Below are 968,343 nucleotides of genomic sequence, written 5' to 3'. Positions count from 1 at the left end.
CCGCGGTGCTGCGGTGCCCGGGGCTCCTGCGGCGGGCCGTGCTCTCGGCCCCTCCCTGCATGGCCCCGCCGAGGGCCGCTCCGGCCGGGTGTGAGCGGTGGCGCCGATGCGTGCTTACGGCGGCCTCGGGTCCTTCGGGAGCCCCCCGGCCGCCTTATGAGCTAGGTGCCCCCGGCCTCGGCCGTGCCCGTGCGGGAGCGGAATTGCGAAATGCCCGCTTCGGGCGGCGGTTCTCGCGGCTGGAGGCTGTCGGCTGCTCGGCTCTCCGAGCCCTTTGTCTTCGCCCGACCGAAGCCGCCCGTGGCGCAGCCGCTGCTCCGCAGCCCGCGGCGCGCCGCTCCGAGCCCCCGCCGTGCCCCGCCGGCCGCGCGTGCCGGGATGGCGGCCGCGGCCCCGTCCGTACCCGGGACGTGTCGTCCCCCCGCCGCTCCCCAGCGCCGGCCGAGGCCCCGGCTTTGTGCCGTAACTTGATGCTGATGACAGTTGGCAGCTGCAGTTCCCCCAGCAGACCGAACCGAATAAAAGCATCGGGTCTCTTCCCCGAGGAGAGCGACAGGTGTTCGCTCTCGCTCCTTTGTTTCCCTCTTTTCATTCTCCTCGCTAATGTGTGTCATATTTTTACCGCCCGAGGGAACGCGAGATGCATCCCCCGCTGGAAGCGGCCCCGCACACCCGGCCGCCTCCCCGGCATGTGCAGCATAACTGCCCGCTGCGGCAGTGCGGGCCCGCGGGCTGACCCTGCTGGAGGTGGGGCTCCTATTGCTCCCCTTATCCGAAGCACAGAATGAGGTGGGTTGGAAGGTGCGTTGCAGCCGGTCCTTCTGGCTTCTGCCATGGGCTGGGTGCCCAGCACCAGCTTGGGCTACACGGGGCCCTGTCCAACCCAGCCCTGAACACCGTGTATGGGGCACCCACACTTCTCTGGGCAGCAGAGTGAGGGCTTCACCGCCCTCGGAGTGAAGAATTTCTTCCTCACATCTAACCTAAATCTCCCCTCTGTTAGTTTAAAGCCTTTCCCCCTCATCCTATCACTATCTGACTGTGGGATGGTTCGTGTGTATTGCCATGGGATGGATTTGTTCCATGCTGTCTCCTCATTGCCACAGCAGCACAGCCATCAGGATGGGGCCACCCTGTGTCCAAGCCGCCCCATGCTGTGTCCCAGCCATCGGCCCCTTACTGCCAGAGCAGTACTGCTGCTGGCAGTCCTTGTCTTTCCCTTGTGTTTTAAGGAAATGGTGCTTGGATTTTGGCAGGTTGCTCTATAGGTGACACATTTCATTGCACTATAGACAGGAACAAAATTGGGTTGTAGCTGTGAATGTGTGGTTAAACTTGTCCCTGAGATTCCGATGAGCTCGATGCACCATGGGGCACGACGCTGACACAGGCACATGCACATTATTATAAAATGAGTAGTAACGTTGAATGTACACTGATTGCAGAGAGCAAGAACAAATCCAAGGGGATGCATCTCATCCCTGCTGATGGTTTTAGGATCCAATCTGTGGTGCACTGGTGGTGATCTGCTAGCAGAGCTTGGGCACAGAGAGCTGTCCATGGCTGTAACATCCCGTTTGTGTTCTGACTGCCTGAACCAATGGCAATGAGCTGCACAAGGTTCCAGCTCTGGCTTTGGAGCATGTCTTTCTGTGTACTCTTTGGAAAGCTGCAGGTCAAATGGGTTGACAAATGCTGGAGTCACTTGTGCTGTACATTAAAGATGTATCATAAATAAATATCAGGGCACTACAAGAGCTGTGGTTCTGGAGGAAAAGGTCAGTGCAGGTTCCCTGCTCCAGCCCACAGGGCTAATGTGATGGTTTTGTGCCACTTTAAATGAGCTCCATCACAGCAGGTGGAACGATTCATGATAACCTCATGCATTTTAATGTAAATGTCAACTGCAATCTTGTAAAAGCAAATGTCCCTTACATACTTTGTCTAATGCTTCACTGCTTGCCCAGGTACTGTGGTTCCTGAAGGATGTTTTGGCAAAACTTATCCATACGGCTACGCACCACCTTGCATCCTCTGCAAGGATAAGCATTCCTCCTGCATGGAGGGTGGGAGTTTCACTTCAGCTAAAGCTGAGTCCTGCCAGGGACTGCAGCTCCCTCATGCCAAAGAACAGCATGTTTGAGCAGAGATGGATGAGATCAGAGCTTTGCAGCACGTATTATCCTCCCGGTTTGTGCGCAGAGTGCAGTAACACAGCATATAATGATGGTTTGTAATTCTTTGTAGATCATATGCAGTCACTAAAGTACCTGTGACAGCAGTGGCTGGGACAGCAGTGGAAGACAATCCTGCAGCCTCTGCCCCGCAGTGTGTGCTCTGTGACCCATGTGAGGCCCGTCCCCATGAGGTGGGGCTGACCACCACGGGATGCCATGTGGATTTGAGCCATCAGTTACATCTGAAAGCTCTCCAGCTCCCTGAAGAACATCCACAGAGATACAACACAATTCTGAGAAACTGTGAGGGGTCCACAGCCAAATGTGTGGCCATCCATGTTCTTGGGCTTGAGACTGACATGATCTGTGCTTTCAGTAGGTCATCCAGCCTCTGTGAACAGTATAATCAGAGCCCGGGATACAGACGTGATGAGCATGGGCAGCATCCTTTGGGAATGAAGCTTCTTTCGTAAGCGGTGTAACATCTGTTGTCGTTGGAGGCAAAAGTTCTTGTCAAACAGACACGCCATCCTTATAAATATTAATGGTGCACATGAATGGCAGTGGGTGTAAGCTGTGGTGGATGTTTGGTTAGCGGGTAGATCGCTCCTTAGGCATCAGTTTGCTGTCATCCAGTTTATTTTAAAATTACCAACTGATTATTTGGCACGGCAAGCAAAGAGCTGCTTTATCCCTCTTCCTCTCCCCAGAGCCCCTTCACAAATTGAATGTGTCCTCTTAGTGAGTCTCCTGCCCGGTCTTGGATGAAAATTAGTCCATCTCCCAGAACCAAGGAGTGTGCTGGAGCTGAAGGAGCAGCAGGCTGCACGCAGTAAATGCAGGGAATGAGGAAAGCTGAACAGAGAGGTTTGCAGCACTGCCCATCAGATGGATCCATCTTGTGCCATTGATTTCTCTGCTGCTAAAAGCAGGTGTTTAACCCTAAGAGGAAAATCTGCTCTCAGACTCCAGCCTGCCTGTTACTGCAGCCCATGTCTGTGCCTTTCAACACTGAGTTTCTGTTGCCACTTTTGAAACCAAAAGGCTTTTCCTGTCCATTTCTGTTTACCAGCCAACTCGGCAGCAGTGCTCGTGCTCATCAGCTGGGGCACACAGAGCAGCTCGTGCCAGCAGCAGCATTAATCTGTAACGCTCACAAGGGTCTCATGTCCGCTCACAGAAGAGCCCCCAGTCTACATTTGCTCTCTACAAAGATTTAGGTTCCCCCTGGACTGCAGGGATGTCCTGTTTCTGCCGCCTCAGTGGTGACATTCAAACACAGCGAGTGATGGGGAGGGCAGTGTGTCCCAGGGTGAGTGCTGGGCACAGCGCTGGGTGCTGGGCTCTGCTGAGGCACAAAAAGGAGCACCCGTTGTCAGTCTGCTTCACTCAGGTACAGCCTTCTCATGCACACGAAGCGGCAGTGCGGTCTTTGTCCCCTTTATTTTAGCAGACGCCTTCATTGCCTTGACATCCTTGCCCCCCAACCTGTTGGACTTCAGCAGAGAGCTTCCTCAGATGTCAGTGCAGAGCGCTTCAGCCCTTAGCACTACGCCTGCTCTGCTACCAGTGACAATGGCAGAGCCCCCTGTTGTGCGGTTAGGGACCGTCGCTCGGTCACACTGTAACCGTGGAAGCTGTTTCAGGGAAGTGAGAACAAACTGAGTACTGAGGCTTTTTAGTCAGATAAAGAAAAACCCACCCGTGGTGTTGCAGGGAGCAGTTCTGTGGCATTTCTTGGGACACCTCCTGTATTTGATTCCTCTTTGGAAGCTATCCTAATTACAGGCTTCACCATTGCATTTACCACCTCTTTGTAACAGTGATATTTACATCACTGGTTCCCCTTTCTGATATTTCCATTAGGTCCTAAATGACTTTCAGGCATTCCTGTTAGTTTACTTCCCAGCTGCTGAGGCCGTAGAGCTCAGCCCTCACTGAGGCTGCAGGCTTCTTTAGATGTGTGCCCCTCTGAGGGGTGACTCAGGATGACTCCCAGTCTGCACCTCTGGCACAGACACTCCACATTTGCTGACAGGACACGGGTTTTATTTTGATCAGATTAACACATACATAACCAGGCTTGGAACTTTGCTCCTGTGTGTTTTGTGAAATGCTCTAGGAAATGTCTGCTTTCATGCTCTGCTGCAGATTTGCATCCCCATTGCAATGCATCTGTTTAGCAACGCCAGCATGTATTTTATGGTCAGTTTTGATAAACATTGGGCTTCTCTGAATCAAAATTGGAAATATTTTATTAACAGAGACCATGCTCTGTCATAGCATCATAGAATCACAGAATCATTAAGGCTGGAAAAGACCTGTAAGATCACCAAGTTAACCCACCATTACCATGCCCACTGACCACATCACTCAGTGCCACATCTATGTGTCTGCGTGTGTTATGGAAGAGGTGTCTACTTATCTGCAGGAAGTATAGAGCACATTTTTGTCTCGCTGCCCTACACAGCTCATTTACTTGCCATATCACTCTGCCAATTTATGCTGGTGATTGGATTCTGCAATCTGCTGCCTGACAGAGCTCTTTCAATGGGGAGAGTGGTGTGCAGTGCCACTGGGCTGCCTGCATCTCAGCAAGATCCTTTGGAAATTATGCCACCTAAGCTGTGGGCAAAAATCATCCAACTGAAGGTGAGAGATTGGGCACTCAAGAGCTGCTTCTGCCTGCTTGAGGGAAAGATTTCGGGAAGCAGGAATTCCATGATCACTGCTGGTGGCTTTCTGTGCTCACTTGTGTCACAGGGAGCATGTGCTGGACAAAAAGCTGGCCTTTGCTCAGGGTAGGCTGAAAATGCTGCTGGCTTATAGGAGGTGGAGGAGCTGCATGCCTAGGAATGTGCCACTCACCTGCTCATTAGAAGCTCAAGCAGTTGGCCAACAACAAACCTGCAACTGCCTGGTCTTGAATTAGAGCTGATGAGGAGCCCACCCCTAATTAGAAACAAGCCCTGAAGGAGAAACAAGATCGATTACTTGCAGAGCTCAGGTGGAGGGCAGAGCAGGTGGCTTTAGTGCAAGCCCTGAGATAGGGAAAGCTGTGTGCAGGCAGCCCTCAGGCTGAGCCCTGGGTGTCACTGTAAGCAGATCCTAGAAGGATTTTTGTCATGGAAAGCACAGGCAGAAGCCCAAGTCACTGATGGTCAGCGGCTGCAATTCAGCGCAGATGGGGCAGGTGGGGTGAGGCTGCTTCCTGCACTGCCTGGCATTGCTGCCTCTCTCTTCTGCACAGCTCTGCATCCCCTGGAGCAGGTCAGATGGAGGTGTACAAGTTCTGGTCATGCTTTTCAGGTGCTTTTCCTCTATCAGCTTGTCACCTTCATACTCCTTAGCATTCTCTACACTGACAAATGCATTCAGTGTTGTTAAGTGAGACTTCTCTGGTGATAGATGCAAATCTAGGTGGGGATAAGGTGCTTTGACAAGTTCCCTTTGGTTGTCACATGGGTTGTGCTCAGCAGGTGCTGTGAGTGCTGGAGTCTGCTGTATCCCCTGCACCTCTGCACAGCCATTCCTGTTTTCTGGGATAGCTTCTCTATTGTTATGGCTGTTCCCATTCTACATACTGATCTGCTTCTTGGGGCTTTGTAAAGGGGAGTTGAGCTCTTGAAGGAACTCGAGAAGGAAGGGGAACACGAGCTATGGGTTAGTAGTTAGCAGGGGGGTCAGGTCCTGAAACCAAGACCTCCTATTTGCATTCTGTGTTTCCTAGGAAAAAGCTTTATGATGTTTGTATTCAGGCCTGAGTGGGGAGGGTACGTGGCCAATTTACTCAAGTGACGTCTGTTTCTTTGTTGTGCCCGTAAAGTTATTTGCACAGATTTTGTTTGAAAGAGGAAGCGATCTTAAAATGTTCTGTTCTAAAGAAGAGCCTCCTGCTCCTTTTCCAAGGCAAGCCACTGCCAGTGTCTCCCTCAAGGGGCTGCATGGTGGTGTGCAGTAAGAGGGCAGGAGAAGCACATGTTGGCTACTGCGGCAGTTTGCTGTCCTGGCACAGCAGGGATGGCACCTTGGGCTGCCCCTTTAGTGTTGGAGCAGCTTGTCAGTAGCTGATGGGCACTTCTCAGTGACTGCATCACTCTTCACTACAGTACATGGAAGGCTCTCTTCTCCTGTGGTGCTGTGGTCTCCCATGATTAGTTTGAAGCTGCAGCCCAGGTCTTGGTGGAAGCTGCTCCATCTTATTAGGGTATTACGATCTCAGTATGAGGAAAGTTGGGTGGTGAATGAGGAGAAATAGAGGGGCAGCTTCTTCAGCAGAGGAGGTGAAGGAAGCCTGGGGAACCAAGAGGTTTGCCTCCACTCTCTTATCTGCAGATCTTGAGCTTAATAATCACAAGTACATCATCACTGCTGAAGACTTGATTAAGTTCAGCATTTTACCATCAGCATAATTGCATTAACTGCCTTCCTTTCTTGGTATGCCTTGAAATGCGGTCTTTATAGACTCTCTGCCAAGTTATTCAATTTTAATGTAGCTGGAAACAAGCTTTTATAAAACACACCTCAAACACAACAAATGCCTGCAGTTCACAAGGCCTGCCTTGTTTGCAGTACTGGATCAGATCAGCGGAGCAAGCCGGGCGTGAAGGCTCTGTGCATTCTCCCAGCTGAGCAGACAGGCGCTCGCAGCATCCCCTGGCCGTGCTGCAGACAGCGGTGCTGCTCCGGCTTTTCCATCAGGACCTGTGAAATGTTTGCATTTCTCTCTTAAAACCCATGTTGCCAGAAGAGGTGTGTTCCCTGCAGCATTGACTGCTAGAGCATAACTGAGTTTTCACAGTGCAGCCACTCGTTTTTGGAGGGTAGAAAGAAGCAGCCGCTCTCCCCGCAGGGTGCCGTGTAGGGCTGCCCTCCTGCCCATCCGCTGCCCTGGGATGTGGTTTGTCTGGGCAGACAGACTGCTGCCTTTGCCAGGATGGGCTGTATCTCAGCAGGGGGCTTTTCTGGCAACTGCTGTACAGCTCTAATTAAGCTTTTGGTTGGTTCCAGCATTTGTTTATTTGTTTTACTTGCACTGAGTCATCTTGTAAGCTAGAGGAAACACATCCAGCCAGAGCCCCGAGTGTCATTTTGGTTATTAGCAGCGCCGTTACTGATACAGCCTTCCTGCTAAGCAATGCAGGATCTCTCTTATCTTTCCCATAAAGGTTTAACCTCTTTCAAAACCATTCAGAAAGAAAGCTAGATTTGCAACATGACTCCAGGAGCAGGCAGCACTGTGGTGCCTGCCCACAGGGTCTGAGCACAGCATCCATTGCAGCAGCATCTGACAAGAGGAAAAGTAAAGCAGAGGGTGCTGCCCCTTCCTCAGACGCTCGAGTTGGGCTTGGATGGGTGAGGGTTGAAAGCCTCGTATTGGCCGCATCCTGCATCTGATGGGAGGCCTCTGGAGTCCACACCAAGCAGGTGAACTTCAGAAGTGTGATGTGAACGTACTGCTGTGACCTGCCTGAGTGATCCTTTGCTTGTGAATGTACCGGAGTATTTGTGAAACTGCATCAGAGCTTTTGTACTGCTGCATTGTTCTGTTAGGACACTAAAATTGGATGTCTGCTCTTCTGTCTCCAGGCAGCCATTTCATCTGTTGAACAATTTGTCAGCTGCTGTCTAGCATCCATCCTGCCATTCCTTCCATCCTCTAAGAGAGCTGTTGTGCTACTGCAGCACTCACGCCTCTGTGTATACAGTGTCACTGGTACATTCCAGGCTGGATCAAGCAGAAGGCACAGTTCTGTCACAGCCTTTCAGAAGGGCTGCTGAGCCCTGCCTGCCTCAGGGCTGTGCTCTGCATTGATGTTCCTTGGTGTGTCCACTGGTTTTGACACCACCAACCATGGCATCCTTATGAAAAGCCCTGAACAGATGGTGCATCATCTGGGGCTGCTTCAGGTTGGTTCAGATTAGATCTTACAGAGAGCTGCTCATGTGCTGGTTACTTGTTCAGTCCTTCTGGCAGGTTTCTGTCTGCTGCATGGGGACCCCTCTGTTTTAGTGCCTATTGATTTATTTAGTCTAAGCTGATTAAGCATCTAGTCATTTCTGTCTGCCTTTGGGCATTCCCCTTTTTTCCTGCTCTCTTTCCCAACCTGTCACTCCAGCAAAGCAAGGCATATTTGCAGCTTTTTTTGAGGCTATGTCAATGCAAACAATGTTGGTCTTGGTTGGATCAGTGCCCCAGGAGTTCCAAGGAGTCCCAGCCTGTCTTAAGAAGACATCACGGTGTGTCCTCACTGTGCCAAGGCACATATGTGCACAGCTGGGCATTGCCAGCTCTATAGGGCTATATGTGGAGATGAGTGAGTTGGCAAAGGTGAGGCAACTCCTGGACTCGGTGCAGCACAGGGGAGAGGTGGGGGTTGGAAGAGGTGGGTTTACTTCTTTTTGCTGTGTCCCCCCCATGTCAGCAATCCCAGGGTGCTGGCGGGCCGTGCAGAGCTGTCCCCAGATCTCAGAGGGACCAAGGCTGCCCTGGAAAACTCAGGTGATGTTAGCCCATGGGGTCATTTTCTAACGGATGTGGCAGAAGTCCCAAATACTCAGGCTCGCTCATCACCTGCTTGTTGCTATGGGGCAATTCTGGGCTCTCCATAGTATTTGAAGGCTGTTATCTCCTTTGCTGTGCCCTTCAGTGGTGTAACACTACAAGGACTGACAGGTTACTTTACACCTTAGGGTCACTGCGGGGCTTTAGATGTGTCAGAGCTGTTGTCAAAGAAAACAAGTCTTTAATTTTAGCTGAAGATGATTGGCTGTGTTTTGTTTATGAAAGATACAGAGAGAACCGGGCCCTTTTCTAAATACAGCAAACAGAAGCCACTTGGGCTTAAGTAGACTTGTTTTATATAGTACTTTTGTTCTTTAGTTTGCAAATACTGTTATCTAAATAATTCCACAGACTGGAAAAGTGAGGTGGAGAAAGGCCATGACTTCCCCACAGCCACGTGGCAGGCAGCCGGCACATGCAGCCACAACCCACCCTTCTGCTGCTCTCCTGCACAGTTCCTTGCTGCTGTATTTTTCCTTTCCCTTCTTAAGACATTTCTTTGTTTCCCCTTCCCTTGTTCTTTCTTCCTTCCAACCTGTGGAGAAGAGGTGGAGGAGAGATCACAGAATCATTAAGGTTGGAAAAGACCTCTGAGATCCCCAGGTCTCCTGGAACCGAGAGCTGCCATTTCTGAATGGAACTCTTTATTGGCTACACACTGTACCTGAACTTTACCATTGGCAAGGCAATCCTGGCCTGTCTATCGTTACATTCCCGGTATGGAATTCACCACGCAAGCAATAGCAGTGTAATAAAAGCCAACAGACAATCTGATTGCTGCGCAGAGCTTTGAAGTGGGAGCAATTGGCTTGTTGCCACGCTCCTGTTGGGGCTCAGCCATCCATGCGCCCAGGAGCTGCACTGAGTAGATGGGTTTGGTGCTGTGCAGCCCCTGCTTGCTCTTTCCTAGCCCAAGCATCTAAAGAAATGAGCTGAGCACAGCTGGACCATGCCATGCATGCGCGTGTGTGTATGTGTGTGTGCTCCCTCCAAAGTTTCTCTGCTCCCTTCACCCCAGGTGACTGGAACCTGTTGGGGCAGTTTCAGCCACATGGGACACAAAGTCAGAGTAATGCATTAAACTCTTACAGGTTTGTGAAAAGAGGTGGCGGGGTGAAAGAAAGGTTCCACTTGTGGTGAGCAGCAGTGCTAGCACAGCCTTTCTCAGGGAGCAGGGGACACACGTGGTGCAGGGCTGTAGGTACTTGTGGCTTTGCTGTTCGTGGAAATGCTTTGCTGCTGGTTTTTGTCTTTCAGTTCCTCCCATTGTCTCTTGATGAAATCTGTCTCTGATGCAGCACTAAAGATACGCACTGAAATCAGCTGTCCGTCTTGAAATCCTCACACCTCAGCTCTGGCTTCAAGTTTTCTGTGGTCCCGTGGAAATCCATGGGGTGTTTGTCTCATCTCCCAGCAGACACATTCTGGCAGCTATATTTGTGAGTACTCTGTTACCCAGAGTTTCACTGAGTTCAGCAGCACTGCATTTAACAGGGCTTCATGTAGCCTAAGCACTGTACACAGCAGCTCAGTGTGCCTGGTGAAATCCAGCCTGCTCAGAGCCAGTCTGCTGTGGAGATGCAGCATGGAGGGACATAGTCAGTGGACATGGTGGGCTGGGGTCAGAGCTGGGGATCTTAGAGGTCTTTTCCAACCTCAGTGATTCTGTGATTATGTAATTTCTCTCTATCACCCTTCATTTCCTCAGATACAACTGCCCTACATAAAGCCAGTGATGGTTTGAAGCCTGAGGAATCACTGAGGTTTGGAGCAGTTTCCTTTTACTTGATTCAGAGTGCAGAGGAGGATGGGAAAGAAACTGATCATAACTGATCATTCAAACAGCAATTAAAAATAGCAGGGGGAAAGTCTGCAAGCTTTTGCTTGAGGTTGCACTAGCTACTCTCCTGCTTTCTCTTTTAAGGAGAATGGGGCAAAGCACTCCTCACCTCCTGCACTGTCGGTACAGGAGCCCCAAAACCCAGCTCCTGCTCTGTAAAGAGCTACAGGTGGAGCTGTGTATGCCTGCACTGTGTGCACTGATCACTGGCACTGAAATCTGGCTCTGCTCAGCTTTTAGAGGCACCACTATCTCTTGCAATAAGTGCTTCCAGCAGAGCTGTCAGTGGAGGTCTGTTTCTCAATTGGTTCAGCATGATTTCAGGGTTTCACTTAACTTTTGCAAACAGCACTGACTTGAAGAAAAGAAGGAAGAGATGTGGCTTCTTGAGAAGAAAATATACACAGACATCAGCATTTTGGTAGCTCTCTCTCAGAGAACCTTGCCAAAGCTGATAAAGGTCCTGTGCCTGCACCCCTCCTTTTCAGAGATGGCAACAGCACCAAGGGCTTGCCCTCAGCTGCCTGCAATTTCAGGTTATCCTGTACTTGGTCTATTTACCTTGCAAGCAGTCTAGGATGCATGGAGCGTAGAGCAGCTGTCGTACTGCACTGTTGTATAAACACAGGGCAGGTGCTAGCTGGCATCCCATCTCTCGTATGTCAGGTATAATTGCAGGAGACGGCCACGGTTCCGCCAGCTGCTTGAGTCCCCGGTGTATTTATGTGGTTATTGTATTCCTGCAAACTCAGACTGCCATACCACACAGAAACCCTTTCCCCATCAGGACATCCCCCAGCAGCTATCATTGCAGATGAGCCCTTGCTGCCCTCTGATTCCAGATACTGCTGCGGAGGTGTGACGACTCCAGCCCAGCACAACTGCTGCCCACCATTGCTTTTGGCCTTGCCAAATTTCCAGGCAAAAAGATGAAAGTTTCAGAGACTGGCATGGAGCTCCTCCTCCCCTCCTCTGCTGTGCTGCACCTCTCTCAGGAGACACTTCGCCTCCTTGTTTACAAATCTGTCTTTGTGTAACACAGATGAAAGAAAACAAAACAAATCAGGGCTCCCGATGGGCTGAGCTGCTGTGGGAACCTGGAGCATCATGTATATTGTATGGTAGAGTATGTTGTGCAGAACCCCAAATTCCCCCAGACTGGGGAAAGAGCGAGGTAGACAAACTGCCAAAATTCAGCTCTGAACTGGTTTCTTTTCCCTCCAGATTAGGCACTGCTGATTTGACCTGAGAAGTGCTTTCAGGCAGATGAGGTGAGCTGTGCTCCATGTGGGTGCAGATCTGCAAAAGAGAATAAATGTTAGGATCACAAGGTGTGGTGAAAACGCTGGAGGAAAGGGTTCCTGGCAGGGCAGCTGGGAGCCCTACATGCAGGCATCGAGCCTCCCAAAAGTGGTGGTAGGAGCATGAGCCAGCTCCACATGCCTCCGTTTTTTCCTGCCCATTTCTTAATGTTTTCTCCCTTGGGGGAAGTCCACATTAGGTGGGATGCTTCTCACCTGGATGCTCCTTTCTGGAGAAAGCCTGCAAGGCTGCTTGGCTTTGAGGTTGCCACTGTTTGTATAGCACAGGGAAGCTGCTGGGGCTGCTCAGAGGCGGAGGCAGCAGGAGCACTGCCCATGGACTGTGTCAGTGGGGTGAGTGTAAAGAATGCCCTGCTAGTATCTCTGGGCCTTGCCTTGCAGTTCACAAATCCCAGTGGAAAGTGCCTGCCAGATCTCCAGCCCTGTGTCTGGGTTTGGGATGGGAAGAGCTGAAGCTGTGCAGTCCCCAACACCACAACCCCTGAGTCCTTTCAGCAGGCAGAAGTTTGGTGATGGTTCACTGCGCCTTGGCAGAAGGGGAGTAGCTCCCTCCCTCAGAACTGGGGGCCTTTGTCAGGCCTTCCATTTACAGATGGCTTTTGGAAAGAGCTCATGAGCTTGGTACACGGTCCATGTTATCTGCAGGGGAGGAGATGGGTTTGCTTTTCAAGCTGCAGACACCAGCATTCATGGCTTTACAACAGATGAGGTTCTGCTTTGTCGCATACCCTCTCCAAGGGGACGAAGTTAAAACAACACCATCACTTTGAAAATGAGATTAGGGTGAATACTTTTTTATATCCCCCACACAAGAGCATTGAGCTTTGAGTATTTGATAGATGGAGGTGATTGGTCCCCCAGCTTCCTCCTTCCAGCTCCATCCTGCTAAAGAACAGCAGCTAAGCCAGGATGCTCAGCACCAGGAAATTCCTCATGGCACCGCAGCCTTTGAAGGCCAACGTGACCCTTTGATTGACAGCCCTAAATCTGACCAGACTTAAAATAGGAACCTCAGCATTAGTGCTCTGAAATTCAAGTCTCCACAGTCTTCAGATTTTGGCCCTGCTTAACTCCGATTTCAATATACAGGGGTTGTAATTAGGCATTGTGCAAATGGATACCATTAACAAAGGAGCAAGCTATTACGTGCTCTGACTGTTGAACTCGCTTTTGCTTTGCATCAGAAAGATCTGGGTGCCTGGGGAGGATGTAGTCCTGTCCAGAAGGAGAGATTTGCCCTCACGCTGAGGCCGGGCAGCTCAGGGCAGGCTGTGAGGAGAGGAGGTGCTGCAGGGCAGTCCTTTCCCTGCTGGGAGCAGAGGGCTGTGCTGTAGAACAGCAGCTCCACACGCTCTGACTCGCTCTGTGCCTACACCCATCAGCAATAGATGCTGTGTTAGGTGGGCTTCTGGTCTCATCTCAAGTGAACCTGGTTTTCTTACATCTTAACGGGTATTTCAAGGAATGGTGCAAACAGGGAGACTCCGGTGTCTGGCTTGGCTGCCAGATACCTAACACATACCTCCCATAACTCAGAGAGACCAAATACACAAGTCCTGGAGTAACAGTGGCCAAAACATCACGCTAAGAGCTCTCTTCTATTTCTCTGTCATCTTCCCCCATTGCCATCTGCTTACAGTACTTTTGCTTGCTAACCTCAGCCAAAGCACCTTCTGCATCGAGCTGGTTCTCTGTTTCACCCCAGAGATGGAAGCTCTTCACAGGCAATAATCTTCTGTCTCTGGTTTGCAGATTCACACTTTAAAGTTTGGTTGGCACAAAATGGTGGTAAAGGTTTGTTTATTTGTTTTATTGTAATGACACCGCTTCACTGCACAATCCCTTCCAGTTATACCAGCATGAAAGTGCTGGGTAAATGAGGCTGATTTTACTTGTCTGATTTATAGATTCCAGTCCTCAATTTTGCTGTAGTGGGGAGTTTCAACATTAGGGATGCACCAGCAAAACTGGTAAGTGCAGATGAGTCTCTGGATGCATATCAATTGATTGGCAACCGCTGCACTGCATCTCCTGTTCAGTCACTGCTGTCTCCATGATCCATAGTCTGAGGGTTTTTTTGCTTCCTAAGCAAATTCAAAGAGCGCCCCAGAACCAGAGCTTTCAGCATCCAAAGCCTAAGTTGAGCTCTATGTAGAACCCACATCCTAAAACAAGCGGTGTACCCCCAGCCTGTGCTGTGCAGTGACCTCTTTCCACCTCTGTACTCTGTCTGCACAGGAACATTATGGTTGATCCTTTACACCACTTTGCCTGGCATTCAAACTCTTTGGGAGTCATCTGCTGGGGAGCTGCCAGTGGCATGCTGGTTGTGTTTGGGTTCAGGTCGTGCACAGACATGCTGGGGAAAGCATTCCTCCCCCGTGGCTTGTTATCTCTCCCAGGAGGAATGCAGTGTCTCCTTTATATAATGTGTACACACTGCACTTTGTCGCTGGGAATGGCTGGTGCAAAACAACTGCTGTTGGAAGGATTTTTTTTTTTTTAGGTGTTTAAGAAGGGTGCTAAATAGGAACTGATGGTTCTGAGGGTGTTAGAGAAGCAGGGGAATGTAGAAATACTCTGCATTTTTAGCCTTCTTTTATCTGAAAATACTCAGACGTATATACACACACCCAGCCACACACACGTGGACATACATGGGCCATGGAAACTGTTAGATGTTGAGTTACTGAAATGTCCCTTAAAATAAATGCGTACTGCAGTGATATATTTATGGAAAGGGGCATTTCACATGTACTGGAAGGAATCTTAGTGATGGCAGCCAGGCGTATCAGCAGAGTGCAGAGCCCTGGCGTGGTGACCATCACCAGGTCAGCCCTATGCTGCTCAGCAACGTGAGCTCCTGGGGTCTCAACGCAGCCACAGATGGTCTTTGGCTCTGAGCAGGGCAGGCAGCGAGAACCCTCTCCTGCTCAGCCCTTTGCCTTTCTGTGCAGGGGAGATGAGGCTGAAATGAGGACTGTCAAAGCTGGGAAAGCACATGGAACAAGGGCATCACCACTGACAGCTCACATCACAGCTGTAGGACATAGGATCTCTGGCTGGGGATGGCACTGAGGCACGTGAGCATAATCCTGCTCCCATCAGGATAGCAGCCACAAAAGGTTTTTCAGCTCTTATAAACATTCACTGCTGTCCCAGTGGCAGTTTAGGTGGAGCAGTGAGCCCTTGGCAGGCAGATCCTTCCCTCTTAGGCTTGCTCTGATACCCAGTAGTAGCGTGGGCTGACTTTCTGGATGGAGGTGTCAGGCAGCTGGAGCAACGCCTGCCCCTTGTTTAGGGAAGGGAATGCCTGCCTGCATGCTGGGTGAGGCCTCTCTGATCTGTGTGCCAGGAGCTGGATATAGACACAGACAACTGGATGAAAGGTGGAAGGTGTGTGAATTCCTCCCTGAGGGGCTGCGATTGAAGCTGTAAAACCAAAAGTTTACAGAAATGCTTTAGACCTAGTTTAGAGTAGCCATGTTTCCCTAGAAAACCAATGGGAATTGTGAGCACGTAGGCTCCAGCTATACTGGTGTTTTTCTTTGGAGCCTTCGTGTGGTTTTTAAGCAAATTTCCTAATTGTCTGCTCTCTCTGCATGCTGCATGGTTTCCAAGCATGCAGACGGGGTTTATTTTGGTTGAAACTAAATCAGATGCTCTGATGTGAGCTTGCACCAAGTGTACTCTCACCACAGTGGAGAATGGGGTGGCAGCAGCAGGTCCTCTGGGGAGCTGTGAGCCACGCACATGGCCACAGGTTTCGCTCAGTCTGGCTGGAGGCCCTTGAGAACCATCCACAATAGATGTAACGGCCTCAAGAGCTGCTTATTCAGCCACCTGATCTCCTCTATCACACCCAATTGCACTGCCAGCACTGGAGGAAGGCTCCAGCAGTAACAGGAATATGTTTGTGCAGATGGACTTTGAAGAGGTGAGTGCTGGAGTTAGAATGACAGAGGAGACATGATTCATACGATAGTGGGTTGGAGAGGTGCTTCTAAAGTCTTGCCTCACCTCTTTTATCTGTGCAGCCCTTGGCATGTTGTTAATGCTTTTCATCTAGAGATCTCAAAGATGAGTGCAGTCATCTCTCCCAAGTAGGAGATGAGAAATATTCAGGTGTGGAGAGATGAAGTGAGAGCTGGGCTTAGAACAAGGCTGATGTCCCATGGCCCATACCAGTCCCTTCACTACTACTCTGTATTGCTCCTCTATAACTGCGTCGGCTCGGAGCTATTGACAGCCAGCCCAGCTCTATGGAGGAGACAAGCTGAGCTGAGGGGCTCAGAGCTTTCCTCTCAAGATCTGGGTCTGTGTTGGAAAGCTTGCTCTTGCCTTTCTTCCCCAGATTCATCAGATTCCCTCAGATGTTATGGCCGAGGAGAGCAGAGGTTTGGCTTGCTGCAGTGGTCTCCCAGTCAGTGTTCCTGCGTGCAGTGCTGAGCAGCAGGGAGCACCGGGAGGCACCGCGCTGCTTTTCCCCAGGGAATATTGACCGCAGGATGTCTGGCTGGGAGAACCCGTCTGTCTGGGTATTGCTTTGGTTGTGGTCAGTGACCGGGTGGTTCTCCTCTCACACCTATCAAAGTGATATCTCAGCACTTCTCAGGAGGGCACGAGGTGATGCGATTGCTATCCCATGTGGATTGCTCGTTCTCACAGCCTTAGTGGTGGGAAGAGTGCGTATCTTGGAGCGTTTTGCTTTGTTCTTTGCACTCACATAGGCTAAGTGTTAGTAGGGCAGGGGTAGGGAAGCTTGGGGTTCTGTGCTTGCTCCCGAGTGGCTGTTCCCATAGCCTGGACAGACCCAGGGGAGTTCCAGTGTGCAGGTTGGCTCTGCCTTGCAGTGGGAGCTCCTCTGGCACAAGGAGCTCAGCCATGGCTCTGCTGGCTCCCTTCTCTGTCCTGCAAAACTGTGGAAAATTCTGTGGAATGCTTATCTCTTCCTTCTCAGTTCCCAGGAGGTAGAAAATACAGGTTTCCTAAGAGAGTACATTACTCCTGGTGTGCAGGGGAGGAAACATCGAGCTCTGGGCTAAGGGGGAGCTGGGGGTGCTGCCTCAGTGGGGTCAGTGCTCTGGGCAGTGACAGATGGCTCCTCAGAGCCTGGCCGGGACCCCATGTAATCCCATTAGGGTGCTGGCAGAGCCCATCTGCTGACAGGAGGCAGTGGGCTGAAGAGGGCTGTAAAAATCCATTTGATTTGTTGTGTTAGCCAAAGAAAATGTGATGGAAATGTTCTAACAAGCTCTTTAACTCCAAACGCACAGAAAGATTGGTGACACCCAATGCAAGGACCAAAGCAGTCCCAGAAGCAGACGGAGTTCCCAGGCTCTGGTACGTCTGCAATTAGTGCCTGGGGCAGCAAACTGCATTCTTAGAGGGCTGAGATGTACAAACAACACCTCTCTGCAGCACAGATCCAGAGCTGGTTTCAGTTCTACTTTATTCATAAGTGTGTGAAAGCTCTGACAAATGTGACTGACTTCGGGTTAGGTTCTCAGCACGTTAGATCTCGTGAGATGAAATATGAGTAAGGCTCTGTTAGGATGGGAATGTATACATGGGAAGCTGTGAGATAGTGACACATATAAAGGGAAGCTGAAGTCTTCGGTGTCCTGCTTCCCCTCAGGAGTACAGTGCTACCTAACTGCTGGCACTAACAATCACTGCTGTGTACTTAAAAGCAGTCTGGCAGTGTTCTGCTCCTTTCGCAAAGGTTTTGCAGGGTCACCTGCTTTTAAGTGCAGAGGATTAGGAGCCCCTCTGCAGGTCCTGCAGAGGTCATGCAGCGGTCTGTAGCCTCATTCTCACAAGGTGAGCACTCTGAGAATGTGGCTTGTGCTTCTTTTTTTAAGCAAAGTGCTCGACTACCATGAGTAACAGTCTGCAGGGGCTCAGTGCCACTCCTCAGCCCCTGGAGCAGCTTGGCCCGATTGCTGGGAGTGTCTGTGGGACTGCGTGGTCAGAAGGGGGCTGCTCTGGTGTCCTTGGAGCAAAGGGAGAAGTAAGGGAAAGTGCAGAGCCTGGGTTGTGTGCTGAGCAGTCATGAGTCTGTTATATACCCGATAGCCTCTGTCCCTTCCCACTTGGGAAAGGTTTCAGTCCCGTTTCCTGAGAAAGAAGTGGGAGTTCTCCTGTTGGTTACAGTGAGAGCTGCTCTGGGAATGCAGTTTCTATGACCAGAGCTGCTGTGTACAGGCGTGTTTTGTCTACTTGTACTCATGGTATTACTGCATAAATCTTTAATTGCTTTGTGTTGAAGCTGCATGGGAGTCCTGAGCTTCAGGTCCAGCTGTCCTCATAGGACATAGGAATCATAGGATCACAGAATCATTAAGGTTGGAAAAGACCCCTAAGGCTCTCAAGTCCAACCCCAGCCCACGCCACCATGCCCACTGCCCACGTCCCTCAGTGCCACATCTCCACAGCTCTGAACACCTCCAGTGACTGCTCCACCTCCCTGTGCAGCTGTGCAGTGCCTCACTGCTCTTTCTGAGAAGAATTCTTTCCTAGTGTCCAACCTGATCCTGCCCTGGCACAGCTTGAGGCCATCACCTCTCGCCCTATGGCTGTTACCTGGGACCAGAAGCCACTCCCCATGTACATCGGGACTGGCCTCTTAACTCTCAGCTCACAAATACACATTTGGAGCAGCACTTTGGCAGGGCACAAAGCTCAGACAGGCAGCAGGCTGTCCCAGCCCGTGTGCTCCATGCTCTGTGTGAGGTTGGACACAGCTGGAGGCTGCCTTCAGTAAACAGGTCTGCCTGGCTGAACCCATGCTGAGCAATCTGGTCTGGGTGCATGTCTTGACTGCTTCCACTGTGTGGATTGGGTTGAGGGCTGAGATCTGAGTGTGTGGCACCTCTGTGCATTCAAACCTGTCATTCCTTCTGCATGCAGCCCCCGGTGGGAGCTGTGCTGCAGTGCAGAGCTGAGGCTGAGCCCTGCTTGCAATGGGGCACAGCAGCAGCCAGGAGGCACTGCTGCCAGAGCCCAGTGCAGATGTTTGGACACTTATTTCCCGGAGAGATGGTACAGCTGACAGTACTTTTTGGTTGTTGGGGAGGAGGTGCCCGTACCAAAGAGTGAAGCAGTACTGCTCTTGTACTGTTCTGGTTCTGATAAAGCCCAGTGAATCTGAACTCAATAACCAGGTTCCTCTGTCAAACACAAGTAGCAGCTGACTTTATGTGTGTGAAGGGTTAGGGGTAATCTGCCTTCCTAAAGAAACACCTTCTTTACTGAAAGCTGTTGGTGTGCAAAGGCACACCAGGAACTTAAAAACGTGGCATGGGATCATATAAAAGAGCCCCTTGGATGGAAAAGAAGGCACTGAGAAATGAGCATCGTGTACTAGAGGCTGTTGGCCGAGCATTGCAGTCTCACTTTGCTATTTTTAAAGCTCTCTCCAGCTGCTGTGTGACCATTCCCTCTGCACCCACGAAAGAAAAAAAAAAAAAAAAAAAGCACCGATTAGAAACAGGAAATAATAAAACCCACTGAGCACAAAGTATGTCCAAATGCAGAGTAAACAGCCAGAAGTGGGGAGAAATACGTATTTCTCACTGATCTCTTTTCAGTGCAGTAACCAAAGCTGATAATTATAGTCAGTGGGGATTTACAGCATTAGGGGAAAGTATGTTTTTATGTCCGTGCTGTCAAAACACAGGAGAACATTGGCAGCACAGCAGTGTTTCCTAGCCCCTCTCCCAGCACAGCGCTGAGGTTACCACAAGTTGATAAGATGCATTACCAAAATGACTGAGAAGAAAGCAGTGAGTTTCAGGCCCTATTCCGGGTTGGGATCTGCTGCTTTACCTGCCCTGTGGCCCAGCTCTGGGCAGAAGAGGTTCCTGTAGCAGTGCAGCAATGGGTGCTCAGGTCACATGCAGCTTTCTCTGACCTCAGTGGTGTGTGTGGTAATCTCTGCCACCTGCCTTTAGTGTCTTTTCTCTTCCAAGATCCCTTTGGCTGCCTGTTATCACGACCTGTGAGCCTCTGCGGCTTTGCTGCCTTTTTCTGCTAAGCAGAACAGAACGCTAAATCAGAGGTGATGGTTTTCACTCTTTCAGTGCATCATCAAATAGATGGCGCTGCATAATTAACCCCTCTGAACTGGGTGGCCGTTAATTTGTATAAGCAGTGTTTGTTTTCTTGTAACTGTGAAGAGCTTTCAACTGCCTTTGAGTTGAAAAACTGAGACCAAATGTCACGAGCTGAGCGGGTTTGTCCCACTCTGATGGGTACAGTTTGCAGGGAGTTTGGCCTTATGCCTGTCAGAGTCCATCTGCAATGCTCTTGTAAGTCAAACCCAAAGTACTGCTGCAGGTTGACAAGCCCAGCTCCCGACTTCTTTTGTCACTCACAGACGTTACCGTGATCCAGGTGATTCTGTGTGTGTGTGTGTGTGTACACTGCTTTTATTCAAAGCATCAACTGTGTTCAGAGCAGGCAGAAGGAGGATGGGAGAAACACAGTCGCTATCTTCCAAGAGTTTATTTAGAAAATAAACAAAGCCAATCTCTAAATGCAACTACAGGTGACATACGCATAGCTCACTTGTTGAACAGTTGTGTCAGTATGTTCAGGAACAATGTGTGGACACTGAGCAATACAGAGAATATTTCTAAATAGTTTATAACGTCTAAACTAAGTCTCTCCCTTTGTGTTTTCAGCACTGCAGCATTCCTACAGGAATCAGAACTGAAATCTCCCATGGTTGCACAGGAATAGTTGTAACAATAACAAAAATAAGGAGATTAGCTGTTTGCTGCTTTGTTCTGTGGTGTCAGCTGCTGCATGAGATCCCAGAGGTGAGCTTGGTGCAAGAGAGGGTTGTTGTCATCATCTGATATTCATTGATAGAACATTAATTATTTTAGGAATGTAAGACAAGAACATTATATAATTAATATACACTAAAGAGCACGAGAGGATTCTATACAATAATTTAGATGTATTAAATAAATACAAAATAATAGCAGCCTTCTATAATGCAGGCTACACATAGGTTTACTTCGGCTTGAAGTACCCTGGTCTTTAGTACACCTACGGGAGCAGACCTGCTCCACAAGTGTTGTAAAGAAACATATCTATAAGATACATACATAAGAGTGTCTAAGGTTAGGATAAACATTTGAAAACACATTTTACCATGGTCTCCACATATCTAATGACCCCATACTAGGGTTATTATGGGAAAAATTGGGCTGCAGGACCTGTCTGGGAGGCACAGCATCGACCTGGCCAAAACCCGACAGCGAGGGTGGTTGGAATGAATTTTTCAAAGCCTGTTTGTGTTCCACTGGGTAGAAGTGCTCCTGAGATGGATTTGCGCTGGGAGTATTCCCTTTAGGACTCAGAGGGGTTTTTGCAGTCAGGAGAGGCTGCTGAGATGGGCTCGAAGAACTTAATGCTGCTTTGGAGGTGTCTTCTCCAGACCTGGGTAGGGATTTCAGCAGGTGGTTTAGCAGGCGTGCCCCCAGCGTCTTGTCCATCCACTCGCAGGTGAGGAGAAGGTTGTGGACCTCGTGCATGCACTGAATGTATCCCGTGCTGTACCTCTGCTGAGCTTCAAGGCCCACTTTGGAGTCAGCTGCGTTGAACAGGAGACAACTGGAGTTGGTAAGGGTGCAAAGCCTGCCATCCCACTTCAACACATTCCGCAGGTCCCCGTGTGCTTTGGCCCATGCAGGGCCTATTGCTTCCTATTGCTTCCTACCAATACCACTGTGGGGCTGTGACAGGCCAGTGCCTTGCTGCTCTGGGGGGACAGAAGCAGTGCGTGAGGAAGAGCAGTGCTAGGCTCAGGGCTGGAGCAAGTAACAGCACTCAGGTTTCTTGGTGGAGTTTCCCACTGGGGCAGCAATATCACAGGGTATTAGCAGGCATTCCCCTGCCAGTCTGCCACTATGCTCACAGAGGCCCCTCAAAGACACCGGGAGATGCAGAAACACCTATTATTTAAGAGCCAGATACTGACTTCTGGAGAAGGCAGATTGATTCCTGCACGGATTTGAGCTTAGTTTAATGCTTTACAGGAACGTGCGTGGTTTGCAGGGCTCGGGGAAGAGTGCAGGGAGCGGGCAGCCCCCAGCATCCTGCTGCCCGTGGGCAGGCAGAGCCACAGCGGAACAAAAGGAGAAACAGGCGCTGGAAGGAAAATCTTCCGTGGTTTAAAATGTGTTCGGCTCCATCTCTCCATCTAGTGGTGAAAGCCAGCCCAGAGCAGCAGCGCGGCGTTTGCAAGAGGCTTTGGCCGAGCTGCTTGGGGGTTGAATGTGCAGTCCTGTGCCTCAGGGGCTGCAGAGAAGGGGCACTTACCAATCAGCTTGCTGTTCTGGATGTTCTGGAGGTGTTTCACAGTCATTTCCAGGATGTCTGCTTTTTCCAGTTTAGACTGCTAATAAAGAAAGAGTTCATGAGCTGGGAAGCCATGAGGTAATTGTGGATTTTCACAAAATACAGAGACCCTCTCCCATCCCCCCAAAAGCCAAACAGTCTCCATCAGCAGAGGGACACAATCTGCATCAAAATGAACACTTACATCCAAGTGGAATGCACCAACCACGGTCTCCTTCAGCTGGTCCAAGCAGTTGTTAATCCTTTCCCTGCGCTTCCGTTCAATTAGGGGTTTCCTTAACTGCAGGTGAGAATCAAAGAATCAGAGAATCGCAGAATGGCCTGGGTTGAAAAGGACCACAGTGATCATCTAGTTTCAACCCTCCTGCTATGTGTAGGACTGCCAACCAGCAGACCAGGCTGCTCAGAGACATATCCAGCCTGGCCTTGAATGCCTCCAAGGATGGGGCATCCACAGCCTCCTTGAGCAACCTGTTCCAGTGCCTCACCACCCTCTGGGTGAAAAACTTCCTCCTAAACAGGAGGAGGATGAATTGCAATAATTTATTTTTTGTGGAGAACGGAAGAAACTGGACTGCATGGGTTTCACGGGGGCAGCTTGGGGTCGGCATGAGCTGGGAGAGCCACATCCCAGTGTGCAACCAGTGCAGGATGGCGTGATGCTCAGTAAGGTCTATACTGATGGAGAGCCTCCAGTTCTGGTAAGGGCCTGTCCTTTGGGTCACGCTAGCTCTGAATTCTCTTACTTCCACCCCTATTAACCTGAATTTACCCAACAGAAACCAAAGGGCAGAGAAAGGAAGCAGAAAATAAATTTACACAGGTTAAATTCAGAGAAAACGTCTTTATAGTAAGAGGAAAAAAAAACAAAACAACACTCTTTCCCACAAGCAATCTGCAGCACCCATCCCTGCGCGGGGCTCCCGCTGGGCTCCTACCTTCCTCTCCTCCTTGGTGCTGGGCAGCTTGTGTGCACCGCCGGCCATGGCTGCGGCCGTCATTGTAATCCAGCTGTCCGCCCGGCGCTGCCAGGACGGGGCGGGTGGCACTCGGGCAGCGGGTGCTGCCAGTCCCGGCGGGCGCTTTGCCTCTCCTGCGCTCCTCCGCTGTATTTATAACCCAAAATTAGCATGTGAAAGGGAACTCGCCTTGGCGGGACTTCTTTTCCCACACGAGGGGTCGAGCCCAGAGGTTTGTGACCATCAATCAAAGCTGACAGGGCACCGCTTCTTTTCAATGACCGCGGCGGCCCCCCCAAACGGCGACAGATGTCCGGCCTCCAAAGCCTTGCTTTGTAGGGATCTTTTGTTAAGGAAGAAGAGAAGCAAAACGGGCGTGCTCGGAGCAGCTTGCATGGCTGCTGCTCAATTTGCACAGATTCCCAGGGAGGGAAACAATGGTGGGACCTAGTTGAGTTACACCTGGGAAAATGTGTCTCTGCGTCTCTTCTCCCTTGTGTCCCCCTGAGCCAGCGCTGCTTTTTACCTGCCAGCCTGAGCCTCGAGCATCTTCAGTCCTTGAAGCAGCCTCTTAATTTGATAATAGAGTACTGGCAACCCAGGCAATAGAGATTTGACCAGTTCCTGCAGGAATTGTTATTGCAGGATAATAGTGATCGATTAAAAAGTGTTGACAGCAGGCAGCTATAGAACCCTCGCTCCCATCACAGAAACCCTCCAGGGAGAGCACTTCACGGACCTCCCGAGGATGTGAATTCTCTGTTGCACACAGCTATGTGCAGGGAATACAGAGCTCGTCTAGTTTGTTGTTGCTGTGTAGTATTAAACTTGCAGACAGCTGCAGAAGCAAACCAACCTTGAGGTGAACGCAGTCCTGTTGATTCTGTGGGATTTTTACTTGTTTGTTTTCCCCCTTTTCATGCTGCATTTGCTGTTTTTGGGTGAAGGGTGTGTTTCTGCTTGTTTCAGCCTTCTGAAATGCTAGTGCAGAAGCACAGGGGCCTTTGCAGAAGGCTTGGCACAGAATGGGAACATGCTTTTATGTTTCCTTACTTCTGTCTGGTTTTGAGGGGGAGCATGAAGGCATTTTTCATGGCTGTGCTTTTGCTTTGCTAACCACAGGATGCTAACCACCGCTTTGCTAACCACAGGATCCGGCAGTGTCCTACAGAGTCACCCAGGTGAAGCCCTTCAAGTTGGTGTCAAATGCGCCGCCTTATGTAAATGGACAGGAAGAAGTTGTGTTGGTTTAGAAGCTCCAAAAGCCCTCAGGATCTGCTCTTGGAATTTCCCATCACCCAGCACAACCCTGCAGCTGCAGAGCCCTTACTCCACCCCTTCAGCCGTAGGTGGTGATGTACCCCAGGAATGGAGCGAGGACATTGCGTCCTGCACTTAAACGCTGTGTGGGTGTGTGTGCTTGTTTGTGTGTAAATGCAAACATTTCCAGCATGTCTGCACTCAGCACTGTCTGGGCTTATAAAGAAAATGTGTCCCCAGACATGTTATCGTGCAGGCAGGGGTTGTTTGTCAGCCAAATGCAGTTGCCCGGTTTTATAAGCATCCTGCTTGGTAGGGGTGCATGAGGGAGAGCCTGAGATGGGTGTTTGTTACTCTCAGAGAGGACAGTTAGTATCTTGTTCTTTGTGATGCAGCACTGGAGTGGGAATGGGCACCTTGTATCAGGTCTGTCACCTGCACAAAAAATGGAAGGATGTTCCACTGTCTGGTGTGAAAGCTCTTCACATCTGCCAAACCCCAACATTTAAGACTTTAACTTTTGTGTTTTGCAAGTTTTTTTCAATCAATCGGGAGAAGTGGCTGCATGACTTCTAGCCAGGTTTTGCTTTGCTGGTGGAGAAGAGAAGTCACCTTCCCTGCTCCTAAAGCACACCCCCACCAGCAACACCTCACACAGAAGAGGCACTGTCCTACAGCGACCATCCCATGGTTGCCCAAGGCCATCTCTGTTCCTGGCTCAGCTGGGCATTGCAGAGGTGTCTGAGAATGCAGTATTGTCCAAAGGCTCTGAAACACACCAGAAGAGGTACCCAACCCCAGCCCCAGCCCATGCCCGTTCCTCCCTTGGGCAGCAGGTTCAGGGCTCTAGGAAGCCCCCTGCTCACGGAGCCTCACTGGTTTCTGCTGGCAATGAGTTCATTTCAAGGTTCATTTGTAAGACAGCATTTCCGTGAAAAAGAAGAGCAGCTTTTGCTGTAAACAGTTATTTTACACCTCTCATTCAGGGCAGAACCCTTTATGCTCCAAGCGAGGGGGTGCGCGGGCGGGAGGGCCGTGCTGCCTTTCAGGGGAAGCCTGACATCTGTGCTGGGGATTGTATGGCCCGAACAGGCACATGCAAATGAGCACGGAGCATTAAAGAGAGAGCTTTTCGCAAATTCCCGCTTCCCTTTTGCATTTCGCACTGCCAGGTTTCGCTGAAAGGGGATTCTCCAGAGCAAACAAAGCCTCCCTTTTTCCTGGTCTTTCCACAAAAAGCAGAAGGAAAAGGGTCAGTGCCGCTCAGAGTTTTCTTTTTTGCTATTTGTCTGCATTTCACACCCTGTAGAAAGAAAACAACTTTTAACATCTGTTCCTGCAGTTTTTAAGACGGAAAGAAAGGCCCTTGGAAATGGGGAAAGCGTGGCAGATGTTTGCAGATTCCCTCCAACGCAGATGTCTTGCTCTGAAAAAAGTTCCTTTAGGAATCCGTGGCCACAGCTCCTCTTTGACTCGGGACACGCGACTGCTGAGCGAATGAAGAGACGTGGGAAAGCTCTATTAGGACAAAAGAGCTTATTCAAACAAACCTGAGAGCCGTGAACAATCTAATAACCAGCAGAGAAATGGTCAGTGGCCCCAGCCCTGCCAGAGGGGCAGCGCTCCTGGGGCAGGGGCAGCCAACGGCCACAGGAAGGGGCCTTTAGTGCCTCTCATTGCAAAGCCAACTTCACCTCAAGCTGGAATATGTGTCCTTGGGAAGCAGGGAATGGTGCCACTGAGGTCTCTTCCACTTTGGTGACATCCACGTCCCATACATGACCGCTGATGCTCTTTGTGATCTGCATGCTGAGGCCTCACTCTAAGAGGCAATTGCTGGACAGAAGGGCATTTTGTAGACCCAGTTCAGCTCCGGCTGAAGACAGACAGATGTGAGATGTAGGGATGTCCAGTGGGGATGCTGAGCTGCTGGGTGTAGGCCCTGTGGCAGGAAAGCCCCAGGAGGAGGCAGCACTGCGCTCCCAGGACTGCAGGCTGCCCCTCTCTGCACCCCAGCATCCTCCCCCAGCACTGACACTGTACTGTAGGCAAAGGCTTCTTCTTTGGGGAGCTGATGTCAACCCTGTCTCAGCCATCTGTATGCCAGGCCTGCAGGATCCTCATTTGAAAGCACAGGTCTTCGTTTACTGCCTGGGTGCTCTCAGCTGCAACATGCATCAAGTTCTTCAGCAATGCTGTGATGGCTCCAGGATGAAGGGACATGTTTTTCTGGATGTCTCAAGCAATTTCAATCCCTAGGAGACCAGAGGGAGCCACAGGGATGCTTTCTAGTTTCCCATTCTGTCTTTTGGGGTCTATATTTCTGCTGTATATTTGCTAGAAATTAGAGAGAATGGCATAACTTAAACACATTGTGTCCCTCGGTCCTTGCCCCGCTGCCATGGATAGGAAGAGGAAGTTCTCTCCAGCGGCCCCAGTTTGACCAGCCTGAACGCTGCCACCACTGCCTTCCCAGTCCAAGGCACCATTTCCCTGCCCTTTCCCTGCAGACAGCGTGGTCGCTCTGAGCAGTTGGCTCCAGACAGTTCCCAGGCATCCACCCTGCTGGATTTACTTTTGGGTAGGAAAGATCAAATCCAGGCTACTTCCTTAGGAGCTGCAACCTTCCTGCCAAGTGCCCAGATAGTCTGGGAGCCGGGGGCAGAGCAGGGAGGAGTTAAGCAGAACCATTACAGGTGCCTGAATACAGCCTGTTAGCACAGCTGCTCAGCTGCAGGGCTTAGGCAGAAGTAACAGCGTGCTTGCTGCTCTGAGCAGGTTTAGGAGAGCAGCTATCAGTAGGGGCAGACATTCAGTCTGCCCCAGCTTCTCACAGCAGAAATTCAAAGAAGCCCCCCATGCATTGTGGCTTGGGAAAATGAGCGGTGTCAGCAGGGTTGGAGAAGGATGCTGCACACTGTGAGTGTGGGTCCCTGCTCACAAAGGGTGCCAGTGACTGGGCTGCTGGGCAAACAGCTGGGTGGGAGGGGTGTCCTGGCCCTCTGCTGCCAGCTGCTGTGTTTGATTTTGCCCTTTCTGCTTTTAAGGGAGAGGTCTTGCTTTTGGTGCAGGCAGAAATGCAGCATTTGTGAAGGGAGAAACAAAGCATCTGGAGCTGCTGGAAGGGTGAGGCCAGGGAACAACCAGCACATAGGGCACTGAGAAAAACTCAGCCCTGACGTGAGGACTCAGAACACACTGCGCCCTCCCCAAGGCAGGGATGGCCCCGGATCTCCGTTGCCATAAGCAAACATTCACAGAGGAGAGGCTGTTTTCACAGTGATTTCAGTCATTATGACTAAATGGTTTTAGTCTGGTGGGTTTCAGAAGTTCAGCTCTGGTTCCAAGTTGAGGTTTAAAAGAAAGGTTAAACCTCTTCATTAAAAGGCTCATATCTGCTGCCTTTGGAACAGCTATAAATCACACTGCTCTGACTTTCTCTGTCGCCCAAGGGTGGTTTGCTCCCCAAATGATCCCAGCACGAGAGGAATGTGGCAAAGAGCTGTAAGTGCCGGAGAGGTGACTGCATGCACCAGGTCAGGAGGGAACAGTCTGGGCAGGTAGGACTGCTCCCAGCACAGCAGCATGTTAACCAGTGCTGTTCAGAGATTACTCACTGCCAGACTGTGCCAGGGGGAACAGGGCTGCACTTCCAGCCTGGCCTTCATTCATGATGCCCCCGGAGATCTTGCAGTGAGAGGAGATGTGGCTTTGCTGGGGAAAGGCTGCTGCAGGGACCCTTTGTAATGGCAGGTTATGGGGCTGCTGACTTATGCAGCAATGGTCCTAGGGAGAGGGAAGCAAGAAAAGACACTGAAAAGTTGAGTTCTCAAGTGTTTGGTCCCTCTTGGTGTCGTTTTCCTTCTGGACAGAAAGGAAACAGATAGGACTCACCAGTATTAGCAAGATCTAACGCTAACACTAGACAGTCCCTTCTCCTCAGCCTTGTTCACATCGCTGGTGAGGACTGACAGTTGATGTTCTCACTGTTGTCTTTGTGGTTGAGTGGTGGTCTGTCAGGACAACATCCCATGGAATTCTTCATTGGGTAGACAGGGACAGGAGCAGGGCCAGAGGTTCACCTGCTGCAAAGGCATTTATGGATAGAGAGGGACTCACAAGGCATAGGGTAGTGCAGTATGGAGGGTCTTCATCATAAGAGAATTCCCGCTCCAGAAGCAGTAGGGGATGTCTCTGGAAGTGCTGTTGGTATCTCTCAATCTGGCTGTTGTACCAAGTGCTCCAATCCCCACCTGCCCCAGCTCGGCACGCTCAGTATCCAAAGAATGAAGCTGTGAAGAATCTGGGGCACAAAGTGTGATGGGGAGCAGCTGAGGGAACTGGGATGGGTCGGTCTGGAGAAGAAGCAGCTCAGGGGAAACCTCCCTGCTCTGCAACTCACTGAGAGGAGGCGGTGGTGAGGTGGGGGTCGGCTGCTGCTCCCAGGTTAACAGCGATGGGATGAGGGGGAACAGCCTCGAGTTGTACCAGGTTGGATCAGTTTGGATATTAGGAAACATTTCTTCTCAGAAAGAGCAGGGAGGCCCTGCACAGCTGCACAGGGCAGTGGGGCAGTCACCATGCCTGGAGGTGTGCAGAGCTGTGGAGATGTGGCACTGAGGGACGTGGGCAGTGGGCATGGTGGGGTGGGCTGGGGTTGGACTTGATGATTGTAGTGTCTTTTGCCTTAATGATTCTGTGATTCTATGATCACATGACTGAATCATCCTCAAGAATGGACTCCTGGTATAGGAAATAATTACAAGGCTGGTACCAGCTGAATAGTTTTCAGCTTTTCTTTCACACACACCCCTCCAGCCTTTGTGTTAAGGATGAGCTGACGTTCTTGCCATTGCTCAATACGTCTCCTGTCTGGCAGGTTAGCAGAGCTCCTGGCCCTGCAGGAAGTCTTATCTGCTTTCTTCAGCTGTAGAGCTGCTGGTTGCAACATGGACTCTTAGGCCAAGAGTGAGTTATAGGAAGAAGAAAATCTGATAAGCTGTGTGGGTGGTGACACAGTGATAAGGTCTAACCTGCTGTGCTGGGGTGGTGTTTGGGGATGAAGAGCCACGCATGGTGGGGAGAGTGCAGGGGGCTTTGAAAGAGTGTTCATAGAGTTCTTGAACTTTCCTCATTGGGCATCCCGGGGTTTCATTTTCTTCAAGAGGGCAGCTCTGGGCTTTCTCACACTTTCTGTATGTGTAATGTTACCAGATGCCATCTGATGACAGACCTCATATATAATGCAGCAAGTGCTTGGTTTGTCCAGCAAGTTCCGTTTTCACAGCAACTTCAGCATGTGCGCCTGGCTCCCAGGCGTCAGAAAACCAGAGCTGGGCACCCGTAGCAGCCTCTGCACATCCCACACAGCCCGTGTCTTTTTTGCTACTTGGCTCCTGAGGCTGCAGAAGCTGAGAATGAGAGGCTTTTGTGAGACAAAACTGTCCTATGTGCCTATGAGTAACTTCAGCTCTCATCCCAGTTTGGCCACATGCCAATAGCAGCTTTCTTTTTATAGTACATGTGTATACGTGTGCTGACACCACATCCTGACCCCCTGACACAAAATACCTTGTCAGCGTGAATGAGGCAACGGGGATGGCCAGCATTCATCCTCTGCAGGAAGAACAGCTTGCAGCCTTCGTGCCACTATGTTTTCTTCAGCCTTCTGCACACCAGCTTCTTCTGCAGGGTGCAAAAGGACAGCCTGCAAGGCAGTGGGCTCATAAACAGCACTTCCTTTGTGCTGCTCACTTCTGGCCCCGCAGGGCTGGGATTGCAGCACCCGAGGAAGTGAGGAAACACTTGGTCAGGTTTTTGTGCTCGTGGGTTCAGTCCCACACAGCCCGGGTGGGTCAGCAGAAAGACTGTAGAATGGGATGGCATGTGCCTCAGGGACTCTGGTCCTTACCAGCTAAATCCAGCCTAGATTGCACATAAAATCACATCCTGCTCTTTAAGGTAATCTTTGTGTACACACACACGCAATTAAAGCAAAAACCTGTAAGATTTCTTGTGGGTTTCGATCTGTTTTTAGTTTTATAAATATAGCCTAGTTGTAGCTGTTAAGGTAAAGTTCTGTTTCTTCCTGTCTCAACTTTCCCCACTGTGTACACAAATGTGCAGATAGCTGTGTACTTGCACACCTGCAAATTTAAGATTTTCAGCAGATACACGTTCAGGCATAGGGCTGAGTAAGTCAGCTGTGTAAACGCATTTACTTTCAGAGGTGTCCAGGTGAGTGATGCTGAGCTGGAGAAGGGGCTCAGCCCCACCAAAAAACAGTGCCAGGCAGAGAGAGGCAGAAATCCTGAGTGCCTTCCTCATCTGGAGTCTGTGTTGTCATCAGGGGAGTGAGGAGGAGTGGTGCAGAAGAGCTTTGAAGAGGCCTGGGGAAAGTCTCTGTGTATTTGCTGGCGTGGCTCAACTCAGACGTGTTTCAAATGGGACTGCAGCAGCTCTGCTGCTCACCCAGCCCCACAGCAGCCCAAATCCAGCTGAAGCACACAGAATAGCACTAATCCCATGTCGTTCATTGTAGCAGCACTTTGCTGCGAGAGCTAATTAATTAGTTTCTGTAAAGTCTTTTGAAGGTGTAAAGTGCTAAGTAAGTGCAGAGTGGTATTACCCAGAGGGTGTGGGCTGACAAGTGTAATGGGCACTGTTTAAATAAGAGCATTAGTAAACTCATCTGAAAATATCCTTAAAATGCAAAAGAGCAATGTGCCAAAGGAGGGTCAGCTTCTGGCCAAAGTGCACATGTGGTGAGGGCCAGGGCAGAGGTACCCAGCCCTGGGTGGGAGGGAGAGGGATGTAAATGGGATGCCCCATCCCTGGAGGCATTCAAACCAGTCTGGATGTGGCTCTGGGCAGCCTGGTCTGCTGGTTGGCAGCCCTGCACGTAGCAGAGGGGTTGAAACTAGATGATCATTGTGGTTCTTTTCAACTCAGGCCATTCTATGATTCTCTGATTCTATGAATGGATTCTGTGCTTTACAGATAACTTTCAATTGTTCTACAGCAATAAAAAGTTTATTAAAAGGATATGGTTCAGAAGGGCAACATACTGCTCTTGTTGCTGTACAGGAAATGAATTTGCAACCGGGGTTTTTTCCTATGATTTTTCTGGCAATTGTTTTTCTGTTTCTGGCAGACTTTATGTGCTGCTCTGAATTCCTGTGACTTGCAATCATATTTTAAAAGCAAGTTTTAATTCTGAAATGGCAGCTTGAATTGAGGACAAATCATAGCATTACTGTGAGTAAAAAGAAATCCGGATCTGGATGACCATTCCGTGTACTCATGCTTTCTGTTGTAAATACTTTCTAGGGAGCATGAGTCTGTTCATTACGTACTGCTTGAATGAGCAGACAGACAGCAACATGCTCACCAGCAGGTGTTTCTTTGAGGCCAGAAACAGCCACAGCGTGCAGCAGGGGTGAAATGCAGCTTCAGGAAAATCACAGGCACTTATGACACTAGGCAATTAGATTCAGCCACTGCTTCTTGGCCTGGTCCAAAGTCCATGGAAAGAGTCAGAATTCTTTTCCTTCCAGACTTTAAGTAGAAGGTACCTGAGTAGGTCTGAGTCTTAAAATTTTCTCCCCAGAGCCTTTTCCATGAGATTCTTTGTCAGGGGGTACAAACCTGTGTGTCTGCCTCTGAATTACATCATTGTATTGCCATAGCTGAGCAGTCATGAACTGAAAAGTAAACTGGGTGTTGGTTAATGTTATTTCCTCATTGTATATCTGTCAAGGCACTCGTTATTTTTTCATGTGCCATTATGTCGTGCCCGTACACTGGCCTTGTAGTTAGTGGGACCTTCTCCCTGCCAACCACGTGGAGAGGTGTGAGATACATGAGGTAAGGGCATTTATTTCTAACTTCCTTGTCTATTTTTCTACTGCTCCCCTTAGCCTCTGTTCCCAGTGTCTCCGCCTGAATGAAACGAGGGAGATCTCAGAGTAAGATAAAATGAGGAATCGCTTTCCCTGTGTGAGGTATTAAGGAAGAGGAGGGGTTAAGAAAGAAGCCTTGATCCCCGTTTGCAGGGCAGCACCCATGTTCCCAAGTAAGGATGAGAGTAACCACAAAGTGTCAGCAGCACAGTCAAAGTTCAAGATGTTTAAAACATGTCCTCTACTTTCTTGCTCTCTAAAGTTCTCCCTCTGTTTTTACTTATCCATCTGTGTGGATGTTCCCCATTCCCTCCTTCTCTTCTGGGATCTCCACTCCATTCCCAGGCCCTGGTTCTTGGGAAGGGACATCCTTGGGGACATGGTGGGACAGAGACCCGGGGGCAGTGGGGTCTGTCAGGAGGAAGAGGGGATGCAGAGAAAAGGCTGCCGCTGCCTCTGCTCCTCTGAGCAGACCCGAAGCTCTTTTTCATCTTTTACAGCAGCAAGAGGTCGGGTGCCATTACGTCATGGCTTTAAAATGTGTGCTAGTGGCTCAGCAGCTTGGCTCCATATTTGGTGGGAGGGAAACACGGTGTGTCTGTGTGTCTGGCAGCACTTGGCCCTGCAACAAACCGCAGTGCCTTGGTGCTATGGTGGTACCGGCCCCAGCTGCTGCTGTGTCTTTTTTCTTTTTTTTTTAAGTGAAAAAAAAGTAAATCAAACTTTGGCTTCTGCTTTACAGCTTGCCATCAGCTGCTTTTGCTGATTTTGTTACTTCAAAGTCATATTTTAGAGGCAGTTGCATCACTGCTGTCTTAAAGAAACCATCCTCATAAGAGTAACACCCTGAAAGTCTGGTGTCCTTGCAGGGATGTGTTGGCTGGTTTTGGGCTGAGCCAAATGAGCCCTTGGAGCCTTAAGATCCCATTCAGCTGGCTGCGCCTACAGAGCAGAGCATCTGAGTGCTGCCTTTATAACTATTTTTTTTTTTTTCTTCAGTGAAGTAACTTGAATTTTTGAGTCATGTTTATTCACTTCCTAATTTGCAAGAATTAAGTAATTCACAATGGCTGTCTTGGTCAGGGCTGTGAGCTGGTGAATTGCTATTGTGCCAAGAGGTCCCTCACATGTTGAATTTAATTTCTGAGAGCTTGGAAGAACCGTGCTCCCCCTGCTCACAGATTTCCTTGATGTACACTACATGGTGATGATAATTACACTGAATGCATTATTTGCGTGGTCTTTTTTCCAGTGGTCATCTGCAAAGCAGTAGTGTCTATTTTCCAGGTGCTCTGTTGAATCATTGTACTGGCACTTGTCTTTGATTCTTCCTTCTCTCTATTCAGTACCCTGAATATTATCTGTTTAAACTTGAATGTTTTTAGCATAACTATACGCTAACAATTTGAGCTCAGACATACACACCCTTTCAAAGCTGGCTTTGAAACCAATTATTTCCAGCTCACATACAGGATATACAAACTGCCAACATTCTGCCAACTGCATGCTGTGGGCCCAGACAAGCCTGGCAAACCATCCACAGCAGCCTTGTCACCTGCCTGGGCAGCACGTTCCACCATGCATTCAGGTCCAGAGCTGCTCTGTCTGCCTGTGAGATGAACTGACATGACAAGAGGATGTTTTTTTCCTTCCCCATCTTCCAGTTGTTCAGAAAAATATCCCCACGGGTGTAGCACTGCTGCAGCTAGCCATATAGCTGAATGCAATGTATGAACTTTGATGCTGTCAGACTCAGGGATTGTTGCAGGTGTGGTCAGAAGTGCTTTCCTGAGCTGACGAAGCAGGGTGATGCATGTGGGCAGTGCAGTGCACAAGGAGGCAGAGCATCTCACAGGTTCCATGACATCTCTCTGCATCAGAGACAGCACCAGAACCTCATTTTGTCTTTTAACAGCTTTTTCAGTGTTTCTTACCCAGAAATACCTTTGCTACTGCACCTTGGAGAAGGGGAATACTTTCAATACTAGGATCTCCCCTCCAGTGTCCTCTCAGTGCTCATAAGATTTATCTCTCTTTTAAAAAAATTTATTTTAGTGACAGACTTCTATGGTTAATGTGCTCACTGCTGCTTTCAGCACAGTGCAGTGGATCTCAGGGAGAACAAGGGGACTTTGAACAGCAAACAGAATGGGATGTTGCAGGTGGATGACTTGCAAAGGATCCAGGAATGAGAACGTCTCACAAGGGTGAGAGGTTGGACTGTGAAATACTGGATGTTGCTGGCAGGCTGCAAAAAGACACAGGAACACATGGATCCAAAAATGCCACACATGGAATGATGCAATGGCTGAATGCACTGCTTGGGCATATCAGCTGAGCTCTGCTGAGCTGTGTGTTTCCTGGGCCAATGGTTGCTGCTGTACTTGTTATCTGGGTATGAAGTCTTATTTTGCATGTTTGTGTTGTTTTTTGTTGTTTTTAGTTTTGTTACTCTTCTAGCTGGGTGTTGGGGATGAGAATTTTGCCTTCAGGTCCAAAGAGCGGTGCGTAGGTGCAGGGGAAAATCCAGTGCAATAATTCAGGTGTCATTATGGAACTTTCTTTTCCTTGTCACCTGCCCGGTCACCTCATGATGGCTTGAGTGAATCCACATTCTCTCCAGGAAATGAGTTCTCTCTCTTACCTCCCATTTCCACTCCTTTCACAGAGAAACACCCAGTTACCTGTCACCAGCAAGAGGCTCCAATCAGCCTTCACACTTCTCTCCAGCTTCTCTCGGCTTCGTGGTGGCTCTGGAGCTGGAGGTTGCCAGATGCAGGGCAGGAGAGCCATAGGAACTGGGGAGAAGAGAAAACTGAACGTCAGATTTTTTCCCATCCATTCCTTCAGGTTCAGACTGGAGGCGGTGGCTGCTGTGTGTGATTTCCCTCCGTGGGGATGCCAACAGGCACCGGCTGTCTCTTCAATTCCTTCAGTTCCAAATCTCTTTCAGAAAACGGAGCCCCCGGCACACCTCAGCTGCTACTCGGCAGTGACACACCGGGCACGCAGGTGCAAGTTTGCATCGAAAATCGCAGCTTGCAAGAAGTTAGCGTCTCCATAAAAGCACGTTTTATTTTTCCGCTTTAAACTTATGGTGCGGATTACACCTAACGGACGCCACGTGCGTGCCTTTGTTCCGGCCGGGATCATCTGCGCCCGCCACACGCAGCGTACGACAGCGGGGCCGCGCGGTGCCCCAGCCGCCGCTCTGCCCCTCCAGGCTCCGCCGCGGGAGGTTCGGGCCCTCCTGAACCTTTCGGCCCGGCGCCGCGCCGCGGCGACCGAGCCGGGCCGCCCCGACCGCCCCGCCCCAGGCACAGCGCGGCGCCCTCGGCGTTCGGACCTCCTCCCCGGCAGGGGGCGCCCGCGTGCGGCGGCGGGCGGAAGCGTCGCCTCGTTCCGCCGCCGCCGGCCGCTCGCCGCGCTCCGCCGCCGGGCGAGGACGGGCGCGAGGGACGGGCAGCTGCGGCGCCGCAGCACCGCGGGGCGGGGGCCGGGCCGCGCCTCAGCCTGCAGCCGCCAGAGCCGGGGCGGTCGTGCCGCGCCAGGGGCGGGCCCCGCCGGACGCGACGCCGAGGAGGCGCCGGGCCGCGGCCCAGGTACCGGGCGGGAGGCGGCGGGCGGCGCGCGCGCGAGGGGCCGGGCCGGGCCCGGCCGTTCGGTCCGAGCCTTCGGGCCCGAGGGCGTCGCGCGGCGGGGCGGGGCCGCGCCTTCAGGACCGCGGGGGCCGCCGGGGGAGCGGCCCGGCCCGGCCCGGCCGTGCCCGCCGCGCTCCGGCCCCGAGTCGTGAGGCGGCGGTGCGCGGTGAGGCGGCGGCGGGCGGGTCCGGGCGCTCGGAACTTTCCCCGGGCGGCTCGTGCGGGCCGGACCGGGCACGGCGCTTCCCAGGGGCGGCGGCGAGCTGCGTGCCCAGGCGCCGGGCCGCCGTGGGCCGAGACGGCAGGGGGTTCCGCTCCGGGCTGCCGCTGTCGGGAGTGCGGGCTCGGAGCTCCCCTTTGTCGCTTCCTTGGCCGTGTTTACGGGCCCAGGCGCGCGGCGGGCACGGTGCGGCCCTCGGAGCGTCCGGGTTTGAGGCCTCTTCCTACAATTGTTCCCGGTCGCTTTGGGCCCCGCGCAGAAGTAGCGGCGCGAGGGTGCAGCTCAGAGCCCGCTTAAGCCAGCACGCTGTGATCCGTGTTTGCCACGGGAGGAAAAAGTTGGTGCGTTTGTTTGTTTTCCTGCAGTCCCTCAGTGATGTGCTGCTCGTGTTAAAACTAGGAGATATTCTGGGTTGGTTTTTTTTTTTCTCTTTTTCCCCTTTTTAAAACTAAAATTTAATTATTGTATAAGTCACCATGAAGGCGCACGTGATTTGTTTAAAACCTACATGCTGCCTTATGGGAATGGTGTGATTTCATTTGTTTGGTGAGTCAAAGAGTCAACGGCATGACCTGGCCTATGCAGTTTCAGTGGGGCAGGTAACAGCGCTTAGGGAAGCAGTTTAAGTGTCGACCACAGGTGAAATCTGATTAGCATCAAAACATTGGTGAGTTTTTTTGTGTGTGTGGTTTGCAACCTACCTATCAGAAGCTTCAACACAAGGCCGGTGTTTTCCTTCCAGCAGTGCAGCTCATCTCCAGGAAGCATCTCTTCCTTTTCAGTGCTAGAGTGCATGAAATCATACGGTGTCAGAGGAAGTGTCACATCCTGAGCTCACACCTTAGCATCTCGACTTGGAAATGATAGATTTTTACCACTTAAAACGCCGTGTGCCTGTAGTTAATTCCCACTCCCTAGTACCTGTTGATGTGGCATGAGCCTTTAACTGGAGAGGAAAAAGAGGCCAGGAATTACTGTGAGATCCAGAGTGAGCACGGCACCTGCTTTGGTGTCAGAAGTCCTGAGCAGTGACAGCCCAGCTGAGCTGTAAGAACGGCACAATGCCCCTGGCACCGTGTCTCACTGGGATCCTGTCTGTCACTGACTCACTGTTGTAAGAGCATTATATTTTACAATTAGCTTCGTGGCTGTCTTGTGACATGGGAAGCTATTGAGTCAGCCAGGTAGCGCTCGCTGGGCTGAAGTCTGCTTGAATGCTTATCTTGATGGCAGCGTGGCACAGGTGGTGTTAGGGGTTTTCTTTGTCAGGCTGAGAAAGTGCCTTAAGACGGGTGGAGATTGTGTCTGGAGTTTGTATGTATGCAATAGCGTGCTGCTGAATGTTTCTAGGCACTGATAGTGTTGATCTTTCAAGTTAATTGCATTCTCTTAGATTGACTCGGGGTTCTGAAACCTCCCTGCCTTCCATAGGCTTTAAAACCTGCTTACAGATAAAGAAGTGCTGAAAAGCAGCGCTGCAATGTAGAATTGGTGCTTCTTTAGAGGGTCTGTATTTATACAAATAAAGGAGACTAAGCAGAAGTGCCAGCTAAGTAACACTTTGTGACAATATGTCTTTGAGAGATAATTGTGTTCTTTGGGTTTTATCAAGTGCAGACAAATGTGTATTCCTGGGGGGGTGTGACAGTATTAAGAGAACTCCACCTCTTGGAATTTCTTGATTGCTTTTCAGAAACATTTATGCAGGAGGGAATGGTATCTATTTTGCATTCTATGGTGGAAGTTAATGAGTTTGTTTCTTAGTAATTAACTGATAGTAGTCAAGAGAGGCTTTACTGTTGTGCTGTAAGTTGCTACGCTTTTCAGCTTTTTTAAAGGCGCTTTTGTGAATGCTGAAATTACTGACCAATGTCCTCGCTTCTGAATCCGCTCTGGACTATTTGAGTTGTTCCAGAACTGTCAATGAATAGTTTGCAGCCTTGATATCTGTGGAAAATATTTCTGCAGGCTTTGATAGTCTCTGCCGTGCGCTCAGAGGCTCGAGGCAGGGGCAGGAAGGCGTTGGCATGACCTTCTGAATTCCCTCCTGGCCCTGCTTTTCTGTAATTCTGACACTTTCTGATATGGTTTAATTACAAGAGCAGCTATTAAAATATGATTACCACGGTCTAATTGGAGACATCTTGCAGCTTTCTATCAAAAATAAGGTTTGAGTCATCTGCTTCTTCAAAATTAATAGTGCCACAGTAGCCACCTCCCCCCATCCGAGTGTGAGCACACAGGTCAAATTAGAAGATGATGCTGTCCTCAATTATTTTAGAAGACTTATGGAGGCTTTTATATGCATGCTTCACTGGTGCCTATGGCTTAAGCTGGTGTCATATGAGTTTGGTCTTTCTTTAGCCTGAGCAGATTTTTCATGCTTTTGCTGTTTTATTTTACAGTAAAATGGCCCGTGCGTTTGTCCCTGTATAAAGACTTCTCATGAAGAGCTGAGTTGAGGATTGACCCAAACTGGAAACAGCCAAAATGCTGTGTGTGCACAGTAAGAGCTGTGCTCCTTCCTCAGCAGCCTTCATGTGCTGTCTTTCTCAGGCAGCATTAATTTAGAAATAGAAAGTGCATTTCTCAGCTTTAAATAAACAGCAGCAATTTGGTTTTTAAGTCGCTTGTTAGGAGAATTTTAGCTGATATTTCTTAGAGTCAGAAGAGACGCTTTAAACATTCCTCACTGTGGATTTCAAGTATGCTGGAATGAAGCAAACTGTAAGGCCACCCAGGGGGGCACAGAATTGTAAGGGATATCACAGAATGTTGTAGCCAAGCTTTCTGTTCTTTAGGATTCTGCTCCTGATGAAATCCCCGGCTCGTGTCTGAAGGTCCGTTTGCTTTGTCATTCTTCCTTTCCCTTCAAACACTTGGAGAATTCCTCACTGAGAAGTGAAATGTGTCTAAGGTGAAATACATCTGAAGGCAGTTGAGAAATGGTGAAGCTATAATTAGTGTAGGACAGTATGTTTCACTGAGTTCAGAAACATCCTTCAGTGAAGTTATTGAGCAGTTACTGCTTTGATTTTGAAAGGCTCAGGTATAATCCAACTTCTCACCTAAAAATGGCTGCGTTGGTGACAAATTCCCATGGGCTGCTTTAGCTGGGGCCCTTGGGCACGTGTTCATTCTCAGGTACCTGACTTCCCAGCATCCTACTCAGGAAATTGCTTAAATAATCTGCAGGCCTTGACTTCCCAGTAGCATCGTGTGTGGTGCCATCCTGATGCCTGAGCACTGCTGGCAGCTCGTGCTGCTGTTATACAACTGGGGCAAAAGGTATTTCTCTCATCGTGCTTTGCTTCCATTGCTACGTGTAAAACATGCATGTCAGTGCTTCAGGAGATCGTAGTTCTTGTAGTATATGTCAGAAGATTTATTTTGGTTGATGTGTTTTGTGTTGGAATTACCCACAGTATAACAATCTGACATTATCTATTGGCAAAGGAAAAGCAGAAGAAAAGCTTGTTTGCAAAGAAATATGATTTTAGGAAGGAAAACCTGGCAGCTTTTATTCTGTGGAAGCTTTTGGGGTGCTGCCATGCAGTGAAGGTAACGTAAGCACTGGGAAGTGTCTCCCACACGATTTGTGAATGCATCACTCTTCTAACCTGTAACACCTGCTGCTCGAGTCCTCAGTTTCTGCTCAGCAAAGGTTGGCAGTGAGGGAGGAACTTTGCAGGGGGATTTAAAGAGAGGTCTTGTCATGGAGGGCTGGGACCCTTTCTTTGGAGGGCTTTGTTCAGTATCTTGTTAGAAAGATGTTGAGGAAGTTAAGCTCATCTCTCAAAAGTTGACTGAGAAAATCAGAACTTCGATTTGCCTCACTTCTGATACGGTACCAAAAGTTTGATTCATTGGTTTTCAGTTTTTTCAGCAGGACCTTTTGTTCAAGTTGTGCACAGGAGCGCACTCAGAGAACGGCGTTTGAGTGCGTGATGTTGTGTGCCAGGTTGTCTGCTAGAGCTCCTGAGTGCTTTCACAGCTGCTTTCCCAATGGCTTCCATTCACGGTGGGTTACCTTGTAACCCGGTGTATCTGACAGGTGCTGTGAGGTGGGTGTGCAGCTGGTGACTTTCTGCACTGCGTTGACAGGACAAGGGAGAGCAGTTTTAGACTGAAGGGGGTGATGTAGATTAAATGTTAGGGGAACTTTTTCACAGAGAGGGTGGTGAGGTGGTGGCACAGGCTGTCCAGAGAAGCCATGGGTGTTCTGCCCCTGGAGGTGCTCCAGGCCACCTTGGGTGAGACCCCGGACAGCCTGAACTGGAGACCCAGCCCACAGCCGGGGTGGGAACTGGATGGTCTTTGAGGTCCCCTCCAACACAGCCGTTTTAGGATTACAGGTTTCCCCTGTGGCCAAGTGAGATGGGCTTTCTCTGTGGATAACATGGCTAAGAGTCAACAGCGAAGGAAGCTTCTTGAAAATACTCAGTTTTCTAAACAAGTGTTGTTCTGCACGCGGTCATATAGGCTTGTAATCTCCAAGAAAAGCAGTATATTGACTCATCAGTATTGACTAATATGTTTCCGTTTTACATCTCTAATTGACATTGAGCAATGTTTAAGCTCTGCTCACGCAGCAGCAGGGTGGAGCTGGAGTAAACAGTGCTCTGCTGGGAGCTGCCTCCATTCACTGGCACGGCTGTGCCATCCTGCTCTGAGACACACACCCACATGTCACAGCAAGGGATCAGCATCCCTGGATCCAAGAAAGCCTCTTTATTGCAGGGATGGGGAATATTTCCAAAGGAGTCACAAGAGCTGTGTAGCCACAGCGCAGGGTCGGACAGTTGGGAGGGTGACAAACCTGTGAGCGTACTGAAGTTTTGAATTCTGTGAAAGACTTTTTGTCTGTTTTCTTCTTTCTTCACTTAGAAAAACATTTTGATGTGTTTATTCCTTCATGCCTGTGTGTATCTGCTTTTATCTAGCTTAAAGGAAAAGGAGTTCTCTTTCCTTCTTGCTGGGAACTTCTGTGTACATCTGTATGCACATATGGATGAACAAAAAACATAGCAGCCACATAAGCGTGGATTTATGATGCATCTCCAACAGAACATCATATTTTCCCTTTGGCACTGACTGCACAAGGCTGCTTGCTTGCTGTAGGAACTGCACTGCTTTGCTGCATTTGGGTCCTTAGATTAAATGTGAAGATGAGTTGCGCCCTCACTGGTGTTGGTGGGCATCCTTGGTGTATTTTCCAAGGCTGAGAACTTAACTGTGGCAAATCTGGGAAGAAATTTCAAATCTGTGTTTCAGAATGAGCTCTTTAATGAATGAGGAGAAGGGCTGTTAGCCATGAACACAGAACTTTGAATTTCTCTGTGTTACTTTTAACTGTCAGAAATCCTTACAAGCAGTTGTCAGCAATCCTTACACGCAAGTCTTAGCGCAGCAGAAGTTATTGCAACTTATCTCTAACTGGGAGCGTTGTGGAATCGTACTTCCAGGATTTATGTCAAAACTGAAAATCTGGCCTTCCGTGAGGTCTGCATGTTAGCTAGCCAAATTAAACAATCAAAGCTGTTGAATAATTTGAGAGTTTACCAAGGCTGTGAATTCTGATAGCTGCATCGTTTTTGTTTCTCGAGGCTCTTGTTGTAGAACCTGGTTTCCTTGGCTAAACTTCTGGAGGTGATAACCTCTGTTGGGTTTGTCTTGGTGGTTTTCTACAATGACTGCATTAGAGAAAGGCTGGGAGCTTGTATTGTAAAAATTGTGTAACAATGCTAGTGCCTTTCTCCAGCCCAGCTCTTGGAGGCAGATCAGATAACTGAACTCTGTCCCTCAGTGATGATTCAGGTGTGGTAGGTGGGTTGGCATTTCGCTGTGTTAGTTGGGCTGGTATTAGTTGCTTCCTGACTTCCTACCTGCTATCTCTGGTAGCTGTCAGACACTTTTGATTTGCAAACCTCTGAATGCTTTGCAGGAGAGATACTGACTCCTGGATAGAAAATACCAGCTGTTTCTAGGGTTGGTCTTAGTTGCCTCTGGTGCCTTGTGAGTAATCAGAATGACTTGGTTAAGTTGCCATGAAAAGAGCCTGCGCAGATCTTTGGGAGCAGTCTAGATCTTCCCCCTTTCTTGATTCCTGTGCCACATAGCATTTCCTAGCATGGATTGAGTGGTGAAGATGAAACTTTCTCCTCTCTGCCACAAAATACGTGCTACAGTAGGAAAACACGACAGCTTAAAGTTCTGATTCTCACTGCTGATAGTTCTCCTAGCGCAAGCATGCATCATCTTTGGCCTTTAAGTATGTGTTCCTGTGCTCTACCCCAAAGGAACACAACTGTCTTGGTGTTCTAGGCAGCTTTAGATGCAGCATCATTTTGGAATTTCTTACATGGAGTTTCTGTATCACTTGGTAGGATACTGTGAATTAGAGGTTGCTGTTTTGCTGTTTTCCTAGGTTCTACTCTTGTAAATGCAGTGGCATCTTGCAAGCAAGGAGGTGTGCATCTCAGTGCCACAGATGTGTTCTGGCCTATACTGTGTCTTGGTGTTATTTTTTGCTGTTTCAAGTGAAAGCTAATCCTTCATCTTGAGTATTCAGTGAGAAGAGCCTGGCTAGCCTCTAGATTTCGCTGATTTTGCTGATCTTAGCAATGCTTTCCCCCTCTGTCATACTGTCCTTGATACACTGTGCTCAGGAAGAAGCAGAGATTTTGATCTGAGAATAAGCAGGGCAGAAGTTCCTTTTGAAGAAAATTAGTTTCACATCCAGTTTGGGCAGCGTGGACACTGGGTTTGAGGTGGTGAAGGAGAGAGCACCAGGACAGTGCTAGCACAATTGCAGATACAGTGGTCAGTAGGTTGGTTGATTGTTTTTTTTCACTCATGCAAGTTGTATCTGCACTGCACTGGTTTAACAAGGCAGCTGTATCAGTAAACTCTTTGTATTGTCATCAGAACTGCATCTTAAGTGCCAGAGCCTGGAGCAGAAATAAAGGTTTGGCAGAAAGCAAGTTCATCAAATGAGTGGCGACTTTATGGATCAGTTCAGAGACTGCCTGTGCACCAGCTCCTTGTGCTTGTTAAGAGGTGATGGAAGGAAAAAAATAACCAAACAGTTTTTCCCTTTACTGAATGGGGATGTGATGAGCTAGAAGGGAGGAATTCACAAACATGGTGGGGTCATGCTTGTGAGCTTGTTTATCGATTACCCCCTTGCAGTGCTCTGACTCGTGTGCGGCTCCCATCGGTTATTGGCCAGGAGTTCCCTTGCAGAGGAGATGTAATCATTGTGTAGGGTGCCAAGTTCTCTCCGTTTGATGTAGCAGGAATCAACTTGGATTCATGAGAGCTGATCTCAGAATAAGGTATATGTTAGTCTTTGTGTCGTGCCAGTAGGATCTCAGAGGAGCTGCAGATGGCAGAATGGTGGTGCTGCTTGAGGTGCTTGCGGTTGTGGGTCTCTGCCCTCCTGTTAGAAGAATGCACAGAAGAGAACCCAGAGCCATTAAGCTGCCCTTGACCACATGTCATCTCTGCTGGTTTTGAAGTGACTGTTGGAACTGAGGTGAATTGTACAGTGTCCTAACAAAAAGAGCCTTTAATTGTGAGCTCCCAAATCTCTACTTTCAGAAGGGAAGCCGTGACAGATAGAGCACATCAAAGCAGTCAGTAGGAATCATTTAGGTAAGGTGGGCACTCCCTGATCTGTCTTCTCACGTCTTAAATCAATGGTGTTAGGATGTTCCTGTGCTATGTCTGGGTTGTTGATCAGTAGCCCATTAACATAATGTTTTAACATTGTCATTCTTCAAGTGATCTTTTTCCTGTCCAAGTTATGTTTATTACAAATGCTGTCATTCTTCAGATAAATTACATGGAGAGCTATGATGGGTTTTCTTAAGTGGAACTGGGCTGAGTATGGCAAGTTTCATACAGACCACAAAACTTGGTCTCCAAAGGAACTAAGGGAACTGTAGGCAACATGTTGTTCATTTTCTTGATGTTATTTTAAAAAGTAATACTAAAGCAGAGTTCTTGCTAATGAAAATTGCATCATTCTTGTAGTTTGATCATTCTCAGCTTCTCTTAAAAAGAAACCATCTCCCAAAAGTGCAAATGCATTTACATCTGTCTTGTATTGATGCTTACCATTGTCAGCCTCCTTCCTCAAGTAATTAACTCATGCTATAGATGATCTGTTTTCCTTTGTGCCCATTGCACCAACTTTCTATCTTAGAAACAGAGCCCTGATGCTGCAGTGCCAGCAGGGTTTCCTGCACTTGTGCAGTTTCTGAGTTAAAACTTCATGCAGTTGTATGTAGTTACTGAAACATCACATGTAGACCATACTGCAGCGTGTGAAGGCAGAGATTAAACTGCAGTGAACTTTTTGCCACTTTCTTTCAAAATTAACCCCTAACTGCATATTAAAAAAAAAAACAAAAAACAAACCCTCCAAAACAAAGGAGACTTTTGCTTTTGCATTTTTGCTTCCAAGGGTGAGTAGAATGGCATGTACATAATTGCAGCCTTTTTTATCATGGAAGAAATATTCTGGGTTTTGTGATGATGTGATGAAGGCATCTGGGGACTGACAACAATGCCATTATGAGAAATGTATTTGACTTTCCACCTGGCCAGAAGTGGACTTGCTATTTTACTGCATTTATTGAAGTAAGTTCTTGCTTTTTATGTAGTGTGTTTGAGATACCATTTACTTTGTGTATGTGTGTGTATATGTATCTATATTAAGCTTACCAAGGAATGGGTGAGGCATCTGCATGCTTCTCTGTATACCATATTGCTGTATAGCACTAAGGTTTGTGGGGAAATGAATGGGTGGGGTAACTCCAAACTGCACACCAGGGAAAGAAGCTGAGTCATAAGATTTCCTTACATATGGAGAAAGAACTAGGATTTCAGATACTGAGCATTAGTACTAACGAGCTTTTGTGCTTGTGCTGGGTCTCTGAAACCCCTTAAGTACAGCAGCCTTCTTTTAAAACAATTCATATTTAGTTTCTGCAAAAGCTTTGTGGCAGGGTGTTAAACTGCAATGAATAAAATGATGCACGAGCACCAAAGCTGAGCTGAGTCTGGGGAGGCTGCAGTGGGTGAGCAGGGGCTAATGGAAGTGGCTGCCCTGTCTCCCTAGCAGGATGCAGATGTCTGCTGGAGAAGCAGGCTCTCAAAGAGGAATAAGCATCAGAAAAGTAATTGAATGGCAAGAGAGAAGTCTGCTTAATGAAGGGAATCAGCCCGCGCTCAGTGCTAAAGAAACAAGCAGGGCTGTGAACTGCTGGGGACTTAATTAGAAGGAAATTTTCACAAAGGAAGAAGCTGTCTCATATTATGTGTCTCATTCTTACATAGACATTTATTTTCTGATTCTCCATCTTTTCTGAATCTATTGAACTGGTCTATTCTGTTCTCTCAATTGTTCATCCTATTAGAGCAGAGAATGGCCAGGATTTTCATTTTTCTCTGAAAGGAGTTATAATTCTGAATTTTTTTTTCTGAGTTTTCATCTTTAAATGGGTGAGACCACGAATAATGCTGTAATGCAGAATTGTGAAACTGCTTCAGAATCAGCCTAAAGCTTCTGTGTGCTGCAGTTAATGGCACAAGTTAATGGTGGATTTTAAGGAAGATGCTGGTGTTTAATGACAAGCAGGAGGCATCAGCATGAGATGAACATGCCTGTCTCATGCAAAGACAACGTATGTATAAATTCTGTTCCTCACAAGATGTCAGAGCAGTCCAGACTGTTCTAATGCTGGAGCTGTTGAGCAGATCCTGGTGGGAGTCAGTGGTGCTTCAGGTACGCGGTGTGCTGGAGGTGTGACTTCATGCATGTGAGATGGCCAGTGTAGTCCTTGAGTCCGTGCTTTAAAATTGCCTTGGAAATGCTGGGAAGATGTGCAGAAGTGTTTAGAGAACAGCAAAAATGCCTCGGAGTTGTAGTGTGCTCCTACAGCAGTTGGAAGTGCCACTAATTGCTATTTACAACCGTAGCCATTTTGTTAATGGCATAGTTCTGCAGGCAGAGCCGTGGTTATACCAAATAGTTCACTCTGGAGCTCCCAAATAGTTGGACGTGTGGGTTATCCTCTATCAGTCCCATTTCCTGCATTATAGGGAGGTTTTGCTTGTGTTTTATATTAGCAGATTATACTGCTGAGATGTGTTTGAGTGAGAGATGCTCATGCTTCAGTTTGGTTAGCTCACCAAAAAGAGAAGTGAGAAATGGTTCAAGTGCAGTGCCTGGGCTCTAGAAAGCCATTTGATCTTGTGGAAAATGCTTCTCCAGAACCAGGGTATGGAAAGACACAGCGAGCAACAGGAAATGAAAAACATGGAAGGTGTTTTAATGATGAATGAGAGTACCCAATTTACATGATATCCTGAAGGAATGATGCATACTGCCTCTGGCCAGCTGCTCTCGTGCAGCTAGGAGGGGTGCAGCCGTTTTGGGGCTGTGCTGTGCCCAGAGGCTGGCAGTGCTGGGCTGTGGGGTGGCACTGGGCACTGCCTGCCTGTGCAGAACCTACAGGAAGATGCTCGGGATGTTGCTACAGCTGCCTGCCAAAATAAGGGTGACATTCTGTCTTCCTGTGTGGGAAGGCTGCACCGCTAATACCACACCACTTCTGTCTTTGAAGTTCTGGGGTACTTTTTTCCTGAAGAGTATGGCAACTCGCATAAAAACTGATTCCTGGATCAAAGCAGTGGCTGTCAGGCTCCCTCTGATCACCAGGAATGTCTGAGCGGAGCAGTGCTTTTAAAAATGCATCATTTCTCGTTTTCTGTTCTTGTTATTCCAATCAGCCTTCAGAGTGGTGATTTCTAAGTTACCTGACCTTGCCTAATAAGGCAAGATAAAGCTGATCTATGGTGGTGATGTTCTTCATACTGGCTTTCTGAGGTCCTTAATGCAGGAGGTACATGAGAAAACAAGAAGCTCTTGGGATAATTCAGTTCTATAGGGACACACATGCTCCTGCTCCATCAAAGTGGTAGTACAAGCATACTTCTCTTCAATAAGAGACAGCAAGTTTTGTCAGTAGCAGGTTGGTGAATTGTTGGTCACAGGGTGGACCTCGCTGTTTGTTCTGATTGCAGGCATTTTGTCTCTGCAAATGCATTAACTTATGTATTTGTATTTATTGAAGACCATCCCTGTGTGCTGTTAGCACTGCTGTATGAACAGGCATAGGATGGGAGTGGAGCCTCCCCTGGTTACATGGGCTCCTTTGCCTTGGGAACCCAAGTGGTTGGCCCTGTTGAAGCTGTTAGATCTTGAGTGGTTTTCTCCTTGCTCTGACTACGTACCACTTGGATGCTGGATGTGCATTTTGAGTGGGCCTGAGTTTGTTAACATGCAGCCACAAGGGGCCTGGAGGGGTTTTTTGCTCCTCCCTCCTCATTAATAAAAGCAGTCACCCAAACTCTCCTCATGTGAACAAAGCAGCAGGCTCTAGCTGAACACTTAATGTACCACAGACTATTTTAAGGGAAGCAAGAGTAATACGTGTAATACTGTGAGGCCTAAAATAGAGCATGAAATTAAGGTTAGTGTCCCTGGCTGTTTCACAACATAGGCAATGAGATTTTTCTGTACAGCACTCAGGTAGCACTGGCTGAAAGACCAAGAGGGCAGCATGCATGTTAGGAGGCAGTGAGTATGGCACGGCCAGCCACTCTGCAGAGGTGTTGGTGCGGCCTCCCCTGCGGTGTGCTGTGCAGTTCTGGGCTCCATGACCTAACAAGGAGCTTAATTGGAAACAGGAGTGCATGCTTCTTACAGCATGCTTCATTTAAAGCAAAAAACCAAAGCTTCTCACTGCCGAGAAAGCATAGCTTGTACTGTAACACTTCTGCTATTGTATGGGCAGCATGGTCTCTTACTCTTCACATAAGAGAAAGATCCCAACTGAAAGAGAAAAGACTCTGGGCTACTGCATCTATTTTTTGAGAATTAAAATGTATTTAAAGATAGAGATTTTGCTTATCATGCTCCTGTATTTGCTCCTGTAGCAATTTCTTGGAGCAGGTTGTCCACACAGAGAACCAAATGTTTTTAAGCATTATCTGCAGAGTTACAAATAATAATAATAAATGTTTTATATGGAGCATATGAAATTGGATTTAATTTGTGTGGTCAGGAACGACATAGAAAGCAAACTGCAGGTGGATCCTGCTGCATGGTGGAGTTGGGATTCCTGCGCAGGTGAAGCAGGGGTGCTGCTGTCCCATGGTGTCCAGAAGGCCAGCTGTGCTGGTGCAGCTCTGTTGGCTGCATGCTGTGCTGCTGTTGGACAGCCCCAGTGGGTTTGTGGAGTGCTAGAAGGCTTCTGCCTGTGGCTGCAACACCAAAACTTTGAGGACCCTCTTTTTGTTGGCTTTGCCATGCTTGAATATTGGTGAAATGAAAGGCATGCCTAAGGAGTCCCGAGATTTGTAAAATCCTGCCCAGGGAACCTTCCAACAAACAGCTGAAGGCAGGGAGCTCTCTGGGAAGGGGAGGGAAAGCAAAGGAGCCTGACAGAGCACCAAGCCATCCATGGACTTGCTGCAGATTCTGGGATCCCTTTGTAAAGCTACAGTTAAAATTCTGTAATGAGTTCACAGAAGTCCAGGTGCTGGGGATGTGAAACAATTACCATTTGACACCAAGCGAGGTCTGTTCTTCAGTTATTCACAGAAAATGTCATTTGATGTTGCTTCCTTTTTTTCACTCTGCAGATGTGGGTGGTGGCAGCTCTTTCCGATCTCGCACAGATGTTGGCATTGTCTATTGTTGCAGGGTGTTGGTGTGGCTTTGCTAGGCTGAGGAGGGAACAGTTGGTGTGTGTTCTCAGAGCCTCATTAAGCACATCTCTGTGAGACAAGGGGCTGCCCAGCTTTTCTTGGCAGCATGGGCACAGGTCTGTCAGTGCAGTTTTGCTTCAGGGTTGGTTGGATCTTCAGTCTTGAGGCCTCAAAGGATGTTCCTGACAGTGCGTTCCGTCAGGTAATACGTGTGAAATAGAAATAATATTTATTCCGTTATCTGGAATAAATGAAACACCTTGAAGCAAAATGGCATTTGTGTGTGGATTGCCTTCTTTCCTTTGTTTTCTAAATCGCTTATGAGAAATTCATTCAGAAACATACCTGATTTGGGAACAACACTTAGTATAAATGCATATTATTATTAATTGATTATCTTCTAATAGATCTGCTGGTAGATGAAGTTGTTTATGACTTATGCATACGACTTACGCAGACGCTGGCACGTTTCATAAGTCAGTGCTGGACTATTTTTAATTTGAAGAAGCAGTTGAGCAGTCTCTGGAGGGAAGTCCCGTTTTGCAAGCTTAGACACTGGGCAGATTTTAACAACAGATATTTGCTGTTGTTCTTTGTATGTTATGTCTGTTATCCATGTTGTCTTTTAGATTAGAAGTAATGTAGTTGTGACCAAGAAATGAATGTGGACAGATGTTTTCTGTGTTCTGTTTATTCTCTATGTATATTGCTGTGGCACTCTAATTGTTTCCCTTATTTTTATTCTCTTAGAGAAATGCTTAAATTCCTGTGACTCTTCCTTTCCCCCCCCCGTTCTTCCATTCACATGTGATAAAGTTGAGGCATAACATCCTCTTGCCTAAGGAGTGATGTGTGGTTGGTTTCTATCTCCTGGGGAATCTGGCTGGTGCAGAGAGCACAGGAGGCATCTGTGATCTGGAAAAGATTGGTAGTTGGTGGATGGATCTTGCAGCTACCTTCATGCTGTTATTTTACCTTTCATCTGCAAGTATTCCCATTTAAAGAATGACCTAACTTGGACCTTTTGTCAGCTGTGCTAGGCCAGTGGCAGGTGTGAAATGGTGAAGGCAACATCTGTGCAGCTGCTTTCCTGATGCGTGTTTTTATGGACACTTGGCAGAAGATTGGGTTACTTCTGTCCTTCATCTTTTAACTGCTGTCCTTGGAGCAGCCCAAATCGTTTGCCTTAAAAATGGGCATAACTTAAAAATAGTGTAAAATCAATATCTTAAATTCTTGTGTAACATGATTGGATCAGATCAGGTTTAATAAAGTTCACAGCAGATGAGCCAACGTTTGAATCAAGGATCAAAGTACTTGGTGTTAGATAAGAAACTTTAACGTTATGATTGGCTCGTTATTAACCTCGCTGGTGTTGCCTGAGTGCAGAACTTCAGGCTAATATCCCTTCTTTGTAATGACAGTTATCTGTGCTCTGTCAGCTCTCACTGGCTTTTGTGTCCAGCCCAAGCAGAGCTGGCAGCATTTTGAATGCAGGATTTCCTGTTCTTCGCTGTCTAGATTAGAGTTCTAGAAGTGTATTCATTTGTAAGAAATTTTTATTGTCGTTAAAGTGGAGGCATATGTGTTTAGTAACAAAAGCTTTGGAACACACATTTATACTAATAATATTTGTCTATTTTGTACACAGAAGTGAATATATGTATATATGTAAATATACAAAGGAACAAATGTACTTGGTTGCAGATGCCAAGTATTATAGTGAAGGAAAATTGCTACCATTAAGTTTGAAAAAGGTGGATTTGATGTTTAGTTGTAACATTTCCATGTGCCTTATTTAAGCCCTTGCTAGTGATGACAAAGTTGGCTTCCCTTGAAACGAGTCAGGGAGAGACAGTATTTCAGAATGAAATTGCAGCAATATTGGCATGAGAAAGTCAAGGCAGAGCAAGTGTTAGGACCTTACGTGAGAGCTGCTGCCTGCAGGCTCACCTGCACCGAGCTCTTAGCTCCTGCACTAAGTAGGCCTTGCTGTCAGCTTTGCTTTTGTTTGTGGAATGAGTGTGGATAAAAGTCTGTACCTGGACAGTCATTGCAGTGCAGCCGAGGCACAATGCCTTGTGTCAAATATCTAACATAAAAACATATTTTGCTTGATGGAAGTGATTACAATAACTTACATGTATTAGTCTCTCCTGTATGGGGCTTCTTTACCATATGTGGCTTTGGATGTAGTTAATATACACTTCAATTTCTTCCTGTAACATAAAGTAATTATTTTAATGTGAATTGTTGGTTTCTGTATTTTGTGCTACGGGAATCAGAGGCACAGTTAGCATATAGATTTGTGATGGTAAGCTCTAGTTGAACTGTCAAGGGTGGTTATTCCATACATGAATGCCTTTGCTGAATTCTCTTCATGTGTGTTGTTACAGTGGCCTCGTGCTTCTATTTATGACATGGTTTTTTTCCCTTCCTTTTCCAGGTGAAGCAGGAGCTGTAGAAGGAAGACCTGGTGGCTCGCAATCATGCCGTTCCCCTTTGGCAAATCCCACAAGTCTCCTGCAGACATAGTGAAGAACCTGAAGGAAAGTATGGCAGTTCTAGAAAAGCAGGATATATCTGACAAGAAGGCAGAAAAGGTATGGTTGGGACTTTCAAGTTGCTAAACAGTAATTAAATGGAAGAAAACAAAAAGGAAATTTACAGCGCTTTGCCTGAACCAGTTAGGATTTTTTTATACTCTGATAAAGGACAGGCTATGATGTTCCTTTGAAATGGTGTATTTCATGTTGCTTGGCTTTGCACTTTTATACCACTGGCAGCTGTTGTGATACTTAAAATATTTGTCTTGGAGTTGTAGGACATTGCAGGTGTTAACAAGCAGTTCACAGTCATACAGCGTTCCCATGCTCGTGCCCACTGTAGCAGCTTTACTGCTGTGCTTCTGTGCTTGGCTGTGTGAGTGGTCACAGAGCAAAGTGGCTCTGTTAGCAAAACCAAGTTCTGAGTTTTGAGTCCCTGTGACTTTCAGTGGAGTGTATATACTTGTATCTTCTCTTTCCCTTTCCTGTGAGCTTTTTTTTCAGCACACAAGAAGATGGTAAGGCGTAAATTTCCTGTACTACTGCAGTGTCCTTTAAATAGGGTGGTTTGCTACTTCAGGATCTGTACCTGTTTTTCAGGATCTCTACCTTGTAACAGTCGTTTACTTCTCAACTGGTAATCTTGATAGCTTCATTAACAATTACCTGCAGATTCAGCCTGCATGCAGCTGCTTCCTACCTACCGACTTGTCTAAGAGGGGTTATTTACAGTTCAGATGAGTTTCCTTCAAGCTCAGTACCAGGGCATAGATGCCAACACTTCTTAAAAAAAAAAAAAAAAAAATCCCTCAAACTGAAGCACAAAATAAAATGACCCCCCTCCTCATATCTGCCAGCTTTTGAAGCAGGCTATGCTGTGCCCCTTGAATCCTCTCCCAGCAGTAGCTGTTTTGTTAATGCCATTCTTGGCATCCTCACAGAGTCGAGCACAGGAGTTAGTGACAAACTTTTCCAGTATTTCTAAGCACAGTTCAGCCAGCCTCTCCACATTGTTTCATCCAGATTTGGCACTACTGCTGAAAGTGTAAGAGAAGCTGGATCTTAACTGTGTAGCAGCCTTTATCCTGATACTCTGTAGGATCAGCATCTAATGCCCCGGTGCCAGGATGTGATGTGTTCCAGATTTCTTGCAGTGTACATAGTGGTTTTTCCTAGATGCTTTTCTGTCTTGCTAGGACTTTGTGGTCTTGTGCGAGTGCATGCTCTTGGCTTGTTCTGTTCTTTATCCTAGCTCATGACAGAGCATTAGCACAAAAGCTGGGAGGGTTTTCATTAGCTGCTGCTTTTCTTCTTTCTCTATTAAAGACATCTGCCATGAGAGGATGGGTAGGTGCGTTCTGAGGAGTGTGAGGATGAGATTTGGCACTGCCTCCTTCATGTCAACCTCACTGTTAATTCCTGGAGATGTAGCTTGATGTTGAAGTCTGTACTCTTTAGTGTCATCTTTTTGTGTAGATGTCTAATAAGAAACAGGCCAGCTTCATTCCTTTGTGCATAGCTGTGCACTGTATCGCCTTGTTCTTGATGCTTTAACTACAGATTATTACGTACAACTGGCTTCTTGCTGGTCTTTAATCCCATACCTCCATCTTCTTTAAAGACCTCATCTATGAGCCATCTTTGACAAGAAATAATGTACTAAGCCTGTATGGCTTCATTCTGTATTGTAAGAGGCTATACACTTTGCACAAAGGAGGAAAGATAAGACGAGTTCACCAGGTTAGATGTGACAAGGGTTAAGTACTGACAATCACAAGGCTGATGTGGGTGGTGCTGGCCTCTGTTATCCTCATTATTCACCAAAGAGATCAGCTGGTGAATCTGAATTTTCACAACGCCCGTTCCTGTGTGTCCTTACGTGGGTTCTTCAGGAAATAATTGTTTTGTTGGCAAGCCAAGACCTCTGTGAAGGTGACTCTGGCTGTAGCAGGTTATCTCGGGTTCTTAGATAGTTTGCTGGTTTGACAGAGAAAGCTTTTCATTATATTACAAGCCAGTCGTATCTTCAGAGGCCTAACTGATTAAACATGTTGATTTCATGCCCACTTCCTATCCAGTCTGTTAGTGCTTTTGTAACCAGTCAGGTAACAGTGAGCTTTCACGGCCCAGTATCATGCTGCATATGCAGTGTTCCTTACTTTCTGTTGTGAGAACACTCCTTTGGGTGTCTTCTGTGCCTGTGTTACTTGTCCTACACTACATTGTATCTTAAATGAAGTATATACACAGTTGCATATCTTTATTGCTCTTGAACATGAAGAATTTAAATTATATTTATAAATTAGACTGTGGATATTTCAGCATTCGTTGACGTGAACTGAACATTTCAAAATTAATCATTTTAAGTATTTCTTATACAAAATTAAGTTCATTGTATTGTTTTATATGTTATTAGCTTCCAAAGATAAACCAGTGCTTTTCTACTGCAGTATGACTGTTTGCTTTTAATATGCAGTTCAGGGTAGTTCCTACCATGCAGTAGCAACTCAGTGCTGTTCTGTTATGCAGAGGATGTGCTCTGACAGTTTCCAAGCATGCTTGGAAACACAGATTTGTAAATAAGAATTATGTTAATAACTTTCCCTAGAAATTAAATCTGTAATTAATTACAATTTTAATACCTTGGATTATTTGAAGAGAAAGATCTGAGAAACAGTAGTGGTCATGATGCATCTTAGGTAATTATGAAACATTCTACCCTGTAATACTGCAAAATGTGCTTTATAAATAAAAGCGTGAAGCTTGAGAAATGAATTCTAGCTGCATGTTAATCTATATGTTTTTGAACTGTGCGTGTACAGGAGAAAAATTAACCAGGTAGTTCTCCAGGTTATTTTGAAACATTGTTTAGGTTTGCAGTACGTACTTGGAAAATGAGATTTGAAGTGTCTGCAGAAGCCAGACTGCCTCACTGCTGACAGTGCCTCCCATACCATGGCTGTGACTGCTGGCTGCAGTTTGTTACTTAGGACACAGGCAATAGATGGCCAACTTTTATTCTATTTGAAGGGTAACTTCAGAAAGTTGCAAAGACAAGTTCTTTATATCTGGAAAATGTTTAACTGTTAGTTTTCCTTCTCTTGCTTTCTTTTTCTTCTTTAGAAAGGAAAAATCTTTTCGTGTAAGTGGGACCTACTCATGAGCTATTGCATTAGTTAGTAGTTTATTCTCATCTCTTCTTCCTCTTTGGCTCACGTTAGCATTTATTTCTGTGCTGTCATTTCATTTAATTTGTGGCACACATTTACTGTCTTGAAGGTAAACATTTACTCACGTAATAGACTTGTTCTTCCCTACTCTCTGACCTTGTGTTAACCTGCTCATGCCAGCTTCAGTTTTGGCTTTCTGGTGGTAGTTTCAGCCACATTGTCAACTCGTGCAGGTTGACTGTTACAAAAAGAGGAAAAAAACCCAACAACACAGATTTTTGGCTGAAATGAAATTTAGAAAGTTACAGTCTCTCTAATTTAACCAGCTCAATTCAGTGGACAGAATAGTACAGTATGCTTCTTTATATGATTCATCTGTCAGATTACAATATTATGTCATGGTGCCAGAGATGAAGGTTGAGATTTTATTCAGTGAGCTAACGCTGAAATTTACAAAGCAGTGGAATTTTACATTTGCTATGCACATTTCTGCATTAATTCGTGGTTGAGAGAAAACTAAAGGTTAAGCACTCTTCCTTGCCAACTGCTGTGGGCTTGGATTAACAACTCAAAGGATCCAGCAAGGGGCAAAGGTTGTTGGTATTTATTTATTTATTATTGTTGGAAGTAGGGAGTGAAAAGACAGCCTTCTCTTCTAATGGCACTGGGCTCTTTGTGGCAGATGTCTGCTGACAACTGGTGCAAGCATTTTTTGCCCTTAACCTAGTGGCATGGATATACATCATCATGCATTTTACAGAACTGCATGCTGTGTTTTTGTAAGAGTTTCAAAAACCAATCCGTTTAAACGGAGTTATTAAAATAGTATTTGCTGCTTTTGGTAATTTTGTAGGCTAGAAAAAATGATCTCTAAACAGAGGCTCAAACCTATGAGGTTGTTTACAGTTTTTTGTGAACATTTTCATTAGTAATGCAGTTTTTGTAATCACTTTCTCAATGTGGGCAGAACAGCCACAGGCTTAGAGCCTGCTGAGCAGCACTGGTTTGTAAGTTAAGGTGAGTATTTTGTCATAAAACTCAAGTGTTGCTGCTGTACAAATCTAAATGAGGCATTTGGCATTTTGGAAATATCCTGGAGAATGGAATAAGCCAAAGTGGTTTGTAGCTGTAAAGACATGCAGCAAATTTTGGAGTGACAGTCATACATATGACTTCATGGAGTCTTCTTTTTAAGCAGTACCTTCCTATCACTGACAAAGGATAAAGACACGAGAGATTTTGTTTCCTTTTCTTCCATTTTTAGTTCTGTAGTCTGACTTGTTTTTCTCTGACACCACTGAATTTTAAATAATGTCACAGCATTTTTGTTTAAGGCTCTGCCCCATGGTTGCTCCTCCTCAGTATTGAGGATCTGTATAGTAAACATATGCATTCTGTATATATAACATACACCCTGTTTATGTTACTTTAGAACGTATACAATTAATTCCACTTTTTTGAACTTGGGTTGGATTTTGTTGTTTGTTTTTAATGAATTTCATTGTGCATTTTGATTTTCCAGGTGTTTTTTCCTGCCAAATGAAGGCAGCACACTGGACAATTATTTTGGTATCTGTACATTAGGAAGCAATGCTAGGTAGCCTATACAAGCAATACTAGGTAGCCTTTCCTTGTCTGTCTTGAATTTGTAAATTAGTTTTTCACTTAACTCTTGACTTGATATTTACTGTAGCATTACATTTTTAGGTGTAACTAACTAAATTCCATTCTGCATCTGAAATACTTTTAACTGCAGGCATGTCCTCAGGGTTGCCATTGTCCTGCTTAAAACAGCTCCTTGAACCTCAGCATTTCTTCTCCCCTCTTGCTTTCTAAACTGGTGTGCAGAGACAAACTACAGTAGAATTCTTTACTGTTTCTTTTCTTGGGAGCAGTGCTTCAAGGGTATTGCTGTATAGCTCTGTGTTTGACAGACATTCCTCTTCTTTTCCTAGCAAAGATGCATTTCTTCTGAATTATAAAGAAATAGAGCAGTTGTGTGGCATAATATGGCAAGCTGGCTTTCTACTTCTATAGGGGATGGTATGAGTTAAAGCAGTCAGAATGAACACTTGCTTCTTGCTGTGTTGCTAACAGTGTGCAGAAAATCCTGTGCAATTGCAATAAAGGAGCAGACAACTGGAAATTAGTGAGAAGATGGAGGCAGTGTGGAGTGGAAAGTTGTGGAGGAGCAAAAAAATGATCTGGAGTCTCTTTAAAGGTCACAGGATCCTTACTTGCATACCTAGCAAAGCTGGAATGGCTTTGGCTTTAATAGCACATGGGTCATGCTTGTGCCTCTCTACATATAACCCACAGATGAGAAATCTTCTGTGTCCCTTACAGGACAGGCAATATCCAGAAAGTTCTCATTCTTTCCCTTTATTAATTTTCCACGTGCTACCAAATGAATGCTTTGGAGTATATGCATACTTGTTGTCAGCTTCATCTAATTACTAAAAATGAGTGCACCCATAGATCATTCATACCTTTTAAGCACGTGAAGAACTAATGTAACGTGGCCAAACCTATTATGTATGATAATCTTTTTTCAGTCTTTTCTCCCCAAGCTATGCTATACAAACATACATATTTAAGATAGTTCTTCCCTCTCCCTTCCAAGATAACTGTGTGTTTTTAAGGTTTAGAAGTGTTCTTGTAGATTTTTGTTTACTTAAGAGATCTTTGCTTCCACTGCTAGGTGTTGCTCCAGTCTAGCAGAGCTGCAGGCATTCCTTGCACTGGCTTCCCAAGGTGGGCAGTCATTCTGGATGTCTTCTGGGCTTCAAATGGGAAGCTTGTGATGCTTCCATTTGCCCCCTGTATTGAAGTTTTCTCTGGAAGACCCGCTCTTTGTGGGTGCAGCTGCCAATTTGTTCTTGTATATCGAGGGAACCTGAAGATTGAGTAAGGTTCTCTTGTGCATTTTTCTTTGGAAAGGAAAGAATTCATGCATAGTGACTGTGGTGTGAAGCTGGTATTTGCCAGGAGATCTACTATGTGTAAAATCTGCAGCAGGAGGGCAGGTGTCTCTCTGGGCAGCTTGCTAGACAAGCTGTCTGTGTCATCTCTGTCGTGTCCAGTCTGATCTTCTGTTTTACAGAATGGAAATGTCCATTTCCTTTCATACTGTCACTGTTCTTTAGGAGATTTTTGAATGGGAGGCTTAGAGGCACTAAAAAAAGAAGAGATTTTACTTTTGATAACTTGTTAATTAAATTGCTTGTCTTGTCTCTGCCTTGTTTGTTTTTTTTTTAATAGCACATAACAACCTTTCTTGCAGAAAGATTATCTATTGTTGTCATTTCATGATTTTTTTAATTTTTCCCTGTCATGGAAGTGTGCAGTTGATAAGAATAACAGTATGCAGCTACAAAGACAAATGGTGTTCTTTGTGTTCTAACTTCTTTCTTTTTCCCCCCCATTTTCTTCAGGCCACTGAGGAGGTCTCAAAAAACCTTGTTGCCATGAAAGAAATCTTATATGGCACAAATGAAAAAGAACCACAGACAGAAGCCGTGGCACAGCTTGCTCAAGAGCTGTACAACAGTGGTCTCCTTAGTACCCTTGTAGCTGACTTGCAGCTAATTGATTTTGAGGTAAGAAAATTGATATTTCATATACTGTCTGTTTTAAAATGAATGCATCTGAATTCCTGTCACTTCAATTGGTTTTAAATATCTTTCAAACTACAGCTTTTGTTTCTGGCCAGTACAAAGCCAAGAGAAAGGAAACTAAATATTCCAAACTATCTAGGAAATTAAGCAAATACTGAATACAAAATCAGTGAATTTAGGCACATAATCTGCCCAAAATGGAAGTAGATAAACCACTGATCCAGATGCTATGATTCTGTTAAAATTAGGGCATAATCCTTAATTATTCTACTAATACCATACTGAACACAAGGTACAGTACTACATGCTGTGTCTATGTTCTCATCTTGTTAAATTAAATTACTTTGACAAGAAAACGGCCATAATGTTTTTGAAGAATTTTAAGTATTTGAGGTAAAGCTGTTCGTTTTACCAAGTCTTCAGTTTTTCCTCTCTTTAGAAGTGATGCAAGCTCTTTCTTTCTTCTTACTATTTTTTGTTTATGTATTAAAAAAACACAGTATTTTATTGATTACTTCAAAATAGCAACACTTACAGTCAAATATGTCTCTGTACAAACCTCTGTCTGACACTTGTCATCACATCACAGAATCGTAGGGGTTGGAAGGGACCTCCAGAGATCGAGTCCAACCCCCTACCAAAGCAGGTTTCCTACAGCAGGTCACACAGGTTGGTGTCCAGGCAGGTCTTGAACATCTCCAGAGAAGGAGACTCCATGACCTCCCTGGGCAGCCTGTTCCAGTGCTCCGTCACCTCACTGTAAAGAAGTTCTTGCGCACATTGGTGCAGAACTTCCTATGCTGCAGTTTCTGGCTGTTCTCCCTTGTCCTGTCTGCTGAAAAGAGCCTGGCCTCGCCACTCTGCCCCTCACACCTTTATAGACCTGGATCAGGTCCCCTCTCAGTCTTCTTTTCTCAAGGCTGAACAGACCCAGTTCACTCAGCCTTTCCTCATAGCAGAGATGCTCCAGGCCCTTCACCATCTTTGTGGCCCTCCGCTGGACTCTTTCCAAGAGATCCCTGTCTTTTTTGTACTGGGAGCCCAGAACTGGACACAGTGCTCCAGATGAGGTCTTACCAGGGCAGAGTAGAGGGGCAGGATCACCTCCCTCGACCTGCTGGCCACGCTCTTTTTAATGCTCCCCAGGATGCCATTGGCCCTCTTGGCCACAAGGGCACACTGCTGGCTGATGGCCGACCTGTCGTCCACCAGGACACCCAGGTCCCTCTCCGCAGAGCTCCCCTCCAGCAGCTCATCCCCCAACCTGTACTGGTGCATGCAATTATTCCTCCCCAGCTGCAAGACTCTACACTTGCTTTTGTTAAACCTCATCTGGTTTCTTCCTGCCCAGCTCTCCAGCCTGTCCAGATCTTGCTGAATGGCAGCACAGCCTTTAGGTGTGTCAGCCAATCCTTCCAGCTTTATATCATCAGCAAACTTGCTGAGGGTGGCCACCATCCCCTCATCAAGGTCATTAATGAAGATGTTGAACAAGACCAGACCCAGCAGTGACTCCTGAGGAACACCGCTGGTTACAGGTCTCCAAAAAAAATCACATAGGATAATTCAGTTCCCAACTCTGTAGAGAGAAATCACCCTGTTTAGTTATAAGGAATTGCAGTACAGTTGGATTTTTCTGTTTTCTCTGAGGTCCCACAAGAACTGTGTGGCTGTCCAGGAAAGAAGCCAAAGCTCATGTATCACACTTCACAGCCTTGACCATAGAGGCCATACCACTTAAGACTGCTTAAAGACACTATTGTTCATGACCAAGTTGTTCGTGATGCAGACAGAACAGTTTCAAGTCCTATTGCAGTTTGGCATTCCCCAAATAATAGCTTTCTTCCCTGTTCTTTTCCTCTCACCCCTCCACCCCACCCATAACTGCCTCTGATTTGTGTTTAATTGTAATATGGTTGGTTTTTTTTTCCTCTACCCACGCAAATGTTTACAGCAAACATAAAATGTTCAGGCTGTTAAGTAAGCAAGGAGACCTGGGAAAGTTGAGATACAGTGTTGAAATATGACAGCCTTTAATTGCCAAAGAAAGGAAATCATGAAACGTCATCTGGATTCTGCTGAACTCTAGATTCTTATCAGCTTCATGTTTACTCAGCTCAGTTTTTAGAGAAGGAAACATTCATTATCTGCTGGTGATGAAGAATGATAACAATTTGTACAAGCTTGCTCTCATTAAAGAGGGCTATTCATTTTGTTCTAAGGGGACTTTAGAAGATTGCAAGTAGTTTCCTGCTTTAGACTTTCTGCTACTTTGTTACACAAGGATATTATCTTTTCCCCTTGAGAAACAGGTCATTCACATTGCTTTCTAGGCTGGGCCTTGTCTGCTTTTCAAGGATGGGATCTGGCACACTGTCCAGCTATTGTTTATGTTAGAGTTAATGTCAACACACCTGTGCCCCAGACCTGCACTGGCTTCTCATCTATGACAAAGTCATCACATGTTGGCATTCATAGCACAGAACTCTATGATATGGAATTTTCTGTATTTGAAATAATTTTTCTATTAAAGAGAGAGAGAAAAACTTTATTTCCTGCTGGTTCTCAAACTTGAAGGTTTAGTACTTCCTTTGCCTCTCTAAAGCTTGAAATTATTCAAAGATGAAGGAAATACTGTCTCTTTTTAGTCAAAACTCTGTTCTTCTTGAAGATGTCTTTGGTGGTTGCTGAGCTAATAGAGAAGGAACCATTTACTCAGACTCTTGAACTACCTCAAGTGTACTTCAATGTGAACAGAATGGGTAAAAAAACACAAAAACACTGGCAAAAACTTAATGTCTTTTAATCTTGTAATTAGAAACTGTGACTGTTGGAATCTTGCTGGGTATAAAGGCCTGTTTAAAATGATATTTGTACCTGGAAGTTTTCTTTCCAAGTAGAGCAGTGAACAAAACCATCTACTTAGCAAAGTTACGGAGTTTCCAGATATCTCCATATCTCCCCACTGATCTGTGCTGGTGTGCCCATAGGAGAGGTGGCATCCCTTGCAGAATCGTATTCTTTGTTCTTGCTTTTTTTGAAATGGAGAGGGGGGGGAACAAAAAGCAAACAAAAACGCCTTTTGCATGAGGGAGCCTGAATCCTTTTGCTGGGAAGACAATGGCAGCACAGTTGTACTCTCACCTCTTGCAGTCGTGACTACTGGCACAAGGGTTGGTGTCTGTTTGCCCTTGTTAGCCATGAGGTCACTTAGCAGTGGTGCTGCTTAACAATGAGTAGGCTTGGGGTCACTGTGTACCACTGTCACTTCACTTAGGTGAACAATAAGGAAATGCTGTTTTTGCTGCTGAATCCAAAGGAAACTGTGAGATGCAGAGCAAAATTGGCAATGTTAGTGAATGAGAGTTGATGACTATATTATGTGGAGGTTGAGTAAAGCAGTTTCTGGAACACTGCTCTACTCAGTTCAGAACAAAGAGTGCTGGTGTTGCTTTGGGCTGGCTTGCAATTGTAATTGAGAAAACAAGCATTTACAAACAAACTCTTATATCCTGAAAACAACAGTCCCTCAAATGCTCCGTGGTAATTCACAAACATGCCATTTGTAAAACTGGAGCCCTCCTACGTTTGTTACAAACATTTGGGGTTTTTTTCCTTTTTTTTCTTACAGTCTTCTTTATGTTGATACAAAACTGAACTAGTTTTGAATAATTGCTGTTGTTTCTTAAATGGTTGCTAATTACATATACCCTAAATTTTACTTGATAACTAACTAATGTGACATGTGGAATTTATAACACTAGGTAGATAGAGATTGTCCAGAAAAATGGTTTGTGTGTGTTCTTTGTGTGTCTGACACAGGAATCCTTCCTGTGGAGTTGCTTATCAGTGTTATTTGCAAGTCTAGGTGTAGCACAAGTTTGCCTGACATTTTTTTGGATTGCAGCTAACAGGACGTAGCCTCGAAGTTGTCTTTATGGCAGTTTCAGATTGCAAGTTAATTGCACAAATCTAGGTTTTAAATGATGCATGTGAATGATGGAGAAAGTGCTTATGTTTATGATCAGCTTCTTGTCCATACCAGTTTGGCATCTTTAGCTGTGTTCTGACATGTCTGAGAAGAAGTAAATAAGAAGCATGTATATATTCAAGATAACATTTTCAGCTACTTTATGCTCTCTGGTGCTAACATTGTGTGTATAATTTGTGCTGATTCATACTACATTCATGCTGCTGGGTCTGTTGAAAAATGTGAGACCGGTATTTTAGGTCAGTGGGTCAATTCTCTTTGTAGTTCTTATTTGTTTGTTTTACCTCCAAAAGTGCCAGTTTTAAATAGAATGTTAACAGTGCAGGCAGAAGTGCCTTACCAATAATGGATGGTGGCACTGTGCCTTCCCAGAGAAGGGAGGGGGTAATGAATTATTGAGGACGTACACTTGGAGGCAGGAGCACAGCTTAAAATGTTGTTAGCAAGAAATGACCAACAAACAAGAATAAAACAAGTTCTGGAGACCAAAGCTACACAAAATGTCAGATGAAACCTAAACTGGCTTTATTTCATCACGTGATTAACCTGCAATCTGGCTGAACACCTGGCTGGTAGAGTTTAGAGCACTTTGACGTATTTCAAATGAGTATAAAGAAAAGAAGTAGTATTTAATCCCCCTAAGTTTGAACTGCAGGGGCTGACTGAAGTGCAGAACTCACTGTGATGTGAATGCATAAGATGACAATGAGTAATTCCTATTTGAACGGTGGACTTGAAGACTGTGTTGAACTGCTTGTGTTTTTGACAGGGCAAAAAGGATGTCGCCCAAATCTTCAACAACATCCTCAGAAGGCAAATTGGTACAAGAACTCCCACAGTTGAATACATCTGCACTCAACAGAATATATTGTTCATGCTATTAAAAGGGTATGTATGCTGTGAGGCATAAATATACTTTTTAATGAAGTGAGAGGTTTTTGTAATCGTGGAGAAGCACTGAGTTCTGAAATGTTTTTTCCTTCCTTTGCAGCATGCTTGATTTTGTTGTCTAAGGGCTACTTCCCCTAGGGAAAGGAAAGTTTGAGTAATGAACACCAGATATATACTTCTGCATGATATATGACTGAAAATTGGGAACTGCTAGTAGCCTGTATTATTCTTACTGTGGTATTGTAAGCATTCTCCTTTTGGTGTATTATATGATCCCACTGAACTTATTTCCACTGAAGTTATTTCCTTCTGAACTTACTCATTTATCAAGTATCAAGTGGTGGATTTGGTTGGGTTTTTTTGTTTGTTTTTTTCTTTTAGCCAGTGTCCTTTCCAGTTTGCTGTCCTATTCCCTGCTCCTAGCTTGTCTTATACATGTTATTTGTAGTGATTCATATTCCTGTAGTCACAGGACCAAACAAAGGATGGCTCAGGGTACGCAGTGCGTGCCAGGCTACTCTTTCTTCCTCTCTTCTCATATTTTTTCTGGTGCTGGGTGTTGGAGAGCAGCGCCATGCTGAAGACATGGTTGCACACCTAGAATTGTGGATCTCAAATGGGAAAGCAAAAATGTACTTTCAGAGGTTTCTTGTTAAAGTAAGATTCTCTTAAAAACTGGCAACGTGCTCTCCATATAAAAATAATTGCTCACATTTCTATTAGCATTAATGAGCAAAGTTTGAAAATTGGTATCCCAACGTGTTATTTTAGGACAGAATGTTCATCAATAGTTAAAGAACAGAACGAAACAGAAAAAGCTGTTCTTGAAATGTTCTTTCAAGTATCCATTTTATCTTCTGTGTTAAAGCTGCTGGGTAGGGTTACTTCAGTAAGTTTCCATGGACTGCAGTTGGGAAGTACTTATTCCATTTACTGGAGTAACAGGGTGATAAAGGAAAGGGACATGCTTTTCATTGAGACATTGGCCTGCCTTACAGTGGTAGCCCTGAGATGTGAAGCCAATCAAATACATGTTTAACATTTAACAGGAAGTGCTGTTTTGTTTTTCCCTTTCCTTCCTCCTAGTTCATGGTAGCAGCTGGAGATGCTGAGTTCAGTGTGAAACCTGCCTCCTACACAGTGCACGAGGTTTTATTTCAATGCTGTGTTAGAAGTGCACTGCCAGAGGTGCTTTGATTTTTTTTTTCTTTTTTTTTCTTATGCTTCAGCCATGATTCTGGGAAGAAGCAAGATTTTGATGGCAGAGGGACAAAATGACTGTTAATTGTGGCATAATATGAAAGAGAATATTGATTCAGTGCTTCTTCAAAGCAATTTAAAATGAAGCTGAATTTGAGATGCAGAGAGATGGAACTACTTTCTCAGCATGCTCTCATTGAAATGTGACTGAATGAGGGCTGCAACACGGTTGTCCTAATTTTTATACTGTGTTGTCACTCTTCAGAGGGATTGTTGAAACAAATTCATAAGTCAGGATATTTGAAATAGGCATTTAATTAGCTTTAATGACTGCAGTGTTACATCTGGTATCTATCCGAGTCAAATTTATGCAAATTTAAGCTCTGTGGTGACTTACAAAAAGTCCAGTAGATTCCAAGTCTTCATGACAAGCTAAATAGGAAAGTATAGCAACATTTAATGTGAAAATTGATTCATAAGCAAGTGGCTTTGTATGGTGATTTAATTAGTGCTTAGGACACACAATGATGTGTTGCTCCAGAAGTATGCTGGCAAATTTAAATCAGCTTCTGATGAATTGGGACCAAGGCCTTTTTGAGTGGGAGCTGAGAAGTTGTATAAGAGACTTCAGCTGTTCCAGATGTATGTAAGGATAGCCACAACTTCTCAGTGGATCAGGATAGCTGATGTTGCAACTTGCTGAGGTTAGAATCAGGAAGGCAGGCCCACTTTCATCCAGTTTCTCGCTACTAGTGTGCTTGGGAACACCAGGAGCTAGTAGCAAGCACTGAGGTCTATCTCTATCAAATGGATCTTAGACTGCTGGGAGACTTGGGCAGCTGCTGTTGGTGTATGCTTAGATGAGCTGAGAGAACACTGCAGTTTGTATATGAACAAAAAAAGCCTGCCAAGAAAGCGTAGCGACAATTTCTAAATGAAGCCATACCCACAGCTTCGTTGTTTTCATCAAAACAGTGATGGGTGTGGTGGTGATGGGTTGATGGTTCAACTTGATGATCTTAGTGGGCTTTTCCAACCATAATGACTCTATAATTCTCTGGGCATGTTCCAGAAGATTCTTGTCAGAAGCTGCAGATGCACTGCTTGGGGTGGTAAAGACTCAAGCGCAGAGGACAGTGTTCAGTAATATCCTCAAATCAGGGGACACTGCCAGCAGCTCAAGCTTGGAAGCCTGTGTGCATAGATTGATGCTGAGAAATGGTTTCATGAGAGAGTGGCCATGAACTTACGTCCACTATTACTGACCATTTAGCATCAAAGCTGATACTAAGGATAATCTTACATTGGTGGGTGTAACCATACAGCTTTCCCAGATGTCTGCAAGTGCACCAACATGAAAAAAAAACACCTGATTTAAGAAGTAAGAAGAAAATATTTTTCTGTCTTCTCATTTTATAATGAGTAATTTGTGTTGGTAATAACTTGGCAATAAAGCAGCAATGATTTCAATAATACTTCAGATAAGTATTTCAAAGAGAAATTTAATACAGAAACAAGTATCTCTAATTCTCTGAATTTCTGTTTATGTGATGGCACAGCAAATCGTAACTGGCAATGTAGCATTTTGAAGGTGCCTATAAAGAACCTGTGGGTTTTCTGTTGTCTTTTTTTTTTAAACAGGTACGAGTCTCCAGAAATTGCTCTAAATTGTGGGATAATGCTTAGAGAATGCATCAGACACGAACCGCTCGCAAAAATAATCTTGTGGTCAGAACAGTTCTATGATTTCTTCAGATACGTGGAAATGTCGACATTTGACATTGCTTCAGATGCATTTGCCACGTTCAAGGTAACCTCCGTACTGTATTGGAATGATTTCTGTAGCCTTCTGTTTCTGCCATGTAGACTCAGATGCTGTGTGTTACATTCTTGAGCAAAACAGACGTACAGAGAGAGAGGAGAAAACAAACAGTGGTGTGGTGCAAATGCTGAATGGTGTTCTTTATTTCTCAGAATGTGAGACATTCCTTCAAATATGCATACTTTATTCCCAATAACTTTTTAAACCTATATGTAAACTGCCATCCATTAACACAGTACGTGTGTACTTTCATGCCAGAGGACTTTAAATCTGTTTCCAGCTGTGCAAGCTGCATTGAGTGCATTTAATGCTGATTCTTAGGGAGGAGCTCTTTTTTGTCCTAAAACAAAACAAAACCAAAAACAGCCCCATAAAAACACCCCAAAGAAAAAACAGTTACAGGACTATAAGCATAATATTTATCAGTATCAAATAGTGGCTTCTTAACCTCTTAATTGTGTGTAGCTCTGTGAAGAGTGAGTGTAGCTTTGACTCATGAATGTCATTCTTCAGTGCTAATTCTACAGGCCTGTGTGAGTTAACATAAAATGAAGCAGACTTTTCCTAACTGATGCCAAGGCCCTTAGGAGTGCACAAGTCTTGCATACGCACAGTTTATTCAGAAAGTATATATAACACATAAATATTGTAGTGAAAATACTGGTTTTGTGCTCTTTTACAGGATTTACTTACAAGACACAAGTTGCTAAGTGCAGAATTTTTGGAACAGCATTATGATAGGGTAAGCAAATACATTTTATTATTGAGAATTCTGTAGAGCTGTGTATCTTCAAATAAGAAGAATCTGTGTTTTCTTTCCTTGTTTAGATGCCTTTTTGAAATTTGCATACAATATTAAACCAAGTGAAATCGGTCATTTCTGCCAGAGGGAGAAAATTAGCGTTAATACTTTGCTATTGAACGTGAGAACTGTGACGAGAGGCTGAGGCCAAGACCTGTTTCAGTGAGAACGCGTTTGTTCCACTAGAGGGAACCCTTTCCCAGGCCATTTCCTTGCGTGCACACGTGTGACAGCCAAACATTGTGAGATCGGCCTCCTGCAGTTAATGAGCATTGTTCAGTACCAGGAACTGCTACAGCTTAACGAATAGTGACATAACTGCCTCTAACGCATTGCAGTCTAAACACTGAAGCCTCCTAAATTGTTTTTAAAGCATACACAGTCTGCAAATTTCCATCTCCTCTTGTTCTTTATAGTAATTTGGAATAAGAGCACTTGTAGCACTTGAGAAGGTCTTAACCATTCTGTCTGTCCTGTGTTTAGTTCTTCAGTGAATATGAGAAGTTACTTCATTCAGAAAACTATGTGACAAAGAGACAGTCACTTAAGGTAAGGCAGTTTTAGGTCATTCTTCAATGCAAATTTAGAGAGTGCCTTTGATTTCAAGTGAGTTGGCTAAATGAGACAACAAGTAACTGCTTTGGGTAATATTTATTTTTTTTAACTTGGGTCTTGAGATCAGTAAATTTCCCATAGTCCAGTCCTGCTGTAATTTAGTGTCATTTCTCTCTCCATGCAGAAGTGACTGTATGGAAGAGTTTATTTCTATTGTTTTTTTTTTTTCAGATTTTGTTTTTCCCCCTTCAACAAATTTTCCTAAGTAATGTATTTATTTAGTAAATTAATACTAAATAATTTATTTACATTTGTATGTAAATAAAATACATATGATTTATTTATTAAATAATTGAACAAAGGGACTCACATGACCTAACTAGCAGAATGCTAATTTTATGTTCACGTTGGTCAGAAATATTGACTATAAATGTAGCATGTGTGCCAGTTTGTAGCAGGGGTGGCACTTTTGGGGTGTATTGTATTGCTCCTGCAGCACTGCTCCTCACAGTGAGGGGGGCTGTGTACTTCTCTGAGCTTTATGGTGTTTTGTCTTAGTCTTAGGAGGTAAGGGAAATATGGGTACAGAATCTTCTGAGGTTTCCACCTTTGTTTTTCATCCTTCCTGGACGAAAAAGGGAGCAAAAGAAGTACAAATATTTCTCATTTGAATTACCAACTCCTTTTTCTTACCAAACTCTTTAACTTGATGTGTAACATTTTTTTAAATGGAAAAAATAATGAAGTTGTGGGGAAAAAAGAAAAAATATATATATTTAATTTCAGTTCCAATTATAACATCAGGAGAATAAAAGGAGATGTAGCAGTTGAACATTGAGAATAAAGGTGTTTGAATTCCAGTTTTTCTGCTTTTACAGAGCGGTGTTGGTTATTCAGAGTGTTAGGAAGGATTTATGAACAGGTTTTCTCATCTCTTCTTTCACCTTGTTTTTCACTTCTAGCTTCTTGGAGAATTATTATTGGACAGACACAACTTCACAATTATGACAAAATACATCAGTAAACCTGAAAATCTGAAACTAATGATGAACCTTCTACGAGACAAGAGTCGTAACATTCAGTTTGAGGCCTTTCACGTGTTTAAGGTAAATCAGAGTAACAGCTTGGGGTGAAAGTTTTCTGTGAACTCAAACACACCCATCTGATGTATATAATATGGAATGATGCATTTGCTACAGATTTTAACTGTGGAATGCCTGAACTGGATTCTGCAGAGGGTATTGTGTCTAATAGCTCCCACAGCCTGAATTTACTCCAGCAGTAGCGTTGGATTTCTGTTCTAATTTAGAAAATTATCAGTTTTAGAATAAAACTTTCATTTACTTCCTTTTATTTTCTGTGTACATTTTGGATTATTGAATAATTAAAACATCATTTTACGTTATTGTCATCGCTGTTTTGTTGGCTAGGTTTGTTTTTTATCTGAGCCTCCTGTTTCCCACTGAACGCCTTTTATTGTCTTGCAGGTGTTTGTAGCCAACCCTAACAAGACGCAGCCTATATTAGACATCCTTCTAAAGAACCAGACCAAACTCATTGAGTTCCTCAGCAAGTTTCAGAATGACAGGACCGAGGATGAACAATTTAATGATGAGAAGACCTATTTAGTTAAACAGATCAGGGATTTGAAGAGACCAGCACAGCAAGAAGCTTAATCTCCAGTAAACCCCTATAATATTAAACCCAAATTCAGCAGTCGCTGTTAGATATTCAGCATCAGGCACTCTTATCGATTCATGAGGAACATTACTGCTAATCTGCTGTTCAGTGAACGGTTTTTGTTTTTCTTTTCTCTTCTTTAGTCCAAGTTGAAAAACATAGCTGCTGCTTTCTTGCACAATGTGGACTTTCTTGATATTTGTGTCATTTCAGAATTCAAAGACACTGCTTGTTTGATGAGCCCTGAAAAGAAAGATTCTAGGTTCATGAACGCAAACATATAGATAATAGTTTGGTTTAGGAAAGAAGGTATTAATGTAGTTAAGTAAAAGGTTGCATGCTTGCAAATCTGAATAAATCTGTATGTTTGCACTTACCTTGTTTGAGATACGAGCACAACGTGACCTGTGCATACCTGGCACCATAGTATAAGATATATGCCTTGATTTAAAAAAAAAAAATAAAAAATTGTGCAGTGCTTTATTTGTAATCAAAGGGGAAACGTATCTAAGATGTGAGCTTATTGGGATAAACAGTTGTCTTGCAAATAAACTGATATTGAAACTTAGCAACTTTTAAAAGAGTGAAATCTCAAGGTTCATTAGGAAAATGTATATATGCCTTTCACTGCTTTCTAGGTTTTTTGGACATGATTTGATTTTTTTTTTCTGAGAATTGACTTGTAAACTTGGAAATATGTTCTAAGGGGTTTTGTTAATTTTGCTTTAAAGGTATTTCAGACAGTAGACCTAGCAGTGACATTTTGCGTTTCATTTCAACGATGCTTGCTGGTTTCTTTTGTATATAACTCCTAGGCTGCTCATTTCTTTAAAATATGATTTAATTTGTACAGCAGAGGAATGTTATTGTATTAGTCTGTAACTATTACCTAATATTGAGTTTTGCAAAATGAATGCTCATATGTAATTGAATCCTTCAGATCACTTGGAAATGCTGATTTAACGATCGTAAGTACTGCAGCATTAAGAGAAAAAAAAAACCACCAACAAATTCTTTGTACTCACTTATCTAACAGGGTGCCATCAGTTAGGGTAGGCTGATGTAGAGAACTGGAACCCTTTCTGCTAGAATCTTACTGGTAATATTGGCCTTATTCAATTAAACTAGCGTTGTGCTCACCAGATCTGCAGATGGCAGACGTGATGCTAAATTAATATGGATTCTTCTTACTTCTGGGGAGCCTGCAGTGCATCGTTCCTTTCTTACAGTAGTTAACTCAGTACGTAGTTGTGCAAGTGAATGAGTTAATGCCCTCTGAATGCAAGAAACATGATTACATAGATGTCCTAGAATAACTAAATGATTTTCCTTTGTTGATTTTGTTCTTTAATGCTGCAAACTATCAGTATTTATAAAAACAAAAAACCAACTGATTTTGCACCATTTTTTTTGTTACTGTGACCACACAAAAGGAATCTACTAAATATAGCTAAACAATGTTATTAAAGTTGTATTTATCCATCATATAGTAATGCTAAGATCACAACCAACCAAGCGTATGGATTGGAGTCTGAAAGTTCAAATTCTGCATGGCTGAATCTGATTGAGAATGCTATAGAAAATGTTTGTTGCTTCCTGTCCTCTTCCTAATTAAAATATTTCGTAGTCAGCAAGATGAAACTCCTAAGTGATGTTTAAGCCTACTTGAAAGCCTTCACGAGGGAAGTTGGGCAGCTCCAGAAAATTCAGTGTTTTCACCTAGCTTAAAATTGCTCTTAATGTTTTAATTGGCCTTTTTCAGGTCCTTAATGTCCTTTGCAAACGGACTCATTTTGCCTACTGGAAGGAAAAGAGCTGACTCTTCCTGGCCATCGCTTATGCAGGCAGGCAGAATTGGCCACAAGATGGTATTGTAGTTCAGTACTAACAGATTATTATTTTCTTGGTTTATCGTAGCTGAGTGGAAGAAAACATTGTTTGCCAAGTTACCATAAGGCTTCCTCTTTAGAAAAATGTGGAAGTGCTGAAGAGTTATGTATGTAAAGATGTGAAAACATTTGGGCTGGGATATAGGTTACTCTGTCTTAGGTCTTGGAAGTAATGGCTAAGGTAACTTCTTTAACATGTGGTAACATTTGAATGTTGGCTTTCGGAAAGAAGTTGTATTAAATTAAAGCTCATTTGATGTGCTCTTTGTATTAAAAACAAACCCCAACTATTGTTCTGGAAGTGGTTTCTTATCTGCTGGAAGGCTTAAGGATATTACTAAAACTTATTTAAATGTGAGTGGTTTTTTGATTTGTGCTTTTTTTTTTTTTTTTTTTTTTTTTTTTCTTTTTAAATAAGAGATGTACACAATTGTAATTCTACTTCCGTGGTAGCATTTCATTTCTCCTGAAGAAAATGCGTTTCTTATCCAAAAAAAATCTGGCTGGCCCCATAATTTAAATTGAAATAAAATTTTGAAGAAAAAGGTGTGTTTTGCTGTGTTTCTGAAAGTGGTGGTGTTTCTCGTGGCTGTGAGTCTTTGTGGCTTTGTCACCTTAGAGATGTTTAATGCTCTCCCTTTTACCTGTGAAGTCATTCTAAATCATGAAAAACTCCCAGTTGTAAAAATATTTGTGAGGATCTGAGACCAAATGCCGTATTGGAGATAGGAGTTTTCATTAACTGTGAGAAGTCTTTCTTGCTTGTGTGTAGTGGTATTTGCTGATTCTGTTCCCTTTTGGCATCATCCAGGGCAGAGAAGTGATGCTGTGTCCTGTGTCATCTCCAGAGACAGGGCCTGACAGGATCACTGGAGGTGAATACTGGTCATTGTAGCCCTTCCTCCCAAATTTCAGGAGCAAAAGCCTGTGGGACTGTCACTCTTTCCTTAGGAAATGCTCTGGGGTCTTTCCTGTGGAAGCTGTCTGCCTCTGTTGATGACATGCTACAGAAGTTCATTTCCTGCTGGGAAATGAATACTGGGTAAATGAACATACCCATATTGCAGGCAGAAATACTGGGTCAGTTACAGCCTGCAGCATGGCTTCACCTGTTGGAGCCTTTGGTTAAAACTGCAGTATATTCTCCCTCAGAGGCTGCTGCTAGGTTATGAGGGGAAGGGCTGCCTTATGCTGTTTGGCTGACACTGCTAACAGAGAAAGGCACGGGAAAGCAAAGAGATGCATTGACTTTGCACAATGTCTTTTCCCTGCAGAGCTGAGCAGAGGGACCTGCCACGAGAGCTGACGTCTCTGAGAACTGGAGCCAAAGCTGCCCTGGAGCACGTGGGGATGGGTCATGGACAAAGCTTTCTGCAGTAAGTTTGCTTCTCTTTGAGACCTGACAAGTTGTTCCTAGCAGGCAACTTCATCCACTTTTCCTTTTGTTGCTATTCTTTTTCCTTATTCCAGACCTTTGCAGGCTGCTCGGTTGAATAATTTCCCTGTCCCCAGTGCTTTCCCATAATGTCTGGTTACAGGAGCTGGTGCCATCTCGTTGGGTGCACGGCTTCATTTTCTGTTGGTCTTTTTGCTGTTAGTCGTGATACCTCAGCTCTTCTTTTTCCAAAGGTTTTGTCCGTTGCAAGGCTGTTTTAAGCATTCATAGAATCATAATCACAGAATGCTTTGGGTTGGAAGGGACCTTTAAGATCATGTAGTTACAACCCCTTGCTGTGGGCAGGGACACCTCCCACTCAACCAGTTTGCACTGTTTCTCTTGGTTTTTCAGCATATATTGTGTTCTTTGAAGGAAATTGTTTGTTTCTTGGAAAAAAAGATCTGTTCTTCTTCCCATTTGTAGGCATCTGCTGATTTGTCTATTGAAAAAACAACACAACAAAACAACACAAAGCCCTGAGTTATACAGCCCACGTATAACAAGATTTTTGGCAAGTGTGATCGCATTCACAAGAGAATATTGTCTAAAAAATGCAAGCTCTCTTTCAGAAGGCTCATACTACAGATTCTGATTTAAACAGCAAAAGTAAGGACTTTTTTCTTGCTTGGAAGTGTACTGATCAGAACTGCTCTTCTGACACTTCTTGTAAATGGCGTGCTTGCCCTGAAGGTTTCCTCATCATCTATTGCAGGAGAATTTTCCAGTTAGGCAGTGGCAAGGCTGTGTGACCCCAGCACTCAGCATTTCATCGGAGATGGGAACGTGTCACACATCAGATGTGACACTGGGCTGCCTTACGGTGTCCTAATGATATTAAAACAAAGGGACTGAGCTAGAGAGCGTGTACAGAAGGAAGGAAGAAAAAGGTTGCGCTGTCATGTGAAGGCAGATTTCAGATTTTTGGGAGCAGCAACTAAAAAAAAAAAAAAAAAAAAAAAGCATGGAATTAAGGGAAAACCTGCCCCTAAGAGAAATGAGAATAAGTGGCAGGGTTGGGGCCATCCAAAGAGGTTGAGAAATACTGGAAATGGCTAAAGGTTCAGCTGATGTAAAGCTCAGTTTGCAGCAGCTGAATTTCTTGCTCTTTTTACATCTCTGGAATTACAGACTGCTGGGTTACATCAACTAATATGCAGGTATTACATGAAAACAGCAGTTAAGGTTTAACAGTAATATGTTATTACAGAAAACATATACACACATTTTGCTCAAAAGCTGTAACTTGAGTAGGAAAAAATCTCACAAAGAAAGAAGAATTCATTGGCTGAACTGAGTGCTTGTAATGTTTCTCCAGACTACAGAGCAGCAAGGAAATCCAGTGGGCTTAATTGTGCATTGCTGTGTTTGCTTAGTGTTGGAGGGGCCCTTAAGGCATGCAGCAATACTGAATTGGGTTCAGTCTGGTTGTAAATCATATCAGAGCACTGTTCCAGAAGGGAAAAAAAGCGTGTTTCAGCCATGGTGATGGTGACAGCGGGCCACCTCTGCTGATGCACATCTTTGTGAGTATGGCATGCAGGTTCTTGCTTCTTGCTGGCAAAAGTGGTGATGACTGTTGAAAATGGTGATGAATGTTGAAAATGTTCTTTATTAAATGGTGGTGTTGTGCTCTTTGTATTGATTGTACTTTCCATGGAAGTAAATATGAGGCATTACTTTTGGAGCAACCTACACACTAAAACTTCACCGCTACTCTTCAGTCTGAAAATGTTTCCCCCTTTGTATCTTCAGAACATTGGAATGAACAGAAAGTTAGTGTGGGCTAATTTCAATTTCTGAGTAGGTTCTGGGTGAGTTCCCTTCTCCTGGCCCAGTTTCTTCTGAGCTGTGTTTTTCTTTTAGTCTCATCTGGTATGAATTACATTTCCTTGGCCACACATTGCAGTCTGGTCATTAGTAACACGTGGCAGCCGTGCACAGGTGTTTCTGTAGTTGGTGGTGTGCTTTGGTACGAGGTTTGTATGTGAAAAAGCAAAGTAAGCCAAACTCCTGACATCGGGGAGCTCCAGAAGCCCCAGTCCAAAAAATCCCAAGTCCTTCTTTTACTAATAAAGGTCTGCAAACCTTGGGTGCTGCCACTAAGGGTGCTGATACGTAAATTGGCTGCTTGCTCTTCAGAAAGAACACCAAAGCACAGTCTGAGAAAAAAAAAATAACCAGCGCTGTGCAGGTTCCCCCCAGGGAGAATTGTGGCTGTTTGTGGTCCCAGCAGAGCTCTTAGCACTGCTGTAATGCTGTGCTGCAGTGCAAACAGCAGCTTTGTCCCCTGTCTGTGGCTCAGGTAGCTGCACTAATCCACCTGTGGCAGCTGAACTGCAGCTGAAGGGTACGATGGTCTGTGAATCATCTTAATCTCTTCTGGTGCTCCCACGCCTTACTTCTGCATTTACATAGATTCATATAAAGGATTATTTTCTGCAGCACTGTTTTCCATGACTTAATCCCTCTCGTACAGTGTCTGATTCTTCACTTAAAAAAATCCCATCTTGGTGACAAATCTCCCTTTTCGACTGTGGCCCATCCCTTTCAGTTTCTGTGCCTTCTTTTTCGTGTCTCTTTTCCAAGGGGCTCTATGGAGTATCATGGCATCCAATTCTGAGTTCTCCAATTGCAGAGTCTCATATGAGTGCAGTTACTTAATGTCTAATAATTTTCCCCAACTCTAAAGTTTGTCACCTGGTCTCATTGCTGCAGACATTGTGCCGTTTCCTGTGAGCCCAGTCTGTATGACTGGAAAATAGAGGCTGCACACAGTGAGAGTGAATAATGACTGCAGCACATGTGGGCAACACTCTTGGACCAACGTGTTCTTCTACCTCCTGCCACCATTTTGTGCTGTGTGAGGTCCTTCAGCCTTTAGGGCCTGAACCTCTGGAGACGTGTGCTCTGCTTCTGAGAGCTCTGCAGTGTCCACGTGTTTACATTCATTGTACAGGGAGGTTTGGATTTCTTTGGGGAGGTGGAGAGAGTTCACAGATCAAAAGTGCTGTGATAGCCACACGATGGTTTAATTTGATTGCTCTTTTCATATAGTGCCACCTGTGGGAGGCAGAAGTGAGAAGGCATCTCTAGGGGACTGACAGCTCTGACCTGGTGTTCCTCATGCTTTGAAGAAAATTCCTGTGCCACTTTAGGCTTTTTTCTGCCTTTTTTTTTGTCTCCACGGTTGCAGAGGACATGGAGTCAGATTTGGGTCAGACTGTGGTTGCATCTGTTTCAGGGTTTGAAACACCTCCGACCTGGGCAGGAAGTCTCTTGTGGCCACGGCATGCTATGTAGGTCAGCGCTGTCTGGCAAGGCACGCGTTGCTGGAGAAATGAACATCTAACACGTAGCTGCATCGTGGTTGCAAGGCAAGGAAGTCTGCAGCTGCTCTTTATTTCTCCTGATCAGGGCCATAATTTGGGGTGCTTTGATGCAGATGAAAATGAGAGGATTTCAGCTTTTTCAAAGCTCAAAGCCTTCATTGTCCTGTGGAAAAAAAGGCATCAGTCAATCAGTCGGATGTGATTCAGATCACCCCCTTCTCTTCCTGCAGGGAATGTGAGGGTTGGTTTGACTTGGGTTCATTGTCCAAGCAGGGCATTATTCCTTCTTTATTTCCCACTCTTTAGATCTCCCCTATGGAAGATCGTGTTGCAAGTCCCAAACAAAGTGATGTGCTTTAATTAAATTCCCTGTTTAAAATTCAGTTATTCATTAAAGGTACCTCAGAAAGAGGTACCAACCTTGGATCTATAGTCCTCTGGCTGAAGAGGAGAACTACAGGTGTATGAATTAGATATTATTTCACAATTAATTTAAAAAGTGGAGAGTTTCTTGGCCAGTTAGCTACACAGATGTATTCTGTTCACCTGTTAATTTGTCTGAACATTTCAAGCTGATGCTGCTCTGTGTTGTTAGCAAATCTGCATGCATTGCCCCGGTGTTTCTCTCCCATGGAGCCTGGGCTTTGCTGTTCTCAGCTGGCTCTCACAGCTGGGGTTGAGCCTGAATCCAACCCCTGGTAGCTCCACGCTCTCCTTAGGCCGGGGTGGCACCCATTGGGTGTTGTGGGTTTGTGGATAACTTCCAAAGGGTTTTTTTGTGACAGACACAAGCAGACAGAAAAGCTTTGCAAACTTCAAGCTGCTTTTATCCACAACAAAGCGTGTACAGTTCTCATCAAACAATAACATGTTTATGTATTTCTGTGCTGCTCGTTTTTGTTTCCCACTGCTCAAGTGCTCTCTGTGCTGAGGTTGAAGCTTTCAGGGCCCAGCAGCTCTCTGCCAGCAGATGTCTTCTCTGCTGTAACAGAGAGTCCCTGTTTCCTCCTAGCATCTTTCATCATCTAGCCTCAGCATAAAACATCCTCTGCTATAGAAATATGTTTCTTTTTCCCTTATCTAACCAAGGTTCCTTTGTCTTTGAATTTCTTCTTTTATATTCTCAGACATAGGACTGGTTTGACCTTGTTTTCCTGCATCAGTGGAGGAAAACCCTCCCCAGCCAGTTAGAGAGACAAGAAAATTAGGGTAATCAGAAAGAGGGCTTTTCTTTCTCCCAGATTTTGATGGGCCTGGCTTATAACAGTCTTTGCTCAACCTGTGTGCAAAGAAGCAGGCAGAAGGTGCCATGGTCTTTGCTTAGCGTAAGGAACGTTGGGCAGTAGGTAGCAAAGGATGGTCAAAAGAAAAGGAGCAAAGATTTCAGACAAGTAACTTGGGCTGAAGAGTTTTCCCCGGCGAGTGAAGTGTCGGAGAAGCTGTAACAGCTTACTTGTGAAAATGTGAGCTGCAATCAGAATCCAAGTGTGCTTTGATATGGTTAAAAGTTTGAAAAAGCAAGGCGTAATTTTTTTGGTTTTGTCAAGACTGTGTAATCTCTTACTGTCTAGTAAGGTGTGATCAAAAAGAGATGCTGTCTGGGGGTGGCAACCGTGTTCTGGGCAAGTGAAATAAGCGATGTGTAAAGGTCAGAGCTCCCTGTTGATAAGATAAAGGTATTGAAAGGGCAAAAGGACCACAGAAAACCAATTTCAGCTCCTGTGTCATTACAGCAGGTGCTGTATGAAGTGGGTAGAATAGCTGAACAAAGCAAAATGGAACAAAGGCAGGATATTTAAAGCAAAATACAGAAATAAATGAGTCATGCCCTTTTCTTAAAGTGGAGGGAAATAAATTTCTACCTCTGTTAATTTCTGAACGTGATATAAAAGCAGCCTTTAACAAAAGGAAAAAGAAATCCTCATTCCATTTCATTTCCTTTAACCCAATCAACCAAAACCCCTTTATTCTGTGGAAGCTGCCAATAATGTCCTGTTACAAACAAAATCAGTATTTTTCAGAAGACTCAGCTTTAATCTTCCTTCTTAATTGAAGTGATGGGGTGTTTGGTCTTAAATAAACACATCTGTACTCACGAGTGTATTGGATACACAACAGGAATGGAAGCATGCAGTACTGGTAAGTGGGATGGTGCTGTATGAGGACAGCCAGGCTGTCACTGAGCTATGGCATGGGTCTGATGGGTGGAAAGCACAGGTTTATTTGGAATAGATCAGCTCCATGGAGTAGTGTAGTGATTTTTGGACATTTGGGTTTGGTGTTTTGTGTTTGACTTCACAAAAGCAACGTGTACTTGGGGGGAGACCTTTTCCCTTTGTTTTTCCAAGAGATGACTACTGTTTTTTCTTTTGTAGATTTATACTTCAGATCCTCTTGTATGTGAAATGGGCTCCTTGTTCATCAGAAATCAATTCAAGGATTTGTTTTTCTGCAAGTTCACTTTGGATACACAGGATGTCCAGTGCTCACACAGGTGGTGCCTCTGGAGCTGTGCACTGCAGGGTGGGCTGGTGCTGCCTGGAGAGTTGGCTCCTCGTGGAGGTTGTCCATGTGCTCTGTTGGTAAAGAAATGACAGTCCAGTAATGTGCACTGTGTGTGTGTAGGGGTGTTAATGTTGACATCATTAGTGCTTGGTCACCTAGGTGATGGATCTTGCTGCCATGGTAACCTAAAGGCTACATTACTCATCAAATATGAATTTTAACAAACAGGAGTGACTTAAGGTGTTTGTATCTTCTGTCTCTCTGTAACTGCCTGCTGCTCTTTTAAAATATTTACAGGAATTGTAAAATGAGACTCTAAACTGAATGTTGGTGCATTCCTCCCCTCCTTTTTTTTTTTTTTTTTCTTGGATCTGTGTCCTGGAAAAGACCCCAAACTTATGCTGAGTCATTGAACCCAGGATAGAGATGTTTTGAAGCATGACAATGCTATTGCTTATTTGTTGGCCTTTTCATCTCTTGCCTCTTTACTTTTCCCCCAGTAGGGAAGCTGTTTTGGTTTCTATTTAGGGCTGTTTGAGCCGACTTAGCACAGGACTTTAGGCATCCCCATGGCCTTGTCATCTATGCATATGTGCCCATCAGCACGCTTGCAGCCACGTGCTGTGCCAGGGTCGTGTCTGGAAAGTGTGAAGGTGTGTGTAGGGATAGGAAACGACAACGTGAAGTGTGTGCTTGAGAGAGCTTTCATAGCAGCCTGTTTGGGATGTTTCACTGCTGAGTGTTTCTTTGTCAGTCCTTTAGGAGACAGATGGCTGCTCTGCAAGTTGGTTGAGGAGGCATCCTTTATGGCTGACTTCTGCAAGGGGCCAAGGTCTGTTTCTGGTCAGTAAGATCTGTATGCCCAGGTGCTGCAGCCCTGTTCATGGAACTGGAGCCCTGTCACAGATTATAGCAGGCACCGTAAATAGGAGTGAGTAGCTACAAACCCTCTTTTTCCCCTAAGGAAAGCCAGTTGCGTTTCCTTGATCCTTTGGAAGATAAATAGAAGCTCCATGCTGTCAGCTGAATTAGTACCTTTATCTTAAAGTTGTCTATAATGGTGAACAGCAGAAATAAAGGAAGAAGGAGCAACTATAATAGGTGGGAATAGGTAGTGCTTCTGGCCCCACACTGAAATGTTCATGCTTCTGTGGAACTGAAGCAACAGAAAGCTGAAGGTTCCTAGACTGGCTGTTCAGCTTCTTCAACACTTGAGTGAGTTTCAGCTGGTGAGTACGAGGGGCAGATTACTCCCATTTCTTAAAACCAAAAATAAAGTTTGGTAACCTTTTTCCTCTTGGTAATTTTCTTTTCATAGGGAAGGTGAGCTCAGGGTTTGAAGGAATGCTGTTTTTGGTGCAGGTCCTCTTGAATTCGTCTTGTTCTTTCCTCCCTGGGGCCTTCTGAGTAGAAACATTTCAGTTATTTGTGGTTGGATCTGCTTGCTTTGGCTTTTTGTTGGTGCTGCAGAAGAGGATACTTCCATAGCACAGGCTAGATCAATTTCTGCCTATTGCCAACTCTGAGCCTGAATTTGTGTAATAGGTGCTGATGCCATAAATAGAAGCATTCCTGTCTCTTGCAATGAAAACTTTTTGTCAGCCATGCAATACAGAGATTTTTTAAGTACTAATTATCTTCAGGCTCTGTCTGCGTGTTGCTAAGAGGGGTGCCAGATTCTTCCTGTGTGATCCAATTTGCAGTGGCTTTGGGTATAACAAACAGGGTACTGGCAGTTTTGCACATGAAAAAGGCCAAAGGGAGCATGTCCAAGTGGTTGTTTGGCATGGATTCTCAGTGTGACATTTTTGTCTGCCTGTTTGTCTCACATGCTGGCCGTGGGTTTGATGCTTTGTTTTGCTGCTGCTTCTGATGTGTATTTTCAGTACTGGGTTCAAAGGCAAGAAACCAAGAAGTATTTAAAAAAAAAACTAAGGAATCAGGGTAAAGAAAAAAAGTATATATAAATACAAGGGTGTCTGCTGTGCTTTGGGCAATGACCCTGCACTGGGCACAAATTTAAGTAAATACACAAGAGGCAAACAGGTATGAAAGGAGATTCTGGCTCTTTCTTGCTCAGTACTCCAGACTGTCAATATTGAAATTTCCATCTCCTAAGGATTATTGACAGCATTCCAGTGTTCTGTGATACTTCATCCCTCTTGGGTTTAAGATAATGGTAATTTTCCAAGCATGTAACATAAAGCCCTGAGATGTTCATCACGATCTGCTACTTGAAGAGACAGAGCAGAGTCATTTCAGAGGACATGGCTGTCACAAAACACCCCAGCATTTATCTCTGAGCCTTCAGCGGCCAAGATCCCGGAGAGAGACCTCCTCTTCTTGCCTCCTTCCCTGCCTGCTATCTTCTGGAGGACTGATGGTGATGTTCAGTGTCATGCTCCATTCTCTTCAGCGTGTTGTTTTACCCAGGCTGAGCACGCTCACTCACTCCTAGCAAGCCCTGCAGTGGAAACAGAGGATAGTGATACTGTTCTGGCTCGTTTGGCTGCTAGCTTGAAAGAAGAAAACTGAGAGATAAGAAGAAGAGAACAGGAATCGATTGGATCAGACAGCTGTGCGTGTCTAATGCTCAATGAAACCAATCTGAGCTCCACCTGAGCTCTATGCATCTGGTCAGCTCGGTGGAGGGCTGGGAGCATTTCTTTGGCTTGTGGTAAGTTGTGGCTCAGCTCATGTCACAAGAGAGCTGCCTGCTGTTGTCCTAGCTGGCTTTGAGGCTGCAGTTTGCAGGCAAGCAATGTGGCAGAGACTCATACTGAGGCTGGCAGGTGGGGTGGATTTTGCTCACTGTGTTGTACTTGCTTGATTCATGAGCAGGAGTTGGTGAAAGCTGGGGGCTGCTGACCCACCTCTTGAAAGTACCCAGCCCTTCTGTAGCTGACTAAAATGTGTTGCACTCGGGACTGTCGTTGCAGGCACATTTGCTTGGAGCAGGCACCTGACACCATAGGAACTGGAGTCAGTGGTGCTTCGCTGCCTGCATCCAGGACTGGTGTTAAACTGCATCCGTACCGAGTGACTGTGTGTGATGTCTGGTGGCTGCCACATGGCTGAGCTCCTCACAAAGGAGCACTTGCCCACCTGTCAGATCCGACAGGTCTGCTGGCTTTGTGATATTGGTCCATGTGCTGTGGGGGTCAGCCAGCCTCCCAGGACTCCTTTCTGCTCTCTTTGCTCAGAGGTCCCTGGCAGGAGGAAGCGTGCTTTGGTTCAGCTTGTTGCTTGAAGAGAAGACCCTGCCCTGTGCTTTTCCACTTCCTGAAGATCTTTCACATCTTTTGTCCTCTTAAACCAGCATCTCCTCTGCACTCCATTTCCATTGCTTTTGCAATCTTTGTGTTAACGCTTGCATTCTGATGTAAAGGTAAGAAATAGAGCCTTCCTGCTTCCTGGGCTTCCTCAGACTTGAGGCTGGAGTGCTGTGCCATGCCACCTCTTCTCTTCCTTTCTCACCCCAACCCCCATCTTTTTTCACTTATACCTATTAGGATTTTTTTTTGACGGACAGTAAACAACCAAATGTTAACAAGCATCCTGGCTCTGGCCACCACCAAATGGCTGATTTATTGTGGTTCATGTCAAATCAATTGTGCATCCTTTTAAAAATGTACCTACTTCTTTTTTTTTTTTTTTAGATAATGACTGGTGAATGATAAGCATTAACTTCTTGTAGACTGCAATTTATGAAGGAGGTACATCTGGGGGACCAGGAGCCTGCCCATTTCCAGGAGTGAGACTAATCTAGGATAATTCTTACTATTAGGAGAAAATTACTCACCTCTTATTGTGAAGTACATAATGGTCATACATTTCCTTTCACCTTCCTCGGTGGCCCAGTGTCCTGCTGCTGCCTAACCAGCAGTTTTGTCTCCAAGAAGAGGAGAGAGGGAACAAAAGACTCGATCTGTGAGAGCTGTGATAGGGGCAGACGTGCATCCCCAGCTGGGTGCAGCGTGCCCTCCCACGAATGGCAGTGAATCTGCTCGGCTACAGATGAGCACTGTAACTTTCCATGGAAACTGCTGCATTGATTCTCTGCCTCTGGCTGCAGGTAATTGCTTTGCCTCTCGCAATTATTTGGGGTAACTAGAAGTAGATTGTACAAAGAGTAGTAAAATCCATCAGTGCATCTTCCCCTTCTGTGGTATCTTCCTTTAAGAGTGATTATTTCATTTTTTTAGCCCAACCTTTGTGCTTTCTGCCCAGCTGATATCTTAGCAGTGTGGCAAAGGAAGGGAAAATGAAAGCTGTGTTCATTTTTACAGCATGCTATCCAGTACAATCCCTGACTGAAACTGCAGTGGGAAAGCAGAATGACTCCAAAACTCACATTTTCTCCCAGCCTGATACAGTTATGGACCATTAGCACAGTGGGTTGGATTCTGAAATAGATGCAGCCAGAAACAGACAAGTCTGGCTGGCCTAGTGTGGATTAAGGCAGTTTTCTTATGCTCCCTCTTTAATCATTTGATTTTTTTTTTCTACATGAAGTGGCACACTCTTGAAATGTGAAAAGAGACAAGGCAGCAGACGGTTTCTGTAATGAAGGTTTATAAAATTGCCACTGATCCATTACTTTAGAAGTACTGTCATGCTGCTATGCTTAATGAAAGATCAGTCAAGTAAACTGTTCCTGGGATTCAACTTCATTACATGCAAGCGACGGAGACTCTGTTATCAAGGTCTAATAAAATATCAGATGGCTGTAATGAAGTCAGTAAGGTGGCAGCTCTAAAGTGAAATGTGCTTGATTAACAATGGAAAGACAGGAGATTTGACTGAGGAGTGTTATAAATTCCATGTCGCTTCTCCACTGCGAGGTGGGAGTCACCACTGCTAAGCTGTACTGCTCAGAAACTTTGGCTTCATTATAGTGCTCATCCTCTAAGGCTAACGGGCCAACAGCTGGAGCAGATTTCCTACTGAAGGATTCTTTTAGCCATACTTGGCATATGACAAGTAGGGTGTTTTTTTTTTGTAATGCTTGCAAAGGAAGCCATTTATCCAGCTGTGTAATTGAAATCAGGAGATGGCTGTGACTGTCACTAAATACTTTAAGTAAATAAAGATGCTTAAAGTGTTTAGGCTTTGATTTTGACTCATTTAATAAACATTTGGATGTCTTCCTATACATTTTTAAATATAAATTTTGGATTTCCAATTTAATCAGGAAGGCTTTAAATTAGTTGCTGGGAGAGGGGATCCTCAAACCATCCCACTTTGAGGCCGATGATGGTAATGGATGCCCTGGGCCTGGAGGAGGATCACAGGCCAGTAAGGCAGCACCTAAAGTGCAGGATAAGGGAACTCCAATTGGTAAATCAGCCCCGATGGCAGCCCAACTCAACTGCCTGTACACTAATGCATGGAGCATGGGGAACGAGCAAGAATAGCTGCAGGTGTGCGTGTGCCTACAGGGCTATGATGTCATTGGCATCACTGAGATGTGGAGGGGTGGCTCTCGTTATTGGAGCATAGGAATAGATGGGTATCAATTCTCGAGGAAAAACAGGCAGGGCAGAAGGGGAGGAGGTTCAGCCATCTACATCAGTGACCAGCTGAAGTCCGTGGAGCTCCTGCCTGTAGCAGGGGCCTTGGAACTAGATGATCTGAAAGGTCCCTTCCAACCCAAACCACCCTATGATTCTGTGGTTTGGATAATAATTTGCCTTCCCACCAGTGCTGCCAGTTTTGTTTGGGGTATTCCAGTTCTATTCACAAACACTGGACTGGTGTGTTGTTTGGGGCACTTGTGCATGCTTCCATCAACGCAGGGCAGCGGGCCATCAGCTGGGGCTTCCCTATGGAGAATAATGCTTCTGGTGTAAGCTGTGAGCAGAATGCCCCCCGACACACAGCCTGATGACAGTCTGGCATGTTTGATCAATGCTGCTTTCCATTTGGAAGACACAAGTGGCCATAAAAGGGAAGAGAAAAACCTGATTTTCTCCATCTATCGACTTTAAGCTAAAGAGCTGTGCATCAAGCTTTTTATGCTGCTTATCCAGATGTACTGAGAGCTTCCACATTTCTTTTACTTCGTTGCATTTCTATCTCTTCTCTGTGGTGAGAGTGGGATGCTCTGTGCATTTCTTGTTACTGATAGCCATGTGCCAGAAAGAGCAGAGCCAGAGCAGCCTGCCAAGGGCAGGCCCAGGCCATAGCAGAGAGCAGGACCAGCAGCAGGTGGTGTGGAGCGGGGCACAGGGATTTCTGACCCTCTGCTCCTGGTCTGGGTGCTTCCTGGCTCTATCCAACACCACCATTTAGGATGACCATTATTACTGCAGTTGGGAACCTCTCCTCTTGCATGGTCAGTGTGAGATGTTTGGATGTGGCTGTGATGCTCCTGCTGGTTGAGTGCTGTGCTGTCTGAGCTCCTGCAGTCAGCTGCTGCTTTGGAAATCCTCTCAGTGCAGGGTGAAGCTTGCAGTTACCACGCAGTGGGATGCTGGAGGGCTGCGCAGCCCCACGCGCCAAATGATGGCAAGTCAGCACTGTGTGCGGTCGTTGTGAGTCAACTCTGAACCGTTGCCAAAGGTGCCTTTTGCAAACAAAATTTGCCACTTGTTTATCAAGGGCTTGGGTTCGTAACGTGATGTAAAGCACTCAGTCGCACAATGAATCCTTCTGGATCGGAAGAAAACGCTCGTAATGACTTTTTTTTATCAGTAAATACCGTGTTTAAGTGGATGAAATCAACGTAAGGGTATTGCTGTGTTTTACCACCGGCAGCGTGCAGTTTTCCTCGCTGCCTACGGAGGCTGAGAAGGTTTCCTCAATGTGTTGGTCCTTGTTTCCCTCTCATTTTCTTGTCTTCATAAAGCTGTCAGCGTTCGTTTGCTCCGCTCCGCGCGCTCCTCGGGCCGGGCACGGACGCGGCGCCCCCCGCGTGACGGCGGACCTCCGGCGGGGCGGGAGCGCGGCGGGGCTGCGGGCGGAGCGGCGCCTCCCCGGGGCGGTACCGGCGGCGGCGGCGGCGGCGCGGAGCCATGGTGAAGATCGGCGTCCAGCAGCCGGCCGCGGCGCTCAAGCCGGAGCAGGAGAAGGAGAAGGCGGCGGGGGGCGATGGGGCGGCGGGCGCCGTGCTGCTGCCCGCGGGCGCCGTGAGTGCGGGGCGGGCGGGGGCTGCGGGCCGGGGACCCCCGGGGGGCTCTTCGCCCTCCTCTTTGCGGCGCTTCGTGAGCGGCGAGCGAAGCGAACTTCGGTGAGGTCCGGTCTGTGCTCGGAGCTCGCGGCCGCTGGAAGGGCTGCCCTGAAAGCGTCGGGATGTGCGGATATCGGCCTGCGTGCCAAAGGGTTGGAAGTTTGGGGAGGTGGGGAAGGGACGGGGCAGGATACGTGCAGTCCTGTACGTGCACTCCTACGTGATCCGTTGGCAGTGTGGACCCGAAGCACCCGAGCGCATCCTTTGGTCGGGGTTGTTACTGTGGGGAACGTGGTTTGGGGTTTGGCAGTGGCGGTCAGGTTTCAGGGTGTGACATCTTGTAAGGCTCAGGGCTGGCGTGGAGAGGAGCAGAGCTGTTGGGCAAGATGAAAAGCTAAGGATGAGAGCACGCATAGCTTCTTTCAGCTGTTCTGCAGTCTCAGTTGACACACAGAAGCCAAATTTGTTGGGCTGGGCAAGGGCTGGTGGAGGGCAGCGGGTCCCTGTAGCTGGAGCCTGGGGCAGCCCTGGCTGATGCAGGAGGCCAGATGTGCTTCTGCATTCTGAAATGCACGGAGCTGTGTGCAGTCTGACCACTTATTGAAACCCAATATCTCCCTGACCCAAATCCTATGGGGAGCTGTGAGTCTGCTCCGTTCCCGCGGCTCCTCAAGGCGTTCCCTCCTACAGGGAGCTCCCCAGAGGGTCGCTCAGCTTCAGAGGAGCTCATGAGGTCACCCCTGTGATCTCCCACGTCACGAGCTGGCATGCTCGCAGCTCTCCTAACTGCGCTGTCAGTGTCTGAGCACTCGGTCTGATATTAATCCAGCTCATAGAAGCCATCCCAGCACCTGCAATGGGGAGCCTGGCTGACTGCGTTTTTGTAGTGATTAGGAGAGAAGCAGCAGTAGGCTTCTTCCTGCCCTGGGAGCAGGGCTCATGCCAGACTGTGGTGCTGCCCCCAGCTCACTCCCTGTGATGGGAGCAATGCTGTCGACCTGTGGACTCAGGACCTGGCTGCTTCTGATGAGCAGAGTGAGAACAGGGTTAATGGTACTAACACGGGAAGTAAAGGTAGCAGAAGCGTGCTTCCATCATGAGTACTGCCAGATCCCTGCAAGCAAAGTTACCCTGATTCAGGTTGTGACAGATGGAGGAAATTGGCTTAAGCAGCAAACACTTGAATCGCAGAATCACTAAGGTTGGAAGAGACCATGAAATCACCTGGTCCAACCATCCACCCATCCCCACTGTGCCTGACCCAATACTGTGGGTTTTGTTCTTTGCCTTCTGCCTCCTGGGTAGCACTGTGTTGTTCTCTTAAGTCCACAGGGTCTACAAAGAAACTTTGAAAAGTTAATTTAAAGTGAAGACTCTAATGATTCCTTTATTCCAGCAGAAGGGCAGGCAAGGGAGACAGCGTGACAGGAGAGCAGGAGTTGGGTGGAGGTGAGCTGGGGACAGGGGGGTGTCAGGGAGCACACCCACCTATGGGTGGCCTACTCCTGAAGCTATTTTTCAGGTTATTTGTGATGCTGGATTCTTCTGTAACGGCTTTCTAGGTGTAGTTGGTACACATCTGGACCGAGGGGTGTGCTGCCCAAAAAACCTCCAGCCTGGCTCTCTTGCCATGCCAACAGTTCTTGTCTGTGTCTCCTGCTCTAGCTGCCTTGCAGCAAAATCGCATTGGTGACAGGCAAACTAGATGCTCTGCATTCCTTTTCTCTTTGATCCTGCAACTTCAATCCCAGCGATAGGAGCCAGAGCTGGGAAATGATTCAGCAGCAGCTTCTGCAGACTGTGAATTTTGGCAGGTGCTTGGTACATGCAGAGATGTGCAAGTGGAAGATGGCTGCAGTAGTGCTGTGTCCCAGAGAACGGTAGGCAAGGGCTCCTGACAGCAAGCTGGCACGTGATGAGCCTTGTGTTCATCTGCTGTGCAGCTTGGGTAATTGAAAAGAACATACAAGTTAACTTCAGTCAGAAAATTAATGCGATTTTGAGGCAATAGCAACTTGTTAAGGGCTTATAAAAGAATCTTGTTGTTGTTAGCAGAAGCTGGGGGATGCAGCATCTTCCTCAGGCAGAAGGCAGTCTGAGGCTGTGCAGTCAGTAGCATCATTTGTTGTATTCGTTGGAAAATATCTTCTCAGATGCATAATAGCATTCAGTGAGTTTTAATTGAACTCCAGATTTAGAGTCTGGAATGGAAATGCATATATCTGCCATGCCTTTAATGGCTCTGGGATGTACACTCTGTGCATTTGTGATTCATCGGGTTTCATTAAAGTCTTCTGCTTCACAAGAGGTGAATGATAAGAAGCAGGGGGAAGAGCTTCACGGTGCCACCATCTGTGGGGTTTCTCAGTCTCCTCACTGCCCCAGTGTGCCTTCTGGTGACTCTGGTTGTCCCTGGCTGCTCTGGTGTGTGGGCTGCAGGGATGCTGCCTTGGGGGTGCTTGGAAGGGAGGAAATGGTCTGAACTGGTAAAAACACCTCTGGACTCCTCCGGGGTCCGCTCCAGTCAGATACAGGACCTGGGTCTCACACTGGACTCCAGGCATTAATATTTCATATTCCAGCTGAACATGACAAGGGATCTGACTAAAACTGGAAGAGGAGATTGAGAGGGAATGGCCAATTCTAGCAGATACAGTACAAATGAGATTGAATTTGGAACCACGTGGCTCTCCTTCACCACAGAGATGTGGACTGCAGAGCTGCAGATGTGGAAACCTGAAATCTGCTGGAGAAGCATAGGAGGAAGGTGCAGGAGGACCTGGGCCTCTGTAGCTCTGTGTGTGGAAGGAGCTTTGGGCATGGGAAAATCTGGGAGTGGGGGTTGAAACGAGATGATCGTTGTGGTCCTTTTCAACCCAGGCCATTCTGTGATTCTATGAAAAACACAGAAAGCCAACAAACGTTGTGGGGGAGGGAAAAAGCATTTTCACTTGTGAGCTGGTGTTTTCTTCCCGGGTCACGTGTGGCATTTACATGCCTACAAGGGAGGACAGTGTGGTAGGGTCTGTGCTTCTGCTTGTTTGCTTAACGCATCCTCTGGATTTGCTTTGCAGAGCTGTCCTGCAGCTGTGGCCCCATGCTGAACTCACATAGAACAGTAAAACAGAGAAGAGTCTCCTCTCTTTTGCTGTTTGCTAAACTACATACTGTCTCTTTGCAGTGAATTTTCAAGCAGGGCTGACTCTGACAGGGTTTTCCTATGCTGCTGCAGGAAGAAGAGGTAATCACTGGGCAGTGTATTTTGTATTGGAGCAACTGTGCAGCTTAACATATTTCTGTTCCTGTCTGTTCCATGGGACACGCAGCCCTCCAGCTAGGTGCTCTGTAAGGACAGCCTTATTTCTGCAGCAGGCTTGGTTGGCTCTGCTAATGCCCTGAGTGGTTTTACTCCCAGGAAATAGAAGGGGGAGGCTGGAAAGCCTCCAGCTGGAAGCTGTTGCACCTCTGCCAAGAGAAATAAAATATATAGAAACGCATTCCTCATCCCTGTGCAAAGAGGGAGAAGAAATGGCCCCTAGCTTCAAAACCGAGATGGGACAGGGAGGAAAGAGGAGGTTTGTGTCCCTCTTGCTGGCTGGGGAGAGGGAAGGGAGGACCGCCGAGCGCCCAGGAGTTCTCATATGCTAGGCTGCTTTTCTAACATCCTGCTGGCTTTGTCAGGTAGCAACAAGGCTGTGGTTTTTAATTAGCCGGCGGTTGTTTTTGATATTTTAATTGGCAGTGCTGCCAAGCGACTCCCGAGGCAGGTGGCTTTGTTCCTAGTCACGTGCGGCCCTGTCGCTTAAAGATGCGATTAGATTCATTTATGGCAACCTTTTGCCTTCAGCTGTGATGGTCTCTTAATTACAGCCCTCCTTTTTGGCTCCCAGGCATCTCTGGGCCCAAAAGCCGTCGGCTGTTCTCCCTGTGGAAGTGCTGCTCTGTGGCCCTGCATGAGCACCGCTCAAGTATGGCACACAACTTCTGTTGCCTTGGAAACCATGTGCCATATATATATGCATGTGTGTGTATATATATGCGTGCATGCACGCATGATTTTCTTTCCTGATCTAAAGTCATAGGAATGCTCATCAGTCTGGAAGGGCCGTCCTGTCCTGCCCCAGGGTGGTGGCTTTGGTGGGATTCACTTGGAGGTGCTCAAAGCCAAGTCCAGCAGGGCTTGCTCAGTACCAGCCTACAGCCCTTTGTCAGCACCATGGTGACCAGCTGCCAACTGTGCTTTTTTGCAGGTGAAGTCAATGGGGGTATTGTTTACAGAATCACAGAATGGCCAGGGTTGGAAGGGACCTCAAGGATCGTGAATCTCCAACCCCCCTGCCACATGCAGGGCCACCAACCTCCACATTTAATACCAGATCAGGCTGCCCATGGTCCCATTCAATCTGGGTCTTTTGTTGCTTCAGGTCTTCATGTTCTGTAAAGCAGTATTTGATTTTTACAAGCAATATGGCACTTCATATGCTCAAGATATAGGCCTTGACATTATTCTCCCTTTCCCATCTTTGCTTTTGGTTGCCAAAAGTAAATATGCAGCAAGATCAATTAGGTTTTCTGATGTGAGTTTCTTACATTTTGATCCTGCTTCCTTAGGAGAGGAAGGCAGGGCTGCCTGTGGCAGTGGCTGTAATTGCATCGGTGCATCCTCCACATCAAGAGCACAGACAACAAGCACCTCCTGGAGATGGCTGACGTGTTTTACTGCCTTTCAGCTAGAGCTGCTCTCAAAACTGCATCCCTTTGAGTATTTACTCTGTATCATTTCTCTCCTTACTTGTCAGTCATCAAAATCGCATCTATTTTTAGTGGCCCCAAGCTCCTGTGCCGTTGGAGCTGTGCACTTAGGCACTTGCCAAGCTGTGCCCCCTGCTCATAGGCCCTGTGATGTCTAAAATGAAAGATTTGAAACCTTTGTATTTCATAAACGCAGGAAAAAATGGTTGATGGAGAGCTCAACAAATGCATCTTTTAATCAGCAAGATGTGCATGAGCAGATCTGGCTGTAGCTGGATATTACATTATTGTTAAGGATGTATGTGCTTATGCACCCATAGCAAGTTACATAAATACAGAGGGAGAATATCTCAAATCTCAGAGCAGCCGGAGGAGAGAAGACTTTGAGCAAAGCGATGGCTGCGGTGTTTCTCTACCTGTGTAATTAGATGTCATTCAGAAGGAAATGGAGTAGAGAAAACTGATAAGCTCTGAGGAGCTGCCTGCCCTGAGCTGTGTTCCTGGAGGAGCCGCTGTGCTGTTTTGATCTCCTGGCAGCAGCTGACGAAGGGAGGCAGGCAGAGCTGCTTCAAAAGCAGGAAAAGGGCACGCGCTGAGCCTGGCTTTGCTGAGGAGTGCTGTGAGTCGTGGGGAGCGAGGCAGGACACAGCACCTTTCATTTCCACACTTTGTCATCTCCAGCAAGACGCCGGTCAGGAAGAGAGATTGAAGCGAAGATCTATTTTTCATAAGGTTAGAATGTGCTGATAAGACATCTGAAAGATGGCAGCTCATTGGGTTATGGCTAGCAGCTCATTGGGTTATGGCTAGCAGCTTGCACTGGGGTGTGTTTCCAACGGCCAAGGACCTGCAAGGACTTCTGTATATGTATTTTTAAAGGGCAAGTTCTTCAAAAAGACACAACAGTCCCAGGGGGGAGTCTGCACTGACCTTGCTTTAAGAAAGTTGCTGGTGTGGATGCGAGGTCTGCGTGCAGGCTGGGGAAGAGCAAGGTGTGCTGCAAGCCAACTGCTGGCACTGGGGAGCCAAAGGCAGCTGGCAGCCTTTGCTCACGGGCTCTCTCCTTCTCTGAGCACAGAGTGCTGGAACCACTGCTGGCCTGGTGGCTCAGACCCTTCCCAACCCCATCTCTGCAGCAGAGCAGTTTCCCTTCACCGTGTCCTCAGAAAGCCTGGAAATTCTGAAGAAAATCCCCAGGCTGAATTAGGGCTTTTTTACCCCCCAGGCTGATTTGAAGACTCCTCTACCAGACGCTCTGTAGCATAACTTCTTCTCCTCCCAGCTGGGTACCTCCACCCGCGCTCTGTTCCTGCGCCCTCCCTGTGAGCAGGCATGGTGCTGAAGCATAAGGAATATCCTGTGCTATCCAAGAAAAGGAGTTCCTTTTTATACTCCATGCCCTTGCCTGCTGCCAGGCACTGTGTAGAGCATCTGCAAAGGGATCGTGCCTGCACATTGGAGCTGACTCAGCTCATCTAGGGATCCAGGTTGTGCTGGAGCTGCCTCTGCTTCGCCCGGTGGGATGAAGTGCCTGCAGCACAACGCCGGGTGAGCAGGGGCTGTCCTTGAGACGTGGATGCCTTCTATAGTGAGAAAGAGCAAGCCGTGCCTTTGCCACAGGTTACACAGGGGTAGTTTCTAAATTGCGGTTTGTTCCTAGTGACAAGGGTTGGTGGCCTTCACATGTGGAAGGAAGAGGAGATCTGCATCTCGGTGAAGGTTTGAGCTGCTGGTTTGTACACAATATACCACAGGGCTGGAGTTAATCGTTCCTGCCCAACACCATTGTTAACCTCACCTCCTTCATTGCCACTCCATTGGAGAAGTGGCTGTTGAGCTTTTCCTTCCTCTGTTAGGCTTTGCAGTGTTATTTTTCTATCTTTTCCTGGTGTATCACAGCTTCCCCAAGGGCAAAGTACTGAGCATCTTCCCCACCTCCTCCCAAATGCAGAGCTTGGGTGGTGTGTTACCAGCACGGGAGCCCAGCACCTTTAGGATGACATTTGCTTGCGGAGCGTTAACCGTTTTTCCAGCCATTCCTCGGTGTCAGCAGCAGCAGAGCTTTGTGTTCATTTCCACCCCCACTGGCTGCACTGCTTCTGCGATGACAGGTACCTGAGGAAATGTGTCTCGTGGAACACTGGACGTACAGCATGACTCTCATTGGAGCTGTTCGTGTCAGAGAACCTTTAACTTGTGCAGAATTGCGATTTTCTTTTCTTTGTGGCTTGTCACCATTGCCACCCCTCATCTGTAGGAGGAGGGGAAGGGGAGAGAGGAGATGAACTTCAAATGCTTTATTTTTCAGCTTGCTTTGTTTGCTGGAGGAGTGGCAACAAGTTGATTAAATGCCAATCCTTCAGCATAGGGAGCTGGCAGTGTGCTGCAGGTCCTCCAAAGCTGGGATGATGGGGAAATGCATACAGATTAATTTCTGCTGGAAGTGTGCTGCAGTTGCGGCTCCACAAAGCTGGTTGGGAGCCTTGGGGTTCCACCCTGGCCAAAATGCATTCAGATGTGAAGTCAAGTTGCAGGATCATGCCTCTATTCTTCAGTCTCACGCCCCGAGCTCGTGTGTAACCTTTAAATGATATATTGTTGATTTTCTGGTCCCTTTGGCAGCAGCTGGCTGATGCTCTCGCTCTTGCCTCACAGGAGGAGCAGGCTCCCGTGGTGCAGGGCCGCAGGTCATCGCTCAGCGGGGTGTGCTACCTGACCATGGGTCTCCTCGTGCTGCTCCTTGGCTTGGTCTTTGCATCAATGTATGTCTACAGATACTTCTTCATCACGCAGGTATGGGTCAGCTGGGAAGGATGGTTGGCTCCTCAATCTGGAGCAGCAAAGCAAACTGCATCGAGCCTTTGATTTGTGCTCCTGCTTGTTGCTTTGCACAGTGGGGATTTTGGAGCTGGTAACTGTGGGCCACGCAGATGGGGCATGTCTGAAGTGCTGGGCTCAGGCTCGCCTCTGTCCTGACCGTCAGGAAGGGTCTTCCAGACATCCTCCTCTACCCCTCTCGTGTTTTGTTTTGTGTTTGTTTTCTTTTTTTAACTCTTTGAAAATATGACCCGCAAGTTCAGCCTTGTGAACCCAATGTTACCGCTTTCAGTGGTCAACCAGTTTTCAAAACTTGTCTGGTTGCAGGGCTTGAGCAAGCCCTGAAGAGAGCAGGGGGTACAGGCAAGGCAAAGCAGCATTTTGCAATGGGTTTTTTAGGCTGTAGTGCAGAGAAACTCTGTGAGCACAACAAAAATAGATGCTGCTATTAATAAAGCAAGCAAAGCAAGCTGGAGATGAAATGACAGATGGGCCTACATCCTCTGTTAAATTCAGCACCTTTTCTTCCATGTAGGCTTTGCAGAGCTCTGCCTGGTGAATGCACTGGAACAGCAGCGCTGTGGATTTAAGCAGCATTGGGTCAAAGCCTGGGGAGGGAGACACAACACAGCCCCATTTTAAGGAGGAAATTGCTGTGCTCTGTGGCTTGCTGAGTGCTTAGCCAAGAAACTTCAGTCATCAATTTGCACTGAATACCTCGTTCTGCTGTTCAGCCAGCACTTATCCACTCAGCAGTGTCTTTTTAGACTCTCATAGCTCCGTACATGCTTATGCTGTCAAATTAATTTGCAGTCCTTGTTTTCGGGTGCATCAATTATTTATTACTTGTGCTCTCATACATCTGATCTGGAAATCCCATGACAACCATAGGGCTGCTCAGCTCTCCCACACACTGGTGGTAATCCAGTGGGCCCAGGTACAGGGATTTTGGTGCAAACAACTTTGTGCCTTTGGACTGCAGGAGAGCAGCGGCTCCTGTTTTTGTCCTGCTGCATCTGCCACATGCAAGCTATGAGTACCTTTAGAAGTGATGCTTTGCTTGCTCCAAGCCTGTATGCCTTATGGAGAAAAACGCAAGTACTGTAGGCTATGTCTGTGGAACAGCCCAGCTACAAAACATAAGAACCCACAGACAGTTTACCTTTCTGCTGACCCTCTGTGAAATCCCACGGGGCATCCTTTGTTTCCCTTGGATCTGACCAGCAGGAAGGAAGGAGGGGTTGTTTCACAGGGGTGTTTTGAACTGCCTTCGTCAAGAGCATCCTCTAGCCAACAGGCTGAGCTTGACATATGTGCCAAACGCCTGTTCAAAAAGGGTATTTTTACCCAGTTTCTCCTGTGTTGGCTGTAGTTGTTAATGGGGTGTGGGATGTATGTGTGTTGTGCCTCCAGCTGGATCTCATTCCCACAGCTTCCCCGCGAGAGCGTGTTTCACTGCGGCGTCCTTTATGAAGACTCGCTGTATTCGCCCTTCAAGGGGCAGCTGGAACTGCACGAAGATGTCAAGATTTACATCGAGGACAACTATGAGCAAATCAATGTCCCGGTGCCCCAGTTTGGAGGGAGCGACCCTGCGGATATCATCCATGATTTCCAGCGAGTAAGGGGCTCTTGGGTTCTTTGTGAGCATAGCACTGTTGCTGTTGTCCCATATCTGCACAATGATCTCATTTTTGAGATGTCTTCCCCCTCAGGGCCATGTCTGAGCTTTTCCAACCTGCTCCTTGTGTGTTCCTTAGGGTGGACTGAGGTTGCTTCAGTCTGCAGTGCTTCTGGTTTGCTGAACAGTACTTCTTTCCTTCCCTGCTTGGCCTCCTTTCACCTACGTTTACAGCCATGTTTCATTGAGAAGGGCTCAATTTGTTAATTTCTCTGCTTGGAACACAGGGTCTAACAGCTTATCATGACATAACGCTGGATAAATGCTACGTCATTGAGCTGAACACCACTATCGTGATGCCTCCACGCAACCTCTGGGAGCTGCTGGTTAATGTGAAGGTATGGCTGCAGTCCTGCTTTATTTTGTATGCTTTTCTGGGCTCTTGGGAAGCAGAAACAGAAAGTGGTGTCTGTAAAAGCGAGCCTTGGACCTAACAGAGCTGAGTTTTCGTGGATAGCAAAGCCTTTGTGGGTTGCAGCTGGAACAATCACATTGCAGGCAGCACAGTAATGCAGACATGACAGATGAACCTGACTGGGGCGGCACACAAAAGCAGCTGATCCCTTTCCCCAGGTGTTTACTGAGAGTTGGGAACCAACGGGGGTAAAAAAAAAAGCCTTCCTTTTGCTCTTGCTGCTGCATTTTACTTTTGCAGAGCTGTCAGTGCCCCATGGGGAGTACTGGGGCCTCTGCTTTTACCTCTTTGGGGTGTGATCTGGGGCTGCTCCCCCTGCCATGCTGAGGGCTGAAATGCAGCTTTTGATCTAATGCAGTTTTGCTCACAACAGGCATTAATTGGGTTTAGTACTGGCAGTTTTGTTCAGTTCAGAGGCTCATGCTGATGTATTGCACTGACTGAAAACAACCTTAAAATAGAGCACTATTAAATCTTAACAGCAGGAAAAAAAAAAAACAACAGGATTTTTAAGGCTGCAGAAGGTGAAGCAAAGCATTTAGTCTGGCTTTCTTACTCTCTTCCATAAGGGCCTGTTTAAAAGCAAAAAAAAACCAATATAATTCCCTGCAATGTGATGAACTTTGTGGGGTTAAGCTGAGAGGTGAAAAGTTGTGCCCTGAGAGATGCCCGACCTCTGGTCCTTGTCAATCTCCCAGCTTGTTTCCCAGCACTCCTTGCAGTCTCATCCACTGCGACCATCTGTTTGCTGTGCTGGGAGCCCTGCTGGGGCTACAACACACATTTATGTACAACTCACTCCAAACCAGGCACTGTGGCAGGTGACCAGTCCCCACAGCAGGGGAAATGGAAAGGAGAGGATTGCGCAGGCTGACGGCAGAGCCTCATTAAAACACTGGCAGAGTGGAGATGCTGGTCACGTCCTCAAATAACAGGTATAAAATCACAGGGAGTGGAAATTATACTTTATCGGAAATGGAATTTAAAGGGAAATAAAAATGTAGTTAAGATGGTTTTATGACTATTATGATCTCAATTCTTTAAAGAGCGTACAAAGCAGACGTGAGTTTAAATAAATTCATGATTATTGGGATGGATAAGTGTCCAGTCTGTCTGTGCAGGTTTTAATGTGCACCTTGGGGACATCGTTTTCGAGTGCTTAGCTTGGTCTTACCGCTCACAGAAGTCTCTCACCATGAGACAGTAGAGCAGGCTGCCCAGAAGTGTGCCCTTCTCTGAAGTACTCCTTGCTGGTCCTTGCTTTTCTCCTCTCAATCCAGTCAAGTTTCTCATGAATGAGACTGATTTCCAGCTGCAGGTTGAGTTTTGAAGGTGTTTGGTGGCTTCAGCCCTACTTCTAGCGCCAAACCTCAGTGCAGCAAGTAATTGTAATTGCTTTTTCTGGTGGCACAGGCACTCAGTGAAGCTTTTGCCCTTTCTTCAGCCTGCTGCCTGCTCGTGGTCTCTGCAGCCTTTAGGTATGGCTGTGCCCAGCCCAGATCTCAGCCTGCTGTGTGCCTTACCGGGCCTCTCTGTCTGAGTGCTTTGCCTGCAAAGGGCAGCTATGCTGCTTCTTGCAAATTTATGTCTGGCTTTGTGTGACGGTTCGGTGAGCAGAGCTACATGAGTACCTGAGAGTAAAGGATGGAAGGATGCTCCCAGCGTGCAGTCGCAGGAAGCTGGAGATGACCCGGTTAAATGATGGATGATCCACGTCTTTTGTAGAACCTGGTTAATTTCCCAGTGGAGATGCTGGAAGCTCTAGTTTTCTTAAAACTGTTGGCAGAGAATTGATGGTATCGTTTGTTGTGCAGTCCCATGATGGAGGAGCAAGAAATCCTGATTATCTCAGCTCCCACAGCTATTTAAGTTTAAAACAATGAAAGGACTGGATTGCCTGTGTGTGTGCCTGTAAGCCATTCCAAGGCTGTGCCAGATCCTGAGCCCAGTCCCCTGTGTTAACATGAGGACTCATGCCTGTAACTGCACACATCGTGTGCCCTCTCCTGTGCTCCCCCACTGAGAATCAGTAATTGAATTTCTTGCAGAACAGTTGTGTCAGTGTAATACAGGGTAATACAGGCTTCTGCTAATAATCTTGTGCTGCACCATTAAAAGAGAGCTGTATCGATCCGAGAGGCTCCGCCAGCCCAGCAGCACGGAGCTGACTTAATGCAGTGTGTTTCCAGGTACATCTCTGTGGAGATAACCAGTCCTGTGGTGGAAATTGAAGAGGTGAAGTTTGAAACTGCTGCTGTTGCTTGCCTTTTCGTCTCATATTGCTCCCTCTTGCAGAATCTGCCGATTCTTTTATTTCTTTGACGTACCTTAGGCAAAAGGCACCAGAAATGAAGCTCTGCTTCATGGCCTAGTAAGCATCCAGTCTGGTTAGAAGTGCCTCCAGTCCAAACTGTGCTTGTAGCATGGCTGCTCGTCGCCCAGGTAGCCTTCAGGCACCTCCAAGCTGGATTCCTCACTGCTGAGCAGCTTCCTGCAGCAGGAGCAGTGGCCTCCATCCCCGGGATACTCCCAGTTCCTCCATTTCCTCTCTCCCATTTTTTCCAGTCCCCGGTGGCTCTCTCCTAGCAGCACCTCTCCTTAATAAGAGATCACTGCACTGGTCATGCCTTATTTTGGTGGAAACTGTCATTTCAGAAGGGGACATACCTGCCTCAGACGTACATCATCCAGGAGGAGATGATTGCCACTGAGCACGTCAGCGACATGGAGCAGCTCGGCTCCTTCATCTACCGCCTGTGCAGCGGCAAGGAGACCTACAGGCTGAAGCGGAGGAGCACCAGGAGACGTAAGAGCCTCGCAGTGCTCAGCTGCCCCTGCATCCCAGCCCTTATTTCTGCTGCAACAGCCTCAGGGCGAGGTGGGGGGGTTCCCTGCAGGTGGAATCACACAGAGCTCTTGAGGTGTTTCCCACTTCGTTCAGCTGAACCCCAGACATCACTGCAAATGGGTGCTGGCTGCTGCCAGTGTTTCTGTTGTCACACCTATTGGGCTAATAGAAACATTAATACAAATACTTGCAGGAGCCTCCAGTTCATTGCACATGGACTCCTGGGGCTGAACTAATAGCTGGGCTATTGGGAACTGTTCAGAAAATTTCCTTAATGCGGACAGTGGCAGCTATTCAGAGCAGATTAAATCTGCAAATTGCCTTAAATTAAGTTCCTAATAATACGAAAACAGTTTTGAGGAGAGAAGGTTAGACTACCTTAAACTGATTTCATGAAAAAAAAACAGTATGTATTTTATACACAAATACTAATGTTGCTGCAATAATAATAACATTAATCTGTTTCAGCAAGTTATCTGTTTATTTTCAAGCCTTATCTGAAACATGATCCTATTCTTGGTTTGGCTCCCTCGGTGGGATGCTTGGTGCTGAGGGTGTCTGGAAGCTGTACAGGGCTGTACGTGCTGCTTTCCCAGAGCAGCCCCCATAGCCCTGTGCAGAGCTGCAGCCCTGGCATGGCCCTGTTTGTCAGCAGGGTGCAGCCAGGCCGTATCTGCCTGGTGCTGCTGCCCAGAGATGAGCTCCTGCAGCACAGAGACATGGGGAACAGCTGTTGTTCTCCAGAGAGGCTGAGGCTTTGGCAGCATCAATGTGTGTGCTGATTCAAACAGCCAGCAGGTGATGATTTTAAGCCCACATTGGCTCTGTACCAGCCTATAGTTTCTGCTGGTTTTGTGAGGATTTCTGGTCTCAGAGATAACACTGAGGTGCTGTCAGCTGAAGCCAGCTGCTTCCCTGTGGCTCCCCAGCTCATGGTTACTGCAGAACCAGGGCCAGGCAATGTTCTTCCTAAGATGAAATTATGCCATGTTCTGTATGGGCTGTGTTGTTCCTGCATCTCAGCGCTCAGCAATTGCATCCTTTCTGCTTTTCTTCCCTGACTTGATGCAGCTCTTATAAATGAACGCTGGTTGAATTTTGTCCTTGTCTTTCTCTCTTTTAATCCCTTGCAGGTATCAGTCGACGTGAGGCTGGGGACTGCCACCGTATTCGTCACTTTGAAAACACTTTTGTGGTTGAAACTGTTATCTGCAAAAAATCATGAAGCCCCTGTCCAGCTGTAATCTTCCATGGCTTTGCTTGCACACACATGCTCTCAGCCCTCTTTTTAGACTTGGTAATCTGTCTTACTTCTTTACTCCCTCTCCTGCTTGTGCAACTCTAAAGCCTTGGGTCTGTCATGGCCTCGCAGTTGATTCTGTTCTCTTTTCTCTTTACTGAGATGTTTTGCTGGGCTTAAATTTATGCAACAGTCACAGATGGCCTTGGAGCGGATACAGCCTCTTCCTCCCCACAGCGTGGAGATCTGTTTGAGGAGCAGGTTTGGGGTAGAAGGGATGGCCAACAAGTGGGATGCTGGAAATGGGTGCTCTTCTCCTATCTGAGCAGTTTCATGCTGGCACTGTTGTGAGGCTGGGGTAGAAGGTATACTACAGGAGGAGAATTACCATTCTGATGCTAATGTAATGACAGAGTATGTCATCAGATGGACTTAGAATTAGATGTGAAGTTACCAAGAGGGTGATTTGGAAAGCTCAGCAGAAGGAGGGTTTCTGCCCACACTGAACTGTGATGCTCACAGTTTGTTGTCCCAATGAAGACCAAGTTTTCAAACAGTGGAAGCAGCCCGTATGCATTGTTTCTGTGTATAGCTTCTGGCTGAATTGCAGTGGCATACCTGGAATCGGCCAGGCTACCCTCCCTCAGCCTTCAGTATAACAAGCAAGTGGTGTCTGCTTGTGGCTCCTGAGCTCATTTGCTGCCGTATTGCCTGAGTAAATAGAGGTGAGCCTCCAGACCTGCTCCTGCCTGGAAGATGAGTTTTGTTCACGTAGATCTGTCTTTCTGAGTTGTCAGAATCCCATCTGTCTGTGGATGGGTGCCATGCCAGCATGCAAACTGGTATCAGCAGCAGAATCAGTAGTTACTGGCAACTGCAGAAACAGGGTGGTTTGTTTTTTTTTGTTGCTTGTTTGTTTTTGAGAGCATATTCCCATAGGACTCCTCTGAAGAAAGCTGTTTTGATCATAATTCCTCTAGCCCAGCTGTGTGTTGTGTCATCTGTAGGCACCACTGGAGAGCAGGTGTTGATACAAGGCAAGATTCAGTGCATCAATATACTGCAGAGAAACTGTGTGAACAAAATTGTGTTTCTATTGATCATCAGAAAGAAAAATTTCAGGGTAATTAAATATTCTTCCCTCTGTTCCATAAATATAGTTAAAACTAATGAGGTTCTTAAAATGCAGGCAGTTTTTTGACTTGAAAGAACAGCTTGGCACATTCTTGTTAATTGGTTTTCAGCAAATCTGGACTTGTTCATCTGTTGAAAGGAGTTTGTTGTTTCAGGAAGAGAAAGGATAAAGTAAATGCAAGAACAATCATTAACTCAGCAGGACCAAAAAAAAATTAATGTATTTGAGAGTCAAACTTCTCTTAGTAGTACTGTGAGCTGATTATATGAAAACAAAACAGTACCTTAAAATGATCACATAATGCAATAGCAATTAGTATGTCCTTGGAAAAAAGATATAAAGATATAAAAAAAGAGTCAACCGTAAACATTAGATCTTAATAGGTAGAGCAGGAGATGCTGATCTCCTGCTTTAAGGTGGATGTGAGATGTCAGATGGCACGTGTTTCATGCAGACCGGTGAGGAAAGTTTCCCACTGCCGGCGGAGTATTTGCTTTTATAGTACAGCTGTGTTTTTCCAACTACAACTTGCTATTAGCCCTAGCCTTTCATCGCAGAGTGAATGATGAGAGTCAGAGTATCGGTTTGCTTGGTGCAAGTATCACAAACTGGTAAATTTAAGCCCTGCATTTCTCTCTGTTTCTGGGATCCTGCACTCAAGTGAGCGCTCAGACCTTTTCCCTTCCCTCTGATTCTGCATGAATTAACTGGTCATTGAATATGCTAACTCCCTGCAACCCCGCAGCTGTAAGGACAAGCCCTGATTCTTTAAGGTGAACTAATGTGGTTGCTGTTTCATAGGGTGAGAATGCAGTTGTCTAGAAAGAAAATGCTTTGTATATTTTGTCTGGTAGAACTCTTACCTCTTAGGAAACATCCATGGGATAATAAAATCTTTTACCTCTGATACATAAAGTGTGTGTTTGTTCCCAATCAAAACACATTTTTGAATTTACCTCTTCTGTACCTGGGTGCTTTTTCCTTTGTTGGGTTCTGTAGAAGGGATTTGCATTCTACAATCATTTGCTGAAGCCTGTTCTGTAGCTCAAGCTATTAATTTGGGCTGATGTAAAGATGGAAATGGTGGCAGCTTGCAAAGGTGTTTTCTGGAGTCACGTCTGGAAAATCCACTGTTCCTCTGTGTCTGTGCCTCAGGAAATTCCTGCGGCCCTTCCAGCAGAGAGGTCAGTGAGGAAAAAGCTGTGATCTGAGTGGTGCTCTGCCAGGAGATTGCTTACTGGGAAAATCAAAATGTTGTCTTAAAAAGTAAGTGCTGAGGAGATAATTTCAGTGCGCACCTATTAGGACCATCTGTTTCAGTGTTAGTACAAGAAATAGGCATATTCTGACTGTTGATGACCAGTGCCTGGAATATTCTTCATCATTACTACTGAAGTCTTCGTTTTTCACCTAGCTAACCATTTGAAGGGTAATAGAGAGGCAAGATCTGCTGTTACCATGAATTTGAAACTCATCTGTTTTGACCGTGTGTGACTACAGGATTTCAGGATAAGTTCTGAACTCAGTCTCCCTGCCGTGGAGCAGGAGCAGCCCGTCCCAACACCCTCAAGCACATTCCTTGGAATGTGTTGTCTGTGTGTCCCACTGCAGGCTGGGGCATCTTGCTGGGTTGGTGGGAAGTCCCGTGAAGCTTGCCTTGTTGTTTGTACCCAGCCCATGCGGCTCAACAAGAACAGATGTCAGATACCTTCTGTTGATGCCAAACTAATGAAAGACTGTTCTAACTCTTGGACACGCTTATATATGTGCCTTAGGATGTCCAAAATTGGGCCCCTTTGCTTCCTGGAGAGTAAGGATACATTGGCTAAACACAGTCTTGTGAACAGCAAAAAATATGCCGTGCTATTCATTCTGATAAAGGAAGTTGAGGATAGGTTTCAAGGTTGCTGAAAAAATCATCAGTTAATGTTTGTGACTCCATTTTCAGTCAATTTAAATACATTATCCACAAAGTTTTGAATGGAATGTATAGTTGCAATCAGACATTCAACTCAAAAATCTGATCGTGTCTCCTCCAGTCATAGAATTCATAGCTAATGGTGGTACCTATGTTGAAAAAGTGTTTTGTATCTGAGAATTTGCTCCATCAAATAATGCTATTGCTCTCTTCGTATTGGTTGTAATCTCCATGGAAGTAAACAGGAGGAATTGCTTTTGGAGCAACCTTGACAATTCCTCTTCATTCAGTGCAGCCCAGGCAAGTCAAAGGGTTGGACACCTATGGCCCTGTGCATCAGATATTTATACTGGCTGGTATTTTACAAAACAAAGCTGACTTCAGGACAGGGTGATACTAGCTGTTGCTTTTCCTGGTGGCTGCAGAACAGCCTCACGTACATAGGAGTTTTCTGCTTCTCTGCACGAGGACCAGACCTGATTGCTCTGAAATGCAGTGGCATCTGACATGCAGTGCCTGCAGGTAAGGCGGTAAGTACTGAGCAGGAATACCAACTGTGTGTCCCTGCCTGCTGCCTTGGGGCTGCTGCTTTCAGCATCTCTACTGTATTCACAGGCAATCTTGTTTTAGGATGTCTTGTTGATACCTTAGATGGGTGGGTTGAAGAATCAAGAAGCAGCTGTTTCCTTAAGTTTGCAGAGAATATTTTCTCTGGGAATATTATTATTTATAGGGAATGTGTTTATGCCAGTTCTGATTAATTGTTCTTGCTAGTAAAAAGAATTCTTCAGTGGAAGCCATGATGTTGTTCAATTCATTTGGATTAATTAATCTGAAAGGTCAAGTATGTAAGTTCACAATTGAGCTTTTAGATCTGTTTTTGAGTCCAATTGAAATCATACCATGCAATAGTTGAGATATTCTCATGCTCAGACTAGGGAAAGAAGCTTCAGAGAAGAAGACAACTGATTGAAGCACACTGAAGAAAATTCTCAGAATTCATTGTCTTTTAAAGAGATTTCCCCAGCATTTCTCTCTGTGCTCCATCCATGATTAATGGTGCAACTAATTTTTAATCTTGCTGTTCTATGGTTTTTGTGCTCCTTTCCTTTCAGGAGGTAAGATAAAGGCTTTGGATCAGGGCCCAGCTGCTCGCTGTTTTCGGATCATGATGCCACACTTGCCTCTGCTCTAATAAAGTCACTCCACATGGGCTGTTCTCCCTTTTCCATGAATTGAAATGAGTGTGTGTAAAATGCAGAAAAGCAGCCAGAAGCAGAGCTGTGAGTGCTAACACAGCACAGGTGGTCGCAGCTCAGCCTGGGCCCCTTTGAGACACAAGACGGGTTTGCAATACGTGTTTCAGACCATCTCTCTCTGGGCAATATAGCAGCTTTTAAAAAAGATTCAATTAAGATGTCAAGGATGTAAATGGTTTCTCTTCCCCCTCCCCACGACAGTGTTAGCCCATGAAATGGATGAGCAAACAGCAAGCAAAAGCAAGCCTCACTCACAACAGCAGGTAACAAGGAACAAACCTGCTGGCCGGGTTGCTGAGCGGGGAGAGGAAGGCATGTCGACTCCATAATGAGGTTTGCAGAGGAAAAGCACTTCGCCTTCATTCAGCACTTTGGATGGAGTTGTTTAATCACACCAAAGGGTAAATATTTGGCATGAATCTCCTTGGCAATCTGAACTCATCCAGCACTCAGCCTAGCTGTTCCTGCAGCGCTGCCTTTCGTCAGAGCAGGATTTTGTGCTCGCCCATACAAAATCAGCAGGTCTTTAATTCTTCAGTTCCCTTTTACCTCATGGTTTTGCATTAACCTCAAGCCGGAGAGCAGGGCTGAGGGCTGCTCAGCTCCTGCACCAGATGGTGTGGGGCTGCCACAGGTGTCCCAAATGGCGATTGGATGGCAGCACACACCTGTGTCCTCGTGCCCAGATCCTCCTCACGTGCAGCTTTTAATCTGCTCCTGTAAGTGTCCCAGTGCTCACCCAAATGTGAAGTAAACAGGGAAGCTCAAAGGAAAAACAGTGGTGTCACAGGCCACCTCTTTTCCTTGCAGCAACGTGGCTCAGTGCTATGAGGCAAGTGTTTCTGTGCAAAATCTTCACTGGGTGAAGGAAGGCTTTAAAAGCACTGCTGTTCTGATGGCAGCTGTTCTTAAATTTTGCAGGTGGGGTGAAAGGAGAGCAATCCCTTGCTGCCTATACACAAAAGAAACCCTCCAGCCACCATGCTGAGGAGCAGCCTGCCCAGGGAACGGCTGCCCAACGGGTAGCAGGGACTCCTTGTGGAAGCAAATCCCAAAGGCAGTGGGGTATGTGGGGAAATATTTGGGTATTGTTCTTTTTTGTTGCTGTTTTGGGGGTGGGAGGGTGTTGATTTTCATGGATTTGTTTGTTTTGTGTCTGAACAAAGCCCTGTGCCAGAGGGCAGCACCAGGAGGCAGCGTGCTGTCAGGGCACACAGCCCCCTGCAGCTGCGTTGCTTGCTGCCTTGTCACTGCTCTGCCACTTGCCTGTACCTTCTCCTGACATTTTCTCTTTGTGGCAGCCCAAGGGAGGGAGATTTTCCCACCAATTTACTGGACGATTCCTGCACGCTCCCACAGCCACTCCAGTTCCTATGGATCCGTTTCCTGGCACTGGTGCTGCTGCTGAGATCTCCCATGGCAGCTTCCAGAGCGGGCACCTGCTGGGGAGAGCTGCTGTTAATTTACCACCCCTCTGCTCTTTGCTTTGATTTGCTTTCCTTCTTTGGTTAATTTTTTCTTAAAGTTTTTATCTCCTTTCACTGTTTAGTAACAGATGTTGGACATCGTCTCTAAGGGTATAAATAGTGACAAATGAATAAGGTGAAGTGACAAAGAAAAAGCTAAAGCAAACCTGACACCTGCTTTGGGTTGTGTCTACAAACTTCCACCCAGGGCTGCAAAAGCAAAGCCCAAACAGCTCTGAAATTTTGTTTGCAGTTTAAAGATTCTCCTGAAAAACCTTCAGCCCTGAATGATTCTGCTGCTTCATCTCTGACTTTCCTTATTATCCTTCATTGGTCTTCCTAACAAATACTATGTGTATGAAAGCAGGGCCCTTTTTTTCCTCAAGAACTGGTCTATCCCCTATTAGTTATTCCTTGCTTGGAGCCTGACCACTGGAATCTCTGCAGTGAGCACAATTGGGTGCTCACAATTCAATCATGCCCTCCAGGCTACAATCCTGACTTCGTTTCCACAGCTGCTGACTGTGATATAGAAAAGGGTTTCTAACATCAGGTGCAGCAGAAGTTGAGGGAATGTGGTTTGCAGTGAGAATGGGGTGCACTAAAGAAATGGAAGTTTCATCAGTGAATTCCCCCTCTGCTCTCTGTTTGCTGCAACAGGGAACCTGCACTGTGGTTCTGCTCCACAGAATGGTTTGTCACCTTCTGCAGCCTTGCACTGCCTCTTCTTCATCTCCTTGGGTTTGGGAAACTTGCCTAGCAACACTTTGTTCTGACTTTTGTGCCACATTGGTTACCCACAGACTTTTTTTATAGGAGCCCTCAAACTGATCTGCAAAGATCTTCTGTTCTCCCAGCTCCTTCAGGGTTACCTTCAAGTTTTGCTGCTTTGACGTTTTTTATTTGCCTGGGAAAATAATTTGTGCCCAGACAGTTTTGTCCAAACTTTAATAAGAGAGGGTGACCTACATGGTTCTGTCCACATCTGTGTTCAAAGAACGTGTAAGCACTGGGTGGGGACAGGAGTGTAGACCTCGTGTGACAGATGTGACTGTAAGAATGGTGAAGGACACTGAAAATAAGGTTCTTGAATGTATGCAGATGAATTCTAGAAAAACAGCCCCTTCATCTGAAGCAAATTAGTTAATTCTCGATATGGGAGTCTGGCTGCCTTGATCTGCAAGCTACACAACCTGAAGTTCAGTGAGTAGGGTAGGATTTAGGAGTCCTTGTGCTGTGTGTGATGCCCTAAGGGGTTGGAGTTTTGTGGCAGGCTAGCAGTGAGGGGCAGTGAGAAAAGCCCAGTAGAGCCCATCCCCATTTAACTTGGAATGGGTGATTAAGTGGGGCACACCAGAGCATCTCAGGTGGCAGTGAACATGTCTCACTGTGCAGCAGGGCTCTGCCCCATGACCCTGGCTGGGCAGATGCAGGCAGGAGTTTCTGCAAGAGCCTGAGGTCAGATCAAGGATGTGTATTTCAGAACTCAGCCTCTTTTGCTTTCTCTCTACTTATATAAAATGGCCTGCATAAACACATTCATTATTAATACTAACTTATGTCACTCTGCATGAGGGAAACAAACCTATCCACAGGGCTTTTACAGCTCCACTAGGTCTGGTTTGCAGACAGTCCCATTCATTTGTTTCTGCCCCCTTCTAGCTGGGATGTTTTCAAGCCTATTAGCACAGCTGAAGTCAGACTGGTCTCTGCTGTCTGAAACTTCTCATGCATAAACCTAATTCAAATACTGTCCTTCATTGTCTCAGACACTGGCTGGCCAAGTGGGCCTGGTTAGATGTCACTCGGGGAGATGGTTTTGTTATCACAAAGTTAATACTTAACAGGGAATGGTCAGGATTGCATTGATGTGTTCTGAAGTGCAGTCTAACCTGGATTTCCTGGGTTTGTAATGCTTAGTTTCAGATGAACAACTGACTGGCCACGTTCAGAACTCTGAACTGCTAATATTTGCTCACAGGTATAAAACCAGCTTAATCTTTTGAAACAGAGACAAGGATTAATAGAAATCTGTGGTATATAGCAGACATAAAATTTTACATTCTTTGGTGTTCTTCCTGGGAAATGTTTGTGATCCTTCATAGAACAGCTGTTGGGATTCTTAACAGCAACTGTTTTGTCATGTTAGAAAATGTGGTAAATGTCACCCTTTTGAAGCAGCAATGTACAAAAATTGGAGTAAGGAGAATAAGTGAGATGAGATGATGGATAAACAGAGATGTTGTAGGTGTGCTTTGCCTTTCACAGTATCTAAAATACAGGGAGTCATTGGAGTCTATTGCTAGAAGTTTCTCAGTGGAGGGAAAAGTCTTTGCCTTTCTAGTGAAATCAGTTCCCCTTCACTCTGAAGCTGAGCAAGGCAAGCTGCTGCACTCAACTGAATTGTACTGCTGCACACTGCTCAGTTGCAAATCCAGGAGAAGGCTGCAGAGGTCAGGTGTGAGAGGCAGAGCATCCTCCCACCAATACCAAGTGTGTCCAGGGCTGTGTGTGCTTCTGACTCTATGACAGCAAGGTCAGCAATGGGAGTGCTCCTGTCACTGTGTTGTGTCATTTCTGTCTCTTTACAGCACTTTATCTGATAACATCACTATCACCAGTAAATGCAGTCAGTAAGAGAGTATGCAGCAGCTTTGCTGAATGGAGTGTGATTTCTGCCTGTGCCCATTGCAGCACTCCACTTGCAAAGCAAAATAAACTGTTTCACACTCCTTCTCTGGGAGGAGGAGCTGCCTCGTGCTGCAGAAATGCAATTGAAATCAGTTTCCCATTATACTAAGGCATTTTTTGCCTCGTGAGGAACTGATACAATCTCTGTTCCTATATTCAGGCATTATTGGTTAAAGTCAACAACCCCTTTGGTGTCCGTTTTAACCGCTGCTAAGTCTTCTGCACCAGCACTGCTTTCTTCTGTTATACATAAACCACGCTTCCAAAAAGAGTCTGAAATCTCAGTGATAAAACCTCTGTGTCTATTGCAGTGCAGCTAAGGGCAAGCTGTGAACAAGGAGGCGATGAGGACCTGCTGTCTGCTGGCAGGGAAGCTAGCTAGATTTTCTGAATTTACTGAGGGAGGAAATGGAGGATACTTATGTCCGCATCAGGCTTGCATTTCCTTCTTCAGCAACTGCACTTCAGTGTAGATCTCGTACAAAGATGTGGCAACATCATAAACTTTCACTTTCTCCACATGCAAAGTGGAGCTCAAGAGGAAGTTTGGTTTTTATGCATAATCCTTCTCACAGATGTACAGAGAAAAGTCAGTGGAGAGGCTGGAATTAGTATCCCTGTCTGGGAGATAATACTGCAAGGATCCAGCTCTACGTGAATATGAACACTAACTGCTTCAGTCGTCATCATTCTCAACCCTGGCAAAGGGACTGGCTGCTACAGAGCAGTGCTGGAGGCAGCAGTGTACCCAGGGCACTGCGTTGCCTCTCTCAGTCCCTCTCTCATTAGGACCACCAATGACAAATGCAGGCTATCTGGATGCCTGTGAGCACTGATAAGAAAGTAACTGATAGGTATGTGAGGCTTCTGTCAGTGGATTTCTTTTATTGCCTCGTTTGTTTGGGAAGTGATAGTGCTGATCTTCTTCCAAGGTACAAAAAGTCGTTTGAGGTCCTATGGTGCTGGCTGCTGCTTTGGGGCTTTTACCTTACTTCCCTGTGAATGGGGGGGTTGTCATCTGTTCACTGCTGTGCTGGGCTCAGGCTTTTTTTTATTGAATGTCTTGTTTGGTTTGGCTCTGTGCATGAAACTGCTTTTGTAGTTCCAATCAGGAAGGAACCAGTATGTGAAAAGCCTGTAAAAAGAGCTGGCAGGGAAATCTGGAACTCAGTCTATAACACAAACGTGTATGATCAGGGCTGTAGGGGCAACAGGATTTCATCAGAAGTTTTTTGCCATAAACTCCATGTCTCTGCTTCTTTGCAGCCCAGGGCTGTAGTGACTGAAGGCCTGGAGGACTGCAGGTGTGGTGAGGACATTGGAATGAAAAATGCTACCATTTGTAAGTAAATACTTTTTTTTTTTTCCTTCCCAAAGTAAAAGGGAATCACATCCCAAGAGATATGCATCGCTATTTACAAGAAATAATTTCGATTCTTTTTATCCATAAATGACAACACAAAGCATTGTGGAAGGGAAGCAAGCTAGGAGCCCTGAAAATAGGCTTAGTTCTGTTCTTTTTATGACATATTTTCACATCTGAGTATTTAAAGTCAATGGTTTAGAAAAGTAGTTCAAGGTCCTGCACCTTTCATGATAGCATCTCCTCTTGCTGGGTAAAGTAACTAATGTTCAGTGTGCGGATCAAATCTTTCCTCTTGGTGCTTTCTCACTTTGTTTTGCAACGAACCTTCTGCAGACTCCTTTAAAACAAAATAGTAACAGACTGCATCCAGACAGCAGTTCAGATTAGCCCAGCAAAGGGTGACCTGAAGGATGTCCCGTAGCACAGTGTGACAAGGGATGTGCATGATGTCATTTCTTACCAAAAAGTACAGGAAGAACGTCACATGGTAAGGTGTGAAACAGACCAAAAGCGTGACAAAGTTTGTCACTACTACCTTCTCTGCTCTGGTCATGTGTGTCTGGGCGTTCCCTGATTTTCTGTGATTTCTCAGACACCTGATGATCTGAATGGTGCAGAAGGCCATGGCCACCATGCTGCCAAAGAAGATCATCTCCAGGGTGATTATCAGGCCTGTGTTTTCCCACGTGCTTTTGGAGAAGTTGTAGAAGCAGGACGAGATGTTGTAGCTCTCCTCATGAAACTGGGAAGTAGACACAGTCCCGGCCGAGATGCCCAGGCAGATGACAGCACAGACCAGAGCAGCTTTCTTGGTGGAGCGCAGGGCAGGGGCCATGAAAGGGTGCTGGATTGCGATGTAGCGGTCAACGCAGATGCAGAGGGAGATGAGGATGCTGCCATACATATTTATAAAGTAAAGACTCTCCAAGATGGAACAAAACATGGACCCGAATTTCCAGTTGTTCTGGAGGTGATAGGAAACTATTTTAAAAGGAAGAGTGAACAGCAGCAAAGTATCCAGGAAAATAAGGGCTATCAGGTAGACTGTAGATTCTGACAGCTTTTTAGCTGGAAAAAACAGCAACGAGAGGGCCATCACATTGAACAGCAATCCCAGGATAAAGGTGGGAGTGTACATGATCAGCTGGAACAGTTCTACTCTGGGGTTGATACTGCTGTTGGTACAGGTGTCATTCATGTCTCCAGGTAAGTATAGAGAAGAAAATCACCTGCACCACAAGGAAGACTGAAGACCACATCTAAAACCTGATACAAAGGCCAGTGAGGTCTGCAAGTGTCTGCAGACCTGGAGACAGTATTTCTTCTTGGTGTGCTGGCTTCCCAACCTGTAGAGACTAAGTCTTCGGAAGAAAAATGAAACTTAGGAACCCAAACATTTGCTTAAATCAGCCAGACTTACCACAGCTGGTAAACTGCTGTCTGCTGCAGAGTGCAGCAAATATGCAGTGGTTTCTTCTCCCTGAGAGAGGATTAAAAATATCAAGGTAGACAGGTCTGTGCAGGGGTCCTGAAGTAATCCTCTGTTAGAAGAAGGCTGGACCCTGCCCTCAGGCTCTCCTGATAAGGATCAGGAAAGCTCTTATTGGTTTCTGCTGTCAGAATCACTCACAACTCCAAACGCACAGGGATACTGGTTCTTTCTTGCAGCCAATTCTTCCACAGCAGATTTTGTCTGTAAGTAAACCCTTGTAAAAATCTTTCTGTTAGAGCTCAGAAACCACCTTCATCTGCCTCCCCGTAACTGTTGTTACTTTTACCTGGTGCTTTTCTTACATGAGTTACTGACACTGATGCTGTTTCATTTTGGATTTGGCAGCCTGTCATTAGGTGGACAGTGAACGTTCCTGTTCTGCAGACCAAGCCGCTTCCCTGGCGTTTCAGAGGTAAGCTCTCTTGCCCTGTAGTTTGAGACAAAGATCAGCACAGTGGAAAAAGAATTCTTGCATAAAAACTAGCAATTATTAGAAAGGAAGAGCAGGTTGGTAGTTTGCTCTGTAAGGACATGCTGATGTCAGGTAAACAGTTCTGTAAGCTCTTGGTTACATTACAGAAATGAGAAAAACAGTCCCAGAAACTCAGCCTGATGAGGAGAACAGCTGCTGGCATGACTGTGGGTGCCAAAAAGCATCCCTCTGCTGGGTCAGGTGCCGCCTGCATGCTGCTGGAGCAGATATGTGTGTCCCCACATCTGGCAGTACTGCTGGCTGTGCACTCAGTAGCCTCCTTTGCTGCAGAACACCATAGAGGACAGGGGGGCACAGCTTAGCAGTGGGGCAGCAGCCCTGACAGCAGTGCAGCTCTGCTGCTTTATGTGAGAAACTGAGGGAAAACAAAGAAAATCTCTTATCCAAATACAACAGGACAGGAAAGCCTGAGGTTGGGAAGCACTTGGGGATCCGAGTGGGTGGAAGGGAGAAGCATCCCCAGTGATGCAGCAGGTTGTTCAGTGCCTGGGAGCTCAGCCCTCCTGGGGTTACACTGACGAGATGAAGCTGTGCAGAGGCACCTGCACTGAGCAAAATGGTGTCCTGAGCCCACAGCGTGCTGCTCTCCTACGGAGTCCCCATCCTTGCATGAAGCATTGCCAGCCCTTTTAATGCTGGGAGGGAACCGATTGCTGACAGCCAAAGGGATGACAAGTTGGTTAAGGAATTCCTGAAAAGTTATCAGTATTGAGAAAGTTCTTTGCTGCATTGCCTTTCTAAGAAGATTTCATTAGACATTTCTTTTTCCTTCAGTGTTTGTTTTTTTTTTTTTTTAAATAACAGTGTGTCAAAGGAAATTGTAGGTGTAGGGAAATAAAGTAAGAAAGTAAAATTTCAGCTGCTTACCCAAAGTTTTACTTGGTACAGGTCTAGTGATGGTTAAAAGACATTTCAGTCTAGCTTGATGTATAGAATTCTAAAAAGAGAAGATGCCAAAGGATGGTTTGTTCTTTCTTCAGAAACAAACCAAAAAACCCCAACAAGTAAACATGCTGTGAGCAAAACAGGTGACACAAAGTACATTTGGTTTTCAGATCATGTAGCAAGAAGAAAGTTTCTAAGGTAAGATTTCCCTATAACATAATGCTGTATCTTGCCAACTCACCTTTGTGCTATCTCTAGCACTTCTTGTTGACTTGCTCCCTTTGGCTTGTAGAATTCTTGAATCTTGTGTGTTCTTTGAAGGCTGTGGAGTGAGCTGCATGCAAAGGAACAGCCCATCTGGAGGTTAGAATCCATGAAGTGCTGCTGCTTTTTGATTCATCATACACTTCCATTACAGCAACACATCCCCACTCTGTCTACGCATATGCGCTATCTGGGTGATCTGTCACAAAGCTCATTTGAGGATGTAAATAGTTTGCTTTGTGAGGCTCACATCTCCGTGAGTCACCCATTCAGAACAGTTTCCATTAACAGAGGAGGAAATTCTGGCCCTGCAGAGCTTTGTGTGACTTCTTTCTACAAGAGCATTGGCTTCTTTAACCTATATCCTGAGCTACTGCTGTCAGTGCCTCTTCCTTTTCGTGCTACCAGAAATGAAAAAGAGATCATCAGTTTTCAGTGGTGACTTTTAAATGTTCATTTTGAGTTGGTATTTAAAAAAAATGAAAAAGAAAAAAGGAACAAAGGAAAAAGGTTGCTCTTGCATCTGCTTATACTGCTGAGAAGCAGAGAATTTACCTATGAAGAGCGTCAGGTGCTGACTTTGTTAAGGGAGGAACAGGAAAACTACTTTTTTTGCCCATTGTATGTGTTTTTGCAATCCCCTTTACTAAAAGGGGAAATAAGGATGATGGGGGTAAATGTAGGGATGTGGGACAGAACCCAGCCACCACAGATCTCCGCTCCCTTGTTTGCAGGTGTTCTGATACCCAGTGTTCATAAGGATTGCTCACTCTTCCCCCTCTGCAGCGATTTCTCCTAGTACTTGTGGAGTTGTTTCTCATTTTCCCTTGGATGCATGTATTCTCATGGCACGTAAGCACTGCCTGCCTCATCAGGGGGTGCACAGAAGTCTGGACAGAAAGCCTCGTGTGACTGCACGTCTGAAGAGGGATGCTCTGAAAAGGAGTGGATGAAGAAGCAGAAATGCTGGGGTTGTTCTCAGCACACCATGTTCTAGCCATTGCCAAGGGCTGGGCTGCTTTTTGTCAGCAAATATCCTGGCAAGATTTCTAGGGAGGATTCTGTAGCTGAGTGGCCAGGATGGCATGCAGGTGGTGCAAATTCGCTTGGAGAATGTGGGAAAAAGTGATGCTGAGGGATGACAGCAAAGGGGAAATGAAACAGTGTGAGTAACATATAGAAAGGCTGGGGTACTCCCAGACTGTTGATTAATAGTGCAACTTGTGATGCAGGGGTGAGGAAGCTGCGGGCAGGCGAGGTGCCTTTCTTTTCACACTGTAGGCCTTTATCTTATGCTGATAGGTTGTGATTCTTCAGTAGGACCACAAGAGTGGGAGGGCTGCCCCTTGTCTTGCAGTCTGATTGTTTGGCCTGCTCCACTTTGCACTTTGCACCTCTTTGCACGTCACCAATGCCACCAGTGGGCAACGGATCACCTGATGTGTGTGTCACCTCCTTGCTTTTTCCTGAAGAAGGAGCTGTTCCACACGCATTTTGACTTGTGTTGAGATATTTGCCATTTCTCTGTGACCACCACACAGATTTGCCCTTTAGGTCATGCAGGCAGCCCTGGGTGGCAGCAGGTTAGGCTCTGCTGGTTCCTTGTGCTCAGCTTTGGGGCTGACCCTCCCCTAGCTGTGCCAAGCTGCACCGGCCAGCTCAAGGTGCTGGTTATCTAAATTAAAGTCTAATTAGGGAGAAAAATCATTGTTCTACTCAAGAAGAGAGAGCATTCTCTGCTATAGTCCTCTTGCTTTCCTATTTGATTTCCCATCTCCAGTTTTCAGTTTCTCACACCTCTCCTCTGCCCTCCTATGTCCCCGCCCCTGGATTTTCCCTTTTTCAGAAGGGCTGCTGTAGCTCTGTGCTGGAGAGGAAGCTTTGGGAGCCAGCCAGAAGGGAACAGCAGTGGGGGACACCAAACTGTTTAGCAGGTACCTCATCAGACCAATGTGCAAAGCCTTAGGATGGTCCTGGGGAACCTTCTACTGCTGGAGTGCTTGTCTGGGGTCACCATGAAGAGCTGAGCTCATCTCTGAGCTATTTGGTCCTGCTGGAGGGCTTCAATGAGTGGCACAGGAACAACACCCTTCCCTCCATCCCCCCTGGCTGGAGAAGGCCCAGAGGCTTTTGGAATTTGTTCCTATTCACCCTGAGCCACGGATCACATCCTGGCTCTGGGCCATCACAACATCCCCACAGGACTGCCTGCGACCTCCAGGAGAGCCAGAACTTGGATGCCACGTCCTTCTACCTAAATTCGTTGGCTCTGCAGTCATTTGTTGTTGAGTTGCTCCATCTCGTGGTTGAAGGGGAAATGCGAAGCACAGTTTCAGCCCTGCAATGTTTCGGCCTCTACCTATGGTTGATCACCAGGAGGAACAGTGTGTCCTGTAGCTGAGAGGGCTTACCCCATAATTGCCTTCACCAGCAAAGCACTTGGCTCCCTGCATTCACTGTGTTTGCTCTGCTGCTCATACCGTGCATGTCCAAGGAGTAAAGAGCAAAGGGAAAGCCAAAAGCTCTGCCTTTTGTGTTGGGCTGAGGGGACAAAAGCACAAGAAACAGCTGAAACAACTCTATTGAGTTCAGTAGTTATTGAACTCTCAATCAAACAACTTCCTCTATTGAGGAAGCGACCATAAGCACTGCTGGTGAGGCCAGGAAAGTGCTGTGCCAGTGCAGAACTCTGACTCCAAGGGGAGGCCAGCTCACCAGCTTTTAGTGTCCCTTGGAAGGACCCAAAACCTGAAGGAGAAACCTGCAAACCTTGGCCGTGCAGGAGAACCATAACTGTCTCAATGGAGAAGGGTTCTTTCAGTGGTAGAGGAGCTAAATCTGCTGTGTGAGTGAGCAGGTGAGCTGATGTCTCCCTTTGAGGAGGTTTTGAGTTTGTTGAAATAGATGATTCATTTCAATAGAGATATCAGCTGGGGATGCTGTGTGGGGCTCTTGAGGACATGTCAGCTTGTTCTGCTCTCAGCTGCACAGCACCTGCTGCCAGCCTGGAGGGGACCTGTGGGCCGTGCTGCCACTCTTTCCACTGCATACCTTTGGCTCAGCCCAGTGAGTGTCCAGCAGTGCTGGTGTACCCACAGAGGGCCCCCACACCGCAGCGTGCCTCTTTCCAGCCAAATGGCTGACTCATTCTGACACCTCAAAGGTGGTTTTACACTTTTTTTCCTACTCAAACCCTAACCTACATTTGTCTTCAACTCATACCCAAGTTGGCTATTTAAAAGAATTTCATCCCAGAAATAGCAGTGAGGCACTGGCACAGCTGATTGATGGGGTCACCATCCCTGGAGGTGTTCAGAGCTGTGGAGATGTGGCACTGAGGGACGTGGGCAGTGGGCACGGTGGGCTGGGGTTGGACTTGAGGATCTTAGAGATTTTTTCTAACCTAAATTACTTTATGATTCTATGATATAACCCCAATCCCTGGCATGAGAAAGCAGACACTTCAGCTGTCCTTGTGCAAAGTGGAAAAAAATCAATAACTGATGATGATTGAGGAGCTTTTGCTTTGTTTTTCGTAGAGCCAACATGCACACACAACTGCACGTAGGGGACTGTATAACTGCACCTCCTGTCCAAAAGGCAGCCATGCATGTTTTGAGCCATTCAGGCTACTTGTGTGACTGAGGAACCGCTTGTGGTGACAGGCATCAATCAGCCTCCACATAGCATTTGTTCTCAGTGTTTTCCACACCTCATTTCTGGAGGCGTGTGAACTAGCACAGCGTGTGAGTACAGTGTGTGACAAGTTACTGCAGCCCGGAGGGCCTCAAAAATCATTATGAGAAAATGATTAACCGAGCAAGAACGTAAGAGTCATTGTAGGAAAGAGAAAAAGTGTTTCTAATAAGATGTCCTATCTTTGAAGCCAGCAGTGGATGTTTAGGGGAAGAATGTCAGAAAGTGGGATCCTGCTGCTGACAGTACTTCCAGCAGCAAGCTGCTCAGTGAATAAGGAAAGGGTGGTCATAGAGCTGTCCTCACTGAGTTCCCCAGGTTACTTTTTTCTTCCTATTTCCCACAGAGTTCTTCTGCTGACAAACATCTATGCAGTGTGTGATATACTTGTGTCTGTTCAGCGGACACGTCTAGCATTTTATTCTTGAAAGCACAGACATAACCATTTTATTAGTTAGTATTTTAGGAGATCAGTTAGATGTGAATTGTTGAATGATGGCTCTGGTCTTCTGAAGGTGGCAGAGATCTGAGGGCAGCAAAGCTCCAAGTGTGGTTGTGAAAAGATGAATTAGAAAGGTGGTCACAACCATCAGAATGCAATAGCAGTACTTTTCCCTGAATATGCATTGAAACTGTACTCCCAAGAGTAAAAAATTTTTTGTCATTTTGTTTTATTTTTTAATTCATTCTGCTTTCTCAGAGTTTTGCTGTATTATTTCATTACCCAAACAGCGTGTGAATGCAATTCTCTCTCTTCTGGCTGTGTGCTTGATGTGGCACATGTGATTTTGGTGCTTCACTTGGTATCCCGTTGATCCAGTGTTACCTCTGCCAAGTACTGTGCTGATGAGGTGTTTGCTGCACCCAGCCAAGTCTTTTTTAGGATGATTTGAATGTCTGCACACATCACAAGGCACCATGGCTGCCCTGCAGGATCAGGCACTCAACTCAGGGAGTTTCCATCCGCTCCTAAATGTAGCTGTTCTGGTGTCATCCTGGTAACAACAGAGGTGGGATCTGTCATCTTTTCAACTTTACGCATAGGAAATCGTAGCAGAGAAATGCAAAAGGACTTTCCAGAAGTGATACAAAAGAATGGAGTGCAATTTCCCAAATCTGGATAGCTTTTTCCTGATGCCAACGTTATTTTTAGGCTGTTCCTTCCCAAGGATCAGCTCCCAGGTCAAACAACACTGCATTAATCGCATCTTGGTATTCACACTTCTTTGGGAAGTCCTGTGATGTTCAGAAATGACTGCTGTCTGCCCTTTCATAAGAAGAATTAACTATTCCCAGTTGGTGAGTGCATTTCTTAACTCTGCTGAAGCTATGTGCAACATGCAAAAGAAGTTATGAAGAAAAGATAACGTTTCCTGTCACTACCCATATATGTACACCTTCTCTTAATTCATATGAATTTTTCAGTTTATCTTATTTAATTCCCATAACATTTTATGTGGGGTGAGGCTTTTATGATGCAGTTGATGCAGTTACAGTACGTGCTGATTGCAGAAAGGATGAAGAGAAGAATATCTTTCTCTCCCTTTTTTCCGTAGCTGAACTCAGGAAGTGGTGGCCTTCAAGCAGATCTTGTGCCGTTGTAAGAGCGTTGATGGTGTTTGTGCAGGAGCGTAGAGTGGTGGGGTTTGGGGTTGAGTTTTTTTAGGTTCTGCTGCACAGTAATCATTTTTTTCATAGCTTTGGTTGCTAACAGAGAGAAGGTTGTGTGGGATAAAGTCCGTTCGCTTGTTTCAATCACGTTCAGATGAAAAGCAGAGGAGGTCTCTTTGTAGCTTGGTGTCCCTTCTTGTCACTGGCCCTGTTTTGTAGTAGAGTGCAGGCATCTTGGTTGTGTGCTAGCTGTTGAGGCACTCTCTTCCCAAACCAATTACTACAACTAACGACATGCAGACTCAGAAAGAGAATCCTGAACTTCCAGCTCTATTTTTAACGCCAAACCCTTCAAAAGCCATCAGTTGATGACCTCATGGGCAGCACCCCACAGCCTGCAGACACTGATGGGAGGACGGCGCTCATCAGCAGGGCACCAGGAGCTGGGACCCAGATGGCGTGTGCTGCCAGGACGTGGTAAGGCGCTTTGAGCGGTGATGGCTGGTTTGTCCCCGTCTTGCCGTCTGGCACAAGAGCTCGTGGAGCTGTGTGGTAAACCAAAGCTGGGGAGCAGCTTTCGGTCTGCCTGAAAAAGCAGCAGGCAATGTGGTTTGGCAGTGCGAATGATGCCTTTGATGCTGGTTGCCTATAAAAAGAGGAACTTGCAAGGTTCAGTGCTTGTGAGGTGATAAATCCAGAAGTGTTTGATTGTCAGATTGTAGAAAAGAATTCTTGAACCACACTCAGGATGTAACTGACATGACTTCAAAACATTCTTAGAAAAGCATGCAGCAAATGGCGTGTTTAACTGTCGGAGCACTCGCTGGAACTCGAAGGTTCTCTCAGGAAATATCCTGCAACATAAGTGGTTTTAAGGGGAGCAACTCTTCCCAGTGCCCTTCATTCATCATTTTGTTTTAGTCTATTGAATCTCAGTAAGTTCTTGGCTTTGAGAAACAACAACAACAAAAAAGAAATGTCAGAAGTTTTTGATTTTCATGTTGTGGAAGTGGTGGTTTTCTCTATCACGTTTGTAAGTAAAGGCTCTCCATGTTGTTGCTTAGGTTGATATTCGTTTGGGTTTTTTTGTGCTCATAATTATTCAGTAAGGCAAAACCTTTTACAGTGTTTTTTTGACTACTTAAGGACTTTGATGGCCCTTCCACTGCCTGGTGTGGCACATATTGCACAACAGGACATCGTTACAGATGTGCATCCCAATCTCTGCTCTGCGTCTCTGACCTCTATGCATGCTGAATGGCTGTCCCATTGCCCCTTTGGTTCAGTTTTGCCTTGGATCTGCCTTCTCTGTTGTTTGTGGTCTACTTACTAAAGATACGTAGCTTGCTCCAAAAGTAATGACTCCCTTTTATTTCTATGGAAGCTACAGCGGATATAAAGAGTACAGTAACACTATTTGGTAGCGTAAATTCTTGGCTGCAAAACACTTTTTTTCCATATCGTCACCACCAGCAGCTTATGCCTTTTCACCAGCAGTGAACAAAAGCCTGCATGCCATGCTTGTAAACTTCTATACTAGCAGAGGTGACCCACTGTTTCACAGCTGCTATGACAGCATCACTGCTGAAACACATCACCCACCCCTCACTGTGCTCACATCCACTGCTTGGTCTCCAGAAACATTCAGCAAGCATCACTGAATGTCAGTAAGTGCCACTTTTTCCTGCATGGATGAATTCATTTCCATCTCTTTGCCTCATGTGCTTCCATGTCAGATGCCATTTTGTCAGACTGCCCCTGTGTGTCACACAGCAACAGAACATAACGGGATGTTGGTGGGAAGGCTTGACCTCTGCTGCCATACCACCAACATCCGCCTCTGATGTTGTGGGCTAGCATCATAAAATAGGAGGCATTATTTTTGGAGCAGCCCTTGTACAGATAAAAAAGAAGAAAGGAAAAAAAAAAAGTATGAATTTATGAATTTTCATAGTCAGTAAAACTTCCCAGTGAGTCAGCTGAAATTTTGGAGATTTTGCTTGACTGCTAATATTGCACTCTTAAGACTTCCCGTACTTATTAATTTTTAGTGAAATCATCTTCATTTGTATAAAAAGAGCCCTGATGAAGTTGTTACAAACATTTATCAGGCCACATCCTTTTCCTGTTGTTTTCCTGGTAAGCAGTTTTAAAGGCAAGTATTTAAACGTTTTAGCGTAAAAATGCTCTGGTATTGAACATTTCTTTGTAAATAACCACAACCACCAATGTAAGAGCATCTAGGACTGTAGCTTTGATGCTTACTTAGCAGTCCGGTTTGTGATCTGAGTGAAGGGGAAGAGGAAAAAAGTCTTCGATTTATTAATTATTACTATTATTTTTAACCCCAGGTTTTATTAAAAACAAATTTCATCCTCTTACTTTGGCTCAGCTTTTGCAGTGCTGACTCCTGGTTCTTCTGCGTAAATTGTTCCAGGATACAGAATACCATTTCCTCCAATCCTCTCTCACTAACTTGAGAAGAGTACATTTGATCAGATTGGAGATGATGATGAGTCTAAGCTTCTAAAACTGAACATTATTAGAGTCTATATAGGGCCTGTAACATTTCAGCCCATCATAAATGTGTTCCCCACCAGTAGGAGAAGAGGAATGATCCTGAACTGAACATCTGTATCACGTGCTTCCCTCTTCTTTAACCTGTTTATTAACTAAGACGTATTGACTGTTCTGTGTAGGAGAACTCCTGCTTACGGTTCTGGATTAGAAAATGCACATTTGGAGGAGAATCCTTAAATGTAACTCCCCTAGAAACAAATGGATACAGTATATGACTGACGATTACCCCTGTTCGGACCAGCGGCTTCCACACCAAAATCCAAGGTACCACTGGCAGAGGTATGTGATGCTCTTGTAAACCTATTTGTATTTGTTAACTGGGTGCTAGTTATACCATGACCCTTCGTTTTATAAATGCTGAATCTGCAAAGCCATGTGAGCTGGGTGGTCTGCTGCTCTCCTGTGCAGCCGGACTGTGCCGTGCTGCTGGAGGAGCTCCTGGGGGACTGGGAGGGTCTGGGCGCTGCTGAGCCTCCTGGCAAGAAGGAAACCCAGACTGATGTTTTCATGTCATGCAGCAGTCATTTCATTAGCCCCAGTTCTCACCATATTCTCCACCCCCAGATGTAAACAGACCTTAACTCTCCCGACTCACAGAATGAGAAGGAAGGTGACTCAGTCCCATACCTTCCAATATACAGAAAAAAGCAGCTTTTTCTCACTGCTGAGGGAAATCTGGGGCAAGTTCCATGAATAGTCTGAGCTGTGGCTTTCTAGCAAGTGTCAAACCCAGAAAGCCCCATTGGCAGGCCGCTCTGTGAATGAGCAGCGCTGGTGGAAAGAGACCAGCTCCCCGTGGCTGCCTGCCCTGGTCTGCTGGCCCAGGCACAGCAAGGTGCACCCACTGCTCCCAACAGCCTGTGGGGAGGGCAGCATCCTGCCTCTCTGCTGCTGCTGCCCGAGACTGAGCTGTGACTTTGTTCCAGCTGGCTGAAATAGCTGGCGGCTTTGACCTTGCTAGATGATGTCTGCACTTACATCTTAGGGCCAGTCTTTGAGTTTCTGAGTTCTAGCAATAATTAAAAAATGGGAAGAAGTGCTCGGCCTTGTTGACAGCCACTCTTTAAACAAACAAACAAAACCCACAAAACTAACAGGAACAAACCCCCACAATTATTTTTAAAAGACTCGAGGAATGACAGCAGGTGGAAATCCATTTGGGAGCCCTGGCACCTCCTGCCAGTGTAACTACTGGGGTAGTTGCAGAGCTCACTGAAGCTCGTGGGCACGCTCTGCACCTTTCAGTCAAACAAATTTGCCAATTGTGCCTTTTTCAGCAATGCTTAAAAAAACAAGAATCCAAAGAACAGGCTGCTGCTGCTGAGCCCCTTGGGTGGGTGCAAACTCTGAAAATGGTTGAGGTTGGCATAGTATCAGCCACACTGAGCTCTCATTCCTCTTAAAATACTTCTGTTCTTGGAACTGAAAAGCGTTCCACCCACCTGTGGGTGGATTGGATGCAAACAGAGTGGAAGGGTTGTCTGGTCACAGCTCTCGATTTATACAGGGGTCAAATAAGAGGCAGCACACAGCAGAAAGCCAACAGGCAGCAGCTTGAAAGCAGGAGTCAAAATGAATCGTGGCTGCATGACCAGGGGTATTTCAAGGACAGAAAACCGAAGGAAGAGCTCGCTAAGGGCTGAAGGAAAGGAAATGGCTCCTTGCTATTTCCTACCTGCTGGGCGCTGGGAGACAGAATGCAGTGTACGTTCTTTAAAAGTGTCTGTGTGTGTGTGTATATATGCTTATATATACACCATAACTGAACTAGACTGAAATCTGTGAGTGACGACTCTCAAAGCATTTGTTTGTGCTCTGAGTAATGGTGTAAGACAGAACAGCCACTCGCTTTTAGCATGAGCGTGGAGGGGGAACATGTGCTGGTTCTCGCATGCTGTCAGCATCAGTGTCAGTGATGTCTGACTGCAGCACTGCCTTCGGTCCCTGTGTGTGCCCACAAAACTGCAGTCAAATTGGCTTTTACACAGCTCAGCCAGCACTAAGTTTGAGAGTGCTGTAATAAATAAGAAATGATCCAGGAGAACTACGCAAACTGAATTACCAGCACTGAAACTCAAAAAAAAAAAAAAAAAAAGGAGAAAGAAAGAACTGAAGGGTTTGCTGTACAAATCAGGCAAATATGATTTAGCTTCGTTCAGAAAAGTCTGTAACTCCAAATGAGTCATGCTGCCTACTTTTCGGAAAAAGATTTAATTCTCAGGGTGTCTGTGCATTTCTGTTACCTGCTACAGAAACCTAAAGGGAAATAGGTCTGAAGGTGTTAACGCTTTATTGAGCTTAGTGTTACATAAAACAACAACACACAACAGACCACACTTGCTGTAGTTTGGTTTTGGCATTTTAGCCTATCCTTTACCTCCCACTGTTTCAAAGAATTCATGCCACACATGGTTGACTTTGCAGCGTGGTCTAGCTCTGTAGGTTAGAAGTGGAGAGCTGGAGGTCTACACAGTTCTCTCTGCAGCCAGAGCTGTAATGTGCTGGGCATGCTTCAGCATGATAGAATCCTAGCATCGTTTGAGTTGAAAGGAACCTTGAAAGACCATGTGGTCCAACTCTCCTGCAGTAAACAGGAACACTGATCAGGGTGCTCAAATGTGGTGCAGTAGAAAAGGGGAGATAATTTTGAAAGAAATCCTTGCAGTTATTTTGATGGTTTTAATGCTGTTTCGGTATTTCTTTTCAACTGCCATAGGAACTGCTTTCCTTCTAAAAAGTGAGCCTTGCTTTCACGGGGCTGGAGTTCTTTGCTTTTGGAAAAGACATGGTGTGGGAGGAGAGAAAAGCCCGCGCTCTGCAAAAGGTTCCAAGTGCAGAGATAGCCTGAGGTGTCAGGATCTGTATGTATCACACACATTTATACAATTCCAAGTAATACTGGGAACAGTTCCCCAGCCAATGTAATCCTGAGCAAAGGGGAGAATGACTGTAGTGCAAAGTTAGGTTATTTGTAAACAAACAAATCAATGGTTTGAGAAAAGCACCAAAATTTTCCCTTTCTCCAACAAGATCAGGCATCAGTAGATTTAATATAGATCCTTATAACTGCCTGTTTGAGCTCTTCTCAGCCTACAAGCGGAGTTGTACACGGCCTCCTTTTCAGGGCTCAGCATCTGCTGTAATTATGGGGCATCAGAGATGCTTCGTAAGTAGCAGTACGGTTTCATCTGCAGGATACAGATGTGCAGGTCTCACAGAGGCAGTGTACCTCTGAGATGTGATTCAGGAGCCAGGTGTCCTATAAGCCTTCTGTCCTTGGGCAGGAGAGACTGGAGTTTGTTGAGGGCAATCCAGATGTTAACCACTTCAATACCTCACTTGAGATGCTGGAAGCTCTTCACTGATGGCAGAGTGAGCTTCAGCAGTTCCTTGGCATTTCAGTCAGTCAGGACATACAGCTGCTGGGAGGACCACTGGTGAATCAGATGGTGATGCTGAGCCCTGGCAGTGCTGCGGAAAGCAGAAATTAACCTTAGTTTCATTTCAGAACACTGTACAAAAGATAAAATAGCTGTATATGTTTTTACACGTTTCATGTGACTGGACAACATACAGCCTTTTTCTGTTCTCCCTCCTGCCTTCGACTGGACGTTCTCACGTGTTTTCTTCAAAGCTGTGCTTTTTCTCTTTGATCTTGTGTGATCTTAACATGGCAATCATGAGTGTGAATGCGGTCGTTTGCGGTTTCTAGAACAGCAACATGGTTTTACCCAAAGTAAATGCGGCCTTTCTCAGAACGGAGATTAACTGAAGGTCCTTCACTTGCATACAAGTGCACTTTGCCAGGGCTTGGGAAATTTGACAAAAGCAGCAGTGGACCGAGGCTCCAAAACCGAACACGAAGGAGCAGTTTTCCCATCATGTTTTTTTAGCATTGAAATCTGCTTATTCACGAGGCTGTTGCACTTCACCAAGTACAGGAGAAAGCAGGTCATTTTTCAAACCTTCCCTAAACCTCCTGGCTTACAAGCAGCATCATGCCCTCTGTGCATCAGGTGGGTACAGGACCAGCAGTATGCCATGAGGCAGCGCCTGTTGGCAGGATGGGAGCTCTTGTCCTGCAGATCTCTCTCACCCTATGGGCAGCTCTGGGGCTGGGGCCCAAAACAGTGCCTCAGGAGTGCTTGAAGAAGTGGTGAGCTGGGGCGAGAGGAAGCACATGGCAGGACGTGGTTGCTCCCAAACACCTGCTTGTTGAGTGAATTTTGAGACTTGCCACAAAGTCTGCAGATGTGCCCAGTCTCCCCACAGTGCTGCCACCGAAGTCAAAAAGTAAGCACACAGTTTTCCGTGTAGGTGGTGTATAAAGCAACAGATCACGATGCAGAGGAAGTGCCAGATGCTGGGGGAAGCTTTTTGCTGTTTGGCAGGTGGCATAACTTAGTGTGGGTGGTACTCTGCTGCCTGGCCTGGCTGTGTGCAGTCCTCAGTGGCAAGCCCTCATCCTGGGACTGGGTGCTTGGAAGAGCAGTGACACTTATGGCCTGTTAGCAAGGCAAAAAATGGCAGTGATTTAATAATACTAAACAAAAAAATCCATGGTTCTTGCATCCATTTTGCTCTGGTGATCCCTGTGTCATGCAGCATACTGCAGTGACAGTTGCTGGCATTTCTTTTTACTTAATAGATATTTAAAAGTGAAATGCGCAAGAGCAGATTTTCAGCCAGAGTCCAAGGCAACGAGTCATGCAGCTCTGGGCATGGTTTGACATGGGTTTGGGCCGTGCTGGCTGCTCAGCCCCTGCCCACTGCCTCACCGCACTGCTTCCCGTGCAGCCGGCGCTGCTGCACGCACTGTGCGCTGTGAGGTGACGTTCTGACTTCCTCAGATGAAAGACACTGTAGAACTTCACCTATTCTTTGTCTGATGATGCGTGCTTCACTGCAGACACTTGCTTTAATCTACGTGTCGGCCAGATGTTAAAAAGGTAATTGGAAGATTGAGAAAGACCTCTAAGATCCCCAAATCCAACCCCACCCCACCGTGCCCACTGCCCCCTTCCCTCAGTGCCACATCTCCACAGCTCTGAACACCTCCAGAGATGGTGACCCCACCTCCACAACTGGTGTAGCTGTGCCAGTGCCTCACTGCTCTTTCTGAGGAGAATTTTTTCCTAATATCTAATAATCCTGGCCCCACAGCCTACAGTTTTGCTGCTTTCTGAATCAGTCATTGCAGCTGCAGAAGCACAGCCTATGCACGGCTGGCTCAGGCCCATCCCTGCAGCAGAACTGTAGGCAGCTCCTTCCCCTGGCAGGCTGCAGCAGACAAAGCTTGCCACTATGATTGCCACCGTGCACTGCATGCTGCTGCATCCCCTGTTCCTCTTCCTCTGGGTCTTCCTTCCTCTTGCAGACAGCAGGCTGGTGGCTGAGGGAAGCAGCAGCTTCCCCTTGGGGTGGCTGAGCTCTTGTCTTCATTCCCTGCATTTTGGCAGTGCGGGGAGTGCAGACAGAGCAAAATGTGTGCAGGGGAGGGTTTGTCTCTGTGTTTCTCTACAAGCCTCACAAGCGTAGTGATTTGAAATTCAACCCATCCTTAGTGTTGGGTAAAGGCAAAGGCGGGCACATTTCTCATCAGTTTGTTTGGGGTAGGCGTGTTTCTACCCCTCTTCGTAGTGACAGTTCCTCCTGGGAAAGCCAAATTCCCTTTTGGTGTGTGGTGGCTGAGGTCCCATCATGCTTAAGGTGCTGCTATTTGTGGCTCTGCTGCTGAGCTCCAGGCACTGCCAGTGAGCTGGGGGGGAGAGAGCATTGGGAACAGGGCTGCTGATCTCCCTGCCCTGCGTTGTTACCTACTGACTCATGGGCCTCCCAAAGCACACTGCCACTCTGCAGCCCTTTCCTCACCTTTGGCTGAAAGGATGGAGGCCTGAGCCTTGTAGGAGGGAGTTAGTCTGGAGTGGAAGATGTTCAGAAAGCGAGGGGGGGAGAAAACCTTCAAAACCATTTTGATGAGAGAGGGAAAAAGTCTTTGAGAACACCATAGCATTGATTCCTCTTTCGTTCACTTGTGTGCGTGTAGGACAGGTTTAGTTGTGGTGGGATGTATGTTTTGGACAGGCTAAAATGTGGTGCTGGTGCCCAAGTGAAGTATCGCTTAGAGCAGCATACTGAAATGTGAGGTTGAGGAAGGATATCTCTGAAGATCAGTTTTGGTCTTCAAACTGGTTTCAACTTTGCGTTATCATCTGCAGGCTTCTTCAGGCTTGGGGTGGTTGCTCTTCTTACTTCTCAGATCTCTGAACGCTTGAAATTGTTTGATGTGATAAGCTGCTAACGTGACATTTATTTAAGAATATGAGTTGTCATTTAAGCACTGTCCTACGCTTTTTTCAGCTGGTGTTTTTCATTAGAATGAAATGATGTTGGCCTGCAGGGTACGTGCCTGCTTTGCCCATAGTGAGTCAGCACTGCCTGTGCTTTGCTCTGGGCTTGGATCCTGCCTCAGCTGCCTGCTTGCAAATCATGCAATAGTTTTTTTTGAAGGCTATAAGAGGCAATTTTCCAACTAGCCCACACGCTTTCTATTAAACCAGTTATTTCAAAGGGATTTGCAGGTAGTGGTTTTTTAAAAGTTCAGCATAATATACATAGTCTGTGGAGTGGCACTGGTATAAAGTTTTGCTCTCACGTAGGACTGGGAAATTTCAGATGAGATAATCCATCAGGGAAGAACAAGATCTAGAAAGTCTGGGAAAAACCCTGTGCACAGGTTTTATCTTTTTTCTGTTTTCTTTTTCTTTTGGCTGAACCACTCTCATGCTTGATGGTCTTTCAATTGCTGTATGAGTCTACCCACTGCAGCCTGGGAATCACATTCACTGCTGAACAGATGCTAGCTAGTTGTAGAGCGTTGGTGGAGTCACGTATCATTGATAAAAATGCCTCATGGGACAGTCAGCACTCTCTTACATTGTGGAGGCCTGGCCCATCCAGAGAAGAGGATGGAAGGGCCCCAGGTCCAAAAGCAGCACTGCTGCAGGCTGCTATCGGCTACTGAAGGAGGTATCTTGGATGGGTTCTGCAGGATGGAGACACAACTATCTTTCCTGTAGCCCTGAACTACAGGTAAGAGCTGACGATCAGTCTGAGAGTCACATGTGAAAGGGGAAGAAAGCACAGTGTTGGAATAGTGGGCTTTTTTATTGCATGGTACTAAGAAGCTTGTAAAAACAGCATTTGGAGTAGATGTTCTGGGTGGGCTGTGAGACACGAAGGGAATAATAATTGTTTCTGAAAAGAAGAAAGCATCGTGTGCTTAGCCAGTAGAGTGATGTATGTACATTAGCTGGATATGCGGGCTTCTTTGTAGTAGCTGATTTATTCTTCTTTGATACTCCGTTTCTGAGTAAGTCCTTCCAAAGGAGTAAGCTAATCCATGTGAAATATAGACTGCTAATGGCTGTTTTTGATTAGCACTTTTTCTTTCTACTAGGACAATGCTTCTTGTAGCATATGGTACCTGTGAGTCCCTGGGAGAAGAGCTGGGCATATGAGGGATCCACATTCATTGTCATTTGTCTCTGAATTAGAAATAACAGCGAGAAAGAAAAAAAATCTCTACTATTGTGAAGTCTGAAAATTGAAGTGGTGAAGTCGTGTACTTAGTCAGGAAAGCTTTTGTTGTTGTTTTTGAAATGTCAAATGCTTTTCAGTTTTATTCATCATCAAAAGTGTTCTGTGCAATCTCGAGTTGCTCGGGGTTTTTGATTGCTGTTCTCACTGGTTTAAAAATACAACCGACTGGAGATTCTCCAGAGCTAAGAGTAAATTGGGCAGAGGAGGCTGCATGTAAAATTCCGATCTGAAAAGTAATATAATTTCAGCTGGAGGTCAAGGATGTAATTCAGAGATATTATTTAAATTTAAGATCATCTTGAAAAGCAGTGAATTGAAAGTGAGATCTTCTTACTGAAAATGTATGCTCTTTTGTGCTAGAAGGTTTGACTATTGTAGTAGACCTGTAAAGCCAGCACAGCTGGGTTCTCTTCCTTCTTCCTCTTCCTTCAGGAGTGTCAAGTATACTCAGGTCCTCTCATTTGCAAGCAAAATGTGGTCAAATTGAGTTATATACAGTATCACTTTGGGCCTACAGAGAAGTGGCACTGGTGATAAGGAGGACAATAGCTCAATGTGTCTTCTAGATTCTATTCTCTGAGTTTGCTGTGATGCATGGCATGAGCAGGCTGAGTCTATGTGGTGGCTACCATCGCTTCCATTCTTACAGATGATTTTCATGAATAGGTCTCTGTTTCTTTCACTGAGCAAATTAAGTTTCTTTCTGTAAATGAAGCCTTTTCTCGTCTGCCATTGACAACACGTGGCCATGCGCACAAGCGCTGTCGCTATTGCCCTGGCAAATCAAACTTCTCCACCCAAATCTACAAGAATCCTTGTATCCTTTTCCTCTCTGCCTGTGAGGTCTGTGGACTTACTCCTTTTAAGATTATAAAATTGTCTTTTCTGAACATTTTTATTCCAATAAATAGTTGGAAGACAAGGATATTGCCTCAATAGTCCCAACGGTGTTCATCATGACTTTGTGCCATGTGTCACAGTTGCTACCTGGTGGTTTTTAAGAAGCTACTGCAACTCCTCAGTCTTGTGCTGTGCTTGAAATAGCGCTCTTGGCAATCAGTGCCATAATGTCAGCAACACCAAAGCAGCTTTTTGTCTTGTACAGGAAAAATATAAATAGTTTTGCATTTGCTGAAATCACAGGGCGATGGGAAGGGCTCTCTGGGACCAGCTGCCTTCTCACAGCAGGTATTCCTCCAACACAAGATCAGATCAATTCTGTCACATATCTGACTACATGTTGGAAACAACCATGAGTGGTTGTCACACAGCTTCTCTGGGCAATCCCTTCCAGTGTTGCATTGCTCTCTTGTGGAGAAGAGGGTAGTTCCCCCTGGAAGGGTACTGTCAATGATTTATGGAGAGATTTTCCTCAGAAATTTATTATTTAAACTTCTGGGTGTGATCATCTTTCCTGTTTTTACTTTTTTCCCTGTTTATTTGTGGTAATTCGGTTGTTCTTTGATATCATAGCTGTAAACATGAAGTACTTTCTGGGAAGCAAAATCTCCAGCTAAGTCTTGGAGCTGTTTTAAGGAGAAAATGAGTTGGGAATGCTTGGATTTTGTGTTGAGGGGTATGGTTTAGTGAGAACTATCAGTGATAGGTGGATGGTTGGGCCGGATGATCTTGTAGATCTTTTCAAACCTTGGTATTTCTGTGATTCTGGGATGAAATAGAGAGATGAGGATCGTATGCAGCTGTCAGACTGGGGAATTAAAGCGTATTTTCAAATCATACATTTCACACATACAGTTTATTTTCTAGAACATGTTCTTTCCAAAACACACATTTCATATGCAAAGTAATGCAAAAAGTACAAGAAAGAAAGGCTATCTCATACTGAAAAGGATGCAGGTTTCTGAATGATCGAGGCAGTTGCAAATAATGTTTTGCAGACCTCCTGTTTTGTAAAACTTCTCTTTCAGCATAACAGCAGATAATGGCAGAGGTGATGAAAAAGCCTCTGTTTGTCTCTGAGCTCCTCTCACGACTCAGCTGTGGCAACATTTAGTATTAATGAGCTGTAAAGCACTCTTACATTAGGTCCAGTATGAGACATGTACAGCTGCCCACTTGTGCAATCAGTCATTTATTTAGAAATCAATGGGCTGGAAATTCTATTTTCAAAACTAGCCCTGTGTCTTCTTTTTCTTTCCTTCAAACAGAAGCCAATTTCTTTTCCCGTTTTAAATAAAAGGAGTATCTGCCCCAGAACAAAGACCTGGTTGCCACCAAGTTAAAGCAATTTTGTGGCTGTTTTTTAAAGGCACAGAAATGGATTTCTTGATGCGAAGGTGCTTCTGGGTAAGAGCATAAACCATAACAATATAATGGTACAAAGAATAGAAGGCTTACATTGCAGTAAGGAAGCCTTTAGTTTCAACTCAGGGCTGAATGTACAAACAGCCCAAGGGCAGTGACATACCAGAGGAGCTGGCATGGAGTGATTAAGGCACTTCCAGAGACATTTTGTGAAATGGAAAGTCCAGGCCAGGAGGACTCCTCTGAGGAATGAGTTTGAGAGAGCTGATCCAGTGTTTCATCTGGGAGCCTAGAGTATATCAGACAGGTGCTCCCAAACTGCATATCATGCTTGTGATGTTATACTTGCTTCCATACGTTCTTCTTCCCCAAGAAAGAATGAGAAGACAGGCAGAAAACTTTCATACATCTATCTTGTTATATCTTAGAATGATTACCTACGCTTTGTATGTACAGCCTTTCACTAAATGCAGTATTTGAAGGGGTTGTTTTTAATGTGCAAAAGCTGTTTTAAAGTTGCAGGATAAAACCATGCTGGTTCCTGAGCCACAATTATCAGAAAGGTTAGTTGTTTGTTGCTGTTACCCAAGATGGGGTGTTGTAGAAAGAGATGTTGTCATGTACTGGGCAGCCTGGTCCTCTGTGGAACAGCCCTGGCTGGTGTGTGATGGTTTATAATGCTTATGGGAGGGTCAGCCGAGATTTTGGAGTAAATGAGCTTCAACAGAGACCTTCTGCAGGGTTTCCAGAAAGAGCAGAGCCAGACTTTTGGCCAGATACTTTCCTATATCTCTCAGTTACCTTTTAAGTTAGCAAGAAGGTGTTGAAGTTATTTCTGGGTTTGACTGACCCAAAGCAACACGTTTCTGATCACACTGGTGAAAGCAAAACCACTGTGGCGATGGCAAAGGCTGATTTTAATTGGCAATCCACTGACCTCGGTAGTTTTCTTCTGACAAGTCTTTCAGGTTTAATAGGTTGCATCAAGGTTAATGCTTCTTTTGGCATCACTGATATTTTCTTAATGCTGGTTCTTTTTTCCCCATATTCTTCCCCTTTGATCTCAAAAAAGAAGACATGTTCACATTCGTGAGAAAAATATTGTCCTTCTCCCTCCTGTGCCCTTCCTGCAATGGCCAAGCTGGCCTTACTGCCATGTTGGGAATAATGCTATCAGTGTTCCACCTGCAGGGCAAGCGGCAGCCAAGGAAGAGGCATTCTGCTGCAAAAGGCCCTGTCATGTGGCACAAGGCTTAAAGACAGGGCATCGCTGAATAATTTTTTTCAGGTGTGTTTTCTCACGGAATTCTTTGGCAGCAAAGTAATAGAAGATGGCATCCAGGCAGCAGTTGAGGTTGGCTAATATCATTGACACCTGGATGAAGAGGCTGATGGTTTGTTTCAGGCGGCAGTCCACTATCACCTGCTGTCTTACCAGGCACTGTAGGCAGATGGCAAGATGGACAGGTGTGAAACATACCAAAAAGACAACAAGGTTGATGATAATGACTCGTAAGGAATCTTCTACTTTCTCTTTGGCTCTGTTTTTATGATTCAGAAGAATCCAGATGTTTTGTGCAGAGCAGAAAACCATCACTGAGAGTGGAATCAGAAATCCGAAGATCTCCACGGAAACGATGAGAGGGACACTCCAGGCCTCATCTGACATGTTGTGAAAACATTTCAAAGAATCTTTCTTTTGAAACGCATATATTGGGCTGCTGCAAAGCCAAGCTACTGCCCAGATGAAACAGCAAATCAAGATTGCCCACCTGGGGGATTGGTTAGCTCGACCTTCAAATGGATGCTTTAAGCAGATGTATCTGTCAACAGTAATGCAAACAATGATGAAGATACTGCCATAGGTATTGACGAAGTACAGCGACTGTATAAAGGCACATAGGAGTCCGGGTGCTTCTGCAATAGAGTAGTGCAGCTTAAGTGGGAGGGAGAGAAGCAGCAGAACGTCTGCAAGTGCCAGATTGATCATATAGACTGAGGTTTTGGTTTGTTTCTTCCAAAAGCAGCAGAATACTGAGAGGGCCAGGGTGTTGAGAACCAAGCCAAGAATGAAGGTGGGGATGGAGATCCCGAACCGGAGGGTCTCGGCTAATCTGTCGATGCTTGTAAAGTTGCATTCTCCACTGATGTTGGTCATCTCTCCCCTAAAGCACAGAGAGAACAGGAAAAGGATCAGTCTAGCCTATCTGTTAAAGGAAATGAAAGTAAACACGATTTAGGCAAAAGTAGAAGTTTTAGGCCAAATCTGCCCTCAGATTTTAAATAAAAGAAAAACTGAAAACATGATAACCTAAATGAGGCCTTGGCAGATCATGCCAGATTGTTAACTTTGATGAAGTATCTGCTTTTTCAGATAAGGCAAAGGCTGAAGGTCAAAGACACTTGCACTAGAAACTGTGATTGAACTGCACTAGAAATAACTAAATACCACTAGATATGCTTGAGATTTGAGCAAGAGCTGGTAAGTAGGTGAGGAAATGTTTACAGGAAAGCTGGTAAGGCCTGCAGACAGGCTGAATGAAGGTCAACAGGGAGAGGCACAAAGTCACCCAGCCCAGTCCTTAGCAGGTTCACCTGGCCACAGATTGCTAGTATGGATGCAACCCGCAAGGAGGTGCTGTTGGCCACAGGGCAAGATCTGGCTGGCATCTCCAGAGGACTGAGCAACTTTCCTCTGAATTTAGGAAATGCAAAAGGAAGTCTGACTGTTATCAGTGGATTTATCTGTCGGAAATGAGAACAAAAAGGAAACCTTGGTTTGTTAGTCAGACTGAGATTGAGTCAGTCTCTTTGAGCTAGCAAGGTGAGGCAGCTGCTTATAAAGTCATGTGATTGTGGTGCATGGTAAATGAGAGAATGCCACAAGAGCTGGGGATGCACCAGTGCCAGATGTGCCAGGGAGTCATGGGCAGAAGCTGCTGATGCCTGGGCCAGGACAGGTAAGAGGAGATGGGGGTGTTGTGTTGTTGTGTGAGCATGTGTGTCCTGTGACCAGGAGCACCCATTTAGCTGGGGAGAGATCAGCTGGCATGAAACATTTTGGAGGAGCAACAACAGCTGTTAATCTAGCACTAGATAAATATCAGAAAATTGCTTGTGGCATCCCTTAGAAGTATGAGCTTTGATTCTGTTACCGCATTTCTGTATCCCCAAGTGCTTTTTCTTCAGAATTCATCATCACAAAATTACAGACAGCACTGCTCCTGAAAATAGCTTCAGGAAGGTGTTAGCCTGCCTTTAAAGGTGTTCACTTCCAGTGACTGATTCTTAAAAGCCTGAAGCTTTTGATCCCACTGCCCACCTCACATTCAAATTTTACATCGTGAGCAGCCTGCAGGAATTGTTTGCAAACCGTCTGCATGGAGCAACGTTTGCCCAAAGTTACCCAAAGACTCCTTTCCATTGACAAATAAGCTCAGTCATCTGATAAGCTTCATCTTTATCACAGAGTCCAAACAGTTAACAAAAATACTGAAGCTGAAAGATACGGAACTGAATACATCTTTCTCTTCTGACAGATAGAGGAGTTCCTCAGTGAGTCAATCACTCATTATGTATAAGTTTCATACAATAATATTTCCTTCATTTGGTTATGAGAATTTCTTTAGAGACAGTGCCCAAAGCTGCTCCCCCCACGCCCAGTCAGGGTTGGCTGACATTGACAAAAGTCAAATTACTTCCATTTCAATGATTCTCAGACAAACCTGTGTGGGTTGATTCTTACTGCTGAGATGTCGTCTGGGTGCTCACAACAGATTCTCCAGCGGGTGACTCCAGTCCAAATACTGAAGCCAGGCTTAGTGATTTACCATTTCCCAACTCCTCTTCCACCTTCTTAAGAGACAGGCAGCGTGTTTTCTCTTCTGAAGAGAATTTCCTCTGCCCTCTAAGAGTGTCCTGAAGAAATTGCCTGCAGCCCCAGGATTGCTTCAGCTTCTGGAAGTCAAAGGGTAATGTCAGAGCCTGGACTTAGCACCTCCCAAGGCAGACTGCATGAGCTGGAGCAGACCCAGTGCTGTCACTGCTCTGCTTGTTCTTAATTCTTCCTACTGAGTGAGGATTTTCCACTTCCTATGTACTATGCAAGTATTAATGGTTTACCAATGAGCAGAAGCTGGTGGTTAAGCTAACAGCAAATGTAATGACTGAGGAGCACCAAGGTTTTATAGTACTAGCTTTCCTCTTTTTTTTTTTTTTGCAATACAATAGGGTGCATGAATGGTTTTTATTGTAGCTCAGATTTGAGCTCATTTGACTCTAACTGGGATTCCCACAAGTCTGTATGTCAGCACAGACTGGGGATAATGAAGTAAGGGCATAGTAATGCATGAAAGCTTCATTCATAGGAAAGTCTTCATCATTAAATCTATGACTTACTCTAAGTGTAGGTGTAGCTTTAATAAGGAAATGTTAATCAGATGACAGAACAAAACAAGCCAATCGTTCTCGATCTAGCTATAATATAGAAGAGGAATGAGGGAAATTCAGCTTACTGCTTCAGCAGGGACTTTTACAGCACTTACCATAATTACCCGTTGATAATTACAAACCATGTAATGTTTTTGCTATGAAGCAGTCTTTGATTGTATCTGTTTTCTAGATCGTTATTTGTGTTATTCTCTCATGGATACTCAAGATAACAGAAAGATGGCTTAGTGCAATAAGAAGTCATAAGTCCACATCTGCTATATATTTCATCTGGATAAAATCTGGATAATCTCTTCCCACTTTATACTAAACATTTTGATTGCAATGGAATATATCTATCCTTATCTCTGAGAATAAAAATCTTTTCATTCTCTAAGACAAACCACACTATATAGTTCATTAATTTTTTATCTTTATAAGCAGTAATTATCAGACAAGCCTAAAAACAATACACTGCACTCATTGCTAGTGTTTAATTGCTGCAAAAAAAAAAAAAAAAAAATTAAAAAAAACAACAATTAAAAGACAAATTATTTTACCTGAATCTTAGCAAGAAGTTCAGCAGGATTGCTTCAGTCCAGGTTGTTCTACAGAACACGAGAGCATTTGCTTAAAGACCATGCTCTGCCAGTACTCTTACTAAATAACCACATCCTTCTTTCCTTCTCACTCTTTTTTTTTTTTCCCTATTTCAAAGGGCTCTGCACTGTGCTTTGTGTTTCTTTATATAGATGAGTGAAGGTGAGAGAGTGTAAAGGCTTGAATCCTCAGCTGTCTCCAGCAAGTAGTTGGCGAGGGGAGAGCAGTTTGCCCCTGGAGCCAGGCCTGGCTTTGGGCTGGCCTTCAGTTGGCATGAAGCAGCCAAGAGCTGTTGCAGGTATGTGGTGGCTACCCCCAAACTGCAGATTGTTCATTGTGCTGGAGGGGAGATGGACAAGTAGAAAGTTGAAGGAGAGACAGTCATAGAAAGAGGGCTTTTCCCCCGAGTTCTGTCCAATTTGCATGCTGGAAATCAGCGGTTCTGCACTCAGCTGCTTCTGAAAGATTTAGCTACTTATGTGTGTGCAGCTGTTAAACTATTTAAAGCCAATTCAGGTGTTTGGTTCATGGCTGGAAGGCAGCAAACAAATGCTTGTTGGCAGGAGGAGCGAGGTGTAGGGAGCTTAGCCTGGTCGATCCGTGTGAGTCACACAGTAGCCAGGACACGCTCTCAAAATGTGCTGTCCCTCAAACTCCCAAGACACACAAAGCTTTCAGAGATTCTTCATCATTAGCACTTTCCTAATGGAGTGTGAAGGTCTTCCTCTGCTTTGGGAGCTGTCATTTAATGTACAGCATTTGGAAAGGTAATTGTGCTTAGAAAGAGTGAAACAGCAGAAAAATGGGAGTGTCAATCCATTGCCATCTTCAGGAGCTAACAGACAGGGTGTCATGCTGAAGGAGAACTCAGAGCTGTTGGTCTCAGACCCTAGTTGGCTGTGGTCTGGAGGGAGTGCTGTCAGGTGGTCATGTTTGCACCAAGTGACATAATACACTGGAGAGAAAACGTAAGTGCTGATGGATGACATAGTGATGTTCTCTTAAATAATAACCGTACCCTCACACAACAGAGCTGCAAGAAGAAAAAACCCTAAATACAGTGTCATAGAAATAAGTAAATAAATAAACATATATATATATATATATGTGTGTGTGAAATTTGGCACTTCATGTATGAGTAGAAGCAGTCTGCCTCTGGACCTCCTCTGGTTGGAGTGTGAAACTCACCTGCTGGAGCCAGGAACCACTGCTGTGTGTTGTGGTAACTGCTGGCTGCTCATTTACCTTACACATTGCAATACTCCACTGAGGTAGCAAACTTAGGAAAAAGAAAAAAAAAGAAAAAAAAAAAAGTGGCTCTAAATAGCTCTAAGTGACATTTTTCACATTGCCACCTGCTTTTGGAGGTAATTTAATCTTTATAGAGAAGTTGTGTTCTTACCACAGAAAAAGTAGTGCCAGTACTGCGGCTGCAGGACTTGGAGAATTAAAAAAAGCATTTTCTGAACACTTTTTTTCTACCTGTCTCATCTGCAAATGAGATTGGAAGAAAAAATAAAGGAAAATAGCAAAGCTTGAGTAGAATTTATAACAGGATTGCGTAGCTGAGGAAATAATGCTGGTACGATTCATAACATTTGGAAAACATGTTATGGAACTGAGAGGTTCTAAGGCCTTTCCAACTTCTGTCTTCTCTGAGCTGTGGGCTAGCTATGGGTTACAGCAACAGACCATAGTGAATCAGAAGTCATGAAAAGAAATCTAAGAGTGCAACTAAACATTAAATATTTTGCTCAAGGAGTTGGTGGATGCCCTATCCTTGGAGGCCAGGCTGAATGTGACTCTGGGCAGCCTGGTCTGGTGGTTGGCAACCCTGCACATAGCAGGGGGTTGGAAGTAGAAGATCACTGTGATCCTTTTCAACCCAGGCCATTCTGTGATTCTATAATTAAAAATGCCCTTTTATACCCAGTGCTGCCTTCGCTCCACGAGGTGGATTCATTGCTCATGGCTCTGCAAATTTCCCCCTTGGTGTTGCTTGGCGAAGCAGAACTCAAAATCAGCATTTCTGCACACCAACCACATGGTTGCTACGTTGGCAGTTTGCTTGTGATATGTGTGGGTGCATCGCCTGTATGTAAGCACATAATTTGTTGGTACACAGATAAGTTGTGCTTTTGCAGGCTAGCTCTTCATTTACAACTAGTACAGCTTAAATCTAGAGCATGTCTAATCTGGGCAAGCTGTGAAATGACTCACTGCCATACCTGCAGATTATCAGCTGAGAAATTAGAGCTTGTTTCCCCTTCTCTTTGGTGGCTGCTTATTTAATTTTTCCCAACAACTGCTATATGTGATCGTGCTCAGTAGGGGATATTTCTGTGAGTCTGGTGTTCCCAGGGCCTTTATCACCCTGCTATCCTGCTCACTAAATGCTCAATTCCAAAGATGCAGGCAGATACCTATAACTCTAATGTTTTTGATGGGAAGGAGATAGGATGTTATTGTTTGCTTCAGTTCTTTGCTTCTCTCTCTCTTTTTTTTTTTTTTAAATTAACCACAGAAATGTGGTAAATGCCTATTACTAGCCCTGCCTAGAGACAACAGTTTCATCAACCTTATCCTTTTGCTATGATTGCACTGCAGCTAGAAAACAAATAGTGGTCAGTATGAAAGGAATAACCTAAATAATAGTCTGAGTAACTAGAACGAAATATACAAGAAAACAACTTACAAAGCTTATGGCAAAGATAAGGCTGAGAGGCTGTTCAGCCTGGAGAAAACAGAGTTGGGATTTGATCAATGCTTATATGTTTGTAATGGGTGGGAGTCAATTGGACAGGGCTGGGTTCTTTGCAGTGGTGCCCAGCAAGGGGCAATGGGCACAAACTGGAACACAGGAAGCTCCATACAAACACAAGGAAGAACATTTCTTTGAGGCTGACAGAGCCTTGGAATGAGTGCTGGTGGGGTCTGCTTCTCTGGAGATACTCATGGCCTGCCTGGGCACTTTGCTGCTGTAGAGAACTTGCTTTAGCAGCGAGGTTGCGCTCAATGATCTCCAGATGTCCCTTCCAACCCCTGCAATTCTGTGATTCTCTGTGTTTCTTTAGCGACTGGTGATTTTTCTCCATGTTTTATCCTTTCTGTGCAAGTGCTGCTGTTGCTACACCAGGTAGCACTTGTCATTTTCAAGGACTCAAAGCTTGTTTCAGGGGAAACACATTCATACATTGTGAAACCACATTCATTTGTATTACTGCAGCATGAATGCTGCTATTCTTTTTGAGTGGAAAATATATCAAAGCAAATTTGCAGTTCAGCTTTCACAAATGTCTAAAATATGTGCTTGTTTGTATTTAATGGCAAGAATGGAATGAGCTTGGTTTCAGATCTAGAATTAGGATGCTCAAATGCAAATGAATCAGATTTCAATGATGAGGTCTGACAGATTTCTGTGCTATTCTGGAGGCGTGTGTGACTTGCTCTCCCAGATAACTATAGAACATAGACTTAGTGGTCCAGAACAAAAAGAATCAGGAAAAGACATTGCCCAGTGAAGAGCTGGAAGGTGAATGAAAAACTGTGTTCATCCTTGGGAAGAAATTCTGGATGCGATGAAGAAGTGGAAGGTTCATCAGCCCAGACCTGAGTCTAAGCCCATCTCAAAGTAATCTTCGGTGGTGTGCTGTCACTGGCATCTGATATTTTTGTGTGTCATGATGATTTCAAATGCTGGATGGACAAATTGAGTTAAGATAATAAGTTGTCTTGTTCAGAGCAGGTTACCATGGCTTGCTACCACAAAATTAGCCTCTTTTTAGGAAGCTGTTTTCTAAGTCCAGCTCATCAACTGCACTCATTAAAGGAGAACTATCCAAAGAGCCAATGATGGGGAGCAGCCAAATTCAGCCTCTGAGACAGAGACCTCTAATGGCAACAAATACAGTAGTTCTTGGAGCTGGCTGTTTATGAGCATAGAACTACAGCAGTAATATTTCTGAGGCACAAAGCCTCAAGCTGTATCTGATCCAGAAGTTCACAACAGGACACCAAGCATACAGTGTGGCATCTTCCTCATAGCTTCAGAGGGCCACAATCCATATGAGAGCAGAGCAGCTTGCACCTTGCCAAAGCACTTCTGGTCATGGATGTACCAAAAGGCTACAACATCTCTTGGCTATTCATAGCCAGACAAGCCGTGAGCTCAGCCCTACTGAAACTGTAAGAATAGACATGGGGCTTCCCAAGTGAAGAATATACACAGAGCTAGCTGCACAAATGTGCTTTGCAGCCTGTTCCAGTGAGATTTTCCAGCATACCCCTCCTGTGCCAGCTGAGAAGGTTTGTGGTTACTCTATTGGCTTTGGTGAACCCCAGGGCAGATGCAGCTTATGAAAATGCACATAATTCTTACAGGTGTTTCCATGGGATTTGTACAGAGTGTGTCTTTTGAGGAGCCCCCTGGAAAGGGAAAAATGTGAGGTTGCTGTGTTGATCTTCTAAAGTAGAGAATACCTTCTGTTTTATGAAGATGCTATGCTTACCTAACAGTGGCACTGCAGGGGGAAGTGGTGTACAAGAATCTGAGGTTTCAAAAGAAGCAATGGCAAATTTCACATCCATCTGGTGAGAAGAAATAATGGTTTGCAGCAGTGTGATATGAGGCACGCTGGGATCTGAGCATGTGGACCACACAGCTTCCTGGCAGGTCTCTGAGTTCTCAGGCTCCTGCGGGTTACAATGTCATATTGCAGGATATTTCTCCTGCCAGACAGAATGTGGTTCTTAGACATTATTCTTTTTCCTCACAGCAAGAGAGATCAGATCAGAAAGCGATGTTATGATCACAGTCTCAATCATAGATCATAATACTCTAATAAATGGCATATAGAATATTTTTCCTTCCTTAGAGCACCTAGAAAACTATTCTCTTCTCAACCTTTGCGTTGCATTTAATGATGAATAACAAGACGACAAATACTATTTTCTTTGTGTTTCAGTTATACCTGGCCACTGTTGACTATTGGGAGTCAACAACCTTCACTACAGTCTCACACCCCAGAGGGATGGCAGTGAAGAAAAGTGGCAGCAGCCATGCTACCCACGCCTGCCTTGCACAGTCATTCCTGTACTTCGTGTGGAGCTGCCTTGTCTGCAGGGTCAATGCATACCCAGTGCTATGATTTCCTGAAAGATGTAGTTCTGTTTAATGGTTTGAATTGAAAAAGTGCTGACTTGCATAGAAACTGCACTTTTTTCCCCTAGTTTTCTGTAACATTTCTTTATCCATCTTTCCTCAGTGTAAGGACTGATATTTCTGGACAGAAAGCCTTACACAACCAAGTCTATAACTGCAACGGGCTGGAGTTGAGTGAAAATCACAGGTTTGCCTAAAAGCAATATTTCCCACATCTGTGATGTGGCCTAGATTATTGCAGATAGAGTGAAGTCTGCCACTGTATATCTCTGAACTTCTTTGCGAAGGGTCCACTTGGCAATTTTTGCTCTTCACCACCCTAGAAACGTGTAAATGTTTATTACCAGCAAGCTGCAGTTCATGGTTTATCTTGTGGTTAACAGGGTTTAACTTGTGATACCAGGTTTGCAGTATTTGATGGGAAGGGGCAGGTGCAATGCTGCTTGAAGGTGGCTGGGATTTCCCTCTTCTTTCACTGGGTGCACCTCAAGTCTGGAGGGGGCTAGATGGACAAGTGCTCCTTTTTAGCCCTTGGCAAGTAGCGTTCTCACGTTTTAGAAAGCACAGATCACCACAAATGCTCAATGTTGTAGAAGAGTGGGACCTCATGAAAGCCGTGGCCCGAAGCAACGACTAATTAATGTTATCTCAGCACTGCTGTATGTGTGTGTGTGCCTTCCACACTGCTTGCCGGCTCCAGCTCACTTGTTGAGTGTGAGAAGGATGTATGAGAGCATGAGAAATCAAACCTAGTTTGTGACTAATAGATCTGATAGGGATCCTTAAGTAGTGATCATACAGCAGATTGAGATCCCTCTCGGGAGTTTAAGAACATAAACATGAAAAATAGCCTTATTCTTTGTGGTCTCCTGGTTGACGTTCTTCTGACAGTAAGCCAAGAAAACTGTTACTAATTTAATGCGAGACTATTTAATAGCAGAACTTTCATCTGCCTTGCACCTGTATGCTATGGAAGTCTAAAGCACATTGTAGCTAGAAAATGGGTGTTTGTCTCTTTCCTTCTGAGCCAATGCCACTGAAAGGAGCTTGTTGGCTCATTCCAGCTAAGGAGCACTGTGTTGAATAGAAATTAGTATGCTGTGGAAAGCATCACTCTGTCTGCACTGAGATGTTTTTGGATCTTTGCAGAATATGCTGCTTTCATTGCAGTTTAAAACACTTTTCCATGGTATAATCGCCTCTTTGTTGTTGTTACCTGTTTAAGGCTATTTGGTCACTGTTACAGAAGGTTAGTGAAGGTCTGAAACTGCTGACATAGAGAAGGCCTGAAAGGAAAGCCACGGCTCTTGCAATCTCTATCATCTCAAAACCCAAACCCAGGTTTTCAAGGCAATGCCATGCATGTAGCCAGATGGAAGCATTAAAGCCTATTGCCCTTGGGCCCATTTGTTCCCATCCTGCATTGGCAGTGCGCTGTGGGTACATTAAATTCCTCAACTCCAAGAGAAAGAAGCCAGAGCCTGTTGCTGTCCACAAAGAACGTCTCCTGTGCTCATTTGCTGCTAGGTTGATGAGCAAAACTGCCTGTGAAAGAAGCAGACATAAAATAAGAGGTAAATCATTTTCTGTATATCTTGGTGCTTCAGAACAATCCCAACTGTAGGTTTAGACTCAGTGAAATGGTTTGCAAAGGAACTTCTTCCTCTGGCCTAGAACATTTAAGTCCAGTGGATCTTAGCTAACAGGTATTCTGGGATTCTGTAGGGAAAAAGAGAGTAAAATCAATGATTCAATGTGTTTCATTGATGTCTGTTGTCTTTGCACTCCAGGATTTTCCCATTGCAGCTGGTGTAATGCCGAGTTGCCACTACATTTTTACTGTTTTCAGACCAAGTGTGCTTTAATGTTCGGTTGAGCATGTATCAAAGAATTGCAGAGGAATGAGACCAGCTCTGACACCACACAGAACAATTAACATGAGTGGTGCTGCTCAAGGGACAAGGGTGTGTTGAGGCACGAGCCGAGGCTGGTTTTTCATACTGGTGTTGTCTCAGCTGGATGATGGCAATTAATGTGCCTGTAGCACACATGTTGGCTTAGCTTGGTGGGTTTTTTTTTGAAGTTTCTGCACAAATTGCTCTTGCCACAACCAAAGCGCACTGTCAGGGTGCACATTTCAATGCACACCACCCAGTCTGCGTCCCCTCATCTTGGCACTTAGATCCCTGGGTATGAGAATGAGAACGTCAACCTTGCTGCTGCCATAATGAATCCTGAGAAATCCCAGAGAATCAGAGTCCTGGATTTAATCACTGAGGTGTTTAATGTGGAGATGCCATGGGTGCTGCTCAGAAATAGAAAGTACCCAAGAGGAGCTACTCAGACTTGACCAAATAAATAAATAATAAAAAGAAAGTTGAAGAAAATGCTTACAAGGAGTGATTCCTGCCTTTACTTGAGATAGGTTGGAGTGGCTGCCCCTGTAGGTGGGGAAATACAACCCGACAGTGCCATCTTGAGGAAGTGGACAAGAGGCATCAAGGTGGGTTTTGGTTTTTGTGATTCTCCCTCTCTCTCAGTATAGAGATGCATATGTATATCACATTTTGTTCTGGCTGTCTGCCACTGGCAAGTGTGTTTACACTCAAGTTAGAGTGAACAAATGGCTTTGGAAGTAAAATTGCACTTATATTGTGCATATAATGATGCCACTTACAGTGATAAAATTGCAGCTTTCTGCTGCAAACCAAGTGCTAGAGGTTTATTTGTAATATTGAAAAGATTTATTCCCTTTATCACAGGTGCATTCTTATAAATAGCCTGTATAGAAAAGACTTGTAATATGAAGGGGATCAAGAAGGCAATCTGCAGGAAAGTAAAAAACCCCACACAAATGGGAAGAACCTCTCAAATTGCCAAACAGTGGTGGAGTGGCTGAAAATGCCACACAACCAAAGACAGGCGTTTTCTGAACAAAGAATAAAGCCACAACGACAAAAATATTATGGAACAGAAGTAACTTCACCGGGTTGATCTCTCTTAGGGTGGTTGCTAAGGCCAAGATACTTGTAGAGTGATTGTTCCAAGGCGGATGAGAAACTCATGAAGGTAGGCCATCGGGTAGGAATTTAATCGTATTCTTGCCTTGACGTCTTGTGTTTTGTACTCCTCACTGACCACAAAGGTTAATTTGCATAAACACACCATGAGTGACATATTTTGATCTTAGCAAAAAGGGTCACCAGATTCTTAGAGTGGTCCTGATGGACCAGTGCTCACCAGCCGTCAGTGTGGTCAAAGCAAATGACACAGCTGGAAATCCTTTCTCCAGTGTTGCTCCCGTGATGCTGGACTTAAATGTTCTAGGCCAGAGGAAGAAGTTCCTTTGCAAACCATTTCACTGAGTCTAAACCTACAGTTGGGATTGTTCTGAAGCACCAAGATATACAGTGGCAGCTGTGCAGACACTCCTCCAATTCTGCCTTAGTTTTGGCATGGTGCACTTGTTAATCACTCACCAGTGAAACATAAAAGCTCAGCTTGCTCATCACTTTAGTCTTGGCAGAGTATTTCTGGTGAAATGAGAGCCATCTGGGGTGCCCCGTGGTGCATGGTACTAACATTACACTGTACATCTGCAAATCTTACCATTCCACATTGTTTAACAACAACAAGAAAAGCCTTAAACTGAAGTTAATTTAACACCACAACACACTGCCTCGCAGCTTTGACATTCTGAAGGCAGCAGTTGTATTCCCGTGTTTGCACAGCTCGCCATGCAGCATCTGTCACCTCCCTCTGATCTCCCACAGCAGTGGGTGAGAATGCCAGCCTTCTGCAGCCTGAAGGAAGGGGCTTTACCCTTCTGCCTTTCGCTCATCTCTGATGACTTACAGTCAGAAAACTGGCGGACAAAAGAGCGAATGTAACAATTGTGTGAAAAAGCAGTTGAATTTTCAGATTTTTATGTAATCTTTGTGCTCGTAGGAGCTAGAATAATTCATAATGATGCAGAACAAATGGATGTAGTTTACGAACATATTGCTTTATAACAACATTGCTTTATGTTGTTACATGTTACGAAAACTACTTTCCCTGTTTGCAGCCTCCTAGGTATTTCAGATGGTGCTGACAAGCTGGATGAACGGTTTGGGAAAGGAAAAATGCAGTGGGTCAAAAAGTTGTATGCATAGTTTTACATGCAGGATCTAAGTCTTAGAGCAGCTTGGAGATGGAGCATGACTAGATATGAAATGGAAGGTTACGTAGGAAAAGAAAGTCAATATAGTTATAGAATAAGCAATTGTTTAAGGTTCTGGGGAGGAGTGTTCAGTCTGGTGTGCCTCTCCTAAAAAAAAATACAGGGAGAAAAATACAGAACAGCTCAATTCAGAGAGTAAAACAGGAACAAATACAGCAAATTACTTCTGGAATGCAGAAGTGACTGAGCACAGAGCACAAATGCTGAAGTGTGGAGAGCATAAATAGGTTTTCAAACACACTCATAGTAGCTATTAAGATGAAAGAAGTAGGTAGTTTGCTGTATCCCCACTGCAGATGGGAAAGAAGTAATGGCTTTACACTGCAGCTGGAAATGCTCTGCTCAGAAACTAAAAGAATTCTTGTAGCTGAAGATAGCCAAGCACCAGAAATACCCCTTGCTGTGAGGTGTTATTAAAAGAAAGACACATTTCTGCTTGTTGTAACATGGGAATGCTTCAGGTCGCCCTTCTTTAGATGGCCTTTTCTTGCCTTTTCTGCGAGTCTGTGTTTTCACATGCAAAACATGGGTTGAGTTAAAGGTATTGCCCTGGATAATGTGACAGCTGCTTGTGTGTCAGTACTGAGGGTGCAAAGAAGACCCTAGCTGATTAGGCTCCTTGAGTACCAACCAGTGTAATCCCAGTGACATTAATTTAACTTTAGTATGAGTCCTCTTTATTTTCTGCAAGTTGTCAGTAGCCCTTTAACCAGTGACATATCATTGGATTTCATTACGCTGTGCCTAATTTTGAACGGATTTGCTTCCTCATCCCAGCCCTGGCTACAGCTGACTGGAATTCAGCAGTCACCCTCCCATACACACCATTACACTTAATAAAAAGCAGCCAAAAAGTAGATGGATACGGAAAAGGGGAGGGAGAAGGAAAGTAAAGAGGATGTGATGAGGAATTAATGCTATTTTTCTTCAGATGCATCTTTGCCACGTGTCATTTGTAGACAAGAGTATGTGCTACTGAAGAAGACCTTTGTGGGCTACTCTCAGGAAACTGAGGTAAAGGAGCATGGATCTTATTTTTGTGTTAGGTCTTAAAGAGTTGTTTAAAGGCTATTAGTTCTAAGTCGCACTGCTAATTCTGCCTGGTTAAAAACAAAGGGTAATATCTGCATGAAGCTTTTTCTCCTAGAAGATAGATCATTTGACATCATTTGACTACTGTTTGAAGATCTGAATGTATATTATTCTATTGCCAAAAGTACTGGTGCTGTAAAAGATGAGGGTAGAAATACCACGCAGCTGCAGCAGACAGATGCAGATCTGAGGCTTGCTGCTAATTGTTGACCAAGTCACTCTTTGTGGATCATAATCTAGTAAATAGCCACAAGGAAGATGGTGTGACCGCCTCTTACCTCTCTGCCTATAAACTAATGACACTTTTTTTCTTTGTTTTAATATGCCCAATTATGTAGGATGAATATTTAGGCAGTGTTGTACATGTGAGGGAGTTCCTTCAGCAGAGCTTGTTTAGCTCTTCTCCAAACCCTGGTGTATAAAGCAACAGTTACAACAAACATGATACCACCAGAGCTAGTAAAATCACAATGAAACAGACCACTCACCTTCAGTGTTCTCCATTCTTCTTGGCTCTCTCCAATTCTTAATGCATTTCTTCACTATCGTGATGGAGTGCAAAAAGAGATTTGTGTCCTCTTTTCTGTGCTTGTTGTAGGAGGTTCATCGGATCAAGGATAGTGGAGAAGGTGTTTGATTAAGGTCAAATTCACTCTGAATTTACAACTGATAATCATGAGACAACTGTGTGAAGATGCATTATGGGCTGTTATTTCTTAACACAGATTCACAACATTCACGTGCACACGTACTGTTCTGATATATAAGCAATAGGTTTGAGAGCTTTGTCAGGATGGATTTCAAGAGGTGTGCCAGACTTTGCTACTGACAGAGGTCAGGCTTCCCTCTAGCGGTTTGTTACCTTCTTCACAGCCCCATAGCATAACTGACTTGGGCCTTTTGGGTTTCATAGCTGTCCTTAGCTTTTGGCAGGTGTATGTGGGTGCAGGTGTTTCCCATCCAGAGCAGCCTGTAGCTCAGCCAGATGTACCTGGTGAGAGTTGGCTGCAGTTGGTCTCTCTTGCTCTGGCATATATGGGGACATGAATACTGACTCTGAAAAATACTCTGAAAAATAGAAGTCAATAATCTGTTTGGATTTCTAATTTTAGAAGATAATTCCATGTGTATAAAAAGTGATTCCGTTTGCTCACTGAAGGCAAAAATAGCTCCTGAAGGACTGTTATGTGCAAAGTGAGACCTAAAGCACGGACCCCAGGAACCTGGGAAGGCTTCTGTAGGCTTGCAGTCCATCACAGCAAGGGTGGCCTTCTTTTCAGCTTTGCAGTTTGGTGCCAAGGCCCTGCATCTGTCCTTTCCTGGGCTCAGACGCTGTCATTACGCCCGTGTGTGTAGGTGGCATTGCAGCTGGGACTGGGCCAGCAGAGGACGTGCTGGAGTCACATTTCACAGCCTAAAATCACTAATAAAGTATGACAGATTTATGTCTGAGCCAAAGGAAAGACCTCTGCCTTCCAGTGACTGAAGCAGATGTTCTTAAAAGACCCAATCAGTGAGAAGTGAACGCAGCTTCTTCAAATACTGGTAGAGGTAACTTAGAGACAAATCGCTGCATTGCAAACCAAATCGTTCTACCAACCTACCAAAAAAACCCCAGCAAACCCAACAAAAGCAAAGCAAATACTGCCCTAAGCCTGGAAATCCCAACTGAAGAACACTGACTGGATCTTCTGGTCCATGCAGAACATCTCAGAATCAGGAGTTCAGGAAAATAAAGCAGTTTATATGAAATAAGGCATCTGCTAAACTAACAGTGACTTCTGCTCACAATTATTAGTCATGGGGGACTCCTAATTTCTCTACTTTTACAAACCTTATGCATCAGGAACTGAACTTACATAAAAGTTTTGTCCTTCCCCTCATCCAGACAGCAGCCTCTGCCATTTCTCCCAGATGCTTACTTGCTTTCTGTTCCCCTTATATGCTTCGTGTGCCACCATTACACTTGTCACCACTGTAGGGAAGAAAGCAGAAGAAGGCAGTTTTCTGCCTACACTAACATGCTATTCACTTTTCACTGGAGACGGAGAGTTGTGTTCATAACATTTTCTCTCAAATCAGTATTATTACAAATAATAGAGGATGATTCATGGAGAGTTTTTTGGTTGGTTTGTGGTTTTTTTTTTTTTTTTTGGCTAACATTATAAAATGAACCTTGAAATATTTTTCTTTCCTTTTTTTTTTTTCCTTCTTATTTTTGTGTGACAGCTTTGTGGTCTGCAGATGTTGCTGACGTAACTAACATCTCACATTTGTTGGTCTTGAACTGGTTGTTTACTGAGCGAAATAATTCAATAGCCTGAGCTTTGCTAGTCAGACATAGGCTGCTCTGGCACAAGGTGGAGAAGCAAAGGGGCAGATAAGGAAGCTGGAAGATTGGCTCCACTCCTATACTGCACATCAGTGCCATGTTGACTATGGAACTCAGCACTAAACCAGGGCAGAAAAGATGACCTGATCAATGGAGTTGGGACTTCTCCTGGTGTGCTTGTTGTTGAAGATAGGCAGGTTGGAGGAGCAGATGTGCAAAAACCACTGGCACAAGGTACAACAACCACAAGGCACTGTCCTGGTGCCTGCTTAAGCATAAAGTGATTAGAGGTTTTGTGAAACCATGCTGGCCCTGTGTTAATGTCTGATGGATGCTGCTGGCCTTTGCTGACATTGGAAAGCTGGGTGAGGTTACTGCAGAAATAGCACTAATGCTGCTTTTAGAGCAAAGCGCTGGATTTTCATGACACCAAGGCTCCCTGCTGCTGTGTCAGTGCAGGTTATAAACGTGTTCAATAGCAAGAGGGTAAATACAGGCCTGAGGACAAGCTCTAGCAGCTGCTGCTCTTACCTGTGAATTCATCTTCCTGAGAAGAGAAAGTGTGTGGTTTCCACTTGCATGCATTCCCCCTGAAGTGGGAAAGAATGTGAGAGGCAGTGCTAAAGACAGATAGGAGTAAGGTACTGCTTGCAGAATTCTTTTTTCTTGCATTTGTTGTGTTTGCTTTTTTGTTTGTTTATTTTGCTTCCTATCAACTCCCCAACGCAGTTTCAGGTGCATGAGAAGAAGCTCTTGTGGTTTCTCCTTCTGTATTACTGGGTGATGTACGATGTGGGAGCTGAAAATGGAAGGAACTTGGCTAAGCACAAAAGTGAGAAATGTTATTTAGCATCTTTATTTCACACAGCCCTGTCTGAAAGCAGAGCAACTCCTCTTCCCATCGTTTTTGCCAAAAACAAAAACAAAAAACAAAAAAACCCCCACCAAAGTAACAGCTGAATAGGGAAATGTTTCAAGGGAATCTAGAGTGAGATACCAGGGGGGTGCGTGTCTATGAGGAAGAAGGAAGTGTTGAAATACGCCACTGGAGAAAAATTGGCCTTGGATTTCCCGATCTTGGGTCACCCTGTGCTGCTCTGCCAACCAAAAGTATCATCTGCTCTTCCTAAAGGGAGTACATCCACCATCCACCCACCAGAGAAGTCACAGATGTCCAGCAGGTGCTCTCCTTCTGGCTGCACTGCCAGTCCCTGGGGTTTGCCTGCTGCTGGGGGTGGGAATGAGGCCCCTGAGGTCATGGGTAGTGCCACTCAATAGGGTCATTGGCCAGCACCTGAAGGGGAGCAGCCCTGCAGTGATTAAAATTAAGGTCTTGATTCTTCTGTAATTACACAGTTGCCATTGAGAGAAATGGAAGAGCGTTGAACATCAGCTGTGTTTGTATTATTGATCTTACTGTAACAGTGCAGATTGAAGAGGAATCTCTTTTTTCCTGCCCCAAGATCACTGCTGGCCATTAGCAGCTCCTGTTGGTGCTGCCCTGCCTGTGCTGGCTGCTGAGCAGCTGTCCGTTGCTGCCTTTGCTGTGAAGCCAGATGAGATTGTGCAGTTCCCTTCCTTCCACCACCCAGGGCTGTTCTCAGAAGAAATGGTCAAATAATCCTTGGTACAAACAGCAGTATAAACTTTAGCAGACTGAGAAATGGCTCTGGCAATGTGAAGGAGCAATGCGAAGGAGCAATGCAATCCACATGGGTGTGCATACTGATGTCCTGCCCATCTGAAACAGGTCTCTGTGCTGGAGACATGAAGTAGGGCCTCTCTGAGGGGCCCCAGAGAAAGGCCCACCAGTCCTTCCGTTCCTGCTTGGTGCAACGTGACTTCTGGTGGAGATGTGGTGGATCCCATTTTTATGGGCTAACAAGTGGCTTTGAGCTGTGATACCCGCAAGGCCAAAAGATCTAAAAAGTTGTTTGAGCTGATAACAGTCTTGCTTGAGATATCTGTGCCAAACTTCAATCTAACCTAAAACAAACTCCTAGCTGGCTTGAAAACTGAGGAGCAGGAGGGCTACACTGGTAGAAATAATTGCCAGAGAAAAGTGACATGAGAGCTTTGAAGCTGGTAAAGCTGCTGGCAGAGCACTGTATTTCAGGCAGATGAGGTGCTGCAGCCTGTTAGTGCCTTCATGGAGGGCAAGGAGCACATGGTGACTGATGCTATCCCCAGCCAGTGTGTGAGCTGCCATGTGGGACAGCTGCTCCCATTGCAGTGACTCAGTGATGGTTCTGAGCCCTCATTCAGAAACTGAGGCACACAGGAATGCTTCTGAGTTGGGCTAACAACTGTTAGCCACCCTGATTTTCACTTCCTCAGCAGTGCCCTCTTTCTGTCTTTGATGAAGGCATCTCTGAAATGTGTCATAGTCTCTTGGAGAGAGCTTTTGCACTTTCCCCCTGCACCTGACATTCAGTTGAACTCTCATTTTTCAGTCAGCTGCCCCAACTGTGCTTGGCAGCAGGGTTCAGTTAAAGTGTGACAACAATGGAAAGCCCCAGGCAGGAAAGTTGGTGTGAGACATCACCAGACCTCAGTGAGTGACAGCATGAAAGCTGGAGGTTATTTTGGATGTTATCCCATGGTGTGCCTGTGTACCAGCTTGTGCAGCCACCTCTGGTGTGCTGCAGCAGCTCTGCGTGTGCTGTCAGGTGATTTGATTTTGGTAACCTGTCCATTCAGTGCTTGCGTGGAGTGTGAGCTGGCTGCCCTCATACAATCATAGAATGATTTGGGTTGGAAGGAACTTAATGCCCAGTCATTTCCCCTGCCTTGGGCTGGTTGCCCTCCACCAGATCAGGCTGCCCAGGTCCCCATCCAACCAAAGGCTCCAGGGCTGGGGCACAGCTTCTTTGGGCAGCCTGTGCCAGTGTGCCAGCACTTTCTGAGTACAGAATTGCTTTCTTTCAGGCCATGGTGGATGAACTGGTATCTTGTCAACAAGCGGTCATGTTCCCCTCATCTTCTGGTGGTTACTGAGTTCACCAGAGGTGCTGGAAAATAGGAAATTGCTGCTGCTTCCTCACTGCTTGATACATCCCTTAAACCTTCTGCACGTGAGAGCTTGGCCAGATGGTTACAGGTTTGGAAGGAAGCTCAAAAGCTCTAGGTGGAAAAGGCGAGCAAGCTGAACAGAGCAATCTAGTATTCTGGCTGGGGAGATGGAATATGTTTCTCCATTGTGCAGTTGGTGCATGTGCCACATATCTCAGCCCCAGCACAACCAAATCCCTGACTGCCCACAAGTCCTCCTGGATAGCCCCTGTCAAACAGTTCAGAACAGAGATTTGGGGCCTGTTTGAGAGGGACAGCACCACCCCACTCCAGCACAGCCTGACTGTCTCATCCGCAGCCCCAGTGAGCATCTGAGGCCTTTCCACTGTGTGCGCCTCACACCTTGATTTGAGGTTCGTGTGGTTAGAGTTTGGCCATCTGGACAAGTGTTCATGGTGCATATTTTGTGCAAGCAGCTGCTGGAGGAAGGGGTGTTACTTAGAGCGAGACGGCTGAGCAGAATCTGCTGAAAATACTTTGTAGTCAGCTTTGTGTCTCCTCCACCCATTTAATTAGTGGTTAGCGGAGGAGCAGTATTTTTTTTCCTGCTGCATCTAAAATAACTGTTTGGTTTGTTCAGTGCTTTCACCTCTGAACAGCTCGCACTTGTGTCAGTGAGGCTGCAGGTGCAGAGAAAACACTGGCAATCTGTTATTCTTCCAAACCTGCTCCCTCAGCACACAAATCCCACACAGAGGAGTGAATCTTGAAAATTTGTTAGTTTTTATTAGGGAGAAGCCCATCAAACTGAACTCACAGACGTATTCTGTGCATATGTCAGTGCAGCAGTGCAGGAGACCTGTCAGCACACAGTTAGGGCCTCACTGCACCTCGAGCTGGGGGGGGGAGGAGATACCTATCTGTGCACACAGTGCTTTGATGTTTGCTGAGACAGGAGGGAGCAGAAGCAGGGAGAAACCAGCCTCCTTCGAAGGTGCACTTTGTCATCAGAATCTCTTGTCATCGCACTCTTCACTGTGCTGTGAACAAAGGCTGGATGTTGCTTGCAGATTTTCATGATGATTGAACTGCTTTCCCCATTGCTGTCTGAATCTCTGGCAAGTGCAGTGAGAAGCTGCAGTACCCAGAGGCTGCCCAGCCTTTGCTCCCATCCTGCCCAGGTGAACGGAGGGCTCTGCCCAGTGGTTGCCTGCAGCAAGGTCTCTCCATGAGGGGTTTCTTCCTTTTGCCACTTTTCTTGAGCAGGAGGAGTCAAAGCTGAGCTGGATGTGGGACTGGAAGGCAGCAGGGCTCAGCCTACAGGCAGCTGGAAGCTCAGCCTAGGCTCAGGAGATATGGGTGGAGGTGTGCAGCTGGTTTGCACATCCCACTTCAGAGCACATGCTGCTGTTTGAGCATCGTTATGGGGGGACTGGTTAGTTGTTTTGCCTCCCTTGCTGTTTGTAAGTGCATCACGGGTTCCTGCAGTGCTCAGCCTTTGAAGGTCCCAGTCTGTGTTGCAGCCCGTGCTCCCTGCTCGTGGTGTAGGCAGCAGCAGAGGCCATGAGCTGCCCCCATCAGGGACAGAGAGCAAAGTGGGTCCCATCACCACCGGATCCTCCGATGTTTCCATTTAGCTCGTTAAGAGGAAGAGCTCATTGCCAGTAATGCAAATTTATTTAGATTGGATACTTTGGAAGAATTTGTTGCTACTTTCTTTAGATAATTATTTACACTATAATGTTGAACTGACTCCATTTAGAGAGTTGTCATTCCCACCCACTCCAGCTCTTTGGATAGTATTTTTAATGCAGTTTGACTGAGATACAGTCAATGTGAAGCTTTCTCTCCTATACAAACGATCGCAGTTCCTTCTGACCCCATATTTCTACCGATCACCATTTTATCGCTGTCATACAGTGCAAACAATGCTGTAAACTTGACTAAAGCATCTGCATCTGGGACTGGGTGTTTATTACTAAGAAAAGACATTTGTGACATAAACCCGTCCACCTTACTTTTTCTGCAACGGTTTCACTTTGAGATTTTTTTTCCTTTTTTGAAATTTCAAATAATTCCTGTTTATTTGTCACAGCTGCAGCTACATCAAAACTGGCCCAAGATAGGGGGATGGACAGCAAAAACTTTCCCCATTGATTGTACTTGCTGAGGTTTATGGGGATTCTATGATTCCATCTTACTCAGATTTGGATAAGGCTGGGAATTGTCAGTGATGATCTAGATTGTTGCATGAGCATCTGGACTGCTGTGGTTGTCTGAATGAGGGCTGATTTTCATGTCTGAATCTTTCCCATCAGCAGAAAGTCCATCCATCATTCTCAGATAAAAAGAGAGCCCTCTACATTTGGCACTGATGTGTTATTACTGGGAGCTGAGCTTCAGCTGTTTCGCCTGAGTCAGATTTGGACCTCGCGAGTTTGGGAGACGCTTCCTGAAATTCCTTGTTTACAAAGTAGTAACAAATAGCATCCAGGCAGCAGTTCGTGTTGGCGAGGACCGAGGCAAGGTGAACAAAGTTGTTAACCTTCTGTATCGCAGGGCAGCTGGGGCTGAAGGAGTCCATTAGAAAGCGAAGGAGATGCCCAGCGTAAACAGGCAAAAAGCATACGATGAACACAGCCATGTTTGCTGTCACGATGTAGACAGCCTTCCTGATTAACCTTTCCTCGTGGCAGTTTTCGTTCTTCTTTCTCATGAGCTCTGCGATGACTTGTGTGGAGCAGTAAATCACGACGATCAGTGGTATGAAGAACCCTCCGATAATAGCACACAGCGTGATGACGGACGGCTTGACAGAAGATTTCTCAAAGCAAAACTCATCATGCTCTCGGTTTTCCACCGTTTTAATGAGGGAAATCACGCAGATGATGACTATCCAAAGAAATCCAGATGTAAAAGCTGCCTGCAGTGGTGACCGCAGTGCTCTGGCTTTCAAGGGATACTTGATAGCCACGTACCGGTCGGCTGCTACAACAGTGATGATACCGATGCTCATTAAGCGGTTTATGAAATAGCCGCCTTCCAGAATCAGGCACCATCTGTCTGCCTTCATCTGCTGGAACTGGGATAATGTTTTAAAAGGTAAAGTAAAGAGCAGCAAGCAGTCAGCTGCAGCCAGGTTGACCATGTACACTCTGGTTTCTGTCCACTTGCCGAGCTTGCAGCAGAACACCCATAGCGCCAATACGTTCAGCAAAACGCCCAGCAGCAACACTGGGATGTAAACACACAGCTGGACAAGTGGAAAGTTTTCGTCAGCTGTGATATTGCAGCCGCTCTGGTTCATCTTGCAGATATTAAGAGGCACAGTTCCTGGAAAAGCAGATTATATTTTTCAGAAGCTAGACTATGACTGAATCGGTGATTAATTCAGATAGTACTTCATGGGCCTCCGAGATTTACAGCAGTGAAAACGAGACGGAGCAGATGATACTGCAGAGCAGAACTGTCTACGGGGCACCTGGTGGGAAGAGATAAGATGGGACATGAGCCTGGTCAGTTGTGGAGGGGCGAAAAGCAACTCTCACTGCATCCCACACAAGGCAAATGGCTAGCAGAGGGCAAGGCTGGAAAACGATTGTGCTTCTGTTTTGGGCCAGACTCAGATGAGCCAGAAGCAAGTATCCTGCAGCTGGGAGTTATGTGAACTGTTACAGCTCATTTGGCAATGGGAAAGGGATGCCTAAACTTGGGTCTCATCCCTCCCATCATAGTGGTGCTCACAAGAAGCCAGCCAGCCTTCTCACTGCTCAGAATGCTCTGGGAGATGTGCTGCAAAGAGACAGCTGTCCTCTCCTTCGATCCTGTGCTGTCATCACTTCTTATTAGTGCAAAGAGCCGTTATTCATCTATCTCTCATTATTTTAGCTGCTACTGAATCCTATATTTAGTCATAACATTTTGTTGTCTGCGGCAAGAATCAGAGATAGGTCTGTGGGCTGCATGCTGTCTTTCGAGGACTGTGAAAGTTGGTCTTAACTTCTGATGTAACAGAGCAATCTGCCAAAGTGCAAGAATAAAAAGGCAAGGCAAGAGATGCGATCAGCCACCATGTGAAATACAGTGGTGAGCTGAACATGATCTGGTGGGTGTTTTTTCACCCAAAGGGCCACGCTGCTTCTCGCCTTCCTGCTTTGGAAGAGATAATACAGGTTCATATTCTGTGCTGCCCTGTGAGACATGGCCACAAAAACCCTGGGAGGTCTGAGATGTCTTTGGAGTTTCCCTGTGAAGGAAACGTGGCTCTGTGTGTGCAGATTCTCTGGGCTCCAAAGCATTCTGGCTAAGCCATCTCTATGGCGGTGCAGCAGCCTCTGCGGGAGCTGCAGCTCTCAACCAGCTTTGAAAATTGTTCTACCAAGCAATCCTGCTGTGAGGGAACGTGCACTGTGGGTACCTGCAGCCACTCTGTGTTTTGGACACAAGGAACATTTTGAGACTGGAAGAAATAAGGGAAATGGATAAATTGTAATAGACAGTGGTGAGGTTTAGCAAAGGCAGAGGCTACCCTTTAGCATCTACAGCATGTCTACTGTGGCTGGTATCAAACTGAGATTTGAACATGCACAGGCTCCATCCCTCTCCCAGTTTCTCCACCACCATTTGGGTGTCCCGCCATGGATGGAGAAAGGCAATGCCTTACAGAGCTCCAGTAACCGTGCCAACAAATAATCAGGATGGATTACCTGCTCACTTGTTGTCCTTCGAGAGGTCCAATGTTCCTCCAGTCCGGTCGTGGTGCAGCGTGCAGCGTGCTGAGCCCTCCCAGCATGTGACCAGTGAGGTGTTCTGCGATGACCACTTGAAGGTGGCTGTGGCAGCAACAACGCTGGTGAAGGAAGCATCCCCACCCCTCCTCAATGCATTTCCCCGGGGCAGAGCTTCCTCTGCTGCTGCCGCTGCTATGGCTCACACCACCCCCTATTGACTGAGGAGCCCATGTAGTAGCCCTGTGGTGAGATGAAACATTCATATGCCATGTGATCCTGCCGACGTTCCTCTGGTGATGGAGTGACTTCGGGTTTTTCCTTCAATTCACTTCCAACGCCCAATGCCTCGCTGGCATCCATCAACCTTTCTTGCCCAACGGGCTGTGTGCGCTGCCTGAAGAGAACATGTTGTCCTGGAGGGTCCCTGAGATCCTCTCTCTGCTGCCTGCTGCTCACTGTGCTGAGCCCCAGGACGGAGCAGCCTTGGTGGACTCCTGGTCCCATTCACCCAGCTGTGGGAGTGCTGAAGGCAAAGGTTTGCAGACAGTTTTGTGTTTTTCGTAAGCGTGTTTCAGTCTGAATCACAGTAATACTCTTCTCTTCCACAGTTCTTGTCAACCAGTAATAATGAGAAAACCTGGCACGGTGACCCCTTGACCCCCAGAATTCACATCTGCCCTGTGGTACAGGCACCTCTTGGCCAGAGGCTCGATGATAGCCATCCATTGCAAGTCCACCTGCAGGAAGAGCTCAGGTGAGGGGCTCAGCAAGTTAAGTGGTCCTGCTATTGGTACCTTGAGTTGCTGTCTTGGGCAAACCCTTCCAACTTTCTGCTTCTAAGATCTTAAGACCTGCTTCCAGGTCAAAGAGTAGCTTCTGGAGTATTTGTGCATTGTCTGTCTGTGCATTGCAAATCAGCCTCTGAGCTTTACACCTTGCTACCGTATTGTTATTATAGAGCTTGGCTTAAATACTTCTCCTGATGCTTCCCATTCTCCCTCTTTGCAGATCCTACAAGCAGTTGCTGACCTATTAGTACACCCAGCTATTTGATCCCTAAATGACATCATTTCCATGTCACTTTTGTTGTTTGTTTCAACAGAAGCATTGGGTGATTTGCTCCCTTCTGCTCATGACTCATATGTGTAAGCAGCTTTTTTGTTTAAGGAGAGAATGGCTCCTAACTGTTTAAATACTTATTGCCCTGATTTATTGCTGAGAGCTATTTGATCTTTATACTTCCTGAGCTCTAAGATTTATTTCTGTACTGAACAATCACTTTTTCCTTCCTCCATAAGCTCTGCCTGGTGTCTGACTTGAAGCTGATCCACAGCCAAACAGAGCCTTCCCCAGGGTGCTCACCCATGCTTCTGGTACAGCTCTGCTAGCTCAGGTGTGCAAGGCCTGGCACATGGCAGCAGGACAGGGCCTGGGTAAAGGTGAGGGAGGTACCAGCATCCCTTCCCCACATGCAGCAGGACACTGCCTTGCCCTGCTGCATTCAGGCTCTGCAAGCTTCTTGCGCAGTGTCTTTCCTTCTCTGATTTTCTAATGGGAAAGGAGAGATTGCAACAATAGGTGTTGATCAAAACGAAGCTATGGGTTTGGGAGCAGAGCACATCAGTGCTATTTTTAGCATGGGAAGCCTGTGAAACAGCAGTGTTAATTGCATCAGCCCCATGTCATGAGCGAGCCTGGCTGCTGTCTGCTTCCCTTTTCTCTGTCCTCAGAACCACACAGGAACAAACGGTGGCAGATAACACACTCACAGGCTGCTTTGTGCTGTAACCCAGCTTTGACCCTCCAGCCACACCAGCACTGAGCACACTGAAGGGTTCAGCTTGTCTATCTCCTTGCCTTGGAAACTGCTGGGCAGTGCTTGTGTTTGGATGTTCAAATGTTAGTGCGTCTGTGCATCTGCTGGGGACACAGGTATTTAGGTAGGGTTGGTTCCAAACAGCGTGTGGTGTGTACAAACAGGCGCAGTGCCCTGCAAAACTATGGGATCCTGAATGCGATGCATGTCTCAGTGGATGCAGATGTCAGAATTGGTGGCTATAAATCATAGAATCATAGAATCCTCAGTGTTGGAAGGGAAAGATCACCTTCAAAGATCACCTAATCCAACTCCCCTGCACTAAAAGGGGCATCCATCAGCTTGCCCAAGGGCCTTGCCTTGAGAGTCTCCAGAGTCAGGGCATCCACCATATCTCTGGGCAACCTGTTCCTGTGTCTCACCACCCTTACTGTAAGACTTTTTCCTTATATGCAACCTAAATCTCCCCCCTTTAAGCTTGAAACCATTTCCCCTTGTTTTTATCATCACAGACCCTGCTAAAGAGTCTGCTCTCTTCTTTCCTATACCTCCCCTTAAGATACTGGCAGGGCACTAACAGGTCACCTCACAGCCTTCTCCTCTCCAGGCTGAACAGCCCCAGCTCTCTCAGTCTGTCCTCATAGGAGAGATGTTCCATCCCTTGGATCAGTTTTGTGGCCATCCTCTGGATGTGTTCCATCAGGTCCATGTCTCTCCTGTACAGAGAACTCTATGAATAGGAGGGTCTGGATGAACTAAGAGCCATCAGTCATGCAGAGGCCATGAAAACAGCCCTGGCTGGACCTGCAGATGGTGGGATCAGAGCCAGCCCAAACTTCCTCTGTGCATCCACCTATTCTTCCCCCAGCCCTGCCCCTCCCATCTTCTCCTTGCCTCCTACTTTGGCCCCTTTGGTAACCCCCCTTTGGTAAAGAGACAGCAATGCAGAAGTGCAGTGGATGACTGCAATTTTCAAAGACATTTTAAGATGTATTTAAAGGCGGTGTGTGGTCTAACAGAGTCTCACTGACGTGCAAAAGCAACATGTGACGTGGCAGGAAAGGGTAGAGAACCCACATCTGAGATCAGGAGGCCTTTCCCAGTAAAGCCTGGAGCAAAGGGCTCATGCTGACTTTAGCAGACATCACCCTATAGAGTAAGAGTGGTTTGTACACTTTTTCCACTGATTCTATCTTCTATCATTCTATCTTCTATCGTTCTAGCAAAAGGACAGTTACTTTCTGTACCGAGAGGTACAATGCCAGTTACGAGCCTCTTTAGATTTTACAAAAAGCTTAGCAAAGTGCCAGCCCTGCTTGTCAGAGCTACTGAAAGGCTGTGGCTGCTGCTTCCTGCTGTCATCACCCAGATTCCTGTGCTGGCAAAGATTTGTGTATCACCACAATGTCATTTTCATGAATTGCTGCTCCAGTGAACACCATAGAGGGTTTTGTGTCATGCTGTAGGACGGTCAGGACCCAGAAGACAGCAGTGTGCCATGCAATGTAGATGCAGCCCTGGTCACTCCACAAAGAGTTTTCAGAGGAAGCCTGATGTGGGTGGGCTTTGCGAGGCCTTTCGGTGGAAGTTGTGGTAGAGCCGTGGCTGACGGCTTCTCAGAACTGCCCTGCGTGATGCAACCTTGTTTTGGTTTTGGGAAGTCCCATCATGAGACTGGGATGACTTTGGCAGATACGATCTTTGGATTTTCAAAGGGTATAGTTTGGTTTATTTTGGGGACCCGGTTGACAGAGTCCCTCTGGAGTTAGTTCTAAAGGACAGAGGAGTCCAGGAAGGCTAGATATTCTTATGGAATGAAATCCTGAATGCACAAGAGCAGGCTGCCCCTTTGTGTCAAAAATGAGTGAGCGGGGAAGAGGGCCAGCCTGGCTGAGCACAGAGATGTGGAGCAGAATGAAGTCCTTGTAATCCATGGGGAGGTGACTTGTGACTGCACCACTTGAGCACGCACAGACCTGTGGGGCCAGATGGGATCATCTTAGGGCATTATGTCCAGCCCATGGCTCACAGCTCACACGAGGCCCAGCACAGCCCGTCCTGAGGCTGCCCTCAATCCCACACCATTATGGCAACAGCTCTGCCCCTCCAAGTGGCACGACCTGGCCCCAAGCATGCACCCATAGCTCAGCAACATGTGTCCTACCAACACTGTCTGGGCTCCAATCAGAGCACGTGGAGGGCACAGAGCAGTGCTAACCCAAATGACAGCAAATAATTGTTTGCATTTTAATACAGTGGTTAAGCAAAGTCCTGAGAATAGAGAAAAATACGCAACCGTGCTTTCCGTTTTGATACAGGAATTTGAGAACAGATTTCAAGATTGCTGAAAAAAACCTTCAAGTTTTTGATATATTCACAATTCTATTTTCAATTGACATAAATACATTACCTGTGAATTTTCAAATGAAATGTATAGAGTTGCGATCAGACATTCAACTCAATGCAAAATGTGATCATGTCTCCTCTGGACTTGGAGGAGATCTCTCCATGAAAGCGCTTTGGGGAATGTGGCATTCAGGCTCCTGTTCATTGCTGATGACAGTGCATGACTGACGGTGATGACTGTGATAACAAATAGTATTTTGTAGCTGAGAATTTGCTCTGTCGTAGGTGTTTTTTCCATGAAAATAAATAGGAGATGTTACTTTTGGTGCAAACTGTGTATGTGCAACTCAAGACAATTCCTCTTCACTCAGTGCAGCCCAGGCAAGTCAAAAGATTGGACATTTGTGGACTAAGGTACAGAATGAGCTGCCAGAAGTGCTCACCAAGCCACTGTCAATAACTTACCAGCAGTTCTGGCCAACTGGAGAGACTGCAGTTGACTGGAGGTTACCTAGTGCAATGCCCATCCACAACAGCAGGTGGAAGGATCAGTGGAACTACAGATTGAATGTGAGCCAGCATCCTGCTGATAGCTGCAGGCACTGAGATTTTGCAGCTGGGCAAGAAACCACCACTGTACAGGCAAATCCTTTGACACAGATGTATTAGGCTAGGCATTGTACTGGAGTAGCTTTTCCCTTATTTTAATGACCAAAAATTACAGTAGTAGGAGTGGCTTTATACATTGCTGTAACAATGCTAAGTTTCTTATGTTAAGCCTCATGATATGTACAACAAAGTGCGTGGTCAAAACAATGGCTTTATCAGCTATTCTCTGTACCAGGGGATTTCTGTTGACAAGGAAACAGCTGAACCTGTGATACAATTATTGAAGGCAATGATCTGAGCTGCATTTCAGTGTGAGAGCAGCAGGACAAAATTCAAGTTATTATCAAACCCCTTTCTACAGAAATACCCATACCAGAGCAATTGCAAGTGGTCCCATTCCCTTGGCCTCAGAACCTGTGCAGCAGTTTGGTCTTAATGTCTATAGTGCACTGTCCTTTTTCTATGGTGTGACTTGATCAGTGGGTTGCTGTGACTCTTGGCTTTGGTTCATCTTAGACCTCAATGATATACAAGTGGGGAGCAGAGAGGGAAATTCCTGACTTTCCTTGGCTGCAAAGTAATAGCAGAATGCATCGAGACAGCAGTTGGAATTGGCTAAGCATGAAAGGATCTGAATAGAAACCCTAAATTTTGAAAGCAGGTGACAAGCTCCAGCTAGCTCCGCTGCGAGTCGCAGAAGTGATGCAATGTAGATTGGTGAAAAACATAAGATGAACACACACAGATTCACAGAAATAATGTGGATTGCTTTCTGGATTAGCTTTGTCTCACGGTGGCTGCTGGCCATCTTCTTTCTGAGACATCTGATGACTTGCACAGAACAAAAAATTATGATCAATAGGGGAATAAAATACCAAAAGCAAATGGAGAATGATATTAAATATGCAGGCTCAGTAGAATGTTTCTGAAAGCAAAAATGTTCATTCTTTTTTTTAGAAACCATGTTCATGTAGGAATAACCTATTTGCATTATCCAAAGGAACCCGCAGATACAGGCTGATTTCAGTGGGGATCGAAGAGTTCTTGCTTTCAGAGGGAACTTGATCGCAATGTATCGATCGATGGCAATCAGCATGATGATGAAGATGCTCATAGGACTGTTTGTAAAATGTATCACCTCAATGGCAAAACACAGCTTGTCTATGGGATATTTGTTGTTGGTAAAATATATCAGGAAAGGCAGGGTGAAGAGCAGGGAGCAGTCTGCAAACATGAGGTTGATCATGTACACCCGGGTCTCAGTCCATCTCTTGAGTTTGCAGCAGAAGACCCAGAAGGCGATGGTGTTCAGCAGGAGCCCCAGAACGAGGACTGGGATGTAGACAATCAGCTGAAATAGCATCACACGATCCTGCAATGCGCTGCTGATTTCTGTGCAGTTCGACATGGCGGGCAGTCTCTGTAAGAAAAGGGTGCAGGTGAAGACCAAGCTTGGGGACAAATCCCCTGGGCCGGGTCCCATGGCAGCGCCCTCAGCCGTGGCTCCACGGCTCCCGGCTCCTCTGCACTGCATGAGTCAGGGCTGTGGGTGGGACAGGGTGGCACACAGCTCTCCTGGGGCTCTGCTCGTGCACAGCAGTTGCATTTTTGGGGATGCAGACCTGCAGGGGCTCAGTGGCTCTTCACAGCAGCTAAAAAAACAGAAGCAAATCCCTCCTGCAACTACTGTGGGACAGCAACCTATCTGAATGCAGGCCTGGCTTGTCCACCCTACATCCACCTTCACACAGTTTTGGTAGCAGCAGAGGGTCTCCAAAGCAGGGTTTTGTAGTCCCTTACCTCTCCACTTCTGTGGCTATTGGAGATCTATTAGCTGTCTTGCTTTAGGACAGCTCAAAGGAGAGCAGGGCAGCATTCCTCCTTTGCTTTACTGCCAAAGCCACCCGATGGCTTTGTTGGGTCTTGCTATGCCCATGAACTCACACAGGACTCAGGTCCTTCCAGTCGTGGGACAGCTCTGGTGGCTTTACTCCTGGAGCACAGTGCGTGCCATGGGCACTGCCACTCCTTCAGGCTGCTGGAGATGTATGGCTTGACACCAGGAGGGGAAAATGAACATGCCTGTCTGATCTCAGCCTTCAACATAGGAAGCCAAACTGTTGCCTGTGCAGAAAACACAAATCCAAGATTCTAGCCTATCTCCTGATACTTCTGTAAATAGTTCAGGGCATCTGCTACTATCCACTAGCAGCAAAGACCAGGGAGGGTGAATCAGACTCAGTCTGCAGTTACAGAGAAGCACGAAAAGAAAACAATCAGATTCCTGTCATCTGTTACAGATACATTGCCTTATAAGTCAGTGACTTTTAAGGCCTAATATCTAAACTGTGGAGAAACAGTCTGACTGCATGAACTACATGGATCATTTTTAGTGTCCAAAACTGGAAGCTGGATCTGACAATGCCAGAAAAAAGCTCAGCACCTGCCCCAGTGCCAGAGTTGGGGTGGTATTACAGAGATACAGTTTTCAGAATGGAATTTATATGGAAGGGCTGACATGCAGCCAATGTCCTGGCTCCTGTGAGCTTCCAGCATCCCAGGTCCTTGGCTGCACAGTGCTACTATCTACACTACAGCTGTTCCCTGCCAGCCCGCTGTCACCATCCTGCACTGGAAGTGCTGCTTTCTGCCTGCAAATCACAGTCCCACCTAGCAGCTGAGCCCTGTGAATCCTCCATGTGAGTGCTGAGCCCACAGCAATCCCCTGGTCCCATGCCTCAGTGTGCCCAGAGCAGGGTGTCCCCTCACAGAAGGTGCGTGGAGAGGAGTGGTACATGGCCACAGCATGGGATGACGACCTCCCTGGATAGCTAGCATGTGTGGCTGCCAAACAGCAGAGCACATCAGTGAAGGCAGGAAGAGACTGAGGCACCTCCGTACCACTGCTAGCAAGTGGGGAGCCCTGGGCAGCGCTTTGTGAAGGAGCTCAGGAAACAGAGCACACTGCCACACAACTGTGCAAGAAGAATTGAAAGTTACCTGCTTCTTGTGAGGCTGTCCTCGGGTCAGGTCCTCGGGCAGGTCGCAGTTGCTCAGGAGATGCCAGGGGTGTGGGTGCTGTGCAGAGTGATGCTGAGTGGGGTGATGCTGTGCTGGGCAGAGCTGCCCAGGAGCCTGCTGCTGACAGCTCAGGAGCGCTGGAGCGCAGTAATGAGCTCTTGTTCCCCAAAATTGCTTCATTTACCACCTCCTCTTCAGAACGGCTGAGGCTCTGGTGCCCTCTGTTGTTCCTTTTCCATCAGCTCAGTGCTTCACCACCATTCATTTTTGCACCCAACCTGCTCTCCCTCTGCTTCCATGCACGCAAACGAGCAATTAAAATTTAATATTTTCAGTGGTCTGAAACCAAACCCTTTCTAAAATAAAACCCACAATGGCTGCAAATTGCCCATTTGGCAGCAGAAGGACCCGGTGGGAGCCCAGCATACCATGCTGCCTTGGGTGTGGTTGCAGAGTAAGCAGAGGGAGGAGCAGTGGCTTTTCCTAGAGGGCACATCAGTGCTTGTGCACCTGAAAAAGTGGGCCTAGAGCAAGGGTGCTGGCATGTTGCTCTTTGTTGTTTTTTGTTTGTTTGTTTGTTTGTTTGGAAGGTGAGGGCAGATGTGGTGGTCCTGCTTGTCCTCTGCATGATGCTTCTTTACCGTGGCTCATCGATGTGATGGGATAAGCCACACCAGAAATGGCAATCATGGCCAACCAGGCACAGGTAGGAGACACTGGCATGGAGCGGAGAGTTCTGTGGGTGTCAGGAGGTGGGGAAATTGTGCAAATGGGCAGGGAGGGCTCAGGACACAGCAGGGTTCCCTCACAGCAATTTCTGGTGCTCTGCTCTCTTCAGGCAGTGCCTGGGCAGCACTTGGCAGCAGTTACTGAGATTTGTCAGTATTTAGAAAGAAAAAAGCCCTTTCCTAGGCAGCAAAGAAGAACACACAACAAAGAAGATCATCCCCTACCCTCTCTTCCCCCTTGTTCTCCCCAGTGGCTTTTCTGAGCTGCTTACTCATAGCACAAATGCTTTATACCCATGGAAATGTGGGAGGTGACAGTGTGGGCAGGCTGTGGAAGTCCAGCTGAGTCCAGTTGTGTCCCGCTGTGCGATGCTACCCTGAGCCTGCTCTGCTGCCAGCCAGCAGGGCAAACCTGGGGTTCAGCCTGGCACCATCAGATTGTTTCAATGCAAGCAATCTGAGATACACCATGAAATAAAGCACAGTACAGGCTTTTTTGTTGGCTTTTGTGTTTTAGGTTGAGTTGACTTTAGTTGTGAAATAAAACAGCGTGACTGACATACATGGGCCACCCTTCTTCCCATAGGAGTAACACATGGAGGGGAAGGGAACGTTAACGCACTGCCATTGCAGAGTCACTTTGGCACCTCTATGTAAAATGTTTTATCAGCTTAACAGAAACACAGGGTAGAAATTACAGCTAACAATGATACACATAACAAAGCTCTCCTTGGAGTGAAAGGGGGATGGTTGTCCCCATGACAGCGCAGCCATATCTCCTCTTGACATGGTAGAATTTGTTGGTTTCATTGTGGTTTCATTTTGTTTAGTTTCTCCTTTTTTTAGCAAACGTGTGTCTGCACAGAATGGGTTTGCGTTGTTCTGGCAGCGCTGGACTTGGGCAGCAGGATGGCTTCCTGGAACTCCTTGGTCACAAAGTAGTAGCAGACACAGTCCAGGCAGCAGTTGGACGTGGCAATGCACCGCGTCACGGAGGAGAAGTTCTTCAAAAAGTGGTTCAGGGAACAGGTGGTTTCAGTGTGATTCGTTATGAGCCTGGCAATGAGCAGGAGGTGGGGTGGCAGAAAACATAGCAGAAACACAATCAGATTGGCATAAATGATATAAAGAGCTTTCTGGATTGACTTCTTCTCCGGTGAGTTTGTCTTCAGCTGTCTCCTAAGGTTCCTGATGATTTCTATGGAACAAAAGGTCAAGGTTGCTAACGGAAGAGTGAAAATGAAGAACATGGAAAGCAGTATCAGAGCAGTGGGAGTGCTGGCATCGTACTGAAAGCAGGAGTCAGCATATCTCTGCTGAAGTTTTAAGATGGTTGCAATGGTGACAGCGAGCCACAGGAGCCCACAGAGAAGAGCAGCTTTGGATGGAGACCTGAAGGCCCGAGCTTTCAGGGGGTGCTTTATGCCCAGGTACCGATCGATGGAGATAAATGAAATGATGTAGATGCTCACTACCATGTTGACGAAGTACATTGCCTCTATAAACTGGCAGAGTTCATTTCGGACTGACTTTTTCCAGATCAAATATGCCATGAAAGGCAAGGTGCAGATGACAAAGAAATCGGCAAAGACCAAGTTGATGGCGTACACCCTGGTTTCTGTCCACTTCTTTATTTTGCAGAAGAACACCCACAGGGCGAGGACATTAAAAATCACTCCAAAAAAGAAAGTGAGGATATATAGAGAAAATTCAGTGAGATGAACGTGGGGATTCACCTCTATGTCTGTGAGACTGCAGCTCTTGGATTCATTCATTGTCCTGATATGTGGATGGCATGTGATGGTCTGAGACCTGAAATGGGGAAAAATGGTAAGACCCTCCTACCTCTCAATAGGTGCGTGGTTCCTATAAAAAAGTCATTTAAGGAAATATTTATTCTGTTATAAATGTGAATTTGGGTCCACAGGATTAGCTTTCTCAGTCATCTTGTAATTGGGATGGATCTGTCTCAAGCTCTGTTTGTGTTTACTCAGTTTATGAGTAAATATCTCTGGGAGCACTTCCAATAGGACACAGCAGGCAGCCTCAATTAAATAGGAGCTGTTGAATGAGCGGGGAAATGACATGCAGAAGAGAACACATGGATACCAGGACAACCTGTGATAATGTCAGGACTAATTCTGTAAGCCAGCCTGTGCAGGCAAAATGATTCAGACTCGGTTTTGAGATAGGCAGGGATTGAAGCAGTCAGCACTAAGTATGCGTGACCCCTGAGCAGAAATTCTTCTAATGAGTCTCCTGGACCTGCTGCTCCTGCTCCGAGCTGAGGAAAACAGAGCAGCATCTGAGTCCTGCATCCCAAAGGCATGACAAAACCCAAAGGGAGTGATTGAGGCACGCTGCTCTCATCCTCACTGCAGGGAAGGAAGATGTAAAGACGTGTGCTGAAGTACAGCACAAGCAAACCACCAGTGTGCCCTGCAGCGTGAAGGGCTCTGGCTGATGTTGGCTTTGGAGCTGAAGATGTGGTCCCAATGCAGTTCCCAGCAACCTGTCTTGCAGCTTAGGGCTTGCAAGTGTTGCTGGCCAGGAGCTCACAGGCTGCAGGAAGAGGAAGGAAACTGACAGAGGGTGTGAAAGCAGACACAGATAAAGTATGGGTGAACAGTAAACTTCTTCAAAGAGATGCTGCACGATAAACTAGCACATCCTCCAGCTGCGGAAAATGCTTAATGTGGATCAGAGGTGATGAGTTGATGGCTGCAGTACCAGAGCATCTCAGTGCTCCTGCAGGAGTGGGAGCAGGCTGGGGCCAGAGGGACAACACCACTGTGTCTGCCACAGACTGTGGCAGGCTGGGAAGCTGGGAGGTGGGAGCAAGACCAGGGCTGAGCACATTTTTCTCCAGTTCTTACCTGGCCTTAAGCAGGGAGCTTGGAGAAAGCAAGTGAGATAGAGGCTGGGGACACAACAGGTGTCACAGCAGCACGGTGGTGGCCAGTACCCGCTGGGGTGACAATGGGAATAGCTTAGTTTCTAGCCACCAATTGCTGTTAGAAAGCAGCCTGCTCTGCTCTTCTGCAGTAAGCACAGGAAAGGAACATCTCAGCAGTACAGCTGCTGAGCAGGACCGTGCGCGGCAGTATCTGTGCTGAATCAGAGAAGCCAGGCACTGAGCTTCCTCACCTCCTCCCCACCACAGCAGGCAAAGCAAGAGAACAAGACAGGGTGAAGTTACCTGCAGGTATAAAGCCACAGAGTCACAGCAGGTCCCGGCAGCAACCTAGCAGGAGGAGGGCAAGAAGGGCTGTGATCAGACGCACATGATCACCTGAACTGACAGCTCGCAAGTACTTGAAGGCTTCTATAGCACCTCCTCCTCCTGCGTGAGGAAGGAGCTCATGTCTGCTTGTTCTGAAAGATAAGATCATCTGCTGGCTGTAATGTTTTCCATGAGGACTCAGTGCCTCATCACTTGGCACTACCTAGAAGTGTGGTCATTGGCTAGCAGTTGTACTCAGTAAATGCAGAGCTGAGCTGCTGTGCTGACAGCCAAGCTGGGCACAGCCAGGAAGGTGCAACATCTGTTACTGGCTCACTTGAGCAGCTAAAGGTGCAAGGCCATCCTTGTGCAGTCCTAGGCAGTTCAGTGCGTGGCACAGGCAATCCCTAGGGTGGAGAACATCTCACAGCCTCCTCAGATGGACGTGGCTGCTCCAACAGCCCCTTGGGATGGGTTTGTTGCATGGGACAGTGGTGCAGCAGCAGGTGTCTGTGATGGCAGGGCTGCAGCTGCTCCTCTGCCTTCAGGCTGGCCATGGGCCTGGGGGTCTCTGCCACAGTCTTGGGGTAGAACTTCACTTGTCAGATCCTGCTTTGGCAGAAGTGGATGAGGGTGAGGCATCTGTAAACCCCAAAGGGCCCAGAGATGGACTGTCTTACTGGTGTTAGCAATAAGCATGCCTTAGGGCTGGTGTGGAATGGCCTCGCTGCCCACTGACCCTCAGTACCCAACCAGCTGTAACATTTCTGTGCTGCAGGGCAGCTGTCAGTGGTTGGCTGTTCATGAAAGAGTGCACAAGGTACTCCACTCGCTCACAAAGTGGGTGCCCTGGAGATGCAGATCAGGGCACCCAACAGAAGGTCATGGAGATTAAACCCACTCACACTGCTCCACTTACATGGAGGCTTACATACCTTGCATTCACCCCATAAAAATCACAGGGATGTGCTGAATGGAAAAAGGCACAGGGGAAGGGAGCAAAGAGTTCCCTGGGGGTTCAGGGTAGCAGTGGGCTTCGGTGTCTGGTAGAAATGATGCAGTGGAAACTATCACAGCAGCATAATTTCCTTCCTTGGGAGACTTGATAAGCATGTTTGTGTCCGCAGAAGGTGAGAAACCAGTGTGGTAATGAATCATCCAAGTTAGGTGGTTCTCAGCCTGGAGCCAGACTGCTCCTTTGGGGCTGGGGGTGTCGTGCCCATGCCCCCTGTGATGGGGCACCTAGTGTTTGCACTGGCAGTGAAGCAAGTTAAGCTGTTATAAGGAATCTTATGAAGCACAGGACACAGCCACGTTGCCACATATGCACTTCTACACACAGACCCTGCTATTTCAGCAGTAGAATGATGACACCAGGCTGAAAGGAGCAATTTGCTGTAGCTGTGCTCGCCATTCACCAAGCCCAAAGAGGTCTCCTCTCCAGCCAGGTGGGCATGAGTGCTCTGCTTTCTCCTGCTGACTTTGTTTGTGGGGAAAGCAAAACCTTCAGCCTTGGCTGTCTCCAAGCTGGTAGTGCCCACACTCACCCCAGTGTGTGTGCTCAGGCATGAACTCTGCCATGCAAAGTGGGACAGGAAGGGCAGTGACTCACAGGTTGCACAGCTGTCACCCACCAACATGTGGCTGTGGTGTCTCACTGCACGGTGGGGAGCTCTTGCAGGATGAGGAGCTCTCACAGTGTGGGCACGTGTCCTGTCCACAGGTCTACCTGTGGGGTCCTGAAGGCCATTTTGGGGAGAAATCCTGTCCATTGCGAGGCACAGTGCAGTGGAAGGCCAAGGGACAGCCTGCACCTGGGATCAGTGACCTACTGTGGCCATACGGCAGCCCTGGTGCTGGGGAGAACTGCTCTGACCTGAGGAGAACAGAGAGCTTCTCCCCTGGGAGCCAGAAATGGAGCGAGCATGTAAACATGCCGTTCAACACACTGAGGTTACTGAGCCTACAAGGTCTTTGAGTTTTCTACTGAAAACACCATCGACTTTTCTCTACTTAAACCAGTAGAAAAATAGTGCTGGCAGTTGTTCAATAATGTGGTCACTGTTATGTACTTAGCAGTCACACAACTGCTCTGCCCTATGCTCCCATCCATTGAGGGCAGGCAGCAGAAATGCTAAGTCATGGCCTGAAGCAGTGATTGAGCACCTGGTGGAAGGCAGGGCCAACCCAGGGGAGCTCAGGTGCATGCAGTGTACCTGAGTGATTGGAAGGGTGGAGCCAGGATCCAGCCCTTCCCAGACCTCATTTAAGGGCTGGTATAGGAGGTGAGAGTATCTTGCTGGAGATCTCTGCCTACTTGAGGTCTTCTGAAGGTAAGCAGGTTTTTGTTGTTGTTGTTGTTGTTGTTGTTGTTGTTGTTGTTGTTGTTGTTGTTGTTGTTGTTGTTGTTGTTGTTGTTGTTGTTGTTGTTGTTGTTGTTGTTGTTGTTGTTGTTGTTGTTGTTGTTGTTGTTGTTGTTGTTGTTGTTGTTGTTGTTGTTGTTGTTGTTGTTGTTGTTGTTGTTTTGATTCTGTATTTGCTGCTGCTGCATTTGGATTTGTTCTTATTTGCTGTAGCCTCAAATTTTGCTTCTCTGCTATTATTGCTGTACTTTCCATCGTATTACAGCACTGCAATGGGTCTGCTGGGTTGGTTGCCAAACAAGAGGCTTCAGTCTCAGCTCCTACAATTCACAACAATGAGACTTTTCCCTGCAGGGGCTCTGGTCTTTTGAGGGCACGCAAAAAGACCCTGCAAGCTTCCTATCCATACAACTGTAGATTACAACTTGGGCTATAGTACTATAGCCATTCACTGCCAAGAGGACAGTGATACAGGACTTCTGCCTACTGAATCTCAGGTGAGCTTTACTAGGAGTAGTCTGCCTGTTCTGAGATGTGGATGACTTTGTTACAAGAAACAAAACCAGAAAAATCCACTCTCTTTTTCTTTAAAGAGCTCTTCAGCTCTTTACACTTTCTTCAGCCTCATACCACATCCTAGGATGGAAGGATGCTAGCACATTACATCTGTTTTTGTGTTGATAAAATATAGAGCACTATGCAAGACTAGACGGTGTGGTTTTGGTTGTGGTGTGAAACAGGAGGAATTCCTACGTGGGATGATGTCAAACTTCATGTGACACACTGAGTGACCTTTGATGGTACCACCTTTAACAAGGCAGCAAAGCAAACATCCTCTGCCTTATTTCTATTCCTCCCCACACTTCAACCATAAAGATCTAGTCCTATAATTATAATACAGAAGGCTACATTGTGGTACAATCTTTTGGATGTAGAAGGACTTTGCCAGGGCTGGGTGATGACACCAGCCAATGACAACAGACTTTTTTTTTTTCTTGTACATGCTAGTAAGCATTCAATATAATCAAACTCTGCAATTGGAATAAATGGATTCAAAGCAATTGGTGCTGCCCTGAGCCTGCTGGGTGATGCATTGTGAAGTGTAATATGTCAGCAAGCAGACTGAGTTGTTCATGTGTGTTCTGTTTTTTTGGCATAGGGAAGCATGCTTCTAAGTATCTACTGTTGTTGTTTTCTGGAGCTGTACTGAGTGTGCACACAGTGAGCACAACAGAATAGCACAACACAATAGAGAGTGTGGATGTGGCAGAAGGGCAGAGCCTCTGGGAGAGAGGCACATGTGGACACAGCGTGGACACAGCGTGGGGAAAGTGTGGTTTGGGAAGTTCAGCTCTATGCTCTGCTGCTTGGATGTGTTGGCTTCCAGAGTCCCCCACACCCATGTCAGGTGAGACATGGAGAACTGGAGGCAGTGTGACGCAAAGCCACTGACCTCATATCACCACTGGCTCCTCTCCCAATTCCCTTCCTGTAATCAAGACAGCTTTGTCAGCATAGATGTGCCTTTCATGGAGTCTCATGTGAAGACCTCTGCACTTCCTAGAAAGAAGGAACAAGACTTGGGCAGGAAATCTGGTGAAGAGGATGCCGTCCATGAGCAACTGCTGCAGGAGCCAGGGAGTGCACAGTGCAGGGAAGAGCCAGCAAATGTGCTGGATCCCATGTAACAGGAACGGGTGCCTGGGGGCTTCATCTGCCTCGCAGTGACACTTCACCTGTGTGAGAGCCTTTGACCGCAATTTCTTACTCAGAAAAGCAGCGAACTTCCCCTCAGTTCCCTTGTGCAAGAATCTGGCCGCAATACATTTTCCAGATGCTAGCGATACAGATGGTGAGATTGCAGATCAACGTCTTCTCATGACCTCGATGCCATCGGCTGCCTGTTGGGGGCAGGGCTGCACTCGGTGTAGGTGAAGTGCCTGCTAAATCGGCCCGAGCTTTGCTGCTGTAATAACCACAACAGCCTCGTATTTGGGCTCCCGGCGCTTCACCTCTTGCCACTGTCCGTTGTTTAAAATAGCCATTCATTGCAGCATCGTTGGTTTGGGGGCAGGGAAACTGTTGTGGGTGGCTGAAATGTAGAAGCATCCCATCAGTCTTCTAGGCTGGGGATGGCTGAAGGTGAAGTATTGTCCAGGAAGAGAGAGGGAGCAGCAAGAGAGCTGTCTTAATTCCACCTAAACATCCCAGGCTGTCTATGTGATGTCTAAGTACAGCAGCCTGGCTAACACACTGATAAGGGGAGCTGCAGAGGACTGCTTTCCCCAGCAGAAACCACCACCACCTTCTCCAGGTTCACCCCAAGTGCCCTATTTCCTTTGCCATTACCAAAATTCACGTACCCACACCAATTGCAGGTGCACCTTGTGCCCCTTGCATTGATACCAATCCCCAGTGGCACTTTCACTGCTGGGCTGACTTTTTGGCATAAAGAAATGGTTGGTGCCAGTAAATCTCACCAAAAACCACGCTTAAGGCAGAGAAGCAATCAGCTCAGCTTGGTTACATGCTTAATTCAATGGGTTGTGGAAGAGGGAAAAAGGAACCACTCACCACTATTGGATTTCATCTTGCTTTCAGTCTGTTTAGGAGTAGCTATTTAACACTACTGTTTTTCTAATCATTCTGTTGGACACTGGAACAAATGGCCACGCTCAGTGGAAAATAGCACTGTTAGCAGCTCAGGGTTTTCAGTGGGGACCTGCAGCCTCTCCAGGACTTGGACAGCCCTGCAGTGTGTGGGCAGTGATGTTTCCCATGACATTTGGATGCTTGCTGCTCTCTAAGCCCTGCTGCTTAGAGCAATACCACATCCTACTACTGCAGGAGAATTGCAAGCCATGTCGGGGATGTTTTTATGCCTTGCAAGTACAAAGCTATCCCAGGATTCTCAATACCCCCAGCTCTCCAAACTGATTCTTGGCATTGCTGCCATCAGCCAAAACCTGGCACAAGAAGCAGTGAGCTTTCTGGGTTATGGATTCTTGCACTTCAAGAAAATGCTGCCTCTGGAGTTGTTGGATTTTGTGCCAGAAGTGCAAAAATGTGGCTGAGCTGGAGGACTTTTCTTCCACTTGAGAGTTATGCTGGGCTTGCTGCTGATCTCCCCTTGCAAAGTGAGAGAGAGAGAGCACCAGGAGTAATCTTATTTCAGGATTGGTCGTCAGGATGGGAATGCAGGAGTTCAGGGCCCTGGGTCTGGCCAGGTCATTGCTGGTGCCTTGAGCCAAAGGGCTTTGCCCACACCAAAGCTGCATTCCTTGCACCCAAGCAGAAGGGCAATCCCCCAGAGAACTGCCACAAAGGAGCACTTGGGATGATCGCAAACCACACAGGGCAGCACTAGGAGAGCCATTAGTGGCACATGGGCACCCTCCATAGGGTGAGGGGCAGCTGGTGTCAGCTCAGCGTGGGCACCTGGTTGGTGGCTAGGAGTGCAAGAGGTAGTAAGCTAACAAATGGCAGCTGCCTGGCAGAGGCTTTGCGATGTGTATCTGAAGAAGTCATTTCTTCAGATTTCAGACATTAAATGCCTGCAGCCCCCTGAGTGCATGGGGCATTTTGGCTTTTAGCACACTTAGAGAAGCCTTAATGGGAGAAGCCTTAATGGGTTTTGAAAGAGGCAAGAAAGAATCCATTAATGTGTTCCTTTGTTTTCACAGCCTATTATCAACCCTCTCTGATGATCCATGCTCTGACCTGTTATAGGGCAACTAATGCAGTGGTTAATGGCAGGAAAATGTTTACTAAGTGAAGCCCTTGGAATTGGAGAGAGAGAGAGAATAGAGTGGAATCTCTCCTTGGAGACCTCTTGCCTCTAAGGCTGGTGGTAGACCTGAGGTTTTTTAAGAATCTTGACCCTTCTACTGCTAGCCCTCAGTGCAAAATTAACACCTTCTTTCCGCTTTGATACAGACTTGAATTTTCAGTTTCTCTGAGGTTGGTTTCCGCTTTTTAAAGATGAGCACTCAAGCCCTACCCTCTCTGCTGCTTGCTGAGGCATCTGTGTGCTTTCTTCTGCTTCTCAAATACCCGAGGAGCCAACCCAGCTCAACCACAGCCACTGCCTTTCTAGACTAGCTCCATACACACCTGGGAATACTCCGGTCTTCCTATCTGTACAGTTCTCATGGAAACAAATCTAATTGGGTAGATTTATTCCACACAAGGCAGACTAGGAAATGTATTCTTTGAGACAGATAACCCAAATTTATGGCAAGTCAAAGCCAACCGGTGTTTTGTCTTTACGTAATTTCCTGCTCCTTCCCCTGCAGCGTTTAATCCTCTGTGATTAATTACACTGAGATTTACTGAGGTCACAATAGATGGGGCAGGAGAGAGCCACGTGCAAAATAACAATCACTGTTCACTCTTCTTCACGTAAGTGGTTAATTCTTCAAATACTGTCAGTGGGAGTTGTTTTCATTGGGTGTAATTAGTCCAGTAGGAGGATTATTACCTGTCTTATTATGGATAAGAAAGAGAAGGTAATTTGCACAGTGCTGCTGCCTTCATTCACCTGAGGACTGTTGTTGCTGTTAGAGGCTGTTGGGAATTACTGGGGTGACAAGGCTCCCTCTAGCCAAAGCCAGACATCAACCTGGCACCCGTGCATGGGTTTTGAAAATAAATAATGAAACAAATAAAAAACCAGCACCAAAGCATCGATTTGGAAATCACCTCTATTCTTCCAGCACCAGGGTAACAGCAGTGAGGTTCTGTGAACCCGGCACAAGATAAGGTTCAGGTGTTCCCTCTGCCATGTCCTAAGAATGACTGGAGCCATCCTAGGCATTGTCTGCCTGGGCTTTATTTTGGGAACAGCAGTGGCTCAGCCTGAATTCCGGGTATCTGAACAAAAACCGTTTGTCCTGTGATCCCGTTCTGATCTCCCAGGGAAGGACCGTGTGCCACCTTGTGGCTAAAATACAGATCGACTCAACCAAGGAGGAGGGGAGAGAAGGAAAGTGACAGCAATTCCTTAGGCAGGTGCCACGGCCATCACCTTCTTTCAAAGGCTTCAGCAAAGTCCTGCCCTCAAAACTCAGTTCTTCTAAGGAACCCCGGGTGTTTTCATCTGCAAAGGGTGCAGAACAGGGGAGATCCTGCTCTTCACACAGCAGAGGTACTTTTCAATCCTTTTCTAAATGGGTGCAGGAGTTTTGGGGGCACCAGACATCACACACATCACAAATGCTCACAGCAGTGCTCACCTCATGTGGTCTCATTTCTCAGGCAGCGACTGATGGGATGTGAGGAAGCAGGTGTTGGGATGGGCTGCTCAGGGAGTGAAGGCTCCATCCCTGGGGCTGTTTAAGGGATGTGTGGGCATGGTACATGGGGATGTGGTTTGGCAGTGGGCTTGGCTGGGCCAGGCGATGGTTAAACTTGACGACAGGTCTTTCCCAATCCTGTGAGCTGGTCCCTCCCTCCCATCCCATAGTGCAGCCAAGAGACCAGGAAGATCTAAAGCCCTCCAAAGGCTGTTGTATTTTTCCCTGTGCATAAGGTGTTCCACTACCAATAAAATCACACTTTGTCCCAGACAAGAAACCAAGTGCCAAGAATTCTGTGGTCATGGAAGAAATGTGCAGCTGCTCTTGCTGGAGCCCCCATAGCCCCCTGCCCGCAGACTGCAGGCGTGCTCATTTCCTTCCAGAAAGGTTTCCCAATCTGAAGAATAAGTGGGGTATGTTTTTGTTCCTCAAATTAATCTCAACTATTTTTAAATCAGTTTCCATTTTTGCTCCCTGCTGCTAACTGGGCTTTGTCTGCCTGCAGCATCAGCCAGAAAGCCTCCAGCTGCAGCGATCGCAGCCTGGGGGGCTGCCGGGCCTTGCAGGAGGTGCTATTGCCAAGCTGTGATCTTTATAGTCCTTTTCTACCATAATTATTCTATGTTTCTATGATTTATAAAACTCAGAGGGGCCCGGTAACTGCCCTCCTGGGTGTAAAGAAACCCAGACCCCAGCAGCAGCTTGGCTACCTGGCATCATGCAGATCCCTGCCATCCATCCAGTTCCTCGTGGCACCCTGTGAGGGCTGAGAGGCTGAAGTTCTCCAGAGACACGGCAGCATTGCTGTGGCTTTTTGCCTCACCAGCCCTCCGAAGCTGACTTCTAACAGCAGCAGTGTTCACCTCGGCCTGAAGAACTTTCCTTCCCTCTGGTTCTGGATATCACCAAGCAATCACGGCAGCCAATACTGAAAATGCATCTTGTGTATTTTCACAGCAATGTGACTGTGTTGTTTCTGCACAGTATGTAGCAACAGTATCAATCAGGAATTTACTATGTCCACTGTAACCTTTATTTAAACCTCTTCTTACAGTTTGCTGCATCAGCCTCTCATCCTTCTCCTGCCCGTAACATCCATTGCCTCACCACATGAACACTGTGCTGGAATAAACCTGGGCTGGTTTTCTGACCTCCCCTAGAGCAGTTGTAGAGAACTGGCCACCTGGGCCAGACCTGTGCACTCACTTTCCCCTTGGAAGTTGCCCAGACAAAATCCAAGTAGAAGCCAGGTTAAGTTTTGCACAGGTCCTTTGCACGTGCCTTGAATACCAATATCTGCCCAGCAGGTCTCAAGTTTCCCTCACTGACTGTGGAAGTCCCATATCTGAAAGCAAAAATGCTTCAGGGAGAAGTGCAGAAGTGAGAGGATAGCAAAGCCTCCTGGCCTTGCAGGATGAAAACAATCCTTTCTGACTGCTGGCAAGGAAACTCAAACCTGCCTTGCTTACCTGCAAAGCCATTCCCTGGCAGTATGAGATTGAAAACTGCGAGGTCTTTTTTAGGAAAAGAGAAAATCCTTACAAAGTAAAGGGAATATTGCATGGTCTAGGTTTGCTTGCCTTTCTGACCTCACCTGAAGTAGGAGCAAAGGGTCCTACAGGTTTCCTTTCCTAAAACAAGCAAAGGAATTCAATACAGCGCCTCTTCCCCAAAGCCCTGAGGTCCAGTGCTCGTGATGCAAACACCTCTTCTTCCCTTGTGGCATCCCCACTCACAGGCCACAACCCAGCTGCTCCACCACACGGCCTGAGTGAAGCCTTACACCAGCCCTAAAGTAAGCCTTACACCAGTGGCTAAATAGAATTAAAAATAAATAAATAAATACATAAAATTGGAGCATGAGGAAACTAGCATACAGAACTCAGATCACCTGCTGGAAATGCGATACTTACTCACAGGTGAGTGTTGCCTGCTAGGGAAGCTTTGATTCTGCTCTATTTAACTTCTCTATAGGTCCGTGTATACCTCTGATTTTAAGTCTGGTAGCAAGGGGAGGGGGAGGGGGGGGGTGTTTCCATTGCAGCATGAGAAATTCCCAGCAAGCAAAATGTTTCCATGAGGCAGTCCATCAGCTCAGGCTGCTGCTGCTTCTCAGAGGAGGATGAGGAAGATGTGCTGCTGCCTCTGCCTGCGCTCAGTCCCCAGGAGAGCTTCCTGCTTTTCGCTGCTGTATGAGCAACATTTTCTTTCTCCCTTACTTATTTATTTATTTTTAATACCCATTCCCCCAGGAAACTGCCTGAAACACCAAAGAGGATTTCCTGCTGCCCACCACTGAAAAGCATCCCACCACCGAGAGCTGCTCCTGCTGATTAAACCTCCGCTCACCGGCTTGTTCTGGATTTCCATGACCACAGCCTTCACCCTGCAAAGTCAGCTGTGCATCACTTCCAACACGTGAGACATCAGCTAAATCAATGGAGGCAGCTCAGAAATCACAGGCCATTAGTAATGCATCGATGGGTTTGAAGGATCTCTGCATTAACCAGCACAGACCCTGTGGAGCAGTTCCCATCTCCACAGATGCTTGCTTTATTCACCTTTCTGCTAGGCAGATTATTCTGATGCAGCAGGCAGCCAAATTAAACTGGATTTACCCATGTCAAACAACCCTTAGGCCAGCTATAAACTATCATAGAGTCAAAGAATGGCTTGGGTTGGGAGAATCTTAAAGATCACCCCCTGCTGGGGGCAAGTTGCATACCATGAAATCAGGCACCAGATCCAGCTGCCCAGGGCCCCATCCAACCTTGCCTTGAGCACCTGCAGGGATGGGGGTTGGTTAGCTGTGTACTTGGCTTGACTGTGGTTTTCTTGGCCCATGCCAGCAATGCCCCAATCAGAGCTAAAGCCCCAAGGAGAGGGGTTTCCCTCCTGCAGAATCCCTGCTGGGTCTCTTGCAAGGCAGGGCGGGTTGCTGAGCAGGGGCAGCGCAGGCCCCATGGCAGCCAGGATCCCTGGTTATGTGATGCAGTTTTTGTTTCCCTCATTTCTCAGTATTTCTGATCTGACTTCTAGTTCAGGCTTGCCTCTGCCTCCCCTCTTTGTTATTGTTCAGAACTCTGTGATCCAGAGAGCAGACCAGATAAAGTAACCACTGTGTCAAGTGCCTCCAGGCAAGGGCTACCTGAAGGATAAAGAGATAAGAGAGACTCCTGGTCCGTAACTACAGAGATGGCTGATAAGAGCCTTACCTGTGCTCTCCTCTTGCAGGAGGGGTTGGAAAGGCAGCCCCAAAGCCCATGTAACCACTGCTTCACGGAGAGAATACCTGAGGAGCACACAAACACAGGAGAGCAGGGGCAGCCAGCAACCAGCGACATCCTGCGCACAGCAGTGATTTCCTGGGAGCAGATCAATGAGTGAGAACCCAATCCAAATTTGAGATTAGCATTCACCAGCAGTGTAACAAGCTGCGTGCTGTGGGATGGCTGACAAGGAGGCAAGCATGCACTCTTATTTGCTTTTCAGCACCTTCAGTGTCTGAGGAATACACAGTTTGCTCCAAAAGTAATGCCTCCTAATTATTTATGCAGAAACTACAACAGATGCAAAGAGCACAGCAGCACTCTTCAATAGAGCCAATTCTCAGCTACAAAACACCATTTTTTTTCTACAGTTACCACCTCCAGCTGTGCATTTTCACCAGCATGGGAGAATTCAATGACACAGCTTTGCTTCATGCGCACTTGTACGTCAGACGCCATTCTGTCAGACTGCCTCCTTGCTGCCATCTGTCACACAGCACCAAAATGCAATGGGATGTTGATGGGAAGGTTCCATCCCTACTGCCCTCCTGCCAACATCACCTTCAGCGTCCATCCGCGTGCCTTGGGGCTGGACCCTGCATGTGTGAGCTGCATCACCATGGCTGTGCTGGCCGGTGTCTCTGGGTGAGATTCTCAGGCCAGCTCTGCAAAGCAGGGCCTTCTGAGAGCAAGCTGCTCTATAAATAGGCCATGAGAAACATCTCACGGGTTCAAAATTAGCAAGAAAAACACTGAGGTCTCAAATATCTCAGCAGAAGGTTTCACAATCTTTTTCCATGCTCTGACATAGCCCCATCCATGAGCTGAGGGCTGTGCCACGGGCAGGGCTGCACGTGGGGGCCCAGCGCAGGGATGCACAGCATGTCAGGCCCAAACCATCCCTTGTGCATCATACGGGGAGCAGTGAGCACTTGCTAGTTGTGTGCTTCCTACTGCAGCCCCCCAAAAAGTAAAATACTGGCTTTTATCTTGAAACGGCTATCTTACAACTGAAATATATTATGGTAGAGGGGAAAAAAAACAGCCAAGATAACTCTTTTAGGTTTGGTAAATATCTGGACTTCCCCTGTTGCAGGAGGGTATTGTGACTTGCCCTATAAGCCCATGTTTGTTCATGAGTTGGTAAAACCATCCCCAGGGCCATTAAACTCCTCTGGGCTGTGCCCTAGTGCCTCAGGGGGCACTGAGCCGCAGTGATTACACTTCCAGCTGCTGTGAGCTCTTACAGCAGGGCTTCAGACCCACAAAAACCCCTCACAGGCTCAAAGGCAGGAAGGAAAGAAAGTCTTGGTGTGTTTTTCCTCATATCATCCCTGAGAACGAAGTCTCTGGCATTTGCAACACCTCCAGATGAAGAAAGATGAATGACGACTGTTGGTGACTGCCTGCAGCCTATCAACTAAAGCATGGAAATATTCAGGAGTTTTACCAGTGCTTATTTGGAGCATGGTGACAATAAAGCAACACTGGCTGAAGAACTTTGCTTTCCTTACCTTTGCTGAGAATCACGGTGATAATTAAAGTCAGAAGAGCATTTGACTGCTCCCAGAAGAGCTCCCTGGGTCCTCCCAAGCCTTTCATTAAGCTGTGTACTAGAAGTCGTGCTTTTCTTCAGCCTGGGAAGAACCACTTGAAGAGTAAAATGAAACAAACCATCCACAAGCAGAACTACAGTGGTTAAGCAGTCACAGACCAAATCCACTCTACTTGCCAGAATCCACCGTGGTGTACTCAGATAAAACCCATTTGCTGGGACTGTTTAATCCAGATACAGGCACACGGCTTTAAAATTCTGAAATAAACCCAGAAGGTTAAACTACTACATTACACTGCAAATGTAGCTTCACTTGACTGACTTCCTAAGGCAGAAAATAGGATTTATTGTTTAATTTACAACTTACTGTTGGCCTGAGGCTTTGAACATGAAAGAAGAACACCTGTAGAGATGGCCCTACAGCTGCCCATCATGCAGAGACCCTGCTCATTCTGAGCTGGACCATTCCCCATGGCATTTTCCAGGCCTCCACCTACCTGACTTTCCATTTGGTGCAACCCCACGCTGCCTCAGAGCATTGCTCATTAAGTTGGAAGGTCACAGACATATCTGGCAAACAGACATCGGTGTTTCCAAGAACAAGATTGGATGTTTGTTTTAGCTGTGCTTCTCCAAATTCATTTCCAGATAAGGATGAAGCAATTAAGATACGAAGCACAAAAACCCATCTAGGCCTGTGGGAACAAGTCTTCCAGCTCCCAGGCAGAAGACAGCAGCAGCCATCAAGGCAGAGGTTTGTCTGCAGGCTGAGCATGAGGTGCAGACAGGCAGCACAGCACCCTCCTCCACAACCAGCTTGGAGCCTGCAGCTCCCTGGGTCAGCCCTCAGTTCTGGCTCTGGGTCACCATGCATTCCAGCACTGCCCTGCAGCTCCAGAGGGATTCCACCCTTATTGCTTCCTGCAATAAATACACACATCCAGCTGCCCGGAGACACACCACACGTACATCCCTTCTTCCCTTTAGCCCATTTCAGTTCAAGATAAGAGTGTTTCTCATTATTGCTCATCGCAGCAAGTAGCAATGCTGGATAAATTAATTTGTAATTGGAAAAGTGACTCAGAGCTGAAGAGAGGCATAGTGTCCTGAGAGAATAAATGCTAATAGCTCCGGCTTCCAGGGAGAAAGCGTGCCAGAAAATTAGGAGAAAAAAAAAGGATGTGAACATGGCTCTCCCCTCCTGCACATATTTAAATGGCTGAGATGAGTACTAAAATGGCTGTACTTTGCCAAGTGATGGCAAACAGACAGGAGCCAGGCTCCTGTCCCCATATCCCAGCACATCTCCTGCATACCTGTAGTACGGAAGAGGGCAGCCAGCTTCTTGCCTCTTCCTCTCACACAGGTGCATGTACACCTGATGGGGCAATAAAAGCCAGCAGTCTTATCAGAGCAGGAGCAGACTCCTTAAGTGACACTGAACACCATAAGCCTGGTTATGTGAGGAGCACAGTGGCACATCAGCACGGAGGATCTCACTTGGGTTAACGCAGCAGGCACGGAGCTCCTCGGGTTTGTGAATGGAAACTAATTCTGAGGCACTGCAGGATTTCTGTTGTGTATTCAGTTCAGTGAAACAGCTTTTACATACTAACCCTGCAGCAAAACTGCACTGACTTTAGGCACTCATAGCTGCCAGCCAGGACCCGGTGCGCTGAGCTGCAGGAGTGGCATTGGTAACACATCATTTCCTGAAACCCAATTCACAGCGCTCCCCTTCTCACAGAAAATGCAATTTCCTGCTGACTTTTACCATATACTTGTCAAGGTTTTTCATTTTTAGTGCTTGGCAAGTGAAAACCACACCATCAGAGCAAGCACATTCCCCCATCATGGGATGAGCTGCAGCGAGGGCTGTCCAGCTGCCTGCTTCCTGGGGACCCTGTCCCAGCTTCAGCCCGGCCAGAGCTCTCATACTTGAAGCGTGAGGTACATCAGCAGGTAAATAAAGAGCAAATTTTTAACCTGCAGTTAAGCAAGAGGTGGTGTGGGACTTTCCAGCCCATGTTTTGAGCAAGCAGTGACTCCTGAGGGGTGCCTTAGGTGCACGGTCAGACCGATGTCACCAACTCAATGCTCACAGCAGCACTGCAACATGCAGCATTGCAGCAAAGGCCCTGCAGCCTCAGACCTCCTTGGGAGCAAAACATGAACCGTTTGTGGGCTTTGGTGACCTCTGATACGTGACCTCATCACAGTCAAAACCTTTAAGCCAGGAGACAGGCATTGCCAACTGCTCCTGAATTTAGTGACAAGAACCACTGTTCTCCCAGAGGAGATGAAATGAGACAGGGTTGGGGTGGATGGGATGGCTAACCTGGCTGCTCATCACACCCATCTATCAAATACATTCGAGTCCAGTGCTGTTTCTTACAGGAGCAGGGGTGCTGCTGTGACCTTTGCCAAAATGAAAATCAAATCCTAAGCAGCACACACTTATGTATGTGTCTTCTTTGCAGCATACAAGTAGGACATGGCCCATCTCCAGAGATCTCCTACTGCCTGTTCCAGCAGGGTCCCAGGATGGCACGCATTCACTGTTGACTTTAGAAAACGGATAAAAGCCATGTATTTTGATAGGCTCTGATTCCTCAAGGTAAAAGAATAAAAGAATAAAGGATAAAACCATATCAACTTTCAGTCTCAAAAAGGCTCTTTTGTTCTTAACACAGTTCCAAACTGTGACAAACTTTCAGTGCTTCAAGGCTGTCAGCTGAAAAAAAAAAACAATTTGTATTTCTGTGTTATTTCTTCTGCTACCCATGCAGTAGGACTGCCTGTATCCAGAGAGCTGAGGGCTTTTTCTGCACAGCCTGCAGTACTGATCAGCTTTGGGCTCCTGAAAACAAACCTCAGTCCCATAAAAAGATCCATCTAATAGCAGCCAAACATGAGAGCTGAGATGTGGGAATTCAACGTCAGCCTACAAGATGCTGTTTTCTACCAGTTATGGTTCACATTTTCTCTTTGCATACTCACATTTCTTCCCAAAACTCTGTCACGTGGCCAAGTCTTGAAGTCTCTTAGGATAACCTCTCCTAACCAAGTTAGCTAGGTGCTGTCTGAACAAGCACACAAGGAAAGCATAGCTAGATGCTGCCCACATGGTAGTGATTCCAGTTGGACCGGATGACCTTAGAGGTCTTTTCCAACTTGGTGATTCTGTGACTCCATGATTCCTTTCCTCTCAAACTCCCAAAGCTTACTGCCTGAACTTAAGGACTGGATCTGGACCCCTCAAGCCCCAGGAAGCCCTGCAGGCTGTCTCTGTGGATGTGACCTGCCCACTCCTGGACAGCACACACTTGGGTTAATATAACAGCTCTGTCAAAAAATTGATGAACTGAATTTAAAGACATTTCCTTATTGTCCTTTCATGGTAAACAGTGCTGAAAATAGCCTTGAAAATAGCCTTCCTCCTGCACACACACCACCAAAGCTACGCATTTGCTATTTTTCCCCACTGCACTAAGAGTACATTTTCTACCACAGATGCTGCTTCTGTATTGTACAAGAAGGGGCAAAAATAACGAGGAACATCCTACCAACCACCCCCTGCTGCTCCCTTAGCCCCGATGCCACAGCACAGGCACAGCCACCTGCAGGGCCAGCAAGTCACCCATCTCACCGCACCGCCAAAGAGAAGGGTCCTGTTTCCTTTCATGTGCAGATACCCACGACCCCACTAATGCTATCATAACACCATAGAATGACTTGGGCTGGGAGGGACCTCAAAGGCCACCCAGTGGCTCCCCCTGCCACCCACCAGATGAGGTGCCCAGCGCTCCACCCAACCCAGCCTTGAAGGCCTCCTCCCAAGTCCCTTCTTGGAAGAAGACCCTGAGGTGGTTTCTGCCATCTATAGCTGTCTGCAACAGCAATTCTTGGAGCTCCTGCTGTCACTGCAAGTTGATTTCCAGTCCAGCATCTTTACCAACCCACGTGAGATGTCAGAATTCTTTGGAACTGCAAATTACGGATGCCCAGGCTAAATCTTTTTCTAACATGAAAAACATCCATCAGCATCTACTGAAAAGCTTCTTTTTTCAAGTGTTTATAACTGTGTGGGCTCCTGGAAGTGCTGTACTACTGTTTTTGTAAAGGACTCCAGACCAGCCAGAAAAAGCACTGCAAGATTTCGGCATGAATGGAAATAAAGGCACTTCAGGCTGGGTTTGTTCCCAGAAAGACAGCTTTCAAAGCATGCTGGCCTTCAAAACAGGCTGCACGCTCAGCACTGGCATGCAGACAGCAAAACAAGTTCATTGCACTTTGGGAAGTATCTGTTTCTGTTTAAAGAGATTTAGTTTCTGAAGAAGTCACTTGCAGCAAAGCACAGCACTTTCAGTCAACTTCCTTCGCTCCTCCCCTTCTCCCTCCCCATCCAATTCTGTATCACACTGAAAATCATTTTCAGTGTCACGTTGACAGCATGGCAGGGTCTCCTGCTGCTGCTGGGCTTCTGAATTCAAAAGCAGCTGCATCAAGAAGGTACTCATCCACATGCATCCTCTTATGCTAGCTAACACACTCAGCTTCATGAAGAAAATAAGTCAGGAGGTAAATTCAGCACTATGTCCTTACAAGCTGCATCTCCTCTTGCTGTCAGAGACTTTACACACACAGAAATTGCACTAGAAATACATTTTGCCAAACCATCCCAGAGGTCAGCTTTTCTCTGTTCATTTCCCACCTTTGCCCAAACCAGGTCTGCTCACCACCCACAGAACAAAGTCAGCAGTAAAGTGCTGTGTGCAGGAGAAACTCCAAGATCTTTCCCTAACAGCTCAGTATAAGGAAAGAAACCAAATGCCTAATGAGACAGAAGTGCTCCTGGACAATAGCAATAGTTAGGGCCATACTTTAAAATCAAACAGAAAAGCCCCAACACGTCTCTATCAGTGACAGATCCAACAAAGAACACTCACCAAGGAGCAGATAAGGGCCCCTTGCTCATCAAAAGGAGCACATTGCAGCTCCCACCTGCTCTGGCACAAGGCCCCACGAACAATATTTACACTGGTTTCACCAAGGTAAGAATGGGCCAGTGACTTCACAGGATTTATTCAAAACAAGAGAAGAAGAGGTTTTCTTTACAGATAACCACGGAATACATCAGTATGGAAAAGGACTAGGTGTTCTCATTGACACACAGATTGCAGAGCTGCTGCTTCCACCATGAGGCCACATGAGAGAGAAAAGGTGCCCTGCTCCCTTCTGCCTGAGTTCCAGCACAGGGAGCAGAGCCCTCTCTCCTTCCTCACTGCTGATGAAGAATGGAGGCAATGTATCTGCTCGCCATGCATTCAGAAAGCACACAACAGCAATGAGAATGGCCCTGCTTAGCTTGTAGAGAGCTGCATCTCATCCATCCAGCTGCTATGTGGCTTTTTTGTTACCGGAGACAAGACAGAAAACAATTTGCCAATAATTACAGAGGTAGATTAGCAGAGTTAGAAAGAAGTACCAGCTTCCAGTGAGTATTCCCATCTGTGCTTTTCAACACCACCACCAAAACATGTTCAAAATACAGCTTCTTTTGTACCAAACACGACACCGTACTGGAAAAGTAAATGGTCAATAAAACTTGATTAAAATTATTTTTAAAAAAAACAAAACAAAAAACCTCCATTAAAATGTCTAAAAATATCTTGCAGAAATTCCTGAATCATGAATTGCCTCCCTTCTCACATGCTAAAAATGCCACCCGGGTGATTTAAAAGCCTTGTATTTTGAAAGGTCGTTGCCTTGCTTATTTTAATGGTAAATCAAATATTGTGGACTAGGAGTTGAGCTAATCAGTACCCAGCTTTAACAGTGATTCCTTAAATCACTGCTACAGAGAGCTCTAGGGCGATGGGAACAAGTGTCAAAGAATGTCTCTTGTTTCTCAGCAGATCAGGCTTTCAGCTGTCAGAACCCCTCTGAAGCAAGCTGAACTTTATCAGCACTTGATTCAGCCTTGTGCAGTCTCTGCTTAGAAAGCATCTCCTGTGATTCCCATACAGCATCATCAGCTGAGCCAAAGGCTCCACCAGCTGCATGAGCCCAGCCCCACGAGGAAGACATTTATTGCAGAGGCTCACACAGACACTGTGGATGTACCACAACGTATTGCACTGCCTTCCAGTTTGGAGAAGCTATGCCAAAGAGTCCTAAGCGTCGCAAGGTGGAAGAGCTGTCAAAACACACCAGTGCTTAGACCTAACAAACGTGACGACCCTGATTCTCAAAGTGCTTCGACGGTCGAGGCAGAAGTCTAAATACAATAAAAACTGATTTGCTAGCAATGTACATTTCGGAAGCCGGGCAAAGTAACCTTCCCACGAGTATAGATGTCATCATCGGTGCCTTGGTTTAAATGCTTCACCAAGTTTTTCTCAAACAAGAGAGGGTGGTAAGCTCCCATGGTGCAGGCACGGTCGTGAAACTTCTGGTAGTAGTGGCAAATGTCCGTCTGCCGCTTAGAAGGGAGAAATTCATACACATCCACCTCATCGCAGAGCGCCATGGTGATCACGATGCCTGTGCAGGGAGAGACCAACGTCAGCGCGGCCCTGGGAGCACATAAACCACTGCAGGGAGGGGAACGGCCAGGCAAGAAGCATCCCACTCCAAAGGGAAGGGTTTCCTCCTTCCTAAGTTCAGCAGAAAGTGGGAGAAAACACACCAGGCTGGATGGGGCTGTTCGGTGCAGCTGCAACACAGCTGATGGATTTGACCACAGTGAGCTGTTTACAGTGACAGCCATGCTGTAATTACATGGCTGTATTCTTATGCAATTGTCTTGCACGTGTGATGATGTAATTGGTACAGTGCAAGGGCAAGGCTGGCAAAGAAAACGAGGTGTTTAACTGGCAGAAATCATAGAATGGCTTAGGCTGAAAGAGTCCTTAAAGTCTGTTATGTTCCAGCCCTCTGCCGTGGGCTGGCTGCCCCCACGAGGTCAGGCTGCCCAGGACTCCTTCCAGCCTGGCCCTAAGCACCTTCAGGAATGGTGCACCCACACTTCTTTGGGCAGCAGTGCCAGGGCCTCACTGCCCTCTGAGTAAAGAATTTCTCCCTAATATCTAATCTAAATCTCCCTTTAGTTTAAAGCCCTTGTCCTGTCACTATCAGACCATGTAAAAAGTCAGCTTCTCTGCTGTTTATCCACTCCCTGTAACTACTAAAGGCTGCAGTGAGGTCTGCTCTGGAGCCTTCTCATCTCCAGACAAGCCCAGCTCCCTCAAACTATCTTCATAGGAGAGGTGCTCCAGTCCTCTGACCATCTTTGTGGCCTCCTCTGGACCCGCTCCAACAGCTTCACATCTTTTTACATAGATACAGAAGGTGCCTGGCAGAGATGGGAGTAGAGGCAACAGTGGAATACTGGCTGAAGTGCAACAGATTGATGTCCACATAGTGAACGAGACCACACTTCTGTTCTGTGACTTCAACATACATGTGAATCCTGAGGTCTGTTCCTTCTAATTGACATGGCCATGAGATTTACCTGCTGAAAACAAGGAAAAGCTTTGCAATGGAGGAACATAAAGTGAGTCTCTTTGCTGGGAGCCTGGATTTAGCATGCTGACAAGAAATCAGCATAGTGAATCAAAGTGGTCAGTCAGACCACCCCCAACCCTGTGCTGTGATGAGGCCTTTAGCTGTATGTTTTTCTTTCCATTTACACATTAGGTAACCACTCAGATTTAATCTACAGTAAATAAATAAGTCTCTTGACTTATTTCCCTGATGAGATCTGAACCCACAGGAGCTGTATGTTCCTCTCTGCACCCCATGTGGTTGAACTGCTCTGGTTTTAGGAGCCAGAAATCCTCAAGAACAACTCAATGCTGCATTCTGCTCACCTATTCCCATATGGAACCAGGCCATGTTTTTAACTGCTGTTCCAGAGGGCTGCTGCTTATTTTAACACAACCAAAACGATACCTTTGAGACATGATGCTTGAATTCTGGCATAAGACAAGCACTGCAAAAGCAATTCTGATACGCCTTCATACAACATAAATCCATAGCTGTCTTTGAAAATGAAATTTTGAAGAACTCTTATAAGCTGAACATGAAGTTTAGAAGGCAGTTATCTCACCCAACATTCCTGAAGACGGTGGGTTAGGCTGAATATGCTCTAAGGAATTCTCCTGCAGAATATCCCAGAGTTGCCACTGCATCTTTGGATTCAGGATATAGAAGGGCTGCTCCGGATGTCTAATGCGATACAACTTGTAGGCTTCAAAAAACTTGTAGTCTGGCTTTTGGTACCACTGCAAAACGGAAACAAGAGGTCAGATGGTTTTCTCTGCAGCATGCCCTTGCCTACAACCAATGGCAAACAGGAAGGCTATCAGTGAGTTAACCTGCTGCTGCCAAGGGGAAGAGGTCCTGCTGGATCTCTACATGCTGCGTGCTGCTCAACCAAACCTGCCCTTCAAGTCTTTGAGGGGACTTGCCTTAATGAACAGAGGGGGAAAATCCATGTCTCCTCCCTCTGGCAGAGAAAGACTATTTATAAATCAGCTGTCTTGTATCATTTCACTCTGCAACCCCCACAGCCAACGATATTGAGAAGTCTGTCTCAATGTTGCAGACCCCCTCGCCTCTCCATTCTGAGCACAAGGCATCCCATGCTGCAGGAGAGCTCCCACAGCACCACCTCCTCAAGCAGGCTGGGCTCATTTGCATCGTAACATTCTACTTTCAGTAAAAACACTTGGAAGGACATGTTTCCAGAAAGCTGTTTTGATACCTTTTCCTATGCCACAAATACCCCATCCTGGTTCCACTGACTTTATATGGGCTGTGCATACATCCTTACACCACTTGGAGATGTGGGACTGGGCAAAACATTTGGACTTTTGTACTGCCAGAGGGACTGCAATGCCCACAAGTGAAAATCTAATACAGGGAGGTGATGTTAGCTTACATCTTCAGAGCAATCCAATCCCATCATAACGCATGAGGTAAACAAGAATAACCTCAAAACGAGTGGCTGTTCATATTAGGAAGATGCGAGCTAAAAGCTGCACTTCAAAGCATGCATCTGATCTTATTTACAGAAACCTCAGCCTTACCTCATGTATTTCTGCATGATACGGCGCTGGATCCCAGACAATCAAGATTCCAGTGTTATACAGAGCATCTTTCAGGAACTGCTGCTCCTCAACAGTGACCAGCTGGAAGGACACAGCAAACACGTCGATACACACCATCAGCATCAGCAGCGGTGGAGCAGCGAAGCCCACTGAGCATAGCTACAGCCACCCCTCTGCTGCTCCCAAAGCATGTCCCACAGCACACAGACAAGGACATGACTCCTGCAGCCACCCATACACCGCTGGCACAGTCTCCAACAACCTGCATTAACACAGGTTTGCCCTGAAAAGCAAGCACAGGCCACTGAGACAGGGGCTGGTCTTTTGCCCTCTCTGCCCTCAGGCTTAACTTGCATCAGCAGTTCTTTACAAGCTGTGCTTGTTCACTGTCATAAAAATCAGCTCCCATTTTCCTCATGCTCGCAGAGGGCCTAATTAAGAGCTACTCCATTTACCCTGAAGTATCTAGGCTGCCTCCAGCAGCAAACTGATCGCCTCTGCTAACCAGTGCTCAGGGACACTGCGGCTGGCCCAGATGTCTATTACTCCAAAAGCAAAATGGGTTTCCTCACATCTGTTGCCAGCTCCAGAGGATTAGGCTTTCCCTCGAGCACGAGCACTGCGTGGCCTCATTTCCTTGCAGCAGTGGCAGTATCTAGGTCACCTGCTGACAGTGTGCCCCAAAGCACACTTTGTAGTGCAGTGCAGCTCCTGTAGGCCCAGGCAGCTGGCGTGGGCTGCCCCTCAGCTGGGTAAGGGTGGGATGCCACAAGGCAGAAACAGGGTGAGGAAAGCTGGCGTTTTGTTTTCATTTTCCTGTTTCCATTGAAAGGCTGGAAATCTTCCAGGCATTTTTTCCAGAAAGAAAAGAAAGAAAATAAAAGCTGATGTGAAACACGTGGAAGGAGGATTCAAGAGAAGCTGAGCAGCAGAGGAAGCAAAGGTGGGCCAAGCACAGCCACGTGAGCCAGCAGAGGCACACCAGCCTCCCAAGGGCTGCCCAGAGGCACCAATGCCCAGCTGTAAGAGCCCAGGGCAGCCCTATGCCCAGGCATACCTTTAGTGCCTATCAGTTCTGTCAATAGAGGGACTGATTCTTTCTAAGTGCTTAAACACCACTTAAATTGCTACACAACTTATTTGTCTTGCTCAGTCTTTTGATTCTAATGAGCTGACTAATCCATTCATTTACTAGTTGAAGTTGTTCTTTAGCTAACTCATTGCTTAGCAAATATCTTGCTAGTGCTACCTACCCTCCTGATACAATTACCCACCAGATTATAACGAGCTCCTGCCCTCCAGCTACTGCAGTTTCTGCCCTGTAATCCAAATATGCTCTCTTTCAGCCATCACAACCTTATTTCACTCCATGGGTGTACTATCTCCTTTTTTCTCCCTGCAGACTCATTAATGCCAATATCAGCAAATGCAGCAATGGCAGAGAACTCTGAGTCACAGCCAAGGAGAGCTGTAAACAAGAGCTAGGAGGAAGCCCTTGGTAATCTGCTCCCTGGTCAGCTCAGCTGAAAGGAATCGTGTCCTACATAACGACATTAGTATTCCCCCCACAGTGTCCTCAGCACTTATTTTTTTAAGATGTGAGAGCTTTCCCAGGGCAAATTGATGCTTTGCAGAAGACTACAGGAACACATGCCATTAAAAAAGCAGGACAAAGGGAACAGTCAAGGTCTGAGAAAATAGGCAAGGGAACATTAAAGAATTTCTCTATTTAGAACAACCACCAAGCTTGTGGACCTAGAAGCCCATCCTCAGCTCTGAGGATCCCAAACTTCTCCCCTGACACTATGATCACCCCATTAATCTTTCCTTCTTAAATAGCTGCACAAGATACCCCATTGTACTGCAAAAATCTCCAACTTGTGAACAAACTAACAACTGGGACTGTTCCCAAATCTAGCTGGTTGTGTTTGTTACAGAAAATACATCAGAACAACTATTAAGCAACTCAGGGCCACTGGCCACCCATGCCAAAGGGACAGCAATGAACACAGACTAGTTTGATAGATTAGATACAGGGCATCCCACCTCCTTCATTTGAGGAGTGGACTGAGGATGGATCAGTGGCAGGAGCCAAAACAAGAGCTGCCAAGGGGGACAGCAGCAGTGCTCACACTTAGCCCAAAACTAGAGCGGTCACACGGCGTTGTTGGTGCTATCCTACACTCATGCAGTCATGATGTTACCCTCCTCCTTGTGCAAATAACCCAGGTCACGTACATATTTTCACTGACAAACAACTTTGTATCACAGGAAGAGCAGCAATTGGCACTTTCTTCAGAGCAAGATTTCTCAAGTGATAACGCCTATCTGCCATCGTAAAGAGCACAAAAGGAAGAAGATAAAATACAGAAAGGTCAAACAGGGCAGAGGAAGGATGTGAGCTGCCAGATGTGGCTGCCAAAAAAAGACTGGCTGAACAAGGACAAGCCGTCCCACATCTGAGTGCTAATTGAACACAGGGGAACTGAGAGGAGCAAGCTGCAGAGCAGAGCACAGCAGGATGCTAATGCTCCGAAGTGCATTTCTTGGGCACTTATCCTCAGCCATTTAACGAGCCTACTAATACGTTACATGCAAAATCTGTGAGCAGAAAAGCAGCACAACATCCAGCACGTGGTAATTTTAATGCAGGAGCCTCAGAAGGTATCTGAGCAATGGGGAGAAGGTTTGCCCGTGTCCCTGTTAGGAGGAAGGCCATTCCCCACCATTCAGCTGGATTCACCCAGGCTGCATGTGGCTCTGGGCAGCCTGATCCAGTAGCTGGCAATCCTGCAGATAGCAGGGGGGTTGAAACTAGATGATCTTTGTGGACCTTTTCAACCCAGGCCGTTCTACAATGTGATTCAGCTCCCAAGCAGAGGAGAGACATGGAGCTGTGCCACGCTTGGTCTGTTTGAACTTTCATCACACCTACCTGGGAATTAACAAGACGAATCGTTGTTTTTTGACCCACATCTTCTTGAAATCCTTTGACAGGAGCCCCATTAAAGCGCAAGACGGCATCATGGCTGTCTGAAAGCAGAACAGAGTGAAAGCAGTGAGATGGCAGCTGGCTTTGGAGACTTTCCATGTGACCACATGCACCAGCCCAGCAGGCATGGTAGGGACAGGCTGACGGTTGGACTCGACGACCTTGAACGTCATTTCCAACCTTGATAATTCTATGGTTTTATAGTTTACATGCACAACTTGAGCCAGACACCAAGCATTATTACACCTCAAGTGTACACTTAAAAATGGTGTTGGATGAACTCATTGTGGTATCCTGTCTGACTCCCAGTGGTTGTGTTGCGCTCAGCATTTCCTCAATTTGGTTTTTCACTGGTAACTCACAGACCTTGTTATCATCAAGAACTCATCAAGACAAGCACTGCCCATTAAACAGGATCTCCCCATTCTGATCTACCACCCTTCTTCCTCATTTAATGTGATTACACAGACAAAATACCCCCAGCCCTTTAAAGAATAATTATTCAGCAGTCTCTTGTGCTCCTCCAAGCTTCAAAGCAAAGGCTTCATTTTAAGATTTAGTTCCTTTTTGGCACCTTCCCCCAAACAAACCACAATTTTTCCTCCATAGAAATATGTCAGACCAAAACTGGGGAAAACTACATGAACAGAGATGCGCTCCTAAATCCCTCATTATTCACAGCACTCAGCTGAAGGAGCAGCAGTGAGACAGGGCTCCCGAGCAGCCAAAAGCATGCAGAATCATTAGCAGAGATGCCTGCTTGAGTTAACAGGTGCCAGTTTGTGATTCAGACACAAGGCCTGCTAACTGGGATGGCAGCAGGGTTAATGGCATTCACCCAGGGCACATTACACAGTGACCTTTCCAGAATTCATCCAGTGTGATCTGGAACAGACTGATGCTTCAGCCCAGGGGACAGACTAGGAGGCTGCAGGCACAGACATTGCTCTGCACACTTGGCATGCTCTCCACTCTGCAGCAGCAGAGTCACAGCCCTTCCATTGCCTGGCTGCTCGCATCCCAGATCCAGCACTTGCATGCTGGATTACAATGTGCTGTGACAGCATCCTCAGCTCCTGAGCGGTCCCATCACAGGAGTCAGCAAAACACTGCTGGAAACAAGCCAGCAGGGTGACAGGAGAGCATCAAACAAGGGATCACTTCTGAGAAAGCTCCAGCCCAGAAAGGTGCTCAAAGTCAGGTCTGCCTTCCTCACACTCGACCCTACTTGGCCTCAAGAGTTCATCAGGAGGCTAAAACAATGACATTAAACAACTGTCAGCAGCAGTTTGTGTCAGGAGGCAGTGCTGCCCTGGTTAATGCTGCCACCACCCTTCTTATCACATCCTTCAGTGCACTTCAACACAGCTCATGCTGTTCATCCTCACCCAGCACCTGCTCCCTGCCCTGAGGGGCACCCACAAGGGACAGCCTCTGGGCACTTGCCAGCACAAACCCTCACCTCCCTACAGCAGCCTGCCACTGCAGCTGAAAGGTTTCCCTCAGTTGTTCCTGAATAAGGTATTAAAGGGTTATCTGTCTACTTGTTTCAGAGGATGAGGGCTACTTCCAGCTTAGTACAGGCCAAAGAGACCTGATCCAGCTGATAACTTACAAACACACTGAAGTACTGAAGCCTGCAAGCAATTTCTACAGGAGAGAGCAATCATGCATACTCCTCCTGCAGCGAGTGAAGTGCAGTGTGAATCTTCACAGAGTCCCAAACAATAAGCAGCGAACAAAGTGGGACTGCAGCCACAGGAGAATTTTCTGCCAAGCATAAAACCCAGACCTGAAGGCTGGACAGACCCTGACGCTGCTTCCTTAAAGATACAAAGTGCTCTATAGTATCGACGCTCACTTCTTTACAATCCACACTACAAGACCAATGCTTCAGCATTTGTTACTCACTGTACTGACTTCAGATCAGTATGGGCAGACAGGACTTTGCAAAGTATCACCAAACTCCACACAACAAATGGAGCCCTCTGAAGTCTGTCCTGTGGCCGTAGCACAGAACAGACCTCAACTGCTGGACACTCACAGTCAGCTGCCCTGCAGGCTCAGTGAGGCGGTGCCACTTTTGGATGATCACAAGCAAGAAATAGAGGAGACCTCTGAAGCCTGCCCAGGGCCACTGAGCCCTCTGCTCAGTGCTGGATCAACTAGAGCACATTGCTCAGGACTCTGTTCAGTGGTTGTTTTTTTTTTCCCTTTTGTGCTTTAGTTGTGTTGGTTTTTTTTGTTTTGTTTTTTGCTATTTTTTGTTACTTCCTTCTCTGTTGGAGTTTCTACTAATAAAAAAAGTTTCTGCCTGTTGAGTGTGCAATGAGCGCACAAGCATTACTCAACCCATCCCACACCCTCTCAAGAAACAAACATTTGAGGTGCCAAACCTCTTCCTGGTATTCAGTATTAGTTCTAGTTTCTGGTGAGGTCAACACAACCATGAAAGTTAAAAGGACTCACTATTAAGGAACTACCTGCACAGAAGTCACATCCTCTCAACTCAGTCCAATCCTTTGCACTCCCCCTTGGGGCTTACCCATTTGGCTGAATATTTTTACTTGCTGTTTTCCTGCTGAGGAAGTGTTATGGTGTTATACCATAATCAAATCTTTACAAGGTTCCAGAATTAAGACTGCAGCTGTTTTCTATCACAATCCTTTTCATTTCTGAGAAACTGCTGCTGCTATCAGCGGTTGCTCATGGGAGCAGGCATGCCCAAAGGCTAACACTCACAGGCACTGTCACCTACAGCATCATAAGGAAGCTTACGATGTGCAGCACTCACACTGAGAGAGGAGAAGAGCATCTCATCCTTATTCCCACCTCCTCCTAGCCTGTACTGTTCACCATCAAAGAACTGCAAGGATAGATTCCAGCTTATTTTAAACACCTCTGTGGCTCCAGCAGAGTAAGAGCATGGCACAGTGTCTCTTCTGTTCAGTGCAAGTTATAAAACGGTATTGCTTGCTTTTATCTTAGTAGAAAAATACCAACCTATCTCTGGTCCCAAGTGAGATGATTTCAGAGAGCCTGCTGAGGACACAACAGCACAGCGGCCCAGGCGGCCCACTGTTTCATTGAGGCTTTTCTCTGGCAGGTAGTGCTGCCATTCTGAGGAATTAAAGGGCCCATCTGATCCCTGTATCATGGTCACGTTCACCCTGTCCCGCAGCTGGCACAGCAGCTTCTCTGGGCTGAGTTTAGCAGCATTCATCTTCCCATTGTAAGTCACGTTGTACTTGTTCATGGACAGGTAGTTCTTCCTGACCTTCTGCAGCCTGGGTATGAGGTTTCTGGATGAGCTGTCCTTATCCCATACCTTCACATGGTCTGCTGCTTTCCTGGACTTCTCCACTGCTCCAGAGGTGATGCCTTTTACTTTATTTTGGTTGTTGGGCAAAGCTTTAGGCATCTGACCCATTTCACCAGCAGCTTCGTGGAAGAGGCCCTGTGATTTAAGTAGGTTCCATTTTTCCAAAGTCCTGTGAACCTGTGTATCATCATTCCTGAAAGGAACATAGTAGCTTCCTCTTGTCTCTTTCCACAGGCAAACTGTCAGAGCTATCAGAATCACCACAAGAACACACATAAATTTTTTCAGCACATTGATGTGAACCATAGTGTACGTTGCATCCAAATGGGACAGAGAGCTCAGGGCAGCAAGCTGGTCCTGGGGAAGAGAACATCTCAGTCAAAGGTACACATCCACACATGCATATAAAAATCCCAGGCAGCAGTTGAGGCTGTGGGTGTGGAGTGGGAGAATGCAGCGGCAATTTTAACACCTCAGCCCATTTAAAGACCTCATTTCAAAAGTTCACCACCTCAAATGTCAAACAAATAAGACTTGAAGTGGCTATTAACCATCACGTGCATGTAGCAGTGACCTGGGGCTGCTGTCACTGAAACATGTTTAACACAGCTAGAAGCACACCGGCAGGAATGTAGGCCTCTGTTTTGCTCTCCTTCACCTCCCATCCCAATCAGTCAATATGCAAATCCCACCAGCAGCAATTCCAGAACTGAGCTGTCACTTCATTACAAGCCTGAACACTAACCAAGCACATAACGAGGCACATAATCATGCAGAAAAAAACTGAGTTCATGAGCACCAGCAGTTTCATCAATTGACAGCTAGCTACTACACAGGGAACTTCAGCAAACTCTCACTGGGCTGAGCATGCTCCTGGTGGGAAACCAGCTGCTGGGAGACAATTAAGCCACAGCACGGCTGTGTTCACAAATGCTCTTTGATAAATGTTATTCAAGGCATGTTATCCTTACAGGTAGTAAGGCTAGATCCTGTGTACAGCACTGCCCATCTCCTTATGCAGCACCTTGTGTGAGCAGTCACCTCCACCTCCCCTCAGCTGTGCTATTAAAGGGAGCACTCCAACAGCAGATGGCTTTCAGATGGCTTTGCCTTCATGTCTTTTCTACAAAACCGTATTCCCCAGTGAAACAGTTTTATATGAACCACCTCCCAGTGGTGAGACCTCAGGAGATGATTATCTGCCCTAGCATGGCTCATGCAGCAACTCCCTCCACAGGCAGCTTGCTCACAGCAAGCTATGCTGAGCTGTGACATATCAGAAGCCACCAATACCGACATCCTACCTGTTGGACAAAACAGTGGCTCTTCCACTCAAGTCATTTTTGACTTTTGGCAGATTTTTGTCCAGGATTTAAGGCAGGATATCTCCAAACACAACAGCTGCATGAGGCACTGAAGAGACTCAAGAAACACCTGCAATAAATAAATAAATAAATAAATAAGAAGAAGAAATAAAACTATCATGGAAGAACCTCGTGGTTTCAAGATGAACGTGCATTTCCTCAGATAAGTGCAGCAGTCCCATAAAAGCTGTCATCGGGGCACAAAGTGTCAGCAGCAGAAACATGAATAACACATCAGCTTTGTGTGTCCGTTCTCTCAGTGAAGTAAAAACCCCAGTGCTGATGGTTAATGCGTGCAATGAGCATTGCTAAGAGAAAAGGAGATGAGAAAACTTTTCCTAAGAAAACATCTTGCTAATTGCTCTTCAGCGATTCAGGTGCTCCTCCTCAAACACAACTGCAGACAACTGGCTTTTTTTGGAGCAAGAAAGAGCGAGTAGTATGAAAAATCACTTTACAACTTATTACTTTATGCACAGGCCCTCACAAAATACTGTCTAGACAAATCTTTTGACCTCACAGCTTCATTCTAATCAAGGAAATACAGCAAGAGAAGGCGAGATTTCACAGGGTGATATGTTTCAAGAAGTAGCTTGCTTCTGCAGAACACCAAGTCAGGACAATGCCATGTAAGCTAAATTACAGATGTACAGTACATAGCATTAGATTCTATACATCCTAATGCTGACTACTCGTATTTTAACTCTACTAAGAAACTCTGAAAAACCCAGTGATTTCACACAGAGCAGCCCACAGCTGGTGGGCATCCTTCTACCCCCTCTGCACGCAGTTCCGCTGCAGACAGCAGTGCTTTCAGAATCTATAAATAGAGAGAAACAGAAACCCCCAAATGAGCCATGCAGCACCAACCAGCTCAGAGCAAAGCTCCCAGGCTCCTTCCGCCTCCCTTCCAGCACACACTGGGCAGGCTCCTAGCCAGACCTCATTCACCTTGTGCTTCTTGACACAACAGTGAGGGGCTGATTTCCAGGAAGGAAATAGCAGAACGTCTCAGCACTGCCAGCTTGTGTTCCCCATAGTGAGGAGCACCCAGAGGAGCCTAAAAATTTACATTCTGCACTTCACACAATGCAATCCCCATCTTGATAACTGTGCGCACTGCAGTGGGAACAGCGATTTTGCTTTGACTTGTAAGTAAAGAGGCTGTTTGTTGTTTTGTTGTTTTTTTTTACCAAGGGGAAAGGCAGTTCTCAAGGATAGCACTCACAGGCTTAACCACCCAGGTGGGCAGAACCTCCCTGCTCTGGCATCCCGGAGGCTTTCATCCCTGCAGGGAGCTGAGCCTGGCCTGGCCCAGAACCTCAGCTCAGGGTGCTGGTGCCTGCTGAGTGGTACAAAACAGCTGCCCTAGCCGGGTAGAGGAGGACAGCTGGCAATCTGCATTTCCATGACCCACAGCAGATTTACCCTAGAAACGCTTACCACAGCAGCCCCACTGTGTTAGACACAATAGCCTGGCAAGCTCTTATCTGTTTTCTACAGTGATCAGTAAAAAGCTTAGGGATCAGCCCACAAGGATGCCCCCACACGCACACTCTGGCCATGCAACCCTGCAGACCACAGCTGGATTGCTTTGGTCACCTCCCAAGCCCATTCACTTACATCCTTTGGGGCCACATTCCAAGGCCCCAGCTCTGTACTGCCTGCAGTGACTTCAGGCCATGTTGCAAGTGGGGCTGACTCAAATCTGTTCCGTGGTAATAAACCAAAACCACAGAGCTTTATGCCACCTCTGCTAACACAGCATCCTTGGCTGTCCTGCTGCCCAGCTGCCTGGGACTGCTGGCTCTCTGTGGTTTTCCAGTTCTCCCTCTGGTCCCACCAGCCCTCAGGATACATGCCTTGCCATTCCTCTCCTCCTCAGATCAATTACTGCAGTAGAACTGCAGGTATCTAGGAGTGATATTAGCTTGTGGGAGCCCTGTGGTGTTGTGGAATCTGACATCTTGCTTCTTACGTGCCAGGCAATTCCTAAACCAGCACAGGAACTTTCTTACCCCATGACAGCTCAGGGTTTTCCCAAGGCTCTCACCAAACACTTGAAAACTCAAGCACACTGCCTCCCTTTCGATGGGCTTGCTAACTTCTTAAAACAAGAAAAGAGGAAAAAGGCAAACAGATCTGAAATGTGATCCTCTTCTGCAAACAGAGGATGAGATGGAGGTGCAGAGCAGGACTCCTTCCACTCAAAATAAAGTGATACTCCCAAGGAAACTGAAAAGGGGAAAAAAATAAAAGGATTTGAGAAGTTATCTAAAATTCCCATCTCTTCTTAAAATCTCCTGTTCCTGTCCTGGGGAAAGAGATTATCAAGACTATAAGTGTAAAGAAGCTGTGACTGAGTCATTTTATAACAGAAGAAACAGTGTTTTTCATAGACTCATCAGGTGAAAACTGATAATACATTAGAAGTGAACACACTGTTCCTCCAGAGCTGCTTCAGTTCTCTCTGACGCTCTGTCCAACCTGGCCTGTTAATTCAGCTGCATATATTTCCGTTTTGTAATTAGATAAACAGAGTAGACTGGCTTACAGCAATTCCTTGCTTTCTCTCAAAACATCACTGCGCTGTGAAAATAAACCAGCTGTTGAGCCATGCGCTAAGTAAGCACTTCCAAAGTCAACACATGCAACAAAAGAGAGAAAAAAAGTGAAGAATGAGCAGAAGTGTTTTAAGTGAGGAACGTGGTTAAATTTCAGATGACACACGAAGAAGCCACACAGTCTGGAGGGAGTAGGCTGAGAATACCATGCTTATCTCAGCAAGGCACATGCCTTGCTTGGTGGGCTGCTCACACAGTGCCTCCATGAGCACAGGGACAAGTTCTTGGCTGCTGGGAGCAGCACTGCTCCACCACAACACTGCTTCCTATACTGGTCACAGCTGCCTGCCTGATATTTCTCATTCACTGTAAGGGGCAGGGAAGGGACCTGTTATGGCCTCAGAGCCTGCGGGTAAAGCAGGGCTCTGACTCCACGTCCCCGCTCAGATGCCATCTCCTGGTGGGAGATCACTTCCAGGGATGTCCTGGTGCTCATTCTGGGCTGGGAGAAGCTCTCAGAGCTCAGCATAAAACAGAAGTCAGCTCACGGTGGGCACATGCTCATGGGAGTGTGTTGTGAGCAGCGCTGCCATTGATGACTTTTCCAACAGTAAAGCCTCACTGCAGTAAGAGATGTGGAAAACACTGCTGGTAACAAACCTTTCCAACTTCTGAAATTGCACGTTTCATGATCAATTTCAAAAAAGAGAAAGGAAGTGGGTAATGCCACCCAATAACCACCGACTCCCAAGAGTGTAACTTTGGCCAAATCACAGAATTATAGGGGTTGGAAGGGACCTCCAGAGATCATCGAGTCCAACCCTCATCTGGAATCTGGAACCCTCTGACATCACAAATTTATCAGTGAGGCTTCCATCATCAGCCAGCTTTACCATAACCTTTCCCACACCAAATATTCCTCTGAGCTAAGAAGACAAGGGTTTGAGCACTCATTTAGGACTATTTACTTTACATTATGCCTTCAAATTAAACACCACCACTTCCTCATTTTCTCTATTAATGTGTTCCTCTAGGGCATTCATCGTTCAAAATAAGGGCAGCACTTGTTTATTTTAAATTAGCAGCATGCAGCAAGCCAACACTTACTGCCTCTGCAAATATCCCCACTCACCGAGACACCCAACCAGCATTCCATGGCCCCAGGACAATAAACAGCTCTGTGCCAGGCACTGCTCAGCAGCCCCTCAGGGTAAGGCTTCCATGACGCCAGCCTCTTGCAGGTGGGTGTGATATCTCTCCATCTCTTCCAGGACCACGCAGTCACTCTTTACAACTTGCTCAAAGCAGAACCTAATTCAATTCAAACAAAGGGATTGGAAGGAGCGTGCAGAACTGCACATCTACTGTTTCTGGGCCCGGCCCAGCGGCGCTGCTCACATTTGGTTCTGTGCTTCCCATGCAGAGCACCCCAGGGCAGTGCTCATCACCACAGCTCCCCCACGATGACAACCATCGCAGCCCACCAGAACATGTCATTTTCAGAGAATGAGCAAAAAGAAGTTATTGTACACAAATTTCTATTACTTCTCTGGCACAAAAAAATAAAAAAAGTCAAAATATTCCCTTTCAATGCAAGGAACCTGAGTATAGGAAAAGAAATATCCCCAGGAAGCTGTGAGCACTGAACACAAGCTATTGAGGAAACCTGCGTCCACGTTAAGTGTCAGGGAGGAGCTGCTGTAACAGACACGCAGGAATCCAGATAGCAAAACACACCAAATGTTGTTCACTGTTGAAGCAGCAGCCAGGTTCTCAGAAGCCAAAATATTTGCAGTAGCAGATGTCAAACACACGTTGTGCCAAGGCAAGTCGGGGAGTCACGTCCTCACGCAGCAAGCTCGTGGCCTATCTGCCTTTGGATGTGAACACCAGCAAGCACGGCTCTACCTTGGCTTTAACCCCACACTGACATTTCAAAGATAAAATGCAGGCTGATAACGTTAAAACGAACGGAAATATTCAGCATAAATCTAAGCATCTTAAAGCCATTTTGAGAGCTTAAAACACTCCTCCCCTCTGCACAAAGTTTCACATGTATACTTACAAAACCAGAAAACATTATGGAAAGTTTCCTGATGAAGGCTTTGCTTGAAACCTCCTTGCTGTTTTTCTCAGCACCCCCATAAGCACAAGGGAAACCAAACACATTATAGTGCTGCCCATCCAGAACTGATGGCTGAGAGCCCAGCAGCAGCCATGCCATGCACTGCACAGAAATCCACCCAGCAAACATTCCCCTCTGCCTCTTCTCCCTTCACAAATCATGGCAGCAGGCCAGTGAAGGATCACGGTGGTCATGGGGCGTGACACAAAGTGATCTGAAGTGCAACCAAGCAGTTAAGGTTGGTAGACGCAGTTGCTGGAGTGAAGAAAACACTATGCTTGGGAAGCTGAAGTTGAAGGGCAACAAAGACCACTGCAGTTTTTAGCCTCCCTCCTTCCTGGAGTGGAGCATGCAAAGCACCACGACAGCCAACCTCAGCACAAATGTGGTTTTTATCAAAGCCAGGTAGCGACTTGCAGGCGTGGAGGAAGAGCTTTAGACAGACCAATCCAACAGAAACATGGGCTGCTCCCTGAAGCAACAAAGGAGGCCCAGACATTCCTGCATCCCTCCGCGCAGTGCTGGCTCAGCACTGGGTTCAGCACAGTGTTGTTGCAGGCTGACAGCTCTCATGTGACCCAGAACTCCCAGAGACAGGGAAGGCATCCACCCACCCCCAGGAGAGCCACAAGGAGGGATGGGGCACCGAGGGGAGCTTTAGCCAACGCCTGACTCCTTCACAGCCAGATGAGAATGCAGCTCCCAGGAGCGGGCTGCACAAACACACAGCACTCTCCCCTCCCCTTGGTGCCACCTGGCCATGAAGTAGCCAGACTTCTTCTTTCTGCACAGAAACTCCCCCAGATAAAGAAGTCAGGCATCTTTTGTGCCCAGGACGTTCAGTGCTACCAGTTATGACACTCACTTCGTTCTTGATCCCCACCTTTCTTTCTGAGCAAACTGCCAACAACAGAGCACCTCTCCAGCTATTAACAGCTGGAGGAACAGCTGCTGTTGGCCTGAGGTGAGTACACACACAACAGCATTAATACACAGTTTGTGCTCCGAGAGGAACCCATGTTTATCTCTACAGCAATTTCTACTTCAGTAACATCACAGATCAGCTCTATTTAAATACAGCGTTAGCCTCTTGCTCTATCACAGGTTTTGTCCTTAGGTCAGCCATCCCACTGCACTGCCAGCACTGACTGCATCTTCGTCATTGAGTGAATCCTAAAAGGAAGCAAGCACTCAAAAACACACGTCGCACGGGGAGCAGCTGATGCTTGCACTCCTGTTGGCATCCTATGCCATGAACTGCAGTCAGCCAAGTCGCTGGAGCACAGCAGGACACGAGGCCATCCTGGAGAGCTTTTCCTTGCCTTCCAATCATCTTGAACCTGTTTGATTTGAAACTGCTTCCCAGCAAGTGTGGGAGTGATCTGCAGGGCAGCTTCAGGAATGTGTTCCTGATCCAGAGGACTGCACTGCAGCAGGAGGCTCTGCTCTCAGCATTAACTAAATCCATGGTGCATCACTCTCATCCAGGAACCCAAGCCTCAGAAACCACAGTTACTTAAAGTTGCATGCCCATGACACAAACAGAGAAGGACAAAGCACTTCACTGAAGCTTCCTCCATCTCTAAGAAAGGAGACTGAAACTCAGCATCAAACAGTCAACATTCACACGAACCAGACTTTCACAAATCACAGAGAATACTGCAAAGCTCTCCTCTCAGACTGGGCAGCAAACCACAGATCAACAAAATGCCTTAATGGCTTGCACAGATAAGTAAACATGCTAAAATCAACTCACAAGCAGACATCTATGCTTATCTGCAGATCAGAAACCCGGATTACCTTCACCTGCAAGCAAAATCCAAACGAGCTCTTGCACGACAGGCTACCACAGCTGCTACAGCTCACAGGAAGTCTGCAGGGTCTGGCTGCTTTCAGGCAAGAGCTGCTGTTTTCATACTGCTGTCATTTCGCACCCAGCAACTTCCCACACGGTGCTCGAGCCTGCAAAGCACATCTCATGTCACCTCCAGCCTCCGTCCAACCAATCTGAAGCAAGGCAGATTCTCCCTGTTGTTTAACATTTAAGCTCAGCTCAAAAGTGGAAAGCACTGGGCTTAAAGTTCACCAGACTTCAAACAAGGCTGACTTTGATCTAGCTCAGGCCAAGCTTTAGGTTAAAGTTATTCATTTATTTTATTTAAACAAACCTGCCTCCTTTTACTCGATTTTAAGGGGAAGCCCCTATCCCCATTTCCCAGCTGAGGACAGGCAGCCAGGAAAAGGCAGGAGTTCAGGCCAACAGCTAGAGAGCAAAACACAGCCACCCGTACCTGTGCTGCCTTCCAGGCTAAGGGGCTCTGAGCGGGCCTCAGGAAGCAGCCCAAGTGCTCACTTTCTCTCTAGCCAAGGCAGCCCCTCCAGCAGTGACTGTGTGGGAAATAAAAAAAAAAATCCAAATTATTTGGGAATGCTAGCATAGTCAGCTGAACCTTGCTGACCCTTCATCTCCATGAATCCAAGTCCTCCTGAGGAAGGAATCCTCCCCAGCAGTGTACCCCTGCTCCTTCCCACAACTTTCCCCATTCCAGCTTGTCATAATGGGATCCATGGTTCCACCACACCATGCCTGAGCTTGCCAGGAGATCTGAAGGCACACAGCAGGGCCATCATGGGGTCTGCCTGGCAAATCTCTGGCGCAGGACTGATTTCCAACACAGGCAAGAGAACCAAAAGTCAACTCCAAACACAGTCTGCTGTATTTGGGTATGAGCACAAGCAAGACGAGCATACAGGTGCACAGCTGCCTCCTCTGCCACATCATTTACCTGAGCTCCTCACTTCTCTATCATCCCACTCTTCTGCAAGCACGCAGCCTTTCTTCCCACCCTTGGCCAATCACACCTTAAGACCCTCACTGTCTCCTCTCTCTTAGGGGAAGCTGCATCATTGCAACACGAGAGCTAACAAAAGCTAGTAAAAAGCCAGAGTCCTCTACAACTATTTTGAGATTACTCATTCGCATTTCAGTGTTTTTCCCCTCCTCCAAGATTCAGGTCAATTCAGCTAAGTTTCTGCTGCTCCCACTGAAATGTGTGTATATCTCTATATAGGATATATTACAAACACGTATGCTTACATACTTATGTTCATATATCCCCTCTGATCACTGAAAAGAACGCATTCAGGATAAAAAAGAAATTGATGCAACTGGCATAAAGGCTTTTTAGAAAGCTGACCAACATGCATAGAGACCACAATGGTATGTCATCAAGGGAAATGACTACAAGTCATCTTCTCCAACTTCTTTTTCCTCTTTCTGAAGTGTTAAATATAGAAATAGCCAGTTAAACAAAATCATTAGTTTAGTGAATATCCTCCGAAGCCTGAACAATGATTTTCAATTTCTTCCCAAAGTACAGCAGTAATATTATCAGCTTGTCCCAGTTCTTCAGTTCTTTTCACCTTGAATCACGTATGAAGTCTCAACTTAGACTGCACCTCCATAAAGCTTTATCTATAGCCCTTCTCGAATATGACAAAGCACCAGTGCTGCCAAAACAAGGAAACTTGCAGTTAACCCCCCCATTCCCTTTCCAATGGGCTCTAAAAGCTCCCCAAACACTGGAGTTCATGCACACCAGTACAAGCAAAGCACAACACCTTCCTCAGCTGCTCCAAAACCTCATGTTGTTCAGAGCTCAGCACGGAGATCACATAGTGCTCGACATATACAGCCTGCAAAGCAACCCCAATCAGACCAAGCTGGCCTTCTTTGGACCACAGTCACCTCCAGGTTTACTCACCTGCTCCTGGCCAGCTCACTCACAGAGAAGACACGAGTTCCTTTCGAGATCTCTGCAGGGCACAGCCAGAAGATCTGGCAGCTCAGAGGCGTGTGAGAGAAGGAAGCTGGAAGGAAGTTTCCCATGTGCTTACCTTGAGGCAGTGGGTCCCTGCACCCTTTGAGTCAGTCAGGGCTCTGCCGCCGCCCAGAGATGAAAGCACTGCATTCAGCACTATCTGATCAAACAAGTGCTCCAGCAGCTAGCACAGAGGCACCGGTGGTTGGTGCTTAATGAAACCACTTTTCTGACTGCAGTTGTTCTTAAATGAGCTATTTTTAAGGGGTTGGGGATGCACAACACCCTCCAGAGCTGGTCCTGTGTCAGTGCAGTGCTGCCAAAGCAGCTCTCACCATACAGCTGTTTCTGCCAGCTTCAAGTGCGACCTGGTGGAACCAGGCACCTTCCTAACATGCCTGCATCTCCAGCACTCTCCTTTCTGGGACATCCTTCTCAAGCCCCTTCACTCTTCTTCCAGCATTGGCTTCATACGAGGGAATGCTTAAATTTCTGGAGCTCTTACTCAGGCTGATGTGGTGGGCAGTTACTCTCCTGCCTCAGTAAGACCCTTACATCCATCTCCTCCTCCCTCCCTCCATGAACATCCCCTTTTGGAAGCCCTTTTCTCATCTGCTTTTTTTTGGCCAGCTTTTCTCCCATCTCTCCCAGACCCGAGGCATGCAGTGCCTGTTCTGGATTCCTGCTCACCAAGATGCTGTGCATTTCAGAGCTGACGTACAAGTCCCATAGGATGCTTCAAGTCAGAAGTAATGCCTCAGGTGGTCACTTTTATCCCCAGGAGCTGGCAAGTAGCTATAGCAACTGCATCTAGAAACCTGAAAAGGCAGCAAGCAAGCCACCTGCTATGCAGTGACCGGAGCAGAGTACAGCTGTAACCCACACCAAGGGCACTGCCATATTACATCTATAAATATAATAAACATATGTGCATATACATAAAACCAAATATAAGCACATATTTACACATAAGCATGTACACAAGCATTCCTTTAAACCCTGATGTTGCATAGCATTAAATAACACCACCATGACTTCAAAATAACATGCGCAGAAGTGAATAAGCCCAGGACTTTTGCACAGACCTCATGAATGTGAGACAGCAAAAGCCTTAATCAGGCAGAAGCAGGTTGGTACCAGGAGACCTTTAGATGCATGCACAAATGGTCAGCTCCAGGCTGCTCAAAAACTCATAGAACCAGTGGAGCCATCCTGAAGCAAAATGGCCCAGATGGGCTGGCAGAATCAAGCACGCAGAATTAATTGCTTCGTTATCTTATGCAACACTTAATTACTCTATTATCTTACACGTACTTAACTACTCCGTTATATTATGCAATGCTGTTATGCATGCATCACCCTTTAGAGGGAACAGTATTTCAGCACAGGGTCCAAGCTATTGCTCACTGTGCTCAGCTGGTCCAGACACCCACCCTGCAGAACCATGCTGAAGCAAATGCAGGATGCTGAGCCTTGGATCATCCTCATGTGTTGCAGTGCTCCTTCTGGCCCCAGGTAGCGCAGGGCATAGCTCCAGCAGCAGGCAGTGCTCTGCTCCGCCCCTCCCTGGCCGCTGCAGGGAGCCATGGGGTGGGGTGAGCTTTTGCTCATGCTTCCCTATTTCACATGAGCCAAAAGTAGGAAAGAGAAACTGCCCTTTGCCATTTCGGATACTGACAGGCCAAACAACTGCTGACAAGGGGCTTGTGCAGACCAAATGCACCCCTGATTTTCAAATGCTTAACTCCCCCAGAAGCCTTTGCAAATTATAAGCCAGGCCTAACCAAGCTGCCTCATCCAGAACCATGTTTAGTAAAAGGGGATTGGGTTTGGCTGACCAACAGAAGGACTCCTCAGCATTTCTAAAGGAGATGAAGACTTTATCCTGGCACAAACAGAAGGAAAGTCCCCAGTGCACTCAACCGGTTCAGAGAATGAATACCTCTGCATTAAAAGCAAAAGCTGTGCTTTAGAGGTCAGCCTGGCCTTAGATTTCTGGTATCCTAAAGACTGGCATCCAACCAAGGCCAGAATAACACTCACTGTTGCAAACTTATGCTTCACAGGAGCAGGCAGAGCTGCTCTGTGCTGCCAGAGCTCCCCAGGGAGGCCCAGTCCCACTCCCACCCACTGCAGCCCTCCCAGATCCTGCCAGCTCACCCAAGGCCATGCCCCAAGACAATTCTTTGTCCCATCAGCTGAGGATTCTCACAGAGGAACACGGAAATAAACCCAAACCAAACCAAAACCATGGTTTCCAAAACCAGTGTTTTAGACAGGAAACGTTCTGTGGCTGGCCTGCTTTATTTGCTCCCCTTATCCACACCAGAAGCCCTCTCCAGCTCCGTTTCCTTCTTGCCCCACGAATACAACAGCTGCCAAAGATGCCCAAGGCAACATGCCGTGCCCTTCCTCTTTCCCCTCACCTATCTCCAGCAGTGCATCCCCAGAGCCCTAGCACAACAGCCCTGGCAGCAGCATAGTGCTGCCTGCCCCATGCACAGCCCCTGGCAGGCTGAGCAGCTCCAGCACTGCAGCTCTTCAGTTTGCAATGCTAAAGGTAACACAACACTGAGAGGCACAAGCGTTCCTGGCCAGAAGGAAAGAAAGAGGGGGTGCATTTTCCGTGTTAAAAATGCAGGTTTTACACAGAGGAGGGAAGATTAGCATGTTTCCAGTGACGGAGGAAGCAGGGAGGGGGCAGAGCCCCCCTCATCTGGCATTCCTGATACCAGGAAATTAAGGATTGAAAAAAGCAACTGGACAATGAAATCCTCTCAAACTCTCTTCACGCAGGAGAACAGGCACAAATCCAACACCCATAGCTACAGCCACCTCTGAAAATTCCCTTACCAAGTTCGCTTTCCTTTGTTTTCCCTTTGTACAGGAGAATGTGGTGTTAAATAAAGAGCCCAACCAAACATTCCCCCCAGGGCTCCTGGCATCAGAACCTTCCTGGTCAGGATACCCAAAGCCTTGCTGTGTGCAACCAGAAAGCTAAACGGTGCACACTAACTGTATGCCAAAGGGTAGCCCATTCACACAATTATGGGACTAATGAGGCCCCACATTAAAGCACAGAGCTCTAGGAATATTCTCTATGTGGTACAGACCTTTTGGACTAGCTAATCATTCAGGGAAACAGTTAATGAATGTTTGCAGAGGTGTGATAAGGGTAGGCTGTCAGCGAGAAAGAGAGACGGAGAGGGGAAAAGTGTAGGGGTAGCAGCAGTGAAAGCACAGAGATGCCCAGGCACAGCCAGATGAGGTCAGCTATGAACCCAGCCAGGTAAAATTCTCTGATCCAGCAACACAGGCAGCATCCCCAAGGATTTCTGGGGAAAATCCTACCAGAATGAGCCCCTGCACGCACACAGGAGTTTCATGCAAGTCAGAATAACCAACTGGATCTCGGACATTTATCTGTGAGGGTTAGGTAGTATATATTAATATCCACAAAAGCTCCCACAAGAAGCAGAATCAGTGTTTTCTTTTGCTTTACAAGAAGTATAGGATAGCTGCAACAGGAAGAGTAGAGAGCCCTCCCAGTTCTCCTCACCTCCCTCCCGACTGCACATGCAACATAAGGCAGTCACAGTGCAAACAGGGGCTTCAAATACACGTGACCTTACTGCACTGACAGCAGCCATGCTCTCACTGCCAGGCCTGTGCAAGCAAGAATGGGTGTAGAGAAAGGAGGGGACTTGACCATCACCTTCATTTCCAGGATGCTTCGCTGTCCTCAGCAGCTCCTGTCAAACTCTTCCAGTGACTGGCAGTGGCTCATCTGGATATCACCTGGCCACATCTGTGCCATGCAAGCAGCTCTTCATGCCCTCATCTCACTTCTAATCGAGCTTGCTGGCCTAGGAAAGAAATTAAGGAGACCAGGTGAGACAGTCACATCAGCCAGACTGGCTAATCAGAAAATACAGAGTGGTGAAAGCAGTGACTGAGCTGCCAGCACCTTTAAACATGAGTTATGCTCAAGTAAAACCGCACACACAGTCCAAACAGCAATCAGTGAAACTTTCCTGAGGACCAAATCTGCTGGTCATGAGCTGTGGGCTGCAGAACAGCCAGAAGTCCAACACCAGGACATGAGGTCAGAGCTCCTAACACAAACATGTGGGCTGATAAAACACCCATTGGGCTGAACTGTGGGCTCCTAAGGAAGTTTCAGAGCCACAGCCCCTATAAAGCCCAATGCACATGAGGGCTCTCTGCCTCCTGGACTGCCCACAGACACGGTATAGTGGAGCAGCAGTGCACAGCACATATCCCATGGGCCTGGCCAGAAGCACAGCACGGCCTTTACAGAGTTCATTTTTTTTAACCTCTCCCCTACATCTAGCAGAAACCTGGTGCCACAACAACACGTGTCCCAAAATCCTCTTAAATAAGACACTAATCACAAGACTATTTAGCAAGTCAGTGCACACAATCCTCCCGAAAAACACAGCCTCCCATAATTACTCTGCCCCAGGCAAGTTCCCAGTGTGTGCACATGGCCTGGCATGGTCTGACCACACAGCCAGCAGCCCAGCTTCCAGCAGGGAGCCCAAGTGCTCACGGGGCTCACAAGTTATATTCTCCAAATGTGCATACAGCTATCTACAGCACCAACACCAGCACAGCCAGGAATACCTGAGGTTGCTGGATGGGAAGTTACCCTTGTGCCAAGGGATATGGCCAGTGGGTGATACTGGTGGTAGGCAGACAGTTGGACCAGATGATCTTGGAAGTCTTTTTCAACCTTAACGATTTGTTAGTAATTCTTTTACTCTTCTTGCCATAGGTCATAAATTATGTCTCCTCCCCCTTTCCTCAGCTTCAATGAATGCCCCAGGGCTGCTCTGGCAAAGGAAAACACTCCACTGTGTTCTGGTAAAAGAAATCCTGTTTGTTTACTGCTGTTGCTTAATGCTGTTACATCCCCGAATCCCATCATAAGTCTTTTAAAATATTGGAAAAGGGAAAGGAAAAAAGCATCACTACAATACCTCAAAACAAGTCATGCTTCTGGAGTGTTGCCTGCCTGGAGGCAGATGGGAAAAAACAAACCAAATCAATGACAGCCATGAATTTTAAAAGTATGTGTTAATATGCAGCGATGACCTCAGTATGCCATCTCATTTCTAGCTCAGGTAAGCTTGAGTTTCATCCGTTTTCATTCACTTCCAGTGTGAACTAAACAAAATTCAATTAAAGAGCGTTCACAGTGAAACTTAACACCATTTTTTACATCACATTTTAATTAAGGATTAGCTCTAAAATTTACATTCTTTTTCTCCCTAGTCTAAAGGATATGACTCTTTATCCATTTAATTAAACAATCCACAAATATCTAATAAAATATTCAACTGTCTGCACAACCATAATAACAAGGAAAGCTCCTCAAGCCTGAAGTGCACGTTGCACTGCATCACAGCAGTGCTGTCCCTCTGAAGGAGCCTGGTGCTTTGCACAGAGAGGTGATGAAGGAGTACAAGATGAACTCCTTACCAGCAGCTCAGCCCAAACCAGAGGCTGCTGAATCCCTAACACGCTGGTTTTGCACGTGAACCAATACACTTGCCCACAGATTCCTGCAGAGAACTAGTGCAGGATTTCTCCCAGGATCAGAACCACAGCAGAAGCAGAGTTGCGGGGCTGCCACACCACCCTTAACAACCAGGGCAAATGGGGAACGAGGGGATTCCACCAAGACAGGGAGGGAAGGCAGCTACACCACACGTGGCAATGAACTTGACTTTTCCTCAGGTGCAGACTTGAAGGAATTCCCACTGATTTTCCAGAAGGCGCTGCTTAACCATATGAAATTCAAATATGAAATTGCTGAGCCACAGCCACAGTACCTAAAACATTCCCAGCCAAAACCCACACTTGTAACAGAGCAAGTAGCGACAGCTGTAACAAGTAGCACATTAATCCACAGAAAATGAGATTCCTTCCATGCCGGTCTCCAACAGCTCTTTCCCCAAAGACTCATGACCCTTGTGTATAGCTGAGGGCTCAGCACAGCCCGCAGACATCCATACAGCATGTGGGGTCACTGCTCAAAGCCAAGCTTCGGTTGTGTTTCCAGACTCCTCAGCTCATAGGTAAACTACCCATTTGGCCAGACTTCAAGATGGCTGAGCCAGAAAACTGCAACGATCCCTCGGTCCCCAATTTATATCATGAGCAGACAGTCTGACTAACTCATCAAGCGAGTCATTCTTCAATTAAAGTGTTCTTCCAGTAACGTTATTTTGGCTTTTCCAGCTTGGCACTCACATCTCAAATCACCCCTTCATATTACAAGCACAATAACGAACTTCAATCCCTCCTCAGCCTTAAAGAACTCCCGTGACTATTGCCATCCCTGCTCCTGGTTCTTCCAACCTGAGCTCCATCCCTGTTCCACTTATCCCTCAGCCTTCCCTTCCTCCTCTCCATCACCCTGTGCCTCTCTCCATTGACTCTAGCACACCTGTCACTTTTTGTTCCTTTATTTCCTTGAGTTGGTGCTTTCCTGATTCTCTGCTAGGACTGCTGCTCTCCCAGCACAATGGGTCACTTGGGACTGACCCAAAGGGTGCCAAGAGCTTTGCATCAGGAAGGAGGAAAAGCTCTGCTTTCCTCCACTGATACACTAAATCTCTAGCAAATTTGTCCACTGTCAGTAAGTAAAAGGCAGATGGGAAAAAACAAACCAAACCTCTCCCAAATGCTCCTCTGTAAGCATTACCTTAGTGACACCGAAAGGCCGCAAGAAAAGCTGTTAAAAGGAAACAAGGTTCAAATTCACAGACACAATACCTGTCCTGGAAGACAGCAAGCACCTTCCAGACCCTTCTAAAACATGTGCAATATTTCAAACAGTCAGCCCATAGGAGCCTCAGCCAGGGCTTTTGTTAGTGCTGGTGGTGGGCACAGCACCCAGCAGTTCTTCTCACCGAGTCTCTGCTGGGAGAAGGAAAGCTGGGCTGGGAACTAATGTACATGTATATTGAAATGTATCCTAAAAAAAGGGCAAGCATAGTTTGAATCTAACAACTATAATCCTGTACATTTAGATCTCTGATTTCCTTAGGGCCTCACGCTAGCACAACGTGTTACAGGATTACAGCTGGGTCATAAGGACAGACAAGAAATAACACACTGATTGTCCCCTCTGGGACCAAAGTAAAATCTTGGAGTTATGCAGAACTGTAGCCAGGGAAGAAAAATAAAAATCCAGAAGAAGAAACAAGCAAGAAGCAGGACATCCCAGCTTAGTTTTCACAGGAACGTGCCTGAAGTTTCAATCTTGACTCGATCTTGAGTCACAGCATGAAGATACCTTCTCTAATCAATCAAAGAGCATTTCAGATAGGATTCAAGTTTGCCAAAGATCTGGAGGACCTTTGGAAACCTCGTGATTTATGTATTTCTTGGTTTATTTTTACAACGTAATTGTTAATGGGCTGCTCTGTGCCCAAGCCACTCTGTTCAGCAGGCACAGGGTGTTCTGCACTGCCCTTCAGCCAGCAGTGCCTCCTGACAGCTCTGTCCTGCACACGAATCCAGAAAACCACTTTTCACTCCAGCATTGCGAGTTAAACGGTGTCTCAAGATAAAAGCAGCCCTGAAAGCTCTCATCTCCAGAGGGAAAACAATGACCGTGGACCAATTCCAGTCCCCAGGAGAGCCATCTCAGTAAGCAGCTGTCATTGCTGCAAGATTGCTGTGACAATTTCTGTTGTCACTCCATCCCTCTGCACTGTCAGCACGCTTCCTATAGGCCATGAACTCTGTCAGTGCACACAGGGTACGTGCAGAAAATCCGATCTGCACACCTTTGATTTGCTAACCAGCAGATGCAGCGTTACAACGGTACAGAAGAAAAGCCAGAACACAGAGCATGTATTTCTCTATCCACTTTTCTGCAAAGTTTTACAGCTGAAAACGCAAACCGCTCCACTCACCATAAGCAGGAACAGATGTACAGTTTATGACAGGAGACTGTTTCAGCTTCTCCAAGGGTCAGGAGCTTCAGCCACACCCAGGGCTGCAGGACACGCACACACACCAGTACCAGGGAGCTGCTAAGAGCACATCTGCACGCAAGGTGCACGTGGCAGCCTGGACTCAAACCAGGCCTCACCCAAACAGCTGTGCACAGCCCTAATACTTTGTGCCCCTGGGGAGGGACTGAGTGTTGCAGAAAGCCTGCATCCCTCCCACCGAGCCAGCAGGCATCAGGTAGAGATCGCCTTGGAGATGCCTTCCCTGCTCAGTGTCTGAACACACACTCAGAAGCTGTGCTGTGCATTTGCAAAGGCAGCAGGACCAAGGCAACAGCGCTCAGCTCAGCATCCCAGCAGCTGCCAGGTCCTGTTCAGAGGCAGTGCTCCAAGCAAGGGCACCCAGGGCACAGGAGCAGAAGGGACAAAGTGTAGGCTCCCTGCCCTTCAGCATCCTGCTGGCACGAGGGAGATAGTCTGTGCAATTTCTACTTTAAACAAATATCTCACAAAAAGCCCTTTTTCACAAGGACACAGGAATGAGCAGCTTGTTTGTTTTCTGTTTTGGTTTTTTTTTTTTAGGATATAGGTTCTGGTAACTCGTGAGCAGCAGATCATGAGCAAGTATTTAGCATCATCTGATAGCGTGTTGGCAGGGCTGTGCCTTCAGACACCCAACACGAGGCAGAAGCACAGCAGGAATTTGCCAGGCGCTGCCAAGGGATGGGCAGACCTGAGCCAGAGGTTGCACCACCCAGGACCTGCAAGGACAAAGCCCCAGAGGACAGAGCTTCCACAGGTTGGAGATGCTCAGCCATGCGTTCCTACACATGAGCTCCTAGGAGCCAAATTCTATATGATACCCTATGTCTGCAGATGAAAACATCATTATCTGTTGGACTCAATGATCCTTATGGGTCTCTTCCTATTTGGGACGTTCTGTGATTCCATGTGCACACTCCAAAGGAGCTTTCGCAAAGCTGGCATCCATAAACACAACTGGAGAAGCACGTGCAGCCTACTGGCACACGGTGGGAAGCCCATACACAGACACCTCTTCCTGTTATCGGCAGTTCTGTAAACTGCAGAGCTGAAATTATCATAAAAGATAACAATGTGCTTAAGCATTACCTTAAAGCAGGAACTGATGCAGCACAATTGCTGGACACAATGGTCCCATTCAATTCTGTGATTCACACCTCACCAGAGGTTGAGTGTGACTAAAAAAGTCAATGAACCTGAATTTTATCCATAAACAAATGCCTTAAGTAAGTTTTTCCAAGGTTTTTAATTACACAGCATATCTGATAACAGTGACTCCCGCTGGCTAGATATCTAAGAGCACTTCAAACTGAGAGCACCTCCTTTCATGTCCTGGATCTTTAATCAGCGCAATTATAACTAAAGGAGCATTCAAAGGCACCATTTCCAGCTCACACACCCAGGCACATCGTTGAGCAGCACCAACTCCAGGCACACCTGAAGCAGTGAGGAATTCACCTCCAACGTTCTCTGCACACACGATGATCTCTGGTGCAGAGTTCCTTCCCATGCTCAGCAACGTCATCCCTCCTGAGCTCCAGAAGTGGGATGGAGGTGAGCAACTGAAGGAGGGCTGTGTTAGGACAGACCGATTCATAACACACTCTGGTTGCAAATCCTTTGCAGAACTGGGATTTGCATACTTCCAGCAACGCCAAGGGCTACGAAAGAGGCCAATGCATGTCACACAGCATCATCAAAGCAATACTGTCAGATCTTTCGTTGTCATCTTTACAAATGCCGAACTGAGAACAGGGAAACGACATTTTCCCCCCGGGGCTGCACGTGCTGCTCAGCCCTTCCGGAGGAAGGAGGACCGTGACCCCGGTGCACCCTCCCTGCCTGACACAGCTGCCGGTGCCCCGGGTCGGCGGCTCATGAGAGCAGAGGGACGCACCTCGAGCACCACAGAGCAGGGAGGGCAGCTCCAGGTGGGCTCCGGCTCTGCGTCCTCAGCACTAAAGACGCAGCCAAAGCTCTGGAGCATCACCAGCTGCGTCCCCTCTGCCGTTAATTACCGCACCCTCGGCAGCCTCATTCTGGGACTCGTCCTCACATTCATTTCCAGTCCCCGCAGTACAGAACTGTCAGCAACCACCACAAACTCACACGCTTGCTTACTCCGACCGCAGAAAAAAACTGCCCTCGGAACAACGATAATGCACCTCCGTTTTATCAGAGCCTCGCAGACGCACGTTCGCCTGCACGGGGAGCAACCTAACCAGGTGGAGGAGATGGCCGCACGGTCCTCCCTGAGCACAGGGCACCGCCGCCGCTCCCGGACCCGAACTTACGGACCTACCAGTGAGAGCGGCACTTCTCATCGATAGCACGGCCTCGGAAGGACGCGCCAGCGAGCGGCATCGCCGAGAACGCATCGCTCTCCCTCCCCGCGGTCCCGCCCGTCTCCGGCCATCGCACCGGCTCCGCTCTCGCAATACTCACGGGCCCGCACTCCGCTCGCCAGCGGCCCGGCGCTCACGGGGGCAGGGCGCGCTCCTCCCAGCGCTGCAAGCACGCACCCGGGCCGGCGGGCACTGCGGGGCCGAGCTGCCGGCGGCGGTACTGCAACCTCCCCCCCCCCGGTACTACCCCTGCCCCCGCCCTCCCGGCACCTGCTCCACCGCCCCTTTGTTGCCGCTGCGCATCGCCAGGTCCCCGTGCCGCGCTGGGAGTGGTGCTGGGGCAAAGCGATGTGCTGGCACGGGGGTCCTGTTGGACCGGGCTGCGGGAGGTGGGGGGGAGCTTCCCGTCTTCCCCCAGAAATGTCTTTGTGGCTACAACGCCGTTCCCTGCCCACATGCCTTTGGAGAAGCAAAAGTGATCTTGCCCCTATCATAAACGCAGAGAACGCTGGCAGAGCTGCCGCCCCTTCTGAGCAAGCAGGAACGAAGTCCCGCTTGCAAAGCACACCGTCTCGTGCCAAACCACAGCCCTGCAGCACCGACCCATCTTCAACCTCCGTGCCAGACCCACGGGACCTGAGGCCGGGCTGAGTTTGCTAAGTCCCTGCCGGGAAGCCCAGATCGGAACCCGTGCACTCCTTGCCGCGCCACTCGTGGACCCTCGGCCACCCCACAGCCCCCAGTGCCCCCCGGTAGAGCAGCTCGCAGACGGCCGGCAAGCTGCACGCCCCCGCCTCCCGGCACCGCGCAGCCCCGCTCCCGCTGCTCGCAGACTCCCACCCCACGCTGCCAGAGGAAGGAAGGGGACCACCCACGGAAAAGAGAAGCTTTCCCCCGGCTCTGGAAGCGTTACAGAACGGGAAGATGAATGGAAGCGATCCACTCCGCGGGGAACCTCACCCACCTACCCCACCCTGCCCGGGGGCGGCCGGATCCGCTGCGGGGGATGCAGGGCGCTGCCTCGCCTGGCTCCATCCCTACCTTGTGCCGCGCTCCTTAGCGGAACAAAGCCGTGCCAGCCCTTTGTTGGCGCCCTCCTCCCGCGCCGCAGCAGCGCAGCAATGGCAGGGTGACCGCGGGGGAGCAGGCACTCCTTTATCTTATCTGCCCCACTGGAAGAGGAACGTGCTCTTATTAAACTCCAAAATTCTCGTGAACTCGTTGGAGAGGCATATCGAGGTGGTCCCGAATTCTATTTATATTCAGTCCCATTTTCAATTCCTTTGTTTAAAGCTTTCACAAGCCCGATGAACACCGAGCTGCCACCGCGTGGACCTGCACAGGTGGCTGCACTTTGTGCAACGGCAGGAAACCTCTCCTCGAAGGTCTGGCCTCAGGGCAGTGAAAGCAGCTATAGAAGTGGGAGATCAGAAGTACCCCCAGCCCAAATCCCTTTTGTCCACCCTCGCTGCCCCGTGCAGCCCTGCCTTGCCAGCAGCCACTGATGGACATGTCGCAACCTGCGCCTTTGCCAGGGCTGAATCACCCTGCGCTTGGAGAGCTTCTCCCACTCTCTTTCCAAAATCTCTGTTAGTGCAATTTCTCCTCTGTTCCCAGAGGGCATGAAGAGCAGTTTATTGCTGTGCTGTGTGGCAGTCTGTTATATACTGAAAGCTTTACTCATCTCCCTTGCTTCCCTCTGCATTTGGCAGCGCCAGTCTGCCCAGCTTGTCCCTATGGTTCACATCACTGTGCTCTACCATCCCTGATGCCATGGCACGTCCACATGTCTCCCATAGCCTCCACGTCCCGTGCTGCTCCCACAGAAGGCTGCCACTGTTTACTTATGTACCCCATTGGCCGAGTTTTTGCCCTGAACAAACAGGGTTTGTCCCTGCTGCATCCTTGTAAGAGCAAGATGCTTCCTAGTGTCTGCATTCCCTTGGGTACACTTTCTGGGCAAAAGTGAAGAAAAACAGCAGTTAAGCCAGTTTGTTTCCTCCTTGGCCAGCTCAATCCAGCTCCTGGGACCAAGAGAGGCTATGAGAGCCTCATTGTGCCCATTTTGTATTTGTCTCCTCTCACTGTCGTGCTGTAAGCACTCAGTAATAAATGTGGCACATTTAACTGGTGGAGAAATGGCAGACCCTGGGCAGCAACAGCCATGGGGAGGGATCTTAATCCCTGCTGGCACACTGCATATACCCAGCAACAACTAGGAAGGTTCAATTGTCTCGGATTGCACTTGCAGACAACATTACAAATGCAAGTCTACACACAGCCCCAGCTTAATAAAAAATAAAAGGCGGATCCCTTTTTTGCTGGAAAATTCTGTGTCACCGGGTTGCAGCACGAGGAGGAAAAATCTCACTTGAGGCCAGGATTCTGCCTAGGGAAGGGCTTAGCACTGAGCCTGTTGGCCAGATTTTCCTCACCTTCTGCCTGCACAGGTGGTGGGTGCAGGCTGGCACCTTGCTCCTGTCAGCTCCTGGAGCAGAACGAGGGCTGGAACTGGGCTTGCTAGCAGCTCAGCAGAGCAGTGCATTCATCAGCAGGCAGGTGAGAGCAGCCCAGCCTTGCTTCTCATGCCATGCTTCAGTTCACGTAAAACCAGCACACATCCAGCTGCAGCCATCATTTCCTTTGTTGTCTTCACACAGGTGAGCGTCCACATCTAGACAATTAACATCCAGACAATCCTTGTAAATGGCATCCCAGCAGGGTAATGTATGCTGCCGCTGGTTTTGGCTCCTTGCAAGTAAGAAACGGGAAAGAAAATGGGAAAAGAGGAACCTGTATATTTTAAAACCTAACAAAAAAATATGAATGACTTATCTCCCCCAGCACCGTGTGATCACCATGCTTAAGGCCAGAAAAGTCCATCAGCCCTGATAACCTAGCAAACAAGGACATCCTCTTCTGCTGAAAAGAAGGCAGCGCTTGGAGGCTGCAGAACAGCATGTAGGGAACATGAGGCCTTTGCTGCTGCTACAGAACCTGCCAGCAGCTGAAAGCCACTTTGTAGGGAGGTTAAGTTTACAGTGTAACTGAAACATCTTTAAATACCTGCAGCGGGGGCATCTTGCTGGAAGAAAAGTCCAGTCCTGCCCAAGCTGTAAAGCGGCTGGGGTAACACTGAGCACAGCTGGGGTGTTCCTGGGAGAGCTGTCAGGAGCGCACAGGGACAGGGAGGATGTACCTCTCCATGAGGACCCGTATTTCTCCACAAGGACCTGCAGTTAATTCTTTACAAGCTTGTTTCCTGCAGACCAGACTTCCCACAGCCACACTGCTGGACGAGGAGGTCGTCCATGGGTCACAGCCAGCAGCCTGGGAGCTCAGGGATAAGCAGGGGGGATTCCCTTGGATGAGAGAAGAGTTCTCCAGCCCAGGCCTGTGGCAAGAAATGCTTCCTTGCAGGGCTCTGTTTTATTTCCCACACATCCACAGTTTTTCAGACCAGCAGGTTGGTGGTTTGCACAGCTTTTGGGACAACAAAGTTGGTGGCCATCTTTTGAGGATTTTGGGGGACACATCTTCCACAGGAAGGGGAACGGCTCTGTGCTGTGGCTGTGATGGCACTTCATCCAGCTGTCAGCACCTGCCGTTGGTGATATGCAAACAGAGCTACTCTGGCAGCTCTGTGCCATAACACAAAGGGCTCCCCGAAGGATTAGTGGGGTTGGCAGCACTGCCATCAACTTATGAAATCCTGAAAGCACAAACAGAAAGCAATGATGTAATGTAATCAGGAAAACATAGAATTTCAACACAAAGTGCCCCCTGCAGAAAGAAGGAAGAAGCAGCAGCCACAGCATCACTTTACCTGCAGCTGGTGCATGTGTGTGCAGAGATGTAGGAGCCTGGCTGAGCTGACCGGATGCAGGGAGGCTGAGAAACCTCTCAAGACATCACATCTAATATTGCAGCTGCTTCCTTCCCCATTGCTACCACCCTGCCCTCCCTGCCCAGGGGTGCCAGCACTGCCTCCATCCATACCCAGTCTCCTACCAGCCCTCTCCTTACTTTCAAGAAACAAAGTCATTTTAGTGAACTAGAAACAGGCCAACAGACTTCAAAAGGCTGAGATATATGCCATTCCTCTGTGTTTCCACAAAATACATCTTTTTGCAGCTTTTCCTTCTGTTTACAGCACAGGCAGAACTGGGTGGGACCGTGCACTCAGGAACCAAATCCTCAGCCACTGATGACCAGCATAATTGTAGCTGAACTGGTTCCACTGCAATTGCAGGCACACAACAAAACTGCTGATGACACACAGGGATGTCACATCACTCCATGACTCCTTCTTTCCAGGCTTAGAAATGTAACAGGAATGAAGGCATCGCTAGAACATGGGAAAAGAGCAGGAGTCATGCAGGGGGCTTAGGGTAAGGGTGGGAAGGCAGGGTGACACCACAGCAGAGGAACAGGGCAGGGAAGTGTTTGCAAAACCCAAACCGAGTGAAAAGCAGGAAGCTGTGAGAAGGAGCACGCAAGTGATGGCAACAAGGCTAAACCAGCATCCTACCTGCAGGCTGCTGGATCTGCAAGAAGTGAGGCTGGTTTCACAAGTGTGAAAAGAACTACAGAGTTTTGCTGTGGAGGAACTGGGTGGCGTGGTGATCCCTCATGAGGACATGCCAGGCACTGCACTCCAGCATGCAGGGAACATCTCCGGTAGCTGCCTGCAGCACTGGGGGCTGAGGTGGGTGCCAGGAGATGGGTGCGCAGCTGTCCTCAGTGACACAGAGAGGCTGTGAGCCCATCTTGCCCCTCTGATATGCACACACTGAGAAACAGAACCTGAAGAAAGGGTTGAAATACATGGCTCAAAGACAAAGATCCTTCCCCCTGTGTTCAGAGCAAGCAAGTATGCAAAACAGGAAATGTCCCCATGCTTAGCATAGACATGTCTGTGGTGACAGGTGGGAACCGAAGGCTTTGCTCTGGGAGTTGGGAGCAGGGCACAGGGGACACCACCACCCTGAAGTTCCTGTTGGGGAGACCAGAGTGGCAGCAAGCTATGGTGGGACAGAACCAAAACCCCAAATGGTTTGCAGAAGCAGCTTTGGGATGTGCAGATGCAGATGAGCTGCAGCTCAGACCACTTCCTACCCACGTTCCTTGGACACATCTTTTCCCCAGTGGTTCTTAGCCTACCTGTTTTTAAATTCTCATCATACTGTAAAATAATCTGTGCTGGCATTTAAAACTGGAAGTGGAAAATGAAACCCAGATGTTTTTTGGTTCGTGTTCTGCTCGAGATGGGCTGCAAATAACATATTATGAACATGCAGAAGGAAGGGGGAAAAAGCCACCAGGTGAGCAGCATAGGAGAGCAAGAACAACGAGCAAACCTAGAGAAGCTATGTAAAAGGAACAGAAGAGAGAAAAAAGAACATTCCTTTAGGTCAATGCCTTGGGGCAGCAGCAGTTTGCCATGGCAAACAGATGCAGAAAACAACAAAGACAAGTCAGTTATATCTAGAGGCAGTGGAAAAGGCACCTCACACTGAGAGGAAGGTGGAAAGCCCTCAAACAAAAGAGACACCGGAGCCACTGTGCACAGAAGTGGCCTGATTATCTCTGACAAACGTATGTTGACGTTTGCAGGCTCATCACAAACCAGAGCAGCTTGCAGAGCTGTGAGCGATGATCGGTGGCGTTGCAGCTGGGTGACAATATTTGCAGACACAGAGCCAAGCGGCAGCACACACAGCCGTGGGAGGCAGGCTGTGCCCCAGCCACTGAGCCCCTGGTAACTGAGCAAACACAAGTCAGAAAGGGAAAGGGGATTTTTCAGCTGTGTGTAGCCATCTGAAAAAAGAAACAACTCAGGGTTTTTTTTTGTTGGTTTTTTTTCCCCCCCTCTCTTTGCTATTCGGAGAACATCCGTGTCGTTTGAGAAGAGGCACAGCAGGGAGCTGGCACTTGCTTTGCCAAAGCAGAGAGAAAGAACAGTCTCTATTAAAGTCACTACTCTAGCAGGGATTATAAGTATAAAAAGAGGTGAATTTATACCGTTGAACCTAATCCACAGAAAACAGCACGGCGAGGAGGCTGCGGGCAGCGTGCTGACATGCAAACCATATTAAAATCCTATAAAGGAGCACCAGGAAGCACACCTTCCTGCAGAGGAACCTTCAGCCTTGCAGGGTCTCCCTGTGAGCACGGATGCAGGGCTGAGCCCAGATAGGCTGCGCTTAGGCTCTCAGCATTGGCTTCCCTGTGGCCAAGCACCACGCCACGATGCAGGGAAAAACACCTTGGAAATGAGCCTCTATCTGAGCACAGCCCACTGTGGTGCTCACTGTGCTCTGAATGCACCCACTCCAGATCCTACCAAGTCTGCTGCTGTCTGTGCAGTGGTCATACTCTGCTCAGCCTTCCCAGCCTGCTGGCAGGCATGGCACAAGATGCCACAGTGGGGCTGGAAGCCAGCAGGTGCTTTCCAAACCAGCAGAACTCAAAGCACTGGGATAGCCCAGAGCAACTCGTTACAGGCTCGTCACTCAATTGTCTTCCTTGTGAAAGGGAGGGAAGGTCTGCAGCAGGAACAAAGCAATTCGATTCCAGCAAAAATAGAACAATTTACTGCTAATGCCGGTCAAAGTGTGGTTTCGGCTGTTTTGAGTCAGAACAAGCACTTATAAAAATGAATAATTGAAGACATCATAGGCCTTGCTTTAGCTCTGCAGCAACCATAAACGCTTTCTCCTGAGCATAAAGAAACACCCCACAAAAACGTCATGGATGCAGCAGCCTGTACAACTTCCCAAGGAGCTATGTGCTGATTTACACCCTGAAAAGCCCAAAGCAAAAACATACAGCTCTCATTCCTGATCAGTTTTACAGCTCCATGATGAAATACGCATCACTCATACTCCACAATAATATTTCATTTTGCAGACAATGTAAGATTCCTGTCATTAACCCTGTCCTTGCTTCTAGGTCATAAGACTTTGTCAGCAATGGGAGACAGATGCACACTGTTCTCCTTTAGCACCTTACTGTGCTTTGAAGCAAAAATCATTGAATTTGGCCAGTGTTGTGGGTTATTTAGATGGGGCTGCAGTACTGTTACAAAGCTGTTCGTAACGTGCCAGCACTGTGCTGTGGCATGCAGGTTCCCCCGGCTGCAGTGACATCATCATGAGGGGTTCAATAGGGATGAGGATGGCCCTACTCTGGGTAAACAGCTCCAAAATAAAGCAGGCTAGTATCCCAGCCACCCACCCTACCACCACGTACCACGGTACGTGAGGGGTGACACAGCAGTGATATGCAGTAAAGTGCCAGAGAAAAGAGAACAGAGGAGGTGGAAGGATTTAAGCCCTGTCTCTAAGCCCAACGTTACCCGAGGCAGTCTAAGTGGAAAGAGTCACTGCACTGATGCAAAACAAGCTTAAACCTGTGCCAGAAGCACAGCAAGGAATCAGCTGCTGTGTGAGCCAGCGCAGGGCAGCGCTGGGACCCTGCTCGCTGTGATGCTCCACCACCCTGCCACCTCATGGAAAAAAGCTGACATCCTGTTTCCATTGGCAAGCCTAGCCTGAAGCTGTTCCAGTGACTTCTCCCAGGTTTGACACGTCAGTCCCAAAATGGAGCCAAACACAAGGAAGCCGGGTGCAGATGGGTTTCTGACCTGAAATCCCACCTGCTGCCCAAAGCGCTGCCCAGGGGGAGAGCTGCAACTCCCTCATGCCTCCCTTTGTCAGAGCTCCCAGGGATGTTCACCGATGCCTGCAAACCACCCTGCCAAAAAGGCATGCCATAAAACCTCATTGATCACACTGCAGAGTGGGAGGCAGCTAATGCATGGCACAGGGCACCGGAGCCTGCAGCCCTCGGTCGATACCTGAGCAAATGGAAAAACGATGGTGGCCAAAAATGACCCCCGTACATTTACACAACAGGAAGAAAAGAGAGAGGAGGATGTGATCTTGCAGGAAGGATTGCACGGGGATGGCTGGGTTGTTGGCAGGCACCACCAGCAGCTGTCCCAGCATTCCCACCAAAACCACATCCCCACCACATCGTTTATCCATGTCCATGGCCACTCTCCAGCCCTCTGCCTTCCCCACCTGACCCCACTCAGAGCTGAGCAAAGCCCCTCACTCTGGCACTGCCAAAGCTCAGCACACAGGATCCAGGCCACCAGGGCTCTTAGCTCCATCTATTGTCCAAAACTCACAGCTAGCAGGGCAATAAGGAAAATCACGTCTGCAGAAAAAGCTGCTCTTCTCCATGCTTATGTTAGTCAGAAATCATTCATGAATAATTTGTCTGCTCTTAACCATGTGTTTGAGTGGATACAGATGGGCCTCAGGCTGCAGGATAACCTGCTGCCAGAGTTGGCAGCTCTCACTGCATCTTAGAACCATTATCCAGATTGGAAAAGACCCCTCGGATCCCTAAGTCCAAACCCAGCCCTCCCCACCATGCCTACTGACCACATCCCTCAGTGCCACATCTCCACAGCTCTGGAACACCTTCAGGGATGGTGATCCCACCTCCCTGGGCAGCTGTGGCAGTGCCTCACCAGTCATTGCAACAGGATGAACAAATCCTGCGAGAGCTCAGTGGGATGGTTTGGACTGGGGGGCATGCTGCACACCAGATCTTTGACTTTGTCTTCTGCTCCCTGCCACAGAACAAATCCTGGACACAACTGGGCTGTGCCGAAAGAAGCAGTACCTGGCTCAGCTGCCAGCCTGCATGGGAGCGGGTAGGAGCTGGCAGGGTCTGAACAAACACATCACAATGTCCCTTTTCGGCATGAGAAGCACCAGTGTGCCAAGGGCCCTTGCCAGGAGTCAAGCAGCACTTCGTGGGGCCGGGGAAGTTTGTCTGTGATCCCCAAAGAAGGGGACACACTGCTGCCAGAGCCTAGCAGGAGTGTCCCTGCCCAAGCTACCTGCCGCAGCATGGGAAGAGCCCATCTGTGCGTATGGGAAGGGCTGACAGATTGGCATCCATGCTCCTGCACAGTGCTCCATCCGTCCACGGGCTGCACCAAAATAGCATTTTACAGCCTGTCAGCCTGCCTGCTGGATGACATAAACAGCGTTTGCTGTTTTTAGCAAAGCGAGGGTTGTTGTCTCTTGTACGTGCTGTATCCAGGGTGGTGGGGAAGACGAGGGCACAGGGCAGGGCAGCTCGGAGCAGGCGTCCCTGGGGCACAGTGCTCAGTCCTCGAGCCGCAGCAGTGCAGACCATGCCAAGCCTGGCTGACAATGAGCGTCCTGCTTTGCTTTTGTAGATGGCTATATATAACTCCAAGCTTATTTTTAATTCAAAGGAGAAGCTCCAGTCCACTGTCCATCATTGCTGGCTGGGATTAGACCTAAAAGAGCAAGCAAGGCCAGGCTGAGCATGAGGCTGATGAAGGCTAGGAGCTGAAATCTGCCTAGATCCCAGTCAGGGAGAGTCAGCTAACCAACCAGTTCTATGCTCTTTGTTACTGGATGAGAGAGGACTGATTTGAATCTTCACCCTGCCTGGAAAAATTACTGTCAAGTAAAAAAAAAGTTCAAATTCTTCAAATGCTGGACCAATAGCTCAACCAAAATAGGGAAGAAAGCAAACAAGCAGCTCAATGATGGCTCCACCCTGTTTCACCCTGTTCCTTAACACTACAACTCTTTTCCCTAGCCGAATCCCATGCCTATACATCAGAAAATCATTTATTACACACATCCTTGCCTTCCCCCAGACAGCCAGCTTTCAGATTGCCACAAGCCCTGCCACGTGCAGGAGGCAGCCTGTTTGCCCAGCTCTGTCTGCAGTGCAGCTCTGCCAGCACCGCCTCGTCCCAGCGATTCCCTTCTTTGGTGCAGCAGCAGTTCCAGCTGCTGAAAGGAGAAGCACAAACTTCTCACACAGTGATTCATTTATGAACACACTGGAACAAAAAAAAGTCACGCACATCCGAATGTGTTAATACAAGCCCGTAAACGCCCTCCATCAGCTGCAGAAAAGTCTTCCAAGTTACCCAGAGCAGTGGCTGTTCACAGGCACCTGGAACAGTCGAGCCTCAGACAAGCCAGCTTTCAGGCACTGACTTCCCCAAAACATCACTTCTCTTTGCATTTCCTAGAAATTCCCAAACTGCTCTTTCTCTTCTTATGGATACTTTCACAAGCTGACACTTTGAACTAAACAGCGTAAGTGACCCCAAAAACAAGTGACGGCTGGAAAAGTTAATGGCAAGACCCAACTGTTAAGCCAGTGAGTGCAACAGCAAATGGAAAATAGAGGATCTTAACGAACAGCTCATCGTGCCCTTAGGGACAGTGCTGTGCTGTCCGGACTCCATTCCTAAGGAGACTGCAGCAACAGCCAGGACTCCCAGGAGCGGTAAGCATGGCTTTTCTCCCCTCTTCCTAAATACTGGCTTTGCTCTTCTTTTCGACTGAACCACACACAAACTTTCCCCCCATCACATGAAGATTCCTCTCTGAGCCTTATTCTCAGAAGAGATAATGATCATCTTAATCCAAGAACTGCTCATCTCCTTTACACTCCCCACACTTTTGTTTCCAGATCCACTGTTTGCAGATCCAAACTCCTCAATCAAGAGCAGTCAGGAACAGCAGCACACAGATCCATAGCTCTAGTGGAGGTACTGCAGGGGCACCTCTGGAGCCAGTTCTTTCTGCAAGGAGCCTCAGCAGCACTGGCTTTGCTCCTTGGCACACACCTGTGCTACCCAGGGCTGAGTCCCAGAGCAATTCAGTGCTGTGACAGCAGCAAGGAGCGTGCTGCCCGTGCTGCCTGCAGGCACTGCTAAAGGAGCACAGGGCTCCAGGAGCCCAGCTAACGCCCTTTGAGGGAGCCAGAGGAGGTGGAAAGCACACATGGCATTTTTTGAACCATTTTGTGAAGCAAGTTTGTGCATGTATGTGTCTGCATTAAACTTCAATTCTGAATGACATCGTTCTTACATGTGATATTCTGATTTCTGCTGCTAAATGAATACGCTTCCAATAATGCATGTGAGCTTTAATTCTCGTGGCAGTCTCTGTATTTACTGAATGCTACCAGATCTTCTTAGTTTACCTGTTACTTCTCTGAAAAGGCACCACTGACATTTACATGCCAAAGAATTGCTGTTTCCCAAACAAGAAGAATAGCAGTGAGGAGTACATGGAGCAGGGTAGGGACAGCACTCTCAGCACCAGAAGTGCCCCCAGGGGGGCCTCCTTCCCACCATGGAGTGTTGGAGCCCAACAGCTGGGAAACCACAGCTGTTCACAGCTGTTCAGCTTTCCTGAAAGCCCTGTCACATCCAGAAACAAAATTCATGGTAACCTCTTTGCAATTCAACTTGCATTGAAGCCGCTATGCCATAGATGAGCAACTTCTGAAAATATAACATTGAAGTGGTTCACAAAAGAAAAAAAACAAAATCAACTCTGCAACAGAGCTGCTCTGAAATACCATTTCTCTCAAAAATTATAGAGCTAGGGCACTCTAGTGGCCATGCTGTAATTCACATTTCTTACTCAGCGTGCCACTCCCCATAACAGGCTGCATCTTATTCCAGGGAAAAATTCCTGCACGGGGAGCAGGGCAATACAACAAAGAGATGTAGATACCCATTTCCTGAATGATCTAAAGCACGTGAAGGTCCCATCAAGTTTCTGAGAGCCTTGGGACAGTCTGTCAGGCTGAACATGGCGTGTTCCCTCCAGTTCCAGACAAATGTGCTCTGATGAGCAGAGCAGCTTAATTAAAGAAGAGTATGACTCTGTGGTACACAGAAGCAGTGCAAGATGCGCTCTTGCAATCCAAAAACACAACTGAGATGGAAAAATAACAACAGCACCATAACTCAATACAATCAAAAAGAGGAAGTTTGCATTACTCTGGGGTATGAGTTTGCATACTCATGCTGTAGGTACAGCGACAAAACAACCCTTCAGCAACAAAGCTTTTGAGATTTGAATGCAAATCTGTGCTCCCAACCAACAGTTCAGTCAGCCAGGTGGAAGTTCAAGCACACCGCTGCTAACTGAGCAGAACTCTGCACAGAAACCACTCCCAGACATCCCCAAACCTGCCAACTTAGTTCTGAGTTCCTACCATGCCAGTGCAGCACAGTCAGTGAGCACCTAAGAGCAGCTCTCCAGCCCGCTTCTCTGCTTGCTGGCTTTGCAACAGGGCCAACATCCTCGCTGCTATTAAGGCCCCATCCTGGCTCTGTTAACTGGATGTGACTCCACAGAAAAGCCACTGAGGTACACAGAATTAATTTCCTTCAGACGTGTTGATTCAAACTGTAGCCTCCTGTAGTTAGCTAGTATTCGAAGGTGTGGGAGGTTTCATCACTTCTACTTCCTTTAAAACTCTGAAGTTAACAAAACCCTTATCCACTTCAGGAACTCACCATGAGGAGCTCAGCAGGCTTCCTTGTTTGCTCATTGCTGCTGCTGCTGGCTTTACATGACACAGAGGTGGCTGCCCAGGATGACCAGTCTGACCCTAAAATGTCATGTGCCAACTGGATGGGAGGAGCACCAGGACACCCTGGCCACAACGGGCTGCCTGGAAGGGATGGCAAGGATGGAAAAGATGGACAAAAAGGGGACAAAGGAGAACCAGGTTGGTGAGGAGCTTGGGGTACACACATGCTGGAGCACATGGGCAGTCCCAGGATGAACCCCAGGCCCAGTACACATGATACCTGGTGGGTGCATCCCACGAGCAGTGGCTGACCCTGTCCAGATTGCTTTTGAATGCCTCCAGCAATAGAGATTACACAGCCTATGGCAAAAGACAGGTAGATGTCTGTTTTTTTCAGTTAACAATTATTCCCCAGACACACAGCTACCAGCAGCTTGGCACACCTTGGGGGGTGGGGATGTGATGTCCCACACCATTGGGCACAGATGTCACCCAGCCTGCCTACAGGGGGAAGACTGGGCTCCATGCTGCCGGGCAGCCATGATGCCACGGGCCACTCTGCAACTCTGGCACCAGGGTAGCAGAAAAGGACAAACAGATTCCAATCCAAATTCTGATTCCCAGGTCTACAAGGTGCCAGAGGTGACACAGGTGAAAAGGGTGCCACAGGTGCAGAAGGACCGAGAGGATTTCCAGGACACATGGGGATGAAGGGGCAGAAGGGTGAAAGCGCCTACGTGTACCGCTCCGCCTTCAGCGTGGGGCTGACGGAGCGAGCCCCCCACCCCAACGTCCCCATCCGCTTCACCAAGATCTTCTACAACGAGCAGAACCACTACGACAGCAGCACCGGCAAGTTCCTCTGCAGCATCCCCGGCACGTACTTCTTCGCCTACCACCTGACGGTCTACATGTCGGACGTCAAGGTCAGCCTCTACAAGAAGGACAAGGCAGTGATCTTCACCTACGACCAGTTCCAGAAGAACAACGTCGACCAGGCGAGCGGCTCCGTCCTGCTGCACCTCAGCTCGGGGGATGAGGTCTGGCTCCAGGTGTACGGGGAGGGCGACAACAACGGGGTCTATGCCGACAACATCAACGACTCCACTTTCATGGGCTTCCTCCTGTACCCAGACACGGATGACCATTAGAGCAGGGGGGCTACACGGGAGGGGACAAGGCCGCTTAACCCCACCTGCCTCCTGGGGCACCGGCACTACAGCTGCACTCGATTTACTAGAAAATTCCCCTGACCACGTGGGGACCACCATTGCCCAGGGTGGACTCCATCTCCCCTGAAATCACTGACTCGACACACAGGCGACTTCCGTGGGACCAAGAGTTCACTCCTACCTCTGCTCTTGCTCTCCTGATGGAAACCGGGGCCCCAAGTCAAACAGCACTTAGGCCACATCATGAAACGGTCGCTCTCAGATGGGCCGGCTTTGCTCTTAAATTTAAAGCTGATTTTCATATATGTTTTCATATATGTTACATTTAAATATCACATTCTGTGTTACTACAAAGGTAGTTACCCCTTTTTGTCGCTTGAATCCAGTTGACACAATGGTACCTGTATCAGCCAGCATTACCTCCCTGCTAGAGTACAGCTGGAGCTGCTGGCCGGGCTTTGGACATCATCACTCCCCACCTTGTCAGGGCCTCTGATTTCCACCCATGGTTTGTCCTCCCTCATCTTTAGCCCACACCTTCCCAGGTATACAACACATAGCAGAGCTAAGGCATTACTACAAGCACAAGACAGCATTAAGGGCTTTGACTAAAAATACTTCCTACAGCAGCACTTCTCAAGCCCCACGGGATTACCACACTGCACAGAGTATCACAATAAAGTGCTCTCTCAATACAGAACTCTCCTGCCTCTTTGTCTGCGTCGTTCGGAAGGGCTTAGAGAAAGGGGATAGCCTCCCTTCATCACGCAGCCCAGGAAGGAACATAACAGTCTGAGCATGCTGAGCTCAGGCAGGTGGGAAAGAACACCAGTACTGCTGCCTGTGCAACAGCACAGCTGACAGCACAGCCCCATTCCTGCAGCATTCACCTCTCAGGTGTGTTCTCTGGCAGCTCAGGGCGTGAGGACAGCCCCCCAAAGATCTCCTGGCTTCCTTTTAGCAGAGAATGGCACAGCCCTTCTATACCTGCCCCCCCTATCATGCAAGAAGCTCCTATAAGCACAACAGGACGTATCAGTTGGAAACTGCTTTGAACGTCTTTCCATGTCCCACAGGACTCCTCCTGACTTTTCCCCACTGGCACAGTGACAGGGACTGAAACACCTACACCAGAATTATGCTGTGCTGCTCCTGGATCAGCAGCTGACTCAGCCAGCAATTGATCCCCTCCACTCCCCAAACATTATGTTTTCACAGAATCATAGCTCTCAGAGCAAACACTGCAGCCAGTTCCCACAAGATAACAACCAATATAGTGGGTACATCAAGGCCAAAACGCTGTTTGCTGCTCTGCAATTTGGGCAGGTTACAAAGAAAGCTCTCTGATCCCATGGTCTTGACAGCTATGTTTGACTCTTCCCTCCATGTACTGCTGCTCAGTGAAAGGCAACATGCTCTCACCCTGAATGTGCAGCACTGAAAGATTAAAGTCACCACACTAACAGTGCAAAATAGCTTGGATGCAGCTGGAGACACTGGCCAGCTTCATCCTACAGGGAAACCATCTGTGAAAGCATCCATGCCCCTCTTAGGGACAATTGTAGGCTGATCCTAATTGTGCCTCAGTCCCATGTAATCATTTGTGGCAGTAATTAATCAGGGTACAAATAGCAGCTGCGCCAAGCCACAAAAGGCTGAAAGAGAGATAAGTGGTTTTCCTGGAAGCCCTGTTATATTTATTTGACAAGTATAAACTTGCTGGAGGCTTTTTGGCATGGAAGGCACAGCGATGAAGCCTACACATAGCTGATCTGTCACTGCACTTCATGCAGGAAATGCCACCAGGTTCAGTTTTTCCTTTAGACAAAACCAATTCTGAGCACACCCAGACTGGGACAAGATGCTGTGTGTTTTTGACTTGTTTGTGCTAGATGAAAGCACTCAGTACATCAAGCATTGCGACAGCAAAGCAGCAAATCCCTCCCACCACTTAGTATCCCTAGACCCACCCAGGACACTTGTCCTGCATAACACCACTGCTCTTTGAGGAGAGCTGTGTGACCTCCCTACAGACAGCTTCACTACTTGCAGGGTGTTTATTCCCATTGAAATAGAAACATGAAACACAAAACACCAACATCTGTTTCCCCTTGAGGGGCACAGCAGATAATTTCAACCCACAGAAATCTGTGTAGTCCACCTATAAAGATACAGGAGAGCAAGGGGCAGAACAGGAGAGCTCACCCCAGGCTGCCCACCACATCCCTGAAGGAATCAGGACAGGAAGGATGATGAGGGATGAACAAACTTTTTTTTACACGCCAGTCACCACCTGATGACAGGAATCCCCTTGCAGTGTCCTCTCAGAGGCTTCTTCAGCTGGGCCAATGGAACCAACAGCAGTGCCAGCAGCTCCTTTCTGTACCACAGATGCCTTGAACATACCCAAGGATGTACCTGCTAGAAGCTCCAATACAATCCCTTGTTGAGAAGCATTCCCACACCCACGGTCACCCAACGTGCATGTGATCCTCAGCTCTATGTTCATCCAGAGCAATAGACAGACTCAGGTTTTTTCCCCTCAAAAGGGGTTACATGAGTTCATGTAACAAGACTAAAAAGGGTTCCTACGTGCATATCACAGCTGCACATAAGATAGCAGGAATACAGCTAAAATTACAGCCGACTACAAGCAAACTGAATCTTCCATGAAGAAAATATTCACCAAAGGTCCCTTCTGTCAATTTAAAAGCTTTAAAAGGCACTGTTCCTCTGCCCCTCTGCCCTTAACAGCCTGCAGGAGCTTGAGAAAAAGGTTACAATTTGGATTAGGATTCTGACTCTGCTGTTGTGTAAAGATCAACTGGATCAAATACAGAAGGCAAACAAACAAAACAGCTGGAGGTAAAAGCCTAGAATCTTCAAAACTCCTGTCTTCAAACTTACCAAGGACCATCTTACACAGTGCTGGGGCTTTTCCAAAAGAGTCCTTGTTAGTATTCATATCCCAGCCCCATCACCACTAGGGGATTAGCAGAAAACCGGGCTGCACTGCCATCTGCAAAGCACATTTCCATGTGCAGAACACCAGCACAGCCAGAGCTGGACAATGCCTGAAACCCCAGGGAAGGAGGAAGAACTCCATTTATTCATCTACATCTCTTCCTTCTTTATTGACAAATAAATACCTTCTACTTCAATTATTGAATAGAAATACTGTAAGAAAAAATCTTTCAGTCCTCTAGAAATTAACAAAAAATCCCAAACAAAAATAACCAAGGCAAACCTGCTACCTCACTTAGCCTGAACTTGCCTCTACTTGCTCATGACAAGAGCTCTGGGTTCACCCCCTAACCAGCTCAGAAATGGCTCTGCAGAAGCATTACACACAGATTTAAGCTAGTTTCCTTTAGCCTTGCTACTTCCTCTCCTTCACAGTCACTATTTTTCAGCTGAAAACAGTTTGTGCATTCCTAAGCACGTACTGCAGCAGCTGGCAGCTCCCAGCTAGAGGAATACCAGCCTTATGAGACCAACAAAGGAGAGGGCAGACGCTTAGGTGCTTTGCAGCCTTTGCTTTCTACCTGGGCTGTGCAACTGGCTGCCTTTTAATAAAGCACTGCAGCACTCAGCACACAAGACCTTGGTCTGCCAAAGCCTTCTCTGTCATGTACTGTCCCACTGAAGCCAATGGGACAATTCATGCCACTGTATTCAGCATCTCCATAAATCCTTTCAGAGAGGAGCATTGATTTGAACACTAAGCTACAAAGCAGCATCCACTGAACTTAACAGCCCTGTTTATAACGTAACGTTTATCAGCCTAAATACGTGCAAAACAAAGCGGAGCCACTCATGCCTTAACAAAGAACCTATCCTGAGTGGTGTCAATATCCACAAGAGGTACAGCAATAGAAAAAGTTGCTAAATGAAATGGTGCAGGCAGGTAAACACTTCCATTTTTATTAGAGACTGGCATCTCATAATTATCTCCTGATGGCAGGCTGATTACCTGCCGACTAATTAGACTGAGAGACTTGACAAGAAGAAACAAGTCAAAGCTCAAGGGCATTTTGTTTTTCAAATTCACCCTTCCATTTTAATACTGTCCCAAATAGGAACCCAAAGAAATTACAGTTCCTGATGAGAATTCCTACACTCTAAGAATTCTTTAGAAAAACAGTTACACACACAGCCTCTCCTTCCAGTCTCATTGGACTGGAGATAACTTTGCACCCCAGATGACTAACAATATGTGTACCCTGCCAATCATCCCATTAAATTGGAAGACTTACTTCTCTTGGTTCAAATTTAACAAGGCAAGCAGGGGGAAAAAAAAAAAAAGAAAACAGTACTTCAAGGCAACTATCCTGAAGAATCTGGGCATCAGCAGATGCGTGCAGCCAAACCAGCACAAAAGGGAACAGCTGTATCTTCAAGCCTTCTCCTCTCATTTGGCAGTGGCTCAGAACGCAGTGTCTGTTTACTGGTAACAGCTCACTTCCCAAAGCCTTGCTCGGGGGAAGCACAGCACCAGAGACAGCAATAGTCCAAACAAAACTGCTAACACTAAGCAGTCAATGTTTAGATTGGTTTCAGTGAGGAAAGCTTGAAATCCCTCCCCTCTTCAAGCAAAGCAAGATCTAAAAAAGAAAACGGAGACTGCATCCACAACCCTGTTTCCCAGAGGGTCACTTTGTGATGTCAGACACTAAGCAGAATAAATGCCAGAATGCTGCTCTAAACTGCTCTGGAGGATGAAACAGAAGAGGTTGAGAAATCCACAAGAATAAAATAAAAAGACACACAGTTCTATTTACTACTGTGCTCCCATCGTTGCTCCAGAGCCAGCAAATGTGCAACTAAAATAAATACTTTTAACCCCCTCTTTCTTAAGAGGGGAAAAAAACAATGCAAAAATATATGAAAGAGGCAAGGAAAGAAAGGGTTTCATTTTTGATTTTTTCATACAGTTTAGCACATAAATTTCACTCGGAGCATTGATAACTAAGTCTTTAAGGAAAGATCAGCCACAGGATTCTTTCTGAGATGAGCGTATAGAATTTAGACCTTACTTTATTCCTAAACAATTAATTTAAGAATAGAAGAAAGGACTGAATTCTTGAGTTTGAAATCATACATTAAAAACTCCCTGATCCTTTCATCCTGAGAATCATTTTGATCACTGGAAGGTGCAATATCATACAATTACTTTTCTAAAAATGAAAGCTTGAATCAAAAAAATGCTAAAACAACTACTTTTTGTTCCTCTGCTACTTAGGTTGAAACAAAGCACTGATGGTAGCAGAACATCAATCCTGAAACTGGACAAAACCCTCAATTCTTCCTAGTGCAAGGAGTCAAAGCCCATTCTGAAAAAAGTAATCATCTTAGCAGCAGATAATCCCATACTCTGAGATGAACAGAACACCACTAGGCAGAGATATATACTGATACAGGAAACATAATAACCAAGAGTAACAGTGGATGACTTCATAGAAATAATAATAATAAAGAAACAACTCAGCAACTCAGAACACAGGTTTTGTTAGGGTTTTTTTTTGTTGTTGGTGGTTTTCCCTTGTTTTTTTCTTTTTTTTTTTTGAATAGCATGTCAGCAAATACAATTTTAAGACAGATCTACAAACATCTTCCTAGAAATAACAGTCCACAGTTCTCGGTTACTTTTAGCCATCTGACTTCCACATTCCCTAGGCATCTTTTAACAGTCTTCTTTTTCACCCCCTACGACATTTTCCTGTTCTGATCATTGTAATAAATAAAGGACACCATAGGCGATCCCAGAGAAAATTCCACATCTCAGCACTGCAGCACAACTAAGTTCACTGGATGTCATCGTCATCAAACAGATCTTCAAAATCTAGTCAGAAAAACAAGACAGGGTAAAATTAACACTTGAAATTCCCAGCTGCTATTATATGCAAACACCACACAAGCTTTCATTGGTCTTGTTATTGAGATTAAAGACAGAAGTCCAGGTGAATTAAGTACATGTACATAACCATCAGTCACTACAAATGTAACATCGAGGCATAAGGCAGAGAGGAGCAAAAGCAGACCAGAGCAGCATGCTCACTGCCACACTTGAATGCAACTCATTTAACAACGCAAATTCTGCAATTAAGTTCATAAAAGCAGTCTTATAAAGCAGGGGGTCTTATAAAAGCACGAAGCAAGCATTGCAGTCAGTCACAATCCGCAGGCTCTGGAACTACACATGCATTAACTCTGAGCACACAGGGGCTCCTGTAGAGCTCTGCCTTTACGTCACAGCATTTAGGCACATAAGCTCATACCTTTCGCAGACATTCACATTTGTGGTTTATTGTAAAAATCCCCTGCTTAAAATAAGCTTCATTGCCGTGAGGGTGCTTCAAGCGTTTCCCTCACAAGAAAGTCAACACAAACTACCGCTACAGCAGGCAACGCACAGCCGCCACACAACCACACGAGCACCTCCGTACATCCCACCCGCCCCGGGAGGCACGGCGGTCTCTCACCGTTGAAGAAGTCGGCGTGCACGGCCTTCTCGTTGGCGGCCAGGTCCATCAGCAGCCCCGTGCTTCCCCCTGCCTGGAACAGCAGACGCTGAGTGCCTCGAGCCCCTTTCAGGAGCCCCGCTGTTTCTATCCACCCACCCCCTCCGCTCCCACCTCGTCCAGGTCCACATACGGACCAGCACCCTCAGGAAACATCTCGTCCACCGCCGGCTTCATGGCGGCCGCAAGCGCTTCTGCCCTCCTACTTCCGGCCGCGCCGAGCCAACTTCCGGAATCAGCCTCGCCGCTCTAGGCGCGTGGCGGTGCCGCCTCTCTATGGTAGCCCTGGAGGCGGGGCCGCGAGGAGGCGGTCCGTGCTGAGCTCTGCTGCCCGTGATAGTATTGATACAAGTTGTGACAGCGTCGTAAAGCTTGCCGTGCAGTTTGTGTAGATAACGGGAGGGGCTGTGTCTCTGAGCCGAGGAGACGAGGAAGTTCTGCTGAGTCTTTGCACCAAGAAAGTAGGAGGTCCTGCTGGGAATCGGTCACTGAATATGTGACTTACCTCTGTGAAACTTCTGCATACGTTACACAAGTAATGCATCTAAACTGAAGATCTTTTGTGTAAGCGATGCATGATAGGAGGATAACCCCTGTGCATCCAGCTCTGATTAAAGAATGTTTGCTTTCTAATGTTCCATCTTGAGTCTTAGCTTTCTGATTGACCGATTAAGGGTAGCACTATGACTGCTCATACAGCAGAGCTTGCTTTCCTGAGACAAACCCAGCAGCATGATAACGTAACAGGAACCCAAACCTCACCATATGATCAAGGAGTTTATTGATTTTGCACAAAAGCACAGCTTGCAAAAAGAAAAGGCTAATTTACCTGCGGCTTTCTAAAGCACGTAACACTACAGAGGCCCATTCACGTGGCCGCAAGCAACTGAAGGGGCTGCTCCAGCAGCTGCATGTTGGTGTGATGTCCCAGCACGATGGCAGGCAGTGCTCAGTCCTCACTTGCAGGCAGGTGAAGGCCGAGGTGGCTGCCTGCAGGCAGCTGTGCAAACAAGGCCCTGGCCAGCTCGGCAATCCTGTTGTAGGCTCCCAGTGTCCTGAAGTACTCCACATAGGACCAGAAGTCACTGGAGGAGAAGGGCCAGTATGGCATGGCCACAGGTTCTCGATCTAAAATAAATCAAGAAAGGCTATTATTACAACATGAAGTATTGGCACAGGCACAGCCATTGAACCCTCTGTTCCCTTCACAGAGGGTGCAGCCAACTGTCCCATCCCAGGAGCACCAGATGGGACAAGGCAGAGGACAAAACTGAAGGGACACCAACAGCATTGCAGTGATTCAGGAATTGCCAAGGTGGCTTTAATTTCCAGAAGGCGGAGGAGCGTTTAAAAGCAAGGAGGAATGGCGATTTGAAGCCATTTTCCCCGTTGCTCTTTCACTCTATCTTCTGTGCCAAATATAAAAAATAAAAGTCAAAGATGAGATGAACCAAAATAAACTTGAAAATGCCAAGAGCTGACCTGTCTCGAGCCCAAATCCAGGCCAACACAGAATCTTGTAAAACATAAACGCTTGCTGCAACCACACAGTGATAAGTGTCTTTCTGTGCAGCAAAGCTAAACCCAGTATTTTGATTTTAAGCCCATTTGAATAAAAGGTAATCATTCCATTCATCAGACTCAGCTTCAGAGCAGGGTCTTCAGCGGGAATTAAGAGCTTTAATCAATCTTAGTGTCTGACCCTGTTGTTAATTTTGCACTGCACAGGCACAGACGGCGTATAACAAACCAAACAAGCCAGCCAAATGCTGTCTGCAGAAGAGAACTGTAAGTATCAGCTGAACTTAGATTCACTTTGCAGTTTGCTGCTTGGTCAATGTGAAAGAAAACCCCAATTGTTTATAAAGAGAAGAGGACATTGCTGAAGAAAATCTTATTTTCAGACTGCCACACTCTTACCTAAGAGGTTACCAAAGAAATACTTGCTGTGCACAAATAAAACGGTGTGTTCAATCCAAAAACTTTGGAAACAGAGATCATGCATTCAAAAAGGTTTTAAAGCCATAAGGAAAAAAACAGAGCACGAGGAGAAGGAGGATGCTGCTGGTTAGATGTGCACCTCACTCAAACAACAGGAGCAGTAATCTTGTTATGTGAGTTCCTTCTATGCAACTTTGTTTTCAGAAAGAATTTTGTCTGAACACACCAAACCAGGGTTAACCTACATACTGTTATCTGTAAGCCACTGTGAATATCGTTAGGATGTTGGGGGTTTTTCCTAATCAAAAGCAAACACTCATCCGATAGGCTAATCACCCAAAGGGACACAGCAGCAGAGAGGCTGCGTTAAGGGATTTGTTCCAATATTTCTTTCATCAGATTTGTGGCAATCTCCACAGGTTTTTGCTGTGGAAGATGGTATTTCTTGCCAATTCCTGGACAAACATCCAGTACTGCTTATCAGGACAGCCAAAATTCTCGGAAGTCTCTCGTATGATTAGAAGTCTGGTGCTTTCCAGTCATGTTTTCATAAAACAGATTAGCAATGACTTGAGCATAGCCCCTTGGAGGGCTTGTCTTTAAGGGGTCATCATACTTGTTACTGTTTGGCTTTTTTCATTTTAAGATGGTAAGAATAGAAGCTTCGTCATTGGACTTAATATATTTGCTTTCTGCATTTAAAAATAATTGAAAAAATCACTCTTCTTTCAGGGAGATACAAACGACTCTTTGAATTGTTAATGATACATAAGAAAGAAAAAAGATCTTCAAATTACCGTCTCCTTCCAGGATTGATCGGGCATCTGTAAATAAACAGGAAAATCATCAGTTCCAACTCTCTCACAGGAGAATTTTCTGTTAACAAAAGGTTTGGTGCATAGAGAAATGCTGGCAACTCCTTTAAGATACGTTTGGAGCCCTCCTTATAGTCTAACAGCTTTGTTTCTCCAACAGTTGAGCAAGGAATTGCCCATTTGTAGTCAAGAGCACTGCAAATCAAACATGCCAGGAAGGAGTTGCGATTAATACACAGGCAATATCTGATACTAAATAGAAGATGCTGTTTGAGTGTGAAAATGTTTCTATATTGAAAAGTCAGCATGAATAAATGGAAGTAGTCTTACCTGTTATTGTGTTCATCAGCATCCAGAAGAAAAGGAAGCCAATGCTTTTCATCTTTTCGGCAAGCAACTGTTTGTTTCTGAAAACAAATCTGTACAGCTGGAGATCATTAAAAGAGACGAGGAATTATGCAAAGTAAATCATTTCATCTTTTATTAGAAAAATCTGCTCCAAAATAAAGCCTAGTTATCACTTGAGTCATAGCAAGATCCAATTATATTGCATTTTCTGAACTGTATCACAGAGCATTAAAAAAAAACTACTGAAGTATGAAGTGGTATTTATTTTTAGGAGGCATAAAGCCAAAAGGCTTCTCTGAACTGACACAAAATGAAGTGTTCTCAGAAATATTTTAAAGTGTGGTTGATTTACGTTCACTGTAAACATTACCTCTCTTCCCCTCCCCTTTTCTTCTTCTTTCAATAGCAAAGGTCTGGAGCTCTGAGTCAGCCACAAAAATCCAAAAGGATTTCTAGTGCTGTAAAATAGCAGCACTGTGTAATGAAGGGTGGGGGGAAAGGAGAGAAACGTCACCGAGTTAGTACACCAATCTGATTCTGTCACCTTCACAGAGTTATTTTAATGGCTCACATTTGCATTATATTTCAACACTGTGCACACAAAGAAAAAAAATAAGATCTTTGCATCAACTTTAGCAATGGCACTTTGATATTTTGGAAACAAATGCAGAAAATCCAGGATCACGCTCAGCTTATTACTACTTTTCCTGACCATCTTAATTTCTTTCCCTCTCTTCAGGGAAGTAAAACTTCAGAAATGTGACTTGTGCAAATTGTGAAGAGGTTACTGAATTCCTTCCTCACAAAAACATTCAACACTAAACGTCTTCTCTGGCTTTCTCTGAACCTTAAAACCCAGAACTTAAAATGCACATGTGCACCCAGTGCCCAGTGGAGCCAATTAGTTTGCATTAAACAAAAAAGCAGGTCCCTGCTGACAGTGAGTGTATTGCAGCCTTCAGAGAGAAGGGTAAAACAAGCTCCTCTGACCTCCATCAGCTGCAAGCTTTCAGCTGCTTTTAGTCTGAGTCTACAAAAATCATTTATCCCTTGTGATTCTAGAGGCTGCATTTCCCTACTGCATCTGCAGTTTATTGCATTTATTGCTGCATTTATTGCTGCATTTATTGCTGCATTTCCCTACTGCATCTGTGGCACCTGACTTTTGGTGCCTTTGCTACACCGCAGCCACTTGTCTGCCGTATGAAGAAAGGAAAGCCTGCCTGCCCACTCAAAGGCCTGGAATGGAAAGAACCAAGTGAGTGGCCTTGCAGGAGGACCCAGCTTTGCTGGAGTTTCTTCCTATCTACATGCAGAGTTAGATAGTCCTGCCAAGAATTAATTAGAGATGTTCTGAGCAAGGGAAAATAAAGAGCGCTTTGTAGCACACTAAGCTGCGCCAGCTCATGTGGAGGCTGAAAAGAAAAATATTATGAAAGCAAAACCTATTCTGTCTTCAAAAAGCTTTAATCCTCCTGTTTAATATTTCTTATTGCTGCAGGATGGGTCCCTGCATCACCCACGTACAGCCAGCAGCTCTGCTGCAATCACCTGGGTTATGGACGCTGCTGGAGTGAGAAGGCATGTCACTGCTTGGTGGAGCCCTTGGGTGCAGCCGTGTGCTCAGGTCCACGGACCTGCACAGCTTATTTGATTATGGTATACAGACAGGGCTTTGCAGGCTATGAGAAGTACATGATAACATGCTTTGAGTGATGATGAGGGGAAATAATTCTGCAACTGACGTAGCCCCATCCTGCAGCTCTCCCCTGCGGGAATTAATGAGGTGCTGCGGGAGGATGACAAAGTCACCGAGGTTATCAGGGTCACTCAGGTCCCAGCAGGGTCTGCTACAACACTGGATGATCTTCAGTGGTCTCACCTAAGCACCGAGACTCACACTGACACACACTGGCATGGGCAGTGCCGCACCTCCACCTTCTTTATTTCCTTATCTTTTCTTAAGCACAGCACTGGAACTAGAGGAGAGCTGATGCACGGTGTGAGCACTGCTCTAGGTGTTCATGGCTTAGCTCCAATGTGCACACAACGCAGCACATCTCCTGGGGCCAAGCTAAAAGCACAGTGTGCGCTGATTTGCAGCATATACCACAAACATTCCACATTCCCCTTTCTTTTTGCTCCCGGTCCCTTTGTTCAGACTTTACCCACAGTGCAGTCAAAGCCACGGCACTCTGCTCAGCACAAGTGACGGCGCTGCTCAGTTTGCAGAGCCTCCTACTAATGGCCGCTGCCTTGGAAGTTCTCCCACTGATACGGAGTAACTGGAAGTGCCACAGTGCCCACAAATGCAGGCCTGACACAACAGTAACCACATATTCCAATGGATGCTATAGCACTTAAGAGAGCAACTGCTGGAAGAGTTCAGCAGTTTCATTTCTACTCAGTTTGGAATAAAAATCAATACCATGCTAGGCAATACTTTTAATTTTCCAGGCAGGCTCATTAGTTCCAAAGACTGTTACCAGAATTGCTGGCAGCAAGTTCTCCAAGCACCTTATTCTAAAGATGTTTTTCAGAGAAGGCCATTAATTCACTGAAGCTTGGTTACAGAGAGGAAGCTAATAGTAGCGAACGCATCCCACCAACCTGTCCCCAAAGGACCCAATCAATATGTGCTTTTCGTAAATAGCTCTCAAAGCCAGAAAATCCCACATGCTTCAGCCAGCTCTGTCAGAGGCAGAAATCAATAGGAGCATTGAGGACATCCTCTTCAGAACAGAGGCACGCAGTGTGGGCACAGCAGTTGTTTGTACGACTTGCTCCCCAGTGGGTCCCGGAAGCACCAGTGCCAGGATCTTGCCTTCTGGTCATGTCATTTGTGAGGGGATGATTTACAGAGCCAGCCTCTGTGGAGCAAAGCAGTTCTCTTTGTTAATTAATGGGAAGGGAAGGGAAGGGAAGGGAAGGGAAGGGAAGGGAAGGGAAGGGAAGGGAAGGGAAGGGAAGGGAAGGGAAGGGAAGGGAAGGGATTAGAAAAACCAAGCTTACAGATGCCTTTGTTTCCACAATAGCTATACTGATATTCCTATAACTATAGCTAATAGCTCTACTGGTGTTGCACAAATTCGTGTTGTCCTACAGGCACTGAAAGGAACTGTTTTAAGGAACAGAATACACCTTAATCAATAGGCAAAAGCACACGCATGCAGAGCTCCGCAAGGACTTATTTTAAAACCAAACGGCATTTCAGTTCCATCTGATGTGCTTTGTCTTTGGTTTGAACAGACAAAATGTTCTCTGTAAGGCTGCAGCACTTTTGCACAACAGAAACAACCAACAGCAGCGACACAGGAACATCCCTGGGAAACAAGTGCTTGATTATTTCCCCCAGCAACTTTGTCCAAAAGGAATCACCAAAAGGAGATCCGTGTGATTGAAATACGCTTTCTTTAGGTCTGAGTTGGCCTCAGTCTTTCAGGCATTCCTAGTTCTACCTTCTTTCCTTCTAAGGCCTTCTAAGCAGCTTGGCCTGAGCAGTTGTTTTCTGTGTTTTCCCCCAAGCCCATCCAAGCATGCAGAGGATGGCATACAGCTCACCGCCCAGCCAAGAAGCCTGGAGGACTTGGGAATATCAGCTACTGCACACCCTGCATTCCCTCCAAGTCTGTAAGACAACCAAGGGTCACACATCCATCGAGAAAGAATTATTTTATTTTTCTGACTCAAATGCTTGCTGTTCAGAAGCCTGAAAGGATAAGGGCCACCAGATCCCGTCCCAAGATGGAACAGCAGTTGCCCACCATGCTGAGCTGAGCAATTTTCTTTGCACAAAGGAGTTGGCTGAGAAGATTCAAGGTCCTAGCTAGGGCTCATGTGCAAAGCTCCAGGGAGGTTGGTCAAACCTGGCGTAAAAAGTAAACGAAACTTAACAAATCAACATCTTTAAAATAGCTTTTGTTGGCTTTTACATGCTGAAATTCCTTGATGCTTCCAGTTGAACACAGAGCAGGTATTGCTAAGTAGTTGATCATTAGATGATCACGCCCTGAAGAAGCCCACGTTCCACGCATTGTATTTTGCACCTGGTTTGCACCTGAACTTGACTTTAATGCACTATTTGCCAATATTGACCAAGAGAGCTTTAGCAGGGCCACGGTCCGGCGGGCAGCAGGGCACGAGGCTCTGGCTCCCTCTGCTGCCACAAAGAGCCACAGCGGAACCAAACCCAGAACGTAGTGTCAGAGGCTCTATGTTACCCCTAGAGACCTTGTTTTCTAGCACTGACGTTCCAGTGCACAACAGAAAAATGATTTATTCTCGATTTCTGCTCTAAGCGATAATCCCCCCCTTTCCCCTCGCAGCCGCCTTCCCTCTGTGGGACGCGTTGGGACGCGGGCACGGTCTTTCAACCCCGCCCCGCCCCTCCAGGCCACCGCAGCCAATCCGCAGCCGCCGCCTCGGCCGGCAGCCAATCCGAGCCGTCCCCCAACCCAGCTGGCTGGTGGTGCCCAATAGCGGAGGGACGAGGAGCGCGTGCAGCCGTCTCGGCCCCGCCCACCGGGGTTGCGACGGGAGGGCGCGGCCTGGTGGCCGTTGGCGGTGTGTGCGGGTGGCGGGTGTTGGGGTGCAGGCCCTGAGCGGGGCCTGGCGGTACCGGGGGGGGCGGGCCTGATGGGAAGCGGCGCCCCTGCAGTCACCCAGCGCCCCTCTGTTTCCCTCAAGTCGCAGCCATGAGCCAGCAGCGAGGCCGAGGGGACGCTGGGGACGCTGTCCGAGAGCCGAGGGCCGGGCCCGGCCGCGTCAAGCGCCGCAAGACCAGGGGCGAGCGCAACCGAGCCAAGTTCGGCCCCGGCGTGCGTGGTGCCAGATGGAGGGGGGGGAGGCACCCCTGGGTCGGCTTCCCTCCGCCCCGCGCCGCCCAGCCTCCCCCCAGCCCCCTGCCGCCCCCCCGGCCCGTCATCATCACCCAGCAGCGCCTGTGTCGTCCCCGGGGGCTCCTCGGCCGGGGGGTGGCTTCCATGGACATAAAGCGGTTGTTGGAGGGTGGGCAGGGGGAACGGTCCCCCCCACGGCCCCCTGCTGAGGAGCTCACAGGACCTCTGGAGTCCCCCGGGCCTGTCAAGGGGATGGAGAAGGAAGGGCAGAGGTCACCCTCCCCTCCAGTAAGCCCCTCAGAGAAGGCGGTTGGTGACAGAGACTCCTTCAGCGCCGTGACCTCTGCCCGGGGGCTGGCTGCCCGCCTGTGTGCCCTTCTGCCACAGCCCGCCGAGTTCTGGGGACGCGCGCTGGCAGAGGAGAGACGCCGTACGTTGCTGGCCGCCCTGCTGGAGCATCACCACAACCTGCCTGACCTGTCCACTCTCCTTCCCCACAAAAGCGTGGGAGCCGCAGGGGGACTCTCCCACGCACAGCTCCCCGTGCTGCCCCCTGCCTCCCAGCCACCCCCAGGGCTTAGCACTGCTGAAGCTGAGCTTCTTCCCCAGCCCGTGCAGAGCAGGGACCCAGCACTCCATCACAGCCACCCCCCAACACCCCCACAGGCCATCACTCAGGTGAGTGCCCCAGAAAACAGTTTCCCCCAGACACCTTTTCCTGTCCTCAAAGAGGTGATGCCTCTCCAGATATCATCTTTTTCCTGCTGCCAAACTTGCTCTCCTCCTGCAGTCACCAACTTCTCCATCCCAGTTCTCTCCTCCCGTTTTCAACACTGAGACGAAGAAGAGGCAAGTGAGTATCCAAACAGGGGTGACCCCATCCCTCATGTCAGGAGGAATTGATTTATGCTCCCTTCCCCACAGAGTTTGTTCCCCTGGATGTCAGAGGATGAGGATGACACACATCCTGAAAACCCAGCTCCGCAGTTCTGGGTCCGAACCCCCCCACCGCCATTCAGGCCCACCCCCCCTGCACACTCCCCCATCTCTCACCCCCGTGTAAGGCATTGCACACCCGAACCAGAGCTGCTACCCCTGCCACCCCAGCCAAGGCAGAGAAGGGACCCAGCACCGCACTACTGCCGCTGCCGTGCCCCGCTGCAAGCTGTTGCTCAGGTGAGTGCCCCAAAGAACTGCTTTTCCCAAAAAACATTTGCTCTTAACCACCCATCTCTTTGACCCTGCTGCCAACTACACTTTTCCTCCACCAGACTCCAAGCCCCCCAGCTGTCCTGCCGCCCCCTGTTTTTGGTGCACAGAGGAGGGAGAGGCAGGTGAGTTCCCAGATGGGGATGCCTGCCCCTGTCCCATCACCAGGAAGAAAAGGGATTGATTTATGCCCCCTCTTCCCTCAGAGCTGGTTCCCCTTGATGTTGGAGGATGAAGACAATACACGCCCTGAAAATTCAGCCCCGTTCTGGGTCCGGACCCCCTCACCACCACTGTTTAGAGGGCAGACCCCACCTCGCATCCCCTTGAGGGAGCCAGGCTGCACGTGTGGGGTAGCATGGGATCCCAGGGCAGGGGACGCAGCTGAGGGGCATGGCCAGATCCGCCAACGGTCCCGTGTACCACAGTGTCACCGGGCGTCACAGCATCTCTTGGCAGGGCTGCAAACCCCCCCACAACCCCATCAGTGCCGTGGGAACAGGCAGACACTCCCTGCCTTGCACCGGGGGACGTGCCCTTGTGCTCCCTCCCCACCGCACCACCTTCACAAGCACAGCCCCTGTCCCCACAGCTGGCCGCAGCCCACTTCAGACCTCCCCATGTGCCGCTGCTTGCCCCCCACCAGCTTCCAGCTGCAGGGCTGCAGGGGTCCCACGGAGCCGCGGCACAGGGGATGGCACTTGTCCTGCTGCCCCCGCAGTGCCGCTCCCCGCAGGGCAGGGGATGGGGACTCCAGCCCTAACGCCTGGCTCTTCCCCTGCATGTACTGAGGGCGCAGCAGTGCGGAGGAAGACTGGCTTTATTGGGGTGCCCCTCCCTGTGCTCAATAAAGGCTGTTATGCCCTATGGCTCTTTCTCTGATGTTTCCTTTTGATCTTTCCTTCCTCCCCAGCTCCTCCTCAGTCCACAGCGGGTTGGGTTGTGAATATGAGATGGTGAATGTTGACAATCTAGGTTTTTTACTTTGCTGACATCTCCTAAATCTGCTAAATCTCCTGAATCTGCATGCCACCAAAAATGACACCAAAGCATTTATGTGTCAGCGTACATCTGCTGATTAGGAGTTATTTAGTGGGTCAACACCAGCTTTCCATTCCTTGTGTTTACAAGACTGACCACACATGCAGAATGCCAGGAGAACAATTCCTCTACAAAGATGTGTGTGACCTAACTCAGATTTTGGGGGCACTGGCATGTAATGCAGGTGCCATGCCTGTCGCCTGATGATGAGGAGTCTGGACGGTCAGCACCTTTGGGTTCAGGCTCACCTTAATACACCAGACTGATGTATTGTCTCCAGGAGAAGAAAACCTTCTTAGTGTTGTTTTCATCATTTTCCATCACATTTGCAGAGCCACATTCCAGACTGTTAGGGATATGAGCATGAGTGGAAAGGCCTGATTTTATTACTGAAGTGATTGAGTGCTATCTAAGTCGACACTGGTACTCTAGATGACTGGGCCCAGAGGTCGCCAGTGCACGGAGCAGGGGGATGTTCCAAGCCCTGCTCCATCTGTCTCAGCTTGCCGGCCTGCACTGGCACAGCCGCTCAGGCTGCGTCCAGTGCTGTGCTGCTACCAATGGCCCAGAGCCACCATCTTGTGCTGACGACCCAACGCCGCCATCTTGTGCCCAGCACCCAGAGCCGCCATCTTGTGCCTGGAGTCCTGGCCTCAGGGCAGACTCCATCCTGACCCAGGGCTGGAGCCACAGCTTGAACAGAAGCAGTGGTGGAGCATTTCCACTCACATTTCTGCAGCTCTTTGGCTGTGTGTGGGGCGCATAGCCCTGCCAGGCTCCACCACTGTACAATGGACACAGCGCAAGCCCTCACGGGACACTGCCATCAAGGACAGCTTGTGGCAGCACAGGGTCCTGCAGGGAGAACCAGCCACAGGCAACCACATGCACTGCTGCACTGTGCTCTGCTCCTGAGCAGGTAGACAGGCCTCAACTGGTATTGGCAGACCTAATTACTATGTGATTAAATGCTTACTGATCCCCCCACAAAGCCTTGTCCTGCAGTCTTTCCCATGGCGTACAAGGGTTCCATGTGGGTCCCACTGGGCCACAGTGGTTTTGGCATACACAGAAATGCAATAAAAACCACTGTCTCCAGAAAGCCATCCAGCTGAGGGCGGATGAACAGTTGCATTAATGTGTAATTATTGTGCAGTCCTGGCTTCCCTTCTTTTGGCAGAGCAGCATTAATTACAACTGATCTGTGAAACATTGCACATGGATTTTATTTACTGCCTTATTAATGGCATCTGTTATTCCAGCAAATCTCAGCAGTTTGCTCTTGTTCAAGGAAATGACAAAAACCCGCTGCACAGAGGGCTGTTGCTAACTTGCATGCTTTGGCTAGGAAGGAGCTATAGGATGTGGCCAAAACACCACATTTTCACTCAGACTGTGTGCTCGTTCAATGCATTGCCCCAGCATCTCAGCGCATTGCAACATGAAGGAGTGGACACAGCTTCAGCCAGCAGATCTGAGGGCTGTGCCTGTGATGGATAACTGGCAATATCAACCTTCCCAGCCTGCCCACAGCATGACCCAAGGGGCTGCCGGCACTGGGCTGCTGAGCGCCCTCAGACTGCAGGAGAAGCGTGACTCAGGCAGACTCAAGGCTCGCCTTTGTGCTGCAGCTTTCAGCAGTGCACAGGGACTGCTGCTGCAGCCTGATTTGCTGGGAGGCTGCCAGCCGCCCTGTCTTCTCCTCCTCTCTGCAGGCAGCTTGCAGGCAGCTCTGCCCTGTTCTCCACTCACCGCTGCGTCTCGAGCGACGAGATGACCTGCCACAGGGACATGGCAGGCTGACATCCCCACCGCAGGCATGGAGTAGAGAAGCTGGTGATGCAGGTGGAGGATGCTGTGGGGAAGGTATGGCTTGTGTCTGTGGGGAGCAGGGAGGGGGGCTGGCATGGTCTGCAGGCAGCTTGCAGCACCTGCATTGCATCCCTGTCCCTGCAAGGTGCTGTGACTATCCTGCTTGGGGGAGGGGTGACCCCAGGGTGAGGGGCTGCATGCTTCCTGCAGTGTGCAGCCGAGCTGGGGGCAGGCAACCTGCACTCTGCCGTTGTCCCCAGGCCCCGAAGGACACTTTTCTGAGTGCTGCCCCGTGGGTTCCTGACTGCTCCTCACCTGCAGCAGAGCTGAGCTTGGGTGTGCAGTGCAGCCATTATTCTGCTCCACCGCTCCTTCCTGACACCAGGAAGTTCTCCCAGCCCTTATCATTCTGGCTGTGATGCAGGGTTAGGCTGGCAGCCAGAATCCTTGTTAAGCTCAGACCTGCTGACCCGCTGCTTTGCCACCTTGCAGCCCTTTCTGCCCCAGCTCTGCCTTCAGCTCACGTGCATCCTTTTCCTTTGCTGCATTCAGGATGGAGATGTGCAGCACCTCCCCCCTTAGGAACAGGAGAGAGGAGCAGCCATGGCGGTGCGTGGCCGGCACACCAAGGTGCTCCCCTCCCAGCTGAACAAAGTGTGCCCTGAGACAGGGGACGGCCCCACCATGCACCCCAGGGAGGTGAGCGACTTTGAGGTGGTCCCCAACCTCCAGCAGAGCAGCAGCAGCATTGGCAAGGGCCAGCGGAAGGCACATTTCCCCTCTGGCAGCAATGAGAAGGCAAGTTGGAGGTCTGGAGCTGGTAGAGGTGGGAGCTGGACATATGTGGTGGGAGAATAGTTGTCCTGGGACACATCAGTGAGGAATGTCAGGCTGGGGGGAGCACTAATAAGGCCCCTAGGTTTGCTGAAAGCACCAGCATCTGGCTCCTGATGCAAGTTCTGACCCTTCACAGAAACAATGACCCCTCACTGCTCTTCCTGCTCCCTCAGGAAAATCTCACCTCATGGATTCCTGAAAACATCCGTAAGAAAGAGTGCACATACTTTGTGGAAAGCTCCCAGACCTCAGACTCTGGGTAAGTCAGACTGTCCCTCCTTCCCCTCCCCTGCCTGGGAACAAAAGGAACGTCTGATGACAAAGCTGCCTCACTAGAAAATCCCACCTTTCTGTTAGGGAAACTGGTATGCCAAGGGAATTCACCAAGACCTTCTTGCCTGTGTTCCTTCATCCTGCTCTGTGGCACTGCATGGCCGATAGCCAGCTTCCCAGGCAGTTACCCTTCTGATGCTTGCCATGCAGTCACTTCCATTCATACTTCATCCAGTGCAACCTTCCACTTTCTGTCATAAGCCACCGTAGATAGAAATACCAATGTTTGCTATGTTTTCTACTAGAAAAAGCCCTTGTTTCTTCGTAAGTTCTGAGCTGGAAGTCAGGTTGGGTGGGAGGTGCTGGTGCCTGTAGTGTTTTAATGATGATGCCAGCACCTTCCAGCTGGGTTGAGGCAGGTGAACCCCTGGGGCTTTGCCCTTTGAGACTGGCTCGTTTCCCACGGAGCTGGTGGTGTACATTGCAGGAGGGTGGTGTGCGAGTGTGGCTACCTCAGGGAACAGCACCTGGAAGATGCTGCCAAACCTCCCCTCTTCCTGGGGAAGGAGTGGGACCCCAGCAGGCACATCCAGGAAATGCCAACAGATGCCTTTGGTGACATCCACTTCACGGGCCTGGGACAGAAGACAGGAAAGGTGATTTGTTTCTCCCCTCTGTGGTACAATGGGAGTCAGTGTTCAGATCTTGCCTGGGAAGATGAAGTGCAAGTATTTCCCTCCTGATGAGAGGAGGTTAGGAAAGCATGGAAATGCCCCAAAGACAGCACTGATTCATGCACAGAAATGTGGATGGGACAACATCCTTCCTCGCTCTCGGTGCTGTACCCAGTCCTTTTCTGAAATAGTAAGACTGGTCTCCATGCTCCAAGGCATGGCTGTTCCCTGTTCAGGTACTCAGGCAATCATGGAGATGCAAGCTCCCAGGGACACAGTTTGGAACAGGGTCACGCACTAAGAGTTAGGGCAGAAGCAAGAGACCTGTGCCAGGAAATGGTAGGGGAAGCCCCCAGTTCTTTGCTGGGACAGGAGAAAGTGTGGTGGCGTTGCTCTGCTGCCCAGCCCAATTCTTTCTACCCGAAATACATGTGCTCCCTTTTTACAGTATGTGCGTGTCTCCTCTGATACTCCTCCACGGGTCATCTATCACCTCATGACACAGCACTGGGGTCTTGATGCACCCAACCTGCTCATCTCGGTCACTGGTGGAGCCAAAAACTTTGTCATGAAGCCAAGGCTAAAGAACATCTTCCGGCAAGGGCTAGTCAAAGTGGCCCAGACCACTGGTAAGACATGCTGCACTGTTCAGAAAGCCTCTCCAGTGCTGGCAGGGCTTGATGCAAAGGGCAGATAAAATATCTTCTGGGGGGTGGAGCATCTTCAAGGACTGGGTGCTCCTACAGCCATACAGTGGGATGTTAAGAGATTGCTGTGAGCAGGGTCTCTCCATTCCCAAGCTTCTCTCTGACCTTTAGGGGCCTGGATCATCACGGGGGGGTCCCACACTGGTGTGATGAAACAGGTGGGAGAGGCAGTACGAGACTCTGTCCTGAGCTGCAGCTACAAGGAAGGCGACATTGTCACCATTGGCATTGCCACCTGGGGGACTGTGTACAACCGGGAGAGCCTCATCTGCCCCATGGTGAGCCAGGCCAGAAGGGGGGATGGTTCCATGCTGATGCTTTCCGAAGCCCCTTATGGCCTCCCAAGTGCCTTGCATGGGTGTTTTGCTTCTCCTGGGAGCAGACTAGGAGGGCAAGTGGAGCAGAGACAGGAGCGTGGGGCAGGGCTGGTATGAAAACTGCAGGGATGGCTGTTCTGCCTTGCATGCTGTCTTGCTCCCATTCCACATGCTGGTTGATTTGAGCAGCTGCTGCTGCCCCTCAGCCCCATCAGGCTTTGCCCAGGGTCTCTCTTTCTGTACCTCACAGGGAGGCTTTCCAGCTGAGTACGTACTGGATGAGGAGAACCAAGGCAGCCTCTCGTGCCTGGACAGCAACCACTCTCACTTCATCCTTGTGGACAATGGGACCCATGGGAAGTATGGAGTAGAAATCCCCCTGAGGACCCGGCTGGAGAAGTTCATTTCCAAACAGACCAAGGTGAAAGGAGGTAACAGCAACATATAGCCAGGCCAGAGGCAGGGGAGGGGACGAGGCATGGTGAGCCATCTCAGCTGCTCAGGGGCTCCCTGCAGGGAGGTGACCTGGGCTTTGCTTCCCTGCAGGTGTTGCCATCAAGATCCCCATCGTTTGTGTGGTGCTGGAAGGTGGCCCTGGGACGCTCGATGTAAGGAACCACTCCTGACTTCTCACAGCAGAGCCAAGAGGGGTAGTGGTGGGATGGGCTCGGATTGGGAAAGCCAGGAGCCAAGGCAGAGGGCAGAGGGCAGCAGGTCTGCTCCTTGCCTAGGGATCACAGAACCATTAGGGTTGGAAAAGGCTGCTAAGATCACCAGGTCCAACCCCAACACATCCCCACCATGCCCACTAAACCATGCTACTCAGTGCCACATCTCCACAGTTCTTGAACACCTCTGGGGACAGTGACTCCACCATCCTGAGATTTCCTGATGTTGGTGGGAAATGGGAAATGCAGCTGGATAGGAGGAGTACTGTGATGTAGCAACAATCTCAGCAGGGTTGCTGGCCGCTTGGTGATACTAAGACCAGCCTCTCTGCTTTGTTGCAGACTATCTACAATGCCATCACCAATGGGACCCCCTGTGTGATTGTGGAAGGGTCCGGGCGTGTGGCTGATGTCATTGCACAGGTGGCTGGCCTGCCTGTGTCTGAGATAACCATCAGCTTGATCCGCCAGAAGCTGAGTGTGCTTTTCTATGATACCTATGAGCAATTCACCGAGGGCCAGGTGGTGGAGTGGACCAAGAAGGTGAGCCTCTTGCAGGCAGACACCTCCTCTCCCTGAGCATGTGGAGACTTCAGAGGTTTCTGGGGACAGCAAGGCTCCCACTGGGAGCATTTGTTCTGGTGGACCCCAAGAACAATGTGGCACCAGCCCCAGCTGGGCTGGGAGACATGGTGGGCTGCAGATGACCCAAGGAGAGCCAGGAGTTGCCCCACACAGGAGGAGATGCTGCTGCTGATTGCCTGCCCATGGCTTTCCTTGTAGATCCAAGACATAGTGCGGAGCCGGCAACTCCTGACCATTTTCAGAGAGGGCAAATATGGTCAGCAGGATGTGGACGTGGCCATCCTCCAGGCACTGTTCAAAGGTGTGGAGATGGGGGCATGAAGGAGATGAATGGAGTGGCAGTCCCAAGCTTGGCTTTGGAGTCACCGAAGGGCTCCCTAAATGCTGAGCTGATTGGGAGATGTTTCTCCCAAAGAGTCAGGCCTCCAGGGGGGGCTTCCAGAGAGTAAACAATCTTCTGCTCTAACGTATGTACTTGGCACGCAGCATCCCGAAACCAGGACCACTTTGGTCGTGAGAACTGGGACCACCAGCTGAAGTTAGCCGTGGCCTGGAACAGGGTGGACATTGCTCGGAGTGAGATCTTCACAGACGACTACGAGTGGAAGGTAGGGCAGTACCTGTGCTGCTTGTCTGCTGCATGGCTGCGTGGGAGACACCAGGCTGGGGGCTGAGGCAGAGCTAAGGGGCTTTCTCCCGTTCCTGACCACAAACAACCAAAGCAGAACTGGGCTCAATTTCCTTCACTGCTTGTAATGATCCTACATAATTTTTTACAAAGGTGGTTGGTATTTCATTCAAAACTGGTGTCTTCAAAAGACAATGTACCAACCCAGAGTCTCTTGACACCTAGAGACCTCTTGGTAGCCCTGCCCTATGGTCTCTGCCAACACCATCATGCCAAGTGGCCAAAACCTTCCCCCATCTGAGCAGGGTGCGAGGTGTGACCCTGCTGTGGGGCCATGGAGCTCCTCACCTCTGCCTCTGATCTGCCAGCCCACAGATCTCCACTCCGTGATGGCAGCTGCCCTAATCTCCAACAAGCCGGAGTTTGTGAAGCTATTTGTGGAACAGGGAGTGCGTCTCAAGGAGTTTGTGACTTGGGACACCCTGATTTACCTCTATGACAACATGGCCCCATCCTGCCTGTTCCACAGCAAGCTGCAGAAGGTCCTCCTGGAGGAGAAGGAGCACACAGCCAGCTCCAAAATGCCACGAATCCAACTGCATCATGTCTCCCAGGTGCTGCGGGAGCTTCTGGGCCGCTCCACACAACCTCTCTACCCCAAGCCCAAGCACACGGAGCGGCCCCGGCTCTCCATCCCTGTCCCACATATCAAGTTAAATGTACGCATCTTCAGGTTACACGGTGGCAGGGTTGTGTTTGGGAGGGGGGCACTGGCTGAAAAAACAGCTCTGGAGGTTCCGGATAGCTCAGTGTCCTTTTGCCCACTCAAGAATCTTACTTACAGTCCCCTAAAGCAGCTCCCACTCTCCTACCTGTGCAGCACTGGGTGGCTGTGTGTCTGGTGAGCAAGACCCAGTAGGGTGAAGGACAGAGGGGCTTCTTGTGCACTGGGCAGGCTTGGCACATCCCCTATACTTATAGTCTTAGAATGGGAGAGGCTTTTTCAGGATGAGCCCAGCCTTGGCCAAAGGCCCCTCCATTGCTGGTGGAGGAAGGCACCCGGGGGCCGGGGAGGATTTGTGTTGACAGGCTGTCTCCTCTAGGCAGTCTCTTGGCAGGCAAACAGGTCTGACTGTTGCATACCTCTCAGGTTCAGGGGTCAAGCCTCCGGTCCCTCTATAAACGCACCTCTGGCCGAGTCACCTTCACCATTGACCCAGTCCGTGACCTGCTCATCTGGGCCGTGGTCCAGAGCCGCAAAGAACTGGCAGAAATCATCTGGGCCCAGGTATTGCAGCCCAAACCCACCAGTCCCAGCTGTAAGGTTCAGCTGAAACCAAACCTCCAAAGCCCAAGAGGCAAGACTGCATGTGGAATCACAAACATCCCATCACCCAGGGCTTCCTACTACAAGAGCAGGGCTGTCCCTGTACTCCCAGTGGCACTGGGTTACCTTCTGCCCTGCACCCAGAGAGGAGGACAGCATGGTCCTTGCCAAAGCAAGTTGTCCTTCCTGAGCAGCCAGCTTGGGACATACTCCTTCCCTCCCATGGAAACACCAATGGACGTGTCAGAACTGTCAGGGACTTGTGGGATGAGGCTCAGCATCCCACACCCTCTCTGACCTCTTTTGCCCCAGAGCCAGGACTGCATGGCGGCTGCTCTGGCCTGCAGCAAGATCCTGAAGGAGCTGGCCAAGGAGGAGGAAGACACGGACACCACTGATGAAATGCTGGCCCTGGCTGAGCAATACGAGCACAAGGCAATTGGTGAGCGGGAGGGACACCAGCAACCCAGAGCACTCTCATGTCCTGTCATGCTGGATGTGTCTGAAGGGTGGGGGGTACGATGGATGGTGTAGAGCCGTGGCGATGCTCACCTCATGCTACAAAGCTCTTCTTGGTGCTCCTTCTGCTGAGCAATGGGCTGGCACAGAGCTCAGCCTTATCTCCCTGCTCTCCCAGGTGTGTTCACAGAGTGCTATCGCAAGGACGAAGAGAGAGCCCAGAAGCTCCTTGTCCGTGTCTCTGAGGCCTGGGGGAAGACAACTTGTCTGCAGCTAGCACTAGAGGCCAAGAACATGAATTTTGTGTCCCATGGGGGTGTGCAGGTGGGTTCCCAAGGATGGTGAAATCACCAGGGAAATCACTCATCCCTGATACCCCTGTGCAACAAGCTCAGGCTCCATTCCCGATGAGCTGGACTTGCGAATCAGCCAGGATGCAGAGGAGGCTCCTCTATCAGCGCTCCCCTCCCTCCTCACAGGCCTTCCTAACCAAAGTCTGGTGGGGGAAGATGTGTGTGGACAACGGGCTTTGGCGGGTGATTGTGTGCATGCTCTTCTTCCCATTCCTCTACACCAGCTTCATCACATTCAGGTACTTGTTGCAGCTGGGGTATATGCACATGGAGGCAGGTTCTGCTTCAGCTTCCTCTTCCAGCTGACTCATAAACGTCAGGCAGCTGAGCCATGCCTCCATCCTCACTGCCATCAGGGAGAAGAAGATGCAGCCCATGGGCTGCCTGACACGTTTCCGAGCCTTCTTCACGGCACCTGTCGTCATCTTCCACATGAACATCCTCTCTTACTTCACCTTCCTCTTGCTCTTCGCCTACGTCCTGATGGTCGACTTCCAGCCGTCACCGTCCTGGTGGGAGTACCTCATCTACTTCTGGCTCTTCTCCCTGGTGTGCGAGGAGACCCGACAGGTATGGGGCAGACAGAGCAGGGCTTGGGAGGAGCTGAGAGGAGCCAGGCTGCCAGGGGACCCCTCTGGTGCTCCTGGAAGGTCTTGTGCTCCTTCCATGCCCTGGCAGAAAACCCTGTAAGCTCAGGTCCCCTTCAGGTAAGCAGAAGAGTCCAGTGATGGCCAGCAGCTCTCTGCACCTCTGTAAGGCACATGAGTACCCTATAGTGCTTTAACTGGTGTTCCACCCCACTTCTTTTTCCAATAGCTCTTGCATGATCCAGATGGGCTCGGAGTCCTGAAGATGGCTTCCCTGTATTTCAAGGACTTCTGGAACAAGTTGGATGTCGGTGCCATAGTGGTGTTCATCATAGGGCTGACCTGCAGGTGAGTCGCAGTGCTCAGGGCCGAGCTGCAGGCTGCAGTGGGCCCTACACTACTTCCACAACTGTACATCTTTTTAACTCCAATTCCTTCTTCAAAGGACTGAAGCCATATGATTAATCTTGACCGATTTACCACTGTTTCCTGCTGCTTTTAGGGGATGTGTTTTTCATGCTGCAGCTCTCACTCGGCACTCTGGGAAAGGTCACAGATGCTGCAGAAATGCATCACTGTAAAATGAGAAAAAGAACCACGCTGTTGGCACTGAGATATTCCTTTCCTCTGTTCTGTGCCCAGGCTGATTCCATCAACGCTGTACCCGGGGCGCATCATACTGTCGCTGGCATTTATCATTTTCTGCCTGCGCCTGATGCACATTTTCACCGTCAGCAAGACACTGGGGCCCAAGATCATCATTGTAAAGCGCATGGTGAGGGCCGCCCTGCCCTGCCCTGCCCGCAGGGAACGTGCCACCCATCTCATCCTACCAGATGTGCTCCAGGACACGCTTTTGTCTTCACTGTATCTTTGCAGATGAAGGATGTCTTCTTCTTCCTCTTCCTGCTGGCAGTGTGGGTGGTGTCCTTCGGGGTTGCCAAGCAGGCCATCCTGATTCACAACGAGGAACGCGTGGAGTGGCTTTTCCGTGGTGTGGTCTACCACTCCTACCTGACCATCTTTGGGCAGATCCCCTCCTACATCGATGGTAAGGGATGCTGGCCTGTGACTGTGTGGCATGAGCCAGGTGACTGTTACAGAGCCACAGGGTGCCACACTCGTGCAGCCTCACAGTTCCTGCACAGGACTCCTCTCCATGCCATAGGGTAAGGCCAGGAGGGAGCAAAGACGAAGTGTAGGGCATGTTCAGAGTGTTACTACCACTCCAAAGCCAGGGACTGAATCTGCCTAACAACTCAGGATAACCAGTCAAGATGTACAGAGGCACAGGAGCAGGGTACCAGCTGCCAGGAGCTGATCCAGCTGTAAATTGCCAGGAGTAAGTGGAGTGCTGAGGACAGAGAGGATGATATGGAGTGGGCTTGGAAACCCTCAGCACACACCAGCTGCTCCAACCCCTGACACGTTCTCAGCCACCTTGATATCCAAGAGCACAGCATGCTGCTTGAGAGACCAAAGGGCTGGCTGCAGTGGAGCAGTGCTGCGCTCTCTTGCAGGGGTGAACTTCAACATTGATCAGTGCAGCCCCAATGGGACTGACCCCTACAAGCCCAAGTGCCCAGAGACCAACAAAGACAACAAGGAGCCCATCTTTCCTGAGTGGCTGACGGTCATCTTGCTGTGCCTGTACCTGCTCTTCACCAACATCCTCCTCCTGAACCTCCTCATCGCCATGTTCAAGTGAGTCTGACCCGGAGCCCCGGTCCTGACTGTGAATCACGCTGGCTTTACTTGGCCCTAGGCAGGGCAGCGTGCAGACGAGGGGTGCCTCCTTACTCCCCTGCACAGCTGACGCCTGGGCTCTGTCCCCAGCTACACGTTTCAGCAGGTCCAGCAGCACACGGATCAGATCTGGAAGTTCCAGCGGCACGACCTCATTGAGGAGTACCACGGCCGCCCACCTGCACCTCCACCCTTCATCCTCCTCAGCCACCTGCAGCTCCTGGTGCGGCGGGGGCTGCTCCGCAGGCCAGCCACGCGTCACAGGCAGCTCAGTGAGGAGCAGCCCGTCCCCTTCCTCGGCTCTCTCCCAGGGAGATGAGGTGCCCGGGGAACTGACAGCTCTGCCGTCCCCTTTCTCCTGCAGAAGAGAAGCTGGAGAAGAATGAAGAAGCCGCCCTCCTCTCGTGGGAGATGTGCCTGAAGGAGAACTACCTGCAGCACCAACAGTGTCAGGAGAAGCAGAACACCGAGCAGAAGATCCGAGACATTGCACAGAGGTACCAATGCTCCTCAGACAGGGACGGCCTTCCTGTTCTGGGCAGGAAGGATTTGGGAGTGGAGCTGTTGCTGCCCTCCTTGTTATGCATACAAGATGCTCGTGGGAATCTGTCTTTTGGAGGTGTAGGCACCCACACAGCATGGGCTGCTGAGCACCTGCAGTGGCTCCTAAGGAGGTTTTTCTCTGCACAATCCCTCCAGAGTTGATGTGCTGGCAGATTTGCTGGACATGGATCGAGTGAAGAGGACGAGTCTGGTGGAGCAGAGATTGGGTGCCCTGGAAGATCAGGTGAGGCAAAAACTGAGCAACTGCTTTGGGAGCGTGGGCTTGTCCAAGGACAAGGTTCAACTGAATCACAAGAGCAAATCCTTCTGAATCAGCTCCCCTTAAAACATTAGAGTTTCCTTGAGAAAACAACAGCCTCAAAAAGGCATATGGGAAGTGGAACATTGCGGGATGAGCCCCTGTACTGTTCATCCAGCTCTTCTCCTGGGCCTGAGAGGACCCTCCAGACCCTCACCTGTCCCACGCAGGTCCATCAGAGTGCCAAAGCCCTGAGGTGGATCATTCAGGCATTGCAGGGCAGTGGCTTCAGCTCAGAGGAAGATATGCCGCCCTTGGGTAAGCACAGCCCCAGCAGCACAGCCCAAAGGGATGCCAGGAGCAAAGACACAGCATTAGAGCTAGGCAGACCCTGAGGCTCAGCACGTGACCTGTGAGGCCTTGCTGTCTCTGCCTTGCAGTCTCCAGCAGGACATCAGAGGAGGAGTTCGACCCGGAGGAGAAGCCTGGAGAGAAGCAGCCCACACACCACGTGCTGGCCCGAAATCTCCTCTACCCAGGGTCCCACACCATGCGCTTCCCTGTGCCAGATGAGAAGGTGCCCTGGGAGGTAGGAGCTCAGGCGCTGGGGCTGGAGAGGATGGGAAGTGGGAAGGGGAACAGAGCCATTGTTGCAGCGAGAGGGAGAAGTATCATGCTTGGGAACTGCTGTTCTCTCCAGCCCTGGGATGAGTGGCTTCTTGGAGATACTGCCAGTGCTCAGTGCACTGGAGCTGGGTCTCCAATGCACAGAGGGTTCAGGCATGGCCAGAGATGCTTCCCTAGGAAAACACTGTGGCTGTGCTCAGTGAAACAAGACTGGGTTTCACGTAGGGATGTCTGGAGGTGTTCTGAATGGACAGGCACATCTGGGCTGCCAGTGGGGCTGACACAACCGTATGCCCTGCAGGTGGATTTCCAGCTCTACGACCCTCCTGCCTATTCAGCCGACCACAGGGACACAGCTGTGCAAGACCCCTTCAGCCCGTGAGTAACTCCTGGGGGGGTCCCTCCCTATCCAGCTTCCCACTTCTGCCCCATCCTCACACATGGCACAGCCTGCCCTCACTGCTGGGCTGCCTCCTGTGCCCAGCTCCTTGGAGTCTCTCCTGAAAATCAACTACAACACCATGGACGGGCTGATCGACAGGCAGAGCTTCCACGGCCTCTATGCTGTGCAGGATGGACTGCCACTGTGAGTGCTCCCACCGTGGGGAGGTGGGTGAGGGGGAGTGGGGCATTGATGAAGATGCTGAAAAGCACCAGTCCCAACCTGTGCCCATGGCAGGGGGTTGGAACTGAATGATCTTTAAGGTCCCTTCCAACCAACCCGTACTGGGATTCTATGAATTAGGGATGGTGGTCCAGGTGTTTGGACAGCCTCCAGCCTGCTCGCTCTCTCCCACCAGGAATCCCATGGGCAGGACGGGGCTGCGTGGTCGTGGGAGGCTGCACTGCTTTGGGCCCAACCATGCCCTGCACCCAGTTGTGACCCGGTGAGCATGTAGGGATGCTGGGGACAGAATGGAGAAGGGGGCATGAAGCCATTTCAGATCGAGGAGAAGGAGCTGAGCATGGTTTGCAGCATAACATGGGCCTCTCTCACAGCTGGAGGAGGAACTTGGATGGATCCATTATCAGGAAGAGCCTGAAGAAGATGCTGGAGGTCCTCGTGGCCCAGTATCCCCTGTCAGATGTCTGGGCACTGCCCGGGGTAAGAGCCACAGCAGAGCAGCTCCAGCCATATTCTCAAACCATCGGCAGAGAGCTCCAAGAGCAGCAGCGGGTGATCGAGCACCGCTGAGGGCTTTTGGCAGCAGGAGGAGGGAGGGAGGCCCCGCTGCTGCCTGCTCCCCTCCACCTGAGTCTGGGGCAGCCATGGGATGAGCCATGCTGGTGGCAGCTGGGCTGTGAGAGCTGTTTGGCTGCAGGGCTCACTGGAGCCGGGTGAGACGCTGCCTCTAAAGCTCAAGTGGATCCTGCGTCGGGAGTTCTGGCCTCAGTTCCAAAACCTGCTGAAACAAGGCACTGAGGTACGGGCACACAGAGCTCTTGGTGCTCTCAGAGTTATGGCTCTGCTAATGCAGCAGCACTTCCCTGTGCGCAGATACACAAGGGGTACCTCGATGACCCCCGCAACACAGATAACGCCTGGGTTGAGACTGTTGCCATCAGTGTGCACTTTGACAATCAGAACGATGTGGAGATGAAGCGGCTGAATTCGGTAAGAGCCTCTTGCCTCTGCAGCTCCCTGCACTGGCTCCTGGCAGACGTGGGGCAGGTAAGCTCCCTGAGCAAGGCTCCTCTGAACAGACTGCCAGGCAGCCATCATCCCCGGAGGTGTTCCAGAACCTTGGAGATGAGGGACGTGGTCAGTGAGCATGGTGGGGTGGGCTGGGGTTGGACACGGGGATCTTAGTGGCCTTTTCTAACCGTAGCGATTCTATGAATTCCTTTGGCTCCAGCCCCAGATCTCACTGTCATCAGAAGTAAGCTTCTCCAGCTATGTGCAGGGCAGGGGGAACAGACTCTGCCCATGGGGTGGCACCACAGCAGGGGCCCCAAAACCTCAGGGTGGGAGGCTGGCGGTGCTGCTGAGTGCAGCTGGCCCTGCCACAGCACACACATGGTGTCCTGATTCCCTTCCAGTTCCTCCAGGGCTGCGACCCAGAGCTGTGCATCCGCTGGCAGGTGCTGGACAGGAGGATCCCACTGCATGCCAACCACAAGCAACTCCTGCAGAAAGTCTCCACCCTGCTTGGTGCCTACTACTGAGTTCTCAGGCACAGCCAAAGCTGCTGCAGCCCTGGGCCAGGATCTGGCCATGTGAGGCCATGGGCTGCCATTGGAGGCCAGGCAGCTACCACAGCCACCAGCTCACTCTTAGCCACACACTGTCTGCATGGGCACTGCGTGAGAGCATGCAGGGCATCCATCAGGCAGTTCTGCTTCCCAGCCCGCTCTCTGAGCCCCAGGAAACTCAGCACAGCTCCTGGAGGGTTGCTCAGGGTCTCTTGCAAGAAGCTGCCCTGCAAGTTGCTGTGACATCTGTCCTCATATCTCCAGTTGCCTCAGACCCAGCGATGTAGTGAGCTGTGATCCAACACTTCTGAAGATGAGAGCAGCTCTTGGCTCACACACCTATGGCTTTATACCTCCACACAAGTCCACCCTCTCAAGTCTTTTGTGATCCTACGTGTGTATGCTGAGCACTGCATCATAGCTGATATCCTTTCCTCTGCTACATGGCACCTGCCTGCCCTACCCCCTTGTGCACATGGACAGAAAAGGCCAGCTTGCTAGGACACTCGGGGGTCTGTCCTCTGCAAACACTGGGGCAAGTGCGTCCATCTCACACATCTCTGCTCACCTTTTCTGCTGCCTGCCATAGAGCCAGTGAGGCACAGTGGAGATGCTTCCCAGGGCCTCTCAGTAGTTCAGAACAGCCCCATGGAGGTGGGTTATGCCTTGGACTGCTTAGGGAGGGATTTCAGCTCCCCAGACTCTCCCCCTGTTAAGGGGACACAGGGCTGTTCTCCCCCACTGGGGGCCATTGCAGCACAACTGTGGTTTCACCAGTGAGGCACAGGGCTGGGAGAAGGGGGCCAGCTGGTAACGTAGTCAACGCTGCTCAATAAACAGTGTACTGAACAACTCAAGGCTGGCAGCACGTCACTGCTGTTTAAGCACAGCACCCCAATCTTATAGCACAAATCCAACCCACATGCACACTCACCCATGTTACGAGCTTTGGGCTTCCTGGATCCTCCCCGCTCCCTTCACCCCTCACAGAGATACTCAGTGGCTCCTCACCAAGCTCCAGCTCTGAATCATGCTCCTGTGCCACACTCTGACCTCAAAAAAGCCACCTCCGAATCACTGCTTGGCAAACTCCTTGGAAACGTGACTTGTACCAGCTCATGCACCAGATGGGAAAAGCAAAAGAACTCCAGGTTTTGTTATTTAAAACCCCAGCGATGACTAAGCCAGCCGGGTGCGTGGGGAATCTGACTCACTGCGTTTTTAAACACTTGGGGTTGATGAGATGGGAATTCATTGCTGCTTGCTCCCCAGCAGCAAATCATCACATCCCATGTGGAAGCTGGCTCTGGGCTGGAGCAGAAGCTCTCAGGCTGTGCTCATGTCAACACTGCATCCTCCAGCAGTGTTCCGGTGGACCCTGACCTCAGCCCCATGCAGGGCATCACCAGAGGAGGACATGGTCCTGGATGCCAATTTCTCAGTTGAACCCTGCATGTAGGAAAAGCCCTTGGGGTTTGCACTGCACTGAGAGCTGAGCTTTTAGAGGTTGATGTGGTCTGGGACCCAGGGAACCCCTCTCAGTGACCTCCTCCTCTCCTAGCTCACCCTGGTCTGCAGAAGTTCCCTCCTCCAGGCTTGACCCCTTCTGCCCCTGCCATCCTGCAGCTCCAAGCTCTGCAGTCAGAGCTCCCCCAGTCCCTTTGCAGGCGGTCACACTGCCCCTGGAGGTTCCAGGTTTCAGAGTCCTGAGCTAGACACCTGGAATGCTCAGGAGGCTCTGGGTTTCAGGGCATCGGCATAGCAGGAGAAGGTCCCATCCTCACACCTTCCTTGCAGCCCCCGCTGGTCCTGCAGAGCCCAGGGGTGACCATGCAGTCCGGGAGGCCATGAACCAAAGGAAGAGCCCCTGGTACAAGCAGAGCAGCTTCAGTAGCCACAGCTTGTGGGGAGTGCAGCAGTTTATTTGAGCTCTGGTTAAGCAAAAGATGCCCCCAGATAAAGGCAAGGAAAAGCATCCCCAACCCTGTGCAAAGGGCTGCACAACCAGCATCAGACCGGGCAGTAGATGCTAGTGATGTGCCAGCACACATCTCCAAATCCCTCTGAACAAGTGCCAGTGTCAGGGTGGCCTGCCCTGCCACCTGCACTATGCTGGCAGTGACACAACACCTGCCTGCCAGCTGCAGCACATATCCGTGGCTTTGCACGATGTACACACATTGCTCAGCCTGCAGACACAGCCTGCAGCCGGACACAGAGTGTGGGGCAGCATCAGGCCCACGGGCCCTGGCACACCGTGGCCCCAAGCATCGGGCAACCAGAGCCAGCCTGAAGCCAGCATTTCCCCAACTTCTCATACATCATTTCCTCCCAGCACCATGCACCCGATCCAGCGGCACGTGTTCTTCTCAGGCTTCTTCTCCCCTGGCTTTGCACGAGCTCCAGCCACCATAGCAGAGCTCTGGCACCCTTGGCTGGAGATGGCTGACCAGGGAGCTCCCACCCTTCTGTCCTGTGGCACGCACAGCCCCACGGGTACTGCAGCTGTCCCCAGGCTCTCAACGTGCCTTGGTCCGTCCTCACCTCAGTGGCCAGCCCACTCACATCCTGGCAAGGAGCTGAGTGTGCCTCAGGCACCTCAGGTGGTTTTCAGCTTGAGCACCTTGGAAAGGGGCTCCTTGGCACTGGAGTAGAGGAGGTAGGAGCCCTCTGTGGTGTTAAATGCCTCCCAATCTCTGCAGCCAACAGTGGGAAGGTGGTGAGCTGCCACAAAGCCTTCGTAGCCTTGCCACCTGTGTGGGAAGGACAGTCAGCTGGGGGCCTTGCACTTTCTTTCATCATCCCACAGTGGTTTGGGGGTGGGAGACACCCCTTGTGCCTGGAAGCTTGGTGGAAGTGGGGAGCAGAGGCAGCAGGATCCCCCTGTGCCCATTCTGTGCCCTCTCCGGACCATCCCCTTGCTGTACCCATGTCCCCCCACTCCCCCAGGCACATTCCAACTCCTGGGCTGTGCCAGGTTTGGCAGTGAGCTCACCCTACCCCAGCCATGCAGCAGTACCTGTAGATAATGCTGTTAATGGAGAAGGTGAAGCCATCAAAGGAGTTTGCTACCACCAGAAAGTAGTCATCTCCAACCGAGAAGAATTCCCAGTCAAGGGCACTAGGGGATGAAGCAAGCATAGGTGGGTGAGATGTGCTCAGCCCACACTGAGCTCTTGCACCTGGCCATCCCATCCCCATCTCGTGCTTCTCCAGCTCCACTGGGATCTGCTGCCCAGGACCTGTCTCCCATTGCCCTCCTCCATGTCCCTTTGCACAGGCGGTGTGCAATCCCACATGAACCCTCCAGGAGACCCCTATGTATTTTGGGGTGTTCAGGGGAAGGCCATGGACTGAGCAACACCCCAGCTCCTTGCACAGGTACCTGTAGGTGAGGAGGTCCTGGAATTTGACAAACATCTGGGCAGTGATGTTCAGCTCATAGATGGAGGAGTTGATGGCATAGAAGTTAGAGGGCGCTGGGATCCTGCTGTCATAGCTATGGCTGTTAGCCACAGCCAGGAAGACTCTGTCCCCAATGTGGAAGACTTCCCAGTCAGCAGCCCCAAAAGTCTGTGGAGAAAGAAGCCACCTGAGAAGCTGTTCTGGACATGGACTAGCATATGTGATGCAAGTGCTAGGAAGCAGTGGGACCTGCTGGAGGGGCAATGGGGAGGTGGCCTGCTCTTAAACCCAAGGAAAAAAGATTTATAGAATTCAGAGAATCATTAAGGTTGGAAAAGACCTGCAAGATCATCTGTAAGATCTCAACACCAACCCACTCCACCATGCCCACTGCCCATGTCCCTTAGTGCCACATTGCCACGACTCTGGAACACCTCCAGGGGCAGTGATCCCACCACTTTCTAGGGCAGCTGTGCCAGTGCTCTTTCTGAGAAGTTTTCCCTCATATCTAAACTCCCTTGGTCAGTCCATTGCTGCCTTTCCAGAAGTCTAAGAGGATCAGCCTCTGAAATGATTCCCTGGCTTGTCCCAGCACAGAGGGGGAATGGAGAAGCAGCATTTGGCCGGTGGATGACCTTACCAGGATGGACTGGAAGAGCTGGAAAGAGCCACTGAGCCAGATGTAGATGTGAGAATAGATGTTTGTGGATGTGCCATTAAACGTGTTGGCCACGGCCAGGAAGGAATAAGGCCCAATAGCAAAAAATTCCCAGTCATAGGCTCCAGAGGTTGGGATTGTCTGGTTGGTTTCAAAGAGCCCCGTGCTGGGGTTCCACCTGTATATCACGCTGTCTATGTTGTGGTTATTCCCTGAAGGAGACAGAGACGTGCAATGAAGAGCATCTGGTTTGCAAGAGAAACGAGACCCTGCCAGGAGTCTGACTACACAATATTTCAGCTCTGGAGGGAGTGAGGGTGGTCCTTAGCCTTGCTTGATGCGTGTGTCCCCCAGAGGGCCCTTCTCTGGTGCCGGTGGAGCTGATGTCCAGCAACAGACTGGTCTAGGGCCCAGACTGGGCTTGGACTGGCTCTGACAACAAGGGCTGGGTACCTTCTCTGTGGTTGACCACTGCAAGGAAAGCCTCTCCCTCAATGACAAACGCCTCCCAGTCCCTCGCGCTGTGCGTGGTGATCCTCTGATAGGTGACGAACTTCTCCTTCCTGTGGCTCCACTTGTATATCACAGAGAACTCCTGCCCCCTGTCATTCTGCTCAAAATTAGCCACTGCTAGGAAGATCTGAAAAAGAACAAGGCAGGACACTCCCGTTTTCTCCATTTCAGATGTGGCCCTGAGCAGCCTGTAGGCAGCACAAAGCACCCCAGGGACACAGATGGAACAAGGGACACAGTAGGGTCTGCAGAGACCCACTGAGATGGGGCAGGGATGACGCTTTGCTCTCATTGGCCTCCACAGCTGCCCAAGGTTGGGCTGAGGACCAGCACTTTCGTGGCAGGTGTGGCAGCAGCAGCCCACCCAAGCGTCCCAGGCAGGGTGACAGCAATGTCTTGGAGCTCAGCGGGGACAAGGATGCGTGGCTGAGTGTGACACCGTGCTGGTGACACTGGTTGGGGGGGGGGGGGGTGAGGGAGGTGGGGGTCAGGACCTGAGCCTCAAAGCTTCCCATGGGGAAACCACATAACAACCATGATGATAACAGTGCCCTGAAAAAAAACATTTTCCAGGCAAAAAAAAAAAACTCCACTGCTTTTGGCATTTTGGGCTGCTTGTAAAGCCCAAAGACACACTCAGAAAAAGAAGGGATTTGGTTTTCTTAGAAGAAAAATTCTTTGGAACTTCCTCTTTGGAAACAAATGCAGACCCAATCCCCCCACCCTTAGCATGGCTCCAGGATCCCTCCAGGTGGCTCTGCTCCCCATGGGGGTTGCCAGCTCCCCCCATTTCCTTTCCTCATGCCCTCACCCAGCAGTGCTGCAGGTTTCCCAGCCCTTGGAAGCAGACAGTGCCCTGGAGGAAGCTGGGGTGAGGCGAAGCTAATGTTGGGCACCTGATATTTGGTCCAGCCCCTAAATAACCTTCCAGGCAGCCTCACCTTTTTGCCTATGGTGAAATACTTCCAGGACTGAGCTTGGTAGGTGGGGATGTTCTGATAAAGCACAAACTTCCCATCGGTCCACTTATAGATGGCTGATCCTGGGGGGCTGTGCCGGTTGGCAGTGGCTGCAAACAGTCCAACCCTCGGGATGGTGAAGACCTCAATGCCCATCGTCTCAGAGTTGGTCACCAGGTCCTGGTATTCTTCCACATAGTCCAGCCGCTGCTTGACTGGGAGACCACAAAAAGGAGCCAGGTTCACACTCAATAGCCCCGCAGCTGGACTTAAGCGATCCCTGTGGGCCTCTTCTAACTCAGGATAATCTATGAACGACTGGAGCCCTTTTTGCAGGGCCTGGTTGCCCCGTGACTTTGTGCAGCAAGGCCACCGCAGCTGGAAGGACATGGGGTCACTGTTATTGCACACACTGCTGTCTCCGGTTTGTGATGAGCACAGAATCACAGAAAGGCTTGAGTTGAAAGGGACCTCAAAGATGATACAGATCCAACCCTGCTGCAGCACCCCCAGTGCGCATGGCACAGCTCTCAGTGAGCCTGGCTGTCCTGCCTGGGCAAACAGACCTGGGTCCTGCCCCAAGGTGCTGGCAGGGTGAATCCCTGGCCCTGGAAGAGCTCCCTCTGCCCCACAGAGCTGGGTGCTCACAGCACGAGGCTGATCATTACCTTCCAGCATGGAGATCCAGGCACTGCCATCGCAGAGGTACAGCCCTCTCCGAGAGGCATTGAACCAGAACTGTGCCTTCTCCTGCTTGGTGCAGGGCGGACGGGACCCCAGGGTCACCTTCATGTTGGTACCTGGGCACAGATGGAACAAGATAAAGGTGGGTACCCTTAACGGATAATGGAGGAAGAACTGGGCATGCCACTCTGATTCTGATGGGCATCAGGGAGCAGGGGGACGGCATCCCGGCACCAAGCCAGAAACCTGTCTGCTCACACCTCCAGAAATCAGCAGTGTGAGCCCATCACTGCCAGGTTACCCAGGGACATCAAATCCCATCTCACCCGCTGGACCCAGTCCCATTCTCCCTGCAGCTGTGCCCACCACCTGCCCCGGTTCCCCCCACCCTTCCTCGTCTTCCTAAGCTCAGAGCAGCCCACAGCTCCCTACTGACCATGTGGGTACTTCAGCACCTCGTTGCTCACTGCTTTCACCGGGACATCCTGGAGAACCGCAGGGATGGAAAGCGCTGTGGCTTTATGGTTCAGGGCTGTGCAGATGCGAGGGGTGGCATCGGCTCCTGGCAGCAGGACGAGCTGCCGCAGCAAGCCCTGCAGAATGGGATGGACAGCATATCCAGTGGGACTGAGGGATGGGAGCTGTGGGAATACATCACCCGAGCTTCCCACCAGAGGCCCACTCGCTTCCTTCTCCCCTGGGCTGCATTTTTCAGATGCCTGTTAGGTACCAAAACCTCTGCCCTGGGGCAATGGAACAGCTGGCAAGGCAGGAGCATTGGCAAGAGCTTTGTGATTTTCCCTGCCACCATGTTTCCCAACCACCGCTTGGGACTGGACATAACCCCTCTATCAGTAAGAATGTGCCATCAGCTGGCTTTGTGCCTCCAAGTGCCACCAGCCTAACAGAGGTGTCCCCACAGCCACATGCAGTGTCCCTGCCTGGGGACGTCCATCCCACAGCCATCCCGACGCCCACCAGGACCCTACTGTGAAGAAGCCTTTCCTCCTCCTCCTGTTGCCCAGGTAGAAGCTGGCTCTCTTCACTGACAGAGAAGCGGGAAACGGCGTCTCGACCACCCTGCGATAGGCAGAGGGCAGCGTCACAGCAGAGCCAGAGGAGCACCCCGTCTGCTGCATCCCACAGCCCAACCTACACGTCCTTGGGGAGGCCGCAGTCCACCGACAGCGAGAAGGACTGTCCAGAGACGGCCAGCACCAGCGTGTGCCAGCGGCTGTCGGCCAGCGAGACGTTGCGGAAGGTGACACGGTTCTGCCAGCCGCCGGCGCGCTCCGGGCTCCAGAAGAGGAAGTGCAGCTTGCTGGGCGAGTAGCGCAGCCCCACCAGCACGCCGGGGCTCTCCTCTGCCATCAGCGTGAAGATGTACTCGTTCCTCTGCGGGAGGACGCGGCGCTGAGGCCGACACGCTCCGCGCCCAGCCCCGTGCCCGACGCGGGGCCAGGCCCGCCGGCAGCGCTCACCTTGGTGGGGACGGCGAGCACCCGCAGGGTGACGATGATGGAGAACTCCTCGGGGAAGCGGTCGCAGTGCAGGAAGAGGCGCGAGGCGGGGAAGGCCAGGGCGCGGGGCCTCGAGGCGTGGAGCTGGAGGCCGCTCAGCCCCTGTGCCTGCAGCACCCGCACGCCGCGGGCCGACCCGCTGCCAGGGAGCAGCTCTGCCAGCACGTCCAGCGGGCGCAGCTCTGTGGGAACATGGGCATGCAGGGTGACAGCGGCCCCAGATGAAGGCTGCCAGCCGGGAACGGGCTCTCCCAGCCCAGCCCTGCCTGCGCACACGTGCTTCCCTGGCAGAGCCTAAAAACCTTCATTAAGTAATTATCCCTTTTCCCAGAGGAGAAAACAACACGCGCAGCCCCGGGGCATCATCCAGATGGAAAAACTAGCACCAGGAGACAGAGCTCTGCTTGCACACATCTGGGAAGCAGCAGGCCCTGATCCGAACCATGGCCCTATGCTCATCACAATTCCTACTGACGGGCTTTGGGCTCCTAACTGTGCTACAGCCTGGACTGCCTGGGCTCGGGGCAGCCAGGCAGGAGGGGCTGTGAGCGAGGCTGGCCAGCACATGTAGATGCTTTCCTGCTCAGCCTACAGTAGGGAACCTGCATTAGCAGATTGGACTCAACAATCTCCAGAGGTCCCTTCCAAACCCTATGATTCTCTGAACCAGAACCAGTTCTGAGGGAAGTACGTCCTGCCTCGGGCACCTTGCTTCAGAAAGGATCAAAATGAAATGCATGTTTCTCACTTCACCCAGCAAAAATCACAGGCTGAGTTCAGTCCTGGGTTTGCAGAAAGGTTTCACAGCCCCAGGATGAGCCTACAAGTGGGAAGAAGGGCAGGAGGTGGGCTGGAGGCTGTGCCCACATTCAGCAGCCAAGGACACGACCTCACTGAGGTGGTTTCCTGTTGGAATCAAAGCCGTGAGTCCCATTTTCCCTCCCACATCAGTTGTTGCTACCGATCACAGCTCCCAGTGGTTTGAAAAGCAGCTGGAAGCAGTTTCACCCCAAGACAAGCCATGAGCACACCAAATCTGGGCCCAAGCACCTAAAAACCAGAAATTTTCCAAGAGATTTTGCCACCGGGAGGATGTAGGATGCATCTTTCACCCAGAGATTCACACCACCTGTGCTCTCCAGCTCCGGGCAGAGGCTGGTGATGTGCCCTCATGGGCTTCCCTACAGAGTGTGTTTCCCAGGGTCTGTCCTGGCAGCACAGGAGTCCTGCAAGATATCCCAGCACCACCAACCTCTGCAGCTCCCGCCCGCACCGCCAGCCCCAGCTCCTACCTGTGCAGTGCTGCCAGCTCCTGCCACCCCCGCCGCACGCCCACTGGAGAAGGACAGCCCAGAGCAGCAGCGGGGCCAACATGGGGCTGCCTTGGGGGTGCTCAGCCCTCTGGGTGCTCTCACATCATCTGTCGGAGCAGGGCTAAGGGCCGGCTCTCCTTGCCCCTGCGTGGGCACTGCCCGGCTGCAGGCTGTGCTGGGCTGGCCGCGGCGCACAGACATTTAAATGGGAAGACGGCGGTGGGAGAGGAGGAGCCCCGTTCCTTCAGAGAGCTTTTATCTTGTGCCCAGCCCTCTGCAAGGCGGCTTTTGGGAGGGATTCCTTTTTTTTTTTTTTTTTTTTTTTTTTTCTTTCACTTCCTTTCAGTTTTGGTGATTCATTTTTCTGAGGTCACATGGTGGAAAGCAGGACATCGGCCCCTGCCCACAGAGGCCAAGGTGGGCACCATGCTTCCCCCAAACGCACCAGGCTTTCGGCAGCAATCCCAACCTGTACCGGGCAGATCTTCCAGTTTGCTACACCCTGCTCCAAGAGCCAGACCCTATGAGGGACATTTCCCTCCCTTGCAGGTGATGTCCGGTCACTCTGCCCACACCCAGGGCACAGCTCCCAGCCTAGGGCTGGGCATCGCAGCTGGACTTGCTATGGGGAGGGCAGGGATGTGCCAAGTACCAGTTTAGAAACCCTCGAGGTTACAGAGCTCAAACAGGAGACAGCAGTGGAAAAACTCTCTGCGCACTGCGAGCGCTGCTTGGTTCCTCTTGCCACAAAGCAAGTCACTTCCATCCTCCAAACAATTGAAATTAGCTCCCCCCACCCCGAAGTTTTCCTGCAAGGCAAACTGCAGAATGGAAAGCTGACGGCCAGCACAAAACGACAAAACATCGAGAAGCAAACCAGGACTTTCTTGGAGACAGGCCACCAAAGGTGCACACGCCAACACGGCCCTCGGCCCGAATCGTACAGTGACCACTGTGCCCCACAGCCCTGCAGTCACCCCACGTGGCAGTGCTGCACACATGTGTCACGTTAGCATGGCCCAGCATGTGGGGACATGCGTCAGCGGCCAGATCTGTGCGTGCTGCCCGAACACCAGCAGGGAAGGCTTTCCACCAGGACACAGCTAACACTGGGGACTTCACTGGCTAAAACACCACTGGCAGCCAAGGAGGACATCAGCAGACTCAAGGTCACAGCTGCTTCTGTGTCCTGCAAAAGCAGAGGGAAGTCAAGAGGTGGGAGAACAAATCTCATGTGCTTTTGGCGGACAGGGCTGGCTGTACAGCTTGAGGTTGAAGCTGGTGAGGAGAAGGACAGCACCAGCCCCAAAGGGTTTTCACTGTTCTTCAGCTTGGGAACCTGTAGATGATGTGCCCTGGGAAACCAACCTGCACTGTAAAACAAGGGCTTGGAGCACCTATGCCTGTGGCTGTGCTCAGCCCAAGACCCGCTCCTTGTCCCAGCAGCACTGGGAATAGGGCTGCAAAGCTGTTCCTAAGCACACATGCACATTCCTGTGCTCACAAGCAACTAAGAGAGGACAGTCTGAGACAGAGATGTTTGCCTAGTTCCTATGGGTTGTAAATAAAACCATGTGGCAGTGCTGAACAAAACGATCCTTGGACTTCTCCCAAAAAAGTCGGGCCATCCCTGGATGAAGAAAGGTTGAGAAGCATGTCTGTGGACAGCACATTTCAAGCAGAGCCCACATGCAGAGAACAGAGAGAGAAGGGCACCCGCATCACTGCAGCGGTCCTGCTCACAGCCTAACCGCTCCCTGGGTGCTCCAGAGGGACTCACACCAGGTCCTTCACATGGATGATAGAGAAGCCCAGTGAGGATGGAATGCATGGGTTTTCTCCTGGCTGATGCTCCCAGCAAACACGAGAGACAAATCATCACGTGGGAGCAGGCAGAAAACACAGTGCTGGCATCCCCCTTCCTCAGCTCTGCTCTTTCTTCCGAGTCAAGATCCTTTCCCACGTTCCCTGGAGCGGCTGCGGCTCCCCAAGGCCAGCCCACAGAAATCCCCACGCCAGTAAACCTGTCAGCAGCACCTGGCGACTGCGGCTGCCATTAACCCCATCCCCACCTAAAAAACTTCATTCCCAGAAATTTTGGAGGGGTTCTGCCAGGAAAGTTTTGGCGAAGGGCCACGTGGATTGCAAAAGGCACCATTTTTTAAGAATGCCACTGCAAAATCACAAAGCGCTCCGACTGCAAGCCTTGCCGCCAGCTTCCAGAGGCAATTCTGGTCCCTCCATCCCACCCTGCTGCAGCATCAGCACTCCATGGGCTCCCAGACAGAGCTAGCAGCCTCCTGCCCTACATGGGAAGCTCTCGGTGTTGGCCTAGCAGCAGACAGCCACTGGGTGACAAATGGATGGAGATACCAAAGCAGGGAAGCCCCAGGACTTGTGCCTGGGATGTTCTGTGGCTCTGGGATGTTCCCTGATCCTACATTCACTAGCCCTACAGCAGTCAGAGATTCTCTAACCCAGGCACCAAACCTGGTCAGAGCCACTGTGCTCTGCTGCTGCAAGGAGACACGCTGCCCTGTGCCAAAAAGCAACTCACGGTGCAATTGCACTGCTTTCCCCACGGACAGCTCGTATTATTGTTAGTGATCATTCAGGCTTTGTCAGCTCAAGCTGCCCATGTCTACAGGCCGGTGCCGAGGCACTGCCCGACATGCAAACACACTTCTTAGAAGAAGGCTGAGGGCAGCACGGTGCAGGGGCAGCGCACTCTGCCCACCCGCACAGCTCCTTCTTCTGCAGCATCCGGGGAGGGAAAGGAACAAAGAAGGAGAACAATTGCTATTGTTTCTGCAGACGTTCTCAGGGCTGGTTCCGCTGCTGCCCAGAGACGCCGGCCACACAGAGGCCCTGCTGCGCTTAGAGCTGCACTGATGGCAGCTCCCATCCCTATCCCAACCTGCTCACAGAGCTTAGCATGGAGCGCCAGGAGCACAAGGGCTGGGCAAGCTGGCCACCAGGCAGCATCGGTCCTGAGCTGGCCCGATAGAGAAACCCTACTGGCCACCCCCCAGCAGCCAAGCATGTCCCATGCTATGCAGATTCTGCAGGGCCTCCTGGGGCTTGGCTGTACCGCCAGGTCCAGGAGCCTCCTGCAAGAAACCCCCAGTCCTGGAGAGCCGTAGCGCTGGGCAAGCCTTGCCCCCGCATGAGATTTCACCCAACTGAAGTTGTTGTCACGCCAGCCCAAATTTGGGTTGCAATTTGCCAAATTGTTTTGGCATGGGAAAAAAAAAAACCTGCTTTGGGGCAAGACAGCTAACCTGGCTGTGGGCGGAGAGACTGCCAGCAGCCGGCCCAGCATCCAAGAGCGTGGGTGCCCCACACCCCCCGGCATGCTGCATCTTGCAGCCTGCTGCTTTGAACCCACCTCCTGCAGCCCCCAGCCTCTCAGCCCACAGGTGCCCAGTTCTGTGCAGTGAGGGGAGGCTGGAGCTCACGCACGGCAGCTGCCCTGTAATAACCCACCGCCCGTATCATTACCATTAATTATATATTAACATACCCCGTAATCTGCGTTGCTGCTGCAGTTCCATCCCAGGGTGTGAGCTGCTTTCAAAAGCCACAGTATGGGACTGAGTCAGCACAAATTGTGTCACCTGATTCAGGTAGTGGCGATGGACCCAGTGCTGAGCATCTTCATCCTGCTGGTCTGTCAGCCATGGCCTTACTCAGAACAACATGATGCAGTGCCCTACAAGTGGATGGTGCATGGTCAGGAGCCCCAGGAAGAAATACTGCAGGAATTGCTCCTGCAAGTCTGCCCTCCTATTAAACTGCTTTATGTGAGTAAGAAGTGCTCAGTATTTACAGGTCTTGTCGCATAGTTTGCATCTTAAGAACAGTTAAACAACAAACTATGCTGAATCTAACACTCTGTTGTGCACCCCTGATCTCCAGCCAAGGCCACGCTGCAGGTGGCTGTGCCTCTCTGCTCTCCCAGAGGCAGAAGACACACAGCATCCTTCCCAAGACACAACACAAGTCAGAGGAAAGCAAGAACCTTCCAGAGATGCAGAGCTCCATCCTGAAGGCAGCACACCGCCTTCCTTCCATTCACATCCAGCCAAAAAAAAAAAAGAAAAAAAAGCAGGAGAGCACCCTCTTGATTGCTCTGCCCTGGAGCTGCAGCCCTTTCATGTGGTTCCAATGCCTCTCCCGCAGCAGTTTGCACTTTCAAAGAACGGCGTGCAGGCACACACACACAACACAATTACTGAATGGCTTGCATCCCACTGTGTGTGTTCTGACACTGCTCCTTTTGCCAAGAAGAAAAAAAGCACACGCATGTATATGTAGGCATACACAAAGGCTCTCGAAAAGACACTGCTTGCATCTTTACAGCTCTGTTGAGTCTTTACATACAGATAGATAGATATAAGCCTAAGGCAAATATAACCCACAGAAAGAGTTTTTGTCTTTCTTTTTTTTTTAATCTTTAATACTTTGCTTGCATGCGTAACACCTGTAGCATTCTGACACTCCCCAAGGAATGTATTTTATAGTAACTGTTGCAGGCAGAAAAAAGGCAACGGCTCAGAAAATTATTGCTACTGGCTAGCATTACACACCTTGCTAGCGTGAGTACTCTTTCAAGGAGAGGATTAAGCTTTCAGGGGAGGCTATTGCAGCATCCAAGTGGCAGCTTTACAAGCAGGAAGGCCGGGGTGTTCCCCAGACAACTGTCTGTGCATGGAAACTCTCAGTGCAGGCTGCGCTGAGCTCTGCTTGAGAGCTCTGTTTTGGGGGCACTGTCCAATTCCTCCTGAGAATCTCCAACTAATTGTCCTTCCCCAGCCTGACATCTGGTATCGGCACTCGGGATGATACACAGCAGCTCATGATTCACCTGTTGCCATAACAAGATGTTCCTAAGCCCAGAGACTGAGATCATCACAAAACCTTTGTTAGAGGCAAACTGAGTCACATCTGTTGGCTGCCAGATTTTTAGTTTTCTTTGAAAGATCAAGTGATTGCCATCACTAGAGACAAGATACTTGCCTGGAAAGCCCCAGCAACTCCATCAAGTCTTTCACATCTCTAAAGCATCCCCAGTGTTTTACTCGCATTACCGCAAACTCTTCCACTCCATTGGCCCACAGTGAAACTGGACTCTTGACCAGCTGTTTACCCATGAACTTACTCAAATACATTTGCATGTAGTTATCAAAGGAAAAAACAATCACTTTATTTTCAGAATACAGACTAAATCCCACTGTAAAATAACGAGCAAACACACACGATTAAAACACTCTGCACTTAAAAAGAGCCTCACTTTGCCATGTCTGCTGAACACAGCGTTTGCTCTGCAGTGCACACAGCTCTCCAACAGCAGCTGAGGTACTTGCAGGAGCTACACTTCATATATTATAACCCCCAAACCACTGTCATTTTGCATATAAATGCTACATTTTCCTGTATGCCTTGAAATACTAGTTAGGTACAATACTATCTTGTCATCTCTGCTCCCACGTTACGCTGGGTCCACCTTGCACCCTTCCACCAAAGCGACAAGAATTACTTCTACAGGGCTAAGCTCAGCAATACAAACTTTAAAGATGAGAAAAGTGGCAGCCAGCAATCTGCAGCCTGTGAATAAGCAGCATGTGCAGCACGATGTAAATACTGACAAGTTCAACACACACACATATGCACACAATCTCCTCCATTAAGCTTTCTGCACAGCGCAGCTCCTTCCATTCCCAAGCTTCTCCTAGAAAAACAGTCTTTCTCAAACGTAGCTCATTTAAAGCAGCCAACAGAATTTCACATGCCATCAATGGGCGTTGCTGCCTGTAATAAATTGGAGAGGATTTGGCTTTAAACAAGAGACTCACTTGCAAAGCACAGAGGTCACCAGCGGCTCCCAAGCAGCTTCACAAAGCATTGCAGGTCATCTCCTGCCACCAGAAGTGGCCTACAGCGTTCTGCCCTTTTAAACAAGCATCTTACCATCCTCCAGAGAACAGAACTGAGGTTGCCTGCGACTCCTACTTACAGCATTGAGCATAAAGAAGCATTGCAGTCCATTTGACAAAACTTATCGGTGGCAAAGGCTCCTTCACCTGAAAACTGGGTGACCTGGGCTGTGGTGGCAAAGGCCAGCGATGCCTCATTTTCTGAGCGTCCAAATGGCTACAGGAGAGAAGAGCTGACGTAACTGCAGAGATATCTCACATCCCCCATGGAGCAGGAACAACCTCATTGCATTTTCAGGCTGCAGATGACATACTGGGGGCTCACAGCGAACCCTGTATGTATTTAAAAACTCAGTCTTTACATCTTGCACCTCCAATTGAATGTCATGTTTATACTGAATGTCTTCAAGGACCAATAAAGCAATTCTTGGGCTTTCTTCCAAGCAAACCCTAACTCTAAGGCTCAGTACAAATTCACAGTGTAACGCAGGAGCACCAGCCAGTTGCTGGCAATGACCACGTGGATCTTCAAGTTAGATGGTGCTGAATCACTTCCTATGTTAAACCATTCTGTCTACAACCCTGTTTTATAGCTTCTCTGGTTAACCACTCTTCAAATCAGTTCTGACTGCAAACGCTGTCCTTAACTTAGCTGTTATAATAAAACTAATAATTATTTTCTGCCTACTGGTGTTCCCAATGCAATGCTGCCTATACAAATGCAAAGCTAATTCCTCCAGCAGGCCATCTAACTAAGGCTGTTCTCCAATAGCAGATTGACAGAAGCGGGCTGCAGATTGCAAAGTTTCCAAGCTTTCCATACCATGAAGTGAGGTAGCAACAAAGAGCCTTTCAAACAGCACTGTTCCCATTATTTTCCCCAGCAAAAAAATCCCTTTCCCATACAATTTAGTGAGTAAACTAGAGGCTTCTGTGCAGCAGCGGAAGCAGAAAAGAGATGGCAAATAAATAATGAAGGATAAGAACTAGACCAATAGTTTTGCAAAGTTTTCCTTTTTGGTACCAGCACTGAGCACTGCTCTTTTTCAGGTGGAGAGAAATACAAAACATTTCAGTCTTTTTGTGAGCTTAAAGTCCAAGTGACTTCTGCACAATCTGCTTGGCAATTTTATTAAATTGTTCTCTGTCTTCCCGCCACATCTTGGAGGCATCTACATTGGCTCCACTTTCATCGTTTGGCTCTGAAACGAGAGAGATGGAAAGGTCTGTGGGCAGGCAGGGGACTGAGCAGCATCAACTCATTTCTTCTGCAACGTCTCTGCACCACCTCTTCCCTGTGGCTCTGGTATACTTCCCCTGCTTGACACCATTAAAGGAATTATAGTTGCAGCTGCTGGACTCCCTAACAGTTCTCATTCAACTGATCACAAGAGAGCACCGCAGCAAGGTAGGCTTCAGGCAAGAAACAAGTGGTGGAGAAAGACTGTTTCACTTTGCTGGGGAGCTGAGCCCCAACACGCCGACAGAGTACCACTGTGTGTCACCAGCAGTGCTGTCAGAGGTCTGTAAAACTGCACAGGGCTCCCTGCTACACATTTGTTCTGGTTCTGTGGCTTCACAAACACAAAGCCCCACAAAGCAGGCCACCCAAACAGGCTCTGCCCCTCTTCTGGATGGTTTGTTCTATTAAAAAAAAACAACAAACAAACAACACAAAACTCAACGTAAAATGCTTTCATTTCTGCAATACCTTTCATCTGAGGATTTCAAAGTGCTTTACAAAGTAGACTAAGACCCTGCAACTCAAACACTTCTTTTTGTAGAGAGGTAAGCTGAGGCATGGAACTTCTCAGGTTCATGGTCAGCATGCAGCAGGACAACTGTCACGGGATTATACAAGCCACTCCAAACATACTGTACTCATTTTGCTTCCCATTCTGGTCCAAATACACAACTCTACACTACCCTTAAAACCCAGCAGTCAGGATAGATGCACAAGACACTCCGTTTGGTAAATTCAGGTTTGCTCAGTTGGCAGATCCACAGCTGAGAGCTTGCCAGCAGCCTGGAGGAAGATGACAATTGATGTTTTACACTAAGTCCTCCAAAAGCCATGGGGAAAACAGGATCAGAGAACAAGAGAGACCATATGATTCCCCTGTAGAGCAGTCTAGGTAAGGTTGTACAACAAGCCATGTTCCTGGAGGGCACAGGGAGCCCAACGAGGCACTGGTCTTTGGACAGATTCCATCAGCAGGTTGCTATTTTGAAGTTGACACAGTCACAGATAAGAATCTTTTGCATGTTCTTTGATCAGCTTTGCTGCTTCTAAAACCTAAACCTTCATCATTCCAAACTGATTCTTGGGGACACGCTTCTGCCTTCTCAGGCAGTTCAAAGCACTGTCCACCACGTGCAAAATATCCGTCAGGACGATGAGCATGAGAGATCTGATCCATAGTTCTTGCAGGATTTAAAGAAAGAAGTTGCACTGACTGTTTTCACCACACTCTGCTTCTCAAGAAGGCTTCTTTTATTTCAGAGATGGCAGAATGGAGTGCATTTCCCAGGTTGCCAAACAAACAGAAATCAGGGAAACTGGCTGGGAATAGAGGCCACGGACTCCTATCTAGCATACTGATTTATCTGCCTCTTAATCCTTCAGTTGCTAAAGCCAAATCCATTACTGCTTTGTGCAAGAGCAGCTGAACTTCAGGACCCATTACCTGACCATCACCCTGTGCCTGGCTGCTGCTGACCAGAAGGAACACAGTGCAGTTGTCAGAAAGTTGGAAACCCATTTACTAATTCAGGTTGTTTTTTTTTCCCCCCAATTATTTTAAGAAAATTGGTTTATTGATAAATAAATATTAGGGCTTTAAATACTCTGATTGCTGCCAAGTAGCTTAAGTGCAAAAATGCAAGGAGAAGCTTTAGCTATGTATCAAGCAGAAGCTAGCTGAGCTCCTGCTAATAAAACCCCAGCCCTTACCTGCCAGCATGCTAACGACAGACAAGAGGATCTTTTCCACACTCTGCACAGGACTCCACCGCTCAGCACTGCTCTCATATCCCATGGGATCATCCCCAGGAGCGTGAAGAATAGAGATGCAAACTCTCCCATCTGGGTAAACTGTGCAAGAAGTACAGGGGATTAACTGTTACTCTAAGGAAACACTTGGCTCTTCTAGATATTTCAGGCTTTGCCTACATATGACTGATACAGACTCAGTTTAAAAGTTCCTGTTGCAGAAAACCTAAAGACAAAAGTCTGATAAAACTTCTCAAAAACAAATTTACAAATCATCTTCCCCAAGGAAAGCTTGCTGGAAGCACTCAGATCACTTAGCAACCAACGAGAGGTTCCTTGGAAAAGTAAGAGCTGCAGCCTGGTGCAACAAGCCCAGCATTAGTGCACAGCCAAGTAGGTCTAGTCCTACTTAAATCTAGTCCTGCTTAAATTACAGGGTAACAGTCCTACATCACTGAATGCATGCTGGAGTCCTCCACTGGACCATGACAGTAAAAAAGAATAAAGCAAACTTCTCTGCTGCTTGTGACCTTGAATTTTCATTAACATGACCCAGCGTCATGGAAGTGCCCACGTGTAGCTGAGTCAGGCTGCTTGGGCCTCCAGCAGCCCACCCCCTCCTGGCTATGCTGCTTTCCGTGGCACAAATCAGCTCCTAGCACAGATCTGCAAGCCAAAGCCAGAGCTAGAATCACAGCATACTGCATGGATGCAGATCTGCCCCAGCAAGAAGTCTGGGTGAATTAGCCCAGCTGGAGCAACAAAGTGATTTGGCCATGCAGTTTCCATATGCCGACAGCTGCTGCAGATGTCAGAGCTGCAAAGGTGACACGGAACTGCCTCAGGCACTTGGGCACAGTTCTGTGCTGTCATGTGCAAACATGTGCCCCCCACATGAGAACAAAAATATGGGCTTGTCTGTGGATTAAATGGGCAAGAATCTGTGTCAGTAGTGCTTTGGGAAGAGAAAAGTAAAGGGACTTCAAGTAAATGCAAAATTCCTTGGAATAAGATAATAAATAAATAGCTTCCCAGTGGAGACTAAGAGTCGCATTGTACAACTGTCAGAATGCCAGCTGAGAAGGAAACCCTAGGCAGCAGGGCAGTGTTTGCTGCTTATTGTTCTCAAGTGGCAGAGGCCTAATAGCCTCAAACATGGGACCAGCTCATCAAATCTGGGTGATGACAACAATCTCATCACAATCCATGCTGATTTGGTAGATGCATTCACAATTGTACAGCAAATGCCAGGACTGACTCCAGAAAGTCGTGCTCTGGGTTGGAAGGAGCTTTAAGGTTTTTATCAGTCCAAAGAAAAAAGTTGTACTCATTGTTACTTCAATTCCTTCCCCTTAAGTCCCAAGAGACATAAAGCTGAGACGTCCGCTCCGGATTTGCAGCAAAAAGGCCAGCAAAGTCTTGAGTATTGAGGCCTACAGATGTACCAGCTGCATGGACAGAGCACCCTGGACTTCAGAAAGATCACGCCTTTGTTAAATGGGGAAACAAAGTCATGCTGCCAACTAAAGCTGCATCCAGACTTTGGTCAATATGAATAAATTTTCACCTAAAACAAAACTACTTAAAATACAAACCACAGAGCAACACTGGAAAGAGTCTGTATTGTTTTACTAAATCTTACATCGTGTACAAAACACTTCTGTTTGTTTATGAAGTAGTTACAAGTATTCCTGGAACGATCTTCAAGGCAGTGGAACTGTTGGAATCTACTGGGCTGTTTAACATCATAAGGTGTGTAAGGACTAATGTGACAAAGAGAGAGCGATCCCAGCAAAGAGCAGCACTGCTGTGTAGCTGCTCACACCTACAGACAGGGAGAGCACCATTCATCCCTGAGCCAGGATGCCTGCTCTCTGTCAGCAGAAGCTCTTTGTTTATGGTGTAAAACCCCCTGCTCCCCATGCAGCACTCACTGTTTGGATGGAACATCTCACACGTGAACCTCATCTTCGGAGGACTTAGAGGATAGTCAAGTGGGAAGCTCAGAACAGCAGGGAAAACCCCGTACTCGAAACAGGTATCTTCAGGACCCCTAGAAAGAGACAAAAAGAGATTCACCTGAGTTATGTGTATTTCTTTCACCAGCTTCTTGTCTAATGAGACGTCTTAGGTTGTTGTTATATCACCTACTCCAGAATACTAAGAGTTAAAACGCTCTCATCCCACATCTCATAAACTTAAATCCAAATTTGGGGTTTGGGAGGGAATGGGGGAAAAAAAAAAATACAGGAAAAAAAAAAAATCAAAGCTTGCACACTAAATTACTAGGAAGGTCACAACATGGCTTAATTAGCAGGGTGTGTCTGGCTATAATTGGAGTATCTGGCTCCAAGGCATGTTCCAGGATTTGAGTGTCTGCACGTCAAGAGAAGGCAGAGGCAGGTGTGGGACTCCCGTGCCTTTGAAGATGCTGTTAGGCTGCAGAGACAGAGATGTCAAATGCTGTAGCTCAAAAAGAGCTTATAAAGCCTAGGAGGATTCCAACAGCCAGTATCGAGTGCAACCACACCATGTTTTGTATAAAAATAAAAACGCAGCCCAGGGACCAAAACTGCCAGATGCAGGACAGCCCCATGCTTTGCAGACTTCAGGCATTTAGCTTTCCCTCCCTCAAATGTATGCAGAGAAGAAATAACTTCATCAAGGCTCCTGCAGAAACATTTCCTTCTTGTGTTCAGCATCCAGTTCAAAGCACAGTCAGGTGAGCATACAGCTATTTTATCCTCTCTACACAAAACGTTTTTGGAAGGTAAGCAAAAAAGTTTACTTGACATGATTTATTCCAACTAGATGAACCCCCTGGAAGTTATAAAACAAACTCCATCTCCCCTGATTGGCAAGATCAGGGAAAAGGCTTCGTCACTTAATGTCTCAGCCAAGGAAACCTCCTGTCTTCACTAGACAGCTTTTGAAATGAGGATTCTATTGCCTGGGAAGAAAGATTTAGGAATATATTTGTGCCTGCACCTCCCAACCCACCAACATGTTCTCCACGCCAGAAGGAACAAAAGATCTCAAAGCCAAATGGTCAAAAGCTTCATCCAGTTCAGATTACGTTGGTGATCTACAGAAAAAGAAAATGGAGGCGGGCAAAACCTAAAGCCCCACAGAGGGTCACTGCTAAACTCTGCAATTCAGAAGGCTTGGCTGACAGATAAACACAAGACCTCAAGTGCTTTAAACCTGAACAGTGAGATTAGAGAAATGCAGCTATGCAGGATGAGCTGAAGCATCTCAACCATGTATGCTCCCTTTCTGTCTTCTCCTTAAATTTAGTCAGGATTCAATATTCACATCTGAGGGCAAAATGAATGCCTTTTTTCACAAGTATTTTAATTCCAGCTGCATTTTCAAGGCTTATTGTTGAACTTCTAAGAGTATGTACATACAAGCATTGAAAAGCTGGTGGGTGTCTTCTGTTCTGAGAGCAAACACACAGCCTTAAGGGCTCTTCTGTCAAATACATTAACCCAATATGCTCCATTTTAGGCCCTGCATTAAGAGAGCACACTGCTTTTGTTTCAGCCATTCACTGCTGCCAGGGTCAACTTCAAAGAAATTATTTAAGTTAATCCAAGACAGCGTTTGCAACTACAAAACACACTGAAGACCACAACGGTTAAACTTGCTGCTTTCAGTTCTAAAAGGATTATCAGCAGGGCCAGCAAGGCAAAACACACAGCCCTTCTGGAGCAGGAATTTCACAGCACATCACATTTTCAGGACCTCTGTGCCTTCTGCAGGGATTTTTCCTGAGCTTCTCCCTCTGATAAGGATTTCCCCAGGAAAAGCTCAGAGCACAGCAGTGGCATCCTCCCTATTGAGCCGACAGGCCAGCAAACATCCCTTTTCCCATGGGATGCCCTTCTGCAAATTCTCTGCTAGGGTCAGAGGGAACTTGTCACCTGCAAGTGATGCATCTGACTCAGCACTGCGATCTAACCAGCCTTCCTTATCCTCTGCCTGCATTTGTTTCTTTCCTTCCTGTCTTGCTCCCAGCAGCTATGGCAAAGACATCGATACGAATTCCAGAAGTTAACAAAAAGTTGCACTATTCCTGCAGTGCCTGTGCTAAATGTAACTATGCTGACTCCAGAGCAGAAAAAATCATGCCAGGAACAATTCCTGCCATACAAGATATGAGATTCTGAACTCCGTGAGCTTGATGTTATTTAGGCAAGGGAAAAAAAAAAAACCCAAGGGCAGTGCCTGCCAAAATAGGAGGGAAAATTGAAGTGATAACAGCAATTAATGCCATAACCATGGCTTCAAGTACATTTGTAAGTGGATCCTCAAAAAGAGGGCGAAAAAAGACCAAACCCCACAGTCATCAGATGCTGAAAAGGGGAATTCCATGCTAGAGGACAAAACTTGGTCTTGAAATGTTAAATTCATGAGCTTGCATAACATAACAGCCTGTCAGACCTCACGCAGTGTCAAGCTGATAAACTCCATTGACGTGCTGGGGCTATTTATCACCAGGAATGAAGTTCCCAGCTGCAAAGGTTTGGTCTTTGTAAATACTCCCAGTCAGCTACTGTTTGATGCCTTATCAGAAGGGCACACTGAACACCAGGCTGTAAGCTTTCACTGTTCAGAAAAATTACCACGTTGTATTTCAACCTACAGCTCTAATCCATAAGCAAAAGAACTGTCCTATCATTCAGCCACGTCAATGCAGAATGTTTATGCTCAGCATTTATCCAGCACTGCTGCTGCAGGCAAGAACATCAGGAATACAAACAGTATTGTTACTTATTGTATTAAAAGAAAGCCTTTTAAAACAATCTCTGGGCCAAGCTTCCAAGCACTCTCTGTAACATCACCCAGACCCCCTACAGACTGATAGATGGGCAACGTCCTCTCCTCTTAACTCTCCTTTTCTTCAGTTTTGTTTGTGATGATGTAGCTCTAGCTTTCTCAAAAGCATGTGGAGAGAAGAATATTTTGCTCTCTTTTCATCACTGCAGCACTTATCTACATTTTGCATTTCATCCTTCTCAAATGTAAGTCAGCCTTACTCTTAATCACCTCATCTGCACTTCTTTCAATCCCACAGTCTCACACAGCACATTTGAGATTACAAAACACTCAAGAAGATTATCACAAACATAAACAAGTCGTGTAGCTGTACTCAAACATGTTTACCAATGGAGTATTGTAAAGAGATTAAAGTAACCAGACGTGCTTAGGGTAAACTTGTTTCTATTGTACCACAGCTTCAGAATTTAGCAGATCTTAGAATATGATTTTATTATGACACACACACAATTCAGAAACTAAAAGCACCTCCGCCTCTCATTTAGCGCTGACAAAGACCTGAAGCTCAACACTCAGCACTTTAAAGGGCTTGCAAGTTTGCAGGCAGATCCTCTGCTGCTTAAGCATTTGTTAGGAGAAACAACAGAAAAAAAGATATTTTCTAGGTAATAAATCAAATAAAGAAGTATCCTGTGTGCCCCCCATGAAAGCTGTCATCAACCACAAAATCTCTGTTACTAGAAAGTAGTGATGGACAGGAATTTCCTTCCACATTCCAAGAGCAATAAATCCTCTGGGGTTTCTAAACACCAAGAGAGCTTTCTGAGCTGGCAGTAGGTACATCACAAAACACATGTTATAGAGAAGTGGTAACTGTCCCACTTACAGAAAGAAGAGTAAGATTCCATGGTTGCCTAAGGTGACAGGTTTTGACTGTAGTCATCTACCTAATTCCATGACTGGTGTTTATCTTCAGGAGACTGAGCTCCCAGGAGGTGCAACCTGTTCATCACAGGATGCCCTGCTGCAAGCAGCTCTGTATCAACCCACGAACGAGCAGTGGTAATCCAAATCTCTACCAAGGATTAAAATAACTTAGAGCCTCATGCTTGCAAGAAAGCAGGATCACCCCCGCAGCTCGTACAGAATAGGTGATACACTACAGCTTGATAGGAATGGCATTGTTTGTGTGCCAGCTGCTTTTCCACCCTTGGACAACACTGTCCAAGGGGTCACGCACCACGAGGAGCTGTGCTGAAAGCCTGCCCTGTGCCCAGCCCCAAACAGGGTCAGCAAACGCTGCTCCTACCAAAGAGCACAAGAAATGCAGTGTGGATTAACCCTACCGACAGGTTATCAGCTGCAGGACTGGAACTTCCTCATCTCACTGTCACGTGTATCAACTGTCAGACCTGTTCCTTCCCCTTCAACAACTCTGTAGAACTTTTATCTTGTAAAAATCACCAGGCACCCAGAACTCCCCAAAGAAGGATGCAGACAGCATGAGTAAAGCAGTAGAAATGAGAGAGGACTTGTAGGCTGCTGGGTATCACCCTGTCTTTTCAAGGTAACTTCAGCTGTGAACAACTGTACCCAACAGCCCAGGAGCAGAAGGACGCAGCCTTGGAAGAAGTCTGTCAGCCCCCAAAATACAGCAGAGTGATCAGAGCTGTTCACCAGCAGAAGAGTTCTACAAGGAACCACCACAGCCAACATCTCCTCAAGAGCAGCTGTTCCATGAAATGTAAAGAATTTGAAAAGATTTTTAAAGTGTTGTTTTGCTGTTGTGTTTTTTGTTTGTTGGTTGGTTTTTTAATTTCAGGGCTAGCTCAAATCAATCCTCTTTCAATTTCCCTACAAAGGATTTGAATAGTAAGTCAACTAATTTTAGACAATGATTTTTTTTCTCCTATCTCTGATGGTCTATCTGGCCATTTTGCTCCCCTTAAAACTTGAGGAAACCTGTCCTGTATTTGCAGTTGAGCAATGTTTGTGTGATCTACAAGCAATTTATGGTTTCCTGCAGTGCTTGTATACACAATATATCCAGTGGAGCCTGAATGATGACTCTTGTAAAATCTGCAAGTTACATGCCAAGTGTTTCTTATTATGGCACCTGCATGACAAATCATCACTTCAGCTGCCCCATCACACTGTTTAAATTCCAAATATAATTTCCAGTTTGAATCAGAAATGAAGTTTCCAGCCAGAGATAGGCCAAAGTCAATGTAATACAAAACTAGGAAGATGTTTTTTTAAATATTCTTGCTCTCCCAGAAGGTACTCATAGAGCACAAGAGCTGTTTTCAGAAAAAAAGCAATATTGACTCACATAATCAGAGCTTCCCACTCAAAGAAGTTTTCCTCATTCATAGGACCTAAGAGGAAAAAAAAAAACATGAAACGATGCTCAGAGCTGTCAGAAAGTAAGGCTCCAACTTCACAGTGCACAAGCTGGTTAGCATCTCACCTGCTACTATCCCTTCTGGTGGGTTCAGGGTCAGTTCTATAAAAGAAAAAGGACAAGGAATGTTAACACAGCCTGAGGAAAGCACAGGAGGAATCTTCTGGCTTTGCTTTTCTGGGCAAGGTTTGCCATCCAGGAGGTCAATGCAAGACAATTTTCTAAGCAAAATGACTGCAGAATCATGGAATGGTTTGGGTTGGAAGGGACCTTAAACACCATCAAGTTCCACGTCCCTGCTGTGAGGGGCTGAACACAGTGCTTCAGGTGGGGCTTCACGAGGGCAGAGAGGAGGACGCTGCCCCCCAACCTGCTGGCCATGCTGCTTTTAATGCAGCCCAGCATGCAGTTGGCCTTCAGGGCTGCAAGCACACACTGTCCCAAAACAGACCCAAGGGACAGCACATGGACATGGAGCTTCTGACCACAGCAGTGAGTGCGACCATCCAGCTAACTCATCATCCACTGAGCAGTCCATCCATCACATCCACATCTCTCTGTTTTAGAGACAAGGACATTGCCTGAGGTCCTGTGCTTTTTCAAGATCTCAAAGCTTGTCTTCCCAGTGGAAGAAAACTGGGAAGGAAGGCAAAAAAAATCCCTTTTCACAAGCATGGGGCACTGTGCTACTGGGCATAAAGGTATACACTCAACGAACAGGTTGTACTGCTATATAGCCTATTTGCACCAACTTAGACTTCACAGCACGTCCACACAAAACCCAAAACAACACTAAAAGGTGAAGGAGCAGAAGCAAAGAGATAATGACAAGTGCCTCTGTGCTGCAGACCTAAACCATCTCGCCCCATGAGGCCTGGGAAGTGCAAGTTGAAAAGAGACCAACAGCACAGCTGTGGATGCAGAATGCTGACTGACACCCTTGCTCTGTATAGGAAATGGATGCAATTCCCAATTCATCAGTGAACTTCTACCAGCGACTCACACCATGCAAACACCAACCACAGAGCACCACACGCATTCTGCAACCTGAAAACAAGCAGCAACGCATCACCAGGGAAGATGAAAAGCCATGAAGGGCTGCATGAGAGATTAACCTAATTCCTGCTAGGCTGTAAGTGAGAGCTGTGGGTAACGCTGCACAAACCAGAGCACAGATTTGTGTCTCAAAGGGGTGATGGATTCAAAAGCCATTGAGATACGCTGGCAGGAAAGACAGCAAAACCCTCCGGCTCACTCAGATTGCCATCAGCTTCGGCACACATTCAAGTTCAAAAGAAGAGCAGCAGATGGAGGTCAGTCCCAGGGCTGAACACCAGAACAGGGACATTACAGAGCGGGTTTTTCCAGCTTGACAGTGGGTCTGCAGCAGCTGTGCTCGTAGATGGTTCTAGGCAGATGGAGGTGTCAAACTTGGGAACTCCTGGAACTGTTTCGACCCATATTGGGGCTCTTTCTTTAAGGGAAAACAAACAAGACCCCACAGTTCTGCTATTTCCCACAATTTCCCCTGAAAATCCAGGGAGCTCTGATATTTCAGACCCTATGCTGGTGGGGCTGGACGTCTGGGATTCTGTACAGCTCTCCAAGCAAAGCTGGGTGCTGGGAATCATGAGGCAAAACCCCAGAGCAAGGAACCTGCAAGGCGATGGAAGCTCACTTCTTCACTTCTCCCTGCTCACCTCTCCCCTTGGACACCAGTCAGAGGTTTCCATCCTGAAGGACCAGGCAAGGCAGTAACCGGACAGTGAACGGGCACGGAGCTTTGATTTGGAGGAGATACTTAGGAAGAAGAAAGGCCTTTCAGACATGGATAGTCACATCCTACTGTATGGTTTGTCTAGAACCACTCTAAAGGAAACGGGGTGCACTGCATTCAAGAGCTGCAAAGCACAAGCTGCCAGAACTGCCGTGGCAGCAGCTGCTTCAGTCCCACTGCAGCTTCCAAAATAGAAATCAAAATAGGACAAACACCCAATCAGCAGGATTCTGCTGGAGGCCTCTGAGAGGCTGGAGGATGAAAGGCAACGTGGCAAGGAGGAGAAAATGGAAATTCAGAAAAGGAATGCTAACAACAAAAAAAAAGGTTTTGAAGAGGCAAACAAAAAGGCAAACAAAGGAGCAGAGAGGCTCAAGAAAAAGCTGAGGCTGGCAGGTAAAGGCACTGGGCATTCACACCCCAGAGGAGCTGCCCTGGAGTGTCCCAGGAGCCTGGGTGGCTGCAGGCCCTCTGCCACGCACATATGGCGAGTGCATGTGGGAGCAGCCCATGGCAGGCAGCCCAACAGCTGCCTCAGAACAATGCCTCTCTTCAGCACTGGGAGCAGTTGAAGCTTTGCATCCTCCACAAGGCGTCCCATTCGATTTGCACGGCGGTCGTGCTGCACACAGTCAGGGGATTTGCTTCCAAATGCAAACACAATGAAGTCCCAGCTTGCAGCAGAGGAGCTAAGCCTTGTTTTAAAGCTTTGCTCTTAAGGCAAGACCGAATGAAAGGGAAAAGCTGGCACAACCAATGTGCGGCGCTTCTGCTGGGAACATGGCACAGATTTGGGTGCACACAGGCTCAGTGCATCCGTTTCCATTTCACTGCCCCACCCCTGCTGCTCTGCATGATGCAGATCTGCCTTCTCCAAACCTCCTGGCTTTAACCCTGCACTGCCCCCAGCGATACCTGCCAGGGTTACAACCCACCACTCAGGCACCTCTTTGCTTTTCTGTAAGGTGCATAAAACCAAACCACTGCACGTCCTGTGCACCTACAGCTTCGACTGAGTGTTTCCCAAGTAGCCCCTTTGAGATTGAAAACAGACAAGATACCTTCAAGAGCATGCAGCAAGGAAATGATAAAGGCAGAAACAGCAGGTTTCCTTCCCTTAAGTCTCGCAAGCATAAGCTCCTATTGAGAGATACATTTTAGGCTTTAATACTGTTAAATATTCTAAACTGAGATTTTAACAAACATATACACCAGCAGGAATTACATGCTTTTTATATCTGATTTTTGAAAGCTTTATCTACGTGAGTATAAAAACACTTCAACACATGAGACAGCAAACGGTTGTCAGCCTCCAAACATGCAAACTAAGCTCTAAATGAGGACAAAAACAAAATGAATCTTGCTGGTGCTCACAGCCACCTTCCCTTCAGCTTCACCTGGATGGGAAAACATTGCCATTTCACAGCACCCCCCAGAAGGAAGTAATGCTTTTCTGCTCCAACAGGCTGAAAGCTCACACAGCATCAAGCATTTTTCACATACGGTAACAACAAACTGATTTAAACATGCACACACACACACAGAAAATTAGCAGTCAAAACTTATTAAAGAAAAAAAAAAAAAAGCAGGAAAGGGGAGAATCAGCAATCTGGTAAACAGAATGTAACCACCAGCAAGGCACCGACTGCCAAACATCTCTATCACAACCAGAAGTACATAAAGGGAAGAGCAGAGAAAGAAGGAAGAAAACTTCAACAGAGCAGAACAAATTCTGCAAGGCTGCAGCTTGGCAGCCTGTTGGGAAGCAGCAGGGAGGGGCAGGGCTGTTTGGTGGTGAAGCTGGACAAGAGCACCCACCAAATACATGAACCCCAGCCATGAAAACAGCACAGGGCCTCGCAGGCGACCACAGGAACTGAAAGCTCTACTTTACTTCTGGAATTCAGGTGTGCAGAAGGAATACTGTGCCCTCAGCCACACTGCATTATTTTGCCTTTCACAACGCTCTATCTGACTACTGTTGGGAAAGCGTAAGAGAGGATAATAAACAAGATGGTATCTCAGGTCACGTCGAGTGCTGTATCAGGACAGCATGCAAAGAAGATTCATGGGGTGCCAGCCTGGAGCATTAAGTAACTTCCTTTTCAATGTTCTTTAGTTAGTATCAGTTTTCTCTTAGCAATTCATTCGTGTATGGCATTAAGATCGTGGAGCTTCCCAGTAACAAAGTACTGGGAGCTAGAAGTACTTCAGAAGTACTTCAAAGACAGGGGACTCACACAGGAGAGCAGAAGGAGCAGAGACCAGTCCTGCTGTGGCTGGTTTTTGGGGCAGCACTTTGTGGTGACAACAGAGAAAAGTAGTGTGTCTAGGACACCACGTCAGCAGGCCAGGGCTGACTGTCGTCATCAGATAGGTTAGAGCTCATGCCCTGCAGGATGTCCCAGGACCAAGCACAGGGTCTGAAAACGTGTACTCAGAAATACTGTTTGGTACAGACTGAAGCCACCAAGGCAAAGTGAGAACCAGCTCCACATCCCTGAAGAGCAAACAGCCTCCATATAGCATGAAGCAGGCAGCCAGTTCTCGTGTCCAGTCCTTACAGCTCAACACCATCCTCCACCCAACTAACAGTGGGTTTTCCCCTATCCTGTTGCCTTTTGTTATGTAAAAAGCTGGAAAATGACAGACCAAAACCAACCTGCCTATCTCTCAAAAGAAAGCCCCTTTGGTCAACTCATGGAAGCAGGCAGTTTGTGCTGGCAGAAACACCCTGAGAGGGCCCCATCCTTCCAGCATCGGGCACCAGCAGCTCCCGAGGTCGGCAGAGGCTCCCGGCTCCCTCTGGCGGGGCGAGAGCAGCAGTGGCTCCCCTGGCCCCGCTGTCTGCTAGCCACAACTCATCCAACTTTTACGCAAACAAGTCGAGGTCATTCCTCAGTAAGATATATTTAAATGCATCCATCAGCTGCACACACGTTCACCTTTTTGAGTCGTTTTGGGTTTTGTGTTAAGTCGTGCTCGCTGCCGTGGAGCTGTGCCGTGCCCACCGCCTCGTGCTGCACAACCTCTCCCTGCCCCCAGCCGCCCCTCCTCAACGCAGCTCCACTCCGTTCCCTCAGCGCACAGCTCGGCGCTGCCCAACCGCTCCCCGTGAGGAGTTGCAGCCGCCACGACGGCTCCGCTCAGCTCCTGTGCTCTGGGCCGAATAAACCACAGCCCTCAGCACTGCTCACACACACGCCGTGTCCACAGACCCTTCCCCACCTCCGCATCTCTGAACCCTCTATCGCAGCCGCTATTCGGAGATCAGCCCGACAGCCGTCCCCTCCTCACAGCCCCTCTCGGCCCCAGGCAGCCTACAGGCACTGAGGCCGCCCCGCCTCCCGCAAGACCCCCAACCCTACAGCCAGCCCTCTTCCGAGCCCTGCGCCCCACACAGCTCGCAGCACCACGGCCCGGCCTCGCTACTCACGCTTGTACTCAGCCATCAGCCGCTTGAGCGCTGTGCCCGCCATAGCGCGGCCCGCAGCGCCCCGGCCCCGCGCCGCTTCCGGGCGGGCTGGCGGGGAGGAAGAGGATAGGGGGCGCGCTAGCGCTCCGCCTCTATGGTGCGAGCCGAGTCCTCCCAGCGCCGGCCGCGCAGGCGCAGTATCACCAACGACTTGTGGGCGGGGCCGAGAGCCGCGGGAAGCGCGAGGCACAAAGCGCGCCCCGCCTGCTCCGCTCACCCCAACGCCTGATTGATGACGCTTCTCGTTTCTGCGTTAAAAAAGTATATTTCAGACAACTTTATCAAATCATGACAAAGCACATGTAAATCTGCAATATTCCAAACTCTGACTCTATACGAAGCATTGCATCTGCACGTACAGACTTCGTGTCGTAGGTTTCCCAGTAACTGTTTGCAACGCACACTTAAATCAGCATCTTTTTCCTCCTCTTCGGCATGTTTTAAAACAAAACAACAAAACTTGTAAGCTTGTGATCGGCATGAAAATATACTGAATTATTTACAAGGTTAGGATGGAACAGAAGGGCAGGACTGACAGCCAGGAATGCACTCCGTGTCCTCAAACACGGACGGATATTTAGGCCACAGGTTTAAAGGAAAAAAAGGAAACAGCAGACAGACAACGTATATTACTGAATCAGAACTTAAATCAAATGGGCCCAATTTAAGATATAGATTAATCCCTGCAGATACTGTTTTGACTTGCACACGCAGTACGTCAAAGACAACAAGCAATTTTGGTAAATGTCCTCTAAGGTTTCGAAGAATCCCATGTGATTGGCATGTTCATTTGTTTACTATTTAATAGCAAATCCAAGGACAGATGAGAGCGAGGTGCAATGAGCCTGGAAGGCCTCCGCTCCAGAGGATGGCATGTCTTAGCACAGCCCGCCCGTCTGCTGCTGGAACACATCGATAGTGTCTTCATCTTCCATCTCCAGCTGTGAGGTTGATACAGAGAACACAAGTTCACAACCACAAAGTTACAGAGTTACACAGGTTTCAAGATCTCTATTTCAAACCAGATTTAGTAGCTCACCCTCTAAAAGCAACAACCTGTCATGTGTTTCTTCTGCTCCTCACCTCAGGCCTCATCAGTGCAAGAAAACCCCCAAATTCTCAGCACTGATAGAGCTGGCAGCAGCTACAGCACTCAGCTTCACTCCCAGCTTTAAGCAGAAGTGGGGCAGAGCTCAAGAGCTCTGCACTTCCTCCAGGTCCTGTCCTGCCCACAGCAGCACACAGGTGCCAGTATGTTTGGCACCACTGCTTGTACAGATCTCCTACCCCAGCCAGGACAAAACAGGGAAGAAACTGAAGAAGCATTTTATAGCCATTTGCAGTAAAATCATCTTTCATACCTGTGCAGGTGTGTCTGCTTCATTAATAGGTTGTCCATCAAATCTGAATCTGATCTGCCTCATAGACAAACCCTGTAAATTTATAGAGTAATACATGTGAGAAACCATACTCTTAGTTTTGAATAAAATAAAAACATTCACTGATTTGCTGTCAGAACGGATAATAACAAAATTAAGATTTAAAGAACATAAACAAATGGGAAACTTCATGCCTCTGTTGCGGTACAAATGGAGGGAGCAGAGTTGCTCAACGGATGCTGTGCTGCTGCTGTGGCAGCAAGGGCTCTGCAAGGAGCAACGGTGCTGGGCTGCACCTGGCTCTGACCCACAGCACCGTGCTGCTCTGCAGGGCGTGCATGCGTGCGCGAGGGCCAGCAGTTCCTCATAAGGAGAAATGAGAGGCTTTAAATGCGTTCAGCAGCCAACACTCCCAACACATGCGTAGGAGCCCCCTGCTCACAGTGCCTGCTCACACCTCACACAACTCCTGCTGGGCACCCGCTCCCAGTCCCGACCTTCCGATGAAGACAAGGACCCACGCCGTGTTTGAGGCACGGGATGGGGCCGAGCCTTCGGTGTGGGGAAGCAGAGAAAGGGCCCCACGTGCACCAGCAAGGCAGAGCGATGCCGGCGGCCCGAGCTTCCCTCCAGGAATGCGGCGCACGGCAGGGATGCGGTCGGCCCCGGCGCCCGCGGGGCGATGCGCGCACCTGCCGCTCGCAGTAGGCCTTCATCAGCTTGCTGAGAGGCGTGTGCCGCTTGATCTTGAACTGCACCACGGAGCCATCCTGCCCGGCCACCTTCAGGTTGATGTGGTCGTTCTCTGTCTTCACTCCTTCCTAGCAAAAACCGGACGGGCGGAGATCAGCGCACGGCGAGGCCCGACCCTCCCCCCCGCTCCGCCTGCGACCCGCCTGCGACCCGCCCCGCGCCCGCCGAGCCCCCGCCGCGCCGCGCCGAGCTCACCTTGGGCTTCTCCTCCGACATGGCGGCAGGACGGGCCCAGAGGGTCCGGTAGGGGCGGGGAGGGCCCGGCCCGCGCGCTGCCTCCCGCCTGGCTCCCGCAGCCGCCACCAACCGCCCGCAAGAGAGCGCGCTCAGCCGCGCCCCCGCCGCCCCGCGCCAGCAACGCCGCGCCCCGATTGGCCGCCCGGCCGGTCACGTGAACGGAGGGTGGGGGGGACGAGCGATCGCACGCAGCTCGGCGCCTCTAGAAAGTGCGTCACGGAGTGGCGGAAGCGCCGCGAGCGAGGGGCGGGGCTCCGAGGGAGGGAGGGGCGAAGCACGGCGGCGCCGGCCCGGTCTTATGGCGCCCCCTCGCGGGCGTACTGCAAATATCACCCCGCGCTCAGGAGCTGTGCCCGGGGCTGCAGGGTCCGCGCTATCTGCGAGCGCCACGTGTGCCGCCAGCCCCACTCGGCTTTGTCACAAAACGGCATCAGTGGATGCTACCGCGTACACGCAGGGCTCGTTTGTACTGCAAATCCACTTCTAGCCCCGTGTAAGCCCCTATCCTGGGTTCCTCACAGGACATAAACACACAGCCCTGCACCCAACTCTCCCTGTTCTAAAGAAACTCAATCCTACCCCTGCCCATTGCCATGGTGGCAACCCAGGCCCAGCTGATAGCCACACTTGTGTGGAAGCAGAATGAAGCATTCACACGGGGATAGTAATCAAATCCATTTAATACATCTTTACCATACTGCATATGCATCAGAACCCTACCATATTGCTATCAGTAACAGGCACGGAGCCCAAGAGATGATCAAGAAAGGCACAGAGGTAGAGGGGCTGTGAAGGGACCCTGGATTAGTTGCAAGTGAAATGTGCATGTAGGCCTGCCCCCAGAGGCCCAAGGCAGCTAGAAACCAGCGCTGTGAGGGGGGTGCTGGTATGTGGGCACATACATGCAGCTGGAGACAGCCAGGCCACCCTCTGAGTCACTTCTACACAGAGGGAGACAACAGCCTCACACTGCACAATACCCAGCTTTGCATGAGGCAGGAGAAGGAAGACACGCTGGGCCACTCAGGACCTCAGCCAGGCACCGTGTTGCATTGTGCTGGGCTGCCACCCCCAGCTGGGTTAAGGAGGAGTGTGAAGCCCAGCACTATTGCCACCAAGTTTTCAGGCACAGAATGAAGTTTCAGCCTGGCCCAGCACTGCAGCTGATGGCTGGCTGCCTCAGCACAGCCCCTGCAGCAAAAGCCTAGGGCAAGCTGAGAACTGGAGTGGGGAATGGGGGAGTCACTGAGCAGGGCTCGTGGCAGCACATTGCACCATAGGGGTCTTCTGGAAAGTGACCCAGAGTGAGGTTGGTCTACAAGGAGGACGCCATTTTCCAGGTGTGACAGATCCAGAGAGGCTAGTTCTCAAATTTTGCATAAGGGTTCTCCTCCTTGAACAGGCCTGGAAGAAAAGAGAGTCACTGAGACCCCCAGGAGCAGCACTCACCGCTCTGGGTGACAATTCTTTGCCAACCATCCTCTGCTCACTCTCCTGTTCTAGAAACATGTACCAGTGTCTTCCTGGAAGTCTGTGCCCACACCACCCCATCACCTATCCCTCATGGGATACACACCAAGCACTGTGTTCAATCCTGAGCCCCTCACTACAAGGAGGAAGTGTGTCCAGAGGTCAGCAGAGCTGTGAGGGGTCTGGGGCACAAAATGTGATGGGGAACAGCAGAGGGAACTGGGATGGGTCAGAGAAGAGGAGGCTCAGAGGAGACCTCATTGCTCTGCAACTCACTGAGAGGAGATGGTGGTGAAGTGGGGAATCGGCCTCTGCTCCCAGATTAATAGCAGTGGGATGAGAGGTGATGGCCTTGAGATGCACCTCGGGTTGGATATTAGGAAAACATCATCCCCAGAAGTAGTGATGAGTCATTGGAAAGGGATGAGCTGCACAGGGAGGTGGAGTCACCATCCCTGGAGTTGTTCAAGAAGAGGATAGATGTCACACTAAGGGACACAGTCTAGAGTAGTCAGAGACATGGGTTGATGGCTGGAGTAGATGTCAGTGTTCCTTCCAACTTTAAATGATTCTACAATTCTAAAGCTTAGTGCTAGCTGCTAGTGCAAGCCACTGTACCGTATTTTCTTCGGATTTCATCATGCCGTGACTTCATCTCTGCTCTCCTGCAAGAAACAAACAGGAAAGAAACCACAAGTCAGTGACCAGCAGAACAGAGCCAAGGAGGAGGAGCTCCAGCTCCCAACTCCCTCTCAGGCTGGGAAGCTCCATGCTGGCAGCTCTGCTCAGAGCCTTCAGGCTGCTGGTCTCCCCGCAGCCCCCCTCCCACAGGACAGGAACTTCAGGGTGCATACACACCACCATCACAATGCTGCACCCACAGATCCCAGCAAGGGACTCTGTTTGCAGCACAGACCCTCATGCGGAGGCTGCAGCACCATGCAATTGGCACAGGGCAATGAAACCTCACCTCTCCTCCTGACGCACTCGCCTGCGCTCCCGCTCCCGGGCCGCTCGTTCATCCTCCTTGTCTGGCCTGCAGCAAAAAAGAGCCCATCAGCCCACACTGACCCACCTCCAGCAGCCCACAGCTCCACCTTAGGGACTCTTTGAGAGAACTGGGCACAGCCCACTCCGATACTTGCTTTTTGCTCTTTTTCTTACAACAGCAGCAGCAGCAAACAACCAGCATGATGAGGATCATTCCACCCACCACAGACATGGCAATGATCAGGGCTTCAAAATTCACTGCAAGATGCAACAAAACACACTTAGCACCCCAGTGTATGGCTCCCTGCTGACAACCATGCAGCTCCTGTCACTGGGAGCATCAGTTGCTGAACTTGAAGCAAGCATGACAGCCTGAGAAAGCAAGACAGACATCATCTACAGGTGTGCTCAGTGTTGGCACCAGCATGAATGCACCAGGCATGTTACTGCCAACCACAGTGCTGCAGAAAGCAGCTTTGTGGCTCACCTGAGGCAAGGCTGCTAGGCTGGAGGCCAGGTATTGGAAATCAGCAGCAGTAGGCAAGAAACCGAACCATGCTTTTCACCTCCAACAGGAGTTTCTTCACCAGCAGTACCCCCAAAATGCACAGCTCTGCAGGGCAAGCCAGGGCTTCACATCACCCTGCCCACACAACATGCTGCTTTGCCCGGTGACGAAGGCTGCAGTCACACACCACAAACACAGCTCACAGCTAATCTCTTGGAGGACTAATCACCCCTGAGGCTCATTTTGCAAGGTAAGGAATGTGTTCTTCCACAATGAGACCTTTTATGAAGCTACTCGCACACAAACTAGTATTTCAGGGCCTTACACAGCGGTGCTCACAAAGAGCAGACTCTCCCTCTGGGAGGTGTGGAAGCGGTTCTCACTTCCCCCAACAGGCAGTGAGGACAGCCCAGCCTCCAGAACAACAGCTGGCCACAGTTCAGCTGTGCTGCACCATGGGGACAAGCGATGGAAACTGAGCCCCAGCTTGTTCCCCTACCACCCCGCTCCCCAAAACCCAGGCTTTGTCCATGCACCATCGCGGCCCAAAGGAGACACCAAGCAGACAGGTCTCCCTGCACTCACCCCAGCAGACACCCCAGCGTGCAGAGCGGAGCTCGCAGAGATCAGCAGACGGGAGGATCCTCCGGACAGGGTACGGCACACACCTCCTGCTGCTGGCACACCACAGGCACTGCAGCATGCGAAAGCACAGCATTACTGCCAGGTACCATGCTCCTAAGTACCACAGCTACCACCATTCTGTTCTGCAGCAGGTTCACCTCAGCAGGGAATGCAGGTTCAGGGGATGGAGATTTCCACAGCAAGTAAAGATGCTGAGAGCGCTTCTAGTGGCTTGCAAGGAAGGAGTATCATTAAATCCTTTGTGTTCATTCTGCCCAGCTTTTTAGGGACAGGAAGGCCTTTGAGACAGAACTTGGTACAGAACTGCTGGTGCAGAAGATGCCCACCTGTGCCATCACTGCTTCCTCCCAGCCAGACCAGCTGCAGTGCCTCCACTCAGCCAGCTCCAGCCTGAGAATCAGAATCCCTACAGCTGAACTTGAGTATCTTAGGGATATTTTCCAGTCCTAACCCACACCACTGTGCCCAGCAACCATGTCCCTCAGTGCCACATCTCCTCTGAATCACCTCCAGTGATGGTGAATACCACAACCTCCCTGAGCAGCCATGCTAGTGCTGCCCAAAGCCCCCAGGCCAACTTGCTTGGCTTTGGCCAGAACTTCCTGGCCAAGTCAGCAGTGAGGTCTGTCTCAAGCCCAAACTTCCTGCTTTCAAGGCTGAGTGATGGAGGAGGTTTGCAGGAGAGCACACAGCCTACAGCTGCCACCGTGGCAGCCTATTCTGCCCCCACACACCTGTGGTGGGGCTGCATACATCAGGAACACCAAGAGGAAAGCTAACTGTTTCAAGTGCTAAGAGACGTCTGGAAAGAGCCAACCCTGATCTGCATGCAAGGCAACCTGCAAGAGGTGAGGGCACTCAACCAGCAAGCATCTGCTTGTTGTGCTGGGCAGTCAGGTGCTCCAGCATTCACAGGACTCACCTGAGCACAAGCAGCAGCTCACATTCTTGAGGAGGAGCCCAGCATATTAAATGACTCAAGCAGCACACCATGAGACTCAAGCACTTCCTAGCAGCCACTCCCTGAGCACCAATGGGCACTGGTCCTCATGCTGCCATGGGCAGATGGGTGGTACTCAGTGTGCTTAGGGCAGGGACAAAGGAGCTCCAACAGGGAAAAAGCTCTTCATACAGCCCCTCAAAGCACACACTATGCTTCTGGACATTAGGGAGAAGTCAGAGTTACTCCTGCTACTTACAGTGACATTCTTCAGGCACTCTTCGCAGCTTCTGTTTGTATACTGCTGACATTCTGTAGAAAAAAAAAGAACAGAGTGAAACACCTGAGGAGCTTGTCTGTGTTACAAGCTCTGTGCTCCTTGGAGCCTGTTTTTGTCCCCACATTGCAGGGACCTGTGCCCTAGGACATGCTGCCATGCATTAAATGTTGCTCCCAGGCGTGCCAACAGAGAACCTGCTGCATCTGCTGCAGCACCCTGGTTCTGGAGACAGATGCTGCCCCATGCCCTCCAGAAGCCACCTGAGCTACAGGAGATCAGAGCTGATTTCAGCAAGACCCAAAGGCAAACCCAAGCCTGGCCCATACTGACACAAAGCACTGAGCTGTTGGCTGCTCTGGATAGCTGAGCAGTGCTACGATGTGGCTGTCCAGAGACCTGCTGGGCAAGGACAGCCTGCACAAATCCCCTACCACTGGGTGAGAGGTCAGCCCAGTCAAACAGAACCCAGACAAGGAAGTTGCTGCAAGCAAAAGCAGTAGAGGGGCAGAAAGGAGCAACTGCAGCCCCACAGCAGAGCAGCCCCCCAATAACTGCAGCACGAGGAGCAATGCTTCGCAAAGCCCCAGTCCTGAGTGCCCCAAGTGTGTGAGGAGCAGAGCTGCATGCTCCCCTTGCAGCTGGGAGGAAGCCTCAGCTGCGGCCAAGTGTCAACAGCCGGTCACATGCTCCACACAGCCCTCCAAACAACCCAGCGATTTATTAACACTCAGATAAGGCTGTTTATGCACAGCAGAGAGGCTGAGATTGCACGCTCCACACAGCCTGCAACGCTCTGGGAAGCCGCATCCTCCCCATTTCCCCGGCCAAGGCCGGGAAAGCATCACAGTCATCAAGTTGCCTCCGCCCGTTTGCTTCCAGGCCGTTTGGAATCCACCCTTTTGCCCCGGGAGGCGATCGGACGGTTTACCACTTCCCCATCAGCACCGCTCTCCATGGAGCATTCCCCTTGGGGAAGCTGCCAGCACTCCCAACGCCACACCACCCTCACGGCTCTGTGGGATCAGCCCAGGACCCCAAACCCTGCGGCTACAGCCCCTGGCCACCGCAGCAACCCAGCCCCCCGCAGCGACAGGCGTCGTCTCAGCCCTCGCCAGCCACACACCGCTTCCCTACCGGGACCCTCCAGCTCACACTTGGTCACATTCTGCTTTCGGCAGCTGAACGGGAGAAGGCTGCAGTCACGCCGCTCCCACGCGCAGCCGTTTCCCGGAGCGGCCCCAAACCGCGACCACCGCCCCACCCCAACCGGCGGCACCCCCGGGACGGGCCCGCGGGATCAGCGCAGTCCCCACCCGATCCCCCCGCTCACCTCCCGCCGCCTCCCGTTGTTGAGCGGCGGCCGCGAGGAGCAACAGCGGCAGGACGAGCGACGCAGCGCACAGTCGCAGCGCGGGCGGCGGGGCCATGGCGGCACCGGCACACGGGGGCGGTGGGGCGGCCGCCGCCTTTCTACAGCCGTCGCGGTGGGGCGGGACCGACGGGGGCGTGCCGGGGGCGGCCCCGAGACGTTCGGCACCGGAGCGCGGAGCGCTGCGCGACCCCCACGCGTGGCGGCGGCGGGGCGAGGCGCGTCCCCGCTGCTGCCGTCCGTCCCCGCGGCGCCGGTCAGAGCGCTGTCCCGCCACGCGTGGACGCCGCCATACGAGTTTGGTGTCGACACGGGGGGGAAGCGTTCGGGGGCTTTTTCACGGAGTTGGTCTGCTGCGATGGGACAGAGAGGTGTGTTCCAGCATCCCCCGGTTCGCCCCAAAGACCCCGCTTCGGCTGGCGGGTTGCCGGGTTGGAGCATCACTTGCCACGTTTGTGACGTCGTTCCAGCCCACCAGAAAGCAAAACATGGGGGAAAAAAAAAACAAATTCTATAGCTTGAACACGTGGCATCGTGCCTCTGCGCCGCTGGCTTCGTCACGGAGCTCGTTGCCCGCTCTGGAGGCTCCAGCGATGTGTTCCCGGTGATGGAGTCCCGCTGGCTCGGAGAGGTCTGCCAAACCGCGCAGCAGGCGGAGGTGCAGGGGAGGGGGGATTTGGCAGCTCCGCGGGAGAAACGTGGGGCCCCTCGCATGGAGCTGGCGGGGAACCGCGGCTGTCCCAAAGCACCGGGGCTTCCTCGGGAGAGAGTGGTGCTGGAGGCTGGATGGCACCGGTGCCACCCATGTGCCTACCAGTGCCACCTGCGTCCCCCCAGCACCACTCAAGTCCCCTCCAGTGCCACCCCTGCACCCCCAATGTCACCGTATCTCCTTAAGTGCCACCCCTTTGCCCTCCGGTGCCATCACTGAGGGTCAGGCACCGCATGTCCCCTTTTGGGGAGCCCCGAAAGCAACCGGGAGGGGAGCAGCTCCCGTCCTGCTGTGTGCCAGCGGGGCCTTCCTGTGCACTCTCCTTATTTGTCGATGAAAGGTATTTTTGCCCCACTTAAGATGGCCTCAAGTGGTTTCCAAGGCAACAGTGCTAAAGTCATCACTGCCATGGAAACCCTCTCTTTGGCATAATATAAATATTTTCCTTGTGGAGGGAGGCTGGATGAGTGGGCGATGTGCTATTTTCTAGCGCTCGCTGGCTGCAGCAGGACAATCTCCAGGAGATGGGGGGGCCAGGGAGGATAAAATTAGCTCAGCACGGCGGCCGGCGATGGAGAGGGAGGCTGCCAGCACTGCGCTGGGGCTCTTGTGTCTCAAAAAGGGTTACTCTGCAAAGAGAGAAAGGAAAAATATGTCTGAGAGGGCAGAAGCCACTGCATCCATCATCAGGGCCATGTGGGAGCTGGGCTTTCCTGACAGAGATGCTGCTCCCATCTCACAGATCCCATCCTACAGCTCTCATCCCACTGCTCCCATCCCACTGTTCCCATCCCACAGCTCCCATCTCTCTGTTCCCATCCTACAGCTCCCATCCTGCTGCCCCCATCCCATCAATCCCATCTCAAAGCTCCCATCCCACAGCTCCCATCTCACTGTTCCTATTCCACTGCCCCCGTCCCATCGCTCCCATCCCACTGCCCATGGGGCTGAGTTCAGGCAGACCCCATTGCTCACTTTGGCATTGCCCTACAGTGCTGCCCTGCTGGAAAAAGACCAAATCCCACAAACAGGCAGTGTGTCTCAGCTGCTCACTGGATCCCAGATAAAACCCCAAGGATCTGCAGGCTAAATATAGCCTGAGCCCCTGTAAATTAAACAAAAGCTTTTTGCCAGGCTCACAGAAAGCTGGTTCCAGTGTTGGTTTTCTCTATGTAAGGTATAACTCCAGCAGGATCTGTTATTGTTAGCTGGAGCTCCCCATGCTGCCGGCCCCCCTGGCTTGGCTCTTTGGGAACACGCATCACTTAGGGCTCAGCTTCTCCCTCCCAGCTGCTGCTCCTGCCTGACCCCCCACCCTGCAGTGATCCTCAGCCCCTCCTGTCCCAGCACCATCCTGCTTGTTCATCCCAGGTCCTCCGTTTGCACACACACCGCTGCCCGCCTGCTTTCAGTGAACTCAACAGAAGAAGTCGTCCCCGAGCCTGCCATGGCTATATTTAGTTGGAACTTTTCTGTCCAGGATTCAGACTCTATTTGGAAACCTTGTGCCTTGGCTCACCGCCAACCATCCTGGTTTTGTACAGTAATCCCTCAGCATATGGCAAATGGTTCTCATCTCCTCGCGGCTGCGGCACGGCCCCAGCAGTGCGACGGCACAGCTCTGAGCTGAAAGCGAGATGGGCTGTGGCTGCGGCCCCGCATCCCCAGACTAGAAGCTCTCGGAATAGGAATATCTGCCTTATGTTGCTTTCAAGCATCTTCAAAGCTGCCCCGACCCCACGGTTTCCCAGAGCTCTGATGGATGATGGGCTGCGCATCACAGCACCCATACATTTCTCCGTAGGTTGGCTTGGGTGAATCAGGGTTTAACACAGCCCTGTGTACGCACAGGGCTTGGTGCAGCCCCTCCATCTCCACCTGTTTGTGGGGAACTCCCTCTGCAGCTTTGCAGCACTGCAACCCTCATGCAAAAAGCAAAGCGAGGAAGTGGCCTGGGAGTCCCCCAAAACCTTCAACACTTTCAAATCGGCCTTAAGAGTGCTGGGGAGGCAGGAGCTGGGGGTTTGTCAAGAGGGTTTCAGCCCCATGAGTGCAAAGGTTCCAGCTCTGCGCATAGCTCTGTGCGTGCGTAAGTGTATTACAGCATCTCTCTTGGAAACCCTCAGCACTGATATTCCAGCCCATGGAAAGCAAAACCAGAGGTTCCCAATGATGTGCGCATTTCTCTTCTTATGAGACACGGGGAGGGACGGAGCCAGCTGGGAAAGGTGATCCCGTGGCCATTTACACAGCGCTTCAAAACGGTTTAAATTCAGGATGGGAATGATGATGTATAACAAAACTACCCGCTCCAGAACCTCCAGACCTAAATCCCACACTATTATTTTAATGCAGCAGGTTAAGGGATCTGATAGAGTGTGTACTCCAAGTGATGCTTCATCTCACTCCTTACGGCCCGCAGTGGAAGCAGCTGGGAGGTGCTGCTGGGTGCCAGGCACCTGTGGGATGTGTGGGCTTTGCGAGCCCGGGGGGTGGAGTGAGAGTCCCGCAACGCCCCAGCACTGCTGGAGCCCATCCAAGCTGTATGGCTTTGCTGAGACACCCATGAGTGTGCTCCCTACAGCGCTGTGATTCATCCGCAGCCACTCGATTCAGCTGTAGCCTTTCATCTGCCGGGAACGTGGCATTTTCTTAAGTCACATGGGTTTTTTGTGATGCTATTACACACCTACGGGTCCAGCTGTTCCATCCTGGACGCTTTCTGGATGGTGCCATCCTGTCTGAAAGGCACCAGGTTTTCACACAGCTCGGGTCCTGCAGCGTAGGGTGGCACTGGGTCACACCACAGCCCAGCAGCAGCCCAGGGCTGTGTGCTGTGTGCAAGCAGCAGCGCCTGAGTGCTGAGCCCTGCCTGCAGGCTGTACGCATCCACGCATCCCACAGGGTGGGATCATTTCACGTCTATTTGCCATGGCTTCTCTCCATCTCAGCTAGCCAGCCTGGGAGTCTCAGCTCGTGGTGCCAAACGCCGCCCCGCCGTGTTTATTAACGATGATTGTAAAACCTTGGCAAACGCTTCTGCCAGCAGGTCTGCAGAAACCCCGCCGGATGCGGTGCCTCCGAGCAGATGGGGCTGGTTAGGAGGTGTCACGCTGCTAACAGCACCGCGCAGCTCTGCGCTCACAGCGCGCCCGGAGCCAGCAAAGAGCTGAGCTGACAGCGCGGGGAGTGCAGCTCTGAGTGCCCGGCCGGGCGGCACCTCTTCCTTCCCTGTTCTCACTGGCTGCAACTTCTCCTCCAGCCCACCGTGCCCATATCCTCACTGCCATCATTGCTACTGTGCAGCACCGATGCGCTCGAAATCGTGCACAGCACCACTGCTGTGCTCAGCAGGCACTGCTTTATGGTTTCCCCATCACTCCTCCTGTTTGCTCTGTCCTCCACCACCAAAAACCTCCCCGAGGTGCCCAGAGGTATTCAGTGAATGCTCATTGATGACATCAGCTGTTCAAGGCTGCACAGGTGCACAGGGAACCTCCACGCCTCCAAGCAGCCTCCACAACCATTTTTCCATATATTTTGGTGAGAGTGTGATTTTCTAACAATGCTGGGTTAAAATAACCACTGGGAACTGTCACCCACAGCACCATTTTCTAAACGTTTCAGTAGTGTCATATCACATCAGTGTTAGGTGAGACTGGCACAGCAGGGCTGCACGGAAGCATCCCTCTCTGCTCTGTCAAGATGTAATTCCAGGGAGCTCCCTCCACGACTGGGATACAGGTGGAAATCCTTAGCAAAATATCCCCCTTAGCATACGGCTGTCCCCTTCTGAAGGCTACACATTGTTGCTGCCTTCTGCAGAGGGCTCAGCATTGCTTGCCCAGCCCAGCACCCAGGTGGAAAAGCTGTGCTGCATCCCTGCTTCACCCACACCATCCTCCCTTGGCAGCCAGCTCCTGGCTGCATGGGAGAGCTCAACAAAGCGGCCGGCTCAGGAGCACTCCAGCACCGTGCCCAAGGGACACCCCTCCCCACGGCATTTTCTAATTTGAGGCAGATCTGTCACTCCCCAGGCCGCACGCCGCGTCTCGCTGTGAGTTAATATAAAGCTGCGACCACCCGCGGGCAGAGCAGGAGAGCGCATCCTTCTCACGGCCACGCAGAGCAAAAGTGAAAAAAAAAAAAAAAAAAGCCAAAAAAACAACAGCCTAGAAGTTTCTCCCATGGGGTTTTCCCCCTTTGAAATCTGACATCTTTCCTCTCTCAGTGAGGAATGCACTGGAGGCAGCCCGCTTGTCTCTGCGCTGCAGGACGGGCTGGTTTTGTTGTATCTTCTCAGGGCTGCCTATTCCTCAATGCCACAATGGGCTCTGCAGTTCCCATCTCCATCATATATGTAGTAAAATAATGGGGTTGTAATGGCTGAGGATCCCTCCATGCCCTTGTGGCAGCACACAGTGGGGAATGTAATCGGGCTGAGCTGTGGCAGAGCCACACGAGACAAGGCAGCACCAGGCTGGTAGGCTCACCCATTGCAAGCCATCCTTCTGGTGGCCCTTGGGATTGGCCTTCCAGCATCTCCCCCTGTATCTCATCCTCTGAATGTGAAGATCCAGGAGGTGCCAGCAAACACTGGTGCTTTTCCAGAGTTCTTTGGGGTGAAAAATGCTCGGTGCAAATCCCTGGCATGCACTGAGCTTTCCAGAGAGCCTGGCCCTGTTCTGTAGCTGGGCTGCCTCTCAGAGAGCCCTGGGGCATCGATAACCCCAAAACAGGCACCTTCCAGCTCCGTGAGGCTTTGCCATGACTTTCTGGGCTGAGATCCGAGCCCTGTGGGCAGCTGGGCCCTGCTGGGGGGAGCAGCAGAAAAAAACAAATTGTCAGGCGTCAGAGCAGGGAATTGTCGGTGACTCAGGTTTAAGAAGGAGAATTTTTGCCAAGCAAAATGTGATGGCTTTTTTGGACGGGGCTAGAAGATGGGACTGCAGCTCTGATCAATGCAGTTCTCAGGCTTCTGCTTGCGTCAATCTGGAGGGAGAGGCTCTGTGTGACCCGTGGTGTCGGTGTGAGGGTGCCCATATAGGGAGCACACAGGTTGTTCTTTCCCTCGGGCATGGCAGGACGGGGGTTGGCAGCCGTGCATTGTCTCATCTGCCCACATCTGCCACCCTGAGGTTCTTTTTTATGAAGGGAATGTAGGGAGAAGCTGCCCCAGCCCTTGAGGAAGGCAGAGCAGAGCAGAGAGAGATCACCAGCAGGCTCCTGGATAATAATTTAATCTTTCTACCATTTTAATTTACTAATTAATCCTTGGAAGGAATATCTACTTGGATGCAGGGAAAGAATGGAACTCCTCCATCTGCGTGTGCTCGGCATCGCACCAGCAGCCCAGGCAAAGCCTCAGCAGCACGGTGAAGGCAGCGTGGTGTAGCAGCCGGCCCGCTGGGTTTTGTTCTGCAAACCGCAAAGAGCTCCAGACGGAGCCGCTCCCAGCCCTCGGCAGCGACTCGAGAGCTCCCTTGTCCTGGAGAGCCCTGGGCTCTGCTGGAGGAGCGCAGACAGAAGGGACCGCGCATCCCATGGGCATCGCTCTGCAAAGAGCTTCACCGCTGCGTGGATTTAGGTAATTTAAGGAGAAAGAGGGGCTGGAGCATCGCAGCCCCGGGCACACAGCTGGAGCATCGTAGAGGTGACACGCAGGATGCAGCGATGCCGTCCGTTCTGCCCCTCTCTGCCCGTTTCTCTCAGGAAAGTTCAGTCCCGGCTGCCAGTCCCGTTCTGCTTTTTTCCAAGTCGGAGAGCTACGTGCACGTATGGCGTCTTTAATTAGTATCAATAGAGAGAAACATAAATAAGAGACATGCCTGAAATAGTGTCACCCCCGAGCAGGCAGGCGGCCGCGTCATGGAAAGAAAATAAAAATGCTTTTTATCTCTTTTGGGCCTTTTCTGTTTGTTTGTTTGCTTGTTCCGCTCCGCAGGAAGCAGCACCCCGGAGCTGCGGGGCGCCGGGCACCGCGCTCACCCGGCCCGCGGCTCCGCACCCTCCCGCTGCCGGCGGCGGGGGCGGCTCGGCGGGGCGCTGCCCGGTGCCCGGGGCGGGGGCGAGGCGGGGGGGGGCTCCTCCCGGTACCCGCCTCCCGCCGGTGCCGGCCCCGCGCCCGCGGCCAGGCTCCACCTTCCGAAGGGGCCGCGGAGCTGTCAGGCTGCAGCGCCGGGTCCGCGCTCGGGAGCTCCGGCGATTGCTCCTCCTCCACCGCCGGTCGCGCGGATGGCCCCGAGCGCCCGCCGCCGCCTCGCCTCCCCGTAAGGGACCCGAGGGGTACGGGCTGTGGGGGGCGGGAGCCGCTCGGCCGAAAGGAAAGCTTTGGGTAGGGATGGAGAGCGAGCGTGGGAAAAGCCCGAGCCTTTGGGAGCGGCCGGCACCAACTTTGCGGCGCTGCCCCTGGCCCCGCACTGGGGCTCCGGTTGTGCGGGGGGGGGAGGGCTCCGAGCAGCCCGTGCCCCCCGGTCCTCCGCGGCCGGCCCCGATCCCGTCCCGGGGCTCGCGTTTGGGTTTGGAGAGCTTCGGGAGCGCGGGGCGGGCGGGGAGGAGCCGCGCTGCTTCGGGCATCGCTGGGGACGGGAACCGCGGGCGCCGGGGCCGGGGCTCTAACCCGGGGAAAAGGTGCACGGGGAGGTGGCGGGGACGGGGCAGCGGCTTGTTTTCCCCTGGGGGTGAGAACATGGCTGCCAGCGAGCCCTGAGCGCAGCCTGTTAACGCCCGCGGAGGCTGCGTGCCGCGCTGCCCTCACTGCTGTCTGAATGTGCGTCGGGTCTCGGCTCGGTACCAACCTGCTCGCCCCGCTGCTGGGAGAGCCGAGCTGCCGCTCCCGGGCAGCCCTTCCGACGGGGAACGGCGCCGGGGCTGCCGCTGCGCAGGTCGGATGGTCCGGAGCGCTGGGAATAGGCTGTCTGGAACTTGTTGTTCGGGTTGTTAGTGGGGATGGAAGGGGAGAAGGGCAACTTCAAAGCTGCGGGGAAACAGCGCCGTCCCACTCAAGGTGCAGCCGACCCTGGGGACTGGATGCTGCGGGGTTCCTGGAGCTGTCCCGCTCTCGTGGCTTCGTTGGTGCAAGATGCTGCTGCCTCGGGCTGGGGCTCTTCCTCCAGACAGGATCTGCGGTGGTGTCTGAGCAGAAATCTAGGCTGCTCTGAGAGAATATTTGGGGGAAAAATTGATGGCAGTGAGAGAGCGACGGCAGGTGTCTGCCCCTCCGAACGCAGCGCTCAGTGAGGGCGAAGCATCTCTTGACAAAGTGCTGCTCTCTGTCCCTGCCCATGGGTGTGAGGGGCTTCTGGTCAGTGCACCCTTGCACATCCCCTCAGTGCTGCGAGGTGCTGGGATCCAAAGGGAGCTCTGGTGCCTGCAGAAAGCTCTTTGAGGTTGACTCACTCCGGGTTTGTTTGCTGCAGTGGGACAGGAGGGATTTCCACCCAATTTAATGCCAGGGGAGCCTTTCGGCAGCGCATGGCAGGAGCACACAGACCCTTAGAGTGGGTGGGGGCACTCAGACTGAGGGTACTGCTTTGGGGCTGGTGGGACACAGCCACCACCTCCTTTTGGGCCCCACGGGGCACCCAGAGGGCAGGCGAGGTGCTGGGACTGCTGGAAAACCCTCTCCTCATTCTTTGTACTGCTGGAAGGAGAGCTATTTTTAGGAAGAGGCAAGTTTGATTTAATATCGTGTAATTTGCTGCTGACAATTCAGAGGCCGTCCAAATGAGCAGCAGCTGGATTCCCGAGGAGGCTTTTTCCTTCCCTCCCTAAGACCCGAGGCTGACATGCCAGAAGTGGCATTTGTTGTTCTACAGATTGATGGGGGAAAGCCTCTAGGAGTGGCTCAATCAGGGCCATGTCCTGCCCCACTATCTCTGAGTATGGGGACAGATAGAGGGAGCTGGGAACCACAGCCAGCCTCCCTGCGCCTTTCCTTCTGCAAGCTGAACTAGCTCCACACTCCTAGCCTCTCCCTGTATAAGAGAGGCTAGGACAGGAAGGTTTAAGATAAAAAACAGTTTCTGGTCCATCTAAGCAGCTCGTTTGCCTGGAAACAGAAAGCACTTGTGGGGGGTTTCAGACAGAGCCTCTGGAGTACCCAGAGACAAGCTCTGCATCCTGCAGGAGTTTGGACACAGTGTTCCCACTTGCGCCTCCACTGCACCACCCCCAGCACTCCAATAATTCCTGCTGCAGGGTTTGTTTGAGATGCATGTGTCTATGCGGAGGAGATGGGAACATCCCCTTCCTTTGCCTCTGCCTTGGACTCTCTTGTTGTGGAGGGAAATGGCTCTCTTCTTTTCCCCAGCGATTGATGCCTCGTTTCATCATCCGAGCACCCCAAGCACCATCCGAGCATCCCATCCCAAAGCATCAAATGCTTTGCTCGCACCATTCGAGCATCCCAAAGCACAATTTGAGCATCCCAAAGCACCAGTGTCTCAGCACCTCCCCTGTTCATTGATGCAAAGGGATGCCAACAAGCACGCACAGAGGGCATTTGGCCCTGAATGGCCATCCCTTGGCAGCAAGCATTCCCTGTCTTCCGCAGGTCCAGCTCCAACTGTTTGCCTTGAGCCACGGCTCCCAGCTGCCAGTGCTGGGCACACCTCTCACTCAGCGCTGTGTCTCTCCAGGCGTGCACGTTATGCTCACTCTGGTGCTGGAACACCGCTCCCCACCTGCCCTGGCTCTGTGTTATCCAGTTGCTTTCTACCTGGCAGCCAGCACCAAACCAGGAGCCGGCCCTAAAATCGAGATTTAATTGCTCCCGTCTGCTTCTTGAACAACAAGCGTCTCCAGGGCCGGCTGCGTGTCCTGGGGAAGCTGACATTTCCCCTGGACCTCAGCCACCGATTCGGTTAAGTGAAGAAGCTAATAAATTTTGAAGCCTGCAAATTGATCGGCTGGAGATTGCCACTTTGCTTGAAGCCCTCTGACATTTCCTCTGGGGCACAGCCTTCCCCAGCACTTTTCTTCGTGTAGGTTCCCCCTCGCCTGGTTTAGAACATAGATTTTCATTAGAAAAGATTATCAGCTGTGGGAGCCAGTGAAAGGTCAGGGCTGGCTCCGTGGATGGAGCTGCAATCTGTGAGTTTCCATTCGTTCATATCCTCTGCCCTGCAGGCATCATGAGCTGTGTCTTCTGTAATTAATAGCCTCATTTTTTTCACCCTGTATCGTGTTGAATTCCCTTGCGAAATGCTGATGGGGAAGCTCTGGCCAGGAGCAGTGGGATGTGTTTCACTGAGGTTACGCAGGGAATCCCCCCATCTGAGGCAGCTCCTCCAGCAGGTGTTGAGCTCTGGGATGAGCAGTGGCTCAGGTTGCCCCTTGGGTCCCAAAGGATTGGGGAGCTCTGTGGGTCCCAGAAGGACCACACCAGGGGTGACCTGCTGCTGTGAAAGCAGTCTCACCCTCCATGTCCAAGCTCAGGAGCCCTAGTGACAGCCAAGGCCATTGGTCCATCTGGGATGGAGTCTTGGTGCCACTGATGTCATCCTCTCTTTCTTTCCCTCTGCAGGGAGGAGGGTACTGGCCAGGTGCTCCGGCCGTGGCTGCCCTGAAGCTCTCAGCCTCACTGCCAGAGCGATGCTGTGCGTGGGACCAGAACCCCCGTGCCCCTCACAGTGCCAATGTGAGCCAGCATGGCGATGAGCCCAGACAGCTCCTAGAGTGGTGGCCGGTGGCCCCGCAGCGGCCCCAAGATGAGTGACGGGGCCTGGATCACACTCAGCCCCGCTGAATTCGCCCAGCTCCAGCAGTACACTGACTGTGAGTAGTGCTCCTTGCATGGCCCGGCTCCCAACACCCAGCTCTCCTGCGTCCTGCCTCTTTGCAGCTTCACGGCCATAGGGACTGGCTCACAGCTCCTTGCCTGTAGTTTAAGCATGCACAATTCGTCCTCTGAGATTTGGGTCAGTTTTGATGGTGCTTGGGACGAGGAGGCTCGGCTGGGTCCGTCACCTGCAGGGATGCCCAACCTGCAGCTCCTGGCCACCGCAACGGAGAAAACATCAGATGCATCCACTGATGCTACTGAAAAACGAGAGCAGAGCTGCTGTGCTCCCCTGGTGTCCGTCACCTCCCCAGCCCAGGGACCAGCCCAGTGTCACTCAGAGCACTGCAGCCCCATCCCCAGAAAGCCCCCGCGCCGGGGGGCAGCGGCGCAGACGTGAGCACAGCTCCATCCCTCTGCAGGCACCCACATTTGTCGGCAAAGTGAAATGCCAGCGGGGAAAGCGGGCGGGCTTTTCCCAAACACACGGAGCTGCGCTACAGCTCAGCTCTGGCTGCCAACCCTCTGCGATGATTTTGCTTTTGCAGAGAAGGAATTTTGCTTTTGCAGAGATGGAATTTTGCTTTTGCAGAGACAGAATCACGAGCCTCGGATAACTTTTATAGAATCATAGAATCACAGAATGGTTTGGGCTGGAATCCTATCCAGTCCCAAACCCTGCCACGGGCTGGCTGCCCCCACCAGCTCAGGCTGCCCAGGGCTCCATGCATCTTGGCCTTGAGCACCTCCAGGGATGGGGCACCACACTTCTCTGGGCAGCAGTGCCAGCGCATCGCTGCCCTCTGAATATAGAATTTCTTCCTAATACCTCATTTAAACATCTTTTAATTTAAAGCCATTACTCCTTCTCCCATCGCTGCACTCCCCAGTAGGGTCCTCTCCAGCTTTTCTTCCACAGCCCACGTTAGGCACTGGAAGGCTGCTGAGAGGTCTCCCCTCTCCCCAGACTGAAACCCCCAGCTCTCAGCTATAGCAGAAGTGCTCCCACCCTCTGAGGATCCTCGTGGCCTTCTCTGGACCCACTCCAACTGGTCCATGTCCTTGTGCTGGGGGCCCCAGGCTGAATACAGCACTGCAGGTTGGGGCTCAGACAGTGGAGTAGAGGGGGACACTGCCCTCTCTGACCTGCTGTCCGTGCTGCTTTTGATGTAGCCTGGAATACAGTTGGCTTTCTGGGCTGCAAACACACGCCGCTGGTTCATATTCAGTTTTTCACTCACCAGCACCCAAGTCCTTCCCTGCAGCTCTGCTCACCACCCTCTCATTGCCCAGCTGACATCTGTGCTTGGGGTTGCCCTGACCCTGTGCTTGGGGTTGCAGGACCTTGCACTTGCTTTATGTGGTTCTCGGGGCTCACCTCTGGAACTTGCCCAGTTCCCTCTTCAAAACAGCCCTTACTTCAGTGCTGAGCACATCTCCCCTGAGCACGGTGCTGCAGGTGAGCTGGGCTGCGGGCAGGGGTGCAGCATTGCTGCTGGCACCTCATCCTTCCTTTTCAGAGAACGAGCTCTGCGTTATTTAATCACAGACTATAAAATGCCATCTGTAATGCTGAGTTTGTGCACAGCATCTTCGCTGTGTTAATCAAAGTTTGGCAAGCGAGGCTTGCTCGGGAGGTGGGGGGCGGCTGCAGCAGGGAGCTGGGAAGGAGCTGGTGTTTTGTGCAACTGCAAATATCCTTCCCGTCTCCAGACACTGCTCTGCCATCCTCATACGATGCACAAGGGGCTAATCATGGGAATGGAAACGTTTTGAATGACAGTGCAGCTTGTGAGCAGGCAGAAGGGATATTTTCTAGCAAAAGAAATACAGCTGCCACCCGAAGGGCAGGGGCGTGATGGATGAGCCATCCTTCCCCTCCCTGAGGCAGAGGTGCGGAGTCCAAACGCAGCATTTCCCACAGCCTCCTTCAAAGCACTTGGGTGCTGCTTAGGTGTTGGCTCCAGGAGATGAACAGAGACAGAGTGAGAAGCCTGACAATGGACAGGAGTCGTGCTGCAAGGCTGAGGTTGTCCCATGGAAATTGGGCTGACCCCAAATCCTGCACCTTATGGGGGCCAGGAGCTTCCCAAGGTCCTTCCTGTCCCAACCACCAGCTGCACTGGCCCCACATCATGTGTCTGTCCCATAGCACTCGTGGCCTGTACCCCCAGTGGAAGAGCAGGAAGTAGCTCTAATCCTGCATAGAGAGGAATTAGCAACAATAAACAGGCATCGTGTGACCAAGAGCCACTTAAATGTCCCCCTAAAAGTGGGGCACAAATGGATCCTCCCAGGGCATGCAGGGACCTGGTTGTTTGTCAGTGAGGAAGCTTGTTGCTACATGCAGTTGTCAAAGGGGGCTTGCTAGACCATGCTCAGTGCAGTGCTTTTGTCTCCCCAGACTCCACCAAGAAGCTCAAGGATGTCCTGGAGGAGTTCCATGGGGATGGTGTCCTCTCGAGGTACAACCCTGAACAGGTACAGCCCTTTCCCATCCAGCCTTCCCCACTGCCTGCTCGGCCACACCAGCACAGCAGATGCTGCTGGGAAACCCCAGCTTCCTAGTCATCTCCCCCATCATATCCTATCCCATCCCACCCTTCCCATACTATCCCACTCCATGCCATAGCACCCATTCTACTCCCTCCCATCCCATCTTGTCTCATCCCATCCCATCTCTCTTGCCATCCCATCCCATTTCATCCCATTCTGTTCCATCTGAGCATTTTTGACGCTTTCTTGCCAGGCAGGAGCAGAGAAGTGATTTACTCTCACTTACCCCTTGCACTTCCCACAAAGCAATCTATTTTGCTGTTGCCAACCTGGGGACATGGGCAGGCCCTATACCTTGTCACACTCACCTGGAGAAGGCTGGGGTTGTTTGTTCCAAGTGGTGCTTTTAGTGAGAGCTATTATTGTGCCAGCATGACAGAGCCTTTCAGGAGGGCCATAATCACTGGAAACGAGGTGAAATGAGAAAATCAGTGGGCTGAAAGCTGCAAGGAGAAGCAGCAGAACCACCTCGCTATTCACGCTCACTGTGGGACCCCACACAGAAGGAGATTTCCCCATGTGGGAGGCAGTTATGTTGGCACGGGGGGAGTGTGGCTGGAGCTGCAATCACTTCACTCCTCCCCTGCCCTTTGGGAGCCTTTCACCTCCCCCAGCACATCCCCAGTCCCCGTAGCCATCAGCCCATCGCTGTGCAGGACACAGTGCTGATGCAGGCACCACAGCCCACTGTGCCCCCGCAGCCCATCGACTACGAGGGCTTCCGCCTCTTCATGAAGACCTACCTGGAGGCAGAGGTGCCCGAGGAGCTCTGCCAGCACCTCTTCACGTCATTCAAGCGGAAGAGCTGCCAGGCAGCCCCCGAGGCCCAGCGCCAAAGCCCCAACGTCTCGCAGCTCGGTGAGCCCTCTTGGCACGAAGCTGGGCACCGCAGCCTGGCTCTGTCCCATCGGCTCTCCCTGCCCTGGGGAGAACAGAGCTTCATGGTGCCGAACCTGTGTTTCAGAGCCCAAGTCGCTTGATGCCGGCATCTCCATCCAGACCGAGGTGGCCTGCGCTCCTGTCACAGGTACCGCGTGGGGCCGTCGATGCGGCCAGCACTGCGTCCTCCCACTGCTGGGTCTGCAGCGTGCGGAGATATCTGCCGAGAGAGCACATTAAACTGCAAAAGCAATAGGAAAAGCACACAGAGGACGGTGTCCTCTGCATCCAGACCCCGGCACACATCCCTAGGGCGTGGGGGCTGAGCACGGTGTGGGACTGACGGGTCAGAATATGGGCCTGCTGGTGGGCTAGTGAAGAGGATGTGGTGGCTAGTGATGGGAGGGGGGCTGCTGGAGGCCGGTGGGGGAGGCAGCCTTGTCTGCTTTGCAGGGATCAACGGGAAAACGCTGCTCAGTGCCCTGGGACGGCACACGGCTGAGCCCAAGGGCTGCCCCAGCACAATGGCTGAGCCGCAGCCGGCGGCGCTGAGCCCAGCCTCCATAGCCGCTGCCTCCCCCAGCTGGTCCCGGTCGTCTTCCCAGAAGTCCACTACTGGCACCCCCTCTGCTCACAACTCCTCAGGGTCCTCAAAGATCTCCTCGGGGTCCCTGCTCAGCCCCCAATCGCCAGGTGAGCTCGGCTGGGGCTGTGCAGGGAACAGGTGACAGGGGTTCCCTGGTGCTGTCCCTGGGGCAGCAGCGGTGACCTTTCCAGTCAGGCAGCCTCCCGGTGCCTCAACACCTTTGCTTTGCAAACTGAAGCCATCGGTCCCATCCTGCAGAGCTGCCGCTGCTCAATGTCTTAATTACCTGGCAGCAGGTCCTATGGAGAGGGATTAATGAAGTGCCTTCCCGCTGCCTGAGGAGCGAGCGGCCATCTGCTGCGGGTAGACCGCATGGGCTGTCCCCTGCTCTGGGCACAGGTGGCATCACCCGGCCCTGCTCCATGTCCTCCACATCACCTGAGTCCTGTGGAGCATCCTGCAGAACCCCTTGGCCTCCTCCCGATGCACAGCCCGGTGTGTGTCCCCTCCCTCCTCGCAGGCTCCAAGAGTTTGGAGAAGAGGCTTCCCTTCAGTCTGCGGAAAAGCCACAGCGCCCTGAAAGCTGCCCCCCAGCACCCTCCGGTCCCCCTGGCTCAGGTGGTCTACCTGAAGGACATCGTTTGCTACCTGTCCCTGCTGGAGAGAGGACGGGCAGAGGACAAGCTGGAGTGTGAGTGGCACCCCTGTACTACAGGCTGCTGGTTACTGGGTGAATTGGGAGGAGTGGGAGGGGACAAAGCTGGGCTGGCTTCAAACTTATGGGGCTGCAGGAGCCAACGTCCTTAGCAGTGCCCTGTTTCTCCATCCCTGTTTCTATCCCCTTTGGGCTGTAATCCCTGGGTTAGGTGCCTTGGGTACCTGGCAGCAGCTGTTTGGGGAAATGGGAGTTTAGCTGGGCTCAAAGTTTGTCCCAGGTGGGACCACTGCAAGATGCTGAGCAGCGTGAGGCCACGTTCCTTCCCACAAGAGCCCAAAGGGAAATGTGAGCACACCACAGGGCCTGCAGCAGCCCCACGGGTGCATTTGTGGCCTGGGATCAGTATGCCTTTCTCTCTGTTGTTGAAGTTACAAGCCCTTCCCCAACACAGGGGGGAGTGTGTGGTGTGAGTGTGGTGAGGGCAGGGAACCAGGGTGGCTTCTGGGGACATGGAGTCCAACCTGCAGTGGCTTTTCTTCTCCCTTCAGTTATGTTTCGCCTATATGACACCGATGGGAACGGCATCCTGGACAGCTCGGTAAGCCTGAGGAGGAGAAACCAAGGGCAATTTGGGATGAAAGGCAAGGGCACTGACCTCATCCACTTCCCTGTGCACAGGAGCTGGATCGTATCATAAACCAGATGGTGCACGTGGCTGAGTACCTGGAGTGGGACTCCACTGAGCTGAAGCCTGTGAGTGCCCAGCTTGAGAGGGGGCTTGAGAGTCCAGGGTCTGCGAGCTGCACCCCGCTGCAACCTCCCCTCCTGTCCTCAGATCCTGAAGGCGATGATGGAGGAGATCGACTACGACCACGATGGGAACGTGACGCTGGAAGAGTGGATCCGGGGCGGCATGACCACCATCCCTTTGCTGGTGCTGCTGGGAATGGAGACGGTGAGACGGGAGAGCTGGGCACGGAGCGAGGCCGCAGCAGCAAGGCTGCAGGAACCACGGGAGGGCAGCCTCCCCTCAGCAGCCCACGCGGGCTGCGTTTGTTCTGCAGCATTGCAGTGCGCTCCAGTGCTGCGCGTGTTCAACCCAAATGAGGAGCGGGGGTGGTTTTCACCCCCCTTTATTTCCACGTCTCATTTTTTCATCCTGCCGAGCTTTACATCCCCAAGCTGCATCCAAGTCCTTATCCAAGCCCCCTTCCATGTCTGATTTGCAGGGAAAATTTATTCCCAGTGCCCATTCTGGTGTTTGCTTTCCAAGGAGGGGTGGGTGGGCAGATTGTCAGGCAGGAATTTGAAGTGGCTCCTTGAGAGTGCTGGTGCCCAAACACAGATTCAAGAGGCGTGCTCTGCCATGGGGGGCTCAGCCTGGAGCCAGCTTTATTTGCTCTTGGTGGCAAGGATGTAGGAGGGACAACATGGGGAAAGGCAGCAGGGAATGAGCCTTCTGCTCCTCTCGGCTGCCCTGCAGAATGTGAAGGATGATGGGCAGCACGCCTGGAGGCTGAAGCACTTCAAGAAGCCCGCCTACTGCAACTTCTGCCGCACCATGCTGCTGGGTGTCCGCAAGCAGGGCCTCTGTTGCTCCTGTGAGTCAAGTCCCTAGGGCACCCCAACCCTGCTGGGTGCTGTGGGGCTGTAGGGGAGAGGGTCACTCACCTCCTGCTTCCCTCCCACCAGTCTGCAAATACACCGTGCACGAGAGGTGCGTGTCCAAAGATATCGCCTCCTGCATCAGCACCTACGTGAAGTCCAAGAGGAACACCAATGTGAGTAGAGGGGACAGACCAGCCTCTGAAATCCCAGAGGAGGCCACGGAGACAGAACAGCTGCCGGGGGTCTGCGGGTGCAGCATCCCTTCTCCTCTTGCAGGTGATGCAGCACACCTGGATTGAGGGCAACTCCCCTGTCAAGTGCGACCGATGCCACAAGAGCATCAAGTGCTACCAGGGCATCACCGGCCTGCACTGTGTCTGGTGCCAAGTCACCGTGAGTGGGAACGGTCGGGGGTTGTCATGGGAGGGGGTTGTCACCTTTGTGTCACCCCGCTGACGTCCCCCCCTTCAGCTCCACAACAAATGTGCCTCCCACGTCAAGCCGGAGTGCGATGGGGGACCTCTGCGGGACCACATCTTGCTGCCTTCCTACATCTGCCCTGTGGTTCTGGTGCGTGGCCACCCTGTCCCCACCCCCCTCGGTCCCTGCCCTATCCCCATGCCCCCGGTTGCTGCCCCATCCCCACAGCCCCCCCACCCGCCCTCGCTGTGTCCCGCAGGAGCGGCAATCCCACTGCCGCAGGTCCGACAGCGAGTCCCCAGCCGGCACCAGCCCTGAGGATGGGCAGAGCTTCAAGTTCAACTCCACCACAGTGGATGGGCAAGGGCTGCAGGTAGGATCTCCCCCCCCAAGGCTGAGGTCGGCCGTGCTCTGCTGGGTATTTCAGCCGTCACCCTTTCTGCCTTCCAGATCAGCCCCCGGCCTGGGACACATCCCCTGCTGGTGTTTGTGAACCCCAAGAGTGGAGGGAGGCAAGGAGAGCGGTAGGTTGTACCCCTGCCTGGTGACAGCATTCCTCTGTGGCCCCACTGCCACCAGCTCGTTGGGATGCCCCAGCCACCAGACAGCATCCCCTGTGGCATCTCTCACTTTTCTTTTCCTGCAGGGTCCTCCGAAAGTTTCACTACCTGCTCAACCCGCGGCAAGTGTACAACCTGGACCGTGGTGGGCCTGCTCCTGGGTACGGAGGTGCTGCGGACACTCGCCAGCCCCCACAGTCCATCCTGATGCCCATCCATCTCCTGCATAAACCATTTTCCTCTCTCTGCCCTGTGCAGGCTGAGCTTTTTCCGGGACACTCCAGATTTCCGTGTTCTGGCCTGTGGAGGGGATGGCACCGTGGGCTGGATCCTGGACTGCATAGGTGAGCAGGCTCTGTAGCCCCTGAGTACAGAAAACTACTGGGTAGAGGAAGGACATCAAGAGGAGTATGAAACAAGCCTAATCAGGGTACAATCCATTCATCACAGCCCCAACCTCTCTTTCCCCTTGTGTTGCAGACAAGGCAAACTTGCTGAAGCACCCACCAGTGGCCGTCCTGCCCCTGGGAACGGGCAATGACTTGGCCCGGTGTCTGCGCTGGGGCGGAGGTGAGCATCACTCTGATGGGATGCAGCCCATGGGGGCCATGTGTGACTGTGGGGTGCTGTCCTGGGGCTGGGAGGCACACAGCTGGGACAAGGGCAAATGATGTGCCACGTGAGCAGCCTTCAGCTGCGCCCTGTCCCATTGGCATGGATGTGCTCCTCTTCATCCTCCTCCAACGTGCAGGCTATGAGGGTGGCAGCCTGATGAAGGTGCTGAAAGACATAGAGCACAGCACGGAGGTGATGCTGGACCGCTGGCAGATAGACGTGATTCCCAGTGACAAGGAGGCCAACGGGGACCCTGTCCCATACAGCATCATCAACAACTACTTCTCCATTGGGGTGGTGAGCAGTGGGGCCCCTCAGCACCTAGGAATGGGGAGGGACGTGGTGGCCAAGCTGAGCAAGAAGCAGCAGAACCCATCGGAGCATCCCTGTGCAGCTGTTGCCCCAAACCTGCAGATCAGGGCCTTTGGGGTGATTCCTCTGCCCCGTGAAATAAATGTTCCTCAGCTGACAGGAAGTCAGGGAGTGGTGCAAATGGGGATGGCTCCCATGCTTTCTGATCCTGTCTCTCCTCCTGTGCTCATTTGAGCCCTCTCTGAGGGTGAGCCTCGTAAGAGCAGGGATGGTTGGCTTGTGTCATTCCACAAAGACAACGAAAGCCTTTCTCAGAATTTGGTGAAACTCTCCATTTGAGCTTGGGTCCCCCACCCTGCAACTCCCCCCCCCCCGCTCTTCCTTGCTTGTGTTCCCAACCTCCCTCTTGGCATTGTCTTTCTGTTTTTATTGTTGTCTGAAATAGCAGCGCTTGAATGCAAAAATACTCACAAAATGTCTCTCTTCCAAGCTGCAAGAGCCAAAGGAGCTCTGACAGAGTTCAGGGAGGCTTGGGGTCCCAGGGGTGGGTCACAATCTGGTGGAAGCTGTGTGGGAGCCCCATGCTATGGGGCCAGCAATGAGGGCGAAGGGCTGAGCCCCTGTGTCCCAATGCACACACAGGGAGGGGGATTCTGTTTCCCAGCCCTTTCCAACCTGCACCACCTTTCCTTGCAGGATGCCTCCATTGCCCACCGCTTCCACATCATGCGAGAAAAGCACCCTGAGAAATTCAACAGCAGGTAAGGGCTGTCCAGCTGCTGTGCCACAGCTGCAGGGCCATTCGATGTCCCCAGGAGCCACTGTCCCCAAGTCCCTGCATGCTCATGCCTGCTGCTGGCCATGCACATCTCACTCCTCACTGGGTGCTCCTGGTGCACTGTAGCCAGCGTCCATCCTTTGTCATGCCTCCAAGCAAGGGGGGGAGGCTGGGGAGCCTCATGTCCCCAAAGGGAACCTTGTGGGGTGGGCCAGGGGAGTTGCTGCTCACATGTGGGATACTAACACCACTCCCTGTGCCCTAGGATGAAGAACAAGCTGTGGTACTTTGAGTTTGGCACATCGGAAACCTTTGCGGCCACCTGTAAGAAGCTCCACGACTACGTTGAGGTGGAGGTGGGTTTCCAAGAAGTGAAGGTGGGGATTTGGAGAAGGCTTTACCAGGGTATCAGAATCAGAGAATCAAGGTTGGAAAAGACCACTGAGATCATCTAGTCCGACTCCAGCCCACCGTGCCCACTGCCCACAGCCCTCAGTGCCACATCGCCACAGCTCTGAACACCTCCAGGGATGGTGACCCCACCTCCCTGTGCAGCTGTGCAGTGCCTCAGTGCCCTTTCTGAGAAGGAATGTCTCCTGATACCCAGGCAGTCCATGCCTTTGGATAGAGCAGTGGTGCCCTGGGCAGCAGAGAGGTGGGGAATGTTGTTGGGTGCCTGTCTGAGGGACAGGTGTGTGCAGTGCCCAGACCTCTGCAGCCCACAGAGCTGGAGCGATGACAATTTTTGATAAATAATCAAATCTGATTCTTTCATAATCAATTATTTACTAACTCAAGAATATAATTACTGCTCGATAACCAATGAGCAGGAGCAAGAGCTCACGTCTCCCCAGCCAAAGCATCCCACAGCCCTCCCCATGTCCAGCCCACTCTGCTGGCGTGCTGAGGGATATGTGCCCACACTGGCAAAGCAAGGAGGCTCAGGGGGAACCGGGCACACCGGGGCAGTGCTGGCTGAGGGGCTGCATGCCACCTCTCCAAGCCCAGCCTGCACCTCCAGCGCAGGGCTCGCCGCGTGGCCAGCCAGCTGCAGGCAAAAGAATAGCCCTGTATTTTTTCCCCTTCCAGCTGTATTTGAGAGTGTGCCTGGAATATTCTCTCTGTAAACTCAGTGTCTGCTCGCAGCCGTCTTTGGATTACATGGAAACAGCCTTTAATTAGAGCAGGGAGGAGGGACCGCTGCGTGCCAGCGGTTGCTAAGAGCTCTGTCATTTTGCAGTTTGCATTGGTGGGGTTTGTGCCGTGCTTTTCTGCAAACTTCCGGCTCTCCTTATCTCGGGATAAATGCCCCTTTTAGAACTTCTTCTGGAGGGCTACAGAAAGAAAAACCCATGATGCTGGCGTGCACTGGGCCACGCAGCCCCAGCGCTGGGGCACTGTGGTGTTGGAGCCTGTTTACATGCCAGGGTTCTCTGCTCACCCTAAAGCTCAGCCCCCCGTGCCGGCAGGAAAGCGTTAAGGCGACGGCATTTTAAGCTGAAAGTAGCAGCCCTTCAGCTCCGAGGCAACTGTCATCCTCACAGAGAAATGGCAGTTTTGTTTTGGAAATTGGCACTCGTTCCAGTGCAGCTCCTGGAAATGAATTTGCTTTTTCCCCAGCTGCAAATTTCTCCTCCCAGCGCCGCTGCCAGCACGCCGCCAGCTGCCCCCGCTCAAAGAGCCCTTTGTGGCAGGCTGGCACATGGAGCGGGGCTGCAGGGTTGCAGGGCTGCAGGGCTGTGGGGAGAAGGGCAGCTCCTGATCCGGGGGTCCCACAGCACATGGTGATGCTGAGGTCCCATCCCATCCCATTGAGGGCAATGATTGGTCCGTTGGCCACGGCACGGCCAGCTTGCTGTGCACCCGCTGCTCACAGGGTTTGCATCGTTCACAGCAATCATCATGTTATTAAAATGCACTGAGAAATAAGGGATGGAAGGCCAGCCTTGGTGAGGTGGCTCTTTGCCTGCAGACCAGAAGCCCTTTGCATTTCAAGGCAGGGCCAAACCGTCTCTGAGTGGGGAGAGGGCACAGAGCTCTGAGCCTGCAGAGATGCCCACTTGTTCCCATCCAGCCCATTCCCCATACCAAAAATAAGCTCGAGCCCTCCACTCCAGCTCCAGCAAAACAACTAGAGTGTGGGCAGCAGCGGGGTTCTATCAGCCAACTCACATTTCCTCCTGGCAAAGAGACACAGGGGACAGAAATTCCTTCGCATTCCCAAATACAAGAAGAAAAGTGCTCTGGTGTTTGCTGAAGTGTAGGCTGGCAGGTAGGGAACAGATGCCTGGGGAGAAATGCAGATGCTCAAAGGGAAATACAGATGCTCTAGAGAAAATGGAGTTGAAAGCGAGAGACTGATGCTGCCCACAGCAATCCTGACTTCAGAGGGATCCAGACAGAGGAGCCCTTGTTTCTTCAAACCCAAGACTCCGTCTTTTCTGGTGGAACTGCGTGGCAGCACCCACAGATGAGGTCAATGGCACGTCCTGGGTGTCCTGGGCCTGAGAGCTGAGATTAAGGGATGCAATTCCATCTCTATGTCCTGTGGGACAGCCATCGACAGCAGCTGTTTGGCTTTCCATGGAATTTTCAGTCCTGCTGTGTGCTGGTGAATCCAGAACACCCATCCTGGGCACTATTCTGTTACTCTCTCCCAAAAGCTGCCATCTTTTTCTCTATAGCCTTTAAGGCACTGCACAGCTGCACAGGGAGGTGGGGCAGTCACTGTCCCTGGAGGTGTTCAGAGTTGTGGAGATGCGGCACTGAGGAACACAGTCAGTGGGCATGGTGTGGAAGGCCAGGGCTGGACCTGGGGATCTTAGAGGTCTTTTCCAACTGTAGTGAGCCTGCGATCCAATGATTCTATAATGATTTTTTCCTGGTTTCCAACAAGCACTTTAAGACAAGCCCTTTTGCATCAACCTTTGTGTAGCCAGACTGCAATTTGCTGAGGTCAGCTTAAGCAAGGGGACGAGGAAGGCTGGCGCTGCAGGAGCCCACGGGGCTGCATGGCACCAAGGGGTCCAGTTGGAGCAGGCTGCTGGGTCCTGATGTACATCTGTGTGCCTGGCAGTGTGACGGGACCCTGCTGGACCTGAGCAACGCCTCCTTGGAGGGCATCGCCGTCCTCAACATCCCCAGCATGTATGGTGGCTCCAACCTTTGGGGCGAGACCAAGAAGCAGCGTGGCTACAACCGCCTGAGCAAGAAAGCACCGGAGAAACCGCACGCAGCGGTGGTGACCGACGCCAAGGAGCTCAAGTTCTGTGCACAGGGTGAGCGGTGGGAAAGACTGCATGGGAGGGTCTGGCAGCAGAGCTGCAGCTTTTTTAAGCTTCTCCTGCTGCAGTGCTGTCAGCATGGTGCCTTTTTGTGAGAACGCAGCCATGTGTGCGAGCTGCAGGCAGCCGGGGGGAAAAACCCTAGCACCTCTCCTCCAGTGTGCTGTGCTCCCAGCACCTCTGCCCAGCGCTGTGCCACTGGTGCCCCTGGTGCCTGACTCATCTCTGCCAGCACGGGCACAAGCAGAGGCAGAGATGGAGGCGAGGGATTGTGCAGGCAGCCCAGCTTGCCCCCGGGAGATCAGGCTGTAGGAGTTACTCAGCAGGGAGAAATCAACTGGGAAGCAACGTGCTGCTCCTGGCAGCCGGTGGGATGTGCCAAGTGCCCACTTTTTCCAGAGTCCGTGGTGGGAAGCTGCTCCCAGTGAGGCTTCTGCTGTTGTTTCCCCTGGTGCACGCACCCCATCCAAGGGCTGGAGGGGGATCTGTGCCAGGATGTGGTGCTGTTTGGCACCAGGGGGATTTTTGCTCTTGCAGTTTTGTGGGAGCAGCTACACCGAGCTGGTCAGAATGCCTCAGGATAGCAGAAAGCACAGGGTCCCTGGACAGCCTGCATCACTGCTGCAGCTCTTCCACCTTGTTCCCTGCCTGCCTAGTCCAAAGAGGGAACCTTGAACCCATGGGACAGGGGCGGACCATGCGAGGGGGGCTGATTTTTACGTATGAGAGCTCAGGCTGCGCATGAATGAAACCCAGACAGGTTCAGGCTGGAGAGTTCAAGCTCGACTGATTTCCTGGAGCGAAGGCATCCTGCCAAAAGCGAGGACAAAGCGGGAGCTTTGCACCACAGGAGCTGGCCGTGGAGTTTTGCTGCTGTGTGCAGACTGCTGCCTGTGCCCACCTGCAGCCAGCTCCTCAGCTCTGGGGGACTTTTGACACCCGGCTCAATACTAAATCATTTTGAAAAATGGAGCACATAGGGGCTGGCAAAGTCCGAGTCCCCCACTCCATCATCAAAAAGGAACGCACAGGAGTCCCTCGAGACATGGCGACGTGGGACCTTGGCACTGACTCCGCTCCATGTCTTGCAGACCTCAGTGACCACCTGCTGGAGGTGGTGGGGCTGGAGGGCGCAATGGAGATGGGGCAGATCTACACGGGGCTGAAGAGCGCTGGGAAGAGGCTGGCCCAGTGTTCAGCTGTCACCATCAGGTATCTGTGCCCATCCCCACACAGGCCATGCCCTGATGGGCAGTGAAAGCGGGCGGCTGCGTGATCCCCTATTCTCTGTTGCAGGACCTCCAAGCTGCTGCCCATGCAGGTGGATGGGGAGCCCTGGATGCAGCCATCCTGCACTGTAAGCCCCTGGGGGGACGAGGATGGAGTGGGAGCCGCTGAGGCGGGGGTGCTCGGTGCCTGGCCAGAGCATGACTCATGGCTGGAGCCGCTTGCTGAGCTGCATTTGTTTATTTTTAGGTCAAAATTACACATAAAAGCCAAGTGCCAATGCTGCTGGGCCCTCCCCAGAAGAGCAGCTTCTTTTTCCTGAAGAGGAGAAACCGAACTCGAGATTAAGCTGGGTGAAATGAGCCGCAGCCCAAAGGCAACCAGACATCCTGGGCATCCTGTGGGCTGCAAACCTTCATCTCTGCACATCCTGACTCTTCTCCCTGCTTCACAAACACTGCGCTGGAAAGTGGGTGCAGGCTGTGCAGGGCAGGTCCTGCTGCAGGACCCGTGCTGAGGTGGGGAAGGATTCCAGCCCAGCCCACTCAGCCCAGCGGGATGCTCCGTCTCAGGAACATTTGGGATCTCCTTCCCAGCTACCACAAGTATTTTCTCCAGCCAGGATCGGAGCGATGGGCAGCTTGGCGTGCAGGCGTGCTAGAACTGTTTTTTTTTCCCCTTTATTTAAAGAACTACCCCCTTCCTGCCAGCAGAGCTGCAAACGAACGCATTCCTGAGAAAAAGCCGAGCTTCACTTATTTATTTTTAATCCTCCTGAAGGACACTTGGTGTTTTGCTGCACTGGCTTTCTTGTCCACCAGACCTGCACATCTGAGCAGTTATTTATTTCCTTAGCCTCGAGGACTCGGCTGCCCAACCCTCGCTTCCCTTGCTGCTCTCCAAGCAGGTTTCCATGCCTTCAGCTGGCTCTTCTGGCTTGCTTCAGAGCAGATGCAGACACAGCACTCGCTATTGGATCTGAAGCACGATGCCACAGGGTGTGAAGCAGGCTGTGTGGGGACACAGCTCACCTGGGACAGGGGGCCGGGCTCAGGGCAGGCAGGAGAAGGCATCACTGGGAAGTGGGAACAGCCAGAGGGGATCCCAGTGGGGAGCTGCCAGCCCAGCTCTGTGTTTGGACCTCGCATCTGGATTTGTATTTATGTATTTATTGAACAAACTTCAAGGGGTCACTTCCCTCCTAATGGGATGACATTGGACACAAATGCCACCCCCATTTTGGCTGGCCATCCTTGTGGCAGTGCGCCTGGCGCGGGCTGCAGCCCCCAGCAACTCCATCCTCATTCCATGCAGCTGCTGGGAGAGCGATGCAGCATTTCCCATCACCTAAAAGCTCCTCCAGCTTGGAAGCGTCGCCTTTTCATTCATCCCATGAGGACTCACTCTGCTTCAGATGCTGTTGGGTTGCCACAGGGAGCAATGTGAGCAGCCGGCCCTCGGGTTTGTTGCAGCCAGGTCTCTCCCTGACCCATCCCAAAGCCAAGGATGTGGCTTTGAAGCCCAGCTCCTCCCCCAGGAAACAGAGAAATGCATGACATGCTGTGAGCTGAACGCGTCCCCTGGCTCCGAATAGCTGGGAGCTGCCAGCAGTGAGCCCCAGGAAGGTTTGCTGATTTCTTCTGCTGCCACACAATGCCCCCCACCTTCTCATGGCCCTGCACAGAGGACCACGGCTCCAAAATCAGCCTCCTCCCCCTTCGGCAGCCCCCTCGGTATGCTCTGTTCTGCTGAGAGCAGCATTCCCCCAGGTGCAGATCTGCTGCCGTCGTTAGGTTTCAGAGTGAACAGCACACTGAAAAGTGTTTGCCACCCCCCCAGGCACAGACACTGTAGGCAGCACCATTCAAGTGCAGCGACCTGCGCACTCCCTGCGGCACATAAATCCACCCTCCTCTGCTCCTCGCCAGGGGCAGCCATTAATGAGTAGCCAGGTGAAAGCTTATGGGATGGGTGCCAAAATAAACCCTGAAGTTCTCCTGAAACGGCAGCCTCCGTTTCTCCCAGTCCCCTCCCTGATATTATCTGCAGACCTCAACACTGGCACCTGGGGAGGATTAAAACGAAACAAAACAACGACCTCAAAGCCTGCACCGCTCTGCTCGGGGCGCAGGATGACAAGATGTGAGGGCAGGGAAATTCATAGAGGCAGGTTTGGCTTCCTTTCGCTCCCCACTTAGTCTCAACCTGTTGTTTTGTGCTGTGACCATGGCAGAAGGTGTCTGTATGCAAGCAGCAGCATTTTTCTCCACAGACTGATCCTTGCACCCGGTCATGGTTTGGTGGGCTCGTGCTTTGGGCAAAGATCAGTGCCAGGGCCGTTCTGCTTGGCTTTAGCAGTAGTGATGGCAGAGCAGGGGGACAGAGGTGGTTCGGGCTGCCAGGGCTGCTGCCTCCTCTGTGGGATGCAGCATGGATCATGCCAAAGGCATCACACAACAGGACCTGCTGCTGGCAGCCACCTTAGCCCCAGGCTCCACCCTGGGGGGCTCACAGGGATCACGATAGCCGCCTGGCTATCTCACACCAGCCCCCATTTATACCCCCAAAGGCCATTGGATGGAGCTCCCAGCCTCCCCAGTTCAGGCTCTGTTCCCATCCTCCTGCTATGTCCGTAGCCGTGGTTGCCTGCATGGAAATAGCGTGGCGTCCGTAGCGTAGCTTGTGTTGCCGTGTACGCCTGGCCTGCTGTGGGCTTGTGTCAAATAAAGGTGGTGATGAAGCACTCAGCTGGTCCTGAGCTTGGGGGTCCCCATTTCCCAGCCATTTTGGGGGCACAGGGAAATGTGCCCCTCTGTGAGCACACAGGTGACGGCGTTTTCAGCCACAGCAAGATGGAGCCATGTTTGGTGGGAGGCGCAACAGGCTAAATTTGGAACCTGCGATGTGTTGGTTGTTTTTTTCTTCCCCAAGTAGGCTCTAAATTTAGCAGGTGCCGGTCACCAGCCCCCTCCCAACCCTGTGTGTCCATGGCCGCTGGCTCATCCAAAGGCACCACAAGGAGACCCCATGGCAGTCGGCCTGTAGCTTGGCTAGGGTCTGGCCAATTGACCCCAAAGGCAAAGGCAAGGCAGGGAGAGCCTCTACACCTCTCCTCTTCATCTGCAGCAGCCATCAGGTCTGACATGGGCTGTTTGTGTACCACTGCTGAAACCCCACAGCCCCCTGTCCACCTGCCCAACCGTGCGTCATCTGCTAATTTTACTAGTGGTGATTTAATCCTCCTCACCCTTGTGCAAAGGGAAACACGAGAGTGCCAGCTCCTGCAGAGCCCCCCAGGAGCGTCCCCAGTGGTAAGGACACCCTGTGCCCACCGCATGTGTCCCAGCAGCTTGTGAATGAGGCGTGATGGCAACTGCCCTGCTGTGCAACATAGGAGCCAAACTGCTCGCAGAGACCAGCGTCAGCCCTGGGGATGCTGATAGCCCTGCAGCACTCTGCACTGGTACAACACCTCCTGAAAAATTAGTGGCACACTTCTGTAAGGCCACCTGCAAGCCTACAGCCTCCAGATTTAAAGTCTCCAAGGCACCCTCCCTGGATCCCAAGCTGTGCAAAACACTACTTGCTGAGCACTCTCTTTTAACCTGCTCCATCAGGGATTTCCTGGGCCCTACAACTGTGAGGTTTGTGGATCCTGAACCATGGTAGCAGAGTGTCATATTCGCTGCTTACTTCTATAAACAGGGAAACTGAGGCAAGTAGCAGGGCCATGCCGGGTGCTGGGAAGTTCGTGTCCCTGTGGCTATGTCCTGAGCTAATTCCTGGTCCTCTGAGCCACCTGCAATCCTATATGGGCTGTGCTGCAGGTCCTGCTGGGGGGCCCTGAGGGTCTATCCAGGGGTATGATTCCAGCCCACCTGCAAGCCTCCTCCTCCTCCTCCCTGTGCTCCCGTTCCATCCCCTCACACTTCTACTCTGTCTTCCAGCCCCCGCCATCACCATCCCCCCACGGCCACTTGGGAAACCTGCAGCAACCCCTTCCCACCATTCAAATTCCTATGCAGACGGGAATCTCTTCCCACAGCCTCCTCTAAAGAGCCCTTTGAGGGCTACGAGGCGCGCAGGGGTCAAACAACATAGCAGCCGCTTGAGCTAGCTCAACTCGGGGTCCCGAAGAGGAAGGAGCCCGAAGACCCCACCAATACCACCCATGTGCACCGCAACTGCATAAAGCCCGAAGGCCCCCTCACCCTCCTGCCTGGCTCTGCAGTGCGTGCTCTGCAGGACGCTGTACGTTCCTCACGAAGCTCCCAGGCTGGCCCAGCACCCCCCTTAGCTGCCCTTGAGCTTCCTACCCAACCCCCTCCTGCGGAGGGCCGCGGCCACTTTAAATCCTGCACTGCCCCCGCCCCACCCGCCGGCCTCTTCCCCTTCTATTTTTTTATGAATGAAAAACGCTCTCGGCGGAGCCATGCAAATCGGTCGGCGCCCATTGGCTGCCTTCCCCCCTCCCACCCCGCCGTTCTCAATGGTGCCCCGCGGAGCGGCGCGGGGGGGCGGGCCCTCGGGCGGCGCCTCGACCAATCGGCAGGCGCTGGCGGCCGGCTGCCGGCTCCCCATTGGGCGGCGCCGAGGGTAAACAAGCGGCGCTGGGCGTGGCGTGGCGGGGGCTGCTGGCTCGGGAGCTGCGGGCCGGCGCAGAGCGGCAGCGCGGTGCCCGGCTCGGAGCTGCGCCGTCCCGGCACGCCCGGCCCCGCTCCCGGCCTGCAGCGGGTGAGCCCGCGGTGCTCCGCCGTCCGCGCGGGGTCTGGCGGCTCGATGCGGTTCGGTGTGGCGCGGCCCGGGGCGGGGGCGGTGCTTATGAATGGCGCGGGCCGCGCGGTGTGAATGGCGGGGGGCGCGCGCGAGCGAGGGCGCGCGCGCGGGAGGGGGAGGGAGTGAATGAGGAGGAGGAGGGGGGGGGAGGAGTTTATGAATGGGGCGCGCGGGGCGGCGTGGGAACGGGCCCGGCTGCGGCCCCGCGGCGCTGAGCAGCGGCACGGACGGAGGGGAGCGGGAGAGTGGCGGGGACGGGGCCGCTTCCTCCCCGCGTGATGTCACGGCTGTTTCTATAGAAATTCGGTGACATCACGGCCCGGGGGGCAGCGACCCGCTGCGGGTCCCGCACCGGCACCCAGCCAGCCCTGAAGGGACCCGATTCTGATCCTGCCGTTGCCTCTCCCCCCGCAGCCTCGCATCTTGCCGGAGCCCAGGCGGGAGCCCCCTCCCGGGCCGCCGTCGATGCTGAGCGTGCCGGGGGCACTGCCCGCCTCCCTGCACCATGGATGGCTTCTACGACCAGCAGGTCCCCTTCATGGGCCCTGGGGTAAGTCTGCCTAAAGCCTCCCCGAGTCCTTGAAACACCTGCTTGTGATCCTTTGAGGACACCTTCCCTTGGAATGCCTCCTCTTGGGTCCCTTTGGGCTGCCCCTCCCTTTTGTCCCCATTGTGGACACCCCCTTCGGGGCAGGCACTTTCTGTTAGTCCACTTTGGGGCATGCCTCACCCCTCGTCTTTGAGGCACTTCCTTGGGCTCCCCCATCTTTTTGGGAGCTGCCACCCTCACACCGTGGCTGTTGCAGAAATCCTGTGCCGAGGAGGGCCGAGGCCGGTTGGGCTCCGAGAGGAAAAGGAAGTTTTTGGAGACCGACCTGGCCCACGACTCGGAAGGTAGGAAGCACTGCAGGCCCCTGTGGGTCCGCTCCCCTTGGGGTCAGCCTGCAAATAGCAGCATGTTTGGTCAGTGTTCTGTGGATGCATAAACCTCTCGCTGTGTTCCAGAGCTCTTCCAGGATCTCAGCCAGCTGCAGGAGGCCTGGCTAGCTGAAGGCAAGTCCTGATCTCTGCTTTTTGCCATGTGAAATCTCATCATGTGCATTTTTTTGAGAGCTGAAAATGCTATAAAAATACTCTTTTTTTCTTCTTTTTTTTTCTTCAGCTCAGGTCCCCGACGATGAACAGTTTGTCCCAGATTTCCAGTCTGATAACCGTAAGTAACCATCCCGGTGTTTGCTCTGTGGGGTGGAAGCATTTGGGGCACTGCATGCAACAGTGTAGGACCCCTTCCCTGGGAAAGAGACCAGCACCAAACCCCTGAGGCCTCGAGACCCTCGGGCTTTGGAGAGGGAGCACGTGTGGGTCTGTGCAGCTGGGGCTCAGTGTCCTGTGTCTCGTAAATGGGTAAATCTGGGCCAAACGGTGGGAAGGGTCTCTGCCTGAGCCCTGGGCTCCCCTTCGTAGTAGCGTCAATTTGCTCCAAAATGCTGCTTTTCCTTTTCAAGTGGAAGTGAGAGCTCGTGCTGGGCTTGTCGGTTAGCCACAATCTCTGCACTCCTGCAGCTTTTTCCAGTCCTGGCCTCGTGCTGCTGGCGAGAGCCGACCCGAGCGGTGAAACTTGAGCTGCTTTAAGCAGCATTAATCTCTGGCAAGCGAGCGTGTTTAAAAGGAGGCCAGTGAAAATGCAGTCCCTCTTGAATTGCATAATAGAGAGAGAGTTGTTTCTTAGCCGTGGTTCACTGCCCGAGCCAGGGGCTGCTGCACAGCTAATGGTGCACCGTGCGTGTGCGGAGAGCTCTGGCATTCATTCTCAGATGGGGATGGGGGCTTTGAGTTGTTACCTGGAGAACGCGAGGAGCAGCCCGGTGCTGGGTTTGCAGCTCAGGCAGACAGCTAGAGAACTTGAAGGAAATCAAATTTAGCCTGCAGTCGAACAGATTTTTCATTCCAGCTTTGTCACAGCATGCATCAGAGTATCTTATACTACAGTAAATGCATGTTAATTATTGCTCTTTGATTACTTCTGAATGGGAAGCTTGCCATTAAACTGTTCCAGACAGCCTGGGCTTCAGATGCGCCTTTTTTCCCCCTTTCTCCCCCGAGATAAAAGGCAGAGCCCCGAGGCAGAGCCGCAGCCGCTGCTGCCATCCGCGCTCAGCCCAGCAGCTCCCGCTTGGAGCGGCGCAAACTGCAGCGTGCGTGGGAGGCTGGCTGCGGAGCAGAGCTGCTTCCAGAGCCTTTTGGCAGCCGCCGGCTTCCTTGTAACCTGAACGGCTCAGGGAGAAGAGAGACAAACTTCTCTGGGTGATGCAGGGGGGAAAAAAGCATTTGGTCGAGGCTTTTAGTGAGCTCCTGCCTGGCTCAGCCTGTGCGGCCCGGTGTCACTGGGGTCAAAACAATTTTGTCACCTGAAGGGTGATGTTCCTGCGTGACTTCCTGCCGTAATAACCTTCCTGGGGAGATGAAGCAAAGGTCTCCTCGCTGGCTGGGATGTTTGACCCCAGAGTTCCCAGCTGCTGAGGGGGCATGATGGGATGGGTGGCACCCAGCTCGATCCCAGTGTCCCTGTGCACTGCACTGAGTGTCGGTGACACCCATCGTTCCCACCTTGCCGAAAGCCCTGGTGGTTTGCAAGCTGCCTGCAGCACGGCTGATAAAACTCTCGTGGGTCACGATGTCATGGCAGAAGTTGGGTTTGGCAGCTCGCAGACAGGTGTTGGCCAACACATGGCACGTGTCTCCTGTCCTCCCGCCTGGCCCTGGGGAGGAGGGCATGTGCCCAGCACCTTATCTGGGGCAGTTGTTTACATAGGCGCAGGGTGATAGGACTGTGCTGGGGACAGCGAGCGCTGGCGGTGGGAACGTGTAGGGTCCTTTTTTTGGTAGAGAGGAGTGTTGTTCCCTGGGGAATCGTGTTCCCCCACATGGATGGTTCGCAGCGAAGGCGATGAGCAGGCTTTTTTTTTTTTTTTTAGACACCCAAATGAAGGCAGGAGGTTTGTTTCTGAGGAAGGAGCGCTTAAACAAAGGAAAGCAGGAGCACGGCTTCTATTTCTGGCTCCTCTCCTGGTGTGACCTTGGGTGCGTCCTGTGCCGGGGGGACAGAGGGGCTGGCAGGGAGCTGGTGCCCAGGTGACGGCCGCGGCGGTGCCAAGGTCCCCAGCTGGTGCCTGTGTCGGAGTGGTGTTTGGGGCATGAAGCTGCAGCCTCCAGGCTTGTCACGTGCCATCCAGATTGGGGCTCAGGATTCAAAGCCCAAAAAGGTTTTGGGGTGTCCCTTTCCCTGCAGGAGCTGTCAGCTATTAGGTGGCATCTTGGGGCCGGCCTGGCTGGAGATGCGATGCTGTTCCCCCCCCCGGGCTCTGCCCATCCTATGGGACCAGCGCAGCCCACCGAAGGCCATTGTGGGTGCTCCCCCCACCCCCTCCACGTGGCCCCTGCAGGGCCGTGCTCAGGTTGCCCAGCCCCCAGAGGCAGCGTGGTTTGGTGCTTCCCCCAGCAGCCGCTGGCGGTTATTTTTCTTTCTCCTGACTCTCGCCAAAGAGCTTTCCGGCCTCACCACCTTGCACAATCGCTCTGCTTTGAATGAACTTGGCGGAAAGGCCGAGCTGGGAGCGCAGCGCGCCCGGCCCCGTGCTGTTTGTGTAAGGAATTCAAACGTTGCACAAAGTCCAGGCTTCTTTGCGAGGACAGCTGGTCTCTGTTATGATCTTAAGTATCGTTTCCCTTTTCTTGAATGGCAGCGCTAAGCTCTGGGGAAATTTTTCTTTCTTTTTCTTTTTTTCTTTCTTTTTCTTTTTTTTTTTTTTTTCCCCCTTCCAACCGCATGAATGGAGCGCTCCAAATTGTTTGTGAATGGAGGGTGGTGCCCGCTCAGAGACTTTTTTCAATGAATAACCAGACCCCATTGTGCGGCTGGCGGAAAAACAACCCGCTTGAACAACACGGAGACTGTTAGAGAGAAACATGTCCGTGATCGGCAGCTGGAGCCCTTCCAAAGTGCCTTCCCCTTTGCTTTCTTGCGGCGTCGCAGCCTCCACACCGGCCCAAAATGCACGCAAGGAGAGCGCAGGAGGAGCAGATCTGGCTCCGGGGAGGCTCCAGGCAGCGGAGGGGCTGTGCTTGCTCAGCCCGAGCTTCGTGTTTCAAATGCTCCTTTGGGTTTTTCTTGCCCTTGGTACCAGCTGTGCTGGGCTACGGCGGGGGGGGGAGTGAGGGGGGAGTCAGCAGCTCTTTAAAGGGTTTGACAAATTAGGGGAGCAGCTAATTACCTGGCAAGCTGTGAACAGTTGTCCTGGAGCTATTTGCTCCCCTCTGGTGTAGCTGGGCTGTGTTTAGACTTTGCATGAAGCTAATACTCCACTTCCGATTAGTGTTGGCTCTCCCGCTCAGGCGTGATTTAGGTAAAGATCTCTGACGTGCTTTCCCTTTCCTAGAGCACCCGCTTTTAGAAATTAAAGAGGTTAAGCATATATTACTAGGTTTAAAATGTATATATAGTGAACGGGCTTGGAGCTGGGAAGGCTTTGGGTTTAATGGGCTGTTTGCCCCTTGAACTCGTACAGTCATGGCTCCCATCCCCAGTGGTCCCGGCACTGAGCACAGGACACGTGGTGCTGGTTGCTGCTCACCATTTCTGGCTGGCTAATTTGGGGCTGCGTGCAGGCAAGCATGTAGAGGCTTCCATAGATGTGAGTCTGGATACGCTCAGGGAAAGGTCCGTGTGTGGCAAAGGGTGGCACAGCTGGGCTCATAGCTGCTTTGCAGGGACTGGTCCATGCACACAGTGATCACCCACATCCCTGTCACAGCCCGTGCTCTGCCCCCACACATCATGAGAGGAGAGCAGCTCCCCTCTGCAGGTGGTACCCAGGTGTCCCTATAGTCCTTGCTGAGGATTTTTTGTGCTGTTGTGTTTCTCTGGTGCTCCCGTGGAGGGGATCAGCTCCTCGTTTCCAAAAGGGAGCACCCACACAGCTGTTCCCCAGATCTGTCTGTGCCTACGGCCTGCTCTCATGCAGCTCAGAGTCACTGCTGGAAGTCAGTGGTGCCCATGTCTTCCTCCTCCTCCTTCTTGTTGCAGTGGTCCTGCACGCCCCACCTCCAGCCAAGATCAAGCGGGAGCTGCACAGCCCTTCCTCAGAGCTGTCGGCCTGCAGCCACGAGCAGGCTCTCTGTGCCAGCTATGGAGACAAGTGCCTCTACAACTGCTGGTACGTCCCTGCGAGCCCCGTTCTGACATCCTCTCTTTGGAAGCTGGGTGATGGGGAGCGTTCCATGTCAGCAGTCAAAGCACCGGTGCTAGAAGGAGTTTGGGGTCCCCTGTCTGGCTAGTCGGAGCCCCTTGCAGGTGGTCACACCACGAGGGCTGTTTCCTGATGCCAGTGGTAGCGGTGGCCATGTCACAGGCTCTTGTCTCATGCGTCAGTCTCCTCCGCACCCTGCTTTCCCTGGGGCCCGCAGCTGTCTGACCGCGTTAGCGTTGCCTTGCCCTCAGCCCCCATCCCCTCTCCCCACTGCAGTGCCTACGACAGGAAGCCCCCCGCCGGGTTCAAGCCATTAACACCGCCCGCCACGCCGGTGTCCCCTGCGCAGCCGGGTTCATCCCTGCCACCGCCGCCGGCCCCAGGGGTGCAGGCAGCTGCCCATGGCGGCCCAGCTGCCCCACTGCGCAGCACGGCGCCGGCACCACACCTGCTGCAGGAGCAGAGACAGCAAACCTTCGCCGTGCCGCGGCCGCCCCACCCGCCCGTGCACATGCCAAAGATGATGTCCGAAAACCAGTACCCCACAGAGCACAGGTAAGGCTCGGGGGCCTCCAGAGGTGGGGACGTAGGTGGGACACTTGTCGCTTTTTGCTGGGGCTGCAATGAGTGCGAACCCCAGCACCTCTTCTGGGCTCGTGGGGATGGTGCTCCCTGTGGGAGGAGGACCTGGGGCTGGATGCAGCGCACAGGGAAGGTCAGGCTGCGTCCCTTCCTGGCACAGCAGCCAACTCCGGTACAGAGCTCGGTTCTGGGCGACCTTGGAGCTATGCGGGGGACTGGCTGCGACCCATCTGGAAGTGCCATACCAGCACGGGGCTTGGGTTTCACTCAGGAAGGGCAGGGGGACGCGGGTCGGAAATGGAGTAATCCCAGCCCGTCAGCTGGGAGGGATCTGGTTACAAAGCTGAGCAGCGCTCAGCGGCCCCGAAAGGAGCGGGCGCCCGGAGATCGCCTTTCACGGTGCTGCACCGTGCAGGGGTCGGCAGCACCCCTCAGCCCACTCCCATACCCCGTGCAGCACCGAGCCTCATGGGAGTGCACCGGCCCCTCGCTCCCAAAATAGTGCTGTCCGTACCCAGTTCAAGGTTTAATCCTGGGCAGATTAGTGGCCAACTGGCTGTGCGGCGCAGCAGAGGGGATTTGGCTTTGCGTCAGCACCTGCCCCATTGCAGTGGCCCTGGGCCCCAAGCAGCACTGCCTCACCTGCTTTAAGCTGGCTCAATTTTTATCTTACAGCATTGGTTTTGTTGTTGTTTTTTTTTTCCCCACGCTTACCCCAACATCCCATAGGTTCTTGCCTTATGCAAGGTGGATCTCCATCCCTTGGCCTGGGGGACCAAGCACCCTGACAGGCTCAAACCCAGGTGATGGCCATGCGCTGTGTCCCAAATGGGGACACGTAGCACTGGCTGAGCTCATGGTTGCCCCTGGTGACACCGTGTCCCTTTTTCTGCAGGTTCCAGAGGCAGATGTCTGAGCCCTGCCACCCCTTCCCACCGCAGCCCGGCGTTCCTGGGGACAGCCGCCCCGTCTACCACCGGCAGCTGTCAGAACCTGTTGGCCCCGCTGCCCCCCACCCCGCTCAGGGATTCAAACAGGAGTACCACGACCCGCTCTATGAGCACGCCGGCCCCAGCCTGCCCGGCCCCCCTGGGCACGGCTTCCAGTCCCCCATGGGCATCAAGCAGGAGCCCCGGGACTACTGCATCGACTCAGGTGGGTGAGGAGCAGGACGGACATACTGACATACCGGGGCCTGGGTTCATCCCACTGCAGCTCCTGGTGGCTGGCGCCGGACTCCACGAGCATCACGGAAAATCCTCTAAGCGCCTTAGGGCCTAAAAATACCACAGCCTTGGGCTGGGGGTGGCCGGTTCAGTGCAGCCGAGCAGATGGCTGGGAGGGAAGGGAGGCGGCCAAAAGCCTGGTGCTGGTGATGGGCAATTGCTGCCTCCCATCATGTGTGGCCTAAATAACGTGGTGAAAAGCCGGTTTCAGCCGCGCTACACGCAGTTGTATGAGTGAGTCGCAGTGCTGTAAATTGTACCACTTTTCCCTAGAGGTGGGAGTGGGGCTGTGCAGCACGTCGGGTGGAATAGGGCAGCCTGGGGCAGTACATGGGGTTGTGCTTGGGGATGAGGATGCACCAGGCTTATGGCTGCCTCTGTTTCCCTTGCAGAAGTGCCTAACTGCCAGTCCTCATACGTGAGAGGGGGCCTCTTCCCCAGCAGCCATGATGGTGAGAAACGTGGGATGGAGCCTGCTAGCATGGCCCTTCCTATCCTATCCCCTCCCTCCTTCCCCTGGCAGCTTTGCTCTGTACCCGGGGCTCTCCCTGCTCCCAGCCTCTCCCTTCAGACATGGGAATGATGTGCCACCCTGTATAATCTGAGATAACCACCTGAAATAGCTGCTAAGAGGGCTTTGGCCGTCCCGGATCCTGGGGTGAGGGGAGGACAGAACCATGTCTCAGCAAGGCCCACGGCAGAGGAATGGGTACCTGGGGAGGGGGCTGCTCACAGCAGGCTGTTCTTCCCTTTAGGATTTTCATATGAAAAAGACACACGATTGTATTTCGACGACACGTGCGTGGTACCAGAAAGACTGGAGGGTAAGCAAGGGTCTGGTGGGGGGCACGCTTGGGCTCAGCGCGGGCACGAGCTGGACCTGAGGTCTGCTGCTGCCCTTGGGTCCTGTGTGGCTGAATGGCCATCTCACCACAGGTAAGGTGAAGCAGGAGCCCACCCTGTACCGCGAGGGCCCTCCCTACCAGCGGCGCGGGTCGCTGCAGCTCTGGCAGTTCCTCGTCACGCTCCTGGATGACCCTGCCAACGCACACTTCATCGCCTGGACTGGCCGTGGCATGGAGTTCAAGCTGATCGAGCCCGAGGAGGTACGGGTTGGGTACGAGGCCATTCCCTCCTGTGCAGGTGGTGTGGAGGAAGTAGCCAAGCAAGTGAGAGCAGCTGTGGTTGTTACCCGTAATATCTCCAACACCGTGCATGGAAATTGTGGTTTGGGAGCAAATTTTGGCAGGCTCCCCTCATCAGATGCCTTTCGATTAGGCCTTCAGCTCCGTGTGGGCTGCACTGCAGCAATCCAGTGAGATTTGGAAGGGACAGAAGGGATGGGGGAACACTGTGGTGGTGTGAGCAGTGCCCTGGGGCTGGCAAAGCGCTTGTGTGGTTTGGCTTGTTTGAGGCAGCCGTGCCTGAACGCAGCTTTTCATCCCCTGCAGGTAGCACGGCGCTGGGGCATCCAGAAGAACCGGCCGGCCATGAACTATGACAAGCTGAGCCGCTCCCTGCGCTACTACTATGAGAAGGGCATCATGCAGAAGGCACGCAGCCCTGCACCCGTTTTGGGCACCCTCAATATCACCCCAGCACACAGCACCATGGGGTGACCCTGCCGTCACTCCAGCCGAGCTCCTCATTCCCCAAGCTCACGCTCTCTCTGCTTGCAGGTGGCCGGCGAGCGGTACGTCTACAAGTTCGTGTGTGACCCCGATGCCCTCTTCTCCATGGCATACCCCGACAATCAGCGTCCCTTCCTGAAAGCAGAGCCCGACTGCCACGTGAGCGAGGAGGACACCCTGCCGCTGACGCACTTTGAGGACAGCCCTGCCTACCTGCTGGAGGTGGAGCACTGTGGCAGCCTGCCCTACGCGGAGGGCTTTGCCTACTGATGGCCGGCTGGCGGAGCGACCAGCGCTAGCACGCACGTCTGCTGCGGGCCAATAAGGGCAAAGGTTTTGTAAAGAGTATTTTTTGCCATTTCTTTTAAAAACGAAACACAACAAAAAAAAAACAAAACAAAAAAGGAAAAAAAAACAAAAACAAAAAACAAAAAAACGCGTGCGCGCACACAAACTGGCCTTTACCTTTAAGCGCAATTGGAGGAATCTAAAATGCCCAGTGTGTGTCAGCGCTGAGCTCGCAACCTTACTGTCCAAGGGCTAGTGCATAGGACTGCCCGAGGCTGGCGCCGAGCGTCCCACGGCTGTGTTGGGGAGCTGGGAGCTAAGCACCAAGTCTCTGACCCTGGCCACGCTTCTCGCGAGCATGCGATGGCTGATGGCTTCAGCAGCGCCCGTGGGACTGGTGTAGACGGTGTGACTGTAGCGAATTGTCACGACAATCTGCTTTGCATCGATCACGATACGCGTAGCTGCCTTGTGTGTTGGAAAGGGCTTTGATTTGCACAGACGAGGGGGTGTCGGGGGGCTCGGTGCCCCGGGGCTGATGTGTGCGGCGTCCCACCCCAAGCTGGAGGAGCCTTCTGCCTTCTTCCCAGACACAACCTCCCCGTCCCTCCTTGTTCCCAGCAAGCATTACTCTCCCATTTAACAATTTGTCAGCCTGCCCCACTCCTTTCCACATCCCCCATCACTTCTCCCCAGCTCAGGCTGTATGCGATGGGTTTAATTTCACAGGAGGGGGGCTGCTGTGATGCTATCTCCCTCTTTTTTTTTTTTTTTTTCCTTTCTTTTTTTGGGGGGAGATATGGGGGTGGGTTTTGGGGGAAAAAAAACAAACAGATTTCTAACTGATTTTTGTAGATTATTTTGTATTTTAAGGCAAAGCTATTTTCTGCAGCCCAGCTGCTGTGCCGATGCCCCTGCGGCTCACCAGGCTGCCTGCCGAAGTACCTGGTCCACTCCATTTCACTGCTCACATCCCTGTCCCAGGGGCTCTGCTCCCCTCTGTGCGTAACAGGGCCAGGCTGGAGTCCCTTCTTCCCTTTGGCCCCTGCCCACCACAACTCCCTACACTCCTCCACCTCTCATATATATGCCCCTGCCTCCCCCCCACCCCTAATGGCTACATGTTTTTGTTGTAAATGCTGTATAGGAATTTTTTTTCTCATCCTTAGTTAGCTTTGTTTGGATTGGTTTTTTTTTTTTCCAGTTGTTTTTTTTTGGGGGGGTTTTATTTTGTTGGGTGTCTTTCCTCTTTTTTTTTTTTTTTTTTTTTGGTTGTTTGTTTTTGGACTGATTCATTCTTTTTTGGGGGAAGTATGAAGATTAACCCTTGCAGGCTGGCTGGCTGTCCCTACAGTGTGCAGCGTGCCCAGTGCCGTCAGGAAGCGGTGACTGCAGGCACTGTGCCTTGGGGATGGCTAGGAACATTTGCTCAGTGCAGAGAGGGTTAAATCTGAGGACTGACTGAAATAACCTTTACTCAAGCAGGGCTATGTATCTCCTGCAAATCCGCATTACGTTCTGTACTGTGTACAATAAAGAATCTTGCTTTCTGTTCCTCCCAGGCTGTGCTTTGTGTGTGCTGCCAGATGCTATATCGGGGGTTTTCTGAGGGGCAGATGGCAAGCTGGGGGCTTCTTGCCCTGCTTTGGGGTAACATGGAGTCTCTGTACCTGCCTGCTCGCTCCCATCTTCAGGACTTGCAGGGCTTCCACAGAGCTGTGTCTGGCATGAGGATCCACTCTGATGGGGACTGTTTGTCCCCAGGGTGGTGCAACTTAATATTGCTGCTCCTGAGCAGTAGGTACAGCAGTATCTGTCCCCTTCACTCACCTCTGGAAACCTGAGACCCCACCAAGGGCACTGGAAGCTGGAGCACAGCTCTCAGCAGTGGTTTTCCTCAGGATTTTAACAGCCAGCAAGCTAAATAAGCTACACCACGTAACTTAACCTTGGGCTGTCTGTATGGGGTTGTACCATGAGGACTTGACTTGAGTGAAAGGATGTTATCACTACACCAGGCTGGAGAAAAGCTCAAAGGTGCCGGGAGTGCTGCATCATCCCTGCTGGCATCGCCTGGATGCCTCGTGGCAACCAGCTGTGTTTTGGCAAGCAAGCTCACCATGAAAGCCCCAGCAATGCTCAGGTGTGCATCCTGGGAAGGAGCAGTGAGAGAACAGCACAGCAGCACATTCCCCACTGCACCAGCATTTTGGGAAGAAATGGCCTTGTGGCAAAAATGTAGCTCCCAGCAGTCTGGATGGGGGCGATTTTCCAAGTGCATTCTTTACCTAAGGATACACACACACATACAGGCATACATCCTTTCTGCCAGGCCTCATGCTGAAAAGCTCAGCTCCATACACTGATGCCCAGTAATCCCATTTTGATGGGAATTGCAGCAGACCAAGTACCAGCACTGAGGGCAAAGCAGCAGAAAACCAGGGCAGTGGCAGCCAGCAAGCAGGTGGCCCTGGTGTGGTGGGACCCAAACCTGGGGAACAGTGAGACAAGCAACCTGTGTGTCATGATGCAACCCCCAGGAAGACCCCCCCCCATAACTCCTTGTTCCTTCAACAGCTGCAGGTTGGGATGTATCAAGGCAGGATGGAAGGGTGTGAAGCCTCTGATGGTTTGACACCACATTGGTGTTTTTTAATTACTCAGAGCATCAAGAATTTGCCTCTTGAATTTGCAGGTCCTTGGGACCAATGTCTTTCCCCTCCACCTCACAGGACCACCTGCCTCCTGTTGATAAAAGAGCTTGGTTTCACCAGACACATAGCTCAAAAGCTGCTCAGATATAAGGCATATATTCATAATTGCCTGGAAAAGTGGAGATCACAAAGAGGAGAACATCACCGCAGCCCTACATACATACATAATTTACCAAATACATCTCTGCTCTCCTTACCTCAGGATGTAGCTAGGCTGGAAATTGTTCAAAAAGCAATGGATAGCCAAAGGTCTGCCTGGCTTTTGAAGGGGAGCGTATAAATAGACCAGCATTTCCATCTGCAACCTGAGTTGTGGCTTGAGGACTTCATATTTAATAGCCCGCAGCGGAGTTTTCCATCCCTGACTGGAAGAGCATTAGTGGGAAGCACAGCTGACACTGCCTTGGGGATCCCCCATCTCCCAGCTGCAATGGCACTGTGCAGACCTGTAGCACAGAGCACGCAGAAGAATCTGGGGAGCACAAGCACGGTTGTTTGTGCCCAGGCTCCCGGTGCTCAACTCCATGCCCTGCCAGGTACACGGAGCAGATCTCAGGGGGGAAAAAAAAACAAAACAAAACCACACACTCCTCTTCCTGCACTCTGTCAGGAGGAAAGCAGGGGCTGCACGGCTGCCTCTGTGCTCTCTGGTGCTGAGCTTCCACCCACTCACACCGCAATAAGCCACTAAGTGGCTTTTGAAACCATTAGGCAGCTGCTGCACGCAGGGCGCTCTGTGCTGCACAGGATGCACCGTCATCCTGCAGACCCTGAGCAGGCACATTTTGGAGAGGCCAACACGAGGAGCATCCCTGGGATGTGACAGTTTTCTCTCCACATCGGAAAGCTCAGGAAAAGTCTGAAAAGGGCACTGAAACGCACAAAATGAGGCACCAGGGTGGGGAGGAAGGAGATAGTGGGGCGGTGGTGGGGATGAGGCCATGCTGTGCTCATGGGGCAGCTTGCAAGAATCCCTTTTGGGAAATGGACGCAAGCTTGCAGGATTCTCTTCTGGGAAATCTCGGTTTCTTGGCACTGTCAGAGCCAGGAGAGGGCAGCAGCAGCCCAGGCTGCAGGTCAGATTCCCGTCCCAACACAGCACTTATTTTTTTCCTCCAAGAAAGCCACAAAATAAAAATCAACACATCTAGGCAGCAAGCAGAAGGCAAAAACCTGCTGGGCAGAGCAATGGTACTCATTTGATGCTCAAGATTGTTTGCTTTCTTTGTGGAAGAGGGGAAAAAAGATCATTATTTGAAATCAATTTGGAGATATGAGATACCCATAGCGATTTTTCAGACTTCTGAAGCTAAAGCAGCTCTAAAGATATCACTCAGAGCACTGCACATTGACACACGGGCACTGTGTTTCAATCCTGGCTTTTCCATACAGCCTTGCCATCAGTTGGGCTCAACTGACTCCTTTACCTTCACTCCCTCTAAAAATCACAGCAAAGCAAAAACTGTGGCTGACACCACTGTTCTGAAATGAGTCATTAGAAAGGAGCCTTTCCAGACACATCCTGGTTGTGTGTCTCTAAATATAATGACATAAGAGAACAGCTTGCAGCTCGTTAGGCTTCAGCCTGCATGCACTTGGGTTCTGCTCTACACCCACCTCATCTGCCAGGTGGGCAACCAGTCCTCTCCACCCCATGCTTGGATGGGGGCCCTGTCAGCTGGCTCTGATACCTTTCTTTTGCTGTACCTCCCACCAGCACCTCCTGCATTTCTCCATCTGGCATGGAGCAGGTTTGCTGGGGGGGAAGTTACCAAGGGCATCCACACTTCCTATTGCATACATTGGAAGTACCTCTATGAGCTTTGGGATGCAAAGGAACTAGGCTGATGAATGAAATGGTCTTCAGTGCTTGCCTAGAGAGGTTCTAGATGCCCTGTCCTTGAAGGCATTCAAGGTCAAGTTGGATTGGACCCTAGGCAGGCTGATTTAGCAGATGGAAACCCAGCCCAAGGCAGGGGGGTGTGGAGCCAGATGATCTTTAAGGTCCCTTCCAACCCAACCATTCTCTGACTATGATCTAGCTTTCATCTGGAACCCCACCAACAGGCTAGGTGTCACCTCCTCCATCCATCCACCGTTCTTTCTTACCACAGCACCATGGGCTGAGGAAGGAAGCAGCATGGCTGCCTCTAAACTCTCCCCAGCCAGCGCTGCACTCACACCATCTGTTAGGTGGCACTGCCAGGATCACAACCAGGCTGCAGAACCTATAAGGGCCACAAGATGCATGCACCATAGACCCCCACTTTTCTTTTTCCCTGAGAGGATGCCAAGTTTCTTAAGGTTACCAAGTCAAAGGGAACTTTGTATTCTTGCCACTGATGCATGAAACTTGCATTACTACCATCACTTTGAACTTCTCCTTCCCAGCACACTGGTTTTCAGTTTCCTTCTGAAGTCAGAGAAGACAGCCAGATACAGGGCTCACAGAATCACACTCGCAATACCACAGCAGGACAGAAAGCACAGCAACATAGTAGCAAAGTTCCAGGCAGCAGCAAAGTAAGGATATACTCAAATACAACAGTTCTAGACACAGAAACAAAGGAAATAATCTGCTTACCTTTAGAAGGCCTCAGGTGGGCAGAGATCTCCAGCAAGATACCCTCACCTCCTATACCAGCCCTTAAATGAGGTCTGGGTGGGGGGTTGGTCCTGGCTCCATCCCTTCCAATCACTCAAGTACACTGCATGCACCTGAGCTCCCCTGTGTTGGCCCTGCCTTCCACCAGGCGCTCAGTCACTGCTTCAGACCATGATTTAGCATTTCTGCCACAGTGCCCTACAAGCAGGGCACACATGAAGCATGAGACACCCCATACACGGCTTCCCACAAGCTGAGCTTTGTGTTGACATCAGCTTTTGGACAGGAGCAGGTGTGGATGCAACTGAGACTTATTAGCTTCACCTTTTTTCTTTGTAAATGAGAGTTTTCATCCCCCAGGTGAGAGGATTTGGCAAGATCTAGCTGGATGGCCTGATATATATATATCTTTTTTTTTAACTTGAAAACTGCTGATTTTTTGCAGCACTGTTGAGACACGTCCTGGGCTGCATGCCTGCAGGCAGTAAAGGCTTACAGGTACGCCTATGTATTTGGGTGAGGGTTTCAAGATGATTTCATGCCTTTGTCAATGAGAAGCCATAAATGGACACAATCAGTAACATGATCACACCTTGAAGCACACAAGCCAGCCTTAGGGCACTGGATGGTGAAAAGGAGAATGGGACAAACAGAAGTAGAGCTCCTATAGGGCTGCCAGAATGGGGCTGGCACCACAGTGAGCATCATCTGGGCTTCCCTAGGGAACATCAGCAGCCGCCCGAGCCAAAATAGTCATTAACAGCTTGTGGAAGATCAGCAGTTCTCCAGCTTTAATATGGTGTGTACTGCGTGCATGCACCAGGAGTGCCCTGTTCCTTATGCTGGCTGCTGGTGATGGAGCTGTCAGCTGACTGTGTGCTTTTTAGCCTGGTTTCCAAAAGGAAACAAAGCTCAAGCAACCATGTTCTGTCTTGTAGTTCCCTCTACAGCCTTCAAATGGAGGCTGCCTCCAGGTCCTGCTCCCAGGAGATGTCCTTGTGCACAGACACAGCTAGCCAGGAGGAGAACCCTATGGATTTATCTGTGTGGGAGAACAGAGCAGCTGCAAGCACCCTTATTCCTCCTTAGCTGAGTGCCTGTGCTGAGCTCCTTCTTTCTTTTTCTCCAGCTGCGTGGGCTCAGCAGTGCTGTAGCAGCAATGTCATTTTTATTCCCATGCAACATGGTCTGGATGACCACATATGCAACCGAAAGGATCGGTCAAGTATTTGAGCCTTGACTTCTGAGGGGAAAGAAGAAATCTGTCATGCTGTTGTCTCCAGCAAGCAACATATGGAAAAGGCCAGCTCTGCAGATAAAAAAAAGATAGCATTAAGAAAAGGGACAGAGAGCAACCCCAGCAGAGGTCAGGCAGCCCAGGGGAGCTCCGCAGCCAGCTGCTAAGGGACCCAGGAGCCATGGAGCATCTCGAGCCCAAAAGTAATTAACGGGGCCAGGCTACCAGCACTGTGTTAAAGGAGAACTGCCTGTTTATGACATCCAACCTTGAAATATTTTTTTTTCCTGTTGCCTGAAGCACTGATGTGTCTGGGCATGGAGATTTTTCTTTTAATTCCACATTCGTTATCCAAGTTCTATGGATGATCATGTGTTTGAATAAAACAGTGTTCCCTCCAAGACAAGACTGGGCTAAACGCAGACTTTTTGCAGCAACAGCATTTTTTGGAGCTGGATTCCATGCACCCATCCAGACTAGAAATAGTTTCACCCATGTCCAACTGGATACAAACAAGGCAGCCCCCAGGGAGCTTGCTGCAATTTGGTTCCAGGCTTCAAAGGCAATCACAGCAATAACAGGGGAACACTGGTAGTGTTAGAAACACAAGATTGCAGAGACTAGCAAACTCTTTCAAGCCACTCCTGGTGTTTCTGCTCATGTAGCAACAGCTCAGGAAGGCACGGCAGAGCAGGTATGGTGCATGCAGACCACAAACACATCTGAATACTGCCCAGGCAAAGAAGAGGTGGCAGCAATAACATCAGTGAACTCTCCTACTCTGCCCTTTCTTTTTACGTTGCCTTTTTTCTTCACAGCATTGTAACAGGAAGAGATGAAAGCAGCATATACACCTCCTTGCTAAGCACCTCCTTGCAAACATCCCATGAAGACCCAGTCGGCCATCCTAGAGAGCAGCCACCAAGGAGGAGATAAAACAGTCTTTAGGTCCTGTGAAAGCTTTCAAGTCAACTAACACACTCTCTTCAGCAGGTTGAGTGGTTGCTAAATGAGGAGAGGAAGGTGTCAGGATTGTTTCCAAGCAAATTGTTTATCTTCTCCCATGAGTGCCTGGAGATCAGGCACATGTGCACATATTTTCCAAGCTTTTTCTCTGTGTTCTGCACACTCTTGCTGCTCCTACTCCTGGAAAGTGAGGCCGGCGCAGCTGTATCACAGGAGATGTAAACGTAGTAAGTGTGCTTGGATCTCAAGTTTTCTTCTGGAAATCATTCATGTCTTTTCTTAGGTCAAAACCACAAGCTGTTTTTAGAAATGTTTTAAACACACCTCCTCATTTGGATACATATGAATGGCAACAACACACTGACGTGTACGTTGATTTAGCTGGCCTCTGGGGAAAGCTGCATGATGCCCCAGGGAGCTGCAAAACCCTGCATGCAACTTGAAGCAAGAGAGAAGCTTAGAAGTCTGGCAGTGGGACGTGCAGGACCAGCCAGCAGCATCCCATTCCCCTCTTCCCCATAGTTTTCCCCTTCATGTCATGAACCAGACAAATCGTTTCAATTGCATCAGCTGGAGGGATCCATTAGCTCAAACAAAAAAGAGTGGAGGAGCTTTTATGAGCGAACCTCTCCCGTATTTCCCTCTAATTGCACCAGTTTTTGGCTCCAGCACTCCTTTGAAAGGAATTACGTTTGCAGTGTGGCCGCTTGGGGTTGGCTTAATGGCACAGATGGCTATACCCACAGCTATACCCAACCCCTGTCCGGACATGTCTTGAGTAACCTTGATACTGAATGTTAAAATATGAATGTGAAAGGATTGGAAAATGTCAGAGAGGCTGCAGCAGAAGTACAAGTGTTGGAGCTGGGGAGGCTGGGGCCGAGACATGGGGCATGTGAGAAGGACTCCTGTCCCCCAGCTGATCACTGCTAGCTTTAAAAATAAGAAAAACAACTCTATTTTGCTTCTTTAAAGCCTGAGAGTGCTTGGAGACACTGCTGAAGTAAAAGGGAGGCACTTTGCTAAATCTTTTAAGTGAAAAACAGCAGGATTAAATCCCACTTTTGATGTAAGCCTCTACTCCATCTTCAAGGGCAGAAGCGAGTCCCCTCCAGCCCTGCCCGGTGCCTCCGTATTGGATCACTCCAATGCTAACGTAAATACAGCCCTTTGAAAAAGGACAAATGTTTTCTCAGCTGCTATTACGCCTTTCAAAAGAAGGAGTGATTGAAATTTTTATGTCTGTAGATATAAATATATACAGCCAACAAACGCTCCTCAGTAAGAAGCTATCTTCACTGGAAATCACGCTGTGCATCCATGGACACTCTTTGACCATACTGTGCTCCTCAACTCTTTTCACTGTCCTTTCTCTCAGTGCCTCTCCTTTTACAAATTCCTACATGGGCCGATGGAAGTAGCAGCAAATCAATCTTGCTCAGCACATTGTCAGCCCAGGCTCCTGGTGTCCCCAAGACATCCCTTACGTGACGGCATGCAGCAGTGGGCTGAAGGGCCGAGGTGCAGGGTGATGGGGGCTGCTGTGCCCTCAGGTGTGTGAACGCCCTCTCAAAATAATACAGAGCATGCTACTAAATTGAATTTTTTTCCCCTTAATTAGTCTGCTTGAATTTAAGCAAAGCTACTGTGCTACTTTTCCAGTCTTCCCATCTCTGTGCTGTAGGCTTTGGAAAGGCTGGCTCGTAATTTAGAGCACGCCAGCTACAGACTCCAGTAGGTTTATTGCTTGTAATAATATACAGCTTTGGCTTCACTTTGTGAGGCCATTGCTCTCCCTCAGAGACAGAATGCTACACTGAACATGTAAGTATTTTTAGCAGTGCTGTTCTCCTTCTCCAGTAAAGCCATAAAAACCAAGGACACAGACATCTGAAGCATCTTTTCACAGCTTTGGATAATTTAGCATCGGCCACAACCCCATGGTTTGCAGCGTGCACCAGCCCAGAGAATGGCAACAGCAAACAACAGCCTGTGCTGCGAGCACAAGCACCAGTCATGCTCTCTCCTGCATAACTTATAGAATCATGGAATATCCTCAGTTGGAAAGGACCCACAAGGATCACCAAGGCAAACTCTATGTATGAGAGCCGTGTCCAAACGCTCCTTGAGATCGGGCAGTTTGGAGATGGAGACTGCCATGAGGCCTCCCCTCTGCATCCTCTGGGACAGAAAGCAGCTTGCTGGGTTACTGGGATGGCCATGGCCTCAGGCATCATTCGCTAGGAGCTCTGACAGCCCCTCCAGCACCAAACAGGACAGGGATTTTGCTTGTGGAAGCTTGCCAGGCTTCAGAAGGCACTCTTAGTATCTCCTGGCTGAGGAACTGAGAGCAATGTTCTAGCAGCTTAGCGATGATTCAAATTTTCCTTTGAAGTGCCAATGAGATTAAAATAAAAGACTTTATTATTTTTTTTTTTTTAATCTTCAGATCACCAGAAAAATCAGGCTTAATTCTGGTGGGAAACGGGAACAAAACTGCCTCTGTGTTGACCACAGCACAGCACTGTCACATGAAGTGCAAAGAGGTGACGTGGTGAAACTGAGAGCGCTTCAGATTCAGCGTTGCAGTTCCTCTTCTTGGCTGTGCTGGGGACCAAGAGCTGGTGTGAGGCTTGTCCTGCTCATCCTCTTGCCTCCCAGCAGATCAGTGACCACAAAGCTCTCAGTGCCTCACACTGCTCTAGCGTGCCATTCAGTGGATTGGAAGGGACTTGGGATCAAGGTCACGTTCCAGTATGGGATGGAGCATTCTGGAGGTGGGAACTCACCTTATCTAGCTTTGGTGTGGAATAATGCAAGTACGAGAGAAGGTCATGAGATAGGACCAGCAGTGGAAACAATAGATTGGTTTCTTTAGCCCTTTGTTCTGAGCTCAGCTTTAGCCATCCAAGCTCTGACAAAAGTAGAGATATGACATCAAAGGCACCCCGCTATGGGGAGTGGGGTGAGGGAGCTGAGATGAGTAGTCTGGAGAAAAGAAGGCTTGGAGGAGACCTCATTGCTCTCTGCAACTCCTTGGGAGGAGGTTGTGACAAAACAGGTCAACTGGGTTACAGCAATAGGATGAGAGGTGATGACCTTAAGCTGTGCCAGCTTTAGGGTGAATATTAGGAAAGACTTCTCTGAAGGAGCACCGAGGCACCAGAATGGGCTGTCCAGGGAGGTGGTGGAGTTGCCACCTCTGGAGGTGTTCCAGAACAGTGGAGATGTGGCACTGAGGGACGTGGTTTAGTGGGCAATATTGGTGGTAGGTCAATGGATGGACCTGATGGTCTTAGAGGTCTTTTCTAACTTTAACGACTCTATGATACTATGATGGATACTATGAAAGCTGTAGTGCTATCAATAGCTTTGGGCCAAGGAACGAGAGGAAGCTTCTTCTGAGATTGAAGTCTGAAATATGTTTGTAAGGAAGTTGGAAATCATTTCCCCAACACATTTTTAGTTTTTTTTCTTGTGGAAGGGAAGTCTTTTTTATATGACCTTGCCTGAACAGCCTCTGGTCCTTGCCTCTGGGTCAGTCGTGTGGTTGACCCAGGAGTGCTCTATTTCCCACAGACTCTGCTTGAACGTGCAGTGCACTTCCAGGTCTTGCACGGTGGTGTAAAGTTCAGCTGAGGATCACTCTGTTTAGCTCTGCTGCAGGCTCATAATCCCAGTGGGTCAAAATGTTTAGAGTTGAAGAGGTTACGGGCTTTTCTGAGGAGTATTTAAACTCCATCTGTCAAACCACTTGGATAAAAGAAATTTATAGACTCTGCCAGCAGTATATTAAGTTAGCTGTTAGCTGTTTCCTTGTCTTTGGTTTGGTGAAATGTATTGTTTTCATGTCGCCCTAAGAAAATAACTAAACCATGGCAAATTTATGGCTACAAAAATTACGAAACCTAGATTGACAGAAAAACAGTACCAGTGAAGAAATGGAATTCAAGGAACCACATGTGGGTGAGAGGCATGTGAAGAAACCTCTTGGCAAGGCCATCGGAACAACTCGGGGGCCTGATCTTCTCAGAAAGCCATCTGAGAGACTCGAGACCTGCTTCATCTTCAACTTAACTGCACCCAAAATCCACACAAGCAGCTTGCACACTAAAAGAAGAATCACAGAAAATGAGACAAGACTTTTTTTCTCAAGGTCCAAACAACAAGACTGAAAATGGGGAAGTTTGGTACTTCACTTCTGCAGAAAACACTTAATGTCGCTCCCTGACCATTGTTTGGTACTTCAGTATAAAATACAGATGCAAGTCTGATAAATCAAAGGCTTCACAGGTTGCTTTCTTTCCATTTACAAGAGAAATGGCAGTGCAGGGCCACGTGATGTCATCTAGGCAACTGTGAGACCACTTCAGTTCCTCCTGGCACTTTGAAGAAGGTCAGTGTTTGACCAGGGACCGTGTAAGTGAGGCTGTGTCTCGAGCAATGTCAGCTCTAGGACACGATAAGCACTGCTCGAGTGCCTGTCACTGCAACACCCCAGCCAAGATAGCTTTTCTACTCTCTACTGTTCTGATAAAACAAATATTTCCATTGACTGAGTGCTGTTTCCCCACTGCAGCCCCTTCTCCCTCCCCCTGCTATTGCCTGGGCATCTCCCACGCCCCCCAGAACAACAGCCTAAGCTCATTTCAGTGTGGCAGCAAGGCAGCAGCACTTCATAGCACTTTATGTGAGCATAGGAATTGCAGGCCAGCTGGTGAGGGGCAGCCATGTTACCTAGTTCTTTCTCTTCCAGCTTCCACATAAGGTGTCCTTTTCCTCAGCTGCTAAATAAATTCAACACAATTCCAAGATCTTTACCCATCACATAAAAGGAAGGTGTTTACTGGGGTGATAAACAACCAACCCGATGCCTCCATCAGGTAGGACTAAAAAGGACAAGAAACCACAGAACCACAAACTCGTTGAGATTGTCAAGGACCTCTGGAAGTACTCTGAAATGCCTAAATATTACAAGTAGAGCTGAACACAGTATAAATACCCAGCTAAATCAGGCTTGAAACCACTGCTTAGAAATGCATGACAGCACAAACAGTACTGCTTGCTATTTGTTTTGGTAGGAGGACTGGTGTCAATGTGGTTGTTGCACAGGGAGTGAGAAAGCAGACACACTCTTACAGCCCCCAAATTTGGGCTGAGTTAGGAATATAGTTTAAGGGCCATTGTGGTTTAGGAGCTAGTAGCTCAGGGCTCCTCCGGCTGCATGGTTGTCCCACAAGGAGAGCCCATGGGACTCTGGAAGCATTTTCCTGGTTTAACAGGCATGGTACAAGCAGCATGCTGAATGCAGTCTGCACACGTATTAGCAAATGGGAAAAGAAAGAAGCAAGCTGCAGAAGTCTGCCTGCGAGAGCACAAACCAGAGAATCGGCTGCTCCAGCCTCTCTGCACACCACTTGCCCAGCCATGCATTGTGCATCCAGCTCTCAAAAACCACACACGGATATCACTGGGAATCCACATCCTCCACAGCACCCAGGATGTGAGTAATGCTGCATTTTGCTGCAGGTGAAGGACTGAGACCTGCTTGCAGGGATCTTCCTCAGCCCTTTGCAGTCTGCAGCTTCCAGATGGAATTGCTGTCTGCCTTATGTGCAGCCCCTTCCCACCCACACACATTCCTTTCCAGCAATGCTGCTTTCTTTGGCTTATCATTCTTATCTTTTTCTCAAACTGACTTAATTGGTGCCTTTAACTCTTGATGTTGTTTGTTGGTCCCTCTGATATCCCTTGTTTATTCTAAGAGCAGTCATAGCCTAAAGCATTACATTTCAAAGTAGCATCCAAACTGAGGAAGGTCTTTGCAGTTGCAGTGTGATCATTTTGGCTCCGTGAGCTCACCCACAACCCATAAAGCACAAGGCATGACAAGATGGGCTGCACTTTACCAGCTGCAGAGCTGTCTGAGTCCAAGTGACACACAGCCGAGGTTCTCCCAGGAAGGACAAATCTGGTTTTAGTAATCTTCTTTGAGACAAAGAAGCTGCATCCTCCTAGCAGTCTGCTCCCACTGCAGTTACTGCTCTCTGTGCTCTCAGTGTGGTTGGCTCAGCTCACCATGCACACTACACCCACTCTGTTGTACAAGAGCAGCTCACCTGTCCCTGCAACAAACACTTGTGTCATGGCCACACCATGGGCCAAACCCCGACACGAAGCAGACGGGTGGTGCTTTTAACACATTAGCATCTTCTACCAGGGGAAATGCTGGAGTATTTTTAGCATGGCTCCAGTGTTGGTCTCTGCACTGTTTTGGCCTTTTTTGGAATTTTTAACTCTGGAAACAAATACGTTACCCTTTACAATAAACAACACCTACTTGCTTTTATTGTACAATACAAAGAGGACTATAGGCTGTACTCCTGAAGACAATAAGGGAGAAAAATAAAGCAGTTCCTTTTGACACAGCTTTCCCCATTCTTGACACCAGGCAGCTCTCTTACTGCTTCCCTCATCTCACCTGTCCCACTTACAAACTGAGCTTTGACTTCACTGCAAAATTCCAACCTGAGTTGTTGCTCAGTTCCTTGTTTGATGTGATGCATGTGGGCTCCGTAAGAGGTCAGAGCAGCACCCTTGCCAACTGCATCCCGTGCAGCTGCTCTGCACACACTCCACAAAATGCATTTCCCAAGGAAGGTCAGAGGGGGAAGCATCTGATGATGGTACATTTGGTTTCATCCCATGCAAATCCCATCACAGCACGGTACTGTCTGTCACGCTGTGCTGTGGGGAGAGCCCAGTGACACAGAGCGAGGAGGAGCGAGTCCAGAGAGCGAGGAGGAGATGGAGTCTTAGCAAAACACAACAACAAGAAGTGACACAAGGCGAGTCTGAAGACTGAAAGGCGATTGCATGCAGTGAGGGAGGGCTGCTCCTCCTCTCTTCTTCCCATTTCATTTCAAATCGTAGCTCCTTCCTCCTCTGGTCCCCATGGGAAACAGGGTTCCTGGGACATGAACGGTGGGAGAGGCTCCTGTGGCCATCAAAGGAGAATGAAGTCCATCAGCTGCCACCAGCTAAGGGAGTGGAGAACAAGTTGCGTCCGTACCAGTTCTTCTTTTCCTCCTCTTCAGAGCCCACGGCCACTGCTTCTGGAGTGGGGGAGGAGATGGGGCACGGGGCAGTGGGACTCATCTCTCGGGCAGCAACACGAAGAAGACGGCCTTGAGGAAGTGCCCAAAGCTGCAGATGGCGGCCACGAGCCAGTGGGAGCGGAGACTGGGATCGGTGCTCACCACACACTTGGTGATGTCTGCCTGAGGAGGGGGAGCAGAGGTCAGCGGCCATGCCCAGACCCACCCGGCCACTGCGTACCTCAAAACAAGCCACGCCTGGGAAAAGGAATGCTACAGAAAGATCAGCAAGCATTTCCATTTTCAACAGCAAAATAAAAGAAACTTTCCTCCCTTTCCCAGGAGAAGCCTTGGCAACAACAGCCTTCCCATCCCTTTCTGCAAAGCACGATGCTTCCCTGAGGTTGTCCTGTTTAATATCAGCTCAAGTTGCTTGCACTTTTTCTCTTGCCTTAATGTTTTATTTGGAGCTTGTTCAAGGAAGTAAATCCATGATTTAAATCGCTAGCAATGCAAGCTTTGTTTGTGGGAATGTGTCTGCTGGCTGCGGTGCTGCCCGGCACATGGGCCAAGAGGTATGGATTGCTGGGCAGCCACTGTCAGGTATTGACAGGAATGGCAGCCAGCGATGAACAGAAATAACAATGCAGTGAATTCATGGAGATCTGATCTCGGCTGGGACGGGGAGGAGAGAGCAGAAAATATCTGGAGGGTAAAGCGAACAGGACAGAAGCGGATAGAAAATAACATCTTCTGGGAGGGGTAAGCAAATTTTCATTCGCTTACCTGCAATTTTGCCTGCAAAATTTGTGTTGTGGTTAAACATCAGCCAAGCACAAGGAACTATGGGCTGCAGCTCTGTGACACAGCGCGCACTGTTACCGTATCAGTTTGATGAGGTTTTCAGAAATACCAGGGACTGTAGGGTGGCAAAAGTGAACCAAAACTGAGAGACAAGGAGGGTAAATATCCATTGGCCTCACAGCTTTCTCTTTACACCATGGCTTGGCAAACAGCCCTTCTCTGACTGGAGTACTGTGTCCAGACCTGAGGCCCCAGAAGAAGACAGATACAGAGTTTGGATGTTTAATGGATGCTAAAGAAGGTCCAGAGGAGGGCCATAAAAACAATCAGAGGGCTGGAACACCTTTCCTATGAAGACAGGCTGAAGGAGCTGGGCTTGTTAAGTTTGGAGAAGAGAAGGCTATGGGGAGACCTCATTGTGGCCTTTCAGTGGTTGAAGGAAGCATAAAAGCAGGAGTGAGCTTTTTGCACAATCTGATTTCAATAAGACAAGGGGGAACGGTTTTAAACTAAGAGAGGGGAGACTTAGGTCAGATGTTAGGAAAAAATTATTTACTCAGAGGATGGTGAGACCCTGGCACTGTTCCCCAGAGTAAAATCCCTTCCAACTCAAATCATTCTGTGATCTTATGACTGAGAAGAGTGCAGCCCTCCTTGAAGAGAGGAATAAGGATCACTGAACATCCCAATAATCTTTTCCAGTGTTCCCACCTGCATTCAAGATGCCAGTGAGACACACTTGAGCAATCTTGGCAATAGTTAGAAGAAAACAAGAGGGTGGACACAGGGACAAAGCAAATACAGCTTTGTTAACTGATGCCAAGATCATGCTGCTTTGGGGTCTCTGAGCTCATACACACTAGGCAAGCAGAGACGGCTTGAGTAGGGAGGAGTGGAAAGCAGCAGGAAGCCTGATCAGTGCATGGGGAATTCCTGGGGTGAACAGCAAGGTAGAGAAATGCTGCAGCTGTAAAAGTCTTGACACTCAGTGCCAGCAGAGCCCACGGCTCCCTGTGTGCCAGAGCCTCACCATAATCAGTGCTGGGTGAATGCACCTGGTGAGCAGCAGCAACAGAGATGGCTGATCTGAGATGAGCATCACCTGCTCTGTGCTGATGCAATGAGCACTCTAATGTGGCCAGCTGAGAGGAGCCGTGCTCAGCAGCACCTTGAGACTGGTACTGCGCTCACTTAGATAAACACAACTGCTCAGCTGTTGAACAATTGCCTTGGTTATTGTAATCCAAACAAAGCGTACCAGATAAGGCACTGAAACTGAACATTTCAAAGCTGCTTAATTAAATAGGCCTTTGTGAGGCACTGATAAGCTGCTACAGTGACAGTTTGATCTCTGCCTGTTATTTATTCATTGAACAAGATCTGGTCTCAAGCTCTTCTGTGGAGCAAACATCCATAACACCTGCTAAAAAAGCTTTCTACTCCCCTGCAAAGCCACTGCTGAGGCTGCGAACAGTCCTTGGGCAGAGATGGTATCCCCAAGAGTTAAATGTTTTTTCTTCCTGCTACAAGTGTTGGGCTTGTAAGGTGTTGAACCATGGCAGTTAGAGGCTTTCTCCACCCTATAAAATATGGGACTGGGGGGCCATAATAGACCATATGGGCCCCTACTGCTGAGCAGAGGCTCTCCCAGCACAGCCCGGAGCACAGAGGTTCCTCTTGGCAGCCCAGGCAGGTGTGTGGTGGGGCCATGTGCACAGAGGAAAGGCGGACACCAGGCCAAGACAAACCAATGGCAGTGAGGTCAGGCACCAGATGAAAGGGACTCCAGCACAGAGCTTGGCCCTTCTGGGAACAGGGCTGAGAAATGTCACGCTGCAGTGCCTAGCTGAGAGGAACAACATTCAGGAAAACACAGCACAAAGGCACAGGGATGAGGAGACTTCCCCTCAGCTGAAGGAGCCACTTGTTTCTGGAGGGAAGCTATCTCCTCTGTGCAGCCCAGATAAGTGTGCTTACAACAGGAGGCAATCAGCACCAACCAGCAGCTTTCACAGCTTTCTTGTCTGATCAGGGGCTTCCCTTTCCTAGGGCCGGATCCTGAGAGCAAGCAGCACGGCTTCAGCAGCACCAGGGCAAATGCAATGGCACTTGAGTAGAAACGGCTGCACCAGGAGCAGACAAGGACAGGGCTCCTCTCCTCAACTGCTGAGAGCCCATTCTGGGCAGGGGATGGGCTCTGTGGCTTGCTTGCTATGCAGCAGACTTTCCAAAAATATCCATTTGGAACTATCAAACTCTTTGTTTTGAAGTCTAACAACACACCACAAAAATTAAAACAAGATGTTGACTTATCTGAACATACATGGTTTACCAGAACAAGGAAGCAACTTAGTTGGGAAACTAGAAGGGGGCACATTCCTGTGCAACATTCCAATTTTAAGGAAACTTTCTTTTTTTTCCCCCCCAAAGGAAAAACTTTCAGAGAAAACATTTCAACCAGCCCCACAGGTGCTCAGAATAAACCTCACTGATGGGCTGAGGTGGGGACAGGAACAGTGCTGCTTGGTGAGTTCTTTCCCAGGGCATCCTCTCCAGTACCTCAGCACAATTATTTGTGCAGACACAAAATGACACACACAAAAAAGTTGGGGCATTCAATACAATGGTTACTCTCCAGCCCAGCCAATCAGCCCACTGGCCCCAAGGTGGCAGCTTTAGAGAGAGCAGGGATGACCAAAGGTGGCAATGATTCTTAGGTGGCAAGGAATCCAAAAATCAGGACACTGCTACCTTTCCAGATGCCCCCCTTCATGCACATCACCCTGCTTCTGACTCTGCCACAGCTCAGCCATCAGCTCGAGCTCCTGGGGAGGTCACTGGTGAGGTGTCTAGCTATTTCACAGCATCTAAATAAAGCTCTTACTCCAAACTGTTCTCCATAGGAGCACTGTATTTCCCATGGGCTATAGAGAGAACCACAGAAATCAAACACTGGGTGATGGCTCCTGCTTACAGTCTGCTACTACAACTGTCTGCCTGCTCCAGAGAAATTTAGGACAGGAACAGAAGAGGCATCAGTGGGTGAGGATTGAATTAGTGCACAGGAAGCTGAAGACCAGAACAGCTGAAGCTGTTGAGGACAGGGCGAGGAGATAGTAACAGAGCTGTGAGAGCCTAGCACAGGAACAATCTCACTCAATGTTTTTCTACAACAAGATGCATTAACTGGGCTGTTTCCTAGTCTGCCCACAGGGAAGCAAGCCAGACCAGCCAGCATCTCTTACCCAGCCTCCTCGCCTCTTCAGCCACGTCACCAAGGTCTTGCGGACAAACTCTCCCAGGCAGTCCACGATGGTGTGCACCATGGCTGGCTGTGCATGACGCACACAGTCCACTGCCAGCCCTGCTGCCACGGCGTAGAGAGAGACCACCTTGCCCCATGTTATGCCTGGGAAAAGAAGAGAGGGTGCTCACACTTACATGGATCCCTCCTCCATCACAGGTGCCCACTCTGTAAGCATGAGGGTTTGAGTCTGGCTGCAGCTGTGGTCCTGCATGCTTTCCTGTGAGTGATTAAAACTGGGCATGCTTTGACCGCTGCTTAGCGCCATACGTGCAGCTTTGGAGGAAGCAGCCCAAAGACATGACCCAAAGACATAAAAACAGTGCTTTTTGGTTTTTTTTTCTAGATTAGAGGAGTCTGTTCCAAAGTGACAGACAGAGCATATAAGCAATAAGCATCTGCACAGTCCATTCTGCCACGACAAAGACCAAACGAGGGAGATAGAGCTACAGGCTCAAGACAGTTGGAGTCCTCCTGGAGTCAATCTCCAACCAGGTAACCCCACGAGCATTTCACAGCACATACCTGTCCCACCAAGGGCAGTGCAGCCAGCCATGCCAGCCAGCTATCTAACCTCCCTAAGCAGAGCTTCCTGCAAGGCTGGCCTGCCCGCAGCAAGAGCCCCATGGATGCTGTCCCAGCAGCAGCCATCTCCCTGCAGCGCTGGCAATCCATGCCCAGGCTGTGCTCTGGGCACCAGCCAGCTCCAGGGTATCCCTATATCAGCCAACACCACAGGGTGTAAATCCTCCACATTCAGGCATCACAGCTAGCAATCTCTGATGAGGCTTTTAACAGGAGCAGCAAGCTGGGAACGCAGCCCTCTGCATGCACACAGCACAGGGGTATGTGGATTTCCCTTGGCTATGCTGGGAAGTTTGCTTTACAGAGAAACTATTCAAATATCAGCCACAGGAATGGTTTGTTACGCTGACAAATATCCATTTGCTGTTCCAAAAAAGCAGTTCTTCCACTCATGACTAATGCGACATCAATATCTACAAAAGATCATTTTGCTAGGCACTGTAGCAGCAATAATAACCCACAGTAGTGTCCTGTGATGCTCTGTTCTCCATAGGAACTGTCCCCAGGATCATAGGAAGTTTATTGATAAAGTGGCTGTTATTTTTCTGGAGGTGTTCCAGAATCATGGGGATGTGGGCAGTGGGCATGGTGGGATGGGCTGGGGCTGGACCTGGGGATCTTAGGGATCTTTTCCAACCTCTGTGATTCTATGATTCTATGGTTCTAACACACAGCAAAGCAGTTTGCCATATGGACATGTTGGTCCAGCTCCAAGGAAGGACGGAGGGAAAGATCCTTTAGTTCTTGCCTTCCCCACTGATTGATGGTACTTCTTGCAGGCTATTGGATTCTAGATATTTCAGGGGGGTAAAGCCCTCCCCAGCACAGGGCCAGAGCCCTCCCCTTCACATGGATGACACAAACTGGCAGCAATGCTTGTTGAAATGATGGATGTGGAGGGCTCAGTGGTCACTTCCCATTCCCTCTTTACAGAGCACTCTATAAGGGTCAAATCAATCCCTGAGGCTGCTTCCTGGCAAACCTGAGCTGCAGGGGTAAGGGAGTAAGAAATCCCTTCCCTCACAATTCCTCCATGCCAAAGCTTCCATCACTGCTGCTGGAGGCAGGGTGGCAGCAGCTGGATGCATCTGCACCAGCTGAATGATTGAAGAGTAATTAAAGCAGAAAATTCCCTAAAATTTCTGCCCGTGGAGGTGGGACAGAAAAAAATGAGACAAGCCACTTCGAAAGTGTTTTTAAAAGTAAGAAATACAAGCTGCAGCCTCAAGGCCAGCCTTGGAGCTGGAGGTATGTAAACACTGCGAGCCCAAGGGAAAATGAATTAGCAGGAAAGAGCTGCTCTTGAATGCATTCCCACAGCATGTCAGCGAGCCCAGGGGAGCGTGTGGCCACGCAGCCCCCAGCACTGTGCTGCCCAAGCACTCAGACAAACTGCCCTCATCCCACTCGCATCCATCTGACCTGCCAGTCAGACCTCAGAGAAACATAATCCTGTGCTACGTTTCAGCAGCTTGAAGGATGAGCCAGGCTCAGTATGCTCTCCTCTGGTGGAGAAAAAGGTGCCAAGAAGGATGTGCACAATGCAGGGAGCTCATAAAGCCTGCAGGGTGAGGCAGCAGCGAGGTGCATTGCTAGCAACATTCCAGCTGCAGGGAGGTATGTTCTCTTGGCAACCTCATGCATCCCTGGTCCTTTTTGCACAGGGCTCACTGCAGCCTAAGCACTGTTAATTAGGAGCTTACCAACATCCAAAACTATAAAACCAGTATAATCATAGAACCATAGAATCACTGAAGTTGGAAAAAACCTCTAAGGTCATCTGGTCCAACCACTAACCCATTCCCACCGTGCCCACTGACCATGTCCCTCGGTGCCACATCTACACAGCAGTGCTAAGCAGGGGGTGCAACTGTCCTCTTCAACAAGACAGGGTAAAACTCTCACATTCCATTGCTGGACAGGCACTGCAAGTGACTGATGGGCTCCTCAGACTGTCTTGGCACTGCAGTGTCAGACTGGAGCTGTTTTCTTAATAAACTGGACAGTGAAAATCAGGGTCAGATGCTTTAGCCATTGGTAACTGGCTTGAAAATTCAGGCTGCATTTGAGCTCTTTCATTTCCTTCACCCATTAAGAGCTTCTTTCCTCTGAACTATGAAAAAACAAAAAAAAAAAAAGAGAAAAGTGTCTGGCTGTCACTGCTAGCACTGATCTGCTGGATTTAACATTAAATGCCGAGTCTTGAGACTGCTGCTAGGACTCATGAATGTTAAAATCAGTGAACTCTTCCCCCTCTACTACTCAGCAGCCTTCTAGCAAGAGAAGCTACAGTAATGAATTGACAAAAGCCACTGAAGCACTGCCACAACCTCACATCCACAGGCTGTCCTGCTGGTTGGTATAAAGCAGAGATGGAAAGAAGAGAAAGCAGAGCATGCAGAGCAGGGTAAGCTGGGAACCCACGCCCATGCACAACCATCTGCTGGAGGCTAATGCTGCACTGAGTCCCCAGCACCCTCAGCATAGCTTTAGCCTGAGCTCCTACTACATCCCCACAGCTTCCCAACTGCCACTCTCAATGGACTGAGTCTGTGGCCTTAGCACCTCAAAACCCCTGAGTTTGGGGCCAAGAGATACAATTTCCAGCTTTATTTTCAACAGGACCACAACATTTAAGACCATTCAAGCTTTTCATGCGACTCCTGAGCTTGGAATTGAGGAACAACGAGTGCATTTCTCAACAAACACACACTATCAATGCACGAGGTGAGGCTCCCAGCAGCCAGCAGGGCTTTCTCCCAACACATGGCATGCTGCTCTGTCTGGAGCCATCCAGCTTTCCATTGAATTCCCCATGTCACTTGTGATGTGGGCTGGTTTGGATGCAGTCAGCTGTGTTCAGCTAAGATAACCTACTTGTCTGTGCTGCAAACACCCATGCCTGCAAACCTGACCTCTGCTTTTCAAGGCAAATAAAGCTCAGCACTGAAATGACAAGACTGTCCTTTGACACAGCAACACTCAGACATGCCTGCCATGTTTGCGTGGCTCAGAGGAGAGCCGTCCTGCCTCCAAACACAAGGCAGCAGCTGGAAGCAGCAGGCTCCATTGCAGCCCTGGCTGTCGCTGGGGGAAAGGAAGCCAGGAAGAGGGAACTCCCTTGTGATGAGTTAGCTCTGGCTCCCAGCACCAGCAGCATGAGCTGGAACAAGGGAGGCTCCCGTGTAATGAACCTGCTCCGGTTGCCAGCGGTGAGCAAAGGAGCTTGGAATGAGCGACCTCCCTGTGCGATGCGGTAACACCACCTCCTACAGAGGCAGGGCAGGAGACGGCTTCTAGAACGAGCGAGAAATGCCAGGAGGATGCACAGAACGGGGCACTTCCCCGCCAGAGCATGGAGGAGCTCATTAAATCATTACAGAAGGGCGTGCTGCCAAACTGCCCACGGCTCTTTCCTAAACCTGGCCCCACCTCGCAGCCATCCCATAACAGCGGCCCCATCCTGTTCCTGCCCGCCCCAGCCCTGTCTGCCTGTCTGGGCGCGGTACCTGCAGTGAAGATCTGTGCAGCCACGGCCAGGAAAGCATCCGTCACCACCGTCTCCGAGTGCAGCGAGATGTTCAGCTGGCGGGCGATGTTGCGATAGACGTTGGGGCGAATGTATTCCAGCTCGTCCCCTGCAAGCAAGCACTCGGGGTCAGCATGCTGGAATCACGGCTGAGGCCGTCCCTCCATCTGGTGTAAAACAGGCAGCACAGCTCTCAGGGTCACTTAGAAGCAGCCCCAGCACCTCGGTCTTTTGTGCCAGTATCGCCTGCGCCCTCCTTTCCCCACAGTCTGAAAGGAACAAAGCCGGCAGCGAGAAAGAGGCACATACACCTGTGTGAGCTGTTGGAAGGTACACCCTTTCTCAACCTGTACAAAAATGTCATGAGATGAGAGTGACTCAGGCGTGCTGGAGGCTGACAGAAGCCAGGAATCCACCTGGAGCCACACAGCATTGAGCAGAGACTCCCGGCTCAGCTCTTTGTGCACAGAGTGACAGAGCAGAGCTCCTAACCCAACTCCCAGCACTCCATTTGCTTGCCTGGCTTCCCCAGCAATGTTCCTGGCACACACAGGATGTGCTTTCTACCCAGGTTGTTTTTTCCCCAGCTGGGACCCAGTTGGTGGTGTCACGTTAGCTCGAAGATCAAGACAAAAAGAGCAAAAAGAGAACATCCTCCTAGCAGGCCTGTGCTGGAACATGAGCAGCACAGCTTTCCTCTGCAGTCTAACAAGCCATCCTGACCAGTACAATCGTTAACTGCTATCTCTAATTGTTTTACCTCTCATGGATATTTAAGAAGATGCTGTAGGAGTGTTACACGATGTGAGCATGGCATGGGACCAAAGCCTTGTGTGCATGGAGATTCTCACTTGGCCATCTAGATGAATGCTTGTCCTTCTGCATAGGAGGACGCAAGGGAAGAGGAGAGCTGTCACGGCCCCTAGACATCCATAGGGTCACTTGAGCACTCTGACTTGGGTGGGATCCGTAAGAACCATCGAGTCAATATCACTGCAGGGCCAAGGTGGTTTGTCCCAGCCAGAAGCAACCAAGCACCCAGAGGATGACATTAAATGGGAACAAAGGCATCATCCCATCAGGGGTTTGTTAAGCAGCAGCTGCTCAACTTGAATTCATAAAACTATTCCCCAGCACTCAGCATAAGACAAGCAGAGCCCAGCTTCACAGGAGGCCACAAACAAATTCTTCTGGCCCCTTGCGCCTGGTGCATTGTTCCACATGGGCTGAGGAAAGAGGAAACTCTGAGCCTGCATGGCCAGGGCTGATAAGAGGCACCATTCCTTATATCCTCAGCAGCTGCTCTGGCTCTGCAAGGAGCACACAGCCTTGTCCCCAGCCCAGAGGGGTGGCTGGGACATAATTTGGGCTGGGCTCAGTGCCTGCAGCCTGCTCCTGGTGCTGCATCCTCTGGTTCAGGTACACCAGACCTACACCACATGTGGTAGGTTGGTCTGAGATCTCTTGGCCATATCATTGGGTTTTACCACCTCTGACTATCCTACTAAGAAGGACAGCTCCTCCTTCTTGCTGCATGGGAACCAAGCAAGCCATGGCTCTCTCCAAGCAGATTTTGTCAGCCAAGCCTCTCCATCTGGAGGAGAATCAGTGGTAGCAGTGTCACCCAGGAGACGCCTCCAGACACAGGCTGCCACCTGCTCGCCCTTCAGTGTCCTCCTGGCCTCCCACAGAAGATCTGGCTCAACCCCAGGCCAAGAAAAACTGGGGAGACAAAGAGGCAGCCAGGCTGACAGATGGACAAAAACAACAGAAGATTCAGCATACGAGAGAAAACATGTAAAAGAAGAGTAATTTAATAAAAGCCAGCCAAAAGAAAACCATGTATGCCTTAAAAACAAATTTGGGATAACATCCAAAAGAACTAGAAAGAGGAGAAAGTGGGGGAACCAGTCTGGTACTGATTTGGTTGGGCTCAGTTAAAGGTTGCTTCACCAGACTTACTTGAACTTTGGTGTAATTAAATCAGATGCAAATGCCAATGGTAGTTTCCAAGCCAAATGTGAACTGATATTCCAACCTGCAGGCAAAGAGGGATGTTGGAAGCAACCTCCTAGAACCAGAGCGCTGGGATCTAGAGAAGAGTGCTTGACTTGAGCATGCAGGTCAAAGCCTAAAGCCAAAGGTAGGCAATGGGCAGCAGCCAGAGGTTGCACGGGCTGCAAGCACTGCTCCAGAGCTGCTCCCGCAGCCATGTCAAGTGCACAGCTGAGTGCTCTGCCAGGGCAGCCGCTGGGTGCCCACAACTGCCATGACTGAAGAAGTCTCTACTGCTCTGTGCTGCTGGGCACAGATAGCCATCCTTATCGTCCTGCATCACAAGGCTTAGTTTGGTGCAGAGGTCCCTGTATCAATGATTGGTACACTGCCCCAAGCATGGAAGATTCTACAGCTGCCCCAGTGACCAAAAACAGGAAAAGAACTTGCTAAATGATTGGGGTAGGGAAAGGTGAAGAGAGTACACTAACACACTGCCACTGAAAAGCAGTGTTATAAAATCTCTGGTACACACATCTAATCAATTACTCTTAAACATCTCTGCAACCACCTCTGTGAGCTGCTGATGAAGCCCAGGCATGGAGCTGCCAGGATCCCACCTGTGCCTGGAGAACCACAAGCCCCATTCAAAATGCCAAGCTGAGAAAAACTACAGAGAGAAACAAAACTGTCACGCAGATGCAGTTTTACACAGTTTAAACATCATTTGCTGTTGGGTCTCGGAACCACAGTGCTGAGCAATGACCTAAAAGATGAAAGCTGTGCAAGCCAAGGAAGATTCCCAAGCCCAGACCACATGCAGGGACTCACCCAGGCGCAGCAGGATGGCAGACACCTCAGCCAGCTTGCCGCCAGGCATCGGGGTATTGTGCTCAGGTTTGCTCCAGCTGACGCCTGCACGGATCAGCCTCGAGTTGATGTAGTCCCTGCAGAGAGCCTTGGCTTGGGACACAAGCTCCTTGTCAGTGGGAGACCTGTCAAACACCTCCATCACCTCTGCAGCAAAGACGGAGGAGCGGCGCAGCACTTCCATCCTCGCAGCAAAGCCACCCAGCTCCAGGCTGGGCTGAGCCTTAGGGAGGCAGCGATCCACGGGGCTCCGTCACAGCTCTCAGGAGCTGCTCTCCCAAGGACAGTTTTTCATTTTACCTGTTGAATAAGAGCATCTTTAAGTTCTCCAGAACTCCTATTCAGGTATCACGCCTTACAGTTACACTGATGTTGGCAGTATCATATTTGCGAGAGTGGCTGCATCCTCTGCCCTGGCTGCTCTGACCCCACCAGCAGTCTGGCCCACAGCAGTTCCCAGCCACTGAGATGTTTTCCCTTTATCTATTTGCATTCAGCAGTTCCAGTATCGCACTGCAGACAGACTGGATGGTCAGACACGGAAACAATTCAGCAGACAACTTCATCTTGTTTCAATTAAACTGGAAAAAAACCTGAATCCCAAATACCAGCTGCAACAACCTCAGCCAGAGGCAGACATTCCAGCGCAGTGGGGCATGGATCTGTCTGGAGGAATGGCACTAACAGACAGCACAGGAACAGAGGGGCAGGAACATCTGAGATGTCCCAGAGGCCCTTGGCTGTGGTGGAAGACCTGGTCCTTATCACATTCTCAGAGGGGTTTTGGTTCTGCAGCTTTTTCTGTTTTTATAGCAACATATGTACTGCTACTCAAAATGCTTCAGTAACAGCAAAAAAGGAAATCAGATTCTAAAAAAATGTTCCCAGGTGTGAATGGCTATAGAGAAAACACAGAATTTCTACAGCCATGTGAATTCACGTTGGTCTTTCTCACCCAGTGCTGCTCTGGGAAGCACACTCAGACCTAAGGCTCTGCCCAGGTGTCAGCCAATGCATTTCTGAGTCCTCATTGTTGGACAGCTGCTTACAATCAGACTAAACAAAGCCAGTTACTTTTGCTCTTCCCAATGAAAAATATATTTACCCCTCATGTTGCGCTCTGGTTCCCCTCGGTGTCTCCTGACGGGTTGGTTCGGTGCTCCTCCTGCAGAACCGGGTCAGTGGGTGTAGGGTTCCCCACCGTGCCCCCATCCCCACATCCCACTGACAGCCCTGGGCTCGCCGCGCTGCTTTTAAGGGACCCAGAGGCAGAGGAAAGCTTCTAGCTTTAGCCTTGTAAGGAAGATGAAATAACCGGGAGGTGGGGTTGCGGGAGCCGGAGAGCTGCGCTTCCTCCTCCCCTTTCTGTGCTCTTAAGGAGGCTCGCTGCAGAGCCATGTCGAGACTACACTGCTGGAGTGAGCAGGGAGTGCTGGAATGGGAGGGGAAGGCCGTGCTGCAGCCGTCCCCCCGCCCTCAGCTGTGGATTCCTAATAGAGAATCACAGAATCATTAAGGTTGGAGAAGACCCCTGAGATCCCCGAGTCCGACTGCACCTCATGTCACCGTGCCCATTGCCCACGTCCCTCAGTGCCACATCTCCACGGCTCTGTACACCACCACGGATGGTGGCCCCCACCTCCCTGTGCAGCTGTGCAGTGCCTCGCTGCTCTGTCTGAGCAGAAAAGAAATTCTACCAGCCCAAGAAAGAAGAATCTGAGTAAGCTGCATCCTTTCCAACAGGAGCTGCCCATCCCTGACCCATTCCTTCCCTGCAGAATGCACTCTGTGGCCTCCTGAACAACCATATTTCTGCCTTTGCAACTCTCATGGCCAAACAATCATTAAAAATGTGGCCTAAGCTACAGCAGCTGACAGCTTGAAACAGAAGTTCTGTTTAAACTGCTCCTATTCAGTAGAGCCCTGAAACAAAGATGAGGGCTTAAATATCAGTATTGCTTAACTAATGATCATGTTTGTCAGAATTCTGGCAGGCGTGCAGGTGCCACAGACCTTCCCTGCTCTCCTGGGTGCCAATCCCACCCCACATGTTCCCTGCCTGCTGTCACACCAAAAGATGCCTCTTTAGATGGTAGTACATGAAAGAAAGCTCAGCACACAGCACTGAGCCAGCCATGCAGGAACAATGCTGCAGCCCAGGGAGCTGCTGGTGTCTGCTGAGCTCCTTTGTCCATAACACATTCAGGCTACAACATTTAGAGGCTAAACCTATACTGGGGATCCCTCGTGGCAAAGGACTACCAGAAAACGGCACTGAAACACTTGTCTCACCCCAAAACATTGTTCCCATTGTAGGTATCCGTGGCATGGCAGTGTTTTGGCTCCAGCAGGCTCTAAATTACAACACCTGCCTATCTATCTCAGATGGGGACGATCAGAAAAGCTTGGAGCACTCACTTCCTAAAATAAGAGCCAAAAAACCCCAACAAAACAGGACTACACCTCATAAACAGGGCTGCTCTGGCAGAGCACCAGCACCATAATGGTCCTCAGCCTTCCACCATGCCACCCTGACCCTCTTGCATCACCTCAGCCATTCTGTCTTTCCCCACTGCCTTTCCTGGTCCATTTAGGCAGCAGCTCTTGGGTTGTGTTGGCAAGGGATCCTTTACTGCTGTGAGTGCCCATGGGGTCATGCTACAGGTTCAAAGCCATTGGGGCACTAACAGGAGGATCAGCAAGATGAGAAGAAACAGCACTTTTCCTACAGAAACATCTTGCCAGCTCCAACAGAAAAACAATACATGGAAGTAGCAGCATAATGGGACCCAAGCAGAACACAGAGGGTTTTTGAACTTTCCCCTTAATTCTGAAGGGCTCAGTTCAGAGCCTCATGGAACCCAGGCAGTTACTTGCAGTATTCTGTGTAGGAGATTGCCCCGAGCACCTCTCCTGAGCAGCATCTTGCAGTGCTGTGTTCTGTAGCAGAACAAAGGGGCTGCGTTGCAGGCAACGTTACCTTCCACAGCCTCCAGATGGTTCACCTTCTCAAGTACACAGGTCTGGTGGTTTACACTCATCAGGATTAGTAAGCAATCCATTACTTAGGGATCCGACAGATTATCACTAACACCAATGTTTTCTTCTCTTAGCTGTCATGCTCACTGCTGGTGTTTGCAGGCACAAGTCTCCTGTTACAAACATGCCTATATACGCACATATGTAGATACACATATACAAAGACATGCTGTACTCCAGGACTGGGGTACAACCCCATGGAAGGGAAACTGGAATGAACTTCCTATTACTAAGCAGTGCTATGAGCTGAATCCTCATCATCTCCACCCTTATTCCCAAATTTGATTTCCCATGAAGAGCACAACCATTGCCACTCAGGTATCAAGCCACAGTAAAAGAGCAGCTCCAAGCTGTGATTTGATAGACAAAACTTCATTTCTTAGCACAAACAACATATTTACATATTGTACCACTAAAATAGAAAAAGCAAAAGTACAGCATGAGGTCAACATCCCCAAGAGAGCAAAGAGGATTCTCCCCTTTCAGTCCCTAAGGCACAAGGGCAGAGGATGAGCCTTGGCATCACTGCAGCAACCGATCAATCCCCAGGATGGGAACCAGGTCCCACACCTCCATGCAGGGATGCTCTCACAGGTGCAGACAGGTGAAGGCAGGCAGATGCCTCTGCCTGCACTGACCCTGACATCTCAGGAGCCCAAATGGGTGCTGTACTGGCTTGGCAGCATTTATGAGCTCTGATGCATTGATGTGCAGCCTAGAAACATGTGCCGGGGCACAGCAGTGTCCTACACAGGCAGATGGATTGCTGGAGCTGATAACAAGGAAGGAGTCTGCCTTGCACATGTTTGCATGTCCTAAACATGCCCTGAAGTATTTCTGCACATTCAGGACACAGCTCTGCATTTATCTTAAGCCCTTGGTGACTTCTGGAAAGGCTCAGCCTCTAGAGCTGGGCAGGGCAGCAGAAGGAAACCCTGTCAGCTTTGCCATCAGACAAGTGTCCATGAAGCCACAGCCTACTGTCACCTCTGCATACAGAAGTGCAGCTGCAGTGATTTGGAATTGCGTGGTGCATTGCACAAGGCAGATGGATGCTGCCAGCAGGTAATCACCAGAGCCTTGTGCAAGAGCAGAGACAGCTCACCAAGTGCAGCTTTCCCAGTGCTCCCACAATTACAGCCTTCACGAGTTGTGATGGGAGAGTCTCACTGAACAAAAACAAAGAGACTACAACTTCTTGTTACCTGACACTGAGCTATCCTGATCGGTTCTGGAGAACAGGCAGGACAAAGCTGCCCCTCCTTCTACCAGAAGGGTGAGTGCCCAAAGCAAGGTTAGTTACATCTGTTGGCTTTGAACTCCAGAATTTCCCCTACTTGGACTTGGAAAGCTTTGGGCCGGAGCGTTTACCTGATTCTGAAAGGCAAGAAAGGAAATTTGAACATAATTTTGAGGAGCCCCAGCACTACCTTCAATGGGCTCCACAGCACGGCCCTCACTTTTCCAGGCTCACTGCAAGAGCTGCTGCTGGTCCGGGGCCACCCGCCTGAGTGCTGCCACGTATCAACAGCTGGCACTGCATGTTGGAATGCCAGCAAACTGCTGGCCAGGTGCTCAGAGCCAACGATGCTCAGGGTGGGCCCACTTCAGACAAAGCATTTGAGTCAATTTTAATCATATTTCAGAATCAGCAAGCAGGAAATCTTGTTTGAGGTCACCGATTTTAATCTGTTTTTGCATTTGTTTCTCGGGTAGGGTGAGTCTCAGTTGGAATTAAGACCTGTTTACTTGCAAGTAAGCACAGCTCAGTGCTACATTTCCCCTCTTGGCTAAAAAGGAGGAAAATTATGTACTAAAGCAATTCTATAGCTGAAACAAATGAGAAATCTGAACATATTGCAGGTGCTAAGCATTCTGTGTTCTGCTTAGCAGGTTATTCATGTCACTTGGTGTATGCCCTCCTGAAGAGTGATCCAAATGCAATTAGAGATAAATAGAAACAAATGATGTCTTTATGTGCTAAATTAAAAGAGCAAACGTGAAAAGGCTGTTAGAATTCATAAAGCACCTGAGACAAAACAAAACAAAAGAAAAAGAACATGCTTGATACAGCTACCGAATTGAGTCAACTGCTGAAATGAATAAGCAACTTCTGACACCAATGGCCTTTTTCACGGTCCCAGAACCCCAGCCAGCTCAAACCTGAAGTCTTCAGTACACAAGAGGTCAATCAGTTAAACTAGAATTAGGGGAAGCTTTTCCAAGGAATGAAGAAATATGTAAAACTGTGGTTCTGGGGGAGGGAGGTTTCTCATTCAAGTCACTGCTTTCTGCTGAAGCAAGCAGAGCAATTTTCAGACCCAACAAATGCTTCAGTATAGAACCATAGAATCAAATCATACAATCATGAAGACTGGAAAAGACCACCAAGATCACCAGGTCCCACCACCAACCCATCAGCCATGCCCAAGAAGCTGCAAGCAAATGGTTATTTGTTCTGCAGGAGGGGCAGCGCTGCTTAACATCATCCCTCGTGGTGAAGGCAATTTGAAAGAAGCCACAAACAGTCAGGTCACACACTGGATTGTATCAGAGAGCAGCAAGCTGTGTTTGCCTGCCCCAGGAGGGAGCACAGCCAGCTGCATGGCTTCCCACTGCAGCTGCAGCAGCTAGCATATCTCCTCTTGCAGGTCTCTGCAGACAAACAGGCAGGCTGACAGACAGGCTCTGTGCAGCCCTGCATGCTTCCTGTTGAACATCTGTGGTTTAAGGGACAGAGGTGCCCCTCTACCAGAAGTGACAACACAGGGTAGATGTTCAGCGTGAGTCATTTAACAGGCAGAGCTTCTTAATTTAAAAGAAGTGGGAAATGCTTACCTTCAGTTTTGAGAGAGAGATCAGCTTCACGCAGACCTGCACAGCATCTGTGCGAGTTTCTCCTGCGCATTCCAAAAGCAACTCCATACCCAAGGTCTGCTTTCTCATGTCCTGGTAATCACAGACCAGGATAGAACCAACACACTGCCATGTTTCTTGCTGGCACTAACATATGTCTGGTGTTTTGATTGGAAAAATATATGTTTGGGATTGAAGAATTTCATTTCTAGAAGGAGCCACGAGATCAGATCACTGCAGTGCGTGAGACCGATTCACTAATCTGCCTGAATTATCACTTAGCCTTGCAGAAATTAACGTCACAGAGCTGCCAATGGTTTTTTTGGTCCAGCAAAGGACAGAATTTTGATGCTGGCATCAAGCCCCACATCAGAAAGATGCATAAAGGAGTAAGTAGCTTTGCAGCTTCTTATTACACAAGACACAAAAGTCTTCTCAGAATCCTCGTCTGAGAAACAGTGCCCCCAAACAATTCATTTTGTGAATCATTCTGTTTAAAAATGTTGCTGGACAAATGCAAGAAAAGGAGTCTCCCCTTAACAAAGCATGGACTGCTAGGTTTTCCTGGCACAAAGGGTCTCAGACACGCACCATGAGAGCTCATTTCTCAGAATATGTATCTCCAAGTAATCGGTTTCATGTAGTGTTATATTTTAGTCTAACGGCATGAAAAGCATGGAGGTTTCACAGAGGAAACCTCCTGAACTCAGAAGGGGTCAGAAGCATCTCAGGAGAGTGAGTGGGGCTGTCATCTGGACTGCAAAGATCTTTGTGAACACAAACATGAGTACAGTGTGGTTCTATCAGAATTAGAGCTGCATGCTCTGCCCCTGGTTGGCCCATCTGCACAGGCAGTGGCAGGCAATTATCGCACATTTCTTTCCTGATTCTGGCTATTGCCATCTTTTTCTCCTCATTTTCTGCAGTGAACAACTCCAAATGGATTCCTCCATATCCAGTTTAAAAGCAGGCAGGGAATGAAAGCACGATGTCACGCTGTTGGTTCCAGCAGAGCACTCTGTTCTGTTTCAAAGAGTAGACACACTAATTTCCATAGCTGTGCTGTGGCTCCAGACAAGGCTGTCTCTTCGAGTGCTCAGTGAGTGCCAGCTCTGTCCCCAGGTGCTGGCTGCTGCGCAGCTCATGCCCCATCACTGGCTCCCATCATTCACTTTGTTAAACAGGGATGCTCTGGGGTCTCCTGCTATCAGCACAGGACTCCCAGGGCAGTCCGAAGGGACCAGCTGGGAAGGCAAAGCATCCCTGCAGATCCATTCCTGCCTAAGCAGAGAGCCAACGTCTGTGAGGGTTTAGGATTCAGCTTCATCAGCTGTTTTCTGCCGCTGCACAGGAACATGGTTTGGAAGAACAAGTACTCAGTGCTCTCAGCTTGGAAGCAGCCTGGCTTAATTTGAGGATTAGTCATTGGGAGAGAAAAGATGCTCAGCCAACCCAGGAGTCAGCTCCACTTGGAGCTTTACAGCTGCAAGAGCCACTCCTGCTTATTCCACTTTACCAGCAGCACTGGGAGATAAAGGCCCTTTTCTTTGCTGAACACTCAAAACAGTCTTAAGAGCCACGATATCAGCAGGAAAAGAGAGCCTCAGTATTGCAAGACTTGTAGTGAGAGAGTCTGCAGGAACAAGAGTGCTGGAGCTCAAGCAGCCCGCTGCAGCTTCCATACAGCTGGGGGCTCTAGAAGGGGAACCATAAGAGCAAGCGGGCTTCTACAGCACTCGCTCAGTGTGTTCTGTCTTGGTAGGTAGGCACAGGTTCCTCTTAAAAGTTGTCCTCGCATCTCCTATAAGGAGCAAGGTTTAAGGCCTGGAGAAGTTCACAGCTGCCATCACTCAGCAGTCACCTCATGCCTAGCAGTGCCTGGCAGGTGGGGTGGAGCTCATCAGCCCTATGCCTCGCACTGAACGAGCACTTGAGGTTTGGAGAACTCTATTCTAATACTTTGCTTTGCTAAATCCACATAAGGCACTCGCTGCTTCAGTTCAAAACTTTCACCATAAAGAAGGCCGACGGGGAAGAACATCCCATTTAACACTGTCAGCATAGCTTGCAAGTTGAGGCAGAGGCTGTTTTGGCACAGCCTAGCATCTGCTGAACAGAAGCTCAGTGGCCCAGTCTAGACAGCAGCCGTAAACCACAGCGAGGAGGAAACCTGCTGGCAAAGCCCGGTTCTTGCTTCCTCCATACAAGTGCATTCTTCCCGCAGTTTGGAAGCTGCTCCTGGGAGGTGATAAATTCAATGTGTTTCTCCTTTCCTTCTCTAGTTTTGCTGCTTAACTGCCTTCCACAGGCACAGCGCTGTTCTGCACCGCTCACTCCAGCAGCTCAGCGCAGAAGAGCACTTCAGCCCGTCGGTGTGCCGATGCCGGAGCTCCTCTTTGGACCGAGCTGTTCCTCACCCAGCACCACGGAGCCCAGCAGGGCCGCGTGCCGCTCCAGAGGCACAGGGCTGCAATCCGTGGTCGCCACCTGGTGGCAGCGACACAAAACAAAGCGGGCTCGCTCCACAAACCCGCTCGCCAGCCCCGATCGCTCCCAGAGGCGGCGATTTGCCGGGCAGGGGCGCTTCTTAAGGCACTTCACGAGGGCTCGCCTTAAACGAAACCAACACAAGGCGTTAAGCACCGCTCCCTGCCGCCGTAACCCCAGCACCGCAGCGCACAGCCGGCGCCGCGCAGTGCCACGGGAGCCGTAGTCCGCGCCTCCGCTTCCCCTCAGCCGCTCCGCCCGCCCCGCGCGCGGCTCGCCGGGACACGCGGTCCGTACGGGCGGCACCCGGGCGGCGCGGGGCGGGGCGGGAACTACAGCTCCCAGCAGGCGGCGCGGCGCGGCCTCCCCTCCCGCTTCCACTCGGCGCCGCGTCGTCGCTCCCGGCGCCGCGGCCGAGCTCGGTGTCCCAGGGCGGGCGGCGGCTCCGCGCGCCGGGTCCCGGCATGGCGCCGCACAGCGCTCCGCCGGGGGGACGAGGGCCGTAGGTGGGGGACGCGGAGGGACCGGGGGGGCGGAGCGGGGATCGCGGGGCCGCGCGGGCGAGACGGGTCCGTGCACAGCCGCTGTGTTGTCTCCCGCAGCTGAGCGCCGGCCGAGGAGCGCCGCCCGCGCGGCCCCGAGGATCGCGCAGGCATGGCTCACCTGAGGGACTTCGCCAGCCAGGTAAGGGCCGCCCGCCGCCGGCAGTCGCGGCTCGGCTCGCAGCCCGCGGAGCCGCGCTTTGTTCGCTGGCAGCTGTCGCCCCGGCCTTCGGCTGAGGCGGCCTGGGCACGCCGCGCCGAAACCCGGCGGAGCGGGCTCTGTACGCTCGGTGCGCCGCGGGGTCACAGCGATGGATGTGCTGCTGCGGCTTCGGCATCCTAAGGGCTTCTCCGGCCTCAGCGATCCCGTGTGACGCTGAGCGCTGGGGTGTCCTACCCCTCGGGGGCTGTAAGTACGTCCTGCTGTCGTGATGGCATGAGATGATGTCGTGACTCGGGGCTAAAAGCACGTGAGCGGTATCAGCTTGGATCATCCTTCTTCTGAGCTTGGCTGCTGGTATGTTTGGTGGTTGGCAGGTGTTAGCGCTGAGTGCAGATCTCTGGGGAGAAATCTGGGTGTTCCTCTTTACATAGAGTCAGAAGAGCCCCTTAAAGGCATCTGGTCCAACCTCTGCACTGAGCAGGGACACCCACAGCTCCATCAGGTGCTCAGACCCCATCCATCCTGACCTCGGGTGTCTGCAGAGATGGGGCAGCACCACCAATCTGGGCATCCTGTGCCACTGCTTCGCTGCTCTTAATGTAAGAAATTTCTTCCTTCTGTGATCAATATCCAGTTTGAGTCTTTCCTCTTCTGGTTTGAAACCGTTTCCCCTTGTCCTGTCACAGCAGACCCTGCTGAAGTGAAGTCTGTCTCCTTCCTTCTTAACAGCCCTTCTTCAGGTCTCTCTGGAGCCTTTTCACAGAATCACAGAATGGCCTGAGTTGAAAAGGACCACAGTGATCACCTATTTTCAAACCCCCTGCCACAGGGAGGGTCACCAACCACCACCAGACCAGGCTGCCCAGAGTCCTTTCCACTTATAGTTGTAGTACTACAGCACTAAAAGCTTCAGCAGTTTGAGATGATGCTTCCTCCAAACCCCTTCTGGTTTAAAATTGATTTGCAATGCATCTTGGTTTGCATGCTGCCTTTCACATACACTGTTTCCTCAAAGCACTGGTGGAATTAAATGCAAATTTAGTGCCTCAGTGTGTCACAGTACAGGGAGAGAAATGAGAGAAGGAAGGATTCTGTCTGCTCAAGGCAGGGAGCTGAGCTCTGTTGGTGCAGAGTGGTTGCTCTGAAGCTTTTTTGTAGACAGCGTTCAACAATAGAGACTATTAAAAGTTCTGGTTATCTAACCTGTAAATTAGGCAAACGTCAGGTGTCTTAAGAGATTGTCATACTGTGCTAACTCCAGAGCTCAAATAGGAAAGCAGTGTGTGTTACCTGTTCCTTCCTTGGGTCTCTTCTAGAATCCTTGGTGGCACCTTATACTCTGTTTAATTGGGGCTTCCTGGAACAGCAGTGAGAATTGGCTTAAAGTTCTGTGTAATTGTACAGATCAGTACAATGGGAAAGGCATTACAACAAAGGTGTGACGATGGAAGGACCAGCACAATAGAGAGCTGCTATAAAGGAAGGGCAGAAGATTGTTGGTTTACAGAGGAAAGCTTCACCAAGGAGGAATCTCCAGAGAGATCCTTCCCCAATGGCAGTCAGCCCTTAAATGAGGTCTAAGAGAGGTGCAGCCAGGCTCCACCTGTTCCAGTCACACAGCTGAATTGCCTTCACCTGTGCTCCCAGGGCTGATCAGCTCCTTTCCCGGGTGCTCGGTCAGTGCTTCAGGCTGGGACTCAGCAGTTCCCATATATTCTGCTAGCCAAGTCTTAAGCACTGGTGAGGAGGTGCTGTAAAAATAGAGAGACTATAGGACTTGGATTGGGATGTCAGGGTCTTGATTTGTCCTTATTCCTTATCTGTTGCTGATGTGCTGGGTTACCTTAGGCAGATCCCTAAGCTGCTTTATCTCAGTGCTGCTCCCTCCCTGCCCAGGCCAGCTGGGTGCTCTCTTCTCTAGGTTGACCTTTGCTGTGTACACACTGCAGTGGGCCTCTGTTGGGAGCTCTACCCTCTCGATGATGTATTTGCACTGCAGTCTTTAAAGCTCCAAATCCAGCTTGTTTCCAGTTCTGTTGTTCCTTTAAGTGACCTTGAGAAACTCTCAAGTTCTTTAGCTAATACTTTCTTACCTTGAAGCAAAACAGTGCTATCAGTGAAGCAAGTTGGGAGTCTCAGACAATAGATTATGTATGTGTTTCATATTTGAGGTTCAAAGTGTTGAGAATTTCTCTCTTATGCTCCTGAAGCTGGAAACTGTCTCGGGTTCAGCAGCTGACCGTGCTGTCGTTTCACAGACAGGGAAGTTTCAAAGAGATTAGATCCCAGATGGCACATTACTGGTGGATCATCCTCGTCCTTCTCACACTTGTTTTCTTTCTGTGTGTACAAACAAGATAGTGCTCTGTGTGCTGCCCAACTCTGAGCCATCTCTAGTCTGAATGCACTCAGTGGGGAGAAACAGCACGAGGCCTTCTGCTCCAGAACTGTGATGTAACACAAGCAGTCAGACAAAAGGTGAGCAGTGAAGTGCTCATCCCTTGAAGGCTTATACATTGCAGCACAACAAGGGGAGCAGTCAGCTCTTCTGGCAGTGACCCAGAGCTCTGCTCTGCAGCCCTGGTGGGGTCTGTGAATATCTAAGAAAATGGGAAGATCTCGAGCTGGCCAAGAGTTGCAAAGCTGAGAGGTGCTAATGATGTGCTTTGGGTTATCTGTGACTGTTTGTACAGGTGTGAGTTATTTCATCTGGCTTCTTGCATTTCTACTAATAAAGTTTGTAGCTTTGCAGGGCAGTTCTCTGACAAAAAGACTGGTGCTGAGATCAGTGGGTATTTAGAAAAGGGACAGATTCTGCTTTTTATGACCCCTCATTGCAGTGCTCCACATGAACAGATTTATTGGTGCAGGAGCGAGTCAGGTTACATAAAATGTGTTATTCTATTCCCCTACATCCTGCTGCAGTGTGGCACAGGGCATACTCTCACCCTGTCACCTAAGAGCTTTGAAGCATTTCCAAATCAGTTTTGAAGTGCAAGCTACAACAAGGTAAATCTAGCACCTGCAATTGAATAGTTCTGGCCTCATTCCTTCTTCTCACTCAACAGGATTTCCAGGTGCATTCCAGTCAAAAATACAGAAGGGTAACCAAATATCAGAGTTGTATTACTTTCTTGAGTTCCTTGGGCAAAGTTTTCTTGTGCTTGTCATGGTCTGTCTTCTCTACCACCCCTGAGCTGCTTTGTTCCTCAAAAAGCACGATACACCTACCTCAAAGTATAGACGCTTGTTCAGGAAGCTGTGATGACAGAGCCTGCAACACAAACTGCTGGCTGTCCCAGAAGCTGCCTGAAGCAACCAGTGCTCTGCTGTTGTCCCATTCTTGAAGAGTTTCAGCCCCAATTCCTCAATGTGCCACACAAGGCTGAGAAGGGAAGCAGTAGCTCATCCCTTGTCCTTTGTTTTCTCATGGAAAAAATGATCCAGGTAGGAGGAGAGGGAGGTTTCCTTGCAGTCTTGCTGCCCTGCAGAATGTGTGCTGAGCCAGGTGCTGCTCAGAGATGGTTCTCTTTCTCTCCTTGGTGGCTGGCTGGTGGGATGAATGATGTTCCTCCTGTGCAGCAGGTGACTGCGTGAGGCAGTGCCTGGGCCACTTTGCTGCCCCTTCTTGTTAAAGAGGCCAACAGGTGGGAACTGCATGTAGTCAAGCTGTTCCTCCTGCACCACAGCTGTTGTTCTTGTGCTGGTTTCTGACACTTCTCAAGCTCAGATCTTCCTTTCCTTCACTCTCTCCACTCTGTTATGTATCTCCATCTCATTTCCTCACTGCCTATCCCCTGCAGTCTGCTCCCAGTGCGTTTGTTCAAATACAGCCTGTTTGGGTGTAGCCATGGATGCAGAAGGATATTTGGTTATCCATCTGTATCTTGGACTGGAATGCATGTGGAAATACTGTTGAGTGAGCTGACTGTGAAGCTTACTCCCTGCAGCAATGTACTGGGTGCAGAAGGCAAACAACATGTAATGACTGCTTGGTTAATCAGTAAGGAGCACCCAGGGATGCTGCTAAACCTGGTGCTAGTTGCAAAAACACCACTGCCTCGTGCTCAGATAAAATCTCTGCCCAGCTCAAAGTCCTTGCATGGGAGTGGTCCCTTTGGGTGACGTGTGAGGTGAGACTGAGAAGTTCTGGGTGTGGAGAACTCCCTGTAACCACTTGTCTGCTTCCTGTAGGTCAAGCTGTATTTGCCAGATTTTTTTCTTTTTGTTTAAACTAGACCTTTTTTTAAGGCAAAAAAAATTAATCACAAAGAGACTTTTAATAGCATGAAGCAGAGCAGGCCCTCTTGGTCTGCAGCTGAACAGAATGAAAGAACATCAGGAGATGATTCTTCCTCCCTTGTTGTGCTTATTCTTATCAAAGAGTTAACTTTGAAGCCCAGCCACTGTGAGTCAGTATTTCTCTGATGGTCATGTCAGTAGCTTCCTAGTTGATATGCTTATCAAATAAGGAAAATGCTATTCACTCTTGTGCCTGAGTGTGCCAGCTGGAGGAGGCTGTTCCAGAAGTGCAGACAGGGTGTCCATGTGGCTCCTTGTACTGTGGGGTGGGCAGAGGCCTCACAGAGTGCTGCTGACCTCCTGAGAGATGCGAGGCTCCGTCAGGGCTGGGTCTGCCTGAAAACCAGGCTGCAGTAAAGGCAGCTGATGGGAATTGGTGTTTGTACTGCTGGAGTATGTTGCCCTCCAACAAGTAGGGGAGGCGAAAATCATTCAAATCAGTCAAATGTTTGAATGTGAGAAGGGAAACGTGTCTGTGAACTTCTGATGGCCTCTGATCTGTGCCTATTTTCTCATCCCAGTCTTCAGATGAAATTTGGTTCTGATACACCTCACCTGCCTTTCATTCAGGTATGGATGAGTCCTTGCTCATGAAGCTCGTTTGGCCCCAGTTTGGTGCCTGCACTTGAGCTGCATGCCACATCAGTCCTGTCCCAAAAGAGCTGCTGCCTTCTTAGGAGTGGATCCTGCTGACATTCTCCTTTCTGGCCTCTCTCCTGTTCCTCTCCAGCTCTGATCTGCAGGAGCAGATGTAAAAGTCTGCTTCAGCTCTTATCCTGGATGTGTTCTTTGATACGTTTCTGAGCCCACGTAGGGCCTGTGGGCTTCAGGTGAATTCAACAACACAGCAGATGTGTAGATAGGAGATGCAAGGCAAACAGATCTGGTATGCATGGTGCTCTGCAGGCTGCTGTGGGACTTGCTGACCTTTGCCTTCTCTCCCTCCCCTTTTAGCACTCCAGGGTGGATCCTGAGGAACTGTTCACCAAGCTGGAGAGGATTGGCAAAGGATCATTTGGTGAAGTGTATAAAGGGATCGACAACCGCACCAAGGAAGTGGTTGCTATCAAGATTATCGATCTGGAGGAGGCTGAGGATGAAATTGAGGACATTCAGCAAGAGATTACAGTGCTCAGCCAGTGTGACAGTCCCTACATCACCCGCTATTATGGCTCCTACTTGAAGGTAGGACAAAGCCAAGGCAATTCTCTTGCCAGAAGTTTGGAGACTGGGTTGGGCTTCTGCAGGAGCCACAGCTGCTGATGGTAAACAGCACTGCTCGGGTGCCCAAGCCATGGGCGTTGAGTCAGTGTGGCAGCAGGAGCAGCAGTGGTTCTGTCCACTGCGTGTATGTGGTTTTCATATAAGGCTGGTCTTTAAGTCACTTGCAGAGCATGTGGAAATGAGGTTCCTGGTATGGTCCCAAGAGCAGGGCACTCTCTTACCACACTCCCTACCTTACGAGGGAACAGGAGCAGGGAAGGATGTACTGAAGGGTTGAAGAAGTAATGAAAAGAACAGGGTCTGAGTCTTTGAAGGAGTGGTGGAGCAATGAGGTGGTGATGTTCCTACTGAGAACAGGTTCAGGAACCCCCAATAGAAGTTCCTAATGATGATGCCAGCTGCTGGAGGCATGTGTAACTCTGGCTGTACGGCACAGCAATCCTTGAGCTCTTTGGATCCCGATTATTCCTTGCATATTTTTCACAGGTGATAATGCACTTTCTCAGCATTCTGCCAAAACCACCATGAAAGCTGTGGTTTTGTGGACCAGCTGCTTATCTCCTACCAGAAGCTCAGTCTGGAAATCTCTTCTCTAGGGAGAAAGAAAGTGCCTTGCTGACCTTAGCCTTCAAACTGGAATCCTGTTAATGTAATCAAAGGCTGCAAAGCTCTCCTGTCATTGGCAAGATGTGCTAGATCCGTTGGAGTGCTGCTGAGTGGCTCCAGACAGACAATATACTTATCTCCCTGGGCTGTGCAGTCTGGTGCCCTCAGCAGTACTAAGCTTGCTTAGGCAGAACTGGAGAGAAACAAATGTTAGAGGTAGGAGCAGGTCCTCTGTTGTCTCTGAGAGCTGTGGTAGGCAACATTTCTTGTGTTGTGCACAAGGGCTGTTCACCTCAAATGTTTTGCTTGTCTGCCTGATCTTAAGCCGTCTTTGCTCTTGGACTGTGCTCTTACTTGCAGGGCACCAAGCTGTGGATAATCATGGAGTACCTGGGAGGAGGTTCAGCCTTGGATTTGGTAAGTATGTGGTAAGCTCTGGGCCCTGACATATCTTGGCTGAAGCTTTGATTTGTGAAATGCCTGCAAGGCAGATGCTGACTTGCTGTGTGACATCTTTCTGACAGCCCTGTGCCTGAAGGGGAGGCAGTGCAGGGTGGATGTGCTGGTTATGCATATGCAGCACAGAGTAAACGTTTGCATGGGGCTCAGCTGTTGAAACACAGTTCTCCAGGGTGTTCTGTTGCTTTACAGCAGAAAAAAACAGTGAAATGAATTTGACAGCAGTAAGTTGTTCTTGAGCAACATAAATCCATAGCTCACCTAACTGAAGTCTTGTGCTTGCCAGAAGTTTGTGGTTCAGTGCTTGCATGGCATCAGGCTTTGGCAGGGAGTTGGCCTACAGTTGGGATACAGGTGTTGGTAATACTGATCATGTCTAACAAGCTGCCCCAGACTTCAGGGGAACACTAATGCATAGTAAACACATGGAAAAAAAAAGTTCTGCTGTGCTGTATTCTTTCACAGGATTCTGCTTTTCTCTTTGGGACTATAAAGCCTGTTCTTCCAGAAGGAACTAAGGTCATATAGTGAAAACTGCTGAGCCTGCACTGAGTTGGAGGAAGGGTGCAGCAGGGGGATCTGTAATCAACAGCAGAAGGCAGGGCTTGTTTAGAAGAGAACTGATTAAAAGGAGAAAAGTTGTGATACAGTACCTTGTCATGCCACAGCCAGAAGGCAGAAGTTCTCACTGCTGTTGCAATGGCTGAAATTCAGCTCTTGCATGCTGGCAAAGAGGCTTGAACAAGAGAAACAGATAAGGTGTTCTGTTCACCAGTGTATTTCCAAGTGAGAGCAAGAGATGAGCATCCTGCTGTTTGTCTGGGAAGCCTTTAAGAGACTAACAGAAAAGCCTTCAAAGATTTTCCATGTCATGTAACCAGGTGCAAAGTCTGGCATTCTGCTTGTAGAATAAGATGTGCACTGGGCTGTGTGCAGTCGGTGCTTCCTGCTGAATATGATCTGCTTGACAAAGGTTTCCAAGTAACAAATGGGAGAGGCTTGAAAATGCAAGCATCACTCACCCTTTAAGTTGTCTTCCTGCACTTTTTCAGCTAAAGCCAGGGCCCTTGGAAGAGACTTACATAGCTACTATCCTGAGGGAAATCCTAAAGGGCTTGGATTACCTGCACTCTGAGAGGAAGATCCACAGGGACATCAAAGGTAAGAGCAGGGAGCTCGGCTGTCTGTGCTGTAAGGGATATTCCAAACATAAATTCAGAAGGATGACGCAGAACTAATCTGAGAGGTTTCAAAGACTGTTTCTTAGGGTTGCTTGTTTCTGAATCTAGTACTTCTCATTTTATTGCAGCTCATGTTTTTGTTGTCTTCAGGATGTAGTGCAACAGTAAGGATCTGTAGCTCTTCTCTGACACTTGCAGTTTGCATGGACACAGGGTATTAAAGCAAAGGAGTCAGTGAATGGTGTGCTTCACTATCAGCTGGCTGTTAGGTCTGGGTATTTGCTTTTCTGATGGATGCCAAGGCACATGCATGCTGGTTATCGTGGTGAAAAACTTACTGCAGTGGTGTCTGCAGGCAGGTTTCATAGCCCAGGAAAGTCAGGGCTGCATGTGTCCTCTTGTCCTGATTGCTGTGGCCTCGGGCCATGTGCAGGGCAGAGAGATCTGGCACCTGCCTCCCATAGAGAAGCCTCACATCAGGAGCAGAGCATCAAAGGACAGCAGGAGGGCGGTGCTGGATGCACACTGCCTGACCCTCTGCAGGAGGGCATGTGAACAAGGAGAATGAGGAAACTTCATGCAGGGAGACACAGAAAGGATTTAGTTGTCTACGTGATATTGCAAGTTTCTATAGCTGCTAGCTCTGCAAACCTACAGCCCACCCTCCCTCCAGAGCCTGAGCAGTGCTGCTTTCTTAAGCTGAGTGAGTGGGAAGCAAGGCCAGGATGAGTGAGCTGCTTTCAGGGATCTGCTGTTTAACCTGTACTGAATGCTGCTGAAGGGCGAGGGGAAAAAAGTAAAGATCATTTGAGGTACCTTGGGCCAAGTGCCTGTCACCTTTGTGCATCCAGGAATCACATCTAGTAATTGTGTGGCCCTTCAAATCTACTCCTTATTACCACCACAGAAGTATTCTGGGTTACCCAGCAGAACACAGGGATGAGTCTGACACTGGGAATCCAAACTGAGGTTTACACGGAGGCAAAGGGGGATGTTGTGGGATGTCTCTTCCCACTGGTCAGTTCTGTGTGGGTTGCAGATGACTTGGGAACTTGTGGACTTAACACTTATTTGTGTGAACAGCTGCCAATGTGCTGCTTTCGGAACAAGGAGACGTGAAACTGGCTGACTTTGGAGTGGCTGGACAACTGACAGACACACAAATCAAGAGGAACACCTTTGTGGGGACTCCATTCTGGATGGCACCAGAGGTCATCAAACAGTCTGCTTATGACTTCAAGGTGAGCTAGAGCAGGAGAAGGGTTGCTTGATGCTGCTGCGGGGGGTGGTAGGGTTAATACAGGGAAATGCTGCTGGTAGTGTACTTTCCTATCATTCAGGGTTTGTAGAAGTTTGTCTATTAGTTGTGAAGCACCCTGTGTGATCTTATGTGATGAGCCCTTCAGCTGTGCCAAAGTTGCATGCTTCTGTGTTGCAGAATTGCCCCTTGGTGCTCTGTAGTCACTGTTCTTTACTCCTCTCTTAGGCAGACATATGGTCCCTTGGAATTACAGCCATTGAATTAGCAAAGGGAGAGCCTCCAAATTCCGACCTCCATCCTATGAGGGTTCTCTTCCTGATCCCCAAAAATAACCCTCCAACACTTGAAGGTCACCACAGCAAGCCCTTCAAGGAGTTTGTGGAAGCCTGCCTCAATAAGGATCCTAGATTTGTGAGTACTGCTCTCCATTTCTGCCTTTGAGTGTAGGACCTGTAATACCCCTGTAGGGCAGTACTTGCTCTCTACTGAAGAAAAAGTAGTTCTGAGCTTGCAGACTGGCAAGAATTGAAGGTGGTACACTTGCATGTTTATTGTACAGAGAAGGTTAGATGCAGCTTGCTTTCCTTATTTATTCCAGAGGCCAACAGCTAAAGAGTTGCTAAAGCACAAATTCATCACACGCTACACCAAGAAAACCTCATTCCTAATGGAGCTGATTGACAGATTCAAGCGCTGGAAGTCAGAGGGCCACGGAGAAGATTCAAGTTCTGGTGATTCTGACATGTATGTACACACTGCACAGGGAAGATGCCCCTTCTGTGCCACACGTGCCCAGGTGCAAAGCGACCGAGGTCCTTTTCCCCACCTGGGTTGGAGATCATTGTCATAGCCAGGAAAACATGTGAGCGTCTGTTTTTGTGGGAGTGACTGCTGCCTGAAGAAACAGGCTTGTGCCTCTTTCTGCTTCATTGGAGCCTGCTATTCTAGTCTAGTCTTATCTATGGAACCTCTACACCTCCTGAGTGCAAGGAACCAAAAGCAGTAGTGAGAAACATCTGATGTAGTGAAACAGGGCTCTTGTTACCTGTATTTTATGTGCATTCAGTCATATGTATCTCCTTTCAGAGAGCTTCAGGCTTTATAACTGTGGCAATACTTATATATATATTTGTGTTTGTGAATCAGTGTGTGGGAGAGAGCTTGTGACTACGACAGTGCACAGACAGAACCATGTGTGGAGCTGAGGCTTTGTCCTGACCTCCCCTTTTCTTTGGCAGTGATGGAGACACAGAGGACGGAGACCAGGGCCCAATCTGGACATTCCCACCAACTATTCGTCCCAACTCCTTGAGCAAGCTGCACAAAGGAATGGCACTTCATGGTTCCCAGAAGGTCTGGTTGCCATCTGTTCCTTTAGAAGTGGGCTAAGCTAACACAATCCCATGGGGCTTGGTGAAGCTGCCAGTCGTGCCTGTTCTGTCTAAAATTTGCTTTAGTCCAATATCAAGGCTAGTGCCTCAGAGCTCTCCTCCACATCCTCAGGGTAACACAAGCTGTGGTTTTCCTGAGATCTGGTGAGGTGCCATTGAGGTGCAGTGAAATTAAAAAGGGCTTGGCAGCTTGTGAGCTTGGGAAGCCTTTGCATGTGCTTATAACTTCTTTCCTTGTTTTCTAGCCTTCTGAGCCCATCAAGAGACAACCACGGTCACAGTGTCTCTCCACACTTGTCCACCCAGTCTTTGGGGAGGTGAGTAGGACCTTGGCTCTGCCAGCTATTGGGCCATCTTCTGTTGCTAGGGTACCAAAGCTCAGGAGTGACTGCGTGGCCTGTCGCAGATGGACAGAAAATGAGTTTGAAAATTCACTGTTTCTTTGCCTTGTGTTCTGGGTGAGGATGCGGAGGTGCAGTAAAAGCTACAGTTACTGACAGGATAATGTTTGTAATTGGCTTTTTAGGTGAGTGCTTTAAGGGAGAGAGGAAGATAATCACAATGGAGCCCACTGGCAATGATCTTTAGCTGCTATTCCCAGCAGGAGAGTAGAAACGGGGGGTTCTTAGTAAGGAATACCTTAGACAGACACTGTGTGCCGGGATCCAGTGGGCCTTCTTTTGGGCTGCCAGTCACAGATGCCTTTCCCTGCTCCTGAGGACTTGCTCTTTTCTATATCCTGATGCTGTTCCAGCACAGGGCTCTGCTTTCCCAAGGATGGTCTCTGGACTTTGCAGTAGACTTGGAAAAAGAGTTTATGTGGAAAGAGGGCTTACTGCTTCAGGACAAAAAGCAGAGGCTGTTCCGGAAAGCAGGCATTCAGTGCTTGAGACAGCACTGCTTAGGAAACGGAGAACTAACAGACTGGGAGATCTTAGATGTCTGTTTCAATCTTAATGATTCTATGGATTGTGCTGACTGGCCTTTTCCATAGTCCACTGTGCTCGACTGCAGAGGTCAATGCATGAGGCAGAAGGTGCTGCTTCTCATGCAGCATATTGCTGGCCATTTCTCAGTCTTGTTTGTTTAGCAGCCTTCTGGGAAGAGCTGTGGGCTTCTTAGCAGCACCACTGTGCTGGCATCAGATGGGAGGTGATGTCTTGGCCTTCCATTTCTGCTTTGGCTCCTTTGCCCCAGACTTGCTGCCCCTCCTTTCCTTGGGTCAGACTTCCCTGCTGGCCCTGCTGATCCCACTCAGCAAAATCAGGAGCAGGGGAGGTGCTGGGCCATCTCTGAAGTAACCTGGCTTCTGTGTACAGTAGCAGGAGGTGGGAAAAAGCTTTTCTCCAAGACCTGTAGGAAAACTGCTTCTCAGCCAGGTGTGTATGTTGTTCTTCTCAGTGCTGGCTTCCTACCAACAGCATCTGCTTTGCACTGCTGCATTAATGTCTCTGAAATCTGCTAAGTTGTGATCACCTCTTTCCATTAAAAGGCTGGAGCTGGGCTTTGTCAACAGAATTTCTAGCGATATGGTGTTCATGAGCTTTTGTATGGCTGCCTGCATCTTTATTATTGGGTGTTAATATGGAAAGTGACCCACAGCAGGTCATCAGCACGGGTGTGGGCAATAGCAAGCCCTGAAACCCAGCTTCTCCTTCTGAGGAGGAGAGGACAGGCTCAATATTTGGGCCTAGAGGGCCAAGCCGGAATAAGAGCCAGTCTGGATGGTGCAGTGTAGCACAGCCCTCTGCCCCCTGCTAACCTTCAGAAAGCTGCTCTGCAGCAGCGATGTAACACAGCCCACGCACGTCAAGCTGAAGGGCTGCAGCCCTGCGTCACAGCGCGGCGCTGGGTGGGCAGCTTCCCTGCAGGACAGCCCGTGTCTCCTCCTGCCTCTAAGGCAGGCAGTCTGTGGTCAGGTGATGTCCAGCCATTCGTGGTGTCCTGCTTTCTGGCCCGGGGAGGAAAGGTGACCTCCAGCAGTCAGGAGGGCTGATACTGCAACTGCAGGCAAAGAGCGGTGGGGCTTATGTAAAGCTCCTTAATTGGCATAGCCTAATGGGAGCCTAATTGAGCTGGACAGGGGTTAGCTGGCAGGTACTTCTTGTTCCACAAAAGGGGTTGATTTTCGCACAGCACACTGCATCCTGGTGTGCCAGGGAATGAGCTGCAGCATGAGCTGCTTACATGGGAATGGTGGGAAACTGACAGAGAATGTGACCGTGCAGTGGCAGACTGCTTTGGGCTCAGCATCAGCAATGTGTTGAGGTTTCTGTGATGTAACTGAATGATGAAGGCACAGCCATTTCAAATCAACAGCTAGGATTATGCACAAGGAGACTTGCACTTGCTAAGGCCCACTGAGAGAGGGCTAAAAATGCTAAGTGCAAGCAGAGGCTTCGTACCTTGGCCCTCCTGTGGGCTTTGTTCCCCCATTCTCCTGGGGAAAACTCTTTTCTGGAGCTGTTGAAGTGATGACTAATCCAGATCCTGTAGTGTTCAGAACCCTGCCTGTCCAGAAGCCTTTGGTGTGCGTCTGGGTGTTAGGCTGTCCTCAGCAGCAAAGAGATTGTACCAGTTCAGATACATCAGTGTTTTTTCAGGGCTATTGATCCAGCACTAGTATCATACAGGATGTTTAGCAGCACATCACAGCCTGTGTTGTAAGGAATTCAATTGCTGTTATTACCTGGAGGAAAGCCTAAATTCCAGACCTTGCATTCTCATCTTTCTGACCTACAAAAAGGCCATTTTGAAAGACGTGGGTCCCCTCCTGCACCCTCCTGCTGTCTTCCTACAAGGGGAAGGAACTTGATGTCTGCACTGCTTGACAGGTGCTCCCTGCAGTGAGCTAAGGAGCTAACATGCTATTTCTGGGTTGCAGCTTAAAGATAAGCACAAGCAGACCGGAGGCAACGTGGGAGCTATGGAGGAGCTGGAGAATGCCTTCAGCTTGGCGGAGGAGTCCTGCCCTGGCATCTCTGACAAACTGATAGCACACATGGTGGAGCGGGTACAGAGGTGAGTGAGGGTCCTCAGGGCAAAGGTGGGTGCCAGTGGGGCAGGGCTGGCAGCCAACTGCACTGCTGTTATGCTCTGCAGCTGCAGTCAGGTGTGGTGCTGAGCAGTCCGGGCATCAGAGGCAATAGGATGCTGTCAAGTGGGGAAAAATAGATAGCCTTAAACATGAAGGACTGAAAACACTGGCCCTCCTTAAGGCCTTGTTACCAAGTCATTACGGCTTTGAAGCAAATATGCTGTGGGGTTTGTTCATACAGACAGCTAACAATCACAGCAGGAGAGAGCACTCTGACTGCTGCACAGGGGTTACAGGATCTGTCCTCGTGATGCTCTCAAAGGTTTTAACCCCCAGCTGAGTAGGGGGGATACCCATAAACGCACCTTGGATGACTGAGGGTCAACGACTCTGGTATCATTCACTGCGAGCAGCCTCTAATTGTCAGTATAAGCATGAAACTGACACTTTGAAGGCTTGTAAAGCCTCAGGGATCCTGGTTTATTTCTGCTGTAAAACGATGGTGCTCAGAACTTCCTGTTAGGCTCAGGTAGAATCTGTGAAGTCACTGGAACAGGCTTCTCAGAGGGGTGGTGGAGTGTCCTCCTCTAGAAATATGCAATACCTGCCAGGCCGCCTACCTGTGCACCCTGCTGCAGGGAGCCTGCACTGGATGATCTCCAGAGATCCCTTCCAGCCCCTGCAATTCTTGGCTGTGTTCCTGAAGTGCTGGGGCTTCCTTTCAAGACTGACAGCTTTATCTAGAGAATGGATAGAGGTTAAACAGAGGCAGCCTCACTTCTGCCCACAGGGCTGGTTGGGCTGTGTGTGCTTCCTGCAGGTGAGGGTGTTATGTGGCAGCAGTGACCTGTTCCTCCCTGTTCTTTCTTGAAGGTTTTCACACAGTCGGAACCACCTGACCTCTGCCCGCTGATGCAAACATTCCCTGCTGCTGTTCTGAGAGGAGGAAGGATTTTTTCCAGCTTCATAAGAACTACATCTCTAATCCAGACCACTGTCTGCTGTTGGATATAACATTGTGTTACGGACTCCAGGACATTTCAGAGCCTCCATATTACACGTGTTTCCATGATGACCCAGGGTGAGGTTTGCAATGCAAGTACAATTTAGACCTTTTACAGAACCCAAGATGGGTGGTCTAATTGTTTTTACAATGTAATCAACGCGGTTTTTAATTGTTTCCCTATGGATGTATCCATTTTGGCTTGGTTTGAATCCCACTGGTAAATGGCTGCCTGCTGGAGAAGGGGAAGGCTCCCCTCTATTCAGCTGTGTGTGTTTCAAAGGCCAGCCTGACGGGTTCAGCCTCCCACCCTTCCTACAGAAGTGTTTGTGAGCTGTAATGTGTGAGTGCAGGTATGTTTGCAAGCTCTAAGTGCACTACAGCCTCTGGGAAAGTTAGAACAGCTCCTTGGATATTCTGAAGGATTCTTTCAACTCCTTCACATGCCAGTAAAGAAAGCTTTTGACTCTAGCAGCAGGCAAAGTAAAGTAAGTAGGCTGCTCTTCCCTAGCTTGTTCCATGGGAGGATGGGTTTGCTGACTGCTTCTTTTTTGGCTCTGGGACATCATTTTGCATTAGGCGTTGGTTCATGTGATGCAGGCAACAGCAGAACTTGCCTTGGGTCTCCAGAGGCTGGGAGGGGCCAGTGGTTATGTTTGGCATGGGAGCTGCTGGGGTTTCCTTCCCTGGTGCTTTCTGCAACTGAAGGTTTGGTGCTCAGCTTTGGGCAGGCCTCACCTCTGAGCTCAGTGGACAGCTGCATGTGCCCAAACCTTGCAGAAGGATTAAAAAGAAGGGAGAGGAGAGGGAACACAGCAGCCCATGGCCAATACTGAGGGCTTCAGTTCTTCCGAGGGCAGCTCCTGGGACAAGATGCCTGTCCTCTGCAGAAAGATGAAGGTGGGATGGCTGGCAGCAGAGGCATCCGTGTGCTGTGGGTGGGAGTTTCCAAAACCACTCTCAGCCTCTTTCTCCATCTTCCTAAATGAACCTTCTGACTTTTCTTTCTGCCTGGGCTGGAAACCGGCTGGAGCCAGGGCTCTGCTCTATCTGTCAGGCTGGGGTGGTGGTTGCTAGCAGAGACTGAAACGTCCACGGCTGCGGTGCCTGCTTAAAGGTGTGCTGGCAGGGCCATCCCAATGAGCTTTGCTTCCTGTATAGTACTAGTTTATAAAGCTACTTTTTAATTGAGGTTGATATAATCTATACTGTCAAGGTCTAGAAAAATAGACTTAGGATAATAACTTCTGATAGCCGGTTGCTTAGCAATCTGCTCACTAATTGTAAAGATATTCCCATTAAGTCAGCAAGACCTTAGATACCCAGATCTTTCTGAGTGTTTGTGTGAATGATGTGGCTCGCCCCAAAGCCACTGAGAACAAAAGCTGCGGCTGTTCAGCGTTTTTTAAAGGAGAGATAGGTAGGCAGAGTGTTAGTGGTAAGGCTTGATTTTTGGTACTTTGATTCAGAGCTGCAGATGGTAAGTGCTGGGCTAAAAGGAGCTCCAGAGGAGCACACGTTTCCCCATCCCCATGTGCGGTGTTCACTTCAGCTTGTGTCAGTCCTTTCCTGTTCCTCTCTGGTGGATAAATACGGGCTCAGCACACACTGTGATCTCATCTGCTAGAGAAAAGGTGCTGCTGCTTCATTGCGTTGGAGCTGCTGCAGGGCCGTGTTTCTCCAGGTGAGCAGCCTTGGAGCCTGGCCTTACGAGGAACACAACAAACCCATCTTTCCCTCAAGAGGAGGAGCTGTTAATGTATAGACACAAAAGTTACTGAGTTGAAGGCAGAGGCTGCAGTCTAGCAGAAAGGGCTCCTGCTGCTTTAAAATTGCTGTTCATGACAGTAGCAAGTTGTGTCAGTAAGGTACCTTGTGTTATTACTCACATGCACTGCAGTGTAATGAGTAAAATTTTTAAAGGAAACAATCCCCACAGCCTTTGTCCAGTATTCAAAACAGCAATGGTTTTAGTTTTTAAAAGCATTGAAAGGGATCTGCCACTTTCAATAAAGTAACAGAATAAAGGAGGCGGGGTGTACCTTTTTATTACCAGGTAAGAAGTATTTGTTCAAGCTGCAGTTTCTTTGCCTTGTGCCTGGTCCTGCCCTGCATCTTCCTGCCCCGTGCAGCTCCTAGCAGTGCCCAGCGAGCCAGGCTCTCCGTCAAACCCTTCACAGCACACGTGCAGTGCTCCACTGCACCTGGCAGGAATAAGAGGCTGAAATCATTTCATATCAAGATGCTATTTACTTCCACGACATAACTCAGCTGGTTATAATATACTTGGTCGATCCACACGTGTTCACCTACAACAGTTAATTGTTAAAAATGAAGACACTAATAAATTAAGGACATTTAAGTTACACGGGACAACGGTCATCACAACAGTGGCAGTGAAGAGTGAATCTGCAGTCACCTGAGCAGTCTGGGAAACCTCTGTTAAAACCCCCACCTGCCTCCATCCCCCAAAGCACTGTAGACCATAATCTGAAGTCCTGGAGAACACACAGGTCAGTCTCTGTGCTTCCCATGTTTGCAGGGATCTCAGCAATCCTCTGTCCACACAACACTTTCCTTTTGCTTTCACTACACCAACTCCTGGGTCCTTTTTCTACTATCCAAATACCAAAATAAAAGCAGGATACCTAGAGCCCCTCAAAACCACATCCATCAGCATTTGACAGTGTTTACCTTATTTCAGTCCTGTGGAAGCAACCAACTGTGACAGCTTTGCAAAAACAACAAATGGCAACCGTGTCAGCATTAATACAGAGATTTAATGGAGTCCTCGCACACTAATGCTCCATCTAGAATCCAGTGACTTTTACACCTTCACGAGAAATAGAAGATGGTTCCCCCTTGATATTTAAAGGTAAGAAAAGGGATTCTCAAAAGTCTTTACATGACACAGAAGCACAAGCAACAGTGACTTTCCGAGAAGCTTGTTCTCCTGTATTGCTTTAAATGCCTTGAAAATAGCATTCACACAAGGGTGAAGTGTTTGCCATCCCATGCCTTAAGTAACACCTACAATAGGATAAAGGAACTCTGGAGCTGTGATATAGACTAAGCAAGTGGCCCTCTCAGCATGCACCATAGCAGAGTTCAGAGGAGAAACCACACACCCCACACCTGCACCAACCCACAGCGTGCTGACACCTCAGCAGAGGTTCACACTTCCCCTGGAAAATCGTTGCCTTGGCAGCCTCTGAGTAGCAGAACTGTTCTGCAAGAGCTGCTGTTTCTGTTCAAAATGCACTTGTTACGCTAATACATCTGTGGGACCCTGTTAGTCTAAGGCCTGCAAGCCAGCTGACATGGACAGCAGTGGGGCCGTGGCTGGAGCCAGCCGTGAGCATCAGGGAAGGGAACCCCTGGGAGCCAGCAAACCTGCTGCCAGCAGCTGTGAACCACTCACCCCAGCAGCTGCTGCTTTCCCCCATGTATGCTGACCATCCAGTCATAGTATGAAAAAAAGGTGGCATTTGCCACCTGCAGGGCAGGCAAGGGCATTACTGTACAGATACAACTGGCACAGCGCACCTTCCACAACGTGCACACACCAAAGCTCTGCCGTTGTTAGATTCTCTCTAAGTAGGTTCAACTGGAGCAGTCGTGACCCTCTCCCACACCATTTGGAGTGGGCTTGATCCCTGTCTGCAACTGCCAAGCTCTCCCGTTCCATACCAGGTAGAAATGAGCTGCCTGGTTCTCTGCTTTATCACCTCCCCAGACTCCTGCTTCCACCTGCCTCTTAGCGATGTTTATGGCAGAGATCCAGCTCTGCTCCCTTCAGTCCGTGTGCCGATCCTTCTCGTCCTTGGGAAGCAGAAGGCTCGACCTGGCTGGGGAGCTGGTGGCCCTCTTGATCACCTCCATCCACCTGGGAAAGGAGAAGGAACAGGGCAGTAGGAGTGCTCAGCTTCTCACCAACACAAGCTCGTGCTTTTGTTACAGCTTGTATTGCTTTCACCAGACCTCACAAGACATCTGCTTTCCATCCTTCTTTCTTCTACATTTTTTTTTTTTAAAGGGAAATACTCATTCTGTTTCAGTAAATGAGCTTGGTTCTTCATACGAATGCTTGAGTTGTGGCAGATATCCTGCAAATGTGGTTGCCTGCTCAAGGAACAGCTCTACAGTGCACTGAGCTCGACAACTCTTATTAGAGCACAGTGTGTTCTCTTAGAACTGTACACAAAGTATTTATGCATGGAGAACAGGCTGGCAGTACTTCCCTTAGTCATACAGATTGCTTTTCTTACAAGAAACCACTTGCTTATTTGGAAAAAAAGCAGCAATGAAGAAAGCAAGACAAACATCAACAGTGAATTAGACTGAAGTTGCTGCATGACTGAAGATTGAAAAGCACAGCTCTGCTCTCTCAGGTAGCTGCTATGTGTGCTGCTTTCCCAAGGAAGGGAAAGCAAACGGTACATCCCAAAAAACCAACCCTGCAAGGCACAAAGCAGTGTGAGGGTTCTGAACAGCTCCAGACCCCTGGCACAGAGCACAGCCTACCGCCCTGGGTGTAACCACAGCCTTCCCCTGGAAGAGGATGCTTCTGCTTGTGGTTGGGAGGGGAAGGAAAATCTTTAGTGGAAGTATGTTGGGTGTTCTACACAATCCCTCAGAGCAGGAGGCAGTGGGGAGCAAAGACAGGGCTCTGCATTGCAACCAACGAATTAACAGCGTGCTACATACCGAGAAATGAATGTTAACAAAACATAAAATTACCTCTCAAAGGTGTATTTGCTCTCGGCCCTGAAGAAATACACGTGGGATTTGAACTGCAGCTTGAAGACATAATCCTTCTGGATGCCATCTGCCTCCACGGGGGAGCTGACCACGTAGCCGAGCAGCGGGAGGCTGGCCAGGGGATAATCATCCTGCAACAGCCCAACAGCATCGCCTGAGCACCAGGCAGCCTGCATGCTGCCAGTGCCAGGCCATCAGCACTGCCCTGCTGTACTGTGCTGCTGGGGGCTGTCTGGCTTTGCTTAGGAAGGATTGCAGGAGAAGCTGCCTTTATCTCTCACGAAGCCTGCTAACATCCCCCAACTCCCTGCACCGCATTCACAAAGTGCTGCTCCTGTCTCTGCTGCCGCCTGGGCTCCCTGCTCCCCCCTCCTTGCTGCGTCTGAAATGCCAAGCATGACCCAACATGATCATTAAAACATCCTTCCCCAAAGAAACACGCCCTCAGGAAACCTGAATGCAATAAACAGGTTTGGTGATTAATAAGATGAAGAGGCACACGTTGCACCGCACAGCTTGTTACAAAACCAGGTGCTGCGAGCACCACGGGCAGAGAAACTCCTGATGCCTGTGCAGCCCCAGGTGAGAAACAGACCAAAGGCTGCTCATTCACTGAGCTCCACCAGTCAGGTGTTACGACATCCTTCCCATGAAATGCAGAAGATAAGTACTATTAACAACTCCTGATTAAATCCTGCAAGAAGGGCCCGTGGCCCTGCAGAGACCTGGCTTCATTGAGTGCTACCAACCATTCACCCGCTGCTCTCCTTCAGATTGCAAGGAGAGGCACCTGGAGCTGAAAGCAAAGGGTCTCCAGATTCAGTCCAGTCCCTAAACATCAGCACACAGCCACGTGCTCACCTGGTGTGTTTTGTAGAAGAACAAGCAGAAGTTGGTGAAAACGACCCAGAGCTTCTGCCAGCCATTGCTGTTCTTGAACTTCCTTAGCAGGTACCCAGAGAGCTGGTTCTAGCAAGAACAAACAGAAGGCTGCCATGAAACCACTGATTGCTGGCCTCAAAAGAAAGTTAGCTGCTGCAGTCAGAAACCCTGAGCCCTCTGATATCACTGCTCTGCCTATAACAGCCCTTATACTCATGTTTTAAGTGGCCTCCTGCACATCACCTCACAGGGATACAGGCTGCCCAGGGAGTTGGGGCAGTCACTGTGCCTGGAGGTGCTCAGAGCTGTGGAGATGTGGCAGTGGGCATGGTGGGGTGGGCTGGGGTTGGACCTAGGGATCTTAGAGGCCTTTTCCAACCTGGATGATTCTATGATTACATACAGTGACTGAATCAATCCTCAACTGACCAGTTCTGCACACAGCTGTATTCTGCTCCACTGTGCATTCCACTAACATGGAGTTCTGAGGTTTAACTGCTCACTGGCTCTCAGCGTTCTGCCAGGCAGTGCACAGCAGTGCAACCCTGACTCATCCCTGTGGCCAGCCTCATTTTCTGCAGTCTGTAGCCAGGAAACAGTGACAGCCACAAAGGTGTGGCTTCATCCCTTTATTCACCTTCTTTCATTCCCCCTTTTTTTTTTAAACATGAAAAAAAAAAACCCAAAAAACAAGAGAAGGAGGAAAAAACAGAGAAGAAACAAAGATGATAAAAGCCATAGCTGTGGACAGAACGCAGCAGCTGTGCAAAGCCAAGCCCCAAAGGGAAGCAGGCTGCAGAGGAGTGCTACGTGGTCACTGCTGCACCCCAGGGTGAGTCCCCAGCATCTGTGCCATGGGGAAAGGAAACCTATGGCACTGAATGAAGGCAAACGGATCATAACTGGAGAGAAAGAGCAGAGTTACACAGAGAACCCTCTGAGAAGCAGAAATAGGAGGAAATCCTGTATCAACGAGGCAGCATCACAACTGCTGCTGGTTGAACCTCATGCTAACACAACACGTGGGTTCACGGAGCGAGAAGTCAGCTTCACTTGGCATCCCACAGCTCCTCCCACCAGCACAGAACTTGAGAGGGTTTTACCTGAATCATGCACAGGTAATCAGAGAGGGACAGGCTCTGGTTCCGGTACCAACAAACATGGGTGATTGTGTTGGGCCGTTGGGCCTGACCCAGCAAATAGCGAGGAGGAAGCTCTGGAGAAACAGCAAGAGAGCAGAAAACTGAGCAGAGAAAAGGGGGAGAGAAAAACAGAACGTTAGGGTAAGAAAAGTGATGCTGCAGAGGTGTCTGTTACAGGGAAATGGATTGTGAAAGAAGTGATGGTGTTAGAACACGGAACGGAATGAGGCAAGAAGGTGCTGGAAGAACTCACACGTTAACTCCCAGAGCCTGCGGTGGGCAGGTTTCATTATAAGGACACAAGAGCAATGATGTCTCCTTCCCAGGTGTATCATCAAGCAAAGGAAGGCTTCTTCCCTCCAGTAGAAACCACTTTGCTGGCTGAGATGTACAACTTCCAGACCCTGAGCCAACATAACACTGTAGGACCTCCTTACTGACTGCTGCATTCTGAAAACCCAGCAGCTTTGGAGCCCAACTCTAACACCTTCCACTGAAGTGGCCAAACTGCAGGGCCAGGAAAGTACACATGCCTGACATCTGACTCCCTGCTCTGGCTAGCGAGGGACCTTCTTTTTTTCTTTATGGCATTTAGGGTACTTCCCACATCTGGACACCACGCACGTCAGCCTCCAGGAAGGAGGTTCCTACCCAACTACCTGCCACCTAAAGCACGCCCGGGGTACAGCTGCCAGCAGCACACTGAGCAGACATCTGCCTTACAGCCTGCAGGACCAGCACCAAAACGTGCCAGCAGTGCCACACGGAGCCACACACCGAGGGCCGAGAGCCGGAAGACACACAGACATGCATGAAGATGAACAGGCACGCAGCGGGCTTTCAATGGTCCGTGCCCTCCCACAGACAGCAGGAAGGCAAGGTGGAGCACGGAGTGGAGGATGAGCAGAGGCTGAGGCAGCCGAGATGGACAGAGCGAGAGGCCGAGCTGCGCCCCGCGGTACCTCGACAGCCACACTGTGGTCGGCCATGGAGACGCTCGTGTTGCGGTACCAGCACACGTGCATGGTTGTGTTGGCACGGTGGTGGCTCTGCCTGTCCAAGGAGCTACGGGAAGAGTGTATGTCATCTTCGGACTCCTGTTCTAGAGAGACCTCATCAGAGGATCCTGGGGGAGGAGAATTCGGCAGCGGTTTAAGAAAACTGTGCGAGAGAAGCTGGCGTTGCTCTGAGAAAGGATGGCGTTTGGTTTTTTTCTCTCTTGCAATGGTCCAGTTTTAAAATACAACTTGGATGTTACAGCTGAGCTGCTCGTTTTGGCTCCCATTGCTCAGCTCTGCTTGGGACAGCTGACTCCACAGTGTGGGGGGAAAAAAACAACACAACAACACAAGCAACAAACAAAACCCCCACACTTCATCCTCAGTTGATCCTTAGCAAGGAACAGGAAGTGCTCCAGGGAGGGACACTACAAATTTCAGCACATCCATGGCAGTGCCAGAGACAAGCACAGGAGTGCTGGGCTATAAAATAATTTGCTGATCTCTAAAGACACCACCGAATTTATGGACAAGAAAACACCCTGCTTGGTTAAATGGAGAAATGCCTGCAAAAGAGACAAATAAGGAGCTTATAAAAATCAAGGATTCAGCAGCTGGAGCATCAGTGCTGCATTTAAAGCTACCGGGAGCATCAGCCTAGAAAGACAAGCATATTAACTTGAACTAAAACACGACAAGAGCACAAGAGCTCTCTATTAGCATATGAATTATAAAACAAGACTCAACACCTGACTACTTTCAAGAGTGTGGGAAACAGCACTTACTGTTGGAGCGGTTGCATACGGAGTTGTCCAGAAGCATGTCAGATTTCTCAGTGGATTTCTTGGCCATTTCAATTGCCATGTTCAGGTCTTCCATCCACTTGCCCATCTCCAAGCGGGTGCTGCAAGACAAACAGTGTGAATGGTGACTGGTCCACCCTGGAGCCTTCACCACTATCCAAAGCTTTAGAACAAGTTTAAAAGCACCATTTTAAAATGTGGACTTCACAAGAAACTAAATGAATAGACAGCCATGGGGCCACATAGAATTCTCCTTCAGATCTACCAGACTCAGCAGTATAATTGGGCGAGAGCATCACTGTTCACCAACAGCTCATGGACTGCTTCAAACATGAAATCATGTTTTCACTCTAAAAACAGTATTAATGAAAGCCATTTAGAAATGCATGGTATAACCACACTGGAAATGATATTTTGAGGGATAAAAGACAACCTGAAAGCCAGTGTATCTTTTAAAGGGGATTTATCATTTACTTTTCTCCTCAAGAAAGTAAAACAGCGTGCAGGAAGATGAGGAATTCTTTGAACCCGTGCAGTTTCCACTGCTGGTCGCATGGCTCGTGCCATGAGGACAGGGTAAGAACTCTATAGCTCATACACATGCATCTATATTTGTCAGCATGCAACACAGTAAGGTCTTCCTCTGGACACATTTCTTATGGCTGTGGAATTTCTTTTTTCCCTGTTACATGCACAGTTGTTTTGCAAAGTGCTGAGTACAGTCACACACTCAGGTATTTGGCTGGGAGGTTGTGGGCAAAAGCAGAATAGTATGGAGGAATGTCACTGAAATACAAACCTGTACAGTGTCTGGACATCAAACACAAAGTGCTGAACTAAAAAGGCAGCACAGGCTTAGTCAAACATTTTGCACTCCTTCTCTTTGTCAGGTTAATGAAAAGATCAACAAAATTCATACACTGGGGTACCAAAGGGAGTTGCACCATGCTCAGATGGATTTATTCAAGGTTAGTCAAAGCACTGCCTGATTAACAGCTGAATTAAAGCCTGCACCATTTGTGTTAGCTTACATATTCCATTGTGACCGTGTACAGAAAAGCAAATTACAGAGAGAGAAGCACTGCAAAGTCTGGTTATAAAGCACCTCTAAATGTTCAACCCATCCTCCTTGCTCGCATTTTTGACCACGTATTCAAAGCAAAGCAGCCTAAACTACATTTTGATGCCAAGGCAGTTTGGCATATTTGCCTTCTGATGCAAAGAGCACCCCGAGTGCTGCAGATGGAATCCTGCCATTCCTGAGCTTTCCCACACTTGGGAACTGGTGTGGGCTGAGAAACAACTCCTTCCTGAAACAAAGAGCTGATAAAGGCATTGTGAAGTGTCATGCATTTATTTTGAAGTCGTGCTCTCCAGAGGACACAAGGAACAGCCCTGGTGACTCTGCACCAAACAAAACTCTTTGGAGGTCTCTCTCAAATCCACACGCACAGGGGGAAATAAATCTTACCTTGCTGCCACTACTATGGTCTTCTGTGCTGAATAGATTGTGAAGCAGTGTGGGACAGCCCATTCATTCTCACTCTCCTCCACCTACAGGAAAAAAATCCAAGGTTTTTCTCATCACTGTTTAGCGACTGATAAACACCAAAAACCACTTGTTGGCTGGCTATGAATTTGAGCCTCAGTATCATTACAACACAGTAGCAGTAATTGCAAAACAGCTATTTTATTTCTAAATGAGTATCACCTACTTTAAGACTATTTTGGCTCTATATTTGAAGTGTATGGTGTCTTTCTACTGTATCTCTAGCTGCAGAGCACAACACGTAGCAGGGACAGAAAAAGAGGGTCTTGATCAGGATTCAGCCTATTACTTACCGGTGGGTCAAGCACTATCAGCTGCAAATCAAACACAAAAACAACAGTCCCGTTAGAATATGGGGGTGGGGACACAGAGGATTGATTTTATGCCTAGGCATTCACGTTGCAAAAAAATGCCCAGGCAAATCCACCTTCCAGATCAGACTCTCGCTGCACCTCAGAATGAATGGTCAAACGTGCTCCGATTGTTTTGCTAATGAGATGAAGGGATAAGCTTATTGCCTGCAGGTGAGTCTTTGTTTAGCACACAGGCTGAGGCACGTGAAGGTCCCGTCCATGCTTACTAGGGCACAGCTTCTCCCTCCAGCCCTGAAGGAATGCCCCAACCCGCCTTAAAGCACCACAGTGCGTAAGGAAATGACTTGGCAGCTTGAAACCACTTACCAGCATGCCATGCAGAGGAAGATGCCCGTGAATTTTGAACTGATTTGTCCCTGTGACCCCTTTGCTCGTGTACAGTAACATATCTGAGAACTGAAAAACAGAGGAAGAAACCAATTGGTTCTGAGGACAGCAGGCAGGCAGCACCAAGTATTTTTTACATTTCTCAGATCTGTTGTTTCAATGCTTTAGACACATGGAAAAACAGTTTCTCCATCCCTCTGGTGTGCTCTTTCTTGCAACATTTATGAACAACATTTACTTATTCATTAAAACTATTATTTGCAAGAGAGGAAATTAAGCTTATAATTCTGATGAAACTCTCTCTGCCACCAAGGAAGCAGGCCTGACAGACAGCATGATCACAGTCACTTTCTCCATTAAAATCAACAACCACCACCTGAGAATGAATTTTCAGTTATGACTGTTGGTTTCCATCACAAGCACACAAAAACACTTTCACGACAGCTTTATTTGAAGACTCTGAACACTGTAGGAAAGCAGAAGCAGCACCCACCAGAAAGAACATCCGCTGCTGTAAACCTTTTTTAGTGAGCTTGTACAAGCAGCCTTCCCGGATAAATTCCTGCCAAGGAAAAGAAACAGTGATGCAAAGCTTCGACTTTCCCAACCACACAGAATTGTAACGGATTTGTTCTCAGCCCAGAGCATACAGGTGTTGATTGGTGCCCAGCAATGATCCCCAACAGATTTGATAAATGCTAAACACCACCTTTCCTTCTGTTTTGTCACATGAATCAGATCCTTGCTGCAGCCAGCATTTAAATCAGTGAAGCAAGAGAAGGAAAAGGAGCAGAGATCCTGTTGGATTTCAGCAGTTCACCTGTTACACTTACATCCCACTGCAGTGACTGCCATCACATCCCAAAAGCATAAGCGATGCTCCTCTACTTATGCTCAGTACATCTAGCAAAAACAAACAGAAAACCAAGCAGGAGCTAAGGAAACTCTTGCAGAAACAGTGACTAATAGCACTTCTGTCCAGCGCTATGTCCACAAGGAGGTCATATCAGACATACACAAAGCTGGTAGTGGGCTTTTGTTGAGTACAACATCCTGCTTCCCACTCAAACACAGAGCCCTGCACCCAGGTGGAACCAGTTTCTGCCCCACTGAAAACATGAAACTGTGGCTGGAGTTGAAGCAGAAGCATTTGTAATCCCTACCACATCACCAGGAGCTGAACATGACCTGCTCTGAAGACAATTATTAAGCAAAGCCTCTGCACTCATCCCACAAACGTGACAAAGGCTGCGCGTGGAGCGACGCGTTGCACTGCGACACCATGGTCATAAAAACAACCAAGGCTTTGAAAGCTCAGCAGTGTTACTTACCCGACCAGGTGCTGTGAGATTGTCTACACCAATCAAGTCGTGCTGCAGCTCTGTCAGCTTCTGGAAGTTCTCCAAGCGGATCAGGCTGTGCTGTAGCTGGGAGGTCATCTCCGTGACTTCCTTCAGGGCATCTGTGTGGGAAATGGTGCCAATGGGATCACAGCAAGGAGACAAAGCCAGGCTGTCCCTGGAAAACTGAATCTGAAACTGACAGCTACATTCACTCTTAAGCAATACTTTATACAGAATGAGGCAAAACAGTGACTTCACAGTAACTTCACAAGTAACTTCACAGCATCTCCAACGCCTCCAGATATTATGGTGGCACATCTAAAAAGTAATGACCATGTAGCCAAAAGTCAACTGCAAAGTAAGGAACAACTGTTTTCTAACCAGTGCAGAGAACTTCAGAGCCCTGCACCAGAGCATGACAGCGGACTGGTAAAACCTGGTACCAAAAATTGTAAAGAAAAACAAATTAATATTTCAACACAGCCTAAGCACCTCTTGAACTAAGCTGCTTCCTGACACTTTTCTGCTTTTCTACTTGATATGCTGTAATTCCTTTCCTGGATATTTAAATCAGAGAACACATTTGACAGTTTTGCTTTCAGCAATCTAAACCAAAAATTCTGTGCAATTCTCACAGTTGCATGGGAGAATAAGAGAAGGTCTCAAGAGGAGAAAAGGAGAATGTACACTGAACGTGCAGCTGCAAAGCTTGCTGCCTCCCACAGGGTACCTGCCAAGCAATTTAAAACCCAGCACGTGTGTGCAGCTGGGTGCTCACTCACTCCGACAATCTGCAAAGTCCCGGTGCTCTGCTGTGTAGTGCTTGCAAAGCCTCCCCAGGATCAGCTTGTAGTGCATCAGCCTCTGGATTGGCTTGAGCAGAAAAGTGTTGAGTGGCAGATAGCAAACTTTCTGCAGCTCAAACTCCTTATAAACCATTTCCAGTTTCTTCAGGCGTTTGGTAGCTTTCTCCAGTTCTGTCAGGACCTCGTCATGCTTCTGCAAGTAACTTGTAAACTCCTGTTGAATGGCACAGAAAAGAGAAATCAGCCTGCTATAGATTTTGCAACAATAAAAATTTGGCCACCACAGCACAAGCGTACCTGCCCCAGGAAGTCCTCAGCCCCAAACAAAGGGGCCCTCATTTCAGAATGTACTCTGCTTGAGTTAAGAATGCTTGGATTTGGAAATTAATCAGCCTCATGAATCAGTGTCTCCACAGGGGAGAGTTAAAGCTGTGCACAGATTGGAACACCGTGAAGCTACTTAATTATTTCTAAAGTAACTAACACACAGCCTTTCCTTAAGGTAAACACAGGCAGAAAACGTGCAACCCTCCTATTGAGCCCTGCTGTAAATATTCTGTTTTATTTTGAACTTGTTTAGCAGCAGTAACTGTTTGCAAGTTGCTTCAAGTTAAAATCCTGGGGATTTAATCAATGGGGAATGGCTTTAAGCTGAGACGGGGGGGGGTTAGGTTGGATATTAGGAGGAAGTTTTTCCCCCAGAGGGTGGTGAGGCACTGGCACAGGTTGCCCAAGGAGGCTGTGGATGCCCCATCCCTGCAGGCATTCAAGGCCAGGCTGGATGTGGCTCTGGGCAGCCTGGTCTGCTGGTTGGTGACCTGCACACAGCAGGAGGTTGGAAATGGATGAGCATTGTGGTCCTTCTCAATCCAGGCCCATTCTCTATGATTCCTGAATGTTGAACAACCATCTTTGGCAACAGGAAGAAAGGAACCAACAGCCTGGGCACTTTGTTATCCAAATCCTTCAGCTACCTTCAGAGTGCGCATGTTCCTGAGCATGACATCTCCGATGCGCTGAAAATCCCCTTTCACGTGAGCATTTGTCTTTCCTTCCCTGAAATACACATAAAAAGGTGAAATTAGAAGGCACAGTATGTGAGAAAGGAAGATGTTTCTGTTCCTTCCCTCCAAGCCCTCCTGTCCTGCAGGAAGCAGAACTAACATTAATCCCACCTCCATCCATTTCAGCTGCCGTTGCCTTTGACTGCCTTGAAGCTGCACAGAACAACAAAACCAAAAGCCACACTTGGGAAACTGAGAAAGGAATAGAAAAGAATTTGCCTGAAAGTCTATTACAGAGCTCAACCTTTCATACTTTCTGAGTACATGCCATTATTACAATCCTGCCCAAACGTATGAATTTATTTTTGATCATGCTTCACTGACTATTTTTTCCATTTCCCTTGCTTCAGATTCAGGTTGCTTTCATCTCACACAATGGCCTGGATTGTTCTCTCCAGAGCAGAAAGCTTTCCAAGTGAGTTGGAACACTCAGGTACATACAGCAGCTCAGTTCACCAATGCAAAAAGAGAACAAAAATCATCCAATGTTTCAGCATCACCAGGAGGAAGGAAAAGCATCTCTTTTTGAATGGTAGCAAATATCTTCATACGTTACATCCCAGGCCAGGAAAAAAACAATATAAAGGTTAAATAAATGAAAAACGTGCCCTTTAAAATCAACAGTGCTGCAAGAATCTAATTTTAATTACAAAAAAGCATTTCCCAGATTTTCACCTGGAGATTCATTAACTGGAAGGTATTGAAAAAATGCACATATTATCTTTCTGACCTTCTCTTTTCCAAGGCCAGAGAAACAACACCAAGCTATATTACAAAAACACTGGCCCGGGCATCCAGTTCAGATGAATACAGGAGAGTGTGTATAAGGCCTTGCTTGAAAGATGCATTTAGCCATTAATTAAAATGCTGATTTATTAGAATACTTTTCCTCGACTCTCCTTATATTTGAATGGGTATTCCTGCTTATGAGCATGGTTTTAATGTGAGGACACAGGAAAAGTTGCCCAGCCACTGCACTGCAGTGCTTACCAGAGTGAAAGCCTCTGCTCAATCTCCTTCAGAAAGCCTCTGTGGAACTCATAAATTGGGTCTATGTTAGAGAAGAGTAACGTCATCAGGCCCTCTGGCATTGCATTTTCCTTGATAACAGCACTGCGAAACCACTGCAGGAACAATCACAGATTACATCATTATTTTTCCTATTGAAATCTATCAGCAGCATAGACATTTCTGCTTTTGTAGGGGTGGGGAGGAGAAAGCACGAGCACGGAGACAGAATGGAATGGAAGGAGAAGGTGTGGGAAGTCAGTAGGAGGAATCTCCATGTGAGTTATCGCAAGGTAACTCAACTGATGCTGCACGGCACAACGAGCACATGAACACAACTCTGATGAAATTAAAACAATAATTTGTGTGTTCAAGCCTGCAGTAAGTAAAAAACAGCTCTGACAGAGCTGGAAACCAGAGTCATCCAAATAATGACCCACTTGTCTGTGCTGGGCTTCTTCCACTCCTTAAAATGAGGGGAGGGGAAAAAAAAAAGAAAAAGGACTAAACCTTTCAAAACTCTATGGATCCTTAATTCTCTTTGAAATTGGCATCTATCCTCATCATCTGAAGGCACAAAGATGAAGGACCTCTGAAACGGTGACAGCTAGATCACAAGCACTGCTGACAGCAATGGTGACCTCTGAGGCTGAACGCACAGCCAAGGGATCCTTAAGGAAACTCATACCTAACATGTGGATATTTGAGCTAATGATAGCAGTACAGAGAGGATATCAGCCCTGTCAGGTGAGGGCCCATAAAGCAAGGAAGGCACAGCTATGTGGCTCAAGGTTTACGCTCTGTCAGGGCTTCTTCTGTTACATGGAAGAAATTCCAAGTTCTTCCAAAGTAATGATTACAGAGCACAAGGAAAAGAAGAGAATTAAAGAAAGGGAAGAACCCTTACCACTGTAATAACTTCCAGGTCCTTTAAATACGTCCTTTCTGTAGCAAGAATCTCCTTTGCAATGAAATACGCTTTGTCGGTTGGGTAGCGCTGAAAGAACACAAAATGATCAATAGGTAACACAGCATGGATGTCCTATTACAAAGCACAAGCTCAAATCTTTACAGACATTCTTCCTTGCTGTAGGAAAACAATATTTGGTTATGAACAGATAGATCCAACAGAGCTCCAACGCTTACAGGGTGCCACACAAAACCCCCTGCGTGAACAGCTTGAAAGAAGAGCAACATTCACACTTGGAAAAAGTTCTCACAGTTTAGCAAGTTAAATTTTTCAGTGTTAAAAAATGCTCTATTCCATCTTCAGAGCTGTCTTCTCCCTGACATCAGGGGGAAAGTCTCAAAAGAGAAGGACTGAATGGACATCAAAGCAGAGAGGAAGGAAACTGTGAAAACAGATGTTCTCTCCTTGCACTGAATCAAAATGAGTGCTAGAAATACACGTTATTGTAAATTGTTTAAGTATTTTTTTGTTTGTTTTATACCATCCTCAACTGAATTCCTTTGTGCTGAGCCCTGGTAACAGCTGCTAGGGAGAACCTGTTATTTTCAGTGGTGCAGGACAGGCATTCATCAAGCCTTTCCCAGTAGACTTCTCTGTGGATTACATAGAGACGGGTATTTTTCTAAGGCCTGGCAGGCTACTCTGCCTGCATGAAGATCTACAACAATAAGAGTGAAATGTATTAATAACACAGAGAAAGGAAGCAGCCTCTTACAGTGCACGCACTCATTTGTTCTGGTTCATGTCAGGAGGGCAAAAAGCAATTGTGTTTCTTTTGACAGGAGGGCTCCCTCACTGTTAGTGGCCAGTCACAGGAGAAATCAGCTCTGGAAGCACTGAAAGCAGAGTAGCACCTTTGCTCTTGCTGAGGTTTCTGTATATTCGCTGTGAACTTGGAGCAGCTAAGAGTCAGGGCATTCAAATAACCCATTCCAAACAGCACCAGTCTGTCCTGGGAGCAAACACAGCTCAAACAGAACAGAAGGAACAACTGAGATGCAGCTAGTGAGTGAGCCAGCACCTGCTGGCACCAAGGAATACCTGAAGGCATGCAAGGGGAAGACAACAAACAGCACAGCCCTTTGGCCCTCTTGCCTGAAGATCCTGACAGAGACAAGGCGACCAGAACATTAATAGGAGAGAGCAGAAAAAAGCAGAATACACAGAACAGCTTCTTCTAGAAGGTTGCAGCACGGCCATTGAGTGCACAAGGAATGGAGTTCAGATGACAAAGCCTTCTTTGTGCTGTAATGGAAGGCCTGGGTTCTTCCTAAGGCACCAAGGAGACAACAGATCTATCTGATCACTCATGCTCTGCAAGCAAGACAAGCTCTGAGCTCCTTAGAACACATTTTTGTGATGTGACAGCACTTCACACAGTTTACACAATCCAGTAAGCTGACACAGGTTAACTGTCAGAGCAGTCAGCAAAGACAGTGCCAGGTTTAACCTCGGCACGTGCCATAGTTTTTCATTACTGAATCAACAAAAGTAATCAGTTTCTAGAACCAAAGCCATCCCTCCTACCAGCCTTTCAATGCACCCCCCTGGTGAGAATCATTTTGAATGCTGAACTTGTTTTCAAGCATCCTTTCAAGTTTCAGCTCAAGGATGAGCATTTTCTACATTCTAATGTAACAAAGTTCCAGTCCAAACGGTGCCAAGCAAACCATTGCTGCTTTATATCAAATACACCAGCAGAATACCCCCAGAATAGCTCCCGTGGGATGCAGCACCTCTTGTTTCCACATCCCAAGGTACAAAGGAGAGGTGGTGAGAAGAGCTCCCTGCTGCTCTGGGGCTCTCTGCAACATGTTCATTAAGCACATTTTCTGCAGTGAGTTCATTAAGTACATTCCCTGCAGTGCCATGGGCTCACCTTACGTTTCATCTCATCATCCTCTTCTATCCTGCCACCACCAGCATCACTGAGGACAGGGCTCAGGAGAGGAGATGAACCCTGGCCAGCTGCATTCAGGTTCACAGGGAATGCTGGGTTCAAACCCAGGGGACTCTTCAGCACGAGGGAGGAGAGTTGAGAATGGTCCACTGGGAGGCCTGGAGGGGAAGAGAACCAGAAGATGGAATGGAAACAAAGAGAAAAAAAGCTTTCAATATACTGCAGCTAAGACAACTACCCACTGTTACTGTAAATCATAATTACTACCTCACATTAAAAAACAAAGCAACATGCATCCAAACATTTAAGTGTGTTTCTCAAAGTGAAGAGTTTTCTTTGCACATCAACTGTTGTGTTGTGCAGTACAGACAGACACCCTCAGAACAGCATCTAAGGGTACAGATACATTGCTTACAGTCCAGGGAAAAGTGCCCAAATCCCACTGGATGTTGTTGAGCAAACAGCTCACGATACAGGTCTATACTGTAAGTAGCAAGAAATTATCTTTCAGTTCATCCTCTTCTGAAATAAGGGTTACTTCTCACCACAAGGGAAAGTCAGAGCAAACCACTGCACTACTTTCAGCTCCACAAAAAGAATCCAGAAGACAAAGCTAGCTGAAATACACGCAGAATTCAGGGAATCTCCAGAATTGATGGGAAAGGAAGCAGTTCCATACAAACAGGAACTGTGCAATAGATTTCTTGCTGACCCTCCTGCTTCGTACACCAGCAGAACAACGTCCTGCTCTCAGGAAAGCACCTCTGCAGCACAGCATAAGACCAAGGTTTCAGTGGGTGGTTACAACCCTGTTGTACAGTAAAGCCCTTCTAAAAGAGGAGCAGTGTGAATTGCTTTGCTCCAGACTGCTTGGTTTTTTTAATGTTTGTGGACTCTTTGAAGACTTCCAAATACATAAAGGCACAACTGCAGTGCATTTAAAGCCCACCAGCAGCTCTCCCCCCCTTCTGCAGACCCCTGAGATGCAGCATGCAGACACCCCATGGGACCTGCAGTGGGTACTGCTGTTCAAAAGCCATTTTGTATGACCAAATTAAGAGACACTCTGATTATTCACACTGTGATCTTCCTAAAACAGGCATTTTTCTTTCTGATCTTCCCTATGATAAACAGCCACGCTAGCAGCACTCCCCAGCACTATTTGCTTTGCATTCCAAGCAGAAAGCGAAGGACTAGGACACCTGATCAAAGGCAAGCACAAAACCAACAGCAAAGCCAATCCACCCCAGCACCCAGCTCTGGGCTCAGCGCACAGCCAAAGTGCTCTGCACCTCCCCAGGCACATCTGCCACTTCCTGCAGCTCACACAACTCCTCCCGAAACAACAAATCCCTGCCTTTTGGGGAGCCCCAAACCTGCCTACAGACAGCAAGCTGACATCTCGTGGGGTCCCTTCCCTACCACCTTTCCCACCCCAGATTCAACACAGCACCACCTCTGCCCGTGAGCTCTGCCTTAAGCCGCGTCGCCCTTTTCCTGCTGTCAGGCTACTTGAAAAACCCATCTAAAAAAGGTCTGTTATTATTAAAAAAATAACACCAAAAAAACCCAAGCAGGCCACGCGTGCACCCTGCATGCTTTCGCACACCCTGGGGAGCAGTGGGTCTCTCCATCGGCAGGGCAGCAGGCGGGCTGCGCCGCGGAGCAGCAGCAGCACAGCGCGCAGTTGCGGCAGGACAGTGAGGAGGAAGAGAGTGCGTAATTTCACATTGACAAATGCAGGAAGCTAAACAGTGCTGCGCTCGGTCACCTGGAAGAGATTCAGCTGATGGAGGCTGCAGTTAACTGTTAACACTCTAGGCACGCCAAGGCACGCGCAGCGCCTCTGTCTGCCTGCGTTCCTTCACTCCAGCTGCTTGCAGCAGCAAGGCAGGAAAACAACCAGCTGGTATTTGTTTCACCTCCACGGAGACCATCAGAAGGCTGCTTTTGCACAGCTGGGATGGTGAAATGACAGCTCCACAGCCAACAAGGCAGCAGCACAGCAGGGGCGAGGAGCCGCTTTAAATTCTTCCCTGCTGCAGCCACACGTCCCTGAGCCCAAGTGCTGCTCAGACAGCACAGCAGGGCCGGGGCTGACCATGGAAGCTTTGCCTGTTGCACTGCTCTGGGTTTCACGTTCCCCTCTGGCAGCAGCCAGCCAGGAAACCCATGTAAACTCTTGCTATCTGACACAGGAGCCCGGTCCCTGAGCAAAGCCTGAAAAAGAGGCATGCTTGCTCCATGGAGAAGCCTCAAGCTGTGGCTACCACTCCAGGCACAGGGGCAGAGGGTAGTGTGTAGGTAAAAATCCATATCCGTAGGATATAAACAGGGTTTCATATTTAAAAAAAACCAGCATGGGTACAAGTGGAAAGAAAAAAAAAATCACAACAGTAAAGCATTCCAAAACATTGCGGTTTTGATGAAGGCAGCCATGCACATCTGCCAGCCTCACCTTTCCCAGCCACTGTGTAACACTGCCCTTGGCTCAGTTACTGCCTATGCCTTCTTTCATCCACTTGCAGAAGTGGAAGCCTCCACCTACCACACAAGGCTATCACTTACAACATTGATCCACTCCAGTTTCAGCGACCTCCAGTGCGCACAGAGGTGAAGATTCAAACTCAACTTTGAAAACAAGAGAAGTTGAGAGCATCACACAAAAGCAGCCATGGAAAGTTCATTAATGGCTCAATTCAAGGCTGTTAAAAAAAAGCACAAAGCGAAGCAATCTTGAAGCCAGCTGCTGTAACCATCACCTTACCTCGTGTTTTCTTCAAAAGTACATGAATTGCATCCCTCTCACTGACATTATTAAAGATAACATGCATCTGGGTTACTTCCTGTTTATGTTTGTTCTAGCTTTGGGTTTATTTATATTTTAATTACACCTATTTAAATGAGCAAAATAGCATCTATATCCAAAATCCATTTATAATAACCCACAATTTTCCACGTGGGAGACGCTACCCACTTCTCATTTCTCTCGCTCACAGAATTACTGCAGGGCTCCTCTCTAACCTGTCACACTTCTCATAGGGAAATTTTGGCAAATAAAGCTGTATTCGAATGCAAAGTTTGACAAAAATAAAGCACAAACACTGATTCTTACACTTGAATGCTTAAAACACTTCAAAGACAGACAACAAGGAGTATCCTCCTAAAGCAGACCATGATGGGATGTCCTAATAGCTACGCAAGGCTCAAAGGTTAGCAGTAGGATTCCTTATCAGAAGGGCTGCCCCACCACGTCCCTATGGGGTGAATCCCTTCAAAGGGAGCTCAGGGCAAATGGCTGCTGCCCTCCTCCCACTTCTATCCCAAACAAAACATCTACAGAAGACAGCAATCTGAAAAACACACACCAATATTTGGTTGTGCTGTACTTTCAACCAAGGTATGTAAGAGGGAAACTGCCTTGGGAAACCTGGCCATGAAACCGTAATGATACTCTAAGGTGCCTTGGCTGGGAGAACAAACATTTATTCTCTTTCAAACACAAGGGTAATGAAAAATAAAGTTAAAAAGCCCATGATGTCATTTATATCAAAGTTTTCCTTATTTTATTGCATAAACAATTAGAATTATGAATTAGTACAAATCTGTAGGTTCATAACCAGCAATCTCAACAGACACAAAGGTATTAAAAAGTCCCAACACGTAATTCAATAAAACATTTATGGTATAAAAGATAGAAGTTTGAGAGATCAATCAAGAAATTCCAGCCTTCTTTGTTTCCTTAATGCAATCCTTTCCTGAAAAGAGTAGCACCTATTTCACTGGGGAGTCACTCTGATCAAGGCACGTGCATCCCTGTGCATATTGAGAAGCAGGCATTTCTGGTTTCTTCCCAAGCTGCTAACTGTCACAAAGCACACTCTTGTGCTGCCAACCTGCACGTGCAAGCGGCAGGAGGATGCTGTGATTTGAAAAATAGGTAGCAGCACCTTCCCACAAAGCAGGTTTGAGGAACCGTGCCCCAAAGCTACAGCACGCTCTGTGGACTAAGCCTGTAACAGCCCTCCAGTAGAGAACAAACTGAGTGGATGTTATGATACGTCTTCGGGACTGTGAGGTCTCCCCATGTTGACACAGGGTGTGTATGTATGCCCACACACACACACAGCATTTGTGACAGGTTCATTGTAGGATCTACCAAAAACTACAATGAGAACTGCACTGCATTTGCATTCACTCAGTCGATACCTGGGAAGTATGGCTTTGGATTTTTTGCAAAATGACAATAATGGGAATGACTTACCAACAGGTTTGCACCAAACTGGATAGAGAAATGACATTTATTGGCACCTCCACAAACTCTTATCCTCATTAAGATGTGCAACTAAACAGAAACTACCACCACCACAGAAAGAAACCACCAACCAATAAAAGGAAAACCACCTTTATAGAAAAGAAAACCACCTATGACCACAATACAAACATTCACAGGAAAATGGAGATCAGAAGTTGCTATTATCCAGCAACGCAGAAACTTGCTGGAAACTAAAGTGAAAGTTGAGAGCAAATCAATATGTTGCCCCGCTCCATTCTAGGATAAAATGCAATAACTCTTGGGAAATATACAGCATGTAATACTCGAATAATGAGTGCATATGTTAAACTTACCAAGAACAGGCACAAGCAATAATACAGGCTGGTAAGGCTTAAGAAGTTTAAGTGGGTTGCTGCTTGGTCAAAGAATATCCTGTGACCAGAGTTCTGTGCAAATTAATAGCTCCACTAACTACATACACGAAGATGCAAGTGTTCTCCTGTAGTGCTTGACATTAAGAACTGCACTGAAGTGTAAACGATTGTAAATAGGCACATATGGCAATTCAGGTGCAGAGAACCTTACCCACTGAAGACATTCACTCCGTTATGGCTTCTAGTCACACTGCAAGGCGAACGTTGAGTACCACCAAAGAGCTGCAGCTATCAGCCTAACTCATCTGGGAACACCACTGATCTGGACATACCTTCTGCAGCTGCGTGTGTTTGGTAAAATGGAATTGTATTTGTACAGGCAGCCTGCAACAGAAGAAACCTGAAAGCCCCAGTGGTTCTTGCTGCTGAAAAAACCACAGCAATAAAGGCTGCATGTTGACAAGAAACCCACGTCCCTCAGACAGCAGTACATCCATCCTAGCCTTCCACAGATGGGGGCAGAAAGCAAACAAGAAGGAACACATCTCCAAAAGTGCACAGCATGGGGAGAGAAAATGCACATTCACCAGCCACAAACAAGTGAAGCTTTGCAGCCAGGCTTTCGCCTGCCCCTACCTCAGCTCATCCAACTCCTCCTCCTCAAGGTGAGCCAGCATTGTGAAAAGCCAATGGAACAAACTGCAAGGACTAACAGCAACAGCTTGACAGTCGAGCTGGTATTCAGGACATAATGCACTGAAGTTCACCCACTCTCTCAACACTATTCAAAGACAAAGCACAGAGATAAGCCCTTCTTTCACTCTCTCCTGCTGTATCAGGAGACTGCTGGAGGAGAAGAGGATGTCTGGTGTAAATCCAGCACACCAGAGTAACTGGCAATTGATGCAAAGCACTTAGAGGCAGGCTGGTTTTGACTCGGTCTCCATCGCAAAGGAAATCCGAACTCATCCCCCTAGAGGAAACCAAGGAGAAGCTTTTCTCAAGGCTTTCCTGCTATAGTAAGAATTCTACTTGCAAATTAAACGTTCTCCTCTTTTGTGCCAGTATGGAAAATCACAAATAAAGCAAAACAGCCAATCCCAGAACTACAGCTTCAGAAACCACACAGCTTTAAAGATCAGAAAAGGGCAGGAAAAGCAATCCACAACAGCCACATGCTGTCAGTTACCAACAGCAAGGGCATAACCAGCAGGTGCTGGAAGCACAGACAGCAACTCCTACAGAAACAGCATTCCAGCAGTCTATCAGCTAGTAGCAGGCTTTGGACCTCCTTTGAAGGACTCTGATTGTATCTAAGGAGCATGTAACCCTTGCTCACTCTTCCACATTCCACATCTGGAAACGAGAAAGCAGCAGACTGTTTGCAAGTACACCACAGCGTGCAATCCTAGCAAAGGATACTGGTTTTTAGGTGCTCACCAGTGCTGCCTCTGTGTGAGCATCCCCAGTTCAGATATAAAGCAGAGCCAGAAGATGGGAATGGTCAGCATTCTTGGCGATAACTAAAACCTTGTTCTGATCAGTTCTGTTCCTGGGTCAAGGCACTCTTTCTCACACTCCACACGCCAGCCCATCCTCTCCTGTGGTTCCACACACCTTGCTCTAAGCCAAAGGACTCAGATCTCTCCTTCAGGGAACAAAACAGGCACCACATTAAGGCTCTTACTACTACATAAAAAAATACACATCCCTGAGATTTAAAATTGCCAACTGCCAACAGGAGATCTGCATAGTTGCAAAGTATAAGGAGAAGTAAAGTATAAGGAGAAGCACTAAAGACACCTTTTAGAACCAAGTGCTCTGCAAGAAAATGTTCTTGGCAAGCCTTCTCTCATGACTACCCAGTATGTCTGTTGCAAACACACCAGCAAGCTTTTCTCTTCTGAAGATCTTAAGAGCTTTTGAAATGCGAGGGAATTTAGTGGGATTTATTCCCATATTGAGCAATTGTAACATATTTAGAGAGAATGCTTGTGGTTTGGGCACGGAACATAAAGCAGAGGCAGACGTGGTTATATGCAAATAGCCCCATCTTGATTTTTTTACTTAAAGATGAGAGGAAATTAAAGGTCACTTTTTAAACCTTACACTGATGTTTGTCCCTGACTCGACTACCTGTAGGAAAGTCAGTAGATAGAAGTCTTTTTTCTGATTTCTTTTTCAAGTTACATGATGTCATTGTGGGAAGGAAACCAAACAGCCTGAAACACACGTAAAGGCACCACCTGTGACACAGCTGAAGAGCTCTTCCAAATGCCTATTTACAAATGTCACATCCATGAGATTATCTCCACAGGTATGAATCAAGTCAAACAAAGAGCTAGAATACACATTCAGTAGAAAAACAAAACTAAACTTAAAAAAAAAAGACCAATTACACAACTGTACATTCCTCTACGTCCAAGCTAGTACTGTGTGCTAAATGTGCTTTGTTTTCCTGTGCCAATGGCAAAGGCAACCAGATTCTAATGAAACAACAGCAATTCCATTCAAACACAACTCCCACAATACTTGTAAGTGCCATGGAAAATAATCCTACCTCAATAAATACTGAACTAAAAGGAACAGATGATAAAAGGATGTTTCACTTCCTCGCGTTTTACTATGGAGAGGAATTCCCCTGAACTTTCAGTTAACAGAAGTTTGTGAAACAATGGCATTTTTTTAATGCTGGACTAAGGAATGGAGGTCTTTTAACAATATATCAAGACCAATGCTAAGAAAATCAGTATGAATGATACTGAGTATTAAACCAGCTTATCATTGTAAGCTGCTTGGTTTGAGGCACTGTTTGTACTCGTACCATCCTATCTCCTTCTCCTTTAATAAGAAAGGCCATATTGTAAAGAAAAACTAAAGCTTTCACCAGATTTACCTCCACCTTTCTCCCCTAAATCAAGTAGATTCTCATGAGCTGATTTGTAAGTACTTCAATGTAGCACAGTAAAGAAAAGCTGAGACAAAAATGCAATGCAAACTAAGTGCTTTCATAGTCTATGTATGCATCTTTGAACTACTGCAAAACAGAAGGGTGCTTGTTTATTGCTGGACTGCTGAAGGCACTTTAGGGTCAGAAAATACGATTGTCTTCACAAGAAGCTTTCCTGGCTCCTATATTCACTTGATCACGTTGCATAGTTTGGTGTCCTAAAAGTCATCCTTCATAGCTGACTTGAAGATTGTCTCTTTCTTTTTTTTTTGATTGTAGGGAAAAAAACCCAAACACAAAACACCAAGAACTCTCACCTGCAAAAATAACTTGTAATCAGGGACAGCATATTATATCACTCTGAAAGACATGTTCACAGCCAAAAAAAGCCCTTCAGATATACTGTAATTTGCAAAGTGATGGTTCTTAACTTCTCTGAAACCAGTGGTGTTTTGCAAACATTGCAGCCTGTTGTGACACATTCTGGATGCAGTGTGTCGTACAAAATGCAGAACTGAAGGTAGCGTGCTTTAAGGGAACTGAAGAGAGACAGGAAGAATGAAGTGATTTAAAAGCTGTGGGACGTGATTTAAAAGTCAGCCAATGGATTCGAGTTTTCTTGTTCAACACATCTTTCTGACTTCTAAGCCTGAACAGGTGAGAGAACTGCACCACAGAAATCAAGAATCAATGATTTACGTGAGTCTTCTCTGTCCAGTCTTCTTGAGTGAGATTCTTTAAATTATTCTGAAAGTCAAAAGTAAAGTTCTCACCGGTCGCTTGAGCGAAAGGGTTACTAAAGAAAAGGTTTACATCCAGCGGCGCAGCGGTTTCAGAGTCCCAGGAGTCTGTATCTGTACTGCTGGAGTCTTCCGTGGTGGTAGGAGGGTAACTCAGCTGCTCCAGCTGGTCGATGATGTCAGTGAACTGAAAGGCTGAGCTGGACTCAGAGCGCACTGAGTAGGCTGGGAAGTTCACCATGGAGCTCGCCTCTGAGTGGTTAGCAGAGCTGTAGGTGTGCAGGGAGGACGTACCATTGAGAGGCAAGTTGTTGAGGGAGCTGCTCTCAGATCGGTTGTTGATGAGCGAACTTGTTTCAGAAGGGCTCAGGAGGCTCTGAATTCGGCTTGCTTGTGCCTTAACCTCAAACAGCTCCGAGGTGTTGGATGGTCTCTCGTTGCCATTGAAGTCACTCCCTTCTTCAAATTCAAACTCGTCTTCCATATTCATATCTACTGCTTCTGTTGAGTACCTGTCAGGGCTCGACTCAGGAGAGACTGCATTTTGTTGAAGGGCATCCTTCGTTAAGCCTGGAGACTCTGATGCATGCTTGGAAAAATCAGAGCCCTTTAAATCTAAACCACTGTACACGTAAGAAAATGCCTCAGAGCCCCCTGCAAAAAAGGATATCTCTGCAGGGTCATCATCAATAAACTCTTCTGACACCTGTAACTGTGAATTTGTCAGTGTGAACAGAGGGGCACCCCTACTGCAGTGCTGATGCTCTTTTTCAGCAACAAAAACACCTGTGGTAAAGTCATCCTCATCATTGTCATTTTTACAAAGAGCAGCCCTATTCTCCTTGTTACTCTTCTCTACATCTAAATCTAAAGCACAACCACTCTCAACAACAGGACAAGCAGGGTTGCAGTTTCCTGCAACACTACCAAACCCAACACCTTGGAATGACTGGAAGATGGGAGATCCAGGCTGCTGCACCAGTTTCCTCCCTGTTTCTTCTGCGGGCATTGGGGTGTTTTTGTCTGGAATCCTTGTGTACGGCACTCGGGGCTCCAAGGAGGAAGGGCTGCTTTCTGCAAAGATGGGCAGGACGGTAGGAGCAGCTGAGGAATGAACGGAGTGGAAGGGGACAGTTGCTGAGGCAGGAGACCCCGGGGTCCTCAAGCCCTCGGGGAACGCAGCACTCTGAGGGAAAGAAAATAAAGACACAAAGGGTAGCAGGATGACCTCTTCCACAAAAAGCAGTTAGATACAAGTCAGCGCAGTTTGACCCTCTGAAATAGTAACACACTAGGAGCTATCACATCTTCTCAGCCTGAACTCTGAACAGGAAATTACCTGCCCTAGACTCCATTAGCTACAATTATCAAAGTTGTTACTCCTTGTGAAAAAAAAAACAACCCACAAACCATGCATCAGGAACAAAGATCAGACTGCGAAGCTGACTCCAGACCAACAGTTCATTGTCCCATATTCCTAGGCAGTCATCTTGGAAAGCTGGCTGTCAGCTTCACTGAGTGGACTACGTGGAGTCACACTGAACTAACCTGCTTTGGCACGTCTGTGTTCGAAGCGTGAGTGGACACTCTGACTTTGCTGTGCCTCCTGCAGAAGAGAGAGCATCCTGTGAGTATCCAAGACAAAAGCCAGCCTTCTCCCTTCCCTGTTTAGCTATTTTCATTCTAAGAGACAATAAAAAGTCTCAAGGCGCATTTTATTATCATCTTTGAACAACTAATTCAATTGTTTAGGTTGGATCACCAGGTTCATCCATTAACCTAACACAAGTTATGCTGTCATACAGAAAAGGTGCTCACCTGTTCCCCAAGACACTAAAAACATTCATGGATAGCAGATTACAGAAAGCTTTCTGAAATTCCTATTAAAATCTTGCAAACTTTCAGACTATGAAGAGTTTCTCACATACTCGTAGGTTTCACACAGGTTCAAGTGACACCATTTAATAACTAAAATGCACATTCTTTATACGTTTAGAAACAAATATTTAAGGTCAGAGTTTCAGGCTTGCAGATCTTGAATTCAATCGTGCTGTATCACAGGCTAATTGGGTAATTTTTGGCAGAGTATTCTCCATGCTTCATTTCCTGTCTGTACAACAGCATTCAGAAAGACAAAATGCTAAGTGTATCAATAAATGAATGTTATTTAAAATTACATCGCCATGCATCACATCCTACATCAGATGTCAGCAAACATCAGTGGTATTCAGGATTCAGTTTGTATTCAGACCATGACTTCTACACAAGAGGAACGACCTAACTACTGCCCATAGATGTATGATGTCCTGAAATTAAGAACATAATTGAAATTATGTTCACAAACTGGGAACTAAGTCAACACTCTTGGATTTTAACTTGAATTTGATGGCTCAGTTTTCTTCAGTATCCTTTTATCAAGTCACTGTAGCTTTTAATGCTACAGAGTAGTGACAACAAAGCAACAAGGACTACACATGTGCAGCTCAACACTGCCACAGAAGGAGACTGCTATCCCTGTGGCACTGCTCCCAACCTTATTTTTGGACTGTTGAGACTCTAGCAGTTACCATATGGTAAAACAACATGCAAGCCTCTGTCACTGCCCAGTTAGCAAGCTGAACCATCTCACCTTGTGATTACATAAGCAGGACAAAGGAGAAGGGTGTGCAATAGGCATGTGTCACCAGGTTGTGAAAGTAAAACCTTGCAATACATTAGAAGAAACCATCTTCAAGAAGAATGGATGAGAACAGGGCTCTTGGTTACCACCACCCCTTGTACAAAACGAGGATCACAGTGACACACATAAATGTCCCACTAACTTTGATGCACCTCCAAAATACACTGATTTCTGGATGGCCAAGCTGCATGCTGTGTCCACTGATATCAAAATGCAATACTGAAACTTTCATGAGCGTCTTTACATCATCTTGAAACCATGTTAGAAAAAAAATTATTAGTTCAGCTACTTTAAATGCGATGTAGACCTTGATAACCAAAAAGACAGCCAATGAAAATGCCTCCAAGAGTCTTTTAAAAACAGTTCTAATTTAGGGAGTAAGAATGCTGTGAAAATCCCAACCAAATTTCACCTGGCAAAATCCTTTGTGTTTACCTTTCATATGGAGTTTTCTTCATCCCACTGTCTTTAATATAATCCACTAGCTGCTTCTGTGTTCGTCCACTGTGAATCCACAAAAGTACAAAAGTTACCAAAAGCAGTAGATAAGAATTACTTGAGAATGTTTTTCCCTTTTGAGTTCGTCTCCTCAGATATAAGCAATTCAGCTTTAATAAGTGTCTGATGCTCCTCCATACCTGTATCTGAATGATGACCCCCTGGTGAAGAAGACTGCTTTAGCCTTTGGCTTTGGCTGATCAAAGAGCCTAAAAAACGTATGGTATTCAACACAGATCTTCCAGAAGTTTTTACATTCATCCCTACTTCCCAAAAGAAACTCCAGTGTATCTTGGTATGGGCCCTGGGAACAAAACACAAGAGCTAAGTAGAACATAAGATGGCAATGGAAGAGAAGAGGAAAGGACAGGTCTCAGCAAAAAGGCTCAAAAGGCAGTGAGGTGCTGAGTCATTTCTCACATACATGAAAGCTATGAATATGATTTTGCATGCAGTCTAAATCACTCAATTACTTTACAACTGTTTCTTACATAGAAAATGTAAAAATGCTTAAAACACACTTGACTAAAACTGTACCAACATGCTGGATATTTTCCACATTAACAAAAAATGAGCACTATTAAAATTTAGAAATAAAAATATTTAAGTGAAATGGCAGTGATTCTAAAAACACTTTTTTTGTAGAAGTTCTGATGCTTTTTCCACTTCCTGTGACTTAGAACAGGCTGGACAACGGTGTGTGTGCCACAGCACTGTTACCACCTTGCATTTCTGAGGGTCTCATTTTGAGACACACGACTACAGTGATGTCAGTGTGCCCTGCTTCAGGTTTCTGACGCACACAACTCTGCATTATGTCCAACTTTGCTTTTCCATTCTAATCTAGCTTCATGCTGAACACAATCCAGTCATTAAGTGTGGAAACAACAAAGAGAGTGACAATAAATTCGATACTTGCAGTCAAAAATACGTGTTGTAAATCAGGCAAGCATGAAAAAAACCTTCTGCTATAAGGCCATATTAGAAAGATAAGGCTGTAGTAAGAATAATCACACAGTTCTTAAACTAAGCTCCAGCAATGTAATCTCAGCCATTTAATGCTTCCTGAAATGCATCAGATTACTTTATGATGGAACCAGGGGACTCTGTACCACAGTTTTCATTTAAGCAGCACATATTCATCAAGTTCCTGGGTAAAACTGCCATATAAAGCAATCACCTTCTGCATTAGCAGTGTACTGCAATGCTCTCTTAAGGAGCTACAGCCAAAAGCACTCCCTGCCGTGCCTTTATCTGAACAAAGATTTACTATTTGAATGCTTCAGTTATCTTAGCTCGTATCGCGGACTGCGGTGGATCAGAGAGCTGAGATAACTCTTCATACCCATTTATTTCCAAGAGAAATAGGAAATGCAACTTCTTTACAGTTAAAAAAAAGGGTTAGTCTGAATCACCAGATTCTTCATTTCCTTTCCTGTAACATTCACACATGCCCATGCTTTTGTCAGACAAATGAAGCTGAAATCTATGGTGACAGGCATGGGGTGAGGAAGATTTTTACTTGAACAGTGAAGATAAGCCTATTTCTCTGACAGTGTCTTATAAAGTTACAAACTCAAGAATTTTTCATGATAAAAGCGTGCATGTAAGTATATACATACAAGTTAAATGTAATGTTTTCATCACTGGCAAGGTAGTTACTGTGGCAAAACTTACACAGACCTCTGGGTGGAGTTTAATAAGGAATCTCTTCCTCTTGAAGCTTAGCTTACGGACCTTGGACCAGTTAAAGGTATTGATTTTCGTATTACCCTGAATTAAAATGATAAAAGGTTTGCAGAAGTTTCAGAAGAACAATAAAGCAAATTCTCTTGCAGGCATGCAGATACATGAATGTGCACCCAAACCACTCTGCTCACACTCTGGTAACAATATTACCTTAGACAATTACATCTATTAACACAAAGGTCAACTACAAGTTGTATGATGTCTGCATTTCTGAGCAGACAGCAGAAAACTGAAGGGAAACCTGAGAACTGGGATGCAAAAATCATTTTCCCTATACTTCTGTATGTGAAGATCAATGCTATCCTAGCAAAAATACATTATAACATTAAAGCAAGGGAAAATGAACACAAACACCAAGACTACAGAACTGTTCTAGGGCTGTGTGGAATAGACTGATCATTATTCCTGAATATGTATGTAAGCAACTTTCAAATAGATGACATCAAACACTTTAATTTGGTGTCACTGTCAGTTCTGTGATTTTAATGCTCTTCCATCTCCACCTCCAAGGGCAAACTGCACTGCTCAGTGATTCGTGGGCCTTAATGATACTCCACTGACCACAAAATACATGCTAGATTTTTAGCATCAGACACGCTTGAAATTAAAATAAGACTTACTCCCAAGACAAACTAATGGAAAAACAGACAGACACACACGGTAGGCTTTGCCCACCTTACCTGGAATACCAGCACACCCATGTGTGAAACAGCCAGATTAATTTTTGTGCCCTCACGATCAGATGCGAGGTGAAACCTGATGCCATACATCTCCAGTTTCCGAGCAATTTCAAGCACTTGAAAGTCTGATTCGGCAGGAGTTTGGCCCCTGTAATAAGGAAGAAAAAGAAACTTTTAAGATCAGTTGGATTCTACAATGCTGCTCACGTGGCTAAAATGCTCCACCTGTAACTCGGGCACTAAAAAGGAACTTTCTATCTAATTAAGTTTGGCTTCAAGTTAAGTATCATACTGAGACCTCTGTGTAACAGGAGAAACATTCAATAGCAGACGACCAGCCTAAAATGCATCCCAGAGACAGAGGCACTGAAACAAACATTAACTCCTCCAGCTTCAGCTTTTCCAACCTAGGAACAATACAGTTTAACAAACCAACATTTAATCTGCAGTGTCCTTTACTCTGCTTCTCAGTATACATGTTAATATTAACCCGACACAAAGGGAGAGCTGAAAGACTTCTGTAAGCAGCACGATGGAAACAAAGCAAACACTGCCAGAATTCCAGGTCGGGTCTCAGGACTGCCCAGCTATTACACCAGCATGACTGGGAGCGAGGCTTTGCCCTGACTTTGGCTCCTTGGTTTTCTCCTTGCCAAAGAACCAGAAGAAGGATTTTAAACATTATTCTTGAAGCATCATTGCTGTTGAAATAACGTTGAAACCATGAGAGGGGTGTGCCCAAATGGAGCATCTCCCGCTTGAGCGTGCACAAGGTCCAAGCAAGCAGTGCTGAGACACCACTCACATATGTGGTGTTGGTGTCTCCCGAAGGTGAACAGCCAACGCTTCATTTCCCTGAAGCAAAGGCCTGTTCCTTCTTCCCTCCCTGTTTTTCACCACGAGGGGGAGAGTTCAGTGGATTAATGCTGCCTTTTCCTGCTTGCTGAGGCAGAATCCTCCTCCAGCACCAGCAGCACAGACACGTGGGCAGCTGCCAGGACACCGCCAGCCTACAGGCACCTCTCTGCTGAAAGCCACAAGAAATAAGTGCCACCTTGCTTCCAACCAAGAGCTGCATGAGCCATGGGCAGTGCTGCAGCACTGGAAGAGTTCCTAGTGCCTGCCACTCAGCCAGGACAGGTGTGATGGGACACGGGAGAGAAAAGCGCTCTGCTTAGGGCCAAAGAGCACTGAAGCCAGCTGAGATTTCTGCACACACACACACAGTCGCACACAGATGTCAGAAGCCCTGTTTCCAAGGTCCTGCTTTCCTTCCATAAACGTGCCCCAGTTGACTCAAGCAGAGGAGAAGCTGTTTATCACAGGATCTATTTTGGTGTGCGATGCAGTGCCAGCACCAACAGCACTGCATCAGTTCTCCTGCCTTCCCTTTCTGGGCATTCTCCCCCTGCCTATCTCCATGTTTTAACTTAAACAACTTTTGATTCTACATGCATTTCCCTTAAATACAAATGGAGAGCACTTCAGTGAGCAGCTACTACATTTAAACTTAACAAAAAGAGAATGAGGAATTTCTATTTTTTTCCCAACTGGAGAAAGCAAGAATTACATGAAGTTCCTGACTTTGCAAATTCCAGCCTTATTGCAACGTCAGTATAATGGGGCCGTGTAAGTGTAAAGCAATTGTAAAGAACTGAGAAGCACAGAGGGAACAAAAATCTCATCTCAGATGGAAAAAGGAATGCCAGCCAAGCTGCATGAGGAGTACTGGAGCTGCACCTCCAGCAGTGCTGCCACCACAGATGTTACTTCTGTCTGGGAGCTCAAACTGCTAAAGCAGATTTCCCTTTCCCTAAAGCGAGCAATGCTGGAATAAGCATTTTTATCACAGCTTTAAGCATCACTAGCATTTCTTCCACAGATTCCTTGACCGTGTCAAAATAGTTGAAGTACCATGGTTTCTGTTTATTAAACACATACAAAAAAAGTCAGATCATAAATATTAATTTTGGCCACAGCTCCTTGAGTTGCACTCTAAGAGCACTGTGTGTAACTTCCACCCCCACTAATTCCTGGTATAATTCTTCTCAATAGAGCTGCATTAAGAATGAATGCGGTGCTTTGTCTTTAGAGAGGATGCTAAGGTTGCTGGAGGTTGGGAACTGCTGCTGGAGGGGAATGCAAACAAAAACTAGGACAAAATAGCAAGCAGAAAATGTGAAAGCATTTTATTCCAAATTCTCGATGCAGATCTCGATACACAGCGCAGTGTAACTGATGCAGAACCAGCAGCATTCTGTGTTCTGACCCACCAGATACCACCAGAAGCCCAGTGCAGCTCAGCAACAATAAGGAAATTTTTCAAGAATGTCCTCATAGACAAAACCTGCTCACACCTACCAAAGAAGGAAGAGGCTGCAGCAGGGAAAGCCAGGAGCGATGCCAAGCAGCTCACACTGCACAACAAACAATTACAAATGAGATGCAGTTTCAGAGTAATTACCCTCAGATGTTTGCTGGAGACTAAGCTGCACAGACCAGCCCGAAAACAATCTGGTCTAATTTTGTTCATCCATTAAGCAGATAAATCTACTTACTCTTCCCCAGGTCAATGGACAACAGGCTCTCTTTCGCAAGTGTTTTCCTGCAAAATCTGCTGCCAGTGCAATTCGTTTTAAGGTAAAGGCTGCTTACATGCCTTCATTTACACAGGTATTTGTGGAGTGTTACAATATTCACATGGCAATTGGGGCAATGGCTTCATGCAATGAGCACAGCTTTTAAAAGCAGTAAGGCAGCATTTTAAAGCACAGGCAGTCAAGATGCTGTATTTTTACGAATTGTGAGACTATGCAGCAATCTAAAAATACAGGTTTTTTTCTTGTTTACAAACATAATATGAAGCATCCTGTTTTCAAAATAATTTTAATCCTGGGCAACTAGCCTAACAAGTTGTGAAAGCACCTGAGGGATAACAGTAAATATATATAAATGCAACAAATCTTCAGTTTCTTCCCTGATTCACACAAATATATAAACACACAAAAAAAACCACCACTCATTTGAAGGCACGCAAATTATGTTCAACAAATCCATCAAGCAAAACAGAGTCAAAGCTCTCCTTCAGGCATCCACGGTAACGTTTAATTCCAATCTACAGCCCCTCACAGCAAGTATTCCACTTGTCTTACTTGCAGGAAGGCAGAAAGCATTGCATTCAGAGTGTTTGGGGCACTCAGATGTAACTGGACAACAGCAGCTTCAAAATACAAACCTACCACGGAAGCAAACAGTACTAGTTAACACAGGCTCTCACTGAAGCAAATAACCAACCTGCTGTTCTAAAAATACAACTCCTCTTATTTATCGTTCCTGCATTTGCAAAGTTAAATATAAAAGCTGTTTTTCTATATTTGTGAGTATAAATATTTGTAAAAGGAAGAAAACAGGCATGTTTAATAGAAAATAAGCTTTCCTCAACCTTCTGAATACAACTGTCAATGGCTTTGCTCTTGTTCTGATACAGAAGGGATACACAGATTCTGCTTTCCCCGTCTTCTACCAGCTCTAATAGCTCAGAGGAAGCTCCACACCACCCCAGCACAGCCTTCTAACACAAAGAGACACCTGAGATAAACACACCCGAGGGCCACGTGTGCTCCTGCCCAGCAACTCACGTGCGGCGCCACAAGGAATCCTGCTGCCCCCCAGCTGAGAAAGGCAGACCGACGTGCCCTGCTTGGTGCTGGACAGAAAAGAGACAGCACACTGCTACACCAGTGAGCGTGGTTACAGCAAAGCGAGGGCTGCAGAGCACGGGGTCAGAAAGAGAATGGATGATGCAGCAGTGAGCTGGAGAAGAGCCACCCCCTCAGCAAGGGGTTCTCTTTTTGGAGGCTGCGCTGTCAGCTGAAGGAAAGAGCAGTCTGTTAAAGATAGGGAGGAGGGTTAGGAGGTGAAGGGAAGGAAACAGAAAAAGAAAACCTAAAAATAAAGCTATGAGGCAAAAGTATGGTAAGAGAGAAGAGAAATAATTTGCTCGTTTAGCAGCACTCTGCGTCGGAAGGAAGGAGACAGGGTCCGTGCTGCCACTTGTGATAGGAAAGTGGAGAAAAGTGTGCAAACACTGAGAAAATGCAGGACCTTCACCACTCTTACTAAAAATGGGAAAGGGTGCCCAGAACTCACTGGGTAAGGACAGAGAGAAGAGACGTGTAAGGAAGTCCCAGCTATTTTTAGGGTTGCAGCGCTTCCAAAATTACATCTATGTAACAGAAATTTTCCAAAGGAGCAAGGAGATGTTAAACATCTTCACTCCACACAGGCAGCACTGACGATTGCTTTAAATGAGATTTGTAACCATACTGTTGAAATAGCTACGTTAGATGCAATTATCATTAAACTAATACAAAGTAAACCTATGAAGCACGGAATCTTTTCCCATTAACTTTCTTCTGACTTCCTTCTTCAAGGCAGAAATATGAAGTTCCTTAGTGCATGGGATTATTAAAAGGAGCTTTCTGAAAAAATAAAAGCTCAAGGTTAACAGAGCTACCAGCGCCTGGCTCTGTATTCAAAGCAGTCTCATATTTGTGGTGCACAGCTCCTTGGGTTCTAATGAATTTTTTAGCATTTCAAAAATAGATGAACCGTAGAAGCATTTATTGCATCAGTTTTGACAACAGTTACTTCTCTCCTTCTAACTCTCAGCTCTCTTCTTTACCCTAAAATGAGTACAATGTAATTTATTTCTACTTATGCAAAAGCAAGACCTATGAATCTGATGACACGCTGAACACAAACTTTGCAAACCTGAAATTCTGGAGAATGATTTTGCTTCAAGCCATCATTACAAGCTCACGATAGGCTTCTCTGCTGCATTATTAAAAGCACACTGGAATATCATGTGAGAAAAATTATTGCTCAACAACTTTGTCCTCTTCTGTTTCTCTCGCTCTCTCAATTACCCAACTAGAATTAATACACATCCAACTAGTATTACAAAAAACATCCATTATTGTCACCTGTCCTCTTATAAGTGCCTGCTGCACTACTACAGTCCAGTGCATTTGGGGAAGTGCAGACATTTAAACATGGTTCTCATTGTGTTTTCCTTTTGCCACCAGTGTTAAATTCAAGCCACCCGTACATACAGAAAGTCAGCACACACAAACCTGCAGATTGCCTGCAGACAAACTGTCTTCTTCTCAGAGTTTAAATAGCTGCACTGCTATATTCACAGGTAAAACGTACCTTAAGCTGTGTTAAAGCTCCTAATTAAAAAGTCTCAATAGCAATTGTTGATAAATTCAATCTTTCTCATCAGAAAGCGTGCAGCGAACACAACCTGCCACCATGCCATCAAACAGTGCACTCACCCTGATGGAGCCAGCCTGCCTGCTCCCCAGCCCCAGGTCCCATCAGTGGGGCGCCATCACCCTCACTTACACGTGCTTCCTGTGGAACTCCAGGATCTTCCCTTGGATCCTTTCCTGGTTTGGCAAATATCGGTTCACTTTAAGGTGTTCTCGATCCTCCGATTCATCAAAATCCCCTATTTCAGCTATTACAGAAGAAAAAAGTGTTAGAATATAAAGAAGCAATGGAACAGGAACAACAACAGAAAATGCTGGGTCAGGAACTGGGGGTGGGGGGCTAAGGATCTGGACTGCACTGTCCTTTGATCGTTTGAAATGTATACATTATGCTTTATACCCAAATTCGCTTCAGAAAACATTCACATTTACCCCAGGCAGATTCCCTGGGGGTTACAGCAGCACAAATCCACACCTTTCAGAGATGATGCTGCAGTATTAAGAAGAGATTTGCAGATGAAGCGTGAATCAAATGTACAGAACAGCTTCTACTTGATAAAACTCGAGACCAGAAGTCCTTGGTTTGGAAGAGAAAAGCATAATGCACACAGAACCTACAGCAGATGTATATAAAGTTACGAGTAGAATGAAAAAAATATTTTTTCCTTTCATATGCAAGCCAAAAAATTAAGCTGTGAAGCTCATTTTCGTGAAAGAATGCCAAAAATAGAAGCCAACTGAAAAAATAATTTGACAAATACAAGCAAGTAAAGTTCAAGGGCGACTAAATGAAGAGTGAAGGAATCGATCCGACTCAGAACGGCCACTGCAAAGATTATTGGATGGGTCACTGACGGAAGTGTCACCATATGCTTGCTCTGTTTCTCATGTCTTCCCCACAGCATCTGCTACTAACTACTGTCAGAGAAAGGAGAGTGGACTAAACAAACTAATAATCTCATCCAAGACAGATGTTCTTCAACAGAGCACAGCAATATCCTGTTTAAAATCGAGCCAGCATACAAAACAACATGAGAAAAACTGGAAGGCACTTTTGCAGAATAATCTGCTCTTAAGAAGAATCATTCTTTCTCTACTTCTTCTACTTTCCTAGCACAGTAAAAGCAGGACGGGTGAGGGCAGACACTGAGATGTGCTCAGCAGCTCCACACTGCCCTGGAACTGTTCCCAAAACTTACGCAAAGTTGTGACAAATTGTTAGCAAATTTTAATTGTGCAACTCCCTGGCTGCACACACAAGATAGAGCTCATTCTGTGTAAGGTAACTGTAACTAATATTATGACAGTTACAGTAATGTAATTAGAGGCAGAGACCTAACAACTATTGAGTATTGCACATGCGAAGAGGCGCCATTTCAAGGCTTTAGCTTCACATAAGCAAGGAGGCACAAACCCCTGTTTCTGCAGCTCACATCATAGGTTTGGCTGCTGGAGGACAGGCTAAGCTGAACTCGTCTGGTTGTGAAACCAGTCTCCCAACCCGCTTGACTTAAAGGCCACATTTTTAGCTCTTTAGCTGCTTACTGGCTGAGTAAGCAGAAGCATGGAGAGCTCCAAATCAATCGCTTCCAATTTCCATTTCCACTGCCTCCAAGAAGGGAAGCTGCTGACAACCCACTTGTTAAACTCGTTCTCACACATTTCTAGTTTTATTTCCCAAACTCCAGCCCAGTCTCTATCACCTTCCAACCACAGGCAAACTTAGAAACTAACATAAAGAAGCACTGAGGCTGGCTGAGGGCTGAGGAGTGCTGGTGACTCAGTTTGCAGAGCCAGAGCAAGAAGGCAACACACAAATGCTTTGGTTTTTCATGATCTTCACAAAGCCAAAGTTATCTTATACGTAAGTACCAGCTGCTTTCCAGAACATTGGGAACCTAGCTAGCCCTGATCATAATCCCACTGGTCAAACACATTTACTACTTTGTACTGAAAAAAAACACTGCAAGGCAAAATGCTTCTGGCTACCAGAGCGCATGCAAAAACTGCATGCTGTCTAATGCAATGGCAACACCACCAGGTCACCACAGAGGCAATACTAACATTGCAGGAGATGAGAGACGAGAAGAGCTGCCGTGTTGTCACTGCAGGTTAGTCGCTCCTCTGCCAGGTCTCTTTTGATTTGCAAAGCAAACAGATACCTGAAAAGTGAGAGTAAGAAGTACTATCTTAACAGGCTGTGAGAACTTAAAAACAACTGAACAGTATTTTGTAGCAGCAACATCCCCTAATTCTTCCTCTTTCCAAAACCAACACAAAACAGAAGACTTGCAGCCAAATAAAACTAAGCACACAAGTAATCCAGTTGCACAGTACAATTCATCGGTGTAAATGAACACGGAGAAATGAAGAAGCAGATGGGAAACCACAGTCTTCAACGAGTTTGAGCTATGAAGTAACAGCAGCTGTATTTTTTAGATGGCAAGACACTTGAGGAAGACTTCAAGTGATTTTATCTACTGCAATCGAGATGAGGGAGCATTACTGGTGCTAGCATCTCATTAGGGAACATAATTTCTGCTAACACTTATTTAATTCACTCAGTGGTTCTTCCAGGATTTTCCAGGACTATGATGTTTGCAGTCCACAGAAACAGCAAGAAATTAAATTTACTTTTTTTTTTACACACAATTCTCCAAAGTATTTTCCAATACAGCAGCTAAAGGAGTATTATTAGTGCCTGCAGAAAGTACAAAAGAAGAGAAACATGGCAAAACTGAAAGCGCAGCGATAAGGACTGACTTCATAACCTAAGCCAATATTAATATGTTTTTAGGAATACAGCGTTGGAAAGGATGTGCTTTCCTTTTCACTTAGAAGAAGGCACAGTAAACAGGCAACAGTAAATGTGTGACACCTCATTATTACAAACATCTGAACTGGTGATAACCATGAACAGTAAAGCATGTTTGCGTGTTCTAGAATACTTAGTGAGGATTTAAATGGTAAACCATCTACTAAAATATGTCCTGATTATTTTATGTAGGTTCTGTTTATAAATACAGGTGTTTCCTCTATATGCTGCCTCTTTCAACCCCGTGATGGATGGCAAGCCCTTACCTGCACTATTTTCTGGTCTGAAAAATATTTTTTCCAATAGCATTAATCTACCAACACGTCTTCTTAAAATGTGATACGACCCAAAAATGCTGTTTCAATATCTTCAGTATAGAACTTGTTTGGAAATAGATACAGCACCCTCCTGTTTCAGTGGGTAATGCAAACCAAGTTCTTCCAGAGGTACTTTACCTTGTGTATTCCTCTTGCAGCTGGCCTGGGTCTGGAGGAAAGAACTTAACAGCTAGACGAAGCATTGTAGTCTTTGGTCCTATAAAAAGAAAAGTCATGTCACAAGAGCTCTTTGTAAGCACATGCACACTGTGCTTCCCAACGTGCACAGAAATACAGCCCACCAGAGTCCAGCCAACCTTCAGCTCACTACGGTGGGTCTATGGGGTGTAGATGATCCACGTCAAACAGACACAGCAGGAAGGTTTTAAAACTCTACCTGTAATACTCCCATGGCACAGAACGTAGAGAAGAAACTTCATGCAACAGAAGAGCTATGAAGGAGCTACTTGACTTCACAGAAGAGCACTGCAGGTGAGCCCACAAAGTGTTCCCAGAACGCAAGGATGGCACAGACACACTGTGTGGACCCATCACCTCCTGTGGGACTGTCCTGACCCTTTAACCCCAAAGCACAGCCTCAGTACCTGATTTCTTATCCCCAAATGTCCAACTTACTCTTCCACAGATCCATCTTTTCCTTTGCTAGCAGAAGAACAAGAAATTTTGCTTCCTGCCAGATGTTGTCTCCTTACTGGGAGAACTTTCAGACCATCAGAGCCGTGATGAAGAGCAGCTCTCAGGCTCAGAACTACCTCTGCTCTGCTGAGCAGAAACACTAAACCACCAATCCCTCATTAGAGTACGGTATCTAGAACAAACAGAGGCTGGAAATAAAACCTTATGATGACGCACAAGGTTTACATTTGGCAAAGACAGATGCCTTACTTTTGGGATTTTATAATTCGTGAGATGCATCAAACAAGGAAAGTAAACAGTTTTAGCAGACCATGCTAAAAGAAAAAAAATGGCTTTGATTTTCTGAAATTGCTCCTAAGCTTTGGAAAACCTCCACAAAGTTAAGAACAGGCAGACACATCCATCACACCCAGCAGCAGCAAAGTAAGCAGGAGCAATTTTGACTGTCTTCTGCACCTGACCTATGTTAAAGAACAATAAACAAAGAATTACATTTTTGCTTTTATAATACTTCTGCATCACAACTCCACTGTTCATTTCTATTCTTGCCTTTCCTCTAAAAATAATCATTTTACACAGGAAAAGTTTTAGCACAGTGCAAGGAAACACTGGGCCATTCTGAACCAAGATGCAGAATTACTCTAAGAAATCAAATCTGAAAACAAAGCAAAAAAACCACACAAAAAGGTACCCTGGGGGCATGGTTAATACCAGCCCCATACAAACTGGCAGTCCTCAGAGATGGTACCCAAATTTTATCTATGTACTGCATGCCTACTAGGAAGTCAAATATCTGAACATACGCTCGTGGTCAAAGGAAAACCCTGCTGCAACCAAATGCCATAGATGTGAAACCTATTCCCTGTATACTGCTTTTCTCAGCAAAAACAAACATGCACAACAATTAAAATTTGGAGCAACATATGGAAACACTCTTCTAATTTCAAACCTGCCCGTTGTCTGACTAGGGGCACAGTAACTGCAGCATTAAAAACGGGCTCCACAGAGATGATTCTGCAACAAACAGACCTGCACAGACACACAACTGCTAGACCACAAACCGCAGCTCTGGGCTACAAGTAAAGCTGACTATATTCCTTCTGAAGCTGATCAAAAACAAAATCCACATCATACAAAGCAAAGTTTTTTATATCCCAAAATAGGTCATCACCTACGATGGATCTGAAAGGAAATTTTGATCATCTCATGTTTTCAGTATTATTTTTAGATCTGTGTCTAAGGTGTGTCTGAGATTCAGACCTCGGCTAGAAGCAGCAGACACCCTACTGTGGGTGGGCCTGATGGAGCAGCAGTGGCACTGGATGGACCAGAGGCACCTCAGCCTTTCTGTGACTCTGAAACGTCAGAGCTGCCCTGACAGGGACCCTGAAGCTGCAGCCAGTCACAGTGTTACCACCACCTCTGCTGTGCCAAGGAAGCAGCTCCCCAGAGAAATTTTAAGAATGAGAAGAGGGAACCATCCATCCTGCTGAAACTTTCCAAATGTCAACCAGGTCTGAACTTTGCCTGGCAAATCAGAACAACGGAGATGGCAAGTGTAGTTTCTGCAGTCCTTCTAAAAAGCAGCCAGCTCTCGGAAAGGATCGCAGTTGCAGGTGTTACCCCTCCTTGCTCACAATATTCCTTTCTCTTCCCATTTTCACAGAATCACCAAGTTTGGAAAAGACCTTCAAGATCATCCAACCCAACCATCCACCTATCACCAATAGTACTCACTAAACCATGTCCCTCCATACAAAATCCAACCGTTCCTTGAACACCTCCAGGGTCGGCGATTCTGGCATTTGGCCTTGTTGAACCTCATCCAGTTGGGTTCAGCCCAGCTCTGCAGCCTCTCCAGATCCCTCTGTAGGGCCTCGCTACCCCCAGGCAGATCCACACTTCCAGCCAACTTGGTGCCATTCACAAACTTACTGAGGGTGCACAAAATGCCCTCATCCAAGTCATCAATAAGGATATAGAAGAGGACAACACAATTCAGAAAAGCTCACAAACAGCCAAATGTCATGTTTCACAAACTTTACACCAGCTGATCCAATCTATCTAGATATTTATCACAGAGAAAAAATCATACGCTCAGTAATTTTCCATTCCACCCACCACATGCTACATAATAAAAACAACAGGTTTGCATGCCCAAACAGGAGTCATTATCACCACCACCAAATACAATTTTCAGGGAAGCATAACCAGTAAATCAAGTAGTAATTATGAAAGCAGCCCACATAAAGTAAATGCAAATTAAGGAAAACTTCCTTTTTTAAAACTACTTACTCCGTACTTGTTTAATAACAGGTTTCATAGGTTCCAGCCAAATCTGAAATTGAAGGAAAAAAAATGACAAACTGGCATTCATATTTGAATACAATGTGAAAATACCAATAGTAAATTCAAACTAAGTAGTTTATGCATATGCGTTTTTCCTTCTCTGTAGCAATTCCTTAATTTCTTTGTTTGTTTCTTCGTGTTGTTTATAAGTGCTTATCTAAATTCACATGTCATGTATCAATACAAAAACCCTCATTCATGCCTAAAGTCCACCTGGACAGAGAAGGAAGGGTCCCTTCAGAAAGAGCACAACATCAATGCTGAGGAGACCGCTGCCAAAACAGTGCCAAGATGACAGTGGAGAGAAACCAGAATACAGGGTTACAGAAGAGCAGAATGGATGGGAGGTCCATAATGATTCGTCAGGGAAATTAACCAAAGACTGAAATAACTGTAGATAAAATAACTGAAGTTACACACTTCATCTGACTTCTCAAGCGCTCTACAAACTACACTTTCACTTACTAATGTGTAGAGCAATGGAGGATTTTATTCACGTGACTGGAAGTGGAAACACCAGCAACTTCACGTGTTTTTGAGGTTTAACAAGTAGAATCTGACCTCCCTCCTCTACTTTAGGAGTTGTCCTTGTTCTGATGAGCGAAGTAGGAGCAGTAATCAGAGACAATCCGACCAAAGACTCCACAAGGACTGGAACCTTCAGCAACCTTTTTGTTGTAATGAATTTGTTGGGAAATTATACGTACCCAATACGACTGGATGTTCTGGAACTCAATTCCAAAGTAGTCCGATTCAATTAAATTCAGGTGCTTGTAAACTTCTGTCAATAATGCCTGGCCATAATATTTTGACTGAACAGGAAAGCAAAAAAGAAAAAGATTAAGATAAACTAATTTAATAAATAAGATACGGTATCTTAGAAAACTTTAGAAAAAAGGTTTTTCACATCAGCATTGACCACCTTCGTTATTTTAACTTTGTAAATAGCAATACACGGCTCAGAACAGCCAAGCACCATAGGATGGCAGTGACTGAAGCTGGAAGGGCCCCTGGAGGTCAGCTATTTGTAAGCTCTTTGCAGTGCCCTCAAACTAGCACAGTGTTTGTGCAGCTGGAGGTTGTGATCCGCAGTGCCACGCGGCACAGTGACTGCCCCAGTCCCACAGCAGCGCCCGCAGCTCCGCAACCGCAGCACTGCACGAGCCTGCCTCTGCCACCACGTCTGTAACGCAGCCCTCCCCACTGCCTTTGTTCAGTTGGGTGCAATGCCACAAAACCAACACTGTGGTAACGTGGGAGAAAAGGGGAAACTTCCACACCCTGGGCACGGCAGCACCTCAGCATCTATTGCCACACGGCTGCAGCTGCTGCTGCAAGGACAGTGCTGCTTGTGAAGCCACACATCAGAGCATCCAGATCGTACAGACAAGAGTTCAAAGAGTTCTCATACCCCGTGTTACCCGTTCCAGCAACACAGAAAGCTGCCAGGAAAGAAGGAAAGCATGAACTAATCCCAAACGTACGTGCTGGCAGGATGAGACCTAACAGCCAGTAGCACAGTGCTGGCCTGGCACACACTGGATACTGAGGCTGGATCAGCCTGACGGAGCCGTGCACGTCCCTGCTTACTGCAGGGGAGCTGCACAAGGACCTTTAGAGGTCCTTCCCAACCCTAAGGATTCCATGATCCTATAGCATTCCCCTCACAAACTGCCAATGGAAACTCACCACCCTCTTTCTCTCTCCCCCACAGACTGTGAAAAAATCACTTCCCCCCTCTGCCTTGTTTTCATTAGCAGCCAGCAAAACACACCTAGGCATTCACACCACTCAGATCTCATTTATTTGGAGAAGTCAGAGCTCCAGAGGATACCATGGTTTTCCCACTGCAACAGACACAAACAGTTCTGTAACTGACTCTCTCAGCTCAGAACAGTACATCTTTTTAAAGGGACAGACACTATAACACATTAGTAGTGTAATAATTCAATAAAACGTGCAACTGAAAATAAAGAGTGGGTCCTTTGGGTTGAAATAGAGAGGGTTTAAAAAAAACACCATAGGGAAGTTGTTTTGCTTTATGGAGACTCATAAAAATTCAAGAGCAATTGCTTAGAAGAAAAAGAATCTGTGCCTCTGCTTTCAGGACGGTGCAAGTTGGCTAAATATCTCCACATCATTTCAAAGAAGCTTCAGTGAGAAATTATGACAACTCTGCTGAACTTTGAACAGCTCTGATAATCTGACCAATGTGAACAGTCAACTGGATCCAATGCCATAACAAAAGAGGAAAGAAACAAAAGGACAGCAAACAGTAGGAAAGCAGCTCGTTTCCTCACCCCTGCTCTCATGAGTTGTGGTTACCCAGGAAGGCAGCCATGAGTGTGAATCACAGTCAGGCAAATTCACGTGGCACAAACACCATGACCTGAGGAAGCTCTGGGCATCCTGGTGGATCAACCCACTGAGGTTGAAACCCCCAAAAAACCTGCAAGTGAGCAGAAATGATCCAGTTCCTGGTCACACCAATGGATGTGGGAACGTATCAACTGTGCCATCTCCCAAGCACACAACACAGAGAAGTGCTCTCCTCTTTCTCCAGACAAGTCTTGTGATACCTACAATGGTATTTTCTTTCTAAGAACACAGCCTATTGAATTTTTTTTTATTTATTAGGTAAAATCTTTCCTTGCAGAAGACATCATGGGTACGTTTGTGTTTTGTTCTGAAGAAAGCAGTGATACAGGTAAACCTCACCATCTTCCATAACATTTTTACTCTTCTGTCTGTTTTCAGACTGCCTGCCACAGCATCCACGTGCTGCTGGAGAAACATATTATGAAAACTAAGTTCTTAATTAAAAAATCTCTTGCCTTGCACCTATAGATATAACCTAAAATAGTAGCAGAAAAAAATATCCTTAAATATAGTAGGATTTTTTTTAAATGCACAGAAACACATACATTTTTTATTACTGTTGTATGCCTCTATCACTCACTGATATCACTGATCTCATGAAGGAATTCTTTCCAGCCAGCAATACTTGCTGAGGATGTGTCAGTACAACCAGCCTTGTGTACTTCCATCTATTGAAGATGGGACGTGTCAGACCCTCCCTTTGCAGGTAGACCCATTAATTTCCACAAGTCACTGAGCAGAAGATAGGCTGCAACAATGTCTCTGATTTCTCATTCCTGAAATCAGATGTAATCCTACTTCCAATCACTGCCTGTTCCAACCACTTGTGCTGTTATGAGAAAGGAAATTCTGTCCTATCCATGGCTACTTACATACAGCTGTTAAAATTAACCCAATCAAACCATAATGTACTTTCTTCCAACCCCTCCATGCATCATCTTTAAACTGATTCATGCCTCCATGACTCCATAAGCTTTGTGCCTCACGATGGTCCACTTGTCTTTGTACTCCAGCTCATAGAAAGGGCATTCATATCATAGATGTATCACAGTGGCAGCTCTTTTGACTGCTAAGGTGCACCCTATTTAAGACAACCTGGAACAGGTACAGCTCAAGTGACGAAGGCTGACTAAGAGGTCAGAAGAACATGCTCCAGGTAAAGAAATTGGGAAGTTGAGATGACAGATCTAATAACTGCCTACAGCTATTTGAATGGCAGTCACAGAGATGACTGAGCCAAATTCTTCTTGGAATAGTGTCATAGCGAGGGTCAGTGGCCACAAATTGCTTTTCATAGATTCAAGTTGCATGCCAGGCAACACCCAGAAGGGCAGCACTGAACAGGGTACACAGAGAACCCACAGAATTGCCATCTGTGGGGGTTTTCAGGACTTGGCTGCCCTGACCTCGCGATGGCAACAGCCCTCAGGAGATGAAGAGACCACTGGAGGTCTGTGCCAATCACAGCTTCTTTGATTCTCTCAGCCTGTTTGGAAAGGGAACTGTGGCTGAAATATTTTTACCCGGTTTATGGAAGCAATCTGCCTCGAGTTCACCAAAAAAGCTTCCTTCCTAACCATGGACCCAACCGTGCCTTGTTAGCGCTGCACCTGAGTCTTGAGGCAGGACTGCATTGCTGTTCACAGCTTCTGGCCTCATGGGCCTCTGCTGGGTCAGCTTCAGTTCATGCAGATAGCCTAAACGCTGCCTCCAGGGCTTGGGGCAGCTGTAAACCAAGCACAGAACGAATTAAACACATACTTGTCCTGCCTCATCATCACCTGTAATTGAGATCCCACCCTGAAATTTAAAACACAGATGAAATATTAGCATAAGTGTTCCATCATTTCAGAAAGCACAGCAGCACATTTCTGACAGCCTTCTCCTGCTCATGCACAATGCTCACAAATCCAGGTGATAAAGAGACTGCTTTATCCTTTCATTCTCTGAGTTCTACTATTCAGAATCACTCTGAATATCACAAAAGGAAGAGAAAGATGGGGGGCATGAAAAATTAATGAGATCGGGTAATAGAGTAAGAGGGAACTGTTACAACTGATTAAGTTACAAAGATGCCATCAAAATATTAAATTTAAAACTATTATATTTTATAGTTATTGCCTAATTCTTTTTACTAACTATAAATGTAGACGTCACTTCCAGATTAAAAAACTTGGTCTAAACTGAATTTAATTCCACAGTATATTTCCTCTGAAGTGCAAAGCAACCTTCATATCCCATTTTAAAAGATTTTTTTAACAACAGAAGTCAGTTACAAAGCTCGAGACGGAACACAGCCTTTTATTCCATTCCAAATCTAGTGGAAAAACTCTCCTTTTGGCCATTGAGTCCCTCAAGTTGCCCTGCTATGTTTACCTATCTCAAGCTGTTACGCTGTGATGTAACCAACCGTCCTTTCTGAGACGCTCCTTGCAATTTCAAAGCTTACAAAACTGAAAGCTTAGCTCTGCAGCAGGCAGCTCCATATCACTGTTCAATCTGCACGAAAGCAGCAGAAAGCAAAATGTTCCAAGGAATTACTTAATTACTGTCACTTTGACGTCAGGGCAAGAAGCTGCATGAATGCCTCTCAGAAAGGGCCCATTTTCAATATAAGCTCACAACACGGCATACTTTCCATTCCACAGTTCTCAATTACTCTTTATATGCTGCCAGGATGACAACTGATGGTATTACTGAACTACTAAATTATTCCACATGCACAAAAAATATATATAAAAAAAAACACCAAACGCTGTACAAAATTTAAGAGGCAGCTAACAAAAGCTTCCCCCAGCAGCACAGCCCTAACTTAACTACAGACTCTTAAGTCGTCCTCATGGGAAGGCAGTTCAGTGCATCAGCTTTTTTCCAATAAGCTTGTACGTTCAGCTCAAAACTCCTTATAACCATGCAAGTGTGTGGCACCCTGACAGCAATACTGCAGATGGTGATGGCACTGACCCAGCTCCATGCAGAACCCATGCCTGTACTTAGGGTGAATAATGCATTCAGGCTGCAGGCGCTTCAGCTAAAGCTTTGCAATCTTCATAAAGGTTTCCTAATGAGATGATCACTTTTTTTTTTCCCCCCTCCTCCCTCAAAGAGCTATGAGATTCTGGAATTTAAATTGAAATTATTACTGTATGTCTAATGAACATCTTTCCCACGGAAACAGGAAGGTGAGGCAGGTGAGCTGAGCAGAGCAACAGCATTCTCAGGGGTTGCCCCACTAAGAAGAGCTGCCCAGGTCTCTGCTGCCCACACGTGTGAAGGAGCAGCCAGCCCAGCCAGCCTGACATGCCTGTGCCTTTTTTTCCATTGAGAAATTGAGGGACAACTCAATCCAAATTCAAGACTGCCAATGAAAGAAAACAGGAAAATTCACCATCAGCGCCTGGCAAACGCGACGTTTGGAATGGTTTTACGTATATTGGAATTCACTGCTGTCCACGTTCAGATTCTCCTCCACCTCCTACCAGGATATGGGGATGCCCATCAAAATTGACACGAAGGTCACAGAGATCTCGCTTTCATGTCAGGGCTGCATACTGGTTTGCAAGGGTCGTGGAGTCTCCTTCTCTGGTTCAAGACCTGCCTGGATGCCGACCTGTGCGACCTGCTGTAGGGAACCTGCTTTGGCAGGGGGTTGGACTCGATGAGCTCTGGGGGCCCCTTCCAACCCCTACAATTCTGTGATTCTGTGATCCTCTCTTTGCTGCTCCATCCTAGCCCAGCAAGACAGCACAACAAGCAAGGCACTCACAGCATGTATCTTCTGCAGACCGCAGACCAGAATTATCAAAGCCAATTCTTCCTCAGCACCTCCCAAATCTGTCCTCTAGAACATCTTAACTTTCTACTTCCACGTACTTTAAAACAACCCTCCTAAAAAAAAGCCAACGCTATTTTTATTAAAAAAAAAAAGTATTCCTCTCATTTTCCTGAGCAGACAAACTGCCCTCGCTCAGGCTTTCCAAAACCAAAATACGATTTGGCAGCAGTTAGGCTGGAAAAGTTTCAGTCCAAATGCCAAGAGTTGGAAAAAACGGAGAGTTATAAAACAGAGGTATAGAATGGAAACTTCTGTCCGAGCCAGAGCTGCAGGAACCACTGGCTGCCAGCTGCAGCAAACAGCAGCTGAGCTGGGACTTTGTGCTGCAGGGATCTGCATCTGTTTGCAGACTGAGCCCTCCAGTAAACAGCGTGTCCACGGAAGGAAGCATTTTGTATTTTACACCACTGCTGATAAAGGGCCAGGGCAGAGCACACAAAGTTAGAGGAATCCAAATAAATAAAGACTCCCTCATTTAAAAAATGCAGTAGGTTTTTTTCCCCCCTTCTCAGTGCACTTCAGTGGCCTTCCCAATGAAAAAGTGATCTCCCCTTTTTTGGCAGAGTGAAAAGTGGTAATCAATGATTACATCTAGGAGTTACACTGAACTTGTTATTTCCTTTCTTAACCAGAAATATACAAACAAGTCAGTGATTGTAGAGCTCTGTTTATCCATGTTCCTTCTGAAGTCTGTTAGATCTCTGTCCAAACATGGCTTGAAATATCAAAAACACTTCAGAAGCTCCCCGATACTAAATATCATGAATGTTATGTATAAACAAAAATGGCATTTATGAATACAGACTATGCATAAACCATATTTGTTATAAAGAATGAGATGGCAAGGAATACCATTCATTAAGTAGCAGCTTTCACAGCTAAAATGTGGGGATATTAAAGCTCCACAGCTAGTTTTTTAATCCAGAGGTTGGAAAAGTAAAGATAATCATCTTTTTTAGTACTTCTTAAATTTCCTCTATTTTGATTGGAACAAATAGCTCGTATGGAAATGGTTCCTGCCCCCATACATGGAGACCTGCTAAAGGGAGATGCATCATTTCTCCAAATCCACGTGCTCAGCCAAATGTGCCTCAAATGCTGTTTAGCTTTCTGAGCATTCTCTCTGCCACTTCATCCCATGGCTGTTTCTACCTGATTTGTCCCAGAATTAGGCCAACAGCTGCAGGAGCCAACAGTTATAAAACTGCTTACTGGTATCAACATATCCAAGGGAACCAAAATGATGACGATGAGATCCCTACCAATAGGACCAATCCTATCAGCCCGTTTCCAGAAGTTCAAACACCCACAGCTACATAGCAAACAGTATTTGGGAAGCTTCCATTCGTGCTCTCAGCTGTCCTGCTCTCAGCCCACACGTGGGCAGCACGTCTTGCTGCAGAGCTGGCTGCACAGGAGCACTGCTGCTATGCACCCACCCCACGGCTAAAATAGCTGCTGCTTCCAACATCCGGACACTCAGTACCACAGGCACAAGTTAAACACACAGTTTGCTCTCCATCTTTCTTCTTTAGCATCCCACAGATCGTTTTAAGCACCGTTTATCACTGACCTGCAACTGTGGCAAACTTAAATTAGCACGCCCTATGTGAAGTATGAAATTATACACGTGGAAACAGAAGAGCGAGGCACAGCTCCCGGGACCACACGGGCTCCATCTGTGCTGAGACAGCAAGGCCCAGCACGCGTAGTCCTGCTTCCAAGCTCTGTGTGATTTTAGGAGCAAGCCTTCAGCAGGACTCCTAGCTCACACTGGTGGCTGATGTGCACACCAACATTTGTAAGCAATACCAAGCCACAGCAACCTCAGCCCGTGTGCTGCTCTCCATGGAGAATACACAGCCACCTCCGCCAGTGTGGCAGCAGAACCTGCTTCAGCTCCTGCTGGGGTAGCTTGAAAACTCTTCTTTTACAGGTTGAAATGTCGAAGCAGTGGAACTGTGGAGATTCACTCCCACTCTGAAGAGGATTTATTACCTCTTTCACAATCCAGATGGTGCACATTTTCACCTTAAGTCCAGCTTCTTTTTTTTCTTAAGGAATTTTTGTCACAGTATTTCTACATAGCGTTCAAATCAAGTTCACTCCAACATGGGAATTGCAAAATCAAATAAGAATTTTTGAGCCATTTTAAGCTACATTATTATGGAACATATTTGGCATAATTTTTTTTAAAAAAACCATAAAATTCAGATTTTTCTACAAGATTATTTTTTTCCTACAATTCCTGATTTATTTTTAATAGAATCTGCAGGCAAGTTACTCTACAGATGTAAGCCTCTGGCTCATTAATTAAGGTTAGCTTTACAATCTGTGATCACTTAGAAGTTCACGAAGCACTACAGCAGCTCACTGCCAGCTGAACCAGCTCTACCCAACAAACATGCTCCTCCAGAGCAGCTGGACCTGCTGGATGCCTGGAAGTAGGAGAACAGTAATTTGTGGACATGGGAAAAGATCCCCAAGAGGGAGGGAATTATGTGAACAAACCTGGGAAATGTGTACTCCAGCAAGTAGCACGTGGAGACAAAATGGTCCCAAGTTCCAAGAGAGATCTAGTGCTGAAATACACAAGCTGCATGCAGAAGATCCACCTAAGCGTGACCAGGAGATGAGCAAAATTCTCTGTTATTTTCCATACTGGAAGAGAAGAGAGCCCAGCATGCTCTATCAGACAGGTGCACCATGTCAAGCTTTAAACAACTTGGTGGCTGAAAACAAGAAGGGATATGAATGCCTAGTTATAAAAATGACCCCTTTGACAGCACCAGGATGCCCTCAAAAACAAGCAGTGCGCCACTCCAAGACATTCGTGCTCCTAACAGAACACCTCAGTGCCCATTCGGCTCACGTAGGCTGCAGAACAGTTTAATCCAGGCTGAGAAACTACATGATGAGAGATTGACGGTGGCTCCCAGTGCTGCCAATGACAAGGCTGTACTCATTTGTGCAAATCACTACATCTCCTTCACCATGCCACTCCATGGCATGTAAACTGCATGTACTCTAGGAACTTGCATGGCATCATTTCACACTTATTGTATAAATACACACATGCATATGCAAGTTAAAGATAGAGTGTGTTATTTCAAATACAATGCTTTGCCTCCCTTTACTCACAGATTATAAAACCTCAAGCCTTTGTCCAGCAATTACACTTATGTGTCAAAACCAGCAGCTAAGCTGGCATCAACAAGACTGGACGCAGGCATTCACCAGGAGGCATGAAGGCACCACACATCTCATTTGGCATTTGTGTGTTCATCCAAAGCCCAACCGTGAACACATGAACACATGACAACACACTCAGGCACCAGCAGCTGAAGCTCTGGCCATGCTAACACTCACACCCTGCAGGGCTCACATGGACTCAACAGAGCCGACAGCCCAGAGCTATTCGTAACTACAGCAGCTTGCTACAGACTACATAGGCAAGGTTACTTTCCCATAATACTCCCTATGTGTCTCAAACGAAGAGGATCAACCTCAGGGAAGATTATATACTTGTTTTATGTGTAAACTTCCACATTAAGTGCCAAAAAAAGGCTGGCAAATATCTGTGAGAAGCCTACCTGAGGGAAATATTTTTAAACACTAAGGAAATAAGAGAGTCATAAAAGATTCCCCACGCAAACCAGGCCTTTTGTTTCATAGGGAAGATCAGAAGTACCTTTTTATAAGGTTTTGTACCTAATTCAGCCTTTCTCTATCTGATGTAATCTATTAGCTGTCCTAACATCGTTCCCTGCTGTACTTTGGACACAGCTTTGATACCAGAGCACAGTTAATAAATACCAGCAGGCCAGATGAGCTAAGGCTGGAGCTCTGCTGGTTCTCCCACTTCCAGCAGATCTCCTCATGTCTACAGCTTTGGGCTGGCTCCCCCAGTCTGCCAGGGAAGCAGATTGAGAGGCCCAACACTGCTAAGCCAGGCTGATTTCACATACACAGGACAGCTCTAAAGAGGACTGTCCATGAAGCAGGTTTTTTGGTTCTGCTATTTTTTAAGCTAATAAACACTTTACCTCTTCCATTTTGCATTAAGGTGCCAGCAAGCACTGAGCATAAGCATTCTACCAGAAGAGGCAGAAGAAAAGCAACCCAGGGAGCAGGGAAGTCAAACAAGTAAACCCAGATCTTGGGACTGGGAAAGTGCACCTGCACACAAGCATTTCTCAGCTGCCAAGTACCTTTCAGGCTTTCTGAGCCCCTTGTGGAGCCTTCACCTCTCCCAGCTCGATATGAGCAGGCGTTAATAGTGCAAATTCTTCATCCTACATTTGTCCATTTCAAGCCTGGGAAGAAACAGCTTCTGATATTAACAGAACAAAACTTCAGGAGCGTCCCTAAATTTGCAATACAAACCCTCAACATCCAACATCAGTCCTTAAAAACCCCAAACCTCTCACGCTAGGTGTCACCATCCCAGCACAGCTTCTGAAACGTTCATTGCGTATTATCACCTTCTTACACAAGCAGGCACATTTAAGCCCTTGCCAACAACGCTCTGTGTTACAAGGAGAAACAGATGGCACAAAGGCATGCTTTTGCAACCCTGTTTATTGAACGTTCCCAAGGTTGTGCTATCAGCAGACACCTCGCTCAATGCCAAGTCCCTTTTTTGGGAGGTACCAATTGAAAGCTTCTCAGGCCTGCCTCTAAGCATGCTGTATTTCTGTGGCTGGCACTGTGTTTTCCTCACAAGTTCCTAATTTTTAAATAAAACACACAAAATTAGGTTGTGTGTTAGCTACTTTGGAAGATATTCGAAAGGAATTCAATAAAGGAGTTGAAGCACTGCACATACGTGAGAGAATTAAGCCATGCATCGGTTCACCTCACTTGATCTCTTCCAGACAGAACAATTCCAAGCAGGAAGCTCTCAGCACGCTCCCAATAAGTTAAAGGAAGCTTAACAAGAGGTCAGCTTCACATCAGCTCTGTGTTAAGCTGAGCAATACAGCTCTCCTACATTTATTGCTGCCTTTATATTGCACTTGTGTTTCAAGGGCTGTGGTAACGCTCGATCTGCATTCCACTAAAAGGATTCTGGATTTTAAGCTTTACAGGAATACTCACATTATTTCTCCTTTTCTGAAATATAACCTTTTTCCCCCCATACAATGGGACATTGAAAGAACTGCAAGTAATAAATTGTTCCTATAATACAAAGTTCATAGCTTCCCTTAGAAGAAGGCTGTCTATGAAAGCTATGGCTTTACCTTTCCCCACCCAACACCACACATTCTTACATAGCATCAGAAGAGTCAGGTCCCCAAACACAAAATAACAGGTTTATAAAGCACACGGCAGAACCCAAAAGTTGCAAAGCTTCAATTACTTTATTTTAAACCCTACAATAACTCCGAACGTTAAACAGTGAATTACTAACTTTTGCTGCTGAGGTCAGACAAAAATAAGCCCTAAGGCTGCTGATTTGCCATATTTAGGATGGCCAAAGCGGAGCAATGACAAACATCTGGTACGATTCTTTCTGGAATTTTGACTATTTCTTCCCAGTCGGGGAAGCAGAGCACAGAGCTCACTGACACAGCATCTCGATTCTTTCGGTACAGCGCTTAATAGGATTCAAGCAGCCTGCCCTCCCACATATTTAAGCTGTTAATACTCCTGCAGCAGTGGCGAAAAGCCTTCGTGCAACAAGGAGCTGAGCACACAGAGCACAAGGGAGCAGACAGGGGGAAGCCTCCTGTACCACGTCTGAGGCACCACGTCCTGCATTGGGGACACAGCGGGCAGATTGGGTACATGGGAAAGGGAACGAAGCCACGGGGCAAGGAAAGCTGCTGCTGTAGCACAACATCAAGTGCTTCTCACTGCCAAACTCTGAAGTAGGAAAAGAGATGCACAGCAGGAAAAAAAATGCAAAGTTCTACTCAAAAACAACTTGGTAAACTTCAAGTGTAACAATTTCACCCCTGGCTCAGAATGCTCACGTGTAGCACTGAGCATAACTCCCATAAGGAAGCACACGTTTTCCACTTAACAACATATTAAATTCCACGTTACAGCAGCAATTCCATTCAGTGCCCTACAAGCCAGTGCAGAGAAGAAACTGGGCCAGAGCGAGCAGACAGCAAAAGTCCTCATATAAATGTGTTACCTCAGAGGAAACAGGTGAAAGAAATGGAAACTGTGATCTCTGTAACCTACACCTGCTATTTCACTTACCTGGGTTTTAGGACAGCACAGACCTATCTGCCATCAGTATCTCCCAGCAATGGCATGGAAGCAGTCCCACTGCTCCCTCTAATGCAGACGTATGTGCTGTGCTCTGACAGACCAAACAGATACAGATGTAATGCCTTCCATGTGCAGCTCTACTGTAAATGAAGGCAAAGCATCCAGCAGCTATAAAAACACAGCTTCCTCCACCTGCAAATTCCTGCAGTGCTGCTGCTCACATTGCTGCCTTTCAGGACCCTCACAGCTAAGAAGACAAACCGAACTCAGCTCACACTGCTCCACTTACATGAACTTGCCCAATTTTTTATGCTGATCCAAGGCTTCCAAGAAAAAGGAAAAGCTGGCAAAGCTTCTATGGCAAGACCCCACTTACTTTGAAGTAAATTGAGTTTTCCAGCCATTTACCATAGTTTGCAAAAGCACCCATTTGGGCAGACCTAGCCTAGAGGGGACAGATACCCCTTGGTATGGCACATGGAAAATCTGAGTGAAATAAGCTGAATGTAAGCAGGAGAAAGACTATAAAAATGAAGTGGTTTGGAAGGGAAAATAGAAAGCATAATCACACAAATTTCAGGTTTTTTAAACTATAGAAAGCATTTAAGCATTTCTCCAAGCCCTAGCATTCAGGACACGTTCCTCAGAGAGTTCTTCCTCAGTGTGCTTTAAACATCAGCTCCCTTAAACAGATTACATTCACAATTGAAAACTTACGATGCAGAACAGAGACCCTGGATCTTAGACAGAAGACAGCATATTTTAGCTGTACTGCACCTTTAACTCACTCTTCTAGGTAATACCCTAACACCAAGGAAAAATTTCCCTTCCTATTTTACACCCCATCCCATCAGTGATGCCATTTTGTCTGCCCCCTTTTTGCTCTCCGGTGAGTTAGACAAAGCTTGGCTGATGGGGAAGAGCTACCAAAGGAAGGTACCCACCAGCATCTGCCACAACACAGGTAAGTATTTTAAACTGGCATTGGATAAAGGAGAAAATAAGAAGAAAAAGTAGCAGCAATTTGCCCTCTTCAATTTAAATTGCAGGTGTGGATCATTTTAGACCGCCTTCTAAGGGATACAAAATATGAAGCTCCTACTTCAGCTCCCCCACAGCTCTGCAGAGAAAGAGCCCCTCTGCAGACGATGAGTACTGTGCCAACAAGCATCTTCTGAGGACAAAGTTCTTCACTGCAGTCCTTAAAGGCAGCAGGGAGAGTGTCTTTTGCCATGATACGCATCTCCCTTTGATGGCAGAATCAAAAGAAAAGCTTTTGTATTTATCTTTCAGTTCTGCTCCTTTTAAGACTTCACCACCTTCCTTAACTTCAGAGTTTTAAAGGAAACAGATAATAAAAACCATGAATGGTTCTCCACAATAAACTTCTATATGCAAGCAAGATCCATGTTTAACCAGTAAGATGACACAACTTCCTTGGGAGCACCACATCATTTTCAGATTAACTGCCCATGCCTCCTCTCAAGCTCTCACTTGAGACACTTTTGCCTCCCTGGGAGGCTCAGACAAGCTGCAAAGCACATTCCACCTCTACACACTGTGCCCCAGACCCAGCTCCATCTCTGGGCACTGCTGCAGCCAGAGCCTCAACCCCTCTACCACAGCTGCTTCACCATGAATTTCTCCCAGTGCTGCTACAAAGAGCTGTCCATCCAAGGCTATGTCTCCTAGTTAGCAACACAACTGACTTATGCTAACCAAGAATGAAACGAGAATTTTAAGAACTTCTTTAAATTATTTTTACTTTTATTTGAAAGAGAACCACCCCAGTGGTTTGGTGTGGTTCATACTCCTCAAGGCAGATTTCCTTAGCAAGCATACTTTTAAATACTGACCTTCAGGAAGTTGTGACAAGCAAAAACTTTCTAACATGAACAAATCCACTTGAGGATACAAATTATTAACGAAAAGTAGCAAATACAAAAGCCTTTCTGCTCTCCCAGCTGCCAAAGCAATGAAGATGCATATGGCAAACAAGAAGTTTGGCACAAGACATTTGGTGCTCCCCCAAAGCAAATAACAGTTGAAATTTCTGGCGAAAGTATGTGCTTCTATTTAAATAAGTGTCTGGTAAAACCACAAACATCTGTTACTCTACAAGATTTTAAAAAGCAAGAGGTCCCACTCATTTAGCTGCTCCTAAGCAGGTAAAATCCCTATCTTTCCTCTGATATTACCTCAAAACGTCCCAGCTGTGTTTTGCAGCACATCCCATCCGCTTACGTTACCCAAAGCTAAGTGTACTTGAAATCAGGTTCACACCTCTCTTACCTCAACGTCAAGTACTTCCACCGTGTTGTCCAACATCTTTATCTTGATCTGCAGGTCCCTCTCATGCGTTCTGGCAGGTGATAATGCCATTGCAGTAGAGAGATTCTGTCCTGGCTCCAAAGTGCTCACCCCAGCGTTCTTCTGGACACCCAAGCGAGAGCCAGGAGTCTGCAGGACCCTGTATGTTCCTTCTATCTCTCCCATTTCTCAACACCAAGCAAAGTCCAAATGAAACCTAGAATAGAGAATTGCAGCATCCCAGGTGAAAACACCATCAACGTACAGCCCTTATCTCTTCATCCCATCATCAAAACAAAGAACAAACGTGATGAAATACTGACAAAAAAAACCCCAGCTGCTGAGGAGGAGGATGACTACTGCAGAAGACAGTTAGAAAATAGGATACTCAAACTTTTGCCCTCCCCACTCCTTAAGCGCTGACATTTTCATTTCTGCCCAATTAATTTTCCTGCTGATTTTGCTCCCTAAACCAGGTCACCACAACCAGCAAACACTGCTGACGGCACAAGAAAAGCCACGAGGAACAGCCAAGGGGAGCGCAAGGCTCCTCCTTCAGTGGTACCAAACCGGCCCGCTGGCTTTGCTACAAAGTCACGACACACCCCGAGATAACAGGAGCAATTAACTTTCTTCATCCTTTAAAGTGATGACTCTCATAAAACTGTGACCATTTCAACCAATGCTGGCGGCTCAGAGCTGCCATAATGCAGATTTCTGTGGCAGATAACTGCATCTTACTAGCAAGCCTCCACTGCACCCAGACTAAATCAGTGGGCAAAAATCTCAGTTAAAGAGATCTACTGCAGCTCAAGCAGGCCAACCTCTACGGAGCGTCCTTGCTTTCATGGTGTGGCAGCAGTTGTTGCAAGCAGAACAGATGTTTAATTTGACGCAGAGGAAAAAAGCACAACAAAAGCCCTCAGAGCTGTTGTTTGTGTTCCCCATGCCCTATAGCGGGGCCAAACATTTGGTGCCATGTGCTATGCAAGGATGAGAACACAGAAGAGGGGATCAAGCTGCTCAGCAGCTTCCAGATCTGCAGCCTGCTCCTGGGTGCAGCACCCAGCTTCCTGCCTGCTCCAAGGGAACAGCAGCTCCAAAGGGCAGCCTCTGCAGCTAGGGCCAGCTCTTGTGTTCTGGGGCTTGTACAGCTCAACTGGACAAACTTGCCGTGGCACAGGAGGCATGTCTGAGCAGCATACCTATCCCTGCTAAGGGGCTGGGCTGGCTCCATCCTTCAGAGACCACCCCAGCAGCACAGCTGGAAACCACCATGGGGAGGCAGCCCCAGCCCTCCTGCTGCTGATTTTCACAACAAGAAAGCATGAGAAGGATGATCTCAACCTGAAAAGTATGCACGTACTGCCCATTGGCTGACCTACCAGTTCCAGTTATGATACATTAGAAGGAAGTTCCTTTCTCAGACTGGTTTGTGTATTTTATTTCACCATCCTCTCCTGATTGTGCGGCCACTCATCCACTGCCAAGACCTAAAACCTTTAGATCACAAGATTGGAAACCACCTCCACAGCAGAAATCTGCAGACACTTGCACAAGTAACATCTCTAACTACCAACACGAAGAGAAACCAGACCTGGCTGCCACAATATCACTTTGATACAGAACTCCCTAGAACTTGAAAGCGTAGAAAGGTTTTACTGCTGTTATTCAGAAGCTTACAAGCAACCCAAGTTAACTCACAATTAATTATATGTATCACCATTAGGTTGTTTAGCAGAGAACCACTCCACAAACACGTTCATCCTGCTCTAAGTCAACAGTCATATAAGGGACAGGCACTGCTGGGGGTGCCTAAGGAATAAAGCCCTCCAGCTGCCTTCTGCTCAGCTGCAGCCAGATGGTACCTGAAGGTATGTAACACAGGTGGCCAAACTAAAAATCAACCAGGAGATCCTGGGTTTTTACTAGCGATAAGGCAGGAGAGAGCAAAGCCATGACAAACAAGCTGCAGGTGGCAAAGTCCTTCCTCGCAGGTGTTACCAGGAAAAGTGAATGCCACTGGGCACTCTCACATCAGTGCAGAATTAAAACGTTGTTAGCACAGAATTACATCTCCCTTGCGTTCACCCAGCCCATTCTTCTTTGCCTGAAGCGCTTACCCTGATCATCTCCTTACAAACAGAGACCAGACATCAAAAATAAGCAATATAGTGCTTATCAGCTAGCAATAAATCTGCAAAGGTAGCGTCAAGTAGCCCTTCAAGCACAGCATCTTCTGGTCATTGACAGTCACTGCAGCGCTCCATCCTCAGCCTCCACGCAGAACGAGCTGGGTGCCTCGTGCTCCCATACATACGGGGCCACAGGAGCTCACAGACAGCTCTGGAAACAAGCTTCAGCTCACCAGGCGCCAGCGTTCAGGCGTTACTGCCGTCACCACCTCAGGTCACCGCTCAGCAGAACCGCCACAGCAGCACCATCCGATGCATCAGAAACCCAACGAACGTGCTGAGAAGGCCGCAGTCCTCAGCCGTGCCTGCCGCTGCCTTCAGCCCACGCTCCTCGCTTCCAGCACAAGCTCCATCTCCCCTCCCACCACACGAAGGGGCCGCGCTCCCACGGCCGTGCTGGGCGCTACACAACACGGCGCAGACCCCGAGCCGCCCCGGCACGGCAGCCGCCGTCCCAGGCAGGGGAGGCAGAACACGCAGCACACACCGGCAGGCCGTCGGGCTGCTCGCCGCCGAATACAGCCAAACCCCGCATTCCTTCCACCAAACCTCCCCCGTCGCCTCATCGCAGCTCCATTACGACAAAACGGCCGAAGCGCGACGAGGCGGCAGCGGACCGAGCGCGGAGCAGGAGTCGGCGGCGCGCAGGCACCGTCGCCCCGAACGCAAACTCACGCACCGGACGGAACTCCGGGCTCCCGACGCGGCTCCGAGCGGTTCCCCCGGCGGCCGCAGCCCGCACCCGAGGCCGCGGCCCAGCGCCAGGCCGCTCTCCGACCCGCCCTCCGTGCCGCCCGACTCCGGGTTCCCCCTCGCTCCCTGCCCGCCCCGCCCCGCCCCGGGCACGGCGCACCGCACCGCACGGCGCCTCGCCCTCACCTCGCGGTGCCTCCCGCCGCCCCGCAGCCTCCGCCGCGTCCCCGGCCCCGCCGAGCCCGCCCCGCCCCGCCCCGCCATTGGGCGGCCAGCCCGGGGCAGGGCCCTGGGCGGCACGGCGGGGAGGGCCGCGGCCTCGCCTCGGCGATCGGGTTCGGCCAACAAAAAAGGCTCTGTTTGCCCCAGGAGCCTTCCGTCTGCAAGCAGAAAGCCGCCGGTGAATGGAGGCCTCGAGCCAGGCGCGCCGCCCGGATTCCCCGTGCCCGCTGCGAGCTCCGGAATGCCGCTCGGCGCGGGACGAGGGCAGCCGTCAGCCCCGGCGCTGGGCTTCGTCCCGCTCCTCGAGCCCGCACGAAACGCTTTACCCTTTATCCGGAGCTCCGCACAGCTGTCCTTCACGCCTGTCCGCAGCCACGGACCACGTGCTGGGTGGGACCCAGCGCTGACGCGAGGCGCAGCCGTGTCCCGTAGGGCTGAGGGCATCAGAACCTCTGGCCGAGGCAGCAAGCCCGGCCCTCAGCCCGGAACCGAGCGCTGTTTGCAGCTGGAAGTCGCGCTGCTCCAACAGACTCACACACCCTCTGGTTTCCCAGCACGCTCAGAAGCAGATGCTGAGGCGGAGTGCTGCCAAGGCCGTGCTCCCCACAAAGGGACACCTTCAACACAGCTCCCCGTTCCGCCTCACCGGAGCCTGTTTTTCTAGACGAGAAGTAAGAGAAAAAGGGAAACACGCTGGTTTCTCGAGGGAAGGCCAGGTGGCCAATAACGCGACGTGCAAAGAGCCATCCTGTATGTGAGAACTTGGCCTTTTCACAACAATTTGAAAAGCAAAACAGCATCTGAGTTTTATATTAACAAAGCACACAAAACATGCAGAACAGCCCTTTCATCCCAGAGCAGCTTCACCACTCTCACCCACAGACAGAAGGAGCTCACAAATTTAATGAGTAAATCCTGATGAGCAACATTCTCCTCCTTTAAAAAGAGAAAGTCACAAGGTTTTAAAGAGCACAGTGTTGTCCATTTGCCTTAAACTGAAATGGAGCCGAACAAGCTCACCTGTGGAAAGAAGAGTACGGAGAGTTGCAGGAATACACATTTTAGGTAACTCCATTCATTAAAAAAATTGTTCCGGTAAACTGAAGGCTTTTCTTAACTGAACTGGATGTTTCAATACCTTGTTTTGCCTGCTATTTGCATTGCACTCCCGTGGAGCAGCCAGCTTTATTTGCAGCTTAAGCACCGAGATGTGTTTGCATCCTTTAAAGCAGACGCTTCAAAGTCATCTTCATTTCAATCCCTTCTTTCCTTTAACATCTGAAAAGAACACAAAGATTTCCTTGTGGGAAAAAAGAAGAAAAAGAAAAGCAGCTCTTACTAAAATGGAGAACAAATCTGATGCTGATGGCTGTAAAAGTAGCATCACAACAATTAGAGAGGAAGCAGTAACTGCAGGTCTTTAGAAGCACCAGCACCCTGCTGTTTGTGCTTCTCTGTGTCTTGCTCACTTTAATTGCTCACATGAAATACGTGTGGTTTGCTAGGCTGAAGCAATCCAGTAATGAAAAAGCACTGGAGGTTCTGTGTTTAAGTGCCCACACCTCGACTTGGACACACAGCTCATTTCCAGCCTTCCTACCCACCAGAGACAAAAACTATTCTTTCATCCCAGCACAAAGAGCTCAGCGGGAAACACAAGCATTGCACTGGGACCAGTTTACTCACCATCACCTAAACCTTAAGAAGTTTCCTTTTCATACTTGCATTCCCCATTCTTCAGGACAGATAATGCAGCCCCACTGATAACAAATGGCAGCTATTACTGCCTAAATGCAAAAACCTTCCTACAATAGATCCTGTTAGAGAAGTCCCTAGAGGCTTTCATGCTTCTACTCTGCACTTTGGCAGGCCAGGCTGTGAAGGGACCTGCAATTTTTGGATCCTGAGGCAGACAAAGGGATAAAAAGGAATGAGATTCCAAATACACAAGCCAGAAGAAAGTGTCAGCTGTACACCTTGCACTCAGTGGATCCCTCAGCAAGCAACAGCTCGTGAATGGATGATGCATTCCTAATCCCAGCTGAGCAGGGCACAAACAGAAAGTGCCCTAACAGACCGAGCCTCTGTCCTACACAGCCTTTTACAAAACTGCTTGGCTGCTGGAACACACAAAACATGCTTGAGACGTGGTGGTGGTGAACAGACTTGAGCCCTGAGAGAGGAAATGGATGCTATTATCATGAGTCAGCAATACATGCTTCACAGCTGTCTGCATAGAAAATAGAAACACAAAGACTTGAGAGTTTTCTTAACCTCTATAAAGGCAAACTTCCTGATCAACCAGGCAGTACATTTGAATCATTTATATGACAAGGAAGCTAGGAGAGGGATAATTTCATTACGAGTCAGCTGCTGATGTTGGAAGGATGCAACACAAAGACTAAGTAAAACCTTACCATTGTGAGATAAAAAGTGGTCGTGCATAACTCGTTCATTCAACTGAAGTTAGTCTGCCTTACATTCTCCTCTTGGTCCAAATGGGATAATTAGAATTACCCTCCTACTACAGTACAGTGTAATTGCCTTCTTTAGTTGCTCACTGGATAAAGGTAGAAGCCAAGGAAGACAGCATCTGGAAAAGCTTCCAGTTCAAATTATTTATCGTGGCTAAGAGGTACAACACAGATTGAAAAAAATACTCATCTTTTCATGACATCTTTTTCAGTTATGTATTAGGAGACTTCTAAGAAACAGAACTTCGTATCACCTGACAAACAACTTAAGTTTCGTCTCCCCTTCTATGCACAGCAGAAGATAAGGTTGAGGTAGGACACAAAACAACTTAAGCAATGTATATATGATGTATTCTATACCTCCCCACTTTAGCTGGGCTGCACATCACTAGTTCACTTCTCTAGCATGCTCTTCTGATACTCTGTGACAACATGCATAGGCATGCAGATGCTGGAGAGCTGAAGATGGATGGGTACAGATTTCATTGCAGGCAGGCCAGCTGAGCCATCAGTATCTTTACAAGGAGGGGGGGGAGGCTGTTCACAGAGCCTTGGATACCACAGATCAGCACTGCTGTCCTACTTTGGTTAAAACTGGTGCAGGTATTTTGCCTTGTACTACAGTTCTCCCATCAGTCACTGCCTGGAGACACCCAGTAAACATCATTACCTGCCTAAGCATAGTGTTAGCTAGGGCTGAATGCGAGGCTGATAGTTCTGCCATGGGACAATTGCTCTTCTTTCTCCTGACCTCCTAGGACCTGTCTTCACAGGACCAGCTGCAAAGCATCCGGGATGGAAAAATATATCCAAAAATACATTCAGAACTTATACTGTACATCATGAGAATTAGTGACTCCCCTGACCACATTCATCATCTGGAAGTGTTCAGTCCCAGAAGGACTCACTAAAGTACTCTGCAGTTTGTGATGGACTGTGCCAGAACCACACGTAAGCCTAGTTCCCCTGTGTGCCAGGCCTGTCCTCTGGCCTGCCTTCCACATCAACACTGACATCTCAGTGGAGACTGGGCTGTGTGGATGGGTGAATCATTCCTCAACCTGTCTCATCCCTGATAAACAAATTCTCTGCCTAAGCTCAGAGTTGCATCAGACCACTCCCCAGTAGGAAAACCAAGCCAGTTTCAGCTGTTAGTCAGGTGTTGTTCTTTACCCACAAGACACTTGTACCCTAGATGATAGGAAAACATGAGAGAGAAGAGTGAAATTCTATAATTTGGTTCCTACACCTGACTTTCATAAGCAAAGGATAAAAGCATCACGTCAAAGTAAGCAGGGATAGCTGGATAACAGGAGTTCTGAGCTGCATTATGCACACAAAGAATGGATGACACAGGCAAACCAATACCTATTGTTTTCTGGAATCTCTTACACTGGATTCATTTACTGTTAATAAGCACCAGGAAGGACTGGAGAAACACTGTTTTTTTTAACATTAATGAAGATACTTTGCAAAGTGGCAGAGATTAATGAGAAACGATCATAATTAGCAGCATTTTGCTAAAACAACTACAGAAACTGATTTCCATGCCACAGAAATTTGGGAAGAGTGGGGGTGTTCTGCTTCCAATCTTAAATGCCTGTCTTTCCACCTCCACATCCCCAGCCATCATGCTAGAGCATTTATCACAAAGGTAATCCTCTGGGCTTTCCAGATTGCTCCCCCCTGCTTTGGGGCAAGCCCTCAGGACACACCGTACCTATCAGTTCACCTTTATGAAGTGTGAAGTCCAAGAGTCTCAGGTTATGATCTTCTGTATTGTCCAATTCTTTTAGACAGGAATAAGCACTTAAAGGGAAAAAAAAAAAAAAAATCAGGTCTGCTCACTTGAAGTTACTAACTAAAAAATAGTGGATGCACTCCTTTTCTGTAATCACCCACTTTGACTTTCATAATTGCATTTTAAGTTAGCTCTCATGGTGAAAGTGGCAATTACAGGAGACAAATTAAGCACAACATATGTTCATACCTGTGTGTGAGCACACACACACACACACACACACATGCAGGTACTTGCTCTGCAACTCCTGTCGGGCTGACTGGTGTGCTTGTCTAAGCATATTCCTCCTACCCAGAAGGTTCAGTCTACAGCCAGCAGCAGTTATGAATCAACAGCATGAAACCCCAAAGCATACACAAGCTACGGGCTGCACGGAAACATGGCTGCTCAGCCACACACACTGCAACAAAAGTCCAGGCAAAAACCACAAACTGCCACCTATTTCCTCCGCGTATGGGTAAAGGTAAAAGACAAAGCCCGATGGCACGTTGCCCTCACGTGGCGAACGCATCCTACTGCAGAAGAGTGTAAATACCTCCTCGAATTCCCCTACACTTGCTTCAAGCTGTCGTAAGCATTTCAGTTAACGTTAATTCTTCGATTGCAGCAGCCTAAATATTAAGCTGAGAGATCAGCGAAACCATCTTTTCCACAAGAACACAATTTGCTTCTCTTTTTCGCTTAAAACTTGGGTAATTTCAGCTTGCATGAAACAGCAAGGCCTTAAGATAAAATAATAAAAGCAACCAACAAAATAAAACAGAGAAATCCCTTTCCCCTCCTCCCTTTCCCTGAAGTTCATCTTCTCTCCCTGTCCATCAAATCAGGCCAGTATCTGTAGCATTTGTTACCTCATAGCAGCTGCTCAAGGTTCAGTCCAGTCACAACTTGTACCAGGCTGTGAAGATCAACATCAAAAAGTGTTCAGGGGGAAAAACATGACACCATCAACCAGAATCCATAATTCTCCCAAAATATGAAATTCTAACAGAAAAGAGAAATCCTGTCCCTTTTTCACATCTGTTAAATGCCAAAGCCTTCAGACAATACGACTGCGTGAAAGCACTCATACAGACATCAGTTTCAACAGCAGAAAGTATCTTAGCTAGAGAAGAGAAAAAGCCCCTGGTAGACAGGCTGCTTCGGAACAAAAAGAAAACTCAAGGAACTGTACATATGAATCCCCTAGGACGTCTGGCAATTATTTCACTGCCAAATAAACCTGGGTTGAGAGCCTTGGTGACGCTAAGGCGTAAGATACTTTCAAAACCAAACTGGTAGACTTCTATCTAGACAGAAAACTGCTGGGTTCCCCAGTCCGTGCCAAAGCCAAACCAACTGCTCCAGCTATTTGGGCCGGGGAGCAGGGATTGCAGCTTCCTGGTGATGCATGAAACCAAACGTGTGCATGCTGCTGTGCTACACAGCCTGCAATCCTTGCCAATCTGCTTTTCTGTATTTCAAAGCAATGGAACAAGCAGTCTGCTTGCTGGGCATAGAAGATTAAAAGCACTTTCCTTGCTCTGAACGTAAACTTCCCAAATAAAAGCAAGAGTCAGCAGGGCAGCTGCTTCACCAAAATGCAACTGCAGATCCAAAGTGCACGTTCTGCAGGGAAAACCCTGTGCTTTGAGAAAATCACTACAACAGGAAGAGTTTGACCTGGATTTTGGGCTCTGCATTATGAACAAGTTTATTAGAAGTAAAAATGAGTCAAAAACATCAAAACAACAGTGGAATTGCAAATTACAAAGAGCAGGAGTGGGCATGTTCTGGACAAAGCATTTTACTGCCAAGGCTCTTCCTTCTTTTAATGCTCTGCTGAAGGAGTACAGTATCTGTTTCAGTAAGTGTTTTGCATTAGCTCTCAGGGTGTGTTTATTTACTCATTCTACAGACTACGCTGAGTTATCTTCACACGACATTGGACCTCCTCTGCTTCCTACCTGGGAATTTTCCCAGGAATTTTTGGCTCCTGCTTCTAAAAATGAGGCGATTCTTTCTCTTCGCCCCACCAGCCTCAATTTGTTTATGAATAAAAAACAGGAGAACAGCCAGCTTAAGTAAGACAGCTTAACACAGTAAGCTGCTAATAGCTGGCATGTCTTTTAATTCAGGTATCTTGACCTTTTGCAACTGCCTCCTTCCACGTGACTTCTATGATTGAGCAGAAATTTCTACCCGGCAGCTTGGACCCCTCTTATGATGCAGCCATACCTTAAATCTGACATGGCACCACCACAGGAGATGCACATAAAACTGAGGACCCCAGGAGGGCTGAGAGCAGAGCACGATTGCATCAGTCCTACAAAACCATTTACATTGAGTTTCAAACAAAGTGAGCAATATTTAGCACCAGGCTTAGCAGTGTAAGTAGCTCTGCTCATTTTTTCCTACCAAGGAGCTCTGTCTTTCCCACAGCAACCAAAGCACAGCTCTTCTTGCCTTGCGGTGCTTGTTTCTTGCAACTGTGTGCAGGACTGTCTCTGCTCCAGCCACAGGTGGTTTCTGAGAAGCACGTTGTTCTCTGTCAGAGATGCTGGGCACCTCCTGCGTCTTGCTAGGCTTACAGGAACTCATTCCTGTGGGTGGAAATGAGCTCCATTTTGCATTTCAAGTACTGAAACGAAACCTGCAAACTTACAGCTACATCAGAAGATCTTGCCTTGCTAAACACAGTAGAAACTCCCTGGCACACCTGAAACTCCGACACACCTGTCAGTGGCTGGGAGCCAGACCCACGCATCCATCGCCTCCGGATCGCTCTGTCAACAAAGCTGGCCATCAAACCAGTCCTCAGACAAACCTTTTCTTCCTCTTCACACTCTCCCTGGGCTTGACCCAGAATTGCACCAAGCTGACCTCACAGCACACGCACTCACCTGGTTAGTGTGAGCAGGCTGATTTTTGCACCGTTCCTATCTCCTCATCAAAAGAACACAAGCAGGCAATAGCACCACTCTGTCATTAATTAACAGCCAGAGTAGCTCTCACTTCCATATAGCAGCATTTCAGGCTCTACTGTTAAGTACCTAGTGAAAGGCAGAAATGGTGATGTTTTCCTTCTTTTTCCTTTATACAAAGGAAAATCGATGTTTGCAGATATTTTGTTCCCTCTATTTAATCACTAAATCTGTGAAAGAAGCTGGCAAAATCCCAATGCAACTTCTGCTTCAAGGCACAGAAGTAAGATAAAGCAGCAAGAGCACACAGAGTAGCCAATGAAATGGAGACACAAGGTATGCTCAGCCACTTCCATGCCAGACACTCCAAAAACAAAAGCCACGCCATACCTATCTGGTCAACCACAGAAAAACAAGTCTCTCTCACTCAAGACAGTTGCTTGAAGACAGGAAACTCCTCTGTGCTCATACAGACTGTTCAGACACATGAACAGAAGACTCAAGTTCAAAGTTAAAATGCGCAGGTCTGAGCTTATTTCCTGCAGGGGTATCTTGAGGTGATATGCTGCTATTAGCCATTGCTATTAGCTTTGGTAGATGATCAATAAAAAACTGCAGCCCTTTGCAACTTTTGCTATTGCTGCATTGTACAGGTACACCTAAGAGATGCTGAATATTGCTCCTTTTTGGTACAACTTGCTAATGAAATGCCAAACGCTTTTCTAACCTCACAAGGCAACTTTGTTTTCAGTCACCTTTCTCTGAGGTGATTAGAGATTTATGAAGAGGAGAGAGCTGACCAATACATCCACACATCAGCTAAACGGAAAGCCTAAAAGCAAGCAGTGTGAATTTCACCTCCAGCACAGCCATCCTAATATTCAGAAACACCCAAAACATGTACAGGAGGCTCTAAATTAACTTATTCCCTGTTGAGGAGCCAAAGTGGCCAAGGACTGAACTCCACCTACCTGGGTCCAGCATTCAGAGATGGGTCACTGCTGTAGGCAAGGCACTGTCATTCTAATTGGGACAAGTGGAACCTACAAGAACACTGCTCCAATGGTTTGGATGAAGAGAAAGATGCTGGAACTCTGCAGGACACCAAAGGGAAGAACCAGAGATACGGCAGCCATTTAAACACACAAGAGAAAAACACTTCTCTGTAGCATCATGAAATGGCCCGGGATGAAAAGGATCACAATGAATATGGAGATGATCAGGAGTATTTCATGGCATAGGAGGAGCAAAAAGGACTGGCAATGTAGTATTCTTAGAAGTGCAGGGATACATGGAAAAGAAACTATTCAGACCAAAGGGTTTGAAAAGAAAAGGGAAAGATACACATAAGCAAGAAGTGGATAGTCTGCACACAAAATCTGCATCCCAATATCTTCAGCTGCATTATTCTACAGCACATAACATGTCAATTTATCTGCATAGTGATATGCTAACAATGCACCGCAATTCCTTCAAAATAACATGAGAGCTGTGCTTTATAAAGCAAATTTAAAACTTGCTTCAGCACTGAAGGACACAAGTTAGCAATATTGCCTGCAAAAATGAATTGGTGTAACATTGCTCCTAGCACTGTCAACAGTAAACCACTGCATGAAGGACTTGGAGGTGGATCGTTGGTAGATGTACTGTGCAGGTTGGGATCTCAACACTTAGACCACAGTGCTGTCATTTGTATCTTTGGAAATCCCAGTCTTTTCTCTGAATCAAAAGCTTCCAATGTGTTTGCCTAGCTTTATGAGGTGTTTTACAAGTCAGTTTTGCCTTTCTAGTTTAGTCTCATCCACAATGATCCTTTCCTTCACATGCACTGAACACATCCAGAAGACTTATTATGTTTTTCAGATATTTCATTGTGCAACTTCTGGTGTAATTCCTTCCAGCGCTTCTTCCCAGAATTGGATTTGAATTCTGCAGATCACAACACCCATAAATCTTACTGTGCCGTGGTCTCCCAGCATAACCTGCACTTTCCAGCAACACAAAGCAATCCAAGACAGCAATTTGAAGTGAGCTGCATGGATCAGTGCGTGTACAGAAGTGGCACTTCAGATTGAATGAGTACAAATGTCTCTGATGTTAAGTTGCTCGGGAATCTGAAAACAAGGACGCTGCCTGGTGCTCTTAAGCTGTAACAGCCATAAGGGTGGCTGAAGTTGTTTCACAGAAGTTGAGCCCTCAATTATCATGAATTTCTAATATAGAGTTCAAACAGCCTTTGACCATCTCTAGCAATGAAGCACGAACTCTCTAGGGAACACAACAACCCTTGCACTTAAAACAGCACCTACAAATAGCTTCATTGCATGTTAACTTAATAACTAAGGGACATATTTGGTGAGAGCTGCTGACGAAGCAAAGTCCCATAGCTAGAGCTTTGGCAGCTCTGGGAACAGCCACTGGGAAAAGCACTGCACCAATAACTTTGAACATGCACAACAGTCAGTGGTCATAAGGAATGCAGGTTCATCACTGCGTTCTCTTTACACCATGTCTGAATGACTCCTTTGTAATTAAAACACATCACCACAAACAAACATTGCCAGGGTTGATTACAACAAGGAATCCAAACAGAGGAAAATTTGTTATTTTTTTATTTTAGCATTTTTATTATAGCCTTGGCTAATGACAGGACATAAACCAGAATATAACAATAAGATTTCTGTACCAAGAACAAGTCATTTTTGCTACCAAATATAAAGCTCTGCAAATTCAAAAGTACTTTTACTCCTAAAATAGGAACACCAACAATGCAGTACCAGAAAACAAATTGTGGCCAGTTGAGCACAACAAATATGAAACTTTTTGTCCCCAAAGTTTTCTACCAGTAGCTGAATGGTTTTTTTTTCCAGACAAACTTCAATCTGAGAATGGTGGTCTCACCTGTTATGTCTCACCACACATCTCCTGACTGCAAGGCCATCACAGGAAACATGAAGGAGAAAGAGCCCTTCATTGACATCAGCACACTGCCAGATCAGATCACTCCCAGAGGCTTGGAAAGCCATTTTAACTGGAAGACAGCTAATTACAAGTGCCCAAACACTTCATTTTTCCAATGAAGAAAATACACGTGAAAATATTTATTGCTTAAGAATCATCCACAATGCTTTACCCTGATGACATCTCTCAGTAGATACACGTTATCTCAAAGGACAGTAATTCCACAGGTAGTGACCAAACAGCACTAACAGCACAGACAATCTGCTTTTGTTCCCACCATGAAAAACAAAGGCAAAATAAAACCAACACACGCACACAGAGTTACATGTATAACCAGGGGCTGGTTTGGATACACTTGAGGTTTCATAGTTCAAGTACTGGTTCATATTGCTATTGCAGATTATCTTACCCTACTAAGCTTATACGTGAAAACACCAACTTCACAGAGTTTGCTCCCCTTGGCAAAGTGGGCAGCACCTGCAGCATACTTTGCTCAGAGCATTTCACAGAGATACCAGGCTGATAGCTTAAAAGTAGGCAAACGCTGCAGAATCAGAACAAAGCACGTTTGTGGCAGCTGAAGAATAGGATGGGAGTTCACCAACTATTTAGTGGTAAGTGCATAAGTTCTTCTGGAATAGCTAGAGTCATAGAATAATTCAGGTTGGAAGGGACCTTTAAGGACCATCTGGACCACGTGCCCTGCAAAGAACAGGGACATCTACAGCTAGATATGTTGCTCAGAGCCCCTCCAGCCTGACAAGTGATTCACAAAAACATAGCAAAAGATTTAGAAATAAGGTGCTGTGGATTGTTTTTTGTTGTTTCTGGCAACACAAGTAAGGTGCCACCTCACTTCTGCATGCTGTTTAGAAAAGGCCAGACAAGAACTTAGGAGTGTGTGCTTTTCCATTCAAGTTCTATATAAACTTATGTGACAAAATGGGACTTTGTGCTTCTGTGCATCTAAATATATAAAAGGTTATCATTTTCACTTCAGAGGTGAAGACTGCATGAGTCATGGAAAATGGGGAACAACTGCTTTTGCAAGGCAAACTTGAGCTCCCTAGAAAAGGCAGTGATGGAAGATCTTCACATTTTTAGAAAGATTCAAATATAAAACAGTTCACAAACAGCAGTTTCAGGCAGGCAGAAATTTCAGCTGCTTGGCTAGATTCAATACGTCTGCTATTGAAGTACCACTGAAATTATACCTTAGCTGTAGAAATCTTACCATTTTTCAAAGGAAAGTTTAAAAACTATACAAATCATTGCTACACCTGAGCTCAGAAGAGAAAAAGTTGGAGTTTTATCTGCTTGTTAGCTACTCATAACAACTATTCACATTAGTAAACTGACTGACCTGATTGCTGGACTTATCAGAAGTACTCAAAAAGCCAAGCACAGCGCACGGCTGCTTGTCCTTATCAGCCACCACACATGGAGCTGCACACAACTGTTACTATGGACTGCAGACAATACCTGCCACCATATGCAGCCAAGCTCCAAAACAGCTCCTTCTCTGGCAGTGTCAAGGAAAGCCACCTTGGCCTTTAAAAATAAAAGCTGAAGAAAAGCACAGCATATTGGAGCCACCTCAGAAGTCATACTGTTCACTCCATCTTGGAGCAGAACCTGAAAATACAGTTTGTGCTGATTCTGCCAGGCACAGGTCACTTTGAAGAAGAGAGAGAACTGTGCAGTTGTGTGTAGTATGTTTTATACTACAATTAACAGTTTGCAATGCCCTAAAAATAGTATGAAAATACTCTTCAGTAATTACAGAACTCATACATATTTGGATATGGAATCACCCATGCATAGAAAACTCATAGAATGCTCTTTGGGGTTTATCTCATTTAATATATCAGCATTATTTAATCTTATGTGGCTACAGCAATGCCAGAAAACAGCAGGACTGGTTTGTGCTGACCTACAGGAAACTCTTTAAAATTATCTGCAATACAGAGGAAGAGATTTTAGGCAGTAAACAGTAAAAGAACATCTATCCTTCAGGGTTCAATCTGAAGGACACAACGCCTGTCGTATAAAATGGAGTGTGCCCTTCAAGAAGTACTGCCTTTTAGTTGTTTCATTAAGATATAAGGCATGCCTGGAGTTTAATTAGATACTTGCAGAGACCAAGGAAATCTGCACTGAGCAGAGACAGAGGATGGGCTACGGTCTCACAGACACACACCTGAAAACACTGCAAACACTAACCTTGCAGGGCTCCCTAATTAGTGACTATTACACACTACTGAATGGGACACCACTAACAGCTGCTTAATCTTAAAAGTAACACAAAATTAAAAACAGGGAGTTAGTATCAAAGGAAGTCATCTAACACCATGTCAGGCAAGAAAAGTTTCAATGACTATTTGGTATCCCTAATACAATGGGAAACTGAAGATAAGCTTAATATAAAAACTACTAAGCAAAAACAATGTCAAAGGTGTATAATATATAAAATACTGACTATGTGTTATGAAATACGTATCACAAGGGTTACCACGATGCATTTCCACGTTAAACTCCAAAACAATCTCCAAGTTGCACGTTGAACACAAGGCATTCCTCCTGGCACAATGCCACCAGAATTTGACTCCACAGTGACTCCTTTAAGCCAGAGTATAATGTCACCTGCAAACAAGGCAAAAATGGACATTTTAATATCTGCTATCTCCACACGCTTAGAAAACGAAGCAGTCATTTTGCTATTCACAATGAAACAGTGAGATCACCATGAGTTTTAGAGCCACCTGCTTGTACAACCTGAGAGACTCCTTCCATGACTCTTGACTTGTGTGGTATTTCTGGAAAAAAAATGAATATGTGCACACATGTACATACACAGGTTTGTAAGATCTGTGTGGTTTAGCTTCAGGTCCCTTCAAACGCCAGCTAAACTATAAAATGAAAATGAATTCAGAAACCTATGCAAACCCATCTTGTAAGCATCTTTCCAAAGCTTCTTACTACTATCCGCAACCCAAAAAAACCCTCTTTAAACGGCTATTTGAACATCTTACCACAAGCTTTACACATTGTGTCCTTGAACTGCACTGCTTTCCCCTTCTCCACCTTGCATTTGCATCTGCATCTGCGCCTGCATTCTCGCAATCATCTCCTGCATGCGACGGAGCTGAAATACAGCATAAGAGAACCTTCAGCCTTACCTCACCTCAGAATATGATTCTCTGCTGCCACCACACTGTTAATCACACATATTGAGATGGGATGCACATCTGCATTGGCTCGATCTGATAAGTTGCAATCTTAGGTTATGGACTGTTTGTCTACCACTCATATTCCAACCAGGAAGAAGCTGGAAATTTGCTGACTGAAATCAATAAGCTTTCATATTGTAACCTGGGACTTGTAAGCATCCCTAAACTGAAGTGTTTTCTTACCCCAAAGTTAAATAAGAAAGAATGGTGCTGGTGAAACACTAAACTCACTACAGCTTTTACATTTGTTTGCAAAACAACTGGAGCTATAAATTACAGATTTATCATAGTCACAGAACAAGAGAATTTCCACATTGTCCTTTATTCCTGATAATTCCTACTGCTGTTTCCTCCTTTGTTGCAGAGCTGAATTGACTTTTTCCTCCCAGTTTGCAACTGCTAAGTTTAGAACCTTTCCATCCATTCATACCATCCACTCAAGGATGGTTCTCCCTCCCCACACAACATGCAGAACCACCATTATTGACCAGCATGATTAAATCTGACATTGCATTTGTTCCAATAAACCAGTATTCTGAGAACCCCTATATCTCTCCATATTGTTTTTACTCTCCCTTGCATAGTATTATTGCATATTAGAACATTCCATCCTTCCCATCACAGATTATCAACATCATATAAATCACCTATCCCAAAAGAGCAAAACAAAGATAAAGCTTCCCCCATCCAAATAATAGAGATTTTTCATCTTACTTCAGCTTCTTTTTCAAGCAGAATCTGGTCTTTATTTACTTCCTCATCTTCTATTTTCCTAAGATAGAAAAATATTGTTCAATAACATGTTTGTAGGCATCAGTGAAAGCTATTTCTGAACATTACTCAAGTAGAGCAGTTTGTCTGAGCATGGTGTTAACTTAGCTGACTGCAATTGGAATACCACACAATTCAGAAATCTGAGTACACTGTGCTCAATTCTTTTTCACTGGTGCAGTGAAGCAATACAACTAAATCAAACCAAGTTCAAGATAATGCTGGACAAGATACTTTACATGTTACTTCCTTATTTTTGTTAATATCCAGGAACTTTGAAACCCTGTTACCCCAGGTGGAACCTCTTTTGACAGTTCTCTCTCATCTCTAACATCATGAACCACATTTGCTATCAAACATCTAGAAGGCACACATCAAACTATGCTTCTTACCCTCAAAGCTTTTAGTAAATGAAAAGCTGAATCCAAGAAGATGCAGACCCTCAGCCTGTTTCCAGTACAGCACTGTACTTAAAGTGAACACCATTCAATAAATCTGTACACTTATCTTTGAGTAAACTTGCTAGGATACATTTGTACACATTTCTACTCAAAACCAAAAGCACAAAGCAGCAAACCACTGTACGTATCTGCCACCCTTCCATTATTTTTATAGTATAATCACTGTTAGTTCTTCCCCAGTTCCACAGATTCCTTGGGTGTAACGTGTAAAAGTACAGCACAAACCCTGATTGCTCCTGTCAAAGTTAATACCTTCCATCTGTGTCTAAGAAAACTGCTGCTTAATGGGAACATTCAATGTTACATTGAGAAACTGGGCAGAAGACTAATTGCATGTACTGTATCTTCAGGATTTCACACACTTGCAAGTGCATTTTCCTTATTCCACGCTGCAGTGTGGAAGATCTGCTAACAGACCTCTTAATCAGCAAGAGCACTATCAAAAGTGCAAACGAAACACTCCTATTTCTGAAACCAGACCAGGCATGTGACAAAATCTATGGCAACAGCAGGAGAAAACTTTGCAAAATGTATCAAACCCACTGACACGTGCAATTACAAAACCCTCTAGTGGTTGAAATAAGAGAAGCAACACAATCTAAGTTAGGAAGCACTCAGTCTCCATAAAGAACTCACAAACTCAACTTTAGAGACTGTTTTTGTTTTTTTCAGAAACAAGGTGTTCTTTCCTGCCTCTTTTGCCACAGCCCAAAATAGGACTGAAAGACATTATCCTATGCCTGCTGTTCAAAGAGAACTATTTATATCATGTTAAATTAACTACTACAGGACTGGACTTTCTTTTCTTAAAGCTACTTTCTTAAAGTCCAAATAAGCAAGTCAAAAAACGACTCATTTTAATGAATCAGCACTTACCTAACTTGCATGTTTTTAGAAGGTGTTCATCATACATTTTCCCTATGTTTTTACCTTGAATACACCAAGCAAACTGTGTTCAGACCTTAAAGCAGAGATTTAATTACGCTCCTTTTAAAGGCACAACTGACTCAGATTTGCATCAGACTTTCTCTTACAGTGAATGTAAACTGATTGATTGAACTTCTTGCTAAGTGCCCCTGGAGAGCTGCAAATAAATGGTGGGGGGAGAGAGAGAAGACCAAGAAATGAACTCAGAGGAGGCCGTGGCCTGCAGCAATAAGATGACAACCTGCCGCCTCGCTTGAGCCGCTCAGAACGGAAGTTCTCATAGTGAAGATCTTGGGTCACCTCCTGAAGATCTTGCATGTGGGTGCTAGAGGAATGCAAAAAATGGAAAGGTAAAACATCAGCTTGGTTAAGCACCACATTGGGTCAGCGTGCTCAGCGTATGGATTCATATAACATAACAATTTCAGAGCTGATTTATGTTAAATCAGGGCTACAAAAGGCAAACAGACAGCACCCTGGACTCAGAGGCAGCCCATACATAAGCCATCCCCATGTGACACCAAGCAGAGCTGGGCAGGGAAAGTAGAGCAACAAAGTCTGAAAAACCTTAGCTGGAACAGGTTGCCCAAGGAGGCTGTGGATGCCCCATCCCTGCAGGCATTCAAGGCCAGGCTGGATGTGGCTCTGGGCAGCCTGGGCTGCTGGCTGGCGACCTGCACACAGCAGGGGGTTGGAACTGGATGAGCATTGTGCTCCTTTGCAACCCAGGCCATTCTGTGATGCTAACCAGCAGGCTTTTGAAGTCTAATACTTTGCAAATACGTTTATATAGACAGATAGCTTAGAAATAGATATCTTTCAACAAGCACGAGATGAAAAGCAACCTTCTTTACATTCTTGGGCATGTGTGTTCAACAGAAGACTTGGACACAAGATTATTTTCATAGAATCATTAAGTAATCCATATTGAAAAGGCTTTGTGGAGGGTGTTGGTCCAATCCCTACCCTGGCCCACTAGATTAAACTTGCTCACAGCCTCCTCCAGACAAACTCATCCCCTTTAAGGATTCCATAGTCTCCACAAACCCCCATTCCAACGTCTGAGTATCTTCCTGACTATTATTTTTAGTTAAGCTATTATTTAATTGGAACTTTTAAACTTACATTAACATGGTCCTCAGTTTGAGGAAGTCATTATGTTCTGGATTCTCCACTTCAACGACACCCCACGGGTACAGCCGACCTCGAACTTTTTTACCTTTGGCTTCAATGAGTTGATTGGATCCCACTACACAAAATGGAATGCTGGCCTGAAAACCCAAGATTCAACAACTACTAACAATGAACTAGGACAAACAACACAGCAACAACTCTTGTTCTACTCAGGACTGCATATTATGGTAGTAAATTCATAATGCTTTTAATTTGAAGCTGTAAAAACAAACAAAAAAATCATTATTGTCACCATCTTTCCAATAGAGAAGCCTGAGCACACAACCATAGTGACTCACTCAAGGTCTCAAAGGTCACTTACGTATTTTGATTAAATGCCACCTGAGCATTCTGAAAAGATACAGGACATTCATACCTTCAGAAGTCTGGTCTGCTCTTTAAAATCTTCATCCTCATCAGATTCAGCATCAGGCAGGTGATAAATCTTGATGCCGTGCTCTTCAATTTCATCCAGAATCTGAGATTTTTATACAAGACATTGAGATAATGTACACAAAGTGAGCACTTTTAAGGCATTGGGTAAACTGATAAGCTAGGCCCAAGTTCAAGAGATTGTGTATATCTTACTAATTCAAATTTCTTGCCAACTATCTGCTTTTAAAGAACATTTCTTCATGACATTCAACGACTGCTTCCCACACTTTCAGACAAACAGTGGTACATTTCCTCCCTGCTGCTTTATTTTAGCATACCAAAATTTCCACTAGGTAAAAATTGTATTTGCAATTAAATCAGCTTCTATTACAAAAAATTAGTACCTCTAGGAGAATTGCCCAGTAGCACTGACTGTCGTATAGAAATAAGACCAGCAATTGAGCCTTACAGCATTTCGTATTACAACTAGAATTACATGCATTACTAGCCATGAAATCTAATTTTAAACAAAGCTATAGAAACAATGCAAACAATTTGGCCTTCCAATTCATTCAGTTTCACATTAACTGTAATCAACAAAAGCAAAGCACAGCCTTCCTTGCTTAGGGAATACTACTATATTCTAGTTTTACTTGAGAACAAAGCTAAGTTCCAGCAGATCAGAGATGCTTTGTCCCTGCCTTGGAGCTGATCAAACAGGTGAGGGAGCAATCACCACTACCAAACATATTTAAATGTATTTTCCAAGTTTCAAAATTGACTCAGTGTAATTGTATGTACAGCCAGTCTGCCATTTCACAGGCAACACTTTAAGGGCGAGTTCCAGTTAAATAAACAATGTTAAAAACTTAAAATACAAACACATGTATTAGATAAAGGTACAGATTGCATATGAGATTATATTTTCTTGTAGAGGTTGAAAGAGACCCTCTTGAGAGTGACCACACTGCCACAGCCAAAATACAACATTTTTTTGCAAGCTAGAAAAATGCTTACCCTTTTCTTTAGTCTCTCTCGCTCCTTCAGTGAAAGCGTGTCAGCTTTTGCAATTACTGGTACAATGTTTACTTTGTTGTGTATTGCCTTCATAAATTCAACATCCAAAGGCTTAAGGCTAAAAATAAAACAAGGGAAAAGTTTAATTTATTTTAACATAAACGATCAACATCAATCAGGTTGGGAGTTTTTATCGTTAATGATGTCTCTGGGGCTGCCTGGCCCTGATGTGGAGAAGCACGACTGGGGGCCACTGATATTCTAACAAAAAGTTATATCAGCTGAAAATTCCTAAGCCCATTGGGTCTGGCAGGGCTCAGCCCAGAGCACTGAGGGGTTAGGGGATGTTCTATCAGGGCTCCTCTCAACAGTTACCAAAGGTCTTGGGAATCTGCTAAGCTGTGTGCTGACTGGAAGCTAGTCGATGTTACACACATCTATGAGCAGGGCACAAGAGGAGACCAAGGAACTACGGAGCTCTTAGTCTGACCTCAGTCTGGAAAAGTTATGGAGAAGATCACCCTGTACAGAACTGAAAGGCATTTAAGATTATAGGCAGTCAACATGGGCTCACAAAGGGAAGGTGCCACCTTATTTGTTCTCCTGTGATAAGGTTAGGTGATGAGCTGGCTGAATGGCCAAGCTCAAAGGGTCATAGTGAATGTGCAGCCAGTCACCAGGGGAGTTCTCCAGGGCTCAGTTCCAGGGACTTCAACACTTTTAATAATGATCTGGATACAGGAATTGAATCCAGAAGTTCACTTCTGAATTCAAGTTGCTGACCTTACTAAACTGGGAGGTGCTGTAGACTCTCCAAAGGGACAGGAGGCCCTGCAGAGCGATCCAGGTACAATGAAGCACTTGACAATCAGCAATTGCATGAAATGCAATAAAGGAAAATGCCAGGTTCTGCACCTGGGGCGAGGCAATGCCAGACAGGTACAAGCCTGGGAGATGAGCGACTGGAGAATAACTAAGCAGAAAGGGATCTGTTGGTGCTGGCTGACAGCAGCATGACTAGGCAGCATGCCCAGATGGCCAAGAAAGAGAACTGCACTTCAGGGTACATCAAACACAGCACATCCATCAGCATCAGTGCGTCCAGCATCAGTGCAACTTCACCTTGAATACTGTGTGCAGTTCTGGGCTTAGTGATGTAAAAAGGATGGTAACATAATAATCAGATACACTAGTGACCAGAGGAGGACAACAAAGCTGACAAAAGGGCTGGATAGCATGTCCTATGAGAGGCTGAGGACACACTGCCTCGCCTGAAAAAAAGGAGGTGAAGAGGCAAGCTCACTGCTGTCTACAATTTACAGGAGGGGAAACTGAGGTGTCAATCTCATCATCCTGGTCACCACTGACAGGATGTGTGGGAACAGCACAAAGCTGCACCAGGGCACGTTCATATTAGGCATTAGGAAATATGTTTACTGTGGGGGTGGTAAAACACTGGAACTGGCTTTCTAGAGAGGTGATTGATGCACCTTGCCTGTTAGGGACCAAGATAATGCCCTCACTAATAAGCTTTAACTTTTGGTTAGCCCTAAGATGGTCAGGCAGTTGGACTTAATGATCCTTGTCAGTTGCTCCCAACTATTCTCATTCTCTGTGTAAGGAGAAAGACTTAGAGGCAACACAATAATTTCAGCAGTTCCACTCCTACTTTAAGGAACGGCAGTCTGATTCTGAAGATTTACATCAGCAGGCACAAGAACCCTGCAGTGAAATCATTTCAAAAATGCCATGACAGAAATACTCACCCGTGACCAAATGGTGAAATGAAATAGAAGCAGCAGTGCACACGGTTATCTATGATGTGCCTTCTGTTCAAACCACTCTCATCGTGCAGGTAGCGCTCAAACTGCTCATCGATGTAGGAGATTATGGTCTTAAAGCTGGAAAGCAAATGGAGACTTGAACTGTGCTCACTGCCAAACGGCCAGTACTGTAATGTTACCTGAGAAAGCACTGAAAAGACAACTTGCTGATAAACCAACCTATGGATGAACAGAATTTACTGGTGCTGTCAGACCATATGCACACACCTGAGCGTTCTAATTGAACTGCAAAATAACAAGCAATTCTTACTGCTATGCATAATACATCATATGTATGCACTGTACATGTATATTAAGATAAAACATGCATACATTACACATAATAATACATTTCTTAACTTCTAAGCAAATTACTCTTGAGCTAGTATTCGCCTTGTGACTAAGCATTAATCACACATGCTGAAGATACTCTAAGTTTCTTATTCCAAATTGATTTAAAACATCAAATTGTTGGTGCTGATGCAAGAGCAAAGTCAGTCAGCAGCTGCAAGTGCAGGAATCTCGCATCACTACTGCTCTGAGTTGCATCTCCCTGGACCACTTCACCTTACATACACATCTGTTTAGTTTGAGAGCTATACTCCTATTGCATGCCTGCCAGTGGTCAATGCCATAGGCTAAGGACAGGAATACCAGTTTATTACTGAATGGAAGAATAAATAAAACGTTTGTCTTGCACGAGATGTTCTGATTCCCAAGTAAGGTGGAGAATCAACATAAGCAAAGCAACAATCCCAAATAAGTCTTTACTAATGGGAGAACTGGAGCAACAGGGAGCAGAAAGTAAGGGCAGCATGATGCTGCAGTGAGAATGGCTGAGATGACGTGCGAGTTCTTGGCAAAAGGTGGGCAGCAGAGGTTATGGCTGAATGCCACTCATCTCATCATTTCTCAGTACTTATCAGAACACAAACTTTCTAGAAGCATCAGAACCCTAAGGTGATGAAAATGCACTAAAAAAAAACAAAGCACAGAATCTTAGAATCCTCAGATGATGGATTTGGACAACATGTAAAGGTGGATTTTTATTTGCACCAAAGAGTAGACAAATTACTTTATCTTTCTTTAATTCACTGTGTTACAGAGGTTCCAATGCTTTCTGAATATTAAAAAAATGTTAAGTACACAACCTACTTAAAAACCTGCCCAAAAATCTCTCCAAACATCACACCTCACATTCAGTACTTAAGCTAACCCTCCAAAAAAGGATGAGCTGGGCAGTTACTTTCACCACCCCCCCTTCACACAAGCACAGCGTGGACACGTACTGATCTACAGGTGCTGACATTCTGTGCACATACCAATCTCTGCAATTGATAGCATCCCCATATCCAGGCGTATCTACAACTGTCAGGCGGAGTTTCACGCCCCTCTCTTCTATTTCAACTGTTGAGGCTTCAATCTGCACAGTGCGTTCAATCTTCTCTAAAAGATAAGAAGTTTGGTGTTTCAGAACAGAATCTATAAGAGGTCGTTTTGAGATCAGATCAGATTAAATAAATGGCAGGTTAGAAAACAGATTTTTTATTTTATTTTTATTTTTTACTTCTCCTCAAGTCTCTGTAGAAACTGAGGGAAAGAATGCCTGACTGAGAGAAAATTTAAGTACTCAGTAATTTGAAAAGCAACACTGAATGATACATAAGATCTTTTTTCCTTAAGGTTGAAAATAAGTGGTTTTCAGTCAGTGTGGAAAGTTGCTTCAGCAAGTTGTTTAACAAGGAGAGAAGAGGGAAAAACAGCATCTTCCTCTGTTTTCTTATGATATTCTCTTTGGCTGGATCATTGCATGCCTTGTTTAGCAGATTCAAAAAGGGCTGAAAAGAAAGTGCACATCCACTAAATGGGCAAAGGAATCAAATTGCAAGCCTGAGGGAACATTAAAGACGTGCATGTTCAAAATCACAATAGATTGAATACTGAAAAAAAGATTCTGACTGTTTCAGTTGATTATCTCAATGTGATGTGATGAACACTAAGCAAAAGGAGGGATTAACTGGTTGCTGCCAGTACAACCCTTCAGCACAGCCAAGGACTAAATCACAAGGGCCAGGAACTGAAGGAACCAGATCTATCTGGCAGTTCAGCTATCAGAAAATACCTCAGAATGATGACAGCTAGAAACAATAACTCGGCTATTAACAAAATCCAAAGATAAAAAATTCACTTCCAAATTGCCAGAACAGAGCAACAGGAAGAGCATGCTTACCAGCAGCTCCTGGGATTATCCGTTCTGGGTAGAGGTCTGTCAAGAAGAGGCTGTTTATTAACGTAGATTTTCCCAGTCCGGATTCACCTGGGGTTCAGCATACAGAGAAACTCAATATATTTGCATAATTAATCTCAACGGTAACCAGAAAGCAACATCTGACTGTATTTGATGTGAAAAACAATCTAAGTATTTCAGTTGTCATTTAAAGACCTACAGCTTGTAACTTTGTATTAGAAAAAACTTGCACGAGAATGTTGAATAACAGCTGATCCACCTCAGCTTTATAATGCACCTCCTCAGAGGTTTCTGATGATTTCTAATCAGACCTGCTAGCCTAGTGGAGTCCCTAATTTAAAATTAGACATCATTTCCCTCTTCACGTCTTCTGGTTTGAAGGCAAGCTTTTCTGCTATCGTTCACAGAACAGCAGAATTGTAGGGGTTGGAAGGGACCTCCAGAGCTCATCGAGTCCAACCCCCTGCCAAAGCAGGTTCCCTACAGCAGGTCGCACAGGTCGGCATCCAGGCAGGTCTTGAACATCTCCAGAGAAGGAGACTCCACCACCTCCCTGGGCAGCCTGTTCCAGTGCTCCGTCACCTCACTGTTCCATAATTCCATATATTCCAGAATATAGAAGCTCACACACACTGAGAAGTAATAGAGAAATAGCAGGAGCTGCTATTCTTGTTTAGAACACCTCTCTCCAAATGAGATTTTACCAACGCAGCCTCTACAAGTGAAAGAGGCATGCAGACACAGTGATTTAACACTCACATGGCATCAGCTCAACAAAACCAAGACAGCTCTGACTGTGACCAGCAACACTGCCTGCTTTCAGTGTGGATAAACAGCACATCTAAAACAAATCAGTTTCCTTGTCTCTCAAAGATAAGCAGCTTTTTTTTCTGACTGAGTACTGATAGCTTAAAGTCCTGATCAGATGATAAGAAACATGGCAGGTTAATGAAGAGTTATAGCTCAGTACAGACATTATGATATAGGCCATGAGGAACACACTTAAATGCCATGCATATTTCAAGAGGAAAAAAATTAACATTCCAAACTACTGAAGTAATCAACAATTTAAAACACAGTTTATCTTCACTCTCATCAGCTCCTCCCTCTGCTGGTGTATCTTACAGCATCACTCCAAGTTTCCTTTTGTCACTTTTATGCAAGTTCTCTTGCTGTAGCTCTCATTTACCCCTTTGAGCAGTGGCAAGCAATAACGTCACAGTCAGATGAGGCACAGGGGGCTAACTGGTGTCACTCTGATACCATGCCATTTCTCCACTGTTTGCTATTTCAGCAGACAGCAGAAATAACCATTTGGTCTGAATAACCTTGTACAGCTTTCTACCAGGACTATTTTAGGTAGCACTATTTGCAATTCATCTCAGAGATGTGGATATTAAGCACCCCAACCTATTTCCTACATGCAGGACCAAAAAATAGCAAATGCCAAAGGATCACAGCAGATACCATGACTTGGAACATCTAAAGGCTGGCTTTACCCTTAGGTTTTGTAAGGTATCCATTATGATATTATCCTAAGCAAATCCATTGAAGCAAAAATTAAATGACTCCTAACAATCATAAGGTAATTAGCATGCAGTATAACCTCATTTGCCCGTGTCCCTGCTCTCTTCTTTCTTCCCCTCGCTCCAGGTAACAGGAACCAACCACCACCAAATTCTTAGAAGCCAAAACTAAGGGCCAGTGCAGACCAGCACCGTGCTGCTGAAGACAGAACTGGGACAAAAGCAAAACAAGGGCTGCCATTTGGCAGAGCTAATGACAGGTTGAAGGATAAATGCCACCTGTAACTACTGGGATCCCAAACAATCAGCAACTGGAACTCTCACTTATCACGTCCTGTCCCATCTCTCCTTTGAAAGATCTACCCAAGGTTCTTTTGAACTACAGAAGCAAAACAAATAGTTTAATACTATTTTCTTAATGAAAAGAAGCCACCAGGACTTGTATTCATACATGAGAGCAATTTTAAGTTAAGTTTTGAGCGGAAGGCTTGAACCCTGTGAGACAGAAGGAAGGAAGTAACCATAATTGGAGCACAAAACAGAGCTCTTTCACTTCAACCACAAAATGATTACCATACATGGCTTGTGATACCAAAACCAACAGATGTGTGAGTTAATAAAAGTGCAAAGAAGTTAAATGTTGCAGCGCAATGCTTTCTGACACGAGTTAAAGCCTTACAACAGCAAAAGCAACATTCACTTTAATTCTGAATTCTCTATCAGTGAAGAATACTACACAATGTTTCCTTACCAACCACCATAAGAGTGAATTCAAACCCCTTTTTCACAGACTTCCGATGGACCTGATTGGGAAGGTTTGCAAATCCAACATAACCGGGGGTTTCTGGATTGGTAAATTGAGCAGGCTGTTGCTGAAATTAAATCAGACAGTAATAAGCAACCACACAAGACATAGCAATTTCAAATACCATAAACTAGAACCAGAAGAAAGCATAGCAAAATCAGAAATTTCATAAATCATTTGGCTTCCCAAAGCTCTGCCTCCTGCCCTTCCCTAGATGCAAAAAATAACTTTATTAGAATCCCCCAGCATTTAAGACCTGAAATCACAAGTTGAAGGTGCATGATCACAGAGAGATTCCCTATGCAAGTCTGCCCATTATTCAACAGATTCACAACGAATATAGAAAACCTAGGGTTTGAGAAAAGTTCCCTTTACTTTCATCTAAGACCACCTAAAATAAGGGAAAAAAAGCCTCAAACATTTACTTACTGAAGCATACAATACATTTACAGCTACACACTTCAGCAGTAACCTCACACTAACTTAAAATAAAAAAGCTTGCTGTAACACAATGGAAAGCACAGCAATGGCAGCCCAGTAGCCAAGTCCCAGGCTGCAGCAAGTAAGAATTTGCTCAAGTGTGGCAGCTGCAAACACAGAAACAAAGGAAAGAAGCTGCTTACCCTCCAAAGGCCTCAGGCACACAGGGATCTCCAGCAAGAGACCCTCAGCTCCACTGCCAACCCTTAAATGAGGTCTGGGAAGGGCTGGATCCTGGCTCCACCCTTCCAATCACTCAGGTACACTGCATGCACCTGAGCTCCCCTGGGTTGGCCCTGCCTTCCACCAGGTGCTCAATCACTGCTTCAGGCCACGACCTGCGTTTCTGCTACACTTGTGCATGAGGCTTAGCACTTAAACAAGGAAAGCCACCATTACTCCTGTGGTTTTTTAGCACGTCCAGCCAAAAACAGTACTTGTGAAATGGCAGTCACCTGCTGGAAACTTCATCAGAGATCGCTTTTAAATGGCAAAAACAACACAGAAGTGCTTAAATGCTCTCTACTACAAATACTGCAGGTAAATGTTCAGACCTGTCATTTTCCCTCTTCAAATACATTACACAAGTAGCTTTTATTAGTTTTGCTGTGATAACCTAACGTTTTTACCCATTACATCAAATGCAAGAGACAAATAATTAAATGAAAAATACTGGCATGCTGGGATTCAAGTTGCCACATTTGTATGAAGGCCTTTGCTGAATAGATCAGTTGACTGACTAAAGAAACGAAGATGTGAAGAATAAATTAAACACAAGAACATCCTTTCCTTCAGTTATTCCTGCTCAAAACATAGCAGTTGAATAGGAGTTTCAGTGAAAACATAACATGGAGCTTCTTGTGTGCAACTCCATCCTTCTGGGAGCATCAGTTAACTACAGAGGTTTACCCTACGTGTGTGAAACTATTCTAATATCTATGTTCCATAACTCAATCATTCACTGTCATATTCTAAATGTGAATTCTGTCACAGTTGTGAACTGCAAGTTTAGCACGCACAGCCCCACCAAACACGAGGTAACAGACAAACATTCCGTGTGAAGATAAAACTTATAAGACAAAACTTTCAGAATGTTCCCTTTTAGGGGAGAAACATTATTCTTACCTTGGACATTTTTATGGGAGCTCAGGAGCAATTCTGAAAACACAAAAAATGTTTCCCAGGTTATTAAAAATCACATGAGAAAAAAAATAACAATAAAAATCAAAAACCCCAACAAATCACTGCCCACTTTTAATGCTAACTTAGAAAAGGAGTGCCTCTGAATGAACGTGCACGTTTTAAAACAGAACCAGTTGCTTTTCATAAAGGTCCAGTAGCTGAATCTCCAGCATTAAGAAGGAGCACAATTCCCAGCAACCAGTAAGCAGTTTATTCCTATTAGCGTGCAATGAACTCAAGCAACACGAACACGGAACTCTGAAGGCACCAGATATATGACAAACCATATTGCAGCCTGTAAAAGAGAAGTTCACATCCGTTCCAGAAACTAACCAACCCAAACACGCTGCTAAAAGGCATCTATTCAGAGGAAATGGTTTTTTTCAAAGCTCAATAAACCAACCCATGCAGTCTTTTCTTTTTAAACCTCCTCCCCCTCAACACTTCCTTTCATGTTTGAGAGCTTTGCAAAGAGTTGAGGCTTCAAAAGGAAACATTTTCTTCTCCTCTTTGGTCAGGATACTCAAAAACTCAACCATCCATTTTAACTGTCGCTGCCAAGATGGTCACACGCAGCTGTTTCATTTTGAGGTGGGAAAAGAAAACTCTGGCACCTCTATAAGAAAGTCTCTGAACAGACAAAGACCTACCAGCACAACAGGGCTTCTATCAGGTTTACTTGCATGACTTCAAGAAATCATATAACTTATTCTGACAGTGTAAGAAAGTCAGCATGAGTTGATGCACTTTGAGTCCCCTTTCCAGTTCCTCCTCTGGCCTAGGAGGTATCTGTTCCCATTCACAACAGCCACAGATCAGAGCTGTCTCTCTCTAGCTGACTTTCATTTTGGCAGAATGAAATTACTGCCACCTGGCTCTTTCCATATTCCAGGCATGCTTGCTCTTCCCACCCTCCCAGAGCAGGGAATCATGGCTGATTATAGCCACAAAGTTGTTATCTTTCTCCCATTGAAGGATTTCTCAAAACTGCTCAAAGTGAGCTCCTTTTCCTTTCTGTACTACAAAAAAAGAGCTAATTAGATGCTTAAAAGCAATGACTGAGAGCTAAAAAGTTGTAAAGACTTGCATCTTAATAAGCCTAAAGGCTGTTGCACTGAGTTCTATGTCCACAGCTCTGTGAAGCAAATACCACAGCTGTCAGAAATCATCATCAGTTTGTTAACTGTGTTCTGCTGGGCGCAGAAAGGCTGGGCTCCTGCCCATCTGACCCCGGCCAGTTTGCTCGAACTACAAGATGCTTTTCTGATGGCAGAGCCAACTAAAAGTGCCACGCATCGAAGCCGTTCGCTGTTGTTTCCCACGGAGCTGAACTCACACAGATCTGTTGCCCTGATTACGTACGCAGAATAAAAACCAGGCAACTCGCTTCTGCGGTGAAAATTCATCCTAAAATAAATCTGCAGCGTTTCCATCAGTAAGCTGACGTGTGAGCAACGAAGCATTCAACTGCTGGAGATGCTCCTCGGAGGCTCTTCCCATCTCGGGAGACCGCTCCGATAAGAAACGTCCCTCCCAGAGCGTTTCCTGCCGGCTGATGTCATCCAGCCCCGCTCACCATCAGGAATTCTGAACGCCGACCAGAACCGGATGGTGCCGGAGCATCCTCCCGGCGGCAAGGCTTTCCACCCGGCCATCTCTCACAGGGAACTTTCCCACAGCCAGCAGGACATGAAGAACTATTCGTGCACGCTAAAGCGCGGCTTCCCCGTGCTTTGAGCACAGATCTCCCAGGCTCGCGCCCCCAGGGCAGCTCCCACACAGACACACGGATCCAGCCCGGCTGGATGCAGCTGGCAGCGCAGCAGCCCGGCGCCCCGCGGAGCGGCTGCGTTCTCTGCCCCTCATCGCCTCAGCTCTTCCCATTTCCACACAGGAAACCGCATCCCCGACCCCCCTCCTCCATCCCACGAAGGGGACTTCGCGCTTATAGATGACCGTGAGCGCTAAAGGGCTTCGAGCGAGGCGGATGCGGGCGGGATGCCGCCAGCCCCACAACCCCGGCGCCAGGGCCGCCCGGAACCCTCAGCCCTCATCCCCCAGCATCACCCAGAAACCCGAAGGGCCGCCGTCGTCCCCATCTCCGACTGAGGGGAGGCCGCAGGCCACCCCCGCTGCAGGGAGGAGCTCCCGCCACCCGGCACCCCTCAGCGCCTCACCTGCAGACCCCGCCGATGGCCCAGCCGCCGCTCCCGCGCTCACGCACCCGGAGGAAGGAGGGGGGAGGGGCAGCAACGCCCGCCCTCGCTCGGGCCAAGCCCCCTTTGGCCGAGGCCACGTCCCCCGCCAGCAAACCCCACCCCTTCACTCACAGGCCCGACCCACGGGGAGGTGCCGCGCTTAACGCCAGAGCGCGTGCGCCCGCTCGGTTCCCTTAGCAACCCGGCGGGCAAGGGTACGTGGGGGAGGGACCGGCGTTGTGCGGGTAGGTCACGCGAGTCCCTCTTCTTCACCAAGATGGCGGCCGGCCTTTCGGCCTCGTACCCAGCATAGGCTTCGCTGCGGGCCTACTAGAGGTAAAGCCGTCGCCGGTTGCCGCCTGTACCGGCCGAGCGGGAGGGAAGTGGGGGCGTGAGGGTGCCGCGACTGAGCGGGGAGAGGCGGCGGGGCCCGGCTCTGCGGCCGGGCGGCCTCTGCGCCTCCGACAAGATGGCGGCAGCAGAGAGACTGGCGCCGAGGGCGGAACGTCTAGCCAGCGCCTCGCTCCGCTCTATGGTCTGGGTCTCTCCTATTGGCGGGGGGTGCGCCACGTGCCGTTGGCCGCCCCCCGCGAACCATCGAGACGGGGCTGCACCGAGGGGCCGCCCCCTGCCTGTTAGCGGCCACCCCCGCCGCGCTCCGGTGGGGCGGACAAAAGCATGAGTCATGGCCGTTTGTCTCCGTGCTGCGGCCGTCCTCGGGGCCCAGGTGCTCCCTGGTGGTTTTCAACGTGAGGCACGCGGGTGTGGTCGCCTCCCCAGCACCGCGTGGTGCTCCTTCCCGTCCGGCACCTCGCCTCGGTGTGCCTTTAGGAGTCCTAAAGGACTTTTGCACCGTGGTGCGGTCAAAGCGTGAAGCAGATGTCAGGTTTGTGCCGCACGGAGCCAAACCCCATAATGTGCTGGGGGGTAAGGCTGAGCTGCTCCACCTTCCCGTAGGAAGGCTTTATGGCAGGCTGATATGGAGCAGGGAGGGCTAAGTGCACTGAGTTCACGGTCCTTGGACCCAGCTTGGCCAGCGCTAAGATGGTTCATCTCGTGGCAACGGCTCGTCCTAGGCGGCCTTCCCCAGCAGCAGGAGGAGGCAGTGTGCTGTGTTGGTAGTGGCATCTCATTGCTCAGGGCTGGAGGAATGAGCAATTCCCAGAATTTACAGCTCTTGTTTAGCACCTGCATGCTCCTCTGTGGCTGGGAAGTGAAAATTGGAGCTGGTCGCATGGATTTGAAGGGAATTGTTTCTTTTGCTGTGTTGTTGTGTAATGAGAGATAAAAATCTGCGTGCTGTTATGTGCTGTATTGCTTCAGTGTACGTTTTCTTTTTAGTAAGGTGAGTGAAGCCATAGCCAAATGTATTTTGAGTCTCCATTTCCCAGGCTGTTGCTATCTGAGTGCTGCAAAGATTGTGTCAGTTTAAAAACCAAGCCACAATTCACAGGTAATATAATTGCTTTTTTTTGCAATCCATGGTGAAAACTTGTCCAGGCACGGTTTCATAGGTGAACTGAATATTTCTCCCTCTAGTACAAGCATATACGTAGAATAGAATCATTAAGCTTGGAAAAGACCAAGTGTAACTGTCAACCCATTACTACCGTGCCTGCTAAATCATTCCCTTGGACCTCTACCTTAGAAGAAGAGCAGGAAAGGAAACAGTATAGATGTCCAAGCCTTGCATCTCCAGTCCTTTGTTCAGATTTGTTAGAGGCAACATCTTCCTGTTTGTAATGGATTCTCACAGTGTGGCCCATACTATGGGCAGGGCCACCCACTTACTCAAGGTACAAAAAAGCCTCTTCTTTCCAAAACAACTCAGAGTGGTATGGTTTTCCTCTGAGCCAAACAGGTACAGGAACAGCTCTTGGTAGACATGGAGGTAACAATATCTGGAGGCCTGTTAAGGTAGAGCTGGGAGGGGCCTTGTCCCTGTCTAGCCTGAGCTTTGCTGCTGCAGAAACATTCTGTAATCCTAGTTGTTCTCAGAAGGTGCTTTACTGAACGTTTTCTGAGAAGTGGTTAAGGAAGATTTCTGCATGTTTGTTTTGCATAAATGATTGTGGTGTTTGGCTCCTGACAGAGGGACACGTCTTCCTCATTTGTTGCAAGTTAAACTGATTTCTCTCTGCCTTCTTCCCCAGCTCCAGTTCTCCTTCAAGTGGTGAAAATGTGATGATGCTGCTACTTATATGTCAAAGGTTGTTCTCCATTTTTTTTCATTGGTCTTCTCTAGAATGGGCTGTTGGAGGTGGTGAGGGGAAAGAGACTTCCTCTCGATTTGGTATTTGAATGCATTTATGTAGGATAATGGTAACGACCAGCTTATTTTTGGTGGGACAAGGGCAGACAAACAGCTGGTTTCTTTTACAGTGTGGTCTGACAGGAGAGAGCTGTAACCGTTGGCTTCATGGCTGTTGTTGTGTGGGAGCTGTCTCAAGGCTTTAACAAGATAAACTGTGATGCTGTACCTGTGACAGCATTCCAGCTGGTATTGCCTTTCCCAAAATGAACTCTCTTGAACCCAAAAGCATGTCAAACTGGTACAGATGCAATCAGAAAGAGAAGTTATCTATTAGTCTCATAACATAAGCAGGCAAATAAGGTAATCTGGCAAGGCACCATCAGGAGAAAAGCCTTTGAGCGCCCTATGGACCTGCACAAGAACAGACCACTCTCTGGAGCATTGCCCTTACAGAAATGCTGTTACAGCGCTGGTGAAGACATGCACCACCAGAGAAGTTGCAACAGGGGTTTTAAAGTGGGCTGAGAAAGGCATGTTCACCCAGGACCTAACAAGTCTGACTTGTCCAAGAGCGGGTTACCGAGAAGCCAAGAGCCTGTAAAACTTTTGCAATGGGCATATGCAAGAACAAAGGAGGTGTTAATGGTATGAAAATACCAAAACAGATAAGAAGATAAGAAAGAAAAACCCAGCTGTAGCATTAGGTCTTTTTAATTACCTTCACGGTGAAAGAAGAGAGGGTTAGGTGGTTTTGTGCAGCCTGGTGGTATTAGTTGGTAGCTTCTTGTTTTGGTGGTGAGGCTTTAGTCTAGAAGCTATTCCAGCAGAACCCGTGCTACTGTGATATTGTGGGCAGTGAGAGTCCAGGTGGAAGGCAGCACCCATTGGGTGGGATTGTGGAGGAGCTGGGGAGGCACCTTGCAGCCCCTTTCCTGACCTTGGGACTCGTGCTAGGCTGTAGTTAAGGCAATGGTGTAATGTTTCAGGTTCAGGTTTTGCTTCAAGAGCCCTTTTCGTTTTAGAAATTCTTACTTTGAGAAGAGTAACTTTGGGTTACAGGCTTGTCCTGGGTTGGTCTTAGACTTGATGGAATTCAGCTTGTGGCTTTATTTAGCTGTCTTTTTAGCTTTAAAAGGACTGTTTACATCCTAAAATTCTGCTGTTAAAATCTCACGTGTTACACTGCCATCTTAAAAGGAAGAATCCTGCATGCTTCATCATTTTAATGACCTTTTCCCACTGCCACCCCCCAGTCTTCTTTCCGTGAGCTAACGTTGCCTCGAAGCTCTCATGGTGTGACTTCAGTGGAAGAGAATCTCACATTATGAAGGGAGTCAGGTTGAAGAGAGATGTATCAATAAATAAGGAGAAGTTCTGGCCAAAGCAGGGAAAAAAGCTGCTTTATTTAGAAAATTTTGTCTGCATAGAAGACTCCAGCTTACTGGAAGATTTATGTGTTTAAGATTTTAATTATAACATGGAGAAGTAGCAGTAAATGTTCTGGGTTTATTTTGTCTTATAAGAAACTTAGGTAAGTTAAAGCTGAAGGATTTTTCCCCTCAGTTTAGGTGATCTTTGGTGCTTCAGTCCATGCAGACTGGTACTGACCCAGCAGTCTCCAGAAGCAGGAATGTTCTTTCTGAAACTCTCGTATTCTACACATCCTTTTCCTCTAACCTGCTGGTGGGTGACTCTTCTCTCTTCTCACTCATGATTTGAGTTGGCTGATTCTTACAAGTATTTTGCACGTAATATATTATGTAGATATATTTATATAGGCATACTTAATAACTTGGATGCATTAATGGCTCTCGGTGCTGATTTCTTCACTTCAGCTGACTGAAAACGTCTGGTTTAGTCTTTGTGTACCAAATCTGCTTTGTGCCTTTGTGTTTTGGAAGGGGTTAGGCGAGTAGCTATGCGCAGGAGGCAGCGGCTGTGCGCTTAAGTATGCCTTTGTCTATGAGAAAACCAGCTGGATTTCTTCCTACTACTTGAAGTCATGTGAAATGGTAGTGGTGTTTAGATGGAGGGAGGCAGAGGGAAGAAGAATGTGTCATCAGACCTGCTGCTGGGGACTGGCTGCTGGGGACTGGCTGTGGCCCTGCGAGTGGTAGGGGCTGGGGTGAGGAGCCACGTCCAGCGAGTGGCACGAGAGAGTGCTTGTGTAGCAGCTGGCAGGAGAAAGCGGGAGAAACCCGAGAGAGGAGATAAACCGCAAAAGAGAACGGTTGGAGGAAACTGTAATGAGTTTAACTTCAGTGGAAAAATGGCACTGGAAGGAGGGAAGGGATTGGTTCGTTGGCTGCAAGATACCAAGAAACGATGATTCACAGGAAAAGTTTTGCCTTTGAGCAGATCGAATAGCACAGTGATACTCGTGCACCCTCCCTTCGAGGCTGTTTAATTCAATTGTAAAGTAAAACGGGTTTATTTGTTGATGCAGAATGGAAGCAGTACCAGGTTCCCTTACACTCAGCAGCACGGTGTCTGGAACTGTTTTCTGTAAATGGTTTTGCTGTCTTTTCTAAAGACTTTGCACCCGTGGAAAAGATCCGTTTGGGGACGGAATTGATGTTAATGGAGAGGGTGGAGGGATGGTAGGTAACCAAATAGAGCTCCTTGAGGGTTTTACATATGTACATCTGTCATAAATCTGGGTGATTCTGGTAACAAAGCACCCATGCCTATAATTCATCTGTACAGCGTGCAGTTTTGTCTGCACAAGAAATATGATTGAAATTTCTTGGAAATAAGTGCTGATAGTTGATACTGGTGGGCTGCAGCTATATACTTAATGGTCCAACATCCCAGCAAATAGCTGGATTCTAAGGAGTGAGGGCTTGGAACCTGGCAGTGTTCTGGCCATTGCTGTTCAGCCTGGAGGTGGCAAGTCATCTTGTGTTCAGCAGACAATTAATTGCTTGTTTGTGATCTGCCGGAGCCCACGGAACAGTCGTCTGACCCATGCACAGACCAGGTGATAAGGTTACCTATCAGGACTCGGGTTTTAAAGGAAGGCCACTGGCTTGTACATGTGAAGCAGATATGTCTAGCTTCTGTACGGCCAACCTCTGGCATATTTTTCATCAGGGACTGGATGAAAACCTTGTCAGGCTTCATTTAGGCCGTTGGTCTGTTGCAGGGGCATCACTCCTCTGTCCCTTACCCTGTATCAGCTGGGTTTGGTTGGCTACTTTATGGTGGTTTGTCTGAAAGATCCTCAAAGGCCTCTTTCAGAGGAGCATGTAACACCTCAATCCGCTCTGCTTTATGTCACCACCTGCTGGTTCTCTTCCCTGTTGCTGCTGGGACTGGAATTCTGCCTGTCCCTGCATTCGTTCCTTGAATAGGGCAGGACAGGATGTTTGCCAAAGGTGGCTGACAAACACAGCCTAGGCCAGGCCATGGGATGGGAGCAGGTATGTAGGATGAATACGCAGGCTGGAGAAGGAAAAAGGAAGAGAACAGGGGACAGCAGTGCAAGGAAGATGCCCCTCTGGAATGCACAGGGAAAGCCAGAGAAGAGCCCCAGTGAGAGACTAGGGGTAGTGAAATGAGCCAGCTACAGGTTGGCAGTGGGCTCTGTGTGTCCCCCGCAGTTCTGAGGGCTGGGTGGTTGTCCTCCCCTGGCCTTCCTCAGTGCCAGCCGGGCCCCAGCTGTTTCCATTGCACAGCAGAAAGCAAATTTGCTGTTATCTTCATTCGGGTGATAAGGGAAACGAAAATCCGTGTCGGAGCAGCTGCAAGGAGAGCCGAGGAGAACAAGTCGGAGAGCAGGCAGGGTGAGAGGAGGCTTGGGGTGTGTTATGGTTGGCGTGTTGTGTGTGCTCATGTTCTCCAAATGAATACCTTAGTGCTTCCTGCAGCCTGCTGGGACTCGGTGCCCGGTGTGATGGGGACCCTTGAGATCTCTGGAGAACAGCTAGTTTGTAAATACGTGACTGCTGCTTAAAATGGGAGCTCGTTAAGTTGCTCTGTGGAAACTTTTATAATGTTCCATACCTGCTCTTATAAATAGCTTCATGAAATGAAAATATTGAATGGAGAGCTCTGTTTGTGGCAGAGTTGTGGTTAAAAACGGGAGCAAACAAGCAGTTAGAGAAGTTTGGATGTTCTTGGAAATGGAAGACGTTTTAAACCCTCTATTTTATTTGCAGGCTTGCAATGCTTTGCTCATCCAAGAGATGCAATAGCAACGTGTGGGTGGAGGGCCCGACAGCATCAAGTATTAAAGCAAAAAAGATTGTACCTAAAGCAGCACACACATCCTTCCAGTTCCAGCCCAAGCCCGAAGAAAAATAGAGTGCGTTATCAAAAGACTTATTAAGTGCGAAATAATATTTGCAACAATTAGTGGAGCGGGCTTTACTCAGAGCTGCCGCTGTCTCTTCTTTCATGGCAGGCTTAGAGTGGCCCTGCAGATTTGGAAGGGAAGACTGTCTGGTTTTTTCACTGTCAGTTTAGATCACCATGATGTAATTCTCTCTAACACACCAAGAGCCTTTTGCTTGGCCTCGTAGAGATTAGGAATTAGTGCTTGCCTGTGGATATGTTGAGCCCCTGTTGCGTGTGCTATGAATAGGACAAAGGGAAGTGGTGCTTAAATAGCTGGGGTCCTATGGTGGCCTTTGGAAGTGGTGGTTAGAGTCAGGTATTTACTTTATTGCCTTTTCACAGCAATTGCTGCCAAGCCGGAGATTTCTTTTTTGGTAATTCTGAATTATTCCTCCTCCTGCAAACAAATAACTGGCTTCTCTGCAAGTTTGTTTGATTTTTATGAGCTCTTTGAGGTTTTTGCTTGTCACAGTGATGCTAGCTTTTATGGGTTGCGTTTTCAGACTATTTATTGTAACCCGAGGACAGAAGGAAAGAAACATCTACAAAGTAGGAGTGTCTTGTGGAGTTATGTGATGTGGGGAGCAGAGCATACCAGAGCACATAGAAAGTTTATAAAAATGGAGCTTCAGCATTCCCTTTAGTCTTCGTTATCCAGTAAACATTGGTAACTGAGGAATCTTCAGAATCCTTCGAGGGGCCACGAATCTTGCTTAGCTTTTTCTGTGTGGTATCAGGAATCGAAGGAGCTGAGCAAGAGATAAAAATAAATAAAATTACGTCTTGTTTAGTTTGCTGTTTTTCTGACTGTTTTGTCCCATTTGCTTTGCCTCCTTACCTAATTAAGTGAAAAGAAGTGGCTGTTGTCTTTATAAGCTGCTTTAATTGGCTCCTCGCATTCCGGCCCGCAGAAGAGCAGCGGAACGTACCTGAAGGAGTGTGGGAGAGCACAGCAGCACGATAAGCTGAGGGGCTTTGAATGATCTGTGACGGGTAATGCAAAAAAAGGACAAGCTCAGGCTTTGCAAGTCTGCTGCCCTTCCATGCTATGTGATATGAGAGCTGCTGGCAATATTTCTCTGGGGGGGCTGGGGGAAAAGTTGCCACGTGTTCACTTTGTATTGTGATTGCCAAGGGAAAGAGAGCAGGGACACTGAAAAGGTAAACAAAAGAGCTCCAGCCCAGTGGCCAAAGCAGAGTAAAGTAAAAGTTTCCTTTTGAAGAATAGGAAGGAAATAGTGCCTGCTTTGTTCTGCAGGATCTCTGCAATCCCCACGTCTTGGCTAACCGTGATATTTAACCACAAGTGTCCAAACAGGCTTTGGGAGGTGGCTCCAGGTAATTATTGGTGGAAGATTTTATTTTCTTTTTTAGTGCAGGCAGAACAGATAGTGCTGCAGCATGGCTCCAAAGGCACCTGTGTAAGACGAGCACACAGTGTGGTAATTATTTAAATGAAAAAGCACATTCAGATCAGCCTAAACTGCCAAAATTGGGATGAAAGGTTGTCAGAAAACAGAAACCTTTTTCACTACTGGCAGAGTCAGGCATGGAATGGCTCACCCAGGAGCTTGGTGCAGCTTTGGAGGTTCCAGGAGGTGACGGAACAAACCCCTGAGCACCCAGTGTGACCAGCAGGGCCCGGGGTTGGCTGCCCTGCATTTCTGTGCCAGCTCTCTCCTGCTGTGCTGTGCATCAGGAAAGTCATATCTCATTCTCTTCCCGTTCTTGATGCAAGTTTTGTTACTGCAAAGCAGCACAGGCTGATGCTCCATTTTGTTTTGTCTGCTGTGTCGTGGGTCTCCCAGGCAGAAAACCTGAACTCTGCCTCTACTTCAAACTTTCCAGTTCTTCAGTTTGCCTGTAATCATCTCTGAAGTGCAGGTAGGAAGCTCACTTGACTGGTGCAAGTGTTATTTCTTTCTGAAATTACCAGACTTCTCTCCCAGAGCAAGTGGGAGGACTGCCCCTGACCTTTGCTTTGCAGTTGGATCGATTTTATTCAGCTGTCCATTGACTTTCTTCCTCATCTCAGAAATGGCATTTGCTTTGTGATAGCACCTGGCATCCAAACAACCTGCGTGGACTTAGTATTCCACAGAGCAGATCAGACCTTGTGTGCACACAGCCAGGGCAGCCGGGAGAATCCCACCAGTCAGTGCAGTTTGAACTGGCAGCAGGACCAGGCGTGGGGCTCAGTCTCTGGGCTGGTCAGTGATAACCACTGGGTCTGGAGCCCTCACAAGTGCCTGCTTTGCTCTGAACTTGTGTCTTTTTCTCTTCCTGCATTCACAGAGCTTGAAGCTTCTTGTTCATGTTAGAACTCCATTGCCACCAGTGAGTTGCTCCCATTCTTATGGACTTTGCTTGCTCCCTCTGTGTAGAGCGCCCTGTGACAGCCTCAGAAGGGCAGTGTATATGTTGTTTGCTAGCTGAGGATTGCATAACTTTGTTGTCAGAATGCCCAGGAAATAAGTTTGTCTTTTGAATGAGCTTTTTGGCATGGGAGACCTGCAGAGGTTAATCACCTTGCTTCGGTATCTGCTCAGCAATTCTGCTTGTGCAAGAGGAGAGCTGCCCTCTAGCAGCACACTTACCAGGAGAAAGGCAAATGGTGCTGTGCTCCCCTGGGACCCTGTATTTATAGCACCTAGGTTACCAGAGACACAACACCTGGCTGCATGCCTTCCTGCCACCTCCCTCCCCAGTCACAGCACCGCTGATTGCAGCTGGGCTTAGGCTTACCGGTGGGCTCACATGGGCTGCAGTTTCCCTATTGGATATTCACAGCCTCCTGAAGGTGGTGAGATTGCACCAGGTGCAGCTGAGGGCAGAATTGTTGGGGCTGGTCATGGTGTATGAGTGAGGAGAAGAGGAGGTGGGCTCGGGTGCCTTTGGAAGTTACAGTAAGAAAAGAGAAGCTGGACTGAAAGCCACTGGGATGTGTGCAGCACGGTCTCACCCAATGCCAGGCAGTTTTTAGGATGTTGTTTTATGTAGAGGTGTGAGAAACGCAGAAGGATCTCCATAATTTGATCTTTAACTTCAATGTAAAGAAGGTTTTCCGAAGTGTGCTATTGGGAGATGGCAAGGCAGGCCGTAGCGATGGCTTCAGAGCAGCATCTCCTGCTCTTTGGCTGGGAACCCAAACGTGCTCTGGCATACCGGCGCCCCGTGTCCTAAATCCTCTCTTACTGTGCTTTTTAACGATGGACTTCTTTATCCCACTTCTGCCGTGCTGCTGCCGAGGGACGTGGGTGTTTCGGGGCGGTCCTTCGTTGCGCGCAGTGTGGGGTGAGCACCCAGAGCACCGCCGGGCGCTGATGTGTGGGGTTTTAGCAACGTGGGGCCGCACTGAAACAGGAAATCGAGTCGCTGCACAGGGGGGAGCGCGCTCGGGTCGCTTTCCAGAGAAGTTTCTGGCGAGGAAAGTAGGGCTCTTCTCTCGGAACGGCGTACAAGAAGCGGCCGGAAGAAATCCCCGACGAGCTGCGGGTCGGCCCGGGGGCGGCTCGGCTCGGCCCGGCGTTGTGCTGGCCGCGCGCTGCCGCTGCCCCGCTCCGCTCGGCGGCCCCGCCGGTTAGGGGCACGTCCCGCTGACGTGCGGCGCGGGGATTGGCAGCGGCCCGCCCTATATAGGGCCGCCGGAGGGCTCGCGCCGCTCTCCCAGGAGCGCTCCCGGTTCTCCAGCAAGGCGGGCGAGCGGCCGCGGGCCGGAGTGAGTCGCGGCGCTGCGGGAGGGCGCGGGGAGCGGAGCGGGGCCGGGGGGCTCGCGTCCAGCCGGGGGAAGCTCCGGCGGCCGGCGCGATGAGCGAGGGGCTGAGGGGGGGGGGGGCGGCGGCGCGGGGAGCGGGACGAGGAACGCGCGGTGGGCGCCGGGGAGGAGCGGAGCGGAGCGCTCGGGTCCCGCGGAGCGGCGCTCGGAGCGGCGCGGACACCGCGCCGGGTGACAGCGGCCCGGCCCGCCGCCGCCCCGCCCCCGGTGCCGGCAGTGCTGAGGTGGCGCTGGCGGCGCCGCCCGGCCTGGGCCCGCCGCCTCCCCGCCGCGCCCGGCTCGAGTCTCCGCGGGGCCCCGCGGGCCGGAGAGGAAGGGGCACGGCCGGGAAGGGGCTCGGCAGCCGCGCGTCCTCCTTGCGGGCGCCCGAACGGAGCGCGGGCCGCGGGGCGGCCGGGCACAAAGTGAGCGCCGTGCGAGCACGGGAAACCGAGGTAGGGGAGGAGGCGGCGAGCGGGTTAGGAGGGGAGAAAACGCGCACAGAGCTCGGATTGAAGGCTGGCCGCGTCCGGCAGGCGCCGGTCACGTTGCGCGCTGCCGCAGGAAGCGGTGGAAGGGCTCCATCCTGCCACGCAGCAGCTGGCCGCCGGGAGCGAGCCAAGGCTGGGCGGCCCGGCATACCTGGGGCGGGCAGGAAGCGCGTAACGCCGAGCTGCCGTCGGCTCGGACGGACCGGCAGTGCGTGGACCCGGGCGAAGGACGGCAGCCGGCTCGGTTGCCCGAAGCTTTAGCCGCGTCTGGTTGTAAGCACCGTAACGCAGAATGCAAATATTTCTGTAAAATATCACCCGGCTGCCTGTTTCTGGCCACTGGCGTTGGTTGTGTTGGCAGTGCAGCGCGAGACTTTGCTTTTGTTTCCCTTTATACAAACATTTCCGTATGGTTAGGGCTGGCTTTGGCTAGGAGCTATTCTCAGGATGATTTGTTCTCCTATTTAAGCATGCTCCGATCTCGTGAAGCTTGCTGTGGCCGTGCTGCGGGCAGCCATGAGGCTGGCGGTTCGGAACCTGGTGACCCAGCCAGCCGTGTGCCGGCCTGACGTGGCTGTAAGCTTAATTTCAAAGCCTGCAGTGGGATGGTGAGGAGGTGTGGGCTTCAGACGCAGTGCCGCTGCTAACGTTATGTTTAAAATACCATTCTGATGGCCACCTCCAATTTTGGCCAGAGATGAATCCCCGAGGCCTACAGTATACCAGATGTTTGGGGTTACTGGAGATGGAAAACATTTGTTCTTAGCTTGCCGTATGGGTGACAAAGCAGACATTCACAGGGGTAAGTGCTGCCCTTAGATTTCGAATATCTAACTCTGCTCTGAGGTGTTGCCTGCAAGATCTCCACAGCTGGCGTGGACACACTGAAACCAGCAGCTGTGCCTTGAGGTTATGCTTCGAGGTTATGCGTCGTAGGCTGCCACTATTTTGGTGTAGTTTCACCAGTTTCTCATCCTTCTCCCCCTCTAAGGAGCAGAACCAGGTGATGCTTCCCGGAGATGAGAACTATAACTGCATCCATGCCATTAGCAAGGCTGTGGCCAGAGCCTCGCAGCTGCTTGTGGCGTATGGGGTCCTGCTGGCTCCTGCCCTCGGTCCTGTTGGCACCTTGCCCTGAGGCAGCGGCATCCTCAGAGTGACCCAGTGAGCTGAAGGCGGTGTTGGCAGCTCTGTTTGCGTGGTGATGTGATCCTCAGCGTACCCAGGGACAGTGAGCACAGCACGAACATTTCTTCCAGAGCAGGCAGCCAGCCTCCCTTTCCTGCACGCCAGCCTTGCAGAGCCTCCATGTGCTGCAGAAGCTGTGCTTCAGGCAACGCGGCTGGGAGCTGTCACCTGGCAGCAGCAGGTCGCTGGAGAATTAATTGTAACATTAGCTCCATTGCTCAGGTGGTGGTGAAGCAGGTGGAAATTCCCTGTGTGGCTTTCACTGAAACACAGATCGGGTCCCTGTGAGCCTGATGCACTCCTTTCCTCCTGCCTCTGTCCCCTGTTCTGTCGCCCCATCAGTGTGATGCAAGATGCCACGTCAGAGGCTCAGCTCTTTGGAGGCTTTTCTGGCACGCTGGGAGAAATGGTGAAGATCGGTTTCCTGAGAAGTGCTGGAGCTCGCTTTTAGAAACAGCAGTGCAGGCTTTGTGTAGGAGAGGGACCTGTTGTGCCACAGGCACTCGGCGGCACTGGACTTCAGGAGGCTGCAGGCCCTGCAGGAGCACACACATGCGGCTGGGGGGTGTGCAGGAACTGTTGCACATCTGACAGCATGTACTTCCCAGGCTTTTATTTTCTTATTTATATTCCCGATCAGTGCTGCAGATGCAGGAGATATAAAGCTCCCACCAACAACCTATTTATTTCAGGATGCCTTCGAAACAGTCCATGTAAATCACTGTGGTGGTGTTTTTTTTTCCTTCGTAATGACAGACCTGGAGCCAGAGTTCAGTGCCTGTTGTATCATCTTATTGCAATAAAAAACCAAGAGGTGGACTGGCCAGCAGCTGCATGTGGATAGTCCTGAGCGTTTGCCTTAGTTTGTGAGGATGTCTGTGTTGATTCACCCAAGCTCCACTAAACTACATTCCTAACCCGTGAGCGATGGCAGTGTTGTTGGCAGATTTTCAGGTTGTTAGTCTCCTCTGACTAGATGTCAATGCTCTCGCTGCAACCCTGAAATTTCATGTCTACCTTGCACATTTGGTGCTAATTGACTGTATTTTTGCCTGTACTGCATGGCTGCTCCTGCAGCTGGTGTGATGAAAGGGCAGCTTCCCCAGGCTTCCTGCTGTGAGGGTCAGCAGGCAGCGGCATTGTCTGCAGCTCTAGTAAAGCATGACAGGTAAAGTGTGGTGAGATGTGACTCAGTAGGAGAGCATCTTGGATAGGATGCAAGTTTGAAACACAGTACAGCAGTGCTCTCTTGCAAGTTACAGTAACACGAGTGTCATATTTTCCTGTTGTCTTGGAGCAGCCGCATAAATATTTTTCTTTTCTTTTTCTGTAAAGCAAAAGCTGGCAGGCTGACAAACGGGCAGCTTACAGGACGGACTCTCTGGCTACTGACCATTTAGCTGGTAAGTTCCTATTTTGGGAGTGCCAAAGATCTTGGTGTTGCTAAGCATGCTTATCAGAGCGGTGTTCTGAGCGTATCCCCAAATCAGCAGGAGCTCAGACATTTAACTGAGCCATCTACCAGAGGAGGCAGCATCCTGGGCCTCTTTCATTTTCTCTCCAGGATTACACTGTGGTCTTAGACTCACTATCCAGACTTTTTGCACACCTTTAATAATAGATAGATTAATTAGAGTATCTTTTAGCACCTTGCATTCTCCCCTTTTCTGATGACATTAAGTTGTGCATCCTCTCCCTTCTTAATGAAGAACTTTGCTTTTGGTGTCCACTGTTCCATGTGTTCCCATCTGGACTAGTAAGAGAGCTGGGCAGCTGACTGGTACTCTAGGAGGCCGATTTCACGATGCTGATTGACAGAGCTTAGCATGCTTTGTTCCCCTGGGTAATTTTTGTGCCCCTCGAATGGTGTTGGTAACAGTGGCACCTCCTCTCTCACTCTCCAGTGGCATACCCGGATTGTGTGTGGGTGGGAAGTCGACAATGAGCTCCGTGGCAGTTTTGACCCAGGAGAGCTTCGCTGAACACCGCAGCGGCCTGACTCAGCAGCAGGTGAAAGGTGAGAAAACAGCTGAGTGCCTGTGCCGTGTCTCTAAATGTAGACAGGGCTCCTTGCTATTACAGCGCTCACTTCAGGCATCTGATTCCCCACGAGTGTGCGAAAGTTGCCTTCTCCATTCCTGCATGGGTGGCTCACCACACACTCTAGCTGTCCACTAATGGCAGCACCATGCAGAGCCTGGAGGAAGCGAGCCTCAGATCTTCATGCAGCTCTGACTAGCAACTCTGTTGACTGTGAGACAGGATACATGCAAGAGTGGGGCACTGGGCTGCAGCGGGGCCTCTTTGGATTGGTGTGCTGGACTCAGTCATTTCCTTCCTTTGCTCAGCCAGGTGCTGGGTAAAGTAAGTGTAACTGGCTGGCTCACTGGTGCCTTTCTGCACCCGTCCTCCAGCTGCCAGCTGGCCCACTTGGCACAGTGCAGCACACAACTGAGTTGAGCATAATGTCCTCATACAGACTTTCCCTGGAGTCTGCCCTAACTGTAACACTTCTCCCTGCCCTCCCCTTGGTTGTGTGTTTGTCTCATCCCTTCTGACCTGCAGCCTTTCTCTGTTCTTTTACATTCGTTCTGCTCAGCTCATTGTCCCCTCATCAAGCTCCTCTTTACAAAGTTTGCAGCAGTGTGCTGTTTTCTGCCACCATTCATTTGCACATTCCCTTTCTGCATCAGACAAGGCAAGCTGGTCATGGCATCTACTGCAGTCTGCTGTACTGAGTTCAGTTGTGCAGAGTTGGCTGTTTCCACAAGCATAACTGTAATAGAATTAATAGTAGTGCACAAGTCACTTACTTTCCCTTTTAGTGTATAAATGTGCTTGCACTGCCGATCAGTAGGGGCATCTCTGCCTGGAGAGCATCTCTAAAGAGATAAATCCTGTTTGCTTCACTTCAGTTACAGCTTTAAACTCTGAAGAAGAGAATGATCCTCCAACCTACAAGGAAGCCTTCCCTCCGCTCCCTGAGAAAGCACCATGTTTGGAAGCTGCCCAGGAACCATCTGGTCCCTGGAGCAAGATCCGACCGATAAAGGCTTCTGTCATCACTCAGGTTGGTGGGAGCAGGCACCCTATCCCCTCTCCTCTTTCTTTCTTCCAGAAAACAGTTGAAACAAAGCTTTCCTCGGAGCATGAAATCCTTCGTGTGTCAGATTGGCAGCCTCTTTGCCTCTCAGGGCATGAGGAGAATTGCACCTGAGACCTAGGACCATTCTGGGAGGAGGGGAAAACTGTTGGAAAGCTGTTCAGAGAATGCTTTCAGTCCCTACTGCAGAAATAGCTAGAGCAGGCCTGAAGGGGGGGATTGCAGAAGTCAAGCAGTGAGCACTAATTTTTAAGTACTCTGGCTGTTAACTTAGTGCTTCTACCTGCCTGACATGCTCTGGGAGGACTCTCAGCATGGGACAGTGTGGCTGCTACAGCACTCTTGCCCTGTCACTACTCACAGCCTGTGTCCACCTTGGAAGTGCCCATGGGTTATCCAACCCTGGGAACTTAGTCTTTCAGCAGAGTCAAGACAGCAAGAACAGAGGGAGGCACTGGCAATCGAAACCATACTCACTGTTTGCTGTGCCTTTTCTCTTATTTGTCCTGTGGCTGAGCAGGTGTTTCATGTGCCACTAGAAGAGAGAAAATACAAGGACATGAATCAGTTTGGAGAAGGCGAGCAGGCCAAGATCTGCCTTGACATCATGCAGAAGACAGGAGCTCACCTGGAGCTGTCTCTCGCAAAGGACCAGGGCCTTTCTATCATGGTCTCTGGCAAGCTGGAAGCAGTCATGAAGGCTCGAAAGGAGATTGTCGCTCGGCTGCAGACACAGGTAGGGGGCATCTAACTGTTTCTTACTTCATCCTTGCTCTTCCCCAAGATTGAGAAATGTGTTGAGACCCCTGTGTGTGTCTGCTTATAAGCTGAGGAGGTGTTATTAGATGACTAATTCAGCTTTGCTGTATATTTTCAAAGCACACCGTTGGCGATTTGGAATGGAGGTGATGGTTAAAATAGGGTGCAGACTTAATTACAGGCCATTGGTGTTGTATGAAGGGTGGAGTCTACAATCTGTGAACGCTTGGATTGCAAACAACTTTATGCTGAGGTGCTGGTCCTGGAGGGGATGCAGACCCTTCACACAAAACCACTGGCCTGTGAGAATGGGACTGTTCCACCTACGTCCTTCATGAAGGGATGAGAGAATGAGAGCTCCTGCCAAAAGCTTAGTGCTTGAGGTCAGGGTTCTGGGTGGTGTAATTAAAGCTGCACTAGTAAGGAGCCGCAGCTCCGTTGTTTCAATTGCTTCTTTCAGTCCCGTAGGTTTTGATTCATCACCTTCAGATTTTTGAGTTCGTAGTCAGGATGGTAGCACTTGTTAGGCTGTATTGCAGCCAGATCTTGTATTCATGTGCAATGTCAAAGGCAGTTAATACAGTAGTTAATATTATGTTTGCTTCAGCGCTATTCAGCCCATGTGTCATATCCTGCCAGAGGGAAGAGAAAGGGACAAACCCTAAGTAATGTGCACCTGAAAAATCAGTTCAGGTTGTGCTATACATGACCCGCTCTCCCCAGATGTACCTCCTACTGCTTTGGCCCCAGACGAAGGTGTGTCTGGATTCCCAACTGCTCCTAGGCTTGGCTGGCTTCATTATAAGAACACAGGGTCGAAGATCAAATGATCTTTTTTCATTTTTTCCATTGTCGTTGGAATGCTGTGCGTCTCATTGCTGTTAGTAGTTAAATATTCACAGGAGTCATGAGCATTGTAGCAGTCACAACCTAGGAGGCAAGTAAAGCTTCAGTGAGAAGGGAGGAAGTCAGGAATCCCTGCTATAAAACATCTCTTTAAAAGTAGATTGAGGGAAGCTTTTTGGGCCCTTTTTCCAAGAGGTAGTCCTATAGGTAGTCCTGGCAGCGTAAGTACTACACTGAAAACCAGTGAGTAGCAGTATCTCATAGCTGTCTGTCTGCTGGGGCAGGTTTCTGGTGTTAAATTTCTGTTTCCTAGGAGTCAGCCTGTGTGCCTTGTTCTCTTAGCAGCAGATGTCAGAGCTCAGATAAACTCCACCCCTGAGCCATCGTCTCAGTTGCTGTGTGGTACTGCATCTGTTCGTTATGCTGAAAGAGAGGCATCTCCTCATCGGTGTCCAAAGGCCTTTGCAAATTCTGAGTACTGCTTCTGGACAAACAGAAGGGTTTTGAGGAAAAGATGGGACTTAGTCTCCTCGTGTATAGGCACTGCAGATTAACTGCCGTGGCACAGTATCAGTACTTAGGCAGGATATGCTGGGAAGACATTGTGTTTCCTCTTTAATGGTACTGCTCAGCAGCATCTAACTTGCTTTCTTGCTTTCCCCAGGCCTGCTTCTGCGGGTCTGCCATTGCAGACAAAGGTTCTTACACTTGTTTGGTTCCTGTGTTTCAGGCTTCAGCAACAGTTGCCATCCCCAAGGAGCACCACCGCTTTGTCATTGGAAAGAATGGCGAGAAGCTGCAGGACCTGGAGCTCAAAACTGCAACCAAAATCCAGATCCCCCGCCCAGATGACCCCAGCAACCAGATCAAGATCACCGGCACTAAAGAAGGGATTGAGAAAGCCCGGCACGAGATCCTGCTCATCTCTGCTGAGCAGGTACTGCAGTGCTGTGATCTTGCCATTTTACCTCTCCAATGAATGCTGCATGTTAGTAGCTACTGTGGCCATGCTTGGTTGCTGGTATGTTAGTGAGAACAGAGACATGGACTGTATGAGCATCTACACCAGCTTCTTCAACTTCCTGATCTCCATTTTGTCCATTTCTTAATTCAAATAAGTTTGTTTGATGTTTGAAGTGGGCCATAATCGGATGCCAGCTTAGCCAAGGCCAGATGTTAGAATGGTGAATACCATAAAACATGAGTAGCAACAGTAGGATTTGTAGCCAGAAGAGAATGGAGATTTACATGGGCCAGAGTGTCAAGTAGGGCACCACCATGTCTGGCAGAGGTTGTATAACAGCGGGCAGTTCTCACAGAGTTTTGTTCTTCCAGGATAAGCGTGCTGTGGAGCGGCTGGATGTGGAGAAGGTGTTTCACCCCTTCATTGCTGGCCCTTACAACAAGCTGGTGAGTGAGCTCATGCAGGACACGGGGACACGCATCAACATTCCTCCACCCAGCGTCAACAAGACAGAGATAGTCTTCACTGGAGAAAAGGAGCAGCTGGCCCAGGCTGTTGCTCGTGTTAAGAAGATCTATGAGGAGAAGGTATGGTCCCTATAAGTTCCCCATCTTCCTCCCAACGTGTTCAGAGTCCCTCTTCTCTTCTTCTGCTTCTCTCTGTTTATGTCTTCCTCGTGTCAGCTCTGACTGCAGTCCTTGCAGTGCATAGCCCTTGATCTTACCATTTCCTTACTCAACAGAATGAAACTTGGGGTGATGTTGCCAGGGAGGTGACAGATGTCTTGTTTTTTTGTCTCATGGGATTCAGCAGACCATGTAGGGCTCCCTTAGTTTGCACTGGTGACACTAAGGAGGGAAATGTGAAGTCTGCAGTGGTGGCCAGCTGACAGTAAAAGGTTGCTACATAAATAGAAGTTTCTAAAGAGTGAATTTCACTCCAGTTTACTTTCCGCAGCCAACGTCGTTGTGAATATCCTTGCTGTGGGTTATTGGGGTGTTTTTTCTCATGCTTAGGTTTGTATTTGTACCAGTTTGGATTTCAACATAGTTAATCAGCTTATAGCCAAGTAACCTACATGGTATTGCGTTACACCACTGCCTTGAGGACAGCTGAGTGTTGAGCCCTGTTGTGCAAGGCCGTGTGCATGGTCTCCTCCATGAAGGAGGAGAATGCTGGTTTTGTACTTTGACTACGAGTCTGTGAGCACAAGGCTTTCTATGGGCAGGGCCCCACTAGGTGCTGGGGTACTGCAGAACCAACATGCTCAGCTTTGCTTTGCTCTTTACTTGGTGCAGAAATTCACTGCGTCTGCTGCCTCTTCCTTCCACTCTTGTCCTTCTCTGTCCCCCCTGTAATTGATGCCCCAGTGCCTCTGCCCCCACAGAAAAAGAAGACTACAACCATTGCGGTGGAAGTGAAGAAGTCCCAGCACAAGTACGTCATCGGCCCCAAGGGGAATTCCCTGCAGGAGATCTTGGAGAAAACTGGAGTCTCTGTCGAGATCCCACCCACTGACAGTAGCTCGGAGACGGTGATACTGCGAGGCGAGCCCGAAAAGCTTGGGCAAGCATTGACTGAAGTCTATGCAAAGGTACTGAGGAGATGGGCTGGGTCAGATGGGTTAGAAAGTCACGTTAGGATATAACTAGGAGCAGCATGGACGGGTGGAGGAGGAGTGGTCTTTGTTGGGCTGTTAGAGATGCTGTTAGAGATTGCTGCTACTGAGGATACACCGTAGAAATCGGAACTGAATTTTTGTGGAGACTTCATCCAGTGTGTCCATCAAACAGCTTTTTACATTTTCTGTCTTTCAGGCCAACAGTTTTACCGTCTCCTCGGTCTCTGCCCCCTCTTGGCTTCATCGTTTCATTATTGGAAAGAAAGGACAAAACCTGGCCAAAATAACTCAGCAAATGCCAAAGGTATGGGCGAGCTGGTCAGCTTGAGCACTTTCTATAGAATATGGTTTATTCCAGATCGCTGTTTGTAGAAGAGAAACATGCTCTAGAGTGAGTGAAACCAAGGAGGAAGAGGCACAGATCATAACATTAAAGCCTCCCTTCCACTGCTGCTTATGCTACTCATCCTAAGTTATTCTTCTGGTTATTCCTTCAGAGGAAGCTTGAGGTGGCACTAGTTGGAGAATTGATGTGGTAACATACTTATAAGTGCTGAATTCAATTAGGCTTTCTTGCTGTGAGTTCATGTTGAGATAAGGTGAGGTGAGCAACTTCTCTGAAGCCCTTGCAAGCATTAAGAACAGCATGAGAGCCACAGGCTCTAGAAGGCCACTGGCCAAATGGTGCATTACTGTCTTCTGAAAGCTGAGGAATAACTTGTGTGTCTTGTGGGAAGGAAAATATCTATTAGTGGCAGAGATTATGTAGGTCTGATTAAGGGCATTGATCTGTCTCATACCTTGGAAAATTCTTAATGAATTCACTGCCTTGTCTCAAGGTTCACATCGAATTCACGGAAGGAGAGGATAAAATCACTTTGGAAGGACCTACAGAAGATGTGAATGTGGCTCAGGAACAGATTGAAGTCATGGTCAAGGATCTGGTAAGTTGGTGTTAGTAGTTTCAGTTCATTAGAAGGGGCAGCAGAACAGAGATGATAAGTTGTGTTTCACATTTATGATGTTTTTCCCTGCTTAACAGAACTTGCAGGAGGCAAGTGGCATATAATCAATGAATATACAGATGTTATAATTAAGAAATAGGCTAAACAGGTTAGCATGCTAAAGGAGAATGGATGGAACGCTTACCCTTGTCCTGGGCTTGCTGAGAAGACTCCAAGAGGAGCAATCTCCAAAAGAGATCCTTCTCCAGTGGCAGTCAGCTCTTAAATGGGGTCTAGGAGAGGTGGAGCCAGGCTCCACTCCTTCCAGTAGCGCAGGAGGATTGTCTTCACCTGTCCTCCCAGGCCTGACTCAGTGCTTGCCTCTGGTGGTCAGTCAGAGGTTCAGGTCGTGATTCAGCACTTCCCATACAGATGGGTACAAAACTTGTCCACAGCATTCCTGAAAAACCAGCACTGGATCTTAAATCTTTTGCTGCAGATAAGGAAGAACTGTTCAGTTGTAACTAGGGAAGAATAGAAGTCCCTCCAGACGTTTCACAAGTGTGGTGCTCTCAACTTCAAACGGAGCAGTAACAGGAAGAGTGCTTGTAGCTGGTTACTGGAGTCAGTGCCACTACTGGCGACAGGCAGTTATGCAGGGCATGAGCTGGGAGCAGGGTTGGCCTGTTCTCCATAGCCCTCTGCATTTGTTGTAGATCAACCGGATGGATTATGCAGAAATCAACGTTGACCACAAATTCCATCGACACCTCATTGGCAAGAATGGAGCAAACAGTAAGTGGTGTGCTTTTCCTAATCCTTCCTACGCTCACACTCTACATCTGTAGTTGGTAGTATCAGGGGTTCTGTAGCTCATCTAGTGTGGTGTCTCCATCACACTTCAGCTGCTCTTCTTGACTGGCATGAGGAGATAAATAGGCAGTAAGTGCTTGGGATGGCTTTAGTGTATGAAAGGGTTGTGAGATGACTTTGCCATGTCATGGAGGAGAGTCTGTTTTGGTTGGAGAACTAAAGTTAACTTTTTCTTTTTTTTTAAATTACTCTGTGTGAATTACATTTTAGCAGCTGATAGGGGAATGTGGGTGTCTGCCAGTAAGACTCTCCTCATTAAAGAACTTGCAAAGAGAAATGAACGACCATCTCGTGATGTGATGTAAATGTGTGGTGTTTGGGGAGGAAACAAATTCAATGCTTTAGAAAATGAGCATTTTGCTCTCTAAAATGCCACAGCATTTACTTGTGTGGGTCTTGAATGGCACAGATCTGCTCTTGCTGAATTCCAGGGTAGGGTGAGGAGACCCTCACCCCTTTTCAGAGGCTGGTTTACTTCTTAAGCAGACTGAGTGCTGATAATCAGGATGCCTTGTTGCCAGCCTTGGCCTAGCAGGTTGTCACCACCATCCTTGCCTTGAAGTTAACAGGATTAAGGACCTCTACAAGGTGTCTGTACGCATTCCCCCGGACAATGAGAAGAGCAACCTGATCAGAATTGAAGGAGATCCCCAGGGGGTCCAACAGGCCAAGAAAGAGCTGCTGGAACTCGCTTCCCGTATGGTGAGCAGGACGTGATGCTAAGGGAGCTGCAGGGTTTGGGCTGTTGTGTTCCCTCATAACCTTTCCTGGTACAAATGTGTGCCCCTTGCCCAATGAATGATTGGATCTGCTGGCAAGTGTGAGTCCCTGTTTGCAAATGGGCTTCTTTATTTACTTGCACGCTGTTCTTTGTCAGCCCAGAAAGAATCCTCTCAAGAGGAGAATAAAAGAAAAAAGCTGACAAGTAAGCTGTTAGGCAGCAAGTGTGTAAAAGAGAATACAGGGCTGTACTGCTGAACACTGAGTTGTAATGTGTATTGCCATCAGGAAAACGAACGCACCAAGGACCTAATCATTGAGCAGAAATTCCACCGGACCATCATTGGGCAGAAGGGTGAGCGGATCCGGGAAATTCGGGAGAAGTTCCCAGAGGTGAGGCTTTCCGGGGGATAAGGAATCCAGGGGGGGCTCTTGCTGCATGGTAACGGTCTTGTTGCTAAAATCATAAGTATAGTGGCTCTGCATTGAATAGATAGGAGAAAATTCTCTTGACCAGAGGCTGCTAACATGGCTGCCCTTCTCTGAATGGAAGAGAGGGTGTACAGGATCTCCCCAAGCTTTGTTTGTGTCTGACGTAGCAGCTCTTGCACTTCCTTGAGGTGACTCTGACTGACTGCTTCTTGCAGGTTATCATCAACTTCCCAGACCCAGCGCACAAGAGTGATATTGTCCAACTGAGGGGTCCCAAAAATGAGGTGGAGAAGTGCACCAAGTACATGCAGAAGATGGTGGCAGACCTGGTAGGGGCACATTCTTCTCTCCCATGCACTTAGGGTAGCCCTGATATAAAGTACAGCTGTACTGTCGCTGTACTTAGTTGGGACTGAAACACCTCCAGATAACAGAACTCAAGACATAAAGTTCTGGCTGGAGGTAGACAGTCTTGTACAGAGAACTTCCTTGGGTCCAAGTTTATTGTCAAAGCTCGTGTTTACCAGGTTCCTAGGATGGGAATTGCCACAATGTGCAATCTTCAGTTGTCCCTTCTTTCTCCCTTAGGTTGAAAACAGCTTTTCTATTTCTGTCCCCATCTTCAAACAATTCCACAAGAACATCATAGGGAAAGGAGGTGCCAACATCAAGAAGGTGAGATAACTTCTCTTTCTCTGGTGCTCAGTACAGTCAACTGCCTTCAACTAAATCCCTTTCCTGCTCATTGGTGATGTGAAATGTAATCTCCAGGGGCTTTCTTCTGACATGGGACACTTCTGAAATCATTTCTTTTCTTTGCAGATTCGTGAAGAAAGCAACACCAAAATTGATCTCCCAGCAGAGAACAGCAACTCGGAGACAATTGTTATCACAGGCAAGAGAGCAAACTGTGAAGCTGCTCGCCACAGAATTCTTGCCATCCAGAAGGAGCTGGTAAGGGACCTTTTGTGGATAAGGGATTTGAAAATGATGGTAGAATACATTAACACACAAGAAATTGTTGTGGTGTGGAATAGCAGGGAGGAAACAAACAGGAGGGTCAGTCTGTTCTTGGCCCTAAAACCTAAGTTCTTAGCAAAAGTTGCCAGTAGCAGGAGAGGAGTATGTCTGTGGTATCTGGCAGTTCTTTCAGGGATGTCTATTTTCGAGGCTTATCAGAATGCAAATAGCAGTGTTGTCCTGAAGTGTGGTTTGTGAACTAGGGAAGGCTGTGCATTAACTGAGGCCAAGCAGACTGAAAATACTACTTGTTCAGCATCAGCAGGGACGACCCTCATCATCTTGAACAAAGCAAGGAGCTGAGCTAAGTTAAGATGAAAGACTCATTGGGAGGCTACTCTAGCAATACTGACTTGCCACAATAGCTCGCAGGTTTACGGAGAGCAAACTTGTGCACTTGCACTACTGGATAGCATCTGTTGTTGTCCAAATGGAGGCTCTGACACAGGTCTGCCGTCTCCTCGTCAGAGACTGAATTTACATTCATGGTAGTTGCTCTCGGGGTGTAATTCTTCCAAAATTGAATGCACTGTGGGATGATACAGCAAGCCTGCCTATGGCTGCTTATGTATAAGAGGCAGCCAGTCTCAAGCTCCTGTGATCGGGCGTTTCCTACAAACAGCTCGGTGAAGACCTTAGCAATGTGGGAATTGGAGGATAAGCAGGGTAGATACAAACACATTTTTGCAGTTTGATTAACATCCTGATGCTGTCCTTAGGCCAACATCACAGAGGTGGAGGTCTCTATTCCTTCCAAACTGCACAATTCCCTCATTGGCGCCAAAGGCCGCTTCATCCGCTCCATCATGGAGGAATGCGGTGGAGTCCACATCCACTTTCCCACTGAGGGCTCCGGCAGTGACACTGTGACCATCAGGGGCCCAGCCCAGGATGTGGAGAAAGCCAAGAAGCAGCTGCTGCACCTGGCAGAGGAGAAGGTGAGCCCTGACATAAGGAGAGGAGCGGATTGTTTTGGCCAGCTGTTTCTTTTCCAGGGTTCACATGGTCCCCATAGTCTGCTGAGAAGTCTCTCGTGTCAGACAGCATAACCCTCTTTAGAGGGATCTGAGTACAGTCAGGAAGGGTAAAAGTAAACTTGTGACAATGAGTTTTTTCTCTCATGAGTGGAAAAACTGGCTGTAATGCTTCTCTCCCATGGCTGGGGGGATATACTCAAAGACTCCCTACTCTGGAGGTTTGAGTGCTGTTGGATAGCCACACTTCTCTGAAACAGCTGCCTCTGCCACTTCTCCTTTCCTTTTTCTCCTGATCTCTGAATTCCAGTTCCAGCTCTTACATTTCACTGCATATAAACAGGTTTGGGGAGCCCTTGGTTACAAGACATTGCTCTGAGTTGTGACCAGCTCACTGGTCACTTTAACTGCAAGAAAGAAGAAACAAACACCTTTCCAATGCCAGCATATGAACGTGTTCTGAGTGGTTGGTCGTTGGCTGTGTGACCAACAGCAGGCAGTCAGCAAAAGGTTTTGCTGTTGAGTGTGAGTCACAGACTCCCAGGGTAGTCTGCTGTGCTCGTGTTCTCGCCAATTGTGCTGAGTGTGGAGAGAACTCAGCACTGACAACATCTTTCACGTGGTTTTTCCTTTAAGATGTCATACCTTTTTGATTTTGACAGCAAGCTGCATCTGCCTTGCTCTTGCAACATTTTGTATGTACGTGGAGTGTGGAGGTAAACATCTACATGCTTGCTGTGGATGCTGATGTCTATTTATTATATACTGACATGTTCCATGGGGATATGACTTCTTTCAGCAAACTAAGAGTTACACTGTGGACCTCCGTGCAAAGCCAGAGTACCACAAATTCCTTATTGGTAAGGGTGGTGGCAACATCCGTAAGGTGCGTGACAATACCGGGGCACGCATCATCTTCCCAACCTCTGAGGACAAAGATCAGGAGCTGATTACTATCATGGGAACTGAGGAAGCTGTCAAAGAGGCACAGAAGGAGTTAGAGGCCCTCATCAAGAACCTGGTAAGAACTACTACTACTTCTTTCTGCCTGGCAATGTGATAAGATGCAACGAGTTAGTGTGGAGGACCTGTCAGTCCTAAAGACATGGCTGTTACAAGAGCTTAGGACTTGTTGGAGTGAGACTGTAGTTGCTATTGAGTGCAGCAGTCCAGTGCTTATGACCAGGAAGGGCAGGGCTGACTGGCTGGCTGTCATCTGTCGGCAGGATAACGTGGTTGAAGACTCCATGGTGGTTGACCCCAAGCACCACCGCCACTTTGTCATCCGGAGAGGGCAGGTCCTGCGTGAGATTGCAGATGAATACGGTGGGGTGATGGTCAGCTTCCCTCGCTCCGGCACCCAGAGCGACAAAGTCACCCTCAAGGGAGCCAAGGACTGTGTGGAGGCAGCCAAGAAACGCATCCAGGAGATCATTGAGGACCTGGTATGTCTCAGGAAAGCTGTTACTTCTGCTCTTTGTTGTTTCAGCAATGTCCTCCTTGAACCTGCTTTATATGAGCAAGTCCCGCAGCAAATTTGGGATTTGAAGCTTTGCTGTCAGTATGTAAGGGCTGCAGACTTTGGATCCCAGTCTGGGGCATGGCTGTTAGCTCCAACACGGCCATTTTGTGTGATGTAGTCTCTCTCCTTTAACCTTCCTCATGGTTTTTAGGAGTGGAAGTAGGAGAGCTTTATATGATGTACTTACAGGCAGTAAAACATGGGAGACTTCATGCACCTCTCTGTGCCTGGTCCGGGGCAATGGCACTCCCTGCCCTTTCCTGTCTCGTTAGTATTGGCTTTTGGAAGTCAGACCTGTGCTCTTCCTTTCCTTCATTCATTATCTTTCTCCTTTCTTCTACTGCTTTCTCCCCTTCAGGGTCATAGAGAGCTTGAGCTTTTGTCTCAGGAGCCTTTAGCATTACGGGCTGGAGGCAGCTTTCAGTAAAAATATTCCATGCAAACCTCTCAGAGAGAAAAAAGATTCCATGAAACGTTTGGTTCTTCCAGTGACAACAGCTGTTCCCTTTCCCAACACCTCGCTGTGTCCATTACGGATTTCACCGTGTGCAGGCATCCTGTTTGCACGTGTGAAAGGGCTGCCTCGCAATAGAGCAACTCTGCTTTCTCACAGGAAGCTCAAGTGACAATCGAATGCACCATCCCACAAAAGTTCCACCGCTCCATCATGGGCCCCAAAGGATCCCGGATCCAGCAGATCACCCGGGACTATGGTGTCCAGATCAAATTCCCTGACAGGGAGGAGAACCCAGGTATACCCGGGGATGCATGTTCACGTGGCAGCTGGGGTGATCAGCTGTGTAGTCCTTGCTCAATCAGTGGAGAAGTGCTACTTAAAATCTGTGCAGAAGTGCCCCCACATGTGCTGTGCAGTGTTCCTGAACGTGGGCTTGGCATGAGCCTTGTCCTCGTGATAACAGGGGCCGGTTTTAGAGGGTGAAAATGTAAACGTGGGTTCTGAACGTGTTTTCACCCCTGAACACAGGGACATTAGTACCTATCCTGGCCAAAAGCAGAACCCTCCCCTGCTCCTTTGCTCTGCAGGCTTGCCGAGGTTTCTCATTTTCTTCTTGTTGGGTGTATTGAATTAAGCACAGCTGGAGCCTGCATTACCTGTTCTTGTTGGGTAGTTTGGCCTACCACCAGCCGTGCTGCTGTAACTTACAGCCAGTGCCATGCAGGTGAGATTCCCTGCTGCTGAAGAAACTGCCAGCCTTACTCACTGCTTCTATTGACATAGGAGCACGGCCTCCAGTTCTGTAGTGTGGCTGCAGGTCCTCTGTGCAGGCAGAGGCAATATCAATGCTGTGCATAAAGGAGGAGATGATCTCAGTGGATGCTCTTGTTCTGCTCAGTGCAGGCTACACCACGGCAAGCTGCCTGTGTTGTAATGGCCAATACCATAGTAGGCTGCAGTGACTGATCTCTTTTGGCAAAGACCAAGGCTGAGGATCTGAAGGGGGAGATGCTGAGCAAAGAGGGAGTTCCTGTGCCTTTAACGTGAGACTTTCCATGTTTTCAGCTCCAGTTGCAGAGCCAGCATTGCAGGAGAATGGTGAGGAGGGTGGGGAAGGCAAGGATGGGAAGGATGCAGACCCCAGCTCTCCAAAGAAGTGTGATATCATCATCATCTCTGGTCGCAGGGAGAAGTGTGAGGCAGCAAAGGAGGCACTGCAGGTAGGTGGCTTTCTGTGCCCATCAGCCTTATGACGTAGTCCTGTCCTGATGTAAGAAGCTCACCACAAGCTTCAGTGGTGGCATTCAGTCAGGATTGCAGTCCAGGTGGTCACTGGCACTAGCTGTGGAAAAGGTCTGTACTGTCCAAGGGAAGGTCTCCAATTGCTCTGTAATCTTGCCTGGTGGCTTGAGTCACAGTGCCTGACCTAGCAATTGCTGCAGCTGTAAGCAGCCCCGAGTTGCTTGCCAGAAGAGCGTGACATACTTATTTTATGAAGCAGGGCTGGAAAGAGAAACAGTCTGATTGAGGCTGAATCATTCCAGCTTTAGCAGACCTTGCCACGCAGGGAGAACCCTGTAGTGATGCTGTCCAAGTTTCTGCTAGGTGGAAGCCAAGGATATGAAAACAGCTTCTGACTCCTGAGGGGTTTTAAGATGGCTTGCTTGGAAAAGATATTAAGCACCCAACAGATCATCTTAGCATTTGCAGCTGCTCTCTCCTGCAGAGTTTGCACCATGACTACAGGGGAATGTACCTCAATTCAGCAGCATAGTTTCTTGAACAAATATATGGCAAGCACAAAGTCAGGAGAAGTCTTTCATCTGGGTAAACTGTGATCTCTTCTCTGCAGGCTCTGGTTCCTGTCACCATTGAAGTAGAAGTTCCCTTTGATCTGCACCGTTACATCATTGGCCAGAAAGGAAGTGGGATCCGTAAAATGATGGACGAGTTTGAAGTAAGTTGTTGCTTTTCCTCCCAACTTCTCTGTCCTGGAAAATCTGCAGGTGGCCATGTTTGTGGTGCTGGCAGTTGGCTGTGACATACTCAGGGCTGCGTTGGCTTGACCATAGCTCTGTAATAAGGAAGTGAGACCTGCATGATCTAATCCTGGGCTGAGAGGCTGGTAGATTTTGCGATGAAGCTGTATGATGGGTGTTGATGCTGTGAGTGCTGAATGACTTGTTGGGGCCTGTCAGGATTCCTTACCAGTGCAAGAGTAGTTTTTCCTCCTTGGCCATGGCTCTGCTGTGCCTGCCTGTTTGGGAGGATTCCCTCAAAGCCCACAGGGACAGTGGACCTCTTGATTTCACGTGTGATGCAGGTTGGCTGCAGGCAGCACTGTTGAACATATATTTGTTTCCTGGCCTTTCCAGGGTGACACAGAAACTGCTAGGGGCTGAAGTCGTACAGCAGAGCAATCTGATATTGGTAGTAGCTGAAGAAATAGGGTTCGGGCTGAGTGGGAGCTGTTCTTGGTGGCAGAGGAGATCAGTGAGAAGCCAGTGTAAAGTGAACAGTGGTACAAAATGGAAATCATATGTTGCTCAGGTGAACATCCAGGTCCCTGCTCCTGAGCTGCAGTCAGATATCATCACCATCACTGGGCTGGCTGCCAACCTGGACCGTGCCAAGGCTGGGCTGCTGGAAAGAGTGAAGGAGCTGCAGGCTGAACAAGAGGATCGGGTAAGGCCTGTGCCTGTCCTTCCTTCCAGCCAAACCTTCAGCTGGAAGCTCTAGCTGAACACTAGGCTGTGCCTTCCTTCCACCCAGCCTCTGGGTGTTTCCTTCAGAAGCTGTACAACCTCTTGGCACCTCTGTTCTTTTAATAGCACCATTAGCTTCTCTGTAAGTCTGGGAAACTCAGGGTGGCTTATCCAAATATAATACTAACTGACAGGACAATCACTGCCCAGGACTCTCACCCTCATGTCTCACTGAGATGCTGGAGGACACAACCCCTTGCTGTGAGCAGTGAGTCTGTGCTTTGTAGCGAATTCCTATCCCAGCTCTGAATAGATGAGGGAAGAGTTGGATGGTAGTTTGTTACATGCAGATGCTGCTAAATGTGGCAAAAGCACAAGGCCCCAGCAGGTGAATGTCTGTAGTCTTCTGTAGCCACTTACACTGAGGACTCAGGACTGCAGAATCTGTCCTATGCATTTCAGAAGTAAGAAGGAAGCACTGGGACTTGTGGATATCACTGAATCAGCCATGGTGCATCATTCTCTGCTGTTGTGCCTCACTTTGCTTCTCTTGTTGCAGGCCTTGCGAAGCTTTAAGCTGACAGTCACCGTTGATCCCAAGTACCACCCCAAAATCATTGGGCGGAAGGGAGCAGTGATCACCCAGATCCGCACAGAGCATGAGGTCAACATCCAGTTCCCTGACAAAGATGACGAAAGCCAGGTGAGAGAGCAGAGGACGCACAGAGAGCACTGCTGGTTGTCTGTGGGCATAGAAAGCACAGCATCTTCTCTAGGGCTCTCATTTCTGTTACTGCTGCATGAAGCGGAGGGTAAGAGGAAGCAGCCTGGAGATCCGCTCGGTTATTCACACACCTCCCTGTATCGCAGGCGCAGGACCAGATCACCATCACTGGCTATGAGAAGAATGCTGAGGCTGCCCGGGATGCCATCATGAAGATTGTTGGTGAGCTGGAGCAGATGGTTTCTGAGGATGTGACTCTGGACCATCGTGTCCACGCACGCATCATCGGTGCGCGTGGCAAAGCCATCCGCAAAATCATGGATGAGTTTAAGGTGAGCAGGGGGGGATGCAGCACAGGTGGGGAAGTCCTGGGTGGAACTGGTTACTGCTGTGCTAAGGTAGCAGTTTGGTATGAGGGTCTGAATTCAGGACTGTCAGGCTCAAATCTTGTGATTCTTTTGTCTCGTGCCTGTGGAGCGCTTCTGGCTGGGACAGACACAAAGAAAAGCCAGTGCTGTTCTGCTCTCCTCAAGCTGTCACCTCAGACATGGAAGCAGAGTCACTGGGCCAGCTGAGCTACCTGAACAGTGCACACAGACATGAGCTCAAATATTCCTTCGTGACCTGAGCTGTCCAGGAGCCAGGCAGGGAGCAGGCTCAGCTGGTATCATCTTGCTTTGAACATGGGCATAAGAGGAACCTGGAAATGCTTCTTCTCTGCTCTCAGTTAGCCCTGCAAACAGCACTGAGCTCTGTCCCTCTGTGAAGCACTTCCAGTAGTAGATTTCTTTCAGGTGGGGTCCTAGATGATCTTTAGGAGGGAGAGGTGGTTGTGTGAGCTGCTCCAGGTACTGGAAATGAACAGTAAATGGATATTGGGGATCTCTGGGAGGGGACTGCACCCAGACCCTCTTTGCTCTGCTTCAACTATTGATTCCCAAAGACACTTCTTAGGGATCCAAATTTGCCTGCTGGAAGCTAAAAGACTTTGTCACAGTCAGTTTACCTGTGGGAATGGTCAGCATCCTTGACAGTACATGGCAGTAGTGGGTGCTTTACTGAAGGGGCAGTTAGTGAATGTGTATCCAGGGTGATGAGCTTTTGGAGGCTTGCATGTTGGTTCGTCTTAGCTGTTGAAACAAGCTTTTAGGCTCACAAATGAGCAGCCTTTGGTTTTGATCTTATCTTGTATGGCTTCCCCGCAGCCATCTGGAAGGCAAGGGAGCTCAGTGGCTGTGTATGGGGAGCACTAAGCCAGCTATAAAATGATTGTTAGCCAGGATTATCTGTGTAGGAGACAGAAAGCTTACTGTGCCTCATGCTGATAGCATGATGATGAAGATGCAGAATGAGGACGCTGTGGAATTGCAGCCCTCCTTTGCTGCTGCCACAAACTTTGCACAGAAAATCACAGACTGGTTTGGGTTGAAAGGGACTTAAAGGCTACCTGCTTTCAACCCTCTGCCGCAGACAGGGACATCTCCCTTTCGACCAGGTTGCTCAAGGGCCCATTTAACTTGGCCTTTTGCACTTCACAGTTCACACCACAGGTTGAAGCATTCACAACTTCTTTGGCAACCCATTCCAGTGCCTCACCACTCTCATAATAAACATTTTTTTCCTAATATCTCATCTAAACTTAACCTCTTTTCATTCAAAGCTGTTCCCCCTTGCCACATCACTAACATTCCTGGACAAAGGGCCCCTCTCCTGATTTTCTGTAGGCTCCCTTTAAGTACTGGAAGGCTGCAGTGATGTCTCCTCAGAGTCTTGCCTTCTCCAGGATTAGCAACCCAACTCCTCCAGCTGTTCTGTGTAGCAGAGGTGCTTTTGCCTGCTGAGCATCCTCGTGGCCTCCTCTGGATCCACTCCAGCAGGTCCATGTCCTTATGCTGGGGACCCAGAGCTGAATGCAGCGCAGCAGGGAGTAGGCTGTAGCTTTTCAGTAGTGCAGGTCTAAGTCCTGTCCTGCTCTTTGTGTTGCAGGTGGATATTCGCTTTCCCCAGAGTGGAGCTCCTGACCCCAACTGTGTGACTGTGACAGGGCTCCCTGAGAACGTGGAAGAAGCTATTGATCACATCCTGAACTTGGAGGAAGAATATGTAAGTGCTCAGCGTATCTGTATGGGGGCTCAGCAAGGATTTCCTTAACCACAGAGCTGAATGTCTGAGGTATCTCCATGTGATATTTTCTACCACAGCATTGGAGAACTTGATCCTTGTGCAGGTTGCTGCAGCTGTTCCTCAGACCACAGGCTGCAAGGACTGGCCCCCCTGTCTGGGAAAGGGCAGTGACTAAGTATGCTGGGATGCCACCAGCACGTGCACTTGCTCGCCTTGCTGCAGCTTGCATCACTTAGAGTCTAGTAGTTGGTGGCCATCACACTAGTACAGAAACATTGTGTTCAGACATTGTGGAACAGGCTGGTGACATCAGACAGGTTGCAGCAAGATGTGGGATAGTTTGGAGCTGGGGATTACAGCAGTTTGAAGAACCGTTAAGATCCGTCCTCCTAACTGAGCCTTTTGGCTGCAGCTTGCAGATGTGGTGGACAATGAGGCAATGCAAGTGTATATGAAGCCCTCTTCCCATGAAGAGTCCAAGGCCCCATCCAAGGGCTTCGTGGTGAGAGATGCCCCCTGGGCCACTGTCAACAATGAAAAGGTGAGTGAGTGCTGCTTCTGCTGCGGGGGCACAGAGAGCGTTGGCTGACTGTCATCTGCCCCCCATTTCAGGCCTTGGTGGTGGAGAAAGCAGAGAGGGGCCATCCTGCTCTTTATGATTTATACAAGCCTCTAGCTTCCAAAGCACCCCTGTCTCCTTCCAAATGTTTTGCCTGCACTGAATGTCCCACTGTCAGATACAGCAGAACTGCTGGGGGATGGAGAACCCTTATCTGAAAGCATTCCATTAAGTCATGTGGTTTTTAGAGGTTGAGGGGGTGCCCTGGCACCTCTGTCTTATGCTGCAGCACAGAACTAGCTCAGTGTTTGCAGCTGTGTTCTTGCTGGGAGCAATGTATCAGGACACATGGTTGCTCTGTCCTCAGCTGCCCTGGTGTTGCTGCAGGGCTGTCCTGACCCTGCTCCAGTGACCAAGTTACTGAGGTTGGGCTCTTGGAGCCCCTGATCCACCTGCTGTTTCCTTGTCTGCACCCTGCTCAGTGCCATCTCTAGAGGCTCAGCTGTCTGTCCTGGGCACCCAAAGGACATCATGATTGTGCTCAGCCCTCGCCCACAGGACACCAGAAAAGCTGCTTAGCTCAGGGGCACTGTACAAGTTTGCAGCAGGGCAGGAGCTTAACTTGTTCCCTTTTTGTTTGCTCTAGGCCCCTGATATGAGCAGTTCTGAAGACTTCCCCAGCTTTGGGGCTCAAGTTGCCCCCAAGACTCTTCCCTGGGGACCCAAACGATAATGACCTGGAAGCAGAACCATCTCCTCCAGCCCGCTGACCTGACACTAACCTGCCACAAATACTTCCTGTCTGAAATCTGACCCAGCGGCTGGAGCACAAGTCAATTGCCCCACGAGGTCTCCTAATGGTGTCTGGAGTGCTAGACCCCATCCTGCTCCCCTCAGCTATCACCACAGCTAGGACCCATTCTCATCTCTTGATGGATCTACTTTCCTTCTTTGGAACAAGACTTCCGCTCAAATTGAAACACTAAGTGTGTGTATTTTTGTTAGAAACTTCATCATTGACTTAAAGTGACTAAGATTTACAGCTTCCCAAATGCTAGCAGAAAAATCAGCTCTCTTGAGCATGTCTTACTAGGCATTCTCGCCTTCATTAGGAGACCTCCTTTACTGTGGCTAGGAATCTACTTCCTGTCTCATGACCTCAGGAAATAAATTTCCTTGACTTTCTAAAGCCAAAACGTTTGCCCTCTTTCCTTTGTGTTCATCCCAGGCCTTACCTTACCTTTGTAGAGTGCAATCAATTTTATTTTTTTTCCTTTGAACTGCCAAAAATTCATTTAATGCTGATAGCTGACTGTGGGGAGAGCTTCAAATAATCTAAAAGGTCAGAAACTTAATTTTTAAAGGAACAAAACCTTCAGTAGGCTGTAGAGGCAGCAGAGATGGAAGGGACCAGAACACCACATGGCTGCCCTGGTCAGGTAAGGGTGCGTAGCCAGCGCACCTCTGCACCACACCAAGCACAGCCCCAGCTGCACGCTCCATGAGTCTTCCAGCGCGCGATGGCACATCCTGCTCCTAGTTCCCAGCCCTTCCTTACTCACCCTTCCCAAAAGCCACGTGGGCAGTCAGACAAGCCAGCACGTGAGAGCGTTACTGGATGGGACAGATTTGGCTTTGGCTGAGGTTGCTGTGATGGCGTTGGCCCAGGAGAAGCTGGTGGGAAGCAGAGCCCTGAGGAGCTGTAGTCCCCTGCGAGCACCGCAGCATCGAGGTGTGAGCGGCAGGGACACCATTTACTATTGCCTTCTTTCTACCTCAAAAGTCAGTATGATGGTGGCCTCTCAGTGTAGTGGGCGAGCAGCTGCTTCAGCTCTCACCCTGGCACCCAGAGCAGAACCCTGGAGGAAAACCAAGAGAAGCGTTTTGAGCAGCTGCGTGAGCTTCGCTGGGGGAAGCAGAGTGCTCACAGGCATATGCAGGCTGTGGGACAGTAGGATTTCCCTGAGCTAGAACCAGGCTTGGCCTCAGGACCTCAGCCCCAGCCTCGCAGCAGCCTGCAGAGATCAGGAGCCAGGCTTCTGCTCTGGTGGAAGAGGGGAGCTGAAAACGATGGGGCTGACAGTGTGGTGCGTCAAGCCCTCCCTGAGGCCTCCACTGTATGGGCTGGAGAGGGTGATCCATGCTCCGTCCTCTGGGCTGCTTGTGCCTAGGCCCTGCCCTGGCTTGCTGTAGGAGGCCATGTCTGAGCTCCTCCAGCCAGTAAGAGGAAAACCACATCTATGAAGAGGGAGGCAGGAGATGCTGGGGCCCTGTGTTCCCTCCTTCCCCTGCTTCAGTCCTACAGAAGTTTGTAGTCTGAGCCATCCTTCTACCCCAGCTGCTTCAGCTCTTGGACAAGCAGGAGTCCCTAGCCTCCCTTCTCTAGTGCTGCTTATGGGGCAAAGGCCTGAATTCTGGCAGGCTGAGCCCAACATGCTTGCCTTTTCCAGCACCGTTCGCTGTCTGACAGGCCTGACGTGGCAATGCTTCTCCTTCCCATGACAGCTCTCCTCGGAAGAGGCTGCTATGCAGAAATTGCACCAAAACCTCCTAGTGCTCTCTGTAAGTTTGAGAAGTGACTGAAGCAGGCCGCGTCCCTTTGCAGGGCACCTACCTGCCCCTGAAGGACAGGGTGGCTTTGCATCCAGCCAGGAGATAGCAAACAGGGGGGGTCAGGCAGAACTAGGGTAACACCCTCCCACGCGTGTCTGTCAGAAAATGGTTATTACCCCCATAGCTTAGGTCTGTCCTGTGTCACCAAGCCTATCACCCCCTCGTCCTCTTTATACCCCCTGCCCTCAACAGTTGCACAGTTAGGCTTGAGTTACAGTTGGGGCACTGCCACTGGGCTTGCCCCACAGCCCGACCCTCCGCTCTAAAGAAGGTCATGAAGTGATTGTACCCAGTACTGTCCCCCACACCCTCCTCCCGCAGCAGACTGTGGCATGTGTCCGTTTCCTCTCTGACGTCTTCCATATTGTATGTTTCCATAGCAATGATCCCTTGGCCTTAACTTTGGAATTTGGAGACTATATGCAAACATGTAAAAAGGCTCATGAGTATGGATGACACTGGAATTTTATAAATTCTAAAATAAAACCTGAAACAGCTCAGAGTGTCACGGATGTTATTTCTACTGGTGGGTTGAGATCCAGAGCAGCCCCTGCTTGGCTGGGCTCAGCCTGCTGTGAGGAGGCCCGGCTTGCCTGTGCTGAGCCAGGACAAGCGAAGTGAGCGCTGCCTCGAGGGGAGCTGAGAGCAAAGCCTGACAGCGTTTCACCCTGACCTCTGTCAGCTTAGGAATGCTGGGGACCAGACAGATGGCCGCATGCCTGATAAAGCCACACGCTGGCAGCAAGAGGGGACACAGGGTCAGCACATCCCCACCCAGTGCCCATGCCCCCTCCCTCCTGGCAGGGCCCAGTGGCCGTTACCTGACAGGTGGTGAGGAAGCCCAAGCATGCAGCCAGCAGGTACCAGTAGGTCGAAGTCAGATTGCCGTCCCTGTCTCTGACTGCCCTGTACCTGTGAGAGCCACACGCAGCTGTCACTGCACCTGCCCACTCCGTGGCTGGCATCGTCACCGTGTGTCACCGTGGGATGTCAGCAGAGCAGCAGGTAAGCCCAGTCCCAGGGTGCACAGTCTCAGCTGACTCCCCACAGTGGTGACATTTCCTCCCCTAATTCCCCAGCTGGAAAGCTTTTGCAGCCCCAAAGCACCCCAAAGGGGTGGGAGAGTCACAGGGACAGGCTGCTGGTCCCATGCTGCCTGTCCAGCACCAGCACACAGGCACATGGTGGGTAAGCCCCAGGATAAGCAGGGCTCTGTGGAAGCTCATGGTAGCAAGTGGGCAACCTGGACCCAGCTGAACTGAACTGTGTGCTGAGGAGGTGGCAGTGACTGCAGAAAGCAAACAAGGAGCCCAAGCAAACAGCCAGCTGAGGCAGAGGGGCCCCACCTGCAAGCAGTATTGCTGTGCTGGACAAAGTCCCACAGTGCATAGGCTGAGGTGAAGGCACACAGGCTGCTGTTGTGGACGTGCTTGTTGTATACACAGGGCAGGAAAATGAAGGTAAAGGCCATGAGGAAGGCCTGGGTCTAGGCCCTTCTCCTCCCCAGGTGGAATGCACAGCCCATTATCTTACCTCTTGTAACTCCTCCAGTCCCCAGCTTGGTCTACAGCTCAGCATTTAACATGGATGCTATACTAGCAGTGCCTCCAGTGGTAGCTCCATCCAGGTACGCAGATCCTCACACAGCTTCTGCAACTCAAGCTATCCTCAGTCAACTATACAAACCTGTAACTGTGCCTCAAAAAGAAAAAAAATAAAAAATAAAAAAACAAGCAACCACCATTGCTATGAAAGTCTTCCAGCTCTCCTCCACCCTCTGGTTTTACTAACAGATATTTAGCAAAAACTCAACTCTGATACCTGGATGAGCATTTTTATCCGATTCTCCTCCACGCCAACACTGTCACTGCTTCCCACATTTCTGCAGACCACCTTTAGGTCTGGATGAGGAACAGTGATGCTTGCAAGGATATCACAGACCTGAAGGTTTGTCTCCAAGCGGCTCCAAGTAGAAACGCTCCAGTCTGTTGCAAACACTTGCTGCCAATCCTCCCGGGCAAATAAGATACAAGCACAAGGAAATCTCTTATGTTAAGATTTAATAATAATAACAACATTTCAAAAACAATGAGTGCATTGTACACAAGATCTGGTAGTCAGTGCTTTTTGTTGACTGTTTGCTCTGAGAGTGTCAGTGTACTGAAGACCTGGGGAGTGGTGAGTGGATAAAAAACCCAGCTGGGACATTTCTCCAAGGAGGGCAGGAGAGAAGGGGCAGCAGGAGGCTCAGAACCGAACAAACGTGGCATCGATCTGCCGGACAGATGGGAGGGCCAGCATGATTTTGCGCCGGTACTGGGGATCCTTTTGCAAAGGGTTTCGCTCCAGGTACACAGTTTCCAAATTGTTGGCTCCTTTCAGCTCATCCAGGTCACTCCAGCTCTCAACGAGATTATCATTCATCTGCAGAGCACACACATGCACACACACATCAGTACTTCCAGTATCAGGAACCACAGCGATGCTGCTCAAGAAGATCATCACCCAGTGGCTCTAACTGTACAGTCTTCATGCATCACAAGGAAGCTCCTGTCTATGTGGTCCTTCTCCCAGATTAAAAAAATAATAATTATCAGTGAATTGCTTCTGGTCTCCCTCAGCAACTGTTTTTTTTTAACAGTGTTGAGGTGTGGGGGCAGGGGGGAAGCCAGAAGAGCATTTTCCATTTCCAGGTAGAGAAAGGAGCTGGACAAAGCCAGGAGATCCTCTGTCTGGCAGAGGACTCTTAAAGCACTGTTTTCTTGCAAGGAAAGCCCAGTGAGGTTAGGATCTTGCCTTTGCTTCCTGTAAAAGGAACTGAAACAGCTGTGCAGTGCCTTCTATAAGCAGAGCTACCACAAACAGGAGCACTGGAGGAAGTTGCAAAGGATGCCAACAGGTCACACACTGACCATACTGTACTGTCTCATTTCTAACATCTTTTGAACAGGCTTCTCAGCTCCTGTTACTGAAAGAGTTCCTTACAGAATAAATGCCACCAGGTAACACTGCTGGCAGTTGCCTAAGCTACTCTCCAAGATGAGAAAGATGGTCTACGTAGCCTGCACTGTAGGGTCTGCAGCTTGATTCCATTTGCAACCACTTTTCCATCCTCTCTCTCAGCCTCTGCTCAGAAGTTTATATAATTGAGCTCCAAACAACAGGCATTAAGCACCATAACATTCAGCTCTAACAAAGGAAAGGAGCTAGAGCACCTGTCAATTCATGAATACCTGCTGCTTTTCCCTAAGACAGGAGCAGATTTGTGTGCAGGTCCCCAAAGTGGCAGAGTACTGATAAAAATCAGGTGGAGAAAGTCTCTGCATATATCCTTAGCAGACTTGTGAATGGTAAAGGACCTGCTACCCAGGGTGTCACAAAGGTAACAGCAGCAACCCTAAGCAATTACCTGCCTCCTAGAGTGGAAGTAAACCAGAGTTCCATTTGTTTCGTATTTGTAACATGACCATATCAGTCTGTTCTAAACAGAGGCTGTGATCCAGGCAGTGGTGACACAGTATCAGCTTCTCTCATTACACAGTCATGCTGACTTGAAGAAAGATGAGATTTGCAAAAATAGGACACAGTAAGGCTGTTTCATAACCACCACAAGCCTGAAGGCAGGGCCTATATTCTAGATAGAAACAGGCTTGTTACCACTAACCAAAGCCCTGCCAAAATCTTCGAAGGCTCAAGTCCTTCCCAAGGGAAAACCATCACACTCTACCCTCCAAGATGGTTCAACAAGATGAGAAACATCCCAAGAGCTGCCCAAAGGACAGCTGTCCAAGACAGCCATTCACCACTCCAACCCACCAGAGGCCTTTTTCTCTGTGTACAGCACTTACCCAGAACTCCTGCAGCTCTGTTAGGTGACTGATATTTTCAATCTTCTTGATTCTATTGGATGCAATGTCCAGCATTGTGAGTTTGTTCTAGACAAGCAAACAAAAACGTTACACTAGATTTCCCTTCACCTTCCATCTCTCAGGCCCAGGCATAAAAATCATTAGAAGCAATGACATGTTATCACCAGCTGTCCTACAATGAGAAACGTAGACAGGAATACATTTAGCAAGACTGTTTTTTAATTGAGACGTGTTACTGACCTCCCAGAAGCCATGCAGCAAAAATGAAAGCAATTACTTGCTGGATGGCAATGTCAGCTGAAGGCTCCTAGAAAGACAAGTTTTCTCTCTCCATAGCACACTAACAGGAATCCATTAACATTTGGATCAGAAGCATCCTCCTGGGCAGTTGAACACTTTCTGCAGCAGAAAGTTTAGAAGCTTTAGGGAAAGCTTTCTGCCCTGCACACAGCCAAGTTCCTGATTTCTCTGCTCTCCTACAATGCCATCTGCTGTTGCACGAGGATCAAAACGCTACAGACTTGTGTGAAATCAATCCTATCTAGAATTACAGTGTCAGGAAGGCAAGCCACATGCCATGGCTCGTCCCTCTCACTCCCAGCTCCACTCGTCCTACCCATACAGACTCACGGTTATCTACAAACTGCTGTCAGGAATGCTACATCAGAGCCAGCCACCAGTGGCCATCAGTCATTTCACTGCTGGAGATCTGCCAGGCTGCTGCATGAACCACATGCTTCAAATGCTCCCTCCACAATCAAGAAAGCAACTTACTCCAGATCCAGAGGGGCTCTGTGCATGTAAGGGATTTCAGTGTAACTAATGCTTGGATTTTGGTGGTCTTCTCAAGATATTCAGAACCCTTCATGTAACTGAAGCAGCTGAGGAACAGAAGATTCAGGCAAAGCCCACCCCCCTGGCAGGATGCTGAGGGCAGCAGTTCTGACACACTCATACTGCTCACATTGTTCTCCAGTCCCTCGATGACTTCGATGCCGTTGTTGCTGAGGTACAGCTCACGCAAGTTCACTAAGCTCTGCAGCCCCTCAATCTTGGTCAGACGGTTACTCTGAAAGCATAACAACAGTTAAGAGCAGTAACAACCCACAATGCAAGCGAGTCATAGGAGATAAAGCATTGGAAGGGGAAATTGCCTGCCTGGGTCAACATCGATGCCACGTGCTAGGTTTTAAAGGCCTGCAGCACCATACCTAAGGAAGCAAAGGCTCCAAATTCAGGAGAGTCAGACCCTGACCTCCCCATCAGAAGCAGCAGTTTCCTACTTGGTCTCTTCAGAAACACGCTGATGCATTAATAGCATTCATTCTGTAGGTCTTTCTAGCAGAATAACCCGAAGTGAAGTTACAGTGAAGTTACAGGATTTCAGTTCTGATACACTCTGCTACATACAGCTCTGTACATCCTATAGGTTAAGATGCCTACATGTACTGTAACATGCAGAAGGTACGACTTCCTCAGGAGCTGTTTGCCTAGCTTGTGCTAGACTGCATGAACTTTGTCATGTGGTTTTTATTCCACCCATTAAAAAGCTGGAAGCTTCCAGTAGCTCATTAAGGACAGGTTTCATTTAGCACAGGCTTGTCATTCACTTTTCTTCCCTGTTGAGGCAGAAGGCAGTGACACTGAGCTCACTGCCAATGAAAGGACTTCTCTGGCATTACTCATTGGATGTCACTGCAAAAACGACAAGCAGTATTTCAGGAAGGAAGTTGGGCTTCACATTCATTTCACTCTTCTACTCCGGCAGTTTGACCTAAACAGAGATTCCTAAGAGCTCACTGTAGAGGTGTTCACATCACCGAGGGTGTTTCAAACACCACAGGACAGAGCAGGATCAGTACCTGTATACTGAGCACGGTCAGGTTTGTCAGCGCATCCAAGTTCTGCAGCTTGGTGATTTTGTTCTTTCCAAGGAACAGGCTGTCCAGATTAGCCAGGGCGTCGATGTTCTCTATGGCCTGCAAGAGCAAAGCAGACGGCGTTGCTGCGACGCACAGCTCCAACCCGCAGATTCACTCAGCCTTGAACTGTGCAGCACTTCCCCTCCTGTGAGAAACAACCTGCTAGTTCCACAGCACAAAGCGTGCGGGCCAGGCCTCCCTCAGGACCCGAGAGCAAAGCGCAGGGCTTTGTGCAGTGACAGCAAACCTCAGCCTGCGAGGGCTGGCCAAGGCACTGCTGGCTTCAGCACGGGTCACATTGCTTTCTCCTGGCTGCAGCCCCACTGTCCAGGCAGGATCAGAGAAAGCACAGCCTGTGTAACACTGAAAAGGACATTCCCTGGGCCACCAGGTGCTCACCCAGGGCAGGAAACGCTCGTTTGTGAATCTACAGTATCTGTCACTGGTGAATGGAAAGAGAAGCTGGAGGAGAAAAAGTCATTCCCAAATTCAGTACTAGCCATCAGTGATGAAAGCAGTCGGAGGCAAGCTGCCCAGCTCCTGTGCTCATTGGTTTCTCTGCCATAAGCAAGGTTAATTGTCTCCTGGGTGTATCTAGATGCCATAAGCTGCTGGCACATTTAATACTGTCTGTATATTCACACAACTGGCAGCACATGGCAACTTAAGCAACGCACACGTTAAATACACACACTGCTGACAGAGCACACACACCACATCAATTCAAATGCTGAGCTCAGCTTTCAGTGGAAGAGAACATCTCTGTGAGGCACCAAGAAGAACCATATTCTTTAGTTATAAAAAATAGAATAAAAAAAAAAGGGTGCACCAGAAAGCATCAACAGAGGATTATAAAAAGACAGGGCAAGAAGAGGGATAAAATAGGGGTTTTAGAAAGGGCTCCTGTAAACAGGAGGAAATTAAAAAAATCCTTTTTTCTTTGCAAGTGAAAAGCCACAAAAAATACAAAAAAGAAGCAGGCACTGCTAAAAACAGAATTTTAAAAACAGGTTTCAGCTGACAGGAAAGCAGCAGTGTGGATATGGATACACAGCTGTGCATCCGCGCTCAAGAACTTCGTGACATGCCAGCTTCCAGAACCCTTCCTGCCAGGCAGGACAGAGCCCAGCAGTGCTGGTGACACAGGACACCACATCCCAGCACCACCCAGACTTCTGTGTGCACCTGTGGGCAAGGGAAGGCAGAGGAGAATGGACACATGCACACAGTGTATTACAGGTACCTCCGGGAAGGAAAGAAGCTTTTCAATCTCTATCCCAGAACTGCCAACAGATTCAACATAATCTGTTTATCAGCTCATATTTGGACTCACCCTCCTTCTAAGCCTGTGGACTTACCCCTGTTTTGGCCTTGCAAGAAAATAATAGATTTGTTTCTCAATGGTAGCTCCCCCAGCCCTGAGGAGGAAATACTTGTGACTCTGAGGGTACTGAGAAGAAATAATCAGAAAGAAAAAAAGCTACTTAAAGCTATAGAAAAGCCACATTTAAGTATGAAACAGGCATGAGGAAAAAAAGCTAGGGAACAAATGAAGTGCTTGCCTTGTAGTTGCCTCAGTCCAACTTCGGAAAGAAAAGCATGAAAATGGATCAGGCATGAAATTGTTTCCCCACCATTCCTATAAGAAGGACAGAACTACAAGTGTTTGCTAAAGTCACCACAGAGCTGGTGAAGTGCACCCCAAGAAGTTAAGAGTTTCGCAGCAGATGACCAACACAGCACTACTGCAGAAACTTAATGCCCAGGGGATGAACGTAGCAGGCACCCCACACCCACAGACACTGCCTGACCTGCCTGCCCACAGCTTCTTACACACACAGCCAACCTATGAAGCACGCAGCCAGGCCATCCTGCCAGCAGGAAACTACCACAACAGTTCTGGTTTCCACAGGTGAGATGCATTTTTTCATGCCCACCCTAGACACAGGTTTCTCACTCCAGTAAAGCAGCACAGAGCATTGTTTTTTAAAGAATTAACAGAAAAGATGCTAAAAATAGGAAAATTTAGCTTGTTACCCAGGCAGTGATATCACTGTTTTGGTTTTTACCACGCACAGCCTCAGCGCTGCAAAAAAAATGCACATAAAATAGTTCAAGCTGGTTCATTTAAAATATATTCTCCAGCTTCTCCACCACTGGTGGCAATACACCAGCCAAGTATCAGTACAGAAACCCAGCTGGTTTGGTTTTCAGTCTTATTTGCACTGAGTAATGATGCTGAGAAATGAGATGTAATAGTTTTCTTTAACCCAGCTTTGGACACGCAACGATTGGTGCCCTAAGGCCTATTATGCTTCTAAACACAAAGAATGCACCTCTATAAATCACATTCACCAACCTATGTGAAACATAAGGCTCCTTACCACTCGTCTGGCTGATGCTCTCCCACTCAGCATTAATTCTCCCTACATGTTACTCTCCAAAGTAACAATTCCTTCAGACAGAAGAGTCGCTTCGGTTCAGCTTTTGGAGAAAAATGAGTTTTTCCAGTTCATCAAAGCAGCAAACATTTCTGCCTTCGAAGGCTGTTTGTAATTGCTTGAGTTTCCTTCTTTTTAGAAAGGAGATGTGCTTCCACGACACTTAGAATATGGAAAACAGATCAGTATTTCCCTCACTTGTTCATTCAATGTAACAAAGAGTTTCTCAGCATCTGCAGCTGGGCAAAGTCATTTTATACAATTTCCAGACTGTAAGAATTGAGTGCATTCCAGCTATTTCAGAGAGGGTACATAGAATTGAAAAAGCTTGTAAAAAATTAATAGTTCACTCTGCACACAGTGAGTCTTCTGTGTTGCCTGCTTCACCCATTCTCTTATGACCTGGGCAAAATGCAGAAGCCTGCCTTATGGACAGCAGACACCACTCAGAACTGCCTCCCTTTAAGTGCAGTCAAAATCACAAAACTGGAAAGGTTGCTAACTGACAAGTAAGAAAAAGCAGTCAGCAGTGGGCTATCAGGTTTCTGAGGCACTTCAGAGCAAGGCCTCAAGAAAACCTTCTTCTTGAGTGAGAAAATTGTGGAGATCTATCAAGTACACACGTGAACCTGAAACTGCTATTAGAGTTCAATTGATTTGATGAAGTAGAAGCAGACAGAGCCACGAGGAAGGCAAGAGAAAACAATAGCTGTAGTTTTGATAGGTTTGGCTCCCTGTCGAGAGAAAACTGCCATCTGCAGAAGGCAGCTCACAGGGAATGAGCTGAAGAAAAACTCCTCAGCTGTAGTTTAGAAGCCAGGCACTACACACACACATAATGGAAGGATCCAGCAGGTGCAGCAAATAAACAACTACACATCGAATGGCTAGAACAATAAGAACAGCAAAACCACAAGTCAAAGTCAACACAGAGCACTTTGAGAACAGGCTAATCCCAAAAGCCACAGAGCTCAAAACTCTCCAGCTAACATCTCGTACAGCAAGCCTACCCGAATTCGATTGGATCCCAACTCTAACATCTGTAACAGCTGCAAGTTGCTCAAATTCTCAATTTTGCTGATTTTGTTGTTGACGAGGAAGAGTTTTTTAAGTTGGGTAAGCTGATCTAGTCCTTCAATGTGTCGCAGAACATTAAACGAGATGTCCAGGATCCTGAGGTAAAACAAAACAAAGGGCTCTTCAGTCCAGGAGGCATGGAAGGTCCTGGCAGAGGCATTTGTGAACTGATGGTGAGCCTCACTATCTGCAGAAATCAAGCATTTTGTTAGGCTGTGAAGCTGGAGTCACAAGTGGCATTTCTTTAATCAGAAATAACGAATACAACTTTCAAAATACTGTCATAGCAAGCCACAGAGAAAACAAAGGTATGTCACATGCAACAAGCACACTGTTTTGCCCAGCTGTGCAACTGCCACCATGGGGGGAAGCCAACTTTCAGCACTGTACCATAAGAAACGTACATCTCTACAAGTTCTGCCTCTCTGGGACAAGGCCTGTCTTAAACATGAAGCAGTTAGCAGTGCTGTAAGCACATCACTCCTCCCCAGTCTCAGAGAAAATGGTTGTGATCCACCTCCAGACTGACGAAGGACCAGTGCCAGAAGCTGGGAATAGCACTTTGTCCCCAACAGAGTCACATCTCTAGTCGTTTTCTACAGAAGCACAAATGCTATATGGAGCATCCCTACAATACCAAGGGATGCCTGAGCGCTCCTGCACCTGCATGGAAGCTGCAGCCACCTACCTTGCTGTCCTTGCTGTTTTACACAGATGATGTTTCATTTCCACTGTCCCAGCTGAGCTCCAGGACAACAGAACTACTTTACTGCACAGTTAAGTATCAACGGAGACCAGATATTGTCCTTCACAGACAAGAGAAGGACGAGAAGGCTCTGGGTGCTTAATATAATTACAGCTCAGCGGGTGACAACCCACCCACGGCCCAAACCTGGTGATTCCCCACGACTCACTCAAGATCCACGAGAGCCTCCAAGTTCTCAATCTTCCGAATCTGATTGTCGTACAGATCCAGCTCCCGCAAGGTCTGCAGTTGCTCCAGGTTCTCAATGCGCTTCACCAAGTTCTGACGCAGACACAGAGTCTGGCAGGAAAGCAGAGGTGAACAGCAGCACGTCATGCCTTCTGGCATACAGGCACAAAGTGGGTTTTGCTTTGTAAAATACGATATTCTCCTGTTTTCTTCCATCTCTACAGAAGGAAAGCCTTCACCACAAATACAGCCACCAGAACAGCAGCCCGCAGAAGCCACGTAATCGCCATCCTTGGAAGAGTTTCACCAGGCAGGGCCTTAAGCCACATGCTCCAACCAGACCTGCTTTGAGCAGGAGTTTACTACAAGCCTCCAGAAATCCTTTAAGGTTCCAGGGAGACCTCAGCTGGCCTTACAGAAGTAGAAGGGAGCTTACAAACAGGAGAGGGACCAACTTTATAAACAGTCTAATAGTGATAAGACAAGGGGAAATGCCTTTAAACTAGAAGAGAAGAAATTTAGGTTGGATGGACCTTCTTCAGACAAACTGTCAAGGTTTTACGATTTTTGGCTACTGGTATTCCACATCATTACACCACGTTGACACAAACATAAGGTGAAATGACTAGGATGGCAGCCAAAAAGACTCCTGAGTTTGTTCTCTGGTAGGTCTGACACACACACCCTCCAGCTCCAAATGATATTCTCTATTCCTTCCAGCTGTTACCTTGACTTTCTTGAGCACCTCGAACCCTTCAATCTTCCCAATTCGGAAATGATTCAGGTCAACGTCCTGAGAGAGAAACAGAGGTCAGAGGGATTCAGCCATCATTTCAAAATACTCTTTAAAGACGAGCCCAGCCATTTTCTTCTAAGAAAAATTACAGACTTACAGAAAGTGCAGCTCATTAAAACTTCTCCTTAAAGAGCTCGTAAAAATTTGGTTTGGCAGATGATTTTACCAGCACACGGCCTAAGTTCATTAACTGCAAAGGCAGTACCTGTGAGAGGGCAAAGCCTCCTCAGTGTGAGCTTGGTTTCACCAAGAGGGAACCATTTCTTTTAGTAAATTCATAATTTTACTGAGAAAGAGTTGTGCAGCTTGAACAAAGTGCTGCACAGAATTCCCTTACCCACTTACTGCTTAACTGGAACACACTTTTCTTTGCTCCTGTGTTTATTCTAAAACTCAAAATGACAAACAAAAGGTTTTGGATACTGATTAAGAGTAGAATACTCCTATGTCTAGCCTGAAGGCTCTGAGCCAGTTTCAGAGAAGATAGGATAGTCAGGACCTTGAGGAGAATTAGATCTTTTAGCTAGGTTTCAACACTTGCTTTCCCTTTCATCCTGCTACGTAAAGCCTGACAGAACAAAACCCCTTCCTTTACCTCAGCTTCTGGGTCCAGGCTAATGGTCTCCATGTCCACTGGTGTCTCTGCTTCTCCTGCAGCAGAAACAAACATGTTACAGACTCCTGCTATCTGATAGTTAGAGACATGATGACAATGGCCAACACCCAGAGGGACAAAGGGAGCAAGCACCCTTCAGAACAAGTCACACACAAGATGCACAGTTTGGAAATTTTGCTGCAGTGAAAACACACTCACTTGCATCATGACAGCAAGCAGTGAAACAAAGCTTCCTTGCCAACACAACTCCACGCCTAGAAGCAAATGAAAAAAGAGCAGCACCTTACCCAGCCTGCCTGCCTGGCTGATGTGTAACACTGCCTTAAGGCTGAACTTGGCAGGATTTCTTTTCTTTACACTTAGTGCAAGCATCCCTCTGAGGATGTTCCCTCCAAGGAGTCTGTGCTCCTCAGACAACCTAACATGGGTGCCAAGGAGGAACCTAAGTACATCTAAAGCTTGCAGCTGGTAGTGCCAAGAATGACCGAGCATCTCCACAACCTCTCCAGCCTTTATCTCACAAATATTGCCAGTGTATGCTGAGCACACACTCGCATGGACTTCCCTTCTTTTGTTTGAATAAGCTTAGTAATATGCTAGAAAACTGTTTATCACACTGCATGCATTTGCTTGGGAAATGCTTTTGTAGTTCTGGAAGGTAGCCCAGCATTTGCTGTACTTCTATCACAGCACAAGAGGGAGTGAAGTTTACTGGATACATTCATGCTGAATAATTCACACCCGATTCCCATTTGCAGAAGATGGTGTGCTGTTTGCATCAATCTCCAAAGGAAGTCTAATAAGGCTTTGCAAAACGGATACAAAACATGCAACCCCTTTCAGTTCTAAGCATATAAGCCCTCTGTGCAACCACAAAACTGGAAGCATCTTTAATATCAGTCAAGTTCCAAAGCCTTTGGATTAAGTCCTGCATTACAGCATGCAAGCCCATTCCATTAACACAATCATGAATTTTATTTCCCGAGCAGGGCCTCAACATTCACACAAATGCCAAACACCCTCAATCCTTAATGAGTGCTTTTCCTACAAATGCTTCATTTGCAGCCAGGTAAAGATTAATGGTACAAACATCACAGCTGTTAATCCTGCCAAGCTGCAGGCTTTGATAGCTCCACACAGCTATTTACCTCACTGCATTGTGCCACGACAGGAAAGAGCCCTCACTGAACTGACTTGGGTAAATTAAGATTTAAAGAGCCTACTTTTCTTCTCATAAAAGAAGGTATCTCATCTTTTAATATTTTATACAGCATAAATTAGCACGGAGCATAAATTACAGTTTAGGGATTGAAAGTGAGCTGAGAGTGTTGGTGACGTTGCATGGTATAGAAATGCCACCAGAACTGACAAGCATAAATGTGCCCGTCAGCATTTTAGCACCAAGCAGCACTTGAATTTCCATTTTTCTTCCAGATGAGGAGGGATGCACTTCAGCAGGGGAACAGACACACTTCCCAGCTGCTCCCATGACCACAGCTCTTTAACCTATTTCTAGGGTGCAAAAATCTGCCAGCACAGGGCGCTCCAAGACAGACAGCCCAGCTGAACTTACAGCCACCAGGAACAGAGCCTGAGGTCAGAACAGCAGTTATGTGAAGACGTCTCATTAGAAAAAGACCAAACTATTCCCCTTGGACTGAGCTGTACAAGCAGTAAGTTTCAGTGCTGTGATGGAACCTGTCCTTCTGGGGCTTTAAAGGTGTCTAACAGTACAGCTGGTGCACTCTGTAGATACTTTGGTCAAAAATGTTCCTCTGTCTCTGCCCTGTGAAGCGGCGCGTTTCCTCGCAGCGCACACAGCAGCTCACATGCTCTGCAGTACATCAGACACTCAGTATGTCTAAATTACTCAGTAATTTAGAACACAGGCAGTTTCTCAAGAGGGAAAAAAGAAATACATCGCTTTGCCACTGAAGTTACTTAAGAGAGCTTTGGTGTAACCCACGCCTGCAAGCTCTGCAAGTGCAGGAAGAAAGGATGCCACTCAGGAAGCCCGAGTTCTGCAGCACAGAGCAGCAGTCACTGTTACGTAAATCCACAGCACCACAACCATCTGAAGCCCAACTGCACATGCATGACAAGTATAAGTTCTAAGATTTCACAGCAGCAGTGCTGCTCCTCAGAGAATTAACTCAACAATGAATGTGAAATCTCAGCTGTGTCATCTCTATTTGTGAGCTCCAACGAAAAAAGGTGGCAGAACTTCCATGCTCCTTTCAGCTGAACACCTTAGCTTCCTTGCCAGCTCTTAACTCAAGTGCTCCAGTATTATTCCTCTTTTTGGTTCCTATCCTAGAAATAGTTGCTTGTTTTTTACACTAAGTAGCATCCAATGTCAATGAGACAACAAGCTGTTTTTTTCCTGCCCCCTTTTGAAATAAAAGCATGTCGTTCCAAGTCGTTTCTCTCCTCTTACAGCTCCCAAAGGGAAACAACACACAGCCTCAAATGCACAAATAAATGACGTCAGCTGAATGAATGCTCAAACCATTACGTGCACGCAAAGGAAAACTGTCCCCAACTGATCTGTGTGCTTCAGCTGATGGTGCACAGCTCGGGATCCCCCCAGTTTGTGGGATGTGCTCTTAGACACATCACCACGCATTTTTCAACTTACAGGTGTGGCTTTTTTTTGTTTAATAGCTAACAACAACTTAAAATTTGCCACAGAAAGTGTTTTATTTCAGTTCCATTTCCAGGCCAATAACACCTACAAGCAGGTCTACCCAAAGGATGCACTGCACCTTAAACTGTTAGCTATTGTTAAAAGTCCAGATGATACTGCAGTGTAGGTTCTTCAGCTATCGATTTGCTTTGACAAATTGCAAGCTACCATAAAACAAACATCTCCATTAAATAAGCAGAGGCTTTAAAGCACCTGCTGAAATTTCTACCCAACAACTAAAGCAAACTGAAAAAACAGCAGAGACGTTTTGAAATCAAGGCAATTCAAATAGGTACAATTTTCATGCCTTAGAATTTTTAAGCAAAAAAAAAAAAATAATAATCCTGCAACAAAATAAACTACATCAACCTGCTTTCTTCAGCCTACCTAGAAAAAGTCCTCTTTGCCTTCCAAAGGGATCTGGCAATTTTTAAAGTTAAAAGCTATACACAGTAGAGGAGTATGAAGAGCTGGCTTCGTTCATCTTTAATAAACACTTCCAGCATCTTTCTATAGAAAGTGAAAACCCTTCCACAAAGAAGCACAAATCAAGCTCTTTTTGAATGCTGACATTTCAAAGAGAAGCATGGTTTCACACACTGATAATTAAAAAAAGGATCTAATATCTGCAATTCCATGAAAGAAGGCAGCTTTACAATAGCAAGGAATTATGCTATTACTTAAAAAAGTTTTCTCTAGGGCAGCTGTTATCTAACACTGAGACAAACACCATGTATCACACAGAGAAATACAAAGGACTGACATGGGTGGGCGGCTCACACCTCCCTAAGGCCATCACTGAGGTGGGAAGATACCTGGGGAGTTCTCACCATTCTGCTCATCTCTCAGGCTCTGCTGGCTGAGGTCTGTCACTAAGCACACTGCTTGCTTCTTCCCTTCATCTTCTGACTCCTCCGATTCGATCCGCTTATCGACTGCAGGAGACAGAGAACAACAGAGTTAGGTTGCTTCTGGCAGCACGCTGAGGGCAAAAAGCAGCAAGCAGATATCACAACCAGGACTCACAAATACCACTACGCAGTTAGTAGAAATCCTAAATTAACTAAATGAAAGGTTTAGTCTTAAATAAAAGGCCTCTTACCCCTTGTTTCTACTTTGATTTTGGATGCACTTTTTCCTCCCATCACATCTTCCTAAAACCAACAATCTGGGAAGAAGACTGGAGGAAAAAGGAAATTTCTTAGATCAATGAAGTGCAATTCCAAAGATTACGGAAATGGAAGGAGATCTACGACACTTAAAAACCTTTCAGAGGAAATAAAACCAGTGTCACGCATGAGGGTACCAACGACACGCAGAAGAAAAGCCACAAAGGCAGGGCTGGCTGCAGCCCGAGCGGCCGCCTGGGCACTGCGCGGCTCCCGCACGAGGAAATCACACCGGGGGATTCTCCTTACGTTCTCTTTACGTTTTACATCACGGCCGCCTCCACAGCCCCGTTTCTACCACCTCTCCCGCAAAGGCCGCGCCCCGCGCCCCTCAGGCCCCGCTCCCGGGATCACCACAGGGCTCGCCTCAGGCCGGACCCCCGGGGGCTGTCCAGCCAGGACGGCCCCGAGCCTATCGCACCCTCCGGGACCTCCCGATCCACGGGCAGCACCCCGGGACCGCGCCGTTCCGCGCTCCGTGCCGACCCGACCCCGCCGGCCGCAGCGGGCTCTCACCCTCCATCATCTCCTGCTGCCCCTCTCCGCTCCCCGCCGCCATATTGCTTCTCCTCCCACCGCCCCCTTCCGGCAACCGCCTCAACGACGGTCGCAGCCAATCAGAGCCCAGAGCCGGCGCCCCTCAGACAGCCAATCGTCTCCGCAGGTGTGAGCCTGAGGGGGGAGGGGTGACGGTTGGGGCCGTCCGGCTCTGGTGCGCGGGCGGGGCCATGCCCCGCGGCATTCTGGGAGTTGTAGTGCGCCGCTGGCGGGAAGGAGGCCTGCCGTGCCGTGCAAGTGCTGGGGCTGCTCCCTCGCAGCGGCGCCCCGGGCCCGGCGGTCCGCTTACAGGCTCTTCCGCGGTTTGCCTCAGCTTTGCGGTCTGGTACCCCGGCACCAACACTTGTGCGGGAAGCGTTCGGACCCTCGTGCCCTTTCGTCCCCGGAAAGCGAGGATACGGGGCAGGGCGACCAGGACGCGGCTGTGGCTAGGAACGGGGAGGTGAGGGAGCCCCGCACTGCTCAACGTTGGATCGGTTTGGGCCCATCCCGCCCACCATCTACGCTGGCCTGAGCGTTCCTAGCAACGGCCGCGGGCACGGGGGCCTGCGCCGCGTTCGAACGGCCCGCCACCGCGCCGCGGTCTCCCATTGGCTGATGACCGTGCCGCTCTGCCACCGCCTTTGCTTATTGGGCAGCGGGACGGCCACATCCCGCCCACGGCAGTTTGAGGCGAGCGCTGCGAGGCACTGACCGGGCCGCGCTGCGAGCTGGCCATCGTGCGTTAGGAGCCGCTCTTCTGTTAGTGGAGCTCCCCACTGCTCCTGGCCGTGCGCGGGGATGGCTGGCAGCGTGCGCGGCCGCTCTGCGGGCAGCCCCCTGGGCCTCGACCCGCTGAGCGACTCGGAGCAGCTGAGCAGGTCCTACCCGTGGGCTGGTGGCGGCGGGAGGAGCCGGCTGGCTGGACTGTGCCGGCGGGGAGCCTCGCTGTCCGGTGAGCGCTGCGTTCTGGGGGTCGCGGGCTGCCAGTGGCAGCGATGGGTGCTCTTACGGCCCTTCCTCCTTTCCTTCCCTCACGCTGGCAGCAGTAGCAGAAGCACAGAGGTGGGCTGGCAGCCGGCTGAACGTGAACCGGCTGTATGCCCGGCTAGCCTGGCTTGTGAGGAGGGCAGCCTGACTTGTGTCAGCAATAATGTGGCCAGCAGGAGCGGGAAGTGACCGTGCCCTGTATCCAGCTCTGGCGAGGCCGTATTTCCTGTGCTGCATTCAGCGCTGGGCTCATGCTACAAGACAGACATTGAGTGCTGCTGTGTGCCCAGAGGGCAGTGGAGCTGTGAGGGGTCTGGGGCACAAAGTGTGATGGGGAGCAGCTGAGGGAACTGGGATGGGTCGGTCTGGAGAAGAAGAGGCTCAGGGGGAGCTTCACTGCTCTGCAACTCACTGAGAGGAGGCGGTGGTGAAGTGGGGGTTGGCCACTGCTCCCAGGTTAACAGCGATGGGGTGAGAGCTGATGGCCTTAAGTTGTGCCACAGGAAGTTCAGGTTGAATATTACAGAAAACTCTTCAGAAACAGCAGTGAGGCACTGCACAGCTGCACAGGGCAGTGGGGCAGTCACCATCCCTGGAGGTGTTTAGAGCTATGGAGATGTGGTACTGAGGGATGTGGGCATGGTGGGTGGACTTGGAGATCTGAGAGGTCTTTTCCAACCTTAGTGACTCGATGTTCTTGGGATGACTTCTCCAGTCCTTGAGAGCAGCCCTGCAGAGAAGGACCTGGGGGTTCTGATGAATGAGAAACTTAACATGAGCCAGGAGTGTGCTCTTGCAGCTTGGAAAGCAAATGCTATTATGGGCCCCATCAGAAGAGGGGTGGCCAGCAGGAACAGGGAGGTGATTGTCCCTTTCTACTCTGCTCTTGTGAGGCCCCATCTGCAGCACTGTGTCCAGGTTTGGAGCTCCCAGTACAAGAAAGACAGGGAGCTGCTGGAGAGAGTCCAGAGGAGAGCCACAAAGATGATCAGGGGACTGGAGCATCTCCCCTACGAAGACAGGCTGAGGGAGCTGGGCTTGTTCAGCCTGGAGAAAAGAAGGCTGTGGGGGGCTGTAGGGTGACCTCATTGCAGCCTACAGTACCTAAAGGGAGCCTACAAACAGGAGGGAAATCAACTCTTGATAACTGCAGGACAAAGGGGAATGGTTTTAAGTTGAGGGAGGGAAGATTTAGGTTGGACGTCAGGGGGAAATTCTTTACAGAGACAGTGGTGAGGTGCTGGAACAGCTGCCCAGAGAGGCTGTGGATGCCCCATCCATCCCTGGAGGTGTTCAAGGCCAGGTTGGATGGGGCCCTGGGCAGCCTGGTCTAGTTTTAAATGGGGAGGTTGGTGGCCCTGCATGTGGCAGAGGAGGTTAGAGATTCATGATTCTTGAGGTCCCTTCCAACCTGGGCCATTCTGTGACAATTCTCCAGTATTTCCCTTTCCATGTGCTGCCAGTCCTTCAAAGCTACTTAGTTTGGCAGTGGAGTGATGGCGTTTGTTTGGTTGCTGATGTCACTTCCCATGGGAGCATTTATTGCAGCCAGAACTTCTGGAAGTTTTAGTACAATCACTTGCCATTGTGTAACATAAAGTGTCGGTGTGGGCTCTGGTATTTCGGTGTCACGTCTTGTGAATAGTTAATTAACTGGCTTCTGACTAACTGCAATTATATTTAATAATAGTTCCAATTTTAACTTGAGATAATTCAAAACCTTTTAAACTCTCGTGACTTCAGCAGAAGAAAAGCTCGAATCGTCTGGTTGAATTATTTGCACGCTGACAATTTTTTTTTCTAGCCTACAGATGGAGTTTAATTATTCCAGTGGCTGTGACTCAAAAATGTTTATTATTACAATTGTTTCTGTTGTCTTTAGTTTCATCGGTTTTATTTTCTTGCATTTTCTTAAAAAAGCATAGAAGCATGTGTTTTGGGATGTAATTACTGGACAATCAGACAACTGATTTCTCATTAATTTCCTCTGTGCTCCTGTAGTAAACTATTATAACACAGCTGATTTTTGTTGTTCTCACAGGGGAGAAATGGAGCTCTTTCTGCTTCTCTTCGCTGGCAGCTCATAACGTTTGTGCCAGCAAGATTGGGAACCCTTGTGCTCAGCAGGACTCTGCCTCTCTTTCCATTTCTGTTGGAAGTTCTTCTTGCTCCTTTGTGCATGCCCCTGCTCTGGAGGAATCCAGCCAGCACTTCCTGACTGCTGCCCGCAATCCAAACCAGGCCATCTTCACGGTGGATGTCACCACAACGGAGGTATTTGCAGCTGTGACTGCTAAGCTATAGCCCACCTAACTGATGCAGGCTGGATGATCTCACATAAGCTACCATACCTGTTATTCTTACTTGTATCTGCAGGTAATTAGTGTCGTGAGGGTGTTTCATAGCTGCTTAGTAATTTTCTGAAGGCTGGCAATACATGTATTTTTATGGCAGGTTGTAGTTAGCAAAATATACGTAACCAATTAGTTATTTTAAGTCTTTTAGTTCAAATGGAAAAAGAGGCTAAAGAAGAATGCAGCTACAATGTAGCATACAGAAAGAAAGGAAAAGCTGATCATGCTTCCGGCATTTTGTCTGGAAAGTAGCAGCCCAGGGATAAATGTATGGTGGCATGACATCTCTGCCTGCCCCACTTACCACCCTTTTTGCACTGGGGGAGAGAGATTTTTCTGTTTCTGTCCTAACAGAGACCCGAGTATAGAGCTGAAGGCTAACAGCTGTAAAGAGCTGTGCCATTTTTAGCTTGAGCTGACAATTTGAGCTCTCCCATCCTAAAGACACTTAATCCTAACTTGGTCTTTAACAGAGGCTTAAGCATGGCAATGATCTGTGTGATTGTTGCATGCCTTCAGGGGTGGATAAAATTCTATGGCCTGCCTCAGCATTGCTTGCAAGTACAACTTTGTGACTTTGCCTCATAATTCACAAGGGCGGAGGAGATAGGTAGTTAAAAGCAAGCAGGAAATCTAAAAGGAAAGCCATGTTTCAAACGCTTTTCACCAACAAGACACTTGGGCAATGGATGTCTTAGAATAAGAAGCTGAATTGTTTTCAAAGACTGCAGTTTAAAAGGGCATCTGTATTTCCACTGAAAGGAAGCATCGTGATATTAAAGTAACAACCTGAGGAGAAGATGATCTATAAACAAGACTTTCAGCTTTTATTCTTTGTTTCCTTTCTTTTGTAGATTCTAGTGGCTAATGACAAAGCCTGCAGGCTGCTTGGGTGCAGCAGTCAGGAGCTCATTGGTCAAAAGCTTTCCCACTTCATATCCAAATGCGAGCAAGAGACACGGGAAGCTGTGGGTGATGAGTATTTAGAAACTGATGAACGTTCACCAATGGTTTCAGGAACTGTGGTATGTGAAATGTTTGAGCAAATGCCCCTCACTCTATATAAGATTTGTGGGGCTTAGGGTGGCTTTGGTTTTCTTGACAGTTTGAGTGTAATTTCTTGATCTAGTTAACTTAGTGGGCATTCAGTAATTAAGTCATTTGTCAGGCTGTTTTGTTTAAAGGTGTGCAACGTGGGTATTTAAAGGGTAAAGGTGCTTTGGAAGGCACTTACATGAGCTTTCCAGTCATGATGACTTGACTAATCAGATCATCAAGGACATCTGATCTAAAAAAAGAATAAATAAATAAAAAGAGATCAATCAATGTAAATTGCTTAACATGGAAAACATCATTATGGAGAAGTTCCCAATTGGCTGGTCTTTAAAATGACCTTAAGTGGCACTGTGCATGTTGTGAAGTTACATGTCCATCAGGCACTGCAACGTGTCTGACAACACCTCAGGTGCTGCAAATGAGTGGAATTAATAGTGTGGTTCATTAGGAGAAAGCTGTGTGAGAAGTCTCCATGTTTTCTTTGGCTGCTGTTGTGAAATGATCAGTACCTCAGAGCTCCATCTTCCTGCATCATCAATTCGTTCTGGGGGGAAAAAAAACATCTTAAGCCTGGTTAGAAAAATCCAGGATTAACATTAAATGTCTGATGAAAACACTAACCTTGAAGTGCAGCTGTGCCCAGTGCTTCATAGGCTGCTGTGGAGGTTTTGTGGGATTCATAAACCCATTCTGTCAAGGTCTCATAAAAAAGATAAAAGACTTGATATGAACACTGCAGGTTATATGATAGGTAAACATTTCCTGATTGGAGAAGAATCTTCTCCCATAAGAAATTAAGCTGCTGCTCTTGTGGCTGAAAGTAAGACCTGCATTACTAATGTGCAGTATTTGCTAGCATCGTGGGGCATCTCTTATGTAAGGCAGCTCTGAAAAGCTCTTTTCATTGAAAATAAGGCATTAGATCGACATGTTTATTATGCTGATTGAAATTCTTTGAGTCCTCTTGAGGCTGGGAGGAAAAAAACAAAACAACAACAAAAAAGCAACAACAGTGACTTACTTGCAATCCTTACCAATTCCATATTAGAGGCATTTCTCCCAATAAGCTGTCAATAAACAAGTTTTTTCTAACAGTGAGGGGCTCCTCTTGCTCAAAACCTTGCAAAGTAACCACAGCCTTAGTGAATTGTAACTCTAAATCCTGTGGAAAGGTGGATGTTATCAACCATCTACAAGAGAAGATCCCTGTCTCGGTGTGGCTGAGGCGAATAAGACTCAAGGACAGCCAGCGCTGCGTGGTTCTGCTGGAGCCAGTGGAAAGACTTTCAGCTTTTGTTTCCTTCAGGGCTGACGTGAGTGTTTTCCTAATGATCAAATGAGGCAGCAGTTTCTGTGTGCAAATGTGGCTGAAAACTGGTGGATGCACCATTACTTGTGAACACAAAGTGTGTGCACAGCACTGCTTGAACTTGGGATTGCATGGGCAGCATCTGTGCACGTTTTTCCCACGAGGCTGACCTTGACCTTGACAAGTCAAAATATCCAAGTGGTGGTGGTTTGGCAGGGCACTGTTAGTGACCACAGGGGTGCCCTTGTAAGGGAATCTCCTTGCTGAGGGGACTTTCTATGAGGAGTCCTGGCCTTCCCTGCTCTTCCCTATGACATGCTAATGTTAGAGCATTGCATAATTGCCTTGCCTGCTTTCACTGAGTTAGTTGTATTCCTGAAGGGACAACAGAATGAGGCCTGCTGTTTGTTAAGATGCTTGCAAGAAACTGTTAAAGGATTGAGTGGACTGTGGCTGAAATGCTAAATTAAAATAATACTGTGTATTTTCTTGTCAAGGGAGGCATTACATCATGTGACCTTCTTTTTGCCCATCTCCATGGCTACCCAACATTGGAAGAAGTAGTTGGACTCCACATAAAGGACCTGATTCCTGCTGTGCAGATCCCTCTTCTAGGCAAAAAAATCCCAAAGGTATGGTATAAGTGCCAACCACTTTCTTCCCTATCCTTTCCTTTTGGGTTGCAGGTGCACAGTGGTTTCCACCCTTATGTAACAGATGAAAGCCTTTTTGGAGAGAAGCACGAGTTCTGTGAAAAAGGGTGTGATGCTTATTTATGGAGCTGCCAACAGGGTATTTTTGAACTAGGAATGAGTCCAGTCCCTGATCTGTCACTGTGGAGTCTATCCTGGTGAAAGATGTCTGCAATCCATCAGAAGCCTGGCTTTTTAAGGGAACGTGCTGAGTCAGCTCCCTAACATTCCTATGGATCTTTAAGCCAGTTTCAAACATGTCTATCTGAGGAGTAAGGACCTAAAGAATATCCAGGTCTTGCAGAGGTCATAAAAACAGGCAGCTGGGTAATTGACTGAGGCCTTAGTAATGCCTCATTTGCTGAAAAGCTGCAGTGTGGACTTTCCTGCTCTTTGCTATTGAGATATTTATGCAGGAGTTCAACTCTGGCTTTCTAATGATGTAGAACCCTGACTTTTGTCCATTTTTATATTCACTGAAGGTTTGCTTTTCTTTTCCTGCTCCTTTTTCCTGAGAACACTGAATTAAGGTTTTCCTTTCTCTCCTCTCTAATCTAGAACCTCAAGGTTCAGAGAGCTGTAGGTCGATCCAGAGAGGGCAACGTGTTTCCTCTCACTTTAAAACTCCAAGTTAGCCTCCTGGAGGAGGACCAAGTGGCAGCACAGAGCAATGGTGTCCTACAGACAGAAGGAGACCTCTCTCTCACACACTATCATTACACTGCTGCAGTTGAAGTTTTTTCTACCATCAGTGGCCTTATTACTCTACGTTCAGATGGAACCATCCAGTGCATCAAGGATAGTTTTGCTTTAACGCTGTTTGGCTATGAGAAGGAAGAACTGTTGGGGAAGGTAAGATAGGAATATGAATGCCCCTGTGCCCAAATGAGTGCTGTGTCTGGCAGTGTATCCATTAGTGTCTTATGGGCTTCTTTTCTACTCGTTTCTGTCTGTCACAAAGCTGCATGCATGTGTTGAGCAAGGAACATGGGATGGTACAGAAATTATCTTGCTGTGTTGAAGTCTTGTAGCATTGAGGAGCTGGCTGGAGCCCAAAGCAATCTGCACAATGACACGTTCTCCACCAGTGATGTGGACTGTCTGCATGGCTGTCCATAAGAATCAGGCCTACAGTCACTGCTAGCATTTGCCCCCAGTCTGTGAGAGCCTCCTTAGCTTCACAGGTTTCATTCTGTGTTTCAGAACATAACATTCCTGATCCCTGGTTTCTATAACAACATGGAGAGAAGTGATGACTGCTCCTTGCCATTACCTCCTCTTGATGACTCTCTGGGGACAGAAAGTGAGTGCTGCTTTGAGGATGTTGCTGCCTGCTGCACGACTGGTTCTGGTTGCCGTAGCAAAGGTAAAATTAGCAGAGGAGAGAGATTTTTCCTGTAAAAATAGGAAATATGCTTTGTGAAAACAAAGTACCTCTGTGCACTTTTTAAACTGGATTTCTGCCATAACCCAAGGTGAACAGAATTGTTCATGCAAGCTTTTGCTTTTCTCTCTCTTACTAAGAAGATGAAACTGAATATCCAAGGCAGAAATTATTCTGTTAACAGAGAATGCTTTGTATGTGCTGAATGTTTCTCCTCTGGTTTTTTTCCTGTTTTCTTTTTTTCCCCCACCTTTTCTTAAAAATGTGCAACTGCACTGGAACCAATGCACAGCTGCTGTTGGAACAAATAAGAGTTAGTAGACAGTGTGCAGCTTAAGTAATTCTTTGGTGAAGTGATGCTTCTAATCTGGAAGTAATTTTTTTTTGGCTGAGGAGACTATTTTGACAGCCAGCCTTTACTAAATGCTGTGATTGATTCTAGATTGTAATCCAGGTTTGTTCATTCGTTACCTTCTTCTGCAGCAACAGCACCTGGTTTACTTTGTTTTGTAAGTGACTGTTTTCCTCCTTTGACCTTTTGTCACTGAGGAAGGAAGTTCTTACCTTATTCTTTCACTTGCACTAAAAGGACTATTCCTTTTTCATCCTGCAACTTCAGTGAGTTATAAACCTTTTCATTTTAAATGTTGGAATTGGGCAGCATGTGTGTCTAGGGCCTTTTTTTCTTTTTCTTCTTTAATTCCTGTCCAGGGAAGGTGAATTTAGCAGCCTTAGAACATCTAGGGTCCTGGATATGACCATTTCTCAGGCCAAACCTGACTAAAATGCTTGACTGCCTTACCTGAAGCAACTCTTCTATACTCAATTCCTTGGGGACCTGTGCAGTTTAAAGTTTGTTTTCCTTTTTAAAGCACTGTAGATACTGAAGCATAAAAATAAAAGGCAAAATTGGTATGGTTTGAATTCTTGTTTGGTGCAGGTGACGACTTTGTGTCTGCATCTTCAGCCAACCTGCTGTCAAGAGATGAAGAGCAGCAATTGGCAAGGAGACACAGAGAAGACAGGTTGCTACGTGGTGAGAGTAAGCAGAAGCATGGGAGCAGTCTGTTATCTCTTCCCTCATTTCCTGAAGTGGCAGCCACACTTTCAAATTGGTAGGCATTTTATGGACCATCATCTCACTTTGGAAAAAGCAAAGACCTGGAGTGATAATCACAAGCAAAAACTGCTGGGTTTGGTTTTTTCACTTCTCTGATATTGGTGGCAATGTGTAACAAGAGCCTTCTGCATTTGGATCTCTGAGATTCTGAGAGCTGTTTGCGAGACAGGTTGAGCTTTGCTTACCTTAGATTTTCATTGAGATCTGCATGTTGTATTGATAAAGTTTTGGGATTCACCCCCTGATGGGTACCAAGTGTTTCATCACAGGCCATGGAAAGTAATTACACCCTGTCTTGCTAGATATGAAACAATGGATGGTTGTTTCCTTCCATGGTATCCACTAACTGGTGATGCTCTGAGGCCAGGTAACCTGGAATGGTATCTAGACACTTTTCCTTCTGGAATAATAACTGTCAGGTTACCCATTGAAGCATGATATTGTGTTACTAGAGTGCAGGCATCTTTATTGCATCTTTCTAGGTCTCTTTCCTTTGATAATGTTAGGAATTCTGCATGAGGCTCTGTGTGATGCACCCAGTTTTGCTCAAGGGAAGTTTTAAACCTTCCACATTGACTTCTGAGAGTTGGAATCATTATTTGTTGCCTTTTTAATGTGCATTTAATGTAATGTTACAGCACAGTTCTTGCCATTTTTTAAGCAGATTGATAATCTGATAGCTTCCTTGTGCTGTCCTTCACATCTCTGTATCACAGATGGGTTATAATTGCTTCACTACATGGGTTGTTTTTCTATTCTGCATCTTTGCTGATAGAACTACTTAAAAAATACTTTGTGCCGTGGGCTTCAGTGAACCATGGTTAAAATGACTGGAAAGACCTCAGGGATTTTCTGTCTTCAGGACTTGAATGGTGCAGCCATGTGCTGGCCTTTTGCTTTGACCTAAGAAATATGTTTAGAAATCAATCTAGATGAGGAATTAATCCATAAGTGAAGACTGCTGTTCAAGTGTACCTATCCCAGTTTGGTGGGAATGGGATTTGTTAGCATTTTGAATGCTTCCATCAAGAGCTTTTTGCCTTTTTCTTTTAAATTAAAAATAATTGTTAAAAATGGGGCAGGCTTTAAGTAATGGACGTATTAATGGAAGAGTGGGCAGGATGTAAGTGACTGTTTTATCCTTTTGTCATCATGATATCACTAATAACTTGGAATCCTTGCAGTGAAGGCAGCATTGTGGCTGATGAGCTGCCAGCCCTCTGTGCAGAGCCTTCTCCTGACACCCAGCCTGACAGAATCAGAGCACTGGAATGCTGCAGGGTGGTGGAAAATGCAAGATCATGTAATCCTCCAGAAATGCACCCTGCACGGGTATCTCCATCATCATCTGCTTCAGAGCAGTTGGGTTTCAATCAGAACTTAAAGACATCCTTAAGAAGCAGCCATGGTGCAGCACCTGGTGCCTCTGAGACTGGCAGTGCCAGCAAGGGCAGTTTCTCACTTAATCAATTACATGTTCATCATCAAGACCCAAAGGGATTAAATTGTCAGCAGGTATCTGTGTTGCCCTATGAAATGCTGAAGGATCAGCACTCCACCAGTGCTCAAGGACAATCTTCTTCAGCAAATGTTGCCTGCTTCACTGTATTTTCTAGCCCAGAAGATGAGCCAGATGCTGCACCCAGTGGAACGAGTAAGCCACCTTCTTGTTTTCCTTGTAACTCATCTGGAACACAGCAAATAAATGACCCACAGCCTGAGACAACACTGAGCTGCACACAAAATTTTCAAAGTCACGTGGCTGGAGGACAGTTGGCAAATGCTAGCTTCATGTGTGATGGAAAACATTCCAGTCTTGAGCACGCTGTTGCTGAAAGCAGGTTGCTGAAAGATGCACATTTCATTGCAAATGGAAGAAATGGCACCTATGATGGTGGCTCAGGAAATGCAATGGGTTGCACTGGTTCTGCACTGGGAGCTGCCCCGACCTTCAGAACTGTGAGACAAACTGATGCTGAGCTGAACTCCATTTGCTCTGATCTCGAGGAACTGGATCTGAATATTGGTGTCACAGGGAACTCTGGCAACTGTTTAGGTTCTACTTCTGATTTTGTAGAAGGCTTCTCTTCTAATACAGTGAGCTCAGCTGCAGGCAGTATGTTAACTCAGAAGAGTAGTGCTTCTTCAGCTGAGCAGCTGTTAAATGGTGTTGCCATAAAAGATGGTTCTGGGTATCTGCCTTCACAACAGCGTTTGGAAAACCCTGAACAATCCTTCCAAGCCTTCACTGAGAAGGCTAAAACTCTCACAGAGACAGTGGGGGATAATGTCAGCAGAAACATGTTGAAAAGCAAAGGCAATCCTGAAGAAGACTGTCAGTTGCACGGGCAGGAAAAGGTGGAAATAAAAGCAACGTCTACCCCTGTGAAACAAGAAGGAAGACCAAATCATGCAGCTCCTTGCAGTGCAGAGATTCTGGAAGGCAGCTACAGTGGGAACTGCAGTCACAAAGATGGTTCACAATTAAGTAAGTTGCACCTGTCTCCTCTTCCCAGAATTCTTACTCTGTCTTCCTCCCACATCTTTGCAGAAGGCAGCTGCTTTAGGCTTAGAAGCTGGCAGAGAAGGAGGAAGCAAGCTGTAGCATCTAAAAAGAAGTCTAGTATTTAAGTCTGTGCTGAGAGCATTGGAATAGCAGGTGGTTGCTAAGAAATTCAGATAGACTGAACTGTCAGAAATATTCTTAAACACTCATAACTGATTTTGAACAGAAAATCTAACTCCTTTGGAAATACATATAATGGAGCATGCTTCATTCACTCATTCAGCAGGACCTAGTGCATGTATACAATCCCAATTTTTATGCCTTTTTGAATAACAATAAGAAATGAACAGTCCCAATTGCACACTGACAACCATTTCTGCTAAAGGCTGGTGGGATGCTGTGAAGGTAACCCCTATGTACCTCTAGAATAGTTGTGCTTTTGTCCCTGATGATTCCTTCCCAAGCATGTGTTCTCCCAAAAGTAAGGAAGAAAATGGAGAAATTCCCTTTAAGAACTCAGGATTTCATCCTAAACTTCTTGTGGTCTCCTTTGGTAACTTTTGGTTCCACCATTTTAACCTCCTGACTTGTTTCTGCAGGCATACTCTTCGAAGTAAAGCGTGTGGAGCTGCAGGACCCTGCTGTGCTCTTCTGTGTCTGGGTAGTGAAAGACCTGCAGAGCCAGAAAGAAGCTGTAGCAAAGACTCAGCTTTTGCTCTCCAGTCTAGCAAGCTCGACCCAGTCTGCTCTAGATCTTTCCACACACAGTCTTGGAGAAGTAAGAAACTTGGCCACTTCATAACACTGAGCTGAAGCTGAAGTTGGAAAGTTGCTCAAATATCATGAGGGCAGGATGGGGGGATTGTTTTTCCTGGTTTTCCTCCTTCTACATCAAAAGAAACCTGCCATTACTCTAAAAACAACACATTTGGCAACATTTCTGGTACTGTGTATTTGGCTTAGCATAGTTATCTTTCCAGCCTGAATGGTAACAGCACCTGAACTTTGAATTTATTTTCAGGCTGGTTTAAGTACATCTACAATGGATGTTTACATCAGCGTGGTGAGATTAATTGTAAAATCAGTGTGATCCTGCAGTTGCAGGAGTTGGTAGGAAGGCTTGTGGTATTTCTTTACTATAGATTTTACTGGGATATTAAGAGGATGTGCTTTGAATTTGTTCTCTCTTGATATCTGCTAAGAGAGCAATCTGCAGAATGAAACTGCTGCCTTATCAGGAAGCCTGGTAAACACAGGTAACGTGGTGTTGTATGTAGGTGTGTGGTCTATGTAGAGGTTATTGAGGCAAACACAGACCACCAAATCTATAGATAGAGCTTGAAGCTGTACCTTTCACTTCCTTCAGTTCAGTTGTTTCCTGTCAGCATTTACTTTGTTTGGCAGATGTTGCTCTGTGGCTTGCCCAGTTCATTTTCTTGCTGTGTTTTCTTTTCCTCTGTACCCAGGCCATCAAATCATCTTCGCTCTCTGAGAGTTCCCGAAGAGCTGAAGAGCTTGAAAGATTAAGGGCTTGTGAGGGAGAGTATGCCAAACATTATCACACTCTCAGCCTCATTGGCAAAGGATCTTTCGGCTTTGTCTGGACTGCCAGGAGCAAGGAAAATCAGCAGGAGGTTAAGTATTTCTTTCAAATATTGCAGTGGAGTTATTTGGAATCTGAACAGAAATGTTAGAGCGTCCAGCAGTGTCAGCACTCTGCTTTCAGAAGCTGCTATTTGGTAGTTCAGGACTTTGCTTTGTTTTGAATGCAAATGTGGATCACCAACCTTCTGAAGGCAGGACAGCGAGGTGTTTGCATTGATACAGTGTTCACAATGATGCACCTTATCTAAGGCAGAGGTACAGAGTGAGGCTGGCCAGGTAGCCCCTTTAACCCCTGGAAAGAGCTTTACTTCAGGCTTAACAGGATTACAAGTTTTAATCTAACCTTACTGAAGAGAACAACAAACTCCAAAGTTTAGCATGTTGCAGTTCAAGCATGTGGTTACTTCATTGTGCAGTAGGCATGTTGAAGTTATGGGGTCCTCTATCAGCAGAAGTATTTTGGGTGCTGAGAAGCAAGCTGTGGTGTTTCTCTGTGTGAATGGAAGTGCTTGTTTTTTTTTCCTCTGTGCCAGAGCTCACCCCTGCCAACTGATAGGAGAGCTGGCCTCTAAGAGCCTTTGGAACTCAATTTTATTAATAGTCAACTGGCATCTGGGACTAAATTAGTTTAAAGATGTTTATAGATGCCATAAACAAAGCACAGTGATTGACTTTGGTCCTTACAGTTATGATTCACCAACATTTTTCTTGGAAATTAACTTACTGGACACTTACAGTTCTGCTCTTGCAATACTGAAATGCTGTTGTCTGTGCAGGCTGTTGTGAAGTTCATCTGGAAGGAGAGAGTGCTTGAGGACTGCTGGGTGGATGATCCTGATGTGGGGAGAGTTACTCAAGAAATAGCAATCCTGTTGAAGCTGCAGCACCCCAATATCATTAAGGTACAGAAACTCAGTTTGAACTGTAGCAGATGGCTCCTTTGACTATGTAAGGCCTTATGCTCCTCTTCAGGAGAGAAGTGTCCTGTATTAACTTTGCCTTTCCAGTAAAGAACTGTCATGCCCTGTTAAGAGTCACTTGCTTTTAGACATGTACCACAAGCTGTTGATGTAAACGCAGATGTGAAGGTATGAATCTAACAGAAACAAGTCTGCTGTCTCTAGATGCAGTCTTGGGAATGGACCTATGATGTCACAGCAGAACACTCACTTGTTCAGTAGATGATCTGGGTATATCTTGATTTCTGCTAGTTTTTTTCAGAGAGAACTCCTCTGATTTTGTAGTTCTGCCCTCTTCACAGAGCACAAATGTTCATTGAAAAATGAGGCTTATGAATGGGTTGTGATGCACTTCGCTTGAATCTGCCATGGGAAGTTAGCATTTGTTTAGCTCAATTACAAAGGGAATTAGAAGGTGAAGCACAAACAAATAACAGACTGTTTTTGATCAGGTGCTGGATGTGTTTGAAAACGAACATTTCTTCCAGCTGGTGATGGAGAAGCACGGATCTGGTCTGGATCTCTTTACGTTCATCGATAATCAGCCTGATTTGGACGAGCCATTAGCAAGCTATCTGTTCAGGCAGGTGAGAGCTGGGAACATACAGTTGCTAGTTGCAGGGAAAAGATGGTTAGGGTGAGAACCAGGATCCTGTTTCTCTCATAAACCACTGTCATGCTCTACTCCCCTCACCTGTGACAGTGGTTTAGTGCTGCACCTTCTTTGTCTGCTGTGCAGGGTGCTCTCACAAATTGCACTCTGTTTCCCTGTTTCCTTTAGGCTTCTGACTGATAAGCCCCATTCCTATACCACCCCTGAGTTTATAGGGGTGCTTTGTTACCTCAGACCCATATGCTATTTCTCTGCTGAAGGAGCTTTGTATGATGAATAGAACCTTTATTCTCTCAGCTCTCTGCTTTTGTCATTCAGATATGTTGTGGTATGGATCAAGATTGTCTCCAAGGTGATATAATTCTGATGCTATTCCTAATTATAGCACTGTTGCATGAATCGTGCAGCAAGAAGAATGGAGTTTAAGCCTAAGGATATTATTTATACCAATCTTCACTCCTAAGTGCTTTGTCATGCTGCAGTATGAAAGGCATACAGTGTTATTCTTTCAGTGAAATGAAAGGACCATCCACATGAAGCTTACCAAAATTAGGATCTGTGTCTTCATACAGTGTCAAAGCAACCCAAGATGTGGCTGTGGGAACTCTGATGCCATTTATGTTACTTGGAAGGCCATCTGTCTGACTCAACACACAGCTCTCTCCTCCTCTTTCAGCTCGTGTCAGCCGTTGGGTACCTCCACTGTAGAAACATCCTTCACAGAGATATCAAGGATGAAAACATTGTCATTGCTGAAGATTTCACAGTTAAACTGGTGGACTTTGGTTCTGCTGCCTACCTGCAACCTGGCAAACTGTTTTACACCTTCTGTGGGACCATTGAATACTGCTCACCAGAAGTGCTGTCTGGCAAACCGTATGTCACCCTATGAAAAGTTGTTTTGTTGTAAATCACACCCCCAAAAAACAGCCCTGTGTGTGCAGGGCTGGATGGAAGCAGGGGGGGTTCCTAACCACAGGAAACAGAAGTGAGATTTAGGGCATTACAGTGACAGAAATTATTTGCAGAGGCTTAAATGCACATTAGTTGATTTTGTTAAGCCTGTTGATGGGCTTTCTTGTTCTGGTCAGGTGTTTCATGCACAGCCTTGTACATCAGTTCACACTAATGTCTTTCCTGTGACAGAGCTGAGTTCAAAAACAAGCCTCCAGTTGTCATCTCCAGCCTGGATGAGTTGTGCTGTGGCTTGGTGTCTCCCTCGTCTCTCACAGTATGCATGTCAGCTGCCTAACTTCTTCCTACCTGTCTCTCAACTAAAAGCTGCTTTTTTACAGAGCTTGTATAAAGTTCTGTTTCAATATTTAACAGTTTCAGGTTATGGTTACGTTCCTTAGCACATTATTCTGTCACTGCACTTGGAATTCATGCAAGTTTGTGCATCTCTGTAGGTACCACGGCCCAGAGCTGGAGATGTGGTCACTTGGTGTCACCCTTTATACCCTAATATTTGCAGAGAACCCCTTCTGTGAGCTGGAGGAGGCCATGGCAGCTGTCCTCAATTTTCCTCGGCCTGTGTCAAAAGGTGACTTTTCTCCCATTTAAAGGAAACATGAGCAGAGAAAAATGGGGAAAAACAGTTCCACATGTCCTACGCAGTGATTTAAAATGCTGTTATCTGAAGCAGAGAAATTCTGTTCTGCAGTTCTCTGTGCCTCCAATTCAGCTTCTTACTGTATGTCTTGTTAGTTTCAAATTCCAGTCCTCCCACTTACAGAGATGATTCAAGCTATTGCTTTGTCAAACTTCAGTGAGGCTTATGCTTGAGAAAGCCAGAACAAGGGCTGCTGGGAAGGCTGACTGTAGTACATAACCTTCAGTCAATAATGACACTCATCTCACTCTAAGGCCAGGTTTATCTCACTTGAACCAACTGTCAGGCAATAGCCTGTCACTCTGGGGATGTTTGGTGATCATCTGTTAATATGTCATTTCTGAATGAATCGTATAGCTTGACATCACAGGAAAAATTCACTGCCCCTGCTTTGAGCTGTAGAAAACAAATTGCACGTCAGGCTACTGAAGTTTTCATCAACGAGTTCTCTGTGATCCCAGGAGCACAATGGTTATAAGCGGTGCTGCAGCTGAGCAGTGAATTCCTGAAGCTTTCCCTGAGCCTTGAGTGCACAGATGAGAATGGGGTGGCTGCAGGCTCAGCAGCCCTCAGGTGGGCTGGGCTCCAAAGCAGTGATTTTCGGGCTGCCTGTGTGACACTTGTTCCTCTGTCCTCACCGGTGTCAGAACTGCTCCTGGTTCTTTGTTTTCACAACCTGGAAATCCCATCATCCTGGGAGCTGAGCACGTTGTGAATAAAGCTGTGATAGAGCAGGATGGTACAAGAGATTAGCGGGGAGGATTTGTAACTGAGATCTGCATTCTTTGAATATAAATCGTATCTTGCATTCCCAGCGTGCCTAAAATACAGACTGAGCTGTTTGTCTCCCTGCTGCCTCTTCCCAGATCTCATGAATCTGATGGTGGGGCTGCTGCACCCTGCTCCAGAGCAGCGCACGACTCTAGCAGTGCTGGTGGAGGATCCTTGGCTGAAGCAGCCTGTGAACCTGGGTGATTACGCCTGGGAGGAGGTGTACGTCTCCGCTGGGGCAGGTGAGATCTTCTGAAGGCTTTTTCTCCCCCACCAGTGGAGCCAGCAGGGGAGGATTTATGAGACAAAGTTAGCCTATGGTTAACAACTTCTTACCCAAAGGCAACTTTCTCATATCCAAACATGCTTTGAACCATTGACCTGCGGGACTGCAGTTCACCCCTCACTGTTGATCTTTCTTTCTAGAAAGCGATGGATGGAGAAACGGTTCTGTTGAGCACTCACACAGAGGCAGACCCTCAGCTCCTCGTGTGGAGAGTGAGCCGTGTGTGAGTGCTGCCAGCTGTGTGTGTGCAGATCCCCTCTGGGAAGGAGCTGCAGCTGCGAGGTGTCAGGGCTGGAGCCTGGGGAGTCCCTGCAGCCGCTCCCTGCAGCAGCCCCTGCCTGTGCGGCCCTAACTGCAGGGCGTTGAGAATTCCTGCTGCTTCCTGAGTGCTCATTCCAAGCACTTCTCTCTCTGTACAAAGAGAGAAAAGGAGGAATTCTTGAGAAATCCTGAGAGCAAGAACAGAGATTTCCTATGAGGGAGCCTTGTGAGTGAACCACTTTCTGTTGTCTATTGAGGCAGCCTGACATCAAGATGCTTTTTTTTTTTGTCTAGCCTGTGTTGTGCAGCTCTCACCACACTCCTGTTCTTCCCAGAACGGGTGGCTAAGCTGCATGCAAAGCACGCTTGCAAATCCTGCTATTCACAGCAGATTACTCAGCAATGTAAGTTCTGACCCCTTTAGACACTCCAGCCCAGGGTCTGCCCTTGCTTTGGGTTTTACCTCACAGAGGCTGTCAAGCTTCTCTAGCTGTTAACAGGCTTGTAATTATTTTACCTAGGAACGGATTTAAAGCTGAAGGGATATATTATTTGTCTTCTTTTATTGTTCATAGCTCAGAATATATTTTTATTGGCTGTTTTGACTTTTATATGTAGTTTTACTTTCTGAAAAAAAAAAATGAATAAACACATGGTTTTGTTGGTCAGCTGGCTTCTGGTTGGAGTTTGTGCACAAAAACAGACACACAATGGTGTGGTGTGTATTTCTTTTTTCCCTATTTCCCCCTCCTCCCCCAGAGCTGGAGCTGGTGGAAGGAACTCTGCAACCCCTCTAACACAAATTGCCTGCTGTAGGATACAGTCCTCTCATCCTCCCTATAATACAGTCAGCACAACCTCATTGTGGCCATCCACTACTTGAAAGGAGTGTAAAAACAGGAGGGGGCATGGCTGGCTGTGAGGGTGAACAGTGATAGGACAAGGGGAGTGGTGTTAAACTGAGACAAGGGAGGTTTAGATTGGACATTAGGAGGAAGTTTTTCACACAGAGTGGTGAGGCACTGGCACAGGTTGCCCAAGGAGGCTGTGGATCCCCATCCCTGCAGGCATTCAAGGCCAGGCTGGATGTGGCTCTGGGCTGCTGGTTGGTGACCTGCACACAGCAGGGGGTTGGAACTGGATGAGCACTGTGGGCCTTTGTAACCCAGGCCATTCTATGATAGATTTTTGAGGAGACAAAGATAGCAGAAAGAAAGCTTGGACTGGACAGAGAGAATGCAGACCGGGTGAAGATCCTGACAACCACAGGCCACCGTGCAGCCCAGCCAGGGCCGCGATCCCAGCCGGGAGATGCAGCAGTTCCCGCTTTTGTTCGTAGTCCTGTTTCCTTGCTCCAGGTTTTGATAGTTGAGCTGAGCACGTGGCCGCCTGAATTCGTGGCAGAACGCAGCTGTAACTCAGCACACGGAGGAAGGGCTCCGCCCTCTCCTGCGCCTCAAGCGTCGGCTTCGGCGTTGAGCGCCGCCGGCTCGGTGCGCGGTAGCTGTGCCTGCAGGCGGCGCCGCCTACTGCTGGAACCCGACAGGCACTGCTGAGCCGGACGGCGCCGAGCCGGGCAGAGCCGCGGGGCTGCCGGCTGCCGGCCGGGAGGTTCCTTCATCCAATCATCCATCGCCCGCCGGAGCTCAGGCAGGGCCGGCGCACCGCTCGGACGCGGAGCTCGGGCGCTGCCGGCGAGCGGAGAGCCGCCCCGGCTCCGTGCCCACCCCGGCGGGCGGGGCCGCGGCGATGCGGCGGCTGCGCGGTGCGGGGCTCCGCCCCGAGCCATGGCGGCCCGGCTGCTGCGCGCGCTGCGGCCTTCAGCGCCCCGCGCCCTCTTCCCCGCGCCGGGTCCGCGCTGCAGGTATCAGACGGGCCCGGAGGAGGGCGAGACGGCGGAGCTGCTGGCCCTGGGCTTCGACCGGGCGCAGGCCCGGCGGCTCCGCCTGCTGCAACCGGGGCTCGAGCCGCAGAGGCGGGCGGAGGCGGCGGCGCAGCTGCTGCTGCTGGGGCTGAACGAGGAGGCCGCGCTGGGGCTGCTGGAGCGGAACCCGGGGCTGCTGCGGATGGCGACCGCGCGGCTGAAGGAGCGCGCCGAGTACCTGCGGCGGCTGGGGCTGGAAGGAGGTGCGGCCGGGGATGGGAGGAGGCGGAGGGGCGGCCGGGCCGGGCGGCGGGCGGCTCACCCCGTACCCCCGCTCAGCGCGGCTGCAGAGCGCGGCGGGCCGCTGCCCTGAGGTGTGGACGCTGCCCCGGAGGAGGATGGAGGCGGTGGTGCGGCTGCTGCGGGAGCGGTGTCTGTTCACGGCCGAGCAGCTGGCCGAGCTGCTGCGGAGCTGCCCCGAGGTGCTGCTGGAGGAGCCGGACCGCGTGCAGCATCACTTCCAGGTGCGGGGCGCGGTGCGGGGCTGCGGGCGCGGTGCGGGGCTGCGGGCGCGGCCCGGCAGGCTCTGAGCTCCGCGTGTCTCTACGCGCAGTACGCGTACTTCAGGATGGGCGTCCGGCAGAAGGAGATGGTGAAGGCCCGGCTGTTCTGCACGCCCTTCGCCGAGCTGAGGAACCGCCACATCTTCCTGGAGCGCCGCGGGATTTACCGCACCCCGCACAAAGGCCAGATCCAGAGCAACAACCCCCCGCTGCGGGACGTGCTGCGGCCGAGCGAGGGCGACTTCGTGGCCGGCGTAGCCCGAGCCTCAGCCGAGGAGTACGAGGTGTTCAAGAGGCTGCTGGCCCGGGAGGAGGAGGAGGAGGAGATGGAGGATGAGGAAGAGGACGAGGAGGAAGAGGAGGGTAGCGCTGCACTGCACACAGAGGGAGACGACAGGGACTGGCACCGATAAGGACAGTGCCGAGCCCTCCCGAGCTGCTCCCTGTCCACCCCCCCTCAGTGACCAGCTGCTCCACAGAATATACCGTTTCTATAAAGTGTTTTTATTTATTTATTAAAAAACAAAAAAATCAAACCCAAATAACTAATTTATTTTCAAGACTAGGTTAAAATCTTTCGGCTGTGTTACATGCTGTGCTGGAGGCTGCTGTCTTCTTAGCGCTGCAGGGCAGGTCCAGGCAGTCCAGTCCCAGCCCAAGGGAGCAGAGGGGCCAGGCCCTGCTCTGGGGCACAGCCCACCCCGCTCTGGCTCTCCCTTGGCCCTGTTCTCACCCTAGGGGTTGCTTTTTCACCCATCCCAAAGCACACACGTCTACAAAGCCAGAGCAGGCAGCCTTAGAGAAAAGCAAGGGCTCTATCTGCAAGCCTCATTCTCCCCGTGGCCAAAGAGGCATCTCCAGTGCTGCAGGGGAGCGTGGCCCGGCCCTGCTCTTACTCAGCACTCAGGATGAGGTGCTGCAGGGCTGCCCCACCTGGCTGCAGCACCAGGGCTGCCAGAGCAGTAACACTCTATGCCATAACTACGATATATCTCTGGTACGTATTAATTTATAATATACACTGTGTACGTTAATACACAAATCTATGTTTAACTAGCATCATCGTACAAACTCACAACAACTAGGAACGTTTCTAAGCTAATTTTTTTTTCCTTGCTGGCTCTGCTACAGTCACCAGGGTACCCACAAACAGCACGGTGATGGCAGCAGCCCTGCAGGGTGACATGGGGTGGGGGGAGCTGTGCAGGGGGATGGCACGCCGTGCTGTGCCACACTGAGCGTAGCATCACACCCCTGCTGATAAACTTACCCTGCAGAGCACTTTCTAGTAACTTCTAGGTGCTCTATCACTTTCTGAGCTGGAAAGTTGGTTAAAACCACAGATTGTTTACAAAGCAAAGAAAAAAAAAAAATAAGGAGGCAGTGGAAGCTGGCTGAACTGCTCCACTCCAGCACAGGGCTGTGCCTCCAGCACCTGCTCTCAGCTCCATTTCTAATGTAGGGAATGGATGTAAAGAAGACCTCCTCCCACCAGGCCGTGCGGGCCAGGCTTCAGGTGATAGCTAAGGCTTTTGGGTCCGCATTCAATTGTTTTATTTGGGGGTTATAGGAAACTTCTTATAACCTTGGATTATGAAAACAGGTTGGTGCAGCTGCTGGTGGGCTCAGGCTGTTGGTGGCAGAGCAGAGCCAGAAGCCCGGGACTGGGGGGCCCAAGGGACCCCTGGGGCAGGCAGCCGGGGCAAGGCAAGGCAGGGCAAAGGCACTGCTGGTTCGGCAGAGGAAAGGCAGTGCTGCTCAGTGTCAGTCTGGCTGCGTGTCCCTAATGGGCTGGAGGAGAGGGAGTGGCTGAGGCCAGGCAGGAAAGTGGCCCTGCTGCATTCAACCCAGTGAGCAGATCTGATCTTCCTGGTGTTTCAGAAGCCCTTAGACGTGGAAGGATGAAGTTCCTACTGCTTTGAACCCTGCAGAGGAGCAGGAGGACAATGAGCTGGCGCACAAAGGCCCCCCCAAAGCCCAGCAGCTTGTGCCAGCTTTGGCCTGGGATCTGCCCCCTTCAGGGCTTCTGCCTGTGCCTGGAGCAGACACTTACACTATGGCTTCTTCAGTGTGTGACTGTTGCTTCGTTTTCTGGAAGAGAAGGAAGGAAAAGACCCATCAGTCCTACAGCACCTCACCCGTTGCTCCCACAAGGCACTAACATTGCAGCCTTGAGGTAGAGGAGCACATGCCTCGTGTGCCGCCCTGCACCCCTCCCTGCCCACCTCAGTCCCAACACCCCACGGCCCGCATTCTGGCCCCCAAGCAGAGGGAGGGCAACACTTCTGGTGGCTGTACCTGCTGGTTTTCTTGGAACCGGTGCTCTCACAGCTCTCCTTGTAGCATACATCCTGGTGTACCTTGTATATTCTCTTGTACCTGCACACACAGAGAGAGGGGAGCTGTGTGGAGTAACAAGGATTTTTTAACTGCTGAAGGGAGGTCTCCCCTATTTCATTGATAAGAATGTGGCTGAGTCTTGTGTGCCTGGGCAAGGAGCTGGGCTGCTGCACTGTGCCACAAGCAGGCTGGGGGCACAACAGAGGCCCCCGTGCCCCAGCATGGGTGCTGGCCCTCTACCAGGGGCAGAGGTGGCCCTGAGCTGGGCTGGCAGGCAGGGGATGCACCATGTCACACCCTGCTCTGATCTGGAGGCTTTGCCAGCGGTGCCAGGCACCCAGAAAGGCCACGGCACGGGACAGCCCTGTGCTCACACTCCCTTCCCTGGAGCCGTGCTGCAGTGACAGCCTTGGCTCTCAGCACCAGGGGAAGGGGCAGCACAACCCGCGGGCAGTACTCACAGGTAGTGGCAGATGCCTCCTTCCCACACGGGGAATGACTTGGTTTCCGAGTACAGCCGTGTGCACGAGTGTGGCACCTTCTTGCAGGCTGCTTGGGGAACAGGAGAGGGGAGCTATCAGCAAGCCCACCTCTGGCCCTGCCTGCCTGTGCCCTGGAGGCCATCGAGGCCCCCCAAGGATCCCCCACTGCAGTCCTGGAGCTCCAGGCTCTGTCACTCGGAGCCGACCCACAAAAAGAGAGCTCCAGCTTAGTGGTACTGCAGGGCACAGCAGGATCCTGGCTGCTGGAGGCTCAACCAGAACCTGGGGGCTGGGTATGGACGGGGGCTGCTCAGTGACCTGTGGGACCCCACTGCTGGAACAGCTGCCAGCCTTGTCATGCACCCTGGAGCAGCACAGCACTCACCTAGCTCACAGTGCCTGCCCTTGAAGCCCGGGCTGCAGTCGCAATGGTAGGATTCACTCTCGCTTACACAGGTGCCTCCATTCTTGCACGGGTTTGTGGAGCAGTTCTGCCTGATGCCTGGAAAAAACGTGCACTGCCATCAGGCTCCGGGACCCTGGCAAAGCTGTGTACATCCATAGGGTCCATAGGGCCAGCTCCCTGCCAGCCATGCCCGCCCCAGACTCACTTTTGCTCCATGCCTCTCGCATCTGCAGTGCCAGACTGCTCCGGCTGGGCTCCTCGGTGTTCTCCAGCCTCACGGGAGCCTCTGGCTCTGGGCAACGAGAGGGTCAGTGTGACTTCCAGCCTGAGCCAGACCCAAAGCAGCCCCTCTGCAGCAGCAGCAGCAGCAGCAGGCTGGGGGACCCAGCCTAGCATGGATTGTGGGCTAGCCATGCCTAGAGCAGCACCTTAGCCCTTCCTGGGGCACGTGGGGTATAGCAAGCCAGAGGCAGCATTCACTTCTGGCAGTCTAGGCCAGCCCATGCCACATTTCACATCTCCTCCCATCACCCAAAACCATCTCTGGGCTTCCCAACTTGCCAGAGGCCATCCCACTCCTCAGGTGAAGCAGATGTTTGTATGGCCAGGGAGAGGTGGGCAGGTGGCTCTGCCCTCCCCTATGACTCCCCCAGCCTGCCTCATTGTCACCCTATCCAGGAGATGGCACACGGTGACAGAAGGTGGCCAGAAAGGCAGCAAAGCACTTACGTGTCTTCACGGTGATGGATTTGCTTGGCAAAGCGCCGAACCTGGCACTGATCCTCCTCCTGCCATCCACCAGCTCAGTGAACCTGGGGGAGCAGCAGCCGTGAGGGTGTGGGGCAGGGCAGGGTACTCAAGGCTGGAGGCAGCCTGAGCGAAGCGCTTGCAGGTGGTACATGGCACAGTGCAAGTGCTGCAGGCAGCTCATGGAGAGAGGCTGGGGCGGGCAGCTTGGCTAGAGCTGGGGGAAGGGGCTGTGCTCAGCCTGCCAGTGCCTACCTGGGGGCTGGTGAAGGCTCCTCAGCTGTGTCGTGGTCTGCGAGCAAGCGGAGCTCAGGCAGGAAGGCTGGGGGCAGCCTGTTGCGCAGCACACGGGGATGGCCGGCCTGGCTCCAGCGCCTCTCTGGAGCCCCGTCCTTCTGCACTGCAGACCACAAAGAGTCAGGCTTAGAGAGAGGCAGGCAACGAGTCAATGCAGTGACAGGTCCCCAAGGTGCCATTAAGAGCTGTCTAAGGAAACACGGTGCCACCTGAGCCACATGCTGCTCCTTAACCCAACCACGGATCACTGAGCCGCAATTCTGCGCCTACCCCTGTGCTGGCTCCCAGCGCTGGGGCACCCATCCCATACCCAGGCAGTCAGGGGCAGAGACGGGCACTCACAGGTGGTGACGTAGAGGTGGATGGGCTCGCTGTGCACTTGGCCCTGCTCTGTGTTCTGCACAGCTGTCACAGACAGGCGGTAGCGCTGCGCGGGCAGCAGGTCCCGCACGGTGTAGGACACGAGCTTCCCGTTGGGCACGTAGCGGCTCTTGACGCTCTGTGCGGTGGTGACGTTGATGATGTATCCCTCCACGGCACCGGTGGGCGGCTGCTCCCACGTCATGGACACAGAGGTGGGGGTGACGCGGGAGGCTGTGAGGTTGCGAGGGGGGAGAGGCCCTGGAAAAGGAGGGAGAGAAAAGGATCAGTGCCAGAGTCCAACCTCGAGCTTCTCGGGAGCTCGCCCTCAGCCCGGCAAAGGCCCTGCCGGACCGCACCACGCAGCCCCACTCACTCGTCCACACGTGGAAGGGGGCTGTGGCCAGACTCTCCGAGGGGTGATCTTCCGTCCCCATGCCACTCAGCGTCGTGACATGGACGATGTACCGCTCTCCTGGCTGCAGGTCCCTGCAGAGGTGGGCAGGCGACATGAGCGCGGCGGCTCGCAAGCACAGCCGGTCCCACCGCCCGCCTGCCACACTCACAGGAAGGTGTACTTGGCCACGCTGCTGTTCAGCTCCACCGTGCGGTCTTCCAGGTCCCCAGGCTGGCGGATGGAGACACGCACCCTACTGACGGTGGAGTGTTTGAGCCGGTGGAGAGCCCACTGCACCGTGATGGTGCTGGCCGTCACGTTCGTGATCTCAAAGCCTTCCACCGGACGCGGTCCTGGCCGGAGCGAGCAGAGAAGCGGGGAGGGCTGCGGTCAGCAGCTGGCCGCGGCGGGCTTCGTCCTTCCCACATCCCTTATCTCCCATGCCCCAGCCTGCCATTTGGATCAGCCTTCCTAGAGCCAAGGCACATCCACGGCACCAGCTTGGTGCCACTGCCCTGCGTTCCCACTGTTGGGCAGCCGGAGGCACCCACCCTGGTCTCCATGCTGGTTGCTCCTCAGCCCACGGGTCCAGCTCGTAGCCAACCCCAGGCCTGGTGCTGCCTGCCCAGCCTCTGGCCTTCACCCAGCCATGTGCACACCAGCACGGATGAGGTCTAGACCCAAGGCTAACCCAGCGGCAGAAGCTGTCCAGCTGCCCCACACCCTCAGGCCCCTGCTGCTCATTCCCAGCTCAGCCACCTCTGGGCTGGTGCCATGTAGGCAGCGCTGGGCTCAGCGCAGCTCACCAGCAAGGGGATCCAGCCCCTGGGCCTCCCCTCTCATTACAGGTCCAATCTCTTTCATCCTTAGTTTGCTTTCAATTCATACTCCAGCCATCACAGGGATTATGTATTATGGAGGATGCAGCAGTATCTGCTTGTCTGACAACACTGCCCCCACCCACAGAACTGATGTCTCTTTTGCCTGCTCAGGCATGCTGGCCTCAGAAAGCACCACAGTGGTCATTTTCTGCTGGACACTCCAGCCTCATCCAGCCTGCACTGAGGCTTCGCCAGACTGACTGCAGCCAGGCCCAGACCCTGACAGCAAGCGCAGCACGATGCTGCAGGCACAGACAACCCATACCTGCCCCGGGGGCCTTGGTTACTCTTTTCAGACCCTATTCTCACTGGCCACAGAAAAGAGGAGAAAAAAACCATCACTTTCAACCCAGTACTTCAGGGCTTGGGCACCGCCTTTTTCAGCCACGCCATGGCCAGCAGGTTCAGGCTGGAGCAGACCTCCAGGACGGGAAGCCGGAGGCGGCCCCAGGGAGGGCACAGGGCTGGGAGCAGCGCCCCAGGCACCGGGGAGCCTGTACTCACAACCTAATTCCCTTGAGGACGCTACTCACTAGTGCGCGTGGTGAGCATGACAGGCCTGCTGATATCATTCTTGTTGTTCACGTTGCGTTTGACTGAAAAGACAGAAATATTGTAGGCTCTGCCGGAGGCTAGTGCCCGCAATTGGTGGGCAGAACGACTTCGGTCCACAAAATCTGTCCTGCGGTAAGAGCCGTCGAAGGATACGTACGTCACGGCGTAGCCGTCAATGAGTTGCCTGGCGGCTGCGTCCTCAGGAGGGTGCCAAGAAATCAACACACCAGTGTCCTCCACCCTTTCCACCTTTAATGAGGTTGGTGGCAGCAATTCTTCAGGGTGTGGGCAAAAGCAAAGGGGAGAGGTAATGCCATGAATCTTTAGAGAACAGACCCCAGCAATGAAATGCAGATGGAGGACAGGGTCCTCTCGCTCTCGAGTTGCAGCTTGCAGAAGCCCTTTGGCTGCCGCTGGCCGGTCGTGCCAGGTGCTGAGCGTGTGCTGGAGGAGCCGGGGCTGCTCAGCCACCCCAATGGGCCTGAGCAGAGCCAGGGCGAGCAGACAGCCTGCGTGGCGGAGCTACGAACACAGCATTTGCTTCCAGCCACTGAAGCACGTGGGAACAGAGTGAACAACCTTCCTTCAGACTAACGCCCCACTGGGATCGCTTAAACCAGATGAGGGGCCTCGAGGACTCTCCAGCTGTGAAGCTGGAAGCTTTAATCCATTTTCTTTGCCTCCTCTCCCAAAGGCATCCAAGGCAAACGCAACCGCTGCTGCACTGCTGGAGCCTGGAGGAACTTGTGCCCGGCATCCCCATGTGCCTCATTCTTGTGCTGTTGCTATCACCTCTAGCAGCCACCCAGCACCTGGTATGATCAAGCCCTGCTGGCATCTGCCCTCAGCATCTACAGAGCCGGGGCTCCCCTGGCAGAGGTGAGATCCAAACCCCGCCAGGGGGAGAGAAGCTGCTGGTCCCCGATGGCCGAGCCCCTTGTTGGTGGGTAACAGGGCAGGCACACTGCTGTCTAGCCCCTCGCCACGTCCTGGTGCTGCTGCTCAGGGCCTTTACCTTTTTCGCAGCTCTTGCCTGTGTAGCTCACTTTGCAGGTGCAGCTGTGGGTGCCATTGCTGGGCAGGCAGTAGCCTCGGCTCCCACACGGGCTGGAGAAGCACGGGTCGCTGGCTGCAGAATTGGAGAGAGACATTAATGGCATCTGATGCCCCAGCAGCAGCAGCCGTGCAGGGCTGTAGCACTGCCCTCCTGCACACCTTACCTGTCTCGCAGTGGTAACCAAAGAAACCCTCCGGGCACACGCACAGGTAGGAACCTCCATCACCTTCACACTCCCCTCCATTCTGACAAGGGTCTGACTCACAGGCGTCCACTTCTGCAGGAGAGAGCAGGCTGGCAGTGAAGCAGCTACAGCAGGCAGCACGCAGATGTGCTGGCAGCCGGCCTAATGTGTGACCACAGCAGCAACACAAAGGTGTAGCCTAGGGCTGCCAGCCAGAGCCCACCTTCAGAATCCCCAGCTCAATGCCACAGTAGCCTCAATGCCCTGGCACACCATTGCCTTGCCAAGCAGATGGGCAGCTGACAGACACCCTGTTCTGCCCGAGCCCTCTGCTGGGGCTGTTCCCTCCCCACAGGAGAAGGGTCAGCTCTGCTGCTGGCAGACACGAGATGCAGTGAGCATCATGGATAGCAGTGTCCTCTCCAGGGCAAGGTTAAGTCTGTACCCTCAACAGTGGCCGAGACTGAGTGCCAACCCTGTGACAGACACCCAGCACCTGCCTAGGCACAGGTGCTGACCATGTCCCTGAGCCCAAGTGACAGTCCCTGCTCAGCAGTATCCCTACCTTCTTCGCACAGCATCCCCACGAAGCCCTCGGGACAGGAACAGGCAAAGGAGCCCAAGAGGTCCCGGCAGGTGCCACCATTCTTACAGGGCTCTGACTGGCACTCATCAACTTCTGCAGAGAGGAGACGTGCTCAGAGCAGAGCCAGGGCTGGCAAGCAGGACAAAAAGCCTGGAGAGACACCGTTTCTCCTCCCCATATCATTCACTGCCCTAAACTCCCCCGGGCAAGGACAACCCCAAGTGGGGCTGGACAGCAGGGCAACATGGATGAGGCAAATTGGTGTTATGGAGCTGTGCTGAGACATCTCAAGTCACACATAAGTGTGCATAGTACATCCCTTCCTTCAATCCCCTCCTGAAGGCATTGCAACTGACCCAGCTAATCCCATCACCCACCCGTGCAGTGTCCCACCAGCCTGTGCCACCTGACATCCCTCCCAGCAGCACCCACCAAACAGCATACAACAGAGGCCCTGTGCCATGATGAACACATGCACGTAGAAAAGCAAGTGCAAGGAACTGCTGTGGGAGGGACAGCTCACTCTGACCCCAGAACAGTTAAATCTTAAGCTGCTTTTTCATCATACTCCGTCTTGGCCAGTAACTCTGCAGCTGTGAGGGACACTTCTCACCCAGATCCTGCAATCTGGGCCTTCATTAAACATGTTCAGAACATGAAGATCATGCTGGGACCGTTCTCCAGCAAATGCTGCTGTGACGAGCAGGGGTTGTTGGAGGCACACAAAAGCCATTCAGGGGATTCAGACCCAACCCCCTGGGAATCGCAGCCCCATCAACGCCAGAGATGTCCATGCAGCACCCATTGGCATGGATGGATAAGCAGCACGTGCACCTTTCCCAGGTGGGCTGGGTGCTCCCTTGAGCCACAAGTGGGCAGCAGATGGAAGCCAGGGCACACAGGCAGCCCCACTTCCAGCTACATGACTCCAGCTGTACAGACGGCCACCTACACCGACAGCCACCTGTGGAGACTCCCTCCTCTGCTCCCCACGTGAGCTCTGTGCATTCTCTTACCCAACTCACAGTGGAGGCCCGTGTATCCTGGCTCACACACACACAGGAACTCGGCGATGCGGTCTTTGCATTGGCCACCATTCAGGCAGGGCTGAGACCGGCACTCATCAATCTCTGCAAGAATTTGGGCAGGGGGAAGATAAGGAAAGGGTCTCGTGGACACAGGCAGCAGCGACACAGCCCCAAGCCAGGACCACGGCTCAGCCCATTCCTCACACTGCCTACCATCACATTCAGGGGGGTCGCTCCAGACGCCCTGCGAGCGGCAGACGCGGGGGCTGTTGTGCTGGCTGAGGACGTAGCCCAGCTCACAGTGGTATTTGGCCAGCGAGCCCACCGTGGTGGAGTTGAAGGAGGCCTGGGCGTGCTTCACAGCGCTGGGCATGCCGCAGTCAATCTCTGCAGAGAGATGGGGAGTGAGCAAGCGTGGCTCAGGCAGCTGGGGCCGGGCTGCGGCAGTGCAGGGCCCTCACCTGTCCCGCAGCGCTTCCCCGTGTAGCCCATGGGGCACGTGCACACAAAGTCCCCGCCGAGGTCCTCGCAGGTCGCACCATTCTCACACGGGCTCAGGAAGCAGGGAGATGGCACTGGGAAGAGCAGAAGGCAGCGGTGTGGAACCAGCAGGGCGCAGAGCAGCTGCCACTTCCCCCCCAGCCGTATCCCCGGAGTGGTTTGGATGGCAGGGAAGGAGGTGACATCCAGCAGTACCCACACGTACCGATCTCGCAGTGCCGTCCAGCGTAGCCCGGCGCGCAGTCACACTTGTACTTGCCGATGTAGTGGAAGCAGGTGCCCCCATTCTGGCAGGGCCCCGAGGCACAGGGGTCCGGTTTACCTGCGGGCAGCATAGGTTGAGTCTGGAGCAGGACGCACACCGCCCACCTCCCCTCGCCGCGCTGGGGCCGTACCTATCTCGCAGTGGCGGCCGGTGAAGCGGTAGGGGCAGGCACAGTGGTACTCGCCGTCGGCCTCCTTGCATGTGCCCCCATTGCGGCACGGCGCCGTGCTGCAGAGCCGCGGCCGGGCTGCAAGAGGAGAACAGGAGATGCCCACCGGCTCCCCAGCAAGGTCCCTGCCCCAGGGGCCAGATCCTGCTCCCGCTGTGGCACGTACCTCTCTCGCAGTGCTTGCCCAGGAAGCCTGAGGGACACTCGCAGGTGTAGGAGTCATCCTGAGTCTCACAGGAGCCCCCGTTCAGGCAGGGCTCAGAGTCACAGGGGGACGGCACCGCTGCAAAGCCAAATTAAAACCTCAGAGCTACAGATCCTGAACCCACACGTTCCACGTCCCTCCCTGCACCGTCCCCACGTTCCAGCCAAGGACACTCACTGTGGTTGGTGCCGTAGTCGGTGTGGCACACACACAGGTAGCTCCCACCATACTCCATGCAGTAGCCACCATCTGGACATTGAGTGTTCACATTGCACGGAGTGGTGGTCACTTCTGCAAAAACACAGCAAGAGCTTCTGTCAGCTTCCAGCTAGGAACAGACCCCAGAGCTTTACAGAGCTTAATGAGATGGGATGGATCATAGCCCCCCCATGCTCCTCTTTGAAGACCATGAGGATGTTAAGGTTAATTTGGGATGCGGGAAGGAGCTACAACATGCCCAGCTAGGGCTTCCATCTCCAGGCCATGTCCAGGGCCTGGGAAAGGCATGGCACAAAGCACAGCAAGAATGGCATCTCCTCACCACGAGGAACATATCTCCAGGCTTAGCTTGTGTAGGTGGCTCAGATTAAACACTAGGCTGCTGTGCTAGGTTTGGACACAGGGTGGATCCTTCGCATCGGAGCCAGGCTGGTGTTAGGTGTCCAGAAGAGGGAGCAAACACAAAAAAATTTCAGCAGCACTTAAGAAGCCTTCACCTACCGAATTCACAGAGGAGGCCAAAATATCCCGGCAGGCACTGGCAGATGGTGACATTCCCCTCCAGGCAGCTGCCCCCATTACGACACTCACAGCCCTCTGTCAGCTCTGCAAGAGATGGAAGGAGTTCCCCTTGTACTGCAGTGCCAGGACAGCCTCACTGGGGGAGCTCAGGACCCACAGCCAGAAGCCCCAGGGCACAGCTGCTTGGGAGACAAGGACCACAGCTCAGTCCTGGAGACCTGAACAAACTCTGCAAGGGCAGCTTCTCCCTGGGATTGCACAAGCACTCCTGTAGGGCCTCCCCAGCAAGGTGGCATCCCAACGGGGACTCCGGGTACTCACTGTCATGGCAGTCCTGCCCGGCATAGCCCTCCGGGCAGTCACAGGCATAGCCCTGCTCCAGCTCCAGGCAGCTGCCCCCATTCTGGCAGGGGTTGGAGAGGCAGGCACTGGGCACACGGGGGCCACCTGCAAGGACAGGGACGCTGCTGGATACGTTGTAGGGAGGGACACCGATGTGCCCTTTCTGCACAGCCCAATGCCTCTGTGAGGACGTCAGTGACATCCCCGCACCGCCGCTCACCGTATTGGCAGTTGTTGCCATAATAGCCCGGGGAGCACGTGCAGATGTAGCGTCCCGGGCGGATGTAGTTGCATGTCTGCCGGTTCCTGCAGCTCCGGTCCTCGCAGGAGGAGGGGTCTGGAGAGGAGGACGCCATGAGCCCAAGAGGAGGGCAGCGGGAACGGCCGCTGGCTGCCCCGGGCATGCGGGCACCAGGCACCTGTCTCACAGCGCTGTCCCACGAAGGGCTCCAGGCACACACACGTGTAGTTATCAACCAGGTCAACACAGTGCCCTCCATTCAGGCAGGGGCTGGACTCGCACTCGTTCACCTCTGTAACACAGGGCAGGGAGGGCTGGTTGGACACACCACGGACTTACAGCCTCGGGGATCAAGAAATAAGGTTGGGTGGGGATGAAGGGGTAAGAATGCAGCTTGCCGAAGTGGGACACAACTCCATCCCTACCAGGCGGGCTCCTGCTGCTGATCAGTGCCCACCTGTCTCGCAATCTCCTCCCGCGTACCCTGGCTGGCAGGTGCACACCGCTGTCCCATTTGCCACCTGGCACGTCCCGCCGTTCTGGCACACCTTGGTCTCACACGGCGACTCTTCTGCAGCAGGACAGCAAAGAGAAGGGGGTGGATCAACCCACACGCAGGACCAGCACACCGTGTCCTCTGCCGCTGCCAAGGCAATACTGGGCAAGGACAGCTCAGACGGTTTCTATCCAGCTTTGCTTTCTGGGTGCCGGATCCCTCCCCCAGAAGGAAACTCCCCGCTCTCCCTCCCTGCCGGCACAAGGCTCACTCGGAGCCGACGCCAGCGCGGGGCGAGCCGGCATCGCCAGTAGAGGCTGCCCCGCCACTCTGCTCCGTGGAAACCTGGCTCCAGTGCTGAGCCCCTTGGCCATCGGCCCTCGCTGCTGTCCCCACGCCCAGAGGAGAGGTGTTGTGAGCAGATGCCTTTCTCGCCCCGGCGGATGTTGCTGCCTGCATTAGCAGTGACTCATCCGGAGGCGAGCCGGGGCTCGGGAAGCCTAGGAGAGCTCCCAGGTGCTCTCAAGGGCTCGGGAGCTGAGCGCCACTTGTAAAAGCCCCACGTGGAGCAGGGCCCTCCCCAGACCCCTTCTCAGGCACCAAGCACCAGCGCTTTCCAGCACATGGAAAGCAGCGGGCGCGCTGCTCGCAGCCATGCCGGGACAAGCACTCCTGGGAGCAGGCTGCCAGCAGAGGAAGCACTCGCTGCCAGAGCAAAGTTTCCTTTGCTTTCAGCAAGTTGCGATCCAAGACCACGGCACTCGGCGCCCAGCAGGGCTCCCGCTGGAAGCCGCTTGTTCCCGGGGCGCATCGAGAGTTGCTGCACAAAGCCTGACTCCCCGGAGTCGCTGTGGCTCCAGCGGGCGACCGCAGGGCAAGCAGACCCTTCCCCAGCACTGCTCAAAGTCTAACAGTGGCTTCCAACTAAACACAGTGGGGGAGGCTGCAGGAGAGTAGTTGGCTGTCATCGGCTCCTCTACGCTCTCAGAAAACCACTGAGATCTTCCCAGCCTGCCCACGTGAACTCTACACATCCCGTAGGCATGGTGCAGGGGTACGTGGGGTGTCTGAGAACCCTGCAGCCCCGCTGTGCCCCCATCCCTACCTGGGGATATCGGTGGTTCTCTGAGCAGTTTGGGCAGGGCTCACAGGATGCCTCACAGCAGCTATGACACCTGCATGCTGGCTCTGCTGAGCCTACTGGCACAGCCCCCAATGCTTCTCTGTCCCCAGACACCCCATTACAAAGGGGACATACCCAAGCACATGCATCCCCTTCTCATACAGGGCAGCTAGACACAATGATCTGCTCCAGCTGCCTGCAGGGAGGAGCCAAGACATCTCAGAACAGAGCTGAGATGTCCAGCAGGCACGATGAGTGCCAATCACTCTACAAGCAGCAGAGCCCACTCCAACGGCCACATCTCAGCGCGACACTCACCGATCTCACAGCTGGCACCTCTGAAGCCTGGCGGGCACTGGCAGCTGAAGCTGTTGACGCTGTTGATGCAGGTGGCTCCGTTCTGGCACGGGTGAGACAGACACTCATCCACGTCTGAAAGACCACGGGAAGAGCAGGGGCTCAGGGCAGGCAAGGAGGCAGCAGCGAGGCCGGAGGCACAGGAAGGCTGCTCACCGACATGGCACCTTTTCCCCGTGAAGCCCGCGAGGCAGGAGCAGGTGTAGGAGGGGTTCCCAGTAATGCAGTCCTCGATGCACTTCCCCCCGTTCAGGCAGGGCCGCAGTGTCAGGCACACGGAGGCTGCGGAGACACGCACGCCCTCCGCTCACAGCCCGCTCCGGCTGGGCTGACACACTGCACTCCGGCCACGCAACCGCCGGGGTCCGTCCCAGCGTCCATCCAGCCCCGCTGTCCGTGCATTGGGCTGGACATGGTCACCCGGCTCTCCAGGGAGCTTGGGGAGCCCGCATTTGGGGGCTGTGTGCCCCACAGATGGGCTCGCTGCTCTCGGGCAGGGTGAAGGTTTTATTCTTGCTGCAGGAGCGGGGAGGCAGGGCCAGGGCCCTACAAGGCAGGGACAACCAGCGGGTGTTATCCAGCCAGCCCTTGCCTATGGCCTGGGGCAGAGGGGAAGAGGGATGGGAGAACCTGTCCAAAGCAAACCCACAGGTCATATGAAACACGCGTAGATTAGCGGGTAAGAAAACACAGCCAGGGTGGGGAGGGGACAAGGAACAGGAGGCCAGTGGCTCTGCCGAGGATGCATTGGGATGGCTGGGCACAGCCCCTGTGTACTGCTGGCATCCTCGGGCAGCGGCTGCCTTGAGGCCCCAAAGGACAGACGAGCTGCCCTAAGGGTGACAGCCCAGCCCCACAGTGGTACCGGGGCCACAGAGCCCCTCACACTCCCCCTCACCTCCTCCCCCGTACCCCACAGCCTGTATTGGTCTCAGGAGCTTTCCTCCCCACTAGTTTTTTCCAACCCAGCAAGAGTGGGCAGATCCCAACCACACTGGGGATTCCCAGGCACAGAGCCCAGGAGCCACACTTCCCACAGCCACACAGTGGGCTGGAGCCTCCAAGCATGGTATCCCCATTGCTGCCCCCACCCCGAGCCCTCCCCAAGCCCCTCGAGCTGTCTGCTCCACCCGTGGGTCACTGCTCTCTCCCCTCAGGGGGGGGAAGTGAGGGTGGGGATCGAGGCAGGGAAAGATAGGGCTGGAGAACAGTTTGGGGTTGGGTTGGGAGTTAAATAAACCTAACTGCTGTCCTCTTACTTGTATTGCTGCAGCCCCCCACTTGCACCTGGGCATCATCGATTCTGAACACCCAGCGCCCGGGGATACCCACATTTGTCGTCATCTCCACGTCAGCGATGTCGTCAGTGCGGGATCCGGGGATGTTGAAGTAGCGCTTTCCATCACCGGCGTTAAAACCTGCCTGGGAGGACAAGGGCAGAAAGTAAAGAGCCATCAATACTGCAAAACAGCACCTGAGGGGTCGCGGCACGAGGGGCTGCTCTGCTGGACCGCGCATCGTTGCCACCGCCCAGGTTCCTTCTGCATCCCTGCAGTGATGGATCGCACCCTGGGATGACTGCTTTTCCTGATGTCCAGGAGCACAGGCTCACAGAACCCACAGCCCAGAGACACGGGGTGAGAGGGACATTTCTTCCCCTGAGATTCCACTCCTGCTCGCAGGAGCTCCCAGAGGGCTGCTCACTGGCCAAGGTGTGCAGCAACTGCTCTGTTTACATCCATAAAACCCATCCCTGCTCCTGAATTCGGGGATTCAAAACGTGTCTCTTTCCTCTACACCTGCGATTTCCTGCAGGCGGGCAGGCAGGGAGCCAAGGACAGATCAACTGGTGGTAAATTCACACATCCGAACGGGGACTGGGTTGCGTTTTTTTTTCCCCTCTTAAACACAACAACGCACACAAGGATGAAATAAAAATACAAGCAAAAGCTGTGCTGGCTGCAGCAGCTGACGGGCTGCTCTTAAAGTCTGAGGTTAGGAAGGAAAAGGAACTAAGAGGCAGTAGCCAAGGTAAAGAACCGTGGTTTCGTTATAACAAAGTCCCCTATATGGTCTCAGCTTCGGGAAAGAGAGCACACACGGATATTTAAGAACTTTAAAAAAGCAGGGGGAGGGAGGGAGCCACCACCAAAAATCCATGAGCCACACCGTGCTGCCAGAGTTGCTCTAGGGAATGCAAAGAGCACCGAGTGCGGTGGGCTCGGGCACTACCTGGGGTGAGGCCGTGTCCGCTGCTTACCTGCGCTGCGATGCCGCCAAGCCCAGCAAAGTCCCCCCCACTGCTGGCGTGCATACCCGTGGTCCAGGTGATGGACTCATAGTTGAAGATGGTGAAGGAGAGCTTGCCGTCCGTGATGAGGACTATTTGGAAAGTGTTTACCTACGGGATGGAGGAGAGAAGGCAGTGAGTGAGCACAGTCACATAGCGAGCGGGTCATAAAAGGACAGACTGTAACACTGTCAGGCAGTAAAGCTGCAGGCAGCATGCAGCAGAGGGGTGCTTCCTTCAGCACTGACTCCTCTCCCAGGACAGATGGCCATGCAGGAGCTGCACCAGAGTTCAGCTCGCCGTGTAGGGAGGCACTTTTGTGCCAAATGGCCTCAGTCTGTGCCACACCAGGACTAAGGAACCCCAATGCCTCACAGAGAAACTCCTTCAGACACAAACTCCTATTCCCAGCAACGCTGCAGGGGAGGGCAGCAAGTGGCACAGCCCTACAGCATGGTGGAGCAGCCAGCCCAGGGAGCAATAAGCATGGCCAGCATGCAGCTGCTGGGGCTCTAAAGGGAAACAGGAGGTTCCCCAGGTTCTCCAAGTGCAGTGAATACCACACTCCTGAATGGGAAGTCAAAATTATTCTGGTATGAAAGCTTGCCTTTGGATCCCTGAAGCTTAGAAGAAAGCTGCAGGATGGTGGTCAGGCTCACAGCAAAGAGGAATAAAGCCTTAGAGCCAAGTCTTCCACGAGCCCTGGGGCTCAGGGTTCTAGGCACAAGCCCAGGCTCCTCAGCACAGTCAGGTGAACTTGTTGAAGACACCCAAGCTCTGCTTCCTTCAGTGTTACTCTTAAAAAACCCACCCTAAGCTAATTGCTCCCTCCCCCATCAGAGGATGCCAAGCTCTGCCCACCCCCATGGGTGCCCCCACCACTCACCGGAGAAAACGAGCTTCCCCCGAAGAAAGTGACTCGGTACCACGTAGCGATGAACACCCACTGGGCAGAGAAGTCGGGGAACTCGGGGAAGTACTGCGCGATGTCTTTGGTCGCCCGCTCCAGGATGGCCCGGTCCTGGCTCTCCCGGTAATACACATCACCTGCCCGCCGGTTGTCCACGTCCGCCCAGAAAGCCGCCACCACACGTCGGTCCTTGGAGATCGGGAAGGCCACCGGCGTGAACTGGGAGACCTCCTTCAGGAAGGAGATGATCCCGTTGTTGTTCACCTGCAGGCAAGGGGGGGGGACAAGAGGCAAGAATGGTGCCGGCCCTGAGGTGCGCCGATGGGGCCGTCCCCGCTGCCCTCTCAGCCCCAGCCACGCCGAATTCTTATTTTCAAGGCTCTTTTTGCTTCGCCTGTTCCCCCCGCAGCCTCCTTCCACAAATATTTGAGCGTTTCCCCTTCCTGCCCTTTGAAGCACGGGCGGCCCGGCCGGGAAAGTGGCCTCACCCCCCGACCTCCACCGAACAAACCCGGCCCTGTTCTCCTGCCAGAGCCTGGCCAGGCCTGGCAGGAATGCCTGGAAGAGCACTGGCCTGGGCTGGGGGCACCCAAAGCAGCGGTCCAGCCTGGCTAACGAGCGGCACCCAGCACCGAGGCCTACCAGATAGCAGCATATCGGCTGCCCAGACTCGTGGGCTCAATGCTCGCAGCGCTGATTAATTCTGTTAACAAGAGGCCAGGGAGGTGTGGGCACGCACGTGTGACAATACCGGAGGGGCTGCTTCGCCCTGCAGAGCCTCGCAGCCTCCAGCAGCCCCTCGCATTGGCTGCGGCCATTTGTAGGGTCCCAAGAGCCGCAAGCAGCAGCACAGGGCAGGCCCTGCTGTGACTGAGGGGAACGCCATTCCCTTTCAGAAAACCCTCCATAACCTCACAGTGTCCGCAGAGGAACATTCTTCCCCTTATTAAAGCAAGATGGGAGAGAGTTAGTGCCAAGAAAGGGTTTTTTTGTTTGTTTTACGGAGGAAGGGGCAGGCCCACAGGGACCCCCAGGGTCAAGCCCTGCACTTCGGGCCTTGTGCTTTGGACACAGCTTGTGAGGCTTCCTGGGGACGTGAGGTGACAGCCACCCCTACAGGGTCACCCCCCTCAAGGCAGACACCAAAGCCACTTGGCCCCGAGAACGGTGCATCTCCCACAGCTGCCACAGGGCCGGCATTTTCATCCCAGAGAAGTCCCTGTGCCAAAGACACACGAGGTTGAACAAGCGAGGTCCAAGCAACGCGTGCCCCCAGCTGAGACAGTGAATCAGAGCATCCCGGCAGGAACTGGCACAAATCTTGGTGTGCCCATCAGTCTGCTCTGAATTGTCAGTCAACTTGGACCAAATCAGAAAAAGGGGACGAGACCACTGAGACATCAATTTTCCAAAAGCACAGGGAGCGTGACCACGATGCTTACTAGGCACTAGAAAATCCACACAGAAAATCCACTTTCCCCCTTCCTCCAACCCAATAGAGCAGGGTTTCTCCAGCCCCACTGCCCACAGGACACCTTGCATGCCAGCTGCTCCAAACTGGCCTGTCCCCAGCAGGGACCCAAGCAGGATCAGGCTGTCTGCTGTCAGGCTGCCCAGGGCACAGACATACTGCAGGCTGGGCGCCCGAGGGGGAAGTATGGGACAGGTCGCAGCAAGAACCTGTGCTGTGCCCATCCCTTCCTGTGTGTTGGGTAACACCTGGCCAAGCCCAGCAGCCTGCACAACCCTCCTTCTTGCTGTGCCAGTCCTCTGCTCTCTGTGCAGAGTGTTCCCAAATCCCAGCTCCCTCAGAGACCGTCGGATCACTGCTTTGGTGACACTTTCAGAAGAAGCATCAGCAGTCAAAGGTTCACCCCATCACACTGCTCGGTCAGCCCAAGCACAGCGATTGCTCCTTCCCAAGGCCTTGACTTCAAGGCTTGGCACCAAAGTGCGACCGCGGTCAGGCTATCTGCCTGCACCTCCCTGAGGGACCGGCGTGATCGTGGTGCTTTCAGTGTCAGCAGAAACAAAAGCTTTCTGGAGACTGGCCAGCATGGTGAGACAGATGGGGACATGGACACGCTTCCACTGCTGGGTGCTGCCCGGTGATGCTTTGCTCCGATGGGAGCCCATCCCAGAGCAAGATCGCACGCTCCTGAGAGCTGAAGGCCACTGCATGGGACACTGCTGCACACCAGCATCCCCGGGTGGGAACGGCGTGGAAAGCAGAAGGTTGTACAACCCTCGGAGGAAACGCAATTTTAGAATGCTCAGCAGATGCCAGCGCGTCCTGTCAGCTCAATTAATGACTCGCACATGGAGAGCAGCAGGCACGTCCCACATCACGGCCGGGACCTCACAACATCTGCTCCAGCAGTGCTGCCCGACCCCACCGGCACCGCCCGGCACAGCGGCCGCCTCCGCTCGGTCCCCTTTCCCCTAAACGCTGTGCTTTGGGCTGAGGACCCTGCGGTTTGCCCTCAGCATCGCTCCGATTCAGTAGCGATCACGCAACCACTCGTCCACCGCTGGGAGCGACGTGAGCTGAGCGTTAATTAAAAAGAAAGGCAAAAAGGCAAAAGAAGAGGCTGGGAGGGAGAGAAGGTAGCCGGCAGCCCCGGACCGCGGCACAGCCCCGCCTGCCCCGCTCCCCCTCGGCGGGCCCCCCGCGGCCCGGCACTCACGTAGAGCCCGGTGTGCCCCGCTCCGAAGAAGGGGAAGCGCACGGAGAGGGGCCGCAGCTCGGAGCCGCCGTCGTCCTGCTTCAGCGTGGCGGCGTCGCCCTGCGCCGGCCCGAACGGGTAGAAGTCCGCCAGCGGCACCACGCCGCCCGCCCGCAGCCACTCGCCCAGCAGCGTCGCCAGCGCCAGCCAGCCCGCCAGGCCCCGCATGGCAGCGCCCGTCGCACTCCGGCCCGCGTCTCCCTCACGCCGGCACCGGCAGCCGCGACATGGCGGCGCGCGGGGCGGAGCGGAACGGAGCCGTGCCCGCAGCTCGGAGCTCCGCCGCCGGCCGCGCCGCTCTGCTCTACCCGCGGAGCGACTCGCTCGCAGCGCCCCGCTGGGGGCGCATTTGCATAGCCCGGGCGCAGCTGACCAATGGGAACGCCGATCGCGTCGTGGGCGTGTCTATGCAAATGAAGGAGGCGTGGCCGTGGGGTCCCCACGCGCGGGGTGTTCGCGCTGCCCCGGTTGGCGGCCGCTGCTCCCCCGAACGGGGCCCGAGAGAGCGCGGGGAGGGGAGGGGAGGGGACGGAACAAACGCCGTTATTTGCTTTTTTCCCTTCTTTATTTTTTTTTTTTTCAGGTGCTAAAAATATTATCAGGAAATTCTTTTCAGGAATGCGATGTTTTAAGTTACGCTTTTCGGCTCAAGGGCCTCTTTGTCTCCTCGGAAAGAAAAATAGTGATAATTTAAAAAAAAAAAAAAAAAAAAAAAAAAGCAAAACAAACAAACCCCGAGGCAAAGCGTTTATCAGCAGCACATCGCTTATCCAGATGGGAAACGCTGCGGGGAGTGGGCTGTCCCACTGGGGTGCCACTGGGGATGCAATGGTCAGCAGGTGGCCCTGGGGACACGAGAAGCAGTAGGGGGGGTGTTGGGACACGGGGGGTTCTGCTCTATGCCCAGCTGTGTGAATGCTGCAGTGAGGCCGTGCTGTGTGCTGAGCACCAGCCAAGGAACAAATTATGTAAGGGCTGAAGTGCTGCAGTGAGTAACAGCGGGGCTCCGCCGCAGCACGGGCACCGCGTGGGTGCTGCCACCGCAGTGTGAGGGGTCCCCAAAATGCAGGACCCAGGGCTGTGGGCATTGATGTACACCATGGGAATCTGCCCCCCCTGCCAATTGCGGGCTCAGGGCACACTGAGGGGTACCCCCGGCACAGTGCTCCCCCCCCAAGTGTTTGTCCGTGGCCGCTGGCCCCAAAGGCAGCCCTTACACAGGCACTGAGCACACGGAGCTCAGTGAGAGCAGCGAGGCAGCCCTGTCCCTTTAAAAATCTCCTGGAAGACAACGTTGAAAGGAAAAGAGAGGGGGAAAAAAAAAAAAAGGCGAAATCCAAAATAAATAAACGGCCACATCCGGATTTCCCCCCTGAGACACTAATAAAGGGTTTATGAGTTTGATACGAATTACCCTCCCTGGCCACTCGCAGCTGATCTTCTGGAAGGCATTAAGGCTGTGCTCCTCTCCCCATCCCACAGGACGCAGCGATGCTGGGGTACCTTGCAGCCCCCGGCCCCTCTGCTGCCCCACACCCATGTGCTGGCCCCGCTCCTGCCTGCACCTGGGTCACATCTACCATCAGGGTTGTGCCGTGTCCCCGCTCCCCATGCAGGCTCCAACATCATGGACAGAGCTGCCCCGGGGACCCCGAAGCGCCCTGCACCCCAATGATGCCATCCCCTTCAGCCAGAGCACCCCGCGTGCCCACCAGAGCATCCCTGCATGGCACATCTCGTGGGGACAGGGGTTCCCATCCTGGAGCATGAATGGATTTTGGGATGCGGCGATGGCCTCGTCGTGCTGTCGGAATTTGGGACACTAAATTGAAAGCAGGAACCGAGGCAGGAAAACAGCTGTTGGCCACAGCCCTGAGCGATTTCCTTTGGGTCAGAAGCTGGGCCCAGTGTGAAACCGGGCTCAGTGCTGGGGAGGAGAGCAGGGAAAAGAGCCCTTTCCCGCAGCATCTGCCTGCGCTCTTGGTGCTGCCTCTCCAAAATGCCTCTTTCCCTTGCCTGCTGTGGCTGTGGCAATGCATTCAGAGTGCTCCTCTCCTTTGTCAGCCCCCAACACGTGCCCAAGAGCCTCCACACCCATCCCAGGTTTGCTGAGAGCCATGGAGCTCAATGGGGCAGCACACTAGGCTGGGAACAGGAGCAGGTCCTGGGGTCACCTTCTGCTCGGGGTCAGACAGAGCCATGTTCCCATGCACAGAGAAGAACAGGTCCACCACACACCTTTGAGAGCCATTTCCTTCTGCTCACTGCCATCCTTCAGGCCACCAAGTGGCCACCAACCACCAGTGCTCAGCCACCCACGGTGACCGGGTGCCCCAGGGCCCAATGGTGGCACGGTGGCTCTGTTGTGCCCGGCTGGGCAGAACGGCACTCGGGAGCACGGGATCTGTGTTGCAGGAACCTCGGTATTCTTGGCCCCCCTCCAGCCGCTTCCCACCACACGCATTCATGTGCATGATTAGCGTTCTTGCATTCTTTGAATGCGGGCCAGATAATGAGTTCAAAACTTCATTAAAACATAATCTTTCCCTCGCCCCCCCCCCCCCCCTCCTTCCCATGCACACGCACACACGTGTGCACACACACGCGTCCCAGAGCCACCTGGAGGCCCCCCCTGCCTGGGGACAGTGCTCACAGGGACCACCGGTGTCACACATGTGTTGGGGATCAGCAGGGACATTCTCTGGACTTGGCCTAATTAGCTGTAGCAGAGGGGGAGAGCAAAATCCAAACCATGTGCTTGAATTTAATACGAGCGCTTTCGTGCTGACCCGCTGGCCCCTCCACCCAAACGCATCGGGGCTCAGCAGGCTCTGCATCTTTAACAGCTCCCTGGGTCTCCCTGTAAGCCCCACAGCACATGGAGCAACTCTGGGCCTGGCTTGGGCTTTGTTTCCATCCCCGGGGTCCTACAGGGAAGGAAACAAACCCTGCAGCTGGAGGTACTGGAGGCTCTGGTAGGTGCAGGGTTTGCTCGTGGTGCTGCTCCTGGGCATGCTCCATTCCTCTGCCCCACACATGGAGTCATTGCAGAGAGAAGGATGGTGGGGCTCAGGCTCTGGGCACCTCCAAAGAGAAGGTGGGAGCCGGGCAAGGGCTAAATGTCATCAACCAAGCCGTGCTGGTGCAAGACCCAGGGCTGAAGGTGGGACCAGAGCCAAAGCAGTCAAAGCTCCTGGAGGAGGCACTGGGAGGGGGGCAACCAGCAGAATGTGGCTTTTCTTCGTGCAGGCAAGCCTCTCCACTGCAGTCCCCAAACCAGCAGCATCCTGACAACTTGTAGAATCATCAAAACACGGAGGTTGGCAAAGACCACTAAGACCATCTTGTCCAGCTGCCGATCCATCCCCACCATGACAAACCATGAGGCTGGAAAAGAGCCCTAAGATCATCAAGTCCAACCACTGATGCATCCCCAATGTGCTCACCGAAGACATGGCCAAGGAAGACACTTGTCCCTCAGACCTACACGGTGACACCTTTCCACTATGCAGAGATACACTCGCCCAGCACCAGCACCAGCATCCTGCAGCCCTCAACCACCTCCAGCATCGCATCACGGTGGCACGGAGCGAGAGCGGAGTTCCCCATAGGACTGAAAGCCCTTTGGATGTGCTGGTGCTTTGATTACTTGACAGAGCATGTTTTTTAAATTATTCTTGTGTAAATATTTACGCATTTTTACAAGAACCATGTTGGGAGCAACAGGACACGGCCCAGGAAGGGACGAAGGGGAGCTGGATGGGCGTGGGACGGCCCCAGCCCTGCATCCATCCCCTGATCCCGAGGGCATGGAAAAGCGCTGATGCTGTTCAGAGCCACCCCCGGCGGCCCCGGCCCGCTCCCCGGGGCTGTGTTTTTGGGAAGGCCGAGGGTGAGCTCCCCCCTCCCTTCCCCCACCCGCAGATGGGATCCACAACGAGCCTGGCGTTTTCCGCCGAGCTCAGCAGAAATGAGCCCAGGAGGTCAGTGACCAGAGAAAGGGATGATCCATCATTAAATAAATTGTTTTCATTTCCCAGGATAAAGGGGAGGAAGGGGAGGGGGGTGCTGGATTGGGACTGAAAAAAAATGAGCGAAATGCAGGAAAAGCCCCCCCTGCTTTCCCTGCACGAAGAGCCCCGCTCCTCCCGCTCAGCAGCCCCGCTCTCTCGCAGGGCTTTTACAGCCAATCCCTTAATGTGATTATAATAATTATTTCTTTACTAGCATTTTTTTTTTTTTTTTTATAAACAGCCTCTTTTGAAATTGCACCGGGGGAGCCAAGACTCCAGCTGAGCCCTGGCCCGCAGGAAGGAGTCAGGGCCGGGGGAGCGTGTGAACGTGCGCGTGTGCGTGCGAGCCAGCACGTGTGCAGAGCGCGGCCGTGCACCGGTGCCCATGCGGCAGCCCGCGGTGCCCGTGCCCGGTGTGTGTGCACATCCCTGGGCTGTCAGCAAGGGCACGCGGTGCAGCGGCCACGCACATGTCAGCGCACACATGAGGGCACGTGTGTGTGCCGGGGAGCTGCCCCGCTCCCGAGCCTTCCTAAGGCTGTGACCCCCCAGCTCCCCGCGATAAGCATGCTGGTGTCGGCGCCCCATCGAGCCCCCACAACCCCTGCTCTGTGTGGTCCCCCCCCCCCTCCAGCCCCAGGGCTGGGCTTTGAAATCTGTTGAAAGGAGACCGTTTTTGCCAAAATAAACAGCCTGTCATGTTAAATTACTCTCCCTTCCTCTCAAAGTCCCCTGGTTCCCTCTTCCCCCACCCCGATCCCGGCCTTTCTGCTAGGGGCCGTTCTGCTCCGGGCTGACTCCTGCTTCCCTGGGGCACACGGGAGGCAGCCGGGGCCGCTGGGAGCCGCTTGGCCTCCGCATGGCCTCCATCCTTGCTGCAGAAGCACAGCAGGAGGCTGGGGGCTGATGGTGGGCCCCCCAGCCCCACGCTGCAGCAGCAAGCGATGCAGAGCCGCTGGGTTCATGCTGCGGGGCAGGGCAAGGCAGACTCTCTGTGTCCCGACCTCCTTATCCTCTGCCCACACCTCGCTCAGGTCCCCCAGAATTCACAGCCACCCCATTCCCTTTGTGGTGGAACAGCCATACTCCACGTCCCCACACTGGGAGCACAGAGCGGTGTAGGGGCGGCTGGGGAGCTGCTGAGCTGCTGCAGGGTGCTGCAGCCGGGAAGTGCCTTGCCATCTATCCCCACGCTGCTGGGTTTTTTCCTCTCTCTTGCTTGCCCTCCCTCACTTTTTTTTTTTTTTCTTCTTCTTTCTTTCTTTTTTTTTCTTTCTCCTGTTTCTAATGGAGTGAAAATTCGTAGAACCATAAAATGCAGAGATGGAAAACGACCTATTACCTCATCCAGCCCAGCCCCTCTGCCAGCGCTGAGCCGTTCCCTGCGAGTGTCCCGGGTGACTCGTCTAGACCGAGCACGCACCGCTCCAATGGCCATTCCAGCGCTTCCCCGAGGAGATTATTCCATGCTCTAACTGACCTTATGGTTAGGAAATTTTTCCTGATGGCTCAACTCAAGTGTTTCTGTGCTAAGCTGGAGCCTACTGCTTGCTCTGCCCTGTGCACCCATCCGTCTGTTAGCAGCAGGAGGCTGTGCTTCCCACCTGCAGGTCTAGAGCGGCCCTGGAAGGATTTCCATCCGTCTGCTGCTTCTTTGCTCTTGGGTCAAGTGCTCGAGGTCTTCCTCAGATGTGGGCCCTCAACCATGTCCTGTGTGGAGGAAATGGGCTGGGCTGGTGCTTGACCCAAGTCTTCATTTTGGAGCAGCAAGCATGAAGGCAAGCAACAGAAAGCAAGGGGCTGCAGCAAAATCTTCCGTGCCCAGAAGTGCCAAAGCCTTGGGCTCTGCTTTCTGCACAGCCAGGGTGGGATGAAGTTTGGACACATTGTTAGAACCGTGTGCTCACGGTATCACCTCCCACAGCATGGAGGGTTGGGCTGGATCCAGCCTGCAAGTGCAGAGGGCTGGTGACTGCCCAAAGTCCCCGTGTCTGACATTTGGGGAGTTTGGCAGGAGGCTGTATGCAGGGAAGGTCATGACAGGGATTCGGGGGAGGCATTTTTTGATGCAGTTGCATTTGATTCCCAAACAACCTTTGATGTCAAAGATTTGCAGACTTGTTCTGGCCGGAGTTCCTCACTCTGTTTAGTGTTGGGGGTGTCTTTTCTGTGTGCATTCCCCTTTGAATCGCTCTCTTGAGTGCTGACCCTCTGCATCCCTGCTGCTCCCAGGCATGCAATGCAGGCTGGAACAACAGCCAACCGCTCACCATCTGTGAGTGCTCCCAAGGGCTTTCCAGGTGGATTGCAGCAGGTGCTGCAGCACAAGCAGTCCTGCTCCTTCTGCACATCTCCATCTCACCCCTGGGCAGCCCTAGCTGCAGCCGTATTCTGTAGCAGCCCATGGGTTCATGGACCCTATCAGCACTCTCCGCTGCATGTCCCTGCCTAGGAAAGCCTCTCCTAAAGGATCCTGAGACACTTTGGGAATGTGGAGGATCTGTGCTCACTTTATAGAATCATAGAACGGTTGGGTTGGAAGGGACCTTACAGCCCACCAAGTTCCAACTCCCTGCTGTGGGCTGGATGCCCCCCACCAGGTCAGACTCGCAGGGCCCCATCCAGCCCGGCCCTGAGCACCTGCAGGGATGGGACAGCCACACTTCTATGGGCAGCAACGTCAGGGCTGAGGTGCAGTCTCACCAGAGCCGAGTACAAGCGATGGTCATATCAAGACGCACGAGGCCAAGCACACTGCAGGGCGGCAGAGGCGATGACAGCGCAGCTCCATCTCCAGCCGCTGCCCTGCCCTTGGCTCGCCCCGGCTCTTGCCCAGGTGCCACTCCTCAGCCGGGGTTCCCCCCGCCCAGCACTCGCTCCCTCCCCGCCCTCCCTCCCACGGAGCTCTGTGCTCACAGCCGTGCAGCCCCAGCCATGGCAGCGGGTGGGTGCCGCTGGCGCAGCTGCCTGGAGGTGGTCGCGTCCCGCCAGGGGCAGCGGGTGCAGCATTTCCAGCAAGCCGAGGACATCCTGCTGACCTTGCTGGAGCACGTCCACGCCGAAGAGCCCCGCTTCCTGGTGGACTACTCCAGGAACCTGGAAGCCTTCGAGTTTGTGCTGTGCGCCTCCGAGGATGCCGTCGTGATGGAGGTGCCGCTGCGCATCGACGGGGATGCCTTGCAGGTGCGGCCGTGCCAGCCCACGGACACCGGGAGCACGGGACACGGGCACCTGGGTGCCTGCAGCCTCGAGGTGCCCTCTGCGGTGACTGGAGCGGGGGACTGGACCAGCATGTGCACCACGGGTGGGATGGAGCAGGTATGGTGCCTGGCACCGGGCAAAGTCCTGCAGCGCCTGAAAGAGCTCCTTGTGTCAGCCATTGTGCAGTGCCAGCGCCGCTCCCTCCTGCAGCCAGGTGCGTACCGCTCTCTCCATCTGCACTATCCCCGCCTCCCTCAGCTTCTAACACACTGTGCCCACACAGCTGCTCCTCCGTGCCAAAAAACGACCCCAGTGTGGTTTGGAGATGGCATTTGCTAGGGAACCGCGGCCAAACCGCAGAATTGGGAAGGGCTGAATGGAGCGGGGTGGGAGGGCCCATGAATGCTGTGGTGCACACCCTCTCAGCCTGCAGGACCAGCTGTGGTGACCTCCTCACCTCCTCCTCGCTTGTCACCAGGTGACCTCAGTGCTGAAAATCTGAAGGAAGATGCCATGGAGCTGCCCCTGTTGGTGCGTGGTGGCTGGAGAACCATCCGCTTTGATGTGGTCCCGGTGGTCAGGAGGCTGCAGGAGACCCCAGGGCTGGATGGGAGGCAGCACGACCGCGGCTTCCCCGAGGGCACCCTCCAAAAGGCCACCGGCGATGCTCACTTTGTCCCAGCCTCCAAACATTGCTGGAGGTGAGCAGCCCTGGCACGCAGCAGTGCCACAATGGTAGAGTTGTTCTAGAGCTTTGCATACAATTTGGGTGACTGACAGCAGAGCTGAGAAGGGCCAAGGTGGCATGTACCCTGCACCCAGCCACAAGGAGGGACCGAGCATCCAGCTGGACCAGCCCAGGCTAATTTCTGGCTCACACCGGTTGTCTAACACAGGTGGGGCTGGTGTGTTGAGGAGCACAGCCCTGCTGCACCCCACCTATGTCCCTGCTGGGAGGGCAGGAGCTGCCCGCACCCTGCACGTCCCCTGCTCAGCAGAGTTGAGACCAGGATGCTGCACGCCTGGAGTGAGCTGCTGCACCCTCTTTAGCCTCCCCAGCAGCTCACTGCTTCCTCCCCAGGCTCTCTACCCACCTCCCCATCCTGAAGCTGCTCTGGGCCGTGGACACACTGCAAGGACCCCGGCTAGACAGCCTGCGCCTGCTGGAGCAGCTCCGCAGCCAGGACTGGAGAGAGGAGGACGGGAGGGACGGTCTCACCTTCAACCACCTGAAGGTAGGTCCTGCCAGAGGGAGGAACGTCCCAAAAACCCAGAGGGACCGAAGCCATGTGTGGAGTGGGATGGGCTATGCCAGCCGTGCCATGGGTTGTCCTGCACCCCGGTGCACCGGGAGGTGCCCATTTTTGGATCTGACGAGGCCCTGTCTCTCCACCCAACCTGTTTTTGGAACTTTGGGCCCCTGCCAAATGGTGACGCTGGTTGGGAAGGGGTTGTGCCGGGGACGGCTCCGCTGTCGCAATTGCAGCCCGCTCTGCCAGGGCGGAGGTGGAGAACGCGGCCCCAGCCCAAAGCAACCCGAATCCAACAGGTTTTATTTCATGTCGTGTTCTTTGACGTTTAAGGGGAAAAAAAAAAAAAAAGCCCGGTGCATGTTTATCCTTCACAAAGCACCTCCTGTGGGCTTCTGGAGAAATGCAGGCTGAGTGCAGGCTTTTGCTCAGGTTTTCTGCTTGGCTGGAGCCTCAGAACTCCTCTCTCGCTGATGAGAGGGCAAAGGCAGCAGCCCCAGCACATCGCTGCTGTCACACGGATGTGATCAGCTCTGGGGCCCCAGCACGAGGGGCAGCTCCTTCCTGCATGCCTGGCTGGGCACATAGAGGTCGGTGCTGGGCTGTACCTGCCTCCTGTTGTGATGTGCTTCTGGAAGTCAAGGACAGCCCCTCCCCAGCACAGTGCTGAGGCAGCTGGAGCATGTTAATATTTCACACCTGTGGGGAGCCTGTGTGCATCCTTTTAGAGCTGCTCCCTAGCTGCCATCTCTTAAGGGAGCAAAGGAAAAGCTCCAGATGTGAACACGAGGACAGGCAGGTGTGATGCTGGGCTGAGCACCGGGTCTGGCTGCGGAATGGCCTTGGGGATGTGAAGGTGCATGGGCTTCCCCCAGGAATATCCTGCACTTCATTTTCCCCCTTTGTAGATGGTGCTGCTGTGGAGCACGGAGCTGTTTCCCTCTCCTGAGGATTGGCAGGACCTGGAGGGCTCTGTCTACAGGCTGCTGGTGGTCCTCCTGCGCTGCCTGGCCACACAGCGCCTGCCCCACTTCCTGCACCCGGAGCAGAACCTTTTCCAGGGGGATCCAAACCATCTGGCCTCGCTCTACCCCAAGGTGGAGGCCTTTGCATGGGACCCTGCACGCTTCCTCCGCTTCCACTTTGGCCTCCCGACGCGTGCCGATGGCGTGCAGGCAGACCCAGCCCTCCGAGCCCTCCTGCAGCTCCCTGCCAAGGATGGGGCATACTGGGACACGGCCTATTTTGACGTCCTGCTCAGCCAGGTAACTGGGAGGGAATGCTGAGACCCCTGGCTCTGCACTCAGCTGTTCTCACAGGCACGGGGCAGAGCTTCAGCGATGCCTGAAATTGGCTGGGCAGCACAGGATTCATCCCAAAACCTCCTGCCCTAAGCTATTACGTGCTGCCTGCCCTTCTGTAGCCTGCAGCAGTTGTGTGATGATGGCAGTGCTGCAGGGGGTCCGCTCCCTCACCACCCATGTCTCTGCTTAGCTGCAGGTGTACCGCATCCAGGATGCCACGCGCTGCTCAGCCATGTCTCAGCTCCTCACCAAGCTCCGCAGAGACATCCCACTGCAGGGCTGAGTGGGACTCACTGCCACTCCTGTGCTCGCCATGGGGCGAGGGGAACCCAGCTGTGGGGAACCCCAGGCTTTGTTGGGAAGCAAAGAAACCTTTCTGCTCCAGAGATTGGCAGGAACTAGCCCAGCTCTGCCTCTCTCCCCGTGCTGGGACTTTGCAGAGCTTCCCGCAGCTGCACCTTTCCTCTTGGATCTCGGCGAGTCCAGGCAAGCTGCAGGGCAGGGGAGCAGCATGGAGCTACGTGGCTTTATTCAGGAATGGTGGCACCGGGAACAGCACACGTCTGCAGCAGCAGATGGGTTGTGGTGACAGTGATGGAAAAGATGGGAGGGGAGGAGGGCTGCAGCTGGATCCTGCCTCCCTCCCTCCTGCCGAACACATTGGGCTGCTGAACCCCGGGGCCAGGCGGGATGGGGAGCAGGGCACTGGGAAAAGCAGGAAGGCTGTTGACCACCTCTGTGCCGTGTCCTGCCGATGTGCTGCTCCCTGTGGGCATTTGCTCACAGCCTGCTATGCTGGCAGTGCTGCAGGGCATCTCGCAGGGCCCGCAGCAGGCGGTCCACGTTGTCCTGGGTTGCGTTGTAGCCCATGAAGCCGATCCGCAGCACCTGGAGGAGAAGGGCAGGTTTCCCCTGCAGCACCCACCTTCCGGCCTCATGTGGGGCACACAATAAGCTGTATGAGCACACGTGTGAACGTCCCAGTCTGTTCCTATTTAACCCTCATTTCCTCTCTGTCATGATAAAGATACGTTACCCTACTAATTAATTATGTGTGCAGCTACTCAATTATGTGCAATTCTACGTGGCAAGGAGTGTTGCTGCACAGGCAGCAGGATGCACAGCCCTGTATCAATTTCGTGCTGCACTGCTGATGGCCACAGCCCTGTGTTGGCTTAGGGAAGGGGAGCACAATGCCCACCTTGCCTGCAGTGGAGCCTAGGCCCCCAGCGATCTCAATGCTGTGTTTATCCATCAGGAAGTCTGTGATCTCCTTCCAGTTGTAGCCTTCAGGCACCCTGATGGTGGTGACAGTGGGCAGCCGCGCTGCCTGGGGAGGAAAGGCACAGGGTTGGAGCCGCATCCCCTATCCGCTTCCCCAGATTGGGGTCCCTCTGCAGCACCAGGGAAGCTCTGAGCTGTGCAGGGCTGTGCCCAGATCCTGCACTTACTTCCTCCTTCACGAAGAGCTCCAGCCCCAGATCCTGCAGCCCCTGGCACAGGCGGGTGCAGACAGCCCGGTGCTGCTCCCACGAGTTCTCCAGGCCCTGGCAGCGCAGAATAGATGTCCCCTGACTGAATGTCCCATGCCACCACCAACAGCTGGGCACCCTCTGCTCCTCAAACCCTGATGTAACACAGGCATGACCCAGCTCAGCTGTCCCTGTGCCCAGCTCACCTGCTCTGCCAGCATGGCCAAGGCCTCCCGCAGGCAGAAGATGCTGCTGATGGGCACCGTGTGGTGGTACCTGCAAAATTCAGGGGGCCCCAGGGCAGGTTCAGCCCCTGTGAGCCCCTCGGGCAGGCACATGGTTCTGTGAGGTGGGGAGAGGTCCCCTGGGGAGGGGACTTGGGCAGAGATGCAAATCTGGGACAAAGGGGCTGTTTTGGGAGTAAGGAGAAGAAATGCAAATGGAGCAAAGCAATTGGATAAGGTGGGGGGCTTTGGGGACAAGGGAGAATAGATTTAGGGTTAGGGTTAGTTATGTGGTGGGACAGCCAAAGCCTCCTGTCTGGGTACAGCCTGCCCTCACATGCGTGGCTCGCCATTGCAGCCCCAGTACTTTGCCAGATAGCCCATGTCCAGGTAGAAGGATGGGGGCCTCGTCTTCCTCCTCAGCATCTTCTCCCTGGCAGAACACAGGGCTTGAGTGCTGCCCCGTGGAAGGGAAAGCCCTCTACCCACTGCTGTCCCTGGAGCATGGAGCCCAAAGCAAGCACTGGGTTGGCATTGCAGCCAGGGGATGTGGCCAAGGAGGAGGTCATGAAGCTACCTGTGCCCCCAGCTCTGCTGGGATGGGGCTGCCCTTACCTTGCTCGCTCACTGAATGAGATGGGAGAGCTGCCAGGGGGGGCACTGAGGACTTTCTGGGACCCCGTGTACAGTACATCAATCCCTGCATGAGAGGGACCAAGGGCTCTGAGCAGGACTCTGTGTCCCATTGCCAGTGGGAAACACAGGGCACACAGCACACATGCTGGTGTGGGGGCACACAGGGACCCCTGTGCCACACTAGCACTGCGGCTCTCACCCTGCTGGTCCATGAAGATGGGCGCTCCCCCGAGCGATGCCACTGCATCCACAAGCAGCAGGCAGCTGTGCCTGGAAGGAGACAGAACTCAGAACCACAGTCCCCTGCAGCCCAGCCCTGGTGGGGTCCCCAGGCACACTGACCGGTGGCACAGCTCGCCCAGACCCTCCAGCGGCTGCAGGACCCCCGTGGAGGACTCGCCATGGGTGATGAAGATCACTGAGGGTTTGTGCTGTGCCAGGCCCTGGTGGGAACAGCGAGGTGAGTGCCCATAGGGGGCTCAGTCCTGGCACCCCACGAGTGGCACACACCTCCTGAATGTCCTGCAGGGTGAAGTACTCGCCCAGAGGCTTCAGCAGCTCATGGACCTTGGCTCCTGGGTGTGCAGAGGGATGGGGAGTTTTGGGCACGCATTATCGAGGGTCTGCCATAAACCACCCTGAGGTTGCCACCCCATAAAACCCGAGCTCTCTGCTGTTTCCCATCACCTGGGTGGGAGCGGCGGGCCCCCTGCTGCAGGGCTCACGCTGTCACCTCGCCCATAAGCAATCATACCCAGCCTCCTGGCGATGTCAGCTGCGCGCTGTCCCCAGACGCCGTTGACGCCCACCAGCACAGTGTCACTGCTCTCCAGCAGGTTGGTGAGGGCAGCCTCCATGGCGCAGTGCCCGCTGCCACTGATGGCCAACGTGAGTCGGTTCTGTGTCTGGAAGGCATACTGGATGCCCGCCTTGATCTCATCCATCACCTGAGATGAGGACCAGCACCGCTGTCAGCCCGGTAATGCAGGAGGTGTGGGCAGACTGGCAGAGCCACTCACCTGCAGCACCTCGGGGTGCATGTGGCCCAGGATCTGCTGGCCACCGGCTGCCCTCACTCGGGGGGACACATTGCTGGGCCCCGGCCCCAGCAGCAGCCGGTGGGGCACGGCCAGCGGCCGCAGCAGCTCCCGAGGCGGGGAAACACGAGGTGCAGAAGCAGCCATGGCACAGCCAGCTGCACCGCGAGCCCGCAGGAGAGCAGCTGTGGATATCGGCAGCATTGCGGCACGGTGCATCCCCTGCCCACGGCTCCACGGACACTGACCGCCGGACTCTGCCCCCGCCGCCTCCCATCCAGTTAATGTGCCACCAGCAGCACAGTGTGCTCAGCAGTGTCCTCTTGGGGTGGTCATGGGATGCAGCGCCTCACACAGGGCTCCGTCAGCCGTATCGGGGCCGTAGCGAGGAATGTTGTCACTGAGGATAAGGCTGAGGCTCTCAATGCCTTCTTTACGTCTGTCTTTAATAGTCAGGCCAGTAAAACTCGAGGTATTCAGCCCCCTGGGTGTGGGGAGCAGAACAAAACCCCACATTCAGAAGGAAACAGCAACCTGCTGCCTCACCTGGGCTGTACCAAGTCTGTGGGGCTGTTGGGACCCACCTGGGGTTGCTGAGAAAGCTGGTGAGGTGCTTGCCAAGCTGCTTTCCATCATCTTATCAGTGGTCCTGGTCAGCTGGGGAGGTCTCAGATGACTGGAGACTGCTAATGTGACACACACCTACAAGAAGGGTCATAAGGAGGATCTGGGGATGTGTCACAGATGTGTCTGCCTGAACTCAGCGCCAGGGAAGGTTGAGGAGCAGATCATTGAGTGAGATCAGACGGCATATGCAGGACAACCGGGGGATCAGGCCCAGCCAGCATGGCTTCATGACAGGCAGGTCCTGTCTAAACAACCTGATCTCCTATGACCGGCTGACCCAGCTGGTGGATGAGGGAAAGGCTGTGGATGCAATCTACATAGACTTCAGCAAAGCCTTTGGCTCTCTCCCACAGCATTCTCCTGGAGAAGCAACAGCAGTGACTGGGACAGGTACGTGTGTTGTGGGGTAAAGAACTGGAGAGCTGGGCCCAGGGAGTGGTGGTGGATGGACTGAGATCCAGCTGGCAGCTGGTCATGAGTGGCGTTCCAGGTGGTCATGACCAGGCAGCTGGTCATGGGTGGCGTTGGTCCTAGGAGCCGTGCTGTTCAGTATCTTTATTGGTGATCTGGACGAGGGGATGGAGTGCACCCTCAGTAGGCTTGCAGATGACACCAAATTGGGGGCAGCGTCCATCTGCCTGGGGGTAGGAAGGCCCTGCAGAGGGACCTGGACAGGTTGGATCACTGGGCTGAGGCCAGTGGGAGGAAGGTCAACAAGACCAAATGCCAGATCCTGCACTTTGGCCACAACGACGCAGGGCAATGCCACAGGCTTGGGGCAGAGTGGGTGGAAAGCTGCGGGGAGCAAAAACACCTGGGGCTGTTGGCTCAGGGGGGACCTTGTTGCTCTCTGCAGCTCCCTAAGAGGAGGCTGTAGTGAGGGGAGGGGCTGGCCTCTGCTCTGGGTAACAGAAATGGGATGAGAGGTGACGGCCTCGAGTTGTACCAGGTTGGGTATTAGGAAACATTTCTTCTCAGAAAGAGCAGTGAGGCACTGGCACAGCTGCACAGGGAGGTGGGGTCACCGTCCCTGGAGGTGTCCGAGATGAGGCTGGATGTCACGCTGAGGGACGTGGTCAGCCGTCACAGGTGGCGGTTGGTGGTTGGGCTGAGTGATATTATTGGTGGTTCCAACCTTAATTATTCTACGATCTTATGATTTTGTGGCACTCACGGGGCTGGGACAAGGGGTGCGCACGGCACCGAGTCCCGGCATCACCGCCCGGCCCACGGCCTCTCCTGCCCGTCCTCGGGGAGCCCTCCGGCGCGGCTGCACACGGGACCGGGCGGGGGCCCGCAGCCCCCCCGGGTCAGGCAGCCGACAAGGCGGAGGCTCCGCGCACGGGGAGGGGGGGCGGTTGCCGTGGCGCCGGTTGCCGAGCGACGGTTGCCAGGCGCCCGTTGCCGAGGTGCCGGTTGCCATGGTGATGCGGGTCCCGCCTCTCCCCGCGCCCTTGCGGCGGATCCGCAGCGCGGGGCCGGGGGTGGTGTTGGGGTGGGATGCGGTGACGTCACCGCCCCGGGCGGCGGCGGCCAATGGGAGCGAGGGGGTGAGGCGGGGCAGGGCGGGACCGCAGGGGCGGGGCCGACACCGCCCGCACCGGCATCGGCATCGGCAGCGGTACCGGTAGCGGCATCCCCACCGGCGCCGGCCCCATGCCGGTGCTGAGCGGCTGAGCGCAGCGCCCCGCCGCCCACGGGCACAGGTAGGGGCGGCGGCACCGGCACCGCGCGGGACCCCTTCGGGAGGGGCTGCGGCCGCCGCCCCGTCGGGGCGCAGAGGGGCAGCGGGGGGCTGCGGGCTGCTGTCCGCCACCGTGCGGGCACGGGGAGGGGGGGACAGAGGGCACGGCGGGCACGGCGGGCACGGAGCCGCCGCGGCTTCCAGAAGCATCCGGCGGGGGGGGGGGGGCGATGCCCCGGGGGCGGCAGGTGCGGGGCTGCGGGTCTCCTGCGCCGTCATCGTTACGCTTCGGGGCGAAACGGCGGCGGCCCCGGCAGGCGGCGGAGATCCGCGCGTGGCACCGCTGACCTTGGGGCGGCCGCCGCGACCCCGCGGACAGCGCTGGCGGCTTCGGACGGTGGGAGGGGGCGGCTGGCACGGAGCTCGGCCGCCCCTTTGTCCTCCTCCCCCGGCCCCGCGCTGCCCTCCATCTTGGCTGAGGTGGCACAGCGGTGGCCGCAGCTCCCCGCGGGCCCGCAGCCTTCGCATCACCACCTGCACGTTGGATTCGATCCGCGTTGCGGAGCTGCGGTGCCCCGACACCCGAGAGGGGCAGGGCAGGTGGCACAGAGCATGGCATGCAGCCGCCAGCCCTGAGTGCCCCCTCGGAGCTCAGAGATGGGCGATCCCAGCCCGCCTGCGCTGCATGCTGAAAACTGCACCGTCACGGCCCTTGTGCAAGGCTGGGTTGGGGACGTGAGATGGGTGTCCCAATGAATGTGACTGGGGACAATAGCCCTTCCCCAGGGTTTTTGGCCGGCCTGGGACAGGTGGAGGTCAGAGAGATGCTACGGCTACCATCCATCCGAAAGGAAAAGTGATCCCAGGGGCCAGGAGGCTGGCAGGGGCACAAGGCTTTTACACCAACATGGGAGGGGCGGGTGGCCAGGCCCCGGATGTGTCATGTCATTGAGGTAGTGGGAAGCGGTCCTCAGCCCCATAGGGTGTGACCCCAGCAGGAGGGAACCCCTGGGGATGTGGGGCAGCAGAACACCCAATGCTTTGTGGTTGATGTCACCCGAACCGCAGCATCCTCCAGGGGATGGGTTTCTGCTGAAGGTGGCATGGTGATCCTGCAGCATCCCGATGGGATGGGATGAGAAAGGATGGCGGCAGGGCATCCTGCTGTCACCTTGGTGGGATGGCAGCACAGGGTGTGGCAGCGCCGCCTTGGGTTTATCTAATCCCTTCATCTAATCCCCGCTCAATTAATCTTGGCTGATCCCATTAATTGTTGCTCTGTGGCCATCGGGCCGCTCCTGCGATGGAGCTCTGCGGGGAGGGGATGCGTTGGGGACACGACAGCCACGTGAGAGCCTCCCTCCCTGCTTCCCTCCCGCTGGACCGCTCCCAGCGGCGCCGGCCTTGCGTTATCGGATTTCTCTCGAAGGCAGAGGATTAGGCAGGCAGTGGCCCCAGGCACAGGGATTGGGCCGGGAGGGGATGGCAGCAAGGAAATGAAATGGATGGAGTTGCTCCGAGACAGAAAATGGAGCCCGGCGCCTTGGCGTGGCTCTGCGGTAGCTTGTTCTTTCCCTTTGGTCACATTTATTTTTTATATCCCTCGATCCAAGGAAGCAGCAGGATGGGGGATGCAGAGGCGTGTGTGCATCATGCTCACTGGGCCCAGGGTGCTGCTGGCAATGCACTGGAAATAGAGCTGAGAGCAGGTGCTGGGGCTTGGCATCCAGTGGGATGCAGTGAGTGGGGTTTTGGTAAGCCCAAGCACCCATGCACTCCTCCTGCAGGGATGCAGTGCACCTTTAACACTGGCAAAGCATTCCCCAAAGGCAGCACCACACTTGTCGTGCCTTCTGGCTGTGGATTTCTCACTGCACCACGCACATACCCACCCTTGGGCAGAGTATCGTGGATTTTGCCTCCCCTTGGACTAACACCCAAAGGGTTTTAAAGCGGTGCCCTTCTCTCGGGACCGTCCTGTGGGTTTTCTTCTGCCCTTTCTTCGTTTTCCACAAACTGAGCTGTTCTTTTTGCATGTGAAAGCCCATCCTGTGTTCAGGGCCCAACACACCACTCTGGCTTCTGACATCCGAGGAAGCGAAGTGGGACTGGCGCTCTTGCACCTCCCTGGGGCGAGCATCCCAAGGCCTCTGCTGCGTTCCTGGGAGCCACTGGGGCCCTGCTGGCAGGGTTGCCCTTTGCTGCTGAGACCATTGATTGCTGGCTTAGTGAGATGGAGCGGAAAATAGCTATTGAGTGCACAGGGCAGGGCAGCAGCCATCCATGGGGCACTGAGAAACCGCAATGTTTTTGTGCAATGCCCTCCTCCCACTGTCTGCCCTGGAGTCAAAGGGTTTTCCTCCCTTCTGGGCTGGGGGCTGGAAGCTGTGGGGATGGGCACATGAAGGACAAAGGGGTGCTTACTCCATGGGATCAGCACCTCGAGGTGAGACAGCTGTCCTGCCCCCAGCTGCAGGCGCCGTGTCCCCTTCCATCCAATTGATGCTGCAGGTGGCTGGGTGATGCTCTTGGCTCATCTTGACTCAGTGATGGATCGTTCCTCCGGCAGGGCCCGGAGGTGGGAGCTCCCCTAACTCCTCCTTCTCGCCCCACAGGACAGCTCCGTTAGCAGCACCCATCCCAGCCGGCGCCATGGCGGGAGCATCCGTCAAAGTGGCGGTGCGCGTGCGGCCCTTCAACTCCCGCGAGATGAGCCGGGAGTCCAAATGCATCATCCAGATGTCAGGAAGCACCACCAGTGAGTACGGCATCGTGAGCCCCCCGTGCACTGCTGGAGCAGGGTTTGCTCGGCTTGCAGGGAGCAGAGCAGGGGTTGACACCATGCGATGGTGGGGAAACGGTGCCCTACATCCCTCCTCTTTGGCTCTGGAAGCATGCAGATGGGACAGCACCTAAAATAACTCCCAGCTCCCTGCGTCACTGGCAGAGCCGGTGCCAGCCACCCCCATGGCACACACCACCAGCAAAGGACGCTGCAGCGTGACGTGTGGGGACGTCTGGCAGGTCCCGGTGTGGGCAGTGCAGCTCCCGCCGGCCCTTTGCTGACGGCGAGCTTTTCCTCGCCCGCGGCGTCAGGCGATGAATGAACAAAGCATGGGCTGATCCCGCTGGGGGGGGCTGTGTGGGGCCGCGCTGCTCCCGGAGTCGTGCTGAGCCCCTCTCGCCGATGGAGCGTGACGGCCTGGGGCAGCCCCTGCCCGGCAGCGAGGCCAAAGCTGAATGCGGTTGGTGGGGCGGAAGGTCCCCTCGCAGCCTCTCCCCCTCCCCAGGGTCAGCTGCAGAGTGGTGTAGCGGCGCGGCTCTGCATAACTCATTCAGCAGAATTCATCGCGCCCTGCTGGGTGCAGGGCAGGGGGATGGGAGCGAAGGAGCCAGTCCTTCCCGCAGCCCTTGTTCCCCAATTTCCAGCCCCCCTCCCTCATACTTCTTGGCTCACGGTGACCAACCCTGCCTGCCAACACTGCTGCTTTGTTCCACTGCAGCATTGCCGCGGGGACCCCGGCCTCCTTCCCACAGCCCGTTGCCATTCCTGAGGGCAGCGTGGCACCGAATGGCCACGGGCTGGGGCTGGAGGAGCCCTGCAGGCACTGCCGCCCACGGTGCTTTTCCAGGTGCTTCCCCACACTGATGTCTGCTCTCTGGAGCTTTATCCCAGCCTGAGGCCTGACATCTCTGTTGTCATGGCAAAACATGGGGCTTCAAAATACAGGGATTAATTTCATTCGGCTTTGTCCATTTCAGTACTTATATGTGGCAAAGATAAGCGACATCTCCAGATGCTCTCCTCCTCCCTCTTGCCCGTACCTTTTTCTCCCCATCGTAGACTCATAGAGGTTGGAAAAGACCTCCGAGAACGTCCAGCACATCCATCCCCTCGGTGGCAAATAACCAGGGTGAAAAAAGGGGCATGGAGAGCATCTCAGCTTTGGGGATGGGACAGGATGGGAGACCCACAGAGCCACAGTGCATTTCCCCATTTCCCAGCCACTGGCCATGCTGGGGCCGTGCCCCCCCCCGCCAGCTGAGTATCTGCAGCTGGGACACACAGAGCTGCTTGGTGCCATCCCCACTGCTCCCAGCCCTGCACCCGGCACTGACAGCACTGTGACATGCAGCGTCCTTTCCGTGCCAGCTCCTTCTTGCTGCGAGTCTTGGTCCTGACCCCTCCTTTGTCACCTTTGTGGTGACAGGTCAAGGACACGCTGCCAATTCAGTATGGCAAAGCCCGTTCCCTAGCGACCCCGCTGTTCATGAGAAGACTTCATCATTAATTTAGGACCTGGGTTGTATCAAGCACAGCAGTGGTTGTGGTGTCCTCATGTTTGCCCTGGGTGCTTTCTCACCCCATTCCAAACTTGGAGCACTTGGGGTGATTGTGCCATGTGGGCAGAGCTGCAGGCACCTGCGTGGGGCAGGCGGATGGGCAATGGGAAGGCGATGGGGCATCCCACCCTGGGGGAGATCCATTGGAATTTGGGCTGAAGAACCCAATGAAATTTGAGTTGCGGAACCTACTGGGATTGGGGTTGCAGAACCCACCATGGTTTGTGCAGCCCCCTCCCAGCTGCTCAGTAAGCTCCCAGCCCCACAGCAGTGACAGGGAGCACTGTGGTCCCACTGCCACCGCTGCATGCTGGCAGAGCTCTTCGTGGGGGCTGGGTGCCCCACGCTGGGGGCTGTTTCCCCCCCTCCCCACACTGCCCTGCACGTGTTGCAAGGGCATCTCAATGTCAGCGGCGATTGCTGAGCGCTGCGTCCCGTGACTGCCCTCCTGGTTTGGGTTTCTTCTGACGCATCTCTGTGAGTGTCGGTTATTTCAGAAGAAAATAAAAAGCATCATAAACACTCCACGGGGTGGGGGAGGAAAAAAAAAAAAAAAAGAAAAAAAAAAGCGTCGAGCAAGTGAGAAAGAGAAGTGATGCAGTCTCTAATTTCCATGGCAACATCCTTTTCACCAGGGGATGGGAAAAAGCAGGCTCTTGTTTCTGCTGGCGGTTTAACACAGGGCATTAATCACCCTGCTGCTGCAGGGAGGATAAGGTACCAAAATAAAGCAGTGAGCAGGAGGGGGCTGGGAGCACTGCTCCAAGTCCCCGAGGGCGGCTGTAGGGGGTCGAGGGTGGCAGTAGGGGGTCGGGGCTGTGACCCTGAGCTGCCCCCACGGTGTAATGGGGCAGGAGGGAGCCCAATAGAGGGAGCCGCTCACCCGCACAAGGCTTTGCCCTCCTGCCTGTCCCCAGTTTCCATCCCAATGGAGATATAGAAATGAGCCCATTGCAGCCCACTCGGCTGTGGGATGTGGTGCTGCCACCTGGTTTCATCACATCTCTCTCTGTCTGCCCCCAGCTATTCTGAACCCGAAGCAGCCCAAAGAGACACCCAAAAGCTTCAGCTTTGACTATTCCTACTGGTCCCACACCACGGTAAGCAGCAGGGGGCCCGAACCCAGCTGAAGTGGGATGCAGCAGGATGACCTCTTTCTCTGATTCCTTCTCTCCTTCCTCCTCTCCGCAGCCTGCAGACATCAATTATGCATCTCAGAAGCAGGTGTACCGTGACATTGGCGAGGAGATGTTGCAGCATGCCTTCGAAGGCTACAACGTCTGCATCTTTGCCTATGGGCAGACTGGTGCTGGCAAATCCTACACCATGATGGGGAAGCAGGAGAAGGACCAGCAAGGCATCATCCCACAGGTACTGCCTGGTGAATCATAGAATCATTCAGGTTGGAAAAGACCCCTCAGAGTCCCAAGTCCAATCCCAGCCCACCTTACCGTGCCCACTGCCCACGTCCCTCAGTGCCACATCTCCACAGCTCTGACCTCCTCCAGGGATGGTGACTGCCCACCTCCCTGTGCAGCTGTGCAGTGCCTCACTGCTCTTTCTGAGAAGGAATCCTTCCTAATACCCAACCTGAAAAACTGTCTCACACCTGAGCAGGATGCCCAAGGAAGAAGTCAGAGGGAGGGACAAGCCGGGGAGATGATCTGTGGGTCATGGGGACTGCAGAGCATCCCTCTGCCTGGGGCTGAGCATCCCAACTCTTGTCTCTGCAGCTGTGTGAGGACCTCTTCTCCCGCATCAATGACACAACCAATGACAACATGTCCTACTCCGTGGAGGTAGGCACATCTCCTCCTGGGAGTGGGACGCTGGAGGCCCTGCGAGTTGGCTGTGTACCAACATCATTAATTCCAAGTGAAACTCAGAGCCCTGTGCATGCTGTCCCCAGGTGAGCTACATGGAGATCTACTGCGAGCGGGTGAGAGACCTCCTGAACCCCAAGAACAAGGGGAACCTGCGGGTGAGAGAGCACCCCCTCATGGGTCCCTATGTGGAGGACCTTTCCAAGCTGGCCGTGACCTCCTACAACGACATTCAGGACCTGATGGACTCGGGGAACAAGGCCCGGTGAGTGGGGTGAAGGAGAGCACTGGGACTTGAAGAGCTTGCAGGCACCTCTAGGGACATCAAGATATTTGTGCATGGGCTGAAGTTGGCTGAAAAGCTTTTCCTGGTGCTGGGGGCAGGGTGAGAGGTTGGTTCCTCTCTGCTTCTCTAGAAAGGAGGCAAGATATGATCTGCCTTGACTGCACTGCCCCATAATTGTCCCCAGTATCACCGCTCTGGCATCCCCTGCGGAGTGTCATGTCTTCTGTCCTCTCCCCACAGCACGGTGGCTGCCACCAACATGAATGAGACCAGCAGTCGCTCGCACGCTGTCTTCAATATCATCTTCACCCAGAAGCGGCACGATGCCGAGACGGACATCACCACTGAGAAGGTGAGAGCAGAGCCCCTGGGAAACCCGAGAGGACACAGCGAGGGCTTTTTGTGCCACTGCTGGCCACGGAGAGCAACTGGGAAGGTGCTGGGTGTTGGGTACCGGTGTGTTGGACATGTGCCGAGCCTGCTACAGCTGTCAGCTCTGTCTCTGCCTGCAGGTCAGCAAAATCAGCCTGGTGGACCTGGCTGGCAGTGAGCGAGCTGACTCAACCGGCGCGAAGGGCACAAGGCTGAAGGTGAGTGTGGAATGGTGATGGTGCCAGGCCCCTCATCCCCAGGTGTTCCTCGTCCTTTTCCCACACACTGCACTGGACACTGACACTTTTTGAGTTGCCCAGTGCCAGGTCAAGCAGGATCCACAAGCTCCACTTGAGAGTTGCTGGTTGCCCAGTAAGACCAGCTGCTGTTTGCACACCCTGCACCGGGGCTTCCCCATCCTCCTTGGCTGCTGGGCTTTAACGCTGCTCTGAAACAGGGTCTAATGATTTGGGCTTTTCTCTCCATCAGGAAGGAGCAAACATCAACAAGTCCTTGACCACACTGGGAAAAGTCATCTCTGCTCTGGCCGAAATGGTAGGTAGCCTGAGCGTGGGTAAACAGCCCCATGGAGCACCCAAATTCCCATCTCTAAGGGAGGTTGGGCACCCAAGCTCTCAGATATGAAGCACCCAAGCTCCCATCTCCAAAGCGGATGCAGAACCTAGACTCCCAGCTCTCAGGGATGGGCAGTTATGTCCCACCCTATCCTGCGCTGCACAGCCCCCGTGGCTGGAGCCAGCTCATCTGATAATACTGGCATGTTCTTGGGATCCCATGCTGAGTGAAGAGATGGGGAGCAGCTTACTGTCACCTCCCTCCCCTGCTCCTTTCTATTTGCAACAGAGCTAAACAATTTTTCTGCTTTCTTTGCAGGATTCGGGGCCAAATAAGGTGCGTGCTCTGATGGGGCTGGGTGGGTTTGTCTCTTGAGGAGTGGAAGTGGGTTGTGCGGTGGTATGAGTTGAGCCCTGTAGGGGTGAGACACTATGGACCCAACTCACGCTTCTCTTGTGGGTTAGGCCGATCCCTCAGCATCTTGACCAATGCATGACTCTTGTTAGACACCTCCTAGTCCTTGCAGTGCATTTTGAAGGCGGGATCTGAACGTTTCAGCAAAAAGGAGAGCAGGCAGTCTGACAGCCTGACCTTCTGCTCCCTCTCCCCAGAACAAGAAGAAAAAGAAAACAGATTTCATCCCATACCGGGACTCAGTGCTGACCTGGCTGCTAAGGGAGAACCTGGGTGAGGCTACAAGGCTGTGAGGGGTCTGGGGGGTATGGCTTGGGGGGGACCACAGCTCACTGAAATGTTATGTCTATCTGAACAGGGGGCAACTCCAGGACGGCCATGGTCGCTGCGCTCAGCCCTGCTGACATCAACTACGATGAGACGCTCAGCACATTAAGGTAGGCTTTGGCAGGAGGTCTGGGGTCGGGTAGGTCTCCAAAGACCAGGTTCCCCTCGTGCTCTGCGTCCCTTCCCTTCAGCAGGGAGGAGGTGAGGGCTGCCTGCAGGCCCCTACAAGAGGGACAATGCCCTGCCACGGGTCCTCTGGCCAAGCCATCCTTCTCAGGGCCCTGTCTCTCCCCAGATATGCCGACCGCGCCAAGCAGATCCGCTGCAATGCTGTCATCAACGAGGACCCCAACAACAAGCTGATCCGGGAGCTGAAGGACGAGGTGGCCCGCCTGCGTGACCTTCTCTATGCCCAGGGGCTCGGGGACATCATTGACAGTAGGTACCGCGCCGCGCACAGCCAGGCTCTGGGATCTTGTGGGGATGCTCCCAGAGCTGCCCCGTGTCCTGCTCCACACTCAGACCATCTCATTGCCCACCTCACTGTGAGGAATGGCACGTCCCCTCCTTGTCACCACCCTGCTGGGACATCTGTGACCAGCCCCGCATATACCATTCCAGAGCCCTCCTCACCCCACGGTCTGTGTCCCACTGCCTGGGATGATGCTGGGGGCCCCAAGGCCTCTCCTCCCCGTGCTTTCAGGCTGTTGTCAATCCTACCTAGATGAACCCACTCTTGTTCTGTTTTCTTTGTCTTCTTCCCCCCGCTGTCTCTCTCTCTTAGCCCACCCTGCTGCGGGAGGATCCAAATGTGTGTATTGCCTGTCACTGGTACTCTGTGTTGCTTCTCTGCTTTGGGTAGGCTGTGCCAAGGAGCATTTGTGCAGCATGGGGAAGAGCTCCCACAGCTGCTCCCAGGGCGCTGGCAAAGGGCAAACTGGGCAGAGCCCACTGCTCTCCCGCAGGAATGGTTGGCACAAGGGTATCCCTGCACTGCCATCGTGCCCTTCCCTTGTGCAGGGCACACTTAGTGCAGTGTGAGGTCCTGCAAATTCATCTGGTGGGACCTGGTGTTACAGTCATCACAAGGACTCTTTTCCCCATGCTGTAACTATGCTTCTCCTTGCTGCTGCTGCTGCTGCTGGGCTGATTGCTGCTTCTGGCACTGCTTCTGAAGGCATGGGCTCTGCTCCCAGGGCAAACAGGTGCCAGGCAGGCATGGTGTGATGTGGGTGGCCTTGGGACACCTCGGAGACTGGTTCTGCTGAGGATCATCCTGGGGACAGCGGAGGAACAGGGTGAATTCAAGGTGGAGACTTCACCAAGTAATGGGGCTTCTGTCCCCAAGCAGCCAGAGGGTGACACCATCTCTCCTGGTAGTGCCTGGGCGGACGGAACGGTTCTCTCCCTAGAAGCTGGCTGGCTCCTAGGAGCAGGGAGGATTGGAGTGGCCAGCATCCCCGGAGAGGGGATGTTGACTCATGTCCACATGGATTGCACAGCAGCAGCAGCTGCAAGCATCCTGCTGGGAGATGAGACCAGCAGCTGGTGGTTGCTGATGCTTGAGGTGCTGGGCTGCAGTGAAGTCTGAACACAGGTCCCTATCTCCTTGTCCCCTTTGTAGGGTGGGGGCTCCTGGCTCTCCTTGCTTTCCCCAAATTCCCCTCGCTCCCAGCCCAGCTCATGTGGGGCCATGGGGCAGGATTCTACATGTGCTTGGGCAAGGTGGTTTAGGCACCATGTCATCAAAAAGCATCCCCAGCAGCCCAGGAAGGGCTCCCAGACTGGTCCTGAGCTGCTTCTGACAGTGGCCCCAGGGCACTGCTGCTGATCTGCTCTGCCAATGCTCTGCCTTTTTATTTCAATTTCTGCCTTTCTTCTTGCCACTCTTTTTTTTTTTTCCAACAGCTTTTCTCGTCTCTGTCTTCTTTCTCTCTCTCTTCCTTCTTCCTGTCCATGTGTCTTCCCCTGGCCCATCCCTCTCCTTCCCCACCCGTAGATGTGTCCGACTTTGAGAACAATAATGGCACTATTGGGACAGAGCTGAGCCAACGCCATGACAATCTCTCCACAGTGACCAACGCAATTGCTGGCATCAGCCCCTCTTCCTCCCTGTCGGCTCTCTCCAGCCGCGCAGCCTCTGTTGCCAGCCTCCATGAACGCATCATGTTTGCTCCAGGCAGCGAAGAAGCTATTGAAAGGCTCAAGGTAGGAGGCTGGCTTGTTGTACCCACTGTTTGCTGGGTGTAGAGAACGAGAGTTAAGAGCAGCAGCTGAGGGAAGTGGGGCTGTGCAATCTGGAGGACGCTGAATCCTAGCCTCGTCGCTCTACAGCCACTTGAAAAGAGAACGTGTCGGTCTCTTTGCCCAGGTGACAAGTGACAGGCCATGAGGAAACAGCCTCAGATTGTGCCAAGGAAGGTTCAGACTGGGTGTCAGGAGGAATATCTTCACAGAAGGGTGGTTAGGTGTTGGGCTGGGTCCCCACCCCTGGAGGTGTTGAGAAGCCATGTGGGGTAGCTCCAAGTGCAGTGGTCTAGTGATGAGACATGGTGGGTTGGGTTGGTGGTTGGACTTGGTGACCATGAATGCCTTTTCCAATTGAAATGTCTCAATGTGATTCTGTGGACCCGGAGCTGCCAGGTGCCCTGGGTGAGGAGTGGGATTGCTGTGGTGGGGCTGGGCTGGAACTGTTGTTGCTCTGTGAGATGCAGTGAGCGAATGCAGAACCCATCAAAACCAGGCTGAAAGTGGGGCAGCTCCATGGCTGAGCCCAACCAAATGCCCAAAACGCTGAGCCTCCTTCACCCCACCAGGAAACAGAGAAGATCATTGCTGAGCTGAATGAAACGTGGGAGGAGAAGCTGCGCAGAACAGAGGCGATCCGGATGGAGAGGTGGGTGGATTGGGATGGGGGCAGTTTGGTGACTCCCATGGGCTTCAGCTTGCCTGGTGAGCACGAGGCATCCCCAGGGGGCACGCAGGGAGCAGTGCAGGGTGGCTGCCAGGGCTGTATTGACAGGCTCTGCTTCCTGCAGGGAAGCCTTGCTGGCCGAGATGGGGGTGGCCATGAGAGAGGACGGAGGTACCCTGGGTGTTTTCTCTCCAAAAAAGGTAGGATCCTCTAATTCTCCCTGCTAAGCGGGCAGGTGGTACCTATGCAGTTCCCTCCAAGCCTATCTGTGCCAGCCAGCCCCAGATATTTCCAGGGGGCTCTCAGAGATATTAACTGATAGCTGTGGAACCTGCAGTGCACATTTCGGTGCCAGCCCTGCTCTGTCTATACGCCACATGTTGCTGCGATAGAAGTGCATAGATAAATAGAAGAGTCATTCCCTGCCACAGAGCACATGGAAGAAACAGTCCCCATTCAAGAGACACCGTGGAGCCCCGGTGACAGTTGTGGTGTCAGGCTCTTGGTGTCGGCTGCTAACACCTGGGGCATTTGATATTGCTGTCAGCCTTCCTCGCTTGGAAACGGAGGCGCAGCAGTATTAAATAGCATTAAACAGCATCCCAGGAAGCATTTTCTGAGCAAAACACTGGCCCTGCACCAAGCAGATCATCTGGCAGCAAGCCCTGCCAGTGCAGTGCTGCAGCTCCTCACCGCCACCCAAATACCTCATGGGACCCACGGGGTGAGGAGAGCAGGCTCTGCCCCCAGCCCCTGCTGGGACAGGTGGTGATGAGCCCTTTGGGACCCTGATGTGGCTCTTGTGACAGTTTTCACACCACCGTCTTTGTTTTTCACCTGCCTCAGCCGCTGCCCATTAGGCCCCCTGATGTGTGTGTGGGAAGCATGGGGGTGTATTCCCCAAAGCAGGTTGGTCCTCATGTGGCCTTGCTGTGGTGTTCTTGGTGCCAACCTTTTCTTCAGCTCTCTGATTTCTCCAGCTGCTGGTGAGGAATGCTAGCTCCAAAAGCGTGCAAAACATTCTGATTGTGAGCAAAGCACAGCCGGAGCTTGTTGCCCTGCTGTACACCATCACAATTTGTGGACAATTGTCCAAATCTTGCAAATCTGGAGCAAAATTGCAAACCAAAAGAGCCTCAGAGTTTCAGACCCAGAGGATCTGGAGGGTATGTTATTCCTGCCAGCCACCATGGAGAACAGCCTGTGTTTCCCTTCATCTCCAGCTCTCCTGCCCTGTTTGCTGTGAGTCTCTTGCACCCATCCTGGTTTATCCAGCTGGGGACACCTCTGCATGCAGAGTGCCCACAGGCTGATAGGATATTTATCCTCCTCTTTCTGAGAAACTCAGAGCTTGTCCCGCTGACTGAAGGTGCAATTGCAGTAGCCTGCAGTGAGATGAGACAAGCAGAAATTCCCTCTCATCAAGTGCACAGTGGTCATGGCTTGTGGGAAGGAAATCATGGGAGGGAGCTGATAGGAGGAAGGACAGAGAGTGCAGACGTGGCCACCTCCATTTGAGGACTCCTTGTGCTGGGCCTTTTTGCATTCCAAATATTCCCAGCAGCCAGGGAAAAGCCACCAAGAACTCAATCCTTGGGAGAGCAAAGTGAGGAGGCTTGGTGGAGGCTTACAATGGAGTCCAGCCCTGGTTTTGTTGGTACTAGGTTGGGTCAGGGTGGCCACAGGACTGGATGGTCATGGAGGCTGAAGGTTGAGGAGCTGGGCGGTGAGCTTGGGTTTCACTGTACCCTGGTGACTCCTTCTTGTGTCCCCCAGACGCCCCACTTGGTCAACCTAAATGAAGACCCGCTCATGTCTGAGTGCCTTCTCTACTACATCAAGGACGGGATAACCAGGTGAGGGCTGGGTCTGCTGAGCTTATATGAGCAGTACAGCCGCAATGGGTAACATGTATGTCTGTGGCAATCTCATGAGAGATGTTAGTCCTGCTAGATGGTGCAAGTCCAGAGAGTACTTTTGAAGCCCAAAGTAGGATATTTTGGAGCTGATTTGAGGACAGATGCAGCTGGATTGAGCTGCCTTTTCTCCAACAGGGTTGGCCGGGAAGATGCAGAGAAGAGGCAGGACATTGTTCTCAGTGGGCACTTCATCAAGGAAGAGCACTGCCTTTTCCGCAGTGACACGAGGACCGGTGGTGAAGGTACTGATGTCCTGAGGGGTTCTGTGCCTCCGTCTGCCTGGGTTCATTCTGGGGTCCTGCCCTGGGCTTGGGGCTTGATGTGAGGTTGGCCAAGCCATTGCTCATGGTGGGGATATGCCTGGAGGCCCAGGCTGCCCCTCCACCTGCCGCTTGTCACGCAGTGATTGTGACCCTGGAGCCTTGTGAAGGCGCTGACACCTACGTGAATGGCAAAAAGGTGACAGAGCCCAGCGTCCTGCGCTCAGGTGGGTCCCCAAGGGACGCTTCTGCCCAGTTCCATGCATTGCGGCCATCCCTGCCACTTCACTCAAGCTCTCTGTCCCCGCCACAGGAAACCGGATCATCATGGGGAAGAGCCACGTGTTTCGCTTCAACCACCCTGAGCAGGCCAGGCAAGAGCGGGAGCGGACGCCCTGTGCTGAGACACCTGCTGAGCCCGTGGACTGGGCCTTCGCCCAGAGAGAGCTGCTGGAGAAGCAGGGCATCGACATGAAGCAGGAGATGGAGCAGAGGTGGGCACGTGGGGCTGGGAGGAGGGTGAGGGCAGGAGCCCAGCTTGGTCATCTCCATCTTCCCTCCTCCTTCCAGGCTTCAGGAGCTGGAGGACCAGTACCGGAGGGAGAGGGAGGAGGCAAATTACCTTCTGGAGCAGCAGCGGCTGGTAGGTGGCCAGGCTTTCTAGGGTGTCCCAGCACCACCATGCATGGCAGCTGTTTGCATGAGGCAGCTTTGTGCATCTTGGAACGGTGACAAATCCGTCATCCCATCATTATTCCTGGGACTGCTTACCAATATGGACGTGGAGTGGGGAGAGAAGGGTGATGAAGATTGTATCCTGTGGATTGCATCGTTCTTCTCCCTGCTTCCCTTAGGACTACGAGAGCAAACTGGAGGCTCTGCAGAAGCAGATGGACTCTAGATATTACCCTGAAGCCAATGAGGAAGAAGAAGAACCTGAAGATGAAGGTGAGTGCTGAGTGACAAAGGAGAGATGGAAAAGTTTGGGTGGAAGGAGAGGATGAGCTGATGTTTCTGCAGATAGGTCTGGGAGGGGAGCTGGTGTGCTCCGAGCAGCCTCAACTTCACCTCCCTCCTCTCAGCCATTAGAGGAGATATTAATAAAAAACATCCAGAGAACTGGTAGGAGGAAGGATTTTAGAGTGAAAACCAAAATACTCCATTGCGACATCTGGCTGCAGAGCCTTGGGGAACCAGTATGAAGACACTGGGAGCAATTTTGCAATGAGTTTGCCCACTGCTGCGCTCCATGCCCTTCCACTCCTCCTTTTCTTCATGGCAAAGAAGGTGTTGCAGTGGGGGCTGGATGCCTTCCATGGGAAGAAAAGCAGTGCACCCAGACACCTCATGCTGCATCCTTCGCCCAGCCTCAGCACCAGGGTGTGTGTGGTGAGCATCCTTGTGTGTCCTTCCCACAGTGCAGTGGACAGAGCGAGAGTTCGAGCTCGCCCTCTGGGCCTTCAGGAAGTGGAAGTGGTACCAATTCACCTCCCTCCGTGACCTGCTCTGGGGCAATGCCATCTTCCTCAAGGAAGCCAACGCCATCAGTGTGGAGCTGAAGAAAAAGGTGGGTGCTGATTGCGAGTGGTGGGTCTCACCATCATGGTGTTGCTGGGTGCTTATTGCTTGGGTTTTTAGGGGACATGTGGTGTTGCTGCTTGCTGCCACAGCAAGGGAGCACAGACCTGTGTGCTGGCAGGGAGCTATGGGAAAAGAGCCCTAAGCAAGCGGCTCCAGCACATCCCTGTCATGCATCTGTGCATGTACCCACACAGTGATGTGGTGATGGCGAGAGCCCAGGCTGATGGCATTGTGGTCTTCGTGGCTGGATCACCATTCTTCTCTGCCTCCTTCCAGGTGCAGTTTCAGTTCGTCCTCCTGACAGATACGCTGTATTCACCTCTCCCTCCTGACCTGCTGCCTCCCGACGCCGCCAAGGACCGGGAGAAGCGGCCATTTCCCCGCACCATCGTGGCTGTGGAGGTGCAGGACCAGAAGAACGGGGCAACGCATTACTGGACCCTGGAGAAGCTCAGGTAGGAAGGGACGTCTGCACTGGGCAGGCTCGGCAAGAGGGCTCTGCTAGCCCCAGCCTGGTTTCTCACCACTGCCCCTCGTGTGCCCACATCTGCAGGCAGCGCCTGGACTTGATGCGCGAAATGTACGACCGTGCAGCAGAAGTGCCTTCGAGCGTCATTGAGGACTGCGACAACGTGGTGACCGGCGGAGATCCCTTCTATGACCGCTTCCCGTGGTTCAGGCTGGTTGGCAGGTGAGCGCTTTGGCTCCTTCGATGTGCAGCCTGGAGGCACGGCGTCCCCCCGGGGCAGAGCTGCTGCCAGGCAGAGCGGCCTATCACCGCCGTGGCCCACACCACCGCCGGTCCCCTCCGGCCTCCCGTGGAGCAGTGCCACCAGGCAGGGGCTGTCAGCTGCCAGTGGAGCGCCGGTGCCGCCGTGCCCACCGCCTATGTGTGTGTGTGCACATCTGTAGGCGTCCGTGTCCAAGCGTCTGTCTGTGCCACCCGTGCCGTGCGTCTCCATGTGCTTCCTGCACGGTGCCGGCAGTGAGGACGGGTGGCCCAACAAGGACACATGGATGTGTGTGCCTTGGAGGCCTCACCTCGTGCCACAGCAGCACCGGCAGTGGGATTTCCCCGTGGTGGGGTGGTGGGATGTCCCCCAGCCTCGTGTTGTGTGTTCCGTCCCGCTGTGCTGCGCTGCCTGCAAAGCCAGCGCCGGGAATTCTCATGTTTGCACCAGTTTGTTGGGTCTCTCTTTTTTTCCCACATTTTCTAGCCGACAGCCATTGGTGGCTCCCTTTAGAGACGCACCGGATGGGCAAGTCTCTATTTCCTGACATCCCTTGGTTTGAGCAGAAAACAAACCAAGCCAAAAAAAAAAAAAAAAAAAAAAAAAAAAAAAGCAAAATCCCTATTCTTGCTCTCTCTGTTTGGAACAGCTGGTGTTAACCTGTCTTCTATCTTGTTGTACTAACCTTAGTTCAGATATCTCTGGCTGCAACAGCTCTCCTCTTTTCAACACATGCATGAGCGAGCGCATGGCTGATCTCACCCCCTCCCCTACCTTCTCGAACCCCGACTCCGACATCACCGAGCCTGCTGACGAGCAGCACGAGGGGCAGGAGGAGGAGGAGGAGGAGGAGGCGGAGGACCTGGAGGAAGACATCTTTCCGGAGTGCCCGCTGTGTGATGGCCGGGATCCGTTTTACGACCGCTCCCCCCTGTTCAGTTTAGTAGGAAGGTTGGTGAGGTTTTAGGAGAGCATGCTGGGAAGGAACTAGCTCTTTCGCATGAGGGAACTGCTTTCTGGCACGACCCCCACCTCCAGGGCGTCCCGTGGGCGCAGGGGTGGCCGTCGGGTCGGGGCCACCGAGGTAGGGCTGTGACAAACACAGCAGCAAGGGCACAGGGCGAGCGCGAGAGCCCAGCTTTGGGCAGCCCCCAAAAACATGCGATCTCCCGGAGTGCCGCAGGACCTGCACTCGGGTTTCCATTCCCAGGGGGCCCAGCTGTCCGTCATAGCGAGGACCACAGGTGTGACACCACGAGTGTGAGGCTCTGTGCTTTTGTCCTGGTGGTGCTTCGGCCACAACTTTTGCAGCTGTCCCAATGCAGCAGGGAAAAATGAGGCTGTGCCGGTCGCTGCGAACCCTGGCACCATCTGGTGGGACTCCAGGGGGAGCCATGTGAGTGAGATGAGCTTGGGATCAGCGGGGGGAGGAGAACTCTTTGGGAAGTGGAGTTTTCTCTGTCTGTGCCCCACGCATTGCTTGGGACCATCTCCACGGGCTGGTAGCTACAAGCGCAGGGCATGCTCAGGAAGGGCACATAGAGACCCAAGCTGCAGGAATAGGAAGGGAAAAGAACCTTAATTTCTCCTCCCTGTATGCCAGGACAGTCCTGGGCTTGGTCACTCCTGGCTTGGAGAAATCGGGTTGGGTTTCTGGGCTCCAACTGTGCCTTCAAACTGTTGCAATCTGCCCATCCCCAAAACACCCTCGTGACACAGGCAGGATGATGCTGGCCCCCTGGCTTCACTGCAGAAGGCTTCCCAAGGGGACAAGGGATGTGTGCTCAGAGCAGGACTCGGAGCCCCCATTCCTGGGACCATGGGGGTCCGCCCAAGGCAGAGCCCCCCACCGTGCTGGGGCTGCTTCTCCCTTACCGAGTCCAAGTCTGGGGTGCGAGCAGGAGATGGAGCGGCACAGGCAGAGAGGGAGGAGGTGGGGTAAGAGCCCTGCAGCCTCAGACCGAAAGAGCTGGGTTCTTCCACCCTTTTTTTTTTTCTTTTTTTTTTTTTTTCTTTTTTCCTTTTTTTTTCCTTTTTTTTTTTTCTTTTTTTTTTTCCAAAAACCAAAACCAAAACTCTTGGGGGCACCTCAAAACCAAACCCACCGACCTGCCAAGCAAACCTCTGCAGTCCCCCAGGTCGTTCCCTCGGGCTCTCCCGACTTCTTTTGAGTCTGCCCCAGGTTTGGCTCCCCACGCAGCAGCTGTGCCGGCCACATTTCTTGTGAAGTGTGCTTTGATTGGTTTATGATTGGATCCTTGTCTTTGATTTCTTTCTTTCTTTCTTTTCAGTTTTTTGTTTTGTTTTTTTTTTTTTAAGTTGTTTTGGTTTGGTTTGGTTTTTGTTTTTGTTTTTTAGCTGCTGGCTCTCTCTCTCCAAAGCTTTAGCAAAAATTGGGGTTATTTCACTTTTGTCTTCCTTTGGAAAGGCTTTTCTTTGGTCTGAGCATGCCATCTTTGCACCTCACCAATCTTGTGGTTAGTGTCCCTGCCCTCCTTCCTCTAGTGACACACTTGTCCCCCTCCTCCCCATCCTCTTGTCCTTCCCTTCCCATCTTCCCCCCCCTCCTCCATCCCCCGGATTCATCCTGATGGGCTGCCCACTGATTTTGGGGCAGGAGAATTGCTCATGGGCAGGCAGTCCAAATCCATGCCTACCTGAGCCCTGGTGGCCAACAAGAAGAGCTGGGGAGAGATGCTCGGTGGGGGATTGCACTCTGTGACTCAACTCCTCTTGGAGTTGTTTTGGGTGGAAAAAGCCTCGGACTTTTGGGTGGAAGAAGCCTTGGCTTGAGGTTGGCCCAAGCTGCAGCAGCAGCAGGGAGAACCTCTGCACCTCTGCAAGGCTGAATCTTTGAACACAGGGCTGTGGCCTTTTCTGCAAGAGCCTTTCAGAGGCCATTTGGATGCCTGTGAGCTTAGGCAACCAGCCACCTGGAGACATCTGCATTTGCCTCGGGGAGCCTCCTGAAGCTGATGAGTCCTGACTGTCGCCTTCAGGATCCCTACCCACAGGACACAAGGACATCACATTTCGAGACACATGGGAAAGTGGAAACAAGCCATCCCTGCTGAGGACATAAGTGCTAGAAGGACCTCTAAATGGTGGAAGGACCTCTATGGTGTGCTGGTCAGAAAGGACCAACATTTGTCACCAGCTCCCAGCTAGGGAGAGAGAGGCTGAGCCGGCCAGCTGTGAACTCAAGGAAGGCAGCAAGCGGAAGCCAAATGACTGAGGAATGCCACGTGCCTGTGCCCAGCCCGGATACCTGAGAAGGTCCCGGGGAGCTCAGCAGTCACACCGGAACCCCGCGGTGGCACCAGGCGGGACACGGCGTGGGGACACGTGCATGCCACCAGCCACACCTCACAGCATCCCCAGCCACCTCCAGCCACCGCCGCCCAGAGCAGGTTCACCTGCAGAGGCTCTGATGCCCAGGCCAGGACCTTCTCCTCAACCCATCCTTTGTTCCCGCCAGCCTCTTCCTCCCTCCTTCCCTCCCTCCCTTCCCATCCTGTCCTCGCCTCGCCCGCCCCCCGTTGCCTCCGCAGCACCCCCAGCTCTCTCACGGCACCTCCTGCCCCCATCCTCCGGCTCGTCACCGCCAAGACAGTCCTCTGCCCAGCTTGCCCCCTCCCCAGGATGCGACGGCCGGAGAGACGCCGGCTCGCCCGCTCCCCGCCCCGCGCTGGCCCTGGCTGCCCCTCATGGCTTTGCTTTGCAGCGGTGACATGGGACATGGGACCTGGCCGCCGGCGGCCGCCACCCGCGCTCTGGGATGCTCGGGCGGAGGCGGTGACGGCGCTCCCGTGTTGCTTCTCTCCCCGGCAGGGCCTTCGTCTACCTCAGCAACCTGCTGTACCCCGTGCCCCTGGTGCACCGCGTGGCCATCGTCAGCGAGAAGGGCGAGGTGAAGGGCTTTCTGCGCGTGGCCGTCCAAGCCATCTCAGGTAGGGACTGGCCCTGGTGCTGCTTCGGCCTGCGTGTCCCCTAGCATCCCACCAACACCTCGCTGCTTTCCTCCTGCAGCCGACGAGGAAGCCCCAGACTACGGTTCTGGCGTGCGGCAGTCGGGGACAGCGAAGATCTCCTTTGACGATCAGCACTTCGAGAAGGTATGACCTCAGCGGGGACTGGGATGGGGTTGGCTGCAGAGACCACGGCGTCTCACCCTGTAGGGTGGTGCCCAGCTGCTCTGCCTTGGGTTCCACCTGGGCCGGGCACAGCCCCTCGAGGAGCCGTGTCTCTGGGCTGGGGCTGCCCTCCTTTTGGTGCTGCAGTGGTGGCAGCTCCCTCAGCCCCATTCCTCCATCGCCCTCCAGTTCCAGTCCGAGTCCTGCCCTGCTGTAGGCATGTCTCGCTCGGGGACCTCCCAGGAGGAGCTGCGCATCGTTGAGGGCCAGGGGCAGATGAGTGACTTGGGGCCCTCCGCCGATGAAGTCAACAACAACACCTGTGCCGGTGAGCAGCACCCAGCGGGGCGTCTGAGCACAGAAGGCCCACGTCCCCAGCAGCAGCTCAGCATCAGCACAATTCCTCCTGCTGAGGGCTCTCCTTTCCCCGCAGTGACCCCAGAGGACCTTCTCCTGGACAGCCCGGAGAAGTCCACAATGGATGGGCCTCTGGAGGCAGCTCTGGACCACCTGAAGCTGGGCAGCATCTTCACGTTTCGAGTGACCGTCCTGCAAGCCTCCAGCATCTCAGCAGAATATGCGGATATCTTTTGCCAGTTCAAGTGAGATCATGGTGACCCCTCCAGGCTGTCGTGTCCCTCCATGCTCTGGTCTTCACCTCCCTTGGTTGCCCCAAAGCAGGGATAGTGTTGCAAGCTTCATCCCACACTCTGCTTCCATTCCATCCAAGTCTTTCATGGAAGCAAAACCAAAAGACGTGGGATGAGCCTCTGTCTCTGCCTGGACACATATTTGGTCACTGGAAAAAGCAAGGGAGTGTTTCACAGGCACTGAGGGCTGCAGATCAGGGTGGCGTGTCTTTCCATGCCAGCCCTGCCCAGGTGGCAGCGCAGGCTAAGTTCCTGTCCTCTCTCCCACTCCTGCTCCTCTGTGCTGCCCTGCAGTCCCCACATGACTTCCCTTCCCTTTGCAGCTTCATCCATCGCCACGATGAGGCCTTTTCAACGGAGCCCTTGAAGAACACAGGACGAGGGCCACCACTGGGTTTCTACCATGTCCAAAATGTGAGCACCTTCCTCTCTGGCACCCCCCTCACCCGCACAGCTGCCAGTGCCCATCCCTAGAGCAGCACCTTCCTTCTGCCTGCTTTCTCAGCACATCACATCCCTTTCCAAACAAGACAGTGTGCTCAAGTGCTCTTTCTCTTTCTCAGATTGCTGTGGAGGTGACCAAGTCCTTCATCGAATACATCAAGAGCCAGCCGATTGTATTTGAGGTGTTTGGGCACTACCAACAACACCCCTTCCCACCCCTCTGCAAGGACGTCCTTAGGTAGGTGTGTGTGGATCACGTGTGGCTTATTGTGCCTTCCCCTGGTGCCACAAGGCCAGGCTGGAACAGCACTCCTGGCTCCGAGGGTACATGGAGGTGGGTGGCCCCAGGTTGGGACCAGTTTCTGCCACGGTGGCTTTTATCTACACCTGTTTTCTCTGCAGCCCGCTGAGGCCATCCCGGCGCCACTTCCCACGGGTGATGCCACTTTCCAAGCCAGGTAGGGGATGATGTCCTGCTCCTCTTCCACGGTCCCCAGGTCGCAGAGCACATTCCCCACTATGACCCGCTCCCAGTGCCCTGTGCCACATGCCTGCAAGAGCAGGGCTGGATGGCAGAATCTCAGAGACATCACCAAATGTGTCGTGCTCCAGAGCACCCGGAGGCCCTTTGGCACCTGCTCACTCCGTGTTTGGCTGATGCAAACCCCTTTGCAAGCATCTTTTCCCCCTGCTCTCATGGCAGCCCCGCAGCATCCCTCCCTTGTGCCAAAGTGTCTGTGCGTAACCGCTTTGCTTTGTGTTGCCCTTTCTGTTTGTTTCCCTCCCTCCTCACAAGAGCACTCCAGCCCCCACCGGCTCACCCACTGCCCAGTGCCGGCCGTGCTGGCAGGCTCACTCCTGGACATGCTCTCTGGGCACGCTCTGGCGGCCGCCACCGCCGCCACTTCCCTCCTGCGGCGTGGCATGGAGGAGCCCGTCTGCCCACCGCCCCTGCCTGCTGCGGACCGCGCCATCAGGAAGGCGCAGAAGCCGGGTTGGTGCCCGCATGAGCCTGCAGCAGGGTCAGCAGCTGTCCCTTGGGGGGCCAAAGATAGCAGTGGGGATGGCATGGTGCTCCCGAGGTCACCTCCCAGGGGCTACATGAGTCCCTGCTGCTTTCGTCTGCTGAGACCCGAGTTGCTGTGGTTTTTGCTGAGTGCGGTGGTTTGCCGTGATGCCTGCCCACCTCCTGCTCCAGCACCAGGGGTCCCATGTCAGCCAGCAATCCGGCTGTCCCTGAGCTGCTCCACTGGTGCTGGAGCTGTGCTGTGTGGTTTGGGACCCGTTCCTGTCCCTTCTGGGGTTGGTCAGGTGTTCCAGGAAAAGCCCCATCTTGAACCCTCACTTCTCTGCTTTGGGAATGGGAGGAAGTGCCCATGAGGTGCTCAGGATGGGGCTGCATCCCTCTGGTAGTGCTGCGTGCTGCCTCCTGCCATATCGCCACCTGCCTAGTGGCCCTGCTTGTCCCCAAGCCCTGCCTGCTCTTTGTCCCCCTGCTTGCTCCCGTGTGCCCCCAACCTCAGCAGCAAACTCCCCCTTTCTGCCTCCGAGTTAAGTTGTGCTTCCCACCCCCTATAGTGCCCGCCACCAAACTAAGCACCATGACTCGTCCCAGTGCTGGGCCCTGCCAGTGCAAGTACGACCTGATGGTCTTCTTCGAGATCTGCGAGCTGGAGGCCAATGGCGAGTAAGTCCTGGGTGGAGGAGAGAGGGAGGCAGCGTGGTGATTTGCACCTCTGGGGAAGCACAGTGGGTTTGGGCACATGAGCAGAGCTGTGTCCCAACACCGTCTTCTCTTCCAGCTACATCCCAGCTGTGGTGGATCACCGTGGAGGCATGCCGTGCCACGGGACCTTCCTCCTCCACCAGGTACTCCCTGCTCAGAACCCAACTCCCTGCTCCTGCCCTGTTGCCCAGAAGCTGTTAATCACCACCCTATCCTCTCTGCCCTTGGCGTTTTCAGGGCATCCAAAGGAGAATCACTGTCACCTTGGTGCATGAAACAGGCAGCCTGATCCGCTGGAAGGAAGTGCGGGAGCTGGTTGTGGGTAAGCAAAGCCAGACAAGGTTGCAAGGAGCTCCCCCAAATCTCCTCCACATCTCTAGAGGCTTCTGTGCTTTTTTTTCCCATCCCATTCAGTTTTCGCTTACTATCATGCCTGCAATAGTACGGAGATGACTGCCCCGTTGGTGCCACCACTGTGCCAGCAGGACATGGGGGTGCACACCGTACACATGGACCCTGGCAGGAGACCTGAGAGGGTTCCTGTGTTTGTTTGCAGGTCGGATCCGGAACACCCCAGAAGCTGATGAGTCTCTTATTGACCCCAACATCTTGTCCCTGAACATCCTGTCCTCGGGCTACATCCACCCCTCACAGGACGACCGGTGCGTGCCAATGCTTCTCTTGCATTGCAGTGCTGGGGGAGACAGGGAGCTGGTCCTGTTCAGTGGCAGTGACAGGACATTGTGCTCTACCTGTCACCAGCTCAGTCCCGTGTTGTAGCTAACTGGCTGGAAATGCCGCTTCATGCTCATGGCTGATCCCCGTGTGTCCAGGGCCATGGGGGACACGAGGTCCCTCAACCTGTCCTGGGGCTGTTCCTGCACTGCGGCTGTGATGTGGCCGCACCGAGTGGTTGGAGTGTGTGAGTGTGGGGCACTGTGACAGTGGGGACAAGAGTGTGACCGTTTGTTGGTGGCACAGGGAAGGAGTGATGGGGCTGATGCTGAGCTTTGAGTGGCATAGGAGCACACTGGATGGCAGTGGGACCATCTTTCCCTTTGCTTTTCTTTGTTTTTCTCCTCCCCACTGTGGCTTGTCCCCAGGCTGGTGTGTCAGTGACAGCCCTGCCTGTGAGGTGCCAGCCTGCAGTGCTGCTGGAGCAGCTCCCGGCCACTCTGCATCCCACTGCCAGCAGGCAGGGAGAGCCTGGACATGGGCTGTGCGTGCAGGTGTCAGACATTGTCACACCCACTGGGACAGCAGTGAGGCCAGGCAGGAGGCTGATGGAATCAGTGGTGAGGAGGGTTCAGACTTACAGAGCTGTGATGGTTCGTGCCGGGTGGCTGAGGCTTATGGGAGCCACGTGGATGTTATACCCAGGCACACAGGCTTGTGGGACCGTGTTGATGTGCATCAGCAGCTGCTCTGGTCCAGGCTGTGGCCAGAACTGATCTCAGCAGCCCCAGCATAGCCTGATGGAGAGGAACACGGCTCCCACCTTCCCCGTGCATTGGGGCCATGGGGTACCAACCACCCCTTGGAATGCCATGGCAGGGGCAGCAGGTGCTGGATGACACACTGGGGGGACAGAGATTGCTGGCTCCCAGCAGGACACCGAGGGGCCGCTGCAGCAACCCCGCGCTTCCATCCTGCCATGTCCCGCATGCTTCGACCCCAGCCGCCTGCCGGGACAGGAGGCCAAGGATGGCAGCAGGCAGAGCGGTGTCTGCCCTCGCCCTCCTCCCAGGCTGCTTCCGCTCCCTGCTTTGCTATCGTCCGCCCCGCCGCCTCCATCGCCGACAGCAGCCCTGGCTCTGCCCTCCTCCCGTATCCTTTTGGAACTTCCATGGCAGCCGCCGGGACCCTGCTGCCCTCAGGCAGCCCTGGGGTGCAGTGCCCAAGGCCTTTCCTTGCTTCCCTCCCAAACCGCTGCTGCCGCTGCCCATCTGAGCCCACACTAACCATGTGATTGTTTTGTGTTTTCGCAGGCAGTTTCTTGATTCGGATATGCCTAGGTATTATTTGTTTCCATTGTTTTTTTTTTCCACCCCCTCCACTCTCTCCCCTCTCTCCCCGCATCTCAGCACTCTCAGTCCCGCTGCCGGCGGCACTTGGGTTTCCAGCCCCCTCTCCACGTCCCCCTCCCCTCCCCGCATCCTGGGCACCTCTCTCTCACGCCGCACTTCCCTGCGGGTTTTGCTGTTTGTTTGGATCGTGCTCTCGCTCCTCCTCACTCTTGCTGGCCTGCGCTCTCATCGCCCCGTTTTTGTTTGCTTTTTGACTTTTCACACTGCTGCTCTCCCAGCTATCCGGCATCCAGCTCTGGACATGCGGTCCCGGCCCCCTGCCCCTGCCCCAGCCCTGTGTGGGGAAGGCACGGCATGGCAGGCTGTGTGGGGACGTGTGCTGGGTGTATGCACACCCTGCAGCCATGCGCAGCCCTCCTTCAGGTGTAGGTGTGATGTATACATGGCAAAGGTGGATGCAGCAGGGATGGGGTCTGCCAAGACCCAGTGGGGGCTCTGGATTCCCTGCAGCAGCTGGAGACTGATCCTGCTCAGGACAACCGAGGACATCTGTCTGTCTGTCTGTCTGGCAGCATCCCGCACCAGTGGGGCACTTGGGGATCTCTTCATCGCCTTAATGCAGGCAACTTTCAGGCCATAGGAGTGCAGAAACTGCTCTGAAATCGTTGGAGGGGTCCTGCAGTGAGGGTAGAGTTAAGGGAGGAAGGTGTGGGGCTGCAGAGGGCTTGCTGCAACATCCATAAAGCGATAAACCTTGGGATGCTCTCCCTGTGCAATCTTTCGCCCCTGATTTGGGGGCCAGGGGAATGTGAGCAGTGATGCAGAGCTTAGTGGCACAGAAGCAGCCACTGCAGAGCGAGGAACGGCCACCGTGCCTGGCGAGGAATTCCGTCTGGGCACAGCTCCATCCGCAGTGTGGGTGCTGAGATGGGCTCTGAGAGTTGTTGGGCTCCACTGGGCCCCCAGAGCAGCCCCAGGGCAGACCCTTGTGCCATCCTGCTCCTCCTGGCACCCCGGTTGGCTCCATCCTGGGCAGTGGTTGCCGCAAGGCACGCGATGGCCCCGTCCAGACGATGCTTTCTGACGTTTCGTTTTTCTGTGTGTGTACGTGTGTGTGTTTGTCCTGGGTTGCCTTCCACTTATAGCATTTCATTCGGAAATGACACTAGGTATTTTGCGTGCACATGCTCGGAATGGTCCCTCCCGCTTCTCTCTCTTTCTCCTTTGCCTCGTTCCTTCGCTTTTTGCTCTTCTTCCCCCTCTCCCTAACTCTCCTCTTCTCTTATATCCTCCCTTGGGAGCTCTCTCTTCTCAAGAGCCCTTTGTCTGAAAAGTGATCCTTTGCTTTGACTCTGTCTCACGTGGTTTTAATAGGCAACACCTCTGAGAGAGTGACTCGCTGCTCTCCAGCGTGGTGCCCCAGGCAGGGGCAATGGCCATGCACCCATGGGTGCAGCCAAAGCCCCCTTTGCTGGGAGCCTGCCCCGTTCTTGGCCCCAATGCAGCTCAGTTCTGGCTGCCTGCACATGGCCACGGCCAAGCTGTGGCTGCCTGGGGGTGCTCACAAAGGGACCAGGGTGGCCTTGGGTGCATTGTGAGTGTGGGTGCCCTGGCAGTGGGGAGGTGATGCTGGGGTCCCCCACGTTCTCGACCCAGGGCTGCCTCCTGCTTCCCCCTTCTCATTACTGTACTGTCCAGACCCCAAAATGCAACCACTGCTCTGCTATGCGCCGTCCTTTACGGGGTCCCACCAGAGCTCACACCCCAGCTCCTGCCCAGACTCACCAGTGCACAGTGCGGAAATGGAAAGCACAGAATGAGGCAGCGGGCAGGAACAGAGGGCAGTGGCCAAGGGACAGGGGAGACTGTCCCATAGGCTCCAAATCCTGGGCCCTACCTCCTGGTGGGGACTTTGCTGGTGGGGTCTGTCCCTCCACGCTGAGCATCCTCTCTCCTTCCTACTCTGGCTGTCATCACCCGAATGGTGACAGCTGCTCCCAGAGTGCTGATGGGTGACAGGGTGCTGGCCTGGGTGTGCTGGAGGTGGCAGCTTGCCTTGAGCTCTGGGGACATGCTCCCTCCTCTGCCCTTTTGTCCCCCATTCCCTGCCTTGCCTTGCACTCAGCTGAGCCCCCCGTGCTCCCAAACCCCTGCGCACAGTTCAAGGGCACCCGTCTCCCTCCCGCTGCACCCATTCTGCCTCGGCTTTGCCTTGAGCCTGCATCCCCCAGAGTGGCTGGCCCCAAATGTCCCATGCATGCCCATGCATCCCTGCAGGCCTGCTGCAGCGCTGCAGAGGGAGGGAGGAAGGGAGGTGTCTCCCCGCTGTCTGGCTGGCATTTCAGGGAGATTGTTTCACTGGCTCTGCTCTGTCTTGGCAGGACTTTTTACCAGTTTGAAACAGCGTGGGACAGCTCCATGCACAATTCACTGCTGCTCAACCGTGTCACCCCATACCGGGAGAAAATCTACATCACCCTCTCCGCCTACATCGAGGCAAGGACCCATCTCTGTGCCAATATAACACAAATGGGAGTTCCCTCACCATTGTGGTTCTCCTGGTGGAGTGCAGCCCTCAGAGGTGTTCCTCTGGCAGCTCCCCACTTGCAAGCACAGCCCGGGAGGACGCTGGGATGCTGCCTTTGCCCATTAATGGGGAAAGGCAGGGGCACTTCCAGCCCTTCCTGCCTTCTGTGGGCTGCACAGCACAGGGGTGCTGCCCGTATAGCCCATGCACCCCCTTGACACAATTCCTCTGCTCTCCTCTCTCCCCACCCTGCTGCAGATGGAGAACTGCACCCAGCCTGCCGTCATCACCAAAGATTTCTGCATGGTTTTCTATTCCCGAGATGCCAAGCTCCCTGCCTCCCGCTCCATCCGCAACCTCTTTGGCAGCGGCAGCCTGCGGGCTTCAGAGAGGTACCAGCTGGTTTTGGGAGGGAGGACAGGGGACGAGCAATGCTTCCAGCACCCAGTGCTGCTCTGGAATGTGGGGTAAAACCTCAGAGTCTGGGAACAGAATCAAGTGACATCCCCCTTTGCTTACAGCAACCGTGTGACGGGTGTCTATGAGCTGAGCCTGTGCCGCGTGGCGGATGCTGGCAGTCCAGGTGGGTGCCCTGCACGTTCACTGTAGGGCTGTGGTGTGAGTGATTCTATGAGTGCCTGAGCCGTGCTCCTATCCTTTGAGCCATGTGTCTGTCCCCTGAGCCATGTGTTTGTCTCCAAAGGCATGCAGAGGCGGCGCCGGCGCGTATTGGACACCTCTGTAGCCTATGTGAGGGGAGAAGAGAACCTGGCTGGCTGGCGGCCCCGCAGCGACAGCCTCATCCTCGACCATCAGTGGGAGCTGGAGAAGCTCAGCCTCCTGCAAGAAGTAAGATGTTGGGTTGGGAAGAGCTTCTCGGGGCTGAAATTCCACACTTTGCAACAGAGGGTGCCAAAACACACCCAGGATTCTCAGCCCTCCTGGCTTTGTGCCGTGGGGCTCTGTTCCTGCTACACTGATGCTAGCCAGGTGCCTGCAGACTCAAAGCTAATAAGCAGCTGGGTTACTGGGGGTGGGAGGCCCCCCAAAATGCTTCCAAGCTGGGCAAGGGGGAAGCCTGGCACTGAGCAGGGATGCCCTCACCCAGGTGGAGAAAACCAGGCACTACCTGCTGCTGCGTGAGAAGCTGGAGACAACCCAGCGGCTGGGCCTGGAGACCCTGTCCCCGTGCTCCAGCGAGGAGTCCGAGTCCCGAAGCACCTCCTGCGTCTCCTCCCCACTCTCGGCTGATGGGGCCCCAGAAGGACGGACCTCTCCTCCCGAAACCCCCAGTGAGAGGCAGAAAGAGCTGGCCGTGAAGGTACACCATCCTGGAGCCAGAAGAGGTTCCCAGGGGGGCGGGCAGGGTGGTAGCGACGCGGTGGGAAAGGCGATGGGGGCGGAAGAAGGAACTTCCTACACCCTCATCCTCATCTGCCCGCAGTGCCTGCGCCTGCTCACGCACACCTTCAACCGCGAGTACAGCCACAGCCATGTCTGCATCAGCGCCAGCGAGAGCAAGGTACCGGGGCGGTGACAGAAACCTGGGGTCTGCAGGGCTGGTGATGGCTGGGAGGGATGCGTGGGGACTGGGGCTCACAGGGCAGGGGTGGGTCTGCGGGTGGCCCTGCTGCCACCCTCTGCTTGCCTGACTGCTCCCAGAGCACCCATATGCACGTTCCTCTCCCTGCCCCGGCCAGAGCTGTGCCCGGCTTCGGGCAGAGACTCCAGTCCACACCTCCGCTCCTCCACAGCTGTCTGAAATGTCTGTGACCCTGATGAGAGACCCATCCATGTCAGCTCTCGGGGTCACCACCCTCACCCCCTCCTCAACCTGCCCGTCGCTGGTGGAAGGACGCTACAACACCATGGAAGTCAGGTATGAAGGTGGCTGGGAGGTTGGGTTGAGTCCCCAGTGTTCACCGAGCAGGATGGCGGTACTGCTCAGGCATGGTCCCACCTGATGGTTGCTCTTCATCCTCCTCCAACGCTATCCTTTCTCCTCCTCCTAGAACCCCACAGGTCTCCTCCAGGGTGGAGAGTCCTGACCTGGAGCCTGTGGTGGAAGGAGAGCAGAAGAAGTCCCCGTCCCGCCGGCCTGAGGATGAGAAGGAGCCTCAGCGGCAGCTGGTGCCTGACATTCAGGAGATCCGAGTCAGGTAGGAGCCACCAGAGAGGCCAGGAGGGAACTCCCTAAAGGGACGGAGGGGGCAACCAGTGGCTTGGGGGAGAAAGGTGACAGTGCTCTACTGCAGCCACCTCCTTGCAGCCCACGTCCCAGCCTGATCCAGCCCTCTCTGTCTTTCTCCAGCCCCATCGTCTCCAAAAAGGGCTACCTGCACTTCCTGGAGCCCCACACCAATGGCTGGGTGAAACGTTTTGTGGTGGTCAGGCGCCCATACGTCTACATCTACAACTCAGACAAGGACTCAGTGGAGAGGGCCATACTCAACCTCTCCAAGGCCCAAGTGGAGTACAGTGAGGACCAGCAGGCCATGCTGAAGGTGGGTGCCAGCCTCACACAGGGAGCCTCAACACCCTGGGGCAAGGTGCTGACCCCACGCTCTCCCTAGCAGACCCCCAACACGTTTGCGGTGTGCACAGAGCACCGGGGCATCCTGCTGCAGGCAAGCAGTGACAAGGACATGCACGACTGGCTCTATGCCTTCAACCCCCTCCTGGCTGGGTCCATAAGGTACGGAGTGGGTGACAGGAGTGTGCTTTGGTGAATGGGCTGTAGGAAGGGGTGGGGAGGTCACCAGCGGCTGAGCGCTGTCACTGGGCTGCAAGCTGCTGTTCTTCTTTGCCAGACATAGGGAGTGCCTGCTGAGCCAGGCTGGGATGGAAAGGACTCTAAGCTGATGGAGTTTGGGACATGTTAATAACGATTTCAGCTCCGCCACTTTATAGCTGTAAGGAGTTACTCCTCCCCACTTAACCAAGGGCCATGTTGTGGCTGGTACAGGGACCGAGCTCAAAGCAGCACCCATATGCAGCAACTGAGCCTTTGCTCTTCTTCAGAACATGTCAAGAAGTTCTTGAGATCCTCTCAAATTGCAGAAGGGGAATAGGAACCAGTGCACAGAGATTTGTGAGCCCTGGCAAATGAGCACTGTTAACCCCATGCTCCCCTGGTTCCAGCTGGATTCAAGAACCAGCCTGCACACAAGATACCGCAGATCTCCATTTCCCCATCTCTGACTTCTTTTGTGTCTTGGTTTCCAATTCAGGTCCAAGCTGTCCAGAAGGAGAACAGCCCAGATGAGAATCTAACCTGAAAACCACCCTCCACCTCATCCGTCTGCCAACAGGATCAAGATAGCAGATTCTGTCTCAAGAGTCCCCATGTTAACATCCGATCTCTCACACCATCTGCTGCCCCAGCTGCCTGCTCCATGGAAGGATCCGTCTCGATCTACACCTTCATGGGGGAAACTCATTTCTGTTCGTAGCTGCAAACGCCCGGTCCCACCTGGGCAGGATCTCTCGTGTGCATGTGATCTTCTGCCCCTCCCCACATGGGTGGCCTTCATGTCACACAACCTGTAACGCTCCTGAAAGGTTCCTTTCGGAGAGGAGGGAGCAAGGAGGGTAGATCCGGTTAAAAGCTGGTCTTTGATCTACAGAGGTAGCAGTGTCGTAAAGCTCAGAGATGAGAAATCAGGAGGAATTGCTTCCACGCGAAGGGAAAGTGGTAGTTTAGGTATGGGGATTTCCTAATTTATTGTTTCTACAAAAGATGGCAGGGCAAAATCAGGTGTCAGTAGTTTAAGATTATATTTATAAAGTATTTATTTCTATTTACATCACAAAAACCCATACACTGGGTCCCGCCCCCGAACAATGCCTCCCCTGAGCCGGGGAGAGGCTTGGCAGCGGGCTGGTGCCAAGGCCACCGCAGCCCCTCTCTCAGAGACACCTTTCTGGGAGAAGGGACCAAACACGGCGACTGCAGTGCGCTCGCCCTCTCTCCCCATCCTTCCCTCAACCTTCTGCTTTGCCCCCCAGCGCTTAAACTACTTTTCCCAGAAGCGGTGACCAGACCGGGCACCACGTCTTCCCAAGCGAGGCAATTCCTCCCTGCCCCATCTACCTCTGGTGGGGGACGCATGCTGTTTTAGGCAGCCAGGGCACCCACATGCACATGGACGAGCCAACCGCCCGAGCCCCGCGGGATGGTTGTGCCTCACTGAGAACAAGTGTATTTGGGCTCCTTCTTCTGTCCGGTGCCCGAAATGCAGCCTACGTTGGCTGTCCCCATGCTGCCCCCAGGGCCTCCTACCAGACAGCTGCGGAGGTCAGCATTGCCATGGCGGGGAGCATGGAGGCTGGGCAGGCTGTTCCCAAAGCTGGCTGATGAAGCTCCCCAGGAGCTGGGATTCGGAGCAGCCATCCCAGCCCCACGGCTCCTCTCCCCCAAAGGCTTTGCTGTCCCCTCCTGCAGGAAGAACAGGGCTGAGGCAGGTGATTGGGCAGTGCAGAGACCAGCGTCAGGGTGGGGATGGTGGGGAGCAGAGAGGCCGGGGCTTCTTACTTTCATAGCTGATGTTTTCGTACCCCACACCCCCGTTCCAGAAGTGCAATCCCACCTTCCTCCCCTCGCCTCCATAGATTACTCAGTCTATGGCTGCAGCACAGCCGTGCTGGCGGGGCTCCCCACAGCCTCCTCCTCCCCAACAAACCCCACACCCATCGCTCACGTCCCTCCTCTCGTCTGTTCGTTGGTCGTTTTGCCGAGCGTGGGTGCTTCACTTCAGGGCTTCCCGAGGGTGGCCCATGCAGCTCCGGGCAGGAAGGCGGGCGCCTTCCCCCGCACATCCCCAGGCCCTGCTGGGCTTCGCTTCGCTGTCACGCATTCACAGCCAACCTTAATTTGCACAGCACGGCCACATCTCGGCCCCACCACCGCACGTCCCCGCGCTGTCCCCTGTGTTGTCGGTGCGGTGCTGGGCAGAGGCCGTCCCTCCACACCGTTTGCTCCTTTGTAAACCCGCGGGGACGCAGAGGACGGGGGTGGCCGGGCGCATCGCTCCCCGTTCAGCTGTTTCCCTCGTTGGTAGGATCCCAGTTTGGCCCAACTCCTGCCTGGGGGCGAGAGGCTCCTGCGGGCTGAAGGCAGCTCCCGGCAGAGGCCTTCCGACAGGGCCGGGCCCGGTGTCTGCCAGCAACCAGACACCGCTCTGGCGGCCATGCAGGGCTGCGGGCCCGGCTCCGAGGCGTGCCTGAGGCCAACCAACCTGCAGAGCACGCCGTGGGACCGGGCTCGAGGCCCGCAGCTCGAGGCCCGTTTCAGCCCCGCAGCCTCTCGACCCCACGCGGGACCGCAGCCGTTCCCGCCCCGTTCCCGTGCCCCCTCCTCCCCGTGTTGGAGCTTCGGGCCCCGGCCGCCTGCCCGCGCGCCAGGCTTGTTCGGTTCTGAAATAAATGTGGCATTGACGCAGCCGCCGCGAGCCGTGCTTTGCTGGGGGCGCGGGGGGCACCGGGCCGGTGGGGCGGTGGGGGCGGTGGGGGCGGTGGGTTCCCTCGCGGCGCCGCCAGAGGGCGCTTCCTCATTCCTCTCCCCCCCCCCACCCCTCGCCCAAAAGCCGCGCACGCGGCTGGCGCCCTGCCGCCCCGTTGGCCAGAGCGATATTGATTGGCAGCGCAGTTCCGCTTAGCGATTGGTGAACGCACCTCCGCGTCACCGCCCCACGGCGGCGCGTCGACAAGCGCCGGAGCACTTCCGCCGCCACCACGCCGCTCTCTCGCCGGCTTCCGGCCTTCCCGCGGCCTCCCATTGGCCGTCACGCGGCGACGCCCCGCCCCGCGAGCCTGATTGGCAGGGGCGGGGCGCGGCGGCGGGGCGGGCGGCGTCGGGCCGGGCGCGGTGGATGGACCTGTTCGGGGACCTGCCCGAGCCCGGCGGCTCGGCCCAGGGTGAGGGGGCGGGGGGAGCCCGGCAGGGGGCTGCGCGGCCGCTGCGGGCTGCGGGTGGCCGGCGGGGCCTTTTCTGGAGGCGGGAGGCCGGAGCGTTCGGCGGCGCGGCCTGGAGGCCGCCTCGTCGCGGGGCTGTGAGGGGTGGCTCTGGGGGTGCGGCCGCCGCCCCTCCGCGCCGGGGCCGCCGCTCGTGCCGAGCCTCTCCGGTGTCTTGCAGGGAAGGAGGCCCAGGGGCAGCTTCGGCTCTTCGACGACCTCCCGCCGGCCGGCAGCGCCGACACAGGTAAGGCCCCGCCGTGCCCCACTTCGTTCCGCGTCGGCGCGCCTCCGGGCTGCAGAGACCTCCGGAGGTTGAAATGCGGCCGCCTTTGGTTGTGCAACTCGTGCCCGTTCTGAGGGGCGTGCAGAGCTTTGTTCCCCTGCAACGACGAAGGTGCTCGCTTTTTGCCTTTCTGTTGTGCTCCAGGAAAAGGAAGCTCTTTGCTCTTCGATGATCTCCCGCCGGCCAGCAGCAGCGATGCAGGTAAGCGGCTCTGTTGGCTCTGCTGGCCCGGCCTTTCCAGCCTCTTCAGAACCGATCTGTTGGTAGGCAGGGCTCTGCATGCAGCCGGATGGTTGCCAGCTCCAGGATGGTTGAGGCTGTATTGTATGGGAATGGGAAAAGGTTCTGATGCCACGGCAGCTGTTTTTCATTGACAGCTTTAGTTTGTGACCGGTGTTCTGAAGTCCATAATGAATACACTGTGCTTCTTCAGAGTAACAATGTGTGCTTCCTTGCATTCGTTAACAAATGTTAATGAAAACCAAGCAAGACTCTGGTCTGGAATGTTAACTGTCTGAATATTCAACTGCAATAAAGGCCAGGAGCTAGGAAATGGTTTGTGGCCTGGGAAGAATCAGATGCCCTCTAGCCATACCTGGCTGTACTGTGGCTGAGGAAGGGCTGTATGATTCAAGGTGACCACATCTGTGCGTGCTAGGTTAGATAGTGATGTGAGCTACCTGTCACTTAATGCTGCGTGAGCTTGAGAGTGCTTCAGTGCAGGAGGACTTACTGCGGAAGTCCTGCAAATAAAACCAAGGTGGGAGTCCTCAGCTGCCTGCTTTTATTCTCTTTCAGCCTCCAGTACTCCTGAGCAGGTCTCAGCAGGGAGCCATGCAAAAGGGGAGAAGAGGAAGTCCCTGGAGGAGGAAGAGAAGAATGGCAGGGAAGAACTTGTGGAAAAGAAAGTTTGTAAAGGTTTTCAGACAGTTTGAAAACAAATGTACTCAATTTATACTTTTGACATTTTGCTGAGGAAGTCCAGACTAAAGCTGAGCCTTGGTTCTTCAGTCTGCTGGCATTTGCAACCTCTTGTGGGGAGCAGACTGTGGTGGAAGGAGTCCCTCAAACTCTCTGGCCCTCTGCCTCCCTTACATGGGCCTCCTTACCAGTCTGCTGAAGTGGCAGGAGCTGGGCAGTGTGAGTGCCTTGGCATCTGCAGAGTAAGGGGTTGTGCTGCCAGCAGGGGAACTGGGTGTGAAGCCTCTGGAAGGCTTGACCTACACCAGTTTCTTTTGCCAGATCCACAAATCTCTCTTGAGTGGCTGCTGAGAAAGCCAGAGAGAGAGAGGCTTATTTGTGTTGACATGTAATACAGTTGACTTCAGTGCAAGTTCCCATGTGTTATGTTCAGCTTTGGGAAACCAGATGTGTTCAGAGAAAAGGAAGTTACATATTCTGGAAACAGCGGAGTTGGCTTTCCTGCTCTCACCCATTCTTTAAAGCTGCGCTTTGTTTAATCTTCTGTTTCAGTTGTGCCATTCGTTCTCACCTCACCATCTGATAAGGGCCCTTTGTGATGCCCAGCAGTACTGTGTGTGTACAGCTGTCCCCCAAAACAGTGCAGGCTGCTTTTGCAGCTGCTGACTTCGTGTTACAAAACACACTGTGCTCAGCAGAAGGTGCCAGATAGGCTGTTGCAAAGCATGGGCCGTAACTTTGCTGTGTGTTTGTCAAAGCTGAAAAGTGACCATCGATGTGAGCTGAAGCAGTGAGGGAGTTTGATTGGCTGTGTGTCTGTTTGTCTCCTTTAGGGTCAGTGGGCATTCTTGGATTGAAGGGCTACGTGGCAGAGAGGAAAGGTGAAAGAGAAGACATGCAGGATGCACACGTCATCTTGAATGATATCACTGAGGAGTGCCAGCCTCTGCCCTCCCAAGTGTAAGTGAGCCCTGACTGCCAGAGCCAGGGGATAAAGCTGTGGAGGTGAAGAAGCTCCAGCTTGCCTCACCAAAGCCTGTGGTGTGTGGTGGTTTTTGCTTTAAGCAGCTGCTGCTCTTGCTTACAGGCTGCTTTGTGATGTGTATTTGGGGCTTGTGATTGGGAAATGGGGAGCTACCCATTAGCCCTGTTCCTGAGCATATCACAGAACTAGATTATATATAAATACCTTCCAGTGGTAGTGCAGTTAGTCACTGACCTCACAAGAACTGTGAGGGCCTGATAACTCTGGATATTGAGTTTCTGTTACCCTCACTGAAGCAGGGATGTTTCGAGACGCTGATTTTAATTAAAAGCAATCAGTTTTTGCCTTGGGATTATTGCAGAGTGTGAAATCCTTGTCTGTGGCAACAAGAGAGTGCTTGAAGAGGAGAGAACAAATGTTAGAACTCTGTCACCTGAAAAGCTTGATTATCTTGGGAAATAAAATATAGACATGCATATATATTTATGTTTAAAGGAGTGCTCTCAAGTGTTGTCCTGATGCTGTGTTGAGCTCCTGAACTCGTGTTCTAAGAGCTTTGCTTGATAAAGGATGCAAGCTCCCCGTCTATAGCACAGTTGCAGCAAACTTCAGCCATGCAAAGAACTGTAGGGTTGCTCAGACTGGTGTTTGTGTAGTGCTGTAGGGTTGCAGCCCCTGACAGGTGAAGTGTTTAGCTGCTTTTATGCCCAGTTGTAGCCTATAAACTACATTATACTTCTCATGTTCTGCAGAGAGGGCAGTTACAAGGAAGTATTGCTTGTAAACCATGAAAATCCTTGACTGCCTGAGCTTTGGAACTTGTTACCTCCGCTTGTGCCTCAGAGTGCAGCATTTCTAAGGCTGGCTGAGGTGGGGCAGGGTGTTATGGAACAAATGTATCCAGTCCTGCCTTCTAGCTAACAGCCCTTCTTGTTCCCTCCCAGCACACGTGTCTCATACTTTGCTGTTTTTGATGGCCATGGGGGAGTCCGAGCCTCAAAGTTTGCAGCACAGAATCTGCACCTCAACCTGATCAAGAAATTTCCAAAAGGTGAGAGAGAGGAGTGTGAGGGCTGTGGGATAAACAACCACCTTTTGTGCTGTGAAGCTGTGGCTGCTGCTTAAGGGGATGCATTTGTTGGTGTGCAGTTGTGCAGTTTCCATTCCTTATCCCAAATGGGCCTGTGTGCACAGAGACCATGCTGCCTCCTGGGGAAGGGAGTTGGAAGCCTTTTTTGGAATGAAAGTGCAAGCAGCCAATATTGAACCAGTAACCAAACCTGAGATGTTCTGTTGCCAAGCTTGGCAGTGCTGCTTTGTGAGAAAAGGAAAAGTAAAAAATATCCTCACTGCAGGGGAGGGGGTTTGTCATAACTTCTGTACACGTGTTATCAGGCAGACTGTAGTGGCGTGAGCCTGGGATGTTCCTCAGCTGCTGTGTGCAGGATCTGCCCAATGTGCTGCCATCTGTTCTGTGTGATGGGCTGGATATGTCTTAGCAGGAGCTTAGTTGCTGTTTTTCCTGGCAGGTGAGGTGGTCAGTGTGGAGAAAACTGTGAAGAGATGCCTTTTGGACACCTTCAAACATACAGATGAAGAGTTTTTAAAGCAGGCATCCAGTCAGTAAGTGTAAATGCTTCCTGTGAGGAAGCCTTGAGCCGTGTCTTGGTGAGACACCAAGTACAGCTGTGTGCCAGGCTGTGCCTGCCTGCTTGAGCTCAGTCACAGCATGTTCTAGTCTTACCCTGCAGCGAGCAGCCTGCCAGGACCCTTTGGGCTAAAATACCTGCTAATGGCAAAGAAAGGAGCCAAAACATCACCAAGAATCCACTCTGCACCTATCAGAGCATCCTGCTTGCCTTCTCTTTGAATATTTAACGTGTTGCTGAAGTGATGCATCCCATACTGTATGAGCTAGGAGCTCTGGCTGGGTTGTTTTTCTTTTCCAGCTCTAATTTTTAAAACAAAACTGATAAACACAGGTACTTTGTGGGCAAAATGCCAGCCTGTCTCCCTGCTGGGTTTTGGGTGTAAATGCTCCTGTCTTGTTCTGCCTCTGCTAGGCTGAAACACCTGCTGTGGTTTGTAAGTAGGGTACAAATTGGTAAGAAAATGATTGTATTTCAAACACAGGCCTTTACACTTCTTGTCTGCTTCTTAATGACACTTGTGGCACAGCTGGAGAGACTGCTGCATCTGAGATGCCCTGCAAATTTTAAGTAAATTAAAAATTGGCTGTTTCTTAAGGGACAATAGGAAGAAGTTTCCTGGAGTCTGTTACAACAGCATCACCCCTAAAGCAGTCTGTTTGGTCAGAAACGTGACAGAGCTACTGCAAAGAATTCCTGTGTAGCAGCAGCTGTGTTGATGGTGACATTTCATGGTGATGCACATTTTCAGCAGCACCTTCAAAATCAGGAAAAAATGACTGCAGTATGTCTAGAAATCAGTCTCTCAAACCTAACTTCAGTAAAGAATGATGTTCAAGCTGGGCTTCATTGTGGGAAAGATTCATGTGGCAGCTGTAACCTAAGAACCTCTTCTCAGCTTACCTAGAGCTCCAGGGATACAGTCTTAACTACAGCAAGTGAAATACCAGGGGTGTGACCAAGTAATTGGTGTTACTGCTGAGGTGAAGGTGGGACTGAAGTGGGCAGGAAGAGTATGGTGAGAAAAAGAAGGGAAGGAAAGGCAAAAGGATGGTAACTCAGTTGGAGCCCTGGCGATTCTGGTGTTTGGTTTTGGCTTTTTCCTTGGCTGCCTGCAGGTGTAATTTACTGCGGGCTTGCTGGCTGCTCAGTGTCACTGTGTGAGTCCCCAGGCACTGTCAGCAACTTCTCAACAGTTTTCCTCCTTGGTAATCTCTCTGTTGTTTCCTCAGAAAGCCTGCATGGAAGGATGGCTCCACAGCTACGTGTGTCCTGGCTGTTGACAATATTCTCTACATCGCCAACCTCGGCGACAGCCGGGTAAGCAGAACAGAGATGCCCACTGTTGGCATCTTGGTTCCTCTGCAAGCTTGCTAGCTCTGCAGGGTGCATTCTGTTGCCTGTATTATTTGCAGGCAAGTGCTGTGGGGAAATACTGCATTCTTTCTGTACTCTATGCCAGAGATCACAGTTACCTTTCAACATTTAAGCTAGCTTTTCTTTTTATATACGTAGAAAGCCTTGAGTGCAAACTTAAAGCCCTCTCAAGAAGTTCTTGCTAGAGTTTTGGTGTTTACTCACGAGGTTCTTTTGTCAGCACAGGCTATTCTGTGTCGTTACAATGAAGAGAGCCAGAAGCATGCAGCCTTAAGCCTCAGCAAGGAGCACAACCCCACCCAGTATGAGGAGCGTATGCGGATACAGAAGGCAGGGGGAAATGTCAGGTTAGTCCTGAAGGTGAAAAGTGAGCAAACCTAAATGCTGGCTCAACTTTGGATGTAGAGTTTCTGGAGCTTTGCACGCCTGCTAGTCAGAGCCTAGAGGTAATTTCACTGCCTATGAGTGATCCTTCAGATATCTGAGGAGTCAGTGGCCTTGTTCCATTGGCTGATGGGTGCTGGTTTCCCAGGACTTAAAATGGTGACAGTGTTGTGCTGCAAAGATAGGAACTTATCCGTGCCTGAAAGCCTGACAGCATAACATCAGCATAGACATGCTTAAAATTGAGCTGCAGAATTTGACTTGGCTGTTAAGCTGCACTTGCTGCATGCTGTGGCACTGAGCAGAGTTCACTTGCTACTTGCAGCACCAGCTCTCCCTCCTTATCTGGCACGAGGGAGAGTATTTGAGAGGGCACAGTGTCTGTCCTCATGGCTGTGCTTCTTGTTCCTCTAAGTGCTAGCAGCTGAACCAATGTGTGGGGCAAATTGTCCTGCATGGCAGAGCACAGGAGGGGCTGCCTGTTGCTGTTCTGGTCTTCTATTGAAACACAGTGTGCTAGATACTGTTCTTACACAAGCCTGTAAATTCGGTCCTCTGCCTCCAGGAGTTGTGGCATAACTCTTGCTTCCCTGGCTTGCTAGGCTGAGCAGGACTCGATTTAGGGCGCAGAGAGAGAAAACAGCCTTGAATTCTCCTGACTTGATTTCTTCCTTCCCCACTCCATTTGTGTGAAAGAGTGGGAAATGTGCGGAATAGGATAGAGGCTTGCAAGGCAAGGTTTGAACTTACTGGGGAAGTGAGTTTGGTTTTGTGCGAGGCAGCCGAATGGCCAGTGGAGAAGAGCAAGAGGTGTGTGCACAGAGGAGACTGGGCATTTTTTCTCCTTGCACAGGGATGGAAGAGTGCTGGGAGTGCTGGAGGTTTCCCGCTCCATTGGGGACGGCCAGTACAAGCGCTGTGGTGTGATCTCTGTGCCAGATATCAAACGCTGCCAGCTCACACACAATGACAGGTAAGTCGTGCCCGCTCACCAGGAGGCTGCTGTGTCCTGGCTCTCTGCTCAGCAGCAACGCCAAGCTGCTGCCAGAGCTGAGGCACTTGAGGCTAATCACCCAGAATCAAAGGGTGCTCTTGCTGCTGATGTCCCTCTGCTCCTGTTCCTTACCAGTGCAGTGGGGCAATGCTGCTGCCTCACTGCCAAGACACTGAAAGCTCCTCTTGGACCAGCCTCACTGTGGCGATAACGCACACAGGCCTCATCCTGCCCTTGTGCTCTAAGCTTGTGCACCTGTCTTCAAGCAGGTGGTTAAGGCTTGAATCCTTGGATCCCTGTGCTGCCCAGGCAGTGTTCCTAGAAGCTGTGGTGCCCAAATACACCATTGCATTCAGCTCTGATTTTTGAAGATTTGAGATAATTTTCCAGCAAATGATTGATGACGATAAATTCCATTCAGCCTTGAATGCTGTCAGAGGCAAGTGGGTGACCCCGTGCTCCTGCTTCTGGTGGGATTAAAATTCCATAGCAGGCAATCTACTGAAATATTTTAGGGGACATTCTGAGCATCGGGATCTGAAACTGCCTTCAAAGATGTGCATTGCTGTGGTGCAGGGGCTGTAGTTTTCTGTTTGGTGACTGTCTCTGGGGCTCCTGGTTCATGCAAACTCCTGTGCAGGAGAGGGAGTGGAGTGCGCAGCAAACTGATTCCTTCTCCCCATTGGGAGCTGAGAGATATATAGCTCTCCTCCCCTGGGGTTTTGCATCACTTGTGTTTACACCAGGAGCACAGCATTGTAAAGGGCTGCACTTAAGATACTAAGCTGTGTTGCTCTATTTCCTTGTACTTGGCTTCTTAGCAGGGCAGATGTGAACGAAAGGATATGGGAGCTGCTCCTAGAGAAATGGTGCAGCTTCCCAGCAAGGCATGGGGACAGATTATATGGTCTTGCTTAACTGTGTGTGTCAGTCAGCCTCCCAGGATGTCCTGATGTAGGTCTGACATGGCTCATCTAACTGCTAGCTTGTACTCTGAACTGCCTCAGCCCCCTGAGTGGTTGAAGCTGAGAAGCCTCCTGGTGCTTCTGGGGGGTGGGGGGGGGTTCAGATGAGCTTTTTTGCACTGTGTCTTTGGATTGAAACATGGATACTCATTCAAATTAAAAAAGGCAGAGGGACTTGGCTTTAGCTGGGGACTCAAAGCTTCATTCTCATAACCTGTCTAACTTCCAGATTCATCCTGATAGCGTGTGACGGCCTCTTTAAAGTCTTTACGCCAGAAGAAGCTGTGAACTTCATTGTGTCCTGCCTGGAGGTAAGGAGAAGTCATCTTGGGGGCTGGGTTTCTGATGCATTCATTTGTCAGTGCAGGAGCTGTGAAATCACATGTGACTTGCTCCCTCCAGACTAATTAGCTGAACAATGAGCAGGTGGTGCAGAAATGTACTTCTGCCAGAGGCTCCTGTCTTTTGATGCTTGTCCTTATTTAGTTTGCTTCCCTGTGCTCAGAAATAACCACGTGCCTGCACGGCTGTGCTTTGCTGGGCGCGAGCTGTGTTGTCTTTCTCCCATCCCAATAGGATAAGAACATCCAGAAAAGAGAAGGGAAGCAGGAAGCAGACGCGAGATACGAAGCTGCCTGTAACAGACTGGCCAACAAGGCGGTGCAGCGAGGGTCGGCGGACAACGTGACGGTCATGGTGGTTCGGATAGAGCACTGAGAGATGAGGAGCAGCAGCGAGGCCCCCATCTGATGTAAAGATGGGACGAGTCGGTGTGGGTCTGTGTGTGGTGGGGGGAGGGCCCTGCTGCGTGCTCCTCAGTGTAAATAAAGGTTTTTTTCTAATAGTTCTAGTTCACTTGGCTAGCAGTGTTTTCTAAGCAGTTACTACAGTGGATCAGCTTGTTGGGGGAGTTTTGTGTCCTGTTAACCCTCACCCCCTTGAATGTCCTGACAAACCAAATAAATCCATTTGGTAGAGGTGCTGGTGAGAGCAGGCATCTTTGTGCACAAACTGCCACCTGTTCAAATGCTGCAGCTTCGCTGTTTGTTTCCTCAAGCTTTATATGATGCCTAGGAAGAGCTCCAAGCACCAGGGGCTCAGTGGGAGCTCCTGGCTGGGCTCTGTGTTTGCTACCTTCTGGTGCTGGGAAGGAAATCTTTTGGATCTGGAGTGTGAAGTGCTCTAAATGGCCCTGGGAGAGCAGCAGAGGTCGTGCTCCCATGCAGGGTGTGCCTCACCAGCCCTATATGTGGCCCTGAGCGACACAGGGATCCCCCACCCCGACACACAGGCGGCCCACAGAGCTACTGGTTGTGTACATTTAATGAGTCAAACATCAGAATAGCACTCTGGAACAACTTGATCAAACAATACCAGCATCCCAAGAGCAGAGTGCTGGAGGCTGCATTGGCCTCTAAGAAAGGGGTGGCTTCATGCTCAACCCGACCTGGGGCTGTGGGCATCAGAGCTAGGAAAGGGCTGACAAAGTGCCAGCTGTGTCACCATTGTGGGATCATGTCCTTGGGGTGCTTGGTCGTGTGCATGCTGTGTTGCTGTGCACGAGGAAGCTGAAATGGAGCAGCTTCAGCACTGGGGAGGTTTGCCCTGCTTTCTCTGGCACTCCAGCTCCCAGAGCCGCAGGGAAAGGGGGCTGGTGGGAGGGAAGCAAGTTTGAAATAGCCCGAAAGCTTTGGGCTTTCAGAGGGTAAAAAAAGCTTTTTTTTTTTAAGGTGTTGGTGAGGTGTTGGTGGCTGTGGTAGGGTTAGGGGGATGGGGTGGCAGTGGGAGGTGAGGCGAGAGAGGGAACCCAAGCAGCTTCCTGTCTGGCTGGAGTTGATCCTGCCAGCACCTGGAACGCCGCCGTCAGCTCTGCTACCGCCCCTGGTCCCCTGGGAAAGCCTCAGTCCACTTGGAGGTATCCATGAAGATGGAGGAGGAGCTGTGGAAGAGCCAGAGGCAGGGCAGCGAGCCCTCCCGCACCCAGCGGTCCTTGGCGCAGTCGTACACCTCCATCTCCACCCGGTAATCCCCATCCATGCCCTTCCAGTGGCCGCCGGTGACGAAGAGCCGATCTCCCAGCGGCACCATCCCGCCGTTCTCATGCAGCGTGTGCAGGAGCTGCACCTGCACCAGGGGAAGGGCGAGTGCTGGGGTCCCGCTGCCCACCTGAGCTTTAGCTGCATCCGTGCTTTGGGCTCACACAGTGCGCTGTGGGGGTGGGGTGCGTGGGGGAACGTGCAGGGGCGTGGGAAAGCGAGGGTGATCTCTGCTTAAAGCCATAACTCCGTGCGGATGCTGTGCTCCTGGAGCATGCATTACCTTCTGCCAGATGTTGGCCTCTGGGTCGTAGACGTGGACCTTCTTGGTGTTGTCCCCGATGAGGTAGATGAGGCCGTGCAGGGTGGCGCAGCGCGGGGCCGACAGGTACTTGGGGATGAACGGGGACGTGATCACGCTCCATGCATCTGCAAGGGGCAGCCATCAGTGGGCGGGCAGGGAGCAGCCCCGGGTATTCAGGGGGGGTTAAAAGGAGATAGATCGGCACCCACGCTGCCCACCAAAGGCAGTGCTGCAGCCCAGGGCTTTGCTGTAGAGCGCCACTGGGGCTGGCAATGGGGTTTGGTGGGTGCTCACCTCGCACAGGGTTGTAGCACTGCAGGGTGAGCGCGTTGTACTTGACGGCGCAGGAGCCCACCAGGTACAGTTTGCCCAGGCAGCCGGCGGCGGCGAAGTTGCTGACATATTTGAGGGCCGGGCTGATGGCTGCCCAGCTCTGGTTGTAGGGGTCGTAGCGCTCCACCTCCACCACCTCCACCGTCGTCCCTGCAGGGCAGTAGCACGCTGCAGCCCTCTGTGCCGTGCCACAACCATCCCCCTGTTCCCCGGCATCCCCTTACCCCCAAGGACGTAGATCTCGCCGTTGAGGACGGCGCTGGTGTGGTTGGTCCGCGCCCGCAGCATGGAGGTGATGGCTGTCCAGACACCATCCTTGGGGCAGAAGCGCCAGGCCTGCGTTGTTGACCACGCGTCATTCCGGGACCCCCGGGAACCACCTACAGGAACAGGTCAGGACCCAAAGTCAGCTCAGATAGGGGTCCCCAGTCCCTGGGACGATGCTGACCCCCTGCCCGGCACCTACCAGTGACATAGACGTCATTGTTCAGTGCCACCAGAGAGAAGCCCCACTTGTTGTAGTCAGGGAAGTCAGGCAGAGCCATCCACCGCCCTGCAAGGCAGCAGAGCCACGCTGTCACCCTGTGTGTGGGCTGGGGACTTCCCACCTGCACCATCAGAGGTGGGGACAGCAGCTCAGGGTGACACCTTTCCACCAGCCCTATTTCATTCTTCCTTCACCCCGTGTCCCCACGGTGCCAGATGTTTTGGGAGCTGCTTTTCTCCATCTCATCCCATGTGGGAAGAGCTGGGGGTTGATGACCACACCGCAGTGGGCACTTACGCGTTTTGGGGTTGTAGAAGGCGAAGTTCCTGGGGGTGGCCGGCGTTTCCAGCCCCCCCTCCTCGTCCTCGCTCTCCTCCAGCACGCGCCCACCCACCACCACCAGCACCTCCTCCAGTTTCTGTGGTGGGGCTGCCTTTGGCGGCGTGGGGACAGTGCCGGTGGCACCGAGCATGGCACGGGAGCGGGCCACCAAGGCCTGGCTGGCGGCTGAGTCACGGACGAGGGGTTCGGCGGAGAGCAGGTTCTGCAGGTAGTGGTCGGGCAGCGAGACCAGGCGGGCCAGCTCCAGCAGCTCAGGCAGGAACTGGGCCCTCTGCCCCGGGTCGTAGCGCACCCAGCGCAGCACGGCTTCGGCCACGCTCTGCTCTTCCTGCACCTGCAGCTGCTCGTTGGAGAGGTAAATGGCCAACCTCTCCTTGGAGAGCTGGAGGAACTCCTCCTGCTGAGAAACAGCCTCAAAGTTCTCCTGCAAGAAGGACCAGGCCTTGGAGGACACCTCGGGGCAGCCGTGGCTCTCGCCAAACTCACAGATCCCCAGGCAGTTGGTGGCGTCCATCTGCTGCCGCAGGTAGCGGCTGCACACCTGCTGGATGGTGGGGAAGTGCAGCTGGCTGGAGGTGCGCATCAGCCCCTCCACGTTGCCCTGGTTGATGGTCACCTTCCCCGTGTAGGCGAAGTCCAGCAGCGTCTCCAGCGCGCCGGGGTCCACCTCCTTCAGCTCCACCCGCGCCGCGATGCTCTCAGCAAAGTCCCCGGAGAACATGGCGTGGAAGTAGTGGCTGCAGAGCGCCAGCACGCCGCGGTGGCAGGGGAACTCCCGTCCGCCCGCCAGCAGCGTCACGTCCGACAGCTTGGGGTGGGCGCGCAGCCGCTGCAGCCCCTCCAGCACGCCCTGCGCGTGCGACGGCAGGCAGAAGTCAAAGTCGTCCACGTTGCGCACCATGGTGCCGGGTTTGGTGGCTGGGGCGGCCGCAGGTCCCCGCTGTGGGAAGGAGCTGAGCGTGGCGAGGCTGTCCCTGCTGGGAGGTGGTAATGATGGGCTCTTCCTTGCATCGCCCGTGTGATGTACGGCACCAGCTGGGGCTGAGGAAGGGATTTCAGGATCCCCGCCGCCCCCCTGCCCTCACCGCCCGGCGGCTGCGCCTTCCCCACCCTGGGCCGTAGGGCTGAGCTGCCCTCCTGGAGCTGCTACGTATTTCTGAGGGGGTTTGCAGTGATCCAGGAGGTGGCTTTAGGACTGGGTCACATTCAGCTTGGATTGTTCACCCTGACACACCGAGGTGGTGCACATGGAGATGCCAACCCCCCCCCCCCCCCCCCCCTCCCCCCGTTACAGCTCAGCCTGAGCATCCCATATGTGGGGTGTGGATGTGTGGGTGCCCACAGGGAAGGGTCAAACTCATCCCCCCCACCCCCCCACACGCGGTGCTCAGCCCCCGGCCCTGCTGAGCCCCCACTCCTACCTGGGCTGTGCCCCGCTCAGAGCGCGCCGTGTCCCATGCAGCAGGGAGGGCAGTGGCAGGGCACGGGAGGGACACGCGGGGTGGTGGCGGGGGCTGAGCTGGGGGGGTATTTTTAGCCGGGGCGGGGACAGTGCTCTTAAAGGCACCGCTGGAGCAGAGCTGCCTGCTGCCACCATGGGCACCTAAGGGTGCAGAGGGGGAAATCACCCTCCCAGGTTACTGAGAGCACCGTGCTGCTGCGTGTGCCCAGGAGGGGCAAGAAAGACCCCTGTGCTATTCAAGCACATCGCTGCGACCCATTCCCCCGCCTGGGGCTAGCTGTTAAATATAGGCTCGTATCTCGGCCCCGAGGTGGAGCACAGCGGGTGGCAGCAGACACAGAGCAGCCGGCACCGAGCAGCCGGGTCTCCACGGCGCCGGGGCACTCAGCAGGGCGTCCTCCATCACTCCAAAATATCTCGAGGTTTTTTTTTGAGACGAAACTGAAACGCTTTTATTGAGGCCCTTTGAGAAGCACAGAGGGGGCGTCCACGGGTGTCATGAGGCGTCACTCCTCGAAGCTGAAGATCTCGGCCTCCTTCTCCTTCCAGAAGGCGAAGCTGCGGTCGATGCACCTGCAGATCTCCTCCTGGCTGCTGCGGCCACGGCGGGCTGCGCTCTGCGGGGGGCTGCCCCCCGCTCCCCCCGCTCTCCAGGCCGAGCCCTTGGCGGTGCCGAAGAAGCGCTCCTTGATGTCCTCGAAGCCGTCCCCCCAGCCCCGCCGGCCGGCCGCGATCTCGTCGGTGACGGCGCGGTGGAAGGCGCGCGCTGTGTCCCAGCCGTGCCGGCCCAGGTGGTCGAACACCTCGAAGCAGAGCAGGTGGCGGCCGCGGCGCTCCTCGGGGGGCAGCTCCCGCTCCAGGATGCGGAAGTAGCCCAGCATGAAGAGCTCCAGCGTCAGGCTGTCGTAGTCGGCCGGCGTCCCGTCGGCGCGCCGCACAAACTGCTCGGGGGACAGCGGGGAGCGGGGGCTGCCCGCAGCGGGGGGCAGCGGCGGCGGGGGGCAGGCGGCCACGTCCCTCCAGCTGCCCAGGAGCTGCTGGATGGCGCTGCACTGCCGCGACAGGCGGCCCCTCCTGCCCGCCTGCTCCTCGCCCGGAGCGCCCGCTCTCTCCCTCTGAGCCTGCAGCGCCCGGCACGCCGCAGCCCAAGCGTTGAGGCCTCCGGCCGAGCGCTTCCAATGGCTGAGGAAGAGCAGCACGATGCGCTCCTTGCGCAGGCCGGCTGACTCGGGCACCGGTGAGCCGCTGCCTTCCGACGGCGCTTCCTCGCAGCTGATCCCCGAGTCGCTGGCGGCCTCCACCACCGCTGCGGTCTCGCTCTCCCCGCCGCCGTGCCGCTCGAAGGCCCCGCGCAGGCTGCTCACGCTCACCCCGCACTGCCGGATCTCCCGCTGTGCCACGCTGCCCGACGGCGTCCGCGGGGCTGCAGGGAGCGGTGCGGGCGGCGGGGCAGGCACGGGGCTGCCACGAGCCCCCTCGGCCTTGGCCAACAGCGCTTCCAGGCTGCCTACCACACCGGCCAGGCGGCCGCACCAAAGCGGTAAGGGCTGCCCTGGGGCGGGAGGAGGGCTGTGAACGGTGATGCTGAGCAGCGGGGAGGGCAGCAAGGTGCGCAGCTCTTGCGCCAGGCGTTGCAGCTCGTCCTGGTAGGCCTCTCCACGGCGCCGCAGCCGCAGGCTCTCCACCGCCCTCTCCAGCTGTTGTAGGTCAGCCTCGGTCAGCAGCTCACCAAATGGGCCCAGCACGGCCTCGTGGGACGGTGAGAAACGCCAGGCGCCCGGCTCCTGCGGCAGGAAGCCATCAGGATGCAGAGACACGTGGGATCCAGCTGTGTCCCACCCACAGCCCGGCCCTACCTGATCACACACGGGCACCTCATCCGCCAGCCGTGCTCGCAGCCGCCGCACCATCACCTGCCGCTTCCACTCAGGGATGGCGCGGCCCCGCTCGTCATGCGTGGGCACCAAGGCGTCCACATCCAGAGGGTCCACTGCGGTGGTGCCGTGGGGGTCTTTCCAGGGTGCTGCCGGCTCCGCTGCCGTGCCCTGTGCAGCAGCACGGTTCCCCCGGGCCTGCCTGGTGCAAAGGGGAAGGGCAGGGACACGAGCACGGGATGGCGGAGCGGTGCGGTGACGTACCGGGTCCATGAAGGGCGCCGGGATCCTGCCCCGCTGTACGGGTCTGCGGAGCTTCAGCTCAGGCAGCGGTGGCTCGTTGGGCTGCATCACCCTCGTGTCTGGGACCTTGTGGGGACAGGGGTACGGGGACATGTTGCGGGATGGAAGAGGAGTCTGCATCCCCGCTCTGCTGGGAGAGACAGCAGAACCAGCACAGGCGTGAGGGCAGAGAAATGTGTTCAGACATTTATGCTAGGCAAAGCACTCACAGCTAGATGAGGAGAACCAGGAAAAGCTGTGAGCGCATCTGTTGACACAGCCCTGTGCTCCTGGTGTCTATCCACCCGCAGGGAGGACCTGCAGCTCCTGCAGCTCACACTGCAGCATGGCCCTGGCTGGGTGCTCTGCTCCTGGGCACAGCAGACACCCTCACTGGCAGCCCTGGGGAGTGCAGAGAAGGGGAGCTGGGCCTGGGGTAGCTGCGATGGTGTACAGCACTGCTGTGCCCAGGAGGGCTCTTTGCAGAGCAGCACAGCCCCACCCCAGCAGCAGCTCTGCATTTCTGCATGTCCAGGCTTTGCAACCCAGCCTGACCCTGCACATGGCTGAGGTGCAGGAGGCTGGGCAAGACCTTTCCTGGCTACCTTCTCACCTGCCCAGCAGTGGCCCCACTGCAGACACTTTCCTGATCCGCTTGGGCGGGTGCCAGCAGCAGTGTTCCCATGCCTGCCTCGGGCTGAACTGCAGGGACAGCAGCTGCCCCAGGGCACAGAGGGTCTGTGTGGGTGGACATCCTGGGGGACACCCACGATGCCCACAGAGACAGGGACCCCCCTACCCACAGCCACGTGGGGCTGTGCTCCCCTCCACCGCCAGCCCTTCTTTTTCCCCATCCCTTCTCCCAGCACTCACTCACCTCGGGGCTCGCTGCCACAGGCAGTGCTCACAGGGCTGCAGCAGGAGATGGGGCTCAGCGGTGCAGGCTCATCCCAGGGTGCCCGTCCAGCAGAGCGGGGTGCTTCTCACCTGCACGGAGCCGGGGAGAATGGGGGGCAGGGTGGCCCCCCAGGAACATGGAGCCGGGAGCACTGTGCTGCCCGCACCCCGTCCTGGGCAAAAAACAAGCAACTGGATCCCAGTGCTGCTGCTCACACCGCAGGTTGTTATCTCAAAGCCCTTGAAAAGAAGGAGCCTCATTAGTGAAGCAAATGTGCTGGCCGGCATCGGCCGCCGGCTCACCACCCGCCTTGCAGGAGCCAAAGATGCGGCCGATACAGCAGTGCTGGCACAGCCTTGATGGGCTTTAGGATCAATAGGATGATGTGGAGATGGAGGAGGGATGGAGCCCGGCACCCACCGTCCTGACGTATCCACTGCACCAACCTCCAGGTCAAGCGATGCACAATCCAAGGGCGGCTCAGGGCTGGATGTGAGTGCAGGCACCCTGTGCCCAACTGCACACACCTGTGGGGCAGTGGCAGGGAGGGGGTCCGACTGCAGGACCCGCATGGCTGCTCCCGACATTCAGCGCTGTTTTTGTTTCCTCACTCAACCTCCATCCATTATATATGGCCAGAATATATCAGTGGAGCTCGGTTACATGAGAGAAATTCAATCGAGGGGCTGGAAAAAAAATGAAGCAGCAGGAGATCAAAGCCTCTAAACGGTAACCACCTGGTGAGGATCCATTACAGAGCCGGCCTCCGGCCCCCCAGCAGGGCAGCGCTCCGAGGGCACCACTGCCACCAGCCCAGGCACAGCAGAGATGGAGCTGGGGAGCTCAGGGACCGAAGATGGACAGAAGCAAGCTTGAGCACCCTGCTGCCCACCTTGGTGCCCACCAGGACCCTCACAGTCACACAACCTTTGGCCAAGCCTTTGACCTTGGCTTGTAAGGAAGCTACGGGTGCAAACCAGACATGAATGGAAGCAGCCATTAGAAGGGCACTGCAACCCACAGGCCTTCCACAGAGCTCCCACTTAGAGTCCTTCAGATGGCAATAACAGGCACCCTGAATTTAGATCTGTCTGAAAAGACAAAATTCATCCATTGCATATACTAAATCACAGTCGTTGACTCAAGATAAGTCCCTTTCTCATCCTTACCCACCCTTACAACTATCTCCTGCACCGTGAGCTCTGGGGAGCCCCTTCTCTCACCTCCCAGTCCCCACTGTTTAAAGTTTCTTTTGTTGCTCAGTGACTCTTCACCTGTACTCTAACAGCATTCTGTACAGAAGCCAGAGGTCTGATTCTGGCCTCTGGGCCTGTATGTGAGAAACAGGATTCCTGCAGGACCTGACCCAACAGCCTTCAAAGTCCATGGGGGAGCAGGCCATAGAATCACAGAGTGGCTTAGGTTGGAAGGGACCTTGAAGACCATCCAGCTCTGCTCATTCTTGGTCCCTCTCCAGCTCTGTCACACAGGAAGAGGTGTGTGAATAGGTGAGCTGAGCTACATCAGGCAGGAGCTGGAGGTCTCACAGTTGACCTCTATAATGCAAACCCATTCCTAATCCTGCTGCTTCTGTGGCACAGTCAGACAATAAGCAGAAGCTTGAATCCATCGCCCTTTCTACCCCGGAAGCATACTGACAAACAAACACTGATCTCTTCCAACCTGAACGATTCCATGATTCTAAGTACCCAAAGGCTCCACCTGCAGCGCAGAAGGCCTCAAAGACCACTCAGCAATCACACCCAAAAACACAGCCGTAAAAATAAAAGCTTTTATTATTATTATTATTTTTTTATATATACCATTACAGGGACATCCGCTAACATTCTCACCAGCATGGGCAGCTCCGCACGGCCGGGGCTGAGCACGGGTACCTGGCTCCAGCCTTCACCATCCCACATCCCCGAGCCACTGCTGCTCCCGGGGCGCATTGCCCAGCTCCTCACCCTGGCCCTCCTGGCATCAGGGTGTCACCTTCTTGTAGGTGATGTGGAGGTGCTGCGTCATGGGCTGTGTAGTGGTCGCCATGGAGACTGTTTGTTCTAGCTTCCCATCGGAATTGAGACGGAATTTTCTGGTAATCTGAGAAAGGGGTAAGAAACGAAATATCTCATAAATCAAGCAAACTGCATTCCTCACTAAAAGTTGTCTGCTGGAGCCATGGCTGCTCTCGGTGAGGTGTTTTGTGGGACAGCCAAGCAGCAGACCTGTGCCTTACACTGCCTGGCACCATTACAGCCACCCCCTCCTACAGACAGGCCAACAACCAGCAGTGTCTCCCCCAGTCCTCCTTGCACTGCTCATACTGCACTAAACCTCCCTCCCCAGAACCTATCTGTGGTTACCCTGCAGGGCTACGAAGCCCAGGAGCTGTGCAAGCAGAAGCTCAAACCCTGATATCAGCGACTTCCAAGCTGCTCAGGCTGTGTTCAGATCTGGGCTTAGCACATGTTGTTAAGTCTGCTCTTAGGTGGCTATGTAATAAGGAAGAGAAGTGGGGCCATTGTAAATCTCAGCTCTTGGTTCAAAATAATACTTAAGAGTACTGCTCCATCTGCCCAGCTCTTAGGGACAGCAGGATGACCTGCAAGTATGATTAACTGGCAGTTAATTAAACCAGCTCCATTTAGAAATTTCTACAAGAAAGAAGAAAGTAAAGATCGTTAGGAGCACAGTGTGGTCGAAAAGCACCCCATGGATTCACAGAGCACTTCTCTAACTGCCTCACCATAAGGCTTTTGCCAAGTGGATATACTGAAGTGTACACATCCCTGCTCTGACCAGCTCCCTTTCATCTTAACAGCTAAAAAACCAACAGCCTTTCCAAAGTGCCACGTTCACATCACCACCAGGGTGATCCACCCAGCTGTGCCAGGGGAAGGCCAGCAGGAAGACACCAGGATCCCTGCTGCTCCAGGATTTCAGCTGGTCTTGAAGACATGGAAGGGAAAGGAGGCTTTCACAGACATGTTCATTTCCCATGAAGGTGACTCAAGGGCACATCCACAAGCTGCTGCCAGTCTGTGTGCTCTACACCAGCATCCTGCCCCATTAACACGTCTGTTTCTACAGATGCAACATGTGCCTAACACCAGCACTAACACATCCCCTCCTATTTCAGCAGCCCATGCTTGCCAAACACACAGCTGGTGCTCCTGCTCTCTTAAGACCACCTTGGCCTTATCAACCCACCCTCAGCTTGCCCTGGCTGCTTCCTGAAACAGGAAAAGATAAATTAAAGGTTGCTGAACAGCCTGGTTTGACCCGTTATCAGTAGCAATATCAGTGCATATGCAAATTGTTCTGATGTTATGACAGCAAAGGAGGAAATCCATGATGACTATCAGAACAGATACAGGGTGCTCTGTGTCCCACAGCTGCGGAAGGCAATCTTGGAAAGGACGTGTGATCAGTGTGGCAGAGATCTGTATCTGCAGAGTGGGCTGATCTGTGGCTGCCTCTGTAAAGAGAAGCCCTTTCCTGTGGGCTCAGTGCTGCTGTTTAGACAAGACTTTCCTATCTTCTTCCATAAGGACCTGCTGCTGCCACGGTGGAGACAGGGCTGTAGCTGGCTGCTTTGACTCAGCATGGCAGCTCTTATCTGTGATCCCTTTTCATCTTGTAAGCTATGAAACGGCTTCTGAAAACTCAGAGAGAAGATAAGCAAGGATGCTGTGCAATATTTCCAAGAGCACCTGAGGCAATCTGTAATGAAAGCATGTTAATCAACCTGCCCTCTCAAACAGACACCCCTGGGCTAACATGATGACTTGAATCGCTGACCGAGCGTGAACTCACCTGCTCTACATGGGGCTTCTTGGCAAAGGAGATCCTGGCTATGGAGTGAGAAGCTATAGACAGCTCTTGACCATTCACCTCCCCTTCCTCCACCTCCACAAGACCTAATGAGAAAGCAAAGTCATAAATACCAGGCAACAAAGGTTAATTAACAAAATGTCACAATTATTAGGCTACACAGACAAAGAACGTTTTTCCTTGACCTAGCACATATCAACAACTGCAAATCCATGCAACCTCAGAAACATAACGCTACTTGGAAGCCCCAGCCAGACTTACTCTCAGTGTGGGATGAGTATCACATTGCAACTGGCAATTTTCCATTCAGCACCTGCTCTGTGGTCTTAGATCCAAATTTAAGCATCAGCTGGGTTTGAAATTTCTTCACTTCCAACAGTGTAGATGTAGTTCTGTCTCTCATTTGGTCTCTGTGAGTGCACAATGAGGCACTACTTCCAAACAGTGGGAAATTCTCCTAGTTTAAGATCTCATGTGAAGAGTGGGAATGATGCAGCTCATCTGTACACGTTCCTCCCTTCTCTCTGCACAAAAAGACCTGGATGCCACAAAGGCAACAAGAATGCCACTGGCTCCTTGTAACAGCCCATCATTAAGGCTGAGACTGCAACTCCTGGCACGAATCAAAGGGTTCCTTTGTTTTCAAAATCTATGCCTGCAAATATCAGCATACTATTTTAGGAAAGGGTGCCCCCATCTCGTGCATGTGTGGTATTTGGATTTGTGGTCCTTTCCTGACTGAGACAGCCACAAAGCCTTGCTGGCTGGGCTAAGCCAGTCCCAGCAACGTGGTGCTCATCAACAGCAGGATGGAGGTGCTGAACCCACAGTGAAAATACATGAAAAGAAACTGCTAAAGAGGAAGAGTAATGAAAGGCACAGCAGGACAAGGGCCTCCCTCTTCCCCAGAGGCAGTACCTGTGTTCTGGGCGCTGATGAAGGCCACCTTATTAGTGTCAGGTTTGAGGCGGATGAATCCACATTCTCGGTGCATTGGTTTCCTGGTGTCCGGGTGGAAGGCATTGAATCTGAGGGGAGATCAGAACACCAAAGCTGCTGTACTGCTGCACTGCAAATACAGGCTTTGGCCTGGTTTCAGCTTAGAGGAAACCACATTGCATTTAACCACACAAGCCTGCCTGCAGTGTTATTTGTAGAGTACGAGGCTGAGCATCCTTCATGGTAAGAAAATGTGAGCATGTAATAAGAGGACAGCCCCTTCACACACCTAGGTCCCAAATAAGTGGAACCTGCTACATAAGTTCAGACTTCAGATTTGCTCTAAGAGCTAGCTCAGAAACTCCCTTGGGTTACAGTAAGACACAGCACTGATGCTGAAGGCGTATTCCATCTCAAAACCTTCCTTCTCTCAAATAAACATCTAGCCTTGCAATATCACTTTTATTAAGCTTTTAAATCTGGCAGTCTTTTTCTTCCTTGTACATTACTTGCCACAGGCACTAACACTGCACACTTATTTCTTCCCCACCTCAAAAAGAAGAGCAAAATAAATCAGCTCAGATGCCTATCTAGGCATCTTCAGGATGCCTTACAGCTGCATACTATGTCATCGATATCACAGCTGTTATTTATGTATTATTACACACGATCATAAATTACATTAGCACTCCTGAATCTACACAGGGGACTGAATTAAACAGCAACTTAAACACACTGATAGCTGCATAATGCAATGGTCTGCTCCACTGGTGTATTATGGCTCACATATTCCAGACTCATCTCTTTCTTTTCACATCATTTGTCTTTGCATTTCCATCTCCTCACCCTCTTGTGAGAAGGAGGCAGAGGCAAGCTGCTGCAGCAGGCTGCATCCATGCTGAGGGCTGTCGTGGCAGCCCAGCTGTGCTCTGCAGCCAGTGCAGCCTATGGAGCCGTGCATCATGCTGGGATCGTAGAGACTCCAAGTGGGAAGGAACTGAACTAAAGCAGTTCTCAGTGCCTGAACAATTACTTGCCACCATACAGTTAGGCTGCCTGCCCAGCATCCTGCTTGTTGAACATTTTATTTAATTTTCCTCCATTTTTTTTGAAGGTGAAGATCGAGGACCAGTTTTAAGCAGACAAACTCGGGAGCCACAGCACAGCTCCTTCATTCATATCCGTAAGTGGCAGCTTGAAAAGCAGAATGATAGCAGTTCTAGGATAACACCATTACCTGAGGATTCATTTCTAATTAAACAGCTACTGCTGGCAACAGGAACAGTGTCTTCTCTGGCCAGAGGGACTGCACATCTTCTGCCTAACACATGCACTGGAGCACACCACATGAATGTGGAAGGACGGCAGACCTTTCAAGGACAGGTGCTGAACCTGCTCAAACAACAGCGATGGCTGAGTCTAGGATGGGGCTGTTTGGGGTGCACATAACCCTAAGGACTGGCAGGCCACACGAAATGCACACTCTGCCACTGTCACAGTGACCCTGCATAGGTGCACATCAACAACAGAGGTGTGAACTCACTTCTGAAAAGCCCTGTGGTACTTCTAGGCTGGTGAATCTTCACAGTCTGCAAGCAAGCAGCTCTGGGCACATCACAACAGCACACCCATTTATCAGCAGTTTTAAAGGGAAACAAACAAATCAGGCCACCCAGCCACATGTCATTACACCGTCTTGTTTGGTAAATGAAAACTTGTTTACTTGGAACTGGAATAGAAATATGAACAAATCTCCCTGCAGCCACACCTGCTGTGATCCAAATGTTGCTGCCAACGCAGCCAAGCCTCCAGACTTACGAGAAGTTGAGCATAGGCTGTCCCACGTGAGAGATGTGCACTTCTTCCAGGTACTGGAATGGCTTCATGGTGGGGAAGGTGCCGTCGCCTGGCGGGTCTGAGAGCCAGGTGCCCAGCATCCAGGAGAGGGGCTCCATCACAGGGTTCAGCTGTGGGGTCTCTGTGGAAAGAATGAGGGTGGAAGATTGGTGGGTCTGCTCTGCAGCTTGGGTGGAGGGAGAACAATAAACACCTCGGAGATGCATCAGGAATGCTTTTTTTCCAGCTCCACAAGGCAGGAGACAGGGCATACAGCACAGCCGTGGCAAGCAGGTCTGCTTTCAGGGCTGCCCTTGCCTTACGTATAGTGAAGGGAAAGGTCCCTGCCACCTCCAGGCTGGGACTGAGCAGCCTGTGATCCCAGGATAAAGAAGGATGCACGATATCAGTGACACATCTCCAGAGCTCTGCCCTGATTTTTCTCAAGCACTGAGTCACCAGTGCTCCTGTTTGGTTTGGAGACCAGGGAAATGAGTCCTCACTACAGAGGAAAATCAGGCTGTATGCATATTCAGGATCAAAGTTCACTTGTCTTATTTTTTAAGAGCTTAATGAGTTGTGTGAAAGGAGGCAGGGAAAACTCAGAAATCACTCTGTTCAGGTGTTGGATGAAGGCTAAGTGTAAAACACTGAAAGACCAGGAAGCAGGCAAGTTAAACCATAAAGCAGAGGAAAAAACTACCTCCAGTCCTTGCATTTATTGAGAAGCAGCCACAGCCTGCTTCACAAAATGGAGAGACTCCTGTTTTAATGAATCATTTTAGAAGAGTTTTGATAAGCAGCAGCTTTTTATCTCAGGGGGTGTAAGCTGGAATAATAAAACAGGGAGCAAATGAGACAGGCATCTGAAAGTCATGCTAACAACAACGTAGACAGTTCCTAAGATGTAAGCAGGGAAAGTGATCTGGCACCCACGTGATCTCAGGAAAGACCTCTACAAATAGAGATGAGGGGGCCCACTGAAAAATCTGGGTTAGTTATGTGCTGCAGACGAGTAAGACTGAAGCAGTGGGAGCAGGGCCTCCTCCCACTCGTTGCTGACTGGCAGGTACTGGCAGGCTGAGGCTTCCCCACCGTGTGATATCATCCAGGAATAAGCTACCTGTCTGGCTGCTCTCAAAGGAGAAATGTTGCCCCAAAAAGGCAACGCTGTGGGTAAAAAGCTGTTTGCTCAGTCCGAGCCTGAAGTTCTCTGCAAAGAAACCAGCACAGGAAAACACAAGATCTGACTGTGAAATAAGGTGTTGAAAGCCTACAGCATCAGGGCAGCTCTCTGCAAAGAGCACAGAGACCCCATGGGTCTGGGCAGGCAGCACTGTTGACCAAATGGGTCACTGCAGCCTGCAAATGTCCAACAGTACTTCAGGGCATTTCCTTTCTACCTGTACTGTCAGCAGCCCAACTGACAGCATGTTATTTTCCCGTGCAGTGCAGTGATTATTGATCACCAAAGGTCAAAATTACTGCTGCAAGAAAGTGTACTTCTAAACCATTTCTTTGCAATCACTTTCCCCTTTCAGTGTGAGCGTGGGCCATTTGAGAGCACAGAGAGCATCACTGCTGTGTCCAGCCAGCATCTGCCATCCACTTGTTACCTGCAGACAGACATTACTTAATTTCTGAGCTTGCTGCAGGCCTAGAAACCCCAGGCAGTGAAGAGAGAAGCTTGGGGAAGGCTGGCAGCCTGCAGCTGGGCTGCTGCTGCCCTCTCCTGGGCCAGGAGCTGGCAGCAGAGCTGAACACCAGGACTTTCCCATCACCAGAGTGCTCGGTAACAGGGCCCTTCAGTTTCTCTTGCTTACCTTGCAGCAGCTCAGGAGACTGCATCCAAGTAACAGATGGAAGAAACAGCTTTAGCAGAAACTCAGTTATAAAAAGACACTGCACACTGCTGCTTCTTACCCTTGGCATCGGTCTCTGGCTGGTGGACTTGGTCCTTTTATCATCTCTTGCAGCCCCTGTGCCAGGGACTGAGCTGAAAGGGGGGGGGAAAGCAATAGCAGGGAGGCAGCAAGAGAAAGTGAACTCATACTAGAGGCAGAGGCACTCTGCTCTACCAGGTTATACTCTTTCATGAAGCATCCATAAGACCTCTGCTCCTCTGTGAAACCCAACTGAAGGCTGCCACCACATCCAAAAGCTGTGGTCACAGCTTAGGAGACAAAAACAAAGTCCTGCAAGCAACGTGATCACCTAATTATCATTTCCCCAGGAGGCTGCTCAGGCCACACTTCATCTCTGACTGCTGTGCCCGGGTGCCCACAGCACTGTCTCAGCTTCTGGCCTTGCCCCATCCCTCTGAACTCATGGATCCTTCCCCTTTGCAGGGGTGTTAAAAGTCAAATCCCTCCCTGCATGGGAACAAAGTCAGCCTGCTGCCCACACTCTGCAGCAAGGAACGACGCAGTCTCCTGCCATGAGATAACAGGACCATGCAATGCCCCGGCCATGGCTACATGGGCTTCAGTCACTGTGATCCCTGGCACACAAAGCTATGCTGGCACAAAGCCCTGCAGTTTTATCAGCAGTGTGAGCAGCCAGTTGGCTGCCAGTGACACAGCCACCCTACCTCACCCAGGCTGGGGAGGGCTTGCTGCACGAAACATAAGGAAAAAGAAAAGAAGATCTCATGCAGCACCTTCCATCCTCAACGTGCAGGGTGTGCAGCCAGCAGCCTCCTGCAGTCCTTCCTTCGGCTGAGTCACTCACTGGATTTGAATCAGCAGCAGCAACATGCTGCTAATTAAGAGCAGCCTCGTTCTCTGCGCTTTTTGCATGTTTAATTACAGAAGGAGGCTTTATCCCCCGCTGTCCCTCCCCAGCACTGCACCCCCTTACATTTTGCTGATGCTCTCCCCCAGCAAGAGCAAAGCACTGTGTATGCAGCTCTGCTCTGGGGGGGTGATTACATTCACAAATACTCATCTTATGCCCTGTATTAGTAATTAATTTCATAACCAAGCCCCCACGTGTTACTGCCTTCTTCTAACCTCTATGGTGAAACATTCCAGTGTCTGCAGCCACCACCAGACTTCTGCAGCACAAGGCACACAGAAAACACTTTTTTAAATGACACACGATTATGAGAAACCCAAACAGCCTAAGGAAAGCTTACCTCTGTGTGTCTTACTGCTTTCAAGTTTTCCTTAGTTAGCATTTTCCTTGCTTCCTAGTCACAAGCTATTGTATTTGTGCTTCTTTCGGTGTGAGTCATTGCCTACTGACTTCAGAAATAAATGCTTAACACACACATGCTGTACAGCTAATGAAAAAAATAGAGAAGAAAACAAACCGCTCCGCTGAAAAAGGCCACAGGAAGAGCAGCAAAGCAACATGTCTTTTTTTCCCCTTCCAAGCTCCTTTCTCTCCATGGGGACAGCAAAAGGGCCCTCTCCTGATCAACTCAGTCCTGAAAACACAATTCCTAGAATGAAATGTCTACCTCAATCAGCTGCAGGCTGGAAAGCCTCACCCAGCCTCTCTCACGTTGCCTTCTGACACAGATTCAGCCTCACTCTTAACCTATGTGCACACATTCTTGCTTCTTATCTCCCACTTTGCTTGCTTTATCTCCCTCCCCGTGTGTAACAACCACTTTATAGACCAGCCTTCTGTCCTGGCCATTCCCATCCATTTCTCCTGGTAACCGAGGCAGAAAAGTTGCAATCAGCACTTCCCATTCTAGACTGAACTTACTTTTCTTATTCTCACACACCCCAAATCTCTTCCTACTGATGCTGAGGAATTAGCTTTGCTGCAATGAACAAAACCCACTGCCATCTTGGTGGAAAATGCTACAGCTGTAGAGGCATCAGGACTCCAGCTGTGCATGAAAACAGATGTTTAATGTTTAAGTACTTCCCCAAAGCTCCCCAACTACACTTCATTCACACAGAGGAAGTATTAGAAGCAACTGTACTGCTGTGAAGTTTTGTACACATACTGGAAAACAAATCTAAACTGGAAGAAAATATTTCCTGTGGATTTTTAGCAAGATTCTTATTTTCCACATGCACCCATTTTGCAAACTCTTCTGCCTTTAACATGACCTTCATGAAGGGAGACACAGAGTTTGGAACAGGCTCCACAGCAGCTCAGAACTCTGTGTTTTCAAAGCTCTGCCTCTCTGTTAAACACATACACTTGAATCACATTGAATCCTACCTGCATCTGCTCCACTGCTGGCCATGGCGGGCTGAGTTATTTTCCTATCTCTTGGTCTAGCTCTCTAATCACCTTTGCTCACCAGATCGTGTTTTGCACTTGGTTGATAAGATGGCTATAAAGGAAGTGATCTCAACGTGAGGTAAGAAGGCCATCCCAGTGCCTGCTGGGAGATGTAGTTTCAAAAAGAGATCAAACTCCACAGCGGAAGGAGACATGATCTTGTGAAAGCAATGTCTCCTTCCTGGCTCTGGGAATGGATGCAGCTGGCAGAGCTGAGAAGAGCTGGGTAGATGGCAGGGGCGCCTAGCAGGAGCACTGCACAGAGCAGCCTCCCTTGGCCCTGCACTCCATGTTCTCACCAGGTCTGTAGTTCTTTGCTTGCTCTGTCTCTCCCTAATTTCTCTTCACACATCCTCTTGATTTTTGGAGCACCTGACCTTGCTCTGCCTGGTGCACTGTGCCTAGCCACGCTCTGTTGAGTATTTCTCAGCCATTCGTCCACAGGCATCAGAGGTGGCCCATGAAGCAGAAGAAAACATTTTCCTATCAAAAAAGCAAGCAAAGTCAGAGTTAAGCACAGGAGACATCCGTAGAAAAGCTGTGCAGGAAACAGCCCTGGGCTTTCCCCAGAACCACTCAGCAGATCCCCTGCTATGAAAAGCTGGAGAATGCCACACTCGTGCACCACGATGGCTTGGGCACGCTGTGAGCAAAACTCAGCCACGCTGAGGCCCCGATCCCCAAACACAGTTGGCAGGGGCTGCGTGCAGCACTCTGCAGAACTCTGCCCTTCCAGCTAGCTTGGTGTGCTGCTTGGGCACGGCCAGTAGCTGTGTCCCTGTGCCTTTGGGCTGCCCTACCATACCGTGCATGTGGTGCCCTGTTCTCCAGTCTTCCAGACCAAGAGTGGCCGCCCAGCCTCATACCCACGTAGCTTGAAGCTGTAAGCCATCTGAGAGTGCTGGGGGACACCAGAAAGCCTTCAAAACCTCAACAGATCCACAGACCAGACTCTGTGAAAAGTGCAGGTGGGCTCGGAGCGCAGCTTGGGCCAGCAGCTGGATGCCAGGCAGCAACAGCAGGGCTGTAGGGACGGAAGCAGCAGCAACCTGCAGAGTCAGCCCCACTGCCTGTGTTCTTCACGCTCCCCATCCTTAAGCCTTCAGGGAAAAAAAGATGCAGGCTCAGGTTTATGGCTGTTAACAGCACCTCGTTGACGCATCCTATGATTTAAGTCAGCTGAAATGTAGCTACTAATAAAGACTATAATTATTATTGAGCTAATACTTGCTACCCCAGCTGTTATGAATATCAAAAAGCCCTCTTCAATGCAGCGTTGCATCACAGTACAATTTAGTGTCTGCCCAGCAGCGCTCAGCTGCGCTTAATCAGGTATTTGGACTGCCATAAACTGGGACTATGAGCACAAGGAAAACAAGGCAAAGCAGAAGAGCACCGAGATTAAACTAAAGCAAAAGCCTGCCAGCCACCAGCAAACCCTTGGAGAAGTCACCAGCAGAATGGTTCCACGAGGAACTATTGGCCATATCAGCCTCCAGCTTTGTTGGTGAGAGACAGCAGGATAGATAACATAAAATGTCAACTTCTTAATGAAGTGATCATCACCTTAGAAAACCCAGTGTGTAATTTTACATGTATGCAGAAGGACATCTATCATGAGAAAGGGGGCAAAACCATACTGCTTCCTAGAAAAAAAGCCTTGCTCAGGATCTTCTTTGCTGATCAGGCTCTTCCTGCAATTAGCATCTCACTGTAGTCATTTCAAAAAGGTTAGACACCTTTACGAATCATATTTACAGAATCCTGAAACTGTATCCAGTTATTTTTTGTATTCTAACAACAAAACTGTATAAAAATAGAGACTAGGAGACATAAATACAGAGACTACTTTGACTTCCCACACTGGGGAAAAAAGCAAGCCAGTCTTTTCCCAAACCAAAGTGCGAGTTTTGCACACAGGAAAATGAAAAACACATGGAGAAAATAACATTGGGTATCAGCCTCTGAGACTTCTGCTAGGGTTTGTTTTCTTGCAGTTGAGCCAGGAAGCAGGCTGTGCTGCAAGGACCTGCAGAACACATCTCCCTGCACTGGCATCACACTTCTAACCGTGCCTAACATCACGCAGCTTCTGAAGATGAGAAGAAACCTCACAAGGGACACGGAGGGAAGAATCACCGTGATGAGCATTTCCAACACACTCAGGCAGCCACGAGTGGCTGCTCCTTCAGGAAGACCCTGAGTCACACATCTCTCACAGCATAACCTCTGTGTTTTTCTCTGCAGCCATACTACATCAGATACCATTAAATCCTCAAAAAACTTTTCTCTGGAATTATACCTTGCACCTAGACTCACTGTACAAGTTCTGTCAGTGTGCAAAAAATTTATGTTAAATCGCTTTTCTTGCAATGGAAAGGGGTAAGGCCTGACCCAACTCCTGTACCTGTATTTTTAGGCTACCGTGTCCCTCACTGAACTTCCATCTGTCTTCAGATGGAATTCATTCAATTCAAATTCATTCTTAACAGATAGAGAATTAATTCCTCTGTCTTCACACTCTTATTACCTGCTTCCTGACTTCTGCCTTCTGCAGATGGAAATGAGCAAAATGAGCCCAGCACATCAGTCAAAAAGAATGTCCTCCACATGGTGACAATACCATCATAATTGACACCTCTGCCTTCTATATGCCAGTGCTGAGTGGAGCACGTGAAATCCAAAATCAGAAGCACTTCTGCATCATTAGAGAAGACTAGGACAGCTTTCCCAGATACCTGCTGTCCGTGGCAGCAAAATGATACATTGAAAAATTTCAGACACCCTCCAAAGATACAGCATAACACAACAAATGAACAAACCAAAACAATCCACACAGAACAAATTAAAACAACAAACAACCTCAAAGGAGTTGTCTTCCACACCAACAACTTGCTTCTTGCCCTTTTCCTCAGAAAACCACACCAAAACAACACATGCTACCCTGTAACTTTGGAGCAGCAGAGTTTAGAGAGTGTGGTAGTAACTTTGAATGAACAGTCAACATTGATGGGGAAAAAGAAAACAACAGGCTTTGGGGATAGAATTAGCTCACGTGCCCAAAAAACCAACTAACTCTTCTACCTGCATCTCTCAGCCCAGTCCAAGCTACTACTTCTCTTTCCAAAAATGCACCTTTGTCCTGCCTTTAACCTGCTCTCCATCTGTTTTATCTCTAACTTAAACAGCCTCTTTTTGTTCAGAAATGGAGAATTCTGCCTGAACGCAAAGACACTGAAAATACTGACCACAGTCCTGGGACAGCAGGCTGTTCAAGTAAGGGATACTGATCCTCTTCAGCTCATCCAGCTTCTCCTTCAGCTTCCTGACTTGGCTGTCTGAGCGGCTGATCCTCTGCCTCAACAATTTCAACTCCCCGTTCTTCTTCTCTACCTGTTCACGCAAGCAGCACACTTGGCTTTTGCTCTGCCTGGAGGAGAAACAGTACGAGTGGAGGGAGTCGATGAGCTTGCAGGCTCCCGAGGCCGACATGATGACCTCGTTGATCGACATGGGGTTGGCATCCGTGTCACCCTTCCGTCCCACCACGGCCTCGGCAGCAGGCTGAGGGGTCAGGTCTGCTGGGGATGCTGACAAACTCTGGGAAGGTTTTTGAGGGGTAGCAGTGAGGGAGGAAGTAGGGGAGTCTTCCGCTACAGTCTTATCGTGTCCCATGAGATTGCTACTGCAGCTTGGTTCCACATCTCTCTTTGGCCTTTTCCTTTCTAGCTGCTCTTTTGGGAAAGACGGCCTCTCTCTGGTATGCTTAGAGGAAAAGCTGTAGGAGTGAAGGGAGCCGATGAACTTGCAAGCACCAGAGGCAGGAGGCGTGAAATCGTCCACCGATATGCCGCTCCTGTCCGCCACCCAGCTCCCCATCCAGGAGCCTTTAGGACAGTCCTCCGCAGAAGATCTGTCGGACTTTTTCTGAGGTCCGGGCTTCGCAACTAAGCTATCGCCTAACGTCCTTCTCCGGGGGCCTTCCAGCTGCCCATGGAGATGCTCTTCCTCCCCAGACATCGACCCGATCTCCGCTTGCAGAGTCACCTCCTCCATCTCGTCCGTCCCTTGCATCACCATAAGGTCCTGCTCGGGAGATGAGGTCCTCTGGACTACCTCACAGCCTCCTTCCCTCGGACCCTCCCCATCCTGCAGCGGGACTTGGCTGGCTATTTTCCTTCTGCTCCTGACATAATCCAGGTTGTCGCGCTTCTTCTCCGCGAGCTGGAAGATGGTGGGGACGGCGGTGGGCTTCAGCAGCCGGTGCTGGTCCTCCAGCCGCCGCGAGAAGCTGTCCTTGGTGAAGTGCTCGCTGCAGAGGAACGAGTACTTGGTGGGCGTCCAGTTGTCCCTCTGAACAGCCTTCAGCCACTGAATCAGGCGTTTCGAGTCCTTCAGAGGGAACCTACCGACGGAGGAGAAAAGCGTGAGCGCGGCAGCGGGGCGAGCCCGGCAACCCAGGCCCCGAGCCGCCCGGAGGGGCCGAGGAGAGGCCTCGCTGTCAGCCCCCGGCCCGGCACCTGCGGGGCCGCACTCACCTGTGGAAGGAGACGGCGCCGCGCAGCGCCTTGCCCTGCCGGTTGGAGCAGTTGGCGGCGGCGCAGCAGATCACCATCTCCGGCCGCGGCCGGGCCCGCCCCAGCCCCCCCGCCGGCCCGGCCCGGCCCGGCCCGGCCGCCCGCCGTACAGCAAGATGGCGGAGCCAGGTCACCCCGCCGCCCCTCCGCCCTGGGGAAGGGGTTTCTGTACGGCGCTGCCGTCAGCCGTCATGGCGGCCGCCGTGTGGCCGCCGCCATTTTGGCCGAGGGGCCGCCGCGCGGCGCGGCCGCCGAAGGAGGGCGGCTCCCCGCCCCGCTCGCTTGCCTCTTCCTCGCTGCCGGCCGTCCGCCTCCCGACGAGCGGCTCGGGCCGCCACCAGCTTGTCCGAGGCGATCGGGAGCTGCCTTCCCGGGGGTGGAGGGGCGGGGCCCCGCGGCCTCCGTACAGCACGATGGCCGCGCCCGGCCGCCGGAGTTCCTCGGGGCGTACTCCCGGCGGGCGGCTCCCATGGGCGGTGCCACCGGACCGCTCGCGCGCCGCCGCCGCCACCGCTCGGCCTCCCGCGGCCCCGCCTTTCCGCCGCCGACCCGGCGCCTCTCCGCGCTCCGCCGCAGCGTTCCGTACGACGACATGGCGGCCCCCAGAGCGTGCTGCGGCGCACCCGAGCTCGAGAAGACAGCCAATCGCCGCGCAGGCCGGCGGCGAGACTCGCTGCCATTGGGCGAGCGGGGCGCCGGCGGCGGTGGCAGCGGGTTGGGTTGCGCCGGGGCGTATGTCTCGGCGGGGCCGGTGGTGGGTGCAGCCCTCGGCGGGGCCGCCGCCATGGATGCAGGTGGGTGTAGAGCCTCCGCTCCTTCCCGCGCCTCGGCACGGCCCGCGGCAGTCCGGCGGTCGCGCTTCCCGCGGGAGGAGGGCCGAGCGCCGCGGGAGGAGGGCCTCGCCCTGCGGGGGCCTCGGTTCTGCTAGCTGCGGCCTTGAGAGCGGCGTTTGTCGGAGCGCGAAGGGCCGCCCGGCCCCGCTCGGCTGAGGTTCGGGCTTTTCTCAGTGCGGAGCGAGCGGAACCCCCGCGCCTCCGTGTCTGCGTTTGGCTGCCGCTGGTCGGGGCCGGGACAGCGCAGGGCTGCGGGGATGGGAAGGGGTCTGCGGGCTGCCAAGGGCTCTGAGGGCCGTGGTTTGTTCGGCCCGGAGCGCGGGAGCAGAGCGGAGCCCTCGTGGCGGCTGCAGCTCCTCACGGGGAGCGGATGGGCAGCGCCGAGCTGTGCGCTGAGGGAACGGCGTGGGGCTGCGTTGGGGAGGGGCGGCTGGGGGCAGGGAGAGGTTGTGCAGCACGGGGCGGTGGGCACGGCGCAGCTCCAGCGGCCCTGGTGCCAGAGCTCAGGGAGTGCTGGGACACCGCCGTGAGACATCGGGTTTGGGTGGTGCTGCGTGGGGCCGCGGGTTGGCCTCAGTCATCCTTGTGGGTTCGGTTTGGGATGTTCTGTCATAACTTGGTCTTACCTTTGCCTGCTTCTCCTGTCTGGCCCTCATCTCTTCCCATCGTACCAGCAGAGCTGCTCATGATGGAGCTCTTGCTTTCCCACAGGAAAACGAGCTGGCACTCGGATTGCAGCAGGTTTCCCGCTAGCCATGCCCAGCACCAGCCTGCCCTTGCCCTGTGCAGAGATAAGCAGTGCTCTGTGATAACAGCGTCTCCTATGCCTCCTACCTGCTGGGCATCTGCGTGGGGCTGTGCTTCCAGGGGCCGCGCTGCTCACAGTGTTTGTCCACAGCCTCGATGCCGAGCTCCAGTGGGGCTGATAGAGTCCCTGCTTTGTGCCAGCCTGTCCTTGTGTGCTGTCACATCAATGTCTCACACCTGGGAACTGCGCGTGTTCTGACAAGTGAAACAACACAACCAGAGCCAACGGGCGTATTTGTTTGCCCTTTATGTAAGCACAGCAAGGCTTATCAAGGGAAGAAAAAAACGTGCTGTGATAGCAGGGCTTCCCTCCGCTGCATCTCCTCCTCTGCAGGGCTTGTCTTGGGCTGTGAAGTATGGAGCACTGGAGCTCTGTAGCCCAGTGACAGGCTGGCAGGCTTCGAACTGCTCAGCCTCACCATGCCTTAACTCCTTGTTTTTGCTCAGATAATCGGGATTTGTCTTGTCTGAAAGCGCTTAGGGAAAAGGAGGGACTTAATCTCTCTTCTGCAAAGGCCAGAAGTAAACGTTCAGGCTATTCTTCAGCCATCTGCTTTCCAAGCATTTTTCAGCTTTGAACTTCTCTAGTACAGTAGATTTACCTTCTTGACCCTCAGAAACGTCCTGCATCTGGCAGCAGCTTTCATCCTCTCCACTCTGATTCCCTTTTGATGTACTTTTGTTAGCCTTGAGGGGTGACCATCTGTTTCATTCCCAATACTTTTGCTGGTGTTCACTGGGGCTGCAGGACTTGGGGAAAGCACCCCTGAGCTGTTGCTGCCCGAGGAGCATTTGTTCCTGTGCTGGGGAGAGGAGCCCTGCCAAAGATGGGGATGCTCTAGAAAGAATTTGGAGAGTGACATATTGTAAAGCCTGGTTTTCCTTCATCTGGCATCCCAGATCTTTATTTCCACATTTTTTTATGTAAAGAGGAAGGAAGAAAAAAAGAAAGAGTTGACAGAACTTTCAAGCTGTGCATGCGAACTGCGGTTGAGATGATTTGTGCTGGAGCAAAGATCAGCCCTTTTGCTGTGTAAAGCATAGGAAATTTTCTTGAGTCATTGATGTTTAGACTTTTGTTTCATGAAGTTGACAGAAAAGCAATTCTTGTTTTGCTAAATTGGTGAAAGTTTGGCACGTGGAAGGCTTTGCCTTCTACATCAGGGCTTTGGGATGCTCCAGCAAATCCCATGCAAGGTGTGCCTGTGGGGCAAAGGTCCAACCACTGCTGCGTCACTCTAAGTGTGTCTGACACTCCTGGAAGGAGAAGCTGCCTTTCTGACGGCGTGCTCTGCGTGGCTCAGACTTTCACCCCTTTAACTTCAAATCCAGTGTATGCTGGTGGAAGCGGAGCCGTTGTTCAGGTGTGCGTGTATGTGGATCTCCTGCAGAGGCTGCTGCTCTGCCGTCCTGGATGCGCAGAGGTCAGCCTTGCAAACAGATCGAGGGCTCCTTGAAGGTGAAGTTTTGGATCACTGCCTGAGAAAAATTGCTGATCTCACCTGACTTCTGCAGCTGTGAGAAGAGCATCTTCAAAGAGGATTTCTGCTTGGTGAACTCCTGGTGTTATTTATGGACGGGCCCTTTGCTTCTAACCACGCAGCTCACTGTGCTCTTACCTGAATTACTTTGGGCCTGCCTGCTGAAATGTGGAGCTCCTCTGAGCAACAGCACAACGTCATTCTGAAAAAGTGCCAAAGGTTGTGAAGGTGGATATTTGTGAGGGGAGGATGCAGACACTGCCTTCAGTCTGCTGGGGGTTTATTGTTCTGTTCAAACATTCTTAACCTGAACTAGGAGCATTCATTTGATTTATTCTTTTTTTCCCTGTGATGGTGAGATTTTAGCCCCTGTACTTAACCTGTCAGATGATGGAGAGTGTTTTCTTTAATTAAAAAGGCAAAACTCCGTATGTGCTAAAGCCTGCCTGTGTAGTTTAGGTGTGCAGCTGGACCTGCCAGACTTGTGCACAGAGCCCCTGAAATAAGGCATTCAGCTGAAGGGCTGCAAGTGTGGGACCTGTCTTTTGTACAAGTCTCCCAAGTGTTTGGTGTTGTAGTACTTGCAGTTTGCATGCCCTGCACGTGAGCTGACCCAGCAGGCAGCCTGGAAGCCGCTTGGGCAATTGCTGGTCCCTTCCTGTGTAGTAATGTCACATCTGTAAGAGGAATTTGTGAAATTCAAAGGAGCAACAGAAAGCGATGCACACTTGAAAGTGTTTGCAGAAGTTGTAGTTGAGTGGAAGGATGTCAGCACTGAGCAAGAAGAGAGCAGAACAAGTCAAGCTATTACAGTAGGCACAGCATGTGGACTGTTGGAGATTTGTCAAGTTTGGCTACTACACATAAAACCATTCCTAATTTCCCCTGACAACATTTAGCAGTGAAAAAGATTGTGTTACTTTGCTCCCACTTTTCTGCGTGAGCAGAATTGCTTTGCTTGGATTGCCTCATACCTGAGCTAGGGCCAGAGCATAGTTCAGAATTTGGTTTAGGAGCCCACTCTGCGTTTGTGTTTCCAGGGCTGCTGCTTACATGGGAGCTGGTCTGAGTGGTGATGTCCTGCTGCTGCTTATGGGTTCCTTCTAGCACGGGAACTGGCTTCCAGTTGAGAGAGCCCAGAGGCAGAAGGCCGGTGAGGTACTTGCAGGAGCCAGAATGTCTTGCACAGCTTGTTTTCATGGGTGTAGCATCTTAATCCAGGGTGCCTGGAAAGAGGAGGGGCAGAGCCTTTCTGGAGCTCTCATTTATGAAATGCAAATCAGCCAGGTCATCATTTACTGGAGCTCCAGATGGTGATTTTTGGAAAGCCCAGTGAGGAGCAGCTGGGAGAGAGAGACTCATCTTCTGTGCACACCTGTTTGTGAGCGTGGTGGCATCTGGTCCGATGGCAGGTGAACTTGTGGGCAGCAGTGAGGTGTGCACCATGGCTGGTGGCTTTTGCAGGAGGTGGGAATGAGTGGAACTTGTGGTCGTGTAGTCTGTCTCCCTGTTTTAACCCCAGGCCAAATGGCCACAGATTTTAGTGGGTTTGGTATTAGAACTATTTGCTTTAACAGTTGCAGAACTGCTAACATAGCTTTGTTTTAAATTTAACTTGCAGCTTGTTGAAGAATTGAAATTGGGTACAATTCTTAACCTTCAAGTGATTTAGAGTCAGCCTCCTCCACCCCCTGAGGTTCACTTGCAAGATTTCCCAAATACAGACCTAGTGGAGCACGGCACATCCAGCTCATCTTCCCCCCCCCCCCTGTCCTTTTGTACAAGGCTTAAGCTGCCCTGATCCAAGGGCATGAAGCAGCAGCCTGTGCTGTGTGCATTCTGCAGAGTGCAGCGATCAATGCTGAGCGGTGGTGTAAGAAGAGATGGATATTTGGGTGCTGATTGTGAAGGGAGCAAGAATAAAGCAGGCACAAGGTGTGTCTGTCTCTCGGAAGCTCAAACCTCTGCACTTATTTGCATTCCTCACTTTTAGCATGACCTCCTTGAGCTGCAGACTGCTTTGGACAGGCCATGGCTTGTGCTTCAGCTCATGGCCTTTGAGTATGGACTGACTTGAGGAGCGAGGTTTGGTTTCCAGCTTAATGCAGTCCGCGTTTCTCATATTTCATCACCAAAAGCTGTGTTCTCAGGAAGAAGCATCTCAGTTGCTCTGCTCCCTTGAAAAGAGGACCGCAGTGCTGTAGCTGATGACTGCTAGTGTTTGCACAGTGATAGCTGTGCTGAGAAGCACTGCAGTTGCTGGCTGAAGTCCTTGACGTTTTCTTGACCCACTCAGTTTTTACTGGGCCAAACGTGGAGCTGATCTAACCTGGAAGCTCCTCTGTTTCCGTGCTTGTGGAGCAGCAGGCGAGAGCTGTGGGTGCGTGGGTTCCCTGTTCCTTACAGTTTGTGACTGTAGTGGGAGCCAAACTGTTTCTTACTGGTTGCTCTGAGGGTAAGTTATTGTGTCACCAGTTCTGCAGTACTGTTTTTGTTTGATTTTTGAACAGCAAGGAAATACAATGAATGATACATATATTTCTTTCTTTCTTTCTATTCCAGCTACTCTTACCTATGACACTCTCAGGTTTGAATATGAAGACTTCCCTGAGACCAAAGAGCCTGTTTGGATCCTAGGCAGGAAATACAGTGTTTTTACAGGTATTTTGCATGCACGATGCTATGACACTGCAGAAGATTGTTAGTGTTACATGTTTTATGTGCAGCTAGGTGACTGCAGACCTTGCAAGCACAGAGCAAAGTCTATAGGCTGTCAAAGCATGCAGATGATAACTTCTATGCTTCCTTCTGTCTGGCCATCTCTGTAGACTCCAGAATATCTTTGCACAGAAAGTTACCATTTAGTACTTACTGGCAAATGGGATAGCTCAGGGGAAAGGCAAGAAAAATTGTTTACTGCTTCACAGTTTACTTGTGACCATGGTGTTTTTGATTGGTTGTAGCTTTTTTTTAAGGGAAAAAGTTTCTTTTGCCTTGTGGCACTTTTGCATTCTCTATGCAGATCTTGTCTGTCTGGGCCAGCAGGCTGTGTGCAGAGCAGGACACTGTTAAGGAGAAGGATGGGTGGGAGATGGGTTTAGGAGTGCATCTTTGTGCATGCCTTTCTATCTTAAAACTTTCAGAGAAAGAAGAGATCCTGTTGGATGTGACCTCTCGGCTGTGGTTCACCTACAGGAAGAACTTCCCTGCCATTGGTAAGTCTAAATGCATCCTGGAAGTGATGGTGGCTCACTCTTAATAAAGTCCAACCCAGTGGGAAATTTTTGGTGGCTTCATTTGGGTTAGAGAACAATCTCCAATTGGAACTGAATGTGGATTAGGCTATCGAAGTGTAGGACATGCAGATGATCACTGATTTTGAAATATTAAGCCAAGTTTTGCTTCACTTTCACAGAAAGGATAAGGAGAAAATAGTTCTCTGACTCCTGACTGTTTTGAATGTCTGTCTATAAGCTCTCCTGCTGTAAACGCGACCCTTGAATCAGAGAGCAGTGGGTGGGTTGTCTTCAAGGCAGCAGGGCTGTTTGTTTTTCAGTACGTTGAATGAGGTCAGCTATGGAAATATGCAGTTAGTCATATAGTCATACTGTCATACTATATGAAATAGTATGCAGGTTCCTAAAAGTACTTAGATGGCAGTTGCACCAGGCAGCTGTTCGCTCTCTAAAACTGTTTCACAATTCAGAAAATACTCTTGGATGATAAAGGATAAGGCATTAAAAACAAAAGTGGATTCAAAAGATGAGCCAATAACATGGATACGTTTGTGGCTTTTGACAGTGCAGAGAAAAAAATCACCAAATTCCAGTTTCTAAAGTAGTCACCTGTTATTCCAGTGCAGAACAGTGATAACTTTCAGAAAGTAATTTAGGACTTGTGGAGGAATCTTATGCTGATATCAATTTCATAGGAAAACTTCCTGAATTAACCACGTTAGTTATCAGAGCAATTTTTGGTGATTCGTGCTGATTGGATCCTACAGAAGTCTAAAGAAAAATATTATTTAATGATGGCTTGGGCTGAAGGTTAAAGGTTAAGGTTAGAAGCTGGAGATACAGTGCAGAAATTCCTGCCTTCATGCATCTTTTCTAGAATATGTGAGGGTTTGGGTTGGTTGTTTTGTAGAGCTTGGAGGGAATGTAACACGCAGGATGTTTAGTAACTTCAGGAGTGTCTCACAGTGAACTTGAAGGCAGACTTCTTAAGATATTATGTGTATCTTTCTTTCAAAAATAGAAAGCAGCAGCAATACAGACCAACTACTTTTACCAGCTGTGCTAAGGTGCAGCTGACTTGGTGCCTGTGAGTCAGCTCACTAGCTGTGGCCACACTGAACATTTCAGCTCTGAAGCTTGTAACAACAGCCAGACCTTCACTGAACAAACAGCAGTTTGCTTTGGAATTCTGTTCTGTGTGTTACAAGTCTTTGTTCTCAGGTTTTCCAGTGAGAGTTAGCATCCAGCCCATTCTCCAGTGTTATGGAGGATGTTTGTTGTTCTTGCTGCTGCTGGAAGATTTTTTCACTTTTTTTAATCTAACCCTGTGTGCACAGTGGACTCTCATCCAGTCATCATCTGCTTGTGATGTGGGAATTCCTTGTGACTGATTAGTCTTGCATAATGAGCTCCCTTCTTAAAATGAGCATTCCAACAAGTGGTCTGTCACAAGCACCTCTGTTTCGGAATGTCTCTGAATTAGGTTGAGAATCTGCAAGTAGACTCAAAGGCTGCTATGCTCATGAGAAATTCAGCTGTCTTTCAAGCTGAGTTGCTTGAATTTCCTTTGAAGTTGTTGTTTTTTTTTTCCCCCATCATTTAATGTTAAAGATTTGTTTGTAAGGGATGCTATTAGGCTAGTTGCTGGTAACAGTGTTTTGATTTCCCAGCTTTGGCTTTGTGAGCTACCATAGCCTTTATTCCTTGCCCAATTTCTTGGATAATTCTGCTACCCATGCAGGCTCGCAGCGCTTTCCTTTTTTCTGCCTTGGCCGTGTTGTTCCATTCCTTACATACTTGCTTTCTGTCCTTGTTTCCAGGAGGAACTGGTCCCACATCTGATACAGGCTGGGGCTGCATGCTGCGGTGTGGCCAGATGATCTTTGCTCAGGCCTTGGTCTGCAGGCATTTGGGAAGAGGTAAACCAGAGAACTGACTTCCAGGGCCGTGTGCTCGCACCAGTGCCGTGCTTCTAAGGGTAGCAGCTGGGAACTGCTGAGGGCTCGGTAGCTTTTCCCTGAGTTTTCTCAAGTTCAGGGCTGATGTGTGAAAACTTTACTGGAAACTTTCCAGTAGGTTTCTTCCTGCAGCTGTCTGCAGCTCTACATAGTTGAATGTGCTTGTTCAAGCTGTAAGAAAAGGAGAGTCCTGTAACATGCTAGCTAAATTCACTGACACCAAACAAGTGCTAAGCTTTTCTTGAAGGGCTTTTTTATATACTTGAAGTTTAAAAAGTCCTACCAAAAGAACCTACTTGTAAGTAGCTTGGTTTTTAACTTGTCAAGAAGTCCTCTCTTTGTGCCTAGTCTCTTCTGCCTGGAAACTTCTGTTCTTGCACTTGAACCATACTTGGTCTGTATTGGATTTCTTTCGTGGTTGTTGATTACAAACATAATTTCCCAGAAATTCAGAGGTCTCCTGGTTTTCTTCAGAATGCCTGTCTATGGGAAATGAACATCTTATTTTTCATTTGTGGGATAGAGGTAGAATTTGTTTTCTGATTCTTTTTCTGTGTGTGATGTTCAGCTGTGAACAAGCTTTTTTTTTTTTTTTTTTTTTTGTCCTATTGAAATTCATGGTTTGATGTTGGGAATGCTTCAGATGCTTGGTAGTAAAGTGACCTGAAAATCTGGTCAGTGGTTGGTGCAAAGGGAAGAGAGATTGTAGCTTGCTAATAAAGATCACATTCTGTTTCACGTACCCCCTTTGTTTGTTTTAGACTGGAGGTGGATAAAAGGCAAGAGGCAGACAGATAATTACTTCAATGTTCTTAATGCCTTCATAGACAAAAAGGACAGCTACTACTCCATTCACCAGATAGGTAAGGATGCTGGGTGCCAAGAAACGTGGGGGGAATGTCTTGTCTGAGTTTCCTGTGAGCAAAGACCATTTTATGTTCATTTCTGTAGCTTAGCTGAAAAACCGAGCGGGTTATTTTCTGACACAGTGCCTATTTTCTGATCTAATCTGAAACTACCATTCTTTATTATGAGGGATTTTCCTTCATTCAGACCTTCAAGTTTGTGTAATGCTTTAGGTTATATTCAGCATCAGTTTCTGTATCCTATTTAGCCAAGGTGAGAGAAAAGCGTGTGGCTGCTGTTCTCACCCAGACCTTGTAACGTGAGAAGACTGCAGGATGAAGGCATTTTCAGAAGTAGCAGTTAAGCTAAGGAAGGAACTCACTTCAATATAAATTTCTCTGGCAAAAGAAAAATAAAGCCTGCTCTAATATTTTCTGTGAAGTGTTAAGATACCTATAGCTTCATCTACAGTGAATAATACGTCAGGTAACGGCTGTTATTCGTAATCACACACTAAGAATGGTTTTTCTCCTGAGGTAACACTGCCATTTGGACTTCTGTATTCCCTCTCTGGGAAGAGATTTGCTCTACAGTCTTTGAGGATATACTTGTCTCTTCCATCAACAGCCCAGTAACCCATGAGAGGTTAGGTTCTGTTGACTCCAAAGTGTTTCCAAGTGAGATCTCTTCTCCATTAAGTAAAAATCCTGGCTAGGAAGGAGCACAGTGTAGTTGAAATTCTTTGCTAAATTATTTTTTCTTGTCATGCAGCCCAGATGGGAGTTGGAGAGGGGAAATCCATCGGTCAGTGGTATGGACCAAACACAGTTGCACAAGTGCTTAAGTAAGTGCTGAATTTTTCCTTTATTTCTTTCAAACAAACCAGTGGGTTTGTATTACCCCCTGCTTCGCAGGTCTCTACCCACTGGATGAAGTGCAACTGTGTATGTCTTAATGCTGTTAGCAGGCAGTTACTTGACCTTATTGACTTCATCAGTGTGAACTTGAAAGGAGCCCTTCTTTTATTCAGAAGGTAGCAGGATGTGACAGAAAACTGATTTCAAATTGAGGAGGCCCCCCAGGCAATCCCTTTCCTTTCCACAGCGCTCACTTGTAGAACAGAGTAGTGCAGTGCTCTTTGCAGCAGACCAGAAGCAGCTGTCAGAGTAGATGATCACTGCTGTTGTTTGGATCTCTGCTGACATCCTAATTGTCATCGTTGTCAAAAGGCTGCCAATGAGCCACTGAGTCACAACTGCATAAAAGAGGAAAGTTTAAGTATTTGCTGCCTGGGTTCCATAGTGACAACAGAGGATCAGGACTGTTTAATTGAGACATCCAGTGTGCTCAGAACATTCTAGACATCCTCCTGTCACCATCCTTTCCTCAATTCTTCGACTAGGTTTGTCAGGAGCTCCATGAATAGGTAATCACACATGCCCGTTTAGCCCAACATGTCTGTAGGTGATGGGGAGATACTTTAGGGGACACTAGTAATTTTTTTAAATGAATTTTTAGTTATTTATTTTTTTCTCCTTATGCTACATTTTTCTGGTAATGGGAATTGAGTTAGAGATTGTATCTTGTATTTGAAATCCGTTTATTCTTCTTTTTCCTATAGAAAACTTGCCACTTTTGACACATGGAGTTCACTGGCAGTACATATAGCCATGGATAACACTGTTGTGATGGAAGAGATCAGTAAGTACCACGTGTGGGTAGAACATAATGTATCCTGCAACAGCAAGAAGCCAGAAAACAACTGGAAAGCATGTAGTCATGCAACACTAGAAGCATGCAGTAAATATTCCATTTTAAAGCTGTGGCTAAGTGTGCTACACCTGGATGAGACTTGCTTTTCCAGGGCAAGGAAGCTCCTTGTTTTGCTTTTGCTTTGTCTGATAAACCTCAGGCTTGGCATTGTGGCCTGTGGATCTGGAAAGAAGGAACTGCTGACTTTCAGGCAATAGGTGGGAGCTGCTTGGAAGGTAGTGACAAACTGTGGCCACCAGTGGGACGTGGCACATGGCTGCTTCCTTACCTGTATAGTGGGGTAGGAATGTCTCTGCTACTAAGCAGAATAAGAAAATGAGAACAAACTCTCTAAACAGGAAAAATGAAAAATGGGGAATGAAGGGAGTCATCTCTGGAGACATCCTTTGAAGATGTCCTTTTCAAGGAGTGCTCGCTCGTTTCTTTTTCCTTTGTTTGTTTGTTTGTTGCATTCTGACAACTGGGTGCCTGTGGAGGCTGAGCAGCTGTGCAGTGTGTTCATCCATAGAGTGCTTGCTCAGGCTGCAGTGCCCCAGTAACAGAAGTGAGTGACGGAATGGCTGTTTGCTGCAGTCCTTTGTTGTCCTGGCTGCACAAGCCTTCCCCTGTTGTTGGTTTAGGCTCGAGAGGCGATGTGCTTACAAAGCAAAAAACCATTCCGTGTTTTCTGCTGGAATAGTATTCTGAAACTGCACACAGAACAATCCAGAGAATGCTTGAGCTGGTGCCGTTACTTGTGAGACTGTGGCAGCTGTCAGATAGATTGACTTTGGCTGCTGTGGAGCCAAAATCAATTAACAGACAAGGACTCGTCCCTACAGTGCAGGACAGCAAAGTGTCTTAGCAGGTAGTCCGACTGAGAAGTGCTGTCTAACCTTAAGTACAAGTAGTCCTAGATATGTGCTGATGTTCTTGGGCTGAACAAAGGTCAGCATAAAGACAGGAGCTGGATTTTATCTTTCGCCTTTAGCCTGAAAATATTCCCTCTAGAACTGAGGTGTGCTGGCTGCATGGCTTGGGTATGTTGCAGCTCATTTCTGTGTGGCTTGTGTTCAGCACTGACACCACTTCAAGTACCGTGTCCAATAGAGCCTGTGATGTGTAGGGTGGTGTTTGTCTGTTTTCCTCAGCTGAATCATGATGTGCCTCCTGTTCTGGAGCTGGAAGTCTCTGTATGAGTGGGTCTGACATTATGTATCTGTAGGTGCCTGTTTTCTATCTTGTGCCCCAAGCATCTGTCAGTAGTGAAATGTTCAAAAGTTACTGCTGGTTCATACATCTGTTAAATTCAGTCACTGATAGTGCTCAGCCTGAGGTGAGTAGGAAATAACCTTTCTCTGCAGCAGTGGAAACAGCCACGAGAGCCTTCTCAGTCTGTCTGTTGTTTTGGGAATGTGCTCATAGGCTGCATACAGACACATCTTCCCTTCGAAAGGGACAAGATAGGGAGCAATTGCAAACTTCAGTGCAGCTTCTCTCTCTCACTGAGGCTTTAGCTCAGAGTCCTCCTTATTCTGACCTTGGAGGTAACATTCTCCTTGTTCAGCTGCATTTGAAGCCTGTAGCAGTGAGCAAGCATCCTGTTGTAATTGCTGTGATGAAGGTGCTTGTTTACATCGTGTCCTACCTGCCAGATTCTCCTGGTATTCAGGTTAGGCCAAGAATAAATTAAATGAGCCTCTGGCATTTTGTCTAATTGCCTTGAATTAATGATTGAAATGCTGTGAGTTTTTCTGGTTTTGTTTCATTTCTTTATGTGCATGCACTCACCCAGCAAGTAATGAAATTAGCTTGTGAGACAAGTAGGCCTGGGGATGGTCCTGTATCAGAATCTGCATAATCTGGTTACATTCCAGGCTGCCTGTCTCTTCACCAAGCCTTTAGAGTGAGGATGCACAGTGTTTGTCCTGGGCATGCCCTGAGGATTTGCACCACTTCACATCTCACAGGCAAAGCTCATGCTAAAATTGCAGATTTTACTGATCACCCATTTGGGGTCTCTCATCTAACTCCTGAATGATCCCTACAGAGTGTGTAAAAGTTTTAGTGAAGCTCAGGAAAATTACAATTACTCAAAGCAGATACCATGTTTATATCCTGTTGCAGTGCTCGTTCCAGGTGAAGATTTCCTATATTAAACCATGATATTTTCCTCATTCAGTTCAACTGGCCTAAATGGCCTCGGTACTTCCTGGAATTAAACACATGGGTTGTTTTTTTTTTTCCACCCACCCTGTCTAGATGCACTCTGATTTATGCCTTATGTCCCAAGCAAGTCATCCACCTGTGTTGACACAGGTTGTTGCTCAGTGTTCATCTGCAGGGAGAACTTGCATTTTAATGGCCCAGCAGATGGTGGCTGGGAGCACAGCACTCTTTGGCACAATCTTGATGTAAGAGATGAAATGCTGAGCTTGTCCAGAAGCCCTGCAGGGGGCACAGCACGGGATCACAGTGGTGGACCTCGTTAACTTTTTTTTAAGTGCTGTAGGCTTTTGGAAAATAGCATTGTTGATCAGAGCTAGAACAGGATTATGAGAGGTTTAGAAACTGAGGTTTTTCTGATGTTTTCTGCTCATGTTCCCTTTTCGTAGGGCGGTTGTGCCAGTCCAACTTCTCCTGTGCTGGAGCTGCAGCATGCCCTGCTGTAGAGGCAGATGTGCTCTATAATGGGTACCCAGAGGAAGCAGGGGTTAGAGATAAGCTCTCACTGTGGAAACCATTGGTGCTGCTGATACCTCTCCGCCTTGGGCTCACAGAGATCAATGAAGCCTATATTGAAACACTAAAGGTAGGGGATCTGAAGCTGACTGTTGATATTCTGACGCTTAAAGACCCTGCTGTGAATTAAGATGCTTCTGAAAGAAAAACATATTTAGAGACGACCGTTTTCAGAGGTCAGGACATGGATTCTATGGGTTTTTGTCAGGAAAGTGTTGCATTTATTGTTTCAGGAGCTTTGTTTTCCAATTTTCATTTCATAACTTAATCTTAGTCCCTGTTGGTGGGATGGTACCCCACTGCTGAAGAGCTTGTTCAGCACAGCTGTCCTGCGCCTCAGTGAGCATGGTGTTGCAGACTCTCCCCGTGGCTCTGAGCTGGAGCTTGTGCTGCAGGCTGAGGGTAGAAGCAGGCTGATGGTTGCCCTGTGCAAGGGGAAGTTGCAGACCTTATGGTGTGCAGAGTACACGTGTAAGAGAGGATGCACATTGACTTGCTGTGCTAAAGGTGGCAATGGCTGAGCTGTACAGGTGAGAGAGCTCTGCGTGCAGAGTGGGCTGCTTTCCCATCACGCAGTTCTTGGATACTGCAACTGGATAAGGAACATGGACTGTTTCCTGAGTGATGGCTCCCTCCTGAAAGCCCTATTGCAATATGACAATTTCAAGGATCTTGTCGCTGAATGGAGGCAGAGCTGGAACTTGCCCAGAGGGAATTATAGAGTAGTGCTGCCATTTTCCTTTGGTCCACCTGTGTGTTGCTATCAGCAGTTAAAGGTGTTTTTGAGTTGCTGTTGTGCTCCTTCAAGGCCTTGTTGCAGCCTTTGTGATGGAGCTTTTTTCCAGAAATGACTGTTTCTGCTGCTACAACTGCTGGTTTTTTCAGTGTCCCGGTCTTTTTTTTTCCCTGCTATGTTTTCAGATGTTTGCCCTTGTTTCCACTTGCTGTCTCACTGTCTGTCAGCTGTGTGTTTTCTGTATTGCTTTTCCAGCACTGCTTCATGATGCCCCAGTCCCTCGGAGTGATCGGAGGCAAACCAAACAGTGCTCACTACTTCATTGGTTATGTAGGTGAGTGCCCAGAGTACTGCAAAGACTTTCCAAGCATCTCCCCACAGCTAAAAAAAAATGTTTTTGGAGCAGTAGAGCTCTCCTGCTTGGCCTGTAGTGCGTGCTGCAGGTTTCATTTCTTCCTGCTGGAAACATGGAAGGCTGCTGCAAGCTGAAACCCTGCAAGAAGTCTGAGTGATGTACCTTTGAACAGGGGCAACAGTACAGGCTGCACACTTCTAATGCTAGATCCTGTCTGTAATGATGTGTGCACAGGCTCTAGCAAGGTTCAGAGCTGACCTCCCTCCAGGGATTTGACTGTGTATTTACCTGCCTTTCAGTTCTTCCTTTTCTGAAACCCTACAAATCATTGTCCTTTCTTCCTTCCCTCTGATATTGAGACCTAAAACTGTGCTTTGGATTTCCAAGGCTCTCTTGAGCTTACATGGGACCCTGGAAGGCATGAACAGAGCCTGCAGTGCCCACATAGTGCATGTGCCTTGAACACAGATGGAGTGGGTGCCACGGTTCTGCTCACGCTGGCTCTGTGTATGGATGAGAAGTATTGCAGGAGTGGCCAAAAGCAAAATGCCCTGAGTAAATGATAGGTTCCTCCTTGGGATTTCAGGAGCTGGCTCAATTATTGCTCTTCCCCCTTCTTTTTATCTCACTATTTGCTTCTCAGAAAAGCAACTTCTGGCATGGTTCTTCCTGTTGATGTCTCGTTGCCTGTCTGTCCAGGTGAGGAGCTCATTTACCTGGATCCCCACACCACACAGCCTGCAGTGGAGCCCAGTGACAGTGGCTGTCTCCCCGATGAAAGCTTCCACTGCCAGCACCCTCCCTGCAGAATGAGCATCGCTGAGCTCGACCCCTCCATTGCAGTGGTGCGTTCCTGCTGCTTGTTTTCTGCCCAGCTCACAAATAGCAAGTCCTTGTTTCACAGGGGCCTGGCTGAGGTGATAGGTTGGGTGGTCTCCAGGCGGGCTGTGCTGTGGGCAAGTATGTTTCAATTGCAGTAACGTTGTTAAAGAAGCTTCTCCTTGAGGTAGGAGCTTGGTAGAGAGATCCTGCTTGTGTGTTTAAGTGATTTTGAGTGATTAAATGCTTTCTCTAGTGGGGCATTCTCTTTCCCTAGAGTCTAGTTTAGCTTTGATTCCTGCCTTCTAAGGGGCAGACCTGAATCCACTTCTGAATCTGATACACTTCTGATCACACAGATCATACTTCTGATACAGTGTGATTTGTATTCTGTTGAACCTGAGATGACTGCCCTTGGTTTCCACTTGGGTTGTTTCTGTCATTTTCCTTGTGCAGCAGAGCAGATCATTGCATTGATCAGCACTTGAACATTCTGACTCTGATAAGCCTGTGGGGAGTACTCAGTTTAACAGGGCACTGTAAGCCACACCTCAGAGCAGGGCAGTTAGTTGTTGTAACAGTCAGTCCTGGTCATTCTGTAAAGACAATTTCTTCTTACAGGGCTTCTTCTGCCACACAGAGGAGGACTTTAATGATTGGTGTCACCAAATCAAAAAGGTTTGTGTTTATATCGCTGGGAAAGAAATACAGGGTGTTATTGGTTCCAAAGTGTTGCACAGAGAGCTTGTTCTCTGCAGCATGATCCCATTCTAAAGCATATGTAAGTAGTTGAAGACACCGAAAGGATTCTAGCTCTAAAATTCTGCAGCTGATACGAGTGAAAGTATTTGAGAAATCATTTTTTCAGCTGCAAGGAAGTTCCAGCAGATCAGTATCCCTCTCCTAACAAACCAGAGTGCAGTGAGTACGGTGTTGCAGGTTCTCATGGCTCTGTTCTTTTCCCACAGCTGTCCCTGGTAAGAGGAGCTCTGCCCATGTTTGAACTGGTTGAACGCCAGCCATCACATTTCTCCAACCCTGACGTTCTGAATCTCACACCAGGTGAGGCTGTGCAGGGAGGAAGAGCCAAGAGGAGTTTGGTTGTCTAGAAGTTGTATGGAATTGCACACTGACTTTTGCTGTGTTCCCATTTGCCCTCACAGTTCCAAAGTCTGGAGCTTTTTGGTCAGTTTAATTCTTTGGTTTTCAACCAGTGGTTCAGATTCCCATGGTATCTCAGCGATTTTTAGGAGGAGTCTGAATGATGACTGGATTAAAAAAAGCTCAGGCTACTCTAATAGTATGAATTTATGATTTCTAAAGAGATGCTTAAAGAAATTGGAAAGGTCCACTGAAAAGGCTGAAAACTGAGCTTCTGAGTATTAAAAGTTGACAAAGATGAGGCTGGTCACACATACCTCCAAGTGCAGGGGATTCTTTCCCTGTGCATTTGCTTAGTCCTGGTGATGCAAATAGCAACAAGTGTTAGGCACTGTTTTGGCTGTCAGGCTCTGCTTATCGTGTTAATGATGCAAGTGAACACTGCCAATGGCTCTGCATTTGCTGCAAACTGTGCCAAGAGGAGTGAGCTATTCGTGGGCAGGCTCCCCCTGTCACCAGGCATTGGACTGCATCCAGTCACCTGCATCCTGCATTCATTGCTTCCTTGCTGTCTCTTAGCACGAACTTCCAGTCTTTCTTAGCTCACTGTCCTGTAGGTTTGCTTATATTGTCTGTTGATCCTTGCCTATATCAAAATGTCCCTAATTACTACCTTCTTTACTCATGAAAGTGTTTTCCTAATGAGCTGCTTGTCCTTCTCTTCCCCAAGCTTTTAGAGCCTCTCCTGTTTGTTTTGACCATACTTTTCCTTACTGTCAGCCCTCACTAGAAGGATAAATGATGCGCTCATAGACATCCATTCCTTTGTCCTCATTTTCTCCAGTCACTTGTGTTCTCTCTTCAGTTACTTAAGCATAGAGGGCTGCTCCCTGAGAAGTGCCTGAGGAAGTTATGCTGCAGCACCCACAGTTTGCATGAGGAACACTGATGCTATCTGTGCACACTGCTGTGGAATTAAAGCACGTCACAGAATATTCAGAGGGTCTGCAGCCTCATGTCCATGCACTTGTCCTTGTTCTCAGCAATCAGTCATGGTAGTTTAGCTTCTGCTGACTGTTCTGCCAAGTTTGGTGTGTGCTTTCTTAAAGCCTGGATTCATGTAGATTTCTCCTTCACTTCCCCAGCTTGCACACACCTTCTCACTTGAATTTCCCCTATGGTAAAGCTGCTTTTCCTGTACGTATGTGCTTCCTCTACACCACAGAGTTGAAAGGATGGATGGAAGAGAGCAAGCAGAAGTACACTACCCTTTCTTCCAAAAGATTCTGCATTAAGCACTTCAGTGTGAGTGCAGGCTGTGCACTGTCCAGTGCTGCTGGACAGGAAGGCTGTACAAAACAGTCACAACACAGAACTGCACTGCACCGTGGCGGAGTCAGGATTTGTGAAACCTGGTGCACCTTCTGCCATGTAACTCTCTCAAGTGCATTTTCCATGCTCCTATACCTCTTCAGAGCCTTTACTCACATGTCATAAAGCCTCTTAAGCGTGTGGGTCTGTGACTCATATTCAGCAGCTAGTTTCTGTGCTGCTGAGCAGTCACTGCGCCCCATGGAGGTAACGTTTTCTTCTTCTCTTGCAGACTCCTCCGATGCTGACAGATTGGAAAGGTTCTTTGACTCAGAAGATGAAGACTTCGAGATCTTATCCCTTTGAAAACAAATAGGAAACTGACTCTGCAAATTTGTGTTATGTGTGGGGAGAAGTGGGGGGAGGGAAGCTCCTTGGAGAGCCTGGGGCTACCGGTTTTCATAGGTGCTTGCTGCCATCCCTGCCTCTTGTCCATCCTGACATTCTGTGCAGCCTCTGAGTGGAGCGTGCATTGTCTGCGTTGGGATGAAGAACCAAGTGGTGTTGCAGCCTTACTGGCTGGAGTTGGGATTTCTCAGCAGAAAACGCCTGCTGGAAGTGGATGCAGTGGTGCCTAGGAGTTCAAAGCCTATCTGTTACATCAGCAGGTCAGTTGGCCTTCTGGGGAGCCATAGAAACCTTTAGAGCGCTAAATCCTTACACGGGGACTTCCCTCTGAAGCTTAAGTAGAGCCACCCCTCATTTAGTAGGTGACACATAGAGTTATTTCCTTTAGCAGCTTCTCTTCTCAGCGGCCAATTTGGACTGCAGCTCACAATGCAAATAACAGCAGACATGTCCCAGTGAGGCAGCTGTGAAGCACCCAGAGCACAGGTGGCTCTGTTTCCTGCAGTGAAACTCCTGTCCGTGCTTTGCAGTGCACAGCGCTTTCTCACAGGTACCGTCGCCCTCTCCTGCTCACATCCTGTCAAAAGGGAGCTGGGGTAGCTTATGAATGAGGGGTAATTCAATAAGCAAAAGGCTGTCTGGGGAAGTATGGACCTGTGCTGCTGGAGAGGAACATCACCATCTCAACTAACAGCAGAAGGAAGGGAAGGAGAATAGAAAATGTGTGTGTTCTAGCTGAGTGAGTTGGTAACACGCTGTGCTTCTACTATGGATTTATGTCCATACCAAGTATCTTCAGGAAAGGTGCTTTGAGCAAAGAACTGGAATCCACAGGCCCTGGGGGGAAAAAAAGCCCACTGCAAGGGGAGAGGTGAAACAGGACAACTGAGATCTGCCAGCCACGTCCCAGTGTGCAGGCATAGCATGTAGTGAATAATCCTGTTGAAGTGGAGAACAAAAGTTACACAGTTCCTCAAGGAATCCTCTGCTCTGTAGGTTGCTGAGCAGTTCCTCCAGCTATTCCTGTTAGACATTCCCTTTCCAAACCAGAAAAGATGCCTGAAGGTTGAGTAGGCTTCATAGCTGCGTTGCTACCTTTCCATTTGCTCTTCTGCAAGCTCCTCTACCTGCAGAGTTTGCACAGGGCAAGGTGCTGCAGGAGCTAACCCATAGAACCCCATTTCCAGTAGTCATGCCAAAGAAGTCAGCAAAGACAGAATGTCTTGAGAAGGAAGATCCAACATGATGCTAGAAGTTGTAGCTGCTTTAAGATAACAGCTCTGCTGCACAAACAGAAAGGTAAACCATGGAGGAGAACTGACTTAATGCAAGCTGCAACAGAATGTTGCCTAAGTAGTTTCCTTAGTGCATGCTGCAGACTGCAGATCTGTTTACAAGGTTTGTTTTGTACATACAGGATTGGAACCTATCAGTTAATGCTTATGTGCCCAAGGGTGGTGACAGCTGGCTAGAAATTACTCATTTTCCTCCGTGACTGACCTACTGATGCTCTAACTGTCCCTATGCTACCCAAAAGCAGAGGTTTGAACTGGGAACCACAATGCTTCTGTCACTAAATTATTATTTGCTGCTTTCTGCCTGCTTCTCCTCTTCTCTCCTGTAGTTAGGGGAAGAGGCAGCAGAGGAACTGGGGCTGTGCTCCATTCATCTGCTTTCAATTTGTATCTGAATAAACAGATCTAAAATCTTTTGCCTTTCCTAATGTTCTTGTACATTAATCTCAGGTGACGTTGGGTGGTATTGGGTAACCCTGCAGTGCAGGGGGGAGCAGTCTTGAAACAGCAGCACCATGCCCTTGTTGTGCTTTTAGGGCGAAAGCTGAATTACGTACAACAGCGTCTTCAATCTTTCTTATCTGCTAGAATAGAGGCTGGCTTTGTGGTACTGCCTTAATGATTGATATTCCTGTCCCGGAGAGTGAACATCCACAACATGCCAGCAGAGACAAAGAAACACTGCTGTGGTTCAGTTCTGCTACTCACTTAAAGTTGTATGAACGCTGGGGGGAAAAATAATAAAACAGTACCAAAAGGCTTCCCTGCTTAGCAGTGCAGCATCTCACTGCTTCTGAAAAGCATAAGCCTTTCCAAGACAGGACATGCTTTTCTGGTGAGTCTCTGCCACATGTTCATTTGAGGTAAGCAGGAGAAAGAGCCAAGCAGAGATTGAGAAGTTAATATTTCACATTGGTAGATGGAAAATAAAACTTGTTTCCTTTACAATTGTATGCTCACTGTTTAGCTACTCAACTGCTAGTTTTCCATAGTGTCTGTTTCTAGGAAGCCTTTCAAACACTGTGCCTGCAGTGGTAAACATTACAAAAAGAGCTCTAAACTCAAGAACCATTTTTTTTTTCCCCATTTTGCCATGCAGCAGCAGGAGACAGCAGTTGGAAGCAGCAGCTTGTGCTGCTCCACAGCAGGTCCTTTTTGTTGAAGGCTACTCACTTGGAGTACATTTCTCTCTTGGTTGGTACAAACTGCTGCCAACGTTCAGTTAAGAGATGCTACTTATTTTCTATTGCTGAAGATTTGGGGGAATTCTTAACCTAATACAGGATAACTAAGTATCAGAAGCCTTTGTTGTTTCATGAATTGGAGCCTTACTGTAACAGCTCAGATTATTCTGTGAGCATGGCCATAAGGTAACAATTAGAATGGGACTGGGGGGAATTGGGCACACTCAGAACATGCAGCTGATCTGGTTTGGCAGTGTGTGCAGGACTGTTTGAATTGCACTTTAAATTCAGTCTTTATAGAATTCACTGCTGACTCTCTTCTGATCTTGGCCCTGTGAGTAAACTCAATCAGTCTAGAAGAACTTGTGTACCACTCAGCCTGCAAGATGCTCTGAGTTCACGTTTATTTCAGACACTTACCCCTAAAAGCAGCTCAGCCTCTGTATTCCTGTTGTACAGCTTGGAAGCAGACTTGAAAATGAGTTCATCTGTCCCTTCATTCCAGCATCCTAGCAAACATCTCCCTGGACTGAGGGCCTCCCATATATCCTTCTAGAAGATAAATGATCACATTGGAAAAAGACCCACAACTTAGGTGTGGTACAAAATGTTTAGAAGAGCAGTTTATTGTAAAAACAAGCTGGGTTCAGTACAGGGATGTATTCCACTAAAGAAGCAGAACCAGAAACACGGTCATTGCATGGAACTTCAAGTATGGGAAAGCTGTTCCTCACCTGCTGAAGCTGTCCACGTTTGTGGAAACTCAGCTCAGTTGCCACATCTGCTCTAAAGGACAGCCCACAACAAAAGAGATCCTACTTGAGAGAGGGAGGAATTGTTTCAAAAGAATTGTTACACGTTCATTTATAAAAAAAACAAAGAAGCTCCTGAGGATAATGCAGAATGGAAGAGGAGCAGAGGATGTTACAAGGACAAGCTTGACCCATACGAATACATTGTGACCTAAGCTGTGGTTACTGGAAGGTGATGTAGGAATCATCCGGCCAAAGAAGGTCCAGAGGTGAGTCTTCATGAGGACTGAGAATGACCTGCACTGCTCTACTTCCACAGTTCTCCCAAGGGTTTATCCTTAACCTCCTGCATGGTTTTCTCTGCAATGCTCTTGATTTCTCTGTGCAAGTCTTCTATGCTCTTTGAAGCATCCATTGTCTGTTTCCAAGACAAAAAAAAAACAAACCAAAAGCATAGAAACGTTCCTCAATTTCCAATATGGGAAAAACCCATCTTCCTGTTATTTCTGCTCCCCCCCTTTACTCAAAATTGTTACCATCCAGAAGCACTGACAGGAGCTAATCACCCCTCCTGTGCACTACTTTTGCAGTGGAACTGGAAAGTCTGTTTCACCCAGGAAAGTACATCAAGCAGATTGCTCATCTCAGTTTATTTTTCTAACTGATAGCACTGAGCTCCACGTCATGTCTTGGACTAAATGGATCTTTGGCAATCTATTATTAGTTTGGTATCTATTATTCTATCTGATGCTGAGGGGGAAATAGGCAGGAATGCTAATTGTTAAAGGGCACTGAAATGGGATTTCTGTACTCCTTTCAGGGACCTCTCACCTCTTCCATCTTCTCTTTTGATATGTATCTATTTAATATTGCTGCAGTTTGGGGGATTTTAAGCAGACACGTTGCCAACACTTTAAATGAAAACTCCTTTTACATAGTGGATAGGTGAAAAAAAAAAGAGAAATAACAGATGACAGGTAATCAGGGAAATACATTCCTCTGCTGGAGTCTCTTAAAAATCAGAGCTTGCAGTCTAGACATAAAGTAAGTTCTGTATTGTTTCATATGACTATTCTGACAGTATGCTTATTTTTCTTCTTTTAGTTTTAGTGCTAGTTTAGTTTTAGTTATGAGTTTTTCATCAGCCCATTTATCTAGTCATTATGATGTAGGAAAGGCCATTTCCTAACACGACATTTACTGGAATAAAAATACATCTCCTAGTTTGGGAACTGTTCCTTCAGGTTCTGCTACATACAAACTCTCCCATGTTACAGGATCAGGTTTACCTGAAGTGGGCTGTGACAAACCACATTTGCCTTATGCAGTCAGATCATTTGGCAATACATCCAGTTTTGCATACATCTCCAGCCCATGGTGACTAGTGATTTAACCATAATGTGTACTTCTTTATCTCTGAAAGCTACAGCCTACAGGGAAAATGCTTCCTGTAACTCATGGCTGAGTACCAACAGAACGATGGAGATGGAAGAAGGTTGTCCAGACCAGAAAAGCCTCTCCTGAGGTCACCTGCACTCAGGATCAATAGGGAATGCTCCCTCTTCTGCCTGCTGATTGTGCAGCCCTTTGGAAATAGCTCCAAGGGATGACTAAGGAAAAGTGATGTAGGAGTATGAAACAAAAGAGATCATGTGTTGTGAGAGACTTCTTGTTTAGCAGGATAGTAAATGCTGGTCAAGACTGGCTATGTGAAAAGGAAAGTCAGTAAGGGAGAGAGAAGCTGCAGGAAGGCCCCAAAACCTCCAAGGATTTCAGCATCCTTGGCAGATGCTGCAGGATAGAAAGGAAAGAAACATACGAAGGAGCATGGGTGTGTGTCTCACTATTTTTTACCCCAGTTTGTCAACTTGTCCTTAAGGAGTATGATTTCCAGATAAGTTTTTGTGCAAAACAAAAGAAACTCTTCCCCTGACTCCAACAGGGCCCATTAAAGTGTCCCAGAGTAGCAGGTGCCCACAGGCCACTGTGCCTTTGGTTCTCCAGCACAACCCCCTGCCCTTTGGCAGGGAGAGGAAGCACGGGGATACAATGTGTGCAATCCAGGAGCTCTCGTGAGACCCTCCTCCCAGCTCCAGTCCATGACAGAACCCTCAGGGTTATTTCCTCACCTTCCAGTTTAATGTCTTCTCATTCATCAAATGATGGAAAGACTGCAGAACTTTTTTTTGGAAGGGGCCATTCTCATAACGTTCTTTTCCAAAGTTCCCTCGTGCTGCTGCTTCCTCTGGGCTCAGCTGAAGAAAGAGAATCACATCTGGCTTTGGGAGGCCAGCATCAGGCTGTTTGCACCACTCCAGGCAGAAGTTCTGTCCCAAACAAAGAAAATCAAGGCTGAAGTGACAAAAAAAAGGAATGAGAACAAGGGAGAGAAGGGCAGCTCCAGTGGGATTGAGGGAGGGACAGTCGTAGGGATGCAGCACAGATCGCTGAGCATAGTGCTACGAACTGAAAAGGAGATATTCCAGTTTAGTATTTGTGAATTCAACCCTGTAATTTTGGGAATCCAGATTTTTCCAGGCACTGTGTACCTCTCAGCTTCTCACTGAAGCTAAGTAAAGCTAATGATTTTAACACCTCTTCCACAAAGCCCAGCAGGGGGAAATACTGAGTCATATTCTGAGGTCTCCACACAGCTGTTATCGGTCCACAAGAAGGCTGCTCTGGAACATAAACGTCATGCAGTTTTAGTATGGCACAGCCCACAAAGAAAGACTCCTTTTAAAACACCTACCCTAGGCTTACTCAGCTTGGTTGTATAAGCATGAGTGCATCTGGTGGGTCAAGGGAAAGAATCCTTCTCTTCTGTTCACTATGTCTGGTTTGGGGCTCCCCAGTATGGTACTGGAGTGAGCCTAGCACACTGGTGAGCAACCTAACATGTTCCTCTACTTTTTCTAAGGTAGACACAAGCACACAGGCAAACAGGCCACGTCAATACTTAAGTTGAAATCCCTTTCATCCCTCAGTTCCAACCCCATAGGAAAAGCCTAGACCACAGAAACTGAAGTCCAGACCAAGCTTCTACATATCTCCTGTTTCCCCAGATACAGAGAGGGGCAGGGCCTGCCACATTCCCCACTCACCTCCTTCGCACTTGTGAAGGCCACTCCAGAAAAGGCGTATCTGTCAACTACAAGCGTGATCCCTTGATGGAGCTTCTCTTTCATTGATGTTCTGAAAACCAAGAGGGAGAAAAAAATAGTCAATAGAGAGACAAATAAAAAGAGTTTATGTAAAGACAGCTCACAAAGCTGGCACTTGTCTGTTAACGTACTTCATCACAAGTGTGATCATGAGCAACGTCAGCGTTATCCATGACAACAACCATGGATCAATTACTATTTGTGCTCTGCCTTCTATGGCATAAAGGAAATACCCCTTCAGAACACGCACACTCAGATGCATGTGCAGGATACTGCTCAGAGCAGCTCCACAGCTCACACGCAGGATCACTGATCAGAGCAACAGCCGGGCACAAACAGCTCAGTCTTCCATCCTCCATAAGCGATGCAACAGGCTTGTGATATACTGCTTCTGCCAGAGAAAAGCATTCTTATTTACAGTGTTTCTTGCTGCAGTTCGAAGTTCAAAGGCTGTGCCCCAGGCCCAGTGACGTTGTGATCTGTCCAGTCCCTTTGGGCTGCCACGAAGCAATGGTGCATTGAAAGAAGGTTGGATATTGGGAAAAATTTCATCTCACCAAGAGCAGTGAAGCACTGCACAGCTGCACAGGGAGGTGGGGGAGTCACCATCCCTGGAGGCGTTCAGAGCTGTGGAGATGTGGCACTGAGGGATGTGGGCACGGTGACGTGGGGTTGGACTCGGAGATCTTAGAGGTCTTTTCCAACCTTAATGATTCTATGATTCAGAATCCAGGCGGTGACATGGAGGCGTGGCAGGGGTGAATGATTAACTCCATTGGCTTCCTTAAGTGGCAGCAGGCAGGGAGCTGCTGGCCGGGACTCAGAAGGAGCACCCCAACAGAGAGGGGGAAGTTCACTTATGGCTGGAAGGGCAATAGGAACGCAGTGTGGCCCCGCAGCCACGCTCCTTCACCGGGCCGCGGCCCGCACAGCCTCTCTCAGGACCGAGGCCCTCGGCTGGGCATCACAGCCCGCCCCGCGGCCCGCAGCCTTGATTTGTGACCGCCTGTGCCTGCCTCCCCAGCCCCTCGTCCCCCTCCCCGCCCTTTACACGTGCTCCCAGCGGTTGGCGGAGAACAGCAGGTGCACGGCGTGGTCCTCCAGCTCCCTCTCCCTCGATAGGTAGGCGCTGATCAGCCGCCCGATCTCCGTCGTCCTCTCTGTAACCAAGCGGGCCAGAGGTCGGCGGCCCGGCCGCGTCTCTCAGCGGAGCCCCCCGCACCCCGAGACCCATACCCGGGAAGCGGAGGAGATCGGCGCGGTGCCCGGCGGCCTGCAGCGCCTGAACCAGCCGCCGGCTCTGCGTGCTCTTCCCGGCGCGGTCCATCCCCTCCAGCACGATTAACGCGCCGCGCCCGCCCGCCATATTGCCCTCCTCCTCCCCTCACCGCTTCCCCTTCCCGCCATCGCCGCTCTAGGCGGCGAGGAACCATAGAGACTAAGTCCTCCGAACCGACATCTAGGCCCCGCCCTCATGAATATGCAACGCGGAGCGCCCCCCGCGGCCAATGGGCACGGAGCGCCTCGTGAATATGCGATGAGGCCGGGGCCGCGGCCCGTGTCCTGCGGGCCGGGCGGGCGGCTGTCGGCGGCGGGGCGCGGGCCGCAAGATGGCGACCGCCATGTACCTGGAGCACTACCTGGACAGTGAGCGCGGGGCCGCGGCCGGGCGGGATCCGCGCCGCGACACGGGACCGAGCGGGGCGGGCGGGAGCGCCGGGAGTCCCCGCGTGGGTCTGCCGCGAGGGGAGCGGCCCTGATGGCGCTGCGTGTTTGTTTCAGGCATCGAGAACCTGCCGTGCGAGCTGCAGCGGAACTTCCAGCTGATGCGGGAGCTGGACCAGAGGACGGAAGGTGTGCAGGGTCTTCCCGTAGCGCGGGCAGCCGGGGGGGGAAATAACGCTCCCTCTGGGAGCACGGCTTTCTCACGCGTGCGTGCGGCGTCTGGGCTTTACAGATAAGAAAGCCGAAATTGACCGCCTGGCCGCAGAGTACATCGAGTCGGTGAAGAACATGTCAGCCGAGCAGCGAGTGGAGCACCTGAGGAGGATCCAGAGCGCCTACAGTAAATGCAAGGAGTACAGCGACGACAAAGTGCAGCTGGCCATGCAGACCTACGAGATGGTGAGTGCTGTCACACCGCTGCGTGGCCACCGTTTGGCTGGGGCTGCCGCTGGGCTCTGGAGGCACGGCTCTGTTTGTCCTTCTGCTGGTGTATTTGCCTTCAGTATCTTACCGAAACAAAGTATTCATTTTCCAGCTTGCTTCTCTTGCTTTTGCTTTCCCCGAACTCCTGCCCTTGTGTTGCTGGGTTTGGTGTCGAGTAGACTTCTCTTCTGGCAGCAGCACTGACAGCCAGCTCGCCCTGCCCACCTGCCTCTCACCCAGGCGTTCACTTAGGGCTGTCTGGTCATAAGCAGCAATTTTTAGGTCAGCTTCCAAGCTACGTTGTGTAGGAGCTGAGGGAACCGTTTCCACTTGGTTGCCTTGGATCCCAAGGCATGGAACCCTGTCAGCTCCTGTGTGACAGAGGTCTGGCTCTGCCTGTTGGGCTTAGTGGGAAAATGGCATTTCTGAAGGTGCACATCTCCACTTTTCTCCTCTTCTGCACTGACTCCTGTCCATTTATCTGTTCTTTGAGTAATTTTCTGTGCATTGTATCCCATAAGTGACTTTAAGCGAGGGGAATCCCTTTTTTGTCTGCACTTAGTGTGCTGTAAGGGAAGTGTGCTTCTAGGGATGCTTTGAGTTCCAATTACTAAAGCTGCGATTCTTCAAATACTGCAGAAAAGGAAATAATTTCATGTCTCCCGGGTAAACACCAACTTCATGAATAGGTACTGCAGCAGCACAGCTGTTTTGTGGGTGGGGGTGAAGGTTGGAACACCTTTATTGCACCTCTGTTCTGCAAACCATATTACTATGGAGGTTAGAAGACACCTAATGTGTGCTGACAATATTGGAGATAGCCTGTCTTCGTTATTAAATTTCATTAAATAGTGTGCTAGTGAAATACCACAGAAAATATTCACACACGTAATGGATACCAACTGAATAATGTATTTTCAAAGAGGCAGAAAGAGAACTTTTTAAAAAAATCTTTCTGTGCTGTCCTACGAACCGTTGGTCTGGTTGTTTGGACTCTCCTTCCCCCACTCCCTTTTCCTTCCTTTCTTTTTGCTTGCCTGTGGGTTCAGTCCACTTGCTTTTCTTCAGCATTTTTTCCTCTCTGTGTGCTCCAGTTCCCTTTGTGTACACCATTTCCCTTTTCCAGTCTGATATGCCCTTCATGCCTTGCCTTGAGCTGTTACATTCATGTTCTTAGGGAGAGCAGCCAAGCTACCAGACCTTCCTTGTCTTGCACTGGGAGTGTTTCTGTGTTTTTAGTTCAGTCTGTGGTTTCCTCTCTGTGCAGGTGGATAAGCACATCCGCCGGCTGGATGCGGACTTGGCGCGCTTTGAAGCGGATCTGAAGGATAAACTGGAGGGCAGTGACTTCGAAAGCTCTGGATCACGAAACCCGAAAAGTGTGTAAATGTTGTGTGTTTAGCAGCCTTTTCCAGCACTGGGCATGTCTAAGCAGAGGGCCTTGGGTGCAGAGGAGACTGTTGTTTCTAGACGCTATGGTGTAATCCCATACTTATTTTAAACGCTCTTCAGGTATTTATAGAGTTGCACTGGGCAATAAACAGGAGAAGGAAAAGATTTAGTGCTGGGCTCTCCTTGTCAGTGTCCTGAAGTGGTCGCTGGTTGTAAGGACACTACTGGCTAAGGGAGAACTAACTATGACAGTACTGAACTGATGCTCAGCCTGTGGTTCCTACAGTTACTGAGTTTAACAGTCTTGGCCTCAGTCTGTCTCTTAGATTTGAAGATCTGTGTATTTAATCAAATATGTTGCTATTTAAAGTCTTGTGTGACATTGTGGACTAATATAAAATACGGTGATCTAACTTAGGCTAGATCTTAGGAGGAAGTTTTTCACCCAGAGGGTGGTGAGGCACTGGCACAGGTTGCCCAAGGAGGCTGTGGATGCCCCATCCCTGCAGGCATCCAAGGCCAGGCTGGATGTGGCTCTGGGCAGCCTGGGCTGCTGGTTGGTGACCTGCACACAGCAGGGGGTTGGAACTGGATGAGCATTGTGTGGTCCTTTTCAACCCAGGCCATTCTATGATTCTATGAATTGCCAGAACTGCAGATGTAGGATTTAGACACTTGGGGATATTACTTGCAAAATGGGTGTGTTTGTGGCAGAAAAGTGTATGTGCATTTCATAATCAGTGTTTGTGTTCAGTTGCATGTGACAGACAGATTTCAAAACAGTGAATGCACCAAAAGAAAAACGCCTGACGATGGTATTCAGACTGATTGAAGCAATGCTTTATCTGTCTCTATAGAGGGAAAAAGTCAGAAAGACAAAAGAAGCTCTCGTGGTCGAGGTAAGCGGACGTCTGAAGAGGACACACCAAAGAAAAAGAAGCTGAAAGGAGGGTAAGAAGTATCCAGTCGCACTTCTGATGACTTGGGTTCAACACTTGATGAATTTCCTCGTGTCTGTGTTACCCTGTTTATGACTCTCCTGTTGGGATGATAGTGGTGTTCAGTATTCTGGTCTCACTAATTAGAGCCCGCCTTAAGACAAGTTAGCTTGACTAATTAACTCCTTGCTTGCCACGTGGAAACCCAGCATGCTTGGAATGCCCTCTGTCTGGAAGGACGAGATCAGAGTCTCTGTTGCTCTTGGCAAGCTGGGAGAAAATACCTTTGATTTTTGTCATGCAGCTATTTTTAACAGTTGCTTGTGATATTCATTGTAAAGAAACACTTTCCTGTTGGGACAAATGCTGATGCTGTGTTGCTGTTATAGAGATCTTGCAGAGTTTTCATGGTTGTTTTTAAACAGCAGCTGTCTCCTGAATAGTCTTGAATAATGTAGTTCTGTTCTGTGAAGCAAGGAAGGAGGGCATTTAACCTCTCTGGCATGTGATTTTTTTTTAAAGGGACCCTGTTAATTCCAATATATTCGATTGGCTAAATGGAGGGGCGAGTTGAGAAGAAAGGAAGTATTTTCTGTTAAGTGTTACTGCTGTGTCAAAGCTCCTCAGAGCAAGGTGGTTCCCTCATACCTGACAAGGAGAGAAGAGTGTGTACTTAAATGGCTTAGGGAAAAAAAAAATAATCAGGTTATTCTGACTGCAGGCAGAAGTGAGGTGTATGGGAGTTTTGTTACTGTAGCCATGTACTCGTAGAGTCTACAAATCAGTCTTTCAATCCTTTACAGTCAAGCTCGTATTTTTGTATTAGCTCAAACCAATTTCTGATTTAAAAACTATTTAAATGGCTGTTGCAAATTAATTTTCCCACCTCTTGGGAATGTTCTGTCACCTGTAAGTGACAAGTGCTTTGGCCTTGTCCGCAGCTCCGAGTTTGCTGACACCATCCTGTCAGTGCATCCCTCAGACGTCCTGGACATGCCTGTGGACCCCAACGAGCCCACCTACTGCTTGTGTCACCAGGTGTCCTACGGGGAGATGATTGGCTGCGACAACCCAGATGTAAGCACTTGCTTTATTGCTTTATTGCCAGTGTGCCCAGGTGGCCAAGAAGGCCAATGGCATCCTGGCTTGCATCAGAAACAGCGTTGCAAGCAGGAGCAGAGAGGTGATTGTTCCCCTGTATTCAGCACTGGTGAGGCCGCACCTCGAGTGCTGTGTCCAGTTTTGGGCCCCTCACTGCAAGAAAGCCATTGAGGCCCTGGAAGGTGTTCAAAGGAGGGCAACAAAGCTGGTGAGGGGTCTGGAACACAGGGCTGATGAGGAGAGGCTGAAGGAGCTGGGAATGTTCAGCCTGGAGAAGAGGAGGCTCAGGGGAGACCTCATTGCTCTCTATAACTTCCTGAAGGGAGGCTGTAGTGAGCTGGGGGTCGGCCTCTGCTCTCGTGTCATTAGTGATAGGACCAGGGGGAATGGTTTCAAGCTACGGCAGGGGAGATTCAGGCTGGACATGAGGAAGTGTTACTTTTCAGAAAGGGTGGTCAGGCACTGCAATGGATGCCCAGGGAGGTGGTGGAGTCACCGAGCCTGGGGGTGTTCAAGGAAAGGCTGGATGTTGTGTTGAGGGACGTGGTTCAGTGGGAGCTATTGGGAATAGGTGAACGGTTGGACTGGATGAGCTTTTAGGTCTTTTCCAACCTTGGTGATTCTATGATTCTATGATTTTATCATCAAAACGCACCCCGTGTCTTTTGAAATGATGTTTGCAGCATCACAGCCCAGTGAAATCCAAGGGAGGTACTTGCAAATTTGATCACCCAAAGTGAACGTAGAGCTGGTAAAATGCTAAGCATCTCCTCTGTGGGTTTTTCCTTTGTTTTGCAGTGCCCCATTGAATGGTTCCACTTCGCCTGTGTGGACCTCACCACCAAACCAAAAGGGAAATGGTAAGGACACACAGGTTTTTGATTTCTGTCAAGCTGCAGTTTCTCTCGAAAAGAATCACAAACAGAATTGAAACCCCATGGTGACCTTTCCTGACAGAGGAACTTTGTTCTTGTGGTCAGAGGTTTACATCATGTTGGGTTGGGGACTGCTTTTATGCGAAGGTAGAAGGGGACAGTTTTTCCTAGAGGCTGTTTCCACAGGAGTCTTAGCTTCCTTAGATTTCCGTGGGAGCAAAACAAGGACCCAGGCATGTAAAATTTCATGATAAGCAGAGCAGTTCATGAGCTTAGGCTTTTGTCAGCGTGTACAGCTTACATCTCATGTCTGCATTTGTTGCTGTGATTAAGGTTGGGAAAAGAATATTTTCTATTCTGCTTAGGGGAGCACAATTTAAGACTACAATGTTTCTTCACCTACCTATGTGCCCGTTTTAGAAAGAGTCATAGGCTTTTTCTGTGCTTGCTTTCTTTTGCAAAGGACAAAAGCTTTGCTAAACGTTGTCTTTTGCAATTAAAATGCCACACTCTTCAATTCACATAACAAAAGCAAAATTTTAAGAGGAAACCCAACAGCACTACTGCATTAAGTGGGAGCAAATAGTATGACTTGGTTTCATTGCACTGCAATCAGATATTGCAGTGGCAGCATGCAGTTGAGTGACCAGCTGGTTATTGAGTCTGCAGACTTTTAAAGACATGCAAATCTTTTTGTTTGGTGACTTTCTTAGTCTAACTGTAAGTTGTGTATTAGAAGTGAGGTAATGCAGAGGTGCACTGGTTGCAATCATTGGAGGGAGAGGAGGAATTGGAGCGGGGTATCCTTGTTCCTTTAGCTCTGGAGGAAGTTGATGTACCAACCTTGAGGAATTCAGTTGGAATAACTTGTGGGTGAATGAAATAGAGTGACTCCGAGCTGTGAGGGGCAGGTGAGCCCCAGAAGCCTTCCAGTGCTGACCCTTCTGCCCACCAGACTCCATACAGTTCCTTCCCTCTCTGCCCAATCTTGCTGCATGCCGTGTGAAGTGTTGCAGTTGGCTAAAATTAACACCACCTCCACTCATTTCCAAGTAATAGAAAGGCTCCCGAGTAATACGTTGTTAATTTTAGGTACTAATTAACAGCCAGTTTTGTCTTTTTTTTTTTTCTCTCTGTAGGTTTTGTCCGCGCTGTGTTCAGGAAAAAAAGAAAAGTAAGAAGTAAAGGGGAATACCTCCTCTGAGGCAAGAAGAGTTTTAATATATTCCTTCCTTCATGTTGCAATATCATCTTTGATTTCGATTGTGATCTTAAAACCTGCCCTCCTCCGTTTCTGATATGCTATTTAATTGTCCAGTTGTAATTCCTGTTCTTTTGTGAAAAGTGACTTTGGGAAGGGAGGAATGTGCCACAGGGATTTTATTTATGTTACTCTCGCACAGCACTGAGATCAGTGTTACTCTGAAGTGCTAGGACAGCCCATAGCTGTAGTCTGCTTGTTTTTAGGAGTCTCTTAAACCCTGTGAGGCACTGCAGGAAATTGAGATACCCTCCTCTTCAGTATGATGCATACCATCGCTGAAGACATTCAGACTCGGAGCTTAGCATGACAGAAAAAGCAGTTCTCTCTCATGCAGCCTACAGGAAAGGATTAACTCCATTGTTTTGGTGTGATGCCCATTTGTTGTGCAGTTTTGTAGTACAGAGAGGATCAAGAAAGCTTATTGGCTTTTTACAGTGTCTGTTTTCCTCAAAGCCAAATGCTGTGCTTATTTTTGGCAGGGTGAGTATGGGAGAGAGAAGACCATGTCTTCTCATTTGGGGAATTTCTTCTGTCTAACTTTGCACTGCCTTTCTGTTACTTGGTTTTGCTCACATCCACGTTACAGCCTCAACAGAAGCAAACTTTATGGCTTTTAACCTCCTTCTGTAAAAGGCTTGTGTCTTCTGGAACAAAACCTCTAAATATCAAAGGAGTTGTCCTGCAGTGTTGACAGTAGTACTGAGAAAACAAGTTACCTTTCCTGTCCGTTTTTGTTGCTTTTAAGCATGTTACTGTGAAATTGAAACCTAAAGTATTGTGATAGGGGGTCCGATTTATTCATACAGAAAGATGAAGGCCTGATTTTCTGTTGTATCTCAAGCTTTAAGGGGAGATTCTATGAGGACAATGTGTACGTGGCAGTGATGATGCAGCAAAGCTGGAGGGTGGCCGTGTGGTAGTGTGGTGGGAGTTTGGTTCTTGAGAAGCTTTTGCTATGAAAAAGTGTCATTAGAGAAGGCAGTGCAGCAGGAATGTCTTTAAATTACTGCTTGTCTTTTTCGAGGGGGCAAGTTTGTCAGCTCTTGACCTCTTGAAGCTGCCTTTCAGATCTCGAATGTGAATGCTTGCTGTCATCACAGTGTCAGTTGCTGCAGCAAAAGGATGAGAAGGAAATCATGAGTAGGAAAACAAAACTCTGTGTTCTGTTAGTTTTTTTTTTTCTCCTTCCTCTGAGTTAACAGTGGATGCAGAAGTGGAGGGAAGAACAGATAACTGTTGTCTTTAGGTATCTCCTGTCTTATGGGGCTTAACTGCCTACAACAGAGACATTGTGGGTAAAGGTTGTTCTGCCAGGGGAGGGAGAAAACAAAGCAAAAAGCCCTGCAGAAGGATGGAGCAGGGTCTGTGAGCCTGTGATGGCTGTTAATGGCATCTGCGTATTGCTCTGCATACCAGCTCTTGATACAGGCTGTTGGAAAGGCTTCCAGATAAGCCCTTTCTTCTGCTTTAAAAACAACCTGAATAAACAGTACAGAAGAGAAGAAAAACAAAACAAAACAAATCTAATCTGACTTTGGCACCAGCTTCCAAAAGAAAAAAGTTTTTTCTTGTCTTGCCCTGACCCTCTCATTTCTGTTTTGCCATGAAGGAAAGTAGAACTCAGCTCATGCCAGTTCAGCCTTCCTGTTTTGCTCTGGGTTTGTAGCTGCTTGCAGGTATGTTAGGATTGTCGCAGAGAAACCTTTTGGTACTGAGACAGGTTTTCTGTGAACCTTCTGATGTATCTGCTGTGCAGAGAGCCTGTCTGCAAGGTCCTTTTGTTGGAAGTGTGGCATTGTACATCTTTGCTGCGTTGCATCACTCCACGTTTTATATGAAGTTTCTGTAGTTGATGTTTACAGGAAGATGCATGTTTGTCATTGCTGCCATTGTAAAAGCATCCCGAAACTACACAGACAGGTTAGAAACAGAATGCTGGTGGGAAGGGAGAGGAAAAGCACAATCTCACAAAGCTGGGCTTAGAAATACAGCCGGCCTTCTCCTCCTCTCTGCCTCTGTTTTGGGAGTAAATATAATTGCGATACCTCATGAGCCAGCCTGTAATTCAGTACCAGCAGTAAGCCTGTACCTCACTGACCTGCTACACTGGATTCCTCGTAAGGGTGGCTGACCTGAAGGCTATGATGCTGTCCCAAGTTCTGTTTTCTCCTTCTGTCCAATGCTATTGTAAACTTTTTTCCCTTGTCTCCCAAGGCTGTAACAGTCATCACTGTATCACTGTAAATCAAGCGTTGGATTTGAAACAAATCCAAAAGTAGATTGTGCCTCCTGGGAGATCTTGCAGGTATGGAAAGGCACAGCTGTGCAGGTCAGTGCCAAGCTGACTGCTCTACACTCGGGAAAGATGGTCAGGTGGGACAGCAAAGTGTACTTTATTAGTACGTGCTTTCTTGGGCTTGGAAAAGCAGATGCTTTCCATTTCAACCAGCAAAGCAAAAAAAAAAAATCAAACAACATTCTAGAAGTTGGCATCAATCCTCAAAGGGAAGGAAGCTTCTTCAGCAGGACCCAGGATCAGCACGTGGTGCAGACCTGGCTGCTCCGTACGGCGTGACACCACCAATGTGTCCTCAGAACCCACACCAGCAATAAGCCCGGCCTGCCCCTGGGCTGGGGGACCCACAGCCTTCACTTCTGGTCGCAAAAGAGTTAAAATCTTTCTCCTGAATTTTGAATGTACAGTGTTAAATACGCCCTTATGGAGAAGGATGGACAGACTGTGGTGCGGAGAGGAATGTTCCACTGACAGTTGTCAATGCACCAAAGTGTTCAGCTTTACTACAGCTCAGCCAAACTGGAGGTGAAACGATGTTAACCCAACAGCTCTATTTTTTAAAGGAATTAGATCTATGTTCCCTTTGTAAATGGAAGAGAATATAAATCTTTTTATGGAAAAAAAAAAAAAAAGAAGAATGTAAAGTTAAAAAAAAAAAATAAATGTATATCTGTATTTTTGGATCACGTTATAGATAATGAATATATTGATATAAATAAAATATTTTTGGGAACCGAGCTGTCGGAGGTGATGAGAGGGCGGGCAAGCGGGCGCTGGGAGCGCGCGGACGGGGTCCTCCCGCCCGCAGGGGGGCGCTGCGGGATGCCGCGGCCAGAAGAGGCCGGCAGGCGGCGTGCGGCTCAGCCGAGCCTCTCGTTGCTCCCCGGCTCGGCCATGGGGATCTCCGTAGGCTCCGGCCGCCCCGTGCGGCACGGCTGGGCGCAGCTGAGGCGGCTGGCGGGATCCTGCGGGACGTGGCGACCGCAGAGCCCGGCCCCTGAGCGGCGGCGGCCGTGCCGCGCTGCTGTCGGGTCCCGGCAGCGCCATGGCAACGCCCTGCACACCGCCCGGCCCCGCCGCCAGGAGGTCCCGCTCACCTGCGAGCGCTACGGCCTGCGGCGGCTGCCCTTCGCCCGCCTCGGCAGCGGCGATGCGGCTTTCTTTGAGGGCCTCATGCCGGGCAGGGCGTGCTCGAACCCCGAGGAGCTGAAATCCTCTAATGTGGACTGGCTGAAATCAGTCCGAGGTAAGTGGGGCTGCTGGTGTCCCAGCGCTGCTGAAACCTCGCTCGTCTCTACTCGCAGACCCGACAGAATGGCTTTTCCTCGCAGAGATACGAGCTCAGGGTAAAAGCAAATTGTTTTCCTAAAAGCAGTGTGTTCGCTTCAAAGCTTCTGAGTTTTTGACCAAGCCTCAGAAACGAGCGTTGTGAGTTCTGCCTTTTGTCAAAGATTCTATAAGAACGGACTCACAGAATCACTACGGGTGGAAAAAACCCTCAGATCCCCAGGTCCAACTCCACCGTGCCCACTGCCCGCTTCCTACAGTGCCACATCCCCACAGCTCTGAACGCCTCCAGGCACGGTGACCCCACCTCCCTGTGCAGCTGTGCAGTGCCTCACTGCTCTCTATGATACATCTTTCCTAATATCCAAGCTGGACGTCCCCTGATGCAGCTTAAGGCCACCGCCTCTCGTCCTAAGATAGAAAACATTTCCTAAGATAGAGAACATTTCCCCATGCTCGCTCTGGCAACCAAGTTTGTAGACACATAAAAGGTTTTTACAAGTTGCTTGAAGTGCTTTAGATTAACCGTGCCTCGCATTGGGGGTGTTGCTGTTTCAGACATCATCCCTTGCCACCTTCTTCGTTCTGCTCTCTGTACAGCTTGTGGCTTGCCTTGAGAGTCCCATGCTTTCATTGCAGGCTGCAGTGAGCTGTTGTTGAAGCCAAAGACAGCAGCAGAGGTGTCTCAAATTCTCAGGTAATGTGTGTTTTTTTTTTACAGGGCTGTGGGATGAGGAAACCCAGGTTTGCTTTGGGAAGGTCACACGGGGGAAAGGACGTTCAGGCAGTTGTGTGAGCGCTGGAATTGCTGAAGCTGGTTTTGTCTTGGTGGTGCCTCTGGTTACTTCAGCTCTTCCCTGTACCCTTTATGTCCCAGCTGTCCTTGGACTCTCATCTTTTTGCACACCCTTTAATCCAGCAGCACCCAAGCCAGGAACGCTGCCTGCTGTTATTAATCCAGAGCAGTGTGCCTGCTGCTGGGCAGGCAGTATCACTTGTCACTGTCTTTGTACTGACAGATGGGACAAAACTACTCCATTTCTTTCCTGCTGGAGTAAAAAGACAAAAAAATGTCTTTGAAGCTCTTGGTACCATGGGTTTGGTGTGTTTTGAGGAGATCTGGTGTACCACCTAAGTTCCTAATGTGCTGTGAGTATAGATCAGGCCAGCCAGTGGGTTCAGTGGCTGTTTGCTAGGAGACTGTAACTAGCAAGGTGGCTGTATGGTTTTCTTAGGAAGGAATGTACAGGTTCATTTTTAGAATGTTTTCACAGAGAGCTGAAGCTTTTAAAGGCAGAAAGAGACTTGAACGTGTGCCTCGTGTTTCATAGGCCCAGTGCTCCCTGGCTCTTGGCTTTTGTGTCACGGTAGCATCAGGCAGGCCCAAAGGCTGAACTTTGATTTATTCTGCAAAACAGAATTCCTGTGTCATGGCCAGAGGTCCATGCAAAGGCAAATGGGCGGTAGCAGACTTCTCAAATGAGTGTTGGCATTGATGAGAAGGGAGTCTGGAGTGCTCAAGGTGGAGGAGAGAAATTGGGGGAGATAAGCAAATGGATTCAGTATTAATAATTTTTCTGCTCTGCTGGATTGTCAAAATTAGACACTGTACTCGTGCTCAGTTCAAGCAGTTGTGTTAAGGGATCCAAGGAGGGCCCATCTGCAAAGGGAAGAAGATTGTTTTGTCCACCAACAGCACTGCCTGGATTTGGAAATATGAGAGCAGGAGTGGTTGAACGTCAGCATCTGTTCAGGGGAATGGCCCCAAATGTTCATTCTTTTGTCCAGCACTGGGGTGAGTGCAGTGAGGAGCTGTGCTTTCTCATGTTTACAATGAAACTGCCCCTTTGTGTCAATTTAATCTTTAGGCTAAACATTGCTTAATTGTTCGGCACATTGAGCGCTCACAACAGTGCGCATTGATGTAGAAGTGACTCTTCTGATAGACTGGATTATTGGCCTTAAAAGATCTGAGGCTTGAGAAACCTGTTTCCTTCCAGGTACTGCCACGAGAGGAACCTGGCAGTGAGCCCACAAGGGGGTAACACAGGCCTTGTTGGGGGCAGCGTTCCTGTCTTCGATGAGATCATTCTCTCCACTGCTCTGATGAACAAGATCATCAGCTTTGACCCGGTGTCTGGTAAGTATCATAGACACGTGGTGCACAGAAGCGACCCCTGGGTCTAACTGAGGTGATTTATGGGAGCTGGCAGCTGTGGGGTCAGCAAGGCTCAGCCCAGCAGGATCCTAAGGAGCATCAGAGATTCGTGTCCTCCCTGTTCCTGCTGCTGATGCCATCCTTAGGTGATAACAGGAACAGATGTAAGAAAATATCCGGTGGCAGAAAAGAGGAAGGAAGAGATAAGAGGATGGTGTATGTCCTGTTACCCAAATGAGAAACCCAGCAGGTGGAGAACAACAGTGGTGGAGGAGGTGTGTGATAACCATTCAAACAGGGAAGGGAAGGATGGGGAAAGCTTACGTGTTGTTTGGGTTTGGAAAGCTAGGAAACAGACTGCTTTGAGTATCTCAGCTCGTAAAACATGGTGAGAAGGGAAATGAATGCCAGGCAGAGGTTGACTGAACATCACTGTATTTTGCATGCCCAGAGCTACGGATGACCAGATGTTAAATCAGTAGTAAAGCCCTCTTGAGTCGAAGAAGGATGGAACAACGCCCTGTAGCAAGCACAGGGTTCTTACAGCTTTAATTGAACTCCAGAAAGTTTTGGAGGAAGAGGTGGTTCCGCCTGCTTGCACTCTTCCCACCTCTTCAGGAGGAACCTTCCTCCGCGGCATCAGCCTGTAGCAGGATGTTTGTGTTTCAGGAATCCTGGTGTGCCAAGCTGGCTGCATCCTAGAGAAACTCAACGAGTACTTGGAGGAGCGGGGCTTTATCATGCCCCTTGACCTGGGAGCCAAAGGCAGCTGTCACATCGGTGGCAACGTGGCCACAAATGCCGGAGGCCTGCGGCTGCTGAGATACGGCTCTCTGCGAGGGACTGTGTTAGGGCTGGAAGTGGTAAGGCGAGCACCTGGTAGCTCCTGGCACATCGACCTCTTATCATTGTCCTGCTGTTCTACTCTTGGCTGTCTGTTAGGAAGGCAGAAGTTCCTTTTCGGTCTCCCTCTCTTAATTGTTCCTTTTGTGGCTCTTTTGAGAAAGTGCCTTCGTGCATGAAGCATCTGTTATTGATGCTGATACTCCGTGTTCTCACAGGTGCTGGCAGATGGCACAGTTCTGGACTGTTTGGCATCGCTGCGCAAGGATAACACTGGCTATGATTTGAAGCAGCTTTTCATTGGATCTGAGGGGACTTTAGGTGTCATCACTGCTGTCTCTATACTCTGCCCCCAGAAACCTAAAGCTGTGAATCTGGCGTTCCTAGGTAGGAACTGCTATTAATAAGCATCACATGTGAATTTGTATGCTGGAGTGGGAACAGTCGTGAAAGGGGAGTCCTTGTTGAAGCTTTTTAGCAGAGCTGTTTGGAGGCAACCTTCACTGAGACCTGCTCTGTTCTCAAAAATGCCAGATGGGGCTTCTCAGACAGCTTGCTTCTAATACATATGTCCTTGGAAGCAGGCAGCTGAACTCCTCAGAGGGTATGAGGGCAAACCTATGGAATACATGCAGTGAACCCAAGAGTTTGCCTAAACTTTCATAAGAGCCTTTAAATACATCTTGGATTGCTTTCTTTCCCGTGTTGAGAACTAAGTGTGCAGCAAATTCTTTGCTATGAACTGTCCTGGAATGTGCAAGAGGTCCTTGCCACAGTAAAGACCAATTGCTCTCTCCTCCTGCTGTTCTCCTCCAACCTTTTCCCCAGCCCAAACCAACCCACACTGGACTCTTTGTTTCCTAGAGACAGGAAGCATCACTTCAAGCACAATACAGACTTTTTAAAAGGTCCGTAAAAGCTTTTGAAGGATTGATTTTTGTTTCTGATCTTTGTATCTGTCTGAAGGATGTCAGGATTTCTCTCGGGTTCAGGAAACGTTTACGACCTGCAGAGCCATGCTGGGAGAGATCCTGTCTGCCTTTGAGTTCATGGATGAGAAGTGCATGGAACTGGTTGAGAAACATCTTGGGCTCTCCAAGCCGGTGAGAGGTACCATAGCTGATACCTGTCTAGGGAACAGATGCAGATAGCAGCCTTTGTGCTGCAGAAAGTGGCATTATCCTGCTTAAGGGCTTTTAGTCCCACTTAATTTTTGTACCCAGTATTCAATTCCATGCTCGACTGGTAAAAGTTTTTAAAGATAGAACTTTTTGCTCATAGTGGTTCCCACAGAAATACTGGTTTTTTGGAAAGCAATAGTGGATAAAGCAGTGAAGTGCCCTCCAGATAAAAGATTGCCACTTGGGCTGCACCTCTGTTTGGCACCAAAGAATCTGGGCGGTAGAGGATACTTGATAAAATGTGCCAAGTTTGGGGAGAAACTCTAGAATCTGCAGTAAAATCCCATGCTTGTAGCACAGAGCATCCACTTATTTTATTCTCCCTCACTTTCAGGCAGCCCTTTTTATGTTTTAATTGAAACTTCGGGCTCCAACTTGAGGCACGATGAAGAAAAATTGAACAGCTTCCTGGAACAGGCCATGACTTCTGGTTTAGTCACTGATGGAACTGTGGCAGTGGATGATAAGAAAATAAAGGCAAGTCAACATTTCCTCTTGCACAAGTCTGCTTGAAAAAATGCTCTCCTTCATGAGGAAGCGTTCATCCTGTTTGATGTTTGGAGTTAATACACCTGAGTGACCTATTAGCTTATTATTGAGAAGAAAGGCCCAGAGTGTTTGGGTTGTCAGTGGATGTTTTCTTCTTTAACGAGTGGAGGATAATGAACTGTGGGATATCAGTAGTGGTTGTGGTAGGACCTACATCTCCATAAACACTACTGAAAGCAAAAGCTGGGTCGTCAGAGAGGCCAGGAATGAATGAAGTCCTGCAAACCAAGGTGGGGATGTGTTAGAGCCAGACTCTGCAGTCTGAGGGAGCAAAGTGGGCACTGGCAGATCAGTGGAGGAGGCACATCCCCACCTCTTGGGAAACCAGAACATCCTTGCAGAAGATGCCCATGGCTGTGGCACTTGTTCTTGCTGTCTGCAGTAAGGCAGAGGATACTGAGGGATATCAGATGTTACGTGTGGAGTCGGGGCTTGTTCCCCCCCGTGTCACAAAGTATTGAACATGAGGAACTTGGCTGATTGGGATTCCTTTGATCTTTGTCCCACAGGCACTGTGGAGCCTGAGGGAGAGGATCACAGAGGCGCTCAGTCGTGATGGCTGTGTGTACAAGTATGACATCTCCCTCCCTGTGGGAAAGCTGTATGACCTTGTGACTGACATGAGAGCTCGACTGGGCCACAGTGCCAAGAACGTGGTGGGCTATGGCCACTTGGGTGAGTGCAGATGCAGGAAAAGGACATGACTTCTTCTTCTCCTCCAAGTTTTGCTGTGCACCTTCCTAGTAGCTCCTAAAGGTGTGGATTTTTTTAGTTACTGAGGAGCATAGACTGAACAGCTGAGAGCTATTAGAAGGATGCTTAAGCATCTTCGTTGCTTTCAGACTGTATTCTGTATATCAGTGGCAGGTGTGACCTGGCAGCATAACCACTAACCTCTCTGCAGCTTTAAAGTGGTTGTTTGTACGTTTTTGCTCTGTGTTTTCTGTTTAAATATCTAGGGTATTTCATGGCACCACCAGTGTGATTAATGTGCTCAGACACATTTGGTAGATAAACATTTTCCTGTCCAAAGTGATTAGTGATATTGGAAATCAGTTACATTTGAGTCGTTCACTCTCCAAATGAGAGTGATAAAAAGAGTTCACACTTTTTTTGATAGAAGGAGGCCCTTACATTTATCAGAATGCTTTGAAACTGACTTCATTTTATATACACTAGAGACAGATAAGTCACTTTGCAGAGCTGTTCTATGGGTTCTGCTAAAAATAAATCACCAAACCAAGCCAGAAACAACAGCAAAACCCAGATCACTCCTCAGCATGCTTGATGTCAGATGATTTGAAAGACATGGAAAGACAAGTTTTTGTAATAACAGCCACGTTTGGAGGATGGTGGCATTGAGGATTAAGTTGTGTACTGTAAGAATTTGCTGAGATAAAAGAAGAGGTTCCAGAGGGGGGATGAGTATTTTTTTCTTTGTCTTTGTGTGTTTTGTCTTCTGAATGCCCTGTAACTGTGTGCTTCATTGAGTATCATCCCATGCAAGCAGCAAAAGGAGAAAATAAATGCTTTTCTTTCTTTGTTTCTGTTGATGCAGTGCCAAAGTGCCCTTTGAATACTGCACAAATATAATAGGTACAGCAATGAATTCTGTATTGAGATCTAATCATCATTATTAAACACTGTTGGGGAAATCTTTGGCATGTCATCTTAATGCGGGAAGAATAATTAGTGCAGCACGGTTCTTTGAATCTGTGAGTTACAGAAGTGGGAATTTGAGAGTTGCTTGACTTGGAACGCTTCCTCAAAGGTTGTACTGAAAGCATGGAAAAACAAAGATCCTATTTGAGCTGTTTGTGCACAGAGGGGCCTGATGTTTGTGGAAGGACAGTTCACTTCCCCTCTCTGAAGGGATAGTTTGGAAAGTAACAAAGGCGCTGTTGTTTGAGTACTTGGATGTATTGGATGATGTCTGACTACTTGGAAGATGACAGCAATGGTTCTCCATTGCAGGGCTATGGATTTTTTCTTACAGACCCACCTGTGTAATGTTTTATTCCAGGAGATGGAAACTTGCACTTGAACGTCACAGCAGAGTCCTACAGCCATTCCCTTCTGGATGCCATCGAGCCATTTGTGTACGAGTGGACAGCAAGATACAATGGCAGCATCAGTGCAGAGCACGGGCTGGGCTTCAAGAAGAAGCAGTTCATTCAGTACAGCAAACCTAACGAGGCAATCTTTCTAATGCAGCGTTTCAAAGCCATGTTGGACCCCAAAGGAATCCTCAATCCATACAAGACACTGCCCTCCAGCCCCTGAGCAGAAACCATGGCGTGAGGACGGCGTCTCTGCTCAGGACCCACGTTCTCCAGTTCGTGGTTGAAGTGCAAGCACAAGGAATGTTCCCTGCCTGCCTTCCTTAGCGTGATGGAAGAAGTGAAGGAATGTGCTTCCTCTTTTCCAGGCGTCTGCTCTTTCTGAAGAAGAACACGTTACTGATTTTGGCAGTATGGGTTTTCTGTTTAATCTGAACCTTGACACCAAGCACACAAATATATATATATATATATATATAAATCTTACCCACTTGCTCTTCTGTGAGTGTGATATCTAGAGTTGATTTCCACCTTAGTCTAGGTAGTGGGATGCCTGAAGATTCCTCACATCTCTCAAGCTCTGGTGATCACCTTTTTTCTTTCCTCTCTGTACCATTTGTTGCATACATTCTGCAGTCAAAAGGGAAAAGGGAGCAGCAAAGTTTCAGAAGCAAGGGAACTTTTGGGGATTATTGCCTTTATCTGAAATTACCTGCAGTCCTTGCTTGTAAAAATAGAGCTACTTCCCACTCGCTCAGTCAGGCGTTTGGGTGAGGTTGGTAAGGTGGTACCAAGGCATGTGAGCTGGCAGCAGAGCCAGCTGGCAGCAGCAGGGCCCTGGTTAATTGGCAACGTTTGAGGCTTCTTTACAGCATGAGGCCATTGGATACGTGGTGCTAAGCATCAAGAGTCAGGCCTGTCTCTGTGTTAGAGTTTCAGATCCTGCTCTGTGCACCCTTACCCTATATCTGTAGGAGCACCGCAGTATTTTTGCTATCATTTCATGTACGTGACTGTGACATACACACATCAAAAGCATTACAAATCTGAGTCCACAGATCTATGAGGAGGGTTTATCAGTGTTTTAGGACCACAGCAGAGCAGGGCTATCAACCAGGCACACATAAGTCCTTTCCTGCACCTGATTTCTGCTCCCCAAGAGCTCGTCTCCTGGACAGGTCAAACTTCCCAACCCCTGTGTACTCCCTTAAGCCTCATCTTCGATTTCAGCAGTGAAGACTGTATTTGGCATTATGGGTTGGAGCAGGCAAATGGCTGTAGCAGACATAGCTGTTGTCTTTGTAGGGAAGACTTGGATCCCAGGTAGGTGCTGGTCGCATCATTACACCGAAGGGCAGAAGCCAGATATGGCATAGCATACAAACAGAGGCAGAGCTGTGCAGGCTGTGCTGTGTGTAGGTCTGTCCATGAGGGTGAGTTCTGTTGTTTGATTTAGTAGTGTTGCAATCTCCTCACTTTCAGGACAAACAGCTTTAAAGTGCAGTAAATCATCATCAGGACTTTTTTATTTTGATTACTCATGCTGCTGTAAACATCTTGGAATTATTGTAATGTATAAAACAGTGTTAATACTCTAAGGAGCATTCTGCTAACAATAAAGATTTCTTCACATTTTGAAGCTTCTAGAATGATTTTGGAACTGTAACAGAAGTGATTTTTGTTCCTGTTTTTAAAAACTATAACAGTGGAAAAGGCTTACTTAAAAAATAGAGAGCCAAACTCTCATTCTCTGTGGGTCGGGATAGTCTTCTTTCTGTATCTGTCTGTTTATAGTTAGCAGGAGTTGTTATACTTTGATTAGGACCAGAACTTCTTGGTCTGAGCCTCTGCTAGTGGCCTAGGGAGGTTAAGGATAAATCTGGCCTTGCCAGAATGCTGTTGTGAAAATGTCTCGGCTGTAAGTAGCACAGCTGGAGTTGTGCACCATCACAACTTGCAGAGCCCTGTTCTGAGTGCCAAGGTCTTGGCCTGGCTGCTCTTTTGGCTCCATTTGCTGTTTCATCCTGACCATGCACAACGCTCCTGCCTCACAGCAATATCTTTGTACTGGATAGGATTGAAGAGGACTGAGGGAAAATGGTTCTGCCAAATTCTGCAGCATGGTCCTTTGCAGGAAGGACCTAAGAGTGGGGATATGAATCCATCTCCAGCAGAAGGAGCTGATGCAGTATGCAGTACCTCATCTTTCACCCGAGCTCTGGGCTGGCAGCTCTTCACCTGGAATGGCTCTTTCTCTTCCCACTGTCATAAACAGCGTCCATCCTTTCCATGTGCTTGGATGATGGGCTTTGGGAATGACATTGGATCAGTTGCTGGAGTGTAAGATCTTGGAAAGGCAGAAAGAAGGAAGGTGACTGCAAGGTTACAATGAGTCAGTGATGGACTTTGGTTGCCGTTAGCAATTGGGTTTTACAGCAATTTGTTGCTTTGACCTTCAGCTCCGCCGTTTCTGTTTTGGTTTCTGAGGACTCCTTGTACACATCCATGCTCCCTGGATGCTGTGTGGCCAGGCCAGAGCAACTCTAGCCTGTCTGCTAAGGCCTCGGCTGGAGTCCTGGCTGAGAGCTGCTCTTCCCCTGGATCTTCAGCTGAAGAAACAGAGTTTGTGCTTTGTGTCCTGCCCGTGCCCATGATAATGTCTATGGATACTTCTGCTCTCTTCCCCTCTAGTTTGGTCTGATTTAATGGCGAGGTGACATCAGCCAGAGGAGGTATTTGCTCATTTGGGGTGCACAAGCGACAGGGGACAGGATATCCAACTCCAAGTGCACAACGCAGAGATTGCTGTGCATCGAAGTACTCAGCAAACTCCTTTTGTTATCCATAGGTGCAGCCTTACCACAGGGGCAGGTTTGGGGCTGGTGGAGGCCCACGTCCAGCTCTGCTCCAGTTGGCGGGCAGCCTGGTAGCAAACAGCAGCGTGGAAGCAGACAATAGGAAAGGAAATCAGTAGGAAAGTGGAATCCTGCTGCCTGGCACTCAGAGAGATCCCTGATTCCAACAGATGCATGAAAAAAATTAGGCTTACTCAAGCAGGAGGGTGAGAGGAGAAGGAAGATGTGGGAAAGCACCAGCAGACAGCACAAGACCAAGTGCCACTGGCAGGTGATCTGTGTAAATAGGCTGCTTTTAACTGGGCTGCTTCACTCACAGATTTTTGCGTGCCCTCTGTGTGTGTGCTGTGTGCCCATGTGGGCTGTCCTGGTGCTGGTGGCGATGAGAAGGGATGTTTGGGCAGCCCATAGGAGCCGCTGGGTATCACAGGATAGCCTTGTTGACTCCGGATCTTGCTTGATCCTCCCCCAAATCCCAGGCATTGTCTTTGTTTCCTCGCTCTGAGCGGTTTTGTTTGGATACATCCTGCCTCTGCTTTGAGATGACAGAGAGCTCATCATGTACTGCTGGTGCACAAAACCACACTGTCGCCCTGCTGCTGCTCGAGGGTAAATCACTGCCCACGAGTCTTCTCCTGCCTCCCAGTGTTTGCCACATCTGTGCTCAGCAGTCTGTGTGCATCACTCAACCCCAGCGCTATCACAGATCTTCCATCCAGAGCAGAAAAACATCCTCAAGAGCCATTGCCTTACGTTTTGAACCAGAGCATCACCTCTATGAGGTGTTGAATTGAATTAAGGATGGTGGCTGCCTCACTCATCGCAATGAAATTCTAATTAAAGTCACCACCCTCTCAGCTTTGCCACATGGATGTTTTTGACAGAAATAACTCTCATCATTGTGCAACCCGCTGTGTCAATATTTAGGCACGTCCTACCCCTCCTTTTGTTCCTCGGGAGCTGTCAAGGAGGAGCTGATCATCTTTAGGCCTCTGCACACTACTCTAAGACATCTCTGCTTCCTCCTATTGCCAGAAGTTAGTTCAGGGATGCTGATACTCCTCTCCAGCAGCAGGAACTCCAGTCTCCCCCAGCAGTCATTTGGAACAATATCATCATAAATGGCCTTGTGCTCCTTGAATGCTCCCATCAAGGGACTGAAGCTCAGTCATCAGGTATATCCTAACAACAAAGCCTTTACACAGCTGTCGGTGAGCTTAGGGGTGTCCCTGGAGCAAGGCGTGCATAGGGACCCAATGAGGCTGCAGCCACCCGATGTCCAGGGCTGCAGGAAGGAGGGGGTTAAGCAGAGTGAGCATGTCAGGAGGCAGAATGCATCCAGCCTGTGCTCTCTGTGCAGCAGATGATGCAAAAATAGGGGAAGTCCATGGTGGCAGGAAAGAAGAAATGTACAGGACTTGCTTTCTGCCAAGCTAAGCCTATACAACCTGTTCTTTCTGGGCTGGGTTGTTAATATTCTCTGCCTTTTTCCTGCTCCCTATTTTTTTTCTTTTTTCTTTTTTTTTTCCTTTTTTTCTTTTTTCCCCCCACAAACTACTGCCCAGAAGAGGTTAAAATGCAGTCTTTGTGCACGAATGGTTCATTCTGGGACGTGAAACATTCCATCCTGCTTTTCTTCAGCTGCACACAGGGAAAGTGCTGGGGAGGGGGTTGGGCTGCCAGATAACACCGTGCTGCAGCCCAGGGATTCTGGCAGGGACTGCACATGGAGAGCTGTGGGCTCCGTGCTGCACCATCCCAGCTGAACAACAGAGTGGTTACCTTGCAGGAGGAGGTATCATGGGCTTGTGTGCCAGCTTCTCTCCTGGATCTGTAATACTGGCCATCTGTTGGATGTTGTTGGTGCTGTTGGTTTACCATGGTATGTAGGAGGGAGAGAGTGCACATGTAATATCTGTGCGTTATTTTTTTCATATGGAGTCATTGTAAGATCTTCTTGTCCCAAACTTTTCTAGGGCAGAGTGAAACAGTGGAAGGATGAGGAGTGCCTGTGGGCACTCAGTGCTGCGGGGTCTCCTGGTGCAGCATGGAAGTGTGTGGCTCTCTCCCATCCCAGCTCAGAGGATGGAGCAGCTCCCGCAGGGTCCTGCCCCAGCTAACGCTGTGCCACCTGGCTGCCCTTCAGTGCTTCTGCTCTTAAAGCAACCCAGCCCCAGCTAAGCTCCGTATTTCTCCTCGGCAACACATTTTCTACATAACAACCTGAACAGGTGAGATGGCCCTTGTACAACAGCCCAGGAGAGAGCAGTGAATCAGTTGTAAAAGTGAGAAAAAATGGTTTTCCATGGTTGGTGGGTTCTGCCAGCTCCTGAAAGGGACACCACACGGCTGATGTGCTGAATGTTAACAGGAGAAAGAAGGCAATGAATTAGTGCCCTGTTGCCAGCAGCTCATTCCGAGCTGAGAATAACCCTTTGCAGAGCAGCCCTTTGGCTCAAGGAAAGAAACCCTATGCCTCGCTAATCTCTGCATCTTGATAAGCACCAGGATTGAGGCTAGCAAGGGGAGGCTGTTTGGCACGTGAGCACATGCTGCTGGTGTGCTGGTGGGAAAGGTTTGCCATGGGTGGAGAGGGACGGTGCCATGAGTTGCACAGGAGAGGTTTGGCCATAAAAGTCCCAAACCAATGGCTTACTGCCCTATTCCAGACTAGGGGATGTGCGTCAGCATTTTATTGTCCAAATTACACATAATGTCATCTATGTCCCACAAGCAGCAGTTCCCCTACTGTGTTCAGTCCCTGGAAATCACAGCAGTAGAAGCACGTTTGGAGGCAATCAGGGAATAGGGTCGGGCACTGACGCACATTGCTGCGGGTCCTGTCCAGCTGCTGCTCCCTCTTCTTCCCTCCCTGCCTTGCCCTCCTGCGGATACCCCTCCAGGCAATGAGCTGATGCCAGGACAGGCAGCAGGAATGCAGCACATATAGAATAATTGCAGCTGTGTGAGGCACCGCGGGGTCTGTTCCTGCCTGAGTAACTCCGGAGCTGCCCCGTGCCATGTGCAGAAGTAGTGGAGGCAGCCCAGCACCCAGCCCTGCAGGGTCCCAGACATGGGGAGATGCCTCCCAGCTGCAGGGCTGCCCCTGCTCTTCCAGGAAAATCTCAGTGGACTTTGAGACTCACGTGCAACACAGGTCATGGCGATCATTCTTAAATCCAGAAGTCACTTGGTTGGACCATCCGATATAACTCAACTGGTGTAGATACAAAAGGTTTTCCTGCCGAGGCTCGGATACAGCAAAGGGTCTGTGCTCTGTATGCCCTGAATAATTGGGCTGTCATGGGAAAAGAGTTCGAGTCATTGTGATTTCTGACTTGGTGCCAGCGGTGCAACCTGAAATGAAGGGGAATTTCCTGCACACCATTCCTGTTTTACGCTCTTGTTCTCAAGGGAAGGCTGTCTCTGCTAAGGATGGCCTCAGTCCTTTCCTCCCCACGCCCCCCATCCACTACGGCAGCTCTGCAAAGAGCTCTGTACCTGTGCAAATGCAATGCCATGCCAAAACGGTTCATGGCTAATTGATTAACTTCCGTCTATTGCCGAGCCACTCCCTTCGTCCTCACCTGTCTCAGACATTTATAGCAGCGATAGGATGCTAGAAATAGAGGCACTTACGTTCAGAGCTGTGGGAGGCTGTAAACAAAAGGAGTTTGGGAGCTGATCTGCAGAAGAGATCCTTTCCAGCTCGCGGCAGCATGAAAACCCATGGGTGTGCTTCAAGGTAAGGGGAGATGGAGGAATTAGCATTGGTGGTCTGCAGGGAGGTCTGTTTAGACATGAGTGGTTAGTGACCTGCGGCTAGTTTACATGCTGCTCCAGGTAAAGATTAATTTTGTCTTCTTGGATCCCGAGACTCTTAATTTGAAAGAAGCTCGTTGTGTCGACACGGTTCCTTATAGGGGATCTGTGTTATTTTCTGCTTAATCCAAATAAACCGAAGTGTGTCGAACCTTAAGGCGTGCAGTCACATCCAAGTACTGCACTTTGGCCCAGGGTGTCCTTGGTCGATGGATGCGTGGTAACAGGGGTGCTCTGAATGCATTCTGTGCCTTGTGCCACAGGAGCTCCCATTGACAGAGCTGATAGTTATGAAATAGCCCTGCTTACTGCTTCGACTGCCTCAGTGTGCTCCATAATGCTCGGAACTCTCCCTGCTCACCTTCAGCAAATACAGCAAAACAGTGCTCAGACAAGTGGGACTTGTCCCGAAGAGGTCAAACGATATTTCAGCCGACATCGTGCCTGGTGTCTGTGGGTCTGACGTGCTCACACTTAGGAATCACTTGGCTGGAGAACTGCAGTTTCCTGACCAAGTCCTGTGCATGTTGTGCTCAGGGCAGTGGCTGCTCCTTCCCCTCTTAGCAAGCAGGTTACCAGAGCCTGTCCCTCTGGGGTCCCATTGTCCTTTCAGCCCCTTTGGAAGAGCTGAAGACAGCTGTCCTGCCATCCATGTATTCACCAGGCAGTGAAGTGGGGGTCAGTGCCACCGGGGGACAATTAGCCCATCATTTCTGCTTGGGGATGTTGGTTGTAAAGAGGCAGTTCAGCTTTCCTTCTCGTTTCATAGGGGTGGTGACCTTGCACATGACTTACACTCAGGATGCTTTAGGCAAACATTGACTCATTTGCCCCAACAAACCATCTGAGTGCAATCCTCCTGCTTTTCACTTTGCAGACAACACCTGAGCAAACATGGAACCTTATCTCACACATTGAATTCTGCAGAAAAGGTGCAGAAAAAGGACACAGGCAGACTGGCTTAGCAAGTACCACCATGCAGGTAGAAAGGCAGACCTTGAGACATCACCACAGCAGCACCAACTTCATCTTAAGTGAAAGGCTGGGGAACAAGGCAAGGGGTCAGGGTGTGTTCAGCAGATGCAAGCCACTGGTCCCTCTGTGTTTCTCCCAGGTGTCAATTCTACCCATAAAGCACTCAAAGGGAAGGGGTTTCTGCCCCCTGGGAACAAAAAGTAAAGAAATACTGATGACGTCATAGAATCATTCAGGTTGGAAAAGACCCCTCAGATCCCCAAGTCCAACCCCAGCCCACCCCACCATGCCCACTGCCCACGTCCCTCAGTGCCACATCTCCATGGCTCCGAACACCTCAAGGATGGTGACACAACCCTGTGCAGCTGTGCAGTGCATCACTGCTCTTTCCGACAAGAAACGTTCTCTAATACCCAATCTGAGACCCATCTACGTCTTGGCATTCCTCATGAAGAAGTTGTGCTGCCATTTCCCACCACAGCTTGGTGCTTCCCAGGCCATGGGAAGGGCTCTGCTGCTGTCACAGGGGGGAGAGTGCACTCACGCAATGCAAAGCTCAGAGCACGGTCAGCCCTCTTTCTGCAGCACTGCCACCCATTGCACTGCGGCACCACACCCTGCACCCAAAATTCTTGGGCTCTTGTTCATTTTACAGCAGGCTGTTAGACATCAGTTGTGACTGTCGTAGTTCTGTGCGCAGCTCCCAGTTTTATGTTGGACTTCGCTCTCTCCAGTTTGCTGTTATCTTATCTGTCTATGTCGTCTTTGCTCATGAGAGCCATCGGGAGGTTGTGAAAACATACTGGGCCTGGCAAGGATGCCGGGTTCAGCCAACGTGGTTTTGTGTGTGGCATTCTTTGCTCCTTCGTCACAGATCTGCTTCTTTGGTTCTCCACTCAGACCCATCGGGTTGTACTGGTCCTTGCACCAAGTTACAAATACCACTGACACAGACAGAGGGTTTCAGGCACAACGCACAGGGGAAACGTTTGGAAAGACTTTGGAGAAACTTGCCTCCTTTCTGCCCCTCCAGTGTTTGTCTTTTTTTCTGGTGTGACAATGGTTGTTTGGCACTGGGCTCTTTCCCAGGATAGAGAGCATTCCCAGGAAAACACAGTAGTTGGGATTGCCTTTTGCCTACCCACTACATGTCCCCAAATGGGAGGCATGGGAGCGCTGGCTTTCTGCTGGCTGGGCAGGGGGAAACCACAACCATGATGGTCCCACTCTGTAAAAAGAACTGTGCTGTCTCAAAACCCAAAGACCAAAGCCAGATCCTCTGTATTTTGGAAACCGTGGCTGAAACTGTACCCCATTAAGAAAGGTTTTAAGATCAGAAGAGTCAGATCAAGTCTGGTGGACATCAAACCTCCCAGAGAGCCTATTCATGTCCTGGTTAGAATGAATTGGTGACGAGACACGGGGGTTGTCTAATCAGTACTGGGAAAGGCCCGACTCTTTGTTCTCCAGGCAAAGCATTGGTGGATGAGGTGACCAACCCACAGCTCCAGCTCTGAGTTCAGGCAATTTAAAACCTGGCCAAGGGGAGTAAATCTGATGACATCACACGGGAGGTGCAGGTGAAGCCAAATGTGAGAGCCCAGGCTGGGAGAGTCATCTGTTTTGAGAATCAGGGTATAACTAGTGTGTTAGAGGCATTGCTGTGTTATTAATCAGCCTTCTATATTGAAAAGTCCCTGTCATCTTTAAAAAAAAAAAGTCAATTGTTTTGCTTTCTGACCATTATCTTCTGGAGTGTTGTCATTGCATGGCACACTCAGATTTCTTATCAAGGAAACACCCATAACTCCTACAAAGTTCTCCTTTTCTATGTCCTGGTGGCTGCCGAGAGACACTTGAAGAGAATAAACTCAAAGCAGGCAAACTCTGGGGCCTCAGAAACCAAAAACAAAAAGCAGTTTGTGCAGGTCAAAATGAGGATAAAATAGCAATTTCTCTCTGTCCTGCCTCATATCCCAGAGCTGCTGGCACAGCTGGTGCCTGGCATGTGGAAATCATGGCCCCAGTGACAGAAGTCATGAGGGCAGCAGTTTGGTGGTTCACATTTGGGGCAAGATGGCCTTCTAGGTAGCATCCACTGAAATTCTGCTCTCTTTCCAGGACTATCAAAAATCTCCTCTTTGTCAACTTGTTCCTGGGACTTGCCTTCCTCTTGGGATTCTTCCATGCAAGTAGCAGGAACCACCTGTAAGTCTTATCACAGCAAGAGCAGCCATTTGCTTGACTTGATGCACACAGTGCAGCGCGGAGCTAACCTGTGACACTTGAGTTAGCTCCCTTGATTTAAGCTGACGCTGCCAGCTTAAGAGATGGGGTATGGCTCTGGAAGGGCTGTTTTCCCCATGTGTTGCCTTCCTGCAGATTCCAGAAGAGTTCTGCAGAGCTGCTGGCGTCCCCCACGCCCTGCAAAGCCAAGACCAACATCATGTTCCTCAAGACCCACAAGACTGCCAGCAGCACCATCCTCAACATCCTGTTCCGCTTCACTGAGAAGCACAAACTCACAGCTGCCCTCCCTGCTGGCCAGGAGTTCCACCTGGGTTACCCACAGAGATTCATCACCAATTTTGTGGAGGGTTTTCAAACCCGAAAGCAAAACTACAACATCATGTGCAACCACCTGCGCTTCAACCCCTCTGAGGTAAGAGCCCTGGCACACGTGGAGAAACTGAAGGATGCCACCTCCCTGGGTTTGTGCAAGGCCTTTGGCATGGCCTTTCACCACATCCTTACCTCTAAATTAGATACATATGGATTTGAAAGCTGCACTACTTGGTGGATTAGGAACTGAGGGGATGGTGGTAGCCAGGGGGTTGTTGTCAATGGCTCTATGTCCAGATGGAGGACGGTCATGAGTGGTGTCCCTGGGGTCAGCAGTGCTCTTCCACATCGTTATCAATGACATGGACAGGTCAGCAAGTTTGTTGGTGACACCGAGCTGAGTGGTGGACCTGGACATGCTCAAAATGTGGGCACGTGAGAATCTAATCTGTCCTAACAGCCTTCTTCTTCCCCCCTCACGCACAGGTGCACAAGGTGATGGCAAAGAACACCTTTTATTTCTCCATCCTGAGGAACCCCATTGATCTGCTGGAATCTTCCTATGTCTACTACAAGAACATAGCCCCTGCATTCAGGAGATCCAAGGACGTGAATGATTACCTGGCATCACCCCTGAAATATTACCTTAAGGAGGACTACATGAGTAACATCTATGCCAAGAATAACATGTGGTTTGACTTCGGCTATGATAACAATGCAGAGGACAACGAAAAGTATATTCAGTCCATCTTGGATGAGACTGAAGAGAACTTCCACCTGATCTTGATAGCAGACTACTTTGATGAGTCCATGATCCTCCTGAAACGCACCTTGTGCTGGGATTTAGATGATGTGATTTACTTCAAACTCAATTCCAGGAGCAACGAGACTGTCCAGACCCTGACTCCAGAAAGCAAGGAGAGAGTAAAAAAGTGGTGCTCGCTGGACTGGAAGCTCTACCTGCACTTCAACCAGAGCTTCTGGAAGAGGATTGAGGAGACCATAGGATTTGAGGAGCTGAAGAAGGAGGTAAATGACCTGCGAATGAGGCAGAAGGAGCTCATGGAGACCTGCCTCTTGAACCAGGAGGCTGTGGCGAAGGATCACATCAAGGACAAGGCTCTCCTGCCTTTCCAGCCGGGGATGGCAAATATCCTTGGTTATAACCTCAGGCAGGACTTAGACAACGACACCCTGAAAAACTGCCAGAAAATGGTTGCACCAGAGCTCCAGTACATGTCCTACCTCTACTCCCTCCAGTACCCACACAACCAGAGGAAGCCCATAAACTTTCCCAAGCAGTGGAGCAGTTCTCAGAAGACGTAATCCCCTACTTTGCAGCTACAGCATCCCACTGCTGCAGCCTTTTGCACTGGCTGAGTTTGGCGATGAGACTCTTGCACAGGATGGGGAGGCTGGGGGTCATTTGAGAGCTACTTCCACCCTCTGTCATTCATTCTGTGGGAAAAAAAAAAAAAAAAGTGATCTTTTATTTCTTTATATTTACCGCCTTTTTCATTATGTGGATGCCAGACCTTCTGAGGGGCACGGCCTCTTCTTGGTACTGAGGCTGCAGCCACCATGTATCTGGACCTTCCAGATTTGCTGAGACTGTAGCAGAAGGCCTCCAGGCAAGGACACAGCCTTAGCTGGGTAATGCTCGAGTCCATGACGCTGCTGTCACATGCAGGGGACAGCCTGGTGCTGCTGGGCACTGGTAGGCTCTTGGACTGGGCTAGGCTTTCTTTCCACTTAAACATTAATCATGAGTTCAATCGTTTGATTTGCATTTGACCTTTCTTAATGGAGGTCGTTACTTTAACAGCTGGTTAAATCTCACTAGAGCAAGTCCTGGTTTCCTGCTTTTAGGAACCCAAAATAAAAGGAGTGAAGGGAACGAGGACAGGAGTGCGCAAAGGGAATGCAGCAGTGGAAGGCACAGGAGCACAGGAGGGGAATGAGTGTTCCAGGCTGGCAGCATCGGTGTTTTAGCATCAGCAGAGACTTTGCCACGTTCTGTTGCTCCCACGGCCAAACTCTCCATCACCAGTTAGGAGAGGGGTCCAGGGAGGCACTTCCACATCACATCCACTGTGATGGAGAGAATGAATCAAACTCCTGGCACTTCTGCACGTGGCCAATTCACAGGGAGCAGAGCAGTGCCATCACACCACAGCTGGGCTTGGGTTTCTGGAGCCCATTGCCAGCTTCTACAATGCCTGCCTCCACATATGGTGCAGGATTTCAGGTTTAACCAGGGTGCCCTCCCTCCCATGCAAGTCAGCGGTAAGGGATGTACGTGGGAAGTTTTTAGGACAGCTGTGGCACAACTTGCTAATGTGCAATTTGTTCCACACTGCTTCACATAGGTGTTCAAGGTATTGAGCTGCCTGATGGTGAGGGAGGCCACAATGGGCCATTTTGGCAGCTGGAGCAGCTCCCTGGGGCAGAGCAAGCAGCAGAGGGGGTGGCAGTGCATGGCTATGGTGAATCCAGAGGCCCCAACACCACTCCCCGGGTGGCAGGAGGGAAATGGAGCCAGGAGGCACATCCTCTTGGCATCCTCTACCCCCCAGCCCTGAGCCCAGGCACACAGCGAGGGGCCCAGGCTCTGCTGCCTGATAATGGTGCCTTTGTGCTGCTGCTGACTCAGGGCTTTTTGCTGGGCCCCGTGACCCATCTGTGGGGGACAACGCAAGGGGAGACGCAGCCGGCAGCAGGGGACAGAGCTGCGCTGCACAGGATCGGGTGAGTGCCTGAGCTTTATCTGCAGGGCGTTGGGCAAAGCCGCTACACAGAATGCAGGTGAGTGCCCCAGCCAACAGCACAGGGCAGGCAGCACCCCTGGGCCTTTGGTGGGAACGCAACAGAGGGAGGAGCTGATGAGATCCCATCACTCAGCTCACAGGACGTGCGTGGGGACAGCTCTGCCCCCTCCATTTCCCATTCCAGCCCTGGCCAGCCTGGGTTTGCAGAACCCCATTGCAACCAGCAGCATGGAGAGCAGCCTTGTCTTCTCTTTCGGCAGCACCGCATCTCCCACTCCCCACCTCGGTGGGGGCTGCCCTCTCTTTCCTGCAGGAACCATGGGCTCCCGGCACTTCCCTGCCCGGACTGTGCTCTTTGAGAAGGAGTCCACTGGTGTCACATACCGCGTGCCAGCCCTGCTCTACCTGCCCTGCGTGGCCAAGCTGCTGGCCTTTGCCGAGGAGCGGCTGAGCGCCGATGATGCCCACGCCAACCTGCTGGTGCTGCGCCGTGGCACCGTCTATGGCAGCTACGTGGAGGTGGGACGGGGTCCACGGGGAGGGAGAATGGCCCAAGGGTCCTGGGGGCTCACTACTCCCTCTCCAAGCAGTGGGAAGACATGCGGGTGCTGGAGACAGCAGCATTGCAGCACCACCGCTCGATGAACCCCTGCCCGCTCTACGATGAGTTCACCGGCACCCTCTTCCTCTTCTTCATCACGGTGCTGGGCAGGACACCCGAAGCCTTCCAGATTGTCACTGGGCAGAATGTCACTCGCCTCTGCTGTGTCACCAGCGCCGATCAGGGCCTGAGCTGGAGCAAAGCCACTGACCTGACGCAGCAGGTCATCGGCAGGGCCATCAAAGGTAGCAGCGTGGCCACGCAGGGCAGTGGGAGGGCCAGTGCAGTGGCTAGCAAAGGCCTCAGCCTGCAGCCCCATGTTGCGTGGCTGGGGTCCAGTGAGGGTCTGAGGGCAGAAATGTGGCTCGTGATGGAGGGGACCACTGGTAACACTTGTCCCCCTGTCCCCAGAGTGGGCCACCTTCGCGCTGGGCCCAGGGCATGGGATCCAGCTGCGCTCCGGCCGGCTGCTGGTGCCCGCCTACAGCTACCACATCGACTGCAAGGAGTGCTTCGGGCAGCTCTGCAAGACCACCCCGCACTCTTTCGCCTTCTACAGTGACGACCACGGCCAGGGATGGCGTTTTGGGGAGTTCATCCCCAACCTGCAGACAGGAGAGTGCCAGCTGGTCTCGGTGGATGAGGAGGATGGCTCCAACGTCCTCTACTGCAACGCCCGCAGCTCCCTGGGCTTCCGTGTCCAGGCACTGAGCACTGATGACGGGGCTGTTTTCCATGGGGGGCAGCTGGTCCCACGGCTGGTCGAGCCCCCACACGGCTGCCACGGCAGCATCATCGGCTTCCCCGCACCTTTGGTGTACGGCCCTCAGCCCCGCTCAGCTCTGCAGGCACTCCCTGCCACGGTTGCTGGCAGCAGGACTTCAACAGGACCTCGCAGCTGCTCCTCACTCCAAGGGGATCCCCAAGGCACTTCTGGGCCCTTCTTTCAAGCGCCGACATGGGTGCTCTACTCACACCCCACCAGCTCCATGTCGCGGGTCAACATGGGGGTTCACCTGAGCACCTTCCCCAGGGATGCAGACAGCTGGACTGAGCCCTGGGTCATCTACGAGGGCCCGAGCGCTTACTCAGACCTGGCTTACATGGAGCTGCCCCACAGCCAGTTTCCCGTCTCTGGTGGCCCGGCCATTGCTTTTGCCTGTCTGTACGAGAATGGGAAGCGCTCGCCCTATGAGCAGATCTCCTTCAGCATGTTCACGCTGCACGACGTGCTCCAGAACATCCCCCTGACGGCTGCAGTGCCCCACAGGAAGCGAAGGCGAAGGAGCTGTTGTGTCTGCTAGAGCCGCCCGCAGCGTCCCCTGGCAGGGGACAGCCACGGGCAGATGGGGCCGGCTGCCACCGGTGGCCAGGCTGGAGCTAGTGGCACCTGGGGACAGCCTGGCATGAGCCCTGTGGCACTGTGAGCAGTGCTGATGTTGGGATGCTGGGAGCTGGACCGTGCTGAGGGCTGCTGCCCCAAAACAGGGTTTTATCTCATTTTTATAGCTGATTTTCAAATATATGGTGGTTGGGCTTAAAAGTTCATGCTGATACGACCGTGTCACCCCAGTTCTCAGCCAACGTCCCTCTGTCCTACCACCCTTCCTCCATCTAAAATCCTTCTGAATAAATAACTGATTCCTAATGCCACTCCCCTGCCGCTTCCAGCTTCACACCTGTGCTGGAGATGCTATCTCACCTGCCCCCAAAAAACCCTGCCAGTGGGTAAGCTTCACACCCAGATCCACAGCACCCAAAAAGCCATATTCATGTGAATTAAAGAAGCAGCTAATCGCTTTCTCAAACACACACAGTCAACCAAATATCTGTGGAACCAAGAACCATCCAGATGTCGTCCTGAGGGGCACGGCCAGTGGGAACGGTGGGATGGGTTGTGTTTGGAGGTCTTTTCCAACCTTAACGACCCTATGAAATACACATTGAGTGGCACCAGCCTGACGTTGGCTGTGTGCGTGGATATATACGCATGAGTGTGAATTCTGAGGGACCTGCAGCCCATTTCCAGCACCGCCTCCATGCACAGCCCCAGCCCCGACCAAGCTGGGAGTCTGAGCTGCCCCTCACAGGAGGCACCACCACCGCAAAACAGATTAACAAAAATAAACCAGGCTTTTATTTACATACGTGGCTCAGGTGTGTCGCGGAATGGAAGACATGGAGTGAGCAGGAGTGGTCTCCCCAGAGGCCACAGCTGGGAAACATGGTCTCACCTCACCCCAGGCACACGGGAGAGCCCTGCCTCCTTCCTCTCACAGAAGCCGCAGAGGCACCCGGCGCAGCCGTTGATGATCTGGAGGAAGGTTAGCACCATCTCGGCAGCACTGATGAGCAGCAGGAGGGAGAAGAAGGTGACGTGCCATGCCACGATGCCCACCGGCTCCAGGCAGGTGCCCCAGGTGCTCGGGTAGAACAGGTAGAAATTCTCCAAGGCCCTGTACCGCATGAGGGACAGCATGAGCCACATGCAGCCTTCCCCGCTGTGGTCCTACTTTCCTGCCAACAACGTGAAGGCCCTGTACCTGTTGCTAGGGGTGTCCACGAAGGGGTAGTCCCAGATAAGGCCATTGCTGAGCTCAGTGGTGTTGTAGAGGCAGAGAGGGCCATCAGTCAGACCCAGCCCCGAGAAGAAGAAGCAGGCGGCAGAGCCCAGGAGAGCCAGCTTGGAGAGGACAACAGAGAGGAAGGCCTACAGGGAGCATGAGGTTTAGAGATGGGCAGAAGTGGGCAGGCAGGAGGAGTCCGCGCTCTGCCCTGACCTTCATTCAGGGGGCTGGGCATCGCACAGCATCTCGCTGCAGGGCCAGGGTTGAGGGAACATCGTGCAGTGCTCCACCGTGGAGCCAGAGGACAGGTGGCACCGTGCATTGTCCCACCACGTGACTGGTGACACCACGGATGTCTCACCACGTGCCCACGAGAGGTGGCCTTCCACAGACATCCCACCATGAGGTTACTGTGCCGTATCCCACAACATGGCCACGGGAGAGGGGACACTGTGTGATGTCCCCCCACAGGACAGTGGAGAGGACACTATGCAATGTCCTGCCATGGGGCCACAACGGAGGTGGCACCATATAACCTCCCACCAAGGGAGAGGAGGCACCCTACAATGCCCCACCACACACCCACAGGAGAGGGGACACGTCACCATGTCCCGCCCCACACCGTTGGGTACAACCTCCACCCTGACTTACGTTCCGACGGGTGCCGCAGTCGGAGCAGCAGGCGCATCGCCATCCCACAGCGGTGATGTGGATAGCTGCCAGCAGCACCTGCAGGAAGGAGAAAGTGGCCTGTGGGGACAAAGGGGAACAAAAGCAGGACGCTCAATCCTGCTCTTTGTCCTTGCTCTGTGCATGTTGGAGGAGGCCACGCAAGACACGGCGCTTACCATGACGCCGCCTCCCCAGGTGCCTGGCATGATCTTTGCCCTCCTGCTGATGTGCCCATCCACCAGGTACTGCCAGGACCCACCAGGGAAGAGCAGCAGGATGCTGGCCACCACGGAGAGCATGCCCAGCACCAGCAAGCAGGGGCCCACGATGCGGCTGCATCTCCCTACACACATTACCAACCTGCATGGAAAAGAGAGGAGGCGGCGGCTCTGGCTTTGCAGAAGCAGAACCCATGGGGTGCTGCGTGGTTGTTTCCATGGGAAGAGCTGCATCACAGCCCTGCTCCTGTGGAGGAATTGGGGTTGCCAATCCAATGTCAGGGCACTGCTGCTGCTGTTAGCTGGGAGCTCCAAGGCAGACTGCCAGCTCTGCCACCCATCCATCCAAGGCAGCTCTATCTCCTTTCTGATATCCATCATTCCCACTTTTGTAACAAACCCAAGACCTCTCATCCTTCCTGTTGTTCACCTAGAGTCAGGAGGACCCAGCACTGAGTCCTTTACTCCTCTGTAGTCCTTCCAGAAGAGCTCCTCGTTCCCTGGAGCTCACCCAGGGGGCTGCTCCAACCTCAGGCCTGCTGCAGGTCCCCCTTTGGCCTCAGCAGGGACTTCTCCCTCTCCCCCTCTCCCTGGGGGAATCTCCTCCCTCGCTCAGCACAGAAATGACAGAAGTGAAATTAGTCCATGGCCTAAAGCAAAAAGGATTCAAGCAGTATCTGGAGAAACCATTCTCCTTCCTCCAGGCTTACCTGGGAGCAAACGTGGGAGATATTGGCTGCGTGAAACCAGAGCTTCTCACCCTTCCTCGGAGTACCTCTGTCCTGGAAGAACACTGAGAGGCATCTCCCACGGGTCCTATTTATGATGCCCATCCCAGACATCCACCCACTGCATCAGTCATGTCACCATCATCCACAAAACCAGCAGCTCATGAGGAAGCATGACTGTCCCTCCGCACGGGGCAGCCCCCACCAGCGGCACCACCGTTTCCTTTACAACGAAACTGCCTCAAGGGAAGCAGATCCAGAAAGCAAATGAAAACAGGAGGAGCTGCACAGCTCCCTGGGCAGGGGGAGACCCACCAGCCGTGCAAACTGCAAGAAAAGACATCAATTCTTGCTGCCACAAGTCCAGCATGGAGAGGAATCCTGCGTAGGTCCTCTAGCCTGTAGAGGAATGGCAGCAATGCATTGCTCGGCTGCAGGGTGCTCCTGCAGGGCCTGGCTGCTCACCTCAGCCCACACCAGGTGGATATGGTGGATGCACAATGCAATGGTGCCTTGCTGCACGCGGGGATTCATTTCTAAGCAAGATGGTGCTGACTCATCCTCATCACACTGTCAGAGGCTGCAGCAGATGCGGCTGTATCTCACAGTGTTTCAGAGCAGAAGATCACTCCCAAGACCTAAGATATTATACATGGTATACAGCCCAACTTGTTCTACCTAGAGTAATGTGTGCAAGTGGTATTGCTCAACTTGGTTCAAAACGGCTTTTTCTGCATTCAGACCAACCTGGACAGGGACACTGAGATGATAAAACCTGCCTGAAGCACACTGTGCCACCAGAGAAATAGAAAAAGGAGCTGTGGCCCTCAGGCTCCACACGGCAGCAAGGAGCAAGCATTCTCACGTAGGATTCCTGACAGCAGGGAATAATTCCATTTCTCCTTTCTCTACTTTTTACAATGAGAGGAAGCATTTTCCACTTTACAGGAAGAAAACGTGTTGCAATTTTATCTCATGTCCTGTACGTCACAGCAACAAGCTTCCCACACACCTCACAGCCGCTCCCCATGAGACGTCAGCCGGATCTGTATCCCAACAATGCTGATCCTTACAGCCACCGCAGCTCAGTTCTCTAATAATAATTAAAAAAAGAGCTAATTTTAGCAGAGAATGGAGCAGCTCACGAGCACCATGACTCCCTGCTTGGCTTAAGAACGCGATTATGAAAGTGTAAGTGCAGCAATTAGTCAGATAACTTTCTGCCAAGTCACCCAGCCAAGCTGCTGCCAAGTGCAGCTCCATGAATAGCCATACTGCCCCACTGGGATCCCCAAGCCAACTCCTCCCCTGACAGCAGGTCACAGCAGTAAGGATGCTCACCAACACTTATCTGAGCTGTTCAGGTTGTTTTATCCCACCACACTTGATGCTCTCTGCAGCCCAGGTTTCGGCCACCACATTCATGTCCAGTTGTGCTCAGCACAACTCGGTGTCTCTCCCGCTCCTCCTGGTAGCATCCATAACTCGGTTTCCACCACTAAAACTGACCTACAGGTGGTTCACTGCCAAGGTGACCTCATTTGACCCGTGCTGAGTTTGGGGTTAGAACCCAGACTGAAGAAACACCAACGTGCTGCACCTGGACAATACGGCATTTGCTTTAACTTGCTCAGGTATTTCATAAAATTACTGCTCCAGATGAGATGAACCAATCCCATGAAAGTCAGCAGGTTGAAAGTCGGATCTGCTGAAAGAAAAAACACATGAAGAAAAAAACAAAGTGACATACACCCTATGGATCTACCCCACAGCTCCCTGCCTGTGACAAAATCCTCTTTTCAACTTGGTCAGAATGGGAAAGGTTTTCTTAAGCTGGATTGAAGAGCTCAGTAGGAGTGCACAAGCAAGCCTCTGGATTTGGCTCCTTCTTTACCACAGCAAGGAGAGGAGCACACACTGAAAACAGAAGACTAAATCTCTTCCAACACTGCCCTGGAGAGCTGGCTAGCACATCCTTCACATGCTGGTATCTTCCCACTCTTGAGAAAGCTTTGGGTTTGGACACGCCAAGCCAAACACATTCACACTTCTCTCGAGTGCATGCTGGAAACGAGTGACAGGGAACGCTGGTTTAAGGCTTCAGCATGGCACTGACAGTTACCCTATTCCAAAGCTTTCCATGAACGGGTTAAACAGTCACATACATAGAAACAGGGAAGTCCTTCTCTTCCTTTCCTTCTACCCCACAAAGGAAAAAGCCAAAACCTCTCAATATAACACAGGGACAGACTCCAGTTTGAAATCAAACAGAACAAAATCTCAGGAAATGAAGAAAGCTAGTGAAAACAGTTTGTTTTATTTCCAGGATCAAATATTACAATAGGACATTTACATATATTTATAAAAAATGCAGCAGTTGTGTATATAGATCAGAGGTTTCCTTGAGTTTGGTCCCTCCCAGCACAGTGAGCTGAAATCACCCAAATTAGTTCTCTCCCTCCTCCAGCATGAAGTTGCATCATTGAAGGAAAAAGTGACCAGTGTAAAAACCGGCAGGCGAAGCCCAAATTTGGAAACTGTAAGTTCACCCATGAGAGGACTCAGCCTCACTGAGAGTCATCTGCTGTACAGCCCGGTGTCTCTCATCAGACACCACGGCTCCGAGGCATGCTCTGCAGATTTGTTTCACACAGAGCTGTTGTATCAAATAGCACCTCGGCCCCCTGCTCCACGGCCTTCCCCTAGCTATCCTATCCCATCAAATCCCAGCACCCTTTCACAGGCAGATACAGAACTGCTCTTCCTCGTACTGCAGACGCAGTAATTAGATAGTGACCAAATCCCAAACTTCTGTGACTACTCACAATGTACCGGCAGCAAACAGGAGACAGAACGGACGAAGCCAAGGCACTGATGTTAAGTGCCACGTCCTCCAATTACAGATGTGTGTGTGTACACATATATACATATGGCTCTATTTAGGGAAGTGGACAGACACTAAGCACCTCATGGGCAAGAGAAGACAAGATTAGAAGTCATCTTGCAGCACACCACAGAAAGGGAGTCCATTAACCTTCAGGCTTGGGAGCAGGCAGCAGGATGCAGTGAGATCCTGCTTTCAGAAACAGCCCCTGCAAAGCTGTCCTCACAGGCTACAGTTCACCTTACAGCCACCTTACAGCAGACCTTAACAGTCATCACTGAAATGTTTGGCTGACTCCTAATGCAGCTGAAGGAATTTCCAACAACAGAGATGGCCAACGCAGGGCTCAGGTGGGAGTTTTGTATTGCCTTTAAGACAAAAGCTACGACACCTACAGAAATCATTTCTGTTGAAAAACAGCTGGACAAGGCAGACCCAATCTTCACAACGGACTTTGCTCTCCACCTCCACTTCAGCCACCTCTCCTCTCTTTGGCATACAGAGCTATTCTTTTCTACTAGCTGGATTAAAAAGGGATTAAACAAGGACAAAGCTGCGACAAGAAAAAAAGCTGTAACAAGTTGTTACTTCAAGTTCCTTAAATGACACGCATCCTCCCACTCACAGGGACTTCCCCACATGAAGCCAGATAACAGAGGCTCACATGGTTTGGAAAAACATCAGATGCATCTTGCCTGTTTGCTGCAGCCTTCAGCACCAGTCAAAATGCAGCTGAAGGGATGCTTCACTGTGATTTCCTGCCCCACAAGAAGGGGTGGAGCCCTTGTTACTCTTGAGTTCTTGCAACCCAACTCAATGGTCCAGCTCAGCGAGAACAAACTCAGTGAGCCAGGACAGAGCATCCCAGCTAGCAGACAAGGAGCCTGCTCTCAGAACCAGCTGTAATTTGCTGCCTGCAGGAGCTGCAAGCAATGCATGGTGCCCTCTGCAGCACAGTAGCTGTCGTCAAAGAACTCCTGCATGGAGATGCCTTTTTCTTTAAAGAACCAGAAAGGAAAGCCCCCATCCTCAGGATTAACTGTTCTGTTTCATTACCCGTAACTCAGACGTACTTCAAGCAAGAAGTTCTGAATAGTCACAGGGTATGTCAAACAGCAAAGCACACAGCTGCATGGAAGTTTTCTAAGTCTATGTGAGAACCCACCAGCAGTGAGGTTTACTCATTAAGTGCTAAAACCAGCTGCCAGTTTCTGATGGCAGCATGCGTACAAACCACAGCACCTGTAAATGTGGAAGCTGGTATGACTTGGTGCAGAGGAGCATGTACACTGACACTGATTGAGTTAATTAAGTAGTTAATTTGGTGAGCTGGTGCATAATCAAAATGGCCATTTATGTCTACGTCTGAAAATTGCTGCCCTTCTGTAGACAGCTCTGCTTTACAAGCTACACACACGCATTCTTTCAATACCAAGGTTGTCACCTTATCAGATTTTTCACCAGGAAGCATGACATTATTCAGTCCATAAATGTCAGAAGTGCAGAATCTCAGACCACGGTTCAAAGCCTAATGAAAACAACACAGGCACATCCAGCAACCTGTGACACAGCCTTCAGATGCCCTATTTCCTCCAGGAGAGGAGGCAACAGGGTTGAAGCCGGTTGGTCAGCCTGGCTGAGAGCAGGTACTGCTAGGAAGAGCCAAAATCCTTCCCTGGATCTCTGGAGGTCTGAGAGTGGGAAGCCAAAACAAAAGAGTGTGCTGACAGCAACAGGCAAAGAAAGCGAGGTCCAGCTGCTTGTGCTCTGTTTCTGGATGCTGGTTGTGACAGCAAAAATAAGCCAGTTAGACATTAAAAACCAAAACAAAAAAAACAAGCTAGATGAAGAACACATGCAAAGAAGGTTTCATTGCAAGCAGCAAGAAGCTGCAGCTTGAAGCACTTTAGCTCCCTACCAACAAAGCCTTCCACTGTCTGCCTCTGCTCGTGGCAGTCCTTTGCCATGCAAACTGTGGCCAAACAACACTGGAAACCACAAACCACAGACACTGAGGGATGATTTCCTTTGTCCTTCCAACTTCAACTTATTCTGCAATTAAGGATTTAAGGTGTTTTTTCCAGCCTCGTCAAAAGTAATTTGAGCTTCAAACTTAACATTCAGAAGCAACCATGACCAAGGCTCTTTCTAAATTGAGTCCAGGTGGCTTACACCTTCCCAGATACAAGCTGCCGCATGCTTAGCTCTGTTAATGTGTTCAGCCACATTCTTCAGGCCATCAAAACACGTTTCTCCAAACTCCAAAGAGCTCTGAATGAAAATCTGAGGAGCTGTGCCCCGGCTGGTGCTTTTTCTTCACAGCTTTCACAGCAGAGAACAGCTGGGTGATGTGAGCTGTGGCTCTGCTTTTACTGGGGTGGGAATAAGGGGGAAAAAAGGGAGAAGAATGAAAAGAGAGAAGAGGTGTGCACAGGGACACTTTAAGACCTCTCTGCCTCCAGCTCACAGGTCAAGGCAAAAGAAACCACAACATGCCAGAGAAACAAACAAACTCAACAACAGATCAGCTCATTATTTCTTGGAGCAGAACAAAGCATTAAGAACTGCCACAAAATAATTCTGAGTCCTTACCTGAAAGGGAAGAAAAATCCCATTTTTAATATGGTTTTGTTTTTTCTCCCCATTTCTTAATTTCCTGATCAGTTATAAAAGAATTGCTATTTGCTAATAAAAAGCCAAGAGACAGAAAGAAGACAAGAAATGAAACGAAAGACTTTTAGTCTTGATGGCTCAGGAAAAAACCTTGCCACATCCAAGTGCAACTTTTGGTTTCCTCTGCACAAGATGATTGAGCATAACAAAGGCAATGAGATGCTAAACCAGAACTTCCTGTTTTGGATTTGACAGCATGATCCTACAGCTAAGCACAGATTAAAGAAAGTCAGCTCCACAGCTCCTAGTTGTGGAAAATGGGGTCAGAAAGAAAGGCTCATAATATGGGACCATGCTGGTCTTCAGCATCAGAAATGAAGCTCGTGCTCCTGCCTGCAGTGCAGTTTTCCCTCTTTCCCTGATGCAGCCACTAGTTGATTTTTTTTTTTAACATCTAATTGCTGAAGCTTAAGTACATTAGTAAAACTGTGGAGAAGGATCAAAAGAGAAGCTACCAACGGAACAGGCACAAGACTGAAACAACAGAGTCAATTTTCTATGTTTAAGTTCACTATTAGGAAAGCTGATGTGGAACAATGTGCTCAGAGCAGATGCAACCCCCCCCGGCCAGTACCAAGATGCAGCCAGCCAGTCACAGCTTGAGAGACAGAAGCAAAAGTGCAAAGGCTGCTGTATACAGGGAGTGGCAGGAGAACAAGAAAAGTCAACATGCTCCCATGTCTGAGGGACAAGAAAGGACATCACGCTGATGCCAGGTGCTGTTTCCTGTTGGCAGCCCACCTTCTTGCAGCAATTCACTGAAGAAGAGGCAGCAAGTTTCAAGGTAATAAACATCAGAGTAGGATATTTAACTGGAGAGCTGAAATTACCTAAGTACCATACTTACACAGAAGGGTTTCCTTCTGCCCTACTCTTCTACTCCCAGGTGTGAGACAAGAATTTGGATATTCTAGAAGTTCTATAGATATCTTTCAGTCTAGAAATGCTGCTGCTGCTGCCCCAGAGGCCAAACACCAACACTCTCACCGTTCTGCTGGCCTTGTCATTCACCTTTTAGCGCTGCAAAACAGCCTCTTAAAGGAGCTCTACAAACCAAACCTGGCATCTGATGTCACATCACTCACTGGTCAGGAAAATGCCATCAGATTCTGCTTTCACAATGCAGTACCTTGCAGTAGAATGCAAAGACGTTAATGCAGAAGGAAAATGAATTTACACAACTGTATTGTTATACCATGGGGAATGCAAAACATTGTCCATGGCTTTCTCTATTTAAAGACTCCAAAGGCTGGTATGAAATTAAATGCACAAATATCTTGAAAAGTTTCAGGCTATAGAAAACTTCTGACCACTGAAGTCACATGTATGAACCACCTGACAGTTACAGGAAGTTACAGAAGGACTCGTATGCCTTTTTCCTCCCTGATGAAGAACATTAAATTGGATGCTTAACTGTAAATAAACACACTGCACATCCATCATGCAGATGGCAGTGTTAACTGACTTTTGTTTCCTGTAACCTATGCTGTACCAATGGCTCAATGTCCAGGTGAGACACTGGGAAAACAGGGCACTTGGCATACACACAGGATGTGCCTGCATGAATTCTGCTGCCAGCTTTCGTAGCTGAAATGAAACCACAAATAAAGGAGTAGCTTTCAATACATCCTTCCAGGTTTAGTGGTAAATGACAGCAGATTAAGATTACAATAGAATAAAAAGCAGCCTGGAGCTGCCACCAGCTATAAAGTCTTTTATGAAGTACTAATTCCTTCCACAGTTTTAACAAGGCTATTTATGGTTTGAATTAATGACAGGAACCCTGCCTAGGACTTGCTGTCCTGCCCAACTGCAGTCTGTGCTCTAATGCCAACTTACAAATTAGTCACCCCTGGTGCAGCAGTGACATACAGAAGGAGGGAGGGAAAAAAAAGCCAACTACTTGTCAAGTTTACTCCATGTTTTCCACACTCCCAAGGTCTTCACTGAATCATGCCACCTTCTATTGTCAGCTGCAAAATCCTGAAAGCAAGTAAAAAGGAGAAAAAACAGAATTTCCCCCTCCTTGCAGGGAGGAGTTGATACTGCAGCAAAAGCAGACCCAACTTTTCAAGTCTTTTTTTTTTTTTTGGAGGGGGGATCCTTGCTTTTTTCATAAAAAAAATGATGAAACCTGCATCCATTGGCAGCATTTAAAGGATGATGAGAGCATGCATGCAGCCTAGAAGCCTATTAGGTAGGGGCAGAGAATCTTGCCACAGCTCCTGAACTCCTTTCCAAAGTAAGTTTCAGCAGACTGCAAGGTAAGTGAATGATCTCAAGAATGCTGTAAGGTTAATGGAGAACCTTCACATGGAGAATCAAAGCAAACGAAAGACTGTAATAAAGATTACACTCTCTCTTTACAGAGGTGACTCAGTGCCTTATCAAACAGTGTTTTCAAATACAAATTAAATGAAACTGATTAAAGAACAGCAGCGAGCAGGGTGTGTCTACTACAGCCACTCCAAGTCCCAGCACACTGCATTCATAGGTCCCTGTTCTACTTCATGAAAACAAAGGAAAGATGTTCTTCCCAAGGGCTCAAGCTGGGAACAAAAACAGAACTCTGAACACGCTCAATTGTCGCTAGAGCAGAAGGGAAGAAGAGAGAGAAGGGCCAGCCAGCTGCCTGCCTGATTTTAGCACTGCAATCCTATGACCCTCAACTGCATATCAACGAGTTGGTGTCCTAGGCAAAGAGGAGAGGGGAGGAAGGCTGGGAGAACTCAGGCCACAGTGCTAATTCCTTTCCTGCACAAAGACAGTCTCTTGAGGACACAGGCCTGCCTCCTGTAATGTGATCTCATAGTCCAGGTGAGAGAGTTTCCTTCGAGGGAAGTTGGTGAGGAGTTCAAAGCGTTCGTTGGGGTACCCTTTTGACTGGACATGTTTCACAAGAGCCTAGAGAGGAAGGAAGGCAAAAAAGGGTCATTCAATTGAAACAAACAAACAACAACCCACAGAAAGCGTCACAAAATTATCCCTCTTAAAAGAGAAGTTCGTTATGACAGAGAAGGGAAATCTGCATGTAATATGGATCTCAACTTCTTCACTATGTAATTTGGTCCTTGTATGCCATAAAACATAGAAGCTAATTATCCAACAGATTATTTAAACAGAAGGAAGATATACGTAACAGTACACTAATTTAAGTGATCTGAATTCCACATCACACGTTCAAGTCACAGCAAAACGAAAGTTGCAAAACAATCTGTTCAGTGCCCCAAAACAAAAGCCCCTCACCTGTTTACTGACATTACCTTTATGTTAAACCTAAAAGGCACCAAAGAAGTATTTTTGTTGGGTGACACTGATAAATACAGCATTTTTTCTGAGGGTTTGAATATTCTCCTGCCTTCAAAAAAGCATGAGGTCTGGGGGATCCTTCTCTTCCTTTCTTTCAAAAGCAATTCTCAGCTCATTGACTTCTCTGCTTACAGTAGCAATCAAGGAAGGATATAGAGGGTACTGGGAGATGGGCTATCAGCAAATCCAACAGACACATCAGAAGAGCTGATGCCCATGCTACACAAGAAAGATTTCCCAAGATCATCAACAAACACAGCAGATGAGAGGGTAAAGCAGGGGCAGACAGGACAGAGAAATGAAGACAAGCTGAGGAATGACAGGGAGTACAGTGAGAGAGCAAAACTCAGGCAGAATGAACAGTCATAGCACTGCTCCAACGTCTTGGGGCATCAGTGAAGGAGGGGCACCTGAGGGGTGATGCAAGTGCACAGGTGATGGACTGGAAAGAAGTGGCTCCACTTGAGTTAAGATTACTTGAGAAATATTATAGAGATGACTGCTATGACAAAGTAAGAATGAAAACCTGGCAAAGCAAAGCGGTTTCCTACAGTAAGTGTCCCTCAGAATTTATTTCAGCCTCAGAACTCCACGTTGACCTCTGAAATGACGCTTGGTTTTGAGAGAGCTGATGCTGGATTTTTGGATGCTTTTGTTTCCTATTTAAAGCTTTCATGTAAAACAGCAAGGATGAAAAACATGAGTTTGAAACGAGGTCAGTTTCTACCTGGAGTTTTGCAGACCAGGTTCTGTAGTCTCATTTTCTTTGAGGGATATAAGCACTTCTCTCACCAATGTCATTGGTGCCACCATAGGAAAATAAATTCTCCATTTTCAGCTCCCCTGTACTCAAACAAGGAACTCCAAGTAACCCCACTCACCAGAAGTTTAGCTTGTTCAGGCAGTGAAATTTGTTCTCTCTTTCCATCTGGATACCTTAGCATCAGCTGTGCCTTTGGTCCTAGTACAAAAGGAAGTTACTACAAGTTAACAAACAAGGCAGCTGAACCGAGCTCTCTGTAGTTTTGGTCGTGGCACACTTTACTGCATAGAACAGTAGGGTTAGGGACTGGAGACAAGCACAGAACTTTTTAGCACGCAGTGTTTCAGTCTCTGAAGAGATACTTGTACAGCATGTGTTCAAAATAAACACAAGAGTTCACAATAGTGACCAAAATCAGCCTGGGTTCCTAGAGGAAAGTACACTGTGCTACCTTTGCTTTTGAGAGCATTCCACAGGGCTGCATGCCAGCTCACAGCTGCAAGGAGGCACACAGACTCCTGGGATTTGTTTGTATAAGCAAAAGTCCAGCCCCTCAAGGCAGTCAAGCCAGGCACGAGGTAAAGCTAACATCATTTCACTTCTACCACACTGGTAGAAGCCTGTCACAGCTGCCTGCACTACACCCATGGGAATTTCATTCAACAAGGTCACAAAACTAAGGCATGTGAGTGACTAATATGAAACCACTACATCAAAGTGTTGACAAAGTAAATCATCTAGTATCAACGAGGGAGTGAGATAGCAGGAAAGGTTTAGCTTTTCAAAACAAAGGCTGAAAATATGCTTGTCAGGGTTTAACAGTTTTCAGAACAAAAGCAAAACACAGGTCACTATAAAAAATAAAAATAAAAACAATCTGTGGCCACTCACCATTCACATCTAGGCCCTGCAACATACTTTCAGGCTTGTCAGCTGGCTCCTCCACCACCCCTGCATCAATGCAGGGCAGTACCCTGTGATTTGATGTTGTCCCAGGCTCAGTCCTTGCAGGGGGCTCAGGCTGAGGCCTCCGGCTTTCCTCTTTTTTGTACCCCAAGTCTTTGTGTGGAGACTTCCTCAACTTGGCAGGATTCTCCGATTCCTCCTCCTCCTCAGATCCGCAAACAGAAATGAACTCTTCGCTTCCAGAAAAAAGCTCTGACTCAGATTCCTCATCTGATCGACTCTCCTGCTTGGTCTGTGAGGAATCAAAATGTGTTTCCTGTAACGAAGCTCTGATAGCAGCTTCCAGCTGGCTGTCCTCACTGGCATCAATGAGGCTCTCCTGTTGAGCAGACAGAGGAAAAAGGCATAAGGATATTTTCAGACATACTGAAAATCCAGACAATATCAAACATTCCAAAGGGAAGCTACTAAAACAGTCATGAACAAACAGCATGGAAAGCCAGTCATCCTGTAACTGCTTAATGATTCCTCCTTGGAGCTTCACATGGAGTAATACGTCTTCTTCCCACACAACCCTGCGACTGTTAACAAACAGTCAAACAAATGTAACAAAACAAATGATCTAAATGTAAACTGCATAACAAAAATAGCTGTCGAGGTAGAAAGCACTCCCTTCGTGCATTACTTTCACATTTTGCACACTCTTCCACTAATTCATTAAGTCTGTTTATACACTACTGAACTGGAAACCGGTGCAGCTGCACAGAGACACAGCACATTTCATTTCAGGTTTCTGCAGTCCTCCTAGAGGGCGTCCTACTCACCGAACGGGAGCATTTTTGGGGAGGGTTGGTAGAATGCCCATCCAGCTGCCCGTGCTCACTCAGGAACCCGGTCACTTGGTCCAAGAAAGAGGTCACGTCCAGTTGGTGCCACTCCACTAGTTTCTGGCCTGGGAAACATACAGCACTGTGAAGTCTATGTTCAGCAACAACTCCTCAAAGATTGCAGCATAGCTGTCAAAAACATCAGCTCACTCCTGTGCACGTGCTATGCAAGAATCCACATCTGTGGAACTGTAGCTGCCCACAGGCCACCACCTGATCATTACAAAGCTTCCTCCCTCTACCCCCTTGAAAAGCCTTATTTTTTGTTCTTTTCTGAGAAAATATGCATCCAGAAAGGTGAATTGGATATTAAAATTAAAAAACACAGAACACTAATTTTATGAAGTTATACACTCTTCCTGCTTCGATTCTGCCTCTTGGTAAACAGCATCTGCTTCCATTAGTGCTAGGAAGAGTATCTTAACTTCAGTTTCAACAACAGCAAAAAATGTTTTGAGGTGGTTAAATCAAATGGTGAGAAATTTCAGCTCTGATTAAAGAAACTATTACTTCAATTCCTGAGAAGCATGAGACCGAACCATTAATACAGCAGCCTTCTATGATGACAGAAGAGGCAACGTGTTGGCATACAAAACAAAAAGGTCCAACTTCAAGAGCAATGGAGAAAAAGGTAACATTTATTTATTTTTTAACTGAACAATCAAATTGGTATTTGAAAATTCAGATGCAATTTAATAAGTCATCGCTAAGCCTCATTAAGCTACTGTGACAGGAATGGGATTGCAGATTCGTATTCATGTCATGGGTAAGTGACCTGACAAATTCATCACAAGATTTCAAGTAGCTTTTAAAACACCACTTACAAAAAAACGTTGATTTTGGAGTTCCACCACCAGGTGGTACTATTTTCAATTTCTACACAAAGTGCTCAATAAGCCATAGCAAGTACCATCATCCAACACAGCATTTCAGAAAGGCTTGGGAGTTTTGCTCCTTCAGTGCCTCCAGAAGTTACTATTTCATTTCTACAGGGATGAGAAGTCTCACAGGGTAATGTGGTAAGGAAGAAGCTTCAGTGTAACACTGTGCCAAGGATGACAGTACTCCAGCTCACAGCTGCCACTCCAAGTAACTGTCCCTTATCTTACCTGTCCTGGGATCCAGGATGGAGACATAAGGGAAGTCTGCTAATTTATAAAACTGTATGTACCTCTGCCCCTCCTCACTGTCGTGATAGACCTACAAAATACCACGTTGAAAGCAAGTTACTGAGTGGAAAGGGAACACGAACGACCGTGAAAACATACCAAGTTTTTCTCTATTGTACAGTGCATGCAACAAATAGCAAACACAAGTCTCAGCAACTTCTACAACTGAACATGCACCCCTACCAGTGTATGTATTAGTGGTTCAGCAATAACATTTTCAATCAGAAGTAAAAGGCTGCTTAGGCATTAAAATGCACACCCTTAACCTCTGCAGTTCTCCAAGAGAACCACAGTAGCGCTGTTGTAATCAAAGACAACTGCTTTCACTGTCCCACCTAACAGGGCATCAAGTTACTGGTGTGGCTCTGTTAAATTTCCCACCCACAGAATTCTGTGATTCTACCTGCCAAAAAATGAAATGCTCCCTGATGATGTTCTTCACAGCCTCATTGCTCCATACGTCGCGGTTCAGACACTGGCACGCAAAATCTTGCACGTTCTGAATGTTTATCATGAGCCATTTGTTCTGCATCTGACCACACTCCTTGGCCTGTAAGCAGAGAGCAAAGCTTCATTAGCTAACATCGAAGAGCACGACACAAACAATGCCAGCAATGATCAGTGATGGCTTCTAGCAGTGTCAGAATTTTCACCAAAACCCCTTCAGAGTGAGAAAGATGGACCGAGCTAGCGCAAAGGCATCCACAAAACAGAAGGCAGGGCTGAAAGACCTGCTTAAATGAGATTGGTTAAATTACAGAATCACATCGATGAACAGAGCTGCTGGAGTTCAACAAGCCAAGCACAGAGTGGGAAAAGCAGCTTTGGCAGTGGGGCAGGGGAGCGAGTTGTGGGGAAAGGCACTGAATTCAGTACTTGTTCAGGGAAGAGTGCAGTCAAACCACGCCAATCTGACAACAGAGGAAAGACCTGCTCACTCCAGAGATAAACCTGTGGATCATCTTCTACTTAAGCAGACAACACAATTGACAGAGGATATGCATCAATGCAGTTGGACCTCCTCTCTTGGCTTTTTTGTTTGTTTTTGCCCCTCTCTCTCAAGGTTTTGAGTCACGCTATTACTGCAACTGCCAAATTCGGCATCCTTTTTTGATGCTCCTTATCCAGACTGCAAGTTGGGAGGAAGACGGGAAGGTGCAGGAAGAAATCTTACTGGTTTGAGTCACAAAGCTGGCATAGTCTGATTGCTTGGTGGCAAGATAATGGTAGGAGTTTGATCAAGAATGTAATTCTGATCGCTGAATTGCCATACCTGTTGAAAAAAAGAGGGCTATATCAACAGCAGGAATGCTCTTACCATCTGGAGAGACTGGAACTTGCAAATGAATGCCCCTTCCTTCTTAAAAAAAGTATGCATATATTTATAAGTGCATTCACTATCCTGCTGGCCAGGCACCTAACAGCAAATTCACGTCATCAGAACGCTACAAGAGATTTTGCTGTTTTTGGTGGCAGTTTGTTCCCCAAAGCAAGGTTTTTAATTTCAGATGGACTTTTAGCCAGCACACCTCAGGACAGTCAGTCTGCCTGATGCAAGACAGCTGCATGAACCCCATCCACTTAGCTTAAAGCGTAAGCCTCAATGCACTTGGTAAACCAGTAAATATCAAACTGGAAGCCTGCTCACTGTTCAGCAGATCTCGGTCTACAAAATACGTTCTGCATGGCCAAAGGACCTGCAGACAATTTTTATTTTATTCAAAGGAAAGCTGTTACAGAAAAAAACATGAATGTAGAAGCGTGGAATACTCATTCTGTCCTCACAGGCACCACTAATGTTACCAAGTGAGAAGCCTGTATTTGGTTTCCAGAGGGGAAAAATGCAGCAGGTGACACCTGGGTAACTGATAATGGTTTTAAATATATCCATTATTCTTTTATTTAAAAAAAATTATCTTGAACTAACTGGGGGATTTGAGAACTAATTCTAGGCAGTTTAAGATGAGGCCCAGAGGTACCACTCAAAAATAAGGGGAACACCGTGAATATGCAGCTTCAGTTAATCACATTGCCTTAGTCCTGTGTTCTAATGTAATCCATACGTGACTAAATGAAGAAACTCAGAAATACATAACTAGCATACCTGGAAGTGCATCTCACTCTTCTACACTTTGCATATTTTTTAACATTAGAGAAAACCTGACTCCTCCTCTCCTCCATCCAGCTACTGCACTTGAAAGGGTGCAAGCAGGAAATTCCACACGCAACTTTTGGAAAGATGAGTTTTCAACTGTACAGCAGCTCCAGCTCTTGAAACTCCTTTTAACTTCCTTGTAAAAGCAATAGGTTTCATGTTTAACATTTAAGAGGACAACAGTTATACTGCTACCATCTCACACACATATATAACCACGCTCTTACACAGATATTGGTTTGCTTTAAGGGTAGGGGGGGTACAGAGGGAAGAAATATTGTGGGTATAGAGATTATATGGATGGATCATTTTCATCAATGACCAAAATAATGTTGCAGGGCTCAAGAGCTGGCTTGTGTAGCCTGCAAGTGATGTCTGATGGCTTCAGAAACAGTTTATTACACCAGTTTCCAACCACCACTTCTTCTTAACTTAACTTAGGTGCACTTAAACAGCACCTAAACAGGATGAGAACAGAGCAATTGCTCCTTACAAGTATTCTAATTCACACTTTAGATAGCAGAGTAGGAGCTTCCAAAGAAAGAGGCAGTGATTCTTAAATACCACATGACAGATGTAAAAAACCACCCATGTCCCCTGAATTCCCCTTCCCATTTTCTAGGCATCCACATTTTTTCATCACAACAACTTAGGGCAACAAACCAGCAATCCAGCCAGACAAAGTAAGGAAAGTTATTTTACGCTCACTGCTGGCTCCCACTGGAGAAACTAACTCATGTACTGCTAAAAACAATACGTCATCCTCTTTCATTTGATTTTTCTGAACCATGAGCAGTTTATAAGTTTTGTGTGGTTTCTTGTTTGGCTTTGTTGAAATTCACTGCCCTCCTTCAGTGGGCAGAGAGAAACAAGGAAGCCGAGCCAGCATCTTGTGAGCTTCCAGACATCTGCTAGTTGAGCATAGTTCAGTTTGGGAGATAAGATAAAATCAGAATGAGAGATGTGCCTACCAAGATACATCCTATTTATATTAACATTACTTATGTTACAGTCCTTGCCTTGGTCAGCACAGAAAGACCAGCTTCTCTTCATAACCCAGCCATTCCCAAGCTAATGGTACACCAGCACACACAGTATAGCTAGACAGTGCAGAAGCACTGCATGTAAAAATAACTGCACTATTCAACTACAAAACTAGATCAGCTTCTGAGCTATTACTGCTCGCTTCATAAAAACAAAAAAAAATGTTTTTAAAACCATCAGCATCAGCAGGAAGAGAACCTGTACAATGAGGAAATTTCATATAGACAGACTTTAAATTGCAACGTCACGCTGCTGCTTCACAGAAGTGCCAAAATCCTAAGGAGCATTAAGCACAGAAAACTATCTGCTTCCAAAACAAGAAATGCAAAGTAGGTCAATTTGGGGCACGCTCTCTGCACATTAAACTGCATTTTACAGCATACACGCAAAGAAACAAACATATCTGATTGTAGAACAAAACCAAACCCTTCTTTAGAAAGTAAGTTTGGTCTGCTGCTCTAGTGATTTATTCTTAGCAGGTTCTGTGTTAAAGAGATGGTGAGTGTGAAGCTTCATATGCAACAAGGCTCAATTTTACAGTCAGGAAGCATCAGTTCAAATCCCTTGTGCAATCTGAATTGACCCTCAGCAGTTTCATTTCAGTTTCTCTGAAATACTCTAATAGCAGAGAAGGAGCAGTTACGTTAACATCTTGCTGGTGTATCAGCCATTTGCCTCTGGTTTACATGGCCCCAAGCCACCAGCCTACAGTAACTTGCATCGAGTGGCCCAGTTTTTGATGGAGCTGAAGTTAAACATTAATGCTCTTTTTCATTAGTGAAACAGCAGCTTTTTCACATCATATTGTTAAGGTTCTTCAGTGGGTTTTGTTACTCATTTTTTTTTGCATTCAAAGGAAAATGTATTTCCTTGTGCAAAACAAAAGACAACTGAGCCTACTTACTACAGAAACCAAAGTTAGAGCACCCTAACAGACACTGAGCAACAAGGATGCACGAAAACCTTACTGAGACCAGACACCACTGAAATATTGTTGCTGAGTTTGAATACCATCCTAAGTCTACAGGACAAAAGGCTGGTGGAACTTTCTTGCATACCTCTCCAGAGTTTAGAACACACCCATCATTTAAAAAAATGAAACAAAAAAACCCACTGGAGGTAGTGCTAAAATACAAGTGCTCAAAATGACAGCATTTAGCCTTTTTTTAGTTACTGCAGATGTTTATCTAAGTGAACAGAGAAGGAATAAGCAAACAGCAGCTTGTTAAAATTGAATTTTGAGAAAGATTCTGGTCACTGGATTCACAGGAGGCCTGCCTTTATCCCAGGCTGAAGCAGCACAACAGTGTGCAGTCACAGAAGGTAAAATGGAAAGGGTAACGGCCCACAAACTGAGAAGCTAAAGATTATTTTTGCAAGGAAGTTTTGAAACGAAAAGTAACACATGAGACACGGAACTGTATGAGAACAGAAAAAAGCAAGCACGAATATCAGAAAGCATATGTCTCTGAATTACTGCAAAGAACAGGACAAGGTGTGTACATACATCACCCCTCTCCCTCCTCCCTCTTTTTTTAATTTATTTACAAGACTGAATAAGAACACATGGACTTCAGAGCATTCAAGCATATCAATCAGTTACATCATCCTCTGAAACGAATTATGATAATGACAGGTGCCATAGTAAATACTGCTAAAGGTCTTAACACGTTTTCAGTGACACATTAGGAAAGACTAGAAAACAAATTCCACAGCAGAGATTAGAGGGCACTTGCTGACTGTGTATACATTTCAGAACAGAGCAGCACTGGCTGTGCCTATGCAAATTCCCTTTTTGGTCCCTCAAGCCACAGGTTCACTCTGTTCACAACCAATCTAGATAGTCTCTAATCACTTGTTATGTCCCTAATTCATCCCATAACTAATTCTGACCAGATCCACAAAGCTGCCTGCACAGATAGAAAAGGGGACACTTGAGATCACTGGAAATCAGCAGGCCTCCTAGCTGTGCCCTTCTTAGGGGGGCAATCTCTCAGACAATTCTTCCACCACCACCAGAGGCAAAAGATGACCACAGTGATTTTGTACAAGAATAAGTCTTCTGGCACAAAGTTGTGCATTCATGACAATGCCATACACAGATACTTAAGTAGCTTTGGTATCAAAATTATTTAGCCATATTACCAAAACCGCATGAGCTTCTCTAGAGGCTCTGCTGCAAACTATATTGCCTCTTACAAAGTACTTTTGCTCACCTACTTTAGCTCAGCTACTTCTGCATCATGCAAGAGATTCAGTTCTTCCATTCTAGCCAGCCTCACTTGTATACAGAAGTGTTTCACCAAGTGTGATTTGCTGTACTGGCTTTTAAACATAATAAAAATGTGATCTACCAATGATAGTTAAGACCTTCAGAGGCAGTGTATCAAATATTTATCAATACAGGGTCTTCTAATTGTCCTGCACACACAGCCTAACAGAGGGCTTCCACACTGCACACAGCCACCACACAGGGAACTTACCAAAACTCAAAAACTCACCGTCTCAAAGCTGCCTTTGTGCATCAGATCAATGGGAGGCCTGAAGAGGTCTGCTAGGGTAGTGAGTTTCTTATCTACTGCTCCTCCATTTCGTAGCTCCTGTTCCTGTCGAACTGCACAGCCCCAAGAGGAAACAAAGCTGAGTTAGACCAAATACTCAAAGGATGTATTTATAGTTGAATATATTCCCATATACAAAACTTTGGTGAGACAATCGTAAGGTCAGACCACACTGAAGATCAGCTGTTGCTTTAGGTAAAGCTCCACTTGTCCTAACTCTTGCAAGCAGTGGGTGTTTATTTCACTTTTAAATACATCCTGGGTAGTGTAAGTATCAGTGGAGGTGGTCATATATCAATATTCAAAAACAAACAAGCAAAAAAAATTTTAAAAAGGCTATGACTTGCTCCCACTGATGCTATTAGACTGGAACAACTGAGCTACTCTGTAACACTACAACTTTACTAAGTATATTTCTAATTCAATGCTTCTAATACCTGAAGGTAAGGCACTCCCCACAGGAAGATTTAGTTCACTTGGAGAAATATATTTGCAAGTTTATATTAAACATCTACACTTCCCACAGTCAGTTCTGCATACCTCAATCTGCTAGATGTAGAGGTTTTCAGACTGTTTGTACCAAGTACCATACTTTGAGTTTCTATTGGTGTTATCACTTCCACTCAAAACAATACAGAGCACATTTCCTACATATACATGATCATATAAAATAAGGTAAATCACAGAAACTGCTCACCTAAAAATGCAGTGATATAATGCATTTTATGGAACCAAGTCAGCTGAAATGAGTAACCAACACATGACCCTAAAGCTTTCCCATCGTGTAAGGAAACATCAGTGGGCCATAGCATACAAACCATTTCTGAGCAGACATTGGATCCCTACAGGGATAGAAGTGCACTTGTGGTGTAGGCCTGGGAGCCAGGAAACAACATGGACTTTTAAGACTAGGGCCATTTCTTCAGAGGTAACAAGATGGTGATTTTCACCCATGAAATTTACCATCAAAACATCCAGTTTCATCAGAAACCTTCACAATGGTTTTACAGACCATGAAACTCTAAAGGACTTTGCTATAAGAGAGAAAATATAAGGGCACGAAGCTTCTGTAAATTCATGATTTTAATGTATGTAGCTGCCAGTGACTTTAACACCTGATTAGATTATTACTTCTGACAAACTGATCAAGGCTGTCAGGGGAAAGCCAGAGATGGTAAATGCTTATTTTCAGTTTGGCATATGACAGCACCTAACTCCTTGGGAACCAGGTCCTCGGTTAGAGCTCTTCAGGTCTCCAGAAGCATCAGTGGTAACAACTGCATAACAAACCTAACTGGGATGCAAAATAAATGGTGTTTGGCTCTCAGAGAATCCCTTTCTATGAAACTTAAATGCTTATATAACACCCAATGCTTTGTCTTTTGGAGAGCCTGCAAATGAATGGATAGGGAATGGTAAATAGATTAAATTCACTACAGTCAATTCACAAGGCCAAGGAAGAAGCCTCAGGGTTATACTCAAATCTAATTCAAGTGCCAAAGCCACCTATGGCTATCAAAGAAAAAAATAATAGGTAAACTCAATTTATACATGGGTATTGGACTGTTCTTCATTTTTAATTCTCTCTAAAGCAGAAAAAGGCTTTTTTGAGAGTTATCAAGAAAGCATTTGCCATAGGAAAGAAGGCAGAATATGCTGTCTCATGGTTTTACTTATGTAGCACAGGCAAGTACTTTGCACAGCACCCTCAGTACCTGCTTCATATATCCATCAACCAATGCTTTCCCTTCAGCCACTTCAGAACAAGGTAAGGTGCCTCAGAAATAAATTAATGCCACTTACTGTACCACAGACATGACAGAGTACTGTCAGCAAACAGCACTGTCACTACAACAAGGAACAGTCCAACAGTATTCTTCCCAAATAACATCTTACATGCAGTAAGCAATTAAAAAGCATTCAATGACTGAAAGCTATCACAGCCTACAGTGGAAACTAATTTGCAATCGCTGTTGTACTAAAAAACCAACCCAACAGAGAACCTGTCTAAGTTACTGATCAGCAGACACTTACTGGTTTCTGTCTGAAAATCCCGGAAGCCGTCAAATATTGAACGCGCAGGTCTGCGTCTCTTAGGAGCTTCAAAGAAAAAAGTATTGCAGTAATTACTTCAAAGGCATACTATGAAACAGGTAAGCTTATGAGAACCATTTTTCCCCATCACTTACTCCCTTCAAATTTCCCAGCAGAGAAGAAAAATGTACCAGCAGTACACATTAATGTAAAGTTAGCCTTTTTTCCTGGGCTCACCAAGCACTCATACATCAGTATGTAGTGGCAGTGCTGTCACAGCATCAAAATGTCATGATTCCCATCAAGACTTTTAAAGGTGATTTCTAAGAAAAACTTCATAAAATTAAACCCAGAGGGAGAATACCTTCTTTCTTAGGAAACACAACTGTTTCTTACACGTTTCTATTTCCTTTTTAATCATGTATCCAGATTTCATTCCAACAGGGCTGAATTTGACTCAGCCAAGCTCTTCCTAGGATCCAGTGTCAGTATCAGCAAGGATCTCTCTCCTCTAAAGGCTTAGCAACAAGCACAACCTCTTACAGGTAACTTCAGAGTAATTTTCACTGTAGTTTTGAGTAGTAGCTGAAATAGCACTTCAGCAAAAGCAGCCTCTCCAAGGCTTGGCTGCTACAAGTCCAGCGCAGGTGAAGATGTGAACTGCAACCCAGATGGCTGTTTTTCTAAGACATTTTCTACTTCTGGAGTGGTTCAGTGTATCTGGCAGAGTACAAACTGATACAGGTCTTCTCAACTGGAAGAGAATCCAAGCTCACTCAAGCACCTCAATACGCAGCTGCTCAAACCATAAACTGGAACATACCCTGCTTGAGGTTAGAGCTGAAGGACCAAGTGAGGCAGCTTTCCAGCTGCTGGCCTGCTTCATGCTATAAATAGAAGTGGCATCAGTGTGAACATGAGAGCTGTTGGATGAGACAGAGCCAGGAGGCTACCACAGATTGCCTCAGTAGGGCAGTGAGGGACAGCACGTCTGTGCTCAGTGAGTGACGTGAGCAGAAAAGGACCAGCAAGAGTGCAGATCATACTCCTGTACTACTTAGGATCACGAACCCACAGGCATCTATGGAGCTTATGTCAAAGACTGTGCTGGGTCACAAAGGCAGCAAGAGGAAGAAGCCAGCGCCATGTCTTCCAAGAGTCCTCAGGGCACCTTCTGCAACCACCTCTCAGCTTGGGCACGTTGGCAAAACAAATCTCTTGATGTTGAAAACAAGATCAAGTGAGAACCAGTTCCACAGTGAAACAGAAGCTAGGCCTCACAATCCTATTCAGCAGGAACTAAACAACACAAAATGCATTTCCCATGGACATGGGATCACTACAGAGATGAGCATTTCCATGTCTTCCATTGACAAAAAGAGCAAGATTCTTAATTCAGCTGTGTGATGCAGCTTAAAGTGCAAATTAAATTCCTAAAGGAGAAATTGAGAGAATGACAAGCTATCATGCAGTTCAACCCTTCTTTCTGGATGTCCTCAAGAAACATGCATTTGTTCACTCCATTTTCACTTGTCAGCCAGATCCCAAGCTTTCACCCCACCAGTCTGGACATTTTTGCAGCAGTATCACATGGTTATGAATGCCAGGAACACAGGAACTCAATGTTACTAACTGCCTGGTGACTCAAGAAGTCCTCTGAAAAAGGAGTTAGCAAATTGACACCACTGCAAATACAGCATCTCTGATGTGTAAGGTTTTAAATATCAGTATATTTCCAAGCATGCAGTCGTGTTAGATGGCTGAGGAGCTGGAACAGGGCAAAAACACAAACAGGCACACTGCTTTCTTCATGTTCATGACATTTTGTTTTTCTCATCATATGAACATGATTTCAAGGTATTTAAAGAAAGCAAACAATGAAATAAGAACACAAGCCTACCTCCAAACAAGGGCTCAGGCTCTACTAAAATTTCCTGTTTTTGAGGAATTGGAGCTCGTACTTCATCCCTATTGAAGAGGAAAGGAAAATCAGAGATGATAATGTTTGAGTATTAAATAAACCAAACTATGTTGTGTTCAAAAGGTTCCTGCGACCTGGACTAGCTGAGGACACTGCTGTGCCATTGCACAGAATCAGAGATTTGATGTCAAAACAGACCTTGAGGAACCCTCTACTCCCACTCAAGGCACTGAAGCAGGATGTAGCACGTTGTGCATTAACGTGCACAGTGCACTTTTCTACATCTTGACAGGAGATTACACAAATCCTGTGGTACCCTGATCCCAGTCTTCTGTCAATTGAATTGACAAAAACAATTCAAACACATATTTTTTTACTTTCACAACCTCCTCAGAACTTGGAAACTGTCTTTCAAAACTTAGGTAATCAACCCACTTGCCACCCTCCTCCCCTGTTTATCTGTACACAGAGGGAAAAAAAAAGATTGATTACTATGAGCTTTCTCCTGCTGGAACCTTTTATTTTCACCTGAAACTCATGACTCTTTTTTTCCCACAGGATGTAAAACAAGATGGTCAAAATGGTTATTTTCCTCCATATAATCTGAAGCAATTACTTGCTTTCATGGCTGGGCTCCTTTCACATTTCAGCAGCTTAGCTATGCTTACAGAGAACACTATGTAAACTGAAATTACGTCTAGGAGAAGAAATAAAATCACAAGAGCTATGAAAGAATAGAAATGTGTACTCAGTTGTACTCAGTTCAGATCCCTAACTCATGTATCTACTCAGAGGAGCAGCACAGGCTCATCCAAGAAAATCCATTTCAACATCTGACCTACAGAGTATTCCCGAGCTGCACGCCTTCCTGGACTCTTCAAAGTCTTTAAGTGTGCAGTTATTGGCTCCTGGCCATGCAGGTTTCAAGCAGTAACTCACACCACCAGCAAGATTCACTAACCTTGCTATTAGCCTCCACATCTTTGATCGCTGTTGTGAAGCTAGTTATTCTCCTTTCTGCATTTGCATATTTTTCTTTCTTCCTAGAAGTAAAACTAAGCTGACCAGCACCTGAAGGTGTCAAGTATAAAAAAGGAAGTATTCAAAATAAACCTTGAATATTGAGTTACTGATGTGCCAGAAGTTATCTAGAAATACGAACTCTTAACACCTACAGATACAGACTTTTAACTTCATTACCTGTTACAGGTTCAAACAGGGAGGCACTGAACTATAGAAGTCAGTGCTAACAGTTGTTTAAATGTGTACATGTGCTTCAGAAGTGCAAGCAGCAAGAATTTTCTTTAGAAGTTATTTCCCTCTTGCCTGAAGTAAAAGACTTCCATAAAGAAGAAAGCATGGCTATGTTTAATACAGAACTTTCAACAGATGTGACTGATACCAATTAGCTTCCATGCAAAATATTCCCCTTATCCCATGCAGGCACATTAACAGGCAGCACCAAAAGACTCTGCCACGTCAAAGCACCTTTATTGGCACGTGATGTGTAAGACACTAATGCAGATTTTGTAGTTGCTTGTTCCTCTGCACATCAGTGTACGTGATCTAATGTTAAAACAACACAAGAAAATGCTATCAAATGGGACTCGGGTCTCAGTTAATAAAAACCAAAATGACAAAATTCTCTAAGTACAAAAGAACATAGAGCAAAATTCCTGGAGCCATTTAAAACTAAGACCCACTTTTTGCTGGATCCTCACCTCAGTGACCCAAGCTAAGCCTGCAAAAACAGCATGTGCATGCAATGGGAAACTTCTGAAGTACACGCAAGAGAGACCAGCTTGTGCAATAAGAAAAACTTATTTATTAAGAAAAACATCAAAGCAATCAATCAAACAAGATCAAAAAAGCACACATTACACTGAAATAACAGCAGGTTAGGAGAAAGAACAACTGCTTGAATTGCTCTGTCTTACACTACAAAATGTTTATGCAGACATGCCCATGTACGTACTCGGTGTGTGGCCGAACTGCAGACACTGCTGCAGAGCTGGTGCTGGGCTCCTCTGCTATGCCTCCACCATCCAGAAACATGGTGACAGCCATCTCCAGGTTGTTGTTGCATGCTTCAAGCATATGTTTTCCCACGCTTTCACTGGCACCTGTAAGGCAAAAAAAAAATATATTGAAGCATTCTTCATGAAGTGTTCTGATCAGAAGCGCTGGGAACAGCTAACCAGCAAGCTTCTCTTCTAAAGCACTGATCATTAGAGCAGTTCAGCAGGTGCCACTTATCCCTAAGGCACGACTATGAGGTGAGACAAACACACATCTCAAGGGAAAAGGGAATGCCTGGATACAGAACAGCCACGCTTCTCCCTTCCAGCAATTCTGCGGGAGCGTTTTTGAGCGCTTCTTTTTCTCTTTGTACAGTTTTCCAAATATTGACACGCTTATTAAATTTGACTTGTTGTGTTATATGAAAAACAAAACAAAACAATCAACTGATTTAACATTTTAACAGAGAGAATACTAAATCCAGTGCCAAAGTTTTTACCCTCCTCTAACAGATACTTAAAGAAGATTCCCTGTTTCGCTGAGTGCTCCAGAAGGCAGAAACAAACAAGCACAAGCTCAGTTCATGTACAAGGAAATTTTAAAAGTGAACAGGGAAAAAGTAGTATCATCACTAGCACTTACTAGAATGGCTCCCAGGCCCAACCAAATGCAGACCAATGTGCTGCTCAGGATGAAACAATACTCCTTAGCAACACTTGTTGTTCTTCCTTACACAGTCTGCCTCTAAAGCTTCCTCAAGGCCGCACAGTCAACAAAAGCACCACCTGAATCCCTCCTGCATCTAATCTTTTAAGAGTCTATTTACTACACTACGTCTCTATAGGTAGCAGGCTGCCAAAGAGTCTATTTTAATATGGAAAAGCTGGAACAGAGAAAAGAGTGGCAAAATGCAGCTGAACCAGTTTGGGAGCAGTTTTTGGTCTGCAATAATTCTTACCAGCTTCACCACAAGTCACTGAAATGAAGAAAACTCTGTTTTCCCAGCTTCAGAATGACAGCTAACGCCACTTTGAGCAAAACATTTAACTTGCTTTCATTGGGTGTCCTGAGATTTTCCAGGAAGTACTCAGAGCTTTAGATTAAACAGACTGATACACTGAACACACTTTGAATCTGTTAAGATAAAGCAATACTAAATGACCTGTGCCACTATATTACACCACAAGGGAAAAGTCAAGCTGATCAAGGTAACTTTTCAAGAGAAAAAACAAACCCAAGAACCAACCTGCCACAAGAGTACCCCAATGGTATTCAGCTAAGCTGGAGGACCTTAATCAAAATAAGAGTGCAGAATGAACTAGTACCATCCCCAATCAAACACAAAAGCATCTAATAGTTTTTCACTGTAACTGCTCTTTCATATTTTCAGGAGCTCACTTCAACACCAGCTGCAGAAACGAAGCAATACCTGAAGATTCTGGAATATACACACAGCCTGCAACCTCAGTGCACAGTCACACCATGCTGTTCATTTAGGAGGACCAGAAGAAAAATTATATTCCACCTTCTGCTTTTTAAAGTCATGAATATACAATGCGTTCGTACCAAATCTTCCTCAGTCCTAAGGAAAACAGCATCACACCAGTGTTCTCAGTGCTCCTGCTGGCAAACAGAAATTCTAATTATTCTGCAAGATTTGAAAGAAATTTCTTTTTATCCCGTAATTTCATCTGTAAAGATACACAGGACTTACACTCTCTTAACACTTCTCTGGACGAGAGCACCAAAGGAAAAAAAAAACTGCTGTCTGAGAAGTATATTCAAGGACTATGGGTTAGCAGACATGGCTTGGCAGCTGGACCTGATGCTTATAGTGTCTTTTCCAGACTCTGTGATTCTGTGACTGCTGCTCACCATCAGGTGTGCTGGAAGCAGATCATAGAATGGTCTGGGTTGAAAAGGACCACAGTGATCATCTAATTTCAACTCCCTGCTATGTGCAGGGTCGCCAACCAGCAGCCCAGGCTGCCCAGAGCCACATTCAGCCTGGCTTTGAATGCCTCCAGAGATGGGGCATCCACAGCCTCCTTGGGCAACCTGTTCCAGTGCCTCACCACCCTCTGGGTGAAAAACTTCCTCCTAATCTCCAACCTAAACTTCCCCTGTCTCAGTTTAAGACCATTCCCCCTTGTCCTATCACTGTTCACCCTCACAAACAGCCGTTCCCCCTCCTGTTTATATGCTATCTTCAAGCACTGGAAGGCCACAACGAGGTCTCCTTGGAGCCTTCTCTTCTGCAAGCTAAACAAGCCCAGTTCCCTCAACCTTCCCTCACAACAGAGCTGCTCCAGCCCTCTGCTCATCTCAGTGCCCTCCTCTGGACCTGCTCCAAGAGCTCCATGTCCTTCCTGTGCTGGACGTGCATGGATGCAGTGCTGCAGATGGGGCCTCACAAGAGACAGGTAGAGGGAGACCATCACCTCCCTCTCCCTGCTGGCCACCCCTTTTTAATGCAGCCCAGAACTCAGTTGGCCTTCTGGTCTGATGGAGTTCATTTCACCTTTTCCACACAAACGTGGGTAACTCTGTGCACTTACACAGAACCATAAGGGCTGGAGCATGTGTCTACCCCCCTGAGAAAGCAGGTTCACACCAAAGGTGCAGGCTGATGACAGACCACTGAGGGTGTGCTGTGCAGCACCTGTCACTGTGCCACAGGGTCAGACAACTCTGCAAGAACTCACCTCCAAACAGAACCTTACATTCTATTTCAACAAACAGAACCTCAAACCTCTCTTTCAGAGGTAGGTGGGCAGAACCCAGCAGGATCTTGTTTTCTGTTTTGAAGATCGGGAGCAGGGTTTAGACATCTCCATCACCCAGCTATATGCGCAGATGGCTGCTGGGCAAACAGCACAGCTCTACTCGGCCTTCTCTCAGGCACCGCAGAGAGCGAGAACACCAGACACACACGGGAGCTCGCCGTAACGAAAGACGCTTCTTCTTTCATAGCAGCAAGGGTTTAGTCCAGCAGGTTTCCGTCAGAAGATCCCAGGCCCCGTAACTCCCCAGCACTCCCGTTTGCGGGTGCCGTGCCCGGGGAGCCCCAAAGCACGCACGCCGCGTCCGTCCGCAGCCCGCAGCCGACGGCGGTGCCGACACGCCGACGCTCCGCACGGACGCTTTCAGCAGACGCCACTCAGCGCCGTCACGCGAAGCGCGAGCTTCCCACGAAGCGAGCACGAACTGCGCGACCTCGAGCGAGGACCCGGCCGGCGGACCGCCTCCCGGCCGCGGGGCGAGCCGCCCGCCTCTCCGCAGCCGCGTTTCCCCGAGGCGGGCTTCGCGGCAGCCCGGCGCCCCGCCGCCGCCCCGCTGACGGGCCCGGCCCCCCGCCCCGCCGGGCCCCCGCCTCACTGCGCCCGGCCCTCCGCCTCCATCCCGGCCGCTCGACGAAAGCGTGAAGCGGCGGGTGAGCCGGTCCGGGCCCGGCATTCCTCGTGCCTCACCCGTGATGGCGGTGAACTGCTGGATTAACCCTTTCAGCGCCGCGGAGGCCGCCGAGCCCCCGTGCGCCGCCATCTTGCCGCCGCCGCACAACAACACGCACGCCGCCGGCCCGCGCGCACCGCGCAGGCGCGAAGCCCGCCCGCGCCCTTCCTCTGCCCCGCCGCCTGGGTGGCGCCGCGCAGGGGCGGGGCGCGGGAGTTGCCGTGGTAACGCGGCTCTCGCCGCCTCGGCCGCCCGCTCTGAAGGGGCGACCCGCCGCGGCGGGAAAGGGATCGATTGAGGCCGGTTCCGCCGGACGCAGGAAGTGCTGCTGCTGCACGTGCGGGGCGGCGATGAGGCCCGTGCCGCTCCCCAGCGAGAACGCATTTTTGTTTCTCTCCATCCAGCAACGCTCTCTGGGCCCGGCCCTCCGTTCTTTGTTCGGCAACGCGTCCGGCCACGACTGCTGTCGTGCGGGAGAATGCCGTGGGAGAGAGCCAAAGGCGTTGCTGGAGCCCGGGTAGGCTGTGCGCACAGCCTTCTCCTCACCAGCAGGAGGGTTGAGTGGTGGGGTGCCGTTGCTTTCATGCGCATTTACCTCAGAACAGCATCGGGTGGAATGCTGTGTGGGAGGTGTTGGACTGGAGGAGACGAGTTTTATGAACCAGAATCTGAGAAATATCACCACACCAACAAGAACGGCTCCCCAAGGTTGCCTGGCAAGTTCTCACTGTGCTCGGGATCAAGCACTGAGAGCTAAAAAGGAATCATTAACCAACCCGAGCCTGCTGCAAAGCGCGTGGAGCAACCAAAATCCTCCCAGCAGCTGAATTCCAACCTCCAACAAGAAAAGCATAAAACAAACACGAGGACGCTCCTGAGGACCGCTCTGCCACACGCACTGTGAGTACGGCCATGAGGGGATCCGAACGCTTGCAGCCCTCACAAGGCTGCTGGTCTGGGCACCCAGTACAGGTTTATAGGCTTTGTGTACTTCAGTTGAGTGTGCAGCTAATGATTGACTTCTAGTCTTGTTTGTTTTCCCCATTCTGCAACAGCCTTTCAACTTTTCCATGTGAGATGTGTTTCGCAAAGCAAGTTGGTTTTGTTTTTTTCTTTTTCCCAGTCCAAGTTAAAGTGAATTTTAGACAGCTGCCAAAGTATACTTACTAATTATAAAAGTACAACTTACATACCCGCACCTTTGGGGTATGTGAAGTTAAAAGACTGTCCCAGCAAGCTTTAAAAATAATGGAAAAAAAGTGTACCCCCCAGCAAATACACACCTACCCCAAAATTGTATTCCTGACTTGTGAAATGGCTTCTTTCTGCACTTTTTTGTATTTATTTGTAGTATTTGTTATGGATGGCAGTGAAGTAAGCCTTCAAGAAGCAAAAAAACCCCTCCATATTGTCTAATTCCTACCTTTTAACTGAGATTAGTTGCGTGCATATTATAAACTTTATGTAGTAACCATCATATTAAGAGGAAAAGAAAGAATGCACAATACAGCTGTGGAGGAAAAGGGAATGAAACTGCTGCTATGTGTGACAGTCTCACATTCTGGGGCACACTGAGCTACAAATGAAATAGCTCACGCTGCCAAAGGAAAGCCTTCCCTTTCCCTTGCTCTCTCCCCCCTCCATTCCCTTCAGGATCTTTAACTGGTTCATAGAGAGCTCAGAATGCTAAAGCATTCAAAGAAAGAAGGAATTCTCTCTCACTGCTGGTTGTAGTTTCATTATACCAGAACTTCACAAAATAAAATCAATAGGAGCACATGGTGCTTCTGATCACTTACTTGAGAAAGGGCTGCAGGCATCAGGTGCCATGCTCTCAGAAAGAGGTTCTCCATGCCAAAGCAGGGACCAGTTTTTGAACAAGTTAAAAATAGACATCAGACTTGATAAACGGATTTTAAGACAGGGCTGAATTGAGATTTACGAACAAAACTCTTCATCCTCAGCTGCTCTGGAAATAAGAGTTTACTTATTACATGTTTATCATGACAGGAAAAGTATTTTAAGCACAGAAACAGTCAATACCTCAGCCCTGAAGAACGCTGTAATCAGCAACGGAGTACATCCAACTGCCTGGGTAAGATAAAAACAAACTGAAATAAGAATTACACAGAAAGGGGTCTATCTCAAATGAAGGCTTCCAGGGCTATGGTTGAGGCAGCAACGGGAAAAATGAATTATTTGCAACATGTCACCCATAGGTTTCTCAAGAAGGCTGTCTGAATACTCCACTTATTTAGGAGAAACCCAACAGTATCAGTGATGTGCCATCAATTTAAAATAATTGGTCTCCTTTCTTTCAGGATTTTTTTTTTGTGGGTTTTTTTTTTAATGTTTTCTGGTTTGCTTGTTTGTTTTTTAACTTACATAACACCAGAAGTTACTGCTTTAAAATATTTGTTACAAGTTTCCCAGAGCTGTGTTAAAGTCTCGCAGATCACCCATAAGATTTCAAACGTGCACTTTTTTGCACATTTGCTATTCAGCAAGGAGCACTCACAGGTCAGCAGTGTAAGTTGGTGTTTTGCTCTCATTCAAAAATGCATACTTGAGAAATATATCATTACATTCAAAGAAAAGCCAGAAGATGGGCTTCACAATAGCAAAATAGGAAACTCTACCTGCTAACAGCTAACAAACTGTTCCAAAGGCCTCAACTTGGTGGAGTGTCAGCTTCACAGAACGCCTTTACTGTAATTCTTTTTAATTATTTTACCATCAAACTCAACTGGAAGACAGTATTTTCTAGTTCTTCAGAAAATAATAATAATGGAGCAACGGTTACAGCCAGGCCTAGTAGTTGAACTCCAGTTGAAAGTTAAACTAAGTCGATACTGGTAACTCTAGTTGCTTCTCCCCCTTTTGGTTTTACTTTCTCCATCATAACTTCTCCTGGACTAATCGTTTTTGAATATTAGGTGCTTATAATCAGCCTCAAGTCAGTTTGCATGTGAAAGTTAAATAGTAGCATATCCAGGCAAGATTGTGTAAGTTACAGGCTACTAACAAGAAAACAAAATGAAAATGAACAGAAGTAAATGCGAGCCCACAACCACTGCTGTTATTGGCATCTATGAGAGATCCTTGCCTTTGACTGTGGAAGAATGATCCTTTTTTTCCCCTTTCCCAAAAAAGGTGTTACTCTGTGAGAGGATAAGAGAGAGGGAAAATGCCTTTGCAAGACTGGCTTATCTGGTTACAATCCTTTTAACTGCCAAGCAAACTGCAATTCAACGAATAAACCAAATTCCAGTAACATCCTTCAGCAGTGCCTGTGCCTTGTAAAGCCTCAGTCTCCCAGTCAGCAGACAACCAGAGATACAGACACACATCTTTGCTTCCTCTGGGGAACATGCAGTCCCCACAAAAGGCTCTGAATTCTCATTCTAGGACCATCAGTTACTTTGGATTTCAAACAATAACAGTATTTACATTCCAGCTTAAAAAAAAACAGCTTGAAAATGCCAGTCCTAGAAAAGAAGCCATAGTTGAGAGAGGAGTAATTAAAAATGTTAAGGTCTAGAGGCGTAAGTTATTTAAACTTCTCAAAAACATTCACAGTACATTTTAATAGACAGTTTTGGTCACTCTTGCAGCCCAAAGCCCAACCCTAAAAACCATCCATTTTCTAACTGTTTAGGAGAAGCTTTGCCTGACACAGGGATAAGCATTACCGTGGTTTTAATTCCAATTAATTTAACCATGTGTCTGTGGTTCTACTCAGTAACAGGGCTTTTAAGCATCTGAAGGATTGTCTTTTGTTTTCTCTGAGGCAGTGAATGAACATCATTTGAATCACTGGTGTTAACAACACAATTCAAGACTTTTCCACTGCTGGGTGATTTCATTCGGACCCTGGTAGGAGACTGCCAGTTTTCATTGCAAGAACCTTTCCGACCCTTGTGGTGATTTGTTTCACTTTGTTTTTTCAATACTTTTGAGTCCTTTGCCATCTTAGAGCTTCCTTTTCTAGAAGAGTCTTTCACAGATTGAGGTGTTTTAGTACGAAGAAGGTACTCATCTGGAGATCCCTTCTGTCGGTTCAGCAACCTCTCCTCTTTGTTGAACTGTCTTTGCAGCTGCAGAGCCAGAAGCCTATCCTGCTCCTCCTGCATATGCCTTTCATGGAGCTCCTGCTCAAAGGCTTTCTGCATTTGCAAATTGAAGTCACTTTTCCACTCCGCTTCCTCCTCCAAAGTTCCTGGAAAAGTTCTTCTCCTCTTGTCAACCACACCCAAGTCAACCACTGCTTCAGCCAGTTGTTCTGGAGACTTTCTTTTGGGAGCCTCCTTAGTGTTTGCCAAACTCTCTGGTTTCTTTTCATCCGCACTTCCAGCTGTCTTCATGAGATCACCTTTTACACTTTTGCTGTCAGACACGGAATTTATTGCTAACTGAATACAAGTACTAGTTTCAGCACACTTTTCAAGGTTTACGCTGCCTACATGAGTTAACCTGTCACTGTCCAATACTACTCCACCTTCTCCTCTGGATGTGGAAAGAACTGCTGTAGCCCCTTCTCCTTCTGCAATTCCACGAGTTGTATGTAGAAGTTCATTTCTGAGACCATTTGGTTCGTGTGCATTTTTTTGCTTGACAGTTGTGGTCTCCTCTGAAGCTGAGGCATTTAGGAAGTTAATGTACGTCTGCATAAACAAATCCTCGGCACTGGAACCTTTGGTCACTCCATTCAGCTGTGGAGACAGCGTTGGCATTTCCTCTTGCTCATCTTGCCCCTCAGTACTGCTGCCTTCATTGTTACTGATCTGAAAAAAAGAGAAAGAGATCTCTAATTAAAGGCATTTATTATAAGCCAATGGATGTAAATAAAATGCAAATCTGTTTTATCATAGCTGCACTGCTCATAACTACTCAGGGATATTAACTTGGATTCTTCTTTAACAAGAATGAATAAACAGCATCGTTAAATAAGTATTGAGAATGACCTGCAGAAGCATAGCTGGGAGACTGAAAAGAACTGCAACATTCTCCTGTTATCAGTGACTGCGATCAGCTGCTCAAGGAATTACCCTGCTCATCTTCAGAGCTTAGCAGGAAAGATGCAGACAAATGGGAACCATGAAAATCAGAATGCAACTTCCCTGGATGAGCTCCAGAATAATCATTAGAGTGTTATATGCCAGCAGCTGCAGCTCAGAGTTCATTGAAAATCTTAACGTGAACAGCATTTACACCTTCAAAAACCAGGAGTGTGCATTACTGAGATCACAAAAATAAAACCAAAACAAAGCTGCCAAACTAGAAGAAAAACTCAAAGTAATTAAAATTGTTTGTGGACATGGTGACAATCTGTGAATGGAGGAGACCTGGGTCTAGTACTAGATATGGAGGTTGGTGGCCCTGCATGCAGCAGGGGGGTTGGAGCTTGATGATCCTTGAGGTCCCTTCCAACCCAAGCCATTCTATGGTTCTATCATTCAAAGATCTTGTCAGTGTTCAAGTTTACCAAAGCCTCCGAGCAGATATACAAGGTAACCATAAAATAAGCTGCAGCTGTGCATCAGCTGACTGCCAAGCGTGGTTTCTTCCTTTTGCACTTTTGGGAATCGTGAATACTGAACAGCTCATGAAATGGATATACAGAGTGCCCAGTGCTGACAGCATTACTACAGGCAAAGCAGAGAGTAACCTGCAACTGCTAACACTGCGATCTGTAACAAGATGATTCCATTACCGCAAATCCAGGGTCAGTCCCACCTCCCTCTGTTGCCCTGGAGAATGAAGCTGATGGCAATGTGTGACGGTGCTTTGGAGTCAGGTACCTAAAAGGCAGCAAAAACAAAGCAAAAGGCACACTTGTTAAAACCTTTTTTCTTCCTTTGCATTGCTAGTCCCTTATAGTAATCATGACCTCAGGTTCATGCTGACAGTAACAAGAGGGGTGAGGGGTATCTCTTCTCCTCCACGTTATCCTATAAGGAGATGTTTCAATATTCAATAGCCTGCATTTGCCCAAGTTATACAGGGAAGTCAGGCAGGAAGAAAGGCACTGTAATGAGAAACAGATCACTAATCATAGAACAGAAACTTGGCTTTCTTACTTCTGGATGTCTCCGGAGTTGCTTGGTTTGTTCTTCGTCTTGCACAAATTAGCTGGGAGTGACTCATGTGAGAGGCTGTCTCCTCGTGAAGAACTGCTGAGCACGTGTTCTCCCAAACTGTCATTCTTCAGTGACAAAGAAAAATAGCGTTATATAAAACAAACCACAGCACAAACAGGAGAACTACTTCTGTCCTGCTACAGAATCAGTTACTTCTGACCAAGGAATTCCAGAAAAAAAATTCAAAAAATTTTAAAAATCCCAAATCTAAGTTAAACTTTTTCAAACATCGTTTGTTCCTTTCTTCAGTATATGAGGATATAGACCTCAATTTCTTTCAAAGCAGAATTTTTAAATTCATAGGGGAAAGGAAGTAGCCAGAAGAAAACCAATGTTTCTAAATGTTTTGTAGCAAAAAATTCCTACAGCCATTTCAAGTGCCTGCTATACAGGTAGAAATGCTTGGAGGTACTTCACCCTCATGCTGGTTCATCAAAAAGTAGTCCGTCTAGGAGCTAAAGTACTGACAGCTGACAACAGCTTTCAAATGTAATTCAGGCAAATTTAAGTTATTCAGACGTCTAACTTTTGCTCTAAAAAGTCTGAGTTGCTTACACTAAATGAACATTGCAAAACGTCCCCTTCTATGTTAACTCACCAAGCTGTTACTGAGCTGCCATGCCAACTCCTCATCTTGTTTAAGCTGCTCCTCCATCTCCTTTCGTCTTTCTTCTGCCAATCTGTGCTCTTCCTCTTCTTCTGCTAGCAGCTTTTGAATGTATTCCTCACTTGCCTTGTTCTCTTCTTGCTCATGCGCTCGCCTTTCTGCCTCCACCTGAAAAAGAATTGTTTTTAAGGTATGCAGTTGCCATAGCACCATGCTTTGCATCAGAGTCTCTTCACTAACACTCCTTCCATGGAAACAGTTCAAGTGAAATCACTCCAGCTGTACTTCCCACCGAATGTGCTTGATCAGAAAAGTTTACAAAATGTAAAGCCCAAAAGCCTCTGAATAAAGAAAACAGAGCCTTAAACAGAAGTCCTTCTTCAGCCCCGATTTTGAGTGGTAGACACTGAGCCTGCAGTATGACAGCTTGACCAATACCTGAAGGTGGCATAAGCTGAAACTGCCACAAGAAAACGCATCCATAAGCCAACACACATTGCTGAATAAACTAGGTCTCCTCTTCTAGCTTAAGTCAACTGTGCATCTGAACTGAAGACTGTCACCTTCCACTGTTAGCAACAGCTGTCAGCTCTTGCTGAAGAGCACACACTGTGTCCTCCTTCTCTTCTTTCCACATGGGATCCAAACCTCAGAAGCAACACATCAGTGGTAGCACAGATTAGCATGTTCTTGTAGCAGCACTGCCCTTTTAAGCACCTTCCTTTTTTTGTTCAACAACATTTCAGCTGTTTGTGGGAACAATTAAAACAACTCGAATCAAAGCATTTTGCACTTTTAAATACATTTTTAGACCTACCTTGCTAACCTCTGCTTCATATTCCTGTCTCAGTTCCCCAGGTTTGCTCAGCTGGTGTTGTGGATGGGGGACGAAGACTAATTAAGAGGAAGGGGGTAATAAAAAAGAGTGAACACAAAGCAAAATCATGACAATCAACAATAAAACATTTTAACAAAAGATCATTTCCATATCTTGTCACAGGAATGGCTTAAGTCAAGTCTTTGGAACAAAGTAAAATAATTCAAAATACAAAAGATAAAAGCAAGTATGTTACAAAGTAGCAGGAACAGCCAGTTCCAAGCCCTGGATACAAAGCAAATATGCATACTCATACCAATATGCAACTCTTGCCTCTAACGACTTCGCTGTAAGCAAAAAAAGTGGAACAATGTGTTGTAAGGAAGGCCTACCAAAGAAGCTTGAAATGCTATCCACTTCTCAATTTATTCACTTACTTTTTAAATATTTTGCTTTCTGCTAAGGATGTTCTGTTCCAGCTAGAATACTCCATTCTGTTAGCCCTTCAAAACATTCTGAGTCCTGTGTCATTTTAATACAACACACCTAAAAGATACTAAGAAAAATTTGTTCTTATGTTCTATTAAGAAATCCTAATGTTACTATGCCCATTTTTCTTGGAGTTGTGTTAAACACCCAATGCCAGTGCTGGTGCTGACCACGATGGGAAGAACAGGAAGAGGTGTGGGAAAAGTATTGCCTCTCCCAGGTATAAAACTATCAGAGGGGATCAAATTTGAATGGAGGTTACAACATAATAAACCCCCATGCCTTTCTTCAGGGAGAGAGTCAGATTTCATTTCCTTTTGTCTAACATCACAATTTTAGGCTCTAAGACTCTTAAATAGACTGGAGAGCCTGGTATTTCTAATGAAACTAAGTGAGGGTATCTAAAAGTTGAAAATAAATCACCAAGGTTTAACCACGTGACATACTTGATGGGGATAAACACACCCACAGACACTGGTTAAAGATCTTACAGCTGCAGCTGTATCAGTAATAGCTGTTTCTGCAAGGACGAAGAAACATACAGCAACATTATGTGCAAAAAGCAGGAACAAATATTCACCAAAACGATGGGACAATATTACTTACTCTGTACTGCAGACAACAAAAGGCATGGCCACTGCCCTGCCTTGAAGTCCCTTTCACAGGACAGCTCTGCACTGCATTTTCTAACAACAACACAGCGCATCTATGCACAGTATCTTCTTTCACAACATCCAAAGCCCACCTGTACTAACTCCTTTGGTAAAGCACAGGACAAGTGACATCTTACTTACTTTCCTCTTCCAAATCCTGTCCGTTAATTCTCCGCTCGCATTCCTTCGGATATTTCTTCTGAATCTTCTCCCAGAGTTCCCAGTTGATAAGAGTATTCCTGCGGGCATTATATCGTGCCCAAGAAGAGACTCGACGTCGACAAAAGGGGCAGCAAAGACTGGCATTTTCAACTGTCAGCTGGAAACAGGAATTACAGATGGTGTGGTTGCACGGCAGGGTCACGGGCTCCACAAAGATCTCTATGCAGATTTGGCAGAGGCAGTCATCTAAGGAAAGGGGAGCCTCCGATTTCTTTGACATATTGACTTGAAGATCAGGAATGAGACAAATTAACAGCAGTACCTGAAAGCAGAAAGAAATGTGTATTTTAACAAATTGTGTCCTAACTACCCTTCAAAAGCTCAGCATATTTAAGAAAGCTGCTAACTTTTTGACTTACAGAGGAAGATGCAAGTCTTAACAGAAGTCCCTGTGGAACAAGGATTCCTACTGCAGTTTCCTGTGAACTGCAGCAGGTACATTGGAGGATAGCAGGGAGATAGAAACAGGGGAAAAAGAAGTAAAGAAAGTCTTTCAGCATTTATTTTCTCCTAGTTACAAGCTAAGGTCACGCTTGGTGGATGTTATCACAGTTACTGAATTAACTTTCAGATTAGTCCGTTTTTTGCTATATGTACATCCTTCAAAAGTTGATTCTAGTACAGCTTAGCTCCACACGAAGGTGAAATACAACATTGCATCAATCAGTGCATCAGAGGCTTTTCCTTAGAGAGAAGGGTCTTCCACATTCATTCATTTGCTTAAGCTGGAAGGCAAAAGTCAAAGTGCCTTATAAGTCTGACAAACGTAAGCAAAGATCTAACCAATGCATTCAGTAATTCAGTGCCTCCCATCACGACCCTCACGCCTTCAAACAGTGGGGATCACCCAGCCCTTCTGCCACCAACCTCCTCAAACGGCTCTTCACTTACCCAGAATGCGGTGCATCAGAAAGCACAAAAGCCACCCCCATCCTCCCCCCGCAGCAAAAGGAACAAAAATATGATTTTTCAAGCTACAAAAAATTTAAAAAACGTACAGCATCAGGTATTGCACAGGCAGAGCTTTCTGACAGAGGCTGTGACAGTCCGACCCACATAACCCACAGAAGAAGCTGACATTGAGACAGAGGCACACAAGGCGACTTCTGGGGGTTTTGCTCTTCCTTAGTACCAGAAGTCTTTTATTTTTCAGCTGGATAACACGGAGACACTCAGCGGTGCTTCTCCCTGTAACGAACTACCCGCACGGTCCGTATTACCTCTGCTGGGACAGGAGGTTTCAGCCGGCATACACAGTTTCCACACACCGAGCGGGGTGAAGGCGGGCCTGCGGCTCCAGAAGGGCGGGGATCCTCACAGGGAGGCTGCGGGCCCGCGGCCAGGCAGGCGGCTGCGGGCCGGAGGGATCGAGCGCGGGCCGAGCATCGGCAAGGTAACGGCTTACCACAGGGAGCGCGGGAAGCGGAGCGCGGGAAGCGGAGCGCGGGCCGCGGCCATCAGCGCAGGAACGGGCCGCGCCGCCCGCCGCTCTCACCTCCCAGTTCCGGCGCTCACAGGCCGCGCTCCGCCCTCACGGCAGCGGGCTGCTCCGCCCTGCGGGAAGGCTGGCGATCCGTGTGGGAGCCTCGCGGTGGCTGCAGTGAGCAGGAAGAGCCACGGCGCTTGGTGCCGTGCGGCCCGGCGGCTTCCGGCTGGGTGCGGCGCTGCGCTGGGCGGCTGTGGGAGGAAGCGGCGCTGTGCTGTGTGGCTGCAGGAGGAAGCTGTGCTGTAAGGCATCCGCCCGCACCCCACCGCACCACTTCTCCAGAGGTCCTTGAGCAGCAGCTGCTCCGCTAAGTGATTTCAGCGTGCCCTCTTAGAAGACAGAAAGCCTCGTGATATCCAACTCTAACCTCAGGTGCTCAAAGTGCCATCTCCGGGCCTTGCTAGCAGAAGGGAATCAGAACATCCGTGTTCTTTTTTCCCCATCTCTGGGAAGTGGTGTGGCTCTTTACCACGCAGACATTTATTTCAAATAGACAGCTGTCTGCGTCTCGAATCAAACGACCCTTCCTGTTTCCATAGCACGTGGTAATTCAGGCTGTGCCCAGGCTGTACAAATACACACTGAAGTGCACTTACCACCCGCAGGTGCAGGGCACAGACAGCTGGTGCTGGCCCTTCCCTGCTGCCCACCTGTCCTCCAGTGCAGATGTCCACACTGCATCCTGGCTCTTCTCCTCCTCCAGAAGCGCGGCCTGCACCTCAAACTTCTGTGCCAGCTTCTGCAGGCTCGCGTCCAGGTCTTGGAACCGCGTCTCCAAGGCTTGCAGCCTGCTTTCTACTCTAGAGAGTGGGAAACAAGCACTCGTTTAGAACTTGGGCTTCAGTGCGCTGCGCTTTCTGCATGTGGTCACACATTCCACTGAACTGATCCACAGCACATACTGAGGTTCCTCCCAAGTCAACTGTGAGTTCATTTACTTCCTTTGCAGATTCATACACCATTTGAAATTCCATCTTCTGATGCCACCTATGTCCCTTTGACCTTTCTTTAGCATAGAAATTTTGCAACTTGTAAATGCAGAAAGAGCAGTAGGAAAGGTTTGTGTTTAGGTACATCTGTGTTTGGGTTATCAACCATTTGTATGGATGTTAGTGGTAGGAGGTGTTTTTACTTTTCTAGCATTGCAGCTATTTCTGCTTTTACTTGCACTGTCCTGATCTCCTCAACCCTTTTCATTTAACATCGAACAGAACTTCTTATTCTTCCCCGGATAACAAATTATGCAAATAATAAACCAAGCTGCCCTCAATGGCTTTTGTTCTCTGCTGGCTTTTCCTGCTTTGGTTTTTGCTTTCATACGGCGGCTCTTCTGCAGAACAAATGCATGACAGGAGGACCTTAGTGAAAGAGCAATAATAACACTTCTGAGTTCTGTAGCTGGTATTTATTCACTGCTTTTTCATAGCTTGATATCTGCTGTAATTTTCCTTATTAACAAACTGTATATTTGAATATCCTAATTCCATAATCCTAAATATGGTTGTTTTTTTTTTTTTTTTGTTTGTTTGAGCTTCCTCCACACACCCTTTGCAGAAAAAAACCCTGCTCTGTTGAGAACCGAACCGTGTCCGCTGAAAAGGAAGAGGGAATGGGACACTTTGTGCTCATTTTCCATCCTTTGTTTTCCTTGAGGAGTGGGGTTTCCTGGGCTTCTTTCATCCTGGTGGTGGCTTTTGTGAAGATAATGTTAAGTTTGCCTCAGTTCACTATTGTTATGTCAATGTCTGTTCTTCCGAATCCTGGGAACCTCAAAGCTATGGAAATATCCATCATCCAAAATTCCTTCCTGGATATGGAACAAATCACGGGGCACATTGTACTTTAGTAGTGATTTATGAGAATATCAGCTGCTCCTGTCATACATACATTTAGTTTCTCCCTGGCATTGAGAGGTCGGTATGGGATAACACTAGGAACCTGCAACACAGAGCTGGTGGAGTTTTTGTTGTCTGATGGTGATTTTCACATATGGAGAAAAGATTATCTCTGCTACAGCAATACTGCTGTTGCAGCAGAGGGCTGATCTTTGAAGTATTTTTGTAATTTGAATATAAAAGCAAGTATCAATATCTGAAGCATTATTTCATGAGCAGAAGTACTGCATTTCAGGAGCAGGGATACTCATGCAGGACACCACGAATTCTTACTACCTGTAAACCAGTTCTACATGTGCACCTAAGCAGTTTCTTGGCTGATACCACTTGCACAGCACAGATAGTGCATGTGGAAATACACACATGAAAATCCACTGAAAGGGAGCACCGTCTCACTTTGTCTTTTAACTCTGTGGGTTTCAGACCCCTTTTCCACTCTTCCCTTCCTGACAAGCAGTGGCTGTGGCTCTCGTTTGGTTCTGCTGCTGTTGCCCACCTGGATGATCAGGCACCATTGAGCAGTGATGGTGCTGTCACATGCAGTGGAACACGTGGACAGGTGCCAGCAGGGGAAGCAGGTGCCAGACTACTTTAATTGAAGCCAATGAACCTGTCGATGAAAGCTTTTTTGCAAGCCTCTTCATGTACAGGCTTTGGAAATGGAAGGTGACTCGGCATTAACTACGTCCCAATTCCTTAGCCACAGTTATTTTCTTTCTTAAAATATAGAAGGGTTTGTCTTGCTTTTTGTCAACTACGACCACTTACTTCCTGTCTTTGAACCCTATAAGTGCTGATGTATGTTCCCAAATTTGGAATTTCATTCCAATTTACAGCAGAATTACAGCAGAGCACAGACCAGAATTTCCTGTTACCGACTTGCTCCTGGCAGCACTTTGTGCAGCTACCAGGCTTTGCTGATCAAGCACTTGCACAGAATCCTGCAGCAAGCTGCCAGGACCAGCAGCTTGAAGCTGGCAAGGATGGCGTTCATGAAGTGCAGCAGCCTTTGTTCTGCCCCCTCCCTCTCCAACAGATAAAGGAGAATCAGAGGATTGTTCATGAATTACCCTCTTCCCACAGACACACTGTATTTATTTACATCCTATTACCTGTGAAAATTTCCAAAGTACAGGTTATCTCCATAACAGACCACAGCATAATCCTGTCTTCTCTCCCCCTGCCCCAGTCCTGCCACTTATCCTCATCCCCTGCCATATCAGCACAACCCTTTAACGACCTGTTTAACGTCTTGCTCAAGGAGCGCAGGGATATGCTGTCTTTAGCCATCGTCCCGGGGAAAGGAAGTCAAGCAGGGGTGGGCTCCAGTCCTCTCCTGAGGCAGTCAACACCACGGATGGGGGCTCTGACTCCTGCTGGAGGGTGATTGCAGCGGGCTTTTAATAGACTGTACATCCAAATATAGCTCACAGATGCACAGACACATGCTCCTCGTACTACACATCACGTTACACAACTGGACCTCGGCTCCTGACGCACTCATCTCGTCTGTCCTCAGACATACAGGGAATAACGAGAAGGGGAAATCTAGTCTGCTTGTTTGCTGTTCAGATTTATCTGTACTGCCTTCAAGCTCTTCTCCTGGGCCAAAGCCTCCTGCTTTTAAGGGCTGTACAGATTGTTGTTGGGTTGTTTTCTAGTGTTGATGAAAAGCTGGATTTGAATGACTTGTACGTGGCTGCAGGGAACTGCTTCTGAGGGCAAAGAACAGTGAAACACACCACTGACATCTCATCCATAAAGGATGCAAATATTTGCAGGAGTTGCCTATGCAAAAAACAAACAACTCTACATTTTGTTCCCATTAAAAAGAAAAAGTGAAGGCAAGTAATGTGCACCTGCCAACACCACAGCCAACGTAACAAGACAGCACAGAACCCAGATCACTCAAGCAGGCCTGTGGCCAGCAGGCTTTGAGTCTTCACCTGTGAAAACTTCAGGACAACCTGAAGAAAAAAAAAAAAAAAAAAAAGAAACACAAAAGTATTCCTTTTCTATTTTTTCTTCTTATTTGTCCATTCCATGGGAACACTTCTTGACAAAATCTTGCATAGCACCTATGTTAGGCAGTATTAGAATGAATATAAACACACAGGAGCAGTGAGAGAAAGCATTTTATTAAGACAAATGTAGCTGTAATTTTTCTCTCTGGGAAAAACAGCTAAATGCAGATGACAGCTGACCCATTAGGCAGATGCTAACATTTTCCCCATCTTCTTTATTACTGCAGCGTGAAAAAATCCAGTTGACAATGACTAGTAATCTGACTGCTTGCTAGTAAGTTAAGGCTCCTCTAGTCTTATATGCAAAATAATGAAAACAGTGCTTCCAAGAAACCCAGCTCAAGCTGACTGTGGGACAGGTTAATAGGGAAAGCAAAATAAAGCACTGAAATTGTGTGAAACTGAAGGAACTCAGTTACATCTCTATTACTGGTCAGCATCCTCATTAAGCACAGAGGAATTCCCTGTTAATTTTATTCCTGCAACTTCAGTTATGTCAGGACAGTTATGAACTAATTGCCAGCCTACAAGAAACAGCTGCAGTGAGCACTACCAGCTGTAAAAATGTCACACCAGGCCAAAGGCATCGTGAGATCTGTGTGAGAACACAGCGAATCCCTTGCCATTCCTGAGAATGCAGGAGGCCTCGTTGTTCAGTTCACTGCCAACAGATTTAATTGGAATCATATTTCGAATGTGGAGAAATGATTCTTCCCCACAAATTTGTTTCAGCACCTAAGAGTCTGGCAGCGGATAGACAGATATAGAACTACTCTGATCAGCAACTAATACTCTCCTGGAGCCTTTGATCTCTGTGCACGTGATCCAGTTCACCTTCTCTCCGTGCTCAATGGTTAGCTTTGGTAAAATTCTAGCGTGTTCATTTGAAGCCACTTTGTTGAGCTTTCCATCTTTTCTGGCAGTGGCAGCTGCTTGGCCCTTCCTTTTATGGAGCGACTTTGCTGGACTTTTCTGCTGCTTTCCAATGTCATTACTGACATCCCAGAGCAAGACTTTCCCATCGTTTCCCCCAGTCAACAACCAGTATGATTCCGGCATGAAGAGGACTTGTGATACTCCTAAACCATGACCTTTAAACTCCAGCTCACGTTCAAATTTGAGACCAGTCACTCGGAATATTCTGACTTTACCATCTTGAGCTCCGCAGCCAAAGATGTTGCCGCACGATGCGACAGACAGGGAATGTGCAAGTGGGGGGTTAAAGAGCTGGCTGGCTGACTGCAGACTGTCTTCCTCTGTTCCACACTCCTGCAAGTTCGTGGTCCACAGGGGACGAGCTTTCTGCAGGTTCCACAGCATAACCTTGGAAAAAATCAAAGGAATCAATCATTTATCCATTTTACTTCAAAGAACACCACCCGTAGCATCTGATTCTTAAGTAGAATCGGTTCCTTTTGCTAACAAAAATAAGATAAAGTTTTCTGCTCGGGCAGAGCAGGGGCCACGGATGAGCATAAGAGATGCAAGATCTGTTGCGCAAGATACATTTGAAGTTCACCTAGCAAACACAGCAAATCTTTACCACATGCTTTCCAAGCCATGACTGTGCCCCTCCCAGTAGAGTCAATGGCTCAGAACCCTAGAGCATAAAATGGATGGGAAAGCTGTTCTAAATGCTTTTCCATTCATCTCAGCAGCAGTAATCATGATATACTGCTCACCTTAATTATTTTAAAGGAGGGACAAGGAAATGTTAGCAGCAACTGAAAAGAAAGCTTCATCATTCTGAATGTCAGTTCTGTTTCTGCTACATAATTTTTCTAAGACAATCACTTCCTTTAATGTGTTTGAGAAACGGAGTAGCAAAAGGTAACACTAGTTCAGTCCCTGAATTTTAATCATATACATATCTATGCACTTTTTATATCGCATTAGATCTGGCCTGTTAACACATCTGTCCTGTTAACACATGAAGACAGAGCATACTCTTCCTGATGAGATGGAGGCATTTTCAGACTTGCTTTTGGAATGCCATGGCACCTGCAAGCTGCTCACTGTGCCTTCACATGAATCCTGCTTCTACCACAGAACAATTCAAGTGCTGCTGATTTATACTGCACCCGTCAAAATAATACTTTATTTTACAGTATATGAATACTTTTACAGTATGAATGAAGACTTTTTTTCAAGGCCAGCAGATCTCAAAGCACTCGGTCTCCTGCAGTACTGATAAGCTGTTTGCTTATCCAGAATCCATGTATTATTTCCTACTGCTTTTCTCTTCTAGGAGTCACCGCTGCTGCTGCATTACAACTGCTTTGCTACCAAGGACGGGGAGAACTTTTCTGTGATGACTGTGCAAAGCAGAGTACATCAGAGCGGCCAATCTTAACACGCAAGCCAAAAACTCCATTCTCATCATGGACAGCATCAGCTTCGTGCATTCAACAAGTGGTGACAAGCGTTCTGCAAAGTAAGTATGTTCTGCCCTCGTGGCATGTTTCCTGCTTCCACGGCACTTTTGGAAATAACACTAGCTACCAACATTTCAGTTCTCATCAGCTGTTGCTGTTGTTTTTCTCACACAGAAATAGTATATTAATGGTTACAGTTCTGATAAAAGCTTTCCAGCCATTTCAGGGATCTGAATTTAAGCAATCTGTGTAAGGTGCTGAGCATTTACTGCCGCACTTCAGTTCCTGTGAGATGAAGCTTCTCAAAGCACTCTATTCAAAATCCTATCTCAATGGTGGACAAATGCAGAGAATTGTTTAAAACCTGGCAAAGTCAGAACTTGGGAAACTTCCAGCGATCAACCTTAACTTGAATTAATATACTTCCAGAGTTTTGGCAAATGGTGGCTTTAAAATAGAAAAAACAGTTTTTAAGAACACAGCAAAACTGCGTGATGCTGTCAAAGGAAAGTTCCCCTAACACCGCCAGAACCACAGAGAGCTTGGTAGAAGTGACAGTTTTCATCTCAGGCTAAAACAGGAACGTGGTCAGACCTCAACCACTGGAAAGGAAGTCCTGGGGTGGGTTCAGCCCAGAGCACAGGAGCAGAGCGGAGCCCTCGTGGCGGCTGCAGCTCCTCACGGGGAGCGGATGGGCAGCGCCGAGCTGTGCGCTGAGGGAACGGCGTGGGGCTGCGTTGGGGAGGGGCGGCTGGGGGCAGGGAGAGGTTGTGCAGCACGGGGCGGTGGGCACGGCGCAGCTCCAGCGGCCCTGGTGCCAGAGCTCAGGGAGTGCTGGGACACCGCTGTGAGACATCGGGTTTGGGTGGTGCTGCGTGGGGCCGCGGGTTGGCCTCAGTCATCCTTGTGGGTCCCTTCTAACTCGGGATGTTCTGTGATTCTGTGTGGCACGCAGAGGACAAAAGTTCCGCCTGATAAGGCAGAGAAGTGTAAAAGGCAAAGAACGTTCCACGAGGTTACTTCAAGCAGGGGATAAACTTAATGACATCCTCAGACCAGCCAGGTAGTTCAGTGTCTGCATTAAGCACTCCGGCTGCCATCCGCTCTGCCTTGGGCACTGTGTTTTCTACTGCAGTGCTCTGCCTGCAGCCACTCACTCGAGATAACCGCTGGTTTCATACGGTAGGACAGAACCGACGGAGGCACAGCTGCTCTCTGCCGTCCCTCGATTCCCCCGTGCCAACCACATCCACACCGCGCCTACGAGCGAAGCCCGAGGCGCAACACGGCACCGCGCCGCAGGAAGGCCCCGCGCCCCGGCTCCGGGTGGAGACGCGGACAGCCCGCCGTCACCCGCGCCCGGTACAAAGTCACCTGCATGTCCAGTCCGCACGAGACGAGGCTCTGCGGCCTCCGTGGCCGAAAGGCGACGGAGGAGCAGATGTTGGCGTGCCTCAGGGAACGGACGACTTTCTCGCTCTCCAGATCCACGACCTTGACGGCCCCGGAGTCGTCCGCCGCGGCCAGCAGGTCCCCGCCGTCGGCGACGGCCAGGCAGTTGATCTCGTCCTCGTTGAAGCGGAGACGCTCCACGGGCTCCCGCAGCGCCCGCACGTCCAGCAGCGCGACGGCCGCCCCGTGCGCGGCGTACAGGCGGTGCGGGCGGCGCGGGGAGAACGCCAGCGCCGCCACGTCGTCCTCGGTAGGGGCCAGCCGCAGCCGCCCCGCGGGGACGCCGTCCCGCCCCCACAGCGCCAGCTCGCCGCGCTCGCCCCCCGAGGCCGCGGGCCCCTCGCTGCCGGCGGCAAGGCACAGCACGGAGGCGGAGTGGCCGCCCTCCCACCTGACCGCCATGGTCGCCGGCGCGGGGCCGCTCCTCCGGGCGCGGACGCCGGTTCCGCGCATGCGCGGCGGGCGGCTCGGGGCGGGCTGCGATGGCGGCGCGCGCCCCCTCGCCCTGAGGCCTCGGGCGGGCGGGCGGAGCGCTGGGCCCGGGCCCGCCGCCGCCCGCTGAGGGAAGGCCGCTCGGCGCCCGGCTCCGCGCCGCTTCCCGCGGCGCCTCCCCCCCCTCCCCAGCCCCTGCGCGGGGGGCGATGGCGGCGGGGCCCGGCGGCGGCGGCGGTGGCGGCGGCGGGGCGGCGGGGGGAGCGGGGTGGCGGCTGCCGGGGCGGGTGCTGGAGCTGGTGTTCTCCTACCTGGAGCTGCGCGAGCTGCGGAGCTGCGCGCTGGTGTGCAAGCTGTGGCACCACGTCCTGCACGGCGACGAGAACAGCGAGGTGTGGCGCAGCCTGGCCGCGCGCTGCCTGGCCGAGGAGGCGCTGCGCACCGACATCCTCTGCAACGTGCCCACCTACAAGGGCAAGGTGAGCCCGGCGCGGCCCCGCGCGGCGGTGACGCCTCCCGCGGACTGACCCCTCTTGGCTCCCCGCCCTAGGTCCGTGCCTTCCACCACGCCTTCAGCACCAACGACTGCTCCCGGAACGTCTACATCAAGAAGAACGGCTTCACGCTGCACCGCAACCCCATCGCCCAGAGCACCGACGGCGCCAGGACCAAGATCGGCTTCAGCGAGGGCCGCCACGCCTGGGAGGTGTGGTGGGAAGGGCCGCTGGGCACCGTGGCCGTCATCGGCATCGCCACGAAGCGGGCGGCCATGCAGTGCCAGGGCTACGTGGCCCTGCTGGGCAGCGACGACCAGAGCTGGGGCTGGAACCTGGTGGACAATAACTTGCTGCACAACGGCGAGGTGAACGGCAGCTTCCCGCAGTGCAACAACGCGCCCAAGTACCAGGTGAGCGGGCAGTGGGCCCTCCGTGCGCTGCTGGGTGCCGCCCCGGCATCTCCCTGCAGGAGGGACTAGCTTCATCTTCACCACCTCCGCGGCCGTCCCGGACGGCTGGGCTGGAAGGGATCTTAAGCCACCCGCTGCCACCCCTGCAGAGGGCTGGCTGCCCCCACCGGCTCAGGCTGCCCACGGTCCCATCCAGCAAGGATGAGGGATGAGGCAGCCACTCTCCTCTGCGCCCGTTTCCTTTGTTTCTGCCTTCTTTCTCAAATACCGAGTGGGCGTTCATTGGAACACCGCATCCCCTCTGAAACAAAAGCTGACATCGCTCTCAGGAGCAGCGAGGCGGCTGTTGTCGGTGGCTGTTTCAGCCCCGTAGGCGGTGTGAGCAGAGGCCGTGCTGAGGCAGGGCCTCCCCGAGCCACGCGCTGGTTGCTGGCTCTCCGGGCGCCTTCCCACAGGTGACATCCTTTGGTCGGGCCGTGACGTGTGGGTGATTTTGGGTTACCAAAGCACAGGTGCTGCTCTGCTGTTCTGTCTTGCTGTGTTTATCTTTGTTCTCCAGGCCGCTCACACAGCCGCCTTTTGGCTGATGGTTTTCCTCACGTTGCATCTTCAGCTGTTTTGCGGTATAATTCCATCTCACAGTTTCGTGGCTTGGGATGAATAATGCTTTGTACTTCAGCTGTACATGAACATCTTGGCATTAACTCAAGGCTGATATTTCTAAATTTCATGTAAAAGCTCACTGCCAAACGCTTAGTTCAGTCTGGAAATGATACCTGCCATTTCTGCAATTAATAAGTAAATGTGGATCAAAGAGATGCAGATTTCACATTTCCTGATGTGTGAATTGGCCCTTTCCAGCCCTGCCCATTGACAGTCTGTTCCTGCTGCCTGTCTGGGCCTTTCTGCACAGCAGGATGAGGAGAGCTTTTAAAGCCAGGAGAGCTCCCATGGGGACTGCAGGCTGAGCTGTGCTTGCAGTCAATGCTTCCTTGTTAAGAATTGGTGAGGGCTTGAATCAGCAATCCTTTAAAGCATTTCGTATTATTTGGTGAGACGTAGAATCATGGAGTCATACACGTACGGTCATCTGCTCATAGAATACGTACTGAAGGGAAATACACACTTGTTAGCATTGGCTAGAAGAAGAATATGTTGGCTGGAAGGAATCCCCGGCACTGCGGTTGTCTGGTGGAGAAGCAGAAGTTTGTGCTATCTCATGCTGCATTTGCTGCTGGTGCTTCTCGCTTCTGTTTATATTTGAAAGCAACGGGACAAACACAGGGAGCATCCTGTTCAGCCTGCATTCAGCATTGGTTTTACTCACATCTGTGTATTTGTATAGTGGGTTTTGTGTGCCCGTTTTGTCAAGCTTTGCACTGAATTATTTGTCTGCCTTGGTAAGGGAGCACCCCTGTCAGTGATAGCACTCGTGCCAGCAGAAGTACGTTCTGGGAATATTCTGCACCTGGCATTTACCTTTCTAAACAACCTGTCTAACATTGTTCTTTGTAGCCTCTACTGGTCATTGCCGGCAACAGAGCCCCAGTTACTTGGGGCTATTACAATATTGTCAGGCTCCTGTGGTGCTCTGGAGCTGTGCTCTTGCTTGTGCTGCTGCTGCAAGGTCTGCTTGTGAAGGGCTGTGTTCAGTGTTATGAGGATGCTTAGGCCTGGGCTGCCCGCAGGAGCAGGCAGCAGATGTACTGGTCCATGCGAGAGGAGTGGAGACATCTCTGTTGTGAAAGCAGCAAGGAAAGCCTCGCTTTAATCTGTTCTGCTGTATTATCCATGGATTTTGCTTTGTTTGTTTTTTAGGTTGCTTTTTTTGGTGTTTCCATCTGAATATATTGACTCTTTGCCTGTTTGTTTCTCCTCCCTCCTCTACCCATCTCTGTTTCCAGATAGGCGAAAGGATTCGAGTTATCCTGGACATGGAAGACAAAACGTTAGCGTTTGAGAGGGGCTATGAGTTCTTGGGAGTTGCGTTCAGAGGACTGCCCAAAGTTTGCCTGTATCCAGCAGTGTCTGCCGTGTACGGTAACACAGAAGTGACTTTGGTCTACCTGGGAAAACCTTTGGATGGATGACGGATGGTTTTGTTGGGACGTCACGATGTGGATGACTGGGAGGAGAAATCTGCATGTTGGTTAGAGGGAAACGTGTTAGAGGAAAAAAATAAGCGTGTGTCCAAGAACCATCGAGGAAACCATACAGAATTTTGAAATGGAGGACCAGCCATACTTCAGGAATTGTTACATTTCCTCTTTCTACCAGGCCAGAAAAATCCTCAGGGTCGCAGTTGATTGAGTGGGAAGCTGACACGTGCATGTTGCAACAGATTTCATTGCTAGGATGGCAGTGCGTGGCCTCAGATATTTAAGGAAGGATTTGATATAAAACTGCTTGCGGAAATTAACCCGAGGTTTGTAAGTCGTGTGTTTTGTGAAAGACTCCCATTTTAAAACTGCTTGTGCCTCCCCTTCCCTTCCCTCCTCGGGGCTGACGTGGGTACTGGGGAGAGCGAGTCTGGTTGGGTTTTACTTACAGTTTTTAAAATACCAAGAAGAGCCGTCTGTCCAGGCTGCCCTGCTCTGGTATAACGATATCAAACGTGTGCAGCTATTTTTAAGTGTATTTTAAGAATTGTATATATGGAACACGTCGAAAAGAACAGTTACATCAAAAAGAAGGGTTTGCTTTATTCTAACTGGGGTGGAATTTCTTGAAGGGGCTTCAGGAAAACTTTGAATGACATTCATGTAAGTGTGCTTCTTCTGTTGTGTTGTAGAGCATTGGGAATGCCCTTGTGGAGTACGGTGCTGCGTGGATTCTCTTTCTGTGTAGCTGAAAGCTTCCGTAGCTTCAGCAGTAGTTCTGTTCTCCCTGGGAAACACAACCAAAATTGCCCTGGAAGTTTTGTTCTTCCAAAATGTATGGTCCACCTTTAAGAAAAGAAGCTGCAGCACAGTGCTGAGCTCGTCTTCATTTCCACGTCAAAAAGACAAGGTTTTAAAAGCACCCTTATGCTTTCTGGTCGGTGCTGTCTGTGGGCACTGCAGGAGGGCTCCTTTGGTGGGGCACTAAAATCTGAGAGCTGTGTGCCTGCCTGGCTCTCAGCACCCATTTCTTTCTTGCTGGCATTTCCAAGAGTAAAGCAGGCTGTTTCAGTTATCGATGTGTGATTTTAGGAGGGGGAGAATGAAGTTTTTGTGCAACCTCTCCTTAGTTTTGTGCTGGAGAACGTGAGCTGCTTCATCTCGGATGCTGACAGTTCTCTGAGCAAGAGGAATGTCTCTTAGGCCACTGCTTGTTTTCCCCCTTTTATTCAAGCAATTGGAGGAAAGCAGGTAACTGAGATGCCTCATGTGCTGCAGAAGAGCTGTCCTTGCAGTGCTTTTTACACAGTAAATAACCAAGTTGTGCACTGGAACAGAGAATGTGCATTATTACCATTTAAAAGGATTTATAGTATTTATTTGTTTTATGTGTTGCTTAGTGCTTAAAGGCAGTTTGGTATCGAGCTCAATTTCTCTTGGCTGTGTTAAAGAAACAAAGGATACGGTGAGAAATGATGTTTTAAATGGTACTGAGAGCAACTGGCTGGTGAAGTGAGACCGACACCAAGTGAGTACCTTCCTGGAAAACCAGTCATGAGCGTTGGTTGGATTAAACTGCAGGGCTCACGTGTGCCTGGCAGAACTGGAGGAGGGAAATGGGAAACAAAATCCTGTCCTGTTTCACAGAGTAAGATCTTTGCTGAGGTGCGAGCTGTTCTCGGTCGGCCGTGGCTGCTGTGCTTGGTCGTGAGTCCAATTAGATGTAAGTAAACCCTGAGAACTTCGGAGGAGTTTGGTGAAACGAAGATTGATTTCCATTCTTCAGACTGCGTCTTACCCTATAAATTATTTCCCTCTAAATTAGATGTGGTGAAAGCTGAACATTCCTTAAGGGTGGGTTTGGGGGGGAACTCACTTACTTAAACTATAACTTATTCCTGGAGACCAATGCTGGCTGTACAAAATATTAAAATAAACTCTGCTATAATTCACAAGGACTCATCTGTGTGTGTTGTTGCAACGACCTCCGCAGCGGTTTGGTGTGGCGGAACAAAACTTCTTATCTTGAGGAGGATGGTGGTGCTGGGGCTGTGCGATTTGCTGACTGTTCAGGAAGGGAGAACCTCGAGGGTGGTTACAGGGAGCTGGATAGCTGTGCTCCTCAAATTACCCCCTTTTCACAGCTGGAGGTCTTCCAATATGAACTGCTGGGCAGCAGAGGAGGTGTTGGGCTCAGTGCTGCCCTGCTGTTGCAGGAGGTGCCTTGGAAGGTGCTTTTTGACTGCTTGTTCACCATCCTTAAACATCACACTGAGAGAGGAGGTAGCAGGTATGAACAGCGTAGGGTATCTGTGCTACCAGCTCCAGTTTAACTCTCCTCCACCAGCACATTTTGACTAACCAGACAGCCGTTTGCTTGCAGCTCTTCCCACTTGGTAAATCATTTTGAAACTGTCTTTATTCATCTTCTACACTTCAGGCTTGGAGTATTGAGAAGGAAGCAGACATCGAGATTGTGTTTGGGGAGGTGAAAAAGGGGGGTTACAGGAGAGGTTTAGAGTACTGACCAGATTCACACAGCTGGAACAGTGATTTGGGAATGACCTGAGCTCTGTGCACGGGGGGGACAAGGCAGTGGGGTCTGGCAGCCTGCACAACCTTATCTTGCAGGAGAACAGGGAATGGAGGAGGCAGCTCTCCTCTCCCCTGCACACTGCACTCAGTGTGCTCCTCCCTGTGGCTCTCCTAAGCTTGTTCCCATGCTAGGACTGCTTTGGTGGGATGAGGAGCTAGCAGGCGTAAGATTTAATATCTGTAGTCAGATCCTATACTGAGGTATTCCTGCTTATTTTTTTTCTTCTTCTTTTGCAGCTTTTCCAGCCTTAACTGTAAGAATTGCTGATCCCTAGAGCGCATGGTGCCTCCTCGGATTCTTTTGGTGCTTGCACACATGCTGTGTTAGGTTCTGCTGGGCTGGGCTGGCTTCAGGCTGTGCTGCTTTGTTCTGGGTAAGTTCTTGGAATGGGCACCCCGTGTATTTCTGCTGCTGCTTTGAACAGAGTGGTTTCTATGTGCTGTTTTTGATGGTTTTGCTTTTCATTCCCACCTGTGTGCAGCAGCATGTAGCGATAAGCTCTGCGTGACATGATTTAAATATACAGAGCCTGTGTACTGCTGGGGGACAATGGAAGAGCAGTCGAGCAAATACCCCTTTTCTGCTCTCAGTTCCAAAGGCAAGCTTTGTGCCTTTTCCAGGTTCAGCAAAGAGGAATTCCGTCTTGCACAAGGCCCACAGACCGTGCTCTGTAGACATGAACTTCACTCTTGTGATACCAAGTTCTTGATTTGCCAAAGCAGATCAATTGCAAATTTAATGCCTGGGCTTCGTGCAGTCTGTGGGTGTTGCTCACACAAGTTTCAGTAGATGGGGGGCACCAAGGAGAGCTCAGATGTGCTCTTGGCAGCTTGTGAGGGTAAGAAATGGCACTGGAGCTCATGGAGCTTTCACAGTGATCTGTTTCCAAATGCATGTGTATGGCTGTGGTCCAAACAGCTGAAAAGTAACTGATGCTGTGGCAACAGGCTGCAGGCTGGGGCAGGATCTCCAACCCAACCACACATGGCAGATCATGTGGAAAACAAACGACAAAGGAGGGCTGAGATGCTGTGCAAGTTGGAGCAGCCATAATCAATAATCAGAGGAGACTGTGTTGTGGTCGGGAGCTCTGAAGCAGTTTCCAAAATCACTGAGAATTAGCTTTTAAGTGCTGAGCTTTTGGCTGATGTCTCCATGAGGGTGTTCAGAAGAGAAGAGGTCTGATGTTGGTTAGCCGAAAATGGGCTGGAAAAAAGGGATTCTGTGAGGTACTTTGGAGTCAAGTGAACAACTGCATGGAGCATTTTCCCTTCCTCAGCGTGTGATCTGACTGCTTTGGCCAAGAGAAACATCAGCTGCCCATAGCTTACATAGATCAGTCACGTGTAGGCTCCACAGTCCTTCGGGATATCTGGTATTTCTTCATTGGTGGGGAAACAGCTCACTGCTGGGAAGATTTCTCTTAAAGCATTTTTTCTGCTTTAAAATGCAGTGGTGCATGCAATTCTGGGAGTCCTGTATGAGCCTGCTGCGAGCAAATGCCATTTGCTGCTGTAATTTTTGGCCACGTTTCAGGTGACAAAAGGGGAGCAGATGGCTGTGATGTGATGGGCTGCGTCCGCGTGTCCGTGCACAGGCTGAGCTTCTGTTGCTGCGGATGTAGCTGTGTTCTTCTGCCTCGGAGTCCCACAGCCAACTGGAACACGTTAGATTTTCTCTCCCTGTACTGCTGAGCTGTGTTTCTGAATTGCCTTGAAATGTGGATGTGTTTTCCAGATGGCTCTCTCTATTTTTTGCTCTTCCACTTTCACGGAGATGATGACAGCAGCAGTGAATTAAAATAACATTTGTCCTGGGAAGAGTTGGGTCATACCTAGAGAAAAGAGATGTAAGAGCAGCTGTATGGGAGGCAACAGCCCTCAGATTTCCTGAGCCCTCACATTTCTATACTGACACCTCAGTTTTGGCCAGGTCTTTACATTTCTTCTCATTTTGACTTTATTACCTGCGTGAGCTTTATGTTTGTTGCCCAGCAAGATGGAATATTGCTGTTGAACTGGAGGTAAGCTTCTGGTTTGTTACACTTTGCCTAAAGTTCAGGATTTGAAAGTGCTCCCTTTCCTCAGGTGTTAGGGACTGTGGCTTACTTCCCTTCCTCTTCTCTCCCTTTGTTAGCCTATGGAATCTGCCTCTCCTCTGCGTAGGAAGGAACTTCCTGCTGATCTGACTGCTTCCAAGCCCGTGTTCCACAGTTCCACAAGGCTGGCATGTTATAAATAGCCCTGGACACCAGCAGGAGCATGGCTGTGAGTGCTGCATGTGCTGCTCTGTGTCGGCTCAGGGCTGGCTCTTGCACAGAGCAGACAGTGCTGTGCAACCTGCTGCCAGCAAACTGCACTGCTGAGATGTGTTCTATGATCCTTTCCACAGTGACAAAACGAGTTTTTAAGCGGTGAGGAGGACGACGTGTTTGTTTTATCGAAATTATCCGGCACTACCTGGCACTAAGGTCTAATTTAGTTGAAAGGGAGAATTAATGAAGTGGTAAATAAAGACCGAAGGCTTTTCCTTCAGACGGTGCTGAATCTGCTGATTTCTCCCCAACGCAGCGTTTGTCATTCTGTTCTGGGGATGGTGTGACCTCAGCACGAGTTCTCACACCTCCCAGCAGAGGGCAAAGTGAACAGTGCTGCGGGAGCACCGACTGGAACGGCTGAAGGTTTGTGCAACATTCATGCTTCATGCAGAACCTCTACTGCTATTCAACATCCCCTTCTCCTTTTGCTTTTATCACTTTTGAAACATACTTCTTCATTGGAACTCTTGGTCCTGCGGTTAGGGTTGAGGTTATGGGGTGAGCTGGGAGCCCGAGGTCACTTGCAGAGGCAGAGGAGGTTTGGGGGCTCAGGTACAGTCAGTCCCATATTGATCTGGTCTGCTTTGTCACACACTGCTTTCCATCCCTTTGGGTGTCTGTCACCGGTGTCCAAAGTGAAGCCATCAGAAGATGATTGAATGTATTCCATCCAACTGCAGTGGTTGAAAGAGGATTTTAAAATAGAACTTGCTGTATGTTATTACAAGCGTTGCTTGTTCTGCAGTTTTGCAAGCCACAAGAACAAGGTGTCTTTCCTGCCATGCCTGCACTTGCAGATCTGTTGCAAGCTAGCTGGGTTTGTTTCATGTTTGCTTGATTTATTTTAACTTTTAATCCAGACTGTTCTTCTATTGTTAAAGGCTCTTTGGTTCTGTGTTTACCTGCAGGCAGTGTTTGAATGGAGGAAAGTACAAAGGTGTAACCCTGTCTGCTCTTGTCTTTTGTGTGAAGCGTCTGATCTTCCTGCGAGCTCCCGGCTTCTGCAGCTCAGTCTCACCTCACTTCATCCAGACAGCAGCACTGAGGGTGTGTAAGGACCTCCTGCCCTGGGACCTTGGTGTGCCCTGCAGCGTTTTGTTGCTCAGTACCTTGCTGTGTCCCCAGGTGCTTCACTGTTGGCAAAGTGATTTATTGTTGTTTTAATCCTTTCCTGAACTTATGATTTCAGGTCATGAACCTGCTCTCATTTTCACAGGAGCCTTCACATCCTTAGAGGTGTGCATTAAAGCCGGGGGCAGATGTGAAAACAGCTGTTTTACAACAGTGTGTGTGCCACAGCTACAACATCATTCCCTTGCGTGCCTTCACACTCAGGTAGAGACCAGCACTAAGACACACTGTCAGCCCCAGTACCTGCTGTGTCTGTTTGGATCAGCCCATCAGCTGGTGAGCTGAGAATGGAGGGAAGACAAAGCTGATTGATATCAAAGCACAGACCTGTTTGCAACCCATGCAGGTGAGCAGGTGCTGTGTGTGCTCCCTCCCCAGACCCATCAAATAAGGGAGAGTGGAGCTGGGTTGCACTCCAGCCACAACCCCCTGTTGCCCATTCACAGCATGGTGCTGGCTGCACCTCCACTGCTAGGGAGATGTTGGTAGTTGGGAGCTGAGAGCCTGCAGGTGGGGACGTGGGGTGTTCCTTCAGCATCCTATGCTTAGGAGACCAACAGCTTTTAAGTAGTAATCGTGAAGGTGGGCTCTGTCTGCTTTCCTGAGGGCTGTCAGTGTGTAACTTTGTGTTTCTGAGTGCTGGACAAACCTGCCAATAAGGAAAAGATATTGACCAAAATGGTTTTTGTTTGGTATCCTGAATACTGCCGTGGGTAAAGCTTTGCAGCCTCTGTGTCTCTTTTAGCAGCAGGCAGTGGGTGCCCAGATGAGGCCAAGAAGGGATGGGGAGAGGAGGCTGCACCACTCCCTGGGCACTGGTCTGGGTTTTGTTGGTTTTTCTGTTGGGTATTATGCTCAGTTGGTTGAATGGTTTTCTCTGGATCCCATGTGAGATGGTCTCCTGAGCCCTGGTGAGTCTGGAGGACAAACAGACATATTTGCATTTCACCTTTAGCTGTTCACTAAAGACTTTCAGCTGCTCTTCTCAGTGTGAAAATCATAGGATCGTTAAGGTTGGAAAAGACCTTTAAGATCATGTTCAATTCTAACCCATCCCACCATGCCCACTGATGACATCCCTCAGTGCCACATCTCCACAGATGGTGACACCACCACCCCCTGGGCAGCCTGTGCCATCCAACCTGACCCTCCCCTGGCATGACTTAGGGGCCATTGCCTCTTGTCCTATCGCTGTTATCTGGGAAAAGGGGCCGACTGACAGTGGAGCAGAGGAAAGGAGGATCTGCTGCGTTCACTGACACATCTCCCTGAGCTTTACCCCTCTTGTGTTCCTGTGCTTTTTGTGTCTGGGAGTCTTTGTGTCTGGGAGGAGGACAATCTCAAACCGAGACCCAAAAGCCCACGCTGAGCCTTTTCCATTTGTGGCTGCAGGGATGAGCTCTGAGGTGTGATGGTGTCACTTCAGATTGGGCTTTGTTAAATAGGAGCCCCTGACCTGGCAGTTTGCTTTGTTTTCTTACATTAGACAAGGAATAGCCCAGCAGGGGAGTAGAGAGGGGACATGCTCTGTCAAGAACTGAGATGGTTTCACTTCCCTTTGCTCTAATGACACCATTTCTCACTTCTCTTCAGCAGAACAGCATCTGGAAAGGACTGCGGAGGGGAGCTGGGGTCGTGCCAGCGTGCATTGCTGGGTGATGTCATGGAGTGCCTCATCAGTACCTCCTCCTTTGGGTGAATTCAGAGCTTCTGGTTGTGACAGGTTTATGCCAAAACTGTGCGTAAATGCGCTGGGTAGTGCCACAGAGATCAGATACAAAGCTGAGATCAGTGTGTCCACACCACGCAGCCCTATGAGGAAGCGTGGGCAACGTGCAAGCAAGCAGCAAACCGTGGGTGTAAGCGGCTCACTTGCAAGGCCTGCAGCTCCTGCAGAGATCTCGGGGGAAGGGTCAGCAGTTCTCCCTTCTCGCTGCTCCCGCAGGTGCTTTGTGAGCAGTTGTGCAGAGCATCCGCATCAGCACTCAGGTCTGCGGTGCTGAGCCCTCATGCTGGCCGCTGGGGAAGCGTGGGGGAAACGAGGTGGCTTCTGTGGCTCCCTGCTCCCTGGCCCACTTCCTCCTTGCTTACGTTGGTGGAGGTGGGAGACGGAAGAGCGCAGACCGCAGTGCTGGAGCCAGGCCAGGGATGGGTGTGGGAGCTGGGAAGTGGATGTGGCCAGGCCGCTGACCGGCACCCCTCTTTCCCTTCCTGCCCACCCCACGCTTCCAGAAATGGCCTTTTGCTTTCTACTGAGACATATTTCTGCCTTCCCTCTGGGCCCTGGGTTAAATGAGGGATCCTCTCTCACAGTCGCTCTGCATTGGAGGCCATGTCCTCAGCCAAACAGCCTCTGTGTCTCAACCTGAAGGTGTTGTGCTTGCAGCTGCTCGTGCTGGTGGCTCACCTGGTTCCCTTCGAGCTGCTGCTTGCTCTGCTGGGCTATTTTCTTCCACCTCCCCAAGGTGACTGCAGCTGTCGGAGTGAGAACCTGTGAAGGCGAATGAGCCAGCAAACTCCATACTCCACTCTGAGCAGTCTGCCTTGCGAAGCAATACTCAGCATTACAGGCTTCTCCAGATTCCTTCTTTCCAAGGCTGATGTGTGGTGAGGATGCTGTGGGACCTCCCAGCCGTGAGGCCACCCTCTGTCAGCTCCTGCCCTTCTCCTTCTGGGTGAGTGTCCTTGTGGTGGGCTGGGGACCAGGAGGGGTCTGCAGCTGTCTGCTGGTGCTGGTGACCTCGAGTAACACCCTGGGAATTTTGCCCCACTGCGGAGTTTCTGACATCTGCTCTGGTTCGCTTTTGAACGCTGAGTGCTTCTCTCTTTTCCTTCTTGATTTTTAGACTTCAAACTTCCTTGAAAATGCAGGAAATGAAACCACGGGGCCTTTTTTTTGTGAGCGATGCGGGAGCATTGAGCCTCCTTCCAGAGAAGAAATGAAATTCAGGGTAAAAGCAAAAAAGAAAAATCTCCCAGGTCACGTATGCTGGCTGCAGGCGCGTGGGGGCTGCTGTGAGCAGATGTCCAATGGGTCGGGGTCACCCAGACAGCGAGATGTCTGGGAGGGCAACTGGGGAGGTTGGCAGTGGGAAAGGAGGGTTGGTGTCCAGCACAGCTTCACCCCGACCTCCACATCGGTTGGAAGCTTCCTGCGTTGGGATGGCGAGGACCTGCACCGAGGTGCTGCGTTTACCCAAATCCTGAGCAGCCACGGAGGACCCTGAGCATCCCAACCTGTGCACTGCAAGAGGCTGGGTGCTGCTGTCCTGAGGCGGGCTCCCAGCATCTGGGAACCCAAATTTGGGAATGCTGAGAACGGTATCGGCCCCTTTCTTCTTCTTCCCCCGCAGGAAATGCGGTGAGGTTGAACCCAACCACCACGAGCAGCCCCAGGCCGGTCCCGCTGAGCCCTGGGGCCCTGCCCACAGCCCCCACCCCGTGGTTCCTCCTTGCAGCTGGGGCCGCCTGCGGGTGCACGACCCGGGGTGTGAACGCCTCGCCGCGCTCTCTGCCTCCATGTGACTGCAGTTTCCGTTCGCTCCTTCCGCAAAGCCCGTCTCAGCGCTCGGCAGAAAGCGGGTGGGAGAACACCTTGTTGGTTTGCATCCGGCCCCACCGAACCCCCCAGTGCAGTGGAGGGGCTGCAGGCCGCAGGATGAGCTGCTGCAGGCCCCGCGCGCTGCTACGGGTGGTGAGTAGCTGCCCCCCGAAAATGTGGGAGGATGGAGAGTGGAGGCCAAAGCCGGACAGCAACAAGGCAGTGGTGGGGGAAAAGAAAAGGGGGTTGGGTGCTGCTGCCAAGCTGGAGCTGAAACCCTTGGGTTCTTGAGGAGTGGTGCCACGGTGGGAACACCACAAGGACCTGGCGTGGAGGTTGAAGGCTCAGAGGGGTGCTAGCTTTCACCTAGAGAAAAGGGTCTTTCTCCGGTCCCCTCTGGATTTGGTATCGGCTTCCTTCTTTCAGCTGTCCCAAGGACAGAGATAACCCGGGAGGTGTCCCTGGCTTACCTCCAGCCGTGAGGCTCCGGCTCCCCAAGCAGCCAAAAATAACCTCCGATCGCTTCTTCAAGCACCAGCAGCTATGAGAAGGCTGAGCCCTCAGCAAAGCCCTCGTTGCTCATTTGCCTGAACTTCAGCTTTCACCCCAGATGCAAATGCTGGCAGCTCCCGGCTCACAAAATTGGCAACAGGGGCCCTTGTGCTGAAAAGCAGCACTTCCCCAGATAGTGCTGGGATTGGAATGTTGGCACTGGGGAGGAGGCTGCAAGCTCCGGGAAGGCTGGCTGTGGTTGGGTGATATCTGCCCTGCAGAGCGGTGTTCCGTGTGTGCTGCCTGTCCCTCCCTTTCTCCTGTCCCATGGGGATCCCTGTGCTCTGGGTGTTAGCTGGGCAGCTTGTGGTGGCCAAGTGCTGTGAGCAGGAAGGTAAGAGTGACCGTTGCTGTCCTGGGAGCCCTGGGGATGCTGGTGAACTGACTGTGCTGCAGCTCCTGACTTCTCTGTCCCCACAGGAGAGCTTCTGCTGAGATGGAGGCCCTGTTGCCTGTTCTCTCCCTGCTCCTGGTCCTTCTGGCAGTAGGATGCGGAGATGGGGCAGGCACAGCATGGGCCTTGTCTCCTGGTGGTTGCGAGCAGGTAAGTCCTCCCTCTTGCAAATCCTTGCCCTTCCGACCTCTTGATTCTCCTCTACAAGCCCCAGGCACCTCAGCTTCTGCAGGCTTTCTCCTCCAGGCTGCTGGCCTAGCACTGGAGCTAAGATTTGGAGTGGGACATTGAGGCTTTACCTGAGGAATCGCCTCCATCTCACTGTTATCCCCAGTCTTATCATCTCCCCATCTCGTGCTTCACAGTGAGGTGTTGCATGTCCCCTTCTTGCTGTAGGTGCAGAGCACTGCAGACTGCAGGAGGAAATGGTTGAGCTCCGTCCCTAGAAATCTGCAAGGTGACATTGAAGAGCTGTTGCTGGATGACAACACTATCCGGGTCCTGGGCCGTGCCTCTCTGCTCTCATACCACCAGCTGAAGCACCTCAGCCTGACCAAAAACCGAATGGAGCTCATCGAGCCTGGTGCCTTCCTGGGCAGCCAGGGCCTCCACGCGCTATCCTTGGCAGACAATCTTCTCTTCACCAACTACTCACTAACAGCAGCTGCTCTTTCTGCTTTGCCAGCCTTGAGGACGCTCGATCTAGCTGGAAATCATCTCACTGAGGGCATGGTATCTGTTTTGCTCAGCAACCTGTCTTCCTTGGAGTCCTTGTCTGTGGCTAGGAATGTCATCATGAGACTGGACTCTTCTGTCTTCTCCAACCTGACGCAGCTCTTGGAGCTGAACCTGGAGAGGAACTACATCTTTGAGATTGACCAAGCTTTTGAAGGGCTGCAGAGGCTGCAGAGGCTCAACGTCGCTTACAACTACATGACATGCATTGTGGACTTCAACCTGACCCAGCTCCGGGTGCTCAATGTCAGCTACAATATCATCGAGTGGTTTCTGGCCCTGGAAAGCGATGACCTCTTTGAGTTGGAGGTGCTGGACCTGTCCCACAACCAGCTCCTTTTTTTCCCCGTGCTGCCCCGGCAGAGCAAGCTGCACTCTTTGCTGCTGAAGGACAACGAGATGAGCTTTTACCAGCTTCTCCCCAACGGCACGTCCCTGGAGAATGTCACCGTGCAGTTCCTGCTCATCGATGGCAACTCCACCAACATCACGACGGTCAAGCTGTGGGACGAAGTCTGCTACAGCAACCTCTCCTCCCTGCACCTCCTGGACATGAGCCAGAACCAATTCTGGTACCTGCCGGAGGGTTTCCTGGCCAAGATGCCCGCTCTGACCCACCTGAAGCTCAACCAGAACTGCCTGGAGACCTTCCACGTGTCGGAGCGGGACCCCTTGGCCATGCTGACGGATCTGGACCTCAGTCACAACCTGCTGACGGAGCTGTGGGAGGACGCTGGCGCCGGGCCCGCCCTGCCCAACCTGCAGCTCTTCAACCTCAGCACCAACCTGCTGCGGGCGCTTCCTGCCGGCATCTTCACTCACACAAAGCAGATCACTACAGTTGACCTCAGCTACAACCGCCTCGACCTGTGTCCCCAGCCGGCCGCGTTAGGCCGGAGCGCTCCCTGCGTGGACATCAGGGGCCTTGCCACCCTGACCCGCCTCTCCTTGGCCGGCTGCGGTCTGCGGGACCTGGGCGGCCACCCCTTTCGAGGGACGGCCCTGACTCATCTGGACCTCTCTGACAACCGGGAGGCTCTGTCAGGGGACCTGGGGTGGCTGCGGGACCTGGCTGCGACGCTGCGGGTGCTGTCCCTCCGCAACACCAACCTCTCCTCCACCTCGGTGGACTTCTCGGCCCTTCAGAGCCTGGTGGCACTGGACCTGTCGGGGAACACCCTGACCGCCCTCCCCGCCTCGCTGGGCGCGCTGAAGCTACGCAGCCTCGACCTGCGGGACAACAGCCTGACGGCGCTGCCCGCGGACGTGGCGTGGAGGCCGCTGGGGAGGAGCCTGCAGGAGCTCTACCTCAGCCGTAACCCCTATAACTGCTGCACGCTGGGCTGGTGGGAGGCCCTGCAGAGCATGGAGCGCCTGCGTGTCCCCGACGGGCGTGAGGTGACCTGCAACTACGACTCGCAGCGGCTGAGCGCATGGCTGCTGCCCGAGCCCGTCCTGCGGGACTGCCGCTGGCGGACGGCCGACATGGCCCTGCTCTACCTGGTGCTTGCCCTGCCCACCTGCCTGACTCTGCTGGTGGCCTTCACTGTGCTCTTCCTCATGCTGAAGCCAAAGCTGCTGAAAATGGTGAAGAGGCGGTGTGGGGTGTCCAGCCCATACTGATGGCTGAGGAGGACGCAGGGCCCTCTTGGGAGTGAAGGCGAGCAAGCGGGTGGGGGATTGAGAACTTGCATCCGTCTGGTGGCCCAGAAGTGGTGTTTTGGGCTGCCTGGGTGCTTGCTTTTATTTATTCACACCGCTGTGGTCACCCTCCATGTGTAACCACAGAGACGTGCCCAGAAGCCAACACAAAACTGGCACTTGTGCAGGTGAACTTCCACGGTGAATGTTTCACATCTGCGTGTTTTGGAGGGCAAGGGCTGCAATCCACACGTGAGAAGGTAAAACGGAGAAGAGTGGCGGATCTTATTTCACTGGATCTGTCAGTGCAACTTCAGCCTTAGGGTAAACCACTAAGAACAGAGGGACCGGGACAGTGACCGTTCCCCCAGCAGCGCGGTCCCCGTCCCACACTGCACTGGTGGTGGCACCACTGCTGGCAGTGCCTGCTGTGCCAGTGAGACAGGACCTCAAAGCTCAGTACAATACTGGCCGAAAGACACGAGAATAAATTATATTTCTGGTAACGTTGTTTCATCTGTTTATCTCTCCTGGTTGGTGCGTGCTTTGCGATCAACGGTGCAAGCTCTGAGCGTGGAGCTGCAGGAGGGGACGCTGCAGAAGCAGAGCCAGGCACAGCACTGGAAAGATTTGGAGAAGGCCATCACATCCACCCTTGCATATGGCTGGGTTTTTTGCCCTATTTCAGATAGAAATAGCTAAAAGAAGATCAAGTGCCAGCTGGGGGATCCTTCAGCCTATTTCAGCTGCTCTCCTGCTCATGAGCAGCTCACCCAAGGGGCAGTGGAGACCTGCAGTGACAGCCCTGGATGTCCTCCAGCTGCTCTCACTGGTGCCAGGCACTACAGCCACGTTTCGGTACCTCCCTGCCAGCTCTGGCCTTGGTATGTGGATGCAGATGTGCACCGTCCTCACCTGTATGCTTGCAGGCAGGTGAGGCTGTCATGGTCTGGACAGTGGGCAAGCAGGACACAAAATCAGTGGGACGAGCAGACACAAAAGGTAGGTGAGGTTTGGCAATATTCATGCAAAAAGCCACTGCAAAAATCTGGTTTGAACAAATCAGCATCCTCAGGCAGGGGGAGATGCCTGCGTTGCTCAAGATGCAAAACATGGAGGGTAAGAACACGGGCTGTGCAGCCTTGATACATGAGTATGCTGGAGGAAGTGTGCGTTGGGCTGCTCTGCTGCTCAGGGAGGATTTTTTTTCTTAAGGAAAGTTGTTTCTTTAGGGGGAGGCCTTTCTGGAACACTGAGACATAATATATAAGTCTGTTGGAGGGCAAAAGCAAGGGCATTCTGCAACCTTCCCCCCAGGATGCAATAAATCACCCACAGAGCACCTGGCCTGCAGAGGAAGGAGATGCCTGCATCCTCCCACTGTGTGGCAGGCTGCCCTCAAACCACACTCAGGTCTGACAGCCTCAGCTGGTGAACGAAGCCTGGGATTTTTCTTGCTGCTAGAACTTTACATTCAGCCTGAGACAAGCTGGGCTTCTTTCTCCTGTCTCCATCATCAATTAAAAAGTCACTTTGCAGGCCACAATCACTGGCTCAAGGCTTTGCTCACATAGGGTTTATCATGAGGGGCCTCCCTGGCACTGCCTACAGTGAGCTGGGAACTGCAGTCTGATGAGGCAGCAGTGGGAAAGCCTTTGTTTTACCCTAAAACCACCCCTAGGCTTGGTGGCTTTCTACTGTACTATCTATATATATTTATTTCAAATCATGTAAGCACATTTTCTGAGAGGTGAACACCATCCCTGGCAGTGCAAGGAAGGAAAATGTCTCCTTTTGTCTCTTGGAATTCACTGCATCTCCAAAGTACTTTCAAGACAGACTTGTTTTTTTAAATATTCAGTTCTTTTAAATGAAGGATTTAATCTGTGCAACCTGAAACTGCAGGTGTAACCTCTACTGAGGGAATGTGACAGTAATATTCTCATTGAAACACTGATTTATCTGAATGTATATTTAACATTCCAACAAATAGTAATAAATGCCATAGGCAGACAATAAAAAGCAATACTTCCAATATATAAACATTTAAACATTTCATTTTCAGACAAAGCTGAAATCACAGGAAAACATGTTGGTGAGGTTTTCAGCCAGAGCTGGCTGAGATGTAAACAAAACGAAAGATAAATCATTTAAAAGTATTTTGGGCATCTTACATAGGAAAAAGAGTAAAAACAGCCACCACGTTCAGCTGCCCTGTTTCAGCTTTCTCAGTTCAACTTCTTAAAATGTATACAAACCTGAAACTGCTGTAATATTAAGCCTCAGATTCTCTGTGGCCAATGTAAAGAGCGTCAACGGCACAAACAGAAGAAGCTGCAGTGGAGGAAGCAGGATGACATTGTTCTCTCCTAGGAATATGGGATCTGTCTCTGCCCATCTAGTTGTCTTGATCTGGAATCAGACTTCTTCACATGACTCCACATCCCAGCCACAGGACTCCAGCTGCTCATCCTGTGGAAATTCTACCTCGATATCATAGATGAAGTCCGGGTCGTCCTTCTTCTTCCTGTTCTTTTCAAAGAGCTCATCCATGATGCTCTTCCTTTTGGCTAGCTCCTCGTCGTCCAGTTTGTTCATGTCCTCCTCGGGGTCGATGGTCTCTTCCTGCTGAATCTTTTCCAGGCTCTCAGCCAGACTCTCTCCCCTCAAGTGGCCTCTCAGCAAACTGTACAGCTTCTTTAGCTGACGCAGTGAGACTCCTTCCAGGTACGCTTTGTGCCGAGGGTTATTCTTCAGCTGCTCAGCAGCCATACCACAATCTAAAAACAAAACCACCCTGAAGAAGTACAAAGGCAAGCAAATCTCTTTAAGTAGAGATCATCCTCTCCCTAACCCTTACAGACGAGGCCTCCAGGTTTAGCAGCGCTGCTGCTCAGGTTAAGACGCTGCCCTGGCCTCCTCGGAGAGACAGCGTTACCCGAAACCTGCCCACTGCATGCTCCCCACTGGCTGGTGCTGGGACCAGCTGCTCCTTTCCCCGTGTGAGGAGAGGAAGTGGGGAATGCTGTGTGGAAACAGTGCACCTGAGAACTGGGAGAAATTTCTGACAGGCATGATGCGCCGGCGAGTCTTGTCCTCCTCCTTGTAGATCAGGATCACAGATGGAGGCTGAAAGCGAATGCCGCACTTCTTTGCGATGCAAGTCATTGCAGGTCTTGCTGCTGGCTGAAAAGTGCTCAGTTGTATCAGAAAAGTCCTCATCAACTTCAGCACTCACTGAAGAACTGGAAAAAAAAGGGGAAAAAAGCGTGAGTGCCTCTTGTTAGCCTTTTGTTGGGACTAGAGTGACCCACGCTCAGTAAAAATACACTGCAGCTCTCCCAGGGGAGACCTCAGGGGAACCTGAACACATCTCACATGCTCTTTGAGCTGAGCATGGGGAGCAGGGTGACTCTTGATGGCTGATTTACACCCTTATCGCCTCTCAGCTTTTGAAGCAGGATTCTGTATCACACACAAGCGAAATTTTTGGTCTACCAGCTGAGTATTGCACAGTCAAACGATACCTAGGAGATATTTATTGTGACAAGGGAGAAGCCTGCATGCGTACTTTATTAAACACTGGAATTCTCTTTCTTAGAAGAAAACAAAACAAAAACCAAACAGCTGTGTAAGAGGAAGAGCATGTTTTTGTAAGCTTTCCTGTGGGTTCAGCTTTTGCCATACCTGAGAGGTAGAGAAGAGGGTGGAGTGAGGAAGAACCATTTGGCCCCGTGGATCTGTAGCTGTGTTCCTGTAGGTGGATGGAGAGCAGACTGTTATGGATCAGCTTGCTGTTAGGTAAGGACTGCAAAACTCTCAGGTGTGCTGGTCAGCTGCTGAATGAATCAGGTTACAAAGTTCACCACCAGAAGCACGGCTGGCATCAGCAGCCCGTTTTTACCCGATCCCATTTGGGAACCCCTTATGGCAGCTCTGCCGTCGCCTGTGACCCCGTTAGCGTCACATGGAAATGACGGGGATGGAAAGAACCCAGCACAGCACAGCCCTCACCACGGCGTCACCTCCCTCAAGCGGCAGCGCCCGGCATGCGTCCTCCCCCCAGGGCAGCGATTAAACACGGGAACAAAACGGCGGGACCGCCGAGCAAGCGGGAATTCCCATCTCCGGGAGCCAAGCTGCCGCCAGTCCCCGCCGGAAGAACGAACGCACCCCAGGTTCCTCAGGCTGGCGCCGAGCGCGGCCGCCCGGCGTCCCTCAGCCCACACCCCCCGGGCGGGGCGGCCTCAGCCGTTGCCGCGGTAACCGAAGGGTCCTCCCGCCGAAGTCCCCCTTCGGGCTGTCCGCTCCAAGTGCCTGCGAAACGCGACACAAAATGGCCGCCCGCGGCCTCCACGACAATCAGGCGGTGCTGCCGGCAGCCCCCGCCCTGAGGTGAGGCGGGGCCCCGCGGGGCGACTCCAAGATGGCGGCCGAGCTGTGGCGGCCGGGGCTGGGTGTGCTGCTCTGTGCCCTCCGTAAGTGCCCGGCGTAGCGCCCGGCCTGCCGTGCTCAGCTTTGCCGTGCTCTCGGTGCAGCTATTTACTCCTTCTGTGCCGTTTCAGACGTACAGGCCGCCTGCCGCGGGAGCGCCGTCTCGCAGGAGCTGCTGAAGGAGGGCTTCCACAGGTGGAGCCGCCGGGCGGGGCTCGGGGCTGTGGCTGAATGATGGAGCGGTGTGGGGCGGGGGGATCCTGCAGCCCCGGCCCGGCCCGGCCCGTCTGCCCCACCATAGCAGGCTGCCCAGGGCCCCCTCCGACTCCCCTCGGGCACCTCCAGGGATGGGGCACCCACACAGAATGCCCTGGGTTAAAAAGGACCACAATGACCATCTAGTTTCAACCCCCTGCTATGTGCAGCGTCACCGACCACCAGACCAGGCTGCCCAGAGCCACATCCAGCCTGGGATGTTTAATTTCTCACGTATTTGTGATCTTTCTTCCATCTGCGCCCATCTCTGAGCGTTCGGCAGCGTGACACGTGGAGGTTTTTCTGCTGTCTCTCAACATACAGGTTTCAGCACTGTGCCCCCATGGTTTGCTTTTAAGGGAGCTGCTGGTGAAGGTGGAGCTGAGTGGGACGGGGCAGTGGACAGAAGGGTGCACGGTGGCTGCCAGAACTCACCTGCCACGGGGAGTCTACGTGGATCCCTATGAGCTGGCATCGCTGCAGCAGCACAACGTGACGAAGGTAAGGAGGCAGGATCTCAGGGCTTCTCACATAAAGGCTGTGTTTTGCCAGTAGCTGAAGAGCACGTTGCTCAGGAAGGTGTAATCTGTGTTCTTCAGGGGGCTGCAAGAACCGAGGTGGCTCATTCCCCTTTCCTGAAAGATGCTGCACAGTATCACGTTTATGGCTTCTCGATGCAGCTCTCAGCAGCACCTGGTGCAGGGTGTGTTTTGTCATAGGTTGCTGGTGTTCCTACGTGTAGATGCAAGCTGCTCAGCACTGGATAAGCAATTGTGGTGAAAGTTAATCAGGCTGAAAAGAAGGAAGGTTAACCCTCTATAGAAGAAGAGTGATTGCAGTCTTCCAGCCAAGGTTCTCTATCAGGGTCTTCAAAAGAGCGGAACAGTGGCTTTAAGTGACATGCTGTGGATTTGGAGTGAGGGGCTTTGCAGCTTGTGTTTCATCACAGCTTCCTTGAGAGACTTATGCCTAGATTTTAACTCCAGTGCAGATTACTGCTGGTCCTCGTTTCTCCCATTTTAAATGGGGACCGTCCAGATTTCCCCTCTTCCACGATGTGTCTCTTTAGGTTGTGCCCACGTGGTAAGAAACAACCCTAAAACTATACACAGCCATACTCACTGGGGCTCCATTCTTAGCAGGACACTTTTGTAATAGTGGTAAAACAGTTTATAACAAACACTGGTTCAAACTTACAGCATAACTTTGGACTGGGCTTCAGCTCACTTTGTTTTAGATGTTTGTCTTCTAGGCATATACTCAGTGCTGTTTATTTACAGCCAGCTAGAAAGACAGCCTGCTTTGTTCTCCCTGGAATTTGATGTCTTAGGTGACCACAAGTACTTAACATCACTACTCAGTAGAGGAGTTTGTGTGACTGTGCTTTTGCTGTCTGCTGTGGAGGTTTGAAGCAAGCTCTGTGACACCCTGCCTGTACACACAGAATAAATGCCAACAGTAGACTTTCCCTGGTACTCTGGAGGGCAGGGGTCACTGCAGGGGTTGCAGTTGTCCCTTCTGATGCTGCAGTAGATTACAGCAGCAGACTGTGACCTCCTTAATCTCAGATTCATACCCAAAATGTTCATACCTTTTTTTTTTCCGTGTCCCTCTTCTGCGTTGATTCCAGTCGCAGCCATATCTGTCTCTTCATTCGCTTGCAGGCAGTGCTCATTCCTGATGCTGTTGATGTGGAGGCTCCTGAGTACTCAGCTACAGACCTTACTGTCCTGCTGTACCTGCAGCCCGACCCTCGCTGTTGGCACTGTTTCAGAGCAGCACTGCCTGTGCATGGGCGCTACCACCGGCCAGCAGAAAGCAGCGAGGACGCGTTGGTTGCTCTGAAGGGTGCAGAAATACTGCTCTGCTGCTGTGACGGTGAGGTTCTGCTTTGTTTAAGTTAAACCACTCAGACCGCGTGTTCTCACTGTATTTCTCTTGACAGCTGAAGCCATGCAAGGTGTATTTAAAGTTATTCACTGTCAGGTACTTGGTCAAATGCTGAATCAAAGTATTCTGGTGGTTTCCGAGCCTTTCTTCTTGCATTTGGATGGTGCAGAAGAGGGAGGAAGCGTGTTCCGTGGTGGTTGTAGTTCCCAGATTCTTCTGAAACAAGAACCTGGTATCCACTGACAATGAGTATTTATTATTGATATAAAAGCACTTATGGTAGGGGAATTCTTGTATGCGACAACAGGAGGTCAACAGGAAGACATGAAAGAATGACTTCTGTAGTTTTGGGGAATCTATAAGTTGTAACTGCGTGGTTAGAGTTGAGAGATCTGCAGCTCAACAATGGCTGCTTTGCTCTGTTAAAGACAGCCCGTGGGTGAGGTTCATCCTTAGTTACCTACTGTATCTGTCTTCCATAGAGCACCTGTCGCCAGAGTGCTGGCAGCCTGCTGAGGTGGAAGCTCCCTGTTCAGAGGAGAAGGAGCACCTCTGTCAGTGGTACAGTGCAGCACACCAACCTGTGAGTTCCTATTCCTGAAGGAAATTCTTGCCTCTTGCTGCCTTTTTCTGATATAAGCAGCTTCCAAAGCATGGGACCTAACTGATAAAAGCCTCACTGTGTAACTTCTTAAAGAAGCTCCCTTCTTCCTCTCTGACCTGGTTTTAATGGGTGTCATCCCGTGCTGTTCTGTGCTCTTGGTGGTGGCTGCTCTCCTCACCTTTACATTTGTTCTTTTGTTTTCCTCCTCCCCTAAGCAGTTGAGTTGGAGTCCTAGAATTGACAGTGCTGTAATTGGCACTAGTTGAATTAAGAATGGCCTCTGCAGGGTAGGTTTTTTCAGATGAGTTCAAAATGGGAGAACTCTGCTGCAGTCTAACAGGGGGGAAAAAAAAGACATGAAAAACCAAAAGTTAAAGGAATAACTTCTTAAAAAAAGGCCATCAGATTGGATAAGTGTCAAGGTGAACCAAGGTCAGTTAGATTTTTAGTACGGCCAACAGCTGCCTTTGAAACTTGAACACTTTGTGGTAGTCTAGAGATTCAGAAATAAGACTAATTTGTTTCATAACAAATCTTTTGTTTGTGTAATGTGTGCCTTCCTGTATGTAAGGTACCTTCAGAATACCAACAGCTGTCATCCAAAAGTGTTTTGCAGAGAAACCAAATAGTTGTTTATCTTGGAGAAAAATGGCTTCTCAGTGATCTGCAGAATGCTTATTCTGAGAGATCTCTGCTGGCAAGCTTGATGCTTGAAGAGCAAAGCCACAGAGCATGCAAATGCCTACCATTTACAATGGAGTAGATACATTTATTGAGCTCTGTACAACAAGAGCAACTGGCTCTCTGTAAGGGCACTGAATTGAAAGGCTGTGTCCCATCTCAGCTTTCTTTGGGGATTCAAAATCAAGCCTTAGCAAAAGCCAAGTTAAATAGAAGTCTAGTTACTGCTCCCCTGAGTTGCAGTTAAAAAAAACCAAACCAACAACAACAGAAGCTGGTTAAATGTGCATAACCAATTCACTTTTCCTTGTAGGAGCATGAAGAATTGATTCTGCGGGTCCCGGTGGGGCTCACACAGCACAGTTTCTTAGTGTGTGTCATGACTCTTCTTGCCACCGTGCTCTGTTCCAGCCTGATTCTTGCTGCTGTGTGCAAATATGGAGACTTCTCTCTGGTGACCTGCTTGGAATAAAGAAGTGCAAAATGACTGAGCTCCTTTACTGTTATTTACATCTCAGTAATGCGTGAGGATGCCATATGGACTGTCATTCTGTTGCACAAAGGTGGCAGCAGTCAGGAGCAGAATCTATCTCCCATTCCTTACCCTAGGTCTCAGCCTGCTTTGGCTACAGTGCTTCTCCTTGCAGAGGTGTTTGTATTTCTTGAATTTAAATGAACAGACTTGAGAAGTGGGTGTTAAGGGTATGAAAAACATCTCATCCTTCAAGTTCCTGAGTTTGAAGTTTGTTTACACTGTCCAGATGGGTGATGCATGGATTTGGGAAGAGGCATTCTGTGCTTATTTGTGACAGTAGAAGGCTTAAAAAACAATCTGTACAATTCTGTAGTAACTGGAGGGGGGGGGGGGGGGGGAATGGAGGGGGGGATTAACTGCTCTTGCTCAAATCCTTCACTTAAACAGCTTGGAAAATCTGAAGGAAATCTCACCCTATATCTGAAGCTGAAATAACCCTTGGAAGATGAAAGCTGGTGAAAAGATACAATCTAGAAGCAAATACTTGGAAGACTTGAATTCAGCCATCAGAGCAGTTGGTAAATACAAGGAAATGGAGAGGAAATTACTTAATGGAAAAACTGAGTTGCTTTAGATTAGCAGAACTCGGTTGCTGCTTTCAATCGTCAGTAGGTGGCATTGTGACCTTAAGTAGCTCATGGACTGTTGATGGAGAAAACTTCATTCCTTAGAAGCTCAGTTAGTTAAGAGCAGGTGATTTTCAGGGTGTGTGTGAGAGGGATGAATGAACGTTCTGGTTTTCAAATTCTATCTTCCTTTATATGCAGCCAAGAGTGTTCCCCAGCAGAATCAGCCTTTCATTGCTGTCCAGCTGTAGCTTCAGGATCCCCTGGGCATCCTTCCTCTGCTTCTGCTGGAATTCAATAGAGAGCTCGTCTTGTGACTTTGCCCGCAACAGGTTGGCAAGTGCTCTGACAGTGGGCTCTTGTTTTCCCCTGGCTGTGCTGAATGACGGTGGCTGCGCCAGTGCTTCATCCACTACCTCAGAGGCGTCATGCTCTGCATCTGTGTGGGGGAAGGGAGGAATTAAAGAACAATTGCAGAGAGCTCTTTAACCATATCGGCGCCGCAGGGCTGAAAAGAGACGCTGTGAATAGGTACTTGTCTCTCTGTGGCATCCGGAACTCCCCGGGTTGAGTTTGTCCTCGTGTCCAGCGAGACCTGGACAGGCTGGAGAGCTGGGCAGAAAAAAAAACAGATGAGGTTTAACAAAAGCAAGTGTAGAGTCTTGCAGCTGGGGAGGAATAATTGCATGCAGCGGTACAGGTTGGGGGATGAGCTGCTGGAGGGGAGCTCTGCGGAGAGGGACCTGGGTGTCCTGGTGGACGACAGGTCGGCCACGAGCCAGCAGTGTGCCCTTGTGGCCAAGAGGGCCAATGGCATCCTGGGGTGCATTAAAAAGAGCGTGGCCAGCAGGTCGAGGGAGGTGATCCTGCCCCTCTACTCTGCCCTGGTGAGGCCTCATCTGGAGCACTGCATCCAGTTCTGGGCTCCCAGTACAAAAAAGACAGGGATCTCTTGGAAAGAGTCCAGTGGAGGGCCACAAAGATGGTGAGGGGCCTGGAGCATCTCTGCTATGAGGAAAGGCTGAGTGAACTGGGTCTGTTCAGCCTGGAGAAAAGAAGACTGAGAGGGGACCTGATCCAGGTCTATCAGTATCTGAGGTGTGGGGGGCAGAATGGCGAGGCCGGACTCTTTTCAGTGGTGAGTGGAGACAGGACAAAGGGAAACGGCTGGAAACTGCAGCATAGGAAGTTCTGCATAAATATGCGCAAGAACTTCTTTACAGTGAGGTGACGGAGCACTGGAACAGGCTGCCCAGGGAGGTGGGGGAGTCTCCTTCTCTGGAGATGTTCAAGACCTGCCTGGATGCCAACCTGTGCGACCTGCTGTAGGGAACCTGCTTTGGCAGGGGGTTGGACTCCATGAGCTCTGGAGGTCCCTTCCAACCCCTACAATTCTGTGATTCTGTGTTCTCTCCCGTGCAGTTCTGTGTAGCAGTCTGACTGGTGGAAGGGCAGTGCTTCCAGATTGCTGCTCAGCTCGGCTTTGTCTTCTGAAAGCTCAGGATTTCTTAAGTGTCAGGTGATAGCAGTTGAAAAGCAGGGGCTAGCTAAAGCTACCTGACATCAGAGCCCAGCGAAAGGAACCTCGTTTCACTGGGACAGCTGAAAATATCCCAAGTGGTAAAAATAAGACGGTTTGTCTGGTGATGTGTGTGTGTGACAGTGCGAGGAGTCTGCATCAGCGCTCAGGTGAGAAACTGGCAGGAGGAGCTCAGCACAGCGCTGAACACAGTGACCTCAGAACAGGTTGGAGTGCAGCTGCTGGGATGTGGGGCCAAGAGGGGTTTCAGTGGCCTTTTGTGTGGCACCAGGAGCTACAGGTGTGCCCTGGTGTGGTGCCCCATGGAGCTGAACGTCAGTGCCGGTCCTGCAGGGATCGCTGCTAGGTGCAGGGGAGCCGTGAGGCAGTCCTGTGCCGTGTGGGAGCATTCTGTGGAGGGAGAATTGGGGTGATAGTGGTGATAGCTTGAGCTCTTGGCGAGAGAACAGATAAAAGGTCGGGTACAGCATCGCTAATAGGTGTGAGGACCGAATTAAGGGGATTGACAGAAGGGGATAAAGCTGAGTCGCAAATTAACATCACAACAAAGCAGCGTCGTGTAACAGTGATAGAACCAGAGGGAATGGCTTCAAGCTGTGCCAGGGCAGATTTAGGCTGGACGTTAGGAAATGCTGCTTCTCTGCAAGAGTGGTCAGGCACTGGGATGGGGAGGTGGTGGAGACACCGACCCTGGAGACGTTCAAGGAAGGGTTGGATTTTGCGTTGAGGGACGTGGTTTAGTGAGAGCTGTTGGTGATGGGGGGGGTGGTTGGACTGCACGATCTCGAAAGTCTTTTCCAACCTCGGTGATGCTGTGAAAAAGACGCGCCTGGGGAGAGGATGGCAGAGGGCTGAGCGTTCCGAGGGCGGGCTGGAGCGGGAGCCGGGTGAGCTCGCGGCAGCGAGCGGCGAGGCCGCGCCGTGGGAAAGGAAAGCGGAGCCGAGGGGAGCGCGCCGTTCCGCGCCCCGCTTTCCCGCCCGGCGCGGCGCAGCGCCCCGCGTTTCCCGTCGGCCCCCGCGCCGCTGAGGGCTGCCGGGTGCCGTAGTCCCGTTGGCGGCGCCCCGCCCCTCGCGGGCTGTGGCCACGCGCGGCGGTTCCGCTTCCCCCTCCGGCTCCTGCCGCCGCCGCCTCGGTGGGTGCCGCCGCCGCCATTGCAGAGGCGCCGTGTGGCGGCCGCGCCCCGCTGCCCCCTCGTCCGTCCCGGAGGGCGGCCGGCGCCGCCCCGGCTCCGGTGAGTGCGCGGCCGCGGCCCGCTCCCACCTGCCGCCCGCGCCGCCCTTTGTGGGCCCTCCCGGCCGGGCCTGCGGCGGGGCGGCGGCGGCCGGGCGGCGCCTCGCGGGGCGGCACCGCGGGCGCGGAGCTGCGGGGGGAGCGGGGCGGTGCGGGATGCGCCGCGATGGGATCGCTGTGATGGGATCGCGGCTCGAGCCCCCAGCCGCGCGGCCCAAAAAACGGGAAGCGCTCCGATGTGCGCTGCCGTTATGGAGGGGGTGGAGGTGGCCCGGCGCTGCGGGGCGAGGACGCCGGGTGTGGGCTGGCCGGGAAGGTGTTACGGTCTGGTGGGATGAAAGAGGCACAGGAGCTGAAAACCTGAAGCCTTTGTGAGCTTTGAAGTGGAATGATAGGAGAGGAGAGCAGAGCAGAGCGTGAGGGGAAAACTCAGCGAGCAGCGTTTGAGAGGAAGGAAGAGCCTTCGTGTGGAGCTTCTGGTTGGTGCTGCAGTGCTTGAAGGACCCAAGGTTCACATCCTCTGTGTGTGTGGGATTGGGGCGCGCGTGATTAAAAACGTCGGGCTGTAAAATGGGCAAGAACACAAATGGCCATCAGCTTCATTCTATGGGCTTTGAACTCCTCATGGCACGGTGAGGGGGGCAGGAGGCACACCCTGCACTGCTGGGGTCGGGCTGGGTGCTAACCCTGCGCTCAGCCAGTGTGGGGCTTTGCTGCACAGGCACCTGCTGGTGTGTCCTGTGGGATGGTGGGTGAATGCTTTGACCGTGTAGGGCAGGTCTCATCTTGGGCTTCTTTTAAAATGCGGCCCTTTAAACATTCTGGTGTGCTTATTTCATTTAAGCCTTTCAGTTAGGTTTAAAAGAGAAAATTGTTCGAGCCCCTTTGTTTTCTAAATGATGCTAGGAAAAGTGTAAAGGGCATCGATGCTCCTGATTCTGTCTTTGTGCTGATAGGAGTGCTGCAGGGATCAGAAAGATTGTCAAAGTGTTTTGCTAATAAGAGTACTTCTGCTTTAGCGTTCCCCTATCAGTCTCGTACGCTTCACCTTTCATCTGTTTTCTGTGTTAGGAGGTTTCTGAGGCACTGAGAGCTCCCTGAGATTTCTGTGCCAGCGTTTCCTGTAGCAGTCCCCTTTGCTGACATGCCTGTGCGTAGCCACAACAAAGCAAAAGTTACTTGTTTTGAAAACATGGTACTCGGGGAGATGCTGCTCTGACTGGCTGGGCCTGCTGGTAAACGTGAGCAGCAATCAGGCTCTGGGGCCAGCAAGTGGGATACAGGAGGGAAGCTCTAAAGGTGAGTTGACTTACCAAGGTTTTGGGGGGAGAAGGTAGTGATGGCGAGAGCAGGAGAAGGGAGAGGTGTGTTGCTGCCAGGCAGTGTGTGTTCAGCCCTGCTGCTTTGCTTCAGCTGCCAGCCCTTTGAGAAGCTGTATGTTCAAATGCCTTGAGTGCCTGTGCTTAAAATAGTGTTAGACAGCTCCTACAGGTGATGTTTTGTAAATAAATAAAACAAAATGAATTCTACAGTTTGATCATAGTGATGGGAGAAGTTGGTTCTTTATAACTGAGGTGGTTCCGTGAGAATGATGGACCTGGAACAGATTTTCACTGGTCTGACAGGCTCCTTTCTCTATTCATGTCATTCTTAATAGTGTGAAGTATTAACATTTGTTTCTGGATGGTTGGGTTGATTGTGGAGACTCATAGCTAATGCACCCTAATGAATTATGTTGCTGCTGGCAGTTGGGTAAAGAAGCAAGTGAGTTGCCAATAGAAGGTGGTGGGAAAGCTTTCTCTTCTCTTTCTAGAAACCAAGTTACAGGGATCAGCTCTTTACCAAAGCAGAACCACTGTCTTGGAGCCTAAGGGAGATTCAGAAAGATTCAGGAAGGCTGGACCTGCTCAACTTCTAGTTTTTCAAGGGGAGGCGTTCTTCCTCAGTCTAAATCAAGTTTGGCCCAAAGTTTCAAGAGTTATGTAGCTCTACAGTATCGTCTTGGAGTGATTTCTGTACTTGCTGCAGTAATTGAATGCACATTTGCAGTTAGGTTTTACGTTGCAGGTGCAGGTTGTGTACTGCTCCTTGTCCTGCAAAGTGCAGCACTGTTACCAAACAGTGATCAGCTGAGCACCTGCACACCAGGCTGGCTATGGGGCTGGGTCTCAGAAAGGATAAAGTCCTCTTCGTGCAGCTCCAGGGCTGGAATGATTCTGCATCCCTGCAAGGCCAGCCTGGGGGGAGGCAGCTTTTCCTGCGAGGAAGTGTGGTTTCATATCAATTCATGCTATGGCCTGATGGGAAAATAGGTGCTTTACTTTTTGATTGACTAGCAGACAGGAGCAGTGCTTTGGTTGTTTGGGTGAATTTGGGGTGATTGGAGTTGGTATCTGTGAACTAACCAAAGGAATTCCTTACATGTTTGAGGCACTGATGTTGTGGGATATCAAAACACTGCGGAAACTGGTGAGGATTTTTTTGGTTGGGCAAGACAGATGGATCTTGAAACTCTCAATGCCTCAAACTTGTGTTCCTGAATTTTGAAGTGCTTCAGAAAGTTTCTGCTTCAGCTTCTATGGATGCACGCTGCTTAGAACGTGTTCTTTGATGAACACACTTTAGCAGGGCTGTGTTACTCCCAGGAAGCATGGAGAGCTTTATGTAACAGGTAAGGTCACTGTTTCCTAATAGATGTAAGGGCAGCATCGGTGCTGCTGTGGTGACTGAAGATGGCAAGTAGAGAACAGGCTCTGAGAAGAGCAGTTGTGTTTGGTGGTTAAGTTTATTCACGAGCTTCAGTCGATGTTAAGCTTTGAAAGAAGGCATCTCTCCTGCAGCTGTGGGGATTGGGTGAAGATGGTCTGTTCCTTTGGCAGGTTTCTAGAAGCTCAGATGTCTGAAAATTCAGTTATCATTCAGTCCACAATCATTGGGATTCATCTGCTGGAATGCTCTGTAGCTGACAGTATAGAAACTGGTAGCTGTGGCAGGTTTGTCCAAAGCAGCTCGTGTGGATTTATGGTGTCCTGGGAGATACGTGGCGACCAGTTGTCACCACCTGTGTTATATTTGAATCTGTTCTCTAGGTCTATGCTAATTAGCAATTAATATGTTACCTGTCTTTAAACGAGCTGGACTGAATTCCTTCTAGTGCTGTAGTTTGATTTCAAGAAGCAGCAGCTGCAGGAAGCAGCCAATGTGTCAGAGCGAGCTTTACAAGCAGGGGAGGGATTCAGCACAGTGTGGACCAGCATCAGGACAGCTGGATTAAGGGCTGGGGATACGCTGGCAAGTCTTTCCAATTCAGCTTCTACCTTTTTTCCTTGATCTTGTTTTGGTGCTGCTGCCATGTATTTGTTTGACTCATTCTGCGCTCCCAGGAGTTTACAGCTGTCAGCATACAAAGACTTTTCATAGCTTTTCGTGAGTGAAGTTAGAGCTTTGCCTGGTCCTGTGAGGTTTGTTTTGGAAATAAATGTAATGCTTTCTACTCTTGAGTTATGCTCACTGTTCATTTACAGTCTTTGCAGAAGTGCTTTTATCAACAGGCTTCTCTTCCAAGCAAGAGAGAGAAAAGACCATTTCTGGCAGATGCTTTATAAGTGACCTTACTGTTTAAGCTCCTGCCTCCTGGAAAGGTTTCTGATAAAGTAAGAGCTTGGATGAATGGGAACAAGAGTATTTTTCCCCTAAGCCCATCTCTGCAAAATGCCACCTCTCTTCTGAGGGGTTGGGTCTCACTTATGCTGAAGTCAGAGCGAAGTTGGCCAGGCAGCTCCTTCTGGCAGTGGTTTGCTGAAAGGGGCTGAGCTGAAAGCATTCTATCTGTTATCTGCTCGTTTAAAAGAAAACACAATAAAACAAATTAATTAACTTTTTTGTTGTTCACGTTTTAAAAATAGGGAAGAAACAAAGAGGTTTTCAACTTTACCTTCTGTTTTTAATCTTTGACGGGTCAGGAATTACAAAGACAACAGGTTAAAAATTACAGCCCTTGTTGTCAGGGTTCAGGATATCAGAAGGGAGGAAAAACAATTTCTGGCCCAACTCCACGTGCTGCTGAAAAGGGCCTCAGGAATTTTGGCAGCGATGGCGAGGATCTACCTGTGCTGATGGCCTGGAGCTGCCCGGTGCCTGCAAGACCAGCCTGCAGCCCACTCCTCTCTGAGGATGCTGGAGGGGAGGAGCGAGCAATCAGTCGTCCATAAGAAATCCCAGCTATGTGTCTGTAAGCTTTTGAGCCTATTCATACACAAACACTGCAGGGCACTCCCGAGGCAGCTTTCCCACTACGGTGCTGCTGTGCTGTGAGCTCGGAGATGCTGCTTAGCTCAGCCACAGTGGCACAGAAGAGGTTTGTTTTTACTTTTACTCCTGCAGCTCACGTGGTTTTGGAATAGAGAACATAGCAGTAGGGTTGGCTGTCAGACTGGGCGGCCTCGTAACCTTTGCATCTGAGTTCAGCCTTTTTTCCAAACCTGACCTCCTAAATGATTTGGGATGGTTTTTATGGTGTTTGTTGCTTCTGAGCTAAAGCTGATGGCGGCTGATGAAATACTGACGTTTTATTTGAGTCTTTGGGATTTTTGCTGGACCGTTCACTCCACGTGCTGTGACTGATTTAGGTGAGGAATGTGCAGATGTAATGGTGATTTCACACCTAGGTCAGTATGGGAGGCAGCTGTTTGGGTTGGAAGGAGGAAGGAGAGGGCCTTACTTTCTGCTTGCCCCAGAAGAGCTGCTCCTCCTCACTCCTGCAGGCTGCTGCTGTCACTTCCCTCATTTCATCAGGGGACTACATTTCTGAAAAAGGAATAGCTGATTTTAGACGTAGCTTGGAAGAGTTGCTTCTTGATCTGACACTAACAGCCCAGTTCATAAGGGTTGAAAAGGTGTGTGTTGAGCTTTTGGTTCCTTTCAGCTGCTTTCTTGGGTGGTTCTGAGCTTTTGGGGATGTTACATCAGCCACCTGATGAAACTTGAAGTGAGCAAACCATAGAGCTCTTTATGAAACATCACTGTTTTTTTCTATCACCGTAGAAAATAGGTTTCTAATGTCTGTTAAATGCTTGGTTGCTTTGGAAAAGGCTTTTTTTTCAGCACGTGAATTGTTAGCTGCCACCATTACAGGAATGAACTGGATGAATGCTTGGCTTTTAGAGTTGGAACATTACCACCAAGTGTGAAATACACTGAATAAAATCCTTCTGCACATCCCCTTGCTTGTTCTTCCATTCAAGAGTGCAAGTTAAGCTCAGGATTTTCAAAGATATTTCACAACAGGAGCAGTTAATCCAGTGCTAACGTGCTGAGGCTCTGTGACACTGATGCCCAGGCTGAGCACCGAGGAGCAGAAGTAATTCCTTGTGCTCAGGGGTCCAGGATTTTCTGTAAGTAGCATAGTAGTTCTGTGCTTTGTTTTCTCTTTTATCAGAGGATCAGAGCTGAGATTTTTAGGTCAGCTGGTGCAGGTAGCTGGTGGGAATGGAAGGCAGACATCCCGAGCAGTTTGGTGCACTTTGCTTTCTTCACACGTCGTGCCAGTTGGGGTGTCTGTAACTTTCTTATTTAATAATCATTCCACTGTAGAATACAGTTGTGAAGAGCAGCTCTCGTTCCCCTTGGCGTGCTGTGCACAGGCTGGAAAGCATCGTGTCCTGGTGCTTGGTGGAACTTGGGTGAGTGCTGCTCATGTGGAAGCAGTTAAGACATCTGGTAAAGCTGTATGATAGCACTTCCACAGCAGTGTTACTGGAGCTTGGAGCAGCCAGTGTAGCAATGCTTCAGAATCTGTAAGGGGGGGAAACAAAAGGAGGGCATGAAACTCTAAGAACGGCGCTGAGTAAAACTCCCCAAATCAAATGATTTTTTCTTTATGAATTTACTTCAGTCTCCTGTAGAGATGCTTCCCTGATGCTCCCTCCACATCCTCTGTGATGTAGGGCTCCATTCGTGCTGAGGATTGAGGTAATGCTGTCTCACCAGTCTCCCATCCTTGCGCTGACAGCACAGCACGAGATGTCCTTCTGTTCTGTGGTAGGTTGCCGTGCTGTTTCCCTTGCAGTGGCCCTCACGTAGGTGGGACAGCACAGAATCACAGAATCACCTGGGTTGGAAGGGACCTCAAGGATCATGTAGTTCCAACCCCCCTGCCTAGCAGGGCCACCAAACACACACATTCAGATCAGGTTGCCCAGGACCCCGTCCAACCTGGCCTTGAACACGTCCAAGGACGGGGCATCCACAACCTCTCTGGGCAGCCCGTTCCAGGGCCTAACCACTCTCCTTGTGAAGAACTTCCCCCTAACATCCAACCTAAATCTTCCCTCCTTCAACTTGGATCCATTTCCCCTAGTCCTGCTGTTGTCAGGCCTTTAGAAGAGTTTACTCCCCTCCTGGGTGTACCTTCCTATTGAAGCAGATGTCTTTAATCTCTAAGTTGGGATGGGATGTGTGTATGGAAGGGTGCATCCCCTTCATGAATGACTTTTGTGTAAATGACTTTTTCTTTGTCCCATCATCACAGACATCTCCAGCTGCTTTATAACTGCGCAACTGTTGCTGGAGTCAAGATGAGGAGGCAAAATAAGAGCTGAGAACTTTCTCCTTTTCATACATAAACTCCATAGCTTCTCAAAAAGACAGAATTCTGAACGTTGGGAAGCCTTAATCTGTAAACATTTCAGCAAAACCTTGTCATTCTACTGATAAGAATTTAATTCCTTCTTTATTGAGCAGGTATGTAATGATAGAGCTGGTAACATTACTCTGATTTTATCCAAGTCCTGTTATATATGTTTTTAATTTAATACCATTTAGCCTACCAATGGTTTCTGTTGTTCACCTGCCTTTGGCTGTGTTGTTTTCCAGTCTCTTTTCAAATGGACTGCTTCCATAAGAGAAATGAGGATCCTTTTGTTCTTGAACCGTGTGAGGAGTTGTTACAAACATTTTTTGGTGTGGATTTTGCTCCCCTCCCTCTAGTTAGAATAAAAGAGCAAGAATCTCCCAACCCTGATGGGTTTGAGCCTTAGAGCTGAGCTGACAGCTAGAACATTTGTGGTGCTACATACCCTGAGAGAGTGCTTGTCATGCTGAGTTGGATAGGATGACGTTTGCAGTTGCTTCATGCCTTAGGTAAGTTGTTAGGCAGCTTGATGCCTAGGTGCACAAGGTGAGCTGTCACCAGCAGTGGACACCTCGCACGTGTTGGTCATGCCCTCTCTTTATGATTTGTTTCCTTTTTTAAAACTACTTTGCCCTGTTTCTGATATGCTGCTTCTGTGTTAGACACTGAATTCTGTTGTGATCTGCACAGCGATGCAAGTCGTTTTTTGAAGTTTTTTGCAGCTTCCTAAGTTCAGTGTTCTATTTTGTCAACTGTTTAAATATTATTTTAACTTGGCTGCTTCCCTTGGAAACTCTCCTGCTTCACAGCATGCCCGTTATCCTGTTTCGTTGGCTGTTACATGGGACTTATATCTGTTTGGTTGATAACTGTGTTCTTCGTTTTGGACTTTTGCTTTCAAAAATGTTTCCTTCTGGAGCAGCTGGATCTGTTTTTGTGGTGCTGGTGCTGCCGTGTCCCATGCAAACAGCTGTAGATGGTTAGAGGTAATGCAGCCCGTGCTCCCTCAGAAAAGCAGGGCAACTGAAGTCCTTGTGCGTTTATTTCCATGCATACATACTTGTATTTTATTATCAGTTGGATTCTGAAACAGGAGATGCGTATGTAGCAGTAATAAATCCAGAGCAAGGTAAAAATTTCATTTAAAAAAGACAACAACTCATCGCTGACGTCCAGTTTTTTGAATGCAAATTGATGAACGTGATGTTCTTTCCAGGTTCAAAACAAGTGCCCTGCAAGACACATGAGAACATTTGCCCAAATTGCAAGGAATTGCAGGGAATTACTGACAATAATATGTTGCTTGTGTGTGTGCATGCCCTCTCAGACTAACTGCAAAGACACAGGAAATGTATGAGAGCATGCAGGACAAAGCAGGCGAGGGTCACAGGGTGAGTACTGGAGTAGGGGCACAGGAAAGTGATGTACAGAGCTGCTGTGCCCAGCTCAGTTTCTCCAGTGTGCTTTTAGCTGTTCTGTTGAACACAGAATTACAGATATGAAGAGCTTGGAAATTCACATTGACTTGAGGTACAACAGCTACAGTTTGTGCTTGTCGTACTCTTCACTGCTATTTGATGTATTGGGACAGGGTGAGCTTGTGCCAGTGACTGCAGAATTTCTTTGTGTGCCCCACTGAGGTGCTGTGTGCCTCTGCTGGTGGAGTTTAACATGTTAGGAAAACTAAACTTTTGGAGTGTGATGAAATTCTCCCTTAATGTGACAATCTTGGAGTGCTCTTGGACAGCAGTGCCAGCTGTGGGTAGAAGTAGTGTCAGTGAGGCTTTGTAGCCAGAGTTTGGGGATGACTTTGCTGATGCCATCATGCAGTGTGGAGCTGCTGTAGTAGAAAAAGACTGAGGCAACCCTTCCTGTTTTGCTCTTTTGGGGATTTTTTTTGCTAAATTCACAGCCTGGCTCCTAACTCAAGATCTGCATCAGAGTATTGCTAGCTGTTAGCAGGGAAGCTCATTTGCTGTTGTTTCCTGTGAGTGCCCGCAGCCAGAAACATGCTGTCTGCCTTCCTGTTAGCAAAGCAGCTCGGTGAGATGGGCACGGTGCAGCTTTGCTGCTGTGGGCAGCCCTGCCTGGGGCTGATGCATAGAAGCCTTGGCAAGCTGCTGGTGGCCGCAGGCTCAGCCATGGCTGTGCTGATAGACCCTTGCTGTGGGGTATTCTGGCAGCGGTGAAGTCTAAAAGCTGCACGGGCTGCTCGTTGCCTCACCTGCCTAATGTACGTGGCAGCCAGAGCCAGCTTTCCCAGCTCATGGTGAGTGACCTTCCCCCAGCACAGAGGCAGGATGCTGCAGGACGTGCTTCTCCGGCACGAGTTTGGCTGCTGGGAGAAGTCACCCATCCATTGTGCAGGGTACGCTCAGGAGATAGGCCACGTCCACCCAAGACATCTCTGTTTTATGATTTAAAGCTGTGCTCAGGTGCTTTTTGTATTTACAGACACTGCATTTGATGTCTTTGTGGGTGATGCTGTTGCTGGGTGAATGTGTGATCTGTGTGGGTACCAAGATCCTGGGCTGGGGCCGTTCAGCGGGCTGCTCCATGCAGCTGTAACTGCCTGGGTGACCCCTGCTGTGCACTGCAGGGGGGAATGGCACTTGGCAAGAGGCAGGATTTCCTGTGGGGCATTCTGTGCCAGGCAGCACTGCTTTATAGCTCTGCAAGAAGAGCTGAAGGAACTGAAGTTCTCACTATCTGCTGGCTGTAGCTGCAGTTAAAGTGAAGCTTGGCCGACTGCTGGACAGAAACAAAGGCTCGATTCTTGGTGTGTGCAGGATGCTATTTCTCTCTTTTTTTCCCCTTTGTCTTTTCCCTCTTTTGTTCTTCTCCCCCATAGCTGCCGTTTTTACAGCTCCATCAGCAACATCAGCAGGGTGGGAGAGTGATGGATCCCTAACAGCTGGATGCTTCTTTTCTTTACCATGCTGACATGCCCTGCATGTCCACTATTTTGGGGGTTAGAAACCATTTTGCTTTCTATCAGAGTTGCTGCTGATCTCTGTGCTACGCCACAGCCTGACGTTTTTGGGAGGTGTCAGTCCGGGTTACAGCAGCTGTGTGTGCTGTTAGAAATACAGACACAAACTGAGCTGCAAAAATGCCTTGCTCAGGTAACGTACCCTTTATTCAAATAACTTTTGCTCTGGAATGTGCTCCCTGCCTGTAATGCCAAGTTTAATTAAGAGAGGATCGCAGGGATGAGATACAGACTTCATTTTTCACTTCTCGTCAACTTTCCCTCCTTGCCTTTTTCCCTGTTCTCCTTTGATCTTCAGAAAATCTCAGCTCATGAAAATTAAGGCTCCACAGTCTTCAAGGTAAAGAAATATGAGTAAGCACGAGCACCTCGGATCACAGATTTGCATGCGCTGTGCTTGCTGCAGGCTGTCTTTCTTCAGTTGACTCAGGTTTTCACCTCGGTAGAGCAGGGGTGAGGAATTTCCTTGTTGAGGACTGAATAGGCTTTTCAAACACCTTTGAGCCCGCTCTGTCATTATGCAGCATCGCACAATGGTTCGTTGAAGCCAAACCGTGGCTGTGGGCTGCATGAAACAGAGCATGGCCCCAGCTCAGCGGGTGGGTGGCAGCTGGGCCTGCAGCAGGCTGCTGGATCCCCAACCCTTGGGCTCCTGCTTCACATGCCTGCAGGGCTGCCTTTCTGCACCGAGGTGGACATGGACACCTGTGGATCCATCCTGTTCCCGTTCTCTGCTGTCGTCAGCTCTCAGCGATGATGCTGTGGCCTCACCTTTGAAGTCTTCCTGCCCTGCTTGGGGAAGAGGAAGCAAGAAGCGACTCGTTGGCTGCCTTCGGGGCCTGTCAGGTGCTGCTGTCGCAGTGCTGGAGATGGGGAAGTAAGAGAAGCAGTTTCTGATTTATTTATGACAAAATGCGCTGCTATGGTTCAATAGTGCTGCATTTCTACAGTGAGAAGGAAATGAGAATTCAGGTGGGAATCGGGTGGTCGTGGCTTGCAGAGATGGATCACAAGGGCTTGCAGAGATGGATCACAAGGGCTTGCAGAGATGGATCACAAGGGCTTGCAGAGATGGATCACAAGGGCTTGCAGAAATGGATCACAAGGGCTTGCAGAGATGGATCACAAGGCTTGCAGATGGCTGCGACATGGAGGAAAGTGAAGTACTGCTAATTGGCTGAAGTTTTCTGTGTGCTGATGGACCCTCACTGGGACTCCTGCTCATCCTGTCTCTGTTCTGTGCCTCTTTGAATTTTCCCCACTGATACCTGTTTCAGTCATAGACCAGAGCTGATAGTTCTGGAACGATCTCCCTCCTCCCAGTTCATAAAGTGAAACTTAGGCAGAAAACATTTATCCTTACTGAGGCTCCTGCTTATCGCCGTGTCTTCAGCTCGTGAGGCACGGAAGAAGATAAAATGGAAAGAATTGAGCTGGTTATGTTGCAGTGTGGGTGTCATGCCATCTGATCTGCAGGAGGCTGAGGTTCTCCCGTGTTGCTGGTAGAGTGGCAACGTGATGCACTGCCTCTGTTGCGTGCAGCTGTAAGGGAAGTCAGCAGGAAAGGGCTGTTCAAAACATTCATGGTTGCCTCTTTAGCAGCTGAAAGCAGCAAACTGCTGCACGTGGCAGTTGATATTGCAGAAAAAAAGACTGGTGATGTATTAGCACCTTCAGTGCCTTGCCAGGCAGTGACTTTGAGTGATACAGTATGTCCTTGCATAAATCTTCATGAAGAGTTTGTATTGCTTGTGCTCAGATTTTATATACATATAAAATCAGCTCTCTTGATTGCATCATCTGAAAGCGTATCTTGCTTGCTTATGCTTGTAATTTGGAGAGTTTTGTGCTTGGTTGGAATATTTCAGATTAGCCTAGTTTCCTCTTCCCTCCCCATAAAGGAAAGTTAAATAAAAATAACTGTTAGCTTTCGCGGGCGTGCGGTTTGGCGCAGACCAAATGCTTATTTTATCTGAGGCCTCTGAAGGTGGAAGGAGATGTTTCAACAAGTCCCTTGGAGGCTGGCAGAGGCGCAGGGCTGGAGAGCTGCATGCCGTTAGCACATCTGCATGCATAGGTGGAAGCCATCACCCTGCTGGCTCTCACCGGCCTCTATCAGGGCTGCTCTTGGTCTTGTTTTTGCACAAGTCCTCTTTTGGCAGACGGAAGATGTGAGGCTGCGTTTGCCGAGTCTTTGAGAAGGTAATTCTTGGCCAGCCACATCTTTGAATACAACTTTTTGAGTTGGAATGGAGAGATGAGGATTTTCAGTCACCGAAGGTGCTCTTCCGCTGTTCTAGAAACTCCTTTTTAGGTCAGATTGAATAAATCTGATGCTGCTGGAAAACAAAACCGTGGAGAAGACGGTCTGAGATTTGCTGCTTCTGTGGATTTGTCTGCAGCGTTGAAATCATCTGGGATGGGTGAGCTGCTGAGTGCTGGGGCAGGAAGTGAGCTGCGGCTAAGGTAGCACCGTCTGAATGCACACTTGTCAGAAAGCTGCTTTCAGCTAATCCCTGGGAGGAAGCGAGCTATAATCAGTACTCTGTGAGCTAATCACAGGAAATCTATTGCTCAACAGGAGCCTCGAGGGGGGGTGGGAGGGGAAAAAAGGAAAAAAAGAGAGGAGTGTTAGAAAAATACCCGTGCAGACATTGCGTTCTGCTTTTGTATTCAAAAAATGTTTGGCCCGAGAAAATAGAATATCTGCTGAAAAGACCAGCCCTCCAGAGTGCATTGATGAGCTGCACAATGCCTGTGTTTGTTTTCTTGGAAGGTCTTTTTGCCCCCTTGTCCGGAATAAAGAAGCATCGCGGCTCGTCTCCTCCAGGAAGGTGTTCTGCTCACGAATGGTGGTGCTGGGAAGGCTGAAGGAGATAACAAATTAGGTCAGTGTGCTGGGAATGTCTCTGAACATCTCCCCAGGGATTTTTGTGTTACAAATCAAGAGTGAAACACGACTCTCAATCTCCCTCGTCACACCAGTCTTTTCTTGGAAGCAGCACAAATGAGTTCTTTTCTTGTATTTTTTTTACTTTGTCTTTTTTTTTTCCCCGCTCAACTTTCGCCTTGGAGATTAAGTTAAGGCATCTATTCTGCTCTTTTCCTCTGTGCTGGACCTGCCTGTCCCGGATGCTGCTCTCTGTGCATGACAAGCGTTGCCAGCAGCGCCCTGTAAGGCTCTGCAGGAAGAGAGCAGATGACAGCGCTGCCGCCACGCCGACTGCTGGGAGGATAACTGGCCTTTCTCAGACCTCGTGCCCTGAGCCAGAGCAGGGCTGGGCAGAAGCCCTTAAGGGTCAGGCTATTTTGCAGTCTTTGGGTCTCCTCTCTTTTCTTCTGCTCCTCCCATCGGACATCTCATAGTTGTGTTGTACTGATTTCAGGTGTTGTGCATGCAGCCGTGCCCGAGTGCTCTGCACTTCTTGCAGCAGTCCAGGTGCTGTCCTGGTGGGGTTCTGCAGCCACATCAGGCTGCAATTTCAAAAGCAAAATGGTTGTGTTTCTTAGTATCATGCTAAAGGGTAATGGGTTACTTCTGCTTTTTGGTCAGCCCTGTAAAATAGACTTCCGTTTGACGTTTGTGTTGCTCCTTTGGTGTTACATTGATGATAGATAAATAAACTGAGTAATTTTTACCTGCACGAAGCAGGGCTGAGTTCAGTTGGCAGCTCCATGAGCTTCCAATCAGGGTGTATGTATTGCTGGGGATTAATTGTGGCTGCTGGGAGGGACAGCATGAAGTGAGGCTGTGCTGTGGCAGGGGTAGGAATTCACATCTGTGCTATCAAACAGCTCCAAGCTCAATATTGCGTTTTCCAAGCATTAGGCCGGTTTCTTTTTGCATCACATCCTAGACATTGAAATACAGGTGAAGCTTGGAGGACACAAATGTATTAATTTGAACGTTTTACAAAGAAACTCCAACTCCTTATGGATGTTATTGATCCTCAAGATTTTTCTCTCTTCCTTCCCCTGCTCAAGGCCTTGCAGTTCTGCACAGTTCTGCTGAGGTATGGACACACATGATGTATGTTTAAAAACTGATATGCTCAAGTAAAGCATGCTAGGAAAACTGTGACAGCACACAAAAGCAGGTAGGAAAGTGCTCGTCTTTGATTTCATTTTATTTCCCTTTAGTCATTCTGCAAACAAGACAGAGATGAAAAACATTTGTCCTTTCTTAAAACTCAAAGGAGCTGAAGAGCAGCCCTGGGGCAGAGCGTGCTGCCCTGCTGCCCAGCATTGGAGCCCTCCTGCTGCTTCTCCAGCAGGACAGAGGGTGCATTTGCTCTTCTGCTTCTGCAGCTCAAGTTATGAGGGCACTGAGGACTACAGAGGATGAGGAAAGTACATCCTTTGTCCACAGGGGGTACTGTCATATGCAAGAGATACACACCAAGAATCAGAGCTGTGCGGTCACAGGCTCTGGCCCCTGTGATTATGTTTTGTGGAGTAAGTAGCAGAGCTGCTGGGAGGAAAGGGTTCAGCTCTGTGTCTTTTTTTGTGAATGTAGTGGGTTGCAGTGCTGTTCTGTGGTGGGAATGAATCTGTCTGAAGTCTGTAGTTAAGTATGGTTTGCAGCCTCACAGCTTGTCTGTGGTTCTTTCCATCACTTTCTAGTTCTGGTAATTAAACATAGTGCCACTGTGACTGTGAGGAATGCACAAATCCATTATTAGTAGTGATGTTATCTTCACTGGCTAAGGTGAATCCATTTCCTTTTCTCTCTGTTACCTGTACTTGATTGTCGATGGGACACGAATGATTGCCCCTACCTGGTGTCTTTTCCTGTGAGAGAAGAGGAAAGGAGCTTCTAGATGTATCTCTGCAGTCCTTTATTTTATTTCTCTATTTTTTACCTCTTCCAATCATGGCACCTAAGGCCAAACCTCTACAACCACTTCAGAAGTGCTTCCTGGGCAATGGAGGTTTCCTCTGCATAATGAAGAGGGGCTTAAGGACAAAGGAGGAGGGAACTGCTCCTTTCTTCTGCTTCTTCAAGCTTTAGTGAGCTTGAAGGATTTTAACTGCAAATAAAAAACGCATTTCCTTAGGTGTGAAGCTGATCCAGGGCATTCTCCCACAGCCAGTTTGCTCTGTCAGCCTTGAGCTTCTCTACTTGATGGTCCCTGCAGCCCCACGTGGACTTGTTTTCTTCTCTCCTGCTCCTCAACTCTATTTCAGGTGGAGTCAAGGAAGCTCCTGAACACTGAACACAAACCAGCTGGTTGGAGTTGCAGTTCAGAGGTTCAGTACAGGTGCTGTTACATCAGTGCTTTGAAGTGCCTCATTTCTGGTGGAATAGATGGATTTGGGGTTTCCATATAGTTGCTTCCAACCTGTTGCTTAACAGTTTCTTCTCTTGAACATACGAAGTGCTAAGGAGTAGTTATCTTCAGCTTTGATGAACTTGTTTGTGCTCTTATCACTGAAAATTCAGAATTTTCACTATAGTGAGGATTCCATTTTGTAAAACATGCAAATAAAAGTGGGAAAGTGTAAAAATTGGCAACCTGAATCTCACGTTACGGCATTATTAGGTGGCTGGGCTGTCAATGAAAGGATGCAGGGACTTAGCACGGGCTTGGAGGACCAGTCTGTCTGTTTCAGACATAGGCTGGTTGGCTGCCTTTACATCTTGCTGTTGCTTATATCAAGCAACAAAGCAATGCATGGATAGATGGGTTTTACCCCCTTGTACTCCAAGTGCAACTTCAGAGCTGTGTTCTTGCTGATGCAGACCCTCCCTTCTGTACTGTCCTACCTCTGCACTCCTAAAAGCTGATTCTATAAAGCAGGACTCTTCAACTGTGGTGATTTGTACAAGGAGATTATATGTCTCAAACTGGTGGCACATGCTTTTGTGAAAGCAGTGCTTATTGTTAGGAAAGAGATTGGAGTTAAAATCCCTGCGGATTGGCTGCTCAGTCGTGCTGTTAAATTCCAGGGTTCTTTTTTCCCATATTGCAGGGTAGGTACTGGAAAATTGAGAAGATCCTGCAGATAACTTGCAACATCTGAAAGAGCAATCAGTAAGCAAAAATGGAAGGCTAGGAACCATGGTCTGATCTACGGCTGCGTCCCCACCAGCTGAGTCCAGTGTTGCAGGCCTATTTATCACTCTGTCATCAGGAAGAGGGCTTGAAGGCAGATTTGTCTAGGTGGATGTTGTGCAGCTTTGACAGCTGTTTCCCATCAGTCTGTAAGTCTGTGGGGCAACCCACACATGGTCACTTCTCAACTGAGGCTGCCAGAACTTTGGTTCATGCTGTTTGTGCCTCTGAAGGTATGTGTACAGAAATGATGTGCTTTCCTGGGCATTCATGGCGGTAATGCATTTCAGTCTCTTTTGAGCTTCTCAGTGTAAAAAAGCTTGCTCTCGTGCTGCTTTGGGCTGCTGGCCTGCTTTGCTTTTCCTAGTTGGGATTTGGCAGCGTTCTTCTCTGCGGTGTGTAACAGCAAGGAAGGACAGCCCTCCTATTTGCAGCTCTGTGAAAGCCACACACGGCGTGCAGTGCAGTGTTTATACTTTGTGAGTAAGGCGTGGGTAGCGATAGCAGGTTGTACTCACTGTCCCAGCCTGGCTCTGAATGGCACTGACAACATCACGAGAAACAGAGGAGGGGTGCTGACTTCTCTTCCAGGCTCATCTTTTGGGCACATTGAGGAATGAGGGGCTTGTTTCTTATTCAGCTGACATGGAGAGATGATTTCTGTATGCTGTTTACAGCCTATGCCTTTTCCTTGGCGATCAGCAAAAAAAATCTCCAGTATATCATGGGGAGGGAGGAGAGGCTGCTGTAGGTTTCATTGAGTGAATGTGGAATGCCTCCTGCAGATGCTTTGTTGTGCTGTGTGTTGGCACTGGTCGCTGTCTCTTCGTGCTCACTCTTGTGTTAAGAACTCTGGTAGGATTATGACAGTAGTGTGTGAGTGTGTATTTACATGGGTGTTTCTCACAAGTGAAGAAAGTGTGGGATAGAGGATTGAAGCTGTGCACGTCCTTGCTCAGAAGTGGAATACATCTAGTAGATCTGTATCCGTGCTCTTCTATTTAGGCTGTGTGAATTGGGTAGAGATATTCTTGATTCTGCTTAATGGGGATGGTGTGTTATGGCTCTAAAGACAAGCTATTCTGCTCTCCACAAGATAAATGACAAGAAAGGACTCTGTAGCATGAAGCACTGAGCTAGAACTGCCCTTAGGTTACACTAGTGTCCTTACGTGCTTTATCACTTGCGTGTATGAAGCCTTGATGTCAACAGTTAGTGAACCAGACTGGGGAATGGATGCACATCTTAACTGTCTGTTCTTTCTGATTGGCTCGGTGTTATCACTGGAGAAGCCTGTCACTGCATCCCACAAGTGCTGCTGCTTGCCCTGTGAAGGGGTGGCCCAGGGTGGGAGTGGGGAGCCAGAAGGGAGGAAAGGAGCTCTTCCTTGAGGGAAGCATCAGTGCTGAGCAATGCAGTGCTCGCTGTGCTTTGCAAAGATGAATTTGTACCTCCTTTCCCTACTGGCCAACAAAAGAAATGCTCTGTTTGTGTCTTCCGTGCTTGCTTCATATGGTTTAACCAATATTTCTGTTTCAGAGTCCTCACTAGCTGTTCAGAACCATGTCTGACAACGGAGAACTGGAAGACAAGCCACCAGCTCCTCCTGTGCGGATGAGCAGTTATGGGGGAAAGGACCCGTTGTCTGCCAACCACAGCTTGAAACCTCTGCCCTCCGTACCAGAAGAGAGAAAACCTAGGAATAAAATCATCTCCATATTCTCTAGCACTGAAAAAGGTGAGATGCCTCAATTTTCTATCTATTTCTTTATTCTTCTTCCAAGGTTTTGTAGCACGTTATGCATTTGAGTCCAAAATCTGCAAGTGAGATTGTGGAATTTCTTTACTGCAGCCTGTCTGAGTATTAGAGAAAATGCAGGAAGTTTGATCTGTGTGTTCAGTGAGCTGTTCTTTCCCTTTGCCCTGGATTGCTTGAAGATGAAGTGCTCAGGAAGAGAAACTGAATGAGTTCTTAAGAAAGCCTCAACCTGGTACTTGTCACGTTTGCTGCATTTTTCAACAACCCTAATGAATGTTTCTGATTCCTGCATATCATGTTCCCTACCATTTTGCTAAGTTAAGAACAGATTTTTAGTTTAAACTGAGCATCCGTCTGTTTTGGAAGTTACTTGATGTTAATGACCATTAAGGTGGTACCTTTGAGGTAAGAAGTGGGAAAGCAGGGGGTGTTTGAAGGAGAATAGGGAAAAATGAAGTCCTCCTCCAGAGATCAGATCTGTGTAACTGCACATTTCAGGTTAATTACCAGCAGGGGAAAATCTACCTCTGTGTAGAAATGGCTTCTAACGCCTGCTGGAATAGAAGCATGCAGAGATTTACTGGCCTGACCTGAGACTGCAGTGTGTTTTGTTACTCTGTACCCTTCAGTGTTTTTTAAAATTTATTCCTGACAGCAGTCAATGCTAAATGTTAACGCATGTTGACATCAGTTGTGTTTTGGATCGACTCAGCAGCTGTCACTGGTAGTTGAGCGCAGCCTGTCCTGCATTTTGGGACCAGTTGAGCTGTGTATCTCTTTACAAACACTTGGGAATGGGTTACAGAAATATGACGTGCTCCCTATGGAAGAGCAGACACTGAAGCAGAGGAATGTGTTTTATTGTTCTGTCAGTGTTAGGAAAGATGTTGCACATTACTGTCTTGTCACGGGGAAGACCTGGCTGCTCTCAGTGCTTTCCAGTTCCGCTCCTGGCTTCCTGCACTGGGTTGGCACTGATGTGTTAGGTAGGCCTGGTTCAGACGTGCTGGCACAGGTTTGTCTGCTGAAAGAGACTTTGCTCCTCTGGTAGCTCATATTCGCTCCGCTAAGAGTTTCCCCCAGTGCTGGTGTTGGTTCTCACTCAGCTGTGAGCAAATGGCAACAAATGCTTGCAGCAGGCTTCCTGCACTCACAGATAGCTTGCCACAATGTGGCAGCGGTGCTGCTGGGAATGGTGGGCGTGTTTTCCTTTTCAGAGGATGGAAAGGCTTGGCTTTTGGAAGCAGAACAGTTATTTCACAAGGTCACTTATTGTGCAGCAACTGGCTGTGGATGCATGGCAGCAGTACAGGTAGTGGTCTTTTTATCTGGTATAGGTAAAAGCCTTGAAGAGGTAAGTCTGTAAAGCAAACATGAGAAGGAAGTGCAGGCTGGTAGCAACACCTTGAGAGCAAGACTTGGGTCTGTGAAGGAAAGTGCTCTGAACTAATAATACTGAGTAAGACTTGCTTGTGTTGTGAAATGAGCTGCTCATGCAAGCAGGCACAGTGTGGCTGGAGAGCTTTGTAAAGTTTTACAGTGCCTTTACTTCTCCTCAGACATTTCCTCTTTCCATCTTGACAGTGGGTTCATTCATTGCTGGAACAGCCATGAGGGTGGTTGGGGCATTGTCTGAGGTCACCTGAAATTGCTTTAAAATGTGAATACTTCAATTTGTTCTGTAGATACTGTAAATACCAACATTCATCTGCATGCTTGTTCAGCATGCCTGTGGATCAACTGATACTTGGTGGCGCAAAGTAGAAGTCCTTACAGCAAAAGTTGTGCCACTTTGTCTTTTAGATGTTGAAAAGTATTTGAAACAGTGTCCTTCTGAAAAAAAGTTCTGTGTGGTATCACAGTATCACAGAATTGTAGGGGTTGGAAGGGACCTCCAGAGCTCATGGAGTCCAACCCCCTGCCAAAGCAGGTTCTCTACAGCAGGTCGCACAGGTCGGCATCCAGGCAGGTCTTGAACATCTCCAGAGAAGGAGACTCCACCACCTCCCTGGGCAGCCTGTTCCAGTGAATAATGATTGATAACGATGTGATATGATGGTATGATAACGTGGTTGGTGGTAGTTGTTTTGTTCATTGGCATAGCTGATGTGCACTCCCATGGGAAAGGCCTGTTTGAGGAAAAGCTGGCTTTTTATTCTGCTGCTGGTGAGCTGTATGCTGGGGTGTATGCAAGACAGTCTTCCAAACTAACTTTGTATTTGGGCCAGTACAGAGATTAATCAATTACTGCTAAAATATTAAATTCTTCTTTTCAAAAAATGAAGGAATGCCTTCCCAGGAGATGTACAAGGCTGTTAATGCAGATGGGCAGACGTGGTGCAGGGCTCATGAAGCTGTCTGGCTTTGCTCTGCAGCCTTCTGTCCCTTGATGTCACAGGGTCCCTCCTGGCTGTCTCATTGAGTCCCTCAGCTCCTCCCATGGGAGGTGGGCTGGGGCACTTGCTGCAAGCAGCAGGTTGAGCACAAGCAGGGCTCCTGCCCCAACTCTGAGCTAGTTCTGTACTGAAATCAGCAAAAAATCCCATTTAAATCACCTCATCAGGGAGCTTTTGCCACCAGTTCCATTGTTCCAGATAAGTGATGAGATAGTCATCTTTCTTACTAGAGTACTTAATTGCCATGAATTTCCTTGGCCAAGCATCTGAAGTCAGATGAACCTGTGTGCATTTTTGGAAAGCTTCGAAGCAGTCTTCTCAACCCAGAAATGTTTATTCTGGAGCAGAACTTACTGAAGGAGTGCTGCAGGGAATAGCCCAGGCCCCAGGGTCGTGCATGCAATGTGCTTGGACAGCAGACTCAGAGCAGAGCCCCATGGTTTCAGCTGTGCTTTGGGGACCTGAGGTTTGCCAGTGCCTCCTGCTGCTGAGACAGGCCGTCCTGCTGGAGCATGCTGCCATGCAAGGCTTTGCACAGGGGCCCCTTGCATTGGTACTGGTTGGTGATGCAGGAGGAGTGCATGGCTAATGCATTTCAAGGGGCTCAGGCTTCATATGGGGAAAATCCGAAGTTCACTTGTGCTTCAAAATGACCGTTGCCCTTTATTAAAGGGATTCCCATTTAAACTGAGAGCTGTGGTGCAAACATAATTGGAGGTTTAAAAATAGCCTGGCCTCACAGTGGCCTTGTTAACAGAGTCTCAAGTATGTCTTGCCAAAGCATGGCTCTCCCGACTTGCCTCTTGACTGGAGTTTTGCTGCTTGCATTTGTTTAAAGTCTCTGATCTGCTGTTCTCTTGGGCAGAGCTGTGTTTTGGTTCCTGCCTGGTGTACTGGAGATGTGTATTTGTGGGAGGATGGGGTTTATTTGTGCAGCACATTCTGGATGATTTGAGCACCAAGCCGTGTTCCCTAGCTGTTAAGTGCTCTGGTACAGTAATCTTCCTGAGGAATATAGCTCTTCTTCCTCCTGCTTTCACATAAACAACTGCAAAAGGTTGGGAAGGAGCACAGCTTTCCTTAAAGATGTTAAATGAGAACATTTGACAGTCCGTTTGCTTTTTGGCTCCGACCTGTGCAGCCATATTAAAGATATCCTGTTTATAATAGCTGTGTCTTTCCACTGCATTGTTCAGCTCGCGGCAGCCCACATGGCTTTTCGTTTGTAAGCATTGTCCTGTGTTCCCGTCCTTCCTTTCCTGCCAGCAAGAGGGGATTTTGGACAGTCCCTGGCTCTGGGTGCTGTGACTTAGCTTGCCCCATCACTTGCCCCGGCAGCGTTTAACCACAGTCACTAAGCAAGCCCTATTCTATCTGCACTTTTTCTGTAATGAATCTTTACGGCTTTTCATTTCTTAAAGCAAAACAGTTTTTGTTTGTTTCATAAATGCTGCGGTAAATGCAGCTGATTCAGCTCTGCTCCCTGAGCCCATAGGCATTCTCAGGAGTCAACATGCTGTTTTCTCAGTATCGAATGAGACACGCTCTACTGCTCAGTGCCAGGGCTCTGCCTTGCAGTGTGAAGCCTCAGGTGTCAGGTCTCCTGCAGAGCAAACAGCAGCTCCTCTGCCTGGGGGAAGCAAGCAGGACTTTGTTTCCTGAAACCTTCCAACTCTGAACCTTTTCACTAAGTAAAGGGAACATAATGGTGCCTAACTGGGGTTGGTATTCAGAGCTCAACAGAAACTGAAGACAATTTGCAGGGAATGGGAATGGGAAAAAATTCCGAAACCAAACCTTGTGCATTATAAAATATCTGAACGTAATTCTGTGTGGGTTGTGCTTGTGATCCTTCTCATTATCTGTTTCTGCTTCTGGAGTTTCTTAGATTTGCTTTCTTGTTATATTTTTTTCTTTCCCCTTTCAGTTTAAATTACACAGTTGGTCTGAGGCTATCAATTTTTATCTTCATTGAGGAAGGCGTAGTTTGCATTAATTACCTTGAACTGAAGCTGGGGGACGACTGAGTTTTAACTGTCTTTAGGGTGAAATTGAGATTGAACTGAAGTTCCCTTCAGAGCTGTTCTTAATCCACGTGAAAATGTCAGCTTTTTCCCTTGTGAATGTTTCATGTGTTCCAGAGCTCCCTGTGCTCTGGGGCTCGTAATCTCTGATTTGATTCCTGCCACAGCGCAGTGATTTGAGTGAAAGGAGTTGGTGATTGTTACATGAAGTCTGTACTTGAAGGTATCAAACTCCTGTGTCGTGTGTGTAAATGCTGCCATCCAGCAAAAAGAATGATGGTTGCATTCATCCCATTCATTTTGCTTGGATTTCTTATATGAAATGGGAACAGTGGGACGTTAAATCATTACTCAGTAGGTCTCTCCTTGCATTTTCAGGAAGCAAGAAGAAGGAAAAGGAACGACCAGAAATCTCCCCGCCGTCAGACTTTGAGCACACTATCCATGTTGGCTTTGATGCTGTCACTGGAGAGTTCACTGTAAGTCGCTGACAAATCAGCTGTGGGTCAGTGCTACAGAGAACATTGTGGTGTTTTAGAATGAAGAGTTAATCTCTTTGTTCTTATCAAAGACATAATTAAGCTGTGTATTTATAAAGCACACAGAGTAACGAGACTGTGACCTGTTAGTGTTCCTGCAGTGTCAGTATCACATCCAGGGCTTTGTCACCTGGGAGAGCCTTCCTTAAGAAATGCTGCAGGGAAGGAAACCTCCCTCTTCAATTTGCTTTCCATAGTTTGTAATGCTGGTGCTGTTGAGTGCTTCTGTGTTCCCATTCCTCATGACAAATTGAATATTCCTGGAAGGCACAGTGTTAGGAAGGGCTGGAGCCCCTGAGTGCTTGGGATGCTGAGACATCCGGAGGTATTTCAGCTGTGTTTCGTCTGTTTCATCACCTTTGTAAGTCTCTGTCACATATTTTGGTGTGCTTAAGGCTGTACATGTTATGCTTTTGTTCTGCTTTTTAAATGGCTTTTTATTTCAGGGAATGCCAGAGCAATGGGCTCGGTTGCTACAGACCTCAAATATCACCAAGTTAGAACAGAAGAAAAACCCTCAGGCGGTACTCGATGTGCTGAAATTCTACGACTCCAAAGACACAGCAAAACAGAAATATCTGAGCTTTTCTGCTCCAGGTGAGATGCAAGTATGCACAAAGCATCCTGAAAGGGGAATTGGGAGTTCCTCTTTGTGAACTGCTAATCTGATTCAAATGCTGAAAGAGCAGCCTACTTTTCAGTAAGGAACAAGAAATTTGAAGATGGATTTAACGCTTACTGGAAACTGTCTTTGTCCAGTAAATTTCCCACTTTAAGTGGAAAGGGAAAGAAATGGAACCAGTTAATTCAAAGTAGCAGCCAAACATAAGCACAGCCCATTAAGAAGCTGGGGATCTGTGACTGATCAGCTGGTTTCATAGTGGAGAACTTGCTCCTCTGGTCTGTGATTGAAATGTGTATCTAGATGCTTGTTATCTGTGAACTTGCATGCTCCTTTTACCCACATGATGACACCAAAGATGTAAAATAAGTTACTGCTCTAGGTCAGGAGCTCATGATGGGGCTGGAGAGCAACTGTCCTACAAATGCACACAGTTCCTTTTATGCAGTTCCCTTCCAAAGGACTTGCAGTCAGAAAATAGCTTAGTAATAAGGCTTTGTAATGTCCTCATCCTTGACTCAAGATACAGCTAGTGGAACACATCTCTATTTAATCACTAATTCACATCTCAGTAAGATGGCATGTAAGTAAGGGGCATGTGTGTGTGGGCAGTACTGAGTTTGGAAAACTGTGTACAGGTGAGGTGAAGAGCAAGTGGGGAAACAAATAGTGCTGTCTGCTTTGGAAACTTCCTTCTGCTTGGGGATAGAGTGCAGTACTGCTTTGTCGGATTTTGTTTTCTGAGAAATGAAGAAATCTGAAGTGATCCCTGTTCTTTGTGCAGTTTACTTGTTATGATTTTTTTTTTTTCTGAGGATTTTGTCTTTTTCATTTTTTCCTATCTAGAAAAAGATGGTTTCCCTTCAGGAACACCAACGGTGAGTGAGTTTACTTTACGCTGTGTCGTCTTAAGCGCGTTTATTGCAGGTCTCCTGTTTTTCCTGTGTACCAAATCTTATGTCAGTTGTAATAGGTTGCTTATACCAATCAACCTGTACTTTTCTTTCGACGTGAGTAAGAACAATCTTAGATTTTATAGGAGAACAAACAAACAAACAAAAAAAAAACCCCAAACAAAATACAAATATTTAACGTTGCGAGGAAAACAATTTTGTTTGTATTTGTGTTTTCTTGAACTTTGGGAAAAAAATGCAGACCAATGCCAAAGGTTCAGAGCCATCAACAGCTGTGGCAGATGATGATGATGATGATGAAGAAGCCCCGCCTCCTATTATTGCTCCGCGCCCAGATCACACGAAATCGGTGAGAAGCCATACAACTTATGGTGCTAACCTGCATTTCACAGAACTTTTTGTTGTTTTGATTATCCTGAACTGCCCATCCAGCTTGCTAAGTCTCAGGATTCCCTGATTCGTTTGACCCTGGTAGATGTACATACTGCTATTCTGTTATTTTCACCCCAGGAGCACAAACATGTGAGTTATCTGTACTCATCAGTTGATGCTGATTCTGCTTCACACAGACTGAAATGATATTTCTAAACTTGCAGGATGAGATAAGGCTGCAGTTTGGTATTGCTGCAGTAGTCATTTGCAGCTGTGAACTTGCATTGTTTTTCAAATGTATGGCTATTGAACAGCTCAGAAGGAAACAGAATAAAGCTCTAAGAAAATCCCTGGGACTGGGGACAACTGGGAAATTCCCAGGCATTAATGATGCTTTTCATGCTAAAGCACAGATCTTTGTCTTTTTAGGGGTAGTTGTCCTCACTATCCAGTATTGATTCCTATTCTTTGAAAGGTGAAAATTGCAGCAAGGAAGTAAAAGGAAGGGCCCTTTCAACTATTTAGCTATCATAGGTTGCAAAGAATAAGCAAGTAGAAAACCCCAAAAATGTCTGTCTGTCTGTGGCAGTTAATCTCCAAGCATCTGTTCTAGGCAGAAGGAGCCTGCATCTTTCTTTCAGAGGCCAGTTGGGTTGTCAGCATCTTGTCTTACTGAAATACAGTGCCTAATTTCTGCCTCCAAGCTGTTAAGTAAAGTGGTGCTTAGAGATCTTGGAAAATTTGTGATTGCTTTTAACTGAAGGTCTGTGATTGTAAATGCACAATTTAAATGAGTGAATGTTATCTCCTCAAAACAGATTTATACACGGTCTGTAATTGACCCCATCCCTGCACCAGCTGGTGATGCTTCTGTTGATGGTGGAACGAAGTCAGGTGATAAGCAGAAAAAGAAGACCAAAATGTCAGATGAAGAGATCATGGAGAAACTACGTAGGTGTTTTTCATTTCAGATAAGCAAAGACTTTAGGATTTCTGGGGCAGCAGTCATTAAGCTTTTTCCCTGGACCCTTATTTCTGTGTAGAGTTGTGTGAATACTGTGCTTGGTTGGTGTTGTGTCAGACAGTAGCTGAGAGGAGCTGCATGCAGACGTTTCAGTGCTTTGGAGGTCTGTTGGGTAAAAAGGATTGTAGAACTTTAATTTAAAGGTTGGTTGTAACACTGCTATCAGTGTGCATAGTATATCCATAATACCTCAAAATATTCCTGTTTCTGTTGTAGCTTGTTCCGTAATCTTCTTGAAGATAATTTTTAACCACAGTCATGTTCCTGTGCTTTAGTCAGGAACTGACTGGTTTCTGGAGCAAGCTAACCTAGTGGATTTGTCATAATCTCATGTGGGGTTTTGCTATGTAGAAGACTATTATTACTTGAGATAATGGGAAATAGCATGATCTGTCTTGTTAAGAGTAAAGCCTAGCAGAATGATTGTCTGAAGCTGGGCCTTTCGTGAACTGAACCAGGAGCCTTTGGCTGTTCTGTGCTATTAGTGCTGATCCCCTCTTGGAGGTCTCTTGGCCAAGGCAGTCTTGCTGAAGGGGAGCAGTGGGATTGATGTGTTTTTTACCATGAGCTGGCAGAAATTGGCTGTGCTACAACAGCAGAGAACGTTTCCAAAACCCATGGTAAGATTCTGTGAGGTAATGTTTTTCTTTTTTTTTCTTAGGTACTATTGTGAGCATAGGCGATCCCAAGAAAAAATACACCAGATATGAAAAAATTGGGCAGGGGTAAGTGTTGATCCCAACTTTTATTCCCTGTGAGTTGGTTCTAAAGGCAGTGTGCGCCGTCCTGTCAGCTAGTTGCCACTTTCTGAAGCCCAGCAGAAGCGTTGGCTTTATTAGGCATTGATAAAAAGATGATGAGTGCTTTACAGTGGTGGAGGTTCCGAATTGCAAAAGCATAGCCCTGTGACACCTCTCTGGGTGTATTTAGTCCTCTTCCAGTAAGATGCATTCAACCATTTTGTAATACAACCACTGAGTCTCTTGAGGGTACATTGGTTGGCTTCCTGTGTGCTAAGCTAACAAGGTTACCTTGACCAATTTACTGCTCTGGTGTTCCTGTGTGCAGTGTTCTGAGCAAAAAATATTGAACTCTAGCTTATCCAGCTTTCATTACATGTAGCTGACTCATGCTATATACTTTCCAAATATCTTTGTGTTTGTGGAAGGGTTTCCCCTGGAGGAAGATGAAAAGTAATACATGCTGCAGAAAGGGCTTCTCAGCTTTTCCGCTTGCAGTTAGCAGCACAAATTATAGGGCCTTAGCTGAGTTCAGGAGGCACAGATTGGCTCATAAATGAGAGTACTCCTGATGAATTTGCACCAGCTGACACTTCTGTGATGCTGCTTATTTTTAACACCTACTTTTTTATAAAGCTCTTAAAACTTTGAAGGCTGACACAACTTGGTGTTTGTGATTGTTCAGGTGCATGTAACATTTCTGTTCTTCACAGGGCTTCAGGTACCGTTTTCACAGCTATTGATGTGGCTACTGGGCAGGAGGTAAGATTCCCATGCTTATGGCGTTGAAAGTACTTTTCCTATAAATATGTTCTTTAGTGGCTGAAATAATCTAGCTGGATTTCTTTCAGTGGCTCCAATCTTTGTTATTACCTCCCAAAAGAATGTCATGGTTATTTGTAACAGTGTGTGCCTTGTTTTGTAGTAATCAGATGATGAGAGCTAAAAATAGAGGTGTTCTTTTTTTTCCTTTCCAGTGTAGAGCACAGGGAGTGAGATGTTCCAGATACGTGCTTTGAAAACAGTTTATCTTTCAAATATTGGTGGCAATAATACTCTAGATTTTCAGAAATAAAACATCTGGTCTTTCAATACTTCTCCTCTAGTCCTGTTTTGGTAGAGGTGATTCGATGCACCTTATCTATATGAAAATAGCTTGTCCCCATCTTTTTTCTTTTAATTAAAATGCCCTCTCCACATTCTGCTCTGTTTTCACTGCTTGATGCCTCCAAACTCACGTAGTAAAGATGATGACATCAACAGAATTCTGCATCCTTGTCATTCAGGTGCAGTCTCTTAATTCCCCAGAACTAAAACACTGGGAATTAAATACTTTAGTTTTTCCTTAATCTTCCTTGGAAAGTCTGAAAATAAGAGTTCGTTTTGTTGCTGGTACATAATTGCCCTTTCATCAGTAACCACATCTACCAGTACTGTAGTAGAATATTACATTGTAATAAATGCAAGCCTCTCAGTTTCTTGGTACATTGTCTCTTAATGTGCTTCCTGCACCCTGCAGCACTTCATGTCCTCTTACTGCAGAGTGAAGGTTTGGCCTTACTTCCTTTCTTAGAGCTTCTCTGTGCTGTTAGACAGATGGTTTAAGAATTGATTGCTTGTGTTCTCTGTCTTCATGTGTTAAACTGAGACCATAGTCTGACTTCCTCAGTGCTTAATGGCTGTGGGAGAGAAGGAAGCTCTGAGAGTTCTGTCCAGTGTGAAAAGCTCAAAGAAGGATTTCACTGCTGTTTTCAGTTCCCTAGCAGGGAAAGGTGTAGGAATGAGGAGGATAGATTGCTCTTACAGATGCACAGTGACAAGACAAAAGGTAACACACGCAATACCTTAAAGAATGGTAAAGTTAGATATTAGAAATTTAGGTATTAGAAATTAGAAAAGAGTGACCAGACATGGAACAGGGGCCCAAAGAGCTGGTGGAATCCTTGCTTGTTGAGATCTCCATTCAAAACTCCGCTGGGCAAGGCCTTCAGCAGGCTGCTCACAGTCAGCCACTTCGGGCAGAGGGGTGGCCCTGAGGTGCCTTCCACTCTCAGTCTGTGATTCTGTGCCACGTGCTCTCTTGTTTTGCTGCCTTTGGCTGTATGCAGGGATCGTTTCTGCAAACTGTGTCAGTTATTGGGTTAACAATTCTTTTAAATCTTTCTTAGGAGTCTGGAATACATAATCTAATGAGCTTATTTCTTGGTCAAGAATGTTCTTCCCTTCTCTTTCTGGAATAGGTTATTGTCTTAATTGCTTGGAGACTTTTCTGGGCTTGCTTTCTCTGCAGAGTGGTATGTCTCATGACAGTATTTTCCCTATGACAGTCACTACAGACAACTGATGATTCTCCTTTCCTTGACTACACCAGTACCTGCGTACAGCTTCCTGGAGGTCATTTTGGTTCTCTGATTTTGAGTTCTCTCTCAGGCTAATTCCTTTACTTGTACATGGAGAAACTATTTATCTTGCTGTATATTTGAACATTCTCACTTCCCTGTTTGATAGTTTGCTACATCTTATTTCTTCAGTGCTTTCTCTGTTGAATTGTTCGATTGATCTTTTCTGTCCATAATGATTTTTGCAGCTCCTTCTGTCTTCCAGCATTCTCAGACCCAAACACTAAGCTATTCAGAAGATGAAAAAAAAATATATAATTGCTTGCCTTGCTTTGGGTGACAGCTCTAAGTAGCTACAAGCATCTCTTCTGCTTTAGGCCTGTTATGAATTTAGGCAGCTGTCTTTTTATCTCCTGAAAGTTTCCTTTGCTATCTGTTTTGGCTTTTGCTAGATTGAAGGTTTTGGATTGTTTCAGCTGCTGGAGTAGGGTGTTGGCTATCAGTATGAGTTGTATGCTAATAAAGTTGTACTCTTTCAAGTTGTATGCTAGTGAGAAGTCAGCTTGCCAGCTGCCAAACAAGCTGTGCTGAACTCCCTAATTTTGTTATGGAATCTCTCGCCTCTTCTAAGCTTCTGCTGTATTAAGAATGACTGCAAGGTTTTGATACTCAAGTTTGAGTGATTGCCGTTTCATTTTGTCCTTGTCAGGTTGCTATCAAGCAGATAAACCTGCAGAAACAGCCCAAGAAGGAGTTGATTATTAATGAGATCTTGGTAATGAAGGAGCTAAAGAACCCCAACATAGTCAACTTCCTGGACAGGTAAATGAAGACAGCTGGCTGATCCTACATTCCTAGGGGTTTCAGAAGTTTCAATTTGATATTCTAGTTGTACACCCAGACTTCCTGTTTATCAGGGTATTTAAAAACAAATGAGGCTATATTTATATTGTCATTTAAAAAAAAATGTTTTTAAAGTCATCTGTTATAAGGAGTGCTCTTAATGTTCAGTATGAAGCTTTCTGTCATGAACACAGTGCTGTGTGTAGCTGTGCATCAGTGGTGGACAAGAGTACAGCTGGAAAACACTGTGATGTAGGGTGTTATCCTGCCCATTTAGAAAGCAGAGGGCTTTTATTGCCAGCATAAACATTTCAAGCTACCTGCCAGAGATCAGCTTTCTTTCTATATGCTCTCGAAGTGTTTGTGAATCATTTCCTTGACCAGAAGTCACGGTGCTCTTAGCTGTCATTTTTCAGTTCTCAGTCTCTCCTGATGGCACGTGGGCATGCTATTTGTTTTGTGTTTGCAGTTACCTCGTAGGAGATGAACTGTTTGTGGTGATGGAGTATCTAGCTGGAGGCTCACTAACAGATGTGGTCACAGAAACATGTATGGATGAAGCACAGATTGCTGCTGTTTGCAGAGAAGTGAGTATTGAAATTGAGGAGTGGAGGAATGCAAGTGTGCTCTGCTCACAGAGGTTTTATGGTGCACATACATCACAGGTAATTGCAACAGTTGCTGTTTGATCCATTCAGTTAGGAAGAACAAATGATGCTAAGAGCACGATTCAGTATTAAAATCAGAGAGACACGTGGAAATAACAAAGTGAATCTCACCCAGAAAATTGTGTGTGCAACCTGGAACACAGAAGAATGGCACCAGTTTTGAGCTGGGTGTTTGGGTTAAATACTGGGGCAAACGAAGATGAACTTGATGCAGACTGTCCCTGTCTTGCTTTAGCAGCTGTTTTCATTGCATGGTAAATCTGTAGTTCTGCTTTCTTTGTAGATTTGCTAGGAAAACAATTCTCCAGAAAATTCTAACTGGAGAAATTTTAAGTGTGATTTTGAGAGTTAAAAATGTGTGATGATGGAAAAGTTATCAGTGACTTCTGACCTCAGTCAGAGTGCCAGCATCTAGCTCAGGCTTGACTTATTATGGCAAAGGAAGAAGTAATTGTATTATCTGCTGTGCAGAAGAAGCATAGGCTTTCAAAGCCCCACTTGGCTATGTGAGCATGACATCTGCTTTTGATGATTCATCCAAAGGGAGGGGATGGAAAACAAACTTTACATTACATTAACTTGTATGGACAGGTAATGATTTCCTGAGAAACCAGAGCTGGAAGCAGAGAAAGACTATTTACAGTAATCTTTTCAGAGGTAAAAGTTGAATATTGAGCCGTTGTACTTCATGAGAACCCTGCTGCCCACACTGCCAGATACCTGCCATTCTGTAAATGAATACTGCTTTGCTAAACCAAGCAAAGGTACAAGCTGCCTGCTGGGGATTACAGCTGTGACACAAGTGGCAAATGCAAAATCTTATGCTTATGTTAAAAGAGAATATCTTATACTTTTTTTTTTTTTTGGCCTTTTTTCAAACTGCAGAAGTAAATTTCATTACGTTTCTAAGAAGAAACTGCGTGTGAAAGATTTTAACCTAGAAATGAGCAAAAACAGTATTGATGACATTCATAATTCTCTGTCACAGTGGTTACTTCCACGTTGAGAATGAAGCATTCCTGTTGGTGGAATTTCATGCTGAAGGGCTCTCATTTAGTCTCTTACAGTGCAGTTCCTCCACTTGTGGGAATGTCGTGTAGCAAAGTGAACATCTGTGATGATGATGGTTGGATTTCTGGGTTTGTTAAGATAGCAGAGAAGCTGTGGTTCAGTTATCTTTGACTTCTAGGGATCTTAAGAATATTTAATGAATTTATGTATTTGTTTAGCACAAGAGCTTCCTCTGCTGGTTGTTTTAAATAACGACTTAGAGCATTTTTTCTTCCATGCTGGTTATGAGTTACAGCAGTGTTTTGGGATTGATGTTGAGATACAGAAACTGCATTTCCATATGCTGAATTTTTCTTTTTCTTTTTCTTTTTTTTCCCCTCCCATCCAGTGCTTGCAAGCGCTTGAGTTCCTCCATGCCAACCAGGTCATCCACAGAGATATAAAGAGCGACAACGTGCTGCTAGGGATGGATGGATCAGTTAAACTAAGTGAGTACCAGGCAGTTGTTTCAGTGTTCTGCTTTCACTTTCCCAATAAGCTTTGCATTAGTGAGCCTACATTGGTAGGAAGAGAGCTGACAGGGAAATCTGAGGTGATTTTTTTTTATTGCAGATGAATTATAGTAATTAATTCCTTGTTATAAAGTGTATAACCTGCAGGTAGCTGGTATGGAAGTGCTGAGGGCCCTAATACGTAAGATTCTGAGAGTATTATTCCAAAAGGATGCTGAAGCAAGCCAGTTGTCATGTGAGTCTTTTGGTAAATGAAGTAACTGGCAGCATGCAGTGATGCAAAGCTGGAAATGATTGCAAGAGAAGAGTTGCAAGAAACTGCAGTTACTGTGTTGATCTTTTCAGATTGTCGTGACTTGCCTTTAATGTTTTGCCCTTTTCATTGGAAGGTCACTAACACAAAAGTTGGATATTATTAACAGTTTATATTGCAGTTCAGTCTTAAACTGCAGTTGTACTGGGTGTCCTTTTCTTGGACTGAAAGTGTAATACAATTTCATTAATAAAATCATGAAATGACTAAAGAAACTGCTTACTTTTCAGGTAATTGTCATGCATGCATGAACTTGTCTTTAGTAAGTCAGTTTCTGGTGTGTGTAAATATGGCAGAAAAAAAAGAACGTTGAAACTACATAAAGTGGCTGTCAGGAATGCTGGGAGAGGTGTGTGATCTGACTTCTTGGTATACAGCAATATACACAGCATTAAGCAACCAAAAACTTAAGGGATGTGTTTGAGTAAGAATTTGCAATGCCATAAAAACACATCTCAGCAGTATTCCTTACTCACATGGTTTGCAGTCTCTTGTTGGTCGTGAGATGGAGTGTGAAGAAAGATTACGAGCAGCCTGGCTTGCTTAGCAGTGTTGTTGGATGCTCCGCTCTCTTGTGTAGGAGTTTGTTTGTTTGTTTAAAGGAGTTGTGTGTTTGTGAACAAACAGAATGGATTCAGAAACCAAAGTGAATGATTACAGTAGAGTCACCTGGAGAAGGTTCAAAAATAAGAGCTGTCAATGCAAAGAAGTGTGGTGAGAGGACAGGGCAGCAGCCTGTGGGGAAAAGCGCTGCCTCCGAGAGGCTGTGCAGAGATGATGGAGGGAGAGAAAGCAGGAGTTGGCTCTGAAAATGTGCTGGGTAAAGGGGAGGTTCTGTAGCTGTGTTAAGGCTAGCCCTCTGGCTGTGTTTATAGAGCTTCTACCAGCAGTCTAGGTGGAGGGTGGAAGCTGCATCTACTTCAAGCTCTTCCCTTTCTGGAGGAATCTGCGGCAGGAAAAGACGCCGGTCTGCCTGCCTACTGCCCGAGTCTCAAAAGGGGTGTCAAGCAGTTAGATGATGATGAGAGAACATCTTGTGGAAGGAAGCAGCAGCCAGTGGCAGCTTTAAAGACACATGCCCTGCCCAGAAAAGGGGCTGCTGTAAAGCTGCCCTCACTATTAATGCCTGCACCTACTTACTGGCTAAACTGGGATCTACACCTTGCCTGTCTTTCCTATCCTGGCTGGTGGGATGGTGCTGTAGGCCCTGCTGGTAGCAGGAGGCACACACTGCTGCTGCTTCTCTGGTGTGTTTGTTGAAGTAGGCTGTGTGTTGAATTGGGCATGATACCTGCCAACAGGCCTGACTGAAAGAAATGCTGGTGAGGAACTCAGTAGCTTCTATAGGGTTGTTTTTTCTTTTTTTGTTTTTCCTTTTCCAGGCAGCACTTTGACAGTGGGGGTGGGATAGTTCTTAATTAAACTGTCCTCTTAGTACAACTTAGCATTTTGAGAACTGTGGCTCTTTTGTTGGTACTGCTTGGCATAACACTTCAAAATTGATTCAAAATTTAAAATTCTCTCTCTTTCTCTCTCTCTCTCTTAAACTTAGTGTCAATAATAAAGTAAAATCTTCTTCCTGCCTTAACTGTGTTCTTATTGATGCTTTACATGCCTGGGAAGTGGGAGTGCTGCAGCTGGATAAAGTAACATGATGGAACATGCATTGCTGCTGCACCTGAAGGCTATAGGAATAGGTGACTTTTCTTGTTTTCTTGAGTGTGGTTGTTCTCTTCAAGTAGTTACCTTGTGGAAAGGTTTGCTTGTCCAGGCTCCTTCCTCTGAGTTTCCATGTCTCTGTCAGCTGTAGTGCCTGTATTTGATGGCCAAATTGCTGTGAAACGCTGAACTCAGTAGCTGCAGAAATGACATCTGTTTAGCAGGGCAGAATCCATGGTTTGTAGATTGATTCTTTTTTTTTAGCTCGGGCAGTGTATTCCATGCACAGAAGAGTTGCCTTTGCTGTTCTGCTTCGTTTCTTTTGGCTGGTACCAGTCTAGGAACTGAAGGAAGGACTGGGCAAAATACCATTCTCGTACAGGATAATACTGATGTCCCTTTTTGAGAGGACAGAAAGCTTTACCTTTTTCCCACATAAGTCTGCCCTGCTTAAACATCTTAAGGTTTTATGTGTGTTTTGCACATTGTAGTTTGTAATGTGGAGAATATGGTGGGGAGAAAAAATGTTCCCCCTCCATCAGAAGCCCCTCGAGTGTGGAGGAGTAACGTATGTGTGTAGTAATAGAGAAGACTAAGAAGTCCATTTCCATGGATGCACCAAGGTAACTTCTTTAAATTCTGTTATCCTACAGCCGACTTTGGTTTCTGTGCTCAGATCACCCCAGAGCAGAGCAAGCGCAGCACTATGGTTGGAACTCCTTACTGGATGGCTCCTGAAGTCGTCACACGGAAAGCCTATGGCCCTAAAGTGGATATCTGGTCCCTAGGCATCATGGCTATTGAGATGGTGGAAGGAGAACCCCCGTACCTCAATGAAAACCCCCTGAGGGTAAGAAATACAGACATGGCTAGGACCGTTTGTGAGCATTTATCAGGTGAATCTCAGCAGGCTCAGTGTGATTCTTGATAGCGTCTTACCTTACCTTAAAAAGTAAAGCCCACAGACAGCGAGCTTCAGTAGTGCAAGGAAATTCCATCCAACGGATGACTGCTGTCTTGAATTTGTGTTCTATTCAGAATATAAGTGCAGATTGTATCTTCTTGTAACTGAAACCTTGGACTTGGAATTCAGCCTTCTGCCTTAGTTTAGGAAAGGTAAATCCATTAGGATATGAAACATGCTGCTTTGTCAGTCTGATACTTTCTTCTGGAAGATATACAGACGTATCTCTTGAATAACTTGCCAAAAGATTTAGAAAGCTATTTTACTACTAGCAAGAACAAATTGCAACTTGCTGTAAGTGACATTCTTAAAATGTTTCATCCCATTGGGATAGACTGCAGACTCATCTAGACTGAGATATTGTCTCTAGGTCAGTCGGTTGTTAACTTTTAAAGGCTTGAGCTGGCTGTACAACATTCCTCGTTTTACAGGCGTTATATTTGATAGCAACTAATGGCACACCAGAGCTTCAGAACCCTGAGAAACTGTCCCCAATATTCCGGGATTTCTTAAACCGATGTTTGGAGATGGATGTCGAGAAAAGAGGATCAGCCAAAGAATTGCTACAGGTAAGAGTCAGCTTCTCTCAGAGTCTGAGGTACAGAGGCCACTTTTAAGGTAAGCGTGTGTTAAAAGGCACTGCAGACAAACACTGCCTTCTGTCTTGTGTCTTCCTCTGAGCAGAGGGGGAAGGACTTCAGGGGGCAGTAGGTCGGGAGGAACCACCGTCGTCAGAGGTTGTACTGGCTGTTCTGAAGTCACACTATCTAATGATTAGTGATTCACTGTAATAGAGCCTTTAAAGTGAGCAGAATAGGACTGAGAGAAGGAATTTGAGCAGGAAGCCTTACTGGAAAGCAAAAGGCTGAGACTGCTTTGGGAAGAGGAGGGATGATTAAATGCAGGCTATGAGTGCTACGAGCCACTCGGTCTGTTCCTTTAGAAGCACTGGTAATATTTGCACTGCTTTCTGTACCTCAGGGTGGAAAGAGCTGTATGAATGCGTGCCTTACGCTGGCTTTTAAACTGTCTTTCACTGATTTACTGTGCTTCTTTCTTCCTGGCAGCATCCCTTCTTGAAACTGGCCAAACCTCTGTCTAGCTTGACGCCACTGATCCTGGCAGCCAAAGAAGCAATGAAGAGTAACCGCTAACGTTATTGCCGTGGCCTACGTTTGGTTTTGTTTTGTTTTGTTTTTACAAATCTTTTTAATATATGAAATTGTTACACTTCTGGTGGGAGGGAAGAGGTTTGCGGGTGGGATGGGGCGGGGGGAACATCTGCAAAAGGGAAGCAACTCTCATCCAGAAGACACCTGGCATAAATTGTGGTGAATCTAGTGATCCCTTTCTGGGGTCCAGAAGGAATTGAGGACTGAATTACTGGCTTTTTTTTTTTTTTTTTTACCCTTTTTCTCCTATATTTTTTTTTCTCCAGACAGCCCAGAAATGCCACTTAGCATGCCCAGGGTTTTAAGGGCTTTAATGACTTTACTGTAACAACTCCCATTCATTGTACCCTTGTGGGTGCTTTTAGTACTTGAATGACCGATTCAAGCTTTCAGAGAGCAGCACTAATGTTACCAGCTGATCTCTTTCATTCTCCTCTTCCTCCTCTCTACCTGTAAATTGCTCTGGTAAGCTCCCAAATGACAAGATTCACATCATGTGACTGATGTGAAGGTACATCTTGCCCCTTCTTCCTTATACAACTGTCACTCAACTGTTTAATTAATAGTGGAGCTGCTCAAGAAATCACAACATGAGATATATTTTGCTTTTTGAGACGTGTGGAGAGAGGGGGAAGAGAAGTATCCAGATGCTTTCCATGTGCCTGTGCTCTGTGGACTATTAATCGAAGATGTGGCTACTTTGTAGAAACCTCATGATTGGTCAAGTCTTTGGATTTCAGATTATGGATATGTAGGTAAGGGTCAGATAGTTTATTTATGATCAAATGATCAGCTATAGTCAGGGCAAGAAAACAATTCCAGCTGTCTTCCTGTGTGTTCTTTTTCCCATTAGACTTGCTGGCCAGAAGCTTAAGGGGTATTTTGCTTGGTGTGGTGGGTGGTTCAAAAACATGTATTGCATCTGTGCTCTGACTTGGGCTTTGGAAGTTATGCTGGTGCCTTTGACTTTTTACTTTACATTTTCTTTCTTGTATCAAATACATTTTTGTATATGTTGTAATTTTTTCCCCCAAGCAAGTAATGCATCAAAGTATGGAGTTGTCAGAATTTAAGTATTAGAGCTATTTTTTTCCAGTTTTGTATGTGCTCTGTTTGTATTAACAAAATGAAAACAAGTCATCAGATCTGAGGACACTGAAGATGCAGGTTTTCTCAAACAGAAGATTACAAACACCTGGAAATGCCAAAATGCTGTTCTGAGAAGACGGAGGCTGAGACAAGAGAGCAGTGCCTTCAGACATCCACAGGGCTTATTTAGCTGGCTGGTTTGAAGCTGAAGAGACTTGGTGCATCATCACACTGACCCTTTCTCAATGCAAGAAAAAGTGCCTCCCTTTGAGGGACAGTGAGCGCCTTCAGTGACTGATTTCTTGGTGTGTTAATGGGGCAAGTGTAAAAGAGCCTGTGCCCCCAGCTTCTTTTAGTGCTACAGTCTATGCATTTCAACTTCCCAAACAGTTTAATGAAGAACTAACTGTAGTTACAACGTGCCAAATGATTCTGTGAATGAGTAACTGTTACTTTACTGGGATTTTATCACTTTTGCAGTGGGCAGGACCTGGGATGGATAGGGTTATTGCTGGGTATTAACAGAGGACCCTGAGTAAAATTTGTACACACCTTTACAAGCGTTGCTGGCAGGAGCTAGAAGTCATTTTCAGATAATTTTGTACACAGAGAGAGAAAAAATTAAGGCTTGGGGACTGTAGCCAAGGTATGAGGAAACTCAGAGCTGAGAGCAGCCAGCCAGAACTGCTGAGCCTGTGTCTGTTGGTGAGGGAAGGTGAGCAGGACTACGGTCCCAAAATGTTGGCAGTGACTCACCAGCTTCTAGGAGATGGCTTTGTGCCACCCAGGTGCCTTACTGTGCAGGGATCTGCAGTGCCACCACTCAGTTTATCTTCTGCTCTTTCGTGGTAGGAACCCAAGTACGTTACGGTAACTGCGCCGCCGGAGGACAAAATCCCTCTAGTTGTATGGGCGAGAATAGCTGTGGTTTTAAGTTCCAGATAGTGTCTTATTCCAGGCAGGTAAATCTGGGTGCATTTCCCAGGCAAAACGTGTCGCAGGCCGTGGTCGCTGTAAACACTAGAATGGCATTGCTCTTGGTTTGAATGCGTCTGGCTTCCTGATCGGTGAAGTAGCAAGGAAGCTTGGCTAAGGAAAAAACCTGTCTTATTGATGATTCCCTCTTTGTCCATTGCTGGCAATGGACTTTGTGAAACTCCTTGTGCCAGAGTTAAGGTGGGAGCTTTTCTTTCTTTCTTTTTTCTTCTTTTTTTTTTGTTTTTAATCTTTTTTTTCTTTGATGGCACAGTCTAGACAGTAAGATAAGTATAACTTGTGATAAATCTAGAATTTTTTAAATAGAAAAAAAAAAAACGTGAGATCATAAGTAATTTTAACTTATTAGTTCACTTTTATTGATGAATGAGAACGGTTTTAAACTTGTATTATGAAAATTGTCCAATTTAGTCTACTTAGGAGGTGGTTTCCAAGCTTACAGTCATCCTAGCAAACAAGACTTAGCCCGGCCCCAGAGTTACAAAACATATCTTGATGCTTGCTGGAATGGTGTTAGCTCTGAGTTGAGGAGTGCTGCAAGGTGGGGTCAGAGATGAGCCGGGAGAAGGGGAGAGCCATGAGGGGGTTGCTGTGCTCTGCTTTTGTGTGTCTGGGGGTTTCTCTGCCAGTGTCAGCTGCGTGTCTGCGAAACAAGGATGCGAGCCGTGCTTTTTTCCCCTGAATGGAGACGAGCATTTGTAAGACTTGCTGCTGCTCCACTTGGCTAACGTAGACAAACAGAACAGCCAGAGTTGGAGTAGATGCTGAAAAGGAAGAGTTTGCTTTAGGAAGCGCTGGGGTTCCCACATGCCTCGCTCTCTTGGGTGCAGTGCAGCAGCCCAGGTTGGCCTGTCGATGCAGCGCGTGTGCCACGTGTGTGGGAGGCCCTGTGGTGGGGTGACTCGCTGGGCAGCTCGAGGCTGGGATGCACGTGTGCAGGAAATGTGCAACTCTTGGGATCTCTGTTACCGTGGAACAAAGCGGGTTGCTCGTGGGAAGCAGCCGTGGTGCTGGGAGCGCTCTGACGTGAGGCAGCTCCTGTGGTGGAGGGTGGCTGGGGGAGCCAGAAGGCTGATCAAGTCTCTCCAGCTGGTGTTAAATACGCGTCTCTGGTCCGTTTTCCCTCTGTCCCTCACGCTATCAGTGGAAATGGAAGTGGGTGCAAGCTTTCTCTTTATTTTTTTAACTGTCTTCAGATTTTAATGTTGCCTTTTGTGTAATTTAATCCCATTATGTTATTTAATTGTTACTGCAATATTAACTACTGTATTTGTTGACTTTGTTTAATAACTGTTCTTTCAGGGCTAGAAATAAACTTCTAAAAAAAAAATAAATCTTTTTCCTCCCTTTCCCTGTGCCTTCTAAGACAAGAATAGCTGGAAAAAGTAAATGTTTGGAGGTCTTTAATGAGATTAGCAGAATGTGTTGGTTTGTAATTGAGCTTTAATGGTGGTGGATGTAATTTTATGCTATAGTAGCCTGTTCTGTTTCTTTTTCAATGTTATTACTCAGCAGCTTCACATGCACCTGTCCCTGCATGCTGCACCTCCTGCTCCATGCTCTGGAGTAGCGTATGGGAGAGAGGAGCTCTTCATCCATCACTGAAGAGAGGTCCTGTGCTCTGTTTGCAAGTGGAGCAAAGCAGCAGCCTAGCTGGTCATCACTGCATCTTCCACTGTTGCTCACACTTGTGGTTGGAATCATGAAAATGCAGGCCAGTTAAAGAAGAGGACATGGAAATGAGCTTCTCTTGGGCTTAGGATTGGTTCAGTTGAAAGCTGGATGATGTTTCTGGCTTGGCTGTGGATTTCAAAGTACCACACTGTGCATTTCCCGTGTGTTGTTGGGAAACCACCTTGTTCCCTTTCTGACATGTTATGTGAACCTTGCTCATACTGTTGACAGAGGAAAGTGAAGAAACAGTCTGACTTTGGAAATGTTTTCAGCCAGACGTAAGAAATGCTCTTAGCTGATGTTAGCATTGATTTATGGTGGAAACACCTGACAGGAGGAGAGAAGGTGCTTTGCAGAACTGATTCAGCTGGATATTGGCACTTAAGTTGCTTGGAGGTGAGCAGGATTTTGGCTTGGTTTTGGTTTGCACAGGTTGAAACTTCCTTATCCCTGCTTGATAAATCCAAGTGAGGATTGTAAGAACTTGTTTTTCACTTTCTTACACTAAAAGCAGCAACCACCCATTGTTTGGTCATCAGTTCTTTACCTGTTGGATATTTTAATTGCTGTGCATCAGGTTAAAGCTGCAAAGTTGGGGAAGATGTCTTGCAGTTCAGTTGCAATGGATTAAAGCACAGAGCTGAGCACAGTTCTTTGAGCCGCGCCAGCAGCATGCTTGTTAAACACAGGATGGCTGAAAAACAAGCTTCACTCCCAGTGGGAGTTTCCTGCAGTGCCGTGAGGAGCAGCGCTGGGTTTTGCTGTGCTTCGTGGGACTGGTGGACAAGCACAGCGCTCTGCATGCTCCCAGCAACCTGCACTGCTGCATTTCTCCTTGTTTTGCAACCTGCACTTTGCTATGAAGATGGTTTGTAGTGAAAATAACCGTCCCAGCAGTATCTTGCAGACCTCAGTCGTGTGGGAACGGGATGTGAGATGCAAGCTCAGCTAAACTATTGGCTGTGCAGAGGAGGAGGGTTTCCTGAAGATCTCCCCTTGCTTTGAACTATATGGAAACTTCTCAAACAAGTAACAACAGTGAATTTTCTCCTTACAGTCTGTGGCAAGGGAGAAGAGCAGCAGAGATAGAGCTTCTCATGCTGTTGTTCTCCCACTGTAGTGGTGGCATTGCTTTTTCCCTTTCCTACCTACCTGTTGGTGCCTGCAGGGAGAACATCTTCCAGCACATCGTAACTGCATTTCAATTGATTGTATTGATCTGATTACTGAAACAGGCTGGACTTAATGAGAAAATTAATCGTTAAGATAGGAAAAGTCAGGTCTAACCAAGTGATGTGGAGATGCATCAAGTGAGTAGGAGGCAGGATGGGACTGGAGGAGCAGAAGCAGTGCAACTCAGTGCCCAGCGTTGAGATCCTGGTGCTTTCTGAACAGCTCGAGAGCAATGAATCCAGCTTGCTACAACAGCACAGCAAAAGAGAAGATGCTGATGTGACATGGCAGCATGATGGCACCGTGATGCCCAGCTGCTCTCAAGGCTGAGTTAAGCATTGCACAGTTGCAGGATATGCCACAGCCATAGTTACAGATGGTGGATGGGAAATTGGGTTTGGATATCTTGAGCGGTTCTTACAATGCTAGGATTTTCACTGAGCAAAAAAAAAGTTATGAGTCTTTTGAAGCATGTTTTACCTTTCTGTATTTGGGCAGGGTGTGCTCATATTAGGCCAGAGGTGCACACTTGTGTTCTGTTGGGAGACATAGGTTAAATACTGAATGGTGATGTGTTTTGAGGCAGGGTGGCTGCAGCCTAACAGTTTTGGATAGGAGGGTTTGGAGGAGAAGTTGCTGACGGTGGCTTGGGCTTCCCAAGGTTCCCAATGCAAGCACCGTGTGCTGCCCTTACCAGGAAGCTTCCCAAAACCACCACTGGGTGAGCACCTGGGGGAATGAACGTCCTGAGGAAGGAAAGCAGCATTGGTTCTCATCATACAGGGTCGCTTACCCCTGTGGTGAGGAGTGAGCTGCTGTTCCCACTGTCAGGATGGGAAATGTGGGCAGAACCCAAGAAGCACTGCCGTTATCTGGTGGTGACAGCAGTTCTGTCAATGCAGCTGGGAGAGATCCCATCCAGCAGAAATGTCCCTGCCACTAAAACCCACCTGTGGGCGCACACTGAGTGCAGCCAGTGCCAGTAGCACACACTGTGAGGTCCCAATGGGAACAAAACAGTATGCCAGCCAGGCTCTCGTGTTGGCTGAAGGAAGGCTCTGCTGAGCCCCCAGGCACCCTAAATAGAGGTGCAGGGAAACCATGGAGTCAGCTTTGCTCCAGTTCTTGTTAAAAATACAGAGCTGGGGAACAAAGGATTTTTTTCTTTTTTGGAAGAGACCTGAAGAAATAGCCTGGAAGAAGGGAGCAGGGATGTGTGCTGGCACCCTCAAATAGCTGAGCTGCAGCCCAGTGCTTGGTAAATGGCACAGCAGCAGGCAGAGCTGGGTGCTGGAGCAGGAAGCAAGGATGGCAAGCAACGTTTTGAAAGACCGGAGCAGCTTTGGGCAGCACTTGTCCCTATGCCTCCTGCAGCTCACACGTGTGGCGTTTCCCAAAGCCTCCTGGCCGCTGGGCAGGTGCCACGTTTGCTTTTGCACGACCTTATAAAACAGAGGCTTGGAGGCTTTTCTGCTTCTCCCCGGGGGCTGAAAGCTGCGTGGCTCTGCCTCTCCCTCGTGCACCTTTCGCTATGGCCGGCCTGAACGTTTCCATTGCCTTTTTCTTCCTGGTGCTTGGCACGTGTGAGGCGCTCAGGCGGCTCTCCAAGAGGCTGCTGGCCCCGGGGCTGTTGGGGAGCCTGGCTGCAGAGCTGGCTGGCTCACTACAGCTGTGCTCGGGCTGCCTGGAGCTGAGGATGCTGATGGAGATCGGCCCGTGGGGCGGCCTCGGCCCCGACGTGGTCCTGACTCTGCTCTTCCTCCTCTTTGCGGTTCACACCGCCGGCGCGAATGGAGCAGCTGCCAACCCCACCATCTCTCTCCAGGAGTTCCTTCTCTTCGAACACGGCTCCGTGGCTACTGTGGCCAAACTACTGGCCCAATGTGCGGGTGCAGGGATGGGCTGGGCCCTCACCAAGCTCTACTGGTCCTGGGAGCTGACGCAGCTCCACCTCTTCCAGAACATCATGGCTTCTGAGTGCAGCTCCTCCATCCACACGTCCCCCCACCTTGGAGCTCTGGTGGAGGCCGCCTGCTCCTTCTTCTTCCACCTCATCCTCCTCAGGACGCGCCGCAGCCCTGCTGTGTGCCAAGTGCCTGTCCTGGCAGCCACTGTCACCTTCCTGACCTACGTAGGTGAGTGCACCCCTTCCTTCCCCTGCAGCCTGGTTTATGGGGAGGAGCAGCCCCTCTTCCCTCCTGCAGGGCTCAAGCTGAGAGGGGATGACTGCTGCAACGTTTGTTTTCTACTTACTTTGTCATCTGGGCAGCAGGTGGTGTGTTGGCACATGGCAGGATGCTGACAGCCCTGCTTTCCTCCCCATGCAGCCGCACCGGCCACGGGAGCCTTCTTCAACCCTGCCCTGGCCACTGCCACCACCTTCCTGTGCGCGGGGAGCAGCCTGAGGGACTACATCCAGGTGTACTGGCTGGGGCCCCTTACAGGTGAGCTGTGTCAGGAGTGGGTCCCACTGTCCAAATGCTTCCCAGCAAAGAGCTGACAGCCCTTCTGGGTCACTGTAAGCCTCATGTAGTGAGGGTGCATGCACACGAGAAGGGACGCTCTCGTTTCAGGGATGCTCGCCGCCCTCTTGCTCTACCAAGGCAACATCCCAAGGTTCTTCCAAAAAAACCTGCTGTATGGCCAGAAGAGCAAATACAAGATACCCAAGGCCAGGGTGACGCATGCAGAAGATGGAGAGCAGCGGCAGACGGGGAAAGGAGAGAAGAGCAACCCAACGCCTCGTGCCTGAGCACCTTCTGCTGGGAGCAGTTCTGGCATGGAGCATTTTGTACACCCTAAAAGCCTACAATGCCAGTCGTGGGGGGGAAACTAATGTGTTTGCAGAAATTACTGGTTGTCTGGTGTACGCAGGAAGCTTGCAGAAACTCAGGACCATTGCGTGGGCATGCTTGGGCAACTCCCAGGTGGTTGCATCATGCCGTGGTTGAAATAATCCGTGTGCGCCTCTTACAGCCATAAAAACAGTGTAATAAGTCTTGGAGAGTTGGGATGAGGAGGAAACTATCTGTAATGTTTGGCATTATTTGAGCTCAACCGAGGTCCCTGAATCGCACAGCTCAGGGACATGTCTTTAAAATAGTCTGAAATTCACAGCAGCAGGGCACAGCACGCCCTGCTCCCCCAGTGTGATTCTTAGCCTGTGTTTTGCATGCAGCTGGGGAGCTGCAAGGTGACAATAATGGGTTCATAAAGCATCTTTGGTTAAAATATGTGGCTCTGGTATGCGGTGCAGGTGGGTGTTTGCATGCAGACCCCCCCCAGTCCCAGCCCTGGGCTGCTCTCTGTGGCTATGTGAAATGTCTCTGCTAACACAGTGCTCTGTGAAATAAAAGTTACAGTTGGCACTAAGGCAGGTGGTGTCACTCCTCCAGAAATTGAAGAAATCTGCTTGGGGAAAAGGGAGGGAGATTTTTTCCTTTCCCAGCATCTCTGGAAGTGGAATTCCTGGTGACCTTCATGGGAGCCCAAGCATGGGCTGAAGGAGACCGGCTCCTTCCTTCAGCAGGAGGCAGGATCCAGCCCTGATTAGCTGAGGGGCAATCAGAGTAATGAAGCGGCACCCAGCTGCAGTGATAGTGACAGATGTGGGTTTGGTACCCAGATGTGCGTTGTGCCCTCCCTTACTGTCCTGCTGGACACAGAGACCCTCAAGCTTCCCTGTCCAATCGGTTGTGGGGAACTCAGATCCTCCACCTGTTTTTTTTCTGAGCAACTTTTGGTTTGGAAATCGTGCAGAAAATGGGGCAGTTTCAGGATCTCTCCATTTTGATCAAGATGAAAAATCCTGATTTGTACTGAGGTTATTTCAGATCTAAGCTATGGAGCCTAGAGCAAAGACACCGAGGCTCTGGGTAAGCGTTTAGGGATGGGGTTCATTTATCGTCTGAACTGATTTGCTGGTCCTGCTTTTTCCTTGAATGCCTCACCATGACTGATGCTTGTATTTTTTTCCCTGGGCAGACATGAAGCACTCCTAGAGCTGCTCCAAGCAGAGGGCTGGGATGTCTGGCTCATGCAACCCTTTTGTTTTTCCCACGGAGGTGTCTTTTTGTTGGGCTGCTGAGATCATCAACCATAATGAAGGGGAGTTTAATAGGAGTGACAGTGAACACTGTTGTTTTTAATTAAGAGGTTGCTCCCCCAGCATTGAGGCACGGTGGAGGAGAGATGCAGCTGGACAGACGGAAGCATTCCCGAGGTGTAAATGAAGCCCTGATGGACAGCCTGGCCCCTTCACCACCTCCAGCTGCAGCCTGTTTTGCCTCCTGGCATCGTGACGGCTTAGTGTCCCATTTCTGCTGAGTCCTCTCACTGTGAGACAAGCAGCCTCAGTGCTGCCATCCTCATTCTCTGCATCCCCTCCTCCTCCTATGGAGGCTGGGGTTCATCCTTGCTGGCTCAGGAATGACCTCAGAGGAGTCCAAGTGAGGTAAGTCCTTAGGCCCCCCATGGGGCCTGTTCTAGGGGCTCTGCAGACCTCATATCCCACCTGAGCTGCGCCATGGCAGCAGTGACCCCAGAGCCCAGGGGTGGATGGTTGGCCGGCCTCAGCTGAGGGAGCTGGAGAACGAGGCCGGGACGGGGGCTCAGTGCCGGGTGCCCTCCAGCCTGTACCGCACGGCTTTACCCTGCTGCATGCCCTGCAGCGAGGGAGCGAGCTGAGGGGGCTTCTGGAGGGGTCTTTGGGGGGTATTCTGTGGGGGATTTGGGGGAAACTGCTTCTTGTAGAGAGCAGTGCTGTACTGCAGCTCTGGGGTCACCAGGCGCCGGCACATGCGCTCCGTCGCCTCGTCCAAGCCCTGCTTGAGGTTATAGCCCAAGATCCTGGCGTTGCCATACTGCAGCGGCCTCAGGGAGGAGTCCTTGATGTCCTTTGGGCCCACGCTGCCCGTCCCTTGCAGGCAGGTCCTCGCCAGCTCCGCTTGCCTCTGTCGCAGCGCCCTGACCTCGCGCCACATGCGCTCCCTCCCGATGTCCCGCTCGATCCTCTCCCAAAAGGTCCTATTGAAGTGGGTGTAGATTTCCCAGTCCAGCCTGTTCCAGGCCTTTATCTTCTCAGCTGTGACGCTAGAGAGCGGGGACCTGGTGCTGCTGTCCCTGCTGTTGAGTGGGAAGGACACGACGCTGTCCAGGTCCCAGCACAGCGTCTCCTTCAGCAGCACCATGGACTCGTCGAAGTACTCTGAGATGAGCAGCAAGTCAAAGGACGCCTCGATGGCTCTCAGCATTAAGTTCACCCTCTTGGCCGTGACCTCCGCGTCGGGGTTGAAGCCGAAGTCGAAGGTCATGAGGTTCCTGGCGTAATGGCTGTCACCGGCCTTGGGGTCGTAGAAGCGGTAGGGCTGGCTGAGGAACTCCTCCAGGCTGCGGGCGCGGGAGAAGGCTGACGTGCCCTTGTAGTACACGAAGGAGGACTCCATGAGCTGCACGGGGTTCCTCAGGATGGAGAAGTAGACGGCTGTGCTGGGCACCACTTTCTGTACCTGCAGAGAGAGAAAAAAAATGGAGTTTTAAAGGTGGGGAAGGGTAAAGGGACCTGCTTGCTGGAAAAGCAGAAAGGGTTTCATCAAGTTTGTCTGCAGAAGCCCTCAGGAGATGCACGAGGAGGGCCATGAAGATGCTCAGAGGGCTGGAGCACCTCCCCCACAAAGACAAGCTGAGGGAGGTGGGCTTCTTCAGACTGGAGAAGAGAAGGCTGCAGGGAGACCTTGTTATGGTCTTCCATCGTTCCAAGGGAGATTGTGAACAGGAGAAAAATCAACTCTTTGCATGGGTAGATAATGAAGAACAGGAGGAAATGATTGTAAACTAAAGGAGGGGAGATTTAGATTAGATATCAGGGGAAGGTTTTTCCCTGAGAGAGTGGTGAGGCCCTGGCACAGTCTGCCCAGGGAAGCTTTGATGCCCCATCCCTGGAGGTGTTCAGTACCAAGTTGGATGAGGCCATAAGGAACCCGATCTAGTGCTCGACCTAGCAGTTGGTGACTCAGCCTGTGGCAGGGGATTGGAACTAGATGATCTTTGAGGTCCCTTCCAACTCAAGCTGTTCTACAATTCTGTGATCTTTGAATGCCTCCATGCTTTCCTGGTACCCCACCTTGCTCCTGCCCCACACCCAAGGCCCAGAAGCTGTGCCCCTTACCTCGGGCCGCAGGAAGCGCATGTGGTGGCACAGTATGTTGAACTGGGGAGGCTTCCTAGGGGAGAAGCCCTGCACGAACCTCGCCATGAAGTGGCGTGGGTAGAAGAGCTGGTGGCCGCCCCTGAGTGGGAAGGCAAAGGTGAGGTTGTGCATCTCACCAAAGCGGAAGAGGATGTTCATGACGGTGCTGCTGGCGCTCTTGTGGACCTTCAGGAAAACAATGTTGGTCTTGGGTTTGCACACTTTCTGAAAGAAGGCGTCTTCTACCTGCCCACCATCCCCCAGGGCCATCACATCTGTAGAGATTTCTGTCCAGCTCGGGAGCAGTCCTCCTTCCAGCTCTGTCCTGTAGAAGTCATCTGCCCTCAGGAGCTGGGCTGTATCGAGCACGGGGTGTTTGACTGAGTCACCCCAAGGTTGGGGTGGAGAACCCATGGCTTGATGCTGAGGTGGGCTCTGCAACGTCACCCGCATCATCTGGGGTGATGTTATTTTCTTGTGCTCCTCTGCAGCAATGCTGTTTGTGAAGAGGACATCAGTATCTCCTAGAGCTGTGGTGGCACTTTCAGGAACATCTGGAAATATATCCCCTGTGCTTGCTTTTCTGGGGCTGGAGAGTTGGGATTTCAGCTGCGGGGCCGAAAGATGGGCTTTCATCTTGCTGCTCTCTGCAGGCTGCCAAGCCCAGTGAACCTCTTGTCTGTCTGGGTTGCTCTTCTGTGGTGTCACCCGTCTGTAGTAAAGGTGCATCTGGAAACCACGCTGTGTGTTCTCAGAGGGCTGCCTGTGCGGGTGATCATCCTCCCTTGGCATGCCGTGGCTCTGGAGCACATAGTCAGGGCTCTCCTGCCTGTGGTCTGTGGTCTGCTGCAGGGCGCGCTCCAGCTCACAGTGACAGTTCCTGCAAAAGGGTGAAGATGAACCGGCAGCAGGAGGTATGGGATCCCTGCTAGGAGCACTGAGTGTGCTGTTGGGCTGAGCTGGGGCAATGGCCAGGTTGCTCTAACTGTTTTCTGCTGTCTGGGAATCGCCCTGCCCTCCACTGTTCTCCACAAGTGTATGGGGAGCTTCTCCTGCCCGCTGCAGGAAGAGTAGCCACCAGTCCTATGGGAGTGGGGCTGGTAATCAACTCAAAGGAGCAGGGGAGGGAGGGAGGGAGCATGCAAGGAGGGCAGCTCCTCTGCAGCTGTCCCAGAGCAATGCTCCTCTTTCTCTATTTGGGGTGGGCAGCACTGCTGCTGGACGTAGAGCTTAATCATGTGGCACGACCAGCCTGGCAGGTCGGGGTGGATGCAGGATGTGAAGGTCTTTCAACATCAACATTGCCATGCCCTGCTGCACTGCAGGGAAGGAGCAAAGCCTGCATCCTGCAAAGTTCTGAGGCCAGACAAGACAAAGCCTGGAGCAGCCTTGTTTGACCTCAGATGTTCTGAGCAGGATGCAGGGGTTGGATGAGAGAGCCCCAGTGGAGTTGTTTCCCACCCAGATTTTCCTGTGCTCTTGGTTGGGTGTGTTTTAACCCCTATCAGTCACTGGTGAAGGGCTGGAGGATGAGGTGCAGGTTTGCCCTTCTATCTGGGACATACCTGGTAGGCTGCAGCTTCTCCACAACTTGAAACGAGACCATGAGGAGGATGAGGAGGCTGAAGGAGACCCAGAGCCGACCTGGCTGGCACCTGTATATTGCCTTCAGGTTCCTGCAGGGAAGCAGACATTTCAGACTACTCATTGCATCATGTGGAGGAAGAAATACATTAGGCACAAGGCAGAGGGAAAAGAGACCTCAAGGCTTCCCTGCGACATCCATCAGAAATTAGTTGTCTTCTGTTTATTTTTTATTTATTTGTATCTAGCTTTAAGATAAGGTCATTTTCCATGGGTGGAAGAGGTGTCGAGACAGCGATAACCAATGGACATCAACAGCTGTGCTTGAGTAGTGGAGCCTAGTGGAAATTTCCAGCCAGGACACAGATATCACACCAAAAGGTAAACAGTGATAACCGTAAAGCTGCTTGGCTGCTCAGGGATGCCTTGCCAGCACTGCTTTAACAATGGGAGCAGGCACTGCTCACACTCAACCCTGCCTGGCTGAGAGATGTCTGGTCCCTTTCTGTAAACAAAGAGAAGAAGCCGCTTCTTCCCTACCTTCTGTTTCTCTCGGCTCTTGCTGAGATCTGCTATGGGGCCACATTGAGTGTGGGCACCTCCAGGTCCTGGAAAGCTTTTTTGTGCTGCTCACAGGGCTTGGTGGAGCTGGATCTCTATGCTAACCTTACCAACGGGGAATCGGTGAGGCAGCCGGAGGGCTGAGCTTCCTGGAGAAAGGATCATTTTGCACTGCGCTTCTGCTGATGACTACCTGGCGACCTGTCGTTGTGTAATGAGGGCTGGTTTGTGCTGATGACCTGGTGAAATCCTCTGCTGTGGGTGGGAATGCTGCTGGAGAGGCTGTGTGCTGCTTTGTGGTCTCTGCTGAGCAGGGAGTGGAGGGTTCCAGGGCGGCAAGATGAAGGCACTCAGAAGCTGCACTCTAATCCTCATTCTTCGACACTGTCCACATCCTTTACCAGTGGGCAGTTTTGGACGAGGGGCCTAAAACTGTGCACAGACCTGGTGGTCCCAGAGCTGCTGGGAGAGGGATGCTGAGTGCCCTCCCTGCTCCAGTGACCGGTGGTGACAGGCACAGAGCTTTGAAGTGATCACATGAATCCCACTGATTTGGGTTTGCCATTAAACTGACTTTGTTCCAGAAAAACAAAATCAAGTGTAGCGACTAATTGTAATTTGCTTCCAGTGGTTGTGCACTGCTTCAAACAAAGGCATGGTTCTGCTTGGATCTCAGCTCACTGGGTTGAAATGATAAGCTTTTGGGGTGTTTTTACTATCTAAAGCATTTAGGACAGTAAAACTTGAGAGAAGACACATGCATGGTGAGCAAGCTTGCTGCCACCAGCACAGCCTCCCCAAAACTTGGTGACAACCTGCAGGTACCCATGGCCACCTCACTGTCTGGGGCAGGAGCTCAGTAAGGGCAGAAACATTGGGCTCAGGTGGTGGGTCTGAGCCCCAAAATGAAGAGGCAGAAGTCACTGGCTGTGGAGCACAGACTAAATTGCAGATTCTTCAACAGGTTTGATGCCATCTGGAACAGCAGGCTTGGTGATGCTGTAGCAGTGCAGTGCTTCCTTGCAAATGGTGCTGCTCATGCATGTGTGCTTCATGCAGATTTACTTCTGGGTTTGCTTCCACTGTGCTCCCCAGGTGGCACCAAACTTTCACCATACCTGTGAAAGATCTGGGCTCAGAGCTGGCTGCCTTTTTGGAGGTGACTGAGCAAGTGGGCTCAAATATGCCATGCGCTGTGGCCATTTCCAGTCTGATTGGGCCTGCACAAAGGCAGGGTGCTTCCTCCAGGCTGCTTACCTGGGATCAAGGAGCACACAGTGAGGAAGGAGGAGCTGTGGCAGTGGAGATGCTGAGGAGCTGCACTAAAGGCAGCAAAACCAGGATAGAATGGGACACGCAGGACTGCTATGCATATGCTGTGGTGCATAGGGAAGGGCCGTCCTGCCCTGAAGTGCTCTCTCCCAACAGGAGGGCTGCCCATGGGCGCTGCACCCAAATCCAATCTTGTCCAGGCTGCTCCTCACACATCTTTCCAAAACGGAGCCTCCCCAGGAGCCCACCTTGCTTTGAGTGCGTTCATTGTGTTTGCTGTTTGCAAACGGCATTACAGGGCCTTTCAGAAGATGCTGTTCCTGTCTAGCACATGGAAGAAATGCTGTGTTTGGGGGCTTTGCAGGAAGAGAACTTGCTGTCGCCCCAAACTTCCCCACGTTTAACCATTCCCACCACTACTTCCATCTCCAGCCATTCCGCAGCACAGAGGCACTGCAAGGACGTGACCTCTGGGTACAGTACAACCAGTGCTGAAGGAGATAACGCCGTAATTAATAGATAAAATTCCACTTACGTGATCAGGTACCTTCTGAATTTCAGCATGGTGAGCTGCAGCCGTGGCCGAGCAGCGGGTGCTTGCCGTTGGGTTAGCGCGGAGAGTCTGGCAGAGCAAACATGCAGAGCCTGGCTTGTGTGCCTGCATCTGGTGGCCCCTCCCTGGGTGCTGTCCCTCTGGTGCCCTGCTCTGCAGCGCCTGCCCCCGGCTCTGCTCCGGCTGGTGGCAATTTGCTCAGCCGGTCTTGGGGCTGTGGTGGCCCTCAGCAGTGCTTTGCACCGCGATGGGCGGGCTGACCAGGGATGGTAGGGTAGGAGTGGTGGTGCCACCTGTGTTTGTGTCCCTGCTGCCCTCCTTGGTCTCATCCAGGACCTCTGATGCTCTGTTTTCTCCCATCATGTGTTCTTGCTCTGCTCTTTGCAACTGATCTTTGCTCCTTTTTTTCCGTATCTTGTGTCCTTGCCTTCTTGGCAAAGTCGAGGGCAGACACAGCTTGTTCCTGAGTCCTCGCCGTTGAAAACCACTGCATGATATGATCTCTGTGTCTGTACTGCGGGGAGATCCTGTGCAGACTGGGTTGTGTCTACACGGCTTGGAGGTCATCCTGCTCACCCCTGCTTCAGCCTGGCCTCCTGTGTTCCTCCTGAGGTCTTCACCCCCATACCAGGACTGTGCTGTGCCAGAATGAACAACAGCTGGACTCCCCTGCTTGGAAGCCAGTGCTTCCCAGTCCCAGTATAGCACTGCGTCAGCTTCTTGCTGGCTGGCGAACAGTGCAAGACAAAGGAGAACCAGGAGGCTCTCTTCTATGACAAAAGTCCAGGTTCTCCTCCCTTTTCAGCAGCTTCTTCTCTGTACCCTTTCCTTTCAAGGCCCAGCATCCCAGTCATCACCAGCAGGGACACAGCCACGATCCTGGCACCTGAGCCCAGACAGCAGGACCAGATGCTGCTTGCGTTTGGCCACCCAACACCTGAGGCAGTGGGAGTGAAGGATGTGATGTGTACCATAAGGGCCCTGGTGGTATGTGTTGTCCCCTCTCCTGTGGCCGTATGTCTCTGAGAGAGGCAGACAGACCTGTCTGAGGTCCCTTGTTCTTTAGTGACAGAAGGGTCCAGCTTGCTCCCTTCCCCCTCCTGTCATCTCTTCCTGGCACAGGCAAGCGCTGCCTCTCCCCGTTCACCTCAACAAAACCACAAGTTTGCTGTAGGGCTGCTGCGTTCTCCACCCATCCTGTGCTCCTGCTATCTGACGGGCCGGCAGCTTATCTTGGTGCTTGGGGCCAGGTGAGAGCTGTGGGTTCGCAGGGTGTGTGGATCAAACCCACTGCTACTATTGGGAACTCTGGATGGAGGGATGGAGCTTCTCTCCTCATGTGATCTGAGATGGTTGAGCCCATCTAGGGAGCCATGCTGTAGGATCAGCAGGACTGTAGGAGAGATCTTATTGCTGCAGGGCATGGGGTATCCATTCCTGGCAGCATCCACGCAGACACAATGAGAGGAGAGGCTCATGAATGTGGGGGTGTCCAGGTTTGATCCTGCTCCTGTTGGAGTGTTTCTTCTTCCTGGACTTGTGGGATTTACTGCTGCTCGTCTCAGCCTTTTCCCTAAGGACAAAGCTATTTGTCCATGGTTGGGGACCCCATGAGAGTGCCAGTTTGGGGTTGTCATCCTGATCAGCACCTCCTCTATTCCTCTTTGCTGCTGTGCAGCCTCTTTCCTTGTCATGACCATACATCTGTGGAACAGAAACACCAAAGGGAAAGCCATCTGCTCTGCTGGGCTGGGCCAGGGGGGATGCTGGAGGGCTTATCCCAAGGTTATGGGTATATTGCTCCTTTGTTGGCAAGAGAGGCATCTCTGGTCCAGTTGCTAACCTACACCTGGTGTTAGGGCGAGTAGCAATGTGTGGGAAGGTGACCACTGCTCTGGTGGAGAGCACAGGAGACCCAAGCTGAAATTTCCATCTCCTGGGGCTGGTCTACTCAGCAAGCATTGCAGGGTGCTCAGTGAGGGCATTCCACAAGCCTCCCACCATTCCCTAGAGGTGTGAGGTGCATCACTAATACATAACAAGGCCAGACAAGCCTAAGGCACTACTCATATCCTCTTCAAACAAACAGACAAAGTTTGAAAGGACCTTTTCATTCTCCTCAGATCCAGGTTTTATCAAGAGCCGATGTCCAATCTTGCTCTCCTTCCCCTTCACAACGAGGCCAATGTGTTCGGAAGGGTGCGGTTTTGAGATAGGGCAGAGCAGCTGGCATGGGTCTTGTTGCGAAGCTTGAGAACAAGCAATGGTTTTCCAGGCTCAACAGAAGGAGTAACAAAGCTTTGCTCTCCAGTTGGGATGCTGTTATGGTGCTGTGAAAGCAAGAAGTGGGAGAAAGGCCACCACTGCTCTCCAATGCAGTGATTTCCCTTGTCAAACAAGGACAGGACTGATGTGCTTGCATGTGTTGGGATGGGGATGTAGCCTGCAGAGTGCAGGCAGAAAGGGAGGTTGTCTGTAGGAGTAGGCCTGGAGTCCCAGAGCAGATGAAGAAATGTCTTTTGGGACTTTGCCTGGCTTTTGGAAAAGACACTCTGGTGGTTCCTTTCAAACAAGCACCACTGGTTGCCTAACATGGAGCTCGTGGTTCACTGTGGTTTTACCTCCCTAATCAGAAGAGAGTGTCTGGCTGCTTGAAGAGGCAGCAGCAGTGTCAGTGGTGGGATGGTTTCCAAGAAGAGCCAAGTGATGCTGCAGAACACGGCAGAGCTGGTCAAGGTGTTTTTACCATTCCAGGTTGGCTAGAAAAAATTAAGATGAGCATTGCACACAGGAGCTGGGGGCTTCCTGGGGTGGAAGTGGCCCACAGAGCTTTCCTTAACAGGGAATGGAGAGCGGTGGAGCTCCTGCTGGAAATGGCTTCTTACTTTAAAGTCGAAGCAGAACCTGTGCAAAATAAAGGAAACCTGCTTTTATTGAAAAGAAGTGGTCTGCCCTCCTTAAATGCCTTGAAGAGGGAAAAGCGTCATCACAGTGCTACAGAGAAGCCGTGTCCAGGGCTAGACTTCTCTTAGGAAGGACCAGGAGTAACGTTACTGAAATGCCTGAAGTTGGAGGTATCTGCCTTAAGGCTGTTGTTCCCTTGCCCCATTCAGGTACTTCAAAGACCTGGAGGTTGCTCCCACAAGGAGGAGTTGCAGAAAATACATCTGTTATTCAACTGGGACAGCATCTTTGCTTCAGATGGCTACCAAGTTGTATTTTCTGCAGTCTGTCACCACAACACCACAACACTTGTGCTTCCCACGCTGCCTACCCCAGCAGCCTGCTGGGACAACCTTAAACCCGTTTTTACCTCTTGCTTTGGGTCTTGGTCTCCAGCTGTGCCATGCCTCCTCCCACCAGCAAGACATAGGTGAGCTGTGGCTAAGGGATGTGCTGTGCAGGACCTTTTCCAGTCACCAAAGCACGGCCTGAGCAGGAAACCATAGTCTTGAGGAATGCCATGAGGTCTTCATTATCCTGAATCTGAGAAGAATTGTGTCTGAGTCCTGCGTGTTGCTAAGACTGCTCTTGCTTTCATCATTTTGGTATTATTTTTCCCCTGTCTTTATTTCTTTACCAAAGTAAGGACTTGCCTGCATCATATCCTGCCTACCTGTGGTCACCCATTTGTACTCTGGTATCCTGAAGCTTGTTGGCCTTTGGGGGGGCGGCAGTGCTACGGGTCAGATGGGCCCCAGTAGCAGCACAGAGGGTGGACACCACGACCTGGGGTTTTCTTAGGTCTGCAGTCCATCCTGCAAAATCCCAGTGGGGGAAACAGCTTTTTATTTTCCCCCCAACAACAAACTCTTTGTGCAGCGTTGTTTGCTTTTCAGCCCAGTTTCCAGACGGCTGTATTCATGAAACGGCCTATGATAATTTTGACATGATTTTCCCCAGGGAATTCAGCGTGCTGTGTTATCAGCAACGTGCAAGTTTGCTTTCCAAGTCATTTTGAAATCTATCACCCCCAGGGCCTCCCCTTCTGCTTGTGGGCAGCCACAATTAGTGCCTACTTAAATTCGTATTTGTTACGTCTGTACTCTTCAGAGTGAGTGAGGCACCCTTATTTAATTCTTTCCTATTAACAGCTCCCTTGGGAAAATGAAGTCAGGTTCCTCTGCAGGGAAGTGCTCATCAGTACCAGGCCCCCCATAAAAGGTACTGAGGGCACTGGAGCCAATGCATCAGGATGGGAAGCTGGGAGCAAAGCACGGCGATAGCTGTGTGGATGCCAGGTAGTGATGGTACAGGGACAGGTTGTGCTCTGGTGAGCATCTTCCCAGCTTGCTGGTGGGAAGGACCAGGCAGAAGGATAAAACAGGGTGGTGCAACCACCAGCCAGAGCTTCTCTTTGGTGTGCAGGAGGCAGTGCTGCTGGATGTGCTCAGGTTGTGGTGAGAAGCACGTTCTTGCTTCTGGCTTACGCTCTTTGGTTTGCATTAGGACTTTGGCCCTTACTTACCTGCCACACTTGTTTGTTCTTTAATCTTGGTCACCTTATCAGAAGCCTTTGAACAACAAAATACATCTCTGATCACCTTGGAAACAGGCTCTGCGATTTCTTTTGGGTTGGTTTTGTTTCCTTGCCAGGGACCTTGGAGATAAGTGTGATCCCTCATGAACCCGGACTTTGTCTGGCAGTCTCCCAGGCCTGTAGCCCTGGCGGGGTCCCAGCTGTCACTGGGGGTCGGTTTCTGCCTTCCCCAACCAGCTGGGCACAGTTGGAGGCACAGGGGATGAACTTGCCCTTCCCAGCGCTCTTTGACCATGGAGAATATGGCAACATGCCTCTTCTCAGGGCTGGCTGGCTGCATGGGTTCACCTGCCATCTGTGACGTGTCCTGCTGTGCCTCCCACCCTGGATGATAAGGGTGGTGATGCAAAGCACAAACAGCTGCTTCCCCTGGGGCTGACTTCCACCTCCTGCCTTTGGAGGTGCTCCAGAGCTGTGGAGATGTGGCACTGAGGGATGTGGTCAGCAGGCATGGTGAGATGGGCTGGGGTTGGACTTCTGAATCTCACAGATCTTTTCCAACCTTAATGATTCTATGATTCTTTCCCACCAGATGTTTGCATGCACTGCTGAGGCCTTTCTCTGTCTGCAGTTCTTCGGGCTGGGCAGTCTCAGCTCTCTTATTTCTTCTTGAATGAAAGATGCTTCAGACCCTTCAGCATCACTGGCCCTGCGCTGGATTTGATTGGTTACTGCACCTTGTCTTGTCCTGTCCTGGGGAACACAAAGTGAGCCTTGGTGCTACAGATGTGGCTTGGAAAGTCATGTTTAACCTGGGAAAGGCAAAGATGAACAGAGACAGAAAAATGGATAAAAGAAGAACCAAATGCTGCACAGCAAGGAAAGGGGAACAGAAGAGAGAGAGGTGATGCAAGTGAAGCAGGGAAACCATGACTCCCCTCTTCCTTTAATGTCCTTTCCAAGGCATCCTGGGGTGAAATTTTGGCTTTTTTTGCCTGCTGACTCAAAATTCTTGTGTGTCTTAAGACACAGGTTGGTCCAGCCTGGCCTGGTTCACATATCAAAATAGTGGAAATGGCCATCAGATGAAGCCCAGTTAGAAGAGCTGTGTTGACTGAGGGAAACCAGGCAGAGCAGGAATGTACACAGAGAATGCCTTTGGGAACAGATCAGTGTGCAAACAGGGTGGGGAGCTCATGCTCTCATGTCACCTCCTATTTATTGAAAGCAGAACGAGGAGCTCAGGTAAACACTGATGTCTTACCTGGGAAAACCAAAACAAAACAACACCATGTTGAAATCAAGGAGAGAGTTTATGACTTCTAGGAAAGCATGTAAGTTCATAACATGTAAGTTCATGTAAGTTCATAACAGCTGCCCCAGAGGTCAGGGTTTGCTTTGTGGTCTGGCACATGAAGGAGCAGTGGGGACCTGATGCCCACCTTGCTTCCTAAAGCTGCTCCTCCCAACCACACGTTCCCTGCCAAGCAGAAAGGCACAGATTGGGAGTGTGGGTCTCAAAAGCACTGTGTGGAGAGGTTTCTTGCAGCTGTTTTTATGTTGATGCTCTCAGACAGCTTGCCTGCAGGTGGCAAGGAGAAGCAGGCTATCTCTGTCATGCAGATGGACTCCATCTCCATGTGTGTTTCTGGGCAGCCCTGGGAAATGCACGTGCTGTGCACCAGGTACACCCTAGAGAGCAGACAGAAAGGAGGACTGGGAGCACAGGGCTGTGTAGCAAGAATGATATTCAGTTGGGATTTCTCACCACCAGGGAGCAGATAATCGCAGTCCGTGCCTTGTCATCATCGTGATACTTAATTACTGTGTGTGTGAGTTTAGGCTCTGCTTCCAGCAGGGAGGAGGAGCTGGCTGGCTCTGATAGCTTTTAAAGGCAAGGGAATTTAAACTCAGCACTTTTCACTGTTTGTCCCTGTAGGGGTCATCGAAGCAGCATGGAAAAGGCTGATTGGCTGCCCAGGGATGTCTGGGACTGCTCAGAAGCTCCGTGCCCCAAAGAAAGGCTGTTTCTGCCTTGCCCTTCACCACACTTTTCCCACACTAGGTTGATTTCATAGCATCTATTTGAATGGCTGCACTCAGCAGCACAGGTGTCATTCAAAAAGAAGGGGTTCTTCCTTTTGGCAACACCTTCAAGTGGAAAAGTCTGGGAGGCATCTACTGCTTTGTTTTTCAGAATGAAAAGCTTTTTGATTCAGAATGCCTTTATAAATGCAGCATGCTCAAAACGTGGGGGTCTGCTGCTTCTCCCTTTGGCCAGAAGGACGCTGGGCTTGCAGCTCTCCTATGGGGGAGCTGCTCCCTCTGAAGTGTCTGCAGAAGTCCTTTATTTTTCAGTGAATGAATGAATCCATTTTGCTGCTTTTACGTGGAATGGTGCTGCTTTGGGGAATCCGTGGCCCATGGTGTGAATGGGGAGCGTTTGCGTACGGCAGCATCTGCAGGTTGATGGTTGGACTGGATGTTCTTAAAGGTTTTTTCCAACCTTTGTGATTCTGTTTCTAGGTCAGCCTCCTGCTGGACTCCCAGCTGATCTGCTCAATTCTGCTGCAGCCCAGCTGCAGTTTACCCCCAGCTGGGGCTGCGGGTAAACCCAGATCCCATCACCACTCACATCCACACTGTCGGTCGGACTAAGTGGCATTAGTGCTCTTTTCCAACCCTAATGATTATATGATAAGTTGTGGCTAAGGCAGCAGGCTGTGGCAGGCCCGAGGTTATGGCATTTCTTGCAGAGCCATTGTGTTTGAGCACAGGCTGTGCAAACCACACCACGTGCTGGGCCAAGGCCACTGCTTCTCATTGGCAGCAGGTCAGAGGTTCAGAAGGACGAGTCTGGGTCCAGAGTCTATGTGTGAGGAGAGCTGGAACCCATGGCTTGGGCGAGGGCTGAGAGCTGCGGGCTCAAGCGGAGGTGGTGCGGAGGGCAGGGCTGGTGGGCAGGGGGCTGAGCTGGGTGCTGCAGGCACGCAACCACTGAGCGTTTCCTGCTGTGGCCACAAATGCAGTCCTACAGAAAGCCCAGGAGCTGCAGAAGGTGGGCATGGAGGCCTTTGTTATGCTGTGCTTTGGGCATGGATGTTTTCCCTCCCATTGGGTCCTCTAGTTGTGTGTCTGCTGTTGCTGGTTCAACATGGGGGAGGGGGTGAGTAGCGTGGGAAGGCACCCTGAAGCCATGATTGCTCTTTGCAGATGTTCAAACACCCCTCTTCCCAAAGGAGGCAGCTCCAAAAAGCTGTCCAGGGCTGGGATAGGTGTGTTTGCTGAGCAAGCACTGCTGTTTGCTCAGAGGGGACCCGAATTGGGCTGCAGACCTTTGCACCATTATTACAACCTGCATCCTTCTCCTCTGCTGCTGAGGCTTCAGCTCCCTTCCTATACCGTGGGCCAAGGGAATGACCTCCTTCTGGGTCATTTATTTTCTTCTCTGCTGCTTTTCATTGGTGTTTGTTGGCAAGGCACCAAGGGATTCCTGGCCTACCAGGCTCTGTTAGTATTCCTGTGGCCACATCGGGATGAAGGGCTCTGCATTCAGACAAGAAACTGTGTAGGGACAATGTGCTCCTTGGTGCCTCTCTATGGGGCTCTGGAGTGTAACAAGCTGCTGAGACAGCTTATTTTGACCAATCTGCTGAGACAGCAGGCTGCCCAGAGAGCAACATGAGATCTGAGGAATTTTAGGATGGATGTGGGTACAGTGCATTGTGCCTGTGTCAGAAGAACTGCACATTGTAGCAGGTCACAGGGATAAGCCATGGGTCAGAGGCAGAAGGGAACTCAGCCCATCAGCGTCTGCCTTGCTGAGGTGCAGCAAAGGCCCCCTCTCCTCCATTCACCCGCTGTTCCCTGGCTCAAGCTGCATGTACCCACCTTGGGCAAGACGCCGTGTGGTCCTCACATGTAACCCTACTCAGATCTAAAGACGTGGATGTAAACCGAGGCAGAGAAGATGAGGCAGTGGGGGTGATTTGGAGTCTGGTTTGATAGCTGCACTTCTCCTGAAGACTGTAGGAAAAGAGCAGTGCGAGGTGGAATTCCTCCTTCCTGCAACTCACAGCAATGAAGAGGAACTTGAAAAGATGGAGAGAAACAAAGCTGGAAGGAACTGTTCGGATTTCGTTGGTGGGAACACTAATGGCAGCCAAAATTTCTGCATTCCCCCAGTATGCTGTGGGTGCCATGTTCCCATGGTGCTGCTCAGTGCATGAGCCAGGCAGGACCCAGTGGCAGCCCTGACCTCTCTATCAGCATGCCCCAGCATTGTCCCCCAGGGCACATATCCTGCACTCTCCACCCCTGCCTTTCTGCCTCCCCACTTTTATTTTTAAGCAGTCACCTGTGACCAGGAGGAATTACACTGCGGCTGTCGGATCAATGAGCAACCTTTACTTTGGTGCTTGTGAGTACGGTAGATTTAACCCCGGTTCATGCTGCAGTGTGTTCACAGAATCACAGAATGGCCAGGGTTGGAAGGGACCTCAAGGTTCATGAATCTCCAACCCCCCCTGTCACACACAGGGCCACCAACCTCCCCATTTAAAACTAGACCAGGCTGCCCAGGGCCCATCCAACCTGGCCTCGAACACCTCCAGAGATTGACGGGGCATCCACAAGCTCTCTGGGCAGCTGTTCCAGCACCTCACCACTGTCTCTGTAAAGAATTTCCCCCTGACGTCCAACCTAAATCTTCCCTCCCTCAACTTAAAACCATTTCCCCTTGTCCTGCAGTTATCAAGAGTTGATTCCCCTCCTGTTTGTAGGCTCCCTTTAGGTACTGTAGGCTGCCATGAGGTCACCCCGCAGCCCCCCACAGCCTTCTTTTCTCCAGGCTGAACAAGCCCAGCTCCCTCAGCCTGTCTTCATAGGGGAGATGCTCCAGCCCCCTGATCATCTTCGTGGCTCCTCTGGACCCTCTCCAACAGCTTCCTGTCTTTTTTGTATTGGGGGCTCACAAGAGCAGAGCAGAGGGGTCAATCACCTCCCTGTCCCTGCTGGCCTCCCCTCTTTTGATGGAGCCCAGTGTTAATCTCTGCTGGGTCTGGGCTGAGCTTCTCCTGGTGCCTATGTCTCTCCTTAATACCTGGACAGCCTGACTTGTAATCAGTTAATCCTTTAATTTGGCTTTGATAATGGTAAGTGGGAGCAAGCTGTCCCTGGGCACCATGTGTGCCCACTACAGCAGGGTGCTGCAGCAGGGTGGCTGCCCTCGGAAGATGCCTATCCCTTGGATAGCAGAGGAAGGCCAGCTTTCACTTCACAGGGCTGAAACAGAGTGAGAAGAACCTGTATTATTTTGCTTCTCCTCAGATAATGCCTTCGCATTCTACTAGTCAAATTATTCCATTAAAACAAGCCTAGTTGCCTGCCCATGACAGGGAGGTTGGAACTAGATGATCTTTGAGGTCCCTTCTAAGCCAAGCCATTCTATACTTCCATGGAAATGCCCCACTGCAGTGTCTGCAGTGCTCCCATTTGTGCTAGCATCCTTTGTGTGAGGCACGAGAGGAGATGGGCTGATGGCTGCAGCTCCCCTGGCATGCACTGCCATTACACAAGTGTGATATCCTTGTTGCAAGGCCAGCCAGGTCTTTTCGTGGGGATTTCCCACTGCAAGGGGAACGTGCAAGAGGAACAAACGTGTTATTTGCAATTGGATCTTCACAAAGCCTTTCATGCTGTTTGTTGATGTTATTTCTCCAAGGCATGTTTCTAGCAGGCGGGGTGTTGTCTGCCCAGAGCTGTGGGGCTCCTTCAAGAGCCGGCACTCAGCGGAAACATTTGGGTTGGTGACAAAATCATCTCTGATGTGCACAAAACGTAACTGCCCAAAACAAAGCGGGCCATGAATGGACTGAGGTATGGTCTCACTTTCCCACTGGAAGGTCAGGACTGTGTTCTCCCTTTTGGTGAGTAACATTTCACACAGTGTTGCACTGATGACCACGCACTGGTGATTCTTGAAGGTATTTTGCATCTTTCTGTCCATAGGAGCCACTGCTTTCTGTCCATAGGAGGCACTGCACAGCTGCCCAGGGAGGTGGTGGGGTCACTGTTCCTGGAGGTGTTTGGAGCCATGGAGACGTGGTCCTGAGGGATGTGGGCAGTGGGCATGGTGGGGTGGGTTGTTGGAGGGGCTGATGAGCTTAGGAGCCTTTTCCAGCCTTAATGATTCTAAGGCTATGGGCACAACCCTTATTCACTGCCAGTTCCCTAAAGGGGTTAATTTTCACTTCCTTCTGGGATAAGAAGATTGGTGGCATGACGCTATTTCTCCCCATACGGTGTCCTTTGTCTGTAGTATAACCTATCATTAAACTATGGAATGACCCCATCATTACCCCCACCTTATGCAACTTTCAGCAAAGCCACCTCCAGCCACAAGTCTCCTCTTTTCTCCTTCACCACCCCGTCACCAAACTCCATTCCTGGAGCCAGCTCCAGCCAGACATGTGCCCTGAAGCCCCTGCACCTCTCTAGGATTTCTGCTCCTTTATCCTGGCAGCTGGAAATGCCCAAGAGGATTAAATTGCCGGGGGGGGGTGTCTAAAAGTCTTCAGGAGGGGATTTGAAATCTGCTTAGCTTAGCCTTTTGCTCCCCACTCTTTGCTCCTCCCGGGACTCTTGGTATTTCTCAGAGTTTTATTATTTACCATATTGCAAAACAGCAATTTCTGGAAGGGACAGAGTGGTTTGAGAGCCAGGCATTGGAACTAGATGATCTTTAAAGATCCTTCCAACCAAAACCATCCTGTGATTATATGACCAAGGAACGGCATAGTGAGGATGGGAGGAGCTGTTCCTCACATGTGCCAGGGTTTTATCTTGATGAGAACATCTTGACTGATGACCAGGAAACTAATTCCTGTGCCACTTGGGAGGAACGGGGGGGTTGGTTGAAAGGTCAAGCCTGCCTGAGAGTTCCTGAGACTTAATGCAGGCAGGGGAGGTCTTGCTAGTGCCATGGTGGGCATTAGCACTGGTAGGGAAGAAATGTCTTCTGCAGTCCTCTCTGCTGGCTGTGAAAGGAGTGGTGGAGCCTAATCCATAGTGAGCAGTGCACCACACAGGATCCAGCAGGCTCCCAGTCTTTACACATGGATCAGGATCCCTGTCTCTGTGTTAGCTGGGAAATAAGGAGTGCTGCCTCAAGGGGGGCTGACAGGTCACCACTACCCTTCTTTCCCTATTCTGGCACAGGATGAAGCCATTTTCTTCCCCCACTCCTGCAGAGAGCTGGGGGAAACTCTGCTCTCATTGTGGACTGCAGTGAGTGCAACACTGGGATTTGGGAAAGCAGGGAGACAGATGGAGGGTGTCCAGCCCTGGGGTTACTGCAGAACACTGTAGGTGGACTTGCAGGTTACATGATGCAGAGATTGGTAGAATCCAGTTAAGGATTTCCAGGAAATCTCTTTCTACTTCATATCTAGAGCACCTAGAAAATGACTCTCGGTAGTTAATGAATTAACGAAGGTCATTCCTCAACTTCTTTGCATTGTTTTTTCCAGAAGAACACTGTGCTGCCAATATTTAACCACTGGTGTCACATTTTGCTCAGAAGGATGTGGTGTTTGCATGGCTCATGGCTGTTGGATTGCCCTTGCCATGTTCAAGAACCTCAAACAGAGAGAAAAATTAATTTAACTAGAGGTCGAAAGGTCTCCAATAAAGACTAAGCCTCGCTGTTATTCTGAAGCCCAGTTTCCATTAACTCCCTTCAATGCTGATTCAGAATGACAAAATGGAAGGGAATGCTGGGCAACGTATGTTCTGTTGGTTACAAAATCACTGCTGATCAGCCAGGAGATGGGACTGCCATAAGAGCATTTACTGCTGCCAAGGAAGGTGGCTTTGGCCAGGACACGTGTAATAACGTGTGGTGGTGGTGACAGGTTAAAAATGAGCCATTGTGAGGCTCTGCATGAGGATAGGTGTTTGGTATTAATGATTACCGTGAATAAGCTAACTGGAAAGGGGCTGAACAGCAAATGGTAGAGTTCACGTTGACCTATTGGTGACCTGACCCCTTTCCCGCTCACTTGATGCCCAAACCTCATTTCTGGCTGCAGAGCCATCTTGCAGCTGAACACAATGGCTGGTGGAGGCTGTGCCAGCCCAGCTGGGCTGCCCATGGGCTGTGCAGGGCGATAAGAGGCTCAGCCCCTGCTCCATGGGCCCAATCCAGCAGCGCTGAGCACTGCCAGCCCCTGGATGTCCAAACAGCAGCTGAAGGAGCTCCCAAAGCAGAGGACGTAGCTGAGTGTCTCCTTGTATAGGTGCAATGGATGTGGCTCAGATCTGGCTGCACCTGAGAATGGCTGCGATGTCTTATGATCCACTCTGCCACCATCTCCCTCCTGTCCCCTTCCTGCACGGATGCTGCCAGTGGCCTGGGATCTGTCACCGTTGGGGAAAGTCTGTGCTCCTGCTCCTTCTGCCCAGCACCTAGATGTCCTTGTGAGCCCCAGCTCCCTTCTCCACTGGAAACAAGGTGGTGTTGGGCACTCTGAGCCAGATGGCCCTGCTGGAGCAGGGATTGGGCCAGAAGGACCCAACCACAGCCATTTTGTGCCTCCTTCTCTTATGTTCTGCTCCTCCAGGATGGCCCAGTATCTCCCCACAGGCATATGTTGGTAGTATTTACTGATATTGATAGTCCTTTCTTTCCTGATTATCAATATTTGCTGGTTTGTTCCCACCAATCTTTAGGAAATACCCAGGAAGCAGGCATGAAAAGAGCTCCAACAGCTCCATGATTCCAGCAGGAATCAGCCCACCGTGCCTTCCTGTGTTCCTTTCCCAAAGCTCACCATGAACATCACAGCTCCCAGGGCTGCATGGAGCTGCTGGTAACCCTGTTAACCTTTGGGTTAATCAAGCAAACCGGAATCCTTCATTAGAAGGAATGTCACTAATTACATAGCTGAGGGGCTAAGAGAGCACAAATCACTGCTGAGCTCAGCAGTGGGGCTGGGGGATTGCTGGAGGTTCGGTTGAGAGGAGGCAGCTTCTCCACCAGGAAAACCTTTTTCTCGTCAATGCTGGGCATTTGCTGGAAGGAGAGCATGCACAGGGTTAGGGTTAGGGTCATGGGGCTGTGGCACTGTCCTGCAGAGATACTGTGCAAGGTAGGAAGCGTTGAGCTGCTGGTACCTCCTGGTCAGGCCAGCATTAGCACCTAGCCAGAAATGCAAACCTGTACTGGTATGACACGATAAGCAGCTCTGGGCAAGAGGCTACAGCCTGCGGCTAGGCTTAGTGCTCTGAGCCACAAAGAGCTGCTTAAAGTGGACAGAGAGCTCTTTGTTTGCTGTGTGTGGTTTAGAAATTAAGCAATATTTAGAAGTAAATATTGATTCAGGCAACATCTGCTCCCACTCTCCACTGGCCAGTTTGGCTCATCTCAGGTAGAAAACAGCATATTGCAACACAGCCCAAACCTGACACCAAGCATTTCTCCTAATCAGTGGGGAAATAGGTTCGTGGCACGTCCTGAAAATAAACTAACCACACTGGCTCTGGAGCTGGAACACAGCCTCAAAAGTGGCCTCTGGGTCCAAAGAAGTGTTGGGAGCATGTTTCTGGAAAGACTGCAGGATGTTCTTGGGGCATTTGTCAGGCACTGGGAAACCTCAGTCACTTCTGGGCACAGACACACTGGCAGGGCTGGCACTGCTGCTGGAACCCTGTGCTGACTTGGGAGTCAAGCAGTTGCCTGCTGTGTGCCAGGCTGTGTCATCTGTCCCCCCTGGGCTACCAGCAGGGAGCAGGGAGGGAGAACTGGAAAGTGGAGAGGAAAGGAAAGGAGAGGAGAGGAGAGGAGAGGAGAGGAGAGGAGAGGAGAGGAGAGGAGAGGAGAGGAGAGGAGAGGAGAGGAGAGGAGAGGAGAGGAGAGGAGAGGAGAGGAGAGGAGAGGAGAGGAGAGGAGAGGAGTGTGGAGATGTGGCACTGAGGGATGTGGTCAGTGGGCATGCTGGGGATGAGTTGGTGATTGGGCTTGGGGACCTTAGAGGTCTTTTCCAATCTTAATGATCCTATTCTATTCTAAAAATGCATTCCCATCAAGCTGCCCTCCTGGCCTTTACCTGCTGTGACTTGACCTGTGGACAGCACAGGCTGGAACTGGAGCCCAGCTGCTGGATCTGACCACGTTGGTACCTTTGTCATGGGCAGGTTCCAGCCATGGCTGAGACACAAACTACATATTCCCATCTCCAGAGGGAAACAAGCCAAGCGCTACAGATAAACCTGAAGCACTGGCGTATGCTGCTCTCTGCCCTCAGCCAATCTCACCATGCCAGCTCCAGCTTCATCCCAGCCCAATCACAGCAAGCATTCTTCCTCAGGACACAGCCAAAACTCCAATCGGGTTTCAACCACAAACTACAGCATATCCATACGGAGTCAGGGGATTAATTCTTTCCACGTGGAGATGGAGAAATAAGTGTTTCTATTTTGCCATCGTTGTTACCTAGCTTGGGTCCAAGCCCAGTTCTCCTGGAGGTGACGCGTGTTTGTGTATTGCCAGTGGCCTGCAGTTGGCCAGAGGGTGTGTTCATTGGTATTTCTTCATCCTTCGTGTAATTTTTAGCAGCATCTTCTTTCTGAAAACAGAACCATCAGGATGTGCAGTGTTGCAACAAAACGGATTTGTGATGGGCAATAATATCCCAGCATGTTTCATGAAGACATCCTGGAGAAGACCTGATACTTCCTGAATAACAAGGCTGGAGTCCAAGAAGCACTGCCTTAGCTCTCCTTTGATCAAGCAGCTCCTGCTTGCATGCAGCTCAGCACTGACCCCTTACCTTGGAAGACAAGAATTTTCATCAATAATAAGGATCAGTTCTGCTGTTTAATCTCAGCTTATTAGGCCTAATATGAGACATGGGAAGAGCCCTCCTTTGGCACAAAACTGTGCAAACTGGCAGTGAGTAATGCATGTAAGTAGAATGTTGAATCGTGTGCCTATATTTATGTGAGAGAGTGGACTTCAGACAGGGCAGCAGAAGGGAAGGCATTTGGCTCTTTGCATCCTTTGGTGGAAAGTGCTCCTTGAAAAGGATGCCTTGGAGACATCTGGGTCCCTTAGGGAAGATCCCAAAAGACTGGGAGGTGCCCCGTGGGTTCCCTAACCATGAACTTAAAGCAAAACAATACAGGCTTTCCCAGCAACTTCTCCTCTGTTGTTTGAAGCGCTCCTTTATGTTTTCTGAGCTTTCCCCTGTATTGTAACCACTCGGTTTGTGGAATCGAGATCTCCAGCTCAATGGAATAAACAAGGATGGGAGATTCCAGTTTTTAAAAGGGAGGAAGGCTGTTTAAGAGTGGCACTGCCTCGCTGTGGGGACAAATCATTTCCCCTCCTGCTTGTGCTGTGTTCAGAGGAGCTCTGGACATGAGAAACATTGCTCTTCTGGGAAAGAAGGAGATGAAAGGATGCAAAATAGGAACCAGCCACACTGAGGGAACTGCTAAAGATGCTGCTGCCCCAGTGCACCTCCAGCAGCCACAGTGGCATGTCTGGCACGATCACAGTGTGTGATGGATGGTCATTGACAAAGGTCTACCAGAGGCCCTCTTCCCAGGGATGTGGACATGGAACCATGCCATGACCAATACTGGGACCGGCTGCCCCAAAGCCACCTGCCCTGCTCCAATGCGGAGTGGCACCCAGCTCTGTGTGCTGGTAGAATCAGATGGAGAGGGTCTGCATGAGAAGAAGGCTCTGAATTCAGCACTTCTTCCAGGTTCATCACGACGACTTGAAGAAGATGAGGCGCAATGCTTCCTGCTGGCTGCAAGCTGCCCTTGTGCTGCCTGGCTGCTCTGCTGGCTTCCTCTGCCTGCACAAGTTGCTCTCCAGCCCATCTGCGAGGGACGTTACTGCCTTTGGATCTTGCTGCCATTGCCAAGAGAGTGAAAGGGAAAGAGGAAGCCAAAGGGTGCCGGGCACAGCAGTGAGAGTTACTGGCAAACACATGAAGCTCAGTGCTGGATTCAGCGGGGACTTTCTGCAATTAGGCTGTGCGAGGCAGGGGGTGGCCAGACAAAGAAAACAGCCCCTCCCGCAGCACTGCAGCCTGCTGGGGAACTCACATGTCACAACTTGGGAATTTTCCATTTGAAGCCCCTTGTAAAAACTAAGAGCACCTTGCCTGCTCCAACTCCTGACTGCGAAGGGTTTCGGTGCCAAAGAGTGAAAGGCTTCCTAAAAATGGGCTGAGCCAGGAAGGGGGGCAACTTGGGAGCTATTGAGAAACAAGGAAGGACAAACAGTGTTAGGTCATTGCTTCTGCAAACACTGCCAGGGCTGCTCCTCTATAAAAGGGGAAGAAAGAGGCTCCGGAGCCATCACAGACCCAGAGGGGACGGTCTGTGACCAACACTGCTGCTCCCCCTCCTCAACACCCAGCTCCCTGTCCCAGCATGAAGCTCATCCTCTGCACCGTGCTGTCCCTGGGGATAGTGGGTAAGTGCCCATGTAAAGCAGTGGCTGTTGGGAATGGAGAGTCTCAGCCTTGCAGGAGGCTCTCCCCTCAGAGCAGCTATTCTGCAGAGCTGCAACGTGTGCCAGACCAGGCAAAAGTACTGAGAACCTGCCAGGTGCTTCCGTTGGCAGCTCTGGGTATCCGCACATGAGGATGCTGGGCTGAGCTCTAAGGAAGCAGCTCGGCAGGGAATGAAAGAAGCGTCCATGCATGGGGGGAGAAACCAGCACAGGACCCCCCCTGCCACACCTGCTTGTGAAACCAGGCTCCAGGAGGACCCAGGGCAGCCTCACAAAGCACATTAAGGCAGCTTTGTGCAGCCAAAACATGAAAACCGTAGCTTACAGCCGTGGGAATTAGGGCTTAGAATTCCTCTGTGTGACCACAGTCAGTGTGGGAGGAAGGGAGGTGTCTGTGGGAAGAATTCTGCCTCCAAAAGCCAGTATTAGAGTATGTTTCAGAAGTGAAAAGGAAAGTGCAGACAGCATGGTTTAACCAGAGGATGAACAAAATGTGCCATCAGAGTTCTAGAGAAGGCAAAGGGTGCATCCAGGGGCTCAGTCAGGTAGGTGCACAGCTAAAGGGAAGCGTGAAGCACAGGCTGCCCATAGTGGTATGAGACCTGCTGTGTATTTTATTTGTACTTTACTTGCACTTTATCTGCAAGATTCCTGTGTTTCTAGTGCCTAGAATGCTGAAGAGGGTGAAAGTCTGTGCTCTGATGCAGTCTCTCAGAGCAGTGATTACTGCTTGGGAGGACTCTTACAAGAAGAGTTTGGGTGAAGGGGACACAGTACTGCTGTCATTGGGTGTGCTGGTGGAGATGGGAAGTGCAGAAGTGTATGCATCCCATCACCTGCCAGGGTAATGTGCATGGCAGTGTGGTGAATGCAGTCTGCCCAGACCAGAGCTGCTGTCCCTCTGGGGCTATCTGCAAAGAGACTGCTTCAGTGGGACTGCATTTTCTTTCTGCTTTTGCAACGTGCTTTGACTTTGATTTCTGCTGGAGCGTGTGGATTTGTTCTCCTGCTCCTGTGGGTGCTGCTGAGAGCTTAGGCTGCTGGGACTGCAGTGCTGTGGGACCCAGGGGCAAGGGGGTCCCAAAAGGAGACCTTTGGAGGGGGGGGTCCTTTGGAGGTATGCAGGGGAGGTCCTGCTGTTCACCCAGGGCCATGACTGCGAGGAGACAAAGATGCTGTTTGTCTTCCCCTGGTGCCTTTCTCCCTCTCTGAGACTATTTGTTTTCTATTTCCTTCTTTTTGTTTGATTGTTCTGGTTCTCCCCACAGCTGTGTGTTTCGCTGCTCCCCCCAAGACAGCCATCAGATGGTGCACCATATCCTCTCTAGAAGAGAAGAAATGCAACAACCTCAAGGACCTCACGCAACAAGAGAGGATTACATTGACCTGTGTGCAGAAAGCAACGTACCTGGACTGCATAAAAGCCATTGCGGTGAGTGGGCTGCCAAAGCCTGAGCTGGGCCTTGGGGGCTTTCAGCATCCCTTGGAGAAGAGGCTTCCCTCCAATCACCACCTGCTGTAGGGCAGGGCGCATCCATGGGGGTCATAGTGTCACTAAGATTGGAAAAGACCTCAAAGGTCATCGTGTCCAACCCCAGCCCACCCCATAATGCCCACTGACCACGTCCCTCACTGCTACATCTCCATGGTTCTTCAGCACCTCCAGGGATGGTAACTCCAACCTGGGTAGCCCGTTCCAATACCTCACTGCTTTGTCTAAAATTTTTCCTAATATCCAACTGATTGAACTCTCTTGTTGTTTAGAATAACGAGGCAGATGCCATTAGCTTGGATGGCGGTCAAGTGTTTGAGGCAGGCCTTGCCCCATACAAACTGAAGCCCATTGCTGCTGAGGTTTACGAACATACTGAAGGTAGGTTTTCCCAAGGCGTTTTTAAGTTAAATGGTGGTAGCAGAAATGCACAGCAAGAATGTAGAGAGGCATAATAGAGTTCTGCCACTGATAAGAGTAAGCTCTGTTTCTCCATTCCTCCCCACTCCCTACAGTGTCCTTCCTCCCTCTGATGTTTCTCCTGGGAGCCAGATGGACACTATTTCTCCATTTCTGCCCTTATTACCTTGAGCAATGCCACATATCTAGGGCCCCCAGTCCCTTTTGACCTCTGTTCTGGAGATCAGCCTGTTTGTACACAATGTTTGGGATCAAAGCAATGCGACCGAGTCCTTCCTGACCATTCCTGAAGCTCAGCCACTTTATTAATGTGTAACGTGACAGAGTCGGTGTCATGTTAAAGGCTAAATATGAAACTTTAGAATCACAGAATCATAATCAGAGAATCATAGAATGGCCTGGGTTGCAAAGGAGCACAATGCTCATCCAGTTCCAACCCCCTGCTGTGTGCAGGGTCACCAACCAGCAGCCCAGGCTGCCCAGAGCCACATCCAGCCTGGCCTTGAATGCCTGCAGGGTTGGGGCATCCACAGCCTCCTTGGGCAGCCTGTGCCAGTGCCTCATCACCCTGTGTGTGAAAAACTTCCTCCTAATCTCCAACCTAAACCTCCCCTGTCTCAGTTTAACACCATTCCACTTTGTCCTGTCACTGTAAGGCTTGCATGCTTGTTTTAGTGGGCAGCACTGTTTGAGGCAAGACCTACCAAAGAGTTGCCAAAAGAACTGTTGAGGTCTCACAGTCTAATGTCTGTGCAGTGACATGGCATATTTTGCATGGAATAGCATTTTCAGGTCACTATTTATTACATGTTGCAACATGCAGCGCTGGTTGCATATTGACATTGCAGCTGGGAACATGGGCAGACCACGAGCACTACTTGGAAGTGCAGCTCTTCATTCTCTAAACCCAGAGCTTTGCCAGGACTCGAAATGTTCTACATTCTTGCTTTTTCATCGTTTTCTCATTTCTTCCTCCACTGCAGGCTCCACAACCAGCTACTATGCTGTGGCTGTTGTAAAAAAGGGAACCGAATTCACGGTGAATGACTTGCAGGGCAAGACCTCCTGCCACACAGGGCTGGGCAGGTCTGCAGGCTGGAACATCCCCATCGGGACGCTCATCCGCCGCGGGGCCATTGAGTGGGAAGGCATAGACTCAGGCTCAGTGGAGCAAGGTAAAGCTAGAGAAATGGGCTGATGTTACTTAGGGGGGTGGTAAGCTGGAAGCAGTGTTGCTGGATCTTCTGCAGAAGTTCAGAGGCAGCTCGCACAGCAGCCAAGCCATTTCCTGGGTGTCTTCCCCTCCCAGGTCATTGTGGATGTGAGTTTTAAGATGATTATTGTGTGTTTCTCATCCACAGCGGTGGCCAAGTTTTTCTCTGCCAGCTGCGTGCCTGGTGCCACCACCGAGCAAAAACTGTGCCGACAGTGCAAAGGGGACCCCAAAACCAAGTGTGCCCGCAATGCACCTTATTCTGGATATTCTGGAGCTTTCCAGTGAGTAAACTTGTTTTTTTTTCCATTATGACAGGCAATGCTGTGTTGTAACCAGGGGCTGAAAGCAGCTGGGACTGCTGTTAGCAGTCCAATTAGTAATTACTGGCAGGCATTAAGATGAGAGTGGGAGCTCAGCAGTTCTGTTTTGCACAGACAGGAACATGCAGCACTAGCACTGTGCTAAGCCTAACTGTGTTTCTTGAGGAATACTTCTCTGCCAGCATAACTTTTTTTGGGAAGACTGCTTACTGCTCTATGATTGCAGCTCTAGCCGAAGCAATTTGCTAAAACAGGAGCTAGGAAGCCACAATGTCTGTTCGTTGTTGTTTTTTTAACATCTCTTCTGCTTCCTCCACCCACAGTTGTCTGAAAGATGGAAAAGGAGACGTGGCTTTTGTGAAGCACACAACTGTTGAAGGTGGGCCTGCGAATCACTGGCTTCTCTTCTTTCCTGTCTGACCTCTTGCTGCCCCTCCATCCTGGCATTAGTCTGCATTGTGCAAACCTTAGTTTGTCCAAAACCTCCAGTCTGTTCATCTTTGACCCACTGGATGTGTTACTAAAAAACACAATTGAGGTGGGGTCCATTTCTTCTTTGGGATTCTTTGCAGAAGGAAAACCTGCTGTATTTAAATTCAAAAGTTACGATTGGTGCCACATTATAGAGATAGCTATAGCATTGCCACAGCAAATGCTCTGGGCTCCGTCAGTCTGGAGAAGTCTGTGCAGTCTCCATACATGGAGACTTATTGCTATTGCAGAGCAGTGTGCAGCTTGTCTCTCCTACCTTCAGCAAGAATCAGTTCATTACAATGCTGCCCCAGGCTGGACTTTTATGTGTGTATTTGTGTATTTTGGTGGAGATGCAAGTCGTTGGTTCTCCCCTCCCTCCAGAAAATGCCCCAGATCAGAAGGATGAGTATGAGCTGCTGTGCTTGGATGGCAGCCGGCAGCCTGTGGACAATTACAAGACCTGTAACTGGGCCAGAGTGGCTGCTCATGCCGTTGTAGCTCGGGATGACAGCAAGGCTGAAGATATCTGGAACTTCCTCTCAAAAGCACAGGTATCCTCCAGCTCAGCTATCCTTCCCCTGCCCCCCCCCCTCCTCTGCCCTGTGTGGTTTTGCTTGCTCTTTCCCACTTTCCAACTTCTCTGGAATGCTACTGGCTCATTCTTTTTCTCCCCTGTCAGACTGACTTTGGCGTGGACACCAAGAGTAACTTCCACCTCTTTGGGCCACCTGGAAAGAAGGACCCAGTCTTCAAAGACTTGCTTTTCAAAGACTCTGCCATAATGCTGAAGCGCGTCCCCTCGCTGATGGATTCTCAGCTCTACCTGGGCTTTGAGTACTACAGTGCCATCCAGAGCATGCGGAAAGGTGGGAATGGCCTTTTTTTGGGTCTGGAGAGTATTCTGCATCAAGTATTTCCTGTGAAAGGCATTGGCTTGTGTGGGTGGAAGGGGATTGGTACGCTCAGAACTGCTGCTCAGAATAGCTGTCTCTGGTACGTAAGAATACAGTATCAGAAGGAACATCCCAAGACATCAAGCCCAGAATTGACCATATGAGAGCAGCAGGGTGCTTTCCTTCCATCTGGACTCACCACACATTTCCAAGCTGGTTTTCTGAGTCGAAGGTCCTGCAAAGGACCTCCAAAAGCCACTTAAAATTCATAGTTTGGCAGAGATCTCTGGTATAAGATCAGCCACTTTGGTGTTTGTGGAAGGAGATGCATGGACTTCACGTAGCATCAGAAGAGGTTATTCAAGTACTGCCTCACAGAAATGTAGGTTGTGCTTCTCCATCTTTGCTCCTCATCTTGAGACTCTTAGGTCAGGTCTTCTCATTCATGTGCACAAAGGATTTCATAGCAGAGCCCTTCTCAACCCCAAGCCCACCTGATTTGTGGTTCCACAGAGCTCTGGACTAATTACTTCTTCCTTATTGACCTGATAGATCAGCTGACTCCCAGCCCCAGAGAAAACAGGATCCAGTGGTGTGCAGTAGGCAAGGATGAGAAGAGCAAGTGTGACCGCTGGAGTGTGGTGAGCAACGGGGACGTGGAGTGCACCGTGGTAGACGAGACAAAGGACTGCATCATTAAGATCATGGTATGGCTTTTTTCCCTTCCTTCAGCCTGGGTTCCTTTCAGATGGAGAGGGGCATTGCCTTTTTCAGCCTGGGAGTAGATGTGGGGCAGGAGTCTGCAAATGTAGGGGACTCTGTGAGAAATACCAGCAGGCAGAAACCAACCTCATCATGGGGAAAGGGCTCGATGAGCTTTTCAGGGATTTACATTTCTGAAGGTGTTCTTTTTTGGTTTCTTCCCATTAAAAAGTAATTTTCTGGTGAGAAGCAGCATTTATCTTGGAAAAGGAAGATAACTATGCTAAAATATAAAAAGAAGAAAGCGAGAAAGAGATATTAAGTTCACAATAAAACAAAATGGTTGTATTGGCCAAGGTTTTTTAAAAGAATAATTAATTGAGAAAGGTTATTTAGACTGACTTGCTTGGATCAGTTGTGCCTTGACTGAAGAACAAATAGGGCTGCAGGATCCCAAGAGGGAAATCTCCTGCAGTTAGCATGTCCCCTTCCCAGTTGATGCTGCCCAGTAGGGCTCTAATGCCTTGTCTCTGCCAAGTGCAGATATGGTCTGATGGGTTGGGCCTGACAAGTCTCCAAAGTTTCCCCTGTCGTCACATCAGACAGGACTCATTTGTCTGTATGCAAAGAATGGCTTCTCGAGTCCCTTGCCCCCAGCTTGTTGTCCTCCCACCACGTGCTTCTTTTATGATCCAGTTTGGGGAAATAGTGTCATTTCATCACTGTGCAATTTTTGCTGCAGAAAGGTGAAGCAGATGCTGTTGCCCTTGATGGAGGTCTGGTCTACACGGCTGGTGTCTGTGGCCTGGTGCCAGTGATGTCAGAACGTTATGATGGTGAGTGCAGCCCCACAGAGGGGACAGGGCTGATGCAAAAGCACTGCTTTCATTCTGAAATCCAGAAGGCCGCCTTGGTGTTGTATCCCAGCTGCTCTTTGGTTCTGTTGATGCACTTGATACTGCCTTAAAAGCCAGCTGAGGAATCAGTGAGCTTGATTCAGTCTGGGATTTTATGTTTCTTTTGTCTAATATCATCTTTTTCCTTCTCACAGATGGAAGCCAGTGTGGCAGAGCTGAAGCACAACCAGGTAATTAGTCCCAGCAGAGAAGCAGGAAATAGTCCTTTTGGATAGAAGTAGAAAAATACATCTGCAGTCACGGGTTGAGAATACATGGCCAAGACTCTACATAGAGTCTTGTAAGAACCACTGTGTGCAGTGTTGATGTTAAAAATCTGGGTGGCAGATTTAACACACGCGTGGAAATTCTGGGCCTGCTGATCGAAGCAAAGCATCCAGTAGCTGCAGAGATTTGTGTGGAGTTGTGGCTCTCTGGAGCACGGCCACACCATGACTTAGCCATGAGCTGCAAAAGGGAAAGGGGGTCTGAAGCCTTAGGGAATTGCTTTTTATAGAAATAAAAGCCAACAAGAGGGAAGATTTCATCCTTTGCTAAAGGGCGGATGTGAATCGGAGAGACATGCATTATATATATCTTGCTACAGCCTTCTTGCAGAGCCATGTGCCAGAGTTTTAGTGGGGGAAAAGTGACAGGGATAATGATTTCCCAGGAGTGCTGTGGGAGTAGATGTATCACATCTGCAAACCATTCTCTTGTTGCTGCATGGCTAGTCCTTAATAAGCACAAAATATTTCTGCTATGCTGCACATAGATGCCCTCTGCCGACGCTCTGCTAAGAGAGAGCAGTGGGACTCTGGGGTCAGGCCTTAATTCTCCTCCATCTTTCTCCCAAAAGCATCATATTTCGCTGTGGCTGTCGTGAAGAAAGGCAGCGATGTCAACTGGAACAATCTGAAGGGCAAGAAGTCGTGCCACACCGCTGTGGGGAGGACTGCTGGCTGGAACATCCCCATGGGCTTGATTCACAACAGGACAGGGAGCTGCAATTTTGGTGAGTCGGGGTCATGCATCTGCTTGTCTGAGATGGAAATCCACGAGGAAAAGTTTTTTGCCACTCATCCTCTGATTTTCAAAGCTTCTCATGCCTCACAGACTCTCACTTGGAGATGGAAAATGAAATGAGTCTGTTACTTAAGACTTCAGTGAGCAAAGTTTCAGGCTGTTGGTGACTGCTTGCAAGCAGGATGCAGTGCATCAGCTGCTTTGGGGGGGCTTCGCTTTGTTTTCACATCTCTCCCCTTTCCCTTTTGGCAGCCCAAAAAGCATTCCCCAAGTAGGAGGACAGGCTGCTCCTTGTGCAAAGCACAGGATGGGAGTGAAGGATGGATTTATGAGTCCCTGATGGGCTGGGCGTAGGGGACAGAGGCTGATTTCAGTTCAAGAATCTTCAAGGGTCTGATATGACTCCCTTAAGAACAGTGGGTGAAAAGTCTGCAGCTCAACTTCTACGTCCAACTTCCGATCAGTGAGAATTACAGTCCAACATAAATAATGTGAAATTATGAACCAAGGAAAAATAAACATATAATTATTAATGGGAAACGTAACCTCAGGGACCTACTGGTGTTAGTAATTTTACACAGCCTCTCCAACCTCCTTTCTGCTTTCTCTATGGTCCCCTTTTTCCCCTGAGCTCTCAGATTCCTGCCAAACATAGCGCAGCCCAGAACGTGCTGCAAAAAGAAACCCCAATTTTTCAGAGTAGAGAAAGTGAATTTCTCATATTCCTGCCCTCAGATGAATACTTCAGCGAGGGCTGTGCTCCTGGGTCTCCTCCTGACTCTCGCCTCTGCCAGCTGTGCCAGGGCTCTGGGGAAATCCCACCGGAGAAGTGCGTCGCCAGCAGCCACGAGAAATACTATGGATATACTGGAGCTTTACGGTAGGTGGGGGTGATGCTCAGGTAGTGCTCAGCCCCCTAAAAACAGAAGGGGCCAGAAGGGTCAGCTGTGGTTCTGTCTCCTGGTTCTGTTCTGTCCGACACAGTTACAGCTCAAGTCTGGGTAATTCGGATTGGGCATGAATTTAGAAAGGCAATTAATCTCGTTTCAGTTGCATATAATAGCGGAGAGATGCTGCAGGGGTGGAGTCACTGTGATGCAAGCTTGCATGGCTACTGAAATGTGCACCTCCTCTCTCTGTACTCTGCAGGTGTCTGGTTGAGAGGGGTGATGTGGCCTTTATCAAGCATTCCATTGTGGAGGAGAACACTGGTGGTACGTGGTTGTCCTATTGCATGGGGCTTGGTGGGCTGCCTGCCCCGATCTGCGTTCTTTCTGTTCCCAAAGCATTCATTTTGGATATACATTTATTCCAGTGGCCTATTAACCACAGCCCCCTGCCCATTGACTGTTCCTGAGTTTTACTTGCATCCCTTTCAGTACACACAGGGTATCCAAGGGTCAGTGCACACCAGTGCGGGGACAAACACTTTGCTGGTTGCTGTCAGTGTGCTTCTGCTACACAAGATCTCTGAACCTCCAAATGAATTCCCTTCATAGGCAAAAACAAAGCTGAGTGGGCCAAGGATCTGCAGATGGACGACTTTGAGTTGCTGTGCACTGATGGGAGACGGGCAAATGTTATGGATTACAGGGAGTGCAACCTGGCTGAAGTTCCGACCCACGCTGTGGTCGTGCGCCCAGAGAAAGCAAAGAAAATCAGTGAGCTGCTGGAGAGACAGGAGGTTGGTGGTCCTGACAGCGGAAGGAATGTTCTGGGGTGGTTTTTACATCGTGTGTTGATATTTTTAGAGCAGTGATGCTCTGCATTTCACGTCAGCAAAATGTGGAAGATTCTGACTTGCCGATACAGGGTCAGAGCCTCATCCCTTAAGCTTCCCCTTCCTCCATCCCTCCTGAACCCCCCCCTACAGGCAGGTAGAACGGCTCCCCATGACAGTGGTCATCATGGTGAAGAACTGCTACTGAGAGGCTTGTACAAGCCGAATCTTGCTTTGTTTCTACTTTTTACATACGCTTACCTCTTTGTGACTTTATTTCAGGAACGGTTTGGAGTAAATGGAAGTGAGAAAAGCAAGTTCATGATGTTTGAGTCTCAAACCAAAGATCTTCTGTTTAAAGACTTAACCAAGTGCCTGATGAAACTCCGCCCAGGAGTGACATACAAGGAGTTCCTCGGAGATAAATACTATGAAGGGATTTCCAGCCTCAATACCTGCAACCCATCAGGTAAATGTAACAGCCTCAAAAAAATGTCACTTAATTGCAGTGCTTAGTTTCAGAGATATGAACAGTTAACTCCTGTTGCTGCCCATTTAATTTCTTAATAGAAAAAAAGAGGATAACACATGAAGCTGTCTTTATACTTTTCTCAGAGTTTCTTGAGCTAACTGAAGCCAGGTTGGAAATGTGTTACTCTGGCATGAATGAGAATGAAAGATTTTTCTTGCCTTTAGAAAACAGGCAATCTGAGAAGTAGTATAACAGCCCACTGTGTCCTGTTAGGGTGCACTCAGTGTCATCTGTGGTTAAGGCCCACGTCTGGTGGGATGCTGGACATGTTTCCCATGCTGTGACAATGTTGGCGTGGTTGGGTGCGTGCTGGTGGGACAGGAGTGTGTTGTGTTTTCTGTTTCAGTGCAAGGTCTGAACTTCTCCCTGTCCTTTTCCTTTTCAGATCTCCTCCAGGTGTGCACCTTCCTTCAGAACAAGTAACGGGAGAGAAGGGCCCTTTTTGAAGGGGGAGGAAACTTCGTGCCATGACTCCTCTCATGTCCTCTGCGCGGAACACTGATGTACAGAGGGCCCTCTGCCATTGCTGCTTCCTCTGCCCATCCTCATCACTCTGAATGTGGCTTCTTTGCTACTGCCACAGCAAGAAATAAAATCTCAACATCTACATGGGTTTCCTGAGATTTTTCAAGAGTCATTAAGCACGCTCCTTCCCCAGCACCCCTTGCTGCAGGCCAGTGCCAGGCACCAACTTGGCTACTGCCATTTGAGGTTCCTGCTGCCCATGAGAGAAATCCCGTTCAATATTTTCCAAAGCAAAATGGATTAAATATGCCCTAGATCCTAATTAACAGATGTTTTGTATTACCTGTGCTTTGGTTTCACCTAGATTATCCCAGTGTCTCCCCAGCGGTCAACAGCTGCCCACTGAGGGCATATGGGGAAGAGAGAGGGTGTTTATATGAGGGCAGCTGAAGGGTGGAAAAGATAAACAACAACAAAAAGCCCACAAAAATATAGTGGAAAGTGTGAATGGAAGTCACGCCACCTCATCTCTCAACTGGCGGGACAGGAATGGCGCAGCAGCAGTTATTTCCACCAAGCAGTACTCTCAAAAAGCAGCATGTATTGTTGAGGAGAGTCGCAGATTGAACTCGCAAGGATGACTGAGGCCAACCCGCGGCCCCACGCAGCACCACCCAAACCCGATGTCTCACGGCGGTGTCCCAGCACTCCCTGAGCTCTGGCACCAGGGCCGCTGGAGCTGCGCCGTGCCCACCGCCCCGTGCTGCACAACCTCTCCCTGCCCCCAGCCGCCCCTCCCCAACGCAGCCCCACGCCGTTCCCTCAGCGCACAGCTCGGCGCTGCCCATCCGCTCCCCGTGAGGAGCTGCAGCCGCCACGACGGCTCCGCTCGGCTCCCGCGCTCCGGGCCGAACAAACCAACAAACGCTGGCTGCTTTCGGACAGCCTTCCATCCTTGCCCCTTTTCCTGACGGACTACAACTCCCAGCAGACCCCGCGGCGCAGCGACACGGGGAGAGACCGGAAGTGGCTTGTGAAACCGGAAGTAGTGTGGCGCGGCCGGAAGCCGCGCAGTGGGGACGTGTGCGTGCGGGCGGTCATGGCGGGTGCCGTGGAGCCGTACTTGGACTCGCTGCGGCGGGAACTGCAGTCGCCCGGCCCTGCCGCTCTCTCCGTCCTTCTTGCCCTGATCGTCGTCGCCCTCACGCTCCGTGAGTCGCGGCCCGGGGCGAGCCCGGCCGGGGAAAGGCGGCAGCGGGAGGCGGCGGGGGCTCAGGCGCTTTCTCCTCTCTCCCGCAGTGCTCTGGAGGCTCGCGCAAGGCGCAAGGAGCAGCCGCAGGGCCGTGCTGCTGCTGGGCCTCTGCGACGCGGGAAAGACGCTGCTGTTCGCCCGGGTGAGCGCTCGGTTCGGCCGCGTGCTGCGTTCACGACCCTCAGTGTGCAAACGGTTGGCTTTATTGCTGGTATTGTTTTCCCCTGTGCAGCTCTTGACAGGCAAATATCGAGATACGCAGACCTCCATAACCGACAGCTCTGCCGTTTACAGAGTGAGCAGCGACAAGGTGAGCAGGCAGCCGCAGCGCTGCGCAGTGCTTCAGGTGTTGGATGCCACCGGCGTTCTGTGCTGGGGCTCCCAGTGCCGAGCTGCGCTTATGTCTCTTGTGCTTTGCAGGCTCCCAGCTGGGAAGCAGCCCTTGCTCGGCCCCTGTGGTACAGCTTTCTGTTAGTGCAGAAGGAGAGGGTCTGATGTGGAGTAGAAAGTAGGTTTGTGAAGGAAAGAGCCTCCAGCAGAGTTCATTTGGTCCCCACGGGTTTGGTTACTTTCAGACCCTGGTTTATTTTTGGTTTGTGGCAATCATTTTAGTTTCAGAAGCATTTCTGTTTCTTGCCGGGTGCACACGTGGCAGTGAAGCACGAGGTGGCAGCATGGTGTCTGCTGGTGAATTGTAAAAGTAGAGGATGCTTTTCTGCCTTTTCTCTGGTGATCTTTATTAACAACAGTTATAGCAAGAGATTAAAAACAGTCAGAAGGTCTGCAGTTCTTTTTTAGTGTCTCTGGGACTTAGCAGACAGGAGATATTTTGAGGGAGAATTGCTGGGATGCTGTGACAGGCTGCTGCTTTTCTGATTGAAAATTTCTTTTGAAACACAAAAGCAGCCCAGAAGACAGGGCCTTACAGAACATTCTCTTCCCCCTGAGTAACAGCAGGTGTTATCCTGAGAATGCTGATGTGGCCCTCAGTGGCTACATCTTGACTAGGAACCTGTGAGAGGCACTTGTACTCTTTAATGTCACTGTTTTGTCTGTCTAGTTGCCTATGGAAAGGGAAATATTTACTGTTTTCGATTCAGAGAGCATCTTGCAAGGCTGTTCTTGTGTTATTTTCAGCAAAGTTTTGAGTATTTAGGTTGATTTGCAGCTTAAATTCAGATAAATTCACATTCAGAGATTGTGGGGTTATCATTCTGCGTCAGGGATTTGCAGAACAGGAGTCTGTGATTTTGCTGTGCAGAGATACGCTTGCTAACAGAGACAGAGTAAATCTGCTGGTGTAGTGACCAAGGAGCTCACAAAGATCTGCCACTCACAGTGTGATGTGGTTGGTAGCCATGGGGAGGAGAAAAGTGTGCTGAGCATGCTCTTTTCTCTGTGACTATGCTCTATTCTGTCAGCTCTGCTGCATGATTTGCTGGTGTTGGCTGTCCTTGCAAAGTCCTGGCCATGAGTGTTGTTCCTCTGCAATTTCTTTTGCCTGTCAGAATTTTTGGGGGTGGTGGGCAGGCTGCATCCTGGGGTGGGTTACACGCTTCTGTCCAGTGTGGGGTTCACTCAGCTTGTGCCAGGGCAGAAGCACAACTGGAATCTGCTCCCAGACTGGTTTTCTGCAGGGTGTGATTGCCGTGATTCCTGGTGTAAGTGTTGCTAACAGCCCTCTTTTCTGTTTCTAGAGCACTAATGTGACTTTAATCGATCTCCCAGGCCACGAAAGCTTGCGGCTTCAATTCTTGGAGAGGTTCAAGGCTGCAGCCAGGTGAGGTGGTGGTGGGGCCAGGTGGTGTTAGTACCAGGGGTGGGACGCGTGAGGGTGCAGTGAGCCAGGTGGGGGTTCTGCTCTGTGTGCCCAGGGAGTCAGAGCACTGCCGTGTATTGCTGGGGCACAGCATTCTGATTGCCTGCTTCCTAGTAAGGTAGGGGAGGTAAGGTATGGAGGTAATGCACTGGGGCGGCTTGGGATGTGTAGTATGTCCTTGGGACAGAAAGGAACAGGTTTCCTGCTGGATATCAATACAAGATGTATTTCAGTCCCCACGTGCTAACCTGCTTTTTGTGTTACAGAGGTTCATGTCTTACACGTGTTCTTTTTCTCAGGGCCATCGTGTTTGTGGTTGACAGCGTAGCCTTCCAGAGGGAGGTGAAGGATGTGGCTGAGTTCCTGTACCAGGTCCTGGTTGACAGCACTGTTCTCAAAAATGCACCTGCGCTGCTCATCGCTTGCAATAAACAAGGTACTGGGCACTGCCCTGAAGGTGGAAGTGGTGATTCGGTCCTCCAGTGATTATTAGGGTTAATGCCCTGTGTGGCAGAAATGCTAAGTCACAGCCTGAAGCGGTGATGGAGCACCTGGTGGAAGGCAGGGCCTTCCTGAGGGGACCTCAGGAATGCAATGCAATGTAATCCTGATGGAACCAGGATCCACCCCCTCCAGACCTCGTTTAGGGTTGGTGTAGTAGGAGGTGAGGGTATTTCATTGGAGAGCCCTGCCTGCCTGGGGCCTTCTGAAGGTAAGCAGCTTTTTTTCTTTGTTTCTGTATCTGCAGCTGCTGCAGTTCATCTTATCTTCACTTGCAGAAGCACGAGACTCTGCTACCCTGCTGTCATTGCTGTGTTTTCTGTCACGTTATATTGTTACACCACGCATGGTGAATTTCCTAGGGGTCAGGATTTCAGCAAAACGAAGGCAGACAATTAGTTGTGTAGACTCAGGCTGCTCAGCAAGAACATTTCTAGCAGTGATTGGAAGAATTCTTCGGTCAGAGGTCAAACAGCATTGCAGAAAAACACCACTTAAAGAGCTAAGGCTCTTTAGACAGGCTTAAGAGCCCAGTCTCTACAGCTTTTCCTGCAGAGATGTGGATCCCTGCAGGACGGTTTGAAACTTTCTGCTAGTGCCATGTTTGCTTTTCTAGCTTTTCCTTGCAGTATCATAGGACTGTCTTGGGACTTTGGAGTTCTAGAAAGCACTGTGCTGAGCTGTGCAATGCCAGGACAGGTGAGCGTGCTGGGCCTTGTTTGAAGTGATTTACTTCCCTGTTTCCTGACGATGAAAAGAAATTAATTCCCTGCCTTAAATCAGGTCCTGGGATTGCTCTTGTTCCTACCAACAGATCTAAAGCTCTTCTGTCCCTTATTCTAGCACAGACACTACTGCTGTTGTCCCATTAAGTCTTATGACAGCATGATATGATCAAGCCTAGCTGTACCTTTAGGAGCAGGAAGCAGATTCTGACACAATACCAAAGAGCCAATTATTTCCTTTTCTGTTTTCTCTCTAGATATCACAATGGCAAAATCTGCAAAACTTATTCAACAGCAGCTGGAGAAAGAGCTGTAAGTGTGAGACTGGATCTTAAATCATCCTCTGAGCTTCTGTCCTTTCTGTCTCCTTCTCCTTTCTGTCTCTTCTGCCTGTGTTTAGTGAGTCCTTTGAGCATATCTGTGTTCACTGAATATAAAGAGAAGTCTGTTTTGTTTGTGGAGGTGTAATCAGGGTGAGGGAAGACTGTCACTGCTAAAGCACTAAGATCTAGTAATTGACAAAAAAGATATTGCTTCCTTGAAGCTGTGGTGTGGAGAATCAGTGCCCTGTGGTGCCTGCAGCTCTTTGGTGTCCAACGAGCGTTCCTCAGCTGTCTTGTTGCTAGCCTCTTTGGCCAGTGGGTGGCAGCAGGGTGATTTGTACTGTTGCGTTTTCACTGCTGAGTACCCACCTTCCTTTCTGCAAGACAAAGCCCTGGGTAGTTTGTTTGTATCTGTTGTTTGTATCTGTGCCTGATGCAGCTTGACAAAAGCCATCCAACTGCAGTGCCTCACTACCCTTTTCAGGCTGTTGTTTGTCCCCATGCTGCCTCTAGTTTGTACTTTGTGGGAGCAGGGTGTCTGAGTGTGAGCAGTGAAGTTTCGCCTCTGTATGGGTAGCAGGTTGCTGAGATCTGCCACAGGATGAAGGGCAGGAACAACAGCAGTGTTGCAGCCTGGGGTCATTGGTCAGGCACTGTTTGCTGGAGCACTGGGGAGGCTGGATCCACCTCTCAGTCTCCAGAAATATTTGGCACGTTTAGGTGGCTATGGGGTGAAGATCTGCATGATCCCTTATGTCATAGGTGCCTGTTTTCCCAGTTAGCCTGTCAAAAAACAGTGCAGATTTGAGCACTGTGAGCCAAGCATCCTTTTAGCTTTAGGCACCTTCAGTTAGACAAGCAGCTCTCACAGTCTGGGTTCATTCCCTGCCAATGGGAAGTGCCTTTGCCTGTTTAGAAGTTCTGCTTCCTTCACCAAACCCGTGATCTGTCTTTCTCTCTTGAGCCTCTCTCAGTTGTGCCTTGCAGCAGCTGTTTACAATGGACAAAGTGCCTGTCCCTGCCTGTGCCTCATGGGGCAGAGACATGGGTGTGCTTCTGGGGCCTTCTGTCCCTGGTGTTGCTGATGTTCTGCTGACAGCTAAAACCAAAGCGTCTCTGGTTATGATGTAGGTTGTCATTATTTCACAGTTCCTGATCTTCTCTTTTCTCTTTCTGCAGCAACACCTTACGAGTGACCCGCTCTGCAGCCCCCACCAGTCTGGATGCCTCAGGGACTGGGGGCCCTGCTCAGCTGGGGAAGAAGGGCAAGGACTTTGACTTCTCTCAGCTGCCCATGAAGGTGGAGTTTGTGGAGTGCAGCGCTCGTGGCAGCAAGGGAGAGGAGGGAGATGCTGACTTTGAGGGCCTTGAGAAATGGCTGGCCAAGATTGCCTGAACAGAGGAGGGCAGGGTGAGAGGGAGAGACCTGAGGAGTGGGGGAGTGAAAGAAAATAGATGGTGTGAAGTACTTGGATCTTACCATAGGGGAAACTGAAAGCTGGAAAAGCATTGCGTTGTCTTTCTCTGCTTGGGAGCATGTAACAATTACTGGTGTGATTTCTGCTGTCTCTGTCACAACACCACATTTTTCTTCTCTACTTTTTATTCTGTGTTGCTGATCCTGCTGTGGCTTCTGTATTTCCTTGAAATCTTTTGCGTTTTTCATCATCCAGCTGCCAGGCAACTTAGGAAGGAACACACTGCCATGTGAACCTGTAGTTTGTCCTTTTCTGCTTTGTTTTAGCATTGCATTGCTGTCGCTTCGTGGAGTGACTGATCACCTCCTGATTTTGACTTCTTTCTGCAGCTTCGTGCTGCCCCGACAGTGTGCACAGATTCTCTCCACAGTGTAATCACTAGGGTGAATATAAAAGGCTGTTGTCCTCTTGTCTTCTATCTCCTTATTTTTCCAGATTGGTGTAGTCCAGTTTCTGTGTACCTGGAGTAACTTGTTGAATTTCAAAGGCAAGCTGTTTGATCTGCCTTTGTCACTGTGCAGTGCCTGTGGTGCCTGGGTCTTTGGTTGATTACTTCTGCTGGACAGTTCTTGGGAGTTTTTCTTTCTGTCAGGGCTGTGTCTTGAAAGCTTGTTTCACTCTGTTCCTCTTCCTGTATTTCAGGCTCTTCTCCAACAGACTTTGTAAGCACACTCCCTTTAAATGACAGTTACAGAATGGTCCTTGCTTGAACCAATGAAAGTGGCATATTTTTGGATTCATGTGTATGGTAGGAGTCAGATTTGTCATGCTTGTTGTGTCTCCTGCCTGTCTCCTCTCCAGTGTCTATGATAAAGAGACCATTTTGTGTTTTTCATCACAGCAGTTGCAGCAAAATGAATAGAGAAAGGTGAGCTGATAGCACATTATCGTGAGCATGATTCTTCCTTATGTGGAAGATGCTCGGTGGAGAAGATCCTGTGATCTTTCCCCTGTTTGTTTGAGGTGATTAAAGCCAAATCTGCTGCTGTGGGTGATCTCATCAGTTAATCTTCAGGGAATGCCTGTTGCTGTAGCTCCTGGAGAGGCTCAGCTGGCTGCTCTGGGACTTGGAGCGGAGTCTGACTCGGTGTGCCTTAGACCTGAACTTTCCAAAGATCCTTTGCTTTCCTGTTTCTTTGCTGTAGCTGGGAACGTTGGTTATGTGAAGGGAGAACTTGCAGAAGCATCTGTATTGGTCAGGTGGGAAATGAGACCCCATGCTTCAGTTTTTCCTTTCTGAACAGCAACCTTAAGACACTTGTCAGTTGCCCTGCCCAGCAGCATGATGCTCTGGTGGGATGCTGGCTCCACACATCTCTGTGAGGAGGGTTGGTCTCCAGGATTCAGTGCTGGGAATTGCAAGGTCTTACTGCATTGAAGTTTTTCCTCTCGTTTTATTATTTCCTGTTTAGTTCTAGACAAGGAGCAAGCTTATGGCTCCCAATGGACCTTTTCTGTCTTTTGTGGGTTTCTCTCTCATTTAGTGCTTTTTTTAATGGCTCGTCTGCTCTGTTATGTTCTTTTCCTTTTTATGTTCTTTTCCTTTCTTTCTGGGCATCCTCTGACTCCTTGTAGTATTGCCAAATGTTAGTACTGATGGGAGGAACAAAAACAGGCTTGAGCAAAGACCTGTGCTCATAGTGGAGCTCTAACGATAACCTGGGAGATGTGCTGTTCCACATAGGAAGGGGGGAGGATTGTACTTAGGGAGTGTGTTACATTTTGGTATTTGCTGCAGCCAATGCATTGCTGAAGTGTGTTTGTTGTGCTTCAACTCCCTTTGCTGGAGAATATTGCTGTTTGCTTGAGTGCTAGTTCTGCTTGCTACCTTCTCTGAAAGCAGAGACTGAGCATCGCCATCTGGTGGGATAAAGTAGCATGAGGCCCTGTTTGGTTTTAAGTTATTCTTTTTGAAAAATATTTCTGTAATAAAGCATTTGACAGAATGTTTCTTCTCAAGTCTTGGTTTGGTCATTCCCTATTGCCCTCTGCGTTGACTCTGCTTAGCAGTGTTAGGGTCACAGGGCAATGCTGAGCTTCCCTGCATGGCTCCATCCTTCCCCACCCTGTCTTGTTGCAGCTTCCCTTCATCACCCAGGCCCAGTTCAGCCTTCCAGACCCAGCTCTATTCCCCCAACTCAGTTCTATCCCATCATTGTGGCAGGGATGTTCCCCTGTGCCTGCCCATAGGGATAGCTCTGAACAGGATGGGGGTGACCGACGCACCACATGGAAAATTGACCTTTATTTAAAAAAAAAAAGCAAACAACCACAACAGTCAAACCCTTTCCAAAATGTTCTGTACTAAACCACAAGTGCTGACTTTTCATGTCCGTGCTGACCTGTACAAGAGGGATGGGCAGGGGCAGACAGGGAGGCCACCAGGACGTGGCAGCAATCTTGCTTGCTCCTATCCTGGCTGGAGGGCAACACCTGGCTGGAAAAGGCACAGTAGAGCAGGACCATTGCTTGCATCTGTGTATGTGGGTCCAGGCTGGAACACAGCCTCCATCTGCTTCCTGGGAGTGCAAAGCAATGGGTGAGTCTTGGATGACCCACCTGGAGGAGCTGGTCCCCAATGTATCCAGGGCTGCATCCAAAGATGGGACCAATGGGGATTGTCCTTCGCTGGGATCACAAAGATGCTCTCTCCCCAGGCTGGGTTGTCATGAGAGGAGTGAGGAGCTGCTATGTTGAAGTTGCTCCATTACAAAAGAGTGAGAAATCGACCAGACTCCCCAAAAGGCAAAGTGCTGGTGGTGGGGAATGAAGTGCAGTCAGTCTTTGTGCAGTTACACCAGGCCGGCCGCTTTCTCCTGCACGTTGTACTCCTTGCTCCTCTTCACCTTCCAGCCAATGAGGGCAAGGAGGATGGTGCCCACCACTTTGTACCCCACCTGCAGCCCCAGGTATCTGTGAAGAGAAGATGAGGGAGATGCTCTACCCGGAGGTGGCTCCAGAGGTCAGCTTTGGGGACTTGTCCCCATGGCAGCTCTGGGTGCCACAGCTGAGGCCAGGTACCTGTTGCGAAGGAAGTCGTTGTTGTAGTAGGCACAGAAGCGACGCTGTGAGCACTGTTTCTGCCAGTAGATGCAGGAGGAGTCGATGAGGGCACCAAACATGGCTGGAGCCGGCAGCCAGGCTTTGGAGAAGAGAGGGCTGGGTCAGGCTCTCTGCCCTTCCTGCCAGCTTCACCTGCTGCCTCCAAGGAGGTCACAGGCCTCCTGTGCCTCTAGCAAGCTTCAGAGTGCCCTGTCACCCCCCAGCCTCATCAGGAGGCAGTCACTCACCCAGCAACCTCATCAGCAAGAATTGGACGCCAATGGCAAATGACTTCTCATCCTGGTTCACCACCCTGCAAGGGAGAAGCCAGGTGAGGTCAGAGCTGATGGCAACAGTGCTCTTCCGGTTTCACTGTCAGGTTCATAGCCATGGACCTGGTTTCTCCCCCCTTCTTCCAGTTTGGAATGGAGAACAGTGGTTGAATGACCCCGTGGGGATTAGGAGGAGCCCAGAGAGCTGCCGGGATGAAAATTTGTGGGGATGCTACAGCAGAGGGTTTTGTTCTTAATTGAGGTTGTACTCCATTCTACCTGATATAAACTGTAAGGAAGAGCTGAAATAGGAATTGCTGAAATAGGAAACGTTCTACTGTTTAGGGAATTGCCGTATTTCATAGCCAGGGGTGTGGAGGAAGGGGTTGCTCTTCAGCAAGAGCACTCAAAGCATTAAAACAAGGGGGTTCCTGCTTATTGAGACCCTCCTGTTACTGATGAAAGAGAAACCTGCAAAACTTGATCAAATGGTGAACAACTGTTCTCAGATCCTTACGTAGCTGAAATTTGTCGCCCCACAAACTCCCCTGCCCACTGCTCACCGTAGCACCATCATGTAGAGGGGGTTGTGACACAAGCAGGCCACCAGGGCAGCGAAGGAGATGAGGAAGATGACAGGGAGGAGCATGTGGGAGCAGCTGAGTGGACAGGAGCCCGTCTTGGCAGAGGACAGCCCACTACCAGCAGAGATCTGGGAACAGTTCCTGTAGATCTGTTGGAAACATTTGAAAACAAACAAACAAACATGTAAAACTCCCCTAGTCATGCTGTGAGAGGGGTGGAACCCTGGCATAGGCTCCCAAGGGGGTGGTAGAGTCATTGTCCCTGGTGGTGTTCAAGAAAAGGGTAGACGCCACAGTGAGGGACGTGGTCTGGAACGGGCACAGGCATAGGTTGGGGTTTGACCTGATGATCTTAATGGTCTTTCCACCCTTAATGATTCTGTGGTTCTATGTCACCACGCCACTTGATAAAGGAGCGATGGAAGCATCAGCTCCAATGATATGGCTATGGCATCCTGTTGGGTGTCCTGACCTCCTGCAAGGGGACATGCCACCATTCCCTACCCAGGGCTTTCCAGTCAAGGTAGGGCCTGCCTACCCTTCAGGTAGATCCAAGCCTTCCTGCTCAAAAGCAATTTTCCTAGGAGATCTTACTAACTCTAGTTTCCTGAGCAGCCTAATATCTGCTCTCACATGACCAGGGTTGAGGTTTTGTAGCAGCTTTCTTCATTTTAAATTTGACTACCTCATGGTCACTATGGCCAAAATGACCACTAATCACCACCTCATGCCCAAGACCTTCTCTGTTCGGAAGTGACAGATCTAGAAGGGTTAACACCTTGTCCCACCCCTACCATGGGCTGGCTGCTCCCCACCAGCTCAGGTGCCCAGACCACATCCAGCCCAGTCTGAGCATCTCCAGAGATGGGGCACCCACACTTCTCTGGACGACAGTGCCAGGGCCTCACCCTTTCTGTGTAAAGAATTTCTCCCTCACATCCAACCTAAATTTCCCCTCTTTTAGTTTAAAGCCATTATCCCTTGTCCTAAGTCAACAAGAGCAGTTGATCAAGAGGTCTCTCTTAGTTCCTTAAAGAATAATTCAAATATCTAAACGGCTCTACTGCATCCAAATTCCTACAGCACTGCTAGTCTTCACTGTGACAACAAGCAAGGTGCACTCATAGCAAAACCTCAAACCTTCTGGAAATTCTTTGGTTCTTGGCATGGCCACAACAGCTCAGCTTGGTGGCCACATCCTGCTCCCACTACTCACCACCTGTGTGGGAGCTGAGGAGTCAGTGCTGCTGTTGGTGCAGCCAGCAAAGCAGGGTGAGATGTACTCCACGTTGTTTTCTCCACACACCGGGTGAAAGATGTGCTGGGAGCAGTGGCACCCACTCGGTGCCTTAACCTGTGGCTGGGAACTCTGTGTTCTGCCAAAGAGAAAATAAACAAAAAATTAAAAAAAAAAAAAATAGTAATAATAATAAGAAATAGGAAAAAAAGATGTCCCTCCCCAGTCCTCTTCCTAGCTAGCCAGTTTCCCTGTTCCTATGTGTGCTGGGATGCTGCCAGGAGCAGGCTGGCCTTGTGCCAGACCCCTATCCCCTGCAGGTACCTCTGCAGTGTACAGGGAACTTAGCAGCCTGTAATTATGTTATGTCTGCAAACAAGTGCTCACACACTTTTTTTTTTTTCCCCCAGCTGAAAACTAATCAGCAAACGCCTGGAGAAATGTTATCTGGGCTCCATCCAAAACCGCACAAACAGATGTGCGAGGAGCCCCAGCTGGAAACGCCATCCAGACAACAACTGGAGATGGGCTCGCTTCCAGACAAACCTGATGACAGTGTGTAAGGCAAGAGGATAAGCTGAATGATCTGTTCTGTCTTGCCTCACTACCCAAAGGAGCTCAGCTGCTGGAGCAGCACCCTCTGCCTGCTGCCCTGGGGGCCATCCTTGGGCTGGTGGGCTCTGCCCACCTGGTTCACAGCACCTGGAGCCCAAGGGGAATGGTGTTTTCATGTTTCTGAGGGCTACAGCTAGGAGTGGTCAGAGCAGCTTGAGTATTGGACTCTTGCAGGTGTTGCAGAAGGAGAAGCAGAGGGGAGAAGATGACAGAGCTGGGACTGTGGGAAATGGAGAACGCAATTGTTGTTGGGAGGCATGTCCCTCCTGAAGTCTTTGATGAGAAGGAAGGATCTGCTTGGATGTGACATCCAAAGGGTGGGTTAGGCATTGCTGTCATGTTCCTACTCCTCTCCAGCCAGCACAAGGCAGCTGCTGCAAATGGGAGCACTGACAACTCCACTGTGGCCTTTCCCAAGCAGTCCCATGCCTCTCAGATGGACTCATGTCTCAGCATGTAGACAGCATGTAGCTCTGTGAGCTCCAGAGCTGCTAGAGGTTGAAAGATCTACCAAGTTCCCCAGACCCTACAGCTCCATGTTGCCCATTTCATGTGCTACACTGAACTGCAGAAAAAGCTGAAGGTGAGCTAAGGACAGTGGCTGCAAACATGAAATCAATCTCTGCCTTCCTCCAGCCTCCTTTTTGTCATGCAAGTCCACCTACCAACCTCCCATTCCACCAGCAAACCCCATCAAGCCCAGTGAGTGCTAGCAGGGCTAATATTACCAGTAAGAGATGAGCACTGCGAAGCTAAGATGCCTTCCAAAGTATAGCAAGTGGCATCTGAGCTTGAGCTGAAGGCACAAAGTCTTGCTCTCAAGCAAAAAGCCAATGAGGATGCCAACAGGGATAACAATGCCTCAGCAGACTATTGCATGATCCTGAATTAATATTATGTGCCATACAGACAAAATACTAAAATGCTGTCCAGGCATGAGTTTGTTGTTTTGTCTTATTTTAACTGGGTACGAAGAGCCCTGTCCCTCACTGTACCATGAGAAGAGAGCTTTATTGGTGGCAAAGGGAAATGTGCACAAAAGTGCCTCGCAGATATGCTGGCAGTGCAAATGACCTGTGCATGATGCACTTCACAGAAAGCCTGTGGAGTGGGGTGGAGTCTAAATATCACTTCAAAAACTAAACAATAAAAATAAAAAAATGGGGTAGCAATTAATGGTTTCCACCCAGGCGAGCAGAAAGTCCAGCTGGAACAAGAGCAGCATGTTCCATGTGGACACGGGCACTAACACTACTATTTTCCCCCTAGAAATCCAGGGCTAGAGAGAAAAATATATTCTGAAAAATCAGGAATAAATGCCCTTCCAAGTTTTCTGTGCTATATAGTGCTTATCTCTCCTCCAGGAGTGACCCCATGGTTAATCAAGCCAAGAGCTGGAGAGGGGAGGAACACAAAGCTCGGAACAACCCAAGTGCTTGTGTTACCTGGAGGGGTAGATCCCATCGATGAGTCCCGTGGAGCAGCCCATGAAGAAAATGGGCAGGCAGATGAGGATGGAGAAAACCAGAACCACCACAGAGAACCGGGGGATGGCCCGAAGGGAGAAGGCGAAGCGTTTCATGATGATTCCTCCTAAGAGCATCCCAAGTGCTGCTGCTGGCAGGTTGACGGCTCCTGCAGAGGAACGAAGGCATCAGGCAGGCATCCTGCCTGCCAGGCACCTTGCTGCTGGCTGGAGGTCAGGGACCTCGTGGTGGCTGGGAGAATCCATGGACTGTTTACTCAAGATAGACCAAGACCCAAACAGTTGGCACCTATAGGAAATCTCAGCCTCAGGAGATTCACTTGGAGATGTAGAAGCAAGCTTTGGTGCATAATCATTTCTTTCAGCATCAGAGCTATGCGGACCTGCTTCACCCACGTGCATTTCCAACAAGAGCTGCTCTGGCCCCCGAGAGCAAGTGAACAGATGTGGTCATTCCCTGCTCACCGATGAGAAAGTTGGCATAAGAGGAGGTAGCACCGTACTGCTTCTCCAGGAACTTGTTGAGAAAGGTGGAGAGACCCGCAATGACAGAGGAGAAGCTGCACTGAGCAAGCACCAGGAGGATAAACAGGGGGTTGAGGAGCAGCTTGAGGAAGATCTTCGGGAATCCTGTGAGGAAACAGCAGGAAAAGCAAATTTTAGCTACAAGGTCCCGACATGGCTCCTGTGGCTGAGGAAGAGAGTGTGGTTTCCTGATGGGACATTGCGTTCCCCTGCCTGGCCAGGACATCCTGGTCTTGCAGCCCAGGCAGACTGACTCCAGGCCTCTCAGAGGCAGGTCTGTTTATTTGGCCTCTAATTAGCTTTCCTCTTCTAGCTGAGTGCCAGCATCCATCAAAGCTCAATGAGATAGAGAGGAGGGGGCTGATGGCCACAGGATGTGACTGCAGTGGATGGAGAGGGAGTGACTTCAACTGGAAACAAGTCATTATGAGCTTAAGAAAGGTCATCATGCAATCCCTCTCACCAGTGAAATCCCAACAGCTACCCATTAACAAGATGGTGAGCCGAGGTGCAGCAACCTCAAGGCAGCAGCTGGGGCACCAGCAGCCCCATGGCTCCTTATGGAGCCTCACGTCATGTAAAAACCTCAAAACTACCATCAGAAGTGATTCAAACGCCAATACTGATGACTACAAGCAGGAGGGAAGCAGCGTCCCTCCTTCAGCAGTCATAGAATCATTAAGGCTGAAAAAGACCACTGAAATAATCCAGTCCAACCATCCACCTACCGCCAATACTGCCCACTAAGTTCCTCAGTAACATATCTCCACGGTTCTCGAGCACCTCCAGAGAGAGTAACTCCATCATTTCCCTGGGCAGCCCATTCCAGCATCACCAGTATTTTGGAGAAGTTTTTCCTGGTATTGAACCAGAACTTCCCCCGGCACAACTTGAGGCCATTTTCTCTCATCCTATTAGTCCTTAGGGAAGGATGGTGCCTATGTGCTATGGCCTTGGAGGGGCCTGACTGGCATCTCCATCCAACACAGTTGAGGTCAACCTGTAAATGCTGATGTCGTAGTGTCCACCCAGCCCAGGCTAACATGGGATATAGGCCATGCCACCTCCCTGCACCCCCATTCACCCTCGCCTGTAAATGTCAGCTCTTTACTTTTGATGAATTCCAGCAGGGAGGTTTCTTCAAATTCCCTCTTCTCCATCTTCCTCAGCATGCCATCCTCTGAGCTTGGGTCCTGGAGAGGAAGAGAAGAGCATCCAGCCATGAGAGGAGCGCGGGTGCCTGGCTGGTGCAGCCCCAGGACTCAGCAAGGCCAGGGAGCAGCAGCGCCCATCACGGGCATCTTTGACTCTTGAGTAGAGCAGCAAGACTCAACTCAGAGAGATTATAAGAGTTTGGAAAGCTTTGAACTCTGACCAAAAGGAAGATATTTCTTCTTAAATTCTGGAGAAAAAAAAAAAAGGGGGAAATGGAAGTTGGAGACAGGCCAGCTCCGGTCTGGTGCATCCTTAAACTATAATCCTGAAATATTTGGGATTTGATTTTGACCTTTAAAGAATCAATGGTTAAACAAGACCAAAAGTCCCCCAAACACTATTTTTTTTGAAACGAAACCAATGAGGCTTGGCTTTGAAAATACCGAAGTGGAATGTTTTGATAGCTCTGTGTCTTTTCTTATTTGTTTTAATGGGAAACTTGCCTTGTTTCTTTCCTATTTTTTTCCAAACAAAAAGCCCATTTTTCAAACAGTGACTATAACCTCACAGAAGGCATTGTGGCAGGGTGTTGAGATACGGTCATTGCCATTGACAGGGAGTGGAACACTCTGGCAGGATGAAGTGTCCGAGGACAGACCCCTACCAAAGAGGAACTCTAAGAAGACCTGCAGCCACCATGCTGAGAGGTGGAGCCTCACCTTTCCCTTCAGCATGTACCGAGGGAAAAAGAAGTAAGGAATGGATGTGAGCACCAAGCACCCAGAGGAGATCAGCAGCCCCAGCCACCAGGCTCCAATCCATCGCTGGTCCTGCGAGGTCAGGGTCACTGTTGCTGCAAGACACAAAGACCCGTCGTCAGAGCTCTGCCTGTACAAGTCCAATGGTAAAAGGGGAAAACGTCCATGTCAATATGGACAAAGAGCACAGCCTATGGGTCTCTCTGCTGGTGTGGCAAATGAAGGGAGGCGAGAGCTCCTACCAGCTCATATCAAGATGAGCTCTGGCTTCTGGGAATCAGTGAGTCCCTCTGCTCATATATGTGGGTGTGGATGAGCTTTCCTCACTAGTCCCCACCCAAACTGCTCCGAGCCTCACCAGTACCCGTGGGACACATATAATCAACATCACAGCACACTGATGGCACGGGCCCAAGCACTGCAGCCAGAAGGTGACAACAGGGCCCCGGCTCCAACCTCCTCTACCCGGGCACACGGTTGGGTTGGGACCACGCTATCTTCCCTGGCTGCCCAGGTGAGATGGGGACTGAGAAAAGGCACAGCCATTTTCCTGGAAATGTCTGTTCTCCCACCGCTTCAGGCTCAGTTAAGTCACACAGCCTCAGTTAAGTCACACAGCCTCACATAGTGCTGGCAGAAGAACACTTCTAATGAGAATGGCTCCCAAGTGGACAAAACCCCGGGTGCTCACACCCTTGGTCCGGAAAAAGGAGGAGAGACAAGCACTGCTCCATCCCAACGTGGACATCCTCCGGCTGTTCACCAGAGGTCGAAGGCTTGCTTGGCTTGGCACAAGTAGTGCATCTCCCCATTGCAGGGACTTTTTGGGAGGGCTCAGGGTCAGCTTCCTGCCTAGGACACAGAAGTAGTGACCCCCACCCCACTGAACAATTGCCTCACTGCCCTGAAGGCACCAATCCACTGCGGATGTGGACGTCATCATGGAGCGACCGGGCAGGAGATGCTATATCTGTCTGCTGCCACAGGGTGCGAGCCAAGGCTTTTTGCTGTTTCCTGTCTTGGGTTCATTTATTATTCTTATCAGGCACGGGACAAATATGTCAGGCAGGCTCTGATCTCTCAAAGGAAACACAGGAAAAGCCACATTATTGATGAAGCCAGGGAGAATTCTTTAGTGATTAAATTACCAGGAATAATAAGCACATACTGTGGATAGAGGAAATAAGCCGTGCGGTGGTGCCAGCTTGGTTCCAAACCCTTCACCTGGTGAAGGGTGGCGGGCAGGAGGTTGAGTGGAATCACAGGATCACTGAGGTTGGAAAAAGACCTCTAAGGTCATCTAGTCCAGTGTTCACCTACCACCAGTATTGCTCACTAAACCACATTCCTCAGTGGTTCTTGAACACTTCCAAGGACAGTGACTCCACCTGGGCAGCCTGTTCTAGTGTCTGACCACTTTCTAGGAGAAGGTCTTTCTCACATCCAACCTGAATCAAAACTTCCCACGGACATGCAGGACGATGGCTGCCCCATGGCTGTCTTCTCCCTGCTGGATGCTTCAGGTGTTCCTGATCCTCTCAGGCACTGTGCAGTATTGCACTTCCTCAGCATGGGAGCAGCGGGCAGCAATGAACACCATACTGAGCAGGACACTGAGGTGTCCCTGCTGCAAGGCACTGCTTCCATGATGACCTCAGGTCCATCTGTAGCCTTCCTTGGGGGGAGATGACGTAGAAGTGACCCTGGAATGCTATCCCAGGTCCATTTATTTGGGTCACAAGAGCAAGGAGTGCATTCTACCTCCAGTCCTCTCAGAGCAATCCTCTGATTCACAGAGAACTTTTAGGAAGACCATCCTGACTTGGGAAATACTCACCCATGTCAACTCTGCCAATGTCCACGAAGAGCCGCAGCACCACAGAGCCCAGCAGGTACCCAAACGCGGGGCCAAACACTGCGATGGCAAAGAGGATGGCTGGAAAAAAGAGCAGAGCGTGAGTAGATCTCAGCCTCGTTCAGACATGGAGAAAGAATGATGCTACAACGTGCAAAGAAGAAAAATTGTGGGATCATAGAATGGCTTGGAAGAGACATTAAAGATCACTGAGCTCCATCCTTACTCGCCACCAGCTCAGGCTGCCTAGGGCCCCATCCATCCCGGCCTTGGGCACCTCCATGTTTGGGGCACCCACACTTCTTTGGGCAGCAGTGCCAGGGCCTCACCACTCTCTGAGTAAAAAATTTCTTCCTCACATCCAACCTAAATTTCCCCTCTTTTAGTTTAAAGCCATTCCCCCTTGTCTTTCCTGTTATCTTGTGGATTTGCTATACGGACAGTACTGGTGATTCTCTGTGACCAAGCAGGGAGCTGCAGGTTGAACTGCAGGAAGGTAATGATGTGGCCCTGGGGCTCCTGTGGTGATTAAGACTCTAACCCTCACACGGAAGGAAAAAAACAACCCAAAAAAGAAAGCTGTCGCCTCACTCTTTTAGAGACAAGCAAAAATTGTTTGTTCAAAACATCAGTGGAAGTGAAACACGATGACTCAGGGAGAGCAGAAAGGGCAGCAAATCACCCTTGGTTCTTCTGACCTATTCCTGCCCCAAAAGCAGATAGCTCAGACCAAACCCATGAGGTCAAAATGTTTCCTTTTGACTTCTTTGGAATGAGAGGATCAGACTTTCCTTCTTGGAAGAGGCTCCTTTTTCTCCTAAAACATAACAGGACTCAAGCACCAATGGCATTTACACTGTATTGAGGCAACCTAGATGCACAGGGACATTCCCATGGCCCTAAAATGACTACCTATGCAGTCAGGAACCAACCAGCCCTTTATAGAAGCTGCCAGATGAGTCTGAAGACACTGCCAAGCTCCTCAGGGCTTGTTCAATGCCTGTCCTTGGTAGCCCAAGCCCAAAGGCTTTCTCTTCTCCTTAAGTGCCTATCTTATTCTGGAACATCCGCTTTGATTTCCTAAATCACGCTGACGCCTTTGACTGCTTTGAAGACATTGTTTGTCACTCAGGGGGAATCAGATTTTTAAAATAACTTACAGTATCAGATTTTCAAATAACCAAACTTGAAGCACACCAGCCCCAGCTGGGCTTTGCCATTCACGTGGAAAAAGGGCAGTGTAGACCGATGCCAGCTCCCACCCCTTTGGGCTCAGAAGTCCTCCTGATCCTGGGAGCAAGCACCAGGCAGGGTCAGATGGCCAATTCCATGGCAAAATTGTCAGCTTTGCTGCAAAACCTGCATTAACCAGCTCCTATAGGCCATCATACCTCTGGCTGAAGCCCAGTGAACTGATGCTCTGTAGGAACAGGCAACAGCCTCAGGGAAGGCTCCCTTACTACTTCTGCCCATGGATGGTGAGATGTTTCTCCCAGACATTAACACAAGTGAGAAGCTCCATCTCAGCCATCTCATCCCCTTGCTCTGGTTCTTTATCTTCCTAACACTCACACCATAAACAAAACCTTACAGAGAACAGCTGGCTGACAAGGAATGGGGCACTGTCATGGGGATGACCTCACCTGAGTCCCTCTATATGCTCACCCTATGCTGCAGAGGCCAGGAGTCCCTCTCCAGCTCAGCTTGAATGCTGGAAGGAAAAAAAACTGACACAAAACAACACTCTTCCCACTCACCAACATACAGCGGAGAATTGTTTGCTTCTGCAAAGTCATCCACATAGGAGATCCCAAAGGGCTGAATGGGAACTGTCCCAATTCCAGCCAAGAGCTGAGCAATGACCATCATTGCCCATATGCTACTGGCCTCCTTCTGAGGGTCCTGGGTGGCATTTGGGCACACAAACTTGTTCTCCGCGTAGCAAAGCTCAGCCTGGATCTGGCTCTTGTTACCTGCAATAGAAAAGAAAGAGCGTTACAGAGCTAAGCACACTCCTGCCTCTTCCGGCTCCTGCATCAATTCTGGCGGGGAGTGTAGTGATAAATTGGCTCAGGCTGACCCTAATTCCCACCTCTCCTCTGCACAGCTGCATTAAATCTGCAAACATTAGGTGTCTTCCAAGCCCATTCCTAGGTGCATGCTGTTGGAGTTGGGATGGGTTGCTTGTTTTGTTTAGCACTCCTCATCACCTTTACCCCCCTGGGGTGCTGCACTTGGCTCAGGGTAGCAAAGAGTCCAGCTGTGGGTTTTATCATATTAAAGAAGAAGGAAGCAAAGTAATTTTTGCAACTGCTGAGGAGAAAGGTCAGCCCTGCAGCCCCATTCCACTGAGTCACATTCAGGCTGTCAGCGGAGAATAAAAACCTCTTTGCTGTGGCTGCAGCAGTGCTGGGCTCAGCCAAGTGACAGCAGCCCTTGGACAGACGGTGTCGGAGCTGGTGGGAAAGTGTAAATATTCAGCAATGGAAGGAAAAACCTGTTCGGCCTGCAAAATGACTGTGTTACTGAGCAAACAAACTAAGCTCTGGTCTTCTCCTGTTAGCTCTTCCTCTTCTGGCTTTTTTTGTTATTATTGATATTTGTGATTTTTTTCAACATTTTGATCTTCCTGACTCGTATAATAACTCATATAATATGCCTCTGAGCAAGCAGAAATGAGAGATCCAAATGCTTGCCCGGTGGTTAGGGGCTCTAACTGGCATATTGTGGCAGTACATACCTAATAGTCACAACAAAATTCTTGGTGCGAGCTCAATTGCAGCTGCATGGCCAGGAGGGTCTGTGCCACCAGACAGAAGGAGCCTCTTTGGCTAATAACGATTTTATGGCAGCAACAGTGAGAGCTACAGAAGTTAAACAAGGACAATCTAATGCAGGACTGGTTTTTCCATGCCAACAGTCTGTGCTCACTGGTGGGACCAGGAGCCCCGGTTGGGTGGCACCAGCCTTCCCACACCTGGCAGAGCAGAGCAGAGTTCAGGGGGGAGCAGGGGTGGGAGGAACTTGTGAGCAGATCTCTTCCCTGTGCTACGCTCCCTGCCCATGCTTGGAGTCCCATTGTGCTGAGCAGGCAGACCGTGAAAACCTCTTGCAGTGGCAAACTCACAGCCAAAGCGACCCAATGGCTCCCAGCAAAGCCATGGCTCCTGCCTGTGCCATCCCCTTGCTGATACAGCATGGGGAACGCAGCTTGGCTGAGTACTGCATTCTGAAACAGGAGCTGGCATCAACGCACACCATCTGGCTCCCAAAGCCTGCCCAGTTAAATCAGAAGCCATTAAGTCTCTTACTGGCTAAAGTAGGAACAGGGCATATACATCAGCCCTCCTTTCTGAAGCCTTCTCATCAGCCAGATGGACTGCTTTGCTCTCAGAGCACATGAGAGCCAGCACACACCCTGGCTACAAACATCTTGAGTTTGTCAAACACCAGCCATCCCTACAAGACTGATGGGGGCAGGACTGTTGCGGTGAGAGCACCTCTGTGAATTTGAATCATAGAATCACATAATCATTAAGGTTGGAAAAGACCCCTGAGACCTCCAAGTCCAACCCCACCATGCCCACTGACCACATCCCTCAGTGCCACATCTCCACAGCTCTGGAACACCTGCAGGTGTCTCCCTCACCTCCCTGGGCACTGTGTGACGATGTGTTTCCTCTCTTTCTGAGTTTTTTCTAATATCCAAAATTTCTAAATGCACCGCTGCCCTCCCTCCAAGAAAATCACACAACTGAAGGGGTTCATCCAAAGTTACAAGGATATAAGCATCGTCTCCAAAAACAAAACTGTGGCCCAAGCAAGATGTCCAGAAGAAGCAGAAGGGATACCCCATACTTTTATCACATTCAGAAGGGGTTGCAAACCTACACCAAAGTTGGGCTTCAAATAATAAATCTGTGCCTTAAGTCCCTCCAAGCACTCCAAATTCTATGTGGGGTGGATACAACCGCCCTCCCCTTCTTGGAGAAGCACAGTCACATCTTTGCTGATGGCCTTTCTTTGACTTTTGCAGGCAAGAACAGGTTGGAAGTGGTGTCACCACCCAGAACTGTACAATGGATTGCTACATCCTGTACTTGTGCTTTATGCTCATAGTTTTGCTCCTGTGAGGTGACTGGGCTTCAACCAATTATGTGTGCTCCTTCAGATGTCCTACAACACCATAAGGTATTTTGGGAAGACACAAGGAGGAGGAGACCAGGACATCTGAGTGTCCATAGAGGATGAATTGAGGTTGTTCATCCCCACACCAAGACAACTGGTGGAGCTGTGCTGGTGGAGCACAGCACTGATGTGCCCACAGAGGATGAATTCAAGATGCAACTATCTGTAGAGCCAAGAGTGATGTTAGCCCTTAGCCCTTGGTTTGCTCTTCTCCTGTGCATGGCTACTACCCACATGGTCACAACAGAACCAAGGGAAGATCTCCAGCTCTGTTTTCTCCTAATATCCCCTCCTCAGGAAGGGTGAGGGCACTTACCAACACTAAGTGTGGTGTATTCGTAGGGCTCTGAGAGGAAGTGGGGCAGGGTCACCAGGAAGGCTCCCAGTGCCAGCAGCAGCCCCCCAGCTCCAATCACCCGCGGGCGGTGCACTCGGCTACCAAAATAGCTGACAAAGATGATGAGGACCACATTGCCAATCTGGAAAGAGCAAAGTGAAACAGAGAGGACATTAGGAGATGTAACAGAGAAGTCAAGCCCCCCGTGATCATGTCCAAATGAGTAGAGAGCTTGTTCGGTCACTCATGGTTCCTAAGAGCTGGAACAAAACAACCCTCAGCTTCACCCTACAGATTTGTAGCAATGACTGCTTCCTTCTTATCAAAAGCCAGCAGGCCTCAGCTCCCTGTGTGCATCCCTTGTCATCACTGCCTGCTTCACAACCTGCCTGGGATCTGGCTGGGCTCTGCTCACCACCCACATGTTCCCCACTTCCTGAGACGTGGCAAAAACCTGATGATTCCCTCAAATCCAGCAAGAAACTTAGTTCATCACCTGCATTCCCATAATTCTAAGCAAACACAAGATAAGGTACAAAGTACAGCTCATTGCAAATGTTTGTGACACTAGATGTTTGCAGCCACAGACATAATCAACAGTCTCATCTTCCTTGATCAGCTGAAAGATGTGTAAATATTCACCCTATTTGGTATACAAACTGTAACTACAGGATGAGCACACAAAAATTACCACTAATGGCTTTTTCTCAGCTTGGGACAAGCTATACGTTTTAACCCTAGCATGTATATGAGTATATGTATGCATATACTCTTTTTATACATGTTTACATGGGCTCCCTTCTTTGTCTCTTTGTGGTTTTTGTTCTTGGTATTGCTGCAGACTAGGCAAGCAAAGATTTCAATCCAAGGGATGCTGGATTTTGCTTTGGTATTACATCTCCAAGCATAAAGTCACATGAGTTTAAACAATTTGGATAAGGAGCGCAAGGGTTACTGATGTATTGCTGCTGTGAGCAGGAGAATACTTTGTAAGGCACTGTTATGTCAGCTTCAGATGACACGCTACAGCTCTCTACAATGAATCTCTTCTTTTTTGTGGTTTTGGCCTAGTTCCAATCAGTGGGAAGTCCTCCACTGAATTTTTCTTTTTAACCTTGGATGCATGCATTGGTTGGGATAAGATTTGGGCACCTGCATCTCCAAGGTCCCAGGAGGATTCTCAGTGCCCAGAGCCCATTGGTCAAAGATCCCATGCAAGAAGAGCAGCCATAGGCAAGTTGGGCATCCAACAAGCACTTTTTTGGCTGTGCCATCAAAAGAAAGTCTCTCTCAGCAGGGCTTTTCCTACCTAGCCCTGAAGAGCTAGCAGAAAGGATGCAATTTGTGACAACACAATCCAGAGAATTTATTCCAGAGGAGTAAGTGAGTAATGGCATATACCTCAAAGGGTGGCATATCTGCCCATACTTCCAGAACTGCCTAATGATCTTGTCATTGAGTGGCCACTCATGAAGTATCAGGTTTAAATCAAGGCTGTTTCCACCCTGAAGCTTCTTAAGAAGCTGATCTGCACTTTGGACACAGTTTAGATTGAGGTCAGCACAGTAACTTGGTGTCAGTGACTGACAGCGCTTTGCCATAGGGCCATCAAGAGCTGGGAGAGATGGGGGAAGGGCTGGGTACTGGTGACACCAGGAGAACAACCCTGAGACCCTATTCTGGGAAGCTCCCCTTGTTCTGAATACCCCTTGGGGCCACACACAAACACCTCACCCAATTACCTCATGTAAGCTGGAGATGAAACCCGATGAGAGACTGGAGAGCCCAAAGCGCTTCTCGATGGTGGTGAGGCTGCTCTTGAAGTTGGCGCTGTAGAGGAGCTGGGACAGCTGGAGGAGGCCATGGCACAGCACAAAAACCTGTGGGCAAAAAAGTGTCAACCCAATCAGTACCACCAGCTGCCCTGCCAACAGGTAGCTGTTGGGCACTGTGTGAGGGGCTTGGGATATGTATGCACAGGGACAGAGGTGGGCAACTGGTCGACATGGCTGCACTGTTGGCATGCAGCAATGGTGCCATGGTGCCATACTGCAGCCAAAAAGGAGCTGCTCTGCTTTCCATTCCCCGAGACCCACTCCTTCCCAGTGGTCCCTTGAGTTCCCTTGGCTGTAAGGCAAATTGGCCGGGGTGCTGGAGGAAAGCATTTTTAAAGGCCTTAAACACCCCAGAGGGAAAGAACAAAACATGCCCAATGCTTTCTTGCTGCTGGAGGACCTCCGTGGTATTCTAAAAACAGCATCTTTCCCCACGCCAGTCTCGGAGCCAGGCCAGCAACCCAACCAAATGGACACGGAGCATCCCTGGAGTGGAGGAGGGAATATAGGAGCTGATGGGTCAGGGCAGGAGCATGGTGGGAAGAGACAGGGTGGCCGGCGAGAGGGAAGCATTCCTGGCTGGGGATGCGGAGGCAGCTCACCAGTGTCTTTTGATCTATATTTAGTCAGAACAGTTTTCCTTTATTTTCCTTGGAATGGAATGTGTCCTGTCTGGTGCCAGAAGTATTTTAAAATCATTTTTTTAAAAAAAGGGAAAAGGTCTTTTTATTTAAATTCACAGGAAATCAAATATTTGCTGAACACCGGAAGCGTGTCCCATGGAGATAACGGCAGGAAGGCCAGGATGATGGATGGGGGGATCAAAGGTACTGAAGTGCTGACAAATTCCTTATGTTCTGGACAGGGGAACAGCAACGCTCCTCAAGGCTATTTATTTGAAATGGCATTGGCACCCAGCAGCCTGGTCTCCTGGCATGAAGAAAGAATGAAATTGACCATGTCTTGTCCTTAAGGACAAAGAGGTGGCTTCTTGGGATGCTTCTTCCACAAGGGAAATGGAACCAGGCAGATGGCAGAGCTTGACATCCAAAAGAGTAACAAACAGAAAAGGAGACGAGAGCAGACATAATAACCTAGAGACAGCAGGGAAATAGAAGATGGATAGAGGAAGAGGAATGAGGGGTCACAGTGATGACCACGAGCTCCCCATTGGCAGAGTGTGAGCAGACACACAGAAGCACCATGTGCAGATACACAGACACACCATGTGCATAGTTGGCACTGTGTCAGCTGAGCAGGAGAGGGCAAGGTCCCAGGCTGGGACATTACCAACGCAAAATGCCTCCGTAATAATGTGGGATGTGACTTGGGAAACGGGGCAGATGACAAAATGGAAAAGGAACAGCTAAACCAGACATCCATCCACTCCTGCACCCAAAAACACCTCCGAGCACATGTCCTTCTGCTGATGGCTGGACCTACCCCTTCACTTTCCCGAGTCTTGGCCTGGGCTTGTGCGTAATTAATGAACCCAAGCAAGTTGGCCTGATGCAGAGTTGACTCTGAGGATGAGAAATGAAGAGGGGATCTTGCTGCCAGAGAACATTAATTTCTGTTCCCGCAGCTCTGGCCAGACCTTACTGAAGTCATTCGAATAAGGAAGCGTTAGGGAACCGGAGGAGAGCCGGGATCGCCTGAGATGTGGAGCAGCTCTCCCAGCACAGGCATGAGTGCGGTGCTCAGGAGGGAGGAGGGTGGATCATGGTGGCTGGGTTCAGCTCAGCGGTGTCAGTCTGCTCTGAGGATGAGAAGTGCAGGGGTTGGCAGAGGAGAGGTCAGAGGGAGGGGGTGAGCCCATCCTTTGGGTGGGCATTTGGGGAACGGAGCAGGTTGTGGCTCCTGGGGCTGGATGTGTGCCCTTGGAGCTGCCAGTCTTGGGGCAGCACTGCCCCACACCACCTCCTGCATCTGCCAACCCTACTCACGTATCTCCTGGCGCTCTCTCTCCTTTATTGCTTACATAAGATAGCACACTGTCACCACTGTCGTTGGTCTTAGCTGACAGCTAACTAAAAGTATGCTGAGACTGGACTTTAAAACAGGCTGTAATGAAAAACGAGCTGTTTCATAAGAGGCTTTTTGGGTTGGCATCATAAATGCAGCCAATAAAATGCTTGGGAAGTTGGGTGAAATGAGAAAAGAACATGAACCTGCCACGCATGTGCTGACATGGGTCAGAGTCAAAGCAAGGCAAGAAGATTCAGATCTCTTGTTATTTCAAAGAATGAAGTGTTTCTATGGATGGGAGCCCAGCACATTTCTGTGGTGAACAGGGCTCAGGAAGATGGTGGCTTAATGAATTTTGAGCTTATGGTTGGATACAATGACCTTAAGGGTTTTTTTTCATAGAATCATAGAATCATTTACGTAGGAAAAGACCCATAAGACCCGCAGACCCAACTGCAGCCCACCCCACCAGCCACTGCCCACATCCCTCAGTGCCACATCTCCACAGCTCTGAACACCTCCAGGGATGGTGACTCCACCACCTCCCTGGGCAGCCCATTCTACTGCATCACCACTCTTTCCAAGAAGAATTTTTTCCTAATATCCAGCCTGACATGATCCTTTCATTCTAAGGTGCTGCCAAGTGCAGCACGACCAGTGCCCCTTACCCTCTATGGCCTGGAGCAGTGAGCAGTGAGCTAAGGATCCATTATCTGCTTCCACAACTTCATGCCCTGATAACACCACTCCTTTCCAAACTTATTGCTCACCTTCTTCCTCAGTGTCTTCACTCTGGCAGCTCTGCCTGGAGGGAGTGTGCTGGAGAAGCAAACGAGTGCCAAAGGAAGGGCTTTCCCTTCCAGATGATGGAATAATTTGGGGGGGAAAAAAAACACAACAAACAGCATTGTTCTGAAATCCATTGCTCTCACTACATAGACTGAGCTACTTTGTACTGCTCTTAAGATGCCTAGAACTGATTGGAGCCCGACACAAATGGACATCAGTGGTCTCCCTCGGAGGCCCCCAGAAGCAGCAGCTCCACGTTCCAGTCTGTGCAACCTCCTTGCCCCGGCTCTACTGCTCACATATCAGTGCTAATGTGGGAGCAGCCCGGTTGCTAACGACTCGGATGGAAAGAGCCAGAGCCTAATTTATTAGATGGACACGACAGCTGCTTGGGGAGCCGTAAAAAGAAGCGGAGATCCTTGCAGAGCCCATCAAACTGCTCTCCACTGATTAATGACACCGAGGTGTGACGCGGCCAAGAGCGGGGAGACGCACAGTGAATCTGGCTGGAGTAAATATTTGGAAAGGACGAGGAGTAAGGACGCTCTGTGAGCTCTTTCTGTCCACACAGTGCTATTTGGAGGTGTATTTTGTGTTTCTGAGGGCCAAATCCAAACCTTCTGACTTCATTGGAAAGGGTCATCCATTGCTGGAGACCAACAGGCTCTGGCTGAGTCTTGGGAATGTTGGGTCGTGAATTTGCCCTCATTGTACTGAGATTCACCCCCTTCTCCCATTGGAGGGTTGGAGCAGCTCTAAATTTATCACCCAAAGCAGGAGACCCCAACCTGCCCATTTCACCTGGATATACACGGGCACACAGGGGGGAGATAGCCCTCTACATGCATGCCTACTGCATCTCTGTAGAAATAAAAAGGAGCAGAAAAACCCCACAGTTTCTATCGAGGGAACCAAATAGCCTGCCACACACCACGTTCCTCAGTACAACACCCCAGAGCCAGGAGTGTGGTCCAATGGTAAAGCTGGCTCCTAAATCTTATTTCTCTTGCAAAAAAATAAACAAATAAGCAAATAAAACAGCCGGGGATTGTCTAGAGCATGCGGCTTCCCTAGTGATTAGTTGCAATAACATCTACTGCCAAGTAATCCAAGCTTTACAACCACCAATTGTCAAGTGCAAAGACAATATTTGCTCTTCTCTCAGCTCAGGCACACGTGGGATTTGGCGGATCCTGAGCTCTGTGCAAGCCCTGCCTTGCTCAACTGCACAGGGAGAGGCTCCGGGGGAAGGCATGTGGCTGCCATGCTGTGCAGGTGCACTGCAGAATGAAGAAGGAGTTTTGGTGGGGGTCAGACCTCAGCGTAGAAGGTAAGGTCTTCACTCCTGGGAAGCACTTCTGCTTGCAATATCTGGTGCATGCTGCAAGCAGCCATCCCACTCCTGCAGGCAGACCAGCTGCATGGCTGGGTCTTCGCTTTCACTTTCTCTGTGCGCTGCCTGAGGCTCTGACCGCGATCTCCCGGAGGCAGCTTCAGATTCATTCTGTCTTCCCAACCCCACAGACATGTGCAAACACTCCTCCCACACACCCACAGCTCCCTATCAGCGACACTCCTCTCCTATTTTTCTTCTGATAATCTTATCTCCGCTGACCACTCCTTGACTGTGTTTGGGCACAGAACCACCTCACCCCTCATAAAATTGACTCGCTTCGTGTCTCCTAGACCTTGATCCCACTAAGCTTTCCAACCTGTTCTATCCTCTGGCTCTTCCCCATCTTGCTGCTGATGTTCTTCCAGGCACTTTTTCCAAGTTAGAATGCAATCCCGTGAAACCCAGGTAAAACACAGCCTTGGATGCACAAAGCCTGGAACCACAAGTGTTGAGGACCCCACTTGCTCCTGGTGCTTCTCACTACTTGCCCTTCATCCTGCTGCTTCTTTACCACATATCTCTCCAAGGCACCATCCCTCCTTGCACAGCACCCGGTACTGGAAACACCCCCTGATTTTCTTGATTGGTCTGGTGGCTCTGACACATCATGAATGCTCAATGCTTTGCTCGCATGCTTGACAGCATCAAGCCATGCTGTCTTCAGGATAAATGCCACTGATTCGATGCATCTTCTATTCTGGACAACATTTCAACAGAGACTCCTAATCTCTTCCAACAGGATGCAGGAGCACAACAACTCCTACATCTCCTGTCTTCTGAAATGCACTCTCCTCAACAAATTCCTTCAGTTCCTTTGAAGAACAGAACAACACTTGCCCTGGCATTGTTGGGACCTCAGACCCCAACGCAAGGCTTCATTCCTCTCCTGCAGAAGACCCCCTGACAGTTTAGAGAGGGGAGATCTACCTACTCTCAGCTTCTTTCAACTGACACTGGTGACAGTAACCCTCTGTTGTCCTTCTGGCTCCTCTCCCACTCAACACAGGGTCAATACCTCGTGCCGCTTGCTCCCCAGTGCCTCCCAGCTGAAATCAGCACAGCTCAGCTAAAGAACAGGATATTTAGAGAGCCCTCCTCCTTGGCATGTTCCTGGGGACCCAGGACAAACAATTAGCTACCAATTAGATTAGTGCACAAAAGACAATTAAGACAATTAAGGCAAAAAGAGGCTGAACCATTTGTAGTTGGAAAGAGGCACTGCAAATAGATAACGACTCAAAAAGAATCCTAATTTTGGGCAAAGTGGTTGGCATGATGTTGGAAGGCATTTTGCACCCTGTTATCTTTCTTTGAGGCAATGAGAAGCCAAATTCTAAAGGGCTTCAAGCACCCCCATGTTCCACACAGAGAAACAGGGGCAGAGATCAGGTTGCTCCAGAGAGGGGATACAAGGCAGACACCCCATGGGCTGCACCAAGTGGTGCTGCTCAGTATCGCAGCAGGGAGCCCCAGAGCTATTGCAGTCTGGTCATTGATTCCTATGCACAACACACAGTAACTTTCACAGAGCCAACCAGGAACTGCCCCCAGCCGTGTCCCCGTGGGGCACAGCACTCACCTGGGATTGCATGCCAGCACCTCAGCCACAGAGCATCTCCTCCTGCATCCCAGCAGGGCTGCCACAGAGCTGCCACCCCATCCTGCCTTTCAAATCCCTGCAGCCTGCTCAAACCCACTGCTTTCCACCAGAAGCATTCCCTCTGCATTGACCACAGTGCTGGGAAGTAGCAGGGGGGACCTCGCTGGGACATTCCATCCTTCTGCCCTCCTACATAACCCAGACACAAACTTTCCCCAACACACTGCCTGCAGCACACCAAGATATTTGTGCAGATAGGATGTTTGCTGCACACCTTGTCCTTCATCTCAAAACAGCTTCCCAGATCTAGAAGTTCCATCCTGATGCTTTTGTTTTCTGCCCCTTTTTGGGGAACTGAGAGCACTGTCAGCCTCCACTTTCTTTACTGCCTTGAAGCAGGGTTTGTTTTTTTAAGGCACGCATATTTTTAAAACAAACCTTGCAGTGCAGGAAGAGCGAGCAGCTCAGGAAAGACATCACCTGTCACTTTATACACATCTGATCTTAAAACCAGGAGCTTTTCCCCAACGCATGGCTCCATCCAGACAGTGCACATCACCCCTCTGATGTGCAATGACAAACCCCTGCATGCTAATGGTATGGGAGTGCTTTGCAGCTTTACCCACTGGAGCAGCCTGAAGGACACTGGGACACTTTCTGTCCCCTGTCCCATCACACATCAGCAGTTCCACACTATGTTCTGTTATATGGGTCTTTCCAGCCAGCAAGGGCAATTGTGTCACCTGCTCAGACAGCAGCAGCAGGGACTTCGGGATGCAGGACTGGGAGGACCAGCTCCCTGTGTGCTGCTGGCGCGCTTGCCTGTGACCCCAAAACATCAGCACTTGACAGCAAACCAAACTCCTCCCCACTCCAGCCCTCATTCTCCGGTTTACTAAAGCTGCTCTAATCCAAAAAGCACTGCAGACGTGTGCTCAGTGATGCTGCTAGGGAAGCACACCCAGGGATGTGTCCCCCACCAGGACCCCAACATTGCACCCCGCTGCCTCAAGCGCTGCGAAACAACATGAGAGAACCCCACAGCCATCTCCACCGCTCCCAAAGCTGCCCCGCTCCCCGCCAAGAATGGACGCAGTCCTGGGGCAGCACTTTGCTTTCGCACCAGGATGTGGTTAATCATTCCCCAGCAGCAGCACGCCGTGTACAGGACGCAGCACATCATGCTGCTTTCACCGAGCCCCGGTGCTCTGCAACCTCATCTGGGGCCGGGGTGCAGGATTTGCTCTCTGCCCCTTTTTTATCAGCCTTGGTCTCAGCACTGGTACCGCATCTGTGCCAGCCTCCTCCTCGCGCATCGCCGCTCCTTACCTTGATGTTGCAGAAGATACCACGGGAGCAGGTGCTGGAGCTTTTGGGGGCATCCACTGGGGACTTGGCAGCTTCGGGATGGACCCCCATGGTGCACCCCAACAGATACGCTCGTGAGGGCTCCGGCCCGTCCTGCTCCGAAAACGGTGAGCCGATGAGTGAGCCAGGCAGCGTGAGCACAAAGTTTTTATAAGTCCACACTCGGGAGCGATGATGAAACCCTTTCTCCTCCCTCTTTTCCTTTGGGTGTAGAGGGAACTTTAAAGCTGCAGGAAGCCAGCGCGGGCGCGCGGTGAGCCGGTGGGAGCCCATCGGGTCTGGGTGTTTTGGGGATGGGGACTGCAGGAGAGATCCCTCCCTCCGGCAAGGAGTCACAGAGTGAAAATTAACCCAACCTCCTCCCGCCCTTCTTGCGTGGAAGAATGGCGTTTGTGTGATTCCTGGGAGCTGTTTTAAGGAATAGATCTCCAGGGCTTTGTTTATGCAGAGCACTGATTTATTGTTGCAAAGGAGAAAAAGTGTCAGAGGGAGAAGGGCTGGGGGAGGGGGGAGAAGTTGGCTTCAGGCGCTTCATCAGAATTATTTTCCCTATGTAAAGTGAGGAGAGAGTGAGCCAGATAGGTTGTCCAGAGCCTGGAGACCCCAAATCCCAGATCGTGGAACAGTGTTGGAGGGCCAACACTGGTGGGTCCTGAGGAGGGGGAGCCCCTGCCCAAGCATGTGGCAATGGTAGAGCAGTGTCAGGGTGGGTGTGACCTCTCTCCACTGGTACAAGTTCCCCAAACAGGGGGGTTCCTGGCAAAGGAGGGCAGAGGAGGTTGGAGGAGACCCAGAAGCACCCAGTGCCACCCTCAGGTGCCCGCTGGCCACGAGAGGGGGCCTGACACCATGGGAGAGGGACCTGCGGGCTGCCCTCAGCTGCAGAGCTGTGGGGAAATCAGCACTGATATGGGATAACTCTTTGGGGTGCTGCCTTCCCCATGCCCTGCGAGCACTATATGCAGGGACACGTGGGTACTCCCAGTCTGCAGTACAGCAATCATCTTGCTTCCCCACCTCCCTTTCTCCCCAACTGCCACCATTCCCAGATTTACTGGCTCTGAACTCAGCCCCTTCATCCACCTCTCCTCCCCCCCCTCCTCCTTAATAGATGCGATGGCTATGAAGTTTCAGCATCACAGCAAAGAAAGAAAGCCCAGCTCTGTGACACTCACAGCCCTCCACTCCCCACCTCATCACCCCATGTGCTGCCAAAGCCATTTTCCAAGGGACACCTGGCCTACTGGCAAGCAGCTCCAGCACTTCAGTTTGTCCTGCACAGATGCGTGATGCTCACTTTGCTATAACAACCTCATCTTATGCACGTTCCCCTCCAAGCAGAGGGATACTGTCATGGCCATTCCCCTACAATGCCCCCAAAGATGTGTGCTCAGCCCCTGCCCAGCCCACCCAGCACCACAGGGCACCATCATGCTCCCAGCCTCTATCTCACTGAAAGGGAAACTCCAGCTGTGATCCCCTTTTGCCTTTCTCTGAGGAGAAAACAAGGCTTGTGCCTCTGTTTGGGGATTCTGCACTGTGTTTTATCTCTTCCAGTGTTACAGCTTTGGCTGCTGATGAGTGCACAGAAGGACTGTGATTTATGGCGCTGAGAAGGGGAGGGAGCTTGGCTGCAGATCCTCATCTTGGTGCTTCATTAGGCGATACTTCTGATGTCCTGGGTCTGGCAGGAGAAGCCCTGTGCTGGCAGATTCAGTCCATTTTATGCAGCTACCGGGGTCAATTTTCTTCTTTGGCCTTTGGGATAGGCTCCCAGGGCCAGAGGAGTGCAAGGCCAAAGCATAAACTGGGAGGAGACCTCAATGCCACTGTGGGGCTTTTTATCACCCCTCACCCTCCCCCCCGGCCATGTACATCGTTCACTGGGGGGATGGTCACCTTGCTTGCATCAGAGCCTCAAGAGCTGTGCCCTCTCTGCAGGAAAAAACGGGTCAAACTCTTTCAGACTGACCATAGTTTTTCTCTTTCCCTGCATCAGCCACCCCATTTCCCTCTATCAAGCGTGGGGTGATGCTTTAATGCAAAGCCCAGGATCTCTCTGCTTTTCTACCTGTGTTCCATCTGGGATGAAATGAAGGCCACATCTCAGTGCTCATCCATGCATCTACAGCCCATTCCTCTCAATTTGCCCACTGGCCTTTAGGAGACAGCAGTTCCCTCACACACCAACACGTATCCACCATCAACATTCAACTTCACAGATCATCCTGACCCAAAGGGAAACTTGTACTGAAAGCAGAGGTGCTGCTCTTTGTTCTGGTCAGTGGTGCAAGGGGAAGTGAGGACAGGGACACCAAGAGAGACATGCTGTGATGGGATGTCCTTGGGAGGCTCTGCAAGAGAGAGGAGGGAGAAAAGCCCATGTCCTCCCAGCTGTGCCTGAGGTTTCACTGGAAATTACAGACTGAGAGGTTGGGTTTAATTTCCCAGCAGGTTGTGTTTGATCTGAAGCAGAAAGACCGGTCAGAGGGATGCTCAGCCCCACCAGGCGAACAGGCTTGGCTGATTCACAGGCCAACCTGCCCTGGGGCTGACAGCATGCCGACAGCTCTGGGGACAAGGGATGGCTGGGTCCCAGTGCAGGAGGTGATGCTGCTCAGCCCACAGCCACCGCCCGGGGATTAGGAGTGAGGTCAGGGCTGGGTGAAAGCGGAGATGGAGCCTGCAGCACAGCTGTGTGTCAGCACCAAACCAGCCCTCCCGTGGCTGACTCAAAGCAGAGGACATCTGAACGAATAACGCAGTTTAGAGACTCTCTTACCCCTGCTCTCCATCCTGCACAAAACCCATCCCATGGGGCCACATGCCCGCAGGGCAATGGCAGAAGCAAGGCATGTTCTGGAGGCACAGTGAGGAAGCAGAAGGCAGTGACTGGATTATTTCAGCCAGCTGGGCCAGCCACCTCTTCCACCTCCTCCTTTGGAGATGCCATCCTTTAGGTGTCATGTTCAGAGTCTTTTTGCTCAGCACGTTTCAGAGAAGAAGTATTGATGAGGGACAGACTGTGTTGTGACTGGATAAGTGGAAATGGTTTCAAACTAAAAGAGGGGAGATTTAAACTAGATATATGGAAGAAGTTTGTTGTTGTTGTTTTTTTACAGTGAGAATATGAGGCATTGGTACAGGTTGCCCAGAGAGGTATTGGATGTCCCATTGCTGGAAATGCCCAAGATCAGGCTTGACAGGGCTCTGAGCACCTGATGGAGCTGTAGGTGCTCTTGTTCATTGCAGGGGGTTGGACCAGTGTCCCTTCCAACTCAAAGAATTCTATGGTTCAATGGTTGGTGAAGGAAAGAGGTGAGAGACTGAAATTAAAATCCCCTCTAGATTCTGACATGGCTGAATAAACTCACCTTGAACAAACAGGAATAAACGCAAGGATGGAAGGTGATGTGCATTGCTCTGAGCAACGTGGGTGCTGCCAATAGCAGGGGCCAGCATGCAACAGCAAGATCCCCATGCCCTTCGTGCCCTGCTGGTGCTCTTGGAGTGTGGTTCTCAAAATACTCAGGTGTTTGTAGTTGGGCCAGAGCCTTTGCTGCAGGATGTGTTCTGCAAGCCCAGAACAAAGAGTTCCTGCCACAAAGGATTCACAATCTGAAGCATCAGTATCCTGTAGTAAGAGCAATTAGAGGAGGCAGACAAGGATCTGATGGTGCCATTCAAAGAAGGGCTGTATTTCCTTGAAACTGCTTCAAGAGAGCATGATGAGACAGTAAGTTAGCTCTGCCTGCTGCCAATGAACTTCACAGTCACTAAAAAGTCGGGAGCAGTGCCCCTAAGCAAGGCTAATAAAGGTAGAGAGCGTCACATTTTCGTAGCTTTGCTAAACCATGCTTTATCCACAAACCCAGGGGCAACAGGATGCCCGAGTAGGAACAGGCTCAGGAACCCTCAGCTGTGTCCTGGGAATACTTCAGACTGTAGAGGAAAAGCACTGAGAAACAGCATCCTAAAGGCCTTGGTGAGAAGGATTTTCCTTCATCCTGATGAGAGCCACATGCCCAGCCCTCCACATCCCACTGCAAATCTTCACCTTCTTGAAAGGCTGTTGGATACATTGACTTTTTTTTACCTTAAAAATGATTCTAATTAGCTGCTCTGCCCCCTCTGAAAGACCTCAGTGCGCTCACACAGCCAACACCATCTCAATGAAAATTAATAACAATTCAGCAGGAGAAAGCTGTAATGAAAATTACCCCGATACCTGAAAGGAGCCATCCAAGCGCTGCGCAATGGCCAGGGCTCTGCTCTGATCCCTCCTGAAGCCATGGGAAGAACAGCTAAACCACAGCTCTGCAATGTTTGTCCGCTTCCCTCTGGAAGGGGCTGCATTTAATAAAAAGCGGATAAAAGAGGGTGAATTCCACACATCCCATTCCTAACATCATACCAATGCTCATACCACTGCGAGGCCTGAAGCTCTGGGCACTGTTAAGTATGGAGCCGTGTAGCAAAGAAATTGAAAACGGTTCAATCCTCACTAATTTACAGCAAAATATTTTCATTATACTACTTACCAACTTTTTCAATAGCAGTGGCAGCCAACTGAACTGAGTTGCATGATCTTCCAACGTGGAATTTTCATAAAACCTCCTTGCTTGGTTCTAAACTTTCTGAATTTCCCTCTGCCAGAGCAATACTGAGTGAGTGTGCACGCTTTGTTTGTCTGTCGTGGTGCTAGGGCTGGTTCACTGAATAAAACAGCTTGAGTTCCAATAAGCAGCAAACCGAAAGAAGGCCAGAAAGGCCGTTCTCATCGTGCTGGATGCAAGCAGCAGCCATGAGTAAGAGTTTGGGATTTGGCAGTCACCGGTCCTGCTGACACACGTTTTTCACAGCTCTGCTGGAATTCGTTTTGACAAACTCATTTTCGTGCATCCAAAAGAGTTCAGAACTTTACGCTCCCATCCATCCCCCTCTACAGATGTCCCTTTCTCCCTCTCTCTCATCCCTCTCACAGGGCTTTGCTGTTGACCTGCAGCCCTGTTCCCTGGCACAGAGGTTCTTTGGTGTTCTCCTACCCCAAATAATGTTGCTCAACCCATCCACCAGAGTGGCTTTCCTAGGCCCAACCATCACCTGGGGCTTATTTTTGCAGCTAAAAGCCCCTGACGAAGAGGAATGCTCAGCCACATGTAGTGCCGGCCACTGGGAGGGCAGGCAGTTCTCAAGCTGGAAATAGGATATAGATGCAGGATGAGATCTGCAGCGCCTGTGGTACAGAAAGTGCTGTTCAGAGGGGCTGGAATAAAAACAAGAGTGTTTTCCATCACAACAAGATTTTTGCCTAATGCTGAAGGTGTAGCAGACAGGGCTTGGTTTGAGTTGGCCATCTCAACATGAGGCATCACAAGTCAAAGTCTATTTGTTTTCCTTGGAACACACAAGTCAAACTGGAACAATGGCTGGAACTGACATTTTGCAAGGGAAGATTTTGTTTCATCTTGAAGTCTGAAGCACCTTGAAATACTTTCCGATGGAAACGACGTTTTGTTTTCGCTGAAGCACGTTGGAATCTCCCTGTCACTGTTTCCATCCTTCCCTGGCTGCTCCCACTTGGGCAGGGGGGACCTGAGGAGCCCACAGACATCAGCATGGCATGGGGTGTGCGAGGGACAGAGAGCTATCCTGCAGTCATGCCAGGGTGAGACTGAACCATGGGCACAGAACACAAAAACGTACTTTTAGATGGGCAAAACCCAGCAGGATGCCAGCCCACGGCAGGGGTTGGGATTGGAAGGGCTGTGAGGTCTCTTCCAACCCAACCATTCTATGACCCTGGGTGCTCTTAAGAAGAGGCTACTCCGAGTCTTTCCTCAAAATGATGCTTAACACCATGGATTAAATTGCCTCAAGAAGAGCCCACTAGAAAACATACGTTTGCTCTCGGTGATATGCATAGCTTCTCCAAGAAGAATTGTGATTGATTCATGTAGACGCGAAAGCAGGGCATCAAGAAATAAGTATACTCTTTGAAAAGAGGTGTCAGCTCTGATGACATCCACACATTGCCTTTACATTTCACTGGTGGTGCTTCAGAGCCATCCCATCAGACAACGGGCTGATTTCTTTCCAAGTACGTTTCTGCTCCACAGCTAATTAGCTTCACCCCAAAACTAGGAGATTAACAAAGAAAGATGCTTTAATGGATTACTCTAACCAAAAAGAAATCCTTCCCAAGACAGACACTGTGCCCTTGATGGGGCAGGAATTTCCTACCTTAGAAATCCACTGTTTTGAATTGGGAATGTTGTTTTCCCAGATTGTACTTGACAACCATGATTTGTGTTAGCTAAAGGAGCCAGGCTGGCTGCACAGCAGGCCCACTCCAGCTCCAACATCCCAACACCGAGCCAAGGGCATGAGGAACCTTAAGGGAATAGGCTGCAAAATGTGAAACGTGATTTGCAGGACGTTAGTGGCCTTCAGAGGATTGTCCAAGAGCAATCATGTCAAGAGCAAGCTGGCTGCTCAAGGAGCAAGCTCCCTGCTGTCCCTCAGAGCAAAAGAAAAGGAGATGCTGTTGATCTGCCATGGAGAACCACAGCCACAGGGGTGAGATGGCAGAAGTCAAGGCTCTTACAAGGAAGGCTTGGTCAGCATTCTGGATTGTGAATTCCTACAGTTCCCTTCTTTCTTCAGCTCTCCTCAAGGACCCGATTTTAAAGAACAGAGTGGGTTGGTCAGTGCCCAGGAAATCCCTGGTAAGGATGTTGGAAACCTGCACGGACAATTATGAACTTTTTGAGGTCAGGTGTGGAGCCCTCCACAAACTGCTGGAGGCACTGTGTCAGTGGGGAATGCCAAGCCAGCCTTTCTGGAGATCTGTCCTCTCAACAAGGGTCCACCTCTGTGCAGATCCACTCCTCCAGGACACCCAGGGGATGAGCAGCCCCACACCCTTGTGCCACCCTAAGCACCATGACAGGATAAGCTGACTCATGCTGAATGGCACATTATCCTTATCTTTGCAAGGGCATTAACTTCAGCCAGGGATCATTTCCTCAGTGCCTGTTCCTGTTGTTTGACTCCTGGCTTTGCTTTTGGTTCGGGTCACACCAATAAGAAACGTTAGGCCGCTTCTGGGAACTGCTGCCTGAATTGCATCCATCTGTGCTGTCTGCAACTCAGCACTCTTCTGAGAGGCTGTCCTGACTGGAAAAACTCCCTGCAGCTATATAGGAAGAGGAACGGGTCATAGCTCCTGTGCCATCCCTCTCCTTTGGGAAACCACTGCAGGAGACAAAGCCATCGTCCCACCACGGCACAACGTAACAGACAACACCTTTCCTCACCCGCCTTTGCGGCTGCTCGCTCCTACTCTAAAACAGGACACAATGAGCCTGCAAAGACAAAAATAGCGAGTTAAATTTAGGTGGGATAGACTGAAAGGCACCATGGACACTTTGGTGTCCAGCGGCAGCGCGCCGCAGCCGGGAGGAAGCAAACAAAGCAGGGAAGCAGCAGCCAGGCCAGCTGCGGGATGCAGTTTCTGAGATAGCAGCCAAGGAAAGAAGCTGTTATGATGTCTGTCCCTTGGAGACTCGCTGGACAATGACTGACTCACAGCTTATAGGCAGTATCTCTGGGCTTCGAGCATCTCCCCTGCTAGAGAGAGAGCTGAGCAGTGCTAACATAGTTGGGCTAGGTGGAGCCCAGTAACAGTTCCTTTCCATCATGACTCAGACTAGAAGGATATCTCCTCCCATCCCCAGAGCCCTTGTGTTTGGGGTCTTCCAAGGACCCAAGATGCTCTCTTTGGTATTTACAGATGCCAGCAGAGGCATATGGCTCTGGGAAACCCGTTTCCTTTCCTGGGCCCACTAGGAGGTTGGTGTCCCATGAGCAGTACAGTCTGGAGGCAAAGGGAACAGCATCAGTAGGAAGGGAAGATGGAGATGCCATGAGAAGTTGGACTGAGCAGCGCCTATCTGCTTCCACAACAGCAGCACACATCGCACTCAGCCCCTCCAAGTAGCAGGAGCGAAAGGGTTCCTAACTCACCTCAGAATTAAGGGAAAAATCAATTCCTGCAGAGGTTGCTGGGGCGGGCTGCGAGGGACAGACAACATCACCTCAATGCCCTCCTCTCTGTTTCAGCAGAAACATCAGCTCCTGCGGGTCCATGACCTGTCAGATGCTTGAGCCAAAAGGTCAGTGCTGACCCTGACTCACTGCTGGCTTGCTGCACGCCCCACGCCTCTCACACAAACACAGCCTGGCCCTGCAACACTCCACACGCATGGCTGAGCCCAGCACAGCCCCCAGTGCTGCCCAGCTGAGCTCTGGGGCTGGTGGCACCCAGGACACAGATCCACCTTCAAAGAGCTGCAGGACACGGATGGACAAAGCCTGACCTGTGCTAGGAACTATCATTGGTTAGGATTCAGCACACTGGCCTGACACTGCTGCTGTCCCTAAGAGGTATTTTGGAGAGACCCAGGGGTGGCCACATCAGTCAGCCTGTTAATGGCTTTCTTTTTCAGACAGGTAAACTCTCAGAGAAGACGCAAAGGCTTCTGCCCCCTACAACACCAGACCCATTGTTAGCCCCAAGCACTGCCTGCTCCTGCTGCCTGCTCCCTTCTTCCCCTCTTGAAGAAGATATTGCTCCCCACACACCAATCCCATGGCCTTTCCCTGCCTCCTCCAACCTGCAGACCTAAAACCAGCCCTCATCGTATCAGCACAGGCTTGGTTCAGCCAGGATATTTCACAAGAGAGTCCCAGCAGTACCGAAAACACAAGAAATCATTACATAAACAGCCTGCTGTTTTCATATTCAGCTGGAAGTTGGCCCAGGACACCTCATTTCGAAGTGCAGCCCTCCATCACCCAAGATAAGAGACTATGCCACTCATCATGCTGCATCCAACATCTTCCGCAGAGGAATCAGCCACGGGAACCCCATCTCTGGAAAAGTTTGGCACAGCCACAGCATCACTGGAGTTGCTGCAGGATCCCATGCATCATTTCTCAGCTCGAGCTTGCAAGTGCTGCTGGAGATGGCAAAGCCATGCTGCAGGTGAAAGGTGTGGAGACTTCTCTGTGGTCTGATCTACTCAAAGCTTGTATGAGATAATGTCATTTTAAAATACAATTTCCCATTCATTGAAAAATGTATTCTAGCAAATCCAGTCCTTTTCCAGCTCCTTACCCCACTGCCTGGGGCATAAGGTATCCCCCATGGGGTCTTCCACACTGCCATTTTCTGCAGCACTTCCATTAGATGCAACACTGATGGAGGGGGCACCTTCTCATAACACAGAGGAAAACAGATCTGAAGAGGTACCCCCTGCCCACACTTTCATTCCTCAGTTAAATAGAAATGTGCTGGGCTCCGATACAACAGAGAATTGCAGAAATCCAAACACAAAGGCAGAACTTAAAGAAACCAACGTAAGCCTGAAGTCTGGAAAGAAGTGCCCTATTTTCAGTGAGGGAAAGAATGAAACATAAACCAATGGCCCAGAACTAGAACAAGTGAGGAATCAGAATCTGCCACCATGGTTGTATTCACATTGACTGCGCAGCCAGCCCGACAGACACCACTTTGCCCCCCAACGGGACCCCAGATGGCTTTCACAGCCCAAAGGGACACCTAGATCCCAGGCACCTCCCACACCAGTACTTCCTGCTCCAGCTTCCCAGCACTGGCTCTGGCCAGGAACGTGACTCCGGACCCGGTCTGGCCTGATCCTGCCCATGCCCTACTCAGCTGGTCCAGCACGACGTCAGCATTACGCAGGCTGGAGAACACACAGGAGAGCAGAGGCGTTCACTCCTGATGGGAGATGGAGCGATAGGGATGTCGCTGTGTATTTTGGCTGCCTCGCACACCAGGCAATCACACCCCACTGCTCGTTTCACTCCTGCCCAATTTCAGCTTCTGGAAGAAAAATCCGCTCATACCAGGCTGCTCTCTGGACTGCGGGGGATCAGCTCCCCATCCTTCCCCCATCCACCAAGCACCTTGGGGACAGGAGGACACACAGGAGCAATAAATGCCCGTGTGGTCTCAGTAGGCTCTGGACTCACCTCTACCATCACTGGTGATCACAGTGGCCATGGGCAACAGTCGCATCCCAAAGATCCACCACAGCAAGTGAAGGACTGGAAACAATCCCAGCCCGCTATTTTTTACTTTTACTTATTAATTAAGGGAAAATTAAAACACATCACGGAGACAGATTATTTTAAACACACTGCAGCCTGCCATGCCAAGACAGGAAAGTCACCGCACAGCCCATGCAGTCTGGTGGTCCCTTTCTTTTCTGTAACGGATGGAAGTAAGCATGATGCCGGCAGGATATTTTCCCTGCCTCATTGTTTTCAAGCTTTTTCAGAAGTGAGTTTCCATGCAGCTAATAAAGGGGCAGGTTGGCATCATCTTAATGAAAACTAATTAAATGTAATTTAGCCTGACGAAAATATTTGTGCTCCACAGGGAACACCCTGTAGCTGGCTACTAAGAGGCAGGAAGAAAGTACTTCTTACAGTAACAGGCTTTATTTCACACTGGTTACTCTAGAGCTTCCCATCAAGGCTTGTCATGGCAAAGAGCCTACTTAACCAATTTGATTCTTGAATTCCTCCCCCAAGTTTCACTGGCTTTGGTGTGAGGATATCAGCAAACAAGGGGTGCAGCATCCATCCATCCCCCAGGGCTTTGGTGGTGCTGTGTTTTCCGACATGTGAGCATCAGGTGATGGGCAGCCAAGTGGAAAGCCAGAAAGGTTATCAAATCCTGGTAGGAAATGCTTCCATGGGGATGAATCCTCTTCAAACAGACAAAACTCAGAAACGTAACGTTTTTCCTGCTCTTGCTTAGTCCTCACCTTTTGTTTTGTTCCTGAAAGCTGCTGGATTTGGGGAAGTATCTTAAGAACAGGATAGTTCCTTCCCAAAAGATGACCTGTGTTTAAAAAATCAATCCAAAAGCACTCAGACATGCAAACAAGCCATGATGGAGTCATTTGACTGAATCAATAAGATTTATCAGACGATCTCAGTTTACAGGGAAGGCCATTTCTTAGAAGCAAACTGCCTGCTTGAGAAACAAAGAAGCTGTTCTGATGTTAGGGGGGTTAGGCAGCCCAATTTCCAACGGATCCATGCTTGTGTATGTTACTTTCCTCCTCTGTCCCCAGCACTGTCCAAATCTCCCCATTATGCCCAGTTGTGGGGCCACGCCAGTGAGCTGGGCAGCAAACAGGGGGCAAATCCTGCTCACCCCTCTCTTCTCCGTTTGCTTCTTGACCTTGGGTTTGAGCCTAACTATTCCTGAGCCATTTGCAATGCTGTCCAGGGGATCACTGGGGGGCAATGGGCTTTTGCAGGAGGAATGAAGAGTTTACACACTGCATGACACAAAGTACCAAAGAAACATGCTCAGCTCTTTGTCTGGGTTAACACAGTGGCACAAATCTTCCTCGCAGAGGATGTGCATGGCCTCAGGGTGTTTCCCCATGGCTTCCCCCATGATGGCAGCTATACACATGCAAAACCTCATCTTTCTCAACTGCTGTTTGGAACAAGAGAAAAACATGCCTCCTCCTTTCCTCCTCTTCTTCCTCTCGCTAATTACCGCTCCCAGGTCTTTCAGCTTATTAACATCCGTGCTTATTGGCTGCTGGATAAGCTTCTGCAAAACCTTGGCGTTGGCTTGCGGCCATGCGGCCATGCGTATGGGCTGGAGGTGATACTGAAGGTCCCCCCAGGGCAGAAGCGATTCGCATTGCTGAAGGATGAGATGGTCTCCTCCTTTTGCAAGGCACGAGGCCAGGACCCCCTTGAAGGCACTGTGTGCCCTCTCCAATCCCCACCACGTCACTGCTGGATGCAGAAAAGACACAGTGGAGTGCCAACCGCTGGGGCTTCAATCCAGATGGGGCCCTACTGGGAGGCCATAGCCTCAAAAGGCAAGGGAGATCTCAAGCTGACGCTGAGTTCCTCAAAGAGGAGCTCAGTGCCACCAGCCCCTGGCCACCAGAGAGAAGGTGCCTGCCAGCAAAACTCTGAGAGAAAGCCAAATTCTGTTAAGATCACGCTGCTCAATAGTGGAAATGATAACTAGTGCAGCCATCTTCAAGACAAGACTGCTCAGCTCAAACCTAGGCCAGGGGGTATTTTGGAGAGGGGATGGTCCAGGATCTTCCCAGCCCTGGAGAGCTTCCAGCCATTCAGACCCTACAAAGCTCCAGGCAGTATCAAAAGACAAGCCAAGAAAACAATCCAAAGATCCCACTTCTTAAAGGGATAGAAGGACAAAGAACTGACAGACCTTCAAGAGGAGACACGTTAACAGGATACAAAGACAATCTCTAAATAAACCAAACCAGAGCAGCCGAGTAGCACAAGAGCTGGGGAGAGAGCAGGGCACGGCCTTGGATTTTTGGGAGGAGCACATTTGAAAGGAGTGTAGGACAAGCAGGAGGACCTGGACTGATCTTTATGGTTCTTTTCCAGGCAACTTTGTGGTCCCATGACAGTGCAGTCAGGAAAAGAGGAATTTTTCCATCATCACTGTGCCAACAACATTTATAGATACCATAAGCACGGCCTGAAAATCCAGGAAAAGAGATTAAAACAAACAAACAAAGAACCAGACCAACCAATTCCTCACTCGTATGGTTCTGAGCCCATCTACCTTGCCCTTTCCTGACACTTTGCTTTTGTGCCATGAGGCTGGCTGTATCTTTTAGACACAGTTGTTCATCTTCCCACACCAATTTTTGCTGACTCTTCAGATGAGAGCAAGATTCATCATCTTCCTGCCATCACACACCAGTTACCAACACTGCTATCATTGCAGCGCTGAGGTCAGGTCTGCAGAAGAAAGGAACGTTTTTCCATCAGTCGTTACGGAGAAAACATCACCCCTGCTCTAAATCTCTTAACCAACATCAGCGGGCCAACGTGGTGCTGAAGATGAATAACCGCCAAAACAATCCTTCCATTGCACTTTTTGGGAGAGCTTCTGACACACTCGCTTACAGTAATTTCCTCTAATCTGCTAATTGCGCTGAGAAATTCCACGAAATGTTTTCTGAGCAGTCAGAAGGGGTGGTAGGGTTGGGCAGCTGGAGCGCATCCTACACACGAGCGCTCATCCTCCTCAGCACGTGTGGAAGCCTGGCACGGGCACGACAGCCGTACCGTGGATTGGAACTGGTTGGTCATGGGCAGGGAATGAGAGAAGTGAAATTCTGATGAATATTAGCTAGGAAATGCTGCTTTTTGCCACTGATCCCCAGGAGTGAGAGTCAGCGCGTGGGCAGGAAGGTATTGCAACAAGAAGAGGATGCTGTGGGTTCACCTTGTCTTTCCTACAACCAGAGACTTAGCACTTAGCTGTTTTTTCTGTAATATTAAGAAACGTCTTCAAAAGAACAAGGCATTTCATTAGTGATCAGTGGCATTTTCTACATCCATGAACAAAAACTGGCATTACAGCTCAAACCCTCCAGATCAGAATTTCAGGCGAGAGGAACTCCCCGCATACTTCTGGATGTCTCATTTGTCGGGGGAGGGCTGACGCATGGCCTTTGACTAATTGCACAGAGGAATCCAGCTGCCTCCAGAAAAACTCACTGAGGCACAACTTCTCCTATTTCCCTTCCTCCACACCAAGAAATAGCTGAAAACTCAAATAGTTTGCTAAAACCCTTCCCCGGTGGACACCATCCAATTTTCAATTTCCAAGACCTCAAAAATATGTGGTCAGGAAGGAACACAGATCAATGCCAGCGGTGCTAACATAACGCAAAGGCAACCCGAATCAAGACATGAAGGAATTTGCTCGAATGGCTGCTTGTATTCTTTCACACAATCAAGAGGTGGAGGCAAAAGAAAAGAAAAATTACTCATTTTGTGATTCCGCTTCTCCGAGCCCTTTGACCCTCTTGGCTGTGGGGTTCCAGCTCTACACACGGAGCCAAAATGGCTTTAAGGGTTTCTACTTCCTAGGTATGACAAAGGCTGGGCTTTGGGACAGCTTCAGCCAAGTGGCTTAGCTGAGCCAGGAAAGGAAAAAATTCCCTTCAAAGCTACTTATGGCGGCTCCTAGATTCCTCCTCCTTCGTCTCCTGTAGGATTGCTTTTTTTTTTGAATGAGAAATATTGAAGGCCACTAGAGATGGTTGTGCCAGGGAATGGAGCAGGTGGTGTCAGAGGAGTCCTTCTGGCTGGTGACACGAGCAGCCCCTGGCTGGCTGCTGCCGAGCAGAGGACGAGTGTCATTTCCCTTGCGGGAAAGCTCAACTGCGTTCACCAAAGACCGCGAGCCACTTGGGAGCTGAAGTCCACCGCAGAGCAGACAGGATTTCCAGCTCAGGAGAACAATTACCATCAGGATGTGGTTTTTAAGGTCACAAGTTTGTAAGAAGCGCCAGTGGCTCAGCCTGGAAGCAGCGATCTCCACGCCAGAGAGTCCCCAGAGAGCCCTTTGCAAGCTTCCAGAGTCAAATGGTGCAGCTTTGAGAGATGGACAGAGGAGCTGGACCACTCCTGCACGAAGGACGCTCTGCTTTCTTTGGAGCACCGTTGCCATGCAGAATGCCTCTCGCATCCTTTGACACATGGAAGAGGGGTCAGCCTGCAGGATGGCCGGGGTGGTGCTCCCATGGCTTGCAGAGCTTGTTCTGTGGAAGCAAAGCAGCAGAGCTGGGCACACACTGGCCAACACCAACAGTGATCTGGGCATGGCTTCTAGGCAACATCCTGAAACGGTCTCATGAGGCAGGACAGTGACGTACAGGGATGGTTCAACCCATGTCAGAACAGTTTCTTTAATGATATCTAATAAAGGAAGGGACAAAGCTGCACCTCCACCCTGGGCCACCAGATGAGAACAAGAGGGCAGCAGTGACCCAGCATCTAGCTCCCAGTATCAGCAGTCTCAGCTGGATGGAAGAGATGGAGAAGGACCAGAAAGGCAGGTGAGATGCTTCCAGGACACACACACTGACCCTTGACATAGGCAGCAGACACCGAGCAGCACTTCCCAGCAAGCTGGAGCTGTACAGTGGCATTCTCCACCCCATTAGGGATGCCACCCAGCAGGGCAGGCTTGGCTGTGAGTCAGCCAGCAGCTCGCAGGGCAGGGCCATGCTGTACAGGAGCAGCCTTCACGCTGCACTCCCCTCTCCGTGTCGTCGTCTTCTTCACCTCCCTCTCCCTCTGTGGTTTCGGTGCTATGTTTTTCTGGTACGTCTGCAAGCACGCGTATGCGGAGACTTGCCCATTCCTCCCCAAAAAGCCCCCTGAGCCATGGGATTGACGTCAGCAGCACGCCAGCTGTCAAACAATGGAGATTAAGGCTTGGCAGGCTGTGCAAAACCATGCAAGTGCCTGTGCCTCCCCAGGCAGGTGAGCAACATTCCCCTCTGAGCAGGAACAGGCACATTGCAGCAACCGGGCCGCCTGCACCTGGACACAAGACCTAACCTGATCCTCAGCACCGGCCAAGTCATGCCCAGGGGCAGACGGTGGGGCCCTGCGGTCCCCTGCACGCACATCCCAGGGACTGGGGCTCCACGTGGTGAGGACACCAAGGCCTCCCGCAATGGCTGCTAGTGGCAGAGCAGAGCTCTGGTGCTGGCTGAGTGCAGCCCCAGCCCACGCGAGGCCAGCCTGCGTGCTCAGAGGTGTATGGTGCTGAGAACAAGTCCAGGGCACCATGATTCTCTATTCTCAGGGCAGGGACAGAGGCAATGACATGTTACCTTTTGCAGAAGCATGGCACAGCTTTTCAGCCCTTGGGGTCTGCAGCAGGGCTTCTCCCTGGGCAGAGAAGACTGGAGAACATGGTGTCCTGTGTCGTTTGGTGTTTGGGGGAGAAGCGTGCAGAGCAGATGGGCTGGTGCCAGCTCTGTGAGGCAGCTGGGGCCTTGAAACCATCTTTAACATGCAGGTGGCCCAGCACTGGAGCAGGCTGTGCAGAGAGTCTGTGCACCTCCTCCTTGGGGATCTTCAAAGCTTCTGGACACAGCACAGGAGAGCCTGCTCCGGGTGGCATTGCTGGAGAACAGGTGGGGCCAGAGGTGCCTCCAACCTCAGTCATTCTGTGAGTTCATGAAAATGAGGTGGCAGCTGCTCCTGGTCATCATGCAGAGCGGGACCACAGGATGGGCAAGCACATGAAGCTTCCCATTCCTTCTCATTCCTCCCTGCTGCCAGGGCCTCTTTTTTCCCCAATAACGAAGCAGCAAAGCCAAAGAAGCAGCCGTAACCCAGTACAGCCTCTGCTAACTCTTCCCCTCACCATAGCCAGGTGCATCCAGCTCCCAGGCTGGGTTTGACATGCTCTTACCCAGAGCTGGCCATCCTCTGTCACATGGGCATGCAGCAATAGCCCCAGAACCAAAGCTGAACCCAAAATGAGAGCAGAGCACCACTGTTTCTCTTGACCTTAACTCCTACCCAAACAAGCAAACACACAAGGGCACCTGAGGTCATGGAAGAAACATGATCCACTACGCCCAGATATAAAACAGAAGGATTTGACAGCTCCAACATAAACTACAAGTCCTGCTGGGCTCATGCCCTGCCGAATAGGGAAGATCTTTCAGCATCAGCTATCTGCTGAATAGCAGGGATGTCCGCAGGAAAGCACCTGGCTCCTCAGAGACAAACACCCAGCCAGGAGCAAGGGCCCTTCCCAGGCTCACTCTGCCCAACCCCAGAGATCAGAATGGCCTTGGAGATACCAGGTCCTGGTCGTGTCTGCCGAGCCCCACACTACAGCCCAGCCAAGGTGGGCTTCAGAAGTCCAAGCTGCCCAGGGACAGCAGGCTGGAAGGGCAGCAGCTGCCCACAGGTTTCATCGACTCCTACACCCTGAGACCAGTCCACAATCCAACGGGATTTGCAAGCCCCCAACCCAGCTCTCAGCAGCCAAACCTCCTGGCACACATTGCTCTCACCCAACCTTATCGCAGGGCCAGGCCCAACACAGCTGGATGGGAGGGGAGCAGATGGCCCGATCGAGTCCTTCTCATTTGTTCTCCCTCAAGATACTTTCAAAGGAAAACTCTTGAGGTCATTTGTTCTATTTTCAACAAGCAGGAGTATCCAGCACGACATGCATTCACAGGGCTGTGCTGGAGGCAACCACTCAAGGAGAAAGATCTGACCAGTGGTGCACAGATGGAACAAGTCAGCTAAACGTCCCAATAGTGACAGCTCACCTGCTGAAGCACAGTGATGGCAGTTTCAATTTCACCTATGGTTTTGCACTCAAGATGCCCCCAAACCAGGCTGAAAAGTTCCTGATGGCATTTGCTAAGGCAACCAAGTTGAAGTAGTCAGACTGACTCCCAGTTTTTTGCTCCTCTTGCATCAAGATGCTTCCTAGAATGGGCCACCAGGGCCACCACCACCACATCCAAGAGGTGTCCCAACAGCAGGAGGATGAAGCTGGTAGCACAGCCATAGCTGCTAGCTCCTCCTGTAGTAACAGAGATGGTGTAAAGAAGCACCATACATCTCCTAAGGTGCTTGTTTACCAACTACAGGAGCAGGGAATAGAAACAGGGAATAGGGACACCATGAATAGAGGTATGGCAGTATGTACAGCTTCCAGGGTGGACCAGAAGAAGTGGGGAAATTCAATGGGGCCATCAGTAAGGGTCCAAGAACAGAGTGGTACTGGACAAAACGTGGTGGTACCAGCAGGCCAGGACACCTCTAGCTCAGGGAACAGCAGCTGCCACAGGAACCCTGCATGAGATATTTCTAAGGAAAAAGCTGCAGTGCACACATGCTGACCCATCATCAAGGCAAAGCAGCAAGTAGAACCAGCACTGTACCTGCAGAGCCCCATGCCAAGCCCAGCTCTGCCCTCCCAGCTGGGCTCTGGGCATCGTGACATCCTCAGCAGCCCAGGAGACCTCCTGCTTCCCCCACCTGTCCCTGGCTGCAGCCATCTGTGTGCAGTGACTGCAGGGAGGAACGGGGCGAGCCATCCCAGCAGTCTCATCCTGTGCTTTGGCAAACACAACGGCTCCATTCCAGTGCTGCCAGCTTGGAGTGTGATATAGGCAGGTAGCAGATGGCCACCGAAAGCCCGATGCCATGTCAGCTGCTCCCCAGACCTCTACGTGCCCTCTGGGCTGTGGTTTCACCCATTCCCCAGCTCTGCACTTCCCACGCAGGTTTCCATCCTGTAAAGACAGACTGACAAAAAAAAAAAAGTTTGTTGATCCACTTTTCCTCCATCCCTCCCCTAAGGCTGCAGTTTGCCTGCTGGCCCCATTAGATGGACCAGCTCCTGCCCTTGCTCCTATCACCTCCTCCTCCCTCGAAGAACCCAAACCTTTGCTGTGTTCTCTGTCCTTCAAGTGCGCAGCTTTCCTGGAAAGAGCTCAGACAAAAGCAACACCAATCTCAGCCAGCAAAACAAATCAGCATTTCCCCTGAACGGCGTGGATGAGGATGAAGAAAAGAGGAAGGAATGGAGTTTGTTTTCACGTGCCCTGGTGTTGTGCAACAGTCCAACGTCCTCTGGGCAATTGTAAAAACCCCACGCGCCCCACGCTGCTGAGCTCACGCTGGCCTTATCTCAGTCAGCAAATAAAACAAAATAGTCACCCGACAATTTAACTGGGAGGACTTTCTGCGGCTCTGCCTTATCTCTGCACGCAGAGTGAAACCATCCTGCTGACGTGAGCCCCGTCTTCTGCGAGGGAGCTGGGACGCAGCGTCCGATGCGTGGTACAGACCTGCCTGGGACCACGCTGTAGTGACGCACAGGGGAGGCCTCCCCAGCCCAGGTTTGCCACGTGGTTGATAATTACCAGCTCTGCCTGACCATCCTTCGGGTCGCAGGGCTGCAGCATCCCTCTGCCAGCAGTGAGCCAAGTTGATGACAGCAGTAGAGCTCACCGTTTGGGTGCCTTCATCCTGCAAGCCCTCCTCACCCACATACCAGCTGCCTCATGCTTTGTGTGTTCAGGGCACACGGCACCATCCCTTACCGTAAGCATGACAGCTCCTATCTCTCTGTTTACACAAAGGGCATGAAGCAAGTAGACATCCCTGTGGGCCCACCAAGACCTTGGTGGACGGACCAGAACACAGTCCCAAGGAGCACAAGGACATAAGCAAGTCTGCATGCGTGACCCTCCATCAGAGGGCAAAGAGCTGGGTGGTGACTTGAAACGTTCTGGGAATCAAAAACGTGCCCACACAAGCAAAAAAGTGTTTGCTTCTTGTTTGTCAGCTCTGTGTGATTCAACTAGACTTGATCTCGAAGGTCTTCCAGCTGAGATGAACCCATGAGTTGTAAAGGAGCTTACCATGAAGATATGCTCTGGTAACGCCAGGGTGACGGTGGGGGGCTGCCCAGGTCCACATGGTCCCTGAGGAGATCGCAGCCTGCATCCCTCCACCAGCCAGCAGGGTGTTCGGTGTGCCTGAGGCCACGTGCAGCTCCTTGCTGTGCTGCCAAGGTCCCTGAGGCCCCCCAAGGACACAGCCCCAGGACAAGCACCCTGCTGCAGGCATGGAGGCCCAGCAACGCTCCCTGGGCAGCATAGGGGCTGCTGGGGGGTTCTGCAGCCAAATGGAGCGAAGTGCGGGGACAGAGACAGAATGAAAACTTGAGGTTGGGAAATCAAAATGCTCGAGATAAATTAAAAAAGATATATATATAAGCAATTAATCAACACTTAAAACCCACTTCCTCCCCCAAATGGTTTCGAAAGATACAGTATTTTTGCAGCCGAGCTCTGAGCAGCAACAATTTCCTGATTTCCTGTGCTCAAGCCGTCCAGGAGACCTGGGCACTGCTGGAGGATTTATGTCTTACCGGTATTTGCTCCTTGCACAACTGAAAAACAGCCCTCCGAAAGAAGAGGAACGATCCTGTTTGTCGTTGGTTTCTCTATACGCAGCACATGAAGTGGATGTAGAAGTGAGATGTCTCCAGTGCCCAGCATGGCTGTGCGCTGCCCCCAGGGATGCTCACAGCTGGGTTCCTGCCCACCCACCCGCTGCTCCCAACTCACTCCCTACTGAGGTGAACCGGTCCAGGGCCAGAACCTTGGGGGTTCTTGGGTAAGGTTCACATCCTGAAGCGATTACAGACACAGATGAGGTGTTTTAAGAAAGAGAATGAAGAGAAATGCTAACACGCATCATTCCTGGAGGTGTTGCAGAGATGCGGCGCTGAGGGACCCCATCAGTGGGCATGGTGGGATGGGCTGGGGTTGGACATAATGACTTCAGGGGTCTTTTCCTACACTAACAGTCAGTCAGTTTGGCAATGGCAAAGCAAAAGGGGGAACGTTTGTGCTCCGTGGAGCTAGAGGAAGGCACGAGCCTTGTGCCAATTCATCTCAGATGAACTTTGCCAGAACACAGGAACAAGATAAAAAGAAGTGGCAGCACTTGAACTCCCTGGGACTACAGAGCATCTCATCAAGGGCTGCAGAAAGGAAATGTAGCTGTGGGAGGGAAGGCGGCTTGATACACTCTCCCACCCACCTCTGCTTCCTATGGCTCCAAATCTGCCCCCTGGGACTCAGCCTCTATTGAGCAGAGACGCTGAGAAATAAGATATTATCCACTAAAAGCTAAATACGAACGTTCAAGCAGAGATTTAAGGATAATAGCACAAGATTTCTGCAGTGGTCACTGCCCTAGGACAGGAGCCAGGAGAATCTGATGGAAGAATCTGTCCTGTAGCCAGCTGCACAGTCTGGTACCACAGTAGGAAGGAATATGTGCAAAAAAAATGTTGTAATTAATTTTTTTTTTTTCCTTAAAGCTCATAGATTTCAAGATTAGAGAAACACACCCAGAATGGTTTTTAACTATCCAAAGGAACAAAGGAGGTTTGCAAGTGATGTATTTTTATGAAGACTCAGACAATATCCACAAGTCCCTTCTTGTAATAAAACTTGGAGCTTTGCATGAACAGCTATGGTCATTAAGTTCTCTTTTTATTGTTATTAAAGTGTTTTTAACTTGTTTGGGAGTCATGCTTAAGCTCCCACTGTGGATAATTGTCGATGATGAGATGCTGCTCATTAGGCGAGCGTTGCACAAGAAGGGCAGTCCTAACACAGCCACGCAGACAGGCAATAACACAGCATTTTCATTTGCCACTGATGTGGAACAGATTCAGTGCACTTCCAACACCCAGAAACACCAGATCAGATCAGCAGGAAACCCAGTGTCAGGTTAGGAACAGAGAAGATATAATGGCATTTCTTTCTTTTCTTTCTACTACCGGGTAAATCAATAGCCTGTCCATGGTGGGGTCAGCATCCCTGGAGGTGCTCAGAGCCGTGGAGATGTGGCACTGAGGGAGGTGTTTAGTGGGCATGGGGGGGGGGGCTGGGATTGAACCCGGGGATCTTAGGGGTCTTTTCCTACCTCATTGAGTCTATGAGTCCTCAGGTATCTTGCCAGCGCTGTATGATTTGCTGGCTAAAAGTAATAAAAGGAAGATAGCTCCTGAGGTGAGCTGGGAGCCACCGGAAGGGCAGAGGACATGCAGTCCCAACAGCACTGCTGCTGGACTGAAACATGCAGCAGGTGCATCAAACAGCTCCAGAGCTGGCCCTCACATAAACAGGCAAACTTTGAAGATCCATGACGTTAACGCGAGGGCAGTTTGTTCTGACCCAGCCAAAATCCTCTTACTTCCAGGAAAGAAGCTGCTCCCAAGTATTCCAGTTGTTCTCCTTTCTGTTTCCTTTCCAGTTCTCCTTTCTGGCTAAGGATTTTTTACATTTGCAATGAAGAGCCAAAGCACAAGCTATGAGCGTGGTCAGACGTCGTGCAAAAGTTGGCACCAAGCAATGAGATTGGGTAAGGGCCGACTCCAACCTGAGCTGCTCAAGGAGCAGGAGCACACATAACGCAAGGTTCCCTGAGGCACAAGAACTCCCTACAGAAACACAACACGATTTTACGTCAGAGCCACTCGTTTTTCTCCAAATAGTGGAGCTGGAACTCATAGCTTCTTCCCAGAACTCACATTCTCTGCTATATCCCAACACGGACACTGCCAAAACAAAGCCTTCACAGATAGGGCTGAGACATCCCAACTTAAAATAACATGGGAAGAGAAGGTGACTGACCTCAAGTGGCCTTTGGTTTAACTTCATCCCACGATGAGGGCTGCCTGACAGTGACCATGTTTGGACCCTAAAACATCCCATCCCTGCCAGGAATCCCTCTTCGCACGCTTATTTCCCCTATGCTGTTACCAACTCGCTGGCAATACTGCAACACAGGCAGCAGCTTGTCCATCAGCTGCACTCTGTTCTTACTCAAAATCCTCCTCTTCAAAGCTAAACAGTTTTAAACACAAGCAGAAGCAGAACTGACTCTACTGAACCTACCCAAGACCCTTCCTCCGGCCCTACAGAGCAGGTGGCACCAGTCTGTGCATGATGAAGAGCAAAAGCACATTTTGCAAGAGCCAGGCAGACAAATGGGCTGCTGCACAGTTGCAGCACAGTTTGCTCACTGGTACAAAGCAGCTTTTCAGCTTACAAATGGCTCTTCAGCAATTTTATGGCTGGCCCTACGCACTGCTCAAGATAAGCAGAACTGTTTTTCTGTCCTCATGCAGGGTCCTGCTGAGCTGTTTCATGGAAACAGCTGCTTATGCATTAACAAAAACCTGTGGACAGTGTCATGCCACAACATTTGCCCAATACAGAAGATCGAAGTCTCTTGTCGGATCAACATTCCTGTCACCACCTGCTATTTGCCTATCTCACTGCTTCTGCTGCATTTATCTTCCTTCTCATACACCCATCAAATCAATATTCGCATTTACAGTCAGGTTTCTGCCTCCCCTCCTCCAAGACTTCTAACACTTGTGCAAGGACAAGTTCAGTCAGTCCACTTCCCTGTTTTTTCAAGCCCTGTCTCAGTCAAACACTATTATTCAGTTGCTTTACAGCATCTCCTAGGAAGGTGTTGCCAGCTACTGTGCCATCTGCATCACTGAGGACAGAAAATTTGTTTGTTTTCCTTCTAGAGCATGAATCATCCCCCACTTTGCTTTCTCATATCTGTGGGTTTCTCTTAGCTCAAAACCAAGAGCTGAAGGACAGCTTTACTTTAAGTCTCAGCACCTCAGCTCCCTTTTGGTTTAGGGGAAGGGCATCTCTGGAACCAACCTGCTACCTGGAAGGCAGAGGTACGGGTAAAGGGTTCAGACCATCACCAAGCGCTCACGGCAGTGACAGCAGCACAAGACCTAGGGTGTATGGACAGGGGTGTGAGGTGGAGGTGGACAGTGCAGCAGGCAGGGCAGCCCCAAGGAATCAAGCAAACTCAAAGGCAGCTATTAGACAATACGCCTGCACAGGGGATTGCATGTCAAGCACACACAGAAGAGATTCCTACTTGCTTTCACCCAAACCTCACTGCAAAAATGTAGTCAGCACCCAGACCTCCAGCTTCCAGCCTTCCCTGAGCTTGTTTCAGAGGAAGAAGCTGGACTACTGTACTGCAGTCTCTGCCTCATCTTTAATCCCTACCCATCATCCTTGGTGATCAGCTTTTGTTGAGCAAGCAAACCCAGGATCTGCACAAAACTTGGTTGGAAAAAGAAAAAAAAAGCAACCCATCACCACTGCTGACATGAACAAAAACACACCTCTCAAAATCCACTCCAGAATAAAAACGTTGAAAATACCTTTTTTTTTTCTGGCAGTTGTTGGACAGCCCTCCAAGGGCAGCACCATGCACACGACCCAGGTCTCTCACCATGCAATGTTCCTCTTGTTCTTCAGGATCACAGCATGCCCCTGTCCCAAGGGGCTGCCAAAATCAACAGCTTTCACTGTACCTTAAAGAAGGGATCTGAGGTGCAAGGGGAACTGAGATAAACAGCACTGATGGCCTCCCCCCACTTGCTAAGCAGACAGGACGGAGCCTGGAACAGCTCAGCTCAAATGCAGCCTGTAGAAGAAGCATCACCAAGCATGGAGGCCACAAGGTGTGCTCCTTTTGGTCCAAGCCCATTTAATTGCCATCTGCAAGGTGGTATCTTGTTTGAGCATGAGGAAAATGTGGAGGCTGAGGCTACAGATGAGCCTTCTCAGCTAAAAAGGAGGCTGGGGGGCAGGAGAGGAGAGGAGAGGGTTACTTAATGCACCCAGCTTCTCCTACCCCAGGAATGCATGGAAGCAAGATAGCTGAATCAGAAATACACTTGGGGTAGTTATGAGGTTTAACTTCACATTTTTCTTGGGTTTATCAGTGGAAAATGTTTTGGAGCTTTTATAAGCCTGACCAATTGCTTCAGCAGTCATGCAGCCCTAAAAAGGGTACTTGTTATCTGGAGCAAACTTGGAAAGAGACCTAGCTTAGAGTTAATGAGTTCAAGCTCATTTAGCTATGCGACTGGGGACAGCTTCTTTGCCATGAAAGGAAGAAGACAGAACTAACAGTGCTGCCATTTCCAGCTCAGATGGCTGAAACAAGAGCAAGCAAAAGAGCACCCGACTGGTGCAGCCCTGGTGGGACTGTATGCCACCAGCATAAGCCAGCATGTAAGAACACATACTGAGCTCTGCTAGGTCCTAAGCCTTGTATACTCAACATCAATCAGGCAAAAACTGACCAAAAAACCCACTATGTCTTACAATTAAACCTTGCCTTCTACGTCAGAGCTGCTGCACGGTAATACAAGCTCCTTCATTCCACCAGGCAATATTTAGTAAATGCTTAGCAGTGCTGGACACAAGATATTGCTTAATGGCAGGATACAGTTACAGGTCACGATAAGCAAGGTCCACTCCCTACAGGAACAAAGCTACAATACAGAAGACAGATGAGCCATCAGAAATGAAGTACATTCCCTCCACCCCCAGAACATACTCTCCCTGCAAGGCCATTTCATTCTGCTATTTGCATGGAGGCACGGCAGAGAAAAGACTTGCTCTCCACATCCTTACCAGGGAGGAGGAAGAAATTACCAACAGCATCACCACATGAAACACACAAATGGCTGGAGAAATGTCCTTATCTGGTTCTAACCACCTGGACATGCAAGCATATAGGAGTCTCACTCCCTTAACAGCCACACTGCAGATTCTTACTGCCAGATCACTCCTTATCAGATTCTCTGTGGTTCAGGTGAACTATTTGTACTAAACCTCAATAGCATCAGTTCCCACGTCAAGTGAGAGTTTTAATGTCAGCACATTATGGTATTTCTGTGTGGCATGACTTGCCTGCTTTAGTATTCCAGCATGCAAATTTACCTGCAAGGAGCACTGGTATAGATTGCTGCACTCATACCAATCTTTCTGTGGAGCTTTTCCAACTCCCCCTTTATAATCCTGCTTTTTTCCAGAACGATTCATATCTGTCTTCTGCTGCAAAAAAAAAAATCCACAAAACTCAGTGCCCTCACATAGATTCCACAGTCCCAGCAGTTTTTCTACTTTCTTCTGGAAAACACAAGCTGACTCAAGTCCTTTCCCATGCTTAGAGTACACCATGTACATCTTTTCCAGCAAAAGAGCTGAAAACCTATTCACAGATCCTAGCACAAAGGCTGACAGACAAACACTTTGGGGTGGAGTGCTGATGCCCAGTGCCAAATTCAAGAAGAAAATTAAATAAATTTCAATAAAACAAGGTCATATCTAGTAGAAACAAGTGGCAACACCTTCACACTGCTCTGTTTGTTTGCCATGTCAGCCTCACCCTTCCCTGAAAACCCAGGAACTGTTGTGGTGGGACCAGAGGACAACGTGAACATGAAGGCTGGCCAAGACAGGCAAGAAGAACGCTATGATCCTCTGAGGTCTCTCTTGGTTGAGCTGCATGAAAACACTGCTCATGGAGCAGCCATTCCCTTGGCATTGCTTTCCAGCTCTCTTTCATATCCCTTATGTATCATTTCCACACCTTTCAACCTGTTGCTGCTGACAAACTGAATTCTCCTAAGCCTCTCCTTCGGCTCTTTTCAAGATAGGAAACACTACAGCTTCCAAAACCAATTCATCCCACTTTATTTACTCATTCGTCCCTAAGGAGCCTCCCCAGCCCCCTGTGTTAACACCTCCCATACAGTTTCAACACCAGTACTTCATGTGAAATGGCTTTTGCAGAGGTCTCCGGCGATGTTATTTTACAGCAGATCCACATCAAGCAGTTGCCATGCTCCAAAGAGGTGAGCAGAGAGAAAACTTCACGGCCCACCCTGCCTTTCTCCAGAAATCTGATTAGTGCTTTCTCAGCTGCTTCCTTCAGCCCTCATCTCCTAGCCCTTCCACAAAACATCATCTTTACACTTCACGGCTGAAGAAGCAGCAGCTACTAACAATATTCTCCATCCAAAATGCCTGTATTTTCAGTCTTTCACCTAAATGACCTCCTCCTCAGTTTTTCTAACGCATCACAGAGCTAAGATCTAACACATGCAGCAGTTAAGAAAAATGTCACCATGAAAGCTATCTGGAATCTTAGCTACAATAAGTGCCTGCACAGCATCTACTCAAGTACTTTTGCAGTCAGTAAAATGCATACTTTAGCTTCAACTCCTGTAGGTGAAGCACGTTGGGATGAAAGTTGAGGTTGTTTTGGCAACTCTACATAATACTAAACACTTCCTTGTCTCTAGTGATGTTCACACTCACTTGAGAGCAGATAAGAAACTGCCTGCTGATGTAGCTTACCATACCAGCACTGAGCAAACGGAGCAGCTTGAATTGCAGCTCATCCATAACCCATCTCAAGACCACAGCAGTTAATTGTCACTTCAGGTACCTATCAGAGGTGAATTCATCTTGCAAGATACACATCTCACTTGTGACCACTACATGCTGTTCTGCATAATGCATGCCATCTTCACTTTGAGCTGTTTTCTAATCTCAGGTAATCTTTAGATCCCATCATACCAAAGACCTGGATCCAAACAACTGATAGCTCTAACAACAAAGTCATCATGAGCAAGTACTGACACTGTGACACTGGGCAGTTTTTCTGGGTCAGAAAGGAGAAAGACCACAGAAGTCCACAAAAACAAACCCTTGCTGCTACCCTCAAAGGCAATGATTCCAAAGCCAACCAAACAAAAGCAGTTACAGTTCACTCAAGTAAACACAGCCACTCACAACATGCCCAAACTTGAGGTATATTGGAGCCAGCAGGATAATTTCCTTCCAGGATAAAGCAAGACTTGGATCAGTAGTCACAGACAAGTAGCACCAGATAGGAAAGCTCCTGCATTTTGAAGGACACCCCGTTTTACTTCAACAAGGCAAAGCCTGTCAGAATGAGAACAGTGTGCTGTACTAATTAGAAAGGATTAATTGCCTTCAACTTCAGCTTTCAGAAAGCCTGGAAAGAAGGAAAAGCTGCACACATGCAGGACTCAACCAAATCCAGCTGCTTGTACTTGCAGACTAGAGTCTCCTAAAATGCCACAGTCACTATGGAGCCTGCCAGGGCAGCGCTCCCAAAACAGGCAGTTGCACAAACACACCAGGTTGTGGGTGCTTTACTCAGAAGATGGCACAAAAGGCAATTTTTCACATTTCGTATTGCACGAAGGTGCAATCTGCCTCCTGGCACAGCCTACAACAGATGTGGAGAATGGTGGAGAACTGAAGGTTATCCCATATGTAATTTTGTGTTATGGAATTTGAAAGTCATTGACGCTCAGTCAGTGCATCACTACACGTTTTCCTGGAGCATCTTGTTTAGTCCTCTTTATATTCAATCAAAGTGACCTGGGATGGAATGGATATTTGAGTTAATGAAGGCAGCAGGATGATATATAAAGTCTCAGGAAGTGGTTCTGTAGAGAGACAGGCAACCCACCTTGCCTTCATACCAACTTCACCCCAGCACCAACCACCAACCTGCAAGCTTAACACACAGGGCAATGCGAGGGACCAAGCTTTCACATTAGATGTAATAGAAAAACATTCTTTACTCTGCAAGTGTCTTTACAAATATATATTTATATATTTAAGCCCGTTTCAGGCCATAAAAGCCCATAAAAAACAACCAGTACCTTTTCAACAAGAGAAACTGTGATCCAGAAGTCTGAGGTGAAAGACTCCCAACACAAGGGCTGCTTTGGCACTTCTCTGAAGGCCTCTATTTAGCACATAAAACCATCTTAAAAATGACATCAGCCTTTTATCTGCAAGGGAGGGGCACCTTTTTTAACCCCTATCCCCTCCCATTTACTACTCTCCGAATGAGGTAAACTGGAATCACTTTTACATCATCACTTACTGCTTTAAAAAGGGAATATTGCATCCTGAAGACCAGCTTTTGCAAAACACATTCATGAATGGGTTTAAAACAAAAAACAAAAAGAAGATGCCGCTTGTGGATCCAACCACAGTGTGCTGTTGTCTCAAAATAGAAGTAGTTGATACTAAAAAGCTATTCCAGATACATACAAAGTACAAACACTAGAGCTGGTCAGAAAGATTCAGTTTCAATGTTTTTTAGAAGCAGGGAATTTTTTTCTGTAGTGTTTCTTTTTTGTTTTTTTTTGCATTAATTCCCCCACCCTCACTTCTCTACCAGTTCCATATACCCTTCCAAAAAATCACGTGTCTGTTGTAAGAGTGCAAAGTTCATCCAAACCTTGTGTTCAAGTTCACTATCACTACACTTTAAAAATCCTGCTGGCAAATAAAAAGGTCTCAATTTAACTTAGCAAAAGTGATATCTAGAAAATATTCAACATCAAGAGGTCTTATAAAAAAACTTCAGACTACTAAAGCATTCTAAGGCACGGTGTTTTGGAAGAAGTGCTTTCTCCCTTTAGTGTTGCTTTATACACATCACGTGTGCGAGTCCGAGTGATGCATGGAGCTGCAAATGTATGCCATGCCTTCTTCCCAATTGGTGAACTGAATCTTTTCCTGCAGTTTCAGACATAGGCTCCCAATGCTGCATGAAATTCAGTTAGACATTGCACCAGCTGCTGAAACTTGGGTCTTTCTTCAGGATCTAGGGCCCAACAGCAGGCCATCACAGCAAATCTGAAAGACAAAGACAAATGGAAGACATGAGAGCGCACTCCTGACAAACAATCCCAAGCCTGAAAACAAGAAATGATGTTTGGCACTAGAAAGCAAAAAAGAATTCTGCCTCTTCTGATATGTTATGCTGACTCACTCCTGCAGAAGACCGACACACTGAATGGCCAATAAATGTACTATGACTGGAGGTGTAGGTTTGATTTAGGATACGTCAGAGGCAATTCAGGAGGAACCAATACATAATTCACTGGAAATTGCTAAAGCATTTCTGTGATAGGTTTGCAGGAAGGGCATCTGGAAGAAAATGAGAGGCAAGAGGTGATGCCTGTGTTGCCTTCTTCCATTCCATTAAGATCACAATTAAACATTGCAAGTGCTGCTGTTTGAGCTCCACTACACAGAGCATTTCTATCTTCAGCCTTGCCAAGAGAACTGAAACTTCCTCTGCCTATAAAACCAGTGGCTTCTTACTGCAGCCCCCCAAAAAACTAAGCAGAAAGCCTCTAGCCTCTTGACCTCCTTCCTCTCATCTTGCTGATTAACACCATCTCATCAGCGTGTCAGAATAAGGAAGAGAGCTGGGTGGGAATTAAGGGAAACTCAACAACAAAAAATTTTAGTTTGCATTCCTCAAGGCAGGTCATTGTAAAGCTACACAAATACACAACAATCAGCATACAGGCAGATAAACAGGCAAGGAGGAGGAAGTCCTGGTCGCTTCATTGATATGGTTGGCTTAAAATGCTGGTTCCAACAGAGACATTTTACCCTGTCTCCAAAGACGTGCACTTACAGTTCATCAGGACAGTTGATTGGCTGAGCTATTCTATAGCCATCCTTTAAATATGCAGCCATCTCAAAGGGGTCGATATCGACGTAGGGAGTCTGTCCCAAAGTCATCAGTTCCCACAGTGTTACTCCAAAGGCCCACTGAAAAGGGAGCACGCAGAACACTTAACAAACCTAAGGAACATTATCAGTAGATTTTGAGCATAGGCTCAGAAGTACAACTCCTGGGAAAACAAGGATTTTATCTAAGCAGGCCTGGCACCTGGATCAGCATTCAACACAGCATTCAGCCTCTCCTACTAAGAGGAGCTTATGAGATAACTAAATATGACAAATAAAAATAATTGAACAATCAAACATAAGCATAGTGCAAATAAAACTGTTTACAACGTGGTATCAAGAGACCAAAGAAAAACAGAATATTCTGATACTGCACACTGAAGATTCGCAGCTGAGGATACAAGTGCCAAGAGCATAACAACTGCTTTTAAAAGAGGCAGAACTGCCTTTTCTTCCAGCCTTAACATCTTCTTTGCTTTAATGAAAAGAAGGCTTTGGTCAGAGGATTTCTAAATTGAGGGATGATGCCAGTGGTCACTAATGAGAAGCCCTGAGCTAGAGAATGGCAAGCGCACAGATCTGGCCTGGCTCTGAACTATCAGCAGTGGAGGAAGGCATGGGAGGATGCCTTTATTTGCAGTTAAGAAGGCTGACAAGCAGAACGCTGCAACTACAATAAAAAGCAATTCAAGCAAAACTATTTTGAGAATATAGCTACTTCTAAATCTATAAAGGAAGCACATGTGAATGACAAAAAAAATGGAGTCTCACGCTCACTACAGAGAGGAAATTAAAGTTCAACAGGAATTATATTTTGATTTTATATGCTTTGGCTGACTAGTACAACTGCTGGCAGAGGAAGAATGCATCAGAAAAGTTTCAAGCCAGGAAAGCTATTTTAAAGAAACGCATCCAAAAAAGCAAGCCCAGAACACACACTAACTGCATCTTAACAGACAACACCTAAAACTGTTTGCAACAGATTTCATCACCAATAAAGCTGCATGAAGTTGATATTTAAGACTGTTCCAAGTGAGAGGACAACAGCATGCTGGTTTTGAATTTACCTGGATACTTCTCAGAGTACCTGGGACACATTTTCTACACTCAAAAAAAAAAAAAATCTAACTTCACATGCTGTAAAATTCACTAGCCATACATGTAAAGTACAGAACTACATGTTAGAAGCCAATTGTATTACGCAGAGATAAAGGCAAATGGGAGTTTCGTGTTAAAATACTGCAGAATACAAGCTGAATTGCACTAATTTTTCTGAAACAGTTATGAGACTGAGATGCCTTCTTCCTAGCAAAATTGTACTGGCAGTGCTATATAAGCTTATTTCCAAGCCCATTTTTCACGAACAGCAAATGCTTTCACATTCCAGATTTCAAGAAGTGAGTAAGAAGAAATCAATGTTTCTACTGATCTCACTTGGTATTATAAAAACATGCACTTATGGGCAATTTCCATTTCCTTGTTTGTTTGGTGTAACAGAACTCCATATGAGTACAATGAGTACACAAGTATTTCTGGAGCACAGCCGACTCCTTTTTCTTTCAGTTTTTTTTTTTGTTTATAAGGCTTGAGGACAGAGAGAATGGCAAAGAGGAGGAACACAACAGAGCTTTTCACAAGTTTCCTAACATAGCCACTTCTAAGTAGATGACAATGTCTGGATGCAGCCTCTCTAAGGAGAGCATCCTTATCAAAGGAAACATCCCCTTAGAAGTGGTTCTGATATTACTACTCAAATCAAAGGCTGATAATCTTCAAGGACAGCAGAACTGTCTGTTCTGTTGTGCAGAATGCTGAGCAAGTAGTACAGTAGAAGGCCCCCGTGGATGCAGTGGCAAAGTTCAGGCACTAAGGAAGAAAAGAGAAGGTGGATGTAAGACAAAGCTGCCTGAGAAATACAGTGACGATGCCTGGGTATGCAGCAATGGAGTCTGGAAAACCAAAGCTCAAAGTGCATCAACACAAGGCCACTGATCCAGATAGTCTCAATGCTGAAAGGCCACAGGAGCTGGGGAAGGCAGCTGATCACTGGACAAAAGGCATCTTCAGGAGGTAAGGCACAGGGAACTACAGGCCAAGCTGTCAAACATCTGCACCTGTGATGGGCAGAGAGCACAATATGCAGGACACCACTGCACACGAGGCTTGAAAGTGACTGGGAACAGTCAGCATGGATTTACCAAGGGTAAACTGCAAGGTTAAGCTGACTGCTACTCAGCTAAGAGCACAGTGAACAGAGGGAGTCAGATGCAGGCTTACCTTCAGCAAGGCCTCTGAAACCATCTTCCATAGCATCTTAAAGATTAATTAGGGAGATGTTCTCATAAATGCAACTGGACTTCTGGATACATTTTGCTGTGATTAGCAGTACTAGTCTAACTAGCAGCTGGTTATAAGCACCACTGCTCAGGAATCAATTTGGTTTCATCTCCATTAACAAGTTGTACCCTCAGGATGTTTGTAGATGCTATCAAACTGCGCAGAGTCGCTGGGAGGCTGGAGGTCAAACCTTCTGCAAAGGAACCTCAAGGAACTGGAGAAATCGACCGAATCACAAAGTTCAAGAAAAGCAAATGCAAAATCCAACTTCTGAGATGGAAAAACACACGCACCAGGACAGGCTGAGGCTGACTACATGGAAAGTAGCTTTGTAGAAGAGGACCAGGTGGTCTAAGTAGATAAGTTGAATGTATCAGCAGTGTGTTCCTGAAGCAAAAAGACAACTGCATTCTACATTTCTATCGTGAGAGTAGCCAGTGGCTCAAGGGAAGTTATTTTCCCCATCTTTTCCCTGCCTGCCAAGTTCTTTGTTCACCTTGGTGCTTCCCAGTACAAGAGAAAACGCTGACAATTTCATTTGGTGATCAGAATTTCAAAGCCAATCTCTCCCAGAGTTGAAAGCTTTCAAGAAACAGCTCCCATCAATCTTTTGTGAACCACAGCAGACATCTACCAATACAGGTTTCTCATTGCATTTAATTCTCTCTTCTGTTGATACTTCCAAATAGGACAGGGTGCAACAGACAACGGTGCCATGCAAGAAGCATCTGCTTGGCCTTTAAATGATCTATCCTGCACAGGAAATGGAGGAAACAGGAGCAGAGCTGCTGTTCTGGATAAATCACTGCTATCTTTTCTCATCCTCCAACTGCTGAAAAAAGTTTTACAGGGAAAAATTGTCAAAAATAAATGCACACACTTAATTTACACAATTTTTTTTTTTTTTCCCCCAAGAAAAAAAGAACAAAACCAACTAACCAAACTTACCACATCACTAGCACTGGAAAATTCATTGTTAACCAGGCTTTCCAGAGCCATCCATCGAACAGGTCTGTTCTCATTATCTCCCAGGCAATGGTAGTCCATAGGAAATAAATCTCGAGATAGCGCATTGTCCGTGATCTTCACCTGAAGTGCATCATCAATGCTAATTTAAAAGAACAGAAGTATTTAAGCAAACTTGGCACTACAGTTTCACAGCCCACACTTATGCTCTACCTTAATCCCACCGAGGAATACTGATTGCACTCGTAACATTTCAGGGTTAGCACTGCTCTAGACTCAGACACACTTACTTTGTGGTTATCAAATACTACTTAAGGAAGTGTTTATTCTGTGCCAGCATGTAAGCACTACAAGTCTTAGATTAAATAAAAGCAAACATTTACAAATGCAGAAAAGTACAGCTAAAGCAAACAAACAACTCCCTTAATTATTATTGCTCCCTTGGAGATCCACAATAGAATTAAATTATTTTAGCTATGATACCTCTGTACCAATGAAGAGCTAAAGACTCAGGCTAAACAAGATCTAGCAGTATCTTGTTAAAGCAACCACAATCATCTGCGGCCTAAAGTCTTGCCCCTAATCAAGTTATGATTTGCTCTAATAAAATATTTATTCCCACAAACACTGCCTCAGCAAAAGATATGACTGTTGTCAGAAGCTGAACACTGACTAAGACTTGTTTGTAATCAACAAGAGATGCCTTAATTAGCACAGAGGAGCCTTTAGCAGATTTTTAATGGCATAAAGTTGCCTACTACCTTTCTGCCCCTCAGGGAGTGTGAATTAAGCTTTTAAAAAAAAGAAGTCAAAGCTCAATGTTCTCAAACACTTGACTTCAGAATACAGGCAAGACATTCATTCTGACATCTTGTGACAACAACATGAATATTGCAGGTTTTTTTTATTTTTAACCTAGCATTTGCTGTCCTTCCATTTTAGTCTAATATTTTCATAAGAAAAAAAAATAAATGCTCATTTTGTGTCTTTGCTGCTTCAGTGTCCCAGGTACCTTCTTATTTATCCCATATTTACACATTTTCAGGTCTGTTCGTTGGCCTCAAGATTTACAGACTAGGAAATTTCCGTATGCAATCACTCCTAAGTGTGCAGATGAAGTTCAGAGAGATTCCTAGAAGATCTGCCTATAAACAAGTACAGAGGATACCTTTCCAGTGACTACCGAGCTCTGACTTGTGTAATCTGCACGGCCATTCTAATTGGGCCCAAGACACTTGAGAAGGAAAGTATTTCACCCCTTCACAAACCTGCCAAGAGCACTGCAGTCTTGGCTCCCTTCCCATATTAGCACAGACACGCAGATCTGATACACTTCATACCAACTCCTCCCAGCTTTTCCCCACATGGAGATACTCTCAGGAATAAACCTTGGAAAGAAAGGAGTGGCAGATGACCAAAGCCCTTCATGGAATCCTGGCTACTGGCAATCTCATTTTTTTTTCTACGTAAGAAGTCAAAGCTAGTTCAAATGTTCTTGTACAGAACAAGAGGTCAGTAGCTCAGCTCCTGCCTGCATTTGCCATGGAAAAGGAGTGCCAGATGTACTATGAGTTGAGTTATATTGACATCACTCAGGATCATGCATATGGCAACTAAAACAAAGCTGAACTTTGCCCTACAAGGGCAGGGAGTAAAGTTGTCAGAATGCTCAACCTTGCACAGGAAGGACACAAGTAAAACAATTTGCTGCACTGAAATGAGAGGCTGTCACAAAGCAGCTTCCCTGGAGCACTACTTATGACGTTTGCCTTCTGGGCTATCACTTCTTTAATACATTCACCAGAGAGAAAAAGTAGTAAGAACAGATGAAAAGAACCTTTAAGAAACTCTATCAAACTGAGCATCCTCACATACTACAAGAGCCACAAAGGATTTTGCTAAGTGGCATCAGTTCAGAAGCACAAGGGATGGCTACAGGGGTAGAAGCTTCTGCTTTCTCTGTCCAACAACATCTGGTGCAAAAATCTATTAGCAAACTGCCAAAGAAGCTCCAGGTTACTATCAAAGCTTAAAGGAAGTCATTTAGGCTAGGTGAGCATTTGCAAAAAGTAAGGAAAATCAAAATCTAACACGAATCTTCCAGAATAGGATGTTCTGCACTCTTAAAAACCAAGCATTCTGTTCCACCCTATACCAAGAAGAAAGTTACACCAACAGAACTACTTGCACAAAACAGGGGGGAAAAAAAAGTGGCATGTTTTGAAGCAGAGATCAGGTTGGTTAAAGGAAATCCATCTTAGCCCTAGTTATTGACATAACACTGTTTGCACAATGACTCTGTCTTGTTTGGTACTTACACACAGTTTCTAGCAGCCAGGTCTTTGTGAATGACCTCCCGTCTGGCCAAGTAACTCATTCCACAGGCAATCTGGATAGCCATATGTACAAGATCCTGCTGGGAAATTGCCTGCAGGAGCACAGAACAACAATCAATACACAACAGGCTAACTTTTAATTTGTAGTCTAAGGGCCCTTCCCTCTCTCTTAACCTTTAGCAGCCGATGGTTTTCTAGCAGCTGATTACACACTACCATCTGCTGAAAACTTATGAAGATTCTTTAACTTTTTAGCTTTTTTTTTCCCCCCAGTTGACATGTCAGGGGCAAGCATTCCCAATTTGCAATTTTCCTCACTGCTGCATAGCTTTTCCTTGGATTAGCAATGAACACAGGCAAAAAATGTCACTTGTACCTGCTCGCCACACTTTCCCTTCCTTTTGTTTGGAAACCAGTGTCACAGTTACATAAAACTCTTGCATTACATTTATATCTTGGTTTCTCTCTTTCATTTCTACAGTATTTCTGAAGCTTCAGTGTGTAGGTAGATACAGCAGTTGCAAGGGGTTAAAATAAAGCAAATACTAAGCTAAATTAAGAAGCCAGTACATTACTGTTAACAGCTTCTTAATAAGAACTAGAAGAATACATTATTTCGGAGAACTCAAAAGTTTGTTTCTGTTACTTCCACAGATGCTCATCTTCAAATAAGTACAGCACCTAACATTCCAGTTTTTGGTACAGTAGGAAGCAAGGCGATACCACTGAGAGGCAACTCCTATTTGACGTAATGCAGATTACAAATGCCATTTCTGAATTCTTGGAAAGGGACATCGCTGTGCTGAATAGAGATTTATAACCCAGATTAAGTAGCAAAGCAAGTAAGTCAGTGTTGGAAGATCCTAGCAGCTTATCACAACTTATTGATCTCGCCTGAGAGTTTCAAATTTGGCACATAACAGGGGCAAATGCTGCCCTCAGCAAATCAGAATTCATTTTGGATTTAATTCGAAGAGGCAAACCAAGGTGAAGTCGAAGAGAAGGAAAGATAAGGCAACCCCAGCAGGAGGGATAGTCTTAAAATACAGACAAATTCATGGCTGAACATTTGTCCAACCATTTTGGCTGTAAGGATGTTTTTAAAACTTTATGCTCATCTAAGAATTTTCTTCCTTTTCGCTGCTTGTGAAACACACACAGTAAGTTCTATGGAAAACATAGTAAGGAGTTATGAATGCTGAAGAGCACCAACAGCAGGAAAACAAACCAATCCTCACAAACTATTATCAAGGTAAATAAGTACAATTGTTTTACTGTAAAGCAAACCCACAGCGGCACGTCCCACATTTAACAGAACTGCTTTATGCTTATTATGAAACAATGAACTACCATGCATTTAGGCATCATCTATTCTGCAAAAAACATTTCATTTAATCTGATATTTTTTTATGTACACAACTTTCTCCTGTGTATTGCAACTTGAACCCACTATCATATATCATTTCCTCTACTTTGTTAGATGTGTTGATATACCAGCTGCTACCCTGACCGAGACTTTAACTCAGCTGTACAGTCTCTCAATAGCTATGATAAAGGCAGCCAAGAACGTTTTCCTTGTATGAATCAAAATTACTACATGCTAAGGACCTGCTTGTCAGTTCTTTCACTGTCACAGGACAGGATGAATACTGCAGCTACTCCTTTTAAGGTACATATACAGACAACAAACCAGGATTTCTGAGTAAAAGCTGAATGGGCAGGAAGTGGCAGATTCCAGAGCTTACCTGAGGATTGTTGGCCTCTACCAGCTTGCACTGTCGCAAGAATAGTTTAAGGTTCCCCCAGTTCATGTATGGCAGCAGCACCATTGGTTTCTCTCCTTCTTCTATACAGACATGAGTGATAGGCAGCAGATTCCTGGAAGACAGGGACAGAAATCTCTTGTTTTACCAAGCTGTAACTTGACCTAAATCTTCTCAACACCTAAACATACTAACTGAAAGTAATTTAACATCAAGTAAAACCATTAGCTTTGTGTTACAGATTGCAGAGCACAAAGCCTCCAAGTAACCGAAGACACTGGGGAGGAAAAAAGGACAAAAAGCAGATGATGTTACTGTGGGGGCAGTGGCAGGAGATTTAGGTTTAGGTTTAGATTTAGGAGATATGGTTTAAAATTTCCATGAAACATTTTTAAGACACTATATTTTCTAGTGAAAACATAGTAGGAAGTTCCCAGTGAGGTTTGTTGTTGTTTGGAACTTGGAAAATTCACATTTTCATAACTCTGATAGTCAGGCATTACATCCATGAACTCTACACACATTTATCTCCATCTTCAGTAAGAGGTGCTAACAGCTTTTCTTCTGCATGATGTTTATCAAGGTGGGACATTTGAAGAGTTGTAAAAGGATAACACTCAATTTTGAATGGTGGGAGAGGAGTTATTTCACCTTGTTTTCATTTTAAAATACGTTTCCCCAAAACACTGCTATTCCTTTTGATACAATTCTGTCTTTTAAGCAAGGTCTTAACTATAATAATTCTTAGAAAGGCAGCTTCGAAATCCAGTGTGGCATTAACAGTTCCCTTTTAACTACTTTTTCACTTCCTTCACATGATCAGTGAAAAGGACAAACTATTACTAGCCATGGGACCTGATGGTGAGTGTTGGTTTCTTCTTTCCTGCATCCTTGCTGGCAATGAAGCTCTTCAAGAACAATTTCAGCCTACTGCATCATGTATAAAATGCAAGAAATACAAGACAGACTGGTAAATTAGCAAAATCAACCTGTGTATATCCTTACTCTCCTCATTATCACAGAAACATCACATCTCTGTGCAAAAAGAGCAGCGTAAGCCACTTTGCTTCTGCAGTAACTGAAAATGAAAGGAATGTCTGACTGCATGTCACTGCTCAGTCTGGCACACCAAAACCAAGACACAAGTATTGTCAGCTCACACAGGTGCTTCCAAACACAGCCTGGCTTACCTGTGATGAAGTCCTCTGAGTTTGCAACTTTCAGTCAGCATCATTGTCACCTGCACCTCTGAGGCTTGATCTAATGAAAAAAAAAAAAAAAAAAAAAAGAACCACAGATATAATTTTGGAAACAAACCAATCTATTATCTGAAATTCGGTCCAGATTATAAGTCAGCTAAGGTCATTTGTGCACAAACAGATCTTGTTTACTTTTTTTTAGTGCAGTTTAAAAACCCACACAAGCCAGCCAAGTTCTAGGGCATATTTCTGCTTAAACAAATGGGGTGAAGCTGAAAAGGAAAAAAAACACTCCAGGTGCTGACAGAATGTACTCTTGCTGCTTCCTGACAGCTTTTGGGTACGCATGAACCGCATGCATTGGCAGGATAGATGAAATCCTGCACCCAGGGCCTGCACTGCTGAAAGGGGGGAACCCACCAGGTGCTTCACAAAAGCACACAAGACACTGATTTGCTACTGAATCACAATATGGGCTTCTGCAGTTTACTTTCACATCGATGGAGACCATTCATTTCTAGAGCCACTCACTCAATGCTCTCTACTTGAAACACTTGACTCTTGGAACCCTAGAAACGTTTGCAGTTCTCTTCCTGACCTTTCCAAAGGAAAAAAAAAAATCACTGCTGCCAGTTGGCACCAAAGCATCTCTGATAACTCCAACAACCAGAACATCAACTAGACAGCAGCACTGTCTGCACTCCCTTTCCCCACAACCATTCTAGGGTCTATTTCTCTTTTTTTGCTGTCAAGGAGCAACAGGGAAGCGTAAAGTAATGCAATTGAGGGCTCTCGCAAACCCACCTCCTCTATATCTGGGTGCACTCCTCAGTCCTTCCTTCATGTTTCAACTAGCATTTGTGTGCCTAGGCAGCAAGCTAGCACAGGAAAGCAGCTCTCTCTGCCACATCAGGATGAATTTACATATCTCAGATGAGTCAAACCAACATCCTACTGCCCTGAGAAAGAGAGTAGAGAGGACGAGAGGACTCATGTACTCTTTATGGTCTTGCTTTCTTCCTCATAGCAGCTATAATGCCTCGCTGGACCCTTTCCTAATTGAACTGTAACCCTGCAAAGAACAACATGACTCTTGTCCGAATGACAATGAGTGGTGCAAGCAGGCAGTGTAAATGAGCACAAGGCAGGGAAAGAAAGCACAAGGTCTAAAGGGAGCGTGTGGCCTCCCTGTCAAGAGGATGGCAACCTACTAGATGGGCTCTAACTGTAATTAGAAAAACCAACAACTTCCTAGATCTGCTGCAAGTGCAGGCAGCTTTGGGCACAACACAGCCCTTTTGATGAACCTAAGAAGGGTTGGTTCATCAGAAGAGAAATCATGTAACATGTGAGTTGCAAAATATCAACAGGATTGAGATACCTTTTCTCTCCCTGGCTTAGGCAAAGTATCTTGAGACGAACTACTACAGAGGCTCTTCCACTGTGTTAGCTTGGGAGGAAATAAAAAGAAGGCATGCCTTCCTAGAAGCATCCAGATGCTCAAAAAGGAGGAGATTGGGAAACTGACATTACAAGTTCAGATAGAGATCTTGGGCAGAACCACTGAACTCTAGCTATGCTTTGAAACCCCTAAGAAGCATCAGCCTCCAAGGACCAAGACCACAAATTTCTGAAACATAAGGCTATAAGTGTCATTACATCAACAATTACGGCTTTGATGTAGTATGAGATGTACAAAAATAGTGATTTCCTTCTATTCGATCATAAATATGTATGAGGGGTAGGGAATTAATAGGTTCTTGTGAGAAAGGAACCCTCACACAAGCATTCCTTCAATATCTCTCAGCTGAAACCCATCAACTGCATGACAGAGAGAAGCTCCTACCTACTGTGCAGCAACAGAGCTCAACTGAAATCAGGGTTTTATTCGTGACAAATTTCACATGAAGGAGACAGACTTCTGAGGGTTGTAAACAATTGAAAAGAAGCAAGAAATGAACATGAAAATGAATTTATATAGCTTTGAATGGCTGAACCATCCAGGCACTATAAAGGGCAGGAACTAAAAAATAAAGGCACAAAAGCACATTATAAGAACCTGGAGGAACTGCCAGCAGACTACTCGCATAAAGCTTCCATTTTAAATGCATGAACCACTCACTGAAAAAGAGCATAGCCTCTTCATCCACGTATAGTGAAGGGCTGAAAGAGATTAATAGGTGTGAGGTTAGGTTGATGAACATGCTTGTATGCTCTGTGGCTCTGTGCTTGCTTAACTGGTTTGCTTTTAATTGCAAGATCCACCATGTAATAATTTGAAGAGCTAAATTGGAGATTACTTAAAACTGGCTTGGAAAAAAATCTACAGAACAAGTTAATCTGGTTTGGACAACACACCTCTTCACAGTAATGCTGTTACAGGCAATGCTGTCCTGCTGATGCCTTTCCCTTTCCATCACCAGGGTGTTTTTCAGCAGGTCATTGCTAGGCTTCATTGGTATTTTTCAGCTCAGAGGAACTACTACAACCCAAAGGATGACTGACTCCAGTTCAAGTACATATGGAAATCTAAACCTTATCTCATGGAACAGTCCCAGAATCAGCATTGTGTTTTCTTATCAATACTATTTCCTTGTTTTCTGTATGGAAAAAAACTTCCACAACACCAACCAAACCAACACACAAAGAACAAACAATAGCAGTAGAACACTAATCCTTCTCTAACTTAGATCTATGCCAATATAGGAGAACCACACAGTATTATTATTGTGGCTTCATTAGATATAATTCAAAACAGAACATAAATCATCACTTTGAACATTTCTTTAAGTGGTTCCAGTCAAAAGGGGTCAAAAATTAGAAAAAAAAAATTGAAGTAATGCTATTCCAACAGTCCCTATAGAAATGAAAATCAGTTTTACAGCCATTTTCTTGGGTTACACAACACAAAGTGCATTTAAACTCATTTATTAGATTACATCCCTTCTGAACATCCAGCAGGCAGGTCTTCAAATGACGAAGGTGAACATGCTAATAAAACATTCAGCTGTGGAGGAACTGATTGTCCGGGGAGTTTGACCATCCCACACCAAAAAGCCACACAAACAATTCAGACAACCCACAGCACTTCTGGCTCTGATACGGGAAACACGCAGTACCAGGGCAGCACCAGTGACAGCCCTGACCAAGCAATTCCAGCTAGGTGAGGTGCAAGGAGGATTTGCTAAGGCAAATTCCACAGGTCTCCTTTTCTTGCCTAGGCCAGACTCTACTGAAAGCATCTCTCAAATACATAAGCATTACATGTAAGCATGCACATTTTAGTATTTTACTGTTTGTGTAGCCACACAAAACAAGACCTGTGGAATGATCTCACAAAAAGCACAAGAATGCCCTCAGGCTTTTGCAGCTTGTTTTCTTTCCACGTGGGATCTGCAAAGGTTACTTGATCTAAACATAGTCACACACAGAACCAAACAGGAGAAGAGCTGGAGAAAAGAAAGGGAAACTTCCCACTGGTCCAGAAACCTCCTAAATTAGAGCAGTAACCCAAAGCTGCAACAGGAGGCCACGGTTTCCCATGTACTAAATTCACCATCAGCAAACAGCACTGGGTTTAAGCTGTACAGTGTAAAACAACAAGGCTTGTTGCACAGCTTCTTCAAAGCCTTAAAAAAGCTAAGCTACCCTTTGAGATATTGCTGCTACTTGGGATTAGGAATACCTCAGTACTCAGCAATTCATGCAGCTGCAGCCTGATGAACGTAAGCTGAGCTTTAGTCAGGTCGCTCCCGCTCAACCCTGACAAGTCATCTATTTTCCTCCAAGCTGTTACGCACCAATAGCTGAGTAATTGAAGAACTGTGAGATAACATGAATTAGGGCAAAGATTTAAGAGCCAGGGGCGATTCAGCACTTCAATTAGAACCAAAAGAGCTCAATTTTTGGAAGGTGCTTAATAACAAGACCGCAAACTTCAAAACAGATGTAGGAAGATGCTTTTACCCACACTGTTACAAGGCCATGACTCTGACAGTCCACCTTGGGGCACAGAGCAAGAACAGACTTGGATTTCTGGAAGCTTTGATACGGCTGCAAGTTTATCTCATTGCATTATGTTATTTGTAGATACCAGGCACAATGGGGCTCTTAGCACAGCTAGTGTTATCTATGAGGCTGATCTCTGGCAAGTGTTAGTTGGATCTGCTGAGGCCCTTCCTGGTTCAAAGCCAGAGAGCAGCTATTGGATTCTGACCTGTTTACAGAAGTTCATCTACAAAACTGTGTTTCAATTCCTCATTTACCAGCACTCTTCAGTCACGTGAATCATCAAGATGCTCACAGAACACCTGACATGTTCAAGAGTTCTGAGAGGACACTCAATTGCACTAACTTGCTCATTATGAGAGCAGGAGCTCTATCAATTGCTGAGCATCGTACCCTACATTCACTGGGTGGTAGTACATCAGGAAAGAGTCGTTCCACACCTCAAATTACCTACCAGAGATGAAAAAGCAGCAATTACTTGAATACTTCAATGGTTATCTGATCAGCTGGATGACTTAAAGAACAACATTATAGGTCAGATCTTCCAGAATCACAAATTAGCAAACACTGTATTATGACTTCAGGCTTTAAATCGTAGCTTGGTCATTAAAATAGATTACTTTAAAGAGCAAGAAAGTAAAGCAGAATTGTAAAGGCAACACAGCCAAGGGTTTCAAAATTCAAACAAGTTATTCCAGAGCATTTCTACAGCCTGCTATGGGCAGCTTCTGTCAGCACTGCTACAACAAGTAGCTGCACAAATCACTGCAGCCAGGAAATCTAGGCTTCTGATGAACACAGCAACATCATAACAGATGTTTTAAGCCACATAAAAGAGCAGAAAAGCACCATTTAGGGATGATGGTTTTTTCTTATGTAACAAGAGAGGGACCTAGACTTGCAGCAACAAACAGCAAGAAATCAGCAGCTCTTTGCTCAGCGATCTACTCAACTTCAAATAAACGTGAAACAGAACAGGAGAAGGAAGATTTAATGTTTCAGTGTCAATCAGCTGCTAAGGGCAGCTAGTAACAAAACTGAAATATGAGTAGTGATTTTAATTCAGTGTAAAGGAGAGCAAAGCTTATTAAACATACATCTCATCCAACTATACCTTTCATTTTCCCACTTTGCACAATCTAAATAAAGTTCTCAGGAACTTTTTCAGTCTCCTAAATGTAATGAAGAAGTCCCAAAGGCCCAGTTCACAAGTAGACCAAAACAGACAACAAGGGAATAAGAGCAGAAGGAGATCTATAAGCTATGGACAGTTCAGTCAGAATGACTGCAACATACAGCTTAACATCTAGTGGGTTTCCTCATGCCTACAACACAGCACAAGATTGCATTTACACTGTTTTAACTCATATAGAGAAGTCCTGTGCAGTATAAATGCTCTGCAGCCAGCTGTGGTCCTGAGATGTGCCAGGTGAAGCTCCTCCAAAGCTTCCACCATGATCTGTGCTCAGCACATGGGGTGTTCTTCCAGCAGCCATTCTGAGTTGGACTGACAAGGTACAAAAATAAAAGCCAACCAACGGTGTAACGTTGTAATTAGTCAATACTGCTGAAAAAGAGTCCTTAGCAACCTATGAGGACGTGAACAAAACTAAAAGCTTCGTTACAGTTAGTAAAAAGAGGAGTCCTAAGAGTTAATCTTCACCTACACTGTGTCTTTGTTTCCAGGGCTTTTCATGGGTGGATTGTTTTCAAAAATCCCTTTCTTGTACAGAAGAAAAATGTTAAGTGGTTAGAAAATGAAATAGAAGTAGTCAGGTTATCTCAAACAGCAAGATTGGTTGTTTTTATTAAAAATGTACCTTGGCCAGAATATGAGTCAGGTTCTGTATAGCTCAAATTCACCTCTTGTATTCCTGGAATAATACAATTCCATTTGTTCTCCAAAGATTTTTCTCCTTTGCAGGAAAAGCATCATTAAACAATGTATTCCTTAAGTCAAAATACGTAACAGTGTTCCTTCTTTTCTGAGGTACAAAGTTCTAAAGATTCCCAAAAAAGCCTATTTCACACCACTGTAAAGGCAGGAGAGATCTGACAATTACAGGCAAGAAACGTAATTCCAGCTCTGATAAACAGCCCACCCAAGGCACTTCCTAAAGTTTAGAGTGGTTGGAAAACATCCATCAGAAAAGAAACTGAAGCATTACTACATCAAACAATTATACTGCAGGGCAAGAAACACAGTGAGAAGTCAGGTGGCAGTGATGTCTCTCACGTTCCTCACAAAGAGCCTATTCAAGTCATGTTGATCCATGGGTTCTGACACCCCCAAAATAGTACATACATCATTGTTCTTACTGATAATGACGTACATCCTTAATCTTCATGAAAGTGAATTATAGAAGAAAAAAAAAAGGGAAGCAAATTATCCAAAAATAAGTCTGAATGTGCAAAAAGCTGAAGCTTTCATAATGACGACTAGGAAATTAACACAGTGAAACTCTGAACTGTAACTAGAAAACTGCACGACCTAAGTGAAGGATCTAGAGAAGATATAAAAAAAGACATCTTTCTCCCTGGGCATGCAGCCTTCATACCCCTAAAGTTATTAAAGCTTCCAGAAAGTCGCTTCTAGTTTTGCCAACCGATACCTCTTTTTTTTGTTGTGCCTTTTAAGCTTTTTTCTTGTTGGCACAGAGCACTCTGCATAAGGAAAGATTCATGCATCCAGACATGCTCTCAAATGATAGATGATATACCATCAGAAAAAAAGACAAATTATTGCATTTCATGAACATGCAGGTAGAAGGTTTGTCACTATCTGGGGCATGTTACAACTCTTCTTTGGAACACACTACAGTTAGATGAGAGGAAAAACATTTTCTAAGGGAGCTGGAGTGAACTTGGAGCACTGGAGATTAACTTGACCTTCGCACTGTAAACTTACAAGAGATACAACAGAAAAAAGCGTTTGCAAATTGCAGGGCTACCACCTCACAAGCCACATATACTATTAAAAAGCCACTGAATTGGTCAAAGAACACTTTGGTGACTTCATTGATTGCTCAGCTAGAAGTCCCAGGACACTGAAGAGCTCCATCTCACCGACAAGTTCTGTGATGTCTCTCAAAAGGAAGCAGAAGCAATAGTTCTAACATCAACTTAATGACTTCCTTAGAACAGTAGAGGTCTTCTAGAAGCCAACACATGAGCTGCCCATGGCTCAAAGAGGCCTTCCAAGCACCAGCACACTTTTTGCAGGACATTTTAGGACATATCCAGAGGATAATCACTTATCCACTACAGTTTCTCACTTTGCACTGTGCAAAGTTGCTACATTTAATATGGCTTCCATTGGAAACATCCGGTCTCAAAGCAACTTGTGTGCCAGTACACTGGTGTCCATATGGGGCTGACAGGATAAATCCAGTGACACAGTTGACAACTACAACAACTACAAATGCATCTAGCCAAAGCTTGAATAAAGCAGAGGTTTTCCTGTAAATTAAACAGTCTAATTGTTTCCAACACTTCTGTACAGACATTCGATGTATCAGGAAGGCAATTTTTAAGCCTTTTCTTGCTGGCAGCATCAAATAGTTCAGTATAAGAATGAGAAGACAAAGCTCCATTAGTCTTAGAAGGAAGTTGTTTCTCATGGTGAATATTGTAAGAATATCATAGACAGCAGTCTAGCCCCATTAATGAAATCTTTCCTACTTTATTACTGGAAGCTTGTTCTCAGAGAAAACAAATGAGAGAAGCTCTAGTTTGGAAAGAAACATATTGATTCCATTTGACCTATCCAGATACTATTCTTCCAAAGGGTTTCTTCTATTAACAATTCTAGATTTAAAGCTGCAGCAACCCTAGCTATCCCAGCTACTCTAACAACAAGGTATCAGTGCCACGTCTTAAGCTCTGATCCTGATAAGAAAGAAGTCTTTTCTCTCAGGAAGGTTATTGGATTTATTACTCTTTCTTCCCCACGACACCTGTTGAAAGAGTTTCAGTTCCCATTTTTCAGAAAGTCTGAATGCCTTCACTTTGTTTTGTTTTGTAATTGAGAGAATCATTGTACCAACATCAGAGCACACTGTGCAGAAAAAAAAATTGGGACACGGCATTTGCTTTTCTGGGGTAACTTAGCTACAAAGACTTCTTTCCCTTGTTTCTTTTCCATGACCCTCAGGCTCCTTTTTTTTTTGCCTCCAGCAACAGAGATACTTAAGTCAGCATTATAGTTCTTACACTCATTTTCTCTTCTGCAGTTCGACCCTACTCTGTGTTTGTACCAAACAGGACAGTGTGTGTGGTCACAGGACAAAATAGATCAAGGAAAATTCAGGTTAAGAGCATTTTCGCACTCCTTTTTTCCAAGCAGATCAAATTCCTGACTTAGTACATGACCCAGCTGCACACACAGCCATCACAGCCAAGGTACAAAGAGGAAACTGCTTAATATTGGCTCTACAAATACACTGCAGTAAGGAGAAGAGGGGATGTTTATTAGTTATTCTCCTAGCAACGCCCAAGCCCGTATTATTTCACAGACAAACATCAACAGAATCTATTATCTATGCAGACAATGAGTTTACACTTTTTAAAGCTAAGAAATTCTCTAGTTAACAACAATTATGCAAATACCATTGCTCTGTTAAGACTATTGTGCAGTATGGAGCTGCAGCTAGCAAACCTTTCACTGCAAAGCAAAACATTAGGAGAAAGGACATGGACTGTATCAAAGACAGACTGTATCTAAGCAATATCAAGGGAGAAATGTTTCTTTAAGAGCAGACTGGAAGGCTCATGCTGCTCAGAAAAGCAGTGCTGGGAAGCAGCTCAACTTAGACATGTTTCTGCAGATGCTGTCTTATTTCCATGCTATCAAGTAAGCATACAGTCAAAGTGTCCACGTTCACAACAATTTTAGATGTTACAGGAGTGTCTGTTGACTGTGCACCAGTGAAGAGGACCAAACAACACAGCAAAGGGGATCACAAGTTAAGGTAACAGTGGTGGATGAAGCAGCAGCATTGAGAGCTTTGTGGAACACAGAGGAGCAGCAAGCTCACCTAACATGGGATAAAACTTTCACCAGCTACTTGAAATCGAGAAAATGAAACCCCAAACTGTCTGGCAGGGAAGGAAAGAGAAGAACCAAAATTAGGAAAACTTGCCAAGATACTGGAAAGAAGCAGAACTGTCCTTAATTGAGGATGCTTGATTACTTCTTGCTACTAAAAAAACCCAAAAACCTCCCTACGAGACATTAGCATTTTACAAAGTGAACATTATTTTTTGCTATGTCAGAAACAAAGCCAAAGACAACTTCAGTATTCAGAGTTCCAGATACCACCACCCTGCCAAGCAGAAAGTTCCACGATCCTCCCAAAGGGTGACAAACCCACTTTTACAGAAGCCCTCTTTGGATTCAACAGGGAAGAGAAATGCTACAGCATGGAAGTGTACCATCACAGAAGCACTCAAAAAAGAAATAAAAAGCAGCATCTTGTTATTATGAGAGTAGCTGGCACCCTGAAAAAAAAATAAAAAGGCCTGATATATCTTGGAGCAGCAGGTACAATACCTGGCACTGGCCTATCTTCACTGGCAAAGCACACCACCCTGGCTAGGCCTACATCAAGAATTACACACAGTTAAAGAATGCAACAACATCCATCTCAGACTGCCATGAGACATGCTCAAAATAGGGATGCTTTTTAGCTACTTTTATTCCAAAACAGGTTGATCTTAAATTCCTCCCCTTTAAACAAGAGTTAATATTCTTCCAAGTAGCTTCCAAGCTGAACTCATATGTATATAAATGACATATACTTACATGTGTATATACACATATATACACTATTGGCTGAGAAAAACCAAAAGGTATGGTCATAACTTAAAGTAAGTGACAGAAACCAGTGAGCTGTGCCTTTTCAGTATTTCAGACGGGGGGAGGCTGTATGTGTTCCATGCCAAGAGGAAAAAGAAAATGAGATTTTTTGAAGTGTCTGACGATGCAGTAACTGCAGGCACTTGTGAACAAGTACCTTCTTCTTCCATACAACATTACTGTTTGCTGGCTGACAGCAGCACCCAAACTGTTTGCAATTTTTAAGTTTTACTATGTTCTGAGGCTTTTGCTTAACTGTTTTTAAAGATAGATTTGATACACTCAGCATGCAACACAGGCCAAACAACTGGACAAAACGAAGTCCTTCAGGTAAGCATACCTTTAACAGTTTTCACAAAAACTTGTTTTTCTTTACTGGGATCTTTTTCCTCTATTAGTATTCCATGGAAAATGCGCCCAAATGTGCCTATGAAGAGAACATAAAATTAGTAAGCATTGTATGTTTAAAACACACTGATAATGGTGACAGAATTAAACACCCATTGAAAACCCACTACCTGCCACAGCAGAAAGCTAGGAATAATGGAAAGTAAAGTTTAAGCCCTGAATGCCCCAGTGAATCAACAAGAGTACCGACAACAAATAACCACCTTCCATCAGCAGGAGTTGGATTCAGAGCTCTACACAGCAAAGACTGAAAGCTCTAGTTAACTTCAGAGAAAAACATAAAAAAGACAAGCAAAAATGAAACAATGACAGCAACAGAATCTGGTTAACTAATTTAAGTATTGACATTGATAGCTGGTTTATTTGTGGCAGTTCACAGCCTGTGCCAAAACTTCTAGCTCCATCTTTTCTGCATACAGTCAAGCCAGGAATTCCCCAGGCAAAACATTGCTCAATTATACCTTTTTTCTTTTTAATGTACACAGAGAAGTAGAGCATTCAACAAAGCAGTACCTACACAGTACAGTTTGTGAATACAGTATTACATTATGAAAATGTGATAGGCTTTCTTCAAAGATTTATTTTGGTTTTACTTTTTCTGGCTTTTTTTACCCCAGTCTTCAAAATTTTTCCACTCGTGTATTTTAACAAGGTTATTTCAAGAAGAACCATACTGAACAGCTGCACATTACATATCCCAGCATAAAGTTCAACTCTTACCTGATTCCTCAGTACTCAACAGGATGATTGCAATTTGTTTTTTCCTTATCATCTACCACGAGACTGCATATAAACTTTGTGAGATGTTATGATCCCACTTGGCAGGCATCAGATGGCTCTGAACATTACAGCTACAGGCAAGAGACACTATAAAGAAGCACAGCCTTCAACACCTTTATCAATGACCTGCATAATGGGACTGAATGCACTCTCAGCAAGTTTGCTGATGACACCAAGCAGAGTGGTGCAGTTGATACAACCAAAGGATGGGATGCCATCCAAAGGGATCTGGACAGGCTTGAAAATTTGGCCCACAAGAACTTCATGAGGTTGAACAAGGCCAAGCACAAGGTGCTGCAATTGGTTTGGGGCAACCCCAGATACAGGAAAGAAGCAATATAGCACCCATTTTTTTAAGAAGGGTAGAAAGGATGATTCAGGGAACTACAGACCCATTAGTCTCACCTCAGTGTCAGAGAAGATCATGAAGCAGACCCTCCTGGAAGCTATGCTAAGACATACGGAAGAGGAGATGAAATGGAACAAGCAGCATGGCTTCTCCAAGGATAGGTCCTACCTGACCAACCTTGTTGCTTTTCATGATTGCATAACTGTATCTGTGGACACGTGAAGATCCACTGACATCATCTATCTGGGCTTCTATAAGGCCTTTGACACAATCCCTGTAACAGCCTTCCCTCTGAACTGGAAAGATATGGATTGATGGGTGCACTGTTTGATGTACGAGAGACTGGTTACAAGATCACACCCAGAGAGTGGTGGTCAATGTTTGGATGGAGATCAGGGACAAGTGGTGTCCCTCAGGGGTCAACACTAGGAGTGGTGCTCTTTAACATCTTCATCAGTGACATCAACAGTGGCATCAAGTGCACTCTCAGCAGTGTGTGGATGGTGCCAAGCAGAGTGATGTGGTCAGTGTGCCCGAGGGATGAGATGCCATTCAGAGAGACCTAGGCAGGCTGAGCTGCTGGCCCAGGTGAACCTCATTAGTTTCAGCAAATCCAAGCGCAAGATCTGCATCTGCATTGTAGCAATTTCTGCTAGTAGTACAGGTTGGGAGATGTAAGGATGGAGCACAGTCCTTCTGAAAAGCACTTGAGGTTAAAAGAGGGGAGTTTAGATTGGACATAAGAAAGAATTTACTATTATTATTATTTTTATAATAAGGGTGATGAGGCATTGGAGCAGGTTGCTTAGGGAGGTTGTGGATGTCCCATCATTTAAGAATTTGAGGTCAGGCTGAATGGAGCTCTGAGCAACCTGGTATAGCTGTAGGTGTCCCTGTTCAGTGAAGGGAAGTTGAGCTAGATGACCTCTAAAGAAAGGATGCAGACCATTGGAGCAGGTCCAAAGGAAAGCCACGAGGATGATCAGAGGGCTGGATGCACCACACCTATGAAGAAAGGTTGAGAAAGCTGGGGGCATTCAGCTTGGAGAAGAGAAGGCTCTGGGAAGATCTCATTGCAGCCACATCTCTTGAATAAGTTCAAGGCCAGGTTGGTGGGAGCCCTGGGCAACACAAGCTGGTGGGCAGCACCTCTGCCCATGGCGGGGGATTGGAACTGGGTAGGTTGTTGAGCTCCTTCCAAACAGATCCATTCTACAGTTCTATGATCCAAAACACATCCTCCACACGTAAGTACATTTTTGCACAACCACTGGACTTGACTGGACTTGAGAACAAAGCTATCAGCTTGAAGATTAAAGCCATACATCAAATCAGAACGTTTGGCAACCTCACGCTGTTTTCCAGATGGGGATGTAAAGCACTCTGCAGTTCTGCCTCTAAAAGACCACTATCCTCAATGTGTAGCTTAGGAAAATTTGGTTTCTTATCAAGCTATGGGGATGCAGACTAAAGTTGCAGTACTAACCATTAGTGACAAAAATCTAAATATTTAAGTCCATTTTCTAAATTCAATATAAAGTAAAAACAATTATTGTTGTAAATGAACACTTCTGAAATGAAAATTAAGCTACGAAAGAAACTGTAGTCTATTTTTTTCCATAGCAGAAATGTTAATTTTGCATTTGACAAGATTTCCATATTAGCTATTAAATGGAGACTGACTGAATTTAGATGACAGAGAAGCTTTTTCCCCCCTTAAGTTCTCCTGCAATAACTTTGCAGTTGAGTTACTTAACCACTTACAGCCTCAGCTGATTACCTCACTCCCCAGCCATCTCACCCTTTCATTTATTTTTCTTTTTAAGTGACCAGATTATTAACACAGACAATTATTTACTCTGCATAATTAGTCGCTCCCATGTTCTAATGCATTTTAGAAGTCGCTTCCCCACACCCCAAATGCAAACATCATCCATCATTCTTTACCTCCACAAGAGTTATAAAGATCAGCAACATCACCAATGATTAATTTCAGAAAAATCTTGCAAAGAAAATCACATACACATATATACAAACACCACATTGTAACCAACAAGCGTCCCGAGGGCTGTAAATACCTTCCTGGAGCACATCTTTTAGAGTTATCCTCTCCCTGGAGATGGCTATATCCTTCACTTTAGCTTTTGCTTCCATTAGAGTGACACTTTTAAGATCATTCTTCTCTATCCGTAACGTAGGATAACCTGAGGAGCCAGCAGAGCCAAACAAACCAATATAAATACCCTTATTATAAGACCACAAGCACATTGCTTCACCTCAGCACCACCTACAGGTACAAAGACATGCAAGCAGTACTTAGGAAGATTATGTATAGTATTAAATAACAAAGAAATGCACGAGAGAAGCCAAACGTAGCAATCACACAAATCTATATGATGTTGTACAACTGAGACTCATTATTAACACCAAGTCAATAAAGCTCCTTCTTGCATACTGAAGCAGATTAACGTAACACTGCACTTCCCTCTCAGCAGGGAAATAAAGACTGAGGTTAGAAACTGCTGAAGACTTGCTGGAGTCAAGAAAACGCCTTACCCGGTACTGCATCAGGAGCACAACCAGAATCAGCAGTGCCCTCTTCTGGGCATGAGACACATCTAGCTAGATACACCAACATACTCAAAAAGGCCTGAGTGTTTTTGTAGCAAGACCTTGAATTACTAGAGAAAGTTTGAGAGTCACTTATATGATAAATTTTAAGTGTCACTGAGAACAAGGTTAATACAGCAGTGATAGGCCTAACAGCGTTCTTCCTGTTTAGTTTTTGCATCCAATTTTTTTCTCCTTACGCTCAGTTTCACTGTTCCCCACGTTACTGCTGGTATCCAACCCTCATCCCCAAAAAAGGCATTCTGAAACAACACATATTGAACACAGCAAGACAGTGAGTGCCACTGAGGTACAGCTGCTTCCACTCATCTCAGTGAAGAGCTCAGTTATCACTAAGGATGCAGTCACCTTCATGGCAAGTCTTTTGCAAGAGGCTCTTTAACAGGTTTCCAGGGATCGCACTAATTAGATGACACTGCTTAGAGAGCCAACCTAAAATCCCGAGGTTGACAGCACACCAACACCACGCTGTGCTTTGGGATGAGAAGTGGTGCACGAAAAGGCTAGCGGGTGAAAAGAGGGGCAGGCGGAACAGTAATTAGGAAAACCAGCTTAAGAATTATTTGCATGCTGTGGTCTCTTCCAAACTCCGTGGAAAATAAGTTTTTAATAGATGCGTTTGCCTCAATGCTTCTACCATATAACGTTTCCAGGCAGCTTTTTCCAAAACAGATGAACTCAGATGACAAAAATCTCTTCTGTTTAGGGAGATATTAGTTCAATTTAGAAGAAAGCCAAGACTTTACCAAAGCTGCAGGAGTTCAACTCTTGTTAAACATTTGCTCCCACACCTGGGGAGGAAACTGGGAAAAACGCTAGCACTGAATAGTAGTTAAAATACTCATACAGTACTCTACCATTGATTGGGATGGTTAATATCAATACTAAGTGCAGCCAGAAGGAAACAGAAGAGACTTTGGGCTCTTACTGCTTGCTAAGGAAAAAAAAAAAAAAAAAAAAGCCATAAATCACTATTTAGCTGGCTCAAAGAATAAATATTGCACTGTATAAAGGATAGATGTTGATATTCCTACTTACTAGATTGCTGAAAGAAAGTCTCTTCAGGTTATTTATACAAAAAACTTTTGTGCGTTACAGAATGAAGAATCATTGGCAGCAGATAACAAAAGAAGACACTTTCTTGAAAAGCTTGGTAATTCCTACTCTATTTAGAAAATTTAGAAAAACAATTAATTGAGATTAACAGAGTGTTCATTCCCCTGCCAGGCTCCCCCTATTTTTCCCTCACTTTATAACATACACCCTTACCTCACTTCAGATCTTTCAGAGCGGATTTTAGCAGTACTTTGAACCAACTCTGTCTGGTCTAAGTCCTGCTTTCTTTCAGTGTCCAGTCATGTAGATCCATATCCCACCTGAAGCACCAAAACTAGGCTGCACACCAATCCAGAGATCCCAGCCAACCAACAAACAAACCACAACAGAAGAAAATCAGCGTTTGGCTGGCTCTGCTCCCTGATTTGGTTAGCAGTCTAGCTGCCTAAGTGCCAGCACAAGGGAAAAGGGCAAATCACAGTCAGTCTAGCCTTCAATGAGACTGAATTGCCAGGGAATCACACATCTTCAAACCCTGATTGCAGGAAAGGTCCCTTCAATAGCATTATGCTGTATGAGACATCCTTCCACTAAGGCTGATGAACAGTAATTGCAGAAGTAAACACTCTCAGTAGATAACTAATACCTTCAGGAATCACAGAACTGACATAGAATGTAGCTAGTATCAGTTCCCAGATTGATCTATTACAGAGCATATAAAGCACTGTCACTTTACACTTTTTATTTCACTGTCTCCCATCTCCTTTAAAAAAAAAAGAAATAAAATCAAGACAAGCTATTTAAAAGAAAGCATGAACATGTCACCCTTGTTACACCATCACACTCATAAGATGACTCCAGCATCCCAGACCATATGCAGATTTCAATCTTGACTGTGAATGCCAGAAGTGGATAAAACCATACATCACGCAAACTCTGAAGAGAAACTGACAGCCAGGAGATTATTCCTGCTTTTCTGCCTTCCTTAATACAGAATCAGTGCAACCCATACTAACACTCCACTGCATCCAAGGCAGTCTGTGGCAGAGGCCTGTGATTGGATTAACACTTACTGGTTACTGGCGTTGCATTGTTGGGTGTGTCAGCTCTCAAGTACTGCGTGGTCTGCGTGGAGGGCTGGGATAAACCTTGGGAGCTGCTGCTGTCACTGATGCTGTTTTATAAAAACAAAATTGGACATGAACGTAACTGTGTGCTACTGCATTAAATTCAAAATCAACGTATCGAAGTTGAACACAGAAGATTTTCCAGATTGAACTTTGAAAATACTGCCTTTTGGAGTCTCACGCACACTGAACTGTATTTTGAGTAACTAAAAAAACACCTTAGCACTTCTGCCCCTCCACAGCTAATGACTTCTTCCTTATTTTCATGTAGACTATTTTTTGGTTTGCTTTCCCCACCTTTGAGAAGTGGAGATACACAAACTGACAAAGCATTTATTGCAAAAGACATTCTCCCATGCCAGAAACAACAGAACCATTACATTCCAGAGAAGACTCCTATGTCTTTACTTCTTGGTGCCAGCATCTCACTGAAGGCAATGCTAACTTACAAGAGTTTGCAGGGAGAGTAGAGCCAGAAAGGCACAGATCATTCACGTGGCAGCAGATAGGCACTAGTGATACCTAACAGGCTGCAAGAAAAAGTTCAGCATAGTGGTGCTTCCTACCTCCTGCATGAGAACAAACATCAAGACACTGTCCTGCAGTTCAGCCTGCACCCATTTATCTGCCTCAGATCTCTTTTGCAGATCAAAACATCAAGCCTGCTTTGCCATTTTTCACTGACTGTCCTTCTTTCCTCTTCCCACAAGCCCTTCAGTGAATTTTCTTGGCAACAGAAGGGCCATACCCACACACAGCGTTCAATTTAAGATGTGTTAAGATGCTTCCTGTCTTATCCACAGGACAAAATACTGTCAAAGAAGTTACTGCAGCTGTAATGGCCTCTCTTGCAGAATAGTAACATTTGCATTTGGGACTGCTACTGAGCACTGAGCTAGCAGTGCTGGCTATTCCTGTAGGATTTTCTGGACATATTTGCTGATGCCCTCAAGGATGATATGTTTGTGAAGCAGGACTTCCTTTTTCTTTCTTCTAAGATAAAATGGGTAAGAAGTGGCTTTTCTTTTTTAAATCATAACCTCAGATGTACCTACTAATGTATTTTTGTCCCCATTTCCTAACAGAAGCTGATACTCAATAGAAAATATCAGGCTTACTGTAAACAGAGACTTGTACTGACGTGGATTTTTTTCCCCTTATGCTACTCCAACACCTGCTGTTTTCCAGCTAGGAGTTCCAGCTTTTTTTTCCCCTGCACAAAGTCAAAAGCCAAAGCTCACAGTCTAACTACTCCACTTCCTTCAGAGTTTTTGAAAGAATATTCTCTACTGCTAGCAAAAAAAATGAGTGATACTAAGTTGCCATTTGAACTGTGTCTTCAAAGCTCCCCATTGTGATTCACTCTCCACTAAGTCCCCCAGGAAGCAGTGCTCTGACACAGCCACCACAGTCAACACTGATACAGCTTTTTCTCCTATCACTTTTCCTTCCCTGAAAACTCCTTTTGTAACCTGATCATTTACCAGCCAGACAGATCTCTCTGGCTGGCTTCTTGCTGCTGACAAGTCTGAAAAAAGAGCTGTTTTGAGCCTGTGGCAAGCTTAAGAAACATCTTTTTTTGGTCGGCTTTATTGTATTTTTAGGTTCAACTTGTATTTATTATCTTTGTCTTCTCACTCGCATGCAATCTCAGCTTTTTAAGGACTAATCCTTGCTTTTAACTACGCCCATTATTCTGCTGTTAAGCCATGCCAACTTTCTCTGGCACTTTTTAAAGCGCCTTTGATAGAAGGTATGTAAGCATTTGCTCTGAACTTTTAATACAATGTTCTCAAATAGTCCAATGCAGCCCATAAACTCAGCTGCCCATTTTTAACTTTTATTTAACAACCTCATTTTTATTAGCTCTGCCTTTTGAAATTAAGGGCAATAGCAGCAGGATTTGTTTTAATCTGTTGCTCCTGTGAGGTTACTAACCCTCACAATGAATCACCTTTGATTCAGATCCCCTTTGCAGAAATATTCTGAGCTTCTTATTCAAAACCAAATCAAAAGTTGTTTCTTCTCCCATGCATTCCTGGGCCCGTTGCTCCATCAGGCAGTCACTGATCATATATATTACTAGTGTGTAACTCTGAGGTTGAATTAAAACACTGAAGCAGTTTCTCAGCTAAGCATTTGCGGGCTCTTATTCACATTGTAAAAAATCAGTGGAAGAAAAGGCAATTTGATCACGCTGCTAGACTGAGGCACAGCCTCTCAAAACCTCTTAGAGGAACATATTTAAATATACCAGATTAAATGCTTTTCTTTTATGAAGCAAACAAAGCTGTGAGTCTTCCAATATTCCCTATTACTTAAAAATCTTCAGTAGACAGTTTAGGAACAAGTAAATTGAGGAAAGCTGGCAGGTCATTTGGTCAGATGATCTAGGACTGAGAAAAACTCTTCTGGTACCAATTCTATTTAGTACAGCTACTCCTCCAAAATCCAGGTGATATGGGAACACAGAAGTAGCAAAGGCTGAATGAAAAGCATCTGCCCAAGGCAGAGGACAGCCGCCTTGAAAGGCTGCATGCAAGAACCAAAACCATTCAAAAACCCTTTTGAAGATGGAAACTACCTACACACCCAACTGCTTTTCCAAAGTATTCAGTTTCAAAATTCCCAGGTCTTGCACAGTTGCACCTGATGCAGCTTGTTCAAATAGCCTCCAAGAGAGCTTCAGAATAATTCTTGGTGTTTATTCCCCACTCAGAAAAATCCCACTTAAAACATTGAAAAAGAGATGTGTGTGTCAACTGCATTGTCCCTGAGTTTGCATTACAAGGTTTTCTCCCCTGTGTGCCAATTTGGTTTAATTGAATTGAAAAATATATCTGGGAAAGAGAGATTTTCAGCTTTGTAACCAAACACTTGTAATTCCCAAACTTTACACCTATATCAAAGTGAACCACAACCCCCCACATCATCACCTGCAACTGCTGCCTTAATGCAGTACAGTACAACTACGTACTAGCTGCTGCTGCAGCTTAGCAGAAACTGCATGTTACTACAGCAAGTTTATATCTGAGGCCAGAAATCCCAAAAGTCTGCATAAATACATCCCCCCAAAAGCCCCTGAAAACTCTGAATACATACCTGTCGTCCAATTCTATCCTTTTCATACTGTGGAGATGCAAGACAGCTAGTATTATTGCCACCAGGAATATAACAGCACAGCACACGCCTACGCTGATGTAAAACACACGGGTAGAAGTGGTGGGAGCTGCATTTACAGGATCATCTGAAATGCAAAGGTGAAAAGCTTCTGAATCGGTCTCAAAAACACACACAAAAAAAAGCAACCACAGATATTCTGTTAGTTCCCAAAAAGCTGACACAGCAGGATGACAGAACTGCTTCGAGACTCATCCCAAGCATCCCCACCACCAGGGTCCAGCAGGTGAAGGGGCTGGCACAGAGACAGACAAGGCTGTCCCCTCAACTATGGGGCACTGAGGTTCCCTCCCTGCTGAGCAGGGACACGAGCCCAAGGGATGGAAGCAGGAGAAAGCGCATTTTATCAGTAGGGCTCCTGAGTAATTCTAGCCACTTCCAGTTTACAATCATGTTTTGTGCATAACAACGACCCTGGAAGAGACCATGAGTAGAGAAAGGGAAACTGAGCAACTATCCACTGCTTTCCAAAGCATTTTGGCAGACGTGTTTGTGTTTCTGCTGCCACAGAATGAGCACAGTCAGTCGATTCCATGCAGAAGGGGCACGAGAGTGAAGGAAACTAATTATCAGAAATGAATAGAAGTCAAAACTGCAAACCACACAGGTCCTGAGGTCAAGAGATTGATTAATGTGTAGTAAAACAGATCCCCAAAGATATGATTTAGAAAAAAGCTGCTGTGAGAATTTTCTTCCTCTTCACTAAAGCATATTCCCAGATAAACCCATCACCAGAAATCCCACTAAAATACTGGGTTTAGTAGAAGCAACTTGGGGGTTGTTTTCATAGGGAAAGCTGTGAAAACAAAGAATATCCCCAGTTTTTATTTTGTTTACACTTGGAGCAGGAGATACAATCAAGATTACTTACAGATAGCCTTGCTGCTGTTTTTGTCAGATGTTGGAGATTTTACCTCTGGTTCAAGCTCTAAACAGATGAGAGAAAGCCATTAAGCTTAATAAACATGTATTACTGCAGTCCTTCAAAGGAAATCAATTGCCTCATTTCAGGAAAAACAAATCTGCTTTTCCAAACAGACAAGCTGACTTAATGACTACAGTTACCTCCAGATTTCCATTTTAAAATGCCTAACCACTGCACAGTAGTAATTAAAAAAAAATAAATCACACTGCTTCAAGACACATGGGTCAGGAATTTCACCACTAACATGTGTCCACTGAGGCTATGTTTGAACCCACTGGATCTACTTACCCTTCTGCTTGTCCAAGAAAGTGCAAAGCAGCAGAGTAGAAAAGACAGGAACAGAATGACTGTATGTATGTACACTGAACAAAAACCCTACAGAATCGGCTCCTATAGGATACAATACTAATATCCTACAGGATAACAATTATTTTATTGATTGAATGTTCAGTGAATATTACTCAGATTTTAACACAACTTATCTATGAAGAAATTAAGGGGGGCAGCCCTGGGCACCTTGCCTTCTCAGCTGATGCTGCAATCATGAGTGTTTTAAAACTGAAGAATGGCAAAGGAAATGTCTACTTATTTATTGAAAAAAAGAACAAAAGCCACATGGACACGCTTGGCTACTTGTATGAAAACGGTTCTTTGGGAAGGGGATGAGTCTTCATTAAGCTTATTATTGGTCACTCTAATAATGGCAAGTGCAAATCAAGGGAAAGCAGGCTGCAGAGATCACTTCAGATGAACTCACTGAGGTTCCACATAGACCTGAGGCAAAGCAATGGATTTCTGTGAGTGCAAAGACCCAGACCCACATCCTCATTCCTGCTCCCAGCTGCAAACAGCCACCTCCTCCCCAGCACAGCCCCTGCCGACTCCTTAGGGAGCTGCTGCAGTTTGATCAACTTCACAAAAAAAGGAAGCCAGAAAAAAGAAAGATCTGAGAATTTTGCTTCTTTTTTGAACCTTCCAAGCACTTACTAGGAATGCCTTGAGCAAAACTACTAGCAAGTTCCCACATTGTGCTACCTTACACACTAAATTAAATTAGAAATCCCCAGATGCTCTACACCACTCAACACACAACTGTCAAAAAAAGCTACTGACATGATTATGAACCCACAGAAACGTGATCTTTGTTAGAATTACTTCTGAGGAATTGAGGAAGTGGCTCTATTTCACACACCCTGATAACAGTGTAGTGCTTATGGAAATCCCCTCAGCTCATTCAGCAGCTCAGAAAGGCAGGAATGTACAAAGAGACAAGACTTCCTCCACTTAGAACACCTGAAAAAGCACCTAGGAAATCACAAAGTGAAGAATTCCTATCCTTAAAAGAGGATCAGAAAGGCCTCCACTTACTCTATAAAGAAAGATGTTCTGAATTAAGGATAATTTTCTCACAACATGAATGCCAAGGAGCATGAGTGTGATGTGCTAAAAAGCCACATCTTCACACACATTTTGCATATGTGCATCCTTGGACATTTGGTGGACTCAATGCAGCACAATACTTGAGCAATTCATTCCTTCATCACCAATTCTTCCAACAGTCCACATTTTTTGTCTGGAAGCTGAATTATTACCATTCCCTCTGTAATCCACTCTTGTGGATTGCTACTTGTGTCCTTAATCCTTCCGATTCCCTTTATCTATCTAAAAACTGCTTAGTACTTGAAACAGTGCCTTACTTTTGTAGCACATTTTCCTTCGTTTGAAATTTAAAACTGTGATGTTTTTGGATGAGTTTATTGTCAAGTTGAGCTGCATTAATATTGTGACCTCGGAGTCGAGTCTGCCAGTGCAGGAGAGTTCAACACGAAACACTGCAAACAGACAACAAACAGACAGCACAGTCACATTTGAGCACATCTCAGACATCATGTGACAATCACAAAAGCCTAAGGGGTGTATTTTTCAATAAATTTAATTGTGTCATATTACAGTTCACAGTTTTCACTGTGACCACTAGCCATCCACTAACTCCAGAGCTGAAGCCCTCTCACAACTGAAAACTCATCACCCAAGACCAGAAAATTCCATTTTCCTCATTGCTTTTTCAGACAGTATGAAAGTGAGCTTCTTCCACAATAGTTAAGATTGAATGTTTCAGTCTGTGCAAGTCTGACTGCAATCCGAGCTTGAACTAATCTGACAGTATTTATTTTCTAGCTTACATACCAGAATTATTGATGCCAGCAGAGCAGACACAACAAGTCTGATTCCCTGGTGTCTGCCTCCACAAAGAAGTGGTAGAAGCCAACATCAAAATAAATACTTTATTCCCACAGAGCACAAGGCAGTGAGGAACTGTCACTGGGTCAGCAAGGCACCGTGATCATCTGCACACCTCCTGAAACACTTTCTATTAAAAACTCTGCACAGAAGACCTACTATGTACTCAAACAGTTTTCTCAGTTTTAAACCTACCATAAAAGCTTTCACATGTTAATAGCTCCCTACATCTTGACATTAGGTAACTGTAGGCTAGCAAAATTCAAAGGCACGGACTTTAAAGTTCATGCAACTGCTAATGACTATTGTTGAAAGGGAATAGGAAGCCTGTGTGTGTCATGTTTCCTTTTGAAGCAGATCTCTATCCTCCCCTAAACAAAGGAAAAGACATTTCTCTCACACCAGCAGTCACAGTGCCTAATACTCTTTCAGCAATGTTCTAACCGTTGCAGAAGACTTGTAAGCATATAATGTTTAACAGAAAAGGGTTAGAAAGCTCATGCTATCAGTACCAGCTCTACAGGAGGTGTGGGGTTAACATTTACCTGAGAGGGTGCGAGGAACTTCTCCTTGTAAGGAAATGTTGGCCTGGGGCATAGCCATAGCCATGGGATTATCTACCTGAAATCCCAGTTTATACTCAACCTGTAACAACAGTTTGGAGATTGGAGACACATAAGAAATCTTCAAAGCAGTAAGACAAAATGCTATATACTGTTTGATACTTTTTCCTCAAAATAAGAATAAATAAAATCCCATATCTTATTTCTGGGGAGGGGAAAGGAAGGGAATCCCAACAACCCCAAGCACCAGGGCATTCTGGGGACACCCAGCTGGGAAGCAGCCTGGAATTAAAGGGCCTAAGAGTCTTGGTAGACACCAAGATGCACACTGCTGATTGATGTTCTAGCAAGGTTGATGGTATTCTTGGCTGCATTCGGCAAAGTATACCAGTAGGTCAAAAAAAAAAAGGTGATCTTTTCACACTGCCCAGCACTGGTGAGACTGCACCTGGAGTACCACAGCTTGTACTGGGAGGCTCAGAACAAGAGAGACCTGGGCATATTGGAAAAAGTCCAACGCAGAGCCAGTAAGGTGCTAAAGGGCCTGGAGTACCTCTCCTGTGAGCAGAGACTGAGGAGCTGAGGTTCCTCAGCCTAAAGAAGAGGAGGCTCAGGGAGATCTCATCTATGTCCATAAATACCTTTAGGTAGGGTACAATGAGAACAGAGCTAGGCTCTCCTCAGCAGTGCCCAGTGACAGCACAAAAGGCACAGAGCACAAACTGCAACACCAGGAAACACTTCTGTGCTACATGGCGATATAGCACTGGCACAGGTTGTTCAGAGAGGTTGGGAGGGGTCTCCTCCTCAATGTTCAAAAGCTTCTGAACATGGTCCTGGGCACCCTGCTCTGGGTGGCCCTGACTGAGCAGAGGAGGAACCAAAGGACTTTCAGAGGTCCCTTCAACATCAACTAGAATGTGATCCTGTAAAAAAAATCCTATTCCAAATTCACAGGCAGTGACAAGGAGACTCAGGGCATGGAGAGCAATGCTTGTAGCTCCCAGCTGAACTTATAATGACGAGGAAACTCCCCCAGAGGTCCTGTTCAAACTGACTGCCTGTGAAAATGGAACGTGGTATGAAGCAGAAGGACATGATATGCAATAGCTTTCGTGGCTCAAAATTCATATCCTGTAAGAAGCTACACCTCAGCAAGAATACTGGCAGATGGAATAGTTAGAAACTGCATTAGTGAAGCTATTAAACATTACTGTTTTTATTTCAGTCATTCCTGTTTAAGAACAGAAGAATAATCATTGCTCAGGTTTAAAAAAAAAAAAAAGGTCTGGCAGAGACTAAACAGATCATTTCACCTACAAAAATAAATTAAGTAACTGGAAAGCCTTCACAAGGTAAAAGCATACGCAGTCTTTATGACAGCTGTTGCTGTATGCTCCAACTACAGTAATTAACTGAAATAAAAAGCCCCTTCCATTTAATTGAGGCTCAGTAATGACATACTAGATGCTAATTTTATAGATTCTCCTCATCTCCAGGAGTATGCTTTTAGGAAACTCTAAAATACAACTGTTCTACATTTGATTTCCAAAGGCTGAGGCCTCAGTTCATGGCTGCTGCTTCCGTGCGTTCAATTCACCACCAGAAGAGATGACACAGGCAGTAGCTTTATTTATTCTTACAAAAGAAATCGAGTGCTTCAGCAGAAGCTTTTAACCTTTCTGAAACAAGAAAGGGACAGTTCCAATGTGTAACAATTTATTTTCTGCAATCAAATAAACAAAAAAGTAGCTAAAACAATACATAATATCTTTTGCACCTATCATGTATTATTTTCCACAAAAAAAAAAAACACCAATTATAACAGCAGCTGATCACTAAGCAACACAGACCATGCACTGCAGTGCAGAAGCTTTGCCTGCTTACCTTGGATTTAGCATGCCAACTGAAGTGAAGATTGTTGGTTTCGCTGGGAATTAGGAGATTGAAGGACAATGCATAATGATTGACAACATCATTCCTCACGTAAGATAACTCCGCATCCAGTCCTGTAATAAGAACAGGAGGAGAACAAGTAAGGCAGGAGAGAACCAGCAGTAACACGCCAGAACAGAACAACTCTCAGCACCACCAGCTCCACTTCTTATTTGAATCTTAAAGCAAATACTCCCTCGAGTCCAAAAATTCAATTGCAGCTTTGGAAATCAGTGCTCACACATCAGCACTGTGCTCCAAGCTCCTGGGAAAGCAACAGTCTTACACCTCAATAAACAGGCAGAAGTTGGAATGTGATGGAAGAAAACAAGACACTTCATGGGGTTCGTTACTTCCAAAAGAGGCACTACAGACTCTTACAAACAAACCTGCCTATCACTGGGAATCATGCATCCAACTTCCTCTTATTTACAGCCATGTACCCTCAAAGTAAACTGCTATGGATTGTCAGCTCTTTAATTGCAGTCAGTTCCTCTGGAATAGCTCATTTCTCGATTGCTCTTCAAATCACTCAGGCCAAGAAACACATATGCACTATGAAATCAATTCCAAGGTAATTAGATCAGAACACAAAGCACATAATGAGAGAAATTGCATTTGTACACAAAAGTGATAGGAGCAGAGGGAATGGCTTCAAGCTACGGCAGGGGAGATTCAGGCTGGACATGAGGAAGTGTTACTTTTCAGAAAGGGTGTTCAGGCACTGCAATGGATGCCCAGGGAGGTGGTGGAGTCACCGAGCCTGGGGGTGTTCAAGGAAAGGCTGGATGCTGTGTTGAGGGACATGGTTTAGTGGGAGCTATTGGGAACAGGTGAACGGTTGGACTGGGTGATCTTTTAGGTCTTTTCCAACCTTGGTGATTCTATGATTCTATAATACTAATATTTAGTATTTACAATTTGCTTTCTGAACTTCTCAGTACACCTACGGAACTGAAAGACCCATAGAACTATTTAAAGAAGAGTAACGAGGTACTTTAAGATGCACACTCTGATATTACCATTACTTAAGCTGTCATCACTGTTTGCTGCACAGGGATGCAGTGAATACAAGACAGGTCTCAAAAGCTTGCCCTGGGGTATTATCAGCAATTTGTAGTAAAGCAGTCACTACATATTAGCCCCATTTCCCTGCCACTGTAAAATTACTTTAGGCTCTGTATACTCAGGATAAAACTGTACTGTATTTGTAATCAATGCCATTTTGTCTCATTTCATACACTGCTTTAACTAAACACTAACCAGCACAGGATACACGATACAGCAGGAGAGTGCTGGGCAAACCAGACGCAGGTGCAGGCTTCAGCCATGAGCCACCCAGCACAGAGTTCAACTGAAATACCACTGGTGCAGCTGAGAACATCAATAACGGAGCTGTTTTTACTATGGCTGGATAGTCAAAAAAACTGGAAAAGCCTTCACAGACATGCTGCATTTGAAAAGAAAACTAGCCCAAGAGAGTTTGGCTCTGTGCAATGACGGTGCATGTCAGTGCAAAGTGCTGAGCGCGCTCTTATTCCAACACTTGGTTTAATCCACCTCGCTTTCACAAGACATAGAGCTGCAGCCAAGATGTTCTTCCTTTTATTCCCTGCTGGCTCATTAATGTCCTGAAACATCAGCAACCCAAGAGTATACAATCACAGATATGGGGTGAGGGGGAAGGGCTGAGAACCCCAAAGACTGGATGTACAAAACGCACCAACAGAACAGGGCAAGCCAGGGACACGTGCACTGAAACAAGATCCTGAACAGGAAAAGATGCATGTGGTTCCCTAAGTGCTGACTAGTCAGACTGAGCTGGTATTAAAAATACATCTAAATCAAGGTTACACTTCTCCAACGTGTCCATTTTTCCACTGAAGAATGAATGGGAAGAAATCAGAGCAGGGGGAACACACACACACACACACACACACTCTGAACCAACATAAAAACTCTGACAACCTCTCAAAAGGCAGCTTTCAAAACAACTTGCCCTGGTAATTATTATGTGTGCAATTACTACTCTATGCTAATTATTACCGTGTAGTAAATCTGCATCACATGTGGACACATGGAAGGATGTATGCAGAAGAGCTCGCAGGTACCAGACGCTTGCCAGTGGATCTGAACAAGATGGGAAAATGTACAGGCATCAACAAAACAAAGCCTGTCAGAAGCTCAGTATGCACAAGTGATTGGAATAAGTTACAGGGCAGAAGGATGGGCAGAGGAAACAGTGAAAGTGGAACAGTGAAACTGCTCTGGAAATAAAACCACGTCCTCCTGTTTGATGAAGGGTCTCATCAATGATCAGAGGTTCAAGCTTCCAACGCTGTGAGATTTTCAAGGGGACAGTTCTGGATTTAATATAACTTTTATAGAGATACCATTCAGAGAAGATGAGCAGTGCACAGCAATAAAATTGCCATTAGGACAAAAGGCTGAAGGTATTTATGCTTGGCAGCTTCATGTGCAGCAGTATCTGAAGGCGTACAGAAACAAATTACCCTAGAGAAGATCAATCAAATCATTAAGCTTTAATAGAAGCAGCATGCTACAATACTGAGCAATTTGATTTACACAGACCACCAGTATTTTAATGCCTGTACTTCCATAAAAAGCTAGATACTAACAAGAGATGTTAATTACATGATTCTGAACAGCATTATGTAAGGGCAGCATGAGAATGTCAGGTTTTATTGCTTCAAAAAATTATGCTTCAATTAAAATACTGGCACATAAAAATAATTTAAGAGATTTTCCAGCACAGCTCTTAACTCTTCAAAAAAGAAAACCAACACAAATCTTCTTGGCTCAGCACCTTGCCTTCATCAGGAGCTAAGTGAAGATGCCTGGGAAAGAATTTAAGACCAAAGCAAACACGTCGTGGCATTTTACAGTAGATCCTCCTAGCTTCTGGTGTTTGCAGATCATGAACTTCCCCAGCTAAGATAACAGACAGCATCTTTCAACAGCTCTCACAGGACTTTTTGTCTATGAACACAGATAAATGCACTCCCAAACCCTGAAACCCATAGGTACAAATTTTGGAAACGTCAGTGCTTCAGTACTCTGCGGTGCTTTTTCCCCTCACTGTACCAGCAACTGAAACATTGTCTGGTAGCACACTGTTCTCATCGCCCAACCAGCACCTCTCTCTTGGAACAGGCTGCCCAAGGAGGCTGTGGATCCCCATCCCTGCAGGCACCCAAGGCCAGGCTGGATGTGGCTCTGGGCAGCCTGGGCTGCTGGTTGGTGACCTGCACACAGCAGGGGGTTGGAACTGGATGAGCATTGTGGTCCTTTGCAACCCAGGCCATTCTGTGGTTCTCTTTCCACAGATTTCCAATTAGGAGGACAATGATCAGCCTCAGAGGGTCAAACAGGTTGACCTGGGAACTGCTCCCCCATCAGGAGTTTCGTTCCTGTTAGCTACAAACCCTTTTCCACAGAAAGGAACTGCACTGGCCTCACTACTTACATTTCCAGACTGATTAACTCTGTCCAGAGCCAACATAAATTGATTCAGAGTCTGCAGGAAACACTCCAGGCTCCATTACCATGACAGTTGAAGTCTAATTACAGAATGAAGGCAGTTCTGAACTATTTCACTTTTTCTTCAGACACTCATATTCACTTCTGCTTCGCAAAGTTACTTATTCAAACCTTCAGCAAGCCAAGTGGAGGGAGTAAAGCTGGCAAAAAGCTAATGCAGAATAAATAAATATATGAATAAAAGGAACGTGGAAGAATACTTCTCAGTCTATTTAACCCCCTGAATTAGTGAAGATACACAGGAGAATCCCAAGTGGAAGGCAAGCCTACAGCAGCACTTAGTGCTTATGCCAAAATGCTACTGTGACCTTACCCAGATAGCACAGGGTTTGGTTTTGAGCCCCCTAAGAGCACGCTTTAACAGAGGCAGCTTCAACTGACAGCATCAAATTCAGCAAGTCAAAATCAATACAGAGCCTAAGCCTGTACATACTAAAAAAAGGTTGCATCTCTTTCAAATGCAACAGCAGTGTAAGACAGAAGCAGCCTAGGGAGCAGGCTCCTGAGGAACAGCAGAAACAAGATCAGTTTTCCAAGCATCTCAGAGTTCATGAATGTATAATGCTCCCTGCAATCACACTGACTGGTAACACTTGGGAAAAATAAGGGTTGTTCTGCAAGGCGTCCGGTTCTTCCTAAGATGTTAAACACTTCCTCCAGCCAGCAATCTAACAAATACAAATACTGGTGGACAAATACACTCCTGGAACAAATCCAAATGGGTATGTAATATTTTATGTCTCATAGAGTGATAAAAGGAGAAAACAGGCAGCTTCAGAAGGAGTAAACAGATGCATTACAAAGAAATGAAGAAACTGGGAAGTTCTTCAGTAATGATTTTCCAGTCCGAGTAGTAGAACATAAAGGAGAAGAATTTTAAAGAAATAGCAAAAACTGTTATGTTACAAACTGCAGAGCAAGTGCTTCTATCGGTTTAAGCAGAATACTGGCAATCAATGAGCAATTGTAAAACATCAGCTGCAGCGTGCTTCGCCAAGCATCCTTAAATCAGCCCATCTGCAGAGCGCACAGCACCAACCGATCCAGTTTCTCATTACTCAGACTTGATGAACCCGCACCAGCTCCTATGAGCTGCACAGCCAATGCTTTCCTTTCAAGGCAAAACAGATTCCCTTTTAGCCAGGCAACCCATACATCTCATTATTAACTTCCACATCTTCCACAAGCTCGAAAGAATAAATTAAAGTGGAGAATGAGCTAAAAGAGGCTTGCCAACAAGGCGTCCTTGCAGATAAGCTGTGCAGAGCCTTGCAAAACCCTCTCTGCTCGTACTGACTTCGTAAAGTCCCACCACATCAGGCTTCAGCTACAAAGGCTGATGGACAACTTGAACTTATGAACTTTGGACTCACTGCTCAGGCTTAATAGGCTAATTAATATTAGGCCCGGGTGGCATAAAGTTGGAGTTAATTACACATGTGATGCATGATGTGAAGCGGGGTTGCACATGTGTTAGGTGGATTGGGATGCCTGTAACCTCCGGGGGCTTCAACCAGTGAGGAAAGGGAAGGGACAACACAGTCAGGAGACAGCGATAAACTCAGAGACCCTACAGGGAAATGCCCCGGCAGACTCCTTTTATTCGAATAAAGAAAGCTGAAGACTCTCCTCTGTCTCTTTTCGGAATCCAGCAAGCCTATTTGAGAAAAAATTTTCCCAACAAGCACAAACAAAAAGGTGAATTTAAGCAGCACCACAGAGAAAGTGTCATTCTTTGCGCTGTTTAACATAACAAAACATCTGAAGAAGCTCAGAAAGGAAGGGGAGAGGCCGATTTTCCTTCCCAAATGCAAAAGATGCTGGGCAGCCCTTGTGTTCTGACAAAATTGGATCATGTCAGTCTAGCAGCCTAACAAAACACTTCTTTTCAAGCGCCCTTGTGCAAAAGCAGTCTAGCTTCAAGTCCGCCCCCCCCTCTCCCCCCCCCTCTTTTTTTAAAGCACGACATACAAAAGAAGTTTGCCTCTTCCAGCATGGGAAAAAGCAGAGTTTATTCTTACAGAGCAAAGCTGTCCCACAACACGCCCTAGTAGAAGCATGCTTTTCTCAAAGACGACGACAGCTTTTAGGATAAAACCCCAAACAACAGACTTCAGATCATCACAGGGCGGTTCTGACAGATCCTGCCTCAAACACGAGGGCTTTCAAAGTGAGCACGCAAAGCAAAAGTTAGGTGAGACTGCAATGAGCTCAGCGCTGCTATTGCAACAAGTAGTATTTCATTAAGAGCAATCTGGGTAAGAGCAGCTGACATCACTGGCCCTCCCACCTGTCTGCCTCTGCTAGATTGCTGTCTGTGTACACAAGTGACTGAAATGAATGCCAGCTGCCTTACATGCTAGTATGTAATTTTACAGAGTATATAAACAGCTGAGAAATCACTGCAGTGTCATGTCAAGCCTCCGCAGCCATCACAAAGCCAGCCGCCCCTGCTACTGACTCACAGCCACTGAAATAAATTAATTGAAAAGGGATACATGCTTAAACAGCTTACTAGTGCTGTATAAACACTGCGTTTGTTCTGAGCTTTATGGGTTTCAGAGGACGACGGCTCTGTTCTTGAGCATCTCAAACTGGGTTACAGCCCTGGCCAGAGCAGAGGCTGATGCTGTGGGACACACATGCACACAACCGTCAGGCTCTGACACCTGCATCACCATCCACTAGCCTGGGCTGTGCAACAAATCCCTTAAAAACAAAGGCTTCTCCCAGCAGTGAACAGTTTACCTCACTGAAGAAAGAATGTGTGCTTTCATCCTCTTTCCCCATTTCCTCCTTATGAAAAATGGGTCAGAAATCTGAAATATCAACATTATGACCAAAGCTTTGCCAGGGACTTCCTTCCTTTGCAAGGGGTTCAACAAGTAGGTGCTCAAAGACTTGTGATACTTCAAGACATCGGGATAAGCACAAGAAAACACAGCTGAAGAACTGAAATCAGCTTTTGGATACAGAAGCCTCTTCAGCAGGGAAAGAATATGTTTTCCCAGAGCAGCTATTCCTAATTTGAATGTATTTAATTAGACCCATTCAGCAATCAGCACAAACAAGACTGAAAACACAACTGGGAGATTTAAAAAAAAAAAAAAAAAAAGAGAGAAAATCAAAGACAAACTCCACATAAGTAATTTCATTTAGAAAACACAAAATTACTTTAAATGTAACACCGAGGATCTGAAAATAGTCGTTTCTTACATCCTATTTGTACATATCCAATACACCCAACATCAAAAGCAGGCTTTCCTTTACTAAAGCAAGCAATAGATGATCTCCTATTGCATTTGTATTTCTCCACAGTGTTACAGCCTGCCAGATATGGATGTCCGTTGGGAATACAGACCAAAATATTTGTTTTTAAGCATCTTGCAAGTCGTGAGTCTCTGGAAAAGATGAGCAGCAGAGAGAAGAAAAGAGTCAAATCTTACGTATTGTGGAAATGTGGTAGAAGTGGCCTTTAATATTCCTCACCCAGATGCTAAAGAAAGTCAAGAGACCCTGTGCAGTGGCAAGCTGGAAAGACAAATCACCAGGCAGAATCCATCAGTGCTCATGAATACACTTTCTACCTCTACTTAAGAGACTTTCCCTCCCTGACTGTCACAGTCCTTCTCTTAAGACACAGCACCCAGGGGTTGCTCCTGTTCCACTGGAGCTGCACACCTCCCTGCCAATAGCACGGTTAATTTGTAAGCTCACCCCACTCTGGCAGCCACAGAGCACGCAGACTTTGCCTATTCACACTGAGGGCTGCTACACCTATGCAGAGTTCACTTTTGGCCAGCAGGAGATGGAACACAATATGCAAGGCTTTCAATCTGAGGAAATACTCAACATAACTTCAAGGCAATGTCTGCATTCTTGCAAACCAACCAAGATTCCATAGCAGGCAATCTTAGCAGGAAGCAGCTAGCAAACAGAAAGAGAAGCTTGCAGCTGAGAGCTCTCATTAAATCCTCACAACTCTTCACTGCCACCCACAGTGCATCTCACTCCTGCCAGTTTCACCTCACTGATGCAATTCGCTTTAACGATGCTCAATTTGCAAGTTCAACATTGCTGGCATACGAGGTTTTTCTCACTGCAAGGCATCTGTGGAAGTCACAGGGCAGGCGCCTGGCAGGAAGCAAATATCACTCCTTCAGGAGGCTGAGGTGAGAGCAAGCAGGACTTGATGATCTGCAAAGGTCCCTTCCAACCCCAACCATTCTATGACTCATGAGAAAGCTGGCAATTTTTAACTCTGCCCACACCAAAAGGCATTAATTGCCAGTGTCATAATGAGCAGGCAAGGGCAAATGGAACGGCTGGGCATAGAGATGTGCAGACACAGGGATGGAGGTGACAGAAGTGAACAGAGCTCCCCTTAAGTTTGCATTAAGCTTTTAAACAATTCACAGTTTCATTTTTAGCACGTGGTAGGAGCCTGGTATATTTATCTAATAAAATAACTTGTGAGCAATGGTAAATGTCCCAGATATCACTTTGTGACATCAAGCTGCTCGTGTTTAAATTGCTCTTTTTGGGTTAGAAGTAAAAATTCAGACTAGAGCACAACCAGAAAAGCCTCATCCACACGAACTGCTGTTGCATGACAGAGCACACCCTGAAACGACCACTTCAAATAAAATGTTCCCTAGTATTGCACATCTCTTTGGACTGAATTGCTGTAATACTCCCAGCCAAAGCATAATTACCTGGCCAGGGTATGCCAGAAGTCATTTGGACCCACACAGAGCGTATACCTACAATATTTCAGCATCCTCTACCCACAGAATTTGTGCCACTTGCAACTTCTATTTTCAGTTACAGCAATCAACCCGTGCACTGACCCAGTTACCTCTGCAGGAAAAGCAGGGTAGCAGCGTGAGCCACCTGCTGAGCAGTGGCCCTGCCAGCAGCCACAGGCACGATAACTTCAGGAACAACTACCCATTAACGCTGCTTTCATTCTATTAGCAGTTACTCTACTAGGCCATCAGTTAACTTCACAAAGGCCAAATCAGATGTCAGAGGATTTTTTTGCTTATCAGTCTGCTCAGCCTCACCATCACTCCTGCTGGCATTATGTGTGCGTGGCTGCAGCTTTCCAAGCCAGTTAACAGCAGCTCCAGCGCTTGCATTGCTGCCCTGATCTTTCCCAAGCAGTGCAGTGAAATCAATATACTGGTTAATTTAATTACAGCTATTCAACACCCAGTTAAGAGGCAGTGAAATTCTAAAGCATCGCATTAGTTTCATGCTGTTGCTTCTGCTCCCAGATCTCCAAAGCAGTCAGTGCAAATACGTGAGTTATCCGCTTGAAGGAAGGACAAAGGCAGAGATGGAAGAGAAATAATGCGTTTGAAGCCTCTACCACTGCACCCTTTGTACTGCCACAAGGCGTTTGCAGAGAGTGTCAGCATTCATTCTTACATGGGATCTGCTGGTACTGCAGCCATTCAGGAAAGCATGGAGAAAGAAAGAAGAAAAACAACCACAATTCATGAGGCACATCTGATTAAAAGCACTTCAGCCTCTGCAGCTGGGACCTGAAGATCAACTTCAGCAGTGCACGCTCAGTCACTAAAGGAAAAGTCTCTAACTAAAGGCAACTGCAGGAATGGTGGCAACTCCCATGATGTTTCACTAGGATGTTCAGGTAGGAATCAACCATCAAGAAATCCTCTCCTGCTAGAGCTCTGAATAGATGAAATTCAACCACTAATTCAGTTCCTCCAGCATCAAAACAACTCCACCAGCAGAAAGGGGAAGAAAAATAAATAAAATAGCAACTCTCACTCACCACTTTCCTAAGTATCAGATCTTTTGCAGCACCTACTTATGAGTGGGCACAGCACAGCCACTTCTGCAGCTCTCAGACACAGCACAATGCCGTCCAGGGATTTTTTTTCCCCCATCTGTGAAAATGATCCTTACCTCCTATAATCGCCCCCCTCCCAGCTGGTGTTTAACAGCAGCTTCAGTCCTTGCCTTGCTCCCAGCACTGTCAGCCCTTTTAGCTGGCTTTTTCTCATGCATGCGGGGAGCTCTCTACCTTCACTTCCTCCTCCTTGTTCCCAATTCTGCCAAGGAACCAGAGGGAGAACACCTGCTCAAAGAGGCCCAACGATCCCTGATGATAAAATAAGATGCTGCCAAACAGAACGTGTGCATAAAACCACATCAGTGAGAAACGCAGCTCCGGGATTTCGTTCTCCTGGGAGGCCAGCCTTCAGTCTCAGAGGTCAGACTGCTTCCAAGTGCCTGACGTGAAAGTTACAGGAACCACACACGTTTATCACTAGGCAGACCTTGGCCTCGCAGGGGCCAAAATGGCTGCTTCCTCCCAGGGCTGTGCACAGGTAGCAGCGTGAGGAAGCCCAGCCCCAGCTGCCAGTAGCATCCCTCCACATGGGACAGCCATCAAAAGCAAATGCCTCCTCTATTGGGAAGGATCTGGACCGAGCCCCCAGCATTTTTACATTCCATCACGCAAGCTGGCATGATACAATCGACCTCAGACATCCACTCTCCACCTCAGCACTGCTGCACAGATCAACTGCAAGAACTCCAGGATTTCCTGGACCTCCTTCATCACAGCAGTCCCACAGAAAAGAAAGGATTTCAAAGCAATCCTCACCCAGGGCAGGGGCTGCCTCTACAGGCTACTGGAAGCTGCTGGAAACAGATTCTTCTGCTGGTTTGTAAACATTACAAATAGGGTTTTATATGACTGCACACATCTCTGAAGCTCTCCATACACAATTTGAATTGTGTAAATTAAAAGCGAGGTAACAGAACGGAAAAAAGGCAGAGGAACTCCAAAATGCAGCTTGTTCTCATAAACCTCAAAACAATATTGACATGAACTGTGGTGCTCAGTAAATCAGATGGACAAGCAACCAGGCACACTGAAAGGCTCCAAAGGGAAAACAGATTGCTCAACTTCACGATGCAAGCAACTTGTCACAACCTGCTGCAGCCTGCGAGAGACCAGATGGAGCTGCACGCATCCTCACAAAGTCCTGCCTGCCTCAGTCCCTCTGTTTCACCTACAGCACTAAAAAACCATCCCAGAAGCATCAGTCACAGACTGTCATTAGATTGAGGGGCTTTACATCCAGTATATCGTAGCGTGCTGCCTTCCAGGTCCCTTTCATGACAACTAACCAGGTAATGGACAGAGACAAGAGGTTCTCCAGTCGCTACAAATGCAGTGCAAACACCACAAAGCACTTTGGCAATGAATTCTGCAAAACAGTAACATTAAGCAAGCTGTCTGCATCAAGAAATGAAGCTACCTGAGGGAATTCAGCAAAGAGAAGATGCTGAAGGGCCTGCAGCAAGGAGGCCTGTAAGGAGAGGAAGAGAGAACTGGGGCTGCTCAGCCTGGAGTCATCAGGGTCATCAGACCCTGCAACAAGGACACAGCCAGGCTCTGCTCAGCAGTGCCCAACACAGAACAAGGCAGTAGGCACAAACCCAAATGCAGGAGGTTCCCTCTGGACTTCAGGAAGCAATTCTGGATTGTGCAGGTGGCACAGGAGTCTTCTCCTTGGAGCAGAAGCTTTTGGACATGATGTTGGGCACCAGCTCTGTCTGAGCAATGGGCAGGATGAGGAAATATTTGGAGGTCCCTTCCAATCTCAGTCACTGAGTTCGTGGAAAAACAAAGCTAAATGGCTGGAACACAGCAGCATGACTAAGAAATGAGCAAACAACCCTCTGCTACAACAGCTCTTGCATCAGTTTTGCACTTCATTTAGCTAGACACCTCACTTTAGCAAACTGCACGCTGGCTTCAAATGAACTCTTAGAGCACATAAAGCCAACACTAATTTAACTCTGTTATTAAGCAAGAGCAAATATAAAATTAAACAGAACACTACACTCAGTATGAATAACCATAAGAAACTAGGCCAAAGAATATTAACTTTGCTCAATGCAAGTGTTGTAGGACTTGGGACTCCAAGATTCTCCTACATTCTCAAGTTAGCTTAACATGATGACATGGTATTTTCCCCCACAGGACTTCAATCTCATTCATGCTAAGAAGCTGTGTGATGAGGAATACTGCCCACAAGACCAGTGCTGAAAAGAGTGCAGTCAGTAAAACAAAGATGATAATGACAATTCACAGGGACAGAAAGGAGCGTCCTCACAGCTGAAGCACCCCTGAGGTCCTCTGCAAGCCTGAGCTGCAGAACTGCCAGGCCTCACAGCCAAAACTCCTAGTTCAGGAGAGATGCAGCCATTAAATGCTAAATAATGCTGTCTATGTACTTTGAAAGATCAGATAGATTTCATAATAAAGCTAGATTGCTATTATTAATGGATATTTTTGAGCCCATTCTCTACATCTTAGTTCGCTACTTGCAAAACAGGGATCCGGGTGCCTTTAGATCACAGGATCCTGCAAACTGCAGGTGGTGGAACGTTGCAGTAGATGAACACACTTGGTTTTCACAGGAAAATCTGAATGAAAGCCACACAATAAAACACAGACCCTCCACTGAATAACTCATCACTGACCTAACACCATCTGTCCTCAGTGTTTAACACCACAGATAGAGACTGGAGAAAAGCGATCCAGCACACGGTGCTGTCACGCACATGGAGCTGTAGGTCGGCTGGATGCAGATCTGTGGCAAGCGGTGTCCCTCAGGGGTCAGAACTGGGAGCAGTGCTCTGTAACATCTTCATCAATGCTATCAACAGGCTCACGGCGTGGATGGCTGAGAACATTTTCCACGGGAACGGCAAGAGATGCTTCTGACACAGAGACCATCTGTCTGCCATACAGCAAGCGCTGCTTTTGGGACCTGCGAATGCTGCAGCTCTTCAAAATAAAGATGCATCTCACACGAAAAGGCAAGCCAGTTTTCTCCAGTTCTCCTCTGTGTAAAGTTCTAAAGATTTCAAAACAGCTAATCCTAAGGCAGACATATGGTCAGAATCACGCAGATTGCCAGTGGAAATCATAAGCACAAACACAGAGGGAAGTAGCAGGCAGTTTTCACTACAAACCATACTATCTGCCCTGCCTCTACTCCACAGCAAAGAGCAGCCACAAATAACGTGAAGCCAATATTTCTTCAGCCCGCATGCAGAAGAGCTGCAGCCTAAACAAAAAACAAAACCACGTTTCAATGGGACACAGAACTCTACTTCTGTGCAGAGCAGAAGCACCGCAGTGCTTTCCTGAACTGCCCCAACCTGGCCACACACGGATACATCCCAGCAGACCTTACACCCAGACCCCAAGAGTGCTCCAGCCTTGCACCGTATCACTGGGCACAGTCGTTTCAGCACACACACGGCTGCATGCTTACATTTGTTCCAAATCAGCTTGTGAACTAAGGATGCATGGGAGCAATCTGAAGAAACTGGAAAACACACGATAGATGTGCTGTACGCGGGTTTATTAACACTTCAGAGAATTCTCCCTTTAACCACAGCAACACAGTAGCAGAGATCGAGTCTGTTTACAAACAAAAGGTAAAACAATGTCGTTTGTATGTTTATACTGCAGCTCCATTGAAGCTTAACAGTTCACTTACACAAGCAGTGCAATTTTCCTGCCCACTGTGAATGACTGTCCTGGTGTCCACTGCTTTCCTAAAAGAAGCTACAGAAACTTCAGAAGTCCACACATTGATGCAACTTTTTAACAACAAACTTGGTTTTATGTAAGCACGTTTAGATGCTACAAAATTGAACCTTTAAAAAGAACAGTTGTGCAAAGAGCTGAATCACATGCATCTGTGTCCCTTCAGACTTTATTCTGAGAGAGGCATACAGACAGGCACCTACCAGCTGTGTCCAGCTTGTAGAACAGAATACACCTAAGATTAAATCTTTCTATGCCAACAACATGAGATAAACTGAACTTCAAGGAGTTATAAGCTGCCACTTCTTTCAGATGATTAGAAATCTGTTGTTTCATACCAGTTTGCAGTGTACCTAGGCCTCTGGGGTCACAGAAGAGATCCTTATGTGTCAGATACTTTAAACAACATAAAACAGGTACAGACAACCTGAGGAGCAAGTGGCTTTAGCCACATGAGCAATGCATGCCCACAAGGAAGATTATGGGCTGCAATTTAGCTTAAAAAAACAACAAGTCTTCCTCGTGTTATACTTAATGATGAATAATTACACTGGTGGACCAGCGGAAGCCTGAGCAAGCCCAACTAACACATTTCAGACTCTAGAAACGGATAGCTCAGATCTTAGAGTTTCAAGATTAATCACTTGTTTGGAGACTCAGCTAAACAGCAAGGCTGACTTCTTTATCCTCTGCCTGCAACAGAGCATCTGGCAGCAAGCACTCGTGATGTAAAAATGATGACAGCAGAAACAAAATGTTTACAACACTATTCACTCCGAGTCCCCAACTCCATCAGCGATGCTGGAGACGTTTTGCCTGTTTGGTGCAATGGAAGCCTTACGCTGATAGGAGATTTTGCCTTTGAGCTTACAGAGCCATAGGCCACCTCCTGAAAAACCGATTGCTGGGGATACCAACGTCCTTGTTTAGGGTTGATGGATGGAGTCTCAAAACGAGAGTCCCCATGAGCCAAAGCCCGCAGAAAACAAATCTTTGTTTAAACCTCTCCATGCACAGAACTGCTCCAAAAGCCTTCAGCAACGGGCCAGATGGGGGAACCTCACAACGGCCTCCGAGAACCGGGGCAGCAGTGGAAATTAAGTTTCCTTTCACACACGCACCCGATTATCGCCAGGTCCCCTCCGCGCCCTCAGAACGCCGCTCACCTCGCTCATTAAACCCCAGCCTCAGCTCATCCCTCCCACGGCCCTCCATCCCAGGCTGCTTTTCCTCCCTTAAACCCCCACGACTCGGGGCACGAGGCCACACGGACGCTCCTTTCGGCTCCCCGGCTTCGCTCCTCCACGCTCAGCCCCCGCTCTCACGGCTCCCCGCCGCCCAACCATCCCACCGCCCTCAGCCCCATCCTGACCCCAAACCCACACCTCCCCCCGCCCCCCCCGGCCCGCCCCCCGCCGGGCCTAGCGCTCACCGATCAGCCGCCGCACCTCCTCCTCGCTCAGGTACAAACTCAGACTGGGCCCGGGGCCGGCTGGAGGCCAGTCCGGAGGCCCGGAGCCGAACGCGGAGCCGGCCCGAACGGCGGCGGGCAGCAGCAGCAGCAGCAGGAGGAGCGGCGGCAGGAGGCGGAGGAGATGGCGGCGCGGGCCCCGCCGGCACGGCTCCGCAGCCGCCTCCCCCGGAGCCGAGAGGGGCCGGCCTCCCCTCCGCCGCCGCCCCCCGCCGCGCTCCGGGCCCCGGCGCCCCGGCACCATCTCCGCGGGGAGGGAGGCGGCCCCGCCGACCCCTCCTCACACGCCGCGGCCGCCACCCCCCGCCCCGCCGCTCATGGCTGCGCCTCCCGCCCCGCGCACGCGCGCCACGCCCCCCCGCGGCCGTCGGGAGCCCCGCCGCCGCCTCAGGGGCCGCCCCGCTCCCGCCCCTCAGCCCTCAGCCGTCGGCGGCGTCGAGACGAGCGCTAAGCGACGGCTAAAGCGTCGTGCCGTGCCCCTGAACGGCGAGGCGT

At 49.0% G+C, this 968,343-nt stretch overlaps 56 protein-coding genes and 3 long non-coding RNA genes across 154 annotated transcripts; 27 read left to right on the top strand and 32 right to left on the bottom strand.

Annotated features, from left to right (window-relative positions):
* Nucleotides 1-20,727: 20,727 nt before the first annotated feature.
* Nucleotides 20,728-23,467, bottom strand: LOC128082394 (transcription cofactor HES-6-like). The gene is made up of 4 exons (XM_052686476.1): nt 23,217-23,467; nt 22,463-22,558; nt 22,240-22,318; nt 20,728-21,511 (listed from the first exon to the last, which is right to left on the bottom strand). The coding sequence occupies exons 1-4, from the start codon at nt 23,277-23,279 to the stop codon at nt 21,066-21,068; spliced, it is 684 nt and encodes a 227-aa protein (XP_052542436.1). The 5' UTR covers nt 23,280-23,467; the 3' UTR covers nt 20,728-21,065.
* Nucleotides 23,468-31,445: 7,978 nt separating this feature from the next.
* Nucleotides 31,446-37,335, bottom strand: LOC128082042 (uncharacterized). Its single transcript, XR_008207520.1, has 3 exons — nt 37,181-37,335; nt 36,961-37,043; nt 31,446-35,196 (listed from the first exon to the last, which is right to left on the bottom strand). It is a non-coding gene; the product is annotated as an uncharacterized LOC128082042 (long non-coding RNA).
* Nucleotides 35,892-71,627, top strand: CAB39 (calcium binding protein 39). 2 transcript variants are annotated; one of them, XM_052685865.1, is made up of 9 exons: nt 35,892-36,000; nt 51,489-51,645; nt 58,193-58,357; nt 63,136-63,254; nt 66,099-66,267; nt 66,962-67,021; nt 67,565-67,630; nt 68,599-68,742; nt 69,124-71,627. In XM_052685865.1, the coding sequence occupies exons 2-9, from the start codon at nt 51,532-51,534 to the stop codon at nt 69,310-69,312; spliced, it is 1,026 nt and encodes a 341-aa protein (XP_052541825.1). In that variant the 5' UTR covers nt 35,892-36,000; nt 51,489-51,531; the 3' UTR covers nt 69,313-71,627. The 2 variants fall into 2 exon arrangements, with proteins under 2 accessions (XP_052541825.1, XP_052541826.1); XM_052685866.1 differs by lacking the exon at nt 35,892-36,000 and adding an exon at nt 36,480-36,600.
* A 13,827-nt stretch (nt 71,628-85,454) lies between these two features.
* ITM2C (integral membrane protein 2C) lies at nt 85,455-100,128 on the top strand. Of its 2 annotated transcripts, none has more exons than XM_052686147.1 (6): nt 85,455-85,607; nt 93,056-93,193; nt 94,650-94,838; nt 95,126-95,236; nt 97,969-98,119; nt 99,295-100,128. In XM_052686147.1, exons 1-6 carry the CDS (start codon nt 85,494-85,496, stop codon nt 99,384-99,386), a joined length of 795 nt encoding a protein of 264 aa, XP_052542107.1. In that variant the 5' UTR covers nt 85,455-85,493; the 3' UTR covers nt 99,387-100,128. The 2 variants fall into 2 exon arrangements, with proteins under 2 accessions (XP_052542107.1, XP_052542108.1); XM_052686148.1 differs by having other exon boundaries at nt 85,583-85,586.
* Nucleotides 100,129-104,696: 4,568 nt separating this feature from the next.
* On the top strand, nt 104,697-120,531 carry LOC128082364 (uncharacterized). The gene is made up of 3 exons (XR_008207633.1): nt 104,697-104,778; nt 111,074-111,140; nt 120,377-120,531. It is a non-coding gene; the product is annotated as an uncharacterized LOC128082364 (long non-coding RNA).
* On the bottom strand, nt 109,210-110,995 carry LOC128082363 (lysophosphatidic acid receptor 6-like). The gene has a single exon (XM_052686445.1). It carries the CDS (start codon nt 110,432-110,434, stop codon nt 109,496-109,498), a length of 939 nt encoding a protein of 312 aa, XP_052542405.1. The 5' UTR covers nt 110,435-110,995; the 3' UTR covers nt 109,210-109,495.
* Nucleotides 120,532-129,600: 9,069 nt separating the features above from the next.
* Nucleotides 129,601-135,489, bottom strand: GPR55 (G protein-coupled receptor 55). Of its 2 annotated transcripts, XM_052686473.1 has the most exons (3): nt 135,113-135,489; nt 133,870-134,081; nt 129,601-132,289 (listed from the first exon to the last, which is right to left on the bottom strand). In XM_052686473.1, the coding sequence occupies exon 3, from the start codon at nt 132,280-132,282 to the stop codon at nt 131,362-131,364; it is 921 nt and encodes a 306-aa protein (XP_052542433.1). In that variant the 5' UTR covers nt 132,283-132,289; nt 133,870-134,081; nt 135,113-135,489; the 3' UTR covers nt 129,601-131,361. The 2 variants fall into 2 exon arrangements, with proteins under 2 accessions (XP_052542433.1, XP_052542434.1); XM_052686474.1 differs by lacking the exon at nt 135,113-135,489 and having other exon boundaries at nt 133,870-134,203.
* Nucleotides 135,490-151,737: 16,248 nt separating this feature from the next.
* Nucleotides 151,738-155,856, bottom strand: LOC128082417 (G-protein coupled receptor 35-like). The gene is made up of 2 exons (XM_052686522.1): nt 155,678-155,856; nt 151,738-154,304 (listed from the first exon to the last, which is right to left on the bottom strand). Exon 2 carries the CDS (start codon nt 154,276-154,278, stop codon nt 153,331-153,333), a length of 948 nt encoding a protein of 315 aa, XP_052542482.1. The 5' UTR covers nt 154,279-154,304; nt 155,678-155,856; the 3' UTR covers nt 151,738-153,330.
* Nucleotides 155,857-160,148: 4,292 nt separating this feature from the next.
* Nucleotides 160,149-164,364, bottom strand: LOC128082738 (G-protein coupled receptor 35-like). Its single transcript, XM_052687211.1, has 2 exons — nt 163,473-164,364; nt 160,149-161,892 (listed from the first exon to the last, which is right to left on the bottom strand). Exons 1-2 carry the CDS (start codon nt 163,671-163,673, stop codon nt 160,933-160,935), a joined length of 1,161 nt encoding a protein of 386 aa, XP_052543171.1. The 5' UTR covers nt 163,674-164,364; the 3' UTR covers nt 160,149-160,932.
* A 106-nt stretch (nt 164,365-164,470) lies between these two features.
* Nucleotides 164,471-167,506, bottom strand: LOC128082012 (G-protein coupled receptor 35-like; the record flags this gene model as incomplete). The annotated part of the gene is made up of 2 exons (XM_052685826.1): nt 164,471-166,033; nt 167,421-167,506. Coding segments are annotated over 2 exons (1,056 nt in total), but the record flags the coding sequence as incomplete, so codon positions are not given.
* Nucleotides 167,507-184,983: 17,477 nt separating this feature from the next.
* ST6GAL1 (ST6 beta-galactoside alpha-2,6-sialyltransferase 1) lies at nt 184,984-209,018 on the bottom strand. Of its 8 annotated transcripts, XM_052687194.1 has the most exons (9): nt 208,948-209,005; nt 203,703-203,799; nt 203,212-203,373; nt 196,663-196,792; nt 195,040-195,715; nt 191,980-192,077; nt 189,024-189,125; nt 188,042-188,216; nt 184,984-186,474 (listed from the first exon to the last, which is right to left on the bottom strand). In XM_052687194.1, the coding sequence occupies exons 5-9, from the start codon at nt 195,662-195,664 to the stop codon at nt 186,233-186,235; spliced, it is 1,242 nt and encodes a 413-aa protein (XP_052543154.1). In that variant the 5' UTR covers nt 195,665-195,715; nt 196,663-196,792; nt 203,212-203,373; nt 203,703-203,799; nt 208,948-209,005; the 3' UTR covers nt 184,984-186,232. The 8 variants fall into 8 exon arrangements, with proteins under 8 accessions (XP_052543154.1, XP_052543153.1, XP_052543156.1 ...); XM_052687193.1 differs by lacking the exon at nt 203,703-203,799 and having other exon boundaries at nt 208,948-209,018; XM_052687196.1 differs by lacking the exons at nt 203,703-203,799; nt 208,948-209,005 and adding an exon at nt 200,419-200,597 and having other exon boundaries at nt 203,212-203,614.
* A 16,505-nt stretch (nt 209,019-225,523) lies between these two features.
* On the top strand, nt 225,524-229,323 carry ADIPOQ (adiponectin, C1Q and collagen domain containing). The gene is made up of 3 exons (XM_052687201.1): nt 225,524-225,972; nt 227,997-228,219; nt 228,646-229,323. Exons 2-3 carry the CDS (start codon nt 228,006-228,008, stop codon nt 229,170-229,172), a joined length of 741 nt encoding a protein of 246 aa, XP_052543161.1. The 5' UTR covers nt 225,524-225,972; nt 227,997-228,005; the 3' UTR covers nt 229,173-229,323.
* A 4,757-nt stretch (nt 229,324-234,080) lies between these two features.
* Nucleotides 234,081-235,973, bottom strand: COPS9 (COP9 signalosome subunit 9). Its single transcript, XM_052687210.1, has 3 exons — nt 235,829-235,973; nt 235,676-235,748; nt 234,081-235,035 (listed from the first exon to the last, which is right to left on the bottom strand). Exons 1-3 carry the CDS (start codon nt 235,889-235,891, stop codon nt 234,998-235,000), a joined length of 174 nt encoding a protein of 57 aa, XP_052543170.1. The 5' UTR covers nt 235,892-235,973; the 3' UTR covers nt 234,081-234,997.
* A 505-nt stretch (nt 235,974-236,478) lies between these two features.
* On the bottom strand, nt 236,479-239,443 carry OTOS (otospiralin). 3 transcript variants are annotated; one of them, XM_052687208.1, is made up of 4 exons: nt 239,189-239,443; nt 238,801-238,877; nt 238,453-238,479; nt 236,479-236,842 (listed from the first exon to the last, which is right to left on the bottom strand). In XM_052687208.1, the coding sequence occupies exons 2-4, from the start codon at nt 238,850-238,852 to the stop codon at nt 236,664-236,666; spliced, it is 258 nt and encodes an 85-aa protein (XP_052543168.1). In that variant the 5' UTR covers nt 238,853-238,877; nt 239,189-239,443; the 3' UTR covers nt 236,479-236,663. The 3 variants fall into 3 exon arrangements, with proteins under 3 accessions (XP_052543168.1, XP_052543167.1, XP_052543166.1); XM_052687207.1 differs by having other exon boundaries at nt 238,801-238,889; nt 239,189-239,436; XM_052687206.1 differs by having other exon boundaries at nt 238,801-238,897; nt 239,189-239,435.
* A 4,069-nt stretch (nt 239,444-243,512) lies between these two features.
* On the top strand, nt 243,513-245,811 carry PRR19 (proline rich 19). The gene is made up of 5 exons (XM_052685825.1): nt 243,513-244,334; nt 244,447-244,509; nt 244,581-244,715; nt 244,928-244,990; nt 245,779-245,811. Exons 1-5 carry the CDS (start codon nt 243,513-243,515, stop codon nt 245,809-245,811), a joined length of 1,116 nt encoding a protein of 371 aa, XP_052541785.1.
* Nucleotides 245,812-247,631: 1,820 nt separating this feature from the next.
* On the top strand, nt 247,632-261,358 carry TRPM2 (transient receptor potential cation channel subfamily M member 2). 2 transcript variants are annotated; one of them, XM_052687190.1, is made up of 33 exons: nt 247,632-247,772; nt 248,271-248,516; nt 248,729-248,814; nt 249,316-249,484; nt 249,951-250,131; nt 250,321-250,487; nt 250,777-250,957; nt 251,073-251,134; nt 251,537-251,737; nt 251,978-252,080; nt 252,266-252,387; nt 252,776-253,126; nt 253,558-253,695; nt 254,047-254,176; nt 254,372-254,517; nt 254,673-254,785; nt 254,903-255,116; nt 255,363-255,481; nt 255,776-255,908; nt 256,013-256,184; nt 256,654-256,837; nt 256,970-257,151; nt 257,244-257,376; nt 257,579-257,666; nt 257,912-257,999; nt 258,122-258,270; nt 258,610-258,686; nt 258,793-258,894; nt 259,109-259,195; nt 259,308-259,413; nt 259,631-259,732; nt 259,807-259,923; nt 260,349-261,358. In XM_052687190.1, exons 2-33 carry the CDS (start codon nt 248,322-248,324, stop codon nt 260,472-260,474), a joined length of 4,524 nt encoding a protein of 1,507 aa, XP_052543150.1. In that variant the 5' UTR covers nt 247,632-247,772; nt 248,271-248,321; the 3' UTR covers nt 260,475-261,358. The 2 variants fall into 2 exon arrangements, with proteins under 2 accessions (XP_052543150.1, XP_052543149.1); XM_052687189.1 differs by lacking the exons at nt 247,632-247,772; nt 248,271-248,516; nt 248,729-248,814 and having other exon boundaries at nt 249,331-249,484; nt 252,776-253,021.
* Nucleotides 261,359-262,402: 1,044 nt separating this feature from the next.
* On the bottom strand, nt 262,403-274,616 carry TSPEAR (thrombospondin type laminin G domain and EAR repeats). The gene is made up of 12 exons (XM_052687191.1): nt 269,533-274,616; nt 268,202-268,422; nt 267,877-268,115; nt 267,710-267,800; nt 267,157-267,313; nt 266,705-266,836; nt 266,019-266,251; nt 265,018-265,204; nt 264,547-264,776; nt 263,887-264,074; nt 263,521-263,622; nt 262,403-263,254 (listed from the first exon to the last, which is right to left on the bottom strand). The coding sequence occupies exons 1-12, from the start codon at nt 269,612-269,614 to the stop codon at nt 263,101-263,103; spliced, it is 2,016 nt and encodes a 671-aa protein (XP_052543151.1). The 5' UTR covers nt 269,615-274,616; the 3' UTR covers nt 262,403-263,100.
* Nucleotides 274,617-274,729: 113 nt separating this feature from the next.
* UBE2G2 (ubiquitin conjugating enzyme E2 G2) lies at nt 274,730-291,016 on the bottom strand. Of its 2 annotated transcripts, XM_052687202.1 has the most exons (6): nt 290,881-291,016; nt 285,734-285,769; nt 285,596-285,641; nt 280,416-280,534; nt 278,443-278,583; nt 274,730-276,691 (listed from the first exon to the last, which is right to left on the bottom strand). In XM_052687202.1, the coding sequence occupies exons 1-6, from the start codon at nt 290,921-290,923 to the stop codon at nt 276,579-276,581; spliced, it is 498 nt and encodes a 165-aa protein (XP_052543162.1). In that variant the 5' UTR covers nt 290,924-291,016; the 3' UTR covers nt 274,730-276,578. The 2 variants fall into 2 exon arrangements, with proteins under 2 accessions (XP_052543162.1, XP_052543163.1); XM_052687203.1 differs by lacking the exons at nt 285,596-285,641; nt 285,734-285,769 and having other exon boundaries at nt 290,881-290,993.
* A 148-nt stretch (nt 291,017-291,164) lies between these two features.
* LOC128082735 (small ubiquitin-related modifier 3) lies at nt 291,165-293,389 on the bottom strand. The gene is made up of 4 exons (XM_052687205.1): nt 293,247-293,389; nt 292,991-293,119; nt 292,281-292,352; nt 291,165-291,860 (listed from the first exon to the last, which is right to left on the bottom strand). The coding sequence occupies exons 1-4, from the start codon at nt 293,265-293,267 to the stop codon at nt 291,798-291,800; spliced, it is 285 nt and encodes a 94-aa protein (XP_052543165.1). The 5' UTR covers nt 293,268-293,389; the 3' UTR covers nt 291,165-291,797.
* A 561-nt stretch (nt 293,390-293,950) lies between these two features.
* PTTG1IP (PTTG1 interacting protein) lies at nt 293,951-299,598 on the bottom strand. Its single transcript, XM_052686371.1, has 7 exons — nt 299,452-299,598; nt 298,101-298,153; nt 296,842-296,950; nt 295,904-296,006; nt 295,729-295,794; nt 295,377-295,423; nt 293,951-294,692 (listed from the first exon to the last, which is right to left on the bottom strand). The coding sequence occupies exons 1-7, from the start codon at nt 299,546-299,548 to the stop codon at nt 294,649-294,651; spliced, it is 519 nt and encodes a 172-aa protein (XP_052542331.1). The 5' UTR covers nt 299,549-299,598; the 3' UTR covers nt 293,951-294,648.
* A 6,723-nt stretch (nt 299,599-306,321) lies between these two features.
* Nucleotides 306,322-326,209, top strand: DGKG (diacylglycerol kinase gamma). Of its 4 annotated transcripts, none has more exons than XM_052686217.1 (26): nt 306,325-306,471; nt 309,729-309,979; nt 312,388-312,464; nt 313,241-313,397; nt 313,504-313,566; nt 313,872-314,111; nt 314,525-314,695; nt 315,211-315,260; nt 315,341-315,415; nt 315,498-315,617; nt 316,146-316,263; nt 316,355-316,443; nt 316,547-316,663; nt 316,742-316,840; nt 316,950-317,063; nt 317,141-317,214; nt 317,337-317,411; nt 317,509-317,594; nt 317,731-317,820; nt 318,002-318,162; nt 318,874-318,938; nt 319,221-319,311; nt 322,032-322,233; nt 323,331-323,451; nt 323,536-323,596; nt 323,716-326,209. In XM_052686217.1, exons 2-26 carry the CDS (start codon nt 309,913-309,915, stop codon nt 323,812-323,814), a joined length of 2,682 nt encoding a protein of 893 aa, XP_052542177.1. In that variant the 5' UTR covers nt 306,325-306,471; nt 309,729-309,912; the 3' UTR covers nt 323,815-326,209. The 4 variants fall into 4 exon arrangements, with proteins under 4 accessions (XP_052542179.1, XP_052542177.1, XP_052542178.1 ...); XM_052686218.1 differs by having other exon boundaries at nt 306,325-306,487; XM_052686220.1 differs by lacking the exon at nt 313,872-314,111 and having other exon boundaries at nt 306,327-306,471.
* Nucleotides 326,210-328,089: 1,880 nt separating this feature from the next.
* ETV5 (ETS variant transcription factor 5) lies at nt 328,090-338,770 on the top strand. Of its 2 annotated transcripts, XM_052686290.1 has the most exons (13): nt 328,090-328,200; nt 328,657-328,792; nt 329,049-329,136; nt 329,248-329,295; nt 329,405-329,455; nt 333,326-333,455; nt 333,765-334,043; nt 334,966-335,225; nt 335,689-335,748; nt 336,052-336,120; nt 336,233-336,402; nt 336,748-336,849; nt 336,976-338,770. In XM_052686290.1, the coding sequence occupies exons 2-13, from the start codon at nt 328,748-328,750 to the stop codon at nt 337,195-337,197; spliced, it is 1,524 nt and encodes a 507-aa protein (XP_052542250.1). In that variant the 5' UTR covers nt 328,090-328,200; nt 328,657-328,747; the 3' UTR covers nt 337,198-338,770. The 2 variants fall into 2 exon arrangements, with proteins under 2 accessions (XP_052542250.1, XP_052542249.1); XM_052686289.1 differs by lacking the exon at nt 328,090-328,200 and having other exon boundaries at nt 328,418-328,792.
* A 12,286-nt stretch (nt 338,771-351,056) lies between these two features.
* BOK (BCL2 family apoptosis regulator BOK) lies at nt 351,057-371,253 on the bottom strand. Of its 4 annotated transcripts, none has more exons than XM_052687252.1 (5): nt 368,799-371,253; nt 362,883-363,221; nt 360,037-360,165; nt 355,884-356,047; nt 351,057-352,092 (listed from the first exon to the last, which is right to left on the bottom strand). In XM_052687252.1, the coding sequence occupies exons 2-5, from the start codon at nt 363,103-363,105 to the stop codon at nt 351,892-351,894; spliced, it is 717 nt and encodes a 238-aa protein (XP_052543212.1). In that variant the 5' UTR covers nt 363,106-363,221; nt 368,799-371,253; the 3' UTR covers nt 351,057-351,891. The 4 variants fall into 4 exon arrangements, with proteins under 4 accessions (XP_052543212.1, XP_052543210.1, XP_052543214.1 ...); XM_052687250.1 differs by lacking the exon at nt 368,799-371,253 and adding an exon at nt 364,027-364,378; XM_052687254.1 differs by lacking the exon at nt 368,799-371,253 and adding an exon at nt 364,027-364,291 and having other exon boundaries at nt 351,057-352,013.
* Nucleotides 371,254-371,693: 440 nt separating this feature from the next.
* On the top strand, nt 371,694-388,499 carry STK25 (serine/threonine kinase 25). Its single transcript, XM_052687249.1, has 12 exons — nt 371,694-371,809; nt 371,906-371,987; nt 377,265-377,495; nt 378,501-378,557; nt 379,652-379,760; nt 380,864-381,021; nt 381,267-381,452; nt 381,640-381,785; nt 382,280-382,394; nt 382,678-382,749; nt 385,317-385,453; nt 386,343-388,499. Exons 2-12 carry the CDS (start codon nt 371,958-371,960, stop codon nt 386,380-386,382), a joined length of 1,281 nt encoding a protein of 426 aa, XP_052543209.1. The 5' UTR covers nt 371,694-371,809; nt 371,906-371,957; the 3' UTR covers nt 386,383-388,499.
* A 733-nt stretch (nt 388,500-389,232) lies between these two features.
* FARP2 (FERM, ARH/RhoGEF and pleckstrin domain protein 2) lies at nt 389,233-448,040 on the bottom strand. Of its 8 annotated transcripts, none has more exons than XM_052687243.1 (27): nt 447,946-448,040; nt 444,492-444,726; nt 430,468-430,572; nt 429,707-429,749; nt 426,893-426,971; nt 425,687-425,784; nt 423,756-423,870; nt 418,347-418,494; nt 417,595-417,690; nt 416,058-416,221; nt 415,855-415,923; nt 414,288-414,345; nt 413,679-413,925; nt 404,379-404,557; nt 402,437-402,526; nt 401,512-401,645; nt 400,432-400,513; nt 399,434-399,671; nt 398,640-398,770; nt 397,802-397,870; nt 397,288-397,377; nt 396,530-396,612; nt 395,041-395,159; nt 394,220-394,383; nt 392,095-392,202; nt 391,213-391,364; nt 389,233-390,358 (listed from the first exon to the last, which is right to left on the bottom strand). In XM_052687243.1, exons 2-27 carry the CDS (start codon nt 444,693-444,695, stop codon nt 390,268-390,270), a joined length of 3,156 nt encoding a protein of 1,051 aa, XP_052543203.1. In that variant the 5' UTR covers nt 444,696-444,726; nt 447,946-448,040; the 3' UTR covers nt 389,233-390,267. The 8 variants fall into 8 exon arrangements, 7 of the variants coding, with proteins under 7 accessions (XP_052543203.1, XP_052543204.1, XP_052543202.1 ...); XM_052687244.1 differs by lacking the exon at nt 447,946-448,040 and adding an exon at nt 447,584-447,617; XM_052687242.1 differs by lacking the exon at nt 447,946-448,040 and adding an exon at nt 447,384-447,520.
* A 9,352-nt stretch (nt 448,041-457,392) lies between these two features.
* SEPTIN2 (septin 2) lies at nt 457,393-476,039 on the bottom strand. Of its 2 annotated transcripts, XM_052686033.1 has the most exons (13): nt 475,954-476,039; nt 473,720-473,752; nt 472,061-472,181; nt 469,766-469,852; nt 468,858-468,981; nt 467,479-467,613; nt 465,713-465,830; nt 464,697-464,798; nt 464,273-464,418; nt 463,389-463,472; nt 461,703-461,760; nt 460,791-460,903; nt 457,393-460,401 (listed from the first exon to the last, which is right to left on the bottom strand). In XM_052686033.1, exons 2-12 carry the CDS (start codon nt 473,726-473,728, stop codon nt 460,799-460,801), a joined length of 1,089 nt encoding a protein of 362 aa, XP_052541993.1. In that variant the 5' UTR covers nt 473,729-473,752; nt 475,954-476,039; the 3' UTR covers nt 457,393-460,401; nt 460,791-460,798. The 2 variants fall into 2 exon arrangements, with proteins under 2 accessions (XP_052541993.1, XP_052541994.1); XM_052686034.1 differs by lacking the exons at nt 473,720-473,752; nt 475,954-476,039 and adding an exon at nt 472,738-473,042.
* A 129-nt stretch (nt 476,040-476,168) lies between these two features.
* HDLBP (high density lipoprotein binding protein) lies at nt 476,169-509,542 on the top strand. 3 transcript variants are annotated; one of them, XM_052685202.1, is made up of 28 exons: nt 476,169-476,310; nt 489,335-489,402; nt 489,904-490,016; nt 490,915-491,069; nt 491,623-491,838; nt 493,438-493,644; nt 494,043-494,258; nt 495,059-495,265; nt 495,489-495,596; nt 496,132-496,236; nt 496,953-497,031; nt 497,672-497,811; nt 498,118-498,222; nt 498,477-498,590; nt 498,850-498,936; nt 499,084-499,215; nt 500,001-500,219; nt 501,055-501,276; nt 501,482-501,700; nt 502,391-502,529; nt 503,300-503,454; nt 504,087-504,191; nt 504,785-504,919; nt 505,499-505,642; nt 505,810-505,995; nt 507,650-507,766; nt 508,200-508,328; nt 508,993-509,542. In XM_052685202.1, the coding sequence occupies exons 3-28, from the start codon at nt 489,941-489,943 to the stop codon at nt 509,077-509,079; spliced, it is 3,804 nt and encodes a 1,267-aa protein (XP_052541162.1). In that variant the 5' UTR covers nt 476,169-476,310; nt 489,335-489,402; nt 489,904-489,940; the 3' UTR covers nt 509,080-509,542. The 3 variants fall into 3 exon arrangements, with proteins under 3 accessions (XP_052541162.1, XP_052541163.1, XP_052541164.1); XM_052685203.1 differs by lacking the exon at nt 476,169-476,310 and adding an exon at nt 486,163-486,284; XM_052685204.1 differs by lacking the exon at nt 476,169-476,310 and adding an exon at nt 486,757-486,775.
* Nucleotides 509,543-513,002: 3,460 nt separating this feature from the next.
* On the bottom strand, nt 513,003-527,124 carry PPP1R7 (protein phosphatase 1 regulatory subunit 7). 4 transcript variants are annotated; one of them, XM_052685205.1, is made up of 11 exons: nt 526,986-527,124; nt 526,403-526,480; nt 526,116-526,235; nt 522,594-522,649; nt 521,930-521,995; nt 521,183-521,313; nt 520,202-520,364; nt 516,691-516,807; nt 515,793-515,897; nt 514,808-514,894; nt 513,003-513,383 (listed from the first exon to the last, which is right to left on the bottom strand). In XM_052685205.1, the coding sequence occupies exons 2-11, from the start codon at nt 526,443-526,445 to the stop codon at nt 513,207-513,209; spliced, it is 1,065 nt and encodes a 354-aa protein (XP_052541165.1). In that variant the 5' UTR covers nt 526,446-526,480; nt 526,986-527,124; the 3' UTR covers nt 513,003-513,206. The 4 variants fall into 4 exon arrangements, with proteins under 4 accessions (XP_052541165.1, XP_052541168.1, XP_052541166.1 ...); XM_052685208.1 differs by having other exon boundaries at nt 526,131-526,235; XM_052685206.1 differs by lacking the exon at nt 526,403-526,480 and having other exon boundaries at nt 526,986-527,094.
* A 637-nt stretch (nt 527,125-527,761) lies between these two features.
* On the top strand, nt 527,762-545,192 carry PASK (PAS domain containing serine/threonine kinase). The gene is made up of 17 exons (XM_052685201.1): nt 527,762-527,961; nt 530,038-530,270; nt 531,205-531,375; nt 532,579-532,719; nt 533,213-533,347; nt 533,966-534,259; nt 534,611-534,773; nt 535,732-535,906; nt 537,096-538,399; nt 539,017-539,195; nt 539,884-540,051; nt 540,799-540,924; nt 541,434-541,568; nt 542,271-542,470; nt 543,004-543,137; nt 544,073-544,219; nt 544,404-545,192. Exons 1-17 carry the CDS (start codon nt 527,808-527,810, stop codon nt 544,613-544,615), a joined length of 4,071 nt encoding a protein of 1,356 aa, XP_052541161.1. The 5' UTR covers nt 527,762-527,807; the 3' UTR covers nt 544,616-545,192.
* A 1,093-nt stretch (nt 545,193-546,285) lies between these two features.
* Nucleotides 546,286-547,487, top strand: MTERF4 (mitochondrial transcription termination factor 4). Its single transcript, XM_052685489.1, has 3 exons — nt 546,286-546,651; nt 546,728-546,912; nt 547,002-547,487. The coding sequence occupies exons 1-3, from the start codon at nt 546,312-546,314 to the stop codon at nt 547,362-547,364; spliced, it is 888 nt and encodes a 295-aa protein (XP_052541449.1). The 5' UTR covers nt 546,286-546,311; the 3' UTR covers nt 547,365-547,487.
* SNED1 (sushi, nidogen and EGF like domains 1) lies at nt 547,435-566,927 on the bottom strand. The gene is made up of 33 exons (XM_052685479.1): nt 566,599-566,927; nt 563,888-564,175; nt 562,972-563,112; nt 561,971-562,133; nt 560,868-560,993; nt 560,673-560,786; nt 559,193-559,306; nt 558,914-559,027; nt 558,715-558,831; nt 558,474-558,599; nt 558,132-558,236; nt 557,589-557,702; nt 557,373-557,498; nt 557,168-557,284; nt 556,978-557,094; nt 556,733-556,846; nt 556,485-556,658; nt 556,260-556,373; nt 555,223-555,336; nt 554,637-554,750; nt 554,432-554,545; nt 553,395-553,691; nt 552,150-552,333; nt 551,960-552,072; nt 551,566-551,844; nt 551,182-551,326; nt 550,909-550,991; nt 550,385-550,471; nt 550,159-550,275; nt 549,753-549,843; nt 549,250-549,330; nt 549,005-549,042; nt 547,435-548,876 (listed from the first exon to the last, which is right to left on the bottom strand). The coding sequence occupies exons 1-32, from the start codon at nt 566,803-566,805 to the stop codon at nt 549,006-549,008; spliced, it is 4,347 nt and encodes a 1,448-aa protein (XP_052541439.1). The 5' UTR covers nt 566,806-566,927; the 3' UTR covers nt 547,435-548,876; nt 549,005.
* Nucleotides 553,342-580,027, bottom strand: AGXT (alanine--glyoxylate aminotransferase). 2 transcript variants are annotated; one of them, XR_008207422.1, is made up of 12 exons: nt 579,757-580,027; nt 579,492-579,684; nt 579,248-579,312; nt 579,080-579,180; nt 578,937-579,007; nt 578,717-578,801; nt 578,439-578,534; nt 578,084-578,153; nt 577,857-577,952; nt 577,607-577,735; nt 576,960-577,293; nt 553,342-553,355 (listed from the first exon to the last, which is right to left on the bottom strand). XR_008207422.1 is itself a non-coding variant. In XM_052685484.1 (11 exons), the coding sequence occupies exons 1-11, from the start codon at nt 579,991-579,993 to the stop codon at nt 577,186-577,188; spliced, it is 1,251 nt and encodes a 416-aa protein (XP_052541444.1). In that variant the 5' UTR covers nt 579,994-580,027; the 3' UTR covers nt 576,898-577,185. The 2 variants fall into 2 exon arrangements, 1 of the variants encoding a protein (XP_052541444.1); XM_052685484.1 differs by lacking the exon at nt 553,342-553,355 and having other exon boundaries at nt 576,898-577,293.
* On the top strand, nt 573,186-576,778 carry MAB21L4 (mab-21 like 4; the record flags this gene model as incomplete). Its single annotated transcript, XM_052685487.1, has 5 exons — nt 573,186-574,065; nt 574,330-574,552; nt 574,933-575,086; nt 576,010-576,366; nt 576,596-576,778. Coding segments are annotated over 5 exons (1,707 nt in total), but the record flags the coding sequence as incomplete, so codon positions are not given.
* A 1,945-nt stretch (nt 580,028-581,972) lies between the features above and the next one.
* Nucleotides 581,973-614,575, top strand: KIF1A (kinesin family member 1A). 27 transcript variants are annotated; one of them, XM_052685457.1, is made up of 50 exons: nt 581,973-582,107; nt 584,701-584,843; nt 587,453-587,529; nt 587,621-587,800; nt 588,163-588,228; nt 588,339-588,517; nt 588,779-588,890; nt 589,051-589,128; nt 589,400-589,465; nt 589,805-589,822; nt 590,098-590,173; nt 590,259-590,337; nt 590,523-590,665; nt 591,012-591,038; nt 592,302-592,435; nt 593,044-593,123; nt 593,266-593,341; nt 594,918-594,997; nt 595,196-595,302; nt 595,464-595,547; nt 595,634-595,814; nt 595,891-595,963; nt 596,175-596,268; nt 596,739-596,887; nt 597,178-597,356; nt 597,455-597,592; nt 598,323-598,583; nt 601,464-601,582; nt 601,662-601,747; nt 601,955-602,093; nt 602,199-602,367; nt 602,739-602,829; nt 602,979-603,097; nt 603,262-603,317; nt 604,438-604,546; nt 604,662-604,728; nt 604,823-604,907; nt 605,142-605,247; nt 606,574-606,600; nt 608,994-609,108; nt 609,398-609,531; nt 609,661-609,722; nt 609,843-609,988; nt 610,248-610,460; nt 610,584-610,661; nt 610,840-611,018; nt 611,152-611,298; nt 611,451-611,643; nt 611,713-611,834; nt 612,370-614,575. In XM_052685457.1, the coding sequence occupies exons 2-50, from the start codon at nt 584,738-584,740 to the stop codon at nt 612,410-612,412; spliced, it is 5,448 nt and encodes a 1,815-aa protein (XP_052541417.1). In that variant the 5' UTR covers nt 581,973-582,107; nt 584,701-584,737; the 3' UTR covers nt 612,413-614,575. The 27 variants fall into 27 exon arrangements, with proteins under 27 accessions (XP_052541417.1, XP_052541414.1, XP_052541413.1 ...); XM_052685454.1 differs by having other exon boundaries at nt 592,227-592,435; nt 598,347-598,583; XM_052685453.1 differs by lacking the exon at nt 606,574-606,600 and adding an exon at nt 607,758-607,781 and having other exon boundaries at nt 592,227-592,435.
* A 386-nt stretch (nt 614,576-614,961) lies between these two features.
* ILKAP (ILK associated serine/threonine phosphatase) lies at nt 614,962-623,629 on the top strand. 2 transcript variants are annotated; one of them, XM_052685485.1, is made up of 12 exons: nt 614,962-615,055; nt 615,273-615,338; nt 615,522-615,578; nt 616,176-616,295; nt 617,132-617,258; nt 618,228-618,334; nt 618,813-618,906; nt 620,165-620,252; nt 620,535-620,656; nt 621,547-621,666; nt 622,882-622,963; nt 623,229-623,629. In XM_052685485.1, exons 1-12 carry the CDS (start codon nt 615,010-615,012, stop codon nt 623,367-623,369), a joined length of 1,170 nt encoding a protein of 389 aa, XP_052541445.1. In that variant the 5' UTR covers nt 614,962-615,009; the 3' UTR covers nt 623,370-623,629. The 2 variants fall into 2 exon arrangements, with proteins under 2 accessions (XP_052541445.1, XP_052541446.1); XM_052685486.1 differs by lacking the exon at nt 615,522-615,578.
* Nucleotides 623,630-623,957: 328 nt separating this feature from the next.
* KLHL30 (kelch like family member 30) lies at nt 623,958-627,686 on the bottom strand. Of its 3 annotated transcripts, none has more exons than XM_052685482.1 (7): nt 627,576-627,686; nt 626,110-627,131; nt 625,792-625,878; nt 625,550-625,705; nt 625,287-625,475; nt 624,972-625,117; nt 623,958-624,776 (listed from the first exon to the last, which is right to left on the bottom strand). In XM_052685482.1, the coding sequence occupies exons 2-7, from the start codon at nt 627,053-627,055 to the stop codon at nt 624,525-624,527; spliced, it is 1,776 nt and encodes a 591-aa protein (XP_052541442.1). In that variant the 5' UTR covers nt 627,056-627,131; nt 627,576-627,686; the 3' UTR covers nt 623,958-624,524. The 3 variants fall into 3 exon arrangements, with proteins under 3 accessions (XP_052541442.1, XP_052541443.1, XP_052541441.1); XM_052685483.1 differs by having other exon boundaries at nt 626,110-627,094; nt 627,576-627,653; XM_052685481.1 differs by having other exon boundaries at nt 626,110-627,195; nt 627,576-627,635.
* Nucleotides 627,687-628,066: 380 nt separating this feature from the next.
* On the bottom strand, nt 628,067-632,348 carry ESPNL (espin like). Of its 5 annotated transcripts, none has more exons than XM_052685193.1 (4): nt 630,650-632,348; nt 630,003-630,489; nt 629,473-629,859; nt 628,067-629,400 (listed from the first exon to the last, which is right to left on the bottom strand). In XM_052685193.1, exons 2-4 carry the CDS (start codon nt 630,291-630,293, stop codon nt 628,123-628,125), a joined length of 1,956 nt encoding a protein of 651 aa, XP_052541153.1. In that variant the 5' UTR covers nt 630,294-630,489; nt 630,650-632,348; the 3' UTR covers nt 628,067-628,122. The 5 variants fall into 5 exon arrangements, with proteins under 5 accessions (XP_052541153.1, XP_052541154.1, XP_052541152.1 ...); XM_052685194.1 differs by having other exon boundaries at nt 628,067-629,661; nt 629,755-629,859; XM_052685192.1 differs by having other exon boundaries at nt 628,067-629,859.
* A 100-nt stretch (nt 632,349-632,448) lies between these two features.
* Nucleotides 632,449-646,893, bottom strand: THAP4 (THAP domain containing 4). Of its 3 annotated transcripts, none has more exons than XM_052685189.1 (6): nt 646,394-646,893; nt 644,779-645,935; nt 637,265-637,424; nt 635,426-635,535; nt 634,490-634,593; nt 632,449-632,773 (listed from the first exon to the last, which is right to left on the bottom strand). In XM_052685189.1, exons 1-6 carry the CDS (start codon nt 646,891-646,893, stop codon nt 632,654-632,656), a joined length of 2,151 nt encoding a protein of 716 aa, XP_052541149.1. In that variant the 3' UTR covers nt 632,449-632,653. The 3 variants fall into 3 exon arrangements, with proteins under 3 accessions (XP_052541149.1, XP_052541150.1, XP_052541151.1); XM_052685190.1 differs by lacking the exon at nt 646,394-646,893 and adding an exon at nt 646,069-646,195; XM_052685191.1 differs by lacking the exons at nt 644,779-645,935; nt 646,394-646,893 and adding an exon at nt 641,468-641,703.
* Nucleotides 646,787-666,203, top strand: ATG4B (autophagy related 4B cysteine peptidase). Of its 2 annotated transcripts, none has more exons than XM_052685198.1 (13): nt 646,787-646,901; nt 651,791-651,889; nt 652,372-652,443; nt 654,285-654,383; nt 655,184-655,285; nt 656,040-656,112; nt 656,890-656,969; nt 659,636-659,832; nt 660,754-660,832; nt 661,553-661,698; nt 662,294-662,350; nt 662,641-662,734; nt 664,377-666,203. In XM_052685198.1, the coding sequence occupies exons 1-13, from the start codon at nt 646,892-646,894 to the stop codon at nt 664,448-664,450; spliced, it is 1,182 nt and encodes a 393-aa protein (XP_052541158.1). In that variant the 5' UTR covers nt 646,787-646,891; the 3' UTR covers nt 664,451-666,203. The 2 variants fall into 2 exon arrangements, with proteins under 2 accessions (XP_052541158.1, XP_052541157.1); XM_052685197.1 differs by lacking the exon at nt 646,787-646,901 and adding an exon at nt 647,076-647,097.
* Nucleotides 666,204-667,567: 1,364 nt separating this feature from the next.
* Nucleotides 667,568-672,279, bottom strand: DTYMK (deoxythymidylate kinase). Its single transcript, XM_052685200.1, has 5 exons — nt 672,124-672,279; nt 671,939-672,047; nt 670,828-670,918; nt 669,853-670,050; nt 667,568-668,141 (listed from the first exon to the last, which is right to left on the bottom strand). The coding sequence occupies exons 1-5, from the start codon at nt 672,251-672,253 to the stop codon at nt 668,031-668,033; spliced, it is 639 nt and encodes a 212-aa protein (XP_052541160.1). The 5' UTR covers nt 672,254-672,279; the 3' UTR covers nt 667,568-668,030.
* A 137-nt stretch (nt 672,280-672,416) lies between these two features.
* On the top strand, nt 672,417-681,638 carry ING5 (inhibitor of growth family member 5). The gene is made up of 8 exons (XM_052685199.1): nt 672,417-672,534; nt 672,670-672,741; nt 672,845-673,011; nt 674,303-674,414; nt 675,285-675,378; nt 676,307-676,442; nt 677,265-677,326; nt 678,481-681,638. Exons 1-8 carry the CDS (start codon nt 672,498-672,500, stop codon nt 678,524-678,526), a joined length of 726 nt encoding a protein of 241 aa, XP_052541159.1. The 5' UTR covers nt 672,417-672,497; the 3' UTR covers nt 678,527-681,638.
* A 121-nt stretch (nt 681,639-681,759) lies between these two features.
* On the top strand, nt 681,760-689,460 carry D2HGDH (D-2-hydroxyglutarate dehydrogenase). Its single transcript, XM_052686207.1, has 9 exons — nt 681,760-682,147; nt 682,828-682,885; nt 684,189-684,328; nt 685,016-685,209; nt 685,408-685,576; nt 686,156-686,299; nt 686,705-686,847; nt 687,429-687,594; nt 688,943-689,460. The coding sequence occupies exons 1-9, from the start codon at nt 681,796-681,798 to the stop codon at nt 689,200-689,202; spliced, it is 1,626 nt and encodes a 541-aa protein (XP_052542167.1). The 5' UTR covers nt 681,760-681,795; the 3' UTR covers nt 689,203-689,460.
* Nucleotides 689,461-695,404: 5,944 nt separating this feature from the next.
* GAL3ST2 (galactose-3-O-sulfotransferase 2) lies at nt 695,405-700,651 on the top strand. The gene is made up of 4 exons (XM_052686554.1): nt 695,405-695,579; nt 698,753-698,839; nt 699,014-699,293; nt 699,680-700,651. Exons 1-4 carry the CDS (start codon nt 695,554-695,556, stop codon nt 700,517-700,519), a joined length of 1,233 nt encoding a protein of 410 aa, XP_052542514.1. The 5' UTR covers nt 695,405-695,553; the 3' UTR covers nt 700,520-700,651.
* A 1,535-nt stretch (nt 700,652-702,186) lies between these two features.
* On the top strand, nt 702,187-704,568 carry NEU4 (neuraminidase 4). Its single transcript, XM_052686021.1, has 4 exons — nt 702,187-702,480; nt 702,552-702,807; nt 702,974-703,384; nt 703,514-704,568. Exons 1-4 carry the CDS (start codon nt 702,190-702,192, stop codon nt 703,864-703,866), a joined length of 1,311 nt encoding a protein of 436 aa, XP_052541981.1. The 5' UTR covers nt 702,187-702,189; the 3' UTR covers nt 703,867-704,568.
* A 108-nt stretch (nt 704,569-704,676) lies between these two features.
* TM4SF19 (transmembrane 4 L six family member 19) lies at nt 704,677-707,384 on the bottom strand. 2 transcript variants are annotated; one of them, XM_052686007.1, is made up of 4 exons: nt 705,978-707,384; nt 705,781-705,858; nt 705,106-705,272; nt 704,677-705,018 (listed from the first exon to the last, which is right to left on the bottom strand). In XM_052686007.1, exons 1-4 carry the CDS (start codon nt 706,431-706,433, stop codon nt 704,793-704,795), a joined length of 927 nt encoding a protein of 308 aa, XP_052541967.1. In that variant the 5' UTR covers nt 706,434-707,384; the 3' UTR covers nt 704,677-704,792. The 2 variants fall into 2 exon arrangements, with proteins under 2 accessions (XP_052541967.1, XP_052541966.1); XM_052686006.1 differs by lacking the exon at nt 705,106-705,272 and having other exon boundaries at nt 705,781-707,384.
* Nucleotides 707,385-709,045: 1,661 nt separating this feature from the next.
* UBXN7 (UBX domain protein 7) lies at nt 709,046-734,671 on the bottom strand. 4 transcript variants are annotated; one of them, XM_052686002.1, is made up of 12 exons: nt 732,639-734,247; nt 731,029-731,176; nt 730,015-730,124; nt 729,033-729,100; nt 727,133-727,198; nt 725,039-725,151; nt 719,742-719,888; nt 719,279-719,369; nt 718,107-718,234; nt 717,268-717,661; nt 716,495-716,574; nt 709,046-715,208 (listed from the first exon to the last, which is right to left on the bottom strand). In XM_052686002.1, exons 3-12 carry the CDS (start codon nt 730,032-730,034, stop codon nt 715,047-715,049), a joined length of 1,269 nt encoding a protein of 422 aa, XP_052541962.1. In that variant the 5' UTR covers nt 730,035-730,124; nt 731,029-731,176; nt 732,639-734,247; the 3' UTR covers nt 709,046-715,046. The 4 variants fall into 4 exon arrangements, with proteins under 4 accessions (XP_052541962.1, XP_052541959.1, XP_052541961.1 ...); XM_052685999.1 differs by lacking the exons at nt 730,015-730,124; nt 732,639-734,247 and adding an exon at nt 734,543-734,671; XM_052686001.1 differs by lacking the exon at nt 730,015-730,124 and having other exon boundaries at nt 732,639-734,246.
* Nucleotides 734,672-736,848: 2,177 nt separating this feature from the next.
* Nucleotides 736,849-745,052, bottom strand: RNF168 (ring finger protein 168). 2 transcript variants are annotated; one of them, XM_052685984.1, is made up of 8 exons: nt 744,674-745,052; nt 743,813-744,178; nt 743,373-743,715; nt 742,090-742,166; nt 741,264-741,440; nt 740,606-740,730; nt 740,239-740,326; nt 736,849-739,309 (listed from the first exon to the last, which is right to left on the bottom strand). In XM_052685984.1, exons 2-8 carry the CDS (start codon nt 743,951-743,953, stop codon nt 738,260-738,262), a joined length of 2,001 nt encoding a protein of 666 aa, XP_052541944.1. In that variant the 5' UTR covers nt 743,954-744,178; nt 744,674-745,052; the 3' UTR covers nt 736,849-738,259. The 2 variants fall into 2 exon arrangements, with proteins under 2 accessions (XP_052541944.1, XP_052541945.1); XM_052685985.1 differs by lacking the exon at nt 743,813-744,178 and having other exon boundaries at nt 744,674-745,041.
* Nucleotides 745,053-748,952: 3,900 nt separating this feature from the next.
* On the bottom strand, nt 748,953-753,545 carry WDR53 (WD repeat domain 53). Of its 2 annotated transcripts, none has more exons than XM_052686004.1 (2): nt 753,429-753,545; nt 748,953-750,181 (listed from the first exon to the last, which is right to left on the bottom strand). In XM_052686004.1, the coding sequence occupies exon 2, from the start codon at nt 750,176-750,178 to the stop codon at nt 749,594-749,596; it is 585 nt and encodes a 194-aa protein (XP_052541964.1). In that variant the 5' UTR covers nt 750,179-750,181; nt 753,429-753,545; the 3' UTR covers nt 748,953-749,593. The 2 variants fall into 2 exon arrangements, with proteins under 2 accessions (XP_052541964.1, XP_052541963.1); XM_052686003.1 differs by lacking the exon at nt 753,429-753,545 and adding an exon at nt 752,608-753,102.
* On the top strand, nt 753,086-758,078 carry FBXO45 (F-box protein 45). The gene is made up of 4 exons (XM_052685823.1): nt 753,086-753,143; nt 753,196-753,596; nt 753,668-754,024; nt 755,929-758,078. The coding sequence occupies exons 1-4, from the start codon at nt 753,086-753,088 to the stop codon at nt 756,112-756,114; spliced, it is 1,002 nt and encodes a 333-aa protein (XP_052541783.1). The 3' UTR covers nt 756,115-758,078.
* Nucleotides 758,079-758,773: 695 nt separating this feature from the next.
* NRROS (negative regulator of reactive oxygen species) lies at nt 758,774-769,536 on the top strand. Of its 8 annotated transcripts, none has more exons than XM_052685975.1 (9): nt 758,774-760,742; nt 760,856-760,986; nt 761,111-761,399; nt 761,945-762,083; nt 762,253-762,513; nt 763,764-764,842; nt 765,014-765,861; nt 766,681-766,804; nt 767,051-769,536. In XM_052685975.1, the coding sequence occupies exons 8-9, from the start codon at nt 766,697-766,699 to the stop codon at nt 769,010-769,012; spliced, it is 2,070 nt and encodes a 689-aa protein (XP_052541935.1). In that variant the 5' UTR covers nt 758,774-760,742; nt 760,856-760,986; nt 761,111-761,399; nt 761,945-762,083; nt 762,253-762,513; nt 763,764-764,842; nt 765,014-765,861; nt 766,681-766,696; the 3' UTR covers nt 769,013-769,536. The 8 variants fall into 8 exon arrangements, with proteins under 8 accessions (XP_052541935.1, XP_052541939.1, XP_052541936.1 ...); XM_052685979.1 differs by having other exon boundaries at nt 760,856-761,399; nt 762,253-762,272; nt 762,372-762,513; XM_052685976.1 differs by having other exon boundaries at nt 760,856-761,399; nt 765,014-765,118; nt 765,521-765,861.
* Nucleotides 769,537-770,975: 1,439 nt separating this feature from the next.
* Nucleotides 770,976-773,302, bottom strand: CEP19 (centrosomal protein 19). 6 transcript variants are annotated; one of them, XM_052686014.1, is made up of 4 exons: nt 773,204-773,302; nt 772,718-772,784; nt 772,075-772,216; nt 770,976-771,810 (listed from the first exon to the last, which is right to left on the bottom strand). In XM_052686014.1, the coding sequence occupies exons 2-4, from the start codon at nt 772,754-772,756 to the stop codon at nt 771,449-771,451; spliced, it is 543 nt and encodes a 180-aa protein (XP_052541974.1). In that variant the 5' UTR covers nt 772,757-772,784; nt 773,204-773,302; the 3' UTR covers nt 770,976-771,448. The 6 variants fall into 6 exon arrangements, with proteins under 6 accessions (XP_052541974.1, XP_052541970.1, XP_052541972.1 ...); XM_052686010.1 differs by having other exon boundaries at nt 772,935-773,281; XM_052686012.1 differs by having other exon boundaries at nt 773,045-773,281.
* Nucleotides 773,303-773,404: 102 nt separating this feature from the next.
* Nucleotides 773,405-778,499, top strand: PIGX (phosphatidylinositol glycan anchor biosynthesis class X). Of its 2 annotated transcripts, none has more exons than XM_052686008.1 (6): nt 773,405-773,508; nt 773,596-773,659; nt 774,079-774,220; nt 775,384-775,597; nt 776,092-776,192; nt 778,197-778,499. In XM_052686008.1, the coding sequence occupies exons 1-6, from the start codon at nt 773,457-773,459 to the stop codon at nt 778,482-778,484; spliced, it is 861 nt and encodes a 286-aa protein (XP_052541968.1). In that variant the 5' UTR covers nt 773,405-773,456; the 3' UTR covers nt 778,485-778,499. The 2 variants fall into 2 exon arrangements, with proteins under 2 accessions (XP_052541968.1, XP_052541969.1); XM_052686009.1 differs by lacking the exon at nt 778,197-778,499 and adding an exon at nt 777,208-777,381.
* A 2,145-nt stretch (nt 778,500-780,644) lies between these two features.
* On the top strand, nt 780,645-819,735 carry PAK2 (p21 (RAC1) activated kinase 2). 5 transcript variants are annotated; one of them, XM_052685996.1, is made up of 16 exons: nt 795,425-795,576; nt 796,363-796,594; nt 797,985-798,183; nt 803,003-803,103; nt 803,610-803,760; nt 804,632-804,663; nt 804,941-805,048; nt 805,890-806,022; nt 806,757-806,820; nt 807,549-807,597; nt 809,884-809,996; nt 810,487-810,604; nt 812,085-812,184; nt 814,834-815,030; nt 815,576-815,713; nt 816,212-819,735. In XM_052685996.1, the coding sequence occupies exons 3-16, from the start codon at nt 798,009-798,011 to the stop codon at nt 816,296-816,298; spliced, it is 1,566 nt and encodes a 521-aa protein (XP_052541956.1). In that variant the 5' UTR covers nt 795,425-795,576; nt 796,363-796,594; nt 797,985-798,008; the 3' UTR covers nt 816,299-819,735. The 5 variants fall into 5 exon arrangements, with proteins under 5 accessions (XP_052541954.1, XP_052541958.1, XP_052541957.1 ...); XM_052685993.1 differs by having other exon boundaries at nt 796,363-796,678; XM_052685994.1 differs by lacking the exons at nt 795,425-795,576; nt 796,363-796,594 and adding an exon at nt 780,645-780,767.
* Nucleotides 819,736-822,452: 2,717 nt separating this feature from the next.
* Nucleotides 822,453-824,620, top strand: LOC128082138 (aquaporin-12-like). Its single transcript, XM_052686005.1, has 3 exons — nt 822,453-823,383; nt 823,576-823,692; nt 823,822-824,620. Exons 1-3 carry the CDS (start codon nt 822,780-822,782, stop codon nt 823,998-824,000), a joined length of 900 nt encoding a protein of 299 aa, XP_052541965.1. The 5' UTR covers nt 822,453-822,779; the 3' UTR covers nt 824,001-824,620.
* Nucleotides 824,621-825,858: 1,238 nt separating this feature from the next.
* Nucleotides 825,859-828,350, bottom strand: LOC128082008 (galactose-3-O-sulfotransferase 2-like). Its single transcript, XM_052685822.1, has 2 exons — nt 827,415-828,350; nt 825,859-826,755 (listed from the first exon to the last, which is right to left on the bottom strand). Exons 1-2 carry the CDS (start codon nt 828,225-828,227, stop codon nt 825,859-825,861), a joined length of 1,710 nt encoding a protein of 569 aa, XP_052541782.1. The 5' UTR covers nt 828,228-828,350.
* A 19,892-nt stretch (nt 828,351-848,242) lies between these two features.
* Nucleotides 848,243-866,630, top strand: LOC128082007 (ovotransferrin). The gene is made up of 25 exons (XM_052685821.1): nt 848,243-848,378; nt 849,686-849,849; nt 850,182-850,290; nt 851,313-851,504; nt 851,691-851,826; nt 852,189-852,244; nt 852,721-852,890; nt 853,019-853,205; nt 853,785-853,939; nt 854,677-854,770; nt 854,986-855,021; nt 855,690-855,845; nt 856,592-856,736; nt 857,006-857,070; nt 857,356-857,540; nt 857,859-858,045; nt 858,494-858,527; nt 859,121-859,173; nt 859,290-859,784; nt 859,873-859,967; nt 860,058-860,135; nt 861,523-861,605; nt 861,944-862,080; nt 863,128-863,182; nt 864,373-866,630. Exons 1-25 carry the CDS (start codon nt 848,336-848,338, stop codon nt 864,587-864,589), a joined length of 3,327 nt encoding a protein of 1,108 aa, XP_052541781.1. The 5' UTR covers nt 848,243-848,335; the 3' UTR covers nt 864,590-866,630.
* A 271-nt stretch (nt 866,631-866,901) lies between these two features.
* SLCO2A1 (solute carrier organic anion transporter family member 2A1) lies at nt 866,902-889,969 on the bottom strand. Its single transcript, XM_052685974.1, has 14 exons — nt 889,643-889,969; nt 882,468-882,605; nt 880,705-880,867; nt 877,958-878,173; nt 876,183-876,281; nt 874,307-874,440; nt 873,544-873,625; nt 872,373-872,537; nt 871,867-872,056; nt 869,786-869,945; nt 868,549-868,718; nt 867,962-868,026; nt 867,693-867,813; nt 866,902-867,584 (listed from the first exon to the last, which is right to left on the bottom strand). The coding sequence occupies exons 1-14, from the start codon at nt 889,952-889,954 to the stop codon at nt 867,464-867,466; spliced, it is 2,136 nt and encodes a 711-aa protein (XP_052541934.1). The 5' UTR covers nt 889,955-889,969; the 3' UTR covers nt 866,902-867,463.
* Nucleotides 886,538-910,625, top strand: LOC128082144 (uncharacterized). The gene is made up of 2 exons (XR_008207563.1): nt 886,538-886,647; nt 908,048-910,625. It is a non-coding gene; the product is annotated as an uncharacterized LOC128082144 (long non-coding RNA).
* A 6,981-nt stretch (nt 910,626-917,606) lies between these two features.
* On the bottom strand, nt 917,607-968,107 carry RYK (receptor like tyrosine kinase). Of its 2 annotated transcripts, none has more exons than XM_052685986.1 (15): nt 967,810-968,107; nt 953,159-953,280; nt 951,254-951,353; nt 950,165-950,299; nt 948,414-948,470; nt 947,465-947,609; nt 944,309-944,409; nt 941,627-941,761; nt 938,352-938,438; nt 928,138-928,207; nt 926,930-927,062; nt 925,167-925,276; nt 922,831-922,990; nt 919,490-919,626; nt 917,607-918,696 (listed from the first exon to the last, which is right to left on the bottom strand). In XM_052685986.1, the coding sequence occupies exons 1-15, from the start codon at nt 968,090-968,092 to the stop codon at nt 918,585-918,587; spliced, it is 1,887 nt and encodes a 628-aa protein (XP_052541946.1). In that variant the 5' UTR covers nt 968,093-968,107; the 3' UTR covers nt 917,607-918,584. The 2 variants fall into 2 exon arrangements, with proteins under 2 accessions (XP_052541946.1, XP_052541947.1); XM_052685987.1 differs by having other exon boundaries at nt 941,627-941,752.
* Nucleotides 968,108-968,343: the final 236 nt, after the last annotated feature.

This window comes from Tympanuchus pallidicinctus, unplaced genomic scaffold (genome assembly GCF_026119805.1).
Source record: "Tympanuchus pallidicinctus isolate F22 unplaced genomic scaffold, pur_lepc_1.0 scaffold22, whole genome shotgun sequence".
Classification (NCBI taxonomy): domain Eukaryota; kingdom Metazoa; phylum Chordata; class Aves; order Galliformes; family Phasianidae; genus Tympanuchus; species Tympanuchus pallidicinctus.
This window is presented reverse-complemented; position numbering and strand designations above follow the sequence as displayed.

Excerpts from the sequence above, each read along its gene's own strand:
- UBXN7 (XM_052685999.1), bottom strand. The coding sequence starts at position 734,615 with ATGGCGGCGCACGGGGGCTCGGCGGCCTCCGCGGCGCTGAAAGGGTTA. Across the intron at positions 731,177-734,542 it reads GCAGTTCACCGCCATCACGG|GTGCCAGTGAAAGCGTGGGA; the intron begins GTGAGGCACGAG and ends TTTGCCTTACAG. Across the intron at positions 716,575-717,267 it reads GCAGGGCCTAGATGTGAATG|GACCAAAGGCACAGCTGATG; the intron begins GTGAGTGGCCAC and ends CTTTTGTACTAG.
- CEP19 (XM_052686014.1), bottom strand. The coding sequence starts at position 772,756 with ATGGTTCTTCCTCACTCCACCCTCTTCTCTACCTCTCAG. Across the intron at positions 772,217-772,717 it reads CCCTCTTCTCTACCTCTCAG|CCAGCAGCAAGACCTGCAAT; the intron begins GTATGGCAAAAG and ends AGCACTTTTCAG. Across the intron at positions 771,811-772,074 it reads AAATTTCTCCCAGTTCTCAG|ATTGTGGTATGGCTGCTGAG; the intron begins GTGCACTGTTTC and ends TTTTGTTTTTAG.
- STK25 (XM_052687249.1), top strand. The coding sequence starts at position 371,958 with ATGGCTCACCTGAGGGACTTCGCCAGCCAG. Across the intron at positions 378,558-379,651 it reads GAGGTTCAGCCTTGGATTTG|CTAAAGCCAGGGCCCTTGGA; the intron begins GTAAGTATGTGG and ends GCACTTTTTCAG. Across the intron at positions 381,786-382,279 it reads AGTTCTGGTGATTCTGACAT|TGATGGAGACACAGAGGACG; the intron begins GTATGTACACAC and ends TTTCTTTGGCAG.
- KLHL30 (XM_052685482.1), bottom strand. The coding sequence starts at position 627,055 with ATGGTGCGCAACGTGGACGACTTTGACTTCTGCCTGCCGTCGCACGCG. Across the intron at positions 625,476-625,549 it reads CGAGATCTACGTCCTTGGGG|GGACGACGGTGGAGGTGGTG; the intron begins GTAAGGGGATGC and ends ACTGCCCTGCAG. Across the intron at positions 625,118-625,286 it reads GTGCTACAACCCTGTGCGAG|ATGCATGGAGCGTGATCACG; the intron begins GTGAGCACCCAC and ends TGCCCCTTGCAG.
- LOC128082738 (XM_052687211.1), bottom strand. The coding sequence starts at position 163,673 with ATGAAGCAATTTTGGGGAACAAGAGCTCATTACTGCGCTCCAGCGCTC. Across the intron at positions 161,893-163,472 it reads GACAGCCTCACAAGAAGCAG|AGACTGCCCGCCATGTCGAA; the intron begins GTAACTTTCAAT and ends CTTTTCTTACAG.
- ATG4B (XM_052685198.1), top strand. Across the intron at positions 651,890-652,371 it reads GAAATACAGTGTTTTTACAG|AGAAAGAAGAGATCCTGTTG; the intron begins GTATTTTGCATG and ends TAAAACTTTCAG. Across the intron at positions 656,113-656,889 it reads ACAGTTGCACAAGTGCTTAA|AAAACTTGCCACTTTTGACA; the intron begins GTAAGTGCTGAA and ends TTTTTCCTATAG.
- LOC128082363 (XM_052686445.1), bottom strand. The coding sequence starts at position 110,434 with ATGAATGACACCTGTACCAACAGCAGTATCAACCCCAGAGTAGAACTG.
- DTYMK (XM_052685200.1), bottom strand. The coding sequence starts at position 672,253 with ATGGCGGGCGGGCGCGGCGCGTTAATCGTGCTGGAGGGGATGGACCGC. Across the intron at positions 670,919-671,938 it reads GCCAACCGCTGGGAGCACGT|AACATCAATGAAAGAGAAGC; the intron begins GTAAAGGGCGGG and ends CTTGGTTTTCAG. Across the intron at positions 670,051-670,827 it reads CCTTCACAAGTGCGAAGGAG|AACTTCTGCCTGGAGTGGTG; the intron begins GTGAGTGGGGAA and ends TGTTTGGGACAG.
- NRROS (XM_052685975.1), top strand. The coding sequence starts at position 766,697 with ATGGAGGCCCTGTTGCCTGTTCTCTCCCTGCTCCTGGTCCTTCTGGCA. Across the intron at positions 766,805-767,050 it reads CTCCTGGTGGTTGCGAGCAG|GTGCAGAGCACTGCAGACTG; the intron begins GTAAGTCCTCCC and ends TTCTTGCTGTAG.
- D2HGDH (XM_052686207.1), top strand. The coding sequence starts at position 681,796 with ATGGGGATCTCCGTAGGCTCCGGCCGCCCCGTGCGGCACGGCTGGGCG. Across the intron at positions 685,577-686,155 it reads TGTGAATCTGGCGTTCCTAG|GATGTCAGGATTTCTCTCGG; the intron begins GTAGGAACTGCT and ends ATCTGTCTGAAG. Across the intron at positions 686,300-686,704 it reads GCTCTCCAAGCCGGTGAGAG|GCAGCCCTTTTTATGTTTTA; the intron begins GTACCATAGCTG and ends CCTCACTTTCAG.
- ADIPOQ (XM_052687201.1), top strand. The coding sequence starts at position 228,006 with ATGAGGAGCTCAGCAGGCTTCCTTGTTTGCTCATTGCTGCTGCTGCTG. Across the intron at positions 228,220-228,645 it reads AGGGGACAAAGGAGAACCAG|GTCTACAAGGTGCCAGAGGT; the intron begins GTTGGTGAGGAG and ends TCTGATTCCCAG.
- ILKAP (XM_052685485.1), top strand. The coding sequence starts at position 615,010 with ATGGACCTGTTCGGGGACCTGCCCGAGCCCGGCGGCTCGGCCCAGG. Across the intron at positions 616,296-617,131 it reads GGAAAAGAAAGTTTGTAAAG|GGTCAGTGGGCATTCTTGGA; the intron begins GTTTTCAGACAG and ends TGTCTCCTTTAG. Across the intron at positions 622,964-623,228 it reads TCATTGTGTCCTGCCTGGAG|GATAAGAACATCCAGAAAAG; the intron begins GTAAGGAGAAGT and ends CCATCCCAATAG.
- LOC128082417 (XM_052686522.1), bottom strand. The coding sequence starts at position 154,278 with ATGAACCAGAGCGGCTGCAATATCACAGCTGACGAAAACTTTCCACTT.
- SLCO2A1 (XM_052685974.1), bottom strand. The coding sequence starts at position 889,954 with ATGGGCTCCCACCGGCTCACCGCGCGCCCGCGCTGGCTTCCTGCAGCT. Across the intron at positions 868,719-869,785 it reads CCTCAGCTCCCACACAGGTG|ATCTACAGGAACTGTTCCCA; the intron begins GTGAGTAGTGGG and ends TGTTTCCAACAG. Across the intron at positions 868,027-868,548 it reads CTCTACATGATGGTGCTACG|GGTGGTGAACCAGGATGAGA; the intron begins GTGAGCAGTGGG and ends TCTCCCTTGCAG.
- ING5 (XM_052685199.1), top strand. The coding sequence starts at position 672,498 with ATGGCGACCGCCATGTACCTGGAGCACTACCTGGACA. Across the intron at positions 672,535-672,669 it reads CCTGGAGCACTACCTGGACA|GCATCGAGAACCTGCCGTGC; the intron begins GTGAGCGCGGGG and ends TGTTTGTTTCAG. Across the intron at positions 677,327-678,480 it reads ACCAAACCAAAAGGGAAATG|GTTTTGTCCGCGCTGTGTTC; the intron begins GTAAGGACACAC and ends TTCTCTCTGTAG.
- FBXO45 (XM_052685823.1), top strand. The coding sequence starts at position 753,086 with ATGGTCGCCGGCGCGGGGCCGCTCCTCCGGGCGCGGACGCCGGTTCCG. Across the intron at positions 753,144-753,195 it reads GCCGGTTCCGCGCATGCGCG|GCCTCGGGCGGGCGGGCGGA; the intron begins GCGGGCGGCTCG and ends CCTCGCCCTGAG. Across the intron at positions 753,597-753,667 it reads TGCCCACCTACAAGGGCAAG|GTCCGTGCCTTCCACCACGC; the intron begins GTGAGCCCGGCG and ends TCCCCGCCCTAG.
- LOC128082007 (XM_052685821.1), top strand. The coding sequence starts at position 848,336 with ATGAAGCTCATCCTCTGCACCGTGCTGTCCCTGGGGATAGTGG. Across the intron at positions 852,891-853,018 it reads ACTTCCTCTCAAAAGCACAG|ACTGACTTTGGCGTGGACAC; the intron begins GTATCCTCCAGC and ends CTCCCCTGTCAG. Across the intron at positions 859,968-860,057 it reads AGACGCTGCTGTTCGCCCGG|CTCTTGACAGGCAAATATCG; the intron begins GTGAGCGCTCGG and ends TCCCCTGTGCAG.
- ESPNL (XM_052685192.1), bottom strand. The coding sequence starts at position 630,293 with ATGCAGAGCTGCTGCTGGGGTGGGGCTGTGCTGCTCTGCAAAGAGCCC. Across the intron at positions 629,860-630,002 it reads CTGGTTCTCCTCATCTAGCT|GTCCCAGACACGAGGGTGAT; the intron begins GTGAGTGCTTTG and ends TGTCCCCACAAG.
- KIF1A (XM_052685451.1), top strand. The coding sequence starts at position 584,738 with ATGGCGGGAGCATCCGTCAAAGTGGCGGTGCGCGTGCGGCCCTTCAAC. Across the intron at positions 603,318-604,437 it reads GATGCCACTTTCCAAGCCAG|TGCCCGCCACCAAACTAAGC; the intron begins GTAGGGGATGAT and ends CACCCCCTATAG. Across the intron at positions 609,723-609,842 it reads GGCGGATGCTGGCAGTCCAG|GCATGCAGAGGCGGCGCCGG; the intron begins GTGGGTGCCCTG and ends TTGTCTCCAAAG.
- TSPEAR (XM_052687191.1), bottom strand. The coding sequence starts at position 269,614 with ATGTTGGCCCCGCTGCTGCTCTGGGCTGTCCTTCTCCAGTGGGCGTGC. Across the intron at positions 266,252-266,704 it reads CTGGATCTCCATGCTGGAAG|TCAAGCAGCGGCTGGACTAT; the intron begins GTAATGATCAGC and ends GTGGTCTCCCAG. Across the intron at positions 264,777-265,017 it reads AGTGGTCAACCACAGAGAAG|GGAATAACCACAACATAGAC; the intron begins GTACCCAGCCCT and ends TGTCTCCTTCAG.
- RNF168 (XM_052685984.1), bottom strand. The coding sequence starts at position 743,953 with ATGCTGAAAGACTTTCTTTACTTCTTTTTCCCCTGTTTCTATCTCCCT. Across the intron at positions 740,731-741,263 it reads GGCAGCTCAGTAACAGCTTG|AATGACAGTTTGGGAGAACA; the intron begins GTGAGTTAACAT and ends TTGTCACTGAAG. Across the intron at positions 740,327-740,605 it reads AACTCCGGAGACATCCAGAA|GTACCTGACTCCAAAGCACC; the intron begins GTAAGAAAGCCA and ends GCTGCCTTTTAG.
- ETV5 (XM_052686290.1), top strand. The coding sequence starts at position 328,748 with ATGGATGGCTTCTACGACCAGCAGGTCCCCTTCATGGGCCCTGGG. Across the intron at positions 328,793-329,048 it reads TCCCCTTCATGGGCCCTGGG|AAATCCTGTGCCGAGGAGGG; the intron begins GTAAGTCTGCCT and ends TGGCTGTTGCAG. Across the intron at positions 334,044-334,965 it reads CAGTACCCCACAGAGCACAG|GTTCCAGAGGCAGATGTCTG; the intron begins GTAAGGCTCGGG and ends CTTTTTCTGCAG.
- PIGX (XM_052686008.1), top strand. The coding sequence starts at position 773,457 with ATGGCGGCCGAGCTGTGGCGGCCGGGGCTGGGTGTGCTGCTCTGTGCC. Across the intron at positions 773,509-773,595 it reads TGTGCTGCTCTGTGCCCTCC|ACGTACAGGCCGCCTGCCGC; the intron begins GTAAGTGCCCGG and ends GTGCCGTTTCAG. Across the intron at positions 774,221-775,383 it reads AGCAGCACAACGTGACGAAG|GCAGTGCTCATTCCTGATGC; the intron begins GTAAGGAGGCAG and ends ATTCGCTTGCAG.
- NEU4 (XM_052686021.1), top strand. The coding sequence starts at position 702,190 with ATGGAGAGCAGCCTTGTCTTCTCTTTCGGCAGCACCGCATCTCCCACT. Across the intron at positions 702,481-702,551 it reads TCTATGGCAGCTACGTGGAG|TGGGAAGACATGCGGGTGCT; the intron begins GTGGGACGGGGT and ends CTCTCCAAGCAG. Across the intron at positions 703,385-703,513 it reads CCCCGCACCTTTGGTGTACG|CGCCGACATGGGTGCTCTAC; the intron begins GCCCTCAGCCCC and ends CCTTCTTTCAAG.
- WDR53 (XM_052686003.1), bottom strand. The coding sequence starts at position 753,087 with ATGGCGGTCAGGTGGGAGGGCGGCCACTCCGCCTCCGTGCTGTGCCTT. Across the intron at positions 750,182-752,607 it reads CGTGCGGACTGGACATGCAG|GTTATGCTGTGGAACCTGCA; the intron begins GTGACTTTGTAC and ends ATTTTTTCCAAG.
- MTERF4 (XM_052685489.1), top strand. The coding sequence starts at position 546,312 with ATGGCGGCCCGGCTGCTGCGCGCGCTGCGGCCTTCAGCGCCCCGCGCC. Across the intron at positions 546,652-546,727 it reads GCGGCTGGGGCTGGAAGGAG|CGCGGCTGCAGAGCGCGGCG; the intron begins GTGCGGCCGGGG and ends ACCCCCGCTCAG. Across the intron at positions 546,913-547,001 it reads GCGTGCAGCATCACTTCCAG|TACGCGTACTTCAGGATGGG; the intron begins GTGCGGGGCGCG and ends CTCTACGCGCAG.
- HDLBP (XM_052685202.1), top strand. The coding sequence starts at position 489,941 with ATGAGCTCCGTGGCAGTTTTGACCCAGGAGAGCTTCGCTGAACACCGC. Across the intron at positions 496,237-496,952 it reads AAGTCATGGTCAAGGATCTG|ATCAACCGGATGGATTATGC; the intron begins GTAAGTTGGTGT and ends CATTTGTTGTAG. Across the intron at positions 500,220-501,054 it reads TGCACCTGGCAGAGGAGAAG|CAAACTAAGAGTTACACTGT; the intron begins GTGAGCCCTGAC and ends GACTTCTTTCAG.
- PASK (XM_052685201.1), top strand. The coding sequence starts at position 527,808 with ATGGCTGGCAGCGTGCGCGGCCGCTCTGCGGGCAGCCCCCTGGGCCTC. Across the intron at positions 535,907-537,095 it reads GCAGCCACACTTTCAAATTG|TGAAGGCAGCATTGTGGCTG; the intron begins GTAGGCATTTTA and ends GAATCCTTGCAG. Across the intron at positions 541,569-542,270 it reads CAAGCTATCTGTTCAGGCAG|CTCGTGTCAGCCGTTGGGTA; the intron begins GTGAGAGCTGGG and ends CTCCTCTTTCAG.
- AGXT (XM_052685484.1), bottom strand. The coding sequence starts at position 579,993 with ATGCACCGTGCCGCAATGCTGCCGATATCCACAGCTGCTCTCCTGCGG. Across the intron at positions 578,535-578,716 it reads TCATTCAGTGAGCGAGCAAG|GGAGAAGATGCTGAGGAGGA; the intron begins GTAAGGGCAGCC and ends GTGTTCTGCCAG. Across the intron at positions 577,953-578,083 it reads TGGCCATGCTGGCAGAGCAG|GGCCTGGAGAACTCGTGGGA; the intron begins GTGAGCTGGGCA and ends CTGCGCTGCCAG.
- ITM2C (XM_052686147.1), top strand. The coding sequence starts at position 85,494 with ATGGTGAAGATCGGCGTCCAGCAGCCGGCCGCGGCGCTCAAGCCGGAG. Across the intron at positions 95,237-97,968 it reads AGCTGCTGGTTAATGTGAAG|AAGGGGACATACCTGCCTCA; the intron begins GTATGGCTGCAG and ends CTGTCATTTCAG. Across the intron at positions 98,120-99,294 it reads GCGGAGGAGCACCAGGAGAC|GTATCAGTCGACGTGAGGCT; the intron begins GTAAGAGCCTCG and ends AATCCCTTGCAG.
- GAL3ST2 (XM_052686554.1), top strand. The coding sequence starts at position 695,554 with ATGAAAACCCATGGGTGTGCTTCAAG. Across the intron at positions 695,580-698,752 it reads ACCCATGGGTGTGCTTCAAG|GACTATCAAAAATCTCCTCT; the intron begins GTAAGGGGAGAT and ends CTCTCTTTCCAG. Across the intron at positions 698,840-699,013 it reads GCAAGTAGCAGGAACCACCT|ATTCCAGAAGAGTTCTGCAG; the intron begins GTAAGTCTTATC and ends GCCTTCCTGCAG.
- BOK (XM_052687252.1), bottom strand. The coding sequence starts at position 363,105 with ATGGAAGTGCTGCGCCGCTCCTCCGTCTTTGCTGCAGAGGTGATGGAG. Across the intron at positions 356,048-360,036 it reads TGCACAGATCTTCACTGCAG|GCATAACATGGGGCAAGGTG; the intron begins GTACCGCGCCCA and ends TTCTTTTCCCAG. Across the intron at positions 352,093-355,883 it reads TGAAGAGGCGAGGAGGCTGG|GCGTGGCTTGTTTTGAGGTA; the intron begins GTAAGAGATGCT and ends TCCTTTTCCCAG.
- CAB39 (XM_052685865.1), top strand. The coding sequence starts at position 51,532 with ATGCCGTTCCCCTTTGGCAAATCCCACAAGTCTCCTGCAGACATAGTG. Across the intron at positions 67,022-67,564 it reads TGGAACAGCATTATGATAGG|TTCTTCAGTGAATATGAGAA; the intron begins GTAAGCAAATAC and ends TCCTGTGTTTAG. Across the intron at positions 67,631-68,598 it reads CAAAGAGACAGTCACTTAAG|CTTCTTGGAGAATTATTATT; the intron begins GTAAGGCAGTTT and ends TTTCACTTCTAG.
- SEPTIN2 (XM_052686033.1), bottom strand. Across the intron at positions 468,982-469,765 it reads GATAATCCCAGGAGCTGCTG|AGAAGATTGAACGCACTGTG; the intron begins GTAAGCATGCTC and ends CTTATCTTTTAG. Across the intron at positions 461,761-463,388 it reads CGGCTCAAGCGAGGCGGCAG|GAAAATAGAAGATGAGGAAG; the intron begins GTTGTCATCTTA and ends TTTCTATCTTAG.
- ST6GAL1 (XM_052687193.1), bottom strand. The coding sequence starts at position 195,664 with ATGGTTCACATCAATGTGCTGAAAAAATTTATGTGTGTTCTTGTGGTG. Across the intron at positions 188,217-189,023 it reads ATCATGCAGAAATACATGAG|TGGTACCAAAAGCCAGACTA; the intron begins GTAAGGCTGAGG and ends TCCGTTTTGCAG. Across the intron at positions 186,475-188,041 it reads ACCGTCTTCAGGAATGTTGG|GCATCGTGATCACCATGGCG; the intron begins GTGAGATAACTG and ends CTCCCTGCACAG.
- RYK (XM_052685986.1), bottom strand. The coding sequence starts at position 968,092 with ATGGTGCCGGGGCGCCGGGGCCCGGAGCGCGGCGGGGGGCGGCGGCGG. Across the intron at positions 938,439-941,626 it reads AAAAGATGTGCTCCAGGAAG|GCACATTTGGGCGCATTTTC; the intron begins GTATTTACAGCC and ends TTCTCTTCATAG. Across the intron at positions 918,697-919,489 it reads ATCAACTGTCCTGATGAACT|ATTTGCTGTGATGGCCTGCT; the intron begins GTAAGTGCACGT and ends TTTGTCTTTCAG.
- THAP4 (XM_052685189.1), bottom strand. The coding sequence starts at position 646,893 with ATGGCGGCGGCCCCGCCGAGGGCTGCACCCACCACCGGCCCCGCCGAG. Across the intron at positions 645,936-646,393 it reads CGGCCGGCAGCGAGGAAGAG|GTTCCCTCTGAAGGACTCGA; the intron begins GCAAGCGAGCGG and ends CTCCGTCGGTAG. Across the intron at positions 632,774-634,489 it reads AGAAGCCCCATGTAGAGCAG|ATTACCAGAAAATTCCGTCT; the intron begins GTGAGTTCACGC and ends CCCCTTTCTCAG.
- LOC128082008 (XM_052685822.1), bottom strand. The coding sequence starts at position 828,227 with ATGCCAAGGGAGGATGATCACCCGCACAGGCAGCCCTCTGAGAACACA. Across the intron at positions 826,756-827,414 it reads TGCGCTTCCTGCGGCCCGAG|GTACAGAAAGTGGTGCCCAG; the intron begins GTAAGGGGCACA and ends CTCTCTCTGCAG.
- FARP2 (XM_052687243.1), bottom strand. The coding sequence starts at position 444,695 with ATGGGAGAGATAGAAGGAACATACAGGGTCCTGCAGACTCCTGGCTCT. Across the intron at positions 395,160-396,529 it reads ACCATAGTAGTGGCAGCAAG|CACCCGCTTGGAGATGGGCA; the intron begins GTAAGATTTATT and ends TTTGTCTTGCAG. Across the intron at positions 394,384-395,040 it reads CGTATGCAACCGCTCCAACA|GATCCTCTGATGAGGTCTCT; the intron begins GTAAGTGCTGTT and ends CTCCTCCCCCAG.
- LOC128082735 (XM_052687205.1), bottom strand. The coding sequence starts at position 293,267 with ATGTCGGAGGAGAAGCCCAAG. Across the intron at positions 293,120-293,246 it reads TGTCGGAGGAGAAGCCCAAG|GAAGGAGTGAAGACAGAGAA; the intron begins GTGAGCTCGGCG and ends GGTTTTTGCTAG. Across the intron at positions 292,353-292,990 it reads AGGCCTACTGCGAGCGGCAG|GGTTTGTCTATGAGGCAGAT; the intron begins GTGCGCGCATCG and ends ATAAATTTACAG.
- LOC128082138 (XM_052686005.1), top strand. The coding sequence starts at position 822,780 with ATGGCCGGCCTGAACGTTTCCATTGCCTTTTTCTTCCTGGTGCTTGGC. Across the intron at positions 823,384-823,575 it reads CACCTTCCTGACCTACGTAG|CCGCACCGGCCACGGGAGCC; the intron begins GTGAGTGCACCC and ends CTCCCCATGCAG. Across the intron at positions 823,693-823,821 it reads CTGGCTGGGGCCCCTTACAG|GGATGCTCGCCGCCCTCTTG; the intron begins GTGAGCTGTGTC and ends CTCTCGTTTCAG.
- PPP1R7 (XM_052685205.1), bottom strand. The coding sequence starts at position 526,445 with ATGGGAGGAAAAAGTGCATCCAAAATCAAAGTAGAAACAAGGG. Across the intron at positions 521,996-522,593 it reads GCCTGGACCCAGAAGCTGAG|GACGTTGACCTGAATCATTT; the intron begins GTAAAGGAAGGG and ends TTTCTCTCTCAG. Across the intron at positions 516,808-520,201 it reads TGGGATCCAATCGAATTCGG|GCCATAGAGAACATCGACGC; the intron begins GTAGGCTTGCTG and ends TTGCTCTTGCAG.
- SNED1 (XM_052685479.1), bottom strand. The coding sequence starts at position 566,805 with ATGCGGGGCCTGGCGGGCTGGCTGGCGCTGGCGACGCTGCTGGGCGAG. Across the intron at positions 552,073-552,149 it reads GTGGCCAAGTACACCTTCCT|GGACCTGCAGCCAGGAGAGC; the intron begins GTGAGTGTGGCA and ends CCACCTCTGCAG. Across the intron at positions 550,472-550,908 it reads ATCCATCACCGTGAAGACAC|AGCCAGAGGCTCCCGTGAGG; the intron begins GTAAGTGCTTTG and ends CTCGTTGCCCAG.
- LOC128082394 (XM_052686476.1), bottom strand. The coding sequence starts at position 23,279 with ATGACGGCCGCAGCCATGGCCGGCGGTGCACACAAGCTGCCCAGCACC. Across the intron at positions 22,319-22,462 it reads TTGGTGCATTCCACTTGGAT|CAGTCTAAACTGGAAAAAGC; the intron begins GTAAGTGTTCAT and ends TTTCTTTATTAG. Across the intron at positions 21,512-22,239 it reads CCAGAACAGCAAGCTGATTG|CTGACTCCAAAGTGGGCCTT; the intron begins GTAAGTGCCCCT and ends TGTTCAACGCAG.
- PTTG1IP (XM_052686371.1), bottom strand. The coding sequence starts at position 299,548 with ATGGCCCCGCCGCCCGCGCTGCGACTGTGCGCTGCGTCGCTCGTCCTG. Across the intron at positions 298,154-299,451 it reads ACAACGGGAGGCGGCGGGAG|AATGTCAGCAGTATACAAAC; the intron begins GTGAGCGGGGGG and ends TTTTTTCTACAG. Across the intron at positions 295,424-295,728 it reads CGAGTGCGTCAGGAGGAGAG|GAGAGCAGAGATGAAGTCAC; the intron begins GTGAGGTTTCAT and ends TGTTTCTTGCAG.
- OTOS (XM_052687208.1), bottom strand. The coding sequence starts at position 238,852 with ATGAAAAGCATTGGCTTCCTTTTCTTCTGGATGCTGATGAACACAATA. Across the intron at positions 238,480-238,800 it reads GCTGATGAACACAATAACAG|ATGCCCGATCAATCCTGGAA; the intron begins GTAAGACTACTT and ends GTTTATTTACAG. Across the intron at positions 236,843-238,452 it reads ATCAATCCTGGAAGGAGACG|ATCGAGAACCTGTGGCCATG; the intron begins GTAATTTGAAGA and ends GATTTATTTTAG.
- TM4SF19 (XM_052686007.1), bottom strand. The coding sequence starts at position 706,433 with ATGAGAGGTCTTGGGTTTGTTACAAAAGTGGGAATGATGGATATCAGA. Across the intron at positions 705,859-705,977 it reads CCTGGGGAGGCGGCGTCATG|GTGCTGCTGGCAGCTATCCA; the intron begins GTAAGCGCCGTG and ends TCCTTCCTGCAG. Across the intron at positions 705,273-705,780 it reads ACTGCGGCACCCGTCGGAAC|GCCTTCCTCTCTGTTGTCCT; the intron begins GTAAGTCAGGGT and ends TGCTCCCTGTAG.
- GPR55 (XM_052686473.1), bottom strand. The coding sequence starts at position 132,282 with ATGACCAACATCAGTGGAGAATGCAACTTTACAAGCATCGACAGATTA.
- TRPM2 (XM_052687190.1), top strand. The coding sequence starts at position 248,322 with ATGGCGGTGCGTGGCCGGCACACCAAGGTGCTCCCCTCCCAGCTGAAC. Across the intron at positions 254,177-254,371 it reads ATACGAGCACAAGGCAATTG|GTGTGTTCACAGAGTGCTAT; the intron begins GTGAGCGGGAGG and ends CTGCTCTCCCAG. Across the intron at positions 254,786-254,902 it reads ACCAGCTTCATCACATTCAG|GGAGAAGAAGATGCAGCCCA; the intron begins GTACTTGTTGCA and ends CACTGCCATCAG.
- PAK2 (XM_052685994.1), top strand. The coding sequence starts at position 798,009 with ATGTCTGACAACGGAGAACTGGAAGACAAGCCACCAGCTCCTCCTGTG. Across the intron at positions 804,664-804,940 it reads TCCCTTCAGGAACACCAACG|ACCAATGCCAAAGGTTCAGA; the intron begins GTGAGTGAGTTT and ends AAAAAAATGCAG. Across the intron at positions 810,605-812,084 it reads TTGCTGCTGTTTGCAGAGAA|TGCTTGCAAGCGCTTGAGTT; the intron begins GTGAGTATTGAA and ends CCTCCCATCCAG.
- UBE2G2 (XM_052687202.1), bottom strand. The coding sequence starts at position 290,923 with ATGGCGGGCACAGCGCTCAAGCGGCTGATGGCTGAGTACAAGC. Across the intron at positions 278,584-280,415 it reads TGAGATGTTCCATCCAAACA|TTTACCCAGATGGGAGAGTT; the intron begins GTGAGTGCTGCA and ends CTTCTTGCACAG. Across the intron at positions 276,692-278,442 it reads TGTCGTTAGCATGCTGGCAG|AGCCAAACGATGAAAGTGGA; the intron begins GTAAGGGCTGGG and ends CTCTCGTTTCAG.
- DGKG (XM_052686217.1), top strand. The coding sequence starts at position 309,913 with ATGAGTGACGGGGCCTGGATCACACTCAGCCCCGCTGAATTCGCCCAG. Across the intron at positions 317,215-317,336 it reads GGAGGGAGGCAAGGAGAGCG|GGTCCTCCGAAAGTTTCACT; the intron begins GTAGGTTGTACC and ends CTTTTCCTGCAG. Across the intron at positions 317,412-317,508 it reads CGTGGTGGGCCTGCTCCTGG|GCTGAGCTTTTTCCGGGACA; the intron begins GTACGGAGGTGC and ends TGCCCTGTGCAG.
- PRR19 (XM_052685825.1), top strand. The coding sequence starts at position 243,513 with ATGAGCCAGCAGCGAGGCCGAGGGGACGCTGGGGACGCTGTCCGAGAG. Across the intron at positions 244,335-244,446 it reads CCCCACAGGCCATCACTCAG|TCACCAACTTCTCCATCCCA; the intron begins GTGAGTGCCCCA and ends CTCCTCCTGCAG. Across the intron at positions 244,991-245,778 it reads CACAGAGGAGGGAGAGGCAG|CTCCTCCTCAGTCCACAGCG; the intron begins GTGAGTTCCCAG and ends CTTCCTCCCCAG.
- COPS9 (XM_052687210.1), bottom strand. The coding sequence starts at position 235,891 with ATGAAGCCGGCGGTGGACGAGATGTTTCCTGAGGGTGCTGGTCCGTAT. Across the intron at positions 235,749-235,828 it reads CGTATGTGGACCTGGACGAG|GCAGGGGGAAGCACGGGGCT; the intron begins GTGGGAGCGGAG and ends CTGCTGTTCCAG. Across the intron at positions 235,036-235,675 it reads GCACGCCGACTTCTTCAACG|ATTTTGAAGATCTGTTTGAT; the intron begins GTGAGAGACCGC and ends TTTTCTGACTAG.